General features: G+C 42.3%; 4 protein-coding genes and 1 non-coding gene across 17 annotated transcripts in view; 3 read left to right on the top strand and 2 right to left on the bottom strand.

Moving 5' to 3' along the window:
* Positions 1-396,761, top strand: part of CADPS (calcium dependent secretion activator) — a 477,681-nt gene extending 80,920 nt beyond the window's left edge. The window contains exons 3-32 of one of the 13 annotated variants that reach the window (XM_047095932.1): positions 28,092-28,205; positions 41,512-41,844; positions 133,761-133,841; positions 151,049-151,282; positions 155,585-155,706; positions 202,882-202,993; positions 211,368-211,507; positions 222,946-223,012; positions 234,180-234,288; positions 241,513-241,725; positions 254,773-254,909; positions 258,653-258,840; positions 277,077-277,178; positions 278,915-278,978; positions 279,394-279,517; positions 283,792-283,812; positions 295,205-295,311; positions 296,343-296,351; positions 301,798-301,954; positions 303,022-303,163; positions 311,228-311,362; positions 314,755-314,910; positions 318,717-318,864; positions 325,563-325,577; positions 326,452-326,526; positions 327,419-327,502; positions 350,867-350,899; positions 357,970-358,077; positions 393,191-393,295; positions 396,580-396,761. In XM_047095932.1, coding sequence (XP_046951888.1) covers positions 28,092-28,205; positions 41,512-41,844; positions 133,761-133,841; positions 151,049-151,282; positions 155,585-155,706; positions 202,882-202,993; positions 211,368-211,507; positions 222,946-223,012; positions 234,180-234,288; positions 241,513-241,725; positions 254,773-254,909; positions 258,653-258,840; positions 277,077-277,178; positions 278,915-278,978; positions 279,394-279,517; positions 283,792-283,812; positions 295,205-295,311; positions 296,343-296,351; positions 301,798-301,954; positions 303,022-303,163; positions 311,228-311,362; positions 314,755-314,910; positions 318,717-318,864; positions 325,563-325,577; positions 326,452-326,526; positions 327,419-327,502; positions 350,867-350,899; positions 357,970-358,077; positions 393,191-393,295; positions 396,580-396,759 — 3,615 coding nt within the window. In that variant the 3' untranslated portion in view covers positions 396,760-396,761. Of the gene's footprint in view, positions 1-28,091; positions 28,206-41,511; positions 41,845-133,760; positions 133,842-151,048; positions 151,283-155,584; positions 155,707-202,881; positions 202,994-211,367; positions 211,508-222,945; positions 223,013-234,179; positions 234,289-241,512; positions 241,726-254,772; positions 254,910-258,652; positions 258,841-277,076; positions 277,179-278,914; positions 278,979-279,393; positions 279,518-281,852; positions 281,922-282,792; positions 282,811-283,791; positions 283,813-295,204; positions 295,312-296,342; positions 296,352-300,573; positions 300,595-301,797; positions 301,955-303,021; positions 303,164-311,215; positions 311,363-314,754; positions 314,911-318,716; positions 318,865-325,562; positions 325,578-326,451; positions 326,527-327,418; positions 327,503-350,866; positions 350,900-357,969; positions 358,078-393,190; positions 393,296-396,579 lie in introns of all 13 variants that reach the window. The other 12 variants (XM_047095939.1, XM_047095930.1, XM_047095927.1 and 9 more) reach the window with 12 other exon arrangements.
* A 26,427-nt stretch (positions 396,762-423,188) lies between these two features.
* FEZF2 (FEZ family zinc finger 2) lies at positions 423,189-426,041 on the top strand. The gene is made up of 4 exons (XM_047094757.1): positions 423,189-424,058; positions 424,411-424,545; positions 424,734-424,866; positions 425,782-426,041. Exons 1-4 carry the CDS (start codon positions 423,189-423,191, stop codon positions 426,039-426,041), a joined length of 1,398 nt encoding a protein of 465 aa, XP_046950713.1.
* A 38,997-nt stretch (positions 426,042-465,038) lies between these two features.
* On the bottom strand, positions 465,039-479,268 carry CUNH3orf14 (chromosome unknown C3orf14 homolog). Its single transcript, XM_047097563.1, has 5 exons — positions 479,164-479,268; positions 478,457-478,540; positions 477,013-477,136; positions 467,332-467,406; positions 465,039-465,424 (listed from the first exon to the last, which is right to left on the bottom strand). The coding sequence occupies exons 2-5, from the start codon at positions 478,507-478,509 to the stop codon at positions 465,302-465,304; spliced, it is 375 nt and encodes a 124-aa protein (XP_046953519.1). The 5' UTR covers positions 478,510-478,540; positions 479,164-479,268; the 3' UTR covers positions 465,039-465,301.
* Positions 479,269-509,736: 30,468 nt separating this feature from the next.
* On the bottom strand, positions 509,737-1,088,445 carry PTPRG (protein tyrosine phosphatase receptor type G). The gene is made up of 29 exons (XM_047095189.1): positions 1,088,340-1,088,445; positions 1,046,642-1,046,746; positions 810,812-810,991; positions 797,265-797,413; positions 728,076-728,171; positions 677,020-677,086; positions 654,988-655,145; positions 643,311-643,503; positions 619,248-619,432; positions 615,956-616,064; positions 609,677-609,726; positions 607,167-607,944; positions 592,139-592,271; positions 565,536-565,627; positions 551,957-552,048; positions 543,996-544,092; positions 539,397-539,479; positions 539,074-539,208; positions 537,937-538,071; positions 535,773-535,945; positions 533,816-533,951; positions 533,098-533,244; positions 530,366-530,459; positions 529,397-529,473; positions 528,779-528,907; positions 525,453-525,599; positions 524,578-524,720; positions 511,496-511,631; positions 509,737-510,908 (listed from the first exon to the last, which is right to left on the bottom strand). The coding sequence occupies exons 1-29, from the start codon at positions 1,088,443-1,088,445 to the stop codon at positions 510,762-510,764; spliced, it is 4,272 nt and encodes a 1,423-aa protein (XP_046951145.1). The 3' UTR covers positions 509,737-510,761.
* A 58,787-nt stretch (positions 1,088,446-1,147,232) lies between these two features.
* On the top strand, positions 1,147,233-1,147,335 carry LOC124525208 (U6 spliceosomal RNA). Its single transcript, XR_006965429.1, has one exon. It is a non-coding gene; the product is annotated as a U6 spliceosomal RNA (small nuclear RNA).
* Positions 1,147,336-1,153,433: the final 6,098 nt, after the last annotated feature.

Below are 1,153,433 nucleotides of genomic sequence, written 5' to 3'. Positions count from 1 at the left end.
CCGCCTGGCTCATTCAGTGGAACATGGCACTCTTGATCTCAAGGTCGTGAGTTTGAGCCCCATGTATGTAGAGATTACTTTAATAAATAAAAATAAACTTAAAAAAAACTGCTTCTGTATAATTCGGGTCTGTGTTAGATGCTTTCTGAGAAGACTCAGTTACAGAGAACCCAAAAGGAGCCTGCTCCGTATAGACGTCTGTTTCACTTTGAGCAGCCGTGTTGACCCCCAGAGAAACCATAGAGAAAAACTACCAGTGCCTAGTCAGCACCATGTTCGATTTGGTGTGTTATGTTTCACTAGCATTGTAAATGCTCGTCGTCACTGGCATTCACGAATTCTTGCAACATTTGATTTAACAACGGAGCAAAGTGGGGTCAGAACTCATTTGTGAAGAAAAAGATGTTCACACACTCCCTAGGCAGATAAGCTTTAGGCATTTTTTTTTTAAGTCACTTGGCTACTGAGTTATTTTTTAAGGTAGATGTATGTTTTGTTTTATTCACCTCGAGTGTCTTTCTAGCTTATATTTACTGAGCTGCCAAGTACCTGACACTTGTGTATTTTAAATATATCATCTCATTTAATTTTTACACAGCCCTGTGAGGTTGTTGGGTTCCTCTTATTCCCCTTTTACAGATAACGAGACAAAGGAACCAGGAAAATTTGCCAGTAGGTGGTAGAGATGGTTTCTGATCCAGGTAGTTAGGTTCCAGAATCCGTGCTTTAAATCTCTGTACGTATTGCCTCCCCAAATTAAGTTATCAGTAAATGCTTATTAAATAAACAGATCGCCACGTGAGCCTTAACTGGTCCTGTGGCACAGGGCATGGCCCTTAAAAAATGAACCGTACACTTATTATTCACAATAGTTATGATATTTCATTTAACGAAAAATGTATGCATGCACAGAGGATCTATTTCTTTGTATTTGCTGAACTTGGGAAGAGTGATATTCCTTAAGAATGAAGCCACATGAGAAGCCATAGGGTCTTTTCAACATGGCCTATAGTTTACACTCTCATCTACTGCGAGGGTTCATCTAAATAACTGGTTGGAGAGTGTGAATTTCCTGTAGCTGCATCTTAAGGTCCTTGATAACTAAGAACAAAAATGACCATTTGTCGGGCACTTGCTCTGTGCCAGATATGTGCTAATAAGCACTGAATGTGCATTACATCGTTTAATCTTCACAAACTCTGTTTAGAAGACGGAGAAACTTCTCAGAGAAGTACATTGAATTGCGCGTTTGGAAAGGGGTATGGCCAGAACAGTTCGAACCCAAGCTCATGCTCTTAACTGCCATGCTGTACTGCCTAGTGCCCTTTCTGTTCCCTTCTCTAGTTTCCCTAGCTGTGGACTAGCTGTGCCTAGTCCGGTGCCTGGGGCCATGGATGGATACTGGTACCTGCTGACTGTTAAATCAGTGGGTGCTTGATTGACCTCTGGAATGAAATGAAAATTTGAACAGCTGTCTCTCGCACTCCTTATAAGTTAGTTTGCTTATGAATCACCTGGGGGATCTTATTGAAATGCAGATTCTGGACCAGTAGGTTTCAGGTAGGGAATGAGGTTCTGCATTTCTAATAAGCTCCCAGGTAATGTTGATGATGCTGGTCTGTGGACCGTCCTGGGCATCATAACACACAGCCCTGAGCTGTCCAGTGTGCTAGCCATAAGCCGCATGTAGCTATTCATGAAAACAATTAAGATTAAACTCCAGTTTCTCAGTCACGTTCGTCACATTTCAAGTGCTGTTTCAAGTGCTAAAGAGCCACATGTGGCCATTGTCTACCATGTTCAACAGAGCATTTCCATCATCACAGAAAGTCCTGTTGGACCACATTGCTATAGAATATTCTATAGAATATTATAATACAGAAAATTAATATAAAGTTAATAGAGAAATAATCCACTTTAAGAGTCCCAAATACATTCTTAGTTCATTGGCCTGAAAAATGTCACTTTCCTCATTATTTCATAGATTATCCTATCCATATATCAGATACGTGAATCTTTGATGGGAAATGTCAATATTGCACAAAGAATACTGATAAATACATTATATTTTTTTACTTAGGATCCAACACCAGTGCTTGAGGAAAAAGGAAAAGGCACTTTTTGTTTTTGGTTTTTAAAAAGACCACAGTTTTGGTCACAACTCCAAAAGCACCAGAACTTTATTGAAAATGTTCTAATGACACTTGGAAAACTTATGCGGATGTATCTACAAACCCAGCATTCTCTGGTCCCCCCCTTTATTTTTTTTTAACAACTGTCACTTTTCTCCACACATAGTTCTCTCAAGGACTGTACTTTCATGAATGCCTTGGGGTCTAGAGGCCATGGTCATTGCCAACAGAGTAAGGGAAATTATTTGATCGTTGACAATATCTTTAGAAATCATATTGTCCAATCCTCCCATTTTGCTGATGGGTAAACGAAGGCTCAAAGAGGAGATACAATTTGCAATAGATGTTAGAGCTGGTGTTAAGTACACAGTGATAGTTGCTGAATTGCGTGAATCTACTTTTCTTTTTCTTCACTGGATTGTCTATAACTGGATGACACAGTGATCACTAAAATATAACACTTTTACTTACATTTCTTTGCACCCTGTCAAAGATACACACAGAGACATTGGATATCAGAAACAAATTGCCTGGAATGGAAACAAAGGACAGCAAGATTTATTTTTTTTTTTTTTATGAAGTTTATTGACAAATTGGTTTCCATACAACACCCAGTGCTCATCCCAAAAGGTGCCCTCCTCAATACCCATCACCCACCCGCCCCTCCCTCCCACCCCCCATCAACCCTCAGTTTGTTCTCAGTTTTTAACAGTCTCTTATGCTTTGGCTCTCTCCCACTCTAACGTCTTTTTTTTTTTTTTCTCCCTTCCCCTCCCCCATGGGTTCCTGTTGAGTTTCTCAGGATCCACATAAGAGTGAAACCATATGGTATCTGTCTTTCTCTGTATGGCTTATTTCACTTAGCATCACACTCTCCAGTTCCATCCACGTTGCTACAAAAGGCCATATTTCATTTTTTCTCATTGCCACGTAGTATTCCATTGTGTATATAAACCACAATTTCTTTATCCATTCATCAGTTGATGGACATTTAGGCTCTTTCCATAATTTGGCTATTGTTGAGAGTGCTGCTATGAACATTGGGGTACAAGTGCCCCTATGCATCAGTACTCCTGTATCCCTTGGGTAGATTCCTAGCAGTGCTATTGCTGGGTCATAGGGTAGGTCTATTTTTAATTTTCTGAGGAACCTCCACACTTCTTTCCAGAGCGGCTGCACCAATTTGCATTCCCACCAACAGTGCAAGAGGGTTCCCGTTTCTCCACATCCTCTCCAGCATCTATAGTCTCCTGATTTGTTCATTTTGGCCACTCTGACTGGCGTGAGGTGATACCTGAGTGTGGTTTTGATTTGTATTTCCCTGATAAGGAGCGACGCTGAACATCTTTTCATGTGCCTGTTGGCCATCTGGATGTCTTCTTTAGAGAAGTGTCTATTCATGTTTTCTGCCCATTTCTTCACTGGGTTATTTGTTTTTCGGGTGTGGAGTTTGGTGAGCTCTTTATAGATTTTAGATACTAGCCCTTTGTCCGATATGTCATTTGCAAATATCTTTTCCCATTCCGTTGGTTGTCTTTTAGTTTTGTTGGTTGTTTCCTTTGCTGTGCAGAAGCTTTTTATCTTCATAAGGTCCCAGTAATTCACTTTTGCTTTTAATTCCCTTGCCTTTGGGGATGTGTCGAGTAAGAGATTGCTACAAAGGACAGCAAGATTTATAAAGTAATTCTTTTTTTTGTATCAGTGGTACCTATTCATTATAGAAACTTAGAAAATACCAATGAGAAAAGAGAATGAAATTTAGATCAGCTGTGGTGCAGTTACTCAGAGACATTACTATAAATTTGGTGATTATGTAGCCTTATTTTTCGGTGTGTGATGTATAAAAATACACATCAGAAAAAAATATATATCAGATACGCTTTTGCAATATCATGCACATTTTCCCAAATCATTATATAAGATTCTAAATCATCTCGAGTTGCTGAAGTAATATTCCATTGTGTGGTAATATCAAAATTTATTCATGTGAATCACAACTGATCAACAGTTACATGGTTATTTTCTTTTATTTATTATGAACAGCCGTGTGATGAACTTCATTGTGGGAAAAATTAACATAACTTTCTTTAGGATAAATTCCTAAGAGTGGAACTGCTTAGTCAAATGTTTTAAAAGATTTTAGGCTTTCTGATGCAAATTTTCACATTCCCCTCCAGAAGGCTTGTACTCTTATATGTAAGAGAAAACATAAAAATAAACTCTCTGAGGATTTGGACTGTGGCTGCTTTATTCAAGATTGCATCTGCACAGCCTAGAAGGCCCTTAAGAGTGTATTTATTAATTAGCCCAGAGGCTGGCACATATTGATGCTTGATAAATGTGAATTATAATTAGTACTTTCTTTGACATTTTTTAAATCATTTTCATGGCACAGCAGTACTTTTGGAAGTTTATTTGGAATCCTGTCTAAGAATAAACATGAAACTCCAACCTTATCCCTTTGTATCTCATGTAGAGTCCCTCCTTTGTTGAATCTCTGAAACACATTTATTGTGGAACTGCTTTCTGCCTTTTTTTTTTTTTTTTTTTTTGCCAGCATATTTGTAAAACATTTTCCTTCCGGTCACTTGATGTCTGATTAGGCTCAAATAATGCAACCCACTGGGGCAAATCAGTCTGGACAAAATAGCATTGACTTTACGGAAAACAAAGAAAATGATAATAGGTGTGACGTGTCCACTTTAAGTGCTTTTAAGTGTATCTGCTGGTTGGACTCACACACTCCTCCTCTTTGCAGAGAAATATAATGGGATTATTAAAAAGATTGGCTTTGGCTTGGAACTTGGCATCTGTTACCCTGGCTCTGTGACGTGGGGCATATTACTCAGTCTCCCCAAGTCTTGATTTCCTCACTCGGAAGAGCAGAACCCACTTACCAGGTTTGGCAAAAAGAGCCCCTGAGACGGTGCACATAAAGCTCTTAGCACCAAATCTAGCTTCAGAATGAACGCCCGGTAAACGGTGGCCACTGATGCCAGAACTTCATGACCACCAGTGATTGAGAACTGAATGTGTACGGTTTTATGTTCCCAGGGTTCTATTTTATGGACTTAACATTTCCTTCCACATCCTAAGAGATTAGTGCGTTAGATTTTGCTGAGCTTGCCACTTGGGGGAAGCTTTCAGCAGATTTTATTGAGCCATTTTCCTCTTGGAGAAAATAAAACCCAAAGTCGCATAGCAAATGCCTCTGGCATGCCAGAGATCCAGAAGAATGTTGGATCTTCACAGCCTCAGACTACTTCATGATAATCATGTAAATAGTGTTGGTGATGATAATGATCATCCCGGTGCTGATAAAAGCTAGCTTAAAATGAGTGTTTATTTTTGGTCAGGAAGTATGCATTTATTCATACTATCTTATTTAATCTGCACCATAACTACAAAGGTAGGTGATATTATTCCCGGAAGCTGAGAGAGTTTATTAATTTGTCCAGGATAACATAGCTGAGAACTGTAGAGCTGTTCTAACTGGAGCCCAGATCTGCGCTTCAAACCACCACAATCTGCTCCATAAAACCAACCATTCAGAAGCGAGTCCTGTTTTCAGCAGAAGTCTTGAGAACATACTTTCTCATCAACTGAAATGACTGCCAAATCACAAGGGTTGAATACGTAGCCAGATCAGTATTACAACCTCAACTTGTTTCCTATTTTGCATCCTATTTAAGATCAGTGAAAGATACCCAACGCCCCTAGCCTTTCACATTAGAAGTTCAGTAGAATTTACTTTTGAAGTCTTCTTGGAAAAATATCTGAGTGAAATCCTGCTTTCCTTTGTAAGAGGAGATTTACTTTGCCTGTATTCATTAGCTCTCTGGTTGAGCACACAGAGAGAAGCAAGACAGCAGATTATTCAAATAAACAAGTCCGCTGATTGAAAGCCCACTAATAACCTTGTTATGTAGAAGAGGCCCCTGTTTGCAGGAAAGTCTCTTTAGCAACAAGTCATGTCACTGAATCAGGAGTTGCAACAGGGACTACAGTCCACATTCAGTGGCTTGGCAGAATTTTAAAATGCAGCTCTGTGGGTCTTCCAGGTCATTCTGCTAGGTCTTTAAAATACATGGATTGGGGCACCTGGGTGGCTCAGTTGTTTAAGCGTCCGACCTCGGCTGAGGTCATGATCTCGCAGTTCGTGGGTTCGAGCCCCGTGTCAGGCTCTGTGCTGACAGCTTGGAGCCTGAACCCTGCTTTGGATTCTGTGTCTCCTCCTCTCTCTGCCCTTCCCATGCTCATGCTCTGTCTCTCTCTGTCTCTCAATAATAAGTAAGCATTAAAAAAATAATAAAATACATGGATTGAAGGCATGAATCTTATTCAAGTGGACCTGGTGAAATGAGTAATTTTCTCTGAGTCACCAGCTTCCAAGGTATCCCCACCATAAAGTGCATACTTATCTCAACTTCCTCTTTGTTCAGTTTGTTGTCATCTAAGGAAACCTAGGGACACAGACACCGTGTGATGCAGCTGCATAAGCAGAGCCTGAGAGGAAGCCGGGAAAAGAATATGTATGGTGAGACGGGCAGTGCCCTGTCTAATTTCTTCCGAGGGCCTCTTCTTTTTCATTTGTACACTTTGCAAACAAATTAAGGGAGCTAACTAGTGAGGAAGGAGATCACATTCTCTGCCCTTCATTATTTCGGAGTTGACTGTGTGTCCTACACCCCATGTCATTCAAGGGAGCCTTGAGGGACACCTGACCTAGTTGAGCAGCCGTGCCTTTAATAAACCTGCCAAAATAAGTTATGGAATTTCTTATACAACTGTGAGATTCCCTCAAAGACACACTGAAGGTTGCTTGAGTTTTATTATGTAGAGCGTAACGCGGATGGTAGTGACCAGACAGCTTGGTTACTTTGTGGATGACCACGGTGATCATGATGTTGAGAGCACCTCACACTCCGGTGTACCTGCCATGTGCCGAGGAGACAACTATAACTTTGTACATTTTCTCATGTAGTATTTGCAACAATTCTGATGGAGAGACTATTCCTGTACCTATTGTATAGACAAGAAAACTGAGGCTTAGGGAAGCCAAGGCCACATATCTGGTGGGCAGCGGACCCAGAATTCAAACTCAAACTCTCTGATTGCAAAATGAAGACCCTTAATCACTGTATCCATGGTCCGCAAACATTTTTTTTAACACGTACCCATCAGTAAAACATTTCAAGGACATTCCCTCTTTGTACTTATTTATTAATAACTAACTCTATACTAGTATACTATGTACATAATAAAATGTATATATAAGGAATAAATTAAGAAGGATGAACCAAAGATGAAATAATGTTTGATTTTGTTATGTTTATTAATGCATCCAAGTATTTTGGATCCCGTGAAAAGGTTATTATAATTAATGGTTTTTTTTAACTTTTAAAGTTTTTATTTATTTTGAGAGAGGGAGAGAATGAACGGGGGAGGACCAAAAAGAGAGAGAGACAGAAGATCTGAAGCAGGCTGTGTGCAGACAGCAGAGAGCCCGATGCGGGGCTCAAACTCATGAACCGTAAGATCATGACCTGAGCTGAAGTCAGATGCTAAACTGACTGAGCCACCCAGGAGCCCCATGCTTCAGTATTTCTGAAAATTTTTGTTCAGTGTGTTTGGCCTGGTAACTCAAAAGCCCAGCTCTGAGTTGTTTTCCTCTACTTGGTCATACCTGGCAAAGATTCTGCAGAAGGATCCTTAGATCCAAATGAGAAAATGCACATTTCTGGCTGCACATTTGAAATCAAGGTATCCAAGTTTCAGTTCTGTCCACCAGTTATGCAAAGATTTTTGTTGAAATCCAGTTAGCAAATTGCTGTCTTTCCCAGTGCCAGTCTTTTGTTCTTCTACATAGGTTGTATCTTTGCATTTTTAAAAAAGTTTGTTGAAAACTTACAGAAACTCTTACTTTAAAACCTTTGAAAACTGATTAATCATGTTTATAAAATTGTTTCCAATATTTAAAGAGATTTTCATAGGTGCATCAAGTATATGGATGCATCCTGACATCACACAATAAAAGAATCATTCCTAAAGCAATTTCTGCTCTCAAATTGCTCTCTCCATAACATCGGCTTATTTTGTTTATTTTTTTTTTTTTTGAGAATTTGTCTTTATGTTCTAGATGCTTGGTTTTTATATGTCTAGCTAATTGTGATGGCTTCAAAGAATCATTAGCTCATGTCTCAAGACAGTATATATAGAACATGGTTCAGTGTTGATAATGATTATCTATATATCAGATATTTTTCTTCTAATTTTACATTAGGGAGGGCTGATGGCTTGATCAATTTGAGGAGCTGATCTTTGTTTTTACCTTAGAATATGGCTGCTGAGGAATAGGAATGGCCACTTTGTCTGCCATTTTTCTACTCACTATGCTAATCGTGTTGTCATCAACTTAACCACCCCAGACAGGGACGGGAGGTGGGAAGCTCGTGGGTCTTTAATGGCATCACACTGCATTCTTTCCATGGGTTCTGTCAGTTTGGGGATTGGCCGGAGATCTTACTCTTAAGAACTTAATGAACTGCGTTATGAGCTGTAGGTCTGTAAGAAAGCTGCTTTGCTATCAAGCAAAGAAATTGCTGGATGGCAAAAGCCAGGCTTAAGGTGTGGGACATTCAAAGTCCGGCTTTTTAAAAGTGTGCAAAGTAAAGTACAATAAAACGAAACTCACGGTGCGAGGAGGTTGAGAGTCAGCAGTATCACGGTGGAGAAATTCAATTGTTACAAAGATCCCTGGTCACCGACACTCCCTGCCGTTGGCCCAACCACTACTGCCACCAGAGTTAGATCACACCATAACTTAAAAAAACAAAGCAAAACAAAAACTGTTTCTAAACTATGGAAATAGCAAATATATATTAAGGTAGAGAGGGCAGTATAATGAAGCCTCATGTACTCATTACCCAGCTTATTAATTGTCACTTCGTGGTTTATCTATATTCTTCCTGCCTCCCTACTGAATTATTTTGAGGCTAATCCCAGATACATAACATCATTCTATCTGTAAATATTTTAGTATGAATTTCCAAAATATAAGGACCTGGTATTGTGTTCGTTGTAGTCGATAAAAGATGCTGGTTAAGTTTGATTATTGACTATAAATAGTTCTTTTTGTTACTGTTTGTAAGATAACATCTCTCAGAAGAGACATTCTGATTTGAAAGAGTTGCACTGTTGGGGGAAAAATGAGTTCTGGAATTAACAAAATAGTGTAAATTACCTAGGAATTAATCCAACAGAAGATATATAAACTTTTTATGAAAAAAAAAATCCGTGAAACATTTCAGGACATAAAATATGAACTGAAGAAGCAGAGACCTACCAAGTTCTAAGTGAAAAGGCTACATACTTTGGTTATTAATATAGTGCATTGTATTGATTCATTTTCACGTGTTAAATCAACCTTCTATTCTTGGGAAAACCTGCTTGGTCATGACGTATTATTCTCATATATACGTTATTTGAATTGATTTATTAAAATGCCCTAAATGGTTTTTGTGCCAGTAATGGTGAGGGATATTGGCCTTTTTCTTCTATCATTTTTGTCCCATATTTGTAGTAGGGTGATGGTGGCTTCATAAAATGAGTTGGGAAGTATTTCCTCTTCTTCTCTTTTCCAAGTTTGTTTACCCCCTGTGTGCTTTCTTAAACGTGTGATAAAATTTACCGGTGAAGCCATCTGGGTCTGGAATTGTCTTTGCAGGAAATTTTTAAATTAGGAGCTAAATTTCTTTATTTGATATATGGCTATTTAGGTAACCGAATTCTTTTTCACTGACCTTCAGCATTTTAGTTGTCTTTGAAGGAATTTATCCACTTAATATAAATTGCCAAATTTATTGACACATCCTCAGGTTTTTCCTGCCTGCAGATTCGATGCTGTTAACGTTTGGCAGCGGTCAGCTCAGCTGAAAAGGGCTGGTGGGGTTGTCTGTTAGGAGCCCTCAGGGTGGTAAACATATCCCGGAGAGACTGAGAAGTCAGCCCTGAGATGTGCCTCCGGGTTATAAGTTTTGAGACGACAGTAACCTGTGTCCTGTCACCCATAAGAAACACATCTCCTGAATCTCCTTTGCCTGTCTCCAGTGGGTCTCATTCACATTAGCGGCCAGACTCCTATGTCACAAAGTACCTTGGACCCTGATGAGCATCAGCCCAATTTTTTCTTTTAATAATTTTTTAAAGTGTATTTAATTAGAGAGACAGAGAGAGTGCGAGCGAGCATGAGTGGGGGAGGGGCAGAGAGAGAGAGGAAAGGAGAGAGGCTCCATGCTGTCGGTGCAGAGCCCAACGCGCAACTCACACCCGTGGACGGTGAGATCACGACCTGAGCCAACATCAAGAGTCGCACAGTTAACTGAGTGAGCCACGCAGGCACCCCCGCTCCCAACTTTTCTTTTTATGCATGTAGTAACTGAGTCCTGAAGATGAGGATTGGGACTGACACTTATTATGTGGCCTTTAAGTGCCAAGTTCTATGATAAGTCCTTATATATTGTCAAAGTATATTTTTCCAGAAGTTCAGGACATGACTCACACATAAATACATAATGAACATGAATCAAAGATGTAGTTAACTTATTACTGAAAGTACCAGCAAGATGGAAAAGCTGGCTCAAAGCGTATTAGAGGAATGGAGATTTATTTGGTCAGTCAGTAAAGAAGCGCTAAAATAAGTTTATGAAGTTACATGCACAACTGATTAGTGTCCTCTAGGTCGATAAAGCTGGGTAGCTTTGAAAGTTATCTTCTTCTTTTTTTTTTTTAATTTTTTTTTTAACATTTATTTATTTTTGAGACAGAGACAGAGCATGAGTAGGGGAGGATCAGAGAGAGAGGGAGACACAGAATCCGAAAGTCTCCAGGCTCTGAGCTGTCAGCACAGAGCCTGATGCGGGGCTCGAACTCACGGACCGTGAGATCATGACCTGAGCCAAAGTCAGACGCCAAACTGACTGAGCCACCCAGGCGCCCCGAAGGTTATCTTTATCGACCAGACAGACATCGTTTTCAGCTTACCATATTCTACAAGTAAATCTCTAACTGCAGAGTCTGGGGCCCTAATGAATGGAAACAAATAAATCAAACGAACTTGGACTTGTTTCGTAAGGTGTGGGGACCTTTGGGTAGGTTTGTTAGACAGTGCCCTACGTGACAAAAAAAAAAAAAAAAAGTGATACAGTCATCTTCTTTATTTCCAAACTTTAGAACAATTTTTTTTTCTTTTTTCCTAGAGAGAGAGAGAGAACGCACGCGCACAATCCAGGGAAGGGCTGGGGGAGAGGTAGAGAATCCCAAGAAGACTCCAGGCTCGGCGTGGATTCCTTCACGTGACTTGATCTCATGACCCTGGGATCATGACCTGAGCTGAAATCAAGAGGCAGACGCTCAACTCACTGACCCACCCAGGCACCTCAGATAATTGTTCTTAATAAATGTCTGAGAGCCCAAGGTGTAAGAATCAGCATCCCCACTTGAAGAACAGCAAACACACACAGCGTTCTTGGTTTCCCACCGAGGCTTTTAAAAAAAATATCCAGCTGCATTTTAGGTTATGTTCACTTATCTAACAAATACTGAAAAAGTAGCTTCTATGTATCAGGCTAGTGCCGGAAGTTGAGTAGTGAACACAACAGACTCCATTCTAGCCCTTATGGGCACATCGTAGTAGGGAAACTGCACTTCCGACAAATAAATGCAAGGGTGGTGAGAACTGCAATTTAAGGAGCCATCAGTGCATAGAGCTTCATCTGGATGTTCAGAGACAGCTTCTTGGAGGAGGTGACCATTTACCTGAGGTTAACATTAAAATTGGAGTGGGAGGGGCGCCTGGGTGGCTCCGTGGGTTAAGCGTCTGACTTCGGCTCAGGTCACGATCTCGCGGTCCGTGAGTTCGAGTCCCGCGTCGGGCTCTGTGCTGACTGCTCAGAGCCTGGAGCCTGCTTCCGATCCTGTGTCTCCCGCTCTCTCTGACCCTCCCCCGTTCATGCTCTGTCTCTCTCTGTCTCAAAAATAAATAAATGTTAAAAAAAAAATTAAAAAAAAAATTGGAGTGGGAGATGAGACATAAAGCATTGCAGGTATATACTAACGCGCTGCGTTGAGACAGTTTGTCCCCGAGTGAGTATTTCCCAGTTGCTTGGTTCAAATAAAAATTCTAGATTTTAAAGAAGTGAGATGAGTTTTCTTGGAGTTTCGACTTCAGATTCTTCCCAGTCATGAATTATATAATGATAAAAGATGAAGGGGAGAAATGAGGGGAAACAGGAGAGAAGGAGGAAAAGAGGGCAGCTTTTCTGTGGTGTGCCTGCCCTGGTTCTCAAGACCAAATGTTACATTTCCGGGAATGTTTTGAGCCAGATGCTGTCACGTTGGTAGCCTGAGATCCATCATGGTGGGAATATTTGTATCATGGAAACCATCAAATGTTACAAATCAGGGGCACCTGGGTGGTTCAGTCGGTTAAGCGGCCGACTTCAGCTCAGGTCATGATCCCGCGGTCTGTGGGTTTGAGCCCCTCATCGGGCTCTTTGCTGGCAGTTCAGAGCCTGGAGCCTGCTTCCGATTTTGTGTCTCCCTCTCTTTCTGCCCCTCCCCTGCTTGCTCTCTGTCTGTCTGTCTCTCTCTCTCTCTCAAATAATAAACATTAAAAAAAATTTTTTTAAGTTACAAATCAGGATTCTTCTCCCCTCCCCAACACACACACACAGATCTAGTTGTTTGACCTTTGCTAGCACATCACAGCAGCTTTCCCAGGAGGAAATTCAAAGCCATGGGTTTATTTATCATTAAAATTAACTGCTCCTCATCTCTGTTGATTATACATTTCTAAGATTGGAAAATGCCTCTGTAGAATAAAGAACCCTAAACCATGTATGCAAGGGCCTTTGTAGCCCCATACTCCAAATCTTAGTTCAATGATGAATCCTTCTAAACAGCCAAATACTCTCACTGACAAGACGCTATGTGTTAAAGGGCAACCTAATCCATTTCCCCAGAGTTCTAAATAATAGAAAGTCGGTCCTCATGTTGCCCCTAAATCAGCTTGCCTGTACTTTCTATCTGATGCTAGTTTATTCTTCTGGAACTGCATAGAAAAATCTAGTTTCTATTTCCCATCACGTTGAGGACTATTCAATCCATGTGAAAGCGGCTAGGAAAATGCTTTTAATCCTATATAAAGATACACCATACTTCATTCAGGAAGTAGTATTTCTTTCAGGGGGTCTCAACTTTGGCTTGCAAGAGATGTTCATGAAGTTTCTAAACTTGTACATTCTGGGGTCTCTACTCCCAGACTTTCTGAGTGAGTGGGTCTGTGGGGCCACAGGCATCAATATTTTCTACAAGCTTCCTTGGCAATACTGATACAAAGGCTGAGCCCCCAAATTTATTGGGTCTCTTGGCTGCTAATAAGACCCAGAGTTCAGTGATTTAAAAAAAAGAAGGTTCCCCTCTTTAGCAGTCTTGTAGGCAGAACAGACATAAGAGTCCTTGATTTACATTAATATTTATAACAAATGCTAAGAGGCAGGGGATGAAGGAGTTCAGAGAAAGGGCGTCTAGCTCAGGGCCTGGGAGGAGCCATCAGAAGGAGTTGGCCTTACACAGCATCTTGATAGACAGGTAAGACTTAGCCAAGTGAAGAAAGTAAAGGAAAAAGAAAGTGACATTCATAGCCCCGAAAGTTCAAGGCATAAATGGAATTGTGAGGACTTGCAGAAAAATGAGAATCAAATTGTTGTTAACCAGCCGTAGGGCAAATTCTAGACACAACATAAAAACATATTGTTGCTTGATTGCAGACGAATATTACAGGGATTAAAAAAGGAACTTTCTTCAAAGATGTTTCAGTAATATTCCACGCAGTCTACCCACATGCTTACCAAGGCATGAAATAAACACTGCCTGTACCTTGATAGGACAAGTGATGTGACTCAGCTTGAGGGAAGTTCATGCTCTTGGCTGCCTCCAAAAGGAATCAAAAGTGTCTCTGTCAAATGTGGTACGGGGAATCACTCATGCCTTTAAAATATCAGTAACACAAAATCTCGTGGAGAGGAATTGAATCAATGATAAATTTCATTTTAATAAGCTAGCACTCGTTTGTGGGTGCAGAAAAGGTCCCTGAAACCTCTGCTCGACCCAGCTGGTTCATCTGGCCATGAGGTGCTGCAGGTCCAAAACACCGATGGCTTTTTATTCTTTTCTGCTTCTGGATTCTAGGACAACCGTCAGTTGGCGGGATTTTCTGTTCTCCGTTGTGCCGGCCTAGGTCTGTATTATGTGCGCTGCTATATTTGGGTTCCTTTATAGAACATCTGTTTCCGTGTATGTGTGCGTGTATGTGCTTAATTAATATACTTTATTTTTTTGCAGAAAAATCGAGTGGAAAGTACAAGACCGTGTCCACATACTCCATATCCCCTTTCCCCACCACGCAGTCTCCCCTGTTTATCGTCTTGCATTCGCCTGGTGCATTTGTTATCACAATTGACGAGCCCGTAGTGGTACATTATTATTAACTCAAGTCCATCATTTATATTAGGGTTTATGCTTGTGTTTTGAGTATTTCCCAGCTGCAGAGCACCTTCTGACTTTGTCGCATTTTTTTTTCCTCTGCAATTCTGTGTCACGAATGGAGATTGTCAGAACCAGTTAAGTAAGGTCTGCACATCCCTCCAAACATTCCAGCAGCCTGCAGAGTAGGGTGCTGGTCACTCGTACCTTCTCTCGCTGTCATGACTGACAAAGCAGGGTTCTTAACCTAAATCGGCTTTGGTGAAGGTCCCAGTTTCAGTTTGTGAGGTGTTACATTAGAGAATCTTCCACAACCTATACACAGGACTGCGTTCAGATTTTTTCAGCTTCTTCTCTGGAAATCGTTCCTACAGATAAGTTCGCTATTAAACCTCATAAGATTCAGAATCGTGTTTAGTGATTTCATGTGTCGCTGCGCTAGTCTTTTTAATCTGGGCTCCAGCCAAATGGAACTATCTGCTGTCTCATTTGCAATAGGTTGTTGTGACTTTATTTTTGGACAGCTCTGTTGTGCATGCTTGATGCTTATACTGAGAGCAGCCTCTAATCCTCTTTCTTCTTCTCCATCTTCTTTCTCTTCATCAGCAGAGTCTAAATTATAAGTTGGCAGAAGAAACTCTGGCCACCTCCCCTTGACTGGACCCCACACTTTGTCATCTTTCTTCATTCGTTTTGTACTCCCATCTGGAAGGCCCTTCTCATCCCTTCTCCCACTTGCCCTGCTCTTCCTCTTCTCCCGGTGAGCCTATCTCTGCCAGCTGAGATGCTAGACATTATTCAAAATCCTCCTCTCCTCCGATGCCACAGCCTGCGTGAAACGTTATCCTGATTCTGCAATGAACCTGAGAACTCATTACTGTTCCCTGATGCCGCACGCTTTCAAATCATGTCACTCCCTTGCCTAAAACACTTCCATGGTTTCCCATCCTGCTTGGAATTAAACCCAGACTCCGCACGTTGGCACACAGGGCCCTGCACCTACTTCTCCAGGATAAGACTGTACCACTCTCCTCCTGGCCAACTGCCTTGCAGCATTAATAGCTGTCAGGTTCATTGATTCACAATGGTTCCCGAAGTGTGGTCCGTAAACCCCTAGGATGATTTTCCTAATAATACTAAGACACTATTGTTTTTTTCCCAACTGTACTGACATCTGCACTAATGATTTAAAAGCAGTGGTGAGTGAAACAGCCGGGGCCTTGGCACAAACCAAGGCACTCGTGCCCGACCACACCGGTCTTGTCCTCCTCTTAGCCATGAGCCCACTGCTTAAAAACTAGCAGGTTCACTGAGTACTCTTCATGAGAAAGCTGTGGAAATTATTAACTGCGTTAAGTTTTGACCCGGAGTACCCACCCTTTTAATATTAGTAGGATGAAATAGTAAATATCCATCAAGCACTTTGGCACATGTGAAAAGGGACTTGTGTTACTGGTTGCCCAGTGAACTAGTCATTTTTTTGGTTTGATGCAATGTCAATTTTACTTGAAAGAACAACTGATAGACAAACCAAGGTTATTCAAACGTAGGCATTTTGCAGATATTTTCTGGAAAATGAATGAAGGGAGCCTGTTACTTCAAGAAAAACAGCTGACAGTATTTTTTGCCAATGATAATGTTTGAGCTTTCAGTCCATCACTATAAGCTTGACAGCTTTCCAACACCCCAGTTTTTTGTGTGTGATTTTAAGTAATATGATTTTTTTTTTTTTTTTTTTTTTTTTTTTTTTTTTTTTGGAGAGAGAGAGAGGGCAAGTCAGGGAGAGGGGCAGAGGGAGGGAGGGAAAGAGAAAGAGAATCCTAAGCAGGCTCCACACTCAGGGCAGAGCCCAATGTGTGATCGGATCCCATGACCCTGGGATCATGACCTGAACCCAAATCAAGAGTCGATGCTTAACCGACTGAGCCAACCAGGCGCCTCTAAGTAATATGATTTTTTTTACATATTGTGTAATGAAATGTGTCAATAGTTGGAATATTTGCCTAACTTAATGAACTAGTATTTTCCATAGGACAAATGTGTGGTATTTTTTTAAAAAGCATCCATAGTTAAAAGATTGTTTCAAAAAGTAGGAAAGAGGGGCGCCTGGGTGGCGCAGTCGGTTAAGCGTCCGACTTCAGCCAGGTCACGATCTCGCGGTCCGGGAGTTCGAGCCCCGCGTCAGGCTCTGGGCTGATGGCTCAGAGCCTGGAGCCTGTTTCCAATTCTGTGTCTCCCTCTCTCTCTGCCCCTCCCCTGTTCATGCTCTGTCTCTCTCTGTCCCAAAAATAAATAAACATTGAAAAAAAAAATTAAAAAAAAAATAAAAAAAAAAAGTAGGAAAGACCTGTGATTTTTTTAATGTAATAGGGTACAAAAAAGTTCATTACTATGGTTTCCAATTCCACACAACTAACCTTTAAGAAAATACCACTGGTTGCACATTGGTGTAATATCAACAAAGACTCTGCATCTATCTGAACGTTTATTAAAATATTTCTCCTTTTTCCATCAACATATCTGTGGGAGGCCAGATTTTTTTTCACATACTTCAACCAAAACAGCATATCACAACAGATTGAATGTAGAAACAGAGATGAGATTCCAACAGCCTTCTCTTAATCTCCGAAGGAGATTTGCAACTATGAAACGGTGCCGTTCATTTCACTAATATTTGCTTTGGAAAATTTAGTTATTTTCATAAAACTGGGTTATTTAGGTTAACGCATTATGAGTTTATTATTGTAATGAATTAATGAGTGCTTTAAGCTGCTCAGTTTTAATATCTGTTAAGTACATACCAACAGACATAACGTGCATAAGCAGAAAGTCTCATGTCGTCTTCAATAAATTTTAGGAGTGCAAAGAGACTTGACACCAGTATGTTTGAGAATCGTAGCAACTAGAAGCATTATTTTTTTTTTAATTTTTTAACGTTTATTTATTTTTGAGAGACAGAGAACACAGAGCACAAGCCGGGGGAGGGCAGAAAGAGAGGGAGACAGAATCTGAAACAGGTTCCAGGCTCTGAGCTGTCAGCGCAGAGCCTGATGCGAGGCTTGAGCTCATGACTGTCTGATGATGACCTGAGCCGAAGTCGGAAGCTTAACCTACTGAGCCACCCAGGCACCCCACAACTAGAAGAATTCTTAGTGAGGACTTTGGACCTAAAATTACATGTTTGGCCCCCTGTCAGAAGAATCTAGGTGAATATTGTCCAAGTGCCTCCAAATTAGAAAAGTATATTCTTAAGTTTTTAAAAACTGTATGTGGTGGGGCACCTGGGTGGCTCAGTCAGTTAGGTGTCTGTCTCTTGATTTCGGCTCAGGTCATGATCTCACCTTTCTGGAAATCCAAGCCCCACATTGGGCTCTGTGCTGACAGTGTGGAACCTGCTTGGGATTCTCTCTCTTCCTCTCTCTCTCTGCCCCTCCCCTGCTTGCACTCTTACTCTCTCAAAATAAATAAATGAACTTAAACAAATAAAAATATAAAACTGTATGTGTTTCAATCAGGGATAGGACACGCGATCCAACTTTTCAGATGCTCTGCGGTGTATATAGGGCATCTTCTGTTCCTTTCGTTTCTCTTTATCCTTTTTCTCCTCTCATCCCATCTCCAATCGAACCGTTAGCCTGACCCCATTTCTATATTCAGTTTTCTTAATTTTTTTCCTCTTGTACTAAGTAATTGTTTTCTGAGAGAATCCCAGCTTAACCAATGTTTAATGTTGTCTCAAGGTCACTTTCCCTCAGGAGACAGAACCCTGTGTTCTTTCTCTCTTGAACAAATTGGTCTTTAGGAATAACATGGCTAGTTGGTCATTCTGTTACTTAGTGGTTTAAAAATTCAGAGTTAGTTTTTTAAAAGTGGTAACAACTTAATGATATTCAGCTGCTGCTATTCCAGAAAAATGTTTTTATTTTTTTTTTAATTTTTTTTTTCAACGTTTATTTATTTTTGGGACAGAGAGAGACAGAGCATGAACGGGGGAGGGGCAGAGAGAGAGGGAGACACAGAATCGGAAACAGGCTCCAGGCTCTGAGCCATCAGCCCAGAGCCTGACGCGGGGCTCGAACTCACGGACTGCGAGATCGTAACCTGGCTGAAGTCGGAAGCTTAACCGACTGTGCCACCCAGGCGCCCCATCAGAAAAATGTTTTTAATGAGCAAGAACTTCTATAGTAGATTTTTAATTCTTTTCTAAGGAAGCACTCCTAAAATGTGGTAGATGTATGCAAGATGATAGTACCTATCTATTTTAACTATAACTAGAACATAAAGCCTATGATTTCACAGGTACCATTGCTTAGAACAAGTTTCAGTTTTTTAAAAAAATGCAATGGGGCACTTGGGTGGCTTAGTTGGTTGAGCATCCAACTCTTGATTTCGGCTCAGATCATGATCCCAGGGTGGTGGGATCGAGCCCTGTGTCCATGCTGAGCCTGGAGCCTGGTTGGGATTCTCTCTCTCTCCCTGTGCCCACCCCACCCCCCACAAATAAAAAAAATGACTTGCTATATATTCAAGGCAAAATATAAAGTAAGTCATAGTACGGTTGGTATATGGAGAGGATGTTATTTGGATGATGGAATTTGCAACCATGTTGCAAAGAGAAGTCCCAGGTTACAGCTCATTGTACCTTCTCCTGCCTTTAGTACTCTTGCCCCTTCAACTTCCATTTCAGAATTGTTCAGTGATAATTTCCTATGATGAAGTCTTCTGAAGGTTTTTTTTTTCTCGCTTAAGCCAAATAAATGAAATTCACTTAAAACACCTTTTTTGGAATGCACTATGTAAATGTACATAATATACAAGATGAGAAGAATTTTATGTACACAAGTAAATATGTGGTTTGGATGATAAAGCTTCTAGATTTCCTAGAATCAAGACTTTATTTAGGGCAGACACTAATCTGGTTGTGGAAAGAGGATATTTTATTTTTTTAATAAAATTAATGGACCAACATCAATTTTGATAACCTTCAAAGAAAAGAAATTAATCTTGCTCGCCTCTCTCTAGGCTAACTTACGGTTTTTAAAGCGCTTGTTGACTTGACATTCCTGTTAGTCTTCTATAATGAAGTAGAATTTTAAAGACTACTTTTTTTGTGGCACCTGGGTGGCTCCTTTGGTTAAGCATCTGACTTTTGCATTCGGCTCAAGTCCTGATCCCGAAGTTCCTGGATTCAAGCCCGGAGTCAGGCTCCATGCCGGACGGCGCAGAGCCTGCTTGAGATTCTCTGTCTCTGCCCCTCCTCTGCTCTCTCTTGCTCTCTCTCAAAATGAATCAATAAACTTAAAAAAAAACTACTTTTCCCCCAAATAATGATTTCTTTCTTAAAAAGAAAAGGCACACAGAGAAAGACAAATACCGTGTGATTTCACTTATATGTGGAATCTAAAAACAGTGAGCAAATAAATGTAAAAGGTAGAAACTGACGCGCAAATAGAACAACCTGGTAGTTGCCAGCGGGGAGGACACTGGGGGGATGGGCAAGATAGGTGAAGGGGAGTAGGAGATACAGGCTTTTAGTTAAAGAAGGAATAAATCACAGGGAGGAAGGGTAAAGCACAGGGAATATACTCCATGATAGTGTAAGAGTATTGTATGGTGACAGAAGGTAGTTACACCTGACATGAGCACAGCACCAGGTTTTGAGTTGTCGAATCACCATGTTGTACGCTTGAAACTAAAATAACATTGTGTGTTGGGTGCCTGGGTGGCTCAGTCAGTTAAGCGTCCAACCTCAGCTCGGGTTACGATCTCACAGTTCTTGAGTTTGAGCCCCGAGCGTCAGGCTCTGTGCTGACAGCTGGGAGCCTGGAGCCTGCTTTGGATTCTGTGTCACCCTATCTCTCTGCCCCTCCCCTACTCTCTCTCTCTCTCTCTCTCTCTCTCTCTCTCTCTCAAAACTAAATAAACTTCTAAAATAACATTGCATGTCAACTATACTTCAGTTTCCAAGAAAAAAAGAAAAAGCTTAGCTCATATTATTAGATTGTAATATTCAATGCTTACCTTTTATGTTTAGGGAAAGACTTCAGTTATGTGTATAAATGGAAGATCTCCTTACACCCCAAAACAACTTTCCTCCTACCTACAGCCTATGCTTGGAATGCTACCATTTCAGATTCATTCTTTCAGGGTAAATATTGCTTCTCCCTCTTTTATAATGCAGTTGCTGCTGTGATAGGAACCATAGGAAGCAATAAGCACCTTAGTAAGAATGCTTTCTTTCATGCCTAGGGAAAGCCTCAGGTATCCATTGGAAAAGCATGTGTCTGCAAGAAAGAGAAAGCACAAAATGATTTGAACAACAACAAAAATCAAGACTCATTTTTTCCCGCATAACAAGAAGGGCAGAGATAGGTGTTTCCAAACATTTGCTCAACCCCTCAAAAGTATAAGGGCCAGAATCTCTATGATGCTCTTGACCTGAGGAAAGGGTTATGTCAACAGGCAGGTTCCTTTTTGTAAGGATTTTATTCAAAATCTTTTCCAGAGGACCCCAAGTAGTTTTCTGTCCCTGTTGCATGTCTCCGTAGAGCTGGGAGATGGGAAAAGAGTGCGTGGCATTTCAGCCTCTAAAATGGAAGGACGAAGGAAGAGGGGACGAAAAACACCATATAAAAGTAACTTCAAAAGACTGAATAAACAGAGGGAAAGAAAGCAATGAAGAACATAAAAGATTAATGACAGGAAAAAGGCAAAACTAAATCATAACAATAATACTATGTTGTTTTTATTAACCAGTCTTACTCTATGCCAGATACTATGCTATCTGCCTTGCATATGTGATCTCACAAAAAGCCTGTAAGGTAGATAAGATCTCCCATGTATGGAGGAGAAAACCAAAGTCAACTACTTGCCCTAAGACTTGTATCAAAGCCAGGATTTGGCCTTTGCTTGCTCTGACTTCGGCACTGCCTCTCCTGAGACCAGCCCTTAGCACATGCGGGTTTCTCTTCCTGGTATATTCCATATCATGCTTCTCCAGAATGTGCAGTAAATTACACACTGTCTGAAACACAGTGGGAATTTTCAGGCCTTGCCTAATGAGGTGGATTGAACCAAGAATGCTTCAGTAGTTGCAGCAAAGCCTGCTACAGCTCTTTCCTCTGCAATAATTACCTTTCATCTTTTCAAGTTTTCTGCTCTTGGAACTCATTACTTCCATTCCGAATTCTGATCTGATGCACAAGTGGCTTCTATCCATATTGAGTGCTTTTAGATGGACTTCTATCTTCGGAGAGAGAGTTCTGGTTGCAAGTGGCCCATGGAAGTCTGTTTTGTCTATTTGGTGTTGTACTGTCAGCTTCTCTGGGCCAATTATTTCAGTGCGTTCATGCAAGGTCACCTTCCATGTTCAATCCTATCTAGGCCAGTTAACTTTAAACCAGAGATAAACCCACAGATTGGCTATTTGTGTGAGCTCCTAAGTGAGGTTTGCACTCACTCAAAAGGCCAAAGGGTGCGAAGGAATCAAAGATGAATGTGGGAGAGTAAGAGAACTGAGAGCTAAGATCGTACCTTGGTCATTTCATATCCCCAAAGCCTAACATGGTGCCTGGTATACATTAAATAGTTGATAAGTCCATGTTTTCACTCAAGAAATATTTGGTTAGAACCCATTATGTGCCAGGCACTAGAAGCACAGCAGTAAACAAGATAGATGTGGTTCTCGTGCACATGAAACCTATATTCTTAGGCGGAGATAGGTGATGAAAAGCAAGCACAATTTTAAAATAAAGGAAGAAGGCCCAAATGTCCCTCAGCTGGAGAGTAAACAAATAATGGTAGAGTCATAAAATGAAATACTACTCGGCAATGAGGATGAACGAGGTATTGCTACCCCCACCCACACAGCAGAATCTCATAATGCACGATGGCACTGACCTCAAGTTCAAAACCATCAAAATGAATCTCTGCTGATAGAGGTCAGGCTAGTGATCCCCTTTGGAGAGGGGCAATGATTTGGAGGGGACATGCAGCAGCTTCTGGGGTCCAGGTAATGTTCTTTACCTTGATAAGGAGAATCGGGTCTATTAGAAAGTTCACTTTGTGAAGATTTCTCAGGCTCTGTGCTTATGACATATGTTTTCCCATGTGCATGTTATAATTCAGCTAAATAAACTTATCTTAGAGAAGTTAAATGCTGACTATAATAATGGCTGCGAAGGCATTGCACAGGACCCATGGCAGTGTGATAGCCATCAGCTTAGGGCAGCACTCCTGTAGACAGGGTGGTCAGGGAAAACTTTCCTATGAGATGCTAGGCAGGCTGAGCCCTAAAGGTGAGTAGGTGGCAGCCACGGGAAGATCAAGGGCAGAGCATCCCAGACAGGGGCAATGGCAAGTGCAAAGGCTATCAGGGAAGAAACGTGGGGCATGCTTGAGAAAGAGAACAGAGGCCAGTGTGGCTGGAGCTGAGTAAGAGGAGAGCAGAGTAAGACAAAACAAAGCCGACAATAGACCGAGACTACATCATGCGAGGCCTCAAGGCCATTTGGTTTCTGGTCTGCCCTGTATGATTTGACTCTTTCTGTGCCAGGCAGCATGCTAAGCTCCTTAGGCACATCCTCCTATGTTCTTCTTATCTTTCCAGCAACCCTGGGAGTAGGACTTAGAATTCTATTTTATACATGAAGAGCTGAGGCTTAAGGAAATCAGTTTGCCCAAGGTTACCCTTGGAAATGAGTATTATCACCAGGATTTGAGTCCATATCCCTTTGACCCCATCTGTGTTCTCAAATCCTGACTTCTGACCCTGACTCTGAGCTCTGGCATCTAAATAAACTTCTACTTTGCAGTATGACACATGTACCCTCAGGACTGTGAACAAAGTGCTGAGAAAGTAGCCACCTCATCCAGAAAAGTCTGGGAAGGAGCATGGGGTTGCATTTTGAAGACACGTCTGGAATTTTCCCATAGGCATGCTTTTTCAAGGAAGTAGTATGCGTAAAGCCTCTAAGCTGAGGATTAATCATCACAGCAGCTACTGTTTATTGATCATTCATGCTGTACCAGGCTATGCAGTGAATATGTCACTTACTCCAGTTAGACTTCACAACAATCCTATGAGGTCAGTAATGGCCCTGTTTTACAGATGAAAACACTGAGGTGTAGACAGCTTAGTCCTTTGCCCAGTGAGACACGGTGAGTGAGGTAACTAAATACGTGATTTGCTTGTTTAATTAGTGATGAGGGAAAATAGTGAACTTGGACTGGCAGGCATCAAAACCCAGTCATAAGCATAGCTCTGCCTCTAGAATCTGTGCCCCTGACTCTCTCACTGAGAGCTTGAGGTGTTCGAGGAAGTGGGGGGTGTTTCATGGGGCTTCATGACGGATGTTCTCCGAATTTGACTCATGTTAATGTTCCTGAAGTCCTTCTCCTTTTAAGCATTTTACATTCTGTAATCTCTTCCCTCTGAAATCCTAAAACATACTTTTGTGCGGTTGTCGTTGTTGTCGGTTTGTATGTTTTTTTCCTCTCCATCTTGACTACAAGGTCCCTGAAAACAATCCCTTATTTCCTTGAATTCCCTATTGCCTTGCCCTGGCCCCTGAGGTCAGAGGTTGGATTGTTTTTATTGACCACTGATACCTCAGGACATGGGGTAGAACCAGGCAGGTAATAGATGCTCCGTAAATATTTCTTGAAGAACTGAGTACTCTGCTTATTTAACAAAGGTTAGAGTGATAATGGATGTGGCTTGGGTCAACAATCAATCTTCATCATTCAGATGGTGTGTGCCTACTTTTGTTTCCATCCCTTGAGATTTAAGGCAAAAGCAAGGGGTACTGGTGGCCACTCCCTCTCCTGTTCCATTACCCCACTCCATCCCACCCCCCAGATCGTGCAGATTTGGTATTAACCCAGTGTTAGAAGGAATTCTGCATGTAACTTCTGTGAGATGCCTTGGTTGGTACTATACTATACTGTAAGGATTTGTGACTTAGGCCAGTGAAGGCTGAACTACTTGATAGAAATTAATGTTCTGGTGTCATTTTTACGAGAAAATCAACTGGTGCCCAATAATTCAGTTGAAATGTTTTCAAATGCATACAAATAACTCTGATTTTTTCTGTACAACTCCAGTGACACCAGTATCCTTGGATCCTCACATCCTGGGTCAGACCAGGAAAGTCTACACGGCTTAGCAGTGAGTTCATACCATGCTCTAGGACCGGCTGTCCAAAGTGGTGACCGCCAGCCACACGTGGCTATTGCACACTTGCGGTGTGGTGATTCTGAATTGAGATATACTATGGGTGTAAAATACCACCAGAGTTCAAGGATATAGTATAAAGAGAGAACGTAAAATATCTCATTAACCATTTCTATGACAATTTTATGTAAAATAATATTTTTGACATATTGGCTTCCACAAAGTGTATTAATATTTATTTCACTTAGTTTTTGATACTTTTTAAAGTGAGACATGCAGAAAATGTAAAATTACACACGTGGCTAACCTGAGACAGTGGTGCTCTAGGACATGACAAATATCAATCTGTTAAACACCTACCTCTTTTACATCTGCCCCTAACATCACTAGTCTCCCTTTTTCCAAAGTTACAAAATTAGTTAAAGCACCCCAGATCCCACCTCTGTCCATTCTCAAAACTCTACTCCTTGTTTCCTGATTGAATCAAAACTCAAGCCAGGCTTCAGTGTCCTATAGCTCTAAACATTATTTTCTACTAGCAAGATTTGCATTGATTCTAATGATGAAAGCACTTGAAATGTATATAGAAATGGGGTGCCTGGCTGGTTCAGTGGAGCAGGTGACTCTCGATCTTTGGGTTGTGAGTTCAAGCCCCACGTTGGGTGTAGAGATTACTTAAGATAAATAAACAAAATGTTTTAAATGAATCAGTGCATTAATGAATACAGAAACTCAAAATTTTAAAAAAGAACTCATGTTATCAAATAGCTATTACTATGCCAAGGCCATAATTAGAATTATCACCATTTTCCAAGTGAGATAAATAAGGATGGTGTAACATTTACTTGTTAAACTGGCCTTATTCCAGAAGGGCTTCTAACTCTCTGGCCAATTCAGAGGATATAAGTGACTTTTCCAAGATGACACAATGGCTGATGGAGCTGGGACCAGAATGATCTTTTTTAAGCTTTCTTCTACAACAGTTAGACACAGTATCCCATTATCAATTTATAGAGTATAACTTTTTATAAATAATAGTAAAAACGGCAAAGTTTTTAGCTGACTTTCTTTTCATACAAATTAGAACTGATTAAAGGATATTCCAAGATTTCTTTCGTGCACTGCCTTCATTTATTCAGCAAAGCGCTTATGGAGTGCCTGTCTTGTGTAAAGCACTAAGTTGGCCCTGGGGAGACATCAATGAACAAATAACAAAAAGGGACATATCATCTAACAAATTCAATCATAACTAACAAGTAGTTAGAATAAAGGGCTGTGGAACCTACTCTCTTAACAACACTCAAGTATGTAAGACAGTACTGTTAATTATAGTCACCATGCTGCGCATTAAATCCCCAAAACTTACATCTTATAGTTGGAAGTTTGTATGCTTTGGTCAACATCTCCCCATTTCTCCCACCCCTGAGATGCTGGCAACCACTCTGTATTTCTCTGAGCTCAACATTTTTCAGATTCCATATGTAAGCGAGAACATAACAGTATTTGTCTTTCTCTGTCTGCCTTATTCCATTTAGCATAATACCTTCTGGGTCCATCCATGTTGTCACAAATGGCAGGATTTCTTTCTCTTTTATGAATAATAATCAAGTGTGTGTGTGTGTGTGTGTGTGTGTGTGTGTGTGTGTGTGTGTTCAAACATCAGTGATCACTTTGGTTGTTTCCATGTCTCGGCTATTGTGAATATGCTGCAATGAATGTAGGGGTGCCACTATTTCTTTTGAATAGTGATTCCCTTTCCTTGGGATGTATACCCAGAAATGGAATTGCTGGATCGTATAGCACTTCTGTTTTTAATTTTTGGGGGAAACTCCATGTTATTTTCCATAGTGGCTGCACCAGTTTACATTCCCATCAACAGTATGGAACAGGGGTTCCATTTTCTCTACAGCCTTGCCAACAGTTGTTATTTCTTGTTGTTGTTGTTGTTGTTGTTGTTTTTATGATAACCATTCAAACAGGTGTGAGGTGATGAGATATAGTGGGTTTGATTGGCATTTCTCTGATAAGTGATGTTGAGTATCCTTTCATGTACCTGTTGGTCATTTGTATGTCTTCTTTGGAAAAATGTTTAATCAAGTCTTCTACCCATTTTTTCATTGGATTTTTTGTGGTTTTTTGCTTTTATATGAGTTCCTTATAGATTTTGGATATTAACCCCTTATGAGGTAGATGGTTTGCAAATATTTTCTCCCATTCTATAAATTGCCTTCTTATTTTGCTGATTGTTTCTTTTGCTATAAAGAAGATTTTTAGCTTCGTGTAGTCCCACTTGTCGATTTTTGCTGTTGTTGCTTGAGCTCTTGATGTCATATCCAAAAATTCATTGCTAAGACCAGTGTCAAGGGGGTTTTGCCCTGTGTTTTCTTCTAATAGTTTTACAGTTTTGGGTCTTACATTTAAGTCTTTAATTCACTTAAAGTTAATTTTTGTGAGTGGTGTAAGATAGGGGGTCCAATTTCTTTCTCTTGGGTGTGAATATCCAGTTTTTCCAGCATCATTTATTGAGTATCTTGGTGTCCTTGTCAGTTATCATTGCCTGTATATTCATGAGTCTATTTCTGGGTTCTCAATTTTGTTCTGTGGTCTATATGTCTGTTTTTATGCTAATACTATACTGTTTTGATGACTATAGATTTGGAAAGCAGGGTATTTCAGACCACCTGAGGTGCCTGTGTGGTGGTTTGTTCAACAACAACCCTCTCTCACGAAAAGCAAAAGAAAACAAAACAAAAACAACAAGCCAAGAACACATGACTTACATAGCATTTGACAATTTCCATGGTGTAAATATTCCCATCCTGGTTGATATCTGGCTTCCAACAAGGTGTCACGGAATGTGGAGTTGGGAAGAGGTATATGGTAGCACCCATTATCTATCGTTTCCACCCTACAAATACAATAGATAGATAGATACAATAGATACAATTTTGAGGTTAATAACCTCAAAAGCACAGGTGATGGTAAAATGATCAGGAAACAATGACTTTTGAATATGCGTTGCCTTTGTTTTCAATATAATTTTTTAACAATTTATGTCTTTATGTATTTTTTAATAAACAACCACCTCACAAAATTCTTGCAAATATAACAGTCAGCTAGTGTGCGCCCATACAAGCCAGATGTAGCACACCGATGGGACTGGCATCTTCCACGGAAAGCAATCACAATCCTTGTCTAGAACAAGTCCTCCTCACTGTTCTGTCTTTCTCTGTTCCTTACAGATCAGCAAACAGCAGTTGCAAACAGTCAAGGACCGGTTTCAGGCTTTCCTCAATGGGGAAACCCAGATTGTGGCTGATGAAGCCTTCATGAACGCCGTCCAGAGTTACTATGAGGTAAGACTCACCATGCAGAAGAAGGTTAAGACTGCCCAAGCCTAAAGCCCAGAATTGCCAGACTATTGTTCAGTGGGAACAGCAGCCTTGGCCTCCTACAGAACCATCCCCCCACCCCCGAGGCAAACGGGTTGATGATTGGTTACGGTTTTTGGAAATAACAGCATTTTGTTTGTGGAAAACTAAAGCAAACCCACTTGTGTACCCACTAAACAAGATACTGTATGCAAAACACTCTGCACATTGCCTGCTTTATGTATGATTTCTTGTTTAGTCTGTACAACAGTCTCGTGAGTTAGGTCCCGATATTATTCCCATCTTACCAGCAAGGCATCTGAGGCTGCGAGAGGTTAGGTCAATTACTCCAAGTCGCACAGCTGTTACAATGCCACAAGCTAAGACTTGAACTGAGTTGGGAGCTTTATTCCTACCAACTCCACCCCTTCTAAAGGATGTTAACATCTTCTAAGATGGTGCCTTCACTCACTTCCTTGTTCTTTCTATTAAAAAGGTGCTGTGAGTTCTTTTCTATGAGTTAGAACCCCATCCAAAGTGCAGTACTCTTCTTAAGAGAAAACCTATAAGTGAGAGAACATATCCTGAATATACATCACAAGGGAATTTTCACCTGTCGTCCTCAGAGGTTTATGTACCAGTCAAGTCAGATTTTGGAATTCCACTAGTATATTTAAAATTTATAATTATTCTTCCATAATGTGCACATTGGCTATTGTGTATACATTATTAGTGGAGTCGATATACCATCCCTTCCTATGGGCAATGTTTGCCTGATGTGCATATTTTTCAAAAGTTATTATATGGTCATTAAAAGACATTTGTTTTCATGTGAACCAGATATTCTCTGTATTTGGGATAGTGTGCCCCAAATGTTATACCCATTGTCAAGGCTAGGTTAAAAGCATTAGAAACCAACTGCCAAGCATTGAAAAACGCATGGCATCCTGCCATATGCAATTCAAGGTAATAACAATAAACTAAGTATAAAGGAATCCACCAGACTCTGATTTTTTTCCATGGGATCACTTCACAGATTTTCTTCTTTCTTTCCTTTCTGTTTTTAATTATTAGGTACCAAACATTTTCAAAATAAAAACACTGGTGCTTCTGCTTTGCTGTGCTCCACACACATGCTTCTGCCCATCGGGCACTCCAATGTTAGTTGATTGATTCAGTAAAACTCTCCTTCCCACGTGCTAAAGTACTTGGCTTTTTTCATGAAGAGAGTAGAGCAAGACTGCAATTAGATTTTGTGCAAATACTATTGATTGGTTTGCTAATTACTGTTTAACAGTAAACAGTCTTTGTCTCTGTGATGTTTGCTGGGTCCAGCCACAGACTCATTTTACACATTTTCTCAATGAAATTTCTGTTTGGGTTTGTTTTAGAAGTCTGGTTCATTTTTATATTTGTCAAATTTAAGCTTTTTTTTTCATTTTACAAATATTATTGCTGATAAGTGTCAGACTTAATTCTTTATCTTATGTGATGCAATATTTCAGTTGAATTCAATGCAATGTGGAAATGACATTCAGAACCATGATGATGGTATGGCAATGAATATCTTGAATCTATTTAACAAAAGATTTTGTGGAGAAACCGCCAGGGAATGAAATTAATTCCCCCCCCCTTTTTTTTCAAGTTCTGAAAGCCAGTTCAGGCCAGGCAGACCTTAGCAATAATTCTCCATGTTTAGAGTTATTCACCAGTCTGTAAATTTGTAGATTGCAAATCTTAATTAGAAAGCTCATTTGACTAATGACATAAATTAAAAGAAAATGCCATTTCTTTGTATTAATTAACTGAAAATAATAGTTATCAATGTGCTAATGAGTCTCTGGAAATTGCCATTATATCTATAGTGACCCCGGTATTTTTTTATTCTATAGTAGCTAGTTTATTTGAAAGAGCTTCTTTTTAGTCTGGTGAGAATATAGGCATTGAGAAATCACTGAATAGTTAATATTAAGATTTGAGTGACAGGAAATAATGTAGGGTATTAATTATTTACTGTATTCATTAGTGAAGTTGCGAGAGTCTTGGGATGCTTGTTCCCGGGAAGTCTAATCCACTGAAGCAAAAGTCCTTAATCAAAGGTTCAAGATCAACACTTAACTTGGGAGAGCTCCAAGTTCATTACTCTTCCCTTTCTCCCTCCCCCTTCACTCTTGGGCAGGGGAGAAGCTAGGATTTCTTTCTCCACCTTACTCCAGGATCCAATTGCTTTCCTGTCAGTATCTGTCTGGGTCAAGACTCTTTGGATTACAAATGACAGACACCTAGGTCAAACTGGCTTAAGCCAAAAATGAGATTTATTTGCTCAAGCAACTTAATAGTCTAGGAATAGACCTGGTTTCCGCTGTGGCTGGATCCAGAGACTCGAAAGACGCCAGCAAGATGGGTATCTTTCTCCCCATACCTCAGCTTTGTTCTTCCCTGTGTTGGTTTTATTCTTAGGCTGGTTCTCTGCATGTGAAGGACTCTGGCAGATTCCGGTCTTGCCCTACCAGCTTAGCAACCACATCAGCAAAGAGAATACCTCTTTGCTGAGAGCCCCAGCAAAAGGCTCCCGGTGACTTGGTTGGGCTGTCATGGGTCGTGTGGCCTTTCTGGAGCCAATCACGACAGATGGAGGCTGGACTAGACCAGGGGATCAGTGCTATGACAGATACCGCCTCTGGAGCCTATGAGCAGGCTCAACTACACTGGAACCATCTAGAGTGAAAGTGCAGTGGTTTCTCATTGAGAAATTAGGGTGCTTTCTACCAGAAGAAGAATGTTGGAATGTATGCTCTGCTGGCAAAACCAATAGATATCCTCCTAAATACCCAATCTCTCTCTCTCTCTCTCTCTCTCTCTCTCACACACACACACACTCACACACACACACACACACACACACACACACACACACTCACTCACACATATTCCACCCCACCATACCACACCTTCACATCCCAGTTTGCCAATGGTAATGACATATGGAAACAACAGCTTTTCCTCAAACAGTTCTGAAAAGATTCTACTAGAATAAGTCATTTCAGTCATTGGCCTTGTTTTGCTAAGGCAGTAATAGTTTTTCAGCACACTAGTAAAGAAAAATTTTTTAGATGAAAGGAGTGAGTAGGCTCTGTCCCTTTTCTATCTGTGCCCATCCAGCCCAGTCTGAACCCCGCTGGCCAGCATTAGCATCAAGCCACTCGGGCCTGTGACCTGATCTGGGCTGGGATAAAGGGAGCCAGGATTCCCTCTGGCTCCTGAGAGCATGCAGGTTTATTTTATCCTTTCCTGGCGGCCTTGATCGTCAAAGCCGATCAGGCAGGCAGCAGATTAATCCTATAATCTCCTCCATTCTGGCTTTGAGAGCTGGGCGTTGAAGTGGGTGCTTGCTCCGAGATCTGGGAGATCCGGCTGGGCAACTCCGTCTCCTTCCCACAGCTGTGGTCCTGAGACATCAGAGAGCTCACCCGTTTCTCCGTAACTCACACAGTGGGTTTAGGACAACTCTAACTCTCAGTGCTTTTAAGACAGATGTCTATGCCGTAAGCCCTCTCACCTTGCATTCTCGCCCTTATCCCCCATTTCCCTGCTTCATTTTGGCTCTTTCTTTACATGCCAGTCCTGGCATCAGAGCAAAGAAGTAGATGGAAAAATTTTACAAAACCTCTGTCACTCAGAGCCTCCCTGGAAGGACACATGGGGGGTTGGTGGGAGGCAGAGATGCACACATCCCTATTTAAAAAAAATTTTTTTTAATGTGTATTTAGTTTTGAGAGAGATAGAGTATGAGCGGGGGAGGGGCAGAGGGAGAGGGAGACAGAATCTGAAGCAGGCTCCAGGCTCTGAGCTGTCAGCACAGAGCCTGACGCGGGGCTCGAACCCACAAGCTGTGAGATCATGACCCGAGCTGAAGTCAGACCCTTAACCGACTGAGCCACCCGGGTGCCACACATACCCATTTTAGAACTTTACAGCTGATATCTGGGCTTCAGCCAGTGAAGCTGCTCTGATTGAGTTTGTTTTGTTTTGCTCTGTTTTGTTTTGTTCTTAGCCAATCTCTAACACAGTCCTGGGTGGTTTTGTCAAACTAACTTTGTTGTAGAAGACAGAATTTTGGGGTTGCCTGGGTGGCTCAATCGGTTAAGTGTCTGATTCGACTTCGGCTCGGGTCATGATCCCACGGTTTGTGAGTTCAAGCTCCATGTCAACGCTCTGCACTGACAGCACAGAGGGTGCTTGGGATGCTCTCTCTCCCTTTCTCTCTGCCCCTCCCCTGTTTGCACGCTCTCGCTCTCAAAATAAATAAATGAACATTTAAAAAGAAAAGAATTTTGCAGTTGCTAGCAGCAAGAACTGACCAGCTGGTTAAATTAAGCAATGATGATGATGATGATGATGATGATAGTATAACAGCACAACAATAATAACAGCAACAAGAGTGATTAAAGGAAATAGCCAAGCTCCCGAAAAGAGGGAACCCTGGCGGCTCAACTTCAGGAAGCGGGTGGCCTTACACTGGCACCCCATCATTGGTCTAAATCTCCGCCAACCCGACTCCATTCTTGTGCCATCCCGCTCTGGATCTGAAACCCACAAGGGGAAGTCTCACTGGCCAACCTCAGGTTCCAACCTGCCACATGGCTAAGGAAGGACATGCTCCCATGCCTAACAGTCCCACTGAGGCCGTGTGCAGTGGCACAGACATTCTCAGACTGAGGGACTATTATCAGCAGGGGAGGACACGTGGCAGGCACAAACTACAGGTGTCTTCAACACTGGGTGACATACAGTATTCAGTCTCTATGGTGGATTTTTTTTTTTTTTAATCTAAGAAAGTGGAAGGTCAAATCTGGCTATTTTTCTGAAATGAAGCTCTATATTTTCCAGTATGCAAAAACCACTGTAACCCCTCAGTGGCCTTCCAACAGATGTATCCCTGGGAGAACAGTAACTACCCAGTGTAAAGACATTTGTTCCGAGGGGAACGCAGAGCAAGGAAGGAGGGGGCAGAGGTCAGAGTGATTCGGAGGATGTTTTGTGTCTGAAAGATGTGGCATTGAATTCTAGTTCCTCTGCACACTGGCTGGGGGACCTCGGCCAAGTCTGAGCCTCAGGTACTTTCTCTGTACTAGGACCTCCGTGCACAGTTGTTGTCAGGACTAAATTACACACACACACACACACACACACACACACACACACACACACACAACCTCACCCTAAATCTGGCACCTGGAAAGTAACATCATAACTATATTAAGGTTAGAGGAGGAGACTGGCGGTCTACATACGTCTGCTGCATAGAAACAGTAGGAGAGAATTGAAAGTTGGTAGAATCAATCCCCTCCCTAGTTTCAGGCCCTGGGCATGAGGGAGGGGTGGGGAGTACAAAGTCAAGGTGGGGGGCCAGGGTCTAGAACTAGGAAACGGAGCTGCTTTTGTTGCTAAGCTACTGCTCCCTACCACGGGTCTGGGTCCCAGATCTGCTTCTGAAGTTTGCCCCAGGATCTTTTACTTTTTGATGAAAGATACCTTTCCGATCCAAAGGTCATTTTATTTTAGAAACTAACATGCTCCTTGTCTCGATGAAGGTAAAGTATGTAAGTTGTTCCATGTAGGAAGAGGTGTTTTAAGTGATCATAAAGTAAAACATAATATAAAAATGATAACTATGTGATATATAGATTATAAAAACAGACCATGTAGAAAACAACCCTAAAGCCCATGGTTGGAAAACCACCCATAATCCCATCATGCTAGACAACTACTATTAAATTTTGGTATGTATCTTTTCAGGTATTTTTAATGTGTCTATACACATGATTTGATTTCCAAATTAAGACTATCAGGGGAACTCCTACAAAATATTGCTAACCCAGTTGTGTCATTTAGCACAGTGGGTTTTAATTTCTTTCCTATCTCTGCAAAACTCACACTTAGGACATATTCTCATCGGTTTTATTTCCTATCCTGTTCTCAGTCCAGGGTCATACTCCTATCCCCCAACTTCACCTTACCTTTGGAATTATCTGCTTTAACAGTATTTCAGGACACCTTTCGATGCTAATGAAAAAATATTGTCTTTTTCCATGGCTACGTGATATTCTGTTTAAAAATAACAGCTAACTTATGACGTTACTTCGTGAAGGTAAGAGGCACCATTACGGACACCATGCTGACCAACTGATATGCATTGTTGCGGTGAATCCTCATCCAAATCCTACACGGGAGGGTCGTTACGATTCCCGTGTGAAAGATGGGGCAGCTGAATCCCAGAAAGATTAAGTAACTTGCAAAAACAGCAACTGGTAGAGTCTGAATTTGAACCCAGGGCCGTCTGACACTCTGGTCCACCCCGCCCAGTACCTGTGTGGCATTCGTTAGTAGCAACCGGGCCGTTGTGGGTTGTGGATGTTTTTAAACCTTATTTACTTTAACATGTAGGTATTTCTCTTATTTACGTTGGGATGACAGGCTTTTGTAGAGCTGGAAAGGATCAGGAAGTGGGAGCTGGGCCAGCTTTCCCCCGTACCCTGTACAGTCATTAAGACCTGATGTGCGTGTGTGTTCCTAAAACAACCTTGAAGCTGCTTGGCTCTGGCAGTGGAGGGAAGGACTGATGGATGAGGCCGAGTCACTGAATTGACTGCCCTTCACCATTCGGTATTTATTTGTTTATCTTCCATCTGCCGTTATGACCTGTCTGGGAAGTTGCCAGAGGAGCAGGAAGGATTTATGGATGTGCCACACGGAACCGAGCCGGCGGCTGAGGTCTCTTGCGATAGTCGCCGAGAAACAAAACCGGGAACAAAGACGCCGGCTAGAGCTCCCGGTACAAATGGGTTTCCGGGGCGGTTTTTAGAGACAGTCAAGTACATCGGTACTCAGGGGCTGTATTCGCTACAGGGCAAGGCTGGCCCAGACCCTTCTGACCCTTCGCTTCTGACAGGCTGCGAAGCCCGGACAGATGATATGCCTGGAAAATTAGTTTTTTGCCGTCACTTTTTCTCCCCATGGCTGCCTCCTGTTTGGCACTCCATCTTTGTGGTCTCCTTAGTCTCCGGTCTCCTTTTGCACGCTTTTGACATGCCACTCATCTCCCCTCGATCTGGGGCCTGGCTGTCGTATCTTAGCTCCGGACAGATGGAGCCCCCTGCTTTTCAAAGTCCTTCCAGTTTGTCAAAGAAGAGTGGCTGAATCAACCCCATGTGACAGCAAAGGAGAGTGAGGTTTCTGGAAGTTAAGCGACTTGTCTAAGGCCATCTGCTAGGAGTTCAATAAATATTTACTGAGTGGCTACTTTATACAAAGGAAGGGGCTCCGTGAAGCAGGATCCAGGGGTCACCCAGCCAGTGACAGATGCCAGCTAGGAACAATGTGCCAACATCGTTTCTTTAATTTTTAAAAATTTTTTTTAACATTCATTTATTTTTTTTTTTTTATTTTTTTTTTAATTTTTTTTTTTTCAACGTTTATTTATTTTTGGGACAGAGAGAGACAGAGCATGAACGGGGGAGGGGCAGAGAGAGAGGGAGACACAGAATCGGAAACAGGCTCCAGGCTCCGAGCCATCAGCCCAGAGCCCGACGCGGGGCTCGAACTCACGGACCGCGAGATCGTGACCTGGCTGAAGTCGGACGCTTAACCGACTGCGCCACCCAGGCGCCCCAACATTCATTTATTTTTGAGAGGGAGATAGAGAGACACAGAGCGCAAGCAGGGGAGGGACAGAGAGAGAGGGGAGACATAGTATGAGAAGCAGGCTTCAGGCTCTGAGCTGCCAGCACAGAGCCCGACGCGGGGCTCCAGCTCATAGACCGTGAGATCACGACCTGAGCCAAAGTCAGAGGCTTAACCAACTGAGCCACCCAGGAGCCCCAGTATCAACATTTCTTACCTCCCGTTATCATGTCCCAGGGAAAATCTAGCCTCAGCCCCTTGTTTTAAGAGACCAGTATATTGTGCTTCCTTATTTCCCTTTACTTCCCTGCTCCCATCCACATATAATCTCAATAGGCTCTCTGCTTTGAGACATCTCCTTTGTTGCTGTTGCTTATTCACTCATTAAGCACAGCGTCGACTATGTGCCAGGCGCTGCCTTAGGCACTCACAAGAAGGAATGGGAAAAAAAAAAACAGCTACAACTCCTGCCTTCCTGGGACTTCTAGTCTAGCTGGAGCCCAGATATTAACCAAACAGTCACAGACACAAATGGCAGTTCTGGAAGGGTTTTGGAGGAAAGGAATACGGCGCTAAGAGCTTATAAACGGGGGCCTGCCCCAGGTTTGCGGGACACTGGTCTGGACAGACGGGAGGAGGGTATGGCTGCTGGTTGAATGTGTTAAGTTACCTCTGATTTTCGTTAGAGCTGACAATGAATAATTCAACCCTTCGCATCCCCGCCACTGTCATCACCCACGGGTGCTCCTGCAAGTACACCCCACCTGGCCTACTGCCTGTTCTCTTGCCCCCTTCAGATTGGTTTTCCGCATTAAAGCCAGGGACTGTGGATTTGATCAGGCCGTGTCCCTGCTTAAAACCTGCAATGGCTGCTCACTGCCCTTCAGATAAAGACCGGTATCCTTAATGTGGCCTCCCTTGCCTCCCACCATCTGGCTCCTTCCCGCCACTGGTCTCTCCCGTCTCCTCACTGCCACCCACCCGGAACTTGCTCCAAGGCAGACCCAGCCACAGTGGCTCTCCCTACGTCCTCAGACACTCAGGGTCTTTACACATTTTGTTCCTCCTCTCCGAAATACTCTTTCGTGCTCTTTTTACCTACCCATCATTCCCATATCATCCCAAAGGAGTTTTGCTCCAGGAAGGATTTCCTGACTCCCTGCTGGAATATTCCTGGCAATAGACCACCCGTGTGCATCCCCCTTGAAAACACTTGTCCCAGGTTATAATATTCCTATGGCATTATTAGGGTGATGTCGCAGAGGCATGAGGGCTAGATCCACATCTGTTTTGCTCACCACTGTCTTGCTGGCACCTGGCACAGTGTCTCCTCCCCAGTGAGTGCGCAAAGAAACGATGAACGTGATCATGAAGAAGAGTATAAACATGACAGCTGGAAGGGCAACCTCAAAATTTTAAAATTCAATGCTCTCCATGTACAGATAAGACACTGGAGAACCAGAGAGGGGAGGTGACTTCCCCAAGGCCACACAGCAAGTTAGTAGTACAACTGGCCCGGACCATGGTTTACAGCTCCTGCCTCAATCCTATACCCCAGAAACTTCCTCTGTTTGCCTCAAAACTTTGACGTACTTTGAGACGCAGACCTGTAACTGAGACGCAAGGTGTTAGGTAGATGGCAGAACTATCCGCATTAAACATTGTAGATTCTCAGGTAAATTCTTTAGTTCATTAAGGCTCATAAGGCTTGAGGATTTAGTTGAAGCTTGTTCTCTACAGTTAATTTTTTTTAATGTTTTTTTTATTTATTTCTGAGACAGAGAGAGACAGAGCATGAGCAGGGGAGGGGCTGAGAGGGGGGAGACACAGAATCTGAAGCAGGCTCCAGGCTCTGAGCTGTCAGCACAGAGCCCGACGCGGGGCTCGAACCCACGGACCGCGAGATCATGACCTGAGCTGAAGTCAGACGCTTAACCGACTGAGCCACCCAGGCGTCCCACTACAGTTGATTTTTAAATGAGCTCTAAGATCTCCACTGAGCACCAGTTCCCAGGCATGGAGGAGCCAGCCACGGCCCTTGGCTGTGAAGCAAACCCTCAGCCTTCCTTCTTTCTGAATTAGTTCATTATGTTGGCAGTAGGTGGAGACCAGCGTTCTGACATCTCTCCTCCCCGAGGAAAGCTTTGTCATGAAGCAGGAGGCAATGGGATGTCCCCCAAGCAGTGCCGTCTCCTGGCTAACAGGTGCATTTCCTGAAATCCGACGGGGGGGGGGGCGAACGTGTGTTCTGCCTCTTGAAGGGTATTTGTGCACCTGCTGAAGTGTGATCGGGACACACTTCAAAAGTGGCAGATGTTCCCTCTTTGTGACTATGAAGCAAGAGCTTCACCGTCTTGTTTTACACCCCAGAACCACGTGGCTTGGGCACATCTCCAAATGGTGGGTACTGGAACAGAAGTCAACTGTTCTTAATGGGTGGCTTGGTTCCAGGACCCAGCCAGCGCCAGCCAAACAACCAAGCGTCCTTCCGCAGGCAGGAGAGGTTCTCCACCGGGCAGGTAAGACCCTTAGGGAAGGAAGGAACCAGGGTGAAGTAACAAACAACACAAGCAAACAAAAACCCCACAACTACAACAAAAAAACATACCTTTATAATCAGCCAGTTTGAGTTACCAGAAACAATCCCTACCCCTCTCTAGAGTCTTGGTTTTCCAGTCTACAAGATAGACTGAATATAATGCCTACCTTCTTCATTCATTCCCTTTTAAAGGGCCAGGCTCTATACCAGAGATAGGTGACATTGTGGGGAACAAGATGAGCCCAGTCCTAATGGAGTTTACATTTCAAGAAGGGAGACATTAAATACACATTCCCCGGATACTTGTTCAATTTTGGGTGGGATGAGTCTCCTTGAGAGGATAAAATGGGCTGTAAATCATGGTTACCTGGTAAGGGTGAGACATCGTGCCAGGTACTTTGTATGTAATAACCACAACCATGGTGGGGTTCCCATCCACGATGGTGACGTGGGAAGACCCTGAACTCCCCTCCTCCATGGAGACAACCCACATCTGCACCTATCTGTGGAGCATTTCCTCCTGAAGAAGAACTGAAGGCTGACTGAATAGCTTCTGCCCAACAAAAGCCGAAGAGAGCACACAGAGAACAGTAAGAGACGGGGACAGGGTAATGAAGGGGACCCACACCCCCAAAGCTCCCAATTGCGGTAGGAAGGGATAGTTCTGAGGGACCCGGAGCAGATCCCTGTGGCGCAGAAAAAAGCCGCAATTTAAAAGAGCAACGAGGAAAAAAACAAAAAAAAATAGCAAGTAGAATAATACAAAGGGACCAGCCCTAGAACGCAGCAGCCAGCTGGCAGGGGAGCTGCTGGAATTCTCTCGGGGTCAGAGAGGCTGGTGGACAGCACAGTTTATACTCCCTCCATGTGACAGGAGCCGGGTCTGGACACCAGACCCTGCCTGCCGCCTCAGCAAGCTCTGGGGGGGGGGGTACCCTAGCCCACCCCAGCCCCACCCTTCCCCGCAAGCCAGCCCCAGCCCTGGGTGCACCAGGACACCTCTCGTCAGAGCTGACTGTAGCTCTAGCCGGTGCGACAAGGTGACCCAGGTCCAGAGCACACAAGAACACATCGAGTCGACACCCCTTTGGCTTTGGGCAGTTTGAGCTAAGGCACCCCCTGCACACAGTCATCCGCGACCTCGCGGCCCACACCTGCTTCAGCACCAGCTCCCCCCCCCCCCCCCCCCCCCCCCCGTGCAGAATGCCCCCCCGGAAACGCCCTCCTTGTTTCCGGCCAGACTCCAGGTCACGCCCTGCATGGAGTGCCTCCGGGCTCTCCACCCAGAAACTCACCTCGGCTCCGCTCGCCCCGCTCCGACCCCTCTGCTTGAGCGCTTGGAGACACTCTGGCTTGCGAGAGTTGGTGAGGATGTGGAGGAGGAAAGCTCATGCACTGTTGGCGGGAATGCACATTGGTGCGGCCGCTCTGGAAAACAGGGTGGGGGTTCCTCAAAAAATGAAAAACAGAATTGCCACACGATCCAGCAATTCCACTCCTGGGTATTTACCGGAAGAAAACAAAATCCTGATGGGAAAAGGTCTATGCACCCCTGTGTTCAGCGCAGCGTTAGGTACAGCAGCTAAGAACCTAGTGTCCGTCCGTAAATGAATGGATGGCAAACGTGGTACTTGTGTGGATACACACACGCACACAGGAGAACATTACTCCACCCTAAAAAGAATGAGGGCTTGCCGTTGGCTACACCACGGAGGGTATTATTGCTAAGTGAAGTCAGTGCAAAAGAACATGACAAATACTGGGGCGCCTGGGTGGCTCAGTCGGTTAAGCGTCCGACTTCAGCTCAGGTCATGATCTCGCGGTCCATCAGTTCGAGCCCCACGTCGGGCTCTGTGCTGACGCTCAGAGCCTGGAGCCTGTTTCAGATTCTGTGTCTCCCTCTCTGTGACCCTCCCCTGTTCATGCTCTGTCTCTCTCTGTCTCAAAAATAAATAAGTGTTTAAAAAAATTAAAAAAAAAAAGAACATGACAAATACTGATATGCGAAGTCTAAAAACCCAAACAAATGGATAAATAAACAAAAAGGCAGAAACGGACCCATACAGACCGAGAGCAAATGGATGGCTGCCAGAGGGGAGGGAGGGGACCGCATGGGCAAAATGGACGAAGGGGAGTGGGAGATACAAGCTTCCAGTTAGGAGGTAAGTCCGAAGATAAAAAGCGGAACATAGGGAGCATAGTCAGTGGTGTGATAGCAGGGTTTATGCTGACAGATGGTAGCTACGTGGTGGTAAGCGTAGCATAACGTAGAAACTTGTCAAATCAGTATGTTATGTGCCTGAAACTAATGTAACATCATGTGTTGACTGTAGTTCAATTTAAAAAGTAAAAAAATAAATAAATAACCATAATAACAAGCCATCTGGCATTACTCTGGTCCACTTTTTAAAGTGGTTATCGTATATTAATCCGTTTAATCCTCACTTCAAAATACCTATGATGCAGGGACACCTGGGTGACTCAGTTAAGTGCCTGACTCTCCATTGCGGCTCAGGTCGGGATCTCATGGTTCATGAGTTCAAGCCCCGCATTGGGCTTAACCTTCAACAGTGCAGAGTCTGCTTGGGATTCTATTTCTCTCCCTCTGTCTCTGCCCCTCCCCTGCTTGTGTTCTTTCTCTCTCTCTCTCTCTCAAAATAAATAAATAAACCCCCCAAAATACCTATGAGGTAGACTACTATTATCCCATTTTATAGATGAAAAAAACTGAGGTACAAAGAGGTTAACTTGACAAGAGGAACACAGCCATTAGGTGGCAGAGAAAGGACCCAGGCTGTTTGAGTGTGGAGTCCGTGTACGGTATCTCGCCTCTCGTGATATTACTGTCCCATTTAATCCCTTTAACAACCTGGTAAGTACTCTTGTTATTTGTGTTTTCTAGATTTGGCCACAAAAACAAAACACGGAAGTGACTTCTCTGAGTTCACCCAACTAGGAGGTAGTGGGGCAGGATACAGCCCACGCTGGTCCCTTCTGTGGTACCCAGGATGGCAGTCAGCCCCAGGAGACCGAGTCCCTGATATCTTTCTTGTCCCTGTTCCTGCTTAGGTGTTCCTGAAGAGCGACCGTGTGGCCCGCATGGTCCAGAGCGGGGGCTGCTCTGCCAATGACTCCAGGGAGGTCTTCAAGAAGCACATTGAGAAAAGGGTGCGCAGCCTGCCTGAGATAGATGGCCTCAGCAAGGAGACCGTGCTGAGCTCCTGGATGGCCAAGTTTGATGCCATCTACCGTGGGGAAGAGGACCCCAGGAAGCAGCAGGCCCGGATGACAGCCAGCGCAGCCTCTGAGCTGATTTTGAGCAAGGAGCAACTCTACGAGATGTTCCAGAACATTCTTGGGATCAAGAAGTTTGAACATCAGCTCCTATACAATGCATGCCAGGTAAGGTGTCTATCACCTGGGCCCAGGGGTGTGAGTGAGTAGGGTCACATTATGACTTCTGCATGCCCTAGGCACTGTTGTATTCAGGGGACGTTTCTTGATTAAAAAAAAAAAAATTAATTAGAAGTTATATTTTACAACTGCATTGGTAAAAATTGAATATAATCTAGGCCAGAATATGTTCATGTTCATCTTCGGGTTTAAAAAAAAAAAATGAAAACATTTTTTCAAGCTCCTAAAAGTCTTGTGGGCCCTATGTACTGTGTACAGCCTGTCTCATAGGTAGGTTGGTTTTAGGAGTAAGGACTGACTCCTTTGTGTTTCCTGAAAAAGCTGAAAGCTCAAAATAATTTTTTAAAAAAGATTGTTTTGCCTTTGAAGTATATGATGCTTACCAGGTGAGTGGCTTATGATTCCTCAGCTTGGGAGACAACTGAACTTAGTACCTCATCATCAAGAGTAATTATTTAAAATAGAAAGCTTCCAGAAGGCTGGAGTGTATCATATCATTAACAATATATTAGACACATTATGAATTCCAAGTGGATTTGAGGGGGCTAGCTGAGACTCTGCTTGGACCCATCCAAAGTGGGTCTCTATTTTCTCTGGATCAGGGGTTATCCAGTCAACAAATACTTTGCAGCATTCACAGATTTGAGTAAGTGTCCCTTGGGAGCATTTTTCAAATTCACATCCCCAAGTCCCAAACCTAGAGATTCTAATTCTGCATTCTCAGGACAGGGCCCAGGAATCGGCACTTGAAACTAGGGCTTCCCTTCCTGGTAGTTTTACTGCCCTTCTCCTTCTAAGAACCATTGAAGAAACCCAGTTGTGCCCTAATTTCCCTGGGCTAACTCTGCCCCTAGCATAGGTTAAATTAAGACACTATAGTGTATTGGCTGAGTTGTGCCTTGCTCAGAATCAGACAGACCGAGGTAAATCTTACTATGACCTTCACCAGTTTTGTGGCCTTGGGGAGTTAGTGAACCTCCTCACCCATGAGCTTGGGATGAAATTGTTCTAAGGATTCAATGTGTATAAAGCCCAGAGCAACATGGGACACTTTATAAATGGTAGCAGTTAAAATATAGGATAGTCTACCAGAAGAGGCAAAAAGTCAACAGACAGTATCAGAATAGTGCCATACAAACTTAACATAAGAACTACAAGATCTTAGGGTGCCTCGGTGGTTCAGTTGGTTGAGCATCAGACTTCGGCTCAGGTCATGATTTCCCGGTTCATGGGTTCGAGCCCCGTGTCAGGCTCTGTGCTGACTGCTCAGAGCCTGGAGCCTGGTTTGGATTGTGCGTCTCCCTCTCTCTCTGCCCCTCCCCCTCTTATGCTCTGTCTCTCAAAAATAAATAAATGTTAAAAAAAAAATTAAAAAAAAAAAAGAACTACAGGATTTTGAGGCTTACTTCTTTCCTTCCTCATGGCTACTTTCTAGTTCAAGGAACCAGCATCTCTTATAGGATGACCACAGTGTCAACCCAGCTGGTGACCCTGCCTCCCCTCTTACCTCACAATAATATGCCCACCACACACCAGCTAGAGCAAGTTTTTTAAAATATAAATTGGACCTAGGGCACCTGGGTGACTTAGTCAGTAAAGTGTCAGACTCTTGGTCCCAGCTCAGGTCTTGATCTCAAGGTCATGAGTGCACATCTCACAGGTGGTTCTGTGGTAGGTGTGGAGCCTTCTTAAAAAAACAACAACATATATTGTATATATATTATATTATATTATATTATATTATATTATATTATATTATATTATATTATATATAATGTGGATAACATTGCTTTTCTGTTTAAGAATTCCAGTAGTACCCCAATACCTTTAAAGTGACATCCCAGCTCCTCACTAAGGCTTGAGGCAGTGCATGAACCACTCTCGCTCACCCCGTTTTTCCCACACGCTCACTCACTGGCTTTCATTCTGTCTCCCCAGCACAGCAAATTGATTCTGGGTCTTTGCATTTGCTTCTCCTTCAGCTTAGAATGCTTTTTGCCGAGACCTTTCCATGACTGCCACAGCTTAAATGTCAAGTTCTCCAAGAGCTCTTCTAAGACCATCCCATCAAAAGTGGGTTTTTTGCCTACATCTCACATTCACTCTCTATCTCATCCTTTGTTCCATTTTTATCCCGGCTTTTACCACTATTTTCTATTCCTTGTTCATCTATTTTTACCTGTTTATTCCCTGTCTCACACTTAGGAAGGTGGTGATTCATCTTTGCCTTATTCACTAGTATTTCCATGAAACCCTGGCATGAAATAATTCTCGGCACATAGAGGTGCTCAATAATTGCCTACTGAGTTAATAAATGGATGATTGCAGTCTATTTTAACTGGTAGATGGGGTCTTGGTATCAACCATTATGGCTCACCCAGAACGTACCGGATATTTTAGTAAGTAGGAATCTGTTTATCATTTCATAATACAATATATACGTTATGTTCCTATTTTCTACTCAGTCGACTTCAATTCAGAATGCTGATTGCCAACCCAAAGGTTGATATTTCCTTTGCTGGGTCGAGAAATATTTTGAAATGACCAAATAAATCTCAATATGAAATTAAATTAAAATTTTCTTTTTGTATCAAATAATTGCTACATCCCTACATGGCACTTTTAGAATGGGGTAAGCAGTTGGTATTCCTACCTATCGCCAGGACCACCTTTTCTCCCAGAAGAATATGGGTTGTCAAATGACCTGCTTGAGTTATGAGTAACCCTCAGAATGACAGAGCTGGTTAAAGGTTCCTAAACCTGCTAGTCACAAAATGATTCTGGGGATTAATTTTTCTTCTTATTACAACAGCTTGTTGTGCTTATTTTCTGTCCTTGTTCAAACAGCAGCATTAGTGGAACGAACGCGTCACCATGCCAGGTCTCATCTCCGTGTTTTTGGTTAAGTGGCAGGACTATGTTTTCCCCTAAAAATGAATGATTTAGACTCATAATTTCAACATGTTTTCCATGAGTTAGACAAGAAATTTAGTACGACTGTTGACCTAAACAAAGAGGTAAACTAAGGCAAGCTCAAACTTGTTAAAAAGATGAGTGTATTCAGGAATAGCAGAGGAATTGCAACTCAGGGCACACAAACTATAGCAAGCTGTAGGCGAGTCTGTTGAAGGTTTGGAGTAGGCTGTATTTAAATCAGTCTCTCAGTCCTTAAGTGTTGTTTTCCTAAGGACACACGATTGAGATTTTTCCATTTTATGTCCTCAGGTTCCATTTTAGACTGAAATTCCTTCCCCCCTTCCCTCTTTTGATCAAGATCTTTTTCAGGAAACACCTCTGGTCAATTATGTCATTCAGATTTTTTTTTTTTAAGTGTAATTGGCTCCTAGATAGCTCGTATTCTACGTCCCATGGAGCTTAGGAAAGTAGTGCACAGGTGTCTTCTCCCATTAAGCTGAGGAGGACCATCCTCAGGGGTCTTGTCCCATGGAGGAGGGCGGCGATATAGAATTTTACTTGCCTCTCTTGAACAACAAGAACATTGAGAATGAAAAATCTCAGCTATATCCCTCTGATGGAGGACAATTTAGTTCCCACGGTCAGTTGAATTCTAGCAAAGGTCTTTGAAAGGAAAAGAATTTTATTTTGTACATACATTTGGGAATAAGGCATTTTTTGACTGATACCAAAGAGTAGACGTTTAATTAAAAACTTAATCTAGGGACCAAAAGCCCAGTGATAGCTATTGACTGAAATGCACTTCTCGACCAGCTTCCCCACCTGCTATATTTAGCTGATCAAAAATGTCCCAAGTTCCAGGAGCCTGGTCAACTACTGCTAGCAACTTGATATTGTCCTTCATTATTTTTAGTTCTTGTGTTTATTTTCCCTGACTTACTGGCCTAAAAACAAAGTTCTTCTCCAAGTAGGGCACGGGTTCCTCTCTGCTGAACAGTGAAGAGGGTAAGGGCTCTGTAGTTTTTGTAGGGCTATTTCTGCTAGGCTATCTGTTTGGGTTTGTTGATGTTCAAAAGCTCAGATAAAAACATTGAGAGTGGTAGAGATAACTATAGAAAGATTGTGAATTGCTTTTTCAAGGTCTGCTACTCCAACCTAAGCTAAAAAGGTTCTGGTGGAAGCCTGCACCAAACCCTTTCTATCTACTCTAGAGTTGTATGTAACCAGCCATCCAAAATCGTAACCTTCAGAGTTCTGACATGTCTTTTTAAATTGATAGAAGACCACAGATTAGGTATATAAGCAGTAAAAGGAAGAGTTTTTCTAATTTCAGGGTCAGAAGTGAGGCCAATGATCCCCAAACATCTCTTCCAGTTAAAGGGAAGTGTAGGCAGTGGGATATTTCAGACTTAAAAAAGAATGAAATCTTGCCATTTGCAAAAACATGGATAGATCTGGAGAGTGAAATAAGTGAAATAAGCCAGTCTGAGAGAAAGACAAATTTTAGTCACAGGTTGCTGTTGGGTAATGTAGTCTAAGAAAATTTTGCCAGGCAAGAGATAACATATTTTAAAAACCATAAATGTTTTCATGTTCTAAAGCTATATACACTGAATGTTCAGATCAGTATTGTGTTCTTCCTTGAGATCTTGTTTTTCTCTTCTATACAACAATTTGGGGGGGTGGAATGAAGCATTCAGAGAACTTTGCTTCCAGGGAAAGTTTAAAGTTTAGCATTAAATTAGACCTATTAATAACATCAATCAATAAATCAATCAATAAATAAATAAATAAAGGGAAGTGTAGGGTACATGTTTCTTCCGCATCAAAAGAAATACCCAGTGTCTTCTAAGGCACAGTTGGGTCTCTTTGCCCAGATATTTTTAGCTGGAATGAAAGAGGGGATCTCATGATCAGAAATATAATCACTTATTCAGAGCACACTATAATCTGATTCACTAGCATTGTGGGAATGACTACGTGAGCACCTTATATTTTTGTAGATCTGAAGTAACGAGAGAGCTGTTCTAGTATAAGTAAGATTTTGGTAGAGATGCAGAAGATTTCTAGGAGAAAAATAAGTTCAATTAAATTTCCTCCATTCCCCACATTTTTTTTTGTTAATTCCCAGTTAAGTCCCAATGAGTAGGAGTACATCAGCTTCTCATTTTCTAGTATTATTAGTTTCCATTGCCCCACATTAAGGTGATACAGTCTTCTAGATTCCTATGGGAGTGAATTCATGTTCACCTGGATTATATAAAATAGTATAGTTACAAATATTTAGTGGGAGCTATCTAAGAGTTTTGCCATTCCCATCATTAAGTTTTCAGAACATAATGATTTTGGGTAAGCGTCCAAACATGAGTGAGGCGTATTCCATTATGATTAGGGAGTACTTGAAGGAAAGCCTTAATATTTGGTGCCAGTTTTCTGAAAGGGAGGACATGTGTGGTTTCACAGGTATCAAAGGAAAATCCGATATCCTTGGCAACTAGGTTTTGCCATCCTTCTAAAGATGGTGGTCAGGCCAACAATACAGGTTCATCATGAGTATATTTGCTCTGGCTCAAATCCAACAATCAATTAGGTTAGCAGAATCAAAGAGTCTTTTAAAGTGGGGTAAAAGGATGTTTAAAGCTAAAGGAAATAATGTTAGAAAAACTAGGGAAAGGATAACTGAAAGTCTGAATGACATGGTTCAACTAAATATAGAGTGAGAAGAGAGAGGCCTGGTGCAGATATCTTGGGTAAGCTGTCTACTTTAGATATCAGATACTTTAGTGACTATAAATCTTCAGTTTTAGGTCACTATTTGGGGCATGGGTCCATTCAAATTTGGGGGCTTTGCTTAGATGTGGCACTTGTATCCAGGAGTCTATTCCTTGAATTTGGCTGCACAGGAATTAGTTAAGGACACCTGTGAGGAACCTTTCCAGCAAGATTGAAGAAAGTCTTTTTGGAGATGTATTTTCCAATAGATGAACTCTCTAGGCTGTTATGTGTGATGCTTGATGTTTTCATCTCCTGGGAGCACTGTGGAAAGGTTTGTTCTATCAGAGCATGATTACTTTTTTATAGACTTCATTAGGCCTTTGCAAAATTGAAGTATATCTCCCTTTATTTATTGGGGGCAAAATAAGCAAGGCCTAAATGTATCAACTGCCCTGTAATTATTTCAAAAGGCAAAAAAGGTTATGTATCCCAATGGTAATTGGTCTAAGATTTAGAAGAACCAATGGTAACGCTTTTGGCCAGAGTACTTGGAAGATGTCAATTAAGCTAAGTCTTAATAAATCCATTTGTACGTTCAACCAATCCTGAAGACTGAGGATAGTAAGCACAGTGAAAGTGCTACAGAACTGGCCGAGCAGAATGGCTTGTTGAAGGATTTGACCCAGTACAGGGGGTTCCCTAATCTCTGTGAAGTACAAGGGATGTTCCCCAAGTGGGAATAGTCTTTTCTAATGGGACTTCAGGTACAGAAGAGGCCGTTACCGGTCTACATGGGAAAGCTTCAGTCCATTGTGAAAACATGTAAACCGTTACTAGGATGTAATTACAGCCATGAGATGGGGGCAATTGTGTGAAATCTTTGCCAAACCTCAGATGGTTCATTGGGTAAATTAAAATGTTAAGGGGCAATCTGGATAGGCTTCCCTGGGTTAAACCTAGGACAGGTGGAGCAGTCGCAAGAGGTACTTTTTGTGGTGTTGCCAATGTTTCCCCAACAGTATTGATTCATGAATGTTATTTTCACAGTTGGCCAATGATTTAATTCATGTACGGTAGTTAAAAATGGAAATTTTAAAATTTCTGGCAGTAACAGTTTGTTGTTGGGTCTGAACCAGACTTCCTTTTCTTCATGATACCAACAGCCTTTAGATCTCCAATTTTGTTTTTCCTGTTCGGGGGCCAATTGTTGTATTTTGCTGCTTAATTTTCTTTAGCCAGCCTGAGGGTGAGTCGTTTTCTGGACCATAACAGGTTTGCTCCATGAATCCCAAAAAGCAGCATTTTTTAGGTTGGTTGGTTGGTTGGTTGGTTGGTTTTTTTGTTATGTTTTGTTTTTATTTTTGTTTTTGTTTTTTTGTGGAGACATCAATGAGGTGGTTTCCTTTGGCTTCCTGGGAGTCAGGCTTAGAATGCCTAAAGACGTTAATAATATCTAGAGCTGCTGGCAAAAGCCTAGCATATAATAAATTTTGGGCATAAGGACCATTTTAAATTTTGTCTCCCCTGAAAGTAAGGAAACCTCATTTCCATCGCATTCCAAAATCATGGGCTACTCCAAAGGCATATTGACGATCAGTTAGATGTTTGTGGTTCTACCTTTAGCAAGAATATATACTTGAGTAAGAGCATATCATTTAGTTTCTTGGGCTAATGTGGCCAAAAGGAAGTGAGCGGCCTCAGTGGCTTCAAAAGGATTTGATATTGCATATCCAGAACAATGTTGACCATTTTCATTTTTCAGGTGAGAGCCATCAATAAATCATGAGAAGTCAACATTGGTTGAGGGGGTTTCTTACAAGTTATCACAAGAAGTTCATAGGTAGTCCATCAAAGTCAGACAGCATGGGCGGGGTTTCATTCGTGGAAGAAGGTAGAAGGGTAGCACTGTTGAAATTATTACAATGAATAAGAGTGATATGAGGGGTAGTTAGCAAGAGAATTTCCTAAGAAGATGGCTTGCTGAAAGGTGTTGGGTGCAGTGTGAGCTTAAGAGAGCTTCGACAGCAGGAGGTACAAAGATGGTAAAGGACGAACCCCATGACTGTTTCTTCAGTGGCCTTAACTAGAAAGCCAGTCCAAAGTCATCAGGGATAAGTAACCTCAGGCCATGGGATCTAATTGTTGGCTGCAGTAACTCAAAGGTTGGTTATTAGCTCCCATGTTCTGGGCTAAGTATTATGAATGCATTTCCTTCTTTTTTATATACAAAAAGGAAAAAATGTAGCTAATAGTCTGGATGACCAAGGGTGAGTAGATTTACTAAGTTTTTCTTCAAAGTTTTAAAGGTCATGTCAACTTGGTTTCCCCAGATAATGGGGTCAGGTTTACTGGTTTTTAATAAGACATAGGTGCTGGGCCATTATAGACAAGTTTAGAATCCAGTTCCAAAAATAACCAACTGTCACAAGAAAACCTGTCATTGACATTTGGCTTTACGTTTGGGGAACCTCAAGATGCCATGAAGTCTATCAGGATCTAGATGTAACCGTTCTTTTGAGACTAAATACCCTAAATATCAGACTCGAGTTTGAACAAATGGCAGCTTTTCCTTTGAGACTTTGTGTCCCTTAATTGCTAAGAGCTTTAACAGGTGCATACTGTCTTTTTGTGAGGAGGCTTAGCAGGGCGAGCAGAAAACTAATTCATCTATCTATTGTAGTAAGGTAAAGCATCTACAAAACTTTGTATCAAATAGGTCAGCTTCAAAAATTTGTGAGAAGTAAGGACTCTCAATAAAATCTTGAGGAATTACTATCCAGGTATACTGTCCTTTTCTGTAAAGGCAAAAAGATATTTGTTAGCCTTATCAACTGGAACGCTAAAGAATGCACTGCATAGGCTGATTACGATGAAAAATTTGCTTTCAGTAGGGATAGATGCCAGTAACTCTGGGGATTAGGAATGACAAAATGGTGAGGAATAACGATGTTATTTATTGCTCAGAGATCTTGGACAAATTTCCATCCTTGACCACTAGGTTTTCTTACAGGTAAGAGAGGGGTATTAGGATTGCAAGGGGATAAGAAATACCTGTGCTTTATAATCTTCCCTGGTACATCTATTGCCCTATAAACTTCTTTGTTCATAGGGTGTTGACTGATTCTGGGGCGAGGTTTTGTGGCATCAATTTGGATCTTAATTTGGGGCACCATGAATTCTGCATGTATCCTTGGAGGATTTTGCCTGTAGAGCAGGGTACTAAACATAATGGGGACGAGTCTGAAGTTTGATCTTCCCTTGTTGGTAAAGTACTTGTGAAAGTAATAGGGTTTGGATTTTCTTGAAGATTAAATTCAGTGGATTTAAATTCAGAGGAGTCTAACTCAAGAGTTATCTTCTCCCTTTCCAGAAAAGGAAATGGTAATGCAATACTTTTCTAGGAAACCCTTTCCCTAATAACTGGATGTGAGCTGATTCACTGAAATGGAAGTTGATCTTGCAAGTGTCCCAAGCAGAAGTGTATATGTTTGTAAGTAGGAACACACTGTGGTTTATTTGAGGCCCCCCTTACTTGAATGAATGTATTACTCCAAGGGGGAATTGTTTAATTGCAATGGGGTTGGGCACTGATAGAGTAGTTCTTGTGTCGGTTAATATTATAAGAGGTTCATCCTCATTCTGGAGAGTAGTTTCCAGAATGACAAACAGTCCCTGGGTTTCCTTAGAGCCTCATCCTGGGGATGAGTCTGACCCTTGGCTCTTGGAAAGAGTCATCTGACCCTTGGCTCTTGGAAAGATTCATCATCTGAATCTTTTTAATTTGTAGCAGTTCTTTCTCTGATTGCTGTTTTGTTTTGTTTTTTTTTATGATAATGACATAGTCCAGTCAGAATTTGCTTGGGAGATTTCATCTGATGAAGGTGGGGATTTAAAATTTTAGTTACCCTTCTTTTGGAATCATCTTCTAGGATGTGGGCTAGCTGATTAGCTAGATTGACAAGATCAAGGTTGGTATGGGTTGTCTTGATGAACAGAGTTAGGTCTCTGTTTAAATCACTTATAAACATTGAATTAAAGGCTACTGTGGTAGCTTGAATGTCCATAGGGTGTCCAGAATTTTCTTTTAAAAAAATTTGGAGTATGCTATAGTAATCATGAATAGATTCATCAGACTTTTGGGTACATGCCTGGATTTGTTGCAGTCTCCCAATTTAGGGAAAGCCCTCAGAATGGCCAGATGCAGCCTTTTAACTATGACACAAGCTTGGTCATGTAAAAGAGCTGGTGGGGCGCCTGGATGGCGCAGTCGGTTAAGCGTCCGACTTCAGCCAGGTCACGATCTTGCGGTCCGTGAGTTTGAGCCCCGCGTCAGGCTCTGGGCTGATGGCTCAGAGCCTGGAGCCTGTTTCCGATTCTGTGTCTCCCTCTCTCTCTGCCCCTCCCCCGTTCATGCTCTGTCTCTCTCTGTCCCAAAAATAAATAAACATTGAAAAAAAAATTAAAAAAAAAAAAAGAGCTGGTGATTGACTTATTTGGAATTCTAAAGGTGGTTTGCGGCTTTCTCAGTTAGCAGCTTTCATCCAGTGCTGGGCTTGACCTTCTCCAACAAACATATAGACTAACTGATAAAGATTGGAGACATCAGGCGGATCATTTTGAACGACAGTATTGAATTCTTCAGCCAATCTATGAGGATCCTCACTCACATTGAGAAAATCTGTTACTGTAGCTCTAAGTTCAGCTTTCATGAGTGGGACATAAGAAATTAATAAGGTAGCAGGGTCCTCAGAAGTTCTGGTTCTGAAAGGGGGAGTTTTAACAGGCTCAGTTGGCAAGGTTTCAGCACTAGAGAAGAAGGAGAGGTGGGATAAAAGAAGGGGTTATAAGAGGGCAAAGGTGGGTATAGCAGAGCTGGAGCGGTGACGTTAGGAGAGACCTCACTGCTGCCGCGAGGGAGAGACTTCAGATGCTTCTTTATTTGTTCTTACTGCTTGTTTACTTCAGTTAACTTAAAAGTAGTATTTTGTAGACAGGTAATTTTAGAACCCCAAATACTTTTACAGCCTCTAGGTACCAATTAAAATAGCTATCCCGTTCAGATTGTTTGTTCTCTTGCCATGGACTTCTAATTTAGTCCAGAGAAAAACGAGTCTGGGGAGACTGAAGGTTCCCCGTAATAGCCATTGAAGTTCTACATTATCCTTAGTGAGGTGGTCCATTTAGTCAAAAAAGGACATGAGGAGAGACCATAGTTTTTAAACATAAAACCAGCTGCAGGCCCTGAGGGAAGGCCACCCTTAGAACATTTAGAAGATTGGGATCCCACAGCTTAGCAGTTTTCCTGAGAGCCAAAGAAAAATCACTAAACAGCCTGATGGGTATGTTTCAGGGTTGGACATGGTGTTTTGGTTTACCGTGTGCCTTTCATGAGATGCATTTTTGTTTTTCCTGGCAGACATCCTTTCCTCTAATTTTCTAACTGGTGACCAGGTGTCCCTTGTTGTATAGAAATTATCTTGCAGTTGAGAGACAAGCTAATGTCACTATGGCCCTCTGCGACCAACTTACCCTCTCGGGCGGGGCTCTTGCTCTGGGGACTGGTCTCTCATAAGGAGGCGGTGAGTGTTCTTGTAGCATTTATTGTTCTACCCATGCCCACCAGTATGACTCCATTTTTCTTTCTCTCAAAACTTTAAATGGAATTTTACCAAAATTTTAGCGTACTTCAAATAGGTACTTTAAATACTTAAAATGCCTTCACACAGAGCTTGAATCAGAAAGCTCCACCCAGGGGAGGGAGCTCAGAATCCAAAAGAATTCACCAAACTGAAAGTAGACAGTGACTCATGGAAGCAGTGAGCTCAGGAGGCTCATTGTGGCTTGCTTGACTCTGAAGGTTGTCATCCTTCAGGGGTCATCTCCTTCTGATGCCACTTCTGATGTCAAGAAATCTTCACCTAAATGAAGAGGTACACTGAGGCAAGCTCAAAATTGTCAAAAGTGTATTCAGGAACAGTAGAGGAATTGCAATTCAAGATGTGTGAACTGTACCAAGCCGTAGATGAATCCACTGAGGGTTTGCGATGGGCTGTATTTATGAGCAGGGAATGTAAAGAAGGGGGAGTCTAGTTAGTCTATTAAAATTAAAAACAACCGGAGACCAGCTCTGGAAAGTTCTTGAGCAGACAAAACCAATCCAGTCATACAGAGCTCAATTCAGCTTATTTTGTGAGACCAACCCATAATTTCATTTTTATGCGTCTGGAAACTGTAAGCAAAACTTCCCAAGATTGAAATGAGGTAAACCCTGACCAATCCCTGATCATGTAAGAAAGTTCCAATATTATCAGTTTTCTGTAAATCAGGCATTTACAAGAAATCATTCTCCCAGGCCTTAAATTTTATTTTCCTAAAAGTACGTGCGTGAGATTTTCCATTTTATGTCCTCCAGTCCTATTTTAGATTAAAATTCTTTTACATTATAAAAGAATGATGTCTTCTCATCCAAGACTAATAATTGCCCCCCTCCCCCCCCCCCAGCTAAAAGAGAATTATAGGAAATGTAAAGGAAAGTGCTTCTTAGGACAGAATATTTAAGGCATGTAATATATATTTTTTTAACATTTATTTATTTTTGAGAGAGAGAGAGAGAGACAGAGCTCAAGCGGGGGAAGGAAAAGAGAGGGAGACACAGAATCTGAGGCAGGCTCCAGGCTTTGAGCTGTCAGCACAGAGCCCGACACAGGGCTCTAACTCATGAACCATGAGATCATGACCTGAGTCGAAGTCAGACACTTAACTGACAGAGCCACCCAGGCTCCCCTAAGGCTTGTGATATTATGTTCTACACTCCTATTCAGACAGCACAGTTGATTATTGCTTCATGGTTCACATCAGTAGAAATTAGGACGAAGAGCATATACAGGTGATTCACCAAAGAAAAAGTATGAATTAATTCTAAACACATGATGATTTTTAAATTCCATATCTTCAGTAATCTGAGTTATATAAGTTATTGGTAAACAATAAAAACAGTTTTTTAAATTTTTTTTTTTTTTTTTTTTTTTTTTTTTTTTAAATTTTTTTTTCAACGTTTATTTATTTTTGGGACAGAGAGAGACAGAGCATGAACGGGGGAGGCGCAGAGAGAGAGGGAGACACAGAATCGGAAGCAGGCTCCAGGCTCTGAGCCATCAGCCCAGAGCCCGACGCGGGGCTCGAACTCACGGACCGCGAGATCGTGACCTGGCTGAAGTCGGATGCTTAACCGACTGCGCCACCCAGGCGCCCCAGTTTTTTAAATTTTTTAACGTTTATTTATTTTTGAGACAGAGAGAGACAGAGCATGAATGGGGGAGGGGCAGAGAGAGAGGGAGACACAGAATCAGAAGCAGGCTCCAGGCTCTGAGCCATCAACCCAGAGCCTGACACGGGGCTCGAACTCACGGACTGTCAGATCGTGACCTGAGCTGAAGTCGGACGCTTAACCGACTGAGCCACCCAGGCGCCCCTAAAAGCACTTTTTAAAGTTAACATTGGTAGTGGTAATACACTGCAGATGATATAGGAATGGGTATTCTCAGAACTTACTGTTGGAATAATTTATTATTGCAAATTTTTCTGTAATCTGTTAATTTACAGTACAGCAGCTTTATAATGGGCAAATCTTTTATTTTAAGTGTTCATTTTTGAGAGAGTACAAGCAAGGGAGGGGCAGAGAGTGGGGACAGAGGATCTGAAGTGAGCTCTGTGCTGGCAGCAAAGAGCCTGATGCTGGGCTCGAACTCATGAACCGTGAAATCGTGACCTGAGCCAAAGTTGGACGGGCACTCAACCAACTGAGTTGCCCAGGGCAATGGGCAAACCTTTTAATGTCGAGGCTCTACCTCTAGCAATATGTTATGTGTAAATACTCAGAGAAGAGTACAAGAGAATGAAGCCCAAGGATGTTCACTGCAGAGTTCCATATAACAGTGAAAAACTGGAAACTAATTTCCAACAGTAGATTAACTACTTAGATATTGATTTAACCATATGAGAGAACACTCGTTAGCCAATAAAAGAGCTGTTGAAGGAGAAATCTTACTATGTGGGAAAAGGTACACTAGATATTGCTAACTGGAAAGTTAGGCAAGGAAACAGTATGAAGGCATACTCTCTTTTTTTATGGAAAAACTAATTGATGGGCAAAAAACAATATCTTAACCATGTTGATCTTTAGAGATAGCATTATGGTTGATTTTTAAAGTTTTCATATGTGCTCCTCTATGTTTCCAAATTTTCTTCCCTAAACATATAGATGTTTTGTCAATAGAAGCAAATGGCAAAAATCTCAACCAGGAAGCTAGGAAAACCATAGGATAGGAAGAAAATGATCTTCTGCATTGTGTTCTAGATTGCAGCCATTACTCTGCTACCTTCATGATTTTTACTATTTCCAAGTGCTACCCGTATGATTAATATTTTTTAAATTTTTTAATGTTTTTTAATTTATTTTTGAAGGAGAGAGAGAGAGAGACAGAGAATGAGTGGGGGAGGAGCAGAGAGAGAGGGAGACACAGAATCCGAAGCAGGCTCCAGGCTCTGAGCCGTCAGCACAGAGCCCGACGCGGGGCTCGAACTCATGAACCGTGAGATCATGACCTGAGCCGAAGTTGGACACTCACCCAACTGAGCCATCCAGGCGTCCCTGATTATTTAATATTTCTAATTAAACTGATTCTTAACTTACGTTTTTAACCTATCCTTATCTTTAGAAGTGATATATTCGACATCCCAGCTTTTATGTTCTAGTTATTCTTTTTGTTAAACAATATGCATTAAAGCGAAACATAACCCTTAAAATAGAAGCTCTTCATCAGTTGGTCCTCTTATGTCATGTCACACCACCAGTGAGTGACTACCAGTGAGTGGGAGGCCTGGCTGGGGCGACCAGGGCCCTAATATGCTGAGGCTGGGTGGATGGAACTTTCTGACGCCATCCCTGGAAATAGCCTCAGACTGACCAGAACAGCTTTCACATGAAGTGTTCCCACGCCCTGCAATCAGATTTCAGAAATTATAGATTCACTCACTTACTTTCTCACAGAGTCCACTCAGCTCCTCAGAACTCTATCAACTCACAGGAGCAAAGATGCACAAGTAATAATGATACGGCGTACTTTCTCACTGTGCTCTGCTTAAATTGTTTCCTGTTTTGTTTTGTATTGTCTGGACCTCCTTCTCCTTATGAGGCAAAGCAATTCCCAGGTGCTTCCAAAATCAGAAACGTGCAGTGTTTTCTTCTTATGAATATCACATCCTAGTAGAAGCTGTGATCTGATTTCTGGTACCACTTTCTGAAGGTTCCCGTAATCTCTCTTTATGACTTTATGCCAGTAAGTGAAGCTTCCATCTCAAATGAGAAAGGACGTTTGTCAAAGAGTGATTATATCAGTTATGTATCAGTTGTCTGTTGTAACATGAACCATGTCTAGAAAAACATTAAAAAGAAACCCAGAGAGGCTTAACAAATGCTTCCATATTTGTGGCATGAATTTTTAAAGTCTGTTTTGTGTATTTGAGAGTACACCGTTCTATCTCATGGAAGAGTTTGCTCATAGTCAATTTAATAATCAATGTAAAATAATTGGAAACTTGTGTTATGAAATCTGTGTTGTTTTTATTACCCTAGACTATTGAGAGGAAACAGACAATTATGTAGCTATTTGAACATTTGAGTTGAATTCGAAGCCTAACTTTAACAGTAGGGTAACATCTTTTGAGATTGGGTTGCATCGTTGACAAATGAGTCTAAGACAGACCCGCTTTCTGCCTTCATAAAATGCAAAGAGGACAGTGGTGGTGGTGGTGGTGGTGTGGTATTTAAAAAGTTTTAAAAAGGCAAAGCACCAGTTCTCCCCCTTTCTCTTTAGTGGGCTCCAAATCTGGAGTTGGTTTGATGTCCAGTTGGACCAGATGTCTGCTGCTTCCTACCTACCCCTCTGCTTAACCGTACGAGTTATCCTTAATTGCTTCATTCTAAAGCATGTGGGTGTTTTCCCTTGAAAAACAGTCCTGAGGTGCTTTTTGGGAGGAGGGAGGTCTGTATGTTCATATATTTTCAAATGCAAATGAGCTTTTCTTGAAGAACCCAGCTAATTTTTACTCATGGGGGAGTATGATTAAGGAAGTCAGTTGTTTCCTCCTGTTTCAATTGGGCTTTTGGAGAAAGGTATTTCCGGTTGTGCTGTTACTAATGACATCCATGGCTCCTGGAAATATCAGCATGTGACTTTAGCCTTCGCTCAGCCATCACTTGTGCCTAATGGCCAGCAGGGATAACGGGTATGCAGCTAACAGAAGACGACAGTGTTCTCTTCATCTATCTTCTCTGAATTTCTGGACTTTCTCACGTAATCTGGAAGCGTTGACTGGAAACACACGAATATGGTGTTCTGATCCATAAACACCTTTGCGTTTTCAATACTGAATTCCCCATTTTCAATATGTAAATTCCCCATCATTGCTGAAGTACTGATTTTCTTAACATTTCATTTCCTTCTCTTCAAACCATCTTCAATATGGCCTTTGATGATGTGGTCATCTTATTACCTAGCTATTTCCCTTAGACTTGATTAGCACTTGGCAGCTTTTCAGATAGTTTATTAGACTCTGAAGAGAAACCTCAAATTATTAAGCTTTCAGTTGTGACCCGGATTACTGGGTTTTATCCATACCTCCTTATGGAGCCTTTAATCTATATATAAGTACATAGCTTTTACCTAATCCAGAAGTTTCCAGTAGATCTGTTAGCTAAGTATTTGCTTCTTGGGCCAGGCTCTATTTCTTAATCTATTTCTTGGCTTTCTAACACCAGTACGATTCTTTGTACATAATGGCCTTTCAATATATATCTACGGAAGAAATGTTTTGAAATCTGAGGGGGGTGGCAATGGCAGTCTAGTATTTCAACACTGTTACTTAGCAACATACTTTCATCATTCATTCATTCATTCATTCATTCAACAGATGTTTGAACCACTTACCATGCATTAGACACAGCAAGTTAGATGCTGGCCGTAAATCCTAAACTTTCCTACTTTGTCATAGAATGGCTCCTGACTATCTTCCTCCCTGCTTACCAAGTACACCTCAGGAGGCACCTGGGTGACTCAGTTAGTTAAGCGTTCACCTTTGGCTCAGGTCATGATCTCACAGTTCATGGGTTCGAGCCCCACATTGAGCTCTGTGCTGACAGCTCAGAGCCTGAAACCTGCTCTGGATTCTGTGTCCCCTCTCTCTCTGCCCCTCCCCCACTTGCGCTCTGTCTCTGTCTCTCTCTCTCTCAAAAATAAACAAACACTAAAAAAAATTTAAACACACCTCCCAAGGACTTTATAGGTGTTATCCTACTTATTGTATTTGTTTCCATTATATTGCTGTGTAACAACTTACCCCAGATGTCGTGGCTGAAGAAAATATCCATTTATTATCTCACAGTTTTTGTGGGTCAGAAGTCTAGGCACAACATAGCTGGGTTGTTTGCTAGGGACTCGGAGGTTTGAATTGTGGCTGTGACTAGGCTGTGTTCTCATCTGTAGGCTCAACAGATAAGGATCTGCTTCCAAGCTCCCTCATGTTGTTGGCATAACTCATATCCTTGCAACTCTAAGACTCCACAAAGCCAGCAGCACAGAGACAGAGTCTCTGGTGCTTCAAGTCTAATATTTCTAGACCCTCTTTTTTTTTAATGTTTATTTTTTTCGAGAGAGAATGGGCACAAGTGGGGGAGATACAGAGAGAGAAGGAGACACAGAATCTGAAGCAGGCTCCAGGCTCTGAGCTGTCAGCACAGAGCCTGGCACAGGGCTCAGACCCATGAATTGTGAGATCATGACCTGAGCCAAAATGGATTCTTAATTGACTGAGCCACTTAGGTGCCCCAAGACGCTCTTTTAAAAGGATCAGCTGGGGGGGAAGCCTGGCTGGCTCAGTTGTTGGAACATGTGAGTTCCAGTCCCACATTGGGTGTATGTATGTATGTATTTACAGAGAGGAGAGCTTTTTTTTTTTTCTATTGCTTATTTATTTTTGAGAGGGAAAGAGACAACGTGGGTGAGGGGCGGATAGAGAGGGAGACAGGATCCGAAGTGGGGTCTACACTGACAGCAGCAAGCACGATGTGGGGCTCAAATTCATGAACTGCAACATCATGACCTGAACCAACGTTGGATGCTCAACCGACTGAGCCACCCAGGTGCCCCAAGATTACTTTAAATAAACAAGTTAATTAAATAAAATATCCTATAAAAATAAAGGATTATCTAATTAAGTCAGACCCACCGAGGATATTCACTCTTTTCTGTTAAAGTCAATTGATTAACAACTTTAATTACATCTGCAAAATCTCTTCCCTCTTGTTATGTGCTATTGATGAGAATAAAGTCACAGGTTCTCCTCACACTCAAGGGAAGAGACTATGTGACTCACTGGGTGTCATCATAGAGTTTCTGCTATAGTGTTCTTCCCTCATCCCAGGTTTCTTTGCATGAGGGACTCCTTCAAGTGTCAGTTTATTTTTTTAAATTTATCTATTTTTATGTTCATTTTATTTTAGAGAGAAAGCATGGGATGGGGAGAAGGGCGGAGGGAGGGAGGGAGGGAGAGGGAGAGAGGGAGGGAGGGAGAGGGATAGGGAGAGAGAGAGAGAGAGAGAGAGGGAGGGAGGGAGGGAGGGAGGGAGGGAACCTTAAGCAGTCTCCACGCTTAGCACAAAGCCTTCTGCAGGACTCCATCCCACCATCCTGGGATCATGACCTGAGCCAAAATCAAGAGTCAGATGCTCAACTGACTGAGCCACCCAAGCGCCCTTTCAAGTGTCAATTTAAATGTAAGTTTTTTTAAGACACACTTTCCCTCATTATTCTGCCTATAATAAACTTTTCCTTGCTTTGTTTTTTATAACAGTGCCTTGTTAATTACCATCCTAGAACTAAATACAATCTGAAATTACCTTGGATACTTAGTCTTTTATTGACTATCAGACTACCTAGTTAAGAGCAAGCACTACAGGGGGCACGTAGGTGGCTCAGTCAGTTAAGTGGCTGACTTTTGATTTCAGCTCAGGTTATATCTCACAGTTCATGAGTTGGAGCTCCACATCCAGCTCTGTGCTGACAGTGTGGAGCCTGCTTGGGTTTCTCTCTCTCCCTCTCTCTCTGCCTCTCCCCTACTCACATGCTTTCTCTCTCTCTCAAAATAAATAAATAAACATTAAAAAAAAAAAAGAGCTTTCACTACTATAGGGCTAACACTTGTCACAATGCTTGGCACACAGTAGATGTTCAACTAAATATTAACTAAATCACTTATTGCAAAGGACAAGGCATTGCTGGCCTGCTGGGGCTAAACGCCCATTTTCCATAAAAGTAGGTGTTTGGTGTTTTTCTTTTTTTCTGGTTAGGCACAGTGCAACAATGGAACAGGCATTGCAATCTGAGATCTGAATCCACTAATACCAATCCACTAATACTCCTATTTTATAGTGGGGATTTCACCTGAGGTTCTCTAGCCATGAACTTTCCCTTGGGTCACACTCAACCTTTCTCTCCAATCACAGGGTTGAAGGAAGAGGTACATAAATTAAATCTTGCCTTTCTAAAATCATGCACTGCCTTTAACTATCTTTAGCTATTTGTTGGGCTGCTGGTTTCAATGGATTTACTTGCCAGTTTACTTTAATTTCAGCATTTGTGGGGTATTGTCAGAGGTCAAGATGTGTATATCACATGAGACGTTCTATTACATTAGTAGGGGCAAAATTAGAGGGCATTAAAGATGTAAGGGGCACAGAGACAGCAGTATTTAGCTTCCCAGAGCAACAATTGTTCCAGAGCAATGATTTGTCATGATGAGGGTATCAGACAATTCTTACTTCTGTATCAGTCCTTCCTAGATTACGTGGCAGATGTTTCTGTTTACCTGCACCTGCTGTTATTGAGAGACTAACTGCTATGGAAAGTTGAAATTGAGAGTGGCTCCCTTGCATCTGAAGAACAGGGAGCTAGGTATGAAGTCCGCCTTCCAAACTGCTGTAGACATTTTAGCGATCTTTTCCTTAAGTTGCCAAGATGGAATCAAATACGCTCATCTATTCAAAGTCTTCTCATAAGCACTGAACCACAAAATTGTAATCAGAGGCGTTAAAGAGGTGTACTCTCAGAAAAAGAGACACAGAAGTAGTATTTTCTACTTTTGCCACTTTGCACTGAATGATGGAAGCTTTTACAAACCATCTAACACGGCTTTGCAAGTAAAGATTTTTTTTACAAGTCTTCTGACGTGTTTCACCAGCCCAGACTCCCCGTGGTAATGATTTGAATTTACCTTCTTCCTGCAGCACATAGCCTTCTTCCCTCTTTGGCGATTCAGACCTACCGTTAGCAGAAATGGTGGGTAGTGGAGTAGAGTGTACAGATTAAATTTTGTTAACCCTTTTAGTTTTGGGTTTTTTTTTTTTTTACTTTTTTTAAAGTTTATTCATTTTTGAGAGACAGAGACAAAGCGTGAGTGGGGGAGGGGCAGAGAGCGAGGGAGACACAGGATCTGAAGCAGGCTCCAGTCTCTGAGCTGTCAGCCCCGAACCCCACGCGGGGCTCGAACTCACGACATGAGATCATGACACCCAACCGACTGAGCCACCCAGGCGCCCCCAATCCTTTTAGTTTTAATCCTTTCCAAAAATATGCATAAAATATCTTCGTTTTATTTCCTGCCCAGCTAGTGAATGCTTCTGTGTTAGGGAGTCCTCATGATCTATCTTCCGAACTTCCGTTTGAGCCGTATTAATGCCTGCCAAATATGAAGCATTTACCATGTTCCGAGCACTAAGCCTAGTGCTTTACATATATTATCATATTGAATCCTACAGTAAGCTTGTAAACTAGATATTTTTACCCACATTTTAATAAAGAGCCTAAAAGAGAGAGAGAAGTTCACTGAGTTTTCCAAGGTCAAACAGGCTGTCAGCAGCAAAACCAAGATTTGAACTCAAGCTTGTATGACTCTGAAAGAAACTTTTTAACTCAATTGCTAAAGGGTTGTGATGTTCCATTGATATAGAAGATTCTGGAGAATAAGTAGAAGCTTATGATCCTATCCATACTCTAGAAAAGATAGGTATGCACGTATTTTTTAAATCTTTTAGGTTTGTCTTTTTGTAGAGCCTGCTCCTTCCTCCCCACGCCCTTCCCCCCCTAAAATTTATTACAGGCAAAGAAAGGTCAGCTGAGGACTCTTTATCTTGGCTAATTGTGATTTCACTGGATGTGTCTTTATTCAGTGGAGATGGCTTAGGTTTATGTCTGCTTCCCTCATTTGGGTTCAGGCAGATCAATGCGATGTGTTTCCTGATTTAATTTTTGAAAACGTACTTAAAGCCCCACAGTGTTCAGCAGATGGTTAAGGACAGGAAATGCTTGTTTTTCTCATCCTGCCCTTGCTAGTGGACAATCGGGCCAATTGGATGATTTGAAAAAGGAACTGCTTTCACATCTTGAGTATCCTCCTGGCAGGGCCGAGTGACCCCAGAATGAAAACAAAGTTGCTCTTTGGAGAAAGAACACGCGCAAAAGCGTTCATGAGTATTCAAATTATAAAGGTTTCAAAAGAAGAATTGCACCAAGATCTGGTAAATGTTTTAGGCTTTGTGGGCCTTGCAGCCCGTGCAGCAACGACTTAATTCTGTCACTGTAGCAAAGACAACCACAGAAATATGTAAAGGAAGGGGCGTGGCTGTCTGTGTTCGAGTAAAATTTTATTTACAAAAGCAGGTAGCTGGTGGATTTCACCCAAGGGCTGCAGGTTTTCAACCCCTGAGGTTAAATAATATGTCACATTGTAACAAACAATTCTTGACTTTCCCCAAAGTTGCCCTATGGATAGAAGAGGTTACCTTTTCAACCCAAAAAGTTTTAACATAAAACTTAGTCTATCCATTCATCCATTCTGTGAACAGTGGAGAGTGATGATTGTTTACAATGTTGGAAGGGAAGACAGTCATGTAACACAGAAGACAGGCGTGTGCTATCAGCATCTGAATATACTAGACTCGTTACACTCTTTTTTTTCCCCCATTTTGAATGGTTGGTTTTATAAGTGAAAGTAGATTTTAATAAATAAAAAAATTCAACACTGAATTGACCTTACCGTTCAAAATCTTGTACAAGTCACTTCCCTAAAATGGGCTTGTCTATAAAATGGGAATAATAACAGAATGTGCTTTACGGCATTTATTATGAGGCTGTGATAAGGTAATGAATAAATCACTTAGCACCATGCTTGGTATATAAGCATTTTTGAAAAATTTAAACTATCATTATCATTTCTTATTGTTGGTACTTGAGCCCGGGCTTGGTCCATGATTAGGGGTTTACCAACAGTTAATCTTTATAGGATTTCATATCCAAATCCTTCATCATGGTTATAACTTAACTGTAGTATTGTGCAGAAATTAATCATTGAACACTACTGGCTGAAAAATAGGACTCTAAAATTACAGAGATTTGGGTTTACATTCTGGCTCTGGTACTTACTTTGTGTTCATGAGCCAGTCAGCTAACCTCTCTGAGCCTCACTTTGTATATATTTGTATACACACACATACATACACACACACATATACACAGACACACACACACATACACACACACACACACACACACACACACATATACATATATAGATAGCTATTGAGAAGAATAATAGTACCCACCTAATATAGTTGGTCCTAGTTATTATTGGCTACCATTAATTAACCCAATTCCTGTGTCTTGGGAAAGTTCCATTCTGATGAAAATGATGTTTAAGATTGGGCTGGTGGTCTGGGATCAGTTCTCAAAATCACAACAATTAAATCATGCTAAGGAAAAATCTGAAGAAGGGTAATACAAAGTCCTTGCCTTTGAGAAGTATGCAATGTAGTTTGAAGGAACAAAGCTAATATGCAAGCAAAATCTGCCAACAACACAAAGTCAGTATGTGACAGTAGTCTGTTGTAACATATAGGAGCAGAATGATATGGTAGAGATATCGTGTTTATAGACACATATAGGTATCAGTCCAGGCTTAGTTACTTATTATCTCTGTAACCTTACCAAGCTCATACCTTCCCTGTATAACAGGGGTATTAATAGCTACCGGGTAGAATAAGAGCCTGTCATGTGCTAGAGATTCAATAAAGAGTGGCCTGAGTAGGTCACGGTAGCTGATGGTGATGGGGGCAATGGGGTGGTGGCACAGCGGTGTGAATGTCAACAGCTGAAGACTTTGGTGATCTCAGATAACAGTGGAATTCGATTGGCTAGGAGCTACTTCGTAGAGGAGATACTGGTTGAGCTGGGTTTGATTGATGAAAAAATAGTGTGAACGATTCAGTAATTGGTCCCAATTCTTCATTCACCTATATTGGAATTAAACATCCTACCATGATTTATGGGTCTTAAGTAAACCTATCCATATCTTGACTTTGGGCCTAGCCATCACATTTACTCTGTCAATAGGCAGTTAGCAGACTTGAAAAGTAGAGGGGTTTTGAAATGTACTTGTAAGTGGAGTTTTGATGCCTTGTATTTTGGTGATCTTCCAAGAGAAGAACTTGCCTCAAGTAGTTGTTAATTCCTCCAGGATGGGCCTCAGTAGAATGCACATGGAACACACTGGGTAGGTATGGGCCTGAAGGGCACAAATGCTAGAAGTGTTCAACACTGTAATGTCCAAAATGGTAGCCAGTAGCCTCCCTCGTTCAATAAGCTTTAAAATTCAGTTCCTCAATTGCACTAGCCGCATTTCAAGTGTGTAACAGCCACATACGATATGGTTTACGGCTGTCAGAATGGACAATACAGATAACATTTCCGTTATCACATGGGTTCTTTGTTTTTTTCAATTTTTTTAATGTTTGTTTATTCTTGAGAGAGAGAGAGAGAGAGAGTGCACAAGCGGGGAAGGGACAGAAAGAGAGAGGGAGACACAGAATCCGAAATGGGCTCCAGGCTCTGAGTTGTCAGCACAGAGCCCGACGCGGGGCTTGAACTCACCAACCGCGAGATCATGACCTGCGCTGACAGGTCAGATGCTCAACCGACTGAGCCACCCAGGCGCCCCACACAAGTTCTTTTGGACAACATTGTTCAATATCTTGGGTTGGGGGTGTCCACATGATGCACATATGTAAATTAATCAGCTTATGGTCTAAAAATTTGCACTTTACTATATGGATGCTTCATAAAATATGTTTCAAAATAAATACATTATGCCTCACAAAATAAGAGAAATGAGAGGAAAAAAAGAAAAAGAGGAAGAAAAAAATCTTACAAATAAGGGCTTTTCAGATTTGAATTTTGAATGTAATATATGATATGAACTCAAGAGAAAAGAGCTCTGTATAAAAATAACAAATTAATAAGACTTTTTAAATGGAGATTATTTCTCATTAACTTTAATTAGGCTCCTTCCAGGTTTGCAGGTTTCGCAAATGATCAAACCGAAAATAAAAACCTTAGGCTTATCTCTGAGGCAAGTTTTCTCATATTCCAAAGCATCCATGGATGCTCTTCTGGCATCATTGCCTTTGTTACATTTCTATGTAACTAATCTACGTTGCTAATTAAATTCCATCCTGAAGCACAGCTTCAATCAGTTTCTGTCCAACAGCAGCATCTTTGTTTGTGTAGAGATGCGTGACCCCCAGCCATGTGGAAATGCATGTGGACCAAGGAGTTAGATTCAAGTAGTCTGATTGTTGTTTTATGAAACTTAATTGGAAGGGTAACTTTAATCTTTGTCACAGAAACCTGATTAACCCACTGCCCATCTTGCCTTTGCAATCAAGAATTCATTCCCCCATATATTTTTTCTGGTTTTAGATTATCAAGAAGGATAAGAGAGAAGCATTCTGAGAGTTGTAAGCCAAAATAGACAGTCTTGATTCTGTGTCTCCCTCTGTCTCTGCCCCTCGCCCGTTCATGCTCTGTCTCTCTCTGTCCCAAAAATAAATAAACGTTGAAAAAAAAATTAAAAAAAAAAATAGACAGTCTTAGGCTGGAAATGAACACATGCCCTCCATCATGTGCGAACACAGCAGAATGAATCAGAAAAGCTGGGTGACCTCGGACAATTTCTGGGGACTGTCACGTGCATCTTTTTTCTCTTTAGCACCTAGGCCACTATTTGTCCTGCAGGAAATCTCAACAAGAGATTTGTTGAATAAGTGAATCTGTGAGTGAATGAATGAGTGCTGTATTATCTATTGCTGCGTAACATACTACCCCCAAACCGTGGCTTGAAACAGCACACATTTGGTATCTCTTAATTCCTGAGGGGCAGGAAACTGGGCATAGCTTAGCTGGCTCCTCTGTTCCAGGGTCTCTCAAAGGCTATATTCAAGTTATTAGCTGGAGCCATAATCTTCCCAACTAGGGCTGGATCTGCTTCCAAACTCTCTCAGTGGTTGTTGGAAGGATTCAGTTCCTTGTGGGCTGTTGGACTGAGCCTTCAGTTTCTTGCCGTGTGGGTCTTTCCAATATGGCAGCTTGCACCAGCAAGAGAGAGAGTCTGCTAGGAAGACAGGAGTCTCATAATCTTTTATAATTTAATCATGGAAGTGGCATTCCATGGCGCTGCTGTATTTGATTTGTTACGACCAAGGCACCAGGTCCAGACCTCACTGAAGGGGGAGAAATTACACAAGGGTGTGCATACCAAGGTAGAGATCGCTGGGGGCCATGTCAGAAGCTGCCTACCACAAACTTCTATTTCACAACGTTGCATGGAAGTCCAAAATGAGGCAGTGTCTATGAAAGATATGATCTGCTTGCGATTTACTCTTCCTCGATCATTCTTTTTCCTAGGATGCACGTCCTCCACATCCTTTCCATCCTCATGTTTTGGCTTAAATGCTACCACCTCCAAGGGACCTTCACCGAATATTAGAGTATGGTCCCTAAGCCATCCTTTCAACCCAGCACCTTATTTGTTTCGTTTCCAGCATGCATTGCCATCCATCATTATTTTATTTGCTTATGGTTGGTTTCCTCCTCTATGAGGACCAGAACCCAGCCTGTCCTTTTCTCTCCTCTCTCACCAGTGCCTCACACATGGTAGGATTCAATAAATATGCATTGAAGAAACTGTGCTGCTACATCCCATTGGAATTTATGTGCTTTGTAAAATCAGTGCCAGTTGGAGTCGTTGTGCATGTAATAGCTTTCAGAGGCTAAGATTCAGAACAGGGCTGTCTCAGGGTAGGGGGTTCTTCATTGTGCTGAGACTTGAGAGTAAAGCAAATCAGCTTTGGGGTGCAAGTTATGAATAAACTGCCGTGACGAGGCTGGATTACCTAAATTTGAGAGGTACTATAGTATTCAGGTTCTGACCTGCAAATGACAGTGATATTTGTGCTTGGCTTTTGTCACCTTCCTTCCCCACTCTGCCCCCTGCCCCAGCATTAAGGGCTGCGTTTTCCAGTGCTGCAGTAGCTTCTGTTTATTAAGTAATAACTAAGTGCCAGGGTGTGCCAATCACTTCCTCTCATTGGGACAGAGGAGCAAGTTGTCTCTCCTGTAACCTGTTCTGCACCTTTGGGGTTTATGTTTGAGGCATGATGGAGATGCGTTGGCAAACTTTTTCCATCCTCCCGTTCCCTGACAAGTTTACTTCATGAGTCCCACCATTCCTAGAGCATTTGGAAGAGTGCCTGCAGTCACTCCATCGAGGGGTGATCGTGCTCAGAGAAATCAGTAGAATGTTTCCAGGCTTTCAGAGACAGCACTGAGCTCCACGTCCTTGGTTACTAACAGGCTCCTGTGCTAAACTCAGGTGAATACATTAGGATGCTCTGGCCATTCCATTTGAAGCAAGCCCAGATACACCTAGTGTTTCTGGATCCCCAATGCTAAGGCCAGGAGGTTAATTACAAAAGCAAGCAGTAATAAAAGTGACTAACATTTATGTTAGGGACTGTTATAAGTATATATTATCTCATGCAGATGAATACTGTTATATCACCATTTTAGAGGAGAGAAATGAAGCTGGAAGAAACTAACTAGCCAAGGTCACCAAGCAGGTCTTTGGAGGGATTCTAGATTTGACTCCATGTTTCAAGAATTTATCCTAGTGGGTGCATGAAGTTGCTTCACATTTTAAACACACCCATCTCTTTCTAGTGACTTGCCTGCCCTCAAGTCAAATTTATCATATTTATTTCCAAAAGAAAGAGGAATACAAGGCAGGGATTTGTTTCACTTCCTTCTTCCCTTGGTCCAAGAGGTTAGCTGAGAATTGTTGAGTGTGGCATGTCTAAATGCAGTCAAGCTTGACTGCACAGCCTTCAGAATGAGATAACTCAACCATTTACTCAGGTTATTATCACTAAGAGAACCTTCCAATTTGGATATAAAATGACTCTGGGCCCATAGTCTCCTTTAAGGTCAAACTCCCAATTTTTAAAGCCATAGTTGAGGGGGCTATTTGAGATCTTTGGTAATAATTATTGTCAAAGGAATGAGGATATAGCGGGAAAAGAGAAAGCTGGGATGTGGTTCTTAGTATCTTCCAAGGAATTTAAATGAATTTATTTAAGGAAAAAGTGAGATGAGTGTTAGATTTTAGAAAGCCTTCCCTAATTAAGTTCGAAACAGATTGTTAAAGGTAATAAGGAGCATATAGCGTCTCCCTCCCCTGCACAAATCTGAGAAGAGGCCAATCCATGCCTGATGGAAACAGGCAGTATGGTGAAAAAGAAAATGTTGCACACAGACCCTTCTGGATTCGAATCGCAGCCCCGATCGTTTACTAGTTGTGTGACCTTGAGCAGTGATTTCACCTTGCTAAGCCTCAGTCTCCCCACCTGCCAAATAAAAGCCGTGAAATGTGCTCTGTTGGCCTTGTGGGGTCGTCTACATAGTCAAGGAACACAAGGCATAGATGGCCACTTATAAATTGATAAGAACTATGCAAGCACAAGCTGAACTAAAGTTGAATTTATGCTATTTCGTAAAACCTACCCCTGTTCCTGAACTTACAGAAAAAGAACCAGACCAGCAGAGAGAATGTTCTCATTTTAGTTCCACTCCAGGTATAAGCAAACTCTGTTTTTGGGGGGAAGCTTCTTCGGGATTTCCATTTTCTGTATCCAGTTTCCACCAGATGAAGCGCAGGTTCCCAGGACTGAAATAACAATGTTCACTTCCAAATGAATATTAGTCCAGGGGCGCCTGGGTGGCGCAGTCGGTTACGCGTCCGACTTCAGCCAGGTCACGATCTCGCGGTCCGTGAGTTCGAGCCCCGCGTCGGGCTCTGGGCTGACGGTTCAGAGCCTGGAGCCTGTTTCCGATTCCGTGTCTCCCTCTCTCTCTGCCCCTCCCCCGTTCATGCTCTGTCTCTCTCTGTCCCAAAAATAAATAAACGTTGAAAAAAAAAAATTAAAAAAAAAATGAATATTAGTCCTGTCTCTCAGGACAGTGCTTATAAAAGGCCTCCGTGGGGTTGTCATTCAAAGTGGTGTGAGTATTATCATTTACAAAACCTTTCTCTAATGGGAAAAAGTGTAGGAAACCCCGCATCTCTGCAGGTGCCACTTTCCCAGGCAGCTGTTGAGAATGACAATGTCTCTCTTGTTGAAGAGGCTACCCATTTTACAGTCTGTGCCTATTGCTATGGAGACAACTGTGAAATCAGAGAGGAACTAGGTACTGGGCTTTGAAAATCCGTGTTTCTCTCCAGATTGCTCATCACCTGAAATTGTTCTGGCAGATTAGGTTTCCCTGTTTTGAGCTTCCTATAAATGGAACACACACACACACACACACACACACACACACACACACGCAGACACCCTCTGGTGTCAGCCTTCCTTTTCTCAACTTCACGTCTATGAGATGTATTTTTATTGTTGCCGGTAAGAGTAGCTCAGTCTCAGTCATTGCTATGCAGTATTCCAGTGTATAAATATGACAAAATTTACCCATTTTACTGTTAATGAACATTTGGGTTGTTTGCAGTTTGGAGCTACTGTGAATAAACTGTTCCCAGCGCTCTTACACGTGCTATTTGATGGACATTGGCACTCATTTACTGACCCCCAGGAGTGGAATTCTGGATCATGTGACAGCTATGGATATATAGATGTTTGTCTTCAAGAGATACTACAAACCAATTTCCAAAGTAGCCTTACCAATAAATGCTGCTACCAGCAGTGGAAGTGAATCTAGGTGTTTCACATTTTCACCCACAAACAGGTCTTACCTATGTTATCTTAAAGCAATGACTTTTCAAACAGAGTTGCCTGTAAAACCCTGTATAAGGCCACACAGCTCACTCATATGTCTGCCAATCCCAGATAGAGCTATCCATAGAGCAAAAACTAACTCTCTTATGAATTATTTTTCTGATCTCATTGTGCCATTTAGAAAGAGAATTTTTGTTCAAGGGTTTATTTGTCCATGGGTAGGAAAAATATAAAGGAGGCAGAAGGGTTAATTACTCTGGGCTAAATGATGTTGTTACTTTCTTTTGCAGAATCCTGTATTATTTCTCATTAGCCATTGATCACTACACTTAATGGGTCGCTGGAAGATACTGCACATTCCCTGCATGACTAGAAATGAAGCAATTGTGATCCCTCCAATTAAAAGTAAAGCAAATTAGCCTTCCCACAGAGTATATCTCATGTCATAAGATAATTCTATGTCTCTTCCTATGAGGGCTGAGCTGAAGGTTCCTGAAGGCAGTATACAATACTCTGTCCCCTGATATTTGTGGTCAAGGTCTGGTCTACTGAGAATCTCAGGATCGTTTTTTAAAAAAAAATTTTTTTTTAATGTTTATTTATTTTTGAGAGAGAGAGAGAGAGAGAGAGCGGGGCGTGAGAGTGGGGGAGGGGCAGAGAGAGAAGGGGACACAGAATCCGAAGCAGGCTCCAGGCTCCGAGCTGTCAGCACAGAGCCCGACACGGGGCTCGAACTCACAAACCACGGGATCATGACCTGAGTCGAAGTCAGATACTTAACCAACTGAGCCATCCAGGTGCCCCTCAGGATCATTTTTAATCCAAGAGGCATGACTATGTCAGTTTCCTTGGAACCAGAGTTTTATTTCAAATTTGAATATAGGAAAGTCAAAAGCCTGAGTTTGGGGAAATAGGTAGAAATGCATTATTTATGCTGTAAAGCACTGTGAAGGAAATTGGTGTGATTACTCTTTCAACCAAATGAATTGAAAAGCTTTTCTGTGAGGCCACAGTGGCCTTTTGTTCACTGGCCCCCCTGCCAGGGCAACCAACGATAGGTGCAGACAGTCCCTTGTCTAGCAGCTCCTCCATTCTGCAATTATCCAAGGACAGAGCTGGAAAATCCCCCTAAGGCTCTACCCTCAGTCTGCTTCTGTCCCCTGCCTGTTCCTTCTGTGCCTTTTGACAGAGTAGCATTCTTCATGAGAGACGTCACCTGTCTTTGAAATGGGGAGTGGGGATCACGTGTCCCAGTAGGGCAGCGAGGGCCAGGCGAGGTCCTGCGGTGTGCCTCCGCTGTTGCTGCCGAGGTTCCGATAGCCTGTCTTCGTGGAGGGTCACACCTCCGAAGCACTGATTAAGGAGCAGGGCTAGTGTCCTATCTTTCGCAGCCAGTCTGCACTCAACCATGGGGCCTCACACAGTGTGAACCAAGTAATGATACCGAACATGCCCGTGCTTCCTATATGCCAGTCAACGGCAAGTCAATTTTCCTTCCGTTTCCCCAAGTGTGTGTCACCTTATCCTGAGGATAGCTGAGGGGCTGTCGGAGGATTTTTCAGCACTGGAGAGGTGTGGTAAGATTTGCTTTTTAGGAAGATGTCTTTTGAGGCTTTGTGGAGGGAACTGATGAAAGAGAAATCAGAGTCAGGGAAATAAGTTAGGAGGGTGGTGCCCATGTGCGGGCCCTTGGACTGGTGACACTCGATGGCATGGTGATACTTTCACGGATCCATTGGGAAATGAGGAAGGTAAAAACTGGTGTGTGTGTGTGTGTGTGTGTGTGTGTGTGTATGTGCGCGTGTTGTACATGTGGCCATGTCTCTGAGAATTCCAAATGTTCCAAATATTCAGAGACTACTACCTTTCTATGTTTTTGATGGAAAAATGACTTCTGCTTAAGAAATAATGCCCACTCGCCTGGGTGGCTCAGTCGGTTGAGCGTCCGACTTCGGCTCAGGTCACGATCTCGCGGTTCACGAGTTCAAGCCCCGCGTCGGGCTCTGGGCTGATGGCTCAGAGCCTGGAGCCTGCTTCCGATTCTGTGTCTCCCTCTCTCTCTGCCCCTCCCCCGTTCATGCTGTGTCTCTCTCGGTCTCAAAAATAAATAAACGTTAAAAAAAAAAATTAAAAAAAAAAAAAAGAAATAATGCCCACAGTATCATAGGAGATAGGTAGGGATTTGTAGATTTCCTTACCAGACAAAAGGAAAACATGCCTCAATTTGTTTTACGATTATCATTTCCTAATGCGTGAAATTTGGGAACTGTGGAGTTAGATACCCTTGCAGTGGTGCCCGAGCGAGAGCTACTGAATGCATAGGGAAGGAAGGAGGCAGGTTTCAGAGTGAGTGAGAGAAGCCAGCAGACCTGTGGCTGGGAAAAATCAAGGCGGAGGGAGTAGATCAAGGGTGGCCTCCACAGACGCTGTGCTTTACGACGATTGATCTGAAGTCCTGCTGCTGTGTCTTCACTTTGGTTTCACCCTGTTCCCTGGCAGCTCTGAGCATCCCCCCTGAGCACACATATGTCAAGGTGAAGTGCATGCAGAGAAACAGTGGCCTCCCATCTCAGGGCACCAGGAGGCACAGCTCTCTTGGATACAGCAGGTCTCAAGGGAAGCCACCTGACCTGTGCCCCCCTGTTCCCTGTGCCCTTTCTCTGCCCTGTCCCCGACACACGGCCCCCAGGAGAAGGCTCTCCCAAGCACCTTGGTGCGTGCTGTACCTCTGTGACACGGTGGCTACCGCAGAGCCTCTCAGACAGAGCCCGCAGAGGCAGGAAAGGGCGCTGCCAGGCCCCAGGAGCTGCCAGGCTCTGAACAGCAGGCTTCTAGCATTTTCAGCAGCATATGCAAATTAAATTAGCAAGGGTTCGACTTCATCTCCTGAGCAGCTCAGCCACACTCCCCAATGATTCCCAGGCCAAACTGACCCAGTTTGAAATTAAAATCAGGTTTATTTTTAGAGGGATATATTTTTCCCTTGCCTCAGTCTCAGTGGATGCTTTATCTGTTTGGCCTGATAAACATCCAAGTGCATTATCCCCAAACCCGCTGAGTCCTTCTGACAGACACTTGATAGATAAAAGGCATAGTAGAGTCTAGCTCATGCATATTCAGATGACAGAGGCCGGCCCCACACCCGGTGCCCATGTTGCCAAAGGAGGCAGTATGCCCTCTGGACCTCTCCCTTCACCTGTCTGCCAATCTTAGAGCTGGCATTAGAGTCCTTTGAGCTGGAAAAACATTAGAGTTTAAGGTGATTCAGAGCCTGGTCACACTTGAGTTCAGCACAATCTACTGGCATTCATTGGAGACCTATAACATCTTCTCTTGATAAAAATCTAGTCGATATGAATTGCCTTTCTGCAGCCGGGTCCAAGAACATCTTTCATCCCAGCTGAAGGCTCTGTACTTTTCCTTCGTAACGCTTTCCACAAGGAATTATTCACAGGCTTGTGTGCCTAACATCTGGCTCTTCTGTGCAAGCTATAAGCTCCCTGAAGGGCCCAGCTGCTTGTGACTTTCCATCACCGTCTCTAGAGCCTAGTACTGTGCTACATCCTTAGCAAATGAGTGAATCAGCTGCCAGACCAGTGGTTCTCCGCTGGGGGCAGTTTTGACCCCTGTCCCGGAGACACTTTTGGTTCAACTGGGCTGGGGCTCCCACTGGAATCCGGCAGAGGCCAAAGATCGTGATGTTGCTAAGCATCCCCCGTGGTACAGGACAGTCCCCACAGCAAAGAATTACTCAGCCCCAGATGTCATCAGTGCTGAGGCTGAGTAAATCTGTGTTAGATTCATTCGTTCATGTATAGTTATGCCTGAGCTCTGCAGGCCTGCTCTCTCTCTTGCTCTCTCTCTCTCGGTCACACACATGTGATTAACATCACGTGAGCTGTGGAGTTAAGGCAGGATGAGGCTCTGCCTCACACAATTTACTTGCACAATTTACTTGGCCTCCCTGAGCCTAATTTCTGCATCTGTGAACTGGAAATAAAAATAGTACCTCCCTTAAACCATTTTTTGTGAGATGGGCATCATTCCTGTAAAGCTTGTAGAACTATACCTGACACGTGGTAACTTTTCAATAAATATTTATCACGGTTATTGTTATTGTTTGGTATTGTTATGGTTACTTTTTGAGCTTGGAAGTTTGGATTCCACTCTTCTGTCAGTCAGGATCAGCTACATTGTGCTGTAGTCATAAAGAGCCCCAAATCTCAATGGCTTACAAAACAAGGGCTTATTTCTTTTTTATATGATATGTTCACCATGGGTGCTCTGTTCCCAATAATTATTATTCAGTGACCCGGGCCAGTGGTGCAGCCCCCATTCCAAATGATGTTCCCACTGTGCCAGAGTAAAAGAAAGCTCTAGGAGGTCTCGCACCAGCAAATCAAGGCTCTAGCCTAGAAGGGACAGAGCATCTCTGCTCACAACTCATTGGTCAGAACTAGTCACATAACCCCACTGAATACCAGGAGTTTAGGAAGTTGGCTCCTACCATGTTAGCTTAGGTAGGGAGCTAGAAACATTTTGCTAATAGAATAAATGAGCACCACAGGCAGACATTTAGCACAACGGGAGGATGAAGTTTTTCTTTTGCCAACGGCCACATAAAACTCTGAAGGGGGGCGCCTGGGTGGCTCATTTGGTTAAGCATCTGACTCTTGATTTCAGCTCAGATCATGATCTCAGGGTTCGTGAGATGGAGACCCATGTCTGCCTCTGTGCTGACAGTGCAGAGCCTGCTTGGGATTCTCTCTTCCTCTCTCCCTCTCTCTGCCCCTCCCCTGTTGATGCTCTCTCTTTCTTTCTTTCCCTCTCTCAAAATAAATAAATACACATTAAAAAAAAAAACTCTGAAGGAAAGCAACAGAGCTCTGTGAGGGAATCTGATATAGATTAGGGGGCCAGAGGTAGCTTATCTTAACTGATGTTTCAGTTTGATAGATAAAGAATGAGTAGGCATTCAACAGGTGAACTAGGGAGGGAGTGAGGAAAATTTAGGACCAGGGAGAAAGTACATGCAAAGGCCCTGGGCCAGGAGAGGACCTAAAATTATGAGGGGTTGAAAGCAGGTCTGTGTGGCTGGCTAGAGCTAGGCAAAAGAGAGGCGTGGTGGCCAATGGGACTGGGAAGGCAGGCAGGTGCCAGGCCATGCAGATTCCCAGTGGGGTCTGGTCAGTATCTGGTTCTTGGTCTCCACTATGAGCTGTCGGATTTGAAAGACTTAATACAAGTGTCAGCATGTGAGCCCAGATGGCGTGCCCATGACTCTGAACTTACAGTGGAGTCCTTGTGTTTTGAAAGTTCCTGATTCCTTTCCCTCATCAGACATGTTCTGAAATCCCAGGTCCATACTTTTACCTGCAGCATTTTAAAGCAAATACTCCGAGCCTCTCTTCAAACCTGAACCCCACAGTCATCTTTTGGACAACAAATGTGTCCCTTTCTGTTTGCACATCTCACGCTCAAGGAGGCCTCCCATAGACTCCGAGAGGGAAATGATATACCCACACACAGCAGTACAACTGCCTTCAGGGAACAAAACGCTCCTGATGTGATGGGCAGTTTGCTGTTTCCTCCCAGAAATGTGGGTTGTACTCAGTCCTTCAGACGGGTAGGATTGGAACGTGTCACCTCCTTAACCTTGAGGACTGGTGTTTCCAGATCTCCTGCCAAAACTGATTTGACTCATTGAGCCCGCCTAGGCTCACGTCTTTGTGTCTAGATGGATGAGAAGAAATGAGCAAATTTACTTAACTGGGAACCATCCAGGATTCTCAAACTAGTATTACACCTGTCATGCTTATCTTGGTAGCCTGGATGTGGCCTTCTAAACTTGGACAGAAAAACAGCCAGTTCCCTGGTCATTTCCCTTTGGGTTGAAAAATAGAATTACTGGAAACTCTGTAAGGGTGGACACTGTTTTTAACCTTTGCACCCTAGGAAAAAAGTTTCCAGTTCATAGTGGGCCCCAAACATCTCAATGGATGGATTTTTTTTTTTTTGAAAAAAAAAAAAAAAAAACCACATAAATTGATTGTCCAACAGTTCTGGAAGTCAGAAGTCTAAAATCAAGGTGTTGGCATGACTGCATTCCTTCTGGTGCCCCTGGGGGGAAATCAGTTACTTTGCTTTTTCGAGCTTGCAGAGACAATCTGCATTCCTTGGCTCCTGGTGCTGTCTTCCATCTTCAAAGATAGCAATATGGCATTGTCCTCTCACTCTCTGGCTCTGACCTCCCTTTGGTCTCCTTCCTCCACTTGAAAGGACCCTTGTGATTACATTGGACCCATCTGTACAATCCAGGATAATCTCCCCCTCTCTTTCCTTTTTTTTATACTCAGTCAGTTAATGTACGGTGTAGTCTCGGCTTCAGGAGTAGAACCTGGTGATTCATCTCTTATATATGATACCTAATGCTCATCCCAACAAGTGCCCTCCTTAATGCCTGTCACCCTTTTACCCCAACTCCCTAAACCCCCCACCCCCATCAACCCACAGTTTTTTTTCCTCTATATTTAAGAGTTTCTTATGGTTTGCCTCCTTCTCTGTTGTTATCTTATTTTTCCTTCCCTTCCCCTATGATCATCTGTTATGTTTCTCAAATTCCACATATGAGTGAAATCATGTGATATCTGTCTTTCTGACTTATTTTGCTTAGCATAATACCCTCCAGTTCCATCCACGTTGTTGAAAATGGCAAGATTTCATTCTTTTTCATTGCCGAGTAGTATTTGATGGATTTTTAATGCATTAATTCATTTATTTATCTTGGTATCATTTATTGAGCACTTACAGTGAGCCAGAGACTGTATGGGGCACTGGGAACGTGAAAGGCACACACAGGGCAGATGTGTTCTCAGTTCTATGGAGCTTTCATTCTGGTGAGAGAAAACAGACAGTAAACAAGTAAATAATTAAGATAATTGCAGATGCTAGTAAGTATAATGAGCAAAATAAGGGTGGAATAGAGTATCATGGAGAGGGGAAGTGATTTCTTTAGCTAGGGTGGCCAGGAGAAAAATCACTTAAAGAGGTGATATTTGACACAAGAACTACATAATAAGAAGGAAGCAGCCATGAGCTAGATGGAGCCAAGTTTCCGGAAGAGGAAGAGCAAGGAGGAAATGGCTATCGGGTGTTGAAGCAGCATGGAGGACAGGGAGGAAGATGGTAAGAAATGAAGTCAGAGCACTGGGCAAGGCCCGGATCTTATAGAATATACTAGCCCACGATAATAAGTTTGGATTGTGCCCTACCTGCAACGGGACACATTGGTGAATGTTAAGCACAGTAGTAATAAGATTTCATTTATGACTTGAGCAGATCACTTTGGCTTTTTTTTTTTAATGTTTTATTTATTTTTGAGACAGAGAGAGACAGAGCATGAGCAGGGGAGGGGCAGAGAGAGAAGGAGACAGAGAATTTGAAGCAGGCGACAGGCTCTGAGTTGTCAGCACAGAGCCCAACGCGGGGCCCGAACTCACAAACCGCGAGATCATGACCCAAGTCGAAGTCGGACGCTCAACCGACTGAGGCACCCAGGCGATCACTTTGGCTTTTTATGGGAAGTGGGCTGGAGAGTGAGGTGTGCAAGCATGGATGTAGGGAGAGCGGGTAGGTATCTGAGCCGTGGTCAAGTGAGAGATGGTGATGATCTGGAGATACTAAAAAGCTGTTGGGTTCAGCAGAGAGTACAGATTTAGGACCCATAAGAATTACTTCTAGCCCAAATATAGACAGTGAGCGAGAAGAGGAAATAAGGATGATCCCCAGGCCTTGAAACATGAGCAATGAGATGGATGTAATTTTCAAAGATGAGAAAAGAGCAGGTTTGAGGTAGATAGAACCAAGATTTCTTTTGTGCAAATTAACCTTCATACTTCTATTAGATACCTAAGTGGCCATGTTTGAGAGGCATACAAATATGTATGGAATGCAGGGCTGGAGATGTAATTGGGTATTCATTTGTATAATAAATGCCAAGTGCCACAGGACTAATTTGCATCATTACCAGAACATTTGACATTTCTCTGTTCTCTCATTTAACAAAAATGTGTTTGCTACAACATGTGAGATTCTGTGCTGAACTCCATAGCAGATGCAATCTCACCTTGGTTTGTGATAAGCAAGTAATACAGCTCTTCATTGATTGTTTTGCCTGTCTAGTCCTCAGTGTGATGGGCCCATTGAAAGATAGGCGAATGAATTGGAGATATTGGCATATAGGAGGAAAAAAACACACACACACACACGAAATCAATCAGTTCCAGTGTGCAGACTTGTTATAGCTGTTGCTGCAAGAGTAAATTGCTCTGCCACCGAGAAGTTCTAAAACAATCAGAAGCTGAAGAGCCGGCTTGGATGTCTGCACTGAGGATGTCACTAGTTTTTTAATGGCCTCTGGCTACCTAGAGTTGGTCTTAGGAACCATGGACATTTCTAGGATTGGCATTTGTACCGCCAGGAGATTAGAAAAAAAGAATCGTTTGGGACATGAACACTAGATTTTCAAGAGTGTGTGAGGCTTTGCCTCTCCAAAATATCCACTAATTCAGCCAAAAGCTCAATCAAGCTACTTGGTAGAGGTTAGATAGTCAAAGCAAGCGCATGAGGAAGGAGCATCTTCAGCTAACTGCCTGATAATCCATGAATCCGAGGTGAAAGGTAAAGATCGTGTCGTCTCTCTGCCCCGGTTCTGTCATTTTTGAAAGTTTGGTTTTGATAGAGACAAGTGATAGAAAATAGCAGTAAAGTCTTCTCATTTGGGTGACAGTATCTGATGGAATGCCACCTTCAGAAAGTGGCAGAATGAGTGCTTTGATCTCTCAGACTATACAGAAAGCGAATAATACAGAATGTTCTGAATTTGCATAAAGTTCTGACTTCACATTTAAAAAAACTATCAGAGACCTGGACCCTAAGACTTCTGGATTTTTCCAGAACTTCTCTTTCCATTCTCTCCTGGACCTAGATTTACAACAGTATAAGTTGAGATGTTGTACCACATGCTGTAATCGATCGTTTTCTTATCCGTAAAGAAGAGATAAATGTGAATTTGCATCTTCTGAGAGTATTCTAAATGCTGTACTGAATTTTAAATTAGGCATAATGTCTTCACGTTTCATTTTTATAAGACCTTATATATCTTTAAGTAGAATTTATGATATTTAATATGCATGTGTTAAAAGGTGGCAGTGATTCCTAAGATTTAGCTAAATGACCTTTTACTGTAATACAGTGTGGGTATGGTATCTTTTGTAACTAAAACAAATGTAATATAATGCTTAATGCCCATATCTATTAAGCTCCTCTGTTTACAGTATTCTGCAGAGAAAAACTAAGCCCCACAAACATATCAAAAACATAGCAGGCATCCAGGGCATGTTGAATGAATAAATACCTCAACATTTTTGTTAGATATATCATTAATAATTGTAATGGTAGTTCTTTAACTTGCCGAGTTTTTGTAACATTACAGGCACTAGGCTAACAACTTTATAGGGATTATCAGTGTAATATTCACAAAAGTCCTATAAGGTATACTTTATTATTATCTCGATTTTAAAGACGAGAAAACAGAGGTACAGAGGTTGAAGCTACTTGTCCCGTAGCTGAGTAGAAGTGAGACTCATGCAAGGGACATTCAAAGCCTAATAAATATCACAGATTTAGCTAAGTAAAAAAAAGTAATTTCTATGACGTGAATCTACCACGCATATAAACATGGTATATGCCCTGTTTATGAACAATTTGAAGAATAACAATAAAATGAATACCTGTACCTAATTTAAGAACTCCATTTCACCACTTTAATTTAAATTTTTGCTATGGAAAATCTCTCTCACATCCTAAAGTGAAAAGAACGGAATAATGAGCCCCCATCTAGCTATTATTCAGCCTTTATCTCCTGTCACCCACTGAGTTATGGCCATTCTTGTTTCATTTCCTCCCTGCCCACAACCTTGACCTCAGATTATTCTGAAGCAAGTCTCAAACATGTTTTCATCTGTCTTTATTTCACTACATATCTTTAAAAGATGGGAGCTCTTTAAAAAACAATTACCATAGAGGCACCTGGTGGCTCATTCGGTTAAGCGCCAGACTCTTGATTTCATTTCAGGTCATGATCTCACAGTTCATGAGTTTGAGCCCTGCATTTGGTTCTGCGCTGACATTGTGGAGCCTGCTTGGGATTCTCTGTCTCCTCTCTGTCTGTCTCCGTTCATACACGCTCTCTCTCTCTCTCTCTCTCTCTCTCCCAAAAATAAATAAACTTAAAAAAGTAAAAATACAAAAAAACCCCACCAATTACCATAGCCACAAAACTATCATCACACCTTAACCAAATTTACAAATTGTTCTTATCATGGAGTGTCAAATGTGGTTGCAGTTCCCTCTGTGTGTGTGTGTGTGTGTGTGTGTGTGTGTGTACATTTATTTTATAGTTTGTTCATATTGCTATGCAGATGAGGTCCGTATATTGTGATTGGGCACTATACCTCTCCAGCCTCTTTTTAATCTGTAAGCAGAAACTCTACTGTTGGAAATAAAAGTTTTGCTGACCCCAGGAAATGTGAGTGTCCTACGTGGTGGGAAGTTTTGCATCAGCAAAAGTTAAAATGGCAGGAATATTGTGCTCTTGGGCATCTTCTCTAGGATTCTGGCCTAATCATGTGTTATTTATATCTATAAATGTTGTCAAATACTGGGTTTTTTTAATGTATTTTTTCTACCCATCTAATTGGTTTCTTTGAACCACCTGATATTTTGCAAAAAGAGCCTTTTTGTCTTTGAAGGCTCTTGCTTTACACAGAGCAGTCCTCTCCACCACCACCTGCCACCCCCCCCCCCGCACTCCTGCTCCCTCCCCTTGCCATTGGGACCACAGCCCTGCAGTGACTGGCTTCCCTTCTGGCCTCCATTCACCACAGCGAAACCACAATTTCAAAGCAGTAACTGGGAAGGCAAAACCTACGTTGTTAGGACCCCAAAATTGGCCTAATGAGGATTCACGTTTCCCCAATGATCTCTCCAAAATTAGGAATTTGTACAGTATTAGGTAGCAAAAATGAACAAGATGAGCAATTAACCATTATATAAAGCTATTTATTACTGTATATACAACTCCTTCACTACAAAAAGGCTTTGTAAATTCAACTACTTTGTAACAGAGAAATTAAAAGAAACTTCCAAAGTATATTTGTTTGCTTGCTCCCTTTTCCTTATGTACCAACTAACTGTGACCTTGGTTGCATATCAACGTTTAAGGGCTTTTTGGTATAGAACAGGTTTTTGGTAGTTCCCAGCTCCTTAACTTGCTCGTTGGATAAGCCTCAATCACTTCATCTGTACAATGGGAATAAAATATATATAAATACTCTGGCCGACTTACCAAAGGAGAAGGTATTGGAAAGATATGGAAAATTTGGATAATCTAAGAAATAGCTGGAAACTAGGTTCAGAAAAAGCTGAAAGCCCAGTGACTATAGGGATCTAAGTAGCAGGAACTAATGATCCTCCCCTCCTCACTGCCCCCCCGCCCATCATAACCCCTGAGAAGGATCATCTCTAAGTAGAAAGATTCCAAGTTCCTGGAGAGTGATAATGGCCAGGGTTGGGTCACAATATCCCTCCTTAATTGGTAGGTTCCTTGATTGGCAGTTTCCACCACAACTAAAGACAGTGAGGAAGAGGTCATCCCCTAAGGAAACTGTAGTCCTTTACCAGGAGGAAGAAGATTGGTCTGGACAACAGAAACACAACACAACAACTGCCAGTCATCCATCTCACAGAGCTTTGATGAGGGTTGAGAAGAGAACACATATAAAATTTACAGTGTCTGGCATTTTTAAGAGCTCAATAAATGGTAGCCATTTTTAAGAGCTCAATAATGTAAAGGAGAAGATGAACAACATTTCAGTCATGATGTAAAGCTAAACAATCATTAGCAATTCCTTCACTAAGAGACGTCCTGACATGATAATACTACAGTGCTCAGAACTGGCCAAGTTTGATGTTGGCTCATTGGCAACCATTAACTTTATGACCTTGAGTCTTAACCTTTCTGGTCAGTTCCCGCTTGTACAAAATGATGCTCATAATACCAGGTTATGTCAGAGAACAGTGGTAGAGCACAATTTCTGACCAGTTGTCAAGGATTCAGAGAAACAGAGAGGTCCAAACACCACTGGTGGAGTCCAAGAGAGGAACTGAGGTACATTGCATACAGTGTAGTTTACATATTTTTAAAGTGTCTTTTATTTATAAGCCCACCTCATTCTGAAAAGGAGTTTTGGCTGTTCATATTATTTATCAGTAGCGATGACCAGTCAAGTTAAGGGTGCAAGCTGGTGAATTGAAATTCAAGGCTGAGCAACAAGGCTTCATTTTTTTTGTTGTTCATTTATTTATTTTTGAGAGAGAGAGAGAGAGAGTGAGAGAATGAATGAATGAATATCAAGCAGGCTCCATGCTGTCAGCGCAGAGCCCAACGCGGGGCTCAATCCCACAAACTGCAAGATCATGACCTGAGCCGAAATCAAGAGTCAGACACTTAACTGAGCCACCCAGGTGTCCCAGGGCTTCAATTTTTTTAACGTCTATTTATTTTTGAGAGAAAGAGAGAGAGATGGAGACACAAAATCGGAAGCAGGCTCCAGGTTCTTAGCTGTCAGCACAGAGCCTGATGCGGGGCTCAAACTCACAAACTGTGAGATCATGACCTGAGCCAAAGTCAGATGCTTAACCGACTGAGCCACCCAGGCACCCCTAGGGCTCCATTTTTAACTCATCATCTAAGAAACATGACTATAACACCAACAAGAGAATGAGCAAAGGGCATAAACACTGAATAGATACAAAAATACAATAAGCGTATGAAAATAGTCTCAATAATCAAAGGAATGTGTATCTGATAGCAGGTGTCAGACTTCTTACCTCTCCTATTGACAACAAGGAAAAATAAAGACTACCAATAGCTCGTGTTGGAACACCTGATGTTAGGAATATAAATTGGCACGACCTTTCTGGAAGACAAATGATATCTGTCAAAATTAAATCATTCAATACCCTTTGATCCAATAATTTCATTCTAGTAATCCACCTTCACAGAATGTCCTGTATGAGATGAAATAACAGTATGCATCGATATACACTGTTTTTGGTAGCTAAACTTAGAAGCCATCAAAATGCCATCATTTGAGGAATTGCTTAAAGTTTTGCTATAACCATACTCTGACAATTTTTTTGCAGTCAAAAATATGCCTCTTTAGATATTTAGAGGGACTGAAAAGCTATTACTCAAGAGTCTGTTGGTCTTCTAAGTTGCTGTTGAGCAGCCACTACAGGCTAGTAAGTTCACAAAAGAAAACAAGACTGAATTCCTTGGTCTCGGGCTTTAAATCATAATAGGAGAGAAATAATAGGCATGCATGTAGCTATTAGAATATAAAGCAACACTCTGAATACATAGCAAAATAAATAATGAATACTGGCCAAACCTGGTGTAAACCAGGAGGACAGTCAGGTCATTCCAAGCAGCTAGGAGTGTTGACACGGGGGAGACCTGGAATTCAATCCCACTGACCAACTGGGTGATGCTGGACAGCACTTCAGCCCTCCGTATCTCAGCTTCCTGGCAGGTAACCTCACTGAGGTGGCCAGGCTAATCACCCTGAATGGCTCATGGCTTCTGATCCAGAAAGTCACAATAAGAATAGATTTGAACCTGTCACACAGGGGATTAGGAAGACTTTAGGGGGAGTCTATTAATTGCATTTGGGAGGTCTATGAACTCAACTGGGGAAAAAATGTGTCTTTATTTTTACTAGCCTTTACCTGAAACTTAACATTTCATTCACTTAAGAATGTACACAGGGGCACCTGGGTGGCTCGGTCGGTTAACTGTACAACTTCAGCTCAGGTCTTGATCTCACAGGTTCGTGAGTTCGAGCCCCGCGTCGGGCTGTGTGCTGACAGCTCAGAACCTGGAGCCCATTTCGGATTCTGTGTCTCCCTCTCTCTCTGCCCCTCCCCTGCTCATGCTCTCTGTCTCTCAAAAAGTAAATAAACATTTAAAAAATATTTTTAAAAAGAATGTAGACAAGGAACTATAATAATATTAACAGATACTTTCATACTGTCTTCATAGCTGCTACAGGTACCTTGAAATAGTGTCTACACTCATCACTATCCCAAAAGTACCCTAGATACTAGATTTGTTGCTAGGTCTTGTTATTTAATGAATTGTTAAATAAGCACATTTATTTCAAGTGATGCTTAAAATTGTTTTGATATCTGTGTATCAACATAATTAGTTGTCTTTGTAATCCTATATCTGTTCTTCCTTTTTTATATTTCTTATTTTTAAATTTTAATTCCAGTATGGTTTACCATACAGTGTTATATTAGTTTCAGCTGTACAATATAGTGGCCCAACAATTCTATACACTACTCAGGGCTCATCAAGATAAGTGTGCTCTTCATCCCCTTCACCTGTTTCACCCACCTCCTACCTGCTTCCCCTTTGCTAACCATCTGTTTGTTCTCTATAGGTAGGAATCTGTTTTTTGGCCTTTGGTCATTTGTTTTGTTTCTTTAAATTCCACATATGAGTGAAATCATACGGTATTTGTCTTTCCCTGACTTATTTCACTTAGCATAGTACTCTCTGGCTCCCTCCATCTATCCATGGTTGCAAATGGCGAGATTTCATTCTTTTTTATAGCTGAGTAATATCCCGTTGTATATATATACACCCCATCTTCTCTATCCATTCATCTATAGATGGACGCTTTGGCTGCTTCCATAATTTGGCTGTTGTAAATGGTGCTGCAGTAAACATAGGGGTGCATACATCCTTTTGAATTAGTGCTTTCGTAGTCTTTGGGTAAATACCCAGCAGTGCGATTAGTGGATCATGTGGTAATTTTATTTTTAATATTTCAAGGAACCTCCAAACTCTTTTCCACAGTGACTGCACTAGTTTGCATTCCCACCAACGGTGTACAGGGTTCCTTTTTCTTCATATCCTCACCAACACTTGTTGTTTCTTGTGTTGTTGATTTTAGCCATTCTTACAGGTGTGTGGTGATGTCTTGTAGTTTTCATTTGCATTTCCCTGATGATGAGTGACGTTGAGCATCCTTTCATGTGTCTGTTGGCCATCTGGATGTCTTCCTTGATGATCCTACGTATCTTATTATATGCACTTAAAAGCGTTATGATGAAGTCTATAGCTCCATCACTCTGTGGCCAAGGATCACTTGGCACAAAAGAAATTAAGAACTTCTACCTTGTTTCTTGTTTGCTTTCCTGCTGCAGCAAGAAATGAGTGACTCACTTTCTGAGAAGGGGCAAAGACTTTAGAAAGGTAGTATTTCACAGAGGGATCCTGACGGCATGAAGAAATAGGCACAGAGATCATAAATCAGGAATTGAAAGAAGTGATAAGCCTGGAGAGGCAGCGATGATAAGCGTGACTTAGACCGAGAGGGTTTCGTTTCTTCTTTGCCTTGATAATGAATTAAGATTCATCCCATTATTTTCTATTTTCTATCACCTCATGAAGAAAGTGCCTGAAGAGAATTTCTCAAATGTGAAGGGAGGGAGCAGAGATGGGAAGTCAAATGTTCTAGAATCTAAATCAGTGATTCACAAACCTAGCTGTACATTTGAATCACTTGGAGAGCCTTTTAAAAATATCAATACAGAGGAACAGAGATAATGTGTGTTATTTACCGGAAGAGGATGAGGGACCCTGCCTTCTAGATAGGTGAAAATATTTCATGTCTTAAGTTAGGTGATGGTTAAATGGGTACATCCATACAGAATAATTCATTGAGTTATACATTTAACTCATATATACATTTAACTTATACATTTACATGAGTTATACATTTAACTCATACATACATTTAACTTATATATTTAGGCACTCATACCTTAATTTTAAAAATAGCAATTCTCAAGCCCACCACTGAAAAGTCTCATTAAGTTGATCTGGAGTAGGGCCCAGGAATCAGTATTTTCTTTAAAGCTCCCCACCCACCCCACCACTCAGTTGATTCTAATGGGCAGCCAAGATTGAGAACCACCTAGAAGCATCACAGGGCAGAATCATGCATTCAGTCATTCAGTCCAGAAGTAGCTGTGTGCTAACAAGGAGTTTGGATAGAGACAGAGATCATCTCCGTTCTGAGACTTTTTATTAAGTGAAATAAAGTAATAGTGATGGCTACTGAGATGTTAGCCTGTAACTTAGGGGTTCTCCAGCTTCAGAGTCTGTCCTCAGAATCACCTGGGGAGCATGTTGAAAATAAGACTCCCAGGCGGGACCCCAGAGATTCTGACTCAGTTAAGTGTGGACTGGCGCCTACATAAAATGCATAAGGAAAGTAAATAACGTGAGCTCTGACATACAGTAGGAGAGCAATAAATAGCTATTGAATTTATGAGCTCCTGGACCAAGTGCTTCATATACAGTATCTAATTTCATAATAAGCAATGGTTCTCTGATGGAATGCATTCAGTAAAACTCAGTTCTACCCAAAAGGAAACTGCAGTTGGAGACATTAAGCAATCTGTGTAAGGTCCAAGAGCTAAGAACCTGGAGAACGGAGGCTCAAGCACATGCCTCTCATAATGACCTCACGTTTTGTTTTGTTTCCCCCCTTGGGGGTGGGGAGAGGGAGCGACTAGCCTTCGGGGAAGAGAAGAGGAGAGGTTGACCTGATTCATTAGATTATTGCTTTGACACACCCTTCTCTTTAAGTGGGAGCTGGAGATGCCCTAATTGAAGCCAAAATTAACTGTAAGAGGCTGGTATACGGTGTCTGGAAGCTAGGAGTTGGCTCTTGCAAGTACCTTCAAATGGCTTTGCAGTGAAAAGGAAGGTGTTCTGGCGTGGGAGCTCGCTTCCTCACATCCTACAAGAGCTGTCTTCTGGGGTGGAGCCCTGGCAAAGAGAGAGACTGTGCGCTAATTGTCTTGTCTGCATTTGCTTTCGCCTGAACTTTTAGTCTCTGAAGCTTGCCTGAAAGTAGAAATGTGCTTACTAAGCCGCTGCCCCTTTCTTCATCCCGTTCGGCTACTGCAGATGTCACAGCTCCTCATCTTTCGACTTCATCATTGATCTAACAGTGGAGGCAGTAACAGCAGGGTTACAAGTGATTCGGCTGGGTTTCTTCATTATGTCTGATTAGGCTCCATCCTAATAAAGACCAGGAAGGAATAGCATTTCCCTGTAGGGTTCTACATGTCCAGCTCAGGCTTTGGCTCCTCTCAGTGCTTTTGACCTCTCCAAGTAAATAGTTCTCTCGTGAAAACAAAGCAGCGTGCAAGGGAGTGGGCCCTAACGGAATGGCTGCATTTAAATCCCCTCTTATAATAAGGGCAAGTTACCTGACCTCCAGGTACCTCCCTTTCCTCATTTGTGAAATGGAGGTAATAATAATAACAACAATACAGCCCACAGCAGATTATGACGATTAAATAAAATTTCGCACAGAGAGTACTTAGCACAATGATGGATGCATAATGATAAACACAGACAAACACACATAAATCTATATACAGGGAACATATATACAGGCATACCAATACTCAAATAAACAAATATTATTTCCTGGCTACATTTTCCTTTCTGTCCCCATGTCAACACTTTCTCTATGTTCCAAGCTCTCTTTATATCAGTGCTGTCCAATACAAATATAATGCAACTATATATGTTATTTTTTTAAAAAAATTTTAATGTGTATTTTATTTTGGGGACAGAGAGAGACAGAGCATGAGCAAGGAAGGGGCAGAGAGAGACACACACAGAGTCTGAATCAGGCTCCAGGCTCCAAGCTGTCAGCACAGAGCCCGACGCAGGGCTCGAACTCATCAACCATGAGATCGTGACCTGAGCCGAAGTCAGATGCTCAATCGACTGAGCCACCCAGGCACCCGCCCATATATGTGTTATTTTAAGTTTCTAGTAGCCACATTAAATAAAGTAAAAGTAAGCAGGTAAAATGAATTTTAATAATATATTTTATTTTACCCAATGTAGCCAAAACATTGCAACATGTAATGAATATAAATTTTTTTAAAAAGATATTTTACTTTTTTTTTTTTAACATTTTTTCTAAGTCTTTGAAATCTGGAATACGTTTTGCAGTTACAGCACAGCTCGGTTTAGACTAGCCATATTCCTATCGGTCACCAGCCACTTGGGGCTAGGCGCCAAGGTCACTGACAGCAAGGCCTTATCCCATCACCCTCCTTTATGAAAACTTACCAATCCAGGATTTCTCCTTTGGGGCCCATTATCAGCTTTGGACTCTTTCACTCATTCAGGAAGTGTTTATTAGGTGCCTGCTATGTGGCAGGCACTGTGTTGAGTGTTATGGATGTAAAATGACATAGTTCTTGTTATGGGGTGTATTGTATCCCCCCAGAGCTCGTATGTTGAAGTCCTAACCTCCAGTGAATATAACCTTATTTGGAGACCGAGGTTTTACAGAGGTAATCAAGTCTAAATGAGCTCACTAGGGTGGGTCCTGATGCAGCATGACTGGTGTCCTTATAAAAGGGGGAAATTTGGATAGACACGCAGGGAGAATGCCATAGGAGGACATTTTGTTGACAGCAGAATGGATTGGGAGGGAGTTAAGGCCCCTTTTTATGCCTTCCTACTGGGAAATTAGAAGTAGCTGAGGAAGGAAGGGTGCGCTGGGGGAGGTGTGTGTTCGTGGGCAAAGGAGAAGAATTCCTCGGTGTGCCTCTTGCACCAGCTACCTAGAGGGATAGGAAGCCTTGGGAGAGAGGAGACCAAATGACCTCACCCCAGCTACTGTTACCTTTCCCGAATTAGAGCATGTGACACAAATGGTGAAGGAATCCTGCAAAGTCTATCATCGAGGTAAGGAAGACAACATAGCAACGGAGGCTGGTTTTCCCGGTGTTCTCCCTGAGCAATGCTTCCATCTCACGTGCATACTACCTTTGTCTGAAATTATTTTCAATCCCCATCTGGAATCCCAAACAGCATCTAAGTGTATGTATGCTGGGCCTGATTAACTTACGTAGGGATTTTTCTGTACTCTTGATACTTCTGCTTTGCTGAGTCCATTCAGAATATTTCCCCGTATTGGGCTTTCCAGAAGGGGTACCATGAAGGGGTAAAAAGAGTCCTTTCACGCTGTGGTTTGCAAACTGATTGAAAGGCTGTCAGTCTACAAAACACCCACAAATTCTGTGAAAAGAGTATCGAGTGCTTGATTCTAGATCCTCCTATGCCTGCTAAAATTTCATGGCACTTTTTCAAAGTTCAAGAGTGCCTTGTCTGTCCGGTATTAGCTTTGTACAAGAGGAAGAAATCATCCTCGGTAATTGCCAGCGCTTGTCAATGATGGTAACTTTAATTTTCGTGTAGCCAATCCATCATCATTAGGACTAAGTCCAACTCAGAGTGGGCAGATGAAAGAAAGCCTGCCAGATGAGTGGCCAAATTAGGGACCTTAGTTGGGGGCAAAATTTGAAGAAAACAGTTGTTTAAATAAATAGAACCCCAAAGATTACCAGCAAATTTCCTTCGATGTCATTAAATCATATGCGCATCAAACAGAAGTCAAATGTACACTCCCATGAGTACAGCAAAGTCGGGCATCTCACAGCTACAATTTGCCAGTGGTGATTGGTAGACCAGATTCAGAGAGCAAGAGAGCAATATTCTCTTGAGAGTAAAGAATGAAGTTACCCTTTCTTACTGAGGCCAAGAGAAATGTCCCCAGACAATTAGACTCCGGTATCATAACATCCTATTTTATTTTCTGCAGCTCAAGTATAATGATCTGAAATTGTCTTCTTTGTTTAACATTCTTGTTTATGGCCTTCTTTTCCCCACTGAAATGTTAGCTCCGAATAAGCAGAGACCTCGTTAATTTTTTCAATGCTATGTCCCCAGGACCTAAAATCTTGCCTGACATGAAGTAGGTGAAGAAAAAAATGGGTAGAAGGAATGAGTGCTGCCAGGAGTTCACGTGTGGACACCTAATTCTAGATGAGGGCACTTGCAGAGGGAGGGACTTTGCTATAACAATGGGTCAACTGGGTTGAACACTGTTACACATACTGCCTGGCTCATTGTGAGTCTTTACTCATGTTTTAAAATTGCACCTTTTGCAGCTAAGAAGAAAATATGATCTGGCATTTTACCTCCGTGCGATTTGCCTGCTTTTCGTCTTAGAGTAACACATCATGTGACCTTTGCCAGTCTCCTGTAGCTCTGCCACGTTACCCTAGCAGCCACTAGTTCAAATCCATCTCAGAGCCCCATCATTCATTCTTCCTTCCTCCCTAGGGTCTGCCACTTCTAAGATTTCTCTCTTCAACTTGCCATTAATTCCACTGGGGGGGAAAAAAACTGGCGTCAGAATTCAATTTCAGCTTCCTGGTGGGACAGGCCAAATGTTAGCAATCTTTGAGGACTATAGAAAGGTATTCCCGGGAGCTTTCTCAAATCCACACGACAGCATCTCCAGCTGTGAGCTCTAATGCCAGTTCCTTACACTGGAAGTCAAAAAAATGCCCCCTGATTTCTCTCAGATTAACTACAGAACCATCCTCCATTCCCACCAAGAGGTCCCTCCCTGGATTAAGTGACTTCTGGTAGAAAAGGGTTTGGCGTCCTGTAAGCCGTTTAATATATTTTCAGAGTTCATTAAGTAGAGTTTACAAATTAAGTATAGATTTACAAAAAGTTGAATCAGGATGTTCACACCTGAATTCATTTAAAGAGCAAGCTGCCTTAATACTTTGTAAATAAGTTCTACTGTCAGAATCTTGAGTTTGTTTTGACGAAAAGATTGGTGTGACCAGATTGTGACATAATGGTGGGGTGCTTGTGAGCATGGGGTCTGGGGCCAAGATGTCTCAGCTCAGATTCCACTTACTGGCTGTGTCATCCTGGTCGAGTGACATCACCTCTCTGTGCCTTGGTTTCTTCATCCATGAAGTACAGCTAAGGGTATTGCACTAGCCACCTTCCAAGTGTTCAATAGTTATGTGTGCCTAATACTGAACAATGCAGATAAAACGTTTCCATCATCGGAGAAAGTTCTTTTGGACAGCAATGACCAGAAACAGCCTTAAAATCGTCCCAGTAGGGGCGCCTGGGTGGCTCAGTCGGTTAAGCGTCCAACTTTCACTCAGGTCATGATCTCATGATTCCTAAGTTCGAGCCCTGCATCAGGCTCCGTGCTGACAGCTCAGAACCTGAAGCCTACTTCCGATTCTGTGTTTCTGGCCCTCTCTGCCCCTCCACCACTCATGCTCTCTCTGTCTTTCAAAAAAAAACATTAAAAGAAATTTTTTAAAAATCATCCGGGTAACTCGCGCATTTCCTTTGCTCCCATCCAGTCAGTCACCAGCTACTCCTGAGTTCATATTTTTCATGTGTGTACCCTTTCTGTTCTCATCATCCATTGATTCCTTGATGGCACTGGTCAGCTAGTCTCCCAATGTCTCTCGTCCTCGCTGTTATGGTCCGGAGCTTCCCAGATTGAGCTCTGTGGCACCTCCCTCGTTCCACCTGTGTTGGGCTCAGCCCATCGCGCTGGGACTGGTCATGATCCTTCATGATCCTCGAAGGCACAGACCACGTTTTATTTATTTTTGAGTCTCCCACAGTCCTGTGCCTGTAACAGGTGTTTAAATGTTCACATGACCAAATGAATTAATGAATAAATGAACAGCTCTTCCTCTGCCTGGGAATGGGCTGTGTCTAGTTCCTAGTCATTCTGGAAGGCTCTCTTCTCTGAACCGCTTTTGTGCCCAAGGGAATGCCTGCAGGTATGAGCCTGTGGGTACTTCCTGGGAAATCAGATGACAAGCAAGACATCTCATCTAAGCATCGCTTTGCCCTAGGGCTTTATGGTCCCCCGACAGAGGCCAGGAGCTATGCTCCCGACCACATTCTAATTCATACCTGTGCCATCTGGTAGGCATATCTGGGCCCTCGTACTAGGATCTTTCAGCCCTGGACACCCATTCCACACAGCCACAAGACTAATGTTAACAGTGTTTCCCCCAAGTAGATTTCCTCTCTTGTCCTAGGAGAATAATGTTAATTAAACTTTAGTTTCTGGGATCCAACTAAGGGTCTGCAAGCTGCCTCTACCACTTACTAGCTGTGTAGCTTTGGGGACGTGCTTAAAAAGTCCCATGTGGCGTTTTCTCCATGATAAACTAAGGATAATGATGGTACAGCCCTTATAGAGTTACTCTGAGCATTAAGGGAGACAAAGCATGTGAGGTATAGACACGTTGCCTGAGGCACAGTCAGAATTAAATAGAGACTATAGTCTTGGTCTTAAAATGCCTACTTTCGTGACACCGCTGAGTCGCAGAATTAGCTTCCCAATTCCTTCCTTTAAAATGCAAGAATCACCCCTCACAGAAGTGAGCCCCTGTCAGGGATTGAGTTATGATAATTGTAATAGAACTAAGATTTATGAAGGAGTGCTTATCACGTAGCAGACAGTAGTCCATATGCCTGACTTGCATTATCTTATTTAATCCCTGGAGGAATCCAAGAGAGAGAGCAACCGAGATGAAAACCACAATGCCTCTTTACCACTGAGTTTCCTAAGTCACATATCATTAGTTCTGCTGAATTCGCTTTCTTAGAAGTGGGTCATTAAGTCCAGCCCACACTCACAAGGTGGAAAATTAGTCTCCACCTCTAGAAAGGAAGACTGTCAAAGACTTTTTAGACACATTTTTAAAACCACCAACAGATATAAAACGTATCTCTTACTCTAGATAGTGGTCTAAAAAGTTTGAAAGTCACTTCTCCAGTTTGACTGTATTATCTAATTTACCATATAGGAATCATGGATCCATAGTATAGTAGAGGCAGAAGACCCATAGAAATCAGACTTTTAGAATAAGGGATTGGCAAACTTTATATATAGAAAGTCAGTTAGTAAACATTTTAGACTATATGGGCCATATGGTCTCTGTTGCAACTGCTTAACCCTGCCACGATTCCACAAATGCAGCCAGAGACAATACACCAGCAAACAAGTATGTCTGTGTTCCAATAAAACTTTATTTATAAAAACAGACCATTGGCCAGATTTGGCTCATGGGCTGTCATTTGTCAACTCTCTATCTAAACAATGTTTATCAACCCTGGCTTTACAGTAGACTCAAGGATATTTTTTCTTAATGATCAATGGCTAGGCCACAGCTCAGTTCAACTGAATCAGAATCGCTGGGGGGTGAGAACCCAGATATCAGTATTTTTTTTTTTTAAAAAAAGCTCCTCGGGTGATGCCAAAGTGCAGCCAGGGTTAAGAAGATCCGCCGATATAGGAGGTGACCACCCTACTTGAGGAAACTGAGGCCCAGCAGGGTGAAGAGATGAGCCGTGAATCACACCCACACTGGATCAGTGCTAGGACTAGCTGATACTCATGAGGAAAGAGGGTCCCATTGCTCCATTTGACACATCAGAAACCCTGTGTGAATGTTGCTGCACAGGGCACACCTGGGTAGGCCAGGGGCCTGGGCCGCTTGCAGGGGGCTTCCAGAAGAACTGTGCAGCTGATAAAAAGTGTGAAGAAACTCGAATCCAAGACAAGTATGAGGCCTGATTTCACCACTCAGTGACTTTGGTGGGTCAGTTCATCTCTCAATTCCCTCTTTCCTCATCCAAGATGTAATAGCATGCATTTTGAAAATGCATCCTATGAGGCAATGTGCCAAATGCTTGGTATTCTTTCTCTGCCTTTAGCTATTAGAACAGCCCTATGAGGTGCATGATGTTAGGGTCTCCGTTTTTGAAGAAAAGGAAACAAAGGATGAGAACATTTAAGTAACTTACCCATGATCCCGTAACTCGGAAGTGATGTGGCCAAGATTCCAATCTAAGTCTTTGCGTCTTCAAAGCCCAGCCGCTTGACTGCTTTGCTATCTCTCTGAAGGTTTTTGTAAGGATCAAATCAGATAATCTATAAAAATGGGTTATAAGCTCTAAAGCACTGTACTTATGTTCGGCATATATTATACGACGTCAGTTTTCACATTCAAGGATATCAGTGAGAGGTGCCCTGAGAATATATAATCCATCAGAACACTCTCACATGCACAGAGCGCTGCTCTGGTCAGTCAGCCCTGTGCCCCACACCCACGCCTGATTGATGGGGACGCCACTCTTCACCCCTGCACAAAGACAGAGGTGTGGCCCCTATCTTCACAGTGCAATGCTAATGAGTATGGGCTGTTTTGCCTCTAGGTGGCTGTATCTGCCTTCCCTGTCCCTGATAGGATTTTCACCCCATATCCATACTGTTTCACTAAGGAAATTGACGCCTTTTGCCAGGAGACCCTCCTTTCGCTGTCACCTGCCCTGTACGCAAGGCCGAGACCTGCTCTGCCAGGCCGTGACAGTACCCACTGCTCTTCCTCTGTCTGCCTGGATCAGTCAGGGCCAATCAGGAGACAGAAACCTGGCCAATTATTTGAGCAGAGAGGATTTAATAGAAAAGATGACTAGCTATTTATAAAGTTGTTAAATAAGTAACTGCAAAGGTAAAACAAAAAACAAAGAACAAAACTTTAAGGGGCTCCTGGGTGGCTCGGTCAGTTGAGCGACTGACTTCGGCTCAAGTCATGATCTCGCAGTTTGTGAGTTTGAGCCCCGTGTCGGGCTCTGTGCTGACAGCTCAGAGCCTGGAGCCTGCTTCGGATTCTGTGTCTCCCTGTCTCTCTCTGCCCCTCCCCCACTCATGCTCTGTCTCTCTCTGTCTCAGAAATAAATAAACATTAAAAAAAAAAACTTTAAGATCTCATAGAAACAGCATCTGCGGGGCACCTGGGTGTCACAGTTGAGCGTTGACTCTTGGTTTCAGCTCAGGTCATGATCTCACTGTTCGCGGTTTGAGCCCTGCATCAGGCTGCGTGCTGACAGCATGGAACCTGCTTGGGATTCTCTCTTTGTCCCTCTCTCTGCCCCTCCCCTGCTCATGCTCTCTCTCTGTCTCTAAATAAACAAAGGTAAAAAGAAATAAAAAATAAAAAGAAAGAAAGAAACAGTGGCCGCCGGGAGCATCCAGCACCCCTAGAGTTGGAGGAACAAAGAGAATGGGTTAAAATTACGCAGATTTAGAAGCCTAAGGGCAGGGGCCGCACAGAGCTGCCGCTCAGAGGGTCCTCCATGCCGATGCTGGTGTCTCTGAGGTCGGAGCTCAGAGGAGCTCAGGTGTGGGGAGGAGATGGGTTCTGCCTGTGGTGAAAATGTCGCACACTGGGTTCGGCAGCTGCTGAGAGAAGGCACCGTTGCTGCCAGGAAGAAGATGTTTTGCTGGAGTGCGACTCACGGTAAAGGCAGCAACAGGAGGGAGCAAGTATTCTCCCTCTTCCACCTTGCAGCCTCCCGCTGCTGGCAGAACTTCATAGGGTGCAGCTGGCAAAGCAGAAAAAAGGGTCTGCAGACTCGCGGCCCCGGCATCACACAGCAGAGTGTAGAATTGGTTTAGAGCTGAGGGACGGTCTCTTAATTATTGGCCTGATTCACCTCTTTGGCTATTGAACACCTAAATGCACTCTTCTATGATTCTGATTTCTGTACGATAACAGAACTATGCTCTTTCCATCTCACAAGATGCAATGATCCTTCATACAAAAAAAAAATCCTCATCTTCTCCCCAAAATGAAGGGATACAAAACCCCAGTCATCATATGCATCTCCAGGCTCTGTTAATTCCTAGTAAAATTCAACCACAGTCTTGTCTGTGTTTTCTGTTAGATAAAGACTAAATTATAAAGTTAACCTCTAACAAACTCATATAAAATGACTGAGGGGGATAAAAAACCAAGACTTGGAAACCAGCAGAACTCAAAGTTCCAGGACAGGAAGAAACAGGCTGTGGGGGAGTAACAGTGAGAGGAGACAGCCCCATTTTCTCCCTGGATTCCCACACCCCTGAATTCTGGTGCTGAGGGAAACCACACCATATCACTCTCTGAAAGAAAGCATCTACTACATTCTATAAGACAGAACCCCATTCTTTTCAGGTACCTACTCCTGCACAAAACACAGGTTTACAGGTTGAGTCTGTAAGCCATTCCAGCTGTAAGTTAGGTCAGTGCCTTCCAGATAAGGGGTAAGGGTGATGTGGTGAGATGTGTTAATTTCACGGGCAGGAATCCGTTGTTCTCCTCCCTCTGCTGTGAAATGAGTTCCTCCTTCAGATGCAGTGCTGGGGCGGAACATCCTGATGGTGGATCAGGCATTCTGGGAGTCGGCGGATGTTGGTGCTGGCAGTATAACATGGGCAGAGAAGAATTCATATCCACAATATATGTACATCAAGTTAGAAGAAATTGTTGTTCCCTCCATGATGGAAAGATCCAATATAGTCAACCTGCTCCCTGGTGGCTGGCTGGTCCTCTCAGGGGTAATGTTAAGGACTCAGTGTTGGTCTCTGCTATTGTGAGATTAGCCACTCAGCAGTAACATTAGCCAGGTTAGCCTTGACGAGGGAAAGTCCACGGTTGTTGAGCCATGTGCAGCATTTATCCCTGCCACCATGGCCACTGTGCGCATTTGTAGCCGGGGGAAGAAGCTGATTGACATGGACAGAACATGTGCTTTTGTCCACCTCGTCAATGATAGCCTCCTCCTGTGGTTGTCTTTTGATGGATCATCACATGAAACATGAATGAAATGTGGATGCATTTCATATTAGAACTGATGAACATAAATTAGCAGCTGTGGTCCTAAAATGGCAAATGAAGAAAATTGGGTATTCTCCTGATAGCTCCTCCTGGTGGTAGAAATGGAGGGAAATGGGATTTTGAATATTTTATCCCCATTCGTTTATTCATCACATATGTGTTGAGAGTCTTCCCTGTGCCAAGCATGATGCCAAGTGATGGGGATAACACTGATGAGAATAACACATCTGTCCCTGTCCTTATAGAGTGTAGCTTGAGCCTAGGGTGAGAAACAGATAGTAAAAAACTAAAACAAGTGAATACACAAAATTATCCTGGCTTGTCAGGATGCCCAGGGGGAGACGAGCAGATTGATGAGATGAAGAACAATGGGGCCGGAGGTAACAAGCACTAGTTTAGATAAAGTGATCAGGAGGACCTCTTGATCTGAGGAGGTAAATTTAAACTGGGATCTGAATGATACGGAGGAACCAGTATGGAAACATAAAGGGGCTGAGTATCTCTGACAGAAAAAAGAGGAAGTGTAGGGCTACAGGATGGGTAAACACTTGATATTTCAGAAATGGGGAAAAAATATTCGGTGAGGGGGGAGGAGCCATTAGACAAGTTAGTAGAGATCAGACCATCTATGAGAGGCTATGATTATTCTAGAAACAAGTGAGAAGAGACATTGATGTGTCCTAATCTGAGTATGACATGATGACCTTTACATTATAAACATTATGTGCATTACATCAACTCTCCCTAAATTAATTAACAAATTCAATATACTCTTAATAAAATCACCAACAGATTTTGTTATTTAAAAGGGAAGAAAGCTTCCTTGCAACTGTATGTGGAGACTGTAGTATAGGGGCCAAGACTCAAAGCTGGGAGACCAAGTAGAACGCTAATAGACAGTCCTGGCGAGCGATCATGGTGGTGTGGAACAAGATGGCAGCCTTGGGAATTAAAAAGCATGGCACACTTATTCATCTTGTAACTGAAAGTTTGTGCCCTTTCAGCAGCCTCTCCTTATTTCCATATCCCCCCGCCCCTAGTAAGGATCCAGTGTATCACATGGTGACTATAGTTGATAATACTGCATTGTATGGGTGAAATTTGCTAAGAGAGTAGAACTTGCGTGGTCTCATGAAAACAAACAAAACAAACGTAAATATGTGAGGTGATGGCTGTGTTAATTAACTCAGTGGTGGGGTTCCTATTACAATGTATGTGTAGATCAAATCATCACATCGTACACTTGAAATGTATGACAATTTTGTCAATTATACCTCAGTTTAAAAAAGAAAGAGGGGCGCCTGGGTGGCTCAGTTGGTTGAGCATCTGACTTTGGCTCAGGTCATGATCTCATGGCTCGTCAGTTCAAGCCCCCTGTTCGCCTCTGTGCTGACAGCTCAGAGCCTGGAGTCTGCTTCGGATTCTGTCTCTATCTCTCTCTACCCCTCCCCTGCTGGCACTCTGTCTCTCTCGTCTCTCAAAAATAAATGAACATTAAAAATTTTTTTTTAAATAAAAAGAAAAGAATGACATCCTTACACAATCAGGTTCATGTTTACAATAGGCCAACAGGATGTGGGCCTACTGGTTCCGACCCATTTTCATAAGACTAGAACAAAATGTGGGTTTTCTTTCCTGAGCCAACAAATAGGTTTATCTCCTGAGCCAACTCTGATCACATTGTAGCTGGGGTCAGCAATTTCGTGGCTCGATGGGAAAGAGTGCAGAGATGGATTAGTGATGTCTGTTATGATGCAGAAGAAAAATGTAGTAGGAAGTGTGCCAGGTATTTGTCTTCTCAGGATCAGATGGTTCCTTTCTGCCTAGTGGTTCCTATACTTTGTTGAACATAAGAATTTTCTTTGAAGTAGGACAAAAGAGCAGGAACCCTTTGCCTTAGAAGTTCTGATCCGAAGATTTGGGATGAGTTCTGAGCATCTATATTTCTTTTCAAACTCTCAGATAATTCTGATACATACTAGAGTTTGGCAAGCTAGTCTAATATGCCATCATCCATATTCTAAAAGGCGTGGCCTTGGCAGGTTTTATAAAGACAGTGGGGTTAAGAATTTCAGATGACGGATACTACATGACAATGTTTATATTAAAAAAAAAATCCATGTGCGTCTGGACTTAGATATACATTTCAAAAGAGAAGACCACGTTGTCAAAAGGATCATGCTTTCTATTCATTTGCTATCTCAACCCAAGGACTTCCATTAGAGGAAATACCATTACTGGCTGCTTTGGGAAGATCACTTTTGAGGTGTGTTTTACTCTGTGTGCAGGTGGTTATGCATTTGAGAAATTCTGTAACAAGGCAGGTGGGATTCTCTGTCTCTTGCTCTCACTCTTGCTTTCTCTCTGACTCGTGCAGTAGTCCAGTCTGTGGATTTCGATTTCCAGCCTGCAGCCCGAAGGTCCAGGGTCCAGCGAGGTTGATAGGTACCAACCAGAATTTGGTGGGTAGAAGTTGGCTCACTGCAATGCTACAGTGAACAGAGAGACAGCTCAGATGCTTCTTTTAATATATACAAAGATGAGAATGGCCTCTGGAGCTGCTGCATTTTATTGCCGAGTCAGGCACTGACATCGCCTGTGGCCTTAGAAAGTTGTTTAGTGACTGAGTTTCAGTCTCCTGGTCCATAAAGAAAGGCACCTGCTTGTCACCTTGGGGGAGTGTTATGAGGAAGAAGATGTAAAGTTCTGCATGACTGCCATGATGGCAGTGAGGTCCTAAGGCTGTATATGGTCACTCCTCCACGGCATGACACCTACTGTGTGCCAGGTTCCGTTCCAAGCGCTGGTGTTATAGCAGTGAAGAACAGACGCTGGTCCTGCTCCCACAATGCCAGAGGAGAGCGCCTCAAGGAGGATTTCTGATGGCAGCTACTGGTAATGGTATGTTTCTAATTCATGTTTATAGTTAATCATGCAAATCTCCAGGTCGCTTATCTTGAACTACAGCATCTTATCATTGGTAAAATTCACCAATAGGGTCTCCTTAAACAGATATTAGCAATGAGAATACTTGGGTAGCAAGCAACTTAAACTGGTCCCAGCTAACTGAAACAGCAGCATTTCGTTTTTAGGGCACGGCTGAGTTCCCACCTCAGCAATGACAGGAACAGGACACCTCTGAGGGTAACAGCAGCAGGTGCAGTTGGGCAGTGTCTTCAAGGTGCTGCCATCTGAATGACACAACTCCAACTTCATTCTGCCCCTTGCTCACCTCTGCTTACGATGAAGATTCTCAGGGGAGAGTCTGCTTGGCTTTATAGCATCTTATGCCCATGTTTTGGCCCACGCAGGAGAATGGGGACAATGGGTGGGAAGGCCATACCTTGTTTGAGACTGCTGTTCCACCAGAACAAGATGAAATTAGGGTGTGGTAGTTCACTAAAGGAAATGTAGTGCACTATTTCCAGAGAAGAGGATACCACTGTAGGACAAGCAAGAAATAACAGCTTTCCACCCTACACATTATATTCTGTATCATGCAGAAATGTGAAAGTGGTTTGAGAGGCTCACATGGTTGATGCCAAAACGACAGGATGGATTTATAAAACAAAAGCCATACATCCACACACAGTCCCAAACAAGTTTTCTCGTTTTAAAAATATGGATGTTTGTATGCCTGATTTCCCAGTGTCACTGATGGCCACGAGAAGGACTGGTCACTCCCTGTAATAATGTTCTAGTAAATGTCCTGGGTGATTTAAAACAACTCTTTCTGATCCTTTAGCTTCTGTACTCTCTACTTCTTATCCTCTGATACTCATAAACTCTGGTGAGTAAGCCTTTATGTAAGTCCCTTAATAGATTATTAAATATAACCGTCCTCCACTCTCTCCTCTACCCCTCTGGTTCTGGCGTCACCTTCGTGGAGTCCTCCCGTTCACTGGTCCCACCTCAGGCAAAAGTACTGACACCACAGGTCTCATACCCTTCCATCTCAAACTTCTCTGCTTCCCGCCATTTCTCATGCTTTGCTCTCTTGATTTTACTCCTTTTGGCTGGCTACTCCCTCTCTGACTCCTTGGTGGCATCCTCATGACTCTTTGCCACAGACTGAATGTTTGTGCCCTCCCTGCCAAAGTTCATGTGCTGAAACCCAGTCCCCAAAGCGATGACACTTGGAGTCAGGCCCTTTGGGGTTAGGTCGTGAGGGTGTAGCCCTCATGAATGGGATTAGTGGCCTCATAAAGGAGACCCGAGAGAGCTCCCTTGTCCTTTCTGACATGTAAGGACACAGCGAGAAGATGGTCATCTGTGAACTAGGAAGTGGACCCTCACAGACATAAAATCAAAAGTTGGTGGCTCCACTGACTGAGCCACCCAGCCTCCCTCCAGCTTTCTGATTTCTAAAGTTATATATTAAGGAAGCTAAAATAAGAACCACAAAATACCATCCCTTTAACCCCTACCTCTCGGTTACTGTCCAATCCATGTGCCCCTAGCCTGCTTCAAACCCTCGTGATGTTGAGCTTCTAGTGCTATAGACAACTGCTAATTCGCTTCTTTGTCTTTGAGCACTCTTTGTTTTCCATCTTGTGTGGTTTCTCATGCCCAAATTAATATACTTTTGATCACGTCACTGCCTACCCCAAAAATCTTTTAAATTCTTCCCCGATTTAAAGCAGGGGTCATCATCTCAAGTGCTGACAGTCAATGGAAACGAGTGGAATGAGTTTGGTGTAAGAAAATTCAAATTTATTGTTTACGATCCTCAGTGTAAGAACAAATACAACCTACTCTAAGAACAATACAACCTTGCATTATATTGGAGATTATGATTCTCTACCATAAGAAAAATTCAACAATAAATCACAACTTCCATTTTCCCTCGGTGTGTTGGGAACTCAAATAGGGAATGGTGAGGACTTTGGCCAACTGGAGAATGAATGCCTCCTTAATGAGGATAGCTGCTAATTAGCACCAGCTCCAGCAAGATCATAGGCCCATTGCCGACAGATCTTTCAGATTTTTAGAAGAAGCTAAAAGTCAATTTAGGTGTGTGTGTGTGTGTGTGTGTGTGTGTGTGTGTGTGTGTGTATTGCTCGAGACAATCAAAGCCCATCTTTACTCTAAACCTGGCAAACAAAGAACCTGTTTGGGACTCCAGCCTAAGGAAGAATCAGTACTCTTTCCAGCTAAAATATCTGTTATTCTTCTCTACCGGTCTTTCCCTATGGTCAAACCAACCTAGTTGTCATCCTTCTAAACTTTGCTGTGAGCTTTGTTTATACTGTTTCCTCCACCTAGAATGCCATCTTATTTCATCTCCCATTGCCACTCTTTGAAATCTTACCCACCCCGCCCACCTTAGGAGCTCCTTCTTTCTAGAAGCTTTTCCTGTTACTAGAAGGGAAATGTAGGGGCGCCTGGGTGGCTCAGTCGGTTGAGCAGCCAGCTCGATTTTGTCTCAGGTCACGATCTCACGGTTGTGAGACTGAGCCTTGTGTTGGGCTCCACGCTGAATGTGAAGCCTGCTTGGGATTCTATCTCTCCCTCCCTCTCTCTCTCTGCCCCTCTCCCGCTCTCCCTCTCTCTCTCTCTCTCTCTCCTTCAAAATAAATAAAACTTAAAAAAAAAAAGGAAATGTATTTCCTGGGAAAGACGACCTGCAAAGCTATTAGCACATCTGCCTGAAGTGATTCACCAACCGGAAGCCAAATCTAAGGCTTTGAAAGATTACAATAAGGGTCTGATAAATTTTGGCGACTTAGCAGAAAGAAATTCTATAATGTCAAGTACACTCATGTCCAAGGGATTATGCAAATACGTCATCCAAATACAAATTAATATGTTGTGTTTTGTTTAATGCCCTACATTCCCTCTCCTGAGAATGATGGAGAATCGACCATATTTTTTTACAAAGCAATGATTCAGTTATCACTCAGGGAGTCCTACGGCAATGACATTCAAGTGAAGGTCTTGGCTAACACCCAACCTGTGTTTCTGGGCATCAGTTTTCTTCTCCTTCCATACTTCTACAGCAGTTAGAGGTCATCACCTCAAGATGACATTCTATTCTCTTGGCATTATGTCTTAATTATGTTTATGTTATGATTTTAAAATTCATCATATACAGTCTCTTTAGGTTCACATTTCCTATTATAGAGAAACTGTTTATAAGCCCCCTAAGGTAATGGTAGAAAAAAATGGAATAGAGGAATGCTATCTTTTTTTTTCTTTTCAGCTCAGGTGCAACATGGAAAAATTAATTGCACTGCTTTGCTTAGAGAAAATACGGCTCGGAAAAAAATCAAACGTCAGCCATTCCTTATTCAAGAAGTATTCATTGTTAGAACTAGGAAATTTTTCTACAAATAAATATCACTAAAACTCTTGAAAGCTGTCAGATCACAGCCTAGTAACAAAGGAAGTGAAAAAAAATTATTTGTCACACTGTCATTCACATTCTAGAATAATAACATTCTGGGGCTCATTTAGAGAAAATTGCTCACACTGTCAACTTCATTTCTCTTCCCATACCACCTCTCGCTGCTCGCACGGACACTTTGGGGACAGTGGATTACCGTATCTCCAGCTCCTTCTGATGACAGACATCAAGGACTGATGGACTTTGTTGGGTTGATCACGAGATAGGAGAGCAAGATAACACGAAGCCCAGGCATGGCGAGTTCTAAAATGTCAGCCTGAGAAAAACCTTTCCAAACCTGAAAGCTTCCTTACAACTTAGATGGCAAGAGATGGTAACAAACTAGGACAAGATGTTTACAGATGGTGAGACCAAGAACAAAATGAGACTTGGCTGGGTGGGAGCTTAGAAGAGTTGCCAGCCAGTGGAGAAAACAGAGCACGGTATGTGGGAGGCACGGCCTAGAAGTTAGGCCCGAATCTGCCTCCACCTTCCTGTCTGCATCGGCACGCAGTGGGCACAACATAAATATTGGACGATCTGAACAGGAATAATAACACAGAAACATCTGCGTTCTGATGACTTCCAGTCGTTTCCTTAACCTCTACAGTGCAATTAGGGAGAGACTGATACATGTACCCGTTTTAGAGATGAGGCACTGAAGACCACAAAATTCAGTTCTCCTTGGTTCTCAGATTTGCCCCCAGGGGACATTTGTGACTATCTAGAAATGTTTTTGGTGATCACAGTGCGGGGAAGGGTACCAGTGGCTTCCATTGGGTAGAAGCCAGGCGTGCCGCGAAATACCCTGCCATGAATAAGTCAGACCCCACAATAGAGAACTATCCACTCCAAAATGTTAGTGGTGCTGCAGTTGAGAAACCCTGATGAACTGATGGAAATTTTTGTTAAATCCTGATATCTACTCCCAAGCATATTCTAACCACAGTGCTTGAGCCCCTCACCAATGCAATGACATACCTGACATAGCATGTCACTAAACAGTTGTTGAATGAGTTCATGACAGGGTTAGAGGAATTATTTGCTTTGGGAGTTTTTCTTTGCCTTTCTGGGTCTCCGTTTCCTCAACTGTAAAATGGGTATGAATTATTTCAGTGCTTCCCAGCCCTACCATTTCCACCCACTGCACAGTTGTGCAGTTCAGGTGAGATCATGTCCTTGAAAGTTCTTTGTAAATGGTAAAAAAACAAAAAACAAAAAAAACTAATAATAAGGGATTTTGCCATAGACATGTTAAGGTGGAAGCAAAAAGCAATGTGAAAGGTGACGGGGAAGCAGCAATAAAAACCCTTCGTGCACATGTTGAACTGGAAGGACAAGGTTTGAAAATGCACAATGGATAATAGTAACAGAAAGATGCAGTCATGATACATGCTCCCGAACATTGAAAATGGTCAAACCAATCCATCCTGGCCCTAAATTCCTGGTCCCCTAGGGTCTTACAGTCCTCCCTCTCTGATTATTTACCTTCTTGTCATTTAATTAAAACCGAGAAGAAATTCCTTTGGTTGGCAACAGTTAAGTGCTTTTCCTTAGAATTTATTAACAGTCTCCCAATAAAATGCCCCTGGCTATTAATAGAAATGATTTCTCCTCGATTGAGACGGCACTTTGCAGTATTTCCTGCCCTATTTGGGACTTTTTCACAGATTCCCCGAGGAGGTCAGTGTGAATTTCAAAACCGATAAACTGATATTGAGGGCAGTGAGTGGGGAATTTTAGCCATTTTAAATTGTTCACTGACATCAGCCCTTTAGAAAAACAAGAACAGATGGGAGAGCCTCCCGCCCCCATTTTAGTCCCCCCTCAACCCTAATCTACACAAACAGGGCTGCTGATCCCTCTTCTCTGCCATAAATAAAGCTCCTCATGCTGTTTGGAGCTCCAAGCCTTTGACCATAAAGGAAGAAACCCGTTCCTGATGGCGGTTCCCAGGCTGTGGTGACAGCTGCTATAGTTTTGCTGCTTGGTGGCTGCCTGCAGCCATCACCATTATCACAGTTGTGTCCCCAAGAGCTAACAGGAGGCCAGCATCTCCTGGGCACCTCTGTAGGGGGAGGAGTGTGAGACCACAGGGGATGTGTAGTGATCGCAAATTCGCTAGTCCCTGATGGCTTAGAATCCATCCCTGCCTAGTTACCCAGTGCATCCTAGGACACTCCCTAAGTGAAAAGTATTATCAAATTGCATAAGATTAAATCAATGGTTGTTTTGAAATACACATAAAATACCAAGTTGGACCTCACTTACTGTGAGCCACCGATACTAGATAGGCAAAGGTGACTTTACAAAATATACTCCATAAACAGGACATTGACGAAAGCAAACACAAAAGGTGTTTTTTGGTAAACCCTCAAGCATACACCATGATGACACCTGGGCCTTCATTTGCCTCTTCTTGTCTGCAGATGAATCACTTTTTTTCTTACATTATGACTTGTAATATACATTAACTCCAATTGCAAAAAAAAAAAAAAAAACCCACAACAGCTTCAGAAATTGAAGAGAAATATCTATCAGGTTCACAGTTAACACGTAAATGTATTTACGTTGTTTGGAACCAAAGACACTTTCCTGCTCGCAGATGTCGGCTGATCCACTGACTTCCTCCCCAACCTGAGTTTCTGAAATAACTTGGAATAAATGTTCTTGGTTTTGTTTTTTTTGCCATTATTTCCGTGCCATAAGAAGGCACAGGTATATTATGCTTCTGAAATGTTATACAGAGAAAAGTAAAAGTGCTCTTCTCTTTGCCAGAAATAGATAGGGGTTTCTTTTTTTATTCACTGGAATGCAGTTAATTTATTCTCTTAGCATCATTGTTTATTTGTAGTTTTCTCCTGACTGTCACTTCCTAGCTAAGTGAATGGGTCATTTCCCATACTAACCCCTAAACTGAAATGTTAGGTTTAGACTAGTTCGAAGCCCCCCTTCTCTTCTATACGTTAACATTATCACTACTTTGACCATGGTATGTTTATACTTCACCAGACATGTGCCAGGTGTGTGTGTGGGGGTGGGGGTGGGGGGGGGTGTGTTTGTGTTGGGAGGTTAACTTCAATACCTGTGAGATTTGGTTAGCTCTATTCTGCTCTGTGACCACATCATGACTTGGTGGCCAGTGTCCATGCTATTGATTATAAAAACTGGCCAAAGGACGTAATCATGAAGGCAAAACATGTCCATTTCTTTACTTATACACATTTATAGTTCATTTTACTAACTTTTTTTTAAATGTTTATTTATTTTTGAGACAGAGACACAGAGCATGAGCAGGGGAGGGACAGAGAGAGAGAGAGGGAGACACAGAATCCGAAGCAGGCTCCAGGCTCTGAGCTGTCAGCACAGAGCCCGAGGTGGGGCTCGAACTCAACAAACCGTGAGATCATGACCTGAGCCGAAGTCAGACGCTCAACCGACTGAGCCACCCAGGCACCCCTGTAGTTCATTTTTAAATAAGGAACGGGATTAAATAACATGTCTGTTGCAAAATAACATGTTGAAGAATCAGAAAACTACATGGAAGAAAACAACCAACCCCTGTTTCAGTTATCTTTGAATGTATAACAAACTAATCCCCCAAAAGAAGAACGATTTTATGATCCGTTATGATTTCACGTGTTGGCAGGGATTAGACGGGTGCTTCTTCTCTCTGTGCGGTATAGCTGGTTTGTGGTCATCTGTACATCCACCAAGCTGGAACATGGAACGTGGCTCACTCAGGCGGCTTACACTTAATGCTGACGGTCTCCACTGGGTGCCCCAGTTCCCTATACGGCCTCTGCATGTGTATTGGGCTCCACGTAGCACAGCACTGGGCACCAAGAGCCAGGAAACAGAAGCTTCTAGTCCATGCAAGGCATGGACTCAGACGCACCAGAGTGTAACTGAGCTACATCCTGACAGCCAAGGCCAGTCACAGAGCCAGCCCAAATTCCAAGAGAGAGGAAATAGATTGCCCTTGCTACATCAGGAGGGGCACACGAATAGAGGGAGGAGGGGCTTGTTAGAGAACGTATTTGGAGACTCTACTACAGTTAACATTTTGACATCTGTATTCCCACTACTCCTCTGCCTTTTGCATGCACATGGATATATATCAGTGTCAAAAGAGGTTTTGGGGGTGCCTGGGTGGCTCAGTTGAGCATCCGACTCGATTCCGGCTTAGGTCATGATCCCAGGGTCATGGGGTTGAGCCTCACGTAGGGCTACACATTCAGTGTGGAGCCTGCTTAAGATTCTCTCTCTCTCCCTCTGCCCCTCTCCACACTCGTGCTCTCTCTCTAAAAGAAAAAAAAAAGATTTTGTTACTGCCCCGCAGTTGTTTTAGCAGCAGACTCCTTTTTTCAAATGAAATATTTCATGGATTAAAGTCTAAAGCCGCTCTGTCTGAGGTGAGGGTGGAAGATCTGGAGCCTACCGTGGGCCTCTGTGCAGCCCTCCTACAAGACCTGCAGGGGACCCCAGGACTCAGTAGAACACAGTTTGAAAACCAATGAATGGGGATAAAACACACACAATAATGAGAAGCCCAACTCAAGTCTCTGACTCCAGTCAGAATTCTTAACTATGCTCTGCTGACCTCAAAGCCAGTTTTCATTTCCAGGTTATCTGCTATGAATCTCCAGTTAAAAATGAAACCAAGACAACTGATAGTTGATTGGAGAAGCCAAGGGACAGGTTAACTATTTTATTCCTTGAGATTCTTTAGAATGTCCTCTCGTACCAAGCCAGTTCCCTAAAAGGCTACCCACTTGGGAGTTCACCCTAGGTTTTTTGGAAGCCTTCACAGAACTTTCCTTCATACCCTTGGCTTTCATTGAGGGTGAATATAAGAAATGGTCTTATGAAGAATGTCCCTGCATTGTGAAACCACGCGCTCTGATGCCGACCCTAATGGCGTTCAGCGTGTCCTTTGCAGATTGTCCAGTGACACAATCCTCTCAGAGCTCAGAACGAGCAGTGTTGTAATTTGATTATAAAAACAAAGTCATCCGTCACTTTCTTCATTTTGCCTTTCACGATTAAGAATTCAGAGTGCTACTTTTTGCTCAATTTCAATATGTTTCCTTAGCCTCGGCTTTTGAGTGAAGTTACCATTGCCAGTTTTTCAGCCAATTCTTGTCCTTTTTAGCCTTGTTTATAGAGGTTTATTGCATCCACGCCTTATTGGAAGCCACCCAGTTCTTTTCTGGAAGCAAAGTATATTATGAATTATAAGTAAAAGAATAGGTGACTCACCTACCATCTTTAATTGGTAGCAGAATCCTCAACTGTGTACAGGCTTATGCCCTACTCTGGCTGTAAACTACCGAGTTCAGGAACAGAATCTTCGCCTTCTGTTTCTCTTGCCATGTGCTGCAGCATCTTATCCTCAAAAAAGACAGGTCTGTTTGTTTGTTTGTGTTTACAATTTCACTTACATCCAGCTGGAAGAGAGAATTTTCTCCCAGCATCTCTCTCAGAAAGGTTAGGACCTCTCTTACCCAGAAACCCTTTAGAGAATGTCATCTTGCGTCTAACTGGTGCATATATGTTATGAAAGATATCCTGTCCGTTATACGGTCACTGTGGCCAGGTACGTGGGACCTGCTAAATGGCTTAAGCCAGGGAGGACCCTCACCTGGAGGTGAGACTAGGGTCACCTTTCCCCAAAGTGCATGGGTTGCTGAGGGAAATGGTAAGCGTGGAATGAAATTTAGTGTTCTTACAAAGGAGAATGAAGGAAAGGCATTTGGTTGAATCTTGGCTATGTCCTTTACTGGGCAAGTCACTTAACCTTCCTAATCATTAGTGTTCTCATTTGAATTGAGGTTAAAAATCCTTTTCCCCAGGAGCAATGAGAACATCTAATGCCCATAAATTGGTTTCTAATACAATTCTCCCGTAAAAGTAACCAGGGCTCCTTGGAGAAATGACTAATTCTAGAGGTAGAGTAGACCTTCTACAAGATGAACCTGGAGCATTATATAGTGCCCAAAACTAAGAAATCGCTTTAAAAAGAAAACCCACAAAATAATGGGCGTATGTAAAAAGTACACAGGAGCCAACAAAAAGAACTCCTGAAGGTCTAATCTGTAGCAATTAGAGCAACATATTAAATACCACATTGGGCTATTATAATGTCAAGTGTAAAATAAATATCCTTAAGTCCATATGGTAATAAATAAATGACTAAATAAATAAAGGAGAAGAGACAAATGGGAGACAACTCTCCCATGCAGAAAAATTCCAAATAACTCTGTAGATACTACTCAAGGAGTACTATCAAAAATTGTGGCTATACTTAGTGACTTGCTTCCCAAAAAAGCAGTATGAAGAGGAGAGGTCTAGTGGAAATAACTTTATATTGGAGAAACCTGGAAAATATTACGTTAGCCAGGTGACCAAGGTGGATATCCCTGATAAGTTCCGTTGATAGTTTGTACCCTCAATAAATGTCGAGAATGACTGTTCACTTCTGTGCTGTTCATCCTCAGAAACCATCAGAAAATTCCCAAATTGAGGGACATTCTAAAGAATAGCTGGCCACTACTCCTCAATGCTGTCCAGATGATCAAAGATAATCAAAGATGATCAAAAACAAGGAACGCCCCAAAAAACTCACACAGCCCAAAGGAGTCCGGAACATAAAGTCAAAATGTAATGCAGTATCCTTGATGGGGTCCTGGAAACAGAAAACAGTAACATTAGGGGAAAAACTAAGAAAGTCCACATAAATTGTGGAGGTTAATTAATAATAATGTATCAATATTGGTTCATTAGTTTTGACGAATACACCATGGTAATGCGAGATATTAACAATAGGGGGATCTGGGTGTGGAATATACAGGAACTCTCTGTGCTCTCTTTGCAACTTTTCTGTAAATCTAAACTATTCTAAAATTAAAAGTTTATTTAAATATGACAAAGTCCTTTCTGGGGCACCTGGGTGGCTCAGTTAGTTAAGTGTCCAACTCTTGGTCTCGGCTTAGGTCATGATTTCACATTTTGTGAGATCAAGTTGTGTGTTGGGCTCTGTGCTGACAGCCCAGAGCCTGCTTGGGATTCTCTTTCTCTCTCTCTCTCTCTCTCTCTCTCTCTCTCTCTCTCTCCCCCTCTCCCCTTCTCCCCCTCCCCCCCCACCACTCATGCTTGCTCACTCCCCCCCCACTCTCTCTCAAAATAAATAAATAAACTTAAAAAGAAAAGTCCTTCTTTATGGGATTGTAAACACAATTAAAGAAGTTTAGGGACACTTGAAAGCACCGAACCCAATGTAGGCACTTGGTATTTATTTAGGAGACTTGGCTACCATCAGCACCATTCACCCTTAACCCTTCCAATCCACTCTCCATATAAGCCATATGAAATGCTAATTTGAGTTTCTCATCCCTCCTCGCCGTATTTCTCACCCTACCTTCCAGCTTTAAAACTTCTAGTGCTTTCCTACTGCTTCTAGGATAAAGAGGAATAACCTGCCATAATCCACAAGACCCCATTCACAGTCTTCCCATGACCCTGTGCATGGCTTGACCTCTGTATCTCTCCCCAGCTTTATTTTAACTCCCCTCCTCACCGTGTACTCCAGCTACATGTGAATCTGCTTCCCAATTCTCTTCTGCCACAAGCCCTTTGCATATACCATGCCTGTCTGAAATGTGTTTTTCCACTCTGCCTAGTTTGATCTCTGCTTAACCTTTTGTTCTCAATTCAAGAGCCCCTAGGTCAAATTTCTTTCATATAACCTTGTTCTCATCCTTTGGAGCAATAATCCACTTGCAAGTTCATATTAATGTGCATAATGAATGTCTGCATCCCTCATTAGGTCATCCATTTCACAAAAGAATGGCCAGTTAGTTCATTTATGTTTATCATTGTGTGCCTAGCTCCTACCACATTGCCTGGTACAACCTATACTCAATAAATACTTATGGAAAGAAGGGAAAGAGGAAGGAAGGAAAGAATGAACTGCCTCTATTACAATCCCTTTTAGAAACCTTTTTTTCCCAGAGGTCCAGAGTTCTTAAATAAGAATTGCAAAATATTAAACTGGCTTTCTGACCTTTCAGCTTCCAATTCTGTTGAACAGCAAAGTGAGGGAGGGGATAAAAATGGACTAGTTTGAAAATCCTATGACTCACTGGACACTAACAGTTTTCAGAGATGATTTCTGAAGCACTAACATTCAGAGTGGGGGAAGAGTGCTTCCAGAGGAGTACATGGGCAGTCACGAACAAGTAACATCCCCAGTGCTCGGGGCTTCCTTGCAAGGATTCCCACATAAGCTCCTTTAGGATTTAAGTGTCGCACATAACTGAGACTGAGTGGGTCTGTTCCGGCATTTTCTGGTCATTTAGTGATTCACCAGTTTCCTAGGGGTATAGGTTTCCTATGCTAAAGTAGAATAAACAGCTGGGGAAAAAAAGAAAAAAAAAAAGCTCCTGCACTTATCTTTAACGTCAAAAAAAAAAAAAAAAAGCAAGCTGAATTCTTTCCTTGATTCCAGAAATACTTTTATTGTGGCATCAAGGCACAGCCACAAAATCTGTGGACTGTGAAATAGGATTTCAATTATTGAAGAAGGAAGCCTCTACCTTTCAGAATTGCCTTCATCCCTTGTGCTGCCGGAAATAGCTCACTAGCGTTTCTTCCGATTATCTTCTTACTGTCTTTGAATCCATTAGTTAATAAGGCAGCCCTGCAATGAATACTTTTTAATTCCTCTCCAGGTGCCAACATAGTGTGTCTCTTTCGATATGATTTTTCCCCCAGCTAAGTTCCCTCTGGAGAACAAAAGGTCTACAGTGTCATTCTTTCCTCTTTTCATCCACAGGCAGCAACCCTTTGTGCCCCCCTACCTATTACATCAGTCAGCCTGGAACAGAATTTAGAACAGAGCAGAGGAATTTTTGCCGATCATGTAGACGTATTGAAGTCATTGATTCAGCGATTAAAGAACCGCCGTTCTTCAAAACAAGATTTTATAGTAGGGACTTCTGAGGGTCAACCCTGAACAAGAAGAATCCAGTCTAGGTTTTTGTTCCTGTGGATTTGTCAAACAACAAAAACTGTGCCCACAATTTCTTACTTTCTTTAAGGTTTTATGGGAGATCAGGAGAGGAACCAGTTCCTGCCCTCAAACGTTTCTAGTCTGGTAGGAGCATTTGATATATGTGTAAATAATAATAATAATAATAATAATAATAATACCAAGTTCTATAGTGGTAAATGCCATGAGAAAGGGCCACCAGGAATGCTATGTACAGAAGGCTCATTCCCTTCTTTCTTTCCACGAGAATTTAAGCACCAAACAGACCAGGCTCTATGCTCTTCTCTCAGATTATCATCTGGAGCAAAAACCATGGGACTTACAATATAATGGAGAAACAAACATCACTCAGCAATCACACCAATGGATGTACAATTGTAGACTAACCTGAATTCTGTGCTGGCAAGTGCATGGTTTTATGAGAGCCTTTGAGAAAGAAGTCTGGAAGACAGGGCGTAGTGGGAGTCCTGCCCGACAGAGGAAAGATGGCAGGGACTGACTTTGAGTCGAGTGTGGTGGGAACATTCTAGACAGGGCACATCTGAAATGGGTTCTGGGTCCTAGTCATACAGAGGGGTCTTCTCACGAGAGAGACCTTCTTCAGCTTCTTATCTTTCAGTCACATGTCCGCTCCCATCCCTAGGGCTCCACTCCAGAGCCTCCTATTGTGCAGGTTCCCTGGACCAGCATCCACCCACCATGATGAAGTTCCAACAGGATGCTTGTAGCTCAGCTACCTTTCTCAGTGTGCACTTGGCCCATGAAAAACCAGGCATCTTTGCCACACCAAATAGTGGTAGTACAAATAGGCTGTAGGTGCTCCCCCTATTGTGCTGTCTTCCTCCATTTCTCTTTGTGTTTTAGATCTGCTCAACTAAATGAAGCCAACCAGTTGGCTGCAGAGCAAACATCCCACAGGAAAAATGGGATGCTCACTTTCCTGTAGGTGTCCCAGTTTCTCTGTTACTTTTTTTTTTATTTAATTTTTAGAGAGAGAGGGTGCGTGTGTGGAAGGGCAGAGGGAGAGGGAGAGAGAATCTTAAGCAGACTCCATGCCCCCAGCACAGAGCCCGATGCGGGGCTGAGTCTCATGACCATGAGATCATGACCTGGGCTGAAATCAAGAGTCAGACACTTAACTGACTGAGCCACCCAGGTGCCCCTCTCTGTTATTTTCTTGAAGGAGGAGCAGTGGGTAGCCCTAAAGGGGTAATAAAGAAAAGTCTTGGCCATCGCCACTTGCTAAGGAACCCGGATGGTTCTCTTTCTTTCTGTCAGTTCCTCTCCTTTCCTTTCCTGGTCTTCTGCTTCTATAGCCACGGGGCAAGGCTGGTGGGGAGAGTCAATGAGATGATGATTAGACCCAGCAGGTTAATCTGAGCTGACAGAGCTGGACAGCTCTCAGTAAGCCCCAGAGGGTATGAATGTTACCCTATAGTTGTGTCTCTAATTCCTGAACAGCAGGAAGAATCCCATTTGACAGCCTGTTGCAGATGGTTCCTTGGGTCAGTGTGTTTCTCCTTTGCAGCTTTGTTCATACAGAAATCACATGTAAAATATGCATACATTTATGCTTAAAAATTTCTTTAACAAGGGAAGAATGATATGAACCTGGGCCCGAGAAATCTCAACTTCACGCTCGCTGTGCAGCTTATTAGGGAAGAGAAACTAGCTTAAGACGTTCTTGGTTAAAATGAATTCACTGCAAAAGCTCTTTCTTTTCTATAAGGTAAGCGTGGTTTCTCATTCCAGTGAAAGAATCCCCGGAAACACAGATGTTAGAATAGAGCATTAATTTTTTTTTTCTTCCTTATGAAATAGTGACATTGGGAAACCTACGAAGATTAGTGTAGATGGAATTTAGTGAGGAAGGAGGGCAACGACTTTTCCCTGATTGGAAACAGAGTGGGACTGTTCTGCTTTCATCTGTAGGTGGATTAGTTGAAGGCATCAAAAGATCACCTACCTAGACACCCTCCTCCCTACCCTCCTGCTCTCCCACCCCCTTCCCTCCATTTTCTACCTCTGTGTTCCGATTTGGACCTGGGAGGCACCTCTGGATTTTAAATCAAGGATTGTTGGTTCTATGTTTGCCTCACTCTTAGCTAACTCTGAGTGACAGGTTGGGGACCTGGTTTGTGAGTATCTTCCAGTCAGGACACACCTGGGAGAATGATAGAGAAGATGGGAGCATCTGGGGACGCTGTCGTAGCTTCCTCCGAAGCTAGCAACAGGAGCACGCCAGGCACACAGTGGGGCTGCTACACTCCGAATGCTCCCGCCAAGCTTCCCGCGGTCCTGTGTCTTACACATCTCAGTGATATAACCTCTAACGCGGCGTTCCACAAATACCCGTCCAGATGATTTTCTGCAAACCTGGCACCTTCTTGAGCACATTTCCTAACCACGGCATGAATGGCCAAAATTCCCATTCTTACCGCTTTCTTTCCTCAAATTATTTCAGATCTCAGCCCAGCTGGTAATATTGGGATGTGTCTAACAGCTAGAGGATTAACATGATGAAGTTAACCTTCCATGTCAGTTTAGCAGCACAGCATCTCTTTGCCTCCTTTATCAAATGTTGTCAGGGCAAACACCTTGCTCGCCTGAGGTCAAATGTCTTCGGCAGAATTTATCAACCTCAGCACTATTGACATTTGGGGCTGTGTAACTCCGGTTATGGGGTCTGTCCTGGGCATCGTACTATGTTTCTCAGCGTCCCTGGCTTCTTACCCACTCGATGCTATTAGCACTCTCTCCTTCAATTGTGACAACCAAAAATGTCTCTAGACTTTATCAAAAGTTCCCTGGGTGGGGGTGGGGTGGGGTGGGGTGGTGGGCAACAGAACTTCCCCCCTCCACCTGGCTAAGAACCCCTGGCCTATAGAGATCATAGAATTTGTCAGAAAAATCCCAATCTGGGTCTCTAGGGAATCTAACCATTTTTTTTTTCCAGGAGACTTTTGTTGAGGGGAGATCTGATGCCTTCTTCCTATAAATTATGACGGCTAATATCACAGTTTATGTTGAAGATCGTCTCCTGAATTTCTGCAGTCCTGCTTTCCTGATAAGAAAGTAAAGGTTGCCGTGAAATGAATCATTCCAGAGCAGTTTGCAGGAGGAAGTATAGCTCCAATCCTTGGCTGTTCCCCAGTGCTGGCCAGTATAAATTGCCAGTGCTTGTTGACTTAGAGATTAATTATGAATGATAGGGAAGCTTATGAATTTTTCAGAATTTTTTCCTCGCTGGGTGAAGCAGTCTGACTTCCTATCAGGGGTGTAGGATCCGCTCTAACTGTCCTACATCAAAGCCACAGGCTGTCACCCGGGGCGTTATCTTGTTTCATGCAGGCTGGCTGCATATGTTGACTCCAAATTTTTTAATCAGCCATTTCCAACTCAACTGCACATGTCAAACTGTAGAGACAGACTCCATTAAACATCGTCTGAAACCAGCAGGGACCTTGTGGCATCATGATTTGATATCTCTATGGCAGAATTTTACAATAAGAAATTACAGGAATACACATTTTGCTGAAATGTCAGCAAAATGCCTACAGGGCTTAAAAGGGGGTAAAACGCCATCATCAACAACAATAATAATCTCAGTACAGTCCTTTCAACTATTTAAAGGATATTCATAACTATCTAGGTATCTCATTTACTCCAAACCCTATAGTTTTAGATCATTCCCTTATTTTTATCAAATATAATGGATAGGTAGCTGATCCAATCATCTCTTAATCAATAGAGTTCCTAATGATAACCATGATTATGATAGAAAACATAAGGGATGATTTTTTAATTTTAGAAAGCCCATAGGTCAGCTTAGAATATTGAGAGTTCCCTGTTACATGGAAGATAAAATATTTATGGGCAATCACTCAATAAATATATTTTGAACACCCGTTTTATGTCAGGCACTAGCTGAGCTATTAACCTAAAAATCATTTGGGTTTTACTTCATGTTAAAACCATTGCTCAAAAATGTATTTTTCCACTCTCTTGCTTTAGAATACAACAAACGTCTTGTTGAAAGGCATCATTTTACAAATCAATTCTGTGTCTAGGAATGCTAACATAAAAAGCAGGGTATTGACCTGATACATATATTTAGTATTGCTTTTTTAAAAATCCAATCCCTGGGGCGCCTGGGTGGCTTGGTCGGTTGAGCGTCCGATTTCAGCTCAGGTAATGATCTTGCAGTCCGTGAGTTCAAGGCCTGCATTGGGCTCTGTGCTGACCACTCTCTCTCTCTACCCCTCCCCTGCTTGTGCTCTGTCTCTCTCGCTCTCAAAAATACATAATCATTAAAAAAAAATTTAAAAACGCAATCCTGTTGTGAATTTGCTTGTGAAAGTAAGTTTTGTGTTTTTTTTTTTTTTAAGGTGGTTAATTGAGGCTCCTGGCTAAATTTTTGTTCCCTTTGAGATTTTACAGTAATGTATGAGATGGGGTGAAATTTACTACAACTGCTACAAAGTTTTGTTTCTCTAAAATTCCCTATAAAGCATTTCCTTTTCTAAGAAAATTCCACCCAAGTGCTTTTGCCCATATGAAAGGGCAACATTAGTAAATGAACTATATAATCTTAAAAACAGTTTCACAGGGAATTAGTCTTGTGACTGAATTGCAAATAAAATTTCCAGGAACAAGAAATCATCTGTCTTGATGGTGGCCCACCATTCAAAGTGTTTCTTAGCCTGGACAATTGTAAACAAGTCAGAAATAAATTAGATCGTGAGAGCCTAGGGCCATCATGATTTGAACCTTCTCTGGTGCCAAAATTGGTTATTTCTGCCAATATTCTTTTTAATTTTATTCTTTTTAGTTTATACTGCTTAAAATAGTCTTTCTTTGCAGTTTTTCTCTCAGAGGAGAATACTTCTTTTTTTTTTTTCCTTCCTCTCAGCCACAGCCGTATTTGCCTTTAACAATGCAAATTTAATTATGTCAAACCATGTTCACTTGTGTTAATTTGCATTGATGTAGAATTGTCCACACAGGTCAGGTAAACTAAAGTATCGAGCAGTCTCCCTATACTCAAAATAGATTTTCTGTTAGAATATAAGACTTACTCTTTTTTACCCAGAATCCAAAGTGGTTTTCTGTGGAAGAGGCGGTAATGCTAACAAAATATTCTCTGTGTTCCCTTACATGTTCTTGCTTCTCTTACAGTTAAGGGAAGGACATATGACTAATTCCAGCAAACAGGCCATGATGTCCATGCTCTGTGTGCTCCTGTCACAGTGAGACTGGAAGCCACATGTTGAGATGGCAAAGTCACAAGATGGTGGTGTTTCCATCTGCCTGGGCTCCTGAGTGACTATGTGTAAGAGAGTCCCTCAGAGTCCACATTGGACATGTAGGGTAAGCAAGAAATAAACCACTGTCATCTTAAGCCACTGAGATTTCAGGGTTAATTTGTTATTAATTAATAAATAATACAATTAGTCTATATAATTATATATGAGCATATTATATAATATCATATATTATAATATAGGAATAAATTAGGCTCTGGATGAATTTGTTCCTCTTTTTGAATTTACTTTTTCAGTATTATATTTTCAGTGTAACACGTGATTGTCCTTGCTTGTGATTAACATGGGATTCCTGACCCCAACTTCATCAAAAAATAAAAATTCTTCTACTTCTAAATTCCCCCAACCACTTCCAACTTATTGAATATGACAAGAGTAGGCATATATATGTTCCCACAAAGAGATTAAGAGTTGTCACATATATTAGAATAGATATTCTAATGGCTGTGCTCATCTGTAGCGGATGATTTATTGCAAGCAGAAAGCATTTAATAAATGCTGACATGTAATTTGGTGTTTTTAAATCATTTCATTTCTCCCATCTTTTGGAAAATTGAAGATCTCACTCTTTTTTTTTCTTTTTTTAGTTTTTTAAATTTTTTAAATTTAATTTATTTTTTTAATTTACATCCAAGTTAGTTAGCATATAGTGCAACAGTGATTTCAGGAGTAGATTCCTTAATGCTCCTTACCCATTTAGCCCACCCCCCCTCCCACAACCCCTCCAGTAACCCTCTGTTTGCTCTCCATATTTGTCTCTTCTGTTTTGTCCCCCTCCCTGTTGTTGTATTATTTTTGCTTCCCTTCCCTTATGTTCATCTGTTTTGTCTCTTTAAGTCCTCAGATGAGTGAAGTCATATGATACTTGTCTTTCTCTGACTAATTTTGCTTAGCATAATACCCTCCAGTTCCATCCATGTAGTTGCAAATGGCAAGATTTCATTCTTTTTGATTTCCAAGTTAATACTCCTTTGTAAATATATACAACATCTTCTTTATCCATTCATCCATCGGTGGACATTTGGGCTCTTTCCATACTTTGACTATTGTCGACAGTGCTGCTATAAACCTTGGGGTGCATGTGCCCCCTTCGAAACAGCATTCCTGTCTGTATCCCTTGGGTAAATACCTAGTAGTGCCATTGCTGGGTCGTAGGGTAGTTCTATTTTTAATTTTTTGAGGAACCTCCATACTGTTTTCCAGAGTGGCTGCACCAGGGGTTTGCATTCCCACCAGCAGTGCAAAAGAGATCCTCTCTCTCCGCATCCTTGCCAACATCTGTTGTTGCCTGAGTTGTTAATGTTTGCCATTCTGACAGGTGTGAGGTGGGATCTTATTGTGGTTTTGACTTGTATTTCCCAGATGATGAGTGATGTTGAGCATTTCTTCATGTGTCGGTTGGCCATCTGGATGTCTTCTTTGGAGAAGTGTCTATTCATGTCTTTTGCCCATTTCTTTACTGGATTATTTGTTTTTTGGGTGTTGAGTTTGATTAGTTCTTTATAGATTTTTGGATACTAACCCCATATCTGATATGTCGTTTGCAAATATCTTTTCTTATTCCGTCAGTTGCCTTTTAGTTTTGCTGATTGTTTCCTTTGCTGTGCAGAAGCTTTTTATTTTGCTGAGGTCCCAATAGTTCATTTTTGCTTTTGTTTCCCTGGCCTCCGGGGACATGTTGAGTAAGAAATTGCTGCGGCCGAGGTCAAAGAGGTTTTTGCCTGCTTTCTCCTCAAGGATTTTGATGGCTTCCTGTCTTACATTGAGGTCTTTCATCCATTTTGTTACTCTTTTTTTTAATGTTTAGTCATTTTTGAAAGAGTCCAAGTGGGGGAGGGGTAGAGAGAGGAGGACAGAGGATCTGAAGCAGGCTCTGCCCTGACAACAATATGGGGCTTGAACTCACGAACCATGAGATCATGACCTGAGCCGAAGCCGGACACTCAACTGACTGGTCCACCCAGTGGCCCTGGGAACCTCACTCTTTTTTAATACTGCCCCCTCCTCTTGCCCACTGATACTTTTAAAATAACTAATAGAAAATATATCTGCTTGATTATGAATCTGACACCGGGAACTAACTGTTCCTTTGACAGGTGTTCATCAAGGTGAAACACACTTTTTATAAATATTTTTGGCTTTAAACAATGGTGTCACCACGGTAGACACACTCTTGAGGGCAGGCAAAATGAGATAATGATATATGTGGGTAGATTCGTGAATAGACCCAATTCCTACTTGTGAATGATCAGGCTGGGACTAGAAATTAAGTACGTCTTATATTTGTGACATGCCACTCAAAGGAAACAGAGCTGTATGTGACAGTTCCCATGTACCCTAGAAATTATGCTGCTTTGCCTCAATTTTAATTGACATGAGCTACTCTATGACTTACAGCTCTGAATGTTTTCTGTGGCTCAAGATCTCTATTATACATACACACACGTACACTCACCTGCATGAACATACGCATTCACTAAAACCATAATTGCAGAAGCTGGAAAATTTGATTTTCTTTTGTCCTTGTGAGTAACTTTGATACTACCTTGTCAATATTTGAAAATGAAACTCGCTTCCTCTTAAAATAAAGAGTGAGCATTTTTAGCAAAAACATTCACTTTTATTAGTGCGTGTAGGTACTTTAGACCTCATTGGATGTTCTCTGGATTTCCTGCTGATTTCATTGTGTTTGCCAGTTATAAGTTGCTTTCCACCATGACTCAACAGTGTGATATCAAAATTATTTAACAGTATAAAGGGCATTTTATTTCCTATAATATTTATGTCAAATCTTCTGTGACTTGTTTTCGAAAAGTGACCATTTTCCATCAAATTAGCTGCCTCAGCAGAAGTTCAGGCGTTAGTAAAAACTAAATTCACGGATAATGACAAAAATAATAACTTACATTTGTGCTATACTTTACCAATTTTGAAAAATAACCCTTTTTTTTGAAGGTTACGCCCACCGAATGTTACAATAGTGAACTGTTTAAAAAAATTTTTTTTAAATGTTTATTCCTTTTTGAGAGAGAGGGAAGAAGGAGGAGGAGGAGGTGGAGGGGCAGAGAGAAGGAGACACAGAATCTGAAGCAGGCTCCAGGCTCTGAGCTGTCAGCACACAGCCCGACGCGGGGCTCAAACTCACAGACTGCGAGGTCATGACCTGAGCCGAAGTCGGACACTCAACCGAATGAGCCACCAGGTGCCCCAACAGTGAACTGTTTAAAAACTGACACTCTAGATTCAGACAGAACTGAATCTGTATCCCAGCTCTACCCCTTTTCAGAGATGTTACTTGAATCCCTCTGAGCCCCAGTTTCCTCATCTCTAAAGTGGTGATGATTGTAATGGTAATACGTATCTCACAATTAAACAAGACAGTGAATGACATACTTGATAGGGTGCCAGGCCACAGGGTGTACTCAGGGTTCAGTATCTGTTAGGTCTCCTGTGGACCGTAAGCTCATAGAGGGCAAGGTCTGTGCCTGTCCAACTCTGACAGCTCAAACCACAATGTCTGGTACAAAGCAAGCGTTGAATGAAAATGTTTTAAATGGTGAGTTGAATATTAATATTCCATTTCCTAGATGAGGAGACAGGCTCCCACAGTTTAATTGGTTCACACCTCAATCATTCACCACACTTTAGTCCATTATTCTCCACCCCTTCTACTCTTAAATACTTAATTTCAGTTACACGTTCAACAAGAATTTAAGAAGTCTAAACCATTTGCACTCAGATTTCTCTTTAGGTCATGATTTGAGCACCTATTAAGTATCAGAAACCACACTAAGTGCCTGGACAAACTTTTCTTAGAAACTGATCAAAACAACCTTGCCCCCAAATAATATAAAAACGGGGAGGGTGGCAGAACATAAGAGACTCTCAATATAGGGAGCAAAGAGAGGGTTATCGGAGGGATTGCGGGAGGGGGAATGGGCTAAATGGGTAAGGGGCATTAAGGAATCTACTCCTGAATTCATTGTTGCACTGTATACTAATTTGGATGTAAATAAATTAATTAATTAAGAAGAAAAACCCAACCTTGCCCAGTAGATATTATTAGCTCCATCTCAGATTTAGTTCTGCAGATATTCCTTGCTCACCTACCAAACATCAGCCACTGCAAACCTTATAGGGAATAACATAAGATAAGGTCTCTGCCCTGGAGGCATTTATAGTCTTGCAGAGAACACAGCATGAGCAAATAATGCAAATGTGATAGAAGCAATAAAAGAGGAGGTCTGAATGCTGTGGGATCCTAGAGGAAGTGACTTTGCCTAGGAACAAAAAGGCTTCTAAGGAAGCAACATGGATATTGAAACCTGGGTTAGTGTTAGCCAGACAAAGATAGCAGAGAAGGGAAAGCATGTGCAGCAGCCTGGGGCCATGAAAGAATATGTCATGTTCAAGAACCTAAAAGAAGCAGCATAGAAAGACTCAAGCCTGGAGGGCAAGACCCAGTGTTGGCTGATAAGGCTGGAGAGCTGTGCAGGAACCAGATGGCAGTAACTCCCTAGGCTTTGAGAAGGACCTCAGACTCCTACTGCCAAGGAAAAGGGAGCATTCCTGACAAGTCTTAAGCAGGAGCAGGATGCCAATGGGGATCAGGGATTCAATCCTTGCTCTCTGAGTGTGGCATCACCATCATCACCGAGGCACATTCTTGGCCTTCGCCCCATGCCTACTGAATCAAAACTCTCTGGGGAAGAGCCCTATGACTCTGTTTTTCTTTTTGTTTTTTTTATGACAGCAAGTCTCTCTTTTTTTTTGAAGTTTTTATTTATTTTGAGAGACAGAGAAAGAAAGAGAGAGCATGCACACGAGTTGGGGAGGTGGTACCGAGAGAGGGGAGAGAATCCCGAGCAGGCTCTGTGTTGTCAGCGCAGAGCCTGATGCGGGGCTCGATCTCACAAACCATGAGATCGTAACTGGAGCTGAAACCAAGAATCTGACGCTTAACCGACTGAGCCACCCAGGTGTCCCCCCTACGACTCTGTGTTTTAACAGGTTCTCTGGTTGATTCTCACATGCACCATAGTTACAGAACCATTGGCCCTTGGTAGAGAAGTTCTTAGTTCTTGCTACACTTTGGAATCACATGGAGATTAAAAAAAAAATAAAATACTGATGCCCAGGCCCAACCCAAAGGTCTGATTTAGCTGGTTCGATTGCAGCCTGGATATCAGGATTTCCTTTCATCTCCCCCAGGGGATTCCAATGTGCAGGGAGGACTGAGAACTGCCATGTCAGAGAGGATGCAAGTAAACAGGTCAGCGATCCAGGATGGGGACAATGGCAACCTGGCCTAAGGAAGTAGGTAAACAGAATAGACAGAGTCAAGATATATTTAGAAGGGAACTGCACAATTACAAAGGGATAAACCAACCTAGTTCCACACATCCTCTCCTCACAAAACCACCTGCTTCACAAAATACCCTGGCCTCCAGCTGCCACGGGTCCCCCTGGGAAGAACGTGCCCCACTCTTCTTTGAATGGCTTCAGTTCCCTGTGTCCTTAGCATAGTGCAGGTGAAGCGGACCATCTCCCAGCCCCAGCTGTGAAGGTTATTAAGAGGATCCATAAAAAACACAGCTGTGTCCCTCATGCTGGATGAAACCAGTGTCTGGCCTCAAGAGTACTGAATTATTAGCCTTGAACTTGCAGACCCGCCTCCTCTCCGAGGGATCACGCTAAGTGCTTTCCAAGTACTGGTTTTCATTCTCATTACAAGCCTCTGCTGTTGGCACTATTAGGACTCACACTTTGCAGAAGAGGCCTCAGACAGAGAGAGTTCCATATATCTTCCAGTGTCACAGAGCTGGTAAGTGGCAGAGCAAAGATTTGAGCCCAGATCTGACTGTTTCCGGTTCCTGGGTCCCCGATCTCTGTGGCCTACAGCTCTTCTGGTAGGGAAGGGAAATCTGAGACCTGTGTCAAACAGAGGGTTTAGATACTGGACCAGCTAATGATACCTGGAAAGCCAAGCTGCTACATGGTGAAAGTAATCAAGGAAGGCTTCCCTGAAGGAAGCAGATCTGAAACCAGACCCTGAACGACATGCCCGATTTGAAATAGAAAGGAGAGAGGAGGTCATTCCAGGCCTGGGGGATTATGGGACAAGACTGGTAGAACCCTGCAAGATCATAAAGGAATAGATTGGTTTTCTGTTTGGGGTATTTTTATGTATTTCTTTGGTGCTCGTTCAGAGAATTACTGCATTTGGAGCTATTGTGTTATATTTACGGCGCTGCCCGAAGCCAGCAAAGACATAAAGTGGTGACTCAAATGCAGAGGATGTTCTTACTGGCTGGCCAGCTCTAGGAGCTGAACCCTGCATTTGCAGTCCAAGAGAAGTACATCCCTCAGATGGGAACTTTGACCCTTCGCAAGGTCTTCTCTTGGAGAGGAAGTAAGGCATGCTAACGAAAGGCACTAACGATCTTATTTTAACTCTTCAGCAAATGAGGTACTATCTCCTTGGGTGATTTTTATAAAAACGGAACGTCATTGAGTATGCACAGGACACCAAATTTCACGTTTTCTCTAGAAATAACCCTGGAACAGAGCCCTAGTAAAGACAGATCAGAGGCAAGCCTGCAGACTGCATGAGAGCCACCCCCAGGAATAAAAATAGAACAATAAACCTGCAATGTGTTGAACCCCTACAGTGCGAAAATGTCTCTTATGATCATCGCTACAATAGTCCTCTGAGGGTATTGGCTTTACAGCTTCGGGTACAGATGCTCAGAGAGGTTGAGTGCCCTGGGCTGGTCACACAGTGTGTACGTGACAGAGGTTGGGTTTGATCTTCAGGTTTTCTGATTCTAAAATCCATGCCCTATTTTCTAAGCCTGTCCCCTCTGCGAAGGGCCAATTATGTCTGAAACTGCTGGCAAACTACTTAATCTTTTGAAACTTGGTTTCTTTACTCAAAGCAGGGAAAACCTGTCTTACCATTTGTGTTCTTAGAATCAGAATTGGTGTAAGGATGGATATGCAGGCTAGAGCAGTAGTAATCGCTGCTGAGATTTTCCTTTTTTTCTTTTAATGTTTATTTATTTTTGAGGTGTGGGGGGCACATGCACAAGTCGGGGAGAGGAAGAGAGACAGGAAGAGAGAGAATCCCACACAGGCTCTGTGCTGTCAGCGGAGAGCCCGACGGGGGACTCAAACCCACAAGCCGTGAGATCACGACCTAAGCTGAAATCAAGTCAGACAGTTAATCAACTGAGCCCCCCAGGCGCTCCCCACCTTTTTTTTTTTTTTTAACATTTATTTATTTTTGAGACAGAGAGAGACAGAGCATGAACGGGGGAGGGGCAGAGAGAGAGGGAGACACAGAACTGGAAGCAGGCTCCAGGCTCTGAGCCATCAGCCCAGAGCCCGACGCGGGGCTCGAACTCACGGTCCGTGAGATCGTGACCTGAGCTGAAGTCAGACGCTCAACCGACTGAGCCACCCAGGCGCCCCACCACCTTTTTTTTTTAATGAGCTGCTGAGATTTTCTGAAAGTGACCGTGTGCCAGGCATTCTGCTACAAGTCCCGGGAGTTGAAAACTAAAGTTAAGGCTCAGAGAGGTCTCATAATGTGTTCAGCACAGACCAGCCTCAAAGTGGAAGGGTCAGGATTTGAACCTGGACAGTAGGGAGGGAATGCTTGCTGCCCACGTTCTCCAGCCCCGTCGGAGGTGGACGAGGGGGAGACAGGTTGGCGGGAAAGGAGTTCGGAGGTGGCAGGCAGGCCCTGAGCACAGTGCTGTAGCCACAGTCCCAACCTCAGTACATTCTTGAGACAGGAGCTTGGGCACCCACGTCCCCTGGAGGGGAACTGTCCTGGCTGTAACTTTCCAGACTGCAGTGTGCCAGGAGGGCGGCATTTGCTGGAGCAGTTTGTGAAGAAGGATAAAAAAACACGGGGCTGTGGAGAAAAGGAGGGCCGTGCCAGCTGACAGGAGTACTTTACAGGGAGCTGCCTCCGCCCTCCTCTGCAGTAGCTCTTGGCAGCCTCCTGCTCAGACACTAATCCCTGGGAACCAAGGGGCCAGAAGTGGAAAGGAAACCAGGGAAACGGATCCCGGGAAGCCAGGTCAGCCCCTGGCTTGCACTCCCTGTCACCACTGACAGGTGCACCCGACTCAAGCCCCCAAAGCCCGGAATCATGGATGCTTCATTAGGACTGTAAACGGGTTGACAGGCTAGCAAAGTTCAGTCTTTACCTGTTTCTGCGGAGCATGGCACTTCCCAGACACAGTCACTAAGCAGCAAGCAAGCTAGAAGTTAGTAGGTTGGGAACCTGGTCCCAGCTCCCTCGCTGATGATGGTGCGACTTCTGGGCAGGTCACTTTCCCTCTTTGGGTCACAGTTAATTAACTTGGTCAGGCAAGTATCAGAGGCCCCTGTGTGTTCAGCACCGTGCGAGGTGCTGGGGACGCAGAGGTAAGCAAAGTCACACGCGTCCCTGCCCTCAAGGAGCTTAACAGTGTAGTAGGTAGACATCCCAGCATCACGTGAGTGCAGGTGAAATTACAGCTGTGAAACATGCTAACAAAAGGAGAGGTGCGTCGTGCTAGGAGAACTTGGCAGGAGAAACCCACCAAGTCTGGAGGGGTCAGAGAAGAGTTTGCTGCAAAGCTGAAGGATGGAGAGGAAGAACCGGTTACGAGTCAAGGAGGAGACAGGGGAGAATGCTCCGGGTGTGGGAAACATGCAAGCACCTGGCAGCAGAGAAAACAACCCCTCCCAGAGGCCTCAGCGAGGAGCCCAGAGGCCTGTGCTGAGGGGGGCGATGTGATGTCCGACGGGCCACAGAGCTCAGCAGGGCCTACACCTCCTCCTGAACTTACTTCATCATCCCTAATGCTCCTTGCAGCCACAGTGCTGGATCATCTTCACTGTCGTCCTGAGGCTGAGTTGGTCCATTCATTCTGAGGCAGAATACCACAGATTTTTCCAGAAAGTAGAACAATTATTCAAATAACGCATGAAGTAATCCGCCTGTTTCCGTTTAAATTTTCCACATATGTGAATCATGTCTGCTTTTTGCTTGACTGGAGACTGCCTGACGGCGGTAATAATGATGGGTTTGGAACCCTCCAGAGTCGGACTTGCCCCCAAATGTGTGAGCCCAGAGAATGCAGGCAACCCTAGGGAAAGGTGATACCCAGAGATGTCTCCCAGGCACACGGTCAAGGCCGATCTTCCAGGGCCTGTGGGACTAATGACGAGGCTCCAAGCCTCAGCCCAGTGATGATTTCTCCATTGTCGCAGAGGTCAGTGTTCCCAGGTGGGTTCCTCGTAACTGACATATAGATCCACGTGCATAGTGAGGTAGCTTCCTCCCTGTCTCCTCCCTCCAGAACAGCCGGACGTATCCACGGACATGAAAAAAATGAAACGCACGGGAGAATTGCTTAGGAGAGACTGTCCCAAAATGTGCCGCTGGGCATTTAAATGACTTACACACAGGGTGGGATAGGATTGGGAAATGTAGGGCCACCCGAGTGTACCTTCTCACTGATGTGTCATGCAGCGATCCAGGAAGGGGAGAGGGGGCATCGACTCTAACTGGCCACATACCCCTTTCTCGGCGGGACTAGTGTCCCCAGAATATACCTTTGACAAGTGCTCGTCTAGACTTTGCAGAGACCCCTGGGACATAATAGCGAGGGTTTGTCCTTTCTCAGATGAAGGGACTGTGGACAGAGGGGTCATGACTTGGGCCCAAAGCCCCCCAGCTAAAGGCACATTGAGGACCAGAACACAGGCTCCTCATTCACTCCAAGGGCTCCCCCACCCCCGTGTCTGGTTTCTGTCATAAATCACAACAGGCCGGGAGGGGAATTGACATCTGATGTGTGCTCTCCCTAGAATCGGGACAATTCTAGAAACTCTTTGCTAAACTATAGGACCTACTGTGTGCCTGCACCATGCTAGGTGCTTGGCACATACCATCTCATTGAACCCTAAGAACACACTGGGGTAGGTATCTTACCCCAGTTTACAAATAGGAAACCGAGGCTTAGGTCCAGTCACTTGTTCCATCCCTTTGAGGAAGGAAATTACAAAGCCGGGATTTGGACCCAGGTCTGCCTGACTTCTCTCAAAACGTGCCACCTGTTGTCCCATTTAGTCCTTTGAGTAGCATCGCAAGATGAAACTGATCCCCACTTAGCTGTTGAGGACACTGAGGCTCGGAGATTCAGAAACCTGACAAGGTCATGGAACCAGGGAGTGGGATAGCTGGGCACAGACCTCCCTCTGCCCTATTCTCAGGCCTGTGTCCTCTGCCACGTGCTCTCCCTGCAGGTGTAAACCGGGCTGACCGACAGCCATGCTGGTCTGAGTTCTTGTCTCTGCATTTACTGAAGGGGCACAGCATGAGCTGCAGAGAAACCCAGGCCTTGGGATGGGCTTGAACTGATGGCTTAGGTGATCACCTGTGAGCACTTGGGCAATGCTGAGCCCAGCTCCCCATCCCTTGAAGAGAAAAGTTCAGGGAAACAGTCCCTTCGCTTGGCAGGCAAATCCTAACAGCCACCACGCTGCCTCTGCTTGACCTCTGCTAGTAGGAAGATTATTCGTCTAATTAGGTAAAGAGCCTTCATACACATGTACATATTTTAACCCTAATGAGCTGTCAGCGGCAAGGTTTGCCCTTGGCCTGGTTGGCCAGCCGATCTTTCCTTCCCTCGGTGGAAAAGGCCAGTGCAGTAAACAGAACCTTGTTTCCATGGAAGCTCACTCTCGGGTTTTTTTCTTTCGGGCACTTGAAAAGGTGATTACTTGATTTCTCTCTGTATTTTTGGGTTTCATACGGTAGGGCTGTCAAGCTCCTCGATTGAGGATGGCCTTCTCTCTTAAACCAGGCTGTTTGAGGGAACTTTGGCTGCATTTCCTTTTCCATCCCCCACCTTGGGATCATTAGCTGTTGGGCAGCCGTGTCTGCCTTCCGGTCACTCTCCTAATTACAATCTAACAGAGCAAAGGGATTTGACCCCAGAGAACGTTGGCGGCCCTGGGAAGCCAGGGAAATTTGTCAAGAGGTGGGAGCCCCTGAACCCTTCCTTTCCACGGTGCAGACTATCAGAGCAAATCCCTATATCCACACCACAGAGGGACACTGTCCCGTCTGGTACGTTCTTGTCTGAATCTTTGACGCCCCACTGTGGCCCATGTCAGAAATACAGCCACCGTAGGCTTCTTTAATAACACAAACAGCAGCCACCGTTTCCTGAAGATTCGTTCAGGAAACTGCATGCCGGGCCCTGGGCTAAGCACTTTATATCCACTGTCTCAGTGAATCCTTACGACAACCTTAGGTAGATTTATTACACTGATTATTCAGATGAAAAGGCCTGAAGCACAGAGAGGTTGAGTCACTTGCTTAAGGTCACACAGCTCCTGAGGGGCAGAGCCAGGATAAGGACACATCCATTGCTCTCATCTCTTCAAGAGGGCCCTGGCACTGCTATAGCCTCCCTGGCAGAAATCAGCCAGTCGTGACAGCGGACGAAGGGTAGACATTTCTCTGCCCCACAGTGGTGGCTCAGTGTGGTAAACTGTCCCATGTATACAAGGAACAGAAATGAGGCCGCCAAGGTAGTTAATTGTCAGAACCAATTAGGAAACCAAACAAGGCACTTAAGAAGGAAACCAACATAAGGCAGAGCAAAAGAGCTTCAGTTTGAGGCAAGACCGACTCCGTTTCTAATGGATCCTACCACTTGACCCGCTGTGTGAACTACAGCAAGTTCCTGAACCTTACTGAGATTCAGTTTCCTCATCTGTAACAGGGGGTAATAGTGGTACCAATCTCCTAAAGCTCTTTCACAAACTGCACCGTGGAATACTTTTCAATCAAATAATTGAGTAAAAGACAAATTGCATACAGTTCCATAGGCTTATTTATTCTAGAATTGCTCAGAATCTTTTTTTTCTTAGTTTATTTTTATTTTGAGAGAGAATGAGTGGGGGGCGGGGGGGGGGCGGGGGGGGGGCAGAGAGAGAGGAAGAGAGAGAGAATCCCAAGCACTGTCAGCACAGAGCCCGACACAGGGATCAAACTCATGAACGGTGAGATCACGACCTGAGCCAAAATGAAGAGTCAGACGCTTACCTGGACACTTAGCCAACTGAGCCACTCAGGCGCCCCTAGAATTGCTCAGAATCTTAATCATATATTATATGGTTCCAGGAGGGAGCAGCACTTCCTGACCCCAGACTCCTTCTCCTGGAAGAATGCATATTAATATCTATTTCTTGAGACCCTTTAGAAAACACTGAAATATAGGTTATAGGATACCAGGGCTTGACTTAGGCATCAGTAAGTGCTAGTCTTCTCTCTTTTGTGCCCAAAATGTTCAAATAACCTTGTCTGTCCTTGCTAGATTTAAGCTCCATGGAGGCACCAACTAAGTCTGCCTTGTTCCTTTCTGTATTCCACTGTTGGCATATCAAGACATTCCATAAAAATCTGATAAATGAATGAGTAAATGAAAGAACCCATGAATTAATGAATGAAGCCTAGAGTAGACCTAGCCGGCTTGTCTTCATTGATGACATTCTCTGCTGTCTCTAGTTAACGTTTGATGAGGGCCAGATGTCTCTGCAAAATTTAGTAATAGGGACAGCTCTATAGGATGTGTTTTCTCTTTTTCATTTCTTTCTCTGTGAACACCGTATCTTCTGACAGAATTCCCAACTTTATCCTCTAAACAAATCATTTTGCTGCTTCTCAGTGAAGAAGGCAGACGTTTGGTCTGCCTGTGTATTTGAACAAAACATTTCTGAATGTTCCCAGTGGATTTGTACCTGGAGCTGAAGAAGTGTTGGGTTCCCAAGGGAGTAGAATAAAAGCAGCTCCTTAGAGCTTAAAAACAACATGGAAGATACTGTGTTTCCCATGTGCACCTATTGGAAAGTTGTAATGGATGGGCTCCTGGACAGCACGTAACTGCTTTCGTGTGGTTCTCTTCATATGTATGTGGAACAGGTTTTCCAGTTCATTCTCTGGGCACTGTACTGTGCAAAAAACAAACATTTCAGTGTCAATTTAAAAATATTTAAGTTGGTCACAGTCTAGCAGATTTCCCTACTGCAGAACTTCTCAGAGATTTTGTGCATTTTGACGTACCATTTGCCAAATTCAACTGATCGTTCTTCTGGAGGCCTTCTGGAACCCTTATTAAACTCTATTTGATAGGATTGTTGTTCAGCAGAACACTTTTAGAATAGATGGCCAGGGGTGCCTGGGTGGCTCAGTCGGTTGGGCATCCGACTTTGGCTCAGGTCATGATCTCACAGTTCGTACGTTCGAGCCCCGCGTAGGGCTCTCTGCTGACAGCTCAGATCCTGGAGACTGCTTTGGATTCTGTGTTTCCCTCTCTCTCTGCTCCTCCCCCGGTCATGCTCTGTCTCTCTCTCCTTCAAAGATAAGTAAAAACATTTTTTAAAACCCCCCTTTTTTTTAATAAATAATAAAAAAAAAGAATAGATGGCCAAAAGTTGTCATCCAGTCTTTATGATCTAGGAAATAGTCCTGCTCCTCAAAACTGTGGAAAGGAGAAGGTAAGGCAACTCATGAATTGAATAAGGTGATAAAAATGCATAAAACTAGATGGATTTTATGTGTTTTATAAAACAACCAAAAAAGACTATGCACAATGCTTCAAAAGTATGACCATAATTTTTTTAGTGTTCTTGTTTACATCATATTAAAAATAACTTATTTTCTATGCCATTTTGTACCATAGATGAGATTCTTTCTTTTTTTTTAAGCATGGATCTGGGTTTTTATTTTAAAATTTCTAAATAAAAATAGCTTTTAAAGGAAAGGGACTTAGGGGCGCCTGGGTGGCTCAGTCAGTTAAGCATCTGACTTCAGCTCAGGTCATGATCTTACAGTTCGTGAGTTCAAGCCCTGCATCCGGCTCTGTGCTGACAGCCCAGAGCCTAGAGCCTGCTTCGGATTCTGTGTCTTCTCCCTTGCTCTGCCCCTCCCTGCTCGTTCTCTTTCTCTCTCTCTCTCTCAAAAATAAATAAACATTAAAAATTCTTTTTCTAATAAAGCTAAGGGACTTAGAAAATTCAGATACTTCTTAAGCTACTTTTTTTTGTGAGTTAATATGTACTATAAAGAGGAATAAATCCTATTTGAATGTCACTGTTCCCTCTTTATTACACTTTTCTGTGAATAAAATTAGTCATAAACCACTGAACAAAACAGACTCAATTACGGTTTGAAGGATAATTGTAGGCTTACCTGGAAATAAGTAGAGAACCTTAATTTTTTGTTGCCCATGCCCCCCCCCACCTCCCCTCTGATAACCCTCAGTTCTCTATAGTTAAGGGTCCGTTTCCTAGTTTGCCTCTCTCTTTTTACTTTTTTCCCTTTGCTCATTTGTTTTGTTTCTTACATTCCACATATGACTGAAATTACATGGTATTTGTCTTTCTCTGACTTATTTTGGTTAGCATACTACATCTCCCAGTTCCATCTAGTTGCTAATGTCAAGGTTTCATTTTTTTATGGCTTAGTAATATTCCTGTGTGTGTGTGTGTGTGTGTGTGTGTTTCAATGAAAGAAGATGTTTGTTGAATGACAGAAATGTAATTCGTAGAGCAAAGATCAACAACTATGGCCTACCACCTACGGTTGCACATAAAGTCTTATTGGAAGACAGAAATGCTCATTCATTTATGGATTGACGATGTCTGTTTTCACATTTGTTTCGAAGACCTGAGTCATTGCAACAGAGATCTTATGACTCTCAAAGCCTAAAGGATTAACTATATGGCCCTTTACAGAAATGTTTACCAACCTCTTTCATAGATTCACAGACAGATGTGGTAAGAATGGCGATTATGTAACCAACCCCTTCATTCTATAGGTGGGAAAACCAGAGAAGTTAGGGAGTTGTCCAAGTTTATTTCTGCTTAGTTATGCTGAATCTTATGTCCTAAAACCTCCAACTCCAGGGAAGACTAGGATAGATTTCAACTTAGATGTCAACACCGACTCAGTGATAGTGGCCATCTGGAGTACTGGCTGAGGAAGTCTCAGGGCTCAAAAGAAGGAACGCAATGATTGATTAATCTCCCACGGTCTGGGGGTGGGACAGCTGTGGGATATATGCCATGGAGGCGCTACAGATAGGCACTATGTCTGCTCCACACATTTCTAATAGTTATTTTACTGTCTCCTTCTTTGTATGTCTGTCATGTAAACACTTTCTTCATTGGACCAAAACAGAGGTGCTATTGGGCCCTCATTGGAAGCACTCCTGCCCAGCAGTTCTCAAGTGACTCTTGTGCAAACTCATTCTCGTGTCTTTCCTAGCAACTGTCTACCACGTGATGCTCTGCCTGCAAGGATTTCATCTAAGACTTCACTCAAATTGGATTTGTTTGTTACAGAATTCTTAACTTTTAGTGAAATGTGTCTACGGGGACGGAGATTGGGGCGTGTAAAACGCAAAGTCACAAGTTTATTGGCTTTTGCGATCTAAACTGAACATCTCCCATGTTTGTGCTTTTGTGCAGCTGGACAATCCAGATGAGCAAGCAGCCCAGATCAGACGAGAGCTGGATGGACGTCTCCAAATGGCAGACCAAATAGCCAGGGTAAGGAAGCTTTGGGGACATTTGCTGGGGGATCAGGCCAAAGCTCCACACAGGAAGCACACTGATTATTATTAAGGTCCGTGGAAAGATAAAAGTGAGAAGCAGAGAGGAAGGAAGATGAGGACAATCACTTGACTGAGCCCTCATTCCTCCTTTCTCAGGGCAATTCTCCCAGGTAGCATGTATGTTTTCTATGTTCCAGTCAATATTCAAGCCCCACCTTTCCTTTTCCACCTTTCCTTTTCCTTTTGCCTTATGTTTCCAACTGTCTATTGAGAACATTTCTTCTTGGATAGTCCCCTGCATTCCAAGTTAAATGCGTTCAAAATCTAGCTCCTTTTCTTCTTCTTCTTCCCAGTGTGTACGCATACCTGCGATGGCTCCTCGTCACGTGTTCTCTATCAGTTACTACAGATGGGACTTCCTAGGTGTTCTCACTTCCTCCTTCCTCCCCATAACACCCCACACGTAGTCAGCTGCCCAGCTCATTGATTCTACCTCCAAAATGTGGGTCAGATCTCTTGACTGCTTTCCAGCACCTCAGCTAGTGCTTTGATTCAGGCCCTCATCCTCATGCCCAGATCTCACGATAGTCTCCTCGTGGGTATCCCTGGCTCTACTCCTGCCCTCTCCAGTCTGTCCTCCACATGGTTGCCATTCTCAACCTCACGCATGAACATCTCACAAACAGAGCCTTGGAATCCTTCAGGAGAATCCTTCACTGCCCCCAGAACAAAATCTAATCTCTTCAGAATGATATTCCAGGCTCTTCATCGACAGACTAGATCCTTTCTTGTTAGACTCACCTCCCACAACTTTCCCATCAGAACCCCCCATTTCAGCTACAGAGACTGTCTCCCTCAGAGTGGTCCAGCAGGCCCTTTCTCGCCTCAATGACTGTGCACCCACCGGAGTGACCTTTTCTTCTCCTTTTAGCAAACCCTCTTACTCAGCCTTTGGTGCTCAACTTAAAACCCCTTCTCTGAGGGCTTAGCTAGTTCTCCTCTCTCTCGGAGAGAGGCCTCACACCACATTTAGACCTTTATTGTAACAGTTCATTGAATGGTGACTATTTTTTTTACATTTCTGAGTCTCCTGGTAGACAGGGTTTCTCTAGAGTTGGGATTATGTCTTAACTGTTGATGTCGGTGAACCTGAAAGTTATCCACTATTATCGCTGTTGCTGTCGTTTGTGTTATTAGTGACAGTAGTAATGTTAGTAGAATTCATTGAGTGCTGACTGTTTCAAGCATACTAAATGCTTTACATGTACATCTCATTTAACCCTTAAAACAGCCCCTAAGTATATTTCAGTTATCATTTTTGTTTTAGAGGTGGGGAAATCAAGACTGAGCAGGATAGGTACTGGTTAAGGCACTACCCTGGAGCCTTAATTCAAGTCTGTCTAAATACGAGGGCTGGGGGGCGCCTGGGTGGCGCAGTCGGTTAAGCGTCCGACTTCAGCCAGGTCACGATCTTGCGGTCCGTGAGTTCGAGCCCCGCGTCAGGCTCTGGGCTGATGGCTCGGAGCCTGGAGCCTGTTTCCGATTCTGTGTCTCTCTCTCTCTCTGCCCCTCCCCCGTTCATGCTCTGTCTCTCTCTGTCCCAAAAATAAATAAACGTTGAAAAAATAAATACATACATACATACATACATACATACATACATACATACGAGGGCTGGGACAAGGGTGAGCCTGGTACTCACGTAAGGTACAAAATTTAAACGTGGGGGGCCGCAAGTGCAGTAAGCATGGTAAATACCATTTTAATGAAATATTTTTAAAGCATAGTTAATGCAAAAGCCCATGAAGAGTAAAATATCAAAATTTTAAACAATGGTATCCTACTTGTTCCTATGGTAACCACAGGACATATGTCTCTGTGAGGGTAGGAGGCTGTGGGGATGGTTAGGAGGATGCCAATTAGTAGAGCCTGGCTTTTACCCTTTTTGTCTACGGAAAGAAGTGTCTAGGGGCACCTGGGTGGCTCAGTCAGTTAAGCATCCAACTTTGGCTCAGGTCATGATCTCACCATTCACGAGTTTGGGCCCCGCATCGGGCTCTGTGGTGACAGCTCAGAGCCTGGAGCCTGCTTCGGATTCTGTGTCTTACTCTCTCTCTCTGCCCCTCCCACCCCCCATACTCTGTCTCTCTCAAAAATGAAAATAAAATATTAAGAAAAATGTCTAAGGACTTGGACACATGGAAAGGACTTCTACTGGAAGAGAAACCAAAATGAGATTCCAAAAAGCTTGAAAATCCCCGTTTGGGCTTAAGCAGCTTTATTGAAATATTTTGCATTTTGTTTTTGGACATCTTCAAAGTTTATAGTAGCGTCAGTCTGTCGGATAAAAATAAGATGCAGTTATGGATTTGCCGAAAGGTAGCGTAAAAGGCTCTTATGTTGGAAAACCCTGCCTGATGAGAGAAAAAACATCAATAAAGCTTCCGAATTTACTTTTGTAAACTCAGTGTCTCCTCAGCAGATTATGCTGAATATAGAGGTCATTTGGTCCATTCTTAGCCTATTACATACCAAACTACTAAGTCTTCATCTCATTTGAAGAAAATTACACACACACACACACACACACACACACACACACTTCAAAAACAAGGCCATGGCACCTTTATTTTAGTTGTTTATTTTGAGGCTTCACGTGATAATTTAAGAACCTAGTGTAGGCTAATTTCAGTTTTTAAAAGACCATGAACAACTGTTATCTAGTGAGCCAAATTCCTCATCTATGAACAACACTAAGTCCAAGAACTCTCTCCCCAGCCCATACTACTAGATATTCTGATCCCAAGTAGGATATTATTGACAACTTAGAACTAGACTTTCTTAGACAATGAAATAGGCAATTAAAGTAAATCTATCTTGGTCATTATTTATAGAGAATGGAGAATAATTTCAAAGTATATGGAGTATCCCCCAAACATTTAGGGTATTGAGGATTTCTATGAGTGAGTCTGCCCACCAGTATCTCCTGTTCTTGTAGAAATGGACTGTCTTCTTCTTCATCGTTTATTCATGGAATGGTTTCCTTGCCACAACTAATTAGTCCTGGAAATGCATTCTTTACTCACATGGAACCAATCACAGTTCCCAGCCTGCCATGACCATATTCTGGTTGGTTCAGCAATGGATCCCTGATGCAAGTAAACCAATGAACTACTTCCCTGGGGACTGTGGGCTGTGGGCCAATAGGGCTGGGTCTTCTCATGCTAGAAAGATGTCTACAGCCATGTTCAATTCTTCCATTAGGGAAAAGAAGATGAAAGAATGAAGTCAACATACGGAGAGAGACGGAGACAGGGAATATACTGAGATTCCCAGGATGTTCAAGTCCTTGGTTACACTTATTCTTGAGCCTCAGCTGTGTAACTGCTTTTCCCTCGGTTTAGTTGGGTTCCGAGAAATATAAATTCTCTTTTTGCCTAAACTAGGCTGGCTAATATGGAGGAAAATTGAACAATATCTGCCAAAAGTTAAAACAAAATATCGAGATTTTAGATATTGACTAGTTCGTGAAGGGATATTCCAGCAAAGCACCCCTGCTTATCTTTTTTTTTTTTTTTTAGCATACCCTGATTTTTCTATTTCTGGCATCACAGTGAATTTTAGTGAGAGTGTGCAATTCAACCCATATGGCTGAACATCAGCTCCTGTAAATATCATAACCAGAAATTCCTGGATAGGGGACAGGCAAGATGGTGGCGTAGGAAGATCCTGAGCTCACCTCCTCCCACAGACACAACAAATCTACAACTGTATGTGGAATTGTCCCCTCTGAAGAGAGCCTAGAAATTGGATGAGCAGAGCCCCCACAACAAGGGACAGCACTAACACAGGTAGAAGGGGCAGAGATACAGTCTCACTAAGGAAGAAACCACTCCCTAGGTGCGGCATGTCACTCAAATCAGAAGAATCTCAGCCATGTAGAAAGTATCACTGAGGAGCAAGAGATTTGAGCTCCACATCAGGAACCCCAACCCGTAGATGGGCCCCCAAAACACCAGGCTTTGAAAACCAACAGGGAATTCACTCAGGAAAACTATAGAACTGTAGAGAAAGCGAAACTGCTATTAAAGGGCTTACATACAGACTCACTCAACCCAGCAACCAGTACAAAACGCATGAGATCGATAAGCACGTAGACCACAGGTGAAGGAGACCCACTTGTTAATCCTGGAACATCAGACAGTGAGGCAGGAGACATCTAAGCCTGTCCCTGGGGACGGAGACACTGGCTGCAGCCAATTTTCCTATTTCGTTCTGCTGTGCTAATCCTGGTGCTGGTAGGCAGCAATTTGGAATCCTCCCTCCAGACTGCTATGTCAGGGGATGTGCCCCACTGAGAGCCCTGTACAACCCTGCACCTCAGCAGGACTTCACAGCCAAAAGGACAATAATTCCACCCACCAACATACCTGCAGCCCTCGAGCCAGGCTTTACAGACAGCTAGAATGACAGCCAGTACTTCAGATCAGATGCACAACAGTGGGTTGTCGCCCAGTCACAGCAGGAGAGTATAGACTTACCCCCACCCCCAGGGCACCTATCTCAAGTGACTAGGGGAGTTTGCATTGGGCTCCATATGACACATTCTGCATAAAGCCACTCTTTCAAGACTGGGAAGCATAACTGATCTAAGAGATAGAAATAAACAGAGAATTGAGCATAATGAGGAGACAGAAGAATATGTTCCAACTGAAAGAATAAGACAAAACCTCAGAAAAAGAACTAGATGAGATGGACATAAGCAATCTACCAGATAAAGAGTTCAAAGTAATGGTCATACAGATGCTCACCCAACTTAGGAGAAGAATGGATGCACATTGCCAGAACTTCAACAAAGAGATAGAAAATATAAAAAAGAATCCATCAGAGCTGAAGAATATAATGACTGAAATGAAAAATACACCAAAGGCACTTAGCAGCAGATAAGATGATGCAGAGGGATGGATTAACGACCTGGAAGATAGGGTAGTGCAAATCACCCAATCAGAACAGCAAAAAGGAAAAAGAATTTGAAAAACATTAATAATTTAAGGGACCTCCAAGACAACATCAAGTGTACTAACATTCATATTATGGGATCTCAGAAGGAAAAGAGAGAAAGAAAGGGACATAAAACCTATCTGAAGAAACAATGGCTGAAAACTTCCCTATCCGACAAAGGAAACAGGCATCCAGGTCCAGAAATCAGAGAGAGTCCCAAAGAAGATGAACCCAAAGAGACACACATCAAGACACATTATAATCAGTGTCAACAGTTAAAGACAAAGAGAGGATCTTAAAATCATCAGTACGAAAACAACTAGTTACATACAAGGGAACCCCCATAAGACCATAGCGGATTTTTCACCAGAAACTTTACAACCAAAAGGGAGTGGCACAATATATTCAAAGTGCTGAAAGGAAAAAAATTATAATCAAAAATACTCCACCCAGTATGATTATTACTCAGAATTGAAGAAGAGGTAAGGAGTTTCCCAGGCAAGTAAAAGCTAAAGGAGTTCATCAACACCAAACCAGCCTTACAAGAAGTGTTAAAGATATTTCTTTAAATGGAAAAGAAAGTTTATAAATAGAAGTAAGAAAACTATGAAAGAAAAAATCTCACTGGTAAAGGTAAACGTATAGTAAAAGTAGTGGATGAACCACCTGCATAGCGAGTATGGTGAAAAGAGAAAAGTAATAACATTGTCCAGACCTACAATTGTTAATCCAGGATACACAAAATATTAAGATGTATAATATTATGTGAAAAACATAAATGGGAGGAGAAGGAGATGTTGTACTTTTAGAATGTGCTTGAACTTAAGCAACCATCAACTTAAAATAGAGTGCCACATACGTAGGATGTTATATATGAACTTCATGGTAACCACAAACCAAATATCTATAGTAGACACAAAAATGAAGAGAAAGGAATGCAAGTATAACAATAAGGAAAGTCACCAAATCACAAGGGAAGAGAGCAAGAGAAGAAGACAGGAAGAGAGAAGAGCTACAAAAACAACCAGAAAACCATCAACAAAATGGCGATAAGTACATATCTATCAGTAATTACTTTAAATGTAAAAGGACTAAATGTTGTAATCAAAAGACGTACGGTAGCTGAATGGATAGAAAAACAAGACCCATCTATATGCTGCCTACAAGAGACTCACTCCAGATCTAAACACAAACACAGACTGAAAATGTAAGGATGGAAAAAAGATATTTCATGCAAAAGAAAAGGAAAAGAAAGTTGGTGTAGCAATAATTATATCAGACAAAAGAGACTTTAAAACAAAGTCTCTTTGTTTTAACAAAGAGACAAAGGGCATTACCTAATAATACAGGGATCAATACAAGAGAATATAACACTTATAAATAATTGCGCACCCAACATAGAGGCACCTAAATACATAAAGCAAACATTTACAGACATAAAGGGAGAAACACAGTAATACAATAATAGTAGGAGATCAACATCCCACTTATCTCAATGGAGAGATCATCCAGACAGAAAGCCAATAAGGAAACACTGATCTTAAAAAATACCTCAGATCAGATGGACTTAATAGATGAATACAAAGCATTCCACTCCAAAAACAGAATATACATTCTTCTCAAGGATACATGGAACATTTTCCAAGAGAGATGATATGTTAGGCCACAAAACACGTCTCAATAAATTTAAGATTGAAATTACATCGAGTATCTTTTCTGACCACAATGGTATGGAACTCAAGACCAACTATAAGAAAACTAAAAAACACAAACACATAGAGGCTAAACAACATGCTACCAAACAACCTGTGGGTGAATGAAGAAATTTAAAATACCTTGAAACAAGTAAAAATGGAAACACAACAGTACAAAATCTATGGACCACAGCAAAAGCAGCTCTAAGAGAGAAGTTTATACTGATACAGACCCACCTCAAGAAACAAGAAAATTTTCAAATAAACAATCCAACTGTAACACCTAAAGAAACTAGATAAAGAACAAAGTCCAGAGTTAATAGAAGGAAGGAGATAATAAAAATCGATCAGAAACAAATGAAGTAGAAACTAAAACAAAACAATAGAAAAGATCAATGAAACTAAGAGCTAGTTCTTTGAGGAAATAAAGAAAATGGACAACCTTTAGCCAGATTCATCAAGAAAAAAGAGAGAGGGACCAAACAAAGTCAGAAATGAAAGAGGAAAAGCTCTGACTGAACCCACAGAAATAGTAAGGATAATTAGAGATTACTACAGACGATTATGTACCAACAAATGGGACAACCTAGAAGAAAGGGATAAATTCTTATAAACATGCAATCTTCCCAGACTGAATCAAGAAGAAATAGAAAATCTGAATATACTGATTGTTATTTATGAAATTGAATCAGTAATCAAATGACTCCCAAGACAAAACTCCAGGACCAGATGGTTTACAGGTGAATTCTACCAAATATTTAAAGAAGAGTTAATACCTACCCTTCTCAAACTACTCCAAAAAACTGAGGAGAAAGGAATGCTTCATAACTCTTTCTGTGAGACTAGCAGTCCCCTGATATCAAAACCAAAGATACCACAAAAACAGAAAATAACAGGCCATTATGCCTGATGAACATAGATACAAAAGTCCTCAACAAAATATGAGCAACCTGAATTTAATAGTACAGTGAAAGGACCATATAGCGTGATCAAATGGGATGTATTCCAGGGATGCAAGGATGATTCAGTATCTGCAGATCAATGAATGTGATATATCACACTGACCAAAAGAAGGGAACAACTATATTATCGTTTCAATAGATGCAGAAAAAGCATTGAATGAAATTCAATATCCATTTGTGATTAAAACACTTAAAAAATGGGTACAGAGGGAATATATCTCAATATGATAAAAGCCATATATAACAAACCTACAGCTAACATCCTATTCAGTGGTGAAAAGCTGAAAAATTTTCTTCTAAGATCAGGAACAAGACAGTGATGTCCACTCTCACCATTTTTTTTTTAATTTTTTTTTTCAACGTTTATTTATTTTTGGGACAGAGAGAGACAGAGCATGAACGGGGGAGGGGCAGAGAGAGAGGGAGACACAGAATCGGAAACAGGCTCCAGGCTCCGAGCCATCAGCCCAGAGCCTGACGCGGGGCTCGAACTCACGGACCGCGAGATCGTGACCTGGCTGAAGTCGGACGCTTAACCGACTGCGCCACCCAGGCGCCCCATACTCTCACCATTTTTATTCAACATAGTATTGGAAGTCTTAGTCACAGAAATCTGACAAGAAAAATAAATAAAAAACATCCAGATTGGGAAAGAAGAAGTAAAACTGCTACTATTTGCTGATGACATAGTACTGTGTGTAGAAACCCTTAAGACTCCACCAAAAAACTTAGAAGTAATATATGAATTCAGTAAGTTGCAGGATACAAAATTAATATGCCTAAACTTGTTGCATTTCTATACACACATAATAAACTATCCGAAAGAGAAATTAAGGAAACAATCCCATTTACAATTGCAACAGAAAGAATAGAATACCTAAGAATAAATTTAGTCAAGGAGGTGAAAAACCTGTTGCATTGAAAACTATAAGACATTGATGAAAGATAGGCACAAATAAATGGAAAGGTATTCTTTGCTCATGGAGTGGAAGAGTTAATATTGTTTAAATGTCCATACTACCCAAAGCAGTCTACACATTCAGTGCAATACCTATCAAAACACCTATAGTATTTTTCACAAAACTAGAACAACTAATCCTAAAATTTGTATGGAACCACAAAGACCTCAAATAGCTAAAGCTGTCTTGAGAAGAAGAAAACAGCTGGCGGTATCACACTCCTTGATCTCAAACTATACTAAAACGCTACAGAAACCAAAGCAGTATGGCATGAAACCACACACAATGGATCAATGAAACAGTATAGATTGTCCAGGAATAACCCCGCACTTTTATGGTCATTTAGTCTTTAACCAAAGAGACAAGCATATACAATGGAGAAGAGACAGTCTCTTCAATAAATGGTGCTGGGAAAACTGGATAGTTAATGAGTAGAATGAACCTGAGCCACTTTCTTATACCATATAGAACAGCAAATTCAAAATGGATAAAGACTTAAATGTAAGACTGGAAACAATAAAACTCCTAGAAGAAAACATAGGCAGAAGGCTCTTGGACATCATTTTAAGCAATATTTTTTTGGATCTGACTCCTCAAGCACAGGCAACAAAAGCAAAAATAAATAAATGGGAGTACATCAAGCTAAAAAACCTTTTGCATAGTAAAGGAAACCATCAATAAAACAAAAAGACAACATACTGAATGGGAGAAGATCTTTGTGAATGATAGAATCGATAATGGGTTAATATCCAAAATATATTTTTTAAAAATTCACACAGCTCAATATCAAAAAATCAAACAACCCAACTACAAAACTGGTAGAGGGACCTGCATAGACATTTCTCCAAAGAAGACACACAGATGGCTAACAGACACATGAAAAGATTCTCAACATCACTAAGCATCAGGGAAAAACAACTCAAAATCACAATGAGGTATCACCTCTCTGTTAGAATGGCTATCACCAAAAAGACAAGAAATAAAAGTGTTGATGAGGATGTGGGGTAAAGAGTACCCTTGTGTCCTGTAGGTGGCAAATGGTCAAGCCACTATGGGAATCAGTATGAGGTTACTCAGAACAATAAAAATGCAACTATGATGCAATCCAACAATTCCACCTCTGGGTAATTATTTACCTGAAGAAAACAAAAACACTAATTTGAAAAGATATAGGCACCTCTATGTTTACTGCAGCATTATTTACAATAGGCAAGGTAAGGAAGCAACCCAAGTGTCCACTGGTAGATGAACAGATAAAGAATATATGGTATATGTGTGTAGTGTGCATATATTGTATATATATACATGTGTGTATATCGTGTGTGGATACATACATATATATGTATGTATACACACACATACATAATGGAATATTACTCAGCCCTAAAAAGGAATGAGATCTTTCCATTTGCGACAACATGGATGGACCTAGAGAGTATTATGCTAAGTGACAAACACCATATGATGATGTCACATATGTGTGGAATCGCAAAAACAAAAAAACAAAACAGAAACAGATTCGTGGATACAGGGAACAATCTGGTGATTGCTGGGAGAGGAAAATAGGGGAAGGGAATTTAAAGGTTCAAATTTCCAGTTATAAAATAAATAAGACATGAGGGTGAATGTACAGCACATATTAGAATAACATTGTAATAACCTCGTATGGTGACAGATGATAGCTAGATTGATTCGGTGATCCCTTCGTAATGTATATAAATGTTGGATCACTATGTTGTATACCTGAAGCTAATAGAATATTGTATGTCAACTACGCTTCAATAAAAAAAAAAATGCCTTCACCAATACAGATCCTCATTTTTTCCATCACCCCAATCTTTGCGAAGATCCAAGATGCCTTTCAACCAGGCCTTTACCTTACCTCATCCTAGCCTCTCTCTCTCTCTCTGCTCATTCAGCCTTCATTAAATGCTTTGCACACTGGCTGTACATTTTCATGTGAACTCTCATTTAGATCAGTTACAGTCCTGGGAGTTTCAGTGATTCTCCCCAGTTCAGCACATGGAAGAGTTTAAGTGATGTGCCCAAGGTCACTTAGCTCATAAGTAGAAAGTTGAGTGCTCTAATTCCAAGTATCATGTCTGTTTGTTTTGTTTGTTTTTAGTAGTCATATGACAGGCAGGAAGCTAGTTACACCAGGACAGGACTGGTTGCCCCTCGAGTCAACTACCTTCTCTTTCCACTAAACTTTAGATTTCCTTCAGTTTATCCAGAAGGCCGAACGAAGCAATAGCGTCAGGCAGAACTGGCTCCTGGAGTTCTGTATCCTTTTGCTTTGATTTCGTTGGAATCTGGAAAAGAGGTGGTAAGGACCCCGGTGTTTCTGCTGGCAGCATTGTCATTGTCACACGCGTACAAACGGCTTATGTGTGTTCCTTCTTCCTAGAAGAGAAGGGAGGCAATACAGGGCAGTTTTCCTCCACTGCAACCCTACACTGTAATCTGTCGAATCAGTCACACTAACGTCCCACAAGTCACCAGAGATGGCTGCTGGAGCTGTCACTGTGAACATCAGACATGCTGCCTTAAAAGTTCCATGAGGAGATCTGAATGCATTTTTTTTTAATGTGGTAGAAAAGGCTTCTTAATCCCTGTCCAAACATTTTCCCAAATCCTCTCATGGTGATATTAAAATGTCCCCAAATTTCACCTAGGAATTAAGTCTACGTTATTTAAATTGTGTCGTCAGAAGTTGACATTGGAGCTTAAACAGACAGATTGTGGCATTAGCGGTCCTGTGATATTTGCCAATTCTTTTGGCCACATTTTGAGGTAAAATTCCAGAATTCATGAGCTAATTATATACGATCAATAATACAGTTTTTATAGTATTCATGGCAGAGGTGTGGGAGTGAAACAGCATTGGTTTTTCAAACTATCACTTAAATGTGGAGTTGCTATTTAAACCCCTATTCTCCACAGAGCAAAATTACCATCTCATACCATGGTCCTGCTGCAAACATTGATGAGACTGTGCCCCCAGGAAGGAAACACTATCCAAATATTTCCCTCTTGGAAAAGTTCTGCTGCACACATTGTCAAAAATCAGATAAAAATGGATTCTTCTCCTACCAGAGAATGATACTACCCCCCAGATTACAAATTAATTGTTTGTAGCTGGCATTCACCCTGAGTCATGAGGTTAATACAGTGTCCAGACACACTAGGGTTTAGTTTGATTTTTCTACCTGAAAGAATGTGTGTGGGGAGCATCTCCCTGACTCTGACCTTGGCAGGTAGCTAACCACGCAGGAAAATCTGAGTCCAAGCAAAAATCTAAATGCCGAGGAGAGCCTCTGAAGTTCGTTAACTGAAGGGAAGTCCATCTAATTCATAAAAGCTGAGGAAGTAACGCCAAACCACTTAAAGACGGGTTTGGGGAAAGAAGCCAATCCTGGAAGCTATCATACCTATGCCCAAAGCACCTTCTAATGTGTGCCATGACTTTTACAAATTATTGACCAAGACCTTCTTTCTCTCGTTTAACACGCCTTCCCTTCTTCATCACTCCCTGTACCTACCCCATGCCCACCAACACACAGTCCACATTGACTGGTCATAGTGGAACGGTCACTGCCGTGGAGGGCTCGGCTCTTATCGGTCCTGTGCTGAACGCTGAGATAAAGCAACGCAGAGAGGGTACGCGATGCTGAGAAGCCCCCTAGGGTTTACCTTGGCTCTTTGCCATTTGGAGCCAGATAGTTCTTCTCTATGGTATGGTAGCTACAAATATAGCTAAAAATAAAAAAGCCCAATGGAGGTTTCACACTCCATGCTACTGATTACTGAATATACCTCTATGCATCATTTTCCTCCAGAATTTGGGACTAAATGATAGCACTAGCCTCAGTTGTTGGAAGGATTAAGTGAGGTAAAGCATGCAAAGTGTTTACTTAGTGTCCGGGACACAAACAACAATTGTGAGAGCCAACTAGCATCATGATCTCTATGATAGTCACCATCATTATGATTGGTAATGTTATTGTCAGCAGCAGTGGTGGTAGCATGGTACCTGATGGATATGGATATGTATATGTGTGTACATGTATGTATATGTGTATGTATATATGTATACATATATGTGTATATACATACATGTGGTATATATATGCTGATTATATATAGTCAAAAAGTGTTAGTATTTGTTATTACCTTTTACTCTTCACAATAACTGTACGAGGCTTCTTATCCCTACTTCAAATATGGAAACTAAAATTCACAGGGAAGAAACCTGTCTAAAGTCACCCAACTAGTAAGTAGTAGACCCAGGATTCAAAGTCAAGTTGATTTCACTCATGTGAACTGGATAAGATTCCTTGGTGAACTTTGTACTCTACACATGCCTCTGTTACTTCATGTGTCACAGGGCATCTACTTGGTTTTTTTTTCTGGCATTCCCCTTCACCCCATACCATCACCTCTTGGCTGACTCTTTCATCCCAATGACCTCCATACACCTGACACATCATAGGAGCCCAGGACTTGTTTGAGGGATTGTATTGAGTAAGTACAACATTGTCAGTGAGCTCTGTGTCTAGGAGGTGTCCTTCTGCCACATCCTTCCTTCTGGTCACCTATCAGTTTGCCATTTGAGCCTCTGGAGTCTAAGGATCCGCTATCTGAGTGGGGGTACCCTTGTCAGCTTTTACATGTGACTCTTCATCCTCTGTGGATAAAAATGAAAAGACAGAAAAGAAAAGTAAATGGCTGACAGAGCTGTTAGCACTTTCAAATGCCATTTTTCAAGATGTTTCAAAAATCACTCAGTGTGGCCGAGCACAAATAACCCTGTTAGGAATTGTCCTTGGGAGGCCATCCCCATTGAGGAGTGTTATCAGCCCAAAACAAAATTAACGGACAGCAGGAATTTTCTTTGGAAGACGTTGTCCATCCATATGCTATGTCTTTCATAAAGCGATATGAATAAACAATGCTTTTGTCAAGGCTAATTTACTTTAATGCTTGGGAAAGTAGCAATCGAAATGGACGACTACATTTTCCTTGTTCTTGGCACAACCTCAGCTTTGAAATGTGTTTGTAATGGGTCTGCTGCTGAAAACTCCCCTCAAGAACCTCAGCCTAGATTGACAGAATGCTATTTCTTCTCAAGGCTTTAGTACACAGGGCAGAAAAATGGCCTTGTTTTCCCTTGCAGACTTCAGTTTTATGAGCCTCTTTTTATGATGTCATTAGAAACTGTCCAAGTTCTGAGAGGAGTGATCATTCTTTGGATTTTTCCAATACTCTGCCGCATAAGGTTTGTTGTACTCTAACTCTGGGCCAAAGCGGTATTGTCTGTAACCACTGGATCTTCTTGCACAATGTCAAGGCTGTGGAGTTGTGAGGCCTTGAGTGAGTCCCAAAGGTGGGTGTGATAAAAGGGACTGCACTCGATGATAAGGTGTCTCAAGGCTGATGGCCAGAAAGAACCCACTTCACAGACAAGACAGTTTTTCTCTTCATCTCCATGGCAACCACAAGGCCAGCAGCTTCCAGTAAAAACTCAGAGATACCATTTACCCAGCTTCCCAAGAATCCCACGTAGTTATAAGATTCGGGCCCCAACATGAGAAAGAAAGAGATCAGTGTAACAGACTTTAGGCTAATGATACGTAACCTTTGCTGCTTGGTGTCTTCTAACATGGCCTTGGGGACCACTCTTTGATCATGAATTGACTTTCCATCTTTACTCTCCATAAGGGCCATGTTCAAAAGATGAGGAAATACATGTGGCCATGTACAGTTATACAGACCTTCTTAGATTCATGGTTGCTAGTATATTTTCCATGGAAGGGAGGAAAGAACAATGATCCTGTCTCAGCCAACTCAACCTGGTGGTAAAGTGTTAGACTCTCAGCTCACAGGTCACCTGCTCTGGAAAGCCGCTCCTGACTCTCTCAGCAAGAGTTCATGTCTCATACACTGCTGTTACAGTATCTACCTTGATATTTCTTCAATAGATCTTTCTCCCCATTGGTTGATAAGCTTCATGGGAACAGTCCACAGCCTTTCATCATGATCCCTCCCTAACACTTACCTACTAAGGTAGGATTCTTGCCTTGAATCATTACTAGCTGTTGTTGAGCTCATCAGCCTATCATCACGTTTCAGAGGCATCCATCCTGCTGCTCCTCAGTGTGTTTAGAAAGCACCACATGGTGGGCTGAGCCCAACGGTTAAAGCAGGAAGTGATTATAGTAAGAGGCTGTGGAAGGAACCAGTACTCAAAGGTTGCTGAGTGGATTTCAGACCCCCATGCTCATTTACCTGGAAAAGCAGAATCTCAATGTTCTTCCAGAACTATTTCATCATCTCTCCACCTCCACCTCATGACTGAGTTTTAGCTGTGTTGATATTTAATATGGACATTTTGACAAGCCATCCATTCATTCACTCAACTCATAAGTATTGAATCCTTACTATGTGCCAAAGATTATTTTAGAAAATAAGAATTCACCAAGGGTATCAAGATAGACGTCATGGCCCAGCAGGAAAGAGAAACAAATTTCACCATTTTCCATTAATTATAATTATGGTAAATGTTACCAAGAAGTTGAGCTAGGTGTTATAAGAAAGTAGAACAAGGAGATTCGACCTAGGGAAATAAATTTTGGGGCTGAAATATAGAAGATGACAAGATGGCTGAGAATTATCTAGGGAGGCAAGGGGGTAAGGGGAATAGTTCCTCTAGGTAGGAAGAAGACTGACACAGCACAAAGGCATCTCCAAGCTCTATACAGAGGATTTACTATGTGAATTTTAGTGAAACTTCCATGTTAGAAAGAAAGAAATACCCTTCTAGTTAAGTAGTATGTGTGCATGTGTGGTGGGAGGGAATTATTGAAAGGAAAATAAGAGAATCTCAAAGGAACCAAAAGGAGAGATACTGGGCTTTGTAAGAATTAGAAAACCAATAAAAGTCAGAGCTCCTTTCTATGACTCTAAATAGCTTCTTTTCTCCTGTTCCCTTCCTTCTGCCTTCCCTCCTTTCCTTCCTCCATCTGTTAGTCTCTACCTCTATCCCTCTACCTCTCTCTCTCTCTCTTCGTCAAGTGTCTTATTCTTTCAGCTGTTCCAATATGGCAGTCTACATGAGTAGACATGATCTTGCTATTTCAATTCCGCTGCTAACTGCAATCTCAATATCTCTCAGTTCAATTGCTTGTGAGAGTAAATCCGGCTGACTGTTGGCCATTTAACCGAATTAGTTGGTTGATTTGGGTCAGGTGCCCATGTATGAAACATCTTATTTTTTTTTTTTGCCACCCCTAATTGGCAAACCAATTCACATCCCATGTGATCCTGGTGGAATTCTACCCTTAGCCGCAGGGATGGAGGAAATAATTCATGCCTAAGCAACTCAACACAACATATCACCAACCATGAAAGGTTGTTCAGGTTATGTGCATAAGTCAGACTTTGAGAATTTTGGAATCAAAGACATTATAGGGGGAGATATTCACTCTTCCTTTAGATTGCATGCTATGATGTTATGAGTTTTAACAACCTTTCTGTGACATTAAGGGGAGCCAGACTGAGTATGGAGCCACCTCCGAGGAACCCAAATTAAGATTTGGAAAAATACCAGTTGTTGTGATATTATCTGAGTCCTGACTCCAGCCTTGCTGGAAGCTGGTCTACCCCAGGACATTTCAAACCAATCAACTCCCTCCATTGTTTAAGCCAGTTTCGAGTTGGATTTTTCTGTCTCTTGCAAAAAAGGGCAAACCTATCTGGCTTGCCCCTCACCTGATCAGTATGGACCAAGGCTAAGGAGGGCAATTCCTGTTTCAAGTAGGAAATGATTCTTTGAGAAGGTGATTGATCCAAAGTATATTCAAGGCACCTGGACAACTTAGAGGTAATGAGGAAACAAAGAGCATGGCTAACCATGTTGCTATTACAACTGAATTCATAAGCAAGGAACGAAAAAAAAATAGAGGTCAGTTCTGATATGGAATTGCTTTATCTTCTTTTCTAAAGAATTTTAATCATGTTTTTCATCACTTCATTAATTTTTTCAATTTTTCTTGAAAACAGTAACAATTCTTTCTACTATTCTTTTAGAAATAGCTACAGGCTATGTTTGAAACATCTCAAATGAGCTCCTTTTGAATTATTCATGTGAGAAAATCTCTATACGTATCCAGAAATAGGGTGTCTTTCTGTCTCCAAACTTAAAAACAACGGATTGCATTTTGCTAAAAAGAAAAACGGTTTCAGCTGAAACCAGACTTTAAAAATATCACCCCATTTTTCTTTCCACAAATCAAATTTGTCGGAGAAAACTGGGGGAAAAAATTGAACTATAATAAAACATTTGACTCGTTCTTACTATATGTTTATGTATGTATTTCTTACCTGTTAGAGATTGTAAATAACTAGAAGGCAGACAGCTGTCTACTCAACTAGGCTGAACATTTTTCTAGCACAGTGTCACAATATCTGGGCAAAATTTCACCAGTGGTAGATGTTATTGTAACTCTGGGCTGTAAGATGTAAACCTTCTATGTAAATCAGGTCCCTTTTTATTCCTCTGCTCATACTTTTCTTTTCCTTTACAAGGAGCGCAAATTTCCCAAATTTGTATCCAAAGAGATGGAAAACATGTACATTGAGGAGCTGAAGTCATCTGTCAACCTGCTCATGGCCAATTTGGAGAGCATGCCGGTGTCCAAAGGTGGAGAGTTCAAACTTCAGAAACTCAAACGCAGCCACAACGCTTCCATCATCGACATGGGTGAGGAGAGTGAGAACCAGCTCTCCAAGTCAGATGTCGTGCTGTCTTTCTCCCTGGAGGTAAAAAGCCCTAAACCCTTGAAAGTTTCCTGGCACAGCCAGCAGGACGTGGGTGATTAGATGCATCACAATCAGCTTGCTTTCTTCCCTGCACCCCAGGAGCAGTTATTAAAATAACAGCTTGCTAAGCATAGGTCAGCTAATCAGCAAGTGATTCCCCATCTCCAGGAGCCCATGCTTTTCTGAAGGAAATGCAGTCTTAAGAACCATCTACTGAATTTAATCTTGCATTATTTTCCATCTTAAAGCACTGCTCAAGGATTTTGTAAAGCCCTTACGCAATTTAGAAAGTTTATAATGTTGCCATCCTGTGTCGGAGTTAGGAGAGAAGCAATCTAGCATCATTTGGTGAGTTGTAGATTTTCTTTCCTGTTGTCTCTCCTGTTGGGTACACAATAGGAGAGCCTCTTGTTGCTGGGGAACCTTTTTAGTTTATTTCATCAGCCAAAGAAAGAACCCGTTCAGACCGGGACTGTGGCAGAAAGCTCCGCATGTCAGTACATTTCTCTATAACTTCTGCTCACATGTTTGTTTTTCATACGTATAATAGAGGGAGTGGATCTGATCTGGCTGTGGTGGAATTGCCCAGAAAACTGGTTCTCTATGCAGATTCCTGGCACCACCCAGACCAAATCTCAAGGTGGAGGCAATGCAACATGGTGCAGTCACCTGGGAAAAGAGTTTGGTGGTTTTGCAAAAAGTTAAACATAAAACTAGCACATGCAGAGTGCAACTCTATTCTTAGATATCTACCCAAGAGAAATGAAAACACACATCCCCATAAAATCTTGCTCCCGTCCAAAGTTTATAGCAGCACTATTTTTAATGGCCAAAAATGGAAACAACCTCAGTGTGTATCCCCTCGAAAATGGATAGACAAAATGTGGTACATCCGTACAACGGGTTACTACTCAGCAATCGAAAGGAACAAACTACAGATACATGCTTTGATTTAGATGAAGGTCAAAAACATTCTGCTTCCTGAAAGAAGCCAAACACAAGAGGCCACATGCTGTTTGATTCCATTGCTACAAAATGTCTAAACAAGGCAAGTCTCCAGAAACAGAAATCAGATTAGGTTCTTGGGGCAGGGGGTAGAAATGGACAGGAGGGACATTACTGGGAGGTAAAAATGTTCTAAAACTAACTGATGATGATAGTCATGCAACTTAGTAAATTTACTAAATTCACCGCATTGTACACTTGAAATGAGTTAACTATATGATATGTAAAATATGCCTCAATGGTGTCAGAAAAAAAAAAATCTCTGGGTGGAATACACCATGAAATAAGCATTTTAATGAGCCACCCAGGTGCTTCTTATGCATTCTAAAGTTTGAGAACAGTTCATCACTTATTGAAGCTCAGAACCCCACAAGGATTTTATGATGGCCCTAGATTTGGGGAGACCAAGAGAATAGATCAAATTTCTGTAGATTTAATTAGAATTTGTAAAGACTAAATTAATTTTCTAGAACATCATTAAGGCTTCCTGTGAATTAACTGCCTGTAATTTGTTTTACTGTGCTCAGTTCAGATCAAGATAGTCCTATTACAGTGTGATCAACATTTATTTTGCAGTTGGCAGAAGCAGTATTCAGTTAAATATAGGGCACTTGGTGTGTGAAAAAACCATCAGTGTAATTTCACAGAAACTTCCTTTTTTTCTTTCTTTTTTAATGCTGCCACCTGAGGTACTGAATGCTTTTTCTTAGGTGTCTTTGAATTTGATTACTGCCTATTAGAGGTGGCAATTTATTCCCCCACTGCCTCTTGTCTTTCTACAGAAAGTGGGGGGAAAGTGATTTATTGATTTTCATGAAGCTTTTAAATCCGTAATTTTCTAATTCTTCATCAGTACTCAATATTATACAGGTGATTATCTGAAATCTAGCTGTGAGTGAGTCCCCAGCCACACTCCCATGTGTACATGATTCAAACAGGCTTTAACTTCTAAGCACAAGTATAGAACGAAATGCCCTCATTTCGTCCCCAAATACTTTTTACTTGGAACGCTAATTGTGCATATACTAAAACTGACCGCAAGAATCATGGTGCATCTCTTTGTGAGTGTGTGTTGGGCGACACGGTCAGGGGGACACGAAGAGGGAGATAGGGAACTGTCATCTTATCGGGGTAGACTGGGTTTGAACTTGCAGGTTGGTGGAAGACATGTTTTAGACAGTTACAGAATTGCGTGACCGCAAAGGACACTCTAGAGCAGTTAGCGGCAGCGAGAGAACTGAGGTCCAGGATCTGAGGTCCAGGATGCCTGACTGGCTTGGTCTTATACCAGGGGAGTACTCTGGTGAAACAGAATGGGCATATGGGGAGTGCCTCTGCCCGCTCCGCCATCGTTAACTCAGCGAAGACCCCTAACAGTCTTCTGAGCCATTCGCATATGTGAAAACAAAGCCTCAGAGAGGTTAAGAAACTGGCAAATGATTACACAGCTGGTGAAGTTGCAGATTCAAGATTTCAACGGAGATCTTTTAAATCACAAAAATTGCGTTCTTTCTACTGTGCCTCCCATTTCTTTCCACCGGTATGGTTCTTACCAGTGTGAAAATTTTCTATGACCTACATCATCTTATCTGGGCCTCATACAATAGCCACAGACGGATACAGGATATACGTTATTGTCCACACGTTACAGATGAAGACCCTGGGCCTCAGGAGATTTGACAGAAAAGTGGAGGGACTTCAAGGTCAAGTCATTTGCCCAGTAGCACATGAGTAATCCAGTGGTTCTCAAAGGATGGCTCCCAGATCATCAATATCAGCATCAGCATCACCAGGGAAATGAGTAGAAATAAAAAGTCTTGGGCTTCACCCAGACCTGCTTCTCAGAAGCTGTGGGGATGGGGGCGCCTGGGTAGCTCAGTCAGATGAGTATCGGACTCTTGATTTGGGCTCAGGTCATGATCTCAGGGTTTGTGGGATCCAGCCCCACGTTGGGATCCGTGCTAACAGCACGGAGCCTACTTGGGATTCTCTCTCTCTCTCCCTCTGCCACCACTCGTGCTGTCTTTGTCTCTCTCTAAATAAATAAACTCAAAAAAAAAAAAAAAAGAAAAGAAAATCTGGGGGTGGAGCCCGGCAGTGTCTGGGTTTAATAAGCCTTCCAGATATTTCCGATTTACACTAAGTTTGAGAACCACAGAACTATTAATCAGCAAAACTGACTTGTACATCCTGGTTCAAAGCCAACTCTAGTAATCAAGCCCGTTAAAGAAGTGTACATGTTTTGCACAACCATACCCTTCTCCTTGTGCGATGCCATTTTCCTCTTTTGGAGTACGATTGGATGATATTTTTGTATACCTGGCTTCTTATAGATCCCTGATGCAGGGCATTTGTTTCTAAATCAGTGCATCTGCCCTAACCTCCCCTCTTATATAAGACAGGGCGGCCCCACTGAATCAGAGAATAGCAGGTGATCGAATGGAGTGTAAGGGTCGTGGTGGGCAGTGCCAGGGATTGTAAATGATACATTTTGGTCCAGCAAAACGCCAGCTTTTCTCCTCAGTCTAGAACAGAGAGTATGCAGCTGCAGACATGTTTTTGTTTTGATTCCACAATGCTGACCTGCACAGTTTGTGTATTTTATTCCTCCCTTTGGGGATTATTGTCAAAATTTCAAAATCAGATTTCTGACTTTGGTTCTGATTCAGGTTTCCATTTTCTGGGAGGAAAAATCGCCGTATCTGGCAGCTGTGGACTAAGGACTGACAAGGCAACAGTGGGGTGCGCCTGGGTCCTGACTGCTCTGTGTACGTGGAGCACGTGCCCTCCGTTTTGCCACGGGCCCCACCGCTCCCTCTTGCGTCTCGGATTCTAATGCTGAATGGCCTTTGCTCTTAGCGCTTGTGTTAACACTTACCTCACTGCAAAGAGAAAAGTGATCTGGGCCTTTGTCTCTGCTGAGTGCTGAATTAAAAGCTAGACTATTTTGAAAGAAGATAAGAGAGACCCTGTTTCTTTGTGGAAAGGAAAAAATAATCATGCATTGAACCCAGGAAAAAAGCAGCCGTTTCCCCTTACCTGTCGGCCTCTGTGAGCATCTGAGGTAGTGAAGGTTGTCTTTCCATCTGGGAGGCACTAAGTTACACTATGAAGAATTTGCATCTTCACGCAAGACTGGTACCAGGCTGGCTGCTAGAAAACTGATAGACGCTACCAGATACCCATCGGGTATTTTGGTGGCTTCTTCCCATCTGTGTATTTTCTTCTGGGTGATGCTTCCCATGGCTTTGGGTACAAGCTTGGGATAACCTCTGCCATGTGTGGTTCTCCTTCCAGGTGGTGATCATGGAAGTCCAAGGCCTCAAATCCTTGGCTCCCAATCGCATTGTGTATTGCACCATGGAAGTGGAAGGAGGAGAGAAACTACAGACCGACCAGGCCGAGGCTTCTAAACCAACGTAAGTTCTGTTTCTCCACAGCTCATCTTCCAGAAGAAGGTTGCTCTCATTGCCACCATTTTGTCCAAGTTACAGGTCTGGTTTCCCCAGAAGGTTCTAGAAGGCATATACCTTGATTATTTTCCATACAGGATGACTCAATTACATTCTTATTCAGCAGCTGTAATAAGGATTCCAATTCCTGGGGCTCCTGGGTGGCTCAGTCAGTTAAACGCCTGACTCTCCATCTTGGCTCAGGTCATGATCCCAGGGTTTGGGGATGGAACCCCATGCTCGCTCACTCACTTGCTCTTTAAAAAAAAAAAATGTGTGTAAGGATTCCATTTCCTTCAGAGCTGAAAACAGAGGAAACTTAAAGAAATAATCTCCATTCTGGAGGCTTTATGTATTAATTTTAGAGAATTCAGTCACATCTTCAATCCTTTGATACAATGTACCGGAGAGTTTCATACAAAATTTCTTTTATTAGATTTACTAAATAATATTTGGTTAATGATATAAGCAATTTGTTCAAAAGTTTCTTTATATGCCACAGTTATGACTATTTCAGTAAAGCAGTGTATTATATTAGGTACATTAATTCATTCAGTCAGTACATATTTGCCAAATGTTCACTCTGTGGGTACAAGGTAGAGGTGCCCAGGGGAGAGGAAGGTAGTCACTGCTATAGTTCTACAGATCTTATACTTAACATTGAGTGGGAGGATCAGAAATATAATCACATTAATGTATAATTACAAATAGTTATAAATGTTGAAAAAGAAAGAGTGCTTTGACAAGTGACAGCAGAGGACTCAAATCACTTTGTGGGGAAAGAGTCAGAGTTGGGCTTCTTTAGGAGTTACAAGACATTTGGGCTAGTATTACAAAAGTTGAGCGAAGCAGGTGGGAGTGGACTCCAGGCAGAGTCAACTTGTGCAAAGGCCCTGTGGCCAGCAAAGGCCTTGTAGGAAAGCAGAACTGAAAGAAGGCCAGTGGAGATGGAGTTCAGAGAATAGGTGTGCCATAAGCTGCCAGTGAGGCAGGAAGGGACCACACAATGAAGGGCTTTGCTAGACTATGGAGAGGAAAGCATGGAGATAGGTGATTAGAAATGTGTTTTAAAAAGATCACGACGGCTGCAGTGGAGGGATGCAGCAGACCAGCTAGGATTCTATGGCAATCGTTCACAAGAGTGATGATGATCAATTCATTTGGGTCAGAAGACTGTCAGGCCTCAAAGATTCTTGACAGGTCACTACTATTTCCCTCCCACCCCACTGCCTCTTTCCCTTCCTTTTCTATCTCAATTATGCCAACCAGACTAATGACCTTTGTTTTGTTATTGTTGTTAATTCATAGAAGTCATAAAAAGAACGACCCCTGATAGCAATGCCCTGCTTCTCCTCCTGCAAAGCATTATGAACTGTTTAGCAGAACATGAATAGCTTACCAGGATGTTGAAACAAAATAGTTCAAAGAAAGCACTGCATGTTTCCCAGACTAGAGAAAATCTAGGGCATTGTATGCCTTCAAGTTTTTCTTTGCATAAATAAGCTCGGAAGCTGGGCGAAATTAATGAACGTAAGCAAGAGGAAATGGAAACCAATACAACTTGTCACACACGATCCTTCCTCCCTTTTTTTAAACTTAGTTTTCAACTGAAGATGAACGCAGTTTCCTTTTTACTGCCTGCCTTTGATACAAATCCCAATTTTCCCCACACCTGTCACCATGGCCTGATCATTATCAATGTTATTATGTTATGCTGCATTATTTATGCATGCTTTTAAAAACGTGTCGTATGTGGGGGATGAAAAACCTATTCGGTGTTTCTGCCAACTTTTTAGGTGTTGGGCTCAATATGGTGTCATAAGATAGAGGAGGAAGGAGAAAGCTCTGATTATTCCGACAGGCTGTTGTTTCATATGAGCTATGGTAGCTTAAAACATAATTCATGTCATTTTATTGGGTTTAAAGGTTTTAGCTGCCAGGGTAAATGATGAGCTGATCTTCATGTGTTTATGAATGCTCAAAACAGAGTTTCAGATTACAACTAAATATGGAATACTTCAGTCTTTCTACTTGACATACTCGTATTTCACATACATATTTACTCCTATCCACACATGTGCATTATTATGTCCATATTAATAAACATCTCACACTGAACCACTTTGCTTTTCTAGCCAAAAATATGATAGTTTCATTTCTCTTCCATCAGTGAGTGGGTACTACTAAAACCTCACAGAGGATTTTCTTGTTTGCCTGTTTGTTTTTAAATACAGTAAGAGTGCAGATTTCAGGTCTAGGGTCAAGTCAAATCAGTCAGCAGTGGCTAACTGCAGCACTGTGTTAAGAAGGGTTCTGAGGCCAAATCTGTACTCAGAGGAAAATAGCGCATGACGAACTTGGAATTGGAATGTCTGCCATAGGAGAGGAAGAGGTCTAAGAACCTCATGTTTGCCATTTCTATAGCACCCCAAAGAGATAAACCCAGAGTTTGAAATGTAGCGATACTTGTGTTTCTTGCTGTCTCTTCTTTGATCCTTTTTTTTAAATGGATATTTATTTTTAAGAGAGAAAGAGAGAGAGTGTGAGAAAGAATGAGAGCACATGCGAGTAGGGGAGGGGCAGAGAGAGAAGGAGACAGAGGATCCGAAGCAGGCTCTGTGCTAACAGCAGAGAGCCCAACACCGGGCTCGAACCCACGAACTGTGAGATCGTGACCTGAGCTGAAGTCGGATGCTTAACCGACTGAGCCACCCAAGCGCCCCTCTTTTTTTTTATCATTCCTGCATCAATTCTGTTTACAACCTCTATCATCTTCCTTGTAAATCAATAATTCTTTTCCCAACTCTCTTCTTTGCCGGTTTTTTTTGTCCTAGTTCAATTCTGGAAGGTTTTTTTCTGCCTCTGGTGGTATCTGGTACTAGGAGCAAGCCCATTGGTACAGGGGCCTTTTCTTCCTCCCTCCCTGGTGTGGACTTATTCAGAATCCTCTCTAGCATTTTTTTTTTCCTTTGAAGCTTATATTTCTTCTCCTTTTTTTTTCTACTTCTAATTTTTCCCATTGCCAATCTCCAGTTATCACGTCTGCTCCTTGATTTTGATTACCCCAAAAAGTATCCTTTGGAGGGTTATCTTCTATGTGTCCTAATAACTCCACTTCATTATCTGACAAGCGTAGCCCTTTTCCTGCCCTATTCATCCTCTGAATCTTGTCTTTGACTATTCTTGCCACCAGCATATCCCCATACTTTATTTATACATTCTAAAATCAAAATTAAATCCAAGTCTATTTTATTACTCTTGAATTCTATTGTTGCTGCTAATAAGTATTTTCACTCAGCAACTGGAAACCCACATCTTATCCTTCATGTGTCTACAAGGAATTTGACTTTTGTCTTTTTTTGTTGTTGTTACCAAGTACAGTCATGAATCGAGGAGTACGTCACATAACCCACTTTGTCCAAGGGTGTATAGGTTTTTGGAACTCCAGTGTATAGATAATTCCAATAAAAGCAAGGGCAGGAGAATGGTACCTGCAGGGAGAATGATTAAGTTTGGAAAATGCAAGACATTAAATCTGAGTTATTCAATCTTCGTGGGCATTTAAAAAACTTGGAAGATTTCCAACCATATAAATGAACCTACTTAGCTTTGTTTGTTCATGACTTTCCCAAACTTATTTCACCTAATACCTATTAGCATCCTTTGGAAATGCTGGTCTATATTGTCCAAATCTAGTCACGGAGTTTCCAAACTCTCCCTCATCTCCTCAGCTAGTGCTGTCTCTTTACTTACAACCAGGGCCCTGCCCGGCATGATCATTTTGGATCCGGTGTGTGTAACGTAAGACTGCTGTGTTCATGACTTGAAGAATTTTTTTGATCGGAAAAAATGGCGTGTGCACGCATGCGTCTGTGTGTCCTCTGTTCATCCTTCATTTTAGTGTGCTACCTGTGGGATTATTTTCACGCAGACTATATGCCCTCTCAATTCACTTGTCCTCCTGTCCTGGGTTTTTAATGTGGAAAGCCAGCAAAATATGTTATCACAAGTTTTCAAGCAATGTGTTTATTTCAAAGACTTTTGCCTCCATTTGTAATACATTGTTTCTGCTTCTGTGAGAAACCAATGGAGGTGCTGAGGCAGAAGTAATTGAAATGGTGTTTTTTAGGCAGGCAATCTCAGGAAAGCAAGGGAGTGGAGGAGAGAAATACTTTGCGGATGCAAGAACTCAGATACATTTGTCTACCTCCCATGGAACAGAGCAGAAGACTTTTCTTGTCACCCCGAGGTGTTTTTCAAAAAGCCCGGCACTCTCAGCTCTACTGATAACAGACATTATGTATGTTTTTATCAAGACAGGACGTGGAGTAAAATCAAATCATGGGACAAGGAAGTAACTGCTTTTCCATTTGTTTGTCAGTTCTTCTCATCAGGTCAAGAACGATTTTATTTGGGTCTGGTAGATATTTAACACCACCAGAGGCCTCAGGCTCTGAGTCATCTGCAAACAGGAGCCTCCAGTTAGAATTTCACAGCATTGTTTAGATCTCATTTACCCAAAAATGTTTTTTTGTATACTGGGCCTTGAAGTGGTTTAAATTGAAAGAGAATATCTTTTCTGAATGTCTCCTTTGAAATGTAGATGTCAGGGGCTGATAGGAGGGGTGGGGACTGGTATTCCCTCAACAAGGGACAGGGGATGCTTTCTTTGTGTCCTCCTGGTGCTGGAGCTACAGCCTTGAATGACACACGTCAAGCTCTGGCCCCATAAAGTGTGCATTCTCATAAAGGGCACAGGCAGGAAACACATGAACAAGGAAACACGTAAGATAACAATCATTTCTAATTTGCGTCACCTTCCATTCACGGCCAGTGGTGCTGCTTTGTCTTTTGGATCAGGGATGTAAGTTTTCTCTTTTAAAGAACTATATTAACATTTAAACGTGAAACAATTTAAATAAAATATATTAAGTAAATAATAGCACAGGTGGTGCCTAGATAATGGTAAAAAATAATCACGGAAGTATCCTGTGTTGGTACGTGGGAACAGCAAAGATTGGGAGATGATATGCAAATTAATTTAGGAAAATTGATGTAAGGAATTCTAAGATCTTCCCTGAGTAGAAGATACACTCCAAAGTGACTTTCTTCCTGGATTTGTATGGTGCAAATTACTCTCTAAAGAAAAGCAAGATGGATTAAATATCACAGAAATTTAAGTAATTGGGCTAAAAAGAAAGGCAGTTTTAGTTAGCCGTCTAATATTGTGTTCAATTATCCAAAATTATATTCTTCTGAATGGAAACCAAGGATGCCACTTGACATTTGATCCTTTAACAAGTTTATTATTCCCTGACAAGCCATGGGCTTCGTGACATATGGCTTTCATTATTGTCACGGATTAGAAAACACAACCAGACTGTTTCCTTCCACTTTCCAGGGGAAGAAGAAAATAAGATGCCCTCATTGGTAGGTCCTGCTACAGCCCTGGCATTTTTCAGTGGCACCTTATCTAATGAGACCACATTAAAGCGAACACGAACACAAAATGCAATGACTTTCTGTAACACTTCTCTTCTGTGAAATATATTGTTTGTCCTAATGGCAACTCCGAGTGGGCCAGGCTTATTATGTCCAAATTACTCATACAAATGGAGTTGCATTAAATCGCCCCCACGGTAAGTCAGTTCCAAAGTCGGGAAAGGAAGTTGTGCCACCAATTCCTTGACTCATATTATCATCTTAATGGTACTTCCTTTCTCGGTATAACGAAAAATGTTTTCAGTATACTGGACCTTGGAATGATTTAAATGGAAGCAGGATGTATTTTTTGAATAGCTTCTTTGAAATTTAGATGCAAGAGAAGGATATAAAGGGTGGGCACTGGTATTCCCTCAACAAGGGTACATGGGATGCTCTCCTTGTGTCCAACTTGTGCTGGGGCTACAGCCATGAATGACATAGATCACGCTTTGGCCTCATAGAGTGTACATGCTAGTAAAAGACATGGGCAATGAATGAACAAATAATTAAGATAATAGCAGATTGTAATTCGGTTCTAAAGGAAATGAAGAGGCCTGCCGTAGTAAAAAGTCCTGGGGAGGTAAACATGAAAGGAGGTGATTCTTAGGAGGCCTCACTCCTCATGACAAAGGAGTGAGGCCTCCTAAGAATCACCTCCTTTCATGTTTACCTCCCTCGAAACTCCATGCTCAAGGTCACAGTCCAGGAGGCATTTATGTCGTACCTGAGTGGGAACTTGGCTACCACGTCTCTTGTTTTTCTTACTGAGAGAGATGCTTAGCTTCTTTCAGAGTTAATTAAATCATAATTGGTAAAGGCCAACACTGACCCAGAAATTCAATTTTGCTAGGCTCCCAGAAGATGTGTGGGTTGGGAAGAAGCAAAATTATAATTACAGTTTGGGATACTCAGAGACTGCCCTGCCTCTTAGACCAGAAAGATTTGTCCAGAAGCACAACTTTTATTGAAAACCAGTTTGTGTTTGCTTGTGTTGGCTTGCTTGGGTAGTGAAAGGAAGCTGGCTGATAAAAACAAGAAGCAGTACTGTAAAGGGTAGAAAGGAGTGGAGTTCTAGAGACCAAGCTTCAGAGACAGAGCTCCGAGCGTTACACACGACTCTTCCATAAATATGTCACCCCGTCTTGTTCAGGTTACCAAGCTTTCCAGCTTCACCGTGTTCTGATGAGTGGTATCCAAGACCACTTTCCCCCCGGGGCAATTCTGTAAGATGTTCATCTACTTGATCCAGAGAAGAGCCATAATGGCAGAACTTTAAGGCAGAGTTTTCAGGAATTTCAAGTAACACTGAGGTAGTGAAGTTTCTAGACTTGGTAGAAGTTCAGAACTGGATGATTGAGTAACGGCTGAAGTTTGACAAGTTACACAATGATGTTCCATCCTAATGTAAAAAATTCATGAAAATTCTGATTTCATGAGTAGTCCAACATAGGGCAGGTATATAACAAAGATGTATTTTTTTTTCTTAGCCCTTTAGGGACCAAGGGACAGAAGGTTCTTTTACTTTCTGGTTCAGCTCCTCAAATACATTGCCAGAACTTACCCATCACTTATACCTGATGCTAGAGTAATCTGAGATTGGGACTGATTGCCCATCACTGGTTAGTGGAAATCCAATGCAATGCATTTCTCCCCAAGTGTGGCAGACCACTGAACTTATCACTTAGTGACCAGGGAGAATGTGGGAAGGAATGGTATATTGTTTCTTACATGTAATAGTGGAATGCAGCCCAAGCACTTAATTTATCCTCACTAATAAGAAAATAAGAGACGCTTGCTTTAGATTCATCAATGCATAGAGGCAATATGGCATCTTGGATAAGAGCACAGAATCGGGAGCCAGAGCACTGGGTCCATATCTCAGCTGCATGACGTTGCGCAGGTTATTTAACTCTTTGTGCCTCAGTGTCCACGTTCTTGTGAAAATTAAATTAATTAACATATACAGACTATTTAACACCCTACCTATCATGTTGGCTATTATTATCATGACTTCATTCTTGTTTGGAGGGAGGAAAGAGCTGGAACAAAATGGCTAGGTCTAAAATAGCAATTAACTGTTAAGTAATGTAACACCTTCTAGGGACCAGGTCCTGTGCTCAGTATTTCATAGTCAATGTCTTATTTAATGCCGTACTGACACCTATGAGATAGGTACTGTTATGATTCCATTTTACTGATGGAAATGCTGAGATTCAGGGAGGGTAAGTAACTTGGTGAAAGTTGCACAGATAAGAAATAGCTCAGCCAGGAGCCAAATCCAAAGCCTGTACCTTTAACACATGTTGCCACTCCACTTCCTGAAAGAAATCATGCCACTAAAAGCGGGCATTTTTTCATTAGCATTGACTACTCAGCAAAGGTGTCTAACAGGGCCCATTCCTTTCCCATAAGCGCAGTTACTTTATGGGGTAAATCAGTGCCCCTGCTTACAAGGTGATGAATGTGCCATCACACATCACTAATACGGGTGCTCCAACTCACTGCAGACTCTCAGCTCCGCAGGCATAATTCGACCCACACGAGTCTGTGTGAGTCGGCAGAGATGAACCTGGGGTGGCCCCGACCTTCAAGGTGCTTACCAGATTCCATAAGCAGCCACTAATGATAATGCTCGTCATCTCTCCTGACAGAATCAGTATCAAAAACAATTGCCCCTACCATTCATTGAAGTCTGCTAGATGCCAGCCAGTGAGCTAGCTGATATCATATGGTTGAGTCACACAGCCCTGGGTTTAAATCCCAGCTCCACCGCTCACCCACTAGGTGACCTTGGGCAAGTGGATCCTCTTTCCTGAGCTTCCTTTCCTCACATTTGAAGTGGAGATAACAATACAACCTGCCCCGTGGGCTCGGTGTTGAAAAATATGATCCATTTTAGGGGCGCCTGGGTGACGCAGTCGGTTAAGCGTCCGACTTCAGCCAGGTCACGATCTCACGGTCTGTGAGTTCGAGCCCCGCGTCAGGCTCTGGGCTGATGGCTCAGAGCCTGGAGCCTGTTTCCGATTCTGTGTCTCCCTCTCTCTCTGCCCCTCCCCTGTTCATGCTCTGTCTCCTTCTGTCCCAAAAATAAATAAACATTGAAGAAAAAAAAAAAAAGAAAAATATGATCCATTTTAGCAGCTGAGTTCAATGAACGACGCAGTGTAACCTTTCAAGAAATAATAGCCAAAGACAGACTGTGATCTCGCTGAATCCCACATGGCACTGTTAAGAAAGAGGTACCCACTAATGCCCTCGTTACCCATAAGGAAGAAGCAGTCCAGAGAAGAGGCGTGCCATAAAATCCTACAACTCCTCAAATCTAGGCTGTATGACTCCACACACGTGGGAAAATCTGCCTAAGGAGAAAGGGCACGATGGCCAAACTTCTTTCCAGAGCCAGAGGACAGACCCCCAAGGTAGACTGCCATCAATTGCATGATACAAGAGCTGGTTCCCAAAGGCAAGAGGAACAGAAAAGGGCAGGAGTCCTTCCCGAATCCCCACCCAGGGTCACAACATGCCAAATCATTCAGCCCCCTACACCTGGGTCTCTACACGCCCGTTCTTCCAGCTTCTTTCTGGATCAGAGCCTTTGTTGAACAAAGGGTTAGGAGAGGCCACAGTGCTGTGGAGATCATCTTTGTCTGTGTGTTATCCGTTTTACGGCAAAGTGCCCTGTGCTGTGATACAGAGCTCACCTCACTGCAGGGCTGCAGATGAGTGTGGGGCCTCTGGGGAACACAGATGCTCTTCTTGTCATAATGCCAATCATCGAGGTGTTTGGGACCTTCTGGGACTCCAGAGCTTAAACTCTAGAGTCCCAAAGTTCCCTGGGTTCCTTTGCAAGGACTTAAAACTTTCGCCCCACCCCACAGCTTCTGGTTTAGAGAATTTGGGCTGAAGCAGCTATCCCAGGGAAGCTTTCGTAGCTGGAATCTGGTTAGAAACATTTTGGTGATAGTATGGAAAATAAAGGTTCAGTGTAGGCATAAGAGCAAAGCTTTGGGGTAAGACGATCCCTAGTTTGGATCCCAATTGTGCCATGGACCTTGTTACATTGGATGAGTTACTAAATCTTTCTAAACCTATGTTTCTGCAACTATAACATGAGGCTAATGATACATATAGGCTTGTTGATGAGGCTTCAAATTTAATAATATATGCAAAGCACTTGGGACAAGTGTAAGAATTGTTATTCTTATTTTTGTAATTTATTATTGCCTTCAGTGGAGCCAGGGTGAAAGGGAAACAGGTAACAAAGGCCATCAGTCAGGTGCCCTTTATGGTTTAGATGCATGTTTTTAGTTTTCCTTGGATTGCACTCATTTATACGTAAATTATGTACTTGTACTTGGAAAAATCTGTATATCAGGCTGACTTTCTTATAATACCTTACATAGATGATCAGTAAATGTTGATCAACTCAAAGTTAAGCCTTAATGGCAAATGGCTCTGGGAAAAGCTAAGGAGAAGGTCCCTTTGATGGACTTGAACCCTCTTTAGAATACTAACGGTCATAACGATAATTATGGTGGAGATTTCTGTACTGAAATGAGTACTAAGTATCTGAAAGAACAGAAATGGCTGCAAAATATCTAAAAGAACGGAAAAAGTATGAAAAATCAAATGAACCCATTGTGTGAACTCTTCTCAACATCCAACCACTATCACTTTTCGAGTAATGAACATAGTACACATAGGTATACACACACATGCACACCAAAGAATTGCTAGGTGCGTCACCAGTTAAAGTACATCTGTGTAAAGTTGGGTGTATCTTGTCATTTAGCAAACAGGCTATCATGGTTTTGTTGTTTGGGATTTTTTTTTTCTTTTGTAAATGTACTAGAGAGACAAAAGGAATAAAAAGAGAGCTCTTGTCTACCGTTACTTTACATATCAAGTCTTTGATAGGTACAATAGGTACAATAGAATTGCAGTATCAATAATTGAGAACTGTTAGGAAAGAGGAATTGGAAGCAGGGATCTTGGCACTTGAAGTCCCAGTTCTGCCCTGCCATGTTGTCACCTTGTTTTTCTCCCTGCTGCATCAGATCACACAAAGTATCCACTCTGACAGCAGAACTTGGTGATTTTCTGTTGAGCCAAGTATATATCAAGACTTGGGGCCTGGAAAATGCTTCTCTCTTTTGCACTTTCCTACTTAGAAGACCCCACACAAAACGCATCTCAAAGCCAGCCTGGCCTCCAGAAATGGCAGCCTCTGAAAGGACTCGTTGTGCTCTTTTGGTCAACTGTGACCAGAATTCATACCATGGGCCTGCCACCTGCTAATCTCACAGATATCTGTAAGTCAAGGGGAGCATCAGTTTGTAGAGAGAGAAGCACAAGATGCTGTTCACTATACTTCATTCATTCAATCAACCCTTCCTTCCTTTGTCTCATGTGTGTGAGTGCCTACAGCATGCTCAACACTGTGCATGGTGCTGAGGACAGAGCAGGGAACAAAAGATGAAAAATTGGGGTGCCTGGGTGGCTCTGTCGGTTGGGCTTCTGACTCTTGACTTCAGCTCAGGTCATGATTTCATGGTTTGTGAGTTCAAGCCCTATATCAGGCTCTATGCTGACAGCATGGAGCCTGCTTGGGATTCCCTCCCTCCCTCCCTCCCTCCCTCCCTCCCTCCCTCTCTCTCTGTCTCTCTCTCCCTCAAAAAATAAATAAATAAACTTAAAAAAAAAAATCCAAAATCCTGCCATTATGGCACCCACAGTCTAATGGGACAAATAATCCCATTAGATTAGATATTAGATAAGACCACTTTAGATCATTGGGTAGAGTTGCATCAAAGTTTGGGTTTGGCCTTACTCTTCAGTCAGAATCTAGGAACTTTGCTTCAGCTTTGTCTTTGGAAGACCTGATAGTCAAATGTTATTTCAAAGTCATTTCTGTCATGCCTGCATTTGCATGTGCTCAGTGATCATGTAATCATATAAATGACCCCCACCGCCAATCAAGGTGATAATGTCTGTAATACAGGCAAGGTTTGCTGCTCATATCTTAATACTCATTTTAAAATGTAAGTGAACGTTACAAATACACGTTAGAGTCAAGATCTTTATGTGTGCTTTTTATGTTGAATTCCATCAGTCGTTGGTTCCGCACACACACTAACACATTATTTGTTATCAAATTGTGAACAGAGGTCATCCCTTGCGATTACAAAACTGTTTATTTTATTTTATTTTTTTTTTCAACGTTTATTTATTTTTGGGACAGAGAGAGACAGAGCATGAACGGGGGAGGAGCAGAGAGAGAGGGAGACACAGAATCAGAAACAGGCTCCAGGCTCTGAGCCATCAGCCCAGAGCCTGACGCGGGGCTCGAACTCCCGGACCGCGAGATCGTGACCTGGCTGAAGTCGGACGCTTAACCGACTGTGCCACCCAGGCACCCCCAAAACTGTTTATTTTATAAAATTTTTTTTCAACGTTTTTTTATTTATTTTTGGGACAGAGAGAGACAGAGCATGAACGGGGGAGGGGCAGAGAGAGAGGGAGACACAGAATCGGAAACAGGCTCCAGGCTCCGAGCCATCAGCCCAGAGCCTGACGCGGGACTCGAACTCACGGACCGCGAGATCGTGACCTGGCTGAAGTCGGACGCTTAACCAACTGCGCCACCCAGGCGCCCCAAAACTGTTTATTTTAAATGAAACAAATGACTTTTCAAATGGTTAAATAAGTAGATGACTATTAAAAGAATGTGTTAACTTGATATCTTTAGGAGGAACATTCTATCCCTTCTGAGCCAAGAAATCTATAAAATTTAAATTATAGTACAAGGCAGAAAAATAAAGGTTAGCCTGTATCAGAATTCTAATCATTGTAGACCCATTTGGTGTACCAGCCTTCATCACATAAGACAAGATACAATAAAGCTTACCTTAATCTGTTCTATCCAGAAGAAAGAAAAGCTTAATAAGTCACTGTCACTGTTGACATTTCCACACACTGGCAGAGCAGGTCCCCAAATATTTCACTCCTCCACCAACCTCAAAGCAAATATCTACTTAGCGTCCAACCTTAACATGCCATATAGAGGCACCGAAACAGAATGCTAAGAAATTCTTGCTCCTATAGCATAATAACCAAAGTTTACATTTTGATTATTAAAATATCAATAATAAAATTATAATAACTAAATCATTAATAATTTTATTTGACTCCTGTATTCTCAGAAGCTTATTTTGTGATGTCCGTGCTTAGCCTTTTCCAAATATTTATTGTATCCCTCAGTCTATTTAGCATTCAGCTAAAATGTGGGTTAAGGGCCTTTGCTGTGAATCGAGGACGATTCTGTGGAGATTAGCCACATTGAGGAGAAACTGTTGTAATTAGACTGGTCAGAAAGTATCCCCAGGAAGGGATGATTGAGCTGAAATGTAAACAGGAAGGAGCTGGTCCAGGAAAGAGCGTGCTGGGCAGAGACAAAGGAGATTTCGAGACCCTATGTAGGGAGGAACCTGGCACATGTGAGGGGCAGACAAAAGGCTAGAGACGGGTGAAGAATGAGGGGGAAGGAAGTTGGAGGTGAGTCGGTGAGGCTGGCTGAAGCCAGATTTCACACTGATCTGGAGACCAAGGTTACTAGTCTGGATTTTAAGCCAGCAAGTAACTTGGTGGCTGCTGTGTGTAGTAACTTGACTACGTGGGGAACGGGCAGGAATGAATGCAGAGACACCAGTTGGGAGGCTGCCACAGTCCTGTGGGAGAAGATGTTGGTTGATGGGTGCAAAGGAAGGGGAGTAAAAGGGACGGGTTCAAGACTCATGGGGACGCCGAGCCAAGCCTTCTGGTTTTTCACTCTTCCCAAGTGCTCTACCCTCTGGAGGTCACGTTCTAACCCCATACAACACTGGACTCTTCCCTCATGACCGTGTAGTTCTTCATTATCACCCCACCTTGCTTTGTACACACTGCTTGCCGATTTGTAAGCTGTAATTCCTGTGTCTTGGTGAATGACCTTGGGGGAGTTGATGCCAGCCTGGCGTCGCTTACAGCCTTGTGGGTAATGGATGTACACCCGGGAGTTGGGACAGTCCGTTCTCTCGCCGGGCCTTTTCTTCCCTGCAAAGATTACTCTACAGCTGTACCAAATTTGTTCTTTCTCCACGTTAGCAAAGACGTGTCTTTTACAGAATGTTACATGCTGACATTAGGGTGACATTGACACCAGACCAAAAAAGAAAATTAATGAATTCACGTTCCCCTCAAGGTTTCATTTTGTGCTTGGTTTAAAAGTCAGATTGCACTGTGCTTGTGGTAATACTTGCTGCTGGTAGGGAGGTATTAATGTGAAAGGATTTCAAGAAATAACCTACAATGGGTCCAATCTCACAGAGCAAGGGAGCAGTTTTCTGTAGATAATGTGAGTGTTGGGTACTTGAAGTCTTTCATGAGGATAATGTTTAATTACATTTAAGTAAATCAGGCTTGACTCCAACTTCACGGTGCAAATCTTAGACCCAGGACTCTGCTAACAGATGCAGCTGCTGAAAAATCTGGGCAGAAAATACATATTTTGTGCATATACTTCAAATAATATGTTTTAGTGTCTATTTTGTATAAGGCACTGTGCTCAGTCTTATTATTGGCTTAGTTTTTAAAATCAGACATGGTGTTTTCTGATCAAAAATTTAATATGTCTATTGCTGAAATTCGGGGGAGATTGTAAGGAAAAATGTAGAAATTGCTCATGACCCCAATACTGGCAGCAATGATTGTAAATAGCACGGTGTTGCTTTCCAGGTTGCTTTTCTGTATCTGTGAGTGTGTGTGCTTACATACCTACAGATAAATGCACATGATAGATAAGCTTGTATGGAAATCTTCTTGCTCATCTATGATTGTTTATCTTGGAGAAATTCCTGGAAATGGTATTGTTGGTTCACAGGTAGTTAGTTCCTCCATGTTGGTGAGTGGTGAGTAGGGTGACCAGCTCATCCCAGTTTGCCCAGAGCTTTCCAGGCTTAGCACTGAAAGTCCTTTGCCCTGGGGCAAAGTGGAACAGTGGGTCATCCTACGTGAGTGAACACTTCTGTTCCACCTCCGTCATCCTGCATAGTGGGGGAAAGTGTACGCTAATAGTCGCCTGCTGAATTTGTCGGGAGACCTCTGTCTCTTCAGCTTCCCCCATCAGGATACCATCTTTGTCTCCGGCAGCCTTCAGAGCATTCACTGGAGCTTTTATATACAAACAGCAAACAAGTCATTGTGCTCATGCGAAGGTCATGCTCCGGCCTCACTGAGCAATCTCAATTTGCTCCATTTGTCTGGATACATAAATAGCTTCACAATTAGAATGATTATGTAAACAGCAGAGTGAAACTCCGTGTAAACAGATTACTTTGTAGAATTTGTACATTGAAGTGAAAACAAGGAACACCTTCCTTACATTTGTGTAGGAGCTCCTGTGGCTATAGGAGGAGACAAAGTCCTAGGTTAAACTAGAGGGAGAAACAATGCACAAGATACAGAAAACTCATTGCCGGAATTTTGCAATAACTACTAACAATATAAATCCTTTTTTGAATGGAGGTTTGTTTTTTTTTTAGTTTCTTGTAACTAACCTAGTCCTTGTAACCTACCAAGGATCAGGGCACCATATCCATATTGTGGGTGTCAAATTAGAGAGAAAACATGTCTGCCAAGCAACTCTTAGAACTAAGGTTAATACCACTGGTGTTAGTTAAAGTAACATAAAATCAGCTACTAACTTCATTGCCTAATACCTAAACTTTTCTACAGTCTAGGAAAAAGTATTATATAGAAAGCAAATGGATGTATAAATATAAATACAAAATAAAATATAAATATAATTTGAGAGACTATATATATAAATATGATATATATATATATATATATACACACACACATACGTACACATACACATACATACATACATACATATATTTGAGGAAGGTATTCTTTCTTCTTTTTGGCTTTTATTATCTTTTTAAAATAAGTAAACTAATAAAAAGGTTTGACCTGTGTTTGAAATACAAAATACCCAGACCCTTAAGAAGTAAGAGAAGAAATCTACATAACCTTGAGGACACTCTAAAAGACAGGCAGTTGGTAGGGCTTAATTCTAAACCTAGGTTTCCAGGATGATTGAAACCCTAAGTGTCTTGAAATTGACGTCAAACACCTTATTTAAAGTGGAGGTAAATCACACAAAACCCAGCAGTATTTGCACTGATTTTTTAGACCCAAGTGAAAAACAGAAGTACATACTCTCTTTACATGAGGTTAAACCCAATCAAGGGACAAGTAATTAAAATTTCTTCATAGGAATACTTATTTTAAAAAGAAAATGGGAAAGCGCAGATCCAAAAATACTGTCCTTCCAACCAAAACAAAGACTGTGTTTTCATGAAGCTATACTGTCTTGTCTGGCTATTTCATATCTCTGGTTTCACCTTGCATCCTGGTTTATTCCATTTTTTCTGCATCCTGATTCATACCTGTTTCCTTATTCATTCAATAAATAGTTGTTTACATAAAAATATGAATTAGATGTTGCTCTAGGCACAAGGGATACAACAATGAATAAGACAAGCACAGTCCCTTCCCCCAAGGAGCCTATATTCTAGTGATAAGAGATATAAAATAAGTATATAAACAAGTAAAATCATGTAAGAGAGCAGTGGGTATGATCGAAAAAATTAAACAGGGTGATATGATGGAGAATTACCGTGTTGGGAGAAATTCCCTTTAGATTGGCTAGTCAGGAAATCCCTCCCTGAGGAGGCATTGTTGGAATTGAGATTTCCATGGTAGGAATCACCTTGTCACCTGAAGGTCAAGAAGAATAACATTTAAGAAAGAGAATAGGTCCGGTTTAAAATCCTCAGGGTAGGAATAGCTGCGATATTCAAGGGACAGAAGGAAGAACATTATATCTGGAGTATGTGAATGAGGGGTAAGGAATAAGTGAGACAGGCAAGGCTCTTATCAGGTAGAGCCATCAGAAAGCTGTAAGTGAAGGATGGCCATGATGCCAGTTACTAGGTGGGCAATGGATCGGAAGGAGAGGCAGAACAAGAGCATTTAGTATCTTTGTAATAGTCTAGTTTGAAGGTGAGTGATGGCTTCCTGGGTATTTATTTCATTACTATGCTTCAGAAATCACACGTGCTTTGGCATATACTATTTGGCAATAAAAAGGAATGAAGTACTTATGCATGTTAAAGCACTGATGAGCCTCAAAAACATTATGATAAGTACAAGAGGCTAGATACAAAGGGTCACATGTTATGTGAACCCACTCATATGAGATACCCAGAAAAGGCACATCTATGGAGACAAGAAAGTTTTGAATTGGTGCCATGGCAAATTCAAGAATAGCCAGTAAAATAAGTAATGAAGTGAAATGAAAATAATAACGAAAGTAAAGAGACGAGTGGTCGTCTGAGTTTGCAGATGGGAGTGTGACTGGCTGTTAATGGGCACAAAGGATCTTTTTAGGGTGATGGTCATATTCTAAAACTGGATTATAGTCATGGCGGCACAGTGTTGTAAAGTTACTAAAGGTCACTGAACTTAAAAGGGAGATTTCATGGTATGTAAATTGTACTTCAAAAAGCTTTATTTTGAGAATTATTAGGAGAAAAAAAATTTTCTTATATATGAAAAATTTTATATATATATATATATACATATATATATATATATATATATATTTATTTATTAAAGCAGACATTGCAGAACTAGTAGAGAGCTGTCCAAAGCAAGAGATGAAAATAGCTTAGACTGGATTGACAATGAAGAAAAATAGATCTGTTTTGGAGAGTGAGACTGTGAGACGCGGTTGAATTAAGTACGTGTGTGCGGAAGTAGTTGGGGCAGAAGAGGAATCCCGGACAGAGCCTAGGTCTGTGGTTGGAGTGAGCAGACAGCCGTGGTGCTGTTTCCTGAGTAGCAGAAGAGCATATTAATCACTTGTTGCTACATCCAGTAAGTCACCACGAATAGGAAGCGTGTTGCTGGTAGTTAGGAAATTTTGCACACACACGAGAACGTGGTCCATTGTAGAGGATTTGGAGTTGTCCCTGTATTCATAGCTCTCTGATTCACTTGTGTTGTTATCTCCTTGTTTTGAGTCTGTAAGAAAATGATTGCTTGGCTAATAGGCACATGAAATTGTGTCCAATCTGCATCCTGCTGTCTCTGTGTCATGACCCTGCGGGCGTGAACGAGACTCGGGGGATATTCCCTGCCGTAGCCGTACAACCGGTCTAGTGCTTTCCTCTTCTGCATCTGTCAGGAAGCGTTTCTTTCCAGTTGGGTTATGCCCATGGGAGGGAGTCACAGAGCAGAACACCTTCCTAATTTGAGAATCTGAATGGAGAAGGAGGAACACTCTTCTTCACCTACAACAGAGAAGCCCTAACAATTTAGGCATTGTTAGCACAAGAGATTGTACCTGCAAAAACTTCCTCAAGGCAAGGGATGGCTCAACGGATTTATCAACATGTTGTTTACTCTGGGGTTTCTCAGAATTTTGTATGACAGTGTGAGGCTGATATATTTGCGACCTCCAATAATTATGGCTTTTTAAGGAGAGGGCTTTTAAAACGTTTTAAGATTTATTCCCATTGTTCTTTTATTTTTATTTTTATTTTTATTTTTATTTTTTCCCCATTGGTTTTTTTTTAAAGTGTTGATAGCAAAGCAGTCCTGATAGGGAAGGGAGGAGAATAAATGCATACTCCAATGATCTCCTGCCTTCAAACTAATTTACAACAGGACTCACAAGTTAGGGTCTTTTGACTCTAGATTGCTTAAACAGTAGCTTAGATGGTAAGCACACAGAATGTACATACACACATTTTTTAATTTCCTTATCACTTTGGAATTTAGCAGGAAAACATCAAACAATGGTTTGTTTTAAAGATTCTCAGATTATCCTAAGAGCATTACTCCACTGAGCAATTTCTCTAGTTACGGCATCAATATAGTTGATGTCTTTTAAATCCCTCAGTTTGAAATTTTCAGTTTAGTAAACAGGCCATGAAGTAGGTCTTATTTGCTTTCTAACAAACAAAGCAGAACAGCTTGCCCATGGGGATTTAAATCATAATTTACATTTAGGTTTATTTTTATATACAGGCCATAAGTACAATTTGCAAAGCTGGATAAAACTAAGGCACTAGAAAATTAAAAAGAGAGATTTATTTTTTTTCCCCCTGAAAATTGAGCTCAGTTGTCATTTGAAACTGCTTTAATTATACAGAATAATTGGATTAGGCAGAGGTTTGCCTAGTTTGCCAGAATCAGAATGTGACAGTTAATGTTTGCCGTTCTGTTCGGTGGAAGGCAGGATGCACACACACACACACACACACACACACACACACACACACACGACCTGGAAAGAAAGTGAAAAGTTACATGGAAGTGATTCAGAGGAATTAAGGACTTCGCATTATGTAAAAATAAATCCCCACATATACATATTAATGATGAGATTCCATAGAGAAATCGATTCCAAACGTGGCTCCGAGGAGAATTAGGACATATATCTACTTGTCAGTCACCCTCCCTTTTCCAAATCCGACATATTTTTAACATTCACTGCAGTTCAACACGCGGCATACATGCAGCACTAGCTACAGCTTTCTGCATCTTCCGTCATTCTTCCCCACCCTCACACCACGCCTGCACGCTGCCCGTGCTGGTGTTTGTTTTACAGTTTTCTTTAATTCTACCCTCATTTTTAAGCTTAGACTTTTAAGGGGAATCTTTTCTATCTGATTGTAAATAGAGAGTAGCCCTAAGAATAACTTCAGTGACAATAAAACAGTGTTAGTAAATTCTAGGTTGATATTGTTCCCTGCAGAAGGAGGCTCCAAATGTCAACAAAACTGCCCTCTCTTTAAGACAAGAGGATGAGCCAATTTAAGACACTCTTCCGCCACGCGGAGCCTTTCTTCCCGAGGTAATCAGAAGGAATGGAAAAGAAGGACTGTCTCACGAGGCTGTTTGACGCCCCACCTTTGTACCACCTAAAATAGTCACCTCCAAGATACAGGATCTGACATTTGAGAATCATAGTGTTTGATCTCTGTTGAATGGTTTAATTATACTCTAAATTTCTCTGGTTTGCATTTATCCACTTGGGTGGTTTTTCTAGAACATTCCATCGTTTCTCTTCTGCTTAGTGAATCTTTCCCCACCGGCTTGCAAAGTGAAGTGAATAAGAAATACTTAATTAGTGATACTGTTGAATGTGGACAGTCATGACAAAAGAGAGAAAACATTTTTCTCCCCAGCTGGCTTCATCCCCTGAATTATCTGACTAAAATACCAAATGAAAGTGTTAATTCTTGAGGGGGGGAGGGGGAACCAAAGAAAGCTCCACAGAGAAGAAAGCATTTGAAATAGGCCCTTAGTTTTCTCTGAACTTTGTTTTAATATACATTAGCATTTTATTACAGCCTTGAAAACGATGAGATGGCTGTTATTGAAGAAGTTCCCAGGCCTCAAATAAATAAAATGAATAATTCATTAATTTGTTAAATTTCACTTGAGTATCTACAATGTGTAAAACATTACTAGACGCCAAAGATGAAAAAAATGAAAAGCAAAGACCTTGCCCTTAGGAGGCATGCTCACTCCCAGGAAAATAAGTGATGCATATTGATAGTGAATATCAAACAGTTCTGAGGTGAACTGCAGATTCCTTCTTTTTGAGGAAGCCAAACAGTCCTCCTGGAGGAGGTAGCTTTTGAAATGGCCTTTGAATTTGGCTATGAAGCACTTGCAGGGTGGAAAAAGCCTTCCAGCAAAAGGAAGAATTGTCCATCACACGCCTACAGTATTGGAAGAGCAGGACCGTGTGGGGAGTGTAGGTTCTAAAAAGGTATAAAAAGAGAAAGGGAAGAGAACAAAATCTACGAATATTGGCTAAGTCGGGGCAAAAAAAAAAGAAAGGAGTCTTGAAAATTAAACTCAAGAGAGGGAACTTAAAGAACAAGTACATTTAGAAGACACGACATGGTAACTGGAGAAAGAATGCTTGGCAAATACCATTAGAGAGACCCAGCTCCAGCAATGACCTGTTTCTGGGTTTCCCCCTTCTAAGTTTCAAATTTTGGAGTAAGGGAATCTGATTGGCACAGCCTGGGTCAGGTGCTCGTCCCTGCCCCAGCAGGTGTGGCTAGGAGGACAAGATCACATACCACAAACATGGCCCCTGGAGGTGAAACCAGTGTGGAGGTGGGGCTGGAGAGAAAGGGTTGTCCTGAGCTGGGCACTAGTCTACACCTACCTCAGAACAATTCTGTGTGATAGGTGGTATCATCCCCATTTTACAGATAAAAACTGAGACTTGGTACCATTGGGTGATGTGCCCTGAGGAATGGAAGGGAACTTGAAAATACAAAGGGAAGATGATAAACAAATCTATCTCTAGGAAGTCCCAAAGTCTCCTTTAAGCAGAAAACAAGTTCATTAAAGAGATGGGCAACTGTATCTCTCAACAAGAGTTTTGTTTTGTTTTGTTTTTAAAGAACTCTTTAAGGGGCCAGAGATATTTTGGATATTTCCTTTTAAAAAAATTATTTACCAACCCTGGTTTAAGTGGTTCTTTGCACAGCTGTGTACTTAGCAGCGAGTAAGTCATTTGCGTTTTTGGATTAGGTTTTTCCTGGAGACGGATGGTCTCATGCAGTTCTCCAACAGCTGGATCTGGGAAGGGTTTGCAAAGGGATGAAGATTGGGAGGAAGAGTGGGGAGGACACAGATTCAGGGATCAAACATTGTGTCCTACCCAGAGAATGAAGTCTGTAAGGATGTGTTGAGTAGATGCCAGTAACATCCCCATCCCTGGTGTAACAACCAAAAAATGTCCCCCGGGAGGGGGAGGGTAAAATCAATCAGCCGAGGTGAGAAGCACTGACTTAGCTAATGATCCTTTTTATCTGTGCTATCAAACCATGGTAACTTATTTCCACAGACTGAAACAATGGTTTAAGAAAAGAATAGTTCAGCTCTGAAGAGTTACAGTTTGTATCCATTGCCCTTGTAGGCAATATCATCACTTAAGGACTATCTCGTAGAGTCTGGTTGCCTGGTGATAAACTCAGGAAAAAAAAAAGGTCAGTCCAGGATCTTACCCTCCTCATCTTAATGCCAAATGGTGACCAAGGTACAGCTAGCAGGCAAGAAGGCTAGGCATTTATTATACATCGATTTATGGCTTTATTCTTTATTTAAGTCATATTATCTTCTTGCAAGCCAAAAATAAATAGAAATCCATTGCAGTCTAGTCCATTTCCTGGTGGTGTCCAGGGACGGAACGTGATTCAGATGATTCAATCAGAGGAAATGGAGGGATTTGTGTTTCACTATTAATTAAATGCTAAGGCGTTATCCATCACCAATAAAGAAAAACCAAGTGGCACTTTCTGTTCAAAGATTCAACTCCCACCTCTCTGTCTCCCTGATCTAAGTTTCAGATTCTCCAAAGTATGAAACCAGGAATGGCTCTGCTTGGCCGTGGGGTCTCTCTTGGGCTCAGGCAGCTGTAGACAAGGGGCATAGCCACATGGTATAGACACAACCGTGAGTCCCATCTCTACCCCATGTATAGGGGCCTCCTCCCAGAGAAAGGAGATGGAAGTTTCTTGAGATACATTTATCTTCCATACCATTGTTATGTTTTCATGTAAAGTAGAATCTAAGTCCAGTGTTTCAGTTAATCCAGGTGTGTTTTTAAATTCCATCTGAATGTCAACCCTGGTTACAGATCCTCTTTATTAGTCAATTAACTTTTCTTGGATGAATTAACAAGATAGCTAAGAATGCAAAGGACCTAGTGTGTCCTTGACCATTTCCAACTCAACTGAAATATTTCTGCAGCAAAGGGAAATGTGTTTGGGAACACTGGATAAAAATGTACCATAGGTGAATTTTACCAACGTTCTTTTTGAAAGTCCAATAGTCACAAAATTGGGGAAGCATTTACAGCCCAGGATTGCCATCTAGTGGCTAAATGCTATCATTACTTCTCTTTTTGGGGAGCTTCAAGAATCTCGTGTGTCTCAAAGTGTCTTATTGGTGAACAAATGATAAAATGGGCCAGTGTATCCTGCTAGCCTGTTCCATGGAAAAACAGCAAAAAAATTACATAAGAAGGGACCAGGATACTTAAAAATGCCAATAGCTAACGTTTGGCTCATTCCATTTTAAGACATGTTCATATTTCTTAATCAAGGTTTGCTCCCTACCTTTAAAATCCTAGCTAAAAGAGGAAAGTCTGCAATTACCATGTTCTGGAAAACAAATCAGATGTGCATATGCATCTAGGCCTGATTGTGCGGCTTTTGGAAGAAATTTAGTGGCACAGAAAACTAGAACAAAGTTCTGGTACACAAGTAACCATGTTGTGTTTGTCTTGTGTTCTGTTGTATATCCATAGTACCAAGAACCCAACCTGGCACGTTGTTGAAATGCAAGAAATATTAAACACTTATTTCTTGACGATGGGAGGTATGTAGAAGTCAGGTACATTTAACTCCGTTTCATCCCATGTTTATACCCCAGACCGTCTGAGATTGGGGGGGTGGGGCACATGGGGGAGCTGTTCAGCATACAGCCCTGAGACATGTTCCCTGGGGGATATTCCAACTCCAAGCTGAAAACAACACAAGGGAACGAATTAAAGAAACTCTATGCAGTAGAGGTGACTGCAGAAAGAGGGAGAGATGAATGAGGGCTAGAATTGTCTAGAAAGGTACACAGAAGAGATGAGCCTTACATGGGGCAGGGGTGAGTGGGATTTGTATAAGAAGAATGATGAGCCATTAGTGATGAAGAAAGCAGCCCTAGGAAAGGTTCGGAAGTGAGTAGGACCATTGGGGGTTGGGGAGAATGAGATTACCATTAGGAGTGAGGAAAAGGGAGTTTGGGCCTTTGGGATTTTTGCCAATCCAGCAAGCACTTCCATGAGCTGTCTAAGTGACACCCACAGCTCTTGACTTCCTGTAGGCCACTTCTTACACCAGCAGCCTCCTTAGGCTCCTCGGCCACCTGCCTTTCATCCCTCCATCCACATAAAGTCCTCTGGACACAGAGATGTGTCCCTTGAGATTCCCAGAATGAGACATTCTTCCCAGAAGACTCTGGTTCCTCCACATCCAGAGATTTGTGTATACATTGTATTCACACAGGATTCACAGGAAAATCTACAACGCCTTGGACAGAGATTAAATGACAGAAACAAAGATGCTGGACCCAGAAGAAGCGTTGAGTTCATTCCGCCTAGCCCCCTCACTATACAGGTGAAGCCACTGGCCAGAGAAAGCATCGAGTTTGCTTAGGGTTGCACAGGACTACAGCAGCGGCTGGAACTTGGGCCTCTGAACTCTCACTCCAGTGCTCCTTCTAATTCCCCACATGCCTCTCGAGAGAGGAACAAGGAGGGGGAATTCTTCCATTCTGGAGTTCCTGGAAAGTGGCCCTGAGGCCGGCTCTGGCAGGTTGCGAGGTCCAGCACTAATAGGAGAGCCAGGGGCATTGGACTTGGGACATACTGCCTTTGTTGGATCCCAGTTCCGCTTCCAACCTATAGGGGCATGGCTGTTAGTACAGGCTTTTTTTTTTTTTTTAATGTTTATTTTTTGAGAGAGAGAGAGACACACACACACACACACACACACACACACACACGGAGCGTGAGTGGGGGAGGGGCAGAAAGAGAGAGAGAGACACAGAATCCAAAACAGGCTCCAGGCTTTGAGCTGTCAGCCTAGAGCCTGATGCAGAGCTGGAACCCACAAGCTGTGAGTGAGATCATGACCTGAGCCAAAGTCAAACGCTTAACCAACTGGGTCTCCGGTTGCTTTTTTAAAAAGCAGGTGCTCCCCATCGATATGGTATAGTAAGCCTGAGTCATTGACAAGGGTGTCCCCTATTCCTCAAACGTGTTAAGAAAGAAAATAAAAGTTGCAAAATATTAAACCTAAAAAAAAAAAAAAAGCAGGTGCTCCACTACAGGCTTTTAAGAAAATGATTCTGAAGTCTAATTATCTGGGCTTGAATCTCAGCTCTTCTCCGGCAACCTTCATTAAGCTCTCTAACATCTTTGAGCCTCAGTTTCCTGCTGTGTAACATGGCAATGACGAGCGTACCTGCTCTGTAAGGCTGCTGTGACAGCGAAACAAGACGCTGTGTGCGAAGTGTTTAGCATGGGGCCCCGCATATTAAGTGTTCAGTGAATGTTAATTTATATTATCGTTGCCCTTTAGTTGAGTGACCTTGATCAAGTTGCTTAAAGGTTGTAAAGTTCAGTGTCTTTGTCTGTAAAATGGGAGTAAAAGCTTCACCTTACATAGATTGTGGGACTGATTCAGTGAGATTCTTCAGGCAAAGTGCTCAGCACCAGTCACACAGTAGCCCCTCAGTCAGTGTCTTTCATGAGTGAACCACTAAATATCCTTAAATGATAACAGCCCCACTCACCATCCATGTTCTGCCAAGAGGAAGGGGCCGAGTCTGTGCAGCTGAACGATTCTCTTTCTGATATGTTTGAATAACACCTAATAATATGAACAGATCCCAGTTCCCCAAGAGAAAAAAAAAATCAATAGCACCCAATAAATAATGAATGCCTTTTTTGCACACCGGTAACAACGATGCTCCAACCACACAGAACAATCTTGCTACCACCAAACGTTCCAAACAAGTAAATAAAGGCAACAAAAGAATCCGTAAGTGTAACCTCAGACCAAGCGATGCATACTTAAGCAGCCTGTGTCCACAAATAATGTATTGATGGGCTCCAACAAAGCACCTCTAAGAGAGGTCACTAGGGGGAAGGACATAAAACATGTCTCCTCTTGTCAGGGAAATTGTAATGCTTTGGAAAACCTAAAAATAGAGCACACCAAAAACATTTTCACATCCTTGTAAATTGCCAGTATTCTAAAGAGGAACGAGGGGCAGGTGCTGGCACCAATTATCAGCTAGATGCGTTGACCTTTCCTGATTGTTGTCATCTCCTTAATGGGGGGAAGTGGGAATGTGGGGCTCGAGAAAGCCCCCCTCCTCTAAGCTATGACTTGAAAATTCCCACATTAAAGATCTATTACTCTGAATGCAGAGCATGAGTTTCAAGCTGGGACATGTGTGGAGCGCAAAGTCACAAGGGTTCAAAGGGGACATCTTCTTGTCATATCAACGCGTTAGTAAATCTGAAACGGTATTTTTATACTGAATGAACAACCATGTGACGGGGTAGAATGTAAAATGTGTAGGGTGTTTAAAATCAGAATACTATGGATAAATGTGATGCTTACAGAGTAGCATTTCTCTTGAGAATTCAAGTTTACCTTGTATGTCCCTCCACCATTAGAAAGAACTGAGTTGAAACACCAGATCTCTTGGGATCCCATTTATGCTGCGCATACCTTTGAGAGGACACGTAGGTTAGACCACGGGTCAGCAAACTTTTTTGTAAAGGGCCAGATAGCAAATAATTTGGCTTTGCAAGCCATGCAGTCTCTGTCACAACTATTTAACTCTGCTCTTCTGGTGTGAAAGCCTCCATACATGCTGTGCAGATAAATGAGCAGGGATGGGCCCCAGTACATCTGTCTCTACAAAACCAGGCAGCCGGCCGGCATTGGCCGACAGGACATCCTTCAGCAGTCTCTGGGCTAGACTATCTCTAGTCATCGATACCTAAGTCAGCATAGATTGTTGTAACTAATTTAGAATTCTAGCTCCATGAGAGCAGAGACCCAGAGCACGTGGGCACGAGGTGCCAATAATCTATCAGTGAATGAAGGTTTTCAGACTAGTCGGCACTTTATTAAAAGCCTGAAGTTTCTGGGGCGCCTGGGTGGCTCAGTCGGTTGAGCGTCCGACTTCAGTTCAGGTCACGATCTCACACTCCGTAAGTTCGAGCCCGGCGTCGGGGTCTGTGCTGACAGCTCAGAGCCCAGAGCCTGCTTCGGATTCTGTGTCTCCCTCTCTCTCTGCCCCTCCCCTGCTCGTGCTCTGTCTCTCTCTGTCTCAAAAAGAAATTAAAAAAAAATTTTTTTTTAATTTAAAAAAAATTAAAAAAAAAAAAAAGAACCTGAAGTTTTTATTAAGAAACTCCTTCTACCTGAAGGAGTAGAACTCAGGATAAGTAAGGTCTGATTAAGAGGAGTTCTCAAGAAATGTCCAAATAATGGAGTAGTGCCCACGTAATTGGAAGAGTCAAAGGTCCGGCTCTGAGTAAGAGGCAGCAAGCATCTGAGAGGAAGAGATATGTAGAATAAAGGAAGTGTAAATGGGAAAGGAGGAGGCAGGTGAAGAAATACAGAGAGATGGGGCTTTGCTTTTATTAATGCCTTCTTCGTGGCAGTTAGCAGAACCCTAATTCTCACTAGCTTAGACTGAAAAAAGATTTCTTTATTCCATGTAACTGAAAAGGGGCTGCCAATACCTTATGGTGATTGTCTGCTACCAAGAGTTCATGGGTTCCATTCTGTGAGTGTAGTAGCCCCAAGAGAAGATGTTTCTCCTTCCCTATGGTTTTAGCCAAAGTCATATGGCTGACTCTTACTGAATCAGTTGAGTCAGGTATCCTCCCCTGAACTAGTCATCAGAACCTAGGAAATGCGGTGTCAGGAATGACCACGTCTCAGTTCAGGATTGGGGTCAGCTTCACCCGAACCGTATGAACAAGGTCAAGGAGACATGGTGCCCAAGGAAGAGTTGAAACGCTGTACCTAGAAGCAGGGGCAAAGATGTTGAACAGGCAAAAATAACAGATGTCTATGAGCTTCACCTACATCACCAATGTTCCCTGGACCAACTCTGCCTGTCCAGAGATAGCTCATTTATCATACCAGACCTACAGATTTCTACCCTTTAGCCAGCAGCCTGAATCATCATCCTCGATAACTCCCAACACTTCTCTGTGAAAGTGAATAACTGACTCTATGTGTGTTAGATGCTATTACAGAGTTACTAAACAGCCTTCCCCTCTCTTATCCCTTTATTAAATACTCTCCCGCATTATGTGATCCTTCAGCCCCTCTGCTTTCCCTTCCATAAATACCATACATGCCCTCCTTCCATTTGGGCTTCTCCAGTAGTCTGGGGGCTCATAAAAGCAGGGACTATGTCTGCAGTGTTTCTAAGCACAGTAGGTGCTGGATAACTATTTATTAATTGAAGAAACGAACACAGAATTTGAAATTCATCCTGAGAGCAAAGGACAATACTGAAGGATTGTTTAAGTTTATTTATTTATTTTGAGAGAGAGAGAGAGGGAGGGAGGGAGAGAGAGAGAGAATCCCAAGCAGGCTCCACTCTGTCAGCAGAGCCCAATGTGGGGCTTGAACTCAAGGACCGTGAGATCAAGACCTGAGCCAAAACCAAGAGTCAGATGCTTAACCACCTGAGCCATCCAGGCGCCCCCTGAAGGATTTTTAGTAACAATTGCTTTCAACTTCCCCTCTCCAATTCACTCTCTCTATCAGATTTTATCCATTTTTAGGGTCCATTCCAGTTGTCCCCTCCACACACACATGCACCACGACAGATTCCTGAATCACTGCCACCGCATCAATTTCATTCTCTCCTGAACCGAAGTGTTCATTACCTCTATCATTCATTTATTAGCTCACTGTATTCTGCCTTGGGACATGTCTTGAACTATATTAAACTGTCTAGTTCTTTGCAGTTCCTTAATTGTTCAGGTAATTACTCAGTTCTTCAAATGAACTAAGGCAGAAAATGGGAGCCAGATATCCTTTTAGCACCTCAAAACTTAACATTGTGGTAGACAGAGACTAGATTATCAATTAATATTTGTGGAGAGATTGATCATACATCTTTTCCTAGGATGCCAGGGTACCATAAAACCATAAAATGTAAGATGTCTATCTTTTTCTACAGGACTTTTTACAGGGTTGAAGGGACATTTGCATAAAAATTATTTGTAAAAAATATGTGGCTAAAGTTGCTCAAATGCTTCAATGATTTGAATGCAGCGTGGACATAATAACAATATATAGATAGACCATATCTTATGACAAATTTTCTTTGGTATTAGACATTCAAAAACTGCCCTCACTCTTGGTGAAGCACTAGGACACCTTACCTGTAAAATAGAAGTAGTCATACCTACCTTGTAGGTTCATTGCAAGGATTCAAGCAGATGATGGTTATACGGTGCGAGGCATCATGTCTAGGACACAGTAAACATAGTAAGCATACATGTTATTGACAATATACAAAGACGTGTAATTACAGGCAAGATATGCTGTGACATGATCCATTATTACAAATAAAGCGTTGACAAAGCCAATGTCCCTATGTATGACCATCAGTTTGTAACCTAACTCCTAATGGTAAGGTATGAATATATGCCAAACATTTCAGCTGCCCTACAAATACCACTGCTGTAGGAAGGGCTAGATCGTATATCAGTCCCTCGTTTGTGTCATTTATCTGATTTTTTTTGGCATTTTCTATCACTCTGCCCCAGAACATAGCTTTGTTTTTGCCATCCTCTATGAAGAAGAGAAAGTTTTAACACCCTAAACATCACCAATAATTGTGCCTGACATAAGACAGAAGGAGAAGAAAAACAAAAGTCTGTGTGATCCAAGCAGCTCTACGTTTTCATGTTGGGCACGTGTTGAATTTTTAATGATGCAAATAATTCATAAAAATTTACAAGCAATCATAATGGATAATGAAATTATCATTCCCCACTTAAAGTGATGAAATTAATGACCACAGTTCTGTGAATTTTCTTGGATGATTGATGGAGGGAATAAACGTGATTTTATTGTGCTCATAATGAACTGCCAGAACCTGAGCTACTGAGAGCCAGTTAGGAGGGAGGAAAGGCATCTGTAGGCAGAGAAAAAAAGACACATATACTTCTTTGGGGCAATGTAGGCTAGAGCTTAATTGAAAAGCAGTGAGTGTAGTATTCATTCTGCTCTCCTCCATCATGGAAAGGGAGGTGAAAATATTGGCAGTATTCAGAAGGCCATGAAGTTCTTATTTATGTAAATCTGAAGGCAATGAGGGGAGAATTTAAAACACTAATGGTCCCTGAGCTCTGTCTTTCAACAAATTTACTCATCGCAACATTTTACTCAGAAACCAGTGCTCCCCTCCTCCTCCTTTTTCTCCTTTTTTTCTCTTTCTTTTTCTTCTTCTCCTCTCCCTCTCCTTCTCTCTCTGAGGTTGGCCTCCTATCTATTGCTTGCTTGATATTCCCACAATATTGTGAGACAGTCACATTAAGGCAGACCATTCTTTCTTCATCCAAATCTGTTTTCTAGGCATGGAGTACAAGTTGGTGTCTTAGACATGCTTCATCAATCAAACCGTCTTGACGTTGGCTGTCCTCGTCCAACTGAGACACGTGATAGTCAACGTTCATTCAACTCAGGTGTAGTTCTTAGTTTACTTCATGAGATATTCCATGTAAAAGCACCTAGAATAATGATGCATAGTAAGCATTCAGTCACAGCTTTGTGATTATCGTCACTGTTTGCTAGAGTGGCAAAGTTGTGCTGTAACTTCCTACCAAGAGTCACAATTGTAGTAACTCTTACAAAGTCACCGTTCCCAGAGCCTCTGTTTCCAGTGTGCTCATTATCAACTCACCAGCTTAAAAAGACCGTTTACCTGTGGTCATGATCTCAAGGAAACTGAGTAATTACTCTTTCCTCCCTTTGAGGTCCACCTAATATTGAGGGGAAATCTGTGATTGGGCGATCAAAGTCCCTCCACGTACTTTCTGTAGGCCTGTTTGTCCTTTGTCCGGCACTCTGCTGTAGGCTGTCTGCAGTTGTTCTCAAACATAGCCAAGCAGCAGAATCACTAAAGAAGATCATTTAAAATACACACGCCTGGGGGCACCTGGGTGGCTCAGTGGGTTAAGCACCTGACCCTCGATGTTAGCCCAGGTCATGATCTCACAGTTTGTAGTTCAAGCCCCGCATTGGGCTACACACTGATGAGGCAGAGCCTGCTTGTGATTCTCTCTTTCTCTCTCTTTCTCTCTCTCTCTCTCCCTCTCTCTCCCTCTCTCTGCCACTTCAGCACTCCCTCTCAAAATAAATAAACTTAAAAAAAAAATAAGTCAACACTCCCAGACAGGCTATTCTTTCTATAAATTCTTACACCGTAAGTATGGGATAGAGCCTAGAAATCTCTATTTCAGTATCTCACCCACCCTCCCCCCAACCTATGATTTTGCCACCCATATCTTGTCCTATCTAAACTCTAATATGCTCCCTGGCCTCTCCTTATTCCGATCTATTTGGTACATTCTCAACCAGTTACTGTCCTCGGTTACACATCAACTAACATTTATTGCGTACTCTCAGTGGTGCCCGACACTATGCGAAGCCCTTAACATTCATCATCTCATTTAATCTCCACAACACCCATTATTATTTCTCCATTTGCAAATGAGAAATTTGAGGCTCAGAGGTGTTGGAAGGCTTACCCGGCATCACATAGCTGGGTAGTGGTCTGCCATATCTGTGTGTAGATCAATACCTGATACACAAAACCCAGGTGGGCCTGGTTTCAGAGCTCCAGATCCTAAACGCTGCGTCATAATTATTACATCATTACACACATACATATACAATAATCATTACATTACTCCTCTGCCAGAGACTCCCTGTAAGGGATCACAAACAGAAATGCATACAAAGGTCAGGCAACAAATGCTGACCTGAGAAGATGATGGAGATGAGGAATAGGAGCTAAGCTTCATGCCTACCGAGGTACAAAGCGTTTGCAAACAACGGCCAGATCTTTGGCTCTTTACTTTCAGGAAATCGTCAACATGATCAACAAGGATCACTCATTAAAGTAGTGATCTTTACTGTTCTTTTTGAGATCTGTGCTTCTTAATTATGAGAATTTCTGTATCATAGCTCAGACACTGACGTTGCAAAGAGGAGTCAAAAGTTTACCTTTTGGAGAAGAAGTTGAAAGGTGCAGGGGCTCACGGAACTCAGCTCACCTTGGTTTTCTGACCACTGCCTGCCCACCTCCCCACCTACCCACATGTGTGGAGCACTCTAGGGTCTGTTGACCCCACCTGAGATCCTACAATGAAGTCATCAGAGTAAAATGGCTAAGAATGGGACTCAAACATCAGGAAGAAGAAGTCACATGTACCACTTAGCAAACATGTGACTTTTGTCAAGTTATTTAATATTTCTAAGATTCAGTTTCCTCATCTGTGAAACAGGACTTACTCACCACCCCCACAGCATCACTATAGGGATTAAATGAGACAGTATAGTGGAAAGCATGCAGAACATTGCCTGGCTCATAGTAAGTGCTCAGTAAACGGTAGCTCTGGGGTTGAACTGATGACCATGGTGGTGATTAATAGTTAAAATGGTTGCACTGTGCAGCGTAGAATATAACAACTTGAGCTTTCCCCCAGGCCCTGCCCCTGTAGCACGTAGGGAGTTAGGATGCAGGGAATGGGTATTCTCTCATGGTCATGGTGATTGGTGTTAACTCAGGAAGGAGAGAGAAGAGTTGGGAGAAAAAATAGAGGCCTCTCCTTTATCTTCTCTTTTTATACCAGCAGTATCACTCACAGCACATTGAATGGCCTGCCTTCCGTCTTTCTAACAAAGCCTTTTAAGTGGTTTCATTACTTTCTGCTACATAGTAATAACTAGTTTGTACCAGGACACCAATACTAGGACAAGAGGAGGACATTCTGGCCCCAACGTTCATAGGAGATGACCTTGGTAATCCAGAACGACATTATTAGCCAGCACGAATTTCCTTGGTGTATTGGTCAGTTTTGTGCAGTTTCTCAAGATATTACCACTACCCGCTAGCCATTCATGAACCTCTTTGGGAAAAAGTTTCTATAGTCACATAAGTTTGGGAAATGTTGTATGCTAGGGCCCCTCGTAAAGATTCAGAATATACATTAGCATAATAAAAGCTCCGAGAAATCCTGCAGAAAGAAACCAGTTTTTGTTTTAGCCAGTGTTTTCTGAACCGATTTCATCATGAGACCTTTCTTATAACATCTGCTAAGTAAACTCATGCTCACATCTTCTCCCATGGACCTCTGGAGACTGAGAAAGAGCATGAGAGAGACAGGTAGAGAGAGAGAGAGAAAGGGAATGAGGAAGGGAGAGTGGATATCCAACCAGACTCATTCTTCTACCCAATGAATATTTGCAGGATGCTGGATGCCGGAGGTAAAGTGCACACTGAGAATTTAGGTCCCTCCCTTCTGTTGGTTTGAAGCTGTGATTCCCCAACCCCATCCTCCCTTTACTTTGCTAAAGAAGGGAACAGAGGAGAAATTGAGCACATTGATGGAGATTCCTCCTCTCTGGTCTCAGCTCAAGCATCACGTCCTCAGACAGGATGTCCCTTGACCAAGCACCTAGTACAGCCCTGCCCCTGCCATTTTCTAGGTCACGAACCATTCTACTGTATTCATAGGTCCTATTGTTTTCAGATATCACCATGCTTATTGATTAAGTTGTCTTCATGAGTACAACGACCTTCTCTGTCTTATTCATTGGGCTTTGCCCTGAGCTCAGAACAGCACCTGGCACATAGGGTGCTCAACATAGATTGGGCAGGTGAGTGAATTTGTGAATGAATGAACAGATGAAAAAAAGCAACAAACAACATCGACAACAACAAAGGAGCCCTTTTGAAGCTAAATCGATAAACCTGCTCCCATGCACTGGGAAACTCAAAGAAATCAGCAAGGGAAGCTGCCCCGTCAATTTTCTATTGTCCCCACTTCTGTATTATTGCTCCCGCCTCTCATCTACCAAGTACAGGGCAAAAATCATTTGCCTAGCACCCACTGACCCATCTCCATTATAGATATAATACTGTCCTTCAGCGCTTAGGTCCCTTATCTATTGAATTGCTTCGGATTAAAATAAGTGGCATCAGAGGGCTCAGAAGCCTGGAGGACCCTGGACCTAGCCAGACTTCTAGCTTTGGATGGATAAGGAAGAGGCAGATGGGGACATTCAGAAAGAGTCTGTGAAATGGGGCAGTTAGAGGGGGAATTCTTGGTGGGTTTCTGTACAGACTGGAGAAAATCCCACGTACAGCCCCATCACCACCACTGCACCTGTTACTAGTTTTTCAGTGCTTAGTGTATTATAGACACAATACCAAATACTTTATATGCCTTTATTTCATTTAACCTGAGAACAACTTAGAAATTGAAACTCTGATGAGTTTTCACGCGAGGTAGCCGAGGCCCAAAGACTTTAAGTAGCCTCCCATGGTTACACAGCATAGAAGTGGCAAAGAACAGATTCCCCACTGGCCTAATACACTTGGAATATTCTATTTATATTGAATGAAAATTATTCTGACGTTAAAACTCGCAAATGTCACCATCTCAAAATTGATTATTGATTCAACAAATATTTATGAAATGCCTGCGATGTGCCAGTTATAAGTCTAGATACAGATATGCAGAGAACAAAAGCAGACAAAAGCCTGTGGCCTTCACAGAGCTTGGCTTCTTTTTCACAGTCAATAAACAGACAAGAACAAGAGAAAAATACATGTTGGATGGCAGTAAGTGCTCAGGAGAAGAATAGAGTAGGGAGGGAGACTAAAGATTGCTGGGGATACTCTTTTATTCAAGGCAGTCAGGAGAGAGTTCAAAAGAAGGGCAGAGCCTAGAAGAAGCTGAGAGACTGACTCCTGCAGAATACTGGACGAGGAGCATTTGAGACAAAGGAAGCCTCGAGTGCAAAGACCCTCAGGTGGAAGTATGTTTAGAATTTTTTAAAGAACAATGAAGAGACTGGTGTGGCTGGAACTGAGTGAACAACAATGAAAGTGACACGGTCAGAGGCAGTGAAGATCCAACTTACATCGTCAGGATTTTGTCACTTATTTTGACTGAGATGGGGAAGTGTCAGGAGGGTTTTGAGCAGAGGAGTGATCATAGCTGATTTACATATTAAAGGACCACTCCAGCTTCTGGGGGCATGCAGGACCCACAGAAAATGCAGGAAAATGAGTCAGAAGGCTATTGGAATAAACCAAGGGAGAAATGATATGACTTGGACCATCAGTGCAAGGGGGTCAGTGGAGCAGTGAGAAGATTATGCCTATACTTTGAAGATAGGACCAACAGACTCGCCGGAGTCATGGATGACTCCAGAACAGTTGGAAGGAGGGAGTTGCCAATTGCCGATCTGAGGAAGACTCCAGGAATAACCGATTTGGATTTTGGGTGAAGATGAAAAGTTGAGTGTTAAACATGTTACGTTGGAGCGCCCGCTGACACCACTGGAGTGGTCAGCGTAGACCAGGATTTCTCAACCTCAGCTTCTTGACATTTTGACCTGGCCAATTCTGCATTGCTGGGGACTGTCCTGTTCACTGTGGGATGTTGTGTGGCATCCCTGGCTCCTATCCAGATGCCAGTGGCAGTTCACACCCCCCCCAACCACAGTCGTGACTGTGAAAAAATGTCTCCAGACATTGCCACCTATATCTGGGGGAAGAGGAGGGGAGCAAAATAGCCCCCACTGAGAACCACTGATGTGGACCGAGAACAGGTCTGCAGACTGAGGCCTGGGTGTAATAAAGTTTAGAGAGAAGAGGAGGAGAAGCAGCAAAGGGGTCTGAGGAGGTATGGCCAGTGAGGTGGGAGGAGAACCAGAGAAGTAATCACACTATACTTGCTATTTGAATGATTGTAAATAGTTATCCTGCTAATAAACCTCTGTAAACACGTCCATTGACATGCATAGAATTTAATGGTCTGTGGTTGGTCCTACAACCCGGCTATGCCAAAGAAAGGGTCTTTTTTAGAAGTTCAGTCATACAAGTTCAGTCATGGCTAAACTTGAGATAGCCCCCAAATTGAACCACTAGGCTTTCTGAAGTTCCTTTTGAACCCCTGTCACCTCTAGGACCCCACCCTGTTCATAACAGCAGCTAACTTTTATTTAGCTATCTAAATAAATTTTGCTTATCTCCAGCCTACAGATGAGGAAACTGAGGCTCAGAGAGGCTATGCCTCTTGCCTACAATCACACAACTCCTCAGGGAAGGAGCCAAGATTCAAACCATTCCATACGACTATAGAGAGGCCCACATTTCTAACCACAGTATCTTCAGATTTTCTCACAAGGGGCACCTGGCTTTCTTTTCTGCCACTTGCCTTTCCAAGCACTGAGCCTAAATGAGGTGGAAACCATAAAAAAGCAATACTGAGTACCTCACAAGAACAGCAGGAATCGAGGGGCACTCAGAATCTGACGAGTTTCAAGCTGATTTTATTGTATGCCTTGCACACCTCTCTAAACAAGGAAGGGAAGGTGCAGGAAGCGAGCAGCCATGCTGATGGGACAAAAAACAAACAAAACAAAAAAACACCAAACCACAAAGTCTCCACTGTGAGCAGATAACTAACTTTTGTAAGGGCCTTAGAAGCACTAAAAGGTTTTTACAACCATTATCTACCCAGGGGGCTAAAGGAAGCAAGTTTTGTACTGTCAAATCCTTAGCATGTGAGAAAACTTAGTCCAGAGCTGAAGGATGGGCCTTTGCATTGGGTATTCCAGGCACGGGGGGTTGAGCACTCTCTTGTAAGTTTATGTCTCCCTAGCACTGAGACAACGGGAACACACGGACCTTACAGGCGGAAGTGCATGGCATAATACCTGTGCACTTACTTTACCGGGGCAAGGGGCGTGAAACTGATTTTATTAGGAACATACGCAAGTCGGAAGTAAAGGAAATTAGAGTTCATTTTGGTTCCAGTCAATCATTGAGCCTTCACATTTCTTATTTCAGAGTGAAAACCTATGTCAGTCATGATACGTTAGATAACATCTGGGCCCAAGACATCTAGCCTGGCAGTCATCTTATTTGCTAGATTCCAGTAGGTACAGTGCCTAGCTCAATGTTTTTCAAGAGCCTAGGAAACTATCTAAACCTCACGAGAAAATGTATTTACTCTTAAATAAAGATAACTGCAAAATCAAAAATAATCTTGAATTAAATGTCTCTTAAATTTAACCTACGTGTCCTAGTCGATTGCGATTCAATTCAGTTTCATCCAGGTTTTTGTACATTTTTTACAAGGTCGTTGGAGTCCCTTCAGCATGTTTAACATTGTTTGGGTGGGAGTCCCAAAGTAAGAATAGCAAGGCCTTGTGGAGGACCCTGCTGGCCAATGCAAGGAGAGCCAGGTTTGACTGGAAACGTAGGCGGTATTTTCACTCTACTGAGATGGTGTCATATACCATGGTCCGCTTGAGTAGTGGTGATAGTTCTCTACAACTCAGATTTGTCATTTCTGAAGGACAACTCTCTGGCTCCACATGGGGCCGATGCCATGCATTTGGCTTCAAGAGCAACTTCCCCAATGCTTTCAGACCTCAGTCTGTACTGAAGGGTGTTTGGCCAGCTGGCCCATTCACCATTTCCCTTTGAGACTCCTGGCATTCATGACCACTCCCAGTGGTTTCTCATAAATGTTAAACAGAGGGGGTAAAAAAAAAAAAGAACAAATCCACAAGGCAGTCCCAGGGGAAAAGACAAGCATGGCTTACAACAGTGTCCTCAGGGATCCTTCTCTGTGGGATGATGGGAACCCAGCCCATGAAAGCAAAACCAACAACAGTTCCCATAATCCCCTCCATCAAAGGCAACTGGGAGGTCTCACAGGATGGGGCTGGCTGCATGGAGGGCAGCCAAACCTCTGAATGGTCATGACTGAACCCCCCAAGTGCTGCCTCTGTGTGCTCCCCCCCAGCTTGGGGGCCGACTCAATCAGAGCCACAAATACTGGGGGCACTCGAGTGCTGCTGAGGTTGTCTTCATGGTCATTGCTTTCCATGTGGGAGGCTCAATCGGGGGCACCTTTGATGTGGCGAGGGCTTCCCCTGGGAGCACTTGACCGCAAGTGGTTTGAGAGACATTGGCTGCCTGCCTTGGTCTTGGGAGGTGTTGACATTCTTGCTCATTAGAGGAACCTGGACAGTGCTTTTGGCAGCCTTCATCAGCACAATCAGGCCTCAGTCCAGTTCTCATACTGTGGAGAGACTGGCAAACAGGGAGGCTGCTTTCTGAGGACATATGTATGAGCTGGGAACTATTTTTCCAAGGCAGCAACGTCATTCGGCAGGTGTTTTTTGAGTGACTGCAATAGATTTTTTAATAGTATGAAAGGACTATAAGTTGTGTCTGGGTTCTCCAGGATATGCTATTCTACCTGATGACTCCAGACCAAACTTTAGGACACAGAGTAGAACCAGGATGACGTGATTAAGTACCAAATAAAGGCACTGTATCAGTTGGCTATTGCTATGTAACAAACTGTCTCAAAACTCAATGGCGTAAGACCATAGTCATTTATTTCATCCACTCATCTGCAAATTACTGGGTTGGCTAATTCGTGCCAGGCTCGCCTGGGTGGCTCTGCTTCAAGATGTGGGTCTGATTAGTCTTGGCTCCTCACCGTGGGCTGGGTTCACGCCCTTTCCCTGCATCTTGGATGCAAGTTGGAGTGAAAACAGCTACCTGGGGTAAGCTCTGCTCATGGTGATGACAGAGGCCCTGGAGAGTAAGCCCAACCACTCAAGCACATTCCAAGCCTCTGCTTCCATCACATCTGCTAATACCCCACTGGCCCACCCTCTTTCTGGCACTTCCAACCTCCCTTTTTTGATTTATTTTCCTCCGTAGCAATGTGTGATCAACGTAAGAGGTATGAAAAATCTGGTGACGAAATGGACATGGGGTGAAGAGGAGAAAAGAAGAATGATGTCCGGCCGTCTGGCAGTTGCTTTGGCTAAGCTGGGGAAGTCTTAGAGGCACAGATGTGAGGGAAGAAAGCTAAAGCTGAGGTTTGGATATATTTGATTTCAGATTCCTGGAGAGGAGACATTCCAGTGGAAATGTCAAGTAGGTGAACCAGAGCCTACATCTCTCCGCCTCGCAGACAACCCAGTTTCTACAAAGCAAATGCTTCGTTTATGTAGATAAGAGGTGGTTTAGCTTTTCTGGTACATTAAAGGCCCCGAATCACATCCTATCAATTAGTTTGCATGAGACACACTGCGATGGCACAATTGATTCGCTTGGCATGGAATATCATGCCGTCTGCCTGAAAGGCAGGCCAGAAGATGTTAATGCAGTTGTCTCCAGGCAATTATTAACTTTCCCTCTTAGCAACAGGACCAAGGCACTTTCATTCCCTGAAATGACAATTCTCCCTTGTTAAAGCTCACAGTTAATTTTTAAGAACCACACCAATTTAACACCCAGCTCACATGAGCCATATACCTTGAGTAAATGTAAATCCAGTCTGCATGGCATGAATTATGGCCTTATGCTGAGCATTGCCATGGCAACTAGTGACATCATCCCCCAAGACCAACCTGCACAAAATCCAATTCTCCAAGGGTCCTTATTTGCCTAAAGTGGATGTGTTGTCTTGGCTTATTCACATATGCATTCGTAAATATCACTCTGTTGTCAAAGGTTTGCAGTGGATGTTTACTGTCATTTTGGGAGGTATATTCCCTTTGTGGCAAATGTTGTTTTTTGTTCATGGGGGGGTGGGGTGGAGGAAATTCTAATGAAAATTACTGTGTGTATTTGATTAGCAACATTTGTTGATAACATATGGTCTGAGGAGGCTTCCGCAAATAAGAGGCTTTAAATAGTAAACAGAGATGTGACTGCAATGAAGCAGATGCTCTCCAAACACACAGTAAAAGGTTGCTTTGCAGTAGAGTTCTCCTTCCCTCCACCCGAGCGTATTCCTCTCCCTTATTTTCTCCCCCAGATCAAAGTGCTTACTTTCAAAGCCATGGCATTGTGGCACAGGTTTGGAGAAATAATGTGCTGTGACTTTAAAAGTCATCTCCATCCCCCCAAATATGAATTATCTGCTGCTCATGTTTATTATTTGATATTAATAATGATGTAGTGTGACCGAATGAGTCAGCCAGCTCCAGTAGATCTGCAAGGAGCATTTGGGCACCACGTGTCTGAAACGCTATGAGACACAATCCCCAATCTTCTAGTACACCAAGAGTGCTGGTGAGAGCTCCAGGAAGAATTTAGAGCAGCAAATCGAATCACCATGGGCTGAGCTGTCCTTGTACGTGCGTGTTTACAGTTGATATTCATGGATGTGCTCTAGTGAGCTTACTTCCTTCGGATCTGCTAACGAAAATAAAAGTCTTCCCATTAGATCGAGCCAGCGATTTAACTGTGTCTATTGGGGGTCAGCATGCTTTTTCTACAACGGACCAGAAAGTAAATAATTTAGGCTTATTGGCCGGATGGTCTCTGTCGTAACTACTCAACTCTGCCTTTGAAGCACAAAAGCAGCATAGGCGATGTGTAAAGGGGTGAACGTAAGTGTGTCCTAATAAAACTTTATTGACAGGCATTAAAATTTAAATTTCGTGTAATGTCCATGTGTCACGAAATATTCTTCTTCTTTTGATTATTTTCAGTCATTTAAACATGTAAAAACCATTCTTAGCTCATCAGCCGTACATAAGCAGATATTCAGCTTGACTTGGCCCATGGAACATAGTTTGCCAACACCTGGTCCATAATCCTAAAATGGAAGACATATTATTTTAGTGTTTTCCATGTTCTGGGTATTGAATTGAACAGTGTATACGCAATAGCTCATTTCCTACTTATTCTTCCATCAATCCTCTGGGGTCAGTGTTATTCTTAAAGATAACTTATCTTTCTCTTAACTTATCTTTAACTTAAAGATATCTTAAAGATGTGAAAATCAAGGCTCAAATTCACATCTAGTTAGTGTGATCATTTCTGCATGTGACACTGCAGGTAAAATACAATATCCATAGGTACTGATGTCTCATTCACCTTTGGATCCACAACAGATCCCAACACAGTAACTTGCACATGGTAGACATTCAGGAAGTGCTTTCTAAATGAAGGGAGAAATGAAGGGCTGATTAGAGGTATGATCCTGACAGCGGGGGAGGTCAGAGCTTCACCCGATGCCACATAGGGCATATAGGTTAGTCAGCTGGACCGTTCAAATATTTAGCCCCCATCCTCTTGCAAAAGGCACTTGGTTTGAAGTGGACTCACTTGTCTCAATACACATTGCTGTGTATTTGGAGGTATCACTCTGAGTAGTTGCATTCTATAGTGTATGCTTGTGTGTTTATGGCTAAAAAGACCATAAGTGGCAACAACAGTTCATTTTGTAACCTGTGGCCCTTTCCAGCATTATAACAATGGGCATTGACGTTGCTTCCAGGCATTGGCCTCATGAGTTAACCATCCTTGGCCTTGAAGGATGTACACCTTGCTCCTCAGAGTGCTGTCTTACCTGTCGCGTATGCTGGGTCTCCACCGCGTGCTGCCAGCCACAATGTACACTTGGGAGAGCTGGTGGGCTCCTAAAAATCATCTAATCTCCAAGGAGACAAAGCTCTCATTTTGCTTAAAGGAGGCAGTCATACCCTTGGGTATCTCAAACATCGCATCTCCACAATCCCCTGAATTTGGTGACACGGTTATTCTGAATTGATCACTTCCTCCTAGTCATTAAATAAGTATTTGTTGTGTGCCAGGCCCTGTGCTTGGCACAAGAGATTTAAAAAATGATGCCATGTTCCCTGCCCCCCAAGGTGTTTATCGTCTAGAGAGAGAGACAGGTATACACACGGATAGTTGAACTACACTGTAATACTGTGCTATGAGTTACTGAGAGGCAGTGAAGCTCTATGGTTTCATGCGTGGGCCCTGTAGTCAGAAACTCTGAGTTTGGAGTGTGGCTCTGTGTTAGCCCAAAACCCTGGACTAGTTACTTTACCTCCCCAAGTCCTAGTTTCTCCATTTATAAAGTGGGGATAATAACAGAGTACATCTCAAAGAGCAATCAGAAGGATTAAATGAGATAATCTATGAAAAGCGCTCAGCCCAGGGCCTGGCAGACTTTAAGCATTTGCTAATTGGTGCCTATTTTTAGCTTTTTTGTGAGCTAGCCACACAGTGTGATTATAGTGGCAGATATGATGGGGTCACAACAGAGGGATAAGTCACCCACTTTCCTTTATCTGCCTTGTGTCCAGTGAGAAGTTAGTTAACCTCTCCAGCTACTGCTTGCAATACATTTTATCAGCCTCTGGTCTTTTCAAATCAAAGTGCAATTGTGTTTCCGTTCTGGGAAACGTTTAAGAAGACACATTCATCTTAATAACCACAGTCAGTGCACAGCAAAGCAAAAGAAATGAGCAGGGAAGAATGTAACAATGAGAAAGAGATTCATTTAATGATGTGTGGACCCACCCAAAGGCCAAGGCTTTTGATGCTTCCACTGCTGGCTAATTTGTCTATCGGTTAGGTAGTACTCTGTGAAGTGTATTGAACATGTGAAATAAATCTAAACTGAGAAGCCGCAGTGGCCTAGGGCCCCATCAATCCTGAAACAGAACTCTTCCTTTGAGTTACAAAGGTAACTGATTTCACTGGATCAAGACACAGAGCAGCAAGATGGTGGAACGGGGAAGGGAGGCAATATGGCGCCATCATCGAGTCTGGGTTGTGGAGTCAGATGGCCATTTGCTCCCTGTGTGTGATCCTGGACACAATATAGCTGGTCTGAGTCTGAGTTTATTATCTCTAACTGTGAGAATAATAATAATTATAAGTATTTCACAAGATGGCTAAGACAACTTAAAAGAATAAAATGTGTGTATGACCAAATAACACGTTTAAGAGAAGAATTTGGGCTTAGCACATAGTAATCTCTGAATAAATGTTAGCTTTTTGTTGTAAAGATATTCAGGCCTCTCTGTGGCTGGAAAAAGACGAAAAGCGGACATTTCCATGACTTTGGAAAAAAGGGAAAGGGAGAGGGAAGGGTGCTTATAACTAAATCTCCCTTGGTCTTCTACAAATAGGAAGCATGTACGAAAACAAGTCAGGAGTCATTTTTACAAAATCCAAAAACTATAGTGAGGGGTGAAGGTTCACGTCAATGCCAGTGATAGCCAGTCTCCACTGCATGGCCTATCATCAGTGCATGGCCTGTCGTCAGACTGGGTGTCATTGGACTCAGAACTTTATTCATGGGCTTGTGACCCATGCATCTGCACAGGCCTCATGCTTAGACCTACGTTTGGTTAAATGCTCTGCATTTCTGTCTTGACATTCTTCATTGTTTTATCTCTGAACCTGTGTTTGTTAGGTGAAGTTTGATGGGACAATGGAGCATGCATCTGAGCAGAACTCCTCTGAGAAACGAAAACACTTGATCTTTTAGTACCTTTAGTGGCACCTTCTCCTCCTTTTAGAGTAGAAAGCCCAACGTTTCATTTTGCGCAGGCCTTGAAAATGACATAGCCGATCCTGATCAGACTGGAGACTTTTTGGCCTTCTCCCTGGGCTGGGTTGCCATTTTGAAATCTGATGGGTAAATTGGGAATCAGCAATGACCTAAAAACTTGAGGTGGGGGGCGCCTGGGTGGCGTAGTCGGTTAAGCGTCCGACTTCAGCCAGGTCACGATCTCGCGGTCCGTGAGTTCGAGCCCCGCGTCAGGCTCTGGGCTGATGGCTCAGAGCCTGGAGCCTGTTTCCGATTCTGTGTCTCCCTCTCTCTCTGCCCCTCCCCCGTTCATGCTCTGTCTCTCTCTGTCCCAAAAATAAATAAACGTTGAAAAAAAAAAAAAAAAAGAAAAAAAAAACTTGAGGTGAGCCAAGGGTCATGGTGGGAAGAAGCCAAAAGCACAGCTACAGCTCTGGTGGGAAGGAAAAGCCACTCAGTGTCCCAATGGACTGGGCTGGCAAGGCAGTGTCCAGCAGCTTGAATTCATCCAGCTTGACAGGGTCTTGTAGGCCTCACTCTGTCCCACACTTTGAGTCATGCTGAACAGTCAATGAGCTGAGAGCATCCTTGGATAGCTGCAGGGTTGCAGGCCAACTGACTTAGTGCCCGCTGAGCAGGCCAGAAAAGCCCTACAAACCATTCCCAGCAACAGTATCATAGGGATAGAGTGTGTGGGACCCCTGGGGCACTGAGATCAAGGCCTCACTGTGGCTTGGTATTAATGCATCTCATTCCAGAACTCTTTTGGTTTCCAGGAGGAATCTTCTTCATCTCTGTGACCAATCATGATAAATGCCCAAAGAGATTTATAGCACAATTAAGCACAAATAATAAATTAGTGATCGTGTTTTTTGCCATTATTGCTAATTATTAATAATGCTTGTTATTGATAATTATGACAGTAATAGCAGTGAAAGCTATAACATGGCAATTAAGAGATATGGGTTCCAGCCACCTTGGTCAAAATTCACTGGAATAAAATGGGCAAAATCTTGAGTTTCCTCTCAGTTTTCTCATCTGTGAAATGGGGATGATGATAACTGTTTTACTGCTTACCTTGTATAGTAGGAAGGTCAATGTCTATCTTGTTTGCCCAGCACAGGGTTGGACACTTAGTACATTCTTAATAAATATGTGTCGAATCGATAACACAAAAGTGATCATCATGTTACTAGAATATATCTTACATATCCTAATTGGGAAGGGAATGTAGCCAAAATCGGTTGGGTTCTCATGCTGTTTCAAGCCTGCTAGTTACTTTTTTTTTTTTAATCCTTACTTTTATTTATTTTTTTTTTTTTAGTTTTTTTTTTTTTTCAGAGAGACAGAGAGAGAGAGAGAGAGAGAGAGAGCATGAACATGTGTGAGCAGGGGAGGGGCAGAGAGAAAGGGAGAGAAAAAAATCCCAAGTAGAACCCTTGCTATCAGCGCGGAGCCCAATGCAGCCCTCACGCCCATGAACCATGAGATCATGACCTGAGCCAAAACCAAGAGTCGGACGCTTAACCAAATGAGCCACCCAGGCACCCCTACTTTTATTTATCTTTACTATTTAACTACTCTGTGAAATGAGGCTATTTTATAGCTGAGCACACTGAGGTTCAGGGACATTCATGACTTGCCCCACATCCTCCAGTTCATATGTGATTAACCAGGATTTGAACTAAGGGTGTCTGATTCAAAACCCTACGCCCTGTCGTGTTGCCTTTGCTAGTACATGCCTTCCCTGTCTTGGGAGATTGCTTGCCGCAGCTGATGACCAAAATTCAGAACTTCTCTCTGTACATCTAACATTGCACTGTTGTGTTTGCAACCCGTTGCCGCTTGTTCTGTCGCCTCTCCTTTCACATGTCTTCTCCCTTTCTCTGTCGTGACTAATGTGCTTCCTCAGTGACTTTTGTGCCCTTGGGTCTCCATCGGGGTTCCCCTTGACTTCCATTTTTCTGGCGCTGTCTTGTCCGCTTTCTCTAGATTCCTCATGTCCTTGAGTTAACAGGATTTATTTGAGTGCAACATGGAGACTAGAAGTCATTCCCATCATAAACAAAAGAAGAAATACAAACAACCACCACCAAGTAAAATATTCAAGGCTGCTATTAGTCAAAGGAGTACCCATGAAAACAGCAATGACAAAGTAAGCCAGAAGAAGAAGTGAATAGGGGCCCCATGAAGGCAAGAGGCACTGTGATCTGCACTCATTCCCAGACGGTGGGAGGATGGTTGCCACTTTTGGGGAAAGCGTTTTGGGAATTGGTGTCCCAAGACTTGAAAGTTTGGTTGATGAGCACAATTCTGGAAGCATTCTAAGAGGAGCATCCCTTACACCCATCTAGCTCTCTATGCCAAGGAAATAATCAAAGATGAAATAAAAAAGTAATGTCCAGCCCAGTGTCAATAACAGAACATTGGTTAAATAAATAAATTATGACATATCTAAAAGGTGTTATATTACAGAGTCATTAAAAAATAATCTTTTAGGGGCGCCTGGGTGGCGCAGTCGGTTAAGCGTCCGACATCAGCCAGGTCACGATCTCGCGGTCCGTGAGTTCGAGCCCCGCGTCGGGCTCTGGGCTGATGGCTCGGAGCCTGGAGCCTGTTTCCGATTCTGTGTCTCCCTCTCTCTCTGCCCCTCCCCCGTTCATGCTCTGTCTCTCTCTGTCCCAAAAATAAATAAACGTTGGAAAAAAAAAAAATTTAAAAAAAAAATAATCTTTTAGGCACGCCTGAGTGGCTCAGTGGCATAAGCCTTCGACTGTTGATTTTGGCTCAGATCATGATCTCACGGTTTGTGAGATTGAGCCCTGCATCGGGCTCTGTGCTGACAGCTGGGAGCCTGCTTGGGATTCTCTCTCTCTCCTCTCTCTCTGCCCCTCCCCTGCTCACATGTGTGCACTCTGTCTTTCTCTTTTCTCTCAAAATGCATAAATAAACTTAATAGTAATAATATTTTAATTAATTTTCTCCATTATGGAAATTGGCCATCATATAAGGCAAAGTGAAAAAAATCTCTATGCAAAACTGGATCTATTCCTGTCTTCTAGTTCTGTAAAAGAGTGTATAATTGGCATCACCTATTCTTTCAACAAATATTTCTTAGGTGTCTTCTATGTGTAAGTACTATGCTAAGTAGTAGGTATGCATATAAGCAAACAAACACCCAGGGGATTCAGCTATTGAACAATTGCACAAAAATAAATAATTACCAATCCAGTGATTGCTAGGACAGAAAATTAAACAGTACCTCCCAGGGAGCTTAACTCTGGACCAAATTTAGACTGGGAGACCGAGGGATGTGTTCTCTGGGCAAGTGTTTTTGAAGCAGAGCTCTGAAGAGGTAGCCAGGTGGGGGGAAGCATTGCCAACAGAGGGAACCATGCCTGCCACAGCTCTGAGGTGGTGCCATCAGGAGGCCCATGACACTGGAGCAGATGAGTGGGAGGCTGCACCCCGAGGTCTGGGTTGCACCCTGAGTGCAATGGAATAGGTGCCACGGAAGGCTTTAGGGCAGGCGCTCAGTGCAATCCAGTAAACACTTCTGGAAGATCGCAGTGATTTCAGGTGCAGAATGGATGGTATGGCTCTGTGAGAACAGTGAGGAGTAGATGAAAAGGCCACATCTGAGGGTCCATCAGCAGCTCCTGTCAGCCCAGTCTGGCACCCTACCCAGACGCTAGGTAAGCCAGGCTCTCCTCTGAAGAGATCTTAAGACTCAGATTCCCACAGACCAGTGGGAAAGGTCATTTCCCCCTTCTTCTACCTTCCGCTCCTCTTCGAGCTTCATCCATCCCTCTATACAACTCATCTTTGAATGCCAGAAGAAATGGGGTCCCCCACCTCCCCCCATTTTAAAGTCAGGTGTTGGCTTTGTCCAAATGAAGCCTGGTCTCAAATTCTAAGACTGTTTCCAAGAACTAGGGATTCAAAGGATACAAGGAAGTGTTAGTGGTTACCCTGAAATAGTTTGTGAGTATCTGCAAATGCATGGGAAAAGTTCTCCACAACTCGATTTCATGCTAATTCCAAGTGATTCCTTGTAGAGCTCTGTGAAGACCGGTGGCAACTTTCTGAGCATCTGTCTTGCATTTGCCTAACAAGTTAATTAACACTTTTTGTCACTCTGGCAGCTTTGGAGCAGAGGTGAGGGGGAGGGGGGATGCGACAGCCAGTGCTGCCTCGGGTTAACCCTGCGTTCCCCCTACGCAGGAAGAAGGCAGCTGAGTGTAGCATTGTCAAGGCAGAGGTCTCCGCACTGACCTCTCTGATTCTTTCTGCAGCTGGGGCACCCAGGGCGACTTCTCGACAACTCATGCACTGCCCGCTGTGAAGGTGAAGCTGTTCACAGAGAGCACAGGGGTCCTGGCCTTGGAGGACAAGGAGCTCGGACGGGTAAGCGCTCCCCATCACACATTGCTCCAGAGAGCCATGTCCCCCGGTCCCATGGGATAGCACTGCCAAGTCCTGAAAGGTTTGGTTTCAGGTTTGAGTCCCGGGCTCTACTCTCCATCGGTTTTGTGATCCTGGGCCAGTCCCTCAACCTCTCCGAGCCTCAGTTTCCCCTCTTTAAATCTGGGCTACCAGGAGGGCACATTGTAGAAGACAGAGCAGGGTTTCTCAACACCCTCAGACCCAGACACCCGTTAGAGCAGAGATTTGTAATGCCCCTTCTGTCTTGAAGTGAAACTCTCAGACTCTTTATTTATTTATTGACTTTTAAGTTTTTCTCTTTTATAGTCTGTCTTTATTTTTGAGAGAGAGTGAGACAGAGTGCAAGTGGGGGAGGAACAGAGACAGAGGGAGACACAGAATCCGAAGCGGGATCCAGGCTCTGAGCTGTCAGCACAGAGCCGACACGGGGCTTGAACTCACCAGCCGTGAGATCATGACCTGAGCCGAAGTCGGATGCTCAACGGACTGAGCCACCCAGGCGCCCCTCAGACAATTTAAGAACCTAACCACCTGACAATTTAAAAATCAATACAGTGACATAATATAAAAGAGAAATAAAAGGGAATTAATAATAAAATAACTTCAGGGTGCCTGGCTGGCTCAGCTGGTAGAGCATGTGACTCTTGATCTCAGGGTTGTAAGTTCGAACCCCACATAGGGTGTAGAGATTATTTAAAATAAAATCTTAAAAATAATAATAATAAAATAATTTCAAAAATGTAGCGATTCAGGCACCATTGCACTAGAAGACCTACAGAAGGAATGCTTTCCTTGTTCCCATATGGAGAATCACTAGGCAGGTGACAGTCACAAAATCCGCTGTGGAGGGTGGAAGCTGAACAACTTACATATCAGTGAACTGATTTCCTGAAACCATCAACCAAGGAAACAAAGTTTCCTCGGTTTCCCTGGAAAAGTGCCAAAATTACTTTGCGTGTATATTGTTCCAAATTACAGAAATTCAACTGAGCAAAGATTAAAGTTCTCATTGGTAATGGTTCGTGGATAAGGCAGCATTCCATCCCTTCTGCAAGTAGAGGGGGCTCCAAAGAGATGTGCCAATGGGGCAAGAAAATTATTAGCAAAAGAAAAGGATTGTTTTAGGCAAGGTGGCTTTCCTTCAGGATGAAAGTGAGGGGTCTTATCTCGCAAATTACCCCATCTTTCTTTGCAGGAGGATGGAGAGGGCAGACGCATGGGTGCTGATTGGAAAATTCCTGACTGACGTGTTAGGCCTACATTTCTGGGGGAGGTTGGAACTGCAGGTAGATTACGTACTGAGCACCGGTTTGGGAATAAGGTCTAAGTAACACCACTTTGGGCCTCTGGTTTTCTTTTTAACAATATGTAAACAAAAGATTTAAGATCTGGACTCAATTAATTATAGACAGGCTTTTCCACCTCCATTCGTATCCAGTGGGAATATTTAGAAGTTAGGTGAGATTCAGGAGAATTCCTCCCTGGGGAGGAATGTCTCATTCATCGTATGGCATGTCGAATCCCCAGGCCCCGCCCATTCAATACCAACAGAGCCCAGCACCGTTCTGTCAACCAAAAATGTCCCCCAAATTTCTGAAACATCCCAAAGGGTGGTACCAATCCCTTTGAGCACCCCTGAGATAATAGAGATATTTCTTCTTACTTCTCAGTTATTGACTCTACACCAAACAGCCTGTATTTTCAGGACATAAGTTAGATTTGCTAGCTTAAAATGCTTCCATCACCCCATACTGCTTATAATAAAAATCTGAACTCTGTAGTATAGCCTACAAGGATTCATGTGATCGGGCTTCTGCCTACTTCCTCGGCCTCACTTGTGACTACCTTTCCCCTTATCCACTACGTCCCAGCTTCGTTGGCCAAATTTCAGTCTGCTACATAAACCATTCTTTCCTGCATCAGAGGGCTTTCTCCCTGAGTGGATCGCTCTCCCCACTGTCCACAGCTCTTCAAAAGGCTGCCTCTTTCCTTGCATCAATGCCTTCTCCTCCTAAGAGACTTTTCCTGACTGCCCATCTTCCTTCATTCACTGCCTCAGCCCCCTCTCTACTAAACTTCTCGCCAAGGAGAGAAAGAGAGAAGAATTTACAGAAATGTTGGCTTCTGTCTCCCCTACTGGATGATGAAAACCCCGTGGGCATAGAAGCCTAAACTATTTTGTTCACTACCCTATATACCCAGAGGCCGGCACAGAGACTCCCAATACATTTCATTTCGTACTGGTTGATTACATAATCCCTTCTGAAAACTGTATGACTTCAGCCAAAACTTTCAACCTCTCTAACCCTCTGATGTGTCATCTATGGAAAAATGAGAGAATACGTCGAGACTAGCACACAGGCACACACTTCTAACAACACCAGCAAGAATACATTAAGTGTGCTTTCTTTTTTCTTCCTTTTTTGCCTGCTTCCTTAATCTGGCTTTCATCTATACAGCTGACCTGGAATCGTATTACTAGGATTTAGACCAGAATATTAGTATTCGGAGAGACAAGTCCAGGAATGCTCAACTTGAGTCCACAGAAGGTTCCCTGGAATCCAGGAACCCCATGAAATTGTTTGCAAATGTTGAGGTAGCGAGGGGGCATATGTACATTTTTCTGGACTTGCCAGTCCAAAGCATTCACCAATTTCTCAAAGCTGTTTCCACTCAGAAAAGTTAAACCCACTGGGCTAGTCAAACCTTTTGTTTTATAGAAGAGAAAACAGATTCCCACAGAAGGCAGGAAGCTTCCCTAGACCCACCCAGTTGGTTGGTTCCCATGCCCTGTACATTTGCCAGTGGCCAGAGCACTGCCCCGAGGCTCTGCAGTCTCTCACCGATGCTATAACCCTGTTATAGCATGCTATATTATCTCACCGATAATAACCCTGATGAGTTATTACTCATCTTGTACGGATGAGTCCGCTGGGGCCCAGAGGAGGTAAGTAACTTGCCAGGAATGATGTTGACTCATCTCCAGGACCATTCCCACTGTATCACATCGTCCCTGTGCAGAAATAAAACCCTGGGCTCTGCTGCTTTGACGAATGCCACGAGCTTGCCACAACCCTGTAGTTATTCATTTCTTAAGAACTCATTCTCTTCTCCAGCCCCATACATGTTCCCCTAGATATGAACTGACTCTTCCTACCGGAGACACTTTCTACCAGTTGCCGTGGAACTGGCCTGCCAGGTCCATGTGCCAGCTGGGGCGCCCTCCTCTGGAAGCACCTCCACAGGCCGCAGCTGGTGATGACTGCTTTCTTTTTTTAAGTGAAGCAATTCCTTGTACCCCTGGGGGAGGGTTTCTATGCTCTAATTGCTCCCAGGCTTAGCAGGACATAGCCACATTTGAAATCCCAGTGCTACATTCATTCATTCAACAACATTTAGTTTGTGCCATATTCATTATGTTTTTCTTTTCATCGACCTTTTTAATTGAAAAAAAATTCATGCATTGTAAAAAAGAAGTTAATGGATAATAGTGACAATGAGTGATTGTTCCCACCTTGCCCTAGTATCTTCTCCAGGGAAAAGCCTTGTTTTCAATTTGTGTATTCTTCCCCTAGTGTTCTATGCCTGTATAAGCATAGCATATACAAGCATATGTGTACATATCCCTCTAAAAAAGAAAGAACGAATGAATGAACGAACAGCAGGAAATTACTGTATACATACTGTTTTGTACTTTGTTTGAAATATCAGTGTATTTAGAGATTAGTTCACATCAGCCCATACTGACTTGCTTCCTGTTTCATAGCTGTGTAATATTCCAGGTATAGATGTATCATAACATACTTAGATTATTTCCAGTCTTTGGCTGTATAAGCAATGCTTCCGTGAATAACCTTGAATTTATTTCTTTGCGCATATGTGTGTATATGCGTAGGATGGTTTCTCAGAAAATATTTTGCCGAATGAAATCTGAATTTTGACAGATTCTACCAAATTGTCCCTTAAAGAGTATACGCCAATTGATACTTCCACAAAAGGCAAAAGTGAGGGTTCCTCTGCACCCTTGCCAACCCTGTAATATTATCAAACTTCCATTCACTGGATATGATTGTGAGCCCATGGTGTCCCATCATTTGTGGCATGCAGAGAGCAAACAGGACTAATGACAGGCAAAAATCTTTAACTTCAAAAGAACATAAGGGATATAGATCTAAAAAAACAGAAATTATAGGGGCGCCTGGGTGGCTCAGTCGGTTGAGCATCCGACTTCGACTCAGGTCATGATCTCACGGTTCATGAGTTCGAGCCCCGCGTTGGGCTCTGTGCTGACAGCTCGGAGCCTGGAGCCTGCTTCAGATTCTGTGTCTCCCTCTCTCTCTCTGCCCCTTCTCCACTCATGATCTCTCTCTCTCAAAAATAAATAAACATTAAAAAAAAACAAACCAGAAATTATACTGCAATGTGGTAAGTGCTCTGCTAGAGGAAGAACACCTGGGAAGTGCATAGCTAGGGGACGCAATCCAGTCTGAGGGTCAGGGATGCCTTCCTGGGGTCAGGTCAAGTGGATACGGAGGTAGGGAAGGATGTACAGGCTGAAGCTTGGAGACGATCAGCCAGGAAGAGGCTCAGGGTTAAAACAGCCCCCCCCCCCCTCAAGGAACTGCCTGTGCGGCCAGGTAACTAAGAGAAGCTGGGGCTGGCCGGCATGCTGCTTACTGCGCAGAGTGGGTTGTGTTCCCACATCGGCATCACCACATCAAAGCGCAGCACACATGGGCCTCGGCTGAGATGACAGAGTGCTTGATTAGCAGCCTGGAATGTCCAGATGAGGTGTCTGGACTGCTCAGGGCTCACGTGCACCCAGGAGGACCCTAATAATTCAGCAGGGCTGACACATACAAAGGAGACGTCGACCCGTCGGGCACATGATGGGGTGGGGGTGAAGATGGAGAAGAACAGCAGTGACCTCACCTCTCCATCCACCCTGGAGAGGAAGTCTCCCCGGGGAGCCACCACACGGAGGAAGTCTTTGTGGAGCGGCCAGTAACGAGCTGTGGTCATTCGTGTCGGCGAATGGACGCCATATTGCCGGTGGGAAACACGCCCAGAATCCATATGGCGGAAGTCCTGTTAACGAGCTCCGGGCGCCCAGAGCGAGGCTCCTGCTTTGATTTTGCCAAGTGGGCAGGAGCAGAAGGAGGCTTGGGGGCTTGCCTGCTGCTGTTCTCTTCCCAGCCCCTCCCCCTCCTTGCTTCCCAGCACATCACCCCCTTCACCTCTCAGGCCAGACTGGCTCAGGAGAGAGGGTCAGCTTCCCTAGGAAGGGCGGCACCTCCCTCCATCTCCCAAATGCTGGGGTCCCCGGAAACGGAACAGGACATGGAGTGACCTATAGGGACGGGCGTTCTCTTGAGGGGAGGGAGAGGTGCACCCCCACCGCACCCCACCCCCAGTGGCACCTTAATGTACTTGCCTTCAGCATCCTACAACATATTATACTCTTCTGGCACCAGTTACATGAATTTATACATTTTACGATACAATTTTAACTAAAGCAACCCTCACAAAATGAACAAATGGTCTAAAAAAGATTACTACAAAGTGCTATAATCTTTTTTTTTTAATTTTTTTAACATTTATTTATTTTTTGAGACAGAGACAGAGCATGAACGGGGGAGGGGCAGAGAGTGAGGGAGACACAGAATCCGAAGCAGGCTCCAGGCTGTCAGCACAGAGCCCGACGCGGGGCTCGAACTCACAAACCGTGAGATCATGACTGAGCCGAAGTCGGGCGCTGAACCGACTGAGCCACCCGGGTGCCCCAAAAAGTGCTATAATCTTAAGATACTACTATTGCAAGCCTGGCAAAAAAAAAAAAAAAAACACCAAAAAAAATGGTGGAGCTGACATCGCCTTACTGAGCAGGACCTCTGTCACCCACATCATGAGATAAAGTCATTGCCAGTGTAATCAGATAAGATCAGGTGTCAGGCAAGATGTTCTGAAATTATTTACAAGACTACTTGAACTGCTTGGGGCGCCGGGGTGGGTCAGTCAGTTGTGCGTCTGACTCTTGGGGTCAGCTCAGGTCGAGATCTCAGGGTGGTGAGATCAAGCCCCATGTCAGGCTCTGACAGCACAGAGCCTGCCTGGGATTCTCTGTCTCCTTTCTCTGCCCCTCCCCTGCTCATGCTCACTCTTTCTCTTTCTCCCTCTCTCCCTCCCTCCCTCTCTCTCTCTCTCTCTCTCTCAAAATAAATAAATTAATTAAAAAAAAAAAAACAAAAGACTACGTGAACTGCAGACTTGCATCTAGTATCATTAACAATGAGCCTTGCCCTAAATATATATGATACCTTAAAACATAGCTGATAATAGTTCCAAGCCGCCACAATTAGTGAGACATGTAAAAATACAGTTTTTGGGACACCTGGGTGGCTCAGTCGGTGGAGCATCTGATTCTTGATTTCGGCTCGGGTCTTGATCTCACGGTTTTGTGAGTTCCAGCCCCACGTTGGGCTCTGTGCATTGACCACACAGAGCCTGCTTGGGATTCCGTCTCTCCCCCTCTCTCTTTGCCCCTCCCCCACTCATGCTATTTCTTTCTCAAAATAAACTTAAGGGGGAAAAAATATATATATATATACATAGTTTTTATCTGTAGCTCATTTTTAAGACTTCTATATTTGTGTGTATTTTATGATATATGTAATAAGCTAATATATTAATACAAAGTAAATGTATATAATGTAAACATAAAATATAAATATAATGATATCTAGTTATATAACTTACATAGATATATAATGATATTTTATATATTTATATATTGATGGTGATATATTTTTATATTGATAGCAATATATTTACAGGTATTGGGCTATTTGCTCAGTATATTTTATGGGCACAGGGCATGGTCAGAAAAACTTGAGCAGCCTCTGGTCTGAAAACTCAGGCCTGGTATTTCCATCATGTCACACGTAAGACATTGGGAAAACTCAAATTCTGTGTTTAGCAAAAATGGATGAATTTTCTTTCATCAGAGTCAGGGAATTTAATGAGGGGGGGGGGGGTGCGGGGAGGGGTCAGGCCCGGAGGGAGAAGAGGTGAAAATTCAGCACCAAGGAGGCCTATCAGAGTGGGCCGATTCTGCTTTTCCGCCGCACCGGCTCGCTCTGCCCCGAGCTCCTGTTGTGCCGCCTCACGGGAAGCCATATGCTCCCACCCTCTACATGCCAGCCGGGCGCATGAGGGCAGTGAGGCTGGCAGCCTCTGGAAGGCCGCAGGGTCCGCCTCCGAGCCTCCGAACCCCTCCCCTCCCCCTGCAGAGGTGAAAGAAGCCCAGGAGAGAGGCGGCCTCCCCCTGCACCCAGAGAAAGGAGATGCTTTGAAAACAGAGCCAGAGCAGCATGCAACAAATCGGGGCCCGCGGCCACCACAAAAGCACATCTTAGCAGGCCCAGCTTTTGTCATGCCTGCATTTAATTCCTGTTCCCTCAGTCCAGGGGATTTTCCAGATATTCCACTCCTGCCCCTGTGTGTGTTCTTCAGACCCCACGTGGCTCCTGAGAACTCCGGTCACAAAATGAAGAGGCGGATGTCCCGAGTTATCCACTCCTTGCCTCACTTGCAGCCTCCGAGACAGAACCTCACATTGGAGCCCCATCTCGGCAGCGCAGGGTCAAAAAGACGCTTTCTGAGAGCGCATCCTTCCTGCTGTGTGGGCTTCCTTTCAAACCCGGACAGATTTCGGTGTTTGTTACCTGAGGAGATGCCCCATGCGTGTGACCGTCTATGTAAATGCGTGACTGTCGGCCAGATCCCTCCCTTCCCTAGGCCTCTCATTTCTCATCCATCCCATAAAGTCCCTTCCGCATTCCCCATGGCCTTTGAGAGATTTCCTCCTCCTGAGACAGGGGAAGGAATCCTGAGGAGCGAAAAATGAGCGGACGGGAGGTGCTCTACTGCGTAATCTCTCGTGTCTTTCTTTCATACATCTGCCTTCTTATATGGATGATGAGCCTGAGTCTCTGTCCTGGGTTGCTTTGGGACTTCGGAATTTCAGAAAGATGCACAAGCAGAGTGACCGAAATCATGATCATTACTTTTCCTGAATTAGCCAGGGAGAGAGAGGAGAGCAAGAGAACACCATTTCTGCCCTCTGGCTGGTCTCTGCTTGGCACGAGGCAGCCACGGTTGGTAGATGAAGCCTTGAATTGCAGTCCTGTGGCCAAGCCTCTGTTTCATTTAATCGCCTCCCTGGGAGCTGGGCAAGACGCGCAGCTTCTCAGCAGCAGAGTTTCTCGTTGAAAACAACACGCCTGTAACAGTGTCTCCGCTTTCTGGCTAACATGGATGTCCTTTTCGCCTACAGGTTATTCTCCACCCTACCCCAAACAGCCCCAAACAGTCAGAGTGGCACAAAATGACAGTCTCCAAAAACTGCCCCGATCAAGACCTCAAAATCAAACTTGCTGTCCGAATGGATAAGCCTCAAAACATGAAGCATTCTGGGTAAGTGTTTCTTCTCCAAGTGGTAGTTTGGGAGAGGTTTTTATCCGTTTCTTAAAAAATTTAAAAAGAAAAGCTGATCTTCAGAGAACTGCATGGAAGGAAATATAAAGGATTCATGAGAGATTCTTGGTTTTTATATTTACTATAAACTTCAGTTTTTATAAAACTTTTATAAAACTTCTTGATTTTTATATTTACTACAAACCTCAATTCTTATGATTACTGGATGTGCATTTGTGCTGACAAAATAGATTGATTTCCTTCTTTTTTTCTAATAGGATTTCCAGTGCAATTCAAGCATGCTAAGTGATTCTGGTTTAGGAGGTTTCATTGGCTTTGTGTACATTTCAGTGGCATCTAGATCTTTCAGACTCTATGATTCATCCTCTCTCACCTTCTTTAACAACCACGTCCAAGAGACATGAGCAGGTGCTATAGGCGACTTTCAAACAATTAATGTTAAATCAGTGTTAGAGTGTAGTGTTCAGCGAAGTCTTTTAAAAAAATGACGAAAACGGGGCGCCTGGGTGGCGCAGTCGGTTAAGCGTCCGACTTCAGCCAGGTCACGATCTCGCGGTCCGTGAGTTCGAGCCCCGCGTCAGGCTCTGGGCTGATGGCTCGGAGCCTGGAGTCTGTTTCCGATTCTGTGTCTCCCTCTCTCTCTGCCCCTCCCCTGTCCATGCTCTGTCTCTCTCTGTCCCAAAAATAAATAAACGTTGAAAAAAAAAAATGACGAAAACATAGGAAATATATGATCATTTTCAGTTCTTAAGGTTGAGAGGCATGAGCAGTTATTTCAAGTAGCATAAAAAGAATAAACGAAATAAGTTTCATTTCACAGATCAAACCAATGATTTGTACAGGAAATCTTCATTGACAACTGGGTAATGCCATGGTTTATTCAATTAAACTGCTTGGACACCACTCTCTCAGTAAATGCGATCACTTAGAAAGGAGTTGGGCCCTATCACTGAAGAGGGGAATGTCTAACCAACAGAAGGGAATGGATTGTTTTTCAATTATTCTGCGGGTACCGTTTGCCACCGGCTATCATTCTGCTTAGCTCCTCTAGCAACATCTCATTAATTCCCTTTGGGGTGTATGCATTCATGAGATGGTTTAAAGTCATAAAATGGAAATGAAAACTGAGAATTGATTATAATTCTAGAGGTTTAGTGCTCTACAGTGCTAGAGGTTTAGGGGCTACAAAAACCCAAACCCAGGGACTAGCCAGTGAGTAAGACACATTCAAATAGAAGCATTTAAAGAGGTCCAGGAGAGAGCGGTTAGGACAGGAAGTACACACCCCAGCACATGAGCAGACCACAGCAGCATGTGATCAGGAAGTAAAGAATGATGTTGTAGGGAGTTAGTGCCTTGGTATTCCAAGGAACATGGAAAGCTCAAGGTTTCAAGAAAAGATAGCTGCCTCCCAGTCAGGGCACCAGAGGGAGTCAGGCATGGGGAACCCCAGAGAAAGAAAAGGTTTCCCAACAAGCTGGAGACCCCGTACTGCCCTTGAGCTCTGGCACGGATTTGAAGAATTTGGATAGCATTATCCTGAGACCAAGCTGTTCCCAGAGCCTGAGATGGGATTTTGCCACAGCTGTTCTGCCTGCGGCCAGTGGACAGCTGTGGGAGAGTGAGCCAGACCCTTGCTGCACATTTCGTCTTTTTTCCACCATCATGATGAAGGGCAGCTAGCTTCTCCCCAGTTACATTAGCATCTCATGAAGATGTGTCATGAAATGTTTGTGAAGTCGCCTTTTCCTCCTTCTGATCATACTCCTGGCATCTATTCCAAATGTTAAGTGGAATTTCTCCCCCTTGATGTAAACATCCCAGTTGCAAGACAAAGGGTCAGAGAATTCTGTTAGGTCTTTATAGCATACAGGAAAACATTCTTCATCTTTTGCAAAAATACTTGCTCATAAATGCTCAGTAACTATTTGCTAAAGGAACAGGAGCATGAGCAGGATAGAGTGAGCAAGGGAAAGAGAGAGAGAGAGAGAGAGAGAGAAATGAGGAGGGTAGGACAGACTGAAGAGAGAGACAACAAAAATATGATTGGATGTATCTGTCCTCAAAAGTTCAGTTTTTAAAAAAAAACTTCCTTATAGGATCAGCAGCTCACCCCACCTAGTATGGAGTTTCACAAGCACTCCCTTATTTAATTCCCACAGCAAACTTTACATACCAAGTAATTTCCCCAGGGGACACACTCCCATCTCCCACATTCTCTTCATTTACGCTGCTGGGAACTGAACTAACTGATTTGAATTCAGTAATTTTTTTTCTTTTGGTTCATTTGTAAAATTATTGAGACATCTCAAGCTATCTTGACCCTGCAGATGACAGAAGAAATATGTAACTCAACTTCTGACAGTTTCCACAGCTATTTCGTGTTTCTAGACTCCCATGTAAAAATTACCCATCTGCCAGGAAATATACTAGGAAAGCCTAAAGTAGCCCTGAAAAGTAGGCAATAGCTTTCTTAACAACATTGCCAGAGACCCATTGTGGCCTAAATCAGGGGTGGACAAAATTAGTTCCACAAGAGATGACCCAAGGAAATTAAAAGAGTTTCTTATGGACTACAATTTTTTTTCATTTAAACTTAAAAAAGTGTTCTCGAGCCCCATTGTGTAGGGAAGGAAAGAAGTATCAGAATAGTGTTACGGCTTAAAGAATGGTAGAGAAAAAGGAATTTTCAAGAAGCATGGCTGAGGTTATAAATTTTATCTACTTTAATGTTTATTAAAACATAAAAGGAAAAATCAGAATTACTGTAAATTAGTCCTTGTTGGTAGACTGGGACATTCAGAATAACTTTCCTTATTGAGCAGAAAAATGTTAGTGAGAAAGTCAACACTATTTTGGGGCCTTAAGACCTGAGTATCTGGGCCTATTTGACAATAAGCAGCTCCTCAGAGAGTTTTTTTTTCATATTTTACATCCATATGGTGTTTTCAAGTTCAGCAATGCATTCACACGCATGTTCTCATTTCTTCTCTGAAACAGCCTCACAAGGACTACGTATCATTATCCTCCCATCTTAATAAATGGCCTCTCCCTTCACCCAGTTGCTCGGACCATGAATCTTGGGGTCATCTTTGACATTTCTCTTTCACTTTCACCCCCTCATGTCATCCATCAGCAAATTCTATTCACTGTACCTTTGAGAGAAATCCAGAGTTCAGCCTCTCCTCACCACCACCATATCACCATTTGGATCCAAGCCTTGAACCCTTAACCCCCTCACTTGTGCCTTTACTGATTAAGCAGCCCCCCTCCTGCTGTCCTTCCTTCCCTGTAGTCTGTCTCCCAACATGAAGCCGGAGTAATTTTTTTAACACACAAGTCAGATCCTGCCACTCAAATGCTGGAAAACCTCCAATGATTCCCCATCTCACAGTCAAAGCCAGTGTTGTTACCATGGCTACGAGGCCCTATCTGATAAAAACTCCACTACCTATATGACCTTGATCACGCTTCCAGCCACAATGGCCTCCTTGCTCCTCCCCACCTCCACGTGCACCCCCACCCCAGGGCCCTTGGCCCCACCTTTCCCTTGGATGCCTTTTGCCTTGGATGCCTCTTCTCCCCCACCCAACTTTCCACCTGGTTCACCCTGATTTCTGCATGTCTGTGTGCCATGTCAGAATGCCTGGCCCACCTGTGTCTTCTCTCTTTCTTACTCTGCTTTATTTTCAGCAGAGCACTCATCATCAACTCACACATCACATATTTCTTTGTTTATTAGTTTGTCGTCTCTCTTCCCCATTAGACTCTGAGTTCCTTGTCATCAGGGACCTTTGTCTCCCTTGTTCAAAGTAGCTATTACAGGGCCTACCAGGTAGTAAAAGCCCAATAAATTAATCTAATTGTTGCATAAATGAATAAGTGAATGAATGAATTCCCACTTTACATATATGGGAAACAGACATGGGGGTGGTGAACAGTCCTGCCCAAGTGAGAGTAAGCATTAGAGCTGTGTCTAGAATTACATTATTCCTTCTGGTTCGACCTTAAATGGAGGACCCAAACTTGAATGAAATAGAGAGCTCCCCTGATTCCACCTTGGTTTCATTCAATGAACTGCCGTGCCCCAACCCGGAGTAATTTACAGCAAATCTGATTTTCCTGTATGCTTTAACAGAACTTGCAAGGGATACAGTTTATATGTCTCAGCCATGCTTCTTAAAATCCCCGTTCCTCTTCCATTTTCTTAGCTGTGCTGTTGCTTTAGACGTCTTGTTCTTCCAACTATCACATTCCTCTCTCTTCCCTGTAAGTCTCCAAGACACTGCTCAGATTGGCGTAGACTCTCAAACAAGACTGCCATGACTGACCTAATTAAATATTTCTAGGGTCCCATTTTATCTCCTTCGTTGGCTTATTTTCTGTAAATGCCGATTAAATCAAGTTGGCTGATAGTGTTGTTGAAATCGTCTAAATACTTCCTGATTTTCTATCAATTATTGAGAGAGAAGTATTGTAATCTGTGACTATAATTGTGGATTTGTTTGTTTCGTCTTACAATTCTGTCCATGTTTGTCTCATTTATTTTGAAGCTCTAGTATGAGACGCATAAACATTTAAGGTTATTGTAACTTCTTGATTAATTGACCCCTTTATTATTATGAACTGTTCTTTATCCCTCGTAATATTCTTTGCCCTGAAATTTACTTTGTGTGACAGTAGTACAGCCCCCCCCCTCCAGCTTTTTAAAAGACTAATGTTAGCATCGTAAATCTTTTCCATCCTTTTATTTTTAATTTATGCCATTAGAGTCAAAGTGCATTTCTTGTACGCAGCATGGATTTGACTCTAGCTTTTTGAAATCAATCTGAAGATCTCTGCCTTTGAATTGGGATATTTAGCCTATTTGTATTTATTGTGATTATTGATATAGTTAGGTTTAAATTAAATTGCTGTTTGTTGGGACACCTGGGTGGCTCAGTTGGTAAAGTGTCTGTCCTTGGCTCAGGTTATCATCTTGTGGTTCATGGGTTTGAGCCCGCATTGGCTTCTGTGCCGACAGCTGGGAGCCTGGAGCCTGCTTCGGATTCTGTGTCTCCATCTCTCTCTCCTCCTCCCCCACTCGTGTGTGCGCACACTCACTCTCTCTCAAAAATAAACATACACTAAAAAAAATTGCTATTTGTCATCTTGCTTTTTTTCTGTTTGTTCTCTCTGATCTTTGTTCCTTTTTCCTCTTTTTTCTTTTTTTCCTTTTTTTTTTCTTTGCCTTCTTTTGGACTAACTGAATATTTTTATGATTCTGTTTTATGTTCTTTGTTGTATTATTGTCTGTAAATGCCAATTACTTAGGATATAATTAGGATATAATCCTTGGCAGTAACCACTTACTAGCTGTAGGCAAGTTGCTTAACCTCTGTGGACCTCATTTTGCTCAGCATAAAGTCACGATAGTTTTGCCTCATAAGGTTGTGAGAAATTAAATGAGTTACTACATGTAAAGCATTTAGAACAGGGTCTGATACCTGGTAAGGGCTACAGCTGTGGAACAGCTGGTGGTGGAGGTTATTCTTACCAGTGTTTGCTATCATTCATTTATGGTGCTTCTCCCCAGTCCATGCATCTTCCTGCTGGGCTGTGGCAAGAAGCCTCAGGCATCTGGAGTCTTTGCACCCTCCGTGCTCTCACTCACTCTCCAAGGAAGGGAGAGATGCCTCCAGAAAGAATCTTGGTTTTGTCTTAATGTGACTTCTCTTCTTTTTTTTTTTTCAATTTTTTAACATTTATTTATTTTTGAGAGAGAGAGAGAGAGACAGAGAGACAGAGCACAAAGGGGGGAGGGGTGGAGAGAAGGAGACACAGAATCTGAAGCAGGCTCCAGGCTCCGAGCTGTCAGCCCAGAGCCTGACGCGGGGCTCAGACTCACCGGCTGTGAGATCATGACCTGAGCCGAAGTCGGACGCATAATTTCTGGCTCCACAGCCCGCCAAACTGAAACCTCAACCTATCCTTGGTCTCCATGTCCCTCTCGGCCATCCTTACCCCTTCGTAAGGGGTCCGGGGGCAAGTGATTCCGGCCGAGGTCCTGAGGGGAGCCTGTACTCTTCTCCCTGCCCTGGCTGCTCCTCCCCAGGCATCCTGGGAGAAGACATACAGTAAAACATTTCCCCATGAATAGCTATGGATCACCCACCATGTGTACACCTAGTGCTAAGCCCAGGGGATGTTTAATAAATAGAACTGAGTTACTAATTCATCGACACTCACAAGCATCAGAGGAAGGAAGACCGTCCCGTTTTTTATACAAGTGACAAGTTACAAGCATCACCATGGGTGCTGCCCTGCCAAGTAGTCCCAAGACCCAGGGATGCTGGAGCCAGGGGGCCATGGAAGACCCAAGAGTATCTTTCTCTTTCCTCTGTTTTGTCGTTTGTAGTTCACTCTGGCCTCTCATAGAATGAAACTGACAGGGACGTCTTTCTACTAAGACTACTATTTCTACTACGGCCACTGCTACTACTAAGGATAATGACAAGCCACAATATTACCTAATGTCACCGAGCACTTACTATGCGCCAGTCTGTGCTAAGCACTCACCGTGCATGGTCCCCATCAGCCCCCACAGCAACTTGGCACACTGTCCCCATGTTACAGCCGAGGAAACGGAGGCACAGGCAGCTAAGCCAAAGGGCACTTGGTGGCAGGGTTCAAACTCCCACACAGGTGTTTCCACCCCGAGTCTGAGATACAACCACCAGGCTAAACTTTGGCTCCCGACTCTGGAACGCTGATTTATTTGTAAATCCAGATTGCCACCATCCCGATGGCCCGAAGAGAGATTCGAGGGCCACTAATGCCCATGCAGATAGATCTGTCTGTAGTGTGAGGAGCTTGAGGGGAAGGCCACCGGTGCATCTGCAATGACAGAACTCCCATCTGCTACAGGTACTTTGCGTCCTGTCTCCTGAGCGCGTTTCAGCCTAAGAGAATACAGAGCCGGAGCTGACTAGACAGAAATGATACAGTGCAGCCCTCAGTTTTTCTCGGTTTTGACACCTTCTGGTATGTGCCAAATTAGCAATAAATTCTGAGGAAAACCTCCGAGGGAAAGCCCCTCCTTCACGCAAACCAACTGATACTTTGCAAAGGAGGATTGTTGATTTTTTCTCCGATCCCACTCAGCTTTCCCATTCAGAAGGCTTTCACTGGAAAAGTCCGATTGGAATAGCAATTCGTGTTCTCATTTCAGGAAAGAAACAAAAGCTCGTGGGGGCGCCTGGGTGGCTCAGTCCGATAAGCAGCTGATTCTTGATTTCGGCTCAGGTCATGATCTCAAGATTTGTGAGTTCGAGCCCCACGTCAGGCTCTGCGCTGACAGTGCGGACCCTGCTTGGAATTCTCTCCCTCTCATCTCCTCTGCCCCTCCCCCCTATTTATTTACACAGAAATATATTCTCTGTATTTCTCTGTCTCTCTCTGTCTCAAAATAAATAAAGAAACTTAAAAAAAAATTTTAAAAAAAAGAAAAAAAAGAAACCTAAGTCCTTCGTCTAAAATGGAACAAAGAATAGTGCAGTGAAAAGGGTACTCTAGAACCAGACTATTCCGGGTTTCAGTTCTGGCTGTTCCGTTCACCAGCTGTGGAATCCTGAGCTGGTTACTTGGAGTGCAGATCCCTCACCTGTAAAATAGGAATAATAATGTAATGAAGTACCTAACCATAAGCATGTACTTTGTGTCGGGTCCATGCACCAAGGCGACACGGCTCCAGACTCCAGGCCTTACCCCCTCCGGGTAGGTACAGTAAATTTGAGTAAAGTGCCTGAGACAGCACAGCATACTAGTAAAACTTCATCAAGCAGTAGCTAGTATTTTATTATGCTTCAGTGTGAGTTACATTCTGTGGCTTTTAGTGAATTCCTTTTCCTGCTTTCATTTCCATCAACTAAAATGATAAGTTTCAACGGCACCTGGGTGGCTCAGTAGGTTGAGCGTCCGACTTCGGCTCAGGTCATGATCTCATGGTTCGTGGGTTTAAGCCCCGCGTCGGGCTCTGTGCTGACAGCTCGGAGCCGGGAGCCTGCTTCGGATTCTTTGTCTCCCTCTCTGCCCCTCCCCTGCTCACACTCCGTCTCGCTCTCTCTCTCAAAAGTAAATAAACATTAAAAAAAAAAAAGTGTTAAAAAAATTACAAACTTCGAATGTAGTGTCTGTGTTAACTGTTCTGAATTTCTTTATGTGAGTTCAAGTAAAGGGGAAAAAGAAAATGGGTAGTAGCTGCCAGATATAATTCCAGAAAAGTAGGAGACTGTTATAACCTTGCCAGTCATTACTACAAATACAAATGTTTTCACCCACTTTCTTCATATGATTTTCATTTCATCTGTTTTCCTATGTCCATATGTCCGAGGAGATTTCTTTTCACATATTTAGCTATTATTTACTACTAGTAATGATACACTTTGCTCTGTACACAGAGATAGTTTATAATAAGGCTGACATTTATTGTGTATCTACTTTCTGCTGTGCCTCGTGCTCCTATTTCACAAGAATCCTCTCATTTAATCCCCACAACAACCCTTCAGGAGAAGAACCATTCCCTTTTCCAGGGCACCAGACAGTTAAGCGCCTTGCCCAGCATCTCAGAGTAACCATCATAATGAGAACCGAAAGACAATAATGCTAACAAGTACGGGCCAGTGAACCCTCTTCCTCTTTAGCCCTGGCCACACCTCCTTTTGATGTCAATGTCTGCCATGAATATGTGAATATATTATTTTGAGAAGGTTGAGAGCACTGGCCAGGACAGTGGATGGCGGCTGGGGGGGAATCAAATCAACAGTGGAGCTGACCATGTTGGCCTCAGGGCTGATGTACTTACCAGCCATCTAACCACTGCCATGGCCTCAGTCCTGGTCCAGGCACCATGCTATCTCTTGCCCCTGGACCACTGCCACCAGGTCCTTGCTGATCTCCCTGCCTTCTCTCTTGCCCCCTTCATCCACAGTGCCTTCTCCATCCAGCAGCCCCTGGAACCATCTTAAACAGCCATATGATCATGTCTCTGCCCTGGTCAAAACCCTTCCATCGCTTCCTATCCTGATTTATAATGAGTGTATTAACAATCTGACTTAGCCATTAAAAAGGTCACTCTCTCTGCTGTGTAGTGCGTGGAGTGTGGGCAAGAGTGAAGCAGGGAGACCGGTTAGGACACAGCCTGTTGCTGTGGCCCAGGTGGACATCTTGGAGGCTTGACTGGGGAGCAGCAGTGGGGATGGAAACAGTTGAGATATATTTTGGATGGAAAACCCAAAGAACTTGGTGATGGGTTGCATGTCTTTATGCAGTGTTTTAAAACCTCATCGGAAACATTTACAAAGGTTGCTCTAGTTTCCCAAGATCATGGCCTTCCAAACCCATTGAAATAGAACAAATATATACTGACCTCCTACTACATATCAAGAACCATCCTAGGAATTTAAAAAACACAACAAGGTTCTGTGCTAGGAATTTAGAAATAAGAATTTAGAAAGAAGGAATAAGGTTCCTTCCCTCAAAGAGCTCACAATCCAGTAGGAACAATAAATATAAAGACAAATTATAGTAGTGTAATCATTGTAACAGAGGAGCCATCCACAAGGCCCAGGGGGGGTGATGACATCAAGGTAGGGATTTAAACTTAGGAAGAATGTGAGTTTGAACATAAGGAGCTGAGAGTAGACAATTCCAGGCTGTGAAGCACGTGCAAAATTACACAAGTGTGAAACTTCCTGGTGTGGTCAGGGATTACGAGTAATGTAATGTGCAGACGCTGAGTGTAGACAGTCGAGCAGGGCCAGAGAATGAACAGGTTTTCAGGCCAGGTCAAGATGCTGGATTTTATCTCTATAGGCTACAGTTTCCCTGAGTGGATTTATATCACTGATGGCACACACAATCATCTTAGTGATGTACAGACAAGCGTATGTTCGTTAAATGTTTACGTATGTGTTTTCATGTGAGCCACGTAATATATAAGTAGTGTATCAAGGCTATAATATAAAGTTTTCTTTCAAAATAAATGTATTTGTGTTAAATAAGTTAATTTAAAGGAAAATGCCAAGTAAACCATAGAATAGGTGGGCAGATACAGGATAGATCATGAAAGTGGAATGTGAGTGGCCAAAGTTTGAGGCTCCCTTCATGTAAACAAGGGAGACCCACCGAAGGAGTTTCATCAGGGAAAGGCGTGATAGCATCTGCAAATGGTGGGCCGCATCTCATGGCCAGGAGGGGGATGAAAATCATTCTGGGTGTCCTTGACACCCATTAAAAGTGTCCTCTACCACTGTCCACGGAAGCAAAGCTGTGGGCTGGGACTGAAATAGTGAGGGTGTGAGGGGTCGAGACTGAGCAGAGTGATGAACTTTGCAGGAAGTAAAAATCAGCTGCACTTGGCAATGAAGGAGTAAGGAGGAGGAAACAGAAGAACCCAGGGTGACTCCTGGGTTTCTGGCTTAAAGATCTGAGCACGTTTTGGCCACCAGCCAGTTCTCAGAGCCCCTGAAATTTGCCAAATGGTATAAATTTTAATTAGGTGCATTCTTCTTTATGTTCCAAAGCGGAAATTCTGTCTGATTCCAGGTGAAGTGAGGATTTGGAAGTTGTCCAGTTGATTTTTATAGCAGATAAAGCCAGTTTGGGAACTTGAGTATTTGAATGTTTTTGAGTATGACCAGATCTCTCCTCACCTGGTCCAGTAGAGTCTGAAAACCAGGGGCCTCACTTCCTCGATTAGTGCCAGTTTAGTGTGCGGCAATCCACAAGGCAAGAGGAGTAATTTGCGAATGAATTAGTAAGACCACTTGTAAAATCTCCAGATAGCTTTGAGTTATTCCTCTGTAATTCTTAACTCTCCTTTTATTTCACTTTTCTGTATCAAGATTAATTTCCATCAACAGAAGAGCATTTGGGGAAAGGGGAGAGGTATAGGGAGAACTTTCTATGTTGACGTGAAATTTCTTCCCTGTAATATACCTGCATTTGACAGAATTAGAGCAAAGGTGGGGGGGGGGTGGGCGGCTCCTGGCTGAGCCTCGACATGAGGCATAGGGGCTGGTTGTAGGATTTAGCCTTCTTTTTTTTCTCTCGTGCAGCTTTGGCAGGAGTTTCCCTACCTAATAGACTTCCAGCACATACAAAAATTAAGTCTCAATGTAACATTTTCCAAGGTGCTTTCTGGAATCAATCAAAGAATATTAGTCAAGTGTGAGGAGGGACCACAATTCCTTCTGGGAGTGGAAGCGAACTTTGGCTTGCTGTTCCTTATCCTCAGTCACACAGCGCCAAAATCTGTGTTCTTTTTCTGAGCCATGTGCATTTCCTCGTTTATGAGTACCAAGCTTCACGGTCAAGTGAATTAAACAGTGCAGTCGCTCAAGCATTAATGCAACTCTGGTCTTTTTCTTTTTCCTTAGGTATTTATGGGCCATCGGTAAGAATGTCTGGAAGAGATGGAAGAAGAGGTTTTTTGTATTGGTCCAGGTAACTCTTCAACTTTGTCTGTCTTAAGAGCCATCAGTATTAAAGATTTGGATTAAGGATTAAGATTAAGGATTAATTAATGGTTTTTATTTGAGGTATAACTTAGAGCGCACAGTGCTCAAGCAGTTAGCTTAATGGATTCTCACCCATTGTATAAGCATGTGACTACACTTCAGAGGGACATCGAAATTTCCGCTTCCCACAGCACTCCCTTGTGTTGCTTTTCCCTATTTTTACATCACTTTAAAATTAGAAAAATTAAGGCATGCTCGTTATTTTAGAATCCTCGAATGCAGGAATACGTAAGATAAGTGGGAGAGGTGAGCTGCCCGTGACGCAGGGCCCCAGGGAGGAAGCAAGCGTGTGCCTGGTTGGGCCATTAGGAACACTGACATTGTTTTAGAAGAATGTGCTATTTCTAAAGATACCCATTACGAAAAAGAGTCAGAATTTACTTAGACTTTTGACATCTCTTTTACTGTTCGGTATGTTTGATTTTGAATTCCCTGGTGTTTGGGGGTGGGGGAGTATGCCACTCCCTTGATTCGTAGGGCTTCCAAAAGTCTTAACTGACCTTCTTTAACTATGTTTAAAAGTCTGGAATATATCTTTCCAGATATATATATATATATATATATATATATAACCAAACTCTGTGTCATCCTACAGCTCGCTTTTTGTTTTTTTAACATAAATCACTATAGACATTTTTCCACGTTTGCATAGATAGCTCTGGCTCACGTATCTGTAGAATTTTCCTTTTTGAAGGACTTGTGGGCTTCCCCAATTGGAACTATTATTAACCATGCAGCAAGGAACATCTATCTATATATAGATACAGATGTGGATGTAGATGTTGGTATTAATAATACATGAGTAATGTATAAATAGTACCTTTGCTCTCTTGTCTATTTAAGAAAAAATGTCCAGAAATAGTGCTGCTTGTCCTTGATAATCTCCCCGCCCTTTTTAAAATTTGTTTCGTCTGCTTCTTGCGTCAGGATTTTTCAGTTTATAAGGGCACCGGCCATTGCCTCTTTTTAATTTGCGGTCTCCACCAGAGCATATACACTGTAATTTAATTTGCAAAAAAAAAATTCATATATGCTGTGTTCTGGAAGATGCCACAAAGCAAGGCAACTTGTGGTTTAGTGACTAAAAGTGTTCATGGGGTTACTATGTTCACTATAGGCATTGACTAGTATTTAGAGCCATTCCAATTCTAAATCTTAACTATAAAGCAACTACCTCTTAGGCCTGATGGCCTTGAAGGTTCTACCAACACTGACCTTCTAAGATGTGACTTCCTATAGACCTAGTCAAGTCTCTGCTGTGCTACTATGGCAAAATGCATCTATCTGGCTATAAGCAAGAGGTCATTTTTGCTTTTGTGGTTGCTATGGGGTAGAACAAAATCTTAGAATAAATTAGCCCAAGGAAAACTTTGGAATTGTGCCCAAACTCCTAAATAATCCATAGTTAGGCAAGGAGTATATTTCATCCTGAGATACATTTCTTCAAACTATCAACTGACCAGTATTTATTGAGCATCTTCTCTGTGTAGGGCACTTGGTAGGTCATAGAGAAGAACTATGAGGCCTGATCTTTCACTCCCAGAAGGGAATCTGTTAGAAGTGCTTTATATATGCAAATAGCAGAAACAGACCCAAGCTAATTAAGGTAATAATAACAGGATGTTGAAAAAGCTGAATGAGCCATCCTTACTACGACAGGACCCAGAGCAGTGCCAGAAATCCAGGTGGAGGGAACCCTGGCTGTGTCATCAATGTGGTCCTAAGACAAAGTCTGCTCTGAACATTTTCTACCCTTGTATCTCCAGTCAGTGGCCGAATATGAAAGAGAGATCAGTTCAGCTTGGGTCACACACCCAGCTCTTAGCAGGGGCAGGCCATGGCACTTTGATTTAACAGTCCCACTGGGCTGTCTCCGGTGCAAAACCAGAATGCCATGACCAGAAGGAGAAATGGATGCTAGGCAAGCAAAAACATCTGGTGTCCTCTCTAAAGAGAGGGCATTATAAATGGAGAGACAAAATGCACCAAAAAATACAGTGCAAGATTATGGACAGTTCTCCCCCATCCAGCACTTCTCGCGAACGGCCTTTCTTGGAATCACTTGTGAGGTTGCCCGGCCTTTCCCAGTAGATTATGTGCTGTCTCAGGGCTGGTTTGGTTTCCAATTTATCTTTGTGTCCTTCCCTCTTTCCCCCGCTACACACATACACATTGTCTAGCTCAGTACCTGGCATGGGCATCCAGGACATGTTTGGTGGAATAAAGAAGGAAAAGAAAGAGAGAGAAGAAGGACCTAGGCTAGGCTTCAAGTGGTTCTGAGAAAGGAAAGATCAAACGGCCTGGAGAGTGGCCGGTGACAACTTCCCAGAGGCAGCGGGACAGGTGGCCCTCTCACCATGATACACAATCTCCCCTCCTCCTCTGAGCTATTGGTCCACTGGACACATGACTTTTCTCTGAAAATCTTTGAAATGATGACATACTTAGGAGAAATAGCTGACCTCTCGCTTTGCAAGCGATTTCAGAGGGAAAAACTCTTCAGGAAAAAAAACACGAGGAAATGTGCCCAAAATATCAGTGAAGCCTGTCTGTACAATATGTACTGAACTGAAAAGGAGAGAATGATTGTGTTAGGCGGTATAACTGGAACACAGACGTCTCGGGGCCTTCACGCTGAGCTTTCTACCACGAGAAGATATGAATCGCACAGTCGCTAAAAGCCAAGTTCCGCGCTCACATGTGAAAATCAGCAGAGGACATACATAGCCCATGTAAAGTTCCACATCTTTCCTGGACAGCTGAAGAGAACACTTTCGGGATTTCAATAGGTTTCACTTACACATGATTCTCATAACTTTCAAGAGCCATTGAGGTGCGTTGGGGACGTCGATCGTCCAAACATAACCTTCAGTTTCAACTTAAATCAGATTCCTCCCTTAACAACCTCTGTGGCCAACACAGGTGACATGACAGCCCACTGTCACAGAGCCCTGTTCACGACAACAATGTCTAAAAGCAGTTTGATCCTACCTAGAAAATATTGCATTGTCTTTGGATTCTTCCCACTTTTTCTCCTCCATTGTCTAAGTGACCACATTTGCAAGTGTTTTATCACAATGATAACCCAAAAGCTCACCCCCTTTGAAACAACCCCAGTGCCACCATAGTTGCAAGAGTGCCAGGTCTGGCCCAGTTCAAGGGAAGCAAAATCTCTGAGGCTGCTGGAAGAGAAGGATGATGGGACGAGTAGTAACAATCAGCACCCAAGAGCTGCATGCCATGTTGATTTCAGTCACAGGTATAAACGATCACCAGTTTCTTTTTAGCCACCAAACCCTGCCATCGAAACTCAAAATGCAGAAGGGAAACCAGGAGAACCCACTCTGGCCAAATGTGGGGATGGGTGAAGGAGCTGGGGAGGGAAGCAGATTCCCCTCAGCCTGCCCCCCACTCCCCAGGCAGCCTTGGAACAAGCTTCAAGGACATCAGCGTGCAAACCACACATAGGAAGTATATGCTACTCGAGTGACTTACTGAATATTTCTTCCTTTCTACTCATGTTAGGTCTCGGGAAGTATTTTTACAGAGAGTTTGTAATACATGATTCCCAACACAAATATGAATTCCATTAAATTTAATTTCAAGGAAAACAGTGCGGAAAACCTAAGAGGAAGAGAACCCACCCAACACCAGTCTCCTCAGAATCCTCTCCCCTCCCACCCCAACTCTCCTCCCCACCCCCCACCCCGTCACACACACAGACAAGCACATAGAGTCTACATTTTTGTCTGTAATGAAGAACTATTAAAATTCGCCCTAAATGAGATTTCCTTTTAGTGTTACTACTTTGGGGGAACCAAAAGATAGATTGTAAATGGACTTCCTACTAGCCAGGGACAAAAGGTATCCTCAGAGGGCTTCTGTACCAAAGCAGCGATTCCCATTTTTAAGGACTGAGACTAAAATCAGGATGGATGTGGCTGGACGCTGCCCCCAACCTGGGGAGTTCTGTGCCACAGACTTAAGTCTTCCTATGCAATGAGATGGTGTTCTCCAGTACAGGCCTGGACCACCGGCTCTGGGTACTATTTAAAATCCACATCCCAGAGCTCCTGGGTGGCTCAGTAGGTTAAGCATCTGACTACGGCTCAGGTCATGATCTCACCGTTCATGAGTTCAAGTCCTGTATCAGGCTCTGCACTGATTGCTCAGAGCCTGGATCCTGCTTCGAATTCTGTGCTCTCTTCTCTCTCTGATCCTTCCCTGCTCATGCTCTGTCTCTCTCTCTCTCTCTCTCTCTCTCTCTCTCTCTCTCTCTCTCTCAAAAATAAATAAACATTAAAAAATAAAATCCACATCCCAAGTGCCATCCAGAAGGTTCTGATTCAGTAGGTCTGGCATAAGACTGGGGAACCTGTGTGTTACAAGCACACCAGGAGATACCGTTGCTGGTTGCCCAGAGACTACCTTTAAAGAATTATTGCCTCAGTGGTCGTTGTCCTTTTTAAAGCAAAGGCTTCTGGGGTGCCTGGGTGGCTTAGTCGGTTAAACGTCCAGCTTCAGCTCAGGTCATGACCTCACAGCTCATAGGTTTGAGCCCCACATTGGGCTCTGTGCTGACAGCTCAGAGCCTGGAGCCTGCTTCACCTTCTGTGTCTCCCTCCCTCTCTGTCCCTCCCCCGCTTGCACTCTGTCTCTCTCAAAAATAAATAAACATTTAAAAACTTACATAAATAAATAAACAAACAAATAAAAAGCAAAAGCTGCCGTCCCCTTTAGACCACACCATCTCAGAGTTTATGCCCCCATGGAGTTGAGCATCAGAATATCGATACAGATGATTATATGCAAATGACATGAGAAAGCTTCCTCAGCCATGTTCCTTTAAGTTCCAATAGATGTCTCAAAAACATGGCTCCAAACTCTAACTGAAAGAGTAAGGGGAAATGAGTCCTCAGCACCCCAAGTCAAGAAGTTGCTGGTAAATTCATTCTAAACCCTGGAAGCCATGGGAAGAACCAAACACACTGGTTACCGTTATTAGGAACTCTGACCAAACCAATGCTAATGATAAAGGTGCCAATTCCATAGAGCCCTCCCTAGAGCTCTCCAGCTTGGGTGGGTAAGGGGAGGAATGGAAGTGGGCAACTCATCACCCAGACCAGGCTAGGAAGTCTCATCACTATGATCCTTTTAGTTTAAAAATATTTTTACTAAAAATATAAGATAAGATAAAATACAATACAATACAATAAAAATATTTTTCTTCTATGCCCAAAAGACTTCAGGTCAGAATCAGTTTTTGATTGGTCTTCAGCAACGTATTTCTGAGCCATTTTTTCCCTTTCTAGCACCATACAAACCATAATATTATGTGGCTCTTCTAATAATGCTGACAGTTGCTCATATTTGTATGGCCTCTTAGACTTTGCAAAGTGTTCATCAAGTTGGTCTTTACAACCTTTCTGTAATACAATGAAGACAAGTCTTAACCCATTTCATATTTGAGGAAAGTGAGGCTCAGAGTGGTTAAGTGACGTGCCCATGGTCAACAGCTAATAGGCAGCCAGTGTGAAACCTAACACAGGTCTCCTGACTCCAAATACTTTCCATGATTCCAAGCGCTTGATGGGACCAGTCCCCAAGAGATTTATGCCTATACAATGTTCTAGAATTAAATTACCTTGCATCAGACAGAACCAGTGCTACCCTATTGCTGATTCCCTATGTATAATATAAAAACTAAAAACTCTGCTCTAGCTTTCAGAAAAATCACTAAATCTGAAAAGGATAACATATTGTCCGATAATGTAAAGTGCCTTGGAATATAGTAGTTGTAGCTCAGGAAACCATATTAAATAAGTCAACCCCACAAATGAATTGTAAGACTGGGGGCTCCTGGGTGGCTCAGTCTGTTGAGCGTCCGACTTCAACTCAGGTCATGACCTCACGGTTCACAAGTTCAAGCCCCAGGTCAGGCTCTGTGCTGACAGTTCAGAGCCTGGAGGCTGTTTCAGATTCTGTGTCTCCCCCTCTCTCTGCCTCTCCCCCACTCGCACTCTCTTTCTTAAAAATAAATAAACATTAAAAAAAATTTTTTTAATGAATTGTAAGACCTATAAGTAGTTGAGTGATTTTTAACTCTCTGTCCATTTTTCCCACTCAAATTTACAGTTGCCTTAAAGAACATATGTATTTATATTCTGGTTGCAAGTGACACCAACCCAAACTAGCTTAAGTTTTAAAGTGGGAAGAATTGTATTGGTTAGTTGATTAAATTAGCAATTGAATAAAGACTTTTCTGGCAAGGCTAGGTCCAGGGCTCAGGCAAAGCCATCACGGCTTTGAGCCTCTATCATTACCATCTCTTGATTGTGTTTTCTGATGAGCAGGTATCACCCTCAAACAACATTCTCTCCCTGCAGAATACTGGGAAGGGTCAGGATTTACACCAGTTTAGCAGCCCCAGAAGAAAGAAGGCTTTTCTTCTCAGTAGTTCATTGAGCCTTTATTGGCCCTTGTGGTCATGTGCTCATCTCCCTACCTATCACTGTAGCCAGGGAGATGTGATACTGATTGGCTAGGTCGGGCCGTATGTCCCACCCACCCTACCTCCGGCTAGAGGGGCAAATACCCCTACAGGAGCCATATAGTAGACTGAAAGTGGGAATGATGGTGATTTCGTCTAGTAAAATCAGCATTCAGCTACCAGAGAAATTAATGCTCTGTATTCAAACATAAGAAATGTTCCACAGTTGTTATCATCGGCTCCATTTAATGAAAATGAAACTGAGTCCCAGCAGAGTTAACTGAATTACCCCAGGTCACACACACCTAGAAAATAGCGGATCTGAGCATCACATCCAGGTCTGTATAGCTCCAAAACCTATTCTCCCTCTACTCCACCAGGTGGCCTTCATGTTAACATCAATCAGGAGTCTAGGATTTAGACTCTGTGACCCTTCGTTTACAACCAAGTCACGTTAAAAATGGTCCTGAGGCGCCTGGCTGGCTCAGTCTGCTTGATATTGAGGTTGTTAGTTTGAACCCCAAACTGGGCATAGAGATTACTTAAAAATAAATATTTTTTGGAGGCACCTGGGTGGCTCAGTCAGGTGAGCTCTGACTCTTGATTTTGGCTCAGGTCGTGATCTCGGGGTTTGGTTTGTGGGTTCAAGCCTCGCCTCCAGCTCTGGGCTGACAGCAGAGCCTGCTTGGGAGTCTCTCTTTCTCCCTCTTTCTCTGCCCCTCCCCCATATTCTCTCCCTCTCTCTCTCTCTCTCTCTTCTCTTTCTCTCTCTCTCAAAAATGAATAAACTTTTGTTTAAAAAATAAAAAAAAATTTAAGTTGAGCATCCTTTAAAAATAAAATAAAAATGGTCGTTGGTCCCAGGAATTCTATTCTTCGTATCATAAAAATTTCTACATCTTCAGATCTTGGCTCCATCAGTCAGTGGTTCCTCATGAAAACTTTCCGTGGCCACCCAACTAGACCAAATTCCTAAGTTCTTATAGTACCATATATCTCCTTTTAAAATACTTGTCCCCATTAAAGTTACACATTTCTGAGGTAATGTGATTAATGTCTGCCTTCACACTAGGCAAGAGAGCAGAAGTCATATCTGGTTTAATACATCTATATATTCCTAGCACCAAACGTATTACCTAAGGATTTGTTAAATGAATGAATGAATCTACCATAAATAAAGAACTCTTTTCTAAAATGGATGTATGTGAACTTTGGGCAAGGGCGAGTGACCGGGGTTCAGTAAAAATAACAGCTGAGGCATTCATAAGAAATGATGGTAAAGGCAAGAAGGTGGGGGGGGGGTGGCTAGACAAAATGTATTCTGTCTTTAGTCGTATGTGCAAGGACTTAAGTCTTCAAGGGATGATGGGGTGAAGGAGAAGGGAGAGTCCAAGGAAAAGAAAGCACTGACCCTTTCATCTCGTATCTGAGTGCTAGTTGTTAAATATACCTGAAAGTCAGGGACTGAAAGTTTCTGGACAGTTCCTGTATATTAAAACAATGGTTCTCAAGCTTCAGTGTGCTTTAAGAAATATCTAGAGCAGTTATGAAAAATATCAATCCCTGAGACCCAGCCTGACCTGAGATTCTGTTGTTCTGTCTTAAAGAATATACATATTTATAACTGATACCCCACCCTCCCATACGCACACTCTAATGAAAGTGGCCTCAGCCCACTCTTTAAGAAACGCTGTTAATAAACCGTTTCCTAGTTTAAATAGTGCCTGAAAATACGCTGAGGGTGGCTGTGTAAATTGGAGTTCCGGCCACCTATAAACAAACCTTGAAGGCTGTACCCTCAGAAGTCCCAACAGCCCATCTGGTCCCACAATTCCATATGAAGGTATGCACCAGGTGAAAATTCCAAAGATGTAAACGTTGCAGTCCTGTAGCCTTTCTCTCCAAAGGGCACTTTCAGATGTCTGTGGGTCATTTCTGATCATTGGGTCTCTGTTTTCTGTTGTTCTGGGCCAGCCGCTGTGGCAGGGGTGGCCAACTCTCTGACTTGTGACATTCTAGGTCTTTCTGTGCCATCATTACACGAGTGCTCACCATCTCATTAACTTCTTATCAAAATTCAGTTTAAAGAGAATTTTACTGAGGCAGAGAAACATTCATTTCATTGGCAATACCTTTCACTTAGTGATGTCTTGTAGAAGCTTAAAAAAAAAAAAAAAAAAGCAAAACATTCCCAAACCTTTTGCAATTCCCCCACCCTTCCAACACGCTAGAAAAACTGAGGTGCCCCCTCACATTTGTAAAAATTGGAGTTTCTTCTTCCTGCCTTTACTTCCTAAAGTAAGTCACCAAATTCTTCCCAATTAAAATGCTTCTTTTAATAAACCGATTCTAGTTTCTATTAGCTCGAAGTTTGTCAGGACAACTTCCGCAGTATTACCAGAAGAGGGCAGCAGAGCACAGCGCTCCAGGAAGCAGGCACCTGAAATAGAACAGGGAAATCATAAACCCAAGGTGTGTAGCAATAGTAAATGCATGAATCTTGAAGTGACGCCCTTCTGTTGTGATATTTTTCTGATCTCAAGTTAGCGTCTGCGACGCTCTGGCTAGTAATCACGTTAACAAACTACATCATCTCTTGTGTTGCCAGAGACAGGTAAAAATCACTGTGGAACCGTTCTGGCAATATGTATGGTCAGTCTCATGCTGGGGACCCGGGAGATCATTTATTCAGACAAGCAATGAGTTGGAAAGGTCTGGTGCTGTGCTTAGGATAACATGTAAATTTGGAACCGCCCCCCCCCCAAATACCTTTATTAGATTATACATACTTGACTTTTTAGAACCAATCAGACTCAATCGGCAAATGCCCTTTATATGGTAGACTTTGTTTATAAGGAGGCAAATATAATCAAGACGTTTGGCTCCCTAGGCTTACCTTCAATGGATTTATAATCTAGGAGGCAATTATACCTACTCAACTACTCTATATTAGAACGGTAGCAGTAAATGCAAGGAAGCTGCTTATTTAAATGTACAGATTGAGCATTTGTTATGTGATTGTCACACATAGTATGTAAAGATCTTTATTGCTCAGTTAATCCCCCCAGCAACAGTAAGATGCAAGTAAAATACGGACGAGGACGCTGAGACTTAGGTAGGTGAAGCTTATCAGAGCTGGGATGGACCCCTTGGCCAATGTGACCCCCACGCTTGCACTCTTAGCCCTCCTTTTTAGGAGAAGAGATGCTATTGGTTATTCTGCTTATTGCAAAGAATAATGAACGTCCACTTATGAAAATACTCTTAGTGATCTAGCCTTCTGTTTTCCTTGAAGTCCCTCAAGGACTTGCCATATAAGGAACAGGTTCTGCAAACCATATATATGCATTGTGAAGAAAGTTTTCACTAGGAACCAACAGAGGGCAGCAGTAGATAAACCAGTCACAGTCCTTTATCTGCCATTAGGACCTTCAGGCCCCAGAGGATGTGGGAGATGGGTGATGGATGGGTACAGGGCTGGAGAGCACCAATTTCTAATTGCCATTAAAAAAAAAAAAAAAAGATCTCACCATGGAGGAGGCTAAAAATGTCCCCAGCAGGGATCAAAGTTCACTTAGAAAATGTCTCTCTTAATAAAGGGAACTAAGAGATAAGGGATGTGGCACTCCTTCTCCAAGACGTTTGACATTGTGGAGTAAATAGGCCCACAAGCTTTTAGCCCAAACCCTGAGGGGTGCTTGCTCTCCCACAGGCACCTTGCAAATGAGCCCGATGCAGAATTGTTAGGTTTCTGTGCTGGGTCTATGCACACCATGGCGACAGGGTCCTGAAGGCCGGCCTGCAGCTGTGGAGCCCTCGCCCAGCATTGGCATAGATGCCCGTGTCACTGGTGAGGGCTGCCCAGGGACAGCGGCCCTGCCATCAGGGACCGAGGCTGGCTCTACTGTGACTGGCACCTAGTGATCAAGGGCTCATTGCTTGTGACAGCATGTCACTTCTGCGCTTGTCTGAGATGTAGGGAGGACTTTGCAAAGCAACCAGAAGCCCTCCTTCCGTGGGAGACGGGAGGGGGGAAACAAAAATGTGTGGCTTGACTCTAAGAATTGGCTTGCAAAAAATAAAATGGTAACAAGAAATAGTTGGGGCATTAGCAAACGAGCGTCTGGTCCCTAACTGCTGACCAAAAGGCCTGTACGAACGGGGCAGTCTCAGCCAGGGCCAAGGTTACATTAGGTAAAACCTATAAAATTTCCACTATTCGACGAGTTTTGAGCTACAGAAATGGCAATTTGCATGTGGCTTAGCCCATTACAATAACAAACAGCAATAATAACTTCTAGCTTTTATCAAGCACTTGGTGTCAGGAATAAATTCTAAGTCCATTCCACACGTGAACTCATTCAGCTCTCACAATAAGCCATTGGGGAGGTAGGTCCTCACATTATATCCAAGTCTACACGTGGGGTAACAAAGGACCGGAGAGTCTGAGTAACTTGCTCTAACTCACACAGCCAGCGGGTAGCAAACCTCAACCTGAACCCAGCTACGAAGTATAGGGTCTCAGGGACAAGGACATGGTTGACGGGAGAGGGTTTCTTCAGGGACCGAGGTAACAACCTGACTATCTGCTTTTCCTTCCCAGGTCAGTCAATACACGTTTGCTATGTGCAGTTATCGGGAGAAAAAAGCGGAGCCTCAGGAACTTCTACAGCTGGATGGCTACACTGTGGACTACACCGACCCCCAGCCAGGTACCCACCCACCCTCCAGGCTCTGCACCCACAGAACTCTCCCCTGACACCAGTCACGGGTCAACTCACATTTCCTGGGCTCGTCCTCTGTGCCGGGCACTAAGCCGACTTACTAGGTCTTACAGGTGACCAGGAGAGCCACAGGCCCTGATCTTATGGAGTTTCCATCCCGGTTAAGTGAACGCCGTCTCAATCAAGGGCTTTGGTTTTACCCAACGGATCTTCATAAAAGCAAACAGAAAACATAATACATTTTTCTTTTCCATAGCTGTGGCATGGGAAACGTGCACTCCACCTAGAATGCTACAAAGGATATGACTGAACGGGGAGTCCTATCGGTGCCCTCAGGACTATGTGTGTGTATGTCAGTGTGTGTTGTTTTTCACCAGTGATGTGTGGGCCTGGCAGGGTCTGCGTCTCCACGTCTAAGGGAGCCCGTCCTGCGTATCTCTGTCTGGTAACTACAATTCAGGGGTAGCTGATGGCACTTGAAAAGAAAGCCCTTCTTTCCTAAGAAGATACCAGTCCCCCAGCATAGACACCCCAGCTTCTAGCCTTATGTAACTAAAAGAACCACACAAATGGTAGTATTTCTCATAAGTTCTACATCCTGCCCCCTCACACCTCTTCCCCCCCCCGTTTTGTCTTTTTCCCGGGGGGGGGGGGATGAATAAAAATCAGCCTCAAAGAACCTTCAAAATGGGGGGGGGTGCGAAATCATTTCAGCATATTAATGAACAACAAGCACCAACAGCCCTCTCCCAGAGAAGTTTATTTTTATGCCAAATCTGCACAAGGGAAACATTTCCAACCATACTGCTTTATTTGGCCCAAAACCTTTTTTTCTACTCCCATATTGCTCTTCCACATGCAACAAAATACACATAAAAGAAAAACAGAGTTTGAGAAAAGATAGGATGTTAACCTGAAAAGGTGCGGCGGGGGAAGGCCCAGCCCGCCTCGGAAAATGAGCACCTTCAGAATCGCCACCCTGAGTAATTTGGACCAACGCCCACCTCCCGCCTTGGTAATCTGCTTCGGGCCAGAGCGTGATAGGGAGCTGACCACGGAAGGCGAATGTTTCCGCCTGGAAAGCCTTCCTAGTGAATGGAGACTACGGGTTTGAAACAGTTGCATGCATCTCACTGAAAGGATGTGACTCCTGCGTTAAGAAACCAGCCTCACGGGTTCTGTGATAGTCTGCATTCTTCTCAAACCATCGCGTTCCCTTGAGAAAAATAGATTCCAACTTTCGAGAGACCTGCGTTTTCCAGCGGGAAGCGAAAGGGCCCCACCTGAGAAGGAAATACACTAGCATCTTCTTCTGACAGTAATTCCTTCCGCGCCCGTTCACTGCTTCTTTCTCCCACACGGTTGCATTTGGACCTTACACAATCCCAACCAAGGAGACAGGACCAGGATCATCTTTCCCATTTTGAAAAGAGAGAAAAAGAGCTGGAACTCAGGGTCTAGCCCACGTCATTCTTTGGCACTTGCAGGAAAACACAGCGATGCGTACCGTTAGAGCAAAGCTCGAATTGTTATTTTAGCCCAGGGAAGCAGAATTCTCTTCCTACACTGGGGAGGGCAGGAGCGGAGAGAAAGCTGTTCTGTACACATGCAAAAGTTAGCCGTGCACATATATGCTAAAAGCCTCTTTTCTTTTTTCCACATTGATCCCACGGGATATCATTTATAAATTCCTCCACCAAAGGTGTAAACGGAAAGTAAACGGATTATGTTCTTGAGAATAAGAAGCCACTTCTTTTCTGCTCTTCCGTGTACGAAGTCCTATGTGTTTCCAAAGTGATGTGTGACTGAAAATGGAGATTTAAAGGCTCCCAACTGTCAGAAGAAGTCTAACTCAGAACTGCTTAAAGAGTGCTTGTTAAAAGTAGAAGTTCCTGGGGCGCCTGGGTGGCTCAGTCGGTTAAGCGTCCAACTTCAGCTCAGGTCACCATCTCGCGGTTCGTGAGTTCAAGCCCCGCGCCGGGCTCTGGGCTGATGGCTCGGAGCTTGGCGCCTGCTTCCGATTCTGTGTCTCCCTCTCTCTCTGCCCCTCTCCCGTTCATGCTCTGTCTCTCTCTGTCCCAAAAATAAATAAATGTTAAAAAAATTTTTTTAAATAAATAGATAAATAATGAAAGTAGAAGTTCCTGGACCCCACTCTCAACTGCCCCCGACAGGTGAGCGTGCAAATGGGGAAGGACATCTGAGTACTTCCTCTTTCTCCTGCTCTTGGCTTTATGCAGGGCGTGAGTGGAGCCAACAGGTGGAGGTTGTTTATGGGACAGATAGCGTCGTAGGGGTGCATGTCCTTGCCTTTGCACGGGCCTCTGATTGAAATGGGCACCTAGACACAAGCCTGTGTGCCCCGTCAACTCTACCTGTTTAGTATCTTTGAAATGTTAATTTGGGGAATTAGTAAATCATTGTGTGTGAATTTTACATACAGGGTGTTCATCTTTACCTAAAAATGGAAAATGCTTCACTTCAACTCTCCCTGGGTATGATTTGGAGAGTATACAGTGATCTCTCAAGTTCTGTGAGATTAAGTAATTATGTCTAAATAAAAGGACATTCCGAATAATTCAACGGCACAATTTAAACAAGCACATCAAGCCTTAGACAACTTTGCCGTTAGGAATAGACTATGTCAGGGCTCCTGGGGGGCTCAGTCAGTCAAGCTCCTGACTCTTGGTTTTGGCTCAGGTCATGATCTCACCATTTGTGAGTTCGAGCCCCGCATCGGGCTCTGTGCTGATGGTGTGGAGCCTACTTGAGATTCTCTCTCTCTCTCTCTCTCTCTCTCTCTCTGTCTCAAAAATGAATTAATAAACTTTTAGTAAATAAGTAAATAGACCATGTCCATCCAAGCAGTTTGTTGGAACAGCAGCCCCCCTTCCACCCTGCAGGGAACTGGCCACTATTCCCTGCCTGGGCTGCCTCTGTCCTTTCCTAGACGTGTTTTCTCGTTCTTGACAGGTCCATACCTGTGGGGCTGTGCTCCACGTTCTCCTTGAAGCGTCCATGCACTTCCATACGGCACGTCCCACAGATTCCGTCCCCAGGAATTGCTCTGCCTGATCTAAAACTCTGCTGCCTCGGAGCATGTGTCGATGTTCACTTTGCTTTCTCCTCCCTTGGGATCCTTTCAGCTGGGTTGCTCTGCTCCCTCCTCACTGTCGTTGGTGTGCCCTTGGTCTCCCATGCTTTCTGGAAAGGCTCTGCTGCTCTCCGCTGCTGTCATTGCCACGGCTTCTGCTGCTTTAGAGATTTCTCCTTGGGTCCCATTCTGTGCACGATGAGGCTTCATTCTGTTGTTAACAACTAATTCTCAGAGGGCTTTTACTGTGCATCAGGCCACGCTATTCAGTTTTGCAGGAGTATAGCACAAGGGTTACGATTGTTAGCTCTGGAGCCAGACGGTGGGGGGAGAAGCCCAGCGCGGATACTTACAGCCCTATTTTGTGTTCATGGGCTAGTTATCGCCTTCTCTGTGACCGTTTCCTCATTTATAAAATGGGAATAATAAGGCTTCCTTCATAGGAAGACCATTGAGAGGATTAAATAAACATCTGAAAACTTCTTAGTATCTTTCTACCTCTACCTCTCCACTGTCCAAAGCAACTCCATGAACTGATGTTTTGATGGTGGCTCCAGAAACACAGCCTCCCAAGCCCAGGAGGGTGGGGATCCAACACCCTGGAGGGTGGGGGTTGGGGCAGGGAAAGTACCCGCCGGTGATGCCTAGCCTGGCATTCACCGGCAGTATCAAAGTGGCTTATCCCAAAAGTTACCATGAGGCTAGGCTGCAGAAGGTCTGTTGACTCACTCTTTCTTTTACCTCCTTAGTGTTCATTTTTCAGGGCTTCGGGCATCCCTCAGAACTCTTCTTTCTTTCCCTTCCAGATTTTCCTTCTTATCATGCCATCCATTCATTTCATCAAGTTTTCCCAGCTTGCTAACTGTATGTCATACTATCCAAATCACCCATTTAAAAACCCTCCATAAGGAATTAGGCAAAATATTCTCTCATAATCATAACTACAAAAAAAGCTTTTGTTAAAAGTGCTGTAGCACTAGACTCTCCATATAAAGAAGTAGCTGCTTATGGTTCTAGAGACCCTGGCAATTCTAAGTGCAGAACTCCCCAACACACACCCACTGTTGCGGAATAGACACCTGAATTAACGTTATCAACACAACGGAGAAGTCTTAATGTCACCAGAAATCTTTTCCATTGGCAAATGTCAAACAGGCTAGTGACTGGGCCTTGTTGGAAACTTGGGGATGCTCTTCCCAAATATTCCCGCTCATTCTCCTCTCCATATTAAACTGAGAGTTTGGAGGATGATGAAAATATGAAGCTTTTTTTCCAGCCAGTGACTGGCATACACAGCCTTCTGGACTATGTTGACAGACACGATGTAGCTTTGGTCTGAGCCCAAAGAGGCTTCCACCCACCTCTCTCTGAATTTTAACCTTGAGAAGAGCCTGTGGAAAAAGATGGGTCTGTAGAGCATTCATTCACTCAATAGTAAGTATTCGCTAGATACCTACGCTATGCCATGCGCTGTTCTAGGTACTAGGGATACAGCAGTGAACGAAACAGACAAAAACTCCCTGTCCTTATAAAGTTAAATAAATTACATAGCTTGTTGGAAGTCGATAAGCAAGATAAGAGAGATGGTGACTGAGGGGTAAAGGTCAAGGAGGGACTCAACAAGAATGTGATGTTTGAGCAAAGATATGAAGGAGGTGATGATGTGAATCATGCAGATATCTTGAGGAAGCATTTTCTAGGCACAGGAAGGAGCAAGTGCAAAAGTCTCGAGGTGAGAACATACCTGGAGTGTTCCAGGAACAGCAAGAGATCAAGTGTGGCTCCTGGGAAGAACGTGCATGTCTGCACGAAGGAAAGAGGAGGAGGAGGAGGAGACAAGGGTAGACGTAGTGGTGGGTCAATTCGTGGAGCCTTGAAGGCCTTGTCAGAACCTAGACTTTTCCTTTGAGCAAAATGAGGAGCAACTGGCTGGTTTTGAGCAGAGGAGTGACATGACTCGACTCTCGCTAAACTGATTACTCTGGCTGCCATTGAGAATCGACTATAGGGAGTGAGGATGAGGCAGGGCAGATAAGGTGGGAGGCTATTAAAATAGCCCAGGTGAGAGATGAGCATGACTAGATCCAGAGTGAAAGCCCCGGAGGTGGAGGAAGGGGTCAGATTTTGGTATAATGTTCTGAAGGCGGAGCCATCAGAATTCCATTGGAAGTGGGTAGTGCGAGAAAATGAGGAGTCAGAAAGGATCCCAAGGTTGAGGGCTTGAACAGCTAGAGGGGGGAGCTCAGCTTTACTGAGATGGAGAAGAGTTTGGGAGAAAGACCAGGAGTTCACTGTTGCATATGATAAGCTTGGGGTGTCTAGTGTCTATCAGATATCCATGTGAAGAAGTCAAGGAAACCATTAGATGTCCAGGTCTGCAGTTCACAGGAGCAGTCCAGGGTGAAGATAGAAATGTAGGGACCATGAGCATATTCATGGTGTTAAGACTGGAAGGCATCATTGAGGAAGAGGAGAAGAGGTCCAAGGACTCAACGCCAGGATGCTACACCATTCACCAGTCAGGAGGAGGAAGAGAAGCCAGCAAACAAGACTGACAAGCAGCAGTCAGGGAGGAAGGAGGAAATTGGGAGACTTGGAACCAAGTGGAGAAAGCGTTTCAAAGAGAATAGAGTGTCAAGTGTGGCTGATATGTCGATGGATAGAATAAAATGTAGACTCTGAACTGATCTTTGGATTCAGTGATGTGGAAGTCATTGGTGACCTTGACAAGTTTCCATGGGGCAGCAGCCTTATTGGAGAAGCTTTAAAGCTGAATGGGAGGAGAAAGACTTTTGTTACTGATGGTGTGGTCCTCAGATCAACACCATCCATCCTCTGGGAGCTTGTTAGGAATACAGGATCTCAGGCTCCTGCCCCAGACCTACCAAATCAGAAGCTGCCTTCTAACAAGATGCCCACAGGATTCACATGTGGGCTACAATTTAAGAACCCACGGTCAGTATGGCTAACATTAACAACTCAGGAAACAACAGATGTTGGCAAGGATGCGGAGAAAGAGGATCTCTTTTGCATGGTTGGTGGGAATGCAAGCTGGTGCAGCCACTCTGGAAAACAGTATGGAGGTTCCTCAAAAAATTAAAAATAGAACTACCCTAATACCCAGCAATTGCACTACTAGATATTTACCCAAGGGATACAGGTATGCTGTTTCAAAGGGGCACATGCACCCCAGTGTTTATAGCAGCACTATCAACAATAGCCAAAGTATGGAAAGAGCCTAAATGTCCATCGACAGATGAATGGATAAAGAAGATGTGATATATATATAATGGAGTATTACTCGGCAATCAAAAAGAATGAAATCTTGCCATTTGCAACTACCTGGATGTAACTAGAGGATATTACGCTAACAAAATTAGTCAGTCAGAGAAAGACAAATAATCATATGACTTCACTCATATGAGGACTTTAAGATACAAAACAGATGAACACAAGGGAAGGGAAGCAAGAATAATATAAAAACAGGGAGGGGGGCAAAACATAAGAGACTCTTAAATATAGAGAACAAACAGAAGATTGCTGGAGGGGGTGTGTCGGGGAGGATGGGCTAAATGGGTAAGGGGCATCAAGGAATCTACTCCTGAAATCATTGTTGCACCATATGCTAACTAACTTGGATGTAAATTTAAAAGAAAAAAGAAAAAAAGAAAAAGAAAAAGAACCCAGGGTACAGATTCCTCTTATGTTGTGAAGAGAATAATTGGAGTAACCGAAGGGAGAGGTGGGGTCAAGAGATGGTTTTTTGGTGGTGGTGGTGGTGGTGGTGGTGGTGGTGGTGGGGTTTATTTGTTTCCAAAGATAAGAAAAATAATAGTATGTTTATAGGCAGATATCTACCCAACCAGTAGGCAGCCTGCTTGACACTTATGTCCCTAGGCAGACAAAGACAGAGACAAGAGCCAGTCTCAGAATGTCTCTTTAACATTGTGGCTTCACTCTGTGGCCAAGTGGGTATCAGACTTCCCATCTTAGAGTCCGATAAACCGCTCCTCCCTTCTCTGGCCTGAGGAAAAGCAGTAGAAATGGCCTTTCTCGGGCGCGGTTCTGCCCAGAACATGGTGGCTCAGCTTAGTAGTGTTTATTCCCTTTTATTCCAGGGTTAGAGGGTGGCCGAGCCTTCTTTAATGCAGTCAAAGAAGGAGACACCGTGATATTTGCAAGTGATGACGAACAAGATCGGATCTTGTGGGTCCAAGCCATGTATCGGGCCACTGGGCAGTCACATAAGCCAGTGCCCCCGACCCAAGTCCAGAAACTCAACGCTAAGGGAGGGAACGTGCCTCAGCTGGACGCCCCCATCTCCCAATTTTGTAAGTAAATATGCCATTTGTTAAAAATAGCTCTGTAGAGGAAAGTAAACTTTCCAAAGTTGAATTAGAAAATCTAGTTGCTTTAATGTTAAGGATTCATAAAATTATGTTTGCTGGGGGAAAAAAAAAGATTAATTCAGGGGGAAAAAGTTGGAACTAAAATGTTAGATGAAAGTAATTTTAAAGTGCAATACTTGACATTTCCCCCCAAGGACTAAACAGAGGAAAATATATTTTAGGTATATTTTTATCTCTTTGTTTTGGTGAGAGTTTGGAATTCACAGCCAGGCTTGTATTTGTTTGAGTCCTTCAAATATAGTAGGTTATGTACGTCCTTGACTCATTTCTTCCTATTAAAAGTAATTTTAAAATAGGGCTTGATTTGAAGTAAATTTAAAGCTGCAACTTAGAACCATTTAAAAATAAATGATGACATTATCACATGCAGTGGAAAAAACAAACAAAAAAAAAAAGGTACCTAAAATCCCATTCTGAGCAAATATACCAGGACCCAGCAATGAAGCTGTTTCTTTAAATGTTGCTGGTTCATTTTCCAGTTCCTTTTCCTCTTACCTCTGTATCCATTTTAACATCTTGCCCTTTTGCCATAACTTTTTTGCTACCTAGGAGATTTTTTTTTTTCCTCTCCCAACACTTCTTATACATGAGGCAAGGTGAAATCCAGCATGCACTTGGAGACGTTTATTAAAACAAAGGAAATGGAAATACTGGAAATACAAAGCACCAAATAAAGTAATTCATTTTAGTTACAAACATCAACTGTAAATAGAGAGTTGTGCCATACCCCAAATATCAAGTCATTCAGGGATCACTCAGGTACAAGTCATTTTCAGCAATCATCATGATGATTCCTTACTTTAGCACGGAACCTACTCAGTCTAGTTCACAGAGACAACCATCCAGGCCAGGAGACATACAAATGAGGAAGGCAGATGAGATCCCTGCTCTCAGGATACCTGCATCCCAGCACACAAATCAAAAAAATAAATAAGATAGTTGCAGACATTGAAAAATACAAAGAGAATATAATGCAGTGGTGACTGGGTAGAGAGAGATGATCTGAACTCAAGCCCAAATGATAGGAAGTCAGCTCAAAAATACCTTCCCAGCAGACAGGAAAGCAGGTGCAAAAGCCCACAGCAGAAACTTGGCCTTCAAGGCAGTGGTTCTACATAATCTCTCCCTGTCACTCTTAAGCAAAATATGCATATGATTCAAATGATTTTACAGCTACACAGCTAAAGAGAGGCGAATTTTCTTTCCTAATAGATTCCACTGCCATGTCCATTTCTGTGTTCTTGTAACACCGTTGCTTATGGCAAAAACAAACAACTCTTTTTGGATGAGAAACACTATCCATCAGGTGCTCCAAGGAATTCCTGTCCAGTACCAATGGTTTCTTAAAGAAAGATGTATTACCCGTGGAACATTATGGATAATCACACCATCACTATGGGTTTCCATACAGAAAACCCTTAAAGAAGGAGGACGAAGTTGAGGAAGGACATTGGGGTAAGGGACAGCCCTCCTGAACGTAACCACCACCATCTTCCCCACTCTCTTCTTGTTTTCTCTAACATTTGTGACACTTAAGTTTATCTGAGATCAATAAAGAGAGAAGGCAACATCTCTTTCTCTGGGTTTAGTCATGATTTGCGATCAAGCATACCCAATATTTATTTGCTTTGTTTTAAAGAAACACTCCGTTCTCTCTGCCCCTCCCCCGTTCATGCTCTGTCTCTCTCTGTCCCAAAAATAAATAAACATTCAAAAAAAAATTAAAAAAAAAAAAAAGAAACACTCCGTGATGGAATCCTTCCTTTCACCCTGCCTGAAACAACACATCCTATCATGTTCCTCTGAAATAGAATTATGTGCACATCAGGGGAGAAAATTTCTAATTGTAATCACCATCCAAATCAACCTCATAGAACGTGTATCTGAATTCAGTGGTATTTGGAAAATGTTGGTTTTATTTCCAAAGAATCTCAATTTCTTCTGAAGTCATTTCACCTACCTTTCAGTGTTTATGTTCTATCATCTGCCCAGATCAAGAAATCACTGCTTCATTTGTGATTAGCCTCATTTTTTCCTCACTAGGGTAGGAAAGAGGAAGGAATTCAGGAGTAAAATTAAATGGAAACCAGGTACTGATTGAAAAGAAAAAAAAAAGACCACCAGTGGAGGTCACCAATGCTGAAGAGGCAATGAGTGTCTCCTCATGGAAATATGCAGGGGTTCTTGATTAGATTTTCCTCTGTGGGTAAGATTCATTTAGCAAGAAAATTAGAGTGCTAGTCATTAGGCATCAGCAGGAAGATTTAATTGAGTGCACAGGAGCTTGATGTATGTCACCACCCTAGATGACATAGGGAACTTGTATTAAATGGAGAATTCAAAGCAAAATTCTAAGGGTTAGAATATGGGTAATATCATCCCTAGGTAAGCATGGGAGCTAATAGGTAATATCATCCCTAGAGAGCGTGGGAGGTAGACTGAGAGATATGTGAGAAGGTAATGTAATTCATGCCTCTGGAATTTGTCCGCACCTTGTGGCAGAACCACCTTCTCTAGTGTCTTCTTAATCACTGTTAGGAACAGGGGTTCTCCAAAGGGTGTGAGGCCCTACTACACCTCCAGGTTCTATAAGAACAAAGCAACCATATTCATCCATGCAGATTGTGCACTTCCTTAGTCACTTTGCACACAGACAAAAATGTGAATGGTGCCTGTTGAGTTGTGCGGTGCCCAATATGCACAACTGTATACCATGACCCTCTAATAAATGATAGTCCTTATCCGGAGCTTCAATCCAACAGTGTCGAACCCAATAATCTCATAGTTCCTTTACTACTAAAACAGACGCTCAGCACCCCTCCAGATTCTTTCTATCGCTAGGTTAGGCACTTAATAAAAACTGCATCCAGAGTACCAGGCTTCTTTTCCCATAAAATCCAGTCAGGATTTTAACCGACCCAGCCTTTTGCACCACACCTGATCATTTGCAGTGAGGGGTATATAACACCAATGCTAAAGATTAAAAAAAAAAAAAAAGGAATAAGGAACTTTACATTCTGTACTGCCACTGAGTAGTTATGCATAACAACCAAACACTGGCTGGGGGTTGGAGAATATATCATAATTTTTAGTGGAATCTGCCACAAAATGGGGATTATGTCACAATTACTTTACAGCTACACTTAGTTTGTTAATTTCAAACCATCACTATGAAACAGATCGGGCCTGATCTATGGGTAGCAGTCATACTCACATTGTCGATTCATACTTAGGGTTACCGCCTTACCCAGATTCGCCCACGACTTCCCTGGTTTTAGCTCTGAAAGTTCTGTGTCCCCAGAAATTCGTTGGTCCTGGGCAAACTGGGCCAGGTTGGTCACCTGGCACTACAAAGCAAGGTTCTAGAAAAATGAAAAACAATCACAGCATAGTACTAAGTAGCAAACTTTGATCCTTCCCTGATATTTGGCTCTCAGTCTAAATTGTCACGTCGTAAACATTCAGGCACCGGTTCTGGAACAAAATGAGTAAAACCAATCAAGTATTGCATTTTAAAAAGGTTTCCTTGACTTCCAAAAGGTAAGGGTCATTGTTAAATACCTAATTCTGTACACAGTTCATCAAATCCAATATCTGTTCAAAATATTTGCCATTCTTGCAAGTAAATAATTTTTAGGAACAACGTTCGAGCGAGTTAACTTTGTAATCACTTTATTAGTATTACTTGGCAAAGGGAAGCTATGGAAAAATGGGAGAGGTTTTTTTGGGTAGAGAAAAATAAACACTCCAGTCTTGTCATGTCGCTGTCTGCTCAAGGGTAACTTGAGAATAGAACATCTTACAGTTTGGGAAGCTTGGGAGTAATTATGAGTTTATTTGGGTCTTTCTAAATTCAGTTTGACAGACTTCTGGGTACAGTTTTTATTTTTTGCAATTTCAAAATGAAAAGACACGTCTAAGAAAGAGTGGAGTGGAGTATTTCCATGGAATTGTAAAAACCGAAGAAAAAAATAGATCCTGCTATTCATTCGTTTGTATGTGACTCTACAATGATCTGGGGAGGGTTCCACCAAACTTTAAAACTTTTTTGTTCTTTTGTGGTTTTTTTGGTGTGTGTTGTCGTTGATTTAATTTTTCCCCTTTCATTTTGGTTACAACGTGAAGAAATGAAGTCAGTGGCTAGCTGTCCAATGTTTTTGAATCAATATGTGCAATGTTCCAATTTTGAAGGCCAATATTGCTCACCTTGGAAACTACGTCCAAATCTGTTGTTGAGGGTTGCCACATTTTATTACACCAAGTGGCCTCTCATTGAGACACCTGATTCCTGTCCAGTCTGTGTTAGAGGAACAGTAACAATCGGTACCTCCGTTCTCATGTGGGGTGGAGGGAGGGGGGATTTTAAGCTTTGCTCTTTGGTCAATGATTACTTGATATATCACTTGAAATGAGTCTCATTTTAATGTCTGTTTCTCAACTAATAACTGTTAATCACATCATACATCCCCAAAGTTGGATGTTTTTGAGAACTGTTCTATTTTTGCTATCACCCTAACAGCCTTCAACAGTTAGTGGGGTCTTGGTAACTGTTGGTTTGGGAGGGAGGGTTGATTTTGGTTTTTGTTTTATTTTGTATCATTTACGTTTTCTTGTTCAATCTTTGCTCAAACCCAAGAACTTTAGCTGCTAGGTTAGAACTCCTGTCTGCTTTCCTGAGCCTTGTTGCTAGTCTTTATGTTATTCTGGTTTGTTCCTTCTTACCCTGCTAACTTCTAGCTGGACTGAAGGGTAAGTGTTCCCCTATAGCTAGCACAGCTCAGATAATCAGACTAGATTATCTGACACCTGCAATGTGCTTCCTCCCTATCCTCTTAAATCTCCCTCATGTCTAGACTTTGTAGTAAAACTTTTCATGTTATTTTCCTGACCTTAGGTTTGAAATGTAAGCTTCCATACCGAAACTAGGATGCATGTGATGTGTGCATAATTGCCTCCTCTCCTTGGCTTTCATATTGGCATCAAATGATCCTCTGAGTAAAGCCAACCATTAACATCTCCTGATTTTTTTCATTCCAAGAATATTAATTAGCATCACAACAAAATGGCAAATAATGCCTTTGCTTCATGGAATTTACAGCTACCTGACTGCTTAATGCCTGAAAACAGATCATTTTGCACTCTGATAATGTGGTGTTTCTCCTCTCCCATTCCAAAGATTAGAACGGTCAGCGGTACCTGTGGGGCGGTAGCCGTGGATACCGTAACAAATAGAAAGGTGGGGTAGGAGACCCAAAAAGGTTAGCTGAACAAGATTTCAAGAAAGTGCAGAATACAATTGATAAAGTAAATGCATTATTTGAACACTAAAGAGGTCGTTGTACTTGACTTGAGGGTGTGATCCAAGTAAGACCCACAAGAGGATTCATTTTGAAAGGAGAGCTCTAATACATGGGACTGCCACACACAAAAACAGGAAATTAAGGACGTGATTGAGTCCATATAGTTGATTCACAAAAGCTTCTGAATCACAAACCCCCCCCCCCCCCCCCCCCCCCGCCCCAGAGGGTTTGGACCTCTGGTCTCGAATGTCTCTCCGCCAGCCACCCCACCCCCAAGAACAAGGATAGCAATAACTGTTTTGACATCATTTGTATTTGTATTAATTTCTCTTAATATACACCTGTAAGAGAAAAAAGAAACTTTAAAACTTACAAAAACCTTTCTCTTCGCTGAGTTACTGATGAAAGAGAATCTACAAGTCTTTTATTCATAGAAGGCAAAGCTGTCCACCCAATGTGTTGAGGGAAGACTTGACCTTAGAAGGAAATAGATAAATCAGTCAAGAGAGCAGGCAAATATGTACTTGAGTATTCTGAATGCTGATTTAGAAACCGTAGGTCATATCATTTCTCCTGCCCATTTAATAACAGTACTTTCTTCTAATTCTTTCTGTTTCTTTAATTTGCTTTCTTTACCCCTCTCTTTCTTTTTTTCTTTTGTTTTGCATAAATGTACCCCTGGCTAGCAGACAGATTTTTTTTTTTCACCACTCCAAGCAGATACTTAATTTAACTTTACTTTACTTTACTTTGAATGTCTGATGAGGCATTTTAAAAGCTTACCGTAGAATGTGAATATAGCGGGAATTTAGGATTTTGCTCTACTTTTTTTTTTAAAGAATGAAAGAAAGGATGGATGAATAGATGATTGAATGAATTCTGTTCTGAGCGAATTTACATATATTTGCACAACAACGCATTGCTATCCTAGTAGATTTCCAAATAGTCGTTTGCCTTTATTCCTTTCTATAGTTTTATCACTGAGAGTTTTGCTGTATCTTCTTATATTGTCAACTTGCAGTTGCTACGTTGCAGGAATGCAATATTAAAGAATTAACTCAATGCCAAATTAATTCGCATGACCCCAAACCACACTGTAAATCACTTTCCTTCTCATTGCAAAAGTAAATGACTTTTTAAAAAAGAATAGACTCCCTCAATTAGGTCAAAAATTTTCCCAAAACCATGATAGTATCTACATAGTGCATGTTAAATGAAGGTTCATTTCTTTGTTAAGTGTTTCAGGCACATTTAAAATGTATTATTCATTAATCAGCTGAGCACACTCATGTCATACAGTGATTTACAGTAAGATACATTATTAATTAGCCAACCACAGAAAGTTTATTTTTGCTCATGTCACAGGGAACATAAAGACGTCATCAAGCACTCTGTAAATTCACTGAAAATGTAATAACTACGGCAGGGGAAATTACAGATCACTTATTTATTCATTTTGAGATCATGGACAAAATCTCTACTATGCTTTTTACTCAAAGCAACTGTCTTATAAAGAATTATAAAAATTAACTTGAAATAAACATCACATGTTTATCCCCTTAAGTATACTGCCATAGTAGTTTTAAAGTCAAGATTTTTGCAAAGTGCAATGTGGGCCTTCATAGCTCCTGAGAAGCCATGCTCTCTTGGCCAGGCAAGTTAGCTTGACTGAGTCAAGGGGACCATGAAGGAATTAAGTTGTTTCTCAAGGGCAGCAGGCATGGGAAGACCAATCTTTTGCTTGCTATGCAGAGCTCAGTCAGGGCACAACATCCCCTCGTTACTTGATCATGCCAAGAAAAACTCTTCTAGAAAAATCTGTAAACAGCCAGCTGCCATCAATCATTGTCATTTCTCTATTTCATGTCTTCTGATGAGGTTGACTACTGTCATTGTTCGTTATTGTCCAAACCATACATTCACTCTTGTACTGTCAAGCAGATATGACAAGCACACATTTTCCATATAAGAAAGATACAAAGTCACCTTTTAATTTGCAGTTGGGGTTCACAATGACTTTAGAGTCACATTAGCTATTCTCTTGCCTCTAGCATCCATCAGGAGTAACAACAGCTATAACTGTGCTCGAAATTTCAGCGATAAAGTAGCTACCTTTAGCTTATTATAAAAGGAATTCATTAGAGAAAGGAGCCTCTCTCAGACAATTTATTAACAATACAATAATTATTTTCAACGGCAGACTTTTTTTTTCTCCTAGCGCATGAAATGTTCCAAAATGTAATATTACAAAATAAAAAGAGAGATGACCTTTTGTCTTCATTCCCTTGGCTGTTAGAATAATAGGAAAATCTCAATAAAATGAAGGTTTGAAAGCTGCATTAGTCCAAGAAAATTACCTTTATTCGGTAGACATTATTGCAAACTTATCTAAAAAATGGTATGTCTGAAACAAGATCACATACATATGCTTGTTATTAAGCCAAGAGATCATGAAAAATATATGTTTTCCATTGTAAGGAAGAAAAAGGAAACAGATATCAAACATGAAATAAACCCAGGCATCATGATCAAAGAACAACATCGCCAGTAGGGTCACCAATTAGTGACGTCACTTGGATTTTAATGAAGTAGATTAAATGAGAGTATAAAATCCACATAATCATATCACTTTAGGAACCAGAATTTTCCCAACATTCCTTAAATGCCAAACCAAATTGTTTCTGAGCAAACTTGGGGTAAAGTTTTGATTAGTTTCCACTTGAAAGTGTACTTGCCTTCCAGAAGTCTTTGTGTCCATCAGCCTGCTTTTGTGTCATGGATGCCATTAATAGTGCTTGAAGTTTCTTAATGTAGCTCAGGTATATCAACTTTATTCGCCGAAGATTAGTCTGAAGTCATCTCTAGGCCCATGCTATACAGGACTTCAAAATCTTTATGCAGTTAAACCCCAGAAGGAACACAAGTAGCATTGTTTGGAAGATGTGTTGAATTATGCCCTACCTGCAGAGCCTATAAAATTACACGGCCAGTTTTTAGGACGTTTGGAGCCCTTGCAGACCAAGGAAAACTTAGGAACCGTTCAACCAGGTCTGGAAAAGGCAAAGGTTGAAGTCCGTTCTTAAAATGCAGCCAATCCTTGATTTCTTAAAAAACAAAAAACAAAAAACCCACGTATTAATGAAAAAGAACGTTGGCATGTATCTCCCAAAGCACGAGATAATCCAAACATCATTGGAGATTTCAGCCGCCACTTTAGCCTCCTGATTCTGTTTTGCTTACCCTACGTTTGAATTCATTTTCATTCTCCTGACACAAGGCAAACATTGGCAAAGGAAGCGATCCCAAGGTGTCCTGAATTCAGGAAGTAACTTTCTCATATTTTGCTCCGGGCTGTTTTCCCCTTGCTAACGGCAGCATTGGAGTTTTCTTTTTGCTTTAATCAACCAGTTCCAATTGTTTGTACAGGGGAAAATGGAGTTGCAAGGAGCATCTATTTTGTAATGTTCAGCACTGTAGGAGAACAGACTGGGGCAGTGCAAGAATGACTATATGGTGTTGCTTGGGAAGCACCCACAAGTTCTTTGAAACAGAATTTGGAACAGCTGGACCACTGCAGTGTTTTATTTTAAAATAGACAACATATGTAATGCATATGGTCCTAGACATGTATGGAGACACAGGCAGACAATCTGAATGGTATCCAAAGACACCTGCACCTAGAATTCTGTTTCCTTCTATAAGATTTTTTTTCCCCCGAACAGCACATGTTCCCACTTTTGGATTTGCAAGATGCCATCTGAATCCCCATGTGTGTGACTCCTTAATAAAGTCAATGGGAAGTTTCCTGGGATGGAAGTGTCAGAATAAGTCAGTTAATAAACACCTCCTCAGGACCTGCCTCCTCTGAGAGCTGGCGGGGGAAAGAACAGATCAGAAACTTGCCCTCAAGGAACATATTATCTAGCAAGGGATTCAACTTGTATGTGGGTGTTCTGACCACAGGAAAATTGGAACGTAAACCAGCAAAAACACAGAGATAGGACGTGCGAATTCGTTGTGCAGGGGCACAGGAGAAGTACAATGCAGAGAGACTGGGAAGGCTCCCAGCTTCCTAGAAGCAATATGGTTTAAGAAACAACCTGTAACTAACATTAGCCATAAATACAGAGACATCCTTGGCTCGCTGAAAACTTTGATCAAGCTGGCTTCAGGAGCACTAAGAAATTTGCCCACTCATAGCTAAGATTTATTGAGCACTTACTGTGTGCCAGCTGCCCAGGTACTTCTCAGCAGAACCTCTCAGCAACCTTCCCCCCATAGACTCAAACACTATTCTCCGTTTACATACAAGGAGGACACTCAGAAACACTAATCAGTCTGCGTCACTGTCACATCCCTAGTAGTGGCAGGTCTAGCCTCAAATTCAGTCTTTATGACCCCTTAAGCCCACCCACTTAATCACCTGTTACACTAGCTCAAATAAACTGTTTACACTGAATTTAGTATATCACCATTTCGTTAAATCAAGAAATAGAAAATATTTGTTGAAGGAGTGACTTGATTTATTTTGATGAAATAAATTCATTATTTTAACACCTATGTCTCGAGTGCCTGCTGTGCACCAGGTACTGAGAGATGCTTGTTCTAGGTGCTGGGAATATAGCAGAGAACAAAAGTACCCAATCCCTGCTGGGACAGAGCTGAAAAATCAAACCCCTTCCCCTGACACCTTAAAATAGTGTTCCTGCTCCCCTCCCCACCCCACTCCTCTTTTTCTGAAGAAAATAAGCTCAGCGAGACTCTCAAAGATTTCATGGTAGACAGTCCCCCTTTCAAGCGCTGTTGAGTGGTTGGAACCAACAACTCAAGAGGCTAAATCTGGGTAAATGATGATTTTGAGTAAGCAAAATCCAGAGGCTGTTCGTTTTTCCTGCTGGAAACTCCCATTGTGTTAGGCTCTATCTTATACATGTAGACGGTGTGCAAAGAGCTTAGGTGACCTCAGCAAGGGCAGTGAAAATCCGGCTCATTTTACGCCCAAGGAAACTGAGTCTCAGAGATCAACAAGCTGGGATCCCTCAGCTCTTTAAAAATAGAGCTCGAACTAGAGTCCAGACCTCCTAAAGGAGTCCCAGGCTCATCTCCATGTGGGCAGAGAGAGAGAGAGAGAGAGAGAGGGAGGAAAGAAAGGAAGAAGGGAAAAGGGATTTTTATGTTGACAGAGTGGCTTTCTGAGAAGGAAAACAGGCTGATTTTAAGCATATTTTTCTGTGAGCCTCCTTTAAAACATAAGTGAAGGCAAAATTGGTCTTTAGATGTCCTCTAAGCCAGGACTTAGCCCGGTGAAGCCGTATTGTGATGTATCGGGGAGGCGGGGAGTAGGATCCGGATCCAGGTCTCCATGGAGGAGCCAAGTTGCCTTTTCAGATGCATTTCCTGAGTGGGCAGGCGGCAAGGTGAAATAGTTCATCGCAAAGTTTTCAAGAGGTTCGACAAATAAAGAAGAAGAGACTTGAGACCTGTGTCCTACATTTCACAGCTACGGAAGAGCCCCCTTCTCTCCGAGCTAAATGACCGGTTCCGCCATCCTAATGGAAGAGCAGTAAAATAGCCGAGCCAAACTGGCAAAGTAAGGCCCCGGGCCGATTTGTCAGCTTGCAGCCTCTTCTGAGAAATCCGAGAGCAAGAAGCTGGTGCTAGCCAAAATGCCTCATCTCTCTGTTAAAATTGGGAGGCACGAGATGGGTGAGGCTTTTTATAAGGATGAGCAATTAGTGGGCTCCGCTGTTATTTTTCCTCGACTAAAGTGACCTGGGACTGACCCGAAGGGGGTGGTAGGGCATCATCTGTCCTGAGGGATGGAAAGGTGGCACCTGGATTACAGGTTTGCCCTCCTGCAGGGGTGGGGGGGGGCGGAGATTTAAAGTTGGAGCAGGTTTAAGACGCTTGCCTCGGGCCAGAGGAATCTCACACAGACATAGTCTAGAAGCAGCTAGCTTTTTCCCCAGCATCAACTTCGGGCCACCTGTCTTAGTAGCCATCCTGAGTCAAAAGGAGAAATACAGCTTGGAGCCCAAACAACCAACAAAAGAATCCTCATAGATAAAGCACCCGACTTCACACTGAAAGCACTTTCTTGAAGACAAATCCGAGGCAATTAACACAGCAAAGAGAATTCTTTCAGATGCTCTAATATAATTCTTACGCGGGTGATATTCCTTCCAAAAGCTTGTGTTTTATCATCTTAATGGAGCAACTCGGCTATTAAAATACACTTTCTTCAACTTGCCTTCTGGAAGCCATTGCTTCTGTGTGTCTAGGGCATAAGCAACACATCCCGTTCAAACACTGACCACTTGCTGCTTCTATGAAAAATGACTAGAGATTTTGAAAATCTAACAGGAAGAGGGCAAGCATCTGACATACCGTGGATTTAGGTCTGAATGATACACCAAATCTATAATGCGATGAGAAATATTCAGCTTAAAGCCAGCCTGCTACCAAAATTCAAGTTTTCAGTCATACCCCAAGCATAGAAGGGGGGGGCGGGAAGCTGCCTGCGATAAAGGGCCATGTATGAAAATCTATCCAAACACCCTCTCAATCAGAAATTGATTTTCCTCCTGTCCAGACAGCATTGCTGGTCCCAGGCAGGTCCCCCCTCTTCCTTCCGGTAGAATATTGCATACCAGGGGATGAATAAACTCTTGCTTAATTTGATATACGATGCTTCTTCTTTGCAGTGAGCATAGCAGGAGAGTGAGTGAACATGAGGTGGAGTGAGCTGATTCCTTTAATGTGTAGGCTCTTCATTCCTACCTCTCCGGGATTTACTTGTTCTCACTTGAGTTGAATTCTGAGTTATTTTGCCGATTGAGTATAGAGTATTTTAGTTACACATATTGAGATTAATTAGTTAGCCCTTAGGAGGTTTTGCTTGCAGCCTTCACCCTGTAAGAAAAAGTGTGAATACATTGAGACTATTAATTCACAATAAATGGCAGATCATAGCCCTTGCTGAGTAAATCTGTTTGTCTCTTTCATAAGCTTTGCTAATTGTAAGCACACTATAAGGCAATGACCTTGGCTATCACAAACTAAATTCCCACTTAACTTATTCTCCAGGTTTCAATGAAAATCTTTTGTTATTATTATTTTCTTTTAGTTTTGGAGGGCGGGGACCCAAATCTTTTGTGAAACCAAATTGGCAATGGGGATTTGGAAGGGGAGGATACAAATATTGTCACTTGGCTGAAAATCAGCATAACCCTTTTCCAGATAATCCCAATAATTGTAGAGAAATTGCTCTAGATATAACCACTGGAATGGCAGAATCTATTAAAAACCTAAAAAAGCTAACTAGGCTTTTATAAGCAAAGATCCGATCTGCTTTCAGTGTTTGGTGAATTGCAGGCGAAGTTACGGTCGTGTGCTTAGTTTTTAAAGAACAACATAAATGCACTGGAGTTGTGATCATTTGATAAACATTGATGCCAATATATTTTTGCCTAAATGCAATAAACTCACCAGTAAGTGATGCAAGTTGACAATGGGAGGTAAAAAGAATATCTTGCGGATGTTGGTGGGAGGGAAAGGGGAAACAGCTAGCATTCATAATGCCTAGTGAATTCCTGTGTATTTGAAATGTCAAAGAAAATGTGATGTGTTTCTCTAAATTGTGTCTCTCTCTACATGTATAAATGAACAGACGCAGATAGAGCTCAAAAACATGGCATGGATGAATTTATCTCTTCCAACCCCTGTAACTTTGACCACGCTTCCCTCTTTGAGATGGTGCAACGCCTTACTTTGGATCACAGACTTAATGATTCCTATTCTTGCCTGGCAAGTATATTCTTTGGTCTACAGCAGTTTAAACACGATTAACATTTTTTTTTTAAATGCGGTATTTCTCTACCTTTATATCAAAAGCTCTTTTCTCTGTTACAGAGCCCCTTTAACAATGGTAAATGTGTTCTTGATTTCCTGGGTTGAGATAGTTTTACTTACCAAAGAAGACAGAGCGGGAGGCAGTTATCAGTAGAGACAGATCCAATTCCCCAGACTCCCCATCTAAGCTTCCCCCTTTTCAGCTGCTACATGAGAAATATTCCCAAGAGGGTAATCGAGTTTGGCACCTGCTTGTGGAGAACTTGTAAAAATTGCCTCGGTTTCTTAAGACTTTAAGATTCCCCCTCCCTCCCCTTCTCAGATGATAAGACCCTGTGCTTTGGTCTCAGAAATGGATGTGTTCTTTTTGTTTATTTTTCAAAAATTAAAATGATTTGTAAATAAATGTCACTTCGCTTTTCAGAAGCTAAACTGGTTTGGATTTGTTTGTTTGGACGGCTTCTTGTTAGTCATAGTATTTGAAGCGTTTTTCACCCTTTGGGGGAATTTTTTATGGTGCTTTAGACATTTGGAAGTCCAGCTCTCCAGCAAGAGCATCAACATTTCTTGAAATCCTGCTCTGAGCCTAGATTTAAATCATTTAAATTCAAGGGACAACTATTATGTCTTTTTAAAAATTCTGTCTTTATTGGATTCCTGAAGATATATTTTGGGCTTTATACTAATCAAATTCAGAAGCCTAAAAAAGACCCGGTTTATTTCCTTCTATAAACCATAAATTGTTACTTCATTTCTTAAAGGTAAATGATATGAATCCCACTTTATAGATGGGAAAGGTAAGGGGACATAACGAAATGACTTTACAAAGAGGAAAAGCCTCATCCCTGACTCTGCACACTAAGGTTAATGTGTCTGTATATTATAATACTATATAATTTACTAACGTTAACATATTATTGACGATAATATAAATATGATGAAATGTGTTTCTTTCCTATGACACGCTATTTCTTCAATCTATTCTTACTACTTTTTATTTTAAATTCTGGTTTTTTTCCTATAACCAGGAGCCAAACTATTAAAAATAGTAGATAAAATAGTCTTAAAAACAGAAACGGGATTATATGGAATAATTTATTAATCTGCGTCTCATAAAAGATTCATTGATGATCTCGGGTTTAGAATCACTTCATCAGAAGAATCTGAACTTTGCCAAATTGGAAAGGAACACATCACTTTGACTTAAAAAAAAAAAAAAAAAAAAAAAAAAAAAAAAAAAAAAGCTTACCTTGCATTGCAAGGCAATTTTTCCCAAATGTGTTTCCTATGATTATGTGATTATTCACATAATTATAAATTGCATTCATGAAAGTTGTAAGAATATGCCGCTGAGCTGAAGTCATTCCCTTTTATGTATAATTCCTATTCTCTTGAGGAATTTTTTAAAGTGTTTTATTTTCAAGACTTTTTTCACATCATCATTTTTTAAAACAATTTTCTTTTTCACCAAGAGATTTGTCACTAAGAAGAGTTAGTAAATGCTCTAAAAAATTAAGCCAGAAGTGAAATTTTGAAACTTGCTTCGCATTAATCACATATAGGCTTAAAAATATGCTCCAAAATCCACAATTAATTATGAATAGCATAAAATCGTTTCCCTCTGCATTTGTATACCTGTATCTATTAATCATTATCCCCAAATTTCAGAACATAACAGCAATTAAAAGGACCTTATCTCCTGCCTCTATATATTTCATTTTCTCATTATTACAATCTTTTTTTTTTTCAGTTAGTTTTGGAGACCGACCAGCAGGGATACATAAATTTTTCTGTGTCTTCGACTGAGTTCCTAATTGATATTTCTTCAACTCTTTTCAAAGCAGCTATTTTGGCATCTACAAAAGACTTGGTGTCATCTGAGTCGTAGAAAATATATTTTAATCTTTCACAGCAGTGTTGTTTCTAAGATTTAGCATTTGGGGTAGCAGATGGAGTGGCAAAGAAGTTGCCTATAGGGGCAGCCCACTGCCTCGACTACTCTCCCGCCCTCTGCAGTAACTTATAATTTGAAATAGGAAAGATGCCGTCTTTCGTTGGATGCATTGCTAAGCTGCGTGTTGTCAATCGAAGATTCCCCAGATCACTGATACAAGATCAGAGTATTGCAGAGGCCTCCCTCTCTGCACTTCTGTGGCCTACACCCGCCCCCTGTCACTGTCTCTTGCCTCTTCTCTCCCAAGGCGGAGAGCAATATTCGAAAGACTTAGAGAGGACCCGCAAAGTAAAATTAGATTTATATTTCAAAGAATTCTAAATTCCTGGCTTACAACATACCACCTAAGCTGGTTCACAGGTTTCTCCCCACTAACGAAAAGTTCGCTTTAAGCCACTTTGCTTTTGCGAAAGACCTCCATTAGTATTTGTTTTCAATAACCAAAAGGAATTCAAAGAGGATTTTTCGCTTGTACAAAATGATTATTGCTTCTCCACTATACACCATTTTGGCTTATGAAAGGTTTCATGGGAACGTTCCTTTTTCAGACAGTGAGGGAAACCTGTGGGTTTTTTAAATTTTTATTTATTTATTTTTATTTTTATTTTTGCTTCGGAAAAGTACCAAAACCAAAAGAAGTGATTTGCTTTCAGGCTTGGCTGACGGGTGACCTTGAGTGGATAGTCTCTCAGCCTTCCTGAGCATCTATTTTTTTAAGGGCATCATGGAGGCAGCAATTTCTATGCCATCATGCTTCCCAACTGCTCTGAATCAGAGATTCCATCCAGATTCTCTTTTATAGCAGCGTTTCATCTGGTCATACAGCAAGCAAATAATGAGAAAACAAATAATTGCCAGGGGAAAAAAAATAAAGCAAAATGCTAAGCCAGGGCCCAAGAAGCACCTTGGAGTTTAATTGTATCCTGTCTGGTTCACAACTTGAAAACTTAGTCGCGATGCTCTCTTTGCAAAGTTTGGTCAGTATCTTCATTATAAAATTTTAAAAAGATTTCCTTTCAGAGGGAAAGAATGTATGAAGTCCTAAAATGTATGTCGACCAATCCTAAAATCTTTAGTGCTTCAGAGTAGGAAAAGCAGAAGACATGAAATAAGCCAGGGCTACTTCTGTTTTATATTGTTTGTGAGTCCCTGAACAGCCCTGATTTGTTTCCTCATCTGTGAGATGGAGATACACCTGCCCTGTCTACCTCACAGGATTGCTGTGGGGCTCCAGCAAAAGTTCTTTGTCAAGTATAAAGCACAGTACCAATATAAGACGTCATGTTACTGTTTTCTCGTATCAGTAACCAAGCTCTCACCCTGTCTCCACCCCAACATTCTTAGAAGGTGTAAGGTTCAGTGTTAGAGCAGCGAGTGCGATTGTGTTTCTGGAATCATGCTGTCTGCTAATCCGGACTCCACCACTTACTAGTTCTGGGATGCTAGGGAAATTCCATGTCTTCCCTTGAGTTTCCCACCCATCCAACAGGGAAAACAGGGCCTACCCCATAGTGCTGTCCCAAGGGTCAAAGGAGCCAGCACACACACAAGGCGGTTAGCACAGTGGCTGGGACTTTAGAAGAAATCAGCAAGTGTTGGCTCTCGAAATTTTTAAACCCCCTTTTCTAGTTACTTCCAACTGTAGCAGCTCTCCAAAAAGCAAAACAAAACAAAACAAAACACAAAACAGCAACACAAAAAAACCTGTATTTAAAAGAAAGTCTCTCCTTTATTCCCCAAACAGGGCTGGTTCAGTCCTGGCCAGGTGTTTGTCCTAGACGAGTATTGCGCCCGAAACGGAGTCCGAGGGTGTCACCGACATCTCTGCTACCTCAGAGACTTGCTTGAACGGGCAGAAAATGGCGCCATGATTGACCCCACTCTCCTTCACTACAGCTTTGCCTTCTGTGCGTCCCATGTCCATGGGAACAGGTAAGCACTTGTCCAGAGGTATTCCTCAAAAAAAAAAAAAAAAAAGATCTTTTTTTAAGGCACTGGCAATGGTGTATGACTTGTCCTGCTTTTAGAATTGTCTCTAACTCTGTATCCCTTCCTGTTCCTTCTGTAGTACACACACACACACACACACACACACACACACACACACACAAGAACACACGGGTCTTAGTTTCCTCTCTGTTCAAGAAACTTAAAAGAAATGGCAAACAGGACTTCTAAAGTGGTCTCTGAAGGTAGAACAATCTAGGTTCAAATCGTGGCTCCTCCGTTTACTAGCAGACATGCTGGATGGCAACTGAACCCTCCATGCCTCAGTTGTCTCATCTGTAAAACAGGGATGATAGTGTCCTCATGGGGTGTTTAAGAGGATGCATGTGGGCTCAGCACAATGCCTGGAACGTGGCAAGAGCCTCATAAATGTTTACCTTTCTTGTTGCTATCATTCGTTCCATAAATATTTAGTGATTATTTACTGAGTGCCAGGCACTCTGGTATACGTTCAGCGTACATGGTGAGCAAAACAAGGCCCCGAACAAGGGCAGGGTTACAGGGAGAGCCAGGCTCTGAAAAAAAGGAGTAATATTCCTTACTAGCATTTGATAAAGGAAGACAGCTCAGACGGCGTGTGAGGACGGCAGGGAGGGTGTCCCTGAGGAAGAGATATTGGGCTGAGAACTGAAGCACATGTAGAAGTTGAGTGCTTCCAGGCAAAAGGAACAGCGTGTACAAATGCCCCGCAGACGGAGAAAGCCAAGCACACTTCAAGAGCTGAAAGCAGCTAGGTGAAGCTGGAAGCTAGATACTCATAACACTTACAGTTTAACCATAGAGCTGGGAGGAACTTTAGAGATCACAGTGTAACCCACCCCCTCATTTTATAGGTTTTCTAGACAAGACCAGAACATCAGTTCTCCTAACTCCACACTAAGTACTCTCTTTCTTTAGACGTTGCCCAGCTCCTGGAGGAAAAGATCCATGTTCTGAATAATGCAAAGCGGCAAATAATTTAAGAACATTACCATTTGGCTCTGAAGACATGGAATAAATTTCCACATTGCCACAGCCAGTTTACTATCCCAATGTATGTAGCCTCACGTTGCTATAAAGACAAGCCTGCGTTCCCTCGAGCACCACCTCAACCGGTAGCCAGGAAAGGCACATCCAGGAAAAACTAGGTGGCTTCCGAACCCCGAAAAAGTTGGTGCTGCATTTATTTTAAATCAGACCGTCAGTTATCTTCATCTTCGCCAGCTAGAGGACTCTGAAATATCTGTGGGATTTGTTGTGTGCTTTTCCTCTCTCTAGTGCTGGGAGGTTTGATGAGACACAACCTCAACATTTAGAACTAGGTAACAATAGCCTTGTAGGTTTGAATATTTAACAGGCAACGAGGTTTTCATCACCTCCCATTGTTATAAGGTTTGCTAGCCCCACACATGACCTTTTATTTACATAAAAAATATTTATGAAAACTCTGATACCTGGGGAGTATCTGTGCATAACTCTGCTTTTTATAAATATGTACACTTTGATGACTGTCTGTTACAGCCTCTTGGACTGAGTTCTTTAAAGAGAGAGAGAGAGAAGTTGCATTATATTCTCTGGGTTGTCACACTGTATTCTACATATGTTACTGAATAAGAAAGTGTTATAAAATAATGAAGTGTTTTTGTAAACTCCCTGGTAAACATCATCATGAATTATGATACACATTGTCTGGATTTCATATTGTAAGACTGCCACTTGATTCACAGTTAGGTTTATACATCTTGTCATGGAAACAGTTTTGGATTTCTTATTTTCTTTTCAGTTCCGATTTTCCTTATGCAAGTTTGCATCTTTTTTTTTTTTGCTTATTATTTTAGTTTGAATGCATTTGCTCTGGCTGTTTGATGCATCCTTCTTTTTCTTTCTTCTGTTTGTGCATGTATGTGTGCTCTTGATTCTCCTGTGGCTGGCCACACTCTGTGCATGCCCCATGCGACCACCCCCTCTCCAAAGTCAACAAATGCATGCATATCTTAGTGGGCTGCTACCAAATACAGACCCTGAAGGGAGCAAAACTCCCTCCCCATCTGAACCAGAGGCCAAAAAAGATACCAAAAAGGAATCCAAAAAAAGAAAAGATTGCAAAACCCAGGCAAATCCAGGGCCCAAAAGGTAAGAAGTTAACGTGTCTATTGGCTTGTGTTTTGCAATGTCTATGCCGTTCCCCCTGTCCACGCCATGACTTCCACCTTAGCAGACAACAAGCTTTGTGTATATCTGAAGTCTCTGTTCCTTTAAGGTTCTTCAAAGGTATACTTTAAAAGAAAATCGTAGGCATGGGCAGAATACCATGTATTAGGACCGAATTTGAGTCAGGTGTTTAGTGACTCTTAGAACATTTTCATATTGAAAAAACTGAGCAATGTGTAAACAGAATCGTGAATCAGATTGCTTCTTTAGTGGCATCTAGTTAAGGACCTGGTACCTTACCAAGTCATTCATAATAAGCAACCCATGCTTTGTAATTTTGAAATTATGTGTAAGGAGCAAATAGAATGGGTTGTCATAAGACGGGTCTATACATTTATAGTAGCTACATCATTTTTAGCAAACCCTTCTCAGTTCCACATTGATCTTATGAAACAAAGCTATCTTTAGATAATGACTTATAATAACACAAAGCAAAACCTATCACCAAACGAATGGCTCTTAGTAGAATCACTAATAGAATGAGGTCACCTTGAAGCCACTTGCAAGTTCTAAAATTGTATTTATCCTCTTCTGTTTTCTCTGTCCTTTAGGGCTGCTCTCATTGTGAATTGATAAAAATGGCAAATTGGTGGCTTTTTCCCCCTTTAAGCTAGACTTGCAGTTATTTCCAGTGTTATCCTTATGTCCTTCCTCACCTTCCCTATCCTCACCACAAATTAATATTGTCCTTTTAAAGTTTTGTTGTTGTGGTTTTGAAACTGATATTCTGACCTGGCATTACCAAGAGACACAAAGTTCATAAGCAGGTATGTTTTACGCTTTCAGGATGAATTTGTTCACTGGAATAATTCTAAGTCCTGAAATATATACAGTTCACCTGTAGGCAGACTAAATGAAAATACCAGCTTCAGTTCCTAGAGAATGTGGCAGGCTGTCAATCAACATGTATCGGTCTGGTAGGGAAGGTCAAAGAAAGCCCCGATTCCATGTGGACACCTGCTTTTCAAAGTTGCAGCATGTAAGGATGGAGGTGAAGTGAAGTTTCTGTTTGTGTTGCCCTAACGAGAGTCAGATTGCAAAGCAATGGTAGCTTGCAGCCAGTGAGAAAGCACACAGAGAATGCTGCGTAGGTACCCTAAGAAGCCTCTCTGGGTGCTGTCCAAGGTGCTGAGTGATCGGCATTGAAACCGAAAGCAAACCGCCACGCTTGATTGAGACTGCCCTGTGCCATGAAAAACTATCCAAAAGGATCTTGAATGGTACTTTGATGAGCTTATGTGTGTTCCAGGGTCTATGTGTATATTGCAGGTTTTGATGCAGATGAAATCATAGTATCAAATACCAGTCATGTAGCATTCTGCAGTTTATCCTTTTATACATTCCGTCTCATTCGCTGTAACATCTTCAGGTTATTTTTTACATCCATTTTGTGGAGGATGAAACTGAATGTCTACAAATTTAAGTGGCACACTCAGATATTCTTGAGTCCAAAGCTCTTCCTCTTTGCACTACATCAGCATCGTGTGGAGGTTCTAAAGATCTGAGTTTGGAGTCTGTTCTGCATAAATCCAGAATTATCGTATCTTAATTCTGTGCCTCAGTTTTCTCATCTGCAAAATGAGCATGTAGTATCATAGCACCAGTAATATCCTGTCAAACTCTAAAATTATCTTCTATAGATTATAATAACAAATTAAATAAGCCACTGTCATATTCCATAAGTAAAGTTTAATTAAATTAAGGATAATTGCTGCCATTTAGTAAGTGCTTGCTCTATGCCAGGGACTGTGTGAAGTGCTGTTTAGATTTATTATCTCATCTTATCCTTATTACATCCCAGGGAAATATTATTATTTGTTTCATCTGGCAGATGAGTAGCAGATGAGGAGTTTGAGGCTCAGATAAGTTCAGTCACTTACTCTATTGCAAATAAGTGTGTGATCCCAGTTCAAAACACATAGTCTGACTTTGGAGCTTGCATTTGTGTCTGGTGTAAGATGCCAAATTCAGCCATTTGAGAGGAGTTTCAACATTTCCGGGCTGGATACTATCACAGTCATCTGAATTAACTAAAGAGTTTTCTAATTTTGTCCTAAAGATGTCCAAAATCAATATGGCTTACCTGGTAATTTTGGCCTTGTGAAGGAAGCCAGAGTGTATCTGGAGTTTTAGACCACGTAAGAGCAGAGTCTCCCCTGAGCATTAATGAACAACCTTTTGGTGTGGGGAAACCATTTTCCCAACTTTTTTTTTTTTTTTAACCAGGATGAACACTATTTGCATGTGAAGGTTATCTATTCTTTGGCCCAGATTAAGAAGGCAATCATGACTCATGGAAACAAATTGCCCTTTAATTGAATTTAACTGAACAATAGAAGCCATTCCTGTTGTCATTTCACAAGCAGCTTTAGATTAGGTAAAATATAGCTTTTTACATAATCATTAACTTTTTACCTATTAATAACTCAGCATACCCAGAGGTGGAGGGAGAGCCCTTTCCTGCGGCAGTTGGAAATCATTAATGGCCACTCATCTGCTGATGACTCAGGTTCTCCCACCTTCTCTGGAAACCTGAGCCACATCTTTGTGAAAAACTATGCCTATGTGAATCTGCAACATCGAATCAAAAGTAGACACATCTGGTCAATCAGGAAGATCACTGCTACTTATAATTCCAGGCACTGGAAGATATGGAACCATCCACATGTTTGGCATCTTTTAGAATAGTGGTTCTTGACTTGATCCTTTATCCCAGGGGACATTTGACAATGTCTGGAGACATTTTAATTGTCACCTAGGGAAGGGGTGGTACTATTGTCACCAGTGACTAGAGGCCAGGGGTGTTTCTAAATATCTGACAATGCACAGGACAGCCCTCTGTAAACAAAGTCCAAAAAACCAAACTCCCAGATGATGGGCATAAATTTCTCCTTTTTACTTGGGTCTTTTGTTTCTTTTACACGAACTTGTCCTGTGTCTAAAGGCATAAGAGTTGCCACCACTGATTTTCACCTTGTGCCGTAGTTCTCACCCTGTAGTGTGCATATAAATCACACAGGGAGCTTGTTAACATGGAGAATACTAGATCCCATCCTGACATAATTTGATTCAGCAAGTCTTAGATGGAGTCAAGCTTCTGTACTTTTAATCATTTCCTCCCCAGGTAATTCTAAGGCATTTGTTCTTCAGATCTCACTTAGTTAAGGCCTTGGTTGTCAAACTTGGCTATACCCTGAAATCACTTGGAGAGCCTAAAAAAGGCCGATGCCATAGCCCCACCCACAGAGGCTCTGATTTAATTAATCTGGGATGTGGCCAAAGTATCATGTTTTTAAAATCTCCCCTAGTGATTCTAATATGTAGCAACGTTTAAGAACTGCTGATTGAGGGAACATTACTTTGGGCCGGCTCTTTAAAAAAAACAACCCATTTTCTCAAAGAGAGAGGGAAAGAAAAAGAAAATGTGAGTATGTTCAGCTGGTTGCACTTGGCGATCATAAAACCCACAGATGTAAATCTCTATATCTTCTAATTTTTAAATCAGCTCCTAAGGTTGCAGTACTTAATTTTCACCATAATATTTTTAGTATTCTTTCTAGATGACATTTAGATTAACATCACTTTGGTCACTGTCCCGCAGTGACAAGGCAATCAAACAGCTCCGATGATTGCAAGTTGCGTCAATGTTCCTTGGATCCCTTTATTATTGGGATTGGAAATTTTTCTCATTTACATTATTATTTAACATTTCTTGAATGCCAGTGCTGCTCTTCACATATGGCCTGTGTAGAAAGTACATTGTATCAGCAATTAACAAATCCATAATGCCAACCGCCCCAATCCAAAGTAAGCTGCATAGATTAATGAGTCTGCAAGCAGATGTAAGAGAGCACGAGTTCTAAAAATCTTTGAAAACATGTCCCAGGATTCTTTTGGGAGAGGTATCTGGAGCCACAGTGCTGCCTGTGTGCAGAGACTGTGTGATCCCTTGGGTTAGATCTGAAGTACTGAACAATCCGGTTAGCTCATTTTTCTCCTCTGTTGCCCCACCAGTGTCCCTAAGGCAGTGAGTAATTCCATCCATCCAGCTTCCCCAAGCAGAACCATGGGAGTTGTCCTTGCTTCCTCCTTCTCCCTCAGCACCTCACAAGGCTTCGGTTACTATGCCCTATCAATGCTTTTAGGTATCTCTTAAGCCCACCCACTTCTCCTTTTCTTCACTGCCACTACTGAGTTCAAGCGTCTATCTTCTCTCCTGTGGACCACAGCAACACCATGTCCAGTGTTGGTCCCTCACTCCCAAGCCATGTTGCATAATGTTTTCTTTCATTCCTTTTTTGTGAATGCCTACCTGGAAGCAAATCCATAATTTTTGCACATGTAAATGTCTCTTTTTAGCTCCAATCTCACCTTTCTATCCCTTCCTCCCTCTGTCTGTCACACATGTACACTCCTTATGATATTATATCTAGTGCTTTTTAACTCTCTGTCCCCAAAGGAGGGAGAGAGGACTGTGTAGCAGGGATAGTTCTGTTTTACCGACCTCTGAATATGGCACTTGAGTAGCAGGCAGGCGTGGATGGGGGATGACATTGGCCCCCACGTTATTGATATAATGTTACACACTTACACATGACATTAGTGTACTCAGATATATGTGGCTCGTCGCCCTTCCAGTTTTGAGCAGGTGTTGGCCTTGCATGTAACTGAGTCATGCTCTCTAAATTCTAAAGCAGCAGCTTCACCAAGTGGAAGTACTTGTAAGAGAAGGGGTGGGAGGAAATCCAAACACATTTCAAGTAAAAGTCTGCACCCCAAGGAGGAATTCTTTTTAGATTATTCTAAATTCTAACCCATGTGACTCCATTCCTAAAGGAAAGTTTCCCCGTGAGAAGAGCAGATTTTCCAACTCAGACATAAAATCTTGTAAAATGTGTTGAATTAACTCCCATCAGAGCAATCTTTCTGTCCCCTGGCAAACCGTCAAGTAATATGAATTTCCCTTCTAAAATTTCAGCGTGTGTCCTCATCCTATGTTCGATGAATTCATTGGAGCAAAAGCATATTTTCAGATGTCACATACTTTCCAGGATGGGTGTGATACCAAAACGCCACACGTTACTGGTCTGACCACTCAGAAGTCTATACATAGGGAGTTGAGGATAGAATCCAAAGCCTAATTGTCTATGTTTGTCTAGAAACAAAGAAACCCATCTCTTCTCTTATTCCTCAAAGAGAAAAATCTATGTGGTACCAATTTTGGAAATTGGTCCCTCTCTGGGGTAAGAAATACATGCTTTCCTCCAAAGCATATATTTTATATGACTTCTGTAGTCACTTCGTGGGTTCTCCCTTCATTCAGCACCTGGACCATCCCCTTAACTAGTGTCCTTGTATCAATAGCATCCATGTTCTTTGAGATTTGATCCGTAGAGAGAGACTTCAATCACCCCCATATTTATAGAGAGCAAAGATACTTTCTGATCTTTTTGGATTTTAGCTACATATTTAGAAAAACAGAAAACAAGTCAGAGAAGATCTCACTGATAAATTTTTGCCCCCTCCAACCCTTTTTTTAAAAATTAATAATACCCAACCTCAAGAAGCTTCAATGCCTTCAATTGTAAGGTTGTAGAAACTGCTTGTTATTGCTTCCTATCTTAGTCTTTGTGATACAAACACTTTGATATATTTGTTTTAGCAGCGTGTCTGAGCCCCAGGGCATCAGGGCATAATTAGAAAAGGGGCTTGGGCTGGAGGGAGAGGGGAGGAGAGGGAAAGGCTGGGCTTTCATAATGAAGCAGTGACTATTGGATGTGAGAGTCCTAATTACAGTGTATAATTAACCTAGAGATTATACAAGCCATCCAGATGAGCAAGCAGGGATGTCTTCTTTTGAGATGATAATGCTTTGGTGTTATCTTGAATTTGTAGTTACTAGTCGCTTGAAAGAGACAAAAGAAAATATTCCGCTCTTGGATTAAATTCAAAGGTATCATTCTAAAAGTTGTAAGGATAAAGAGTTGCTAGGGGAAATCCGTTTCAAAAGAGAGAGAGGTTAAGAGAGTGTTTTGGTCTACATGTTCTATTTAGGGAGCATTGCAAGAACCATCTAAGATACTCTGTCCCACTCTGGCCCTTTAAGCTCTCATGTTTCTGGGCTGGAACAATTTAGTAGCAAGTAGGATTCAGTTATCATGCTTGTTTAAGGACATTTTCAGGGATCCATAATGCGGTCTGCAGGCATGCATCCATTTGGAGAGAGAGAATATATCATGTTTACGGTGCCTGCACCAGCATATGTGGACATTTGCATTTGGAGAGAAAGTATATTCCCACTTCAGCTGGAGTTTTACCCCTTGTTGGTAGTGATTGGAGCTTAAAGCTGGCTGTATGCAGAGAAGTGGACCAGACCCTCTTCTGTCTTTTGAACCCATACATATTCTCTCACACCTGGGTTCTACACTTGATCACTAAACAGATGCAATACCAGAACACATCCCTCGCTGTAAGCTTTGAATGAATCTAGTCCTCTGACCGTCTTGAAAAGATAGCTCAGCTTCCAAACAAGGGTTTTGCGGCCGAGCTTTCAACACAATGTGGAGAACTGTACCAGCAGGGTGACAAGATGCTAGGAATCTGTGTGCTTACCTGGGTGTGGGGGGACAATTGAACGATCCAAGGAGATGAGGTCACTTTCACGAAACACATTGCCGCTTGATTTCTTTGACTGGATTCTTCGCACCTAATTTCAAATCTCAAAATAAAACGTTTCACATGAAAAGCCTAGTTCTTAATCATATGAGATCCCTCCTATAAAAGTCATCCATTAACAAGGTCTAGCTCCGAAGCATTTGGGGAGAGGGAGAACAATGTGCGTAACTAGTAACTTGAAAGACGGGTGGCTGGGTTGTGGTAGTTTCAGTCTGACAAAAAAAAAAAAAAAAAAGACACAACTCTAGATAAATTATTATTTGTGACATGGCTCAAGATGGGCGAGTGTGAGGAGAGTGAAGGTGACAGAACTGGTACTGACCACGGTGACAAGGACTTGAAGAGCAGCCGACGTGACATCTTTCCTGTCGTGCAGCCGAAAATGTCAACTTTGTGAAGGACAGTGAGAAAATGGTTTGCCGAAAACTTGAAAGGTGGATTCCGGAGATGCCCGTTGTGTCAGAAGTGATATAGTCTGTTGTGGCCAGAGAGACCTACTTCTGGTGGCAGTGGTGGCCTGCAGGTGGGACAGCTTCCTGTCCCTCGTGGGGTTCCAAAAATGACTGCACTGGACCTGCACCTTGTCTCAAGTTTGCAGGGTCATGATATACTAGAAGTGAGTTGTTAGCCAGTGTGCAGTTAGGTGGACCCGGAGGCCCAGGACCACATTTCCTTGTTGCTGTGTGTGTGTGTGTGTGTGTGTGTGTGTGTGTGTGTGTGTGAGAGAGAGAGAGAGAGAGAGAGAGAGAGAGAGAGAGAGAGAGAGAGAGAGAGAGATTCTCAAGCTAGGTTCAAAGGCATCGGACGATTTTACTATATGATGTGCATATCCCCTCCTTCTAGGAAAAAGGAGATAGTGCTTTATGAACTCACATCAGTATAAGTAATAAAAACTAAGTCTGGATCCTCTCCATTTTTGAGGTGAAAACTGGAGTCAAGGAAGCTACAGAGGGGCGCCTGGGTGGCCCAGTCGGTGAAGCGTCCGACTTCGGCTCAGGTCATGATCTCGCGGTCCGTGAGTTCAAGCCCCGCGTCGGGCTCTGTGCTGACCGCTCGGAGCCTGGAACCTACTTCGGATTCTGTGTCTCCCTCTCTCTCTCCCCTCCCCCACTCGCACTCAAAAATAAATAAACATTAAAAAAAAAAAGGAAGCTGCGGAAAGGTAGGAAACAGGACAAAAGCAGTTCTCAATCCTTGACAGCACATTAGGATAACCTGGGGATGTCTACATCCCCCTGCAGGTGAATTGAATCAGAGTTTGAGGATGAGACTGTCAAAGCTGTCACATGGTTCCAAAGTATAGGCAAAGATTAAGAACTACTGACCTGTGAGGACAGTCTGTCTGGTCAGGGCACAGCTGCTGGGGTGAGCCAATTCCACCTGTTTCTTCTATCTTTGTGTTATTTACTCAACATAAAGGTTCCAGAAAAGTGTGTCTAGTTGACTGAGCTTAGGTCATAGTCCAGCTTAGACACACAGTGTCCATAAAAGGGGGGGACTGGCTTGTGGGAAGGCCCTCAGTATATAAACAGCAGGAAACAGGACCCCAGTTTACTCTTCCCCCCAAGGGTATGCGCGGTGTGGGCAAGGTCATTCTTCCGAAGGACATTCAGGTGTTAAGAAGTGACTGTGGGTGCTAAGAAGCCAAAAACCAAGAAGGCAGGAAAGGCACCCTTCAGGACACAGAAGAATGGGAAATTCAGGGTTCCTAAACACATGTTCTGAGTAAAGACACATCTCAGCCTGGGATTTGCTCGTTTGGAATTTAAAATCCAGCTTTATCTCTCTTCTCTCATTCTTTGTGACTCCTTAAGTGTTAAAAGTATGGAGAAAGGAACACCATGCAGAGCCAGTTTTATGACAATTATAGAATCACCTCCAAATGTTTCCAGAAAAGAAACACACACACACACACACACACACACACACACACACACACACACACACAAGCAGGGCTTCTGAGAGACACCAATACAGTTCCTCTACTTATTTTGCAACCAGCACTGCCTGGGATGGCACTTTGAAATAGCACATACACCACTTCTAGAAGGGATCGTAGCTTTATAAGTGGACCCTCTTGCTTGGAGAAGATCTCTGGTTCCAGATTGACTCCAATCCAAAGGAATTGAGGAATCCTGAATCAAACCTACCCTTTCAACCACTGGAAGAGCCACCCACAAGATATTTTCTTGATCTAAAGCAGAGATTCTCGAAGTGGGCTCCTTGGACCAGCAGCATCAGAGAACTTGTTAGAAAACAAACTCTCAGCCCCATTCTCCAGGTAATCTGAGGCATGCTCAGGTTTGAGGACCACTACTCTAGGCAAAGTATTTTATTGCTTCTCTGAAAACAGTGTTCCCTAAAATATTGAGCCAGGATTTTCCGTTAGTAGCTCCATAGAAATCTGGGAAATTGGGTGGGGCAGAGGGGAAAGTGGGTGATGGGCATTGAGGAGGGCACTTGTTGGGATGAGCACTGGGTGTTGTATGGAAACCAATTTGACAATAAATTATACTAAAAAATCTTTTTAAATAAAAAAATAAGAAATTTGTGAGAAATCAAATTAGCTATGTCCTAGCTGAGGAGATTATAGGGAACCCATTACACTGAATTCTGGCCATGCTGAAAACAGCTGACCAATGTCTAGTTAATGTGTGTTTAGGGATTGGGTCCCTACTGTGCTCATGAATTCCTTAGACCATGTTATCTATGGAATATCTTATCTTGTCCTCCATCCTGGTTTAGGCATCTGCGCTTGTGTAGTCTTGGGAAGGCCTTGTTGTTTTGCATGGTTTCTATACTTCTTACTGGTCCGTACCGCTGTCATATTGTGCAATGTTTTTTCCCTATAATTTATGCCTAATAAATACGGGAGCTTGAGAGCAGTTTGGGGAGACTTCCCTTAGCCTCCCTCTCACCTCTCTTGACTTGTGGAGTCTTGAGTAACCCTTTCTGCTGTCCTTGGCTTTGCTGGACAAAGCCAAAAGCCGAACCCGCAATTGGTGACCCCAACGTGATAAGCCAAACCCACAACTGGTGACCCTGATGTGATAAGCCAAACCCATAGAAATCTAAGCCTGTATAATTCCCATTGACAAATTACAGGGAACAACAGAAAAGAAATTGGTACTTGACAAAATTTTCAAAAATAATGATATGAAGGGCACCTGGGTGGCTCAGTCAGTTGAGCATCTAACTCGATTTCGGCTCAGATCATGATCTCATGGTCCGTGAGTTTGAGCCCTTCCTGGGGCTCTGAGCTGGCAGTGTGGAGCCTGCTTGGGATTCTCTTTCTCTCTCTCTCTCTCTCTCTCTCTCTCTCTCTCTCTCTCTCTCCCCCTCTCTCTCTCTTTCTCTGCCCCTCCCTCACACTAGCTTGCTCTCAAAATAAACTTTAAAAAATGCTGTGAAATTAAACAAACAAAAAAGGATATTTTTACTTTTCAACTGATAGAGTTACCACCTGTGATCTTTAATAAATTGTATTATTCCTGCCTGTCTCTTCCTCAGTTTGTAAAATAACATCGTCTGTCCCCAGTACCATTTCAGAGCAATTCTGGCAGTTACAAAGAAATTTGCATTCGATGTCAAAATCACGACTTTTTAAATCACCTATTTTTGTTGGTCAATTCTGTACTATTTACCTTACAGACATAAACTTAGTTGCATTCATTTTAAGTTAAAACTATTTGCACTGATATAGGCAATTAAGAAGCAAATTTTTTTTTAATTTTTTTTTTCAACGTTTATTTATTTTTGGGACAGAGAGAGACAGAGCATGAACAGGGGAGGGGCAGAGAGAGAGGGAGCCACAGAATCGGAAACAGGCTCCAGGCTCTGAGCCATCAGCCCAGAGCCTGACGCGGGGCTCGAACTCCCGGACCGCGAGATCGTGACCTGGCTGAAGTCGGACGCTTAACCGACTGCGCCACCCAGGCGCCCCAAGAAGCAAATTTTTTATGTTGATTTATTTTAAGAGAGAGAGAGAGTGCAAATGGGGAAGGGGCAGAGAGAGAGAGAGAGAGAGAGAGAGAGAGAATCTCAAGCAGGCTCTGTGCTGACAGCCCCCGACACAGGGCTGGATCTCACAAAGTGTGAAATCATGTCCTGAGCCAAAATCAAGAGTCAGACACTTAATGGACTGAGCCACCCAAGGGCCCCAAGAAGCAAATTTAAGAAAAGACTACATTAATAATTTTTTGTCATTTACTTTTTTAGAATAGTGAGATTAATAGTGTTGAGAAAGTAGTCGGAGGTTGTCAGGGAATTGGAAGCTGCTGATACCTTAAATAATCACAACTGTGAATCATCAGAACAAAAGGGAAAGAAACATAATTGAATTTTATGTTTGTAATAATACCCTTTGTAGTGAGGATTAACTGAGAAGGCCAGACACACCCTCAATGCTTAGTTTTTATCATCTCAAACACAAATCTAAAAGTTACTTTCTTATTGCCTAATAATTTCCTTACAAGTCTTGCTGAGTGAGGAATGATTTTCTTCAGGAAGGTTTATCTCCTAAAAACAGCCACATGCATCTCTGGGCTTCCCATGTTAAATGATTTCCATGCTTTTTCCTGTGATCTGTAAGCCCCTTTCTGATTTGTAAATTATATTTTAATAGCGTTTATCTCTGGGCTAATCCCTGCTAAGAAACAAAATGCTTAAAATGGCTCCCACTTTCCCAAATCGAGTATGTGCACATGCCAATCAGATAAACTTGTTCAGTGCATTAGCGAGTTGTATTTTGTGTAAACAAAATCTAAATATAAAAACCACAGCTATAGAAAGTTGTAGATTATAAACATAAGAAGTTACTACACCAAAAAGCATCACCTATGTTTTGTGGAGGCCAATGAATTCACCCTGAGATGTAACTACAGATTCACATATGGGCAGATTTACATATGGACATTTCATATGTAAAAAATTTTAAATAGGGGCACCTGACTGTCTCAGTCAATAGAGCATACGACTCTTGACCTTGGGGTTTTAGGTTCACACCCTACATTGGGTGTAGATTACTGAAAAAAAATCTTGAAAAAAAATTTAAATAAACTTTGTAAATTGACATTTAGGATTTATCTAGAAAACATGAAAATAGGGGCGCCTGGGTGGCTCAGTTGGTTAAGCGTCCGACTTTAGCTCAGGTCACGATCTCGCGGTCCGTGAGTTCGAGCCCTGCGTCGGGCTCTGGGCTGATGGCTCAGAGCCTGGAGCCTGCTTCCGATTCTGTGTCTCCCTCTCTCTCTGTCCCTCCCCCATTCATGCTCTGTCTCTCTCTGTCTCAAAAATAAATAAACGTTAAAAAAATTAAAAAAAAAAAAAGAAAACATGAAAATAAAGACATAGTCATATTCCAACATCCTACCTGATATTTACCATTTGGCCTTCTTCAGGGCAGTTCAGGGGAGTGTGAAGAAATGGATTTCAGAGAATTTTACTGTTAAGGGGTGTTTTTAATAATGTGGGGGAGGGGAAGTTTTCTTGTTCTTTCTTTCTTTTTTTTTTTTTTCCAAGTGGGGAATTTTTAGTATTTATAAAGAAGGGAAGCTGACCAATTAACCCCTAACAGGAGGTACATTGCTGTCATTTGCCAAGTCTTTTGTGCAGTCAGACTGGTCTAGTATACAGGATTTTCCCAACTTATGCTGGATCCTTGAGAAGACCTATAAATAAGACCATTTGTTTGGTCTCAAGATGACTTCCCATTTGTAAACTGAAGAATGTTCCAGTAGAAGTTTCATGGTGACACGCCAATCTGCAAACTGGCTCAGCCAGTAGTCACAACAAGTCACTACGGGATCTGGGAAGCTGAAGTCTTTGAATGGGTCAGATTATCCCACATCTAATTTGGCACAGATAAATTTGGGCTATAAATATGCAGCTTCCTTTTGTATTTTCAACTTGAACAGTCCAAAGCAAATAGGAAAAATGTGTGGAAACCTGATGGCGATTTAGAAATATGAGAATACTGGGTTTAAACTGGAATGTACTTATATTTGCTAGGGTCCTTCTTGTTATTAAAATGACCAGTAGTGGGGCGCCTGGGTGGCTCAGTCGGTTGGGCGTCCGACTTCGGCTCAGGTCATGATCTCACAGCTCGTGAGTTCGAGCCCCGTGTCGGGCTCTGTGCTGACAGCTCAGAGCCTGGAGCCTGTTTCAGATTCTGTGTCTCCCTCTCTCTCTCTGACCCTCCCCTGTTCATCCTCTGTCTCTCTCTGTCTCAAAAGTAAATAAACGTTAAAAAAAAATTTTTAAAAAAATGACCAGTAGTTCACTAGCATGGAAACGCATCATATGTGGTTTGTTCTCTTTTCTCCCAGCTTTATTGAGATATTAACATGTAACCTGTGTAAGTTTAACCTGTGTAAGTTTAAGGTATCTAATGTGTTGATCATATATATATGTGTGTGTGTGTGTGTGTGTGTGTATATATATGTGTATATATATGTGTGTGTGTGTGTGTGTGTATATATATATATATATATATATATATATATAGTGAAATCACTATTATGACAAGGTTAATTAACACCTACATCCCCTCACATAATTATCATTTTTTAGTGTGGGCGATAACATTTAAGATCTCCTCTCTTAACAACTTTCAAGTATATAAATACAGTACCATTACTCATGTTATAGCTGGGAGTTTGTACCCTTTAGTTAACAGCTCCCTGTTTCTGCCAGCCCTTGGGCTCTGGCAACTACCATTCTATTCTGTATTCTTATGAGTACAACTTTTTCAGATTAGACATGTAAGTGAGAGCTTGAAGTTTCTGTCTTTCTCTGTCTGACTTATTTCACTTAGCGTAGTGCCTTCAAGTTCCATCCATGTCATCTCAAAAGGTAGGATTTCCTTTCTTTTATGGCTGAATAATATTCCATCATGTAAAAATAATTCCATCATATATATATTTATCCATGAATTCCTTTATCCATTCATCCATCAGTGGACGCTTGGGTTGTTTCCATATCTTGACTGTTGTGAATAATGTTGCAATGAACACGGGGGTGCAGATGTGTCTTCAAGAAAGTAATTTCCTTTCCTTCAGGTATATACCCAGATGTGGAATTACCAAATCATGTGATAGTACTATTTTTAATTTTTTGAGGAACCTCAATACTGTTTTCCACCGTGGCCACACCAGTTTACATTCCCACCAACAGTGCATAAGGGCTCCCTTTTCTCCACATCCTTGCCAACACTTGCTGTCTTTTCAATACTAGCCATTGTGAGGTGATACTGCATTGTGATTTTGATTTGCATCTCCCTGATGACGAGTGATGTTTTTATGTATCTTTTGACCATTTGTATGTCTCCTTTGGAAGACTGTTCAAGTCCATTTGTCTATTCAAGTCCTCTGCCCATTTTTTAATTGAATGATTTGGTTTTTTCTATAGAATTTTATGACTTTTATATTTCTGTTGTCTATTATCAGATAGATGGTTTGGGAGTATATCCTCCCATTCCATAGGTTACCTTTATATTTTGCTGTGCAGAAATTTTTTAGCTTAATGTAGCCCCACTTGTCTATTTTTGCTTTTGTTGCTTCTACTTTTAGTGTCATATCCAAAAAAATTGTTGCCAAGGCCAATGTCAGAGAGCTTTTTCCCTATGCTTTCTTCTAGGATTTTTACGGGTTCAAGTCTTATAGTTAAGTCTTTAATCCATTTCGAGTTAATTTTGTGAGTGGTGCAACATAGGAGTCCAGTATCATTCTTTTGCATGTGAATATCCAGTTTTCCCCAACATCATTCATTGAAGAGACTATTCTTTCCCATTGTTCATCTTTGGCTCCCCTGTCTAAAATATCAGTTGGCCATACATGCAGGGATTACTTCTGGGTTCTCAGCTCTGTTCTCTTGGTCTGTGCATCTGTTTTCATGCCAGTACCATATTGTTTTGATTATTAAAGCTTTGTAATAAACTTTTAAGTCAGGAATTGCGACGTCTCCAACTTTGTTCTTTATTAGGATTATTTTGGCTCTTTGGGTCTTTTGTGGTTCCATACACACTTTAGGGTGGTTTTTTTTTTTTATTTTTGTAAAAAAAATGCCATTGGAATTTTGATAGGGATTGCGTTAAATCTGTAGATGGCTTGGGGTAGTTTGGACATTTTAACAATACTAATTTTTCCAATCCATGAATATAGGATATCTTTCCACTTATTTGTGTCTTCTTTAATTTCTTTCATCAATGTCTTTCACTTTCCCCAATGTCTTATAATTTGTTCTTCAGTTAATACATTAGTGCTTAAGAGAATCTGAACATCTGTAATATAAGCTAGATATTGAGTCACTTAGGAACATTTAACACCAAAAACGACAGATATTTACAAGGCACCTGTTTTTTCTAGAAGTTTGTGTGCGTAATTCAGGAGTCCCAAACTTAAGTGCCTACAAGAGAGATATTTAATACAATTGAGAGATGTGGACAGTTAACTGCCTGCCCCTGTTAAAAAGCTATTACTTGTTACTCACCAGTTAATGCCAGTTGTTCCAAATTTTCAAAAGAATTGTGTTGTAGAACTTTCCTAACTTTAAAAATTGCTGGCAAATTGGGGCACCTGGGTGGCTCAGTCGGTTAAGTGTCCAACTTCGGCTCAGGTCATGATCTCATGGTTCATGGGTTTGAGCCCCGCATCGGGCTCTGTGCTGACCATGTGCAGTCTGCTTGGGATTCTCTCTCTCTCTTCTCTCCCTCTCTCTCTCTCTCCCCCTCTCCCATACTCTATATAAATAAATAAACTTTAAAACATGCTGGCAAATAGAATCTGTATGGGATCCCCTCTCTCTCTCTCTCTCTCTCTCTCTCTCTCTCTGCTCCTCTCCCATACTCTAAGTAAATAAATACACTTTTAAAAATGCTGGCAAATAGAGCCTGCTTGGGATTCTCGCTCTCTCGCGTGCGCATGCTCTCTCTCTCTGCCCCCTCCCACACTCTAAATAAACAAGCGAACAAACTTTAAAAAAATGCTGGCAAATAGTTCAAAAATCTTAAGAAGCTATGAGCCAAACAAAAGGTCTAGAAACTGGACTTTCTGGCCACCAGTTTATACATTTTACCACTTCACAATAAATGAGCGACAGTACTACAAATGTCTCCAAAAGATAACCCCAGCATACCCCATGCCCTTTAGTAGCCACCTCTGAAAAGCAGGACTTCTCCTAAGGTCACATCGATCATTGTAATTGTTCTTCTGAAGTGGACAGTTTCCTCCTGCTAGAGATGTGATTTGACGATGTCAGTGTATGAGGTTCCCGTCACTTCATGACATGTCTTCTTTCAGGCCTGATGGAATCGGAACCGTGACTGTTGAAGAGAAGGAACGTTTTGAAGAAATCAAAGAGAGACTCCGAGTTCTGTTGGAAAATCAGATTACACATTTTAGGTAAGGATCTGGGGTCGAGGGGTTAATTAAGAGGGTGAGACTGGGGTGGGGCAAATAAAGGGCTTGACTTTCTAAAACTGTTAACCTGTCAGTGACACGTTGGATATTTAGAAATAACTGAATTGAGGGGCAGCTGGGTGGCTCAGTTGAGCATCTGACTCTTGGTTTCGGCTCAGGTCATGATCCCAGGGTTGTGGGATCGAGCCCCATGTCAGGAACATGGAGCCTGCTTGGGGTTCGTTCTCTCTCTCTCTCTCTCTCTCTCTCTCTCTCTCTTCTCTCTTCCTCTGCACCTGTCCCCCACTCCCTTGTGCTCTCCATCCCTCTAAGAAAACAAAAAAGGGTAACTGAATGGAAATGAAACCAATAGGACAGTGTTCCGCAATAGCCAGGAGACTTTGACATCTTCAGCTCATTGTACTTCCACTAAAAGAACAGAGCCCTCCTTTTGCAAGCTGACCCTGGTCATCAATCCATTTTTTACATCTCTGTTAAGAAGCTGAATGTGAAATTTCTACAAGGTTCCTAAACCCGTGAAAACTCCTGTGAATCAGATCACATGAACAGGGAAGGAAGGCAGTGGGATCCATATGAGAGTGTCCACCTTCTCTCTTACCTCAGAAACAGGGCTAGCCATCTACTAAGGGAAAGAAGGAAACTTAGATCTGCCTTGGCAGATTGACTCTACCCCGCGCCCTTGACACAGCGAGCAGGTCCAAGTCCAGCCTTGCACCACATAGCCCGCTTCTGCCTTGCAGCAAATTAGACATTTCTATCGCTGCACTGGTGCTTGTAGACTAGAGATCCTGAGATAGTAACTCAAAAATAGTAAGAACATTTATAATAATAAACTGATCCTTTTTCTTAAACATTTCCTAGGGGTCAAGATACAGGACTCACGGCTGGTTAGGCATTAACTCGATTTTTTATTCCCAGAGCAACTTTGTAAGGTCGCTGTCACAGTCTCAAATAAAAAGTAAACCAAAGCTGAGAGAGTTAAGGAACTTGCCCCAGACCACTCAGCTGGACACACGCCTAGGAGATAGTTTGAATTTAAGTAGCCTCTGCTGGTCCCTTGGTACCATGAGGAACAGTGGCTCAAAAGGCCTGTGACAGCCCCAAATAGTCAATGGAACTCTTAGGAGTACAGGACCTAGCTCTTTCTGTGCCATCAAAATCCTCTGGGATAAATTTTTATTGATTATTCGCTATATGCAAGATGTATTGCCAGTAACAAAAGACCCCATGACAATTAAAAACTGCAGTCAAAGAAGTACATCTAGCAAAAGCATGAATTTGCTCAAAATACACTCCTTCATTTCCTCTAGTAAAGCCTTTGGAGATTTGAGTAATTATGTTAGGATTTTAGCCTGTCTTAACTAATTTTTTTTTTTTTACTCCTGGTCTCTATAATAATATATAAGGTCACATGTGAGCTAACAAATGGTTTTCCTTCACAATAGAAATCTAAACAGAGCCTTATGCCATCACTCTAAATATTCTTTTCTGCTGCAGACACTTGCAGAGTCCCTCTTTAGTCATTATTCACACATACACATATATACATTATATACACACATATATGGTGTGAATTCAGATTAACATAACACAACGTGACAAAATAAAAAGCATTTTCTGTTCCTCAGAAAGAGTTGCTATAGGAATCAAATTGCAGCATACTTCATGCTGAAATGTAATGTATTTGGGCAACCTGAAGAATGTTCTCTGTTTTTTAGGTATTGCTTTCCATTCGGTCGACCTGAAGGGGCTTTAAAAGCTACTCTATCACTCTTGGAAAGGGTAAGAATGGAAGTAAAAGACAGATTACATATATATAGACATGAACATGATTGTAATGAAATATTATGGCTGAATGACCTAGTTTGTCATTTTTCAAGGCTTCACTTACCATTCATCAAATACCAGAATAAACGTGGGGAAACTGCCAAAATTCTAGATATTTTATCTCCAGACTCCCAAATAGTTAGCATATATTGAAGATATGTTCCTGGCCCTTCCTTGATTCATAGATGGGTTTTGCCATCCTAACTGTGCATTACAACTCTGTGTGTTCTGTTTAGCGATGGCTCTCAATCAGTATTAAGTCACAAGGAGGCATTCACAGCTCGTTTTAAACTTGAGCTCTTTAAGAAACATAAATGAGTAACACATTTGGTTGAACCATCTTAATAATCTTTTATTTTCCCACCTAAAGGTTTTGATGAAAGATATTGTTACCCCCGTACCACAAGAGGAGGTAAAAACAGTCATCCGGAAATGTCTAGAGCAGGCTGCTTTAGTCAACTACTCCCGGCTCTCAGAATATGCTAAAATCGAAGGTAAGGCTCCCTTCTGCCCCCAGTTACTTCTTTAAATTTTGGTATGCCTCCCTGGGGAAGAGTCTGTCTTTTCTAATGGGCACCAGAAAACAGTGGTCCATCTGAATATGTTAAATTGAAACCTGAAAGCACTTGAAATATGAAAGCTTCCTTGGCTGCGGCCAAATAAATGAATTAAGAACAGGGGCTCAGGCAGCAGTCTTTTGAGGGGAAGAATATGAATATAGGATGTTATCAGATAACGAAGGTCCTTTTGAGAGTCTGTGTCGGCATTAACTTTGCTCTGTGAGTAATGTTTTCCTAAGAAGAGGTTCTGTGGGACTGCTACCTTCTTTAAATAGAGGAAAACAAAGCACTTTGTTGTCCATTGTTGACAGCCTTGGAGGTAAAACGAGCATTGAACAAAACAACATCAAGATTTTTGCTTACTCTTTCTTGCCCCTTGAGAATATCTTGTCTTTGGGTAACATTTTCAAACCTGATGGCAGGTTGGTGTCCAGCTGTCTCTGATGGCTCCTGGTTTGCTTTAGATCTCATTCCTTCTTGTTGCTCCAGACCTAGGATGGTTGTTACCACTGCCCTCTCAAGTTTTAGGGAAGCAGGCACTGATGACCAAGTAATCACCCAAAAGGCACTTTGAGTAAACTCTACTTGAGAAGATATGGTTCTTTGGGACCTATTCATTTGCAAAGGTATTAATCACTTTTCATTGTTACCCTGTTGGCTGCTATAGGGTGATTTGAAAACCACACCCAACTTGACCAGTGGTGTAAGTGTATAAATGTGGAAGTTCTGTGTGCAAAACTCAGTGTGTCCGCATTCTGGAATCTGATGTTCTCTCACATGTGAAACACCTGACTAAAACCAGCAAATGCCCATTGTCTGCCTTCAGGACTTGACTGGGGGAAAAAAAAAAAGACCTAATCAACCACCAAAACCCTATCACTTACCCTGCCGAAGTCCTTGTTTCCTTAGAGAATTAGGTTAAGGTCATGTCAAACCGCAGTGTTCTGTACATTACATGTCCTCCCTCTCTCAATTTTGTCTGTCTGACAATGCAAATTGTGTACCAGTGGTAATGAATTCATTGCTATGCACCCAGGGAGAAACACTTAAGAATTGGGCACTAAAAGGATGTTTATCAACTCTTGACTTGGTAATGAGTGACAAAAATAGAGGAACAAGAAGATCATTAAAGGGCTATATTAGCAAATAATTGTTCTAGCATTTACCTTCCCAGGACATAATGATTGGTTGTATTTGGTAAAGTCAACCAGGTACCTAATAATTCTAGGCAAGGCCAGAGATGGGATGGGATCAAGAAACGTCCGGTCGCCATGGCTGCTGCCTCGTAGGCCTTGGTCTAGTTATTACTAGTCTTTCGGTAAGATCTGCTCTCTTCTTTCAGATAAATATATCCAAAAACAAACTTTAAGATCTGTAAGTAAAAATGCATTCATTTCCAAAGTAGATCAGCTGATCTGTAATTTCCTTTTGTGCCTCAATTCTTCTTGGTTGTGTTAATTATCTTTTGCACTGTGACTTTTAGGTCTGGGGATTCTTTGAAGAAACCAATCTTTTTTTTCCAACTCTCTTTTCAGAGAAGTACCTCATTCCACACTACCTGCTCTCTTCCGCTTCTCTCCTTCCTTGTCCGTGATTGGCTCAGCCACTTTTTGACATTACCTCTGCAAAAGTGGCTGTGACACCAATTTCAAAGCATGCTGGGATTGTTAATTCAGACAACCCAACATCCTCTGGCTGCATGTATCAGGTTTTCTTTCATGAACATAGTCCACCGTAGGTTGAGACATTGCAGCTTTGGAGATGCTACTACCAAACAACTTTCTTTTACGAGGTTCTGATCCTATGCTCAGAAAAGAAATCTTACGTTTTTACATTTGAGCCACAGCTTAGTCCCCTGAGAATTTGGGAATGAAGTTATAGTGATATCGCTGGAGACTATGTTTATGAAGAAATACCTCAAGAGCCTTAGATACTAAAGTCTGAAATCCTTAGTATCTTGGAGCCTTAAATCAATGAAATTCTGTTTCCCTTTACTCATGATGTTTTTGGTCATTGTACTCTTGCCAACAATTCTAAAGAGACGTGTAAAATCATGGTCACAATCTCTCTCGTGACTCACGGCATGCTGAATGGTTAATCCAGTAGATCTCCAATTTTGAAACTCCTTTTTTCTTTTATCCCGTGTTTATCCCAAAATACTCTGTGGCTATTTTCCTTTGAGCTAATGTAACGTATTCCTCTAACCTATGACCTTTAACCTCTTTACCTCTGACCTAAGCCTCTTGCATGCCCAAATCCTCTTTTATAGGGAAAAAGAGAGAAATGTATGAGCATCCTGTCTTCTGCTTGGCCTCCCAAGTGATGGATTTAACCATTCGTGAGTACCTACCGCCTCCTCGCCATGCTGTCTTCACTCTTTCCGTTTTCATTATTTCAAGAAAATCCAGATCCAAACCAACTCACTCTCCTTGCTTCAAGTTTTTTAGCATTGGCTTGTCTGTTGATTCTGTCTGTGAAACCCAGTGTGAGAAGTTCAGTCACTTTTTATCAGCCTCAAACAGGTTAGACAATTAAGCCATTTGTTTGTGATAAACTCAGATTTGTCCGTAAGTTTTTCAGTTATTCTCTGTCTGTGACCTGAATGCATTTTTACTTTGCTTGTGTGTAACCCCAATTTGTAAAGTGCTTGTCACTGGTACACAATCAAAAGGTAGCCGCTAGGCCGGGAACAATGCGTTAGGTGTCAGAAAAGGGATAGCTGAGGCAAAATCATGCCTTCCTTTCCATGTTGAAGATGTGAAACTATTACGGGTATAAGATCACACAAGGTGGTCCATCCTGTGTAAAAATTAGATCTTGTATGCCTCCTGTCTGTTCTCTCTCAAGCTGGGAAGCTTTTCCTTATTCTCTCGGGAGATTTTGACTTGTCCCTGTCCTCTAAGCTCTGGCTAGAACATTTGACTTAATTGTCACTTGGAGAGTTCGTGTATGTTTCATAGCTTGATTTCACATTAAACTTAATTTTACTAATTTTCTATTTGTGCAGCATTTTCCACCTCTGTGAAGGAGCCTTTTTTTGCTGGCCCCCACACTTCGGGGCGGTGGGAACCCAAGGGCAACCTTTTCCTTCCAATATCATGTATCACACACAAGTGGGGGGCATTTTGGTCCATTTGCTCATTAATCCTGCATATGTGTTCTTGTTTCTCTCTCTCTTCTCTCCTTGTTGTGCTCTCTCTTTCAAATAGAGAATCAAAAGGATGCAGGTGAACCAACTGTATATGCATTATAAACTGTCAGGACTGTGGAGTTATTATTGAGTTTCTGTTTTTGTTTTTGTTTTTTAAGAGCTCCTTAACGTATGAACTCCCAAAGACCGATGTGGAGTTGCGATGATACTTAAGGAGTTAATTTGTGCTGTCTAACTATATCTCTTGCACATTAGATGTTGACCTCTGTAGAGCAGAGTTTCCGTAAAGGCATAAGCTTTGAAGGAACAGAACTCTGGTTAGCTGCGGAGCTCCATTTCATCTTCGGTTTCAGGATTTCAGTGATTTGGCCTCACGTGCTTAAAAAAATACGTTACTGAACCAAACTACTCTTCCTCTTTGTTTTTCATTTCTTTTTTCTGTTCCCTTCCCTATTGAGAAGTTTGTGTTCTTTGATGAATGTTTATCAGCCAAGACGGAGAGGAGTTGTGTCCGTGTTGTTCTTGTATGTATCGTGTGGTGAGACAGGATGTGTGCAGAGGATGGCTGAGCGGGGGTTGTTGCTGGAAGGGTCGTGGGAGGACAGGTCTTAGCAAGTTCTCTGGCTTCGGAGATTTTCGTCTTGTTTGGTCCCCAAACATCTGAGCGTATTTTGAGGAAAGCTTTAACTTAAGACTTTTTAATAAATAAAGCTCATCTCTTTTTTTATATTTATTTATTTTATATTTGATTATTGTTCTTAAGTCGAAAAAATCCTCAAAAGGTAATGATCATGCAATCAACGCTAAACATATTTCATTGAATCTAAGTTGATTGGATCTCAGATCAACTCAGAAAGCGGTTTTGTGCACGTGCCAAGCCCCGCGCTGGCAATAGGTCTTTGAAGATTCACAAACCTGTGTTCAAGACACATGAGCCTTTCTCTCCCTGAAAGAGAAAGTATTCATCCATCCGTTCATTCATTCATTCATTCATCCATTCGTTCCACAAGTGCTTAGTGGGAGCCTACCATATGCCAGGTACAGTTGTGAAAGCCAGGGCCTAGTAAACAAGAGGGACGTAGCTGCTAACCTTACGGAGCATATGTGCAAATGGGCGTATAAGTGGAAATTACAAACTCAGTACACAGCAACACCGAGTAACAGAGTGACGTGCAAGAGCGCATTATCAGAAAACCATGGAAGTTCTCACAAGGGTGGTGAGCTTGAATACATCCTGAAAACTCAAGTAGAATCGGTGAAAGGAAGCCGGCATTGGCAAGTGGACAGGCATCCTAGATAGAGGGAATAATATGTGCAAATGCGTGAAACCGTACAGCTAATAAAAATAGCTAATCCTTAAAAAAGTAGCTAATCCTTATTCCATGTGTATTATGTGCCAGGTATGACCATAAGTGCTTTTTTATGTATTCATTCATTTAATCTTCAAAATCCCCTTATGAAGGAGATCCTACTATCATTCCCATTTTGGAGATGAGCAATCTGAAACACAGGTTAGATAACACACCTGTTGTCACCTGTCAGTGATAGAGCCAGAATCCGAGGCCAGACGTCACACTCTTAAATGTTGTGTAATTCAGTGTGATTGCTAAGCAAGGTGAAATCATAGCAGTAATGGGTGAAAGTTGTAATGTAGGCAGGAGGCACCATCTTAGTAATAGAGTTCAGACTGTATCTCATGGTCCAGAGGTTCCTAACCTAGAATCTATGCCAACGTTTATATGCATATGGGTTTTTCAAGGGACAAGATCCACAGCTCTCACTTCCAAAGGTGAAAGCTTTTTAAGCAAGGGGGGCAGCTTGGCAATTTGAACTCCGTAAAAATCATACTGCCCATACAGTGATGGGCGGAAAGGACTGGGTAGCAGCAAGAGAATAAAACGAGACCTAAAAAGAGTTAAGGTCTTGGGGCACCTGGGTGGCTCAGTCGGTTAAGCGGCCGACTTCGGCTCAGGTTATGATCTCGCGGTCCGTGAGTTTGAGTTCCGCGTCAGGCTGTGTGCTGACAGCTCAGATCCTGGAGTCTGTTTCAGATTCTGTGTCTCCCTCTCTCTGACCCTCCCTCGTTCATGCTCTGTCTCTCTCTGTCTCAAAAATAAATAAACGTTAAAAAAAATAAAAATAAAAATAAGAAGAGTTAAGGTCAAAGCAGAGATGGGTTTGAAGCTTGGTATGTCCAAGGCCTCTTCTAGGCAAAACAGACCTAAATCACAATCATCGCTGTAATTGTTTCCTTCCTGATCTTTAAATCTTTTTTCTTATCCTTCCCCTCCCTCTTCAGGCTCCCGAGAGGGAAAAAGCACAAACACGCAGATTTGCAAAGCCAACCAACAGAGGTGGCTGGGCACAGCTGGCGTCACCTATGTAAACTGGGGTGGACAGGTACAGAGTCCTTCAGTCAGGCTGTGCCTCAGTAGGCTACGGGACTCTGCACATGGCATTTCGGTGGGCTTATGCTTTCTGTCTGGTGGCATTATTAGAAATTAAATGTGCTATTTAATTACAGTATCTTAAAAAAAAAAACATGTAAAAGGCTGCTACTCTATAAAAGAAAAGCTGTGACTCCTGCAAATGAATTCTATCATTTTAAATACATTTCATTTAAACCGTCACACATTCTGAACCCAGCAAGCTCTGAGAAAGTCTACACTACTATTGGTGTTTTGCCTCAGTTCTTGGCTAAATACTTGCATAATTTTCTGAGCATCATAAGGATTCTACTGGAACTCGAAATAAAACAATTTTTCCTGCAAATATGCCAAGGATTTATAAAATTAGATAGATAGATGATAGATAGATAATTCAGTCTGTCCCTTAGTCCTATAAATAAGGCTTTATTATTACCCCTTTTATGGATTCAGAGAGGATAAGTGACGTTCTCAAGCAGGAATTGAACTCAGATCTTTCTAAATTCAAACACCATCCCCTTTTTGTTTTTTCTACCATGCAGCCCTTTCAACTGGGACAATCTCCATTCATTCAGTGGCCAAGTTCAAAAGTATCTACAACTTTTGATCCAGGAAGACCACAAAACACACACAAACAAACAAAAAACAAGAGGACCCCTTTCTGGGATTAGATCATTGCCCACCTCCTTTCATTGGGAAGTCTTCCTGAGGGCAGTTGAGATGCCCTAAGATTGCCAAAGAAATGAGGACTTGTTTTTGTCTGCAACTGACAGAAACCTGCTAGAGCAGGCCAAATGCATCCAAAGGATGGCCAAGCAGATTCTGTAGGGTTGAGATTCTGTATCTTTTCCTATCTCCAGTCAAACTTCCTATAGGTCCAAGGTCCTGTACATATTCAGGAGCCCCCACCCCACCACTGGGCTGTTTTATCTGTCAGCCAAGAGATAATGGCCCCACCCACAATCCATTAAGTGGCCTGAGTTTTTTTTTTTTTAAGTTTATTTATTTTGAGAGGGAGACAGAGACAGAGAGAGCAGGGGAGGGGCAGAGAGAGAGGGAGAGAGAAAATCCCAAGCAGGCCCCACGCCGCCAGCACAGACCCTGATGTGGAGCTCAAACTCACAAATGGTGAGTCATGACCTGAGCTAAAAGCAAGAGTTGATTGCTTAACGGGCTGAGCCACTTGAGGTGCCCCTAGTGGCAACATGACAGCTGATGCTGTCCAGCATTCTTTTATGTACATCTTTTATGTACAGCTCCAAAAAAAAACACTACTTCAGAACCAGCCTGAGCACTCAGGATTTGTTACACCAAAAAGTTAAATCACAATTTTGGTTCCTATGGGTTTTTTAATCTCTTTAGGCTTCATTTTTATTTTCTTTAAAAAAATTTTTTAATGTTTATTCATTTTTGAGAGAAAGGGAGAGAGAGAGTGAAGAGGGGAGGAGCAGAGAGAGAGGGAGACAGAATCAGAAGCAGGCTCCAGGCTCTGAGCTGTCAGCACAGAGCCTGATGTGGAGCTCGAACTTACAAGCTGCGAGATCATGATCTGAGCGGAAGTCGGACGCTCAACCGACCGAACCACCCAGGCGCCCCTCAGTTTTATTTTCTACAAAAGAGGCTGATGATGGTTCCTCCCCCCAGAGGGCTGTTGGAAAGATCAAAACACATATCCTAAATAAAGCATTTAGCACACTTCCTGGCACATAGTAAATATTCATTATATATATTAGCTGTCATTCTTTGTGTATTTTATTTAAAAGGAAACTTCTAAATCCAAATGTGTAGTGTAGACACATTATTTGGTTTCAGAAATGGGATATAAAACAGTGCTTCTCAAACTTCAGTATTCCCTGAAGATCTTGTTGAAACGCAGATTCCGACTTGGTAGGTCTCTGGTGGGACCTGGAAATCTGCATTTCGAACAAGCTCCTACTTGATGCTGAAGCTGCTGATCAGGGGATTGTGATTGGGATATCAATGGAATCTAGGGGGCAGCTGATTTATCATAAATGTCAAAATATCCTTTTATCATAAATGTCAAAATAAAACATTGCAGTATAGCTCTACATACATTTGTTAACTACTCACTAAGTTCCAGGAGCTCTGCCAGGCACCCGAGCAATGAGCAAAAGCAGTCATGGTCCCTAGCTGGAAGCCTATGATAAGGTAGAGAACACAGGCATATAACAAGTAATTCCATTCTGCTGACTATGGTAAAGGGAAACGTAAGGCACTGTTGCAGGAATGCAGCACACGGAGATTTTACCTAAGCCAGGGTCTTTGATGCATTCCCAGGAAGACATGTCCAGGAAGTCAAGGGCTGGTTCCCCAGGAAGAACTGTCTGGAGTATTCCCTGTCTTTGTTGAAGTGTTTACTTCTGTTGATCATCTTTTCAGATGCCCAACATTCTGCCCCAGTGAGCTTGTGATCATGTACATAAAGGCTTATTTTGGGACTGCATGAATATTTAATAGTACTATTGAATCAGGGTTCTTGCTATAGTAAGTGACACATAAACACACACACACACACACACACACACACACACACACACACGAAACAAAAGTAAAAAACTCAAAAAGCTTGAGTCAGAAAAGGGAATTCTTGCCCCACATAGCTAAGAAATGCCTGGACTCAGGAATAAAAAAATTTAGTGCGTTTTGATCTCTCCAACTGGTGACAGCCTTCTTCAATGTGAGTGGGAGTCACAATAGAAGGGGTTGAGACCAGCATGGTTATAGATAGCACCAGTTTTTTTTATCCTAGTGAATGACCCTAGAGGAAAAAGAATTTGCCTTTCCAGACAATTGTCTGACATTCCAGAGAAGGGCCTCATTGGCCCAGCTTGAGTGACATGTTCATCTCTCAGCCAATCCTATCGCCCAGGATGGTGTGGGGTGCTGTGGTTGGCCTGGCTTGGGTCACATGACTTCCTTTGTAGGACATTACTGGACATTCCCGCCAGAACCATGTGGAGTAAAGAGGCAGTTCTCCTGAGGAAGTTTACTGTACATAACAGAGTAACAGATGTCCACTACTGTGTCTATCCAGTTCATTTTTCTTAGGTGCAACTGTCCAGTCTTAAGGACAAAGCCTGATTTGGGGTACAAAGATACCAAGTTGGAGAAGAAACATATCATAATAACATTATTTCTTCTTTATTGATACAATGTAATTTAGGTAAAAATTACGTTACATTATCTTAAATCATTTTTAATTGCATCAAGACATCTGAAGTTGTTCTCTGGTTTGGAAGTTTCAGTTATGATGCTTACTATTCAGCAATTCAGTTTAGTATATTTGTTAAGTAACCAGAGGCTTTTGGTAAGAGATAGAGTTACTGTATAGTTTATATGCATTTGCAACTACAGAATCTTTGTTCTTCCATGAAAGCACTGCATTGGGCAGAATCCACTGAAGATTTCCTTCCAGCCATATTTGAGGACCTGCCCTGGGTTAGGCACTGCTTTAGCCCCTAGAAATACAGAATTCAATGGGATAGGGAGAGACTGATGTTGAATATAATTTGCTATTTTTAAGGGCCGTATGTGCTCAGTAGAGGTACCAGTAAAGGAGGTGGACCTTTGTTATGAAGGCAGGCAGTCTCTTTGTTATGACACATGAAAGTATAACTCTTGTTATGAAGGAATCTCATAAAGGCTTCTGAGCAGGAGTAGGACAGGCTCAGATACATGCTTTAGGAGGTCACTCTGGCTGCCGCATGGACAATGAACTTCAGAGGAGGAGAGGTACTGAAGGCAGGCTGGCAGTCTTTGGCGACAGTTGAGGTAGAGATGATGAGGTGAATTGCATGCCGATCCCCTTGGCAAGAGTGTGGGCACATGATGTTATACAGTGGGAGATAAAATCAGGAGATACTTTGGAGGTAGAATGGACTGGCCACGCCATCCTGTCCTTACAGGGGAGAGGCAAAATGGCTACAATGAAAAGAGTAGAGGAAATGATGCATGATTCACCCACCTCTTTACCACCATGTACTTCAAGCTGTGCTAGCGACGAAATCTTCTGAAAGGGAGTGATGAAGATGTAAGACATGAAACGTATTTAATGGGTAGCGTCACTGAAGAAATCATGTGGACTTGTGAACGTGTGTTCAATGTACGGTCCATGGAGCGATCATTTTAGAGAGGCAGGGTCCTCTGGAAAGCAGGACGCGTCTATCTGCTTATTCTGTTCCTACACTAGCTCTGGTCTCCCCAGCTCCCAAATCATAGCAAACTGCTACCCGCTAGTTATTTCCAGTGATAGCATAATACCACCACTGGCACCTGCACCAACACATCAATAGGCTGGAACTTGGTAGTAAGTGGGTTTTCCATCAACCATATCCATCTCTCATTTGATATTTCAGCGACTGGCAATGCATTCACTGGAAGCAGAAATGGTCAGGTTATTTAAGGGCTAATTGGAGCGTCTCTCTCTCCTGGATGCTTCTCTTCCTTGGCTTAGCTGAGCATGTGGAGGAATTGTCTTTTTGTTTTTCTGCAGTCACATTTAACTCTCTCTCTGGAAGCCAAGCAGATTTAATTGTGTAAACATGAGCAATGGTAATTGGGTAAATGAAGTTGGAAACCAAGGTATGATGTTTTTGTTTTGCTCTGTGAGGAAAAAAAAAATAGGGAGCTTGTTTTTCTCTGGTGGCAAACCTCACTGTCAGAATTCTGGACAGGCACTTGGCAAGAGGGAATCCCTTTACGAATTCTCATCAAGACCCACTGAGCTGAAATGTGTCTCTGCTCCCTCGGGCGTTATGGATCAGCCCAGGGACATTTCATTGTTCTATAAACCACCAGGTCAGGTATTTCTCTACATAGATTCAGCTACCTGGGGGAAAAGAGTAAGAAGTTACACACTCAGGTAACACACACTCATCGAAAGAGCCATGAGGGTGTGTTACCAGCGACGTACCTAACTTTCAGCACAGCTGGAGGTAGAAAACCAGATTTTAACAAAACTTTAAAATACGGAGTGGTTTTTCTTTTTCCTAAAGCAAGGATCCACAGTGGCCTTCCTTTAAATAGCTTTAATTCAAAACTGATTTTTTCCAAATCTGTTTATGCACAATCTTTTCCAAACAAAAGGTTTAAATAAGAGGAGAGACTGATAAATAATTTTTTTTAGTCCTGCCTTCAAAACATTGAGGTGGTCCCACGATCAAAAGACCTCATCAACTTCTGCTTTTAATAGATGGTTTCACCAGAATATTCTTATTTATCCTTATTTCTCATGTTTTTTATTAATGTTGCTAGCATTACATTTCCTATAAGCCTGAAGTAAAATTCATTTTCCCAGTTGAAAATTTAAGCAAACCCAGAAGCGCACTTGGCAATGGAGTATGTCCCCCTCACCGTGCAGATTGCTTTATAAATGAGGAACTATTAAAAAGGAGCAGGTCTAAGGTTAATGAGACACTCATTAAAGAGAGAGAATTGTAAAGCTGACAGTGCTCTGTGCCTGTATTGAAGGAGAGGCTATTGTTATAGGATGCTTGCTGTGCTGATATTGTAAACCACATGACAGATGGGTCAAGTGCTGATTACAGTATTCTAACATTTGGAATAGCAAGTAACATATTTGATAAGCTGGCAAGTTTTTATATATGATTCAACCCACAATATAAAAGCCACGAGAATTCCAAACTGAAAATAATTAAATGAGCTGGAAACAATCAGATACCACACATTTCCGTCCCCCCCCCCAAAAAAAAATGACAGATTTTGACATGTTGAAATTCCACAAAGGGAGCAAGAATATTCCCTACCTCACTGGAACTAATAATGGCCCTTCATCTGCTTTTGTAGAGCAATTCATTCCTGCCTCCTCACAGTGTCGGGGATAACAATAAACATTTGTAGGCACCTTAGGCTTTACAGAGATCTGTCCAGCATTGTTTCATTTGCTCTTAGCATCATCCCTGCGAGGTACATAAGAAAGATATTAACATTCGCAGTCTGCAGCTGAGGAAACTGAAGCACAGGGAGGTTTAAGTAGAAGGTGTAAGGTTGCCTAAGAAGGTTAGGAAGCATGTTGAAGGGGAGAAGCCAGATCTTCCAGCTGTGAACCCGTAAGTCTGATCGTTGGGAAAAGGAAGCAGCTGTTAACACAGAGGCGTTCTTCATTGAACAAAAGTGTATCTTCTCTCTGCCAATGATGCTGCCACCATCATTCATGTGTATCCGTCTGGATAAGGGCATCCAGTATTTGCATTCAGCCTCTGAGTGTCTCGGTAGGGTGGTGCTGGTGACGCTGGTAAGAGTCCCGTCCCTTGTCGCACAATGTCACGCCTCTGTAACGTTGCAGTGACTCCTAGAAAGGAGCAGCTCTCCATTTGTGTTTTATCACATTTGCTTGTTTGGTTGTTCTTTTCAGAGTTTGTCATCTTACTTGTCACCTTTGTAAAAAGTCACTTTGTCTCTTTACTTTTTTTACTGTCTCTCCTCACCTACCTGAGCAGCCCCCCCAGCGCCTCCTGGGCCTCCTCCACCCTCCCAAACGCAGACCAGCATGCTATCTCAGAGGCTCAAAGGCATGCCTAGGCCAAAACCAAGTACTGTAAACTTCTACCGTTATTGTACTCAGCAGCTTTCTAGCTTAGTTTGCTTTTCCGTTCATTTTTCTTCTGGAAATTTTGTTTCGGTTTGGAACACTGAGCTGCGTGCGGCTCCGGCTCTCGAGTGTGACACTGTAGGTTTTGAGACAGTCGAAAGAGAGCATTTATTTCCAAATGTCCACATTTTTTTTTTGTCTCTAGCTATGTCTGACATATGCAACATTTTCAAACCTCAATGTCAGCACAAAATAACATTGTTGCATAACATTTTGCATGACGATTTTTTTTTATATGTTATGAGCTTCAATTCTGTTGTATGAAATGTTTACTAAGTATATTGTAGTTCTAGTTGCCTTTCCTCAGTGCTCCAGCAGGTACACGATTGGGAGATAGGAATGTTGCAATACATCTCAAGACAGCGGAAGTGACAAAAAAAAAAAAAGTCACGTTTAAGCACAAATTTCTCCTTGACCTCTGCTGGGGGAGGGGGGAGGGAGGACGTGCTACAGGATTTTGCACAATATTTTCTTTAAAGACAACATCTTAGACAAGTTGTTTCCAGTACAGTTTTTGCCATTTAGCTAGTCAGTTAGCTACGCAAATGAAGAGGAAAATAGTATCTTGTCTCAGCAAAGTGGCTTGATCTACAGATAATGGAATTGCAGCTAATTAATAGTAAATGAAAATCTGCTCCATGGGTTAATTGGAAGATCAAGCATCCTAGATTAAAGGATCCTTAACCTGCTTATGTTAATGGTTGCCTGTTAAAGTAAAATTGCAAAAGGTTTTATTAAACATACTGTTTGTATATATACATCAGGCATACACATATCTGTGTACATGTGCACACACTTATAGAATGGCTGCATGCACATATACACTTTATGTGTATCTGTCAATACATATTGTAGTCAATCTAAGAGTACTGCATATTAAAACAAATCTTCAGGTGGTCCTAGCTTAAGCATCTTGGATTTCTCCAGACATGAAAATCATTCACAGTTTTTTAAATAAAAGTACATACAAATGTTGGTAGGAATTATTTCATGTCTATATCATGTGTCACGCACAGCTAGAATTCCCCCTAGATTTGGTGAGTATTCCACCCAAAAGAACAATGTTCTTTATTCTTAAAGCTAGAGATTTCAAAGATGTGCCCCAAGTGGGATTTCCTGCAGATTTGTATTAATGTGCAGGCTTGTCTGGTTACTAGAAAATGTCTGTAAGTGTGTGATGTGTGTATGTGGGTGTATGTGTCGAATGGGTAATAAGCATAGGATGAGGAATTTGCAAATTGATGTGTAAATGTGAATATCAACTAATAAAAAATAGTAGCTTATGCATATTTACTATCAAAATGCAAATACCTCATTCTACACATATTACTCAAACATATATACACAGTATGTTTGTAGAAATGCCTGAAAGTCTCCTGATGAAATTATGATAGCCCATTTATGAAATTATAAACGGGCCTGGTGCCCCCAAAGCACAGAAATCAACCTTGTCACTCTTTATCTCTCCATACAGTCATTGCTCTGGACCAGGCGATGAGCTATCAACCCTAAACTCTTCACGTGTCCTCACCCAGAGTGTCAGATATTCCCTGCCTGATCTGCACACTTATGTCCCCTGCTACCCCCTCATGCCCTAACCCTACCCAGCCATTTCCACCTGTGTGCGGTACAAACCATGGAGTGTCCCGTTGGCCTGAATCCAGAAAGCCCACTTTCGCTCCAGTCGTGGGACTTTGTTGGACTGAAACTCCCAGGACCTCGACAATCTTCCCCAACCCCATCTACCATTCTTCATTCCCATTGGCTGAAATACTCTTTATACAGTGGCTCACTGAATTTGTATTTCATTATTAAATCCCACATTACTACTCGTCTGATGTTCATTGCCTGTCTGACAAACGTACAATGGAAAATGAGACGGCCCTTTTAAATTTCTTTTGTAAATTTGCAGTCACCTATTTGTTTAAACCTCATCTCCGCGCCCCCCGCCCCCTGCCCCCCCAGCCAAACAACAGCATAAACAACAAGAAAACCTTCCTGTGAAGTTTTAAGTAATTTTCTCTAGTTAGAAAAATCCTGACGCCAAAATATATCTGCTTTAGAGGAGGGGATAAAAACAAGTTCTGGTGGTCTTTTTGTGCACATATATAACCTGGCTGTGGAATCACACTAACGGGTCCTACTGCCATTTCACCCCGTGTGCTCCCAACGTCTCCGAGGCTTCAGAGTTCGAAGGTTTAAACATGAAATAGAGGATCCCCTGTGGGTTCAGACTGGTTGAATTCAAGCAATTTCATTGGCTAGGAACATCATTACATTTTAAATAAAAAGATTTCCCCCAGGAAAAAAAGTTTCTCATTTTTGGTAACATAATGACATCACCAAACATTCCTGCATCCGCTCTTGGAAAGACTCACCCTGAACCAGGGTTCCGTTTGGTCTTGGGTCAGATCAAAACACAATGCTTTCAACATAATAAAAACTAACAACAGGGGCGCCTGGGTGGCGCAGTCGGTTAAAGCGTCCGACTTCAGCCAGGTCACAATCTCACGGTCCGTGAGTTCGAGCCCCGCGTCAGGCTCTGGGCTGATGGCTCAGAGCCTGGAGCCTGTTTCCGATTCTGTGTCTCCCTCTCTCTCTGCCCCTCCCCCGTTCATGCTCTGTCTCTCTCTGTCCCAAAAATAAAAATAAACGTTGAAAAAAAAATTAAAAAAAAAAACAAAACTAACAACAAAGAACCAGTTTTGAGCACATTGTTGCCACCACCCCCCCACCCCCCAAATAAAATTTCAATCCTACCAACCAGTGGCACAGACTACCATCCCTTCCTCCAGTCCTCTACCCCCAACGCCCTTTTAATGATTCTATCCTGTCTTCTACCTAATAGCTCAGGAATGTCCGTTAGCTTTCAGTTTCCTCCCTGGACAACTTCAAACAGCCAGACGTTTGATTCTGTTTGTTCCAAATGAACATTCCAATACCTGTTAAACATGCACACCTGTAATGAAAAACAAAGCTGAAGTACCAAACGTTCAGGGACAAATCCAGGAAACAAATGTCACAGCAGTCAGGGGTCAGAGTCCTGCCTCAGGTAGCGCGAACACAGTCTAGAGAGTGATATAAGATAGTGCATTTATGCTGTCTTTAAAGAACGTGTGTACAAAATGTCACTCAATTGGAAATGGGCTGTCATAAACTTAATATAGCCTTACTATGAAAATTTGCAGCTGGAGCACTGCTTTTTCTTAATATGTATTATAATGAGGATGGTGTTAATAACAAAATGGCTTTATGGTCTGCTCACTACTAATTACGTGGCACTGAACATTTGCATGAACCTTTAGAGAAAAAAAAATTGGTGATGATTTGAAATGTCTTATCCACTAGTTCTAATGGCCGCAAAACTAGCCCGAAGCTCTCACTGAATTTTAACACCAATTCTTGTACTACAGAAAATGTAGGCCGATTAATCACTCCTGCCAAAAAGCTCGAAGACACAATCCGTCTTGCTGAACTAGTCATTGAGGTTCTCCAACAGAATGAGGAGCACCACGCGGAGGTGAGCGGGCCGGGCGGGAAGTTGTTTCTCTGGGTGTCCCTTAGCGGGAAAGTGCAGACCCCATCCTCCCAGCAATTCAAACCAACGAGATGCCTTAACACACATGTTCTTTTAACTGGCCTTGCAAAGAGAAGGCGAGTGGAAGTTTTGCAAGGAGACGCCCTTGGAAGGTCGCTTAAAACAAACAAAAAGTGGCTACATGTTATACATTTCAGCTTTAAGTTTTCAGATGTTTCTAACAACAAGCAAAAGAGGTGAGTGTATTTTAAAGATAACATGTATTCCAGCAGCACAAGGTTATCATCGGGAACACACACGATACTTTTTGGTCTTTTGTGGTTGTTGTTGTCGCCACCACTGTTGTTTTTATTTATTTTATTTGGTGTGTGGATCGCAGGCCATGTTTTTGAATTTATCTCTGTAACTTACTCCGCTCGCACGAGAGCCTTCACTGGTTAATCTCAGATGACCTAGGTTGCTAAATGCAGTGACGGAAGCAAATTATTCTCTGTTGTTCAACTTGTCGATTCTCCAACATACATCTGAATAAATACAGCCTACTTTTTTCTTTTTCTTTTACGAACCACTGTCAAAACGATCGTTTTGATAATAACTGTAAACTAAGGGATTTCAAGGCTAACTAAATCCCAAAACTGCAAGGACTTCAACAACCCAACCCTTCCAAAAGAAAACAGATCCCAAGATGCCATTATGGTCAAACTATTTTGTCACTTCCTGTTTCAGAAACCGAGATTTAAAATTGCTCTTAAAATAACCTTTTTGAAAATTGCACTAATTTTCGCTCTTCCTCTCCATTCAGTTCTGCAGCAAGAGGGGAACCAAGGCACTCCATAAAAGCAATTTCTCAAGCACTTAAAATGATCATTCCCATGATACAGGAAAATTGACAGTATAGTTACATAATATATAATACACCATAAATCCAATCGTCCCGACTAATGCCTGATTGCATATTTAAATTTCCTCCCTGTTTTTCTACTGTTCCACTCAATCATGGCTGATCGTGGCAGGGAAAAGAGGTATGTGACTAAGCCGAATGAGCCAGCCACCTGCTGTCATAGTCTGTGCATGCCCTTCCAAGTATCATGTCTTCTACTGGGATTTTTCCTGGGTGCTCCTGCTTCCTAACACTGACCCGAGGAATGTAACGGCAACTTCCAGTGGACTGCTTGTGAAATGGCCCTCCACGGCAGGGTAAATGTGGGGGTTCTCTTGTGCGTGCATGAAGCGAGTGATATACTTAACAACAAGTGCAGTTACATCCCGACACGCGCCTCCTACCTGCCTGGATCCTGTCCTTAGCCTGTCTTAGTTTCCTACGTCCGTCTGTACTTACCTTTACCACAGCAGTTGAGTACCGAATGTAGTAACCAGTAGCTAGCCAGAGTGATACTAATCTTCCTCTACAACTGTCTGTATGTGAATCATATATACAGTATTTATATATAGAGAGAGTGTCAAAGAATCATGATTCCCCCCAAACCCTCCTAAGAACGGGGTGAAGACCCTTTGAGGCGAGTGTAACTAACTCCTACAAGCGGTGCACAGCCAGGAATGAGAAGAGGGGCCAAATCAACCCCCTGCAAACCTGGAAACTAGGACCTACCTCCAGACATATAAAATTAAGTTGGGCTAGGATAATTTTTTTTTCGACTCCATCCTGGAGGACATCCTTTTCAGATTGGGGGCCTTGGGGGTTTAAGTGACGGTAAGTATGTTCTTTCTGGGTGTCCACCGAATCATTTCAAGAGCTCCGCAGGGGTTCTGGCCTGCCCTCCCCTGATTTGGATGTTGAGGCTTTTCCCATGATGCCAAACCAAATCTACACATTTCTAAAGACCTGGATACGAAGAGGATGGCTTTCCTCAGTCACAGCTGTGCTGCTGTCCTTTTAACTAAAAGAAGAACAAAAGTGACAGACGTGCTTCATTTGTAATCACGTGATACTCTCAGGCCGCTACAGGCTAAGGAAGGATGGATATTTTCCTAAATTACTCAAAAGAGGTACCAAAGGGAAGCTGATATTACAAAGAAGACGTTTTGTTTGTTTTACTTTTCCAGACAAGCACTTTTCTCAGTAAGCGCTAATCATCATCTTAAACTGCCCTAATAACCATCATCATAAAAATATTTTAATCTTATGCATTGAAAAGGCATTCGGGGTAAGTTAATAGGATAGGAATAAATCCAATTCTGTTTCCATTAGAAGTTAGACTGAAAACTTCAGCACACTTTGGAATTGGGAGACTTGATTCGGTTTTAGAGAAATGTACAGGATCGTTTCCTGAATTAGTAATTTCACCCAATCACAGAATTTCATGAATGGATCCAAAGTTACCTATCTGCTAAGCACCGAGGCAACCTACCTCAGTGCTTTTTGGGAGAACAAGGAAACATAAGGCAGTCTTGACCTTCAAACAATACAGTGCATAGTGGCCAGGAGCTCGGGTTCTGTGTCAGAGAAGCTTGAGTTTGAATTCCAGCTTTACCTGCCCCTTGCTTTATGATCTCGACCGGGTTACGTAACCTCTCTTATCCTGTAAATGAGAGAGAATAATAGAATCTACCTCAGATGGTCGTTTGGGGATGGAAGTCCACGTGAAGTAAAGTGTCTGGCGTGATGCCTGGCACGTAGTAAGTCCTCAGCAAAGCTTGGCTGTTGCATTTTTGGGGACGAATTGCTAAGGAAGCCAAACATATTGAGTATGTGATCATGAAAAAGGACAAAACCTATGTGGAAAGTGTCAAGTGACAGGTACAGACAGAATATGTGGAAAGAAGAAGGGGCTCTTTTCAAGGTGGAAGCATCCAGAAAGGCACCATTTGTTCGGAGCGTTCACTTACAGATTGCAATCACCTGGAAAGCCCTTAAAACTTACTGATGCCAGGGTGTCACCCCAGCTCGAGGAGTCAGAATCTCACGGGGAGGAGCTAAGTATTAGTAATTTGTAAAACTGCCCAGCTGATTTCAAAGTAGAGCTGGGTCGAGAGCCCCCTGGACTACAGCTAATGAAGTAGAATTTGCTCTGATATGTTTAAGACGAGGTTTGGCTGCCAAAAAGAATGAAATATGAAGATTTTTTTTTCTACTGACCAGTCCTCCTTGCATCTTCTCTGATCGCTCAGATACACTCAAGAAAATCACTAAACCCTAAGCATGGATCTCGGCCGTGGAGCCATGGCGTCTCGTGGCTCTACACAAACGAATGTGACAAGTAGACTTGCCTCCCTCACCAAAAAAAAACCAACAATCCTTAGAATCATTTTTAATTCCAGTACAAAGTAATTAAATACCCCAAGAGAAAACATTCTCATCAGCTGGAACTATGTCACACATACACGCATGCACGGTACGGTGGTAGTTGTCACATTTATTTCTTAATCTCAGCTTAATTCTGCTCTGAGAGCTGAAGTTATTCCCACATGCACGCACACACATACACACGAATAATGCCTTCACGTATCATTGCTCTCCCTTTCCAATCTCTCTCTATGTATACGTATGTATATGTATATATGTATTGTGGTACACGAAGGGGTACATATATACATGTAGTTTGTGTACAAAATAGACAATGTGTTCAGTGTGGTGGACTGTATTCCTAAAGCATACATCTTTGCCTTTAAATAATGAAATGAGCGGGTAAGTATTTAGAAGCCAAAGCACAACTCCTTATTATCTTTGGAAAAGATCTCCAAAGGCTTCGAATGCCCACAGACTTTGAGTTCAGTCGTGTACCAAAGTAGCATTCACCTGTATGAACAAGCGTGAGATAAATATAGTTGTTAGGTCTTGTTTTGGTGTTTTTTTTTAATTTTCAAGCTTGCCTTGCCCAACCCAGTCACACGGATTCCGTTCATTTGATTGAAATTATGATAATGGTTTTTGGTTGTGACTGCCCTTGCCAGAATCTTTTCTCCAGAACCTCCTGATGTGGTTCTGGAAGAATTACCTTGGGTGGACAGAAATAGATTTGGTCTTCGTTTCTCCTACAGCTATTATATTTAAATGATCTTCACTTTAGAATCCAAAGTTTCTCTGCCAGACTTCAATAGTGATCATTCATATCATGGTAGTCATTGTTCTTTGTAGGGTTACCTATCTATATACCTATTCATGCAACAGCTATAGATAATTGCTCAATTTTATGAAATTCCAATGAGGGACTAGGCTCTCTATAGATAGAAGTGGGTGCTTATTTGGGCCTCTGGTTTGCAACGTTTCAATAAACCTAGTAAGAACCGGCGTGAAGTTGGGCTAAGAAATTTGGAATTTCAGACATTTAGGATTGGTTTTTTGTTCTTTTTTTTTCTCTCTCTCTTTCTTTTTCTCCACACCCCCCCCCACCGCCCCCGTCATCCTAGAGCAAAATCATATCTGAGTAGGCAACTCAGTCTTCCCAGTAACTGTTTACTTGGACTCACCCTGAAGCTATAAAGTTCATAAAATAACTAATGAGGAAGTACCAGCCAACATTTGGCGTGTCTTTGTGAAGTTTGCAGATCTCCTGCATCAGGATTAATGAGAGTCATCCTGCCATCTAGGGGTGGGGGTGGGAGTGGGACTCCAGCAAGTTCCAATATTTTCAAGGTCTCTGCCCAAAACACAGGTGGCTGGGAGAGCTCCGGGGGTGGGGCAGAGGATTTCTTCCTCTGCCGGATTTAGCCAGGTAGTCAGTGTGGAGCCAGCCCCACACCCCAGGGCCCTCGTGCCCAGGCAGGAAAACCACAATAAAACCTCATCGATTCAGACACAAATACTTGCGGCAATTCAACTGCAGATGTGGCTCTTTTCATTTTTCTGAAGTGGAATGTTTGACATGATCTCAACTTTCTCTGGAAATTCTAACGGCTCTTCTCACAAGTTTTATCCCAGGACCTCTGAAGTTAAAGCTTCTATCTCTTTGACTTCACTTTAAGCATCAGTGGGTCTATGGTTATTAGAAGTTTAAAAAAAAACCTCTACATTTATGAGACACTTATATGGCAACCAGCGAACGCCTTTCACTTTCGTGCCCAAGTACTGACTGCATTTGAAAGCAGTAAAATGATATCTCTTTTTAGAAAACCCCATAATGTAGGCTTTTTTGCTGACAGGCGAGCATCTCTCTTCTCTCCTTACTCTGAGTCGGTGAGGTTTTACTGTAAGTTAAAATGGAAACAGCAGGTGTCAATTTCCAGCCACGCTGACCTTGCAGAATGGTCCATGACTTGATTTTTTCCATTTAATTTGCAAACCAGCCACATGTTGATAAAGGAGAAGTAAGTAAAATGAAATCTCATGAAAGAAGAGAGGTGGACCCCAATTCTGCCTCCTAGTGGCTGTTAGAATATCCCCAAATAACTAATGAATCACAGAAGAGCTTGGCCATTGAGCAAACTCTTTTCATTTATGGAATTATTTCCATAATCATCTTTCATGTTTCCAAACGCCTTCCCATCTTTTTTTTTGGTGAATGCTCCGGAAAGTGTTTCCAATGTAAATACTTTACGGCATCGGGTTGGGGGCCGGGGGACAAGACGGGCAGCCAGTTTGCTTTTGTTTCTCTGCTCTCTTTGAAATCAGGAAAAAAAGGGGGGGGGCTGTTGACACCGCCACTCATTCTGCATGCTCCCTGCCAGAAATGATTAGTCAACATGCATGCATGCCTTTGAATGGCATTCACATCTGGCCTCGTCCGATGCGAATGTTGTCCCTGAGACCCTGCACAATGATTTCCAAGGACCCACGTGCATGAAAATGAGTTACTTCACTGATATTTTTTGGTTTTCAATGTACATATGTGTCCGACCCCCGGAAAAGTAAGTCCTGATCTTACTGAGTGCTTCCTAGCGTAAGCCTGATCTTCCCTACAGGCAGGATGCAAAACCAGAGGCTCCCTGCTGAAAGAGATTTTGACTCAAAAGTTTGGTGACAATTGCAACAATGGTTTCCTTTGCCTTGGTATGAAATAGGAGTGACATTACCGATGCACAGAGAAATAATGAGTTGCTGAGCTTGTATGAGACCGTAGACATTTAAGCCCAGATGTATAGATGTAAGTAAATAATAACTGCAAATTTTCAAGTTAGACCAGCAGAAAACCCATAAACACAGTGAAGAAACTCCCAAATTCGAATACCCTAGAGCAAGAGCTAGCCAACGGCAGTGACAAAGAGCATGACTCAAAACGTACTGGATTATTGTAAATTGAACAGAAGTTCCACGTCTGCCATTCCTCCGGCTGCGTCTTCTGACCAGCAGATCAGAATACGTTTGAAGGCAGGCCTGGAATTATGAAAAGCATTGCCTCGGGACACGTAAAAGCCCACTTGTCTGAAAAATGCTGTTCTTTTTACAATAAAGTCACCAAACCCTGCTGATGCACCATTAATCTTGACCAGTGAGGACTTGACTTCACATCTTCGGTGGGAGAGAAAAGCTCATCGCCTCTTTGTCTGTTGTTTTTCTGCCAAATTTCAAAGGCCTTTGCGTGGTGGTCAGACTTGATGGTGGAGCACGCGGAGACGTTCCTGTCACTCTTTGCAGTGGATATGGATGCGGCGTTAGAGGTGCAGCCCCCAGACACATGGGACAGTTTTCCACTGTTTCAGCTGCTGAATGATTTTCTCCGTACTGATTGTACGTATCGTCTTCGACTGGTTGACTTTCCTAAGTAGTGTGCAGATAAATAGATCAATAATAGGTAAATAAACAGATCAATGAGATGTCTCCTCTGTCCCAGGCAGACTACAGGCTCGTGAACCCCCTTCGTAGTTTTCTTATGACTTTAAAAACAACACAAGCTTACAGCTGATGGCCATTCTCGTTCTTCCAACAAATGTCCTGTTACAGGAAAGCCCTCTCTTCCCTAGGCAGGAGAACTCAAGAGCTGTGTGATAAGCGGGACCCATGCCTGTGTGTTTTATTTGCTTTTGAACAAGCTAATTAACTTAACCTCTTCACGTTTTGAAATTTTTATTGAAAGATGTTTTCTAGATGAAAAACAATTTCCAGCTAAATAACACCCCAAGCGTTTCAGTACCTTACAGCAACACATAGCCATAAAATAAACCTTCCTTCCAAGAAGTGATGAAGGAGGGGAGGGGGACAGAATGCTCTTTCTTTCTGGGCATGTCACGGGAGGGAGGGGAGTGGGTGCAAGGAAAACCTGAAAAACAGTTGTCGATTATTGTTTTCACTGTGTTTTTAGAGTTAATTTTTAAAATTTTTTTTAATGTTTATTTATTTTTGAAGGAGAGAGAAACAGAGTGTGAGTGGGGGAGGGGCAGAGAGAGAGGGAGACACAGAATCGGAAGCAGGCTCCTGGCTCTGAGCTGTCAGCACAGAGCCAGACGCGGGGCTCGAACCCACGAACTGTGAGATTATGACCTGAGCCGAAGTCGGACGCTCAACTGACTGAGCCACCCAGGCGCCCCTCACTGTGTTTTTAAAGGAGCGTGATTGCTTTCCCTTTTTAGAAGAACAAAACAAATGGGTAAAATGTTTTTGAATTCCATTTTCCTCCCACACAGATTGAATCATGAGCTTCAGTGCCATTCATATACTTTTATTACCTCCCCCCTGCTTCTTTTTCGCCTCCCCCAGAAACGGTATATTTAATATAGAAGACAATCCCTTCTGTATGTACATTGTATGCTGATAAACCAACTGTGGGTTCTTACCAAGCTTTTGCTTATCTGTTCTAGATAATTTGTGCAATGGAAAATTTCACAAACACCTGCAAGACCTGTTTGCCCCACTTGTGGTTAGATATGTGGATTTGATGGAGTCCTCAATTGCACAATCCATTCACAGGGGCTTTGAGCGGGAGTCATGGGAACCAGTCAAGTAAGGAAGCCTCTTTTGATATCATCGGAGTTTGGGTGCAAATGGCTGGACAGTCATACAGAAATGGATTAACGGTGTCACAGTTTTTATCGTTAGCAAGGACAGAGAGCAAACACTGTACATGTTTCTAACTGTGATGCTCACCCACAAGTGGGGGAGGGAGAAGGAGGTTGAGAAATGCTTTATGAAGTGAAATCTTTGTTTTATTGCACAAGATAAACAAGAAATAAGGGATAGAAACCTGGCTGTGATGTTAGTACTGTGTGGCTGACTCCAGTGGTGATACCCCTAGGAATTAACGTTTCCCACAGTGTGTTCCATAGGGGTCTAGCCAAGCAAACTCTTTCTATTAAAGGCCAGGTAGTGAATATTTAGGCTTTCCAAGGTGCATAATCTCTGTCACAACTCCTCGGCTCTACCCTTGTAGTGAAAAACCAAAACCAGACAAAAAGGCAAATGAACAAGTGTGGCTGTGTTCCCATAAAACTTTATTTTCAAAACCAGGAAACTGTCCTGTAGGCTACAGTTTGCCATTTCCTGGTCTAGGCCTTGGAGACGCACTTTGAGAGAAGACTTCTCTGTGGCCAGATATGTTTAGGAAAGTCTATCTACCCCACTCGTCCACCCCACACCTGTATCTCCTGAAGAAGCAGAAAGCACAGCAACATATTTGAAAACTCTGAGAGCATGGTAATACAGACCCTTATTTAACTCTGTTTAACCTGGAGCTTCCTAAATGCATTTGACCTCTTATTTTGTCAATGGGACATCGCTCCTGTAGGACCAACGACCGGAAATCCTGTAGGGTGTAAATTTGGCAATTTCCACAGTTGCTTAGCAAATCTTAGATCCCATTGGAAATGTCTGGAAGAATCAGTGCCACCTGTGTCCCCAGCAAGAAGGAGGGCTGTGACTCAAGAATGCTGGAGGGTCAGTCTTAGGCTCCCCTTTCTAGAGAAGTAGAGGGCTGCTAGGTGTTGAGAATTTTCTGGTATGATTTGAAAAGCTCCAATAAAGCCTGGTATTAATTTTGCCCTGTCAGATTCCTTTTTGTTTTTTCTTTTCTGTAAGAAAAGCATTTTGTTCTTTCTAGTCCTTTCCATCTTTGAGAAGTAACAATCAGTATAGAGCATCACGGGGGTAGGTACAGCACACTTTGAGGTACTTCAGAACAAATATCTAAAACATTTCCCTCAAGTTCAAGGACTTGACTTGTGCTCTGTCTCTACACAGTTTTCTGGATTAAGATTCTTCCTCTTCATATTACACTGCACGACTCTAACTGACAAAGAAATGAGTGCAAAATAGCTTTCTCAGCCACACATCACCCGCCCCCCTCCCCCACGTCTAAGCCACAGGAGAAGTTTCTTGACTTACCCTACTGAAAGCAAGTTAATAGGTAGTTGCTCTTCATTCGCAAGTACCAAGAAATCTAAATCTTGGCTTGTTATTCGCAGGTTTATAACCTTCTCTTAATATGGCCCTGCTGACTTCTAACGCAGGAGAGTTAAACTGGGTCCCTTAATGATCAAGCGTGAACGAGGGGCTGTATTTTTTTGTAAATGCTCATTATATTCAAGACACTTGTGCTGTGGAGAACAGCTGAGAAAAGGGAAAGGTTCAAATGAGTAATATTCACATTTTCAAAATAGTAATGGTCTTGAAATAGCTTGTACTTACTTGGGTTTAAATGTGGATGCTGTTACTACCAAACATGGGAGGAAATGATTGGTATCCGTCAGTATTTCTTCAAGGGCCCTGGGGTTAGGGCCTTGCCCTCCACTTACCAGCCAGAAGGCAAGACTTTGAAACTCTCTGAATTTCTCCTCTATAAAACTGACTTTTTAAAATGTCCCTACCCGGTATCTGAGAATTGTCATGAAGCTCTGGGAGAATGTCATTGACGTCATTTTATAATCTGTTAAATTCTTCAAGCAGATATCTGTTATTCCTCTTACAGCATTAAATATTCTCGATAACATCAGAAATAAAGGTAGAATCAAAATGACTTTCACAAATGGACGTGTTAGGGAGGGTTTTGTTGGGGATTTCTTTTGAATGATTAAAAGAATAAAATTTGAACTCTTGGATCAGTAATTTAAAGATCTGACCATTAGGGAAGCATGAATAGTTGTGAATGTTTTATGTAGATGTTTGGGAATGTTTTATGTAGATATTTTTTTTCTTCTCAAGTAGCTTTTTGCAGGTCAAACTGTGCTCTTGGTTAGTGACCGTGATTGTGGTCTGTTCAATTCGTGGTAAATAGTACATGCCTTTTGGAGTATATGGACACATTTGGAAGTGCCAACTAAAACATACATGAAATTACAATTCTTTGAAACCACACACATTTTATTAGCTGATTTGTAAACAGAACGTGGGTGCTATGACAGATTTGCAGAAATGGCCGGCACAAAATGAAGCGTAAAAAGACCTTGGGACTTCCTTTTATGTGCTAACAATGAGTCTCTCTATACTTCCTATCACGTGAAGAGAAAGTACAAACTCTTATCTGACCACTAGTGAAGAAGCAGAGATTCATTTTCCTTTTTGTATTTTTTTCCCAAGTAAAGAATGCTCTTTTTGGAATGTTTTTTATTATTATTATTATTATGCGTACTCAAGAACAAGAACTGACTTAGGTAAATAGATTCAGTTTGTACAACCTTCTCTAATCTTACCACGTGTTCCTCCATTACACACACACACACAGACGCACGCGCACACACACACACATACACACACAGACAATACATACACACAGCCTTTCCCTCAAATAATTGTTATATTCAAATAGCTCTGTTCTTCCATTTTTCAAAAGTTGTGATTACAGGCACCTGATTATAGGTAAAATGGCTGAGAAATGCATTGCAAAGCTTATTGCAAGAGAAACTAGCATTCAAGTTATTAAAGAAAAACAGCACTCTGAAAAGAAAATGCTACTGATATATTGAGTTTGCTAAAAACAGAAGTATTCTTTCTTCTTCAGATTTTCTTATTTCAAAATATAGACCTGCAAAATAAACCAGAAATATAATCATTTGAGCTTGATACAACTGAAGCTACTTGATAGAGTAACATGGCCAAGTTCTAGTGCTGCTTTTCTCTAGAAAGATGGCCTTCCATCTCTGCAAGGGAGAATGGGTTGCTGCATCTCTGTGTCCCTTAAGCCAGATAACCGTCATGATCAGCATCTCAATGCATTTGTGGAAAATGTCGTTGTACCGCTTCTATAACCACAGTGGAAGGCCATCAGCCTGTCAAGAATAGGCTCAAGCTAGAGCCCATAGCGCCCTCATGGGTGTCCATTAGGAAAGGTCATAGGGCCATTGCTGGGAAGGTTGTCCCCAACTCTCCCTGCAGCCCTGAATATGAGCTTTTGGCTCTCACTGACGTTGGGCAGCCTTTCTACCAGCTCTTCAGAGTTGGCTCCTTGTTAGTCAAGTCATTGTGGCCTTCGGCATGGAAGCAAACTTAGAAAGCAAGTAATCCGAAGCTCCCCAGGACTACTATGTACCCACTCCACACCACCTTTTCCTTGACAGATCATGTCTCAATCTCCGCTTAAACACCTCCAGGTACAGGGAATCCACACTTCATGGTTACCCATTTCAGGTTAAAAGGGCTCTGAATGGTTGCTGTAGACACTATTTTTGACATATGCACACTGAAAAATCTGGGTTTCTCATTTCTCAGAATGCACTCTACCTCTCTCTGCCTGAGATGTATATATGAAAGGTGTTTTTTAAATAACCTCATTTTCCAGATTGCCAAAGATATCAATATCTTAATGAACTGTCAGACCAAAGGCACCTTAGTGACATGTAGGTGACCTGGGATGAAATGCAAAAGTACTAGACTGAGAGGAGACTGAACTCCTGACTCTGCCATTAACTTGCCGGGTGACCTTGGGCAAGTCAGATGTCTTTCCTGAGCCTCACTATCCTCCTTTGTAAAACAAAGACTTTGAATACCCAAGACTTTTTCAAGCATTCTGGAAAATGTGATTTTCCATATTCACCCCATATCCACATTTGGTCACCAGCGCCTCCCAAGCACCTAGAACAGAGCCGGGGACACAGTAGGTGCTCAGTAAATATTTATTGACTGACATTTATTAAGGAACTATACAGCCTGGAAATTACAAGGGTACAATAGAGAAACTGTGGGGATGAGAAAGAGAGAAAAATATAATCCCCTGGTATGGGATCTCAATTTAGCTGGGTCTGAGCAACATACACACAAGAAAAATGACTTTAAATATTTACCAATGTAGAAATAGCATAACAAAGTGTGATGAAAGCATGGAATAGAGGGGAACAAATCTCAACTGAGGAGTCACAAAGGGAATGGCTTGGAGAGTAAGATTTCCAGAGGGGTAAGTGCTGGGAAAGAGCATAAGCAAATGCAGAAATATGGGGGAAGTAGAAACAGTGAATGTTTGATTTTGGCCAGCATGGATTAGGAAGGAAGCAAGCTATAAGGTTGGAAAGTTGATTGGGAGGTTCTAAAATCCCATGAAGTTTAGAACTTTATTCTCTAGGTCATACTTTTCAAACAGGAGCTTCATAGCTCCCAGACTGGTAAAAATTGGTTCTTGGCAGGGAAGAGGGGCAAAAAAATTTTTACTCTTGTTATGTATATGTATAAAGCACAGGTCTACATACAGTTCATAAACAGATACACAGTACATTGGTGGTATGAAATTCTCACAGGGAAGGCAGTTGGGGGCCTGGTGGTGATAATGAATAAAAGGTTGGGAAACATCATTCTAAACTATAGGAAGGTATCAAAGAGTGCCCACACCCCAAGCCAGGGATTAGACCTAAGGATAATCGTGGAGAAAGGCTTTAGTGTCCAGAGCACCAAAAGAAGACAAGATGTACTATGTAGATTCATGCAACAAATGGCTCATAAAGTGGAAGGCATTCTGAATCTCAAGTCTAACCCCATCCAGAAGTCTTTGAGAGAAGACCCAACCATATCCTCTCTGCATGGAGACACAGTCTTGATTAGAATTTATTCCAGAAGTAAGAGATGTCTCTACCTCTGGTTGTTCATCCATAGAAATGAGGCATGCACATTTGTGACATTTATCCATGTGAAAGAGAGAGAGCAGATGATAATTTTTTAATCCAGTGATCCAGGGACAGTCCCTTTGACCTGAATAGGAGCTATCCTTTTTTTTTTTTTTTAGCAGAGTTCCTAAAATGAATGAGTCTAATTTTTTCAAGGTTATTTTTTAGTAAATGCACCCAACACAGGGCTCAAACCCATGACCCTGAGATCAAGAGTTGCACACTCCTCCACCTGAGCCAGACAGATGCCCCAGAATGAGTCTGATTTTTGACATATATCAGTTGTTGTGATTACAATTCACACCTCTTATAGTATCCAGAGATGTCCCATTATGATTCTCACAGAGAGGCCTGTGATGGACTTGTTTTTAGGTAGTTACTAAAGGGCAATTTGTTATCCCCATCAGTGGCTCCTGGAGCCTGATCTGACCTGAGTGCTACTAGAAAATTCTCCCTTTTCTCATGTATGTTATGCTTGGAATTGCCTCTTTGACTATTAATACAAGTTATTAATATCCAAGTGAAATATTAGTAACATTAATACGACACTATATTATTTTGCTGAATGCAGAAATATCAAGCATGTTTCAGTCTTTTAAAAGTAGAGCACTCTAGATGTCACATGAAGGAAATGTTTCTACGAGTCCAGTGCAGTAGTCCAGCCAAAATGTCATATTTTACAAATACAATATGCTTTGATTAATATAAGTATTTTTCAAATTTGCATATGCAAAACAAAGCTCATTTCTAATTTGTGTACCCACCATCCGCTAATATGTTTAAATTAAGTTGCTTTTGCATACATCTGTATGTTATTCATTTCTAGCTACTTTTAATTTGCTTAGAATTGACATTTTAACTTGCCAGGCTGCCATCTCTAAAGATCTCCTAATTCCTTGATCATTATTCAGTGTGTGTATCATCTAATGATCACATTTGCTTATGTAGGCTTACACATGTCTTAATGGAAATCGCCAACCGTTTTGTTACATGGCAGTGTTTAAGTCTGAGAGCCACCAGGGACTGACTTCAGAGGCAGATTCTCCCGTTAAACAGAGAAGCATCGAAGAAGAAGTTCCACTGTTCCTTCTACCTAATAGTCATATTTAGCTACTCTTCTCTTGACCATTCCTAGAAGGGCACCCTTTCATTCCAAGTAAAGAAGCGAGTTAACTTTCCCAAAACGTGAAGTGCAGAGGACAAACCTGTGAGACAAACCTGTTTCCCTTAAGGAAAAGAACGCTAGCTTGGTATTTTGCATTCTAGGTTTTTCCATCCGGATTGCCATTGTGAAAGAGTAACTTGTTTCTAGAGGGAGGCAGATGTCCTGACTCTCTGTGGGGCCCAGGACTTCTGACTTATCAGGAGGCTTGCCCCCAGGCAGCCCCAGCCCTTGCAAGGGTTCTGTTAGTCAAACACAGCTTGCCCAGGGCAGATCTGCTTTGGCAAAACTTGCTCTTCTGCAAGATCCAAAAAGAAACCCTCAACTCCTCTGCCAAAGTTCTGTCAACTCCACTTAAACAGGAAGGCTCCTCTCAGATGCAGAGTTAGGCTGGGCTCTACCGTGCCAGTGACTTTGGCTGGATGGAACACCCTTAAAATGCCACTACAGAGGCACACGGTGCCAGCTCGAAGAGCAGTAAATGCCACAGTCCCTCCACAGAGATACGGTTGACTCGAGTTGGGGTTTTTGTTTTGTTTTATTTTCTCTCTTTATTCGTAAGGTCATCCGTCTCTCCTTCATCATGTCAGTTGATCAATCTCCGTTCAAAAAACAAGAAGCTGATGCAAGGTCACGTTTTTAACTCTCCATTAATTTTAACAGTTTGCAGAAAAACACGCTGCTCGATGAACTTTCACACACCGAACATGCCCCTATAATAATCACACAAAGAAACAGAACATCCCCAGTGCCCCCCCCCAAACCCCTGCATTCTTTCTTCCAGTTTTTATCTCACTTCCAAGTGTGACCGCTCTAACATGAGGCCACATTTTTCTTTTTAGTTTTAGAGAGACAGAGAGTGAGTGGGGGAGAGGGGCGGAGAGAGAGAATCTCAAGCAGGCTTCATGCTCAGCATGGAGCACACTGTGGGGCTCGATCCCATGACCTTGGGATCGTGACCTGAGCTGAATCAAGAGTCAGATGCTCAACCAACTGAGCCACCCAGGTGCCCCATGAGGCCACATTTCAAATCTACTTACGGTCCAAGAATTTAGAACTAGAGGTAAACTTTCTTTTCCTAGGTGTCTTTTTAGGTGTGTAAACATTTCTCCATTTTAATTGGACTTAGTTTGGGAGAGCAAGTTTCTTTAAGCGTTTTGTACAGTGACTCAGAGCTAATCCTTCTTCTTGGTACAATTCCTTCGTCTTTGCTTTCAACTAGGACACCCCATGTCACATGTACCTGTCTTCAGAAGTAACAGTTGGGAAATATGCATTCAAGTGGGTCAATTTCCCATTCTGCCTTGGATCTAATATCTGACTTGAGAAATGTGCCTCCCTCGAAAATAATTTACGAATAAAAGTAAGAAAAGGAAAGTACGCCACCATTTGTATCGGTCTCAGTCACTTCCCCTGCAGCCCCCACCCCACCGATGCCAAGTATTCCATGCACTTCGTGTTCTTAGTATCAGACAAGTTCTGGACTCTCACGGCAGTGAATTTGGGAACCAGAGCCCCCTCACAAAGGCATTTCTATAATGTGATCATTGTGTATAGGTGTCTGTGAGCTTTCACACTTTTAAGTCACTCTGTAGTTAATTTTTTTCCCATTAACTTTTGTCATTTCTCTCTGACTACTGAGCTGTACCACAACGCCCCATCCGTGAGCTGTCTTCTGAAGTGTGTGGCCTGCGTTTCCCCTGTTGTCTTGCTGTGAACTTGGCCAATTTATTTACAACTGTCATGTGCTTCTGCCGCATCTGCATTGTCACTGTGATGGTATTTTTTTCTTTCTGTCTGTTTCTTCCACAGGAGTTTAACCAGTAACCTACCCAATGTGAACCTACCCAATGTGAACCTTCCCAAAGTACCAAATCTACCAGTTAACATCCCTCTAGGCATCCCACAAATGCCTACTTTTTCGGCACCGTCATGGATGGCTGCTATATATGATGCTGAGTGTGTATTCAGTTCACATTAGATCTAATTTAAATTTAAGTGATCTTGGCATGGATATGTATTGTTTATTTCTATACATCCTATATAACAGAGATGGAGATGGATAATTAGACATATTTTGCTGATCATACGGAGACAATATTGTTTATTTCTGGCACACAGCGTGTTTGTAAGACGTTTGCTATATATACAGCACTAACAATTTGTCTTACGCCCACTGAACGCTTGAGGACTACGTTTAACTTCCTGAATTCTTTTGCAAAAAGATTCTGCCCATGTTTTTTGTTGTTGTTGTTGTTGTTGTTGTTTTTCTTTTTTAAATTAGAGTGCCATGACTTTGGGAGTTATCCGTTCAAAAATAGTCCAGGAAACCTCTCTGATGGGCTGGCCAGTCCTCTCTGGCCTGATCCAAATCTAAGAGGGAAGCACACTTACCTAAAAGCTGGGGTTTTCTTTAAATAAAAAATTCCTAGAGTCTGTTTAAACCGAAAAGCATATTTCGGGTGTCAGCAAATGGCAGGATATAGTAACAGTATGTTCAGGGCTAAATGAAAACTTCTGAATGGATCAAGCCTTAGTAATGTATATGTTATGTAAAGATACTTTCCAAGGTCAAAATACAATATGGAGCATTGGGATCTAGGTAGCAAGAAGCTATCTAAATTTGAGAATGCAAGAGTCGAAAAACAGATAATTAAATTTTTTGGTAGCTGTATCATCTGTGGTCTGAGGATAGGACCATTCTTTACATTCATCCATACAAATGCCAGGAATGCATGGGGTTTGTTGTTGTTGTTTTTGTTTTTGTCTTTTTTTTTTTTTTTGGAGGCCTAGCCACCCCTTTAAAGGCAGCAGCTCAGAGGGTCAAGGTTATGCAGCCACTTCTAGCTTGGCAAGTGGCTCTCTTTTTTTTCCCTTTGCAAGAAGAAGATCCAACACCCCTAAATTCTATCTCAGAGAAATTAAAACCATGTGCATGATTTAATAAGTGAAATAGAGTTTAGTGATTCTATACCGTCCTTTGATCCTTTTCTTAGACCACAGCTAATTATAGGCCAGATAAGCTTTTTCTTGAAAGAATAAATTGGCACATTTTCAAAGGGAAGTGTTAGTATCAAAGGAATAAAAAATGATCTGAAACTGGCAGTGATGTTTTGAAATGTCGAAATCACATTTATCAAGATGGCCCTCGGCATTCTTATTTTTGCAATAATCCAGGTAGAAACTGGATGTTCAGTGACCGCTCTACTTGGCTGCTTCAGAGTTGCCTGACATTTTTAAAAACCTATGTTCGTTCACAAGTTCACAATGCGATCATATGGTCAATGTGTCTGATTCTCTTTTAACGATGAACTAAGACCTCCAAAAATTTATACCTGAAAAAAAAAATCTTCTACAAAAAGTAAATCATATTCATGCTAAGATGACTCTATCAAAAGTTAGATTAGGTAGTATCTGTTAAAAATTAAAACATAAATATCTGAAAGCTTTTCTTACCTTCTTTTGTGCATGCTCCGTGGCATTGTTTCTGAAAAGATATGAATCAAGACATTGTAATAAAGCAGATAATGGTCTCCATTCAATTAATTAAGGCATGAGTGGGAACACATTTTGGTAACTGCTCAGCAATCAAAATAATCTTGGTGCTATTGCCTTAACATTAACAGTTTATCTTAAAAATAAAAAGAAAATATTCTTTTCCTCATGTCAAAACTTAATAATAAGCTCTTCAAAGAAAAAAAAAACCCAGAAGAATTTTTTGAAACTCTGAAACCAGATGGGTGTCAAAATGTTGTTGTAATAAATACCAATTATTGCATTCATATGTACTTAATGATTTAAAACATACAACCATGCAGTTCCAAAACGGGGTTTAGACTAGACCAAGTTGGGGTTTCTTTTTCCCAAGCATAGGATGGGGCAGGGGGAAGGCTGAACTTTCACGGAGAAACAATGCATTCCCCCACTTTTGAACAGTGCTTACGGCAGTATCTGAGTAGAAGGCGTAGATCCTCAATCGCTCACCAGGAAATGCCTGATTCTATATCTTTTCATAATTCCGGTTTCCTCCTTTGCCACCTTTCATTTTAAGGACGTGTTTCCATGTTACCTGCTCCTTCGTGTCAGATACATCTACATACTGACCTCAGACTGGTCTGTCCTTGGAAACATTACCCTGTTGGTCCAGGCCGTAGGCTCCCTCTTGGCATGTTGGGAGTTTGCCCCCTCCCCACCCCACAGTAGCTGTGTATGCGTTTATGCACTAGCTATATTTCTCTCTGAAGCATTAATTCAATGCAGCTGGCATCTGTCACAATAGAAACACCCACTCTCATCTGTTTCTATAGACGATGTCAGAACAAGTGGTAATGCATGGTGTGTTGGACATTTTATAAATTACCGTGTTAGCATTAGTGGTATGCGAGGAAGGGGGGGTGGGTGGCCACCCCTCAGAGCTCCAAACGGGACTGTTACCAAAGAGAAAGCCAGCCAGAGAAGGGCAAGAGGGTGAGAGGCGGAGCATTTCCCATACACAGGCTTTCCGTGGATGCCCCAGGTAAAAGTTTCTTACACGTCATTGTACAGAAAGGAATCAAGACCAATTTCTCCATCTGTACAGGAGACTGGGTAAGGTGGTGCAACGGTAAAAGAGCTCAGGTCTTGAGCCCTAAAGCTTTGCCAATATCCCGTGTCCGCTCATCGCCCCCTCCCCCCACAACACCTCACCTCGTCCTGGGGCTGTCTATGCAACAGGCTGGTCGATGATAATTGGAATAATAGCCAAACTGAACAAGAATCTTGGACTCAAGGTATCCAGGTGTACTCGTCTTGATTTGAGTCACCCCAGTTTCTTTCCAGCTCTTCAAAAGAGAAAGCAGGTCCTCGCTCACCACTTTGTTAGCACTGTCCTTTTAAAACTGAAAGTCTTGTGCAATCTCCAAGAGACCTCCGCTCTGGAGGGGAGCTGGGGAAATGCATGAAACCCTGAATTTTAATAACTGCATGTTGCCATGTAGTTATTATCTGTTGAGACTTACTTCTCCCTCTGGTTCGTGGCCTTCATCTAAATCATCACATGTGTTAATGTGGTTATTAAAAGAAGGCTGATTTTTACCATACACCGTTCTCCTGGTCATGGTGGGGCAACACCTTTCCTCAGACTTCTCACTGGTCTGGAATGATTGGCCGAACAAAGCAGACTAAGTCATGTATGGTAAAACTCAAAATCTGCCGGTGGAGATTGCCCCCACCTCCACCGCCAACATGCGTCGTTTTGTATGTTGAAGCCACTGTTTGCCTTAAGCCTTCTAGCGCCTAGTCGTCTTTGTGTCAGCTTTTCCAGAACCCAAGGCCAGTGGGTGACTGTTGTTTTCTAATTTTTATCCTGCCAGTAATGGATCAGGCACTTCAGAAGATCTGTTCTGGAAACTCGATGCCCTTCAGACCTTCATTCGGGACTTGCACTGGCCCGAAGAAGAGTTTGGAAAGCACCTAGAACAACGGCTGAAGCTGATGGCAAGTGACATGATTGAATCTTGTGTCAAAAGGTAAGCCTAGTGGCTGGACAGGCTCTGCATGCCCTCTCCGCTATCCTCTGACTCGGGGAATGGTAGGCGGCCACTCATTCGATTGGCCGCGATTTGGATTTTTGAGGGGAGAAGGCGATTGCTCGTCAAAGTCAGCCAGAGTGGTGGCCACCCAAGTCTAGCTCCTGTTCACCCGCCCCACATCTGTCCCAAACCCGACACAATATGGCAGCCAGTTTCTTCACTTAGCTCCCTGAGGGAAGGATCCATGTGTGTTCTTATTCTGCTCTGTATCCCTGGTATCTAGCGGCATCTGACACAAAGTATTTACTTAATAAATATTTGTTAAAGGTACAAGTGTATGTGGGAGGGGACAACTAGATGAAATAAAGAGAAGTACACGCCATTCTGGAGCCGCCATATCCAGTACAGGTAGTGGGAATCGAATGCCTTTTAAGAAACGTGAGCAAGACCTCAGCGACATCATTCGGTCTATATACATGAACTGAGCACTTACTGTGTGCCAACTCTTAGTTGTCCTGCCCCAAATCTAACTAGATATCCATCAGGGGCCATTTTGATTTCCTACAAATTGCCTGTTTTGTCGCTGCGGCATATAGGATTGAGGTGAGCGTGCGGCACTTGAAACTCCCAGGTAGAATGGTCTGAGAAAGTGAAGAGAAGAAAACGAGAACAATATGCATCCATTCCGCAAAAATTGTTTAGCTCCTCCTATCTGCCAGGCACCGTGCTACATTCTTGGCATACCATCGAAGAATAAGACACCACAGCCCGTCCCTCCTGGAGTATCTATATCTGTGTATCAGACACAGAGATGAAATTCCTCTGGTTTAACATCGTTATCATCACCCTGTCTGTCCCCAGACACACATCCAGGTTCCTTTTCCAGTTCATAATTGTTCCATTATTCTTCCTCCATTCAAAACAAAAAGGAGAGACCACAAGCAGCCTAGGCCACTCCAGATCTCCAGATGTTGTGTCGTTTGGCTGATGGATCAGTTGTGGGTGACGGGGGCTGGGTTTGTCTGGGAGTGATCTGAGTTTTATATCTTGGAGGAAGAAAAGAGAAGTAATAGCATCAAAACTGGGAACCACAAGGGCAAAAGAACAGCACGGTCCTAGGCACGTGAGCATCTCAGCAAGAATGAGAAAAGGAGCCACATGCTGTGGGGAGTCTGGGCAGGTGTTTGATGGCACTTCTGGAAGCTTACAGTCCTGGCGACCCACATTTTGTGTTTTATTCTTGTCTTCGCACTCTTAGAACCAAAGGCAGACCTACTGTTCAAACCCAAGGTCAACACGTTTCCTGAGAATTTCAAATTCTGCCATTTCCTACATGGCCTCTGTCGGTTTTAGGAAGAGCAACTCCTTGCGTGTGGCCAAAGCATTCCGCCAAAACCTTCTTGTGGGGCAGTTCCCCTGTGGTGAAAAATTCTCTCCTGATCTGTACTCAGGGCTACGGCACATTAGAATGAACACTTACCCGCGTCCGGTCTGTGCACACGATTGTACAGAAAGATGTGCGTGCCCTTCTGAGAAGCCAGTCTTTGGAGTAGGGTAGGGAGACCACAGGAAGACATGTGGATGTGAAAGATAGACAGTGACTCCCTTACTGCAAATCTCTGGGGAACAGCCACCCCAAGGAGTGTGGAGCACTCACAGGCAGGGAGTCTATCTGATTCTCTCTGAGCTCCTGGCCCTCCAGGTCCCAGCATCATGTTTGGTACATAGCTGTGAAGTAACCTTTCGTTAACAAAAGTTAGTCAACTGCACCTGCACATCAGCGATGGATGCTTAAATTTCTGGATGTCCCTTCCAATTAAGGCCCCAGACAAAAGCAGACAACTGCAAATATAAGTGCAAATATCACCCCCCAACCTCCAGATGCAGAGGGTAAAATACGAAAAAGTCCTTGGATATTTGAAGACATAGAATCTACATGAGTAGAGCCTAGATCTTTGGCTTTCTTTCCTCTTTGGGACAGAATCGATGGCCCTCGTTCTAGAAGGACATCAACATAAGGACATGATTTCATAGATGCAAATATGCGACATCCAAAAGTTTCAATCAGGCGCTCTTCGTTTCCAAGTTTCTAAGAAGTTTAAATCATTCATTCGATGGGCGTGACAGAGCCTGCAGTCTAGTCTATATCGGATACCGTATTTCACCAACACATTGCCCCCTAACCCTGCCCTCAAGGAGAGTCATGTAGATTCAGTGACTGCACCGTCCCTGGCACGTTGCTCTATGGAGCCCCGTAAGTCATATTAACTTTGCCTCTGGCTTCCCCCTTTGCACAGCCCCACCCTCCCAGGGCCGTGCACAGTTCTCCTGTGGAAACAGAAGCCGGTGACTTCCTTGTAAGGGAGCGATTTAGCACTTCCCCTTCTCAAATTGGGCCGGAACTGGCATGCAGGCCTCAGATCAGCACAGGGACCTGTCCAGCTCAGTCCCCATCAGACATCCTTTTCACAAAACCAGAAAAGGATGTATTTTCAGCGTAGCTTAAAATGATCATCATGATTAGAAAGCTACTTCAGTGCACCGAGCCTTTAGGAGCCAAGATACATTTATCTTTAACATGATCATATAATATATAGGAGTGTTTTAAGGTTTTTTTTTTTTTTAATTTTTTTTCTTAAGAACTAGGCTTCCAACCTTAGAAATTATACTTGGCTTCCCTGCATGCACTCAGGGTGTGTTAGCAAGCTGGCATCCTTTCCCGAGCTAACTAGCTGTGTGGTCCTCCTATGCACTGTTAGAAAACTGCTACAAATACCTCCTAAAGCAATGCTTTCCTGGTGGCTGCATGATCTCCAGAACCTGACCGTGAACAATACTGAAAAGACACATTGGACGAAAGGAGCTTTAATAAAACCACTTACTAGCCAGGCGCTTTTCTTTCAAGACGTGTGATGATGTGACCCACTTCTCTAAAACCTTTTACAATATAACTGGTCCCCTTTACAATGCTGATACCAAGGATTAAATCTCACACCTGTATTACCAGCTGGCCACGGCAGACTAGGTTTTTCCTGTGAGCAGTAAGCACATTGCTGGGATCAGAATTTGACCTATGTCAAAATTATGTCACTCTAAGCTTTTACCATTACACAATTATTGAATTGGTAAGTATATTATGCCATTTTCACTTGTAAAAAATATATACTCATACTGCAGAATAATAGACATTGCAAACAAATATACTGGAAGTCCCCTGATATCACTCCTTCTAATTGAACTTTCCTCCCCAAAGTTACCCATCTTATTTTTTTAGTCCTTAAAGCTATATAATAATTGGATTTTTTTTTTTTTTTACTTCGGTCTCTTTCAAAACCAAAAGAAAAAAAAAAACACCAAATGTCATTTAAGATTTTTCCCCCACCATGAGATTTTGAAGATTAGAAGCTGCTTTTTTGTTTTTTGTTTTTTTAATGAAGTGATTCAAGGTAGGCAGTTGCCAATGTGAGAGAAGTTACATATGCTATAATGCTATAATTGGGTTTTTGTTCATTCATTCATTCTCCTGCAATTAGGGTTCTCCATAGCATGTAAACTATAGACAGAAATACCCTGAGCTACAGGTGTTCCGTGTTCTGCCGAGAAAGGAAGGGTTTACGTGGCTGTCTGCGTGAATAGGCCTTCCTTAGTTGGGAAAGTCATTTTTAAAAGAACACATGTGAAGTCATTGTCGATTGAAACTGATTACAGCCTTCAATTTTCTTTTTCACTGACCTCTCAGAAAATGTCTCCTCCACCTGCCGCCACGAATGCTGAATTGGTCTTTTCCTACTTTGTTTTAATAGAACCAGGATTGCATTTGAAGTTAAGCTGCAAAAAACCAGTCGATCAACAGATTTTCGAGTCCCACAGTCAATATGCACCATGTTTAATGTTATGGTTGATGCCAAAGCTCAATCAACAAAACTTTGCAGCATGGAAATGGGCCAAGAGGTAAAAAAAAAAAAAAAAAAAAAAAAAAAAAATACACATTTTCCCCCCTCCATTGATCATGTAAAAGAAAACTTCACAAATTCCTTCCATCTATACCAGTGTGCTAGTTTCAGAAATATTCTCTAACATTTGCGGATTAAGCTACAGATGAATGTGTGGTATCTGTTTGTTAAGTCAATTTCTAAGGCACGTGCTAATAAGAATGCCAGTCACTTGGAAGTGATTCTTGGCTGGAGTTGGAGTGGCCGTAAAGTTCCTTTAAGTCACATGATGTGGGATGACCTTATTTATTAAGCTGGTATCTCCAATAGATCTGTTTGCCAGAGTGTAAGTCATTTTCACATTTGAAGTGCATTTTATCACTTGGAACATCTGGTCAGCAGGAGAGCTCGCTTCCTTGCATCAAGCAACTTCCAGGATATATAATGTTATTTCACCCTGCTACCCCAACCCCAGCCAGCAGGTTCTGAATTTTTAAGAAATGACAGACTTTCCAGTTTCCTTAGATTGAGCTGATTGTGACCAAAAGGTTAGTCCTTGCTAAGTTTCCAATTCCAAAGTGGTATTTAAAATGTAAAGGAGAAAGAAGCAGCAACTTGGGCTTGATTAAAGACTATCATGATCATTTTTCTCCGATGGCCTCAAGCCAGCTAGATATTCATATACCAATTTAGAATTAATTCAGAAACATTTCTGGCAACTCTCATGTTGTTGCCAATTGGCATAAATTGCTCCTAAATCAGATCTTTCGATACCAGCCTTACATGCTCAGAATTCTTACTAAATTATATTTGCTCCTTATTCGTTATTTATTTTCTCTTTCGGCACCTTCCATTTTTAAACGTGGGTTGGTGATATTCTCTTCCTGGCAAAATCATCTCCAACCTTCTTTCCCTACAAATCAGCTTCCTTAGCCACCCCTGTTAACTTTTGCTCCCAACTGACTTCCTTTTGAGGGACATTTCCTTGGGGGTTATGTTCTAGGCACTGGGGGCAAATGCAGTGGTTCTCAAAATTTCAGTGGGCATCAGACTCATTGAGAGAGCTTCTTAAGACCCAGTGGTTGGGTCTCACCCCAAGAGTTTCTGGTAGGTCTGGGGTGTGACCCAAGAATTTGCATTTCTAACCAATTCCCCAGTGATGCTGATGCTGCTGGCTGGTCTGGAGACCACAGTTTGAGAATCGTTGGTCTGGAGGCTTGGATCCAAGAAGGAGTTAAGATTAGGGGTCACACGTGAAGGACAGCCTCCTGAGGAAGGCTTGGGTTAGGCTCGTTAAGTCACTCAGCCTGTCTGAACTTCGGTTTTCTCATCTGTAAAATGATGGCCCTATTTTAATTTATTTCAGGCTATTTTGAGCTGCAGAATCGGTTCTTCAAACCTTGCCAAAAAGGCCAGCATGTGAAACAAATAAGATTAGAGCTGCTCTGGATAAAGCAGAGGGCAGGGGGTCAAAGAAGAGGGTCCTCATGCTCAAACTACCAGGTTCCTTCCCACCTCTGCATTTCTTTGCTGCCCACCTGAATTCTCTTAGGCTTCACGGATCCCACTTGAAAAACCCTGCTTTTGGTGATTTTTCATGTTCATTCAGATCCCTTTGAGTTCAAACTTTCCAAAATTCTGTCCCTCATGAATTTTTCTCCCCTTGAGCTCCTTTTCTGAAAATTGAGATGTAATTCACATGCCATAAATTTCAGCCTTTTAAAGTATACAATTCAATAGTTTTTTAGTATATTCACAAAGCTACGCAACCATAACAACTATCAGTTTTAGGACTCTTCCTTCACCCTAAAAAGACACCTGACTTATTGATAATAGTTGCCCAACCCTCCCTCCCCAGCCCTGGGCAACCACCACTCTACTTTCTGTCTCTAAGACTTGCCTATTCTGAGCATTTCATATAAATGGAATCTCATGTGGCCTTTTGTGACCGGTTTCTTTCATAGGACATTGTATTTTCAAGACTCATGTTGTTGCAGGCATCAGCACTTTGTTCCTTTTTATACTGAATAATGTTTTATTACTTAGTTATGCCACATCATATTTACCAATTCATCAGTTGATAGACTTTTGAGTTGTTTCTACTTTTTAGCTACTACGAGTAACACTGCCATGAACATTCAATGTACAAGTTTTCGTGTGGACCTGTGATTTCAATTGTCTTGAATATCTACCTAGAATTGAGATTCCTGGGTCATGTGGTCTGTCTTATTATAGCCATCCTAGTGTGTGTGCAGTGGTATCTCACTGTGGTTTTGATTTGCAGTGATGTTGGTCATACTTTTATGTGCCTACTGACCGTTTGTGTATCTCCTTTGAAGAAATATCTATTCAAATCCTTTGCCCATTTAAAAAATTAAATTCTTTTTATTGTTTAGTTGTTAGAGTTCTTTATGTATTGTGGACGCTAGACCATTATCATACATAGGGTTTGCAACTCTTTTCTCTGGTTCTGCCAATTGCCTTTTTCACATTCTTAGTAGTATCCTTTAAAACACAGTAGTTTTGTTTTTGTTTTGTTTTGTTTTAAGTTTGATGGAGTCCCATTTATCTCTTTCCCCTTGGAGCTTCCTGAGATGTCCATTTCAACTGAGTTTCACAAGGATGACACCATTCCAGGATGAGAAGGGTTGTTGCACTAGACTGGCCTCCTTTTCCCTCAGCAGCTCTTATGACTTCAGATCAACTCAGTTGTGGCCACATGTAAAGAACTCCACATACCTGGCCAGATGCTAAGTAATCCTTCCAAATAAGCCAAGTCACTCTGAGCTTATCTTTTTTTTTTTGAACTCGGGCTTGGGGACAGTAGTGTATGTTGGAGGGCAGGGGTTGTTGTCACAGGCTCCACTGAAAATTTGATGAAATTTATGGAATCAATTCCCAGGGGAAAAAATACTTTCACGCAATTTCACATTTCATGGGGCATGATGACCTTGTTAGGTCTAACCATAGACCCCGGTTGGAGATATATGATAAAAAACAGCAAGTAGGTTTTGTCACAAGGGGATCCTGTTCTTACCATTACCACTAATTACTTCTGTGCTACAGTCAAATGACCTTGGCTTAACCTTGGAGTCTTGGTTTTCTTGAAGAACAAGTTGTCCAGTGGCTTCATAAGTACATCTTATGGGTGCTATACGTTAGCTGCCAAACTCTGTGACCTTGATCAAGTCCCTTACTGTTACAACCTAACTGTCATCATTTATCAAATGAAAGATATAGCATGCAACCCACAGCCTTTGAGAGATATGTAGCTCGTAAAAGCTGAGGATAAAGCTCCCTAATTTCTGGATGTCAGTTTAGAATGTTGTCTGGGATATGCTCAAATGGTAACATTTTTGAGGTTAAACAGCAGTACCTACTTCTTCCGGGATAGTATTCTATTTGATAAAGTAGAAAACACATCATGTATCCCTTTCAAACAATTCAACATTCTTTTTTTATGAAAACAATAACTGAGGCTAGTTAACACTTCCTATTTTTTCTGAACCCCCACATCCCCCTCCAAGACCAAATGATCTTTATTAAGGGCTCATCCAATACTGCATTCTATTCTCTGGCTCTTATCCTAAGACTCAGTTTCCCAGACCATTCTAGAGAGACCTGCTATGCCATTTCTCCTTAGTATAATTGAATCAGAGACACCTAAGTGACCAGCTCATGGGACTAGAGGGCTCTGCTGACCTTAGAATACCAAATGACCAAGAATAGTCTGAACGAAGCCAGATACCATTTTCAGTATATCTATACTTCCTCTGAGGGACCTTGCTGGCTGTGACCTTGAGTAGAACTTCAATGGGAAGTCTCATGCAAATAGCCTCTCCTTAATTTTTATCACTTTGCAGGATTGGGATATTCATCTCCAAAGTCACCGGAATTATAGAAATGAGATTGGCCAAAGATGACTGGAAATTGGGAGAACAGACAGAAAGTTCAATGTTTTTGTGTAGTTTTCACTTTGTGAGTTTGGGATATTAGGCTCACATTCCAGATCTACTTATAATACCTGCTTCCACCTGGATTCCAACTCCCTCAAAGTGTTTTAGACTAGTGACTTGGCCAGGTGATACAGTATCCTCCAATTTTAAGATCACTTCCTTAATTTCATCACCAGGGTAAAGTCTCATCTAAAAACAGCTGTTGAAGCATTTGTTAACCATACTTTTCCATCTTAAATATTTATTTTTTCATTAAAATTTTCAAAGCACCAGTAGAAAGGAAATTGTGTATTAAATAGTTTCTCACTTGGTCTAGTGTGTTTTCATCTCATTTCCAAGGTCAGATGGTCTTAACAGAAAGACAACATACACACAATCTGTTCCATGACAAGGCAAAATGTGCAGTACAGGAAGTCAAGTGGAATGATTTTTACAAAGTGATTGTGAATTTGCAGCAGCCTAGCTCATCAGAAGCAGAAGTGAACTCCAAACTTTCCATACCATTGAAGATTAGTGGTTCCCTTGGTATTATCATGATCTAGTGCCCCAGAATATAACTTATGGGTATTATCATTATTATTATTACTAGGGTAAAGCCAATCCAATGATGCCGGGGGAGGGAACTGGAAAATGCAAAAATAGGAAGGATCCCTCTTTGTACCCATATTGGGATGCAGACTTCAAGAGACTTTGTGGCAAGATAATCTTATTGTGGGGATGGTAATTATAAGATGCCCCAGTGATATTTATTCCCCTTCACGGAGCTTCACATCTGCGTGGAACAGATAATCTCCCCAGAAAGAGCAGAATGAAGTGCTCACTATTGCCCTGGAAAAGCTGGTTAATCAATAAGTTTGGGGAGAATTTGGTAAAAACAAATGCGTGCATTTTGTACTTACTTGTCTAAAAATGGGGACTGCTTTGATATCCAGCCCTTTAGTGCATGTTAAGCAGAGCAGATATGACCCTGGTGGACTATCTTTCCCAAACTAAGTTTTGTTTATTTATCAAAACAACCTTTTCATAACGGGGGGGGGGGAACGTAGACAGGAGTAACAATAACAGTATTTGTCCAGAGTGAAAGGGAGAGACAGTGGAATTCTCTGCAGGGAGGTCAGGGCAAGTTTGTCATGGAAAAATCGAAGGCGGGAGGAGGTTCCAAACACCGACCATGTCTCCATATACTTCAGTGTGGACTCCTTACAGAATGAAAAGGTTTGAGGTTCCCCCACCTGTGAAGAGAAAGCATATTTGCTTTTCAAGAAAAAAAAATGGCATTACTAACACCTCAGACCATGAGCCTGTATCTCTCCCGGTACATGGATAACAACTACGATGGTCTCTGCTCACCATGTCAGCCAAGTGTTCCAAGAGAACGTTTCTATTCTCAGTGATGTTCTTTGCTGGGTTAGAAGCCCCCCGCTTCATATTTCAGATTGTATTATTTTGCCTACAACTTGCTTTTCTGAGTTAGTTAAATCTCATAATTAATCAACGTGGATCATTTATAGTAATCCAAAGAAAATCAAGCAGAGTGAGACAGTCACATGAGGAGGAAAGTAAGCATGTGATACTGGATCTTATCTCAAGACCTAAAAATGAATTTGGAGCCCTGTCAATATTCCTGAATTCTTTTGCTCTGACATCTTTCTTTGTGTTTCTAGCACAGAATTCTGCAGATAGTTTTTTGCATTCAGCTTCAGGTTTATGCCACTTACTAGTAAATCCCTTCATGAAGCTAGCGGGAGAGCCAGCGTGGGTCCTGATTTTATCAGGGCTGTGCAACATGGACCCTTTTTGCTTTATTGTTTTTCCTCTAATCAACTGAAAGGGAATGAAAATGAGAGAGTTGAGCAATAAGGACCATATCTCCCTACCCTTGGCCTCTACTTTATGAAATTGAACAAATAGTATTGGAGTTGCAATTATGGTTACAACATGTTTTCACAGCTTAGACCCTCACTTGACCTTCAAAATAGATCTCTGAGGGGCACCTTGGTGGCTCTGTTGGTTGAGCATCTGACTTCAGCCCAGGTCATGATCTCACTGTCCCGAGTTCAAGCCCCGAGTCGGACTCTGTGCTACCAGCACAGAGCCTGGAGCCTGTTTCTGATTCTGTGTCTTCCTCTCCGTATCTGCCACTCTCCCATTCATGCTCTCTCTCTCTCTCTCTCTCTCTCTCTCTCTCACACACACACACACACAAATAAATAAACATTTAAAAAATAGATCTCTGAATCTGAGAGCAGAACTGCCAGGAAATGTCTTTTAAATAATAATAATAATAAATAATAAATAGAAGAACAGACCTGCTAAATATCTTTAAACAGGGTTTGCTTCATTCTCTTTCCAAGATCAGTGTTTGTACTTGGTTCTCCTTCTACCCCCCACATTGGTTGCGACCAGTTAGTGGTATCAATCTGTTCTTTTACAGATGAGGAAACTGAACTACATTTTCTTAGGCTACATGATTTCCCAACTTTGCACTGGGACTTTATCTAGGTCTTCCAATTACAAACAAAATTCCCCTGTGACTTTTAATGAACTTACTGAATTCATATCCCTTCACTCACTTTCATTAATTCTGATTGCCAGTTATCAGAATATCAAACCACGTTCCCGTGGCTTATTATTTCTGTATGTTTTCATAGCTTTTTGAATGGTTTGCTTAATTTTCGTTTTCTCATGTGTCCTTTTGTCCTAATCTTTATTTGCACTGTTCCTTTTTTTTTCTATTCCTAATTAATCATCCTTCTGAAAGTTTGCTAAAGAGTGGGTAAGTGCATTTTCCTTTCCAAATAGCAGTGCTTTGCATTGTTATTTTTTATTAAGGAATATGGAATAATTCGAATGGATACTAAAATGATCTAATAAATGTCAAGGAACTGGCATACAGTATTTTCTGTTGAAATCGCTTTTCCTTTTTTCCTGGCATTTACAGCAGATTTTTGTTTGTGTGGGGGTTTGTTTTCACATTACTATTTAAATTTAATCGACAGCGGCCGTTAGAGAAATTGAAAAACTTAACAGGAGTCTTAGCAGAGGCTCTAAACCTGGAGAAAATGAGTGGCTGTCGCAAGGGCTCAGAAAAAAAACAAACAAACAAACAAAAAACAAACAAACAAAAAAAAACGTTGCCTCCACACTGAGTCAATATCTAGAGAACCAGTGGGCTCTGAGGCGTTAACCCCAAGTATCAGAGGGTTTTAGAACAGTTTTTGCGAAATCCATCACAGTGTCTTGGTCAAATTCTGAGTCACATCCCCCGGCAGTTTTCCAAAGATAACTTTTCATCCCCTGTATTAAATTATTGTGCTATCTTATTTTGTAAGTTCCAGATCAATACACCGCTAGGCCATGAAGCCATTCCATGCGTGCTGTTTGTAATCGTGTGTATGTATCTACACATATCAAAGCCATCCAAAGCCTTGGGTGAGCAGCCATGTGGCTGGTAATTTTTTTTAAGAGCTTCAGATCTCTCTTCATCAAAGACCTGGAGTCAGAATCTTACGGCTGCGTCTGGGACTATGGAAATGAACTGGGTCTACGGGCCAGGCTTGCTTTATAAATTGTGTTGTCTAAAAATTACTGACGGATACAATGCCCTCACCTCCCAAACATGCTAATATTTGTCTTTCTGTGTTCCTCAGCATCAATACCATTCAAAAATAGATGAACTAATTGAAGAAGCTGTTAAAGAAATGATAACACTCTTGGTTGCAAAGGTAACCTTCAGCTTCAGGTGAAATGTTTCATTGCGAACATTGCTTTGTTAGATCTGCATTCCCATTAAAATGTAACACGTTAAAAAGTTCAGTTGGATACTTGTATTTCTCAGGAAACAAGATCGTACATCACCCAGGCTCAAGTCAGAATGATTTTTTCTGATGATTGCAAGCCGCGTGAAGATGAATCGATGAAGTGGCGTGTGTTAACTTCATAAGAAATTGTCCCCCGACTAGGTTATAGGAAAAGTGTTTGTTTTGTTTTTCAGCGCTGACAAAGTTAGATTTTAAATACAGAAAGTTAAACGGTAATAAGGAATTCTGCCATCCTGAAAACCCCCTTTTCCCTCGTTTCTCATGCAGTGAGAGTCATAATAAAACATAAAAGTCAGATAAAGCTATTTCAGTCACCCTCATGAATTATAGAATTTTAACTAAGTAATGCTGAATGGGAAGACATTTATATTTGCCAGTGCTAAACTTCTGTTTCCCCCAAATTACTGATAAAATACAAATAAAAATAGATTGGATTAAATGTAGTGCTAATATGTAACGTAAAAACTGCTTTGCGCAGTTTTGGATTTTGAAAAGTGCATTTAATATTATCGCATGCTGTATGCAACTCAATAATATTTTGTCACTTTGTACTTCTGTAACACTCTGTATTTGCAATCACATAATAATGAAGAGAAAGCCGGATAAGTCAAATATTTCTCTGTGAAAGCAATCTATTCCTCTCCCCAAAAGCGGGAATCAAATAATATTTTAGAACGCAAAAGCAAGTGAGGTCACTGCTAGTCTCTGGCTGGTTGGGAATGTTGCTCCTTAGTGTGAACAGTTAGAGTTTGAAATAATATATATATATCTATCTATTTTTTTGCTGTTTTACTAGTTCGTTACTATCTTGGAAGGAGTACTGGCAAAATTATCCAGATATGACGAAGGGACTTTGTTTTCTTCTTTTTTGTCATTTACCGTAAGTAAAGAGCTTCTTCCTTGCCTGGTTTTTGTTTTAGTGTGGGTTTGGGTTTTGGTTTAGGGGAGGGGTGCCAATGTGTCATTTTGGTGTTGGTTTGTGTGTGCATGTGAATTAAGGTCAGCTACCAATATAACATGACAATAAGCAGGACCTTTCATAACCGCAGGTAATCCAAAATCATTTCTTTCACTTGAGAATGCACAATATGTATGTTATGTATATGCATGTACACACACATACACATACGTCTCCATATGTATACATCCCAAAGAGAGTTGCTGGCCCGAGCCCGTGTTAGTTATCTCAGGAAAATCACTTAATGTTTCTGGGTCACCACTTGCCCATCTGTAAAATTTAAACGTTGCAAATAGAGACCTACAGGTCAGACAGAGCTTTCGAATACGTTTTATTTGGTCCTCACTGGGTCAGGTACACTTTTCCTAACTGAATTAGTTGCCTATATTTACAACGCGGGAGGATTCACGGAGATGTCCATATTCCAGGCTTTCTTTATAAAAGGGACACTTAAGAGCTCTGAGCATCTCAGACCAGTGGTCTGCTGGTCACCGTGGGCCCCATTGACCAGACGGTCGTTTGCCAGTTTCCTGTAGCAGCTGCTGTTTTGCTCATTCGTGTACCTGCCTGGGCTTGGGAACACTGGAGTCTACAACCTCTGAAGCACATGACTGGGTCCGTACAGATTGTGAGGGGCTCTAATTCTGCGCCAGGATCGGGCATGGGCATAGAAGTGAGTTTGGCTGTGGGCGGAAGCCAGCCTCATTCTCTGCAGGTCAATGACCAATGGAGATGGTCACCGTAAAGGGGCTGCTTTGGGGGCCTTGTTCTCCCACCTTCTGTGCTCGGTGGCGATGACAACTGTATCTTTTCTTGACGTTTCTGATAGCTGGGTTTTTGCTCGCTCTGAGGCCAGCTGTTTTCCTCTGACGTAAGAAAGGCAATCAATTTAAGACCTACTATCCCTGCGTCTTTAAAACAGCATTAATGTATGAAGAACCTCCTAGAAAGGCATTGAATGCCAAGATGAGGCCCAGCACGGGGTAGGAGGTAGCATATCATCATCATCTTTGGGATCTGGCAGAACCGGCTTCAAATCCTGTTGCCAGGATTAACCAGCTATGTGATCTTGAGTAGCTGTCTCATCCTCTCCGAGTCTCAGTTGTGCTTTGGGTTTGCTTTTGGCCTTGGGGAGGGGCGCTATTATATAATTTTGGTTTTGGTGTTGGCATATGTGTGTTAATTATGGCCAACTACCATGATGTATGGGAGTGAGGAGTGGATAACATCTGCTGGGATGAGCTGTTGGGGAGATAATATTGTAAGTGAAGAGTCTAGCATAGTCCTAGCACGAAGTAAGTTCTCAACAAATGGAGGCTACTTTTAATAAAAGATGATAAAACATGATTATTATACAGTGCAAACAAACATGCACACAAGTTCTTCCTAAATATGCCTTACATTGGTATTTCCCGCGCATTAGATTTTCTGGGAATTAAGGGACAGGTAGACAGAAGACATTTAAAACAATTCTAGATAGTATCCATGTATCCACATATCCAGGATATTTTACTTAGCAGCTCTCAACTTCCCACGTGTAAGGAATGAACTCAACCCCAGAAGTGTGGTGGCCCCAGTTCCCAGAATCTAGTGGTAACGGTGGGGCGGGCCAGAGGATGGTGACAACAGGAAATCTACCCAATATCACTCCGTAGAACCACCCACAATGTGTCACAGCCGAAAGGAAACCAATCCGGCCACTCCTTTGACAAACAAACAAACAACAGCAACAACAAAAACAAGGCCCAGAGAGGGGAAGTAATTTGTCTAAGGTCACACAGCAATGGGCAGAGTGGAGACAGGGACCCAGGTCTTCTGCCAGCTCCCCCCACGCCCCCCCCACCCCCCACCCTTGAAGAACTTCCTGGAGAGAGTGGGATTCAGCTGGCAGTTGCCTTAGCACTGGAAGGCAGATGGGCAGATGAGTGGGAAATATTCGATAATCTTTCATCCCTCAGTGAAGTCATGGAAATGGTGGAAAGAGGCAGAATTCTTCTGGAAAACATTCCCCTGACACCCACAAAAGCTTTCACTTTCTTTGAGTCTTCATTTCGAGCAAGTGTTTTTACCGCCCTGGACTCGAACCAGTGCAAACCGGGAAAGCCCCTCTGCTCTTCACGGAGCAGAACTCAGCCCATCCGTTAGGCCCCACCCTAATGACTGACTTACCCAGAGAACTAGCGGAAGGTGGTCCATGGCAGCCGTGCAGGACGGGGTACCAGGGGGAGTCTCACGAGAGGGTGAGACACAAAGAAGGCCTAGCATATCCTCTGAGGAGTTTTCAAGCTGAAATTCTCATGCTCTCCTCTCCCTTTTCGGAGACATTTTGCAGCCTCGCAGCATGCCTAGTGAAGTCCCGTAACTGCAGAACACTTGGGTGCCTGTTGCTGGGCCTGTGACTTCCCTTCCTTAGTGACACTTCTCCCACACACTTGGCCGTCCCACGGCCAAAAGCACCCACTTATCATTTGCAGCCTCTGTTCTCATCTCCTGCTGGTATTCCAGCGTTGGAGAACACGAGCTGTGCTCAGAAGTGGCAGGAATATCCATCTGCACACGTGGATGCTGAGCTCCTGCCCAAATTTCAAGGGGCCTTTGAAGACTTCCTGCGGCCCAGTTGTGTGACTCACGCCAGAGTGGAGTGGAGGGGAAGGGAAAGAGCTGAGCAGGGGCAGCAGGCGTCGTGGGAAGAGCCTGGGAACCAACGATGAGAGAGCCAGCTGTGAGTCCCGGGACCCTGGACAAAGGCGTCGAGAAGGTGCCGACGCCCTGGCAAGGCTTCCCTTAGCACTGCTCCCATCTCGGATTCAATCTTTCAAGTATTACTGTGCACTTACCACGTCCCCACCTCAGCGGGGCTGCCAAGGCTGAGCCATGTGCTGTGCCCCCCGGAAAGCTGACAAGTATCGACAAATATGCCACCCTTTCCCCCTCTTTCTCCCGCTGAGCGCCTCCTTTCCTGGGTGGGCTTGGTTTCATGGTCCAAGCCAGACATTTTGGAAAACGTCTGCAGTGGCACGGAGCAGGCAGGAATATTTATTTCTCGTCTCCATCTGCATTGCTTCCTCTCTTGGAGAGGAGCTGGGGGGTGGGGGGGGAGGAGGGAGGAGGAGATGTGGCTTCTTCGTGCCAGCCCAAGAGGCGTCCAGGCGCGCCCCTCCTCTCCTCCCTCCGCAGCCTCAGCAGCAGGAGCAGCCTGGGATTTCTGGAGGCAGGCGCCTTTCGAACTTTCGAAAGATCAGCCCAGTTGGAAGTCGCAATTAGCAACTATCCGCCCATTTCCCCTGACTGCAAGATGTGCTTTTGTGTGGGTTGCCTGCTTGGAAGGGTCCTTGTCTGGTGGGTAGCCTCACGCTGTTCTTTTAGGAGGCCAGGGAGGGCGACAAGCAGGTGCCTAGGTCCCTCTCCGAACAAATTAAAATCCTTTCCTTGGGCCTATCCAGGTGTTAGCAAATATGCTAGTTCTGGAAGCCACTGGCTCCTTCATTCTCTCATTCACTCGTTCACCCAGCACGTATTTACCAAGTGCTGTTGTGCTAGGTGCCGGAGCACAGCATTGAGCAAGGGACACATGTTCTCTGTCCTTTTGGAGTTTACATTTAGGAAGAGAGACAGACAATAAAAAAGGGGAAAAAAAGTATAGGGTAGGGGTTGTGCCATACAGGCCACAGAGTGGAAAGAAAGGGAGAGAAAGAGAGAGAGGAGGTGGGGGGTAGTGTTGCTTCAGCTAGGATGGTCACGGAAGGTCTCTGAGGAGGAGACGTGGACTGAAACCAAGAGGGGCCAGCCACAGCTGAAGAGAGGGGAGAATCTTCTAGACAGAGCAGCAATTGCAATGACCAGGAGGCAGGAAAGCAGGAGGCATTTTTGCAGCATATTTTGGAAGTAGCATGGACAGGACTTAGAGATTGAGCACCTGCTGGGGGCAGAGACTCAATGGAAGGAGCAAAGTGGAAGGTCCCTCGCGGTGAGGTCCTGAAGAGTTCCGCTGTGCCGAGTGGTCCTGAGAGGCCAGTGGCACACAGCAAAAAGCCCGGAGAGGGGAGACCCAGGCTGGGGCCCCAGCCCTGCCCCTCACCCCAGAGCTGTGTGACCTGGAACATGGGACCCCACCTTGGCTTTCAGTTCCCCTCGGCATAATATGATGATGGTTTTATTAGATGAATTCCAAAGTCTAAAATAGCTACAGGAGCAACGCTATTCTTTAAGCACTTGCTAAGTGCCTGGCACAGGGCTAAGTGCTTTAAATATATTTTTCTCATTGAATCCTCTGAACGCTGCCGTTCCAACAACGCTCTTCTGCCTGCAGACAATGAAACGGAGGCTCGGAGAGGTTAAGTCCTCTAGTTCGACCAGCATGCTCTCTCCCACTAACCTCCGGAGCCTTTAAGGAAGGGTGATGATGTAGGAGGAGCCCACACCCTCTCCCCTGGCAGACAGAATAATTACCTCAAATCCTCTGAAGGCCCCGAGAATTCACTCCAGGTTCCCCCATCAAGCCAGCCATTTGAGATGGTCACAATGGAACCCTGGAAGCCACTCTGGTCAGGCAGGGTAAAGCCCTATTAAAAGCTGTCAGGGGCCCAAACACTACGGTATGCACAATCCCCTAGGTCTCAAATTACCCTCATCCACCTTTTTTCCCTCTTCATTTGCCAGCCTTTTAATTGGTTTGTCACTTAGAAATGAAACAAAGTAGACATGCTTCTTCCTGCTAGAATCTGAGACCAGGACTGGTGTTAGTGTGGATCACCCAGCAGCGTAGACGGCTTTTGTGCAGAGCTCTTGAGGTCATGCCAAAGAACAAGACTGCCACTTTGGTCAAAAGCCAGAACTGGATCAAAAGAATTCACTTCTGTGCACAGACTATTTTGGTCAGGAAGCAGTTCAAATTTTAGCATGGGGCGAGTGTTCGTAATTGTTACTGTTATCTCCAGCGATGTGCCATTTTTGCTCTGGCTTCAGGGAATGCCCAGCAGAGGAGACATGGCTTTTTATACTATGGGCTGGTGATGATGGTGTAGACAGAGAGGTCTTGGTCTACCTTCAGAAGGCAACATCCTTAGATTATCAGACGCTGAATCCGTGTGAGTCAAGTCAGTTGACTTCCCCCCTTCAGAGTGGAGGTGCCTGCCTTGGACAGAAGCACCAACCATGTTGGTAATAGCTGACCTTTATTGAACATATATTATGTGCCAGGCAGTGTGCTGAGTGACTTACGTGCATTTTCTCATCCGATTCTCACAATCACCCTATGCAATTGATACAATTATTATCCCCATTTTACAGATGAGAGAGTTGAGTTTTTTGTCCAAAGTCATACAACTACTAAGACTCCACCTTAGATTTACTCTTTTATTATCTTCAGAATGTTATTCCCCACAGAAGCCAGAAACTCATAAATGGAATCAATTCGTGACTCTCCCGGGAACAATCCACTTAGCGATACCATTTCTAAGGGAAAGAGTCCTCTATTTTTTTCACACCTTACCAGTAAAAGTATTTTGTAAGTAATTTACCCGCCACATGGTTTGCAATAAAACCAAAGGAATAGACATTCAAAAGCCCCCTACTTCTTTTGTGCTTTCCAGATAATCTTCAGTTTCACATTAGTCCTTCATTCAACACACGTTTATTAAGTACTTACTTGCTGCTAGGCACTGGGAGCTTACCAATGACCAAGACGGATAATGCCTCTTAGTATATATTCTCATTAGGGAGATACAGTCTCAACAAGTAAGTCACACGCGTGGCAAGTTTTCAGAGAGAGGGAGAAGTAGCTGATGCAATGGGGCGGTAGCCTAAAGGAACCGAACATCATCTGGGAGGCCATGGCGTTTGAGGTGAGGTCTGATGGATGTAGCAAATAAGAGAAGAAGGAGTGTTGCAGGGCACAAAGACACTGAGGAGGAAGGGAAGGTCCCATGCATTGTGGGAACCAGAAGTTCATTGTGACCCGGGTAAATGTCAGACTAAAGTAGGGATAGAGCTAGGGAGCAGCTAGTCTGGAGCATGTTCATGAAGCAACTTGCCCATGGTTATGGTATCTAAGGGTTTGCTAAGGGGCATTATCAAAATTAATTTAGCTGGAGAAGGGAAGAGAGGTCCCCGAGAGACCAGCTACTGTTACCGGCTGACGTCGTGTTTGTAGTCTGATTTTGAAGCTTTGGACCACCATCAGAAGGCAAGACTTATTTTGTCTAATGGTTTTTGTTCGCATAGACCAGAAAAGCACCATGCTCTGACGTGTTCAAGAACTCTAAAGCACCGATCTGCCGTGCCTTCTACCGACTTCTTTCATCAGCCACTCCCCAATGGCTCAGAACTTGACATCCACTTTGGGGTTTATTTCAGATAATTTTATCACCTAGTAGGACATCCTCCTCCTTTCCAGTTCATGCCTTGAAAACACAGCTGACAATTAACATACCCTGCTGTCCAAAGCAGCCCTTCAGAAGCTTTTTCAGAAGAAGAAGAAGAAAAAAAATAAGCATCCAAAGTTAACCATTCCCCTTTAAATCCTTTGGTAGACAGATGAACACAAGACAGACATGGTATTTTCTTCAGACCGTCAGGTGCTGAGTGACCAGGTCACAGAACTGACAGCCATGAAAGAAAGACGTAATGAAGACACGTGGGGCTCCAAACATGAGATAATTGTTCTGAAATTAAAAGTCAGAGATGCTGCCCTAACCTCCAAACCACTTGCAGGGGGACGCCGGTCACCAGAAAGTGAGAGGGAGAGGGAGGATTGTGAAGCCCAGGCTAACAGAAATGCGGGCTAGTTACTGGCCATTTGTTGAGCCTCAGTTGTTTCATCTGTTGAGTGGGGGTGCTATGGCGTATGTCAGGGAGTGGATGAGATGAGTAGAACCACGATGAGCAGGGGCGCCTGGGTGGCTCAGTCGGTTAAGCATCCGACTTCGGTTCAGGTCATGAGTTCAAGCTTCCCATCGGGCTCTGTGCTGACAGCTCAGAGCCCAGAGCCTGCATCGGATTCTGTGTGTGTCTCTCTCTCTGCCCTTCCCCCACTTGTGCTGTGTCTCCCTGTCTCTCTGTCTCAAAAATAAGTAAACATTTTAAAATAAAAAAAAAAAAGAACTATAGTGAGCAGTCTCCTGGCACATTGTGGCAGCTCAGTAAATACCCCTTCTTAGTCTTACCTTCAGCCTACACCTGTAAGAAGGTTCACCCGATCTAGCACTTTCAACCATTTTCTCACCTGTTTAGTCCTTGGCTTATTAACCATTTCTCCTAAGCAACCCAAATCACTACTCAGAACAGGATCAACCAAGACTCTCCTGTAGCTTCTATTTCGGCACATTCTGATACTCAAAACTTGGATTCATCAGAGATGTTTTCCATTAAGTTTAGTGTATTTTAGCATTTAGTGTTTTGTTTTAATTCTTCCAGAATTTTTCATTCACACATAGCCTCTAGAATACCTATGAATCAAAATATTCAGTTAACCAGACTTGAATAACCCATCCCCCGTGCATATTTTAGGTCGAATCAGGTTTATTTCGTTATACAACTAGGTTACTTGTCCATCCAGTTCTGTCCCTTACTGGAGTGTCATTCTGGACAGATTAATTAACCTCTGGCCTTAGCTTACTGACCTATAAAATGGGAATAATAATGAGAGTTAAATTATGCGATGTTGTTAGAGTTAAGTGAGAAAATGTTATATACCCGGGATGAGGTAAGCATCTGATACTTGTTAGCTTTTGTTATTATTATGGTTATTACTGTGGTTACGTCACTGAGTGCTGAGTACTAGAACCAATCGCTTGACCTGCTACCATGTTTTCTATGACTGCTATATGTAAACTATTAAGCTAGGAGTTGTAAAGATAGGAAGATCTTCTTTTGAAGACCCTATCTCTTGTTGTCTGGAAGTTGCTATCTAGAGGGCATGCGACAGAAGGAACGTTTGAGATTTTTCTGGTCCAGCGTTTCCAGTGTTGTACTGGAATCTTCTCCGTTCCTACCTGCTGGGCACAGCCACTTCTCCACATCTCTTCGCAGCTCTGCGTTTAGTGATGCCCCACCGGGAGCTTGAAACTGACCATGGTCAAATCGTTTGCACCACAGAATTGGCAGAGGCTACCAAACAGCGTGCTGTCTGCCTCCCTCTTTTTCCTCTTCCTCCTCCTCCCTCTTCCTTTCTACTAACATATCCCTGAGTGTTTCCCAAGCACAGGAGATACACCACCTGCTACCTGAGATGATATTGGACGCCACAAAAACGCCACATGAAATAGCACCAATCCCATTGTAAGAGAATTATACCCTCTTTCATTTTCTTCTCATGTTTATCTTTATATCAAGGAGAAAGTTTCCAGTGAGTGATAATCTGCCTCTCACACTTCCCTAAAATATCACATATTTGTGTGTAACAAAGAGAAAGAACGAGCAGGCCTTGGGTTCAGCACCCCCTACAGGCAACCGTGTCTACCTAGAATGTCATCATTTTATTTTTGTGTTTTGTGTACTTTTACTCTTACCTCCTTCTCCTCTTGATTTTATCTTACTGCTGATTTTCTGTGTATGGCAGTGATACCCATCTTCTCTTTATAATTAAGTCTTTAAAAAGTGAGCCAATTTAAAGAAGAAATTAAGTATATAAGAAAATATAGTACAGACGCCACATGGGCCGTAGCCAAAATCAGGACAGCGGTGTTGGTGCCAGAAGTTTGGGAACTTGTGATACCTTCTCGCAGCCCTATTTTGCAGCTGTGTAAACTGAGACCAGAGAAGGAAAACGACTTGAACCTCTGGTTTAGACACAAAACCCGTCCATTCGTTTTCGCCAACTCTTTACCTGAGATGAGGACAAAGCAGAAAAAAAACGAATTCTCCACTGTATAGCGGACCTACAGTGACTGATAGGTTGTCACTGGCAGTGGTGATATAAACAACTTGTGCCCTCAAGTTCAGGCTGAGGCTGCTAAGGGAGAAGCGGAGGACATCAGGCCGCCAGGTGATCCCCTCGTGCAGAAACATGACTGTCGTGTCATGACAGCACGGCCCTCATTTGCTTAGCACCAAGGTCGGGCAGAAGCCAGGGACACAGGTGAGATATGGTCCTTACCCTCTTCTAGCTTGCACTCCGTTGGGCCTTTTAGTGTTCCAAAGGCAGAGCAAAACCCAAAAATGCCAGAGGTGGGCAGAGGCCCCTACTTACCATCAAATAAAAAGAAGCCTTTGTACCCGTTTGGAGATTTTATTTTATTTATTATTTTTTTCAGTACAGGGCTTGAACTCATGAGATCACGACCTGAGCTGAGATCAAGAGTCGGATGCTCAACCGACACAGCAGCCCAGGCTCCCCCTTGCTTGGAGATTTTATAAAATTGAAATTTTCTGATTTATACTTCCAAGTTTCTCCTAAAATGAGAGCATGCCAAGTAAATAGACAAATGGAAAAGCAGGACAGCCTCGTTAAGAGGTCAGACTCTGGGGTCCAAGGAAGCCACATGATACTTCCAGCTTTGTGTCTTTTAGGAAGCTGTTAAACCTCTCTGAGCCTCAGTTTCCTCTTCCATAAATGATAATCACCATCCTGCCCTCCGTTGTCAGGGTTAATTACTTATAAATTGCTTAGCCTTATGCCAGGCAAATAATAAATAAGCATGCAACCATTGCTAAGTCTTAGTAGCATTAAAAGGGAGGGCTTGAAGGAGGCCCTGAGCCTTGCCGAAATCCTCTCTGGGAATGAAGGATTGGGACAGAAATGAGGGAAACTGGAAGGAAAAACATGTCTACTTCAATAGGGCATCTGTTCGGAAGCCCCAGGGGGGAAGAGAGATGAGAACATACACTTCCTGGACCCAGTCTCGGAGCACAGTACCCTGAGCAACAGGAGATCCGAACAATTCTCGTTAATGAGGGCTGCGGCTCTTAATCAGCGCATGAAACAGAATGCTTTTGCTTAATAGAGATCACTTCCCTGCCTCTTGCCCAACTCCCCAGCAGTGCCAGCAGCTCTTTGTTTAATGAAAGGTAGGGACTTTGAGTAGTGTGGTGGGATGGGCTGTAGGAGGCATTATTAGCCTCATTACTATGATAATAGTTTAATCACAATCAATATTTATGAACATGCACAGAAGCCGTGCAATCAACCAGCAGCCCTACAATTTGAGGTTTTCGTGATCTTGCCTAAGGACGCTTTCCAGGAAAGCCTGGGCCCTCTCCCACCTTCCTCCAGCCCCACAGAGGTCCTCAGAGGTCATTTCAGAATATGCATGATGGTTACACGATAGTGATGTATGAGGTCTTGTGCAGGGTAACAGGTGAATATCAGCATTATAGGACGTTGCTTGCTTTTTGAAGCACCTCCACTGTCATCATCTGGATTTTATCTTCAGACTTCGGTAAACTATCCTGTGAATAACGTAAGGCAACATAGGGGGTGGCATAATATAGTAGCGGATCCTTTGAAGTTAGACCCACCAGGGTTCAGATCCTAGTTCTATTACTTCTTACCTGTGTTCCGCGAGGAGAGCAGTTTAACTACTCTGAGCCACAGTTCCTTCGTTTGTATGATGAGAAGTCGGGTTGTGATAAGAATTGAATAAGGTGGTGTCAGGCATTCAGTCATTGGTAAATACATCCATATTTTTGTATATGACCATGTATATCGGGTATTAGGTATTTCTATGTTGTCTGAGAAAACTAAACAGTGGCTTTTCCCAAACTCACAGAGCCAGTATTTGAGATCGCAAGAGAGTGCAGACTTGGACTCCAGTATTCACTTTCTGTTATCTGAAAATTTTTTCAAACACTGGTTCCATTTATAAGCAACAGAGGGAAACCTTATTTTTAAACATTTCAATGTTTCACTCTTTTCTTTTAAATGCACGCTTTTCTGAGCAACGTCCACCCAGTGAGCTACCCATAATGAATTGTCAGTGTCACAGTTCCCACATCTGTAAAAACAGCACTTATAAACTCAGGCCCTTTTAAAAAGGAAAGTAAGGGAAGATGGCCTCACGACGTATGTGCCTCTCTGTGGCGTTTACATGGCACTTAGGTGCGCACAGCACTTCATAATTGGCCAGAAACACCCTTGATCTTCGGCCAGCAGAGAAGGTGTTTCATCCCCTTGGTGACACAGCTCGGGAATCCATCATGCTGTCCATGATTCCAGATATATTTCAAGGGTCATACTTTCCTCCAGTCCTTAGAAAATGTTGTAAGGGGCTTTCACCATGATTGTCACTTGGCCCCAAGCAGGAGCCACTGAGGTTTGCTCAAATGCTCACCCGCACACAGAGTCCCAGTACATCCACCCACTGGTACATTCTGTCTCCCCCAGGCAGTGAGTCCCTCGGTTGGCACCAACAATGTATTCATCTTCCCAAGATGCACTTAGAGCATCCAGATTATGTATGGGGGGGGAGGGGGAGGGGTTGCTAGGTTTTGCTTTTTTTTGCCTTTGTAGAGGACATAACCCGGAATCCCATTCCCGTCAACCAAAAACCTTGAAGAAGTTACTCTAGAGGAGACAAATTCCTCCTGCAAAATGCCATTCTCCACCAGAATGTTGAAAATTCTACCACTCGTTTTGTTCTTGTTTCAGGAATTTTTTATAGAAGAAATACATAGAGGGTTAAAAATGAAATAGTACAGTCACTCATAGTAATATCTTTTTTTAAAGAAACAACAGTTCTCTGTCCTACCCCTTTGCAGCCTTAATCCCTGACCCCAGAAGAGCCCCTTGAAACAATTTTCTTTTTATCATCATAGCTCCAAGTACTGTTCTTACATTGCTATTTCTTGGTTTAGTGGTCTGAGAGATTATTTGACTCCCTACTATAGGTGGGGCTTTTGCTCACTTTGTTATTTTACACCCCGCCCCCTCCCTCTTCCTGTCATGGTTTTTATTAATATTGCCATTCCTCTCTTGGCATCTTGATAACTTTAAATAATACCCACCTACTTTTAATTCCTGTTTCATCCACCCAAGGAGGCTGTTGACACCAGTGCTCTTTTCCTTCCCCTGCTTCCTCTTCCAACTGATCTCTTGTCCTCTTGTCAACTCAGGGTTGAATGGCACATCTCTTCATTCTTAACATTTAAAAATGTAACAACCTTTATTATTATGAATGTCTCTTGAGTCTCTCAGTACCGTCGAATAGAACTTTCTGCGGTGGTGGAAATATTCTGTATCTTAACTGCTTTGATTCAGCAGCCCCTGGCTACACGTGGCTCATGAAATGTGGCTAGTACAACTACAAAGCTGAATTTTTAATTGTATTTTGTTCGAATTCATTTACATTTTTGTGACGTTTATTCATTTATTTTGAGATAAAGAGACAGCGTGAGGAGGGGAGGGGTGGAGGGAGAGGGAGAGAGAGAAAATCCCAAGCAGGCTGTGCACTGGCAGCACAGAGCCTGACGAGGGGCTCAGACCCATGAGCTGTGAGATCATGACCTGAGCCGAAATCAAGAGTCGGACACTCAACTGACTGAGCCACCCAGGTTCCCCAAAGTCATTTAAATTTAAATAGCCACATGTAGCTATTGGATAATGCAGGGCCAGAGCAAGCTTAATACACAAATATAATTACTGAGAACCAGCTGGTTTTTTCAGCAGGAAGGATAATAATGGCAGACACATAATTCTTATTTACTATGCCCTGGGAACTGATCTGCCAACTCAGTTAAAAACCCAACAGCTCTATGAAAAGTAGTATTATCCCCATTTTATAGATGAGGGATGCAAGCCATGGAAAAGTCAAGGACCTTGTCTAGTAAGGAGAAGAACTAGAATTTGGCCCCATGTGACCCAACTCCAAAGTCTGTGCTTTCAACCACTTCCCTCTACTGCCTCTTCTCCCCTCTAGAAACCCCCATATCTTTTCCCAGCTGTCTCCAATCTGCTGATCAATGATGTGGTCACAGCTTCTCCCACATCACTGGCCTGAACAATGCTTCTCATGGGGCCATATGCATTTAGATGTCAACCCTTCTGACTGCACTTCTGCCTCAAAAAAGAAAATGAAAACCCGAAGCTGAGGAAGGACATGGGCAAATGTCGGGACTCAGGGTAGGTTCACAGAGGGGCTTACTCTTTGGCCACAGAAAGGTTGTTCCTTTGGGCTGTTCATTCCAGCAGTAGCAGTCTAGGAGCTAGCATACCCTGAGCGTTTGCCTCATCTTTGTATTGTGCCTCTTTATGCATATTATCTTTGTGAATCCTCCCCACAGCCCAAAGTGATGCAGATGAAGAGGGCTGCAGGTAGAGGGTGCTGGGAATATTACATTGGATGAAGAACGCAGAAAACAGGGTCTGGCATAGGGTGGATACTTAGCACAAGCTACCTATGGTAATCCTTTTATCTCTTTGCCAAGTCTACCCACTGGGCCATGCTATATTCTCTTGTACTTGTGTAGGTTGTCTTTATATATCTCAAGTACTTTTCCTTTTCCAGGGTACTATATTTTTCCTGGAGCCTCATGTCCAGAGCTCTTATTAATACTACAATATTAATAAGCCTCTTGTTTTACTACTAGAGTATTTACAACTTTTTCAAGGTGTGGGAAGTACTTCTATCCCACATTCTTCCTAGAACCAACCTGCCTTGTACCATCTGAAAGACATATTTTTTTAATTCTAGAAGGAGTCAAAAGAAAATCCTCAGCCTGGCACCCTATTATGATAAATAAGGACCTGAGGTTAGGCAAGTAGCTGACATCAGTCAACTAGTTAATGGTCACATTAAGATTAGGCATTTACATTTTGCGATTCTTTTCCCGCCTCCATTCCATTATCTCTCACTTAAGCGTGTTCTAGTCCAGAGGTCTGAAAACCTCTCAAAAGGACAAAATAGTAAGTAGTTTTTACTTTATAGGCCATGTGGTCTCAGTCACAGCTGCTCAGCCTGTGCCCCTGTAGCATGAAAGCAGCTATTGATAAGATATAAATGAGTGGGTGTGGCTGTGGTCCAATAAAACTTTATTTACAGACATTGAAATGTCAATTTCCTGTAAGTTTCACATTTCAGGAACTATTATTCTTCTTTGGATTTTCTTTCAACCACTGAAGAATGTGAAAACCATTCTTAGCTCATGGGCCACATAAAAACAAGCAACAGGCTAGATTTGGCCCACAGGCCATAGTTTGCCAGCTTTAGTCTATAAGCTATTGAGGGGAACACACTTGGCATAGTCAACTCCCAGCTAACCACAAGTGAATTAATCACTACTACCAATAATAGCTAATGATTATTGAGCTCTTACCCTGTACCAGGCACTGTTGACTTGACGTGTTAACATGTTCAACCTCAGAAGAACCCCCTGAATTGTTATTGCTATCCTCATCTTGCAGATGAGATTATAGAAGGCATAGAGGGTTTCATAATTTTTCCCAAGGTCATTGAACTAATAAGTGATAGAGCATAATCGAACCAAGATCTACGTGACCCAAAGCCTCTACACATTCCACAAAATAGGCTCTCCTTTTCCCAGATCCCGGGTGGTCAGTAGGTAAGAAGTGGTTTTAGAATGACACATCCTTTTCAGAACATCAACAACTTGATATAATTAAAGGGCTCTGCACTTTATAACCAGATTTGGGCTTGTACTCCAGCTCCACCAGTTACGGGTTCACCTCTTGAGAATTGCTTAACCGTGTTGAGCCTCAGCATCCTTCTATTAAGCAGGGATGGTGAAATGGGCCTGCCTGGGTTCTACAGTGATGACTGAGCTAATAATTCATAAAGTGCCTGGTACAGTACCCCACCCATATGTGCTCAACAAATATCACTAAGTATCAAGTGAAAATCAGGTTAGTCATTAATGTGTTTATAGCCAGGAGAGCCAGAAATACCCAAATCCTGTCCTAGACCATCAGGGACCACCCCACAGCATCCTCCAGGGAAATACATGCAATGGATAAAGGTAGGGGAATATGAGATAAAGGACCACCTTATTAAGTTTTGGTTGTCTACTGCTGCATAACCAACTGCGCCAGAATTAGTGGCTTAAGACAATCACTTTCTTTTGCTCACAATTTGTGGATTAGGAATCCGGGAAGAGCTCAGCTAGGAGATTCTGTGGTTCATGTGGCTTTGACTGGGGTCGCTCGTTGGGCTGCATTCAGCAGGTAGCTACGCTGGGCTGGGGCTGGATAGCTGACAATTTGATGTGTCTTCATACTACTTCTTTCTACCTATATGGATCTCATCCTGCCAACCTTTTCCAAATGGCTTGGGCTTCTTGCAGCATTGTGGTGTCAGGGAGGTCACACTGTGGCAGCTGACTTTCAAGAGTAAGGCAGTAGAGGCTGCCAGCCCTTTTCAGGACTTGGCTTGAAACTGGCATGGTGTCATCTCCATCATGTTCTGTTGGTCAGAGCAGTCACAGGCCAAGCCAGCGCAGACTCAAGGGGGTAGAGGAAGAGACTCCACTTTTCAGTGAGGAAATGGTATGTCCATAGAGGGAGCAAAATAAATGATGGCAAGCTTCTTTGCGAACAAGCAACCACATTGTGAACTGGGCTTTGGGTCCGCATTCCAATGCAGAGAAGTCTAGAGAGAGTCACTCTCTTCTACTGGGATCTCCTTCTAGGAAGAAGAAATAGAATCAGAAAGAGGGTCTAGGCACTGAGCCAGCAGAGAAGAGAAGTAAGACAGCCAGGCCTCTTACTGCAACGTAGGTCACACCCTCTCACCTGAAGCACTTCATTTAAGTGTGCAGATATATGGCTAGCTAGGAAACATACCTCAGAGCAGTGCCCTAGAACCTGACCAATCAAATCAGTCCCTTTGGAGGCGGAAGGAAAAGAGAGTGTAAAAATAATAGCCAACATTTACTGAATGCACACTACATGCCAGGCCCTGTGCAGAGGTTTTTGCATACATTAACCCATTTAATCCTTAACATGTACTAAACACATCTATACAGAGCAAATGCTTAGACTAGTTCCCTGTACATGTTAAATGCTTTTAAAATCTGTCTTTATTAATAATTCATCCAACCACCCCATCCGGAGGTATTATTATCGCTCTCTCTCTATTCTAATGGGGAAGCTGATGCTTAGAGAAGTTAATTACCTGGCACACAACTGGTGGTGAACAGAACCAGATGCCGGTCTCTGTGTCGGACTCATGCCCCCTCACTCTCCACTCCTGCACCAGACTGCCTGTGCTACACAGGAACAAGAGACCCTTTCAGCTCTTTGCACAGAGGCAACAAATACCAGTTCCTTTTGAATTGATGGCTCCTGCCTACACTTTCCTTCAATGTCCTTTAAGACAGTTGTAACTTAACCACCAACTGCAAGAAAATACTAGAAACCTCTATCCTGGATTCTAAGAACAGAGGGCCATACCCAGAAGTTCATGCATTCAACACATTTTTATCAATCCCCTGCCATATATCAGGCAGTGTAGGTACTGAAGAGAGAGAGACAGAGGTCCTTGCTTTCCATAGACATGAGGATGGTGATAGATGATAAAATTCACCCTGAGAGACGTGATCATTTTCTGGATGGTGGTGGCCCTATGTAACATTTTTACACACTGAACTGCCTCAACTTGCAAAAAATAGTAATAATACTCCAGATCTCTAATGATCGCCTGGATTAGAGAAATGGAGAAAGGTACAAGACAAGCAAAGTTTTCTTTACAGCAGTAATCTCAAAGCCAAATGTTGAAGTCAATGTTGCTAGCCCCTTGAAGCGATGCTGTGGTTGGCAGTTTCTAGGCAAAGGCAGAGAAATCAGCTCGAAGCGCTTGTGAAGTCAAACAAGCCAGGGTGGCGTCAGCTTGTGCAGAGAATAAATCATTTCCTTGGTGGGTGTTTTCTTAAGAGACCATGGGGAGAAAGGAGGGCTCAGGCAGTCACTAATGCAGTGGTATCTGTTCAGATTTCTTTTTTCTTCCATCTTTGAGTCTTACCCACCAGATTTCTGTTTGCAAAAAGGGCCTAATCCACTTTTTTTTTTTTTGTCTGTGCATTGATTTAATAGTATCAAACCCTGAGGTCCTCGTGGTCTGCACCTGGGTTGCTTTTTCCCCTAATGAAGCAAGAGAAGTGGTTTAAGCCCCCACGGTGCTCCCTATCAAAGCCACACAATGATTAACTCAGGTCCCCTTATTAGGACGGGGCAGAAGAAAATCCCTTAGTCATCAGCATTGTGAAAATCCCAGGATGGTGAATGTTCAATGAAAAGATTACCTTGGGCACCTGAAAAATAATGGAAGAGCTCAATAGAGAAACCATTAAGCCTGTCTACACACGCTAAGTCAGGTGGAGGGTCGAGGCAATTAGCTGGGACATTCAGGCCAGGGAAACCGTTTTGGACCTTCTGTCCTGAGTCAGTGCAGATAATTATTCAAATCCCTCATACATTGTTCCCAGAGAAGCATTTTATGTTGTGTCTACACTCACACGCACACAAAACAAGACTTCAATATGACTGGTCAGTGAAGGTGGTTTAATATTTGTTTGGTTTATTTTACTGAATAATGGGCAGCTGAGGAGATGGGCGGTCTCAAGCTTTAACTTCTTAGCTGTACGACTTTAAGCCAAGTTCATCTGTCTGGGCCTTGGTTTCTTCAATCGTAAAATGGAATAATTAATAGGACCCCCTTGAAGTATTGTCGTGAGGATTCAGTGTAACAAATGTGGTATCCCTGACTCATTGCCTGGCAAGTCATAAGCACTCTGAAATGTTACTTATAGTTACTAGTTGTTGGATGGACATGACACATTCTGTGTTTGGAGGGATTGTGCACTTAGACATCCTCTAAGAAAGGGGCCAGGAATCATGGAGCAAATGCCTTCTGATGGAGCACAGCCCCTGACCTGGTGCCTTGTACATAGTAAGTGTTCCTTGCTTCGGGTGTATGAGAACATGAACAAGTTGTTCACTGACAGCCTGTCTGCCTCCCATCAACCTTGGTCTCCCTCAGCCTCTCTTACCTTGTGTTTCTTTTTCTGACCTCCTACCCCAGAACTGGGAAAGTCTATCTGGGCAGTCAGGGGCGAGAGGGTGGGTGCCCATGGTACTGCTAGAGAAGGCGTATTCTTCGTGCCATCTGACCATCAGGATTTCAGGAAATGAGATCTGGCTGAAGTCACAGTTCTTGCCTCTCCCTTGAGGGCAGTTGAATGCCTGCTTAGAAAAGGTGCCAGACCGGTCTGTGGGGCAAACCCTTTCCCCGCGCCCCCCCCCCACCTTATCTCCTGTGTCCCAGAGCACCTGGAGACCCGGCTTGGTCCCGGAGAGCTGTAGGTATGTGTTACTGAATACAAGTGAGCGCCCTGGCCTGGGAAGCTGCCTTCTTACTCATGCATAAACTCAGCCATCCTGAGTTAGGGAACAGATCTTTGCTGTGTGCCTCAAGGTTTTCTCCAGTACATAGGATGGTCACTAAATTGGCAGAAAGTATACCAGACTGTGAGTCAGCACAGATACCTGCTGGTAACCTGGGGAGATTCCAGCATCCTTTTTATGGCAAGAAATGGCCCACGGGCTGGGGGTGAGGGGTGAAACTGTCACCACCATCACCAGAACAAGGTGCATGCACTCCATCTGTACTAATAAAATAAGCTAGTATTTGCAGTAACCACTAAGAAAAGTCACCCTCAGTAGCTTCTACCCCATGCCAATACTGTTCTACACTCTTAGATGGATTATCTCATTCAATCCATACAGTATCCCTTTGAGTACTATTAGGAGCGTCCCATCTGCAGAGAAGGCTCAGAGACATTAAATAACTTGCCCAAAGTCACAAGCTAGAAAATAGCAAAGCCAGACTTCTGACCCCACCAATCCCGAATTCATCCTCTTAGCCACTTCACTGGGAAGATTTCTTCTGAAGTTAAAAAAGAGGGGCGCCTGGGTGGCTCAGCCAGTGAAGTGTCTGACTCTTGGTTTCAGCTCAGGTTATGATCCAACGGTTTGTGAGTTTGAGCCCCGTAGTGGGCTCTGCGCTGAGAGCTCGGACCCTGCTTGGGATCCCCTCCCTCTCTCTCTGCTCGCAAGCTCTCGCGCTTTCTCTCAAGATAAATAAACTTAAAAAATATTTAAAGGTAAAGAAGAAAAAATTGTACACACACCGATAGACACACACATACACGTTTTAGAACCGCTGATGGGAAAACATACAGAATGACAAAATTCTATGAAACAGGTAGTACTTTTAAAGAAACGTGTGTTTTATTCATTAAAATCATATCTACATATAATGGAAAAGTGTCTTGTGTACATTGTAAGGCCTGTTGTTTATTTAATCTAGAGGCAGCGTCTGGTGTGCACTTGAATTTTTCCGACCCTTGGCAATAATTCTGAAGCCCTCATGAGCTGAGAGGATCTGGTCCTTCCTCTCGGAACGTAGCTGGCAAAAACATATTCTACGGATACTGAAAATAAATGTGATGTTTAAAGGCAGCGCTGTTGACGGTAGGCAGGAGTGGGTTCAGGAACCAGAGCTCTGATCCTCGCTTTGCCAATTTATTCGCTCTGCTATACCTCAACATCTACTATAAAAAGATAGAACTGATGAAAGCTTCCTACCTCTTAAGGAGACTAGAGTCAGAACAGGAAGCAGCCTTAGATGTAACCTGTCACAAGGGGAAGGCTCACATCCAGAGCACCCTATATAGCCTCTGCTTGAGCTGCTCGACCGTCAGAGACGACCAGTGCTTGGATGGACTGAGAGAGCTGTTTGAACCTTCTCTGGGGGCCCTTCATTCTACTCATCCGTCCTGATTCCATGCTCTGGAACCACCATGAAAAAGCTTAGTCTTTCTACATGGATGCTCTTTAATTAAGGCCACATTAGCCCTCCCTTTCTAGGCAAGATGTCTCTGCTTTCACTTTCCTTATAGAAGGCTCTCCTGGATCCTTATCGTTAACCTCCTTCTTTTTATTTTTTAACTTTTTAAAAAAAATATTTATTTTTGAGAGACAGAGAGACAGAGTGTGAGTGGGGAAGGGGCAGAGAGAGACGGAGACAGGATCTGAAGCAGGCTTCAGGCTCTGAGCTATCAGCACAGAGCCCAATGTGGGGCTCAGACTCACCAACCGTAAGATCATGACCTGAGCCGAAGTCAAACACTCAACCGACTGAGCCAGCCAGGCGCCTCTCGTCAACCTCCTTCTTAAAGTTCAGTGGCCAGAACCAAAAACGATACACCAAAACAGTACTCTAAATAATAATAGGACCACAGTTTACTCCGAGCTGTTTTTTTCCTATCACTATGGGATGGGAGGGAGATCTACAAGACAAGGTATAAGTCAGCAGTTATCTGATGAAAAACTGAAGGCTGGTGTGTGTAGGAGAGTGGATGGTTTTCATTCATGACATACAGCTTGCCTTATCTTCCCAAACTGCCTCGAAAGGAATAGAATTTGACTGGTGTCATTCTCTGGATTGAAACTGCATGTTAGTGGTAAATGGAGAGTAGGCGTGTTTAAAGGTTGATCATTTCAGCTGTAGCAAAACTCTTACCAACTGCCAAGCACTGACTCCACAGAGCAAAAGAGGCAGTTTCCAGCTGAGAAGAATGATTTTACCAGCACCTGCCCCAACCACTGATGCTTGAGTCCCTCAGACATTTCTACAATGGGTGAGGAGATCGGGAGTTCCAAAGGGAAAATTGGGAGTTCAGGAGACCACATGTGAGTCCTGCCATCTCTGCCTTCTGGCCTAGATTATGAGCAAATAAATTCTGAGGGTTTTAGTGCTCTGAATTGTAAATTAGAGATGCTTCCTAGCCCTCATTTTGCAGAGTGGCTGAAAGAAGAAACTGTCCATGAATGTGTTTTGCCAAGTGAAAAACATAGCATAAGTGTTAGGTATTGTAGGTGAGGGAGACTTGAAAGAAAGGAAAACCAACTTTTTGCCCAAACTAAATTCTACATCCAGAATGGACAGGAGAAATTTGGTTTTAGGGATCATTTAGTAGAAACATTAATTGTGCAAAATCTGGAAAGCTTTCCTGATATCGCTTTTTTTTAAATGTGTATTTATTCTTGATAGAGAGAAAGAAACAGAGCATGAGTGGGAGAGGGGCAGAGAGAGAGGGAGACACAGAATCCGAAGCAGGCTCCAGGCTCCGAGCTGTCAGCACAGAGCCCCACGCGGGGCTCGAACTCACGAACCACGAGATCATGACCTGAGCCGAAGTCGGATGCTTGACAGACTGAGCTACCCAGGCGCCCCTCCTCATATCCCTCTAATGGCCCCAAATGGCCATTTTCCTTTCACCCAGCAGCCTTTGCAGTAATGAGCTTTCACAATGTTGGCTTTCAGACTGATTCATGCAATGGCTTCTCAATCTGGCCATTCCCTGCTCATTCCTGAACGACCCTGAAGCCATCACTGGTCACTTGTTTTCTCTCCTTCCTTCCTTCTGTGCATTTTCCCTGAGCACCCTTTCTAAGACAGGTACCAAGTGAGTCACTAGAGACACAGCTGTGAGCAAGACATTCTGTGGGAGACAGACATTGCACAAAATTACAGAATTACAGTTGCAGTCCACACTGCAAAGAAAAATGTAGGGTTTTAAGAGCATCCTTAGCAAGAGAATCTAGGAATTACCTTGGGTGCTGGTGCTGATTCTGGGTGTTCAGATGCATTGCCCTCTCAAGAATTAACTCATCGATGTGTGTGGTCAGCCCTTTAAAGTTTCTGAAACACTTTCTCATATGTTTTTTCACTGGGTCAGGCTCTCAACACTGCAAAGAACACAGAATCATCACCCAGTTCTAGAGACCAAGTCTGTGGGCCTTGACATGACTGTCTCAGGGTCAACTAGTTTTGCCACTTTGAGAATTGTCCACTCTTAATCCTGGGCTCTTGCCAACCTACCTTGTTGGTTCGCTGGCTTTTCTCCCTTGGGAGTTGGTATTTTGAAAAGGAGCCTTGAGAAAAGAGCAATTGGGGAAAATGCTCCCCTGGACACTTTACTGGGTGACATGTGGGTAGAAGCTGTGATTCCTGATAGTGGCCTCAGCCAAGTGACAAGAGGAAGCCCTACCTGTGATGTGAAAGACGTCCTAACTGTTTTGTGTGAATCCGTCTTTGTAGTTTCCAATAAGACTCAAAACCCTCTCTGACCCCAAATGTAGCCCCCTGGTCTCACCTGTGCCTCGAGGAACAAGAGCCAAGTCAAAAGGAAATAAGTCCCTTAGGCTTTACTCCTCCAACCTCGCCATTCTTGACTTCCCACAGCACGCAGAGCCCCGCCCCCCCAGATGTGCTTATGAATTGATCACCTTCCCTACCATTCGTTCCATGCCTACTACATCCCAGAACCTTGTGTACATTGACCTTCAGATCACCCGCTAAAGTAAGTATCTATTAGCATCTCTGCCTTTGGCTGATGTGGTACCTGAGGCTCAGAGAGACGAAGTAATTTGCCGAAGGTCACACAGCTCGTAAGTCATAGAGCTGGGATTTGAACCCACACCCAACTCCAGATTCCATGCTCTCAGATATATACCGCACCCTCTCCCCAAAAACTGAAAATAAATTCCATAACCACTTCCTGCCCTTCCTGTCTGGGGTTTTTAGTATTTAAAACCAGGAGACACAACGACAGCCTTGGGACAGGCTTTGAGAGGTTCTGGTACTCTCTCAACCCTACCCACAGACACCTGTCACCCTCTGGGTTAAGGATGCCCACCCACCACACCACGTCCTCTTTAAGACTCTTAACTGAAACTGAAGGGTTCCATTAGGACAAACCTGTGGCCACAGGACAAAAAGACCCAAAATACAGGAAGTAACAGCGGCCTTAGTTGCTTTTCTAGACTAGCAAGCCCTCCACTAATCAGTTTCGGTTTAGCTACTTTTCTACTTTTTAAAGGGACAGAGGAGCATGCAGAATTCCCACAACAGCCACAGGATCCTAATCAGTAAATATTTGCTTGGCTTTTCTTTTTTCTTTTCTTTTCCTTTCATCTCTTTTCTTTTCATTTCTTTTCTTTCTTTTCTTGTTCTTTTCTTCCCTTTTTCTTTTTTCTTTCTTTTTCCCTGTCTTCCTGTCTCCCTTCCTTTCCTTTCCTTCCTTTCCTCTCCCTTTTGCCTACCTTTCTTCCCTCTTTTCTCTCTCCCTCTCTCTTTTCTCTCTTTCTCTCCAAAGCGGTAGCTACAGCTTGGGAAAGAGAATAGACATCACATTTTATTTTTTAGTACCTTTCTGTGTTTCCTGGTCAGCTCCGTGTGCCAGTGTATTGTATTAACTGATGGTGACACAGCACTGAGCTGTGGACAATGAAGCATGAACACGAGCCTCACTTCTGCCCTCTTCTTTCCTCCTTAGGTGAAGGCAGCTTCCAAATATGTGGATGTACCTGTGAGTATTCGAAAATTGCTTTTGTGTGTGTGTGTGTGTGTGTGTGTGTGTACGCATGTGTGTTTGCTTTCATGAGAAATTTAATGATGCTGTTTTCATTAGTTGCTACTAAATTGCATATTCCTGACTTGAATCACCAGAAAGAGAGAAGCCAAGAGTATTTCATGGTAAAACTTTTTTTTTAGATGAAAAGAGGGTATCGTTTCTTTCATCCAGAAGAGAGATCCTGTTTGAGAGTAAACCCAGTGGCCTTTCGTTTCATTTTCCTGGGTTTCTCTGGTACAGTTCATTCTCTATCGGCCTACTCCCCTCCCCTCCTGTATGCACACCTTGGGAGTCTCCGTGAGCTAGAAATTTGCACAAGGGTGCCAGTATTTTTTTTTAAACAAATAAATTCTGAATTTGTTCATTTTGGGGTCAATTCTGCAATTGTTTTAAGGAAATCTTACAGAACTGCTTATAATTAGTGCAGACCTCATTAATGAAGAGAGCTCTCAAAGTTCACAGATAAAGCACTTGTGGTTGCCCAAAATTTACATTTAAATTGAGGTTAAGTACTACACATGAACGCTGGAGTGTGGGATTACCTGTGATAAGTCAGGATACATTTATCGACAGACTTTGCCCTGCCTATTAGCAAAATAAAATTGGAGAGATTTAAATATATTCCAATAAAGGGGAAAAGAAAATGATTCTGTTTCTCCATTTCTAACAAAAGAGGTGTGAGTCTATTATAAAATATTAAATTTAGAGAGCTTATCTCAACAGCCACCAAGGGTCTTGTACTGAACGTTTCTCATTCTGAACGTGGTTAAGTGCCCTCCTTGTTCAAATACTTATTTGTTAAAATTTGTTTTTTTCTAAAAGGATTTATATTAACATTTAAATTCATTTCCCCAGGAAGCTAAGTGTGTAATCGTTTATTGGCTTATTTCGCAAAGGATGGCAAAATGGAAAATTGGAGTGAATCTAGCATTAGCATACATTTTGTTTGTTTAATGAGAGAATGTACAATCAATAATTATGCTTTGAATTTATATAATACTTCTCATCGAGGGACCTCAGACTCCTTCACGTAGAGAGTCTTTATAATGGAGAAGAGAAAAAGCTCGCACACAACCGCAGCCAGGAGAGGCGTTAAGTAATTTATTTTTCCAAGCCCCAAAGTATAAACTTTCAGTTCACAGGGAGCGAACTACTCAAATTCTCTGGGCCTATTTCTCCACCCTTAAAAGAGAGGTAATAATACCCAAGTCACAGGTTTGCTGTGCAGATTAAATGACACACATATATGGAACTCTCAGCACTATGCCTGGCACTCCCTAGACATTTGAGCAGCAGGAGCAGAGCCCCTGGGCAGGCGGATAAGGGGGTGCTCGCACTGTATTGCACAGGGGAGCAGGGAGAGAGGATGAATTTGCTGACAGCAGTCCTGACCTGCACGGGTCTGCAGCCCTAATAGAAATTGAAATTCTAGGCACCCAGCCTGAAGATCTGGTGTCTATAGGCCTCCAAGTCAAGGGGCAATCTCCCCGGCGAGGTTTAAACAGGTGCCCAGCAGGCAAGCTCCAAATACCCAGAGAAACTTGACCCGGCAATCATCGCTATCACCGGAAGTTATTGGGGAGGTCAAATTATTTTGGGGAGGGGGTCCAAAAAGTCAAACATCAGTGATTTCATGTGGTTTCCACCTAATTCCTACAGACCAGGTTTAGATTTATTGTAAAGCTAAGGGGGAAAAAAAAGGCTCTACATCTACACGAAAGGGAACAAAAGTGAATTAGCAGAATTTGCACCCTCTAGGGAGACAGAAGAAAATGATGCAACGTGTTCCAAACTGTGGTACATTTGCCACTGCTGATACATAATATAATAATAATTGCAATTGCAGCCAAGCCTCATAAAGCATTCCCTGTGTGCTAAGCACTGTTCTAAGGTAAGCACTTCAAATGTTTAAAAATGAGGAAGCTGAGGCACAGAGATGGTCATTTGCTCAGGGTCCCACCGCTGGTAAGTGGCAGAGCTGAGATTTAAACCAGTCCCCTTAAACACTATGCCATCTGCAAGATGATTTTAGTTCGTGCATAGACCGACATCTTTATTGGGATAATTGAGTAATTATTTAAGGAGTATTAGAAAAAAATGTGGTTAGCACATCAAACCCATGATTTCACCAATTGTTATGGCTCAGGACAAGGATACCCTTTAAAATCAAGTTGATTAACATCTATTTTTATAGCACATAATATCATAGCAAGAATATTGTGTTTTCGTAAATAAACAATGTTATGGAAAATAATAGCACAATACACAGGCGTACTGTCTGTGCATGTTCACATATGGTAAATTACAGTAATCGTGTGCTTTTCCAAACAACCCTATGGGAGGGAAATGGGATCACCCTGCTTCACAGGTGAGGAAAGTGAGGCACAGGGAGGTTAAGAGCAAGTCCAGCATCACCTGCTAGTAAATCAGGGCGTGAGGGTTTAAGTGCCAGCAGTTTGACTCCGGAAAGCCTGCTAGCCCTGCCTTCCAGGAGTCAGTTGTGTGCATGTTTTTCCAACTCTGCCTTCAGTCGGGGCACATGGGTAGCTTGAACTCAGCCAAGGAGGGAATAGTTACACCGTGGAGATTGGCAGGCGTAACCAGTCAAGGTTTGCTGTTTTGTTCTGTTGTTTCTGTCTTCTGTTTTGAAGAGCCAGTGTCCTGGCACACCGGGGACGATCACCTATTAAATCACGTGTCCTCACCCCAGAATGTGCAGCGTTAATACTTGGCAGTGTTTGGGGAGGGGGGTGTTGTCTTTTGTTTTTTTTAAGTAGAGATTTCAGGCCCCTTGTGTCCAGAGATTCTGCTTCAATAGTTCGCGGGGAGGGGGGGAGGGATGCGGAGCCTGGAAATCTCTTTCCAAAGAGCTGATCTGGGAGAGGGCAGGTTTGGGAACCAGTGGGCTAAACCCATGAGTCTGGACCTTGGCTACATATTGGAAACACCTGGGGAGCCCTTACGAGCATTAGCGCCAGGTTGCTTGCCAAATTAAAACAATTTCTGGAGTGAGGGGTCTTGGTGATAGTATTGCCCAAAGCTCCCCAGATCCTTCTCATTTGCAGCCAGGGTTAAGAACCCTGGGTGAAATCATCTTCCGAGGTGTTTCTGGCTCTGAAGTCTCCGAGTTCATCTGTGTTGCCCTGTGAGGTTTTTGGCACATGGTTTATTGGTTTAGTTCCTTGTGGGGACTAGTAGTTAGTTACATTAGAGATTTGTCTCTTAATTATCCGCACTAAGGGAGAGAAGTGCTGTTACCAGTCATTCAAAACATTGCGTAATCCCCAAAGCCTATCTCTTTGTCTTAGATGTAGTATTTGACCCTTCCGAATATACATGACAGATTTGCATTTCTAATTAGGGCTTGCTTAAGTTACTGAAAATTTGAATTTGTTTTCAAGCTCAGAAGTACCTGGTAGGGAGGGGCAAGCTATGATTAAAATGTCCTATTTTTCCTAAGCCACAGAGTGGCTTCTTCACAAATGATACCTTCCACACGTGGAGGGAGTCAACTACACAGAGATTGTTTGTTTTATACGTTTGCTAAAATCTCCATCCTCGGCCTGTCCAAACCATATTTGAAATAAACAATGTACGAGATACTAAACACCATCATCTGAAGCTTTCCCCACTGTGTTTAGAAAGCAATATGATATAGGGGCGCCTGGGTGGCTCAGTCAAGCGGCCTCATGGTTTGTGGGTTTGAGCCCCTCATCCGGCCCTGTGCTGACAGCTCAGAGCCAGGAGCCTGCTTCGGATTCTGTGTCTCCCTCTCTCTCTGCCCTTCCCACACTCGTGCTGTGTCTCTGTCTCTCAAAGGTGAATAAATGTTTAAAAAAAAAAAAAAAGAAAGAAAGGAAAGGAAAGCAATATGGTATAAAGCCTCATTTATCTAATAGCATCAGTCATTTAGCCAAGAATATTTTCCATGTACAACTGCAAGTTAGCTTGTCTGTGAACAGTCTTTCTTTTTAAAAATTTTTTTTTTAACGTTTATTTATTTTTGGGACAGAGAGAGACAGAGCATGAACGGGGGAGGGGCAGAGAGAGAGGGAGACACAGAATCGGAAACAAGCTCCAGGCTCCGAGCCATCAGCCCAGAGCCCGACGCGGGGCTCGAACTCACAGACCGCGAGATGGTGACCTGGCTGAAGTCGGACGCTTAACCGACTGCGCCACCCCGGCGCCCCTGTGAACAGTCTTTCTTTTAACCATTTTGGTTGGAAATCTACCTAGACTTCATTACACATCCTTCTCTGCCTGTGTCAACAGAAAACTGTACTTCAACCCTCCCTCAATGACAAAGGATCACCACTGTGACTGTCTTTCCCCCGTAGCCACGTAGTGACCTGCTACCCACAGGGCCTCCAGAGGTATAGAGGCGGCTTACCTCTGCCCTTGATAGTCCCAGACCCCAGTGGTTGCTGGGTCTACCTGTCTGGTGCTGCAGTTTGCTAAGGGCGTCAGGAAAAGTGACGGCACTCTGTTATCAGCCCACCCGTTTCAAACAGTTGCCCCTTCCTGGTCCACTGAAGGAAGGGAGACAAACTTGTTGGCTTTGGATGTAAAGCTGGTGAGAAAGGAAGAAGGTGGTGAGTGGAGGCCTGGGGGCTGTATCATAAGAACACAGTATACATTGGCACACAGAGACTGTATCGTCTTTATTTTGATGTTGGTTTCTCTCAAATCCCGTTTTTCTTCTTGGTTCCAAAGTAGATTCCAAAGGTGGGTAAGGCTATGAAGTGATACAATATTGTGGGGCAGGGTGGGGGAACAGAGTCATAGTGGCTCATGTTTGTATATCAATTTATGGCTTTTATGGTATCTTGACCTACATTATTTTATAACAACCCTTGAAGGTAAGTAGGAGAGCTACTATTAATCCCATTTTACAGATGGTGTAACTAAGACCCAGAGAAATTTAAATGATGTTCGCAAGTTCCAGTTGGTGGGGGAATATAATAAAAATCCAGGTAGTGTGACTAAAGAGCTCAAAAAAAAAAAAAAGATGTGGGGAAGGGGCTTATTCATTCACGGGTTTGTTCATTCAGCATATATTTACTGAGCACCTACTCTGTGCCAGGCATCATTCTGTGTGCTGAGGATACAATAGAAAATAGATCAAATAAAGCCCCTATATTTGTGGAGTTATGTTCTAGTGAGAGCAAACAAGCAGATATATAGTAAATGTCAGCTATTGGTACACGTGATGAAGAAAAAGAAGGGTCAAAAGGTAGAGAACCATGGAGATTTTTAACTACCTAGGTAAGATAAACCACCCTGATTTTTTTTTTTTTTTTGGTCAAAGTTTTTAAAACTTAAATGAAACGCCCTTTGACGGCAGCAAATTTTGTGGAAAGAGAAGGAGTGGGTGAAAATAACCATTCTTACAGGTTACTAACGTTGCCGGTTACTAACAGGGCTGAATTGAGCTTTGAATCTTAGCTCTAAGGTGGCTGCATGAGTCCAGGAAAAGGCCATATCTGCCTCCAGGATCACCAGGGAAGAAATGGAAACAATACTAATAAGTTTCTCAAGTCCCCCCAAGTGGGGGGGTCCCCATCCCTACTGAGAATGCCCTTTGATGTGCGGCTGCCAAAGGGAGAGAAGGAGCCTAGCGAGGTGCCAGTTTAGAACTGATATGTATCACTTACATCTCATTGGAGAACCTCTATTGTTTCGTATCATAAAACTGCCACAATTATAGGACCATCACGGAACCTGCTCAATCCATTCACTGAAAATTGCTTGAAAGTGTAACAGTTGACTACTGTGGCTTTGGATTGTCCTCATTGTTTTTCAAATTAATACCTTGTCATTGTTCCAGCAGGTGTTAAGAAATGTTACTAGCATCCCAGGGGCCAAAGCATTGGCCCTTTCCTTGATAATTGTTTGCTTTGTATCATGAAAAAAAAAAAAATACAGTCCTACTGTTTCCAAACCTTCCTCATTTTCACCCTGGAAATTACACAGAAGTGTTAACTAACTTCAATTTGCAGTGGCTGACAGTCCCGTCTTGTAGAGAAATGATACTTTGTGATCTAAGGTAAATCACAGTAATGAAAACTAATCTTGTTTAGTTATTAGCAAACATACATGTCTACTGTGGAAATTTAAGCAGTTTGTTGCAGCTCTCCTGATGACCCATATTACATTGTTTTAATAGGTTTCTTTGGACGTATCTTTGATTGCGACATCTCAAGCAGTGTGCACCCCGAGCCTCTCTTTTTTTTTTTATTAGTATTTTCTCACAATAAATTATTTCTTAACTCTGGATGAACCACCTGCTTACCTTTCCAGAAAATCTAATTTATTTAAAAATCACGTCCTTCACCCTCCTCCTCAATTCCTGCTTTTTAAAATTTGGGGGCCATAAGGCTGCGCTGGGAAGTAAAGACAGATAAGAGGTTGAATGTCTCCTCTGAGTAAACCGATTAGGAAATATTCACTACATACTCAGGTTAAAGTGTTCCTCCCCACCCACCCACCCACCCAAAAAAAAATGTGGCTTCAGTAGGAGGAGATGTACGCTAAAATATAATTTCTTTACTTAGCATTTTCTCCATTTTTTAAAGAAGAAAAAAAGATCGAGGAAGGCTGTCACCTTTCCAATGTTATATTAAGGACAGACAGTGGAAGACAGAGTCTGTTTGGGTATTCTTAAATGGGGATTTCAATCCAAAGAAAAGCCAGAGGATGTCTCTGGGTTATCCAGTGATGATTTATCTGTTACAGTATCTATAGCAGAAAAAGAAATTAATAGCTTAGAAAAATAACTGTAAAACCGTGTAATCCCAGCTCCCTTTCTTAGCCAGGTTTGATTCCTGGAAAGAGCAGGAGGCTCAAATATCAGTTCTTAGCAGTCCAGGCTGTGGATAGCTCTACAGTATATTATGAATAGCTTCAAATTCCAGCACAGGCAGTGTGGGGTGGGGTAGGGTGGGGTGGGGAGACTGAAATGCATGAGTCACCGAGGAAGTCACTGTCTGAAAATTCCATTTTCATGTTTTCCTGTTTCTTTGCAGAAACCCGGGATGGACGTGGCCGACGCCTATGTGACTTTCGTCCGTCACTCTCAGGATGTCCTCCGTGATAAGGTCAATGAGGAGATGTATATAGAAAGGTTATTTGATGTAAGTAAATGCCTTCTCCTCCTTGAAGACCAAGGAGGAGACCCTCCAAAATGTGACAAAATAAGAGACAGGAGGATAAGTCACATTTTGAGAAAATGGATTGGTCCTGATTCGAGCAGTGTCTTTCCCTTTCCCTCTGCCTTAGGCTCTTATCTGTCGTGTGTCTGTTCCGAACCCACTCTGGCGTGGCCGTGTCTCAGTCCCAATCTGTGTGATACGTAGGACGACGCACAGCCTCTCTCAGCAAGCAGCCTCGTTTCTGCACGAAGCTTGTGAGGCAGCTTTTCTGTAACTGGCAGAGACCTTTCTTGGTCATGGTCCTCCTCGCAATCTGGCCTTGCTTTAGGGATGTGTTGTCGTCGGGGAGGCTGACACCGGCTCCCTCTCCTGGGGGTGGTGCCTCCCTGACCCCAGCCGTGGCTTGCAGATGTACAGTACGTGGTGCATTGTTACCCTTCCAAGATAACTCCGTTTCTGGAAGCCTGGAAATGCTTCGTTAGCCCTGGCTTTGGGCAAACTCTTGTACTAGACTTGTTCAGCCAGTGTGGTTTTAAACCAGGGCGCCCCCTGCCCACCCACCCACTTGAAAACTCGGGAGAAGAAGCGGCTATACAAAGAGCAGGTATATCAGGCTGCCCGACCCAGACCGAACTGGAGAAAATGCAGATTTCTGAGGATTAATAGCTATCAAGCATTCGTATTTCCATTGTGACTACATCTGCACTTCCAAAGCAAGCCACTGAGGCAAAAAGAAGGGGGGGGAAAAAAAGGAATCTGCTTTGGTCTCAAACTGCCTGCCTCTTTCAGGCCAAAGCAGATGGGGCTGCCTAATTTAGCCAGATATTTTGCTTCAAGTTTCCACTGAATTTGCCAGTGTAGACCCGGCCAGAGTGCATGGAAGCTGACGTACTTGTCTCCGTGTGGCTCTAATTGTGCAGCCTACTTCTGTCTCGTGAAGCGTGAGCTCCTTCTGTCCAGGTTTTCGTATATTTTTAGTGCCAGCCCGAACATTAATGTTTTGGTCTACTATGGAATCCGTGTTTCTATATTTTTTCTGTGATTGTGTTCAGCAATTTACATTGAGTTTGTGCGTGTGTGTGCGCGCGTGTTTTTGTTCCATAGCTAAGTGAGCTCATTGTTGGCAGTGCTCAGGATTCTCCAGCTTCTGACTTTTATATGCTTTGTCTTCCAGCTCATTTGCTTTCCTCGTGTGTTGAAAAGGCTCCTTCCTTTTTTTCTTTTCCAATCATCCCCTCTCTGTGCTCAATATCGCTCTTTCCTCTGCATCACCTTTCCTCGAGAAAACCTTTCTTACTTTTTAATTCCCACCCGTCCTCTCTCTCGGATTAAAATGGAACTTATCTCTCATGTCAAATGTTTTATCACATTATATCAAGTGGCATGAATTAGAATCAAATAATCTTCCTGTGTACATCTTCTAGCATGACCCACATCCACTGAGAATGCCTCATACATACATAAAACTCGCCAGCGGGTTCTCTCCCTTCTCTGCATGTGTGCCTTTATGAAAGTACCGAGCCTAGAATGCCCAGGGCACAATCACCCATCCAATAGGCATTGAAAACAGAGACAGGCAGCAGCCTCAGATGGCAGTCAGGAGTGCGGACAGTCTGCCCATCTCCACCGAATTAAATTCCAAACCGCAAATTTTCAAGAAGCCTGTGGATTGTTCTTTTCAATGCCTAGGTTGCCTTTTTTGTTTTGTTTTGTTTTCCTTTGATCAGTATCTTCTGATTCTCAGTTTTGTGTGGCCCTCGCGCGCGTGTGCGTGTGCGTTCCTGTGCGAGCGTGTGTGCGAATAACCTTGTGCTCTCTAACACTTTAAAACATCTCGTACCGAATTTGATGTTTGATCTGCAGCTTAGCCTGTCGCTTCCTCACAGATAAGCCACCTCTTCTTTTTTTTTTTTTTTATTAAAATGACAAGGGGCACAAAAAATTTTAAGGTAGCCTTGTTGAAGGCAACAAGACAAATTGTCCTTTTCTGTGGCTTTTTTTTTTTTTTTTAAGGAAAGTGCAACTGAATTGTTATTCAAAAATAAGAGTGGAGCCTTGGCTGACACAGATGGGAAAGCTAGACTTGTCCGGCCATTGTAGAACACAGTCAAATTCAAGCCCTCTGGCTTTTAGTGTGAATTAATAATGAAAAGACACATTTACTAAGAATATGCTGCTCAGAAAGTAAATTATGCTTAGGGTCATTCAAAAACTCGCAAGTATTTCTAGCCCCTTGTCGAATTACACTGACCTGTGTAAGACGGCCTCCTTAATTCTGTGAGAATCCTCACAATTTAGTCTCATAGTGTGCTAATCATGTTTCCTGAGGGAGTCTTAGTTTCACTCCCCAGAGTATCTGATTTTAAAGACTTCACCATTACAATCATTCGCTGAACCTCACTCCCACCCCTGTGGGAAAAAATTTTTTTTCAATAGCTTATTTGGAGCTAATAAATCTCTTGCCTTTTACTTTCTTACTTTCCAAATAACCTGCTCCCCTAATTTACAGAATATCGGTGCTAAGCAACCTAACTGATGTAGTGCAAAAAAAGTTATTGAATCTGTCATGGATTTAAAACAGTTGTCATTTGAAAAACCCAGAGCTTCTCGAAAAGCTTCATTACCATGCAGTCTCGGTAATTTAATTCAGTACTTACTGTTTTTCTATAATCTAGCAGCAAAACATCAGATTACCAACATGTTTGATTATTTTCGGCTTCTGTTTCCTCAAGCATGGTGTTTATGTCTTTGCATCTACGCTCTGCAAGGCTCTCGTGTCCACTGAGCTAAACAAGGGGAAGCAAATGTTAAGGCAGGAGGGTCTCTGAAACCGACCACCCTCAGTTTCTTGCCACAGTGAACTTGTTCTTTAAACTCTGTTCCTTACTGATGGTGGTCCTGGAGCAGGTTTCTAAACAATTGGCAGAAATCTATGGAGAAAAACTTGTTGATCTGAGAGGTGGCTCTTCCAAATTGTTGCATTTTGATAAATGGCAGAAATGAATAATAGGAAATTAGCATTTTGAACGAGGAAAAAAATATAGATCTCCGAGATTGTTTGCTGTTTGGGGGTTGTTGATTCTGACTGTGGTGTCATTCTCTGGTTTTTAGTTCCTGCTGGCATCTGTCATTCAGAGGCATGTCTCAGAGTTCCTGTTGTGCTTTCCGCTGTGTTTCGAAGTCTCCATTTTATTTACCTGAAAAGTCCTTTAAGTTCTTGCTATTTAGTTTTGTGACGCGGTTTTCTGGTTGTTGTTGTGATGTTTTGGTTTTGCCTTTCTGAATGTGCCTTGTAGAAAAGGCTGGATGGCATTAGTGTGTGTTTGCATCTGAGAATATTTGGACTAATAGTGGGTCATTTAATGAGTGCATCTTCCGTTTTAACCGGGCTCCCTCGGATCTAGCTTTCTCTCTGCCTTGTCATTGTACTTTTGGCTGGAATTGGGTGCTTGTGGGAGATTATCGGCATAGCATTTGGGGCTCTATATTTAATGTTCTGCATTTTTATCTATTTTATTATGTAACTTAAGAACAGTGTTCCAAATTCTTCTTCACCAACATTTTTTTTAAACAGGCATTCTCTAGGCTTATTGAAGCGATACATCAGACATAACGTTGCCTAACCAGGTTTTCTAATGCAGTGAAAGCTTCCCTGTTTATTAGTAATTGATTGGCACTGTCCAGATTCTGTTAAATACTATCAACTTTTTTAGTCATGCACCTAAGAAAAAAACTAACCAGTCCAAAATTAAGTACTGTTTGGGGCGTCGGGGTGGCTCAGTCAGTTAGGCGTCTGACTCCAGCTCAGGTCATGATCTCACGGCTCCTGGGTTCGATCCCCGCATCGGGCTCTGCGCTGACAGCTCAGAGACTGGAGCCTGCTTCGGATTTTGTGTCTCCTCTCTCTCTCTCTGCCCCTCCCCTGCTCACACTCTGTCTCTCTCTCTCTCTCTCTCTCTCTCTGTCTGTCTCTCTCTCTCAAAAATAAATAAGCTTTAAGAAATTAAAACCAAAAACAAATCAAGGACTGATTGGAAAAGAATCCTCATGCAGCCTCCCATACTGTTTCAGATGTACAACTATACATTTCATCTGCATTTTTGTAATTTTCCTAAAAGTAGGACATATGATTTTAAACTGGTTTCAGTTGCTGCAAAATAACAGTTTAAAATATTTCAAAACAAAAGATTGGGCGATTTAAAGCAAGAGAATATTCCAATACGTAAAACAGCAATGAATTTCAATTATATTAAAGATGCTGAATTTTTAAAGGAGAATCAGGTTGCTGTCAGACTCCAATGGAAGCTTGGCCTCCTGGAAAATTATTGCTGACTTTTAAAGAAAATATAAAACATAGATAGGAAATAATCTCCATATTCCTAAAGCAGCTGTTGAGGAGAAACGCACAAACCCAAGAAATAGCTTGAAGACAGTGATTTAAAGCTTGAGTGTCCATAAATCATGCAGATGGCTCCCCCCACACCCCCCCCCACTTGGGTGATTAATTCAATATCTTCCCCCAAAACAAAAACATGCTTTTTGAAATTAGAGATCAGATCATCAGGAGAAGCACCTAAGATTTCAAGGTCTAAACAAAAATTAATTTATTTTCTTTCCTCCTTGTACTTCTTGAAGACACAGACTGAGAAGAAAATCGGGATTAAAAGAGATGTGCTTAGGGTGAATTCATCTGCTTAAACCTCACAGGCTCGGAGATGAGTGATTAAAAAACCATCTCAAACTTGGAAGGCATCCACGTTGGTGGTAATGCCCGATCTGCACTGGCGTTCCTCAGGCCCCCGTGCCGTTGTGAACCAGGCCCGGCGAACATTTGACTGGGGATGATACATGGATTATATAGGTCAATTATACACTTAATCTGCCTTCTGGAGGATTAAGTATTTGCAGATTGACTCTGCTTTTGGCTTCTCTCTGGCAGTTATCAGATCAGGAAAGGGCCCCTTACCAAACCCGCCTCGTGAGCACTTAATCAGGCAGCGCCGTCAGGATCGGATGGGGCCGCTGCTCTGTGCTCTTTGCATTGCACAGATTTTAATTTGCTGTTCCATTATCAAATCGGATATTTGTCCACTCTCTGTGTCAGCACAATAATTGAGTGCGAATATTTCCCATTAAAGGGGTAATTTGCAAAATGAAACCTTTGCCTATTAAAACGCATTTGCTATATTTACATAGGAAACCACAGATAACCTTATTTCCATAACCTTATTAAATTACACAAGCACTATGTTTGTGAACAGATATCAATCCAACTAGGAGTCATCCTGCTCGAGGAAGTAAGGGCTGAATAGACTCTAAGGAAGCATTATGTTATTCTGTTAGGTACGTAAGGTGTATCACCGGCTGTCCAGGTGAGGGAAACGTACTTCCAAAGGTACAGCGTGGGGAGCGGCAAGGCATATGGCGTCTGGGCACTGAGATAGTGGGTTCTCTCCTCCACAAGCAGTAAGCAGGTTTGACTGCCCCGAATAGGAGCTACGGTGTAGTGATCATGGGCCGTGATGCGGAGCCTTCAGACTTCACCCCTGATCCTCACAAGCTGGGTGACCTTCAGTAAGGTATTTAATCTCTCAGAGCTCCAGCCGATTCATCTATGTAACAGAGATGAAAGTAAGCAGAACCTTCTCGCGGAGTTGTTATGGGGGTGAAATGCCGTGTACAGCTGCAAGTGTCGGGCCCTGGGCGAGCATTTGGTAAGTGTTAGCCGCCACCACCACCATCATCGTCACGTCCACATCACCATTGTCATCACTGAAATGGAACCGCTTTTCCCAGATCTCTTCTTGTCTTGTCGAACAACACTCCGTATCCGTCGAAAGATGTTAACCCCAAACTTGCTTAGAATTGCTTGATATACAGCAGCCCGGTACCATTCTACTTTGAGTAAACATAGTTCTGAAACCAGCAGAACAATGGAAGTCGGGACTGGGGCTTTGAAGTGAGCCAGGCAGGAGTAGGAATCCTGGTTTTGCCGTGGCTGAGCTAGCTTCAGGTGACTTCGTTAGCTGCTTTGGGCCTCAGTTTCCCCATCTGTAACGAAACTGACTTCTTACAGTAGTTGTGAGGACAAAATAACGTAATGACTATGGACTGGCCTAGTCAGACATTCAAGAAGCCTTTTATCATCAGCATTATCATCTCATAGAATTCTTGGTTCTTTTAAGTGATTTTAAAATGACTGAGCCCTACCCCCTAAACAAAACCATACTGCGTTGGCATATTAATCAGATTTGACCTTCTGAACATGAAGAGTTTTTTTTTTTAGAGCATGGAGGAATGACTAATCCCTTTTATTGTTACAGATGCAATAAATGTGCATCGGAGACTTTTAGAAAATACAGCTAAGCAAAAATAAGAAAACGCTGGGTCCCCCATACCCAGAGATCATTACTTGAGTGTTTATTCTTTGGGATCTTTCTCGAGGTGCTTATATACCTTATGGTTTTGTTGTTGTTGTTGTTTTAACAAAATAAGTAGGCAAAAATTGCTCTATAAATGTTCTCCTAATGCACTGTACATATTCAGAATCCCCCTCCTGTCCCCAAAATATTCTTGACATCTGGTTTGTGCAAACCAGGATCGGATACAGGGCTACATATCACATCTGGTGGTGATGCACTTTAAACTCCTTTTTATCCGCACTGGCCCTTTCCTCGTGGCCCTGACTTGTTAAAGGGACCGCCCTGCCAATTGTTCTGCAGACTGGAGGAGTTTATTACTAGCTAAACATAGAACTGATTTAAGGAGGAAAAAAAAATCTAGCTGAATTCAACCAAGTATTTCTTTTAGACATAAATTAGTATCTCAGCATAATTCAACCAAGGATTTTTAAAGCTGTTCTTTGTATAAGGAGAATTTTTGAAGCTGATTCTGAAAAACAAAAACAAAAGCAGTTAAACAGCAAGAAATCGTCAGAGGCCTGGATACAAGTTGGCTATGTGAGGAGCTACAGGGATTTTATTTGATGTATAAAGGCAGAGATACGTGAGCGGGGTGGTAAATCCAGGTCCATGGTCCAGTATTTTTTGTGTCCCTGTGACTTCTTCGGTGCAATCCTGGACCAGTAACTGACATGCGTGCCTCAAGACCCTGAGGAAGGTTCCTTCGTTAATTCTGCTAGGATTTTCCCTGAGGTTATCAATCTGAAATTAAGCCGTCCAAATCAGTCAGAGGCTGAGCTTTCAATACTCTTCAGATCAAATTTTAATTGAACTGTGGCCTTGTCCTTGTCATCCTCAATTATGAGGCTAAAGAGCATATAGTCCAGTCTATAAGGACATCCTTTAGAATCTGTGTGATGATATATATTGGAAAGAAAAACAAATCTGAAATGTACTAGGAAAAGCAGTCAGGAAAGGAGAAACAATTGTTTTTTTTTCCACCTGATTTTGAACCCCGAAATAAATTCTTGACAATGCAGCCTTGTCCTGAGCCTTGCAGCAGAGCTACAAAGGAGAGTCCCTTCCCATAAAGATTATGGAAACTGGACACAGAGTCAGAGAGAAATGAGGAGTAGAGGGCCTATTCCTCTCACCTTGATTTGCAACATTATTATATTACCATCCGCGCGGCGCACACACACGCACACACACACACACACACACACACACACGATCAGGATTTAAGATCGTGGACGTGAACCTCAGACCCAAGAGCCTCACAGTGGGAACTCTAAAACACTCCAAGTTCATCTTCATGACTTTACTCCTCCAGTGCCCCTCAAAGACCCAATGTCTTCTAGATTTTCCTACTTCCCACCATCCAAACGTGCCTCTGACAGATTTGCTATTTCTTCCTCTGTTTCGGTAAAGAGTTAGTGCTCCCTTTGTTGGGATATTTGCAATTTTAACAAACTATTTAGCCAAAAGAAGGTACTAACAATAGAAATTTTAACCTTTGAGACGACAGGAAGCAAGCTCTATTAGGGTGGGAGGGGGTGGACAGAAGAATGTTTTGAGGGCTCTGATGCCCTCTTGCCATGACTCTCCTATTCAAGTATGAATCGTCTCTTGCCGTATGGCCTTCAGCATAACAAGTAAATGATAACAATTAATTATTTTTCTTTTGGAGTCTTAGATATAGAAACACATTTCCATTCCACATGGACATAGGAATGCGTCTCGCCATGCCTGGGTGGAGGGTTTCAGCGGTCCTGCATGCAGAAAAGATAAAGGGGCATTAATAGATTTGGATTATTTGGATTAATTGTGTCAAATGGATTATTACTATCCAAAAGTAATTGCTTATGCTTTTGTTAGCATCATCCTTACAGATTTATATTTCAGTGCAGGTCTTCAAGGAGTTCTTTTCTAATCTAGCTGCTTCCTGAAGCCATTCATAGAAATAGGTCTCATTTACTTTTCGGCAAACCTTATATAAAACCAGTCTTGAATTTTCCCTGGAGCTTGTGTTCAGGGAAGAGTTTTGCTAAGTGTCTTTATCAGAACAGCTTTCTGTGTTCCAGGAGACATTTGGTGAATACAGTTAATTTGTTTTCTTTTCCAGAGAAGAATGTTCCCATAATCATTCTAAGAAGCCAGGCTGATTGCTCTGTTATATTAAGGTCATGGTATCCTTGCTAACATGACCCACACAATACTTTTGTGTCTTAGAAACGGGGCTTTTTTTTTTTTCTTATGGCAGACTTATGGCATGGAGGCAGTAAGCGACAGACTCTTACACACACCACACATGTGCGCGCATGCGGGCACACACACACACACACACACACACACACACAAACACACAGAGTAGCCAAGGCACATTTTGTGGAACAAATATTATCACACTGCGTTGTAAGATACGAGATGTACTAAATCCTTAAATACTTCCCATTAATTAACCAACGATTTTTCTCCCTGCCGGGCTCTGAAAAGGCTACTATCAAAAGATTTCACTGTCTCTTTATACCCAGAGTCCTGGTCACTTGCTCTAATACTTTTTTTTAATGAAAGAATTTAAAATGTCCTCTAGTGCTGTTCACGGACTGTCAACGTTAGCCTCACCTGCGAGTTTGTAACAGGTGCAGAATCGCAGTCCTAACCCCAGCCCAGATGAATCTGAATCTGCATTTTAGCAAGATCCTCTGTTGATTCAAATGCACGTTAAAGTTTGAGAAGTACTGGGGAAGGTCAGTGACTTCCTACCTTATTTTCTCACAACTCACAGTAAGAAACATTTCAGCCCAATACCTGAACACAGAGAGAGAGAGAGAACAAAAGTTCATGCAACAATATTGACCCTCTATGTGATACAGTCTGATATTTGCTATTCCATCTTTCAGAATGGGTGGTGGGAACCAATAAACTGATTTTATCACATACTAAGAGGTCACAACCCTCAGTTTTAGAAACATACCTGGAACCAAGTTGTCCCCCGTGGCACGAGTGGCACTTGGAGGCAAGTGACTGTATGTTGCTAGATGCTAGTCTGTCTCCTGAGGAATGTTGAGCAACATCCCAGCTTCCACCCACTAGATGCCAGTAGCAACCCCCTCTCAGTTGTAGTGACCAAAAATGTCTCCAGACATGGCCAAATGTGTCCTTGCAGGGAGTGGGGAAGGGAATCACCCCCGTTTGAGAGCCACCGATCTGGACGAACCAGAAAAGGAGTTGGTGCGCAGTGCGTGCAGGAGCCCTTGCTTTCTTTATGTCAGATGTCCCCCAGCTGCCGCCACCACATACACGGTGAATATGCTATAGTAACAACAACCAAGAGTCCATTTGTCAACCCCGGGAGTTTGCTCGGGAGCTGTGCCAGTCCCAGAAGTAGATTATGTTTGGGGGGCTTCATGCATCTACAGGAAAAGCTGTGAGCCATCTACAACTCCTCACCCTCCTACTGTCTCCCCCAGAATAGTCCACTCAGAGCTGGCAGAAGGATCTGGAGCAGTGTGTTAGATCAGCAGTACAGATTCCCGCTTTGGCCTCCCTAATTGCTTTTCTTCTTATAATTCCACCCAGACCTTGGTTTAAAAAAAAAAAAAAAAAAAGTCATTGCTTCTACCAGGTGGCTACAAGTTATCTCTGTGTGTCCAAAAACCTGAAAAGAAGGCTCAACTTGAATACTTCATTCATTCCAAATTCCCAATTGAGAAGAGAACAGTTAATAGCCTCTTGTTCTTCTGTTAAACTCTTGCCAAGTGAATAAAAATCCAGTTAATAGAGTCTAGTGATTCGCCTCCTCTGTGAATATCCCCGTATCAGAAGGCTTACAACGCCAGTATCACTTGCTATGTTGGGTTCCCCTGACTGCATTTGGCAAAAGTTTTTACTCCAACCATCCATACATACTGGTACAACTCCAGTTACACCAACAATCCTCCAGGGCTTGCCAGGGTGAGAGGATGAGGGTGTTGTTAATTCCCGGACCTGTATGCCAACCAGGATATAAAAGCCCCTCTCATTTTTAGTGTAAAAAGAATTTTTTTAAGAACAAGTAATATGTAGGGGTTCCCGGGTGGCTCAGTCGGTTAAGCGCCTGACTTCGGCTTGGGTCATGATCTCACAGTTCATCGGTTTGAGCCCTGCGTCGGGCTCTGTGCTGACAGCTCAGAGCCTGGAGCCTGCTTCAAATTATCTCTCCCTCTCTCTGCCCCTTCCCTGCTCAGAAATAAATAAATGTTAAAAAAAAATTTTTTTAAATGTAAAGTAAGGTAAGTTCATGAGTTTTTTAATGAAATTCTCTAAATCACTTTTTAAGGAAGATAATTATCACTCCTTTTTGCTCACAAAATTCATTATTTGGTCTAGGAAACTATCCTATGAAATAGAAAAAAATCTGGTTATTAGGTACCCCACTAGTTTTGGGGAGCACTAAGTCAATGTCCCACTCATCCACAGGTGATTTTGCCCCACAGGGAGCATTCGGCATTTTCTGGAAATGTTTTGCTCTCACATACGGGAAAGTGCTTTTAGCATCTAGTGGGGAGAGATCAGGGGTGCTTCTAAACATCCTACAACGCACAGGACAGCCCCCCACAACACAGAAGTGTCCAGCTCAAAATGCTAGTAGGGTGGAGGTTAAGAAGACCTTCTCTAGGTGATACGTCCACCTACACAAATCCTGTGTCTTTAATGATATGGGCTGTTTGAGTTTAAATTTTGGCATACATGAGCAATATCACCTTTTCAAGGATACTTGGCAAACATCTCAGAAACTAGTCTCAAAAATCCTTTTCACAAAGTCACCTGGCTGGCTCAGCCGGAAAAACATGAGACCCTTGATCTTGGGGTCATGAGTTGGAGCCCCACGTTGAGTATAGAGATTACTAAAAATAAATAAACTTAAAAAAAAAAAATCCTGGGGCCCCTGGCTGACTCATCGTAGAGCAAGCGACTCTTCATCTCCAGATCACGAATTCGAGGCCCATGTTGGGCGTGGAGCCTACTGAACATTTAAAAAGAATGAAAAATTTTTAAAAAATCCTTTTGATAAGATTCAACCAAGGATCTAAACAATAAAAGTCAAGGAATCCTTAGCATTTACCTTTCTTGGCTCGAACTTAACATTCATCCATGTATAGTTGCGAGGGAGCTTCCGTGCTTCCACAAAAAGTCCAATCTTGTCAGTTAAGTGAACCAGGACAGCTTTCTTCTGCTGGAAGGTGTCTCTTGAAGTTTTTAAGGGACGGGCTCTTTTACATCAAGCCGACCTTAAGAGCATAGGCTTTGTAATGAGACATGCCCAAGTTCCATGCCTGGGTCTGCCACTTACTAGCTGCGTGACTTTGGGTAACTTAACCTTCCTGAGCCTCAATTTCCTCTGTAAAACCAGAGATAAAAACAGTATCTAACTCTTTCGATTAGGAGGACTGAGTGAGGCAATGCCTACAGGCAGAAACCACTCAGCATAAATCAGTCTCGGTGCACAGAATTTACTCCACATAATGTCTCTCCTTGCTGTTACCTCCATCGGTAGTGGTGCCGGTATAGAAACAACACACAGCCTTGCCTAATGCTAAGGTAGGGGCTTTGTAGCAGAGAGAAAGGTAGTGATACATTCCATGCCAACAGGAACATTGCAAGTCAGGGGTGAAAAGGTCCAAGAATGTGACAGCAAATAACAAAGAGCCCTGTCGTGCTGCAGGATCCCTCAAGAAAATCTCTTCCAACGTAGAGCAAGATCCCAGTGGGATGGGACCTCAGAGGAGACAGCACTGGGCTGGATCTAGAAGCCTAAGGCTTGGGAAAGAGAAAGGGAGAGGATTCTGTGCTCAGGCACAAGGAAGGAGACAGTGTCTCATTCTCTGGAACGTTCCTGGCTCACCCGCATCTTCTCTTCATTAGCCTTAGAGCTTCTTTTTAAAGAGGCACATTCGAATTTAGACAAAGGATGGCTTCATCCAGGTTATGAGGACTCCAGTCTAGGCATCTGGATATGTCCTCTGTAGGCATTAGCCGCTCCATAACCTTAAAAGCTAAATTATTTTTATATTAATGTGGGGTTTTTTTGATAGATGCTTCTTAACCTGGGATATACATCAGAATTATGTAATTTTTTAAAAATGTACTCATCTCAGCTGTATACCAAAAATTCTGAGTCAGTCGATCAAAGATAAGGCTCAGGCATCTGGGTTTTTTTCTTTGTTTTTTTAAGTCCAAGGATTTAATCTGATCAAGAACCATTGATTTAGAGCCGTGAATCTCCACTGTGGATGACTTTGTCACCCAGGGTATATTCAGAAATGTCTGGAGACACTTTTGATGGTCACAACTTGAGCGAGAGATGGATGTCACTGACATGTAATGAATAAATGGTAAACATTTACAAGGAATTATCTGGCCTCAAATGTTGATAGTGGAAAGCTTGGTGGATCCTGATTTACGAGATAAAAGATACTGAAAGACATGTTCGTTTCTATTTCTATCAATACCTTTTCTACTTTGTATCCTACAAAACGACTTCATAACCTTTAAAAAATTTTTTTCTATAGCAACTGTACAAAGAGGTAGGTCAAGGTACTATTATTTCCATTTTTAAAACACGAACCTACGGTTCTGAAGGAACTTGCCCAGGACCTCAAGATTCCAGGGGCCCCAACTCCTGAAACTATGATTTTTTTCCATCCCCACCTCTGAGAGCAGTGATCGCGTCTGTCGGTGGCATACGTGAGCCCTCAACAGCTCTTTGTTAAACAGGTACTGATGAATCCCCAGCCCCCTCGTAGTATCTTGTGTACCTTGTCAAGGATATTTTCTGTTTACAATTCTAAAGCTAAAAATACTAATCCAAGTCTTTAAGAGTCTCATGATGAATGTTTACACTTGTCACCTGATTTTTCCAGAAGCCTTGAATATATAATGTTCTGGTTAATTTAATGAGGAATTGCTTCTTTGGGTCCATTTGATTTTTTGGTTAATTTGAAGATTCATTGGGACACCATTTCTGTTTCTAATTTTGAAACACTTTGTATAATGCCTTAGTTCCATTTTCTGCCTTTTTTGAGACAAGAGTCTAATTCTCCTGATCAAGGTCCTTTTAGGCTTTACCCTACTTAATCCCAAGTGTCACTATCCAGTCGTGAAGATGTAAACAGAGTGAATTATCCAGGATTGCACCACTCATAACTTCCCAGACTCTATAAACAGTGCTCTTTCTGTCATACCCCAGTGCCTCGGGAAGGTGGAGCTCAAATGTTTATTAGCCCAACCACACCTGAAAGCTGCTCTCTTGGTTTAACCCTAAAGAGGACTTTTGTGGGGAGGAAAAAGGGCAGCTTTCTCCTAAAAGGCAAATGCAAACAGGTGGAATAATTCCAATTAATTGACGGTTTTAATAAATCGCCGCTTAATGACAACAGTGAGTAATTATTTAGAGTTACTTTTATGTATATTTCCCATCTTACAGCTATGAGGGTGGGTCTGAACCCATATTTCCTGGGTACTATCTATGTGCCAGGTACCATTCTAGACGCTTAAATGTGATCATTCACATAATTCTCATAACTTCCTTGGGAGGTTGGTTTTTACCGATCAAGAGGCTAGGTCAGTAAGGGCGCCTGGGTGGCTCAGTCAGTTGAGCGTCCGACTCTTGATTTTGGCTCAGGTCATTATCTCATAGTCTGTGAGTTCAAACCCTGTGTCGGGGCGGAGACTGCTTGGGATTTTTTTTCTCTCCTTCTCTCTCTTCCCCTCCCCTGCTCACTCTGTCTGTCTCCCTCTCTCTCTCTAAATAAACTTCAGAAAAAAAATCATAAAGAAGTTGGGTCAGTGAAAGGTAAATTGACTCACTTAATTCACAAGCCTGTGAAGTGATCAATTCTAGATCAAACTCTTCTCTTTCTGGTGTAGAGTAGACACCTAGCCATAATGCCTTAGGAAAAAAACAAAACAAAACCCTACAGTACTCAAACATGTGCCCCAAACTCCCACTCCGCTGAGTGTCCTACGTCCCAAATTTTTCCAAATTCTTTAGTATAAGAGAGTCACTATTTCCTGCATGTACCACAGCAGTTCTTCAAGGCAGAAATTGCAATCCCGAGACTGCTGATAGAAAGTGGCTCATTAGTCACGGCTTGTCCACTAACAATGTGGGGAGTTGCAGAGCTAATCAGGCAGATCCCCTAATAAACATTCAACTCTGCCAGGGCAGGCGTCCTCCTGAACGTGAGGACATTGTCGCTGATCTTGAGTTCCATGAACACCAGCAAGAACCTAGACCCAAAGGTGAGAGACCCCAGGAAGTGCTACTGTACCCACTTCAGGGTGAAACCCCATCCTCAGCAGAGAGGGACCACAGCACAGTGGGGAATCTTGCATGCCATATGTGCTGCAAAAACCACTTCTACCTAGGCCCAACTGAGGGGTGGGTTTTAGCTTTCAGTCTATATCTCCCTCTGTGTTCTGTCTAAGATCTTTTATCCCATAAGAATCAAGTTTTGTGGTATATTTGGGGGCAGAGGGAATGATGGTAACACAATACCATCACATCCCAGACAGTTGATAAATGGTTTAGGGTAGCAGCTTAAGTTCCTTAAGCAAAGCTTGACACAGTGGTATTATTAAATAACAATGCCCAAGATTTTCCTACGAGGCCTGTTGACTCTTTTCATCTACCACATAGCTAAGTTTTCAATGGCATGATGAGGTTTCACAGATCAGCACTGCCTTACAGGAGGGGAAAAGTAATCCAAAATTACAGAATAGCATGGTTATACAATCTGCATAATACAAATGCGCTTGCAACTAAATCATTGCATGGTCATTATCCAATAATGCCTAGAGTGTCAGTGATGTGAAAATTTGTGATCAGGTATCCTGAAAGTCCTTCCTTGATTTATTTCCAGCCAAAGCTTACAATAAACAATGTGACAAGTGATGAAAACAGGAAGGAAGGAAGGAAGGAAGGAAGGAAGGAAGGAAGGAAGGATAAAGGAAGGAAGGGAGGAGGGAGGGAGGAAGGGCAGGAGGAAAGGAGGAGAGGAGAGAAGGGAGAAGAAGGAAGGGAAGGGAGAAAAAGGAAGGGAAGGAAGGAGTGGGAAGGGAAGGAGGGAGAGAAGGGGGAAGGAAGGAGGGGGGAGGGAGGAAGCAAGGGCAGGAGGAAGGGAGGAGAGGAGAGAAGGGAGAAAAAGGAAGGGAAGGGAGAAAAAGGAAGGGAAGGGAGAAAAAAGAAGGGAAAAGAAGGAGGGGGGAGGGAAGGAAGGAAGGGAAGGAGGGGGGAGGGAGGAAGGAAGGGCAGAGGAAGGGAGGCGAGGAGAGAAGGGAGAAAAGGAAGGGAGAGAAAGGAAGGGCAGGAAAGGAGGGGGGAGGGAAGGAAGGAGGGGGAGGGAGGGAGGAAGGGCGGGCAGGAGGAAGGGAGGAGAAGAGAGAAGGGAGAAAAAGGAAGGGAAGGGAAAGAAAGGAAGGGAAGGGAAGGGGCGGGGAGGGAAGGAAGGAAGGAGGGGGGAGGGAAGGAAGGAAGGAAGAAAGGAAGGAAGGAGGAAGGGAAGGGAAGGAAGGAAAAAAAGGAAGAGTGAGCAAGAGTTGTTTTTTATCTTGAAGCTTTAAAGAGCTTACCAGAGAGATCATTAGCTGTTAGCCAATCCTTGAAAGTGGCAAATCCCTTGGCCAGTGGAAAGTGGTCTCTGCATTGTTTCTAAAGAGTTTGTTTATTCAAAATATGTCTGCTTTTGGCATTCAGTTTCCTCAGTGAGTGGGGGCTCAGGGGTGTTGGCTGAGGTCAGCACCGTGCGCTGGTTAATGAAGCTGGCTCCTGCCTGTGGCTTCTGTGGTGACTGAGGCACAGGGGACAGGGATGTGGACGTGAGGGAATTCTTTGAAAGGCTCCCTACTTGGCTTTACACAGAATTAGAGAAATGGAGGCCTGTTTGCATTTGTTGGTGTACATTAGAAATAAATTCGGGCATTCAGCTTAAAGAACTCACTGACGGCAAGATGCACAAAGAAATGCTATTATGTATTTAGCACAGTCTTTGTAAGCTTAGCCAGGCAAGGGGGTTTATCAAAAGAAATATGTAAATAACACAACCTGCTTTACAAAAGAAAAGAGAATAAAATTAATCCAAGACATCCGTGGCATAATACTATTTTCTGCCCTCCGCTTTTCTTTTTATAACTTGAGACGTGCAGCCTAACAGTTCAGCACAAACAATAGCACACTGAAAGAAAAAGAAAAAAAAAAAAAAAAACACAAAACCCAGACCTGGGGCATCCCCTCAGTCCTTAGGAAAGAACTGCAAATGTGTCTTGAGCCCCACGCACAATATTATTATTAAATCTAACATGATCACAGCCAAATCGTCGGCTGGGGGACAACCCCCCCCTTCCTCCCTCCTTTTTGGGGGAAAAAAAGGGGAAGGTGTTGGGAGGGGTGGGGGAACCAAGCCAATCAAAGTTAAAATAAAGTCTCTTTCTAGCAAGACTACTGTCTATAACATGTTGTTCCTTATAGAAAGTGGGATATGGTGGCATTTGCTTGATTAACTTGCTCGACAAAAGTGACAGCTGCTGTGGGTGCACGCGGATAAAGCTGCACGGCGCAGTTCCGCCTTTGTACATCTGTCAGCAAAAAGGGAAGAATAAAGAGTGAAAAGAGACAAATTGGTCCCAAAAGACACTCCATTCAACTTAGGAGGTTTGCCCCATTCAGGCGCTTGCTGTGCGCCTCAAGTACTGAGAGCTTATTCAATTTCATTCACTCTTTCGAATGAACCCACAAGTGTTTAATTTCTTATTCTGTTGCCTCAAAAAGGTGGGGGGTGTGGAGAAGAAGCGGACGGGAAGCATTAATGGCAAGGCAGGGTGATCCGGGCCGCACACATTAACTCATGGCTAATTTAGGGTTTAACTCCATGTGCTCAGGCCCCAGACCCGTCCGCATCTTTCACTGACACAGGCTTCCTATCTCCTGGCTGCTGGATGCAAAACCATCTAGATACCAAGGGCATCCAGCAAGGTCGAGGGTCTGTCTTGTGTAAGGACAATGGTCTGAAGTCGATGCTTTTTCCAGAGATGGGGTGGCGGGCTCCCCAGGATAAGTCTTGGGTAAGTGATCTGGCAAATGTGGGGATTCCCCCCCCCCGCTCCCTCCCAGAAAAAGAGAAAAAAATTAGAGTCACACGCAGTGAAAAGTAGTAAGAGGGGGCTATGGTTTCCAGAGATTAAAAATAAAGCAAGAGGAAGGGGCGCCATTGGGAGGCAGCGCCCAGCTGCACATGGGGAAAACACATGTTAACTTTTAAAAAGCAGCACTTTGCCTTTCTCTTCCTTGCCCCTGAGCCCCGGCCTCCAAACCTGGTTTCTGGCCTCGTAGCAAGGGGCAGTTGCTATGCACGCACAAATGTTTCCTCCTGGGAATTTAAGACGCCTTCGCCATTCGCCTGTGCTGCCGTGCTCTGCCTGGTCTCCCGCCACCTCTTCTCGTGCATCCAGGCCACCCTGCCCTCTCTGGAACCCAGCACTCCCTTCCAGTTCCGGGACTAGTGTCTGAGCCCCGCCCCTGCACCCCAGCCTTCCTCAGTGACTGCTTTTTGGAAACCGCTCAATGCCATCTCTGGCTCCTAAGAGGATCGTACCCTTTCCTTATGAGAAATCACTTCCCATAGAGCCCAGGTTCACTAAGTTGACAGAGGTCTAATTTTTTAATCGTTTGGAGGGCTTTGGACAAAGGTGCTGGACCCAGTTACAGTTGTTGACTTTGGTTGCCTTAGAATCGTGAAGCTTTGTTTAGACAGCGCCTCTTGGTGCTGCTGTATCAGTGTCCTTCTCTTCCTCATCTGCTTGGAAAGTAGCTGTGTGGTTTGACCTCAAGCATCCCATTTGCCTATTTATCTGAACGTTTTCCATGTAATAGCATGGAACTTACGCTAATGTAAAGTCAGGCTCTTTTATATTGAGAGTAATGATTAAAACAACTTCAGTCCAGGAAAACAACTCGCTAGAGCCAGTGCAAATTTTCCTGCATAAGAACTTCAACTTTGACTCACAGAACTCTCATGATTCATGACTATAGAAAGTTTAATATGTGCAAATTATGAAATTACCCCTAATGTGATTAACCAACCCGGTTTTAAAATGACAAAGTTGGCACTCCATTCTATCTTTCTGTTCCGTACATGAGTTACAATCCTTATTTTAGAGTATGATTTCTATAATCATTTCTATATGGTATGCAAATTTCTTATTCAGTTGCTTACGTCAATCTGCTTGCAAATTAATGCATTTAACTCTAAATGCACTTCCCGTACCTAAGAAGCAATCAGGGAGTGGGCAGATGCCGTTCGTGAATAATCTGAATTCAGTTCATAGGATGAATCCTTCTCCTACTTCTGAAGTCCTTGTATGCATATCAAAGCATAGTTTTCAGATAAATTATTCGCAATTCTCACACAGATAACGGGTGGTAGGATATGCCACCAAAACTAGAATTTGGTCTTCGACATAATTGAGCTTTAAGGGACTGAGATGACTTTGAAAGTGTGAATTTGGATTATAACTATACATTTTGTCAAAACAGTAGGTTCCTTTGAGAGGACAGAGGCTGAAGGCATGGGGGTCCATTTTCTTAGTGCACAGGGAGGCCTAGGACTAAATCCTCAACGTCTCCCCAGGAAAATAGGCCCAGGAAAAGGTATTGTTAACCGTGGTCAGTTTGTTAATGCCCAAACTGCACACCTGCCCTGCACGACCCAGGTGGCAGAAAAGGCCTGGTTAGAAGCTGATCGGGGCTCAGTCACTTCGGGCTCATTATTTACATCTCTTGGAGAAAGAAAGAGCCTAAAGTGAGAAAATCCAGGTACATAAGAGAGCTGTTCTTTTTTCTCTTAACTCTCACAGCGCCCCATTCCACTTGCTGAAAGTTCGGTATCAGCCTCTGACATTTGCAGAAAAACTTGCCTATGACCAGAAGTCAGAAACTCGAGTTCACCCTGATTTGCTGTGATGGGTCCTGCCCATCAAGCTGGGAGAGGGGGAGGGGGGGGTTGGAACAGCTGCCGTCGGGCACATGGTCCATCTTTGATTCAGGGTTTGACCACTGGTTATGTTTTTATTCAATTACTTAGACGAGCAGCAGTTTCAGAAGTCATGCTGTGTACAGACAAGCCCAGATCTCATTTTGGTAGTTCAATTGGATTCTCTCTTTCAGGACAGCGAGGCTTTGGAGGCTAATCGAAACAGAGGGGGATTTTGCCATTTGGGTACCTTAAGTTCAAAGGTGGAAGAATTTTGCGGGAAGTTCTTCCTCACTCCCCTGTTTACTTTATATTAAATAGGGCATGGGGTTATAGAAAATACTATTTACTTAGGGAGCCCCAGGGGATCTCTGGAGAGTCAGAAGCGGGAAAAATATAATGAAAATTAAAAGCCAATTTATTACGTATGGCTAATTACATTTCCTTTTCTCCCTTTTTCATAGAGAATGAATTCATACAGATATGTGCGATAGAAATGTAAAATGAGATTTAAAAAGGAACTATTTCTTGACGTTGTTTAATTCATATAAACTGCTTAGAACGGTGCCTGACACATACATGCTCATTAAGCGTTTCTCCTCCTCTTCCTCCTCCTCCTCCTCCTTCTTCTCCTCCTTATTGTTATTGTTATTGATGTTTATTAATACTAATGTCACTGTAGAACTTTTTCTCAAAGTGGGTTCAGTAGAACAGAAGCACCCTGAAGGATATTAATAGGTGGGTCATAGAAAGTGGTACTTCAGTCAGATACGTTTGGAAAATTTGAAGCAGAGTGAAAAGCCTTTCTTTCCTGCAGGACTTGTCTGAGCATTTAGTTTGCTCCTGGAACCCTGCGACTCTGACTCGCCAATGGCATTTAGACAGAGGGTACAGCGTACATATGTGGATTCACAGACACATTCATAGGCCAGTGAAAATGCGAAGCTGAAAACGCCTATGCCTGTATTACTTTTTATTTCCTTTTAAAAATTTGCAATTAACTCCCTCTGGGTAGCCTTTTTGTCTAGGGTCCGCTCCACTGGTATGATAAAATGGCAGACGTTCCCCGGGGAAGCATCCCCCGTTCTCCTCCTCCCAAACCTCAGACCCGATAGCTAGAGGCCCAAGGGAGGCACACGACCGTCCCTGCAGCTGGGAGGCTGCTGGCCTTTGGTGCCCACGTGTTCTTTTCTTTTTATTGGGCATTGTTCTGTGTCTTCATCATGTTTTTGAAGGCGTCCCACAGCCTCACACCCGTAAACTTCAGACCCTCCTTGGATTGAAAAGGTGAAAGGCCCTTACTCAAAATTTCAAAACAAGTTCTTATCCCGGACAAAGAGAGGAGTGGCCTGTATCTGGAGCTTTCCAGTCCAAGTATGTGTCACCGTGGAAATAAATAAAAAGATACAGACTCTTTGGATTGGTCGAGCTGGGCTGGGAGCCCCGCGATAAGAGGTCACTGGTGTGAGTTACTATGGTAATTGAGTACTGTCAGCAACACTTTTGCTCTCATGAGCATTAAAGCACATAATAATAGGCAAACAACAGTGGTTAAAGCAAGCAGGTAGGATTACTATGTTCTTTTGTCAGAAGTATATAATGTCTTGTAGTCAGTTTTAAAGACTTCTCAACCCCCCAATCCACCCCACCGTCACCTGCTGAGTAATTTTGTCTGCTTAATCTCCTGCCCTCCACTCGAAGATCTCTGCTAATTTGAGGCAAATGGGTATTTCTGACATTAAATAGGGCAGCGAGGCAGCCCTGACCCAGAAAGGCCGCATGCTGAAGCAGCGAGAAAAATATGCTTTCACCAATTTTGTTAAGGCTCTTTTGAATGAAGAGAAAGAGAGAGAGAGAGAGGGAGAGAGAGAAAAAAAAAAATAGCTTTCCCTGCAACGGGAGGTGGCAACCTCCCGAGGAAGGGTTTTTGCGGAACGAGGAAAAAAAAAGAGAGAGGAAAAAGAAAGAAAGAGAAACTTGCAGAGCATCCCCACTCTCAACTTCCCCCATAAAACTTGTCACTTCGCATTGCCATCCGCTACCGCAACAATAATCACTCCGTGCCTATTGCTAATTGCAAGCACAGCTGAGGCCCAGCGGGGGGCCCTTGCACAGTCTCAGGCCTTTATACGAGGCTCAATCTGTTGTATGGCACTTGTTCACACACAAAAAAACTACCAGCAAAGGCAGAAAGAGGCAGAGTCACAGGTTTCTTGTAATCCCTCCGCCTCCCCGCTGACAGCCCAGCCCCAGAAGCATTCCTGGTTTTGTCCTCCTCTTTACAAAATCTGAAGTGACCTTAAGCTACGAGCATGTCAGCTTTTGAATGTCGAGTTGCCGGCTTCTTCAGGTGCATTAAGGAGCAGGGGGGAGCTACATCTGGCTTCTGCGTGTCTGTTTGCAGCACCCCTGGGGCGAGCTGTGGCTTCCTGTAACATGTAAAATATGAGTGTGAACTCAGGGTTCATGGCAAGGAACAGGAGGTCATGCCTCCATTCAGTTCTAAGTAAAGAAACTGGGAGTTTGCAGATGTTTTTCTGTATGTGTAATGACACCAACCCCCTCCCCAGCCACCGAGCGACCGAGCGCCGTTTTTTGATAAAATGTGCCACAATCAGTGTGCTACTTGCAGATTTATTCATATCAATTTTTGCAATTTATATATTCAGAGACAAGATTGCTATTTCGGCAACTTTATGTTGGATGCCGTACGTTTGCGTCTAGAGAAAGAGGGAACGAAGTATGGGGCGGGGAGGAGGGTGGGCAAAGAAAGAAAAGAAATTAAGTCTGTTCCTCGGGCCACCAGCTGGGGTGTTGTCAAGGAGACAAAGCATTGGACAGGAGGGTCTGTGTCCCCCTTTCGCCCAGCGGTCACTTCCTGCCCAGGCTCCGAGGTGGGAAATCTTTTGCTTCTGGCCCAGAAGAAGGCCCATGAATGGCTACCGTGAGGACCGAGTGGAGTGGGGCGGGTGGAGAAAATCCCCTCAGCAGACCAGGCTCAGGCCACCTCAAGGCCTTCCATCCTCCCTCCGGTTAGGAACAGGCAGGCCCAAGAAGATCCTTGGCCCCCAATGTGGCCCTGGCAGGGGGCATCCGGCCCCTCGTGTCCGCTTTGCCGCCCTTCTGTGCACTTCCCACGTACGGAAATTCCTATTCCCAGCCCAAAGCCTCAGACTGCGTTTTCACCAACCAAAGACATTGGTCGGGCAAACATGGAGATTAATCCTCCTTAGCCTGGGGAATAAACGCTCCTCAGTGGGGCAGGGTTAATTGCTGAGCTTGGTGCAAAGATCATTTTGAGGCATTTAAGAAATACATGATTTTTATGAGTATAGCTGTTCCACGCAGGAGTTATTTCTCAGCAAAGGGCAAAAGCTTTGCCTGCCTTGCATTATTAGCCTAATTCTACTTAATTGTTTCCTAAAATAAGGGCTTCCTGAACACGCATTCCAAACCTTAATAAGTCTGTTGTGCTGCAAGTGATTCTGGATGGGGTCGCTGCTGCCCTTTTGGGCAGAAGAACCAGGGTGTCAGGGCAGAGTGCTGCTTGATCACATCTATGCTTGGAAAGTCAGGGACGGGGGTCGCTGAGGGGACGGGGGAGTCTCTGTGAACACATATGAGGATGCTTTGTGAAAAATGCATCTTTTTTTGTTGTTTGGACCTAATCCTCTATGAGCCTTCTTAGTTCTCGTCTCTGGGCTTCATTTACTTCTATTTCACAGTTTTAGAAATGTTGGCCCTGTGGCGTGTTTTAAATAAACCAAATAAATGACTGAGCAAATGCTACCAGATTTGTTCTTTGTTCTTCGCAGTCTCAAAACTCGGCCTTGAGAAATTGTCTCAGTCCTGGTATTAAGTGAAATGCCCATGTTCATCTTACAAAGAATTTTTTTTGGCTTTTTGTCAAACATGGTTGGGTGTTCAGATTAGAATATGTATACTGTTATATATCTGAGCTTTCTTAAGGAAAGTTTCCTTTTTGGTATAGGAAGTGATTTTTTTCATTTCCCATCTTTTGGGTTTAATTGTGGCAAAGTAAATATAACATAAAATTTGCCATGTTGGGGCGCCTGGGTGGCTCAGTAAGTTGAGCTTCTGAGTCTTGATTTCGGCTCAGGTCATGATCTCACGGTGCATGGGTTCGAGACCCTCACTGGCCTCCGTGCTGGTGGCCTGCTTGGGATTCTGTCTCTCTCTGCCCTTGCCCCACTTACACACGCATTCTCTCTCTCTCAAAATAAATAAATAAGTAAACATATATATATATATATACACACATACACACACACACACACACACATATATGTATACGTAATTTGCCATGTTAACCATTTCAAAGCATACAGTCACGTAGCGCTAAATACATTCACATTATTGTGCAACCAATCTCCAGAACCCTTTTCATCTCGCAGAACTGAAACTCCATACCCATTAAACCGTAACTTCCCATCTCCCCCTCCCTAGGCCCTGGCAACCACCATTCTATTTTCTGTTTCTATGAATTTGACTCTTCTAGATATCTCCCATACGTGGAATTGTATAATATTTGTCCTTTTTCCACTGGCTTATTTTACTTAGCCTAGTAGCTGCAAGCTTCCTCGGAGTTGTAGCTTGTGACGGTATCTCTTTTCTTTTAAAGGCTGAATACTATTCCATGGTGCGTCTGTACCACTCTATGTTTATCCGTTTGTCTGTCGACGGACCTTTGGCTCTTATGAATAACGCTAATATGAACATGGGTGTGTAAATGTCTCTTCAAGAGCCTACGTTCAATCTTTTGCCATCTGTGCTAAAAAGCAGAATTGCTAGGTGTCTATCTTTTCATAATAGTGCTTGCTTGGGTTGAGGAACTGGTGGCAGAGTGGCATTTGTGTTTGAGTTGGGATAGCATTCACGACTGAAAATTCACATTAGTGCCTCCGCTTTGCCATCACATGCCTTCCTGTCAGTAGGTACCTATCTACTGGTTTTCTCACTCAGAGAAGGTGAACTGTTGCCAGCCATATCTTACAGGTATTAGGAAAGAAAACCTTTCGGGGACTGTCACGTCTGCTTGCACGTTACCCCCTGCCATATTGAGACATGGGATTGGGCAGAATTCATGGGGTTTCATGCAGTCTGATTGATCCAGGAGCAATAAACTCATTTCCAGGCTGGCTTTGGCTAGCTAGGATAGTTTACAGAGATTACCCACAAGTTGATCAAACCATTAAATATATATACACACACACACACACACACACACACACACACACACACACACGTGGGGTGCCTGGGTGGCTCAGTCAGTTAAGCATCTGACTTTGGCTCAGGTCATGATCTCGCAGTCCGTGGGTTCGAGCCCCGCATCAGGCTCTGTGCTAACAGCTTGGAGCCTGGAGCCTGCTTCGGATTCTCTCTCTCTCTCTCTCTCTCTCTCTCTCTCTCTCACTCACTCTCTCTCTCTGCCCCTCCCCCACTTGCATTCTGTCTCTCTCTCTCACTCAAAAATAAATAAACATTAAAAAAAAAGTTAAAAAAAAAAGAATGTCTTCCAGAGAGACCTTGATGTATACTATAGTCCACGTAAGCTTAGCTTTGAATTAAACTCTCCTGCTTGATTTGCTTTCAGAAAGGATCCTTCAGGACTCTTGCTTCCCTTGTATTTTCCCTCAGGCAAATGGTGGTAACAGGCCTGACTTGGGTGAGAAGGAGGCAGTGTGTTAGGTCAGGATCCAAGTACGATTTTGATGATTCACTTGAAATGTCGGTGCTAGAGACACTTGTTGCTGGCTATTTCTCCACATTTCAGGTTCAAAGTTGAACTTTTGTCTTGAAAAGGTTATAGCTTATTTTAATAAAAAGAATATTAAGGTAATATTTAGGCCTTTTCAAAGGAGGTTAAAATAATGTTGCTCCCAAATGCTAAGTTCTATACACGTTCCTATTGAAGATTCAACTGTTTTAAACAGTGACAACTTAAATCAAGCTTTAAAAAAAATTGTTTCACTGCACCATATCCTCGTTATGAGAAGGCAGTACAGCAAAGAGTAGGTGAATGGTCTTGGGGCTAGGTTGTGGGTAAATATGGGTCTTGGAGCCTTGGTTTCAACAAGGTGCCTCTGACTTCTCCATCCGTCTGGATTGCATCAGACTTTGGGGCCAGGTAATCCAGAGTTTTGTACCTTGAAGAGCCACAGCAGTAAGACAGCTTTACAAAGACCTCAACGAAATGGGTTTGTAGACATCCAAAGAATTGTATAGTTTTTAAATTTTTTTTTTCAACGTTTATTTATTTTTGGGACAGAGAGCATGAACGGGGGAGGGGTAGAGAGAGAGGGAGACACAGAATCGGAAACAGGCTCCAGGCTCTGAGCCATCAGCCCAGAGCCCGACGCGGGGCTCGAACTCACGGACCGCGAGATCGTGACCTGGCTGAAGTCGGACGCTTAACCCAGGCGCCCCAAAATTGTATAGTTTTTAAAAAGCAACAACAACAACAACTCCGCTAAAAAGGACTTTTGAGACAGCCTGGAAGTTCATTCTGATTACCCAAATCCTCTGACTTCGATGTCGGTGTCTCTGTGCTTTTTTTAGCGGAGCGTCCTGAAGCGGGGACTGGGAAATACCCATTTCTAGGTACGGGTGTTTTGGTGAATCAAATCCTGAATTACAGTAACACTCGAGTAAAGCAAAAGATGATGCCTTTCAACTACGTACCCATTTTTAAAAGCACTCAGATGATCTGCCCTTCAGGAAGTGTGGCTTCAGCCCTTGGGGAACTTTGACAAATCTTGAAATTTGCATGCGGATGCTTACTGCTTCGCCCATTCGGCATACATGGCTCGAGTGTGCCAAGGTTTCTTTACCAGACCCTCTCTGAATCTGGAAGAGAACACTGAATACAACCAGATCCCTGGCAATCCTCAGACCTGAGAGACCCACGGGGCTGTGGAATTGTGGCTTGGGTTAACAAAGCTATGGGTACTTGGTAGAAGTGTAAGGAAACCCTGGATGATGCTTTTCACATGCTCTTAAATTACCCATATTGTAAGGAAGAAATATGCACCGAAAGCTTCAAACGTAAAAGATTTCATTACAGTATTTCAATACAGCAGTTTAAATAGGTTGCGGGTTTTTTCCCCCTGACTAATAGTAAGCCACTTTTGTCACAAAAAGCAAAGTGAAGAACTTAGTCACATGGGTGTGGTCAAAGTATCATCTTCCTCTTTGACTCATTGCCAACAAACAGAATGCCCTTCCTTCTCTAGGCACTCTAGGCAAGGTGCTGAGGCAATTTCTCTGAAGCGTGGCTGTGTGGAGTTGGAGAAAGGGTACTTTCCAAAGAAAAAATTAAAACCTTCCAGCGTTCGTTATGCTTCTTCAGCCCAGAAATACAGGATGGTTATCAAGAGGTTACACATTGTCTGTTTACACAGACATTTTTAGAAGAACGGAAGTTTCTCAGAATGCTTTGTGCAACCCTACAGAGCTTGCACTTAGAAAGATTCCTTATTTATGACGCGGGGTGTGATGGCGTGGCTGTGGTATTAACAGCTAACATTGTAGCATGTGCCTGGCACTGTGGTAAGTCCTCCAGACCTATTAACTCTTTTAATCCCCAGAACAACCCTAAGTAGTTTTTATTACAGTCCCCATTTAGCAGAGGAGGAAACCGAGGCTCGGAGGGGTTAAGGGACTTACCAAGATTCAAACACAAGAAAGCCCGGTTCACGTCCATTCTCTTAGCCACTAGGCTGCACTGCCTCTCAGCCTCCTATGCTCCGGCTCTTGCTAGCTCCCAGATCACTTCTCCGAGCTCAGTTTCCTCCCCTGTGAAACGAGACTACAAATGATAAGAGAAATTCAACTGTTGAGAAGTTAGCCACAGACTGCCCAGGCTTTTAGTGCTGTGTCGGCCCAGCATATATGGCTTGACCATGCTGGTTTCAAAGGAAATATTTACTTAGAAATGAACTAACGATAGAACTCCAATCCTTTTAGATTTCAGCTGTCATTTATCCTAGGATATATTAGAGTGAGTTACAAATTTTTAATACAAGAAGGTGTGTGAAGTTTCTGCGTGGTGGTTATTGTACCTTAGGCCCAATGCCGTAATTTCAAAAAGAGCTCATTTTTACAATATTGGGCGAAATATTACCCTCAGTTATAGGCATGGGACAACATGTCTTGTTTGGCATGTGTATATATGCGTGTATGTTTTACTTAAAGCGAGACACTACCATATGCATGTTACACTTCAGTACAATGTTTTTTTAGTGTTTATTTATTTATTTTAAGAGAGAGTGCACACGAAGAGCCTGACTCAGGGCTTGATCTCACAAACCGTGAGATCATGGCCTGAGCCGAGATCAGGAGTCGGACGTTTAACCAGCTAAGCCCACCCAGGTGCCCCAATCAAATTTTTCTTTAAAGAGAAAAGCGACAGAGGAAGAACTGAGTTTTGCACTAGACTGTTTTCATTGGCTTTGGGACTCTGCCTAAAATTGTTTCTTCTATAACATTTTCTGATGGTGCCCTCTTCAATTTCACGTGAAACCAAATTTCCCCAAGGCTCTACTATTTTACTGTCCCTGTTCACTGAAGACTTTAAAGTTTATGATGTATATTTTTTCAGCACTGAAATTGTAATCAGTGTTATAACTTTTGTATCTCCAAACTCTTAAGAAAATTCGATCCATTGTGATAAAGGTAACTTTGCTAATTGTATTTCACCTTGGAAACTCAACCTGCCCACCGTGAGAACTTTCTCCCAGTAGCATTTGCTGAGTTACTAACCTAAAAGAAAAGAAGAAGAGATTAGATAGGGCTACAAAGGAGAAGAAAAAAAAATACATGGATTCTAGCTAAGAAATGGCATGGCCTCATTCCCATACAGCTTTTTCTAATCATTTCCATTAAGTTTCAGCAGTGATGGTCTCTGTCCACTAGTCCTTTAAGGTTGTTGAGTGGTTTTCCCACATTCTGCTTAGCAATGTTCCAAGCTCACAAAAAGTAGAATCTTTTCAATACCAAGTCAAGCTCAGGTTCTGAGGGAACCAGGTTCAACAACATTATCCTACCCACACACTTCTCCTTTGAGAGTTTTGGAGCTGAATGGCTTTGCTGAGGAGACACCTAGAACTGGAGTTGTCTCTATATAAACAAACCATTGCGTTTTTTAATTATTGAGTTGAATGGGACAGCTCATACAGATGTCGTGGTAAATAACCAACCTGAAGCCTATCCTACCACGGACTAATACTTTGTGACCCCAGAGTACTTATTTAATTTACCTATGTGCTTTTTCCTCCTCTACAAAATGAGGCTGTTAATAGTGTCAACCTCTTAAGAGTTCAACTCAATGACTGAATGATAAACTGCTTGTAGAATGCTGTGCATAGCACTTGGACATCGTAAAGGCTCGGTGTTCCCTGCGTAGGTAACTACAGGTTTCCCTTGCTATCCGAAAATAGAGCATTCCTGTGAAAACCTTCCTGAACTGGAATGGTGTAAAGAAACACCATTTAGTTTGTATGGAAAACTTCTTGAGCATTCTCAGACCTAAACCATAACCTTTTTTAGGCTTTTCTTTTTTCTTTAATCCTCTTTTCATGTTTATTTATTTTGAGAGAGCAGGACAGAGAGAGCATGAGCAGTGGCAGAGAGAGAGAGAGAGGGAGAAAGAGAATCCCAGGCAGGCTCCAAGCTGCCAGGGCAGAGCCCGATGTGGGGCTTCATTCCACAGTCTGCGAGATCATGACCTGAGCCAAACTGAAGAGTCAGACGCTTGACCAACTGAGCCTCCCAGGTGCCCCAAGGCTCTTCTAGTACCTTAGGACACATCTGGCTGAAGGATGCATAGAATAAATGGAGACAAGGCACAGATGCTCACAGAGGCAAGTCAGACCTGTGGCAGCTTGAGACTGAGATGCTGAGTATAGTTCCCGCGGAGGGAGTTTGGTGGGGCCACTCTCCCTGCCCAGGGTACATGCTCCCTGTATAACAATTCATTGCAACACAAACCCAGAAGGCCGCTTTTGCTTTTTGCCTTTTCTCATTAAAGCCAAAGTCCTCTTCCAATTTCTTTCTGATAGCAAAAACAGGTGCTAATGTAGGTCTTTCGTAAAAGGGAAGTGGCCTAAGGCAAACTTTGGAGAAGTGGGGGATGGATACCTATACTTTTGTTCATTGTGCCTGTGTGTGTGTGTGTGTGTGTGTGTGTGTGTGTGTGTGTGTTGGCGAATCGTGTGCAAAATAGTACTTCATTTAAGACGGTAGACTCCAACGTCTTATACACAGTCCGGTGTGATAGGGGGTTGCTTAAGTGAAGGACATACATTACCCTGGTGATTAGTGCGAAGGGAAGCACACTGAAGAGTTCTCCGTTGGGCTTCTGTTCCTTGTTGTCATTGCCCCTCACGTGATACGTGGGTAGCTCGGAAAACAAACGCATCATTAACAGTAAGGTCTCTTTAGGACATCAAATTAACATCAAGGCGGGGAATGCCAGTTTCAAAGGCAATACATATTTAGAGATGATCTAACAATAGAACTCAGATCCTCATCCGTGTAGGAATTTAGATTCGTCGAGGTGGCCCTGAGGGCGGCAGAGGTAAAGCAACATAAAGCCACGCCACCATATAATCACACCCTTGCTTGCTGATTAGGGACTATCCCAATCTAAAGTGGAAGTCCGAACCTTCTATTGGCCAGCGAGGTGTGAATTATTCATTTTAGCTCTCGATCCTGCAGCGTTTCCTGGCGGTAAAATTTCCCCGGGGAACAGTGAACCCAAGGGCAGAGACTAGGGAGAGGTGAATGAGTCACCTCTTGGTTGTAAAATTTAAGGGGGAGTCCAAAAATATAGTAGTCAAGGTCAAAAATATTTTAATGCATCTTTAAAAAAATCAAAACCGAGGCAAATAACCCAGGATGAACGAAATATCAGAATATTAAAGACAATATCCATGGATCCTGCATGGGCCAGACCCCACCTCACTAGCCTCACCCTAATCCTGGCTTTCGTGCACCCCAATATTACAGAAGGGACGTTGTGTATAAGGATTTCTCTGCACGAAGTCGGTGTGTTTACGGGGCACAATACCTGAGTATATCTGCATGTTAATTATCTAAGCTCCTACTAGAAATGAATCAAGAAAATTCCTTTGTGTTGTATGTGGAAAGGACAGCTTTATGTTTCTATGAGTAATAATAATAGTCACGATATTTTATTGAGTGTTTAGTATGTGACAGTCACTCTCCTGGTCACTTTACATAATTGTCTCTTTTAACGCTCACAGTAATCCTATGAAGTAGGTACTGGTTTTAACCCCAAGAGGAGACTGAGGGTCAGAGAGTTAAGTAGCTTGTTTGAAGGTTATCCAGCTAATAAGTAGCCAAGCCAAGCTGAAGCTGTACTTTATCCACACAAAGTTGAAAAATCACTCGTTATTTGTCTGAATCCTTTAATCCGTTATTAAATCTAGGTCGGTATAGTTTAAAATGTGCTTTATGCACCCAGGATGCTTGCATGGGTTTGGGTGATGATCTACCACTGAACAACTTTAGGGTGAAATTGCGAAGACGGAGTTTGTGTCCTGTAAGACTTAGACACGCAATTCCAGAGGTGTTCTGAGACGAGCAGTGTTTTCCACCACCACAGGGTTTCTGTGTTCACTTGCTCTCTCCTTTCTCCCTTGTTCTGTGGCATTTCTTAGTGTGAGAAAAAGACAGAGAAGCACGGGCTGATAATGGTGATGGTGATGGAGAGGTTAGTGATGGTGGTGATGACGGCAGGAACTAACGTTAATTGAAGCCTTAATAAGTACCAAGTACTGTGCCGAGAGCCTTACTAGGATTACTTCCTCTCACCCTCAAAAAGACCATGAAAGGCTGATGAATCCCCATTTTCTGAAGAGGAAACTGAGTCTTTGAAACCATAAGTAATTTGCCCAAGATTACAAAACCAGGGAAAAGACGAGTAAGGCCTATACTCTTAATGACTACACTGTAGAAAGGAAGAAGAAAGACGAACAGGCAGAGTCTCCGATCAGCCTTCCAGGTCCTCCTAACTAGAACTTTCAGATCCGTTTGCAACTCCTAGAGGAGTCCCCAGTCTTCCCAGGGACTTCCTTTAGATGGGAAACCTTTTGGGTTTTAGCTCCAAAACCTCCACATAATTATCCCCTTTCTTTTAAAGGGGCCCTGGGTACTAGGATTTTATTTCTCTAGTGCATTTTTAGGATTAAGGTGCCCTTATTTAGGGAGTTCCCAATGAATACACCTGAACTAAGGGGAGGCTGGCAAAGGAGTCGCGATTATCCTTACTTAGTCCATGTTGTCAGTTCACGATTTTATTCTTAAGGGTTTAGAGTGCATTTTACCAAAATCTTAGTGTCCCGGGGTGAGGATATTTCCGGAAAAGGCACATCTGAACCCAAGACGAAACAAAATAGGAGGCCTTAAAATGTGTTATTTCCTCTTTTGAAGAATCATAACCAATCTGCTTTATTAGCATCAATCTCAAATAACGCAAACCTGAGTAATAAGGACCACGCGAGGACGAGCAGGAACCCAGATACCCAGCAATGGGCTGGTAAGCGTGTAACAACTGGCTTTCTGGGAGGGAGAATGCCCTGGCTTGTGGTGTTTGCCAATTTCCACGGTGTAAAAACTCCCACCAAGGCCTATTTCTAGCTGTCAATGTGATATCCTGAATGTGGAGTTGGAAAGAGGTGCTCCAAACCGGCTCTCATGACCGGCACACTATTGTACCATCCTCGGGAGGAGTAATTAGACGATCAGCTGTTTCAGTACAGTGCCTAATCCTGAAGAACTGCCTCTTCTGAACTCACTAGCTGTGTGACCTTGCTCAAGTCGCTTCACCTCTCTGGGCCTCTGTTTCGTCCTGTACAAACGATAATATGGAAGCTGTTTTTCACCTCTAACATTTTAAAGTTCTAGAAGGCAGTGACTCCTGCTTTCTCCGACATCCAAATGCCTTTAAGCGCCTTTCTGGAAAACCAAGTTAGCGCTGTGCTGTATCCAACTTCATCTACTGAGCATAAGGTTTGGAAAGGAGTGACTTACTCCCTTTTGCCTCTTTAAATGCGTAGCCAATGGGGCATCATACATTTTTTACACTTCTTTTGCTAGATGTGAGATCCAGGAGGAAAGGCATGGATGTTCCAGGGCTTTGCTTGTTCTCCTGGGGTGGGAATCTGCAAGCGTGACACGCTGAGCCATCGCTGTATGCATTTCCTACCTCCCTATGCTTTCAGCAGCAGAGACAGAGTATTGAGAGTATTCTACCTTTTTACTTTTGTTTTTATTGTTTGCTCTCTAAAAGCCATTTGACAAGAATGGGGATCACTTATACAAAATGAGGACGGGGGTGGGGAGGGTGGGGAGGGTCGTTATTTTTTTTTTTCCCCCTGAAAGGTGGCACGTCTCTCAGCAAAGAGAAAAAGGCATGTTGCACAAGGCTTGCTGGCAGTGATAGAAGCCAGCGCCGGTTTGCCTGTTGTCACAGCCAAAGCAAAATGCCACCTCTGCCTAGGAGCCAGAGTGCCACATTCCTCTTTTGTGTCCCTGAGATGCACCCATCATGTGGCCCTGGGTGTGTAGGTTTGGCCAGGAGGTCCCCATGTTCTTCGAAGGTCATCTTCCAACCCCAGGAGGTACAGGAGAGGGGGGAGCAATGCTCGTGACTCTCAAATTACATTATTTGAGTCCCCAGATTGCATGTCAGATAAAGCCAGCAAATGGCATTTGAGGGCTGAGGTGAACACAAGAGAACCCCCCACTTGCTGAGAGTAAGGTAGGGCTGCAGAAACACCAGGAACCTGGTGATATTTCTGTCTCCAGACCCCTTCTTAACAAAACCAGATGCAGTGACAGCAAAAGCTCCAGAATCCCAAGGCAGGAGGTGCCAAAAACACTCCCCAATAATCACTGCCTCTCCCCTCCCCCCCCCGCCAAAAAAAAAGTTTCAGTAAGATATTCTCACTCCTAGAGGGGAAAACCTGTCCACGCCTGAAGCAGCTTGACCCCGGGCGAACCCCCTCCTACATGGAGTGAACTGTGAATCTCAAGGGAAAAAATCCCCACCCCCCACCCCGCCTGCTCCCTGGGGAGGGACAGAAGGTTCCTAAAACTGACGGTTTCGCCTCCATGATCTTTAAAAGAGCAGAAGTTGGCTGTGAGGCTGCAATACCGCCTTGATTGGGGTAGTGTGGTCTCTGTTTGCGGCTGGGCTCCAAAGAGAGCCACAATTGGCTCTGATGAGGAAGGAGCCTAGAAATGAAAGATTGCAAAGAGGGCTTCTGAACGCCATGGCTGAGACTGTGTCGTTTCTTACAAGGTGAAACTTGGCAGTTCTACCTTGCGAGTAAAAACCCAAATTAATTTTTTTTAAAAGAAATTAAGTCAGAAACAAGGCTTCAGAAAAACTGTGAGTGTTAGGCATAAACTGATTTTGGATGATCTTTAGGTGAGAAAGGGTGGAGTTTACCATCAGAAACATGTTTTTATTTATGCTTTTCAAATCCCCACTGGTGCGCAGTGTGTGCGCGTGTGCTTGTGCGCGCGCACGTGTGTGCGTGTGTGTGTGCGTGCGCGTGTGTGTGTGTGTTAGCATGAGAGCACGCATCTCCTCGGTTCTGTAACTACTCTTTTTTTCTTACATGTTTGCTGTGCGCAGTTCATATAGATGCCCTATAAATAAATATATAGGTCCATCCACACCTTTTCATTTTATTTGTAAATTGTTTGGTATAAGCGGCAATGCGTAATGAAACCTGGTGAAGTTTAAAAGATTAGATTTTTTTTTCATACTGACACTTCATAACACTGTTCATATGTCTCTGAGTGAGATTTATGAATATATGAGCAGTACTGCAAAATTATACCGCACCAGAGACTTCCTGCACCACAGGGGTGGCAGTCTAAAGTGACACAGCTTCAAGCATTTTTCACAGACAAGAAGCAAAATTTAACCCCCTTAAGGGGAAGTATGATTTCAACAGCTTGAAATGAGCTCATTTGTAGATGTTTTTTTTCTCTCATCTTCCATAATTTTTTGGTGTTAAGATTAAAACAGATTGCACAGCCAACGTAAGGGCATATATGCTGCCCAGAGTGTAATTTGGCCCTTAAAGAGAAACCTTCATTGTCTCTATCCCAATGCCAATAGGGTCATTGAAGGTAAACTTCACCCTCAATTCGTAAGGCTCTCAGCCGGATTCCCAGAATTGTCCTAAGCAGACAGGGTCTGGGTTTTTTCAAAAGGTAAGTAGCAGGTGACATCCGTTTGTCCAGTGGAGAAGCCCCATCTCCCTGGGCATCTGAAATGGTGGCATTAGGAAATAGACAGCGACTTGAATCTCAACTGAGTGAAACTAACCAACAAAAAGGAGAATCAGAAGAGCAAAAGATGGTCTATATGAATCGATCGTATAGGAGATGTCTGTAGCGGGAGAGTTCTGTGTCAGATACTAAGTCCAAACCCGTTTCTTTCAGGCCGATCTGGTACCTTGTGATTTTGTGTCAGTTAGTGTTCACGATGTCTATGCTCTCCAATTCTCTTTAACCGTTTAGTTTCTCCTTGGAACAGAGCAGGTGCTCAAACGTGGCCTGTTCCCTCTACTCTTTGAATGCTTCGTGATGTGTTGGCTGGAGAACTTTTGTCTCTTTTTTCAGCAATGGTACAACAGCTCCATGAACGTGATCTGCACCTGGTTGACAGACCGGATGGACTTACAGCTTCACATTTATCAATTGAAAACACTAATTAGGATGGTAAAGGTAAAAGAAAAAATAATTATTCTTTTTTGCAAATAGCTTACTGAAATACATTTCATTGTCAAGCTGCAGAACTTCCTTAACACAAAGAATATTGGTTTGCATAGAAAACAAGACGATTTCTAAAATAGCATCTCGGGCAAGAAAAACCTCTGAAATCACTTTGGGATGCATGCTTAATTTATTACTCAGACATCAAAGGAAAAATTAATAAAAAGGAATTTGACATTTTATACAGGCCAGAAAAATACTTTATGTATCTGTCATGCAAAAATACTGCAGCGGCCATCGTGCCCTGTGCATTAGACTTTCAAAAGCTGGCTTTTGGTACCATTATGCTAATCACATCAATTACCAATTGCATTTATGGTTTAATTAAATAAAATTTTGCCACAATTAATGTAATAGAAATATTTACCTCCAGCTATTTCTAAATATGTCCTGTGATCATTATCAGGATGCAAATCATTATTGTTCTCATAGTTAATTGAACTAGTTTCTGTTACAATGCGTGTATACAGTCAAATGGAAAGGATCACAAAGGTGAGATAACATACCCTGAAAGTAGCTTTTTTCCCTGTTCTTGTGTGTGTGCCTTGGACTAATGATAATTATTTCAGCGTGAAATCTCAGTGGTTTACATGAAATAATAAGATCACAGAAGGGGGTAAATACGTTTTTGATCATTTCAGTTTCCATTTGATGCTTCACCATAGAGGGTTTAAAACACTCAGATGCAAAAATCTCATTCAAAGCACAGAGTGTCTGTAAAAATATTTTAATAATAAAACGTAGCTGAATTTCTATTTCTTAGCAGTTTTCCAGAAGTCCCCCCCCACCTCCCAGCCCCAGCTCTACCCCCTAGCCCCTCAGCCCCCACCCCCCACCCCCGCCCTATTTCTTAGTCTCTTTAGGATTAGCACCATTTCATTGAAGGTGTTCTTCCACCCCAGTGCTGACTTAAAACCAATTACTGTTCCGTTGAGTGTAATTAAAGAGAATTATTATCATCTACATTTGATCTCACAAAGCGTCTGCCCAGGGAAGGTTACCGACAGCCGTGTACTACAGCTCTTAAAAGAAATGTATGCACTCGGAGTATAGACCCAGCCTAATTTTCATATTTTTAAAAGTTCACTTCCTGAAGGCAAGCTCACTAGCCATTGCCTCAGCACTTAAATTCCATTTCCCGGGTATAAGTACTCTTCTTTGGGGGAATTTTTTTTTTTTTTTTGACACTGACTGGGTGGACATGAAAAGAAGAGATTAATTTTAATATTTGAAAATACCTTCGCATGACTGATATTAGTGAATCTATGTTGGGTATATTGGAATTAGCACTATTTAATTAAGGAAAAAATGTAAGTCCTAGAGGAGGCTTATTCTTAGCCTTCTGCCCAAAAAAAACCCCAAAAACAGAGACATGAACCACAGCGAAGGGACACAAATGTCACTGCCAAAAGAACTCCCTCACTTTTGCCAGAGATAGGCCCAGCAAAACTTGTGTCGCTGCACAGAGCTGTGAAGCACAATTCACAAGCACCTTCACCAGAGGCCTCTTCACCGAGCACCTTAACCAGAGGCCTCCTTCTCTGAGACGAATTTCCAAAGATAGTTGGCTTTCTTTCCTGCCTTCCCATCCACTCCCTTCATCCATCCGTTCATTGATTATTCACCAAGCATTTATTCACTCATCCAACAGTGGATAAATATTAGTTGAGCTCCTCCTTCTGTTACAAGATGGAGAATTTAAAAATGACTGGATACAGTCCCTGTATGTAGGCATCTAGAGTTGAGTTGGGGAATGCCGCTCTGGGATTTGAATAAAGGGGAGAATATCCAGCTGCTTTCTACCTTTCTTTTTCCCATCATATTCTGGCACCAATTATGTTATCCTAAGTGGAAAGAGAACAAACAATTGAAAAGTACAAAAAAAAAAAAAAAAGTGAATCTTCTGGATACCTGGTCTACACCATGCCTAGAATTTACTCAGCCTCCTACCCTTTCCCGTCAAGATGAAGATAATTCAGGTAGCTACCTAGCGACCTAGGAGAGCCTTGCAGCTTGACCCATAATTAGGAGGACCTTTTAACTAAGTGTCAAAGTGGAAAGGGGGACACACGGTCATCCTATCCATAATCTGATATTAGCGGACTTCACTGAGCTGAGCCTCATTCACTAGTTAACTCTGCAGTCATTACAACATGTAACCTTCAAGAGGGGTTGACACTGTGATTGTTGATAATATGATTCATTAGATGGATGACAAGAAAAGGAAGTCACAAACAGGAGTGCACTGAAGGGTAACATTCCTCCTCATGCTCCTTCAGCATATCAATGCTGTCCCATATCAATGGAAGAAACACACGGCAGAATCAGTAGCTGAAATGATATGCAGTGTGATGAGAAAAGTTGTTAGAGAGAGACCTTTCTCCAAAAAAAAATGTTAAGAAGTAGACAACAGCCAGATGCTTCTGGTCATGTTCAATTAACGCTAAGGGATTTCTAGAAAAAAACAGTCCCTGGGATACCTCAGGAAATCCGAGAGAGATCGCCTGAAGGAACAAAGAAAGACTTTGTGGTACAGTAATACCAAGCCATTGTTCTTGAAAAAGAGCCAAATTTCTTCCCCGAGACCATGAAGTTGTGAACGGAATAGATACGCTTCTTTCCCAAGGAGATAAGAAATGAATCACATGCCTGCAACATATTGATGAGGCATTAGCACTCCGTCTCCCCATAATTGTTGCTGCCCGTAATAGGTTTCATATACCAACATGCATATGTCTGTCTTGTGAATGAGACAGAGGGATGTGCCGTTACGAGCCTCAAAAATATTAAAGACCAGACTGCAAAGGAAATCACAAAATATCATAATCGCTCGATCCATTATTTATGTGTTATGGCCCCTTACACAGTCTATCATATTATAATACACCAACCTAAGAGAAAGAACCAGACCCCCCCCCCAAAAAAAAAACACCAAAATGAATCAAAACAATTATGGAACATTTCCCTTTATGGAACTGAATAAACACAAGCTTATGTTCTTTGCTTTGTCTCAGCTAATACAGTTTATCCTGCCACAATTTCTCATTTTCTGTCATTCAGAGAATCTCAGTTTTCAGTACAAGTGAAATCTGAGTACAGTGGCTTTTCATTTGACAATGCATTAAGTGAGACACTGAGCTGAAGGTCAGCGTTCTCACACCCACACATGCTTTGTGCCCTTTCCCTCCCTTCGTGGAGTTGAGATCTCGCTTATCACTGATCTTTTCCCTCCTTAGAAAACCTATAGAGATTTCCGATTGCAAGGGGTCCTGGACTCGACCTTAAACAGCAAGACCTATGAAACCATCCGGAACCGGCTCACTGTGGAGGAAGCCACTGCATCAGTGAGCGAGGGTGGGGGCCTGCAGGGGATCAGCATGAAGGACAGCGACGAGGAAGACGAGGAAGATGACTAGAAGGCTAGGGCCTGGAGTCCTTTGGGACAAAGTCCTGTAATCAATGCATGTCCTTAGTCTGTTAGTTAACCCCAGTAGGGAATTTTCTGTCAACTACCATGCCCATGAGATGTTTATCAATACAATTGCCATTTTAGCTATGTGGTACCAAGATTAGCAAATGACCTTCCACCCCACTGATTTCCTGATTCCATGTCTGTATGTTTACAAGCAATATGGAGCACCATTCTTTAAAAACTGTTCATGGAGAATACATAGTCCAACTGCTAGGTGTGTTCCTGTTCTCAGCAAAGTTAAATGATGCTTCATTAATATACTGTGTATGCACTGATGGTAAACGGATGTGAGGGCAAGTACACCAAGTATTTTACTTCTCTGTTTCGCGTTATGTGGATGCCAGTTATTTAAACGAGTACAATAAATTAACGTAAGACACATAGATCTGCTTTGGTTTTTGGAAAACAAAGGCAAGCCTCCAGCAAGCCACCTTTTTGGTTCTTTGTGTTCCCCCGAAACTAAAAACTGAACCCCTGTTTTCCTTGTTAACTCATCCTTTCACGGATCCATGTAGTTAGCCAAAAAACAAACAAACAAACAAACAAACAAACAAAAAAAGGCGGCTAGATACCAATGGATTGATCTTGTCATTTGCCACGGCAAGGGTGATCCTCCCATGAGCAAACACCAAGCACAGTTCACAGCAACTGTCATCTGTCCAAGTTTATCCTCTTAAACGTCACATTTTGCTTTTATGTTTCGATAACCGTGTATGTAAAAAACCTGAATATTTAAATTACAACCCTAGGCTATAAATGTGTTTATAATAAGATATGGATATTTCCTTCAGTAGATTGTCACCATAATTTAAAATATTTTGTTCCACACTGGTTTTTATATCTGTCATGTACATTGCATTTTGGTCTGTAACTGCATGACCCCGGGGTCCTCTGCAGAGCAGTTTCTTTCTGTGTAAAGTAGTGAATCCATCTTGCTTTTGCCTTATATAAAGCCTACAGTTATGAAAGTGTGGAAGACTGTGGCTTCTCAATAAATAACCATTCAATGTCCTCAGAACACGCCTCCGAGTCTTTTTTCCTCTGTCTTTTTGGAAAACCAGAACTGAAACACACACAAACCGGCAGAGGAGCTCAAGAACAGGCAAGAGGTCACTTCCTTGAAACTCTGGGAGGGGTGGTTTTCAAATGCTTGTCTCCACAAAAGGCAGCCCAAAGTCCCACGGAGTCGGACTCCACTCATTCAGAACAGTGGGCATTTGGACATGTTGGGCAGATTATGCTTCCATTATAGGATAAATAAGGGTCTGCTATGCAAGAGAGGAGTGTAAACGAGAGAAATGTTTCTCCTGTACGAAAAGAAGGCCAACAAACTGTTTTTAAGCGCTACTTTAACAGCAGTGTTTGCATCCAAACAAAGCGTGTGCCAATTATATACGATTCTTATAGATTTGTTAAAGCATCTTACAAGATTCTCTAAGATACGGAGCACTCTTCTTGCCCCCCAGTTCTTGTCAGCAGATATAATCACGTAGGTGTGAAAGAAATCAAACATTTTGCAGCCTTACCTGTCTTATTTGCATCTGTCACTAAATCAAGCTGACCTTTCCTTGGGGCTGACGGGCGTTTTAGAGAAGTGACGAATTTTTTCATTAGGACCAGGTAGACCAGTGGCTGTCTACAAATGAATTCCTCTAAATAGTACGTCCTACTTTTTTTAATCCTTCAGGTCTGCAGGTACAAATCAATAGTACTTCCTGCCCTTAGTGGGATTGCAAGGATAACTCCCATTTATTGAGCAACTATTCCGCCCCAGACATCCTCTATATAATACCTCATTCAAATCTCACAACAACTGCAAGGGGAAAGGATTGTTATGATCCTCATTAGAAACAAACAAATTGAGGTCAGAAAGGTTAAGGCCACTTGCCCAGTGGTTACACATCTCCCTACAGAAACAATATTCCAGAGACACTAGCATAGAGTTGGTAATACAGATGGTGGGGGTATATCATTCGGGTGTGAGATATCTTTGATTGCCCAATGGCACCAAGATAAGTCCACGTGGCAAAGCCAGAATTTCAGAAAAATATATTTGCATTTTTAATTCCAAAGCTATGATATAGTTTTTGCAACAATTACAAACAATTCAAAAATGTGCAAAGTAAAGAGAGAGAGCCTGCCCAGTGTATAGTATAGTTGAGAAGAGGAAATGCTCCAGAGCCCTGGGCGGGGGGGTGGGGAGCTAAGTGAGTTAGAGAACTAATGAAAGGGCATGACCCAAAAGGCAGAAAGAGAAAGAAGCAAGTGTGAAAAGATTGTGCCTTCAAAAGCAAAGTTAAAAAAAAAAAAAAAAGATTCCTTCAAAAGGAAAATCCCCCCCCCCCACCAGCCTAGCGCTGAGGATCCTGTTGAACAGTATCCCCCAGGTGCATCCCCGGGGGAAAGGCTATGCAGAAGGAAATGATATCAGGTAAGATCAGAAAGAGAGAACTCCCCAAGTTTTTTAAGTCTCAGGTTATCCTTGCCACAAATTTAAAGCTGAGAAGGAGACCATTTTGATATCTTGAGCCTTCTTTTTTTATTTCTTTGGGATAGAATCTTAAGTGTTCTCTTCCTTCCTGTTTGTTTGTTTTTCATTAAAACGCAACAAACATACAGAAGAGCGCACAAATCCTAAGCCTACAGGTCAAGAAATAGGACATAATGAACACTTCCAGACATACCCATGCCTGTGGCCCTTCTCAGTCTCTACCTCCTCCCTAACTCAACAAAGGTGACCATTATCCTGATTTCTCATAGTGTCAATTGAATTGAAGCCCTTATATAATTAGAATCACGGTATTTATTCTTTCAAGTCTGGCTTCTTTTTGCTCTACATTATATTGTTGGTGTAGCTATAGTTATTTCTTTTCAGTGCTCTATAATATGAATATACCACGATTTGTCCATGTTCACATGTATTTAGTTCAACATGTTCACACGTTCATAATGTTACCATGAATTCCTTTGTATATATCTTTCAGCACAGTTGCAGGGTCATAGGGTAAATATATGTTCACTTTTAGGAAAAACTGCCCGTTTTCCACAGAGGGTAAACCACAGACTACTCTCATCAGCAGAGTATCAGAATCCCATAAAACAGCAGGTATGGCCACTCTTTTAATCTACATTGTTCTGCTAAGTGGTGTAGTGGTTTATGACTGTGGTTCGCTGATTACAAAAATAGAGTTGATTGCCTCTTAACATGTGTATTGACAATTTGGTTAGCTTCTCTTGTGAAGTGCGTGTTTAAATCTTTTTTTTTTCCTTTTTCTTACAAGAGGAAAATTCCAGAGTTATTTGAAGGACTGGTAGGGAAGAGGCCATAGGAAGAAGTGCCAGATGGATGGTGAGACATGGAGACGTAGAGAGAAATGTTAACCTGATGGAAAAGCACTCACTGTATTATCAATCAGCCCACAAATAGTTGAGTACATACTGGCCAAGCAGTGCTAGAGACACCCAGGCTCTCTCTAGTGCTTTCCGCTTCATCAGCCAGGGGGACTTTTCTAAAAGGCAAGTGTGATTTTGTTCCTCCTCCAGTTAATGGCATCCAGTGGCTCCCCTTGGTCACAGAATGAAGCTCGAAATCTCTAAGGTGCCATGCACGGCAATACACGACCTGACCCTCACCTAGCCCTCCAGCCTCCTCTGTTAACTCTGCCCCTCTGGCTCCCTGGGTTTCGGCTACACCTGCCAACCTTCACTTCCACCTGTGCACCTCGGTTCTGTCCCCCTGGGGGCCTCCCGCCAAGCACCTCATCTCACCCTTCAAATCTCAGCTAAATTTGACTTCCCCAAAGAAGCCCCTCCAAACCCTACCCTCAGTTCAGCATCCACGTCCCTGGTACATAGTCTCATAACACTCTCTACTTCCGTTCCTTAGTATTCATCTCACTACTCATGAATGGGTTCTTTGCAGCTTTTCTCCACTTCGGGAGGCTGTGGTCTGCGCCACCTTCCCTATTCTATCCTTATTGTATTCACTAAATATATGGTTCATAAGTGAGGACTGAACATACAAATCATAGATGATGTGGTTACTGTTCTCTTCAAACCTTTAGTCTAGGTGATATGAATCTTCAAAAGCTTTGTATAGACTGTATCCTGTAAGATGCAGAGGAGAGAGAAGAAAGGGAAGACTTCCTGGAGGAGGTGGGCCTTGAAGAGCACAAAGAGAGGACAAGAAAGGACATGGACCAAAGCAGAGGGAGGGGAGGGGGCTGTGCCTCTTGGCCAATGCTCTTTTCTTCTCTTGATAAATTCCCAGTGCACGTAGTAAACACTCAACAAACACATGTTGACGCAACACATCAATGGACATGCTCAGTATGTTAGGGGAGCCTGGTTTCATAAAGACATTTATGCAGGGGGTGTGGAGAGAAGAAGATGGGAAGAGTGGATTAAGGTTCCAAAGAAGGACTTTTACTTTCGTTTAGCTTGGGTTTATTGGGCTAAATAACAGGGCTAAGCAGTATTTTTATTTTTTTCCAAATATTTAAAGAAGTTTGTTCGGTTAAAAAAAATCAAATAAAGTCGAATTCATGAAACAAAAAGTTGAAGCCTCTCCCTTCCCCAACCCATTTCCCCAAAGTAGCCATTGCTAACAGATGGGCATATATTCTTCCAAATATGTTCAAATCATATCCAATATCCAATTGGATATATTTATATATTTTATATATTTATATATTTTTAAAATATATTTTCACAAGTGGGATTCATCCTGAGCATACTAAGGCAAATCACATTTTTCATTTATCAGTGTGGGATCATTTTTGTATCTGCACATAGAGATTTTCTGTATTACTTTTAATGGTTGCACTGTATTTAAAGAGGTTTTCCGGCCAATGGAGAGTGAAGTTAGGTAAACTGAAAGTCCAGGGCGAAATGCGGACGGACAAAACATACTGGAGGAAATGAGCCATCTGTAGAAGTGACCCATGGGACTGTTTGAAATAAGTGGCTAAAGCTTTTCTGAAACACCCCCGATCTAATCGCAGCCTAACTGAACCGTATTAGAATTATCTGTTTAGGTGTCTCTCTCTCTGCTAGACTGCCAACTTCTTGAAGTCAGGGACTGTGTCCATTTGGGTGTGCCAGTCTGGTGCCTGGGATCTAGTAGGCGTTCAGTAAATGTTGGCTGAATTGAATGGATGAGCATCAGAAAATTACACCTGAATATGATCAGGGCCAAGAAAGCATAAACTAAATGGACTGCAATATACTCTGCCTGGAAAGAAAGAATCACTAAATAAGGTGAAGAATCTCAAGGGCTTTAGGAAAAGCATCTACCCCACCACTAACGGGACTTGAATTCCCAGCACAGGCATTAAATCACACTGTCATAAATTTGGCTTTCTGTGGGAATTTTAGGAAGTCAACCAACGAGAGTTGGATCATTAGTGCTTCTGCACAAACATTAATGAAGTTTATTTTCTCTACATTTTAGAGTCCAAACTAAGCATGCTCTTTGTGGCCTGGGCTTCTCGGTACATGATTAACGATTAACCGAACCTGAAATGAAATCAAATTATGCAGCATCGTGCCGTATCTCCTCAACAAATTTTTAAAAATCAATATTCATCTTTTATTCCAGGTGGTTTTGCTTCATCATCGAAACCCTAAAATTATCATCTGTTTTCCTTCTTATGAAACCATGCATTTCATCTAAAGTTGTGAATCTGCGTTTGTTGTAAGTAAGCAAAACACAAGGAAAGGGCCGTGATGGCGCAATCTGCCAGCGAGCCCTCTACCCTGATCATCTCAGCCACCAGCTCACAGGGGGATAAAGTGATCACAATTAATACACCAACCACAACATAACAGGAATGCAAAGGAAACAATAAGCCAAAAGTACACAAATAAATTTTCTTCTTGTTCCCTAAGAATTGCTGGTGCAATGGTACAAAGAATTGTAAACATGATTAAGTTGGCATATTTCCCTCTGTCCATCAGAACAAGTTGGCTTGCTTCCTGGCTGGTGAATACAATTGCAAAGAATAAACAAGGCTTTGCTTAAATATCCAAGCAGGAAATGTAATTGAAGACAGTACGAATTTCAGAGAAAGTGTTGGAAATTTGGGGATGTACTTAGAAGGAAATCAGGGGCCACAGGAGAAGACAAATACGGCTGGTATTTGGTGCAAAGAAAACTACAGTTTATGTGGAAGCAATGACAAGGTTTCAAATTCTAATGTCACTATAGTATTGTAAGCAGGACAGCTGAACTATCCCGCCCCGCCCCCCGTCCCCTCCATCCCTCACCCCCACCTTCAAACAGCTACAGTTTCAGGGCTTTGAGCAGGATAAGTTCCTCCACGGTATTCCTTGGTGCTCTTACTTTCATTCTGAATAACAAAGTACCCTTCAACAAAATCAAGCATAAAGACTATAGACTAAAAATTCCAGAGCATATGGAGAGTATTGACGTCACAATGTATTTGGAAAGTTGAACTTCTCAGAGGCCACTGTGATTAAACGACAACCTCTACTTTTGCGATACCAAAAGCTGAGCTCCTATGAGATGATTTTTGGCAGGACAGGGAGAACTCTTTCTCTCCGAAACTCAGGGAGTAGTTATGAGAAAATGATCGTGGGCAGGTTAACGTAGACTAGTGATTTCCCAATCAAGGCAATGGGTTTCTTTCTGCATTGCCAACAAGCAAAACCGTCTCCCATCCATTTCTTGTCCAACTTTGAGTCATCAGTTCTGATACCATACTTCATTGCTTCTCAGACAAAAGAAATTTTTTCTTTTCAGTTTTAACATCTCTGTCGCCACCATCCACCTCTGTAATGAGGCTGCTGTGCACACAGTCTCGGGGTAATATTCCTGTGGACAATGCAAGGGAAGAGCCTTCGACACAGTGAACTGAGAACAGGGGCAGAACCAGGAACTGACTCGGGTGGATATGTAAGAAGTGCCCATTTCTCCCCAATACACAAAAGAAAGGTCATCCTGAGGTGGGGAGAGACCAAGATCCGGTATTACAAACGAAGGGGCTTCGAACCACCCTAGTTAAATGTTAAAGGTGGAAGCTGGAGCCTCGGGATTTGTCGACAATGGGTGACAGGGATAACAGAACAGAATAGAAGGTGGAGCTCAAGGCACAGGCACTGGTCCCTTCCACATTGAAGGTTTCCATCTCGGGTGGCTGAAGCTGGCCAAGCCCTCCAGGGAGGCTGGGGCACCTCCTTCCCCTCCCACCTGGAGAAGGCAGACCACGGAGTGTGCTCCTGCACGTGCACTCCGGAGGGGCCCCTTGCCCCCAGCGGTGGGAAGGTGCTCATTGATGGAGCATTCAGTGTCAAAGTGAACTGGCCTCCCGGGAGAGAGAGAGAGTATGAGAAGGGGAGGGGCAGAGAGAGAGACACAGACAGAAGCAGGCTCCAGGGTCTAAGCTGTCAGCACAGAGCCTGATGTGGGGCTCGAACTCGTGAACCGCGAGATCATGACCTGAGCCAAAGTGGATGCTTAACCAATGAAGCCACCCAGGCGCCCCTAGAACTCTTCTAGTTTTTAAACAAACATCTTATTTTTTTAAGATGTAGGCATGGGCTCTACAAAACAATGCCTGCCGTCAAGAGGAAGGAGGACTCAGCGGCCCATTGGGCTTTCCAAAAGATGTGCTGGGAGCCAATTTGAGGCAATAGATGTAAATAGGCTCAAGAGCAAAGAAAGAATAAAATGTAGCCAAGTGGAAAAAAAAACAAAACAGGTTCTGGAGTCAGGCTGAACTTGGTCCAGATTTCAGACGATTGGTGGTCATCGCTAGCCGTGTGACCTTGGACCAATTACGAATTTCCCTAGGCCTCAGTTTTCTCACCTGTAAAAGAGAAAGAACCAGAAGAATCCCCTAAGCTTTACCTACTGCTAGAAGCTCACTGGGTTACCATCAAGACAAAATGTGTCAAGTACTAGAAAACAGCATACATGCTAAGTGCTCAATAAATGTTAGCTAAGATTTTACTGTTAATTTCTTAAGTTCTTAAGAGGTTGCCACGTCTCAGGCTCTGAACAGATCTCGGGTATGGCTAGGTAGGTCACTGCCCTTTAGAAGCTGGTTCCATTACTACCTGGTGCTGGTGCACCTCTTGCGGACAGAACAACTGATCAGCTGTGGGTTGCGCAGCAGTGTGTCGAACAAGGTCTTCTTATGACCCACTTTTTTCTTAGCATTTGCTTCTGTGCCCTGGAAAGAAGGATTTGTCTTTCTTGCCTGCATTGATTTGCACTCTCTACTTTCCTCTGACTCTGGACCTCAGTAAATAATCATTGAAGGAATTAATTAATGAACAAATAACTTTCTCTCCATGTCTCCCCTTTTTCATCATCACTGCTTTAATCTGGGTTTCCCTAGAAACAGACCCTGAGACAAGGATTCCAGTGCAAATGAGGAAGGGAGATGGGGAGGAGGGTCAGCCGCTGAGGGGAGCTGGCGTTTGATCAGCCTGGAGAAGTCCAGGAGCCAGCACAGAACAGACGTCTCAGAGTTACCCCCTTGAGGTGTGTGAGGGCTGGCAGAAGGCTGCTAGCCCAAATCCTGGTTGCCTTTGGCTGAAGGCAGCTGGGAGATGAGGATAGGGAAGGGTATTTCTCCGGCCCTTCAGACCTGCAGGGCCAGCGGACAAAGAAAACCCCTGGTCCTCGCAGAAAGCCTTCAGGCAAATAAACACAAGAAAGGCAGTAGGAAATCAGGCCTGGTTGCAACGAAGGGGTTAAGGACCAGGGGGAGCGGGCAGGACACCAACATCGTCTGCTACAAAATCAGCCTTCTGCTACCCAGGGCAGAGACTGTAGTCAGTGTCGGTGCCGAGGACAGCAAGACAGAATCAGCATTTCTCACGCCAGGAACACCGCCTCACCAGGCTAGACCTGGAAGCCTTTTAAGAGCAGTGAAATAAATTCTTGCCTTTACTACAGTGGAATACAATGGAGCCAGGAAAAAGAATCAAGTAGGGTTGGTTGTTTTGATTTTCATGTAATAGTTACTCTCATCGTACAGGTTTATTTTTCTTTTTTTACTTGAGTGTCGTTGACACACAACATTCCGTTAGTTTCAGGTGTACAACAGAGTGATTCAACTTCTCTGCACCTTATGCTATGGTCGCCACAGTGTAGCCACCATCTGTCACCAAACAGCACTATTACAATACCACTGACTATAATCCCCATGCTGCGCCTTTTATCCCGTAACTTATTCATGTCGTAGCTGGAAGCAAGCCTGTATCACCCACTCCCCTCCCTTCCAGCAGCCGTCAGTTTATTCTCAGTATTTACAGGTAAAATAAAGTATGTTTATTTGCGCTGATACTGTAGAATGTCCAAGATACACAGTTTGGTCTTTAAAAACAAAAACAGACCAGCACTTAAAAGAATGAAAAAGTAATAGGCAAAGCTATCCAAATATGTGTGTGTATTTATATACGCACATATTTTCAAAAGATTCAATGGACATTTGTCATTTTGTTTTTAAATTTTTTTTTAATGTTTTATTTTATTTTTGAGACAGAGAGAGACAGAGCATGAGCGGGGAGGGTTAGAGAGAGAGGGAGACACAGAATCCGAAGCAGGCTCCAGGCTCCGAGCTCCGAGCTGTCAGCACAGAGCCCGACGCGGGGCTTGAACTCACAGACGGTGAGATCGTGACCTGAGCCAAAGTCGGAAGCTCAACCAACTGAGCCACCCAGGCGCCCCGGACATTTGTCATTTTGGCTTCCCAGAATCCAAATCCAAAAACCCATGGAAATCGAAGGGGAAGAAATGTTCCCTCTGTGTGCCCCCGACTACTAGGATGTGGCTGAGAGTTCCCTAGCTCAGAACTTTGACTCTTAAGGACCCAAAAGCATGGCAGCACGAGGGGACTCCCACTGGGGCTGCAAGACCGTTCAGGGCACCCAGAGGACGGGGCAGCAGAGCCAGAGGGAGCTGCAGCCCACACACAGCTGTGTCTGTGGCTCTTTTGGCTGTGCCTTATATCACTCGTCCCTTGGTTCCTCCCTGAGCCTGTTTTCCCAGCCCTCAGTAGATTCTGTGAGCAATTCATAAACTCCTTTTCTGTCGTGTTTCTGTTGGTGACCAAGAACACTGATCAACATGGAAGGGTCTCAGAAGAAACCGGGAAGAGTGGTTACCTCTGGGGAAGGGGACAGCCGACTTTGGGTGGAAAGGAGGCATTTTTCAGCACACGCCATTTTCCGTTGTTTGATTACGTTAACCATGTGTATTTATTACTTTTTCAAATGAAAAATACTTTATTTGTCTAAAGTAATCTCTATGCCCAACATGGGGCTGGAGCTCATGACCCCGAGATCAAGAGTCACACGCTCTACTGACTGAGCCAGCCAGGTGCCCCTCAAATTAAAAATATTGTAAAGGAGTGTCTTTTAAATAATTTACTTTTTAAAGTGTCCCAAGAGAGCAGCATCTGGACATGGAGAATCTGGTTTCAGTTCCAGTCACAGGCACAGGATGAAAGGTTATTACCCTCCCTTCTGCTCAGGTGCTCTTACCAGGGAGAGAATCTTAACCCAGAGTGTTTGTCTAGAATTCAGGGGGTCTGGACCTTGAAGGGGGGGGCGGGAAAAGGGGGTAGCAAACCATATTAACATCTGCAGTATCTGTGACCTTTTCCCTAGCTGATGTCTTAGAACTCTTCTAGTCTTTAAATTTTTTTTAGTGTTTTTTTTTTGTTGTTGTTTATTTTTGAGAGAGAGAGAGTATGAGAAGGGGAGGGGCAGAGAGAGAGACACAGACAGAAGCAGGCTCCAGGGTCTAAGCTGTCAGCACAGAGCCTGATGTGGGGCTCGAACTCATGAACCACGAGATCATGACCTGAGCCAAAGTGGATGCTTAACCAATGAAGCCACCCAGGCGCCCCTAGAACTCTTCTAGTTTTTAAACAAACATCTTATTAATTTTTTAATGTTTATTTATTTTTGAGGGCAGGGAGGAGCAGACAGAGAGAGGGAGACACAGAATCTGAAGCAGGCTCCAGGCTCTGAGCTGTCAGCACAGGCCCAATGCGGGGCTTGAACTCACAAACCGCGAGATCATGACCTGAGCCAAAGTCAGATGTTTAACCAACTGAGCCCCCCAGGCGCCCCAATCTTAGAACTTTTCATATCACATTATAGTTGTTGCCATATCTCGAAATATCACTTACCAGTACTTCTAAATTACCTTAGTTATTAGACCTGCCATTGATCTTATTTGAAGCATTAAGAAAAAAGCATATATATCACTATATCACACTTTTTAAAAAAGGTTTTGATAATTGTATATCAATATGAACGGTCTCCGTTGGAACTGTGCATATGTTATCTTATACGTTTAAAAGCTTTATTCTGAGAAGGGGTCCACATCTATGGTATATATTTGCCACTGCTCCCCCTGCCAATTCACACAGAAGGTTGAGAACCTCTGCCAGATCTCTTCATCTTTCACTTCCTCATCCCATTCCTTGCTTTACCTATTGTCTCTCTCTCTCTTTTTGTTATAGAAATTAAGGTTTTATTTGGTTATTTTTAAAAAATAAAAATACCCCCACATGGGACTCAAACTCACCAACCTGAGGGGCACCTGGGGGGCTCAGTCAGTTATGCGTCCCACTCTTGATGTCAGCTTAGGTCATGATCTCACAGTTCGTGCGACAGAGCCCCACATCAGGCTTTGCGCTGACAGTGTGGAGCCTGCTTGGGATTCTCTCCTCTCTTTGCCCCTCCCCTGATCATATTCTCTCTCTCTCAAAATAAATTAAATAATAAAAAATCAAATAAATAAATAAAAAAAAAACCTCAGGGGCACCTGGGTGGCTCAGTCGGTTAAGTGTCTGACTTCAACCCAGGTCATGATCTCACGGTTTGTGAGTTTGTAAGGGTTAAATTGTACTGTAGGGCTAATGCTTAGCTTGAAAGATAACAACTTTGTTCTGACACTGAAGGTCAAAAGATAACAACCTTGCTTTTACTCTTGTAAATCATACTTCATACTCTTGTGAATCAGGCTTTACCAATGAAGGAAACAAAAGCTCAAAAAAGAGCATCAGAGACAAGGTCAAGGAGATCCACTGGTTGCAACTTAGCGGCAGAAAGTCTAAAATAATCACCTCATTCAATAACTGTTTCTGACTCATCTGGGAACTGTTTCTCTGTTATGTTCCCAGATAACGATAAAACGATGTGATCGGCTTTAAAAAGTCTGTACCCCGGCTGTTCGGGGCCACGCTCTTATCAAGAGTGTTGGTCCCGATCGGTCGGCCTTGCCTCTCATTGTAATAAACTTTGTTGCAACTGTCACTGGTGCCGGTAGCATTCTGTTTCAGGAGTTGTGTGGATGCAACAAGTTCAAGCCACAGATTCTGTGTCTCCCCTCTCTCTCTCCCCCTCCTCCACTCACACTCTGTCTCTCTCAAAACTAAATAAGCATAAAAAATAGCTTAAAAAAAAAAGAATCAGAAGCTCCAGGGAAAAAGAAATTCTAGAAAATGAGAAAGTGGTCCAGCCCATACCACATAAATAGAGGAGAAGGCGCACAGTGGAGGATTGTTTACTTACTAGAGCTAGATTTTGAGCTAGAATTTGAGCTTCTCCCTAGCCAGCGAACTTCACGCTTTTCGTTACCTTTGCAACTTCTGCTGAATCTTTCCTGCTAATTAAAAAATAACCAAACCTTAATATGAGGGGTTTTCAATGGAAGCACAGAATAATATAATGAACCCATATACCTAACCCCAATAAAATCAATCCAAGGCTAATCCTGGTTCCTCTACATCCCAATCTACTCTGCCCTCCTATTTTTCCAAAGCAAGTCCCAGGAATAAAATTTTGTCATCCGTAAGTAATTTAACTAGCATTACCTAAAATAGTAACAAGAATTCCCTAATACCAGCACATACCCCGTGTTCAGATTTCCAGTTTTCTTATAAATGCCATAATTTCAAGTAATCTTTTGTTGAAATTAGAACTTAAACAAGGTCCATACGTTATGAATGGTCATCATGACTTTTAAGTCTCTTTTAGTGTATAGATGTCTCTCTTTTTTTCTCCCCTCGCAATTTACTTACTGAAAAAAAAAATCAGGTTTTGTTTGCTTGTTTGTTTGTTTTATAGTTTTCATAGTCTGAATTTTGCCGACAGCATCCCCATGGTGTTGGCGATTTAAAAAACTCACTTCTGAAGATGGTGCCCTTGTTTCTGCCATCTTTCTTGAACATTCCTTTGAGAGTAAATTTTTGTTGTTTAACCCCCCCTGGCCTGGGAACCCCTGGAGGGCAGGGGCCTCTCTTGTTCAGAACAGCTTTGGTCGCTGCAGTCACAGCCGCCACTGGACAGCAAGCACACTTGATTTGTTGGATGAATCAAACAACTGGGAGAATTACGCGCTCTTTTCTTTATGTCTCTGCCACGCACACCCTTGAACTCAGCTTGCAGCACTGCATTTTGGACTACTTGTACTTCTCTTCCACCTGCGCTTCCTAAGGACGGGGTAAGCCTCGTGTCGGTTTAAAAACACAGACCTTCTCCCTACTGTCCTGTAATGATGCTCAGCACAGATCAAGATTCGTAGTTCCTGACGACGTAACAGGCAGACTGACTTTTCATCCTCTGTAGTTCTGGAATGTATACTGGTGCTTTTATTCTCCTTACTAATATATATTTTTAATGTCTAGTTTTTAACTAAAGGAAGCTTTCCCAGACTTTCCCTCGGGTATCGGGAAGATATTTATTTTCATTCCAGAATAAAGATTTCCTCTAGATCTTATTCTCTCTCCCACCCACACCTCCATAGGTTCCTTGGGGGTGGGAGTGGGGGTGGTACAAATTTATGTACGGGAGAAACTTAACATTCTATAAATAAGAGCTTGCTTGGGGAATGAAAGGAGAGCCATAGCAAGTCAATTTCTATCCCTCTTGTTAAATTAAACTGGAGCATATGCTTATTTAACATAGCGCAGTGTGGGAAGTATTATCTTTTGATTTGTGTTTGCAGATAAGATGAAGTTTTCACCCAGAGAACCTAAAGGAGTAAATAAATTAATACTGGTCATCTAGGGTGTTAATTAGTTCCATCAGACTCTTGTGTTTCCTGTGGCAATGGCTCTTTGGACGTAATAATAACAATTGCTACCATTTGCTGCATTGCCACAACATAATATAGTATGTTGTCTGCAATAGAGTGGAAATCAAGTCTCCTTTCGGGCCACATCTCTAGTCTTTTTCCCCAGGGGGCAACCACTCTTACTGATTTCTTACTATGTGCCGGGTGCCATGAGCTTAGTCATGATTAGCAATTATTATTACCTCACCAGTGTGAGCCTGTAAAGTAAGTGGACTGGTTCTCCCCATCTTCAGATGAAATAAACAAGGCTTGCCGGGCATCAGTGATCAGTCTAAGGCCACATGTTTAGTGGAGTGATGCAAACTTCTGGCTACCCAGAGTGGGACCTCAGCCTTCTTGCTCTTAGCTAGCTATGATCTCGTTTTCTGAGAAATGCAAAAATATGACATATTCATATCCTCCAGCAGCAAACTGTAGACTGTCATTTGTATTGGTTTGACTTTCTTTCCAGGGGTTAAAAGTGGATAGCTTACATGTGTGTATGAAAACAGGACACTCTTTCCATTTTATAGGTAAGAGAATTAAGGAGAGAGACAAGGGGTGGGGGCATCTAGCTGCCTCAATTGATAGAGCATGCGACTCTTGATTGCAGATTGGTGAGGTTTATTTTTATTATTCTAAAAAATTTTTTAATGTTTATTTATTTTTGAGAGAGGCAGAGACAGAGACAGAGTGTGGGCAGGAGAGGGGCAGAGAGAGAGGGAGACACAGAACCTGAAGCAGGCTCCAGGCCCCAAGCTGTCAGCCCAGAGCCTTACGCGGGGTTTGAACTCACAGACCGTGAGATCATGACCTGAGCCAAAGTCGGATTCTTAACCAACTGAGCCACCCAGGTGCCGCTTCTGATTCTTTTTCTAGGCATGGTGAGACATTTGCACTAGTCTACCTGTTCTCAGGAGACTCCTGTTCTCAGGAGTCTCCTGACCAGCCAGCTTGCATTTACAAACATCTGTCCAAGGTCAGGACACAGTCCTTTGGGAGACTTCCACGACTGTCACAGACCACCTTGACCTCATTAGCCTGAGGCTCCCAGTCAGGGGGCTGCACCTCCAGCTACCGGTCAGCACGCATATGCAGGACCTAGGGGTGGGTTCACCCAGGAAGGGACAGGGGGTCTAGAACACATGGAGGGGACAGCGGCTCACTTTCTGACCAGAGACTTCTGAAGAGCAGGCAAGTAAGGGGTCTTGTCAAGGAAATGTTCAAAACCTAAAGCAATCTAGAACCGTTCAGATGCCACAAAATATGTGACACTGGTCTCCCCTTTCTCTGGAAATTTCCCTCCCTGGGGTGTCCTTTTCCATATTTCTTCACCTTTTCTGCCGCCTAGGTCTGTACCATCATTTCTATATTCCAAGTTCTCCATAATTTGGCACCTGAGTCTGTCCTGGGCAAGAACATATGGGCAGAAATAGCAGTGAGAGAGCATTTGGGACACATCAAGTTTCTAAGGGTTTTTTCAGTGATAATGCCCAGTGTCAGTGAAGGTGTTGGGAAAGAGGCATTCTACCTACTTCTGAAAGGCAATTCGTCAGTTGGTATTTAAAGCTTTTAAAATGTGCATATCATTTGCTATAGTAACTCTACTTCTGGGAATTTGTCCTGTGGGAATTAACTATGCACAAAATTTATGTATGAGAATGTTCCTGATGGAACTATTGCAAAAGAAAAAAAAATGTGAACAACTTAAATAGCCAACGACGAAGGACTGTTTAACTCATGTTAAAGCCATATAGTGGAAGACGTTAAAATTATGTCTTAGTAACACATTTAATACATGGGGAAATAGTTCATCCTATATTACATGGCAAAGCAGATTATAAAACAGTAGGTATCATATGATGTCAACCTTGTCAATGCGTAGAAAGAATATACGCTAATGCGGTTGTGATTTCTGTGTAGGAGGATTTTGCACAATTTTAAACTCTTCATCGTAATCCTCTGCTTTCCCCAAAATTTCTTCATTGATTACTTTTTAAATCAGAAAAACAAAAACAAAAACAAACCTTTTGTGTGCAAAAACAAGGAAACAAGTAAAGAGCAGGATAAGAAAGTAATTTTCGCGGGGCTCCTGGCTGGCTCAGTTGTTGCAACATGGGACTCTTTTTTTTTTAATTTTTTTAAAAAAATTTTAAATGTTTTTTGAAATTTATTTTTGAGAGAGAGAGACAGAGTGTAAGTGGGGGAGGAGCAGAGAGAGAGAGGGAGACACAGAACCCGAAGAAGGCTCCAGACTCTGAGCTGTCAGCACAGAGCCCGACGCGGGGCTCGAACTCACAAACCGTGAGATCATGACCTGAAGTCCAACGCTTACTGACTGAGCCACCCAGATGCCCAGCAACATGGGACTCTTGATCTTGGGGTTGTGAGTTCAACCCCACCTTGGGTGTAGAGATTCTGTAAAAATAAAATCTAAAAACAGAAAAATCGTTTTTGTTTTCCCCTCTTCCTCCTCCTGTCAGACTGAAGGACCATGGTTAACAATAACAATCATTATTGTAATAACAATAGCAAACATGCATCAAATGCTTTCCTTTGGCCAGTCACTGTTGTGTAAACTTCCGTGTTTTCTCATTTAGTCCCCACCACCCTGTGACAAAGTAGCTGACCGCCTTCAAAGACGGGCAAAGACTTGCAGAGAGGTTTTCCAACCTGCCTGTGGACACACAGCTGCCAGGCTTCTAACTTGATCTGATTCTGGAACCCATATAGCCACAAAGACACTCAGCCCCACAAAACCCAGAAAGGAGTTCGATATTGTGCCATAATACCATGCACCAGGAGACCCACGTCCACCCAGACTGGAATCCTACCTCTAGAAAAGTCACCAGGCCGTGAGCTGCCAAGGGGGAAATTTACCCACCCATCACAGCAATCAATGCCTCTAGAAACCTGTTCTTTATTAGTTCAGCCTGCCACCTCTGTTGAAATGAAAAGTGTCTTAAATTTTCGAACTTTGCTGTCAGGGAGTTCTTTGGGTGTGCTTTTGCTTTATCCTTTTTTCCCTTTGGCTGCCCTCTTTGAGAATCTTGGACCACCCGGGCCACGCCCGTTATCCATTCTTCATTTCTAGGTACAAAGCCTGGTTTACAGAAGGTATTTAGGCATGCCTGTTGGTTGAATGAAGGAATGTAAGCTGCATCAGGACGGGGATCATTTCTATGTTGGTAAGCATTACATCGCGGGCATCTAGAGGGTGCCCGATAAAGCAAATCTTAAGGTAGGTTCGCTGGCTAACTCATGAATTAATTATATCACCTTGGGTCTTATCTCTTCTCACTCTCTCAGGACCAGAGAATTATTTTTATGCTATCTAGAGCATCAGTTCTTACCGCCTGAGTCCTACCTTAATTGCTTTACTTATAGGTTCTTGGTATCTTTCTTAAAGCGCTGAGATCAGATTTGCAACCAGTGCCACTGGGAGGATTCACCATGGATTTGCACAAAGGGATTGTCAAGTATTTGGTTTGATTGCTGTATCCCAAGGCTTTTTCTTGCTAAAATAAACTTCACCACCCTCTCCCAGAGCAAAACTGCTAGTTCTGCTAACTGGGTCACTTGCCAGAGAGCCAAGATTCTGTCTTTTGGCCCCTGGTCTTGTCTAGGGCCAAGACCCAGTGAGTTGAGCTCTAAAGCCTGGCCAAGGCTTTCTATTAATGCCAGTTCCTAGGAACATCCCGACCCCACCCTGCCGCCTTCAACCAGACCCTCCACCTCCCAAGGCAGCTTGCCAGATTGTGTCTCTGGAAAGTTTGAGGCAGTTCCTGGCCTGACGTTCTTCAACTGGTGCCCCGGGGCAAAGAGCACAGGTCCAAGTTCAAAGCTGCCATCCTTCTTCTGAGGTCTTGGGTGAGAAAAATGCTTCAAGTGAGCTCCCCTGATTAAGTCTTGAGCCCACTTCAGGGTCTCTGGGAAGCTGGGTCAGTGCTCCAGGCTCCAAAGACGACTGTGTTAGGAGTTTGGATGCAGCTTGTTTTTAAACGTCTATACGAGAGGCCAGTTAAGCAATGCGGTTGTCTGGTTCAGGGGGAGAAATTCAAAGAGCATTACTCAAGAGGCAGGGGACCAGTGTCTCTTTGGGGAACTAGGGGAGGGGAGGGGGCGAGTCAGACAACTTCTTACCAAGTATTCATTTATTTAACAGACATAGAGGTGTTATAATAGATCTATAGAAATATGGCCAAATACTTCTATTTAACAAAAGTAAAACAAATATATAGAAAAATATTCAAATAAGTGTGCACAGCTTGATAAATATTCACAAATTAGCACCCAAGTCAGGAAATAAACCCTTATGAGCACCTCAGAAGCCCCCACTTTTGCCTACCTTTGAACTCTAAAAAATGGAATCATGTAATATGTAATTTTGGCTCTGTTTTTGTTCAATATTGTTTGTGACATTCATTGATGCTATTTGGTGTACCAGTAATTTGTGGATTTGTATTGATGTATAGAGCATTTCACTTTGTGAACATGCCATGATTTATTAATTTATGAGTGCCACACTTGATGGTTATTTGACTTCCAATTTAGGACTATGATAAATAGCACTGCTATGGACATTCTAATCCATGTCTTTTGGTGAACATAGGCTCACTGTTGAGTATATATTTAGCAGTGAAATTGCTGGGTCATCAGGAATGCAAATATTCCACTTTAGTAGATACTGGCAACCAGTTTGTCAAAGTGTTGTCCCAATTTACATTCTGCCAGCCATTCGGGCGAGTTGTTTAAGCTCTGGGTTTTTAGTATGGTGGTTAGGAGCACAGGTGCTGAAAACAAACTCTTCCCAGGTGTGTGGCCCTGGGCATGTTAGCTAGCCTTCAAGAGCCTCAATTTTCAAATCTGTATAATGGGCATATGACTTCATAGGACCAAGTGAGAATGGACTAGAGTGGGTATTAGCTTAGTATCGTGCCTGACATGTGATGGGTCCTCAGTGATAAGTAATCACCTACGGATTGCCACCCTAGCTTTATCCCCAAAGAGAGAGGGTCTGTGTGTGAGGGAGACAGCAACAGAGGCAGCCAAGGGCTGGTTCATTCTTGATGGAGTGCGCTGCTCAGCATTTTTGCGGTTGCCATTTTGTCTTTACCAAAGTCAATCTAGAAACTCCCCAGGTGGGGCATTTAGACAGAAAGCTGGACCCAGGAGTGGAGAAGATGGGCTTCAGCTGAATAGGGAGACCTCAAGAAACCCAGGCTGGAAAGAACTTTTCACCTGCATAGCTGGGAAGTGCCTATCAAAACCAAACCAAATCACCAACCAAACAATACAACGGAGAGATTCCCCTGTAAAGGGATCACAGCGTTTCCGGTTCGTATCCAGTGGGCGATCCTACGCAGACCTCCTCTGTCCAGCAGATTTCCAGAAGTTTGGCCGACCCTGAAATCAGTTCCTCTCACCCCTTTGCCCCTTCCAGTCCTTCCTTTTCCCTGCCGGCTTAACTCCAGCTCTCAGCACTTAACGCTAATACCTTTGGGCAGGCTCCACCGCGGAGTTTAACTAGCTGCCAAGTTAAATAACGCGGAGGATCCTAAGCCGTCTTCCCAGGGAGTCAGAGATCGACATCACCCGAACTAGGCAGGGCCAGTCACTCACCAAAAGGCCTTTTTATTTCATTTATATATGTGTGTATGTGTGTATATGTGTGTAATATATGCACGTGGAGATTATATATATATATTACATGTATTGTATGGATAAGTATGTATAAATTGTTCTTTATAAATAATTGTTTCCTTTGGATTGCACACCCAAACCGCGTGGCGAGAGGAAAACGCATTTGCGCGAGACGACTGTCTTCCCCACCGCGCCTCGCGAAATGACAAGTCCGCTGACAAATTGCTGCGCGAGGGTATTGGATCAGATTCCTAATTAAATGGCATTTCTAAGTGAAGGGTTGTCGATAGCGGTGAATATATATACATATACACATACATATATACACAATGTTCATACATAACGCGTATATATATATTTAAATATGTATATAGTTATATATGTTTAAATATGTACATAATTGTTACATACATATTTAAACATATATATTTAATTTGTGATTATATATGCATCCAGTAGTCAGAGAGAAGAGCGCACTAAACTTGAGTGGGTAGAGACTGCAGATCTGCTCTTTGGGGAGAACCCTTGTGGCCTAGGAGCGCGTGTTTCCAGATTTCCAAATAGGCAGCTAATGTCCTCTGATGTGATTGCAGAAGAGGCTGGGAGGATTCTGGAAATCATGGTAGGTTTGCACCACCGCCCCATTCTCCCCTTGGCTGCAAAGCCGGCCGCCCTTGGCTTTATCAGCGCCTCTCGTGTTCAAGGGTGAATACGAGGCTGTGGGTGCACCGAGCCTTGCAAACCGGTCCCTGAATGCAACGGGTGCTGCAAAACCGCCGCCGGTGCGGTGGGAAGGGCGCTCGGCCACCCCGGCTGTGGGCGCCGCAGCCTCCCCGAGGACGCCGGCAGATGCAGACGGCTCTGGCCCATCTGTGCCTGGAGGCCCGGGCCCCAGACTGTGCTCGAGCGCTGCGTGCGGGTATCCGGAACCCGGGAGCTCCCCGGGCGCGCCCGGCCTCGCCTGGCCCGGGTCTCTGGGGCTCTTTGTCTCCCGGCCGCACTAATCCTGCAAACCGCGCGCACCGAAGGCGGAGGCCCCTGAGCCTTGGACAAGCCAGCTACTGGCAAGCCAGTCCGAATGTTTTCAATAAAATGCTTCCTGGAGGGGAGGGGGTGGGGGGAGGAGGATCGCAGAAAATTTTCTCTTCTGAAGTTCATCTATTTTCAGCGGTTAAACGTGGCACCATGTTAATCAGATCCTAAATATCCCCTTAGAAAGAAGCAAAGAGGGGAGGGAGAGTCCTTACACCCTTAAGTTTGGTTTGGGGTTTTTGTATTGTTTTCCAAACAAGTTACGGAGGAGCGAAGGAGCGCGGAGAAAACCTCAAATCTGCCGGGTGGGTGTTTCCCCAAACCCGGCAGCCTCGAGCTCGCCGTCCGCCCCCAAGCTGCTCAGCTCCCCGGGGAGACGGCAGGACGAGTTATTAAGTACTGCAACCTAACCGGAGAGAAAATAGTAATAATATTGAAAATCATAGTGCCTCTCGTCACCTAGAAGCGACAGAGACGAGCCACCTGAGCTGCAACACCTTCTTGTAGTAGAAACGTTTGCCTTTCCCCTCGGCGAAGCCAGAGGTGGTGCAAAGTGTGAGCTTTTGCTCCAGAAAGGGATTTTCCTCTGAGGTTGTCTACACCCCAGGCAGGCGTCTGCTAAGTAATTTGTCCTAACGTGAAGGCGATTTCTGGCATTAAACAACAACAACAAAAAATTTTAAGCAAAAGTCATCATTACAGTGTTCGGGTTAGTGACCATAAAAAGGCCAGAGGGAGGGGGCTCCTCCAGCAGCGCCAGTCATATTTAATATGCTTCCCACAAGAGAAGCCCTTGCAAAATCAATAGACAGCCGCCAGCTGTGCTTAAACCTGCGATTTCAATTAAAACCTTGCGCTCCAGTCCTTGGGGTTGAGCCTGGATCCCCAATCAGTGGTGTGCGAGTGGCTTGGCACGGGTGCGGCGCCCCACAGCCGCTGATCCCCGAGGTCGCGGCGTGGGTCAGGCCCAGCGGAGCCGAAGCAGCCCCCGGCCTTGGCACCCTGCTCTGCAGCGTGGGAAGAGCACAGGCCGCGGAGGGGCGTCGGGCTGGCAGTGTTTCCCCACCGCGGCCGAGGTGTGGAGGACCGAGCGTGGGCCAGATGGGTCGAGGCGAAAGCGGCTGGCTCTCGGCTGAGGCCCCGGAAGTTGACGGGGCGAGGGGCTGAGACCTCAGGGCAGAGGAAGGCCCCACGGTGGGTCCAGGCCTGGCAGGCCAAGAGCGATGGGCTGCAGTGTGCGCCGTCCAGTGAGGTTGGCCAGCACGGGCCTGGGCGCCCGGGGATAGGAGGAGGGCAGCCTCCCGATTGGGCCGCTGGGGTGTAGCACGCGCGCTGAGGCCTAGTGGGCCTCGCTTGGGCGCAGACCGCGTGCCTCCATGTAAGGTGGCTTGCTTGGCCAAGCTGCTGACCCAAGGCCCCTGCACCCCCAAAGTGGAGCTTTTGTAGCAGTCTGGACTGGGAGAGAGAGAGGATTTCTCATATATCCCTCGGCCCACTTCTACCCTGGCTTTAAAGGACAAGACTTCTTTAGAGCGGGAAGCTTTGTAGAACTTTATTTTCCAGAGATGGCTTCACATCCCTCAAACATCTGCGCATCCCCGGAGCCTCCTGTTGTTGCCCTTCATGTGGAGTTATTTTGGATTCCCCCGCTCTCACTGAAAATGTGTAGGTAGAAAAAAGTTACCCCTAGTCTCCCAGAACTCCGCCACCAACTTCATAAAATTGTCAAATTTTAATTCCTATGGTCCTCCCTCTTTGTTTTGACATTTCAGCGTAAAAAAAAAAAAATTACTGAGGCACCTGGGTGGCTCAGTCGGTTGAGCGACGGACTTTGGCTCACCTCTCGATCTCAGTTCGGGAGTTCGAGCCCCGCGACAGCTCAGAGCCCCGAGCCTGCTTTGGGTTCTGTGTCTGACTCTCTCTCTGCTCTTCCCCTGCTCACACTTTGTCTCTCTCTCAAAAATAAATAAACATTAAAAAAATTTTTTTAAAAATTCCTGCAAATGAGAATGAATTTGAAGGGGGGGGGGCAGCGATTGGAAATCTCAGCCCTCCCTCCACCAAGTGCCATGCTCCCCTAGTCCTCTTTTATTCTGCCTGAAATCATCTCGTTTACAGAAAATATTTGTTTGCACTATTAGTTGGTACTGGAGTTAATTACTCAATGTGTTAACGTGAAGTAATATGTATAAAAGTAGGATCAGTGTTTATTGTGTGGGTGAGCTGTTGAGCGGTGCTTGAATAAACTGCAATTAGGGTTAGATAGAGATTAATTAACATGTGAGTGGCAAGGTGTAAAATAGTCTCCAACCCTCCACTTCAATATAATCTGCAGGCGAGGGAAGGAGAAGTTTGTGAAGCTAATTAAATACTTTTCTAAAAGCCAGTGTATTCACCCAACATTTGGAAAGAGAGGCACATTAGGGGCAACTTGTTTTTACCCAAATGTTTTCTTTCCGTGGAGGTAACACTCCTTTGTGATGCCGGGGAGAGCGGGATGGCTTGTGCAGTTGCAAAAAGCGCTAGGGATGGCAAGACAGGTTCACGGGAAGCCTTTGGAAGCCTTTCAGCCTGATGGAGCTTTCAAACCAGCAGATATTTCGCGCTGCCGAGATCAACAATTACCCAATTTGGAAAGGGGGTTGGGGTGCGGTGCCGGTGACTGAAGGAGACCCGCAGGAAAGTCGGTATAGAAATTCGGGTGTTGAGCCCCTCCGGGTATATTGATACTGTTTCAATGTCGGGGTGAGTTGTTGGTTTGTTTCCTGTTGGGGGGGGGAGTGCGGGTTCATTTGTGTTGTTTACACATTAACACAGGGATGGGGGTAGAGTGGGTCTGGAATACCACCTCTTTGAACATCTAAATTCAATGGGTTGTATATGGAAATATTTTTCAGACAAGCAAGCTTCTTTCTTCTAGCTTTGAAATCTGGAAGTTAGGGGAGAAGGGTTCTTTGGGGAATAGACTTGCGCCTGCTGAATTTAGGGGGAAGTAGAAGCAGTTCTCCAGCCTTAGCAGGGTGAGAAAATCCACCCACTGATGTCACCCTCCAGGCCACTTTCCCTCAGACATCTCTTTGTTCCCTCCCCTTGCTTTCCAAGTACACTTTTCTGTTCCCTTACCTGCCAGGTCAATATCCGGTTTGAAATTGCACGTCAGAGGGGGAGTGGGTAGTAGAGAGAAGTTCTGAAGGGGAAAAGGAATGCTTTGCTTTCAGTTAAAACTAGACCTATCCCCCGTCCTTTCCCTGATGGCTTTCTGGGATGTTTTGCAGCTGAGAGGCCTCAGGCAAGATACTCTGTTTCTCAAGACCTGTTCCTGAGTGAAAAAGGAAAAGGTTTGCTTTCAGTAGCATTTTCTTGGGCTCCACAAGCCCCTGTATCTTTGGAGATGAAATTCACTATCAAACCCTCAACCCTGTTTGCTCATATTATACCCACCGTAATCCTCTTAAACTGTGGTTGCGGCTACAAAGCTCGTGGTCTTGCAAAAGCCGGCTGGCAAGATATAATTGTCCCGCAAACAAAACCGTCCAAAAGTTTTTAAAAACCCCTGCACCCCCCCTCCTCCTTCCTAAACCTAATTCTCTCGCTCTCTCTCTTGCTAGCCGCCCCCCCACCCCCCAAGAACCCTCAGCCTCGACCACTTTTGTTGTCGCCAAGAGCACCCGGCCTGTTGAAAGTGCTGGAGCGTCTTTGAGCAGTTTGTTGTGATACGCAGGTAGAATGGTCTGCAAACAGATGAATTCAGTCCCTCCAAACCGAGCGTGGAGCGCGCTGCTTTTGTGCGCCAGGCACAAAACGCTGAATTCCTCCGAACTTACTTGGGGCCTGTCTAGAAAAGGGCCTTTTCTTCCCTCTGCTTGTACCTCTGGCCACACTAAGTCCCTGCCCGCCCCCCTTCAAGCCCCCTCCCTCTCCCCTCTGATAATCCTTCTCTTTATTTTAGAAAAACACAAAACCCGGTTCCACGCGGTGCTTTAGTGGCTAGAAGTGAAAGAGCTGCCTTGGCAGAATTCAGCTCTATGAATCACTTCGGAAAATTGGTTCGACTGAATGGCCTTAGGAGGAAAAACGTTTTAATAGGATCCAGGGGAGGTTCTGCTGTTTCAATCTGCTCCTTAAACAGGTGGAGATTGGACCTTCTCAATTATACAAACAGTAAGTACCCATCAGCAGGGAGAGCTGCCCTCCGAATCCTCCCCGCACGCAGCCCGAAACCAGCAGCAGAGCCGGGCTTTGCCTCAGAAACCCGATCACAAATCAGCGATTCTGATCGATTAGGTTCTCAAGCAGTCCTCTAGCTTGCTGTGCAGTCTCCCCCAGCCGCAGGCGAGGAGTTCGGCCAGAGAGGGGGAGGCGCGCCCACCGGGCGCCGAGGCCCCCGGGGTCTGGGCGCGCGGCCTTGCTCTTCCGGACGCTTCAGGGTCGTCCTTGGGCGGCGGGAGCTCTCTCCCGACCTCCGACGCCAGCCAAGGCGAGCTCGTTGTTTTTGCATAAATTAATATTTCCCCATTAACAAGTTCCCCCCTCCAAACGCGGCGCCCGCGTCCATGCGCCACATCCTAATGAGGTAATTATCATTTGCGCGTGTTCGGGGCTGGCGCCGGCTCCGTGGGTAAATGGCAGTTTATTAGCACCATGCCCAGCTCGGCTGCAGAGGGCTAAGGGATAGTTCAGCGACTAGACGGACACCCAGGGGCCCTTTGGGGCGGCGCGTGCGGGACCCTCTGCCCTCCCCGCGTCCCTCAAACCTATAGGCCCCCAAAGTTGTGAATCACGCACAGAACTCTGCCTGGGTTTGGGCTCCCCCCACCTTCTTTCCACCGGCAAAACCATCACGATTCCTCCCCCTCCCCCTCCCGTCTCTTCCCTCCTTCCCGATTCGCGAACCGCTCGCACTTTCCCGAGGGGAGCGCGGGCGCCAGTTGCCTCCTTTTAAAGTTTGAGGGGCGGTGGCGGCGGCGGCCGGCAGGCGCGGGGGAACACAGGGGCCGCTACGGGAGCCGCGCCGCCGCCCATGTCATTCCACTTCAAGTGACTTCATGTGATGTCAGCTGAATGTAAAAGACAGTGATCTCACGCGGAGGGGAAGATGTTTGCCATCAAAATGTGACAGAGGAGACACGCTGCATGGCTCGGAACGCATCTCCTTGGCGGTGGGGGAAAGAGGTAAATGCGAGGTGGCTCTCCTGGTCCTCTAACTTTGCCCCTTCACCGTCCAGCTCCCCGCACGCGTGGCGGAGGCCAGGGTCCAGGGAACGGCTCAGGGGGGGTTAATTTGAGGCTCTTTTCTTTCTTTCTTTTTTTCTCTCTCTCCTTTTCCTTTGTAAACCCTCCCCCGTCTTCCCCCTTTCAAAGTCTCAGGGCAGGGGCTGGTGGGTTCCTTTGCGCGCCGGGTTAATGGGAGGTAATTTGGTCCCCTTGGGTGCACTTTGTTCTGCCCCTGTTCATTTGAATGCAAATGGGTGACCTGGACCCGACAAGGTGCTTATTAAATTGCGGTTTCCCTCCCTGCCTTTTCCGGAATGCAGACTTAGAGGAGAGAGGCTGCGCCCTGGCCCAGTCCCGCACGGCAAAGCTCGGCTCGGCGCGCCATGGCCAGTTCGGCTTCCCTGGAGACCATGGTGCCCCCGGCCTGCCCGCGCGCTGGAGCGTCGCCGGCCACTTCCAAGACGCTGGCCTTCTCCATCGAGCGCATCATGGCCAAGACGTCGGAGCCCCGTGCGCCCTTTGAGCCCCGGCCGGGGACGCTGGAGGCAGACGGCGGCCAGGGCAAGAAATTGCTCAACCTTTGCTCGCCGCTGCCCTGTATGATCCCCCTCCAGCCCCTAGGCTACGAGGTGCCGTCCAAGACGCTGCTCAGTTACTCCGAGCTCTGGAAAAGCAGCCTCCGGGCGGGCGGCGGTGGAGGAGGAGGAGGAGGAGGAGGAGGCGGTGGCGGCGGCGGCGGCGGCGGCGGGGGGGCCCCGGTGTGCGGCGCCAGCGGCTTGTGCAAAACCAACTGTGGCGTGTGCTGCAAGGCCGATCTGGGCCTGGCGCCGTCTGCGCTGCCGGCGGGCAGGGTCATCAAGCCGCAGGTCATCAACCAGGCGGTGGGGCTGCCGGCCAGCGGCTCGCTCTACTATTTCAACTACCTGGACTCTGCAGCGTACCCGCCGTCTGAGCTCCTCGGAGGCCACCTCTTCCCGTCCGGCCTCCTCAACGCACAGGCCCCCGCCGCCCTGGCCGCGCACCCCAAACTCTTTTTGCTGGAGAACGCCAAGTTGGCCGGCCTGGCCGCGGACAAGTTCCCCCATCCGGCCCCCTATGCCCATAAGGAGCGCTTGCCCGCGCCGCTGGAGCAAGTGCTGAAGGAGAACTCGGCCCTGACCGCCGAACGCGGCGGCGTCAAGGGCCACGGCAAGCTGCCCGGGGGCTCTGCGGACGGCAAGCCCAAAAACTTCACCTGCGAGGTGTGCGGCAAGGTGAGGCCCCGGGTCCGCGGGGGCTGGGAGGGATGAGCAGAACAGCAGCTTGGCTGAGGCAGCCCGGACCGCCCCTTTCCCAAGTTTAGGAGCTCCCCGGTAGCTATCTACTTCTCACATTGGGGGGCCCAGCTGGGCCTCAGTTTCCCATTCCGTAAAATGGGGATGTCGTTGTCCGCGGCCACACGAGACGCGTGAGCAGTGGGTTGGGAAGCGCTTGGCAAAATGAACAGGGCTCTGGTTGGTTTCTGAAGGGAGTGTTGGTTGGGGGATTTAAGGCGCTGGCCTCCCCAGTCTGATTCTAGACCCTCGCGGACGGACACACCACAAGGCCCCTCGTGTCCTCCCATAGGTGTTTAATGCTCACTATAACCTCACCCGCCACATGCCGGTCCACACCGGAGCCAGACCGTTCGTGTGCAAAGTCTGCGGCAAAGGCTTCCGCCAGGCCAGCACGCTCTGCAGACACAAAATTATCCACACCCAGGTACGTGGCCCCCGGGTCGAGCTCGGCCCCCCCCCGCAACACCCCGTGCCTGAGCGACGGTGTTGGGGAGAGGATGGCAAGGGCTCCCCTTACCCCTCCCGGGGAGCCCATGCCCCTTCAAGGTGCCCCCGAGGTGGCCTCCCCTAGCCGGGGCCTTGGCCTCATTGTGCGCGCGCCCCTTTTCGCAGGAAAAGCCGCATAAATGCAACCAGTGCGGCAAAGCCTTCAACCGCAGTTCCACGCTCAACACGCACATCCGCATCCACGCGGGCTACAAGCCCTTCGTCTGCGAGTTTTGCGGCAAAGGCTTTCACCAAAAAGGTAATGTGCGGGGCGAGGCCCTCTCCTCACCTCACCTCCGGACTCGGCGGGTCACTGCTAGCGGGAAGGCAAAGAAGGATCCGGAGAGAGGGAGCGTGAGAGCTGCAAGCGCGGGCAGAGCATTTCTTTGGAATCGGGTTGTGCCCGGTTTAGGTGGAAGCTCTCCGGGCCGGGTTAGTAGACCTCGCTGGATTCAGGCTGGTTGCACGGGGAGACTCCGAATTTGGGAGGTGGGATGGAAGGAAGGGACAGAGGGAAAGGAAGTAGGAGAAAGAAAGGCTATTGCTCTATAGAAAAAGCTTGTCTTTGTAGCCGGGACACCCCTTTCAAATGAAAAAAAAAAAAAAAAAATCGAGGCAAACTCCACCTCCTGGGAATAACAAGACCGGGGGAAACCATTACTGTCCCCAGCACCTCCAGGCCCGGCGCCCCGCTTGGGTTTTTCAAGGCACTTTTGGATCTCCGGGTGGTATCTTGGTGGGGGTGGGGGGCAGAGGGAGTAACTTTTAAAATGAGAAGAAAAACAGAAAATGAGGGACGAAGCCCGGGTTCGTGCGAATTTCTTCCAGCGAGGCAGCAGCCAGGAGAAGGACCCGATGCGTCTCTGGGCTGTGCAAAAGTTTCCCGGCCAGCCGAGCACAGCGGGAGGGACGCTGCGCGGGCCTGTGCACCGGGCGGGGCAGGGGCGCGGGGAGGCTACGCGGGACTCGGCCCTCCATCCTGTCGTGAGAGCCTCCGGCTTGACGCAGACGAAGTTTGACAACTTCTTCACTCGGAGAGGTCGCGCCCGCCTAGCCAAGCGTCGCCTTCTTTGCGCGGGCACCTGAGCCAACCCTGGGACGCCCGGCACCCCCCCCCCCCCAGTTCCAATACATTCCCTCCCCCCCTCCTTTTTTTGTTTTTGGTCTCCCGTAGGGAACTACAAGAATCACAAGCTGACCCACAGCGGCGAGAAGCAGTACAAATGCACCATCTGCAACAAGGCCTTCCACCAGGTCTACAACCTGACCTTCCACATGCACACCCACAACGACAAGAAGCCTTTCACGTGCGCCACTTGCGGCAAAGGGTTTTGCAGAAACTTTGACTTAAAGAAACACGTGCGCAAACTCCACGATAGCGTGGGGCCTGCCGCCCCCTCCACAAAGGACCTGACTCGGACAGTGCAGAGCTGAGAGCTACTGCCTCGCCCTCCCTTCCGGCCCCATCCAGCCCCCAAACAGATCACACGTATAAACTTATTTCTAAAATTAAAAGAAAATAAAAACTATAGCAGAGAGGCTAAAATCTATTTATCGAAACCAGCATATTTTTTGGAAAGCTAAACGTTTCCTCGATGACTGGCAGCAAACGCGTGGCTCCCACCTTTGTGTATTCGGGAAACTTATTTAAACCCAGTGCGCTGAAACGTATTTCCCTCCAGGCCTCCGCTTCTCCTCCGGCCGTGGGTTTTCACCCCAGCCTGTCACGTGAACGCCCCGGAAGAGCGCGGCGCCCCCAGCCATCTTTATACAGCCATGTAAATCCTCCTGTACAAGCGAACTCGGAATATATACATATCTAACTCAATAAACAGAATCACTAGTGCGCGTTTTCTTTCCCCCCTCTCCCCTCGCCGATAGGTCAGCTCAGCAACCCCAAAGAATGAGAAGGGAATAGGCGTTTATAGCATTTCCCTGCCCAAATGCTACTTCCTTTGGGGTGCTGGGACCAGGGTGAGGCCAAACCAGTGTTCCTGCGGCGCTTGCTTGTGAAGACCCTCCCTCCCCGCGCCCCCTCCCCCTCCCCCCCCCCCCCCGGATCGAGGGAGCAAAGGTCTACGTCGGCCTACACGTGGTGCCAAGTTTTTATTTGGTGACTCTTCCGACGCTTGGGATTCTGGGTGTTGCCTTATTTGGGTGAGAAATTAAAAAAAAAAAAAAAGGAGGGGTTAAAAGTCGCTGGGTGTTGGGGAGCTGGTTTGGGTGCATCCTTCAGCAAATTGCCTTGCCGCGCAAGGGTAAACGGCCAGGGCAATGCCCCTCTGGGGAGCTTCTGAGCATGTCTCCTTTTCTGGGCGACCTGACGGGCGGGGGGGGGGGTGGACTCTTCCTCCCAGTTTCTCCTGGAGACGAGAGCTGGAGGCCAAGGGTCCCCAGCCCAGCCGGAGCTCTGGGGCTCCGGGGCTCCCTGGCCGGTGCTGCTGATCTGGGGCCAGCCTCCGGGTGCTGTGCGCCCTGCCGCGGGAGGGCGCACCCGGACTCTCGGAGCTCGCAGCCGCCGCCTCCCGCGCCCCGATTACCGCGCAGTTAGCCCATTTTCTGAATAGCTATCTCCGCCGCCGAGCACGCTGATGAAATGATCTCACGCTTGCTTCCTAAGTAATGACCCAAATTAAGAGAGAAAACAGAGACCCTTCAAACAGCATTACATTAATCATCTAATCATTCCCAGGAGGGGGTCGGCCGCCGCCGCCCCGTTTGATCCGAATCTGGATAATCAAGAGCTCAGATTACTGGCTCGGCGCGCCGGACCTCCCCCCCCACTCCATACACACACTCTTAATATTCGCGCCGAGATTCAGCCCACGTCTTCTGGAACAATATTCCCCAGCGTGGAGAGGAAAGGCGGCGCCGGGCCGGAGAGCGCGCTTCCACGCAGCCTTGCCATTGCAAGGAATAGGGCGGCGGCAGCCGGGCGTTGATCCCACGCGGATTTCCACTGCGAGTGGAGGTTATTTGCTTCGTTAATGCAAAAGGAAACCCCCTCCTAACTCTGCAAGTGACTTGGGTGCGGGTTGTCCCAACACCCGGTATACAGTAGGAGCTCAGTGCTGCCGGCGCCAGGGGCTTCCACGATCAAAACTGCTCACGTTTCCCCAACGCTTGCTCCGTTTCCAGGCACAGGTGCTTTCGAATGTTCACAACACCCCTCAAGCTGGGGACGATTTATGGACGGACAGAGACATTGAGGCAGAGATAAGCCAAACGACATGCCTCGGGTCACGGGACTAGGTAGGGCTGGGATTCGAACTCCGGGAGGCTTTCAGGGAACCCAAACTGCCTTCAGTCCTCGTGGGTGGGGGAGGAATCTCCAGGTTGGGACCCGCGCGAAGACGTTTGGCTGCTGCGTGGAGGCTCAGTCCTGGTCACAGCCAAAGGTTGGGTTCCGGCCCCCGCCCAATTCGCAGACCCATTGCGCGGGGAAGGAGAATTGTCGATTTTGTTTGCACAGAGGACGGCGACAGCTTCCTCAGGCTGTCGCGGGAGTATTTTTAGTACCTCCGATTCAGAAATAGGAACGTGTACATTAGAATTCCATTTCCTGAAAGGAGAGCGTCCTCGTTTTTGTAATCCCCCCCCCTCCCAAGTCTGGGAAGACGCAGTCAGGGGAGGGGGAATGAGGAAGCGAGGAGGAATTTAAATGTTAGCTCGTTCTGGCTGCAGTTCGCTGAGGGGAGATTGGGACCCAGAGGGATATGCAGATTTAACTCCGAAATCTCCATGGATGCCACAAACCCCAGGAAACCCCAGGATGGGCGAGGAGGACTTGGCGGCCAAGGATATGGAAATATCGCCTTGCTTTTCCCACACATCTATCCCCAGGGGTATTGCGAGCTGGTTTGAGGAGTCAGCTTTCCCCCAGGGTTCTCATACCGGGTTTTATTAGCCCCTCCTTACATACACACACACACACACACACACACACACACACACACACCCTTCTCCATTTCTGGGAGATCCCGGGCACCCTACGACAGTCCTCTTAACCAAAATCCTTTCCTTCTTGCATTCCTGAAAGGATCCTTTGCAGATTCACTTCTTGGAGACCAGATACTGGTCAGGGCGAGCCCACCTTCTTTTTAAATAGTTCCAGAACTTGGGACAAGGGGCAGACACCATCAAATTTAGTGCAAAGCATCCGCTTAGAGAATTGGGTTAAAAAGTTGGCCTGAATGTGGAAATCGTGATCAAGTCTTCTTTCCCTTTAAGAAGAGAAGAGAAATAATGATTAAAAAAAAAAAATAGACGGGGCACCCCCACCCAGGAAAAGAACTTTCTAACCTTCAAGTGAGAGAACTTTGAGAAATTCTTCTGTAGTAAGTTTTCCCAGGAGGAAGACCAAAAGGGTTGCCCATCTCCTACGACGGGAGAAATTGGTTTCCGGGTGACAGTTCTGAAGATGGCGTGCTTGCAAACGAGGCAGCAAATGAAATCAAAGTAACGGGGAGAGCAGGAGGCATTTCTCTCTCCTGGACTGCTCATCTCTGCAGTCAGGGGCGAAGTGAGTCCCTGTGACTTCTGGGGTACACCTGAGCAGCGTGTCTGGCATGATCCAACCTCCTTGAGGTTGTTTCCTCATAACCTGATTCTTAACTTCACCTTCACACCAGCTCCTGTCAATCGCTCTCACCTGAGAAGGTGTTACTTCACATCTGGCGGTAATTGCAGATAAACAGAGAGTTCTGTATCTGTAGGGCGCAGCTCCGCTTTCCACAGGTTGGAAGTCACTGCTCCCGGGTTTAAGTTGTCTGCTTCCTTCAGGTGTGGGATTCAAGAAAGGATGCCTTCACCCGAAAAGGAGTACAAAGAGAAACAGGAACCTTCTGCGTGAGTGACTGAACACCTTTCACAGCCAGTGAAGGGTCGGAAGCCAACACTAACTTTCAGTCACCGTCTCCACTGGGATCCTTCTTTAGCTTATTCACCATGCATCGGAATTGATGGGTGAAAGGCTCTGTTTTCTGAGTTTTTTCCCCTCTTAATATTAAACTGTTTGCATGACTTGTAGTTTGCAGTATTAGTAAATGACTTAAACAAGGTAGTCATCAGCTGCATATTAATATGCTAACCTTGATTAAATTGAAGAGGCCGGCCCTTAAAAAATATTTAAAAAAAAATCAAATTGCGGGGGAGGGGAATCCTGTCACAGACACAAAAAAGACTCCAATTATCTTTTCCCCTTCAAGATGTTTGTTCTGTCCATGACTGCTCACACTTCAGCAATCTTGCCAGCAAGACTCAAAAAAAAAAAAAAAAACCCTCCTTCTTCCAAAGCCACAGCCTTGTACATAACAGATTGTACAGTCCTATTGCCTTAGGCGGGTTAGAGGTTCCTCTCTGCAAAGAGCGACACAGAGAAGTTGCCAGCATCCAGACACATTTTGGGGGGCACTGTGCTCGTTCTTGCCTTGGCTGCAGAAGTGGATCTATGTGGTCCCCGTTTTGCTGTCTGGCTCCCAAGAGGGTCGGAGGCTGCCTGAGGCCGGTGCGTGAGTTACAGCACTGAGGCATCCAGGTGTGCTGGTGGTGGATGGGCTCAGGGAGAAACGCAGGAGGGAGGGAAGGAGAGTCAGGGTGGGGGCGCTGCTAAAGGGAGGATAGCAGTCTTGAGAAAACGCTGGGAAATAAACAACCTCAAGGCAGCTGCGTTGCCCTTTTCCCTGCACTTCCCTCTCAAACGTCTGAGCAACCAGTTTGCTCCTAGAAACATGTTAATTGCCAACGGAGCTCATTAAGGCATGCACATGCAAAACACAGCAAGAAAGATTAAATGGACAAAAGCGCAATAATGAACTGTCAACAATCGGGCCCATCTACGACCAGGATCACTCAAGAATGAGGCATTTAGAGGCAACAAAGGATTGTCTGGGACAGGAAGAAAAGACGACCTAGACTTTTGTTTAGTCAACACAATTGATTACAAATGAGAGATTAACAGGATAGCTTCAGATTTTTTTAAAAAGAGGCAGAAAAGAAAAGTCCAATTAAGTCCACCGAATGTTAACTACATTGCGTTCCATGCCTAGCCCCAAAGAAATTCTCATTAAACCATCCCTGGCGATCCCTTTTGGAAAGTAATTTGTCTCCCTGATGGAGCAGAGAAAGAGAATCGTGTAAAAGAAAGCGTTAGTTCTTGGCACAATGAGCTTAGGAGACACTCTAGAAAGAGCCAAAGGGGGAGTTAATGAGCATCTGACAAACTGCTTGGATTCAGGCCTAGAGAACAGCGATGAAAAGATGAAATTGGCCAACAACTATTCTTTATATCAAACATAAAAAGGCCAATCTGAAATGGGGCTGCTCAAAAGTGGTTGAAAGTACATAGCCCAAGAAAAAGGAGCCGCGGCCAGGCCCCTTGTTGGACACCGGACACAGAACTCGACGGGCCAAGAGCTCGGAAATAGGCAGAAAGGTGGGCCCTCCATCCCAGAGCAAACTCCAGCCACCGCCCCGGGCTTTGAAGATGCGGATCAGAAGCTCCCGGCGCCCACCCCCTACCCTCTGGATGTTTCTTTCATGAGTGAAAAATGTATCAGGCTAGCCTTTGAGGGTTCCCTAAAAGTTCTGGTAATCTGGTAATTAGTCCCTGGCATTCGCCAAACGACTTCTCTCTTCTACAGTCATGGGCCCCCCAAGAGCACCATATGTCACCAGTTCATATTCAGTTTTCCCCCGAGCTCCCTCCTAGTGACCATTCAACCCCCCCCCCCACACACACACCGCCTCACCCCTGCCAGGTAATTGCCTTCCTAATTTTGCATAGGGCAGAGGTGGCAAGGAACTGAAGACACTGAACACACGCAGGGCTTCATGAAACTGGTTATGAAGTTTTAAAATTGTTTCTCATAGTTGTTCATCTGTCTTTAAGAAACCAGTTCGTTTTAATGTTTCCTTTTTTGAACAAAGTAGGTCAGTGGTATGTGTCTATATGAGACATGTATTACATTTTAATTAAACCTAAGCATCCAGACTTCCTAACAGCAGAAGTGTTTGGAGGTTCTCTTACACGCAGTGTCCAGAGCCAGGTAAACAGAATCTAGCAGTGAGATGGGGTTTTCAGCTCAGTCCACCAGCTAAGGAACGCAGAACAAATCTTGTGGGTTTTTTTTTTTTAATGCCTTATTTATTCCATCTTTGACGTGGGACCAGTGCCATCTCAGATACTAGAGTGCAGCATTTAAAACTTGATTCTAGGTTTTGTATTCTTACTCTCAAATCCTTGGTAACAGCTATCACATTTCTGAGGGCTTGGCTTGCACTTCAGGCTGTGCTCATGCTTCATGGAAAAAATATATTGCTGTCTGGAAGTAAAGAATGAGGAAGAAGAAGTATACCGTTTCAAAATAAAAATAAAAACAGTCATCTAAGGTTTGAGACTAGGTCTGGTTTTCAAAGCGCAGAAGTGTTATAAAATCTAGAAAGGTGCATTTAAGGAAAGGAGAGAAAATGAGATGTTTCGATTGCAGATGAACCAGAGACTGAAATAATTCGCTCTTCGCCGAGGCATCCTAGCAAGGCCACATGACCTGCCACACAATTGTCATTGTTTGTGTTTTCTCTTCAGTGTTTTTTCAGTCCTAGGCCATATTTAGAGCTCCGTTTCCTCCAGGAGTTTCAATTGTCCGCATTTTGTCCCCCTCCCAAAGTGCATGGTGGTGGTACATGCCTAGGGACTGATAAGCTATTATCTATCAATGAAAGTGAAGTCAGTGGTTAGGAGCCTGGGTCTGGCATCAAAGCAGCTGAGTTCAAATCCTAGCTAGCTCAGCCATTTATCAGGAAAAATGACTTTCTCTCTGTTTACTCATCTGCAAAATAGGAATATTAGGTGTACCTAGCACACTTGAAACTAATATAATGTTGTATGTCAATTATATCTCAAAAAAGGCAAAAGAGAGCACCTTATCTCACAGGGTAGATGTGAGGCTAACATGAGCTAACACATATAACTAGAACTTGGAACAGCACCTGGAACATACATAGTAAGAATTCCAGAAGTTAGAGATTATGGTTACAAAAACCCAAGTAGTGAAACTGTAATACAGCACTTTATAAAGAAACATTACCCGTGTTATCTTGTTGGCTCATTACACATTTATTTGGTAGGTTATCTTAGCCCCATTTTAAGGAGCAGTTGAACAGAAGAAGTTGCTTGAGTAGGTATGGTCCCCTTTAGCTCACACACCGGAACTCAATGGAGTGCAGACTCACTCAGGTGATTGTGTCTGACTATGCCAGTGCCACGGTTCTGGCAGGAATGAGCGCGAGAATCACAAAAGGTTTTGGCCAGAAATTCACCTGAGCCCCATTTACTGAGCTGCCGGGTCAACAGATCTGCTCTGTGACCCAGAAATCTGTATTTTAACCTGAAGTCGTTGATTTCCCAGACTACATTTTAAGAAACACTGATTTCACATCTGTGTTCTTTCCACCTCACCACAACGCTGTCTTTGGTAGATGAAATAACACCATCAGCTTTTCATAAATTAATGGATACATTTGATCATTCAACAAATATGATGTGAATAGCTCCAGCGTGTCCAACACTAAGGCGGGGTGCTGGAGTTAAAGGAAGAGAAGGACAGAGCGTGTGCTCCAGAGTTCACGGTTTACTGGAGGAGAAAAATTACATGTAACAAAGATCCCCACACGAAACTTGGTTCTGAAGATGAAATTGGGCATTCAATCCAGCCTGGGTTTGGGTGTGCAGTGGACATCTGTTATTTTTGCCTGCTGATCATCATTTCCCCGTCTGGTAACAACATCCAACATTTCCTTTGGAGACGTCACCCCTCCCCCATTCTCAGTCCATATGGTTAAGGTGGGGGCTAGTCCGTCCCTACATGGTGGTCATGTGACACAGGCTTGGCCAATCGGAGCACAACATCCTCCTGGCCGAAGTGAATGGCTCAGGACCGGGCACCTGACCTAAATAGGGCCAATAAAAGTCCTGCCCGGGGCTTTTGCCACAGCAGAAGCTTTTCCTTTGGGTTTCGAAGAAGGCTGGACGGCAGTTTGGGGATCTGGTGGAGGCATATTTGCTACGATGTTTGCAGAGACCGTCCTGAACTGTGAGTATTAGAGGTGCCCTAAAGACCTCCTTAGACCCTGATGTGACTGAAGTCTGAAGCACACGTGGACTTCATAGCTATTTGCTTTAATACAGAGTCTCTTCTCTCCCCCAAAACTTCTGACTGATGGTGGGCAGAAAAAAAGGGAAGTCTGAGTTGCCACTCTAGGGGCAGCGATGCCTGATTTGAGTCTTCAGAGACCAGGAGGTGTTTGTTAGCTGGCGGAATGGAACGAGAGCTATCTCAAGGTGCCTGAGTGAAAGCCCACAGGTTAAAATGCAAGTAGGTGGGCGTGGGTATGGCTGGGTTTAATATTGGTAGGTGTGACTTTGAAACCTAGTTGTGCTTCTGAGCAGCTGGAGCTCTCCGGGCTGGAGGCTTGCCCTCTCTGAGCCTCAGATTGCGTTTCTGCCAAGTGAGCTGTTAGGTTTCAGTGCAGTGGGGCAAGTCAGACACCCGGTTCCACTGCAGGCATTGAGGTGAATGACTGCAGTTGTTATCACCTGAAGGTAAGACACCTTGGTGACTGGTTGGCATTCTGAGTCCTGCGTCGTTCAATGGAGCGATCTACGGGAGCTAGAGATATCTCAGGGCAGAGATTTCGACTGTGGTACCCTATCAGCATCTGCCTGGCTGCCAAAGCCTGCCTTCTTCTGAGTGAAACAGAATGTAGATGCAACATTGTAGGCTTTGGCGTCACCTAGACCAGCTGATTGCGATCACCAGCTGTACGTGTAATTCCTCTTAACATTCTGAGACCAGGTTGCCTCATCTTTAACATTAACCTGGTTCTTAGAAGGATTTAAATGAGATAATATGTGTAAAGTGCCGGGCACAATGTAGATGTTCAATAAATTATAGCTTTTTCTCTTACTCTTAAGTACTACTGTTAGAATTATAATCACTGAAATAATCTTGAGATTCTTGATGAGCAGAGCAAGTAGGACTGCAGTATTCTTTATTTTAATTTCGGTCTAGTTAACATACGGTGTTACGTTAGTTTCAGGTGTACAATATAGCGATTCAACAGTTCATGTATCACCCAGCGCTCATCCAGGACTGCAGTATTCTTTAACAAATAGAGCGCTGGATGCTTTACAAGGGCAAGGATTGTCTGCTTTGTTCACTGCTGTGTGCCCAAAGCTTGGCCCATAGTAGGTATACTAACATTACAAGGAGGTTATCCTCTCGTTCTCCTCCCCATGTGCTAGAAGGTTACCCCGCTCAGTCTTCTGGGCAGCCGCTTGCACTCCACTGTGCACTGATTCAGTCATAAAACAAATATTTATTGAAAGCCGTGTGCCAGGACTTGTGGTGGGGAAAGAACTGTAAACAAGGCAGACTTGACCCTGGAGGATCTTTATCCTAGTGGTGGAAGACAGAAGACGAATAAACCAGGAGTCAGGAAATAATATCAGATGATGGGAAACACCAGGAAGGAACTAGAAGAGAGTGACCTAATAGGACTTAACGGGGGACAAGACTACTTGAAATAGGTGGTCAGCACCAGTGTGGCACACCTCTTGTGCCCAGAAACTACGAGAAGCATCAACACAACTCAAGTTGGACCCTAGAATTAATCCACTTGGACTTTAAAAAAAGAGTCTCTTCCCCACAGCTCCAAAGTGCCCATTGGTTGGACCAGCTCAAATCTGCCTGGGACTCCAAAAAAGAGTTTTCCAAGGTATGCTACGGAAAACAAAGAGCATCCCTGGGCAGTGGGTGCTATAGGCCATTGACCCACATACAGTTTTTCCCACTGAATGGCATGGTAATTGATCAAAGTGAAAAAATTTATAGAAAGAGATACTGCTGCCATGTTTTTAAAGCATGTGTTTCCCAGCCAAGTCTCCAGATGGAATCACCGAAGCAACACATCCTTGACTTAAATGTGACTGTTTAACAGTTATATTGGGTAGGCCATATTTTTCCACAAGGAGGTAGTTGCTTGTCTTAGGAACTTGAGACTCTTAACAGACTTTTGGGTGAGAGCTTTCCAGGATACCACTCTTTCTGTCACACTTCCTGAAGTCACAGGAGTCAGAGACCTAGCTGTGGTGTCAGGAGAGGGGGAACGATAAGAGTGAAGTGTTACACGGCTCATGGAATGATGAGGTCTGTACGATTTCTTGGTGCCCATCACTGTCACTAGTGAACGGCTCAGAAGCAGAAAGATGGTTCATTTGTTCGTTTTTGCCTGACCATCATCCCTTTTCCCTTCTTTTGGTTATCAGCGTTCTGATTTTGCTTTGAAGGAGCTGCCCTTCGCTGAGCACAGACCATTGGAACTGTGAAGAAAGCTCCCTGTGTCTCATCCACTGGCTAAGGGACAAACAGGGGGCATAAACCAGGTCATGTAGATGATTTGTTTAGAATTTGACCCTTGAGCCGAGGGATACTGTTACATGTAACTGATGGTCATTCATTCCAAGGGGACTATGGATCAGCCTGCTACTTAAACACATCCTGAGTTGCCCTAATTACACATACAGTTGCCTTGGAATTACAACTTTTTCCAAACCTGGTATTACAACTTTTTCTTTTTTTTTTTTTTTTTTTTTAATTTTTTTTTTCAACGTTTATTTATTTTTGGGACAGAGAGAGACAGAGCATGAACGGGGGAGGGGCAGAGAGAGAGGGAGACACAGAATCGGAAACAGGCTCCAGGCTCTGAGCCATCAGCCCAGAGCCCGACGCGGGGCTCGAACTCACGGACCGCGAGATCGTGACCTGGCTGAAGTCGGACGCTTAACCGACTGCGCCACCCAGGCGCCCCCAACTTTTTCTTTATCAGCTCCCACATAACATTCCAATGAATTAATTTTCCACATAAATTGGCTAGAGTTGTTTTCTGTGACTTACAACCCAAGGTGCTGGCTAGTAATCTTCCCACCCGTGACTCACCTTCCCCTTATAGTCCCTAGAATATCGGAAGTTCAAGATTAGATTTTCTTGTCTAGCGTTTTTATTGCTACCTGAATTTCATCGCTTAATTTTGAGAACCTTTCAAGTAGCTATGGCCTGCTTTGCTACCTGAAAAAGTTTGGGAGGAAGGAAACCCTATAACCCTACCTACACCCCACATTTTTATATTCAGAATAGGGTATTCAGAGTGAGATGGGACTGAGGCTGCCTCAAACAATTTGGGGAAGAAAGATGTTAAAAATACAGCACAACAGTGTTGAGATGTAGATTATTTTGTGTAGAAGGACTTCTTGGTGGTGAGGAAGAGCGGATGGGCAGAGGTTTGTCAAAAGTTGCAAGCTTACAGTTAGACGATGAATAAGTTCTAGGGATCTCATACACAGCATTATGAATATCGTTAATAATAGTGTATTTTATGCTTGAAAGTTGCTAGGAGAGTAGATCTCAAATATTCTCACCTCCCCCACCCCACACATGCACAAAATGTTAATTATGTGACTTGATGGAGGTGTTAGCTAAGGCTTTGGTGGTAATCCTATAGCAAAATATACGTGTAGCAAATCGACGAGTTGTATGCAATGTTATATGTCAGTTATATCTCACTAAAGCTGGGGAAATAAACAAAAACCTCCCCTCTCGTTCCCCCCGAAAAGGAAGGAAGAGTACTCAAGATATGATCTCGTTATTTTTCCCCAGCATTCCTATAATGTAGGAACAATTTGTTGAGTGTAGTACACAATACAAGAGGATGTCTTAACATAGACTGAAGGAAGAAAGTTGGCTGGGGTCAAGCAGTGAGATGGGAAGAAGGCTGGCTTTAATTCCTGGGGGTTCTGAGCCTGGAAGAAGTCAGATCCTAAAACCTAGTGCACATTTGGGGCAGGAAGCATTATTATCTGTTCTTTTCGAAAAAAAAAAAAAAAACCACAATATAATTTTACCCCAGACACTATATATTGAATAAGGTCATCGAGTAGAAAATCGAGGTAACAAATAGAAAAATAGGCAAGCTACAAGGGTTACTTAGAAGACTGGCTTAGATAGACCCTGAATTTTCTGGTAGCTAAGGCGAAAAGGAAATGGGGGGGGGGTTATTCAGCTGCTGTCTTCAAGAGACACCAGAACACAAATAGAACTGCTTCCTTGATCCGATTTTCTTATAGATTTCCTTGCAAATTAGCCCTTCAATTTTGAATCTTGTGAAGTATGTGCTCACAAGCCCACATATTGATCAAGTTGTTATAGGTTAGCATCGCTTGGGTTGTGACTAGAAGGTGCCAGCCAACTTCAGTCATGGCACAGGGTTCATGGAAAAAGAAATGCGGGAAGCCCAAGCCCTCTGACTACTGTGGCTGGTTCATCTGGTTCATGAAAATGCATGGCTTTTAGTAAAAGTGTCCTCTTGGCCAGAGTTTTCTCTCCTATAAATGTCTCATATGTTATACATCTATAATAAAATAAATTTGCAGGTTTTCTCTGGGGATGAGGGCAGAGCAACGTTGGATGCCTTGAGCGAGCCAGAGTAAATGTGGGATTTAACTGTAGATCTAAGATTAATTTGAAGAAGATGCACAGCGTCTGTGGGGTTTTCTCTCAGATCTATAAAATTGACATAAGACCACTGACTGTCTACTGCAAAGGAGTGTCGTGTTGGAGAAAGAAGGTGCTGATGTTTGCACTTGCATCCCTCAAGGGGGGCTTTGTAGAACATACAAGTGGCTGCTCTAAGCTTAAAGTACTCATCACATCACTTCTGGTTAGATCATGGGAAATCGATAGCTTTGCAAGGCAGTGTTTTACGTGCCATCCTCTGGGAAAATAAGTGCCAACGTGTCTGGTAGAGAGAAGAGATTTGGGAGACTTTCATTTTCCCTCTGTGGTTATTTGTTTGTTTGTTTGTTTTGTGTTTTAATAGTGGCTGATATCTTCCTCTGTTTGAGCTTTCCTATGTCTGGGATTTTGCACATGCTGTTCCCTGTACTCAGCCCATGGAGGGGGGTCCTTTGCCCCTCCTCTACCTCATTCTTCTTGTGGCTGGTTCCTTCTCATCCACCCTGTGAAGCTTATTTCAGAATGGCCTTTCTCGGGAAGGAATGGGCTCAATAATACAGACCGAGCAGTAACACTAGGGGTGGGTTTGACCTACAAAGAAGCTTATCCTGGGGGCGCCTGGGTGGCTCAGTTCAACTCTTCATTTTGGCTCAGGTCGTGATCACACATTGGTGAGATTGAGCCCCGAGTGCGGCTCTGCTGACAGCATGAAGTCTGTTTGGGATTCCCTGTCTCCCTCTATCCCTGCCCCTGCCCCACTTGTCCACGTGCCCACGTGCACGTTCTCTCTCTCAAAATAAACAAACCTAAAAAGAAAAAAACTTACCCTGGGAAAGAGCCTGTGTCTCCCCTCACTCCCCTCATTATCCTAGATGTTCTTCCCCGCTCACTGACTCCATGATTCTTCCTTTCCTTCCCTTCCTAGTACTTACACAAATCACGTATGTACTTGTTCCTTTCTTGTTTCCTCCCAGATACACTGGAAGTACCACAGTGGGGGCCACATTGTCATCAGCATATGTCCAGTGCCCAGGTCCGTGCCTGGCATGTTGTAGGCACTCATCACATCGGGGGGGGGGGGATAAAGTTACATGCCTTCTCCTTGAAAAAATTGTGAGGAAAATGATGTACAAGGTTCGGATTGCAGTTGTCTCTGCTTGTATGCTCTCACTCAAAGTGGGGAGCAGAAACCCAACAGAATTGATATTCTACCCTGAGAATTTGGATTTATTTGGCATCTATTAGGCACAGGGAATTTTATCAACACGATTTTTATTTCTCTCCATCCTGCAAGGCATATTGTCCTATCACTTGGGGAAAAGGCTCCAGTTTTGCCCGACTGTTACTAGCTGAGTAGGCATTAGAAGCTACATCCAACTTTGCCCTTCAGGAACTCTCCTCCCCTCCTGGAGGTGGCTGATTGGTGTGCACCCTTAAGGCTTGGCTCAACACTGCTTCCTTTTTCCAAATGCCCCATGTGAGTCATCTAGTAATCCTCAGTGTAAGTATACACCCGTAGATTTATCTCTGTTCTTAAGAGAGAAAAGAAAAAAAGCATTTACAAGGAGTTGAAGAGAACGGATTTATGAAGCATTTTTCATCCTTATTCATCCAAAGTTAAATGCTGCTGTTCAATTGTTGCCTTAATTAGTGTGGCTTTTTTTTTTTTTTTTTGAGAGACAGCACAAGTGGGGGAGGGGCGCAGAGAACGAGAGAGAGAGAGAGAGAGAGAGAGAGAGAGAGAGAGAGAGAGAGAATGAATCCCAAGCAGGCTCTGCGCCCTCAAGCACAGAGCCTGACACTGGGCTTGAACCCACAAAACGGTGAGATCATGACTGTAGTCAAACCCAAAAGTTGGATGCTTAACCGACTGAGCCACCCAGGCACTCAGCATGGCTTTTTTTTTTTTTTTTTAATCTTCGTTAACTTATTTATTTATTTATATAGAGCGTGTGGGTGTGTGAGCATGGGGGAGGGGCAGTAAGAGAGAGGCAGCAAGAATCCCAAGCAGGCTGCACCCTGCACTGTCTGCGCAGAGCCTGATACGGGGTTCGATTCCGCAAACCGTAAGATCGTGACCGGAGCTGAAATCAAGAGCCGCCTGGATCGCTCAACCAACGGAGCCACCCAGGTGCCCTTGGTGTGGCTTTTTAATAACTGTGCATCACACCGTGTGGGATGGTGCCCGCTTTTGTGCCAGCTGGGTGGCATGATTCTGCCATATTAAATAGAGTCATCTGAGGTATTGTTTTGCTTTTTGTTTTTTTGAGTTTTAGGAAGCAGCCCCTCCTCTGAGTGTAGGAATGCTTTTCCTTTTGCAGAGATCGCAGGACACTTTGCTACCACCCCCTGTGTGCTTTCTGCTCTGTCACTGAAGCTGCTCTCTGTCACTTACCAGCCTCTGCTTCACGTGCTGGCTTCCTCCTCTCTGCCCACCCTCCTTTGCAAGCTCCCCGAATACAGGGATTGTAGGGGTTCCCCAAAAGGTCACTGCAAAAATGAGTACATGCATATAATTTGCTCTCCCCTTTTCCCTTCATTAGCGGTTTGGTTTGCTAACTTTTATTTGACCCAAATATGAGTCACATCCTCGCTAGTCTTCTTAGATAAATGGGTAGAGATAAAATGTCTCATTTCAACTTTTCAGGAATTGTAGACAGAAATCTTTACAGAATCTGTACTTACCTAATCACTTCGTGGCTTTTTTTTTTTTAAGTATGAAATTAAAAAAAAATTGAAGAATTAAAGAGCTTTGAGTTTCTGTAAATACTCACCTTTTGTGAGTCACAGTGGCCCTTGAGCCAGATAATTTCTAAATCCTGCTCCAGAATTTGCTTCTGTTCTGTCGCACTTAGACTGATCAATTTTCAGAAGTTGTAGGAGAGAAAATAAATTCTGTCTCCAAATGATGTTTATAATCTCAAATCTAAATTAAAACATGTCGATTCCACAGCAATAGTCACTATGGAAATAGAAACATATAGGCCTCGATTCTAAATCAAGAGAGTGTTTAGCTGGGTGGTATATATTTTCCATCATGTTTTTGAAAAATCTGTTACAGTGTATGCATTTTCAAAGGCTTAGATTTGATAAGCTTCTAAGAAATAGTACATGTGTGGGTCACATTAAAATTTACTTTGTACATGTTTGAAATGTGTATAATGCCTTGCCCCTATTAATGAAAATGCTACTAAGTTATTCGACTAGACCGAGGAAATTTTAAAAAATAAAACAAAAACCTTTGAAAGAAATCTATGGGAGCTTCCCTAGCAGATATGCCTATACGTTATCTCCATTCAAATTCTTCTAAAATTCAAATGTTATATTAAGAATACTAACAAGTAGAGAATGGATTCGAAAGTTTAAATAGAATTGCCACTCACGTCTCAATTTACACCTAATTATCAAGCTTCATTTAGTTTTAGAAGCTGTTTAAAAATATAATTGCTAGTTTAAAAAATTGTCAGACTAAAAAAAAACCCAAAGGTAATAATAGAAATAGTTTATTCTAGAGGTGCATCATACAAAATGACTTTAAACTTCCTTAAAAGTTTTAAAAGTTAAAAAATGCCCCCCCCCGTTCAGATGAATAAACAGTTTGCCTTTATCCTTTTCAACTTTTTTTCTAGTAATTAGTCAAGAAATTGAGCCAGGATCTGTGTGCCTACTATGTGCTAGGCAATGTTCTAAATTCGAATGTCACTTCTCAAATAATGTAAAACAAACATATGCTATGATCATTTTGCTTTAAATACCATAAGCCAAGCATATATCTCTTTTACATGAAATACATAATTACTCTTATTTTAAAATTACATAGCTCCTTTCTTTCAAGGAGCCCAAGATTTTTCTTTTTTTTTTTTTTTTTTTTTTAGAGTCAAAACCACTATCTTCATATTACTCTCCTGCAGTTAATGGAAACCAAGAGCTACCTACCTTTTCTTGTACCAGGCATGCTTCTCTAAAAGTTAAAAATGAAAAGGAACGATTATTTCCTTGCCCGGTGATCTCTTCATCAACTGCAAAACGAGGATGGCCTAGCCTGCCCCTCCCCACAAAAAGATCTGTTGTCAATATTCAGTCTTTTCCTTCTGGCTCTGCAAGATGAGATCTGCGTCTCTCCTTCTGCTGATATCTAGCCTCAGCAATTACCTGCTTATATACACTGTGCAGTAATACCTTGTAATGAAATAGGTCAGCCCATGTTGTGTCTCTTCAGAACTTTAGCCATTTGGACATCCTTGTAAGCATACAGCTTGTCTCATAATTAGCCAGAATTCTGGGATCTTTCCGTAGCAGCTGACACCTTATAGTCATGCCTCCAAACGTATGAGGGATAATGATGTGTGAAATTCAGATGTGTGAGAGTTCTTTTTTTCCTCTTGTTCTAATAGGGTTAACTGAGGCATCAGTTTTCTTGTCTACCTTTTTTTTTTAATTTATTTTTTTAACTTTATATTTAAGTTAGTTATCATAGTGCAACAGTGATTTCAGGAGTAGATTCCTTAATGCCCCTGACCTATTTAGCCCATCGCCCCTCCCACAACCCCTCCGGTAACCCTCTGTTTGTTCTCCATATTTAAGAGTCTCTTATGTTTTGTCCCCCTCCCTGTTTTTATATTATTTTTGCTTCCCTTCCCTTAAGTTCATCTGTTTTGTATCTTGTCTACCCTTTTTGCTGTATTTAACTTCACCCCATTTGCTTGAACACCCCTAGACTTCTCAGAGAGTTTGCCATCAGGGCTTTTTTCAGTGATACCTTACCAGCTTGTATACTGACTTGTTGTTGTTGAGCTGAAAAGACTGTTTTGGAGTCACACAGATCCACTATCAGCTGAAGCTCACAAATGATTAATACATAATGTTTGCCCCGCATTCTAAAGAGCTAATGTATCATTTAGAGTTGTTACCTACAGGTTACATGCAGGTGGTTTAACTGAAAAGGAAATTGATCATTTCATATTACAAGAAACTCAGAAGTAGGAGCCTCAGGTCTGTTTGTGATTCTCCTATGTGAAGTTTCCTTTGAGGCTGATAGATGCTGTAGGAGTCCCAGCCTCATGTGTAGGCCAGATGATGTCCAAACAATCTCTGTCTCTTAGGAACAGGAAAAGATTTCCTAGAAGCCCTCCCAGTTGACTTGCTGTCCTGTGTCATTGGCCAGAATTTTATCACCTAGTTCATTCCTAAACCAATCAATGGCAAGAAGAAGGGGATTAGTGTGGCTCGTTTAGATAAATTGGAATATAATCCCTGGAACTACCTATTGGGGTAGGGCAACTTCCCTGCGGTACTTAATTCTTGGAGTGATAAAATATCTGAATAAAATCAAGGTTCAGTTAAAAAGGAGGCAGAGGAAGCAGTGATATGAGTGCTAGATAGCCAGCCAGCAACGTCTGCTGCACATGAATTTGAACAAGAAGGCAAGAAAGATATTTACAAAGTCAGAGTGGCATTGTAGAACTTAGAGTTGATTTCCCTGGGTTAGCAGAAGGAAGGTAGAGTGTGACTTATATATAAAATCTATCTATATTTTGGATCATAGGTTTCCCCCCTCCCCCCACCTCTTAGCACAATGATAACACTGGGTATAGATAGGTTTATTTAATGCTAGAAATTCCCACTTGGTACAAAAATAGAATCGGTCTTTAAAAAAAATTAGCTTATACAATTAATTTGTTTTGTAAATTAGCAACTATAATTAACAACAGAAAGCATTTAATAACCTCTGTGTCCAAAGTTCAGAATATAATCAGTGGAGATAATTAATTAGCTGAAGTCATCTGAAATACTTTGTAATTTGTTTTCCTCTAAATTTGATTTGACATTTATATTAAACCCAGATTATGAAAAAAAAATGTTTTTGATGCTACTTGGCATAACTTTGTACTACATTATGTGTTGCTGTAGAATTTACAAGATCAACATTTAGATGTCACCAGAGAGACATATATCCTTGTACTGTGATAGACATTATCAGGCACTCCCAAAGTAGCAGCAGCTATTTACATTGAACTTAAATAGACAACTATGGAAATGTCAAGAAGCATTACATTTTTAGAAGTTAGAAACATTGAGGAGAATTAGGCTTTTCGTTTTTAATTTGCATTCAAGTGACCAAAGAGTGTCTTCTGTGTGAGAATAACTTGTATGTGCAGAGCAAAGACCAAAGTAACCAGCAATCTCAAACCATGTACCACAAACCTGTAGTGTATCAGGAAATCAATTTAGGGGTCATTACTAGCCTTCCCCCCCCATTTAATTTAAAAATAAAGAATAGAAAATATCAAACAGCATTATATACACTAGGGGAAAGAGTGGATTCATTTCATTTGAACTTAATGTCTATTATGAAAAATTTCAAGCGTATATGGACAGTAGAGAGAATAGTAGAATGAACCCACATATACCCATCCCCCAGATCCAAAAATTATTAAGATTTGGGCTGTATCCTCTTAATCTTATTTTGCTGATATATTTTATGAGACTGATTTTGCTGATATATTGTAAAGTGAATGTAGGACACGACTTCATTTCACTCCCAAATATTTTAGGATGTACTTTTAAAAAATGATAGACATTTTCTTATATTACCACAGTGTAATTGTTATCAATATTAATAAAATTAAGTTATTTAATATTATATAATATTCAGTCTCCAAAATAACAAAATACTCTACCCAATGGACTTTTTTAAAAATAATTTTTAATGTTCTTTTTTAAATTTATATTCTAATTATTATTATTATTATTATTATTATTTAATTCACATCCAAGTCAGGTAGCATAAAGTAAAACCATGATTTCAGGAGAATCCAGTGATTCATCCCCTACATAGAACACCCTTATCCCAACTTGTTGCTTATCCCAACAAGTGTCTTGCTTAATGCCCCTTACCCGTTTAGCCTATCCCCCCAACCACAACCTCTCCAGCAACCCTCAGTTTGTTCTCTATATTTGAGTCTCTTATTTTTTGTCCCCTCCTTGTTTTTATACTATTTTTGCTCCCCCTCATCTGTTTTGTATCTTAAATTCCACATGAGTGAAGTCATATGATATTTGTCTTTCTCTGACTAATTTCATTTAGCACAATATACTCTAGTTCCGTACACGTGGTTGCAAATGGCAAGATTTCATTCTTTTTGATTGCTGACTAGTACTCCATTGTGTGTGTGTGTGTGTATAGTGTGTATGTGTGTGTATATATATATATATATAGTGTGTATGTGTATATATATATATATATATACACACACAATGGAATATACACACACACACACACACACACACACACACACACAGCACATCTTTATCCATTCCTCTGTCGATGGACATTTGAGCTCTTTCCATACTTTGGCTATTGTCGATAGTGCTGCTGTAAATATTGGGGTGCATGTGCCCCTTTGAAACAATACACTTGTGTCCTTTGGGTAAATACCTAGTAGTGCAATTGCTGGGTCATAGGGTAGTTCTATTTTTAATTTTTTGAGGAGCCTCCATACTGTTTTCCAGAGTGGCTGCACCAGTTTGCATTCCCACCAACAGTACAAAAGAGATTCTCTTTCTCTGAATCCTCACCAACATCTGTTGTTGCCTGAGTTGTTAATGTTCGCCATTCTGACAGGTGTGAGGTGGTATTTTATTGTGGTTTTAATTTGTATTTCCTTGATGATGAGTGATGTTGAGCATTTTTTTCATGTGTCGGTTGGCCATCTGGATGTCTTCTTGGGAAAGTGTCTGTTCATGTCTTTTGCCTGTTTCTTCACTGGATTATTTGTTTTTTTGGGTGTTGAGTCTAATAAGTTTCTTTTTTTTTTATATATATGTAGGTTTTAGATACTAACTAATCCTTTATCTGATATGTCATTTGCAAATATCTTCTCCAATTCCGTTGGTTGCCTTTTAGTTTTTCTGATTGTTTCCGTTGCCGTGCAGAAGCTTTTTATTTTGATGAGGTCCCCAATAGTTCATTTTTGCTTTTGTTTCCCTGGCCTCTGGAGACGAGTAAGAAGTTGTGGCCAAGGTCAAAGAGGTTTTTGCCTGCTTTCTCCTCTAGGATTTTGATGGCTTCTTGTCTTACATTTAGGTCTTTCATCCATTTTGTGTTTATTTTTGTGTATGGTGTAAGAAAGTGGTCCAGGTTCATTCTTCTGCATGTCACTGTCCAGTTTTCCCAGCACCACTTGCTGAAGAGACTGTCTTTATTCCAGTGGATATTCTTTCCTGCTTTGCCAAAGATTAGTTGGCCATACGTTTGTGGGTGCATTTCTGGGTTCTCTATTCTCCACTGATCTAAGTGTCTGTTTTTGTGCCAGCATCACACTGTCTTGATTACAGCTTTGTAATACATCTTGAAGTCTGTAATTGTGGTGCCTCCAGCCTTTGGTTTTCTTCTTCAGGATTGCTTTGGCTATTCAGGGTCTTTTCTGGTTCTATGGACTCTTTTTTTTTTTTTTTAACTTTATTTATTTTAAGAGAGAAAGAGTACATGCATGTGTGCGTGCATGCAAGCAGGGGAAGTGTGGAGAGAGAAGGAAGGAGAGAGAATCCTCAGCAGGCTCTGCACTGTTAGTACGAGCCTGATGCATGGCGGTGCATGTGGCTCAATCTCAGGAACCGTGAGCTCATGACCTGAGCTGAAATTGAGCTGGATGTTTAACCAACTGAACCACCCAGGTGCCTCCCACAATGGACTGTTTTTTTTAAAATGAATCATTTTACAGTTAGTTTATTTGAAACCTAAAACTTTTGTTTATGTGTGTATATATCTGTGATGAAATCAATTTTTAAATGTAGATTCTAATTAAAAACATTGCTGAGGGCATTGACAAGTTTTTGTTGGGGACTCAGGAACAAACTTTTCTTCTTGTAGACAGGTAGTTTTTATAGATCCGTGAAGATCCCATAATGTAAAAATTTTAGCCATCAATTGCTCATTTCTTCTAAGCAGAGCTACAGAAATGCTTTGACTTTTTTTTTTTATTTTCCCAACTGAAGTTTTATAATTTTCTTACTTTATGAATACACAAGCCATTCATTCAAAAGAGGCTATTGGTGTAACTATTTGTGGTACTTTAATAAGTAGTTTAGACTAGCAGAGATGTAGCCTCAGGTTTAAGAGTCTCTCCCCAAATAATGGATTTAGAACCTTGTTCACCACTGAAAACAAAAACAAAAAACAAAACATTATGTGGGGCAAGATGGCATGGTCAAATGTTTAGTTATGTGATACAGTTAAACTCCATCTTTCTTCAGGTTGACAAATTAGAGAATAGCATGATATAAAGTTTTCTTAGCAACTGTGTTCTCAAAGGTCCACTGAAACATCTGCTTTCTACCTTCTAGCTACAGGACCTTTGCATATGCTATTTCATTTGTCAAGAAGAAGTAACTTCTTTTTGTGGTTTATGCAACTTTATGCATTGCTGTTTCTCCTGGTTTTTTCTTTTCTTCCTTTCAATTTCAATCCCCCCTTCCCTAGCAAAGCCTTCCCTGGCCCCCTGTTTTTTTATTTATGTTGATTTATTTATTTTGAGAGAAAATCTCAAGCAGGCTCCAGGCTGTCAGCTCAGAATCCATGAGATCAGGACCTGAGCTAAAACCAAGAGTCAGACGCTTAACCACCTGAGCTACCCACGAGCTCCTCCCCTGACCTTCTTAAGTTATATTCTGCCACAGAAGTTATTAGTGTTGTGATTTCACATTTCTCTCTTGTGGTAATTTACCTAGTATCTCTTTACTTGCCTAGTTTGTAAGCTCCACAAGAGTGGGGAGTATCATTGCTTATCCTTGTAACCTTAGCACCTAAAACACTTGAACTCTAGAAATTTGATGGTTGGATAACAAGATGACTGAACTGAATGCTTTCACCATAAAGCGGTTAAATATGCAGGCTGAAAATGCTTTTATAATTAAGCATCCTTGTCTTTTTTTTTTTTTTCAACTTAGGACTTTTCCTGGAATTTTAAAGTAGTGGGGCATGGGTAATTCATTAGGTGCAAAGCCTGTCTCTGTTGTTTAAGATGTTTCAGCTAATATAATGATTTTAGCAGGGCAACTTTTGTAAATTATGAGAGGGACTTTATAGGTAATGACACTTTTGCAAGGCTATAAAAGAATTGAATCATTTGAGATACGTTTAAAAATGTGTAGGGTCCATGAGACTTAGCCTGGCCCACAGGACTGTTCAGCTTGTTCTAGGCAGCCCCCTCTAGTCTCAATTTCTGCCACTTCTTGATTCATTCTTTTTTTTTTTTTAATTTTTTTTTCAACGTTTTTAAATTTATTTTTGGGACAGAGAGAGACAGAGCATGAACAGGGGAGGGGCAGAGAGAGAGGGACACACAGAATCGGAAACAGGCTCCAGGCTCCGAGCCATCAGCCCAGAGCCTGACGCGGGTCTTGAACTCACGGACCGCGAGATCGTGACCTGGCTGAAGTCGGACGCTTAACCGACTGCGCCACCCAGGCGCCCTTTTGATTCATTCTTAATGCTCCAACAATATAGACCTATTTGTTTTTCAGATATGCCTATTTCATGATTTCTGGTTATTAGCTCTGTTCCAAACACCAGCCCTAATTTCCTTATACTTTAAAATGCCTTTTTCCCAAGGCACCCAAGTGGCTCAGTCAGTTAAGCATCCAACTTTAGCTCAGGTCATGATATCACGGTTCGTGGGTTCAAGCCCCACATCGGGCTCTGGGCTGACAGTTTGGAGCCTGGAGCCTGCTTCAGATTCTGTGGCTCCCTCTCTCTCTGCCCCTCCCCTGCTCGTGCTTTGTCTCTCAAAAATAAATAAACACTAAAAATATTTTCTAAACACATTTTTTCCCATACATTACCTGTGAGCTATTAAAGTGTTACCTATAAAGATAAGGTCCTCTTTGACAGTTTACTTGTTTCTAAGTAAACATTTTTTTTCAACGTTTTTTATTTATTTTTGGGACAGAGAGAGACAGAGCATGAACGGGGGAGGGGCAGAGAGAGAGAGGGAGACACAGAATCGGAAACAGGCTCCAGGCTCCGAGCCATCAGCCCAGAGCCTGACGCGGGGCTCGAACTCACGGACCGCGAGATCGTGACCTGGCTGAAGTCGGACGCTTAACCGACTGCGCCACCCAGGCGCCCCGACAGTTTACTTGTTTCTATGGCCTCCAGCATACACACGCACATCGTCTCCTTGTAAGACCTACAGTAACACCACATGCTCCTATTTTTAATAGAGATGATACGTTGAATAATTCCGCGTATTGCCTTTTTCACTTAAAAGTATGTCTCTGACAGGAGTCCAGAGTATTACATGTAGATGTATCTTATGCCTGTTAACTAGTGTGTACTGTTCCTTTGTATGAACAGATGGTAGACTTTTTATCCATTTCTCTACTGAGGCTATCCGTGTTGCTCCTAATTCTTGTAATACTACAAACCAGGCTTCAGTAAGCTTTCTTCTGTTTGCCTCATTGTCCGGCTGTGTGAATGTTTCCTTAGGGTATGAATGGAGATATTGGGTCTTAGGGTGTGTGAATTTGGGGGTTTTATAGATCCTATGAAACTGCCCTGCAGCGTGGCCTGCCCCTGTTGACACCCTCCCAGCAGCAGGCAAGAGGACATTTTCTCCTTAGCTTTACCAACACTACATGATCTTAACCTTTGTTAATTTTTTCGACCTGATTTCCTGATGCTTGTTATTATTTCCTGATTATTTCTACCTGATTCTGATGAATGTCGTTGAAATTTGACATTATCTCTTCCCTTGAGTGGCTGTTGTCATTTTCTTTTCCGTGAATCTCTTGCTTCTGTCTGTCCTCTCTGGTTGCCTCTTGTTCAGGCCCTGGTTCACTGCTGTGTTTTCTTTGCTCTCACTGTTTGGGGCTATTTGCTGGGCTTTCTTTCTGTTTCTGAGCAGGGCTATACAGGTATTAACTTCTTTCTTTTTTAATTTTTTGTTTGTTTTAGAGAGCATGAGCTGGGGAGAGGGGCCGGGGGGGGGGGGAGAGAGAGAGAGAGAGAGAGAGAGAGAGAGAGAGAGAGAGAGAGAGAGAGAATATATCTTAAGCAGACCCTTCAGGGAGGAGCCCAGCACAGGACTTAATCTCATGACCCTGCCAATAGGACCTGAGCCGAAATCAAGAGTCGGACGCTCAACCCACTGAGTCACCGAGGCGCCCCTCTCTTTTCATTTATTCAAACTACATTCATCAAGTGCCTGGTAGGTGCCAGGTAACGTGATAAGGGCTGATGATGTAGTGACAAGACAGAGTCTCTGCTGTCACAAGGCTTGCGTTTCAGTGCAAGAAATAGACATAGCAATAAGTGGTACGTAGTACAAAGTCATATACTATGAAGAGAATGCAGGTAAGAGGATAGAAATTAGGAGGCATTAGGAAGGGAGTGTATTTTATTTATTTATTTATTTTCAACGTTTATTTATTTTTGGGACAGAGAGAGACAGAGCATGAACGGGGGAGGGGCAGAGAGAGAAGGAGACACAGAATCGGAAACAGGCTCCAGGCTCCGAGCCATCAGCCCAGAGCCCGACGCGGGGCTCGAACTCACGGACCGCGAGATCGTGACCTGGCTGAAGTCGGACGCTTAACCGACTGCGCCACCCAGGCGAGGAAGGGAGTGTATTTTAAAGAAGGTGGTCAGGGAAGGCCTCTACACCGAAGTGAGATGTGAGCAGAGACCTGCATGAAATGAGGATGTGAAAAGCCTTTCAAGGAGATGCTTTAGCGAGTGCAAAAACACCACAGTAACAGGGAGGGATGGAAAGAAAGTTGGTGTGGCTGGAGTTCACAGGTCAAGGGGCAGAGTGCAGGAAATTATGTTGAAAAGGCAACCAGGGGGCGCCTGGGTGGCTCAGTGGGTTAAGCCTCTGACTTCGGCTCAGGTCATGATCTGACAGTTCGTGAGTTCAAGCCCCACATTGGGTTCTCTGCTGTCAGCATGGAGCCCGCTTCAGATCCTCTGTCTCTCTCTCTCTCTCTCTCTCTCTGCCCCTGCCCACCTGCCCCTGCCCACCCGCCCCCCCCCCCCCCGGGTTCTGGCTCTCTCTCAAAATAAATAAATTAAATACCAAAAAAAAAAGGCAGCCAGAATCCAGATCATGAAAGACTTTGGAGGCCATGATAAAGAATGTTAATTTTATTTCCAGGGTAATGGAAAGCCTTGGAGTTTTGTGGGTGGGAGAGTATCATTTAGATTATTCTGGTTGGTCTCTAGTGAAAAGAATGACAAGTGCGGAAGCTAGAGAATCCTCAAGTAGCTATTGGTATAGTCCAGGCAAGGGTGTTCAGGCTCATGGTGATTGAGGTGGTGAGGAATAGGTGGGGAATATATTTTGAAGGTGGAGCCAGTATGACTTGTTGGTGGATTATATGTATGGTGGGTAAGGGGGTGGGGGAAGAGTTGGGTGATCTGAAGATTTTGACCTGTGCTATTGGACAGGTAGTGAGGGCCCTTACAATGGATGGAGTAGACTGGGCAGAATAAGCGTGATGGGGAGAAATCCAGAGTTCCATTTTGGATATTTAAATTTGAGGTGCTTATTGGATATCCAAGTGTTGAGTGGGCATTCAGCTCAAGGGAGAAATCAGAACTGAGAATACATATTTGGGAATTTTCCCCTTTGGGGATCATATTTAACACCATGGGCTGCTTGATATCAGTGAGGGAATAGTTGGAGAGAGGAATAAGGTCAAAGACTGAACCGAGGGTCACCCAAAGCTGAGGGTCAAGGGACTTGGAAGAGAGCCAGTAGGCAGGAGTTTTGAGGGCTCTGGAAACCAAATGAAGACTCACTCAAGAGTGAGGGAGTGTGTCAGATGCTGTGGAATGATTGAGGAGGATGTGTATTTAGGACCAACATTGGACATAGTATGATAGAGGCATTGCTGAGCTCCACTGGAGCAGTCTCAGTGGCGAGAGTTGGAGAGAAAATCTGAGGTGAGAAAGTGATCGTGTAAATGAGGGGCATACACTTACATCCTACCGTAGCCAGAGCGCTGTCAGCATTGTCTCTCTGGGATCTTGAAGTTGAAACTCTCTTGGCTAATTTCTACTCTTCTGTCAAAGATTCTTAAGATGTAGAACTAGTTTCTTTGTCTCTCTCCTAAACTCTCCACACGGCTGCCCACCCTTCCCAGGCTGTGATAGATGGCCTACCTGGGTCTTTCTATTCTGCCTTTTAAATACGTGTTTGTTTATTTTGAGTGAGAGAGGGCACCGGTGGGGTAGGGGCAGAGAGCGAGAGGGAGAGAGAGAAGCTGTGTGCTCTTTAGAGCCTGACCTGGGGTTTGAACTCAGGAACCATGAGATCATGACCTGAGCCAAAATCAAGAGTAGGACACTTAACCGACTGAGCCACCGACATGCTTCTACTTTATCTGTATATATGGCTGACGGCTCACAGACAAGAGGCTCAGAGGCAGCCACATTGTTGATCTCCATAATTCCTAGCCCGTTCTGAATCTCAGGAGTAAATATTTGTTGAATCGTACCTCACTTTTTTTTTTTTTAATTTTTAAATGTTTATTTTTGAGAGAGAGAGTTAAGCGGGAGAGGGGCAGAGAGAGACACGGAGACAGAGGATCGAAGCGGGCTCTAGGCTCTGAGCTGTCAGCATAGAACCCAATGTGGGGCTCAAACGCATGAACCATGAGATCATGACCTGAGCTGAAGAGAGACTCTTAACTGACTGAGCCACCCAGGCACCCGTGCACCTTATTTCTGATTCAGTTTTAAACGGGAGAGTGAGATAGAAGGAAGCTTTGCCATAATTAGAGGGGAGTCTGAATTTGAAGGGCATGTAGGGGAGTAAATAAATAAGTTCTATTAGGTGAGCAAATGACTACATAATTGTGCAGAAACTGCGCCATTTCTCATGATACGGGTATTGCCGATAATGGGCAGAACACTTCAAGGACCTGGTGTGTGTATTTTTTAAAAATTTAATTTTGAATGAAGGTTAATACAGAAGTCTGCTCAGACCCTTTTACTAGTGAGTGACAATGATGTGAATTCCATTTTGGACTCAGCCTATTTAGTTTACGAAGTTAAAATATATGTTTTGTGAAAGCAGTGTTTCCTCTCAACCTAATTTTAACTGGTAATTGCTTCTCGATGGTTCCTCTGGAGAACTTGTCGGTGTGGTCCTGGAGACAGGGGAGAAGCAGAGAATAAGAATGCTGAGTCCCCAGGTATAAGAGTGGATCCCTGGTGTGACTTTGACAGTCACTAATGTCATATGCTATGTCATATACTGCTTCCGTTTCACCGTCTATAATTTGATGATTAATAGTATTTGTCTGTATTGTACTTTGCCCATAAGAGATGCTTTGTTATCACCAAGTATTAATCTTGCCTCCAGTGATGAGCAGGGTCCTCTGAGAAAAAAACAAACCGTTGATTTCCATATCCAGCTTCTTTTTATCTTGTACTGTAAGGAAACCAACGCCAAATTATTTCATCCGGCTAGCGGCCTCATGCTGTTGCATCTTTAATAAATGTTCTCATCAAATTTACTTTAATTAAGAATCTTGTCAAAATTCAAGTCCTAGTTTTAATATTCATAAAAAACTATTGAGCATCTGATATCTCCCAGCCATTGTGCTTGGACTTGGGATTAAAAAAAAAACAACCCACCTTAAAAAATGTTTTTTAATGTTTATTTTTGAGAGAGAGTGAGTGCAACTGGGGGAGGGGCAGAGAGAGAGGGAGACAGAATCTGAAGCAGGTTCTAGGCTCTGAGCCGTCAGCATGGAGCCAGATGTGAGGCTCGAACTCATGAGCTGTGAGATGATGACCTCAGTAACTGACTGAGCCATCCAGGTGCCCCGAAACACACATCTTAATACAACTCTAAGGACAAAACTGTATTCTACTCTGCTCTTGTAAGCTTTCACCTAACTTTTGAAGTATTCTGTTGGAAGTGAAGTATGGAAAGGTCAATTAACTATGTAACTTAAAAAATTTCCCCCAAATTTGGGGAGCTTTGGTGGCTCAGTCGATTAAGCATCCGATTTCGACTCGGGTCATGATCTTGTGGTCCGTGAGTTTGAGCCCCGTGTTGGGCTCTGTGCTGAAAGCTCAGAGCCTAGACCCGGTTTGGATTCTGTGTCTCCCTCTCTCTCTGTCCCTCCCCCACTAGCACTCTGTCCCTCTCTCTCTCTTTCTCAAGAGAGAAAATTTCCCCCAAATCCAATAATTATAGTCTTCATTGTTAAATATGAGACTAGATTTTTTTAAAAGTTTATTTTGAAAGAGCGTGAGAGGGGGAGGAGCAGGGAGAGAAAGAAAGAGAAAGAAAATCCTAAGCAGATTCTGTGCTGCCAGCATGAAGACAGACACAGGGCTTGATCTCATGATCCTGGGATCATGACTTGAGCTGAAAGCAAGAATCAGATGTTTAACCGACTGAGCCACCCAGGCGCCCTGAGAGTGGATTTTTAAAAATGCTTATAAAGTTTATGATTCAGGGAATTACTAGGGCTCTTAGAAATCTTCTAGTTTAATGTTGCTTAGTAAAATATAATACAAGTATCATTTGTCATTTGAATTTTCTAGTAGCTACTTTAGAAAAAGTAGAAACAAATGAAGTTAATTTTAATAATATGTTTAATCCAATACATTTAATCTGATACATTGAAAAGAACATTTCAGTATGTGATCAGTACAAAAATTAAACTACTTTTGTTTGTTTCCTACTGTCTTTAAAATCCAGTGTGCATTTTACTGTTACAGCATATATCCATTTGGATGCTAAGTTTTACATGGAAAATACTTTGATCTCTACTTAGATTTCATAAAACTTACTTGAAAGAGTACATCCACATAGCCAGGTTGTTCCAAACATACTTAAAATTTTTCCAGCAATCGAAATTAGATAAAAATTAAGTTTCTCAGTTAAGCTAGCTCCATGTTTTAAGTGCTCAGTAACCACATGAGGCTAGTAGCTGCCATTTTTAGACAGTGCAGATGGAAAACATTTCTATCACCATAAAAACACGAGACAACTTGAACTCACTGAGAAAACGGAGTGGCAGTAGCAGACCAGGGACTAAAACCTTGTTTGTAAGGAGTTTCATAGGCATTAAATCCTCTGCAATACCAACCTTCCAAAGACAGGCGGTCAAATGGATTGGAATACATGGAGAAGTTTTCTAGGAGGAATGAACCCCCTTGTATATGTTGGGTTGTTACACATGAGATTTAAATAGCTTACACAGTGGAAGTGCTCCAGTGATGTTTAGTGAAGAATGTGTCAGTTGTGGCAACATATACATCACATAAAACTTAACCATTTTAATTAACCTTTGTTGAGTGTACATTTCAGTGGCACTAAGCACATCCACATTGTTGTAAAACCGTCAACACCATCCATCTCTGGAATTGACGTATCTTCCCAAACTGAAACTCTGTGCTCATTAAACTCGAACTCCCCGGCTCCTGGCCACCACCATTCTACTGTATGTCTCTATGAATTTTGTTACGTCATATAAGCGGAATCATACAGTATTTGTCCTTGTTTCTCTGGCTTAATTGAATTAGCATAATGTCTTCAAGGTTCACCCATGTTGAGGCATGTGTCAGTTTCCTTTTTAAGGCTAGATAATATTTCATTGTATGTGTACACCACATTGTTTATTGAAATTGACATAAACATTGTGTAAGTTTTATGTGTATAACATGTTGATTTGATACATTTATATAGTCGAGTATGATTACCACCCCGCTTGAGCTAATACCTCTATCACCTCACATAATTATCATTGCCTTTTAATGTGAGAACATTTAAGATATTGTCTCTTAGCAGTTTTGAAGCATATAATACGATGTTGTTGACAGTAATCACTGTGCTGTGCATTAGATCCTCAGAACTTCCTTCCCTTTCATTTTCAAGTTTTCAATCTTTAATAATATCGTCCCACCATTCTCCTTCCTGCACCCCAAGACCTGGTAACTACCATTCCACTGTTTCTGTGAGTTTGGCTTTTTTAGATTCTACACAGAAGTGATACCATACAATATTTACCTTGGGCTTCTCTCACTAAGCATAATGCCCTCAAGGTCTATCCATGTTGTCACAGATAGCAGGGTATCTGTTTTTTTTAGGGGTGAATAATTAATTAATTGTGTGTATGAATACATTCACATGGATATATACATGTGTACACATGCCCACACGTGTGTATGTGTATATGTGTATATATAGCATGTATATGTGTATATATGTGTGTATGTATGTATACATATATCTATATACACACGCCACATTTTCTTTATCCATTCATCTGTTGATGGACACTTGGGTTGCTGGAATATCTTGGCTATTGTGAATAATGCTGCAGTGCACATGGGAGTGCAGATATCTTTTTGATAATGTTTTTTTTCAGTTATTTTGGGCATATAATCAGAAGTAGGATTTCTTGATAGAAACTCCTTACTGTTTTCCAGTGGCAGAACCACCTTACATTCCCATGAAAAGCGTACAGCGGTTCCCTTTTCTCCACATCCTGTCCAACACTTGCCACTGTTTGCTCCTTAATGATAGCCTATCAGGCATGAGGTGATATCTCACTATGGGTTTGATTTGCGTTTCCTTTATGACTATTGATGTTAAGCACCTTTTCACGTACCTGTTGGCCACATGGATGTCTTCTCTGAGAAAATGTCTATTCAATTTTTCTGCCCATTGTAGAATCAAATTGCCTTTGTTGGTGGGGTGGTGGTGTCATTGAGTTGTATGAATTTATGTATTTTGGATGTTAACCTTTTAACCAGTATGTGGTTTGCAAATATTTCCTTCCATTCTATATGTTGCCTTTTTGTTTCATTTGCTGTGCAGAAGCTTTTTAGTTTAGTGTAGTCCCACTTGTTGAGTATTGTATTTCCTTTGCTTTTGGTGTCATATCCGAGAAAAAAAAAATTGTTGCTGAGACTAATGTCAGGAAGCTTTTTCTCTGTGTTTTTTTCTAGGAGTTTTACTATGTCAGGTCTGATATTTAAGTCTTTAATCCATTTTAAGTAAATTTTTGTGAGTGGTGTAAGATTTGGGTTCAATTTCATTTCTCTGCATATAGTTATTCACTTTTCCTAGCACCATTTGTTGAAGAGACCATCCTTTCCCTCTTGGGTTTTCTTGGCTCCATTGTCAAATGTTAGTTGACCCTAAATTCCGGAGTTTATTTCTGGGATGTCAGTTCTGTTCTTTTGGTCCATGTGTCTATTTTTATGCCAATACCATACTGTTTTAATTACATAGGTTTTTTTTATCAGGAAGTGTGATACCTCTGGTTTTGTTCTTTCTTAGGATCGTTTGGCTATTCATGGTCTTTTGTGGTTCCATTCAAATTTTAGGATTGTTTGTGCTTCTCTGAAAAATGTCATTGGAATTTTGATAGAGATTGCTTTGAATCTGTAGATGGCTTTGAGTACTTTGGACATTTTAACAATATTCATTGTTCTAATCCATGAACATGGGATATCTTTCCATTTTTTTGTGTCTTCACTTTCTTCCATCAAAGTCCTGCAGTTTTTAGTGTTAAGATCTTTCACTTTGATCAAATTTATTCCTATTTGCTTATTTTTGATGCTGTTGTGAATGGGAAAATTTTCTTTCTTTTTTTTTTTAGATATGTCATTGTGACTATGCAGAAATGCAACAGATTTTTGTATGTTGATTTAATATCCTGCAACGGGTTTTGGTTGAGTCCTTCGGATTTTCTCTATAAGATCTTATCTACAAATAATGACATTTTTACTACTTCTTTTCCAATTTCGCTGCTTTCTATTTCTTTGTCTTGCCTACTTTCTCTAGCTAGGACTTGTGAGAGTGGGCATCCTTGTCTTGTTCCTGCTTTTAGAGGAAAAACTTTTAATCTTATCAAATAAGATGTTCGTTGTGGGTTTGTCATATATGGCCTTTATTATGTCAAAGTATGTTTTTCTATACTTGGTTTGTTAAGGATTTTTATCATGAAAGGATGTTTTATTTGTAAAAAGCTTTTTTCTGCATCTAGTGAGGTGATAATATGGTTTATCTTTCATTCTATTAATGTGTATTACATTTATTGATTTGTGTGTATTGAATCATCTTTTCATCCCAGAATAAATCCTTCTTGTTCATGGTGTATGATAATTTTAATATGTTGCTGAATTTGGCTTGCTAATATTTTGTTGAGAATTTTTGCATCTATATTCATCAGGGATGGTGGTCTATAGTTTTCTTGTGTATCTTTATCTGGCTTTGATATCAGGGTAATGCTGGCCCTGTAAAATAAATTTGGGAGAGTTCCCTTCTCTTAGACATTTGGGAAGAGTTTGAGAATGATTGATGTTAGTCTTTAATGTGTGATAGAATTCACCAGTGAATACATTTTAGAATAAGGATTTAAATTCCTTAATGATTACTGATTAAGATTTTCTATTTCTTCGTGATTCAGTCTTGGTAGGTTGTATGTTTCTTGGAATTTATCCATTTCTTTTAGGTTATCTAATTTGTTGGCATAGAATTGCTCATAGTAATCTCTTATGAACCTGTGTATGTCTGTAGTATTAGTTGAGTTGTAGTGTCTCCTCTTTAATTTCTGATTGAGTTTTTTTTCTTCATCTAGCCAAAATTTTGTTAATTTATCTTTCAGAAAAAAAAAAAAAACCCAAAACAAAAAACAGGTCTTATTTTCATTGATCTTTTCTATTGTTTGTCTGGTCTCTATTTCTGCTCTGATCTTTGTTATTTCCTTCCTTCTGCTAACTTTGGGCTTAGTTTGTTCTCTTTCTAGTTCTTGAGGTTAGATGGTTTACTTGAGATCTCTATATTAACATACTCATTTATCACTATAGCCCTCTAAGAATTGCTATTGCAACATCCTATGGGTCTGGCTGTATTGTATATTTGTTTTTATTGTTTTGAGATGTTTTTATGTTTCCCCTTTGATTTCTTCTTTGGCACACAGATTGTCCAGGAGTGTGTTGTTTAGTTTACAGGTGATCATAAAACTTCCAGCTTTCCTTTTGTTGATTTCCAGTTTTGTCCCATTGTGGTCAGAAAAGATACTTGATATGATTTCCATCTTCTTAAATTTGTTATGACTTGTTTTGTGGCCTATCAAATGATCTATCCTGGAGAATGTTTAGTGGGCACTTGAGGAGAATGTGTATTCTGCTGCCCTTGGGTTTAATGTTCTATAAATGTCCGTTAGCCCCATGTGGTCTGATAAAGGGTTCACGTCCAGTGTTGTCTTGTTGATTTTCTGTCTGGATGATCTATCCATTGGTGGAAGTGGGGTGTTGAAATTCCTACTATTATTGCTGTCTGTTTCTCCCTTCAGATTGGTTAGAATATACTTAATATATTTAGGTGCTGTGATGTTGGGTGTATATATATTTAGGATATATTTTTTTTGATGAATTGACCCCTTTATTATATAATGACTTTTTTGTCTCTAGGTACTATTTTTGGATTCAAGTCTGTTTTGTTTGATGGAAGGATAGATCCTCCCCTTCCTTTGTATGCCATATTTTGTTTATTCAATCAGTGGTGGACATTTGGATTCTTTCCACTTTTTGGCTATTGTGAATAATGCTGCTGTGAATATTGATGTAACAAATTATGTGTTGAAGTAGTGAGGACTTTTTTTTCATTCTTTATTGCAAATCTATTAAGCTTACACAGTATCCAAATTAGTGGCAGTGAAAAATGTTGCTTCATTGGAAAACCTACCTCAAGATCTTTGAATGGGGGGACAGAGTCTTCTAGTCCTTTGTTTTCTTGCTTTGAGCAGATATTTTAGATGTTCATACTGTATTAGACCTTATTACCATCTAATATATTAGGTATTTTTCAAGTTTAAAAAAAATCTTATAATTATTTATTTCACTTATTTATTCTTACTATTTTTTTAAATGTTTATTTATTTTTGAGACAGAGACAGAGCACGAGTAGGAGAGAGGCAGAGAGAGAGGATGACACAGAATCTGAAATAGGTTCCAGGCTCTGAGCTGTCAGCACAGAGCCTGACATGGGGCTCGAACCCATGAGCCACGGGATCATGACCTGAGCTGAAGTCTGATGCTTAACTGACTGAGCTACCTAGTTGCCCCGTATTTTATCTTATTTAAAGTAGGCTCTATGCCTAGTGTGGGGCCTGAACTCATGACCCTGAAATCAAGAGTAGCAAACTCCACCAACTGAGTCAGCCAGGTACCTGTTTGTGTTTTTTAATCACTACCTTCAATCCTCTTCACCCAGTGCCCCTCCAGAATGTAAATTATGTAAGGACATAGATTTAGAGGGCAGTTTTGTGTTCTGTATTTTTGGTGCTTAGAGCTGTGCCTGCTACACGATGGGCAGTCAGAAAGATCTGTTGGAATGAATGAATGAATGAATGATGCTTAAATGTTACCCAGCTTTGTTTTCCTGTGTATCATTTTCAAAGGCTCTGTATTTAGCTTCTTTTGAACATCTTAGTATTAATGGTTTTCCTGAGGAAGAGCGTCCAATACAAAATGTCTATTTTATAGATCTTATAAATGGAGAATAAGACATGAAAAATGATTATGTTTCATTGGGAAAGGAAAGAAGATAGAGCTGGATTAGACAAAGATATACTTGGAATTTTGTCCGTCTCTAATTTGACTGAATTGTCCCCAAAGCGGTAACAGGTAAAACATCAGAGACACTCATACATTGATAATCCAGACTTATTGGGGGGGGGGGAGGTCAAATTATGTATTTAGTTTAAAAAAAATTTTTTTTATCATTTATTTATTTTTGGGCTTGGGTCCACGAACCATGAGATCATGATCTGAGCTGAAGTCGGACGCTTAACCAACTGAGCCACCCAGGGGCCCCTTAGTTTTTCTAACAGTGGAGGTTAAATGATCCAGCTGTCATCAAAAATACAGAAACAGGGGTGCCTGGGTGGCTCAGTTGGTTAAGCGTCCGACTTTGGCTCAGGTCATGATCTTGAGGGTTCGAGCCCTGTATTGGGCTCTGTGTTGACAGCGCGGAGCCTGGCGCCTGCTTCGGATTCTGTGTTTCCCCTTCTCTCTGCCTCTCCCCCACTCGTGTGTGTGTGTGTGTGTGTGTGTGTGTGTGTGCGCGCGCGTGCACACTCTCGCTCTCTCAAAAATAAAAACATTAAAAAGTAATAAAAATTAAAAAAATACAAACTAAATCATCTTTCTAAATAAGAACACTCCATTGTTTCCTCTTAATGCCAGTATTTATTGATTTGTACTAGTCAATCTAGATACTGCTCTAGCCGAGTCTCAGTCTCTCTTTGAGACGCCACTTAGGTTTTTAAAATGGCAAGAACTCTGAAACATTAACTGTGAAGGTAGGGAACCCGGTCCTTTTTCTCTTGTAGGCAAGGAAACTCGACTCTGAGAGGTAAGATGATGTCCGGAAGTGTTTTTTTGCCTCTGTCTTTGTTTGAGTCACTTTCCTTGTCTTGGATTTTAGTAAGGATATAATCTCAGTTCCAGTTAGAAAAGGAGATCACAATGCCAGCCGTCAAATCCACATATCAATCCTCTCCTTAATTGCTGAAGTTTGACACGTCTCTGTGTTTGTCCCAGAAAACTCTAAATGTTCTTGTATTAGCCATAGGGAATTAAATTTCCTATGTAGACAAATTAACTTCTAAATTATAAGATAAACAAATAAAACACAAGAAGTGGGCGTACTTCTTGCTTCAACTTAAAACTTTCTCAAAGTAATTTCTCTTTGCCTTCTCCGTATTTTCCACAGATTGATCTCTCTCCCTCCCTCCCTCCTTCCCTCCTTCCCTCTTTTCCTTCCTTCCTCTGTTGGAACTCACTATATACTTCATACCTTCTCTAATGAGTAAATTTTTTAGTCAGAAACTTAAAAAAAGGCATCTTAGCATCCTAATCAAAGTAGAAGAGGTCAACTAGACTGTTAAAATGGAGAGTTTTTTTAAGCCATGTAGCTATAATGTTTGGACAGTTCTTGAAACGGGGAGGGTGGTAACTCTAGATTTAAAACTTTATTTAAAAAAAAAAAGACTTTAAACCAATTCACCTTTGTTTATTTAATAAAGACTAACAGAATAAGGAAGGAAAAGAATACATTTTGTGGATAAGCCAAATTCGTGGCCTTGTGCATTTAATTTTATACTCTAAAACCTACCTGACGGGGTTTAAAGCTTCCTACCTTACTCTTGTGATTGCAAACCCTGGCTTTTCATAGACTCCCGCCCCCTGGCCTGTCTCCAGTTATTGTAGAAGTGAGAAAATGACCAACTCACTTTAATTCTGGTTCAAAAATAAGTATGTCCACATATCCATTGTATTTTTTTTTTTTGATGGAAAAGGGATTGGAACAGACAAGACCAAATTGTGAAAAAAGTTAGATTATTATAGTCCTTCAAGTTTTCAGCCGACATGTGAAAGCACCTTGGACGTAACGCACAGGAAAAACTGTCCATTTGACCTCCCTTTCATTGGCACTGCTCCTGCTGCCCCCTGCCCCCCCTCCTGGGAAAGACCAGATGTCTGGTTTCTAGAGTGTTGGGCTTTTCCTTAGTCAAGTTTATTTTTACCAAGCATGGAGAAAAACTGCAGCTCTTTCGGACCTTAGTATTTTATAGTTTAATAAATTCATCTACTAAAAGTCTTCCAGCATAAAATGAGTTTGAGTATTTATGCACCTCTGTGTTTGCAACAATCCAAGCAAGGCTGTGCGAAGAAAATCTTGAAATGACCTTTATTTTGAAAATCCCATTATTGTAAACAGACAAAAACCAAAATCCAAACCCCCAAATACCGAATTCATGTTTTTCATGAATAGTAGGTATGATGGAGTGAACGGTAAGGACGCTCAATCATAGCAGTGGTAGGGGGCAAGGGGAGTATGAGTAGATGACCTGTTTCCTTGTCTGATTCCTAGTGATAGCAAATACAAAATACACGTTAGATACGGTATTTCTTCCCTCCTTACAGAAAACGGTACTTGGAAATTCCTATGTAAAGCTAATTTGCCATGAGGAATATAAAGCCCTTTAATGGGGTATCTAGGTCCCTATGGATATATTTTTTTTTAAACATACACCATGTGGTGCAATCTGTTACAGTCTACAAGGAGAGAAGGGGAGGGAGTTCTGTGGGGGCCAGGAATAAAGTCATCTCTGGGAGTTTTTGAGGTATTCTCTAGTAACAGGGCAAATGATACAGCTAAAGCCTAGAAATGACATCCATCCCGCTTCCCTAAGTGGTAACCCAGGGTATATTAAATATATGCTCTTTTTAGAAACTATTTAGCAAGTCAGTCAACTTAGGGGAGGAAAAAAACAACCTTTTCTGACATGGTTAAACTGCTATTCATTTTGTATTTTAATCGAACCTACTGGTGATTTAATTTACAGAACTCAAAGGAAGTGTGCACTCAAATATTTGAGGATGTTAACGTATCAACCACTGTTTAATTTTGGAATGTGCCTACTTGCTTGACACAATATTTTACTATCTCAACAAATGTTTAGCCTTTTTTTTCACTTGACTAAAGAGATATAAGTTTCACATCGCTTCATTCACCTTCTTATGTGCATATGCTGGGAAAGATTGGATGTTAAAAAAAAAAAAAAAACTTCCTCATGTTCCTTTCTACTACATCTAAATCTGTTTACCAATTCAAAGCTGCTAAAAAGCCGTGCATTCTCCTGCTAAATCAACTGGATGGCTAGAAACCAAACTGTGATGTAACAGGAAAAAAAAAAAATTATCAATTTATTTTCATGTCAGAACATTCTTGAGAAGGTATAAATTGTTCTGGTCTCTATGCCAGTTTTCTTTTTTCTTCCTTTCTCTGTCTTCCTTTTTTAAAAAGGCTTTCAGCTTTTAAGCGGATACTTTTTATAGTTATATAACAGTTCTAATATTTTGTGACATTTTGTATTGTGACACTATAGATGAAATTGTCATCGGACTGACACTCTGTGCTGTTTATTCCTTAATTACAACTGTTAACACTGTAGAGAAGTATGTTAATCTGCCAGCGCATATTATGAAAACAACGTTATTGTTACCCACACCAACCACCCACTCAACAGGATATTTCCAAGATGGTAGTTTAAAGGAACTTATCAGCACAATGGACGTTTCAATATAGTGTTGTTGTTTTTTTTTTTTTTAGCTTATCCTATTTTCTTTTAAAAACACAAACCAGTTTGAAATTTAAATGCTTGAATGGCAATGAACGTATAGACTCCCCTTGCTAGCAGGAGCTGCCTCTATAATTAGAAAAACAAATTTTCTTGAGTGTTCAAGCAGTGGAAGACTGAGGAACCTCAAAGCTTTCTGACAGTTTCAGAAATAATGAAAATAGAAGGGAGAGGGAAGGGCAAGTTTAAAGATGAGAAGATGAGAGGAGTTATCGACATTCACAGGGTTGGCAGTCCTTAAATAACCAAGTCAAAATCCAATAACCATTCTCAGCTCTAACAGGGGACCTTTTTCAGAACCAAGTCTGAGCCTTCCTGAAACTGGCTACTTATCAAATGCTTGATGGTTTAGTTCTTTCCCCCGGAACTTTCAGAGGTTTGATTATCTATGAAGGACAAAATCCTATAAATCCATTCTCTAATAAATATTATATTGAAGCAGCTTAAGTGTCTCTATTTTTTCTACTTGTTAGAAGAAACTGTAATAATGGACCAACACCCACTTTGATCCTGTGCTGAACATGATCCCCGTAATAAAATAACCAAAATGATTCTAGAAAATGTAACATCAGAACAACCAGTATTTACTGTTTAGATGAGAATGGCTGTAAATGATTTTTTTTTTCTTAAAATGAGACACACACATTTATTTAGCAACTTGTTTAATAAACAGTCCACCTTTCAGTATGAGCTTTTAACACTAACACTTCCATGGATTTGGCAGAAGGCAAATTCTTGACCTGGAACTACTAGTAGGTTTCAAAGTGACAACCTGAGACTCGTCAGCAGATTGTCAGATCCTGACCGTCATTGAGAAGGTAATGGGACACTGGGAACATACCCGATTCCTAAAGTTCCTGAAACGATCTGCATATTCTTTAATATTCAGCTGTACTAAACAGGTTCTTTTGAAAGAGCATGTGAAGGAGTTATCACTGCGCCTCATTTTGAGTGGTATTTTTCTGCTTCATTTTCATTTTCAACACCGATCGGATATGGTGCTCTTCCTAAAAGAAACTGTTCCCACTTGGGAATATATTCTTCTACTGATGCCCAGTAAAGAGTCTGGAAAAAAAAAAAAAAACAACATCCAAAAGTAAAAAAGCATATCAAGCAATTGAACTTGGCTCTTCATAATAGTCTAAATGTTTATTCACTGAAGTGTGTGTATGCGTGTACACACACACACATGCACACATAGACGTAGAATGCACTTCCTCTACAGAATATTTTATGTTAATTTTAGAAAGAAATCTGGCTACTTACTAGTGTTAATTTTCAAATTTCTCAGTAAAACCAGAGCCTGGCAGAATTACAGGTTTTAGGATTTTATTGTGATTTTACACGCCCTCTTGTGGCCAACCTTGTGATTATTACCAGTGGAATCATTTATGGCTACAGTCATTAAATGTTTTCGGTTACTGTTCCAAATCTCCTACCAAATGATTACGTGTACTGAAGTTATTACAATGAAATGATTAAACATGAACAACTGATTTATAGTTGGCCTAAAAAGATTGGACCTGCGATGAGCTCAGGAACTGAAATGTAACCAGTACAGGATTCAGGTGAATGGACTCCTTAATTTTAAGGGGAGAAACATTTAAAATATGCATCCATTATACCTTTTAGAAGAGCACTCGTTATGGTAAATTGTAATTTCTTCCCAATTTTTTTTATATTGAGAAAAAATAATATAATGTAACCACTTTTCATTTAAATGGCTTAGAAATTGAGATACTGTATTAATGGCCTGCCTATAGCAAGTCTGTAAGCTACAGAGGCTCATGCAAAGATCACCATATAGTTTCTAGAAGCTTTGATGGTTTTTTGCATGACTGCTCTAACAAAGCCAAACAAAAGTAAACTACCAAAAATCTCTATCCTTGCAGGGCATTTTATAGGAGATTATCACTATGAATCTCATTTTGGGAAATTCAACCAAAGAATTCCATAGCATTAACAACACATAATGATCCACTCTGCACATTAACAAGGTACAGGAGTTCTGAAAGTTGAAAATGGTGAGCGGTTCTACATATCTATCTATCTATGCATGTGGTCTGAGAAGTAGCCTGAAACACTTAAAATAGAGGTCATCCTGCTGTGCAAGACTAGCTCAGAAAAATACCAACCATCGCCTGTGGTTGGGAGTTTCTCCACCATTCATGGCTGGATTAACCCCTATTGTGTGGGCCCCATATAGGCCAGAGCAAGGTATTGGAGAATTCAACAAAGAAAAAGACATGCCCAAGGCACAACTTTGTACCAGAGTTCTTTCTATCCTTGATCACTGCCTCTTCTTATTACTCTAGATGACACAGAAAATTGAAGGGCAAATTCTCATCCTTTAATTTTGAGTCTATTCACATCTCTGGTTAGGCAGCAAGCAAATTGTATTTGAAAAAGGTCATTAGGAATATAAAATTAAACTATTCTATATGGAGTAAATTTCCTTTCATCACAGATATATTCATATACCAAGTAGGATTTATTTTTGCCAACAATCTTCCCAATCTGTTCTTGAACTGAGCAAAATAAAACAGACAAAAGCCACACTATACTGCATGATAATATGCATTGAAATAGCATTGGTTGAAAATTGGTGAAGGGACTAAACTACTAACATTAGCCAACAGGAAAAGCACTTTGGTTAGGCATGCTGTCATCTTAAGATTTAGTGCATAGTGTCTCTCATGGTTTAACAGGGTAGTTGTTTCTAGATGAAAAGATATAGGATTTTAAGAAAATTTTCATGTGACACTTTTTTTTTTCTTAACATCAAGATACTTATCAGTCACCTACATACAAAGCACAGCACTGTGGACATGTAAGGATCAATCAGACATATCTTGTTTATTTTACTGAATAAATAAGTCTGGGAAATACATACATAGAACCACAGTTAATTTACAACGTACTCATAACAGCATGGGGTCTCTTCTTATACTTTTGATCTTTAAGATTCTCACCTCAAGAGAAACCACCTCTGGTGATGGAATTGGGTGACTCCGGGTCTGTAGAGACTTTTCTGCTGCTTCTATATCCTGTGATAGGTATCAATGTTATAGAAACAAAATGTATTTACATAACACATACAAATGGCACCTGTAATAGCAACATCTATATCCCAAATCTCTCAACTCTTCTCTGGATATACAGTCTGAACTGAAGGAAGGTCATTGAGGTAGGAGGAGACTGATCACTGGCTAGGCAACCAGTTTCAGATCGAGAACAGAGCATTTCTTATCTTAAAATAAAAAGTGGGGGTAGTGTCGAGAGCACTTTCAAGGTCTTCCATTTCATTTAAAATAGTAAATGGCAATAATTCTTGAAAAATGGACTTTCTTATAAAACTGCTCAGGATACTACCTTAGCCCTAATACCATTCAAAACTGCCAGGTGGATAAAACGGTCAAATATTCCGACACTAAAAACAGATATTTTGTGTTTTTTAAAAAAATTTTCTTTTAACATTTATTTATTTTTGAGACAGAGACAGAGCATGAATGGGGGAGGGGCAGAGAGAGAGGGAGACACAGAGTCGGAAGCAGGCTCCAGGCTCTGAGCCATCAGCCCAGAGCCCGAAGCGGGGCTCAAACTCACGGACGGCGAGATTGTGACCTGAGCCGAAGTCGGACGCTCAACCGACTGAGTCACCCAGGCGCCCCTAAAAACAGGTATTTTGACACTGCACTAACCTTAAAAGTGAAGTGTTCTGGGCCAGATCATGGAAGTGGTATATTAATGTCAAACATTTCGGTGTTCTTTTTATTTTATATTCATGCAAATTCTCCACATATTGAAAAGAAAGACCATGAGGCACCTCCGTACTTTGCAGCAAAAGCCTTTTCACTACACTCTAGATTTTTAGTACTAGATTTCTAGGGCAGTCTCGATGGCCAGCTTTACTGCTACGTTGTGCATCATTCATCTGATGGCTTTTAAGCGCTGGGCTTTAATTTGTAGTTTAATTCGTGGGTGTGTGCATTTGCTCTTATGGTTGTAGAAACACAAGGGTAATTAATTACACTTAATTCATACTCTGGTAAAGATGTTACCTTGATATGTGGATGAAGTGTATGCCCAGAAATGTAGAACATTCCAAGTCGTTAGTGAAATGCTGAGCTCTGTTTCATGCTCCCCACATTGGCACCTATGTTGTCTTGTGCTTGCTTATGTTTGTCAAGTTCACAGAGGCCTTGGCTCAAGGCTGTGTAAATTTTGTCTCTCCTTTGAGCTTAGTGAGTTGATCGAAAAGAGAAAGTTCTCTGATCCATGTACAAGCATTGGAGCAATCCAAGTACAGGGCTGTTGGACAGACGGAGAGCGATGGAAAAGGGCGTGGGAGTGGGGTGTGAAGAATCCAATGCTGAACAGGAGAAAAGAGCGAGCAGATGGTAGCGGCGGGAGCAAGGAATGGGTGTGAAATGTAAAAGGGAAAAACAGGAAATTCCCTAAAGGGACTCCCCAAAGTTGCACAACCATTAATGCACCTGCTGTCTAGAAGAAGGTGATTTGAAGGGGAAAACCAGCAATTTAGGGATCAAAAGCCCACCTAATAGCCCTGTCTATTCCCCACCAGAAGTTTGTAGCTGAGACACATGCTAAAGAGCTTTTGATGCCGATGCTACACTGAATAGTGAAGATTAACTCTTCTGTGATTGCACTGAGATTGTACAAGGTCCTGGAACTGTTATAAACCAAACAAAAGAATCCTAACTCCATTTACACCATTATTAGAATAGTTATAAATTTACTGTTAGTGGTAGATCTAGGTGCCACTTGCACCTATACACAAGATTATAAACCTTTGCCTTAAAGACCAGAAAGTAAGGATATTGAATCTCTCTCCTAGAAGAGCAGATTTGCAATGAAAGAGTAGACATGAGCAGGGATCTGTGGCCTGGTAAGACAGGCCTGTTGTGAGTAACTTGACTGTCAGCTCCGAAGCATTTCGACAAGGGATTATCACCCTTCCAGAGAACTTCTTTCTCAAGTGAGATTTTACTTTCTTAGCTGTTTTGCTTACCTCTCTGCCTCCTACTTCTCTTTCTCCTTAGCTGGCTCCTTTTTTCTCTTCTTAATCTGAAGTGTGGGCTTTCTTAAGATTTGTGACATCTGTCCTCATCTTTTTACTTTTGCTCTCTCCAAGACTGCCTCTTATCTAGCTTCAGCTCTTAATGTAGAGGGACAGATAACTTATCTTCCTAGCCCTTATTCTTCAACCTAATAAAACAGTCCTCCTGACTGTACTGAATATACAATAGTGGGAGTTCTCCTCCCCCGGACACCGATGCTGCATCTTCTATCTTCAACTCTTCTTATTCCCTGACATTTAAAAATGCAAAGGTCCGTAGACTGATCCTTCAGGATGTCTCCTCTAGTTTGTCCATGCCATCCTGTGCTATGGCCTTATTATTACTTACTTGTTCAACAAATATGACTTGGACCCAGGCTTAGACTATGTCTCATTTCAACCTCATATGAAATTGATTAGTTTTGCTAAAATTACTACTTTAAATATGTCTTTACCTACTTAAAAAAAAAAACATATCCACTACACAGAGGACAAAATATGAATTCCTCAGCCTGACTGAAAAATCTCTACCTTCTGTAGCAAGTTATATCATATTATTTTCAATGAAGAACCTTCTCTTTGACTATACACTGCAAGATGATAAGGACTATGTTTGCTACTACCTTTAAGCATCCGAGAATCTTTTTTTTTTTTTTTCAATGTTTATTTATTTTTGGGACAGAGAGAGACAGAGCATGAACGGGGGAGGGGCAGAGAGAGAGGGAGACACAGAATCGGAAACAGGCTCCAGGCTCTGAGCCATCAGCCCAGAGCCCGACGCGGGGCTCGAACTCACGGACCGCGAGATCGTGACCTGGCTGAAGTCGGACGCTTAACCGACTGTGCCACCCAGGCGCCCCATGCATCCGAGAATCTTATAAAGTGTGGGGCATGTACTAAACACTTAAATATTCACTACATAAATAAATGATTAAGGTGTCAAAAGTTTCCTGAGTATAAATGAAAAGCTTAAAAAAAAAAAAAAAGTACCCATGGGGGTTGGGGGGAAGAAGAAAAAAAGCAGGTGAAAAGAGGGTAGACTTACCTGACTAGACCTTTTTATCTTGTTTTTTACAGACCTGTCACTTGATACATATCATTGAAAAATTGATATAGTTACAGAACAAATGAAAAAGCAATCCCTAAAAGTTGAAAACAAAAGGAAACAAACCTGTTGTCTATTTGGTGGCATAGCCACATCAAGAAAAAGTACATCAGGTGGTCTTAGAACACGGTATTTTGACTGAACATCCATAGTGAGATGTACCCCAAGGACAAAAAGAATTGTAAAAAGTTTCTGACTGAGAGCCATAGACTGTAATCATACTGTTGCTGGTAGTGCTGTCTATATCACGGGATACAGTAAATGACTATGAGGTTGGTACTGGGAAATTACTTGCGAACTGAGATTTTTGGTTTGAGGAGGGAAAAAAGAGTTAAAGGTTGATGATTTTAAGTTAAAAGTCTTGGAATCATGTGATCGAAATGGAATTACTGATACGAGCTCTTGCTGACTTTTATCTTTTTTTTTTTTTTCAATTTTATCTTTAAAAAAAGTTGTAAGAAACACCCGATCAAGGGCTCTAAATATACATTCCTATCAAAAGGATCCAGGGCTCCTTGGAGCAAAGTCCAATTCCAAATGCGTATGATTAACCTGATAGATATCATCGTACCAGAAAGAAAGTAAACTACCAAGGACTGTTAAGATCAGGTCAGAGGCATTCACGAGCTACCTTGGAGGTTTCCACTTGGTAAAAATGGGACAGTTGGAGCATCAGTGGGAATACAGATTGAACACTGCAGCCATATTTAAAAACACCAATTTGTCACTTTTGGAGGATACTAGAGAATCAACCTGTTATTTTTGAAAACTAAGTACAGAGAAAAGAATCAAGCACTCATCATGCTTGTTCCTATAGGAAATGTACTTCAGTATAACCAACTATCTGCTGAGGGCAGGTTCATCTTCTTGTAAATGATCAGTAATCGAATAAGAAGGAATAGAAGAATGCAAATATCACTTTTTGCAAGCCCTGATAAGCATATGTAGGCCACGATCACCAGTGACTGCTAACATTCCAGAAGGAGAGACAACCAGTCATTACAAAAGTGTTCTTCCCCCAAAACACTGAACCTGAATGTGATCAGGTCTCTAGAAATGCAGAGCATTAACATGTGGTTGCTGAGAATTTGAAATGTGACAAGTCTGAGTCAAGAAGCGCTGGAAATGTAAAATACACACTGAATTTTGAAGGCTCAGTAAGAAAAAAGAACAAGGTATGTACTAACTTTCAGGAGCAATATATTTGAAATATGAAAATTTTAATGTTTCATTTAATGTTTCTTTTAACCTTATTAAAAATGGTTACTAGGAAATTTTATAATACTTGCGTTATATTTCTGTTGCACAGCACAACTTCATCCTATCAATCTATGTCAATTATGGGGAATAGAGGAACATACTAAATGATACTTCAGCAATGTAATTAGTAATATCCAGATTGTGAGAAGCTCTATAGGAGAAATGAGCCAATTCCTTCAACAAAGAAATTCAAAGGGGGTCAGAAAAGAAAGGGGTGGGGCATAGGGAACTTCTAGAGATTAGAGAAACCTGTCAATTACATACTGGATTTTATTTGGATCCTGATTCAAACAAATGTAAAACCATGTTGATAAGTTAATAAGGGAGGGACATCTGGGTGGCTCAGTCTGTCAAGGGTCTGACTTCTGGTTTCTGCTCAGGTTATCTCAGGGTCTGAGTTTCGAGCTCTTTATCAGGCTCTGCACTGACAGCAAGGAGCTTGCTTGGGATTCTCTCTCCCTCTCCCTCCTTCCTGGTTCGTGCTCTTTCTTTCTCAAAATAAATATGTAAACTTAAAAATATTTAAAAAGTTAATATGGGAGACGGGCATCTCAACTGAATATGTGAGGAATTGTCAATTTCTTAAGTTGATCGTGGTATTGCGATTATACTTTGAAATAGCCCTTATCTTTGATAAACACTGAAATAGATGTACACCAAAGTGTTTATAGATGACACAATGGCATGCCTGAAGATTAGCTTCAAAATAATTTGAGGGGCAGGCTGGGGGTGAAGGTGAGGAGTGTAGATGAAACAAGATTGGCTGTGTTTTGATAATTACTGAATCTGGGTGATAAGCACATGGAAGTTCATTCTTCGATTTCCTCTTCTACATAGGTTCGCAATTTTTCATAACAATTAAAAAACAAGTTTCCAGTATGGATGGTGGTGTAAACGTTACTCTATGGCAGTATTCAGCAGCCTCTATAAATGAGTTGACTCATGATTAGGAAAGGTAAACTGTGAGCACAAAAAAGTCATGTACTGCGATTTCTTTCTTTTCCCCTCACTAGACCTGTCCCTCCCTCTCAACCCAGCAATGGGTATGTCCCTATAAATCTATGCAGTGATGCCAGCTCTGGCTGGGCTGGGTCTAATCGTTTAATGTGCTCAAGGTGCAATTTCTGGGATTGCAAAAAGAAGATACTTAGGCATGAGATACAGGGTCACTGGTACAAGCAGCACTTAAGCATTTGTTAAACTCGCTCTTCACTGGATTTGGAGAAAGTGAGAAATGTGAGTAGGGAAGAGGAGAGATGGGGTCCTGTAAGTTATTGGCCATCCTGGGGGGGCAGCTGGTTCAAGGCTCTAACCGGCAGCCACCCCAAGAAGGCTTCCGGGATGCACCTTACAGGAAGCATCTGCCATATCTCTAGTCTGCTGTAGCACACTCCTGTTCCTTCTCACCCTGGAATGTTTGTTCATTTTCTTCACAAGATGATGTTTGCTACCACAAAACTGACTTTTTGGGTTAAACAATTTTGTCACTGGTGGTGGGGGTAAGGAAGGAGGTGGAAAGAGATGACCTTTTACATCCTGGAAGTATTTATGGAAACAGAATTCTCTCTTCCAAATCGATTTTGTTCTTAAAAGGCAGATAAATTTCATTTTATTTCATTTCTGGAAACTAATAAGCTAACAATCCATTATCATTTATGATACTTACTGACTAAACCCTCAGTGTGAGTTTTCTTCTCTACGTAAACTCATGTTCATTCTTTTACTAATATGCTTGAACAGTTTGGGATTAGTCTTTTCATTATCATCCCATTTTAAAGACATTCTTTGATACTCTTGCTAATTTATTTTTCCAAATGCATTTAGAGAAATTTTGTTGGGTTTGATGTGAAATTTTTGTGGGGTTCTATTGAATGTAAAAATAACATTGTGGGGTGCCTGGGTTGCTCAGTCGGTTAAGCCTCTGACTTTAGCTCAGGTTGTGATTTCACAGTTTATGAATTCGAGCCCTACATTGGGCTCACTGCTGTCAGTGAGGAGCCCGCTTCAGATCTTCTGTCCCCTCACTGTCTCTGCCCCTCCCCCACTCATGCTCCCTCTCTCTCCCTCTCTCAATAATAAACCTTAAAAAACATAACTTTGTGACAACTGGTGTTATAAAAATAATAGTTAAAAAATAATAGTTTTCCCATCAGGATTAAGGCATATGTCTCCATTTAAATTTTCTCTTGAATCTCCCATTGAAATGTAGTAATTGTAACAGTCATGTATGTCCCTTGTTAAGAGCATTCCCAAGTATTTTATAATTTCATTGCTAATGTGAATGTGATCTATTTTCCAAGTATATCTATAGGATTGTTACTGATATTTTTATGTTTACTTTCTATCCATTAATTTTACTCAACTAATACTAGTTTGAAAACAACTTTGGCTTGTCTACATATACAGCCATATCGTTTAAAAATACTAGTGTTATATCTTCCTTTCCAAAAATCAAGGCTTACTCCCTGTCATTTGGATGCTCTGACCAATATAAGAAACACTTAGGTCAAATAATGGATGCTGATAGAGCTCATCCTTATATTGTTATTAGTGTCTTTACAAGAATGCTTCCAAGTTTTAGTGGAACCATTTTTAAAGTGTATTCTGGTCTTAAGTACATAATGTGATGTAACTGAAACTGTTCTTGACCAGGGGTATTAGGAGTAGTTAGTTACCTTATGGTTTCCTCAGCTCTAAATTAAGGCAATAGCAGTGGTCAGTGGTTTTCACCATTCCTTAGAGTGACAATAGAGCAGACAAGGAAGGGCAAAATGGGTGGGGCTTTAGGCCAAAGCAGGTCCATTTTTACTTTAATCTTGAAGAAAAGTTTTTATGCTAAAAAAAAAAAGTATAACCTTCAATGAGAAGTGAATCTATATGCTTTTAAAAGTTGCTCCCAACTGAATATTCTGTAATCAAGTCTTATTTATGTCACTTGCACAATAATCTCTTTACAGAGTTTCAAACAAAATAATAAGAGGGAAAGCAGGATAAAAAAATTGCATATACAAATATTTAAAGTATGTTTTTAAAAAAAGTGAAGAGACTGCATGTCTAACAGCAAACACACTGTATCTGTTTATGAAAAGACTGACAGGGAAAATACAAAAAAATACTAATTTCTAGCTGGGTGGGGTGATATGGAAAAAAAGCTATTTCAGGGGCTCTGAGTGGCTCAGTCAGTTAAGCATTTGACTCTTGACTTTGGCTCAGGTCATGATCTCATAGTTCATGGGATCGAGCCCCTCATTGGGCTCTGTGCTGACAGTGCAGAGACTGCTTGGGATTCATTCTCTCTCTCTCTCTCTCTCTCTCTCTCTCTCTCTCCCCCCCCCCCTTTGTCTGCCCTCCTCTGCTCATGCTCTCTCTCTCAAAATAAAGATTAAAAAAACAATAACAACAACTATGCTAGCTCATCTTCTTTACACTTTCAAGTTTATTACAGTGAGAATATATTTTATTATCGGGGGGAGAAAAACCATACCAAAAGACTATGAAACTAGGTTCATTATCTTCCTTCTGGATAGGACAATGATTTCTTAGCTATTCTTCTTTAATCTAAGCTCTCCATTCTTCAAATCACATTACATCGGAATAGGAGATGAATCTTTTCTTAAATACCCATATGTTTCTTATATAAGTCTCTAGTTTTCTTTTGCTCAAACATGTCTAGTACTGTATTATCCCTATATATCAAGTCTCAGATTCTTCAGTTGGGTCTCACAAAATCTATCCAACCTTGCTTCCTGTGGCTTTACGAGGTAGTTAGCTCAGGGTCCCGTGAACATTAATTGGACTATTCATTCTTCTGGGCTTGGTTCTTCTGTAAGAATGCAGTGGAATACCTTACCTTGTGCCTATTCAAACACCGTTCCAGCTTAGCTTCCACTGTCAGACTTGTTAGAACATTTTAGCTTTTGATGAGTTTTTATACTTAGTCCCGCAGTGCTGAGGATTCCACGTAACTGAATGTTTGATCTCCTAAGGTCTCCTATTTTGTGTGTGACAACCTCAACCTTAGGTTATCAGTTAAGCCTATGAGCTACTGGATGTAAAGAACTCTGAATTCTTTTGTTGACTCCACCTTCTGCTGAGAACTAGCTTAGTAGTAAGGACTCCGGGCATTCACCAAATACTTGCTCACTAAAAGGAAGACAAACTTGAAAAATCCGAATAACACCTGTACTTGTTGCAGGTAGGTAGCAGTCAAGCCTTCAAGCCTTCTAATTTAGTTTTTCTGAATTTTCACAGCAAATTCCAGATTATCCTATATATTTCCATTTAAAAATAAATATTGCAAACACCATTGGGCAAGTAAGACATATGGCAACATAGAATGCTTTGGTAGCACTATGGCTGTGACTTAAATTACTGTGGATCAAACTGCCAGAAGCTGAGAAGATAACTGAATTTCCCTCTTCCTTTATCCTCTAGTGACTACAGAAGATAACTATATCATGCCTATCGATGAAAATATTTAACAATAAAAAACTGAAAACACTGCTTTATAACTTAAATAATATAGCCTTACTACCAAATGTTTTAGTCATAGGATCTCTTGGAAGCTTGAATGGAAGCAAACTTTAGGGTTTTAATTATGGATGAAGCCATACAATTCTGGAAGCAAAGTATAGCAAGCAGCCAAAAATGTTACACATATGATTTTACTCCAAATGGGCACATTGGCCAAATGGTGAGGCCCTGCGCAATCACATACTTTGACCACCTCCTCCATCACTATCAAGAGAGATCTGGGAAATCTGTTATCTGTTAGATATGAATTCTGTGTGTTGACTGTGGCCCCAATAGGGCAAAATCAAATTGTTCTCGTTTTTATGAGGATAGTTTTGAGTTGGATCTAAAAACATTATAGGTACTTCATGGGGTTTTAGAATCTCCCGATAAATAAAAGAAGATAGAGAGCTGTATCTTAAATTTATTACGTCTTGCACAAAGGTGACCTTTAAATTCGTTCCGTGGGCACTGATTTTTCTGGTTGATTAAAAACACTTAGCTTAAGCAAACTTCCATTTTTTTTTTCATTAAAAAAATGAGAATCCATATGCAACTTATCTAACATGGGTTTAAAAACTAGATGGTACTTCGTTAATTTTATTCAAAACAAATTATATACATCAAAATTATGAAATTCACTTAAAACCTTTTTTGCATAGGTGAGGGAAGATATCTAAAATCAATGAAACTTACCTTTAAAAGACTAAGGTTCCTTTTAAGAGCAGTTTGAGCTGCTTGTATCTGAGATGCCTTTTCCTTGTTTTCATCTAGAAATTTATTCTCCATTTGTTGAAGTAACATTAATCTTTGTGATACTCTAGAAAAAAGGAAGATTATATAAAGTTTTTTTTTAAGGGAACATTTTAGCTTGTTCAATATGGAAGTACATTTCTTAATTACACCTCAATTCAAGTTCAACGTATTTTGAAAGCCAACTACTATGTCAATTATTAAGACAGTAGAAAATTAAGATAGTTCAGTAAGTCTTAAATATGGGTAAAATTATTTTCATTAACGTATCTACTGTAAGTACATGCTTCTGGTTTTTTTTTGTTTTTTTTTTTGTTTTTTTTTTTTTAGCCTCTATGGTCTTTGCAATTATTTTAGAGTGTTAAAACATGTTTTAATTTTTTGGTGAAAATGCAAACTGTAATACATATCCCTTTGTACACATACTTATATATACCTCCCCACACACATACATTGATATAACTTGCTATACGAAACCTTCTGCTTAACACTTCAATACCCCTGAATCTCATGTTACACATTTAGAATTGCGCTAAACTTCCATATGTTTGAAGAAGCAATAAAAATATTTTTTTCCTCTTTTTCCAAGAGAAAGATGATGGTTCCATATATGAGTGAGAGGCTGTGTGTATGTATGCATACTCACAACAAGGTGAAACAGTAATTGAAGAAAGATGTAAAAAGTTGTAAGTAAATTATCAAACTGCTTTGTTTTATATATTTTAAAAGCGTCTCATTGGTCAAGTCATCATTTTACAAGTTTTTTGGCCCTCTTAAATGATTAATTAAAAAAATGTCAGATGATAAAAAATACATGAGGGTAGAATTAAAATTGAGTAATTTGAACATTTTTTATAAGGAAAATACCTTAGAAAGCCAAGGAAGGGGGCCTGGTAATGAACTGAAGAAAAGAAATTAATTAAAGAAAACATGAGAGCCCACAGAAAGAGGTGGAGATGGTTGATATCAATATAAGTACTGGACTGGTTATATAATTTGTAAGGCCTAATGCAAAATGAAAATATGGGGCTCCTTTAAAAAAAAAAAAGTATTACACGTTTGAAGACAGCAACATTAGACCATTAAACCAAGCCTGCTATGGGTAAGAGGTTTAGAGAAGTCCATTAAATACCAGTGAGGAACCTAGAAAGGTGAGAAGGGTAAATTTATCTAGGTAATAGCAAAGCAAAGTAAAAAGAACATAAATAACCCTTTTAATCTTTATTATTCTTAAGAGACAGTGACGCTCCCTAATACCAAATCTCTCAAGTGTTAGAAAATTGAAATGACACATTTTCAGATTTTTAAGTCTGTTCACACAATATTTCACTAAGAAAGCCAGCACAATGTATTCATTTAGATAAGCCTTTAAAAAAAAAAACCTTACATTTCTTCATGTCTTTTAGAAAGGCGAATTTCTTGAGCAAGCAACGAAGTCATCCTTAGTCAAAGCTGCCTTATAAGCTTTCTGCTAAATAATAAAAACATGTACAGTTACTTCTACTACATATCCTCAGTTTTTCAAGAGTTGATGGTTTTATTACCTCAACCCATTGATTCTCTCAGAATTGAAAAATAAAAATTGAGATGTAATGCATAAAATGAGAGAATGCACTTAAAACCATTTTTATTTACGATGTGCAGCGTTTCATATGCCAGGTGCATCCCCAAACACCATGAATCAGGTAAACTAAACATTTCACATTTCTTCCTCTTATTTCCTCACACTTTAACCTTAATCTGAATTGAAAACAAACAAGCAGCTGGTACTAAGACTAGTAAACATTTTATTGAATCAACAGAAAGAAAAAAAAAATCCACTCTGTAAAATTCAACACAGGAACACCATCTCTCATGCATGTGCATACACACATAGAAAGGCAAACAAGTATGAGAACCAACTGGAAACTCATGGTCTTTCTTTTATTGGAAGACTGCCCAGTTCTACCATCTCTTTTCCAAATAAGAAAGTATTTTTCATGTGTAACTGCGGTGGAAAAGCACAATTGTTCCCTTCACTGTACCCTGAGTGCTCAGGAGTCCTGTTTGGGGAGTTTGGGAAAGCCCATTTTAATGGCACATGAGCAAGCTCACCTTGACTGAAGAGCCTGGATCAGTACTGATAAAAGATCAAGTGCAGTACTTTGAAGGCTGGGAGCCTGAAGGCAAATCATCTGGCTGGGTCAAAAGCCAAAGGTGACTGTCCTAAGGGAGAAAAAAAACAGGAATGAAATTCTTTCCTTGGGCGAAGCACTGGCTTTCCTAAATTTTATGAATTAAATACTGTCGCTAATCTCGGAGTGTCCAGCGCTGACAGACTGAGCTCTTCCTTCTGTGTACATGCATGGAGGTGTAGGGCCCTGAGCCCAGCCAAGGAAACACTGCCCTGCCCTCATCGGGTTTCCTTCTAAAGGAACCGCTGTGTTTTGCTCAGCACCGCGGACAGCAACCTCTCCAGGCCCGCCCGCAAAGATCTAGTTACAGATACGTTCCTCTAAGATCACTGCAGGCCACTCCTCGCCGCATTCCTCCCACTTTCCATTGCAGCGTCAAGGAAATCCCGGAAAGTTAGTCCATGGTAACTTCTCTTCCGTAAGCCCGCCATCAGCACTCCAGGCAAACCCCAAGATAAATACTGCCTTTCGAACCGAAGATCCCCATGGTCTGAGAGTCCTCAATCCTCCGACCACTCCAACTCCTGCTCAGGACTCAACGACCTTTCCTCATCACCCCAGCCCTTCCCCGTTAACAACATTCTCCCCCCACCCGCCGGCCCTGCGGACACCTGCGCCGTTCTCGGACAGTCAGGGCCCCCACCCGCGGCCTGTAACGCCGTGGGACTCCACTCACTTAGCCGCGCTTAGACCTTTTCCGTAAAGGCGTCCGCTACAGTGCGGACGCTGGGTCCCAGCACAGGCCTGGGCGTGGTCACGCCGCCATGATTGCGCACGCGCAACGAGGTGGCGTAATCACGTTGCTATAAACGGCGGACCTCTGGCGCGGGAGTTTTCCCAAAACGGTAGCTGCGAGCCTTGCGAAAGCGTTTGGCGGTAGCTCAATTTCAAGGCCTTTTAAAATGAGACCTGTATCCGTTCAAAAGGCTTCAGAGAGGGAAGCTAGAAAGTCACGGAGTATGGAAATGGGGAAGCCCCCTTCAAGGTACTCCAAAGGGATTGAATGGTCTTTACAGTGAGTAAAAGCACTTTAATTCAAAGAGCTTCACCCTGGTGTTCCGTTGCTGAGCGGGGGAGCGGAGCCCCTGTTCGCACCCACTAGGGAAAGTAACATTAATCGGTGACGTTTTGAGGGGTCTGCATGCGGGTCGCGGTGTTATGTGGATTATCTCGGCCCTTTCCCGCAATACTGGGTTGGGTAGGTCCCACTGTCCTCATTTAACAGAGGAGCAGACAAGCTTGGCCATTTATTTAGGTTGTAGTTTGAAGCCCGCAGAGGTTTAATGAAATTTCCCATGGCCCTCAGGACCCCGCACTTAGAAATAATCCTTTTGTGCTGTGAAGCGCATTCTTAAACCTTTTTATTTTCCCTTTAAAATAAGTTGGTGAGACACGAGGTACCATTCCTTAGTTTCAGAGGTAGAAACTGAGCTTCAAGAGAGGTAAAGTTGTTTTCTTCCTAAAGTTACTGAATTGGTCAAGGGCGAAGTGCCAGACTGTAGTCCCTGTGTCTCGTATTTTTTTCTTCCCAGAATATCTCCATGAAACTCCGCTGATGCTTCGGGACTATGGCGCTTTATGGTTCCTTTGCTTGGAAAACCCATTCCTTAGAAACTCACGTAGACTCAGTTTCTTATCTTTTAATGCTGCCTCCTCAAAGAACCATTCCCCTGGACCTCCAATATAAGAGGAGTTCCATTTCTTCTTTGTCCTCCTCCTGCTGTATTTCTCTCCAGAACACAAGACTGTACCACTGTTCTTCACCTTAAGAACAGGTATTTTTGATTCTTATTTGCTGCTGTATCCTCAGCAACTAAAATGGCCTTGAAATAATCCGGGATTGATTTTGCATCATAATTTGAGAGCTCTGTCTTCAGTTGATAGGACCTTTGATTTAGCTGTCCCATAGCCTTCCTTAGTAAACATGAAAAATAGACCCTTGAATGGCCCTTTGTTCTAGGAATGAAATAGAGCTTTTGCATGGGTACAAGGCATTCTTACCTTTTATGTAAATTTACAAGTAAGAATTTTTTTTTAAATTGGCAATGGGTTGCATGAACCTTGAGGCTGCATATGAAAGCATTTGTATGTTTATTTTTTTTATTAAAAAAATTTTTTTTTTAATGTTTATTTATTTTTGAGACAGAGAGAGAGCATGAATGGGGGAGGGGCAGAGAGAGAGGGAGACACAGAATCTGAAACGGGCTCTGGGCTCTGAGCTGTCAGCACAGAGCCCAACGCGGGGCTTGAACTCACGGAACGCGAGATAATGACCTGAGCCGAAGTCGGCCGCTCAACCGACTGAGCCACCCAGGCGCCCCATATTTGTATGTTTAAAACAAACTTTGTTCGCCTCTCCTGCTTTATCCATGGTTTGCATAGTGACACAATTGGGACAGACCCAGCTCTTTTGACTTGGAATCTCGCTTCTTTAGGTCATCGTCTTCCCTAGGAGTGAATCAAGGAATACCTTAGAATTGTCTTGCAATTTTTAGGGGGACAGTAATCAGGAATACCTCACAGACACTTAAAAGTTATCTAGAGAGACGGATTATTTTGTAGCATCCTGTAAAAGCACTTGCTCTACTCAAAGATCTGCTGTGATAGCTCCGCTCTTCATGACAGCCCCCAGTTGATCTTTTCTGTGAGACACTTGGCTGGGGAAGAAGTATCTGTGGCAATTGCACAGTTTGTCTCTACACAGCTTCTCTATTAGGTAGGTTTGGGTACTTCTTGGAGTGAGATATTCTTGGTCTACCACACAGATTATGGGAACCTTGTAAGTGATGCCTGGCTCATAATGGGGCATTCTGTAAATGTGCAGTGAAGTTAGTATTTCCTAACCCTGGTATAGTTCTGCCCACCACTGTGCTAAAATTGTTCCTTAGCCTCATCATTTAGAAAGCCTTGTGCTCTTTAGCCATAAATTCTACAAAGATGCATTTATTAAATATCTCTCAGATGTAGTTTCTGCCCTCAAAAGCCTACAGGGCTCTTAAGGTATATACAGAAAGCTAGAGGATTTTGGCTGCCAACGTAATAATGACTCCTTTTCATTGACTGTTCATTCTGTACTAGGCGCTGTGTGTGATTTACCTCATCTAATCCTCGTAACAGCCCTGTGAGCAAGACAGGGTTGCTTGACTTACTATCCCCATTCTTATAGCTGAGAAAACTGAGGTTTAGAGACCTGATTTATGACCATATTGTAAGTAAATGAGTCCCGGCTTGATGTTAGTATTGTAAGTAATTGTGTACAGTATATCAATAATGTGTCACTAAAACGTATCCTGCAGATTGTGAGGGTGCTAGAGAAGAAAGAGCACCAAGAGCAGGAATAGTCTAGGTAACATTTAAAAAGTCCATATATTTTTGAGAGAGCGTGAGCAAGAGAGGGTCAGAGAGAGAGGGAGACAGAAGATCTGAAGTGGGCTCTGTGCTGAGAGCAGCAAGCCAGATGGGGGGCTCGAACTCATGAACCGTGATATGTTGACCTGAGCTGAAGCTGGACGCTCAACCGACTGAGCCACCCAGGCACCCCTAGATAACACTTTGGAAGGCTAAGTTGAGTTTTGCAAACTGGGTGGAATTTGGAGGTCTGCTTTTGTAATTGGCGGTATCAGGTGGCAAGATGGGGTGTGAACTCTTGTAAGTGAAGGAGCCCTTATGGAAGTGTGTGCATGAGAATATGTCTGGGGTGAGGAGCCGTGGAAAGGAAGAATGTTGAGAAGAATGTTTTCTCCTCATTTCCCCCAGTTTTGAAGCTTTCATATCTGGTGTCAGAGACTTAGAAAATAGAGGTTTGACAGTAACAAAGAGAAGGAAGGATTGGAAAAGGTGAGACTGATAAGTAAAGAATAGAAGTAGGAGACTTGATGGAAAAGAAAGGACAAGCTTTGGAGACTAAGAAATAATTAAAAGAATCCCAGAAACCTTGACAGTTTCAGACTTGAAATTACTAACAGTAACTTATACAGTTTATACAGAGGTTTGCAGTTATGGTTTACACAGAGGCCATCTTTTTTAGACATCCTTTGGGTGTACTTTGGGTAGACAAATAATAAGAAAATGAAGCACTCATGCCTGAAATGGAGTTAGTGGTTTTTTTCTTTCTCCCTTGTTTCAGGAAATCCCAGATGAAATTTGGTGCAGTGGGTCCAATTGCTTGTCTTTCTGCTTTTCTTCACTCTGAAATATAATCATTGGACTTTTATCTTTTTCCAGAGTTGTAGATGGTCCATTTCACTATGGAAAAATACTCTATGCTCAGAATATCTCTGAAATGCTTTAAATTGGTCCTGGATGGGTTTTGACCAAAGAGAATTTACAACCAGATACTTCTTTAGGATCTTTTGTCAACGAATCAGCTATCAATCTAGGTCTAATCAGATAAAACTGTGCAATAGAGAAGTCATTATCACAGCTGGTGCCTGCATTGTAGACATTCTTGGCTGAGAGAATAAGACTGTGCTGATAAAACTATGCTCATTCCTAGAGATTTCCAGTGAGAATTTGCATAAGCTTTTTCCTTCCTGCGAGAGCAAATTAAAAACCTCACTGGTTCTAAAATTCACTTGGAACGCATTAGAATTTTAAAATTGAAAGCACACATGATAATTCTTAGCAAATCACTTGTGTTTTGTATACATAGTAAAATACGTATATTTTCTCCTCCCCAAATTTCGGCAATTTAAAGCTCACACAATCCTTTTGTCTTAAATTGACACCCTTCCAGCTGTGTATAATTTAAAAGCCTTTCCCCCCCCCCCCCTTTAATCCTGGCTTCTTGATTTCCCAGCGGCTTTCAGTTTACTCACTAGTCTCTCTAACTCTTTAAGGCTTTTCTTGAAGTGGGAATTTTGTATAGTTCTGCCTGTTTATTTTCTCGATGTCTCTTCCTGCCCCACCCCCACCCCGGGCCTTGCTCTTAGAATTCAGTAACAACTGTATGAGTCCACTATTGAGTAAGCAATTAAAAACCTTCTTAATGCATACTTGACGACTTGGAGCACTGCATTCTGCAGTTTCCATCTTTTTGTGATGCTCTGCATCTGTTTACTAAAAAAATTGGAGGCTGTTGGCACTAGCCTGTTTCTCATTATTATTGTTTGCTATCTCTCCTTGAAAACTTAAAATTTCCTTTGAAAGAATAAGAGTTGCAGTCTTTCTACATTGCCACTTCTTTGTTTCAAGATCTGATGGTATGTTAAAATATTGTGAGATAGTCTGTTGTTGATTAATGCGTTTGGGACAGATAATTTTTAAAAAAAATCACCCATATCCTTCATTTACATTTACATGAGAAAAGCATGAGATGATGTCTTATCTAGTTTTTTGAGACTTTTGTATGAATACATTTCTTCTTTTGCTAGAGCATTGGGTCTTACTTTCAAACCTGATTATTTTTTCTTTTGGGTATTGCTTTTCAGAAATGACTTTATTAAATTGAAAGCTGAGTTTGATTCTATTGATGGCTTGTTCTTACAAACCTCATATTTGAAAATGAATGTTACTTTTAATGTAAGAATTTTGAAAACCCTAGTTAAATATACACTTGGGATTTGGCTCATTTTTAGAATCATATTTTTCAGCGAGGTTAACAACATGAAATGGTTCCTGAATATCTTTATATACGGGTATGCTTTTCTTGGGCTCTGAAAAAAATACAAGTAAAAAGCCAAAGAGATAGATGGCAAATTAATTTTCTGCAAGTTTCTAATGTATTTCCCCAAGTTCAAATGTGTACGACGTTGATTACTAGTTTGTTTATAAAGTCAAAAAATAATGTTTTAATTAGATTAAATGGGAGCCTCAAGTTTTAGTCAACTTAAAATATTTGCAGCTGGTGGAAATGTTAATGGTACTTTGAAAAATTGGATAAAGTTGTCCTTTTACAATTTTGTTGTATTTGTTTGATGTGAAATAGTAAACATGTTGGCTTATATGCCTAAGATTTTGAAGAAAAGTAGTAGAAGGGAAAAGAAATGGATTCATTTTAACTCTAGATGGCAGTTAAACACAGCTAACAAAGACCAACTTGTTTGAAATACAGAAACACAAAAATAGTAAAAACACACACACGTTCTGTTCTACCATCCAGTTAATTATATTCTCAAAACGATGTCTTGGATTGATATTCCTAAACAAACATGTACAAAATGTAATTACACACAAGTGAAATAAATAGTGTCGGCCTGTAATTGCAAGATTTTTTTTTTCAACTTGTAATATGGCATACACCTGTGCAATGGCTTCTACTGCCTCTGTTTTGTCATTTTTACTAACATCTCATTCAGTGTAGTTTTATTTTATGTACAATTATTTACCAATATCAATTCAAGCCATATGCCATTGGGAAAACTATTACATATTTAATGTCTTGAAATGTTAAAATATAAGTAAAGCCTATTTTCATGAGGAAATGTGTTCTCTATAAGTCCATTCCAAAAGCTGGCATAGATATCCCCTCGTGTACGTTTGCAACTGCATTTTACTTTATATATATTTTTACCTATAAGTATTTAATTCATTAGCTTGGTGTTTGGAAGTTACCAAATAATATTTCTCATAGTATTTATAAAAGAAAGCAGAAGCTTGTCAGATCATACCTTGTTCTCCTCTCATGGTCTCAGCTCTTGGAGTAGACTGTACGTCGTATACATTCGTAGAGCACAACTACCTCTGATACATGATGACTGTATGGTGATAGGGCGATTGGTGAAGAGAATAAAAAGGACTTAAAGGACATCTCAGGTAGCTTAGAAGAGGAAAGGATGTGGCCTCTTTTAAAAAAAAATTTTTTTTGCAGATTTATATGAAATAACTAAATTCTTTCGAGAGGACTTACTTGATGGACTTTTGTTTCTTGTATTTAGCAATTTATGACCTGAGTCTGTTTTCACACAGTAGATTATGGCATAGGCAGCAGCCACTACCCAGGGTATCAAAGGGCCTGTATGTGAGCACCCAGACCATATAGTTCTAAAACCTCGGTGGCCTTGCATTCGGGGAGGTGGGGGTGAAGTGCTTCTCAGCCAGAAAGGTGTAGAGGTTTGGGGCAGCCTAATGGAAACTGGACTTTGAACACCTCAGTTCTTGAAATTAGCGTTTGCCTTTTCAGTTGGCAGAATAAATGTTCAGTGGGCTCTCCAAGAGATGTCTGTGATCACATTGTAGAGAGTTCATAAGAGCTCTCCGGTTAGACCCCAGACTCCTGATAGCGGGGGTTGGTTCCTAGTAGGCTTTTGATAAATGCTTGTTGAATATATTTCAGTTGGCAACAGGATAAATTTTTCTCTTTTCTTTTCAAACAGCATAAAAACAGTCCCGTGTTACTCAAAAATAGAAGTGAAAGAATTTAGGGGCGCCTGGGTGGATCAATTGGATGAGCATCTGACTCGATTTTGGCCTAGGTCATGAACCCGTCGGCTTGTGGGATTGAGCCTCGTGTCAGGCTCCCGGCTGACCGCGCAGAGCCTGCTTAGGATTCTCTCTCTCCCCCTCCCTCTTTGCCTCTGCCCTGCTCGCATGTGCACACAGACACACATTCTCTCTCTCTCTTTCAAAATAAATAAACTTAAAAAATAGTAAAAGAATTTTTCCATTTATTTTAGAGAAGTTTCTGCTAGAATTTTATCACAATTAACGTAATTGCTGCCTATTTATAACAGATTGTTGCCTTGCATGGATACAGAGTTGCCAGAGATGCTGAGGTTTCCAGGGAAGATGGAAATTTGGATGTTGATGTGAAATCTTCTGCGTAATCATTGTCAGTCACTGTTTGAAATAAAAAAAAAACAAAGAAAAAAATACAACATCAAACCAATGGTTTGTAGACTTCAACGTAGAGCACTCTAATTTTTTAGCTCATAATTTTTTTAATGTTTATTGGTGTATTTTGAGAGACAGAGAAAGAGAGAGTGTGTGCGCACACACAAACTGAGGAGAGGTGGAGAGAGAGGGAGAGAGAGAATCCTGAGGTTTTCCACTGTCAGCACAGAGAGCCAGGCAGGGCTCTAACTCATGAACCATGAGATCATGACCTGAACCAAAATCAAGAGTTGGATGCTTAACGGATTGAGCCACCTGGTGACCCGCTCATTATTTTTTTATAACATGTTCTAAAATTGATTTTTAAAAATATATTTACTTAAATTCAAGTTAGTTAACATACTGTGTAGTATTGGTTTCAGGAGTAGAACCCAGGGATTCATCACTTACATACAACACCCAGTGCTCATCCCAACAAGTGCCCTCCTTAATGCCCATCCCCCAACCCACCTCCCCTCCAGCAACTCTCAGTTTGTTCTCCATATTTAATAGTCTCTTATGGTTAGGCCCACTCTCTTTTTTTGTCTTATTTTTTCTTCGTTTCCCCTATGTTCTCTGTTTTGTTTCTTAAATTCCACTTATGAGTGAAATTGTAATAGTTGTCTTTTCTCTAACTTATTTTGCTTAGCATAATATACTCTGGTTTCATCCACATTGTTGCAAATGGTAAGATTTCATTCTTGTTGATGGCCGAGTAACATTTCATTGTATGTATATATTACATCTTTTTTACCCATTCATCAGTGGATGAACATTTGGGCTCTTTCCATGATTTGGCTATTGTTGATAGGGCTGCTATAAACATTGGGGTGCATGTGCCCCTTCAAATCAGCATTTTTATATCCTTTGGATAAATACCTCATAGTGCAATTGCTGGGTCATAGGGCAATTCCATTTTTAGTTTTTTAAGTAACCTCCATACTATTTTCCAGAGCGGCTGCACCAGTTTGCATTCCCACCAACGGTGCAAAAGGGTTCCCTTTCTCCCCATCCTCGCCAACATCTATTGTTGCCTGAGTTGTTAATTTTAGCTTTCCTGACAGGTGTGAGGTGGTATCTAATTGCGGTTTTGATGTGTATTTCCCGGATGATGAGTGATGTTGAGTATCTTTTCATGTCAGCCATCTGACTGCCTTCTTTTGAAAAGTGTCTTTTTATGTCTTCTGCCCATTTCTTCACTGGATTATTTGTGTTTTGGGTGTTTAGTTTGATGAGTTCTTTATAGATTTTGGATAGTAACCCTTCATCTGATATGTCATTTGCAAATACCCTCTCCTATTCTGTCAGTTGCCTGTTAGTTTTATTGATTGTTTCCTTTGCTGTGCAGAAGCTTTTTATCTTGATGAGGTGCTAAGAGTTCATTTTTGCTTTTGTTTCCCTTGCCATTGGAGACATGTCGAAGTAGAAGTTGCTGAAGCTGAGGTCAAAGAGGTTGCTGCCTGTTTTCTCCTCTAGGATTTTGATGGTTTCCTGTCTTGCATTTAGTTCTCTAATCCATTTTGCGTTTATTTTTGTGTATGGTGTAAGAAAGTTGTCCACGTTCGTTCTTCTGTATGTTGCTGTCCATTTTCCCCAGCACCATTTGCTGAAGGAACTGTCTTTTTTTCATTGGATATTCTTTCCTGCTTTGTTGAATATTCGTTGGCCATATCTTTGTGGGTCCATTTCTGGGTTCTCTATTCTGTTCCATTAACGTATGTGTCGGTTTTGTGCCAGTATCATACTGTCTTGATTATTACAGCTTTGTTATACAGCTTGAAGTCTGAAATTGTGATACCTCCAGCTTTGGTTTTTGCGTTTCAATGTTACTTTGGCTATTTGGGGGCTTTTCTGGTTCCATGCTTATTTTAGAATTGTTTGTTCTAGCTCTGTGAAGAATACTCGTGTTACTTTGATAGAGATTGCATTGAATATATAGATTGCCTTGGGTACTATTGACATCTTAACAATATTCTTTCAGTCCATGAGCATGGAATGTTTTTCCATTTCTTTGTGTCTTCAATTTCTTTCACAAGCTTTCTATAGTTTTCAGCCTATAGATCTTTTACCTTTTTGGTTAGGTTTATTCCTAGGGATCTTATGATTTTTGGTGCAGTGGTAAATGGAATCTATTCCTTGATTTCTCTTTCTGCTGCTTCATTGTTGGTGTACTGACTGTAGGAATACAATCAGTTTCTGCACGTTGATTTTATATCTTGTGATTTTCCTGAATTCATGTATCAGTTCAAGCAGTTTTTTGGTAGAGTCTTTTGGTTTTCCACATAGAGTATCATGTCATCTGCAAAGAGTGAAAGTTTGACTTCTTCCTTGCCAGTTGGTATGCCTTTAATTTCTTTTTGTTGTCTGATTGCTGAAGCTAGGACTTCCAGTACTATGTTTAACAACAGTGATGAGAGTGTTCCCGACCCTAAGGGGAAAGATCTCCGTTTTTACTCATTGAGGATGGTATTAGCTGTGGGTCATTTGTATATGGCCTTTATGATGTTGAGGTATGTTCCTTCTCTCTCTACTTTCTTGAGGGTTTTTATCAAGAAACAACGCTGTATTTTGTCAGCTGCTTTTTCTGCATCTATTGAGAGGATCATATGGTCCTTATCTTTCTTTTATTAATGTGGTATATCATGTTGATTGATTTGTGAATATTGAACCAGCCCTGTTGCCCAGGAATAAATCCCACTTGATCATGGTGAAGAATTATTTTAATGTACTGTTGAATTTGATTTGCTAGTATCTTATTGAGAATTTTTGCATCTGGGTTCATCAGGGATATTAGCCTGTAATTCTCCTTTTTAGTGGCATCTTTGTCTGGTCTTGGAGTCAAGGTAATGCTGGTTTCATAGAATAAGTGTGGAAGCTTTCCTTCCATTTCTATTTTTTGGAACAGTTTGAGAAGAATAGGTACCATCTTTTCTTTAAATGTCCAGTAGAATTCCCCTGGGAAGCCATCTGGCCCAGGACTTTCATTTGTTGGGAGACTTTTGACTCCTAATTCATTATCTTTGCTGGTTATGGGTCTGTTCAGGTTTTCTATTTCTTCTGTTTCATTTTTTGTAGTTTGTATGTTTCTAGGAATTTGTTCATCTCTTCTAGATTGCTCAGTTTGTTGGCATATAATTTTTCATAGTATTCTCTTATAATTGTATTTCTGTGGGTTGGTTGTTATCTCTCCTCTTTCATTCATGATTTTACCTATTTGGGTCTTTTCTCTTTTTGATAAGTCTGGCTAGGGGTTTATCAATTTTGTTTATTCTTTTCTTTAATGTTTATTTATTTATTTTGAAGGAGTATGCACGAGAGAGTAGGAGGGGGGCAGAGGATCTGAACTGGGCTCTGTGCTGACAGCAGACAGCCTGACATGGGGCTCGAACTCACAAACCATGAGATCGTGACCTGAGCCAAAGTTGGATGCTTAACCGACTGAGCCACCCATGTGCTGCTCAATTTTGTTTATTCTTTCAAAGAACCAACGTTTCATTCTATTGAGCTATTCTGCTTTTGTTTGTTTTTATATAATTTATTTATGTTTTAACCTTATTTCCCTTCTGCTGGCTTTAGGCTTTATTTGCTCTTCTTTTTCTAGCTCCATTAGGTATAAGGTTAGATTGTGTATTCAGAACCTTTCTTGCTTCTTCAGATAGGCCTGAATTATAATATACTTTGCTTTTGCACTGCCTTTGCTGTATCCCAGAGGGTTTGGACTGCTGAGTTTTCGTTTTCATTTGCTTCCATGTGGGTTTTTTTTTTCCTCCTTTAATTTCCTGGTTAACCTATTCATTCTTTAGTAGGATGCTCGTTAATCTCCATGTATTTGAGTGCTTTCCAAATTTTTTCTTGTGGTTGATTTCAAGTTTCATAGTGTTATGACCTGAAAATATGCCTGATACGATCTTGATGCTTTTGTACCTGTTGAGGTCTGACTTGTGACCCAGTATGTGATCTGTTTTGGATAATGTTCTATGTGCACTGAGGAGAATGTGTTTTCTGCTGCTTTAGGATTAAATGTTCTGAATATATCTGTTAAGTCAATCTGGTCCAGTGTGTCATTCAAAGTCACTGTTTCCTTGTTGATTTTCTGCTTAGATCATCTGTCCATTGCTGTAAGTGGGGTAAAGTCCCTGACTAGTATGGTATTATTATCAATGAGTTTCTTTATGTTTGCTATTAACTGTTTCATGTATTTGGGTGCTTTCAAGTTGGAGGCATAAATATTTATAAAAGTTCTTCTTGATAGACCCCTTAATTGTGACTTAATGTCCTTCTTCATCTCCTGTTATAGTCTTTGTTTTAAAAAGTCTCGTTTCTCTGATAGAAGTATGGCTACTCTGGCTTTATTTTGATCTCCATTAGCATGATAGATGGTTCTCCATCCCCTCACTTTCAATCTGCTGGTGTCTTTACATCGAAAATGAGTCTCTTGTAGGCAACATATAGATGGATCTTGTTTTTTAATCCATTCTGATACCCTTTGTCTTTTGATTGGAGCATTTAGTCCATTTATGTTCAGAGTGATTATTGAAAGATATGAATTTAATGCCATTGTGTTACCTGTAGAGTGGGTGTTTCTAGTGATGTTCTCTGGTCTTTTGTGGTCTTTTTGCTTTGGTCTTCTTTTTTTTTTTTTCTCCACTCAAAGAGTCCCCCCTTAAAATTTCTTGCAGGGCTGGTTTAATGTTCACAAACTTCTTTAGTTTTTGTTTGTCTGGGAAACTCTTTATCTCTCCTATTCTAAATGCAGCTTTGCTGGATACAGAATTTGTGTCTACATATTCTTCCCATTCAGCACATTGAATATTTCCTGCCACTCTCTTCTGGCCTGCCAAATCTCGTGGACAGGTCTGCTATGAAACTTATGTGTCTACCCCTGTGGGTTAAGGACCTTTTGTCCCTAGCTGCCTTCAGGATTCTCTCTTTATCTTTGTATTTTGCTAGTTTTATTATGATATGTCATGATGTTGACCTGTTTTTGTTAATTTTGAGGGGAGTTCTCTGAGCCTTTTGGACTTGAATGCTTATTTCCTTCCCTAGATTAGGGAGGTTCTCAGCTATAATTTGTTCAAATAAATCTTCTGCCCCCTTTCCCCGCTCTTCGTCTTCTGAGACTCCTGTGATACGGATATTGTTTCATTTTATGGAATCCGTAAGTTCTCCAAGTGTTCCCTGGTGATATAATAGTTTCCTTTCCCTCTGCTTTTCAGCTTCATGATTTTCCATAATTTTAACTTCTACATCACCTATTCTTTCCTCTGCTTCTTCGGTCCTTGTTGTGACTATATCCAGTCGATTTTGCATCTCAGTTATAGCATTTTTTATTTCAGCCTGACTAGTTTTTAGGTCTTTAATCTCTGCAGCAAGGGTTTCTCTGGTAGCTTCCATGCTTTTTTCAAGCCCAGGTGGTAGTTTTATGACTCTTGTTCTAAATTCTTGTTCAGGTATATTGCTTATATCTGTTTTGAGCGAGTCCCTGGCTGTGATTTCTTCTTGACCTTTTTTTGGGGGAGGAGAATTCCTCCAGCTTGTTATTTTGGCTAAGTTTCTGTCTTTTGTGTTTTAAAAGCTTGTTATATTTCCCGCACCTGAGAGTAAAGCTGTATTCGAAAGGTGTCATACACTCTCCAGTGCCTGGCACTTCCGGAAGTGTTTCTGGTGTATGCTGTGTGCTCTCTGCTGCTGTGTTTTGCTGCTCTTTCCCACTGGTCAGTCTTCTGCAGAGCTCCCCCTCGCTTGCAGTGGGGAGTATTTGGACCTCTAAGTAGCTGTGCTTTGGTTTGCTTGGTAAAATAAGCCTGGAAAAAAGGGGGGAAAACCCTGGTCTGTAAAAAAAAAAAAAAAGAGAAAAGAAAAGGGAACAAAAAACCCCCATAGAATCAAAAAACTATAAGGCTGATTCTGAAGAAAAAGGAAAAGAAAAAGAAGAAAAGAAAAAAAAAGAATTAAGAAGACTGATCAAAAAAAAAAAAAAGAGGGGTGCCTGGGTGGCTCATTTGGTTAGGCGACCGACTTCGGCTCAGGTCATGATCTTGGCAGTTTGTGAGTTCGAGCCCCGCGTCAGGCTCTGTGCTGACAGCTCGGAGCCTGGAGCCTGCTTTGGATTCTGTGTCTCCCCCTCTCTCTCTGCCCCCTCCCCTGCTCACACTTTGTCTCTCAATAATAAGTAAATGTTAAAAAACAAAAAAAGAAAAGGAAATGAAAAGACAAATACACAAGAAACTATGACCCTCATTCCAAAAGTAAGTCTTGTCCTTTTTCCACCAGAGCTGCAGGTGTTATTTTGAAGCACTTGACTTTCAGTACACTTGGTGCATGGTGGGGGGGTGGGGTGGGGGCACGGCGGTTGCTGGCTGTGCTGGTCTGGAGGAGAGGCCCATTGCACTGGCTCAGATTTGGTCTTGCTCCAGTAATTAAGCAGTTGCCAGGCACGAGGTGGCAGAGTTTGGTGTAAGCAGGTCCCGCCTCCACTGGGGGCCACTGTGTTGCTCTCTGAAGCCCCAGTGTGGTGATTTGGGGGTGGGGGGATGGCACTACCACAATCTCTTATCCCCAGACAGGGGGAATCTCACACACTCCCATTCAGGCAGCCCTCACCTAATAGGACAGACAGCTTTCCCTGTGCCACAACTGTCCTGCGTTTTTTCTTTGTTGCCAGACCGGGATTCAAAACCCAAAGCCTTAAAGGACCCGACACTATTTGGATCCACCCACCTCCTCCAGAGTAGACCCTCTCCACACTTTGTCCCAAGTCCTTTGTCCCTGAAAAACAGTCCCACACCTGCGCAGGGCATGGAGTCTATGGTGTAGTGCTGCTAAAAGCAGCAAAGGTTACATTCCCTCTTGGTGCGTCTATGAAGCACCTTTTGCTGGCACCTGCAGGGTCTTTTGTCCTTGGGGAGGCAGTATATCCTCTTCCAAAAGTACTCCAGGAAGGGAACCATTCTCTCCCAACATGCCCTGGAGATCTCTACACCATGCTATGCACTCAGGGGCCAGCTGCCTCCTCTGCAGGAGTGCACGCCACAGCTCCACTCCAGAGAAAGTTGCACATTTGGAAATCCTCAGAGTTTTAGCTCCAAAAGCTGTTAGCAAAAAAACCCTGTGACACTCACTAGTTTTGTTCCCCAATCCGTGGTCCGGAAACACTTGCCTCTTGTGTGAACCGATGCCACACTCTCTTAACCCCTCTTTCTTTCTCTCCCTTTTGTCTCTCCTTGGAAAGGGTTCCCTCTCCCCTAATTCACTCCCACGCACCTTGCACCAGCCATGCTGTTTCCCTTCAATGGTGGAGATCCTTCTGTCAGTCCACAGATTGATTTCCTGGGTGTTCCAAGTGATCTGATCTCAATACAACTGTGTGTGAGGGACTGGGAAAGGCCAGGGTCCCCCTCAGTCTTTACCATCTTAACTCTGATCTGTAAGATTAACTTAAATATTTTAGTGATAGTTGTACTTATTTGAGGTTACACTTTAGTTATCTTAAATTAGATTTGGGGGTCTTTCTGAAAGTTGTCAATTTCATACCTACTGTCAGACTCCTGAATATTATCTATGGATATCTGTTCCCATTCTTTGCATTTTGATTCTTTTAAATTTCATTCTCAAAGAATAGCCTTATGTTTTACGGGTGCTTTGATGTAGTTACCATGTACTATCCACTTTGAGTCCAAAAATGCAAGTACTAAAGAAATGTATGATCACTTCTTCATTAATTTTTCTTTTTCTACATTTTCCCTTCCTATAATCTTCTCTACAGTCTGAGTGATTTTTTTTTTAAACATAAATCAGAACTCTCAACTCTCTTCCTCAAATCCTGAGTGGCTTTCCATTGCCCTTAGGGTAAAATCCATACTCCTTGGCAGAGGAGGACTGCATGCACTGCTTAACTGACTTCCTTCTTACCCCAGGTTCCCCCTCATTTGCTCTGATCTTGCTGATGCACACCAACCTCACCCCATCTTAAGAACGTTTGCACCAGATGTTCACTCTGCCTGGAACATCTTCCACAGAGCTTTCTATGTTCTGTAAATGGCACTCCCTGGAGAGTCTTTTTTTGTCCACCTGGTCAAAAATAATCCCTCTCCCCATCATTCTCTGTCCTCTTACCTTGTTTTATTTATTTTTTTATAGTTCTTACCTCTACCAGATACAAATTTGCGTGTGTGTGTGTGTGTGTGTGTGTGTGTATGTATCTGACACATTTGCTTACATGTATGCTGTCTTCCTCTCCCACTAGGATATAAATTTCACAAGAGCAGGAACCCTATTTATCTTGCTGACAGCTGTGCATTCAGTACCTAGAACAGCATCCACTCCTATTCTGTTTAACAGAATTGTAAAATAAGATCTAGGCAGCCACTGTAGTATTGGGTGGCAGAAGAGAAATTCCAAGTTTAGAAAGGGGTGCAGGGACAAAGCTAAGAAGATACTGCAAGTTATGACTCAGGTCCCTCATGGCTGTACTTTTTTTTTTAAATTTATTTATTTTGAGACGGGGTGGGGGGGCAGGCAGAGAGGGAGAAAGAATCTTAAACAGGCTCTGTGCTTTCAGCATGGAGCCTGATGCAGGGCTCGAACTCACAAACTGTAAAATCATGACCTGAGCTGAAATCAAGTCAGGCGCTCAACCAACTGAGCCACCCAAGTGCCCCAAGAATTTGTTAAACTTTAAAGTGTTTTTACCACTGTTGAAATCAAGATTTTCTTGAGTAGTTTTTGTTCTGTAATTTTGTTTTGAACATGAACTTGTTGTCTATTCCTGTGACGTAAATTTCCTTAAAAAAAGATGATTTGAGAGCCTGGCAACGGAACATTCATTTATGTCCTGTGCCCCAATTTTATTTATTTCCCCAAACTATAATATAATTTTATGGTTTAAATGAATTTCTGACAACTGTGAATGCATTCAAATTCCTTTTAAGAGCACTATTTTGTTTTCATTGATAGTTTAAATTTAGTCTGTTGAGAGTACTTGTGTGACCTTAAAAAAATTCTGTGGGGGATAAAAAAAACCTCTTTTATATAAATTTATTTCTCCACCAACTTTGCTATATACATAAATAGGTCCACATAAAATTTCCACCTGACTCAAAGTAGATCACCTTTAAACAAAGTATGCATGGAAAAGGAATATGAAAATAGTATACTCCTCTTCCAATCCCAGACTTCATGGAAATTTTAAACCAGCTGATGTTGTGAATAAGTCTGAAAAGTCTGACCTTTTACGACTGAGATGCACTGGATATCAGCACGGATAGGTGCTGGAGAAGCAGGGTGGTGAAATGGTGACCCTGCAGAGTTAGAACCCATGCATTGTAGTTCTGGATTTGCTGCAAACTGTTTCATTGTTGGCAAGAAGGGAAGATACTACTTTCTTTCTCTAATTCACCAGAGACTTGTGAGGCCAAATGAAATCATACCTGTGAAAGTGCTTGCAGAATTGAAAGGTACTGTGAAATGTAAAATTTTCACTTTTGAGTGGCACTAATGATAAAGTTAGATGTATTTTGTTAGACTGTTCTTATTTAGTATCATATATAGTCTTGTAAAGTGTGGTCAAAGTCTTGTAAATTGTTTAACTTAGAATGTGGTTCTTTCTCATGGAGATAGCAAGGGTCTGTCTGGTCTATTTTAGTTCTGATTTATTCTATGAATGTCCAGTTAATGTCTTTTCAAATATAATATTTTCTCTCATCTCTGAGATTACCTGAGCTGTAAAGACTGATGAATTCTAAGCTCATTTAGCAGGTGAATAAAGGTATTTACACATTTATTTAACATGCAAATAAAAGTAAATTTTCTTGAAATAAATCTTGCAATAGGGTCCCTTTGTCCTTTACATTTTTTATTAGGCTTTGTGAACTAATTTTCCTATTCTTTGTAGACTCAGAATTATTGTGTATTTTTCATTCTGGAACTTACAAAAATTCTCAAAAGTCACTGATAATAAATAAACTTAATTTTAAAATGTTTTTAAACCTACAGAATTAAGTTTCTCAGGAGAGTAAAACTGACAGATCTATTGTACTTTGAGGTAGTTCCTGAAAGGACAAAATTATAATATTTAACCCCCAGATGTATGAAAAGATTGAGTTATTTCTGACTTACCGTGGAAAAGAGAGCCATACTATTTGTATTTAAAATTGACAATCACTCCCAGGGACACTTTTAAATAGAGTGAGCCTTATCTAAAACTGTATGAGAAAATACAGATCTATTTTGAGAAGAGCTGTATTTTCAGGAAAATTATGTGAGTAAACTGGACTGAGCTAGAGAAATAGTCTGTTGTGTACTCTTTTTGGCAGTACTGTTATTTAAAAAAAAATGCTTATTTTGAGAAAAAGTGGGTGCGGGAGCGGGAGAGAATCCCAAGCAGGCTCCGTACTGTCAGCATAAAGCCCGTTGTGGGGCTTGATCCCACAAACCGTGAGATTGTGACCTGAGCCAGAATTAGGAGTCGGACGCTTAATTGACTGAGCCACCCAGGTGTCCTGGAGATAATGTTATTGCTATACCTAAATCTTCAGTGGCTCTCACCTGCAGGCAAAGTCCAGTTCTAACTGTTTAGCCTGATATTTAAGGCATTCCATGGTGTAGACCACATCTTCCTTTTCCAAGTTTGTCTCATTTTTTTTTAGATGAAAATTTTGTTTATTCAAGACTTGCACCAACATTCACATTAACAGAAGGTCCTTAATTATTTATTTTGTCCCTCAAAATCTATTCATCTCTTAAGGTTCAGCTTTAGGCTCATTTTCTTCTTAAACTTTTCCTCTGAACTTCATTGCACTAATTTATGTTAATAATCCTAGTCTGTTTGGAACCTAATGATAAATTGTCATGTGTTGTTATTTAACATTCAGGTCTGTATGTATTTTTGGTGTGTGCGTATATAGAGAGACTGCATGTTATCTTAATTTTTTCTGTGTTCTACACGGCTTAGAATATGTAGGGATAGGCATATAAAACATGTCCAGTAGGGGTGCTTGGGTGGCTCAGTTGGTTAAGCATCTGACTCTTGATTTCTGCTCAAGTCATGATATCACAGTTTGTAAGTTGGAGCCCCCTATCAGGCTCTGTGCTGATAGCGTGGAGCCTGCTTGTGATTCGGATTCTGTCTCCCTCTTTCTCTGCCCCTACCCCGCTTGGGTGCTCTCTCTGTCTCAAAATAAATAAGCTTAAAAAAATGTTCAATAAATGTTAACACTTTTGATACTTGGGGTTCCTGGGTCAGTTGGTTGAGCGGCCGACTTTGGCTCAGGCCATGATTGCACAGTTGTGAGTTCTAGCCCCGCACTGGACTCACTGCTCTCAGTGCAGAGCCCGCTTTGGCTCTTCTGTCCTTGTCTCTCTCTGCCCCTCCCCCACTGACGCTCTCTCAAAAATAAATAAAACATTAAAAATAAAAAAAACTTACAGTTTTCCTAGTATTGTAGTTCTTGGTTGAAGTCTGGCTTAACATTGAAAAGATGGACTGCCCTCCAGTCCACTCCTACGGCATAGACTCTTTGAGCATGAGTGTTCTCTATGCAGAACATTACTCTTATTTTGAAAAAACTCTGACAAAAATATGTTAAAAAGATTATTTAGGAAAATAAATTCTCTTTAGTCATCATACATTCTCTTTATAAAACTCGGAGTTACTGAAAGCCCCAGCTCATAAAGTCACAATGAGAGGTTAGCTACTCAACGACTTATAATGTCAAATGGACACGACTCCATCCAGGGCTTTTTGAGGGGTGTTGGCCATTGTACCTTTTTGTGCTTGTTTCTCCTTACAGGGTAAAACATATCTCATGTTCTCATTCTTCACCACCTCTTTAACGTCTCAGGAACAACTCTTATTTAACAAGCTGAAGAACAGATTTAGGACAGGCTGTCAAAGCAAGAGCATAGAAACCAAATGGTTCATCTTACTATTAAAACTTCCAGATTAACTAATCAGAAACAGTTTTCAGGTGAAATCTGAGCACTGGAAGGAAGGAAGGGGAGGGCATTCCAGGTGACAGGAATGACTGGCAAATGTCTAAGTGTAGGAATGAAACCGCCTCTGCACCAAGGAGTGGATAGGTTGGACTTTGTTAACATAGAGCTGTGAGAGGAAGAGGAGAAGAAATAGAAGGTTGGATAAATGGTAGTAGTAGTAACAGGAGGAATGATGACGTCTTGAAAGCCAGGAGTTAATGTTTGATGTGATACAGGAAGGAAACAATTGTAATAGTCCAAGGAAGATTGACAGGATTAAATTGCTTGGTTTTTAAAGGAGATTAATTAACAGAGATTTGTTCTTGAATTTTCTAAACTGTTTTTTGAATACATTTGTTAAACATACTCTCTTTTATCCCTTTTGTCCCATATCTCACGTGGCTTGTGTGTAGCCTGCCTCATGCAAACTTAACAATGTACTTTCCTTTTTTCAGATCTCTGCCAAAGTGTTTTTTTTTTTTTGAAAACACACTGGTATTCTCAAATAATGGATTTTTTTAAAAGTTTCATTTATTATTATTATTTTTTTTTGTAATCTCTCTATCCAGCATGGGACTTGAACTCATGACTGAGAGATCAAGAGTCACATGCTCTCTTGACAGCCAGCCAATCACCCCTCTCCAATACTGGATTTAATCTTTTTAATTTTTTTTTTTAATTTCAATTTCTCTTGCTTGCCTAATACATGAATCTGAGTGTAGCTTTCTGTGGTCTCGTAGACTCTTTAACAAAGCAACATAATCTTATTTTAATGGCTAAGGATAACTGTGATAATATGATAATGTTCTCTCTGCTAATTTTAGCTCAGTTTTTAGTCAGTAATTTTACATAGGGTTTGTACTCCTCTCCTAAGATTTTTCCTAAACAGAATACTTTGACAGCTCCTAATTAGGTTATCATTAAATCACATTTGGTGAACATCATTAGGAAAATGTACCCTCAGCATGTGTTGACTTTCATTTGGAAAATAAAAAAAGCCTATGAGAATATAACTCTAAATAGAAAATAAGTTGTATCTATTTACGTAAATAATTGTGGAAGAATAACCTGTTCACTAGATACACAATTTGTGGTTGGCAGGTTTTTTCTTTCAACACTTTAAAAATGTCACTCTGTTGTTTTATGACTTGAATGGTTTATGATGAGAAGTCTGCTATAATTCTTGTTCTCCTGGTGCATAGTGGTGGCTGTTTGAGTATTTGTTGAGTGCTGAAAGAAGAAAGTGGTGTGGTCAATTGCTAACAACTTAGTGGAGTCGAGGGGAGAGAACAAGGTATTTGGAGAACTTTGAGTTGTGGGATGCTGCTGCTGGAATCCCCACTGACACAGGTCGAGAGAATGGAAGAAAAGAATGGATCTTGTGACTATAGTCAGCTCTCAGGAAGTTTTATAATCAGAGGGAAACACGACTGAGTTGCCAGTCAAAGGATTCTTGGCATCAGGAGAAGGTTTTTGTAAGTTGGTGATAATAGAGTGTATTCGTATGCCAAAATGAATGATTCAGTACAGAAGTCGTGGTACCATCTGACTCAAGTAATAGGAAAGCTAATGCAAATGAAGTCCTGGAGAGGGCAAGAAGGATGGGCCATCTACAAGTCATGGAAGAGGGAGGGGTTGGTCTTATATAGGAGCAGGGACACTTTCTGATGTAACAGGAGGGAGGTAAAGATCATGAGTTACACATATAGGGAAGTTGATAGTAGTTGTCTTTTTCCTGAATTATTGGGATATGGCAGCCCTAAGTCCTTTAAGGGTTTTTTTTTTTTCAATGTAAACAGTGAAGGTGTTATAGTACACCATAAAGTTCTAGAGATTGTATTTTTATTTGGACTGTCTTTGCAGTAACCAAAACCATGCTTTCCATGGTGTATTGATGTTTTATAGAGAATATAGGGGCACCTTGGTGGCTCAGTTGGTTGAGCATTTGACTCTTGGTATTGCCTCAGGTCATGATCTCACTCAAGGTTTATGGGATTGAGCCCTGTGTCAGGCTCTGCGATGACAGCTGGAGACTTCTTGGGATTCTCTCTCTCTCTCTTTCTCTCTCTCTCTCTCTCTCTCTCTCTCTGCCCCTCCCCCACTTACACCTGTGTGCACGTGCACTCTGTCTCCCTCTCTCAAAATAAATAAACTTAAAAAAAAACAGGGAATATGATGGGGATGCGAAAAACAGATTACACCCACTGCCCGCTGAGCGGTCGTAATTCACCTGCTCCGGTGTACAACTTTATTGAGAGATGTGGGTTCCCTATTAATCTAACCCTGAGAAATTTTAGAGCACTGAAAAAGAGGGGAGCTCTTGAGGGAGATGGTGGTGAAGTCAGGTGCTGCAGCTTTTTAAGTTTTCCTCAGTACTAAGAATTTTAGGGAATATTTAGGCGCAAATCCCTTTTGAAAATAGCAAAAACCTCCTTTACCATGTGTGAGCAGGGGAGAGGCAGAGGGAGAGGGAGAGAAAGAATGTTAAGCAGGCTCCATGCCCAACACAGAGCCCGAGGACATGGGTCTCGACCTCCTGACCTGGAGAGCATGCATGACATGAGCCAGAATTGAGTCAGATGCTTAACTGACTGAGTCCCCTGGGCCCCCTCCTTTATCATTAAAAAAAATTTTTTTTTAATAATTATTTTTGAGAGAGGGAGAGAGAGAGCATGAGTGGGAGAAGGGCAGAGAGAGAGGGAGACACAGAATCCAGAGCAGGCTTCAGGCTCTGGTCTTTCAGCACAGAGCCTGACGCGGGGTTCGAATTCATGAACTGCAAGATCATGGCCTGAGCTGAAGTTAGACGCTTAACTGACTGAGCCACCCAGGGGCCCCCCCTTTATCAGTTTTTAAAGCCTGGGATAACTGTTAAAAGCCACAGGATGGTTTGGGAACTGTATGGCCCCAGTGCTCACATGCATGCATGTGCATGAGGCATTTAAAAAATTAGACCAAGGAGGCAAATAGGACTCTCTCTCTAAAAGTAGAGAATCTGGGGGCACCTAGGTGGCTCAGTCTGTTAAGCACCCGACTCTTGATTTAAGCTCAGGTCATGGTTTCCCGGTTTGTGGGATGGAGCCCCATGTCAGGCTTTGAGCTCTCAGTGCGGAGCCTGCTTAGGATTCTCTCTCTCTCCTCTCTTTGCCCCTCCCCCAACTTGCACATGTGTGTGCACTCTCTTTTCTCAAAATAAATAAACATTTTTAAAAAATTAAAAAAATGAAGAATCCTGGCCAACCTTTTGGGATGTTCTGCACAAAATCCAGTTCAAATATTCTTTTTTTTTTTTTTAAGATTTTTATTTTTTAAGTAACCTCTACACCCAGTGTGGGGCTTGAACTTATAACCCTGAGATCAAGAGCTGCATGCTGTACCACCTGAGCCTGCCAGGAGCCCCCAGTTCAAATACTCTTTTTTTTTTTTTAATTTAGTGTTTATTTATTTTTGAGAGAGAGAGAGAGAGAGAGCATGAGAGCGAGAGCAAGTGGGAGAGGGGCAGAGAGAGGGGGGGGGCAGAGAATCTAAAGCAGGCTCTGCACTGACAGCAGAGAGCCCGATGCAGGACTGGAACTCAAGAACCATGAGATCATGCCCTGAGCTGAAGTTGGTTGCTTAACTGACTGAGCCACACAGGCACCCCACCAGTTCAAATATTCTTAAGCAATGTGAGAACTTAGTCCCAACAGGAGGTGTCCTAATAAACAATGAATATGAATAAGTTGAGCTTAAATTCACATGATTATTGTGCAGCTTTCCATGAAAAATGATGTTTCATACTTAGTATCACATTGTAACAGCCCATCCCATACTATTTTTTAAATCACTAATTTTGCAACATTTATAGCATGCGTGAGTCATGAAAATGTTAGATATTGTAATATATATTTTAATGCATTGTTAAAATACCCAAGGTTGTAATATTAAGTAATCAGTATTTATTCTTAATGTTTCTTTCTTCAATAATCGACATTTTGGCAGAGGAAACAAATGATCTTATTTATGTAGGGGGACACTCTGAAGTAACGTTGATAGGCTTTAAGAATCTGTTGCAAAACCAGGAAATGTCTCTAATTGATGGCCATTTCTTCACCGTATAATAGTGAGTGACTAAAGAGGCCAAGTATGTCTAGGGTGAGGGAAGATGATGGTTGATAATGACATGGATTTATTAAAAGTAATGAGAGCTAGAGGAGATAAAAATCGGCTGAGGAAAAAGAAATTATCACCGTTTGTATTAGTTTATAGGGCTTGGGAGTTGAAATAGGGCACTGTAGTTAGTGATGCAAATAATATTTATCTTTTTCGTTATGCTGTGTAATACTCTGTACTGGCGTTTGACATTAACAAATATGCTTGGCTTTTCTGAGCTTATGAAGCTTTTTCTTAAAAAAAAAAAAGATCTTAGAATGCACCAAGGGATTTAAACCATTAGAAGAGAAATATTCAAGGTGTGGGGCATTGTGTATATGTGTTCGTTTCCTGCTTTTGGCACTCTTGTTTTTGGACATTGTGACACATGGGCTACTCTCATTGTTCCCCTTCCTTTCCGTCCGCCTCCCTCGGATCTACTGTGATTCGGTGAGCTTCCTCATCAGGGAAGGAAATTTCTCAGGATTACTATTTAATTGGGTAAGCTCAGGTAGTTGACTTTTTGTTTCATGATCGACAAAAGGTCTGCTAAGCAATTAATACATTAATAAAGCTAGATGATAGGGTTGTTATAATGGCTATTACTAATTGACTCTCCTAAGAGCTTTGCGTGCACCACGTCACGTGCTCCTTCCAGCAGTCCTGGGAGGTAGACACTGATTGCTCTGTTTGACAGCTGAGGAAGATGGCACTTAGAGACAAGTCAAGCAACTCGCCCTGGATCACTGTCAGTGGCAACCTTGACTAGACCTGTTGGCTGTTTGAACTGTCGTCCTTATTCTTTAACATTTTTTTCCCCTGTGGGGAAATGCTTTCTAAGTTCTAGCAGCAAGTTTAGTATAAAATAACAGAGTTGTGTGAACAGTAAGTTAGGGAGCCGGTGGTTACAGATTCTCTTTCTTTGCTACCAATGTGGCACAGTTGTCTTTTGTACTCTTTTCCTAAGATCCGTGTGTACTGTAGAGCCAAATAAGTATTTTTGAATAGACTGAAGAACGAGTTTTTAGGATTAAGTTGTAATTTTTGACTCCTCTGACTTGAAATGCCTCTGCCAACAACTTTACATTCTGTCCAGGGTATGGCTAACATGTGCCCTGTAGTAGTCATTTAGCAAATGCTTTTGGGAAGAATTCCGACAGAATACTACATTTATCTACAAGTTAGAATGTTCCCCTAAGCTTTGCAAGGCCCATTGGCTCTCTCCACAAAGCCTGACTCTTACAGAAGTGGAGTGTTGGGAAGGGAAGGAAGATAATTAGGTTATAGGCCAGTAACTATTCAAGTCGAATGCTTTTCAAATGACCACAAATCAGATAAAGTTAATTTCCTATTTTTCAATTTTTGAGCAACATAATGTAACTGTTAGGTTCAGATAAACTGCTGCTCTAATTATCTTTCTTTTTTTTTTTTTTCTGATTGTCTTTCTTGCCAAACTTCTTAATCACAAAAGCCAATTTCACCTTGCTAGTTCCCAGCTTTTAGTTCTTATTTGCTGGTGCCATTATGCTCTCTTACCGACACAGGCATAAAGGTAAAGCCAATGTCCTTAATCCTGTCTCTGAATCAGGACACAGCTGCCTGTAACTTGCTGCTAAATCTTACAGCTCTTAACAGTCAGAATTTTAGCTGTTAGAAAGTGGAGTTTTTAACCAGTAGCTTTTTGCATTCTTGTTTCTTAGCCCCATTCTTGGTAGCAGAAATGAAGCTTCTTTGTCCATATTCTGTTCTGAACCGTGAAAACCAAGTTTATAAGTTTAATTTGGTTAATTACTTTGAACAGTTATAACTGCTGCTGCATGGTGGCAGCTTGGGTGGACTTAGAAGTAATTAGGAATGTGGAAGCCCTCTTTGCCCATCCTGGCTTCTTGGGATTTTAACGATGGAAGGTGACCTCAGAATTCTTATGCAACTGCTGATAGAGTCCATGCAGGTTCCTTAAATGGCTGACAGGGGGCAGACGTGAGTTGACAGGGGAGACAGACTCAGGTGAACCGGACCATACAAGCAGCACCTAAAAGGCGCAACGATGACTCGGTTCCAGCTTGTTAATGCCATGTGAAAATGTGAGCCTGGTGTTGTAACACTGCCCACATTTTTGAAAAGAGTTTGAATCTTGATGTCAAAGCTTTTATTTCTTAAGATGTTGGTAGATCGCTCATGTGAATTTTTATTTTTATTTTTATTTTTAATTTTTTTTTTCAACATTTATTTATTTTTGGGACAGAGAGAGACAGAGCATGAACGGGGGAGGGGCAGAGAGAGAGGGAGACACAGAATCGGAAACAGGCTCCAGGCTCTGAGCCATCAGCCCAGAGCCTGACGCGGGGCTCGAACTCACGGACCGCGAGATCGTGACCTGGCTGAAGTCGGACGCTTAACCGACTGCGCCACCCAGGCGCCCCGCTCATGTGAATTTTTAAAATTATGGGCCGAATAACCTGTATCTGTAGACCATCAATTCATGACCTGTTGCGCTCTGTGATACAGAGTATTAAGTCTCTGAGGGTGTAATTTGAGCAAGGCTAGGGTTTTTATCATCTGAGAGATTCATTATTTTGTGCTGGAGTTGGTCTAAGAGAGCCCTGGAATAGATTAACATATTTTTTCTTAAATTCCTAGTTACTTAGGGAGAATGAAACGTTAGCTCTTGTTGTCTGTGGAAAGAAAAATAGGGGCCCTGGTAGTACTGAGCTCCTGATGTGAACCCACTGAAAGTTCACGGGGCATGGTGGGCCCAAGCCGTCAGGTTTGAGACCTGCGTACCCCTCCCTGTTTGGAAATGTCAAAATTGCTTATAAGTAGAAGCAATTGTAGGGATCCTACATACATCTCATAGAGTCTCCAAAAGTGTTGGCAGGATACATCCTTCATCCAACATCGTAAATAAGAGGTAGAAGTTGCTATAAATCTAGTTGGTATACTGGAGGAAGTAATAATTCTGCTTACACCTTAGCAGATTCATAATGCAAATCAAGTTTGATTCCATATGTAGGTAAACATTTGTCATTCTTCTCTTTGAGAAAGGTAGAATTCAGAACAGACATTTCTTTTGGTTTGCTGCCTATGTGAAGATGACTCTTTACATTTATGCCTGCCAACCCTCTGTCTTAGTTTTCATGGTAGTAAAATAAATGTTATCTGTTAAGGGAGACTAGTAACTTGATTTTATTGGAGATACTTTCATAGAAATGCTCAGCACTAATGATTACATCAAAAACCATACTTTATTTTATGTATAGCAATACAATTTACATATTAAATAACACTATAATAGAATGATTTGATATAGTTTTAAACAGAAGAAAAAAGGGAAAAATTTCAGGTTACAAAACCCCTCCCCCCTGAACAAATTAAAAAAACAAAACAAAACAACAATCACTTTTTCCAAATGGGTCAATGCAACGAATGTATTCAGTGACTAATTATGTCTAATTCCTATTGCACAAATGGTCAATGGAATTAAGAAAGAAAACCCAATTTTCACAATCACTGCCTCAAAGAAATAACACGTGTTGGATTCTTTTGGAATGCAAAGATATAGTTCTTGCTACTTCAATATACAGAAAGTTGAATTCACATATCCACCACAAAGAAAAACCCAAAAAACTAAAACAAAAACAAAACAAAACTATGACGGAGTTGAAACTAGAAAAAAATTAGCTTTATATGAAAATATAAAATTCTATGATTATATACCATAGATACAAAGTTTCCAGAAGATGCTTATCCAAGCAACAAAATATTTACAGTTTTAATGATTTTAGCTATTTCAAAATGAAGTGAAAGAAACATGAATTAACATGAAGGCTGAGGTTTTTTTTTCTTTTTTCTTTTTTAGAAACAATGGCTGCTTGCTAGTTTCAAATGTCCTAACAAAAAAGGAGTCACTACCCCAAATGTTGGAGAGTTGCAACATTTTATAAAATCGGCTGTCTCCTTTTCTGGAGATGTTTATTTCTTAAAACTCAAGATTTTTCTTGAAATTAATTATCCTCTGTAGAAAATGCTTCCCTTTGCAAATATTTAACAAAAATACTAAAAACAGTTTAACAGCTAAGACAAAGTAGAGGCCAAATATTAGTACAATTCCTTCCTATTTGTAGCATGCCTTCTTTCTAGAGATAAGTAAAGCCAGTGTCGCATGTTAAATGGCAACTAAGGGAAAGCGCAAAGGGGTAAGTGAAATTATAGCTGTTTAAAAAAAAAAAAGAAGCAGGCATTTTTCCCTTCATATAAAAATTCACTGGCACCTTTTGAACATAATCTTTAGAACACAGGAGTTGAAAATGCATTTTCCAGTATAATTGCTAAATTCTTAAGACAAACTACATTTTGATTATTATTTCTTAAATTGTGATGAGTTTGGGTTTATTTTTTGCTTAGAATTAGTAATATGTATCTTTGGTAAATTGGTATCTATATTTTAATTTTTAAATATATATGCATTTTAAGAAAAAAATTCCTAACAAGGCAGTTGTGCTGTGTCATTATAAAATAATTAAGGTTATTTGTTGATTTCAGTATGTCACTCTGGGCTAAAATTTCCAACAGCCAAACCTTGAACACCATCAACTTCTCTGACCGTGCTGGACTCTTCAACTTGAAATAGACTCTTAAAGCTCCAAGGCATAAAAATTTAGGAAAACCAATTCAATGATCTTACTTTTGAAATTCAGAAGTTAACTTTTTAACACACGCGTATATGAAATAAGATTGTGGCTTTTGGATGCAAAAAGAGTTCTCCTGATGCCAGTAAGGGGTCTCCTCTGATGCCCAGTATGGCCACTTGTTCTGATCACTGCAGTCCAGTGTTGTATGATGTGTGCATTCTGTTCACCTAGAGCTAAATTCATACACCCACCAGCTTATTTTATAAAATAGCACATGATCGTTTGCAATAGCTATTTCCTTTCCCCCTGAGTGCAAATGGTAATAACCTTGTTGTGTAGTTAAGCAGTGTGTTCATGTCTCAAACAAAACACCATCTTTGAAACTCTCTGCCTCTGGAAAGATGCAAGCATATTTCTACTGATAACAAATGAAGGATCATATTCAGGATACACTCTCTGGGGCAAGTGAGGAACGAACTGCTGAACAGAGCTGTCCTCACTGAAGTGTGTTTGGACCACTTAGGCAAGATGGGCAAACAGCAACTGCTCATGTTCCAGTGTGTGAGGATTTGCAGACTTTGGCTCAAGCCCACTATAGACACACAATTTCTCTGAGAACTTCAAACCAACCTTTTCAATGCTTCTGTTTACTCGTGATCTTTCTTTTATTATAACTATGATACCCATGTAAGAAATGGTCACAGAATTGTGTTGGAACTTAACGGTTTTCACGAATTGAGCCCTCTATAAATAGCACAGAAGGAAATACGTGCTGTTTTCTAACCAGTGTTCACTTGTCTCAGAAAAAATTACCAAGGGACCATGAACCCCAACTCGAACATTACTTCTCACAGCCAAACCTGTGCCAACTACTAAAAAAGAGTTCACTCCTATCAATACTCTATATAAATTAAGTATAATCTGCTTGATTGACTGAAAAGGATCTAGCTCTTGCCATGATCTGCAACCTTGCCCTTCCTGATTCCCCTCAGCCTTCCAGCAGCTGTGGTGTTTCTGTGTTCAAGCTTCTCTCCTTCTGTGTAGATAGAGCTTCCTGGTGTTACCTCTGACGGCAGCGGAGGGGCCGCAGAGGCGTTCTTTCCTCTAGCACGTACAGTTTAGCGGACTTAACTCACTTGCGCACCTTTCCTTAAGCCTCACCTACATGGTTCGTGAACAGTGGACTATTGCCATGTTGTAGAATTTATGTGATGAAAACATGAGATTAACCCTGGCAAGTGACACAGTTCATGAAAACGCCATCAACCTGGCCTGTGCGTCGGAACTCCCAAACTTGGCCGGTAGCCTCTCCTTAGTGGCTTTGCTTCCTCAGCACCACTCTGACAGACTTCACAGAAAGCCAACTTAAAGAGAACCTCAGCGCTGATTATCATTAATGTCACAGAACCTACCCAGATAGTATGATAGTAGCCAATATGGAGTTGTTGTTGAAGTTTATTGACATAAAAATTAACCAAAACTCTTTTCTTCTTGACATGCCCAGTTCTGGTGATGACTTCACTTCTAACAGAAGTCATCCCTTAAACACAAATACGTAATAGAACAGATCTCAGTAAGGAGCTTATTTTTCTAACTGAACTGAAATTTCTTATTAATGCTCCTAATTTCCCAATTGTGTACTTACGGCAGGGTGAATATGGCTCCAGAGGCTAGATCAGATAAGTTCCTTGGGCTCTGTGTAATGATTATTAGCCTCTTTGAGGGAAGTGTGTCTGTTCTTGGGGCTAAACCACACCAAGCCATCCCCATCTTTGAAAATCTATTTGAAAATGTCCATATCCTCTTTTATTCAAGATTTTGATTTCGTCTCTCCAAATCAGACTTCTCCATGTGTGGGAATCTACGTAGTCCCAAGACTTTTGCTAATAAAGTATTTTCAGTTTTATCCTAAGTACAAGAATATATGTCATTATGGAATTTATCAGGAAATATTTGGCAAAAAAGGAAAGAAAAGAATGTTAACTATTTAGGTAGTTTTTATTAGAGTGCTAGACGAGTAATAGGGATATTTTAGAGGGCTAATTTCAAAGTTACACACCTGCAGAAATTTTCATTGTTCTACCTGCCATGATGTATGGTATTAGAAACCAAGAAGCATTAATGGAGAGTTACTAAAGGGATAGCGGAGATGTGTAAACTATTGCCATATCCCTATTGTAAAAGATAGCCCTGACTGCAGGGTGTAGCTATTTCAGAGGGTCAAGATGGAAATAACACACACCGTCCACATAGCTACTGTGAAAACTGTAATACAGAGATATCCTTTATTTTGACACAGTTGGGGAATTTTTTTTAAGCTATGAATATAACTTCAACTAATAAGTGATGTTCACATAAAGCTCTTAAGCCTTCTAATTTCTTAATGGATACCTTTACCGTCATAAACGGAACTGTTTCAAGGCCATGAGGTTGACAGACTGTCTCAGTAGCTCCCAGGAACCTGCTATTCTTTACAAGAAAACAATGCCCATCCACTCCATTAAAGTACAGAAGGCAGACAGTATTGAGCAGTGCCTAAAACAAACAGAGGAGAGGACCGAGGAAAAGCTCAGCATTGCCTGCTAGGAGGATGCAGCTGCTTTCGCAATAATAATAAAAAAACCAAGATCCACTGTCCTGACAAAACCTTCACTGTACTGAACTAAAAAGTAGCATGTGTGTTCTCATGGAATGTCACATCAGGGCTTGCTTTAGGATTAGATTATAGGCAGTAACACTGATCATATAGTGCAAACTAGGTAAAATTGCGTTTCACTGTGTGAAATGAACAGAGGTGCAAATGCTCAGTAGGATACCATTAAGACATAAAATGGCAAAAAATAAATATCAAAACTTTTATCAGTGTAAAAAAGTAACTGGGTTATTGTATAACCTAGAGTCTGGCAAAAAAGGCCTCAAAAAAGTTCTCAGTCTTCAGAAGTTTTACAAAGTAAGTGCCCGTTCGGGATTCCAATCACACTAGAGATTCCATGCTCTCGGCAGGGTCTGATTCATCTGCAATGAGAACAGCACCATTTTTGTCCACTGTCATGGGACCATTTCCATTTTCTTTAGTGCTGACCAGGCTGAGCATTGCTTTATAGACAAACTGGTATTGTTCCTGAAAAACAAGGAGAAGACAGTTTGAGACAAAGAACAGCTTAGTCATTTCATCTAAGGTAGAAAGACCAATTTTTTAAAAAGGTAATTATAAAAAAACAACAATATACATTTATGCTAAGAAACTTTAAAAAATGACTTGAATCCTTTCATAGTGGAGACCTTTGCCTTCTGCATGTCACTTTGATTGTTGTTAGCTGGGAACTCATTCTCGGTACAGTGAATTAAGAGAATGGAATATCCCTGTGCTAGTACTGGAGAATACCATACTCTAGAAAGCAGAGTTTCTCGCTCTCAACACTAATGATGTTTTCAGGAAGATGATTCTTTGTTGGAGAGGTGTGTCTGCTGCGTGCCAAGACGTTTAGCAGCTTCCCTGGGCTCTGCTCAGTCGGTGCCAGAGCACTGGTCTTCATCGCCAGTTGTGACGACCAAAAAAAAAAAAAGTCTCCAGATGTTGCCAAACATCCCCTGGGGGCGGGGAGGCGGGGCAAAACCACCCCTCACTGACAACCGCTGCTCTAATTCAAGTGTTTGCCTGAGTTTCGGTTGATGGAGGAACAGGTCACAAAGAAGCAAAGTACTTACAATGTCTGTGAATACTCCAGGCCTCATAAGATTGATCATTTTTGCAACCTGGAAAACATCCACAGCATTTTCATTCTCCAGTTGCTGGGACAGGGTGGTAAGGGCACACAGCATTCCTGCTGAAACTGCTCCATACCTTGGGGAGGAAAAAAAAATGCTATTTCAGATTTGCTAAGGGATTAAATTTACTGGAATGAAATTAACACCATATATTTGCATGGTGGCATATGTTTGCATAGTCCGCACATGGACTGCAGTGACCTCTCTTCTTGAAATCAGTGAAATGCTGGACAGGGGGAGAAGATGTAGAGACTAGCACAAAGGTGCCATTTGTTCATGAATGTGAAAGCTCCCAAACTGGCTTATCAGATGCTCAGCTTGATACTCCAGATGAAATGAGAGGTTTAAAATTAGACTGGGGATAGCTATAGAAGACTTAATGCTGGGGACGAGGTGGGAAAAATACGAGAACCCTAACTACAAGCTCCTGGATGTGCAGAGGTAGGGAAAGGATCTGAAAAAAAAAAAAAAATATCCACCCCCCCCCAAAAAAAAAACAGCTAAATCAAACTTAAAAAACGTGACTTGAAATGTGTGGCTCAAAATGCAGTCAGAAAAGTTTCGAAATGAATTTCACATTAGGTCATTGTTTTTGGCACTGAAGTGGAATTTTGCCAGTTCGCGTACCTCTGATAAAAGTCTTGGAAAAATATGGTTGTTTTTGACACACACAGTCTCTCTCTCTCTCTCTCTCTCTCTCTCTCTCTCTCTCTCTCTCTCACACACACACACACACACACACACACACACACATTTAGAATGGAAATCCCATTTTTTTCCAGGAACCTCTGGTGGCACATTAGTGTTAAGAAAACACAGGGATTGCATGAATTGTTCCAGGTGATGATGCTGGTAGAAATGAAACTAGAATTTATATGGCTTGCATATGTATATGGCTTGTGCCCACTGTTCTATTAAAAACTATTAAATGTGCAATTTATAGTGCAGTTTATGTGCAGTTTCTGAGTTTATCGTTATATGAAATTGAAACATTACAGATGTTTTACATCTTTAATACAAATAAGACCAAAGCTCCCAACTTTAGAGGTCAGCTAGCTAGAGGTAAAAACTGTTCTACATTTAGGTCCAGTCGCCCAGAGTCCAGTTTGTTGGTACATTTCAGTCTGGTTCATTACTTCTGTGCTGTATGCATACTGGACTCGCTGACTTCCCTGTAGGTGGGCATTTACATGGTTCGTATCTTGGGCATACCAGTGGAATTACCATGAGTAGAAAAAGTGGCTCACAGGTATGCCCATTTTTAGTTTTAAAGATACTGCAATGTTTCTCTCCTAGTGGTTGTTACCGGTTTATCCCCCTCCCAGCATGAGAATACTTGTTTCTCTGACATCATTTTATTTGAATTTTTTTAAAGTTTATTTATTTTGAGATTGAGAGAGTGAAGAGGGGATGGGGGAGAGGGAGAGAGAGAGAATCCCAAGCAGGCTCTACGCCGTCGACACAGAATCTGACATGGGGCTTGAACTCACAAACTGTGAGATTATGACCTGAGCTGAAATAGAGAGTTGGATGCTTAACTGACTGAGCTACCCAGGCGCCCCCATCTTCTCGTCATTTTAAAGTTGAAAAGCTTCTCCTAATCTGATGGGTGAAAAATTGTATCCTAATGTTAGTTTAATTTGCATTTTCTTGATTACCAGGAAGTTTGAGAATCTTTTGTGTTTATGGCCTGTGTTTCCTCTTCTGAAATTGTGTGTTAATATACTTTGGCCATTTCTCTTAGCTCTCTGTTATTTGTAGCATAGGTTGTAAATATTTCTTCCAGTGTCTCAGTTTCCCTTAACATTGTTTATTGGTACTTTTGTTACACATAATCAAATGGCTTCATCTTTTATTTTTGTTTTTGGAATCTTGAGAATGCTTTTTCTAACTCAGCACTTTAAAAACATTCTCTTACATTTTTCTATTTTTATTTTTTACATTTCATTGTAAATTTCATCTGAATCCTATTTTGGTATAAGTTATGGTCTGATTTTACTTATTTTTCTAATGGATGACTTTTTTTTTTTTATTGGATAGTCTCCTCTTTTCTCATTGAGTTTCCTTTGTATCAAATGCTAAATTGTCATATAGTTTCTTAAATCTGTTTGGCCCTTTAATCTATTTTTTGTATTTCCCTACATTTAATTCCTATAGATTTTTAATGTTCTGACATCCGAAAGAGCAAGTTCCTGTAGTCTTGGCTGTCTCCACGTTCATTGTTTCATGTTTTTTTGTGCTTCAAACATCTGTATTTTCATTTTTACTTGTACACTCATTTCCAAATACCTCTACTCCTTGATTCCTTCCTGTCCTGTTTCATATTAGTCTTGAAACTGAATGCTCAAGGAACACAAAAAGTTTTACTGGGGTTTTGCTTGGTTTGCCCTCAATACATAGATTGGTTAGAGGACAGTAACCTCTTCTTGAGTTTTTCTGTTCATGAACATGATATCTTTTCTCCCTTTTTCAGGTCTTTTGTAGTTATCATTTACATTTTACAGTTTTCTTCATTGTCTTTGCCAGTTTCATTTTAGGGTAATTTCTAGGTGCCTTTTTAGAGTCTGTCACTCCTAAGAATGGCCTCTTTTTATGATCTTTTGTTTGCTTTCAGTTGATACATAGGAACATTAGTGATTTTCACATGGTGAACTTGTATCCTGCCATGCAGAACTTTTTAAGTTCTAATAATTTGTGGATTATCTAGGAAGTTGGCTTCATCTTTATCTGCCAATAATGTTAGTTTTGTCTCTTTTCAGCTTTTGTATTTCTTACATCTTTTGCTTTTATTGCATTGGCTAGGACCCGGTAGTTGTGCATTGTAACACTGCAAGGGGGTCTCATATTGTTGTCTTTCATGGTAAAGTCCCTAAGTTTTTCATGTTAAATAAAGATGTTTGCTGTGGGCTTCTGATAAATAACATTTATCAAGTTAAAGAAGATACTTGTGACTTTGTTTGCTAAGAGTGTTTTCTTTTGGGGAGGGAGATCACGAGTGAATGTTATTTTATCCTGTGCTTTCCAACACCTATTGACTCTTTTAGCAATTCCTTTAATAATGCCCTGAATTCACTTGAGAGAGCAGTGGTAACACAACCAGCTCTATACCCTTTTCATGATACATGAAACCATCTTACTTTTAATGATACATATTTCTTTTAATCCAACATACTGGATTTTGACAGTATTTTATTTAGATTTTTGTACCCATAATCAAATAAGTAAGATTGGCCTATACTTTTCCATTCTGGTGTTCTCCTTTTTTTTTTTTTTAATCAAGGTTACATTAAATCTCCTGTGTTTGTTACTGTTTAAGTATAGTCTAGTGAGGACTTGGTGGGCCTTAACAGTTTGGGAACTTGTCTGTTTATTCAGTTCTTGGTGATCACTAAGGTGTGTTATGCTCTTACTATGTGCCAGGATCTCTTACAGGTATTAAGTGTACCAACTTAATCGTCACAATAATCCTGTGCTATGACTGTTGTTATTCCCCTTCCAAAGCTGAAGAAACAGGGTACGTTCCAGTGACGTAACTGGCCAAGGCCTCACAGTTTGCCAGACGAGTTTAGTTTGAGCTGATACATGTTAATGGCTCATAATAGAAGCTAGTATATACAATATGTTCAGTAAACACCATTTATTATACTTATTATTGAGACTTAAACATGTATTGGTATAAACCATTTCAAGTGTTTATTTTAAAATATTTCTATTTTAACCTTTTATTATTAGAAAACATCAAACACTTGAAAGTACTGTAACTTTGATGTAGCCATTACTCAATTACAGCCGTCACTGGCTCACGGCCAATCTTGTTTCACATCTACTTCCTCCCGCATATCCTTTGAAGTAAATCCCAGGTATTTTATTCATTAATATTTTAGTATAAAAGATAAAATTAAAAAAATATAAACATTATCACACCTCAGCAAATGAACAGTTACCAAATATTTTGAGTGTAACTGCAGATACATGGTAGATGCTTTTCTTCCCAATGGCAATTTATGCCCTCCCTACTTTTTCTTCACCATTTTCCAAAACTGTATGTTTTATGAGACTTAAGTTCTTAGAAAATCTCAGCCGTTATTTCTTTAATCTCTTTTGTCAACATGGATCACTTCTGAGATGTATGTTAGAACTCACCTATCTAGTCCGTAACTAAGTTTGATTTCACTTCTGTCCATTCTACTACTACTAGCCTGTCTCTTGTTTTTCCCCTATCTTGGACTCTCTCATTTGTTCCTGTTTGATTATACATGTTTCTGGTTAATGTCCTAGTCTTCTGTTAGATCTCTGAGCATGTGTTCTATTGTAACTGCTCCAGTAACTGATTTACACTTTGTTGTTGTTCTTCTTGCTTTGATCATTATGTTAACTTTCCACAGATTCTAAATTGTACTCAGTTTACCTTCTTATTTAGCATGACTAGCGTTTTTTTTTTTAATCCTCTGTACTAATTATTATTTTTTCCAGTAGGACCAAAATCTAACCTTTGCTTAATATGTTCTAGTGAAACTGTTAGACTCAGGACCCTTTCCCCAACCTCCCCCTGTCCCCCAAACCAATCTCTTTGTTAAAGCTCTCCATAGCCTTTCAGATAGAAAAGTCCCGTATTACGTATCTTATTATAGTGTGTACTCTATGTGGATGTACTCTCGCCTGTCCTTGGATTGCCTTTCTTAGATTTAGCCACTCTTAAATAAGCACCTAAATTAAAAGGAAGCACCTACACAGTAAGTCAAATTAATCAAATCCACAGATCATTTAAATATTTTCTACATACCAAACATGATAGTGAAAGGGTAAAGACTGAAAAAATAGAGGCCATTCTCAGATTAGGAATTAGATAGAATTAGAGGATATTTATTGAGTTTCATGGATTTGCCCTTCAGACTATAAGAACTTGGTGAAAAAGTGATACTAGTAATTTTATAACATATATAAAACAAGAGTAGTGTACAGATTCACTGTTTGCCTTTCTCAAAGGGCCCCATTGAGAGGAATGTTTATTTAGTGCAGTTAAGAAGAAAGCAAAATGTGTTTTCATCTTTCCTTGCCTATACCTCAAAGAAATAGAAGTACTTGAAGTTCCTGATGTACAGTAATGGTAAGTGCTCTATATTCATTTTAAACCACAGTGGGATTCCTTGTATTGTCAGTGTGTATAATACCTCTGCCCACTTAATTATATTTTTTACTCTTCCATATAATTATTGTACCTTCGCCTTTAGGAGGTTTTAACAATCACTTTATTGCTCCAATAAGCATTAAAAAAAAAGTTTTAAAAATCATAACCAAAAATGCAATCCAGAGTTATAACTCTGTCACTATGAAGAAACTAAAGCTTCCCGTAGAAATCATTAGGGCAAAAAGGAAAACAGAGTTAAAGCTTGAATATGCAGCGGTCCGGGGGAATCAAGGCAACATGAAAGCCTTCCACAGCACTTTAAGAAATTAACACTTTGGGGAGTGCCTGCGTGGCTAAGTTGCTTGAGTGTCCGACTCTTGATTTCAGGTCAGGTTGTGGTCTCAGGGTTGTAGGACTGAACCCCATACTGGGTTCCTCAGTGAGCCTGGAGACTGCTTGAGATTCTCTCTGTCCCCTCCCCCAATCTCTCTCTAAAATAGTACTTAAAAAAAAAATTTAAAACTTTGGAAGTGAATGAGAAAATAAAGTAGGGAAACATGGTCTGGAGAACTGAGGGACATGAATGCCAGAGTACTTCCTGTGACAGCCAGTGGGAGGCAGTGTTAACCAGCAGGATTAGATAGATCTGGATCTGACTGCAGTCAGGGCCAGATTCCTGGCTACGGTCTGACGGGTCTCCTGCTCACAAGAGTCTTGCCCTTAGTTTAATGCTGTGCTGTGGCCATCTGGAACTTTTTTTTTACTGAAGTATAGTTGATAGACCGTATTAGTTTCAGGTGTGTAACAATGATTTGACAAGTATAAATGTTATGAAATATTCACCATGATAGTGACCCAAGTTATTACATTATTATTTCCTGTGCTATACTTGTCATCTCTGTGATTTATTTATAACTGGAAGTCTGTACTTACTAACCCCCTTCACCTATTTCACCCCTCTCCCTACTACTGACAACCACCAGTTTGTTCTGTTTATCTTAGTTTACTTCTGTTCTTTGTTTTTATTTAAGATTCCACATAGAAGTGAAATCACTTGTATTTGTCTTTATCTGATTACTGCACTTAGCCCGATACCTTCTGGTTCTACCCATGTTGATGTAAAAGGTGATTTCTTTTTTTTTTTTTAATGCCTGAGTAATATTCCATTGTATACATACATCACAGCTTCTGTATCCACTCATCTATTTACAGACATTTAGATTTCTTATGTATTAGGACTATTGTAAATACGGCTGCAGTGAACATAGGGGTGCATGCCTCCTTTTCAATTAGTGTTTTTTTGTTTTTTTTTTTTATTTTTTTTTTTCAACGTTTATTTATTTTTGGGACAGAGAGAGACAGAGCATGAACGGGGGAGGGGCAGAGAGAGAGGGAGACACAGAATCGGAAACAGGCTCCAGGCTCTGAGCCATCAGCCCAGAGCCTGACGCGGAGCTCGAACTCCCGGACCGCGAGATCGTGACCTGGCTGAAGTCGGACGCTTAACCGACTGCGCCACCCAGGCGCCCCTGTTTTTGTTTTCTTTTGATAAATGCCCATAAATGGAATTACTGATCATATGGTATTTCTATTTTTACTTTGTTGAGTAGCTTCGGTGCTGTTTTACATAGTGGCTGCATGGATTTATTTTTTCCATTTCTTCTAGGTTTGTCTAACTTGTTAGCTTAGAATTTTTAATAGTACACTCTCATTATCCTTTGTATTTCCTTGGTGTTGGCTGTAACTTCCATTTGTAATGTTATTTCAGTCTGCTTTCTTTCTTGAGGAGTCTGGTTAAAAGTTTCTTAGTCTTGCTTATCTTTTCAAAGAACCAGGTCTTGGTTTCATTGATTTTTTTTTTTTTTAAGCTTATTTGTTTATTGTGAGAGTGGCAGAGAGAGAAGGTGAGAGCGAGAATCCCAAGCAGGCTCTGTGTTGCCAGCGCAGAGTCCACTGTGGGGCCTCAAACCCATGAACTCATGAGATCATGACCTGAGCTGAAACCGAGTGGGATGCCAACTGAGCCATCCAGGCGCCCCTTCGTTGATATTTTCTATGGTTTTTTTTAGTCTCCATTTATTTCTACTCTGATCTTTTTTCTTTTCTTCTCCTAAATTTTGGCTCTGTTTGTTCTTCTTTTTCTAGTTCCTTTAGGTTCCTAAGGATAGACTGCTTGAGAGTTTTATTTCTTGAGGTAGGCCTGTATTGCTATAAATTTCCTTCTTAGAACTGCTTTTGCCACATCTCAAAAGATTTGCGTGTTCATTTGCCTCCAGGTATTTTTTAATTTCCTGTTGGATTTCTTCATTGAGACATTGGTTGTTTAATAGCATGTTATTTATCCTCCATATATTTGTATTTTTTCAAGGTTTTCTTGTAATTTATTTCTAGTTTCATACTATTACGGTCAGAAAAAATGCTTGATGTGATTTCAGTCTTCTTAAATTTATGGAGATTTGCTTAATGGCCTAATATGTGATCCTGGAGAATAGTCCCATCTGTACTTGAAAAGAATGTGTATTATGCTGTTTTGGATGGAATGTTCTGTATGTATCTGTTAAATCCATCTGGTCTAATGTCTTGTTCAAGGCCAGTGTTTCCTTATTAATTTTCGATCTGGATGATCTATCCATTGACATAAGTGGGTGTTAAAATTCCCTGCTATTTTCTTACCATCAATTTCCCCCTTTAGATGCTTCTATGTTGGGTGCATAGATATTTACAGTTGTTGTATCCTCTTCTTAGATGGATCCTTTTACCATATGTAATGTCCTGATCTTGTTAAAATTTTTTTTTTTTTTTTTTGAGAGAAACAGAGCACATGAGCAGGGGAGGGGCAGAGAGAGACAAGGAGAGAGAGAATACCAAGCAAGCTATGCACTTGAGTGCAGAGCCTGATCTCACAAACCTTGAGATCATGACCTGAACTGAACAAAGTCAAGAGCCAGACACTTACCTGACAGAGCCACCCAGGTGCCCCTATTCTTTATTTTAAAGTCCATTCTGTCTGCTATAAATACTGCTACCCCAGCTTTTTTTTTTTTTTTTCTTTTTTCATTTCTGTGGAATATCTTTTTCCATCCCTTCAGCTTTCAGTCTGTATATCTATTTAGGGAGTCTTTTGTAGGCAACATTTGGGCCTTGTTTTTTTATCCATTTAATCTATGTCTTTTGATTGGAGCACTTAAACCACTTATTTGAGAGGTATGTACTTTAACTGTCATTTTGTTCATTGTTTTCTGGTTATTTTTGTAGTTCTTCTATGTCTTTTCTTCTCTTGCTCTTCTCCCTTGTGACTGAGGACTTTGTTTAGTGTTATGTGTTGATTTCTTTCTGCTTTTTTATATCTATTATAGGTTTTAGGTTTGTGGTTTCTGTAAGGTTCATATATAACATCCTAAATATATAGCAGTGTATTTTAATGGTTGCTTAAAGTTTGAACACATTCTAAAAACTGCACTTTGACTTATCCTCTCCATGTTTATATATATATATATATATATATATATATATATGATGTCATTGTACATCTTAAAGGAGTCACAAAATAGACAATTTTTTTTTTTTTTTTTTTAGATATAATTGATTTTACTGCTTTGGTCTTTTAATCTTTATACTAGTTTTAAGATTGATTTACTATGTTTACTATGTTGGTTTTACTAGTGAATTTTTTTTTTAAATAATTTTTTACTTACAGCCTTTTCTTTTCCAAAGGGGAGTCTTTAATTTTCTTCTGAGGCTGGATTAGTGGTGATGAGCTCATTTAATTTTTGTGTGGTAAATGCTGTATCTCTTCTTCAACTGTGAATGGTAAGTGGGTATAGTATTCTTGGTTATGGGTTTTTTCCTTTCTACACTTTGAATATATCATGCCACTTCCTTCTGGCTTGCACGTTTCTGATGAAAAATAAGCTGAGAGCTTTCCTTTGTAAATAACTAGTGCTTCTCTCTTGATACTTGTAGAATCCTCGATTTATCTTTATTATTATTATGTGTCTTGCTTTATTCATCTTGTTTGAGGCTCTCTGCTTCTGGGACTTGGATATGTGTGTTTCCGTCCCCAGGTTAGGGAAGTTTTCTGCTCCTTTCTGTCTCTGTTCTCTTTGTGGGACCCCGATACCAGTAATGTTAGTGTATGAGGACATGCTGTTGATTTCCTCTAGTGTATTTTTCATTTCAGTTATTGGTTCTTCTTTGTATTTTTTCTTTCTTTGTTGAGGTTCTGAGTACATCCACTGTTCTCTCAAGTCTGGTGAGCAACTTTATGACCATTACCTCGAACTTTTCATCTGGAAATTCTTAATTTTTCCATAGGGCTCCATAAATTATGTAGCTGGTCCTGGCTCTGACACTATATATGTGTATGCAGGCCATTAGCTTCACACTACCTATTTTTTTCTTATGTGAAGAAGGGATCCCAAACTTACCCTCTTAGTGGGGTAGTGGTAAGGTTCAAAGGAAAACCAGAATTATTTCTGGGGGTCTTTGCAGCAGTGGGTATAGAAAGCAGTCCATATATTTATGCATCTCCTATGGAGTATCTCAGGATCAAATTAAAAGATTACTGGTGATACTCAAAGAGCTCTTGCTTATTTGGGCTATATCCCCTCTATTTATCTTATAAAAAATTAGAACTGAGAAAATGTCAAAACACAAGACCATGCAAGCACCTGTTACAGAAGCTGTCAGAGTGCGAATGAACAAAGCAAATGGTATCTTTGTATTATTATGAAAATGGTTTTGACTTTTTGAATTCCCCGGAAGGGCCTCCTTCCCAACCAGCAGCCCTTGGATCATTCTTTGAGAATTATTAATCAAATTAGCCTTCTATGGTATCTAATAGGACGATAGAGCTATATGCAGAGTGAATAACTATTTGCACAAGAAACTGTTTTTCTGTGAGTGAATGTCTAATCTATCGTCCCACAAGATGGTAAAAACTGTGCTTATGTTCTAATCCTCTTCTGTCGGAAGGAACATAGGGTCTGCTTAAAAACTTTGACAGTAATGCTACAGATCAGCCTCTGAATCTTGAATACAGGATGCTGTGAATAAAGCAGTTTGCCTTTATAAGCGGTGCTTGTGCTCAGATACAATCAGTTTGCTTTTGGGCAAGGAATTTTATCCTTAGATCATTTTTCTAGGAACTTCATCCACCTCACAACACAGCTGACAGCCCTGAGAGTAGGTGTTAAGAGATCTCTGTGAAGACCAGATAAATATCTAGTTTGTGCATTCGAAGTTCAACTCTTTGACTTAAGTGCAAACACTTGGGCCTCCAAGCCTGCTCACTTAAACATTTTTAAGCAGGTAAGATAATGATAAAACAAAACGCAAAGCACAAGGCTCTCTGGGAAAGGTTCACACAAAGGATATTGTATGTATGTATCCTTCATTTGTAGGTCATCATACTCTGAAGCACGGAACCTGCTATGTGCCAGGCATTAAGCTTCACTCTGTAGAGACTAGGACAAATAAGTTATTACTGCCAGTGTCAGCAGTGTAGGGGGTGTCAGTCCTGTGAACAAGTGGGTGCAACATGATGTGATACACAAGAACAGCACAGCTAAGAATGTGATGTCTGTCAGTGATTTTAAATGATTACCTCTAGGGGCGCCCCGGGTGGCATGGTCAGTTAAGCGTCTGAGTCTTGATTTCGGCTCGGGTCAGGATCTCCCTGTTCCCGAGATTGAGCCTGGCGTCGGGCTCTGTGCTGACATGAGCCTGCTTGGAATCCTCTCTCTCCCTGCACTCCCAACACCCGCCCCCCCCGGGCCGTCTCTCAAAATAAATATTTTTAAAAGATAAATGATGACCACTGGGATGAGTCACCAATAGTTTCAAGGAGAATGACTTTGACAGAGCACTCAAAGGAAGTAACATTTGCAGGGGCAAGGTGGTCTACAGGAAGGAATGGACTGAGGACTAGGATGACAGCTGCATGAGTAAACTTTGGCCAGACTGCAAAGGAATTTGGAAAGTGTACTGAAAGAATGGGTGACATCAGTAAGACTCGTGGCCAGTCGGATGTGGGGGTGAAGGGACACACAAAGAGGGCTCTGCTTTGCACAACTCAGTGGCTGGAGGCAGGCTGCGAGGATGAGTTTGGTCTTAGACATGCTAAATTAGAGGTGTCTGTCAGCCACCAGGAAGGGATACTAGGAGGCACAAAAAGTAGGTAAGATGGAAACTGAAAGGTAACTGGTGTTCACAAGATTGTATTACTGCTAGCAGGTGTTTAAATAGTTCAAATTTGCTTGAGTAATGTGGAAAAGTAATTTCTCTGGAATCCCTTATCTCCTAAAGAGTGGATACGGGAACACATGTCTTTAGGAGGTTTTTAATCTAGCTCACCTACATGGTATGTGCTGATCTAGTTCAGACTTAATTTACTCTTTTCTTGTGTGGGCCTGCGAACTACATTTGATTAATTTCAGAGGTGACATATTCAGCATGAGGCACAAAATAAAAATCACTGAGTAAGACAATATATCCCCAAACTGAATCTAGACAACAGAATCAAACAGTTCTTTTTAAATGACGTACCAAGTTCCTGTTTTTTCTCTTTCCCTCATCCCTTACCCATGAAATGTAAGTTTAGCTCCATTACCAACTTGAATACAAAATAACAGCAAAATCACAGACCTGGGCAGCAACATTAGAATTCAGGCTGAATTGATAGCAGCTGGCAAACCCCAAAGGTATTTGAAAAGCCAGTACAGATTAGTGGGGAAAAAAATCTCTAGAAGCAGCCTTAATTTTATACTATAACTGCATACCCTAAATTTTCATAGACCTGTAACGGCTGCCCAGTTACTTTGAAACAGTCATTATTTCCTAAAACAAACTCCAGAAAACTCTTTGGAAGCAGCCATTAATATGGCTTTCTTCAAATAAGAGAGAACCATGATTTGAGGTACAGGTGTTGACCTAAACTGGAAGTCTGTGGTCACTTCATGTTGCAGAAAAAATTGAAAGACTTAACCATAAGCTTTACTTTCAAATTGACTAGTATCTATGCTTCCAGAGTGGCTGCTGATTTAATGAATGTAATGGATGCACTGAGAAATTTGCTGACGAAAGGAGCTACCTTGGAAATAAAACAGAAATGAAGATATCTAATTGGTGCCACATTAGCTAAAGGTCTGTGAGATTCTGAACAATCTGGAATTACACAAGTGATTTACAGGTCAATGCCAGTCATTACGTTTGACCCCAAATATTCATATACCATAAAGTTTACCTATGATCCTTTCTACTTTAGTAAGAAGGAAAGTATCTAGGTTTGAATACCATGTCCAAACAGACTGCAAACTCTAAATTTATCATTAATAAGTAACTTTCTCACTCCTAATCAATGAAACCATATTTAAAATTTTTTCTTCTAGGGGCACCTGGGTGGCTCAGCTGGTTGAGTGTTGGGCTCTGGGCTGACAGTGTGGAGCCTGCTTGGGATTCTCTGCCCCGCCCCCAACTTGGGTGTGCGTGCTCTCTCAAAATAAACAAACAAACATCCTTCTAAAAAAAATTAAAAGTCTTCTTTCCTAATAATTTTTGCTGAAATTCAGTGTAGGGTATAAAAATAATTGTTTAAATAATGGAAATAATAATTTAAAATTGTTTTTGAAACATAAAACCTCAGAAAGCTTTCAAGTGTACTCTTGTAGGCCGGTACAGTGCTTTCACATTTCTAGAACATACACTCCAGGAGTACCTGAAGCCTTGGAAGGGTGGGACACATTAAAACTCAAACAGATCTACAACCTGCCCCTGTAGACACTGGAAAAAACTCAGAATGGTCACAAGCAGATAGAGTCTGTCTTTGCCTTTCTACTCCTATAGCAATTCCACAAGAAACATGTTTGAATTTTAAAATTAAGAAATAGATACATACTCATCATGAACAATGGTGGGGCCGTCCCTTGTTAAGGCCTCTTCCTTGATGACATTGATAAGTTCGAAAGTACTGCTGATGGGGGCATCTGGGTTAGGCCATTTGGGACACTGGAAGTGCCGAACTTCTAGGACATAGTCATCCTGTAACCAATACAACAGAAGTCACAGCCCAGCCCATTAGATCTGTAATCTAATGACTAGAACTTGTTCCTGAGATAGCATAGAATTGAAGAATGCCCCATTAACCAAAATGGGGCTGGTAAGAAGAAAAATAGTAGGGAGGCCTGCCTGCCATTAAAAAATGACCAGGTCATGTTAGTGAAACAGTAAAATTCTGTTTCATTCAGGTGACAAAATTGCAAGTGCCAATAAATTATGAGACTTTGTATCCTACTCTATCTTATCTATAAATTGAAGGAAAAAAATGAGAGGTTAAATCATCATTTAAGTTATAATAACTTATCCTCCTCGTCCTTTCATATCCACCCCATAAGAAGGCAGTTGTTATACATCAAAATGTCGTTTACTAAAAAAAAACAAAACAAAACAAAACAAAAATCTTATCATCTGCAACACATTGCAATGTTTACATTTCTGGTGGCAAAGAAAATACTGAGCTCTAGTATATTGTTTTTATAATTAGGTCAACAGACCTATTTGTATGCATGCTCAATCAGAGGAACGGTTACATTTCATCTACCCAGCTGGAAAAAGCAAATATTTGAAGGAAGGAAAAAGGGAAGTGTACGTATTTATAATGAAGTCATACTCAAATGCCTGGGCCCGACTTGAGGTGGTAAGTTACTCTGTTATTTACTTGGAGGATGCAGGGCCCAGGTAGGGCTGTGACTGAGAAAGGCAGCTTTAGGTTACCTGTGTGGCTTCAAGGATAAAGTCATGGATGATAATTTGTTCTTCATTTGAGAGGCACAGTCTGTCTTTGCTGATAAGGGTGACGGTAAAGGCCTCACAGTTCATGGATTCTTCTCGACTTGGCCAGTATACAAACTCATCTTCTGCCTGTGGGAACCGCCCCCAAAGAAAAAATTCCTCTGCAGTGCTGTCAAACATTTGTTTTTGAATTTTCTTGCAAATTGATGTATCCTGTCTGTCATTTCCCATACCTCCCGAGTCACCTTTTAACTTGGGCACATAGAATTATATCCCCCTCTAATCATCCCAAGTTCAGTGGTCACTGTAAATTGTAATTGATAATAACCGTATTCTAGACTTGCCTCCCTACATCACTGTAACAACCAAAAATGCTCCCCCTAGAGGGGACATATTAAAATTAATCGACTTGGATCCTGTCTTGTTTACTATGATGTATTACAGAATATCTCTCAACTGGGGCTAATATATTATTTCACAATTGCTTAAGCAACGAAGACATCCTAGTTGTTACTTCCTGTGGCTTAACATTTCTACAGTTGATTAGCATTTTGCATAGGGATTTCATAAACATGGTCTTAATTTTTACAATATACTAGGGAGGTGAGGAATTTTTATCATCTGTCTTTACAGACGAGGACATCAAGACTCAGAGAAGCCTGTAAGTTGTCTCAAATCACACTTGCTACTAAATGGTAAGCAACAGAACCTGTCTGGAAAGAGGCTGTGCATAAATAAGCTTATGTTGGTTCCAAGTACAAAGTGCCTTTTCAAAGAAAAGTTAATCTAACCATGTTAGGTGTCAAAAGGAGATTAACACAGAAAAAGGCTTTCAGCCTTGAGTCAGGCAAGCTTTAAATGTTCATCTATTTTAGCATTAAAAATAAATATTCAGGCTCTTTACTTGAATTCCATCCCTGAAAACTGCGGAGGCCGAAGCAAAAGTGAAGAGATGTAGAGGTGGGAGTCTTTGTGAGAAATACAACGATTAGGGTAAGACCCCTGACCCCCCCCCATCCCTCTTTTTCTCATCAGTCCAAATGGCAAACTCTGCTTTGCCTGGAATAGCTACACTTCCATGGGCATTTGCCTGAAAATGCTTAGATACTACTAGTGAAGTCAGAAATAATTCTGAATAATGTTCAAAACAAAGAAGGTTTTGTTTAATCTTACATTGTTGCATCAGAAATGAGCCAACAGTCCAATAAGACTTATCACCCTTTCAAGTTTCAATATAGCTTATTGCCAAGTACATTTTTATTTTTAAAGCTCAGCATAAGGGGAAACAGATTAGCAATTGGGTTTAGGCTATACAAAAGACAGTCTGTAACTGTCAGGGGTTTTAATACATTTTGTCCAAGGAAATGGAAGTTAAGACCCTTCTAACAGATACTAAAGATGTAAGGTAATAATGGACAAGGCCTATAAATTTAACCAATGCGCAGAGATTAAACACAGGATTTAGGATTGAATAAATTAATATGGGCCTTAATTTCCATATCTGAAAAGTGGGAATAACATTATGTACCTGTAAGACATTAACAGGTACATAATTTGAATAGTAAATTATCAAATTGGCCTAATGACTGCCAAGGGGATTTTAATAAGCAAATACACACACACACACACCAAAACATCTGACTACAGAAAGCAAATTAGGGAGAAACTGATCATCTTCAAATGCTATGAAAAATACATGCTACTTCTTAATTCAGTAGGACCTCTGGTCTCATGGTTATTTTGCTTACAAATACATTTGTAGATCAAAGATGCCTAGGCATATCTAGAACAGTGCATTCTGACCTAGGAACCCGTGACTTTGGGCTAGTCACAGAATCATGGTCTTGTAAAATTACAGCAGTAAGAAATAAAGCAAACAAAGAGAATCTGCAGACATTTTTTAGGAAAAATGTGCACTGACTTTCGACCCCAGAGCTGAGAAGGCAGACATTCAGGATTCTAGCCCGGTCTCCCTCAGCCCGAGGTGACCTGTTCCAGGGCAGTCCTGTGTCCTCACTGTCTGCATAACACGCGTGGACTCTGTTGGTCCAGCCTCCCCATACAAACGAGCCCGTGGGTAGAGGCTTTTGGTGACTGTCCTGTGATAAGTGACAATACCAAAACACTGACTCATCCAACAAATGAACGTTTTAACAACCCTAAATGCCTCCAATTTCCACACGCCAAACAGAATAGACCCCTATTGCCAGCTAATTTGAAAATTTACACTCCAGTTTTGAGTTGAAGATTCTCAATTTTGTTGCCATTCTCTCCTACAGAAGCAGTCTTGGTATTCTGAAACTGGAGCAAAATGCGACAAAGTGAACTTCCTACTGACTGGGCACGCAGTCAAATGCATGTCGTCAAGACTAGGGGTTCAATCACAGGCTGTTCTTTCTCGACGAAAAAATTCACTGATCTGATACTTGTCGAAGCAGCTCCTCATTGTTTCTTATTTCCGTTTTTGTTTTGTGGGCTTACGTGTCCTCATAACTTCTGAAGACCCAACGAATTCTGCCATTAAGTTTATTTCGATAAACTTGTTAACCCTTCTTTTATATGGTCTTAGGGACCACAGCAGGGAAGGACTAACTAGAGGAGAAAAGGGCTGTAGCTCAGCCAAGGTCTTAGAAGCACCTTTAAACTGGAACAAAATAGCCTTTCTGTATCTCCTTCCCTGTAATGGATCTGCCTTGCCTAAGGTATGGGGGAAAGATAATGATAATTAGTACTTTAGATACGAATTTTTGGTGGAAGGACTGGGAAAACTTTGCTATGATATTTGTCCCATGCCACATCATAGAAAAGGATTAAAAGGTCACTCCGGTTTAAATCCTGCCTCCAATTATTCATGTATGCCCTTTAGGCAAGTTACTTCCCTCGATTTTCTTCGCTGTTAAATGAGATGATAATAGTATCTATGTCATAAAGTGGTAGAGAGGACTAAACAAGTTAGTACGTGTAAACACAGTTACATAGTTAGATGCTATTTTATTTTTCCCAAGGGACATATAGCAGCTCAGAGGTTAAGATCCTATATTAATGACGTTACTAAAAAAAAAAAAAAAAAAGGCTTTACAAAACCTTCCATGGCCCTGCCATGTACAGCATTAGAGAATCAAGTAATGGAACCGATGGCGACACTTAACTGTGAGACTACAAAAGGAACTTGCTCCAACTTCAAGAAGGGAAGTCTCAATACCCTCCCTAGCACATACAGACAGTGTAGCCCTGTGCTAAGGTATCAAAATGATTTATGCTTCTGGCCTCACAGGCTCATTAATATATAGCAGATGTGCTTTGCTTACCAAGCTCTGGTTGTCTGGCAGCATGACAATGATCTGTGCATTATGATCCCAAATCATTCGCCAGAAATCTTTCGTAGTATGTGGCAGAGGATGCTGGGTTATAATAAATTCATTGCTCCTATAATAGCCCTTCAGTTAGGAAGACGGAAAATCAGCAGTTACAAACATTTTATTCTGACGCCGGGGTAAGTAAAATATGTTCACGAAATAAGACGGCATTGTTTTGACCACACGAAAACAATTGAAAAAGGCAGTCAGTACATTTGGCTAATTTTTAGCTGTATATGCTAACATGGGTAGATATTTTTTGCTCCACATAAATTTCCTCCTAGTTACCCCTGCTGTTTTTACTTAACGGCAATTTCAACATTTATTCAAACGCTAGATGGGTGAAATTAACAATAAAATTAATTCCTTAATGAACACTTCTCTTAAAGTATTTTTGTACCCCCACTGGCTAGGAGTCTTTTGTTAGAGGTCTCCGGATACAGAAAGCTAATTTTGATATTACACATCGAGAAATTATTTGAAAAGTGAAATCTGCCACATAGGTGGTATCTGCTCTTTAGCACCTTTTAGTTTAATTGAATTTATTTATAATTAACTGTTGACTCTCACCATGATATAAGAAGCATTAATGTAATCTGTTCCTTTCATTCCAGGCAATGGTGCAAGACCCACTCGAGCACGCTCGGCTATGGTATGGAAACAAAACAAAAACGCCACGTTTGCCTTATTATACACACAGAACGCATAGTGCTTTCTGAGATTCACTCGGTGTGTCACCTATTCCCCTGGATCCCCTTTCAGGTTAAAACTTACCTATATTTTTAACTAAGCTCAAGTGTTCTCCGCTAAGGAGAATGTCAATGGAATTTTGCTGCACAGTCCCAGGAGGGCAGAGGCAACATAGGAATCAAATTTTACTGTCGGAGAGGTTTTCACAGCAGAGCATGAAAAGAACACTCTGTGCAGAGATGGCACGATTTCAGGTAATTTTTAGCCCCGGTTTGATATTCTTTCCATTATACCCACACGTTGTACTTCTGCTGTTTTGCCATAGCCTTATCCGTATCTTTCTCCTGGCAAAGGGCTTAGAAAATAGTGGCCTTTGTCAAGGAAAGATCATCTTTCCAGCGATCAGCCACGCCTGTGTCTCAGCACACACATAGCATCCTCTGCCGTGTCCCAAGCTATGGATACAAAGGGCCCCATCTGCATAGTGCCTTGACCTCAATAGCCAGGATAATGTAATAATGTATTCCGGTTGGACGGATTAGTCAGAGATCCTTAAGCTTTCTAGGAGTATTCATGCCACAGTGATAATGGCTTTATTCATTTTTTTAGTTAGGATGTGGAAGTCCCACAACTCTGGGCTTTCGAGGTGAACCGAAGCTAGACTTCACGTGGCACCGAGGCAGCCGTTCGCTGGCACTGACAGCCGCCCCTGCTAGTCTGATCGATGTGCCTGAATTTTCCTGGCAGAACTCTTCCCCTTGGTAGTAGCTGCCTCTTTACAGAATACATAAAATGCAATGAAAAAATACTAACACATTCCACCAAGTCAAATGGATTTTGAGATCTTACATGGCACGACCGAAGAGTTTCTGTTCTTTTCTTTGTTACACTCTTTCTGAGCACTAAAGCATTCCACATACTTCGCATTACATTGCGTGACCAGCTGAAAGAAAAGTAACGCTTTAGTCTTCATTCAAAGGTGTAACTGTGGACATGTTAACTGACCGTAACATGACAATCATTTCATAATATAATGCAGGCATCCAGTCATTCCTTTCTACACCTTAAACGTATACAGTGTTATATAGCATTTGAATGTCAACAGAGCTGGAAAACAACAAACCAATGAAACAGAAATTACAATTGACAGCATTTGCTTGATGATCTGGCGAAAAAGGTCCATCAATAATCAGATTACTCAAGAAAAAAAAACATTTTTTCTACCTCAAAGAACGCATTGTTGTGTTTCAGTAGTGGTTACTTCTGTCCATTCCCTTGGTGATGTGCACACCCGTCTCATTTCTACTATCAGGCCACAGGCTTCTGATAACAGGTTCTGTGTGAGTAGATGTTTACTGAATCAATGTAGACTTTCTGGCTGACAGTGTCACTGATTTTTGGAAGTTCCCCTCTGTAATTTCTCACAGGCACATGAGATTTGGGTGGGCCTACACTAGAAAAGACTGCTATATGGTCATAAGAGCTAACCGTGTTTCTTGAACCTAACTCACTAGGTTCTCGGTACATTTCTGTTGAACTAAACTAACATTGTTCTAAGGCCATTATAAGTAATTAGCCCAGAAGTTTGGTTATTCTTCCTGTTCTTATATAGCTTGGTTGAACACTTTGTCAGTCCCCTTTTTTTGGAGGGCTGGGGTATATATCTTAATGGAACATATGGGAATGGCCTCCACCAAATGCTTTAGGACTATTGTCAAGGGCCCTGGATGTAGTTTTCAAGTTTCTGATACTTGTTTTTTTTTTCTCTTGTTCTTAACTTCTCAAGTGATTAGTGCTTACGAAAGAACCGATGACTTGGTTTCCAATGGAATGGAAAGATTTCTTTGATGAATTTTTTTTTTCCACGTTTTTTTATTTATTTTTGGGACAGAGAGAGACAGAGCATGAACGGGGTAGGGGCAGAGAGAGAGGGAGACACAGAATCGGAAACAGGCTCCAGGCTCTGAGCCATCAACCCAGAGCCTGATGTGGGGCTCGAACTCATGGACCGTGAGATAGTGACCTGGCTGAAGTCGGACGCTTAACCGACTGTGCCACCCAGGCGCCCCTTGATGAATTTTTTTGAAGTATGTGGAAACAAATATTGCAGGAATAGAAAAGGTAGGATTTAAGAAATGTTGGCACTTATTCTCATTAAAAAATGTTTTTTTTGATGTTTGTTTATTTTGGAAGAAGAAAGAAACAGAGCATGAGTGGGGGAGGAGCAGAGAGAGAGGGAGACACAGAATCTGAAGCAGGCTCCAGCCTCTGAGATGTCGGCACAGAGCCCGACGTGGGGCTCGAACCCATAAACCACAAGACCATGACCTGAGCCGGAGTGGGAGGCTTAACCAACTGAGCCACCCAGGTGCCCCGGCACTTAAATTTTTTAAGAATTAATTTTAAACATTGAAAACGAGCTACTACTGTGTCCTCATTATTAATGACCTCAAATGGTTTTTAGAATAGTTAGGATGATATAAAAGGAGAGCTAGAAATTTGAAATTGTTATGGAATGAAAAATAAGATTAATTTTGCTGGTTACTCTGCTTGACAATCTCAAACGATGGTTTCAGAATCTATGGAAAGTTTTTTTTTTTTTTTACGTTTATTTTTATTTATTTGTAGACAGAGATACAGAGCAAATGGGAAAGGGGGCAAAGAAAGAGGGAGACAGAATCCCAAGCATGCTCCACATTGTCAGCGCAGAGCCTGATAGGCAGCTTAAACTCACCAACTGTGAGATCATGACCTGAGCTGAAATCAAGAGTTGAACACTTAACCAACTGAGCCATCCAGGCACCCCAAATCCATGGAAAGTTTTATCATGAAAACTAAAATTGCACAGATTCACCTCATTCTTTCCATTTTGATACAAAATGAGAAATTACATATAGAATTATGCAAAAAAAGGAATTTAAAAGACTAATGAGAGACATATATAGAGGAATGTGGAAGGACAGTGTTTGAAAGTTAGAATAAAAGACTGAGGTCTTACGATCTTAATTACTTTAAGGTCCTAATAGTCTGGTTTTTCACCTTTTCCTCAGTCAATTCCATATAAACTTTACCTACCTGTAAACTTCATGCCTCTATCCAAGCAAAAGAATAATCCTTTGGGGAAAGCTAACTTCTCTCTAGTATTCCTTAGTAACTTTTTTAGTTTCTGGATTATCTGATAGTCTTTCAGATAGCTTTATTTTGGGGACAGTGTGCCAACAAATAGTCATTCTTAATAAGGGTAAGATAGATTAATTCAAAAAGAATACAGAAGATATTTTTTGGCCTGGAGTGATTGACTCTGAGTATTAGGTCTTTGTGGCCAAGGGCTGCTCATGTTTACACTCAGATCAAATCCTAAGTTGCTCAGAAGGAAATCTAGCACTGCACTGTCTACTTGGATACCAACAATTCATACACAGGTCAAAACTATTTCCTTCCTATTACATTTGAAGAATACAGATGATAATCCCTTTTGGTCCATACATTCATGGAAAAAAGACATGACTCCCATATTGAAGATGTTTCTTTACTTCTTGGTTTGTTTGTTTTTTAACCCAAGAAATTTATTTGGAACACACCTTGAATTGTTTTTCCAGCCGCGTCTTTCCTCCTACTCCTGGTATGAGGATGCTGTTAACATAGCTATGCAGCTGATTTGAAGATACTTCAGTCTCCTTTCCTAGAATGGCTTCCAACAAGGCATCGTGGATGAAAATGTACTGCTCCTGTAAGGGACAGTATATGTCATCACTGAGAAGAGCTGGTAAGGGGTAACCGCCTCGATCCGTCAGGCAATCGACCTCGGAGCAACTCTTCTAACAGGGACCTCCCTATAAATTCCTCCTGCGCTTACCGCTAGGTGGCCTGCTCCATTTCTTACTGGTTTATCCCTTATTACTTATTTTAGGGTCAAGACTGTGTTTTCCATACTAGGCCCAAAACAGTAGGTTCAAGGGAGCATGCAATGGAGAAATGTGTTTAATGATCACCTTTTAGAACCATTCTACTTCTCACGCCAGACTGCATGTTTAGTTCCCCACGGCATCAAACACAGCACTAGATACAGCTGTGTCTGCTTCCTGAGTGCTGGTGTAGTTCCTGAGAAATCCACACATGAGCGCCACCCAGAAATGGGAAACTGAGCCAATGAGTAGTATCATGGTCAGGACATCTTCCAATACAAACCTGTAAATGCCTTCAAGCCCCACGAGAGGAATTTGCCTCCTTGGAATCATTTAACTTTCAGTTACGGCATGTGCTAGAAATCTCGTGAGAGCACCTGAAGGTGCCCCTTACCTCAGTCTGGACGAGGTAGTTACGCTGTGTCCTGATATGCTTCAGGAATCCAAGGACGTTAACTGTGCTTTTGTCTTTTATCTGTTGCAGCATGCTGTCTATTACAATGTAGGTGCCTGTCCTGCCCACACCAGCGCTAGAAGAAATGAGGACACCCAACTAGGACGGTCATTCGTTTAACAGTAACCTGGAAAAGTTACCATCTAAATATTGAGTGAGCGGAGAAATAACCTTGCCATTTAGATAACCTAGTAGAGTTGACACAAGTTATTCGTTGTGGACAGCATCCAAAAACTACATTAGGACATTTCCCACCTCAGGAGTCTTGATGGGGAGAAGAGACAGCCTTTATAAAAAGGCTGCATTATGTATTTGCTTTCTCAGCCTCACTTGCAGCTCAAGCAAAGGATGTTCAGTCGGGGATCTGCGAGGGACAGAGAGTGGCCCCTCTCGGCAGAGCTGTCCCCACACCAGAACTGTGTCCGCTGAGGCCCCAGGTAGGGAGTTATGTCCTTGGTGTCTAAGTTCACGCCTGCTCTTCCAACTCCCCGTAATTCTGGAAGCACCCATTATCTTTTCATTTTTTTAATGTTCACTTATTTTTGATGAAGAGAGCACAAGTGGGGGAGGGACACAGAGAGAGGGAGACACAGAACCCGCAGCAGGCTTCAGGCTGGGAACTGTCCGCACAGAGCCCGACCCGGGGCTCAAACCCACAAACCGTGAGATTGTGACCTGAGCTTTAAGGTCAGACACTCAACCGACTGAGCCACCCAGGTGCCCCACCCACTATCCTTTCATTAAGCCCCCTTTCTGCACACCTCCCTAGTCTGCGGAGTATTAGAAAGTTCCTACCTAAAGGGGTGCCTTCCTTTAGTTACCCAGGTCTAGAATCAGAATGGCACACCTGGAAAATGTGGCCTCTTTTATTCACACTTCCTAATTGTTATTAGAAAAACAACACTAAGGAGGATCAGAGTTCTGATTAACAAGCTGCTTCTGTCAGAACCGCCTCTCCCCGCCCCCGCCGTGGGTTCCCCGTCTCACACAACTCCACTGATACCCGAGCTCTTTGACAGACTTTCGTCCGTTTTAGTGATTCCTCAATGGGTTAAGTGAAAAATGTAGTTTTCACGGGGTTTTAAACAGGAGATGGGTTCCAACATCTGCAAAGGACTTGCTTTGTGAGCGCATGTAATTAACAACAGCCCAGAAGAAATGCTTAGCTGCATGGCATTTTCTAACTCGCAGAATAAGCAGCATCTATTTGAATACCAAAGATAAAAAGTGAAAAAATATTTTCGCTGCTCGGGGTGCCTGGGTGGCTCAGTCAGTTGTTTTGGCTCAGGTCATGGCCTCGTGGTTCATGAGTTCAAGCCCCAAGTCGGGCTTCACTCTGGCAGCACAAAGCCTGGTTGGGATTCTGTCTCTCCTTTTCTCTCTGCCCTTCCTCTGGTTGTGTTCTCTTTCTCTCTCAAAATAAGTAAATAAACATTAAAAAAAAAAAAAAAGCCTTTTTACTCTCACAATACATTTTATTATTTAGAGGAACCCTACAGAAAAGCCATATACAAAATCTCAAACTCTCTAGTGTAGAAAGCCCTGGACTTGTGTTTAAGGTCAGATTTTTATTAATAGGAGCAGCTTAAAGATTCCCTATAAACAATGGGGATTTTATTAATCGTAGATGTTATAAAACTGGAGATTGATTCTCTAAGAGCACATTTTGTTTTAACCTCAGAAATAGCACATGATTTCTGAACATGTGGAGAATATATAGTGATTTTTATCTAACTGTAACAGGTTGTACTGGTCCCAGGTGACGGAGCAAGACTCCGTTTCTGAAGCAACACAGCAGGGCCCCAGTAGTCCATGCCCGTGAGGTCCACATTTCCCTACTTTGCCCACTTCCAGTGTCGAATCCCAGGCACAAGAAAGAGAAGGATGTTGGCCCCACCTGCAGTGCACCAACACAGGGCCCATTTCCGGCGTGCGGGCTGCTGAGGATCTCCTCACAAAGGTCAAGACCGGGAGGGCGTACTCAGGAACTCCCATGTCAGGCCACTGTGTGTAGTGATACTGGATCACTACCCTTTCATTTTGACGACCCTTGGGGTTTCCCTTCTGACCCTACGAGAAAGGTGGAAAAAAAAAAAAAGAGGTCTTTAAGCAGGGGGTAGGCATTCTGGTATAAGGAAATAATGTAAGGATCCAGGAAACAGGACCTTCCATTTCATTTGCCTTAACTACTGTTCCTGAACGAGGTACTTTCCTCTTGGTGGCCGTCTCAGGCCACAAATGGAGATACCACCTAGCTGGATGGCAAGTATCAGACCTCTCCTGGGGGAGAGTATGGCTTAAGACTGTACCAGGTACGAACACTTGACGCTAGTTTTTTGGATTTAGAACCATCTCAAACACTGTAATTTGCCTACAGGGTCTCCATTTTCTGACTTCCTGCCCCAACTCCAGAAGGCTTTGGTCCTTTGCTTTCATCTGACAGTGGGCCCGGATTCCCATCCTTTCTCCGCTGTCCAGGTTGAACCTTCAGGAACCTAAGTGCTGGTCCTTGCTTTACATTCTTCACCAGCTGTGGGGAAGATCCTAAGTGCCAAATGATGGTCAATCTCGAGAGTCAAAGCAATAATAAATTTATCTGTCACTTTCATAAATGAATTTTTCAGAGTAGTTTTCCTTTAAGTGGCTCAGCTTTTTAAACTACTTTTTGTTTTCATTTTAACTACTTGGATGAAAAATTTCCCCAAATGGGTAACTAGCTGTTATATGTTTTTTTCTTACCACAAATACCTCTGAAAAGTTCTTTTTTTTTTTTTTTTTTAATGACTCGGGCTCATTACTCAACACTGGAGCATGTTAGGTGTTCGGCCCTGTACTACCAAGGCCTGATGACTTTCATTTCTGAAATCCTCTGTTAATTCTCATTTTCCTATTTCTTTCTTATTTTTAGTTACTACTTTTTCCTCTTGCACAAGACACCTAACATTCCCATTTGACTTCCTCCTCCCTCTAAGCTGCTTCCAAAATAAGAATAAGTGGGCGATGCTTAAATACCTGAAGGGTTCCCATGGGCTTTTTACAAATGGGCTTTGTAACAGCTCTATCAGAACACAGATAAATACAATGCTACTTGATTATTATATGCTTCTGCCATTCTGGGAAAAAACTACATGTACAAAGGACTGTTAACCTTGGAGCACAGATAGGTTTCAGAGCCAATGACATTGTATATAAAAGTTTGAATAAAGGTGAATTCTTCTGGGAGCAGGAAGCCTGGAGTTTTAACACCTTCTCAAAGATGTCCAAGACTAAAAACAACTACAAAACACCACATTATACCCATTGCTACAAACAACAGCCATTCCTAAGTCTCTAGAGCAACTATACATTTTCTTAATGAACATCTACCTAGAGTTCCTAGTAATGTTGCAGTGGTCTAGGAGTCTTGGTGCAACAGCAGCTGTTGAACAAGAGATAACTTGAAAGCATTTTCCACAGGGTGTGAATCTCAGGATGTTAACAGTTAGACAAGGGTTGTATTAAGGCACTTTAGGAAGCACTAGGCAAAACAAAGTTGAAGAGGTTTCTTCACTAGCACTTTGGTCACTTGCGTGCCCTGTTCATTTCTAACGGAGAATATTTATTACCTAGCATTCATTTTCCATACCTATTAAACAGCAGAATCTGATTTTTGCAAGCATCTTGCAGGGTTAGCATTCCTTGGAGCACACTTTGGGAAATAATGCTTTAAAACTGTCAGAAAATTGCTATTAAAAAGCTCAGTCAACAAGCAGATGCTGCTATAGTTGCTGGTCACCAAAACCGAAGAGGACCTTTTTAAAAAAAACAAAACAAAACAAAACAAAAAGCGAAGCCTTCACTGGGAGATTACAGCATTTAATCAGGCCAGTTAAATTCTATTATGTGCTTTGCCAGTATCTTTCACAGCATACATTGATGTCAATCAAACGAGTTGTGAAAAAACGTTTTTTAGAAATACTTTTTTAAAGCCAAGTTGGTTATGAGAATTGGCCTTGGTTGTGCCGTTTTTCGTACAAGTTTAAAGAGAGATGCCCTGGCAGCCCACCCGATTCCTTCAGTACCTTCTTCACTTTTGTATTTCTGACTGAAAAACGACGCACAGTGTAGCAGGCGTGTACTTTTGTGCTCTTCAGTGTGACAATAATGTTTCCGTACTCCTCACTATTCTCTGTTGGCCAATACTGATCGCATTTTCGCTGCAAAAAGGAAAAAGTTGTTAACTGCAACTGCAATTTATGCCACGGTTGTACTGTCGATGAAGTGATTTCATAAGTCTTTAAAACCAGTACTCTGGCCATGTAGTTGACCGAGAAAGGAACGTACGGGCCCAATGGCTTATAGGCAGACATACCTCTGAAGTGGTTAATCGTGGGACAAGTGTGGGCAAGATCCTTTGAGAAATGGGTCTAGTATTCGTGACCGTCTTTCAACACACAGTGCACTTTAAAGAGGGCCAAAGAAAGAAACCTGTATTTGGCCAGTAAGAAATAGGGCTGGCTACATTATAAAGGAGTTTACTTATCGTTTAGGAGTCTGGGCTGCATTCGGAGTTGCAAGAGAGTCTTGTAACAATGCAAATCTTCATTTCACAACTTGGGTCACCAAAGGTGAAACGGGGACTCCACAGTCAAAGTGAACTTGAAGCGACTCTACCTAATGAACTTGAGGCTTAGCCTTTATTCCAGCCTACATTACCATAATGTAATGTAAGCTCATAATCTAATAACTCAAATATTCATCATCTTAAAAAAAGGTTCTCTCAATGCTAGGGTGTTTCAGCAGTGCTGCTGTCCCCTGCCTGAACTATCGGTAGTTCCCCCACTACACTGGGTTTCCTGCAGCTTCCCTGTGTTCCCTGGGCTTAGAAGGTCCTTCCCTAACTCCTTCTCGTCCCTCACTGTTCACATCTCACCGCAAACAAGAGCTCCTTTACAAATCTCAGCCCCAGAGGATGTATTCATCCATTCTGCAGCATCCCCATTATAACGTTCTGTTCATTCCTACTGCCACATTTAATTCACTCTTCTAAGTGCTGAGCTCTTTCCCACCAGACTACAAGCAAGGTACGGGCAGAGAGGATGCCTTTCATCGCCTTAACTCTTTACACCTGGTCAAGCTCCTACCCTACGGCAGGTACTCCATAAATAGGTTTTGAATGAAGGTACATGATTTAAGATATTAAGCCAAGAGGCTCTTACTCTTCCTTTTTCCACAAGGTTCGTAATCATGATAATGATTCCAGTGTTTTGTTCCCAAATCATCCTCCAGAAATCTTCAAATGTAGACTTTAAAGGTCCCTGGGTGGCGATATAGGCTTTCGCTTTGTTGTAGCCCTTCAAAGATGACACAGCACAAAGTAAGATGCAAGGGTACCACACACCAGTTAATAATTCAAGTGCCTTCCAGATTGAATAGGCTGTGTTTTAGTAAAAGCTCTGTGCAGTATTAAAACACGTTCAACAGTCTCTGTGGCAACTCTTCAATTATCAGAAGCAGGTTTATAAAAACATTTCTGACTTACATCGACATAGTTTGCATTAATGTAGTCGCTGTGCTTAGAGTCTTTTCCTGGTAAAGGTCTTAACTTCACCCTACTGTGATCATCTATAGAGGACAAAAAAAAAAAAAAAGAAAAAAAAAAAGCAAAAACAAAATGTGTAATTCAAAAACTACCAGCATTCTAAAGCAGAGAACAAGGCAAACAGGCAGTGCGGCATCTCCCAGAGTGCCCCCAGAGAACTTTGGCCAGAACAACAAGTAAAACTTCAAAGATACAGCGTTGAAACCCATCTTAAAACACAGGGACATTTCTACCTCATGGTCTGACCTGTGAGTGCCCAAGAAATGCAAACTGGAGTCCTTATTAGTTCGTGTAAAATGATTTCAAGTTGTAACCCTCCAAAATTTCCTTGTCCTGTATTTTAAAACTGAGGCTTTTGACTATCCATTGCCCTCTTTTCCAGTGATACAAATATAAAAAGGCATATTGTTCTATTAGGTCCAGAACATCAAATACCTATTTTCAGGAGATTCCTCTGCTAAATTCAGAGTCCCTGTCACCCCAACAGAACCTAAGTAACCGAGGGAACCCAGAGCTATTCCTAAAAGTAATCTCATTGCAGCAATCTGGCCAGCAATCAGATTTTAGGAACCACTTAACTTCAGCTTATGAACACAAAACAGGGGAATGGGTTATATGCCTCTTGTTACCTAGCAAAGTATAGCTTGAATTTTTAGGACAGCCAATGAAATGAAGCGAAGGTCATAATTTTATCTTCCCTAGCTAGGAACAGAATGGGCAAAAGTTAAGTTTACATTTCTGGTTATAGTCATAATCATAAAAGGCTATTCCAAAAACAAGTCCAATGAGTGGTTTAGTTAGCCTAGACATTAATGACCTCAGACTATATATCAAGCACTTTTTGAAAGCACTCTCCATCCTTGGAACCGTGAATTGTTTCAGTTGTTCTGACAGGAGGCTGAGAGTACATTTGATAGGCATGGGGGCTGCCTGATAGCAACAGGCTCCAAATGAAAATTTTCCCCCAAGTTATCTGGACACCTACGGCTATGTCCTAGCTCGATACCACTATATTGTATATTTTTCAGACTGACAAGAACACGTATTCCATGTTGCAAAATTCATATTTAATCTGAAAGGCAATAGCCTTGGGAAAATGGAGGAGTATAGGAGGGGGTATGGTAACATCCATATATACCTAAGAGTTGTAACTGCTCTGTGAGAGAAGCCTTTTCCTACTTTGTGTTTCTGGCACATTAAGTTTAGTTGTTTCATGACATTTCTGTCCCATTTTTTGCCACGCTAAATTAGCCCTTAATATAGGGGTAGACCAAGATGATGGGTATTTATGTGCCCAGAATCTGACAAAATGTCATGAACATCAGAACCCAACTTTCTGAACCTACGGAAATAAAACTGTATCTAATGTGAATTTGTGAAAGCGAAACCACAAATGAACTGGTCAAAGTACAACCACATCAAAGCACAGGTGGTAAACTTTCCAGGAAATAGCATGACCCTTGGGCATACCACCCAGAAGCTGCTGTGATTTCCTCCCTCTTTTCTGCCACATACTTGTAGCCAAGAACTGAGGTCACCAGAAGTAAGGACTGTCAAGGTGGAGAGAATGATATGTGTGGACGTACTCAAGACACACATGTGTCTATATCCCTGACTTTCATGGTTAGAAATAAGGTATATTGATTGACAAATCCTTATAATCTCAGCAAAATGAGCCTTTACTGGGTTGGCCAACAAATACTGTCAAGAGTCCATCCATTCAAAGAAGGGAGAGAAAAGCACAGTTTGATTCTTCTTCCTTGTTGTCCTGTTTACCTCATTCTCTCACATAAGTGAAACCAGTACTCTGATTCAAAAATGACTTGTGGTTCTTCAAAAACTTTATCTAGAGTTAGAAGTGAAACTGTAATAGCAAATGATAAGATCTTGTATATAAAAATTCTAAGGAGTCCACAAAGGAGAACTATTAGGATAAATGAATTCAGCAAAGATTGTGGGATACATGAGCAATATTTTAAAAAGATTCTATTTCTATACATGAGAATTGCAAGGTCTCAAAATTAAGTAAACAATCCCATTTGCCATAGCATCAAAAAGAATACTTAAGTGAATTTAACAAAAGAAGCACAACAAAAGGAAAACTATAAATGTAAAACACTGAAAAGAGTAAAAGATATAAATACATGGAAAGACATCCCATCTTCATGGATGGAAGACGATGTTAAGATTAATCCACAGATTCAACGCAATCCCTACCAAAATCCCAGCTACACCTTTTGCAGTAATATAAAAGTCGATCCCAAAATTGATATGGAAACACATGGGACCCAGAAAAACTAAAACAATCTTGAAGAAGAACAAAGTTGGAGCATTCACCATTTCCAGATTCAAAATCGACTACAAAGCTATAGTCTGCAATCAAGACAAATTGATACTGGCCTGAGGATAGAGCTATCAATGGAAGAGAAGGGACAGTCTAGAAATAAACTCCTACATTTATGGTCAGCTGATTTTCAATAGGGGCACTAAGACAATTCAATCTGCAAAGCGTGCTAGGACAACCAGCTATCAACATGCGGAAGAATAAACTTGGACCCTGCCTCGCATCATATGTAAAAGTCATTTGGATAAAAGACCTAAATGTAAGAGCTAAAGCCATAGAACGCTTTGATAAAAACACAGGTGTAAATCTTCATGATCTTGGCTTAGGCTGTGGTTTCATACATAGAACACCAAAAACACAGGCAACAAAAGAAAAACAGTATTTCACCAGAATTAAAATAATTTTTGCCTCAAAGGACACCAGCAAGAAAGTGTAAAGACAATGCACGGAATGGGAGAAAATATTTGTGTACTATTTATCTATACAATGGACTTGTATCCAGGATCAGCTGCAAAAAGATAAGTAATCCTATTTAAAAAATGTGCAAAGGATCTGAAAAGATATTTCCCCAAAGAAGATACACAGGTGGCCAATACATGAAAAGATGCTCAACATTAGTCATCATTAGGGATTATGTATATATTTTGTAATACATATATATATATATATATATACACACACACGCACATATATGCATATATACATATATAATATATATATGTAGCCAGTGTTGATGAGATTATGGACAATGGAACTCTCATATATTCCTGGTGGGAATGTAAAATGGTATAGCCACTTTGGAAGATAGTATGGCAGTTCTTCAAAATGTTAAACATAGAGTTACCATATGACCTAGCTATTCTACTCCTAAGTATATATCCAAGAGAATTGAAAATATATGTCTGCACAAATGTTCATAGCAGCATTATTCATAATAGCCAAAAAGTAGAAACAACCCAAGTGTCCATCAAATGACAAATGAATAAACACAATGTGGCATATCCATACCACAGAGTATTTTTCAGCCATAAAAAGGAATGAAGTGCCGATAGAAGCTACGAGATGGATGAATCTTGAAAACGTCATGCTAAGTGGAAGAAACCAGACACAAAAGGCCACAGAGTCTAGGATTCCATTTACATCCCATGCCCGGAATTGGCAAATACACAGAAACAGAAAGTAGGTGTTTTTGTAGGGGTTGGGGGAAAGGAGGAGTTGGGAATGACTGCTAATGGGTATGGGGTTTTTTGTTGGGGTGCTGAAAGTGTTCTAACATTAGTGGTGATGACTGTACAACTGTGAATATACTAAAAACCACTGAAATTCAGTTTATATTTAAATTCCTATTTAAATATAAGTTAACTTTAAATGGGTGAATTTCATATGGTATGTGATTTTTATCTCGCTAAAGCATTATAAAAAGCTTTATCTACAGTAGTGTTCAAATTTAAATGGTTCAATTTAATGCACTATAAAAGCCTATGGAATGTGTTCCTTACCATAGTGTATGTTAGCCATAAACATGCGTGTCCCTGACCTTAATAGCAAAGCATGTATTATCTGCCAGTGACCCAAACCCCACTGTCTATCAGAAGTAGCATTAGAGCCACAGAAGTAGCCTGTGCTCCTAGCGTATTCCATAAGGCTCTGTAAGACGGATGTTTGTTTGTGTCCCTAACCACCAGAGTACTCTTGACCTTGGAAATACGGTATAGAGAACTGAGCACATGGGCCACAAGGAATGGTGACTCTATCACTTGCGGTGTAGACCAACTACCTAGTCTTAGACAACTTTGGCATTCACTTATGTGATTCAATTTTCAGTATTCCTATTTGTATTTAAAACCCTGGCTCCTCGCCACTTAAAAGCAATGTCAGGATAGCCACAGGACATTCAAACTTTGGTTCCCAGCATCAGGTGTGCAGTCACTTCATGTGAGAACAGTGAGGCAAGGAACATTTTTTTCAGTCACCTTACTCACAAGCTGAGATCTGCCGGCTTAAGGAAAGACTCAGGGGGCAGTCAATGTCCCCACTTCTTCCTAGACACGGTTGAAGATGGGCTAATGAGAGGTTAACTTGAGAGTGTAATTCTCTCTTGGCATCCTGATTCTGATTGCTTGGCTTTAGGCTTCTACCCAGCATGAAGATTTAATTTCCTCACAGCTGAAGATAGTTTCAAGTTTATTACTTACATGCTAAAATGTTGATGTATCTGTTTTTGTGCTTGTTATCTGGATGATTGGAATGTTCTGCAGTGATGTTCATATCGGCCGTACAGCGTTGGACTTCCTAGTGAAAAAAACATCAAGATTTCAAAGATTTTAGACGCACTTTAGATGTCTAGCAAGGGTATAGGAAGAAAAGAACTATATACCCCAAAGCATGAAGTATTTACTCACTCCCTAGGATAGCTGCCATTACCTCCCCAAACTCAGCTTCAGAAATAATTGATGTATTCATAACAAACGTACGAAGGATGTGAAGAAGATAAAAGGATTTCATGTTTTACTAATTCATCAATCATCTACTTCATTCCAAACTGGTGACCTAGGCATGGGGGATTACAAAACACGATCTCTTCTTGAGTATGTCCCAGTCTGATGGGGGAGGAACACACACAAAAGGATAAAGACAGTCAAATGTGATTCACAGAAAAGAGGCCTGAAGATACTGTTGCAGGAGCACAAAGAAAGGCTCCTGGCAGATCATTTACCTCAGTCTTAGAGGATGAACAACAATTTCCCAGTCAGAGGTACAATCTCCACCATCATTTGCAAAATGCTTACAGGCCACATAGCTTGTTTTATAACTGCCTGAGTGCAAATTGATTATATTCCGTCATGAAGTGACACTATTTATATTAGCCTGGTGACCTGTCCTTATGTGGCTCAAAGAGATCCAGATTTGCTGAATTATTTGTGAACTCTTAGTTTCATTTACATTATCCTTCTTTACAAAACCAACAGTGGAAGAGGGACCTCTTCAGGACCTTAGCCACGTATGGTAAACATCATCCATTAGCCTCCTGCACGATGGCTGTAAAGTCAACATTTTCTACAGTGTACGGTTCAAACCCAAGAAAGTACTGGGGCTAACTAATAAGGGAAGTGATTAGCAGCGCACAGCTGTTGCAAAGAGCAGGAGCAAGTGACAGAAAATTATCAGGAGAAATGTTTTACACGTGACAGATGTAACAGAGTTTAGGAGCGTGCAGATTTTCTTTCTTTCCATGAAGGAGATGCATAGCAATTATCGATGTTTTCCATAGCATTTACATGAGGCATAATGAAAACAAGGAACTGGTTGTCTTTTAGATTCACAAAGTACTTCCCAGTGAGGAGTCCCTCTCTTCTTTCCAAGGAGGAACTAACTCACTCTAATTCAAGAATTTAAAGTCTAAAAACAGTGGGGTCATTATCTATTCAAAGAGACCATGCTCATGAACTCCTGATTCTTGGCAGATGGACATTCATTTTTTTTTTTTTTTTAATTGTAGACCTGCCCTGTTGTCCATTAAAAGAAAAAAAAAAAAAAAGCCCAGAGGCACTAATGCCACACGCTTCTCTTGGGAAAGTGTGTTTGTTTCACAGCAGTTCTTACCCTTTCCTTACTCTTCCTAAACGTGATACACTCCGCTATTTTCTATTCTAAAATGGTGTATGATCTGTGGTTTTGCAAATGCTGGTTTAAAGGGACTCCAGGCTTTGGTACTTTTCTCTAGAATGAGAAAAAGTATAGCCCCAAAGCGATGAGTCTGAGATCTTAAACATCTACAAACACTTAAGCAGTGCTACCCATACTCAAAGTATTGGGGATACTGGCCGCTTAGAATTGCCCTGAAAGCCTGAGGTCTATTCTTCAATAGTTCCAGGGACAGAATACCTTTGAAGATGGATTTGTATTCTGGAAGACATTAGTTCAATCTATACGGAAATCCCTGAAATAAGTTGACATCCCTGTTTCTGGGTTTTGAAGGTCATACTTTTAGCACGGGCTGGGTTGCTAAAACATCTTGTGATAAGAGATTACAGCATTAATTCACTTTGAGATTCACTCGGTTTATTGCTTTTTGTCTCTCAGTGTGTGGATCTGACCACCCGAGTGTGGGCCTCTATTATAATATAATGCAATTGACCACGACTGCTTGGAAGCATCTGTCTGCACTGTTTAAAGCAGTCATTCGATATCGCCAGTGAAACTCTCTGTTATCTAAAACCCCTGGTCTGATCCATTGCCTCTATTTCACTTTTCCAATTATGTGAATGACAGAAAACAAAGAATAGTCATAAATAATGTTAAATCTGATTTTATTAGAACCCGAGGGGTGTGCCTAAGGCCTTCTGATTTTGTCTTGTGGATAATAACGCCATCTGTAATTCCTTGCAGAACTGTGTGGCTCATTTAGATGCTGATACTACGATCTGACCCTGGAGTGGCTTTTACCCATCAGAACTGGAATTCCAAAGTTAATGTGATTTTAATAGGTGTTAAAACCCTTTGAAGAGACACTGGCTGACAGAGTGTGTATAGCAAAGTTACCTATTGGGCACTCTGATATATAGTTTTAAGATTTAAGCTTATTTGCATTTTCCTGTCCATGTAACAGAGTTGAAATTCTCAAAATGAATATTCTGAGTATCGACAGGCACACCACCACAGAAGAAAGCCGAGTAAAAACAAGAGACTTAAAAATAAAGTAAAACTGAAACAAAATGCCCCAAGTTGACATATCCAGAATTCTTGACAGACAGAACAGGGGAAATCTCCTGCTGCCTGGAGTCAGTGATGTGAGAAGCTACTGAAAAGGCACATGGAGACCTACTGCCCTACCATTCTATGGCTCAATTTGAAACTGACAGAATAAAAATCCATCTGGAAATCTTCCAGATTATTCAGCTTCACAAAGAAAGCAAACAAGAACACATTTTGGACCAGGTGACCAAGTGTGAGACCCGAGTATACAGAACATTCTTGGTGGGAGTTCAGACAGCCTACAGGTGTATTAGGGACAGGGGCCACGAAAGACTGATTAGTTTAGGTCATTGCTACGGTCTGGTGCTTGCCTAGCGTCCGGCACAGAGCTGGCCCTCGTTGGATACCGGTGACATGCCATCTTCCTGCCTCTCAGGCTACAAACAGCTGCCATGCCAAATTTCTTCCTGTGCTGCCTGGACTTTGTTATTCTCTTACTCGGAAATCTCTGGATAGATCCCGGATTCCTTAGCCAGGCTTTCACGATCCCAGCCCAGATCTGCCATCTTCCACCAGCTCCCTTCTCCTTCCGGACAGTTTTACCTCTGTGCCCTTTGACAAGACCGTAGGATCTCCTGCTCTTTGCTTCACTGCCATCTGCCTTGGCAAGAATGCCTGTCCTGCTCACCCCTGGTCTGAATCCATCTGTCTTTATATACAGTGACTGCCTAACCCTTCCAGAAAAACCACCCATTTTTATCACAGCACCCATTATCCTGTAGCAGATCTATAAAGTAAAATGACCTTGTGCACACTATTTGTGAATTGGGCTAATTCCCTCTCTCCTCACCCTTCACAAAAACCTCAACGCAACTGTGGTTTTCTTCTTGCTAAGGGTTTAGAAATGTTTTAAAGACCTTTCAGACCTTAAGTGGCATTCTGTCACGGGCTTCTGCCATTTTGCAGGCCGCAGCCTCATGGAGCATCCACCCCTCTATCTGGCGATGCCCTCTTACGTGTCACTGGCAACATCGGAACGCTGCATCTTACATAAAGTGATTGTGGCCACTGATCCCTCGAGTGCACGGGCTCAGGTGGACAAAGCTTTGTTCTCCTGATTTAAGATGAGCAACCCGCCCAAATTTAGCTCAGCTGGAGTTAATGGTAATAGAGGTAATTCCCCCAAAGGATCTTGTCAAGGGGTATTGGACCTCTGGCCTCATCTCTGCACTCAGCCTTTCACCTCGTGATGCTCCTGACCCCTGCCTATTAATTCTGTCGACCCACACAGCCTCAGAGCTCTCTCCGTTTGAAAGTTAATGCTAGCACTGCGCCTTTGGAAGCCTCCTGGATTAGGACTGTGGAGGCCGGGGAAGAGTGAGGTTGAAGTCAACGCAGGTAGCCAAGGGAACAGAGGCATCGAACGCCATCCTGAGACAAGGATTGATGTTATTTCCAGTGACTGCAAAATCTGCTAGAGGTATAATGTTGCCAGCTTTTAACAGTCTCCAAAATTTATCTGACAAGGACAAAATGCTTGCTGCATCACCTCTAGACAAAGACTCAAAATTACCGGGGAATCGTTTTTCTCATTCTCCTCCAAGCAGCAAAATTCTGAAAATAGGACAGCTATTCACCATTTTTTTTTTCATTTCCGTCCAAGATTTTTAAACAAGATGGGGCAAATAGAAATTCTGGTGAAATAATAAAAAAATTCATGGAAGCTTTTCTTCTTCTTTGCCCTCTTCCATCCAGAACTTTGTCAGTATTATCACTTATTTTGCTTTGCCCACCCTAGTCTCCACTGCCACCAGGAGGTGAAAATCCTAGAGGGCAAGGTCTCAAATTTACCTCTGTGCTTTATGTTATGTCCACAGAATAAAAGGTTCTCATGAATAACTGTCAGATGAATTGTTTGTTCTCTTAATAGCCACACATCAATTGTTAAGTGGTATTTATAATTTTCAGGTTAGTTCTTTGACTAACTTTAGGCCTCTATTCAGATGCTGTATAAAATTTTCTAAGTCAGGGGCGCCTGGGTGGCTCAGTCGGTTAAACGTCCGACTTCGGCTCAGGTCATGATCTCTCGGTCCGTGAGTTCGAGCCCCGCGTCAGGCTCTGTGCTGACACCTCAGAGCCTGGAGCCCGTTTCAGATTCTGTGTCTCCCTCTCTCTCTGACCCTCCCCTGTTCATGCTCTGTCTCTCTCTGTCTCAAAAATAAAAATAAACGTTAAAAAAAAATTAAAAAAAAAATTTTCTAAGTCAGATTCTCAGCTATCTGGTAGGCTCTGGACCATAAAGACCATGTAATGGGCTCCCAGTATTTTTAATGGGGGGATTCCTTATTTTGGTGGTTTCCTCTCCTGCCTTCCCCTGCCCCCCTTTTTTTTCTGCCAAGACAATTGTTGGCTTATCAGCTGCATGATCAGTTTTAGACAGTCACTGGTAGTCTTGATTTTTTCTCCTTCTGACTCCAGGTCACCATAGGATACTACTTAATGAGTCTGGAGAGCATTGAGGTAAAACATGTAGGCTTGAGTCACATATCCTGGTCCTAAAACCTAACTTCTGCCATTTCACATCTGAGCCACTCAAAGCCTCAGTTTTCCTATGGGTAAAGTTTCCTCATTTGTAAAATGGGGACAATAGAATAGTACCTCTATGAAGGGCAGTTCTGAGAAACGAGTGAAATAATCCAAGTGCAGTGCTAAGAAAATGCCGGCCACCGTTATTCCACTTAAAAAGATGTGGAAATCTGGGGTTGACTTTTTTAGTCTCCTATCATAATGAGGGTGCTGTTTTGGCTTTTTAAAAAGATTTATTTTGGGACGCCTGGGTGGCACAGTCGGTTAAGCGTCCGACTTCAGCTCAGGTCACAATCTTGCGGTCCGTGAGTTCGAGCCCCGCGTCGGGCTCTGGGCTGATGGCTCAGAGCCTGGAGCCTGTTTCCGATTCTGTGTCTCCCTCTCTCTCTGCCCCTCCCCCGTTCATGCTCTGTCTCTCTCTGTCTCAAAAATAAATAAACGTTAAAAAAAAAATTAAAAAGATTTATTTTTAATGTTTACTCATCTTTGAGAGAGAGAGAAAGACAGAGCATGAGTGGGGGAGGGGCAGAGAGAGAGGGAGACACAGAACCTGAAGCAGGCTCCAGGCTCCGAGCTGTCAGCACTGACCCGATGTGGGGCCTGAACTCATGAACTGTGAGATCATGACCTAAGTCGAGGCTGAACTGACTGAGCCGCCCAGGTGCCCCAGGATTTTTTTTTTTTTTTTTTAAGTAATCTCTACACCCATTGTGCAGCTCAAACCTACAAGATCAAGAGTCATATACTCTCCACTGACAGAGCCAGCCAGGTGCCCCAGTTGTTTTGTTTTTTTAATTGCACAAAATCTCTTTTCCTGACCTTCTTTTACAGTCTTTTACTATCTCATTTGTAAAACAGCCTTAATAATTTCTTAAATAGCCTGTTACCAGTTGTCCTTTTTAGCAGAGCAGCCAAAAAGGACTACCAGTGTTCTAAAATAGTTCAAAATCTCCCTCAATTAGAAGAGGACGGTAGATTAACAAGTTTTCCTGTCTCATTCCTCCCATTATGTCGCTGCCTTATTGTTCTTTTCAGAAGAAAGGATAATCTTCCTATTCTGAATAGCCCTGATTTTAAACCATTCGAACCAGGAGGGATTGTGAAGAGACAAGGGCAGAACAATGCCTCCCCTGTCCCTGCCCTTTTGGGCCCCTCCCTTAACCACCAGCTAATAAGATTTAAGCTATAAAGTTCAATACAGGAGACAAAAGCTTCCAGCCAGAGTGGACTTTTTTGTTTTGTTTTAGGACAGAAATAGGGTGCCCAGATGCCCAGAATTTGTTAACAGGCTTGACTGTGATGCAGCAAAGCCCATTTTAAGTCAGATCAAGTTTATAGAGGTGTAGCTGATTATTTTGAATAATTAAATGGTGTCAAAACCAGCTGTGATGAATAGCACTGGGGGTCTCAAATCATAAATAATTGAGAAACTGGAGTTGCATTTGGTCATCCTGATCAAATTCTGTTCTCCAGAGGATAAATGTTTGTCCTGAATACCATCAACATTGTTAAATGCCTCAATATTCTTGCTCAGTCATCCAGCCAACAGTCAATTGAACTAAATCACTTCAACAGCACACACATTTGCTGTCCTCATGAATACAAAATGTTTGACTTTAAACCATGTTCTCTGTAGTTGAATAGGCACCTTTTTTGGTAAGCATCTAACAGCCGCATTAAGTACTCGACATATTTTTGTTTGTTCCATGATACACAGGACTTTGACGAATAAATCAGAGGGTCCCTTCTCTCTACTACCTTTGCTTCGGTTTTGCTCAGAAAAACACAACACAACAAAACAAAAAAACAAGAGAAATAGTTGTCAGTATAACTGCCTTTATGATGGCCTCTGGGGACTCTGGCCTTGCACGGAGACAGGGGCTTTGGGTCCTGTGTTTATTTCTCATTGTGCGTCCTTTCCATCACATCATTTAATCCCCATCACCCATTTTGGGAAAAGAGATGGGCCGTAAAGCATCATCATCATCGTTTCCATTTTAAAGGAAGAATGAGAGAAAGGAACCGACTCACCCACAAAGCTAGAAGACAGCTGAGCTGCCACGAAAACTTGGCCCCCTTGGCACAACTCTGGCTGCCAGAGATGTGCCTTAGTTAAGCGCCTCGGTGAAGAAAAGGGCAGTCTGTTTAATAGCTCCTCATTGACGCCCTGTCACTGCTGAACTGGCACGGAACCCGGAGCTGGCAGGGCGGTGCGCGCTGCGCTCTACCTTGCTCCCCGCACAACAGTTCTTAGAATCACAAGGGCTGCGTTAACCCGTGTCTTCTCTCCAGGGAGTGACAGTCGCGAGAACGACAACCATCAACCTTCGCACGGGCTTCACAGTTCACCCGGCGCTTTCACAGACGTTCAGCATTCACCTCTTCCCACCGTGGGGCCGTCCGTGACGCGAGCGCCACTGTTAAAAGCGAGGGACCCAGGGAATCGGAGAGGAGGTGACTGGCCCGAGGATGAGGAGGCACCCTACCTACCGTGCAGTCGGCCCCCTCAACACCTCGTGCACCCAGAGACACGGACCCTACCCTCGGCGTGAGGACTACTGGCCCGCTCAGGATTAAGATGAAGACAGGACTGGGGGGCGCTTGCCTCCTCTCTACCCCCGAGTCCGCTCTTCCGTAGAAACGCACGTTCAGGACATGGGTGACCAACTCCCTCTCGCCTAATGTTTATTGGGATGAGAGTGCTTGTCACAGTTGTAAGCGTGACGCAGAAAAGCAGTAACAGCAGCAGAAAACCGGTCTCCACTTTTCCCACCATTGTTTTGTTATGCCAGAATGAACTCAGCTCGAGTTTCTAACAAGCCTCACACAGTAAGGGTTGGGTCTCCGGAAGTTACTTTTCAGTCTTGAAACCTACCTCAAAATCCTCGGAGAACCCATGCTGGTTATTAGAATACAGCTCACCGATGTGTTTAACAAACTGTTTGACAGGAATGGCTTCCATGTCATCTGTGGGGATAAAATGATATTCAGAGTCACACAGAATACACTTCAATAAAACAAGTAACACGGACAAGGGATTATTAAAGACAAACATTTGACTTTTGCAAAGAGTGCTGTAATTCGGTCACCTGAAGTAGAGGTCCTCAAGAAGAGTCTCAGGATGTATTTTACATTTCTATCTCATTATGGTTTTGAATGCCGAGAAGCAAGGTTAAATACAGGTTTGTTTCCTTTTCAAGTACGTAGGGGATTACTTTTTTTTTTTTTAATGTTTTAGGCAATTTACATAGTTAAATGACCGCATCATACTCTCAACAGAAAGTCTGAACCTACCTAAGGTACCTCATTTGTCAAGAAATTTTATCACAACCTAAGATTCTCAAAAATTGCTCTGCAGTGGGGTCCAGCTTGAACTTGGAGCATCTCTCAAGTCGAAGCAATCTTTATACACAATTACAGATCGATGCCATTGTACCAGCTGGCTTCGGGTACAATGCCATCTATGTTTAAATGTTCAAAATTTGAGTTCAAGACAGCTGTGTCTACACGATGCCAAATAATCAGTTTGACTGAATTAACTGGATTTTTTGGGTGTTGACAGACTAGGTAGAGATTCAGGAAGACTCCACTTTCCAATTTATTGCAACGTTGTCACTTCAGAGGGACGCTTTCGGCTATACGAGCCCAAAGTGTGTTTTAAGCTGCTTTGTCCAGATCCAGCCTGATACTTGAGTACTGGCCGTAAAACTGCCACACCCCACTAACTGGAGCTCCCCAACCTCCTTCCCTCGACCCTCCCCCGCAAATATTTCCTTTTAAAAATACTCTGCTGAATTTGAGATAAACAACAGACATGACATTTACTTTATTCAGAGTGAAAGATCTTTGGCAAACGCACAAACATCTAAACTGCCACAGATGCTTTTCTTAGCAAAGGGTATGAAGATCTGTATGTGTAAATGAGGTCCTACTTTGGCAAGAATGTTATAGATCCAGGCCTGACAATCTGATTTCTCTTCATCTGGTGACAGTTAACATTGACTATGTCATTCCTTCTCTACTTTCTTTCGAGAGAGCAAAGCTCCAGGGTGGCTTTTTGCATCTATTGACATTTTCAAACTTGAATCATTCTTAAGTGGAAAATAGCATCTCTTATACTTTGTTTAAGGAAGGTGACTTATATGTTCATAATCCAAATTGCTTCGCATAGAAACGTTATTTATCAAATAGGTGGTGCTCTGTAAGCACAAATTCTTTCTGTGTGAACAATTAAAGACCTAATCATTTTAATAGGCCACCTTATGAAAAAAATTGCCAAGTTATTTACAAATATTTCAGGATTGAAGATGTTCATGAATATGCAATCATTTTGCACGCCCAAGAAATCTATAGCTCCCATAATGATGTAACCAGCATTAACAAAGTAAGCAGAGCCAAAACGTTTCTCCAGAATATTGAGCAGAATGCACAGTTCAAGAAAAATTTCCAAAATTATCTGACTGACTTCCCTTCAAATGTTTAGGAGTAAGCAAATTCTACAATTAAGATCAAGTGGCAGAGAAATTAAGCTGAGGCTGAAGGGTTAATATGTACAAAACCGGAATCTCAAGAAGATTAACCCAAAGACACTCACCTTTGGACAAGGGGCAAAAGGAGCGACATGAGATACAACGTAACCCTGCGAACACTATAGAATGCAGCCTCCCACTTTATTTAGAAACCCAAAGACACCCCTTTCCGAGGGAGACATCATTAACAGGCATAAATAGGCTGAGGGCAACATTTATCCCATGATAGCTTAGAATTTTAGAATTCCAATACATTTACGGGGCACAGGGACTGTAGTTTAAAGAAAGAAAAAACAACAGGTCAGCTTTAGAGCTATTTTACTCTGCAGAGTCAAAAAACAAAAAAGGGCAAAACCCACGGCATTTCAGAGGCCAAAGCCCACCTCAAGTCCTTAAAAAAAAATGCTTTTAGGGTAACTATCATTTTTTTTTTCTTTTCTGCCAATTGCTCAGGTATAGTATTCAAGCTAATGCCATACGTGCTCAGAAATCAGTCTGCCTGCTATCCCCTGTGGCTAGAGCAGGAGAAATCCAGCAGAACTCAGTATGATAACCATGGAAATATATGACTCACTAGTGTCTCCAATTAGCTTCTTCATCCAAGGAAGTGTAACCACACCCCTCTGCATTTCCAGGCACCACCAGTAACGTCATGAAACTACCAACAGGCACGCGCACGCACACACACACCCACCCACACACACACACCCACACACGCTCAGCACGGACCACCACCAGCTACCCAGGTAACATGGTATTTGTCTTTCAATCAAGATACATGAAGCTGAAGGGTCATAAATCTTTTTTTGGTCAATATTATGATGAATACAAGGCTATGACTAATTCAAAGTCCTAATAGTTTTCCTCTTAAATTTCTCTCAGCAAGAACCAGGTAATTAGAAAATTACCGTAACTAACAGAAGGCCAAGCAATTAGGACAGCAGCATAGACCTGATCTCAGCTTTTATCTGGAAAAACCCTGTGGTGTTAGAGGTCATCCATATGAAAGATGCTTTTTCACCGAAGTATGTTCCGTTGCTGAACGCAGAGGACATTAGCAGCACTAACTATGGACGAGGCACTTTTCTATGCCCTTTAGGTGCATTAACATGTACTCAAATCCTCTCAACAACCCTGGGAGATAGAGGCTGTTTTCCTACCCATCTCACAGTTGGGAAAATAAGCTCAGAAAGATGAACTAAAAGCTGGACCATGGCAGGGGAAGCGGGTCGCGGATCCAAGGTCAAGAGAGAATGGCTGCTGTCTGTGTATATGGGCCAAGTGAATGGGAAACCACTGGAGGAGGCATTTCCTGAGCACCCAGGACTCAGCCGGACATTAGGGAGATGGTCTCCGCCCAAGGGCACATTTGTGTTGGAGAAGCAATGAACGTAAGCAGGTGCGGGCAAGAACAGCATGTAATTACATGGTGAAGACTCCCAAGTGCCATAAAAGGGAGGGGTTTGATGACTCAGGCAAAAATAAATGTTACCGATGTAGTGCTGATAAAGAAAATAAAACTATGAGCTGGCATCAAAGGGAAGAGGTTTGACCTCCAGGTTAGATGGGAGATTGTTAGGATATATAATGAAACGGTCTCAAGATAGAGTGGGTATAATGAGAACAGAATCACCGTTTATTAAGCCCTAGACTGGTTACCAGAGACTGTGCTAAATGCTTTCGGTACATTTACCTTTACCAGAACTACGTGAAGGGGGCATTGTTATCCTCACATTGCACAGGAGGTAACGGAAGCAACATGTCCAAAGCGACCGATAACTCAGTAGGCAGAGCTGAGATCTGAACCCTGGTGTACTGAATGCAAAGCTCTTTCTCCTATGTGCTGTGATACATAACTTGTCTACATTCTCCGATTTCAAGGAAGAACAAGGAGTTAAACCGAGTATCTTGGTTTAATTAGAGTCCCTTGGATAAAATGTTATGTTTAAATTTTGTGCCAGCGTTTTTTGTTTCAAGTTTTTAAGTTCCAGTTAGTTAACATATAGGGTAATATTGGCCTCAGGAGGAGAATTTAGTGATTCATCACTCACCTGTAACACGCAAGTGCCCTCCTTAATATCCATCATACACCTAGCTCAGGCCTTGCCCACCTCCCTCCATCAACCTTCGGTTTGTTCTCTATAGTTAACAGTCTGTTGGGGCACCTGGGTGGCTTAGTTGGTTAAGCATCTGACTCTTGATTTTGGCTCAGGTTCTCATGGTTCGTGAGATCAAGCCCCACGTGGACTTTGCCCTGATGGCAAAGAGCCTGCTTGGGATTCTCCCTCTCTCTCCCTCTCTCCAAAGAAATAAACTTAAAAAAAAAAAAAAAAGTCTCTTGTGGTCTGCTTCCCTTTTTTCCCCTTCTCCTATTTACTTATAGAATTTTCATATAGCGAAGATTTAAATTCAGCAAAAATGAGAGTACTGCTTTTATCATTAAATCATCCTGTTATAAAGTGCTTGGTACAGTCAGCTGAGAATCAGCACCTTAAGGGTGAGATTGTTATGCGATATTACTATTTATACTTTGTTCCAAGATTTCGGCCTTTGGTGGCTGGAATTAAACTTCATATACAAGAGACCTTTTATTTTGGGCAGTCCACAATGAAACACCCTCATGTACCACTTCTGAGGAAGCCTGGAATTGGTCTCTGGTTTGTAGGTACCCAAAGCAGAGCGTTGGAAGACTCAAGACTGTTGACCTTGAATACAACACTATAAGGAACAAAGAACACACGGAACACAGAGAGAGGCTACTTCCAAATCTAGTTATGTCTCTGTTGTACTTGCATCTTTGGAGCCATTAGTGGGAAATCACCCTTACATTGGTGTATGGTTCTAAGCTACTTTCATAATCTTAGTCTGCCTTCTCTTATTCTTCAGGAATAACAGATACACAAAAAGGGAAAAACTTCACTTTCTTGTCTGTCTTTGCACAAGTAAATAAACAAACATTTTGAAAAAAGAAAGAAAAAGTCAGTAGCCGAGACTTCTTGAACGGAACATCAGCCACAGGGAGGTGCTGCAGACAGGGCTCAGGCAGCTCTGTGGCAGGGTATTTAGCCTGTAACTCGGTAAGATTGTGTAGCGTCCTTCTTCTCGGTTACTGATGATGGAAAGCATTCTGCGTGTATCAGGCACCTCAGGGAAATGGTGGCCAGAGCAAGATGGCCTGGTGGTGGGACTTCAAACTCTCTGTGGTTCTTTTTCCTCGTCTGTGAAATGCGAATAACTACCTAATTCATAGTGTTACAAAAAGCAGATGAGTGCTTGGCATTTACTAAATGCTTCGTAACTCATTTATTGTTGGGTGCGAATTGCTTTATATGCACAGCCCTATGATTTCCGGGGGTGATTACCCATTTTATAGACAGGCAAACTGACTACAAGAGACCAAAGAGCTTGGCCAATGTCCACTATCATTATCAACTGGTGGGGCCCAGGCCAACTCCAAAGTCTCATCTCTTCTACCTTATTTCACGTCTCTCGACCTTCAATTGAACGTACACGGCTAGAGGGCAGAAAACCACAATAATGCATTTTAAAGAAACTTTGACTTATAACGAATGAAATGATACACTTTGGCTTGAAGAGTAAGCTTCCGTAAACCTGGAGAATTCACACTAATATTCTGGTCACCGTGATGATGTCAAGTAAAAAAAAAAAGTGTTGTAGTGTTTACCTTCCTGCCAAGATGCTCAGTGCTGGGGTCAACTGGCTTAACGTCTATTTTAGAAAATACCGTAGTGGCAGGGTGTGGGTACATAAAGAATTACAATGAACATTCCAGAGGGCCTTAAGTCACCTACTCTGCCACCAATCTCTGTGAAGTTTGTTTAATCCATTCAAGTTCCTACAACCCTATGGCAAATCCCAACCCAATCTGTCCTCTGGCAAATTTATAAGAAGAACCTATAAAGCCCCAGCAGAGTCACTGGATCAAGTCACTCCTGCTCAGACCTTAACCCTGGTCCCCCAAGTCCCACAACAGGATTGTCAACCACCTCTCTAGTGCACAGTCCCAGATTTCAGGAACAACTCAGTCCCTTCTTGTGTCTGTGCTCTCAGTTCCCAGAAGCCAAGTTCAGGTCTCTGTCTGCACTTGGTAATACCTCTGTGTCCACTTAGGAAGATAAAGCAAACATGAAATAAAGGAACATTACCGTGATTTTAGTTTCCGAGTTAGAGCACAACAAATAGATTTTTGTCTAAATCAGACTCTTTGGATGCAAGGAGTGTTGCAGAGATTGGAACAGTTTATTTCCTGCCATAACAAGAAATCTCTTTTCATTTATGACACAATGAAGTCAATAAAGAAAAGGCTTCATTATAGTCAAAAGACCAATGAATCTCCTTTGGAGATAATCTCTGTATAAATAAAATATGCCAACAAGGTTGGTTTAATCCCAAGGGTTTTAAACTGCATGTTTAAAATCCCTTTATATGCTGGCACCCTGCTGTAGCAAGTGACCTTCAAATTATTAAGATGTATTTTAACTGCTGGAAAGGCATGAATCATTTCTGGATTTCCAAGCTACTGGTTAGCAGCAACATTTTGTTTTCTAATGCTCTTATTAGCAAGTTGGATGTTCTAATTTCCAGAAAAAACACATTTCTAAGGACATTTGTGCTTGACAATATGCAGATTTGGAAAAGCCCTTGCAACATTCTCTCTCATCAGGTTAATTTAATGAACTAAGTTTTGATTTTAAAAAGCTATAATGTAAAGAAAGCCTAAAAGAATAATGCAATACAGTGGAAATAGTTTGATACAGATGACGTATGTACGTAACACTTCAATAGCTGCAATGAAAATATTATTGAAGTTTGTCATTTAAAAGGAGTATCTCAAGATTGGAAACTCTAGATTTTTAAAAGTAGTTGCAGAGGTTAAGGATAATATGGATCTTAATGGAAATGTGTGATCGATCACTTTAGTATCTTAAAAATGTCTTAGAAGTAACTACCTGAGAAAGCATTTTGAGAGGACGGACAGCTAAGTTACTGCATTCTATTATGCTTAACTCTCCCAGGGTGACAATGGAGAACCATTCGATTTTGGAAAACAATTAGTGAAAAAAAAATACTGAGTCAAACCTTCCCCCTTTTTTTAAAGTTGACTTTTGAGAGAGAGAGAGAACAAGTGCATGCCAGAGCAAGCATGAGTGGGGGAGGTGCAGAGAGAGAGAGAGGAGACAGAGAATCCCAAGCAGTCTCTGAGCTACCAGTGCAGAGCCCAATGTGGGTTTGACTCATGACCAGTGAGATCATGACCTGAGCCAAAATCAAGAGTTGGACGGACACTCAACTGACTGAGCCACCTAGGCGCCCCAAGAGTCAACGCCCCTTTCATTCTGCACAAGTCAGAGTTCAGCCTACCTGGAAAACCAACCAACTGGCCAACAAACTAACCACTTTTCCCAAATATCATATATGGAATAGGCACTATAATTCCAATTTTCCTGATGAAAGAATTGATGACAATTCTGTAGTGACGAACATAACTTCAAAAACACTTCTGGGGCACATGGGTGGTTCAGTTGGTTAAGTGACCGACTCTTGATCTTGGCTCAGGTCATGATCGTGGTTCATGGGGTGGAGCCCTGAGTTGGGCTCTGTGTTATTAGCATGGAGACTGCTTAGGATTCTCTCTTTCCCTCTCTCTCTGCCTCTCCCCTGCTCTCTTTCTCCTAAAATAAATACACTTAAAAAAAAAAAAACACTTCCTTAATTTCTTTCATGTTGGATACTCTTGCATTAGAGGAGTTTTTGTTGTTTTTTATTTATTTATTTATTTATTTATTTATTCAACTTTTTTTAAATTTATTTTTGGGACAGAGAGAGACAGAGCATGAACGGGGGAGGGGCAGAGAGAGGGAGACACAGAATCGGAAACAGGCTCCAGGCTCTGAGCCATCAGCCCAGAGCCTGACGCGGGGCTCGAACTCACGGACCGCGAGATCGTGACCTGGCTGAAGTCGGACGCTTAACCGACTGCGCCACCTAGGCGCCCCTGTTGTTTTTTATTAATGTTTAAAAAAATTTTTTTAAATGTTTTTATTTATTTTTGAGACAGAGAGAGACAGAGCATGAGCTGGGGAGAGGCAGAGAGAGAGGGAGACACAGAATCAGAAGCAGGCTCCAGGCTCTGAGCTGTCAGCACAGAGCCTGATGTGGGACTCGAACTCACAGACCATGAGATCATAACCTGAGCTGAAGTCAGATGCTCAACCGACTGAGCCACCCAGGCGCCCGTTTTTTTATTAATGTTTGAGAGAGAGCAGGTTAGCGCTTGTGCATGTGGGAGAAGGGCAGAGAGAGGGAGAGATTGCCAAGCAGGGTCTGTGCTCCGTACAGAGCCTGACATGCGGCTCAATCTCACAAACTGTGAGATCATGACCTGAGCTGAAATGAAGAGTCAGACATTTAACCCATTAGGCCACCCAGGCGCCCCTAGAGGAGTGCTTTCTAATGCTAACCCACCTTAGCCACCATATTCACATTCTGTAGCATTTCCACGTTGTACAGAAGTCCAGGGGAGATCAGGAAAAAATGCCTTCATCCTTACGAGACTATCTTTGCTATGTTAAATCAGAAGAACACACTAAAGATTCTAAACTCCTAAAATTTCAATGAGATGAGTACAATAACTCAGAATTCTTCAAAAAGTCCTATAAATGGCTATCTCCCAAGGATGATTATCAATTAGCAAAGCTTTCCTTAACCATTTGCCTATTTTGTAATACTTCTCACAAAGTTAGTGTAACTTAGTGATCCCACTTATGCTTTGGGATTTAAAGGCCAGAACTGTTTGTTTATGAATTTTAACCACAGCAGATTCATCCAAAAGTTTGAATCTATTTGTGAATTTCTCCCCAAATCATTAAAACACACAGGCCTCTTTTTGCACAGGGAGTGGAGGTATCGGTGGGTGGAGTGTCTTTTTCGTAGGAAGAAAATAGAAATGACTACAGGACAAAAGTGCAGATGAGTTTTTGATATGGAAGAAACTTCAGCAAAATAATGAAACCGTTCAGGGAGATGAAGGAGAACTTAATGGAGAAGCAAATGGTCAGTGCTGGTGAAAGAAGATAAGGATCAAGAGCTCAGAAAAACTACACGTGAATATTTGAAAAGGCCTTGATTTCATGAAGCAACATCCAAATGAGGAGCCTGAAGTCTTGAGAGATCAGAACTGTCAGAAGAACATGCCAACAGGCCGACGGGGGCGGAGCCTTTTCTAGGCATCTGTCCTTTGAAGCCACACAGCAGATTCCAATGCTAACTCCAATGCATTCCAATGCTAACTGTGTGTAACCTTGAGCGAATTAAGTGTCTCTGAGCCTCAGTTTCCTCATCTCTAAGGGAAGGATATCAATGGCACTGGTCTCTCTAGGATTGCAGTGAAAATAAACCATGTCGTCGGTAAATGCTCAATACACGTTACATGATGATGATTTAAAAACATTTTTTTTTAAAGTTTATTCATTTTTTTGAGAAACAGAGAGAGACAGAACATGAGCGGGGGAGGGGCAGAGAGAGAGGGAGACACAGAATTCGAAGCAGGCTCCAGGCTCTGAGCTGTCAGCACAGTGCCGGATGCGGGGCTCGAACTCACCGACCATGAGATCACGACCTGAGCTGAAGTCGGGACCCTTAACTGACTGAGCCACCCAGGCGCCCCATGTGATGATGATGGTTTCTTAAAGAGGTTCAATGTAAAGGAAGTTCTAGGAGCAGACCTCATTCCATAGTCTACAGTGCTGACCCACAAGTTTTATTTTGTAACAGTTTGGTGCCTGATGACTTTTCAATCGTACCCTGTGGCATACGTTTTTAACCAGTATAATGGCTCAGTTTACTATAGTGTTTGCCTGGAAATAAATAAATAAGTAAACAAATAAATAAATTTAAGTTTATTTAGAGAAAGAGTGTGAGTGGGAAAGGGGCAGGGGGGGGGGGAGCACAGAGAGAGAGAGAGAGAGAGAGAGAGAGAGAGAGAGAGAGAGAGAAAATCCCAAGCAGGCTCCATGCTGTCAGCCCTCAGGCCAACAAGGGCTCGATCTTACGAGCCATGAGATCATGACCTGAGCTGAAATGAAGAGTTGATCGCTGAACCTACTGAGCTACCCAGGTGCCCCTGGAAATACTGGAAAAACCAGTACCTGGAAAATATCTGAAAAACTCATTTTTTAAATAATCAGTTATAGGACATAAGGAGTTTAGGTGATAAAATTCGTAAATCAGAGGGCCAGTAGTCCTGTTATTAGGTTTTGAACAAGAAGAAAATCTAACAGGTCTACTGGGGGAGAACAAACATTCCATATGAGTTCTATAAATATCCTACTATTTCTGGAAACATGAACGATGAGATAATTCCTAGGGTAAATCATTCGGAATGACCCCATGGGGGTCTCCACTAGGGAAAAGTTGGGTTGAAAGCTTCATCAGAGTGAAAATAACTCACGAATTTGTTAAAAACTGCGTTTTTCTTACATTGAATTTCTTACGCAGGACACAGTTGTATGCTAATAACCAGAAGAAACCATAAGAATAAACAGAATAATGGATTGTTAACGTGCATCATAAATTACAAAATATTTTACAAATATAACTACTCAACGGAACAGTGGGGGTTTTGTTTAAGGAAAATTAGAGAATGTGATTAACTTAAAAAACTCTTTCAAGAAAGGTTATGTAAAATAACTCTTTCCCAGTTAAGGGAGACAGACACTTGTTGATCTGTATTGGCATGTGCCCAGGGAAGGCTGTGTGGTCTGTGAAAACAGAAAGACTAGTCTCACTCTCGGGTTCTCCAGGTCCTTGACCATCACACCGCCCTGCAGATTTAAATTAATTCATTTGTACAGAGGTGTTCCAGCTCCTCAAGGATGCGTTTCCTATGTCAAGTGAGGTACCACTGACCTCCATGGATTTCTCAACCAGTGGAGAATCTGAAGCAATTTTCATCCCATGTACTTACACTACCAGTATGAATCAGGAAAAACTCCCAGTTAAAAAACGCCCTCGGGTTCTGAGTACAGAAGTGCCCCCTCATCCGAGGTTTGTTACCTGCCATCGGCCGTGGTCCAGAAGCAGGTGATCCTTCTCCTGAGGTCTGGTTAGAAGGACAGTAGTAGCGGAATGCGAGGTCATTCACCTCGCTTCGTCTCGTCACACAGGTATTTCATCAGCTCACACCATCACAAGGACGGTGAGTAGCGCAGAGTATTTTGAGAGAGACCGCCTAACCCTTATTACAGTGTATTGTGATAGCTGTCCTATTTTATTATCAGTTACTATTGTTCATCTCTTCCTATGCCTGAGTTATAAATTAAACTTTATCACAGTTATGTATGTGTAGGAAAAAACAGTATATATAGGGTTTGAGGAGATCTGCAGTTCCGGGCATCCACTGGGAGTTGCAGGGCGTATACCCCATGGTGAAGGGGGGCAGGGGGACTACTCTATTTACCTTGGTGACTCAACAGGTAGCTGGGAAACGAGGCAGAAAACTCTCGAAAGCCTTTCCGGTGCGAAACACCTTACCCAGAGGTGTGGCAAGGCAGGCACGACTGATGGCATTTTGTGAGGCTTCCGGTGAACGGAACATCAAGTCCAAGGCAAAGAGCAAGGCATGGCAGACCACACCCAGTGGGCGTGGTTCAGTGTTTGGGACCTTCTTAACCTGAGTACCATGCAAATGCTCACTCTCCAAGGCTCCTGGGATGAATAATACCATAATTTGGGAAGGAAAGCTTCAACAATGGATGTTTCTGGCTTATAGTGTCCAAAATGCTTTTACAACATAGTATCTCGTGCGATTTTTACCACTGCCTCAAGTGCAAGGAGATCAAGTATCCTGTTCACTTTACAGATTTCTGGGAACTAAGGCTCACAGAGGTCAATGCACTGACCAAAGGTTTCATGGTGGAGGCAGCGGGCGGGGGGGGGGGGGGACTGTAGATTTTCTGATTCCCTATCCAGTGAGAAAAGAAAATAAAAACTGAAGAACAGCCCCAAGAAGTATCTCACGATTTAGCCTCTTAAAACAGAATTTCGGGGCGCCTGGGTGGCTCAGTGGGTTGAACGTCCGACTTCAGCTCAGGTCGTGATCTCATGGTTCATGAGTTCAAGCCCCACATCAGGCTCTGTGCTGACAGCTCAGAGCCTGGAACCTGCTTCGGATTCTGTGTCTCCCCCTCTCTCTGCCCCTCCCCCACTCATGCTCTGTCTCTCTCTCTCTCTCTCTCAAAAATGAGTAACAAACATTAAAAAAATTTTTAAAACAGATTTCAACCGCACAGCTACCCAACGGCTGTGTTTGTCAGATGAAAATCAGTTCACAGGGAGAGAGGCTCCTAGGAATTTTCCAGAGTTCAACACGTACTCTAGGTGATGCAAGAGGAAAATGATTATATACATGCCAGTGCACAAATCCCGTGGTGTCAACAAAACTACTTACTCCATGCAAGTGGAAGACTAAGGCTTGCTGTCTGCTGCTTCTCCTCTCAAAGGCAAGAGTGCAATTTCCTCCATCGAGACCCAAGGGTGACGGTCAGTCAAGAAAGGAGGGTGACACAACACCTGTCCTGTTTGTCTAGGAATTGTTTAGCAGCCATGAAATAACCCAGTCGGAACTTAACCAGAGACTCTTCTGCTACCCCTTGTTTCTGTGTGACAAGCTTTAGGGACAGAAGCTGACCAGAATGGAGAAAATACGGCCAAGCCCAACAATAGCTAATGACTTAACATACATGGACACATAAAGGTCCAATTAAATCCCCAACCATAACTGCACCTCGTGAAGATTTTTAAACAACAGAAGCATTCCTTGGTACCGAGAGAATGACTGTACCTCTGAGCTTCACAGATAGAGCCTTTCAAGAACCTGAAGAAAGGTCTGCTGGCGTTAATTCACTTATTCATTCATTCAGAGAGTTAAAGAATGCTTACTATATGCCAGCTATTATTCTCACCCCAAGGAGACATCCACTTGCCTTTATGAAGCTCTCAGTGTAGGTGGAAGAGACGATGCACCAACAAGGGCAATACCTGGGCTATTCGACGGTGAAGACCATTCTGGAGAAAGAGGGGAGCTGCAGGCGTGTGGGACACTACTACAAGCAGTGCCTCAGTTTACAAAGATATAACGTCAGGAGGATGGATGTCTGAGAGATCTAAAGACAGATATTCACAAGGACGTAATGAAACCCAGAGGAAGAGAGTTCAAATCTGGCAAAAAGGAAGGGACACCAGATAAACACGGTGGGAGCCATCTCCAATTCCCACGTCTCCTCTGTTACAACGAACCGGCTCCTGACCTCCTCAAGGTTTATGTCATTTGCTAGGATTTACTCCAGTGCATTCCACCAGTCCCTACCCCTCACGCTGACTGAGCGTTTCACCTTTTCACCTGAGGACAAATGAAATACGTCCTGGACCAAGAACGTATCCCTAGACTTCCACCCCAAATCTTAAGAACCCAAACTGCCAACACTAAGATTAAGTATTTTCAGAGTAAGGAATCTTAGGAGAAAATGCAAGAGAAATGTATCAACAAATCGTGATTAAAAAACAAACAAAAAACGTAAGCACAAATTGCCTATCAAAATGAAACTCAGTCCAAGTGGCTCGCCAGTATCTCTGCTCTCCCTTTTGTCTACTGTTACTTCCCCTCCCTGCACGGGAGTCTATTCTGTGGATTAACTCCTAGGTATTCGTTCCTCTTAAAGGGGACTTCCATCACGCCGCAGATATGTAAAGAAGCAAAGATTTCATTAAAGCACCCTGAGTTAAGGATCTCTTAGGGCAAGCTTTAAAAGGCTATGAAAATAATATTTTGTCATGGCTGTCACACACAAGTACAAGCAGAAGAGAAAAACAATTAGCCTATTGGAAATAAGAGGGTGTCTTACTTACCCGGAATAGGAATGATAGGGATACTTTCATTGGGGACCACCCGAGGTGAATTGCTATCTTCCACATAGAAATGAGCTGTCTGAAAACATTTTCTGTGTAGGGAAGAGAAAAACATGCAAACAGTGAGACCAGAGAAAATACACTTTGAGTTCATTTTTCAATTCTTCTTTCACAGATTTCAGCAGCTTTAAATATCACACAGCACTGAGTGCAAACCCATGGAAAAGTAACAAGATTTAAGGACAACATTCAGTCTATTGGAAGAACCCCCGATAGCTGCAGAATATTTACTTTTTATTGTACCAGATCTACCCTGATAGTCAAAAGGCAAAGTCTCAGTGGTGAACCACTCAGATACATGAGAACTTGGCATCAACGTCGTAAACCTGCTGCACTAACTGTTTGGATTACCCCCAAATATTTCTGAGTTTGACCTGTTACAGAAGAGTAATTTGGTATTCGAAACCTCTAGCACCAAGTTCAAAACCAAACCTCAAACCCTCCCGAATGCAGTCATCAAACAGCCCAAGTACACAATAGCACCACATTGTTAGTGCTTAGCAAAGGCCCCCCCAAAGCTGCAGTCAGCGCTGTAAGAGGGTCAGAGGGCTTTAAGGGGGCAAGCACTCACTATCCGAGGTCCCTGCCAGACCACCTCAGAGGGAAAAACCTGCAGCTCTTAGGTGCCACCTGCCTGTTTTCGCTTTTATTTTACCTGTACTTCAGGCAAAGCAGGGAGCAAACACTGGTCATCATAGGACAGGCAGTGAACAGAAAAGCCATCGGCAGCTTACTCAGCCTCTGCCTACTGATGCTGGCTGGCCCTCGGCTTTCCAGCGTCCACGTCACCGCTCATTGCGGCCCTAATGAGCTGCCGGAAGCACAGGCTGAATATTTAATGAGGCTGCTCAGCGTGAATGGCTATTGTGACCAGAGAAGGGTCCCTGTTCATCTGGCGGAGGGGCTTCACAATAGCTGGCCCTGCTGCTGGGTCTTTTAGCCAAGCAGGCGGCATCCTTCTGGTGCTCGGTGTCCCTGGGATCCAGCCCGCTCCTCTGGCGCCTCGCACCAAGCCCTGTTTATACACACCACAGCTTTGCTTTTCCTGGGGGCTGCATTCCAATCGCTAGAGCTAAGTCAACTTTTCTTCAGAGTTGTCTCTGCTCATCTAATCCAAAGTATCCTGGGACGATTCTGTTGGGCACAGCATTTTTCTTTAAGCAGTGCCTGTTTCCAGACGGAAAGAAGCTCTAACCAATTGTACATTTGGGCACTGTTCTAGAAGCAATCTGGATGGCTGTTCCACGCCATTAGGGGGTTCTGAACATAAGTCACTCCTACTCGGCACATGTCTTGCAGGACTGCTCTTGCAGAAGGCTGAAACAATGATTTTTTTTTCTATGACTTGCCGGCATTTGTACCAGAAATAATAAAACAAGTTTCCATTATGCATCGTTAGCTGCCTTTACTTAAATTTGGAAAGAATGCCAGTCAGTTTGATTTCAGCTACGTGGATATGAAATGAACAAAGTATTTTAGGGCTCTAGTAATAACTGAATCTTCTACTGAAGGTGAAAATGATGGAAACCCATGTGAAAAAAAAAAAAACCCACATGATTTTCTTGTCTGAGGGAGTAGCTTCTTTCTGTTTCTAAATTAGTCATCAAGTTTTCTAGTCTTGGATTCCTCCCTCTCCCAAATTTGCAGATTTCCAGAAGGCAGCGTTAAAGTTAAACAAAGGTGACAGACTTCAGCAATGAGATAGAACCTTAACGACCCAGTGTCCTAGCTGAAAAAAACCTGCTTTTGTTGAGATACTGGACCATTCAAGTATTACTAGCCCCAAGAAGTGCTAACACTGAAACAAATGACATTCAATTTACCAGGTCAGACTTCAACTAGAAACACACACACACACACACACACACACACACACACACACCAAATAAGTCTCCTGTTTTAAGACATAATTACCATACCTATTCAACTACTAACATACAAAGCTATTAGTAGAAAGAACTGTTATCGGCCAAGGGACTGTTCAAGCCAAGTGACTTAGAAAGGAAAAACTATATTGTAGATTCTTTTTCTGGAAGAAGGCAGGCAGACTGTTCACTCACTGTTACATGCGGCTCCACATTCTCTTTGGGAAAAATAAATAAATAAATGAAAGCAGCGTGTACTGAAGCACATCACACCCTAGTGCTCCATGTGCTGTTTATAATGGATTTTCCCTGGAGCAAAATAACCCCGTGATTATCAGACACAAGCACAGCCCTGCGGATGAAGGTCAGAAACCTGGGAGACATAGGTCTTCACATCTAAGTACCTTGATGCACGTCATACATTCTTTCTTCCCACACAGGAACTTGGGGGGGGGGGTGCGCGTAACTACCTACAGACCTTCGGGGAAATGCCTTCCCTTAGAATAATGGTTTCAGCAGACTGAGCAAACATTTATTCAGCACCTACTGCACAGTGTGGTGCGTGCAGATAATGCCTTCTCTGCAATAGAAGCTCTGCAATAAAGCTCTCTTGCCTAGAAGCTTTAAAACCACTTCCTTAAGCCTGGCTAAGCATTCGAAGTACATACATAATACATGATGTCAGCAGAAAAATTAGGAAATACACATGAACAAAAGGGAAAGAAATCAATTAAAATGACTCCACATCCTCCGCCTAGGGATCATTACTATTATCCTTTTGGGGTACAGCCTTCCATGCTTTTCCTCTCTTATTACTGTCCCTTGATCATCGGTGGTGAGGGGCCAGGGCAGTCTGACCAACAAGACAGACAAGGTACCTCGTTCTCAGGGTGAAAATCTGCAACTAACAAGTAAACAAGTGATTTCAAACAGTCCAGGGCGATGAAGAAGGTAAAACAGGATGAGGTGCCACTGGGGTGGAGACCTGCCTGAAGAAGATTAGCCTTGGGAAGCCGTAGGGGAAGACTTTCTAGGCAGATCAAGTAGCTGGAGCCATACAACGGAGTGAGCTTGCATGTTGTAGGAACTGAATGGAAACCAGAGGTAAGAGCAGGGAAGGGCGGTAAGAGGAAAGGGGGGGGACGAGTGGGCAAGAGCAGATCATACCTGATCCAAGACCGCAAGCTTCACTGGCATCTTTGGAAAATGGAAAGCTAACAAAGGGCTTTAGTCAGTGGAGGGGCACCGTCCGACCTGCCTCCTTCCAGGTGCTCGTTTGGGCTGCTATGTGATGAGTGGGGAATAGGGCAGCAAGAACGGGGCGGGGAGATCCCTGAGGGGCTACATCTCACTCAAATACAGACGCACAGGCCGTTTTCTCTTTTGTCCGTAACAAAAAAATCAATCATACTGTACCTGACTCTTTTATAACAAATAGGAATTAATAAACTCATTAATGCTTGCTTCATCCTCCATTTTATGGATGAACCACATGGTTAGAGATTTAGTCCCTTAATCACTAATTACCGGAGGTCTACTTTCAGTGAGGGACTGATTCAGGTTCTAGTATAGTGTCAACTTTTCACTACCATTGACCACACTGGTGTGAATTCTGTTTGTGTACAAATCATACACTGTGGGTTTAATGATGAAGAAAAGCAGTCGGTTCAGGGTCAACATCACATGACATTGTATCTTAACTCACTCCTTTCAGAGAAGTCCCATGAGAGACTGTTTTTGGCCTTTAGTAGTGTCCAGGGATAAACAAGTAAAGGTAGGGATTTTGAAAAGGAAGGAAAAGAAACTCAAATTTTAATGCCTCTTAAATGTTTCAACTGCGATGTGTTCGAAGAGTCAGTACTGTCTCTAGTTTTGGAGAATGGAGATAAAATTTCTGAAAATGCTCACGTGTGTCCCTGTGCATGCAATTTCCAATTTCTGGGCAGGTCCAATTCACTCTAAAAATGCCTCCCTGAATCAAAGATTGTGGATCAGAAAGGGCCATTTTCTAAAAGTATGATTTCTTCACAATGAATACTGGTTTATGCAAATACCTTAAAAAAGGGAAAACAATGAAGTGGACCATGTTTGGAATGAAAAATATATTTACAAGTTTAATTACCACTTATAGTATGCTGGGTCCTCACCATATACCTTATATTCTTACCTTTCCCCCTTTTTTCTTCCCTTCCATGCTGCACACTCCCCCTCCCCACCCCCATAACTAAAATGCACCCTTTAAGGAAGTGACGATAGATTTTTTTTTTTTTCATTGACCTGACTGGCTTAATAATGATTCAAATTAGGTAACTTCTGCTTCCCCTAATCTACTTTGCAACATATATTCTCCTGAAACATAGATTCCCCAGTTTAGGTACACCTCAGCTTTGGGTGGGGGGGGGGGCGGGTCCTTAAATCAGTCAGTCTCTTTCTCTCTCAGATGCATGCATGTGTGTGCGTGTGTGTGTATGCACACACGCGCACACACGCACACCAGTAAGGTTTCAATCAAGTGATGGTTATCAATGAACAGTACATATGTATCTCTTTGGTTTGGGAAGCTTTTTTAAAAAAAGTTTATTTATTTTGAGAGAGACGGGGGCGGGGAGAGAAAGAACAAGCAGGAGTGGGGCAGGGGCGGAGAGAAGGGAGAGAGAGAATCCCAAGCAGGCTCTGAGCCATCAGCTTGGAGCCTGACACGAGGTTCGATCTCATGAACTGTGAGATCACGACCTGAGCCGAAATCAAGAGTTGAGTGTTTAACCAACTGAGCCACCCACATGCCCCCTGGTTTGGGGAGCTTTTAAAGCACCCATGCTGGATGAGCCCCACTCCTACTGATTCCAGCTGAACAGTTCCAGGGTGCGGCAAAGTCCTGTGTCATCTAGAAGAACCACCCCGCCCCATGGAGGCTGGTATGTAGTGCCCCCAGTTAAGAAGCACTGTGATACAGGGAAAATGGTTCCAGACCCTCCAGTGCTCTAAGAAAGCCACTGAAGAAATAAAATAATCTCAAACGGCACGTACCATACAAGGGACCATAAAAGTAAGCCTAGAATTTACAGGGTCCCAGATGGGCTAAAAAACTGTAGTTAAGAATTCAAGGATGTTAACATAATCCTCTCAAATACAGAAAAAATAAACTGTATTTCACATACTTAAATAAGAATCTGAAAGGTCTTCTGCTCCATTTCTGTTGGAACCTCAGTTCTCAGAAATAGGCTGGCATTTCTCGAAGGTGGAGTGGAGTGTTCTGCCATCCATACTGAGGAAGTGTTTTCTCAGATCACAGATTTCTCAAATTCAAGTTTCTCCTCCTAAAGCTACTCTTCAAACCACCTTTGTGGGCTGCTCTGCTTATCTGCCAGCAAATTAAATTGTCATTTTTCTCATGCAACTGAATTGGTCAATATTTACTTCTAAGTTCACGGATGTTCTGACGTCCTGATTCCAAGCATCTGCCGCTTGCACAAATCTGAAAACCACAGAGTCAGATGGCTCTCTAAAACTCATCGCAATGAAGAAATAGCAAGATAGAACTACATCAAGCATTCACTGAATGCTTCTAGAGGGGAGCAAGGAAGAGACATCCCAGCTGGCAGGAAGGCGGTTTTTCCTCAGGTCCAACTCAATGGGCCCATGGGCCAGAATGCAAACAGAAGGGGAGATGTGCGTTTGCTGGTCCCTGAGTGTGAAGCACTCCTTTTGTGCCATGTTCACCGAGAAAGTACTTCTCCACACTGCCTGACAGTCTACTGTTTAAACGTTTACATTTTTCATACAACACCTCTCCTAAATCCAAGCCCGGTATTTCTGGTGCTTGACCGAAGATGGCCAACCTATTAGATATACGTGCATCTCATGGAAAGTTCTCAGTAGCAACATGCCAACACGCTTTCTTTATCACTCTCCATTCACTCATCCATTTTTAGAAAACTAATGTGGGCTCTAAAATTTTAAGATTTCTAGGAAAGCCTTGACGGGACGTCAGGAGGGTAGTGGGTGATATCCTCTCTAGTAGCCGATCAAATCGATACGGATGCTGGTGAGCAGCTCCCTTGGCCTCAAGCCCAACCCATGATCTGTGTGGTCCGGGCCGGTATGGTGCCTGAGGCCTTGCGGTAGGAAGGCACATGGATGGATCAGTCAAACTTGTAAGAAGCCCACGGACATGTTAAGTGCACAGTCATGAACATTTGGTCTTTGACTAAAATTTCTGAAAATAACCTCTCGTCCTTTTAGATAGGGGAGATACTTCGAAGAGAGAGGCTTTTTCAAAAACCAAGAATTCCGTGCTTGAAAAAGCACTGCGCGGGGTGCCTCGGTGGCTCAGTCGGTTGAGCGACCGACTTTGGCTCAGGTCATGATCTCATGGTTTGTGAGTTCGAGCCCCATGTCACCCCATGTCAGCTCTGTGCGGACAGCTTGGAGCCTGCTTCTGATTCTGCGTCTCCCTCCCTCTCTCTCTGCCCTCCCCCACTCATGCTCTGTCTTTCTCTGTCTCAGAAATAAACATTAAAAAAAAATTAAAAAAAAAAAAAAGGAAAAGCACTGTGCATGTCACAGCGCATGATCTAGTCAGGAGGCGGTAAATATTGACCACGATCAGTAAGCCATCAATGTCAATTCTCTGAGCTCCCCGCTGCAGTGCGCACACACTTGCCAGCACATGGCAGGCCTAGTATTTAATTGGTTCTCCTGACTAATGAGAGAGACAGACAGACAGACACACGCGCACACACATACCCGGATGTCAGCTGCGCTGACGGTACTGTGTCAGTATCAATAATCACTCAAGTTACAGAGACTTACTATTCAAATAAAATGCAGGAAACTAGGAAGATGAGGGAGAAATCTCTAGACTGGCCATTCTCCCACCCCGTGTCCTTCCAGGAATAAGGACACCCCCTTAACACGGAACACCCGTTAGGATCAGAGTTCTACAGAAAAGCTTTCCTCTCTGTTGCTCCCCATTTTCCAGGTACTTGCAAAGGTAATCTTTGCTATCTGTGTTCTTACTTCCATCTCTTCCTGCCCCTCTGACAAGGATCTGGGAAGAATTTAGGTGATGGATACTTTTCAGAAGCAAAGATGCTGACCTTAAGTCCAGAAAGCAGGAAGGTCTGGAACCCCACTCAGCACCACTGTATACCGAAAGGGGTCCTCCAAAGACACCATCTCCAGCCCTGCTTACAGAAGCGGAGGTTCCTGAGATGTACAGACATCTGGGTCAAAACGTACATCCCTTTTGACAAGCCTGAGAGGTCCCCTTGTTCTTATCCAGGGTCTCTGGCTTATTACAACAACACCGCCCTCCACATCACGACCGCTGGGGCCCACGCAAGGGCAGGATCACAACACCACCTCTGGAGTCCCACAGAAACCTCAGATGACCAAATAACCAAATGATGTGTGCGGACCAGAAACCCAGTCACTGTCTTTCAATTAAGCTCAATGGTTTTATAATCATATCAGGGTGACAAGGGGTTTGTCAGCAGTGTGCAGCTCAAAATGCTAATTGCAGGGAAGAATGGGCAGTTGGCTGAACTGCTGTTGAATATTCATTAAGCAATCTTAACTGATTTATATACTGCCCTCATTTAAATTTAGTGCCATGCCTGCTAATAATCCCATTTGTTTTCATGTCGTGGAGTACAGAAATCACATTAATATTTACTTTTGTGTATGGATCCGTCGTAGTAAACAATGTATGAATCAAGAGCCACTTATAAATAGAAAGTTGAAAACATTCATGTGCCTTCAAAGAAGGTGATTGAGAGCTGTGTTAAAAAGATGTGGGTTGATTTATTAGGGCAAAATGTTTCTAGAAATTCAAGTGACAAAGACAACAATAGAAGGAAAAGGCTGTGGGTGTTGTCGGGCTTTTCCTCAAAGAGGAATGTCTGCTTGAAATAACTCAGGGGTCTCACTTGGAAAAGAGCCCACTCTGAGTTGAGATTTCTCATAGGCAACCATTCACTTGCCGTTCGGTTTCCTCTACTGTATGTGAAATGATTGCTAGCTGAGTTTTATAGTCTCTACAGGAAGGAATCTTCTAGAAAGAAAAAGTCGGAAGAAGTCATAATTGCACTTCTCATTTTCATATTCTCCAAACCGGGAAAGAAAAGGACATGTGTTCTGACAAATATCAAAGTCCTTTTGGGAATAATCAAATGACATATTTCACCTCAGGACAATTCTGCAAAACCTGGGACATATGGTTGTTATACTGTGGATAAGTTAGGGCCCGTCAGAGGCGAGGAGGCGATGAGGGGAAGAAGGGGAGAGAAAAGCGAACCAAACCATGAAGACAGATGAGGCGTGAGAGAGGGTACACCAATCAACGAGGAGAAAATGTTTCTAATTATCTTGGGTCTTCACATGGCTAGGAGAGATGGCCCATTCAACTCTTGTTAGAGCTAGATGTGACAAAAATCTGATTTTTGCAGTGAGAATTTCACTGGAGGATACAAACTGCCTGCCATTAGCATCCAAGGAATGTAGGCGACAAAAGTCACCTCCGAGCAATACACTTTCATGCTAAACATTAAGTTTGCCAAGCAATCCTTGGAGACTCTTAGGAATGACTGAAGTGCTGGTTAGTATCTTCCAGGGGATAAGACAGCAGGGGTCATTTTGTCAACCACATCTCAACAGACCAAGAACCTGAACTGGCAGTTTTTATGTTGTGGCTGGCTTTATGGATGTGAGCTCTAGACAGTACTCAGTCTTCCGAGCTATTACCCAGAAAAGAAGGCTTGAAGTCAGGGGCTTTTTAATTAGCTGTCCCACACTGAGTTAGGACCCTGGCCTGGAATGTTCTGAATTTCTGGCCTAAGGCTTAAGGGACTCTCTGCCTCCGCTTGCCACTATTTTAAGGCACCAACAGAATCCCCCATTGATGGAGGTGGTTAATGGGGACATGACGGCCCAACCCATTTTGGACAGGAGGTAGGAAATGAAAACTCACATTTAATTCACTGCACATATGATCCAACATCTGTAACATAAAATATTCTGGTAAAAATTTTCTGGCAACTATCTGTGTCATCAACATGCCGACTGAACTAATAAATCGGTCAGACTCTAGCTGGAAGTGTGCTATTTTAAGGATCTAGCGAGGTATTACATGCCTCTTCGCTAACCAGCCCCGTGATAGTCCTTTTAAAATACATCTGGGAAAGAGACAAGTTGATTTAGACATCCCACCATCCACCACGTTCAATTCCAAATGATTTAAGAATTTAACATGAAAATTTGAAACCATAAAAGTACCAAAATAGATCATTTTGGAATGGAGAAAGACTTTCTAATGATGACTCAAAATCCAGAAGCCAAAAAAAAAAAGAGAAGTTTACGGATAAATTTGATTATAAGAAGTCCAAGAAGCAACATGAACATAGTTAACAAACCACAGATTATGGAAAAAAAGTATTTGCCACACTTACTGCTGACAATAATGTCTCTCTTGATTAGATAAAGACCAACAATGCAAAGGAAAAAGGAGCAAAAGACCAAGAGTTTAGAGCTTAACAAATGCAAATGGCACAAACATGAAAGATGCGGGGGGGGGGGGGGGGGGGGGGCGGCATCAGTCGATGGAGCAGAGCCTCTGACTTCGGCTCAGGTCCTGATCTCACGGTTTGTGGATTCGAGTCCCACATCAGGCTCTGTGCTGACAGCTCAGAGTCTGGAGCTTGCTTCCGATTATGTGTCTCCCTCTCCCTCTGCTCCTTCCCCACTCATGCCCTTTCTCGCTGTCAAAAAATAAAACATTAAAAAACAAAAAGGAGACGAAGAAAGATGCTCCACCTCTGTCAGGATTAGAGAAAACACACTCCAGCTACATGAAGACACCGTTTTCCCCTGGGTGGTTGGAATAATCGCTACCATTTGACAACACTCTCTCCTGGGGAAGCCGGAGAGAAACAGGTGCTCACGGTGTCGCTGACAGAAACTGCCCTGGGTATGGCACCGGGGAGGGCAATTTGGTGCCATCCATCAAAATTACAAATGCATGTAGCTCCTGGCACAGCCCATTTCTGAACCTTATCCTCAGACAGACTTGTCCACTTGCAGAATGACATAAAGTTATTCACCCTAGTATTGATTGTAATAACAAGAGACTAGGAACAGCCCAAAATGACAGCCATATAGAGGACTGGTTAAATAAATCATGACAACTATACAAAGGAATACTGTGCTTCTGTAAAAGAAAAAAAAAAAGGAGGAGGAAACCATATGCACATAGAAAAAAATCATGTTAAGTGAAAAAAGCAAGGTGTAGGATAGTGTATGTGGTGTTCTGTATAAAAGGAGATCTGGTGATATAGATTCATATTTGCTTACACACACACACACACACACACACACACACACACACACACCCCACCTCCAAGGTCTGGAAGAAGAGACAACAAACCAGCAATCATGCTTACCTACCTATAACGAGGTAGGGAGCCCGGTGGGTAGGTGACGGAATGGAGATGTAATGGTATATATAATATTAACCTTCTTGATTTTGAACCGTGTCAAGTATTACCTAATTCAAAATTTAAATCAACTACTTGTTTTGAAAAACTAAATACTTGGATCTGATTTTTATTATTATTAATTTTTTTTCTCCTATGTTCTGGGGAACTAATCAGTGGTCACTTCTTGCAGCCACTGTCCTGCTTTTATGGGTTCTGTCCACCTTGAGACTATACAGGCCTTTTCCTCCCACTGGGGCGGAGACTGTTTAAGGCAAATGAGGTCAGACCAAATAGGGAAATGGAAATTACCTTTAGGTTTCTGTGCAGAGACTTTGCAACAGCTATTTTTAACCATTTGAAGGCTCGCTATTCAGGCAGCTTTTTGGGCTCTTTTCCCAATCCCTGCCACACTTTGGACGGGATGTGGACCAGAACGGGAAACGGGAGTGGATAAAAAGAGGCCAACGCAGGAGATGGCTGTCTGGCCTGGCTTCCCTGTTGCATTCGCAGCCTGGTAGAGGAGGGCAGGGCCCCTGTCCTCTGCGGGGCTTTTTATAGAGCAGCAAGAGGACAGAACTGGGTCAGGAGGCTGCTGCCAATGCTCCTGGGATAAAGAAGGAGGGAGGAGAGGGGAGAGTGGGCTGGTGGTCTTCAAGCCCTGTCAACAGAGTACAGCAGGGCGGCCCACATAAGGAACAGGAGAGATTTGAGGACAGGATGTCTATCCGGCCCACTCCCCATCATGGATTGATGAGCGCAGCACAGTGTGAAGGGGCCACGCTCCGGACTCGGACTGCCATGTGGCTGTCCCCGCTCAGCCATCCCCACGGAGTAGACCAGACAAGCAACTTCCCAGAGCCTCTCTCTCCTCATCCTCTGGATGGGGTAATATATCACGTCCACTGAACATTTCACAAATGCTACCTCATTACCTCTTCAGGACAACCCCATGACACTGAACTATCACTGGACCCACTCTTCGAGGAGGACATCCAGGCTCAGAGGGCTTTGTTAAGTTGCTCAAGGCCACACAACCAGGAACAGGACAAGCTCCAGCAGAACCTGTCTCTCTCTGAGCCAAGGTCTGTCTTTCTCTTGCTACTACACTGTCAAAAAAGGCAAGTAAAAGATGCACTTCATAATCAGGCGGATTCTGTTAATACTTACAGCTTCCCAAGATTGTTCTCAACTTGTAGATCTAAATGAAAGTCACTGTGCTCCCCCCCCCCCCCCCCCCCCCCACCGAGCTTCGGGCACTCAGAAGCAGAGAAGAAACAAGAGATCCTGAGCACCTCGTGACAAAGTACATCCTCCCAGGAACTAAAACACATCTCTCATAAGACCACGTCCACATCTAGGGCCAGGAGCATAAATTAGAATAAATCATGGCCACCCAGCGATGGCATCACTTCCGGGGAGAACACAGAATGGAGATGTGCATTATCTCTGTGGTGTCCATGAGATGCTGACAACTTTCAATGTGTTACAGTCAAAACCACATTGTATTTATAACAGACTGGGCATGAATATGAGGCGTTTATGTGACATCCAATGTCCTCTCCAAGATTAGATCTTTGAATCTGAAGCTATACAGAGGGGTTTCTCGTTCAGTTTTAACTTTGGCATGTTGAAAACAGATTAAAAATTGAGGACCTGAGTACATAAAAAGAGATCTTAGGAAGAAATTACATTTCTGGTGTCAGCAGTGACCACTTTTCCCTACAAGGCAAAATTACATCATAGAGCTTAAAAAAGATAGATCACAGAGTTTCTCATTCATCTTCCTCAATTCCCTTGTAACGTACCTTCTCAGATCTCATAAGTGTACTTGATTAGAGTGGATGGGTATCTAAAATTTCATCTCAATACTTAGCCTCAACCATGGGAGAGAAATCATTCCATGTAAAAATTCTTACTGTAAATTCTATAAATTGCTTCATTGAAAGTAATAAGGGACTACTCACCACAGGATACTGATTACTGAATTATCTTAATTGGCAATATTAAAATATTACCATATTAAGTGGAGTTTACCTTCTATAAGCCACATAGAAATATTACAATAGGTGGTAATGTGGGGTGATTAAGATCGCGTGATCAGGACTTCTCAAGATTTATTACAGATCATTACAGAACAATAATTCTTCCCAGCATTCAAGCTACCTAGAACTCATGTGCTTTCGTTTTTGAAAAATTTCACTCTTAGGGAAAAACACATGCTGTATCCCCATTTGCTCATTTCTCTCTCCCCTTCCTACTCTTCTTCCTTATTTATACATTTAGGTTTCTAAAAGCTATCTTTCACTTGTAAGGCTAAATGCATGCATTTTTTTTTTTAAAGCTCTAAAACATGCAAGCATCTGAAATTCTGGAAAGATAATGGATGCAACTGACATACAGACAAACCGACATAGAAAATTCCCAGTATGTCCCGTTCTAGAAATAAAACCGCCCCCCCCCCAGATGGCCAAATAAAGCAAAGCAGGCACACACAGGTCATACTTTCATTGCTACCAGCTACCCCACACTCTGTGTTGGTATTTACAATCCTTCCTTTTGGGAGCTGGGGTAGGACAGGTAAGTTGCAGCATTGTGGGGTCTAGAGGACTTTAATCCCCAGGGCAACAAACAAAACTCTGGCAAGCCAGTCCCGGCCAAAGAGGCACCCCCACCCCCCTAAGCTTGACCGCCCCTCACCTGCTCCCCTTCTCTCCTCTCTCCCCAGAAGAAGGCACTTCACGGAAACGTCTGGGAAAGCCCTTGGACTTTATTTTGTTACACCCTCTAAATAGACAAAAAACAAAAGAGAACAGGTGTAGAAGACAGTACTTTCAATCGCTACCAAGAGTTCCACACCCATGTCCTCCCTCCCACTTAACACACACACACACCCATTATGGGGCCCCAGTTGGGACATTTTCAAAAGAGAAAGCTTACACACAAAGGTGACTGGTTTATCAAGGTTTGTTTGTGCTTCTAGTTAATTAATATAAAATGGGAACTTTGCTCTTAAAAGCGGTCTTCACTTGTTAGAAACCTTTATCACTCCTGGTGTTAATGGTAGAAGATATCCCAAGTCCAATCACTACTGGATTTTCCCATTCACGTATCTAACCTTCCACCTTGACACGAAGCTTTGGCCAAGAGGATCGTTTGAAACACCTCTGACATAAACAGAACTCAGCCGGAACGTACTGGGGGGTTATGTGAACCTGCCATCCGCCACCCACGTATGTGAATGTGGTGTTGTTAGATCAATCTGGGTTTTTGTCCTTTCTTCATTCATTCCTCTCATCTCAGGACAGTTTCCTGACTCACAACCCAGATTGGAGAACATGTGGGAGAGGCAACTCAGAGCAGGTGGGGCAGTCATCAAGTTACTACCACATACGATGTCCCGTATTTAGTTTCCCATTAGAACTTAAGTATCTGCAGCATCTGAGTCTTGCTTCTGGCATTTGAAAGATACACTTTTGCCACACAAGAAGGTGTTGACTTGATTACATTTAATCCCCTAACTACCTGGGCTGCAGGATTTCACAACAGAATGACGCCTATTCTTTCCAAACTCTTGATAGAAGAGCAAAGACAAACTTGCTTAATAGTGAGGTTCTCTTTCTTTGGAAGTTCTGCTGAATCCCACGTAGAACTCTAAATTCAGGTATGTAATTCCAAAGAACATTTGAGGGCTTCTGATTTACTTCTTGTTTTTATTTCCAGACATGAACATCCTTGAATACGTGTTAGGTTTCTTTTCTCCTTTGTTTTTTTTTAATGTTTATTTATTTTTTTATTTTGAGAGAGAGAGAGAGAGAGCACGAGAGCGAGCAGGAAGGAGCGGGGGGGGGGGGTAAGAAGCAGGGGGCCGGGGGGGGGGAAGGGAGAGGGGGAGGGAGTGGGGGGGGGGGAGAGAGAGAGAGAGAGAGAGAGAGAGAGAGAGAGAGAGAGAGAGAATCCCAAGCATGCTCAGCCCTAAACAGATGTGGGGCTTGATCCCACAGACCACACGAGATCACGACCTGAGCTGAAACCAGGAGTCAGATGCTCAACCGACTGAGCCACTCAGGCACCCCTTTCTTCTCCGTTAATACAAACTTTTATTTATTTTGATAATTATTGGCTTCTATATTGGATACAAGGGCTTGCCACAGGAACCAAAATTTGGAGAAGTCCCAGGTTGGGAACAGGACTAAAAAGTGGGGGTTGGGGGGAGCAGTGTGCTGTAATTCAGAACTTATCTCCCTCTATTGAGACCATTCTGGAACTGCAACTGTCCTCAAAACATCACGAACATACTCAGTGCAGCGATGAACATTAACTGAGGAAATCACGAGTGTGTTGGAGTGTTTTTGCAAATCTTCATAGAAACTTGAAATTTGCAGCTTTCTAAAATATTTAGACTTCTTCTCAACCCTTAGCCCTACTCTGAATTCTGCCAGATTCACTCTTTCGGGAATTTTGGAGCAGAGCCGGCGATCTCCGCAGCTTTTCCTCACACACAATCACAGGCGCTTCTAACTACCACCCGTAAACTGACAACACTTCACTGAGAAGCAAATGCCATAAAACCAATAACTAATATCTCGAATAATCGAGGGGGCCACCTGGGCAAACCCAAAGAACAGACACAGTCAACCCTGGGAGAGAGGACACTTAATTCTGAGAAATCCAAAGACAGGCGTTGGTTACGTAGGAGAGACTCAACGCAGGAATCTCCCTTTCCTGAAAAGTCCACTTGCTTTAAAAATGGATGCATCCACTTCCTCCTTAACAGAACCAATCCCTTCTTTGAAGGATCATGGAGTACGTTTAAATGGCAACCTTCAGCAGTGAATCCCTCCCTGCTTTTGTCTAATGACTAAGTGTTAGCCTGTTCCAAGAGCTTCGACTGGCATCTCAGGGCCAAACTCGACAGCAGGGGGCCGGTTACTATAACAACTGACAGTTCTTGTAAATTCTGAAAAGGCCCCGAGTAGCCATTTGGGAAACAGTTATTGAGCAAAAAGTTGCCTGGGATCGGCAGCATTAGCTGGCACGTGACCCAGATCTCCTGGCACACAGCTGCAGGGAGAAAGAAAAAAACAGTGCCCACCTCAAGGAACAGCTGGGGACCTCAGAAGGCTCCCCACCCCCGTGCCTTTTAGCATCTCAGAGCAAGACAGTTTAGCGCCACCGTATCTTAAACTCAAGCCCTCCGAGGCGAGCCGTATTCTGGCATCATGCAATGCACGTTAGCTCTCCCCACTGGCTTAACACATCGTCAGGATCTGCAGGGTTGAACTGTAAAAATTATTCCTAATGATTAAAAAAAAAAAATAGTCTTGAAATACGGCCACAGACGCAGGTCCCAGGAAGGGATGAGTGGCAGGGGCAATCGACAGTTTCAAAAGCAAAAGGGATGCCTGGAATACCAGCGGTCCCATGAGCAGCCTGTTTGCAGAAAAGACCAAGGTGATCCCACAAAGCCACCATAAAACCTGAGTTGCAAACCTGGATTTTTCTAGACTGGAGAAAAGAATATAAACCTGCTTTTCATTCCTATTCCCTTCCGCACACAAGCCACGTAAGAGCATCTTGGACTGACCCAGTGCCATTGTACATGCCAAATCCCCTGGAAAAGAATCTGATTCCACCCACAAAAGTAGACTTTATTTTGCATGGATGAAAGGCAATTTGACAGCATTTTCCCTCTGGCAGTACTGATCATGCCATGACCGAGTGCCTCTATGTCCGCTCGGACACAGAGCTCTGCCCCAAGCATTTGTGGCTTTTCTCTGTTCTGTGAAAATCACAGCTCTACATCCTTCCTCCAAGGAGCCTTTCCTGGCTCTGTCTCCTTCCCACCCCACCCTGGCAGTGGTCAGAGCCCGTTCCAGAGCACATACCCTAAGTCACTACTGCAACGTGGGGGAGCCCAAATGCAGGGGGCCCAGGCAAGAGGCTGCAGGGAGGGCAGAGACAGACTGGAGAGCTGGTGGCCCTCTCCCCCCAAAGACTCCCCACTCAGCTCTATCCAGCCCACTAATGCCACAAAAGAACATGACAACAATGTTACCACATTTAACATGAGAACCCAGATAGATGGAGTTTTAAGAAATATCTTCCCATTTTCAAAACAATCCAGATTAAAAAAAATAATGTTTATTTATTTTTGAAAGAGAGAGAGAGAGAGAGAGAGAGAGAGAGTCAGTCAGAACATGAGCAGGAGAGGGGCAGAGACAGAGGGAGACACAGAATCCTAAGCAGGCTCCAGGCTCTGAGCTGTCAGCACAGAGCCCGATGCAGGGCTTGAAATCACAAGCCGTGAGATCATGACTTGAGCCGAAGTTGGATGCCCAACCAATTGAGCCATCTAGGCACCCAAAAACAATCCGGACTTCTAAAAACAGTGTATCTGCGAAATAAAACAGGTGTAGGATCCACCTGTTTTTGATCTCGATTTGGGATTACCTTTCTTTACCTGCTTATTTACCCCATTAGCCTATATGCTTTCTGAAGACTGGAACTCTGTCTCCTTGCTGGATGGCCAGTGCCTGGTACAAACTAGATGCTTAAGAAAGGTCTTTGAATGAACAAACAACAAAGGAAGGAATAAACAGGCCAGCCATAAAGGGTCTCTGGTGAACAAAAGCCAACCCTAGGTATGAGTCCCTCTAAAACATTCAAGCTCTGTGATGCCAGAAAAGTCATTCCCTTCCTGGAAGTGGTCTCCTCCCTTGGGAAGAAGGTAGATGCAGTCCTAACACCCTGGCTACCACCTGCTTCAGCTCTAGGGTTAAATAATATAGCATTTGCTTTGTAGCAACTCAACAGTTATCGGGTATGGGGATGACCCTTTGCTATCTGTGCACAGTCACATGCATGGGAGAAATCACTCTTAATGGTATCTGTCTCCTTTGTGACCTCCCTGGGATGGAGGGGGATGTATGCCTAAATCAAATCAAGTTACTGGAGAGTAAACTGGGAAGTATTGGCTGCTAGAGCAGGTGGGTAGAGAGCATGTACCCAGGCTCATGGCAGCTCTGTCATTGTTTCTGTGGGACTACAGGAGGGATCCACGTTCTAATGGGGCACATGTGGTCAGTCATTCTTTGAGCAGGAGAGGGGCATTACCACACGCCCACACTCAGTGTTCACCTGTATCTGTTTGGTGGAGCCTCCATTATGCCAACACAACCCCCTCCCACAATTAGGAATTGCATCTCCTCCCTCCTATTTTTATTTTTGATAGAGAGAGGGGGACAGAAGATCCAAAGTGGGCTCTGTGCTGACAGCAGTGAGCCTGATGTGGGGCTCGAACTCACAAATCATGAGATCATGACCTGAGCTCAAGTCGGGCGCCCAAGTGACTAAGACACCCAGTCACCCCACATCCCCTCTTATTTATTACACTGTCTTCCAAAGAACAAAGCAAAAAATCATGTCAATAAAAAAAAATTCACTTGTTTTTGCGAATAGCATTTTATAAAAGTAAATGTTTATTCATTTTTGAGAGAGAGAGAGAGAGAGAGCGCGAAGGAGCGAGCGAGCAGGGGAGGGGCAGAGAGAGAGAAAAGAGGATCTGAAGCAGACTCTGTGCTGACAGCAGCAAGCCCGATGTAGGACATGAACTCACAAACCATGAGATCATAACCTAAGCTGAAGTTGGACACTCAACCGAGCCACCCAGGTGCCCCTTGAATGGCATTCTTAATGAGGAGGGATCAACACATGGCAAAATTTCTTCAAGTGTAAAAGGTGGGCGTAAAAGAGATCTTTTAATCTGCCCGCGGTGCTAAATCAGTGTTGACTCATCTAACGCAGAATTTATAGACGACTCAACCATGTGCTCAAGGGGGACATCAATTTCTCAGATCAGAGCACACCAAACAAACAAACATGGGTCAGATGTTAATATTGCCCCTTGGAGTTTCCATTTTTTCTGCTCCAGAGTCCACGTAGTTAGCTCAGCCCTATCTGAATCTGAGAATTAACGTTGCTCTACGTTTCTGGAAAGTTCTTTAAGCTAGAATTATGATCCATAATATTGATGTTCAACTTGTCATCAAGGTAAGATAGCACTGATTAGCTGGGATAAGAAAGAACAAATAGGTTATCTGATTCAATACCAAAACTGACTCTGTTTCTCCAACCCCTGAAATTACAGTTGGTCCTGTAAAGTTTCTTCCATGTGATTCTGGCAAATCCAAACCACACGATCTTTTCAACAAGTATGTGTCATGAAAACAGGCTATGGAAGGAAGTAAATGCCTCCTGACAGGCTACTCCTCATTTAGGCAAAATAATGTAATGATTAAGCCTTTAAATTTTTTTTTTTTCATTTTTAGAGAGAGAGCACATGTGGGAGAGGGAGACGGTGAGAGAATTTTAAGCAGGCTTTATGTCCAGCACAGAGCCCAACAAGGGGCTTGATCCCACGGTGCTGGGATCATGACCTGAGCCAAAATCAAGAGTTAGAACCCACCTGACTGAGCCACTCAGGTGCCCCAAAATAAAGTGATGATTATGACAGTGGGCTATGAGATGGTGGTTCAAATCCAGAATCCACCGAAGATTAACCCTGTGACTTGGGCACGTCTACCTGATTTCACCAAGCCTTGGTTTTCTGATGTGCAAAACGTAGTAACTCCCAGGATTTGAACGCTGATTAGGGGGCAGTGTAATCTGCTTAGCACTTGTGCAGTAAGGTAAAAACTCAAAAGATTCTTGGCTCTCAAGGCCTTACGATAGCTACTGTAGAGGGGGGAGATTTGGCTCAAAGAGAAAAGAGCTACCTTCAAAGCAGTTGTCCTCTGGATTGCAGAAAAAATTTTTTTAATGATCTCGGCCAATACTCACAATCCTAAATGGACACTGACGTCTTGCTCACAATAGTTAAGCTACGCTACAGAGCAAGTTCATAAATAAACCAAGTGGTGTGCCCGAGCACAGTGACTGGACAGCCTGCACAGAGCTCTTCGCCCGGCATCTACCTCAAATTATGCAAATCAAAATGAAACCTTCCAAAAACTCCCCCTTCCTTCTGAGTGGTAGCAGCTGTGAGGCTCCCTGTCTTTTCAGGAACGTCAGCACATTGGTGCCATGTAAACAGCTTGTCTTGGGAAGACAGGGCATCGGGAGCTCTTGGAATGCGTTTCCTGACTGTTAGTAATTCAAAGGTGCATTTTGTTGCCGTCCTGAGTAGTAAGGCCAAAATGGCCCACTTCAAAAATTCTTCCACGTATTGGCTCTCCCTCATTTCTACATAAATGATTACCGCTAGGAACCATTGCCCGGTTGATATGGATTACGATATTTAAAAGGCACATACAGGGCACCGTTTTCAAAAGGCAGCAAGCTGTGCCTGTTAGTGGATTTTTCATCGGTTTCGTCTTTATTAGCTGCCCTATAACCCTGACCTTTGTTCCAAAACATTTATTTCTTCTGAACTTCACAGCGACTTCTGCATTGCTATGGATGTGGGTTCCTATAGCTCTTCAATACAGCCCTTTGCAAGGAGCATTTAACAAAGAACTGTAGCATCCTATCTCTAATATCTATCTGAGCGAACCAATATCAAAAGGTAAGTTTCTCCCACAAATCCGTGTTGCCGCCTATAAAAATACTGCTCAAAGAGACCCTAGTGGCCCTCTGGGAATCTTTTCATTGAAAAAAATTAAAAAATACAAATCAGGTCACTGCCATATTTTTTTCGTTCGGGCCAAATGTGAAATAATGAGACGAATCTGATGGTTGGCCTCCAAAGTTGTTCCTTCAAGGAAACATCCTCTTGGCCAAATGATGCCAGTGGGTCTGACTATTTAAAGATACTTCTGGCAGCACTCAAGGAATATCCATGTGCTCTCCACCTTACCATGTATCCTGGGGGCTGTGGGACTACCTCTGGCCAACGGTGAGCCAACGGTCCTGAAGGAATTCCACTTCTGGGCTATGCAATTGAGAACGAGGTGCCTCCTTGATTTTTTTTTTTTAATCCCTGCTAAGGCCCCTTGGGAAACATGTGTCCCAGAAAAAGAAGCCCCAAGTGCAAGACAGCTGCCCAGCTCCATCAGTCTACACACCGATGACCAATGAACTCTGTGTTTTAGACCACTAGGGTGTTGGAGAGTGTCTGTGGCAGCTAATGAACCTTGCTCTGATGAAGCCGGTCATGAGTTAATGAGGCTGACCACCGGGCTTCAAGAAGAGTGGGCTGGCTGAGTCATGCCTTTAACCTAGTTACTTAGGGATCTGCTCTTCTGGAATTGCTTTTAGGCCCACTGGGAGCATCCCCCAAACCCATTTCATTAACCTTTCTTTTTTGGTCCAACGTGGTTCTGTTCTCCTCAGTTGGTTCACCTACATTTATACTCTACTGAGCTCCAAACACATGACTTTGAGCCATTTCTAGGATAAATACTTGGCACTTCTGAGATCATTCCGAAGAATGAACTCTAGAAGGAAGTTCCAAAAGCTATTTTCAAGCCATGTTTTAAGCAATGACACATGACTGGAAAGTATACAGCCACACACTGATTATGTGTGAGGGACAGCATTCATTTAGATCTGTAAATCTGGTTTTGTTAAAGAACTTCTTTTCTGGCACACCAGGACCCAGAAGTGAATTTTTATTTTTCACTAAAGTCGGGGATAACACAGCTATCATTGCTTGTTTATCATGCACCAGGCCCTGGGATAACCATTTTCCAGAGCACACACCTACTCCTCACGGGAGCCCAATGGGCCCATTTCTGGACTATATTGCAGATGAAGAAATTCTCAGTTCTTCTTCCCGCTGGCACCTCTCCTAAGGGGCCTTTTCAAAAAGTTGGTTCACGGTGTTCTATTAGTTTCAGGTGTACAATATAGTGGTTGACCCTTCCTCACATCACCTGGGACTCATCATGACCAAGTGCACTTCCTAAGGGGCCTATAAATAAGCCTTCCCGCCTTCCCCCGTCGCTACCCCCCAGTGAAATTTTAATACCAATAACGTGCTGTGCTTTTGTGTACTACATGTGTATCTGTGCCTTAAAAGAGTACGTTTTTTCACCTCCCAAGAACTCATGTTCACCCACTTGGGCATAACTGAGCCCCTGCTAACAACACATGCTCTGAGGCCATGGGTCGTGAGCGGTGGATCCTGGCTCCAAATCCAGGCTGTCTGCCTCTGGGCCCAGGCCGCTCCCTCACCGCTCCCCAAGACTGCCTCTTTCTCATCTTGCCTTTCTGTAGCTGTGGTTCCTTCACGCCCTTCCATCACGCTTAGGCTAACGCACATATCCCTTCGGGCAGCACCCCAAGTGTTTCACGATCTGGCTCTCGCTGTCCCCCAACTCCAGTGACAGTGGACCCCAGATGCCTGCTTATGATCCGCCAGATTCTCTCCGGCCCCATGCCTGCTCACCTTATTCACTAGGCTTAATCTTCAAGACCCAGCCTGGGCATCAGGCCTCCATGCAGCCCTGCTTTTGTGCTCTCCTGGCACGCTGGACGTAAGCCTCCAAACGTCCTCCATAGTTGGGAGGAAAGGGGAGTGGCCCTTCTTCCAGTCTATGGCACATGCATGCATGACAGCAGAGTCCTCGCTGAGAACCCTCGGCTGGCCGGGCTGAGCTCGCATGCCTGCTTTGTTTCTCTCCTACTACCCACATGTGTATTTCTTTGCTATCCAAATCAGAATTCTCTTTTCTTAACAGACACCCCTCTCCCCCTGGTTCTAATTTCACCACTTCTTTTGAAGGTTGAGACACTGGCTGCTTCTGTCTACCTGGCACCTGCATCTGGTCACTTTCCGGGCCCTGGAGGTCCTTTGGGAAAACACCCATTGTCCAGTTTTGTGCATGTGATTCCGATGGCAGAGACCTCACTTCTGGGCTTTACAGTTCATTTAAGAGCCAGGCCTGACAAAAGTCCTTAACGCCTCCAGCAGGTTCAAGGGGTGAACAAATGACCTGAGTCAGTTCTAAGAGACACCATGTTGGGGCTGAGATGGAACACTTAAGGGAATTTCTCTTCCCTTCCACGGGGATGGGAGGGTGTATGTCTCCTGTGGCCCAGAGGCCACCATGTGGAAACAGAGGGCCTCAGAGAAAAGCCCACACGAGGAGAGCAAATCTGAGACAAGAGGGAGAGAAACACAGGCACACAACACAAGCTGAGCCCTGCTGTTCTGTCTGGTTCCTTCTCGCCAATCTAGCGGGGCCTTGTGCGCCAAACTTTTCAATTCCGTGAATCAACGGATTTTTTCCCTGTGAGCGTAAGGCTGCTTGAAATTGGTTTTTGTCAAGTCCAACACTGTGGATGCTGCTGCTGCTCACTGCTCGGCCTGTAGCGGGCACTCAACCAACACTGGCTCCTCTACCTTCCCTGGCCAAAGACAGCAGGGGACGCTCAACAGGAAGGCGCTGGCACAACAGGCCCACTGACCCCACCTCCCGTGGATTTGGCCGAACGTCAGTTGTGCTAAGCTATCATGGGATGTATGTGTGAGACATGCATCTTAGTGGTTCAAGAAGGTTATGGCTTCTAATGTTTATTTATTTTTGACAGAAAGAGAGAGAGAGAATGAGCAGGGGAGGGGCAGAGAGAGAGGGAGACACAGAATCCGAAGCAGGCTCCAGGCTCCGAGCGGTCTCAGCAGAGAGCCTGACGCGGGGCTGGAACCCATAAGCCGCAAGATCATGACCTGAGCCGACGTCGGACTGAGCCACCCGGGTGCCCCGAGGAAGGTTATGGATTCTAGAATGAAAATGCCCTGTATTCAAAACCAGGGTTCACCCCACTTCCTCCAGGACTCTGGGCCAGTCGCTTGACCTCCCCGAATTCCCAGTCCCTGACTTTTTAAGTGGGATAACAGTACCTGCCCTAAGATTTCTTTGGAGAATCACCTAAGACGGTGCCCCCCAAGTGCTCGGCATGGTTCCTGGCACTAAAAGGGGACTCGGAAAACCTTAGCCAGCACTCGTGGAGAAAAAGAAATCAGAGACCTCAGCTTTCATCCTGGATGCATTCAACTGCAGGGTCCACGACTCCGAGTGACCACACTCAGGGACCAGAACAAGAGCTGCAAACGGTCAGTCCCTCGGTGCAGAAACTGCCACCACACTGAGCCGGCTGGAACCCCTGGGTGCCAGGCCTGTCACTGAGGAACTGATCCAGAAGGTGTTGATCTGCCTCAATGCTCCACTTACGTCAAGTCAGCTTGCCAATCACCCGCTCTCACTGTGCCTCAAAAGGCAGAAAAGCAACACTGTCAAAACCGCATTGCCGGCAGGAAATGCCTGTCTCTTCCGCATTGACCCATTTTCGGTGTGAGCTCCCCAATGCTTCCTTCTTTCACATGAATAAAACACAAAAAAGTTGGGACAGAAAACAGGTCCTGGTCTCCTCTAGGCTGTTCTCCTGCTTAGCCGACTCATCCGTTCTAATGCTAACTCAATGTTACTTTCCTTCATCTCTAAGAATTTTTCTCCGTCGCATTCACTTTTGTATACGGGCACTCAGAGTCTAGCAAAAGATCACGTGCGCAGTCTGCTCAAGTTTAAACTTCTGGTTACTTTTTTTAAAATCTTGTTTTTTTTGTTGTTTTTTTTTTCTTTTTCAACGTTTATTTATTTTTGGGACAGAGAGAGACAGAGCATGAACGGGGGAGGGGCAGAGAGAGAGGGAGACACAGAATCGGAAACAGGCTCCAGGCTCTGAGCCATCAGCCCAGAGCCTGACGCGGGGCTTGAACTCACGGACCGCGAGAGCGTAACCTGGCTGAAGTTGGACGCTTAACCGACTGCGCCACCCAGGCGCCCCTTGTTTTTTTTTTTAATGTTATTTTTGAGGGGGAGACAGGGAGGGGGAGGGGGGAGAGGGGGAGAGCATGAGTAGGGGAGGGGCAGAGAGAGAAGATCTGTGCTATCAGCAAAGCCCAAGGCGGGGCTCGAACTCATGAACTGCAAGATCATGACCTGAGCCGAAGTCAGATGCTTAACTGCCTGAGCCACCCAGGTGCCCCACTTCTGGTTAATCTAGCTTTCAATACATACACATATAGAAGGAAGACCTAATTTTTATACACAAATCGTTATTATTCAATACGTTTTCTATTCAGACTGAGTTTTTCTAAGGAGTATTATCCTTTTCTGATGGGAAAATGCATCTTGAATGGAAGGCTGTAAAGCTGTCTTTACCCGATTATACAGTCCTTTCCTCCACGTAGCTTGTAGTGTGGACCTGTGTGTTTTGGCTGGCCCGGTTCCCTTGCAGGCTTGGCCACATATCCCATGGCCTTTCTTGGTCACAGTGATCTATTCTCAGCAGGAGGGAGTGGTGCATAGGACCAAGACGGGCCAATCTCAAGCAGCCCTGAAGTTTTTGCTACAAGTGCTCAGCACGGGAACCGTTTCACACTGCAGCTGGTATACAACGGTCACCGGCGTGGGGCAGCCGTGCACCGTCTCCGCGCCTCCGTGGGGAGGGTGTGCAACTCAAACCACACAGTCCTGAGCACGGCCAAGACAGGAGTGCGCACATCTTTTGTTACTTCTACATACGCAGACCCGTGTTCGGCAGCTTCCAATATACCAGTGGGCTCCAGACCAGTGTGTGTTTGCAAACCACTTGTCCTAGAGAAAGAGCAACGTGGAGGTGGGGCTAGCGTTCCGGGGCTTATCCCTGACACCATGAAATTTGTGATCCAGCAGGTCTGCAGAACTAAGAGTGTTATAGGTGCCATCAGACACTCAAGGAAGCTGGAGATGAATCCTTATCTCCTGGTTCTACTGAATTAGAACATACAGCCTATCTGCATTGCTACCCTCATCACCTCCTTCTGGACTAGTTCAATCAGTCTCTCAGATGGTCTCTTTGCTTCTGCCCCTGATCCTCTCCAAGCTTTTTGCAACATAGCAGCTAAGTAATCCAGAAGTTAGATCATAACACCCTTCTGCAGCAAATCCTACTTATCTCAGGGTGAAAGGCAATGTATTCAGAATAACCCACAAGGCTGTACTTGACAGGACTCCCCTCTACCCCATTTCTTCCTGATGCCCTCTCCGACCACTCTCCCCCATGCTCACGTGCTCTGGCCACACTGACCTCTTAGCTATTCCTGAAAAATATCAGGCACATTCCTGCCTCAGGGCCTTTGCACATGCTGTTTCCTCCACTTGCAACTTGCCCTACATGGAGCCCATTTGAGTGTCTTTGGATCTTAGTCCCTTTTAGATCTTAGCTGAAATATCCCTTGCCACTTAGGGCTTCTTTAACTACTCTGAACACTCACCATCAATCCCAGAATGCCTCCCCTCTTTCCAGATTTAGTTTTCTCCTTTACGCACTGGACACCGTCTTAAGTATCCTAGATTTTACTTATGGGCTTTGTTTATGGTCTGTCTCCCCCACTAAAAAGTAACCTCCGGGAGAGAAGAATGTCTGGCACAGAACAGGAGCTCAAAATTAATTGCAGGAAAGGCAAGAAGGAAGCAAGGGATGGAAACAGGACGCCTGCTCATCATGGAGGAAGCTTGTTCAAGGCCAGAAGCCTCCTACACTAGTCTGAAAGGTTAAGGTAGCCAGGCCAACCTACCTTGCTCAGTTAAGCTGGCTTGGAGAAGGTAGCTGAAAAATGCACAACTGTTAAGCAGAAGCTGCAAGAAGGCTTCCCAGGGGAAGTAGTGTGAACTAGTTCAAGGACAACGATAATACAGGGAGGACTTAAAATCAGCCGTTTTTATATTCCATGTATTAAATGCCACGGAATATGCTAAAGGTTTCCCTACCACCGGATTTTCAGCAAAAGGCTGTGACAAAAATTTTCAGGTCAAGGAAGGTCATTAGGTAGATACAGCAAAGTGAAACATGGCCCCTGAGAAGCTGGAAACGCTACGAACCTCATTAACTCATTTCCCATGAACTAAAACTTGAGGTGGAAATGGGATTTCAATCTAGCAAATACCAACGCTGGGATCCGAACCCAGATCTGCCGGATTCCCAATCGAAAGCTCCTGTGGCGCTAAATCTCAAGCTCATCCTAAGTGCCTTGATCTCAGAAGAGGCTCCAGCCCAGCAGCTGCTTCCAGATAGAGCGGATCCCCCCGATGGTGACCCCAGCAACACTCCAGCTGCCTCACCTTACTGAATGAGAAGCCACGGGCTCCCCTCCCCGGGCAGCGTACTTGCGGCAGAACCCAGCCCACACTTCCCCTCTGTGGGTGCAGCCTGGCTTACTCACCTCCAATAAACTAGCACAGCAATGAGAAGGATGAGGCACACGAAGGTCAAGGCTGATACCACAATCAGAGGGATGATCCACTCCATCCTCCCTGGAGAAGGACGGCTTATCATTCCAGAAGTGTTCTTTTCTGCTGCAAAGAGAAACCATGGCAGTTAGAGGAGGGGCTGGTGGAGACGGGGAACAGGGAGCCAGAACAAGATACGGAGCTCTGTTCCAGTTTGGGGTGGTTTCCAGAGGACGGAGTTGCCTGCTTCGGCTACCCTAGGATAAGAGTGGTCACCTGTAGCTGGCACCACTTCCTACCAAGTCCCAACCCAAAAGGCGCTTTTTCTGGCACTACCTGTGGGACGGACTCGCGGGTAGAGGTCAAGGTGTTCTGACACAGAGCTGTGTAAAAGACACACATCCAGCCTCACTCCGAGAGCATGGTGACCCACAGCAGCATTTGGATACACCGAAGAAAGGTGCTCCAGTCTGAAGGCAGCATCGCACTTGCCTCTAGAAAGGGACCAGGGCTGGGGGAGGTGGCCGAGAGCCTCTCAGGGTCCAAACTGCCAGGGCCAGAGGGGTTTTACTAAGATAAGCAGCTACAGCAACAATGGTTATATTCTTCACCTGCTCAGCACCCATCACCGCTTCCTCTAGTACCTGTACCCCATTCTGTTTTGCCAAACCACCTGTCCCTGAAAGATAGAGTCATAGTGGGACAACCAACCAAGCATGGGACTCCCAGTCTCCCAGGCAAGGGGGGCGACTGGGCATGGAACTCCAGGCAGAGCAACAGCTCTCACCCTGGAGTCCCAGCCCACGACTCACGAGACTGAATTACAGAACAATCCAGCAGGAACACCCAGAGGCCACCTACCCAGCAGTTCCTGCCACCCGGATCCCCCGAGATCCCGTTTCTCCAGGTTCTCCTCTTATCCCCATCCTTCTAAAAGTTCAAGGACAAGTGGGGATAGGAAGCCATGCCTCGCTCTGGTCCCAGAACACATCTGCCTCTGAAGAGCAGCCCGTCTAGGGGTTCAAAGGAAAGTCTGAAATGACGTAGGATTTTCTCTGGTCCACAGATACCTCTTACCCAAGCAGCTCTTTCCGCTGGCTCTTGCAGGCCCCGGAGGATCTTCACAAGTCCCCAGGAGGCTCCGGAAGAAACCTACTCTCCTTTAGACCGTGGGGGAGATGCCTGGAAATCTCCAGGTGGCGCAAATGGAGCTCAGATGCCACGTGGGGCTGGGAAGAGCAGGGGTGCCTGCAGCCAATCATGGGAGGCAGGTGGCGAGAAAGCAAAGGTTAACTGTGATCGCAGGGAGAAGCCCCTGGAAAAATCTACAGCTGGCTGCAGGCTGACTTGTTCTCAGCAAGGATCCTTCTGCTCTGCAAAAAGTAGGCCAGCGTTCAGCCAGCCCAGAGTGTCCCTCTGCAGGGTGGCTTAAATGCAGGGCTCATCAGGCTGGGTTTCCAAGTCATAGAAGGTGGGCTGCCCAGGAAAGAAGGAATTGGCCCTGGGACCAGATTTATAAAGAGGCAAGTCTCCTGAGTAATGAAGACGCATGTTAGCGAGCTTTTCACTGGCTTCCTCTGGTTTACTTTGATTCCCTCTTTTGTTTCCCGCACGGGCCTGTCAACACGCAGGGCCAGCCTGATGTCAGCTCACAGGTAAGAAGACAGAGGCAGGCAGGTGAGGCGCACTGTGATGAAAAACCGTAACACGGCACTTCACGGTTTGTAAAGTATCTTCCTCACTGTGCCAGCCCATTTCTCTTGACCCCTCGCTCCACAATTTCTCGTTAGATAGCTATTTGCCAAGTCCCTAGAGTGTGCCAGACGTGGTCCTAGGGGATGGAGACACAGCAGGGTGTCACATGAAAACAGCCCAGCGCTGTGGGGCAGGCATCACGTAAAGAGGGAGAAGCAGACATAAGAACATGTAATTAGGATGAAATGGATGTGATGCTAAGGAGAGCCCAGGGGGTCTGAACAGGGGAGGAGCTGTCCTGTCTTTGGGATTCTGGAGGGGGCTCCTTGACACGGACACCTGAAGGGTGAAGGGGAGTTAGCCAGGCTGAGCCCAGGGGGAGAAGTGTGTTCTGGACCGAGAGCATGAGAACGGGGGGAACTACGATAGAGAGGCAGAGGCCACATCAGCCAGGCCCTATACGCTGAATTAGGAACAGGTTCTAGTCTCAAGAGGATTGGAAGCAGGGTTGTGAGCTGAGGCTTACAAAGATCCTATGTGCCACCCCTCCCTTGACATAAAGCTTTAATAGCAAAGCTCTGGTGAGGCTGAAAGAACCACAGTCACAAATGAGAAGAATTTTGCTGGGCTACAGCAGGGGGCAGCCCAGCCAGGCAATTATCTGGCTGATGGCCGAGAGTATCTTAAAAACCGGAAGGTCCTCTTCATGGAAAACGTGGCGGGAGGGTTGCATTACAGGCCACGTGTCCAAGTGAATTCAGTATCCTCCCTGGGAGGCCTGTGCAAACCGGGTGAACCCCCAATATCTTATTTCTCTCTGTGCCTCTTGACAAAAAAGTACCCTTTGCCTGGGCTACTACAAGGTAGGCAGGCAGGGGAGGAGGCCAAATGCTAACACCAGGTCCTGTTCATCCTGAGACACTGAAAAGGATGCTGGGCCTAAACAGCCCCTCACGCCCGTCTGTCACTGCAACACCCATTCCAGTTCCAACAGTCATTGGAAACACCAGCTCTGGGGCATCTCTGCCAACCTAAAACCAGTAAACAATGGCCACCCCAGAATTTCTCAGCCTTCTAAGTCCTGGTCTAGCTGTGAGGGTCAATGGCATATTCCGTTGCCCCAGAAATCTCATGTGTTGGTGGTTGTGTCTGTCCCTCCCTCATCCCCCACAAAGTGAGAGGGCAAGTTTGCATCATGCTGTTGGGGAGCCTCAAATCTCAGAAAAGTCTTGCCAGAGGAGAGAATGGAGGTCTGCAGAGTAGGGGTCTTGAAGTCACAGCCAGCCTGGGGCCGGGCGAGGCTCAATCTCAGCTTTCACGACTGAGTCATTCCTCTGACATTTCATAGTGCTTGCGTGAGAATTTTGTTTGAGGGGGTGGGGCAGTGACCCTCATCTGCAACACCTTGCCGGGTGAGAGACCTCTAAGAAAATGCTGTCTTGACAGCAGCTGGATTTGTCCAGGTCTCTCCCCTAAAGGCCAGGCAAAAATAAAAGTACTGCTAGACTGCCATGAGAGGCATGATAAAGTTGACTTGATTGTCCTATTTACGGGATTGCTTTGTCCTCGTGGTACCGGGTGCCCAGAGTTTCATCCCATGTGCACACAACCATGTGAAACCATGTGCCCTGTCCTCAAGAATTCCTGACTGCTCTCAGGACACCATGGCCTTCCTGCCCACCCATGACCTCCTGCCGCTCCCCACCACTGTGCTCCAGGAGCACCCATCCAACCAGGGACCATGCTGGGCCACAGTCCCACCTTTCCACCTTTGGCCCTGTCTTGCCTTCCCACTGCCAGGAATGCCGTTCCCGCTCTGCCCCCAGAAGCTCCCATTGCTCCCTAAATCTGGGTTCAGGGACTACCTTCTCCATGAGGCCTCCCCAGGCCCTCAGTCTGTGCTATCTCTGGAAGGCAGAACAGAGTTTCAGATCACAGGTTCAAATCCTGGCTCTGTTACTTTCTATGTGACCTTTTTTTTTTTTTTTTTTTTTTAAATTTCAGAGAGAGAAAGAATGCGCACGTGAGTGGAGGAGGAGCAGAGGGATTGAGAGAGACAGAGAGAGAGAGAGAGAGAGACAGAATTCCAAGCACAGGGCTCGATCCCACACCCTGGGATCACCACCTGAGCCTACATCAAGAGTCGGATGCTCAACTGAGCCACCCAGGCGCCACTATGTGACTTCTAACCAATAACCTGAATCATTTCGGTCCTGGCGTTCTTCATCTATAAAAAGGGCTAAAATAACCCTGCTTCACGGGGCGGGGTGCAACATTCATTGGGAAGATACACACAGAACGCCTAGGAGTGTGCCTGGCATTGAGCAATGCTGTGCACCTACCCTCGTTCTCACCAACACCTTCATCATGCACTTCTCTTACTGCACACGCCACACTCTGTTATAACTGCTCTTCTCATTACTAGAAGGTCCCCGAAGGGAGGGCTGACTGCCATCTGTACGTGGAAGAACAGCAGTGAAGCTCTGTCTCCTACCAGCTGTGCAACTCTGGGCACGTGACTTAACCTCTCTGTGCATCAGTTTCCTCATCTGCGAATGGAGAGAATATTGCCTACTATGCTACGGAGCGTGAGGATTATGTGAACTAGTGCATATAGAACACTTAGAAGGTTGCCTGGCAGCCATCAGCACCTCGTTGATGTTATCGGCGGGATTATCGTCATCACCGTCCCTATCCTCTCCCTCGTCAACACCCCAGCAGCACCACTCGGATGCTGAGGGCTCCCTGGGTGTCTGCAGCATGGGATCCCCACGTCATATCTGAAAGCCTAAGTGGCAATCACACAGGAGGCTGCCTGTGAGAAGGCACAACCTCAAAGTTTGCCCTGAGATACGACCGCACCACACTTCTTGCTGTCCTTCGGGAGAAACGCCTGTCCTGCTGCCTGACTCAATCCGTGGCCCTCGGAGGACAAAGTCTAACAACACCAGAACTGGTGTTGAACTGCCAGAAACTACCAGGCACATATAACATGCTGCCTGGGCTGGATATACACTCTCTTGCTCCCGTGACTTCTTCAGTCCCCTGACAATCTTCCCCACGCTACAGCCCCCAGAGACTGGAACATACTATGAAATTTCGGCACAACCAACAAACATCCTCCATTTCAGAGTCAGGCAGACCTGATTACAAATTCTGGCTCAGGCCTTTCTAGCTGTGTGACTTTGGATAAGTGACTGCCCGTCTCTGAGCCTCGGGTCCCTCCCCTATCAAAGGGAGACATGATAATGCTCATTCACCTCTCAGAGGACTTCTAAGGATTAAATGAGATAAACCAATGTGAAGCAGATGATGCAAATTATGGCTAGCTAATCGATAGAGCCAGATGCAAGATGAAATCGGGAGGGGGGGGTCCTGATTGAAAGTTATTAAGGAGTTTCAAGATGGGGGCGGGGGAGGGTGAGGGCAAGTACAGGGCCTGCTGAGCACAGGGCTCCGTGTGCCTGCCCAGGTCCCATGCTCCTGAAGCGGGCCTGACCGGTCACAGAGGAGACATCCTCCAGGGAACAGTCATTCTTCTCTTCCTTTCTATGAAACCCAGCACCAGTGCTGCCGATGGGGTAAAATCAGACCCTCCCGGTGGCTGGGAGCAGCTCACCTTCCTTCAGTGCTGCACTCGTGGCCCAGCTGCCTACTGAAAGGGCCGAACTTGGCTGCCCCAATCCTGGAGAGCGTGCCCCCTCCCCGATGCTCAAATCCTGACGCCAGAAGGAGTCCAGCCCCTTTGGGCTCATGGAGCTTTTTTCTGCTCACCTCTATCTCTGATTTATCCAGAAGGGCCGGTGTTCCCAGCAGAACCGGCCTTCGATCCCTGCCCGCCACGGGTTGTGTGAACCCGCAGCCCATCCGTGGGCCTGGCTTGGCGCCCCTCCCCGACTGATTATTATTGGACTGAGTTTGCTGCCAACATTGAATAAGCGATTCGGTTCACATGAAAAAAAAAAAATCAACAATGGAAGCTCCCACCAGAAGTGTTTAAGGTTGGCAGCACAGGCCTGAATCCCCACACGGCAAACGTCAGCTGGAAGTGAGCAGAACACTCTTTTTCCAGACAGGGCATGTGTCACGAGTTTGCCACAGTCCTCACTGCTCCCTCATGTCACACACCAGACCCGCCACCCTCACCCCTGCCCCTGCTGCCAGCTCACTCTAGCCAGCCTAATTTCAGGCTGCAGGGGGGCACTCTGACCCGAGGAAGAGCAGAACAACACAGACTCGGGTAATTTTAAAGGGCCTCATCATCAAACGCAAGAATTATGGTGTAAGAAACTCCTGACCAGGATTTGGCAATCACGAACCTGGCTCAAGGGAAGAAGCTGTTTCTGTACAAGGCCCCTTTCCCAATTCAAGATTTATTTTCGAAGAGATTTTATTTTTCAACCCATTCGAAACTGACCAGGCTTTGGCTCCAACTGTACAATGGCGGCCGTCCCCCCCCCAGTGAACTTGGACCTTTCCCATCCTCTTTCCAGAGCCGCATCTTGCTGGCGCATGTGTACCAGGAAGAAATGGGACGGGGGTCACAACTTACACCCACCTGTCCCTGCAGCGCCATGGCTGCGACGTGCAGATAAAGGGCTGCCAGGAAGGTAAGAAGACGGAGGCCAGGAGAAGGAGCCTGCTTCTGAAATGCCTTCCAGATAAAACTTAGAGCAAGATGCAAACTAACCCTCTCTGAGCATTCACAGGAGCGAGGCAAGGATTAATGACCTCCCCGTATCCCTCTCTCCCCTCAGGTTTTATTTCAGCATCCAGGAGAATCTGAGTAAAGTGCCTCCATTCTGCTTTTTAAAAAAATTAAAAAAAAAAAAAAAGAAAAGAAAAACAGTTTTCAGTGGCATATGTCATCACTGAATTAATGCTGTTTGCCTTTTACTGGCTTGGCTCCCATCCCAGTAGAAGCAAATAAAAACGGAGTACAATGTACTATAAATGCTACAGGCAGTGATACATCAGACGGACCCATGTGAAGCACTTCCTACCCCACGGTTAGCGCTCACCCTCTGCAGCAGGACAAAACCCCTACGCTGTCAAGATGACAATGAGCTTGGATCCAAGGACCACCATCAGGAGTACGGGAAAGTGGGACTCTTTCACCATTTAGGAAAGGTCAAGAGAAGGACAAACGGCACACTCATAATTGAGCCTGGTTCAACTGTGGGCGACTTGACTACGTTTGCTCTGGGTAACACCACTCATTAAAAACCACCCACATTTGTGAATTCAGATGCTTAAGAAAAAATCTATGATAAAAAAAAAAAACAAAACATAAAATTTACCATCTTAACCATTTCTAAGAGTACAGTTCAACAATGTCAAGTACATTCGCACTGTTGTGCAACCAACCTCCGGAATCTGTTTTTCATCAGCAAAATGGAAACTCAATACCCATTAAACAACAACTTCCCCCCCCCCCATTCCCCAGCCTTTGGTGTCTGTCTTTCCTTCTCCGTCTCTATGACTTTAACTGACTGTAGGCACTTCGGGCAAGTGAGATCATATATTTGTCTTTTTGTGCCTGGCTTATTTCATTTAGCATGATGTCCTCAAAGCTCACGTACATTGTGACAAGAATCAGAATGCCCTTCCTTGTTGAGGTTGAATAACATTCCATTGTATGTAGATACCACATTTTATTCATCCATTCATTTGTTTGGGTAACAACCCAAATGGGCATCCCTTGGCTACTGCGAAAATGCTGCAATGAACAGGAATGTATACATATCTCTTTGAGACCCTGCTTTCAATTCTTTTGGGTATATACCCGGCAGTGGGTTCGCTGGATCATATGGTAAGTTCTATTTGTAATTCTTTTAGGAACCACCATATTGTTTTCTACAGCGGCTGTTCCATTTTACATTCCCACCAACAGTGCACAAGCATTCCAAATTCTCTATGTCTTCGCCAACATTTTGTTATTTTCTGTTTTGTTTTTTTTTTTGATGGTAGCCAAGCAGATGTGAAGTGAAAAGGTGGCTGGTTTTTTACAGGGTTACAAAATTTGTCTTTATTCTTCTTGAGCCCTGACATCATCTACACCATGGCTGCAAAGGCATGACTGTCAGTTACAAACACACATATTCTCCTGCAAGGGGCCCTGGCTCTGTGTTCCTATTACCATGCTTGAGCTAGATTAGCGCATCATGTATTTCCATTTATATTACCACCCGGAGTTCTTGTGAATAAGCACTCCTTACCCCCTCACAGAGAGCTCCCTTCATCACAAACAATCAAACAATAGTCTGTCATGTCTATTTCAATTAGGTGTTGGAAAATTGAGGGTGTTTGATAAATCCCAGTTTAATTCCAAGCCCTATACACGGGCTGGTCCTGATCTACCAAACCATCGCCATAGACGCTTTGTTGCCAACATCATGTGCCTCTGCCGTCAGCTGGGACACAGGCTGTACACCCTACCTTGTCAAAGACACCACCCCCTACAACCTGAATTCCCGACTCCAGTCTCTTTGGAAACCCACCCATTCTGGTTTCCCATACCAAGAGATACATAATCTGTCCTAGTTCAAAGATCCCTCAGTGGGGAACGCCAACGTCCAAGGGCCCAGACACTTTGTGGGAGGCGACGAAACCACAGCAGCACTGAGTAAACCCCTTGAAGCCACTCCAAGCTAATTTCCTGGGACACTCCTAGGAAGGTGATAGCCAAGAACAGGGGTGATCAAGATGATCTAGAAAACACCTCCGAAGAAAGAAGCCTGACCAAGAAAGCTAGCCCTGGCTGCAGATTGCTTTGGAGAGTCCATACAAGAGTCCATACAAGTGCCGCCGTAATTTTTTTTTTTTAATATAGTTGTGTTACATCCTCTGCTCCCTTGACCTCCATATACTACAGCTGGGTATCACACACATGATTTCTGCCCTATCTTCACGAGCCCTTCCTAATACTTATTTTTGTCCTTAATTATTTCTTTCCTCAAGTATACTTTGAAAAGGAAACTTTGTATTAAGAGGATAAGTCAGTTTCTCAACCCCAGCACTGCTGAACATTTGGGACCAGGTAGTTCTCTGTGGTGAGGGGAGAGTCTGTGTTAGTGTAGGATGTTCAACAGCATCCCTGTCTTCTGCCCAACTAGATGTCAGGAGCAGCCCCCTCCCTAGGTGTGACAACCAGAAATATTTTCAGATATGGCCAAATGCTTTCGGGAAGAAGGGGGGATCAAATCCTCAATGGTTGAGAACCTCTGCCATAAACAGAAAACTAGTATTTTTTCTAAAGCACACATTCAAATATTCACTTAGTAATCAAAATTTCATCTGAAATCATCTTGTGTTGCCCACTCGGGATAAGTCCAAAGCCAGAAGGAAGGGAGCACAACTTGAGGTGGGTTCCTCTGGATCTAGGAGTCAGGGCCTGTGTCCGAGCTCCATCTCATCACGTGCTGTGTTGCCTGGGCATGTTCCTTAGGCTTCTGAGCCTCGGTTTCCTCACTGGCCAAAGGTGGTAAGGACAGCACGGTCGCCCAGGTGCTACAGGACTACAAACACACAGCTTGGCTTTTAGCAACAGGCAACACCAGCACAGAACAAATGTGAACTGGTGATGTTACTGTTTCTCTAATCAAAGGTTTTCACGGGGGGGTCCTTAGAGCTTGAGAGTTCCAAAGGGGGTTCCTTGGGGTTTGCCCAAAGGAGTGGGGTGGCTGGAGCTTGGCATCCTTCACTCTGGCTCAAAGCAGAGAACCAGCCCAACGAACGGACCCTGACCTTTCTGAGCTCATGGTCTGGACAAAAGGAGGCCACGGGCCAGCTCTGGCCTGGAGGCTGTGGAATGCTGACCCCTGAACCGGACCACCCTTTTAGCGCCTGGCTCAGGGCTGAAGCAGAGGAGGCAGCGGTGAGCTTTCAGTGATTGAGTGTTGACACACTGGGGTTCTGAGCAGGAACAGTCTGAAAAAGGACTTTCCCTGATTCAAGGAAAGGAAAATGGAAAACCCTAGCACTAAACGATCACTTCATCAACCATGCCCACCCTGAAATGCTCCTGCTAGGGCACGCCGTACTGCACACATTTCATCGCATCAAATGGTTACTGGGGGTGCCTCCACCGCAACCTGGCTGTGGCTCCCGAGAGAGGCGCCATGTTGGATTTCCATGCAGCACGCAACCCATCAAGGGCTTTCACACCCACAGAGGTCAGCAAACAGAGTGGCTGCACTGAGGCTTCTAATCCTTTGGGTGGGCCTCCAGGGCAGCGGTAACTATAGCAATCAACTCTGCAAGTAGAGGCCAGGTACCCGTTCCCACCTACCCGGCCCAGGCATGGGTTTCATTTGGCCTCAGTGAAAACAAAAACAAGAAAGGAAGAAAAACGTGAAGATGTTTTAAAAATTGGAACTCACTTAAAACCTGGGAGATTCTGCACAAAGACTGGGAGTTTTGGCTCATGAGGCAGCCTCAGTGGCTACCATCAGTGGGAACTGAGTGAGGCGGCCTTCTTTAGAAAGGACACGTGCTCTCGATTTGCTGTGGTCCTTACTGCTCCCTAACGTCCACCATCTGGTCCTCTCCTCTCACTGATAACACCTGTCTGACTTCCACAGTTGTCTGACTTTGCCCCTTCTTCCACAGAAGGACTCCCCTCTTCTCCTTCCTTGTGAGTCAGTACCAAAGCTGTAGCAGTCACAGGACTATAAAAAGAGGTTATTGAACATCAGAGGAATTTTAAAAAAGCCTTCTGGAGATGTTGGTCAAAATACAACATAGTCTGTAACTTTAAACATTAATGCTTATGTCCAAGAGACTAAATACTGATTAAAGTACTTGCTTTTACTTTACTATGAAGAAAATATGAGACCAATTTAAACAAATGTACATGCAAAGTCTTTGAAATAAGTCAGAACTAACATGAAGATGATGGTGACTTTATCTAAAGAGCAAATGCCTTGGGGATGCCTAAGTGGCTCAGTCAGTTAAGCATCCTACTCTTGATTTCTGCTCAGGTCGTGATCTCAGGGTTGGTGAGTTCGAGCCCCTCATCCAGCTCTGCACGGACAGCGCACGGCCTACTTAGGATGCTCTCTCTCTCTATCCCTCCCTCCCCCCACAAGCTCTCTCTTTCTCTCTTTCAAAATAAATAAACAGTGAAAAAAATAAATAAAGAGTAAATGCCACACTGGAGGAGGCAGACAGGGAAAGGCTGGGACGGCTGGAAGCAAAGGAAGGTCTTGGGGATCACAGGCTGATGTGGGGTCGTGGGTTTTACCCTCAAGTCACTCAAAGCCTTCATTAACCAACAAGCACACGTATATTTCTTCTTTTTAAAAATTTTTTTAATGTTTTATTTATTTTTGAGAGAGACGGGGACAGAGAATTCCCCATAGGCTCTGCACTGACAGCACAGAGCCCGATGTGGGGCTCAAACTCAGGAACCTGAGTTCTGTTCAGTTCCTAAAAACTCTTCTAGTTTGTAAACAAATATCTTTTTAAAAATTTTTTCATGTTTATTTATTTTTGAGGGGGGGAGGGGCAGAGAGAGAGGGAGACACAGAATCCAAAATAGGCTCCAGGTTCTGAGCTGTCAGCACAGAGCCCGATGCAGGGCTTGAACCCACAAACCGTGAGATCATAACCTGAGCCAAAGTCGGACACTCAACCGACTGAGCCACCCAGGTGCCCCTCACATATTTCTTCTTAAACCAGGGGTCGGCAAATGCTGCCTCGCATATCAACCCAGGTCCGTTGGGTCTGTTTTTGTAAACGGTTTTGTTGGAACTCAACCACATCTGCTCACTTACATATTGTCTTTGGCTGCTTTTGTGCTACCTGGCCGGGTTGAGAAGTTTTGACGGAGACCTGTGGCCCGCAAGGCTTTGAGACATGAACCTTCCCGCTGAAGGGAACTGGGGAGGGAGTCACTCTGGTTTTACCGGTTTGGGGGCAGAGGCAGAGATCCTGGAGGCCAGTTTGAATGCCAGCTAATTGGGGACCACAGTCTTGGCCTGCTCCTTAATGTCCAGGGATGATTACAAAAGAAAGACCTGCACGGGGCCTCCTCAGAGTCACCATTGTGATTTTGTGGCCTTTGAATTATAGACAGCTCCTCCTTCCTTAGGACTGACAGCAAGAGTGACTTCATTTATCTGCACCTCTGTCTGCACCGAGAGCTCCTGTGATCCCCACCTTCCAGACAAGAACACTGAGCAAAGACCACCTGAGGAGCCAGAGCGAATACGGGGTAGACACTACTAGGGTGATGACCCTCCAAAAGCCACTCTGCCATTGCACACGTGGACACTGATGGTGGAAGCTGGGGACCCACACACGCCAGCCCTGGGGCTGGAAACGCACAGTGCTCACCATCTGTTTCTCGTCCCTTTAGCTGGAATCTGACTCAGTTCCACTCACCTGGAACGTGCCCCAGGTCCCCACTGCTCTCCAGTCTTCTGAGCTGTAAACACTCCCAACCTAAGCTCTCAACAGTCACCTTGATCAGAAGGTGGGCAAAGACATGTTCAAGAGGAGCACACTGAGAATACTACTTTGTTGGAGCCTTCAGTCCACAGGCGGAGCTGCTCAAGTTTGAAAATCCGTTTTCAACAAGGTCCATCACTGGTCTTTGGAGAAACCCCATTGGTCCAAGCCACCCCTGCCATCACCTCCTAACCGGGCTTCTAGTGTCCGCTCTCACCTTCCCTGTGCAATCTCCACAGACAGGCCAGAGTGGTCTTTCCAAAAGGTTAATCAGATGAGGGGATCTCCACTGAAATCCATCACTGGTTTTCCATTTCAGTTAGAATCAAATCCTCAGCACGGACGATGAGCCCCCCTCCTGGCCTGAGCTCTGCCCATCTGTGAACTCATCCGTCATCCCTTCTCCCAACTCTCACCACTGGCCTGCGGATAGCTCTTAAACTGCTCTAAATGAATCCCCACGTTGGGTCTCTAGACCGGCTATCCCTGCAGCCTAGAATGCTCTCTGATGGATCTCCGCATGGCTACCTCCTTACTGCTTGGGTCTCTCCACTAATGTCATTCCTTGAACACTCGATGCCGTACTGCCCACCCCCCGCCCCCAACTCTGGCACTATTTGAAGTTATGCATTTCTTCCTTGCAATATTCTCAAGCTTCTCCACTAAAACATAAACCCCTGGAGAACAGAAGCCCGCCTTGATCTGTGTTCTATTCCCAATGCTTTGTGCAGTGCCCAGAACACAGCGGGTACTCCATAAATATTTCTTTAATATCTTCAAATGCAAGAAATTCTGTTTCACAGCCATTCCTAGAGGGAATGTCATGATTCATGTAGGAATGGCTTCAAACGGCTTTATAAGTGGCCCAGTATTTCCTTCACTCAACTCCACGGAAGGCTACTCTGTACCTTTCCCTAAAATCAAGACAAACTGAGCAACACCCATAGGAAACCCAAACTTCAAAAAACGAGTCCATACCAGCTTTAAGGAGGAACGTAATTCAAAACATGAAAATTTATTCTAAGTTGTATCTTAACATACGAGATCTCAGCTTTAGATGAATTTTAATGTTTACAAGTGCAAAAGCAAATAAATATTTACCAGTTGCTTTTTTTTTTTTGCACTCTTATAACTCCACAACAGCTTAGATGCAAAAAAAATTGTTGCTAAACATCTTGTAGTCTGGCAAAAAGAAGAATTTCTTATTAAGAAAACCCCTCACAACAATAACAACCCCTCATGCTCACGGCTGCCTCGCAGAGACGAACAGGATGGTTCGTTAGGATCTGAGCGTTGGAGAGAGCAGCACATCTCACTGGTCAGGATGACGGGGAGCGTTGCCTCACGGCGGAGGCCACACCAACCATGCCCTGCTCTCACCATCCATGAGCTGGGTGATTCATGCAGCAAACAGGGCTCTGGGACAGAGAGCCCTAATCTCCGGGCTCGGACGGTGAGCTAGTAGCAGCCTGCTGCACGCTGGAGGGTCTCAGGCTTTTGGTTTCGACGTGAATGTCACTTCCCCAGCTGGGCCTATCTTAGTTAAGAGAGGTCCCTGACCTCCTCATGATTCTCTTCAAAGGCACCCTGTTTATTCCCTCTATGACCGTTTCACAGACTCCAATTTTAGTTGGCAGTTTCCTGGCTAGCTAGCGGACCTGCTCGCTTGCTGTGTTGACACCCGGCTTCCTCGCTTCCCCGTGGGCGCTCTAGCTGAGTGCCATCGTGGCTGAGTCCTTTACACAGTGAGCCTCAAGAGGCAGAGGCTGTGCTTACCTCGGTTCGCACCCACCCAGGGCCTGGCACCAAACAGTCGGTCCATAAACACAGGCGCTAAGTGAATACAGAATGAAATCTTGGGGCGCCTGGGTGGCTCAGTCGGTTAAGCGTCCGATTTCGGCTCAGGTCATGATCTCGCGGTTCGTGAGTTCAAGCCCTGCGTCGGGCTCTGTGCTGACAGCTCAGAGCCTGGAGCCTGTTTCAGATTCTGTGTCTCCCTCTCTCTCTCTGATCCTCCCCCGTTCATGCTCTGTCTCTCTCTGTCTCAAAAATAAATAAACGTTAAAAAAAAATTTTTTTTTTAAAAAGAATGAAATCTTGGGGCGCCTGGGTGGCTCAGTTGGTTAAGCGTCTGACTTCGGCTCAGGTCATGATCTCGCGGTTCGTGAGTTCAAGCCCTGCGTCGGGCTCTGTGCTGTGATAGCTCAGAGCCTGGAACCTGCTTCCAATTCTGTGTTTCCTTCTCTCTCTCCCCCTCTCCCATTTGTACTCTGTCTCTCTCTCTCTCTTGCAAAAATAAACATTAAAAAAAATAAAAGCATGAAATCTTAAAGAGGGGCTCCTGGGTGGCTCAGTTGGTTAAGCATCTGACTCCTGATTTTGGCTCAGGTCATGATCTCGTGGTTCATGGGTCTGAGCATCACAAGGGGCTCCACTCTAATAGTGCAGAGTCTGCTTGGGGGATTCTCTCTCCCTCTCCTTCTGCCCCTTCCCCACTCATGCTCTCTCTCTCTCAAGATTAACTTAAGAAAAGAAAAAGAGTGAAATCTTAATGAATAAACTTCTTAAGATCAATGTCTTTTTTAATTCATTTACCTCACCGTGTCCAAGTCCTCGGAGGGACCCTGAGGTAAGTGGATTTTACCAGCAAACAAACATCAAGGCAAGACTTCCTCGAGCAACAATAAGAGAGAAAGTCTTCATATTAGAACAAACCAGAGAGCAAGAGAGACAGACAGATACAGGCACACACACGTCTCTTACGCCAGGGACACATACACTTCCAGGAACATGAAGTTCCCTATCCCGGTTTTTCTTAAAGGGGGAGACTGCTCACGGCAGCACGGAGCCTCACAGGAGGACCGGGCCACTTACCTGGATTGACAGTGATAAATTTGCTATCCTCGGAAAATCTGTCCCCTCGGGACACAGGCTTTTTCGATGGCATCTGGGGCCTCCCAGGATCACTCCCTTCGAAACGCTCCTCTGTGACTGTGGCGGGCACTTGGGTGGAGGTGACCGAGCCGGGGTCCAGGCCCGGGAGGGCATCCCTCCCATCATCGGGCCGGGCTGTAGGGACGGCAGTGTGCTCTCGCCCGTGCCCAGGCAGAGTCTGACGCCCACCGGCCTCCGCAGTCCTGTCGGGAGACGAGGGGGTGGGGGTGGGCTCGTCCTGGCTCCGTTCCTGGGTGGCGTGGGTCACCCCGCTCTTTTTCTTCTCGGAGTCCTTCTCCCCCTCCTCCTCATGCTCCCGCTCTCCGTCCTCGCTCTCGCTCTCCTCATCCTTTTCCCCTTCCTCTGCGCCCTCGCTGTCCCTGGTGGGTGCCGAGTCGCCGTCGGGGCCCGGGGAGGCCAAGGCCTCTGTGGTGGCTAGGACGGGCCTGCTGGCCTGCTTGCTGGCAGAGGCGGCCGTGGGCAGGCGCGTGGGCCACACGGTGCTGGGGAAGGACGGGATGCCACCACCGCTGAACCCCAGGCCCGCCAGGAGCGTGCTGGTGACCACCGAGGCCACGGTAGCCTGGCTGCCGCTGGAGGAGGGGCCCATCCCGGTCGCCATGGAGACAAATGAGAAGGGGATGCCGGACGACGTCCAGGTAGAGGACCCCGAGCTGATGGGGGCCATGTCGGCCGAAGAGGCAGGAGACGCTGTGGGCTTCAAAGGGTCACCCGGGGAGGTCAGGGGAAGGGACAGAAGAGAAAGCAGAGCCATGTCAGTCATCAGGATTGGGAAAAAGGCCCTGCTTATGACCCTCAGTAGGTTTTTGTGGTACCAAGGCTGACATGAGGTGGTCCGTGGTCTCATGACCACCTCCGGTCTCAACAGTTTTACAATCACTTTGAGCGCATTAAAAAATTCAACTAGCGTATCAAACCAACACTTCACCACTTTTGCTTAGGAAGAAGCTCAGTGAGTGGCAAAAAAAAAAAAAAAAAAAAAGAAAAAAGAAAAGTAAGTACCATTAAAGTTGGTATAAAGACCAATATCTGCTAAGCAATAAATCAGCAACATCAGATGGTCACATGATCCTGGGCTGACCCTGCCAGAGGCAGGAGTCCCTGCTTTTTCATATGTATCACTGGCTCTCATGGAGAACACACAGCAACCAGGTCTAGAAAAGCCCTCCAGGGTCTGGTTCCTCCGTCTCAAAGTGAGGAAGCGGATGGACAGAAAGGCACGTGGCTGTCCACGTCCGCAGCGGGAGGAGCCACGCTCAACCCTGCACACTCTGGGAAGTGGCTTACAGCCCTGCGTCTTCCTCGTGGGTCCCGTATAGCCGCTGCTGCTTCCGGAGTCTCTGGGTCTATCCATGGGGACCTCTACACCCAGGTACATGAGGCACACAGGATCATCACCCCATTTTACAGGTCAGGAAACCAAGGCACAGAGATATTAAGGGCTAGAGGCAGGGCCGCCTGTGTTCAAGCCTCAACTCATTCTTCCCACCATCCTAAACTGGGGCTTCTGTGTGAGAAGCAGATAATGGTATCTTGGAAAAACACGAAATGTTGCTCTAAGTTACCTGTTTTAGTTCTTATAACCTGGTATAAGCATCCAGAATGCCATCCCCTCACTTAATAGTTCAAAACAATACAGCCAGAGCCACTTTGGTTCCTTAACGTTATCACCATATTTCACTTGGGAAACGTTGTAGTCTAAGGAAGGCCAATGTTAGCACATGTTCGTTTCTAATGCTAAATGCCACATAAGACAAAGCATCCAGGACATAGAGGTCAGACGGTCTGGGCTTGAGTTGACAACCTCTTGTCTGGGTGATGCTGAGCACATTGTTTTAACTCACTAAGCCTCAGTTTCCTCTGTAAAATGGAAACAGTAGTAACACTAGTCTTATGGGATGCTGCAAGCAGTAAATAAAATAATAAAATCATCTAAAACCCAGGGAATGCTAGTAAATTTTAGACTATTACTGTTATTACCAACACTGTGATTAATATTATGATTGTTAGTTACACTAGGAATGGGAAAGTTTAGATATTAATTGAGGCTCCAGAAACTTGCAAATCCACATAACTCTGGGGAAATGACAACCTCTGAATTTTAGCATATGTTCAACGAAGGGCTTGGAACAGACCTTTTGCACTCATTTGCACTCTTACATTGTATGATCCCACAGATTATAAATAATTTAAAATATGGAGTTTTTACCTTGATAGGAACTATACAGTACAACACAACTGCTTTAACTGTCGCCAAGCTTCTTTTCATAACACATTGAATTATAAAGAGGGAGAAATGTGATTTTTTCTGTATTTTCACCTCTTCAAGAGCAGTTTAACAACATCTTACTGCCACCTCGTGGTCACAGTTTTAACTGCATGCGAGTTAACAACCAGCCAGAACAAAGCAATTACCGTTTGCTACTTACCACTCCTGTTTTAACAATTCTGGTCCCTTGGAATATTCGAGTAGTGTTAGCTGAGAAACAAAGAAATTACATCGTAAACAATATACCTTTTTTTGTTGTTCCAATAAAACTTATGATTTACATATAATTTTCACCTGTCATGAGATATTCCTTTGTAGATTTTTTCCCAACCATTTAAAAATGTAAAACCCTTCTTAGCTTGTGAGTCATTAAAAAACCTTTCACAGGGCTATGTAGCTTGCCTGCTGACTCTTGTCTTATGGTATTAGTTAAATTAAAAAAAAAATTAATTGTTTTCTGTTTTGAAGTAAAACTTACATAAGTAAATCTACAAATTTTAGGTGCACTGTCCCAGTAATTTTCTCTATAAACACCTGTGTAACTACTACCCATATTGAGACATATATAGATGTTGGCCAGCACTCCAGAAGGTTTGCATAAGCCCCCAATACTGACCCCACCTTTCCAAAAGGTAACCCACAATTCTGACCTCTGTTTTGTCTATCTTTGATTTCATATAAATGGAATCATTATTGCACTGTTCCTACCTATCATCTTTCTTTTCAAGTCTATTTATTTTTTTAGTAATCTCTGTACCCAACTTGGGGCTCAAACTCACGACCCTCGGATCAAGAGTCACATGCTCTTCTGACTGAGCCAGCCAGACAACCCCCCTACCTACCATCTTTTTGTTTATAATTTCCTATATTATCAATTCCGTGATTATAACGTGAATCCTGAACTTACTATAGTTTACCTTAAACTAGCACTTGTACCACTTCCTAAAAACATAAGAACTGTACAATAGTTTAACCCTATTTGCCTGCCTCGCCTTTTGTGTGCTGTCATATATTTTATATTTTATTTCTATTCAGTTTTAAAGCCCCATAAGATACCGCCTTCATCGCTTCATTGCTTTAAATTGTCAAATTCTGATATGACCCACACAACATTCGTTCTGATGTTCGTTCCTTCCTGTGGTTCTGCCTCTTATTGTTGTTAAACAATATAACTCTAGAAAATGTTTAATTGTGGTAAAATACACATAAATTTACCATCTTAACTGATTAATTTTTTTTTTTTAATTTTTGAGAGAGAGAGAGAGAGAGAGAAAGAGAGAAGGCTCCATGATCAGGGCAGAGCCCGACGAAGGGCTTGATCCTATGACCCTGGGATCATGGCCTGAGCTGAAATCCAGAGTCGAATGCTCAACCGAGCCACCCAAGTGCCCCATCTTAACCACTTTTAAGTGTGCAGTTCAGTAGTGTTAGGTACGTTTTCATTGGTGTGCAACCAATCTCGGAATTTTTCATCTTCCAAAACTGAAACTCTGTACCCATTCACTTTTCTCCCAGCCTCTGGCAACCACCATTCTATTTGATGTTTCTATATGTTTGACTACTCTAGATACTTCACATAAGTGGAATCATATATATTTGCCTTTTTGTGACTGGCTTATTTCATTTAGCACAAGGTCTTTGAGGTTCATCCATGCTGGGCCATGTGTCAGAATTTCCATCCTTTTCAAGGCTGAATAATATTCCACTGTATACACACATAGCATTTTGTTTATCTATTCATTGTTAGTGGACACTTGGGTTGCTTCACTACTGTGAATAATGCCAAACAGTCTAATTAAAGAAAATAGCAAAGTGCTTCTTTGTGGTTATCTCCAAACAGTGTTATATAAACTAAAAGTTTGCTTCCTATATATACATGGCACTGAAAGATCAGAAAAAAAAAAAAAAAAAAAGCTAAATACCAAAGTATACAATATGCGTGTCTGTTGTAAGTTTTTACCTAAACCAGGAGTGGCAAACGACTGGCATAATTTTTGTTTGGCCTGCAAGCTTTTTTAAAACTGAATTTGTTGCAATAGCTTTCAAACTAAAAATCCCAATTTCCTGCTTATCCTGTAAAGTCACAATATTCAGTAAAACTGAACTCTCCTCCCTGCAGGGACTGAGCATCCCTCAGTGGATGGTGGATGTAGGATGTCCAGCTTCCCGTGGATAACCCTCCCCGTGTCTATACATGTGCCTTGCATGGCCCCAGGGGCACCTGAGTCTGCAACCCCCAGCCTAATGACACATTCATTTGGCATAGTTGGAAAGTCGAGATGAACTCTCGACTTTGGAAAGAGATGCATAGTTGGAAAGAGATGAACGTGGAGAGGAGACCCATTTAGAAGTCAATGCAACCAAGTCAAACAGAGCAGCCTAGGAAGTGAACAGCTCTTTTCCGGGACTAACTATAACCTCCTACCATCTTTTAGTTGCTCTAGGATCGATACGGTGCTGTCTCAGAAAGGTGTACTCACCTCCCTTCGTTAAAGCGGGTCATCTAAAGAGACCTGTGTCACCTGCCCTTTACAAAGGGCTCTGATTAAGGCCCAGAAACGAAGCAGCAACTCAGCACACATACTTCTCATTAACGTTTGACAGTTTCTACCGGGCTGGTTCAAGCTGCGGTGACCAGGAAGTTTCTCCGGGGGACCGTTGGTATCAGAAATGCTTAACCTGGCACCCATGGGCCCAGGGGGATTCAGGGACAGGAAAAAAAGGCATCTGCTTTTTCCCACTAAGCTCTCACTGATGTGAAACCAAGGCTCTCCTTCTGCCATGAGAGCAGCCAACACATCTCAGCAGCCCCAGCAGGACCTGTGACTTTGTCTCTGACTGAAGTCAGGTATTTTTATACTCCCTTATAATTGTCGTAGCTATTCTGCCGCAACATTTATGTTTGTCGCCACTCAGACATCAAGGTAGCAAGCCGACCCAATGCTTGTCCTTCGATGCCTTAATAAAAAAAGGAAAAAGCATATATGACTATATTCCCAAATTTATGTGTTTAAAATATTTTGACAACTGTATTTGAGCATAATTGGTTCCCTCTTCTGTGTATTTTACTTATTTATTTTAAGTGATTGTGAGACGGGATCCATTGGCTTCAGGCTGCCTAATGGGTCTGTGGCTCAGAGAAAAGCTCAAGAACCACTACTTTCTATGACCGTTGAGAACTGTAGACAGGCTTTGAACACGAAGCAATCGATCTTTCCACCCGTTTTTGTTGAATTACGGGGGCCATAGGGTAATATTTAGGGGTGGTCTGTTGCTATGTATAAACGATCTGGATTTGGAATAAGAAATCAAGACACTGCTTAGTGGCCAAGTGGTTTTTTCTTCTTGTTGCTGTTGTTTTTTTTCTGCAAGTTACTCGACTGCCTGGAACATCATCTCTCCATCAGTAAAATAACATGTACCTTACAAGCTGCCACTGCCATGGGGTCAAATGAAATAACTTACTAACTTATGGGAAAAGGCTCTGTAACTGTGAGCCATTCATGGATACTGCTTGCTATTATTACTATTATATTTGTCACACTCAAGTAAATATGTAACACTTAATAGTGTATTTACCATAATGTAAACATTCCAACATGGCTTCCTCATGCTCCCAAACCAGATGTAAACTTCATCACTGGGAAACCTAATTATTCTGAACCAGGCCTCTGTGAAATTCCTTAAGCTTTTTTCCACTCCCTTTTAAGACTTGAGTCCTAACAGTTGATCAGTTTTGCACGCTGGGCTCCACTGCTCACAAACGCATCCTTGGCTCTCAAGATGAGGTGTGCTAGCCTCCCCGAAGAGTTAGTTCGTACACTGCCCACCAGATGCCTGATTTAGGGAAGACGCAAAAGCCACCGTGGGGAGGCCCGGAGGATCCACGCCCCTCTGTCAACGTATAGGGACAAGCAACAATATAGAAAATGAGGAAACGCACGTCCACCTCTGAACAAAGTGAGTCTTTCTAGACAAAGGAGACATTGGCCATTTCCAACTAGTCTCTGTGATCAGACATGTTAAATATTCCATGCTTGGAATTTATAGCTGACAAGGCCTTTTTGAATTACATTACATTACAAACATTTAATTTTTCAAAGTCCACACAGAAGCCAGCAAGCTCAGGGGCCTATTAATCAGGACAGGCAGTTCTGCAGATTCTAGGTTCTTGGTCGGAGCACACGGGAGGCCTAATCATGATTTATGTGTCCAAAGTTCCAGGGCCCTGGCCTCAGCAAACTCCCACTGTGGCCTTCTATTCTCTCTCCTCTGGGCCGCACAGACCTGGCTCTGGCCTGTGGACCCTCGTCAACACAGGCAGAGGGGCCAAAACACGCAGGGCACAGGGGGTCGCATGAAAAAAACACAGCGATGCTCGTTTCAATTAGTTTAAACGAAAGGATGACATAATGTGAACACTAGCAAAGAGTATTTAAATGCTAAATGCCGAACTGTAAAGCTAGAAGGGATCCTTAGAGGGAATCTAAAGCTGGAGGGTTTCTTACCCTGAGTTCACCCTTTCTTTTTATGTCAAACCTAGTACTAAGGTGATATTTATAGTTGGTACCAGGCACTCTGCTAATTACTTTACATGTTTCACCACACGCCATTCCACAAGGTCCCTGTGAGGTCGGTACCTTCAATACCGCCGCTTTTCGGACGGGGACGCTGCAGCTTGGGGGAGCTAATAACCATTCTCTGAGTTCCAGAAACACTGAGTGGCAGGTGGACTCAAAGCCGGGGCCCTCATTCCAGGGCCCCAGCTCTACACCAGTGCCTCTCAGTCTTCACTGTGCATGCCAGGTGGGCCATCTGGTTAGAACTGAGATTCCTGGCCCCACCATCAGAGATTCTGAGGCAATTGTTCAGGGAGAGGCCCATAAATGTGCATTTCTCACAGGCTTCTAGATGATGCTGATTGACGCTGCTGGTTCAGGACCTACGGGCTTGATGGGGCCCCTGAAGTTGTACCCAAAACTCTGGATTTTTCTACGGGAAGGGTCCAAAGACTTCCTCAGATACAGGACTCAAAAAAGTTAAGAGCCGTTGGCCTGGGGCGTAGGTTTCTCTGAAACTGAGGATCCCAGGTGTGAAGAACCTTACCAGTGAGGACCTCAGCCTAGCACAGCAAGGTCCAGTGCCCTGGTCCCTCCCGCCACGTTGGTCTTGGTGCACGTCCCCAAACCAAGTCACCAAATAAAGTCACGAAATAAAGTTTCACTAGAACCAGGACTGGGATTAGGTTGGGGCAAGTTAAGACAGAGTGGATCCTAACGTTATTTAGAATTTGTGTATTTTCTCCACGAACATTTTGCACGGATTTTGCTTCGAAAAAAAGTTCTGGTAAAATACAACATACCTTGAGTACGGAGTTTTTTGGTACTCTTAAATTTTGCACGAAGGTAAATGCTTCCTTTGACTGACCCTAGTCCTGACTCTGGAATGTTCTACCAGACCCTATCTCAGCAGGAGCATAGAGCTATTTCTCCAGAAACCCAAGGATCCTGCAAGCAAAGGCTCATTTATGTGGCTTGTAAGCGAGAAGGGCATGCTGTAGGAGCGCCTGGGTGGCTCAGTCAGTTAAGCATCCAACTCTCGGTTTCGGCTCAGATCACAATCTCACGGTTTCACAGGTTTGAGGCCTGCATCAGGCTGTGCACTGCCAGTGTGGAGCCTGCTTGGGATCCTCCCTCTCTCTGTCTCTCTCTCCCTCTCTTTCTGCTCCTCCTCTACTCATGCGGTCTCTGTCTCTCTCAAAATAAATAAATAAACTTAAAAAAAAAAGGAGTGTGCTATATGTTTGGGCTCTAGTTCTTAAGAGAATAGCTAAGTGAATCATGCTAAAAATCCAAAGGCGATACTCCATAACACGACTAGGATGTGATTTTTGTGATGACGCAGTGTTAGACAAATACTTGGTTCCCCACAGTTGGAATATGGCAATAACAATAAACAAAATGATCCACACTCTGCTCTTGTTCCCTGTCTTCTGGCCTATGAAACCCCCAACCTAAAAGACAGGCTTAAATTCCTCAGGCTTTTCAGGCGTGATTTAAAACTCCATGTGTTGGGGCGCCTGGGTGGCGCAGTCGGTTAGGCGTCCGACTTCAGCCAGGTCACGATCTCGCGGTCCGTGAGTTCGAGCCCCGCGTCAGGCTCTGGGCTGATGGCTCGGAGCCTGGAGCCTGTTTCCGATTCTGTGTCTCCCTCTCTCTCTGCCCCTCCCCCGTTCATGCTCTGTCTCTCTCTGTCCCAAAAATAAATAAAAAAACGTTGAAAAAAAAAATTAAAAAAAAAAACAAAAACAAACTCCATGTTGATTCTTAGGCCAGGCTTATTTCTTCTGACCAGGCACGTCAAGAAGAAAACAGATAAAGCATAACAAAGGAGGGGTGCAGGGGCACTTGGGGCCAGAGAAGAGGGGAACTGGCCTTACCCTGAAAGAGCATTGTCTGGCTGAAGTCACTGCGCATGTCATTCCTACAGACGGCTTGGACGCGGAACAGGTAAAGGCTATCCGGTGACACGTGGCTAATGGTGGCTTTCTGCAGGTGAAGAAAGAAAGGGCAGTGAGTTGGTTTTGAGGGCTGGTACATGCCTGACCTTCTAAAACCAAACCTAAAATAATGTTAAGTATTCCTTTTAGGTTTCTGGGTACCATGGCAAAGCCTGACAGACACGATGCTCCCCTGCTGACCGGAGGCTCAGTTTGAAGGGAAAGAACGTTTAGAAATAACTGGCTGGGAATCTGTTTTCAACACTGAAACGTGCAGGATAGCAGATGTAACAAAATCAGTCCGGACTCATCCTTGACCAGCCTGGAACATGTCTTCGGCCATCTTCGTCCTCACAAGGCTTGGGATTCTTTCCTTTAGTCCAGTTATAGACTGTAATTATTTACCCTAGGCAGCCTCTAGAATTACCAAATATACTAAACTTCCAGAAGCAGGCAGAGTTTTTAATATCAACAACAAAATCTTGGCGTATACGTTTCTTGGCAGTTCAGAGGCCTCATTGTACTTGATGGATGGATACTATGGGGCACGAGGCTAGGTCAGAACACTTGATTAGAGTCCAGATGACATGAGACCCACCCCTGTCACACCACTCGCTGGCCGTGTGATTCCAAGTCAGTTGCTTAATGTCTTCCAGCCTCTGCTACCTTCCACTGTTAAATGCAAAAAGCAGTAGCTACCTCACAGGATGCTTGTGAGTCCTGTAGCACACACGCCATGCAAACCTTGTCCGCAGGCATTCCACACCACATAACGTAAAGAATGCCCCTGGTCTAACACAGAGTCCAGCAAGCCACAGCCCACAGGCCAAATCCTGCCTACTGTTTCCTTTTTTTTAATAAAGTTTTATTAGCATACAGCCATGCCCATTCATTTTCATGTTGTCTGTGGCAGCTTTCAGCCTACGACGGCAGAGCTGAGTAGCTGCCATAAAGACCTAATGACCTGGAGAGCACCCCCCCCCCCCATTTTGCTATCCGGCTCTTTCTAGAGAACGTCTTGTCAGTCCCTGGTCAAGCATCACCAGCCAAATCCAAATCCCTGTTCCTCAAAGCTTTATTCTAAGAGTCTTTGAAAATGAGAGAATTGGGGGCGCCTGGGTGGCTCAGTCGGTTAAGAGTCCAACTTCAGCTCAGGTCGTGATCGCATGATTTGTGAGTTTGAGCCCTGCTTCAGGCTCTGCACTTTCTCTCTCTCTCTCTCTCTCTCTCTCTCTCTCTCTCTCTCTGCCCCTCGTGGGATTCACTCTCTGTCCCTCACTCTCTGCCTCTTGATCACTTGTGTTCTCTCTTTCTCAAAAATAAATAAATAAACAATAAATAAATTTTAAAAAATTAAAAAAAAAAAAGTGTTCCTTTTAGGTTTCTAACCCCAGTAGCCGTAAGGTAGAGAACAGCTTTGCTCCCACTACATCAGCACTCTCAACTTCTTGAGGAATTAAGAAAATTAATTTTGTGTCCCCAAAGAAAATAACCACCCCCAGAAAATTCTGCTTAAAAAAAGAAAAAAAAAAAACTTGCTGTCAAAGCAGGTTTTTCTCTCTCTTTCTCTCATAAACTAATTAATGCCTCATTCTCTAAACCTCTGACCCCCTGGTCTGTCTTTGTTCAGAGCGAAATCTTTGCTCCATCTATGCAGGGGTTTATTAGAATTCACTCCCAGCCGGTATCTATTTATCTTTGTGTGTTTAATTATTTTCCACTTAGAACAAGAAACCGCGTAAGCGCCTAGTTTCTGCTGATTAATGTAAGTCATCTGTACTCGAGAACGAGAAAAACCCTTTACGGACTTCCAATAGTGACAAGAGAAAGGTTAAAACACATCATAACCTTGGGTGCCTTTCAATAGATTTCCCTCTGATTTCATGAGGCTCATCATTCCCTAATGTGACCCACATAACAATGTCTAGTGGGGAAATTGAAAATATAAATGGAAATGAAGTAAAAGAATCTTCATCTAAAAGAATATGAAAAGTATTATTCTGTAACTGATTGAATGGGCCCTGGGGACTCTGTATTGGAAAGAAAAAAAAAAAGTGATAACAGTCATTAAGAATCCCACTTGGTGCTACTGTATTTTTCATGTGCACGTACAATTACGGTTTCATTATTCCACAGCCTTTTTTTTTTCATTAACAGTAAGTGGAAGGCTTTTAAACCAAATGTGTCACTTTGAGTTTCTATGCAAAGGCTTCAAGCCTCGTGCTTGCTGGAGGGTTTGCTTTCATAGCGAAGAAGATGGCATCTGCAAGCACCTGTTCTGAAGGGCCTTGGTGGGTGTTGGCCTCTAAACACTTCCGTAAATGGTTAGGACGAGAAGCTGGGCTGGGCAGAGACAGCTTAGAGTGACGTCAGATATTAGAGTATCTGAGAGTCTGAGAACACAGGTTAAAAATCACATGGCCACAGGGGTCCAGTGTGAAATGGTAATGTGTGAGGCTGATCATTTGTGACCAAGGGAGTGGTGGGGACTCTGGGCAGCTGACGGTGCAGGTGACTAGAGTACTAGTGGGGAAGAGGAGGGGGAGGAGGAGGAGGAGGAGGAGGGGGAAGAGGAGGAGAGGAAAAGGAAGAACTATAATAGTAATAGCTTGGGGCTTATCCAGCACTTATGTGCCAGGACCTGTTGTACATTTGCACACCTCATACTTACAACAGCCACATCAGATTTAAAAAAGGGCTTAATGGAAGCTTTCTGGTTTTTTGTTGGTTGGTTTTTTTTTTTTAATGTTTTATTTATTTTTAAGAGAGCCAGAGAGAGAGGGCGCACGAGTGGGAGAGGGGCACAGAGACAGAGGGGACAGATGATTGGAAGAGGGTTCTGCGCTGACAGGAGAGAGCCCGATGTAGGGCTTGAACTCACCGCCGTGAGACTGCTACCTGAGCTGAAGCTGGACGCTCAACCGACTGAGCCACCCAGAAGCCCCTGTTGGTTGTGTTTTGGAAATAATGTAAGAATAAGCAGTCAGTTTTGAAGAGCCTGATTACAAAGAAACTACCTAGCTTTTTCCGGTGGTGTAGCCAGGAAGCGGAAGGGTGGAAGGAGCCCAGGGGGGTCCCAGCCATGGCTCCCACAGATAGCCACTGCGATGCGCAGCACAGCGCCCTCAGCAGGCACAGATAAGGCACGCCGTGCAGTGCACGGATAGTAAGAGACGCGGCGGGGGCTACCCTCATAACTGCAAGGGCAGTTATGAACACAGCGAGGTTTTACCAAGTCTTTGTCGCTGTCCTTTGTAAACGTCTTCTCCTTCTCGTCCTCGTTCTTGGTCCAGCTGTAGGAGATCATGTAGTTCATGATGGGTGGGTGGTAGACGGTCTCCGGCTGGCTCCAGGACACCTGCAGCGCCGTCTGGTTCAGAGGCTGCACCTTCATGTGGATGGGCGGAGAGCTGCAAACTGAAGACAACACACGGCCAAGCTCAGGGGCTCCCGGGACAACACGCGATTCCACCACGTGCCCGAGTTCTTAAAGATTCTAACCCCCAAAAGCTGGCATCGTAGTACAGGAAATATCCGTACTCCTTTTACCGAGTTTCACCCACTGCTAACATTTTGCACCTCACACTCTCACTCACACACACACACACAGACACACACACACACGCAATTGTTTTCTTGCAAAATCACTGAAAGCAAGTTGCAAACATGCTGATGCTTCCCTCCTTAATACTTTGGCCTTCATCTCCTCAGAATAAGGGCATTCTCTTATATAATTGCATTGGACTGCACACTTGCGTCCCCCTCTGCAAATTCATATGCTGAAATCTGATCCCCAATGTCACGGTATTTGAAGGTGGGGTCTTTGGAAGGCAACTGAGTCATGAGGATGGAACCCTCATTATGAAGGGGATTAGTTTTTCTATAAAAGAGACCCCAGAGGCACCCCCTCACCCATTCACCATGCAAGCAGACAGCCGTCTTACGGAGCAGGAAGCAGGCTCTTACCAGACAGCAAATCTGCCGGTGCCTTACCCCAGGGTCCCAAGCCTCTGGGACTGTGAGAAAACAAAATTTCTGCGGTTGACAAACCTCCCAGGCTATGGTAGTTTGTGGTAGCAGCCTGAGCTAAGGCAATAACCGTCACAGCATTATCATACTTAAGAAAATAAACATTAATTCAGTAATATTATCTGATATATAGTCCATATTCAGATTTCCCCAGTCATGTCCAATGATAATTTACAGCCATTCCCCCCCCCGCCCCATCCCATATTGCAGTTAGTTATCACAATGCTTTAGCCCTTTAAATCTATTACAGTCCCTGGCCTTTTTTCCTGATGACTTTTTTGAAGAAGCCAGGCCATCTGATGTGTGGGCTATCCCGACACAGTGAAACTGTAGATGAAATTTTACTGTAAATACACCAGAGTGTCAACCGATATAATTTAAAATGAGACTTTAATTTTGAAGCAAAGCCACAAAACAGGGATGGGTTTCCTCTGGACCAGCAGTACCCTGTGTATTTACACGGATGCAGGGCATACGGAAAAGTCAGGCTACTTCTCTTTTTCACTCCTTGTGGCCGGCAGGTTTGAAGGGATGTGGTGGTTCTACATCCATCGGTAGACAAAGCCAAGTCGACAGTAGCATTAATAGTGCAACATTTTAGGTTTTCAAACGGGTCCTTTCCAGTGGCCATGATTCCTGTCTCCGTGGGGCTTACAGTCTACGGCAGGGTTTCTGAGCCTCAGCAGTACCGACCTCGGGCCAGACAATTCTCTGCTCCTGGGGGGCTGTCGTGTGCGCTGCTGGACGTTTAGCAGCATCCCTGGCTGCATCCAGGAGACGCCGGGAGTACTTCCTTCCCGAGTTATGACAACCAAGATGGTCCTCAGATAATGCCAAATGTCCCCTGGAAGGCCAGTCGCCCCCAGCTAAAAACCACTGGTCTAAAGGGGGCGATGGAGATTCGTCAAAGAAAGACACATGTGCAGCTGGTATCACACGCCCGGATGGAATGGATGGTCAGGAGGAGAAGTACGCAGTGTTTTCCAAGCATATTATGGGAGGATGTGGCCCAGGCTTTGGTAGAGACTCCCTTGAGTCTGCCTGAGAGCTGACAGAGAAGTGGAGATCAACGGGAGGGAGGGAGGGCATGTCGAGGGACCACAGCAGGGGGAAGGCCTGAGGGGCTGGATGGAGGCACAGAGAACTAGGCAAGAGGCAAGCATTAACCGGTGGAGCTGCAAAGACCCCATACCCCAAAAGCCAAGTCTGGTCTTGATCCTATGGGCACCGGGAAACGAGAGAGATCTAAACCAGAGAACGACGCAAGCAGGTTTGCACTCTTCAAGATCCCTTGAGCTTCCACCTCCCGGTAGAAGAACCTGGAGGAGCCAGGAGGGAAGGGGGGAGGCAGTGAAGAGGTGCTGTGGGTGGCCAGGCTTGCAGACCAGAGAGAGGATCCGAGAATGGCGGGATCTAGAGCAAAGAGGTAAAACTGAGAGGCCCAGTGAGGTGCCGGCCTAGGAAGAGTGTGAGGGAGAGGAGGGCAGTGAGGACCACACTCCGCCTTGGGGTGCAGGAGGTGAGCAACACCGGAGGAGATGGGTCAGGCTCCAGGGCTTGGTTCTGGCATCTCCCAGAGACACAATTACATGGCCAGCAGCCTACCGCGAGCCACACTCCCCTATTTTCCAACCGAGAGCCCCAAGCCCAAGGCTGCCCAGGGGAGCAGGATGGCTTTCCTGCCAGAGATACACGGGCCCAGCTTTAAGGACCTGGCTGCTGGAGAAAAGCGGAGATTGGTTTTGACAGGGAGGCACCCTTTTGCTCTGCAAATGCCAAATCACGCTTCAGCAGGAGAGATTCACTTTGTGCGACTGAGACAAGAAGGAAGGGCTAAATTGATGAGGCATTCCCACTGCCCCTCAGAACCCCGGGAGGCATCTTGCTGCCTACCGTGCAAATGCCACCAGCACAGGGACATCAAACAAGCAATCTGAAAGGGAGGCCCGCAGCGAGACGCTAGGGGGCAGTGACAGCAGGAGGACACTAGGTGGCGCTAACATACCGCTTTTAAATACCCCAACTGCCTATGTGGCTGGTAGTTTCTCAAGACAGAGCACGGGCGGGGGAGGGGGGAGAGAGAGGAATCAAGGAAAGATCTACACCCCATCTTTCCAGGTGCCAATAATGAACCCAGGAGATTCATATATTGGAAAGCTTCCATATCTTACAGTGATGACCATGTCAAATTTCCTGATTTCTACATCTCTTCTCACCTCCTACCATGTTCTTATTTAAACTCCCTTATTCTGAAGACATCACTCCTCTGCTCCAATTAGTGGTGAGCTGTATGGGGATGCATATATCTCCAAGAGTTACATCATAATCACATAAATAATTCTATCACCCACATGCGGATGCAACCATTCTTCTTATTTATTCTTTCAAATTAAAATAGCTCAGTTTTTCTTTGCTGATTAAGATGATTCATGTTAATGTTTTAAAAGGAAACCCAAGTAATACAAAAAGAAGAAAGCTAAAAAAAAATCACCTCAAATCCCAGAATCTAGAGATAACCACTGTTAACTTTCTGGGGATCTCACATTCCCGTATCTCTTCGTGCACATGTAAAAGCACATGCACGCAATTTGATGTAAATGGGATATGGTTTTACATTATAGTTGTTACACTGCTGTTGTGTTTAACCCACTAAGTCATGGAAATATTTCCTTGTCAATAAAGAGAGCTTGCGTTTTTCACTGTTTTGAATGAACCTGCAGAGGTACAGAAGCCCACCGTCTCAATGTACGAGAAAAAAATGTATGTACACTTAAAGTCAAAACCTTTTATTTGAAACTAGCACTTTAAGTTTTTAAATGCTGAGATTATCAGTTAACATCCCATTTTGGAGAATCTGTGGGTGACGTTGACAACTAGGGAGAATCTTTGTCCAATAGGACCTTCCTAAAAAAAAAAAAATTATGTGAGTGTAACTGACATACTATGTTACATCAATTTCAGGTATATGACAATGTACTAGACAATGTACTGAGTGAGGCTCACAAAGGAGGCAGGTCAGACCTCTAATGAGACCACCCACTCAGATGGAACCTCACTGAGGCGCCTCCAGAGGGCCCCCGCTTGTCCCAGACTACATACTGAAGCATGCAGTAGCATTTACAGGCTGAGGAGCTCTGTCCCACCTGAGACGAGCAGGCAGAGAAGAAATTTTTCTCTCTCCATCTATCTCCACCACCGCCCTGAGAGGGAGGGTTTTTCTGGGCCAGATTTGCAGAGTACTAGAAGGACCAACAACAGGAGTTGGCAAACTTTTTTGGTCAAGGGCCAGACAGCAAATGTTTCCAGCTTTTCCAACCGCACAGTCTCTGTTGCAAATAGTAAACTCAGCCTTTGAAGTGCAAAACCAGCTCAGGCGGTATGCAGAGGAACGAGTGTGGCTGTGCTCCAGTAAACCTTTATTCCCGGACACTACATTCCAATTTCACAGGACTTTCTTCTTTCTTTTCTTTTTATCTGCAGAGCTAGATACCAAGTCGTCTATATTAGTCATTTTTAATTCAATTTATTTAAACTTAAAAATAGTTCACTGGGTGTTGTACAGAAACCAATTTGACAATAAATTTCATATTAAAAAATAAATAAAATCACCTTTTTTTACCAATAAATAAATAAATAAACAAACAATAAAAAAATTAAAAAAAATAGTTCACACATTTGATTTTCAGGCGTTAGGAAATCTTGGGTGTTTTTTCAACTGTTCAAAATTAAAAAAAAAAAATTATTCCTAACTCATGGTTGTACAAAAGTGGTCAAGTTCTGGCCTGTAGGTCACTGGTTTGCTGATCCTTGATCTGGAAAATAAAGGGAGGCCAAGCTTTTATCTGAAGACGCTTGCGTTCTTAGCACTGAATTCCGCCTCTCAACACAGCCTGAGAGGTCCACTCGGCCTCAGAGAGGTCCACTCGGCCTCAGAGTGGAGACTCTTCTGTGTGCAATTATATTATTTACTTTGCTGAATGTCTTTGGTAAGTAATCTACCTCCCCACCAGAATGGAAACTCCAAGAGGCTAGCATCTTTCCTGTCTTGTCTGCCGCATTATCCCTGGTGGTGAAGACTGAGCTTGACCCAGGGTGCCTGGTAGTTCGGTCCACTGAATGTCTGGCTCTTGATTTCGGCTCAGGTCATGATCTCACGGTTCCTGGGGGATCGAGCCCTGCGTCGGGCTCTGCACGAATAGTGTGCAGCCTGCTTGGGATTCTCTCTCTCTGTCCTTCCCCTGCTTGCATTCTCTCTCTCAAAATTAATAAATAAACTCACAAAGCACAGAGCCTGACACAGAGCAGGCCCTCAATAAATACTGCCAGAATGAGTGGCATGTTGGGTGGGTGGGTTCCTCTGCTGTCCATGTTCCGTGTGCCATCACCCCCGCCATGCCTGCCATTTTCTTCCACTCTTCTCTCTGGCCAGCAACCCCTCTGCCCCCCACCCGGCTTCCCTGAGGGTCTTGATCCAACCTCACAGTTCCCCTCTGACATCTCTGTGCTCCCAGGGCCCCTCTGCTCCCCATTTTAACTTGCCCATCACATGTGTCCCCCTCAGCTGTCCACTTCTCCGTCCCTGTGACAGGACTGTAAGTACCTGCAGGGCATGGACCACACTCTTCATCACTAATGCCCTCAGCAGGGCCTCAAATTTCATTCACAGAATGAAGGAAGGCATTCTGCTCTCCAGTCAGGACCACTGGTAAAGTTCCCATGTACAGAATCAGTGCCACACAATCCATCTCTGGGATCACTTCAGGGCCTCAAGTTCGTAGGAAGACCCTGTCCCTAGACTCACACCTTCCGCAGGGGGGATGTTTGCCCATCAAAAAAAAAAAAAAAAAAAAAGTTCAGTCTACAGAGGTGACAAAACTCCCAGGACGCTCGGAGGCTGGGGGAGGTGGAGTGACCAGGTGCCTTCCAAACAATAGGCAAGGAAGGAGACAACACATTATTGTGCTCTGTGTTGTCAACTTTTGCTGGCTTTTTCAGTGATGGAAACCCTTCTTTCCAAAAAACACCCCTGAAAATTCAAAATGTAAAACAGAGCATTACAGAATTGTATGGCACACTCTGGAAAAGCTGGTATAATAAAGCACAGACTTTGGAGCCAGCCTCCTGCACAGTATTCTCGTTAATAAAATGGGTATTCTCGTTAATACCTGGCAATACCCTCCTCACGGGGTTGGGGTGACGATGATAGTGACTACTGGGGCTGAACAGGAATCTCTAAGACTCACAGCCAGTGGCAAATATAGGGGCAAGCTACTGGGCTCACATGGCACTTTAAAAATTGGCATACCCTGGGGCGTCTGGGCGGCTCGGTCGGCTCAGCGTCCGACCTCGGCTCAGGTCATGATCTCACGGCCCGTGAGTTCGAGCCCCGCATCGGGCTCTGTGCTGACAGCTCAGAGCCTGGAGCCTGTTTCAGATTCTGCGTCTCCCTCTCTCTCTCTGCCCCTCCCCCTCTCACGCTCTGTCCCCCCCCCCCAAAAAATAAACATTTTTAAAAATTGGCCTATGTTACATGCACAGCTGGATTTTTATATCGAGTCTCCATCCACATGAAGACCACAGCAGCCTCCCCTGCAGAGTGGGGGTGTGTGTGCTCAGTTTTGCCCCAATCCCTGCCTCTCCCCACGGCCTTGGCCCAGCTCACTTCACCCACAGCTGCCGGGCCCCCAAGGCCAGGTGAGTTTTCCCCTGGTCTAAAACGAGCACCAGGAGCACGGTCCTAGGCACGCAACAGGCGCCCAGCCCGGCACCCTTGACAATGGCCATGGCAAACTGCACCTAACACAGGGAGTCGGCCAGTCGTCTTTTACACAAAATCGAAGCCTGTTAACCATGGGGGAGGTACCACACCCAGCTCTCTAAACAAATACTCCCCTGTGAGGTGCTCCCGACACCACCCTTCCCCTTCTCGGGGGCCTGATTATGTCTGATTGCTTTTTCACAGGCAGCTCGGATGATGTTCGGTGCCAGCTCTGAGAATTTCTGCCTTCGTTCTCAACCACCTTTAATTATGATCCCAGACTTCGTTAAATAATGAAGAGGCTTCTTAGCAGAGCACCCAAGGTCCTCTGATTCTAAATCAATGTCAAGGATATCTTCTCAGTGGTTCTTACAAAATGGTAGTTTCCCCCATTCCCACCCCCACCCCTTTTCATTCTGGGTGTTTGATAAACTAATGTGACAGGCTCTGTTTCGAGGTCGGTGGTAACTTGCAAGGGCCTGAAACTATTGAGGGACCTCCTCCCTGCACCCCCCCTCCCACCCTGAGTTTCACGCCCGAGGCAATAGGCTGATTACTGATCAGGAATCAAAGGGGCAGCACTGCTCAAAACACAGCAACGTGGTACAGATGCACTATTTCATGATGTTTTCAACAGAAATGAAACAGCTGCCTGGGGCCGGGGGCTGAGGCAGGGGGACTCTGTGGCATGCTCTACCACACAGGGTGGTACCAGCTTAGCCCAAACCGGCTGAGGATCACAGGGTCTCAAGATCCCTGCCCCAGGGACCTGCCAGGCAGGGAGAGCGGACAGTAGTACGATGTCCTCTTGAGCAGAAGGGACGCACTCAAGTGGCACAGAGCCATGGGGCCTCGCCTCTGACAGCTTAAGCGCCTGTCATTTCTTTATCGCCCCAGCCCAGCTCAAGAACCCTTGAATATGGAGTCCTTTAGGGGAAATTTCCAAAGAAATGGCCTCAGGGAAGGAGTTTTCTTTTTGAAGGGTTGAATCAAAGAGGTCTAGGTAAACACAAATCCCCCAAAGCAGGCTATGTAGGACTTCAAACCCAGTATCTTGGTGCTCTGGGGGTGTCACCTCCCCTGCCCTCACCAAGGGCTTATGAATGAGAAACTGTTTGGCCAAAGTGGCAGAACCGGGAAGGATGAAATTAAAGCAGAGCCCTAGCTCTGGCATTTTTGGGTTTTATGGCATCCGAATAATGTCCATTTGGAGCTGCCGGCTGCCAAGCACATGCGAGGGCCAGGCTCCACGCCTTCATCTTGATAACCCATGCATGCGTAACTGAATCCAAGAGGTGGGTTCAATTATTCTCCCCGTTAAAGATGAATGAGGACACGGGGTCCAGAGACACCAAGTCACCGGGCTGGGCCAACGCCACAGAGAGGGAGGAGGGCTGAGAACTGGAACCCAGTCTGTCTGATTCCAAACCAGAGTGGGTGAGCGACGGGAAGCTCATGTATGTCCTATCCACAGACACCTCCCACATCGGCTCTCTCTTCTACGAGATGGTAGTAAAAAGTCAGGAGGGCTATTCAAGGCTTAAGAGGTGAAACTGGTCGCACACAGGCACGACGCGTGGCTACTGCAGCCTCAGGGCTGTGACTTCCTCCTCCACTCCCCTTCCCCTCCCCTCCTTGTTCTCAATGACACATGAGAGTGTAGGGTCTCTTGACAAGTTCCAGAGCAGCTTCCAACTCCTTTGAGAATGGATGAATGGATGGATGGAGCCCAATCCCCACTCTCCCTATCAGAAATGCAGCCTACATTTGTGGTCCCCCAAACCATCATGGGGATGCTGGAACTATGTGGGGTGGTGCAAGCTGTCCACCACCAGGGCCTTTACTCTGTGCGTTTCGGTGCTGCCATTGCAGTATAACAAGTCCTATCTGATGAGCCTGGCGCTGGGCTGAGTTAGTGTATTTCACAAACCATGTCATGAAATCCTCTCTGTAATTCTATGGGGCCCCTGGCTCCATCGTTACACCCCTGTTTTTATTTTATTTTCTGTTTATTTATTTGTGTGTGAGAGAGAAAGACAGAGCATGAGCAGGGGAGGGGCAGAGAGAGAGGGAGACACAGAATCCGAAGCAGGCTCCAGGCTCTGTGCTGGTCAACACAGAGCCCGACAGGGGGCTCGAACTCACGAGCTGTGAGATCATCACCTGGGCCGAAGTCAGATGCTCAACCGACTGAGCCACCCAGGTGCCCCATGTTACCCCTGTTTTAGAATCAGAGATCCAAAATGGTCATCCATTCACTTTTTCACTTTGGAGGCAGACTGCTTTGGTTCTAGACAGACCAGCTGTATAGTCTTGGGTAACACATGGTGAAGCTTTTGGGTAAGTGCAGGAAATGCACAAGCACGTGCTGACTGATGTATAGAAAGTGTGCTATAAGAAATCGCTACTGTTAAATATTTACTGAGCACCTATTATGCACCAGGACACTGACCAGGAACTAGGGATAGAGGTGAACACAAGTGGACATGGTCCTTGACCTCCTGGAGATTACATCCCAGAGGGAGAAACACATCAACCACTTAATCCCCCTAAAAGAGAGTTCTTAATTTAGGGCTTCTTAGTGGCTCTAGATAGAATGCACAGAAATCTGGGAACTTGGATGGGAAAAAATATACTTTTATTTTCACTGATCTCTATCTAAAATTTAGCATTTCCTTCCATTTCAAATGCTGGCAACAAAGTATAGTAGTAGTAATTAGCAGGACCTGGGGGACATCACCAATAGAAATCACAGATCTATTTCTGCTAGATTACAGTTGTTGCCAATATCTCAAATCTTCCTCATGCTCATTATTATTTCAAAATTACAATGGTTATTAGACCTGCTGCTAGATTTTATAATTTAATGCCTTCATCAAGAAGCAGATAAATTACTATATTATAATTAGTTTTTTTTTGATAATATCTGAGGATAATTGGCTTCCTTGGTAATCTATTTTACTTTATTTTATGCATCTAAAAACCATCAATATGAGAAGAAGTCTATGGGATTCACCAGATGGCTGAAGGGTCCATGGCATTCACAGGTTAAACGTAACTACAAAAACATTATTCTGCACAAAGATTTAATAAGGGACCCTGACCCAGGTTTGGGGGATGGGTTAGCAAAGATTTACTGAGAAGAGTGATGTTTGGACTGAAATCTGAACAAGAGTAGGGTTTATGAAGTGAACAGGAAGGAAGGAGGCATAGATACGTCAAACAGAAAAAAATAAAAAACACAGCTTGTGCAAAGGCCCTGCAGTTAGAAAATTGGAAAGAAAACTAGTAGGGCTGGCAAGTAGGGGATGAGGAGAATGGTCCAAGACCAGGTCTCAAAGCTAGTAGCGTTGGAGCCAGAGTTCACCCCTGGGTGGGTCTCACTAGAGGCCAGACTTTGCTGGACGGCCACTTTCTTATGAGGTGAGAGACTCAGGGGCACAGTGGCCCCGACATTCTATGGTGTCTTAACTAAAGCAAACAGTAACCTGTTGCGAGATAACAGAAAACATGTACATTCGTCTCTACCCCTGGGTCCTGACACAGAGCTCCTAAAACCCTTGCAACTTTCCAAGTGGTAAGAGCACTGAGAGGATCTCTTGTTCTAACGTTTGTTTCTGACCTCATCCCTGACAGAGGGCTCCTGATACTCTGGTGAACATCTAAGTCATAACATGCTCCTAACCCCACTGGGATAGAAACTCCTCCACTGGGGACCCTCCCAGGCCTCACCCTATGTATCTCTTCATCTGGCTGCTCATCTCTATCCTTTATCACATGCTTTCATAAATTGGTAAGCATAATTAGGTGTTTCCCCTAGAGAGGCACTCTAGCAAATCAATCAAACCAAAGAGGGGGTAGTAGGAACCTGTGATTTGAAGCCAAGTTGGACAGAAGCTATGGGTAACCTGGGGATCTACTACTTGTGACTGGCATCTGAAGTGGGGTGTGTGTATCTCTTGGGACTGAGCCCTCAATCTGTGGGATCTGACAGTGTATCTCCAGGTAGACAGCATCAGAACCGAGTTAAGTTTGTAGGACATCTAGCTGGTGTCGCAGAATTGACTGATTGGGGAAAAGCCACCCCACATTTGGTGACCCGAAGTGCCCAAAGTAAGGTATTCTGTGTAAAAGTAAGAGGCGCGCACACACACACACACACACACACACACACACACACACACACAGGAGGTAGAGAACTGGGTTTCCCCTAAGCAGGAGGGAGAGCAAATTTTTCTATTGTATCTGTGGAATTCTTTTCCACACCACCCAATGACATCCCCTCCGTTCCCATGAACGAGCCCTGGCATGCAAGTCAGTTTCTCAGCCACCAACTGAGTATTAGGCAGAACTACCGTGGAAGACAGCAAATTCGCAAGCATTCTTATCCCATCAGCTTGTCTCTGCTGTGCATGTAACAGAGCCACACGCTCAAAATACAACGGCAGCAGCCAGTGTTCCGGAAGGCAGAAGGAGAAATTCAATTCTCCAGTCCTCCAAGCACGCGGTTTTGACTTTCCCATATTATGCTGTTCCCGACCTCTCCCACCTCCTCGGAGTCTTTTTTCCTATGTGATATCCCTCTTCCTCTGAGAGTTTAAAGGCCATGGGAGGTGTCCATGTCCTATGCAGGAAAAAGCATTGTTCAGCTTGGCGCTAAGGGAGGCGGCAAAGTTCAGAATGATGCATATTCCCAGCTCCACTTGACAACAGCAGCTTCTCAGACACTGGGTGGGAGACCAGACTCCAGGTACTTCCCTCCCTTTCAAGTGTAAGACGCTGTGATTTCCTGCCAAAAGGGCAAAGTGGACCTGTCCCACTTGAATTGAGCACAGCATCCTTTCCACACAGTACCACTTAACTCTCGCTTCTCCCTCTGCCCTGCTCTAGTCCTGGGCTCCCGATGGAGGTCTGCACCAGATTACCAGTGTGCAGCTCTAGGGGGAACAAAAGTGTTGGAGCTGGGTTTTCTCTGGCCTGACCTCCTACTTCCTATCACTGAAATGCTGTTATGGCCTCGTTGATTTCCGACGCTTTAAATCTCTGACTCTTCCTTGGCATCTGTTTCTCTTATTTGAGCTCAGTTCTGGCTCAGGGCATGAGCTCCACTGTTTGGCTTTCAACCTCATTTCAAACCCCAGATGTGGCATCTGCACCAACTGGCCATGTGGTTAGGACGGTCCTCTGTGGGATGGCACCAGGGGCTCCCAGACCTGGGCACTGGCCTCAAGTAGCCACTGGTGAGCCTGGCCAAGAGGACCAAGAGGAGAACAGGGAGCCTGCCACTTACAAGGAGAGAGAGACCAGGCTATGAACAGGTAGCACCCCAGGGGGAAATGACCTCTTCAACACACAGGAAGGACTAAGCTACCCGGTCTCTTGGCTGCCCTTGGCGTAAGGATCCACATGCCCTGAGGAGACCAGGCTTCTAGCTGGTTGCGGGAACCAACAGTTTTAAGTGATTGGTACACTCCTTACTGAGAAGGCTTTGCTGACGCCAGCCCATAAGCATAGAAACCACAGGGCTCCACACACTTGATGATACCTATTAACATTTAGTGTCAGATGTGTAGGTAGCATCTTTTCATCATAGACACAGATTTGAAATGGCACAGCCAAGACGCTCATTACAACTGCTCAGACCATTGCTTTGGAATCACAAAGCCAGTCAAGAGAGGGCCCAGGAGTGAAGCCCACAGCCAGAAGGACCACTGGCTATGTCAGGAAAGTAACAGAAAAAGACGCCTCCACAGGAAGCCTCTCACTACTGTGCCTTTACACGTGATCTTTGATTATCAGGACCCAGGGACTGGGGAGGTAAGAGGTTTCTTACACCCCGAGAAATCCAAGGGTTCTGCCCACGTTCCTTGTATCTGAGAAGAAACAGCCTCAACTAAAGCATGTTTGTTTGTGGAATAGTCAGTGGGAAGGATGGGGAAGAAAGTCTGTCTCCCCACTACATTCCTTCTGTGACTCCACGGAGATGCTCGCAAACACCTCGGAGCCTCATGCTTCACGGGCTGTGAATGCTAGTTAGTGACAGAAAGGGGAAGCTTGTCGCTCTGGGAGGAAGGATGCTGGTGGCCTTTATTAATTTCCAGATTACTGTTCACAAGCTCCACAGTGTCCACACAAATAAACACAATGTCAGGGAAGATTTTTCTAGAGAGCAAAGAAAAGCTGAAGCTGTAGGAGGGTTGCTAAGTTGGCCTTTAAGATCAAACTATGCCTATCTGCCTGGAAACAGAGAGGATTAAGTAATTAGGTAATATTTATAAAGTGTGAAAACGACAGACAGCCCCTGGTGTCTGTTACCAGTATCCGCTCACTAGCTCTCAAGCCATAACAGCAGTTGTGCTGGAAGCATCTTGACACGAGTGCCTGCCATGTTAAGTGCCACCGTTCTCTGCTTTTAGGTGTGGGTAGAGTGCTTGTTTCTCGGGACGGAGAGGAAAGCCCTCTGTCCATGTTTTGTTGAGATGAACACTTCCATCCAAATAGTTTATGGTCAAAGCAGGAGATGGCTTCCCAAATCTCAGGGGCCTCTCTGATTTCAGGGCCGGTGGGGGGGGGGTGTGGAATCCTACATCAAATGTCAATGTCTAGCTATGCTCCTCCTGTTAGAGGACCTAGCCTGGCCTAGATCATAAATGCTCCAATTGTACCAACCCTTGTGGTAAGAATCCTTTAATTCCTGGCCACCTGGCATGTAAGGATTAGCTTAGTCCATCTAATCATCCTTCCCTCCTTCCCATCCATCCATCCATCCATCCATCCATCCATCCACCCACCCTTCCTCCCATCCATTCTTGCATCCATCCACCCTCCCTCCCATCCCATCTTCCATCCATCCACCCATTCATCCATCCACCCACCCTTCCTCCCATCCATTCTTGCATCCATCTACCCTCCCTCCCATCCCATCTCCATCCATCCACCCATTCATCCATCCACCCACCCTTCCTCCCATCCATTCTTGCATCCATCCACCCTCCCTCCCATCCCATCTTCCATCCATCCACCCATTCATCCATCCTCCCACCCTTCCTCCCATCCATTCTTCCATCCATCCACCCATCCATCCATCCATCCACCCATCCACCCTTCCTCCCATCCACCCTCCCTCCCATCCCATCTTCCATCCATCCATCTATCCATCCATCTATCCATCCATCCATCCACCCTCCCACCCTTCCTCCCATCCATTCTTCCATCCATCCACTCATCCATCCATCCATCCATCCATCCACCCACCCACCCTTCCTCCCATCCATTCTTCCATCCATCCACCCTCCCTCCCATCCCATCTTCCATCCATCCACCCATCCATCCATACATCCATCCATCCATCCTTCCTCCCACCCTCCCTCCCATCCATCCTCCCATCCATCCATCCATCCTTCCTCCCACCCTTCCTCCCATCCATCCTCCCATCCATCTACCCATCCATCCATCCATCCATCCATCCATCCATCCTCCTACCCTCCTTCCCATCCATCCTTCCTCCCACCCTCCCTCCCATCCCATCTTCCATCCATCCACCCATTCATCCATCCTCCCATTCATCCATCCTTCCTCCCACCCTTCCTCCCATCCATCCACCCATTCATCCATCCTCCCACCCCCCTCCCATCCAATCTTCCATCCATCCACCCATCTAGTTAAATACTGATTGAGGAGCCAACAGTGAGCACTGCACCCTCTCTAGCAAAAAAGAAATAAAAAGAGCTAGACGTTAGGGGGAGAAACATACAACTTAATGTAAAACTCCAACTGAGATAAGTGTGAAAGAGAAAGGGACTGACACCCTGTTACAAGCAGCTGGACCAAGGCAGTCAGGAAACTTCCATGGGGAAGGTACCCTACAGCTGGGCTATGGAGGCTGAGGAGGGGTGGATTAGGTACAGAGGTGAGGGAAGGGGTACAGGCTGTTGGGACTGGGTGTGGGGGTGAACTGATATGCAGGACGCCAAGGGAAATGAAGTGCAAGATGGGGCTGGAGAGGGGGCCTGGACGGGCACCGTGTAAGGATTGTGGATTTCACTGGAAAGGTGTGAAGACATTCCAGCAGCCTGGGTTTGCATTTGTACCAGGAAGAGAGCCTGGTCCCCTTATTTTGAAATGTGTTCTCCGGTGATCATGTCACATATAATAGTTTGTCCTGAGCATCCAAAGAAGCCACTGCTGACCTACAGACAAGAAAGTATAATTATTTGCAGAGAACCTCCCACTGCAGGCTCTATACTCTTTCTTCCCTAAATTATTTCATTTTAAAGGTCAAAGCCAAGGAGGGGATTATGATTATTATTTCTATTTTACAGAAAAAGAAGCCAAGACTTGGGTATTAACTTGAGCAAGCATGCACGAGAGTAAATGGTTTTGAGTCCAGGTTTGCTGAACTCCAAAATCTATACTTTTACCCATCACTTTATATTGTCTCATTCATTCATTCATTCGTTCATTCATTCATTCATTCCTTTCATGAGCGAAAGATGACTATCCACCCACTATGTCCTAGGTACTGTGTCAGGCTCTGTTGATCCAATGATGCACAACACCCTCAGCCTAGGAGGCCCTACCATCCAGATCAAGCGGGTGTACTGACCCACCCAGGGAATAACCCTGTGATCAAAGCCTCAGTAGCCTATGCCCTAAACACCAAAGAAAACCCACCAAAACAAGCAAAGCAGATAAAGACAGAGCCCAGTGATTTCTTTTAGGATGATAAACCCGATGTTTAGGAAGAATACCCAATCCCCACAAGAATGTTTATTTTTGAAGCTCTTTTGTTCAGAGAGGGAGTAATACACTGTGTTTTCAAGCCACCTCATGACATTTAAAACAAAGAGGCCACTGCTTGTAGATTCATTTTGAAGCTGGAAATCCCTTGCTGCAAAGACTGCTGCATTTGGACATATGAAAATCCTGGTTCGCATCTCAGCTCTCCCACTTCCTGGCTGAGAGGCTCTGGATGCTTCCTTGCTCTGAGTCTCAGAACCCTCACATGTGTTAAAACACACAAGAGTGTGTTTCTCTTTTTTGCTCACCCCCACCTAATCTCCATCCTAACGATTAGTAAATCTCAGAGGCTCTACTCCAAAATCCATTCCCAATGGATCACTTCAACCTCTACCAGGATCACCGTCATGCAACCACTGTTATCCTGCAGGGAATATGTCTATTTGTCACCTCTTGGTCTTACAAGTTATATCCTAAGCCTTCTGCAAACATTTTTCACATAGCAGAGAGACAGGCTTAAAAACCTGTTCGGATCATTCCACAGCCCTTCTTCAAACTCTCCAAAGGCTTCCCACTGCCATACGAATACCAAGAGAAGTCTTTTCCAGACTTGACCCTTGCCCATCTCTCCACGCTGGTTCCCATGCCTCAGAGCCTTCACAAATGACCTTTCCCTCTGAGAATTTTGCAGGGCTGGCTCCTTATCACCTTGTGTCCTACCCAGGGAAGATCTCATCCCCAATGCCTCCCCACACTCTACTACTCTTAGAATACTACCTAATTTGATCCTCAGAACACTGAAGCTTTATCATTGTCAGCTGACTTGTTTATTTCTTTCTCCACATTAAAACATAAGGACCATGATGAGGGACCCTTCTCCCTTGTTACCTTTATTTCTAGTGCCTAGAACTTGTTCATTGTACATGATCAATGAATATTTGATAAATGAAAAGTGAAATAAAAAGTGGCCGAGATGGTTTTCAGGATTAAAACAACATATGAACGGAAGAAGCCAGCCTAACATTTGGCACATAAAAACCCCCACATATTGGGGCAGCTGGGGGGCTCATTGGGTTAAGTGTCTGACTCTTGATTTTGGCTCAGGCCATGATCTCAAGATTTTGTGGGTTCAAGCCCTGTGTCGGGCTCTGTGCTGACAGCATAGAGTCTGCTTGGGATTCTCTCTCTCCCTCTCTTTCTGCCCCTCTTCTGCTCATGCACACACATGAGTGTGCATGTGCTCTCTCTCTCTCAAAAATAAATAATAAATGAACATTAAAAGAAACCCACATAGCCTGCTTAACCACAGGTGCTTCTGGCGCTTGGCTTCTAGAGTCAACAAGCTCCCCAAAGGTGGATGAAGATGGCTAACATATGGAAAGAAATTCACTGGCTACGTAAGCAAAAGTAGTCAATGCTACATTAAATGGCTACAAATATCAACTTCATGTCAACCAATCAAAGGCAACTGGTACCAACCCTTTACATATTTACATAAAGTGACAGTAATCATGGGATGCCTAAGCATGTAAAAATGTCTGAGACAGCATGGGCATGACCTTCAAAAGTATGAGAACCTCGGATGCTGGAGAATCCTAAAAACAGCCCTACTTTTTTGCCTTCTTTTTTAATCACTTCTCAGGTTAAAAAGTAATGGTTAATGATAGTTATTTTTAAAAGAAGGAGGTTAAAAACACTCCATTTTTTAAAGTGTAAGAATGTGTTTTTCTTAGCACTTTTCTGCGCTGGAAATTTCTGGAAGTAACAAGATAACTTTTTGGAACAGTTTCTGGGAGGACAGCTGTGTACAAAGGAATTTAATGCCCGTGTCAGAGCTTCTTTTAATAAGATAAAGTAATTCAAGCTCATTAATTTGGTATGTAGAAATGATTAAACTGAAAATAGAATATTAATATTTTCTCCCAAAATAGCAAAAAACCCCACAACTTTCAATGTCAAACTTTTTAAGAGCAATCATGGCTTTACTTCTTTGTTTGCTAATTTGGGTGGGTAATGTGATGCTCTTTCTCAACGTATTCGGATTTAAAATAGGCTACTTACTGAGACATTCTCACACAGTCCTATATGTTCTTAAAAACTGCTTTTGACCAAAACAGGAAGCAATCTTTACCATTGAAAATGTAGCTAAAAAAGAGATCCCTCCATCAGCAGAAGCAAAGACCATTCTTCAAAAAACATGGCATCAGCTCAGGAGACTGGAGGGCACACAGGCAGTCCAGTGCCCTCACCATTTCCTTTGCTTTTATTACATTAGGCAGTGTCACTTTAATTAAGCCATCAAATCAAATTATCAGATCAAGTGGTTTTGATTCCACTGTGGTTTGAACAGGTTTCGTTAAATTAATAAACCATATGTTTCATGTTGTTGGAAGGAAAGTTATTTTTCCTCCATTCACTGTTCCAAAAGTCTTCACAATAGATAGTATTCAGCACTTAATCACCGAATGTTCTTCCATGTGTCTGGGATGTGCTGCAGAATAACTGAAATGACAGCCCATTAAATCCTAAAGTCCGTCCAAGTTATTTACCGACAAAGGGCAGAGTGGAGAATTGGATGTCCCTTGAACAATCCACCGAGCCTAAATATTGTTTCCATTTACTGGAACTTAAAGCTTTATATTTTTTATGGGTGACATCCATTATAAGTCTTTCTTCAGCAACAATACAATATTGAGATGACTTTTCCTCCTTTCCTTTGGTGTTGTACATGGCCATGCATCTAGTGCTGGCACTGAAAAGCTTGATTCTGTTTTCTCTGTTCCAGTATGTCCAATCATCCTGACAGCAGGGCATGATGGGGACGCATTAACTCAGGCACTCCTCACGGTGCTGCTCAATGAACACCAGGTAATGATCACAGCCAGGGGAATGAGGGAGGTACAGGGCTATAATCAGTTCACTAAGGTTCTCTTACATCGTGGCCGTGAAAGATGACCAGGTGTTAAGGTGACTTGGTAAGTGGTTGGTCACTGAGTCAATAAATATCTAATTGGCCCTAAGGTCTTGCAGTGGAATGGGAAAATAGAACCAACCAATGCCTCACGATCATGGTCACAGCCATCTTTAAGACAGAAAATATTTACGTCAAACTAAGCCTGTGAGTGAGTTTTTCCACCTTAGTTTGAGCCATCCTCTAGAGCACCAGTTGGTAAATCTGGTCTGCTGCTGGGGTGCCTGAGTGGCTCAGTCAGTTAAGCATCTGACTTTGGCTCAGGTCATGATCTCGTGGTTCGTGAGTTCAAGTACCGTGTCAGGCTCTGTGCTGACAGTTCAGAGCCGGGAGCCTGCTTCCGATTCTGTATGTCCCTCTCTGCCCCTCCCCTACTCACACTCTGTCTCTCTGTCTCTCAAAAGTAAATAAACATTAAAAAAAATTAAAAAAGATCTGGCCCGCTGCCTATTCTCGTGAACAAGATGTTTTGGGAAGACATTTTCTACACCCATTCATTTGCATATTGTCCATGGCTGCCTTCATGCCAGAGAGGCAGAGCTGAGTAAATGGCCTCTATCCGGTCCTTAACAAAGAAAGCTTACTGACCCTTCCCTTCTGTAATTAATTTATTTTCCCTTCTTCTGTAATAACAGCACAATAAATGCACAGCTCCGTAATCAACACTGTAGCTCTCTTAGGCATTGGAAGTTTCCAATAGTGATCAGAGAGAGAATGCCAATCAGACAGGTTTTATTTATTTATTTTTTTAATTACCAGAAGATTACAGAACACCATCCGTCTCTTTTTGAAATCTTTTTTGCAGAAGACTAGAGAAGAGAGAGGGACTCTGCCTGTGTATTGGGACTCTTTACTGCATACATGTCAAAGGTCTAAGGTCAATCTAAGTCCTCTAGGCTGCCTACTGACGGCGAGTATTTGTGCCTGGCTTTTGGCCCACAGAGCCATGGAATTAGGTGAATTTTCTTGGAGATAAAAAAGGAGGAGCATTTGGTTATGTAGACTACGATTCCATGAAATGTGCATTTAAAAACAAACAGGGACGTCAATAGTCACTGGGGAAATGCAAATCAACACTATTTCACATCCACTGGGATGGCTAACGTAAAAAAAGACACATAGCACCTGTTGGTGAGGTTGTGCAGAAATCCCATACACTGCGGATGGGAATGCAAACTGGTGCACTGGATTTGGAAAATCGGTTCGCAGTTCCTCCAAACTTGAAAACTGGAGTTACCGTATGACTCCGTTACCTACTCCAGGCTATATACCCAAGAGAACTGAAAACACACATCCACACAAGGACCGAACGTGAACGTTCACAGCAGCATTACCGACAATGGCCAAAAAGTAGAAAAAAATTCAAACATCTATCAATTGATCAGCAGGTAAACAAAATGTGGTATATCCATATAATGATATATTATTTGGCCATAAAATGGAAAATTCTGATACATATTCCACCATGGATGAACCTGGAAAATAGTATGCTGAACTATTATGCTAAAAGAAGCCTGAGATAGGGGCGCCTGGGTGGTTTAGTCAGTTAAGTGTCCGACTTCGGCTCAGGTCATGATCTCACAGTTCGTGAGTAAGAGCCCTGCGTCAGGCTTTGTGCTGGCAGCTCAGAGCCTGGAGCCTGCTTCGGAGTCTGTGTCTTCCTCTCTCTCTGCTCTTCCCTTACTCACGCTCTGTCTCTGTCTCTCAAAAATAAACGTTAAAAAAATTAAAAAAAAAAAACATTTAAAAGAAGCCCGAGACAAAAAACCATATATTGTATGATTGCGTTTGTATGAAATATTTAGAACAGGCAAATCCATAGAGACAGAAAGCACATGAGTGGTTGCATGTGCTGGGAATGCGGGCGGGGCAGGAGAAAGAAAGGGAAGAAGGAGTGACTGCTACTGGGTATGGAGTTTCGTTTGGGGGGTGATAATAATGTTCTGGAAGTAGATAGTAGTGACGACTGCACAACTCTGTGAATATACTAAAAACCAATGAAGGGCACACTTTAATTTTTTTTTTTTTTTTTTTTTTTTTTTTAAATTTTTTTTTTTCAACGTTTATTTATTTTTGGGACAGAGAGAGACAGAGCATGAACGGGGGAGGGGCAGAGAGAGAGGGAGACACAGAATCAGAAACAGGCTCCAGGCTCTGAGCCATCAGCCCAGAGCCCGACGCGGGGCTCGAACTCCCGGACCGCGAGATCGTGACCTGGCTGAAGTCGGACGCTTAACCGACTGCGCCACCCAGGCGCCCCACTTTAATTTTTTTTTAAGTTCATTTATTTTGAGAGAGAGAGAGAGAGAGAGTGTGAGAGACAGACAACGCAAGTGCAAGTGGGAGAAGGGCAGAGAGAGAAAGAAGAATTCCAAGCAGGCACAGCGCTGTCAGCATGGAGCCCAACAGGGGGCTTAAACTCATGAACCATAAGATCATGACCTGAGCAGAAATCAAGAGTCAGAAGCTTAACCGACTGAGCCACTCAGGCTCAGCTTTTACGTGAAGTGCGCACTTTAAAAAAATGAATGTCAGGGGCGCCTGGGTGGCTCAGTCGGCCTCAGTCGGCTCAGGTCATGACCTCATGCTTCATGAGTTTGAGCCCGACATCGGGTTCTGTGCTGACAGCTCAGAGCCCAGAGCCTGCTTCGGATTCTGTGTCTCCCTCTCTCTCTGCCCCTTTCCCACTCATGCTCTGTCTCTGTCTCAAAAACAAATAAAGATTTTAAAAAAATCAAACAAAACAACACCCCCCGCCAAATATTATAATATGTGAATTAAATCTCAATAAAGCTGTTACTAAAAACAAACAAACAAACAAACAAATAGGTTTTATTGTTACTGAGTGATAAAAAGGAATGAGCCCATGACACAGGCTATAACATGGATAAATTTTAAAATCTTTATGTCAAGTAAGTGAAAGATAAAAGCAGATCAGAGAGAGGTTGCTTCAAGTTGGGGATAGGAGAAAGAAGTGACTGCAAAGGGTTGTGAAGGAACTTTTTGGAGTGATGAAAATGTTCTAAAACTGGATTACATAGCTACATAACTGTAGCTATACATTTAGTAAAAATTATTGAATTGTACATCTATAACCGCTGGATTTTACGGCATATACATTACCCCATCAAAAAACCCAGGAAACCCTGACAGACTGCAACCAGAAGCGGAACATGGTACATACAGTCACTCCGGGACCCCGTGTAGCGGCACGTAACCGAATCCGAACACGTATGTGTACTCCAGGCTGCCTCCATTCTACCCCCAGGTTCATACCGAAGAGAGGTATGTCTGTATGCTGATCAAAAGGCATGGTCGAGAATTTTCATCATCATCAAACTGTGGAAACAATCCACACACTCATGGATACTAAAGTGGATGAATAAATTCAGGTGGAGTCTCACAGTGAAATTTGGCAGTTAAGAACAAACCACAACTACAGGGAACAGCAGAGATGACCCTCAAAACCACTGCAGAGCAAAAAAAAAAAAAAAAAAAAAAAAAAAAAAGCAAGACACAAAAAAGGACAGAATAGATAATTCTATTGCTATGAAACTGAACAACAGGCAAAGCTAATTCATGGTCTTGGTTACCCTTGGGAATGGACAGTTACTAGCAAGGAGACGGAGACGTTCCTGGGAAGCTGTTGGTGTTAGCCTCCTGACCTGGGTGTTGCTATTCTAGTGTATTCGGTTTGTGAACATGCATCAGGCTGTGTATGTGTTATGTGTGCACTTTTCTGTATGTTACACTCCAATAACATGTCTAAAAAACAAATAGGACTGCACCTACATCTTTCTCTGCCTCCACAGCGATCAAAAAACATTTTAATAGTCACACGTTTTAGGAGTAAGCAATAGACCCTAGGATAATTGCAACAAAGCCTTGTAGAATGAAAAACTGATTCCCTGATTTAAGGATGGGTCCATGGCTCTGCTCAAATTCAGAGAAAGTCCATTTCATAGAAGATCTTGCTCCCTTTGACAATTTAATGTGACAGAAACCATGATCTTCTCTAACTTTTTTGGGTAGTAAGGGCCATGCATTCGCTCTGCACAGGTGATATATCGTATAACTCAGCTCATTAAAACAATTTTTTTAATGTTTACTTATTTTTGAGAGAGAGAGAGAAAACAAACCCAAAGCAGGCTCCAGGCTCTGAGTTGTCAGCACAGAGCCCAACACAGAACTTGAACCCATAAGCTGTGAGATCACGACCTGAGCTGAAGTCGGAGGCTTAACCAACTGAGCCACCCAGGTGCCCTCTGGCCTGTTTTTTAGCAAAAAACTTTGTAACTGTCATAACCTCAGCAACTGTAGCTACCAGACCTTGTATTCACTTGTGATATAAATTCATCATCCCCTACACATCCTCGGCATTCACCTCTCACAAAATCCCAAAGAGATTCTTCTTTTCCCAAGCAAGTTCTCTTGGATAAAAGCTTTTGAGTTTGGTCGTTTTATTTTTAGCTTGGTTAAAAAACAAAATGAGCCCAAGTGAGGTCTGTTATGCCAGCCAACCTAAGACGTTTTACAGGTTTGCATGCTTCCTAACCCTCCCATTGTTCCCAGCCGACAAACGGTGCCCTTGACAAAGTGTCGGCTCCAAATTACTTGAATCTCAAGCGTTTCTTGATGGGATCTGGCCACACACTAGCTTCTCTCACCATCCTCAGACAAAATCACACAGACAGGAAGGAAATGATCACATTCTTAAGCTCCCTTTCCTCTTCTTTTAGCTCCTTTTCAGACATATGATCCGGGAAAATGGGCTCATTCTTATCATCAAAGTGCACATCAATGCGGTTATTTGTGGAATATAATCGCATTCCCCCTACAAATTCCCCCTATGTGCCTACAAAGGTCATATGCCAGTAAACTGGTCCTTCTTATTGGGGGTGGGGGCACTCTTAAAACAAAACATTCCCGTGTAACTTACCCCACTAAAAATACCACAGTCTGTCCAGTGTTGATAAGAGACACCAGCCCTTCCCATACTACCCAAGCTCACAACTTGTGAGGAGAGCACTGGCTTGGGAAAGAGGCAGTTCTTCACACCCAAAGAAAGTTCCTTCTTATTCCTTCCTCCCTCCCAAGTATTGGGACTTGGATTAGCCATATTCTCTGAGTGTTTCCCGAGCTCTAAGTCATAATGAGGACAAGTCACAGAGCCCGAGGTTGAGCCATGAGGGCAGAATCAGACTTTTTCGTCTCCTGGGAGAGAAATATATCTTCAGTTCCCAAGAGAATGTAGCAATGGAAAGGAGGAAGATGCCTGAAAACAATAAACTCATGTGTATCAGATACAGTAATCAAGCTGTAAAATAATGGTTTCAAAAAGGCCACGTGATGTCTGGTAGGGGTGGAGAGCCTGAGGGGGAGGGAGGTCTTGCCTGGTGTGGAGGTGGGTAAGGACACCATAGAGTGGAGTGCTGGGGGCAAGTCAAAGGCTATTGAGGCAATATCCCAATCTCAATGGGCAGACGGGTAAAAAGTAAGACACCCCAAAGCTTTCTGTAGACATTAACCCGTTAGTGTTGACGTTACAAGGTAAAAATACCGATAGAATGACTGACACATCGCTAGTCAAAAGGGCAGTTTTGAACATACAGCTACTTAACCGGGGAGGTACTGCCACAAATGCTTCTATTTATCACCCAGACAAGTCTCTTTTTGCAGAGCAACATATGCTCTCAATACCGAGTTCCAACTCTTGGCTGTTGCCGAACTCCTTTTCATTCGAAGTAATTTAGGATAAGGAATCTTGCTCTGGGCAAGAGCGTGTAATCCAAACATACCTTTAGAGGCTTCTGTCCCCAGTGGGTTTTCTAAGAAGTCTGTCATGTCATGGTTCCAGGCGTCGCGGACCGCAGACTTGGACACCACCCTGTCATTCAGCCCTTGCTGCGGTCGGAAGTTATTTCTCAGATACTCCACCGACTTGACATGGTCCTGCTGCTCCGTAGTGAAGATGGAATAAAAAGCCTCGAGCTGAACCGAGAACCAGAGAGGGAAGGGAAAACAAGACCACCGATGAGAAAAGCTAAGTGGTACAAGGTGGGTGGGGGTGACAAGAACACCAAATGCCAGGACTTGCCCAAGGCCGAGTCGGACAAGCCCAGCAGGACCCAGGTTGCCTGATGGAGTCACTGTCGACAGGCTTATCTGGCTGCGGTTTCTGTCGTGCCAGCCAACCAGTGGAACACTCCACCGGAGGGCTGTACGGAACTCTCTTAGTTGGGGTCTCGGAAAAGAGTTCCGGTCCCTCTGCTGTGCCCCCTGGCAAGACCGTTAGTATTCTGGGGAGGAGCTCAAAGTTACGGTGAAGCTGGCAGGTTCTGGAGCCAGACTACCCGGATGGCAATTCTGACTCCACAGCTCAACCACTCTGTGGCCCCGAGAAAGTTGCCTAACTGCTCTGAGCCTCAAGTGTTCCTCAATAAAGTCGTGATAATTATAGCAGCATCTACCCCGATCGGGTGTGTGCCAGGACTAAATGAGATAATCTGTGTGCAGTGCTTAAAACAGTTCCTGGCACGTTAAGACTCGATAAAGACTAGTGACTGAATTCTTACTAAGCATCTTCTTACATACGTACTAGAGATCGAGTACACAGCAAAGCTGCTAAGGCTTAAAGCTGCTGGATGCAAGGCTTGTGAAGTAAACTGCCCAGTTTCACCATTTACCAGATGGGTAACCATAGTCAAACTCTTAAAGGTTTCTGTAACTCAAGTTTCCATATCTGTAAAAGACATCTATTACTAGTAGCTATCTTATAAAATTATGGAAAGGACTAAAATGTCTGGAAATTATTTAGCAGCCAGTAAGCCCATAGTAAAGGTTAGCTGCTATCACTTTCATTAATATTATTAAAAAACACTTCCGACAAGATTACCGGCCACACTTTTATGGAAAAGCGAAGAAAAAATAATCAGGACTCCAGGATCATACGTCCATTATCAAAAAGGATCTTCTGTGGCCATCAATCTTCTGTTCATTAAAAAAAAAAAAAAACAAAAAAAAAACAACAAAGTAATTTCAGGGGTACCTGGCTGGCTCAGTCCTTTAAGCATCTGACTTTGGCTCAGGTCATCATCTCACGGTCTGTGAGTTTGAGCCCCACGTCAGGTTCTGTGCTGACAGCTCAGAGTCTGGAACCTGCTTCTGATTCTGTGTCTCCCTCTCTCTCTGACCTTCTCCTGCTCACTCAATCTCTCTCTCTCTCTCTCAAAAATAAATAAACACTGGGTCGCCTGGGTGGCTCAGTTGGTTGAGTGTCCGACTTTGGCTCAGGTCATGATCTCATGGTTCGTGAGTTCAAGCCCCACATCGGGCTCTGTGGTGACAGCTCAAAGCCTGGAGCCTGCTTCCAATTCTGTGTCTCTGGCTCTCTCTGCCCCTCTCCTGCTCATACTCTGTCTCTGTCTCTCTCTCTCAAAAATAAACATTAAAAAAATAATAAGAATAAACATACAAATCAAAACCACAATGAGATACCACCTTACACCTGTTAGAATGGCTAACATTAACAACTCAGGCAACGACAGATGTCGGCAAGGATGCAGAGAAAGAGGATCTCTCTTGCATTGTTGGTGGGAATGCAAGCTGGTGCAGCCACTCTGGAAAATAGTATGGAGGTTCCTCAAAAAACTAAAAATTGAACTACCCTACAACCCAGCAATGGCACTACTAGGCATTTATCCACGGGATACAGGTGTGCTGTTTCGAAGGGACACATGCACCCCCATGTTTCTAGCAGCACTATCAACAACAGCCAAAGTATGGAAAGAGCCCAAATGTCCATCGATCGATGAATGGATAAAGAAGATGTGGTATACATATACAATGGAGTATTACTCGGCAATCAAAAAGAATGAAATCTTGCCATTTGCAACTACATGGATGGAACTGGAGGGTATTATGCTAAGTGAAATTAATCAGAGAAAGACAAAAATCATGACTTCACTCATATGAGGACTTTAAGAGACAAAACAGATGAACATAAGGGAAGGGAAACAAAAATAATATAAAAACAGGGAGGGGGACAAAACACAAGAGACTCATAAATATGGAGAGCAAACAGAGTGTTACTGGAGGGAGTGTGGGGGTGGGGTGGGCTAAATGGGAGAAGATTAAGGAATCTACTCCTGAAAGCATTGTTGCACTATATGCTAACCAATTTGGATGTAAATTTTAAAAAAATAAAAAATAAAATTTAAAAAAAATTGTGAAAATAAATAAATAAACATTAAAAAGATTTTTTTTAAGGATTTAAAAAAAAACAAAGCAATTTTATGATATAAGAGAAATGAAGCTGAGAATGGGTAACAGAGATGTGTTCTCAGTGGACCAGAAAGTTATCCTGGTCACCAAAGAAATAAAGTTAATCTAAAACGTCCAGCCATGGAAAATACTAACGCCTGAGGGATGGAATGAAAAAGAGAGACACTGAATGAACTCTTCCTGGCCCATTTGGCTCCCTGAATACCAAATCAGAATGCTTTCTTAGGACAGAATTACAACGTGAAAGATGTTAGATGCTTCCCAAGAGGGCACTGAGTGGCTGTCCTAGGCTTTGGGGGACAAGAAGGTGGCCAATACCAATGTGTAAAATAAACAAGAACAATATGACCGGGTGTCTTTCTGTGCCCCCTTCCCCTTTTTTTAATGTAGGCTCCATGCCCAACATGTGGCTTGAACTCACAACCCTGAGATCAAGAGTCACATGCTCTACTGACTGAGCCGGCCAGGCCTCTCCAATCTGGGTTTCTGGATGGTAATCTCGAGGCCTGGAACTAACCCCAGTGCTTCTCAAACTGCTTCAGAGAATGTCACAAAAATTGACCTGCTTGATCTGAAACTCACTCTCTTTGCATGAGAAAGCAATGATCATAGTGACCGTAGCCAAGAGAAATCATTTAAGTACCTGGATTCACCTATCAGTCCACCTCCCCTCCAATTCTCCTGCAAATGTAAAGTGATAATAAACCATGAAACCTTCCCTGCTTTTTCATCGAGGTAATAGAGTCAGGACAGTCTCTCAACGAGCCCAGAAGCAAAAGTAGCCTGGTACTGTGGTGTTATTCCCGTTTTCTGCTGGTCACGTAACTTCTAAATAACTCATGTGGCGGCTGTTCAGAATTGCCTCTCTTCCCACTCTTCCTTCTGATGCTCCTTCTTTATTTACAGTGAAGAGAGAGAGGCAATAAAACCAGAAAAATTAAGAAAATTGGACTGTTTACTCTGCCAAATGGGACCCACTAAGATAACTGGAGGTATTGAAAAATCAAATTGCCCCAACCTGGCAATGTATATGCTTCTGATAGGACTGCCTAAATCAGAACCGAACACATCCACCCGTGAGAGAAAGTTTCAGGTTTTTCTTAGAGAAAATAACTTAAAATTACATGGAAGGAATTAACAAAGAGCCTCTGGAGACCATCGAGGGAAAGACCAACCAAAATGATTAAAAGGATGGAGGATAAATCCCATGTGGAAAGGTTAAAGGAAGTGGAATTGTTTAGCCTGAAGAAAAGGCAAGTTAGGAGTAATTTGATTAAAGGCCCTTGTATGTGGAAGATGCTGAACAGCTCTTCTCCATGTCCAGAGAAGGCCAAAAAGAGGCAACTGGTTTAAATTAAAGCCTTAGAGACGTGAGTTGAATAAAAGGAAGAATTTCTTAACTCTCAGGGTGATTTTTTTTTTTTTTTTTTTTAATGGCCGGGCTGCCATATGTAGCAAGGTATACTGGAAATCTTCTGGAAGAGCAGCCTTCTGTCCTGAAATAGCATAATCTCTGAGATGCCAGAAAAGGATGGCCTTGGAGACTGTCTTGGCAATCTAAGATTTGTTTATTCTCTAGAAGACTTGCCTCTTTCACAGCTAGCATTTAGTTCTCCTACAAAGTTTATTTCTGATGCCTCAAGAATTAGTCATATAACTGTAAGAGGCAGGTTCTGAATTTAACACAAAAATGCTTTTGCTTAAATTGCTTTTACAGCTTAATGACATGCCATGGCTTAAAAGCTCGGTAGCTTCCTTGTCATTACCTCAACTTGCCCAGAGATTTCCAAGGGAGGATGTGACGGTTCACGGAGTGAACTGATGACCTGAACGATATTATACTGTCACTTGGATCATAGCTTCACTGGACAGTCACACAAAAGAGGAAAAGGAAGTCAAGCTTAGCAGACTCATCAAATGTCCTTTGGTAGGTTGGCAGCATTCACTAGAACCCTGTCATTCCTCTACATTGAATGAAAGTTGCCAGTGGCCTCTCTTGTTGGTATCTGGCATGTTTGGCCATTGAGTGGGAACTGCCATGATCCCTGGGTTGGCAAAGGGAGTCTATGTTTTCACTCTGGCAGGTGAACAGTGATACTCTGGGTGAGAAATCCACTGCAGATTGTCCCTCGGTCCTTACCTTGGCTTTGTAACCACGCTCGATAAAGGGGAGCCCTGCCACCACCTAGACCTCCACTTTTTGAATCCAAGCAACACTATTTACAGAGACTACAATAAGAAACACTATTTACAGAGACTACAATGAGAAGGTGTCCTCTAGGATTGTACCACACGGCAGCAATGCCCAACACGGAAGCCACAGGACAAACTGTCAACCCTTCTAGACCTGGTTGACAGCTGCAAAGCGATCTTTTAGAAAAGATCATGCCTCCGTTCAAAGCTTTCTAGGGCCTCCTATTCTAATGGTGGGGCCCTAAACTCATAACTCTTACTCTTGCTATCTGGGTTCAAAACCCTGTTTTCAATTCCTACTTGCTACATGGGTGACCTTTGGTCAAAGTATTTGATGTTTCTGTGTTTTGGTATTCTTACTTGTACAACAGAGATAACATCAATACCTACCCCATGTAGTCCTTGTTACTATTAAATGAGTTACTATATATAATGTGTTAGGAATAATTCCTGGCATACAGTAGATATTCACTAAGTAGTATTATCATTACTATTAGTCTTATTTTATGAGGAATGTGGGAACTAGGATTGTATTACATGCTTCCAACAACTGTTAAGATGTTCTCTCTGCTTCTCCCTCCTTTCTCCCTTGTAATGTATATTCATCCAACCCATTATGTGACAGGTACTTTGTCATGGAATTTACAAACATTACTTTGGTTTCTAACTTGTTTTAGTTTAAAATAATCACATTAGGGGCACCTGGGTGGCTCAATCGGTTGAACATCTGACTTCGGCTCAGGTCATGATCTCATGGTTCGTGAGTCTGAGCCCCGCTTTGGGTTCACTGCTGTCAGCCTGTCAGCGCACAGCCCACTTCGGATCCTCTGTCCCCATCTCTCTGCCATTCTCTGCCCTCTCCCCAAAATGAATAAATTTTTAAAAATTAAAAAAAACAAAATAATATCATTAAAGTAGCATTATTAACAACACTATTATATCATTACACTAGCAGCTACTATTTATTGAGTGTTTATTACGTACAAGGCATTGTGATAAGAGTGCTTTGTGCTTTCCTTTAATCCTCACAGGAATCTCATACAGTTGGTGGTATTGTCAGATCATTATTATTATTTTTGGCTGATGAGGAAACTGCGCTTAGAGACTTTACATGACTTTCCCAAGATCATAGAATGGAAGTGAGGATTAGAAACCTAGGTCTATATGACTGTGTCATGCTCTCAGCCACTTCCTGTCACACGCAGAATAGGCTTGCAGCATTATCCACCGAAAGAGTAACATTGCAGTGGAGATCTGAATGCGATAATAGAAGTCCCCAAACTGTTCCTTTTAGCTGACCCTGAAAGACCACTCATGCAGGGCACCCACCACTGGCAACAGAAATCTATTTGCACTTTTCTGTACTCTGGAAAGAAACAGCCTACGGCTCAACACAGAAGGAACTGGAAACCATGAGCAAGATGGCGGACCCCAGAAAAAGCAGCTGTGTACCACACAAAGCCCACACTTTTATTCACCTATTCTTTTCCAGAGGCAAGTAATAAACACACTTGGATTTATCTTTACTTTAATATAACTAATGAAGTCTTTATCATTTAGTAAAAATAAATGAAAGTTTTTATTTCTATAATGTAAAATTGACTTTTTAACTTTTGAAGTGAACATGTAAAACATTTCTTTCTTTTATCCCTGCTTGGGGAGTTGTAATTGCATTTTAACTGGTGCTGTTTCAAGAACAATTTTAACCTTGAATTGCAAATGTGTTGGCTGGAAGTGTATATAAATCATTTCAACTTAGTTTTTATTATAAAAATATTACAGAGAATAATTAGTTTTTAATCTGTCGGTTCAAATCAAAGGAAAGTTGAAATCTATTCATGCTATTCTTGTGCAAAAAGAGCTCTCATCCACGAGATGTGGGGAAGGGACCATCGTGGCTGAAGGGGGAAAATGAGAGAAAATCAAAAGTAATATAATTATGAACCAGTAAAAGGCTCATGTGCACAATATTTTATAGGACGGGTATATAATGGCAGTGAAACAAAGCCAGAGTCCATTATAAACATAATAATAAACTCCAGGGTAAGCATTAAGAACTGAAATGTCACACCTAAGGTCATGAGACACTTCAGCGTCAGAACACATTTGAGGGGTGACAGGGCAGGCCCTGTTTTGCTGCCGCGTTATTAAACAAAAGTGATGGAATATTAAATTCCCAGTAGCCTGGAGCATCCGAAGTTTTACTTATTGAACCATGGCTACAAAAATAAAATCCGAGAATAGCTAGCTAACTACACGGACATGTCCCTCCTGTAGGTACACATAGTTTTGCATGAAGACAATAACAGAAAGGCCTTCTACAGAAAGAAACAAATTAAACCATAATTACCAAAGAAAACTATCTGTTGGGATTAATAATGACACCTCACCCCGCCATTTAAAAAACCTCTATTCACATGCACTGTGCCTTATGTGGTGTTGGAATAGAAACTTTCTGAATTATGTAATTCATTAGTTGTTGTGGCCTTGAGGTAAACGTCAGGGCTATTAATAGCCAGTAGCCAAATGCAGCTGTCCCACCAGAAATGTGGCCAGGCCCATATGTTAAAATGATAATAATTTGGATATATTGGGTCGAATAAAATATAATATTACAATGAGTTTCTTTTTCCATTTTTTAATATGGCTGCTAGAAAATTTTAAATAATGTATGTGGCTTGTGTTTTATTTCTACTGGACAACGTTGCCCCAGAGCCTTGGTGATTATTTAACAATAGCAACAAAAAACCCACCTACTATGTCCCGCAGTGCCAGGCACTAGTCTAGGCGTTCCACTCAGATTCCATCATGTAATCTTTATAATGGCTCCATGAAGTAGGTATGTTATTATCATCCCCATTTTACAGATGAAAACTGTGGCACAGAGTAAGCCGTTGAGTAGCTCAGTAATTTGGCTGAAAAATGGAGCCAGGAATGAAACCCAGGGAGTTTGGCTTGAAATGGAACATGGTCTTTTTTATTTTTTTAAGTTTATTTACTTATTTTGAGACAGAGAGAGAGAGAAAGAGAGAGAGAGAGAGAGAGAGAGTCCCCAAGCAGGCTCAGCCATGTCAGCATGGAGCCCAATGTGGGGCTTGAACTCATGAACTGTAAGATCATGACCTGAGCCGAAATCAAGAATTGGATGCTTAACTGACTGAGCCACCCAGGTGCCCCAGAACATGGTCTTGTTTCAAAAAAGTTTCTCTGCTCTTTATGACAGAGATAACAGTGGTTAAAAAAAAAAAAGGTATGCAAATAAGCCTTTTCTATCCACTCCAGCTTATTGTTAGAAAAAAAAAATCAAACATCCAAAAGCAAACAAACTAGACATCTTCCTATTTATTGATTACTTTTTTGACAGAACCTCTAAGAAGCACTTAAACAAAATTCACGCTAGGGAAAATATAGGTAGTATCGTATTTTAGACTACTGGAAGCAAATAGTCCTGGGAAAGGGAAGGTTGGGATAGTTTCCAATGGCCAAAGCACCGTCCTTTGGGAGCCACTGTTCTAGAATAAAACACATCCTAGTATACTGAACTCAAATGATCATGTTCTCTGAATGATCACAAGCATAACACAGGCACCATCTCAATGTGCTAGTCCTGTTCCTTTGAACTCTTACACCAGCACTGAAGAGTGCCACCAATTTGTTTGGGTGACAAAGTCATGGCACGATGCGTGCCTATTACTTACAGTAGATGTTCAGTGGAACCAAACACCTAAGCCATGCTGACTGCTGGCCAACCAAGCCAACGTGCGATTCCATTAGCAACAATGAATTGAGATCTAGATTATCACACAGGCCGGAGTCAGAGCTCACTGGCTACAGGGCTGGTTTGAATATCCAAGGAGGCTCACAAAAGAGGCAAAATAAGCAGTTGTTCATATCCAGAAGGCTTCAAAGAATCCACATCATACACATGCTAACTGTTGCATTTTACGGCGAACACACTCTCGTCTCCATCACCTACGGGCACTCACTCTGCGTAAGACAGGAGAGAACAGGAAACAGTCTTTGGAGAAAGGGAAGGATGAGGAACTAGGAATGTTTTCCTTCTGACAGAAGCAGACATGGGATTCTGTCTACTTGGTCTTCCGCACTGGCTGTCTGCCTTTCTGCAACGAACATTCTGTGCTAGCTTCCGAAAGAATGTTGGCAGGGTCAGGGTGGGAAGGTCTGAAGCGATAATACTTGGATGGCTAATGGTTTCCTTTCCAAGGGCTGACACCGCCGTGACCTCCAAGCAGTGCGCCAGAAAGGATTCTGTTTGGCCACATGAAAATGAGCTGTTTTCCTCCCTTGGGGGAGAGAGAGAGAGAGAGAGAGAGAGAGAAAGGGAAGGAGAGGAACAGATGAAGCTGTGTCTGATAAAAGGATTAACTAAGGACGGTTTCTAGTAAAGAAACTGGGAAGCCAATACGATTGATTTATTTCTTCACTATTTCCTTGAAAAAACACTACCTACAGAAAAGTCATATATTGGAAGTCACAGAGCAAAACTCTTTCACTGCTTCTTCTCTCTGAGGGTCTCAGTGGCAGGCAGTGAAGAGCAAACAGCTGTTAACCAAACACTTTCTAAGACCCCCAGTCACCGGATGTCAAAATGCTTCTCACTGACAGCACTTGACAAGACACCCAAGCCTACACCTCCGCCTTTTGTTTGGACCCATGAGATATCAGAAATTCTAATAAAAGCCAGTACTAAACAATTACTACTCTTTGCCTCTCCCCTTCACAGTGTCCTACAAAAAAAGTAACCAGACTTGCATGTCTTAACCTTGTTCTCTCAAGCCCTTGTATCTTTGAAAACAAAAGCATCTATCTTAAGGGACAAAAAAAGGATCCCTTTTCAAAATGCCCTGCCCCAACCCAGGGGAGATAAAAATTTGGATTGCGATTTTACTTTATTCTAATAAAACAATGCTGACTTCACCATGAAGAAGAAAACTCATTTCCTAATTCATTGTCTTCTTAGGGCTGGAAATCCTGTCCGGCAACCAAATTTCTAGTACTTCTTTGTTCATCAGAGAAGAAGTAAGAGAAAACAAAATTCTCAAAGTACAACGTCAACAGCAGTGAAGCCAAGTAAGTCTGTGTGGCCTAACTGTAACGTGTGTCTCCTGCACATAGTTCCTTCTAAACGTGCTCCATTTACCCCCAGAGGGACAACACTTAAAGCTTTAGAATGCTACCTGGTACCTTTGATGATTTACTTCAGGATGGACACGGGACCCAAGGCCAGCCAATGTGTTGGCCAGCCAACACCTATTCAGATTCATCTTCTCGAATACTTGAAGTAGGACCCACAGTATTGTTAGCTGGTAGCTGGCATTTGAGTCGAAAGGTAAATAGGTATGAGATTAACCATATTTGGCCAAGTAACCAAAAGAAAACAAACTGGGAGAGAGAAGGGATGAGAATCTTGTGGAAGTACAGAATCACAGAGCTGTGGCAGAAACTCCAAGACTTAAGACCCTGTGCGGCCCCTGAAAGACAGAATGTGCTTCATCTTCTAGTTACGGTCCTGGTTATGACAGCTCCGTCTCAGGATGCCTCGACTACTGGTTCTTTAAAATACCCCCTTATGTGAGCTACCTTAAGTGGGTTTCTATTTCTCAAATCCAAAACAGACCTGACCACGACACCATCCAACCCTATTTCCCCCGGTCTCTATTCTGTACTCTCTGCCCTTATTAGGAAAATCTTTGGACTATTCCCCATGGCAGCCAGGTCCACAATCTTGTTGTCTGTGTTCAGTTTTACCACTGATATTATCACATAATTCCAGAACCTCCCTTTGCCCACTACAACATTCCTTAGTCCTAGATGTCACGCTCTGGGAAGACATTTCTGTGAGGAGCTCTAGTAAGAACCTTCCATTTTTAGACCATCCAGGTTAATGGCTCAAATCCCTTTTCTTACAAATCCTACCCATTGTTGTTGGTTCTCGTTTCTGAAATTATGGAGAAGAAACATAATCTTCTACTTCAGTGCATGCTGTATTTCGACGTCTCACATATATCCCCTCTAAGAATTTTCTTCTATCTATTATCCTTCATGAGGTGATTCCAAGGTTCCTTGTCCCTTCTCACTCCCACCTGCCTGGTGGTTCCTATTCCTCTGACATGTCCCCCAACCCCATCTCCATTTCACCAATTTCTAAATGCATCCTCCTGTGAAATCAGCCCAGGTCACACTGGGAGAGAAGCGGTCAGTGTCGTGGTCACCAATGTGGGTTTTGGAATCAGACAAACCTGGGCTTGGTTTCTGGCTTCAACATTCATTAGCCATGAATTCTTGGGCATGTTACCCAATCCCTCTAGGCCACGATGTCCTTATGTATACATCTTAGCCCAAGAGCCGTCTCTCAACTGTGTTTGCCCACTAAGTTGGCTATAACTAAAGTGTTTGCACACAGAAAGAGTTCAATCGATGCTATTTATTCTTTCATTTCATTGTATATACAATCCCTCTCTTTTCTGAACTCTGGGTACGTTTAATGTGTCAGAGCATGATCTCTGGGGTCGGACACCATGGCTTAGTCACTGGCTGTGTGGCCTTTGGCAAGTTAGTTCACTTCTGTGTCTCTCTATTAAATGGGGGTACAAAAGGGTACTTACCACGTAGGACTGTTGTTCACGAGGATTAAATGGGTCAACACATATAAAGAGCTTAGAAGAGTTTCTGGCACAAACTGTCATCATCATAGAGGGTAGCTATTCTCTCCTCAAGATCGATACTTACATAATACCCGATTTCATAGCTGCAACTCTGCTCAGCCAGTTAATTTGCGGCTGAGAGGCCATGTTTCATAGTTTACAATTCTTGGTTTCAAAAATATGTTTGTTGGAAGGAATGAAGGAATCAACGGGGAGCAGAGGATCAAAATTAAAAAAAAAAATCCTTACTGGTGTTCTGTAACAATGTTAGACAGTTCAGTCAACATAAACAAACAAGTAAACACAGAGGCCCCATTTGGGGCTGAATATCTACCTGATGGTAAGAGATGGGGACAGGCTTCCGGAAGACTATCCACTCCACAATTTCACTACATGGTGGGGTGGTCAGAGAACCTGTATACCGGTAATAGCTGCCCAGGGATGCAGGCAGGAGGTCCCGGAGGACGAAAGGATCCAGAAAGGTCTCCTTCTCTGTTTGGAGGAAGAGGGAAAAGAAAGGCACAATGGTAAGTCGTATTATGCTGCAGACACACAGTCAAACCCTCGGCATGCTGGTGCCACATCACAAGCCTTATGTTTGTTTACATCCTGAGAAGCACTAGCATTTGGTGGTGGGAGGGCCACAGAAAACAAAGCAGTGTTTCCCAGGGTGTGTTCTGAGACACCACAGTGCACTGTATTTCATGAAAAACACGTTCCGTGATGAGCAACGCAGGGCAATCTGCAGTCCCTCCCTCTTCCCCCAGGAAAGAGCCACAACACTAGCACAGTGAAGTCTCTGAGAAGTCCTGCAGAAAACAAATGGACTTGATTTTATGTAACCCACCCCTTCCCAGTCTTGCATCACCACTGAACCCTTCCCCATCTGATACTTACGAACTAAAAGTCAGTGAAATGAACTCTGGGACGCCCAGGAGAAACTCAGCATGAAAAGAAAACTATAAGCCAACGGTAAAGCTCAATTCCAAAGTTGATTACATCTCATTATAGTGTCACCCAGTGCCTATCCAAATCAAAGTGAAATCTAACCAACAAACAACCCTGAGGTGAATGGGTTGTACGATGGCCCTGAAAATAGGCTCCTTCTTCTTACAAAAGCAGAGGGGTCTTTCCGTAAGTAGGAGAAATGATATTTTCAGTTGAGACCTAAAAATATTATCTCACGATAACTCTATGAGAAAAACAAGGTGTGGAAGGGAATAGTGCCTGCCCGAGATCACATAGCTCCTAAGTGGCAAAACTGGGATACGAACCCAGGCACGTTGACACCAAAACTTGGACTGACTCAGCTAAAGATGAAGCTGAAGTTAACTATGTGAATATTGAAGGGTGGGGGCAAAACAGAAGAACAGCATTTGTGGCTGTGCAAACAGCACGTGCAAAGGTCCGGAGGCAGTAAGAAACAGTGCAGCAGAGATTAGGGCACTGTGTTACAGTTCTCCCAATCAGGCACAGTAGATCATCCAGCCTCTTTCCCAAATCAGAGAAGGCTCTACTCTCTTCCTGGGTCTCCAAAGGTTTAGCCCTCCCAGAATTTAAGTCTGGGATTCCTTTCTTATACCTTTTAGGGATATAATAAGGCTATTATAGTCCTGTTAGTGGTTTGCCTTAGCTCCCTGATGGCCTTCACCATGGGCCCAAGGACATTCCTGGGGGCACCCTGAGGGCCCCAGGTTACTTTCTGGACACATCTGTGCCCACAGGAATATTCTTTCCAGGCTCCCACCCCTCTTTCTTCTTCTTTTATGCAGAACAATCAGTACAGGTATTTGGGCAACTGTGTATCCATAGACTTCAGAGATCTCTGTAACTGGGGGATAATGCAAAACCCCAACAGAAATCAACTCTTCAAAGGAAATTTTTTTTTTTTTTTTTTTTGCCGGGGTGGCTCAGTCAGTTCTGCATCCGACTTCAGCTCAGGTCATGATCTCACGGTTCATGGGTTCGAGCCCCACACTGGGCTATGTGCTGACAGTTCAGAGCCTGGAGCCTGCTTTGGATTCTGTGTCTCCCTCTCTTTCTGCCCCTCCCCAACTCATGCTCTATCTCTCTCTCTCTCAAAAACAAACATTAAAAAAACTAAAAAAAATTTTTCTTTAATGTTTACTTGTTTTTGAGAGAGAGAGAGAGAGAAAGAGAGAGCGAGTGCACAAGTAGGGGAGGGACAGACAGAGAGGGAGACACAGAATCCGAAACAGGCTCCAGGCTCTGAGCTGTCAGCACACAGCCCGACACAAGGCTCGAACCCACGAATCATGTGATCATGACCTGAGCCGAAGTGGGACCTAGGTGCCCCAAACGACTCTTTTAAAATAATTAAAATGGCAATTTCCTTTTGGTAGAGATTAACTGAATAACACTCCACACTTATTTAACTTTTACTGTATGCCAGGCACTATTCTAAATATTTACATGTTGTAAACATTTAAGCAGTACTCACTGTATGTGTCAGGTCTTTTTCTTAGAACTTTACAATGATTAATTTATTTAATTCTTAATATAGCCCCACAAAGTAGTCCTACTATTCCCAATTTACAGAGCTGGAATGCACAGCCAGGTAGTTGGGTTTAGAGTCTAGGCTTTTATTATTCTTTTTTATTCTTTCATTTCATTTCATTTCATTTCATTTCATTTCATTTCATTTCATTTCATGAGAGACCACGAGTGGGGGAGAGGGGCAGAGGGAGAGAGAGAAAAAGAGAGAGAAAGAGAGAGACAGAGACAGAGACTTAATCAGGCTTCATGCTCATCGCAGAGCCCAACACAGGGCTCAGTCTCCCGACCCTGAGACCATGACCTGAGCTGCAATCAAGAATCTCTCAAGTGACTGAGTCAGCCAGATGCCCTAGGCTTCCATTGTTCTTAAACCATCACTATATGCTTTTAATTTACAGCACTCTGTGTATGTGCTTTTAATAATCCAACTTTACAGATGTGGAAATCAAGGCACAGAGAGTTTAAATAACCAAGCCCAAGGTCACTAGTGAATGCAGAAACAGAAGCACTTATTCATGAGACTCAGAAAACTTGGCCGATTCTCATACAGGTTTTCAATTCCATTTTTTTAACAGAAAAATTAAATATTAACTAATAGAGGCAAAAGTCTTCAAATTATAGGGCTCTATAACCAAAATGACAAAAGTGGTTTCTGTTTGGACAAAAGGCCGGAAATCACCGAATTGCTCCTCCGCCCGCTGGCAAGTGTGGGTTTTAATTTCAACCTGGTTACCAGCAGCCTAATGATGGGGTAAATGTCTGCAAGCGAGCTTGGCTGGGACCGGGTTGGCTGGGAGCAGGAAACATGTTGGCCTTTGCTTGCCGCCTCTGTGCCTCCTGGGCTGTGTAAATAGACAACACGAGGCCCCAAGCAATACAGGGGGCATAGGGCCTGGCATCACAAGCCACAACATCACCATCTTGATTGTAGGTGAACTTGGCATCACACCACAGCCCACCGAGCTGCCTTAGGATCAAGGGCTCCAGACTGAACGACCAGAAAATCTTTCGAGTTTTTCCCTAGGAGCCTGATCCAATATGTGGGCTGCAGTTCAGCATGCTGCGGGCAGACAGGTAGAGACGAGAAAATCCCTCCACACTCGCACACCCACAGGGGTGAAGCCCCACCTACAGCATCCAGTCCAGGAACAGGTGGTGGCTTTAAGGAACATGAAAAGATAGAGCAGAAACACCTGCCCCGCCAACCTGAGGTGGCCGGATTTCACAAGGGCACACTGTTTCAGCAGGACTGGGACTCTGAAATATACACAAGTTCCTGTACGGGCTTATGAATTCGGCAGGGACTGATGGAAACTGCAGGTGTGACCATTGCTATAAGTGCAGAAGGGCTTTTTTTTTTTTTTTTTTTTTTGTCCTTGACCAAACCCAAGGGCTTCAGAGGAAGGTTCTAGCATTAACTGATGAGCAGGTGCCATCAAATGGGTGGCAGGGCAGGTAGACATGGTCACAGGGACAGAGAAGCAGCTTTGCTGCGTGTTGACTACGCCACAGTCACCACCATTGGGTCAGATTCTGAGACCTGGAAGGGGCTTAGACCACCCTAGTTCAGAGGCTTTGGGAGTCAAGGAACCCTTTATTCAAACAAAATCTCACACAGGAAGCAGCCAACTCAACAAGTTCAAGTGCAGCCCCTGTGGTTAACGTTGAGCTGGGAACCCAGGGACACCTTGGAAACCACCAATTTAGTCCAATTCTTTAATTTTACAGCTGGGGAAATAGAAGACCAGAGGGATGGTCAAATACTTGAGAACACAGAAATCCAGATGGGATCCTTTCTTCAAAGAATCTGCTCAGGATCTGGGACAGTAAGCCTAGGAGTAGGAGCTGAAAACCAAAATCCAACCACTGCCCTCTTCAGCCCCTCATGTCTCCGTCCCTAAGGAGTTGGGGAGGAGAGAAGATTCCCAGCCCGTAGGGTTCAAATCTCAACTCCCTGACCTGTAAGCTGTGTGATCTTAGTTACTAAAGCTTCCCGGGCTGTTGTGAGCTTAGAACATAGTAAGCATCTCATAAATGACAGATATCGTTCTTATTCTAATTCTTAATACTTGTATTATTATTATTACTTTTTTAAACTACCAAGGCCTGGCCACCTACACCTTACATAGCTATGTACTTCCTTTAATGCTTGCACATGTCTTTTTTTTTTTTTTAACCTTGATTACTAGTGCCTTAAAGGTGCATCACGTCTGACATATGCCCCATCAACCTGGGCAATACAGGTTAATGTATCTGTGCCAAAGCTCTAGTAAGAGCTTTGGAACCAACGGATATTTAATAGCTGTGTGACTTTAGGGAAAGGTCTTAAGCTCTCTGAGCTACTTCCCTCATCTGTAAAATGGGAATTCTGAGAGTATTTACTCTTTGGGATTGTTGTGACAATTAAGCAAGCTCATAAATATAAGGGGCTTAGCACAGCGCCTTGGGAGCCCTGATTTATCAAGGCAAGCACTTGGCTGAGAGCAGACCAGCTCATTTTGTGTTTTAAGCCAGGGATTGGCAAATGTTTTCTGTAAAGTGCCAGATAGTAAATATTTTAGGTTTTGCAGGCCAAGAGGCAAAATCAAAGATGTCACACAAGTACTTATATTAACAAACACATTTCCACCACCTGATTTTTTTTGCACAACCTTATTAATGATATTCAAAACACTAATAACAGAGAACAATTTTAAATCGATACATCTATTATAAGAAGAATGAATTGTTTTGTGGGGGATAACATTTCACTTAGAGTTTGAATGTAAAAACTATTCTTAGGTCAAGGACCATACAGTGATGGTCAGTGAAATGGATTTAGCCATCAGGCCACATTCTTCTCTACCCTTACGTTGATGGGGGTAGGGGGGCAAGTGTTAGAAAGTCACCCTGATAACCGGGGCTACAACTTGGGGGGAGCAGAACTTTACATGTTCAAGTGTCTCTACCATTAATGATCATTTCTTTGGTGAACAGACATTCCAGAATTAACTCTTGAGTTGTTGTCTTTCCTCCTTGAGTTTCCTAGTTAACACCGAACATTAATTTTTACTGATCTTCCTGAACATTCCATTTCCTGCTCAGCCCCATAGGGAATGTTCCACTGACAAATGGGGTGCTCATAATGCTCCGTTGTAAGTTAGAAATAATTTTAGAGATGGTGGCACTCTCTTTCTCACACTGCCCACAAAGCCCACATAAGCCACGATGTACATAACTGGCTGGACCCAAGACAGGGAATTCCTGAGTAGAGCCACAGAGAAGGAAGGAAGGATGCACTTTTCAGGTGAAAACATAAACTCTCCCAATATCTGCAAAATGGGATTTTAACAGTGTCAGGCGCTTAAGTAGGTTAGATGAATAAATGAGTATTAAGTGAATTAACATTAGTTAAGGGCTGAGGAGGTTGTCTGGCACAGCATAAGTACCTATTTAAGTACTTGTTACCTGACTCTTGTTATCAAAGGGCAGTTTGACTCCAAACCCATCCTGATTAGGGCATGCTGCCTCCAACTCTGATCCAAATTAGTAATTTGAATTCAAAACATCCCTTTCCCAGCCACTTACCTAGTTGAGAAAAATATTTGAAACACTATTTATACCACCATTCATTCCATTAAACCATAAGAAGGTTCTGTGCATTACTAGATAAAAGAATTGAAAGGGAATGAATCTCATATTCCACTTTCAAGGATCCCAGTGCTGTATGCAGACAATATTATATTTTAATAATTAATTGTTCATCAAAGAAAAAGATGAAGAACAGGGATGCTAAATTCAAAGTTATTCAAATTGCAGAAATGAATAATGTATGACTTTTATATTAAATACACACTGTATTAAGTAGTCTACATTTCACCCAACTCTGTCTTTCATTTTTAAGCATTTTGCACGACAATATGAATAATCAGTTAGGGGAGGTTTATTTAGAAAAAGAAATACCTTATTTGAATGCAAACGGAGTATATCTGAAGATGATTAAATTTTTCTTATCAATTAGAAAATTTTGTATGAGGGCTTTAAAGTCATGGTCAACCATTAAACCCAGCGCAGCCCAGTTATCCTTTTCAACACTAAATTAGAACTGGCTCGATTCTGTTCAATTTCTTATTTCTGATAGCAGTGCCAGGAGGCAATCTTTAATTAAAGAAAATTTGAAAGATTCAAACATGCATAATTGGATTAAAAATGTGATCATTAAAACATTAGATGATAATCATCTGATTGATTGCATTTTTCAGTGTGTTAATAACCTAATATTTTCAATGCTTTGGTTATATAGGAAGAAATCCCTTTAGAAGGTACGATGAACAATCAAAATACAGATGAGACCTATACAGTAACCAGGAATTATGGAATGAGACTGAAACACAAACAAGCAGACATACCCCAAGGAACACAGTGTCACATGGGGCAGAATGTGGCGGACCCTAAGGGAGGGATATCTGTGCCACTCTTCAAATGAGCAGGCAATCAATTTTAGGGAAGTGTGTAAGATAAACAAATCAAAGAAAGCCCAAGCTTCTGTCTTTAGCCCAATGACTGCTGAGTTTCTTCAGGATTTCCCAAAACTTTTTGTAAGGAAAAGCTATTATGTTTCCCTTAACCGCTTAAAGTCACTGGGGTAGGACTGGTCTTCTGCTTCCTGCTGGGAAGCGTAGGGAGAGAGTGACATTGGAAAACACTGGGTCACAGGTCACTCTACACGGGGGAAGAAGATTTATGACACTGCTGCTCAGAGTTAATGTTCATGCACACCACCTGGGGAGCTTGTTAAAATGTAGATTCTGATCCGGTAAGTCTGGGTTCGAGCGGAGAATCTGCGTTTTTCACAATAATGAGTACATTAGAGTAGCCAGTTTCTGTGAGGACTGTATTAATGGGCCCCCACAGTGTCCGCAGCATCATCCACTGCTACTTTCTGACTCTTAGGTACAGCCACACACGATCACATTACCCAGGGCCTTTGCACTGGCTCTTTGCTCTGAAACATTTCCTCACCGCTCTATTCATGGCTAATTTTAGAGCAAATGCCTTTCAGCTGCTAATAACTTAGTCCGATTTGAATGACATTTCTCAGTGAGGTCTTCCCTGACTACTATTTTGAAAATGACAATTTTCAGGGCAGGCTCATGAAGGAAGCATTTGATTAAAAACCTGAAGGCAGAAATGAGCCATGCAGCAACCTAGAGAGAACATTCCAGGCAGAGAGAAAAGTGCAAAGGGATTCTTCCTGGTGTGTGGCTGGGGTGAAGTGAACAAGAGGGAAGATAGAAGGAAAAGTTCAAGAGCCCCAAATTTGATAGGCTCTAGGAGGAAAAAGATCAGCTGTTGGTTAAAGTACAATCTGGAATTAGGTTAAAAATTGTCAAGATGCCATCGATGACTCTATGAGTCTAGAAACATGAGTCTATGAGTCTAGAAACCCAGAGTCTGATCCTGGGTTAAGTCTGGATCAGCCATGAATGGGCTGTATGATTTGAGAATGGCTTTCGTGTGACAAGCTGGTGATCAAAGGGCCTGCTGACCACAGGAATGGAAAATGGAGGTCATGATAGAAATAAAGAGCCTGAGGGCCTGAATCCAGGGGATTTAGGAGCATGGCATCTAGATGCCCTCATGGAAGTCAGAAAGCATTGGATTATAATTAAGATGGTGGCAGAGGCCTCCTAGAAGGAGCTGAGGAATTAATCTTATGATCTAAATACAAGCAATGATACCTGCTCTGTATAAATGGATGTTGGCTATTAGGTAGGTCATCTCCCTGACATCAGCAAGGAGGAAGGAATGGGAAAGATGGAGCAATGGAAATGCGCCTGGCCCGTAAGAGGCTTCATGATAGATGATTTTAGGGAACAAGCCTAAAGTTACAACGAGGGGATCCTGGGGAAGTCCCCCAAGAATCACAAAGAACTGAGGGATTCCAAAGAGTTACAGAGGACGTTGGTTCCATTTCATTTTACAAACGAGGACAAGGAGGTCCAAAGGGGGACAGTGACTGAACCACGACCACACAGTGAAGTAGAAGTGAATCTGGGTCTCGGATGCCCAGCGCCAGGCTCTTTCTTATCCTATTCTGGGTCCCTGGGCTCTGAGTTCCTCCCTTGCCCTGATGTAAAAATGATGGGAGGAAATCTCACTGAAGAATGAAGAACTTGGCTTTTATAAACATAAATCTAACCCTGACACTGCCCAGGTCAAATCTTCCAGTGGTTTCTCACTTCAATTAGAATAAAATCCAAACTGCTTACTGTCGCCACGAGGCCCTATATGATCTATCTACCTCCGCAGCCCTTCACCTCTGTGCTCACCTTTGCTGACAACCCACCTGTCTCCTCACCTTGTTGTTCCTCACCCACCTTGCTCAAATGCTTCTCCCCAGCGTCACTCCATATGGGGGATTTCTTTTCACCCTGAGTCCCGCAAGGTGAAATGTTATCTCCTCAGAGCCTACCCAGACACCCCTCTTGGTATGTTCCTGCTGCATTCACTGTATCACACCTAGTTCATTTCCTTCCCACTCTGCTTTTACTTGTTTACTGTCTGTCTTCCCCAAGAGACTGATTGCTCCACAAGGGTGAACACCTCGCCTTTCCCGTTCACCCCATATACCCAATAACTAAAACACTGCCTGGAACATAGCAGGTGCCTAACAGTTATGTGAAAAGAGAATGAAGGAACAAACAAGCATGGTAGTTGGGATATCGTAAATAACCAGTGCATCCTAGGTATTGTGTCTCTTTCATATCTAAGTCACTGACAACTATAAGACACATCATTATTTCAAGGCAACATGCCGCTAATTAAACAATGACATGACATCATGTGTAAGATGCATCCTGACTTTAGAGTTGTTAAAATATGAAGAAATGGAAAAAAAAAAAAAACAACAAAACCTGTAACTATGTGTGAGGATGGATATTAACCAGACTTGGTGTGGTGATCACTTCACAATGTACACATACATTAAATCATTAGACTGTATACCTGAAACTGATATAATGTCAGGACACAAATATATGACCAAAAATATATGAAGAAATGAGAGTCACACAATTGATGACATTAGGATATTGACATGACATTTTCAACAAGATTCACATGAAAGGACTCCATCGTCTTTATGAGCCTACTAGAAGCCGGGTTGGGGCCTATTTTATGTGACCACAGTATAGAGTGCTCTTGGGGCCAGGCAGCAGCATTGACTCCCATCTGTTTATCCTGACTAGGTTCTCTAGCCTCAGTTTACCCTTCAATGACCTGAACCCCTGGACTGCATTCCACAGTGTAGGATGTTCTACAGATCACCTCTTCTTACCAGAGCACATTTATATGTATGACCTCAGGGTCAGGCACTGCTGTAGATGTTCTCTAAATGAGGCTTCACAACTCGGTGAAGTAGGTATCAACATCCTGATGAGGGCTGATAATCTGCCCAAGGTCATGGCTGTACAGACCTCGGTCTCATTACAGTCTGTGTAATGGCTTAATAGTGGTCTCTTCTCTTTAGCAGGCTGGAGGCTCCATTATGGCCAGACTGTGGCTCCCAACTATACCCTCAGTACATAACACAGTGTCTTAAAGAGTAGGTCATTTATACATGGCTGAAAAAAACATTTTTGATCAAACTAAATCACGAAGTAACTCTAAGTCAAAAGTGGCCCAGGGGCCAGATCTAACCTAGCACCTGTTTTTGTAAATGAAGTTTTATTGGAACAAACTGTCTATGCCCGCTTCCAGGTTACAACTAAACAACCGAGTTGTTGCAGCAGAGAACATATGGCCAGCAATGCCTAAAATCTTTGCTATCAATCCCTTTACAGAGAGAGTTTGCTGATCCCTGTGCCTGTATGAAGAGAAGTAGGATATTTAAAAGAGGGGGCAACAAGCAATCCCATTTGAGAATGAATGGGGCAACCTACACAAGGCTCTGGAGGTGTGACTGTTACTTCTGCTTCTTAGACATTCTCCACCAGTGGGCATTCAACTCTCCACCAGAGAATGTAATTCTCTGCCCACTGGCCCTTCCTATAGGCTCATGACCATAACATGAAGAGCTGGTGTTATTCCAAGTTCTGAGCAAAGGCTGCTTGACTGGGAAAGAGCCCACCTGATTAATCGGATTCTTGAATTCAAGTGCCCAAAGACACACTCCAAGGGCATGGAACAGCCACTCCATCCTGGTTCAAAGACATCTAGGCTCCTTGAGTTTACTGGTCCTGTCAGTTGGCCGAACGTGGCATTTTGATTTAAGGGTTGGCATTTGAGTAAAACGTATGTTGACATGAATATTTCCAAAGAAACACAAAAAGCAGAGTCTTGTCAACAATTAAGGAAATGAACAGGATATTTAAATTATAGAGTCATACAATGACAAAAACCCAGTACTGTCACTGAACAACAGGTCCACTGCTCGCCTCTCTCCCCTACCCAGTGGTTGTAAATGACCGGGTATGTACATTGTTTTAGCGTCCTTCTGATGCTCAATCAGACCTAATTCACAGAGGAGAAAGTGAGGCTCACAAGAATGAAGTGATTTTGACAAAAATCCGGAAGTTTATTAATGATGGAAATAGGAACTGGCCGAGCAGAGCTGGCAAGAGAATGTATTTTAGGATCTAATAAAACTGGGATCAAATTACTGTTCCACTCCATGAGCTGGGACAAATCAGCCGAGGTCTCTGAACCTCAGTTGACCCATCTGTAGCACAAGATTAAGAATTTTACCTCACTGCCCTGTCAGGTAGGATTCATTAGGATTATACGTGCAGAACATCTGGGCAGGGTTAGGCCCACACCCAGGCATTACCAGATGAGAGGATCTTCTTCGTTTCCCACACTTTCTGATTCCTTGCCCATGACCCCTTCCCCTGATCTCAAAGGGACTCGCTACCCCAATCACTTTGTGACCATTTTCTTCCTCATGTGGTTTTATTTTGTGTGACTCAACTCACTCCAGCAACATACATTCTATTTCAACACCCAGGTAGTGATGGAAGCAGCACTCAGGGATCCGCAATCATATCCCGTCACCTCCATACTCACATCAACAAGTAACAACAGCAATGGGAATGGTGATGGGGAAGGGGGCAGTGACAGCAGCTGAGGTTGACGCTGACCGTGTGCTAGGCACAGCAGGTACAAGAAGTCACTGACTCCTCGGGACAAACCAGTAAGGTTGGCATTATTACTACCTCATTATACAGCTGAGAAACCAGAGCCACAAAAAGCTTACGTGACTTGTGCAGGCTGTGCCTAGTCCAAATAATCCTGGTATTAATCCCGGAGCCTTGCTCTTGGCCATGCCACCATGGTGCCTCTCCTGTGCCAAGGTGACATTGGTATAGCACGGTGGGAAAATCACACAAAGTAGCCCCAGGTACTTCAGTGAGCACCTTTGCAGTAGATGACAGGAGACATGATTTAAACTTTTCTCTTTGCTTTCCACATCCCATTGAAACAACCAGGAAAAGGGCATTTCCTTGGGCTCCCATGATCCTGTGCAAATGATCAAATACTGACAGAGAAGGCTGGGCCAAATGACACCTAGCCTCAAATTCAAATCCAATGTAAAGGGAATCACTTTTGAAGTCCTTTTCTATCTTAACATTATTGGTAACAACACTGTGAGTGATAAGATAGAAGCCGCACAGCATCCCATTTCCTGGCCCTGGCTAAGAAAAGAAATGGAAATAGCTCCCATCTACGGTGGTAGTTCTGACACACTGAAGTCCAGGAAACTGTGGAAATGGCTTAAGTGCGCCTGTTTCTCGAAGATTTTGAGATCAAAAGTGTTCAGATAAGCATCTGCCCTTCCTGGATCCATAACAGATGTGAGCCAATTAGCCAAGACCAGGGTACTGAATATTTATAGCACACTTCAGGAAAGTTCCATGTAATTAAATGCCAGAGACATAAACTTCAAACAGGAAATTTTGTCGCATGTTAAGATGTTCAAAACTATCAGTGGGCTGCTAGATGATATAGCATCGGGTTTCCTATTGAAAAGGGAGAAAATAATTTGATTTCTTTAAGGTAAACATTAAACCGGAACTCTAATTAATTCAGTTGAAACACATTCGGATTACATGGCGATTTGGGTGAGATCAAAAGTGAAGCCCATCTCTGAGAAGTCTATCAAATGGTAAGTAATGACATGAGTAGACACTTACATCATCCCAACATGAACAAGCCACTAACTCTATTAGCACAGTGACCGTAATAGCTACCATTTAGTTAAGGCAGGGTTGGCAAACTTTTTCTATAAAGGGCCAGAGAGTAAGTGTTTAAGGCTTTGTGGGCCTTAACTCTCTGTGTTACAGCCACTGACCTCTGCTGTCATGGTGCAGAAGCTGTCACAGACAATATGTACACAAATGAGTGTGGCTGTGTTCCAGTAAAACTTTATTTACAAAAATGGGCAGCAGGGAAGATTTGGCTCACAGATTGCACTTGCTGGTCGATGATTTAGAGGACAGTGGACAGGTGCCAGCCACCCTTTCTTCTTAGTTATTTCCTTATCGGAATGCATGTAGCATTAACACCTATGGGGCCTTATCCCCATCTTACAAGGTGGAACCCCAGCGACAGAGAAATGCGACGATTTGTTCCAGGATCACACAGCTCCCAATGGGGCAAGCCAGAATTCAAACCCAAGACAGACTACATTCTGAAGCACTGTTTCAGAATCCAGTGTTCCTAAAGTCACATTATATGTGAAAAATAACAAATGCCATTTCTTTAAAAATATTCTATAACACAGACTTTTCAGAAAACTCATTCCAATGTTCTAATTGCTTATTCATATGAACACAGGAGATTACTCTGCAGGTGAAGAATATTAGTCTTTTTAATCTTTACCACCAAGAATGGGATGCCCCCCCCCCACACACAAAAAGTTTCCTCGTGATATTAAAATTGCCCTAAAGGCAGGGAAAATCTCGTTCATCATTTTATCCTCAACACCTTCACTAGCACTTTGTAGGCCCTCCAAGGATGACAGGACGCATAAACTCTATGATTAAAGAAGCTTAAAGTTCACATACACAAAACAGGCAAGAAGCCCTCAAACCACATCAAATCATCTCTGCCCCATCTTCTTGCTGCCGGACTGTAATGACACATAATACTATTTCTGTCTAGTAGCTGAATTTCCCCCCAAAGGTCCCTTGTCCTGGGATTTGTCCTTTTCTTCCAAAGTTCATGCAAGTTTCTTTTTAGGAACTTGAGCCATTTAGCCACAGACAGAAAGTTTATGCCAAGATCTTGACCCCAGGGATAATCACAATGGTGCAAGAATGATGATGGCAGAGCATGGTCCCGTTAAGCATTTCTTTGCATGTCCTTTCTACAGTGTGTATAACAAACCTAAATCAAGGCTGAAAGAGGCAGGTGGTGACCCTGGCAGAGAACAGAGGGGGAGATGGTCTGGGAGTAAAGCGGGCCAATCTCAAGTCACAAAGACCTTGATTCAAGCCACTCAGGCAATGCCTGCTTTGCTTACCTTTCTATATAAAGGGGGACAGGATAACTGTATCTCAGAGGCTTTCTGGAGCATTCACTGGTGCCTGTCCAGATAATTAGACCCTGGGTGCAGAGACAGCCTGCACCAGCACAGTAGCAGTGGGGAGCCTTTGTTTTTAAACCTGAGACCTGATTCCCCATCCCCTTTGTTTCGGATTTCCTTTTTCCAAATTCCAAAAGGAGTCGTTGGCTCTCAAAGTCATCTCTTAATGATAGAATCCCAAGGTGGCCACAGTTCTTTCTTTGGCCTGCAATCAATTTGCAGAGAGAACAAACAGTCTGTCAGGGGTACTTAACGGTGAAGCGTTTTTTAAAAGGTGCTGTCACTCCCCTCTTTACTTGTTGTAAGGCCACTTGGTACCTGATGTGTCCCACAGGAAAGTGCTGTCGGAATCTCTTACTTTCCAAAGCTAATGACTGTCTTCTTTGATTGTGAAATTTAACACACACGCAGAAGGGTGCACAAAACATAAATATACTGTTGACAAATCATCCTAAAGTGAAACCTGGGGTGACCAGAACAGGGGCAGCCCTTTGCACCCTCCCTGGACCGGTGCCTCATCACTTTCCCATCCTGCCCCAACAAGTAACCAGCATCCTCTTTTTACAAGTCATTGTTACTTTGTTTTTCTTTTAGTATTACCACCTACAGATGCACCCCTAAACAATATAGGCTAAGTTTTCTCCGGATTTGAACTTGACATGGAGGAATACTTTACACATTCTTCAGATTCTTGCTTTACGTTGTGGTTCTCGTATGTGCCCAGGTTGTTGAGAGGTATAGGATCCCACCCCTCTCCATCAGGGTGGAATGTTCTATTGTAAAACTGTACCATGTTTATCTAGCTTGCTGACGATAGGCATGTGAGGCATTTCTAGGTTTGGGCAATCAGAAAAAACAATGTCACCGATGTTCTTGTACACATCTCATGGTACACTTTCATCTGCGTTCTCTAGGGCACATACACATACAGGAGCTGGTATACCATCAGGATTTTTAATATTTGGCTATCTGGTGCATATTGTCAGATTATTTTGGGGTTTTGTGAATGTATTACCTTTGAGAAATCAATATGCGATATACACGGGTCATTCTTTAATTTACAGTCATGTGAGCAAATCTACGCGGACAGTGTGGTGAATTTTTATATTATACCTTATGTAATCATCCTCCAGATCAAGATACATAATACTTTTATCATCTGAGAAAATTCCCTCATGTCTCCTCTCATTTACTATACCCTTCCATCTCACTATTTTGGCTTTTACCATCCAAGATTAGGTTTTTTTCTGTTCTTGAACTTGAGAGAAATGGAACTAAGCTGTATGTGCTCTTCTGTTTTCAAGTAAGTCAAGCAGCTGGTTACTTTTAATTGCTGCATAATACTCCACTGTCTGGCCATACTACAACTTGCATATTCAGGCTTCCATTGGTGGACATTTGGGTTGTTTCCACTTTGTGGCTAATATACACAAAGTTCCCATGGGCAAGTCTTTCTGTGGACATTTCTCTTGGGTGTATACCCACATGGGGGCTTGCCAGCTCAGAGGATAAGGCGTATGTACAGCTCTGGCAGAAATGGCCAAATGGCAAAAAAAAGAAAAAGAAAAAAAGACAAAAAAAGGTGGGGGGGAGCGGGGCGCCTGGGTGGCTCAGTCGGTTAAGCATCCGACTTCAGCTCAGGTCGTGATCTTGCAGTCCATGAGTTCGAACCCCGTGTTGGGGTCTGTGCTGACAGCTCAAAGCTTGGAGCCTACTTCCGATTCTGTGTCTCCCTCTCTCTGCCCCTCCCCTGCTCACATTCTGTCCCCCTCTCTGTCGAAAATAGATAAACATTAAAAAAAGAAAAACGAACAGAAGAAATGGCCACACGGCTTTCAGAGAGGCTGAACCATTGGCATCTCCACAGCAGCTGTCCTCAAGTGGCAAGGGTGCCATGCCCCGGGCTGCTTTCTTCTAAAACAGTGTTTAACATATCACATGCATGTCACATATGATGTGTATAACATACCAGCAGGTGTACAAAACAAAGCCCCCCCCCCCCATCCTTTAGAGGAAATTCAGATTGCTCAAGGCCCGGAGTCCCTTTCCAGTTCTTCTTGATGGGCAGAAACCTCAATCCTAGCAGGTGGAATATGGAAAAAATAAAAAATAAAAAAATAAACAGATGCAAATGTACCTGCTCCTACCATTACACGGAAACACTTGGCCAGGGAGTCACTTACATTTGCAAATTTCCTTTATCTCTCCCTTTCTGCCGAACGCCTGGGTGACTCCAGTGATTCGACATTGTCCATACATTTGGACAGCTGATGAGCATTCCAGGGCAGGGGAGAAAATGGGTGTCAAACATTCCAGAAATGAACCCAGTAGAAAACTAGTCAATCAGGGAAGCTATTTTGCAAAGAAAGTTTTGATCTTGTCATAGCCCCAACTTCCATCACTGAAAAACTTGGAAGAGCCTTGTTTTTTTACTTTAATTGAAGGGTGTTCTCAGGTGATCATTCATTTGTACTTTCACAGAGAGCTTTCTTGGAAGAGGCTGGTCAGAGAGGACAGGGGGAGGAGCCTTCTGGCTCTGCGTGGTGTCTGAGTCGATTTCTGTCTTCCTCACAGTTCCTCTGAAGGAGAAAGATACCGTCCTGCTCACTAAGGTAGTACATCCAACAGAAGATGGAAAGGACAGTGAGGAGGGTAACAGGAAAAGAGGGACAGAAAGTCAAAGCTCAACAACCAAGCAATCACTATGAGCACGTTTCCTTGCAAAAACAAAAAATTGGGGACAAGAGAGACAAGAGAGAGTGGTGAGTGTCGCGATGCCTTTTGACAGTATTCTAGAATATGTACATAAACAGGCTGCTGGATTTTGTGTGGATATTATAAAAAAGGAACAGAGGAGTAGGTAATCCAAAAAAATGAAAGAAAAAAATACTTTTTAATTGACACAGGATATAATATACATTTCTGAGCACTGGTCAATTGGGTAAAACTAGTTGTAAGAGAAGGGTACATTTCTATACCTACTCACATACAAGTTTCTTTTTTCTCTTTTTTCTTAAATGGGTTAAAAAAAACAGAACTAGATTAAGTTTTTCAGAACCAATATTTCTATCAGGTGTGGCTACTATTAAGGGCTGGTTCCTGAATACAGAAAGCAGCGTACGTGACTGAGTCCATGCTGTGAACAGGATTCACAATATCTCCCTAAATCTTTCCCCCCCAGTGGATATTGGTGGTGGTGTGGGAATAAAACACCTGACTATAGATATGTTTTACTGCATCCATGTACTGCTCTTTGGATAGATGGGGCCAGAATCAATGGCGAATCACAGCTCTCTATTTCTATTTCTTTTTTTCTTTTTTTTTAAATGTTTATTTATTATTGAGAGACAGAGAGACACAGAGCATGAGCAGGGGAGGGGCAGAGACAGGGTGAGACACAGAATGTGAAACAGGCTCCAGGCTCTGAGCTGTCAGCACAGAGCCTGATGCAGGGCTCAAACCCACGAACCATGAGATCATGACCTAAGCTGAAGCCGGTTGCCCAACCAACTGGGCCACCCAGGCGCCCCTCTATTTCTATTTCTGCATGGCTCTCAAGTTTATAAAAATCACAATTCACCTAAAAAATGAACACATAAGAAACAACACTTTATGTTGCCATGGGGTTTCTAGATCTCTCTCCCCATCAACGAAGAAGCAATGTTGCTGAGCTCAGAGCTCCAACATGCTACATGCACTCACCACTAGAGACCTTTGTCTACAGGGATGCTGCTTAAAACCCTGAAACATTCCCCTCTCTGCCTGGACAGTTTCTATGTACTCTTTAGGTCTGAGTGGTCATTCTGTCTGAGATGTCTCCTCTGTACCCCCAAATACGTTAAACCTGCTGCTCCCCACTTTCTAATGCAATGACAATGCTTAATCGTATGTTTCCCCCAAGACTTTATAAATGCAAGGAGGGCAGGTCTGTCTGCTGTGCTCTCTCTGCCTAGCTTAGTAGTATGCTTAGATTAGGCACTTAAGGGGTGGCTCAGTTGGTTAAGTGTCTGATGTGGGCTCAGGCCACGATCTCACGGTTTGTGAGTTCGAGCCCTGCATCGGGCTCTCTGTTGTCAGAACAGAGCCCGCTTTGGATTTTCCATCCCCTTCTCTCTCTGTCCCTCCCCAGTTTGTTCTCACTTACTCTCTCTCTTTCTCTTTCTCTCAAAATAAATAAAAAAAAAAAAACAAAAACAAAAATATCAGGCACTTAATAACTAGGCACAAAAGGAATAAGCACTGCTTCTAAGAACCTCTGAGCATTTTAAAAGTGAGAGCACCAATAAAAAAAAATTCTTGGGAAATGGGACTAGGAGAACGTCTTTGGAAGGAAGATGAGAACCTCCATGCCAGCCAAGGGAGGGCAGGCCTAAGGTCTTCCTTCCAGAGACAAACTGCCAGCAGGAGCCTTGTTATCCGGCAGCCTCTAGCTGCCGCACCTTCAGGATTGACCACGGTGTGCTCACGGAGGCTGGCCTTGCTGGCACACTCTAGCCGGTGACTGCCCACGACAGGGGAACCCAGGCTGGGCCACTCCTGCCCAACGCAGGACGTCTCTCCCAGGCAGTCTTGGCTCTGAGGTGCTCCGATGGCCTGGCCAACACTTCTTCTTGTTTTTGTTCTTGTTCTTCTTCTTTTTAAGTTAATTAATTAATTAAATATAATTTATTGTCAAAGTGACTTCCATACAACACCCAGTGCTCATCCCAACAAGTGTCCTCCTCCATGCCCATCACCCATTTTCCCCTGTCCCCAACCTCCCATCAACCCTCAGTTTGTTCTCTGTATTTAAAAGTCTCTTCTGGTTTGCCTCCCTCCCTCTCTGTTTGTAACCTTTATCCCCCTTCCCCTCCCCCATGGTCTTCTGTTGAGTGTCTCAGGAGCCACGGATGAGCGAAAACATATGGTATCTGTCTTAGAGGGGAAAGTGGGCGATGGGCATCGAGGAGGGCACTTGTTGAGATAAGCACTGGGTGTTGCACAGAAACCAATTTGACAATAAATTATATTTAAAAAAATATGGTATCTGTCTTTCTCTGACTGACTTATTTCACTTAGCATAATACCCTCCAGTTTCATCCACGTTGCTACAAAAGGCCAGATTTCATTCTTTCTCATGGCCAAGTAGTATTCCATTGTATATATAAACCACATCTTCTTTATCCATTCATCAGTTGATGGACATTTAGGCTCTTTCCATAATGTGGCTATTGTTGAAAGTGCTGCTATAAACATTGTGGTACATGTGCTCCTATGAATCAGCACTCCTGTATCCTTTGGATAAATTCCTAGTAGTGTTATTGCTGGGTCATAGGGTTATTGCTGTAAATTCCTAGTAGTGTTATTGCTGGGTCATAGTTCTAGTTTTAATTTTTTGAGGAAACTCCACACTGGCCAAGACTTCTTGAGAGCTGCCTTCAGCCAGTCCTCCTAGATTCCCTCCTCATTCAGAGATGTCAGACCTGTACTGTCATCCCAACGCTCTCCCCATCCAGCCCTGCTCCTCTTTATCCCTCTCCTGCCAAAAAATTCACCTGCACTTAAAACCCCACCTTGCTGTCTGCCTCACAGAGAACCCCGATGACCAAATGCCAAGTAGGACTGGCCATTATGACCAGATTTCTCACTGGCATTTCACAACTGGAAGAACATACAAGATTCTTCCTATTAAAAAAAAAAAAACCCTTTCATTTAATGAGGAATTAATATTCTAAGATATGACTCCCAGAGCTGAAGAAATAAAACCAATTCTGAACTGTAACAGAAATCCATATTGATCTTTTCCTTTTTACACATTTCTATTGTCATTTCCAAGCCAGAGATTCTGTGAAGGGCACAATTATTTATGTCCCATCAAATTAACAGATCATTCAAATCCCTCACAGGACCTTCAACTGAAAATGCTTCCAGTTCCACCAAAAGTTGTTCTAGCGATTGCAAATGTTCATTCTCTTCTGGAAGAATGACAAAAGAGACGTGTGTTTTCACAATCCCCTTGTCACAGGGAAAACCCGTGACAGCCTGAGAACGGAGGGTGCAGTCACATTTCCAAGATGTTCTCTGACTCCCTTCTCTTCCCAGTCATAGCAAAACTCAAGGAGCCTTAGTTTCTTCTCCTCTTCTTCAGGTTTCATATTTTGATATTTTCACTTATTTGTACGTCTGCTTGATCCACTGAGTTGGCGGACATTTACTGAACGTCTATTACTCACCACACACGCAGGGGTTCTTGCCCTCATGACGTGGACACTTCAGTAGGTAATACACGAGTGAATAAAAGACAAGGTTATTTTTGATACCTTCAAACGGTTCCAAGAAAGGAGCCTAGGATGATGTGGTGGGGAGTGGGTGGGCCATGGGATAGGATAATTAAAAAAGAACTTTCATCGCACACAGTGGGCATGCCACACTTCTGCTGTACAAATAAGTAAACTTCCTCCTGCAGGGAATTATTCCTGGCAGATCTCCTCTGACTTCTCCATTAGAAAGTGTGTTGAAACCACAACTGAGGCATCTTTGTCTCCCTCCCAGTGCCAGGTAAACATGTAAGAGCAAACACGTAATAGCCTCTTGGAGGGTAATTGTGGATAATGAGGAAGGATATAACACGATTATGGCAGCACAGAGCTCATGAACCAAATGATGACTAGGCAGTGAGTTTACTGAGATTTGGGGATCTGAGAGCTAACAGAAGCCTCCGCTTACCTTTAACATATGGAATCTCCTTCAATTATCATTGTGGAAATAAGAACATGATCTGCCTTAGCTGGTGGAATGCTTCCTCTCTAACTGAAGAATAGGTACCTGTTTCGAAGATTCTAGAACTCTTCATGGTGTTTTTGTTTTCAAACATGAATAAGTCAGGGGGAAGGAAGGAAACGATCTAGTCATCATTTACTACGTTTCAGGCCCCAAAACTCAATCTACACCACGAACTGGAATTTCTGGAAGGGTTTGGTCAACTGAATGTCCAAGGGGATCTTATGGGAAAGGACCTCAGAATGCACAACATGTTGCCCAAATACCAGCTTTCTTTGCACTTTTGAGGTGTCCAGAGAACAATGCAAATATCCCTACTGTCCAAAACCACCACCGTTGTGACCAACATCAAAACACAAACAAATGCGCAGGCAGAAACAGTTTTGGCAAAGTTGCTCTGTTCTCTAGAGAAACTGTCACATAGCCTACTTCCCAGCTCCATGTGAGGGATTTGCTTTGGGGCAAACTGAAATTTTGAAGAAGCCGTGGAAATTTCTCACAATGAAAACCTCTACGGGGGTGTTTTCAGCCACCCTATTTTCCTACTTTTCATACGTTTATTATTGTTCACTGCTGCACGATTGAATGGTTATAAGAGAAGGACAATTAATCCAGAATCCTGCTGGCTTCAACTGTACCCTGACAAGTGGTTTTAGTTTCCCTGAGAGAAATGGGGGAAGATGTCTGTTAAGGTCTGCAGAGTTGGCTAATGTTGAAAGACAATCCTCCCAGAAAGGTGTGACGATGTTTTATCACAGCTGTGGAGATGAAGGGTAGATTTATTATGGTTACTAATGCTATTTCTGTCAATGTCTTTGGAATTCTAATTAGATTATTAAAACTTTGCAAATCATGACACTACCTCTAGACTCCATACCTCCCTGTGACAAGGGTACTTTTGAAATTAGAGGATCCTGATGTCATAGCTAATGATGCATTGCCGATAATAAAGTTGCGGGGAAATTCTTCCAATAAAAACCAGTTGGGAAAGACAGAACCCATTTATCTTACTTTCTCTCCCAGTTTTATGCCTGAGGATAAGACGTCTGTTACACAGAACACGGCCTAGCTTTTTCCATGCTAGTGGCTCATGATGCTTGCTCACATGCAGCAAAGTTTAATGACTTGTCACAGCTACTTAAATTTTTTCCCTAAATCTGAGCGGCAAATCAAGAAATTTATTAATGCAAATACACTTGAAAGAAGAGTATTTTTAAGAGAGACATGAGACAGTGGCAGGATCAACGCATACAAACGGTATATCTTAGGGCATTTTGATTTATAACACATGCATTCAAAGTGGTACCTGAAGAGAAACAAATGGCTTACTGTTAACCCAGATCCATTTTCAGGTAATAAATGGGCATCCTCTTTACCCATCAAATAATGGCTCTAACGCCCTTCAACATCAGTGGATGAGGAATCGGTGTCACCCTGTGTCCTCTGCAAGATAACCCCATTCCTTTAGGTGGAGACCTTAGCTCTTCACATACCAGCAAAAATAAGCGTACATGGCTTACTTACCATGATGTACGACGCCCTTCAACCCATGGATAATAGGATCCAGTGCGGAATTGTCCCTTGGACTGACCTACATGTAAAGGAAACATGATTGGTTAAATCTATTCCGGCATCAGACACAACAGCCTCAGTTTAATCTTCTGAAGAGAAGGGGGTGGGGGAAATAGATGTTATCTAGCAAGCTGCTTAGGTCTTACATATACCATGGCTCTCACCAAACACAGAAGATTTATGACATAATAAAATCAAGTGAGGAAGTCTAAATCAAAAGAAAGAAACTTCTCAGAATACATTAGAACAGGAGAGAAATACCACAGTCCTACTAAAATCTTAAAAAGCAACGGTAAGACTTTCTTCTTGCTTTTGTTTTATTAAAAGTACACCCTGATCTGCTAAAAAGTCATTGAAAGTCATCAAAGAGTGATCCATCATTGACTGAATATTTCAGTACCTTCTTGTGATGTGTTTTTTCCCCCCGCTTCTTTTTGGAAAATGGATCTGTGCCCTGCCAGCCTGCTCTCCTTTCTGAGGATCCCAGTCTCCTGTGCTTTACCACCACCATACTATAAGAGGAATTTCTAAGACTACCTCGGAGTAGGAGAGGGGAGGACAGGGCAGGAGAGGAGCTTGAAGAGACAGTACCTCCCAACTTCACTTCCCTCTGGGGTTTTTAATTCCCCCCAAAGTCAAGCCTCTTTCCCATTCTTTCCCTTAAGTTTCTGATTATTACTCAGTATAAATTCTCATTCTTGCCCTTTCCAGAAGACTAAAATTCCACCAGCATATTATAATTTTGGTTTTTAGGTACTTTCTTGTAGACACTAATTAAAATAGTTACAAATGAAATGCAACGACATCTAGATTTTACTTCAAAATAATCCAACAGTGGATAGCAGTTCGAAAAGATGCGACAAGACTGGCAATCTATCAATCATTGATGACCTTAGGTGATGAGTATCAAATGGGTCATGATACAATTTTCTCTATACTTTTTAGAGTGTGTGTTTAACTTTTGCAAAATCCCTTATCTATATGGTCAGCCTATCTCCTGAGTTTTTTTTTTCAGAAATGGTATTTATATTTTTAGTTATTTTTAATGTTTATTTATTTTTGAGAGAGAGAGAGAGAGAGAGTGAGCAGGGGAGGAGCAGAGAGACAGGGAGACACAGAATCCAAAGCAGCTCCAGGCTCCAAGCATCAGCGCAGAGCCCGACGCGGGGCTCGAACCCACGAACCGTAAGATCATGATACGAGCTGAAGTTGGATGCTTAACCGAACGAGCCACCCAGGCGCCCCGGGGTGGGTATTTATATTTAACCCACTTCTAACATAATGAAGTTCAGATATTGGTGGATCTTTCAAGGTGTAGCAAGACCCAACTGGATGTTTCCTAGTTAATTTAGGGTCATTGGAGGTCAAAATTTTAGGGTAACTGAAAATCTCCCACATTCCTTCTCCCTGTTAACAAATCATCCACTGGACTGCCACTCCTAGTGTACTCTCGGACAATACCCATACTTCACACGTTTCCTTCTGTTTTCTGCTTCAGCATCTCCACGTTAGCACAGTGGTTCTCACCTGGAGGTGATTTTACCTATCTCCCACTGCCCACACCCATCCTGAGGTCACTGAGCCACATCTGCAGACATTGTCGGTTGTCACAAGTAGGGACGAAGAAGAGGGGCTACCAGCATCACGTGGTGAGAGGCAAGGCTGCTGCCAAAAATTCCATAGTATTCCGAATAGCCCCCCTACAGCACAGAATTATCTGCCCCAAGATGTCAACGGGGCATAAGGTGAGATTGAGAAATTCTAGTTGCAGGCACTGTGAGTTAACAGTGATTAATATGTCATTACATATTGATGACAGGAGCCTTGGGTTACGGTGAAATTAAAACACAGGTGTCATTATGTATGGTGTCACATTTATAGACTAATAAAGTGAGGCGGAATTTGGTACTACACCATAAACACTACAGACACTTCAGAAAGGATCAGTGAATAGGAACCCAGTATACCAGGTCACAAAGGTGGAATTCTAGGAGTTACCATTAGCGTACCTCCGAACTGCCTGACAGGAAGCTCTAGCCAAGGGTTTGACAGATTGGTTGAGCACAAAGCATTCTTGAGAGGTAAACATCCACAAAAAAAGACATCAAAATGAAGACCTCATATTTACACCCTAGCAAATACTCACCAACATTTTACAAAGATGCTCAAAACTGGAATCACAACTCAAGAATGCAAGATAAGAGAGTCTACTGGTAAATGTGGCCAAATTTTAGAAGTGAAAGAATAAATAGGAGTGGAGAGAACTATCTCGTATCAAATTGAAGGTATAGACAAAAACATGGTCTTCCTTCTCCTTCTCCAGATTTAGGCTGGTAGAGAAGTTTATGCTACCTCAACCACCCGTAGTTACCCTAATATCTGTGGGAAATGGCAAAAGGGCCACAAACTTGTGTCATGCCTGTCACATGCACCTTTGCAATCTGACTTGGCCACTCCTCCCATCACAAGTGTATACCAACTTCTCCACTCTTTGAAACTGGGCTTGACCCCGTGACTTGCTTTGGCCAATGGGACATGAGCGAACCTGTATAGGGAGCAGCTTACACAGGGCTTGCATGTAGAGTTTTAACCTCTCGTGGGACTCTGAAATTTCGAGACCACCAGGTGAAGAATCCCAAGCTAGACTCTCGGAGGACAAGATGACATGGGGCAGATAGGCCGTCCCCACTGAGGTAGTTCTAGACTAGCCAGCTTGCCAACTATCAGATAGGACAGTGAGTCTCTCCCAGACTATCCAGCCTCACATGAACTACCTGAAGGCCCCAGAGACCACCCGAGCTGGTCCCAACCAGATAAACTGCACAGCTAACCTACAGAACCATAAAGCAATAAAATAATTGTTGTTTTAACTAGTTGGGATCATTTGTTACAGCATAAAATAACTGTTAGGGTTTCAGAGTGTGTACAGAGGTGGAGGATTTGGGACAGACTAAGAAACCAAGAATTTTCTTATTTTTTTTTTTTTAATGTTCATTTATTTATTTTGAGAGGGTGGGGGGAGGGGCAAAGAGAGGGAGGGAGGGAGGGAGGGAGAGAATCCCAAGTAGGCTCCATGTTGTCAGCACAGAGTCAGACCCGGGCCTCGATCCCATGAACTGTGAGATCATGACCTGAGTCGAAATCAAGAGCTGGACACTCAACCGATTGAGCCATCCAGGCACCTGACCAATAATTTTCTTGACCAATATACTCTGCTTCTGGTTTGTCATAAAGGTTTCTCAATGAGACTCAACATACCAAGACACAGCATTGGCTGTTAACCCAATCAACTCATGTGCTTCTCCAAAACTGTGTTACTCCTCCTCTACCAGGGCAACATTTCAGATGCTTTTGATTTTCAATCCCAACTGTGGGGGGATGTTTTATTGTTGGGGGACCCTTTAATGCGTTCAGTCCTATTTCATGAAAAGAAAGCTCAGAGAAAGCTCTAGTCCCCCATTTCTTCCACTCACCAATAACATTTGTAGCTCATGCAAGAGAAAAATAACCAGGCAACCTAATCCAGGTTGACTTTCTGACCACTTCTGACTACAATATCTCTACTCAAGTCAGATCCCATTCAAGTTCCAGGGCCTGACCCTATATTCTAAGTAACCCCATAAATGAGAAAACCTACAATGCCCATTTGCCTCCACAGCCCCCATTGCTAGTTTCCATGGCTGGGGTTAAGGAAAATAGATCAGGAGAAAGGGAGAGAAAATGGAGATCATTGGCTGGTCCAAATAACTTACTAGTAATACTGAGCTCACTCTCCAGTCTATGTGTCAGTTCTAAAGCTCAGGGTGGGAATCCAAATAGCATGCTAATAAGTGGGTTTGTTCCAGTAAAGGCACAACCCTGTCTGAAATAATCCCTTCCATTTACTGTTTCAATCAATTTGCCACTTAAAAAAAAAAATCATGAACACAAGCTAAGCAATTTGGATAGCTCTGAAATATGCCTACGGTGAAGAAGGCTGTTTGAGCAACCCATATTTACATCCTGGACTCATTCAGAGTAGAGGAGGCCAGAGGGTGGGGGAAAACAATGAAATTTTGAGTCAGGGATGAACGCTTAGAGCGTCAGTGTCCTCACCTATAAAATGGGGTTACTATTTCCTAATGCTGTCCTAAGGATTAAATGTGTAAAGCTTGGAGTATAATGCTGAGTACAAACGCAACATTCAAGAAGGATGGATGTGACTAGGCAACAACTTGACCCAAACACTCAAATTTAAATGAATGTCAAACAACAGCAGTTTCATCCCTGAACTTGTCAATGTGCTTGGCTCTAAAAGTAATACCTACTTGAGCTCAAATTTCAAAAGATCCAAATTTATGTTTTATTTGACATCCACTCAGTTTCGTAATACGCTTCTCCTTTGAAAGCCACACGAGGAGTTTTCCCGGATCTTGAAATTCGCCACCTTCTCCTCTGAGACCAAAGGAGTTATGCAGTAATACTGAGAAGGTGGCAATTACACAAATGAGCTTAAAATGGCCTCGGAGAAATGGACATCCCCTTGCCCTGCAGTTGGCGCTCTTGTTGCAAAGCTCAGCTCCTGGCCCTTCTAACTCGGAGCAGCTTTTGTGGCATGAGTCATCGTCAAAAGGATGGCATGCCAACGCGACACAGGGTCCTGAGCGAAAGCCTTTAAGTTGTCTTTAGATATAACAAGCGACACAGAGACATTAGCCACGTAGGAAACCATGACACGTAGGTTTGGGCAAAAGGCCAAATTCATATAAATGCTGATGAAATCTAATCTTCATAAAATTATCTTTCCGAATAATAGACCATGATAAGGATTGAGCCAACTATCAGATTCATAACCACGGTGTCAATAATCTCTAGAGATGTGTCTGCAAGCCAGGGCCTTACGAGGACCTGAGGTCTTTCCTGCTTGAAGCAAAATGAAATGCAAGTAGAGAGGCCCCAGCAGACTGCATGTGCCTCTGTTCAGATATCAGCTGCCATTTTCCAGTCCCTCGTGCCATTTGGCCCTTGACTTCGATCCTAATAATCTTCAATCTATCAAGTCCTGGCCATCTGCTAACTAGGATGGCCAAGACAACCTACTTGCCTTGAATCCGACATCACCAGCTGCTCCTTTCGTCCTATAAACGCCACATCCAGCCAATATCCTCTTGTGGGAAAAAGGATTTATGCCCGCTGAGAGTGAATGGCTACATGATTAAACCACGCCTGTGAAGGAAAGTGTCAAACAGCAGGACCAGAGACTCCACATGGCCTTCCTGAACTGCAGAGGTGATGAGCCATCCACTCCAAAGGTTAGTGGGCCACTGTGTACTCAGAAGCTGAAGTGTCCGATCAGGACAAGGCAAGCACTTCTCATGAGATCTGATCTCAGATCTGATTCTCCTCTTCCTCCCACGGCTCTTACCTAAAGAGCCATGTGGCAAGGACGCTGCAGCTCCTTTCATTCTGACTCCAACACCTTGGTCACCGCTCACCACATTCAGAGTCAAGTTACTGTCAAGAACTTCCTGGCTCAAACCATTCACAACTTGGTTACTTTTGTACCACTGCATTTCAGTTAGGTCTGACCCAGAGACAGGACACCAACCAGCTTCCTTTATTAATAAATGAAATACTGGTCAATAATTTAGGAAACAATGTGTCTATGTGCAAGGACACAAGCATAGCATCAAACCACTAACCACACGGATCCACATTGAAAACACCGTTCTTCTCTTGACTGTCTTTGTAAATACTCACAAATATGGCTTTTCTTCTTGGACAGCCCACAGCCTCTCCCTGTTCTGTTGGGAGAAATTTCTTTTTTCCCTTTGGACATCCCAACGATGCTTTCTATTCTTTCCTGACTGTCACTGCTGCCACGGGATTACGACAGGCAGAATCAGAGGTCGTGGTGCATTGAGCATCCCAAACTGCCACGGAATAAAGTCCGAGAGAAAACAAGGGACACAATCCAGAGCGAGGCATGACAGAGGAAAAAGGAGTTCTGTGAAGGTGTACTGCTTTTCACGAAAGGAGGGATTTTAGCCTCCCCGTCAGCTAAAGGCAACTCACCAAGTGTGGATTCCTGGCCAGGAGGCTTGGCTTCACTTTGAGTAATAAATTTCCAGAATCATACCGTAAGCCCGATCTCATAGATATGCAGAACATCACAGGTGCATCTCACAAGAGAGGCAAGAGCTCCTGTTGGGGGGAAGGGTATGGCCCCGTATCATCATCTATTTTCTGGCACTTGACAGGACACCCTCCTGGGACTGGTTTCCATCCACAGATGAGAAAACGCCTAATTCCTCAGCCATGGGAAGGGATTAATATGAAAAGGCAACACAATTATAAATGCTAATAGGATTCACCCTCCCCGCTTCAACAGGAGTTTGAGCATTGACACAGCTTACTTACTGTTAATTCATAATGTTAGTGGAAACCAGTCAATTCACAAGTTATTCATCTCCAGAGAATTGAGATTCGTGGCCAGAGAAGGCCGCAGAGGAAATGAATTTAATGCTCTTGGTCTGTTTCGACTGACCTTCTCTATCCCTTTGCTCCCACTACTCCTGCTCACCAGAGTATTTACCACTTAATTGTCAGACTTGGCTTGGAGGAGTCTATTACTGGAAAAACCAACCCAGCAGGGTGACAGCGAGGCCCAGTAGCAAATCCGCACAACTGCGGACCTTGCCAGCAGCAGCCTCGCCTATTGTCAATACAGGCGATTTCTCCTTTTCGCGAGGATCAAACTGTCCCGGACTGAGTACACAATGCCATTTCCTCTGGCTTTGGACTCTCTCAAAAACTCAATTTCAAAGCCAAGGCAGGAGCGAGAGAGAGAGAGAGAAAATGGGCAGGCTGGGGCACCTGACAAATGGAACTTCACATGGTGATTTTTGTCCTTCTTTGTCTTTTTAATGCATTGTGTTTCAGAGCCAAGAAGGGAGTGGGAAAGCCTTTCCAGCAGTTTCAGACAGAGACCCAGAACCTGCCTGTCCCACCCCGGCCAGACTTCTCAAAGTAAAGGCTGCTCTTGAACTGGAAAGAGGCAAAAAAGAAATTCCAACCTAGCAAAGTATGACTGAGAGTCTTAGGCTATAGTGCCAACCATTTCACACAGATACTGTTATGATTTTTTGAATTAAAAGAAAAAAAAAAAGGCATACAATCTGGGGAAGCCTGGGGCAAGAGAAGCTTATTTCAGGTTCAGCGACTTGGCTGCAAGTTTCTCTCGATTCAGTGTGGCAGTGCTGGACAACTTTGCCTTTCTTTTGTTAATAATCCTGCCATGCACTGAAAAGCCCCAACAATATCAAAGTCTTGGGGGAGAAAGGAGAGCTGACTGCTTCCACAGGGAGCAAGTGGCTTCAACCAAAACACATTAGATGTGAACCTTCACCCTTGCTTTCTCTTTCCCTCGAAGCAAAACGCTGCTCAGGGCTCTCCATTTACAAAAGACTCGGAATCCAGAAAGCACTGTGTGGGGACTGCTTTAAATCCCCGCCATGTGTGCAGCAAGAAAAATATAAAAGATGAGGCATATCAGACCAAAGGGTCACCAGATTGATCCTTCCCTTGAAAACATTCCTCCATGTACCCATGGACATCACTTTGGATAAAACTGAAGCATCCAGATGGCATTATGAGGGATGGGGAAGACTCTCCAAATACCATGTAGCTATCATATATCAAATATTAAAATGACCTTGCTCATCTTACGGTTGTATAAAGAGGTGATGGGGGAAAAAAACAAATGGTGCCTTTGGCCTACATGGCAAAACCCCAGGTCTTCTGATCATTTATTCAACAGATATGCCCTGAGTGCCAAGGGCATGCTGTGGTGGGCTGACACTAAGAGGGCCCTCAGTGATTCCCAATCCCAGGTCTTCAGAATTAACCTGAAGGAATTCAGGAATTAACTCCTTCTGGGGATGGGCTGGATCTAGCGGCTTGCTTTTAACAAGTAGAAGGGAGCAAAGTCAGAGACACCCCTTTGATGATCAGGTTACAAGAGACTCTAACGCCCATCTTGCTAGCGGATTCGCACGTTGTGTACTTTGCTTGCACACTTTGGTAAAGTAAATGGCCATGCTAGAGAAGCCCATACAGTGAGACCCTGAAGGTGGTCTCTGGCCAACAGCCAGAGGGAAACTGAGGCCCTCAGTCAAACAGCCCTTGAGGAACTGAATCCTGTCAACAATCTGAGTGAGTGTGGAAATGGATCCTTCCCCAGCTGAACTTTCAGATACGACCTCAACTCTGGCTGACACTTTGATTGCAGCCAAGTGAGAAACCATGAAGGAGGGGACCCAGAGAAACTGGGAGATGGTAAATGTGTGTGGTTTTAGCTGTTAAGCTTGTGGTAATATTATAGGGCAATAGATAACCACATAGCAAGAACTGGGTGCCGGGATATGGAACTGAATGAATCACAGACCTGACAGTCTACTGCTTGTTCCCACAGGGAGACGAGGGCCCTGGCCTCCTTAAAGAATCCACATACCACCATTTTCTTGATACTGGTGCTTCAGCTATTCAAGGTAGTTCCCATCACTCTAAATAGGCTCTTGCCTCTCACAGACCTAAATTGCTATGTTACATCATAGCTGCTAGAGTTTGAGGGGAAGCAATACGTTTAAAATCCAAGTTCCAATGGGTCACCTGGGTGGCTCAGCTGACTGAGTGTCTGACTCTTGATTTCAACTCAGGTTATGATCCCAGGGTCATGGGATCGAGTCCCACATCAGGCTCCACACTCAGTGTGAAGCCTGGGTGAGACTCTCTCTCGTCCTTTGCCCCTCTCCTCAGCTCACACTCACTCTCTTTTTCTAAAATTATAATAAAATTGGGGCGCTGGGGTGGCTCACATGGTTAAGCATCTGACTTTGGCTCAGGTCATAATCTCAATGTCTGTGGGTTCAAGCCCCACATCAGGCTCTGTACTGATAGCTCAGAGCCTGAAGCTTGCTTCACATTCTGTGTCTCCCTCTCTCTCTGCTCCTCCTTCTCTCTCTCTTTCTCAAAAATAAACATTAAAAATTTTTAAAAAATAAATAAAATTATAATAAAATAAAATAAAATCCAAATTCCAACCAGGAAAATTTGGCAAAAATAGTGCGTAAACCCCAAATGGGGCAAACAGACATCAATCATTAATTCTGAGATACAGTGTTTTCAGTGGCTTTTATTTTATTTTTTTTTTAATTTTTTTTTCAACGTTTATTTATTTTTGGGACAGAGAGAGACAGAGCATGAACGGGGGAGGGGCAGAGAGAGAGGGAGACACAGAATCGGAAACAGGCTCCAGGCTCCAAGCCATCAGCCCAGAGCCTGACGCGGGGCTCGAACTCACGGACCGTGAGATCGTGACCTGGCTGAAGTCGGACGCTTAACCGACTGCGCCACCCAGGCGCCCCTAGTGGCTTTTATTTTAAACAAACATAGGAAACCGATAAATTGCAGCACCAAATCCGAGTCCTTCTCAAAGAAAGATGTCCCTGGGCAAGGTACAAAGCACAACACACTGGTGTGAGCAGCTGCTGTTTCTGATTCATAGCAACCAAGCTAAGTGAAGACTAATTACACACTCCATACTCTTATTTTTCCTTTTGGAATGGGGTATTTCCACTCTGTGCCTCCTGTAGAGCACTGAATGATTGCCCCCATAGTGTGGCCTCTGAAGACTGATTAAGTATCAATCCACTTTTCCCAAGCAATACCTCACAGGGTATTCCCTATTCCAAACCACATGCTTATGTGAAGGCTTTGGTGCTCGATACCGTAAGGGGGACTTTATGCCCCTGTCACTGTCCTCTGAAATCAATCCATTAACTCATCTAAACATCCCATTTCATCCAACAACCCAGTGATGGTTATTTTCAGTGTATAATCATTAAAGTTGGAGCATCTGACGTAAGAGCTTTAGTTAAGTAATGTTTTGGGGGATACAAAAAAATTATTGAAGTGTACAAAGGTCTTCAAATCTACCAACTAGGAAGATTCCTTTTAAGTACCTGGTAGTCTACACAAGGGCCAGCCCCATCTCAAGGAGGACACAGATTAATGCTAACTGAAGAGTTCAGCTTTGTATGGAAAATGCACCTGAGTTCAACAGAGGATAAAATTAAATTGCAATGAGGAAAGACAAAATCTTTCCCAGCAGGCCTTGATTGATAGAACGTGTTATTTGTAGCAGAACAAAATGGAAAACCAGAAAGTTTGTTCCTAGCAATCATTGTCTCACTGGGCCAACTTTCTCTCCTTTGAGAAAATAATATGATTTCTTCATAGCGCATATAGTCTACTTATTTAAGCAACAGTGCTCAGGATCTTCCACTTCCTCCAGCAGCTCTCTTGAACAAAACAGCCCCAGTAGGGGAGGTATAGGTAATATTTAACCAGGAAGAGGTTTATCTCGTGAATCCTGCCATGGATAATAACCTGAGAATAAGTCACTTCTTAGAAAATGACGAGCGCGCATCTCCTGTGATGAGCTCATGTGAAACCTGGGTGCGTACGACTGGCAGAGGGGTTAAGCAGAGTTTTTGAAACCAGGTTGGTAGACCCAGGTTCAAAACCCTACTCTTTGACTTGACAGCTAATTAGCTGGATGAAAGTGAATTACAACCTCACTATGCCTCAGTTCCTCATCTGTAAAAATGAGATCACTGCCCCTCAATGACACAGGGTTATTAAGAGGATTAAATGAATGTTCAGCGCAGTGCCTAACACACCCAGGATTCTTCAAAACTAGCCACAGCCACTCTTTCGCCACAGGGGCAGGCACGCCCTGCTGGTACCCAACCAGGCATACACGAACACACATAAAGACACAAATACTACTACCTCTAGTTACAAACAGACCGACAGTATCAGGGCTCTAAGCTAAATCCAGTGAAGCACGAACTCCCCTACCTGCACCCCAATCTTTGATTACAATAGCATGGTAACATCTTTCCACCCAGCAGACCAGACCCCAAACCCAGGAATCGTTTTCTTTCCACAGCCACATACGATGTATCAGAAAGTCCAGAAGATCCTACCTCCTAAATATACCTCGAATCCAAATCCACAGACCACCTCCCTCCAGCTTCTCCATTCTGCTGCCTACCCCACCATCACTCTAAACCTAAGTAACCTCCAACAGCCTTGCCTAACTGGCTTCCCGACTTTCTCTACTGTAACCGCTAAGCACCGGCACCGCCTTTAATTAGCTTTAAAAGTAAAACAAAAATCAGACAACAACAATGATGAAACACTGTTCTGACTGACCTGAGACGTGATCTGGGCACCTAGGCGTTTGAAAGCTCCCTAAATGATTCTGACAGAACCACTGAGTTAGAATGATCCTTCAAAAAGTACACTTAATCACAATACATGCCTGCTTAGCGGTTCCCCAGGATCGGGCTGAGGTCCTCTGCAGATTCTTACTGCCATGACTCTCGAGGTTCGCTATAGTTCAGCAGCACCGGCCTCCCTCCTCCTTCTTCCTCGGATACTCTCGGGCCTTTTTACTTTGGCCATGGCGCTGTCCCCTCTGCCTACAATGCCCTTCAATCAGATCCTTGAAGGGCCGGTTCTCACTCTTCAGATCGCAGCTACAAGAGGCTTTCCCCGACCACCCCATCCAAACTGGCCCGTCCCAAATACTTGTTAACTTATCACTCTCAGTTCCTCCCCAGCACCAGCCTCTGCCTGTCAATACCTGAAGTCTGGAGGGCAGCCCAGGTGCTTGGTGCACCAAAGGATATCCTGGCGGCGGGGGGAGGGGGTCCTCAAAGTTTAAGCAAGTCAGAGGGTCCTCATCCACTCCAGCGTCACCAGGTTAGCTAGCACCTGTAACACATCCTCTGTCACGGCACCTCCTACCCTTCCTTTTAATGACCTGTTGAAACACCTGTCCCCTGACTGGGCTGACAGCTTCCTGAAGGCAGGGTTCGTACTTTATTTAATTTGATTTTATATTCCAAGCACCATGCACCTCAGTACCAGCACAGAACAGACACTAATACATGTTTGTTTTCTGAAAGAACAATAGGTAGCTATAAAAGGGGTGAGAAGGAGGAGAGAAATAAAAGAAAAAACGGATAAAAGAAAATTTCAGCCAAGGATTCTCGGATTTATGTCCAGAGAATCTGATTCAAGTCCTGGCTGTGCACTGCTCGTGTGACCTCAGGTATGTGACTCGATCCCTCTGGGCAGGTGGACAAGTGCACACCCCCCCCCGGGGCAGACCCACAGGGGCAGACTGAAAGCATATGTGTGGCAACAGGCATTACATTCCACAGTGTACACACCCAGGGACTATCGGAATGAGGTGAGCTTCGGTTTTGTTTTCTTTCAATTTCACCACTGACAAAGGAAGGCTTTGGAAGGAAACGCAGAAACAAAACAAAACGAAACAAACAATTATTAATAAAGACTGCCAAAGCAAACTTCCTACCTTTTTAAAAATGGATCGTAATTTGTTCCTTATTGGTTAAATACATGGTCTTCAAAGTCACATTGCCGTGGTTCAAATCAAAGTTCCATCACTGATAAGGTGTGACGGGGATCAGCAAACGATGGTCACTGGGAAAATTGTACCCACTGACTGTTTTTGTAAATAAAGTTTTATTGGGACACATCTACGGTTTACATATCGTCTGTGGCTGCTTTCCTGCCATAAAGACAGAGTTGAGCAGCAAAGCCAAAAAATACTTATTATCTGACCTTTCTAGAGAAATCCTGCCAATCCTGGTTTTAGGCAAATAAATCACTTTATTTCTCTAAGCCTCACTGTCCTCGATCTAAGAAATAGAGACACTAATCATATTTCCCTCGTAGGGCTGTTGAGAAAGTTAAATTGAGATAATCCACATAAACTACTTAGCGCGGTGCCAGGGATATACGCAGAATTTGATACATTTTGAATAGTAAATATTTTTGTTAAATTATCCGTGCTAAACTCTATCCAATCAACCAACCACTTGCCTATTCATCAATTCACTAACTTATATAACCAACAAATATTGGGGCACCTGGCTGGCTCAGTATGTAGAGCGTACAAATGTTGTTCTCAGGGTTGTGAGTTCAAGCCCCATGTTGGGCATGGAGCCTACCTAAAAAAAAAACTAAATCGACAAATATTTACAAAGTACCTGACAAGTAGGATATATGTTACTGTCGATATACCTATTAGATGAACAAAAGCAAACAAAACACATGAATGTGAAATTTTTCTGTCCGTAATCTCCTCAAAGCCTATGAGCTATTCAACAGTGACGTGAGTATTAGCAGGTAGAGTATTAGTACTATGTCAACCAGATTCTGAGCTTTGTTTCGTTTGAAAAGGTACACTAGGAAGCCCAGTGCCTCTCCCACATTAAGCCTTCAAAGAAATCTTTGGGGAATGGCTGATTGATTGATGGTGGTTACGAAGAGTTGACAAAGCAGGAAGGTTTCCAATGACGGCACAAAAACCGCCCACATTTTATGGCACAGGAAATGAACTGTGTCTCTCTGTAAACGTCACATGAAAATTTAACATCCAGGAACAGCTTTTTGCAGGTGTTGTGCTACTCAGGTCTTAATATCACTGCGAAAGTAATTCAAAAAGGCTAACAGTTCACTGGGAAACGTGAGAGCTGCCTCAGGATGTTAAATCTGCGAAGTCCAACACTGTTCTATGAGGCGCAGAGCAGTAATTTGGTTGGTAGAAGAGTACAGAGAATGCGCTACACAAAGTGGTTTGTCAGCCAATGTAAGCATCCCCTTTTAGTTCTCAAACTTACTTACAATTTCAGATGAAACGTTCATAAAATATACTGCCCGCTTCATTGTTTCCTTCAACATAATCTAAGCCACAGTAAGTGATTAAAGCCGGATCTTTCAAATAATGATTGGGTGACCAGGTTCTAATAAAGCAAAGGGTGTCTGGCCTCCTGCTACGTGTCACTAGAAGGTCAAGCATCAGAGAGTTCTCCCATGAATGTGTGCGTATGTTCCAGCATATGGCTGCAGCGACATGGAGATGGAGTCCTCTGACTCTTCAAAATTATTTCTATTTTTAAAAATTTATTTATTTATTTTGAGAAACACATGCATGAGAGTGGGGGAGGGGCAGAGAGAGAGAATCCCAAGCAGACTCCACACTGTCAGCGCAGAGTCCGATGTAGGGCTCGAACTCACGGATCATGAGTTCATGACCTGAGCCCAAATCCAGAGTCAGACACTTAACAGATTGAGCCACAGAGGCGCGCCCAAAATTATTTTTAAAAACTGCCCGTGCATTAGCTTTTCACAGTCGCCAGGTAACTAAACCGTATGTGAGTGGGGTGCCAATAAGAGGTCTCATCAAGCATCAACGCTAGGATGCAGATATCCTTAGATTAAAATGGCCTTCCCATGGACACTGAAGCCCCAGATGAAATGTGCGCCGTGATTTACTTTTTTCTGAATTTTAAGTTGAGATAGAACATAAAACAATAAAGTACACAAATCTTAGATGTACAGCTTTCTGACTTTTCACAGATGTATATACCCAGGTCATCTCAGTCCAGGTCAAGACAAAACATTTCCAGGATTCCAGAAGGTTCCCTTCTGGATTCCAGAAGGATCTCGGCACCAGTTGATACTCCCATACACCATATACATATAAATGGAATCATCCAGTCACCTGCTTTCACCTGCTTTCATGCATCACTTTTGTTTCACCTGCTTTCATGCATCACAGTATCTGTGAGATTCATCTGTGTTCCATGTAGCAAATAGTTTTGTTCTTTTTTATTACCGTAGAGAACATGATCATATGAATATTTCATGATTTATTCATCCAACATTTGCTGTCTTAGCGGAAGATTATTTCTCTTGCTGTCATATAAACCATGACCAACTTAATGTAGTTTATGGGAAGGTTTTTAGCCAACAAAACACCTAAGAGGGGGGTCAATATCTCGGGAAAGCAGCCAGCACAGCAACGACACTGAATGTGAACTGTATTCAAATGACACCAAAAGGCACGGCCAGTACCATGACAGATTCATAATCTGTCCCACGACCATGGGAATCAGCAGAGCATCATAGCCATGTCCAAGGTCTTTGAGAGTTGGGCAGATCTTTGGGTTTCAGTTCTGGATACCAGGCTGACTTTGGGCAAGTCATTTACCCTCAATGTAATTCAGTTCCCTCAACCTCAAAATAAAGACAGCTTCAATAACCTTTTCCAGCTGTCATGAGGGCTGATGTGATAATCGCTTAGGGAAAAAGCAACCCTACATACGATTATCACTGTGCCATGACAATACAACAGATAAAATATACTTGGAAAAGTTGCTTACAATATACACAAATTTGGCTAATTAAAAAGATCATAGTTGCTTATTTTTTTTAACCCTCCCACTTACATTCTCTCTGACTCTGACAGTGCGTCTCGAATCCATCAACATGCGCTTGGTGAGGTTACACTCTATAATCTAAGTTGGAATTCTCAGATAATAAAGAGAAATTAATACTTCAAGCACATACGTAAGTGACATATCAATTCTCCTCTTTGGGCTTGGCTGTCAGTGAAGGGCAAACATGAGTTTCAGAGTCTTTCCTCCATGATCAATCATTTTTCACAGAGCAGTAACCCACCTCCCTATGGTCCCAAGCCCTTGAAAATCTGTTGATACAACTAAAAACTAAAGAACACAATTTTAGTTGGGAGTCTGTGTCAGAGATAAACATTCTTTTTAATCTCCTGAGGGAAAGGAAAAGTTTTCATTTGTGATTTTTAGTCATTTGCATTAGTGTTGGGGAGATAAACCTATAGCAGGTTTATCTATGAATTTTAGATATTCTGTATACCACCTCCCATGAAACCTAAGGGAGATTAAAATTCTGTCTGGTTGAAAGTCAGGACACTGGGGTACAGAATAAGTAGGAGGCAGGATGATAAGAGAAGAGACAAACGTGACCATGGCCTAGAAATCTTTATTTTCCTAATGGCTTGAAAATCTATAAGCTTTGCCGGTGCCTCTGTGCAACTAAAGCATTTAGTTGGATCCCGTGTAAACAGGGTTATATCCGCTAGTACAAGCCCAAGAGTATAAACTGCCATATTTATTTTGGAAAAAAAAATTGGTCACTTTTAAAATTAACTTAGCATGTTCAGAGATCATTTTGTTGTTGTTGTTTCCTACTGACTACCTTATGTACTTTCAACAGCTAAAACGGGTGAAGCAATTAGGTTGCTACAGATAGAAATGAGGAAGAAAGGCAGGTAAGACCTGGGGAAGCACCCCCCCCCCCCCCGCCAAAGTAACAGCTGAAAGATGCAGAGAGCACAGGCGTGAGAAAGCAGTGAGGCCGAGCTGGAGGACAGCAGCCTTTGCGTGAGGTGCTGGTTTTTGTTTCCATTCCGCAGGGACCCCTCCCTGCAGACATGACCACACACACACACACACACACACACACACACACACACACACACACGGCAATGTTGCTGGCTGACCCCGGTATCAGTCATCACCCGTGCCATTTCACCGGCAGCACCTCTGCAAACCTAGTTCAAAATGGTTTCAGTCACCGCCTCAATCACGCCCGGATAGAGTCTGCAGAGGTCCATCCCGAATGGAATGCTGGCCACAATCTTCTTCAAAACAGTAAGTTAGTATCCAGCCGGAGATAATAATGCACCACACATTATTTCACTTTGCCCAAATCTCCGAGGTAAGAACGAGTAGTCATGCTCAAATGACAGATTTGGCAGGTAAGGCTTTCAGAGAACAAGTGGTTTGTCCAAGTTACAGCTAGAACGTGGTAGGGCTCAAACTTGAGGCCACGGTCTTTCTGGCACAATCTAAGCCATTTACCTACATCATCGTAATTCCTGTACCTCCTATGCATGGTTCCCCTTCCAGGCCCCATGACCATTTATCCAGTCCTTCTAATTCTTTTTTTTTTTTTTAATTTTTTTTTTCAACGTTTATTTATTTTTGGGACAGAGAGAGACAGAGCATGAACGGGGGAGGGGCAGAGAGAGAGGGAGACACAGAATCGGAAACAGGCTCCAGGCTCCGAGCCATCAGCCCAGAGCCCGACGCGGGGCTCGAACTCACGGACCGCGAGATCGTGACCTGGCTGAAGTCGGACGCTTAACCGACTGCACCACCCAGGCGCCCCCAGTCCTTCTAATTCTTAAGGATGACAAGAGCCACCAAAATCTTTTTAAAAAGCCACACAGGTTCACATACACACATGTGCGTGCGCACACACACACACACACACACACAGGAGTGAAGGCTCTAAACATAGATATTCAAAACAATCAATAGCCAGATTCCCTAATTAGTATAGAGAAAACATTTTAGTGGGACAATAAATAAAGGGAAAAAAAAGGATCCAGTGTGGACAAAATTTCAGGAATACCCTGTTAGAAAATGACAGGTTCCTTTTACTTCAGGACTTGTCAGAGAGCCTTTGTGATGCTAAACTGTACTGTCAGTCTCTAAGAGGAGGAGGATATTCTAGACTAGATAGTATATCCCAGGACTTGACCAACGTCGAGCATCTTCCAGGACCGGGGCTCCTCAAAGTATGTGCTGGGAAAGGCTGGCCTAGCGCTTTTCTGAGCTTTACCTTTAGCAACAGTTCAGAGTTCGAGATGCCTGTCAACATGATTTAACTTCTCTGCAAGAACCGCAGAGAGAAGGGCACACAATTCCACTGGAGGGACTCACTACAACTATTTTGAGAAGAAGACACCTTAAATATTATTCTGTGCTGTGCACACGTATGAAGGGGCACCGGGTTCTCACTCCGGCTCTGTGACTTTTGCCCGCATAAAGGTTCCAAAACTCGAATCACTTCCCACGGAGGCCTACAACCTCCAAACCACTGACGTTCCACAAAGTGCTCCTGTTCCATCCTACACAGCTGGCTTCCAGTAATTTATACAGTAAAAGAGATACCTCCTCAAGTCCCAAAGTGTGCATACTCAGACACCATTTCAAAGATCTGGTGTCATAAACTATTTTCATTGATTACAGAGGACCTACCAATTTGCAGCCCTTGAAATTCCTGTCAGCAAGTATCGAGTATGTAGGGAAAATGGAAAACAATTGAAAAGACAAATGAACGCCCATGTACTTAGAAATGTGAGCAGGTTGTACAGAACAGAATACCTGTGTTCTGCAACATTACTTAGTCTGGAAATATGAAGCAATACAAATGCTAATGGGACTGTATGCTGCCTCGCAAACTCTTACTGCATTGCTGGTTAACTTTTCACACACCCAGGTCCCGTCTCCCCGACAAGCTGGCAAGGCAAGGCCAGAGTACTATTCCTTTTTTTAGCATGTACTCCAGTGCCAACCATGCCAACACTGCTGAATAAATCTCTGCTGAGTGGATAAATGCCTTCATATTATGGAGGCACAAAGGGTATTTACTTATTTTGTACTCAATGCAGTAATGCTGATGGGAATAGTCGGCACCTGATTATGGGATGTCTGATGTAATCCATACTAAAATAAAATCAGTTATTAAGCATGTTGAAGAATACAGAGTGTTGGTCATGAGTTGGCAATTCAGTAGCAATTAATTCATTTTGCAGATGGCTTTCTCTGGTCTCTTCTCTTTCACTCAGGGTCCAGTCAGGAGACAGAAGCCTCATCAGTAATTTGAACAGGGAGACTTTAATATGAAGAATGGCGAAGGGCGCCTGAGTGGCTCAGTCGGTTAAGCGTCTGACTCTTCACTGTGGCTCAGGTCATGGTCCCATGGTTTGTGAGATTGAGCCCCATGTCATGTGCTGACAGCATGGAGCCTGCTTTGGATTCTCTCTCTCTCTCCCTCTCTCTCTGCCCCTCCTTTGCTTGTGCTCGCCTATTCTAAATACATACATACATACATACATACATACATACATACATAAGAACAGTTAATGAGTAAGAGATGATTAACTACCATAAAGTTAAAGCCGGGGGGGGGGGAAGGGTTCCAAGGGTAACAAAACAAGCAAATGCAACCAGTCCCTTCTCCAGAAAGTCTTCCCAGAACCTTCTGGTCTTAAATGCCTCTCTAGGTAAGTAAACCAACAGATGTCCAAAGGAAACTGAAATCAAATTAGGCTTTCTACTCGATGTCTATATTAGGAAATCTTCACTCTTCTATAGACACTGTGGTTTTATAGTTGTTGATTTTAGTTGTCCATATTATAAATGCATTTGCAGCAAGACAGTTAATGCCAATCTTGAATATCCTCAAATTTTACTTACTGGGGAGAAAAAAAAAGTCATGTCAAAACCTAATAAAACTGTGACAATAATTAACCCAAATCACATACCAGAACATTAATATAGCTATTTGGCCACCGCTGCTAATACAGATGCCCTAAAAATACAATGAATTTTCCCACTGACAATGACTAACGCATGCTATTTGTCTTGGTGAAACTTCAGCCATAAATATCTGCACACAATTGTTTCATTCTCCTCAATTCCATTGGAACAATGAAGTTCCTATATCTGTTAATGGAAAATATTGGTGCTCCTAACACCAAAGTGACCACACTTCTTTCATTGAGGTGTTTCCCACTATTAGTTGCAGAAAATTTAAAACATACTTATAAGCACATTAAAAAAAATTGAAATCAAAGTTTATTCCATCATGTAGCTATAAACAATAATATTTTGGTACAAAGACTCAGTCTTCATTCAATGCAATCTCCGGTCATTGTTGTCACTGACATTACTACAGGTTACATTTATTATGTGACAAATATTGGGCTAGGCACTTTACCTGAATTAGCCCACTAATTTTCACAATGATATGCAATTTATGCAATTGATAAGTCAAAGTCGGATTTTCAGGTGCCCCCAACATTTTCCCATTTCTCCAATGTGTGAAAAGCCCATGCACAAAACAGCTTTATTTTTTCCAGTTATTAAATATTCTTCAACATCACTTTTAGTGGCTGCTTATGATCCCACTGCACAGAGACACCGTAGTGTATATAACTCATCCCACTATCAGACATATAGATTCTATTCAATATTTCACTGGTTTTTTTTTTTGAAAGTATGAAGGAACATCTTTACAGCTATATACATATCCATGTTAATTTCCTTAGGATAAACTTCTAGAAGCAGAATTGCCAGGTTATGAACACTGTAAAGCTCTCCAATTTTGGGCTCCTGGTCACACATGGCATTATAGACAGTTCCAGATTTCACTCCCACAGAGCATGGCAGGGCCTTTTTCCAATGATATGTTTAAGTGAATTCTGTTCCTCACCAAAAGCAAAAGAGAATTATGAGGAAAGAGAGAATTGTGCTCAAATCCACCATTTTCTATGGTCCTTAATACCATAAACATAAACATCAGCCCCCATTTCTCCACTGCACACTGAAATTGCTATGAAATAGTCTAATAGTGTCTGGGGCATGCCAAGTATTTCATCATAATTTACTAAGTGAATGACCAACTTGAACAAGTGAATAAAGCCAAGATCATTACCAAGAGAATGACAATTTCCAGATAACAAGACAAAGAACTAAAAGCTCTTTACGCTGGACTTCTCAGTATCATTTAGAATTGTGACTTGATTTGGACTATTAGAGAGGGATTCTGGAATTTCTAAAGCTGTAGTAGTTCATGCCCAAATCTCATTTTTGGCTCACAAAACAAAACGAAGCAAGACACTGCCTGTACATCATGGAAGTGGTAATGGGTAAAGGTAAGATGGTGCATATACATTATCATATCACGATGACACTGTTCCTGGGTCAACGAGTTGGATGAAACAGCACCAGAACAATGTCCTATGTCCTGCCATTTGTTAAAAAAAAAAAAAAATCCCTGGAAGGTTCCAAACTACTGTTGCCATAAAGTGCATTTTGTGTTTGGGCAGAAATAAAGCGAGTAGAGCCTGTGCCCACGTAGTACAAAGTGTAGGCTGTCGCACAGTGTTGTGACCTGAATGAAGCAGAGAGGACATCATACAAACGGTAACTTGAGGGAGATAAAAAAGACACAAAGCTTCACATTGAAAATGAGGCAAGGCGTATTCTCTGCTGATATGGCCAGAGTACAGCAGCCCTGATGAATCAGTTTTACCAGTAAGAGTTGGAAAGCTTTGTTATAATTTGGGAATCTCAGAATGGGCTGTTGGTGACATTGGAGAGACAGTAAGTAGCTAAACTTATATGCAGACACACACGCATATATACCTATATTTCTCTCTTTCATGTCTCTCTGTATATGTCAGAACAAAAAGTATTAGGAGGCCAAGAGAAAGACAGCTGATCCCAGAGAAGCTTTAAGCATATTCTTCCTCTTTTTGCCTGTATCAAAAAAGCCTATAGGCGCGCCTGGGTGGCTCAGTTGGTTAAGCGTCTGACTGGCTCAGGTCATGACTGGTTCTTGAGTTTGAGTCTCACATCGGGCTCTCTGCTTGTTGGCACCGAGCTGGCTTCAGATCTTCTGTCCCCCTGTCTTTCTGCCGTGCACTCTCTCTCTCTCTCAAAAGTAAAAAAACATTAAAAACAAAAAAGGCTATACTCTCAAGAGGTCAGAATGATCAGTTCTTCTGCTTCTGCAGTCCCCTCCAGAATGTTAGCTTGGAAGAAGTTACGGGTAGATCTCTACTTTAGGCTGGATACTCCAGCTGACTTGAAAATGACATGCAGATATAACAGATCACCTAGGGAAACAATTCCAGCTTCTTCTCTTTACCAAAGCATAGTTCTAAGCAGTCAGGCCGGGGAAGAAAAAATATACCCAATATTCTAGAACCTGAACTAACAACATTGGTTAATCACAGGGGTGGCATAAGGCTGACTGCACTTTTATTTCATTGATGACTTTATTGCACAGAATTCTGCACCTCATGGTGGGAAAGTCAAGCAAGAGAAAACATGAGCTAAATTATGAGCAACTCCTGTGAAATGCAGGTTGCTTAAAAATTAGGGTCTAAGTACAAAATCACATCAACATAAGGTCTTGAGACCCCGGTAAACTCCTCAGCTGGTGGGGCTTCCTTCCAGGTTGCCCACTTTCTCCACCTTGTCCCTGGACACTATCTCAGTCTGTGTGCCTAGATTCTCCAGTGACAGGTGTCGTCAAAATGCAGACACAGATACTCTGCCACCTGGCCTGGGATCGCTGCTTTTATTCACCATCTGTCACAAAATGACACCAGAATGAAAAGGAGGAAGCATCAGAGGCTTGCCTTCCTTCACAGGAACCAAGGAGATGGCATGAACCGGGGGGGTAATCAAATATTCCTTTCGAGGGTTGGCCTTTCTAGCTGCATCTCAGACTGTGGGAACAAGTAAATGCTTTTGAAAAAGTAAGATTGGAATCTGAAGTGTTTGAAATGGATGACTCTTTATTTTACTCATTCAGAGGAATTACATGCAGACATGGGGAGTGGAAGGCAAAACTTCGCTTCGTTCTGTAAGTGGCGGTGACCTGGTGAGAGGTGAGTGCGACAAAATGTCACTCACACTGTGAGGTAATGGACATCTACCCAGAAGAGTCAGAACCTAAAAGACTGGCTTCCTCATGATATGAGAGTCTCCAGGCATGCCACAGGAAGATCACAGTCTTTTTAAAAAAATTAAAAAAAAAAAAAGAGAGAGAGAGAGAGACTCTTAAAAACTGAGAATAAACTGAGGGTTGATGGGGGGGGTGGGAGGGAGGGGAAAGTGGGTGATGGGCATTGAGGAGGGCACCTGTTGGGATGAGCACTGGGTGTTGTATGGAAACCAATTTGACAATAAATTTCATTAAAATTTTTTTAAAAATTAAAAAAAAAATTTTAATGTTTATTTATTTTTAAGAGACGAACAGAGAGACAGAGTATGAGTGGGGGAAGGGCAGAGAGAGGGAGACACAGAATCCGAAGCAAGCTCCAGGCTCTGAGCTGTCAGCACAGAGCCCGATGTAGGGCTCAAACTCATGAACCTTGAGATCATGACCTGAGCCGAAGTCGGATGCTTAACTGACTGAACCACCCAGATGCCCCTAAAAGATTTTTTTAATGTTTATTTTTGATGCAGAGAGAGAGAGAGAGAGCACGCACAAATGGGTAAGAAGCAGGGAGAGAGGGAGATATAGAATCTGAAGCAGGCTCCAGGCTCTGAGCTGTCAGCACAAAGCCCGACGCAGGGCTCGAACTCATGGACTGTGAGATCATGATCTGAGCTGAAGTTGAACTTAACCAAATGAGCCACCCAGGTGCCCCAAGAAGATCACAGTCTTTAACTTCAGTGTTCAGAAGCTAGAAATACAAAATGAAGGAAATTTGATGAGAAATAGCTGAGAAACAAGATGAAAAAAATCTCTATAAGAAGGGGATTTTTATAGGACCAAAAACCACAAGGTAAAGAAGATAAGGCAGGACACAAAAAAAGATAGGCTAGTAAGAAAGAACAACAAAAGAGGCACCCTGGCTGGCTCAGTCGGTGGAACATGTGACTCTGGATTCTGAAGGGTTGTGAGTTCTAGTCCCACATCGGGCGTAGAGCTCAACGGGTGGCTCAGTCCGTTAAGTGTCTGACTCTTGATTTCGGCTCAGCTCATGATCTCTCAGTTCGTGAGTTCAAGCCCTGCACTGCCTCTGTGCTGACAGTACGTGGAGCCTATTTGGGATTCTCTCTCTCTCTCTCTCTCTCTCTCTCTCTCTCTGCCTCTCCCCTGCTCGTGCTCTCTCTCAAAATAAATAAATAAACATGTTGAAAAAAATCTTAACAACAACAACAAAGAAAGAAATAACAAAAAACTTCTGATTTAACTCTTCATTTTTAATACCAAGATTGGGAGATGGAAAAAAAAAAGTCACTAAAATAATCTAGACCAACAAGCTAAAAAAGGCTTCTCAAGATCTGTTAATCATACTAAGTCTTTAATTTAGATGATAGCACGAGTGCAAGAGAAATTACTCATGAGTGTGATGTCATACAATCAATTTGCACATCTCAGCACAGCACTTGTCCTTTTTTCCTACCATGATGCTACTGGTATGGGGAGCACAGCTTACTAATCAGAAGGGCAATTATTCCTGCATCACAGCCACTGGCCTCTGAGAACCCTCCAAGCGTTACTTCTAGGAAGCAGTGATGAAAAAAAAAAAAAAAAGATTTCCTAATGATGAGTAGTATACACATTCTTACTCAAAGTGGATGCTATTCCATTGTATACACCTTTGCGTGCTACCAACGTTGCACCAGGCACGAGACCAGGTACGGAGAACGCAAAATGGTGAGATGAGAGGACCCTCTCAGGAAGTTTGAGAACATTTGAGAACACAGGATGCACTTGCATCCCGCTATAAAATGCTACTATTAATATGATAATAAAAAATACACGAAGTTAGGAACAAATCCATTTTAAATGGAAAAAGTGAATGATAATGAAAACTTGGGAAATAGCCATTCTCCGTGATAAGTTTTTTTTTTTTTAAAGGAGATACCACTCCCCTTCGTATCAGGAAAGATCTTGGAAAATAATAATGCCCACCGCTTCTTTGTGTATGGTGAAACGGGCACAGTTACGGACTTGGTGGAAATGCAGTTGGTGTAGGTATTTCAGAAGATTATTTGAAACTCTGCATCAAGAGCTTTCAAAAAGCTCATTCTCTTTTGACTGTATGGTTGCATTTCTAGGAAATGTTTTGTACTAGAAGAAATCAATCTACAGGGTAGGTTTGGGTCAGAATAAAACATGGATTTTATTCACAGGTAACCAGAGATCCACTGCCAAGTTCTAGGCAGGGATAAAGATGAAGGAAATGTGCTACCAGCCTCGAGACAACAGGGAGGATGGCCCGAAGGGCCGAGGGTCTGAAATCGAAGTGAACGTTTTCAGGTACTTTTACAAAAGTCCACGGGTAAGAGAGTAAGGGCTTATAAAAAGCTTATAGCTCAAAAACCATACAAACACATATCAAAACCCATTAATATTATTACTATAAGAGTAGCTGAGCTGAAAAAAGCCAGCCAAATTATACTTTGACATTGTTAGGCATGACATGGTTATATGCAGACAATGTTATATGGTTATATGACATGGTTATATGCAGACAATGTGATCGACTGTCAGGATTTTTCACATTTCAATTTCTTGCTTTGTCATTTTATAGACTAAAATTCTATGTAACTTCCCAGAAAATTTCCCTTTCGAACTGCATTTGTTGCATCTCATGATGCAATAAAATAGCTGAGATAGCAGTTAAGTGTCTGATTCATTTTTTTGATGACGATAATGTTTCAACATAAACGGAAGTGGGAAGAGTAATATGAGCTCCCATGTGCCCACCACTGAGCTTCATGAGCAATCTTCTCTCACCTATATCTGTAAATTTTCAATCCTATTTTATTGGTATAACTATTTTTCTACGTATTTTTTAAGTCTCCTTTGAGAGAGACAGAGACAGTGCGAGGGGGAGAGAGGAGCAGAGAGACAGAGAGAATCCCAAGCAGCCTACACGCTGTCACTGCAGGGACTGACATGAGGCTCGAACTCAAGAAACTGATACCACGACCTGAGCTGAAATCAAGAGTTGAACGCTTAACCGACTGAGCTACCCAGGCACCCCTCATATGTATCTTTAAAAGAAGGGGCCTCTTTCGAATGTCTTTTAACAGATTCCTTTAGCCCTCGGGGTACTACTTGATCATTGCAAACTATAGCTTATAAAGGTAAACATTTAAATATGGTTTGGGGTGCCTCGGTGGCTCAGTCGGTTAAGCATCTGACTCTTGATCTTGGCTCAGGTCAGGGTCTCCCAGTTTGTGAGTTCCAGCCCCACATCAGGCTCTGCGCTGACAGTGTGGGCTCTGCTTAGATTCTTTCTCTCCCCTGCCCTGCTTATGTGCTCCTTCTCTAAATAAAATAAAATAAAAATAAATAAATAAATAAATAAATAAATAAATAAATATTTAGCAGGAAGTCAATGAAGAAACAAAAGAACTCTGATTCTACTTTCTTACCAGCAAAAGACCAAAAAAAAAAAAAAAAGTCTGTATCTGAAAGAGCATAAACAACCCATCTGTCCATAATTCAATGGAAACAGTGCACCATTTGAAAATGCTTCCCATTATTTATTCCATAAAGTCTTTACTAGTATTTGTTCCATGGCTAAACTGCCCATGCCTCTAGCCAAATCAACTAAAAATTACGAGATGGGAACCGAGGGATCCAGGACTCAGATCACACACTCCCCTGTGCCACTTGGAGGTTTGCATATGATCAGGGAGCAGAAAAATGTCCAGGCAAATTTGGAATGTGTCCAAATACACTCAAGTGTTGCCAAATCATGGAAGAGGAAGACTGGCCTCTGTGGTTTGACTGCACAGAAACTGGGAGACACAGAAATGACAGAGTAGGGGTGGGTTTTCATTCAGTGACAGAAAATTCTGGAAAGTATAAAGAGAGCTCTCACTTATTCATTTATTTAAAACTGCATTATATTTTAATAACAAAAATAGCACATGCCCTGTAGAAGATACAGAAAAACTATGAAAAGAGTAAGCCATCCAAATTCCTACCACACAGGTCACCAGTGCTGGAAAGTGGGTCATATGCCCTTCCAAATTTTCCACACACACATACATACACGTCGTAGTGTGGATGAGATCATTTGTTATACACATTACATTGGGACGAACAGCAGTAGTGGCTGAGTTCAGGGGTTCAAATCCCCACTCCTTCACTTATTAGGTGTGTGACCTAACATCTGGACACCAGTTTCCTCATTTAAAAAATGAACTTGGGGCACCTGGGTGGGTCAGTCAGTTGAGCGTCCTACTCTAGGTTTCTGATCAGGTCACGATCTCACGGACTGTGGGAATGAGCCCAGCGTCAGGCTCTTTGCTGACAGCGTGGAGCCTGTTTGAGATTCTCTCTCCCTCTCTCTTTGCCCCTCCCTGGCTCTCTCTCTCTCTCCCAAAATGAATAAACTTAAAAAAAATTCTAAAAATAGAAAATAAAATAAAAATTAAAAAAAATGAACTTACCAAAAGTATTTCCCTCGTAAGTACTATGAGTACTTGCTGCTCATAGTAAGTGTAAAGGAGTTACACGAGCACCTCGTAATGGGTACCACATGTGTGTCTGCTCCTTGTAATTGCTCTGTGTAGTCATGATAATAATGTTTTATCAGTAATAGTATTATTTAACAATGTGATTTTTGTCATCTATGTCGTTAGAAGTTTCCATAAAGTATAACTTTTTTTTAAACTTTTTTTAAACGTTTATTTATTTCTGAGAGACAGAGAATGAGCAGGGAAGGGGCAGAGGGAGACGGAGACACAGAATCTGAAACAGTCTCCAGGCTCTGATGAGTCAGCACAGAGCCCGACGCGGGGCTCGAACCCATGAACTGTGAGATCATGACCTGAGCCGAAGTCGGACGCTCATCCAACTGAGCCACCCAGGCATCCCATTAAGGTATAACTTTTAATGGCTACATAATATTCCCACTTCAGGATGGGCCTAATTTATGTCATCATTTCCAAAATATTGGGTGTATGGATTTGTTGTTTACTATCATAAATAATTTTAACTATCGTAACTAACAGTGAACACTTCTGTGCCCAAAGGCTTTCCAACATTTGAATTCCTTTCTCAGGATTAAATTTCAGGCCTAAAATACCATTTTGAAAAACAAATGTAAGCAGTGATGGGTGGTAAGGAATTAAAAAAAAAAAAAAAACAAGATTCCACGCCAAAAGTTTGTAAAAGCAGAAATGGTTATGGAAACCTTAAATGAATCTAACTGTGAATGCTCATGCTTTACTCTGAGTCACAAGTATAAGCAAATCCTCGTAGTCAAATTCCAGACAAGGATCCCAACTCTACCACCATTGGTGAGAATTTTTAAATGCGGGGATTTTAGGAGTAAATCAGAAAACACAGCTATGTGTGTAGGCTGATGGCTGCCAGAAGCCCTCTCTGTCTCACACAACACTAAATTCTAAATCTGAATGAAAATTTATCATCTCAGATTTTGTTCAGTGACAATGAAATATGTACTTCTGTTGGTAAGACATTCGACATTCCAAGTCTCTCCTCCCTATGGTCAGAATACACTCTGGCTGCAACCCTTTAGGAGCACAGATTCATTTCAGTTCTGCCATGTGTTAATGATGACAGAGGCATGGAAGGTTGAAATCACCATGGGAGGCAGAATGAAATCCACAAATACCTTATTTGCCTAATTGTCTTAAGAATCCGTGTTAAGTAAAGGCACGTGACAAATTGTCAAGCCCTGCAGAAAAGTAAATTAATGTTAAAATATTTGTTCTAGTTCTTTCATCAATTAGTTGTATCATCTCTCAAAAGTTTAGTATCCATAAAAAATATAATCTCTAATTAGGATTAGTAAATCTCTAAGATAGTGGCCATTCAGACCTGGGAAAGTATGATGTGGTAATTACTACTCTGAGATATTTATTGCCTGCTTTAATGACTAAAGTTAACTTCCTAGCATTGTATTATGCATCTAACATTTTTTTTACTGAAAGTACTTTTGAGAATCCCCAATGGCTCCTCTTCTAGAGAGTGATTTCTGAGATGATGACATTTGGCCACACTCACCATTCCACTTTAACAGTATTTCTAAAAACACAAATAATGTACTTTGTGTCCTTTATAAAATAATAGAACACTGGAAGAGGACTGATGAGGAAGATCCGCATCACTTCTCTGTATTAAATATACAAAATTTAATTTAGCCCACGTTTCAAAATAGAAAGAGTATCATAGAATAGAAACTCCATGGAAGAGATCTTGGGAAAATGAATTTCTAGTTTTTAAAATTTTTTTTAATGTTTATTTATTTTTTGGAAGAGAGAGAGAGACCACGAGCAGGAGAGGGACAGAGACAGAGAGAGAGACACAGAATCGGACACAGGCTCTGTGCTGCCAGCTCAGAGCACGACTCTGGGCTTGAACTCACGAAATCGCGAGATCATGACCTGAGCAGAAACCAAGAGTCCGATGCTTAACCGACTGAGCCACCCAGGTGCCCCTCTAGTTTTAAAACCTAAAATATTTAAAGTATTTTCTGACCACATTAGTTCATATTTATTCTTAATTAAACATATGACTTAATATTGCTTCCATTATTATTTAATAACATAACAGTGCATTTAACTTTGGGACTGTTACCGTTCTTGAAAATTCTATTTTCTGAGCATTCTGGATACCGATGGTCCAAAACACTGAGTGCAGTTTATTTCATACAAGGGATACCATCTAGAACTCTGTTTTCTGAACAGATCCCTACCTATGCTATCTATGATACTTTCTAATTTGGGGGAGGGGTGCAGAGGAGTCCTCTTTTCCCCTAAAAGAGGCATGCCCCCCCCCCATTTCACATTCATATACCAGTAACGTGAGCAAGTCAGAAATGCACCATTACTCATGAGAGTGTTCTTTTATTTATGTGGAAATGCTCCCTTAAACCATGAATCCTTTAAAGAACACTAGGTGCTGTTGTGGGGATTATTTAGGTTTTCATTTGCTGGAACAGTCACAGGTCTGGGGTAATATCGCCTTTGGCAGAACGTCCTGAACTGCATTTAATAGGACTCACATTCTCACTTCGCAGTGGGAAGATTACATGAGCAAGATCTAAAGGAACTGGGAAGGCCATCCTTTACCGAGTCTATTTGATACCATTAGGTTTTACAACCAATATCTCCTTTATAGTACTAAGTGGAACAAGGCAATCAGTCACAAAGAGAATCTGAGTTTGCCCTTTGCTTAAATGCACGATAATAGTAATGACTGGCTAGGGGTTTCTTTGTGTTTCTGACAGTGGGTTCCTAATGGTGTCACCTTAAACCAGTTTAGCCCCCTAATTTCACTTTTCAGATGGATGGCTTTTTGCTTTGTGCTTTTAAGATCAGTTGGTAAACTGTGTGTTTAAAAATCCTTCTGTGCTCTATAAAAGAATCCTAAATGGAAGGTCTTTTGAACTGTAAATTGTAACGGAGTATAATTGTGATTGGCATTAAAGGCCACGGTAGCTAAGGACCATCCACCTAATTTGTTCTTTTATTCTGATAATTATAATCAGGTTTCAGCCTGTGGTTATCACTCTGTCCTGAAACACAGAGGGTAGAGAGATAATATGATATTATGAATGGTGACTATAATTTTTATATATTAGACATTTAAGAACTATTTGCAAAACACATGAATGAAATCCCCGCAAGAAGTTTGATCTGCGGGTTTACAGGTTTTGCAATATGGCTGCAAAATTAACTTTCACAGCGGAAAGCAGTCAGTTGAATTCGCAATGACAACACGCAGGGAAATGCACACAGGGGCTGATAATCATAACCACACCCCTGTCCAGCTCTCCAAAATTAAAATGGAACCCAAAGAAGACAGAAGGCCCATTCAATCCACTTGTACGATGCCCATAAAACAAGTAAAGAAATAAACACAACAGGAGAAAACATCAAATGCGAAAAGCAGTGAAAAGTGAGCGCAGAAAAATTGCCAGTATCAAAACAACAATGAGGATGTTTCTCCAAACCTGATCGTGAGCAGCATTTATAAAACCCCTCTGACCTGCTTTCTTACCCCAGAAGTGTTATTTTCATTAGTCACCAAGTTGCTTCAAATGCATGCTCCCAGAGCCTGAAACTAATTTTCTTCCTCCTACATAAGAACATAAAATTCCCACAATCTTGGTAATAGAAAGACATCATTTTTCCCCAGGTTCCAGCTACCGCCATCTCTTTTCTTTATGACAAACGGATGACAGTGCATTGTCCTCGGCTCCTCGCCAGCCTGGCCCTCTCACCACAGCCTTCCTCACCTGCTCCGAAATGCTAACCAAGTTAGCCCCCTTACCCGGCTAGTTTTTCAATGGTTCCCAGATAAAAGCCCAGATTTGCCGGCCTCAAGGCTCTGTGGGGTCCAGCTCCAGCCCTCGCAGCTTCCTGTAGGTCCGCGGGTACTCCGTTCTCCCACACTGGAGTGTTCACACATGGCTGCTAATCCCTTGGAGCTGAGAACTTCTTGACCTAGCTAACTTCTCCTCGATTGTGTCTACTTCCAGTAGCCTTTCCTGACCTCGAACCTGGGCCTGACCCCCATCATCTGCTCTCAGAGCTCTGACTACCTCTTTCCTCTGCTGGACTTAACATGAGCTTAATTATGCATCCACTAACACATTCATATGATTAGTATCTATTCCTCTAACAGACTATGGTTTCTACAAGGACAAAGACAGGGTTTTGTCTTTACCAGGATAGCCCCAGGGCCTATCAGCGAGACTGGCATACATTTGGCTACAAGAAATATTTGGTAAATGAAAACTGAAAGGGGTCAGATAATTCTACAGGCATAAGCTGGAAAGGGCTAGATACGAACACCGTTCCGTCGCTGAGATATAGGATGGTCCGTGATTCGCCGTGCTGGCGTAACGTCCACTCCTGTCATTTGTATGCGGACGAGCCCTGCAAGTCCTCAGGCTGCATCCAAACCAAATCGTAAAAATCTTTTTAGACATCCTTTCTTTGCCTTGCTGAAGGCCACACAGGGGATGTAGCTTTGACATTCTCGATAACTGATGACATCACTGCCTAACAGAGTCCCCTCTGACACCAGGACCGTCGGTTTAACAACTCGTGATGGTAAACACTGCTCTCACTTTGCTTTATGGCCCAAGAATTTTTAAATGAAGCTTTTACAACAAGCATGTAATTGAAGGCATAGCGCTTTGTTTGGTGTCCGGGCTGGTTGTACACATGTGCCTGACAGAAAAACACTGCAACATCTCATCATTTAAAAAGCCAGAGAGGAGCAGATTATTACATTGGGGTGCTGGCAGATAAAGGCACGGAAGGTAGATTATCATTCTGATGAGCAGAGTCAGCTCGTGGATGGAAATACTCCTTTGCAGCAGGTCACAGCCTTCCTGATCTGGAAATGTCAAAAAATGCCTGTTGGCAGAACAGGGCTCGACGTGAGCAGAACCGCTTCTGGGCTTCCAAAAAGTTTCATCAGCAGCCAAGAGGCTGGTCAGCCCATTGAGGACCCCCCCCACCCCCCCACCCCACCCCAAGCCCCCCGGGTCTTACAAGACAAACCCCGTCCTGGCCCCGTGCGTTAGTGAGTTCTTGGCATCGGCCCTGGATGGCCTCAGCAGGGACGTGGGGTCGTGGGAGGCCTGGCTCTGGTACTGAGATGTCTAGACGTTGCTGCCAGAGCATGGAACTTTCTAGCACAAACATCCAAAATCTTTTACTGAAGCAACAGGACTAAGGGAGCTCTGTGGCAACAACCATAAAAACCCACTTTTGATGAGCTTGAAGCGAGGTTCCATAGGCAGCTAATTAAAATCATGTGCTCTGGAGGCAGGCTAATGGGAAACTCAAAGCTCTCACAATCTTAGCATCATCCAAATTTTAAGAGGGCTGCTGGCAGGAGGAGTCATTCAAAAATACAGGTTTCCCCGACAAAGACTGTCCCTTGAGGTGCTAATTGGCTTAGGTCCCGAGTACTGCCACTAGGGCCCCCTCCCCAGGTCTACACTCCTGGGAGGCTAGGGAGTTTACAGGATGGTAGGAAGCGGTGTAATACTGAGGTTGACAAGCGAGGAAGAACTTCCAGAGTAAGGAAGACCTGGGTTAAAATCCCACCATTTTCCAGTCCTGTGACTTTGGGTAAATCATCAAAAATGGCTGTTCTTTGGTTTCCTCATTGGTCAGGTAGGGACAGATGTTCCTGCTGTACAAATCTGAGGCATGAAAGGAGATAAAAGGTACGGATAATAGGCACATGGAAACAGAAAACTCCCCCGCGCGATATTATTCATAACAGAGGGAGCAGGAAGACCAGGAGGGGACGTATGAACTTGCTCTTTCTCTCCCCCACATTGCCTCCAGGGCTTACCAGAAGTGGAAATTTGTACCAACAAGAATCTACCCACAAGTGCTAGTGAAGCTTTTTTCCTTCCAGCTCCCTACTCCCAGCTGTCCTCCACAGCCTCCTCCCCAAGGCAGGGACAGCCCTCCCTCATGCCGGGCTTCTCTAAGAAAAGTGAGCACAGCCCTCTCCCCTGGAGCTGCCCTTCCAATTCCCCAGCCATACCCTTCCATACCCATGCCAGGGGGTGGGGGGTGGGGAGTGCTGTCCTTGCTTCCAGCCTCTAACATCAAGCATGCCCAGCTGGCCAAGCCAAGACCCCAGTCCTCACCCCTGGTTCCCAGGTTAATGGGCAGGTTGGCCTTACTCTGCCTGCTCACCTCTCCAGGGGTAGACTCACGTGAGCCTCCGGTCGCAGCCATGAGGCTCAAGCTGCCTTATCACCAGCAACTCTCACCTTGTGCTTCCTCTGGCTCCAACCAGCAGGAGGCACAAATGACCAGGCTTGTCCACCCCTCTGAGAATTTTACTACTTTGGATAAGATGACAAGATGGAGTCACCACCAGACAACGGCACCTTCTGAAACCGTTGTCTGCAAAAGGAGAAGCGAATCCAAGTGGGACCGGTGTTATTCTGAGAAGTGGAGGAAGGGAGGCTCGTCGGGGTCTCAGGAGTCTCTCAAGAAAGAGAGACCACCACAGAGGAAGGCCTACACGAATCACCACCAGCTAAGCAGAGGGCTGGCAGGGGAGAAGTAGGGGTGAACGATTTAATCACGGGAGCCCAAGACAGCCCAAGAGGCAGTCACCGGCTATGGTGATAGTTATCAACCTGTGCTGTACTTAAAATCACATCAGATAGGGACGCCTGAGTGGCCCAGTCAGTTAAGCGTCCAATTTCCGCTCAGGTCATGATCTCAGTCTGTGAGTTCGAGCCCTGCATTGGGCTCTGTGCTAGCAGCTCAGAGCCTGGAGCCTGCTTTGGATTCCGTGTCTCCCTCTCTCTCCGCCCCTCCCCTGCTTGTGCTCTGTCTCTCTCTCAAAAATAAATAAACATTAAAAGAAAAAAGAAAAGAATCACATGAGAAACTGTTAAAAATACTGACACTCAGGCCACCTCCCAGACCAATGACATCTAAGTCCCAGGAGGGGGACCCAAACATCAGTGTTATTTAACACTTGCTCAGCGACCCCACTGTGCAGCTACCGTGGAGGACAATTGTCCCTGCCCTCTCAGCCCCATAAGTCTAGAAAAGAAGGGGAAGAAACCCCCACAGATAACATTTCACAAACCCTCTTCAGGTGAGAACACCTTTCCTCTCCCACACGATGCAGGCTAAGCTCCCCAGCATCCATATAAGTGCTACACTTGGTTAGCTCATTGTTACCACTGCATAAACGACAATGCATGCTGTTGCTTAAATTATAATGAAAGCTAACGCTCCTTGAGGACTTACTATGTGCTGGGCACATACTCATTTCACCTGTGTTAACTAGCACAAACCACACAACAACCCTCCAAGAAGGTCTCTTATTATTGGCTCCATTTACCAGAGAAGAAAACTGAGGGCCGGAAAGGCTAAGTAAACTGAAGTGTATTGCTACTTATGGGTAGAACTGGGATTTCATCAAGCAGTCTGACCTTAGAGTCCATCACCTTTATCAATCAAGCCTCTCACTGCTGGGGCGCCTGGGTGGTTCAGTCGGATGAGCGTCCGGCTTTGGTTCAGGTCATGATCTCACCATTTGTGAGTTTGAGCCCCATGTCGGGCTCTGTGCTGACAGCTCAGAGCCTGGAGCCTGCTTCAGATTCTGTGTCCCCTTTGCTCTCCGCCCCACCCTGCTTGTGCTCTGTCTCTCTCTGTCTTTCAAAAATGAATAAACATAAAAAAAGACTCTCACTGCTTTCATTCAATATCTTTATGGTAAGCACTGAGAATATTAACAGCAAACAAGCAAAGGTCTTGTCTTAAGGAGCCTGCAGGTGTGTGCGTGTGCGTGTGCCTGTGTGTGCACAGGTGTGTTGAGGGAGAGCGAGCATGGATTAACCTCCTTGACAACAGAGACGATGCTTTATTCTGTCCACTAGACACAGTGCTGACGGCTGTATATGGGACACCATCGTGGCTCCATGACTTTGCAAAGGGAATTAACAAGCAAGGCAAGAGAAAGGCCACAAGACAGGAGAGCAGGCTGTGTGTACAGGGATATCTCATTCCCCTTCGATGAGGGGGAACACAGTCACAGTTGCAGAAGGGAAGGCATTCCCTGCCCACAACCCCAATCTTTGGGGCACATCAAACACAAGGCCGAATGGCATGAATTTCCGGAACCGGCAATAATCCACAGGCCATACTATTTAAAAATCTGTAATGATCACATCGTTATTGCTGGCAGTGCCTCTGACCAAGAAGGCACTAATAAGGGATCTCATAAAAGAGGATACATTTCCAGCACAAATAAGGCCACGTAAAGGCTGCCTACTTTACAACCTTGACGCTGGGGAGTAACTCACTACTAGGAATTAAGCAGATTCTGGCGGGGGGAGGGGGGCAGCGGGAAATCTGATGAGGCCCCTTTTGCTTCCAAAGGGCCTCCCCACTATCTGCAGGCATCTGGGCCCATGTCATATGTTACTTGTCTCTCTCCCAGATGACTGGCTGCTCCAATTAAATAACTATTTATTTCACCATCCAAGGTGCTAAAACTAATTACTTTAGCTCCTCTTTAAAGTGGTAAGAGAGACGTGTAGATGCTCCTCGAGGAAATTTGAATTTGGTTACCTCCTCCTGAATTACTGAGTGGCAGCACCAATAACAACCACTGAGACTTCAGAACCTTGTCTCACAGCCAAGGCCCTCAGAGAACAGAAGCACCCTCCTCCAAAATGCAAGGAGATGGACTGGGAAGGTGCACAGATTTGATGCACCAAAAGCAGTATGTTTATTTTAATGCATCTATTCCGGGCCAGGCTTCCGGATAAGCAAAAGCAATCGTTCAAAGCATTCCCTTTTATTTTGTTTTTTAAATTTGTTTAACATTTATTTATTATTGAGAGACAGAGTGAGACAGAGCATGAGCATGGGAGGGGCAGAGAGAGGAGGAGACACAGAATTTGAAGCAGGCTTCAGGCTCCGACCTGTCAGCCAGGAGCCCAACGTGGGGCACGAACCCACCAACTGCGAGATAATGACCTGAGCCGAAGTCAGACGCCCAACTGACTGAGACACCCAGGCGCCCCCCCCCCCCTTTATTTTGACATGGCAACTCAAGTTGTTACTAATTGCCACCATCACCAAAACTATTATTTTCATTTATTTATTTATTTTAAAATGTTTGCTTATTTTGAGAGAGTGCGTGTGTGTACCCAAGCCGGGGAGGGGCACAGAGAGGTGGAGAGAGAGAATCCCAAGAAGGCTTTGTGCTGTCAGCACAGTCTCACGTGGGGTTTGATCTCAGGGGCCATGAGATTATGACCTGAGACGAAGTCAAGAGCTGGACGCTGAACTGAATGAGCCACCCAGGTGCCCCAAAACTATTATTATTATAACAAATTTTATGGACGGCTTCAAAGTGTGCTCCACAGTGCTTTCATATATATGACTCATTTGAAGTTCACAATAAACCAATCAGATATCAGTATATCCATCTGATGGACAAGGGAATTGAGGCAGCAAGGGAAATAAAATAGATTTGTCCAGAGGAACGTGCCAGTAAGTGATAAGTCAGAATTTTAGCATAGAACTTTTCACTCCAATATCCCAACCCTTTTTAGTGGCTTTCCTAGACACTGATTTCATAATCAAAGGGAATCTAAGTTATCTGGGGAAGGTTCTGGAATCAGAATTTCCTTCTCAGGGGGCTGTCAGGCGAATTAAGTGGAATAATGTATGTAGAATGCTTGACAGAACTGACAGAGGTCCTGGACCAGAGTCCACAACTGTCACCTATTTTTTTTTTTAACTAGTGTTTATATTCAAAAAGAATCCAAAACTGGAAATCTCTTTTTTTTTTAATTTTTTTTTGTTTAACGTTTATTTATTTTTGAGACAGAGAGAGACAGAGCATGAACGGGGGAGGGTCAGAGAGAGGGAGACACAGAATCTGAAACAGGCTCCAGGCTCTGAGCTGTCAGCACAGAGCCTGACGCAGGGCTCGAACTCTCAGACCACGAGATCATGACCTGAGCTGAAGTCGGCCGCTTAACCAACTGAGCCACCCAGGCGCCCCTGTAAATCTCTTTCAGGAAACCTTGTGATTTTACCTGTCTGAACCGTTTTAGCGGGATGAGGACATCTGTACAATGTAAAATATAGAAGAATCAAAGCTTTAGGCTGCTTGCCATTAAAAAGGGGGGGGGGAGGTGTTGGGGGGAGCCAGCCTACCAAGTTCAGATGTGGCCCTAAATATTCATTTCCTTTCCTGAAAGATTTAGGAATTGGCTTCGTGTTAGTTAGCTGCTTGCATTTCTGAGACATCTGGCGCTAAACCCTGTAATTGGTTGTTGTTGTTGTTTTTTTTTTTTAATAGAACCAGTGCCTGGCAGTCACCTTTGGAGAGTGCCTAAAAATAGAAATAATGCGCTGAAACCTCATTAGAATGGTGCTCAAGGATGCCAAGTTACCAGAGAAAACACTGCTAAGGTCAAGTAAGATCCTAGTAACAGAATCTAGAAGTTCTAGGAAGTGAATTACCAAAGAGTCAGAACTGGGTACTGTTTCAGAGGCACGGAATTTTATTTCATGTATGTGGTGCAAACCAATTACTGGTAGTGTGACTTTAAGACTCCTCCTCACCAAACCCATTTACATATATATACGTTTATGAAAGTTGTCTATTAGAACCAAAGGACTGATACCAAACGCATACTACACAAAATCGGTTGATAATACTCAACTGATAAACGCGGATGGAGTAACCCTTCTCATTCACGGTTGTCCATAGTACTGATCTGCTTAATTCAGGCTTTCTTCAGATTAAGCCTTGGCTTACCTCAACTTTGGGCAAACCCAAATTCCAAACAAGCACGCTCTAAATTAATGAGTGCTATCATATTATTCTGTATACAGCTACCTGGGAATTTGCATGCACACCAAAATCACGTAACTTAACACATATCCAGAAAACGCAAAAGGCTAAGAAAAACAGCATCTGCTGTACAGATGTGTCCAGGCGAGTCAACGCATAGTTATGTTTCATAGCAGGGGGGGATCCAATGGTAAGGATTTTCTCGAAAGACACCTGGGCAGTCCTAACAAAGAAATGATGTGAGCCCTAACTACTGTGCCTTTTCCTATATCCCATTTGGGCACTTATTTGTTGCAAGTGAAAAGGCTGGAGGATAAAATATTTCTATTTTGGAAGTTCTCCCCATTGTCTGTCTCCTAGTCCCTCACACATCAAAGGAGACACATTCCCAGAAAATACCACAACGGTATTCCCAAGAATTGCCTAAAAGGTCTTCCCAAGATCAAGGTGTTAGAGGAAAGGAGATTGCTGGAAAATCATAAAAAGTCTCCCACAGATACATGAAATTCAGTTTCTCACTGGTTTGCTCTCACACCATGTAAAAATGGTTGCATGGATTTCCATCAAATAGGAAAGATCTATGTGAACTGGTCTGTCTTCAAATACTATCCAAGTGGTACAGGGCACGTGCTTTGAAAGTGTGGGTCAGAGGCGCCCTCCATAGACCAACATCAATCATCCTGAACAAAGAAACAAAAGCTCTGGGCCTCAGGTGGGTACAGACATGCTATATGTATTCAGACGCTACAGAAAGAGAAAACAAAACAATAGTTTCAATGTATCCCCCCAATACAAAAGAAAGTTGCAAGCTTCTTCTCCAACGGGCAACTGTGTGTTTCAGCACCACAGGTGAGTAGCACCAGGATTCCACACAGATAAGGATGGTTAATCATTCCTCTGGGACGATGCCTAGCTGCACAGAGAGTAACAAGATTTTCAAAGAGACAATAACAAACCTCTAAAATAAAACCAGCATTAATAGTTTTAAAATCCTGCCCTGGGAAATTACTTCTACGGTGCCATGGGATTGCGGCTGGGCTTTGCGGAGGCAGATTCCCCTATAACCTCCACAAGGGAGGTTCGTAGATCTTTGAGTTTTTCAAACCAGCTCCTGCTGATTTTAAGTTCAAAGGCATTTGCACATGTTCTTACCTATGTTTACTTTTCTATGGCTGAGGGAATGTTTTATCAAATTGGTGCTTCTTTCACAAACTATTATCGTATCTGGGAATAAACACCCATGTGAGCTCTTTAATTTAAAGGGCTGAACCCGGAATACCTGGGCGGATTTAAAGCAGGGCCAATTTAAAGATTCTGCCATGTAAATCTTCATGCCTTGTCTTTAAATCCCAGTTGATTAAACCTTGGTTGGCCAGGGACCGGGGACCTCTCAGATATGAAGTTTTTAGTTATTCCTATGGCCATTGACTAACGGGCGAGTAATGTGAACAGCTTCCCCATCCACTGAGATTAAAACGTCCAAGTGTCCTCAAATACTTACTAGCTCACCATGAAACAGGGTTTCTCAATCTCAGCACTGACACTTTGGGCTGGAGGCTCTTCTGCTGTGGGGGTTGTCCTGTGCACTGGAGGATGTTGGGCAGTATTCCTGGTCTCTGTCCACTATATGCAGGTAGCACCGTCACCCCAGCGTGACCAGCAAGGGTCTCCAGACACAGCACAAGGCAAAATCCAGTAAGAGCACAGACCCTGGAGATGGACTGTTGTTGTCAAACACTGGCTCCAACATGTACTGGCCTGTGTAATCTTGAGAAATTTATATTGGGAAAAAAAAACAAAACCTCCACGCCTCAAGCTTCTGCATCTGTAAAATGGACTCAATAATACCTTGAGGGGCCCCAGTAAAAATTAAATAAGATAATAGTATAGGACACTTTATTTGGGCATTTTATGAGTTATGTCCACAATAAATGTTCACTTTTATTAGCATCATTTGCAGTCTACTTAAAAGCACCTTGTAATAGTTGACCTGGGGGAGGAGGGGAAAGTGCCGGGGGTCGGGGGGGGGCAGTGCGCGGAGAAGTGCCACTCGCTTCTCTTCTTGGGATGCAAAGTGCTTTAACTGTATCTCCCAAAGGGTCTAGCTAAAGCGTCCACTAGATCTCACTTCAGGGAGAGCAAGGCTAGGAAAAATAAGGACTGGATTGGAAGTCGTGAAACTAGAATTCTCGCCTTGGCAGATCCCAAAGAGCTAGAGGATCCTGGTCAGCCTCGTAACTCCTCACAGCTGGGTCTCTCTACTGTGGACAGAGACACACACCTGTTTGGGGGATCGCTATACAATTCCTCAGATTTTCTCTGAGACTATGACATGCAGATTCTGTGACTTCTATTAGAACAACTGGCCCACAGAACGCAAATGTAAACTAAATGACAGCTTCTACACTCTTCATTTAGTGACGTACACAGGCAAAGTACTTGGTAACCATCCTTGAAGTGCAGTTATTTAATTAAAGAAGATTTGCACGTGGTCTTTTTCAAAGTCTCTTAATTATGTGATGCTTTGCCAATTATTAAATTGTCCTCCGTAATGTCCACTAAGAGGAAATTTGAATTACAGGCCATTTGCAGACCAGAGATGTACTGAAAACACCTGAGAGGCTATAAATTCAACGTTGTACATCCACAAATCTACTCCGAAATTGCATCTGAACATTAAAAATGACTCTAGCCTTCACCGAACGGTAAGTCCTATGAAATCAATTAGCTGTTAAAATAGTTTAATTGGAACATATGTATTTTAATTTGTGTGTGTGTAGAAAAAAAGTCTTCCTAATCAACCCCAAACATTCGGAAATTACACTTCTAGGTAATGTAGTGAAAGAAGTGAACTTATAACTGGATAAAACCAAGGATGTGGAAAATGGGAGAAGGATGATACTCAAACAGCGGCAACTGGAAAGGAAGAAATTAAGAACCAAATTAGTATACTGCAATTATACTGAAAAGCATCTCAGAAGGAAGTTTTAACAATTCACCACTACTCGCTAACACCAACTCATGTGTTCTCCCACTAAAAAATCGTTACTGGGTATAACTACTAATTTCTTTTCTCTTGTAGTTCTTCCCTCCCTCTTCTTTTTTCTCCCTGTCTCTGTCTCTCCCTCCTTCCTTCCTTTCTTCCTTGACTTCCTTCATTCCCTCTTTCCTCCCTCCCTCCCTTTTTTTTCTATGCAGTGGGGGCCCTGTTTCACATTCCCAACAGATCTGGTCAAAAGTGAAAACCAAAAAAAGCTTAGAGGTATCTCTAGGAATGATGCCAAATGCATTCTTCATTAAAAAAAAAAAAAAGACTCCCAGGGGATGGTTACAAAAATAAAAAGATCGGGGGTGCCTGTGGGGCTCAGTCATTTGAGAGTCCTGAGTGTGGGACTCTTGGTTTCATTTCAGATTGTAGGATTGAACCCTGAGCTAGACTCCATGCTAACAGCATGTAGCCTGCTTGGGATTCTGTCCGCCCCCACCCCCCTTCTCTGCTCCTCCCCCACTCACGCATATGCTCTCTCTTTCTCTCAAAAATAAATAAACTTTTTTTAAAACATAAGAAAAAAATTAGAACTATCTATAGCAAGGATAGCAAATGTATTCTTCATTTAAAAAAGAAAAAGATTCCTAGAGGATGGTTAAAAAAATAAAAAGATTGATTTACGTCACCATGCATAAAAGAGATGATTTATACTTTCACAGTGGTGTTTTGGTCTGCAAAAAGATGGAAGAAAAAAAAAAGAAATGGAGGCAAGCCTGGGTGGTTCAGTCAGTAACGCCACAGACTCTTGATTTCAGCTCAGGTCATGATCTCATGATTCGTGAGACACAGCCCTGCATGGGGTTCTGGGCTGACACCACAGAGCCTACTTGGGATTCTATTTCTCCCTCTCTCTCTCTCTCTATCACCCCCACCTGCTCGTGCAAGCACGCGTTCTCTCTCTCTCAGAGTAAATAAATAAGTAATTTTTTTGTTTTAAAGGAGAAAGGACAGCCCAGTTCTAAAATTCACAAATAGGAACTTCATACTTGAAAATGACATATTTACTATGTTGAAAATGTGCACAAGATGGAATTGCATATTCTTTCCTTGATATTTCACCTCCCTTACCTGATCCGTCTTCCCTACCCCAATGATAAAATGATGCCACCTTGGAAGAAAGGATTGAAAGGCAAACTCTTAAAAACCTACAGTTCCCCAGCTACTCTAAGGGCAGGCTAGAAATCTGAGGATACATTGACAATTTTCATAGAGAAAGACACAGAGAAGGTGCTTAATAAATATTGCAGAATGAACAAATGAGTTAGCAAATGAGGGCATGAATAAATAAATGAGAAAATATGACATTTTGTTCACTTAAGGAATCTGAAGGAGAAAGGAGGGACAGAGGAAGAAAAACACACATGCAAAGAAGAGCAAGAACAAGAAACTCAAAGAAATGTGTACATAGGTGCCCTGACACACACGCGCGTGCGCGCGCACACACACACACACACACACACACACACACACAAACTCATCAACATCACAAAGAGACCGTAGGGAGGCTATAAATAAGAAACAGTCAGAGGCAAGCCAGAAAGAAATATAGTAAAATAATCCACAAAAGCTTCTCCATCCACCTTCTACTGAGATAAAAGCATTCTGGTAGGAGATCTTATAAAAAAACATGCTCTCATACAGATACATCCCAATATTCTCGGTATTAAACACTCCTTTGAGGCCACTGAATGCCACTTTAAAATTTGTAAAGCCCTGTTGCCTTTTCACAACCACGGGCATAAATGGAGATACATCCCTCTGATAGTATGTTGGACCCAATGGAGCCCCAGGTGACCATTCTCAGAGGGTTACCAACCTCAGTGAATCAGGAGACTCATAGCCTTCATGTTCATGTCCTTGACCATCTCAAGAGATGGTCTTAAACCTCTATGTAACCACAGACCCTTTTAGGTGAAGCTTACACAACCACCTAGATATGCTCTTTCAAAAAACCCAAATGACTGATGTGGTAGGACCCCGAGAGGTGTCGCATAACTTAGTCCTACTCGGTGTATATTTCCTGAATGGTAACTGAGGTCAAGACACTGGGGTGAGGGTGAGGCAAAGGTGGGTGGTGGGGTACAAACAGAACAGGACCAGGACATGGACCTCAGTCTCAAAGAGTTTACATTCTAGTATTCTCAGGTCCTATGTCTCCTAGTGCCTGTTTCTGATACTCCTCAGCTCACAGGCTATGGGTTGTTCCTTTGCATTCAGGACTATAGAGCCCGTGTGTCTCCACTGCATTCGGTGAAGTATTTGCACAACCAACCCACAGTGCTAGTCATCTGCAAGAGATGCAGTGATAAGCAAGTGAAGACTCCCAGTCCTCAATGATCTCACAGTATAGACAGGAGAAAGTAAAGTAACAGTTTTAATGCAAGATGGAATGCTAAGAGAAACAGCGGGTTAACGGAAGGACAGACGTATCACATCTACCTGTGGTGGGGGAGGGAAGGCAAAATGCAGGGAAGTGGAGAAAAGGCCTTCCTTCCAGGCCCTAGACAGATGAGTCATCGAGAACTCCTCCTGCCTTCTCAAGGTCTATAAATAATCCCAGGTGCTGCCATTTCATTTAATTACTCAGCCTCTCCAGATGGAGAAATATAATTAAGCAGTCTGTACCACCGACATGATATAAAGGATGGGTTAGCAACTTGTGAAACGTTTGAGTTTTGAAGTTTGCTTTCAACAATGAAGTAAGGGCAGAAATGAAGAAGGAGCAAATGACAGAACTGGAGACGTCGGGGAAAACCAAATGACCAGGATTATATTCTGGGTAGAAATGGAAATAGAAACAGAAAAAGAAAATACTGGCCCAAGGGGGATGAACTTTCCCAGGAGGAGCAAAAATGAAACCTTAAATAAAGAAATCTCAACAAGGTTGTCGAAGACAGGTTGTCAAAAAGAACCCTAAAAAAATCAGGATGTAATTTATTTATTTCTTAAATGTACAAGGCATATGCCATTGACTGGACCTTTGGATACAGGCATAATAAAAATTTTACATCTTTGCGTCTGATGCAAAGATTCAGAAGAGACTATAGGCCCTAAAAAGTCTAGCAAGGAGGCTGGCAAGAACATCACGTTAAGAGAGTTTCTACATGTAGACACTCTTCTAAAAATCATGTGTTTGTAATTCCACAGTTCAAGGGAATCAGGAAATACAAATAAAATTTTAGGCATTCCAATAACAATGGCAACTAGGCAGTAAAACAAACGAGACGTTCCCCTCAAATGGTAAATTCGACAATAATCATGTGCTTCCTGTAGAAAAACACAATCAAACGTGCAAACCTACAATAATCAAAACTACAAAAAGCTTGGGGATACCAACTTTGTATGGGCATCAGATGGAAAGCCATTGAGAAGGCTGCACAGACAGAAGCCACTTGGATTCTGACAGGAATGGAAGGAAGTGTTCAATGACAAACAGTGAAGAGACATATTGAAAGAAATACCAATTCCACCAGGGATGACAGAAGATTTCTTGGTCTTGAAAAATACAGGCCAAGTTGGGGTAAAGTCATTCTGAGCACCTGGTACTCTCTACTCAATAAACTTAAGCTGGAGCCAATCAAAGTCTTTTGTGCCTTGCTTTCAAAGTAAAGCATCCTTCTACAAATTATCTAATCATTCCACTGATATTTCAACTTTCCTGTCAGCATAAGCTTTTCATATTTCTTTCTTTAAACAGAAAAGCTATGTAGATTGTTATCAGAAAAACAGAATATTTTATTTTGAAGGAGTATTTTAATGACATTTGGTATTTTATATTTTTACAGGAATTCGTATCAAGCTAACAGCAAAGAATAGTAGAGGTTCTACTTTAACAAACAGAAAACAATTATTTTAATTTTTGTACTGACATAAATTAGCTACACAAGCACTTATTCCCTTTAGTGGTTTATCAACACATATCTCCATCTCTTGCCAATTTCTTATTCTAATTAATTTATCTAAAAAAGGCTTTCAACAACCTACCATCTTGCCGTGCCCCTAGATCTGCTAGAGGGCTGTTGATCCAAAGGTGTGTGTGAAGTAGAAAATAGATGTTCTCTCCTCTAGATACATTACTCCCCAGTGGCGATGAAACGAATGTACCATCTAGAACATGTGGGCTCAAATGTACACAAGCGTATGTGGCTGCCATGATTCATCATTTCCCCTGCATGGAAGTGAACCTTCCTTCCCGCAGTGGTGTTCATACAAAGCACTTGGGGGAGACATGGCTCACCGTCTTTCAGCATTGAGAGTGACCTTCAACTCTGTCTGTAATCAAAAGATGTCAGCCACCATTCAAGGTTACTGGGGTTCAGGATGGGGTCGTGATCTTAAGATCATGTTGACACGAAAGCATGAGGAGATTGACTGGAGATTGTGTTGCAATGGGAATGTATGCCCCCTTCAGAGCAGACAGCCAGCCACTACTCACATCTTGATTACTGCCACATCATCAGGACATTTTATGTAATATCTGCCATATTTAACTGAAGAACTATAAACACTCTGTAGGTTCAACAATCATGCCTGCGAGCTACAAGAGGCGCACCTGCAGGCAACCTCTAGTCTAAGCCAACCTAAGGTCCCTTGGTCAACCATGTGCCCACCAGGTCTGTGCTTGTTTCAGTGTTTTGGAAACATTATGAACTTCATAATATCCAATCACAGCAAAGGCGGTGGGAGAGCTGAAATTACTCAGAATAACAGGCACATAATAAGGAAGGAAAAAGAAACAAAGATAACAACAATTTGAATCCATAAGAAAATTATTCTAGTGTATGGAGTGAGCTAACATCAAGGCTATACCATCTACATGGAACTAGGAGCCTCGCCTAGACCTGCACTTGTCATTCACGTCATGTCACTCTGGACAATTAATATGTGCGTTTACAAGCACTAAGTCAGCATATAGCCTCTTTACAAATGGAACAGTTTCTCCACTCACCTCTTTCTAGCCATTATCACATGCGACTGTGACAGTGAGGTCCTAGTGGGCAGGAGCTGATCGCATTTATTGTAGCCTAATGTAGCAACTAATGCCCTTCCTGGCACTGAATCTGTACTGAACAGATGACAAATACTTTTTCAATAACAAAATGTGAGATCCCAGGCTTGAATTTGAAAATATATATCAAGATTTATCTGACTACTTGGGGGGAAAATACCAAACTCCCTGATTTAACATTCATTTTTAAAAAATTTCTTAATGTTTATTCATTTTTGAGAGAGAGAGGGAGAGGGGGAGAGAGAGAGAGAGAGAGAGAGAGAGAGAGATGGAGAGAGAGGGACAGAGAGAGAGGGAGACACAGAATCCGAAGCAGGCTCCTGACTCCAAGCTGTCAGCACAGAGCCCTATTTGGAACTTGAATCCACGACCCCTGAGATCATGATCTGAGCTCAAGTCAGACGTTTAACCAACTGACCCACCAAGGTGGCCCCCCAATTTAACATTCTTATAGAAAGATGCAAACTACAATGATCTCAAAGTATGGAATCTAATTAGAGAGCCAAATTAAAGTGATAATACTCTCCTCCTCTCCGCTGCTCAACGTAGTGTTAGCTGCAATGTATAAATGCATCTGTGGCTTATAAGGAAAACAAAGGAAGCAGCTCAACACAGCTGGTCTCTAAATAAAATTTCTGTTCTATTTTATATTATCCATCCTGTATTTTGTGTACACAGGGCAGCAAGCCAAAATTTTGAAGAGGACTTATCAGAGAAAGTATATCTTTGTGCGTAAAGTAGTAGTCATGTCCTAGAAATAATTTAACAATTCAAACCCTAGATTTCACACTGAAGCATTTTGCTGGTTTGTATACCAATGTGCTTTGCCTGCCTAAGACTCTAATTGGTCTCACATTTCACAAGAGTTAACAGAGCTAGAAAAATAGAAAGCTATTGGGTAGCACATATTGTGAACTGGTTCTTTCAGAACTCATAAAAACATTTTTCAAATCTGTTTTCCTCCAAGGAAGGTGACCTATAAAGTAGGATCTGGTTGGGCTGGGCATGAGTGGTCATGACAGAGAAGGAGGAGAGGGTAGATCTGACGGTGAGGCTATAGGAGTAGAGGTTCAACTACAAGAAAAACAGCATGCCAAGAGGACAATAACAGAAAACAAGGGATTAACCATGGAAGTGGGTATTGTTTAAAAATGGCTCAAGTGACCTCAAGTATTGTGGAAGGCAAACCAATCATGGTTTAGATGCAAGTGACCTGCCCACAGGGAAGTGCCCAAAATAGACTTCTGTTCACGCAAAGACACATACACCATAGGTCTCCATCCCACAGATAAAGAATTGCATGGATATGGATACATGTTTTATTTGGCATTGATCAAATGTCTACTATGTGCCAGGACCCACGTTAGGGGCTTCATTTAATGACTACTTAAATCTTGATGGTGTAGAAGTTGTTATCTTCATTTCACAGATAAGAATACTGAGGTTGGGTGGGGGGTGGGGGGTGCCTGGGTGGCTCAGTCAGTTAAGCACCCAACTTCAGCTCAGGTCATGATCTCACAATCTGTGAGTCTGAGCCCCGCATCGGGCTCTGTGCTGACAGCTCAGAGCCTGAAGCCTACTTCAGATTCTGTGTCTCCCCCTCTCTCTACCCCTCCCCTGCTCATGCTCGGTGTCTCTCTGTCTCAAAAATAAATAAAAACAGAGAGAGGCCAACATAATGAAGAAGTAGGGGAATCTGAACTTCTGATATCTCTCAAACAAAGAAGGGCTAAAGCCAAAGGGCTTTGAACTTCAAGAGGCTGGGAGGAAAGGAGACTGAGTCACTACCAGGGATACACTGGGACAATCTGACAGGCCATAGGGTTACTTCAAGGAAAAAATCAGAGCACACCTGGTGGAGGGTCCAAAACATCACTGCAAGTAGGGAAATAAAATAACCAAAGTCACAACAAGAGAGAGCAAGTAACACTTTCCAAAAAACACCTCCTGACGGGCCAGGCCCCGGACAGTGTATCACCCTCCTTTAATATAGCAGTGATCGCAGGTGCAGAGCACACAACAAGCTTTTAAAACGCATAAGTGACAGAAAAGTAGCCTAAATGATGAAACAGAAGAATTCTCCTCAAAAGAAATTACAAGAAGAAATGACAGCTAAAGAATTGATCAAAACAGATATAAGCAATATAATGGAACAAGAATTTAGAATAATAGTCGTAAGATTAATCACTGGGTTTGAAAAAAGCATAAAAGACAGCAGAGAATATGTTGCTGCAGAGATCAAGGAACTAAAAAATAGTCATGAGGAGATAAAAAAATGTTATAAACGAGGTGCAAAATAAAATGGAGGTGGCCACAGTGCAGATTGAAGAGGCAGAGGGGAGAAAAGGTGAATTAGAAGATAAAATCATGGAAAAAGAGGATGCTGAGAAAAAGAGAGATAAAAAAAATCCTGGATCACGAGGGGAGAATTAGAGAACTAAATGCTTCAATCAAATGTAACAATATACACATCACAGGAATTCCAGAAGAAGAGAGAGAAAGGAGCTGAAGGTGTACTTGAACAAATCATAGCTGAGAACTTCCCCAATCTGGGGAAGGAAACAGACATTGGAATCCAGGAGGCACAGAGAGCTCCCTTCAGACGTAACTTGAATCGATCTTCCACACGACATATCCTAGCGAAACTGGCAAAATACAAAGATAAAAAGAGAATTCTGAAAGCAGCTAGGGATAAACAGGCCCTAACATACAAAGGTAGACACATAACGGTAGTCGCAGACCTATCTACTGAAACTGGGCAGGCCAGAAAGGAATGGCAGGAAATCTTCAACGTGATGAACAGAAAAAAATATGCAGCCAAGAATCCTTTACCCAGCAAGCCTGTCATTGAGAATAGAAGGAGAGATTAAGGTTTTCTCAAACAAAAACTGAAGGAATTCATCACCACTAAACCAGCCCTACAACAGCTCCTAAGGGGGATTCTGTGAGGAAAATGTTGCAAGGACCACAAAGTACCAAAGACATCACTACAAGCATGAAACCTACAGATAACACAATGGCTCTAAACCCATATCTTTCAATATTAACACTGAATTTAAATGGACTAAATGCTCCCATCAAAAGACATAGGATATCAGAATGGATAAAAAAACAAGACCCATCTATTTGCTGTCTACAAGAGACCCATTTTAGACCTGAGGACATCTTCAGATTGAAGGTGAGGGGATGGAGAACTATCTATCATGCTACTGGAAGTCAAAAGAAATAAATAAAAACATATAAAAATGCAAGTAAAAAAAGAATACTGAGGTTGGAAAGTTTAAATAACTCTATCACCAGTATGCACCTGTTAAGTAGAAGAGAAGGGACTCAAAAGCAAATAGTTTTTTTTTTATTATTTTTTTCCCTAAATGTTTATTTATTTTGAGAGCAGGGGAGGGAAGGGACAGAGAGAGAGGGAGAGAATCCCAAGCAGACTCAGTGCTATCAGCACAGAGCTCAATGTGGGGCTTGAACTCATGAACCATGAGATCGTGACCTGAGCTGAAATCAAGAGTTGGATGCTTAACCAACTAAGCCACCGAGGCGCCCCAAAAGCAAAGAGTTTTGACTCCAGTGAGTGAGCTCTTAAAAGACTATGCTCACCTGTGGTTTATGAAATAATCATAGAAAAGAGATGTGTGGAAGAACGAGAGATACCAAGCAAATACATAAACAGACAACTTCCAAAACACAGTAAGAAGTATGTTTAACAACATTACCAAGTACATACCCACTATGCCTCTCTGTGTGGAAACAACTAAAAAAAAGGTTCTACCAAAAAAAAAAGTTCTACAGAAATATTTACCCTTACTATGTGTCATACACTCTGATATTTTCTGATTTTTTTTCTATTCTGTTTCATTATTTTAAAACTGCTGGCAGGATTTGCTGAAATTATTTCATGGCCCATTGCTAGGTCAGAACCCACAGTTTGAAAAACAGTGCCATAACCAACCCTAATGACCACCACGCTCACTGTTTCTGAGGTTGAAGCAGAATATTAAGTTTTTCAATTTCTCACATATAATCTCCCATTTGAGGCTTTTACCCAAGAAAGGAAAGGGAGAGAGGGTGGTTAAGAGGGAGAGACAGCAGTGGACAAAACTGTCCATCATGGGTCACAAGCTAAAAAGAGTAGTGAAATTAACATATTCCAAACAAGACTGGCTCTTTCTCAAAGACAAAGAAGCTTGCCCCTTTAAGGCAGGGGTTAAAGACCCATGGTGGAAAAGGTTCTGATGTCTCCCACATCCCTTTGAGTTGTCAGAAAGACATTGTCCAACAATGACTCACTGATGGAAGAAACACTGGTATGTGGTCTTCAGGCAAATTTTAAGATGGGAAGACAAGTCACATACCTACTACTCAGGTTACTTTCCACACAAAAAAGCGCCAGATCTCCTCTCAGCTACTTTTTTAAGACACTTGATGGTTAACACTACTTTAATTTGATGTGACTTATTAAAAAGCCTGGATGGCCTTATCTATGGAAGGACGCAAACTGTGGCTTCTAGCTGTAGAAGCAGCACATGAATTAGGAACGCTCAATACAAACAACAAAAAAAGAAAGCATGCGGGTTCATGACTGTACTAATTTGGAAATGGTCTCAGGGAAAACTTTAGTTACCATGGGGATTTGGGGGAGGGAAAGAGAAGGGGTCTCTTCAGAGAAGTGACTGATGCTATTTATTAATCTACTTGTAAGTAATGTCAAGTTAAAAGTTGCTCCAAAGAAAATCACCTTTTTTTTTTAACATCAGTCTCTTAACATGCTGAAGGAACCTGTTCAAAACGCTTCAGCAGTGAAGTAACTTAGATGATAAATGTGTTCTTCAATCTGTGCACCAGTCAAGTAGCAATAAAATCAGAATAATTCATGCAAAAATTTTCATTATGTTTCTAAACATACTTATTTACATTTTAAATCACACATTAGACAATATGAAATATCTTTCATTTAGACAGGTGCAAACGAGAAAACAGATGCATTCATTAAACATAGAACAATTCGGTGAATTAAAAAAAAAATACTCAGAGAACTCTCTGGTTCAAGTACTTGAATCACCGTTAGCTTACTTGAAAAAATATGGCCATGGCTCCGATTATTCTGTTTTCAGAAATTGCGGTTTGAAAGCTGTCAAAGTCATCTGGATTATAAAAGAAAATCTGCATCTGTAAAAGAACAATTGAAATATGTATTAGGAAAAATTTCAAACCTACATGAAAGTAGACAGAATAGCACAAGGTACCCAGATTCCTCACTTCTTAAGATTTTGCCAAATGTGTCCATCTATCTGTATTTTTTCTTTGCTAAAGTGTCTGAGAGCAAACCCCACGCGTTAGATCATTTTACCCCTACATACCATACAAGCACACACCTTCTCACATAGCTATAGTGTCTTCATGCTACCCAAAGCAAATAACACTGACACCTTCTGATTGCCTGATACTCATGTCATGGTGAAAGTTCCCTATCAGGAAGCAAAATTTTAACGAACTGAAACATCCTGAAGTAGTAAAAAAAAAAAAAAAAAAAAAAAAAAAGTACGCCTGTGAGATTCATTCCATGTACACATTAAAATTACAAATGCTTAAATGGGCACATCTTTATAAGCAATACTCTTTCAGACGAATTTGAAGGGGTCTCTCAGTGGCTTTGATAAATAGCCCAAATGGAATATTTCATCGAATCCACAAGAAACATAATGATGGTGATAATAATGCGTTACATTTTTACAGCTTGCAAAATTGTACCATACGTTATTTCACTTAGGTCATTTGATAACCTCTATGAAGACAGGGCAGAAATGACTACCCTCAGTTACAGATGAAGAAACAGAGCTTCAGAAAGTTGATGTGAACCTGGCTAAGATTAAACATCAGAGGAAGAGTGTAAAATCCAAGTGCTCTCCTTTCAACCTTAAATCCTTCTCTTACATCTAGTTAGAGTTTCTTATTCAAAAAGCAGAACACAGACAAATCAACTCAAAATCCTTCTATCATCTTAATGCTTGAACAATCCTTGATATTTAATACAATTCAGAGAAGGAAAATGGACCATAGAATGTTCCTGAAAGACTACATATATGATAAAAATAACAGATTTGGGTTCCAATTCTAGCTTCTTCATTTACTTGTCTGTGAGACCTCAGACAAACAGTCTTATTTCAAAGCATCAGCTTCTTCATCTATGGAATCAAAATTTACCATTGGTAGGGGGGAGGTGGGGAACAAATGAGTCAGCGTGTAGTATATAGTAGCCCCATGCCTAGACCTCATCTCTCTGCTCAGCCAATCACTATCATCATCATCATCACCACCAATATCATCACATTTTAAAGTTAACATTCGACAGTCATCTTAAAATTTCTAATAAGAATGTCATTCCACTAATTCTGGAATGATCCTACTCCTTACAGAAAATCAGACCTCCTACATCACTCATTAGCTCTCTGCTGTGACCTCTATGTTTCCACTTTTCCAAATGACGCGATGCTATTCTCCACGATAGAGTGTGGAGATGTCCATTATGTGGGTGTGGTTACACCCAGATGGAGTTTGGAAATATGATGCTGAATGATGAATTTCCAGAGGGGAAGTGAAGTCAGAAAACTAGAAAAACTAGCTGACGTATAGGTCAAAGGTAAACAGAGCCATGTTGCCTGAATTACCTAAGATGTTAAGAATAAGGGGACATTTCTGTTCTCAAAGGTAAAATAAGGTAGCCCAATCAGGATACTTTCTTGGAAAAGTCAGGCACCGAAATGGATGAAAGAAAGATGGGTAGATTCCTTTGGAGGATTTTCTTCCTTACAGTGGATTATTTTTACACTGTGAATTCTCACCCATTCTGGTGGCCTCTTAACAAATGTGTTGCCTTTAGGTTTGGACCGTTTTAGACATCATGCGTTTACGTGGAGAAAAATCCATTCAGTGAGTTGCAGACTAAAACAGTCTAATACTAGGTGAATGGTTTCATGTGCAATGCTACTAACCCAAGAAAGAAACTTGGTACACAAGTACATTCAGAAAATACACTTCATTTTCCTTTCAAAAGTCGGGCCCTCAAATTAAGTAAGTTCACAGAAGTTTTTCTTATTCTACAGCCCATGAGCAGGGGTGGAATTGTTTAATGCATCACCTGAATAGTGTCTGATACAAAATACTTTAAGACCTCTTCAAGGGCATTTTCATTTACGACCGGGTGAGGAAATTCATTTTCAGAAAATGTCTTTGAGTCATGCCTCCACCCATCAGGATAATAAAATGTCTCATAAAGAGAACAGTAGCAGAATTCTGAAATATCAATTTTCCTTGCTATTTCTCTCAAGTTGTAGTCTCCTGAATTACGTTAACTTTGGAAACTATGTTAAATATGAGAGTAATAAGTGGATGAAGCTTTGCTGAGTGAACTGGACTTTAAAATGTTGTGTTGTTCTTGTTGAGACAAATTTGGGCGGAAGCTGGAAAACTATCTCCCAGGAATATCTTTGGAAGGTGTTGGGCCAGCAGATAAATATCCTGAGTAGCCCATCGGCTTTCTGTATCTGCTCCCAAAAACCATCCCCAGAGCCTACTCCCCAGCGTGTGCTTCCTAATAAAGTGAATCTAAGGCATGCTTAGTGCGTCAGTCGTCTTGCTGAAGAATCATGGCACACATAAACTGAAGGAAAAGATCCAGAAAATCTGGCAACAGAGAGATCTACAAACTGTTCCACACAGCCTTTACTAGCACCAATTATGTACCCTTTATCCCATTTGCATCCTTTCTCTCTGTGTGTGCGCACATAGATACACAATTTCTTTTTATGAATCACTGGGTAGTAACTGAGAGAAATATGCCCCTTTACCACTAAATACTTAAGTGTATAATTTCTAAGAATAAGGACACTCTCTTATATAAGCACAGTATAATTATTCAAATTAGCAAATTTCACACTGATACAATACTATTATCTTATTCACAGTCCATTTTGAATTTTGGCAAATGCCCAAATAAAGTCCATTATAGATCATTATTCTGGTTCTTAGTCCAGGAATCCAATTTAGGATCAAGCTTGGCATTTCGTTTTCTTGTCTCTTTCTACTGACCCCTCTAGCTCCCACTTTCATCTGGAACAGTTACTCAGTCCTTTTTTTTTTTTTTTTTTTTTTTTTTTAATTTGAACAGTGTGAATGAAGTGCATAGGTCAGTTGTTAGGTAGAATGAGGGGTCTGTCTCATGGTTTCTCAGGGTTAGATTCAGGTGATGCATTTGGGAAAGGGTTCCACAGTGGTAACATTGTCTTCACAGTGCATCATATCAGGAAGTGCATTGTGTGGATTCCTCCCAACATTAGGGGTGTTTAACTTGATCTTACGGTTAAGTTGATGTCTACCAGGCCTCTCCACTATAAAGGCATTAATATTCCTTCTATAATTGAAAAGTACTTTGTATGGAGCTATTTGAGATTACATATATAGTTCATCATCTAACTTTCATCCACTAATGTTAGTGTCTATTGATGATTTTCTAACTGTATTATCCATTCTATGTGCAGTAATGGGATTCTAGAGTGAGAAACAGCTTACCCTTCTCCACAGTTCATTCATTCATTCATTCATTCATTTATTTAAATCCATATGTACTCATTTATTTTGTTTTACTCAATGGGTTATAATCCATTAGCATTATTTATTTTAACATTTATTTAATTATTTATTTAACTCTCAACAGGAGGTCTTTTGCACAGTAGGAAACCCTTCAAATGGATTCCTCTGTCATTCTGCTATATCCCTGTCATTTTGTATTTGTTAGCATCTCCTGATTAGCGGTCACAGATGTTCTAGACTCAATCTTGTCTTTTCCCTGCTCCAGCCCTAAAATTGGCCATAACTTGGGTGGGTTCTGGTTCCTTTGAATAAGGAATGGTATTTAAGGACATTATATCCTAAAGTCACTATTTTCCAAATATGTTTGAGATTAGAGCATTTGGTTCTTCAAGAAAACCTACAGCTTAAGTGAGTGAGTCTATCCCAACCAGGACCTTCTTTGCAAGGGAAGAAAAGCTAGATCAACTTTGTATAAATGGATGTGCCTCCACCATGCAGAGTGCCATAGACATGTAAGTCCTCTCACCCATAGAAACAAACTATATTAAGATCAACTAAAAAGTCACTGGTAGACCATATATAGCAGCACACAATCAAGGGACCAGTTCTACAAAATCCTTCAAAATCATGCACAAGCCTCACAGACCTGGATGGATGATTCTACAAGTCTACACTGTGGAATGGCTGGGCTGGAAAAATATCCAGGCATGTCTCTGGTCAGATCAAGGCGATAGATAACATAGGGTATCACATGGCATAACCTGACATTTGGAAAAAAGAATTGCACAAAAATAAAACACCCTACCAGTGACCAGGAGGCATACGCTAAGATATAGATATAGATATAGATATAGATATAGATATAGATATAGATATAGATATAGATATAGATATAGACACTGCCTGGATGAATAGTAACACTACCAAGTAATGGGAGGGGGATGAAATGGATAGTGTGAGCATAAGGTTGACCAAGGTCAATGCTCTATTGCTGTAGGGCACAAGCAAGGAACATACAGAGTTGCCAACAAAAGGTTCACTTAACTTTCCCTTCCTCCTGCCTTGCGCCATTTTCCACCTTGTATTTAAAATGAGTCTAGTTGCAATTTGGTATAAAAACTATCTTAATGCTTGTCTTCCAACTTGAATCACTAAATCACTAGTTGTGTTAAGCTGAATGAACACAAAGCAACATAAGTGAAAACTAGAGCCTTCTATATTTTCATTAATGTTGTTATATTCTAAACATTTAGTGAGTGCTTACCGTATGCCAGGTACTACGGTATCATTCATTAATACTCACTGAGGTAAGAACCACCATGATCCTCATTTTATAGCCAAAGAAACCAAGGATTTCCAAAATTTACAAAGCTGTTAAGGAAGGAGGGAGGGGTTAGGATAGGAACCTCATCTTTCTCATCTTAGAGTTCAAGGTGTTAACTACTGTGCTTCCTTACGAAGGACAAGAATATTTGCTTACTGCCCATTATGTATAAGGCCCTTATGACAGATGAAGACCCAGTCTGTGCTTAGAAAGACTGAAATATTAATAATAAGAGAAAGTTAACTCTTTCTTTTTTTTTGAATGCCAAAGTTAGAGTTGTAGTTAAATGTATCACAAAACACAAAACACAAAGCCAATGAATGGCTCTTGGACAAATGAGGCATACGGTAAATAAATACTAAAGTAATGTGGTGATGGGTGGGAGGGGACATTTCTTTTAAGGTGGAGTTTCTATCACCTAATGTTACAGTTGCGTGCCTAAGTCAGCTCTCACATCTCCATGATAATGGAGGCAAGAGGCAATGATCCCAAAATTCTGCGAGTAGAAAAATCCAGCAGAAACTTCTTCGGTGATTCACAAAGCTCCACATTTTAATTTCAAACAACTTGTATCTCTTCAGCATGCACCTCACCCCCGTACCAACAATGCCCAAGAAAAAACACTGTGATAAGGAAAGAGCACACAGTTCAGACGAAAGGCAACCTACTGAAAGATTCACTAGACATTTCCAGATACTGCTGGGCATCGTTTAGAGAGTGGAAGAACACACAGGAACTGCTAGAGATGAAACGTAAACGGGAGGAGATAAAGATGGTAATGAGAAAGGCAGCAGCGCAATTAAAAACCACACAGGAGGTATCACACAACCCAAGAGGAGAAATGGGAGTTTTCTGATCACGCTTGGCACCAATCTGGAATAAGCCAGCTGAGAACATGGTCGTGGACCAGAAACACTTGCTCAAGTATAAAAATGTACAGTAAAAGCAAAGTATAATTCCAAGCCCAGTTAATGATCTGCTGGTTCCACTTGTTGGATCGCTCGGATGGGATGATACCGGAATTGAAGTCTGGGCATAATAGGTTCTTAATCCAACTTGACTTTTGGATTGCGCTGACCCATAACTGCGCTTAAGCAGGATCATACACACTCAACAATGCACCTGCTAGGTCTTTAATTCTGCCATTGCCATCACATAGGAAGACCGATGCAGGCAGGAAGTACATCTGCCGAGTCAGAGCTGTGTCTTTAAGAGTGCTTTTCATCATCAACAGTAAGTTATTTTGGCGTGAATAACATGAGTGAGGGCTCAGAGTGGCTAGAAGCAAGGAAAGAGTAATGATAAAGCCAAAAAGACTAAAATGAGGTTCTTCCTATCTATAGGAATAAGTAACTAAATGAATAGCAGGAGGGGTCAGAATTAGCTAAGAGAATGAACGGATCTAAACCACTGGAGAAAATGCTCAGGAAAGTGCAAATACACACCAAAATCAACTGTGAAATGCTAAGTGGCTCCAGGTATGGGTCTACTAAACACAGATTATACTACTTTCTTTTTAATCGACAAGAAATTCAAAGTCTTTGTGCCCAAGTAACTAGTCTGAAATTTTGATACCCCAACAAAACTTAATCTAGTCATTTAAATTATGGAAAGCATGATAAATACACACTATATATTATACAAAAATACATGACAAATACTCTGAATTCAGAACCAATATATGGGTATTTTGCTTTGCATTAATGAAATTTTTATCCCTAGTGGCTTTTTGGTTTTTTTAAAGTTTACTTACTTAGTTTGAGAGAGAGAGAGACAGAGAGAGACACACAGAGAGAGAGAGAGAGAGAGAGAGAGAGAGAGAGAGAGAGAGAGAAAGCGAGAGTGAGCTGAGGATGGGCAGAGAGAGAGGGAGAGAGAGAATCCTAACCAGGCTTCTTGCTCCGTGCCGAGCCAATCTGGGGCTCGATTACACAACCATGAGATCACGACCTGAGTTGAAATCAAGACCTGGAGGCTCAACTGACTGAGCCACCCAGCCACCCCATAAATGTGATTAATTATTTAAATCAGTAGACTCTGAGTAAAGCTGATTACCCTCCATAATGTGGTGGGCCTCATCCAATCAGGTGAAAGTGTGAGGTGTTCCTAACAGGAAGGAATTCTGCCTCCAGATTTTGACACAGAAATTCTGCCTAACTGCCCAGCCTTTGGACTCGAGACTACAATGTCAACTCTTGTTAGAATTTCCAGTCTGCTCTGCAAATTTTTTTTTAAATACTTTTAATTCCTTGTCAAGTAATTCATGCATCCTCATTTCTTTTTTTATATACATTTTTTTTGAAAGTTTATTTATTTTAGAGAGAAAGAGAGAGAGTACAAGCAGGGGAGTGCCAGAGAGAGAGGGGAGAGAGACAGAATCCCAAGCAGGCTCCGCACTGTCAGCACAGACTCCTATGTGGGGCTCAATCCCATGAACCCTGAGATCATGACCTAAGCTGAAATCAAGAGTCAGATGCTTAACTGACTGAGCCACCCCTGCTCTACAAATTTCAGACTTGCCTGCCCCCAAAATTGAATGAGAAATACACCCCCAAAGGTCAAGACTGACTTTAAGCACCTATGTAGGATACGTGTATATGTGACTATGTATCACATTCTAAAACCATTCTGCAAGCCAGTTATTTTTTGAGCTTACTTGAGCTCTGAGTTCTATCATCTTCATTCAGTTCCTTCAAACAGGCTGGAGAATGTAGCACCTGTTACAATCCAGTTCACACTCCTGTGGCTTATAGCAAAGACAACATGACTGGGGGACATAAATGGAGATCCAAGAGCTTGGGCTGTAGAGTCAGACCTGATTTGTATATTGAAGACACTTGGGAGCTCCAAGACTCAGTGTCCCCTTCTGTCCAACAGGGGTATTACTTCCCTCGTCACATCACGAAGCACATGCTTTGGTAAAGTAAGAACAGATGAGCAGCTCTCCCTTTTTATTATTATGTATCTTTATTTCTTTATGACCAGAAATAACAGAAGGGATAGATGAACTAAGGTGAAGATAAATTGTTTCCAAAGACCAGCCAACATCCCAATGAGTCTTTGCCACAAAGTGTAACAAAGAAACAGCCAGCTTTCACAGGCAGATTATTTTTAGAAGAAAGGTGTTCCAAAGAAATAGTAGGTATTCAGCACCTTTGCAGGCAAGGTAGCATTTAAATAAACGTTCTAAAACATTTGCTTTATACAATATCATTAATCACAGAGTACACTAATCCTTAATTATTTCCTTTGTTTTCTTATTTTCCCTGCAACATGGTATTATCTTCAACTACTGTACAGCAGGAATCCACATTTTGGGGGCAGAAGAATCCAAAGTGCACACGAGGGCTGTGACTCACATACAATGAGGTGCGGGGATGGTTTCAGGGACCTCTTCCAAAAGTCTCTGTGTGTTACCTGTTTGAGCCATTCTAAGTATTTATCAGCTGATTTTTAGAATTTCTGGTTCAATGCTGCATCTGATTAGTCACGTAAACATTTCATCTTTGCATTTTTCCCTCAGTAAAGACGCATTCAGGCTCTTTCTTGCTTATAGTAGTAAATTCAGTTTTTCAGGGATTTGCTACACATGATTCATGAATTATTTCTTACCGTTTGGTGTCAGTTTGGGCACAAATGAGGCAGGTTCAACATCCACCTATATGTTGGCCAGCTACCCTTTTCATGTACTCAGGAAAGGGAATGGGGAGCTACAGCTCTCCCAATGAATTAGCTGTGTGACCCAGTGGAAATCAGTCGCCTTCTCTGAGCCTTAACATCCCCATGAGTAAATGGAGGGTAAGAAACACGCCAGTGCGGTACAGTGAGCAATAAACAAAGTAAGTCAAGCACCACCCAAGTTCTGGCATATTGCGGACTCCCAACTGATGCACATATCTTTAACAGTTAGTTAACAGGAAAAGAAAATGGAAATAAGTTAGTGAAAGGATTATTTGCAATCACCCCAAACCGGAAACCAAATACTGATCATTAATGGAATCGATAAACAAATTGTGACAGTCACACCATGGCATAGGCACAACTATTGGTAACAATATAGACAAATCTCACAAACAGTGCTGAGCCAAATAAGGGAGATAACAAAACAATTTTTTCAAAGCATTAAAAGTTTTAAAAAGGGTAAATGGTGTGATTCCATTAAAATGAAGTACAAAACCAGGAAAAACTCATGCAGTTAGAAGCCAACACAGTGGTTACCCATTGGGGGGCAGTAAGCGGAAAAGGGATTCTGGGGGTGCTAATCAGTCTCTTTCTTCATCTGAGGCCTGGTTGCAAGAGTACGAAAATGCATTCAGCTGTATTATTTGTTCACTTTCCTCTTTGTATATGATTTTTCAATAATACATAAAACTCGTGACCTGCTGCTTTTGAAACTAGAATAAACAAGAGTATAATGCCACCTAATCATATGAGCAGGAAAGAGTTTGCATCCCTCTGTGGGACTCATTCTCTTCCATGGGGACCACTCTAAACCTGAGGGTAAGGATAGAGAGAACTCACCTGCTTGACAGAGCAAGTCGAGGTGACAGTCCCTGAGCATGTAGAACCTCGCCAGCCTAGACTACGCGTCCCCTCTTCCCCACCCATTCCCTCAAGACAGACATGGCAGATGAAGCCAAGGTAGCATGTCCAGGGAAACATTCCCCAAGGGTGGCTTAAATGGAGCCGATTCTTAGCCTGCTTTACATGAATTAATGCCTTTTATCCTCACCATTACTTTTTGACAGGGGTACTATTTATATCCCCATTTTATAGAAAAGGAAATTAAAGCTGTGATACTACGTCTTGTCTAAGTGGTTAAGAAGGCTGGGATTCAAACCCGGGCATTGGACCCAGAACACACACGTTTAAAATCCTCTCCATAGAACATCTGGATCAGAATTCCCACCAGCAATGAGAAGCCCCTGTTAGTTATCTCCAGGATTCAGCACAACAGAGTACTGGTTCTCTCAACCATGGGTGACTTCAGACTCTAGGGGACATTGGCCATGTCTAAAGTCATGTTTGGTTGTCAGTTCTGGAAGGGGTGCTACAGGCATTTAGTGGGTAGAGGCCAGGGATGCTGCTGGACACCCTACAATGCATAGGAAAGCCCCCCAAATGCAAAGAATTATCCTGCACAAAATGTCAGTAGTGCTGAGGTGTAGAAACCTTGTCTGTACCCACTGTGGTGGGAAACCTGGCCCATGGATGTGGTAAAGCATTTTGTCTTTCCTTCCCTTTTCCCACTGCGACCGATCTCTAAAGGGAGACAAACATGTCTGCTGTAATGGGACTCAAAGACTAGGAGAGCAGTTTCACCCCTACACGTAAACCAGTAAGTTCAAGACCACTTTCACCTGCTCTTGGAGTTATGGTAATAACTTTTCTTTTCAATTAAAACAACCGTTCCTTGCCTGCGTAACTACGTTACACATAAGGTTGGGTTCTAAAATGCAATGGAGCTTAACACCTTGGACACAGTGGCGGGGGAGGGGATCCCTAGGTGCATCTGGAACTCATTTGTATTTCAAAAACACGAAAATAACCACCGCACTGTTTGTGCTCTTTGTAATATGAAACTTTTTAGAAATTGCTTTGTACTTGGTAGTAACAGCCACATGATTCACCATGAAATGAAGTCTGGAAAATCATTCTGGATAAATGGACCTATAAATTCAATAGAATTTCCATGACAACATAGACTGCAACACTCAACCACAAATAAAAGGTTATAAATCATTCAAAACCAACTAGGAATCAGCAATACCGCTCTCGCTTTGAAATACAAGAAACCTGAAATATAGTTTATTTGTTACTTACTCACCCAAAGTTCCCATTACAGTTCTTTCCTCACTTCTGATATTGCATTTTCTACCCCATAATAGGTGTTGCAAAAATGATGATGCCAAGAATTTCCAATTAAGCTAAACAAAATTAACACGGGTTTAGAGTTGGTGGTATTCCTCCCTTTCTCCTAGCCAGAACCCTGCAACAAGGCTCGTGCACAAAGACAAGTTACGCAGTTTTATCCAGAAAACTCCAATTCGCCCAACAGAGCTAATGTCGCCAAATCTGAGTACCTGCAAGAAAAAGGTTTATGAAAAACATTTCTGAGAACACACACGCAAGGCATGCTGGATGCTTCCCAAAAGCTTTTGTGTTCTATAAATCAAAATCAAATCCGCTAATGTCATTGGGACAATCCCCACATTGAAGGTTTTTTTGAGATTGGCTGGGTCAACCCAACTGGAATACTGATTTTATGAAAGAGCTCTTTGCTTCTCTAGTCAACTTTAATTCTGTTGGAGGTTCCCTTCTAATGAACCCTTTTGGATACAGCAGGCTGGGACCACACCCAGTGAGTGGTGCTGACCCCAGGACCAAGCACATAGTAGGTGCCCATGCAGTGATTGTGGAATGAATGAATGGATGTTATTTCTGATATTGGAGGAAATGTACTGCACCTGCTCCATTCACAGCCTTTCTCATTATTGGGTCTCCCTAACAGCCAACACCTTTGGGAAGATTAGTAGTAGAGTATGGAAACCACATTTACGGAGCCATGGCTTTGGCTTCCAGAAGGGCTGCACGCTCCCGAAATACCACCAGAAGATGTACATGTGTGCACTGGACAGCGTCTTTCATTTTCCATCAGATGAACTCTTATAGTTCCATCTACTACCATGTGCCGATACCTCTTCAAGATACATTTTCAGCCCTGATCTCACGTGGCCTATGGCTTTTGTCAACATCTTCAAGGGCTCTGCAAGCCAGAAAGGTTAAGATCAGAGCTACAAGGAAAAAAAAAAGGGAACATGCCTCTGTAAGCACAAAATCCTTTCCTAAGACAGATACCCTAGAAACGGTTCAAACCATCCTCTGAAAATTGCACACACCTTTTAAATTGTAGTCAGCAATGTTCGAGATACCACTCTTCCTACATCATTGCTAAACGGGGGAGTTATGATTCCTTTCTTATGTTTTATACATTGGATGGACACGTGTTCTCATCTTTAGTTTTTCCAATAACCAATAAGAATGAAGATCTCTACTCAGATTTTTCTCTAATGATTTTCCTTTTTATAATTTAGGAAGGCTCTTTAATTAAGAAAAGTATGACCTGGCCACAAGTGTTATAAATACAAATGCATTTGCCCCACTATTGTTGGCATTGGGGAAAAAATGAGAATGCATAATAAACAGGAGAAGTGGTAAAATCAGCCATGGAGGGGAGAACACAAGTTGACCAATAGGCACTGACATTGAAAGTTCTCGAAGATATTTTGCTGATGGAAAAAAGCCAAGATGCAAAATAAATGCACATTTAACTTAAAAAATGCTGTAAGTCAAAATACTTTATTTGTTGCGAATGTATCTGCACAGATGTACAGAACTAAGGAAAGGGGGAGCAAAGGGTCTGGAGAATAACACAAACTATTAACAGTGGTTTTCCCTGGGGAGGGGGCTTCAGATTGGTTTGGGCCCGAGATAGGTGGTTTGGTTTAATGCAACTGTTGAAAATACTTGGTGGCTCTAACTAATAGCACATCTAGAGGGAAAAGAATCTCCTTTAAAATGACAGAGAGAGAGAGAGAGAGAGAGAGAGAGAAGGAGAGAGAAGAAAAGTCGGAAAAGAAAGGAACAGGGCCCAAAAATCCCCACCACTGCTGCAGAGCAAGAAACTGAAGCTACTGGAGCCATTAGGGAACCCAACTCAGAAAACCAGCCTTATCAGCAAAGTGCTCCAAAAGAATGAATCCCTCAGCCCCTAGTGACAGACAGCACGCCATCACACAGGCTGTGATCCTGCTTTATTCCTGGTATCCCTTGGACACAATTCACTCCTCATTTATTTCTGCCTGCAATGAAACACACAACTATTCAAGCTAACACTCCAAACAGGGAGGTGGGGGGGGGTGTGAAAGAAAGAAAAGTCTGAGCTCCTGTTTCTGATCTACACACTATTCAACTGAGCCACTCTGCTGAAAGGTATATTTATGTGGACGAATAGTTTTCCACCTACTTAGCCATAAAATTACAGCGTGCACACTTAGTAAACACCAAGTACTAATTCTCTCCGACCATACCTTTGGTCAGAGAGACACCAGCAAATTAGAGAGAAAAACAGAGTTGCCCAAAGCCAGGCAAAGTTTTGCTGATGTACTTACTGGGTACAACCCTGAAGGGATGATGTGGGGAGAGGCTTTTAGGAAATGGTTGTCAGTCTCAGTGGTGAGAAGGACAGAGCTCTGCCACCAACATCACTGTGAGTATAGACCCCATCTTGGCTGAGTGAGATCCTCCTTTCCGTGAATTGCCCAGAGTATGATTTTGGATGAGGGTGGAAAGAATATTACTGTTAACACCTGTATATCGGCACCTAGATCCTACCATTAACATTTTAATACACTTGCTTCATCAAGCCAACAGTCCATTCATCTACCCATCCATTTAATCAGGTGCTGAGTTTTCAAGGAAAACACCCATTGTAATTCTCCAACAGTCAGCCATTGTCAAACTAGTAACCTCAACAGCAAGAGGAAGCCAAGAAATATACTCCAAGCTTTAGGACCTAGCCAGAGAATGCCTTGCTGGCTTACAAGGGGGTTAATAATGCTATTAATGAGAACATTGTGAGATGCTGATAGCTACGTGTCAGCAGGGAAATGTTAATAATTGGGAATAAAGACAGAGTTTAAGGGATGGGATGAAAACAACAAAATATCAAAACAATGGCTTTATGAAGTCAAGAATCTACAGGAGCGTGTCAGCCAATAATCACGTTATTCAGTGGCTTCATGCATGTCCCTGATTAGCTAATACCAAAACACATCCAGAAAGACTATACATTAAATGTAATTGTGCTCAAACACTTGTTTGTGTTACTTGTCTTGAACCTGCTAACATGTGACAGAACAGCGAATACATTCATTCAGATGTTTACCTGGGAAACCTGGTTCATTATCTCCAGAGCCATCCTCACAAAAACCCTAGCCCAAAATCTTAATGAAGAAGGTGTTCTAAATCAAAAGGAGCTTACGTGGCCTCCTTGTCTGAGATTTGAGCAGTGTCACAGACGTTACAAGGGTGATTCATGGCATTCCAGAAGCATTATTTACGATATCAAAATACTGTAGACAAGTTCACTGTCAATCAGTAGGAGAATGACTAAATAAATCACAGTACATCTGCACTGTGGAATATTACACAGCTATTAAAATGAATGATGTTGATTCTGTATCTGATACGCAAGGACGCCCATGATATATCATGGAGTTAAACAGGCAAGTTACGGTACACCGACTGTCTCATTTTTCAAGTAGCGGAAAAAATACTGAAGCACGCACAGGGAGGAGAAAAAACTGGAAGAGTCTACAAGAAATTTAACTGTGGTTCCCTCTGAGAATTAAAAATGTAGGTAGGGACAAAACAGCAGCTTCCATTTTCACTCCCTACTACGGTTCAGTACTTTTTAGAGATTTGTTGATGAGAAGAACTTCTTCCGTAGATAGTTGAAAGAATAAGTGAAAGACAACAACCACAAAGAGAGACTAAAATGGACACCAAAGAGCATGTGGAAGACAAGACTTATCAAACCTTATGAAACCGTGACAGTGTCCCACCTAAGGGCACTCGTAGGCAATCCTGATGAAGTTTTAGATTGAGCACATCCATGCAAACCTTCCAGCCCTCCAGAAGCCCTATGTGTTCCCACAGGGTCACCACCATCAACCAAGAATAACCGTCTCCTGACTTTCAACAGCAGAGATTCATTTTCCTCAATTTCCTTTTAAGGTCATTCTACGCATGAGATTCCATGCTTTTGAGGTCATCATCTCCTATCAGGCCTCCGTCCATATTTTCACAAGGTTGACAACGATAAGACCAGTGAGCTTGAGGCGCCTGGGTGGCTCAGTCGGTTGAGTGTCCAACTTGGGCTCAGTTCAGGATCTCACAGTTTGGGAGTTTGAGCCCCACGTCGGACTCTGTGCCTCAGAGCCTGGAGCCTGCTTCGGATTCGTGTGTCTCCCCCTCTCTCTGCCCTTTCCCCGCTCATGTTCTGTCTCTCTCTGTCTCTCAAAAATGAATAAACATTAAAAACAACGTTTTTTATGAGATCAGTGAGCTCTTGTTTTATGGATGCTGGGAGTTAGACAGGGGGCTGGGGTGGTAGCAGGGTCTTCAGAGGCAACTTGTGGAGCTATTTTCAAGGTGATTGCCAAGAGGTAGACGGAATGAGGTTGGAGGAACAAGAATTTGAGAACCTCCCACTCTAAAAGTCATAATCTACATTTTTGTAAGCTCCACGTATGAAAAAGCCACGAGGCCATGTGCTTTCCAAAGCTAAGGGAATTTTATCTTTGCGGCACTTCTGTGAGGGAGGTGCTGCTCTTACCCCATCTTAAAGGCTGGGAACGGGAAGGTTAGAAAAGTGTGGGAACAGCCAGCAAGCAGTCAGGGACCCAGACTTGGTCCTCCTCAACAGATCAGACACCTGGAGACAAGGCATACCTCACTGGGCCAGTCAGATGCCACCATAATGCCGTTCAGAGCAGGAAAGAGCCCTTGTCTTGAGATCACATCTCCACTTCAGGAGGTTCTAATACTGGGACTCTGTTCTCTTTCTTTAGGGACCCTCAGTCTAGTTTGTCTCAGTAACAGTTTTGGCTGGAATTCAAATTCTCTCCCATCTGCTAGATGCTGTTAGTGACTCTGAATTCAGCCTGGTCCTTGCCCCCTACTAAGGTCACCTTCACCAACAGTACCCGGGCATGTGCACATGCCCAGACACACTGCCCAAAGACCCAGCACACAAACTTCCCAGAGCCATAAATGGAGGACAAGAACATGGACCAGCAGAATCTACAGGAGATATTATCCGGATGCTAACAAAATGTGCGAGAGGGGGCGGGCTTCAAAATAAAAGATGAGACACATTTAAACTGAACGTTCAAATGTCATCATGCTGTCAAGCTCCTCCCAACCATAAGGCAACTTATGCTCATATCCGAAGTTACTAAGCAGAGGTTAGGAATGGAGTCTTTCTAGACAGGGCACAGCAAAGATACATAGCTTATGTGAAGAACTATGGCCAGGTAAACCCAATTTTCCATGTTGCTTCCTGAACTGCACGGAGAAAGACTGGATCAGTGAAGATTGCAATGCTGGGAGAAACACATCTGCACATGCATTGTTGGGTTTTCAAAGGGGTCACGGGTGGGGTTATATTTTTATTCAGAGTATTGTATTCCATCTTAATATAGCCCCATGTTCTGGTCTAAAGGTTGGAGTTTTGGGCTTTATTATTTCTTGAAACGCCTACACCTCAAGTATTTTTAACATGCTGGCTCAATAATACCTTCCCACGGATCCCTCCATGTGATTGTCTATTTGTGCCTCACGGAGATACCCGGGTTTTTGTTCCTAGTCTGGGAGCACAGGGTGGTGTAGAACATATAGCTCTCTGAGTTTTCTGAGTCTTAAGCAGCACATTAGCAACCCTCAGAAGTCCTCAGGCATTACCTTCTGGTAATGCTAACCGCATAGCAGATGGATTTTTTTTCGTTTTTCAAAAGCATCCTACTGGGCTTTGCAGGCCACCAACACGGTGGCTCTGGGAGCCATAAACCTGTCTGGGTACCGCTTTGGCAGAGCTATCTTTGTTAGTTGGTATTCCTTTCAAGAGAGCTCAGAGTTCATTTTCCAGTTTTTTGAGTTGTTACGAGGGTCCACAACCATGTTAATGGTTGGGGCCAAGAGAAAATGCTCTGGTGATGTGGGTCATGATAACTCCCTAGGGTATAACACCCAACACACTTGGGAAATGGTGATCTGTCAGTATCCAGCAAAGTGACCACAAAGAAGCATTCCTCTGAAAAGGAGAGCAATACTCCTCTTCTTGAGCAGTAGAAAACAGTGCAAACCAGAGGCTGAAGGATATGGGCAGGCCTTAAGTCAGAATATCCTGACAATCTGCTCCAGTGTCCAGTCCAGAATGACTATGGCTTCTCACCACAAAGACGAAGACTTCACAAATGTCCTCTAGGTGTAACCAGCGTAAACCACCCACTTTCTCTAAGACAGAAGGCCCATTAAAACCCTGATCTCAATTGCAAGTATCTCCCAAAATAGCAAGTAAACACACTAACTTCCGGTCTGCCATTAGAGTCATTTGCTTTTTTCTGGAAACGCGGATAACCCCTTCTTGTTCAGATAAAACAGATTTCTTTTTATCTCAAATTTATTTCAAAACTACTATTATTTATTTATTTATTTATTTATTTATTTATTTATTTATTTATTTATTTATTTTTATTTATTTTTAATGATTGCAGGAAGAGAATTTAGCGATCTATCGCTTAAAACCACCATCTTGCTTTGAAAAAAAATCTCAAACCATTCAGAGAGCACACAATGTGCTTTGGGTCTCCTGTCTTCCTTCTCCTGCCCACAGATGCCACAGAGCTTCAAATAAGTTCAGCAAAAATGTCTTGCCTTCCTCCCTCTCTCCACTGGCAACCACGTAAATAAAATTAAGTCTAGGTAAAGCAAAGCAAGTGCCAGGCCACATGCTATTTCCTCCCGTCCTAAACCAGTGATTCTTAAACGGAGGTGATGCTGCTCCCCAGGAAACATTTGGTGATGTCTGCAGACATTGTTAGTGGTCACAACTGTGGCAGGGGTGCTATTGGCATACAGGTGGAGGCTTAGGATGCTAGTAAACACCTTCCGATGCATGTGACACAATAGAGAATTATCCAGCCCAAAATGTCAGTGCCAAGGTTGAGATGCTCTGTTCCATTTAGGCTAACAGGCTAAGTGACTCATTTGTCCTTTGCACACAGAATACAGCACATAACGTATACTGAGTAGAGATCAAAACCCTCCAAGTCCATGACCACTGGACAAACACTTCTTACCAGGACACATTCCCAGGTCAATCGTGTCTGGATAAGATGTTAATATCATGATGTTTGCTAGCTGACTGCTGAATTCAGAAGTGCATGATCTACTTGGGTATGAATGCATTTCCCAAATGTATGCTAGAGCCTTCGGCTATGGAGCCACATGGACTTGAATTTGAATTCTATGTTTATTGCTTTCTAGCTGTGTGAGCTTAAACAATGTTATGGTTTGAATTGTGTCTCCCAAAAAAAGATGCTGAGGTCCTAACCAGCGGTACCTGTGAAATATGAACTCATTTGGAAACTGGGTCTTTGCAAATGATGATGTTAGGATGAGGTCATTAGGAAGGGCTCTAACCAATATGGCTATGTCTATAAAAAAAGGAGAAATTTGGGCACAAAGACACACACAGTGAGAATGTTGTATGAAGATGACAGCAGTTATGTGTCTACAAGCCAAAGAATGCCAGATTGACACCAAAGCACCAGAAGCAGAGAGAGCAGCACTAAACAGATTTCTTCTTCACAGCTGTCAGAAGAATCCAACATGGCCAACATCTTGATCTGGACCTCCATGAGGTCCTGAAATTTTTTGTTGTTTTAAGCTCTCTCATTTATGCTACCTTGTTAGGGCAGCTCTACAAAACTGGTAAGGGAACTCCACAAGTGTCTCAGTGTCTGTGAAGTGGGACCAAACAGAGTAGCATCTGGTTCTTCTTAAAAAAAATTTTTTTTAATGTTTATTTATACTTGAGAGAGAGACAGCGTGCGAATGCGGAAGGGACAAAGAGAGTGGGAGACACAGAATGTCAAGCAGCGTCCAGGCTCCGAGCTGTCAGCACAGAGACCGACGTGGGGCTTCAACCCATGGACCCTGAGATCATGACCTGAGCCAAAGTCGGACACTTGACTGACTGAGCCACCCAGGAGCCCCGAGTAGCATCTAGGTCTAAGGCTGCCATGAGACGCAGTGGGACGCAAAGTGACACCTCAAAGCAGCATGCCCGTCCTCCCTCCCACCATTAGCGGGCAGCAAGGTTAGCATGCCTTCCTCAATGCCATCAGCCATGTTAGCTTGACTTCGCTTGCACCTTCACCTTTTTTTCTACCACATTTTGCGATTCTAATCCAAAATTTTAGAAGTACGGTGTCATCTTTAAAATGCGTGCAATGCTCTAATAACCGTCCTCTATTAATTGCTGCCTCAAATTTTGCCATACAGTAGAAGTATGGACTCAAGTCCACTAACACTTGGACCATAATTGGGCCTTAATGACAATACTAACCACAACAGCAATTTGTGTCGTCAGTGTACCAGTTCAGAACAACCAGCAACAGGAAAGCCTCAGATCTACTTCTACCCGGAGAAGCCCTACTCAGCATCTGTCAGGATTCCAATGAAATGTTACCTGCTACGTGAATTATTTCCAGAGCAGCAAGCAATCATTCCCCTCCCTGCTTCACCAGAGACCCCCGGGGGCGGGGACCGCTTTCTGCTTCCGATACAGGCTATCATTCAGCCTTTATAACTTGTCTATAAACTTAGTTGGCAACATACAAGCCATATGCAAGTAAGCACCACACAGACAGAAACCACATCCTTTTCATCTTGGAATGCCCTGTCATAGGCTGCCACATGCTTAATAAACGAAGAACTACGAAGTTCTGTTAAGACCGTGACATGGGATTTTTAAAAAGTACAAACATAATGGAGTTCCTCGTTTTTGTTTCCATTTCCATACACTTGGAAGAATTCATATATCCCAAGGAGACACGTGATTAGGGAGCTGACTCAACCTACACTGTTAACTCTGGCCTCTTCCTCCCTATACAGTCCTCCTTGGCAGACAGGTGAAGTCAAGGGACACTCTGAAGAACCACTGACTTTCCTGACTCTTATCATCAAATTACCTGGCCCATGTCTCTCTCCCTGGAGGACCAACATCAAGTGACCCTCACTGATGGGCTTGCAGATACAAATATCTTGACAAACAGGGGACAAGTATATTCAAGACAACTGGAGAGAAAGAAGACCAAAAGAGGGATAAAACTAGAATCTAAAATAGTAGCTAACTGAGGGGCACCTGGGTGACTCAGTCAGTTAAGCGTCTGACTTTGGCTCAGGTAGTGATCTCACAGTTTGTGAGTTCAAGCCCCGTGTTGGGCTCTGTACTGACGGCTCAGAGCCTGGAGCCTGCTTCGGATTCTGTGTCTCCCTCTCTCTCTATCCCTCCCCGACTAGTGCTCTGTCTCTCTCTGTCTCTCAAAAATAAATAAGTGTAAAAAAAATTTTTTTTAAATGGTAGCTAACTGGGGCATCTGGTTGGCTCAGTCAGTTAAGTGTCTGACTTCGGCTCGGGTCATGATCTCGTGGTTCATGGGTTCGAGCCCCGTGTTGGGCTCTGTGCTGACAGCTCAGAGCCTGGAGCCTGCTTTGTTTTCTGTGTCTCCCCCTCTCTCTGCCCCTCCCCTGCTTGCATTCTGTCTCTTGACAGAATATAAGTAAAATAAAATAAATAAAATAAAATAACATAAAATAAAATAAAATAAAGTAACATAAAATAAAATAACGTAACATAAAATAAAATAAAATAAAATAAAATAAAATAAAATAAATAAAATAGTAGCTAACTAATAAGAGATGTCTGACAACTACAGAAGGCCTACTGTAAGATTCTGGAGACAGGTAGGACTTTTCCTTGCTCAGAGCTATAGATGCCATGGAAGTTTTAGTATCTCAGGAATCCTACTCTAATGCAATAAGAACTAGGATAGCAGCAGCAACTAACTTTGATCATAAACAGGCAAAAGGGGACAGAAGAGGACCCATGTGAGCACCATGATAGCTTTGGGGTGAAGACAGGTTCTTGAATGGGAAGGGACACGCGGGAGATATCAAGGGGGATAGAAATATTCCATATCTAGATCGGGATGGTGGTTTACACACGTAAAACCCATCAAGCTGCACACTCACCACCTAAAAACTTTACTGTAGGTATGTTATACTCAATAGAAAGTCTCAAAAATTCAGCACTGAATGAGCAGCTAGCTTGGCCAAGCTAGAAAGCCAATTATCTCACCACCAGTTTGAGCCCTCTGACCCTTTAAAAGCCTTGGAAGAGAGGGAGAATAGGAGAGAGAAGCGGCATCTATATTTTAGTTTACATTTAGATGAGAAGAAATCTCAGAACGGAGACCATTCCCCGAAGACCCGGAGGGCCCTGAATATAACTTACTGCATACTTTTTATCCCCAACACCACAGGTGTGAACCAGATGTCATGCTTATCTTTCCCACAGCAAACAAACTCATGCCTTCAGAATATTAAGCACTAGCTAGAGAAATTTCAAATATATTAAAAGCAAGGCAGTGAAGTTCAAAATGCAGATAATCGCTTACAAATTACTGATTTCCTTTGGAGAGCAATTACATTTATAAATATGAATACAGTCTATATTAAACCAAGAAAAATGACACTCAAATATCTGTCAAGAGTTTGATGTACCCTTAGGAAAAAAAATTTTTTTTTTAAAGCCAGAGAATGCACACTAACACATCCTTTTGTCAAATGGCATTGAAACTAGAAAAGCAAATGGATTTAAGAGACTCTGATCTAAAGAATAGTTTAAAAATTAATGTGTGGCCTAAGCTGAGCTCCTTGGCTACTCTGGGTATCTCCCCCTTCTCTAGCAACAAAGCAACATGCAAATGAATCTGACAGAGTGAAGGCAATTTATTAACATGTAAATACGGATGAAGTATTTTCCTTATGGCTTAAATCTAACACTCAATAGCAGTTGATGTTTAATTCTTCTCTTTTGTCTTTATTTAAAGTCATGCAATAAGGAAGTGAAGGGCTAGCCAGAGTTCTAAAGACTGGTCATTTCCTGTTATACAGACAGCGGTCTCTATATTTTTTAGATCATGCACCTACCCCGCTGGTACAACTTTTTTTGTGCGCATGCATCACCAGTCTTTTTGTTCACCGATAAATGATACACCTGGGGGTGCCTGGGTGGCTCAGTTGGTTAAGCGTCCGAATCTTGATTTGGGCTCAGGTCATGATTCCAGGGTGGTGGGATCGAGCCCTGCATCAGGTTCTGTGCTGAGCATGGAGTCTGCTTAAGATTCAATCTCTCTCTCTCTCTCTGTCCCTGTGCGTGTGTCTCCCTCTGTCCCTCTCCTCCATTCACGCTCTCTCTCCCTCTAAAAAAAAAAAAAAATGGTACACCTGTATTCCTGTACTAAATAATATAATGTGTTCATTCTAAACACACACAGAAGCAAAAACAAAAAATGAATGGAATAAGGGTGAAATAAACACTTTCAAAATATGATGCTAATCTTTACATTACTATTTTGTAACTTCACAAAATATAATTTTAGGTGAGATTGACAGTTAATGGTAAGAGACACAAAAGCACCTATCAAATTATCTTGATAACATACAGTTTTCATGTCTGATCCCATCAGATCCTCATTAGTTTTTACCCATAAGATGGCTGACAGAGAGCATGTTGATCAAGCCATTTGTCTATTTTGGGAATAATGGTTTAGTTACAAACATAATATTAACACATAGATTCGCTTACACAGGGATACGTAAAATGCAACTGACTGTAATACGCTGAGAGCAACTGAATGCTCATGCCTTTCAGCACACCTTTCTTTCCACTGGATATCTGCCACAGAAGACATGACCACCTGGCACACAGACCACGTGAGGGCGCCAGCTGCCATGTATATATCAAATATCAATAAAGCTTTCTTTTAAAAAAACATAAAAAACAACATTTTAGCAAACAGTCTTCCCTGAGCCCCAATGGTTCAAGGTTATGCAGCTCACGTTGGAGAATAATTTTATCATGTATCAGAATTCCCCAGAATAGCTTAGAGAAAATATAGATCCCTAAGCCTGAAATCAGAAATTCCATTAGATCCAGGGTGAGGCCCTGGAATCTCAAGAGTTTAATTCCAAATCAGGTATTCTGTGCTTTGAGAAACTCCAAATGGGTTTGCAAATATGACAGGAAGTAATTTGCAAATGACTATTAGCAGACATCGTTCAATGCTTAGAACCTGCTTTCTAGTACAACAGTTCCTCATCAGGAGGGCACACGTCTGGGCTCCCATCCCATCCAGTAAGTCCAGAGGAGAGTCGCATGGCAGCCAGCTTTGGACACTACTACCCTAGCACCTCTCCCATCCAAACTGGCCTCAATTTGGGAGGCCTGCTACCACCTACACCTTGTTCACAGGACACATGCAGTTAAGTGTTTGTAGGATTCATGGCCGATGGAAAGAATGGGAGCCTGATGTCATACTGTCAGGACACGTGAAGGTGTGCCTGAGTTGTGCTCCTAAGTTGCTTTATTTACTGCCTATGGCACACCTGGAGGTTTGACACCCCCCACCCCCACCTCTGGTAACTAAGTTCTGATTTTCTTTGGGTAGCAACTCCTTCCCCACCTTTAGAAGAAAAGCTTTCTATGGAGCCTTGGGCTGATGGACATGTGATCCATTCAGAAGAAGTCAAAATTAAATGGAAAATTTCCTAGAAATAGTCCAGGAAGTATTCTCTTTTCCACGGGATTTGAACCTAGGAAGATATTAGCTGGAGTTGCTGTAGGCAATGCCAAGAAGACTGACTGCCTGCTTGAGAAGGGGAGCCGGGCCACAGAGATTCCTGATAACTTGTCTTTATGGTCATAAATCAATCCTACCCCTGGACTTTGCACTTATGTGGGCCACTAAGTTCCCACGTTTTTCTCAAGGATTCTGTAGTTCCCAATCAAAACAATACTAACAGCTGTGCAAGGCATTATTATCCCTGTTCCTCCATTTTCTTCTGTAAAAAAACAAAGCCACTGTGTTGTCTCATGCACCTGCCAAGTCTGTATTTCTATTACTTTACATAAGTCAAGAATCACTACATTTATGTTTTACCTGTTGTACCTGTTTTAACAATTTCCCTTTTCAGATACTGTCTTTTTCCTAATATTATTGACGTCCACTAAAACACTACCACAGGCTTCATTTTTCAGTCCATTGACAACTTAAAAAAAAAACCTCCTTGGTGTCAACTTAGTCACACATTCAATTATTTCTAATATTTTCCCACTTTAAGACCATTTTTGATGGTTTTCAATGTCCAGGAGAAACAAGATAAATTCTATGAAAAGTCACATGAGGGGTGCCTGGGTGGCTCAGTTGGTTAAGCATCCAACTTCGGTTCAGGTCATGATCTCCCTGTTCCCAAGTTCAAGCCCTGCATTAGGCTCTGTGCTGACAGCTCAGAGCCTGAAGCCTGTTTCAGATTCTGTATCTTCCTCTCTCTCTCTGCCTCTCCCCTGGCTCTCGCTCTGTCTCTCTCTCTCTCTCTCTCTCAAAAATAAATAAACCTTTAATAAGAAGTCACATGAAAATTACTTCCCAAAACCACTGTACTTCAGCCAACAAAATCTAGCTTTCCTCAGAATTTATCTAAACAGCTCAGGAATATTTTTCTTCCCTGCTTTGAATTCCTTTTGACTTACCATGCAAGCTGAGTACTGCAGAGTTCATAAAGTGCTCTAAGTGTAAATTTCCCTACAAGTTTCCCCATCAACCTGTTATGGTATTGTGAACCCATGAAAGTTCAAGAACAAATTACCTCCCAGCATTTTTTGCTACTTATCTAGAAAAGACAGGCAAAAATCTAACAATCCAGTTGATAATTTTAATGGGCACAAGACAATGAAAATCCTGCACATCACTTAGAAAGTTACTGAGTAAAGGTGCATTTGATCACGTGAAACAAGCATCTTCAAAGTAAACTTATTAAACATGCACTGCCGTGTAAATATTTCAAATGGGAAAGATATTTTTTACCAGACTGAAACGCTGAAAATTACTTCTGAAAAGCCCTTCTATATCCAGTATACCAAATGGCTAAGCACCTCATTAATGTATTTGGAAATGGAGAAATTCTATAAACTAAAACTCATTTTCAAGGCAAAAAGAAGCACGCATAATCTGGGGCATCACTTTTAAAAACCAAACACGCTGTTCACATTATAGTCTTCCCTCCTAATCGCTTCTCGGCCTTTTGGCTAAGATCAAGTGTATAGTCTTACCTCCTTATTCACCATTTTGCTTTCCAGTTACCTGCGGTCAACCACAGTCCAAAGCAAATGATCCTCCCTCTGTTGTCAGTAGTAGCCTAATGCTATGTCACAGCGCCTATGTCATTTACTTTACTTCATCTCATCACATGAGCAGAATACAGTACCATTAGACTTTCTGAGACAAACCACATCCACATAACTTTTATTATGGTATATTGTTAATAACTGTTCTATTTTATTGCCGTGGTAAATCTTTCACTGTGCCTAGTTTATGAATTAAACTGTATCATAGGTATGTAGTTATGGGAAAAAAACTTAGTATATATAGGGATTAGTAATGTCCGTGGTCTCAGGGATCCACTGAGGGTCCTTGGGATGTATCCTCCATGAATAAGGGGAGACTACCGTATATAGATCTCAAATGGACAGGAAGTTGCTTAGCACTGAGTTAGTTGAAGGATACAAAAAAGGTACAATGAGAGATTTTCTTTCCCTAGATCCTGTTTTATTTTTAAAAATACTTCTTAGGGGCTCGTGGGTGGCTCAGTTGGCTAAGCATCTATCTGACTCTTGATTTCGGTTCAGGTCATGATCTCACAGTTTGTGGGTTCAAGCCCCAAGTCAGGTTCTGAGCGGACAGGGAGGACCCTGCTTAGGATTCTCTCTCTCCCTCTCTCTCTGTTCCTCCCCTGCTTGCTTGTATGTGCGTGTGTGTGTGTGTGTACGTGTGCACGCATGTGCACACACACACGTGCACACTCTCTCAAAATAAATAAACTTCAAAAAAAAACTTAAAAAAGCACTCTTTAAGATCGTCCCTTCTCACACTGTTTTTCAAGGTTATCAACTTCAAATTTGTGTCAAAGTCATTTCTCCTTTTAGTTCATAAAAATTCAGTTATACATTGTATCTCGTCCGAAAAGGCCAGAGAGAGAAACAGGCAGCCGGCCACTTGTTCAAGCTTATCTCAAACTTCCTTTACTCAGAGCCTTTAATTAAATGAAAGTTATGTGCCTTCACTGGACCAGTTTTTGAATTATACATATTCTTTTCCTTTGTTCCCTGCAAGAGGGGAAAAAGAACGTGTTCACCTTTACAGATCAAATAAAATATGATGACACAGCAATTAGGGAATGTCGGTAACCCGCATGATTCTAGATGGAGAATAACGGACCACAACATTTTCCTTCAGTGTCGGTCTGTAGTGTTCCAAGGCTTCCAGAGACTCAAAGAGACCGGATGGTAAATGAAAAAGGTAGTAAGGAGACATAAATTTGTAGAAGTTGTTCTTCCTGTTGATAACATTACAGTGTTTTCCTACCTCCCAACTTCACAAGTAGTAATTAAAAGCTACTGTCGTTTTCCATGGAATAGATGGAAGGATTTACTCCTACCTATCATGTCTGCCCTTAGTGGTCACAAAATATATCTTGGGAGAAATAGGGGGACTTAGACTGTTCTGTTCCCTTTACCCCCACCAACGAAGTCAAAGGCAGGTAGCAGAAAAGTTATAAATTGCCAAACGAGCGCGTCACAACCCCCATTACCCACCTCAACTTGACTAGTTTTTTTGGCTGTAAAGACACTGCTTCATAGGGGCGTGTTTTGTCTAATCCTGGAAAAGAGCAACATTCACTGTCACTTTCTTTTCTTTCTTTTTAAAATCGGGCTTTTTTGGGGCGCCTGGGTGGCTCGGTCGGTTAAGCAGCCGACTTCGGCTCAGGTCATGGTCTCACGGTCTGTGAGTTTGAGCCCCGCGTCGGGCTCTGTGCTGACAGCTCAGAGCCTGGAGCCTGTTTCAGATTCTGTGTCTCCCTCTCTCTCTGCCCCTCCCCTGTTCATGCTCTGTCTCTCTCTGTCTCAAAAATAAATAAACGTTAAAAAAAAATTAAAATCGGGCTTTTTTATCATCACTACATAATTCACCCTCTTTTCTCCATAAAACAACATTATTACGTTAACATGTTATATTAAATATGAAACACTCAAGAGGCGGCTTGCAGAGGTAATTGTCTTACTTTCAGCAGGCTTCTAAGAAAAGCAAGTTTAGCTTCCCAATATGAAATATAGTAATTAATGGAGTGTCAGGTTACTAATGCACATTTAAAAAAATATGAGTGAAATTAGCTATGCATCCCACTGTTTTAACTGCAGACTGGAGCTAAAGAAGCATGCTGGCTTGTTTTTTGCATTCATGTAAATCTCAACCTGAAATCTGTTTTAAAAAGGCAGGGGAGGGAATAGTAAGGACAGGAAAAGAGTAAGGCTTACTGAATTTATGAACCCGAAGGCCTCTGCTGGAATGATTTCTATCTGGGACAAAAGGGGCCTTCCATCCTGAGGCATGAGCCATCTCTGTAGAAGTCAGCATTGACGCCCAGAATTAGAGAGGCAAATGCATATTACATAAGGGGACAGCTGAATGGGGGAGAAAGAACTTGAACTTCATTTAAGTCTGAAACTGTGAGCAAGGCACTCAGGGAGTTGTGCACGTGCAACAAGAAACCCAAACAATCCCTACATTCGGCACAAGGCAATTAGATAGAAGTCGATGGGGCTGTGCAGGCAGCATATTTTAAACACAAAGACCAGGATTTAAACTCGAGATGATGCTTGCAAACCCAGCAGATATGCGTTTTAATTCTGGGCTCTCTTTGTGACTCTGGCACTTATACACGTGGGCAGGTTACCCTCTCCAAGGTATCATCCAGAATACGGGATTTATTATTACCTACTTCGCACATTTGTGAGATTTAATGACACGATGTTCGTAATTAGCTCAGCACCCAATCAGTGCCCAATAAAGGCTATGGGTTATTATTGGGATAGTTTTCCAATGCATACAGTAGGTCTAAAACATCCTTCAAGGAGGGGTCAAAACAATCCAGGTTAAGTAACAAGTATCTACCACGAAACCTAAAGATGATCTTCCCAAAAGGTTTATTCAACATTCTTCCTTTGAGTGAAATCACACAAAGATTTATTTTTTTGAGGTACAGTTGACATATACAGAGATTTTTGGGAAATCTTTGACTATGAGAAATGTGACTAGTTCAGATTGTAGGTGATAAATGAATTCTGAAAGTCTGATTTTTTTTTTTAAGTCAGCACATAGCCATAAGAGACAGAAAGCTCCCGCCAGGCTAAACATAGAGAAGAAAAGACATGAACTTAAATCAAAGGTAGCAAATAGGTTTAATCTTGCATGTGAATGCTGAGTAATTGGTGGTGGCTTCTTGGCTCCAATCTTCCAGAAGGATGAAGGAAGTTTCTTCGACTCAGGGGAAAGGATTGTGTGATCAGTTAGTGGGATCTAGCACAGGCTCAGGAGCTATACTCAGAAGGCACTTATAATTCCTGCACTATACACTGCTGTCATCCTCCCGGAAAAAAAAGGAAAGGTCCGTGGAAGGTGGACAGTCACACCGAAGGGAGAAAAACAGATGAGCTCCTGCAGGGTGCACCCCTCTATGTACCTTCGATGTATGGATAGAGCAGAATAGATGCAAATGCACAAGGACATCTTTTGGGGGAGACAGCAACATCCTCCAATTCTACGTAGTGCTGCAATACCATTCTTACCTAACAGGTTATAACTGGCCTCCTGCACAAGGTTTATAACGGAAGGTGCCCTGGTGAGGCAAATGGAGCTTCCCATACTTGATAGTTATGGCCTTCGTAACACCTGTGAGAGGCAATGCAACCATCTCATGTGGGGAAGGTGAGGGAAGACAGCACCTCTCAAGAGTCAGCCACCTAATGAATTCACCTAGAGGGTGCACTGGTCCAGCTGGAACACTGTCCTTGAGATGGCCTGGCTAAACAGTCATCCAGCCTTCGGCCCTACCCTTTGTCTCACCTTGCCCCACCAAAATGCAACAGTCACATTTCAAAAATGGCATCTATGAATGAATGCCAAGCTTGCACTCTAAAAGGTAAAGCTTGAGTTTCACGTTCAATGGACTTCCACGAGGTTTATGGGGAGGGAGGAGCTGAGAACCATGAGTTATACAGGTCATGACCTATTAAGAGAAGACTTAACATATTTCATTCAAGATAATGACTAGGGAACAATGGTGAATGCTGAGTGACTGTCCCTACTCTACACGTGTTAAGGTATGACAACTCATGACTAAGGGCACTTGACATGGTACAGAGAACAGCAGCTTTCAGGGTCATGCAACCTAATTACGTGTGTCATTTATATGCTTTCTGATTTGTAGAGCTTCGAATCTAAAAATTGGACAAAATGAGGTTGGACGCTATGCAATTCATGTCTTTTGAAGAATCAAAAAGAATGAAAAAGTCCAGTGAGGAGAAAAAATGTATCCGTTTCCTTTTCTGTTTCTTGGCTAAGGGCTGTACGGCTAACCCGACACCGGCTTTGGAGCCTCCAAGTGGGTAAATTTAAATTTCCTTCAGATAAATGTTTTCCCAAATGAGAAAATGCTATTTTTAATGAAACCAAATAGCCTTAATTGGTTGTGATGGGAAGTAAACTCAGAGATAAACACTGCATAAATAATTCAAGGCTTTCCATCTGGGGAAACTTCTTCCTGAATTGGATAACGAATATTCGACCTAAGACAGAGCTTGCATCATTTGAAAAGCAACAACTGAAATCTAAGCTAACGTGCAAACACATAGCTAAGAATCAAGGTAGCATTCTGGACAACTCTTGAGGGCTTCACAAAATGGCTGCCTCCAACCCCAACACCGCCCCCTCCCCATTTTTGCCACGAAAGCAAATAAAAAACACTCACCCGGGTCACACTCTTTTAGCATCTCCTCCACCACCATGCTGTTTAATTTAAAATAAATTACCTTGCTCAGGCTTGATTAAAAGAAAGGGTAAGAAATGGCCCCAAGTTTCCAGGACATACATAATAAACTCCATTAAGTATTAAGGGCTATAATAAACATACAGGAGAAAGTAAATAAGAATACAGAAGGGTAATTAATTCCAATGGGTGACGAAGGAAAGCTTAATGGAAGAGCTGGCATTTGGGCTGAGCAATGACGTATCTGAGATTAGAAGGATACTAACAATAATGACAATATGGCTGCATAATATATGTTATTGATTATTTTTACTTTTTATTAATAGCCCCAACTAAAATTTCAGGAGTATTTACTGTGTGGCTGGCCCCAAACTGACAGCTCATTTAATCCCACAGTCATCTCAGGAGGGAAGCATCACCATTAACTTTAAGGATGGGGACACTGGCCACAGGGAGGTGATTTGCTCCCTACTCCCTACCACATGGCTACTAAGCAGCAAAGGTGGGAATCTGCATATAATCAGATTCTGGCAATCCTGCCTCTGAAAATGGTCAGCATTTGAAATCTGATAGTCATTTCAAAAGGCCGTAAAGAGACAGCCAGAGGAAAAAAAGAGGGGCTCATGGCCGGGTAAGAGGGTGATAATGATCAGTGGCAATGGAATCCCCCCAAGAAATGTGAAGATTTCCACTTTAGTCTCAGTATTCCTTGTAACTCTTGGTACACATTAGTCAGCTGCACACTAACCACTATAATTTTTGAAAAGCTTCCCGGTTTTCCTAACGGGCTCTGACAGAGATTTTAAAGCTGCATTTCATCGATAATTCTATTTCCTCTTTCATGTATTTTTTAACTAAATCATACCACCCCTTGGACAGGAGTTGGGTCTTTCACTTTTTTGGAACTTATACGAGAGGCTGTCATGATCCCCAGAATAAAACTGGCAGAACTTTAGAAATAAAACCGAGCCCTGATGTAAGCTTGTTTTTCTACACCTACATCAAGATGCCCTACATTCTGCACACATGAATCCCCCAAGTTGCTGCATTTTTAACAAAGGGCAGAAAAAGACCTTTTAAAACATAGGACAATCTTATCTGTCCTTTAAAAATAAAACAAAGCCACTCTTCTCCCCTGTTGGGTTTCTTTATTCTCTCCTGCAAAGGGTTCTATACTGGTTGCATAAGAGGACAAATTCTAATTGCATGATCCCAAGGCAGATATAAAAATTCTTTAATAAAATAAACACCGGCACATTAAAATCATTCTGGAATAGGCAGAAAAGTCATTTGGTGATAATTGAATGTTGAGTTAAAAAGTCTTGATGTGTGCTGCTGGAGAGAGAAAATAGAATATGAAAATAAACAATATTGCGTTTTGGAAGGCAAAATGCTGGAGGTGTACCTATAGCGTTGATTCTACAAAATAAATATAGAAGCCTAATGAAAAAACATATTGGGCTTCCTTGCATTTGTGGAGATAATCTTATGTGATCAAATTAAACAGAACAGAAAAATGAGTTTTGCCTTCCTTATGCCTTCTGTCTGTTAAAAAAGAAAATTTCAAAGTGATGAACTTATTATCCCCATCTAGCCTAATAAACTCCTTGACACATGTTGCTCAATGAGGAAAAAAAAAATATGCCCTGAAGAGTATCTTCCAACTAGAAATTTATTTTTACTACAGTGTGGTTAATTGTATGCAAGTAAAGGGTTTGACCCTTTTACAATGTGGGCCAAAGACAAAAGGTCACAACCTTAACTCTGTAGCCTAGGCTGCCTGATGTGGTTCTGAGATGCAAACACGATGTGATTCATTCAAGGAGGCAACTGATACTTACCTAGCACCTACCGTGTACCAAGGTAAGTGCTGAATGCTGAGCACACAGGGATGAACGGGGCCACGAGCATCAGCATCGCGAGAAAGCTCATGGTCTCAAGAGAAAGACAAGGAGGAAAGGAGGCACACTGGGACAGAAGCTTTGAAAGGACAAGGTGACCCAGGAACACCTAGAAGAGGCATCCGAGTAGGCAGGTGGAGGTCTAAAGGTTTCCAGAACAAAGCAACTAAGATGAGATGTAGAAGAAAACTAACAGGCTAGAGAGGCCATATGGAGTAGGGAAGAAAATTTCAGGCGAAGAAACAATTGGCCTTAAAGACCAGTAATGTAGAAAGAGAGCATGAGGCCTGGAATAACTGACAGATGATCAGAAAGATTAAGTACAGCAAGAGTTTTAGTCTAAGAAGGACATATTGTAGAACTCCCAGGTTTTTAAAACATGGACAGTAAACCACCCTGGGGCTTGTTCTGAAGGCAAACAGTCATTTGGATTCCGCCTTCAAAGCCTCGGCCAATTTCACACCAATCCCTGGCCGTGGCTTTACGAGGGTAAGGCCACGTTAGTGCTGGGAACACTGTTTACGTCTCTGCCTCCATAACTGCAGGGGAAGCTCCAGGTGAAATGTGCCCAGGAATCCCAGGAGCTCCAGCAGTAATTGGCAGCCAGGCCAGACATGCAGTGACTCTGAGAGGCAGTTCACAAAGCAGTAAAGAGCTGAGGCAGGTCTGGATTCTGACCTCAGCTCACCAGTTTCCTGGGTCAAAGCCCTGGGTAAACTAAATTCTGTCCAGTTAAGAGGGACGATGACCACACAAAATTAAGAATTGGGTTAAACGACATAATGCAGGCAAAGTATTTAGCACTGTGTCTACCACATGGTAATAGTTAATACAAGAGAGCTACCATCATCATGTTCTCCACTATCATTATCATCAAAACCCTCATCACCACCTGCATCATCATCACTATCACCATCATCATCACCACTATTATCTCCATCACCCAAATCACTGACATCGCCATGTAGGAGCAAAAACATCTAATGGAAGATTTTGCAGGCTGAAATGAGAAATTCCTTTTAGCTCACCACTTTAATAGAGGAGAATTTCCCAGAACATCAGATGGTGTGGGGGAAGGCCAAAGGTGATTTCTAAGCAAAGTGGGAGAAATCTGGATATTCCAAGCAAGGGAGCATAGCTTTTATCTGAAGGGAGAGATTTTGGAGAATCTCCTTGCACTACAAAGGGGAAGGAATCCAAAGACACCCTCAATCGTTTGTCAGTTTCAGACACAGAGGCCTATCTGTTTCACATATGGTATCATCTCCACCATTTGACCACAACCACTCACACATGGGAAAGTATGACGGTGTTCTTCAAGTGCTACAAGAGAAGAAACAGCCTTCTGTGTCCTGGCATCCCCAAAGCCTTCGAAGTCTCCAAGTCAACCGTTCTCTGAAACAGCGCTGCAAAGAAGGAACTCTGCTATTCAAATGCACATATACACAAAAATACAAACATAGCAAATATTTAATGAACATTTAATATGTCGTGGGTGCCCAGCAGAAAACTCCATATACATCAGCTCATCTGACTCTCACAAGAACCACAAGAATCAGACATGACCATCTCCCTTTGATAGAGGAAGAAAATGATCTAAGAAAAGGTTAGGGGCACCTGGGTGGCTCAGTAGGTTAAACGTCTGAGTCTTGACTTCGTCTCGGGTCATGAACTTGCAGTTTGTGAGTTTGAGCCCTACTTCGGGTCTGTGCTGACAGCGTGGAGTCTGCTTGGGATTCTCTGTCTTCTCTCTCTCTCTCTCTGCCCCTCCCCGACTTGTGTTCCTTTCCTCTCTCTCAAAAATAAATAAATTTAAAAAAAAAAAAGAGAAAAGGTTAAGTGTCTTGACCCAGACTAAGCCAAGTGGGTGGGGCCAGGCCTCCAAGCTCAGTCTGTGGAACATCATCACCTCTGCCTACTCTCTACATCTGTCTCCTGCAGCATGTCAACACCAGCACTTAGCCTGAGTGAGCCATCTGATCAGAGTCAGTAAGATTCTCGAAGCTGTTGTACACAGAGGGCACACGATGGCTTTAAGAGCTATAAACCACAGAAGCCTAAGATAAGGCTCTCTCAAAACACAAATCAACGTGTGGACTCATTCCTACCTGATGTCACTGACCAAGATCTCAATTCCTGAACTCTGCTTCCCTACGTTCCACTCTAAAACTCCACTCATGGGAACCATGTGCAACTTCAGATAAACTCAGAGTAGACAAAATGACGTGTCTGTAAGGTCTCAGAGAGCTTCCATGGGAAAGAAAATTATATGTCTTAATCACTACCCACAATACATTCCCTGTAGGTGCTCAATGCTAGATAAATACATTTCTTCAAGCGTGCCTTTGTGTCTGGCATCTTACAAGATATTAAAACTGATATTTGGGGGAAAATTGCCTCCAATTTGTGAAACTTGGAATCTACTTTGGTGTATGAAATATAAATATGTTTAGAAAATGAAAACGCTTTCTTCTTATGTTCATTAGGAGGAGTCTTTCAAAATTTAGAGGCAATCCTCATGTTATGTTTCATACACAGATGCACCAAGCAGCTATAAAAGCAACTTTTTAAATATTAAACACTTGGAGCTGGTTGTCGGCTGGAAATGTAACTACCTATAAAAAATACTTAACACTGAAAACCATCAAAACCAACGATTTCTTATTAAATCTATTTAATGTCAAGAGTGTCTCACTGAGTAGAATAACTTTTTAAAATATTTAACACATAGAGTCACTCGGAGTCTGAGAAGGTATTTTTTATTAAACATACTTAATGATTAGCACTACTTTAACGCTGGGGAAAGAGGCAAGCGTTGTAACTATTACAAAGCAAAGGCGCTGAGTGTTTATAGCTGTGCCGACAGCACACTGGACTCCTTATAAAGCGTATTTAAGGATCGCCAGCTGGAGGCCTCCTGTCCCTACAAAGACAATCACCCAAACATATTCTCAAATCAAGTTAACACACAGGCACATGTGTTTCTATGATACCTGAAATTAATTTCTTGGAATGCTAAACAATAGTTCTATACATAGACTCTCTTCACATCTACCACAATATCAATCTGAAGTTCAAATTTGTGACATGACTATGATTTGCCTTAACAAAGGAAAATGTGGCACAAGCCCCAAAGTATTTGGAAAACCTATGTTTTCACATAGCTACTACTCATCTTGCTTCCACAATTTTATTAAAGGAAAAAGAGATTTCCCTCTCATCACATGAAAACACTGATTCTTTATGGTAAGGAACTTTCCAGGAGTTTCTTACTAGCTTAAAAAAAATCCATTTTACTTAAGTTGTACATGTAAACACTTCTCTTCTTTTTTTAAAAAAACATCACTCTATCAGAAAAAAAATCACTCTATCTAGATCTAGACATACCTATAGATAGATCGATGCATCTACATACGTATACCTTTGCCTTATTTCAGTTGTGACAGTTCTGGTGACAAGGTATTAAAGCATAACTATTCATTGGATAAATTCTAACACATTTAATCAAATGCTCTACAAACTTCTATTTCAGGGTGTTTTCCCAATTTTGAAGGTAGTCCTGTATCACCACCTACAAGGTTATCTGTGGCAAGACAGACTTCCGAAGAAAAAGAAAAGAACAAAAATCCCTTTCTGTTAAAAATTACACATCTTGGAGACACTTCTCTAAAGAAGACATCCAGATGGCCAACAGGCACATGAAAAGATGCTCAATGTCGCTCCTCATCAGGGAAATACAAATCAAAACTACACTCAGATACCACCTCACGCCGGTCAGAGTGGCCAAAATGAACAAATCAGGAGACTATAGATGCTGGCGAGGATGTGGAGAAACGGGAACCCTCTTGCACTGCTGGTAGGAATGCAAACTGGTACAGCCGCTCTGGAAAAGTGTGGAGGTTCCTCAAAAAATTAAAAATAGATCTACCCTATGACCCAGCAATAGCACTACTAGCAATTTACCCAAGGGATACAGGAGTACTGATGCATAGGGGCACTTGTACCCCAATGTTTATAGCAGCACTCTCAACAGTAGCCAAATTATGGAAAGAGCCTCAATGTCCATCAACTGATGAATGGATAAAGAAATTGTGGTTTATATACACAATGGAGTACTACGTGGCAATGAGAAAGAATGAAATATGGCCCTTTGTAGCAACGTGGATGGAACTGGAGAGTGTGATGCTAAGTGAAATAAGCCATACAGAGAAAGACAGATACCATATGGTTTCACTCTTATGTGGATCCTGAGAAACTTCACAGAAACCCATGGGGGAGGGGAAGGAAAAAAAAAAAAGAGGTTAGAGTGGGAGAGAGCCAAAGCATAAGAGACTCTTAAAAACTGAGAACAAACTGAGGGTTGATGGGGGGTGGGAGGGAGGGGAGGGTGGGTGATGGGTATTGAGGAGGGCACCTTTTGGGATGAGCACTGGGTGTTGTATGGAAACCAATTTGACAATACATTTCATATATTGAAAAAAAAATTACACATCTTGGGACAGATTGCCTCTTTTAATCTCCAAAGCAAACCCATGAGGCAAATAGTTTCATCCCTATTTAGCAGGACCAGAAAGAGGCTAAGAAAGGTTAAGCTGGAACAGGAGTGAACTCTTATCTTTTTGACTTCATCCTCTCTCTTTACTGTTCCAACATGTCAAGGCTCAGTGCTATAGACTGAATGTTTGTGCCCCTTCAAAATTCTTATGTTGAAGCAGACACTAGGACAGGTTTTAGAGATGGGGCCAATGGGAGGTAATGAAGAGTATGTGCTCTCATGATGGGATTTTCGTCCTTATACAAAGACAGCACAGAGTTTGCTCTCTCTCTCTCCCAGTGTACAAAGAAGGGATCGTTCGAACACAGAGCAAGATGGCTGCTGTTTACAAAGCCAAGAGAAGGGGTCTCTAAATGGAACCTACCTTGCCAGCACCTTGATCTTGGCCTTCCAGCCTCCAGAACTGTGAGAAATAAATTTCTCTTATTTAAGCCACTCAGCTACTGATATTTTGTCATGGCAGCCTGGGCTGAGTAATATACTCAGCCACAGTTGAAAATTCCTAGATGGATTGGAAATTTGATTAGAGATGGAAGAGTCTGACTTGAGTGCACGAGAGCAAGTCTAGGAAACCTGAGCATCTAGACCAGAGGTTCTCAAAAGGAGGCCATCTTGCCCCGCGATGAACATTTAGTGTATCTGTCAAAACATGGGAGGAAATGCTACTGGCATGTAGTGAGAAGAGGCCAGAGATGCTACTAAACATCCCACAAATCAAAGGACAGCCCCCATGACCTAGAATTACCTGGCCCATGGGAATGCAAGCTGGTGCAGCCACTCTGGAAAACAGTATGGAGGTTCCTCAAAAAATTAAAAATAAAACTACCCTACGACCCAGCAATTGCACTACTAGGTATTTATCCAAGGGATACAGGTGTGCTGTTTCGAAGGGACACATGCACCCCCATGTTTCTAGCAGCACTATCAACAATAGCCAAAGTATGGAAAGAGCCGACATGTCCATCAATGGATGAACAGATAAAGAAGATGTGGTATATATACACAATGGAGTATTACTTGGCAATCAAAAAGAATGAAACCTTCCCATTTGCAACCATGTGGATGGAACTGGAGGGTATTATGATAAGTGAAATTAGTCAGTCAGAGAAAGACAAAAATCATATGACTTCACTCATACGAGGACTTTAAGAGACAAAACAGATGAACGTAAGGGAAGGGAAACCAAAATAATATAAAAACAGGGAGGGAGACAAAGAATAAGAGACTCACAAATATGGAGAACAAACAGAGGGTTACTGGAGGGGGTGTGGGAGGGGGGATGGGCTAAATGGGTAAGGGGCACTAAGGAATCTACTCCTGAAAGCATTGTTGCACTATATGCTAACTAATTTGGATCTACATTTTAAAAAATTAAATTAAAAAAAGGGGGAAATCTAAAAAAAAAAAATTACCTGTCCCCAAATATCAGTAGAGTGTTAAGTTCAGAAACCCCTGCACTGGGGGCATTGCCTGGCATATATTATGTCCTCAAGAAACACTGTCGTGTGGGTATGCTTTTGAGCACCTTCTCTGTCAGGCAATGCCTTTGGCTGTAAGTAAAACCAGGCCCTGGTCCTTCTGCAGGTGCGTTCACATTCCACAAAAGGAAATGAATCTCCCAGAAGCACCAGAGAAGAGTCAGGTAGGGGTGACCTACTTTACAAGTAGTATAAAGTCTCCAGAGAAAGGCGATATCCAAGTATGGAAGACACATGGGACAAGGAGAGGCAGATTAAAGTTAAGATCGGAGATGTTAATTTACACCATCAAGAGACATGCCATCAGCCCTATAATCTGGCACCAGGATTTATCTGGCTATAACCGAATGTATTCTTCCATGACCCCTGGGGCCAGAATGACTGGGTTCCCACTCTGGCCCCTTCGCTTAACTAGCTGTGTATGGTTCGCATCCCTAATTTCAGGACCTGTGGCCTCCACTTCCAGATCTGGAAACTGCGGATTTGAACAAGCACTTCTCTAATAAGGTTACTGTGAGATGAGACAATGCACAGAAAGATTAGGATCATTAAATAATTACCATTACCAGCTCCTGTATCTCAGGAAACACGACACGTGTGGTACCTAGGGTGTCGGGGAGTGGTGGCAATTAAGCCTGAGTTACCGAGCGCAGATCTATGCACATGCGCGTGTGGTCCCGTAGCCCCAGCAAAGGGGAATGGAGAGCGCCCTGGAGGCCTCGATGATTTGCTCATGGCCATTTAATCAGAGGATGGTACAAATTACCCAGCATTTGTCTTCTGGTTCATTCTGTAACACATTGCCTCAGCTACTGCTTTTCTTGCTGTTTATTTACGCCGTTTCTTTTTGGACCCAAATCTCAGGAAAATTGCTCTGGGGACATTTTTATCTTTTCCTTCCTACAAAGTTGCATATATAAGTGAACCATTAGAACTGAATCCGGTCAGTGAATCACAGGGAACGCCAATAAAAGCGAGGCAAACGCGTGCCTGAAACCAACACCCTCCATTTGTTTAACTCTTAACTGGAGCTCATGACAAACTGAAAGCATCACATACAAATGTCACATTCTGGAGTCTCCCAGTTTCATCCAATTCTCCTTAAAGTGAGGAGTGACAGGAGGGTTGGCCACTGCCCTGAAATATTGCTGGGGCTTAGACAGAAGGAAAGAGGACTCGCAAGTTGGAAAGAAGGGGTGCCTGGGTGGCTCAGTCAGCTAAGCGTCTGACTTCAGCTCAGGTCATGATCTCCCGGTTCATGAGTTCAAGCCCCACATTAGGCTCTCTGCTGTCAGCAGAGCCAGCTTCGGATCCTCTGTCCCCACTCCCCTCCCCCACCCTCAGCCCTCCTCTCTCAAAACAGAGTGTGTGCATGCTCTCTCTAAAAAATAAATAAATCTTTTTTTTTTTTTTAAAGAAGAAGTTGGAAAGGAAAAAAAGGAAAGGATTTTTCATTCCCAGCAATCCAGGATTTTTAGTATTCTCCAATACAGATTCTTTTCCCACCTACTCCGGAATTCCTGGTGACAGTTCTTTAATATTCCAGGCCAGACTCCGTTCCTTCAAGACTTTGCTTAAATGTCACTTTCTCAACGAGGCCTATTAAGCTGTAACCCCTGACCCCCAACAAATCCCTGGCCCAACCGATTTCCCTTAGTGTCCCCTGTTTTTTTCCAAAGTACTTTTCACCTTCTAACATATCATCATTTGCAATCTAGGTTTCTGGTCTGCCCTCCCCTTGCTAGGAATTTAAGTTCCTTGATGAGAAGAAATCGTGTCTAGTCACTGACACATCCCAACTGCGTAGACAGCGTCTGGCACACAGAGAGCATTTCATATGTAGGATGCATCACTGAAGTAGCATTAATATCGATTCCTCACCCACAAAACCCACAGTTAAAAATTAGAGGGCTCCCACCAATTGCCGGACATGCACCTAAAACTGGTGAGATGTACAGTATCCGGTGCCCGAGAGAACGGCTACTCCCGGCAAGCACTGCACTTAAAATGAGGAATTCTGCATCGGGTGCACCTGCCAACGTTCCACCTAGAAGCTATAGCTCCTCCATTAGAGAATGATAAATGTCATTGTCATCATCAGAAATTTTCCGTGGTTTTCAATATGCTGGCTTTTATGCTGAAAGCCAAAGCATTAATAAAGCAATGGAAGGGGTAGGATTGTAAGTCTATGAATGTCAGTGGCAAGGTTTCACATATGTCACTTTGCAATAATAAAGGACTTCAAAGAGAGTGCTGGGGACTGGGCAGAATAGGAATACTTGTTTTTTTTTTTTTAACAGAGGATAGTGAAGACAAGACCGAAAGCAAGTAAGTGAGAAAAATGAGGGCAAATTCAATTAATCATTTCCCCTCCTGACACTTTAATGCATTATTGTTACAATTACTCTGAAATGTCCCGGAAGAATCCATATCTTCTCACCCCGCCCCATCTATTTGTCAGGGCATGAAAGCTGGACTGCAACCCTTTTGATTGCAAGGAACTTTTCAAGTTTTTATGTTTTTATGTTTCAAGGAACTACCTCCCTGTTTCCAGGTACTGCAAAGGTTGTTTGAAATATCAGCCTTGACTGATGACCAGGAATTCATGTCACTCTATTCTAGCTTTGACTTGTACGTGGAGAAGAGAAAATGGTCTTCAAAATGCAGAGTCTGAATACAGTGCCGTTTTCAAGCTCCAAGCGGAGCTTTGATGTTCAGATTTCAACGTAAATCTGCCCCAGGGTTTTGTTGTTCCGATCTAGGGGCACTTAACTTATTTAGACGCTGGGGACCTCCCTTGGAGGAGCCCACAATGTAGGGTTCCTGTCCTGTCTCAGAACGCTTAATATTCTCATCCATCACCTGAATCAGTACGAAGCAGTCCTGCTCCCCAAAAAGGAGCCATGGATGAGGACAGCCACACAGACTAAGTTAATTTAAAAGTAATAGAGTTAGATAGCTCCCATTATATTCATCGAGCCAGCATCTCTAGCTACTGGCTGCTGTGGAGGCCAAGCCCACTGCAGACAATCATCCAGAAAACCCAGCAAAGCCAAAGCACGGATGTTATTTATTTTTAAATCATTTATAGTTTTCTTCTGCTGGGATGGAAACTTTTAAACTTTCTTTTGGAGGGGTGGGGAGTACGGACTTAGTGCTGCAGAAATTCCTTTCTCTCAATCACTTGACCAGACTGGTCACTATCAGAAGAGAGAAACCTACACTAGCTGTTAACAACTTTTAATGGATTGTCTACCACTAAGTAAGTGTAACTGACAAACTAGGAAGCCTAGAAAAGAAGGGTTTGTGTTTGCACTCGGCTGCGGGCAGCTGCCTTTCAAAAGACTCAACATGCACCATCAGAGCTCAGAGGAAGCCGCTCCAGGGTCTGAACTGCATCGACACCAGCCAGGGCAGCTGGGTGACCTAATCTCTTGGTATCTCAGTTTCCTTGTGAGATGTGCATGAAGACAACACTGACGTCACAAGGGTCCCATGCGAATTAAAATGAACCATGTATTTCGCAAATAATGAGCACTCAATAAACATTAGCTTGTGAAATCATCTTCTCCAGGAGAATCATCAGTTAACAAGAATGGTCACCGGAAAGAAACCTCAGGAGTGGTCAAAGTGGTTGTTGCCAAATTCTCTCCTTTCCTCCCTCTCTCCCTAATATGCATTCACTCAAAAAAGGATTGGGGACAATAAGAGTAGGGAACAGGGGACACTAGATCTCAGCAAGGAAGGCTTCCTCCAAAAGTAACGTGTCCATTGAGACTGTATAAAAAGAGAAGTCTGGTCAGAAGTAGGACAAGCCAGGAGGGTAGATGCAAAGGTCCTGGGGCAGGAAAAGGCAAGGCCATTTGAAAGGAAAAAGGTCACTGAAACGAACAGAGAGAGCAAGTGAAAGAGTATTCCCAGTGGCAGTAGGGATGGGAAGCAGGAATGGGGGTCAGGCACATATAATACTTTTATAGGATGTCTATGCCAGCATGTCACAGGCAAATTGAACATCCAATGTGAGATTAAAACAAGATGAACTCATCGTGTCTCTATCTTAGAACTAGGTCGGTCATTCAACCATTTCAATATTATCTTGCAGGAGCGAATTTATAGATAAGCCTGTGCAAATTCTGCCATCTGATTCCCTTTAGCATTAATAGTTCTGCCTGACAAAACCATCTGCACTGGCCTAACACTCCACTCTAAGTCTCTTATACATGAAGAGGCGTCATGATTTTTCACTGATCTGAAATTAAAATTTCCAGCCATAAAAAATATATTTAGATCCAAGGCTACATGTCACTTCTGAAATCTTGTCATTTAAATCACGTTAGGCGTTGAATGAGATATAGGTGAAATTTAACTTTCACTGCGTTTTAGTCTCGATCATGGCAAATTTATAACCCAGGAGTAAATCTTGCTGTCAAGGAAAATGTCTTCACTAAATCAGATTTGTTGCTTCCCTCCTTCCTTCAATACTTCTGTAAAATTGGAATTCTATTCAATAAAATTCAGTTGTCCCATTTCGTCCTGGCCACAAAGGGTCTGTGGGTCACTGGAAGCTCCAGAATCTCCTCTAACAGTGTGTTCAGATTTGTCCAGCAAATGGTATGTTGAATATTCCCATTTAAATCCATACCGATTACGGGCACCTGGGTGGCTCAGTCGGTTAAGCATCCGATTTCGGCTCAGGTCATGATCTCACGGTTCGGGAGTTCAAGCCCTGTGTCGGGCTCTGTGCTGACAGCTCAGAGCCTGGAGCTTGCTTCGGAATCTGTGTCTCCCTCTCTCTCTGCCCACCCCCCCCCCCACTCATGCTCTTCCCCATTTGCACTCTGTTTCTCTCTCAAAAGTAAATATTTTTAAAAAGGAAAATAAATAAATAAATAAATAAATAAATAAATAAATAAATAAATAAATAAAGTAAGTAAGTAAGTAAATAAGTAAGTAAGTAAAAAAAAATAAACCCATACTGATTAAATCTAAAGCAACTGCTTGGGGAATGGTCACCAATAAGCTTTCTTGTAGCTGAATTCCATCGCAGCCCGTATCCCCATGTGACTTTGAAGAAAACACCTGATACTGTTGGGTCCTCCTGCATTTCTCAAAACAAATGTGTCCCTTGCCCTTGCGAACACAGGTTTCCCTTCGACGTCTCTGACGATTCCACCTCAGTCTTCTCAACAGGGCCCTCCTCTCCGACTGTCTCCTAAAGGCTTGTGTCACTCATGGCTCAGGACGAGCAGTTTTCACCCAACCCAAGTGTTCCTGGCCACTTTCATTGGCACTAAGGCATTAATTAGTGTAGGCACGCGAATGCTTCTTGAATCTTTACTTCCAGTTCTGACTTGTCACCAATTAACTGATCGGTTTCTTAGACCTCTCCCATTGGATATGCCCTGGTACGTCTAAAACAGAACGAATCCTGCCCCTTCCGCAGGGCACGCTGTCTCAATGGACCACTACCTTGGATCCACTTATGCAAACCAAAACCCTTGATGTCATCTCTCTGTCTTCTCTTCACATCCAGCACCAAGTCTTGTCAGTCTCTTGTCCCAAACATCCTTCAAAGCAGTCTACTTCTTTCCCTGACGCCTGTCTCCAATCAGATCTAGGTAAGAAACCATCACTGCTTACCTGTATTACTTTAGGAGCCTCCCAAGGTGATCTCAGGCTGCAGGCTTCCTCAATCCATTCCACCATCCATGCCACAGCCCCGGTCACGACCTAACAGATGCTCTCCCTCCTCAGGACACTTTAAGGGATTCTCATTTCTCTTAGGATAAAACACAGACTCCTGACTGTTGACATCTCGAGTCTTCCCTCTTATGCTTTCACTCTGTCCATTAGCTATCCTGGACTTCTCCCTCAAATGTACCATTCTCTCCCTATTCTCTGGGTCCTGATGTGCTGTTCCCTTTGCCTGAAACCCCTCATTCTGCAGGTTCCCCCATCCAACTCCTCCATATTCTTGAGATTTCAGGGAGCCTGTAACTCCTGTCCAGAAGTCATCCCTGAACTTCCAGGCCAGAGAAACCACTCATCTCGCTTTTCTCCCCACAGCCTGTAGCTCACCTGTTGCCCTCTGACTGCTAGTAGGCCACTAGTTCCATTTTGTTCACCCAACACACAGACCGGCATAGAGTCAGCGCAGGTCAGTCTAAATTCCCGCCCCATTCCAGAGCTGACTCAACCTTCACCCTGAATGAAGTCAGCGACCATCTCCTGTCTTGTTCAGATGGTTGCACCACTAATCCCATTACAGACACTCATGTCATATTCTTGGATTTGTGTGCAACTCAACAGTCTTCATACTGTTTGCTGTTCATTAACCGCTCATGAGTTCACCTCCCATCCCAAACTGGCCTTTATGATTTATGAAACCCCCACCACTCCTCCTCAATACTCATTTGAAAGTCAACTGATTGATCAATGATGGCATTTCCAGTAAAAGCTTGATTCCTTTTACCCGTAATTATGAAAATGCTCACACTGACTAATACCCATTTAACCACAATTGTACAATAAATCCCCAGGCTGAAAGTTTTAATTTATAGAAATGTTGTGCCATCTATTAAAAAACACTAATTAGTCTTATGTATATTTTATCCTCCTACCTACCTTGAATTCCCTAAAGCACTATCTCAATTAGACTGTTTTCACAAGCAACCAATCCATGAGGATTCTGACAGGGTGACATTAGGTTACTACATAACTCTCAATAACAACAAAAACATTTTTTAATAAACTATTTTTTGGTAATGTGCCAAAGCAGACTTAAGTAAAAGAAGTACAGAAAGTCACTTACATTAAAAAAAAGGGAAAATGTTTCCACCATTTTAGAACTGTGTGTCTACATAAAACATGTACCTGCATAGAAGTTAAACCTGTGTTCAGATACACATGATTTCCCTAAAAGCCTCATGTAATTTAAAACTTGAATAACTCCGAAGATACAAATGATAGAGGCAAATTGTAAACAATGTATTTACCCATCTAACCCATATCCTTTAACACAACATAAGGGTAATCACGAAAGCAATTTATGAAGTCATTCAAGCAGAGCTAGAAAATGCAAGTTGGAAAATCAGATTGGACAATGCCTTCCGACAGGTGGAAGGTGGCTGGGCAAGAGGAAATGCACTGTGTTATTTTAGGAACGTGAACCTCACACTCGCATTCATTACTCACATGTTATCATCTCCTATAATACGAAGTTTAAAGTAAATGCAAGGTCTTATGAAGGAAGACCTGATCTCACCGAGTAAACAGGAGCAGATATGTCTATGTGCATGCATTTTGCCTTTTTCCTCCCCCCTTTCTGTGCCATCAGAATAGGAAATGGCTGTCTGGGATAAGAGGGGGTTTGAAGGTCATTCACATTATAGTCAACTTGCCTGGGATTTTAATTTATGTATTTTTTAAATGTGGACAGCATCCAGATGGTAAGTTTTCCAACGGAGATGGGATAAATTAATAAATAAATAACCCAGGCATCCCTTCAGAGGACATGCTGCTATTTTGACTTGTTCATAAATAATACCTAGTGTTTTAGCAGTTTTTCAGAGCGTGCTGGGAATGTGAATGGTAGCTAGGACACCCCTGGTCACCTTTTGATAATAAGCCCAGCTTTAAATAATAGACACCCTTCTCTTTGGTTCTAGGCGGCACATGTGAAGCATGTGAAAATGGGAGAATGAAGTGTCTCCAGATAAACTCTAACTCAGACCTGTGTCAGTCATGCTTGCTGAGCCATGTCTAGATGATACATAGAGAGTTCTGCAAGACCACCCCTCAAGATCTGCTGCCGGCCCAGATGCACATCATCTTTCAGAGGAAAAAATGAAAAAATTCTTAACGTATGAGAGAGGGGACACTACAGGGACTCTGCCGGCCCCCTTTTCTCTGGAAACATCCACACAGGGATCACAGGATAGACCTAGGTCTGCCATATTGTTCGGTATTCCACGGACAGAGCCAACTGGACCAGATATGAACTACCTGAGCCAACTGGACCAATTAGTTTCTCTTTCCTGGGTCTTTGGCCTTAGGGACTGCCAGTATCAACCTCTAATCGATGAACTTAAGAAGTCTCTGGAACCGGTATGTAACACACTGACTGAGAGAACCTATTTACGTCAGAAGATACAAAAGAAGAAACCAGGAAAGCACAAACAGAAACTAAGGATGTAAAACAACAACAACAACAACAACAACAACAACAACAACAAATCTGGCCACTTTCTAGCCCCCTTCTTGCCACAGCAGTGCTCTTGAGTTCCATGAGACACTCTATATTTACGATAAGCTCTCATTTTGTGCAAACAAAGCCATAGCGTATGACAACGTTCTGATTTCAAATTGTGACACGACTTCCTTTTTTTGATGGCTACTAGGCAACGTAATATAATATGGTGGTGAGGTCTGACTACAAATAGTAAGATACGTGCACATTTGGAAATGCAATCGTAATACCTCGGCACTCCTGTTCCTCTGTTTGAACTAAATAATTTTCTTCTGACTGAATTAACAACAGGATTTAATGAAACCACATATTTCATAATGTGGTTGGTCATGCATTTCGGTTTTGTTTGGAATCAGAATCACTTCTCTCCTAGAATATGACAGATTAAACTATTAAAAATGTATAGGCAGTAATTAGTGTATCACTGCCAGAAACACAAGAATATTTTCCAGTATAATGTGGATGTCACCAGAAAAAAGATCACTTTGAAAGAACTCTCATAATAAAAAAAAAGCATATTTTTCAACAGGATATTAAAAGGGTATCGTTAAAAGTGGTTCTCCTTTCTACGGAGGACTCCTTTTCTCCCCCTCAGAACAAAGAGCCATGCAGATTCTGACTTCCAGTAAGCCACTGTCTTATCCTTTCAGTAATTAATGGATGCTTTGATACTAAGGAATCCTAAAGAACATTTTTCAAGCCTTAAATGCAGGCTGAGCTGATTCACACATAGCACATCTAAAAAGATCTGGGGAATAAATAATCACGAGTTGCAAACACTTGCCCGGAGCATTTGGGCACCAACCAGATTTCCAACAAGGGATGTGATTTTTTATTATAACAAGGAAAATTACTTACTGAAACACAAAAATGTGCCTGTCTTCTAACCCCTGGCCTTGTCCTATAGACACACACACACACACACACACACACTCCCCGGGCGATCATTTAGCAAATCCTTTGTGTTTTTTTTTTTTTTTTTTTTTTTTAAATCACATTGGCTGTGGGGCACTTTTTTTCTTTTCTTTTTTTTTTTTTTTCTTTTGACAGATTTGGAAATCTGTGCTCACAAAGTCAAGTTTATTTCTTTGGCTAGGCCTCTGACTAGGTTAAAATCAGATTAAGCTAGCCTACAGGTAAATTTTTGTCAGATGCTTGGCTTAAAATATGAATTGGCACTTGAAAATGTTTGGAGAAATTAGATTTAGCATGGCATAGAGGCCTTCTCAGGTAAGGAACAAATTATTTTTAGGCAGGCATTGGCTTGCAGCAAAGATCCTGAACATCTAAGACTGTCTGCTGAATGGGTGTCTGAGGAGCTGATACACTCTGACACAAGCCCAGTGGGTGAGAACTGCATTTCCCAGGAGAGGGGTACGGGTGGCAATAGAATTGCTGTGGCTCTGAGGTGAAGCCGTCAGTCACCTTCTACGACCAGAATCAGGATAAAGTACAGGCCGGCTTAAGGGACTGTTCTGTGACAGTGAGGGCTCTGGACGGTACACAGACATCCTCGCCCTCACGAGGCACTTCGGGGCTAGATCTGCCCAGAAGGTAGGTCTTCTCTGCCCTATTAATTAGTGACTTTTTAATATTTTGCAGAAAACCCATTTGGGATGAATAGAATAAGCTTCATCCCCAAATCACCCTGTTAAATAGCTCCTGGCGGAAAACACTATGATAAAAGGAAAACTACCCCAGAATTTAAATTTTCCTCAAGGGAATGCAACACCCATGCTGACTCTCAATGCTTGCTGTGGCTGTCTTATGTCGACTCAGTACTAGGAATAGTAAGAGAAGGTACTAGTAACAATCACTATTATTTATTTGTCTGTCAGGCCCACTGCCAAGTACCATCAACACACACTTTGCTCCGTTTTACACAACAATCTTCCCAGTACTTTCATTCCCATTTTGAAGATGAGAAAACTGAGACTTGCAGAAGTCAAGGTTTGTGTCCAGGTCAAACAGGCAGGTGGGAAGGGGCCGCCATTCAAACCCAGGCCCATGTCCGAGTTCGCATCTTTGGCGCTTCCTCACCACATCGTTCTCTGTGCCTCTGAGATGAACACAGAGGGCGTACGGCTGGAAACCATAACACCCTCCTGAGCTACAGAAAAGATACATACGAGATAAGGACTTGTCTAAGAAGGAAAAGATACAGACAGGTAGTTAATGTAAAAAAGAAACATTAATGTCAAAAGTATTGCCTTTTCAATCTTCTGAGTATGAAGTTTCTGAAACCTCTGATTCTAAGAAAGACTGTGCTAATCAAAGGCCAATGTTTAACACAGTCATCATCAAACCCTTGTATGTGATAAAAGCTGCTTCAGCCTAACAGATCAATTCCATTATGGCTATTTAGGCAGTGACGCTGGTAAATCTATGAGAAATAAACCGGCCTCACTTACACCATTGATTACCAAGCCTTAAGACAGATATCATTGCAGTCTTTAATGCATGAGTAGCAAAACCAGTTTTTTTCTTTAATAACATACCCTATTGAAAAAGGAATCATTGAAGCACTGTGACAATACAGCATTGCAATTTCTATTAACCTTTTGAAAAACCTGTGATTATAAATATATCGGTAAAATATGAGAAAGGATATAAAAATGGTTTTGCCTTTTAAAAGCCAATACTTAAGGAAGACAATGCTTGAGGTTTTCTCTTATAACTCGGATAAAAATTAATTAGGTTATCCCTGAAGATTCTTAATAGCCTATCCCAACTATGTTTCTAATCAGATTAGTTTTATTGTGCTCTCATGCTAAAACATGGATAATTTTTACACTGTTCAAAAGAACATTGTTCTGAAACTTGATTTTTAAGGATGCGTAGACCCTAGAGGAGAAAAACTTTAGAATAAGTGAGGTCATTGGAAAAGAATTCAAAGGGGAAAAAAATTACGCCAGAATGGCTACATTTTACATTTGTCAAGAAAATAAAACTGTTGGCTCCCTTTTGAAGTCCCATTAATTTAAAACCAAATCATCCCAATGCAAACATAATACATGAAAGTTTGGTTACTGTAATATAGGAAAAAACGTCATTAATAGAACTAGAAAACATGGTTTTCCATCATACGGAATTGAGAATTCCTAAAAAATAACTGTAGGAAGAAGAAAACCAAGCACCGCACATGCTGAAAGTACTTCCCAGGGCTTCTGCCAAGGCTGCGAAACTAAATTCTTGAAGGGCAAAGCAAAACATAAAAGCAAAGTTCCCCGTAACATTAGTACATCTGCATCAGGAATATGTGTGCTGCTATATATATGCATTCAGACCTATAATTTTTTTTTTTTAAATACGTTCTTCCCTTAAGTACAGAGGTGGGTAGTGACAGCTAAGACACCACATATTAAAAATTTTTAGTGCTTCATCCCACTGCCTGCTACAGCATCTAACTCCGGCTTCGCTACCCACATACCAAAACCTTCTGGTCTAACTCCCAGTCTATTACATAAACATCTTCCTCCTAACTGGGGTCACAAGCATGACTTTCACACTCCCAGGAAGATCACTTTCGTACTAATAATAAGAAAGTGTTCTAGGTGTAGGTCTTAAGACAAAGATAGCAACCCGTGTTTAAAGGCCAATAATTGCTGAAATTGTCACAAATAAGTTCTCATCACCTGATACCGGCAAGTAGGAAAATCTCATGTCAAAAAATCCTCCACAGAGCGAAGCCTAATTCATGATCCTAACCCCAGTAAGAAGAATTCGAGCGTAAAGCATTTATCAGATCTACTCAGTTTAAATTCATTCATTAACCGATCAGTTTTTATTAGATAATGCAGCTGGGGTTCAAGAAGACTTGCATCCAAAAATGTTTACTTTCTTTCTTCAAATACCCATTTGATGTAAAAGGTAACAGGCGGGGAGATGCCAGAAAGACTCCAGAGAAGTGGGTAGACTGGAAAATCCACACACAGCTAATGAAACTCAGCTCAGCTCAGATTTGAATCCACCTTCCACCCCATCTGCTGAAATGCAGGTGGTGCAGGCCACCTAAGTTTGATGGAATGGGAAATCAAAAGTGGTTCATGACAGAAACAGAGCCAAATGTGCTTTTGAAGTTGCCTGGCATTCAAACAAACAAACAAACAAACTGTAAGTTCCAAAACTTTCATCTAGTAAACACACCACAAAGATAAAGTAGTGCACTTTCGTTATAGTTTTTTGCCAAAACAGACGATGTCATGGAAAGATGGTGATGGGGGATCAGTAACAGTGTCTTGATAGAAAAAGAAATTCATTCATTACTACCACCAGGTTCAGTTAAATCAAAGTACTGAATTAAGGCACAAAGGACTTGGAAAACGATGAAAGACAATGTCGAGAAAGGGTTGGTAAAACACTGAACAGACTCTCTCTTAACAGTCTTGCTTCCTTTGTCTTTTCAGTAATGACTACACTTAGACTTCTTTGAACCTCCTCATGCCTGAGAAGACAATTATGGTATGTCCTAAGATAAACTCTTCACAGAGGATTCAAGTATTTCCCAATAGGAATGTGGTTAATAACACTGTTATTGAAGGATTATTGCATGGTATCTTGTAATCTTGTCTGTATTTTTGATAAACCTTACATTTATCCAGGTTCTAGTATGCTCTCTCTCTCTCTTTTTTTTTTTTAACATTTTATCTTTAAGTAATCTCTATACCCAATGTGGCGCTCAAACTCACAACCCTGAGATCGAGAGTCACATGCTCTACTGACTGAGCCAGTCAGGCGCCCAGGTTCTAGTATGTTCTAAGACACAACGATAACCAGTATATTCTTTAATGTTTACCACAGACCAGGAAAGTAGATTTTAACTTCTTCATATTCAAGACTTGGCATTGCCCAAGTGGCCCTGGGATCTCAGAACAGTCAGTTTCTGTATCAGTTAAAAAAGGCAGATTTTTGTGCCATCTAAAATTCAGAAATTTTAGTCATTTTTGGTAACTTGGCTTAGAAATGATTTTTTGGTTTTTTGTTTATTTGTGTATATAAGTAAACAAGGATAATGATGAGAGAGGAAAGTAATACGTATTCAAAAACAATACTTGGAGAAATGCATAACAAATCAGAAATATTCTGAACTAGATGGAGCCCTTACTAATAACTTTAAAGGAAAATTATTACTGGATGGGGCGTCCTGGCTGGCTTAGTCAGAAAAGCATGCGACTCTTGATCTCAGAGTCTTGACTCTGAGCTCCACGTTGGGGGTAGAGATTACTAAAAAAATAAATATTAAAAAGAAAAAAAACAGAAAGAAAAATGGCTAGGGAAATCCCAGCATGAAGATGTAAAGAGAACTGGAAGAGACCGGAGGTGGGGTGGGGAGAGGAGGTCTGGCTAAAATTTCCAAATGGCTACACACGGGAAAAATATACATTTATATTAGTAGCACTAAAGGACAGTTGAGGTGAATGTCATCATAGCTGATTTTGATCAATTCCATCGTTAGCAGAGGAAAATTTCTCATTTCCTGATGGGATATGAAGGTAAAAACCTTAATATCTGCTTGGTAATATATTCATATCTGAGGTTGATTCAGAATTATGTGTAAATGTAACAGAGAAGTGCAATTTACTGAATAGAAAACAGGCATTGTTATTGGTTTTTTCTGTTTTACCAAACTATTTACAACAGGTAATTTAAACCACAAACATGTAGCAGTAAAGTTAAGCTGCAGCCTTTTGAGGTCAAATTTAATTAATTAGTGGAGCATCTTCCTCAGTAATGAGATAGTTTTGTTTTGAACTTACTTATCATATTATTTTAATAAACACGCAATAAGAAGGCTGAAGAACAATTTTTTTAAAAAGAACAGCCAAGAAAAATAAAAGGCTTCAGATAATATATTACCAAGCAATCAATTACCTATTTTTATGAACAAAAATAATAGCTTTTATTTCTGTAGAAATAATAGTTCTACAGAAAAGCCACTTACGGCTTATGTGAAAATACCTTTGAAAAGCTACTGCCACTAGGTTTGTTATCTTAAGCAGTTGCTGGGGTGAATTTCAGACCCAAAAGGTGTATCATTCTAGCTCTTAGCAAATCGATTTACTAATCCACCCAAGACTCTATCAATCCTGAAGCCAATCTTTCTACCTATCACCCAAAACCAGGGTTCCATCCCCATTCATAAGATCATTAGACATGTCAAATAAATTGAAGGTCCTATTCAAATCTCAGCTCCCTGCCAGCTCTCATCTCCACCTCCATCGTTCACACTGTAAGCTACTTAAATGGAACAAAGCCTGTTGGGTTAGACCTGCTGAACTTTCCACCCTCTCCTGAGCCAAGAGAAGGTGACAAGCATTGTGCCTGCCAGTCAGTATGTCAAAACAAAATGCCCATCAATACTGATTCTGGTGTGCCAGTCACTGGTCCTAGGACTAGATTTCACTAAAAGATAGAGACATTTTATGAGCTGGTTCTTGTGAACCTAAGCTCAAAATCTCCTTATAGGTCTAAATTAACTAACACAGAGAGTAGCGGATGCATTATTTTATTTTTCAAGAAATTTAAATAGGTCACCAGCAACATACAAGGTTCTGCGCTTGGCACTGAGGTTATGGAAATTAACAAGACAGCGATGGTCCATGCCCACTGAGGCTGGGAGAAAAGACACTTACATCAGCCTTCACAGTGAGTTTCAGGACTCTAGAAAATTCATGAGACTGGTAATGAGGTTATGAATGAAATTTTATGTAAACTTTCATATATTCTGTACATTAGAAAGCAAAAGACAAATTAGTTCTGTAGAAAAAAAAAATGGTTCCTTTCTTCCCAGGTTCGTTACCATTTTGGAGGGGGATTCAGGGAAGAAAAGAAAATAATACCAGAATCTGAATGTAGCACTAGATAAAAAAAGAGAGAGAGAGAAGAAAAACAAAAGACACTTAAATAGACAAAATGTTAAATGTAATTTTGGGAGGTTTATTAGTCCCATATTAGGAACTTACATCCTGTTATTAATATTATAGACAGTTTCAGAATTTATATGTAAAGCCACCAAATTATATTATCATATAATAATAACCTGACTTTGTATACCATCCTGAACATTCTTAGTTCATGAAGGTAAAGGCAGACACAATGAACTGTAACACAAAAAACTTTAGCTTTGAGATTAAGCACCCTGGATATGAAACCCTAACTGATCACCAGTTCTACACCACCAATAAATTGTGAAAGCCAGAACAGTGTATTTTACATTAAGGATGCAGTATGCAAATGAATACAGAGATTTTTGGCTTTTGCAAACACAGATTTCCAGCTTCTTTTGAAAAAGCTGGAAGTTCTGACTAATGTTAGTTTATATTCCCAAATATCAATAAGCCGAAAAGCATTTTGACAATACCTACCTTTCACCTCATGTCATAGGGCTGGTCCCCAGAGAACCTCAGTTTATCCCAAATGTATGCTCTACAGAGCTGTGATGGTTATAGCAGGGAAAAATGGAAAGAGCCAAAACGTTCATCAATGAAGCACTGCTAAAATAAATTATGTCACATCCATATCAGAAAGAGAAGCAAAAATTTATCAATTGATATACTATATGATACTAAATGAGGTACTTTATAAATACTGTATTTCTAGATCCTCCAAAAACGCTCATGAGGTAGAAATGAGTATTAAATGACAGTTTACAGATATAGGAAGAGGTTAAAGAGATGCCCAAAGTCACAGAACTCACAAATGGCAGTGATGAGATTTGAACTCCAGGAATCTGGCTCAGAGCCTAAGCTATGCGGCATTTAAATATCATGATGTAGACAGTTACTTACTGACAATGGAAGACTTCCATCATCTAGTAAGTGGGAATGAGCCTATAAAACTACGTAGCACATAGTGGCATTTCCAAGGAGTGTTCTGTATTTGCAAAAAAAACACATCCTTTCTTCTTCGCTCATATAATGTCTGAATCATTTTATAATGAACATATATTACTTTGATAATCAAAAGACTATGCAACTTTTGCAATTTCAGAAAAAATTATTCTGTACGTTTTCATATGCTGCCTTTGTATTTTCTTCTGCTTGTAAAAAATAAGGTCTCAGAAATGACATTAATTTACTCACTGTTCTGTTATTTTCTTCCCTGATCTTAAAGTAAAATCTGCTAATTGTGAAAAATTTGTAGAACGCAGCAAGGTTCAAGTAAGAAAATTTGATTTTGATTTCATTTTTGCAGGAGTGAAGAATCTTTCAAAACATGGAAAATATTCATAACATGTGAAGTGACGAAGCATGCTATGATTCACTTCGATACTGACTATACTTTTATCCGCCCCCGGCCCCCCATCCAATATTGGAAGGAAGTAGATCAAAATGGTAACAGGGATCATTCTGTCATCACTTGAACACAGACTCCTAAGCTCCTTAAAAGACAGTATACGGCTTTACTGAGATTTCGATCACAGTAACTCTCTTACATTAGTTTTCTCATCTGAGAGGAAAAGATACTGATTATTAACTGCTGTTTTTATGGACAGGTGTTTCGAATATGTTTTGATGAAATGATACGATATGTATAGAGTGCTCTAAGTACATAAAGTCAGAACCTGTTGAAGAATTTACCTATCATTATTATCCCAGGAGTTGTTTTCATAGAAGGACTATGGGGGGGGGGGCACGGAGGGTATCTTTAACTTCTCGACACCAAATCCAGGAGGTCCCCAGAGGGACTGAGGGAATGTGATTTTGAAAATCTCTTCTGAATTTTGTGGCTTGGGTGATATGACCCAGCTGTAACCAGCTTCTTCACTGGAGTCTGCTTCTGTAGTTCCTGGTTCTACTTTGGGCCTCCAAAGACTAAGGGATTCCTTTTTCCATGAGAATCCCTTTAAAACTATCAAGACCCATGATCACACTCTATCTGCACACCGTTGTTCATTCCAATCATCTGCTCTCCAGATGAGGCATGCTCATGTACCAACATGGATAAACCCAGTATGTCTTTGAGATCTGATGCTTCCTCTCCTCAATCCATTCACCCTGTATCTGGGGCCTCCTTCTTCCCTGGGAAGTGTCTCGTCCAGCCCACTGTGTCCCCTCAGAGTCTATTTCCGATCCCTCTTACTCCAAGTGAGGAGTGGATCTGATGAGTTTTATTAATGTGTTCAACAGAAATAGGAACTCTTATATTTTGCTCTTTCCCTTATATTAGCATTTGAAGAGGCAGCAATACCTTAACTAAAAGGGAAGAATTTCAGGCACATTTGACACTGACTCGGTTAGCCTCAGTCATTCAACGAGACTGGTCTACTGGAAAGAGGGGGACATTCCCCCAGAGTCTACAAATCATCTAGTATTTGACTCCAAATCCAGTTCCTGCTTAAATCATGAAATTCTAGTAAACTCTGGAAAGGGAATAGCAAGACTGAGCACAGTGGAGAGGCACAGTGTTCATGTTAAAAATACAGGGCATTTTATTTGAACGTGGAAAAACAGGCTGATAATTGAGTGTTTTTGTTGTGTTTTGTTTCTATTCACCAATAATAAGGAACAAGTGAAAATCACATAAATTTGAGTTTAGAAAAAAATTTTTAAATGCTCGCTTGATTTTGAAGTAACTTCTGGTTAAGATTCACCCTGCTGGTCTCTTAAGGGGTCATGAAGTCACGGGGCTTATGAATTTTGTTCACACTGAAGTTCCCAAACGCTTATCACAATGCCTGGTTCTCTATGATTACAGAGGCAGGCACTGGTCTGGGGTGGGGTGAGGGCTGGACAGAGGAGAGGAATCTGGCAACTTCATAAACTATCATGTATAGGCACTGGAGAACCTTCCAGCGAATGAATCTGCAGAGAAATGCAGCACATAATTCTCAGGGCCCCTGCCTTAGCTCATGAATGAAACTGATAATCTCAATCTAAAATTCCCAAAGGCATGCCTTTTAACTCTGCTACTGTAATTGCTCATGTACATATTAACAGCTCTCAAAGACCTGGACCTCATTGACTAATTGGAACAATCTGTCTTGATATGTAGATGTAATGGTTGTTAATATAAGAGCTATACTCTGGAAGAACAGACCTTAAAAATATCATTTTTGTAAACTGCAACTAACCCTCAGCCTCACAGCGTGAGGCAACAGGATGAATGTGTTTATTTGGGAGTAAATAATTTATTTGGGTCTTTCACATCCTTAAGACAAGAGGTAGTTTTAGGAGAGGATTTGCTGCTTTAAATGTCCTTTTTATGAATGAATTACATATTTTCCTTCTCAGGATTTAGAGCTCCTTACCCTTTAAGACCACTGAGACAAGAAAATGAAGATATACTATGAGAATGGGGGTTTCTTAATAGGTATTACTGCTTACATCTTTTAGGGGACTGTGTCCATCAGCAACCGAGGTTCAGCAGCGAACAAGACAGACAGGCCCCCCTCTCCTCCAGCAGTTGACATGCAGTGTGTGGGGGTGGGGGGGGAGACGAGTTCATAAACAAGTAAACAAATCAATAAGTAATTTCAAAAACTGATGATTGCTATGAAGAAAATGAAGCTGGGTAATAGGAAAGAAAGGGATTGAGTTGAAAGGAGAGAGCATGGAATATATTAATGGGTAGGATTTAGAAAGGAATGAGCCATGAGAAGGGATAATTGGGGAGAGAACATTCTGGACTGAGGACAAAGCTGGTGGAAATGAGGTAGGGAGCTTGAGGGGTGGGAAGAGTGAGAGCCACGTCCAGTAAGGCCTTATAGGGCCAAGTAGGATCTTTGGATTTATTCAACATGGGACTAGAAACCACTGGAAGATTTTTAAACAAAGGAAAAACATATTGCGATGCAAGCATTTAGAAGAACACTCCGGTCACTAGATGAGTGGACTGTCGGGGGCAAGAGAGAGCTCTCAGGAATCTATAGCAATGGTCAAAGGCCGACCTGGTGATGGCTTGAACCAGGCTGGGAAGAGTAGAAAAGAAAAGAAACTGATGAATTGGGAGTGTGCCGTCCAATGTAAATGGAGGATCGGGATACAATAATAATGGCTAACATCAAGGAAGCTCTTAGAATGTGCCAGGTGCTGGTGGAAGCACTGACCTCTACTATCTCAGAGTAAGCCTTCCAAAAGGGGGTTTGTTTCATTATTGTTGTGTTTCATCACTGCACTATGTTATGTTCTTCTTCTTTTTTAAGTTTATTTATTTATTTTGAGAGAGACAGATGCAGGGATGCAGAGAGAGAGGGAGAGAGAGAATCCCAAGCAGGCTCCGCACTGTCAGCACAGAGCCCGATGCGGGGCTCGAACTCATGAAACCGTGAGATCATGACCTAAGCTGAAACCAAGGGTCAGACACTTAACCAAGGCCTGGGCCACCCCGGCACCCCACGTTACATTCTTCTTTAATGTACAACAAATAGTATGTAATCAAAACTCGCATATAATACGTACAACACAAAATCTAAATATTACATAATCAAAAATTTAAAAGAATTTTAAAAAGTGAAAGAAAATGCTATAAAATAATACAGAGTAGTCAGTTATCCGTGATCTTCTAAAACCAAGAAATATAAACTTATCATAAGAGATAAGCATCCCTATCCTAGCTCCCTCAATTAGCATGCTCTTCCCTCAAAATACTCAGAATTCATTCAGAATTCAGGCACGAGCCACCATCACCTCTCCTGAAATATCATAATTATCTTCTGACTTCAGTGGCCACAAGTGTTTCCTATGGCCATGTGTAGCCAGAAGGATCCTTCTAAAATCTAAGCCAGATAACGTCCACTTTCTGCTGAGGACATTCCAAGGGCTTTCTATCTTGGCCGGGGCAAAAGCGACTGGGCTGCCCATGGTCCACCAGGCCTTGTATCATCAGGACCCCAACTATTTTGTAGACTATATTACTGTCACTCTGCCCTTTGCTTGCTCAAACATGCAGGGCAAGCTTCTGCCTCAGGGCCTTAGCACCTACTAAAACAAAAGCCACTTGAGGCCAGGGCATTCTGTGTCCTACACAGAGAAGGCTCTATTAAGCAACTGAATGAACATCACTGACAATTTAGAAATGAAAGATGAGTGTCAAAACGTAATTTAAACATTTTACACAGCATCAAGGTATGGAAAAGAACTCCCCACCGAACTACGTGGGACAGCATTTCCCCTATGTAGAAAATTCTCATCATTAACCTCTCAGGATGTTACAAAAAACAAAAAACAAAAAAAAACAGTTCCAAGGTCAACTGAGTTTGGGAGATTCCTGGTTACAAGCAAGTTTCTCTCAAAAATTTTACTACGTTGGCCCATTATCAAGCAACAAGAGGAAGGTACAGCAGGCAACGTTTCCTAAACGTATCTGACCCCAGATCACTTTTTGTGCAGATCATTTAGACCAACTAACAGAATCCAGAAAATGTACCAGGGGCTGCCACACATGGTTATGATGCTTCAACCCACAGGTACTCTGCCAACACATAAACGTGAATAAATACAGTGATGACAGAGAGAGACAGAGAGACAGAGACAGAAACAGGAGCAATTGTAAAGGCAGAACCAGGCTGAGAAATGGCAGAGCACGGAATGAGTTTTCTTTCACCCCTAGCCTCCTTGAATCAGGGGATGGCAAACCCTGAAGCAATACAGTAAGAAGATTCCCTGAAATACTGAACTTTATAAACCGATGCAGTAAAGGTTTTAACAGGGAGATTCAGAAATCGAAGCTCTATCCGTAGAGTAAGAGCTGGGGTTTAGGAGTCATTTTATCATTAACCCAAATATCTTTCATGTATTAACCTGAGTTTTAAAGCCCTGTCTTCTAAGACATCCTCAAACATTCAAGAGATGAAATTCATATTTCTAAGTAAAATAAGGTTTTGGTGAATTTGCCCAGCTGGTGTTTCCATATATCACAGTAAATGTACCCAGAGCGGTATCTGTGCTCAACACAGAGCCAGGCCATGCACCCGGGGAAGGAAGCTTTAGGAGTTTCCTCTCCCTTCCATTAAATGGGGGGTGGAGGGGTACTATGAAATTCCATGCTGGGGATTTAAAGGGGAGTGAGGAAATAGACTTTCTTTCAATCCTGACTTCTTTCTGTTCCTTATAAATCTTCTTCACTGTTCTTTCTGAGTGGCGGTGGCACTAAAGAATTTGCTAAAAGCTTTAGATTTAAGATGGCTTGAAGCCTTCCTGCTCAAATATTTGACAGGACAGGGGAAAAAAAAAGTGCAGGGGCGATGTTTCTGAGCCTTTTGCCCATAAATCCTCCTGACCTGAACTTACAATACATCTGATCTGGCCGCCTGAGATCTCTACCTTCAGTGCACAAAGGTCTCCCTGAGCCAGTGTTATTTGAGTTCCTCAGCTTGGAAACAGACTCTGAGAAAAATAGTATTCAAAGCCTCAAAGCCCTGGGAACAAATGTTATAAAAATAAATAAATAAGTAAGGGGGAAATACTGAATGCTTATAAAAAAAGAAGGGGGAAGAGGAGGAGGAGGAGGAGGGGAAGAAAAAGAAGAAGAAAGAGGAAGAAGAAGAAGAAGAAGAAGAAGAAGAAGAAGAAGAAGAAGAAGAAGAAACAGAAACAGAAAACCCTGAATCACATCCAGGTGAAGACTTTCAACAACCAGGTCAGATCCCAATAGAAAACTGAATTGTACATATTTTTTGGTTGGGAAAGGAAAAAAAAGGTGACAATTATTACAAATTCAGCATAAAAGTCCCTCTTTAAAATTTCTGTAAGTCCTTTGGCTAGTTTAGTGTCTAAATTCCATTAGTGTGAAACCTATGGCCAACTGATCTTTGACAAAGCAGGAAAGAATATCCAATAGAATGAAGACAGTCTCTTAAGCAAGTGGTGCTGGGAAAACTGGACAGCGACAAGCAGAAAAATGATCCTGGACCACACTTTCTTACACCACACACAAAAATAAACTCGAAATGGATGAAAGACCTCAGTGTAAGACAGGAAGCCATCAAAATCCTCAAGGAGAAAGCAGGCAAAAACCTCTTTGACCTTGGCCACAGCAACTTCTTACTGGTCTCCGGAGGCAAGGGCAACAAAAGTAAAAATGAACTATTGGGACTACATCAAAATAAAAAGCTTCTGCACAGCAACGGAAACAATCAGAAAAACTAAAAGGCAACCAACGGAATGGGAGAAGATATTTCCAAATGACATATCAGATAAAGGGTTAGTATCCAAAATGCATAAAGAACATATCAAACTCAACACCAAAAATACAAATAAGCCAGTGAAGAAATGGGCAGAAGACATGAATAGACACTTCTCCAAAGAAGACATCCAGATGGCCAACCAACACATGAAAAAATGCTCAACATCACTCATCATCAGGGAAATACAAATCAAAACCACAATGAGATACCACCTCACACCTGTCAGAATGGCAAACATTAACAACTCAGGCAATGACAGATGTTGGTAAGGATGTGGAAAAAGAGGACCTCTTTTGCACTGCTGGTGGGAATGCGAACTGGTGCAGCCACTCTGGAAAAGAGTATGGAGGTTCCTCAAAAAACTAAAAATAGAACTACCCTACGACCCAGCAATTGCACTACTAGGCATTTGTCCAAGGGATACAGGTGTGCTGTTTCGAAGGGACACATGCACCCCCATGTTTATAGCAGCACTATCAACAAAAGCCACACATATATGTGTGTGTGTGTATATATATATATATACACACACACACATATATATGCATACATACAATGGAGTATTACTCGGCAATCAAAAAGAATGAAATCTTGTCATTTGCAACTATGTGGATGGACCTAGAGGGTATTATGCTAAGTGAAATTAGTCAGAGAAAGACAAATATCATAGGACTTCACACTCATATGAGGACTTTAACATACAAAACAGATGAACATAGGGGAAGGGAAACAAAAATAATATAAAAACATGGAGGGAGACAAAAGATAAGAGACTCTTAAATATGGAGAACAGAGGGTTGCTGGAGGGGTTGTGGGAGGAGGGATGGGTTAAATGGGTAAGGGGCATTAAGGAATCTACTCCTGAAACCACTGCTGACTGAAACCATATGCTAACTAAGTTGGGTGTAATTAAAAAAATAAATAAACTCCCTTAGTGTGGTCTGGAACCCTTAAGTGTACATGTTTTAGTCATAGGAGCCACTACATGCATGTGGTTCCTGAGCATATGATCACTGGCCAGTCTGAGTGTAAAATACATACCAGATTTCAAAGAAAGTACCAAAAAAAGAATGTAGAATAGCTTCGTAATAATTTTTTATATCGATTACATGTTGAAATAGTAATATTATAATGTATTAGGGTAACAATAATAGATTGTTAAAATCAATTAAAATTAATTGATTTTCTAACAATTATTACTATATAACATGAATTATATAAGGTAAGTTAGTAAAGTCAAATAAAATCACTTGTTTCTTTTTGCCTCTCTTAATGTGGTTGCCAAAAATTTCAAAGTACACTGAATGGCTCCCATTCTGTTTTCTATCAGACAAGTGCTGCCCTACATGATTGAAAATAGACAGAAGTGGCCAATCCACACAAAATCCAGTGTTTTCTACAATACCTCTAGGCAAAGAGCTGATGGCACTTCCTGTTTCTCTCACTTTCCTCTCTGTATGTTTTACCAGTGGTTCAGCCATGTCTGAACATTTAAAGCCCTTTGATACTTTTTCCTTCCTGTAATCCAATAAACAGCAGTTAAGATTCCAACAAAATTATTTCTACTGCATCAGTGATTCTAAAAACAACCTAAAGCAATGGCAAGAACAACGAGAAAATGATTTATCAAATAAAAGGAATGCTGGTTAAGATTTTGTAGACACTGGAGCCTAGATTCTGAAGTCCTAACAATAAATCTCAGCCAAGCCACTTACCTTTCCAGAAACTCAGCTGTCCCAACTTAGAGCACAGAAAGGGCACCTCCCTCATAAGGTAGGTGAGAAAATTAAAGGAGGAATATCTAGAATGTTGCTGACACAGGTAATGCTTACTAAATGGTGTCTACAGTATCATCATTATGATGAAAACCACCAGCACCAACACCGCAAGCCTTCTTTTTAGTTGTCTGAGGGCTCCGCCGGAGTCATCAAGTTTCTAGGTTGAAATTATCTCCAATTTACCTGGGTTTTCTTTTCGCGATGTCCTCTGCCTTTCTGTGATTCTCAGGGCAATTCAACCAGGTATCAACATACTATGTGTCACTGACACACCATCAAACAGCCCCGAGCCAAGTTCACATCTAAAGAAGACCGTGTGTGATGAGGGCTGTCAGACATCATGGACATTCACCACGCCAGGGGCAAGGCTTTTCTGCTTCGCCAAATCAGTTCTCTGGCTTTGTACAACCAAGGCATTCACTTCTCCACGGAGCATCCTCTAAGTCCTGGGGCCTCCTCCCATGTTCTTCTTAATTAACACAGGACAGATACATAAAAGATCAGCCAGATGGAAATGAAGTATTTCACCAGCAAAGGATGAAACATTCTGCTCTGAAATGGAATCTGTATTTCAATAAAGTCATTCGTTAAATGTTAACCAATTCCCTCACCATTTGATGGCAGTCACTACAGAGAAAAACCCGACTGGCCACACCATGGAGCAGCAAACACCAGATAACCAGGGACAGTCTCCTTGACGCTTCCAATGTTCCGTGAGGAAGAGTGGCAAGGAAAACAGGCACTGCCTGGAACACATCCACAAAGGACTCTCCACGCACAAAGCAATGTTTCAGAGAAACTGCACAATTCCGGGAATTTCAGTAAAGTACAAGGCAGGGTGAAAGAATCACCATGATGTGGCAAAACTTATTTTTCATAGAAAATGTCTCTGGGTGCCTGGGTGGCTCAGCTGATTAAGTGTCTGACTCTTGACTTTGGCTCCAGTCACAATCTCATGGTTTGTGAGTTTGAGCCCTGCATCGGGCTCTGCGCCCACAGCACCGAAGCTGCTTGGGATTCTCTTCCCCTCTCTCTCTGCCTCTCCTCTGCTTGCTCTCTATCTCTCCCAAAATAAATAAAAATAAAAAATGAAAAAAAGAAAATGTCTCAATCTTCCTTTAATGACAGCTCTAATGACAGACGAAGCAAGATACTATCAGGTTCATAACGACCATTGTTTTATGAACAAGCCAAGGTGTTTTTATAATTGTTAAGATAAGAGAAATAAAAATTGCCATTAGTGTCTTCTGGAAAAACTTACTTGAATGGGATTCCATTTCTTACCAGGAATAGGGAATAAAGGAGAACAGGAGAAAATTTTAAACCTCATTTCCAAAAAAGGGGGAATTGTTACCAAATTGCTTAACTTAAACTGAGGAAGGAGTGGGACAGTGGGCTTAAAAAAGTCTGGGGGAAAATGGAGTTAAATAAAGGTAAGTACACTTCTTCAGTGGAAGACTCTTCAAATGTCTTTAATATGCTAATATTTAAAATACCTCTTCAAGAAGGCATTTTGTGTATAAATTTATTTCCAGCAGAAAAGAAGGGATACATAAAGGAGTAGGAGCCAAAGTGAACATTTAGTCTGTGTTCTAGAAAGTCATACTACTGGGGCACCTGGGTGGCTCAGTTGGTTAAGTGCCGACTTTGGCTCAGGTCACGATCTCATGGTTCATGATTTCAAACCCCCGCGTTGGTCTCTTTGCTGACAGCTCAGCGCCTGGAGCCTGCTTTGGATCCTGTGTCTCCCTCTCTCTCTGCTCCCCCCCTCCCCCTGCTCACGCTCTGTCTGTCTTTCTCTCAAAAATAAAATAAACATTAAAAAAAAATTCAGAAAATCACACTACTGAAGCCAGGGACCAATATGAGAACTTAGCCTCTGGTGGACAGGCCGACATCTGACTCATGTAGCATCCTGCCATGTTTGCAGGAGTGTAGCGAGTGACAATGTGGCAGGCCTCTGTGTGGGTCACAAGTGCACGAGCTCACCTGGGTGAAGGAAGGCCGATGCACATCACCTAGGACGTTCATCTGAGGGCCCAACAGAAAGAGAACCGTCTAACCAGGATGTAACAGGAACGATGGAAGAACCGAGATCCATTTCACAAAATAAAAGGCAGAACATGAGCCTGACTCTAGGCAGGCAGAGGGAAGCTGGGCAGACAGAGGGAAGACAAGAGAAGGTCAAGGTAGAGCCCCCAGGCAGAATGTTAAAGGGGGAAAGAGATCACAGAGCAAGGTCATCCTAAAACAAGCAACTTCTTGCTCCCTGAACAAAACTTAGCTCTAAGAAGGTTGTTTACCAACACCAGATCGTTCCTGCACTCACTGGGCCCACCAAGGTGACAACGTGTCTGTGTCATGGCTGGAACTAACCCACACTCCTGGGAACATAAACCAGTGGTGCTAATGCTATGGACCCAGTTTTTAAAACACAGGCCCGTAAGTTATCAGTGGTGATGAAATCTCAAAAGCTTGCAAGACCAAAGGTGTTTTGTTATTACAGTTACTTATGATTCGGGTGCAAAAACCGATTTGGTGGTAAAACCCGAAGTGAAGAGATTGGAGCCATTTAGAATACTGAGATTTCATTCACCTCCATGCTCCAGAAAAATTAACGCATTCAAGGAGTAGAGTGGCAGACCCTACTAGGGTCCTCAGTAATATGTATAGCATGCGTACCGTAATACCTTTCCCGAAAAAAATCCTGCATTCCAAAACATCTGGCCTCAAGGGTTTCAGCTAAGGGACTGCAGACCTGTACCATATGGTGATGTGTACGTGGTGTATATTAGGAAAAATGCCTTTTCTTCCATTCACTTGCCGGGATGCTCTAAGCAGTGCCGAAATGAACCAGCTGTGAGTTTCCTTGGAAAGGGCACACATAATCAGTTTGGATCATTTAAGCTTATTGAAGACTCCAACTCATAAAGTACCAATAAGTCTGAATCAACAACTCCTGCGATCTCTTATTGTAATAAACAAGATTTTAATTACCTTACACAACAAGTATGCAATGAACCTCCACTTTAATGGAGCTATCAGAGGTTTTATCTGGAGATTTCTCTTTGCATTAACTCCAACTTCAGCTATTAGTAGAAACACTGCATGATTCAATCCTATTAGTGTTACATGAACCTTTATTTAAGTTACCAATCACAGAACAGGGGATGAGAGTGTGCAAAGGGAAAGCGTAGGAGAGGGTAGAAGCTGATATAGATAACTGTGGTTGCAGAGATAACACAAAGTTGTGTAGCCATGGAAGAATGGGAACAGGACATACCACTGTTTTAATCACTGGAATGTTGTGAGCCTTTACACTTGAAGAATACTTAATCACATCTGCAAAATCCTTTTTGCCATATAAGGTAATATATATATTCTTAGGTTTCAGGGATTACTGAGGGGACATCTGGAGGGGGGCACCATCCTGAATATCGAAACCCACAATGATCTCTCTTTATTCCTTCAACTTACCAAGTATCTCCTGCCTTAGGCCTTTGCATGCCCCTGTTCTATGGACTAGCTCCAATTTATCTCTTCTCTCTTAATTAATATCACTTAATAAATACCTCGTAGCTTAATAAATATCTGTCTAGAGGCCTTCCATAGCTCATGACAAAATATCCCTCTCCTTCAGAGACAATATCCCAACTGCTATCACACAGCTACTTATGTGACCGCTTGTTCAATTTCTGTGTCATTACCAGAGTGTAAGTACCTTAAGGGTAGGGGTCCCAACTTACCGGTTTACCTTTATAACCCAGTGCTTACATGACAGAAGGCACTCAAGTAAAGTTTGCTGCTAGGCAAGGAATAAAGCTGCATATATATAGGAGGTGAGGGCATGGGAGGATCCAAATTGGGTCTCACCTCCTAAGCATGGCATTGTAATCGGATTCCGACTTTGTTCCCTAACTTACACTGAGCTGTAATGATTGGTGGCTACTGAAGAGCTCTTATTTCATTTTTACAAGGCCATTTATTTTTCTATTAGGATGTTTTCAAGTGTAGGAATTCCAAGACCAAGTCCAGGACTCCAGCCAGGACAACGTGGGGAGGTCTGACTTCTGGATGTGTAGGAAGCTGTTGTAGGTGACCTCAAGGCATTCCTGGAGGGGAGTGGGGGGGGAGTGGGCAGCAAAACCTACAAAGTTGGGTTTGTTACAACTGAGCCTCAGGGAGCAGGTCCCGATTCTTGCGGGCCACAGGCTTACAATTCAGCCTGCGGGGCTGGAGCACTGAGGCAGCTGCTGAAATAAATACCTGAGGTCGTGACTTAGCTCCCAGCGGAGCCCAAAGGAACTGGGACAAGCAATGTTCTCACCCAACAGGCAAGGTACATTTCTCTCTAAAGTCTACAAGAGGATAGAAGGACTTCTCAGGCACAAAGTCCTCAATATTCAAATGTACTTACAATGATGCCACACGGGGAAAAGAAGGAAGGTCAGTTACAGCTAAACATACCACTTTCTCTACTTCAAAGCCTCCTAACAGCCACATTTTGGGTGGCGTAATTCTTTGGGGGCTGTGCTATGAATGGGATGTTTAACAGCATCCCTGGCCTCTACTCACTAGATTCCAGTAGCATACCACTGGCCCTAACAGTGACAACCAAAAGCGTCCCCTGACAATGCGTAATGTCCCCATGGGTGGGGAACACGGTCTCTAGTTGAGAACCAATCCCAGTGCAATCTTCAACTACATCTCTTCTCTGACTCTGTATGCAAGGCAGATAAGTAATTTCCCCCATGCTGACAAATGACTACAGGATACATGACAATTATTTACTTTCATTTTAATTTCTTCGAAAACAATATAGTTATAGGGAACAAAATAAACCAAGTCTGAGATGTTCAAACTGTAAGAACATCAGAGAGTGTTCCTATTGATAAAGAGCTCAAACAAAGCAATTTAACGTTAAAATATTATAGATGTGTTTCAAGCAAAGGTGAGCAACTTTCCTTGCATATTTTAAGGTTAAATCCAATCCCATTACCTTTGACCTCTTGAAATTCAAGTTCCTCTAAATATACCCACTAAGTGGGGCGCCTGGGTGGCGCAGTCGGTTAAGCGTCCGACTTCAGCCAGGTCACGATCTCGCGGTCCGTGAGTTCGAGCCCCGCGTCGGGCTCTGGGCTGATGGCTCAGAGCCTGGAGCCTATTTCCGATTCTGTGTCTCCCTCTCTCTCTGCTCCTCCCCCGTTCATGCTCTGTCTCTCTCTGTCCCAAAAATAAATAAACGTTGAAAAAAAAAAAAAAATTTAAATATACCCACTAAGTAATTTAACACGTTTATCACATTGAAAACAAAACAACAACAAAAACCAAAAAACAAAACAAGCTACGAACCAGATGGACCTCAATGAGAAACCCAATTAATACAGGCAGCCTTACCATCTGACATTACTTGACAGAAATAAATTCAAACAACTTGGTGGAATAATAAATCTGTGCATTGTAGCTGCCATTTCTAATTAGCTTCTGAATTTCAGGGCACTCTTTGAGTGAAAGAAAACTGAAATATTCATTTAAAGTAGTAAGTTTGGGGGTGCCTGGGTGGCGCAGTCGGTTAAGCGTCCGACTTCAGCCAGGTCACGATCTCGCGGTCCGGGAGTTCGAGCCCCGTGTCGGGCTCTGGGCTGATGGCTCAGAGCCTGGAGCCTGTTTCCGATTCTGTGTCTCCCTCTCTCTCTGCCCCTCCCCCGTTCATGCTCTGTCTCTCTCTGTCCCAAAAATAAATAAACGTTGAAAAAAAAAAATAAAGTAGTAAGTTTGATAAAGTAGCACTAGTTTAATGCATCTAGTCCATGCATTTTTCCAAATCTGAATGGACCAGGAGGAAGAGCCAGGCCCGTCTCTGCATTAAGGGATGTAACTACAACAAGGCAGAAGTTTCCAGTTCCTATCTCTCAAGCTCTTCTCTACCAAGGCAGCCGCCAGAATAAGTTTTCAATCTTTCAAAGCACAGGTCTTTTGTCCCAACAACACTAGCTAAATAAATGACAACCCAATTCTAAGACAAAGAGGTTGTAAAGAAAAACCAACTGGACACAAACCATCCGTTCAACTCACGCTGCGGTCAGCAAGAACAGAAGGGAAACCCCAAACTTTTAAAAGGACGCTGTAATTTTGCCTTTAGGAATCACATTTTCAAGTACAAATAAAGCTAAGATTTCTAAGAAATGATTCATTCAGTATACAGGAGGAGGACAGCCCATTAAGCAGAAACCTTACTCAGGAGTCCTTTAACACGTGTGACTAGCACAGGAAGCCCCACAGATAGAAGGGTCTTAATACCAAAAATGTGTCAGCTGGACAAGAAAAAATGGGAAGCGTTTTCTCAGAATAGTTGTCTGGTTTCTCCAGCGATCACAGATAAGAGACAAGGTTATATGCGAATATGAGCATCTCCGAAAAAAGAAATACTACTGCTTCTCTCAGTTTATAGGGATTCTTCACTTCAGCTTCAAGGATGCCTAAATGGCCCAGAAATGGGCTTGAGGAGCTAAGGTGAATGACGAAATCCTATAAACGATATGCAAATCTGTGTACATATCCACGTACTTTCCCTGTATGGAAGGGGATCTCAAGTATTCATCTGATTATCAAAGTAGGTCATGACTTAATAGAAGATGCCAAACACTAAGAATCTAGTCAGAGGCTTGAGCCCATTCAGTTCTTCCACAAACGTGTACAGCTTACCACATGGGGAGCCAAACAGCCACCAGACTTGATCATGATGAAAAGTAAAAATCAAGTTAGCAATAAAAGGGGTGAGCTGTCCCCACCCAACATTAATGAAGGAGTTTGGAGATTTGTTCCCTCCCGCCCTCCCCCAAAAGATACAAACCATCTACTGTACGTACCCACACCTTTCTTCTGTCTAGCAGCATGGATCTTTGAGAAAACGGACACAGGAAAGGCAAAATGTCATCACTGATCCCAGCAATGCTATCCGCGAGTTACACCACCAATGGCCACAGCCTCTTTCTTGACAGCCGGCAGGAGCAAAGAAACCTTACAACAACTGCCCTACCGACAAAAGGTTCTGAGACTCCGCTTCACACATCAACTAACTTTTCTCTTTTCTAAAGGGTGAAAACAGTCCCCTGAGTTTCATAGAGAATTTCACCTTTAGAAAGTGGGACTTCAGAAACAGAGTAAAGACACTTGTGTCAAAGGAAACAAGTGGTTGAAAAATCCTCAGCCGGGGTGGGGGGGGGGGAGTCTCCTCAAACCATGAGGCCCGGGACTTCCCCATCCGGGACTTCCCCATGCTTCTCCAGTTAAACAAAGATGAGAAGCTTGTGGAGGGCTATACACGTGTCATGCTGCATTTAAAAGATTGCCAGAGACAAAGGTATGGAGGGTGCAAGTTTGATTTGCAAAGTCACTGGGGGTAAACCCAAAGCACCTCATTAACGTGAAGACCCAAAGCAGGGCTACACTTGACATCTTGTTCTCACCTCCACAGGAAAGCGCCTCCCATTGATGCTGTGTTCAGAACCTGCAGAGCCATTGCTATGGCCCCAGTGAAATTCCACCTTCTCGGCTTTGAATCTGCCAGGCAGGCCAGCACCACTGACAAAATAGTCGTCCTTTAGAAGGATGGCAACTGTATAAAACGGAAGGGAAGGGAAACAAAGTGAGTTTCAAAACAAAACTTGAATGACATCTTCCACCGCTGCAAATAAAGTCCATGATTACACGATGTGAATTATTTCCTCACGCTCCTGTTTGAAAAACAAGTCAAAAACACTAGTTTGAATAAATTAGCACAATCTAGCTGCAGAATGTTCTCAAGCACCAGTTCACTCTAAATCATGAAAATTCCCAGGGAATGATCTCAGAATTTCTTACGCATTTCATAGATAGAAAAAAAGAAAAGAAAAGAAAGAAAAAGAATGGAGACAGGAAGAGAGTAAGTCGCTCTGAATGAGAATTGTCTCAGTCTGCCTGACAACCCAAATTATCTGGAGAGTGAGATCTTTCTTTTCGTAAGCTTGGATTCCTGGGGCTACCCTAAGGTTCAAGGTCTGGAACGAGATGGGAAAAACATATGAGAAGACAGATGTAAGAGGCACGACTCTTTAATTAGAAAATTTAGGCAAAGATATCGTTAAACAAAATTTGCAGCTTCTTCCAATTTTAAGGCAATATCAGTGGGCACACAGCCAGAGTTAGGGTTATATTCATTGTATTTGATAACGGTGCACAGGAAAATGCTGGGAAAATTGTATTCATTAAGTCACTCAAATTATTGCAGATAACCATATTTAATTTAATGCTTCTTTTTATTCCATGTATAGAAAAATTTTACTTGGCCCATCCAAAAGAACACCTAAGAATTCCATAACATAGGGAAACTTAGTCAATTTAAACCCTAACTTTCCAACACATAGCCCTCTTCCTTGAAACACAGGAAGGAGAAATTGAGAGCAAATATGTTGGATTTATACTAGCATAACAATTATTTTCCCCAAAGGAATGTAATATCCAAATGCATAACGGATTTTATTTTGTAAGTGATACATTCCTTTTTCTGTTTGTTTCGTAAAGTGAATTCATTCATTCATTCAACACTTATCGGGTGCTAAACACAGGTGAGGCCAACCAATATACTTCATGGTTTGTGAACAGCCAAACTTGTAGAAGCCACAGAAAAGCTCTTGTATCCTCACTGTCTCTTCTTCCTAAAGTGATCCTAGTTCGAGCTTCAGAGAGAAATCCTGCATGAAAATTAGGTCTCCATAAAAGATAGGGACTAGACTAATGACCCATCTCTAAAAGAGTGCAATTAGTTTCAGTATTTCTCTATATAAAGGAAGCATTAAAAGCAAGTAAAGGAAACCTTCGCATATAAATCCCTTTTTATTGCATTCAAAGGACAATTTTTCTCCAACTTCTGAAAAATATACAGTGAATGTTCAATTAGTGGGACAGCGAATTAAAAGATGAAACAAAGTGAAAGCAAGTGCTTCTTGCGCTGATTAAACATGCTACAGCACTGTCTCACTTTGGTGTATGTTAGGCGTGTTTTAGCAGGGGTTGGCAAACTTTCTCTGTGAAAGACAAGACAGTAAATATTTAAGGCTCTGTTGGGCCTCTGGTCCCTGCTGCAACAACCCAACCTAGTCCTTGTAGCTGGAGGCAGCCATACACGATACGTAAATGAATGCGTAAAGCTCTGTTCCAATAAAACTTTATCCAAACTAAAACGTGGATATAATTTTCACAGGCCATGGAATCTTACTCTCCCCTTGATTGTTTTTCAATCCTTAAGAACACAGAAACTATCAGGGACTGTCATGTGGTGACCCCTAAAATGCAGTAAAAGGTTTTAGAAGATAAAATACATTAAACCAATCACACGCCTTTAGTTCTAAAGCCAAAATACATATGAATTAGCTCGGTATTGTCTTAAATACTGTTGATGACCCTCAGCCTGTTATCAATTCTATACCTACCACTTTGCATCCAAAGAACGAAGCCAAAGCACTTTGAGTGCATCTGTTACAATACACCCAGGGACTCAACAGCATATTATAAATATTTGATTTTACCTAAATCATTTATGTCTCTGTCAGGGGTCATTTTACTTGTTTTATATGAATAATTAAAAGCATAATTAGGGAACTGTACAATCTGAAACATTCATCTCATTTTTCATATTACTGTATTCCTCACTAGAGCACACAGCATGCTACGTGCACGCACCCCTGCCCCAACTCTGAACGTGGCTTATAATCAGTTGTGTTTACCTATAGTAGTGAGAAGTGACAACTTTCCCCAAACTACCACGTCACCATTTTCGGAATACCACTGATGACACAGAGCCGTTTCAAAACAAAATAAACCAAAAGTACTTACTACAAAACACAGAATGTCTTCGGAGCCATGAGCTCAGAAGATGGACAGACCTAGGTTGGAATCCAGTTCTGATGCTTCACGGCAGCATGACCTTGGGCAAGTTACCTGACCCCTCTCCACCTCAGTTTCCACCACTGGTCAAATGGCAGTAACAGCGCCTACATAGCAAGGCTGTTTTGACGCCTGAAGGAGATCACACCTGGAAAGCCCTTAACAAAGCAGTGCCAGAAACCCAGGAAGGACATATACACTGGAGACTATTGTCAAACTCCTTTGTAAAGATATGGATGGAGCTAATGTAGAACACAGAGGGGCTCCCACACAGGTGCTAACTCTCCATTTTCAGACAGACTTCCATTTCAAAGCAATACTGGCTTCCCCACAAAATAAAAAGTGACCCAGGACAGGGACGACAGCAAGGGTAAGTGTGCCCCAAATACTTGAGAGAAGATCGTAAGTGCTGAGTAGATGCTTTGAATTCATTACAACACCGAATAAAAAGGGATTTCCTTTTCTTGATTATTTCTATGCTTTGGTCACATCAAGGGGAAAAAAAGATCTCAGTTTAGTGCTGATATGCTCTCCACACTTCCCTGATATTCATTCATTTCCCCCTTGTACCCTAGAGTAAGTATTATGCTGAATTTAATAACTGTGGCAATTTTGATTTATTTTCATAGAATACAGACATACATGTTTACAGATGTCTATCCATGTCAGATGGCACTGGTCTTCCTGTTAAGGTGTTGGTAAAAAGATTTCCTTTATAATCAGTTCATTTAATTAAAATAGAGTCAATCAAAAGAAAAATAGTAAGTAGATTATACTATATAGGAAGAAAGAAAGAAAGAAAGAAAGAAAGAAAGAAAGAAAGAAAGAAAGAAAAAGAAATTTTAAATTCTAAAACAATAGCAGTAAGTTGAATCTGGATAAGGGGACAATTAGGAAGGTAGAAAATAACAGCTAAAGAATGGAGACTTCTAGGATAGGAGGGGTAAATGGGAAAGATATACAGGAGTGGACTTTCTTTTATTTATTTTTTTTTAGTTTATTTGTGAGTGAGCACGTGCACACATACACACACACACGAGTGCGCACAAACCGGGAAGGGGCGGGGGGGGGGGGGTGGAGAGAGAATCCCAAGCAGGCTCCATGCTGTCAGCACAGAGCTCAATGCGGGGCTTGATCTCACAAACCATGAGACCATGACGTAAGCCGAAATCAAGAGTCGGATGCTCAACTGACGCCCTGGGAGTAGACTTTCCAGAACAAGGCCCACTGGTTGTTGAACTGCTATCATGGACTGGGATGGAATCACAGCAGAATGTTTGAGGCAGTGGAAGGAGCGAGCTGGGGCTTCAAATTTGGGGTTTCTTAACCTAGAGTCTATAGTCCATGGTAGTAGCCACCCATGGGCTTTGGGGTCTTGCACCCTCCTGATACAGGAAGTAAAATTCTGAGCGTGGGTGCATACACGGAGCCAGACTCTGGAGCCAGGGGAGCCTGAATTGAAAAGCATCATCTGGGGGCGCCTGGGTGGCGCAGTCGGTTAAGCGTCCAACATCAGCCAGGTCACGATCTCGCGGTCCGTGAGTTCGAGCCCCGCGTCGGGCTCTGGGCTGATGGCTTGGAGCCTGGAGCCTGCTTCCGATTCTGTGTCTCCCTCTCTCTCTGCCCCTCCCCCGTTCATGCTCTGTCTCTCTCTGTCCCAAAAAAAATAAATAAAAAACGTTGAAAAAAATAAAATTAAAAAAAAAAAAAAAAAAGAAAAGCATCATCTGTCACACTCCCAACTGTGGGAAAGGCATTGTACCTCTTGGTGCCCGGGTTCCCATTCTATAAAACTGGAATTCTACAACAGCAGCTTCACAGGCTTGTGAGGAGATGGCAGGAATGACAGATGAAGAATGTTCAGAACAGTAATTCCTATATGACATGAGAGCATAAAGACAGCATGGTAGAACTGTACAAGTGTTGTTTATAAAGGTTATTACCGTAGGGAGAGGAGCCACAGCTTTTACAGACTCCCCCTGTGTCTGAGGCTCCCCAAAGTGTAACAACATCCCAGATTGTCCACAAGGAGCGGGGACGGGGAAGTTACACCACGGGTAAGGGATTCGTTTTCTCCCGAGCTTGAAGGAATAACCGAGTACCTGGCATTCACAGCACTGTTTGCAGGACATCCACGCACTGTGTATAAATAAAGCTCAACATGTCTATATAATGCTGGGCTAAAGCAAATGTTCGCACCAAAATCTGAGTAAACAGCAGTAGGCGCCAAAAGTTAAATAAATAAAAATGGATGGGAGGGAAGCTAGCTGTTTGCTATCTTACCTCCACTACCTCCAAGCAATTGTTTAACACTATAAAATGAGAAAAGACTTCCAGGATTGGATCTTAATGGTGGGACCCCCCCAGACCACCCACAATACAGGTGTCCATTAGGGGATGCTTTGGCCCTTGGTAAAAGGGAAATGTTCTGGGGCACCTCGATAGCTCAGTAGGTTAAGTGGCAGGCTGTTGGTTTCGGCTCAGGTCATGATCTCACGGTTCGTGGGTTCGAGCCCCGCACTGGGCTCCTGACAGTGAGGACCCTCCTTGGGATTCTTGCTCTGCCTCTCTCTCGGCCCCTCCCCTGCTCATGTGCTCTCTCAAACTAAATAAATAAACTTTAAAACTAACAAACAAAAAAGGGAAATATTCTGGTCTGCAAGTGAAGAAATATGACCTCTAGTTTTAGAGTTCTAACTTCTCTGTAGGCACTAGCATTTATTTCTTCAAATATTTATCAAGTTATTATCAGGGAAGAAAAGGTAAGTAAATCAGACCTAGCTCTCGCCTCCATGGATGGTACATTTGGTGGAAAGGCAGGTCCTGGCAACTGAAATAACAGCAGAAGCAACCTAGCAAGTGGGACAAGTGATAACAGATGAGAAGCCAACCCCAGAGAGGAGAAGGGGAGTGGGTATCTTCAAAGACTGATGAAATGACCTGAGCAGAGACTTAAAGGAGCAACCTTGGGAAGTGCTGACAAGAGGAGAACACATCAAGGGAAAAGAAGCACATGCAAAGGCCCTGTGGTAATGGGAGTAAGTAAGAGGAAGCCAGGGTGGATGGTGTCCAGAGAGCAGGGTGTGACACAGAGGCTAGGGAATGAGTCAGGGACAGTGAGCAGTCTGTCTTTACCCTCAGGAGAAATGGAAACTCCTTGATATGCTGAGAGAGAGACCAAGAAAGAAAGAGGGGGAGACAGAAAGACAGACACGATCAGATTTGGGAAATAAAACTATTCTGGCTAGAAAGGAAGAAGGCCTGGGAAGGAAGCAACACTAGTTGGTAGGAACAAAAGTTGGGAGGTTACTGCATTCATCTGCTAAAGACAGACGGGATATGTTAGGTCGGTACAGTGTCAGACATCCAAGAGCTGTCAAGTCATGAGATTATCCTGGGTCTCAGTTAACTCACCGCTAAACTGAGCTAGATGAACAAAGTAGATCAGTTGACCATTTACTCGTACAAGATATGACATGTCAATCTAGCACAGAGTCCTGTGCCCTAAAAAAATAAAGGCGGGCTTCAAAAATGACCCTCAAAATTCAAAATTTACTCAAGTCTATCTGTGTAAAAAGCACTGGTCTTCCCACCAGGTAATTGGTGTGTAATTGGCTTCTGTCTTTCCCAAAACTAGTTTCTACCACCATGGCACAGGGGCTGGGACTGTGGGATTCAGAGAAAAGAAATGGAGCAGAGCGGATGTGACACAGAACTTGTAGTGTACCAAAGACAGACCCAGTGAAATCGCTCTGACGTGAATTCCAGACTTCAGGCAAGACGGAATAGTAACAGGATGCAAGAACCCAAGAATTTGGACCTCTAAAATAGGAAAAATTTTATTTTTTTTAATTTATTAAGTCTTTATTTTAATTCTGGTTAGTTAACACACAGTTGTATTAGTTTCAGGTGTACAATATAGTGATTCGACACTTCCATACATTACTTAGTATTCACCAGGATACGTGTGCTCTTAATCCCCATCACCTATTTCACCCATACCTCTCACCCACCTCTCCTATGGTAACCATCAGTGTGTTCTCTATAGTTAAGAGTCCATTTTTTTTGTTTTGTCCCTTTGTTTCTTTGTTCACCTGTTTTGTTTCTAAGATTCCACATGTGAGTGAGATCACATGGTATTGGTCTTTCTCTGACTTATTTCACTCAGCATTATACTCACTAGCTCTATCTGTGTTGTTGCAAATGACAAGACTGCATTCTTTTTTATGGCTGAGTAATATTCTGTTGTGCGCGCGCACACACACACACACAACACCTCTTTTTTATGCAATCATCTTTCGATGGACGTTTGGGCGGCTTCCATACTTTGGCTATTGTAATCTACCTACTTTGCTTAACTTAACAACCTTTTCTTGAATCCACCGAGGCCAGGCACTGTGGCATATCCAGACAAATAAGAAAGAACGTGGGCAAAGAAAAAAATACACAGCGAACACATATAAAGTGGGCAAATGGAAGTAAAAGCATGGTGATAAATGCTTTTCCTATCTGTCCTTGGTGTGGGAGGAAAGAAAAAGTAGAGAAACACCAAAAGCCATTCCAATAGTTCAAATTCATAGGAGAACGTGGCTTATTAACATACATCAGAAGCACCGTCTAACTCTTAAATTCTGATCATTTAGCTTGAAGCTAACACTAGGAACAGCAAGATTATCTTGAAATGTTCTTGATGAGTGCATTATCTATTCATTCTACAAAAATGAAAGAAAGGGAAATAACTTTAGATGAAATCAAATGAGAACTGGCACAATAGACAGTTATGGCTCCTCAGGAAGAAAAAGAGAGATGCTATCTGTCTTGCAAAGGTATTTTAGACAACTTTTGAGAAGTGGGCTACATACAACCAACTTGCTTTATTGATTATGCTGGATTGGATATATAGCCCTCTCAGGGGGTTAAGACTCATAAGAACATTCAAACTGTTTTATGGGAAAGTTACTGTCTGTACATAATAGGCTGCTTTAAATATTAACTTTCTATATTCATATTTTAATATCCAAAAGACAGTCTATTTTACAGGTAAGTGACCTGTAAATTTCCATCACAAAAAAATAAATTCTCTCTCCTGAATTTATTTTGTGGAAGAACTAAATTCAAAAAAAGACTTCTGGGGAATAAAAAAAAAAACATGTGTTGGTTAAAAATTAATGATGAAGGAAAAAGACATTTTTTCTTCATCTAGGTATTCAAGGTATGTATAAAATGGACAAGTAAAACAAAGAAAGACCATGTGGCTTATGGGGGGGCTTTTCTTTCATGAAGCTTATAATTTTTCTGATAATTATAGATTCATGTGCAGTTGTAAGAAATAATACAGTGGTCCTGTGTCCCCTTTGTCCAGTTCCCCAAAATGGTAACAGCTTGCAAAACTGTAGTAAAATGACATCCATGTTTTTGTTTTTTATTTTTTAATTTTTATTATTAAAAAAAATTTTTTTAATGTTTATTTATTTTTGAGAAAGAAAGAGAGACAGGGCACGAGCAGGGAAGGGGCAGAGAGAGAGAGGGAGACACAGAATCCGAAGCAGGCTCCAGACTCTGAGCTGTCAGCACAGAGTCTGACGCAGGGCTCGAACCCACGAACTGTGAGATCATGACCTGAGCCGAAGTTGGAGGCTTAACCGACTGAGCCACCCAGGTGCCCCTGTTTTTTATTTTTAACAATTTTTTTGGAAAGCCAGTAATTCACTCAGAAGCAAATGTTGCAGTTTAATAATAAAAAACAACTGTAGAGAAGCGTCCCATTTTCCCCGTTACATTACCAAGTACATAGAAGAACAAATGATTTACTTCAAACTGCAAGTTCTACACCCATGAACATACATCCATAAAACTTGTTGAGGCTTTTAAAAAATATTTAAGTCCGGGGCTCACTTTTGGAGAAGGCTGCAACAGGGGTCAAGACCTGGGCATTTTTAAAGCTCCTTAGGGAGTTTAGATGTTTCCTCCTGGTTGACTCTCTAATTTTAGGTTGACTAGGGAATTTTAGGTTTTCTAGGCCATGGTTTGGGGGTATGGGGAGCATTTCTTACAGATTTACTAGGAGTAGTGAAGATCTTGGCCTCTCATTTTTGAGAGTCCTTTTTCCCCAATGAAAAATGTCATTGTTTCTCTACTTTTTCTTTGATTCTCGGCTTCTTCCCTGGGCCTTTACCTGGGGTCTTGGGCTCTGCAGGTTTCAGGTCACCAAACAGGGGAAGGCCTTTCTCTTCTTCCCGTGAGCTCTTCTGGAACCAGAAGTGAATTTGGGAGACTTTCCTACGGCATGTTTTATATGTATGCTTTCTTTCCTGGAGTTTTGGTACCAGCAGAAGGATTTAATCTTCAGAGGTTTCTGGTACTTTGTACTTATACTCTGCTGACCACTTTCTTCTCACACTCTGGATTCTCTTCCTTTTTGGGGTCCAGATCCCTTTGCTGGAATACCACTAGCTGTAGGTCCACTTCCTCTTTAGTTAGGGCTGATGATATGTGTGTTTTCGAAAACTGATGTCATCTGGGGTACCTATCAGTACTATTCACAGTGGATACTGTCAATACTTGCCCTTAATTTAGACGCAAGGCACCCTGCACAGTACGTATACTGTTTTTCAGTTGAATTTATAAGATTCATGCATGGGAGATAAATCTTCATTTCTCCAAAATACTGGAAAATTTATGAATTCATCTGGCATTTTAACAACTACAGAATGAAAGAAGTTTCTAGGTTTGTGCTTATCAACAACAACAAAAAAAAGAAGACAAAGAAAAAAGAAAATCAATAACACAATATTTCTGCACCCCTGTTCCTAAACCACCATAAACTGAAACTTAAGAGAACAGAGAAACAATTCCATGTTCTTGTTTAACATTGCCTAGACGTGGTTGACACTTTTTAAAAACCAGCCCTATGGAATCATCTTAAGATTATTTGAAATATGGCCAATCGAGGATGATGTCATGAATTTTACAGTAGTAAGTACAGAGTGAGAAGTAATGGGGATTTATTTCTGCTTCTCAGAAAGGCATGCTTCTTCTAGACTCTCTGAGACAGATGTGCTCGTATTTGGATGGCTGCGCTCTAAATTCAGGCGCGCGCACTCATGGATCTACAACACGTTGTTGATGACTCTAGGAAGTCAGCACAGTGACAGAGATTGATAATCAGCTTCTGGAAGACCAAGGTCATGAATCAACGTGCATTGAGTGAACCCCACACTCATCTAAAACCTGTCATTGGTGATACCAAGCTGAAAGCTGTCACTGAAACGTGTTATCTTCGCAGAAGGCTGTCAAACGTTGCGAGTCAAGTAGAAAACCGTATCAGAGAGCCCAGCGAATTGCCTTTGGCAGGTTTCCGGAATGTGGCGCCGAGGTGGCACTCCACGCCAACAGCTGATAACACCTAGTATGGCAACACTCCCGTCCACCACATTCGGATGGTCAGAAGAGTTAATATTCCCATCACGGTTCTCCAAAGGTTACTCACGCTTGAAATACAAAGCAGGACCACTGATAGAGAAATTCTGAATTGTAACAAAAAATATATATTGTCTACATTGGAGGAGAGAATTGGGGGTGAAAAAGCATGTGTACAGATAACATTACCAGTCCCACATGTTTCCTGTGCAGCTATGCAAATGGATGACTCAGGTGCAAGAGAGGGTAGCCTACCTACTCTAAGGCAAGAGGACCACCGATTATGAGAACATTATGACAAAGAGCCCAAAGCCAGGAATCACTGTGCTGACAAGTGAGAAGCAATTTACCAACAAATGAGGCCAACCCCAAATCATCAGCCATGAATAATCTCAGACAAATGCTGATTTGGAGAAAGAAAATGAATCCTCCCAAAGTTGTACATACAGCCACTTAGGTTAAAAGAAAAGACGACTCTGGTTTCATTCTTATTGTGGGTCAAAAAGGGCTGACAGTGAAGTCATTTTAGCTTAGCACTAGGGCTCTGGCCAGCCAAGGCTCTTGAAAGGGATTACTAAGAGGGGTTTGTAGTGATATCCTTGGTTACAAAGGGATCATTTCAAAAAGAAGGAAGAAAGAGAGAGAGAGAGAGTTTGTTTTAATCGTTGAGAGTTATAAGAGTTCAAAAATAAGATATGAAAAATATATTTAGTACCAATAGAATCCCAGGTAGCATGAGGTAGAGATGTAATATAATAGCCCTGTGTTTATTTTTCAGATCAGGCAGTGGGGCACAGCAAAGCGTTCTCTAATTCCATGGACAATCTAAAACTGATAATGGCACAACAGTGATTAAGAGGGAGATAGCTCCTTGCATTAGCAATGGTGAAAACAGAATGTTTCATATTCATAAATTTCAAATGACAAGTGAGGGTGATTGTGTTAAAATGAAGCAGGAGACTAGAGTTGCTGACCTGATATACAAAAGAACGAGAAAGTGTTCCTCTGTGCTCTAATAAAATAGGAAATATTAACACAGCAAAAACCCAAGGAAGGTAAGAACTTTATTTCCATTTGTGCATTCAGCACAGAGCTGCCCAAGAGAACTTTCTGCAGTGATAGCACACACTCTACCTGTGTTGCCTCAGCATGGTAACTGCTGCCCATATGTGGCTACTAAGTATTTGAAATGTGGCTAGCACAATACTACCCATGATCTTCAAATTCAAACTATGCTACAAAGCTATAGTAATCAAAACAGTATGAAACAGGCATACAAACAGACACATAGACCAATGAACAGAATCTAGAACCCAGAAATAAGTCCACACATATACAATATACGATCAACTAATATTTGATATGAGAGCCAAGAACACTCAAAGGGAATGGATCTCTTCAATAAATGGTGCTGGGGAAACTAAAGGTTCATATGCAAAAGAATGAAGGTGGGCTCCTACCTTACATCACTCACAAAAAGTAACTTGAAATGAAATAAAGACATAAATCTAAGACCTGAAACCATAAAATTTCGGGAAGAAAATATGAGGAGAAAGCTCCCAGACATTGGTCTTAGCGATCTAAGGGATGATTTTTCTGGACATAACACCAAAAGCACAAACCACAAAAGCAAAAATAAAGAAGTGACATCACATTGAACTAAAAAGCTTCTTTCTCCACGCAAAAGAAATAATTAAAAAAATGAAAAGGCAATCCAATGAATATGAAAAAAAATCCGCAAACTACACATGTGATAAAGATTTCCATACCCAAGATACATAATGAACTCATGTAACTCAATAATAGCAAACAACAACTACAATAACAAAAAACAATAACCAAAACCCACTGAAAATAATCCAAAAAACCAAACAACTAAATAGCCCTGGTTAAAACTTGGCAAAAGACCATAAGCATTTTTCCAAAGATACACAAAGGGCCAAGAGGTATATGGAAAGGGCTGAGCATCACTTATTATCAGGGAAATGCAAATCAAAACTACAATGAGATGTCACTTCACACTTGTTAGAATGCCTATTATCAAGATGACAAGAGATAAAAAGTATTGATGAGGATGCACAGAAAAGGGACCCCTTGTGCACTCTTGATGGGAATGTAAATTGGTGCAGCTGCTATAGAAAAGAATATGGCAGTTCCTCAAAATACTAAAAATACAACTACCCAATGATCCAGCAATTCTACTTCTGGGTATGTATCTAAAGGAAATGAAATCATTATCTTGAAAATATATACGTACCCCCATGTTCATTGCAGCATTATTTACAATAGCCAAAACATGGAAACAACCTAAGTGTCCATCAATACATGAATGATTAAGTAAAATGTTACACACACACACACACACACACACACGCGTGTCCACACACAATGGAATACTATCCATAAAAAAGAATGAAATCCTGCCTTTTATGAGAATATGGATGGACCTCAAGGGCACTATACTCAGTCAAGTAAGTCAGAGGAAGACAAATATTGTATGTTCTCACTTATATATGGAATCTAAAAAAGCTGAACTTAGAGAAACAGTAGAATGGTGGTTGCCAGGGGCTGAAGATGTGGTAAATGGGAAGATGTGGTCAAAGGGTATAAACTTCCACTTTAAGAGAAGTAAGTCCTGGGGATGTATATCATGGTGACTAAGGTCAACAGTACTATATTGTGTATTTCACAGTTTCTAAGAAAGTATGTCTTAAATATTCTCACTGGAAAGAAGGAAGGAAGGAAGGAAGGAAGGAAGGAAGGAAGGAAGGAAGGAAGGAAGGAAAGGAGGAAAGAGAGAAGGAGGGAAGGAGAGAAGGAAAGAAAAAGGAAGGAAGGGAGGGAGGGAAGAAGGGTGGGAGAAAGGAAGGAGGGAGGGAGGGAAGGAAAGAAGGGACAATGTGAGGTGATAGGAATATTAATGAACCTAATTACAGTAATCACCTGGCAATATATGCATGTATCAAATAATCACATTGTATATATTAAACTTATATAATGTAATAAGTCAATTACTTCTCAATAAAGTTGGAAAAATAAAAGTAAAAAAAATAAATAATAAAATAAAAAATAAGTCAAAAAATAAACAATAAATACAATAAATAAAAGTCAAAAATAAATAAAATTCTCCCCACAAAAAAAACCCACAAAGATCTGAATATGTATCCTCTGCTTTCAAACACTGAACATGGACAACCTAATGAACTCAGGGGGAAAAAAAAAGATATGTGGCTATTACAACAGAGGGAGTGAACTTTAATCTTATTTGCTTTTAATTAATTAATAGTTAAATTTAAAAAGCCACATGTGGCTAGTGGCCATCATCACGGATAGAGCAGATTTCTGAAAGTCCATTCTATACACTTTACAAATGTTGACTCACTTAATCCTTATGACTTTATGAGGTTGACAGTATTTTATTATGTACCTTTATAATACTTCTAAAATCTGAGGCACAGAGAGTGGTTAAGTAATTTGCCCAAAATCACACAGCTAGTAGAGCAAGTGGCTGGTTCTCACACCAAGAGCTGATCCCAAAGCTCTCATTCAGCTCTATGTCCCCTATAGCAACATGCACTACCTAAGGAACAAGTCGTAGGTAAGGTAAATACTAGAGACATCCAAAAATATTTCACAGTATTTTGTGGACTAGTAAAAAAAAGACAGACTCTACCTGTTTTCCCTGTGTTTTTCATCCAGGTTTTGTTTGAAGACTCATTGTCAAAGCCATCAAGTTGCAGCTCCTGGTACTCTTCGCCAACCTGTGCATGCTGGTCTAAAATGTCTATGGGAGACTGATGACGGCCCCTGCAGCTAACGCTTGATGTGACCCAGTGCTCAGGACCATAGGCACCTGTTAAAAGAAAACGATACTTCAATCCTCATGGTTCAAGGATCAAGGATGGAATGAACCGGAAGTAGGAAGCTAAGCATGATGTCTCTGAAGGTACATTTTCCCCCATGTGCCCACTCCAAAGATGCCAGTCCAGTGGAAACTATGGATCCAAGCCACTTGCTTGATGGGGTGAGAAGATTTAAGAAAGGATATGTCCCTTAATACAGTTTTGTTTTGTTTGATTTGTAATCAAACATTTGCTAACTTTCTCTGTAATCAGATTAAGGAAGTTGAGCAGACGGGCTGTCAGAGTCGTTCACATTTTTAAGAAAATTTAAGTAAGTTTACCCAAATAAGCAAAGCATTGATTCACAAGAAAACACCTTAATCAGTTTAGCATATTTTGCTATCACCAACAGTGTAACAAACACAACTTTCTTCTTAGCTCCCAGGAATTTTTGAACTGGAAAAGGGAAAAATCAAAAATCAAAAGCAGTGTAACACGGGATGAGAGTCACTACAAAGAGGCAATGAGGCAGGGTTTTTAGGTTAATTGTGAAAGATTTTTTGGTTTGGCCTGATGTAAACTTACATATTCAGGTACTCCCTCTCCTTCCGAATCCCTCTCCGGCCTAGGAGATGGGTGTATAAAGGTGCCTTCAGACTGAATGCAGCACTCGTATAAAGACAGGCTTCTTGGGGATACACGCAGCAGGAATAAAATGGAATGCAACTATAATGCCGAATCCTACTGGGTATCAATCAGGCACAGGCAGAGAAAACATACTGCACCTGCCTCTCTGCTATACTTGGACATGAAATGATCTGGGGGGGGTGATATCTATTAAATTGATATCAAACAATTAAACCAATATCTGAGACTATTCTGTTCCCGGCCTTTGCCCTTCTAGACACGATAAAGCAGGAGTGTCCTGTTGAATGGACACGTCTTTTGCTAGAAAGATGAAGATACATCTGTTCTTGAGAATCAGATATAAAATAAGTCTAAATCTTATAATTTTTAGGTTTCCCAATCAGTAAAGTATAATGTGTATACATACATACATGGATTCCAACCTAGGTTTTATAGCTTCAAATTTCTTCATGTATCAGATAGAAGAGGACAAACAGCCAAAGTGATTTTAAGAGACCAATCCACCCAGGAACCAGTATTTTCACACCTCATTCTATACCTAGCTTTGTGTGATGGAGGAACAGAGACACCATAAGTCTCTCTCCTACTGAATAAAAGCCTACACATTTGTCCCCAACCCACTGCCATCCACCACGGGCCACGAATGTCCCCATCTCCCTATGTCTATACAGCTTACAGCTAATATAAACAATGGTACCATGAAAAAAGAGACAAAGAAAATCTTTTCACTCATGGTCATGAAAGCTTCATGGCTGCAAAAGCAATTGAGGTGACTCCCTAAAAATGATCCCTATTCTTGCTGTCCGGCAAGTAACTTGGCTTCTTCCTATGCCTGGGTTATTTTCCCGAATTCTCATCCCAAACAGTAAGATAAAAGAGACTATCAGGAAGAACATGCTCACCGCTTGGCAAAGGTTTAGCAACCTCAGGGCACTTTTCAAAATCATTTACAAGTGTCATAAGGCTTTCTAGAGAAAGGTAACATCACCATTGTCTTTACTGTTGGACTTCTACTAACGAAAGACACATCAAGGGCTTTTCACTCCCGTTGTTTCACCTCTTGGTCAAATTTCCTAAGACTATGATGAGTCATAAAAGAACAGAGTGTGCATTTGCATATATTCTAGCCAAACTTCACTTTCATCTTGTAGCACTACATTTGAAGGAAAAAAGGAGGGGAAAGGGGACATAAGGAATGGCTCCAATTTTCCGATCCATTCTTTAAATATTCTTATAGGCGAATAAAGTGATTGTTGATGTGTCTCATGAGCCTATATGTTCAAATTATGGAAACTAATGTTGTAATATCGTACATATGTGTGTGTGTGCAATGCCTTTTAGGATCTCACTAGTACAATAAAATTATACTCGGTGGGAAAAACGTGCACAGTAAAATAACTCCAAACATGTACGACTCCGAAGAAGTGAGAATGCAAGCCATCATTTGTAAATACAGACACCTGATCATTATCCTACTAATAAAGAAAAGGACTCTGCGACCTCTTAAAAGTACTTGCCATTCATATTAGTTCTCAAAACCTTCCAGACATGGGTGAAATATAATTTAGCACTCTATGAAAATATAATCAGGGTTCGTACCAGTGGGATCCATTTATTCACTGGTAACAATCTGAAGATTTAAGCCAACGACATGCTTGCTTTCACACTTCCACCCAATGTACATTCAAGTGCAAGTTTAATTGAAACTGATCTTCCACTTCGGATTTTAAATTAATTTTTCTTTGGAGTGCTTCATGCTCCAGACACCCTTGCCTTACAAAAACCCCTATGTCATTAGTGGAGGAAACAGAACACTTTTCCAAGCTCGGAGGTATTGATTACCTATTCTCACATTGAAGCACCATTACCATTCCACACTGGATAAACCTCTTCAGTGTTGAGACACTTTATAAAGGACTGAGAATTATATCATTAATCATTTGCAGCTGTACAATCTCACAGGAGTGAATGCTTTGTTTTTCAGAACTTGGGATAAACGCTGTTGAGTAAAAAACATGGCTCTAAATAAAGACTGTGGTTAACTTCAAACCTAGTTTTGGAGGCAAAAACCATCAGCAAGAAGCCTTCCGCCCTCAGGGATGACATTACCCATCGAAAACAAGAAGGAAAAGTCATTTGCGCTTCAGTTTCCCCCTACTGACTCTTTCTTAGAATGAGCAGTTGGCAGTTAGATCCATTTTCAACAGCTCACCAACTCTGACATGACAAACTAATGTACGAGGATACCTTCCTAAAAGGGGCAGGGTAGAGCACAGGGGTAGAAACCACAGGGCAGTTAGGTTGCCAAAAGAAACTCGCCATTCACCTGTTAAGAGTCTTGTAGGAATGAGTTATTTTTTAAAAATGTTTATTTAGTTATGTTTGAGAGAGACAAAGAGAGCATGAACAGAGGAGGGACAGAGAGAGTGTGAGAGAGAATCCCAAGCAGGCTCCACATTCAGTGCAGAGCCCGATTGGGACTCAATCTCACAACTGTGAGATTTTTGACTTGAGCTGAAATCGAGAGTTGGACTCTCAACCGGCTGAACCACCCAGTTGCCGTTGGAGGAATCACACCTTAATGGAGACACACTGCCAACATATTTACAGCAAGAGGATCAAACAGTGGCTGTGGAATCCCACTCAACTTGTGATGAAAAATATTTTCTTCTTAATGAATTCAGTGGATGCATTTGAAATTCCTGGCTAAAGGTTTGATGTCAGTGTAAAGGTACCCCTGGCAGGGAGGCTTCCACGAGGCACGTACAGGGTGGTGTGTTACTCTTGGCAGTGGGCTCCTGTTTTCCCTGGAACATCCTATCACTAATATAATTTGTTGTTTATTTCTTGGTGTCTGTCTTCCCCATTAGTTCATTACTCTCTGGGAATAGGTTCCTTCTCTGTCTTGTGTTGTTTTATTCCTATGCCTAGCACAGGGTCCTACCTACAGCGGATTGCTAATACTTATTTTTTTATGAATTAGAAGATGATTTTAACAAGTTGCATACTTCTGTCTGTCTTCCAATGACACTATGGTACTATTTTGGTTTTCATTTTATATTTCTTTTTTTTTTTATTTTTTTCTCAACGTTTATTTATTTTTGGGACAGAGAGAGACAGAGCATGAACGGGGGAGGGGCAGAGAGAGAGGGAGACACAGAATCGGAAACAGGCTCCAGGCTCCGAGCCATCAGCCCAGAGCCCGACGCGGGGCTCGAACTCACGGACCGCGAGATCGTGACCTGGCTGAAGTCGGACGCTCAACCGACTGTGCCACCCAGGCGCCCCTCATTTTATACTTCTATCTGCTGACCTTATTAAGTCTCCCTGACTCAAGAGTCAGGATATCAACCTCAGAGATAAATACTCCTTCCTTTCATCACTTATATGTTAAATTAGCCTGAATGGGGATGAGATAAAATAAGCTGCAGGTATGTGATGTGCATGATGGAATCGTGTGCAAATTTAACAAGCCCACTAAATGCAATTACAGTTTTTTAAAGAAAGGAATGTGACAGAACTTTGCTTTCAACGCCTTTATTGAAGCATGATTATTTTTAAGGCTCTCTTCTTTTTTCTATGCCTTAACAGTGTTCTCTAATCAAAGAAGGTCAACTAAGGCAGAAAAATAGTCTTGTTTCATCAACTTATCACTGTAGACATTTAAATACTGAACTGACATCTGCTCAGTATCAGGCACAGTGCTAAGAAATGGGGGCCAGCAAACGGAGCTGCCAGTTGCCCTGGGGGTCTCCAGGACAACTTAAGAGGAAGGTGATTCAATTTTCTCATCCACACAAGGGGAAATATTAGTGGTATCCACAATAAAGGGTAGTTTTGAGGATTATATGAGATAATCAGTGGATAAAAACCCAGTAAATGGTGGCTGCTATTTTGCCATTGCTATTGTGTTATAGAAACATGTAGCAAGCCCTCAAGAACTTGACTATCTAATGGAGGAAACAAATGTGTAGTCCAACCAAGAGCTAAGGCAGGAGGATGAAGGCGTTTTATGATATACAGAGAGAGAGGAGGGGCCCTCGCCTCCCCAGGGGCAGGACTTTGAAGTTGACAGTTTAGGGGAGTCACTCTTTGAAATGCTAAGAAGTTTACTAGGCCCTGGTACTTCCCATTTGTAGAGCACAAGAGTCAAAAGTACAGTTGATCCTCCCAGACTTGGAGTTTAATCTCAGCACCAGCTGGATTTAGTGCCTAGCTTTCAAAGAACAGGAAAGGAAAAGAGAAAAATAACAACTTCCCCATGGAGAAGCCTGGTAATCCCACCTTAACCAAGCGGTGAAGGTTACGGCCACCTGGAATACCACGGACTATCATGCACATCTTGACAGATGCGATAAGAAGGGAGCATCACCTCTGTGGGATTCTTTCTAAAATTCCATAACCTCTGTCTGGTCGTGAGAAAAACATCAAACGAATCCAAACTGAGGAACATTCTATGAAATACTTGGCCGATACTCCTCAAAAGTGTCAAGGTCATGAAAACCCAGGAAAACCTGAAAATCTGTCACAGACCAAAGACCAAGGAGTGGTGACCAAAAAAAATGCATTGTGGGATTCTAGATTAGGAAGTGAGACAAAATATAAAAATGAGTGTGAAAAGTCATGAGCTCCGAATAAAGTTTAGCGAGTTAACAGTAACACACCAGCGGTGGTTTCCTGACTGTTCTTTGTTTATAGGGCCATTCTGTGGTTACTCTGAAAATAAGATGAAGAAATATAAATGAAACTACTCAGAAGCCAAATAAAATCTAAGTGTTGTTAATATCCAAATTTTATTGGATTTACTGTTACGTATCTGGGGGTAGGTCTATGGCCCAACAGATAAAGGAGATGGGCATTGATTTATAGATAATACTGGGATTGTTGTCATAACCTCTTCGCATGAAAGGAATTTCCACTGAACAAAACCAAAGGAAGAGAGAGACTGGCTTGAAGAAAACACAGCAAACGTGTGGGTGATATTTCATTATTTAAGCTTATATAAAAACGTTACAAAGTTGGAGAAATTCACCTTTAAAAACTATAGTTAAGGAAGAACATTATTACTTAATTTACGGCTCATTTGTGCATTAAAAAAACCTGCTTTTACCTCCCTGGTGTACCATTAACAAGCCACTGTATTTTTCTCATTTTGAGATGCTACAATTCAGTAGACATCAGGAAGACATATTTCTACAGTAAGGCGAATAAATCACACAATTGGAGTTTAATTCCGACTGGCCTGTTTAAGGTAGATAGAATTCCCCATGTGAAAATGATGGCAAATACTGTAAATCTGGGCTCCTCTCTGAGACCCCACTTCATAGTGTTTTTTTAAGGCAGATTTAACCCACAGAACCTGGTCGACATGCATAAATTTTCGAACAAAACTAAGCTATTGTGTTCAAAGAAAATACAAATCCCAGAGAAACATCTCAATTTTGCCCCCCACGTCCAGCAATATTATTTGAAAAGTCCAATGTGAACCAATATAAATGTTTAGCAATAAGACTTTTCAACCATTTAAGTAAACTATCTCATTTAATTATTGTTCATTATTAACACCTGACTTGAGAAAGAAAGAAAAGTACTATTTTTAGAGCATATAAATCATACTTTTGTTTAAAAGCAAGGAATTTCAAATACCTAGGATTTGTGTTCCAAACGATGATTTCTTTAAATACCTAGGAGATTCTTTGCAGAAAGTAAGCATACACCTTGAATTTATTTTACCATAATACATCCAAATAACGGTTTCTGTTCACTAATGAAAAGCCATTAAAAATAATGAATTCTGTCTAAATCTAATTAAAAACAAAACTAATATACATATTATGTGCTGTTGCTAGTCAAATATGCTTATTAATGCCTCCCTCAAGGAACTTATATTAAAAGTATGACCTGAATCCAGGGTTATTACCCTGCATCTTGTGGTCTACTTTTAACCAACAGCAACAACCCAAAAATATTAGTATTCATTTTTTTTACCTAATATTATAATTAATGCTTTTTCTACCAAATCTAAAACACATCTTAAAACTATTCCATTTTTTAATTAAAAAGCTCTATGGGATTCAGCTTATGATTCTTTTGCATGCTCCACTACCAGTAACTTAATTACCTTTTCGTGCATTTATTGCTGGACATATGAAAAAAAGAAAAAGGAAGCGCTAAAAAGCATTCATATTGCTGATCCCCAGTGTTTTCCTTTTATTCGTGTATAATTATGAAGTTGTTCGACATTGTTCAAAGGAGTTTTCTAATTTTTTTTTTAATTTTTTTTTCAACATTTTTATTTATTTTTGGGACAGAGAGAGACAGAGCATGAACGGGGGAGGGGCAGAGAGAGAGGGAGACACAGAATCGGAAACAGGCTCCAGGCTCCGAGCCATCAGCCCAGAGCCTGACGCGGGGCTCGAACTCACGGACCGCGAGATCGTGACCTGGCTGAAGTCGGACGCTTAACCGACTGTGCCACCCAGGCGCCCCAGGAGTTTTCTAATTTTTAAGCCAGTTAAGAAAATGGAAATTTTCCTTCCGATTGACTAAAAGAGTTGGGCAAATTTTTTTGTTTTCAAATTTTGGGTATAAAACCTTCATCCCCCTATTTCACATCAATGGTGTGCTTTTAAGGTAATTATCAATAACTAACCATAATACCAGATACAGTATCAGACAGTAACACCAGACGTGGCAACTACATTATTCATTCTTTAGTACCAACTATTATTCATTTTATTTTGCAGGATCTCTGTCTTAGGACTGGATGTTAAAACTAATATTAGGTAAAATGTGAAAGAGCACAAGTATTTAAAATGAAGGTCCCAGGGGCGCCTGGGTGGCGCAGTCGGTTAAGCGTCCGACTTCAGCCAGGTCACGATCTCGCGGTCCGTGAGTTCGAGCCCCGCGTCAGGCTCTGGGCTGATGGCTCAGAGCCTGGAGCCTGTTTCCGATTCTGTGTCTCCCTCTCTCTCTGCCCCTCCCCCGTTCATGCTCTGTCTCTCTCTGTCCCAAAAATAAATAAACGTTGAAAAAAAAAATAAAAATAAAATGAAGTTCCCAGATTCTAATCTTGATGCTGAAGATCTCTCTGGAGCCTATTATATTGTCCTTAAAAAAGACGGTATTGCATAAAACGACAACGCCGGTGGTGACCATCCAGGAGTTAAGAGGATTGGGTGATTAATTAGTGATGTCTGCATGGGTATGTGGGATGACAGGAATAATGCATGCACTATGAGCACGATGCAATTCACAGACTAGGGAATTCTGAAGGTCCTTCAAAGACAAAGTCTATGATGATGTCTGTTTAGAAGTATCTGGGACTAAAAAATTGTATCTTTCAGGAGGAATCTACCTTCATCCAAACATGCAGTCAAAATTCCTACTAATAATGAAATAGCTGATTCACTCAAAATCTAGCAAGTAATGTTTAATTTTTTTAATCTTTATTTATTTTTGAGAGACAGAGTGTGAGCAGGGGAGGGACAGAGAGAAAGAGGGAGACACTGAGTCTGAGGCAGGCTCCAGGCTCTGAGCTGTCAGCCCAGAGCCCCACAGGGGGCTCAAACTCACAAACTGTGAAATCATGACCTGAGCCAAAGTCAGACATTTAACTGACTGAGCCAACTAGGCGACTGGAACAAATAATGTTTAAAGTTGGGCCAAATTTATTTATTTACTTGTTTGTTTGTTTGTTTGTTTGTTAGACAGAGCACAAGTGGGGGAGAGGGGCAGAGAAAGAGAGAGAGAATCTTAAGCAGGCTCCGTGTCCAACGTGGAGCCCAACAAGGGGCTCGATCTCACAACCCTGGGATCATGACGGAGCTGAAATCAAGAGTCAAATGCTTAACCAACTGAGCCACCCAGGCACCCCACAGGCAAATTTTAATTTTGCTTTTTGTAGATACAACAAGGAATTGATTACAAAGAACATCTGAGATATTAACAAAAAAAGTCACAATTCTTACTGCCCAATGCCAAACATCTGAAGTGTTTATAAGCTACAGGTAAGTCTGCTCCAGACCCGAAGCTTTCAACCTTCCAGGGAAGCACTCAGTACACTTCACACGACAACAATCTTATCTTCGGGAATTCTGACTGCCTCCACAAAACTTAACACAAACAATCATCCAAGGATTAAAATGGTCACATGGCATAGTGGAAAAAGCACGGGGCAATGAGACTTGACATTTGAATTCTAGATCAAACATGGCCAAGAAGCTTTAACTCACATGTTAGCCTCAAATGACTCTACGATTATTTATCAGTAAAGTCCAGAACAATTAGCAATGCATGTCAAGCACACTAGAGAGGCAGGTGGTGACAGTCCTGCCACAATATTGCTCTTTTCACTCCATTCTCAACTCTGCAAGATAGACATGGATGTGGCAGTGGTCAAGCCTTAAAATGATTCAACTTCCTTACACATGAAATATTGGATGGTCTCTAAAACTTGTAAGAATTCTTTTCTTTTTTAGTGTTATTTATTTATTTTTATTTTAGAAAGAGAGACAGTGCAAGCAGGGGAGAGGGGCAGAGGAGAGAGGAAGTTTTAGGCAGGCTCCACACTCAGTGTGGAGCCCAATGCAGGGCTCAATCCCACAACCCTGGAATCATAACCTGAACCAAAATCAAGAGTCAGAGGCTCAACCAACTGAGCTACCCAGGCACCCCAAAACATGTAAGAGTAAGAACAAGAACAGTTCTTTTCACACTGAGGAAGAATGAACTAGGTATATAAAATATTTGTTAATATCCTACCAACATTCACCCTCGCTGAATACATTCCTACAAGAAACCACAGAGATGTGATGAGCATTAAGTAAATTCTTACTGATAAAGAATGTCCAACAGTACTTGGCACATACTAAGGCTCAATAAACATGATTATTTATACTTTCTTCTGGAAACTACTTTCAAACCCTAAATTCTGGATGGTCTGACCCGGCTTCTGGCTCTGGAAATAATGTCTGATTGGCTTTTGGCAATCAGCTTAATTTCATCCTCCTTGACATGTAATTGGCTTGGGAAGGGGTGTTAACCCAGGACTAAGCCAATTAGCACATGGAATTTCCCTGGTCAGAGGGAATGTTTTAGGTTGGTGTTATTCAATATGGGGCTCTGAGGGAAGATCTACCCTCCTCCCAGAATATGAATGAACAAGAGGAAGAAAGTGGACTGAACTGCAATGAAAGGGAAATTAACCAGAGGCTAAAGCTGGTAGGTAAAAAGGCAGAAGGAAAGAGGAAGGGAAGGAGGGAGGGAGGGAGGGAGGAAGGAAGGAAGGAAGGAAGGAAAGAAGGAAAGGAGGGAAGGAAGGAAGGAAGGAGGAAGAGAGGAAACCTGATCAAACATTCCTGAAATTTAACTTTCATCTCTACGCTTTTCCATTTTAAATGTCTTTGGAGTTAAAACAGCTTGAGTATGCCTTCTGCTATTGGTGACTAAAAAATACATGATATAGGGGCTTCTGGGTGGCTCAGTCAGCTGAGCATCTGACTCTTGGTTTTGGCTCAGGTCATGATCTCACAGTTTGTGAGTTCGAGCCCTGCCATCAGGCTCCACGCTGACAGCACAGAGCCTGCTCGTGATTCTCTCTCCCTCTCTCTCTGCCCCTCCCCTGCTCACTCTCTGTCTCTCTCTCTCTAAATAAATAAATAAACTTAAAATACATACATATATATATGATATAATCAGAATATTTGTTTAAAAAGACAAAGTATTCTGGGGCGCCTGGGTGGCGCAGTCGGTTAAGCGTCCGACTTCAGCCAGGTCACGATCTCGCGGTCCGCGAGTTCGAGCCCCGCGTCGGGCTCTGGGCTGATGGCTCAGAGCCTGGAGCCTGTTTCCGATTCTGTGTCTCCCTCTCTCTCTGCCCCTCCCCCGTTCATGCTCTGTCTCTCTCTGTCCCAAAAATAAATAAACGTTGAAAAAAAAAAAAATTTAAAAAAAAAAAAAAAAAAAAAAAAAAAAAAAGACAAAGTATTCAATGCTTTCTCATTCTTCACTAACATGAAAATGTTAAATTATAAACATAAAAATCAGAAATGCTTGCTGGATGGACTATTATAAAGGATAACATCTCCTGATTCCCCTTCCTTTCTGTGTGTCTAGCTCTCCTCTTTCCCTACACAGGAGAGGGATAAACTTGAGGAAGAGTTTAAAGATTTCATTTAGACAGAAGCACAGGGAACAAACTCTGAAGACCGTGCTGTAAATTCTTAGTCTTAGGAACAGAGGGGTCAGGGGATAAGAATCCCCGAAAGCCCCAAGTGGAACAGCTGCCTCTCACCAAAGGCTTCTGCCTCAGACACAAGCCACAGCACAAGGTGTTAGGTAGGAAAGGTGCACTGAGGAGACCGTGTCTTAATCCCACAGGTCACAAAGGGGAAGGAGACAAAACTGACAGTTGAGGTCTGGCTCAGACCTCATTTCCTGTCTTGGGCTGGAGGGCCCTTTTTCTCACCATTACTTTCTCATCCAGTGTCATGACCCACAGTATGTTATGGAGCACGGGTAGGAAGAGGAAACATTCCCAGAGTTTGGTGTTGGGGAGGGCTAACGGTCTATGTAACAACCCACCAACCTAAGGGCTGAGAGAAAAAGAACAAGAAATTAAAAACAGTTTTATGAGGCATTCACTCAACAGCTGAGGGGCCTGGAGTGGAGGGGGTCTGTGGCACTGGACGGCACTTCAGACGGTGCAGACAGGATGATTAACACGCTTCCTGTGGCAACTATAAAAGGAGGAATGTATGCTCTAAAATGTATTAACTACTAAACGCTATCTGGGGGAATGTCTAGACATAAAGCGACACATTTATGAGGTAAAGCCAAAACAACATGACGGATCCTGTGTCTGTCACACTGTGAACAGTTCACTGTAACTTGTACTTTTCTCTATTTCATTAAATTTATAGTGTAAGTAACTTCCCATAAAGGGTATCTAGAAAGAAAATTGGAGAGATTTAGCAGACGGGACAGTGACAAACAGAACATCAACTCCATTTCACCTAGTCAGAGGTGTCTCCGCCAGCTTAGCAATCACATCCAATTTCTGTAACCTTGTTTACTTCCCTTTCTTGTAGATAGTCCATTAGAAAAGAAGCTCCTTGATGTCAGATACTTGTCTATTTTGTTCATACAACACATAGAAGGTCCAATAAATAAGTACCTGTTTGAATGGACTAGGTAGGATTAGGTTGAGACATTCACCAAAACCTCAGTTATCAAGTTAAATAACATTTTAATGCAATCTTTTAAAGTTTAAAACGTACGTCAGCCATTGTGATGACAACTTTCTACGTTTCATCTTCTTAGATCCTTTCAACAACTTGTGTCAAGGATGTGCTCATTTCTCCCATTTAACAGATAAGGAAGTTGAGGCTTAGAGGCTAGGAGGCTTGCCCTCACATAGTAAGGGACAGAACAAAGAGTCAATTCCAGATCTATGGGAATGACCTACAAATTACAAGGGCTTGCGTAGTACAGTATGCAGGCCAGATCCGGCCCATCAGTTATTTTTGTAAATAAAGTTTTATTGGAACACAGCCACATTCATTCATTACATATTAGCTATGGCTTCTTTTATGCTATAAAACCAGAGTTGAGTAGTTATGAAAGAGACACAACATAAAATATTTGCCATCTGACCTTTTGTTTATAAGATGAAAGAATTGGCAGTGGTACAAATATCCATCAGTGGAGATGTGCTAAGGAAACTACATCCATTACTTAATACTATACAATGGTTCAAGAGTAGATAATTCTATTCAAGTATAAATTCCAAACGGATCCAAGATTTAAACAATTAAATAAGTAAAGACAAGAAGCAGTTGCAGGGAAATCTGTAGTAGGAAAAGCATTTCTATATATCATGTAGTAGCCCAAACTCTGAAAAGACTGATGAAATCATATACGTTAAAGAAATATTTAATTTTCTGATTGCAGAAAGCACCACAAGAGACACAAAAGAGATGAACAGCCATCAAGACATTTGCAATTTATACCACAAAAGGGAAAATTATTTAGTATATATCTTCTTCGGTATATCGAGATTCTAGAAATCAATAGACCCAAAATCCCATATAAAAATGGGCAAAGGGGGCACCTGGGTGGCTCGGTCCAACTCTTGGTTTCAGCTCAGGTCATGATGTCATGATTCATGAGTTCGAGCCCCATATTGGGCTTTGCACGCAGATAGCTGGGAGTCTGCTTGGGATTCTCTACCTCCCTCTCTCTCTGCCTCTCCCCCTCTCATGCTCTCTTAAAAATAAACTTTAAAATCGAAATAAAAATAAAAAATGGTCAAAGGATAAGAACCAAGAGTTCAAAAAAAGGAAATACAAATGGACCCTTAATGTAGGAAAAGTTGCTGTGCCTCATTAATAATGAGAAATACAAATTAAAATTTTATGGATGTATTCTTTCACCTACTAAATTAGTAAACATCAAGATGTTTGATTACACAAAATAAGCACTTTCATTTATGGCTACCGAGAGACTGATACAATCTGTATCAAAGAAAATTTGGCAATAACAATTAAAATAACAAACGTGCATTCCTTGGACCCTAGTATTAATTCCACAGATATATTTGCATTGGCACAAGGTTAAGGTTAGTCATGGAAGCATTGTTGGTAATATCTAAGACTGGAAACAAGATAAACATCCATCTCCAAAGGGATAGTTAACGAAACTAGGGGAAATCAATGCAATGGCACGTGTGGAATGGGAGACAACGAATAAGAAAAAAGAGAGCTCTTTAAAATGGTAAAACTTTCAAGTTATTTTTTTTTTAAAGAAAACTCTACCCACAATGTGGGGCTCAAACTAATGACCCCAAGATCAAGAGTCATATGCTATAGCAACTAGCAACCAGGAACCCCACAAGTGACTTTTTTTAGTGACAAAACTGATATATACCAATCTTGTTTGAAAAATGAGAAGGCCATATATATATGTATTGTATGTACATAAGATACGTTTGGAAGCATATGTAAGAAACCATAACACTAGTAGATGAAGAGGAAATAGGGATGGGAGATTTTTCACTAATTACTCCCTTATGACCTAGGAAGATATTTATTTTGAGAGGATGTATAGTACTTTTGTAATTGACAACAACAAAAAACATATTTAAAAAATTTTGACACTTACACGTCTGAGACCTTGACCTGAGAATATTCTCTATAGACTCTGGAACTCCTGTGGTCTTAATACATTATGGCATGCACTCTCAACAGGGTAGTAAATGAGTAAATGTTTGTTTACCCAGTGAGTAAATGTTTGTTTTGGGGGGGGCAGAATATGTTACGTTTTTTTCCTAGCCTTAAAGCACAGACATACATAAAACCCATGATCAGATATATAGTCTATGTCTATCTATGTTATTAGAATTTCATGGGTTAGGTGTGATTAGGGCCAAATGTCTAAAAAGGCTGAGGAAGGAGGCAGTAATAGAAAACAAGGTTTGGAAAGGAAGTACGTATTATGCAATTATGTGGGCAAAGAAGACCCTTGGGTCTTTTTCTTGTGATTGTTAAGTGAGATCCTTATTAAAGCAAATATTCTACTTTAACCTTAAAATGAGATGAATATAGGAAGAGTCAATATCACTGAGAAGTCATTCCATTCCTGACCGTCCTCTGCACTGGCTGTGCCAACACTCAAGTTGTGATCTGAACAACAGTCTGTACAATGCTTCCATTTGGCTGCCCCACCTGTGGCTTCTCTACTACATCATATTCAATCTTTGCCCATCATCCCTGCCCCTCAGGAACTAGGGGGATCCTGATTCTGTCATCTAATCTCAGAACTCGGCCTCCCAGCAACATGCCATTCGCAAATTTAATAAATCCATCTCCTCCGTCAAGTTGTTGATAAAAATACTCCAAAGGCCATGGCCAAATATAAAACTTTCCATCATGACAGTGGTGCATTATCCAGAATTCCCTGGGAAGAGTTTTTCAATCTACTATGAATCCTCATTTCTCCATCTCAACTCTGAGAAAATCATGAGACATTCTGTCAAGGCTATCTCTGAAATCCGGTACCCATATTGGTTGCACTTGAAAATCTAGTAATATTTGCAACACACTGCAGAGTTTTAAAACAGGGAGCAACAAGGAACCTCCATTGCAGAAGATTAGAATGTACGAGGGCAGGACACTTGAATTTCCTCACCCTTGTTACCCACATCTGGCAGAGCAGGCATTGGATAAGTAAAGGTTGCAGGAGATAAACTGGGCATACAAGGGGAATATTAAAAAGAGCAAACCAGCAAAAACCCAGAAATGGTCAGCTCTCTTCTTTTTCACTCTGTCAACAATGTGTGATCAAAATAAAATGTCTGATGGAAAATTTCATAAACCTTAAGAAGCATTTATTTTTAGGAATGAAACCGATCACCGATGAAGATAATGTAATTATGAGAGTTATAGATGTGAGCTATTTCTACTGACAGTGAAGACAGGGGTCACCATTCAAAAAAAAAAGTATCCTGTAGAAAAATATCAATAATTTTATTTGCAAGTGGACTACAATTTCACCTCAGGATTTTATCTCAGGCATGATGCGGCAGTCCACCAATGGCCATGGTTCCTAAATACTGAACCAAAGGCAAGTGCTGGGCTTTATGTAGTGGAGAAGTTAAAAAAAATAAATAAAATCCACATTCCTGAGCTTCTAATATCAGCACTGAGTGGGGCCAAGGAAACTGTTTTGAGAACAGTGAAAACAGCCACGAACAGTCCTAAGACATGACAATGAGTACTGTTTCCAGACGTTGTGTGACGTGCTTTACAAGAATCATCTCACTTAATTCTCAAATCCACCATAAGCTGTAAACTTCACTATTGCCGCTGTCATACAGATGATGCATGGGAGGGTCTCAGTGGTCCAAGACCACTTCCCTAGTAAACAGCTTTGGACTTATCTACTTTACACCCATTCTTTATATATAGCTAATATTCACAGGCCACTGACAGTGGACCAAAGTCCCTGGGTTATTCTGTTGTTGTTTCTGACAATACTATTCCCATTTTATGGATGAAGGTATTATGCCTACAAAGGTTAATTTGTTTCATATTTAGATCACACCGTTAAGCAAAAAGTAGAACCAATATTCAAACTCAGACATTTGGCTCCAAGGACTCCTCTCCCCCTTTAAATATCCTGCTATAGTAATATGTAAATGGGTAGAGACTTCTGGGTAGTTCTGATGTAAACCAAATCTGGATGTCAATTTCAGCTCAGTTTGCATGGCTAGATCCAAAAAGCTACTCCACAAAGGACTGAATCTCTCAGCCAAGGCCATAGGTTAGGGAGAAAAGCCTACTGGTAGCTTTGACCTTGGCTCCTCATAATCAGAAAATAAAATATTTGTTTCTATCAAAGCATTAACATCTTCAATAAAACCATGTGTTTGTAGTTGGAGCACAAAGCTAAGTTGGCAGATAAAGGTAAATGAAGTGAGTTAGCAGGGACTTCTGTTGTCTTCAGACAGCCATTTACAGAAGCACAGAGGGCCCATCATTACCATACCAAATACCATAAACATTGCAGAATCAAGATGGAAGGAAAAGCCGATGGAAAAAATTACATGTACAACCAATTAAAATCACACATCCATTTGTACAAAGAGGGTTTTCCCTAGTTAAGGTAACAAAAGATTTAAAAATATTTAACAACCATATTAACCCACTTTAAAGAAAACAGTGCTGAGACATCAGAGTAAATAACCGCAGTTAACACTTAGATGAAAAGAAAAGGCTTGGCCATGGTGTGGCTGAATGGTGTTGGTTCTGTAATTCTTCTGCTAGTTAAGTTATCAATACCATGAGGTATACTAGGTATGATATCCAGAAAGCAAAGCACAATTTTACAGTTGTATGGTGGGACTCCTATATCTGGGGCTCTTTCAAGAAAAAAGAAGAAACTAGACATTGTTTAGATAATACAATGAAGAATCATATCTGGCAAGATGCATTCATAACAGGATTAAAAAGAAGCTGAAGTAAGGATCCAAGGGCTGTGACTAAGCAGGAGAGAGAACATACATTTCCCTTCTGAGTTCAAGAACTACAGCAACGCACGAGGTAAGTATATGCCAAAGCCTGTCCACCATATTGATGAACTTTGCTGAAATTGTTTTTAGTTTAGGAGCTCTCACATCCCAGAGAAAACGCTTAGTGATTTCCAAAACAGTGGGATCCTGGTTGTGAAAAACAAGCTCTCTAATTAGCAAATTAGAAGTCCCTTCCTTGCAGATAAAACTGCTAATGCAGACAAAGCCTCAGTATAAAATAATCATATTCAGAAGATGCTGGACAAAGAGGAGAAAATGTGCTCTAATCAGCTTTCATTCTCTTTGTAGCCTTCATACTCAACCATAGGACCACTCTTTAAGGGGGAATCTAGACTTTTCGAGTATCTAGGTAGGAGAGGTTGTTTTCATTTATTAGTGTTAAATATTCTCCCCAACTCCCTCCAAAAACACTGAACTCAGAGAAACAAGGGAAAACAAGGATTTGATCAAGCACAGACATTTCTTTAAGCAGTAGGTTCTTATCGATGCTTACTGGGTCGTATGAACAGACCTCTCAACCACTATGTTTCTGGGCAAAACTTCTGTACTTAATATCTATTCTGAATTTGTTTTCCAATACGTCAAACTAGGGCTGCTCCCCTCTCTTTGGGTATGATTCTAAAAAGAAGCAAAGTGTCAGGACAAAAAAGAGAAAGCAATCAAACTACTCCACTGGCTGTTCATACTCTATCAAAATTAGAAGTAAGTTAAACTTAACACCCATATTGCTTTTGGCCTCATTTCACCAAAAAGTCCAGAGCCCCAAAGGGCAAGCATGCTCCTTCTGAGACTGGGGTGGATAAAGGAATCATCAGTACCTTTCAGCCTAACACTTCTCTGCAAGTTTGGAAGGCCAATGTTCTGAAAAACAGGTATTTATTCTGACCCCACATGACATCCTTGGTCAGAAGCTGCAGGTCCATATGGACGTTGAATCACAAAACCCTAGTCTTCTATCCGTTTGTCTACTCCACATCTTTGCTCGTGATTAGTGAGCATCTCAGATTTCTCGTGTGCAAACCTGAAGTTCCAGAACTTTCTTCCATCCTGAACTTCATTCAGTGTGGTCTTCACTATCTTCCTAGCATCCTTCGAGTGCTCAGGACAAAAATTTTGGTGTCAACCCTCACACCTTCTTTATCTTCTTCCTCAGATACAGGAGGGGATCTTTGACTTCACCTTCACAGCACATCCAGAAGCCGATGTCTTCCACTGCTCCCACTTGCGCCCCAACTGCCATCATCTGTCCTATGAATCACTGCAACTGTCTCCACCCCTGACTCCTTGGTTCTCCTTCCCCACCATCAGCAGCCAATAATCTTGTTAAAACATAAGCCATATACTTAAAACCCTCCCACAGCATCCTTCCTTATCCAGAGGAAAAGCCAAAGACCTGAAAAATTGTCTACAAGGCACCACACATCAGCTTCCTGACCCCAATTACCTCCCTGACCACAGCTCCCACTTCTGTCCCCCTTGATCCCACAATATAAGCCAAATGGGCTTCTTTGATGTCCCTGAACATATCCAGCATTTTCCTGCTATCCCCTCTGCCTCTCCAGGGTAACAGGTAACCCCTCACCTCCTTGAGATCATTACTTAACTGTCACTTTTTCAAGGAGACCTGCTCCACCACTCAAATTATGTCCCTAACTCAATGTGATTTCTTCCTTTTATTTTTTCCTCCGTAGCACTCGCCTGTTAACATTTTACATAATTGTTTTGTACATTGCCGGCTATCTACTCACTGCCCCCAGTGGAATGCACACTCCATAAGGACAGTGGTGTGCCTGTTATGTGCACTGTATATATACACAGGTCAGTAAATATTCTTGCAAACATAAACAACAATGTGGTTTCAAATTAAAATAGAAAGGATTTGGGTTGCCTGGGTGGCTCAATCAGTTAACCGACCAACTTCGGATCAGGTCATGATCTCATGGTTTGTGAGTTCAAGTCCCGCACTGGCTCTGTGCTGACAGCTCAGAGCCTGGAGCCTGCTTCGGATTCTGTGTCTCCCTCTCTCTCTGACCCTCTCCCACTCACACTCTGTCTCCCTCTCTCAAAAACAAATAAACATTAAAAATTTTTAGATAGGGTTTTAAACAACTTTATTGAGGTTTACGATATACGCTTACATTCAAGCATTTCAAGCATACGATTCAATGATTTTTAGTCAATTTATTGAGCTGTACAACCATCGCCACATCCCAGCTGCAGAATGCTTCCATTATATCAAATGATTCGGAGAGAAATTTTAAACTGGAAAGTACCTACATTACTTCTCCCTTGTGATGCAAGGTAATCAAACTCATAGGAATATGGTTTTTAATAAAAGTAGCTTGGTCACGGACCACCGTTACTCAGCATTTTATGATTTCCTTTTGTTTCGAGACACAAGAGTTTTTTCGTTTACACACAGCACCACAAGATCAATGGAAAGAACACATAGGTAGAACCTGAATCCTGCTCTTTTACCAGAAACACTGAGTAACAGACATAGAAAATCAATATACAAATATGGGGTTCCCAGCATTGCCTCTACACATTGCGGGAAACATCTTCTCCTCTTGATATAGTACCAGTGGGACCCAGGTTCCGTCACGGGCTCTCATTCGAATATGCCCAGCTGTGTCCTTCCATGATGGTGAACCTTCAAATTAGCAACCTTCACTTTTAGAAACCAAGGACTCCTTGAAGCTACCACATGCTAATATTCAAATCACCCTGGCACATGAATAAACTAACAGCAGGACAGAAAATAAACAAAAAGTTAATCAGCATCAAACAGCTACCCTTAGGATTTCAGAAGGTTTCAGGAAACTTAGCACAAGTGGCAGGTATAACTTCCCATACATGAGCTAACTTGGGTCCTATTCCTTTAATGGGGTTTTCCCCCTCTAACCTGCCAGTGCAGACCTACCAAGTTCAAAGCCAAGATTTAAGTTATTACTTTGAGATTTAGATCCAGCTCCTCAAATTTTCATGGAGAATTCAAAATAAATTCTAAACACCCAACTTAAAAATCACAATGAAGATACCACGAATAATCTACCTTTACTATTAATTATATCAAACAACCCCTTCCAATCCCAAAGGTGTTTTCCCTTTGCATATTTAGGGAAAATCTGTTACACAGTAACCACTAGGATTTCAAAACAAAACACACACGGGGTGTCTGCCCTTTCAAATATTGCTTATAACTTACAGAGGCAGATATTAAATCAGCTTCTAAAAGTGGCAAACCTTAACACCACATTTGAAAATAAGGTGGCAGTGTTTTCTTCAGACCTCACTAGATGTTACTCTCTGCGGTCTGCATTTCTTTGTCGGTAATTCTTAAAAGCAAGGAAGAAAAAGAAAACACCTTAAGTATGGTCTTCTTAACACAAAAACACAGTCAGGAGTCAGGAGATGACAAAGAAGCCAAAATCATTCTTCCCTTTTTCACATGAGAAATGAAGTTTGTCAACACCATCCAAAAGTCAAGTCACCCAGATACTCCACGCTGGTGAGTCCAATTAACTTGAATTGACATTATAAACACTAACAACCGGAAGATACACCTCACATGGTTCCCCAAACTGTCATTTCACTAACTTGCTTAAGAATATTTACGACTGGAGTTAAATGAACAATTATCTATGCTAAAAAGAAACGACAGGAATCTATCTAAGGCTGGAGATAGGCTGGCCTCAAAATTATCCCCAAATTACTTTGAAATGTAATCCCCCAAACCATCTCATATTGGTTTCATATTAATTTGCACAACCATGTAAACAAATCTACCACACAGATATAACTGAGGAGCACAGAGCCATGTACATCTCCCCACTGCAGCTTTCCAAGGAGAAAAACATTCTGTATCTTTCCTCCCCCGCGGCAGCCAGGAAACACACTAGGCCAGGTGGTTTGCTCCCCAGGTTGGCTATGTGCAGCTGGAAGATGCCACATGTTTTAGTCCTGGAAGGCCAGATGTGCTCACCAGGGGCCGCAAAGCACGTGCAAGATGGAGGGAATGAAGGGCACTGAGTCTGCATTGTATCTGTGGAAAAGAATCATTCCCTGATCACACGCCACTCACCAACTTGCCCATGTCCTGCCCCTCTCCTTCTTCGTCTTCTTCAGTACTTATTCTGAGAAAGAGAAACTGTATCACGCAATTCAGCATTGGACTACTGTGTGCCCAACTGTTACTTCTTATTTCACGTATTTAATTAAAATTCCCCAAGAAGAATAATTAATTCACTCACCACACGTCAATAATCATTTACTACTCTTATTATGCATTCACTGATGCAAATATTCATTCCAGGTTTCTTCCAGGGCCCCTTTTTGCCAGGCTCTGGTCCATAGTACACTGGAACACTACTGAGGGATGAGACTCTCTGCCACGATGGAGAACACAATTCTTGTGAATTGGAGAACACCGCCAGCCTTGCTGTGGCTATCGCTACCTACCGTTAATGAACCATTCACTGAACAAGGCAACTGGCCTGTAACATTTCATTTTACTCTTCATCCTGCCCTGTGTCAAATATGGTATTACGTTGCCATTATATAGACGTGAAAACTGATACACGAAGAAATCAAAGTCACAAGGAGTAAGAATACAAGTTCTGGTGAATCGGAGACTCATTTGTACTCTTCATCATACATGACATCAACTTTTCAATAAAATGTGCGGAGAAGAGACACCATGTCTCAGAAGGACTTACGAGTTTAAATGAAAGTGAGCTGTGAGAATAACTAACCTACAAACGTTCTTGAAGGTGGACCAGCGGTGGACCATCTATTTTCTTTGAGTAATTCCCCTGAAATCGCATCACCCATCCCTGGCAGTTCCACCACAATCATCCTTTACCATACCCTCCCTCACCACCTGTTTAACAGGTGAGGAAAGGAAAGTTGAGAGAGCTTAAACGAACAGCCCGAAGACAACTCAAAAATAGCACTTTGATTTTACCATGTTCAGAATTTCTATCAAACGGATGTTCCCACACAAGACACCACTAGTGACATCCACCACCACCGCCACCACCACAAGGGCAGAGTGCTCTTAGACAATGCTAGAGACACTAAAATTTAGCACAAATATTTTGGGTGGAATTCTCACAATATGTATTAATGTCTTCACAGGTTTCACAGTTAAGCCCAGGGAGTCCATATGTGGGAATCTAAGCACTCAAGAAAACCCAGTTCAGAAAGACAGCTAGTTAAAGAAAGACAGCGAGGCACACATATGCTTCATGTCCTTTGTCTTAATGACAAAAAGGGAATACCAACTGCCTATCCCAAAATGAGCCAGTCTCATCATCTGGTGGAGTAGAACGTAACTCGGAAACAGAGGCAACAATTACACCAAGCAGGAAAAGCACGATACGAAGTCAAATATCTACAATGATTATAACACCAGCTGCAACCAAGAAGGTGTGACAAAATAAACTTCTTTACCCTTAAGGGGTTCATTTTAATAGACAAATGCAGTACTTGCTTATGATCAAACAGTATCGATCACTTAGCTCAATGTCAGAAGCAGTTACTTCATGGAAGAATAAGATGTCCAGGGATCCTTCCATAATCAGACTCAACTTCAAATAAAATAGGCTTGATATATTCTAACATACCTATTTCCCATTCCTAGTTCTCCATGGAAGATGATGATCCTATATCTGAAGTTAGTCGTATACATTTTTATTATTACTGAAAATACTTCATTTACATGCCCACTAGAGAAAATCTAAGAGCCATCTGTATATACACACATACACATGTATTCATGAAACACACACAATCTCTTGTTTACATATACATCTTTAAAAACATCCATTCGCTTTGACCCAAAATTCCACTTCAAAGAGTATGTTCCTACAACAATAGACAGGATACACAAGCTATCTTTTTTGTTTTTTGTTTTTTTAAGTAGACTTTATGTCAACATGGGGCTTGAACTCACGACCTCGAGATCAAGAGGCTCACGCCCCACCAACCAAGCCAGCCAAGCATCCCTACACAAGATATCTTAACCAATACGGAAAGAACTTGTTGAAGTTAGGTAAATTTATAATCAGTGTTCGGTGACAGTCATATGCATAAATCTGGAAGACTGTTACTCACTTCTAATCAGAAGGCCATGCTTATCAAGTATTATGTCATTAGCCCTTTTCTGCTTTTAACTGTGTACCTTTCCTTCTCAGCAAGGGAATGAATTTAGAGATCTACGATTCAGTTAAGACAACACTGAGGGTTTAGTTGCACCACTAATATTTGAAATGAGGCTTGAGACCGTTCCTAAGGTAGGTTAATATTTCTTGCTACTTCTGACAAGTAGAGCAGAGATTAGCGAGTTGGAAAAGTTGAGATGAATTAAAAGTCTTGCTGATAACATGAGTAATAATACAATTTTTCTAATGGAGGTTTTTAACACTCCATTCTGCCTTGTTTGTTAGAAAGGCTTTGCAGTTCAATGTGAGAGACAATCAGCAGCCCCCATGGGCGGGCCCACCTCCCTACTAGGAAAATGGAAAGAGGTCAGCCCTGTGATACCTGCCGTAGGCCTTGTGTCTGACCTCATAATGACCCAGGTCAAGCCCAGGCTCTGTATCACATGTTTGAATTACAGCAGAGGAATCACTTCCTCAAGGAAAACCCCCCTGGTCCTCCATTCTAGGTCAGGTTACTTTGCCATAAGCTCTGGAAAAACCACACTGCTTTCCTTTGGGACCACTAAACCTAGTTTCATTCATTCGGTTGGAAGAATGGGAGTCTATCGTGTTTGTGACAACTCCTACTTCTCACCAGAACCAAGAGTATGTTTCATGGCATCTCCAAGAAACATCTAAGAGAGAACACTGGCCATGGCCCTCCCCAAAGCCATCTAAATAAACATAGAAGCCAAGTGAAAGCAAAGTGTTTGCTATAGCCATGCTGCCACAAGACAAATCCTGCTAGCTCCAACATCCACCCAGAGTGTAGTGGCTGAATCTTCTACAGAAATTCTAGAGCCACCTGTCCATTTTGCTCCCCATCGTTTCCACAGAGTATAGCAGAAGTATCTCGCACGTAAGAGGCACCCAGTAAATCTTTCTTGAATGAGTAAGTGAAAAACAAACTGACAAATGAATGGGAGCTAAGCCAGTGGCTCTAATCATCTTACCACATGTTCTTCTTATGAAATTGATGTGGCATTATGAATACCGAATCCCTGTCACATAACTCCACCGGTGCCACCAGAAGTCAACCTCCCATCAGTGCACCCTACTTAAAACAATGGTTTGGTTCACAGCCTAAACGTGCCATCAGAACAAGGCCATATGTGACCTTCTTGACATTCCCCATCCCCTGCTCCTCAAGATGACTCATTAACAGCCCAATGTTGGTGTCTCAAGTAATGTCTCATTCTCCAATGGCTGGTGGCTGCCTGTTTGCAGCACGGCCCGCTGCGCACACAAGTAATTAACTTGCAACGCTCCACTGGTTCTGACACATTCCATGGCATCGAAAATTTCACCAGCAGGTAGTTAAGCATGCAAGCTGCTTCCCAAGTTAAACTACGTTAACCAAACATCACATGTAAGTGTCAGTCAATATGGAAGACCTTATTGACACGCAAGTCACATGTCAGGTGCAGAGGCCTGGTAACTACGGTTAAATCTCATTCCTTTGAACTCCATTAATTCAGAGTCGGTGGTAATGCAGACAGAGCTAGAACAAAGGCTTGCCTTTTGCTCTGGGACAGGTTTGCTTTGTGAGTCCTGAAAACACAACTCTATGGATGAGGTTCCCCTAGATGAGAAGTTCCATAAGGAAAGAAGAAGTGCATAGCCTAGTGATAAAGACCATGACTTTTAAAGCCAGACCACTGAATCTCAACTGTGCCACTTGGTGGGTGAGTGACCCTGGAAAGTATCCTAAACTCTCTGCACTTCATTTTCCTTGTTTGTAGAAATGGGGATAATAATAGCACCTACCTCATAGAAGTAGAATAAAGGGAACTGTTTACAACGGTGCCTTGCAAAGAGTGAAATACTGAGTATCACCTATTAATACTCTAAACACTATGATTACACTGTACAGAACACACAGGAGGCCCGTGAGATGACTGAGCACACCAAAACCCCTATTTTTATAGGTAGGAAGCCCCTTTTTAGAAGGAACCCACTTAAAAACAACTTGTACATTTTCCTTTTTTTTTTTTTAATGTTTATTTATTTATTTTGAGAGGGAGGAGATTGTTCGTGCGTATGAGCAAGGTAGAGGCAGAAAGAGAGAGAGAAAGGGAGACAGAGAATCCCAAGCAGGCTGTGCTGACAGCACAGAGCCAGACATGAGGCACGATCTCACGAAATGTGAGATCATGACCCAAGTCAAAATAAGATCTGGATGCTTAACCGACTGAGCCATGCAGGTGCCCCCAACTCGTACATTTTCTACTCATGAGTATGGGTCCCTCCTAAATGCTTTAACTTAGCATCGTATTTATTTATCCTGGATTCTTTACTAAAGACACAATTATTTCATTTTACCTAGATTTCTTTTTTTTAAAAGGCTGAATAATTCAAACACATCTAATCTAGACTACATTTTCTTCTAAAATTCTAGGTCAGTGAGACGGTATGCGATCAAATGACAACAGTGTGGGTTGGAACTACCCAGCGACTCATCAAAAAGGCTTTAAAAAAGCAGAGAGAACAAAGCCTCAAGCTCAGGCTGAGCCACGCGTATAAAGCCCTGACACAACAAGGAAGGACAAAGGAACTATAATAAAAAGTGGAAAAAGGGGGTTGAGGCAATAAAGACAAGAGGAGATTCACATGAATGGAGAATTATTGGTTTTATAGGCGCCTGGAGAAACACAGAATGGGTCGTATCACTTTCCTTGCAGAGAAGGGCAGTTTAGCAATTTGGAACTCACCAACATTGGATATGGGGTTTTGCTCTCCAACTAACATTTTGCTATGACAAAGGCAGCAGGGGTGAGTGATTAACTCATAACCCCACAATAAATAAAGACATAGGATAATGCTGCCCAGGAGAGGATACCAAGCAGGGAGGGTACCACTCAAGAAAGTCCCCAAATGTACAAAAGGATCTTCCCCATGACATTTCCTACATCATTCACCATTTTATATCTCGGTGAGGATTACGGATTAATTTTATCCTCTTGAAGTCATGGTTTATGTTATAAAGCCATCCTGCCAATATCTTTGGGAAAGTCTCCAAACCACTTTAGCGATTATAGAATAAAACTGTTCTCTCTGTCCCATCAACTTAGTTTTTTATTCCTGAAAAGATAACACATTAATCGTTGTGGTCTATGCCTCCTGAAGCAGGTTCAGCATGATATTTGCAATTCCATTTATATTTTAATATCTTTTTTTTTAAATGTGTGTGTGTGTGTGTGTGTGTGTGTGTGTGAGAGAGAGAGAGAGAGAGAGAGAGAGAGAGAGCGCGCGCGCACGAGCGAGCAGGGGTGGGGCAGAAAGAGGGGGAGACACAGAATCTGAAGGCTCCAGGTTCCGAGCCTTCAGCACAAAACAGCGGGGTTCGAACTCATGGACCTTGAGATCATGACCTGAGCCGAAGTCAGATGGATGCTCAACCGACTGAGCCACCCAGGTGCCACTCCCCGTTTATATTAATAAAGTTTGTTTTCCAGCTATTTATACGTTCCCTGGATGCATTCAATGAACTACTGTGGTTAAAGTACTGTATAGAATGCTATTTGAAAGAATAAGTGAAATCACAAAATCCATTTATTCATATGATTGCTTACTGTCTCTTCTCTTCATCTCCAAATTAGAACATGAGGACCATAAAACTATGAATAGTCTGGGTGGTTCTGTGTTGTTCCAGTCCCTAGATGACTGCCTGATATATAATAAGCACTCAAAAAAGATTAACTCAAAGCGAGTCATATATGCCTTACTATATACACATAAATGATTAATGTATGAATTAATAAATATATAGCATATTGATTAATCAATTAATAAGCTCACCAGTTTTGACCATACTTTCTAATGTGGGTATTTATGCTTCAGAAAAGCCAGATACACATGACTGCAAATGAACCTTGAAGCTAAGGCGAAGTTTCCTGGGGACACATCACTTAACCCTCACCATTTCTCTTTGAGACAGGCTATCTTATACCCATTTCACCGATGTGGAAAGCTGTGCTTAGAGAGGTTAAATATGTTCACTCCAACCACACACTCAGGAGCAAAGCTCCTGAGATTCTACAGCCAGGGAAAGCCTGAATCTAAACCCCAGTTTTCTAGTGTACTTAGGAAGAGATGATTCCCTCATGTTTTAAGGAATAAAATTAATATATGCTTTTTAGATAGTCTATTATCCTTGATCTTGTGTTGAGAGTCAACACAGCTGTCAAAGTCTTCCACAGTGTTAAACATACTCTTAGGGGCATATCCTTCTTACTGTGTATTTCTCACTCAGGTTTAGAGACACTTGGGAACTCAAAAGCTTAAGGTGTCAGATCTGTTTGAAGCAAAACAGAAATCAACACACACACAAACCTACTCTAAAATCCATACCAGTCCCCAGATAAAATTGCCTGTAGGTACCAGGAAGGTAATTGAACTTCAGTGAGTGGAGCTGGGGGCATGATTACAAGGAAGGGTGGGGACTGTGGAGAACTTCAAAGCACAAGCTCAAATAGAGCTTCTCAAACACTCCCGAGTAAGCAACATCAAAAAGGTTTCATAAAGGTTGCTGCACAGTTTCTAACTTAGAAGCCTTGGAGTGGGATCTTGAGTATGTGTTCCTTTTAAGATCGCAGGTGATGCTGATCTGCTGGTCCAGGGACCACACTTTGCAAACAGTTGGTCTAAGGAGAGCAACTTCACTCTCCAGGTCATTGCTGAAATTAAGAAAGGCGGGCAGATCCAGAAAAACCGAAGATTTTTCAAACAAGGCTGGGTTTTTCCATCTTATTTTAGTATGTGAATCAAACAGAAGCCGTCAAGATGAATAGTGTTCAACCCTTGAAGGGTGATATGGGCCTAAATTTTATCGTTTAGGGGCCAAAACAAAGCATTAAGCCACATTTCCCCCCCAGGAAAACAGAACACAATCTGAGGTGGGCAGTAAAGTGATGTGAGGTGGTTTATTTTTGCTTTGGTTAGTCGAGTCAATTTTAGACTTTTGACATGTCTGTTTGTACGGAAGCCATAAGGTATCCCCACTGCTGAGGGAAAACCACACACCAGCCTGTCCCCAGGCACTAACCCCAAAGACATCATTTGGAAATAATTCAAAGCAGTAAATAACAAATGAATCAATCCATGTTTATGGAAGTTTATCTTGCCCCAAAATAGTATTTGTGTGTATAAATAAGTACCACCTTTTCCTGTTCCTGGCCTCCTTCCAGGTAACATCTGTAGCACCTTTTAAAGGTCTCCTGGGGAGACAAAGATGAGGACAGTGATAACAAAGTTTATAAAACACTTCACTGTCTGGCTTTGTGTTCAGAATATATAACTGCTGCTGCTTCTCCTTCTCCTTCTCCTTCTTCGTCTTTAAAGGAGGCTCTATGCCCAACGTGGGGCTTGAACTCAAGACACTGAGATTAAGAGTCACATGTTCTACTGACTGAGCCAGCCAGGCACCCCGAGAACCCACAGCATCTTAGTGAATCCTTACTGGATCCTTGCTCAAGCAATAATATTATTCTTCCTATTTTACATATGAAAAACAGAGGCTAATAAATGAAATAACTTGCCCAAGCTAACAGAGCTGATTAATGAAGGGGCAAGATCTTGAACCTAGTCTCTAGAGTGCCAGTTTTTACCCACACCACTGGCTGCCCTTCAAATTCCTTGTAGGGATTTGAGAAACTGGGTACCTGAGTTGGTACAAGACACTAGCTGGCACATAGGGATGTGTGATACCTCCCAAGTCCCACTATAAAGCTATAATTGTTTTTTAATTTTATTTTTTAATGTGTATTTGTTTTAATTTATTAAAAAAATTTTTTTAACATTTATTCATTTTTGAGAGACAGAAACAGAGCGTGAGCAGGGGAGGGGCAGAGAGAGAGGGAGACACAGAATCCAAAGCAGGCTCTAGGCTCTGAGCTGTCAGCACAGAGCCTGACGTGGGGCTGGAACCCACGAACCGAGAGATCACGACTTGAGCTGATCTGAAGTCAGACGCTCAGCCAACTGAGCCACCCAGGCGCCCCAAAGCTATAATTTCTTACTTCTAAAAGTAAAGGGCCCCAAACCATCTCATCCTCTAATCCAGGAGGGAGGTTCACAAAATTCTATCTTGCTCAACAAAAAACAAGAGCAAAAAACAAACACCTTTGTCATATCTGGATGATTAGTCCTGCATTTGGGAAGCAAAAACAATGACTCCAGTCGGCTGTCAAACAGAGTATATTACACTTCTTGTTCCTGAGACAGATCCCATTGATCTGTTTTACTTAGACTCAGTCTCGAGAGTTGACTTCATAACTTAAGTTTATGACTTGATCAAATGATGCAGAAAAACAACCCCAAAAGCTAAACGATTATATTATGCACATTATGGAGCGCTACGTTCATGGCAGGGCAGCTGACTATACACACGGGGAATTTATCACCCTGATGCAGATGGCCTAACGCAGGGTTCTGTTTCAGTCGCTCAAAAGGAGGCTGTGTCGCACCTCAGGGAGATGTATGCCAACCCGACAACTGCATGTTAAGGAGGCATTTATGAGGCTCCCACTGCAACCCAAGCACTGGCATCCAAGTTGGACAAGGCAGAGAAGGTCTAAGGCTTTGGGGGCTTGCATTCTAGTGGAGGAAGACAGCAGTACACAAGCAAGCGCAAACGTAGGCAACCACACTGAAGGAAAACACTTCGGAAATAAGTTGAATGCGAAGCAGAACTCTCAGCGGAGCTCCCCACTGTACAGGGCCTCTGGAGGAGGTGGGCATTTTAGCTAAGCCCTGACCCATACATAACAGTGAGGGAGGGGCAGTCTGTCTTTTCCTGTCTTTTTTTAAGTTTATTTATATTTGAGAGAGAGAGAGAGAGCGCGCGCGCATGAGCAGGCGAGGTCCAGAGACAGAGGGAGAGAGACAGAATCCCAAGCAGACTCTACACTGTCAGCACAGAGCCCAACGTGGGGCTCGAACCCACGAACTGTGAGATCGTGACCTGAGCTGAAACCAAGAGTTGGACGCTTAACCAACTGAGCCACCCAGGTGCCTCAGGGAGGGGCAGTCTGGGCACACAGAACAGCTTGAAGAAAACCTACAATGTAGAAGATAAGGACAAGGAGAATGCTGGAAGGTGGGGAGCAGGGCAGGGCTCAGCTCAAGCACACATTAAATGAATGGAATGCAGAATTCTCTAAATAATAAAAGGCAAGATCATTCTGGGCTCCAGGAGCTTAGGAAGAGAGAAAGACACCTGCCGCTTGGGTCTCAGAGACACAGCCACAGTCTCCAAAGAAATTCCCACTTGTGCCTAAAGCATGTTTACGCAGACTTCCTTTCTTGCTACCCAATAGTCCTTGACTAATACAAGGAGGGTTCAGAGGGCATTTAGTCTAGAAAATTTGACCATCTCCAACTGAACAAGTAATCATCAAGTTCATATTCCGTGTTCCGCAAAGCGAAGCCAAGATGAATAAGACTCAGTTCCTGTCTCTGAAGGCCTTGCCATCCAGTAGCGAGGCAATCATAAAGGCAAGGTAAGCCAGGCAGACTCATAAAAGAAAACAGCCAATGATAAACCGTAACCAGGGAAGCATACAAAACAGGGTGATCAGTTCAAACTAGGAGAAGCAAGGATGGCGTCACAAGGAGAGGCAGCATTAAGCATTAAGACGTTGACCCTCAACTGTCCTCACACGCAAGCGATATCCCTAGGTAGCTATTATTTTACCTGATTCAAGAAAATTCCTTGATTATTTATAACCGGTCCAACAACATGCCAGAAATTAATTAATTAATTAATTAATTAATAATAACAATGCCTATAATGGTTTGCTTGGGGGAAGGGAAAGCGTATCCAAAAAACCAACAAAACACGTAAACTTCATTAAGGCAAATCCTCCAAGCCTGATACGAAAAGGAAAGTACAAGAGTCACAGGTTATTAACTGGCTGCAGACATCTGCTTTCGGATTCAGAGAGGGGTAGCCAAACCACCTAAGTGCCATCGCTTCACCCCCAAGACCTTATCTGAGGCTTCCGGGGGAGCGGATTCGATAGTGCAAAAACTTAACTGCTGAAACATCCATTCAAACGGAACCGCAGGACAATAGAGGATCTTCACCCAGATGCAAAGGGAAAATACGAAATTGCTTCCAAAAGACAAAACAAAATTCTCCGGACCCGTCACTCCAGGAAGATGCGGGATGCACTTCTTCCACCTTCTGGTGGAGACGTCTCTGAATGCCACCTACATGTAGACAGAATGCAAAGCATCCTGCTGTAAGTCTGACGGTGACCTAATTGTTCTCAGGGATGGGAAAGAATTGGCAATTACCTACATCAGAAGACCTGCGCTGAGTGATTACATGTTTGCATGCTCTCCGTAAACCCGCTGCATCCGAGTCAATAAATTTGCGGAGCGCATTATACATACAGCACAGTGCATCATTCACCTAGAAGTGCGCAGCCAAAGCAGCAGAGCAGATGGCAAGTGAGAAAGAAATATTGATCACCATGAATAATTTTTTACTAAAAAGCATAGAAAAACTGGATTTTAAAATATTTCAAAATAATTTATTCACTGTGGTCTCACTGTTTTACATTTCTGTTTATAAATATTTACAATGCACTACCTTCATAAAATAATTATTATTCAGTGTTCACCATAAAGAGAGAGGCATCAGAGACTGACTGTCGGTGGGTATGACTACACTAATCTGTGTGACAATATTTTAATTCAGCATTAATCCTCAACTCTTCCCAGGAAAACATACACAGCTTTATTTGTTCTGTTTCAGGTGATATTTATAGGCGAGCAACATGCATCACCATACAAGTTTTTATTTGTAGTGATTTAGCAATACAAGGGAGAGACTTCGAGGTAATATTAATGTGGAATGCTAACAAGTTTTCAACCCAACTTCCTATATACCTTAAAATAGTCAACAGAATACAAGAAGCAAATCATAGAGATGGGTATGACACAGAGCGATTTCATTAATGAATGTTTAAAAAGAGCAAGAGGGACACCGAGACGAGGACAAAGGGATGGTTAAATCACCAGTAACTAAAACCCCTCCCGGATGTCCCATAACCAGCCCGATCGGAAATGTCACTATCTCCTGCCAGGGCTCTGAAAAGAAAGATAGGTTAAGTGCACTCTTAGACTGCTGACCAGTAAAAAATCTCAACATACAGATACAGAAGTTTTAGTATATTTCTCACTTTAACATACCAGTAACCATGCTTTTTGGCCCTTAGGTTATTTGCTATATCCCTACATTCAACCTCCAGATTCAGTGTCCGGTACATCCACAGAGTTGAATGTTGAGGTGATTGTTAAAATAGGAATTGGTAAGTGATCAGTCCTACTGGGTCTCTCTATACCAACCACATTGTGACCTACTAGATCCTTGTTAAATATTTTTGCAATGAATAGCAGGGCTGAGGGGAAATGATACGCAGTAAGTCTGACCGAATGTTGCAGTAAGAAGGTTCTGAGAGGATTCTGTACACAGCTGGAACATGAGTGTTAATAACTGTCTCTTCTTCTATTACCCTCCGTCCCTGTAGAACAAATGTGTGAGTACGCAGTGAGCATGTGTGTATGTGTGTTTGAGGGTTGAATGTTATGGTGATATATGCAATGTGAATAACTAATGCAACGAAAATTGAAAATAATTCCTCATGGTGCGCGTGGGTGGGGCGCCTGGTGCCTCAGCGGGTTAAGCATCCGACTCTTGGTTTCAGCTCAGGTCATGATCTCATGGTTTCTGGGTTCGAGTATCACATTGGGCTCTGTGTTGCCAGCATAGAGCCTGCTTGGGATTCTCTCTCTGCCTCCCTTGCCGCCTCTCCCCTACTCATGCTGTCTCTGTCTCTCTTACAGTTAAAAAAAAATCCCTCATGGCACTGTTTGGAGGGTGGGAATCCTATGTCTGTTGGAAATAAAAACATACAAGACAATCTAAGACAGAAACTTCCATTTTAATAAATACATTTCATTAGTTCATATGCTCTTTTGTCTTCAGGTTAAAACTACAGGGTTAGTATTTGTTCCTTTTCCCAGAAATAATGAACTTGGCAACTATCTCTGAAACTGAAAATCTGTTCTTTAATGAGTATAACATATTATGTTGTGTTACCTACTTTGGGAGTGAAGAAAAAGATATGAATCCTGTGACATTCCACAGTGATAGGAAACAGAACATTGTTATTTTATTTCAGACAATATTAAAAACATCTATTGTTAAAAAAAAGAACTTCTCAAGCACTTTTGTATATACATACAGATACGTGTGTGCCTATGAGTGCTATGATTTCAGCGAACTAAAACATAATATAAATCTTTAACTCCCCAGAGTAACCCAATATGATAATCACCCAGCACATTCCCCTGCCAAAGTAAATTTAAGACAAGGATATTTTCAATAATGGGTAACTAACTGTAGGGGAATTTGACATTCATTTATAATTGAGCAGGCAGATTTCTAGCCAGATACCTATATCGTTCAAGTTTCACACATACGTATAAACAGACTTAAGCCATAGCTGTACTTTTAAGCTGGTTTATTCCTAGTGCCTAATTCACACACATTTATGTAGATGTTGATAAATTTCTCCTAGGTCCAAAATGAGGCACCATAGTATTGCACGTTATAAATATTATTTTAAAATTAAAAACAATTTGAACATTACCATCGTCATTAGCTAATGGTTTCTAGCTTCCTCTGGGACAAGGAAAGCATTAAAATTCAATTTGTACAACATTTACTTCTTATAAAAAAAAGTGGTCATTAACATTTCCCAGTTAGAAACATCTAGCATCCTATCAGGTCACAAATAATAAAGACTTGGGTCTTCTAGATGAAGGTCTGAAAACGACTGAAGTAGGAAAAAACTAATAAAGTTCATGGATAAGACATATATACACAGGTACGGAGCAGTCAGTCATTCTTATCCATCATGTTTAATGCCTAAACTTGTAGCTTATATCCAAGAACTAAGATGGGGTTAATGTTAGATTAATTGCCGGGAGATGCCAGTACCTATGGTCATTAAACTGAAATAATACTATGATTATAAGAGTGTATCAAAAGTTGATTTGATTCGACCATTATTAGGGAAGTTTCCCAGGATAGGTTGGTGATGTCCAATCAAACGCTGATGTCTGCATCGCTTCTACCTGAATTGATTTCTCTTCAAGCATCTCCTTTGCCCATCTGATTTGTTAAGTCTTCCGCTCCACATCTCATTGAGATGTTGTTCCCTGTACATCTCCTGATCTTTCTACTTTATGCTGCAGAATCTCATAATTTCACCACAAAATATTTCCAGTGGATCACTGCTATAACCTAGCTCAAGGAAAAGTAATGGATTTCGTAAGGGATAAAGGGAAGTATCTTATGAGTGTCAGTATCTGAAAAATCATCTTGAGTTCTCCCCCTTGCTTCTCTTGAGTCCAGTCTCCTCTCTCCAATCTCGTCTGCCCAAAGTGTGCCATTTTTCAGGGTTATAAGAAACGTCTCCTCCATGAATCTCTGCAGGTCCCTATTGCTTACTTCATTAAATAAAAAAGCTCTACAAGCCAACCTTGCCTTTATCTATCATTTTATCATATACAGTCCATCAAGGTGATGGGAACATATCGTATTTATGGCTTTCCCAGCCCTAAGAGTCAGGGAACCTGTAATTCAACACTCTTGCCTGCCCAGCCTCTTTCAACACTGAAAACAAACATGTGCACATTTAGCATTGATACTTTTTCCAACATATCATCATTACAGATTATACACAACGACACTCAAACAAGAGTTCAGGAGGGATTTGCGCATGCACTCACACCTGGGCAGTGGACCAGTATATTTGGTGGGGGTGGGAAGTCTAGGCATGGATGGGATGTAGGTGCCAAAGTCAGCACAAAATGTGAAACCAAATAGAGTATCATCAAAAGCACCCTCCAAAATCCCTTAGAGAGCCGACTGGAAGGCCCATCAGCCTGTCTTCTACAAAGGGTTCCAACCCATCTCTCTTTATCCAGGGAGCATTCAATACAATAGTTGGCTTACAACTTGGCCTTGGGTGGGAAAGAGACGTAGCTTGAATCTCAGAATCACATGCAGAGAGTCACCATAGGAAGAGGATGCAGCATGTAGGAAAGCAGCAGATTTATACATGACCCCTCATCCTTTTTCTGGAGAACGTGTGCTTTAGAGCATCGTAGCCAGTGGAATTACATGTGCTGTTTAAAAAAATTTTTTTTAATTTTTAGTTATTTTATTTATGACAGAGAGAGAGTGAGAGACAGAGTGCAAACAGGGGAAGGGCAGAGACAGAGGGAGACATAGGACACAAAGCAGGCTCCAGGCTCTGAGCTGTCAGCACAGAGCCTGACGTGGGGCTCAAACCCACAAACCGTGAGATCACGACTGGAGCTGACGTCGGCCGCTTAACTGACTGAGCCACCCAGGCGCCCCCATATGTGCTATTTAAATGCATGAATGTTTGTTCCCTTTCCCCCCACTCTCAGCGTAGTTGAATGGGATGAGTTAAAAGAGCGTACATCTCCACAGTCCTTCTACACTGGAGGAGAAAGTTCAGCAGTGAGCCTTGGGGCCAGAAATTATGTTAACTAGAAGAGCAGCAGGGAAGACACCCAGCCCATGAGAAGAATCTCTCCTCCCCTACAGAACAACCACAACAATCACGTGTATCTCCCTGCTTGATTACCGTGCTGCAATAGCCAACATTAATTACTAGGGTGCCCTTAAGTAAACCTTTATGCTGCCTGGTATCCAGAAGGGTTCACATTTCTACAGAGGCACTGATAATAGGGGTTCTGCCCAGAGTTTTTTGCGGGGGAACACAGGAGGGAGGTTAGAGCAGTTTTGTTCACAGCAAAATTGGGAAAAAGGTACAGAGATTTCCTATATATGCCCTGTCCCCACACATGCATAGGCTCTCCCGTTATCAACATCCTGTAGCAGAGTGGTGTGTTTGTTACAGCTGATGAATCTACGCTGATAACATCGTAATCACCCCAAAGTCCATAGTTTACCTTAGGGGTCACTCGTGGTGTTGCACAGTCTGTGGGTTGGGATGAATATACAATAACCTGTATCTACCATCAAGGTATCACACGAAGTAATTTCATTGCCCTAAAAATTCTCTGCTCCACCACTCATCTCTTCACCACCTGCCAGACCCCAGTGACCCCTAATCTATACTATATATATATATATTTTTTTAATGTTTATTTATTTATTTTGAGAGAAAGGTGGGTGGGGGACAGAAAAAGAGAGGGAGAGAGAGAGAGAATGCCAAGTAGGCTCCACACGCCGGTGCAAAGCCCGATGCAGGGCTCCAACTCACGGACCATGAGATCATGACCTGGGCCGAAATTAAGAGTCAACCACTTAACCAACGGAGCCACACAGGAGCCCCTCTACACTGGAATTTTAACTGTCTCCATAGTTTTGTCTTTTCCAGAATATCATACATATGGAACCATACACTATGTAGCCTTATCAGATCAGGTCCAAGTTTTCAAATACTAAAGGACAAAGTCAACAATAGCAAGGCATACCCTCAACTCCTTTTCTAGTCATTCCTTTCACACAAATGCCTATATCACTACCTTCCTTCTCTTTTATACCCCTCATAAGCCATCCTTAACAGTCAGTAGCAGAACAAAGGTGGTGCACAGTTCGGGGAGAAAGTGTAAGGCTCTGACCTATATGGGGGTGGCGAAGGAAGGTGAGTCCTGATGCATGAGTTAGTGGAAAGGCAAAACCAGAGGTGGGGGTGGTGGTGAAGGAGTTTCAAGTAGGATCAGCTGCAGGTTTAGGGCTTGCAGGGGAAACTGTGGACCTGACGTGGGCCAAAGGAAGTAGGCAGGGAGAGATCCCAAAGAAAAGCCATTGCTGCATCCTGGAACGTATACTCGGACTGACAGAAAGCCACTAAAAGGCAGTCACTATGACGGTAACACAATCACATTTCCATTTTAAACACCGTTCCAGATTTCTGTGCACAACACAGTGGGATCACAAGAAAGCAAACCCTGAGAGATGTCCGAAGACTTCTACAGTCATCTAACCCAGAGATTATCAATCATAGAGTGGTGGTGAGAAGAAAAATGGATTTAAGAGAGACATTCAAGGGTATTAGGTGATGGTGAATGAAGACAGGGTTGAACTTGACGCAAATGGACTAACGGACCCGTGGTTCTGCAACCCCGTGGGACAGGAAGGACTGGAAGCGAGTGGGCTGGAGGTAAAGAGGCACGATGGGGGCAAATACCGAGCTGGGTTTTTTTTTTTTTTTTTCAACGTTTATTTATTTTTGGGACAGAGAGAGACAGAGCATGAACGGGGGAGGGGCAGAGAGAGAGGGAGACACAGAATCGGAAACAGGCTCCAGGCTCTGAGCCATCAGCCCAGAGCCTGATGCGGGGCTCGAACTCCCGGACCGCGAGATCGTGACCTGGCTGAAGTCGGACGCTTAACCGACTGCGCCACCCAGGCGCCCCACCGAGCTGGGTTTTAAGATGTCAAGGTGTCTTGGGGAAGAAGTAGGCTCTCCAGGCCCTAAGATCACAGAGGAGATCTCAGCCAGAAATATCAATTTGAGTGTGCTGCTGGAATAAATGGTAATTTAAGCCATTATAAGGTTGCCTGGGGAGATAGAGCACAGAGGGAGAGGAGAAGGGACCTCCATCTGGATCCTTAGAGGAATTCCAACAGTTAAACGAATTTAATGAATGACAATGATTCGACCCTTTTATCATCCAGAGCCTTGATGTGGTTACAATGACGGGCTGTCACTCCCAGATCACAAAACTGCAAAGAATTCCCCTTCACTGTGCAAAGCAGAAGTGCCCACAAAAACTTGACAATCCTGGCTGACAGGCCAGATGCCAAGATGGTCCTGTGAGGTCACTGGTGGCTGCCTGCAGGGCACTGGGGGTTGCAGTCCTTCCTAAACGTGCTAAGCATGGCCTACCTCCACTTTTGAGGTCTAAGGAATGAGGAGGTTCTGCTGCTACCATTTTTTAATTTGGTTTGAGTTATTTGCTAATTCAATCAGACAAAGTGGACTTCACGAAAACAATTCTATTCAGCAGAGCACACGCTTCAGGCACTTAGTAAAAAACCAGGCGTTAGTAAACTGTCGCGCAGAAGATACCCTTGCCCATTCAATCCCCTGCAAACACTTTCTGTAGATTGCCTACAGAAGACAGTCAACGAAATGGGCTCTGGGGAGACCAAGGAAAAGTCGGTGAGTTCTCTGCTCTCAGGAAGGCCTAGGAGGGCAGACTGGGAGGCATCCTGCTGCTAAATGATCCAGATCTAAACATGTAAAGAATTCCCGCCACTATACAAAGATAAAGAAGGTTTCTGAAAGGGCTGCCTGAGGGAAATTTGCAGCCTTGATGTGACATCTATAATACTAAGTGAAAGGACAGATTTCCAAAATAGCACAAAGATATAGCCTAAATAGGTTAAAGAAACACGTATTCCAAGCAAATTTTGAAAAGACAGAATTGTTATGAAACCAAGAACACGAAAAGCCACAGTTGGAGGAACTATCCCTTGTCCAACAGGAACACTTCCTCAATTGTCAGAGAAGAGGCCCCCCATAGAAAACACTGGCCACCCTAGATTAGAAGTGATTGTCACTTCTAGGGCTACCTGGGTGGCTCAGTCGGTTGAACATCTGACTTCGGCTCAGGTCACGATCTCACGGTTTGCGGGTTTGAGCCCCCATCAGGCTCTGTGCTGATAGCTTGCTCAGAGCCTGGACCCTGCTTCGGATTCTGTGTCTCCTTCTCTCTCTGCCCCTCCCCCGCTCACGCTTTGTCTCACTCTGTTTCTCAAAAATAAATGTAAAAAAAAAACTGTCACTTCTATTTCTAGGAACTAGTTGAACAAGCTCAAATGGGAGGGGAAGAAGACTCTCCCAATAGGAAAGATAAGATCATGATAGGCGAACAATGACTAAAGCATTCCTAAATTCTGCGTTATCACATCTGACAATGGTTACTGTCTTTAAGAACTATGGTACAATCCATGGCCTCTTGCGCTACGGACGAAAAGGAGTTTTTATCCAGTTCCAAGTTCCCACAGTGCAAGTCTTGCACATACAGTGAGCCGGAAGGGAAAGATGGCAAGGCTTGGAGACTCTTGGGTTCATCCCCACAGGAAGTACTTCTCCGCACCATGGGACAAAGGATTATTGCAAACCCACATGATTCATCCCAGGACGTTCCACTCTTCAACATGAAAATGTTTATGAATATAGCATGCCATGTAGCACCTGAGCTCTCTTTCTAGTTTTTGACTCCTTATATTAATAATTTAAACCTAAGGTTCTAAAAATACCCAATTTCACATTTCCTGTGGCAAGCACAAATACGGTGAAGTAATTATGAGGACTGAATCAGCCAGTTCAGGTAGGAATCAAGATTTCCCAGGTGAACGAAGATTTTTTCATCCAATTACCAGACGTGCAAGAAAGGAAGTGCAACCTGTCCCTAACACAACCATACCCAAAGAACCCTGAGAAATGATTTTTTCTAATATTAATAGAAAACATTAAAGGCACGATTGCTGCTCCTGAAGTTCTTCTGGAGGCTTCAATCCAACAAGAAATACCAACAATTACTCACCCTCTCAAACCTACCATTGACACGTTTTCTTTCAGCATTTACTTCATCAAACACCTACTATAGGGGAAAAAAATAAGATACAACTTCTGCAAGACTGAAACTCCCCACAGCTCCAACAGCCAAGCATATGGAAAAAGACAAGTGGAGGCATAATTTTCATAACAGAGGTATAAAGCAAAATCACATGGGCACAACAGGAAACAAGATGGCAGCCGCTGGGACTGGGGAGGGAGGTGAACTAAATGAATGTCAGGAAGGATGGAACAATTCAGTGCAAGCATGGGAAGTACTTGCAGGAGCTGGTTCAGAAAGAACTTTGTAATCCATGCAGAGTAATTTAAGACTTTATCTTACAGACCATGCAAAACCATTCAAGGGAACCCTTAGAGGCAGGGTCCTGACCACCTTTGCAAGGTTTAACCAGATGATATGAGATATTCAAGGCAGTGGTTAAAAACCAAAGGCTCAGAAAAAGGGGCAATGTCCTCAGTTTCACTGCCTGAACTGCCTTTTACCAGCTGTGGAAACTTAGCTCTCTCTGTCACAAATTCCTCAAATGTAAAATTAGGACACTGCTGGTTCCCAGGAAGGGTGAGCTGTGCCAAAGGTTAAGATACCCGGGGCCCTTGTGAACTAAGCGTCACACAAAGCCTCACCTTAATTACTGTTTCTGCCCTAACAATGCCCAGATCCTGATTCTCCTCCACAGACCTGATTTCTGATGCTACTATTCTTTATTCAGACAGCCTATACCACATCCTTCCCATATTTGTACCCCTCCAAAAATAAATAGCACCAGAATCCTCATTCTGTCTCCATCAACAAGAAAAACTATATTCTTTTTAATTTTCCATTTGCTCACTTAAATCCCCCCCCTTTTTTATTTCTCAGTTACAGAAAGCCCTATCACACCTGTTTTAGTTGTTGTTTGTAAAGCCATCAGGCCATGCTCTACACAACAGAGACCTTTGGCGGGGGGGGGGGGGGGGGGGGTGGGGATATCAAGCCACTGGTGAGACCATTTGAGCATTGCCATTAAAATCTACCACATGGGGGTACCTGGGTGGCTCAGTCGGTTAAGCATCCGACTCTTGATTTGGGCTCATGTCATGATCTCACAGTTAATGAGATGGATCCCTGTATCAGGCTCTGCACTGACAGCATGAAGCCTGCTTGGGATTCTCTCTCTCAACCTCTCTCTCTCTGCCCCACCCCTGCTTGCATGCTCTCTCTCAAAATAAATAAGTAACATTAAAAATAAAATCTACCATACGTTAGGGTCCCACGGCATTATTTTGCTTATATTTTTTTTCAGAACCTTTGCTATTTCTTTGGAGTGCTAGCAAGTTGAGCTCCATTACTGAAAGTGAAGAAGAAATGCCTTTCTCTTTCCCTGACAGCTGTATTCCCACTGTGACAAAGATAATCATAGACATTAACAGGGTAACAAGCTATTAGATCATCAACTCAGTGCTTCTTCCAGGCCAGGCGAAGCATCTAAAATAACACAGTATCATGACTGCATCCTCAAAGGTAAATACATTAAGCTCTCACTCCCAATTAACAAAAAGACTCTTTGCACACATATGCTAAATCCCTCTGTGCCTCATAAAATGCTCCAGGTATCTGCCCTCAGCTTCCACTTGAGAGGTATTCAAACCTTTCCGCCTTTTTTCTCCCTTTCTCTAATACACGCAGTCTCTAGTTCCCTCGATTACCTTTGCCACTCCAGATCCAATCAACTCCTCTGCCCTTTATTGTATCTATAGCAACTATCACTCCATATTTGGAGAACTTACTCCATTCCTGACCCTGGCAACAATAGCAGGAAAATGTAATAAGCTCTATGACGAAAGAGTTTGGGGGATGTTTTGTGTACTGTTGGAACTCCCAGCATCTCAAACAACCCCTGGCCATTAAGAAATGCCCAATAATTCTTTGTTGAAAAGATGAGTAAAGGAATGAATGACCAGACCACAGTTTCCTTCTTGATCCCTTGTAGAACAGGTGTTGTTCTTGCCTAGCCTGCATCAATTCTCTCTCTCTGATGACACACTCAGATTTCCATTGGGGGAACTCTCTTCAATCCATACTCCATCTGTTTGCAAAAGGCAAGCAAGGTGTCAGGACCTCCTCTGAAAAAGGAGGCAGGCAGAAATCCAGAACTAGTCATTAGAGATATTTCTCTCTCTGAATGCAGAGAGGGACTGGTTCAAGGATAAGACCCTTATAGGAAATGTTACGAAAAGGAGTTCTTGTTCCATTAGTATTGCTAACCATAAGGATGTTTTAAGCCTCTGAATGCTAGAGACCTTTACAAGGAAAACACCCACAAAGAAAGGAAGCCAATCCAGGCAGAGGCACACAGACCTAGTCAAGCTGAAACCCAGAACTAAGTCCAGACTTTCCAATGACTTTAGCCTATAAATTCCAATTTCTGCATCAGTACTATTCATCCTGGATTTTGTTATATCTTCCAGAATAAGTCCTAATGGATACATGTACCTCCTGAACTTCATCTGGGCAATCCCCAACTTGAAGGTTTCCCAACCATCACTGACATTTTTCCCTTGAGTACCTCAGCTGTCTGCAGGTACGAGTCCCTTCCATTGTAAGGTAGCTTCATTACCTGTTGGGGATTTTTTTCAACAATCATTCCACATACCTTGAAGAGATGCTCATGACACAGGCCATCCACAAAACTGACCTTTAGTCTGCGAAAGTTTATCTCCTTTACAGGCCCACAAATTAGCAAGGGATCAAAAGCCCAAATGCTGACATGATTAAGGTGGACTAATTATCACCAGTAATAAAAGCAATGTCACCCTAGTCAGTCCACTTTGGTGGTTTTTGAAAGAAACGTGAGCCTTTTCTACAAAGGGATAGATCTCTGCTGAAAACTCTGAAAGTCTACCTGACTTAACCAGAGCACACATCCCCCCAAGAAGGGATTTGAGCACAACACTCTCGCCTGTATTAGGAGCTGTCATTTCTCATCATCCCGTGTCTAAATTTGTTCAAATGTTTTCACTAATTTTCGATCATCCGGTAAAAGTATTCTAGAAGAGGTAAGATACTGAAAGGAACTCTAACGTAAGCGCAAGCTTATGTCCTACCAATTTAACAGGCTTGAAAAGGTCTTTCCGAGTTGAAAATAAACAGATGACTTCAAATTTCAGCAACAGAAAAGAGCAGTGCCAAAATAGCACACTGATGCACTAAGCAGTACTCATGACTGAGCGCAGGTATTTTTGGCCTCTTCATTTACAAAATCAAGACAGTGCTAATTCCCTTCCATGGCAGTGGAATGTACCTGCACTTGCCTTACCTTTGGATAAGCATCCCATCTGGGGGAAACAGGCACGCTGCCATTCAAGTGGCAAAAGAGAACGCTTGTGAAGGTGTAGCAGACTCGCCATCAAATAGTCCCCCAGAAAAGTACGGGACAGTGCTCCCTTCATTCTTCTTAATTCGAACCTAGGTCTTCATGAAATCATTTCTAAATTACAATCCTTCTCTGTTCCCCATTCCAAACTTCTCAGGCAAGGCAGGCATTAACATTTTTTTAAGTTTACTTACTTATTTTGAGAGAGACAGAGACAGCACGTGTCGGGGGGTGGGGGGTGCAGAGAGAGAGAGAGAGAGGAAGAGAGAGAATCACAAGCAGGCTCCATGCTGTCGGCACAGACTCCAATCTGGAGCTCGAACTCACGAAACCGTGAGATCAGGACCTGAGCTGAAACCAAGAGTCTGACACTTAACCAATGGAGCCACCCAGGTGCCACAGGCATTAACATTTTTATTTATCAACATTAAAATATGATAAACTTTATACATCGTATGAAAAAATGTATTTAGTTTCTCAGCTTCTGCCAGTTGTAGTATTACTCTCAGAGCACAGCCGTGACCACATATCTGAGAGACAGAAAAATCTGCAACTTCTTATCCAGTGGGATTTTATTTCCTGCTTGTGAGGGTGGAGTGGACCTTGGGACTGGATGAGGAAGCCAGAAAACACTAATCCCCAGCTGCACGTTAAGAACCTTCCAGCAAAATAGGTTTTAAAATTTTGTGCTGTCTAAATATTCCATAACTGAATCACAAGCCCAGTATTCTAGGTAACAATTTAGAGTTTGATAACAAGGGGTGAGACAGTACTGAAAATACAACGAATGAAGGAATTCATTCCATCAAAACGGGTGGTTAGGCCGAGGAGAGCTCATTTCGACAATGACGTTTTAACCACACAGGATGGGCAAGCCACTTGACCTCTCTGTGCTTCGGGCCTCTCACCTATGAGAGAGGAATAACAATCGTGGGTAGTGCTGGTCAGTCCTCCACGGTCACCGTCAGTTTTTGTTTTTTGTTTTTTTATTTTTCCCCCACTGTCAGTTTTAATTTGATATTCAGGGCTCTCAGGACCGTGCCTGGGTATACACTAAGTGCTCAATAGTAGCCCCTCTTAGCTTTATTAATTTAGCAACAAATCACATTTGTTTACATTTGCTGTAAACATAAATAAATGTATATTTACAGCACAAGGTCATAGTTTCCCTGAGAAATCTACAGCTGAATCTTAGGTGGTTCAGGTGAGTTCATGCAATCTCTCAGATGTCCCTCCACTTAAGGTTTTCCTTCTAGGACTTTGAGCATCAGCCGCAATAGACGTCTCACCAGATACGTGTCAAAGTATGGAAAAACATTCCTGGTACTTTGCTTACAATTTGTGGACTGAGACTGTATACTTTAGAACATGTACACGTATTCTGTTTCACAGTGAGTCTCAAACTCAGCTGTGCCCTTTTGCCATCCACTGCAGACCCATTTTATGGAAGAGCCAAGTGAAGATAACAAGAGAAACACATCCACTCTATGGAAGCCCTAATGACATACACCATAGCTTAAATATACTTCTTTTCTTTCTTAGCAACCATTGCGCTCTGTGCGTTAGATCTCAGGGAGCACGTTACAAAATGCCTTTAACACCAAAGGGAATTTCAGTTAGGGAGCAGGGGTGGGGACAACTGGGCCCCAAAAGGTAGAGATAAACACTAATCATGTAAGTAAAAAGAAAAAAAAAGTTTTTAACCAGAGCCAGGGTATTGTCAGTAACAGCACATTCCAGAGGAAAAGACTGCAGAGTCAAGCTGAAACATTTATTTTTCAAGATTATACTCTGGCAAGGCAGAGGTTGACAACTCTCCCAAAACCATCCCTTGATGAATTTAAAGGGCTTGAAATCAGGCAGTTTGATTATTGTGGGGCATGAAGCTGGCCCTTTGCAAAAGGGAGGTTCATTCTGTCATAGAGTCACAAAGTTCTTCAAATGGGGAGGCACTTAAATTCACCTTAATCTGGTATCCAGACTTGCACTGCAGTCAAGACTGTTGTGAGCTGAGAACAGAGCCTGTGTAAATGATGATGGCTGATGATGACAAAGAGTCAGCTTGTTCCTATATGAAGCCACTCACACAACAGGAAAATTCACTCCTGCCTGCTCCCGATTACAGGAGGTCAGCAGTTGTAAGAAGCATCCCAATGACAGGGACACTAATACAGAAAAACTGTGCATCGTAAATACGGTGGGTCTCGACCCAAGGTCGTGTGTTTCCCAGAGGTCATCGGAGAGATTTTTGATGGTCACAATTGGGAGGCACTACTCCTAGCATCTAGCGGGTAGAGGCCAAGGATGCTGTTAAACCTCCCAGAATGAACAGGACAGCACCTGCAAAATGTTATTAGCACTGAGGTTGAGAAACCCTGATATTACGGATGAAATATGACTATTTTGTTTGCTTCCGTTTCCCAGGCACACAGCAGTTGTATTAAGTTAGTGTAAGGGAACTAAGGGAAATATAAAAAGATAACCCCAGATTTGAGGCTGCCATTGAAACTCCTGCTTCTTGATTTCTCCAGTGTCTACACTGGGACTGGTGATGATCTCTACCCCATCAGCTAAATATCAGCTATCCAACTGTCTCATAGTGGAAGTCTGCCCATTTCATTCATGCTTTGTTTAAAGGGACTCACACATTGGGGCGTCTGGGTGGCTAAGTTGGATTAGAGGCCGACTCTTGATTTCAGCTCAGGTCATTATCTCATGGCCATTACTTTCAAGACCTGCGTCAGGATCTACGCTCACAGCATGGAGCCTGCTTCGTATCCTCTGTCTCTCTCTCTCTCTCTCTGACCCTCCCCTGCTCATGGTCGCTCTTGCTCTCAAAAAAAAACAAACGTGAAAAAAATTTAAAAAAAAAGGACACACACTAAGTGACTGGTATAAAAAGTCACCAAGTATCCCATCAAGGGAACAAAGTATTTTAGGGCAAGGGAGGGGGCAAAACATAAGAGAGTCTTAAATATGGAGAACAAACAGCGGGTTACTGGAGGGACTGTGAGGGGGGATGCGCTAAATGGGTAAGGGGCATTAAGGAAGACACTTGCTGGGATGAGCACTGGGTGTTATACATAGGGGATGAATCACTGGAATCTACTCCTGAAATCATTGTTGGACTATATGCTAACTAACTTGGATGTAAATTACAAAATTAAAAAAAAATAAAAAAAGTATTTTAGGGCAAGATGATGATGGTGGCAAGTCAATGACATGACAAAAACTACCCTTTATTAAATATTTATTGGGGCATCTGGCTGGCTCAGTCGGTAGAGCATGCGACTCTTGATCTCAGGGTTGTAAGTTCAAGTCCCACACTGGGTGTAGATGTTACTTAAAAATAAAATCCCTAAAAAATAATAATAAATTAAAAAATAAAAATTTGTTAATTGCTTTTTGTTCATCAATATTGCACAGGCAATTAAACCTTAAAGGAGAAAAACATATACACACACACACACACATATATATATATATATGTATATATATATTATATATATTATATAAATTATATATATAAAAATTAAATATATATATATTAAATATGTTTTAGCATTTATATATAAAAAGCAGACTTAGAACAATGAAATGAAACCAAGTCCCAGACTGGGATAAGGTTAAACCAAAAACCCTAAAACTCCATCCCCCAATTCAGTTCTCTTTGCACTATGAATAATCATTTTCGATGCATGTTTTTTACATGGGGATTTTTCATCCTCTGGTGCCTAAACATCAGGAAAAAACTTGAAACGAAAACACAATTGCTTATACACAGATCACGTGAACTCTGAAATGATCTGTCAGCGCAGCTAGAATATTTGATGCTACAAAGCAAAATCAACATTCTGCATCTGGCCAGCAGATATGCTACTGGTCATGTGACAAAATTCTGTGCACACCACCCTCCACATTCCCATCGCTGCCCCTCTTACTACTGGCAAACACTATTCTGGAAGCCTGAAGTGTCTTCCTGAAGGACATTTCACTTCCTTTATACAGAATTCCTAATTGAGAAGAAAGCTTGCTCCAAGTCTTTTAAAAAAGTCACTTTTTCTACACCCCGGGACAGTTTTAAAAAATATATATTTAACGGAAGGAGAAGTAATGTTTTTCTTGATTATCTTCAACGTAATGAAAACTGACTCTATCTTTGTTTCAAGATTTGGGGCAGATTTGGTGAAAGTGAAATAAAAGTAACCGAGAACTACCCAGGTCTGGGTGTAATGCCTAGCTCTTCTAAACAATAGCTGTGTTGGTGGAGGCTAATTTAAACACCTGAGTCTCAACTTCCTCATCTCTTAAAAAAATAGAAATAATGATCATCATCATCTCAAAAACTGGCTGGGAAAACTGAACTACATATGTTAATGTACCTAGCACACTACTTAGCATAAAGTGTGTTACAATAACAAAATATTTGTTAGGCTGGATTTTCACCCACAAATAATGTCTATAAATTGAAAATGACCAGAGGGGCCATGTGGTAAACCTATTTAACTCAGTAGGGTCAAGGGAAATACTGGCTGATATCGGCCTAATTTTTGTTTTCCCTCATTTAATAGGTATGTGAAGGTAGCAGGTATTTTATTTCTTTCTTGTATTTGGAGAACAACGGCAAATGAATATCAACAAGCAGCAATTTACATCTGGCCTCTGAGTCAGAAGGCAATAGAGACAGATGGGGACCACAGCTAACAGAAGAAGACACATCCAGGTAAAGAGAACAGTACCAACTTGGCTCTGGCTAATTTGTGTCATGATGCAAAGTGTTCTGATTTTCTTCAGAAAAAAAAAAAAAAGATCTATGGTTTTTATGTGCTAGATAGCATATCAAACATTTCGTTAAAAACAAAGTGTAAATCAACAAAGCATGAGCCACACTGTTGAACCATGAACAGCCAAGAAGGACAATTTGAAAATCACTGCAAAAGGCAAAAAGAAGAACAAGAACAGGAAGTGGGGAGACGGTGCTGGCTAAATTTAAGTGGAGCACAAAGGCATATTTTATGGCACCCCCAAATCACTGGCATCTTGATTGATCATCTGGCTCCCTGAGAAAATCCCTGTAGAGAATCATAAAGATGAGAGTCACGTACGAATGAAACACTGTAGGAGATCACAGGACAATGGTGCCTACAGAGACATAATTGATTGTCATCTCTGATCCCTGCAAGTTTGTGAACTAGAGGACTTTTCTTTCCCATTTAGTACGTAAAGGATTTACAGGGCTGTCAATTAATTTGCCAAAGAAGTACAAATAGCTGCTGTTAGGACCAGACTGTCAATCTGTCCAACCTCAGGTACAGAATCGCTTCCATCAGTCCACATCTGTTTGACCACCATATCATAAGCATCTGTGGAATCCACAGGGTTCAGTAAATAACAAAATAAAATCTGGTCTCTTCCCCAAAAAAAAAAAAAAATGCAAAATCCTACTGATCTAACAAAACTGGAAATAATCACAAGACACGGAAGCATACGCCAAATCAGATGCAGAAACAATTAGGACAGAAACGAGCAACTGCTAAGTGTAGAAAACAACGTCAAAACTGCTTTCAAAGTATTCTCAAAGAATTAACCTTAGAGGTTCTGCAGTCCAGCATTACTCAAATTTCATTCATTCATGCATGACACTTAGGTTACCATAATAACCTATCACCTGTATGATATTATTTCCTCCGTATTTTCCTATAAAATGACTTGTTCAGAATTTAAAGGAGGTACAGAGGAATTAAGTAATAAAACCACATCCAAAACAAGCAGGTGATGAAGACAAGACTGGGACCCAAGCCAGACCTCTTTTCATGCAGTCAAAAGGTGTCCAGCATTTTCTTTTGTTTTACTTCTTTACCTACCACAGGCAGACACACACCAAAGGCATGTTGGTCAGGAGGCAGGACCTGGAGCTGCACCTACAATTCTAGGTGCATAAACTCCACCTCGGCATGAAAAGGCAAGCCAAAGTTTCCTATTTAGCTTTCCAAAATCGATAATTATTATTTCCTAATGAATAAAAGTCCGCATTACTCACACCTTCGAGTAAAGTTAAACATACCTCTCCCAATGTTGCAAAACGAAGCCAACATTCTGCATCTGGCCAGCAGAGCTGCTCTCAGCCACAAGAAAACAAAGTGAAATCTACCTCTCAAACCATTTTATGTACTATTAATAAAAACTAGAAGTCCATGACTTCAGAAAGGAGTATGGATTACTTTGTGGTGCCTTACTTCTTTTCCAAGCCTACATTTCAAAAAAGAAAAAAAAAAAATCTTAGAAAGTCTCAGGCAATTTCTCTGTATCTGCCTGGCACTTTGTTGTGACGATAGCTTTAGCAGTGTGATCATCACGCTGTAATTTCATTAAGCACTGGCTTTTTCTTTAGGTTCAATCGCTTATGGCTTTTTATGAGCTCTGCACATATTTACTCAGTTTTGCTATGTAAGCATCCCTTTTTAAACTTATTGGAGGTAAAGAGCTTGTTTGACATCTGCTCAGAGGCACCTGATGTCAAGTTATTCCACGAAGCTTTGTGATCCCAGTCTGAGCAAATATAGAGCTGCTCTGCATCAGAAAACAATGTTTTATTTTTGAAAGTTTCCTTAATTTGTGCAAAAATTACTCTCACATGCACTGCAAGTGTGATGACCAGTTTGGTCTAACCTACACAGCATCCAAACACCTGCCAAAATGGCAAGTGGGAACACGGCAGCTGTACCAGCTTCTGGTTTGCCAACAGCCTCAGCTCATTTCTACATATTATAATTGCAATGACACATTTACACTGAACTTCAGTGGGCCATTTCAAGTAATTATTATTGATGTCTGAATTTACTTTCCATTCATAGAAATACAGTAGGAATTAAAAGCCACTCATAAAAGTTTTCATACCCAAAGCAATAATCTGGACACCAATGACAGCTGGATAGTCAATGATGACAATGTTAGCCAATGCTAATAATTCTTCTCATTCCAGGAGAGCTCCCTCTTCCTTTCTTCTCGATGAGTAGATCACAATGATAAAAATTGTCACTTTCTATTGTGTACAAAGCATAGAGCAACGGCAAATATTTCAACTGACCACACCCTAAATGGAAAATTGGTAACAGCTTTCATTAGCAGGCTCTTCTGAGGGGGTATTAGAGACTATAAATTAACAGTACTTATAATGTATAGTTACACATTTCATATTACATTCATCATAGAGTGCCGAATGCTGTATCAGTTTCCCTTCTCCACTGGCATTTACAGATTCCCCCAAAACAACAAAAATAGAACCTGATCCATAATAAATTTCAATTTACATAAAACTCCAGAGAAATATAGGAGGCATACTGAAAGCCCTTTTCCAAATCATAAAGTGTCTGATTTTCAGGGTAAGATGATGCAAATACTCTCTTAAAACCCATTTTCAAAGTTTATGGCCATACGAAAAAGTTTATACACCCATACCATATGGTTACCCAAGCAAGTCTGGAAAATGATTTAAAACTTAAAAAAAAAAGAAAAAAGAAAAAAAGAAAAAGAAAAAGAAAAAAAAAGGGAAAAGACAGGAAAAGAGGATGGAAAAGCTGTCCAGAAGGTGGGGGGGGGGGGGAGGGGGAACACCACATTAAAGCTTTGTTAAAATGAATCATTCAGATTTGGTTAACTACAGAGAAAAGAAATTTAGATTAAAAGGAACCGTTATTTTAAAAACCTTTCCTACGATAAGTCAGACAACTTCAAATGTAGTCTTAGAACAGTGGGAAACCTTAACTCCAGACAGAAGGAAAGGGTGGTACTGGAGTTTAAATTCCAATGAAAGTACTCGTGGCGAAATTCTCGTCTGAGATAAATTCACAGAAGGGGAGGGGAACCCAAGATCAAATGCAGGATTGTTTTTCCTTTGCCTTTACAGCTTAAAAGCCTCTTGGCAGCACCGGTAATCTGTCAGAAAGGGTGAAAAATTGCGCTTAATAGATAATTTTAAGACTTTACTCAAAAGATGTTAATAAATATACTGGAGCTTGGAGTTGGAAGCAATACCAGCGGTTTCATGAGCACCATGTTCTCCTTTTGCCGTCACCTGTTATAAATCTAAAACTGTGATCGCTCCGGCTGCATGTTTCTTGCCTCTAAAATAAGCAAGAAGCTGTGAAAATGTTTCCAAGTTTCCAGGCCTCAAAGAAGAGAACAGAGAACCCATAAAGGGAAATTTCTTCAGCTGCCTTTATCAAAGGCAAGTTGGTTTTGCATTTTTAAGCATTTGCTCTGAACGAAAGAGATAGGATCAGCTGGAAATCCTCAATGAGGAGAAGAGTATTTTCAAATGGCTTCTGAGACTTTGGAGCGGACACCCAGTTTCTAAGGGTGGTCTGGCCCAGGATCTGAGTTTGGTTTATAGGACAGCAGCTCAGAATGTCCATGACGTGAGAACGTGGCAAGCCTTGTGTGCACGCCTTCCAGATTCAAAAGGACAGTGCGCAACAGTGCTGAGCCCAGGGTAAAAATGGAAGGGCCGGTGATTCTTCACCAAAAGGAACTGGCAGGAAGGCAATTCTGGTGGGCATATTCAACGCCATACTCGCTGACTCCCAAGAATGTCGTTCCTTTCCCAGATTAGGCGTCCTCCAAAACTCGGTGACTTTCAATGAAAGGCTTTTGCAAATGAAATATCCTCACTGCTTTTTTTTTTTTTTTTTTTAATTCTACATCTTATCTAAGCGACAGGAGGCAACAATGCACTGTCTTTAGAGAAGTTTCCTATTTTAGTTCAGAACATGCTGAGGAATGTCTAAAAAGGAAGCCTCAGGCTGTCTGGCCACTTGATTTGCGAGATACCTGTGAGGCTAAAAGCAAGAATTTCTTAAGGGCACCTCACTCTCTGAACTTCTTCAAGGGTCAAGTTTTGCTTCTAAACCAAACATACCTCCCTGTGGCTTTTTAAAGGGGATGTTTGCGCGGCGGTTGTTTTTGTATAAAGGAAAATCACACAAGGAATTCCCTCCCTAGTATCGCTTCTGGAAATTCTCTTCACAAGTCAGCTGTAAATAACACGTGATTTCCACACCCAGAACTTAAGGCTCTTGAGATCTCACCCAGAGCCCCTCACGGTGTTACAAAGAGCACGAAGGTGATCAGCCCCATCCTGCAGCAGACACCAAAAAGAAATGCAAAATAACATACAGCTGCGGCGGAAATCCGAACACCTCAACACACAGGTCTCCATGCTGGGCGGCCCGGTATCTCCCAACAGACTGGGCTTGATTCTGTTTTGACCGGGGTGCGTTTGTGTGCACGCTCATACGTGCGTGCTCATGTATGCACGTCGGGTGGGTGAAGGGAGTTTCGTGACTCTTTTCTGGCTTTCACTCATCATTTACTTAATGTACACCCAACTGTGAGGACAGCCACAGACTACCTTGGTACAAGCTGAGCTTCAAGGTCACAAGGGAATACAGTAGAGAGTCGTGTTTGCTCAAGAGCATGGAATCTGCAACCAGACCTCCTAGTACTGAATGTCGTCTCTGAAAAGGAAAAATGGGCAAGTTACGTGATCCCTTAGCGTCAGCTGTCTTGAGGATGGAAGAGGCACCTATTCCAAAGGGCTATTAAAATATTCTAAAAGAAGCACTTAGAACAACGCCCTGGTCTGACCAAGGGTTAGATGTGGGTGGCAAATATTAATACAATTTTCAGATATACATATTTAATATAAAGAGCACCTCCTTGGATTTCAGCTTGCAACTATGTAGAGAATGTAACAGATTTTAAAGGGGGGGGCATCTGAGAATGAAGGTAGGGGGAAAAAAAGATGAAATTAGCAGCAAGCTGGAGGTCAAAACCCTCCAGTGGTGCTCCTGTGCCAACAGTGGTTCAAAATGCATCAATGAACCAGCTACCAATTAAGCCTAGACCTGCACTGCTTAGGCAGTGCTTCTTCCAGCTTATAGAGAAGGATCGGGAAAGTTCAAACCTTCCACTTGCTGTGAAATGCAATTAATGCGTATTTTTGGAGGGGCAGCATGTGTGGGCGGGTATATATGCACACGCATGTCTTGGCCACTCCTGTGCCACACAGAAAGAAGCTGCAGGGAAAAGTTTGGGGAAGACAGGGTGTCCATCAAAAGCACATGAAGCAGAGTGCTTTCTGTCCATCTGTTACTTGCAAAACTGAGAAGCTGTGCTCCATTCTGTAGATCACACTTCTAAATGAGAAATGAGCAAAACTGGAATGTGCTTGGAGGTGAGAGACAAGTATGGGGGAAGGACCTCAGCTTATGAAAATGTGCAACACTAAAAAGAAATGTGGGTGCTGGGCCTGGTGGAGGTGGGGGGAGATAGGGAGAACTGCACTTGGCAGCTATCTTGAAACAAACTAAAGGCACATACATGGGATGGAGAAAGGGGCTGTTGTGTAAACCCTTAGGACAGAAAGAGAAACAACGAAAGGAAGGTGAAAGATTCGGGTGGAGCACTACACTCAGGTTGCAAAGATGAAACGGGCTCCATTTTACCCACGCATTCAAGTAACACATGTCATGTATCGGCGATGTGTCAGCCACTGATCTGACACCAGGGACGTAGCATTCAACAGGACAAACAGATTCCTCACAGCGAGAAGATTATAAACTATGTCTACTCAACTGAAAGAAACGAGTAACATGGGGCACCTGGGTGGCTCAGTCAGTTAAGTGTCCAGCTGTTGGTCTCAGCTCAAGTCTTGATCTCAGGGTCATGAGTTCAAGCCTGCTGCTAGACTCCACACCCAGCGTGGCGCCTACTTGAAAGGAGGGAAGGGAGGGAGGGAGGGAGGGAGGGAGGGAAGGAAGGAAGGAAGGAAGGAAGGAAGGAAGGAAGGAAGGAAGGAAAAGAAAGAAAGAAAGAAAGAAAGAAAGAAAGAAAGAAAGAAAGAAAGAAAGAAAACAAAGAAAAAGAAAGGAAGAAAGAAAGAAAGAAAGAAAGAAAGAAAGAAAGAAAGAAAAGAAAGGAAAAAAGAGAAAGAAAGAAAGAAAGAAAGAAAGAAAGAAAGAAAGAAAGAAAGAAAGAGCCCCTAAGTTTTACCTGGGCAAATGGCCACTCAAGGTCAAGACTATGTTTCCCAGCTTCCCTTGCAGCCAGGTGTGCACATGAAAATAAACTGTGACCAATAGGACAAAAGCAGGAACAGTATGGATAGCTTAAAGTGCTTGCTCTTAAAGGGAATGGGACATAGCTTCGACTCGCTGACATACCTTCCTGGCCAGAAGACTGGTATGATGGCAGGAGGTGGGGCACCCACCTGAGGTCACCAGACATACTATGTATGGCAGAGTAACAAGAAAGAATCAGCCTGAGTCTCTAACAGTGTCGTATCAGTGCTAAATTGCTTTGAGTGCAAATGATTACATGAGAACCAAATTCACTATGTTGTTTAAGCCACTGTTACACGGGCCATTGTCATAGCAGCTGAGTGGCATAATACAATTCCCAGAAAATAACAAATACACACGCCTAAAAAAGATAGTTCGATTTTGTGACTGTCAGATTAATACAGGAATCCCCTGCTTTTCGAAAGTTTGTGTTCCAATACTTCCCATTTACAAAAGACCTACATTAGTACCTGTTTTTGCTAACCAAAAAAAGTTCAAAGAGGATTTTCGCTTTCACCGAAAAAAGGTGAGAAGTGAAAATAGTGTCCAATGTTTGTGTTGAAGCAAGCCACTCTAAGCAGCACGCACCCCGTGCAGCTAGAGGGGTCCCTCCAGACCCCCGCCCTGGGAACAACAGACCTTCACCTCAGCTCAAGCTGCCAAAGATTTGAACTGTGTCCGTGAGTGAATGTGCTTTATTCTTTGCATCTGTTAGCAAGATGTGTCCTTAGGTATCAGGAAAGCCCAAGAGAGGTTATTTTGGGGGTCTGGGAATGCTCAAAAACTTTTACCATATAAATTAATGGTAATTGCTTCTTCATTTGAGGCCATTTTTGGCTTACAACAGATTTCATAGGAACATTCTATTTCAGAAAGCGGGGAAAACGGTATTAGAAAATCCCAGTGGTAAGGCAAATGCAAGAATGTATATAATCCACGCTAGATCACTTAAGCATCCATCACCAGGGGGCATTCCGACCTACATCAGAATATGCAACGTCAGTGATTCTAATTCATATATAAAATACATAAATATATATACACACATCTACGTATGTGCAGATACAGAACTTAGACTGATGAGAGCTGTTTTTAAGACTGACACCTTACTTTTTACTCTAACGAAGATATGTAACTTGGATACATTCCCCACCACCACTAAGAATCAAACACCCAATAGAACAAGCTAAATGTTCTCCCAAAGCGAGGTAATTATAACTGCATCCATAAAATATTTAGGCGCGAAAACACAGGTGCAGGAATGAAAGATGGGGCCCCAGCCCAATCCACATGTGGCTCACTCGCAGAGAGGAAATTTGCTTTCCCTGGGCTTGATGGCACAGATATCTAATGGAGGGAATTTCTACAGTGGAGACTATTTTCAAACGAGCTGATCTACTGATTACATGTTTGATATAAATGCCAAAGCAAGAAAAGACTGGCATCATTGAGGAGACAAGGGGGGAAATCTGCTGGATTATCTCATCGTGTCCTATTGCTACTATCGAGATACAGAGTCTGAAAAGTTACAGAACCGTAGAGAAACAAAAGGACTAAAAGAGCAGCAGAAGATGGGTGATGGTCATCACTGTCAACGTGAATCATACTTTGATAATCTTAGGTGATCTTTTCCAAAAGTTTATTGCTACCAAGTTAAGCAAGGGGTGACATGGCAGGAATCAATCAATCAGTAAGTGGAAACTATTACTAACAGCCAACATTTCAGCTATCGCTTGCAATCAGCAGACACTATAAGCAAAACACACTTTGTACAGAATCTCGTTTTATCTCCTGAACAAACCAGAGCTGTGAACTGGCCAGTAGTTATTGTGGCCATTTTGCAGATTAGGAAACTGTGGCCCACAATTTATTCACAACATACTCAATGAGTACCTACAGGGCGCCCTGTACAATAATTACTGAAGGACATATGAGAGCAAAAAAAAAAAAAAAAAAAGACAAGGTCTCTGACTTCAAAGACTGGCATTCTAACTACAGAGAACACAAACTCATACTCCAGCACCATTATGCTAGGCCATCAAGTTTTTAAATTTTTATTATGGTTACTCTTCCAACATGAAGAGAGAATGGCACCTGTCTGTGCGGACTGAGGCCCCATCATCTCCTGCTATCTTATACCTCCCCTGTTTTATGTATTTATGATCCCTGCCTGGCTTCCTGCAGATACTTGCTTTTGGGACCCCAATCACAGAATTATAGCAGAGGCTCTGCTCAAACAATTTTGCTTGTCGGGCCACAAATTCGTAGCCATATGGGTTTCATAATTGGCAATCCCCTCTCCAGACGGCCAGCATAACCATTCTGGACTTTTGCTCCTTTAGCTAAAAGTAAAATAGCAAGTGTGTGTGAGGGGGTGGTAATTATTTTCTACTAGTTCTAATCTTGGTCAAGATGAGGCTTCCTCCTGGCTCTCAGGGACAGCCTTCCTCTCAAGAGATGCTGAGACATGTTATACCTGAAAATCTGCAAAGGAAAGCCAATGAAGATCAAAGAAACAGTGAGACAAGGGAATTGCTTCTAACTACATGACCAAGATTTCTATGGGGACGGTGGTTATAAGTTTTGGGTTCAGGGGTGCCTGGGTGGCTCAGTACGTTGAGATCTGATTCTTGATTTCAGCTCAGGTCCGATCCCAGGGTTGTGGGATTGAGGCCTGCATCAGGCTCTGCACTAAGTATGGAACCTGCTTAAGATTCTCTCTCTCCCCACCTCTACCTGTCTCCCCTACTCATGCTCTCTCTCTCTCTCAAAAATGAAAAAATTAATAAAAGTAATAGATTAAAAAACCCAAGTTTTGGGTTCAAAGGATATGGGTTCAAAATCCACCTCTTTTTCTTCCTGTGCAACTTTGCCAATTCTCATGACCTCTCTGGGCCTCCAAGTGCTCAGCTGTAGAATGAGAATATAACACACCACCATGTTGAAGACTCACTGTTTTAAGGCAAATGAAACCATGAAAACAGTGCCTTGTGCTCTGTAAGAACTCAGCAAACGATGGTATTCAGTGTTTTTGTATTTGACCCTTTTAAAGGCTAGTGCCAAAGGCACTTGGTCAGCTCATGCTGGGAAGCTCATAATACATTTAAGTATTCATATTTTCCCACATCTTCCTCCTAGCTAAGATGCCCGAGGCTGCCAGAAATAATCACACTATTTGTGATCCTATGTTTATGCAACAGAAATGAAATGGAATTTTATGGTCTGCTGTGTTCAACACCAATGTGCACGTTGGGATAATTCCATGCAGTACTGTGTAACAAGAATTTATGCAATATCCAACCAAAAGATGCGGCTCCCAGGCCAGCACATCTTTACCAAACTATCAGCTGAATAAGGAAGCCAGCCAGCCCTATCTCCGTAGACTTCATATTTACATATATTAACTTTTTTTAAATATGTATTTATTTCTGAGAGAGAGAGAGAGAGAGAGAGAGAGAGAGAGAGAGAGAGAGAAACAGAGCGTGAGAAGGGGAGGGGCAGATAGAGAGGGACACACAGAATTGGAAGCAGGCTCCAGGCTCTGAGCCCTCAGCACAGAGCCCGACACAGGGCTTGAACTCACGCTGTGAGATCATGACCTGAGCTGAAGTCAGACGCTTGACAGACTGAGCCACCCAGGGGTCCCTCATGTTTATTTTATTTTTGAGAGAGAGAAAGACAGAGTGTGAGTGGGGGAGGAGCAGAGAGAGGGAGACACAGAATCAGAAGCAGGCGCCAGGGTCTGAGCCATCAGCACAGAGCCCAACGCAGGGCCTGAATTCACGAACCGCGAGATCATGACCTAAGCTGAAGTCGGATGCCCAACCACTGGGCTGCCCAGGCGCCCCCATATTTACATATATTTAGCAGGAGCTCTTTAACTGACCTTCAGAGTAAATCCAATCGTATTCATTTTTAAAAAGCAAGCAGATTTTGAAGGTGGAAGCACTTTTCTCAAAGAAATATGTTTCCAATAACAAAACAAGAAGTGACAAAATGAAACTACGAATGAAGAATAATTGCTGTATGGGGGGTAAAATAATTTTGCCAGTTGATAAGAAAGGAAGACAACAAAGAAGAGCAGGGTTTCCTTAGAATCCGTGCGGCCCCAAGATCTCACTTTGGAGCTAAGAATGGGAACGCCATGCTGTGAATAGAGATGAGAGTTTGTTATTATAGCCATCTGTGGATTAAACCGTGAAAAATGTTAGGATGACCATCATTCTTGGACAATGTACTGGCATTGTTTTGTTTTGTCGTTATTTTTATTTTCTTTTGTTTCCTCTTCTCTTTTTTTCCCCTTTCCTTTTCTTTTCTTTCTTTCTTTCTTTTTTAGAGCTACCAAAAGTTAAGAGCCAACTCCGTTGCTAGTTTGGCAGTCCTCAAAAAACATAATCAAGGTAGATCATAAACTTAAATATCTGCCTGGGCTGAGGGAAGTGAGTGTGCAGCTGGTGAGAGGTGGCCGGGAAGGCCAGAAGAGGGAGGGCTTGTCCTTTGAGCAGTAACCCTTTGGAACCAAGCACACATAGTACCTTTCCAGAAAATCCAGTGGGTTTAAGAACTTACCAAACTCAACACCCAAAAAACAAATAATCCAGTGAAGAAATGGGCAGAAGACATGAATAGACACTTTTCCAGAGAAGACATCCAGATGGCCAACAGGCATATGAAAAGATGCTCAACATCACTCCTCATCAGGGAAATACAAATCAAAACCACACTGAGATATCACCTCATGCCAGTCAGAGTGGCTAAAATGAACAAATCAGGAGACTATAGATGCTGGCGAGGACGTGGAGAAACGGGAACCCTCTTGCACTGTTGGTGGGAATGCAAACTGGTCCAGCCACTCTGGAAAAGAGTGTGGAGGTTCCTCAAAAAATCGGGGCGCCTGGGTGGCGCAGTCGGTTGAGCGTCCGACTTCAGCCAGGTCACGATCTCGCAGTCTGGGAGTTCGAGCCCCGCGTCAGGCTCTGGGATGATGGCTCGGAGCCTGGAGCCTGTTTCCGATTCTATGTCTCCCTCTCTCTCTGCCCCTCCCCCGTTCATGCTCTGTCTCTCTCTGTCCCAAAAATAAAAAAAATAAAAAAAAAAATTAAAATAGAACTACCCTACGACCCAGCAATTGCACTACGAGGAATCTATCTAAAGGATACAAAAATGCTTATTTGAAGGGGTAGATGCACCCCAATGTTTACAGCAGCACTATCAACAATAGCCAAATTATGGAAAAATCCCAAATATCCATCAATTGATGAGTAGATTACGAAGATATGGTATATACATACAATGGAGTACTACTTGGCGATGAAAAAGAATGAAATCTTGCCATTTGCAACAATGTGGATGATACTAGAGTGTATTATGCTAAGTGAAATTAGTCAGAGAAAGATATCACCATATGATTTCACTTATATGTGGAATTTGAGAAATTTAATGGATGAACATAGGGGAAGGGAAGGAAAAATAAGATAAAAAGAGAGAGGAAGGCAAACCATAAGAGACTCTTAAATAGAACAAATTGAGGGTTGATGGGGGTGGGAGGGTGTGGGGAGTGCTAAAAGGGTGACTGACATTAAGGAGGGCACTTGTTGGGATGGGCACTGGGTGTTATATGTAAGTGACGAATCACTGGGTTCTACTCCTGAAGCCAAGACAACACTGTATGTTAAGTAACTTGAGAATTTAAAAAAATAGTAAGAAGAAGAAAATCCAGTGAGTTTAGCTTACCTTAGCTCCAGAGGTGGCAAAAAAGGCAATGTAGTCACAACTTAGTTAAGAAAGAAATTCCAATGACTGTGGACATGCCATCACCCCGTAGTATAAAATGGAATGGAAAAGCAATATATCCATGCTGAACAATAATTTATTCATCAAATACTGTCAAGCAGAATTCCAGAAAAAATGGATGTCTACTCCTTTAAACATTAAAATTGTAATGATTTATATAACTGGGGTAAAAAAAAATTAGTCATCCATCCAATAAACATTTACTAAATGCTCACTCCATGGGGTGGGTGGTGGTAGGCCATGGGGATAGCAGATAGAGCAATGACTGAGACAAGGTCTCTCCTCTAAGAATTTACCTTCATGAGGCAGCAGTGTAACAAATAATTTTAAAGCAACCAAAACAAGATAACCTGGAGTTAGCTACAACTGCAAATGGACCTTCAAGCAGAGTCACTGGGAGTGACAATGCGCTCAACACAGCAAGAGCCAGGAGTAGAGCCTTCCAGGCACGGACAGGAGAGACCCAGGGCAGATGGGAACTCTGCCCGGTGAAGCAGCTGGAAGCACAGGTGAAGCACAACGAGGAAGAGACAGGGCAGTGGAAGACCGAGTCGCGGGGTTGGGGGGGACCAAGTCAGAGTGGCCAGTGGGAGCCAGATCGATCGCAGGGTCCCTGGAGCAAAGGAAAGTTATGTGCCCTTGCTAAGCAATGGATTACAGTGGCACTGCCTTCTTTTATGGTCTCCTTTGTAGTGATGCAACAGCACAATTACCAGCATTATTTTTTTACTATGATTTTACTTTTGAGACACCCAGACATTTCGCCCAGTTCCAAAAAAAAAAAGAAAAAAGAAAAAAAAGACCCACGGGCTACTATACATTCAGAGTGTTGAGGTCTTTTGTTTTTCAAATAACATTCAATATTCTCCCTCCTTTTCTGCTTATAATTTGTCCCTGAGGAGGAAAATATTTCTTAATAGTGGGTAAAAAGAAAGAGGTATCATGAAAAACCCATTCCTGTACCCCAACGTGAACTGATGTGTGATCCTCCTTGGTCTGGTAACTCCTCAGCACGTTCCTCATTCCTAAAGTGGCGGGCGGGGGGGGGGGGGGGCAGCGCAACAACTCTGATCTCCAGAAAACTGCCAACATTCCTCCAAATGAAATTTGTTGGGACTAATTCACTGGGTCAAAATTTCTATCAAAGTCACCCTTGAAGGTAAGAAGTGGCATAAACTACGCGAACTAATTTATATAAATATAAATCTTTTATATTCAAATCCTCCTAAAAACACACACATCTGCTACAGCCAAGATGGCTGTCACCGTCACATTTCTTATGTACGGCTGTATTTATAGACACAGTGTAGGTAGCTCCATCTTTATCTTTCTCTATAAATACTTACACTGGCAATTGTCAACCTGATCATGGAGAATTAAAAGCAATTTGTGGGAACAACAAAAAAATACCACATTCTCTGTTATTCATCACTAAGTATGTCAATATGCAAGTACCAAGCACAAGAAAGGGCATTGCTGATTAATTAAAACCTGATTATTTCATTACTGACAATTCAGTGCCTTTTATTTAATAGAAATGGGTACACACGAATCTGTATTCATAGGATACACACAAAGAAACTAAAACTCGAGAAGCTGAAACTAAACACATGAAAACTTTAATGGCGTTCAAGGTCAAACGGATGCCACTTTGCAAAGAACACACTCATCCCTCTTTCTCCTCAAACACTGCAGGCTGAACAGACAGAGCATGCCCTAAATGTCTGTAATGAGTCTGAGGCGTGGCACTCCGTGTGTCTAATAAACAACCTGTTCCTCATTTTTCAAATGCATTTCTGTTCATCTCAGGTCACAACTAAAATGAATCTAACAATTTAATTCATCATCTTTTGGGCAGTGATCCACAATGCAAAACCCACATTGAAGGACAATTTGACCCAATTAATGGGCTTTTCTCAAAGGAAGCGCACAATGAAAAGCATATGGAACCAGAATGGGCTATTCATTTTACAATTAAAGGTTGAGTTCCAGTCTAGGAAAAGAACCTCAGGACTAAATATGGGATCATTCGAAAAACCACTCACTTTAAAAAGGAAAATCACTAAAGAAAGAGTCCATCGTGCAAAGCAACGCAGTTTTTGAAAAGTAGAGAGAACAACCTCTGGGAGACAATTTGGCTCAGAAGACTCACACTTGTTATTTTGAAACACAATGCTTTTTGCATGGGATAAATGGCTGACACGTTTCTGACATGTTTTTGGCGAAGTCTTAAATATCACGTGAAATAACAAAGAGCTGAGGGGCGGAACATTTGGTCTGGGTTATGCTGTTCTAAGGCTTCTCAACAGCAGCACGACTGGTGTGTTTCATCATAGAATTCATTGATGTGGGATCCGTCCTATGCATTGTAGGATGGCTGGCAGCATCTCTGGCCTTTACCCACGAGATGCCAGCAGCGACATCCTCCCCTGTTGTGACAACGACAAATGTCCCCACACAGAGCCAAATGTCACCCCCACTGGGGAGGGGGGTGGACTAAAAATCGCCTTTACTTGAGAACCACTGCTCTACTCCAATTGCTCTGGTTTGCACAGAATGACATTTTATTACCTCTAGAGACTGTCACAATCTAGTTGATATCTTTACATAAACATATCAAGTCTGAAGAGAGATAAGACATTTTCAACCCCTTTATCACCGACATCTTTGCAATTCCAAAAAGAAATCTAAAACTTTTTAAATAGAAGCAAAAACTAAAATGGAAACAAACAATTAAACCACCAGTGTCATGGTCTTTTCAGGGTCACATTATCACAAGAGTAGAAAAGGTTTAGTTTTATGGAGACTCCCAGACAACATTCTCGAATTGAAAAGCTCATACACTTCAGCAACTTATTCTAAGAAATACTGGTCCCATCCATGAAAGACAGAAATCCCCTCTTCATGCAGTATGACAATTGCTATGATTTCTCTTTCAGCAAATTCATGTAATTTAATCTTCTCAACAGAAAGGAAGGGATACAAAATGGACACGGAGGCAAAAGAACACATTTGATTTCGAGAATGGGATTGGGTTACACTCTACATTCACTGGAGATGGAAAATTGTCACGTTCTGTGTGGTTAACAAACACATTCCCATTGCCTCAGTGCTTCCTGAGCTCTCACAGTCAGCCTGCCTCATTCAGGAGGTGAGGCTAGGAATCCCGGGCTATCATAGTTTCAAGGGGCCTAGGGCACGTTCCCGGGCCTAGGGCATGTTCCCAGGCCTAGACAAGGGGGAAAGAGCCACCGAGGGTAACTTAAGCAGTGAAGGTGCGACCTATCAGAGCGAGATCCAAAGGCCAGGCAACCTGCTCTTGTCCTGCTGACAAATGAAGGGACCATAACGTCTACCACTTAACCTGTCGTTCCATGCTCCTTATAACAGGAGAAGGATGGCATGGTGTCTAACCTATCACCTGACTCTTACCTTCCTACACACCGTCATGAAGACCTGAACCTTCAGGTTCAGACGCGTGGCCAACACAGAAAACATGCCCAAGTTACAGATGGCTTCCTGACAACCCCTTTCCCACCCCACCCCATCATGGCGCTCCCTCTTTGAGTAAAGTTATACTCCACCTGGAGAGGGAGAAAATGGCCAACGTCACCAAAAACAAACACTTATGAAATCTTTACAGCGGCATCTTATCTCCGGTTTCTATGAAATATTAAGCTGCCACCATTCCGACAGGAAGATAATCCGATTTATAAACCATAGAAGCGACACAACTTTAAAGGAGGCCTCAATTTTATAAAGCAAGAAAATCCTATAGTGAGCTTTTAAACCTTACAGACAAACCACACCAAATACAGCCCCAGGGTTATTTTGTCCCGGTCATGCTTAAAAAGCATCATTTTGCAGACTCGGATGGTTACCAGCGAGCCACAGTGAGTTCCCAAATGAAATCATGCGCTTCTCAGAACCCAGCCAGCATGGCCGCATAAATGGGATAGAGGGCTCCTGGCCGACACTCGTGGCCAAGTTCATCCTGTTTCAACAGGACAGGATATAACTGCTCTCAAAACAGCCAAGTGGGAGACCTGCCCAGCTGGCAAGAACGCTCTTCAATAGGCCTCTCCCTGTATTTAGTTCACGACAGCGCAGCAGTTAATGAAATTCCAAGGGACAGTTGAGAGGTCTCCCTCAGAATGCATGGCAGGTCTCGCACAGAAGACTGTAGGCACAGACAGACCTGCTGGCTGGGACCCAAAGATGTACCATGAGACCAACCACATTTCCAGTTAGTCAGGCTTTTATTTCCTGGGGAAGCCCTCCGCCCTTGGAGCAGAATACAGCTGGAAGAAAAACACTCTTCATGCTTTGGAAGCTAATGTGCCTACCGATGGAAAAGATCAAATGAACAAGAACAAAAAAAGAAACAGCATTCTGAAATGGAATTGGGTTGCCTAACTGCAGAGTTTCCTGTAGTCAAAAATAGAATCCGGACACTTGACAGTCATATGCACTCATGCAGTTGCCCATAATGAATGATGGGGGATTATATGCAACATAAAGACGAGGAAATGCCCCATCACCTACAGGCACAATAATATGGGCAAAACAGAATGACGTTTAGACTGCTTTACTCCCCCGGACTTTGGGTTTTTGTTTTGCTTTGTTTTGTGTGCTTCAATCTCCTAACACCACGAACACAGCTAGGACATGCTGGGGGGAAACAGGGAATGAGATGGGTCCTCTAAATAACTGTGGTTCACTTTGAACACAGAATACCATGACGTGTACTAAGATTTTAAATGGGAAATGCCGTTACAAACAAGAATTATGATGGCATTCTATGAACACGAGTCAAGGTAGGGCTACCAACCATTCCAAACACTTTCTCCAAGTCTCAGTTTAACCATCCTTAAAATGGCCCTTTAGACTAGCACTTCTCCAATTTTAATGCTTCTGCTGATCACCGGAGGATCCTATTAAAATGCCGATTCGATTCTGAGTCAGTAGTGACGTGAGAGGTTCTGCAGTTCTAACATGCTTCCAGGTGCTGTGATGTCCCTGGTCAGAGGATCTACCTGAGAGTAGCCAGAGGCCCGGTTCTTGGGGAAACACTATGGGCTACCTCACTATCAGCCTTCCCCTTTCTTCTCTCTCCAAGAACCTTGATATCACTGGAACAGCAATGTACTCAACCTAGGGGATGTGTCATGCTCCAGCCAAGCCAGTGGTGGGAATCCGAGTCTCTCTCTGCTAGATCCTGATATAGGGCTGGGAAGATGATCCAACATTGGCCAACAATTTGGAAGGGGAGGTTAGCTAAACTTCTTGCTATGAAAGAGTTGCTCTCCTCACTCCCTGAACTCCTGCTTTGGTGTCTGCCATGGGAAGCTGGGCTATAGGAGGCTGAGGGAGCCATCTTAAAAGCACAGAGAAAGAAGCACGAGGCTAAAGGAGCGCGTGCACGACAACAAAAGGAAAGCAGAAGAAGAGCCCAAATCAGGGGTCAGGAAGCTACGACCCACAGGCCAAATCCAAACCGCTGTTTTTGTAAATAAAGTGATACTGGAGCACAACCACATCCATGAGTTCACTGACTGTTTGTGCTTGCTTGTGTGCTACAGCAGCAAACACAAGTATCCGCAGCAGAGAGCTGGCTCTTGAAGCCTAAAATATTTACTTTCTGGCCCTTCTTGGAAGAACTTTGCTGACCCTTGGCCTAGATCATGAAAGCACCTATCCACATGCATTATTCATCCTCCATTTTACCTTGACAGCACTTCCAGAACTCGTAATTACTTCTTCAAGAGGTGTCTTCCCGGTTGGGACAGTAGGCTCCTTAGCCCTCTTGCTTATTACCAGATACGGCTCCTTAGCACAGTCCGAAGCATACAGGAGACACTCAACAAGTTAAGCAAGTTGTAATTAAGCCCTTGGTTTTTAATCAAGATGTTTCGAAGCTTCGTTCCCTTCTCTAACTCTTTAATGTAAGGCATTCAGAATATTTAGAAGATGCTAAAAATCTCAGTTCCTCCTATAGCCTCCAATTAGTAACAATAACCCACTCTTTGTCCCTTACAAATTCCATTTCCTTCCTCTTAGACTGCTTACAGGCAGGACAGAATGGAGTTTCCAAATCAGGACTTGTCATATCCAGAAGCACGAGACCCTGAGACCTGGAAATCCAGGTCAGAAACTGCATGACCCCTAGACCCTGGGCCAACGCACAGTGGACAGCCCGTTTTCAAGCCAACTGGAGTCCACAGTGGAGAGAACACACAGGAGCCGGCTGCCTTTTATAAACCCAATAGGAAACATAAATTTTGAATAAAGGAAGTAAAGGAAAAGGGAGCAGAAGATCTGAGGACAATCAAAGCCCCAACTTCCTGTAGCGTAAGAGCTACTACAGGATATCTTAAAAAGACCTCTAAACATTTCATAAAACTGTCTATAGCAAACTAGTATGGTGGAAATGGATGCTTACCAGTTATTTTTAAAGATGAAGCGTTTCCTTGATAAAACTAGGAGTTGACACATCCCCTTCTATGCTATTTCATAGTAGGACAGCACAACGATGAAACAAAAAAACATGGACCACAGAATCAAAACGTGGTTAGAATTCCAGCTTGGGGACCTACATAAATCATTTTGCCTTTCTAAGCCTCAGCTTCTAATCCATAAAACAGGTGTAATACTAACAACCTCTCTTACACGTTTGCCAGGTGAATACCTACTGGATGATAAAGTATTCTTGTGGTTTCATTATAAAGCGAAAATACAGAAAATCATCCAAATACATTACCTAACAATTTTACTTTTTTAAATTTAATTCCCTTTCCCCAAACACTAGTTTTCTTCAGTAATCTCTACGCCCAGTGTGGGCTTGAACTCATGGCTCCGGGATCAGGAGTTGCATGCTCTACCGACCAAACCAGCCAGGCACCACTCCCCCCACACGCTATTTTGACACCAAATTTCTTGTTTGCTGTATTAGAATCTTTCCCATCCTACACTATTTGCTTGTTCATGGAAAAGATATTATAGGTAGTATATAAGCTGATCATTACCCATCTATTACAGGCTGTGTCTGAATATCCTTCCTCCAGGAAACACAAATAAGATAGCTGGGGCCCCTGGCTGGCTCAGTTAGTAGAGCATGTGACTCTTGATCTCAGGGTCATGAGTTTGAGCCCCACGTTGGTCTTAGAGATTATGCAAGGAGATTTTTTTTAACTATCAAGAAAAGAAAGAGAAACATTTGCAATAGGAGGTCTCCCCTTTTAGGAAAACCCTGACAACTTCACACAGCAAATAAAGAAATAAATGAGAACAGCAAATATCATGTATCTTTAAGTCTACTCTTAGTACTGCTGTAAAGCCATTATGTAGATCAGAGTCTCCATCTACACACCTATAAAATGGAAGTTAGTTTTTTGATGACTGGGGGAAGAGGCAAATAGTTAAAGGGTTCCAATTTATGAAAAAGACTCCCCTGATATGTAAGCATTAACAAACCTAACAAATTTTAATCAGGTCTTACTAAGCTCTAGATGCTAGGAAAACAATAGGGTTCAAAAGGTTAAGTTTTTAAAAATTATTATTATTAATGTTTTTATTGATTTTTGAGAGAGAGAGAGACAGAGTGCGAGCAGGGGAGGGGCAGAGAAAGAGAGGGAGCCACAGAATCCAAAGCAGGGGCTCGAACTCACAAACCACAAGATCATGACCTGAGCCAAAGTTGGATGCCTAACCAACTGAGCCGCCCAGGCGCCCCTCCAAGGGTTAAGTTCTAATGGAGGAATATGACAACTACGGCCAACAGGATCATTCTTCTGGAGAAAATTAAAGGAAGCTGAGAGAAAGGAATAAACATGATAAAAGTACTATTTTACAGAAGCTTATTTGTAGGTCTCCCTGGGAAAGTGAAATTTGAAGAAAAGACCAGAATGGAGTGAAAAAGCAAGTTAGATGCTTTGGGGCTGGGGGTTGAGGTAGAGAGTGGAGAGAGGAGCATGTTCTAGATGGTAAGTAGTAAGTGCAAGCCTCTGAGCCTGTTCCAAAGGAAGGCTATCCTTGGGTGCAGCGCGCGCGCACACAGACACACACACACACACACACACACACACACACACACACTCAGAAGAGGAGTATGTGATGAAGGATGTAGAACATCTCCAGACACGGCCTCCTATAGGCACGGTGTTGGAAATACTCTGGAAAGCACATTTGACAAGGGAGGAGAGGTCTGCTCTACAACTGAGATGTGCAGACATGTCCAGGCACGCATTATCTCCTTATGGAGGGAAACCTCTCCTCCTCAAGGGAACATCTCCCTCTCTCACAACACAGATGGTCACACCTCCTGACTACCCTATGGCTGGAACATAGCTGAGTTTCACACCAACAGCACCTCCTGTTATGGGCGAGAATCAAGAGAATTTCCTAACTGGTGCCTGTGATGCTGGTACAACCATTTTTTCTTCTCCTCATGGGGAACTAAAGGGATGAACAGACGGCAACTACTCGCCAGTGACCACTCTTAAGGCAGGTCCCAGGAAGAGAACTTTGCCCCTGTGCTAAGGACAGGCTGCAGAGGGGAAGAAGGATGGGTGACGGGAAGCATGGGTAACAAATTTTTATCCCATTTCCGAAGTACTTTTGTTTGAAAGATGCTGCTTTCATACAATACGTAGATAGTGTTCAAATATCAACCAAGGCCTAAAGAGTTTATTGGAGCGAAAGTCCATTCCGATGGGGATACACCAAACCAGAAGTGGTTACAAACAGTCCATTAACAGCTGGAGAGACACTTTGGTATAGAAAAGGAGGAAGCAAAGTAAGGAAATCATTGACTGGCTACAGCTTAAAGCCTGGTTAGCTGCTTGTGACTCGTGGTCCTCAGGTTCCAATTTCATAACTTCGAGGCATTTACAGGCTTATGATGTAGGCCGCCAGGACAGGAGAGTCACCTCAGTCTAATGGCCTCCTTGTTTAATTAACTTAAGAGGTTAGTGGCTAACTAGGTCCATCGACAAATGAATCTGGATATTGTCTGGCTTTTTATTTGCTTTCCATTTGTTGCAACATAAACAGGAACGGTTTGACCCTTGTCTAGACGTCCTGCTACTACTGTCACTTTCTTCGTTTGGCGAGGCCCGAAACACTCCCTCATTCCACCATGCATGATCAACCACATTTGTATCACGCACCCTCCACACAGCACCTGGAACAGAGCAGGAGCCGAGCGACCATCTGATGCAAAATCAACATTCCGCTTGCAGCTGGAAAGCTGTGCTTACTGAGGACAGCACTGAGTCCAGATCAGGTGTGGGACTTCAAATGCGGGCGATCACAGGAATTACAAGCGCTAACGCCCAGACCTTTGGGAGCGTTTCTGCCACTGGGAACCAAGTTAAAAACCAACTCGCCTCCTACCGTGTGGGAGAGGACTACAGAGATTTCCGGGTCCCATTCCCACACACACTGAGTTCTCAAGAAGCCATTAACAGCATTTGCAGATGGATAAAAGGATATTTACAGAACCAGGCTTTCCCCAGGAAATGAGGTAGGCTTTTTGACTCACAGTGTAAAAGAAATCAATGAGGATCGGTTGGCTAGCTCTATAAAACGTATGTTAGACAAAAAGGAAGGAGAGGTAGAGAGAGATGGCTTAAATCACCACCATATTCAGTGCATGGCAAGGGCATTTCCCGCCCCTGCCCCTCAATCCATTCATGGTGTCTAATTCAAATACAGTCCTTTCAAAACCTTAAAGGGGCAGAGGAAGCTGTTCCAGGCTCCTTCCTGGTCCATGTACTTTCCGTGCTTACAGCACAAATAAACAGTCACCATTTATGGATTTACTAAATGCAAGTGGCATCTACTGACTATCTCCTGTCCTCTCTGCTATTTGTACAGGGGCCGTTACTCAAATGTTCACATGAAGTTCGGGAAAACGAATCGATGTATCTTTAGTTGCTATGTCACACAACAGAAAACGGCGCAGCTAAGTCTCAAATCCAGGTCTGGAATACAGAGGTACGTTCAGAGCACCCTGACGCATCTTAGGGCAATAAAAATAAATAAAAATACACATCTCCGTTCCATAATTTATAAGCCTGATGAGTCCAAATGAATCTGTGTCCTCAGGGCATCAGTTAGGAACAAATGGTTGTTTCCTCCTGAGTTGGTCCCCCGAGAATGTCTCACTTTCCATCCACATCACGACTTCAGCTCACAAACCCACCGCCGCATCTAGAAACCATCATTCCCCCTGGACTCCACGCAGGGACTTTCTGTTCAGCATCTTTCTTGGACAATCTCCACCAGGCTGCCCTGACACCCTCGCTCCCCCTCTTCTGGTTGATGACCTGCCACCTTATGAGAGGGGGAGGCGGGGGGAATCAAGGATTCCCTAACTTGTGTCCTCCTTCAAACTTCTATTTTACTGATGTCTAAGCTGCATGCTCTGCTCCTTACAGGATGCTCCCACCTCCTGCATCAATGCCTCCTTGGGTTCTTCGCTTGGATCTGAAAAGCAACCACATGTCAACTAAACGTCCCTTGTTAGCAGGACACATAACCAAGGTTTTAGGAGGTGTTTGTTGAGCAGTAAGGAGTCTCCAAATACTGACGTATCAAAAGAAAACTTGCACGAGACAGGTGTGTTACCAAACTTCATACGAAGGCTCACACGAAGGCAGGGCGTCATTTCAGCAAGACGCTAAGGACCTGCAAGACGATGAGTTAGACACGGAGCAAGTGCCAGCAACATGGCATGTTCATCGCTTAAACACTCCATTTCATTCCAAGGTACCAAAACGATAATAGACTTTATTCTAATTGGATTGTCTGCAATGAGCCAATTTAAGTGCTAAATGCTGCGAATTATTCAGCCTGACATAGCAATGCGCTGATGTGAGCCGCTGTAGGGCAGGAGGTTTGCGGAAAGTGTGAGTTCCCGAGGCATAATGAGGAGCTGCGAGTCTAACTTGGCAGACCTCCACCGCACAGATTCATATTGTCTCAACAGCTGCGGGGGACACAAAAAGCATTGGCTGCCACCTTGACCCAAAATGCATCTGCCATCAGCCAGTACAGCTGATTCCGTAGCTTTCCAGCTCCGGCGTCACTGGGACAAAGATAGGTCGAAGGCTCAATAGGAGAACGGCTCAGAATACAAGAAAAAATTATCCACAAGAATGGGCACCCTTCACCATTGCTTTGGTTCCATTATTTTGACATTTGTAGAATGTAGTCATGTTTAAACTTATCAAGGCGCTGGCTAGAGTTTTCTAAACAGTGATTAAAAAGCTTGGGATCTTGAAGGGAAATGGATCTACCACATACCAGTTAACTGACCCCAAGGAAGGTCATGTAATGTTCTCATACCTCACTTTCTTCATTTTAAAAATCGGCCTGAGGCACCCGGGTGGCTGAGTCAGTGAAGCGTCCAACTCTTGATTTGGGCTCAGGTCTTGACCTCACATTGGGAAGATGGAGCCCCGCGATGGGCTCTGTACTGACACAGCAGAGCCTGCTTGGGTCTGTCTGTCTGTCTGTCTCTCTCTCTCTCTCTCTCTCTGCCCCTCCCTCACTAGCACTCTCTCTCTCTCAAAATAAACAAACAAACAAACATTTTTAAAAAAGTAAAAATGAGCCTGATAACAGTACCTACATGTCACATGACTGGTATGATGATTAAATATACAAAGGAATTTTGAGCATGTATGGAGCCCAATACAAATTAATTAGAAATATGCAATGATTAAAATATGTAAACACACACACACAGACACACACACACACAGACACACACAATAACAGTAATGTATACTTATTAGTTTTCTTCCAGAACAGCTTTAACGAGAGGTAAATAGGCATCTATGGAGGCCCATCTTTAGCCTAAATTATCACTATCTCATATTGGACGTAAAAAGGTCCCCGATTCAAAAGTGAGATTTATTCTGCCATGGCTTCACTTCTAGAAATCACTTATAAAAAAACCCAGGGGGTCAGAGAGATGGTCTCTTGGGTGCCATCTAGCACTAAAATTAAGATTTTCAAAATTAATTTATGACTATGATAATCTTGTTACTAAAATAATTTTTACTACTGCCCTATTTCTGAGTCGAACTATATTTTCAATAAATATTATGGTTTTATATATACAGCCAAAAATAAGTCTAGAATGCTGTGAAAAACTCAATTTACAAATGCCAATGAAGAAAAATACAGAGCCCACTTTTAATGGCTCAAGAGGAGAATGCTCCTTCAGCTTCCTGACTAAAGGGCAAATTAAAATTTCTCCCATGTCCCATGTCAAATACAACTCACTCCATTTGGGCTGGGGGGTTAAAGTGCCATAATATGAATGTCTGACTTAACAGTGCCCTTATATATTTTCTATTCATAAGAATTCACAACAGTTGAATAGTTTACATGGTGACTTTTCCCTCATATGTGCTAAATTTCACAGACCCGGACACATTAATTCAAGAACGGGCTGGAATTATTCACTCTGTTCAGCCAGGAGATATAAATGCAACCCAAGCGGTCTCAAATTTGGTGTCACTATTTGGCCTTTCTTTTATGATGCGGCTTCAGATATTTCATGCTAAATCAAGTGATAACATGGTGCTTCGTAAACTCTAATAATACCGTTAAGACAGAGCACTCTTGCTGAAAAATTAATTTCCATTTACATAGACTATCTGAAAACAAACCAGACATAAACACTTCCTGAACTTCTCAGGAGGAAAAAAAAAAAAAAAGTTCCTATAAGGTCTCCCTCAGCAAAGGCTAAAGGATAACTTCTAAAGAAGGATTCACAAACTTTCTGGTGCTTTCTAGCGAGAGGCCAAAGAATAAGAAGATGATGACAAGTCAGCTCTATTTTGTAGCTCTATTTACAGAACAACAGCGCCTTCCTCCAACTGGAAGCCAATTTTGCTCAAAACCAGTAAAGAAACACGAATAATTCCACATTAATCAGGATTTTAGCTCAAATCCCCTGCCACTGCCATATTCAAGCCAAGAGGAGAGAACCAAGAGATGTCCTGAAACATTCAGAAAACACCGAATAATTTTTAAAATTGTGTTCACTTAAACTGTTTTGTAAGTAACAGATTCTCATTGTAGAAGACCCAAACAATACAGTCACGTTTGGTGAAACACAATTCACCCCTTACATCCTTCCTGACCCAGGCACTCCTCTTCAGAGGAGAGGTAACGATGTCTTAGGCTTATGCATACCCTTCCGGTTCTTGTCTTCTAATTTATGCACCCAGGTAATCATGCCTGCTCTGTAGGATCAACCTTTTACTTCCTTGGTAATTAGTTAGGAAGCAGATTAAGCTAATGAAATGGGGCAGAGATTTCACTCTGAAAAGGAGAAACTAATGTCCTTTCAGTACACGGTCTTTATCCATAAAGACAAAAGACCGTTCTGGCTCACTTATGAGGAATACTTACAAATGCTTAAACTTGGATGGGGCAGATATCCCTCTCCCACACTGCCATCTTCATAGCACGAAAGAGACGTAGACAGGGATGACCACCGGATGGCAAGGAAATGCCAAATATGGCTAAGGGCCTCTGGCACATTTCTCTAAAAATGAGCAGAGAGCAGAAATCTAAAGTTCCCAAGACAGCATTGACTGAAACTGGATCTTAAGGAGAAAGGCTCATCTCCAAGAACATCAATGAGCTTTGTATCTTACACCAACACGGAATCACAAGGAAGAAATGGTATGTCAAGTGAAATGAATCTTTCCAACACATGAAAACCGGGTCAAAGAATTTAAAAAGCTGGAAGCCAGTGGAGTATTTATCATGACCATCATCTGATTTCTGACCGTGACGTCCGTTATGGGACCATGTGCCCCAAATCCAGTTCCACTCAAGACAGACACTGGTGGCGAGCTCCAAATGAGAAGCAAAGCAGCTCCTTGACCCAAGGTTTCCATTCAGATGGAAAATAAACCAGATCCTTTGTGAGTTCACTGTGAAACTCAATTAGGCCGAGAAAAGGGGGAAGTTCTTTTGTTATAGCACAGACACAAAAGAACACTCTTTAGCAAACTTCTACTAATCTCTGACAGCCAAGCTCTTCACTAAGACCATGCTTCTAGGTTTACAACCCTTTGAAAACCCAGACATTCCCATTGGTGAGAAGAAAGCATCAGAAAGAACTAAAAGCTAGGAAGTATTCCCTCCGGTTAGTAACATAATGCCATATGCCCATTTGAGCTTAAATGGACAGGAGAACACTGATCCAGCCAAGGGTGCTGACTTATTGAGGAATATGCTATAAATAGGAAGAAAAAGAAAAAAAAAAGGCCCAGAACACTGGATATCCCTTCTTGAAGACCAGAAAAGCAAGATTATAAATGGACAAAAGAAGGGGTGTCTGGTGGCTCAGTCAGTTGAGTGTCTGACTTCAGCTCAGGTCGTGATCTTGCAGTCCATGAGTTCGAGCCCCGTTTCGCGCTCTGCACTGACAGCTCCAAGCCTGGAGACTGCTTCGGATTCTGTGTTTTCCTCTCTCTCTCTTCCCCTCCCCTGCTTGTACTCTGTCTCTCTCTCTCAAAAATAGATAAACATTAAAAAAAAATAATTAAAAACAAAGACAAAAGAAACCCACGCAGAAATACAAAACTTAGAAAACTCTTAGCAACTACTAAGCTATTACTTAGAACTACTTTCATCATTGTGAAAAAAACGCAAATGTGCCAGCATAGATGACTGCCATCTCAGAGAGAGTATCTGTGATTTAGGAAAAGGTACCCCTAGCTCTGGAATGCAGCTACCATTGTGCCCTTGATCAGTGCTCCTACACAGTCAACATCCAGCTCAGCTGTTCACTGTGGCACTTCCCACGAAAAAAAAATGCATGCTATTTTCAGCATGAGAAAAACCAGTAGGGAGAAAAGAAATTCGAACAAAAGAAAATATTTTTATATACTGAAAAATATAACTTAAGGCCTAAACATCAAGCTAGGACTTGCCTTGAGACCATGCATTCCTTTTTTCCCCCCCAAAACCAAACTACCCTTATCAAACCACTCTTAAAATAATTCTAGGCTCTGCATAATTTCAATGCTTTAGAAGAAACCTCTAACTGCATGGAGAATAAAGAAATGCCAAACTCCCAATCTGAGCTCCCAGTTGACAAGAATAAGGGGAATTAAATATCAAAACTATGCAGATTATTCAAGTATATCAAACAAAAAGGCAAAGGATCAAAAAAAAAAAAAAACAGCCATGAAAGTTTTGGAAAAGACCGCCAGTCTTCTGTGCACGAGAATCAATCATAATGACAAATTCTGATGGATTTTTTTCTTTGCATTTTTTTTTTGATACATTAAAGGGTAATTGAGTCACGCTTAAGTGAAGTTGTGTAGTTGGAGTTCAATAAGCAAACCCTAATTTTAAATGATGCTGGGACACCATGGAATATAAATCCATAAATAACTTTTAAATTTAAAAGGGAACCAAGAAATACACTCTCCATTACATGTATTCCTGTCTTTCCCATGTAATATTTCTCACTCAACTGAAGAGAAGTGTTACTGGTTTGGCTTCATTTCAGCACTGCTCCGGGGCCAAAACATTTAAGTGGGAATTGCTTATAAAGAAGGGGTACTTCTAAAGCTGACTTTATTTTGTTGCGTATTTTCTTAGAGTATCAAAGAATATTCTCAGACGCAAATCCTGTAAGGTTCAAAAAAAAAAATATTCCCAAAAATAGTAAGCAGGAAGGTAAGATCCTGACGACCTGCCTCTTATACCACTCACAAGAAGAAAAGATGTGATTACATTAGGAGGACATCAAAGGATACACTCTGACAATTTAAGCAGAGGAAATTGAAGGTGTAAATCATTGGTGGTAAAAAATGCACAGATTTACTGGCGGGGAAAGAAACGCAAATTGAAACAACCTTAAAGTTACACTTTAGCGCTATTAAAATACAATGAAATTATAAAACTCAATTTTGGTGGAGCTCTAGATAAACAGGTACATACTGCCTAGCAATGAAACCAACTTCAATCTTTCTCCACAATCTAGCAGCCTTTAATAAGAGCTGTTCAAAACCAGTAATTCCGAAGAAATAACTTGGGGAAAAAGAAATTAATTTATACCAAGAAATATTATTTCATTATAATGTAATAAAACTGAAAACAACCTAATGCTTCAAAATAAGGGAACAATTGTACAAATCATGACACAGCAGCTCAGTATATAATGATATTTAAGCTAATAACTTGTACATACAACCCTATTAAAAATAAACCTGTAGACAATGTTAGCAGAGAGAAATGTACTTCAATATGTCTATTTAACCAACAAGAAAAATGCAATTAAATACATTTATGCTTCTATATCTCAAGTGCTAAGCTAGATGCTTGGGATACAGTAGAGAAAAAAAGATGCAGATACTGACCTCATGGAGTTCCCAAGGGAAATCCCTCTGCCCCACCCTTTTGCTTTTAAACAAAAAATTTATTAAATATTTTAGTAGAGAAAGTTTCAAAGAAGAGCAGAGGGGGCCACAGGGGCCATGAAGGGACCTAACCTAGCGTGAAGAAGATCAGGGGAGTTTCCCTGAAGATGCCATGGAAAGCTCCAGGTAGAGAAGGGCAGCCACGGGAGCAGAGAGAACAGGCTGGGCTGAGCCAGAGCTCAACCTTCCTGAGCCTGGAAAGGTGAGGAAGAAGTCTTCTGTGGCTGGAACACAGAGAGCACAAGGGAGGACCAGAGACAAGGATTAAACCACAGGCGGGCCTTGGCCCAGCAGATTCAGCTTTGATCCTAAAAGCCAAGGGAAACCAATGAAGGTCTGAAGCAAAGCTGTGACCGGACAGGGTTTGCTCCAGTTTGCTGGACTGCATTGCAGGGAGGCAGGGGCTCATGTGGAAACAGCAGGGGAGGAAGAACTTCACGGGGCAAGCAAGTCTTGAGGTGGTTAAAAGGTGAAAGGAAACGCAAGCAGTAACCTCAGGTGGCATCGCCCAGTCACGGAGTCTGCTCCAAGTACAGCAGAATGACTTCATGCAAACCACAAGAAAAGAAAGGGAAATCCAATTGCCAGAAGGGGAAACGCTAACGGTGAAATATATAAAATGACGCTCAACCGACGCAGCAATAACAGAAAGGCAAAACTAAAAGAATTAGTTAGCATTTTATACCCACTGGATTGGCAAAGATTAGAATATCAAGCGATGTGAATTATTGGGAAGATCATGCAAATCCCATACAGAAACACTGGTGATGTAAAACGGTACAGCCATTCCAGGAGCTGAAAGAACAGATTTTGGTGGAATTCGCTAATTACCAAATTCACTATACTTGCAAAATTCAAAAAACACATTTTGGGTGGATGGATGGAGGGAGGGAGGGATACATACGCAAATGCACAAACATCCACACACATATATAATCACCTATATACACATATACACACAGCTTGATAGATAAAGACCCACAAAGCAACAGGTGTGAAGATGTTCATGTTAATACTGTAGATAAAAGCAACAGGTTACAGACAACCAAGGTGTCCTTCCCTGTGCAAATGGGTAAGTAGAATGGGATGGATGGAGGCATGAAATACTATACAGTAATCAAAAGTAATGAACAGGATGTACATTAAAACATGTAGATAGAGCGGCACCTGAGTGGCTCAGTCAGTTAAGCGTCCAACTTCAGCTCATGGCATGATCTCACAGCTTGTGAGTTTAAGCCCCACGTCAGGCTCTGTGCTGACAACTCAGAACCTGGAGCCTGCTTTGGATTCTACGTCTCCCTCTCTCTCTCTCTGCCCCTTCCCCGCTCACGTTCTGTCTCTCTCTGTCTTTCAAAAATAAGTAAACATTAAAAAAAATTTTTTTTAAACATACGGATAGATTTTCAAAGATGGTTTTGATTAAAACTACAATAATTTGGTAGCACAAAAAAATCCAGGTGAGTTAAAGACATTGCTAGTAAGCATCTTTGCGGGAAAAAAAGAATGGAATCAGACTACAGGAGAAAAATAATGTAGTAACATTAAAAAAAAAAAAAAACCCATTAGGGGCCTCTTCACAAACCAAGGATGTGAATATACCATAAATACCTTCTGAATCTTATGCCCAATTTTTTAAATACTTTTTTAAATGTTTTTATTTTTGAGAGAGAAAGAGACAGAGAGAGTGCATGTGCACAAGCAGAGAAAGGGCAGAGAGAGAAGACGACCCAGGATCCAAAACAGGCTCTATGCTGACAGCAGTGAGCCCAACGTGGGGCTCAAACTCACGACTGTGAGATCATGACCCAAGGCAAAGTCGGATGCTCAACCGACGGAACCACCCAGGCACCCCTCTTATGCCCAATCTTTTAAAAATAAAATTTCTAAGTGATTTCCAAACATACTTTGATTTTTAGCAGTGATAAAAACCTCACTTGACATTTTATCATATACAAATATCATAATAGCAGTTTAGCAATTATATTTTTTCTAATAGGTCTTATCAATGCTAGTTGTGTGTATATAGTTTTTCTTTAAATGACTGTGCTACCTTTCCATTTAAACTGTACAGTCCTAAAGATCTAAAAACCTGAGTTGTCAGAGATTCATATTAGCAGGCTGGAAAGGGCACACTTAGCCTAAGAGAACAGCATCGTTACCTTCCAAGAAATACTTACGTAATTTCTACCATTTGTTTGACCTCTTATAGCAAGGAATCTGGAATTCTTGGTAACTGATCTTTGAATTTTCTACTGAAGAACTGCCACGGAGCACGTGGATTCCAAAGTGCTCAAAAAACTATCACGAAATTGGCCAAGAAACGAAGGCAAGAATAGCCTTGCTATTTAAAATGCCTGGTTATCAAGAGGGGTGGGAAAACCCATTTCATTTCTACTCTTAGAAAACACAAAAGCCTTTTTTTAGTCTTTCTGAGAAAAGATGGCATTATTTAGTGAAAGAGGAAGTCCATGAAAAGGAACACCAGGAAAACTGCACTTGGGACAGGCAGGCAACATTTCAAACCCTCACACCGCATCAGCTTCCCCGTAATGTCCCAACAAATTCAGACACCTGACACCCTTAGGTGTAGGCATAAGCCCCTGAAATCATTTAAGTCTACAGCCAGAGTAACATAATTAATGCTCTTTCTTTTAATGTCAGTATTATTCATTTTTATGTAGATTGGTGGTAACTTCTGCCACACCAACAGATTCTCATTATGTCTGCTTAAGCACATAAAATCAAATTAATTCATGTTTGCATTCTTCCTATCTGCCCTTAATTCCTGCAGAGAAGAAACAGAAGCAGAAGGTTCCTGGGTTTATTACTGTGCTGAGTCACTAAATTATACAGGATTCGACTGTGGATCCTAAATTACTCAAAACTCTAACCATGTCCTACAAAGTTTAGGTGCATCACTGGAGCCTAAGTCAGCCAGTGGCCTCCAAACATTGATCTCAAAATGTCGATTCAACACCATACCTGGGTCTCTGTTCAAAATGTGCAAAGGAAACAAATTCTTCAGCTTTACCACAACTGAGAAAGAAGTGCCAGTGACGGGCTGACTTCAGACAAAATCTGACTAACTCAGCATTTTCCTGGGCAGATAGCGACCATATGTATCCTCTCAATTACAGGAGCTTCGATGTAGGCTTTGCTTATGGTTCTACTATGGTGATACAGTTCCACTGTGCTGTGATGTTGGAGTAACCTTCCAAACCGGAAATATAAATTCCTAGAATACAGAATACCTCCCTTTGGCACTGGGGTTTGCCCATCAAAGGACCTTCAGTAAAGATACTCTCAAAGACAATCAAAAGATACTCTCAAAGAGTATTCAAAGAAAACAGATTTCATCTTAACACGACTGATGGAGGCAGCTTGCAGAGATGTGCTAAAAAGACCCAGGAGAGTGCATATCTGGGCTCTACTAGGAAGACTGATCCATTGGCAATGTCTTCCATGAACATGGCAAGAGATGAGTGCCTGGAGATCCAGAATGCAGGCTTTCCAATCACTGAGTTTTGGTGTTGTTTGTTGTTGTTGTTTTTTTTAATTTTTGAGAGAGGTAGACAAAGTCACAGACACAGAGTCTGAAGCAGGCTCTAGGCTCTGAGCTGTCAGTACAGAGCCTGACGCGGGGCTGGAACTTGTAAACTGCGAGATCATGACCTGAGCTGAAGTCAGACGCTTAACCAACTGAGTCACCCAGGCGCCGCTCCGATCACTGAGTCTTAGGTTTGAGTGTCACCCTTGAGCTTTTTGTATTAACAGTACAAACCAGACATACTCTATAATGGGTATATTTCTTCTCAAGTACCATTAATGTAAAAAAGAAGAGAGGGAAACAAGGAAGGAGGCAGAACCTAGGAAGCGTACTCTGACAATGTTACCCACCCCACCAAAAAAAAACCCAACTGCTCCAGAAAATGCTTTATAATTTCAAACACTGTAGGTTTTAAGTTGGCCAAATCAAAAGTGCAATAATTTCATTTCTTGGTTCAAGTAATTCTGTTTTCTGTTAAGGAAGAAAAACAACACAGCTCTTTGCCAAAGAAAGAGCTGAATGCTTTCCTTACAGTTTTAGCCAGGAGCAACGGCAGTCAGAACTTTAAAACCTAATTCAAGTATGTTAGATTTCTACAACCGGAATACAAAACCATTGTTACTGAATCTCACTCAGATCTTCATATGGTTTCCACAAATAGGACTTCACTTTCTCCATGGTGGTAAAGAATTCCTCAAACTTTAATGAAAATGCATCAATTGTGGAAGTAAATGAAAACAAAGACAATAACTGTATTCACAGATCCCTAAAATTAAACACACTGATAAAAAAAATTAATATTTACTTTTAAGACACTTTTGAGTCCTGGGATTTGTGCTCGGTGTCTATCAAAGAAATGGATCAACTAGTAAACTATGCCAAGCAACTGTGAGAAGACCACCTACACCTGAGAAGATGAAAGTCCATTCCAAGAAACGAAGTCTGGAAGGCAAAGAATCCTGAGGATTGAAGAAATGGCGTCAAAAGATGCTAAGGAAAAGTGATCCTGAAGGACTTAACCAGCCTAAATACCGTGTTAGCAGATACTAATGCAACTCGTGGAAAGTGCATGGTGAGTCCATTAAAAGGCAGGGAAATGAATCTTGGGAGTCTGGGGTTCACCATGTCCCGGCTCCTATACCTCTCTCCACCTCAGTTTACCCCACTGAAGTCTAGGTGCCCTGCCTAGCTCTCATGAACTAACATATATATAAGTGTAATATAAACTATATGGGTCACTGGGGTCAGATGATCAGAACAACCTTCTAATTGCTACATCTGGTCTTCAATTATCTACAGTGTGGCCATCTTGGGGCCTGTTCCTGAAAAAAAGCAGTTCCTTTGAGGTCTCCTATGTGCTGATAAAAGCCCTTCCTTCATCAAAGGGCTGGAAGAGGCAGACAGCAGGAGACAAATGTACAATTTTCTATCCATTTACAACTTGAGCATCAAAAAGAAAGTCTTTCTGATTAAAATCAAAGATCACTTTATACTTTGGTAATATTTAACAATCTACTTTCCAGGATTGAAAACGCAGTGTAAAATTACTTGGTTGATTCGTGTCCGCTGAAAAAGAATATATCCGTGAAATGCCAATACACATATTTAAATGCCAACCGTACTCATATATATATATATATATATATATATATATATGCCTCTTGAAGCTGTGTACACCTTTTTTAAGCCACCTAGGGGATGGCTTTTTAAAAAGACTACATTCAAATCTGAGGAAGACTTTAAGTGCAGTGAAAAACTCAGCCGTATGCTTGGGGATCGTGTCAGAGTCACAAAGCTGACCACAAAACTCGGTAGATAGGAGCCGGAGGCTTGTGGGCATCTGAGAGGAAAGTTTTCAGTCCTATAAAGGAGGCAGTCTGTAGCCATCCTGCAAAGCAGTAAAATACTCTATCACAGGAACTCTCAAAGGATCCTGGGAGGCTGGGTCGGCACTGCCCATATTTGCTTGGGCCTCGAGGGAGATGGTTAGTCAAACGACATAAAAAACCACGGCAGCGGAAACCACTGGCCTGGCTTTAGAGGCAGAAAACAGAGGGTGTTTGCACTTCTCTCTCTTGGCACAAAATTCTTCCTTTTCATGAGACATTCACAGTCTCTTGAGTCCTGAGGCGGGGGCGGGGGGGGGGGAACCCAACTCCTTCTGGATGGAGACTTAGAATCACAGCAGGGCCCAGTTTCAAGTAGTGCGTAGTGGCAAGTCTGAAGCGGATGAAGGGCCCCACAGCTGCACGGGGTGTGGAAACGAGGAAGAACAGGATGAGGTTATGCCAGAGCGGAGGCACAGAGCGGCCCAGGCTGCATCAGTCCCGGGCATGGAAAAAAATACCCAAGGCTCATCAGATTCCCTCAGCCCCGGCAGGAGAAACTGAACACCCAGATGTGAAAAAGGCTATTTACAGAAGCCTCTCTTCCTGCCAATACCTGAATGACATCCATCTTTCCGGCTGACGAGTGTAAGACGGTCCAGCAATGTGAGAAGATAAAAGAGAGACATATAAAAAGGAGAGAGGTGGGGAGAGTCTTCCGATTTTAATGACATGCTTCCTGTTAATAAAATATAAAAACAACTGAGCAAGGGCAGGGTTGCCATAAGACCCAACTAGAGGCCCCTGGACTTAATGTGTTTGAAAGAGAAACACGCATGTGTGTAATTCAGTGTGATGTGCTGATATGCATTAATAAAAACAGGTATATTTGGCCTGCAATTATTGTTCACAGGGCTTCCTTACGGAGCCTACATCCCAATGGCTGCCGTATTGCATTCAGAGAGGAACACAAAGCAAATGCAAAGAAGCGCTGGGGGAGAGGTCTAAGAAGATACATTATATTGGGTCGGAAGGGCTAGGAAAGGCATCAGGAAAGAGGTTAACTTTCACCACTGCTAGGGAAGCTGCACATTCCTAGCCAAGGGCAGGAGACACCAGATGGAGAGAACGCAACTAGCACAGGCAGAAGCAGGAGGTGGGGCATGGAAGGGTTTGAGGGATCTGAGATAAGCTATCTGCTTAGCCAGAACACAAGGCCCACGGAAAATGCTGGAGGGTACTGGAACTGTAAGGAGTTTGGCAGATCTTGTATGTGAATATGCTACTGATACATCCAACCCAACGACAGGGCCAAGAAAAGCAGCTCTTGCTGGTGGGAAAGAGAGCTGAGCTGAGGGGCGTTGCTGCTGGTTATGATGATGGCAGGTCCCTTCTGATGGCCACAAGGTAGAGTACAAGCTTTACCAGCACTAGGGTTGATGTCCACTTGTTCATTGATAGGTCCCACACACAAAAAACAAGCTCAGATATGTCTTATGTCCCAGACAAGATTCACCAATTGATCAGGAAGAAAACAGTACTAGGAGACAGGAGTAAGAGGACCAAGTTAATGATTACTAGGTGCTCACTGTATGTTCGGACAACCACTCCAACACCACAGGTATTAACGACTATAGTTCTCACATGTTTATGATGAGAAGTGCTTCCGTATTTTACAACTCATATCTTCATCTCTCTGCAATGAGGATAGATCCTAAAACTGATGGTACCCTAAGCAATACGTCATAGTTAAATTGGGAATGAGAATTATTCTTTAGTGGTACACAAAAGAATAGTACATAAACATATGGTTTAGAATGTATATACTATATTAGTATATGAATATACTTACTATACAGTAGTAGTATATAAACAGATTGTTTGTACACAATGGTGAAGTAAAAGTATCAACCAAAAATCTCAAGAACAGGTGATGGAGACTAGGGCTCGATGAAGCTAAGTCCGTCCCCTTGGGTCTAGATGCACCTGTCTCCAAGCACACTCCTGTGTCTGATGGCACTCAGATCTGCAGTCCTACCATCACACCACACTCTCTGGACGTTCTCCTCCCTAATCCTTTCCTCCCAAGCAGGCAGAAAGACTCTCTGAGGCCATCCTGATAGCCATGCCATCCCTCTCCCATCTCAACCAACCCGGGAGACAGGGAAAAGAACGGATCTCTCTCCCCAGGCCTACAGAGCCGGCTAAGTGGTCAACATGTGGTATACCCCAGGGTGGGTGAGACAGAGCCATCCACACCGGGTGATAGCCCACCAACCTATATAGACTTTGCATTTTCAATCTCTCCAAACCAAGCTGGTAGGAAAATACAGTACCTTCTCATCCAATCGGTTCTTTACCGCCATGTTTCCTTACAAGAGAAAAATCTTCACTGAGGAAAGAAGGAGGAGCATAAAAATAGGCACTCGTAACCACAAGGTAATAGTATTTTAATTTGTCATTTTTGTTAAATTGATTCCTTCTGCTTTCTAATAGTGCCAGTATCTGGCAATAATATCACTGTTTTTAAAAAAATGAAAGAAAAAGGTATTCTACAAAAACTGAATCCTCAATTTGTCTAAAATGGGATGGTTCAGACCCCAGGAGCAGGTGGCCACCCTCGGAGAGCAGCTGGCCAATCGGCTTATCTCAGAGGCAGTATGAAAGGCTCTAAGATTCCTGGACAGAAGATTCTGGAATGCTATTAATACTCTAGTCTAGTTTCAATGGACAATGCAAAAGGAGATCATTCTTCTGTGGGTTGAGGGATCTCCAGTTGAAACTGGGGGTATATAAACTGTGTCATAAACATCATGCATATTTACCTTCTGAGTTATACTTTCAAGGGAGCTAAAGCACCACATTCAAAGTTTTTCTTATCTTATTTCCAGTTCTACCTAATCTCAATGTATATCACGCAGAGTGAGCAACTGACAACATTTTCCTGTCGTCAGCAGTCAGAATAGAACTCCACTGATTAAGACAACACTTTCCTGTATTCAGCAGTCAATACAGACATCCAATAACATTTTGTACACCAAAAATTAAAAATGGAGGCAGCACTCCATTCCAATCTTCCTTCTCATTGCCTTATAAAAACATACTGTGAATAGCCACATACTATCATAACTCTGTGTGGGTTTACATGTACCAAGAAGTACAAATGTGCACCAGCATGGGTCACAGAATACAATTTAAGAGAAAATCCCACAAAGGGTAAACAACACATACAGATAAATTTATTGGTTTCGGGGCTTAACATGTTTAAATACAGACTACTCCAACCTGTGAGATCCACAACCATTCTCCTGATTTGCCTTCCATTGCTACATGGCATCAATGCCTTTATCAGCAGATAAGATGCTCAACTGTGTGGGGCAGGACCCAAACTAAGCTTATGCCGATTTCCACCGATCTTCACAGCACCTCTATGAGATTATTACTACTAGCATCCCCAGATTAAAGATAAGGTAACAGAGGCTTGGTGAGACCAGATCCCTGGGTTAAGGCCATGAGAGGTCAAGGACTTGTACCTGGCTAGTCCAGCTCCAGAACAATCACCCTATATTGCCACCTACATTTTTTTTATACTACAACACATAAATATGGTGACAAGTGCCTAAAATTACACGTTCTGAATTCCCATGGACTCTCCCCTCTAACCTGTCTTTCATTCCCACCTTAAAAACACCACCACAGATTTTTGAGGAGAGAAATGAGTTTATAATCCATAAATCCCAAACCTACGTCAGGTACTTCTGCGTTGATGGGACTCCATTCGTCCTAGCCTTGGAGAAAGGTGGCTTGGGAACCGCACGGTGGCAGATCTGAAGGGGAACAGATTCAGGAACGCCTATGGGGATGCCTGAATGACAGGAGAGTACACTTTCCATCAGGGGACCGGACTAACAGAATCTTTGCCAACTCTGAAGGTGTGCATCCATTTACAGACTTCTAACAGATCCACACATGTGTCTGTGACAGGAGGAGTTGGCCTCTAATTGAGAGACTGGGGGAGGGAGGATGAACAATCCAGGAGCCATGGTAAAAGTCATTTATTTTTCTAATTAAATTCTCAACTTGGTGGGAGTAGCCTATTAAAAACACAAAACAAACCAAATGGGCAAATGTAGATTTTGGAGGGTAGCGTCAGCATTATTTTTAAACGATGCTCTGGATAAAAAGAAGACATTACAACCTTGTGTTGTTTCCTTATTGCCTCCAACTTTGGGTTCCGGCCATCAAGATACCATGTCATCTGATACTTGTAATTTGAGCCGATGCACTCAACAAGACTATTTGTGTTTAATACCGTGTTGGAAAATTACATTTCTTTAAAAAGACATTTATAGAGCAATTTCTATTTGCAAAGTGCTTTCCAGTTGTTGTTGATTTTTTAAGGAATTGTTAACAACAACCATGTTAAGTGGGTCAGAGTTTTTAACCCCTATGTCTCCTCTTTTTTTAATTTTTTTTAAACTGAGCTCTATGTCCAACATGGGGCTCGAACTCATGACCCCGAGATCAAGAGTCTCATGCTTTACCGAGCCAGCCAGGCGCCCCACATGCCTACTTTTTCAAAAGGATGAATCAAGGCACACACAAAAAGGTTAGGTGCTTTACCTGGGGTTGCACACAAAATTGGTAGCAGAACTTAAAAAGCTACTGTACCTGCTGCACCTGAAGTAGGGACTTCTTCCCAGTGGCTCTCCTTCCCCTTTCAGCTCGATTTCAGAATTCCCTAGGATCTTTGTCGCCAAGAATCCATCCCGATTCCTGGGCCCTCCTCCAAACCTACCTGTTCACATAACAGGTTTCCCCAGACACGCCTGAAGGAAGGACTAGTTTAGGATCTGCTACTGGTAGGTCTTTTGGAAGACACCCCCCCACCTCCCCACAGGTAGGACCAGGACTAAAACACACCAAAACCAAAATCTCTCCTGAAAGAAGTTGCCTTTAACAACCCATTAGATAATGGGGCGCCTGGTGGCTCAGTCAGTTAAGTATCCAACTTCGGCTCAGGTCATGATCTCACAGTCCATGGGTCGAGCCCCACGTCAGGCTGTTTGCGGACAGCTCGGAAGCCTGGAGTCTGCTTCAGATTCTGTCTCCCTCTCTCTGTGTCCCTCTCCTGCTCAAGCTCTGTCTCTCTCTCAAAAATAAATAAACATTAAAAAAAAAAAACATTAGATATTACTTTGAAGTCACAGGTTCTGACCATACTCACTCTCAAAAGCAACTGTTTGGGGGCATTTTGGCCTTTTTAGTGAAAAAAAAATTCCCTTTTTGTTTCTTTTACCTTATGATAGTAGCAATTCCATTTTAGCATTCATTCTAGAACCACCTTCTACTTTTCATTCTTCTTTCCTGCTAGAATTATCTACTCAATTCCATGTCCAGCAATACTAGGACAGAACTAGCCACCATTTATGGATGGCATACAAGGTACCTAGGGACCAGGCAATGGTTGACTGATATTATTTCATTTGATCTGCCTGAGAGACATGTCCCCATTTCACAGATTAAAAAAAAAACTTATAAAAGGTTGAATATGTTGCCCAGGGACCTACAATTACTAAGTTCCCAGAACTCAGGTTGAAGCTAGATTAATCTAACCCTAGAATCAACACAATCATTTTTTATATTTTTCTCTGTTTTTTTTTGTTTTTTGTTTTTTTTTTTAAGAATTCCTCTTTTGGCTCTCTATTCCCCAGTATTTACTCACTTTGCAGCACATGAACCATCAAAAGAACCTCTTTCCATATAAAGTCCTTGCCCGTATGCTTTGGCCAATCCGGAAGAGAGTATGTTGAAAAGTCATATACTGAGGAATAACAATTATATGAGAATAACAATGCAATGAGATATGGCACACCTATTTCTACTGCCAACCCAGAAAACTAGGCTTAAATATGAACTCAGATGATTCAAATGTATGAACCAACGGTACCTGATCCAACTTTTTTGACCCGGACTACGTGAAGCATTATTTGTACACATTAACAAGAGAAGCAAAGATAAAGTCAGAACAAGGGGAAGACAGAGAAATAGAAGGGGCATGAGGGCAAACAATGAAGCAAGTGTAGCTCTGTGCAATGCTTCCAAAGAGGTAGGCTTCCTGACTTCTTCCTTTCGTTCTACAAACCCAATGTCATGAAAATTAAATGTGAAATTGAAGGATTTAAAAAAAACACGTAGGGGGCACCTGGGTGGCGCAGTCGGTTAAGCGTCCGACTTCAGCTCAGGTCACGATCTCGTGGTCCACGAGTTCGAGCCCCGCGTCAGGCTCTGGGCTGATGGCTCGGAGCCTGGAGCCTGTTTCCGATTCTGTGTCTCCCTCTCTCTCTGCCCCTCCCCCGTTCATGCTCTGTCTCTCTCTGTCCCAAAATAAAAAAAAAAAAAAAAACGTTGAATAAAAAAAACACGTAGGCATGCAATCTTCCACTATCAACAAGCTATGTAAGAAAAATCATACGATCGTATCAATTGCTATAGAAAAAGCATTTGACAAAATCCAATATCCATTCGTGCTAAAAATTCTCAGGAACTTAAAAATAGAGAAAAATTACTGCAGTGTGAAAATGGCACCTACAAAAAGCCTACATCATACTTATTGAAGAAGGACTGAATCCATTGCCCTAAGATGGAGGATAGGATGTCTGCTATCATCACTCTTAACACAGAACTACAAGTTGTTGCTACTAAAATCAGGCATGAAAAGAAAGGCGTACAGAGAAGAGAGAAAGAGAGAAAGTGGGAAGGAAAGAAGGAAGGAAGGAAGGAAGGAAGGAAGGAAGGAAGGAAGGAAGGAAGGAAACTATTTCTCTTTGCAGATGTCATGATTGTCTACACAGAAATTCCCAAGGAATCTACAAAAGAAACCACCCTAGAACTAATAAGTGAGTTTAGCAAGATCATAGAATTAAATGATGGGCGCACAAAAAAATAATAAATCACATTTCTATATCCTAACAGTGGACAAACCTAAATGAAAATGATACCATTCGCAATTACACTAAAGACAATGAAATACTTAGGTACACACTGAACAAAGCGTGTACAGGATCTGTATGCTGAAAACCTCAATGATGTTGAAAGAAATCAAAGAAGACCTAAATAAACAGAGACGGTGTTCATAGATTGTATGACACAACACAGTAAAGATGTCAGTGCTTCACAAACTGATCTACAGTGTTAATGAAATTCCTATAAAAATCCCAGCAAACTTTTTGTAGACATAAAATACCTTATTACAAAATTTATATGGAAAGGCACAAGCCCAAGAATAGCTACAACAATCTGGACAAAGAAGAATAAAGTGTGAAGAATCACTCTTCCTGATATTAAGACTTACTATGCTAGTCACAGTAATCAAGACAGTGTGGAGGGACAGACACATAAAGCAATGGAACGGAAGGAAGAATCCAGAAACAGACCTACACAAATATGCTCAACTCTTTCTAATGAAGATTTAAAATTGATAAAGGAAGGATACCCTTTCTAATGAAGACTTAAAATTGATAAAGGAAGGATACCCTTTTCAACAGATGGTGCTGGAATAACTAGACATCCAGAGGGGAAAAAAAAAAAAAAACAAGAACACTGACCTACACTTCACACTTTACACAAAAAAAATAACTCAAAATGAATCACAGACTTAAATGTAAAATGTAACATACTAAAACTTTTAAGAAATAACACAGGAGAGGGATGCCTGGGTGGCTCAGTAGGTCAAGCATCCAACCCTTCATTTTGGCTCAGGTCAGGATCTCAAGTTCTATGAGATCAGCCCCCCATGTCAGGCTCTGCGCTGATAGCCTGACAGTGGGAGCCTGCTTGGGATTCTCTCTCTCCAATCTCTCTGCCCTTCCCCTGATTGCCTGTGCGCTCGCTCCCTCCCTCTCTCTCTCTCTCTCTCAAATAAATAAATAAATAAATAAATAAATAAATAAACATTTTAAACAATTAAAACACACACACACACACACACACACACACACACACACACACAGAGGAGAAAAATCCTTGGGAATCCAGGGCTGAGCATAGAGTTCTTAGACTTGAAATGAAAAACATAATCTGTAAAGGAAAAGCTGATAAATTGAAGCTAATCAAAATTTAAAACGTTTGCTCTGTGAAAGCCCACATGAAAAGGATAAAAAGACAAGTTACAGAGTGGGGAAAAAAACATTTGCAAATCAAAACTCCAACAAAGGACTAGTATTTAGCATACATAAAGTACTCTCAAAATTCAGAAGAAAAAAGAAAAGAAGTTCAATTGGAAGAGAAAATGGTCAGAAGACATGAAAAGATGCCTCCTGGAAGAGAGTATACAGATGGAAAATAAGCATATGAAAAGATATCGACATCATTAACCATCAAGAAAATGCAAATTAAAACCACAGCAAGATGATCTCTACACATCTACCAGCATGGGCAGAATAAAAAAATAGTGACAATTCAAAAACTAGCGAGAATGTAGAGAAACTAGATCACTTGTACAATGCTGTACCAACGGAAAATGCTACAGTCCTTCCAGAAAGCCATTTGCCACTTTCTTATACAACTGCAACCACCACAAAAGCCAGCGATTGCACTCTTGGACATTCATCCCAGAGAAGTGAAAATTAGGTTCACACAAAAAACTGCACGTGAATGTTCAAAGCAGCTTTATTTGCAATAGCCACAACCCAACATCAGCCCAGATAGCCTTCAACTGGTAAAAGGTTAAACTTCAGCACGTGCATACTTTGGACTATTACCCTACGGTAAAAAGAGAAAAAGTGTTGACACATACAATTTAGATGAATCCCCCCAAATTTACTCTGAGTGAAAAAAGCCAATCCTTAAAGATTACATACTCTAATATACATACATATATATATATATATATATATATATATAAAACATTCTTGAAATGACAACCTTTCTAGAAATGGAGGGCAGATTAGGAGTTTCCAGGTGTTAGGGATGGAGGTCAGAAAGAGGTGAGTGTGGCCATGGAAGGGAATCTTGAGGGATCTTTATGGTGTTGGAGCTGTTAAGTTATTTTGACTATGGTAGTAGACCCATGAACCTACATGGGTGATGAAATCATATAGACCATAATACACACACACACACACCATACATTAAACTCTGGACATCTGTATAAAATCAGTGGATTGTATCAATGTCAATATTCTGTAATACACTATACTTTTGTGAGATGTTACCATGGGACAAATTGGGCAAAGTACATAAGAGATCTCTCTGTGGCATCACTTTTAAAGTTAGCAAAGGCAAGCCCAAAATAGTCCGGAGGCGGGGCGGGGGGGGGGGGGGGGAGGGAGGGGAAGGGGAGAGTTGTTTTCCCTTTTTTGTTTTTCCAAAATAGTGTTTTGAAAAGCAAAAGGATACCTTTTTAATGTGAAGGATCACCTCTCAATACAATGCTTTCCCAACTGAGAGTTTGATAGAAACACTGAATACAGAATTCACCCAGAGAAACAACTCTTGCTCAGCTACAGCAATAAGAGATAAGTAACACATAAAATCTAAATTACATCACTAAATCCCAAACTTCATTTTTATCAGTTGTTTAGGCCCCTATTCACAACAAAACTTTGCCTTGAATTGCTACCAAGAAGCCCAATAAACAGGTATTTGGGAACACAAAACTTGACTTCCTGAAATAAAATGGCTTCCTGGTGATATTTTCAAAGTCAAAAGGTGGCCTCCCCTTCTTAAGATATGCGGATAATTGCTCCTTGGTTTATAAGGTCAAAATCCTACACATTAATATGCAAGGCATGTGATTTTACAAGCTAGAAAACCTGAAGCAAATCATTAGCTGAACTGTAAACTTAATCACTGGCAAGATAGGCCAGCAGATCAAAAGAAGATTAAAAGGACAGGGAGAAAAGCATTTAAATATCCACAAAGGTACTACACTCCCTTGCTAAGTAGGAAGCATGGCTGGCTTGCAGCAAAGGATGTGAGTGTCATCTCTTTGTGACCGCTTCCTCTAAAAGAGTGGTCCATGAGTTAACCCACATCAATCACTTTGCAGATTCCTAGGCTCCTGTCCAGACTTACTAAGGCAGATACCCTTTAAAAATAAAAAGAGGGGCGCCTGGGTGGCGCAGTCGGTTAAGCGTCTGACTTCAGCCAGGTCACGATCTCGCGGTCCGGGAGTTCGAGCCCCGCGTCAGGCTCTGGGCTGATGGCTCAGAGCCTGGAGCCTGTTTCCGATTCTGTGTCTCCCTCTCTCTCTGCCCCTCCCCCGTTCATGCTCTGTCTCTCTCTGTCCCAAAAATAAATAAACGTTGAAAAAAAAAAAATAAAAAGAAACAAAGAAAAGAAAAAGCCACTGAAAACAAAGTATCAATTGACTTTCTACACACCGAAGTCTCAGAACCCAGGATGCAATAATTCCTCTCTTAACAATTTATTGCTCTCTTCATCATACAGTCTGGAGACATTTTGGTTGTTACAAATGGGGACTGCAGTGGGGGTCACTGCACTACTGGCCTCTAGTGGGTTGAGACCATGGATGGCACTAAAATTCCTACAATACTGAGGACAGGCCCCCATAACACGGAATTATTGGGCCCAATGCATCAGTCATGCGGATCAGTCTCCCTGACATAGAGAAGACTTATGTTGGGTTTAATAAAAGGAATACTCATGTGGGAACAAACGTAGAGCTGCTAAGGTGGAGTGAGCCTCCAAGGGCAAAGGAAGCTCTTACTCCCATCATCCTCTTAAGTCTGATTCGTCCCAAGAAAGAAGATTTTCTTTGTGATCACTATGCTTTAACAGTATCAATTCAGGAGTCACAAAGGCCAAGTCAGAATCCCAGTTTTGTCACTTAATATCTGGGTGACATTCAACTGGATAATTACCTTTGGTGAGTCTCAGTTTACTATCTGTAAAGGAGGATTCATAACTGCTCTTCTAAGAGCTGTTGGGAAAACGAAAATATTTAAGATAACGGCTGTCTCGGGACTCGGCACAGATCCCAGGCAAGGAAGGTGCTTTGTTACTGTTAATGGATTCTCTCCCATTCACCTCCATCGATTATTTCTCAGCTGTCAATGGAGTGAACCACTTCTTTTTTTGTTGTTTTTAAGTTTCTTTATTCATTTTGAGAGAGAGAGAGAGAGAAATAGAGAGAGAGAAAGAGAGAGAGAGAGAGAGAGAAAGCATGAGCAGGGAAGGGGCAGAGAGAGAAGCTCTCAAGCAGGCTCCACACTGTCTGCACAAAGCCTGACCTGGGGCTTGAACTCACGACCCATGAGAGCATGACCTGAGCTGAAACCAAGCCCATTGAGCCACCCGGGCGCCCCTGGAGTGAACCACTTCTGATTCTACATCTTTCTCAGGTTAAATTTGGTTACTCTTAACTGGCCTCCTCTCCTGTGGCAGGAGATATAATTAGTCTGGACACTAGGTGCCAGTCGCTTTCTCTGTGGAAAATCTGACCAGCACCTTCATCAGCCACTTCCCCTCACTCCACTAATACTCATATAAGGGAAACCTTAACTCTGAGGCAACAACCTTCCCATTACCTAAGCAGTAGTTCATGAGGCTGACACCAAAGAAATGTTTGCCAGATATATACACACACGCCTTAAGAGGTCTTTGTGTAAACAAAATGTTTCTTTTGGCCCCTCAGTCACACAAACCAGATACATGAGCTCAGGAATCTAAGTGTGGCCAAAAAAGTGGCACACCACGGAGAACCTGGCTGTGGTGGATACAAAGAATAATACGGTAAACTCACAAACTTGGCTCCTTCAAGGCTTAAAAGGAAATGTTTGCACCTGAAGGCTCCAAAACACACTCAGGTAACTAATTGGATGAAGGAAAACCTTTCTGTTAAAAGGAGTATTATCCAATCTGCAAACGGATCTTTGCAGGGGGCATCAAACCACAGAGGCGGCTGACCTGGAGCAGTCGAGAACATGAGAACATGAACACCAAAAGGCTCTTCCATCTACAATCAATAGAACTGAAGCACTCTTAGTCTTAGCTGCTCAGAATGTTAATAAGAGATAAAACAGTGTCTACCTCGTGGGGTTCTCGTGAGGATTCACTTACTTACTACGGACAATGCAACTGAACAGGGCCTGGTGCTCGATTAATAGTGCTGTTGTTATCCTTAACAGCAAAGGAATATGAATGTTACAACCTCGTGTCTTACAGTTCCGGATCCTTCAGCGGGCCCTACCACAAGATCTTTCAGCAGCGTGCGGACTCGCTTTCTCAAAACATGCTACCTCCTAAACACCTTGATAAGTTCTTCCATTTTTTGCACTCAGAGCACTCCGATTAGATCTCCCTCCCGGATGGCACAAGGCTCCCAACAGCAGCCGTCGGCACTTCATCAGTCATTGCTGATAATGACATGCCACCTATCAAGATAATGGACCAAATGCAATAACGTCTGTTACATCCCTGTTAGAAACTGAAATGGAGGCTTTGAGCACATCAAGTTGGGTTCATAGTCTGTATCAGACCCTCTCTTTAGTCATTAGCCAGCCTAGACCCTTAAAGCCATCTTGTTTAAAACTGAACAAAATACGCCTGGTTCATTATTTCAGTAGGTGATACATGCAGATACTGATAATCAGCTAGAGAAGGCTGGGTCCTTACCTCAGCGTTGCACTCACACTATGGGAGTTGGAAATCTAGTTTCTACTACTTTTTTTTTAATTTAGCCCATTTTTTAAAAAAATTTTTTAACATTTATTTATTTTTGAGGCAGAGAGAGAGCATGAACAGGGGAGGGTCACAGAAAGAGGGAGACACAGAATCTGAAACAGGCTCCAGGCTCTGAGCTGTCAGCACAGAGCCCGACGCGGGGCTTGAACCCACGGACCGCGCCGAAGTCGGACGCTTAACTGACTGAGCCACCCAGGCGCCCCAAGTTTCTACTACTTTCACTTCAGCTGGGTAGATTAAAGAGTGTCCCTTAGGCTGAGATACGCTTTCTCACCTAGAAAATGTATAGCAAAAATACTCACCACTTCCCAAAGCAACTGAGACTCCTGAATGAAAAACTTTCATAAAAATAGCACAATGCCTAGCACGTTATCAGCACTCAGTAAAAAACTTAAGTTATTCTTACTTTCATAGTGACAGCCATGAAATTTTAAAACTTAAGCTAAATCCGTTTATACTGAAAAAGAATTACCAGTTTGTGTTAACAATTCAGTGAAATCACACAACTGTTCTTTGAAAAGTGCTAAGTTCCAGAAGGATTGACACGTGCGTGGGTGAACATCTTACACCAACTACTGTTTCTGAAGTGAGGAAATGACCATAGTAAGTTAAAGGGTCGAAGAAGTTTTAGCAAGTACCTGATGTGTAATAAATCACACTGACCTGTCCTACAATCATCTCTTTAAGAACCTAGGCAATATGCCTGTTTCTACCATAAAACCAACCTCTGGTTGGTTAATCTCTCTGTTACTCCATGTGCTTTCCAAAAGGTAAACATCTACATAGAAACGTTTTATGACCTAGAATTTTATTTTCTGAACTGTGTATCTGTTCACCGCTATTAGGTGAATGCCAGGTTGACTCAAAAAAGAAAAACAAATAGCTGACTGAAAGGTTTGTTTTTTTTTTTTTAAGTCTACAGAGCTATGTTTACACTGGAAGACAAAAATTAAATGCTTTGCACCTTGACAATCTCCATGTAGACTCATGTCATTTGAAAGGTTCAGAAAAAAGGTCTTTTAGGGAGTAGTTTTGAGCCAACTGGTATGAAACACAGGGTAGAACAGAGGACAAGAAAGGTAATGGAGGTATTAAATTTAAAATATTTTAAACAGATAAAACAGACACCTGAAAGGGCACCTGGGTGGCTCAGTCGGTTAAGCATTCGATTTTGGGTCAGGTCATGATCTCGCTATTCGTGGATTCAAACCCCACGTTGGGCTCTGTGCTGACAGCTCAAAGCCTGGAACCTGGAGCCTGCTTTGGATTCTGTGTTTCCCTCTCTCTGCCACCCCCCCCAACCCTCCCCCGCTCATGCTCTCTCTCTCTCAAAATAAATAAACATCAAAAAAGGAAAAAAATTAAAAAAAAAAAAAACTAGACACCTGAAACCAACATTTCCTACCCATAAAACCACTGAATTTTCAAGAACCAATGTAATGATTTTCAAGTGGTCAAAGTTTGTATCAGTACATTACTAATTATAAGCCATCTTTGGACACCTGTGAAAAGTAACAGTGTAAACACTGCGAAACTCACCCCATTTTCTCTCACATGGACAGAAACAAATGTTTTGTGCCTAAAACTCCTGCTGCAATGGGGTTCACGTCGGATTTAGATTTAAAATGCCAATTTTTATACCAAACACCCTTTCTCAAACTTGCAAGTTGGAAAAGGGAGACTCGATTTCAACCCTCTGCTCATTTAGAACAAGAAGGGATAAAACGTAGTAACATAGCTATTTCAAGGAATGCCTATAATTTCATTGCTGCTAAGGCTTTCAGATGTCTTAGCTCAAATACTACAGAGTTATTGAGTTAGGACCTGAAAAGAGAATTGACAAAACCAAGCTATGACAAGGGAAAGAAAAAAAAAATAGAGAGAGAGAAGTAGTAGAAAAAGAAGGAAAAACTACAAAACCCACAAATATTTGCATAACCCATAGCCTTATGTGGGAATATGCAGGGCTTGGTTAATCCAAGATATTACATATTAACAGAGAAGGGAGATAAGGAGAATCGAAGAATAGAAATGATAACATCCTTTGCTAAACTGTTCCTGTAGTTAAATTTGGCAATCCAGTTAACCTTACATACCAAGCTGTGGATTATTTTCCATCCAATAAACACCTTAAGGATAATAATTGAGTCTGATTTTCAGTTTGATCTTCAGACTGCAAAATGAATCATATTCTGCTACTAAAAAGAATGCAACAGCTGTCCCCATATACCCTGCAGAAAAGCTTAAGTGGGAAAAACTGAAAATATCTTTCTTCAATAAGTATGAGAATAGTTATGTGCAAAATCGAATGATTTGGCTGTCCCTTAGTAGAACACTTGCTGTTGATTCCATGTGCTTTAAAGAGAACCCTCCCAATCCTCAGTGTCTCTGACATTGATTCTTGTTTGCAGGTATGGCACTATATTAGAAGGCTCTGTTTTTAATTAAATCTAGATTATGAATATGGGACAGCTACAGAAGTGACAAGGGAAATAAGCTAAATATTAGAATAACAAGAAGGAAATACTAAATCACATCTACAGTTCATGATGGAAATAGTTTAGCTGGGCATGACTGATTTCTGAGTAGAGGATGATGCCATCCCCCTAAGAATCATCCACTTATTGGAAGATTCCATTTTAAGATGATATTAATTAACTGTAAGTAGACTGTAATATCTACACCAGCTAACAATTCAAATATATAGACCAGAAATAAGAACAACAGCCTCTCATGTGAGCAACATAAAAACACTGATAGAACAGAACAAACAACATTATAACGGTTAAAGTTTCCACATCGCGGGGTATATCAATATTCTACTATTGTGTTAAAATTGAACCCTCCTAATCAAGTTAGACATAATAGGGACATGTTCAAATGACCCAGGAATTAGCTTGAAGGGATCCCACTAGCCAAATCTGGGACAATCAATTTGAACACCAAAATAGGGGGTTTTAGCCACTGAATAAAAGCAAGAATATAGGGGCACCTGGGTGGCTCAGTCTGTTGGGCATTGGACTTTGGCTAGTTCATGTTCTTGCGGTTCGTGAATTCAAGCCCCATGTTTGGTTCTGGGCTGATGCAGGGCCTGCTTGGGTTCTCTCTCTCTCTCTCTCTCTCTCTCTCTCTCTCTCCTTCCTTCTCTGCCCCTTCCATGCTCTCTCTCTCTCTCTCTCTCAAAATAAATAAATAAACTTAAAAAAAAAAGCAATAATATAGGAGTCGTAATGATAAACATCCGTGACTGAATAAACGTAACCAGAGGAGAAAAGGAAGTACTTCCTTCCAGGAGAATGCCAGCTAATGTAGAGAAATAAATGTAAAGGAACCACAGAGTTAGAAAATCACTTTTTGGCAACTGTCACACTATCATCAACAATTATCAAGGGATGTTAAAGCTAGTGGGTAAACTTTTGATGAAAAAGCGCAAATTTACCCAGATGCGCAGTTAGCAACCAACAAATCACTTATTAATAACGTGAGAAAATAACAGGTTCAAAGTTAAGAAATCCGGTGGACGCCAGATTTAACCTTCAGTTTTAAAAAATATCACTTTACGACCAACGCCTCCTAATTTGACGCACTGAGAAAAACACAATATCGCCTATGTTTGTTCCAGCCAAAAATGCATAACCTAAATTTAGCCATAAGGAAATATCAAAGAAACCTATATGAGGAACAGTTTGCAAAAAAACTAGCCCCTTCTGCTTGAGATGCCAATTTCATAAAATGCAATGACAAACTGAGGAACGTTCCAAATTAAAGGACATTACAAGAACTTTACAAGTGATACATTGCATGATCCTGGATCTTGAGCGAAAATGACCATAAAGGACATAATAGGGACAAAATGGTGGGATATGAAGATGGAATGTGGATTTAGATAACAGAATCACATCAACAGAGAATTTCCAGATTCAGACAATTTACTGTTGGTATGTAAAAAATGTCCTTTTTTCTGAGGATATAGATAGTGAAATATTTATGTTACAGGGCATAATGCTCGAAACTTTCTCAAATAAATACAGAGGGAAAAATGACTTAAATACTGATGAATCTGAGTTAAAGACACACAGATAGTTTTGCACTGTTTTTTGAACTCATTTTTGAAGTTTGAAATTATGTAAAAATACAAAGTTACCCCCTAAAATTCTTACGGGTGTAAACAAAGACATGAATAATCCACTCAGTCATAAAACCACGTATTTGAGTATCATCTATATTTCTGACTCTCTCTCTGTCTTTATAAATGTATCTCCCTTATTTGGTATCACCTTAATCCATTTTGCTATTCTCCAGAACCCTCTGATTGAATCTATTAACATTGTTCCTATGACAAATTAGATTGAGTAATGTTCCTCTAATATCTCTGCATTTCCAGGAATGTTACCTCAGCACTATTTAGATAAGGGTTGTATTAATTTTTGTTTAAGAGTAAAGATTATATGCAAAGATACTCCGAGGTCCCCTTTTTTGCTCTAAATAAATATGGATGATTTAACTGTCAGCTTTTTTTTCCTCACTAGTTTTTAGCTTACTGAAAGCCATCATCCGTAACTAAAGCTTGTAATACGTGGTGAATTTGCACAACAACAATAGTCCAACCATATACTGTGCCGCCACATAGCACACAAAAGGGTTAAAGAGCAACTTACATCCAAAGTTCCAAGACTTTCATTAATGTGGTAAATAAATTTCCCTTACGGTATGTGTGCGTTTATTTTTTCCTAGCCTGAAGAAATCTGAATACACTTTAAGACTGGGGACATGACTGTAAATAGTGAATTGGGAAATCTCTAAGTGAGAAAATCTTCAAAGTTTTGCTAGACTCTTTATTCTTACCATGTGTTTTTCACTGTGTCTAGAGGTCTTGTTAAAATTGGTTTAATGGCTGTTGGTTAGGTAAAGAAATGACTGCCAGGGGTTTAGCAATCACAGCAGAGTCTCATCCGATAGATTTGTTTTCGACTTTCCTTTCTCTCCTCAGAAAGGGCTGAATTTGTTTTACCAGGCTGAAATGAGTATTTAATGATGGCACTTAAAAATAAGATGTTATGGTTATTTATACTTTAAAAATAGTATTTACAGATAATGTTTAAGTGGAAGACAATCAGAAAATTGGAACTGGAGAGTTTTTCCTCTTATTAGCAGAGCACACAGGATGCTTCATTGCTTTGCTTGATCGTCCATGAACACTGAGCACTGTTTGACTTCATCTCTAATCAAAACTTCACTTTAAAAAAAAAAAAAAAGAGAGAGAGAAGTCCAGTTCTCTTGCTGATCAATTCTCCAACAGCAGAAAAATGCCACAACACTCAGAGTCTGTGAAGCAAACATGTAATCAATTGTTTACACTCAATTAAGCAGAAAATAAAACCCTTCTATTTGGAAGAAGATTATCTATAAAACACAAATCTGCAAAGAAACATAAAATGGAAGGGCTAGTTAAGGTAGCTCAAAATGATTGTGGGTCATGAATAACTAGGAAGTATTTCCCCAGCAACATGTCTTGTGTCAAATAACCTTTCCCATCAGCTTCCAGATTACCTGGTTCAAGTGTTCTACCTTTCCCTCTGGTAAGATCCTCTTGTATGGATCCTGACAGCTATCGGTGGGCTCTAAGCAGGCACACAGGACAAGATGTAGAACAACCAACACCAGATGTCAATGTCCTTGAACACTATCCTACTTATACCAGGCCACACCCACCTTTGTAAAGGCTTCCTTGGGATCTCAAACCAAAATATTCAATAAAACAAACACACCACGCCCCATAAAAAGACATAAAACTACAGATAAATAAATGCGCTATTAGGCAGTCATTCAACATAACATTAAGATTTGAAAATTCAAAGAGGAAGTGCTTATTTTTATGTGTATGCTCAAGTGGCCTGGAGGGAAATGGTTTTATACTCCATTCCCTGTAAGAGGGGAGTAATAATTTCTCCGTCTCAATCCCCTAATCTACTATTCTCCCAAGGAAGGAGATGGCTTTTCTGATTTGGAACTGGAAGGAGGACCCAGTGGGTACAGTGAAGTATCTTATAGGTTCTCTAGGGATAATTTGTCTATGATAAGTGCCCGCCCCCCCCAACTCTAACTGGTATGCAACCTGCCCCTGTAGGCTAGTCCTCTAACTATCTAACTGCTTTAATTTTTTTTTAACACCTATTTATTTTTGAGAAAGAGAGAGAGAGACAGAGCATGAGCAGGGGAGGGGTACAGAGAGAGGGAGACACAGAATCCAAAGCAGGCTCCAGGCTCCTAGATGTCAGCACAGAGCCTGACGCGGGGCTCGAACCCACAGACCATGAGATCATGACCTGATCGAAGTTGGACGCTTAACTGACTGAGCCACCCAGATGCCCCTCTAAATGCTTTAGAACCACCTTTTATGGCCCATCACCCCATGGATACATCCCAAGATGAAGACTCAAGAAAAAAGTATAAAGATGGTTCACTGTAGGGGCACCTGGGTGGCGCAGTCGGTTAAGCGTCCGACTTCAGCCAGGTCACGATCTCGCGGTCCGGGAGTTCGAGCCCCGCGTCAGGCTCTGGGCTGATGGCTCGGAGCCTGGAGCCTGTCTCCGATTCTGTGTCTCCCTCTCTCTCTGCCCCTTCCCTGTTCATGCTCTGTTTCTCTCTGTCCCAAAAATAAATAAACGTTGAAAAAAAAAATTAAAAAAAAAAAAAAAGATGGTTCACTGTAGATCTAAGAAGTGCTGTTCAGTTCAGTACTACCAATGATGAAACGGACAGTCTGATTTGACACCTAGTTTTTTTTCTCAATTAATGGACACTGAGGGACAGGTAAGAGGTAAGAACAAGGCAGGATAATAAAACTGCACATATTAGAGTTCCTGCATAAATCAAGGTGAACACGCACATAGAGAAAAAGAATCCAGGAAAGAACAGACCAGTAACAGCTAGTTCTTGGCAGCGGGAGAATGGCTAATAATTTTTGCTTCTTTAGCCTTGAGTGTAGTTTTCAAATACTCCATGGTATTCAAAAGAAACCCACACAGGTGAGTTGGGCTTTGTCTTTTTGTTGTTGTTGTTGTTTTGTTTTGTTTTTGAAAAAGCACAGAAAAATTGAGGTTTACAGGCAAACCTCAGAACATATTTTGCCCATTGTGTGACTCTGAGCAAAAGTGTCAGTTTACCCTGTTAGATGATCTATGAAATTCACAAATTGGTTGAAAAGACAGCAAAAACCCCACCTCTACACCTCATCTACTTGTATTTTCATGAAAGAGCATGGTTTTCAAGTTGGCAGAGTAAAATAAATGACATTTTGCTCCAGCCAACAATGAAAGCCAACACTACATGTCAACATTATTTACTGACTACAAATGCAGGACAGATCTATATGCGGCTCTGGGCATTAGAGCAGGTATTCTGATTAAACCTGAAGCATCCCACTTTCCCAAGCTTTAACCATGGTTTCCTTCGGGGTTTTCTTTTGCTAGGGGCATTTAAAATCTGTCAGGAATCAAATCTGAAGATCACTCCCTTAGAGTTTAGTTGAAGTGGCATATGGAAACCTTGCAGCATCATGTAGCCTTGTATAAATACCTGCTTCTTTAAATCAAAAAGAGATGAAGACCTTCAAAGATAAAAACTTTCATGGGGCACCTGGGTGGCTCAGTCGGTTAAGCGTCTGACTTAGTCTCAGGTCATGATCTCAAAGTCCATGAATTCGAGCCCCGCGTTGGGCTCTGTGCTGACAGCTCAGAGCCTGGAGCCTGCTTCAGATTCTGTGGCTCCCTCTCTCTCTCTCTGCCTCTCCTCTGCTCATGCTCCGTCTCTCAAGAATAAATAAACGTTTAAAAAAAAAAGTTCCTGCCTTTAAGGAGAATTTCAACTTTTTCCAAGAAAAACATTTTAATTATTATTCCAATTACACGAACACTCTTCACTTCTTCAAACATAATCAAGGTATCATTTGCCTTAAGGCCTTTGGGTAAACAGTTCTCTCTGCCAGAAACAACACCCTACCTCAACAGACAAGAAAATCTCAAGTTTTCACACTTTTCCATGGTTCAGCTTAAATGCAATCCTGAAAAGACCTTCTGCAACCTCTATTCAAGGCAGATCAACTGTCTCAAACTTCCTTTCCTCCAGAGGACTTAACACAATTTCTAACCATTTCATGCATCTGTTTCTTACCTTCTGCAGTCTACACCTCCAACTAGACTACGCTCTCAGCTTCTGAGCACAGCCCAGCATCTCAGATAACCTCAACACTCACCACACCTCACTGGCACACCATGTGTAAGAAAATGGTACCACCTTCAACTCATTTACTAAATCCATGTTCTGTCTCCTACAGCATTTCATTGCAATAACATAAATATCAATGCAGCAACCCTACAGGTAAGTGTCAGATGGGAAATCAGGAGGAAAAAAATGGGAAACTCCCAAAACAATTTATTAGGAAGTAAGAGGAGGGAAGGGGCTACAAATGTCCCAAAGACGTCATACATTTTTTATTGTCTTCTACCATTTTCATCACCAAAAACCTATAAGTGAAGACAAGAATACAAGGTGTAAGAACGTGGTCAAAAGGTGAAGATTTCCAGTTATAAAAGAAATAAACACTACAGCTCCCACGTACAACATGATGACTTTAGCTAACACTGCTGTAGGATATAAAGGGAAGTTGTTAAGAGACCAGATCCTAAGGGTTTTCATCATAAGGAAAAGAATATAACTATACATGCTTTTGGATCTATAGGAGATGATGGAATCAACTAAACCTATTGTGGTAACCATTGTATGATACACGTAAGACAAATCATCATGCTATACAACCTGTTCTTAGAGCGCTTTGTCCTATCTCAATGAAACTGGGAAACTACGTACATACATAAATTCATACGAAACACAGCAAAGAAAAAATAAAGAATACAACAAGAAAAGTACTATTTCAACGCATTAAAAAATATTTCCAGGGGCGCCTGGGTGGCGCAGTCGGTTAAGCGTCCGACTCCAGCCAGGTCACGATCTCGCGGTCCGGGAGTTCGAGCCCCGCGTCAGGCTCTGGGCTGATGGCTCGGAGCCTGGAGCCTGTCTCCGATTCTGTGTCTCCCTCTCTCTCTGCCCCTCCCCCGTTCATGCTCTGTCTCTCTCTGTCCCAAAAATAAATAAACGTTGAAAAAAAAATTTTTTTTTAAAAAAATATTTCCAATTTTATGATGTGCATTTTTTATATTAATCTCATTTCTGGCCATGCTTTAGATCCTAACCCTCAAAGACACTGGTTTTTGTCCCCATGGAATTCTTACCGACTCTTCCATATCCCATAAACTACCTTTTCTGGAACAAGGTGAGCTCTGAATTGCTAAATGTGGAATATCATTTTAGAGGTATTTTGAAAGGACATTCTAGTAGGGAAGATTATGCTGCCTGGAGAAATCAGGGAAAGATTTCCAGATGACAGGACTTTTGTACTTCATAGGCTTTGTGCAATGGGCCAGAGCACCCCGGATGGAGAACCACAGGGAAAGACAAACAGGAACCTGGAACAGAAGGACCCTCACCAGTACATAAGTGGCAAAGAGCCTGATACGTTAAGCAGAACAAAAAGAAGCTGAGGGATCATTTGGTTAAAAGATAGGAATGTAGTTCAGCATGTCAATTTTATATCATTTTTCTTTTCTTCCCCAAGGCTTTATTACCTTTACAGTGATAATTTAAAAAAAAAGTTAAATCCCCAAGAAGAAGAAGGTCCAGCCTCAAAAAACCTGTCCATATAATAAATTGCCAAGGCATTCTACTGCGGGCAACCACCTATGGACATTAGTGGCCTTGACAAAAATCAGAACATTGAAGGTAACAAAATGAGTTCTGTCTTCTAAGAGGAAAAGTGGCAATAGGGTGATCATCAAGCATCTCCTAGAATCGCCCAGTCAAGATGGAAAAGCCTCGAGAGGGCAGCAAAGGAAATGCAAAATGGAGGGTGAATACTGGAAGCAATTTTAGAGGAATAACCAGAGGACACTGGGCCAGTCATAGCCATCAAACATCTCCTGTCTGTCTACTTTATTTAGGGTCATACTTGATACAGAAATAGACAAAAACGGGGCACCTGCATGGCTCAGCCGGTTAAGCACCCGACTTCAGCTCAGGTCATGATCCCGCTGCTTGTGAGTTCGAGCCCCGCGTCAGGCTCTGTGCTGACAGCTCAGAGACTGGAGCCTGCTTCACATTCTGTGTCTCCTCTTCTCTCTGCCCCTGCCATGCTCATGCTCTGTCTCTCAATAATAAATAAATGTTAAAAAAAATTTTTTAATAAAAAAAAAGAAATAGACAAGAACAAGCACAAAAACTAGTGCTCAAATCTATACAATCTAGCAGGAAAGACAAAGAAGTGAACAGGTGATTGCAACACAGTGTAACTAGGAGTCTGACAGAGGTAAACCCAGAGCGGCCTGAATCCACAGAGGAACACTCTAAAAACTAAGATGTCAACTAGCATGAGGTATATTTAGATACACAAATCCTTGACTTATGAATGTTGACATTCATGGGAGTGTGTGTGACCTCCAAAGTTCTCTGGAAAAATACAGGTAAGTGAAATGGCACATGGCTGGGAACCCTTAGTATCTCATACCAACTGTGTCACCAACATGGCACCACGCCAAACCCTCATGACGGAGATCAGCAACTCATCTGTCTAATGCAATGAGAAGTAACACCATAGTAAGTGCATTAACATAACTTCAAAGTACGTCATATCAGAACAGCCCATTTTGCAGGACATTCTGATTACCTAAAGGGTATAAACCTATTTTAACAAACCCCGTCTTACAGAAGGTAAATCCATCTGAGCAAACCATTTGGTTCAACGGAGACAGCTTTCCAACTAGTCACTGGCATTGTGTAACCAGCCCATGCAGTTCACTGACCCACGATTTATGAGTTACTCAGACGCTCTCTAATTATGTTTCAAAATGCCAAATGATTTTTCCATTTGGAAAATTGTTCCCAGCTTACATTCTCAGGAAATTAAAGATTTGGCAAGTACCCTTACTGAGAAGGAAGGAGGGACAGCGCCAGTCCTGATGCCATCTGAGAGTTAATCAAATGTAGAATGCCCATCTCACAAAGCTCTTACCCCTGGCATATGAGACTTCAAGGAGGAAAGCAACAGGTCTGTTAGATGTGTGTCCTGTTATATGTGTGGTGATTGAGGGTGGGAGTAGGAGGTAGTAAGAAGAAAGTTCACAGCAGTGGGTACCATGAAAGGTGACTAATACTCTGAAATAAATATTTATTTCAAAGGAATTAGAAGAACATTTAGAAACAGCCTGCACAAAACAACTTCAGAAACAAACACTCTAATCAACAGTCTAATCTGCCGTAATGTTGGGGCAACTGAATGGCTCAGTCAGTTAAAGCACCCGACTTCTGCTAAGGTCATGATCGTGTGGTTCACGAGTGGGAGCCCTGCGTCGGGGTCTGTGCTGACAGCTCAAAGCCTGGAGCCCGCTTCAGTTTCTGTGTCTCCCTCTCTCTCTGCCCCTCCCCCACTCATGCATGCATGCTCTCGCTCTCTCTCTCAAAAATAAATAAACATTAATCTACTGTAATGTTTATAGTCTGTCTCCAAGCTCTATACTGCTACATCTTTTTGTCCACATTTACTTTCCTAAGTCCTATGAGAAAGGTCTTAATAAAACCCATTTTACAAATAAATTATGGAGGAGTCAAATACACAGTTCTCTAAAGTTGATGTGTCATCATGAAAGCCCAGTAAATACTCTCAGATGTGTACATAAGACTAAAGAGATATAACCAAACTAAGGTAGAGCCAGTGATTCTCAACCAGGGCCAATTTTGACACCCCAGCAGCCTCCTGGAGATTTGCAATGTCTAGACACATTTTTGATTGTCACAACTTGGGAAGGGAAGTGACACTGGCATCTAGTGGACAGAGGCCAGCAATGCCGCTAAACATCCCAGGACATACAGTCCAGCCCCATAGGTACTCCAGTGAATTACACAGCCCAAAATGTCAATGGTGCCAGTTCTGAGAAACACTATTGTAGACAAATGCAGATTTCCAATGATTATCAAAGCTAGTGATTTAACCACTGTGTACCATGGTCCTTAAGTGGCCCATCAGGAACTATTTAAGGAATGTAAAGGAAACCAAGAGGATAGGGCTATAGATTCCGAGTCTCTCTTCAAGTCTATATATTGGGGGAAAGGGGGTGATGCGAAAGAGTATCTGAGTGAAGTGTTCTGTACCTAAAAATAACAAATCTAGCCAACTCTATATTACTAAGAAAAATACCTACAACTTTCCTTTAAAGAAAGTAGCTATCACTTTTGCTAGCACTGACTTCCTCCCTATTCTGCTTATGGACATCTCAAATTGCTAGAAGAATCCCACTGTAAAATGATATGATAAGGACACAAATGATATAAGGATGCCAAGAAGATAACAAATAAGTGAAACAAGCCAAATACAGAGTAGGGAGTTTTAGGGACGGTGGCAAAAACAAAACAAAACAAAACAAAACAAAACAAAACAAAACAAAACAAAACAAAACAAAACACCAGCATGCATGCTCTGTCTAAAGGGGGTAGTGACTACCCAGTCTAACATGTTCCAATGAAAGAAACATCGATCCAGTGAAAATCTCTTGGTATAAAGACATTTAAAATCTCTCTTGCTTCAACTTCCATCGGCTGAGTACCATCTGAATGCGAACCAACACGTCACTGTATCCAGAGGACAAATAATAGCAACCACTAACATGGTTAGTGGTTCATATCCCAAAACTCTTGGCTAAACATCATACAGTCACTCCCTGACTCTTTTAGCTGTTCTGCAATATTACATGGTTTTAGACCTTCTAACTATGCTGTATGTCAGTCTCTGAAGGCATTTTAAAATAGGAATTCTAGGGGCGCCTGGGTGGCACAGTCAGTTAAGCATCCGACTTCACCTCAGGTCATGGTAGCATGGTTTGTGGGTTCGAGCCCCGCGTCGGGCTGTGTGCTGACAGCTCAGAGCCTAGAGCCTGCTTCAGATTCTGTGTCTCCCTCTCTTTGCCCTTCCCCCATTCACACTCTGCTTCTCTCTCTCTCTCTCTCCCTCTCTCTCTCTCTCAAAAACAAAGATTAAAAGAAATGTAAAAACAAAATAAAATAGGAATTCTAGGAAAGGTGGTGGAGAGGAGACAAATAGTCTAAACAAATTTTGTATTTATCAATCTGATTGCTAATTGGTCTGCCTCTAAGCAACTAGACTCTCAACTTCTTATGAACTGCTATTTCTCCAGAACACCAATTACAGCTGGTATTTGGTAAGCACTCATTACATATTTGAATAACTGAATTAAATTATGCGTTTGCCTGATGTGACTATTCTTTTTATAGAGCCAGAGAGTACGAAGTTCTTTTTGACGCTATAATGAAGATGCCATAGAAAAGAATCTGTCCTTGGAACTAGCACTGGGTCAGTTTTCATGTGACCACATAACAAGCAAATTCAGAACAAAGGGCAGTGAGCTGCAGTGGAAACCACCACTGGTTCACCCTTCCACATCTTCAGCTGTAAAATGGATTTCAGTTTGTTTCATTATAATATAAAGACCGACAAGGCATTACGTACGAGTATATATTCAGTCCAAGAAGAAAAAAACGCTCCCTAAAATACATTAAGGAGCCAAAAATGTCACCCCTCACCACGTCTATTCAACACTCTACTGGAGGTGGTAGAGCAATAGGCCAGAAAAAGAAATAAAAGTCAGTGGATTGGAAACGAGTAAGTGCAACTGTCTCCACTTGCAGATGACATGATGTTATAGAAAGAAACATCCCAACGAGAACCACCAAAACCGAACAGAGTTAATAAATGAATTGAGGAAACTGGCGGGACTACAGGAGACAGATCGATATACAGAACTCAGTGGTTGTTCTATACACTAGCAACGAACAAACAGGAAATTAAGGAAACAATTCCCTTTAAAAGAACATAAAAAAAAAAATATATATATATATATATATATAAGACCCTTAGAAACATCCTTTACAGGGACGCCCGGGGTGGTTCAGTTGGTTAAGCGTCTTGACTCTTGGTTTCAGCTCAGGTCATGATCTCATGGTTCAGGAGTTTGAGCCCCGCATCGGGTTCCATGTTGACAATGTAGAGCCTGCTTGGGATTCTCTCTCCCCCTCTCTCTGCCTCTCCCCTACTTGTGCTCTCTCTAAATAAATAAACTTTAAAAATTTAAAGTTAAAAATAAAAGATAAAAATTAAATAAATATATTTTACAAGACAAGTTAAAAATGCATATACTAAAAACTACAAAGTATCATGGAAAGAAATGAAGGACCTACATAAACAAGACAGCTCATGTTCATATCAGAAGACTTAAAACTGTCCTAGTATTTATTGCTGAGTCAGGGCAATTATCTAGGCCTTATGCAGGTTTTCACTGCCTTCTTAATCATCACCCTAGTTGTTAAATTGCCATGTGAACCCTTATCATCCTAGAGCCCACATTTCCCATTCATTTTTATAAGGAATTTTTTAGACAAACTAGGTTTGTCTCTGACCAAAAAAGGAAATGAGGCAAATTACACAGGATTTATTCCTGGTTGAACCTATGCTGATTCTTAATGATGATAACTTTTCAATTTTTTATACTCTTGATTAGATATTCTATTACTATATGGAAGTAGGTTAAAAACACCAAGGAATTCTAGTATACACAGGTGAGTGATCTTAGGGAATTACTTGCACTATTGGTTTTTGTCACTTGATAGATCTACAAACTATGAAAGCATATTAAAATATCCTGCCCTCCAACCCCAAAGTCGTCAGAGGATTCCACTGTGTTTTACAAACCTGGGGAAATGTCAAGTCACAACCAAAAGAGACATGCAAACCAAAGAAAACGGATATTCACATTTCCTATTTCTTGCCCTGACTCAGCAATAAACAAAGAAAATCCAAAACAAGAGATGAAAGAAATAAATTCTCCTGGTGCCCATTTACTACCAAGTCGCTGAACCAGCAAGGTGCTGCAGGGCAAATGGGTTTGTCAGGTCTCCAGAAATTAATTTCTTTCCAAACAATTGGGCAAAATCACTGATATTCATAAAGGATGCCATCAATATAACTGAAAATGGTAAGCGTTTCGGTGAGTTTAGGTGACAAAGGCCAGAATATGAGCAACAATTCTGATACCCCGGCAATTCTGGGGAAAGTGATCTCATCTAGAAAGTCCCAAATGTAACAACAGAGATCTCAGGAAGCACTTTTCTCACTTAATAAGCGTTGGCAGCATTTCAAATTAAATACTCCATTGTGCAAGGAGCTAATTATGTTAAGATTAAACCCAAAGAATGATAGGGACATTTACTGTACTTTCGGTAATTATGCCAGCCTACTGTATTCGAGAACATAACTCGTTCTTCCTAATTTTGAAAGGTGTCACCGCTAACACAATAAATCCACAACACCCACAGCTTGTTTGGGGTTTAAATATTTTGGAACCAAAGAGCTATCTTCCTTCACCAACCAGGATCCCCTTTATCTTTTTCTCCCCGGTACTGCCATCATTTCCATTATTTCCGTCCCACTGTCTCAGAAACTCCTACATGTAAACATATTAGCATCCCACGTACACGTTTCTCAAGTGCACCTAAACCATTACTGCTTTTTCTACCCTAGGCCTACACACAACTACCAAAATTCATTCTCTTTAGTATATTTTTATTAACCAGTCAAATATGATAAACTTCTTTGAACTGTTTATTCAGCTGTTTCCTCCTCCTTTCAGGTCTCATGATAAACTACAGAACAACTAAATCTAGGCACCTGTGCCACTTCCCTGTAGGTTACTTATTAACCCCCTGCTGGGAGGCGATGCACTTACACCAGGGTTTAAAAACACAAAATTAACTTCTGAAGGGTAGGCCAGCTTGCTCACATACTTCTCTATGCTGTACAACATCCGCCTTCTCAGTACTTAGGAATAAATATCCAAACACAAAGTCACACTTCTGAGCTCCCTGCAGGGCCACACTGGTCTAAAAATTAAATACAAGCTGGAAACCACAGAATTTAAATATGACTTTTCTTCTTTGCAGATTAAACGCAAAACATTATTATATTTGGACCCAGACATTTGGTGTCTAGGAAGTTACATTACAGATACAAAATAATTAAAAAAACGAAAGCAGAGCTTGCACAAGGCAGACGCCATACTCTCTTTCTGGTAGAAAAATGTAGGCCTGAATTAAAGGCTACACGTTAAAAAAAAAAAAAAAGAGGAATGTCAAGAGAGGAGATGTTAAACACTTGATGGATGAAATCTGGAAGACAGATGAAATTTTCATATAGGAGTAGCTAAATGAACACATTATGGCAGATGTAAAAGAGATTTTATAGCAGGTAAGGGAGAAACACATGTCCTGAAGAAAGCCCTGAGTTCCTGTTAGGTTGAAGGGGGGGGAATAAGTTATGGAAGGGCTTTGGCAACATGACCACATTCTGCTTAATAGATATTCTGTGATCTGTACTTGGTGACCTAGACACCCGAACTTTTCACCTAACTTTTCACAGTGGGAGGCGTCACCTTGATAATGGCAGGGGAAGTAGAGATAGGAGTTAAGAAGAATACCCCTCTCTGCTTTATATTACTGAAATGTTTACAGTAAGCCTAATTACTTTTATAATAGTTTTTTAAAGGCCAAGTACTAACCTGAAAAAGTTTAATGTATCATCTCAATTTAAAAACTAAATTTGCCATTTAGTATGTGCAACCAATACTTTCATGGCTTTGTTATTCATAAAACACCCTTGTAAACTATTTTTGTGAAGTGCTATTTAAACTGCTAGCAGGATATGGGAACAATGGGAACTGTTTAACTTGGTTTGGTTACACATAGTAATTACTGCTTTTGAAAAAACAAATTTGTATTGAAAAAATTGCAGAATTACAGAAAAGTTCCAAAAACAGCACAGAGTTTTCACATAGCCCTCACTCAGCTTCCCCCAATGCTGACATCTTGCATAACCATAATACAATGATCAAAACCAGGAAATTAACATTGGCATGATGCTATTAAGTAGAACGACAGACATTATTTGAACTGTACCAAGTTTTCCCTTAATGTCTTTTTACAGTTTCCAATCCCGTATCGCACTTAGTTATTTCTCCATAGCCTCCTCCAGTCTGTGACAGTTCCTCAGTCTTCCTGATCTTAAAAAAAAATGTGTCCTCTGGGGCACCTGGGTGGCGCAGTCGGTTAAGCGTCTGACTTCAGCCAGGTCACGATCTCGCGGTCCGTGAGTTCGAGCCCCGCGTCAGGCTCTGGGCTGATGGCTCAGAGCCTGGAGCCTGTTTCCGATTCTGTGTCTCCCTCTCTCTCTGCCCCTCCCCCGTTCATGCTCTGTCTCTCTCTGTCCCAAAAATAAATAAACGTTGAAAAAAAAAATTAAAAAAAAAAATGTGTCCTCAATCAGTTAACTGTAGAAGGTTTCTCACGTTGGGGTGTCTGATGTCATCCCAAGATTGGAATGAGATTATACTTTTTTGGCAGGAGAGCCAGATAAGTAATGTTGCATTCTTGCTAATTACTGATTTTCATTGTAAAAATCTCTTTCATTGACATAGGGCTCTGAAAAACTAAAAAAAAAAAAAAAAATTAGGGGGCGCCTGGGTGGCTCAGTTGGTTAAGTGTCCGACGACTTTAGTTCAGGATATGATCTTGAAGTCCATGAACTCGAGCCCCGCATCGGGCTCTGTGCTGACAACTTGGAGCCTGGGGAGCCTGCTTTGGATTCTGTGTCTCCCTCTCTCTCTGCCCCTCTCCCACTCGTGCTCTGTTTCTCTCTCTCTCTCTCTCTCTCAAAAAATAAATAAACATTAAAAAAACTTTTTTTTATTTTACAGAGAGAATGAGCAGAGAGGGAGGTGGGAGAGAAAGAGAGCCTCTTAAGCAGGCTTCACATTCAGCACAGAACCCCAAGTGGAGCTCGATCCCATGACCCTGGGATCATGACCTGAGCCAAAATCAAGAGTCAGATGTTCAACTGACTCAGCCACCAGATGCCTCAAAAACTAACAATTTTAAACATTATTTATAATGCTTTCCGTTAAGAAAAACTGCTTTTGGTCAATCATGAGTAAGACTTTTTAAAGCAGGGACTAGATTTCAATTCTAAGGTTTCCCCATTGCCATTTGTGTCCCTCACCTTGGGCTCTTATCAAAGTGAGTCAAGAATGAAATAAAATCTGGCCTCTCCTTGATCTTGATTCTAGGCAGAGGATAGAAGTGAAAACAAATTCAACCATCTCTGCGAGGTTTGTTCTCTAGTTACATCCGTGCAAGAAATGATGGCTCTTTTAAAAGTAGGAATAGAAGGGGTGCCTGGGTGGCTTGGTCGGTTAAGCGTCCAACTTCGGCTCAGCTCATGATCTCATCGTCCGTGAGTTCGAGCCCCGCGTCGGGCTCTGTGCTGACAGCTCAGAGTCTGGAGCCTGTTTCGGATTCTGTATCTCCCTCTCTCTCTGCTCTTCCCCTGTTCATGCTCTGTCTCTCTCTGTCTCAAAAAAATAAATAAACGTTAAAAAAAATGTTTTTAATAAATAAGTAAGAGTAGGAATAGAAGGACCTCAGCAAAGTTGTGAAGCTAGTCTATAAAATCTGTGCACCTGTGTGTGTGTGTGCACGCGTGCACGTGCACATGTGAGCGTGTGTGTGTGTGTGTGTGTGTGTGTGCAGCTAAGGCACAGCTCCAAGCAGACAGCCCTCCATCTGATAGATGTCTGAAGCACTAGCTATCCAAGTACCAAAATATAAACACAGAGCAAACTGCTCTTTCAAGCCACTAGGTAACCTTCATTTTGAACATCATGCGGTTCCCTTTATACATAAAGATGGGAGTTTACTGATTAATCAGGTAGCCTGTATAATTAACATTAAAGACATTATGATTCCTTTAAAAGAGGATCCTCTCTCTCTCAAAGCCTTTAGCCTTGCAGATGGGATTCAAGTGCTTCTGATACCATCCCCATGCAGCTCAGGGCCCTTCTGAAACCGTTCTCTGAACGATATCAATAGGAAGTACTTCCTCAAGTGTCAGTTGCTGAACCAGAATGCAACAAAAAGAAAGCTCCAGCCTCTATTAACACTCAATATTCTAAGCAGGTCTGTGCTTTGACATATGATTTCTACACTCTGAAAAGAGAAGAAGAAAATGAGAAGAGGGATCAAAAGCCAGAGCAACAGATTTCTCAAGATCATTATCCACTCTGAATCTCCCTTCTCCAGATAAGGGCGCAAGGCAGAGGGAAAAGAGGGAGAAGAATTTCTAAACATTAATAATTTTCTATTCGGGCTTATCTTCTACACCTGTTAGGAGACCTAGGCCATGAGGGGCTTAACAGGTTTGCTCCTGCCCCAACCTGCTTTGTCTTTCCCTCTACATAAGAGTAAGTCTTTGGTGCCAGATTTTTTCCACGCTGAAACAACACTAAAGTCGTGAAGCCTTTCAACTTCCATGAGGACCCTCAGTCTACAACCCTCATTAGGCCAAGGGCAGAGTTTTGTAACCTCAGCACAACTGAATTTGGGGATGGAGAACTCTTTGTAATGGGGCCCATAAGGTGTTTAACAGAGCATCCCTGGCTTCTATGCGCTAGATGAAAATAGCGCACTCCCTCACTTCAAGTGGTAACAATCAAAATTGTCTTCAGACACTGCCAAGTATCTGCTAGGGACATAGAGACATCTGATCAAGAACTCCCCCTGTCTCAGACCAAGTCCAAGAAATTTAAAGTGAGTGTGTGTGTGTTGGGGGGCAACTGGGTGGTTCAGTCAGTTGAGCGTCTCTTTTTTTCCAAAGTGTATTTATTTTGAGAGAGAGCTGGTGAGCAGGTAAGGAACACAGAGAGAGAATATCAAACAGCCTCCCTGCTGTCAGCACAGAGCACGACACAGGGCTAGATCCCACGAACCATGAGACCGTGGCCCAAGTCCAAACCCAAAGTCAGACACTTAACCAACTGAGCCACTCAGGCGCCCCAAGTGTCCAAGCATGGATTTCAGCTCAGGTCATGATCCCAGAGTCATGGAACTGAGCCCTGCATCTGCCTCCTCGCTGAGCACGGAGCCTCCTTAAGATTCATTTTCTCCCTCTGCTCCTCTCCCCTGCTTATGCACTTTTTTTTTTCTCTCTCTCTAAAAAAAAAAAAAAAAGTGAGTGTGTTTGTGTGTGTTCCATCACCAACACTGAAAACATACTTGCACAGGCTAGATCAAATTCTGGAAAGAAACACATTTGATGAACCGTGATCAAACTGGAGATCATGAGCTTGCCCGAGTTGGTGGATGGAGTCTGGCAAAGGCTGCCAGGCCAACCCCACATCCCAAGGCAGGGAACAGACAGCAAACAGGCAGCAGCTATTTAAGATAGTGCCTAGGGAGAGCTTGCGGTGCAAAGACAAGCTCAATATTGAGGAAACGGCCAGGCTCAGTGCTGAAGGTTCTGGATTCATGGAGCTGTGACAGAGATTGAGGCTCCAGCCCTGACATGGAATTCTAGAGTTCCTTGGCCACAGCAAACTAGAATAATAAAACCAGCTAACATTCATTCAGAGTCACACACTGTCTAGTGTTTGAATCAACAGAAACAACCCCATTTACTGCCTACTATGCCACTAGACGTTGTTTTGTAGGGAGGCAACAGGGCAGAAGGTCAATCTCTTCCTCATACACCACAGGAGCAGAGACGTATACCCAGGGAGGCCGCCTCGGCACCCTGACCACTTAGCCACTCACATACACTGCCTGCTAAACTGCCACTCACTTTTTCTCACAGTAGATGGCTGACGTGGGGAAAAAATGCCTTCATGGTTAAGTAGACCATGGGGTTAAAAGAGGAACTACCCCCAATACAAAAAATACCCACATTCACACAAACACTTCCCTTCTGCCACACATTGCCATTATTTCCCTCAAGGAAATGATGTTCTCTGGCATAAAAATAAATGCCAAAAGTAACCCATAACCATCCTATGACATTGGTTCTTTTCTTTTTTACCAGCTATCTAAAATTAACAAGTGTTTTGAATACGCAGAAACAATATGACTGACAGCCATTTAGCCACCACCATTATTTAACAAGATTGAATGCTTTGCTATACTTGCCTTAGATCTCTTTTAATAGTAAAGATATGAAATGCTACAGGTAAAGCTGGAAATGTGTCCACATTGATAAACTGTTCCTGTTTATTCATTTTAGCAGCTACATGGTTCCCCAAGGGAGAAATACACCACATATATTTACCTACTGCCTGGTGAAAAACATTTTAGGTGTTAGCCAGTATTTCTCTATCACAAACTGTGCTGTTATGAAGATTCTTGTACGAATCACCCAAGCTACATGTACCAAGTTTTTTTTTTTAAACTACCAATAGAATTACCTGATTATAAAGCATATACATCTTCCACTTTACTGAACAGCTTCCCCAAATGGCTGCATCCATTTTATGCCATCCAATAAGTCTTCTGAGGAAAGGGAGGGGGTGAGAACCGCATTTTGTAATTCTATTTAATTTCATTTTTGGACTCTTCATCATTCCAGTGATGGATGAGTCGGATCCAAAACCAACCCCTCAGATTTTCTGAAGATGGATCTCAAATGAGGAAGAGACTTTCAAGGGAAGGATCTGCCTTCCCAAACCTAGATGTTTTGACAGGCTGGGTCTTTTCGTTCTGCTATGACTTCTGGACTCTTCTGGGCACACACAGACTGGCCGTGCAGAAGTCTCCCATACAAACTGGCCCAGAGACTGTTCACCTCTGGGGAAGAGCACAGTACTGTAGGCTCACTGAGGCAGACCACTTGAAAGGCTCCCCAGGAGAAATTTCTGGGACCCTTTATATATATATACAGGATGATACATTTCACAGATAGGCAAGGGGGTGGAAACTGTGATAATGCTGAGTGAGCCAGGCAAAGCAAACACTGCCTGCATTAGCAAGCCATCCCTAGAGCTAGATGTCATCCCCATTTTTACAGATGGGGGCTCAGATAAGTAATTTACAAACCTAGCTGGCTGCAGAGGCAAGCACTGGAAAAGCCACTGATTCTCCCTCTAGAACCAATATTCTTCTTCTTGCATTTCAAATACCAGCTATGATACCGAGACTGCCCTTTACTACAAGTGTGTGTTATTTTCCACAGGCAATGTATTTATTTGGCCCAATCCTCTCCATAACAAGACATTTTAAAAGTGTTTCCCTCTACCAAGGTTTCAGCAGTAAGCAGAGTATATGAGAAAAGGTCTGTTATCCCAGAATCTGCTGCGCCTGCGTTGGCTGAATAGAGCAAGGGGGTATTTTCAGCTGTCGAGAGCTTTGAGCTTGGCTTCTGAAATGTTGGGCAAGAACACCCGGCTTTAAAACACAGATCCCTGGATCCTTAATGCCTCTGGCCTTTAAAGTTAAACAGCCTTGCTGAGAGACAGACAGAAAGAGAAAGAGAGAAAGAGAGAGAGAGAGAGAGCCATTTATCTCATTCAAAAGAGAAGGCAAGCAGGCTGTGTTGCTTGGGAGCTGTGATTCCGAAAAGGCCTCGGTTGATTTCTAGAACCTGCTGCCCTGACTACCAAAGCTACTACCCCCCGAATCAATGGAAAGTGGGGCACAAGATGAATTCTAAAATAGAAGGCTAGAGAGAAACAAGTCTTTCTCCTTTTCCCCAGTGCAAACTTGTCACTTTTAAGGTAACTAACCTGAAACCCAGTGGCTCTGCACAGAACAGTCAGATCCTGGCAGAGGGGATAAAATAAATTTTTTAACACATCAACAAATCTTTCTTCTTTTCAAGCAAGTTACTACAGATTCTGTCAAACAATCCATCCCATGATCCAATTGGGCCCAGAGGAGAAATTTTTTCTATTAGGATCAAATGCCCAGTGGAGAGTCAGCATTTTTATGCTTTTTAACAATAAAAAGGGAATGTGGGGAAAGTGGAGGGCTGGAAGGAACCCAAGATACTCTACTTACGGCTCCTTCATTCTAGAAACGAGGAAACTGAAGCACAGAGAGACTGACAATCTGAAAAACGGTCATCTCAGTTTTCCCCAAAACCCCTGATAGGAATCTTCCTTTGCAACCATATTCCACTGCTAATTTCTAACCAGTGGTTTTAAAAAAAACTTGACAGTCATAATCATTAGTGGAGCTTTCGGTAAATGATCTAATTTATTTCACAAATGGAAGCCTCACACAACCTAGTTATTACTGTTATGATTGCCTCTATTTTAACCAACATTTCAATAGAACTTTGTGGTTTATACGGCACTTTCGCAGACTTTCTACGATCATCTGATACTCAAAATGGAGACGTAAGAATCGTTTTTCCCACTCTGCAATGGGAAATTTAGCATCAGCAAAGCACATTGTGTAAAAAACTATTCCCATCAAAAGGGAAACAATGATATTTATACAACAGCATGAACACTTTCTTTTCTAAAATGATGGAAATGATACTGCAGGGCATTTTGTACTTCACATGTATTCTTGCTTAGATGATTTTAAATCATTACATTACATTGCAGTTAACTAAGACAATATGCATCATCACTGTTTACACCCTCCTTTAAAAAGATACTTGAGGGGCGCCTGCGTGGCTCAGTCGGTTAAGCATTCGACTTCAGCTTGGGTCATATCTCATGGTGTGTGGGTTCGAGCCCCGCGTCGGGCTCTGTGCTGACAGCTCGGAGCCTGGAGCCTGCTTTGGATCCTGTGTCTCCCCCTCTCTCTGACCCTCCCCCCAGTCACGCTCTGTCTCTCTCTCCTTCAAAAATAAACATTTAAAAAAAATTTTTAAATAAGAAATATAAAAAGATAAAAAGATACTTGAGGGGCACCTAGGTTGAGCATCCGACTCTGGATTTCAGCTCAGGTCATGATCTTGCAGTCTGTGGAACTGACTGAGCCCCACATCGGGTCTGCGTGGACAGCATGGAGCTTGCTTGGGATTCTGTCTATCCTTCCCTCCCTCCCTCTCTCTCTCTCTCTCTGCCCCTTCCCCGCTCACACACTTGCTCTCTCTCTCTCTCTAAAAATAAATAAATAAACTTAGAAAAAAGATTCTCTCTCTCTCTCCATCTGCCCCATCTCCCCACTCTAAGAAAACAAAAATAAAAATAAAAAATACATACTTGAAATAACTCAGAATTACATATTTAAGCGCTTTTATCCTTAAAGCCCTAATGTGGACATAATTGGAATAAAACTCTCACAATGGCACTTAAACACCCACAAATACAAACACTCCAATGTCCTCTAATAAATAACATTTATATATCGAAGAGAAATAAAAATGCACATGTCCACAAAAATAGTATTTACACTTAAATTCATAGCAGCTTTATTCACTATAGCCTCCAAACAGAAACAACCCAAATGCCCATCAACAGAAGAATAGATAACTAAATTGTAGTACAAACATACAATGAAATAGAACAGAGCAAAAAGAGAGAACACATTACTGGTACACATAACTGCATAAACAAATCTCACAGATAGGCCGAGAGAAAAATCCAGGCACACGAAAGTACCTATCATATGATTCCATTTATAGGAAGATCAAGAACAGACATTTACCAGTGGTCACAGAAATTAGAGCAGGGGTGGCCTCTGGGAGAGGGCAGCTTATAGATAAAGAAGATGTGCAAGGAAATCATTGCGAAGTGCTAGAAATATTCTCTGCATCCACCTGGGTAGTGGTTACATATTAGCATATGTCTCATCGAGCTGAACAGCGGTGAGTGCAGTGCACTTTACCCACACAGCTGCTACCCTTTCATTAAAAAATAATAATAATAACAATATTAATTTGCATAAGAATGCTGTAAGCGGCATATTATTTTTACATTACCTGATTGACCCTGGGACAAGGGAGGGGGTAACAAGTCTGAGCTCAGTGAAGGAATAAACTCTGAAAAGCTAGAAAGATCTCTGTAAACAGCTGAAACATTTATTTGATCAACATATTCCTTGATGTACAAAGGCTAATAAATAGGCACATCTGTGTTTTTATTCAATAACATTAATAAGTGAAATTCCATCCACTAATTAGCATTTCAATAATTATAAGTCAGATTAAAAGTTTTATTTAATAGTTATCTAAGACTTGTTTTAGTTTCTACATAATGGCGCTATTCATTCAAGTAATAGCGCCTTTCCTATACTGTATTATTTGATTATTAAAATAACCCTAAAAAATACTATTAACCACATTTTCTTAGGAGAAAAGGGGAAGGCTCAGATGAGCTGATGAACAGTCCAAAAGGTCTTCTGCAAAGTGCACAGAGGTTCAACATAGAGTCTTAAGAATTGGGTATAGCAAGGATTCAAATCTTAGCCCCGGCACTACTAGCTATATATTCTAGGATAAGTTACTTCATTCCCCCAAGTCAGAACTCAGCAAACTGCAATCTACAAGCCAAATCCAGCCCCCTCATTCATGTATGTGTTGTCTCGTGGCTACTTTGGTGCCACGGGAGCAGAGTTAAGTAGCTGGAACCGAAACCATGGGGGCACGAAGTCTAAAATAACAGTGGTCCTCACCCCTGAGGGCTATGTTCCAAGCCCCTAGTAAATGCCTGACACCATAGATCGTACCAAACCCTATATATACTGTGCTTTTTCCTACCCATACATACCTATGATACAGCTGAATTTCTAAGTTAGGCACAGTGAGAAATTCACAACAAAAATAATAAAATAGAATGACTGTAACAGGACCCTATAATAAAAGATATGTGAATGTGGTCTCTCTCTTTCTCAAAATACCTTATCGTACTGTATTTACTTTTCTTCTTATGATGATGTGAGATGCTAAAATCCCTGCGGGATAAGATGAAGTGAAACCACCGAGAAGGGGGGACTACTGTATTTTCCATCTGGCCCTTTCCAGGGAAGGTTGACCAATCCCTGGTTAGTAATCAGCGATGAGGAGGAGGAGGGGCCGAGGAGCAGGAGGGGGCTACGGTGGCACCAGGGATAGAAAAGAAGAGTGTCACGAGGAACGTTAAAGTGACAACATCAAGAATGGTACCCAGGGCATCGAGCACACCACAGATAGCTCTGGAACATTCCCAGGTAAACACATTAAAAACTCTACTGGCATACTCTGAAAAGCGTGCAGTCGCCTGACTGAAAAGCAAATATCCATTCTCGGTTTCGACATTTTTTTAATCACCCAGCCGAAAAACCGAAACGTGATTTAATCTCTCACAAAGATCGGTCTACACACGGACCGCAAGACGTTTGTTTTGTTCTGTGCCACCTGCAAAACAGGACCACACCCAGGGATCTGTGCAAGGACACCCCTAAGTCAAAACAGAAAAACAAATTCTGAATTACACGGAGATGCTTCAAAGAAGCGGGAAGCCTGTATGTACAGAGATGTGGGTGATGTCCATCATCTGAACCCAGTCCCTCATGAACAGCATCATCGCTTGACACGGAACTGACAGGTAAGCTGTGATAACGGACCAACTACAGACAGATACCTCGGACCCAAACTGAAATTTGCTGCAGTAAAGGCCACAACCACTAGCAAGCGAAGTCCCATCTTCCTCACAGTCTGCAAAGCAGGGAGGCCACACAGGAGACCAGACTTGCTCTGCCAAAAAAAGATCTTGGAGAAGTCTTGGTTACCAACCCGAAGACCAGAGACCCTATGATTCTGCTGAAATCTTTAAAAAAAAAAAATACCTAAGTGAGTCGTCAAATAAGACCTTGGTATAAATGTGCATGTTGAATTAAATATGAGTCTATTTCAGGTACGAAGACTGATGCCCAAAGGAATCTAAAATACTAAATACGAGAACTAGACAGCCTGGCCCTAGGAAGTTCTAAAGGCTGTAAGAAACAATATTTGACATTGACCCTGGATTGTTTGCCTTATTTGTGCTTACTCATACAAAAAATCCATCCCTTCACAAACAATGTTCTGTTACAAATTAGCCTCAGGGTAATTCTGTAAGCCAAATGTGTTCGCTTTGCCCATCAAAACCTTCAAAATCAAACTCACATGAGAAACGTTTAACAGAAGGAGGACAGAGTTTGAAACGGGGCGATGAGCAAGGAAAAAGAGACGGAGGCAAGAGAGGGCACGGAAAGCCAAGGCCCCAGGTGGAAGCGTACCGCAAATCCGGGATCAGCAGAGAGGCCAGGGTGCTGGGGCACAGCGGTAGGAAACAAAGTCAGATAACCACGGGCAAGATTATATAAGACCTTTCTTCTGGAACTCGGGGATTCTGGAATCTATTCTGAGAGGCAAGGAACCACGAGAGGATTGGGAACAAAGAAAGACATAAAAGCTGCCTCAGCCTCTCTGATCCCACGACTCTTTCACCACGAGACAAGATAGAACATGATCCAGCGCACAGAGTTTGTGCGAGGATGATGGGTCACGACATTTTAAATGCCCAGTCCAGCGCTTGGCACAAACCCAGGTCTCGAGACACGTCCCTTCTCTTCTCCTTTGTACTTCTTCATTTCGGGGAGGGAGACAGCAGGGGGCAGAGAGAGGAAGACGGAGAGAAACAGGAGACCTGGAGCACAAGGGTGTACCTAACCAGCCCTACATCTACAGGACAGCCACAGAGGAAGGGAACCACACCAGCATCTCGTGCTCTGGGTTACCTGGAGAACGGTGCTTCAAGCCACCTCGGTTCCAGGCCCTCAGACTCCCTGCAGCACTCAAACTTTATAACCCAACTGCAGGCAGCAGGCTCAGGTGGGAATTCACCAAAGGGGTCCAACACAGCTCTGGGCTGCCCTCACCTTACAAAGGGTCAGAAGAATTTGTTTGTCCCCAACAAATGTATCTTGAGTTTCTTAAGGAAAGACCTATGCCCCCTATGTCTGGAACGCCCTTACCACCTGGCTCAGGACAGGTACTCAGGAATCTCCAAGGAAGGGAGGAAGAGAGAGCTACAGAGAAAGACGCGGAAGAGGGCCAGGGTAGAGTTCCAGAGAGCTGCCCCAAGGCCTCATCACCTACCAAAATGCATGACCTTGAACACTTCCCTTAATATCGCTGGGCCTCAATTCCCGTTTTTAATATGAATTCAATTGTCATGAAAAGATCAAATGAATACTGGGTGTAAAGAGCTTAGTTATAGCTCATAAAAAGCCAACAGTTATTATTATGAAACACAATGAGGAGAAAGGAGAGATGGGGAGAGACTCACCTTTTGGAAAGGTTACCAACCTCAGCCCCATTGTCTCCACACAGCCCCTTAACTCACCAGCTACTCAGCAGGGACCCACTTCCCTTGGCTTTTTGTTTCCATCAATTACCCATTTAACCAGTCTCTCTTCAGGCAACCACGCAGCTCAATGGGGGCCGCTGCTTTGCCTCCACATGTAGTCCCTCCTTGGCCACGGAGGAGGGCTGCAGACTGTGGGAGGCAGGAGGTATGAGGCCATGCCAGGCACCCAGTGGGGGCGCCATCAAGTCCTGCTGTTGCTGAATCACAGCGACAAGAAAACCCAGCTCAGCTCCAGAAGGAACTTCTGGGGCCAGGAGGCCATCTGGAGAGCTTCCTTCGCAATCCCGGGCAATCTGAGAAAGAGCGACGTCTGCCTCAAAGGCAGATGGCTCTTCACGGCCACCAGGAAGCCTTGACTCTCCTGTCAAACCTTCCTCTGAACTCAGGCCCTGGCACTCCCTGGGTATCTCGTCCATACAAACACAAGTCTCCTCCAGGATAAAAGAGCAACCCGTTCCAGAGGGGAAAACTCTGAATAAATGTCATTTGTACAGAAGGAACTATGCCCACCTCTCCCCCCCAACCCCCAGCCAGGTGTTCTAAAATGGGGACACGCTCCCCCTTTCTCCTTCTGGTCCTCAGCCACAGCCCCAATCGCATGCCAGCCTGGATAGGGGTTCAGAAGACTTCCAATTCCAAACCGACGTCACCTTCTGCTCCTCTGTGACGCCAGACCCATGGTGAAGTGGGATTAGAAGTGTGTGTTACCGTGGGCAAATGAACAGCATTTCTACGTGTGCATCAAAACTGGAGAAAGGGAAGTACAGGTGTTCAATAGACAGTGCAGAATAATAATATGATATCCAATGAAAGTAATGGGAGGCAATGTCCCTAAAAGGGATGGGGGACAGTCTGGGTGCAGTGGAGGTGGTATTTATATGAATCACCTGTACAACAGGTGTTTCCTCGTTCATTTATAACTGACCTCTGCAATGTCCTTATGTTGGCCGATCAAAAGAGTTAACAAGGACACCTATCAACAAACCAGAGTGGCTCTGACTGGCAAAGGAAGCCCGTATCAGGGCTCACTGGACTCTGCAGCTTGTTATGGCAGTAGCCCACAGGACGATAATTAGATGTCAGTGCCTTCCAAACAACTGCCGAATCAAGGCATTTCCTAGAGGAGTACAGATAAAGCCAGCAGAAAATAACCCCGCTCCAACACCCCACGCCTTCTGCGGTGCTCTGGCTACATGGCTGTCGGAGGAAATACATCTTATCGTGGGGCAGTGGGCTAGGAAATCTGGTCACAGTAGAGGGGCCGCACAGGCGGGAAGAAAGGAGAACGTACTCAGTGACAAGGCAAGCGGCTCTGCCACGCTCACATGGTGGAAACAGCTTGCTGCCACCTGCCCTGTCAGCATGGGGGGTGCCCACATCCAAAATACGATGATTTTATTACGCTCAGGTAGGAGGCCATCTGTATGAGGACATCACTCCTAACTCTGCCTATGCCACCGCTGAGAATAATAGGGATGATGCTCAGTCAGTACAAACTCGAGTACCAGGTAGAGACGGGCTGGGTTTGAATCTTGGCTTCACCGCTTACAAGACAGGTGCTTTGGACTGAGACCGCTAGTACTCAGTTTTCTCCGCTAGAGAATGGGGGGTGGGGGGTGGGAAATAGTACTTTCCTCATGGGATTTCTGGAGAATTAAATGAGATGATCAAACCACAGAGCTCTTTAACTGGTAGCTGTTGTTATCATTACTGTTAACCGTCACTGCTGGTGTGTATGGATATGACTGATGTGGATAGAGTGGAGAACAGACACTGAACGCCAGCATTCTGATCTGCCTCAAATCTGACCCCACAAATACCCTACTTATATACACATTCCCCAGGCTCCCTCTGCACGAAAGCACCATCATCCCCAATGGTCACCAAAGTGACCCCTGGTCTCTGGATGCCCAGATGCAGCTAATGCTTGAGCACACTGCATTGCACGGAGAAAACGGAAAATGGTCTCAGCGTGGGTAAACGGAACAAATGAATGTGCCTGTGTGACAGCGGCATGCTGACACGGAGGACCCTTCCAAGACACCAAAATCTCATGACAGAGCTTCTGCAGAACCATCAAATAGCCGTGGAACAATCTGGTAAAAATGAGAACACAGTCACTACACATTACAAAGAGCTGGATCCCGTGATCCTCCCTGCCTCCTTCTGAGTGATTTCCTAAACTGTGGTCTCCTCTCAATTTCCAAAGCACAGATGTTGAAGAGGAAACCTTACAATGCCTGGGTTATTAAACACTCTGGGTGACTGGTGAACCAGTTTAAAGACGCCAATGGCACCCAGAGGATTATGGCGACAAGGTGAAAAATTAAGAGCTGAAACAAATTTCGTTCACCATGCAAAGCTGAACTTGATAGTTGGTTAGAGAAAGATCAAGTGATAAGCAAATGACTCTGGTTTGCTAATACTCCTGGGATTTGCCTCAATTCTCCTAGAATCCTTGGGATGCTCAGCTTAGATCTTTTGCTTACAATTGGGCTGAGAACCTCCACACCCAGCAATCAAGGGTCGAGAGAAGCACTATCTACTCACCAATCTATCAAAGATGGACATCTTTGTAGATCAGTGTCACAGGACGAAGTCCCCATGTGTCTGTGAGATAGAACACCTTGGTCTCCTGGGGTGTTGAATGAAATTCTAGGTAAATAAATAAAGGAGCGAAATGATCGAATAGGTGTTAATTAAGTGCCAGGAAGAATTCTACCACTCCAGGTAACATTTACTGGTCATTATCAGTGCAGGTGCAAAAGAATTATAGGAACTATTTATTTTGTTCCCGTAAAAATTCCATGTGGCAAGTAATTTTACTTACATTTTACAAATGAGAAGAACTGGGGGTTCAGTTCTTAGGAGAGGGTAAGGTCACAGATTCCAACCCTGAGCTATCTGGCCCCACTGCTATCTTCCTTAACCAGCACGAACCCAACCTTGGGCAGCTTGTTCAGACTTGGCATTGATAAATGAATTCTGCTCGGTACACCAGGCAACTCTGAGGTTCACTCTGGGTAATTCCCTTAACCTGCTGAATTCTCTTTGAATGCAAGTGGGGGGAAAGGTGAATCGTGTGCTCACTACACACACAGAGCTAGCCTTTCCTTTTACTGATTTAAGTGATATGTTAGAATCGAATGGTTACCTGAACAAACAAACAACAACAACAACAACAACTCATACAAGGCTTGCAAAGAGCAGGAGGGAGGAGAGCCCTGTCTCAGGAGCCCAGGGTCATACTGCCGAAGGTGTGACGGAGAATCCAAGCCCCCATGCTGACAAACAGGGATAAACAGCCTCGCACAGCAAAGAAGCAGAGATGGTAAAGATGGGGGCCTCCCTCCCTCACTACAAATTCCTGCCCTGTAGACATCTGTCACTCCACAGGAAAACCCTGGAGAAGAGCCTGAGAAGGCCAGGAATTGAGCGGAGGCTATAGGGACCTGCAGCGAAACACACACTTTGATTTGCTCCCGAAGTGTAAGCAATGACATTTCCCCTTGGTCTTTTTCCTATGTGTTTTTATAAAAGCGTTCAAACATACAACAACGTTGGAAGAATCTGCTAGTGAACACTTCCATGCCCACCACCTAAATGCTTGCGTTGACATCACCGAGGCAGGTGAGACAGGTGAAAGCATCCTAAGGGAGACGGTGAAGGAAGGTGAGTCCACAGCACCAGTCCACTGGCAGCTCATCCCACAGCTGGTGTGAAGCACCTCGCCTGTGCCTGACCCTAAACACCAGAAACCAAAGGAGACTGGCCCCTTTCATCACACAGGCAGTTCCTGAGTACAAACAAGAAATTCCAGGCTTCCACTGTCTCTCGGCTCTAAGGCCAGATAAAGGCGGCCGGTCTTAGAATTCAGACTCACAGATTTTGTCGACCGCTAAAACTGGGAGGGGAGTTGGGGGTCATCAAGTGAAATCTCATCTTGTACTTTACAAGGGAGGGAATTAAGACCCAGAGAGGTTAAATATCAGGCTCAAAGAGCTTAGAACTTTCTCATAAACCACCTCGAGTCTGCAGAAATACAAACTGAGCCGGGAGCAGGCAGAAGCTAAGGAAATAGGAAGGAAATCCCTTGAAATGGGTTTTTATGAGCAGGCCTAGAAAACGAAGCCCAGGTAAGTAAATGGTAACAGTATTCTGCCGTTCTTTTCTGTCTGGGCCACACCCGCATTACCAATATCGCCAGTAATTAGCATTAGACTCTAATTAGACCCTTATACTAATTATGGCTCCTTGGCCAAAGTTCAAGGGAGACCATTATTCTAGGTGACCATACAAAAAAGTTTCAGTGCATTTATTACATGATGATACAACTTTAAAGAACATTTACCCCCTTCACCCTCTGCTTGTGTCCTATCTTAATTCTGCCCCTATAAAATTCTTTCCATCTAATTTCACAACTCATAATGCACATCTCAAGCAGCAATGCACCGTACCGTCAGGATACAGAGCAGAAGCAGAAAATTTAAGTAACACAATAAAAGCGCCAGGCACCCACGTGCACTAACTGCCTTCTAATGCCATGACAGCTGAGGAGTGCCCCAGCCTACTGAAGGAACTTCCAAACTGATCCAATATGCCAACACATGCTCTCCCTGACTAATTAACACCACACTAGCCCTTCCTATAAGGCCTGTGAAAACCACTGTGACTGATCTGGGCTCACCTGGAGCTGAAAATTACTTTGCCAATAGCAGAGAACAATACTTTCCCTCATAAACAAAAAACAAAGACAAGCCCCTTTGGTGGCCCTGCATCATTTTCTTTTATGTGGAGCATTTCTCCAAAGCTTTGAAGACAAAGGACAGGACTTCACTAACAGCCAACCATGGCAAGCCAGTAAAAGGAAGACAGCATTTTTTGCCCTCAAGGACTTCCTCTTACAATGGTATCTTTGATCGATGTCTTTGTGGGATTTTGTTTTAGGCCCCCAGTTTGACAAAAGCTTCAAGGAGAGATGTCTGTGCAGCTTTCTTTTTAAACTTAAAAAAAAAAAAAAAAAAAAAAGCTGCTCAGTGGACACTCTGGAGAACAATAATTATAGCAAAAAACCTGCCTTTGACACCTTATGTCACTGAAACTACTATAATGAAAGCTTGCTTCCTAATGGATCGTCTTAAAACAACAGTCCCTATTTTTTTAATTGGCAATGAAAACAAACCACTTATTGATATATTCAATAATTTGGGTGATTCACTAGAAAACCAGACTGCGTGAAAAAAGCCAATTCCAAAAGAGTACTTATTCTATGATCCTATTCCTACACCATTTTGAAATGACAAAATTTTAGAAAAGTGGTGGTTGCCAGGGACAGGGGTTAGTTAGGGATAAGGGTAGGAGTATAGGAGGTGGGTGGGTGTGGATAAAAAAGAGGGCAAAACAAGGGATCCATCTGGTGTGGGAACTGTTCACTACGGTGGTGGATACATGAACCTACACAGGTGATAAAATTGGACAGAATATAATATGCACACGTGTGCATGTGGACACACACAGGCACACAGCAACGAGTACAACAACTCCAGGGAAACCTGGGTTAAGATAGGTGTGTTGTATCAATGTCACTGTCCTGGTTGTGATATTACCCTACAGTTCAGCAAAAATGTTACCTACTGGAGAACACCATTTCTCAGTTAACCAGGAAAAGAGTACGATGACATGTGAAGTATTAGTTATCTCAAATATTTTAATTTAAAAAAATCAGCTATACTTCTATGCCCTAGGGGGAAAAAAACAATGGTAGGGCAGAATCATGAGTCCGTGACAGCTGAAAGGACAAGACCAAATATCAACAAGATGGGATATGATGATGGGGGGCAGTGGGGGTGCATAATTAAAATGTAGGAAAGGATCCTCTTCTCAACCCAGCACTCTGCCCAACTGTTTCAATTTCACATCCTGCCTCGAGGCAGAATTTTTCACTCCAAGATAGACATACAGTATCTTCTCTTGTGTCTCGACATCTTTAGTAACATGACAAAGCACCCATGCACGATTTTATGAACTGATCTACAAACGGAAATGTTTCCCTGTTCTTCCGGAGTTTACTAAATTTTAAAAGGAATGTAAGTTACAAATGATGTGTTCTATTGATCAAAATTGAGGACACAAAACAAGATAAATCGTTGTGTTCAGGTCATTAGTTCTACAACTATTCAAGATGCTGGTCGTTCACCAGCCTGGCCATTCTTAAATTTCCTTGCTCGTTAAAAAAAAAAAAAAAAAAAGAAAGAAAACCAAAAAGTCTTAACCAGTTCAGTGGTTGACAAATCAAACCCCTTGGGGCCTACTGGCTATTAGTATAGACTGCCTACCATAGCCTCAAGCAAGGAGCTCTCCTTTTGTCTGTTGGGGCTCCTGTAAGATTTTACTTGAACAAAGTTCCCATAGCTAAAGGAAGGAGAAAAATGGGGACAGAGGTATGGAAAGAAATAAAATTTTATTCTTGCCATTTGCAAAACCATGGATGGACCTAGAGCATATTATGCTAAGTGAAAGAAGTCAGATGGAGAAGGACGAGTACCACATGATGTCACTTACACGTGAAATCTAAAACACAAAAACAAAAACAAAGCAAACAAACACAAAGCCAAAATAGATTCACAAAAACAGAGAACAAAATGCTGGTTGCTACAGGGGAGGTGGGTTGGGAGGATGAGTTAAATAGATGAGGAAGGTAAACAGGTACAAACTTCCAGTGACAAAATAAATAAGTCACAGAGATGACAAGTAGAACCTAAGGAATATAGTCAATAATACTGCAATGACCTTATATAGTGAAAGGTGGTAACTATGCTCACCATGCTGGGCATTTCGTAATGTACACAATTGTCAAATCACTGCTATATACCTGAAACTAATATAAAACTGTATGCCAACGATACTTCAATAAATCATAAAAACAATTTCAAGATTGATCTGTACCTTTGTTGGTGTTGGCACTATCCATACATTCATTCTGAAGTTCCCCCCCAAAATTTTCACCTAATGCTATAAACATGTATTGACGACTATCGTTAGAGCCGTTATTTCCTTAGGGGTGAATAGACAGTGATGTTCTACTTTAAAAAGAAACAAAAAACAACAAGATTTTATTTCATGATGGCTGTGTTTTTCCCTCGCCTGTGACATTCTATGATTTTAGATAAAGAGTAATTTAAAAATCAGACCTGAGTTTGAATCTCAGCTCTGTGATTCAGTAACAATGTGATGTGAGCTCCTAGATAATCCTGCCTTGAACTCAAGTTACTCATTCCTACAAAATTATTCTACGATTTACGGAAAGAAAATGTCCGTATGGTCTTAAACAATGCCTGGCACATGGCAGGTACATAATAAATTATCAATAGTATTCCAATGATTAAAACATACAAGCATCTTTAAATATTTTAAAACAGTAATACTAAAATGTATTTAAAGTGTAATTATTTTGAAAAAGAAGATTATCACTCTTTTTGAAAGTCTCCACTAGATTAACCTTCATTCCACTTAAAGTTTTTAACAGTTTTTTAAAAATTTTTTTAGTGTTTTATTATTTATTTTTGAGAGAGAGAGACAGACAGACAGAGTGTGAGCAGAGGAGGGGCAGAGAGAGAGGGAGACACAGAATCCAAAGCAGGCTCCAGGCTCTGAGCTGTCAGCCCTGAGTCCGACGCAGGGCTCGAACTTGTGAACCGCAAGATCATGACCTGAGCTGAAGTCAGATGTGTAACTAACTGAGCCACCCAGGCGCCCCTCCACTTATAAAGTTTTTAAAAGCCAACCCCAAATCAAGTCATTGGACACCATCATAAAAATGTAAATATTCATTCAGAAAATTGTGTCTCTATATTCTATATTCATTCAGAAAATTGTTGTCTCATCACAGCCTGGATACGCAAAACATTGGAAGTCACGTTTATGGAAATAGGGAAAAGACAGTATTTATTTTTAAATTTATTGGTGGACAGTTTATTAAAAGGAGTTTATAATGAACTAGTCTATCTTGCTAGATATAAGCACCATGGTTATAATCTTTAAAATTCAGTTTATAGTCTTCTCCAACTGCACGTGAAGACATCATAATAAAACAGGATATTTTACTAGTAAAGTAGGCGTTGGGCTGCCATAATTTCTGCTCCCCACCCACCCGCTGCTGGCATCTCATGACCTGTTTTCAACAGTAGCCAGACATAAAAGTAAGCTTCTTCATTAAAGCATCAACAGAGAGTAAAAAGTCATTTACCTGCTGAAAAAATATACATGGAACGCTAATATCCTAGAAAAAATAAAAACTGTCTCTTTCTCTACTGCACTGCGAAAATAATTGACACATCGAAGTTAATTTGGTTTATTCCCATGATGATGTGATCTTTCTATTATAAACACCAGAGTGATTATAGGTTTGTTTTTTACACTAAGTGGCAAATTTGTACTCATTTTTTAAGAATAAAATTGGCTGCAAAAGCACCGTGATAGTCGAATATCCTCTTAAAGGAAATAAGTTGAAAGAAGTTGGCCATGTTGTTAATAAAAATGGATCGAAACACATTGGCTCATGAACCAGTGTCCTCCACCAATTTCTAAAGTAGCTTCTGGTAGTAGTGTGCCACCTATTGTCGCAAAATGAGCTTTTGTATTTGAGGTGTTCTGATTCAGTACTACAGTAAAGCAAAGCGTCCTACTGTCTTTCTAAGGATAACGAGTTTATTTTCCTCCAAGTTGTCCTGTCAGTTCTAACACCCAACATACAAATGGACCAGAGAAAATAACCTTTTTAAAAAACCATTACAACCCAATGAAAGCACGCAGGAGTTTAAGCTAGTAGATCTCATACAGGGGTGATTTTGCCCCTGAGATATTTGGCAATGTCTGCAGAAATTCACAGTTGTCAAGACTGAGGTGTGGGGGTACCGGTCTCTAGTGTGCAAAGGCCAGGGATGCTGCTGAGTATCTTACAATACACAGGCCAAACCCTCACGATCAACAATGATCCAGCCCCAACGTCCACAGTGCTGAGGTTCAGGCAGCCAGGTTTAACTACAACCAGTGTCATTTCTTCCAAAGAAAGTCTTACCTGATTGCAGGAAAAAGTGAAGAAGCAAATTCCACAAACACAGCATTCAAGAGGAATATACTAATTAAAAGAGGAAAAAATGTTAGGAATTACATCAGTCTTCCCAAGATGAGTAAAAAGACACCAGTAACAGCACCAATTACCAACTTATAATTCAACCACTTTGGAAAAATTAAAGTGGGGACACCTGGGTAGCTCAGTCAATTGAGCATCGACTCTTGATTTCGGCTCAGGTCATGATTCCAGGGTCATGGAATCGAGCCCCACATCGGGCTCCACACTGAGTGTGGAGCCTGCTTAAGATTCATTCATTCATTCTCGGGGCGCCTGGGTGGCTCAGTCGGTTAAGCGTCCAACTTAGGCTCAGGTCATGATCTCGCAGCCCCGCATCATGCTCTGTGCTGACAGCTCAGAGCCCGGAGCCTGTTTCAGATTCTGTGTCTCCCTCTCTCTCTGACCCTCCCCCATTCAAGCTCTGTCTCTCTCTGTCTCAAAAATAAATAAAAACGTTAAAAAATTAAAAAAAAAAGATTCATTCATTTATTCTCTCTCTGTCTCTCTCTCAAATTAAAAAAAAAAAATTTAAGCAAATATAACTAGTCTCAAAGCCTTATCACACATGAGACCACAACATGAGTTTATGACTTCTCCCCAAACTAACTCTTGCAACCCTTAAGTATCATAATTCTCTAGTCATACTCAAGAATCATCACCATGAGTACAGTACACTGGGGACAGGAAGTACATGACACATGTACCACCACTTAGTCATCCCGCCTCTTTCATTCATGGCAGATATTAACGAACCAGAGTTTCAGAATCTTTCTCACGTGGTGCTCCAGTCATTGGCACTGGCATGGGAGATGCTATCTGGAATTCATGACAATATGATTTCAGGGGGGGTGTTCAAGTCTTGCCTTGGCCACTGGAGGGCTGTATGAACTTAAGCAAGTCACTTGACCTCTTTGAGTCTACTTCCTTCAGGTATATGACACACATTAAGGAATCTTAAAGGGGGCTTTTTAATTCTAACTCTAATGTCACAGTATGAGATTTTTGGAGTAATGAGGTATTTGTGGCAGTATCTGCAAACTGCAAAACATTAAATGTCTGAGGCTCTCTGGCGGGATATGAAGAAGAGATATTAGATGCACACAGGATGATGAGAATAGGGTGAGAAATGACGAGAAAAGGAAATGGTCAACAAAGGACATTTCATATCTTTAAAAACAAGGAGAAAGCATGTAATAGTGCATACACACATGCACGTGCGTGCGCACACACATACACACACACACACACTGGAATTAGATTCTTTTTTTTTTTATATATATGAAATTTATTGACAAATTGGTTTCCATACAACACCCAGTGCTCATCCCAAAAGGTGCCCTCCTCAATACCCATCACCCACCCTCCCCTCCCTCCCACCCCCCATCAACCCTCAGTTTGTTCTCAGTTTTTAACAGTCTCTTATGCTTTGGCTCTCTCCCACTCTAACCTCTTTTTTTTTTTTCCTTCCCCTCCCCCATGGGTTCCTGTTAAGTTTGGAATTAGATTCTTAAGACTTCAGGGCACCTGGGTGGCTCAGTCGGTTGAGTGTGCAACTTCAGCTCAGGTCATGATCTCGCTGTCCATGAGTTTGAGCCCCACGTCAGGCTCTGTGCTGACAGCTCAGAGCCTGGAGCCTGTTTCAGATTCTGTGTCTCCCTCTCTCTCTGCCCCTCCCCTACTCACGCTCTCTCTCTCTCTCTCTCTCTCTCTCTCTCTCTGTCAATAATAAATAAACACTAAAAAAAATTTTTTTTAAAGATTCTTAAGACTTCAAAGTAAGTAAGAGCATCACATCACAGAACAGTACTACACCTGACTTACGATAAATGATCTCACCCCTCTCTGAGGTTCAGTGTCCTGATATACAAAAGAGGCTAATTCTACCTGCCTGGCCCTTCCTCATGGGACTTCCTTTAAATTAATTACTAAATCTTCAAAGAGCTCCCAAGAGCAGCATGACTGAGTAATTTATGGACTATCCACCTGACAAAATATTACAGAGCTGCAGAGTAACTCAGTTAAAGCTGTTTGCACCGATCTGGAGAGAGATGCATCAAATATGTTCAAAAAAAGACAGTTGAGGGGAATGTGCTCAGTATCACCCTATATCCATAAGCAATAAGATAATGCATCAACGATATGTGAATTCAAGTGTGCATGCAATGAGAAAAAGTGGGGAAGGAAACACCCTAAGATATTTAGCACTAAACCTGGGGTGGTAAAGAAGAAGCATATAATTGTGGGTTCGACTGTGGGCTTCGCTTCAGCATAACTCATCCTTTTGGCTTGTTCATGGGCTATCTATAGCTTGAAAAGAGAAATCTCACATTTTTAAAAATACCTGTAAAAATCCTTGGTCTTAGAAAGTAGATTAGAGGTTGCCAGAAGCCGGGGGAGCGGGCAGTTGAGAATGACTGCTTAATGGGCACGGAGGGTCCATTTGGGGTAATGAAAAAGTTCTGGAACTAGGTAATGGTGCTGGTTGCATCATACTGTGAATGTACTTAATGCCACTGAACTGTACAATTTATAACGGTTAAAATGGCAATTTTTATGTGATGTGTATTTTTACGATTAACATCATTCTTGGTCTTAATATTCTGCGTGAGTAGAAGAGATTGAAACCGTCATGCTTGACCACAGTCACCGGTAACACCACCAGTAGACTTGAAGCAACAAAGGCCACAGTGGTGGGAAGAAAGGAAAGGGACCCTAAAAGCCCTTCCAGGGGTAAGAAGAGATATGCCCAGGGGCGCCTGGGAGGCTCAGTCAGTTTAGCGTCCGACTTCAGCTCAGGTCATGATCTCACGGTTCGTGAGTTTGAGCCCCTCTGTGCTGACAGCTCAGAGCCTGAAGCCTGTTTCAGATTCTATGTCTCCCTCTCTCTCTGCCCCTCCCACACTCGTGCTCGGTCTCTCTCTCAAAAATAAATAAACATTAAAAAATTTTAAAAAACAAAAGAAGGGGCGCCTGGGTGGCGCAGTCGGTTAAGCGTCCGACTTCAGCCAGGTCACGATCTCACGGTCCGTGAGTTCGAGCCCCGCGTCAGGCTCTGGGCTGATGGCTCGGAGCCTGGATCCTGTTTCCGATTCTGTGTCTCCCTCTCTCTCTGCCCCTCCCCCGTTCATGCTCTGTCTCTCTCTGTTCCAAAAATAAATAAAAACGTTGAAAAAAAAATTAAAAAAAAAAAAAAACAAAAAACAAAAGAAGAAGAGGTATGCCCAGGTGTGCCCAGAGGAGTATACAGACATTTGCTTCTCCCTAACTCAAGGGAAACCCAATGCCAGGTTCTACAACACCCTGATCTCCAACAGGTATCTCTCCCTAAGCTTTCTTGGTTTAATGCCTGTCACCTCCCCGCAGGGTCTTCCAGAACCCCCAGCAAGACTGTGTTCATATGACCTGAGGCTTTCAACCTCAGCAAGCTTCCTATTATGAGGCCTGAAGCACTATTGAAACCAAATACATGAGAAATAAAAGTCAGAAATTATTATAATTATGTATGTGCTTTACTTCAAAAAAGTCTACCCTACCACTAAGTAAAATATTACAGAATTATAAAGTCTACTTGAACATAAACTTTTTAAAGCTATTTCAAGTCTTTCTTCAAACTGAGTTTTGAAGTTTTACATGGAAGGCCAAAATATAGAAAGTAAAATTCTGTTAAGACTCCAAGAAGCCAGATAATTCCAGAACACACTTGGAAAAACCATCAGGCTTGGACAAAAAAAACCTGTTCTTTGAGAAGGGGTATGACAGCATCTCTATCTACACCATGAAAGCCTAGAGGGGATTAATTACAAAAGACTTAACCTTGTAAATTGCAATGAGATGATCACAAAACCTGTGGTTTTCAGAGAACCACTTGGGAAAAAATTCCCTACGGGAAATAAAAGGGAAGAGATAAACTATGAGAAGAGTCCAGTTGCCCAGCTATGAAAGCTTTAAATGCTACTACTTCTATAGTCCTCTAAGTGACCATGCCTTAAGGTCAGAAGGTGTAGGGCTAGTTTAGCAATCTTTTTTAGGGCCCTAAACACGAGTCTGGGCACATAACAGGTAAGGGCATGCACGGCTTCAAACGAGAAAATTGTACAGTAACTATGCGCCCCTTCCAATGCACTGAAAATAAGAAAAATCTAAATCACAGCCATTTTATACCCCTATAAACCAACAGCTCTCTAGTTTTACTACAAAAAGAAATGCAAATATTTGATTTGGTCAGTGAAGGGGGGAAAAAATCTAAAGCAGATGGAGTTTTGAATTTCAGACTTATAGGTGTACCATGCAGATATGCCTGCAATCTTTTCTGGTAAACCAGAAGTACAAAGTATCCCTTCGAACAGTGCAGCAAACATCCTCCTTCTCCACACACCCCACATCACGGGTTGATAGGGTATATGGTGGTCTCACCTGTCACCTGGTTTAAACCTCAGGTCAGTACTGCCCATTCAGATGGCTCATATTACAGAAAAACACCTGTTTGTGTCTTATCATTGTCCCTCCGCTAGCATGGCTCTTGATACACCTGCAAATTGCTAATGCTATACATATATTATAGTGTGCTAATACAGTCTTCCTAATAGGGCAAGGTAAAAAAAAAAAAAAGTGGGTATGTGTATACACATATTTATGCGTTATACATAGATACACAGGTTTACATATTGTTTTCTTTTTCAACAATTTTTTTAACATTTATTAATTTTTTGAGAGATGGAGACAGAGCGTGAGTGGGGGAGGGGCAGAGAGAGGAGACACAGAATCTGATGCAAGCTCCAGGCTCTGAACTGACAGCCCAGAGCCTGACATGGGGCTCGAGCTCATGGACCATGAGATCATGACCTGTGCCGAAGTCGGATACTTAACCGACTGAGCCACCCAGGCGCCCCAATATTATTTTCTTTTTCAAGAGGTGCAGATCTTAATAGGAAAAATATCTCCATGTTTTGAAATGGAGTATAGGGCTACGGGAGGAGAAACAGAGGAAAGAGAATGGACAGAGGAAGGTCTTTGCCTACCTTCCCCCACCAACTTCTCAGGACAGACAGACAGAAGTAGGTACAATCAGACCCATTTGGGGAAGGAAGGAAGAAACCAACTCTAGCTGGAATCCTACTTTCAGACAAAATTTCCCTTTAACAATACACATGGCTTAGTATTTATACTCTGGATTTTTCCATGAGTTTATCTACTGGCATTATTTTTTTTTTAACGTTTATTTATTTTTGAGACAGGAGAGACAGAGCATGAACAGGGGAGGGTCAGAGAGAGGGAGACACAGAATCTGAAACAGGCTCCAGGCTCTGAGGTGTCAGCACAGAGCCCGACGCGGGGCTCGAACCCACGGACCGCGAGATCATGACCTGAGCCAAAGTCGGACGCTCAACCGACCGAGCCACCCAGGTGCCCCTCTGCTGGCATTATTAACTCAGGAAGAGAGATGCCACGTGTGAGACAACTTCCCCACGTCTCCCATAGTGCTGCAGCACAGTGCTCGGCCTGGGGTAGTTCAGGTGCTCAATAAATACCGGTTATGTAAACTGGGTGGTTCGGAAACTTAAAGCCGAGTCCTGATCTTGGGTCAGCATCCTGTGGACGTATCTGAGTGATAGAACCTTCCCCCTTCGCACTGCCAGGATTTGATCCTACTGCCTTCGGGTGCCAAAGAAATGCTCATATTTATTTTTTTAAAAAGTGAGACCCATTTTATAGATGAGGAAACCAAAATGAAACAAATCTTCTTCAAAGTGTCTTAAAGAAAACAAAACTAAGGGGCATGGAGTTCATTGGCTCACACCCCTGAAATGTCTAGGGGTACACCTTGTGTATACGTGTAAAGTCCTACTAAATACAGAATCCAAGTGTCTCATCACAGAGCCCCTCTCCCTCTTCCCTGCAACTCGGTTTTGCTTCCCAGGGCTGGCTTTGCTATCGAGCGGGTCTTCCCCACCAGGCGCGCCTAGCTTATGTTCCTATCAGCACAGGAGCCTCAGCATAGAAAGGCCTTTTTGTCATGGTGGTTTGGAAGAAAAGTATAGAACCAAGTCTTCTTGGATGGGCTTGGGCCACACACCGATCTCTGAACTAGTCAAAGCAGTCATAAGACCCTAAATGCTCATTCCTGGGTCACACAGGCGTTCTTCAAGCCCAGGGAGAGGAAACAGCATGGCCTAGAACCCATCAACTTGGAAAGAAAAGGAGAAAAAGGCAGAGATTTCCCCAAAGCTTTTTTATGTAAGGGCTTTCCTGGCACCCTATATTGGTTGTCAATTGCTCTATAGCAAAATCCCCCAAAACTCAGTAGCTTAAAACATCAATAAACATTCATGGTCTGCCACAGTCTCTCCAGGTCGGTATTTAGCGAGGGCTTAGCTAGTTGGCTCCGGCTGGGGGTTTCTTAATGAGATTGCAGATAAGATGACAGCTGGGCCTGTAGTCACTCGAAGCTTAACTTGAACCGGAGGTCCAATTTCTCAAATGGTTCAGTCACACAACTGGCAAAACAGGGCTGGTTGTTGGCGGGAGACTCGATTCTCCCTCAGTGCCTCATGATAGGGCGGTCAGCTTGCTCTACAGGAGGCTAAGGCAGAAGCCACAATGCCTTCATGGCCTGCTCTTAGAAGGGACAGAACAGTGAACACAACTTTAAAAATCCCGACCTTTTATGGTTGACATCCTGCTGTAGGAAGTGGACTGTGAGTAAGATAAATGAGTAAGATAATTTAAATAGTGTTAAGTTCTGGGGTATCCGGGTGGCTCAGTCAGTTAAGCATTCAGCTCGATTTCAACTCAGATCATGATCTCCTGGTTTGTGAGATTGAGCCCCGAGACGGGTTCTGCACTGACAACATGAAGCCTCCTTGGGATTCTCTTTCTCCCTCTCTCTCCACTCCTCCCCTACTCATGTGCATGTTCGCTCTCTCTCTCTTTCTGTCTCTTTCTCTCTGTCTCTCTCTCTCAAAATAAACTTCAGATAGAGATAGACAGACAGATACAACTTCTAAGGAGAAAAAGTTAAAGCAGAAGTATGAGAAAGTTGAAATTGTGGGTAACGTGTGTCAGCCTTAAAAGGGCCCCCAGTGATCCTCACCTCCTGGTTTTCACACCCTTTGCTAGTATTTTCGCACAGTGGCACTAGGTTGTGTGATCAGTAGTCAATGGCACAAGTGACAGTGTGTGACATTTAATAGAACGGAAGTCTCTTCCACTCACCTCTCTGGGACCCATCGGTGCTCATAAGGAACAACCTATTTGTACCTAAGTACTCATCGGAATACTCATAACATCACTGAAGCTAGAAGCTGACAGTATACGAGCTTATTTTTAAATTGTTCAGGTAAGGAGGTAAGAATTGTGGAACTAGATACAGCTAAGCCTAGACCTGCATCTTAATGTCAGATTCAGTTTTTAAGTCGTTACCCAAGTAGCAGGCCCATCTTCTAATCATTGTACAACATGCTGGAAATATAACCCGCCATGACAGCTTCTCAAGAAAGGTCAACGTAATCCTCATTACAACTTTAAAACTGACCATAAAAACAGAAAGTCAGGCCTCTTGTTAAAGCACAAGGAACAACAAGCAAAATGCCTTCTTTTCAACGATTACGCTCGGAGAAGGGTAGAGGCAGAGAGAGAAAACTAGTATCTAGTACTGTATTTAAACATCTTAGAAAGAAGGCAAAATACCGAAGGTTTTGTTAAATTCTCTAAAATCCAGTCCCCAGATCATCAGAAATCTTTTTCCATCAATCAAAAATACAGGCTCAATCGATACTGATACTGTATATCATCAGTTATTGCATCACAAAGAAACTTGAAGCCACTAACATTTATTACATCTCAGTTTCTGAGGGTCAGGCGTCTGGATCACCATGATCTGAAACATTGGAAAATTACGTGACTCCAAATTAGAGCCACACCTTTTAATTTTTTACTTTAAAAATTATGTTACTGAAGGCAAAAGAGAAAGAACTGATTGTGCTAACCTTTTGAGATCCTCAATCAGAATAGTTTTCTATCTTTATAAATAAGTAACCAGAAACCCATCAAAAATAGTCTAATAATTCCCAGCCTCCTGATGCCAATTCTCAACCATTTTAAAGTTCAAATGTCGTTTATTATTATTATTATTATTTATTTATTTTTGAGAGAGAAAGAGCATGAGTGAGTGAGGGGCCAAAGAGAGAGGGGGAGAGAGAGAATCCTATGAGGGGCAGACAGAGAGGGAGACAGAGTGTGGAGTCTGAAGCGGGCTCGAGATCACTAACCTTGTGATCCCAACCTGAGCCAAAGCCGGATGCCTGACCAGCTGAGCCACCCAGGCGCCCCTAAATTTCAAATGTGTACACATATACTTCACCTTAGTCTAACTCTTGAAAAATGGATACTTTCATTCAAACAACCAGTTCCCTCACCGAGGTGAAAGCCAAACTGTGAAAATGGTGGGTACTGATAAAATAAGTTAGGAAATATATCAGTGTATTTCTTCAGGGGCAGCAGATACTATGTGTCTTCCAACAGCCCAGCTCTGTGTTCTGCCTTCTGCTAAAAGCAGCCAGATTTCGTCGTGCACGACTATGTTTTCACAACTAGATCTTTTCTTGACGGACCACTTAAGCACGGTATTCACCTTACCCTACACTAGCCCCATCATACCACCAAGAGACTTTCAGACACAACAGTGAAAGTAAGTTTGGAGAAGATGCATCCCTGAATCGAATCCTTTCTGAGCTGGGTTTTTCAGCTATCCCAGAGGGTTCCCCAGCTCCCCTATCTTTCTACAATCAAGTCCATCTTTCCTAAATCTCAGCCAGACTAGCCTTTTGGTTTCTGCGACAGGGACACATTGTAAGTTAATTTTTGTATTATTTGTGAACTCAGGGTTATTCGGTGAAAAACAGCCAGGGATCTCTGCTGCCAGTGAGCAGAGAGCAAGAGGGCCAGCTATCGTTAGGATTCTGAGAAGCCCATCTCACGTGGCCCCAAGCTCCTTGGTGTGTTAAGCTCTAAGAAACCTTGTGCTCTCCCTTATCTGCAGTTTCAGCTACCCATGGTCAAGTGCAATCCAGTAACAGATGATCCGCCTTCTGACACAGCATCAGAAGGTCAACAGTAACCACATCGCCATGCCTACAGCATTCAGCTCACTTCACGTAGGCATTTTATCATCTTATCACATTGTAAGAAGGGGGAGCACAGTACGCTAAGATAGTTTGAGAGATGAGTAGTCCACATTCATTTAACTTCTAGGACAGTATATTGTTCTAATTGTTCTATTTTATTATGGCTGTTGCTAGGAATCTCTTACTGTGCCCAATTTATAAGTTAAATTTTATCACAGTATGTATGTATGTATGTATGTATGTATGTATGTATGTATGTATGTATGTAGATATAGGAAAAAAGATGGGGCACCTGGGTGGCTCACTCAGTTAAGTGTCCATCTTCAGCTCAGGTCATGATCTCATGGTTCATGGGTTCGAGTTCTGCATCAGGCTCTGTGCTGACAGCTCAGAGCCTGGAGTCTGCTCCAGATTCTGTCTCCCTCTCTCTCTCTGCCCCTCCCCAGCTAGCACTCTGTCTCTCTCCCTCTCTCTCAAAAATAAATAAACGTTAAAAAAATTTATAGGAAGAAAGATAGTATATATAGGGTTTAGAACCTTGGAAGATATCCCTACAGATAACACATTAAATGGGGAAGCAAAACTGAGTTCTACCTTTATATATATCCTATTTCACACAATGGCAGGTTTTACTTTGCAAAAATGTCTCTAAAATTTGCTTCAAGATGGCGCTCTCATTTTTATACAATTAAAATTTTTTGGACTATTGAAATTTTTAATGTGTCTACCATAAACAATACCGCAAGTGTACAAGGAGGCATGGAGACAGAAGTTCAGTCAAATACAATTCTTAATAAAATATAAACAAGCTAAACATCTAGTAATGGAAACACAAGCAAATACAAACTAATGTGGACGACCTATGCAAGGCACACCCAGGGCAGATTTTTAGAAGTATAATATTTATTATACACACACACATACACACACACACAAACTTAAAAATAAAAATAAAAAACAAGGATATGGAATATTTCCCAAGGGGATATGAAGATACACATTATGCATATTAAATGCATCCTAGGAGTTAGTTATAGTCACAAAACCAGTCCTATCTTTTATTTGAGAGTAAGAAAGACAAGGGTCTGGTATTAGGGAGCGAGTGAGAGGATGAGGTTTGTACAAAACATTTCATTTTTCCCCCCAGGAGAATATAACCATGCATTGCTTCTAATAATTTAAAATTAACCATAAAAAGAGAATAGCCCCCCCCCGAAAAAAAACTCGATTCAGCTTAAGTCAATTCAGCTACTGGAACTTTGTAGAAACAGACCCAAAATACACAAGGCGTTACCGCTACGGAGGCACGACTCCAGCACAAGGACTGGGGTTAAGTAGTGAAGCACCCCAATCCTTCCGGATCTGCCATGGGTATGCCTGGGATTTGTTTTAGGAATACTTCTGGCTACCGTTCTGTAACAGAGAAAAATTTGACGTCTAAGTGGAGTTACTTTTTGATTACCGTGTGGCCTTCTCTCACCTATCATCCCCTATCTCACTAAGTTTCCACATTCACTCCAGTCACAATTAGCTGTACCCAGGCTTCAGGTGGCCACAGGAAATCACGTTCTCCTCACTAAAGGTGCCGTATCCTATTTTATGTCAAAGCCATTTCCCAAGGAAAGCTTCCAAATACCTTAAATCACATGGTGCTTTTTCCTCAACTACACCTAGCTTTTTGCTGCATTTCCAGTTTATAAAATAAAGCCCTATAAAATTATTCATGAATTTCCCAGGCAGCAGGTTCCAATAATTTACGCAGGTAAGAAATGCATAAATGAAACCATCCACCATTACACTCCTTTGAAAGCACTAATTGTGGCAGTGGTTTTATAAAGAATGTTATCTATTTCCATCCTGTACAAATTTAGGAGAAACTGTGGTTTCCTGTTCCAGGGTGTTGTCCAAAAACGAGTCCACAGAAGTCTGCAAAAATAATCCTCGGCGTTTTTGTTTCGAGAGGAATACTTGGAGTGGTTCCCGCTGAGAAAGGAAATGGGCTTGTCCTGACTGCAAAAGGCCCCGTGTGCTCCCAAGACTGCAAGAACAAACACAATTTTGGTTTTAACAATGTTTAATGAAATCATTCTTCCGCAAGCCCTCTAGGAGGGGGCCTGGGCTGTGATGTCAGATAAGCTTCCCACTGTTCTCCAGCCAGTCGTATCTGTTTAGGAGACTTCCCTCAACCTCAGTTTCCTCATCTTTGTTACAAAGTGAGGAATACACCTCCCTCTTTATAGGATTTAGTATAAGGGTTAAAATGAATGCATTGTGCCTACCAGAATGCCTGGCCCACAGTAGGGCACAATAATGGTTTCATTTATGACATAGATCTATGTATCTTTATAAATAGAGTATTAGGATTGGGTATAAAACAACTCAAGAAACGCAATACTGAGCTACTTAAAATAGAGCAGTTCTTGATGTTCTATGTTCACTATTGCAAGGACTTCGGCGTAACAAAACCCTAAATGAACAAAAATAGTCTGAAATAACAATTCTAATATGAAAAGATAAAGTAACTTTTCAAGATATTAGCTGCTATAAAAGGTATATTAAAGATATTCTAAAGGATAACCCACTCCTAAAAGAACACCCTTAAACAGGTTAAAAAAAATGCAAATATTCCTCCAGCATTTCCCCTTCAATTCTGACTCACTGAAGGCCAGGTTTGCCAACAGAGGCGCTTCAGGGCGGGGAGCTGCCGCTCCGAGGTCAGGTGAACAGACTGTTTTCACTTGACCGAGGACCCGAAGAGGCTGACTAGCATCCAAGGTAGAGCCTCTTGAAAAGTGGACAAAGCGCGCAGAAAGGATGGTGACTTCGCCCCCTCGGAGGTCACAGCCACCTCTGGCAAACCTCAAGCCCCATCCCGGAGGACAGGCAGGGAGGTGTTCATGTCTAGTCCGGAGCTGGGAGGCTCTCCCCTGCCAGCCGGGTGACTCGAGCCACTCCCAGGACAGGTTCTCCGGCCAAAGCAAAGGGTGCACGAGAGTTTCGTAGTACGTCCCGGGCCGTGGCCAAGAACCGGGAAGGGCTCTGTGGCCCTCGCACTCGGAGAAGCAGCGATAAACCCAGAGAGAGCTGCAAACCGGCGGCTGCCGGCGTATTGACAGCCTGGGGTGGGGGGCGAGCAGTCATCCCAACACTTTCAGACAGTCTGAACAAGACAGCAAGGGGGAAAGGCAGGGCTGGATACAAAGGGAAGCTCTATATATAGAGCACGATTATGTAAGAGTGTAACAGTGGAAGCAGAAGCAGAGTCGTCCTGCACATTAGACAAGGGCGTCTTGGCTTCTTTCTCCATCTCTGCCAGAACAGGAAGACCTCCTGAATATCTGGCTGTCTGACCAGCCCAGTTTTGAGGGAGAGCTTTCCCCCCCTCCCCCCCCCCTTATAAATCCTTTATGCGTCTTGCCCTGGATTTCAGCACCAAGAACATACTTCATAAAACTCACCCAACCTTTTGTAAGCTTTTTAAAGTTTAAACTTTAGGGGCTGTGGGCAGCCTGGAATCTTCCAAGGAGCACTGTCCATGTGAACTTTCTGCAATGAGAGCCAGGTTCTCCATCTTCACCATCCAATACAGGAGCCACACGCCCATTGGGGCTATTTCATGCTTTGGAACGTGGTTAGGGAGACTCCCTGAAGTCCTCTGCGAGGACTGTGTAACAAACTATCACAAACCAGACCGCTGAAGACACTGAAATCTACTTAGTGTCGAGGTTCTGGAAGCTACAGGTCCAGAGATCAAGGTGTGGGTAGGGCTGGTTTCTTGTGCAGGCCGCTAGAAGAATCTGTTCCATGCCTCTCTCCCAGGGTCTGGTGGTTTGCTGGCCATCTTCAGCATTCCGTGGCTTTTAGAAGCATCACCCTGGTCTCTGCCTTCGCATCCACATGGCCTCCTTCCCCCCCCCCCCACCCCCCGGTGTATATATCTGTGTCCAAATTTCCCCTTTTATAAAGACACTAGTCATACTGGATTAGGGGTTCATCCTGCACCAGTACGTTCTCATCTTAGGTAATTACACCTACGATGACCCTATTTCCAATTAATATTATAATCTCAGGTAGTGGGGGTGAGGACTTCAACATATAAATCCTGAAGAAATACAACTCAAACCAAACAACTGAGGAACTCATTTTTAATTTTATTTCATTCTAATTAATTTGAATTTAAATAACCACATATGGCAGCTACTGTACTGGACAGCATAGCCCCAAAATATCTTCTCTAAATTCAGAGAGGCTAAGTACTTGTACTTTTTTCAAGGTCAAAGAGCCTCTAAGTCAGGATGAATCAGGATGTGGAATATTTCAACTCCAAAGCCTGTGCCTTGAGCGCGTCCAACAGCTGTTTCCATTACAAATTAACTTCTGTAACTCTCCTGGGACACGCTACAGTCACATGGATGACTACACTCCTAGCTGCCTCTTTTGGGAAGACAATTCATCACTCAGATATTAAGTGCTATTATAGGGATTAATTACTTGCTATTGTAGCTTTAGGTCTTAACAATGTAACAATAATTCTCTCTTAAATAGTACATGTGTAAATAATAAAATACAGCAATTCAAAATTTTCCAACATTTATCAGACATTATACACTGAAATGAGTGCAGACATTCTCCAATCCTGACATTAATTAGTAGTATTATTCCTATTTAAAAGATGAGCAAACTGAGGCTTTCAAAGGTCAAGTGACTGGCTTCAGTTTGCAGAGCCAATGAATGGTCCCCAACTCACATCTTTCCTAGATTCCAAAATTCTCTCCCCAAACCACACTGTCATAGGATTTCATACAACTTATTAATATGCTTATGTGCCAATAATATAATGGAAAACACTGCACTATATGACAGGAAGTTTTTCACAGCCTCCAAAGGGGCTAACCTTACAAAGAGCCCAGCCACATGCCACAGAGAACCAAAACACTTTCTTTTCTAATCTTCCACAATACACATCCTTTGCACCAAGAGTGTTCCTTGAAGATATTTCTGGTGAGGGAGGTTTAGCTCAAGTACTGGCTTTGCATGAGAGTTTAAGGATGAAGTATGTGATTTTAAAAAAACGACATCATGGCTTTTCAAGGGGAAAATTTGAAACGTTATTTCAAGTCCCCAGATAATAAGATCAATAGACAACTTCCCAGTGGAGGCATTTGCCTTTGACTAACTAAAGCAACAGTCTCTGCAGTTTGCCTCAAGAGGCCACCCCACAGTTTAATCGTCCTCACTGTTAGGTTTTTTGTCCTCATCTATAGCTTAAATTCTTTCTGTTAAATTCCAACATGGTAACCACAAGCTGCTCTCCCAAATAGTCGACCTCTCTCAGCGTTTTGCACCCATTAAAAAACCTTGATCGGTAACTGTTCATTCACGGAGCTCCTACCAGTTACCTACAAGGTGCCTTTCAAATCACTGTTACTTTGAAAACAACAAAAGAAGATATGAAACAACCTCTACCCACAAGATGCTTAAAATGGGCTGCCAGAGAAGGTGTGACAACCCTAAAAGAAACAGAATGCCAAAATGAATGGATCAATTTCCGCTTTAGTCATAAACAATCATGTAAGAAATGGATATTGAGCACTTACTAGGTGACAAACACCGTAACAAGATTAGGAAGAGAGCAGCAAAGAAGTCAGATACAGCCTTACCCTAGTTTACACAGACTTAAAGATCTTTCAACATCACAGTATTTATTGTGGCTTTATCTCCAAACTATCAGGCCACTTAATATCCTTTTTAAGTTACACAGCGATATAGTTCCAGAAACTAGGGTCGTCAGAGTTAGCAAATAAAATGCAGATGACCAGTTAAAATCTGAACTTAAGATAAAAGACAAATATCTTTTTTTAGCACTAAGTATGTCCTATATTTTATCTGGCAAACCAAACATACTGTTTGGCCAATAATGTTAAGTTGCAAAATAAATATGAAATATAGATTTCTGCTCCAGAGCTCTTATAGTTAATAATTTCAGGCAAATCACCAGGTAGCAATTCTCATGTTTGAGTGTGGAAATGTGAACAGGACAGTTGTTGTGAATGGCAACCCCCCCGGGTGAACACAAAATGAGAGGCACATCACTAAAATTTTGTTTATGAAGTTGCAGTTTCTGGTTTTATTTGATAAATGTAGTTACAGGAAACAATGCAGTGTTGAAGATGGGGAGAGATAAATAAGTCTGTCTTTGAGTATGCTATCATACCCTGTACCACATCTAATCCAAAAAAGTCAAGGTTAGAAATCTGTCCCTCCAAACATCTGTCAATTCTACATGCATCCATCACTCGGTAGCAGGACAATTTCTTACTGTGTCTAGAGGGAACGCCACACGCTTGAAAGGCAACGGATTAACTCCGACATCTATGTGCATACGTAGGCAATAACACACTCTTAACATTCTCTCACCAGCCGGGTGAGCAGCATTCTTTGGCTCACATCTTCAGTCTTGACCCTAGTCGGTACCAGAAGTATCAACAAGAGAGGATGGTCCAAATCTACCTTCACTACATGTGTCTCTTGTATTCCATGGACAGACAGGCAATATTCAGAGGGTCCACATTCAAGCAACCCAATGTAGATTTGGTACGTGTACAGGCATTCACTTACAGGCTGCAGCATAGACTTCTGCTACAATGAAACTTGTTTCCTTTTCTTCCTGATGACCCAAATACGGGACATTTCCCAAACTCCCTCACTGCAGTGCAGGAGCAGACAAAAGAAATCCTGTAGCTCAATGGAACGTGGCAGAAGTCAAATGCACCACTTCTGGGCTGACCCATAATATCCTGCCAAGCTAGATGGGGACACAGAGCTACAAGACAGAAGGAGTCTGGGTCCGCGAATGAAAAGCCGGACCTGCATTACTAACTCTACATGAGCTGAAAGCAAATTGTCATCTTCTGTTGAACTCCTGAAATTTGAGAACCTGTTATAGCCACCAGCATTATTAAGACATTCCCAAGTCCTTGCAATGCAAATCGAAATCCAAATTACATTTAATGAAATGAAATTTAATGAAACCTCTGTATCATTCTCTCACCCGGCCTGAATTAGAACACTACTCTACGTTAGACGGGAAAAAAAATCTTTTATCTCAGTTTCATAGGGACTCACTCTGCAGTGAAAATCCTGTTCTGCTACACATGTCGTCAAATTTTCACCGGCCAGCTTACCACCACTGTTTGGAAGTTAAGTCTACAGTTCATCTGGAACAAGAATCACCAGGAAGAATTTGAAAGAAAGAAAATAAACATCATGGGTCGGCATTACAAGAAAATGCAAATACTCTCAACATGAGATACTGTCAAAACATTAGATAAAGATTAGACAAAGGCCTAACAACGGACTGAAGTCCAAATGGAAACTATGAAAGATACAAATGAATACAGGATAGTACCTACCATCGGGGAGTATTTTGAGACAACTCACAAAGAAAATTAACTAAAATGTTTTGGTGAAGAAGCTAAAATGCTGATTAGACTGGTATGTAAGGTGATTTCAATAATTTTGGCAGTTCCCAAATTTGTCAGTCCTTGCCTAATCCAGGAGGTATATCCCTGGGGCAGTTTCCCTCTCTTTATTACCATACCAAAAATATTTACTTTATTGGTGGGATTCCATCCACTAGAAAAGATTTTTTTTCCCCTCAAGAAGTCTGAAATCTTAGCTCAAATCCTTCCCTAACAGAACTAAAGTGAAATACATTATCAGTTGATGACAACAGCTGATACCCAAGGTACTCCAGCAGAAAATCTCTTAAAAAGTGGAATGCTGGGGCGCCTGGGTGGCTCAGTCGGTTAAGCGGCCGACTTCAGCTCAGGTCATGATCTCACGGTCCGTGAGTTCGAGCCCCTCGTCGGGCTCTGTTCTGACAGCTCAGAGCCTGGAGCCTGTTTCAGATTCTGTGTCTCCCTCTCTCTGACCCTCCCCCGTTCATGCTCTGTGTCTCTCTCTCTCAAAAATAAATAAACGTTAAAAATTAAAAAAAAAAAAAAAGTGGAATGTTTCCTTAAAAAAATAATAATAAAGTTCCCCAACCTATCAATTCCATTCACTTAGAATGCTGCAAAACTCAGGCAACGTAAAATAACCTTGTGGTTTATGTCCATGTTATGGATCACTTAAGAAATTCCTATTCATGGCTATTATGGAATACCATTCTAAATCTTCTTTTCAGGCGTAACTTCAAAAAGGAAGGTGGGAAGTCTAACTACCTCTCACTTTTATTTTAAGTCAATTTATTTAATATACAATTTACATAAGATAAAATCCACTCATTGCTAAGGATACAATTTGATTATTTAACGAAATCACACAATTGTATAACCAGCACCGCAATCAAGTTACAGAACATTTCCATAACCCCAGCACGTGCCCTCGTGCCCCTTGTGGTTAATTTTCTCCCTGGTAGCTGTAGACAACACATCTGATTTTCATCATTAGAGTTTTATCCTTCCTAGAATTTTGTAGAACCAAATCACACAGGACATCATCTTTTACGCCTGGCTTCATTCCTTCAGCTATGCTGCTGCACGTATCTGTGGTACATTTCTTCCTACTGCTGAGCTGAATTTCCTGTATGGATGCACCACACGCTGTTGATGTACTCGCTAGTTGTCGGGCAATGAGCTGTCTCCAGTTTCTGACAATTATGAACACTCACATACAACTTTCTGGTGGGCCTCACTGTTTTGATTACTATCGCTTTACAGTAAGTCTTGAAATCGGCTAGTTGCAGTCCTCCAACTCCTCTTCTTAAGAATATGCTGGACTATTCTATGTCATCTCCTGTGTATTTCCAACAATTAGAATCAGGTTGCCAACTGCTAAATTTTTTTGAATGTTTCTTTATTTTTGAGAGAGGGGGAGGGAGAGAGAGAGAGAGAGAGAGAGAGAGAGCGCGCGTGCGCACAGGGAAGGGGCAGAGAGAGGGAGACACAGAACCTGAAGCAGGCTCCCGGCTCTGAGCTGTCAGCACAGAGCCTAATACAGGGCTCGAACTCATGAACTGCGAGACCATGACCTGAGCTGAAGTTGGACACTTACCAACTGAGCCACCCAGGCACTGTGCCAATTTCTATAAAAAGGCATAATGGGTGGCATTTTGATTGTCTGCCTAGAATCTATACATCAGTTTCTAGCTGTAATTATAAGAGATTCCAATGTCTGAGTTCCCAATCTAGCCTTTTACCTCACAGCTTTGTCTACCCTGACACTGTACATTTTAGACAGAGCTCCTAAACCCCCAGGCCGGCATGGAGTAAGGGTAGTTTGGGGCATCCCAGAGGGCTGGGCCCTTCTCTTTCAGCTCTCCAAGACTTCCATAAGGCTGGTCCAAGCCTTCCGCAGGACTCCTGCACCTTCCCAGCTACAGAGCCTTTGCCTTTAACGTGGTGGCAGCTCACACTTCCTTCTTGGGTCCACCAGAAATACTCGATGCACCCCAAACTGCATCTCAGGGCTCCCGTAGGCTCTGGGTCCTCCGTCTTCAGCACCTGGGAATATCTTCTCAGGGAGATCACATCACCTACCTCGATCTCACACTGAGGCAGTGAGGAGGGAGGAGGACTATACAGTCCTAGCACGGTGAGCCCCCTTCAATCCATACTGTTCTCTTTATCCTTTTCCTTTACTTCATTTCAATTAGTAAAACGCCAATGGAGAGAACCACCCAATTCTTCTTTTTTGGTGCCATATCCTAAGCATGAAAACATTTCTCGGAGGCAACAGGGTTGGGGAAGGAGGGCTAACTTTAATCACATGTTTGACTTGACACTCAAGGATTCAATAAAAAGGTTTAAAAAGAGTCTACCTTGTACCTCCAGTTAGTTCGATGCCCCATTAGTCCAAGTAATGACTTTATACCTACAGGACAAAGATTTTTTTTTCCTCCTTTTAAAAAGAAAAAAACAAAAAAAACAAAAAAACAACTCCCAAAACTAAAATCACTTTAAAGAAAGCAACAGGCTCTTAATTTCTGCATCTGGAGCGTGCACTGGAAGTCCTCACTTTAATTTGTGTCTTTTCTTTCCTTTTTTTTTTAAAATGTTTATTTTTTAGAGAGAGACAGACAGACAGAGTGTGACTGGGGGAGGGGCAGAGAGAGAGGAAGACACAGAATCCGAAGCAGGCTCCAGGCTCTGAGCTGTCAGCACAGAACCCGACATGAGGCTCGAACCCACGAACCGTGAGATCATGACCTGACATGAGGCTCGAACCCACGAACCGTGAGATCACGACCTGAGCTGAAGTCAGACGCTTAACCGACTGAGCCACCCAGGTGCCCCAATTCATGTCTTTTCAACAACCATCTGAGTTGGAAAGTCGAATAACCCTCACTACGACTATCTGACTACATACAAAACACCTCCTTAACACTTTTGGATTTAACTTCTATAACAGTCGCAATGTCTGAGCTGATGCCTTTTTATTTTTTCCATTTGTGTTGTATGCGGTAAAACAATCGATGGATGGATAAAAGATATTATGGGAAAAACAAAAGAGATACTATCTGAAATTAACTATATCCTGTATATTTGTTTACTCACATATTGTCTGTCTCAACACTAATCCTCCCTCCTCTAAGGTAAACTCTGTAAAATAAAACACCTTCTCTGTCCCATTCACCTACACCCAAAAAGTACCTGGCCAGGATTAGGCACTCAACGGTTCTTTGATGAATAAAAATATGTATCCCATGCCCAAATCAATATGACCAAAGCAAGAAATGGTTACACAATTCACACTCTGACATCATTTCTAATAAACCCCAAATCATCCTCATTACACACTCATTAAATGCTTATTAAATCACTTAAGTTTAACAGATGAACGCCTATCTTTTGTTGCCTTAGAAGAGTAAGATACATATGCCCAAATCATAATTCGATATGTAAGGCACTCACTTTTTAGATAATATGAGCTTACAACCCTCAATGTTCAAACTTCAAAGTCTCAGTAACTCAATGAATACAGATCAAAATGGTTTCTGGATATTTAGAGACTTCACAAAGAATGTTCTTAAGAAAATTAATTATGTGTAGTCAAAAAATTTTTAAAGCGATCTAAATGACCACAGCAAAATCTTCTCAATTAAGACACAGTCACACAAATTCATGCGGTTTAGCCAATAAAGCACCTTAATACAACTAGGAAATGCTATGACCTCATGAGGGAAATGCAGATGCATATCTAAATATACATATGCATATAAATTGTTAAGTGTATATATAAATATATGTGTGCCATATTCCCTAAATTCTAAGACTCCATGAATTCTGAAATATACAGTCATTTTAATAGCAGCTTTTTTGGAAGAAAAAGAAATAGCGCCACATAAAATACACACGGTTTTGGAATACATTCAGATTACAAAATAAGGCAAATGTGTGAGGACAGCGAGTTTTACAATGAAGGAAACGCTATGTGGAGGTCAGGATATGGGGGTGAGAGCTGAGGGAGGACCCAGCCAGAGAACAGCACCAGAATAAAATCCACAAAAAAATCAGAAGCCATTCTGTTTCCTTAATGTAATTAATTGTTATTTTTATCTCTGTCAGTTTTTCTTTATTTTCCAACTTCTCTATAGTGAGCACACATTGCCTCTATAATCTTAAAAAGAAACTTCATCAAAAGATATTTTCACAGCATTTTTTCAAACCAGAAAGTCATGTTGCTAGGTAAAGTTGTGTTAGGCAAATTCCTATCTTTTCCTTTCAAGCCACAACTCTGTCAAGCTAGGTTTAAAACCTCTCTGGCCGAGGCTCTTGGAGCTGGTCCATCCTCAACATTCCCCTCTTCTGGCAGCTGGAGAATATTTACTGTTTCACTATAGTTTGTTTCTGAATTTATTTTCCTTGCTGACCTGGGGCGTCCAGGAGCAGCCGGACATATTTTTAAAGACACAGAACAAGATCACAGAACATTCTCTTCTGTCCACTGCTGTCTATGCACCTGAAATAACAGTCTTGCTTCTATTTATTCTACAGAGGCCAATCTCCCTCCAGATCCAAGTAACAGTAAATACATTTTAGGTGTAATCAACTCAAGAGTTATTTAACAGAGTGAATGCATCAAATAAGTTTTTCCTAGCACCAATAAAAATGATGATTTCCTGTGAAACAAACATCCTTATTTCTTTCACCAGTGATGTTTCTTACTACAATTCAGCTCTTTTAAACCCATCAATGAAAGTTATTTATTATCTTACACACAAGATTTACCTTGTGGGTTTTAGATTTGCTTACAACATTAAAAATGCCCTGATAGTATAACGTACAGATCAGAAACCTGCATACTTCTCTCAATCTTTATGGAATTCGTAAACCACTAGGTTCCCAGACATTTTAATTAGTATGTGCTAACTTCACACTATTGTTCACTTAAAGACTAGCCCATTAAGCATGAAAAGCTTGGATTTTATATAGTTCCTTTTTAAATGCAATCTCTGAATTCTAGAAACAAAGACACTAATAACATGCTATCAATTTTATTTACAGAAACACAAGACAGGAACTAATTCCAAATGACAGTTTTAGCAGGAGAAAGCAAATGAAAAAAAAAAATCCTCAGGGAGAATGGTAAGATACACTCCATTTCTCACTTTTGACCAGCCATTTGATAAAAGAGTATCACGGTGCTACTGAAACAAAACGGAGTCAAGGATTTTTAAAAAGCTTTTCCAACTTGGTATCTGGTTCAAAAAGTTCAGTCCACACCAGCAAATGTAAGTACATCACTTACTTAAGGGATCTGATCTTTACTTAAGGGATGCATAGTCCTTAACTGCTATGTAGTTTTGTTGTTGTTGTTGTTGTTGTTGTTTTATCTTAGAGAGGGGAGGGGGGAAAGAGGGGGAAGAGAGAGAGACAGAAAGAGAGATAGAAATTTTCTCCACACTCAGCACGGGAGCCTGACGTAGGGCTCGATTCCACAACCCTGTGATCATGATCTGAGCCAAAATCAAGAGTCAGGCACTCAACCCACTGAGCCACCCAGCTCTATGTAGAGTTTTAAAGAAAAAAAGGTTTCAGTCGCCATGCAGGCCAGCATAGCACATCCAAAGTTCTCTGTTGTGTCATGTTAGGCCAGGCCTGCAAAGCAGTTAGTGGCAAACTCAAGGGCATGTTAAAACGTACTAGGAAGTTAAATCTTGCAATGTTTTTCTGTAAGTAAATCTAAAAGGGATCTTTCAAAGAAAAAGTAAGAAGTATATATACTTAGGTGGCTGTAGTTTACATGAATTAATGTAACCAACCTCTAGAATTAATCGTTTTACACAAAGAACAAGTCTCCCATTGAACTGAGGCCACACTCAATAGCACCACCTTTCCAAGTTCACTGCTCCTCACATACTAAGTGGAAGACAATGGTTGTGGTACCTTTACCATTCGTTGTAGATTCCTGGGTCTTGGTCCGGTTCCCTCCCAGTTACCAAATCTGGAATTTCAGGCCAGTCATTTAACCTTGCCTGGTTATGGACTGCATTGTGTCCCCTCCAAAATGTGTCTGTTGAAGGCCTAACCCCTGATGTGATGGTACTTGAAGACGGGGATCTAAAGAGCTAATTAAGAACAACTGAGGTCATATGGGTGGAGCCCGAATCCAGCAGGACTGATGTCCCTATAAGAGAACAGACTGAGGCAAGAACACAGGACACAGCACTTTGAAGGCAGTCAGCAAGTCAAGAGGAGAAATGCAGGGAGAGCAACTGAAACTGACCACACCTGGATCCTGGACTTCCAGCCCCCTTTAACTATGAGCAAAAAAAAAAAAAAAAAAAAAAATCTATCGATTAAGCCCACCAGTGTTTGTTACTTTGGTATGGCAACCCTAGCACGCTAAGGCACCCAGCCGCAGTTCCTTCACCTATCTTTTGATGATCCCTCAAAAATCAAACACTGAAAGCATCGTGTCATTGAAAACTAAAAAGGCATTAAGCAAGGTGTGTGGAAGATATTAACAGCATAGTAAATAGCAGCTTCTGTACTTAGAAACACTATCCCTAAATGAAGCTGGCAGGCAGAAGAGATGAAATTTGAGTGGCCTGTTCTAGAATCCAGCCTACCACCCTTGCACACCAACACCAGATCCCAGAATGTTACAATGCTAGACCCACATTCACTTCCACCATCTATTTCCAAGTGCTCACTATGTGCTACATAACAGTAACACATAAGGTGAGGGGTGCCCATACCAGAGAGGAGGAAACAGACAAAAGGTACATACTCAAACAAAGGCAAACACACAAAGAACAAGGCTCTGGAAAGAGGAAGACTGGGAAGGTCTCACTCATGAATGGATCCCAGCCATAGCTCTCAGAATAATGCCTGAAAACATCCAAAGAGCCATAAACTTGCAGCGGGGCCTGGGTATCTGCATTTTGCTCGACAGTAATCCTCACGGAAAGCCAGGTTTGAGAAGCGCTGACGTAGATTTCAGGAGCTCAACAAGGTCAGACCATCAAGGACTTGAATGGCAGCAATGACCTGATCCAGTTAAGGAACTTCACGGTAGAACAGCGGACGCAGGAAGGACTGACCAGAAGCTGATGTAGTAACTTAACATTTTCTTCAAAGAGAACCCTGAGGTAGAGTCACAGTAATACAACCACTGTAAGCAAAACAGCTGCCTATCTCTGCCAATGCAAGAGAGTCCTGGAAAGTACCAACCCAGCTAGCATAATTCTGAACAACACAACTGTAAATGATCTTTCCAGGGACCTGACCTTTATGATGCTGGACCTTAGGTATATTTCTGTCTTTAAATGTACTAAAGATGGAAAGTACAGTCAAAAGGAATGTCAATATAAAACAAAGCCCCAAATACGAAAAAATAATAAGCCTATAAATTAAGCCTTCATTGGCTTGGGATGACAATCTGGCTGAAATAAAATCCAAGCATCTGAGCGCTGAGCCCTGGATTCCTGAAACGTCCATTCTGAATAACTTTCAGGGTAAGAAGCCAAAAATCAGCATCACACATCAGAGCCGGATTTTTAAATAATTCAAGCTCAATAGTAAAGAAAGTTCTGAGCTATAAACTGGCCTCCTTACCGGGGAGAATGTTTGTGAGAAAGAAATCATCTTAAGGCCAAAAGAGAAATTTTTATGAACAAACTTGACAATAAAAATATTCCAGATGACTCTAAGACCGATTTTTAACAAAGCTCTGTCCAACTATTGTAACCACAGGAGATATTTTTTGTGAAGAAATGACTTGAGGGAGGAAACACGTCAAAAGCAGAGGCTACCACAAATAATTTCCTTTCAAGGCAAATGTCTTTTTTGACAAGCTAAAAGAAAGAATATAAGAATAAACTCTCTGTAATGTTTATTTGCCAAAAAAAAAAAAAACAAAAACAAAACTTTCCTACGTCCTAAAGCTGACCTTCACGTCATTAATCATATTAAGACACCACGTAGCATCTAATTGAAGCAGTAATGTAGATGAGAAGGAAAAAAAACCCTAGAACCTTGGGGATAATAATACCTAACATTTAGACACAGCTCTCCTTCTATAGATGTGCTTCTATGGGAAACACTTCAACACTGAAGGAATGAGGAATCGAGGAAAAGAGGCAGAAATAAAGGACACACCTGGGTACACGCGTTCGGTACAACCTCGCACAGCCTCTCTTTCGATGAGGTGTAGTATACCCACAAATACGATCTCAAGCATAAAATCTAAATGTCTGAAATAAACTAGATTACACCAGTAAATGCTGCTAAAAAGCTCTTATGATTTCTTCTGCTAGTTTTTAAGTAGATTTGCTATATCCAAAGATTCGTGCTTAATTTCGATAGATGCCGCAAACTGCCCAGCATAAATGTGGGTATGAAAGTGGACGCCTTCTAGAATATTTAGGGTCTTGTGTGGAATTCATTTAAAACTTTCAGTCAAGAGACTCCACCTACATCTCAGGCCAATTCCATTCCATCTGTCTCATCGAAAGAAGCAGGAAAATAAAGGTAAGAATACCAATGCTCTTGTCCTGGGGAATTACAATGAGCTTCAGTTTTGTCAGCTGTGCAATGAAGACAGCAATATCCCCCTGCAGTAGCACCGGGGATAACAGGCACCGTGATGTGAAGGAAGGGCCGGCTACCCTGAAGGCAGCGTGCCAGGTGGTTAACAGTGCCAGAAAGCCTGGGTTCGAGTCCAGATCAGTCTCTCACCAGCTGTGTGAGCCTGCACCAAATGGGCCACCTCTCTATGCCTCAAGATTCCCACCCAAAACAAGACTGTAACAATAGCAACCCCAGAGGATCGTTAAGAGAACTGAATGAGTTAGTACAGGCCAAGGATCTTGAGCAGTGCCTGGCACATGTAACATTTGGGGAAAAAAAAAAAATGATCATTACGTTAGGCAGCAAATTCAATATTCCAAGCCCTATTTCCAAATCCAATAATTTTGCAAGTGGAGCTTCTATTACCACGTGAAAACTAAAAGCACAGCTGTGGAGAGAAAATGGCCCGCTCCAGCTACATGGAAATGCGAATTCATTTGCATGGAGTTGTGCATGCAGAGCACCTCCTTCTTGTTAGGCTCAACAACATGATTACATTTCTTCTGCCAGATATAATTTCGTGATTGACTCTTTCTGGGATATTTTATAAGATACAAATGTATAAATCAATGCACAGGTGAAATTCTTCATCTGGAAATACTTTGTAAATTATTAAATTGTTTTTTAAAACAAATACTCCACCAACAATAGCTATAAACAATTAGGATGTGGGTTTAGCCTCTTTTCTCCTTGAATAAGTAATTCTTTTAGTCTGCTCATCCGAAGCATTTAGAAAATTTTACCACCAAAAATATCCACCATAAAGATGTGTGTGCGTGTATATACAGGTAGACACATATGTATATATACATGCTATTCGAACCAACAATTCCTATTAAAAATCCTTTTCTCAATAGGGGAGAAAGCCTCAAAAATATCATTTCCCAGCAAAGAGATAAGTCAAAAAATACCCCAAATTTGGAAGTACTTTGTCCTGGTTTCAATGACCACTGGCATTATGCCAACTCATCCATTCCTGAAATTCCCAAGTTCTTAATGGGGGAAACACTTTTACATGGAAAAAACTGGATTAACATAATAAAAGATAACAGATGGATGGAATCCATGGGACAATGGTAGCTTGGGTCCAATTCCACTTTCACCTGTGGTGGGCATCAAGCAAGGGGAGTGATATGGACAGAAAACAGGTGTCACCTAAAATGAAACTTAAAAGGGTCCATTCTGTTCATGATATATTTATATTAGGTAAAAAATATCCCAATGGTTCTACGTAAGTTACAGGAATTAAAATTGCTCATTTCATTAATTTACTTTTTAATGCCTTTTCTTCAGCATAAGTGGGTTATTTGTTCTCTCATGAAGTTTTGTGAGACAGATGTTTATACGCATTATTAAGACGTTTCCATGTAAAAGTCTGCAACATTACCTAGGAATATTCTGAGCTATGCCTCAATTGATCCCTCCATAAAAATCTAACAGAGGGGTGCCTGGGTGGCTCAGTTGGTTAAATATCTGACTCGATTTCAGCTCAGGTCATGATCTCACAATCCTGGGACTGAGCCCCACATTGGGCTCTGCACTGAGCATGGAGCCTGCTTGAGATTCTCTTTTTCTCTACACCCCCCTTTGCCCCCCCCCCCACTTGTGCTCTCTTGCTCTGTCTTTAAAAAAAAAAAAAAGAGGAGCGCCTGGGCGGCTCAGTCACTTAAGTATCAGACTCTTAATTTTGCCTCAGGTCCTAATCTCATGGTTTGTGAGATCGAGACCCTCATCAGCCTCTGGCCTGCTTGGGATTCTCTGCCTCTCTCTCTCTCTGCACCTGCCCTGCTCATGCTCTCTCTCTGTCTCCCTCAAAATAAATTTAAAAAGAAAAAAGAAACAACATTTATGTGTGTGTGTGTCCATACATATATACACTATATATATATATATATATATACACACATACATTATATACGTATGTATGCATTACCTCAGCTTTCAGTACCTAACCACAAAAAAACAAAACAAAACAAAAAACTTTGCAGTTTAATGTCCATCATGCTCCTGATCTGCCTCAATAACTTGAGAATACCAGATAGACTATGTGAATTAAGGTTTCACATGTTGAACCAGAATGCTTGCTACTCAAACATTCTCATTAGGTCTTAAAACTGAAGGAAAACCACTATGTAAAAGTAAGCACAAATTTCACTTTGGCTTCACAAATCATGATGTGCTGTTAGCTCCTGATGAGGAGAACCACCACCAGTTTTAAATAACAGAGTCAAAGTTGAAGAGATCCAAGTTTCCCCAGAAAACAAGGCAGCATTTAATACTGGGCCTCCGAAGAAGTTCAGATTGATTGGTTGGGGGCGGGGGGAATGAAGAGAAAATTGTCAACAGACCTGCTGAGGATCAGCAAGCCTAGGGAGACCCAAAAGTCAGTTTTCCACCTTTTAAAACACACGCACGCATCCATAAATGTTTTCCTTTCTGTGTTCTGGCTGGAATAAAGTCATGCCAACTAAATGAAACATTATCAACCTCCAAGAGAGTTGAGAGAGCATTATGAGAGAGTAACAGCTCACGACGTACAATTGCAAAGCAGAGCAGTCTCAAAATTCACACGGTGATGTTTCCAAAACTGCGGCAATTCTGATTCGCTGCACTGCTTGCCAGAACTGGCAGTGCTCCCGGGGTTACGCCAGATGACATTACAGCACTTCTCAGGGCCGGCCCTTAACGACGTTCTTAGGTGAACAAATCTGACCGGCCTTTCATGTAAATCTAACTTTTAGGGACAACTACTGCGTGTAACCAAGCTGCCAGCTCCACACCGCTGTATTATCATTGTCCCCAGCAAAGGGTTTTGCCTTCTTTTCTGGAAGCCATGCACCATCTGGAGGCTACACGAAGCTCATGGGCATTACCAACTAAAATGGACGAAATGGCCTTCCCTCGTTGCATGCTAAACCAACAGAACCAAGCACCCCACGAGCAAGGCAACGGTTTACGCCACCTTCAGGAGCATGACAGGCTGGCTGATCAAAGTGATGGTCTGGACTGCAGGCTTCTCGCTTGAAGGATGGTAAAAAGGTTCAGGGAAGAAAAAGAAGAAGAAGAAGCTATGCCATACAAAAACAGAACAAGAACAAAATCTTGCAAGAATCATCAATGCTGGAAATAGGGGTGCCAGGGTGGCTCAGTCGGTTAAGCGTCCAACTCTTGGTTTCTGCTCAGGTCATGATCTCACGGTTTGTGAGTTCAATCCCCGTGTCATGCTCTCCTCTGATGGTGCAGAGCCTGCTTGGGATTCCCTCTCTGTCCTTCCCATGTCTCTCTCTCAAAATAAATAAATAAAATTTAAAAGAAAAATGTTGGAGGGGCTCCTGGGTGGCTCAGTCGGTTAAGTGTCCAACTTCAGCTCAAGTAATGATCTCACGGTTCGTGAGTCCGAGCCCTGCATAGCGCTCTGTATTGACAGCTCAGAGCCTGGAGCCTGCTTCAGACTCTGTCTCCATCTCTGTCCCTCCCCCATTCGCACTCTGTCTCTCTCACTCAGATATAAATAAACGTTAAAAAAAATTTTTTTTAATGTTGAAAATACACTTTTCTTGTGGATTAGTACACTCTCCCTGACAACAATGTCAAGTGATTTGATTCAAGGTCTAGTAGAGTCAAATCTGAGAGACAGAGAGGGAGAGAGAGGGGGAGGAAGAAAGACAAAGAGGCAGCGGGGAGGGTCAGACAGTATTTGCTTTTGGAGTAGTTAAACCCACGAAGGCTTTCGTTTGGAATGATCCTTTAAGCCAGAGTATTTCCCTGGTGGTGTCGTTTAAGGCAGTGATCGGCTAAGTGAGGCGTGATGAATGGCCCCCGGCCTGCACCAGCGGAGACACGGGTCCATTTGGCCCTGGCCACGGAAACAGAAAGGTCATTCATTACCCAATGTGAACAAACAGAGTGCACGTTTGTGATAAATAACGGTCATTATTGAACTACAATGCTCTCTGGGAATTCCTCAACACTTCCTTGACATTAATGTACTATTCATGGAGGGCTCGGCGAGACGCTCTCAATATTATTTAGTACTTCGTGTTTTATGTGGGATACCACGGAGACATTTACTTCTCCTTTGTTGGGATACATGTATCTGAACAAACACCAAGGATCTTTTTTTTTTAAACGTTTACTTATTTTTTGAGAGACACAGAGGGAGAGACAGAGAACAAGCTGGGGAGGGGCAGAGGGAGAGAGAGACACAGAATCCGAAGCAGGCTCCAGGCTCCTGGCTGTCAGCACAGAGACCGACGCAGGGCTCGAACTCAAAACCCATGAGATCATGACCTGAGCCGAAGTCGGACGCTTAACAGACTGAGCCACTCAGGTGCCCCACCAAGGATCTTTTATTCTCATGCTGCATATCGAGTCTGTTCCTCCTCTTTCAAATGCCCGTGCACACACACACACACACACCACACACGATGTGCAAAGGATGTATATCTGTATCAAAGCAAGCAGATACTAACCAAACTGAATCCCATAAATATTGGAGAAGTGGTCTGGGCTTTGACCCTCTCTGAGCAGAGGCTCAGTCACATAGGTAACTATATTTACCTGTGACCAAGGTGGGGGAAAAAGGAAATATAGAAGATATTGGCCCAAAGAGAGAGATCCCTCGGGGAAATGAAAACCACCGCTCACCTCTTTTCACATAATCCTTGCCACTGCCTCTTCACACAAGCTGCTGTCACTGCAGGCAAGACTTGTCACTCTCCCCCACTCCAGGCACACACCTAGAATTCTTCACCAAGCTAACTGCTCCTGGCTCAAGTCCAATACCACCTTACTTGAAGCTGTTCCAACACATCCCACCCCAACCATGTACGCTAAGTCATTCCCTCCTCTGGGTTCACACGGTAACCCCGTGAGAGGCTACAGAAAGCACCTGTTGGAAGGCATGGCAAGTTATCAGTCACAGGTCCATGCGTTCCTTCACTCACTATTGGTACTGACCAACTGCCAGCACTGTGCACGTGCAAGGGTCAGGTCGTGTGCAAATCAGACCTTGTCCAACCTGTGCCAGTACAGCTGCTGATCCCCAAGGAACAGCAAAGACTCAACGACTTCTTCATTTACATACTTCCAGATGCTGCTAGGAACGCCTGATACACTGTAGTAGTACAACATGTGTTGCTCTATGAAAGGATGGACAGATGCATATACAGATATTAAACATCTTTCCAGGGCACCTGGGTGGCTCGGTTGGTTAAGCGTCCTACTCTTGATTTTGGCTCAGGTCACGATCTCACAGTTCATGAGATCAAGCCCCATATTGGCTCTGCACTGACAGCGTGGATCCTGTTTAGGATCTCTCTCTCCCTCTCTCTCTGACCACCCCCCACCACCTGCTTGTGCTCTCTTTCTCTCTCAAAATAAATAAATATCTTCCCAACTGTGTCACCCAGGTTTGATTACTGCATATTGCAAAGTGACTTCACAACTTTGCAAGCCCAGAATTTTAAACTTTTAAAATGTGAATGACAATTATTTTATTTCATAGCAATGTTTAGAATATAAAACCCACGTGGCATGACTTCATATACTAAGAAGAAATGGTATGTAGAAGAAAAAAATCATACACTTACTACAAAAATGTGGCAATGACTCAGTACTAACAGCAAACAAAAACTAGTTATCGCCTATGGAACATAAGCAGATAATGCATAATTGACTTGATCCAAGGGTCATGGGTTGATTTAAAGAAATGATTTAAGGAAAAATATATTTTAGTGGTAAGAACAGTACCTAATATTTGCAAATAAATAAAGACTACCTCTCTTCAAGCAGTACACATGAGATAATGAGCTATCTTGTTATCTTTTAATATAGGCATTCTTAAAGTACCATATTAATGAGCACAGCATGTGCTCTATTCTTGAAATAATTCTATAAAGTAGATAGTACCTCCTTAGACCTCTAAACAAGCTATGTAAAGATAGGACTGCCAGTGACAACCTGTATGTTTGAATAGAAGATCTTTGTATTTTATCTACTTGATTTTAATATTTATATCATTTTGAAAATTATACAATCAAATTCTGGGGGAAAGATAGATGACTGATAGACTTAGATAATAGATAGATCCTTCTAGATATATTAAAATATATAAATATATACATACACACATAAGTACATATACACATAAATATGTCAAGAAACTTCCCCTACAGCCAGGGACATTTCCATGTACTGAAGGGCAACTCAAGGATGTCACAGGTGCCAAGAAGTCACAGGAAGAATGTCTTCAGGTTAGATAGCACCCAAAAGATGTCTGTTCTTGGATCCACGAGTGACCCTTGCACCTCTAGATTCTGTCCCCCTCCCAAAGGCCGGGGGCTGCTATGGTGGTGAGCAGAGGAAGAAGACGGAACCCAGCCAGGAACCAAGTATAACAAGATCACAGTGGGAACCAGGAATCAAAACATTTCTCCAAACGTGTATTGAATTACATTAGAGACTAAAAGCAGAAGTCTTATTTTTACCCCACATTTCTCAGGAGGAATGGGTTATGCTACAGAAGCAAACAGTCCTCCAAAACACAAACTTCACACAACATGGTGTTCTCTTGCTAATGATGCAAATGTACCACGTAGGAGATGAGACCGATCTCGCTCATTCAGGTACACAAGCTGAGGGAAGCTGTACCCTCACACTTCCTGCCTGCAGGGGACAGAAAAGGGCAGGGAGCAAAGTGTGCGCTCACGCTTAAGGCTTCCACCTACGGTAACACTACTCATACCCACTCCCATGCCAATTGGCTGGGCTAAGTCTCAGGGCCACATGGACGTTAAAAAGGGCAGGGCGGGGTAACGCTACCATCTGCCTGGAGGTGGAGAGTGAAAATCATTCTTTGAAGCACAGTCATTACTACTTTGGTCCCCAAATGATGTCAGGACAGGTTACATTTTGCCACCGTATGACCAATTAAAAAAAACTAAAATAAAGCTTTCCCTTTTCAGAAAATGCTATACTTAACTCCAGGCTGCTACTAACACAAACATTAAACGTCGAGCCATTCTTCCACTTTTAACAAATTAGCTACCGCCAAAAGTAGGAAGGGGGGAAAACTGTACAGACATGAGATTCTGAAGTTCTGAAAGAAGCGGAGAGATGGGCTGAGTGACCCCAAGATTACTGTCAAAAACTTTTGTGTGGGAGGGTCAGGTAAAAGGACACATGCATTTCCCATGATCCTCAGTGACTTGCATTAATCACCAATAATCTCCATGTCATTATCATGTCGGATCTACTTAGCATCACTGCCCACTAGTCTCCTGGTGCCTCCATGATTTGAATGTATTTGCATTGATATTCACCGTGTGCAACACACCATGGGGGAGAAGGGACCCTTTGACAGCAAAAGGATGAATGTTTTTAGTCCATACAGACTCTAAATCTCTAGGAGAGAAACAAATGAAGAGGCCTGAGCAGGCCACACCATCCAAAATCCACACCCACCAATAAAAAATATTAAAAAAAAAAAAAAAAGAAAGGAAATCTTCAGAACAAATTCTTATCCTCTCAAAACTATAGAGATAGTTGTTAATGATAATAATGGCCGAGAAATTTTAAGCACTCGCTGCACCCTGCACATAGCTAAATAATTTACATGGATTATTTCTGTGAATCTTACAAAATTGTTACTATTCTCTTCATTTTATTAGCAAGACCGTGGAATTAACTTGCGTCAAATCTGGTCTTAGTCCCAACTTTGTGAAACTTAGCTATCACATAATATTATCTCTTATTTAAAAAATATTTTTAAATGTAATATATATTATAAAGTCACCAGGTCAATACATATGGAATATCGCAATGTCCACAATTCCCCTTTGTATATTCTGGTCTTTCCCGTTTCTAGAGATCATAATCAGAAGCAAATTAATCTCTTAAATGACCTCCAGTACCGACATGCATTTGCTTTGTAGTTGTTCTATTGATTCCATGTTCACTATGATCAGTCTTCTATATGAAACATTTAATTTACTGAACTTCAGGGGCACCTGGGTGGCTCAGTTGGTTAAGCAGCCGACTTCGGCTCAGGTCATGATCTCGTGGTTCATGGGTTCGAGACCCACTTCAGGCTCTGTGCTGCCAGCCCAGAGCCTGGGGCCTGCTTCATTCGGATTCTGTGTTTCCCTCCTTCTCTTTCTCTCTGTACCTTCCTCACTCACGCTCTGAGCATGATAAATAAATAAACATAAACATTAAAAAAATGTTTTTAATTTACTGGGCTTCAAACTAAAATCTGGAAAGATAGTAAGCCCACTGGATTGCTCTTAATTGGTGATCCCCAAAAGTGTTGAGACACATGGATGTGACAGGTATGTGAGTTCTGACAAATAACCCAGAAAGTCTCTGCAGGCCCACGTAAAAATCAGTGGTAAGCTTTGTGGTACATCTTCCGTGTTCTGACCCTTCTCACAAATCACACTCAGAGCAGATGGAGAGGCAGGGTTAGAAGGCAATCTCTTATCTCTACTCTGGAATGTCTCCATTAGCCTTGCCATCCTGTCTCCTTCCACCTGCTGTGATAGATAGGCCTCTGGGACACACCTAATGAAAGTAACTGGACGCCAAGTACAGTTCCTTCCTCATCCTAGGTTGTATCTTAAGTGGGTTGTTAAACCAACCGAAGAGCCAGTTAGACCTCGCATGGATTATGAACATGAGAAGCAGTATACCCAACGCGTTTCAACTAGCCTTGCGCAAAATTTTCTTGACTACAGAGAAATCACAATTTTATTTAAGTTTCTCACTGAGACTAAAAATCCTCACAGGGAATGAACGTGCAGCTAGTTTTCCTTGCTTCAAGGGGGAGCCATCATCAATGGAATCCTTGGTTTGCTTCTTCTACATAACTATCCTCCTACCTGGACAACCTGGTTATAGAAGGCTCTATGGGGTTTATGGGTGAAAGAGGCTTCCTGCCTTATGAAATATAATCTTACCAGCCAAGGAAACAACCAATTGAAAATTCAGCCTGGCTTCCCAGGCAGAATGAACATGTTCGTCTGTAAACACGACAAATATTTTCTACAGAAAGCTCCAGAAATATTTCCAAAAAACTCAACAGGAATATTTTAGTCTAGCTTGTGAAACTATTTAAGGTCTCTGACCCAAATCTCACGACGACAACTAATTTTTCATAACCATTAAAAAACCGTAAATGTGTATATCAAATCACCACAATGTACACTTTCAGTATCTTATAATTTTATGTCAATTATGCCTCAACAAAGCAGAAATTTTTTAATAAATTCTTTTAAAACACTGAAATAGATCAACAGTAAATCAGACAAATTCAAGAATTAAAGATATTTTTTCCACTGTCCTACTTTATTCATTTCTAATTGTATTATGAATCCATGTGAATTTTATCTCCATTAAGCACAGAGATTTGGGGAAAGGGGTGGTTCCATTCTGTAGCACCTTAATACCGATCTGCAAAATAAAAATAATATAAATAATGACAATAACCTTTAAGTTTTCCACTACTTCTGCTAAGTTAAAATCTATCCTATTTTAATTCTACAGATTTCCGATACAAAAAAACGCACAGCAGTTGAGTTCTACTTACCGCTTTGCATTAAATAATGATTTCACTAATTAATAACCCCTGAGCAATTGATTCATTAACTCCAGCTCCATCAATCTCTTATGGTAACCAAACTTTGAGGAGCAAAGAGCACAAAATGGGATGGGGTGGATGGTGGAAGATATTCAACCTGAGGTTATCGAAAGCCTCGAGAACTCCTGACTAAGATACGCAACACAAAGATCACCACAGGGATGCTGACTCTCAAGAACGGACTCCCCCTTGTTCCTCGTTTTCCCTTGAAGAGAAACACACGGAGGGTGTTCTCAGTCACGCTCAGCCATGTAAAGGATCTCAGACAAACACTACCTTCCCCATGTCTTTTTGGGGGAAAGGTCTAAGAACATAGCCACAGAGGAAATTCTCCTACTGTGTATGGCTGGAAGAGTAAAGACCGCTACACCACAGACCAGCAACTATTTTAGCACCAAAACATACCCTATTAATGGTCACTTTCATGTTGGAAAATTCCTCATTGCTTAAACTGGAAAGAAAATCTCTGGGCTAGTAGAATTTTTACAAATATAACACTCTCAAGGATGTAGCTCCTTTCCTTCAAGTGCCTGATTTATTTTTCTTGTCTACTTGGTTTTTCCAAACAAGAAAGGATCCCTGTGAGAACAGAAAAGATTTTTTTTTCTTTCCTTTTCTACAGAAGGTCGCTGTTCTACATTCATTAGCAGAGCTGGCTGTGAGTGCTTCCATCGGTGAATTATTGCAAATAAAGTTCAGGGACAACATTAACGTGTTAGTCCTCATTAACGGAAAAGTTAAGTCTAAAGTCACGGACAAGTAAAAATTTCTCTAAAGATCAAGCCAACATTCCCAACAGGCCAGGATTATTTTCAGGCAGCCTTTTATCTTTTCTGATTATAATGTGAAATTCCATCATTACTTCCTTCATACTTGGGAATGTGGGTGGAAAGTGAAGGGGTGAACAATGGGAAACAGGCAGGGAAGTCAAAGAAACACTACTGAAAAGACAAGCCTTAGAGAAGCTATTACAAAAAAAGACTCACTGAGCAAAGTCATAATATAACGTTTCCCAGTCAGTAAACAGACATTCTTTTCTTGGCTCCGCCATTGATTGAAACGTAAGTGCTGAGGGAAGTTACTTAACCTGTCTGGGGTACAGTTACCTAATCCCTGTGAGAAGGAGTGAGACACATTACTACGATGCGTGGGAGGCAGTTACATTATGGGGTCACAGTCCCACACTGACTGGTTAGGCCGGCCCAGTGCAAGGCTCTGTCTACTCACCTAGAAGATGGAAGAAAGAGTGGTGGCTACCTCAAAAAGGTGCCATGAAATCCTATGGTGCAATGCTACAAAAGCTCTTAGCAGGCTTCCTGGGAGAATGTTCTCTATGCTTACAATCATTAGTATGATCATCATTCATTTGTCATTCATATACATACCTCACAACTCATCACGCTCTGCTATCCTTACCACTTTATTCTGTCTTTTCCCTCTTCTTATGCCTCTTTCTTACATGCGTAGGGGCATTCTAACCTTCCTACAGCAAGTCACTTATCATGGAAGCCTTGGTTTTCTGGCATTCAAAATAAAAGAAATAACACCCACCATAAGGGGTTCAAGAATACAAAAAATGTAAAACTTCTCAGGTTTTCTATCAACCTGAGGAGAGCATCCATATGGGAACTGATTGAGGGCAAAACCAGGGTGATTTTGTTGTTATTTATTATTGTTAATATTACTAAAAAAACAAGTTAAGATGCTTAAGGCTAAGATGTAACTGTCAACGGCTGTAGTAAATCTATAATGAGATGAATACTGTAACAGAGAGACAAAGTCCATAAGAAAACACAGCCTTTAAAAGTTCTCAGGAAAGCAACATTTGAAATGCCTGGCATACTAAAAAAAGGAAGTCCATGAAACTTAACAGTGAAACCAAAAAAAAAAAAAAAAAAAAAACCCAACAAAGTCATGTCTTAAAAAGGTGTTAGAGGTAATAAGAACTCAAGTGCTCCTAGGAGCCAAGAACACTAGGAAATCTCACATACGATTTCCCACTACCCTCACAGACTTAGCGCAAAATGAAGCCCCTGAAAATGAATACTGCAGCTGTTCCTTGAACGATCCCCAGCGACCAGGAGCCTCAATCTACTCAACAGCAAGACTCACTTTTTTCCATTTTGAAGACCACAGTGATTCAACACCAATAATTACCCTTTGATCACCTACAGCCAAGAGGACAAAAGGAACACACGGACGAGAAATTTTAAAAAAGTGCTTTCTACTGGGATGGGTAACTTTAGATGTGTCAACTTGACTGACCCAGAATTTGGTACATTACTTCTGGGTGTGTCTGCAAGGGTGTTTCTAGATGAGATTAGCATTTAAATCAGTAGACTGACTAAAGCAGAGGGCCCTCCCCAATGTGAGTGAACATCAGCCAATCTGATGAGGGTCTGGCTAGGGCAACAAGGGGGAGGAATGAAAAGTCCAGCTCAGTCTGACTCATGACCTGTGACACTGGTCTTCCTAACGCCTTCTGACTCAGATGGAACTTACACCACTGGTTCTCCACAGGGTCTCATGAGACTTTTTAGCCCCCATAATCACATGAGCCAATTCAATATAAGTAATCTCTGTTTTGATTTGCTTGCCTTGTTTTATTTTGACTTATATATATCCTACTGGTTCTGTTCTCTGGAGAACCCTAATACAGACTCTAAAATCTCAAGTGAGTTATTCAACATCCCATGTTCACTAATTGGCCTTCAAACCTTTTTTTTTTCTTTATTCTTTTTCATTATTAGTAATAAAAATCAAAACACCCTAAAACTCTTAATAAATATGAACTGTCAATTCGGAAAAATCCAATTTCACATTCACAATTTCAAATTAACATTACAGTTTTTTCTATTTTACAATGTATTTGCTTGTTTGAGTCAGGATCCAAAAATTGTTCATACTTTAAAACAAATCAATGTCCTCCTACATCTACGGATTCCCCTTTTTTGTACCGTCAAGTTTCCCATGGTCTGGATGTTGTCAATTTTGCCCATTACATCCCCCATGGTATGATTTAACAGGTTACCCTACCTATTTTCTGTTAATTTATACATAGACCGAGAAGTCTGATCAAATTAAATCTGCATAGCTCTCTGGGAAAACTACTTCACAGGTAGTGTTGTATATACACCTATAAAGAAGTACATCATGTCTAGGATTCTCCTTAAATGGATTCAAGGTGGTCACACTAGATGCACTGGTGCAATCTTCCCTGAACCCACTGAACACGAAAATCATGATGATCTCAAAGGCAGAACTGTGGCTTTATTACCCAAAATACTTCTCTTATGAGAAAGAGCTTACATCGACCATTCAGTTACTTGCCTGTATGCATATCAATACTTCTCCACATTTTAAGGCTTCCTGAAGCTTATTCTCTGCTAAATTCTCTAAGAAGAGCTCATTAAGAATAACATTCCCTGATTTCTAGCACATTCACAGTAACTTGTCTGCTGGTTTATATCTGAAGATCAGTTTGGCTGGTTATAAATTTCATGGCTAACTTTTTTTTTCTCATGATTTGCTTATACATGATACTCCATAGTTTTGTGCCATAAAGCACTACTGTCAAAAAAAAAAAAAAAAGTCTCATGGGAATCTCATTTTCTTTCCCTTATAACAATAAAGTTTTTTTTCCCTGGATGTTCAAAGGTTTTTTTTCCCCTTTCATGAAGGACCATACTTTTACTCTACTATATATCTCAGCGATGATCTGAGATGATTTTATGAGGAACAAAGTGGCCTTTTCAATTGTTAGCTTCAAGGAGTCCTCTTTCGATACAGTTTTCTTTTTTTTTCTGATTAATTTCAATTACCTTTTATGGGACTTCTGTTATACATAGTTAGTTCTCTTTTAGATAGCCTCTCTACAACTTCTGAAATCTTTTTCATTCCCATACTTTTGATTAGTAAAATGTTCCCCCTCTTCTGCTTTTCTCAAAGCATTAACAATTGCATTTACCTTACTTGCTCTTGCATTTTTTCCACCTACTCTTAATTTCTGAAATCATTATTTTATTTCTACTTTTTGCGGAAGTCTGCCATCTTTCCTTTCTAATCTTCACTTCTGAGTTTCTCTACTACTGCTACATAAGGCTCCTTCATACCTCCCACCATGTTCTTAATCTTTGTGTCTCATTTAAGTTTACTTTATTTATATTGAGAGAAAGCACAAACAAGGGAGGGATGGGGTGGGGGGGGAGAGAGAATCCCAAGCAGGCTTCACACTGTCAGTGCAGACCCTGATGCAAGCCTCAAACTCAAGAAACCGAGAGATCTTGCCCTGAGCTGAAACCAAGAGTCAGAAGCTTAAATGAATGAGCCACCCAGGTGCCCCGTGTCTCCTTTTAAAATAGGAACACCTGCCTGGCTCAGTCAGTGGAGTGTGTAACTCTTGACCTTGGGGTTGTGAGTTCGAACCCCACACTGGGTGTAGAGATTACTTAAAAGTAAAATATTTTTTTAATTAATTAATTAAAATATCAGGTCTGTAGTTGTCAGCTCTTGTGAGCACTGTTCCTTATTTTCTCTTTAATTATAATAAATTTGTGAGGAGTTCAACTATAATCCTATTGCTCATGTCTTATTTAAAATAAATATTCCCTGGGGTGCCTGGGTGGCTCAGTCCACTGAGTATCTGACTCTTGGTTTCAGCTCAGGTCATGATCTCACTGTTCGTGGGTCTAAGCCCCATATCAGCCTCTGTGCTGACAGAGCCTGCTTGGAATTCTCTCTCCCTCTCTCTCTGCCCCTTCCCTCTGCTGGCATGCACATGCACACTCTCTCTCAAAACAAATTTTAATAAATGAATGAACAAATAAATAAATACATACATAAATACATACATACATAAAATAGATAATCCCCAACTTTGTGGAGAGCGGAGTTGGTAGCTGATATTCTCTTGTTAAGGTCTGGCTCCGCTTGCTTTCACTGTTCCCACAGAGTCATTCCAAAAACTGACTTACCTTCATAGGTCTGTCTTTTCAGATCCCACACATCTATCCGAACCTTCTCTTCCCTGGACTCTGACTACCCCATCTTGCTCAGTCTGGGCTCTACTCCTAGTACTTTCTCCTGGGTGTGGAGTTCTACCTTGGAAGGGACATTCAGTGTATTAAAAGTACACAATGATAGTTAGTGCCCAAACATCACAGGCTGCCCGCCCTCACCCAGGAACGAGACATCCTATGGAACCACTCTCTGGTAGGGATGCACATTCCAACTGGGCCCTCCATACTTTCTGATGGGTATGGGTGGCTGATTCGGGGTGCTCAGATCTTCCCTCACCTCCTTCTAGGACTACTTCTACACAGGTCTTACAGCTGTCCAGTGGTTTGTCTTGTTCACACGTATGCTGAGAATGGCAGGCATATCTTACAACCTGGTTTTAATGCAGACATTATGTGTGCCTTTGGAGTTTAGCTTTCCCATTGCTCTATGTTTTTTTTTTTCATGGAGAAATTTGAGCTTTAAAAACTGTCACCACTGGTGGTCTCTTCCCAGAATTCACTGCAAACTCAACTTATAATACTTCTAGAGCCAAAACAATCAGTTAACATTTTTATATTACTTAAAATACTAATAAGTACATGAAAAGACTCCAACTCCCCCCAAACCAAATAGTCCCACCTACCAATGTTTTCTGTAAATTTTCAACCACTGTTTTTGTTGTTTTGCATGAAATAACTTTAGTGATTTAAATGAAAAGGGTTTAGCAATACTTTTTTCTTAGATTATCATTAGCTCTTTGTAAACATGTCATAAAATATATATGCAAAAAAGAGAGTTGATTAATGAAACCCTCATGTACTTACCAAGAGCTTCCCAGCACTAAATTTAAATTAATTTTATCAATAAATTATCTCCCGGGGCACCTGGGTGGCTCAGTCGGTTAAGCGTCAGACTTCGGCTCAGGTCGTGATCTCACGGTCCGTGAGTTCGAGCCCCGCGTCGGGCTCTGTGGTGACCGCTCAGAGCCTGGAGCCTGTTTCGGATTCTGTGTCTTCCTCTCTCTCTGACCCTCCCCCGTTCATGCTCTGTCTCTCTCTGTCTCAAAAATAAATAAACGCTAAAAAAAAAATTTTTTAATAAAAATAAAAAATAAATTATCTCCCCCAAAAGGCTCTATTTCCATTAGGATTTACAAGTGAAACTTCCAACTGGCACAGCACGGTGTAAACTGTGTCTCACCAAAGCCTTCAAATCTCATCACTCCTACCTCCGCATTACTATCCCCAATCAACCCTCATCATGTCTCACCATGGCCACTGTGAAAACAGCCATCTGTTTCGCATCTGCGAAAACAGCCTATGTCCCTCTTCAAACCATTTTCGAATAACGTATAAACAATTTGAATATACATGCCAAGGGTAGCTTTCTAGGGAGAGGATGTCCAAGGAGTCCTTGGCCCCCAAAACTTTAAGAACCAATAGAGCTATAACCTGTTTAGTAGTTATAGGGGATACAGTCAACACCAATAAAGCTGGAATTCTCTACAAGTTAGATGGGACATAGTGAATAGTCTACCATTTGCTCTAGGTTCCTGAATGCCGTTCAGGAATTTCAAGACACAAAAGAACATAAGGGAAGATCCCTACTCAGAACTAAGTTACACTGCTATTTGAGTTTCACCTCCCTGGGCCTCAATTTCCCCATTGAGAGTCTGACTATGTATGATCTTGAAGTCAACCTTCAGATTTCCTAACAAACTTAAAAAAGCTTATTCATTAGGCAACGAACGAACACTCAGCCAACCAAAGGGATCAGTTCGGCTGCTGAAAATCCTCATTTGCAGTGATATGTTCAGGGGTTAAAACAGTCAGTAACTAGTGCCTTTATGAAATAAAATAGCCTATGACTAAATAAAACTAAAATAATGAGAGGTCCCTTCTAGAATCCCCGATTCTAGTTACAGTTTCAAGACCAATCAGGAACCTGATCTGCTTTGTGCACTGTTGTATCCCAGTGCCTATAACAGTGCCAGCATGTAACACGAGCTTTATAAATATTTGTTGCATGGATACATGGGCCTCCCTTAACCTAATAAACAGTCACTGTATCTTTCATCTTGCTTGGTAATGACTGACACTGTAGAGCAATATGGTTCTCAATAAGCACTGGCAATAGAGAATGGATAAACTATTTTCGCTCAGTAAAACGATGAAGCCCCATCATCTGGGTCCCTACAATCTTGCCAATATAAGCTCGTATTCTTCTATTAGCTCAAATGAGAGATGACATTGGGAAATGGTGATCCCCACTGTAATGTATGCCATCTCTAGGCTGCACTGGAAACAAGATTACAGCCAGCAAAATGAAACAATGGGATTTCTTTCAATAATAAACAAAACTAAATCTGAGAAAGCCGTAGCCGTTAGGGACCAAACTAGCAGGCAGGTCACATAGAACTGAGACTGAGGCAGCCCTCCAGAGAAAAAAAAAAAAAGTACCAGAATTGGAGTTAGGCAGATTTGAGTTTAAATTCCATTTCTACTTTGGTCACCCTAAGTTTCAGCATCTTTATTTATAAATTAGGGCTAAAAACTGTCGTTCCTGGATAGAGTTGCTGCCTGGAGTAAATGAGATCAGGTATGCAAAGCACTTAGCAACTTACTAGACACAGAGCGGTCATGTAATGAATTCTATTTTCCCAAGCCCCTCCCAGTCGTCCTAGATAAATAAAAACAAAGAAGAAAAAAGTAATACTGAGGAAGAAAACAAAAGAGATACCCTATAAGGGCACCTAAGTTTTTACACATGTTCTTTCTCCTTTTGCTTCGTACATAAAGACTAGACACCCTCAGGTAGCTAAATGCTAAGTTACAGAATTTTAAGCAGCCTCCATTTAACTTAGTTCCCTGAGGTCTGAGGATACTCTAAGAGCAGATCTTAAATTATAAAACAAGCAAACAAAAAAACGAGCGGAAAACATACGGGGTTACTAGGCTGAGGCCAAAGTACCACCAAGTCAAACCCCAAAAATCAAGTTACCACCAAACATAGTTCTCCCGGTGGATTTCAGATTTGCAATCTGTTAAAAACAAGCAAACCCTGTCTTTGGATCTGTTCTTTTACACAAAAAGTGGAATAACATAATGGCTACTGAACACAAGCTCCTAAGCAAGATGGTTCCAGAGTGTGTCCTAGGGCCATGACTATGGGTTAGTGACAGGTTATCACTGGGAACAGTTAAGGAGCCCACTCTACAACCAGAGGGACTAAGTTCAAATCCTACCCCACCACTTAGTAGTAATTGGGACTTTGGACAAGTCCCGTGACTTTTTCCACCTCAGTTTCTTCATCTGTAAAAATAATCTCTCTTAAGATTTATGTAAGGATTAAGGTGACAACTGAGAGGCACTTAGAAGAATGCTTGGCGCATATTAAAACATTACATGAGGTACGCCTGGGTGGCTCAGTCAGTTAAGTGTCTGACACTTGATTTCAACTCGGGTCATGATCTTACGGCCCATGAGATTGAGCCCCATGTCGGGCTCCAAATTGGGAGTGGAGCCTGTCTAAGATTCTCTCCCTGTCTCCCTCCCCCTCTACTCCTCCCTCCAGCCCCCCACCCCACCGACCTGAGGTATGTGTGCACATGCTCTCACTCTCTCTTAAAAACAAAACAAAAACTACATAAGTATTTGGGACACTCTATGAGAATGTTAACAGCCAACGGTTCATCCTAAGATTGTTGAGATAAATCAAACAAGATACTCCATGTAAAGAGTATAGCACTAGGCCACAATATGGTATGCATTCAATAAATGTCTACTAATATCACAACTACAACTCAGCTATTACTATTGTATTAAAGGCATCCAGAACTCTTCAAACCATGATGGCTAAAAACCAAACCAATATAATTACACACATACTTGCATGTGCGCACACACGCGCGCGCGCACACACACACACACACACTTAGACAAACACACACACAAGCAGATTTTAGTTCGTATTTTCCTCACTCTGTCTGAAGGCTTGAACACCATATTCCGCCATTAAGTTGATTCCCATGCAATACCTCATGTCAGATTTTTACTATGGTCTACCTCACTGTCCTGTCCTAGTTTCTCAAGACCCTAGTTTTTGCTAAACAATAATGGACAGAAATCTATTTAAGGCAATCTAAGCTATTATTCATTGTGTGTAACAGAACTGCCTATAGGATTTAAAATTTAAATGTCTCCATAAAACATGGGGCATTTAAGACACTAAGACAGGTATGTACATTTAAATGAATCCAGCATCCTAAACCAGTAGGTGCACATTAAATATTCATCACACCAGCAAAACAGTTGTTCACAGCATATTTTTTATCTGCCACAATGCCCTCAAATACTTCCTATCCTCCCATTCCTAACACGAGATTTACCTCAGGGCTGGACCAACACACAGAGCTACTGAGGGTAGATATCAGAAGGACCCTAAGAGCACAGCACTTCTTTAAAGACCCAGCGCCATTTTGTTGATATCGCGGGCCCTGAAGAACCTCTACTGTGGAAAGCAGCTAATTGAGGAGGTACCCCGAAACCTAGCAAATTTAATGATGAATCTGAGTTTAAGTTCATAAGCGCAGGCATATACATGCGTTTGAGAATAATCCTCAGCTCCTACTGTAGAAAGCAGCTAATCGAGGCATTATGTGGGAACTTGGGAAATTTAAGCTGACAAATCGGAAACACATCTGAGTTAATATTGGTGAGTTGTCACCGAATTGTAAAATGTACATATCCATTTTGAATAATCTTCAACCTTGTGTGAAAGATTCTTATATACAAAAGGAAAATTAATCATGCCCTGAAATGAAGGTAGAGAATAAATATTTGTTGAATGGCTGACAGATGAATTGACAAAGTTGAATGAATGAATGAATGAATGAATGTCAGGACCACTGCTCTCTTATCTTTGAGACTGTAAATCTGAAAGTACGGTTAGGACACACTTAAAACACACATACACACACACACACACACACACACACACACCTAAAGCTACCAAAAAGAAGTTGCTAGAAAATCTATTCTTTGCAGCAAGGATGCGCTGTATCAGGGTACAAGCAATTCTTTATCCTGCAAAAGCACATGTATTTCAAAACCTGCTATAGCCTAGCAATTTTCCCTCCTGAGACCCAGAGGATAAACCCTCAGTTCCCCCCAGTATGTCCTCAAGCACATTTGAAATAAAAGCTTCTTTTGAAGACAGGCCTACAAATAAATTAAATTATTTCTGTTATGTCACAACTAATGGAGAGAAAGCGCAGAGCTCAAGATGAACAATAATCTAAACCGTTAGATCTGATTTGTAACCTAATGATATTCTGGTACTGGCAGAGGGACACAACAAAGTCCGAGCTATAATAGCGGGCAAGGTGTGCCGTCAGCACTCTTGCAGGACTTTGTATTTTTTAAGCCTCTGGTAATTTGGAAAAGGTCCATGGTACTATTTTTTCTTCCTGTGACTGACACAGCTGATTACACCTTTACATTAAGTCTAATAATGTATATGGCCCTTATTAATCAGAATATGAAAGCTGAAGTTGTTTTGTGAAAAAGCATATCATTTTACAATAGTGAACGCAGGCATGATTGAATAGGGCGCTTCCCTGGAATTCAGCTTTGGTCAAACGGATGGCTGATTACGTGACCCTGGAAGCAATGGATTCCTTTCTCACATTGCTGACCACTCTAGCTCCTAGGTTTTCTGGACGAAGAGCAAATACGTAAGTCCATGTGGCAGCTGTATAGGTCAGATTTCTGCTACAAAAAAAACTATGACCCCCCCCCCCAAAAAACAGTAAAAGTATTTTGGTGATGGACAGCAATAAGGACTTACTCTCTCAATGGAGTTCAGGTACACTGGATAACTGAGCATAAGCGGCAGGTTGGGGCCAGGATGCTCCACACATCTCTCATTCTGGGACCAGCACCTGCCAGGGAACCTGGAACATGCTATTCTCATGGCAGGTGGTGGAGCAGAAAGGCCAAGTTAAACCATGCAAGCACGTTCAAGCCCTCTACTCACGTACATCTACTACATTCCGCTGACCAAAGAGAATCACAGAGGTCAGCCCAAAGCCAGTGGGGCAGTGAGGTGTCCACCCACCTGGAGGCATAGCAGAGTTACACAGCCAAGGGGCAGTAGAGCAGTTGCAGGAGGCATATATCACATCAGCACAATAATTGGGTCCACCACACTTGCCCTCCTGTCTCCAGTCCCTACCACAGGTAGGTGACAAGCTAAGGGAGACTGTCACTTGCCAGTGGAGTGGCCACCGTAGAGACAACTCAGTTTCTCAGAAGGAGCGGAGAGGAGAAATCCACCCAGAAGAGGTGGGAGGAGGGGTGGGCAGCTAGACTGGAACTTGCCTTCTAGCTGGCTGTGTGTAACAAGCAGATGGCTGTTTTCACCAAGGTCACATGCCTTAGAGGATATGGAGGCTAATGGCGAATACCAAGGGGGGTGGTTTTCACAATGGTAAATAAGGTCTCCCTTGGCTGGCACTGCCCGTGACAAGCCCCCCAAGAAGAAATCATTCCTTTAGCCTTTAGTTGGTTCTTGTCCACTCCTCACTCCTTTTTCCTTACTCCTTTGGGAATCTCAGGAGCTCTTTGCAACCTTCCAAGCAAATGATTACCAAGTCAGTACTTTCAGCCTTGCAGTCAAATCCTAAATTCCTCCTACCTGTGGATCACTTCTTCCTGGATATTATAGTTGCACCTCGAATTTACATTGGGTCGAGAGCTGAATTTAACAGCTTTTTACACACATCTTTTACCTCTTCCTCTATTTTCCATATCCTGCTATTTTTCTTATTATCTCTTGTGCCTCCTACTGAGCACACCTGGGGCTCCAACATACCATTATATTCCCAGTGACAGATATTGCCGGTTGCCTGGCCTGGCCACACTCCAAGAGCCATTCCCAGGGAACACAGAGAGCCATCTTCCAGCTACCACATTTCCAGACACATGCAGCTACAGAATGGACACGGGACCCACTCCCAAGGGGAAAGGTCCAAGGTGAAGCGAGCAATGGAGCCTCTGGAAAAGGTCTAACTCCCTGACAGAAAGAGGGGTATGGAAACTTCTTTTTCTGCTATTCCCTGGGGCACTGTAATGAAACCAGGAGAGGAAATACCTTCAATGTCTGTGCATCTGATCAAAACGCTTCCATGGCTCCCAACTGTCAAGTGAATAAAATCTAAACGCCTTAGCTCAGTATTAAAATGTCTTCATCATCTGGTGTACATTTGCACTGCCAGCTGAAATCTTCCTATTCCTGTTCATACCAGGAGAGAATAATTACACAACTAGCCCCTGGTATTGGGTGCTTACGACGTGCCAAATAGCCTGCTAAGCAAGTTACGTATAATATTCACTCAATCCACGCAGCCCTATGTGGTCAGTGTTATCAAACCCATCTTACAGAAGACAACAGGACCAGAATTCACAAGCAAGTTGCTCTCCATAAAGCCCATGCCTTTCAACCATTATTTCCTGGGTGTTTTCTGTGTGCCGCATGCTATTTTACTCCACATCCAGTTTCCTCTTCGAGTGCACTCTTCTATCTGTCCTACTCCTTTAGGCTGCTTCCTCGAGGCTCAGTTCAAAAAGGCACAAAAGATGCTTCCTATCAAGATGCGGCAGAAAGTACTAAGTAATCCCGTTCTCCTCTGAAAACATTGCAATCATTTTTCCTTTCTTCCCTTATAGCCTTCTGTCCTTCCTACTTGTACTATGGTATTTAACTATACCTTATGCCAAATTTGAGGCTGCAAGCCCTTGACTAGGGTAAGATCTGCCACTCATTCATTTTGTAACTTTTTTGACCCCTGTGATAATTTTAAGAGACAATATTTACTGAGCCTCTACTACGTGGAAGACGATGAGCTAATACCTTGCACACTCTTTCAGTTAGTCCTGCGTTAGCTTTATGAATTCTATTACCCTCGCTTTATAGGTTAGACAACAAAGTAGGGCAAGATTGAGGCACCTGTCTAAGGTCACATACCTAATAGGTAGCAAAACCAGATTTGAATCCAAGAGGTCCAAAAAGGAATAATAAAATATGTTTAATGTTACATTACGCCTCAGTTTTCATCAACTAAGATAACAAAAGGTCTAATGCTAAAGCATTTGGATCAAAAGGTTCCATTAGGAGTGGACCCAAGTTTAAAAGCTTTATTCACTGCCAGATTTGAACAACAGGCTTGGTTTTGAGAATAACCTTCACTGCGGTACCCTGGCCAATTTCTACGTGGGAGGGCAGGAAAGGGAGGAGTTTAATTCAGTATTATCTAGGCCGGTGGATCTGTGCCCAATGGACTATATGTTCCAAAGATTTAGGCCTAACTTGAAATCTCTGTGTTTTACGAAAAGGATAGTTCATCTTACATTCAAAGAAATTGATTCCTGCCTGGGAAGGTTATGATGAGGTTGATAATCTACATAAGGGGTTCTCAAACTGGATCAAGGGACCACTTGCATAAGAATTATCTGGGGTGCTTGAAAAAAAATAGATTTCACAGTTAAATAGGGACAGGTACCCCTTACAAAGGACCTTGGGGTTTCTGCTGAGCTGCATGATTTGAGAACCCCTGGATTCCAGTCTACTCCATACCTCAACTATTAATACTTCTGTACCTTACCAGTTTAAAAATAACTATACAGGGGTGCCTGGGTGGCTCAGTCCATTGAGCAACCAACTTTGGCTCGGGTCACAATCTCAACAGTTCATGAGTCCAGGCCACACATCAGACTCTGAGCTCACAGCTCAGAGCCTGGAGCCTGCTTTGGATTCTGTGTCTTGCTCTCCCTCTCTCTTTCTCTCTGCCCCTTCCCCGCTTGTGCTCTCTCTCTTGCTCGAAATAAATAAATACTTTAAAAATGTAAAAAATAATAATAATAACAACCATGAAAAGAAATCAGTGGATTTTGTCATCGTTTGTGGCTTTCATCTCCAACAACTACAATTTTGAAAAGCTCCAGACTGTTAACAATATAAGTCTCCTACATATTTCGTTGCATCCACACAAAAGGCCTGATCGTAAAGAACACATTCTATGAGTTTCTGCAGTGTCTGTTGAGAGTTCTGTTTATATAATGATATCAGGCCGGTATCCAGGTAGGATTACAGATACTCAGGGAGTAGGAAGCACATTCCGAGGAAAGCAGCTTGCCTTTCAATAATCTGATAAACAGGCGTTAACAGAAGCACCCCAAGTGCTGGATGCCTGAGCCCGGGTGCCTTTGTTGAACCATATGTCAGAGTGCTCCTAGCTCTACATGAGATCAAAAATGCGGTCTCCCAGATAAAGTCATTCTCTGAGCTTCTTGCCGGAACAAGAGGGAAAGAAAGGGCTTTGCTTACAAGAGTGGTATAAATGTGCAGCTCGGAGTTTGAAAGGGTAAATGTCATCCTGATAACATTCAATAATATATAAACACAAACACATACATATGCAATATGTGCACACACGCTCTCACATATATAGGTACACACACATTTAACTCTGCTATCAACATGGTATTTAACACACACACACACACACACACACACACACACACACACACTCCTTATTCCTGGCAGTCTTACACTATTTCCACTTAAATCAGTATCACTAAAAAGTTAATTAAAACATAAAATAGGGCACAATAAATGAACAGAATCAACTCCTGGAATTTCTACTGATCAAGACATAGAATGGACCACAAGTAAAAGATATTCATCAGCTCCTAAATGATGAAAGAGGAATAGGGAGAGCATGAAAGAAAAACACCCAGCTCTCGAGGCCACATCTAAGTTTTGACAATGTCACTGGCATAACATACACTTCTGTCCCAGGGACAGAGCAGAAGCAAACTTGAGTAATGACAAGTAACTTTAATTAAACCCCTCCATCTGCTTATAAGCTTGATGAACTTCAAAACGTACTTGCTCACCAAGTCGGGGTCTTTCCAAGCGGTAATCCTTTCTTATTAATCTTTGACAAACTATTAAATTTCCCATTTTTCCCCTGACCAATGGTAGAATGCCCTCTCTCCCCATGATTTACAAGTAGTCTCAGAAATTAGAAAGTGATGTACAGCTTGTACAATTCATTTTAATAGGAATCTGAATGGCTTCCCTTTCCCCTTTTTCAAAATACAATCCTGGATTGTCCTCTCCGTGCATGTGATAAATAACTTGGGTGCAGAAAATGCAGAGATTTTTAAATGGCGAGATAAAAGGCATGATTTTATATTCTCTGTTTATGAAAGGCCTGCTCTCTGGAGGGATAAAAGCTGTGGTCCTGCTGTGTTTCCACCTGCAAAACTCCTATTAAATCTAATAGAACTTAGAGGGGTACACAAGCCACTGAGGATGAAACCTAATTTCCATCTCAGTTCATTTGATTTCCTAAAATTACATCAACGGCAAAATCAGATAGATGGTGGATGCGGGTTTTATGAGCCTTCTAATAGGTAAAACTCTATTTTAGTATTTAAAGAATAATTACCACTCTGGTGAGATTCAGCCTATCGGAACCTATATTGTCATTTCCTTTCCTTCGTTTGCCCACTGACATAACCGGCCCAACCCCACTCACCACGCTATCGCATGTTTAAGATAACTTAGGAAGAAAAAAGATATTCGTTAAGATGCGCTGCAAATCCAGAATCGCAAAAATCACAAGAATTTCCACAACTCAGAAATCAAAAGGACTTGATCATTAAATTCAATTTTCCACCAGGTGCATCTAAAATGAGTCATAGAGTGGACAGGACATTATGTATTTAGAACTTGGATGAGTAGGATGGTAAAAGAGAGTCTTTAAGCCATCCACTGCAAATACCCTTCGATTATACTGGGGACACACTGTCCAGATGCACTTGTGCCAACAGGTGAACGGGGTTCACTAACTTTAGAAACCTAACTCTGTTTCTTGTCAACACCATTATTGCCCACAAAGTCCATTCTAAGATTATTCAATCCAGTATGCTTGATATAATTGGATTTTCTCTCTCCCTCCACGTTGAAGGACCAAAACGATAATGCTCAGGTATCATCTCAGTGACCGCATCTCATAAGTTCAGGCTAAAAATGGTGCCCACAAGCTCTAGCAGAGACCTAGGCACACAAAACCGTGTTCAGTGCACTTGATACTGGTCAATTCAAAAGAAATTAGCTTCAGGGGCGCCTAGGTGGCTCAGTCAGTTAAGCATCCGACTCTTGATTTCGGCTCGGGTTATGATCTCACGGTTCATGGGTTCAAGCCCTTCATTGTGGTCTGAGCCTGCTTGGAATTCTCTCTCCCTCTCTCTCTGTCCCTCCCCCCTTGCTCTCTATCTCTCTCTCAAATTAAATAAAAATATAAAAACAAATTTTTTGAATTAGAAAAAAAAAATTAGCACCAAAAGCCTAGCCCACAACCTTAGCCATTATCGTAACAAATGTTGTCCCCATGTACTAAAATCTGCAAAAAGGCCGTGTTTTCCTTTTTTGAAATGGCAAAGAGAAAATATGATCGACGGCTTAATAGAAAACACAATCCACAATATAAAAATAAAAGGTCATGTCACACTTTGCGAACAGCAAGATTTGTAAATTCATTTCCACCCCCCTTTTCACTATCCAGCATCTACACTTCATAAGAATCACATTAAAATGAAAAATAGGAGTTTTCCTCTGGTAAGAATGACTAAAGAGCATTCCTTCCTTTTCCTCCCATCAAAAAGTAAATACATTACGAGATTTAATTGTAGTTTATACTGTCATACATCTCAGCGGGATGGCCCATCTGGGGACTGAATCTCTGACACCCTTTAACTTAGACTTCACAACCTTCTGGGCTCTGTTAATTACTCTAACCCAGAAAACAGTCCTCGGAGGGAATATCATCAGTGGGTAACTCATACCAGGGGGCCCCTTTGATTTTGTTTTCTTTCCTTTTTGCGGGAAGAGTAGCCCTGGGATTTTCTTTAAGAGACCATTTATGATGAATACAGTTGGTGGCTTTTCATTTGTTGGCATATATTTTAATAACAGGAGAAAGAAATACACTGGCCACAGCTCAATCCTAGAAAGCATCCCTTATATTTGAGTTTCTCAGCCTCAACACCACTAACATTTTGAGTGAATAATCTGTTATGGGTGGGAGTCTGTCCTGTAGAGTGTAGCATGTTTAGTCACATCCCTGGCCTCTACCCATTGGATGCTGGTAGCTCCAGGCATGTGCCAACAAGGAAACGGGTCTCCGGACATTGCCAAATGGCTCCTTGCAGATAAAATTGACCCCAGTGGAGAACCACTGCTTTACATCAAGAGACAGCCCCTGTAAAATTATTAAGGTTGGCCCTGGCATTATTGGTGGAAAATAATGATGCAATATTGGAGGACAGAGGTCTGTCCAGCCTCTGTGAGTTTCCAGTGCATGTATGTGTCCCCATCACCAATGAAGCTGGCAGCCAAGATCACCAGCACATATATCAATAGACCTATATTTTAAAGGATCTGTCAAACCCTTCATAATGTGCAATCATAAAACTAAAACCCAAAAAAGGAAAATGCCTGTGTCTGCAAAGGAGGGAGGAGGGTTAGCATTTATACATCAGAAAAGGGGAAAACCTTATGCTTCAAAACTGCAGCTTTGGCAAATGCCTGATTTTATAAGATCTATTTTTAAAAGTGGGGGTGGGGAGGAGGTGGGCAGGAAAGCAAAGAAACAGAAAAGTCAACGTATGTTGATAACATCTTTTCATCTTTTTGATATATCAATGAAGTTTTGTTTTGTTTTGTTTTGTTTTTTTAAGAGAGAGAGAAAGAGACGGGGGGGAAAAGTCAGTAACTCCTGCAGTAAAAATAAAAAATGAGCATACGAAGAAGTAAAGCTAACCATCAGCACTTCTACGCTCTCCTTAAACAAAAAGACACTGATGAGACAGATTCATTTTAACCCCTTGGTAGGAGAGGTTGCCGAATACAGTCTACCACAAGGTATCACTTGAATAAAGAAGATTCCAGTACCATTTAGGGAACATAAAAGCAAACCACATCTGGCAGTTTGAAAGCTCAAAACCTAAGATCACCATCCTTGTCCCCTACGTTGGGTTATTCAGGGGACAAGGCTCCTGCCCCAGTGAAGAGGGTGCCAATCTAGTTCTAACCATAAAATCCAGATTCCACCCCCTCCCCACGCACAAAGTCCGCATCTTTCTAACAAGAGAATAAAGGTATTCTGGGCCAGAAGTCTTTATGTATCAAACATCAAATTACAATGCGAAACTAAAACTAATCTACAAATACTTTTAATAGTAAGTGCCCCCCCCGGGGGGGGTGGTAATTAACACTGCTCTCCTGTTCTTTGTGTGGAAGATGCTACCAGACCCATACACAGAATAGCAGGTTTGATGTTACTCACAGAAAACTGATGAGAATTTAAGTGACCAAACACTTTTTCCCAGGGGCCTTGGAAACTTATTTTTCTTTACTTCAAACCTACATTCCGGTCTTTCTCTGTGAATGAACGGGGTCTCGTTGGCACTAAGCGTTTTTCAGAATTTCTCGCGGAACCGTAAATCAACCTCAAGGGAAGGTAGTGATTAATACAACAAATGGATCTAGCCACAGTAGATTTTTCACACCTGACAGTCATGTCTTAGAGGAAGTACAAAAGACCCGGAACTGCAACTTTTAACTTTCCAAATGCCTGGCAATTATTCTAACAGACCTGGAAGATCCACAGCCAATAGCTAATTTTGAATCTCTTGAGAAAGAAAGGACCTGAGAGCTAGTGCAGGGTGTCATGTTACCCCGGAAGAGAGAACCTAGTCGACCACCACTCACATCCCAATGCTGGGCTCTTGTGAAAGAGCCACATTCAAGTCACAAGAAGAAAAATTCTTTCAGCGGGAAAATAAAAAATCTCATCAGGTGTGCCATAAAACATGAACTTCAGTTGAAAAGGTATTGTGAGTTTGCAGTATGCTTAGAGAACTGTATCAAACAGACCTTCTAGAAGCAGTATCCAACACAGTGGCTACTAGCCATACGTGGCCAGTTAGGCGCTTGAAATGTGGCTTAGTCGGAATTGAGATGTGCTTACGGTATGTAATACACACTGGATCTCAAAGCCTTAGCAGGAAAAAGAGAACATAAAATATCTCACTAATAATTATTTTGTTGATTACATGTTTAAAATGACAGTATTATAGAGACATTGGGTTGAATATACTCTTAAATTTAGTTTCACTTGTTAATTTTTACTTTTTTTTTTATTTTAACGTTTATTTATTTTTGAGACAGAGAGAGACAGAGCATGAACAGGGGAGGGGCAGAGAGAGAGGGAGACACAGAATCTGAAACAGGCTCCAGGCTCTGAGCAGTCAGCACAGAGCCTGACGCGGGGCTTGAACTCACGGACTGCGAGATCGTGACCTGAGCTGAAGTCGGACGCTTAACCGACCGAGCCACCCAGGCGCCCCAATTTTTACTTTTTTAATGTAATCACTGAGGACATCTCAATACATATGAGACTCGTACGGTATTTTGAATGGACAGCCCTACTCTAGAACAGGAGTCAGCAAACTGTCTGTAAGGGCCTGATGGTAGATATTTCAGGCTCTGTCTCAGTATAAAGAAGCCATGGAAAATATGTAAACAAATCTGTGTGGCTGTGTCCCAACAACATGTTCTTTACAAAACAGGCAGAAAGATGAGAATTTGGCCCGTGAGCTCCAGTTTGCCTACACGAGGTCTAGATCATTAACAGTTCCCGGTGAAGAGGAAAATGAATACAACAAGGTCCTGGGATATGAATTCAGCTTGCAACTATGTTTTCGTATCCAGCATGGGTTGTGAACAAATCTGAACGTGAATGCCTTTAGCCTGGGCAAGGAGGTTCCAGCTCCCACAGCCCCGCTCCCCCATCACTCCCCAGGTCTGGCCTTCACACGATGGCCATGTGCATTCAGCATTCCTGCTGTAAAATTGGTATTATAAGGAAGAATCAGATCACGGGCGTTCCTATCAGGAGCTGATAAGTGAGTTGACCATATAATTGATCATCCAGACAAAATCAATCTTGAGAACGAATGTAGGCATAATTAATAATTGTATCTGGATAACAGGCTTCCACCAGAATGTATACAGTTACCGTACTGATAAAAGAAACGAGGCCTACAACAAATATACTGGAAAACTTTCTCCAAATTGCAGACATAAACAAAGAAGGGAATGGCCCGTGCCATTTCCTCTGTAGCACATCGTGTTACTATTAAACACACACACTGCACCTATCTCAGGGCTGACCTCCCTTACCATCTCTCCAATGAACACTGTATGGGCCTCACCTTTTCAGTCAGCTACCTAGGCTCTATTTCAACATCTCTGGGGACCAATCCTGGATTCAGTCTGGGAGGTCATGTCTTCCCTATTCAAATCATGAACTACCGATTTTTAAAAGTTCCACCTAAGCTGGGTAATGAACACATCGGGGTATATACACTACTCTACTTTGGCATAGTATTCACAAAAAAAATCTTTTCAGGTTCCCCTCAGACTTTAGGGCTGTAGCACGAAACTCAATAAGCTTCAGATAACCAGCTGCGCACATAATAGAGCAAGGATGCGCCTGACAAGTCTGGAAGCCTGAGCCACCAGGTGTTTTGAGAAAGTTCTTGCTCCCAAACAGCTCTCCCTGCCTCCTGTGCTGTGGACAGCTGCCTCTCCGTTGATGATGGGGAGCCAGCATTAAGATAATGCTGTCGCTGTGAGTGGCAGAGCCCAGATACAGAAATAAACAGCATCACGGCATCCCTGACCGCAGTCTTGGGCGGCCGGACGCAACCAAAACCGAGTACAACACAAACTTGATTCATTTCCTTTACTGTGGAAATCAACTTGAGTTGAGTTTTCATTGCTTGCACCTGATGGAGATTATTCATCTAACCATCACCTTCTTGCCCAGGGTGCCCTCCCACTCCTCTTCTCTCTGTGTGAGTGTAAAAGTGTACACACACACACACACACACACACACACACACACACCCTCCAGGTATACAGACCACTGGGGAGTAATCATGAAAATTTGTGTGCTTTTGAAGCAAAATTAAGCAGTCAGAAGCCATTTCCCACCTCACAAGCACTCCCCTGAGCTGCCAGTGCATCTGTTTTGTGGAAGCAGCTGGTTACACAGTTTTTACCTCACCAGGAAGTCACCTCCCACAGGGACACTGAAACTGCCAGTGCCGGGTCGGGGGCTCCACCGGAACAACACTGCAAAGGAAGCTTTTAACAGATATCTGCTTCCCACCTTGCTCCTTCCTCAGGAGAACTGTTGAGAGCTGCGTCCACACCGCAGGTGACTCTCCATTCCCCACTCCTATCACCTCAGGAAAACATACTTTTCTTCATTTAGCTCGGACACACCAACCCTGAGAGGCAGGAGTAAGCCCTGCGACACCCTCTCGGGGAGCTAGGCTTCAGAGACAACGTGGGCATCATCCAGTAGGAGCACCTCTAGAGCGACAAAGATGCCAAAATGCAACCCTGAGAATCTCTACACGTCTCTACGCCTACGACCCTGCTAGTAAAAACTCTTTCATCCTCTACCAGGGCTCAGGATAGTTTCAAGCCATATGGTTTCGTGTTCGATTGTTCTTATTTTTGAAATTGGTGCTGGAGCAGCAGGACATCCGTCTCTAACTCACCGGGAAGCCCTAGCACCTTCCACAAAGATGGCTCTATGAAAAAAAACACATCAAATAAATGTCAAACCAACAGTACCTGTCCCCCCCCACCCCACCCCCAGACACACACATACACAAACTAGTTCGTTTGCATAATCTCGGCAATATTTATTAAGCAACTACAGTTTGCCAGGCATCGGGCTCAACATTGCACCATGGATTACTGCATTTAATGTTTACTATGTTCCCATCGTTAGCCCCCTATTACAGAGGAGGAAACCGAGACACGGAGGGTTTAAGCAACTTCTGCAGGGTACACAGCTAGGAAGCAGAAGAGCTGGAATCCACACCCAGGCTGGTCTGGCTTCAGGGTCCACACTCCAATGTGAGTCATGTGCCATCTTCCAAATTGAGAAGTATATACGATTTCAAATTAGAAATTCAATTCCTTGCTAATAAATACACTTATTGTTCTGGAGAGGAAAACATTATCTCATGCCCTCGAGGGAACAGAGCCTAACTCCCTACTCTTTAGATATGGCTGCTCATAGTGATTTTCCTCTGATCCATACAATGTGGGAAAGCTGGGGGTGGGAGGTTGTTACTTTACAGTAAAGAAAGTTAAAAACTAATACCGCAAGCCAGGTGATCAAGGTCAACATCAACAGGCATAAATTGTGTTGATAGCATGCACCTGTGGATATGATATGATGACAATGCCACTTTACATCTGCTCTGTTCTACCCAGAAACCTACAACCCCAGGCTCATCGTGAGAAAAAAAACTCAGGGGCGCCTGTGTGGCTCAGTCGGTTAAGTGTCCGACCTCAACTCAGGTCACGATCTCACGGCTCATGAGTTCAAGCCCCACGTTGGGCTCTGTGCTGACAGCTCAGAGCCTGGAGCCTGTTTCAGATTCTGTGTCCCTCTCTTGCTCTGCCCCTCCCCTGCTCATGCTTTGTCTCTCTCACTCTCTCAAGAATAAACATTAAAAGAAAAAAATCAGGGGCACCTGGGTGGCTCAGTCAGTTAAGCATCTGATTCTTGACTTTGGCTCAGGTCGTGATCTCACGGTTTGTGAGATCGGTTTATGAGATCGAGCCCCACGTCAGGTTCTGCGCATACAGAAAGGAGCCAGCTTGGGATTCTCACTCTCCCTCTCTCTGTCTCTGTCCCTCCTCTGCTCATATGTGCTCGCTCGCTCTCTCTCTCTCTCAAAAGTAAACAAACTTAAAAAAAATCAAACAAACACAAATTGAAGGATATTCTACAAAGTATCGAATGAATACCCCTTGCGTCAAGAGCATCAAAAAACAAGCAAAGTCAGAGAAACTGTCACAATCCAGAGAACCTAAGGAGACATGACAACTAAATGTAATGTGGTCTCCTGGATGGCATCCTGGAACAGGACATAACATTAGGCATAAACTAACGAAATATGAGTAAATGTGAACTTTAATAACAATGCATCAATTGTGGCCCTTAAGTATGACAAGTGTACCAAACTGTAAGAGATCAGTAAGAGCAGAAATTGGATTTAGGATATATGGAAACTTTCTGTACTGTCTCTGCAATTTTTTCCACAAATCTAAAACTATTTGACATAAGTGGTTTATTTTTTAAAAATGTTTATGCCCGTAATAGTTGAGGAAAGGTGTGAAAGATCAAGAAACTTTCAGTTTCCAGTTCTAGCAATGAAGGGAACTGCGCTCAGAAACAGAATGGCGGCCCCAGGCTATAAAGCTCTGCCTCATCAACGGGAACACAAAAAGTTGTCATGCTTCTACTTTGTTCCACGGACTGCTTCATTCTCTAGTTGCACTCAATGATAGAAGCAGATTATTTAATTCCCACTCTTGAACTATCTCAGCTACCATGCTGGGTATTTTTTCAGCCAGCTACTAACTGAAAACATTTACCAAAAACAAAAACAAACCTACAAACGTTTACAAAAAAAAAAAAACAAAAACAAAAACAAAAATACTTCTTCGTTAAGGGCCCCTTCAATTCAAAGATAAGAATGAGAGAATTCGGGGCGCCTGGGTGGCGCAGTCGGTTAAGCGTCCGACTTCAGCCAGGTCACGATCTCGCGGTCCGTGAGTTCGAGCCCCGCGTCGGGCTCTGGGCGGATGGCTCAGAGCCTGGAGCCTGTTTCGATTCTGTGTCTCCCTCTCTCTCTGCCCCTCCCCCGTTCATGCTCTGTCTCTCTCTGTCCCAAAAATAAATAAAAACGTTGAAAAAAAAAAATTTAAAAAAAAAAAGAATGAGAGAATTCAAAATCATACAAAGGTTAAAAAAAAAAAAAACAGTAACTACCAGAACACTTTGAATGCCTTACGAGGATGGTAAAGAACAAGCTTTTCAAAAAGCTAAGTGACTGAAAATTTTTATTCTTTTCTGGGAAATGTTTTGTACAGAAGCCTCAGAGGAAGAGACATAAATTGCAAAGGATTTTGACCAGCACTACGTTGATCATTACATTGATATTATTTCCAATGCCCAAAGAATCCTTCCTAACCTATGGAAAGAATAAGCGATTGGTTATTTACTGTAGCGTACAGTGTTTTGGTGCGAACTTATGGGTGGGGGTGAGCAGCCTGAAATGTTGAGTTGGAATCTACAGTTACAGTTATATCCATTACCTTCCAGAATTATCTGAAGGGTTTCGTTCCTACAGCCCAGCTACTAAACTCTTTAAAAGCTCTTGACAGTGCTGGGCATGGTGAGCCTTTGTGGAAAACAGTTTATTCCTTTGAGAAATGATTCATTCAATTGTCTGTGTTAAAATGTAGACAAATAATTTAACACGAAAGAAGAAAAGTACGTAGCCATATTGTCCCAACAGAAGAACTATATATTTGGGGGACGCCTGGGGGGCTCAGTTGCTTGGGTGTCCGACTCTTAAATCTCAGCTTAGGTCCTGATCGCACAGTGCATGGGATGGAGCCCCACATCCATCCCCCTTGGGATTCTCTCTCTCCCTCTCTCTCTGCCCCTCCCCTGCTTATGCTCTCTCTCTCAAAAACAAATGGACATTTAAAAAAAAAAACTTTTTAATAAAAAGGAAGAACTGTATGTTTGGATTCATTCAGTAGACAGTCTGAATGCTAGGAAGAAAATCCCACTGACCTGGTTTTTCTCTTTTTTTTTTTTTCTTTCTCTTCTTCCTTCTTTCCTTCCTTCCCCTACTCATCTTTTTTTTTTTTTTTTTTTTTGACACTGACAATTAGAACTGAAGATCAGGGACCGCAGGAGCGGGAATCCTGGTAAGACACCCCCTCCACACCTTGCTCACAGCAAGTGGCACTACACGATCCTGGCCTCTGCCTACAGACCCAGGGCTTGGCTTACCAACTCTGAATGCAAAGCTCCAAGGAGCCACTGGCAATCAATGGCACCGGACAGGAAACCTATTCGCCACTGCAGAAAACCAAAACCTCGACTGACACAGGAGGGCCGAGAGAGCTGAAATGTCTACTATGTAAGGCTAACACTAGAACTAAAAGAACCCAGCCTGCCAGTCCCCAGGCCCGTGCTTCTGCTTCTACAAGAAGCTGACTTTCTTTCTCACAGTGATATTTGTACCAAGGCTTTCCTCTCCTTTATAACAGAGTGAAAGAGATACGGAAACAAACATTTAGTCTACACCCAACACGGATATACCTCCATAATGACCTTATTTCGTGAGGTGGAAGACACCACTGATTATAAAGACTCATCCCATTTTCAGGGATGTTCATATGTGGGGGAAAAAAAAACACCCAATAACCATTTTCAAACACTACTAAATGAAAATTACATTCTGATTTCAGAGATGTTAAAATGTGAAGAAGGAAAAAAATCTCACTATCGAGGAGATCTACAGCATCACATAATCTGCAGGGTAAGCCTCTAACACGGCAAGCATCCGCTCTGCATTTCAGACAAAATGGAAGCGAGGCTCAAAGAGTAAGCGATGGACATCCTAGCCCCTGGGAATCATAGGAACATTGACACGATCCCCAGCCTTTAATAGTCTGACGGATCAGGAGCAGGCTTTCTACCTTTCCCTGAAGTCCTTCTTGATTTCTTATTTCCAGGCACATAAAGATGGGTCCAAAAACTAGCCCTTCACCTTAGTGAAAACAACGATTACATAAAACCGTATGTAGTAACCCCATCACTGGTGTTTGTTCTCCGAGGAGTTGTGAATACTCATTATGTGCCAGGAGGCCCTATGTGAAAACCGAGTAGCCAGCAGAGAAACAAAATCCTCACTATGGGGTCTAATGAGAGAGAGAAAACAATAAACAAGTTAGTAGCAATAACACAAGGTGACAGATTGAGGTGAAACAGCTCTGGAGGGCCACACCTATGAATCAACATGTAACTGGTTGATTCGGGGAGAGGGGATTCAGGCCTGAAGAAGGACGCAGAGGAGACCATGCACACAAGCATCCAATGGTATGGTCAAGAAGCATGGAAGAACAACAACGCTCTGGCTCTTGCCAAAAGGTTCATCCCACACACAAGAGGCCATGCAGGTGTCAATCCTTTCTAAGCAACTACACCTCTTCATTTGCCCCAGGAACCAAGTTCTGCTTGTTCAGGCTCTGGTACGAGCAGCTCTTGGTTTTCCTGGCTGCTAGATTTAATGGCGCATCGTTAGTTACCCCAAGGGTCAGGGCCATTCATTATTACTGTCCTTTTTTTGTTTTCAGTCATTTAAGAGGAAAAACTATCGATAATCTTTGCTTTGGGACTGGTTTCCACAAACTTCTTTTCTATTTCTGCAGCTAAGATTAAAAGGCCACAGATGCTCAGGAAACCTAAGTCGAGATACCTGAGTATGGACTGCACGAATAATAGTACCAACCATCGCACTCCCGGGTCATCACTCTCTTTAATCTTGCTCAGTGGTTAACATTTGGGAAACGCTCCCTCGCCTCCCGGAGACATTACTTTCAGTTATAAGCTATGAGGACGTCCCCTCTGGTTATCAAATTTAATGTGATGATTATTAAAGAGAATTTGCTATATTAATGCCCACTTTCAACTTGAGGGCCCGAGCTACAAATTTCTTCTCATTTTGGCTCGTGGGGAGTGGGCCAAGGACGAAATCTGAATAAAGTTAAGGAGAAAGCTGCTGCTGTTCAATTATTTAATATGTCACGAAAGGCAGAGGCGGTGACTTATTACCTACCCAAAGGTAGTGTTAAAAAAAAAAAAAAAAGAAAGAAACAATAGGGCCAAAATGAAGCCACCTGTGCTAAGCCCCACGCCAGCAAACCAAGACTGAGTATCTACCCTAATTACAGTTTCAGCCTCTCCCAAGGGGTGGAATTTTAAACCAATCAGTCTGGAATTTCCTGGTTGGCACTAGCGAGGTAATCAGTCTGATAAGCTCCCCTGCCTTCCCCTAAAGGAAGGTAACCTTGCCTAAAATAATCCAGTCTTTTCAATTCCCTTGTCCCAACACTCCTTCTGCCGAAAAAAGCCATCATTTTGCACAGCTCCTGGGAGCTTTTTTCTGTTGGCTAGATGGGATGCTGCCCAATTCATGAATCACTGAATAAAGCCAACGAGATCTTCCCATTTACTCGGCTAAATTTTGTTTTTTAACAATGATTACCCGCAAAGCCACAATGAACGTTTGCTATCCAGAGACGGTGGGTGGAGGGAGGGGTCAGCACAGTAAGCTTCAAGTTCTACAGTGTAACACGAATTAATGGCCTCAGTAAAAATGATAATAGTTGGTAGCTACTGAGCACTTACCAGCCAGGCATCTGTATTTTGCCATATAACCTCTTGACATTTTGTTTTGTTTTAAATTTTTTTAATGTTCTATTTATTCTTGAGAGAGAGAGAGAGAGAGAGAGAGAGAGCATGAGCAGGGGAGGGGTAGAGTAAAAGAGGGACACAGACTCTGAAGCAAGCTCTAGGCTCTCAGCACAGAGCCCGACACGGGGCTCAAACCCACAAACCGTGAGATCATGACCTGAGCTGAAGTCGGACGCTCAAACAAACGACTGAGCCACCCAAGCACCCCGACTTCTCAACATTTTGAAGGTAGATATTGTTTCCATCTATTTTTACGGATGGGGAGAAAAAAAACAACCTTAAGATTTAGTGATGTTAAATCCTCATGACCTCCACAGCCTGCACTCTTAAGGCCTAGACCACAAGGAAATGCAATTCAGAGGCTCAGTCCATGAGCAGTTGGACTCAGACCACCAAGATCGAACATCCCAGCTCCCCTACTCGTTAGTCGCATGACCTCGGAAAGCCAGTTAACCATTCCCGGCCTCAGTTCCCTTGTCCGTAAAATAGGACCATCATGTGGATCAATGTCCAGAGTTGGCTGAAGGATTAAACGGGACACCTGGCAGGGTGTCAGACTATACCAGGCTAGTCACTGACGCTACTACTCAAGCCCCCACTTTTCCTGCTCGATTGTACAACATCATTAACTTACTATTAATTTATTTTAGCCATCCGTAGTATAACCAAATGAGTCCCAACACCATCACTGATACAACATGAGCCAGAAATGATAGAGCATAAAGCACACCAGATTCCTTTCTCAGCCACAGAGAAGGCTCAGCCCATCACCAGGGAGAGAGCTGTTGTAAACCAATTCGAAGAATACAAACACCAGTTTTTAGATATGCTCTAGACACAACCTGATGAATTTAACTCAGTTCTCAAAGTACACAACCTGTAGATTATGGTTAAAATGCATAAGGGGAACGCTCCATGTTTTAAAGACATTTACATATTCAACTAGCAGGCAGCAATCTGCTTCTGGTATAACAAAGCATGCTATCACTGACGTCTTACATTTCAATTTTCTTTACACCCAAACAACAAAATATTTAAACAGTTAACATCTGCTCAAAGACCTAGGAGATGAAAAACTTCGGAAGGCATAGGCAGTGTGTTGACTGGAGAAAAAGTCAAATTACATAGGGGCCAGATTTTCAAAGGCCTGACCTATTGTGTCAGAAAAGGAGAGCCAAATGCCAGAAAATGTATGGAGGGAAAAACTGAAACCATAAACAATCTGAGAAAATTTAAATGAACAGATGGCAACAGGAAAATAAAGACAAGGAGAATTTTTAAAAAACAGTAAATCTAACATATCCCTTAGGAAGAAAAAAAAAAAGATACCCCAAACACGAATCCATAATGATTTTTTTTTAGTGTTTATTTATTTTTTGAGAGACAGAGAGACAGAGTACAAGCAGGGGAGGGGCAGAAAGAGAGGGAGACACAGAATCCAAAGCAGGCTCGAGGCTCTAAGCGGTCAGCACAGAGCCCGATGTGGGAATCGAACCCATGAACCGTGAGATCATGACCTGAGCCGAAGTCAGGATGCTTAACCAAGTGAGCCACCCAGGCGCCCCACAAGTCCATAATAATTAAGCAAAATAAATCTTATTCTTATTTTTAAAAAGTAAAATGGGGGTGGGGATAGAATCAGGGGAAAGTAGAAGAAAGGATGTACATAAAAGCATTTATCCAAAATCATTTTCTGTGCTCATACTGGAACAAACTAAACACAAAGTAGTCGTCTAGCATGAAGCAGATATACCAAAACTGTGTCATTATCCACTTTGGGGGACGTCGCCTCCTCTATGTTGATCAGTTTACTCCAACAAGCTAACTGGTGGGAACGACTTTAACAGTCCATGGATAAATATCAGTTTTGCTTTAATTGAATAATCGAAAAGCTTTTTATTTCTGTAAGGCATGAGAACCAGAGAACAGATGATTCACACAAGTTCTTTTTTACAATGTAGCCAAACCAGGAATTAATTTTGATTCTTTTAGCTAAAAGGAAACCGGCAAGGGTGTGGGGGGGCCAGAGAGAAGACAAGTAGACGGCACTGAGACAGCTGCAGCTCAACTCCTTTCAATTTGGAGGTTAAAGCCCTGTGCTAATAACAGTAGCTTCTGGTTATTATTAAATCAGTGACTTTTTGTGGCCCTCTTCCCCTGTGTATGACCTGGGTAACTTTTAATTGAGAGGAGCATAAATCTAGGTGGACAAAGGAAAGAACCAAGGAACTGAATAGCTTAACTAACTGGAAAGTTTAAGGAATAGGGCTTCAGGGACTACAGAGGTATCATAATGGCTCTGATTCTTTTTCTAATTTTCAGACCAAAACGTTGTCCTCACAAAGCCAAAACCGCAACACACTCTCCCTTTGGATGACAAACACATCGAAAAGAAGATAAAACTCTCTGGGACCAACCGGCTGGCTCATTCAGTAGAGTGTTCAACTCTTGATCTCAGGGTGGTGTCTTCAGGCCCCACATTGGACACAGAGCCTACTTAAAATGAATGAATGGACGAATGAATGAATGAACAAGAAGAACTCTCCATTTGGAGGGATCCACCTAGCAAACCTAGGAAGACACTCATGAATTTTACTGGGGACACAGAGCCAGCCTTCAAACTGCCACTATGGTGGTACAGGCTAGGTACTCTGACAAGCCTGGGGGACATCTTCCCCATCCATGTGAAAGGCACCCATCTGGGTAACTGGCCCACACCCGTTCTGATCACTGGGATGGACAACCCTACAAGCACTGTGTAGAGTGGGGGTGCAGAGTGGACCTGGGGAAAGGATGGGCTGGACCAAGAAGGACAATTCTAGAGATGCCTCCAGTACTCTCATGCCTGCTCAGCCTTGGAGACCTTTTCCTCCCTGGGGTTATATTTCTTGTGCCACCCTCAATGCCTCTATTCAGCCAGTGAACGGTACGCTGTGGGAAGGGAGAAGAAAAGAGAGGAGAAAACATTCCATGGAAAAAAGAATTAAGGAAATGGGAAAAGCACACCTAAGATTTTTTGAAACCAAATTCCTGAATTCTTTGGTGGGAATGGGCCTAGAATTGAGAACGATGTGGCATGTGCCAACATGAGGCCCCTAAAAGTGGTCTGATGGGCAAAGGAAAGCCGTACCTGTGCTGAGCAAGGGGAGGGGCTCAGCATCCCTGAGTTTGCCTGAGGCCCCTCTGGTTACATTGTACCAACTGTAAGACTACAGACCCTCTCACCTCTCCTGTCCTTCCCCCCAAAAAAGTCAGTGCTCTGAGGTCACAGCAACCCAAGCAGAAAGTTGAGCTTTAATAACTGAAGTATTCCAGGGGCACCTGGGTGGCTCAGTCGGTTAAGCATCTGACTTTGGCTCAGTTCATGATCTCACTGTTTGTGAGTCTGAGCCCCAAGACAGGCTCTATGCAGGCTTTGGATCCTGTGTCTCCATTTCTCTCTGCACTCTCCCCCGCTTGCACGCGCACGCTGGCTCTCTCTCTCTCTCCCCCTCTCTCTCAAAAATAAACAAACATCAAAAAAAAAATCTAAAATATTCCAGCCTTTAGAACTCAGAGTCCTGCTTATTATTCATGAACATGCATCAAATATGTATTTTTCTGCCTTCTTCTCTTAAAGCTCTGCAAATCATTAACAAAACCAAAAAAGTGAGAAGAGATTAAAATTAATTCATTAATAAATAATTCCTCTGAACACAAAAGAGTACCTTAAACAATGTTCCAGCTAGCACAGAGATTTGTGGTTTGTAGAATAATCACCAAGAAAGGATTACAAATAAATTTATTATAAATATGGCAGTCCTGGGTGTCTAAAACTGTTACAAATATCTGCCCAATCTCTGCCTCAAGCAGATTATCTACATAATAGGATCAGTTTAGTTCCTCAAGTTACTTGATGAGGTTGAATCAAAGACTGGAACGACATGTCTCAAGGAACTCATCTTTACAAGAGGAAATAATTTCCCAGCCTCTGTGGGAGCAAGCCTGAATTACAAATCTAAGAAACAAGACATACTAAGTGTCCTAGGTAAATGTTCTTGCTTGTCCTGTCTACTGAGAAACGATGGTTTCTGGCTTCCCAAAACTATCCTCAAAGCTTGAGAGCTAATAGCTCTGGATTAATTATATATAAATATATGGAGAGAAGTAAAGTCAAATAATAAAAATTACATCATGCTTCTTCCCCTGTTTCATGAATAATTGAGCAACATGGCAATAACTGATTGGATTGTTGTTGTTTTAAACTGATGACCCATGCCTCATCTTAGCACAGTAAGAGGAAAAAAGCAGTGTTGATTTATAATTCGTTTCAAGCAAGAATTCCTTTGGTAATATACAACAGATCAAAAGATCAGATTTTACATATACTCTATCTTATTGATATACAAAGACTTATCTACAAATCAATCATTGTACCTACCAATGGCAGAGATGAATGCCTTATTCAGGCATATTTTACTAGATAAAATAATTAAACCACGAAGTGAATAACTGAATTTCAGGAAAAAACTTACCAAAAAAAAAAAAAAAAAAATCAGGCAAATCAAAGAACTTTAGAGACGGAAGGGATTTTGAGACTGAGAAGTTGCCTTAATGAAACTAACTGAAAAAACCAACAGCAAAGCAAAGTGCAACAAAGCTTCTACAGCTATATTTGTCCCATGTCTATGTAGGGAAAGTATACATTTATAATCTTACCAAAGAAATTTTATCCATATTTTAATCCATGAAGGTCAACAACACATCAATAGCAATTCGGTTCTTTATGACAATTCTTATCTAACTCTAAAAGCTCAAATAAAGTCACTATTGATGTTTGCAGTCAAATAGCATCTGGTCTGAGTTTTGCCATAAAGCTTGATTTTAATCTAAAGCACTGGGCTAAGAAATTTTTCACTCAAATGCAAGTTCATAATAAAGAGGCTCTCGGGATAGCTCTCCCGAGAAAAATGGTGCGAGCAACTACAGAAGATAAGGAATTTCTAAATTAATGGAAAAAGAATGGGCCCTCAGGGTTCCCCTGGTGCAGGTGTGAGATGGGGAGAGGGCAGCAGCCCCCTGCCCTCCTGGCCGTGACAGTCATGGTTCAGTGCTCAGTGGACACACACACACAGGTGCAGCCTGTGAACTCGGCAAACTCAGGTAGGCATCATCCATCCAAGTAAACGCAGCAAATGACAAACACGTTGGCCATGCTGACCCCTGAAGTACCAGGAAAGAGCTCAGGAAAATGAAGTTCTATATAACTTAATGTACAGAATCTCAACTAGGGCAACACATGCCCACTTGCACAAACTCACTTTATGCACAAAACTCACTCCCCCAGATGAAAGAACTACTTTCCCAGCATTATCTTTACCTCGCCTCACTTAAAACAGAAGCCTAAAATAATACCAGCTCCTATGGAACAAAGTATATCCGAAGTAGTACGTTATCTGCGAACAAATGTACATTACCATGATCTAAACATTTAGGATTTCTGAGCTCTCTGCCATTTTCAAATAAAATACTTATTTAAATGAAGACATGGTGACTTTCAGATACGTGGGGTCATTTGAAAAGAAAGAAAATCATCAATATAAAAAAAAAGTGAAAAGCGCTAACAGGTCTTTGTGAAGGAGGAATATGGTATTGTTTTCGTCTTCCTCATGGTCCCAGGAGCATTGTCCCAGGAACATTTCATGCTTTACTATTGTAGCACTGGTAACACTGTATATGTAGTTGCCCATTTGTGGTCTCCCTAACCAGGAGGAGGTTCAGCAAAGACAAGGAGTATGTCTTAATCATCTTTGTATTGTGAAAAGACAAACATACCAGTGCTCAAGACATATGCCTGTTAACTGAATTTAATGCAATGAGTATAAGACACAGCACCCAAACATGAGCGAGGAGAAAGACACATGCAAAATAACAAAGAGGGGTATTAACGATTACATCCCAAAGTGAGAATTCGTCAGCCAAGGCAGACAGCTGATCTGGCAAGAGCCTTCATCTAGAAAAGTCAGTCACTGTGGCCCATGGCCAAATCTAGGTCTCTCTTTTTCTAAATAAAGTTTTCCCAGGGGCGCCTTCGTGGCTCAGTCAGGTAAGCACCTGCCTCTAGATTTCAACTCAGGTCATGATCTCACAGTTTGGAAGGTGGAGCCCCGCATCAGGCTCTGAGCTGTCAGTGTGTTCTTTATCTCCGTCTCTCTTTCTCCCTATGCCCCTCCCTAGGCTCACATTTGCAAGCTCATGCTCTCTCGCGCTCGCTCTCTCCCTGAAAATTATAAATTTTTTTTTTAAAGTTTTCCTGGAACACAGCCCTGATCACTCATTTAGGAACTGTCTACAGGTGCTCCCGCAAAGCAGCTCTGCTAACAGATGCCATGGAAAACTCGATGCCCTACAAAACCGGAAGTATTTATACCCTGTGGCTCTTCACAGAAAAAGTGTGTGACCCCTGGTCTAGTGCAACCTGTAGCTAGAATTTGGTGGACCCGTGGACTTGACATGAAACCAGGAAATTAGTTTTATTCTCAACAACCTCAAATTGGTTGTTGAACTGGGCATTCAGTATTTCCTTCGGTTCCCACATGTTGACAAAACCACAGCACAATGAGCAGTACCTGAGAATTTATCAACAGAAATCACTCACATTATGGTTGCTGCAGGTATCTCAAAACACCACCGACATTCACTGCAACTTCAAGATGGTGACAGCTGTGAGACCCTGCTACTGGCATCTTGCTGTGTAACATAGTAATAAAACGCTCATGTAAGATCAAGTCACAAACGGTCATAGTTTGGTAACTATCTCAACAATTACTTCTCTCCGTGATCCTATGTACTCTGATACATGCAGTTAAAATGGCGATTATAAATACAGTAGTCCTAGGCACCTGAAATGCTTTCTAATCCCCAGGAGAAACGGGAGTCTTTGTATGGATACTTAAACTACCCCATGCAGTACAGCTGGAGGCTGAAAATAGCACTCGGGACCATGGGAATGAATCGCTATTAAACTGGGAAAGGAAAAGAAGTTGGCCAACGTGGCCAATTTTGAGGACAGAGGAAGAAGTAAGCGGCAGGAGGCTCCCAAACTCGGAACTACTATCTTTAGATACTCTGGCTATTGCTACAGAGTCTTTCTTTTTTTCATACAAACCCACATGTTGGCAGTTTCCCCCACATCAGGCACCACCTTCAAGAAGAAAGTACAACAGTGGAGACAGTGTCCTTGGGGAATCGATGGCCTAATTTCAGTACTCTGAACGGGACTCCACTGGGTAACGAGGGGTATTACGACAGCCATCGTGGGCACGAGTGCCTACCTAAAAAGGCAATTCTCCTAATAAGCGGAAATAGCTTTACAGCCCATCAAGTCAATAAATCGGCCTTTTAAGAAGTTTCTAGGAACAAATTGATTTTAACAACTCCATAGGAACCATTGTGATATAATTGTGTCCATCACACCAAAAATTAAAGGCTTCAAATAAGGAATGAACATTAAGGTCCAGAACAGGCAAAGAGAGACATTTATGGTCCACGGGATCAGTGATGGAGCAATTATCAGCTCTCCAGAAGAACCTAATAAAAGCAGACCACGGAGGTCTGGTTACTGTCTGTCCAAGTAAAAAATCCTGTGTTAAGAGCGGGAGGGGGCTTTTACTTAACAGATCACTGCAAACCAAAGCAGGTGCAATACCACTCCCAACCTCCCCAGTTTCAAATACCAATGAGGTAGCTCATCCACTGAAACCAAACACAGGAAAGGTTTTTCAAACTGAGACAGTGTGATTCTACCAAAGCTGCCTTAGGGCCACTAAGAGCAAGGCAGAAGAGAGTAACCGCCCAATTTAAATAATTCCTTGTAGGGAGTTTTTCTTGTTTCTGGATTCTTTCCAAAATAATTTCCTTAACTTTAATCATCAACAGGAAATATAAATGAACACTGAAAAGCCATTATGAATTATTCATCACTGTGATCCCCTCTTCAACAAGCTCCATATTAGAAAAGGGGGGCGGGGAGGGACACATTAAATGTTCAACTCAACAAGTTACTTGTTTCTTAGGTTAAAGAACTCTTTTTCTTCCCTTCTCCCCCTTTTCCACACAAACAATGCAGCTCTTGGGAAGAAATTAAGAGATTCTTTCAGCCTGTGTTATAAAACACATTTGAAGAAGCACATTAGGTCACCTACTCTTTTCCCTTTTGGGATATACATTAAAGACTGAAACTGTACTTTGCTGAGAAAAACCAGCAGTGGGATGGGGTAACACCAGAGTGGTGATTCAGAAAGAATGCAGAACACATCTATTTTTTCCCTTGTCACTTAGGCATAGGTGCAGTGTGTACGGCTTCGGTCCCACTGGGACATTTCAAAGATAACCATGCTGAATTGTCCCCAGATTTAGGATATTCTAAATCTACATGATCTAATCAGAGAGAGAATAATAATTTTAAAGTATATTCGTTCTGGGGCCCCTGGGTGGCTCAGTCAATTGAGCACCCGACTCTTGATTTTGGCTCAAGTCATGATCCCAGGGTCATGAGGTGGGGGTCCACCTCGGGGCCCATGCTGAGCGTGGACCCTGCTTAGGATTCTCATTCTCTCTCCCTCTCTGTCTCTCTCTCTCTCTCTCTCTCTCTCTTTCCTTCGGCCCCTCTCCCCTGCTCATGCTCACTCTCTCTCTCAAAAAATAAAAAATAAAATATATTACTCACAAAACTTGATAGATATGTCATTTCTAGGGTTTGAAAAAATTATTAGACAAATATCATAACAAAAAGACCACAAAAGGTAAAAGAAGTCCTCTCCCCATAAAATAACACTTCTGCCTATTCCTGACCCCACCATCTTTAGCAAGGATTTCTTTGCCCTTTTCCAGACTTTCCCTACTTTAACTCTCCAACCACTCTTAAATTCCTACAAAAATATGACTACCGCCCTGGTCGGTTCAAAATTTTTCTTAAAGCTCTCTAAAGATAAAGGACTACATCTAGTGACAAAGTGATAATGAGATAACGCCACCTGAGGTTCGGCTATCAAGTCAACCCACGGCCACCAAACACTGGCCGAACTAAGCTTGGGTGTATCACGTGCCTTCCTGGTCATGAGGTGATTACCCTGACCTGCAATCTGTGTTCTTTTCTCACATTAAAAGCTAGGAACAAACAAGGAAGGAGAAAAGGAACAAAATGAATTTTTTCGGAGCTAAAATAAAGTGCCAATTGCCCAAGGCAAATCTTCCTCTTTTAATTTCTGAGCAACTACTCTGACGGGCACATCTGATGCCACCTACTCCACCTCCTTCAGATAACAAGGGAAAAAATGGTTTGCTTGTTTTTTTTTTCAATTCTACAGCGAATGCGGGGGGGGGGGAAGCAAGATACATATAATGATTTGGGGAACCTACACGTGATGTTCATTTAAAGTGGCATTTATTTATAAATCTAATTAGTGAATCACTTTCCATTTAGGAAAGGGCTAATGGGTCACCAAAATAAGGAGAAGGGGTAGTACAGACATCGAAGGAAGGGAAGAGGTGGGAGAGAAACGAACCGTGTGCGTGTGTGTGTGTGTGTACGTGTGTGTGTATACGCAAAAGACTGTTCACTAAGATATTATCATCGTGATTCTCCATATATGTTCACACCTGTTCACATGACTTCTACTGAAATCTTTATTGTTGTCTATGCATACCCGGATATAAATGCTGAATTCCAAGATTTGTCAATGAGTGCCAGCACGCTTTCAACTTCATGGGTAACATTTTATATTTCCCATTGTATGTTCTCCCTGAAGGACATTGGTTCATCAAGTGTGCACTGTCAACTGAAGCCAGGTCTACACCCGCAAAATAGAGCAAGACCGACACAAATTATAAGGTGACTTTAACACCCAAAAATACCACTTTAACCAGAAACGTGCCGCTAATGAAAGTCTAAGGATTGGGGAAGGACTTTAATTAGCCTGAATTATCTGGATAATGACATTGATTTTTGCTAAAGTAAATTCACTCTTAATTGGTAAAGCTAATTATGTAAATATATATCTCTTCTACAATTTTCTAGATTATTCAATCCAAAGGGTCTTCTGTTTGATTTTTCTAGGTAAGTGCTAAATTCTGCACTTCATTTCACACTTGTATAAACAAACCCCTGGTGTGAACATGACCTAAAAAAGCACGTATATCTCCTGTTCTGTCCTCCCTCTAATTACAACATTCTAAAAACCAAACACGGCAGAGGTTAATGTGCAGAAGCTATACTTAATTCACAAATATGGCTTGGAAAAATGGTTAGCCAGTGCCTGTTTGAAGCACAGCCGTGATCATTTCTGTCGGGCTTCTGCATGTAATTAGCCTCTTTTTTTTCCCCTCAGCTATTTATAAATGCATAAATATACCTGCGCGCTACGTAACGATGACAGACAGTGACAACATATTGATATACAGTGCCACTTCGTAGTTGGAAATGAATATTTCATTAGCTGAGTTATCACTGCTGGGTTACGACCTTCAACTCTCTAATTTTAAATTCATCCGTTTTCAGACTATTAAACTGTTCTTGAGCACACCACCGAAATTACAGATGGAGAGGTAAATTTTCAAGATAATTTTTAATTCCAAAAAAGGTCAAGGATATGCATACTAAATTCTTCCAAAGAATTGTATCTCATAATGAGAGCGTGCAGGTCCTTTTGGTTGTTAATGATATTTGCTTCTACGCGTAAAATGGGAAAGGCAGAAGAAACAGATCACGATCACTAAATGAAATTAATCAAGCTCCCAGTTTCCCAATACCATGCACAAGAAACTTAAAAAGATTACTTAGAAGATCAACTAGTTAGACTAGCTCATGCCTCACAGAAGCTGACAGATAGCTTTTATTTTATTTCATTTTATTTTATTGTATTTTACTTTATTTATTTATTTATTTATTTGACAGATAGCTTTTAACACAGCCTCAATGTCCCCATCCATAGTACCCCCTCCAGGAATAAACTCTATGATTCCTTTACACACACACACACACACACACCCTCCCTCATACACACTCTCTCACACACATCCTCACACTCTCACACACATTTTCAAACACTCCCTCTCTATCTTACACACACACACACACTCACAAACACCCTCCCTCTCACACACATTCTCATACACACTTTCACACACTCCTCTCTCACACACACACTCGCAAACACACACTCTCTCACACATGCACACACATACTTCTGAGGTTAAAAATATGTCCTCGTAGAATCGACATCATTTATGTATTGTGGCACACATTAAGAAAACTGATAGTTAAAGGACACCCTCCTCTTGCCCAGTTGGCCCCACCCCTGCCCCACCAGCATGGAGCAGGCAGCCCAGTTGGCCACTGAGAATAAGGGGACCGTCTCCTGTGAGTGAGACACTGCTGACACCATCAATTCCTCTCCTCCTTAAAACTTCCCAAGCAGTTTCTGGCACCTCAACACATTGTACACATGACACCATCCCTCGCCTTCTTTTGGGAAGGTTCCTACTCCCTTCTCAGCTCCTTAAAAATCGGCATTTCTCGGGCGCCTGGGTGGCTCAGTCGGTTGGGCGTCCGACTTCAGCTCAGGTCACGATCTCGCAGTCTGTGAGTTCAAGCCCCGCGTCAGGCTCTGGGCTGATGGCTCAGAGCCTGGAGCCTGCTTCCGATTCTGTGTCTCCCTCTCTCTCTGCCCCTCCCCCGTTCATGCTCTGTCTCTCTCTGTCTCAAAAATAAATAAACGTTAAAAAAATTTTTTTTAAAAATCGGCATTTCTCAGGGGGCTATTGCTCTATAAACTCTCCTTCAGCCATCTCGGCGAATCCCAAATCTTCATCCCACCCTAATGTACAGGCTCAAATAGCCAGTGACTCGCTGGACTTTTCCAGCAAGATGTCCTCTAGCACTCCAGATGAACTGGGTCAGTCCCTTGCACAGATCCCTTTCCTGGCTCTCCATTTCGAATTCCAAAATGTGACACAAAGGCTTTCAATATGGAGGCCCTCGCTTGACAGTCCAAGCTCATCTACCTCCACTGCCTGCCCTCAAGTTCCTTCAGGGCTCAGGATCTGCCTGGGGCTGCCCAGAAATGATCGAGACCAGTCTGGCCCCCACACCTTGCTCACTCTCTGCCCACTGCATCAACAACCCCACCCCAACCCAAACAATCTTAATCTCTACCCTCAACACACTCCACCTACCCTTCCTTAGCCACATGGCCTTGACTTATTGAATATGGTTCAGGGGTACCTGGGTGGCTCAGTCAGTTAAGTGTCTGACTTCAGCTCAGGTCATGATCTTGCAGTGTGAGTTCGAGCCCCGTGTCGGGCTCTGTGTTGACAGCTGAGAGCCTGGAGCCTGCTTTGGATCCTGTGTCTCCCTCTCTCTCTGTCCCTCCCTGGTGCGCACTTTGTCTCTCTCTCAAAAGAGGTAAAAAAATAGTTAAAACAGAGAGTGAGGGAGGCAAACCATAAGAGACTCTTAAATACAGAGAACAAACTGAGGGTTGATGGGGGGTCAGGGGGTTGGGTGATGGGCACTGAGGAAGGCACTTGTTGGGATGAGCACTGGGTGTTGTATGTAAGCCACACATCACGGGAATCTACCCGCAAAACCAAGAGCACACTGTATACACTGTATGTTAGCCAACTTTACAATAAATTATATTTTAAAAAAAAAAAAAAAAGGAAAAAAGGTAAAGAAACACAAATACGGCTCAGTACACGCACCACCACCCACCCAAAAAAACCTTCCCTTTCCACCCTACCACACCTCAGGAGAGATTATAGCTAGGTCCCACAACCAAATATACACCTGCCTACTACTGCAGTTACCACAGGATTATATTATGTGAATTGTCACCTGTGTCTCTCGTACCCTAACTACAATGAGCACCCTTTAAGCGTTTAAAGTGCCCGGGACAGTGCTTAATGCAAAGTGGATAACCGACAAATTTATTTTAAACTGTGAATGACAAAATGAATTACACAACCACACTCATGTAATCACTACGTTGGAAGAAAGAGCAGATCCTGGATATAACCTTCAGCTTAAATATTAATTGGCAAGAGAAGGCTCTATGATGCTCTAGGTCAACTACATTACGTTCCCTTCTTAAGCTCTTTGGCCCTTGTCTCTCTAGACCACTCTGTCTCAGTTAACGCCACTCCCCTCCTTAAAATCTCAGTTTCTGGCTCACCGACTACCCTTGTTTAGCTGCACACCAAACTTCTTTGCACACATCACACTTGTAAATCAGTAACTGGGGAAATTATTTGCCTCATGTCTGTTTTTCATACCAAGTAAAGGCAGGGTTCATTAGCCAGGCTGACAGTTCACACTTATTGATTGATTTAACACATGACTCGATTGATGAATAAAGCACTGCCCTCATCTATTATTAAATTAGCACTGGTTGGTCTGTCAAATTAGACTAGAGATACTTTGGAAAATAAACATCTGACATTGAAGAGATGGTAGAGGAAACGGGCACACTTCTTTCATTTAAAATCAGTTTTAACAGAAGCACCTGGGTGGCTCAGTTGGTTAAGCTTCCTACTCTTGACTTTGGCACAGGTTACGATCTCACAGTTCGTGAGCTCAAGCCCCACATCAGGCTCTATACTGACAACGCAAAGTCTGCTTGGGATTCTCTCTCTCCCCTACTCTTTCTCTGCCCCTATCCCACTCATGACCAATCTCTCTCTCTCTCTCTCTCTCTCTCTCTCTCTCAAAATAAATAAACTTAAAAAAATTAAAATAAGTTTTAGTGAATCCAAAAGAAGAGACCTTGATTCCCAATATTACAGAGAGCCTACAAATAATAACTGCCTATTGTGGCCTTTGCTTACAAGTGGAATTTTATTCATTCAGTGAGGTAGCAGTTCTGACCGATTTAAATCCTGTTTATTAAGGAAAATGAGGATAATTAATGACTTAATAAATTCACTTAAATAATTGACATCCTCATAATAATCCAATCAAAAATCAACTGTTTACCATACCTAGAACTGGATGGTGTTAGCATCAGTGGTAGCATCAGGTGGTAGCTGACAAAAGCCTACCATGGTCACGGACAAAATTTTCTGCACAGAGTGGTCAGAATGTGGGAAGAGATAACATGAGCTAAATTCATTTTTCCACACAGCACAGAATATTTCTCATGAATTTCAAAGAAGAAAAAAAATTTGAACAGATTTAAAATAGTGCTCAAAGGACAGTCATCAAACTGAAGATGTATAGTTTTTACCTTCCATTTATTCCTAGAAAAACAGACCCTATTCATGCAAATGCCCAGTCACCCTTCCACGTTTTAACTGAAAAGCGCACATAAATAAACCTATTTTATATGAAACACTAGCAATTTCATCTCACTGGCTCTTCTACTACTAAAAGTTTATGAACTTCTTAAACGTAGGTGGGAGGACGGAATGAATCATGAATTTCCTAATAGATATGCAAAGACAGGGAATCCTTCCTCCTACAGAGGTCATCACTGAGCAGAAATTCCTACCCAAATCCATTTAATATCTACATCTCCCCCTCAACTTTTTGGCAGACGCTCAGAAGTTACCTGAAATTAGCTAACATAACTAAAGAGACCCAAGTCAGATGCTCTAAGAGCTACATAATTACAAAAATTCTTCCCTATTCCCTCCAGAGGCACATGCTGGGAGAGATCCGAGCTAATCAATGTTTTTGTTAACAAAATCCCATTAACTTATAATATCACACCATCAAGTAGATCACCCTCTAAAACAAAGAGGATGGACACAGGCACCCAGTTTAATTTCTTGGATCTTTTATCTTCATATTTAAAGCTAATTGGCAAGACTGCCTAAGAATTAAGTTTTTCAAACAGTTAATGAACTGAAAACAAATTCTTAGATCATGGATGCAAATTCAACTCTCACAGGGCCAGGCAGATAATATAAATGGCAGAGTGCAAGAAATTACACATCAGCCGCCTGAATGAAAGGAGGTACCACTGTCAGGCAGGAATGCGGGCTCAGCGTTTCCAGACTGCCTGATTTTACAGTTTCATTTAGACTGTGTATACTGTGCATTGAATTTAAGGAAGATATTAATACTGGCCTTTTAAATTAAAATCCCCAATGTGGGGCGCCTGGATGGCTCAGTTAGTTACGCGTCTGAATCTTGGTTTGGGCTCAGGTCATGATCTCACAGTTTGTGAGATCGAGCCCTGCATTGGGATTCTGTCTCCCAATCTCCCTGCCTCTCTCTCTCTCTCTTAAAAGAAATAAATAAGCTTGAAAAAATAATGAAACCCTCTGTTTATAAGTTGAAAATTAATTCAAAGACATACAAATAAAATATTTGCTGACCGAATCAGAGACGAATCTAACTTGCCTCTGATGTAGTCTCATGAAGGAAATTCGCAATAGTTTCATGGAGTATTCCCAAAAATTTCACTGAGGGCCTTACTGTCCTTGCCTGTCTCCCACTCAATATTCTGATATTTTCTAGCTTTATAAAATGGTGTGCCCTGCTTCCAAAAGCAAAATCTGAATGTCATTGTCCAGAGATCCTGATTGAATGACTGATTTCAAGTTAAATTGTCATCACTGGATTACATTTTATATAATAGCTCTGATTTTGTCTTATTCCCAGAAACATACTTAGTTATTAGCTTTCATGTGTGTCTTCCCTGTCTGGTAATGATGCTTTGTGACCGTTGAGTTGTTATTTCCTAACATAAGGCATCTTAGTTTGGGGCTCCCCAGGAAATGACCCCGTGGCAACGATTCAAGTGCTAGTACTTTATTTGGGAGGTGACCCAAGGAACAATAGGCGAGAGGGAAGGACACAGGAAAGTATTACCCAACTCTGATCAACCAATGACTGAAAGCTGTTGGCAAGGGGTGTGAATTTCCCTTGGCTCTTCCTGACTGCAATGCAAAGGATTCTGTGGCCCTAGGGGGCCCGCAAGCAAAGACTTGCAGGTGCCCGCACACAGGAGAAAAGGAAATACAGGCAGAATCCTGACAGCTTACATGGTACCTCAACATCTTGCCGTCCCCTATTGATAATGAGCAAGGGGTTAAATAAGTTAAGAAATCAATCTTCCTAAGGCTGAAAGGTTTGGTGGGATGTGTGCTCTCTTAGCTGGCTGGTGCCTACCTACCTAGCCCCCTTCACTAACCTACATCCCTCAACCTCTCCTGTTTCCATCCCCACTGCGTGCGGGGCCTACGAAATAAAGGCTCATCCTTGAGAGATATTTTAGTCTTGTGTCTTCAGGGACAAGTCATTTGTGATGTACAGTGCCAAGCACCAGGCCTTCGGTCCCCAACACCCGCATGTGCAATTAGGGAGGCAATTAGGAGCAATCACACTCTTCTGGCCAATTACTGCCTCTGGCAGGGGGGCTCGCTCTTAAAATGAGACCTGCCGTCGAAACCTACTTGTGCAGCATTATGTCCTCTACTTTTTCTCTCCGAGGATTCATCAGATGTTCCCCCAGTTTACTTTGCTTCAAGCACTCCCACGAGAATATAGAACCCTCTGCAGTTTCTTAGTGGATTTTAATCTACGGCCCGAAGGAGGGGATCTCAAAATAGCAGTGGAACTGACCATAAGTGTTAAGTAACTTCTCAGATGGGCTGAAACTCTACAAACTTCCTTCCCTTAAAATGTGTTGAGTATGTGTTTCTCTCAGTAAATCTTCTTGAAATAAATGTAAATATTGTTCACCTTTATTGATTTCTCACAATCCTCAGGATTCTATGCTCTTTCTATATCCCACAATATTCTGTAGCCTCTGACCCCTGCCTTCCTCCTTCCCTCCCTCTGGGATCTCATCTCACAGGACTTCCATCTCTTACCTTACTCCAAGTTCCATGATCCCTGGCCAGATCCTAGAGCAAGCCAAGCACTTTTCCCACCACATGTTCTTTGTTGTCCCTGCTGTTCTTTCTGCCTAGAATTCTTTCTGCCTGATGCATCACATGACTGAGAGACCTTCACTCACCATCTACCCAAAACAGAACCATATGGCTGTTATCTACCATAGACCCATTCATTTCCTTCATGGCTACAACAGATGAGTTGTGTCTATTGATATTTACCAATTTCTTGCCTGACTGGCCCACTAAGATGGGTCTCATGGAACCAGGGACCAAAAGGGTCACATTCTCCAGTGGAGCCACGACCAAATCATCAAGTATTTGCTATATATAAATAAATGAATGAATGTAAGTTTCCCGTGTGCCTTCCACATGGCAGGTGTTGTAGTAGGCATTGGAGATTCAAAGAAAAGCCAAATACACCTGATACTTGAAAACCTTGGAAATTTAAATGTCAGGGCTTAGAGTCAAAGAAATGGATGAAGGACTTGACCTCGCAAGATCCACCCCCAATTCCACACATTTAGCTGCACACAATCTTGGCTTTATACCACCCTCTTCGATGTGTACCTCATTCTCTGTTTATCCTGGCAGTAGCACACTTACTGTCCTGCATGAATGAGTGCCAGGATCTTGTCAGTCTCTCTGCAGTACTGTGAGAGCTTCCCAAGTCCCAGAATTAACACATATTCTTGGTATCAACAGGGCCTAAACATTGTATTGTCACCTAACAGGTGCTTTAAAAAGACTGCTGAGGGGTGCCTGGGTGGCTCAATCGGTCAAGCGCCTGACTCTTGATTTCAGATCGGGTCATGATCTCATACGTCATGAATTCCAGCCCCATATCACTGCAGAGCCTGCTTCGGATTCTCTCTGTCTCTCTCACTCTCTCTGCCCCTCCTGTGTGCGTGCTCGCTCTCTCTCTCTCTCTCTCTCTCTCAAAATAAATAAATAAACTTAAAACATAAATAAATAAAAAGATCGCTGAAATGAAAGAGGAGAAGATCCTGATTAAAACAGCTCATTTCTCTGCCTGCATGGTACAACAGCCATTAGCCACACGTAGCTATTTACATTGAAACTGAAATTAAATAAAACTTAAATTCAATGCCTCAGCCCCACTAGTCATATTTCAAATGTTCAATGGCCACATTTGGTTAGTGGCCACCATGTTAGGAAGCACAAAAGAGAACATTTCCATCATTGTAAAGACCTCTTGGACGGCACTGGTATGGATCTTTACAAAATAAAGCTACCAAGTAAACACTTCATTATTTATTGACTAGAATAAATGTTATTTCTGTGTTCCACAGAGACACGTAATTCAATAAAATACTTCAAATATTTATTTAGGAACTTCTCTATGTGCAATACCAGGCGAGGGCCAACAGAGATTCAGAGGGGAACGAAGCCTAACGCTCACCCCTCAAGAATCTCACAAGGCAAGACCCATCAGTCAGTGGTTAGCTAAACTTTAGCACGGAACTAATAAACAAGGAAGTCATAGAAGCATACAATAAGTAACTCAAATCGGAGGACAGAGCAAAGTGAAATATCTGGCAACATTTAGGCAAAGAAGTGGTTTCTGAAATAGGGCTTAAAAACGGGGAGGATTTTCACAGACAACAAGAGGCCATCCCAGATTCAAAATCTGTATAAATGAGAATTCAGCTACAGGAAAAGTCAGAGAATGTTCAGGAATAAAAAATGTTCCTGGCGCCGAAGTACAAAGTCTAAGACAGAGAGAGTATGGCAAATATAAGGCTATAGATGACTGCAACCAGGGAACATGGAGAGAATTGGAGCCTCTAGTTAAAAGGAAAGAATTTCCTGAATAGAAAATGTGGAGCCGCCCTAGCAAGGCCCACTGGCAGACGGCTCACTACTGATGGGAGCTTCGCCCAGTTGTGAGGCTGAGGAACTAGTCCCGTCAAGAGAAAATAATTAACAGACGTGAACTTGTTTGTTCCATAACCATCAAGTGGTGTCTGGGATTTCTACTCATGTTTGACAAAGGGGAAATCACCTGTGTTGATACCCGTGTGTTCAATAAAACTAAATTTAAAATTCCAATAATAAAGCGAACCTGGGCTCAAAAAAATCATCTCCCTTTGAAGGCACCAAGTCAGCCCCATGGCTCTCATTCATCCCAAGAAGAAAATGGCAAAACGCCTTTGAATTAGAGACTAGTTCCAGTCCCTTATCCAATAGTATCCCTTGGTCTCCAAACCACTCCACAAGACAAAGAGAAGAACCTGGAAATGTGAACTTGTCAGACCAATGTAATCTACTGATATCAAAACCTTCAACTCTTAGCCAAGATCTTCAATGTTTGTTTTACACAGAAATGAGCTGTATATGTAAAATATTTTCAAGAGTGTTGGGCATTTGATAAGGCTCAGTTTCTCTCTTTATATCAACTAAATTATCAAAAGAAAGATACCCTTTATGAGGTAAACATTTCTCTCACAACATTATTTTAGTACTATTAAAAACATACACCTTTGGGGTTCCTGGATGGCTCAGTCAGTTAAACATCCAACTCTTGGTTTCCACTCAGGTCATGATCTTAGTTTGTGGGTTCAAGTCCCATGCTGGAGAGGGCGGAGCCTGATTAGGATTCTTTCTCTCCCTCTCTCTCTGTCCCTCCCCTGTTGATGCTCTCTCTCTTGATGCACGCACGCGCTCTCTCTCTCTCTCTCTCAAAATAAATAAACTTTAAAAAAAAAAAAAGATACACCCATATTCAAGAAATTAGGCAGGCCATGTTGCTATGCAAGCACAACTACACTCTTGAAAATTTAAAATGTTCAAAGAATTTTATTTGAAAGACAAAATGTCACACAAGTCGCAAACTGGTTAAAACTACTAATGGGCTGGGGTGCTAAGGACAGAGGGCACCTACTGGGAATTAAGAACTTCAGAAAGTGCAGGAAAGGGGACCAACTTGGAACTGTATGAAAACAGGGGTCAGGAAAGAATAAGTTCTCCATTGTAGGGAATGGGTCAGCCCCAGTAATCCCTGGGTCACTTTGGCATCCATTTCAATCTTGTCCTAACCAATAACTTTCTTAGGGTTGTGTTTTCGTAGTAACCTAAGAAGCTGCTCAACAGCCACACATGGACACAAAGTGGGGCTCGGATCCCCGAGGACACGTGCCCTTCACTCTCCACCGCCTGTAGGCACAAATCCACGGAGGGTTCCTCTTGAGTCAATTATATCGGTGCTAATTGTGAAACAACAACGTGAACTTTGGAATCTCCCAAGGAAGCGGTCAAGACAGATTCAGTCTCACACGCAAAACACAAAGTAGAGTTCTGCATCCAAGGGAGCCTGCCAGAATCCACGTGCCCTGATGTCCGCTGGCTCTGCTCTGGGTAGAACTCCTTACACAACAGCTCCGGCACCAACTGTCACATTACTTATATAAAAAGCCAAACTTCCAAGGGCCAGGAAACAAATTCCAAATGGAGTATTTATATCTGTACTATCTTCTGCAAAAATGATTAGCTGAAGCATACAAATGAATAGCCATGCCGTCTGGTCCTGGGCACACTTTTCCCAGTGTACCAGCCAGACCAGCATGAAGATCTCTCGCTTTGGACCCCTTGGTCACCAAACTCATTTAGACTTTGCCCTAGTGAATGAACTAGTCTTTAGTTTTTGTTTTTAAATCTTCCTTCAGTGTCATGTTCTGCTGTGTTCTGTGTGGTCACATTTGGGGGACGGATTCCAATCCCCTTGATACTCTCAAAGCCTGGGATGGACAGACAGACAAGTAGAGAAGCTCTGAAGTATTTTTACTCATGGAACAAATTTTTATTAACTACATGCTCTGTGCTAGATAGACCCTTTTCTAGGATCTCACGATACAGCAGCGAGCAGAAGGCAATTTACTTAACCCTAAGTACCTTGATTTTCCCACCTATAAATAGCAATGATAGCCATACCCTCATCTCAGGATGGATGGGAGAAATTAAAAGAAACTATTCACCTAAAATATTTTGATACAAAGGAAGTATCCAATAAAGTATTACTTATCCACTGACCACTGTCAATCAAAGTATCTCATTTTGGCCACATGTATCAAACTTCTAAGTCTAGGTGTCCCTGTAACTTTCCATCACACGGGAGTCCTCTCCTACTTTGCTATCACTGCTCAATAGTTAGGTATCAATCTGCCCTCTTCCTCCCTCCCTTTCTTTAGCTCAAGCAAAAATTAGTTCTCAAACCTATAAACAATATATACCAGGACAAGCAAAACGCTGGATTGCCTTCATTTCTCCACTACCGTATCTGGCAAATTTCCATCACCTCAGTCTCTAATTTTAAGTAATTGTTAGAGGATGGTCCTTGTAGCTTTTCCACATGACTACATTTATCCAGAAATCCTCCCTAAGATTTTATAGAATAGATTAATTCTCTCCAAACACAATCCTATCACACCCGACCCTACACCAGCCCCCAACATACATATTTTTTAAGGTATGCACCTGCATGTTTTGAATTTAAGCTCAGCAAACCAACATCTGATGTTTTAAATGCTGCCCTTGCCTGTAAAAGAAATTCTTTCATGGTTGATCAATTCATTTATTTTCAGTCTATATATAATGGAGTTGTCCCATTCATTTCTCCCATTCTTGGTGATAGAGAAATAATCAAATCTGAAAAGCCCTGTGCTGAAGTGCATGGGAAGAACTGACACCATATTCCTTGATCCCGTACGCTTATTTTTTTTTTCAACGTTTTTTTTTTTTTACTTATTTTGGGGACAGAGAGAGACAGAGTGTGAACGGGGGAGGGGCAGAGAGAGAGGGAGACACAGAATCGGAAACAGGCTCCAGGCTCTGAGCCATCAGCCCAGAGCCCAACGCGGGGCCCAAACTCACGGACCGCGAGATCGTGATCTGGCTGAAGTCGGACGCTTAACCGACTGCGCCACCCAGGCGCCCCCCGTACGCTTATTTTTGATGATCTCTTTAGCAAAAATAAAAGCACAAGCATGTTAAGTATAAATTGTGAAGCCCTTTGGGAGTGTCCAAAATCTAGACACAGTGCCAATGTCCATTATTAAGGAAATGTTTGAATAACATGGCACATCCATATTTGTATTACGGAATGAAATGTGGTTATTAAAATATATGATCTTTATGTACTGACTCAGACGAATATCTGTTCAACATTGTTAAGAGAATAATGTTAGCAAAAAAGCAAATGGCTTCAAAAAAGAAAATGCTGTGTGTGTGTGTGTGTGTGTGTGTGTGTGTGTAAAAGGTAGAATAGTTACCACAGTTTTCACATCTGCCCAACCTTACTATGATTCAACAAGGGAAAAAGGAGGATAGGGAAGAAGGGATATCATTTTAACACTGTTCCAAAAGTTCACTGGAATAGGAACACACTAAGCCAAAGTATGAAAAATGAGTTGTGCAGGTACAATAATTATTTTTTGCTTTGCATTTATATATCATCTCCATGGTAATTAAACTGCAAAACAAAGTAAGTTATGAGAGAAGCCAATGGATACAAGTAATAACCCTGAGCATCCAAATGATCTTTAGATGTGAGTTAACACATAAACAGAAGTCACATGTAAAGGTCAGCTTGTATGGTGTCAGTGAAACTCAGACAACTACCAGAATATGAAACTAATATGCCTTTCCACTGACATAGAAAGCTTTTTTTTTTTTAAAGACAAAAAGATAAAGTGCTCAAGTTCCCACAACCCTTTTTTTTCTGCGTCTTAGGTGTCAGAGCAAACTTGAGCTTGAACACAGAATAAGAGGTTTGGCAGATTTTCCAGCCTCCACTCAACATTATGAGAACTAAAAGCTTCATTATGATCAAGTGTCAAAGTTTCATCATAATGCATCTTATTTTCTCTTGTTCTCTTATTCTCTTGTTCTGTTTTTTTTTAAGGCATTGTACAGTGTGAAACAGATAAGAGTCCTCTTTTCTTTCATTGAATTTGACGCTCTCTACCTCCCCAACCTCCCCAAACATGAAACACAAAAAGTTACAGAAATAAAGGAGGCCATGGCCAATGAGATGGCAGCTGTCCCAGGAGAGAAACAAGAGCCAGGGGTGGGGACAACTTCTCTAGGTCCAGTGGGAGATAAAGAGGAAAGAGGTAAAATTCTGCCGAACACAATGTAAAAGCCCAGGACACAGAGTAGAAGGTAAAAAGAGGTGTGACAGAGGACACTGTCATCCACGCCAAGGGAAAGAAAGAAAAACATTCCTTGGAAGGCAAAGGAAAAGTTTAAAAAGCTTGCTTTCTGCTCTGAAATTTAACAACCCAACTTTTAATTGTGTTAGATATGAATTTGAAAATAATATTAAGAGTTATTAAGCTGTAATTCTCGATAAAATTCTAACCCAGATAAATCCAATTTCCATTTTTTTTTTTTTAAAGAAGATCTCAAATCATGGCTCATTTTAAATACTTCATGAAGCCATTTCCACAGAAATTAGAGATGATCTGAACGGAATGAAATTGAATGCTGGGGGAGGAAAAGTAGATGCGAAGTTAAGAAAATCATTCAGACATTAGTCCTCACACCCCCAGACATAAAAAACTGTATGTGTGTGTATGTGCATATACCTGTATATGATATGTCTGTATGTGTGCACATATATTCTGCAGGCTAACATATTCAGCTAATTAACATTATGACCTTGTCTACCGTTTTGATTTAATTCAGGCAGCATCTTGAATTCCTTATACTAGCAAACGTGAGATTAAGTGCTAGAACTATAATCCTGCTAAGGTGGACAAGGTCTAAAAACCCACCCAATCATTCATCCCTAAATATGAATCTTAAACAATAAATTGTACAAATCAGAGGCAAACATATATCCCATTAACAAGGCAACCCTGTAATGTTCTTCATCTTCAATCTGAGTTACAATCCACTTCATCCATGCTCTCCAGGGCTGACAAAGCACAAATCAAAGGGAAATAAAACCCAGGCTACCCATTTGTTATAACAAATGGGAAGAAACACTTAAAATCGCCCACTTGCAATAGGGAACCTTTGACAGCTACCTAAATAAATTTTTCAGGTCAAACATCATGGCCAACTTTACCATCTAATAATCTATACTACTGCGCAGTGTTACTACCCATTATTATTACGTCTTGCGCACTCTCAACCAAGAGCGATTTTGCTCTGCCTGCTCCCAAGGGACATGTGGCAATGTCTGGAAACACGTTTTGAGTTCCCAGTGGGGGATGTGTGACTCTTCACACTTAGGAAAAACAAAAGGACAACGACAGAATCATGACACCCTGCTTCTTTCTCTCCATACTCTCAATCCCCACTTCTTTTTTCTCTCTCCATACAATTCATCCCTTCTTTCGTCTTAAAATTTAATTTCCAAACTTAAACTCTGCAGGTACCTTCACTGCTAAGGCCCAATCACGTGTCGTCTGGTTTGACAAAAATCTTTAATTCCGTGTTACTGCGAATTCCCTTCTTATGGGGTTCATCTACCCATTTGTTGGTGACAATTCTATTATTCCCAAATTCAATACGAAATAAAACCATCCCACACTCCCGTACATCATCACCCTCTTAAGGAAGGTATTATACAAAGCACATGTCCATAAATTTAAATGTAGTCATGTCTTGTAAATATTTTCATTTACAGTGACTGGAATACATATTTTCATCACATTAAACTAAATGGCAATTCATCCTCCAAGGAATTCTCTTATACACAAATGTTCCATTTCCACTAAGTAAGGAAGAAAGAGGAAAAAATTTCTGATGCACATGGGCATGGCTTTTCCTTTTAATCAAGCATATCTCTGCACTTCCCAGTAGATGTGTGAATCATGTAAAACTCATCCTCTCCAATTTCCCTGTAACCATACTCTAGAATACCAGCATAGCCCTTTCAAAGCTGTTAGGAAATAACGATAGAAGATCCAGCTCCCAAGAACCAATGTCCTACCTAACCTACCGACACTCTCCCCCACATACCTTTTGCTTCTCTTCTGAGTGCGCAGTGAAGGTGAAGCGCCCAAGAGTGGGATATTAAAGTTTCTGATAAGTCCTGCAATAAGAAAACTTGAATCCCTGTGTTTACCGCAGCAATTCCCCATCTTCCTTGGCCCACGGGACTCTTCTGCCATAGAAAGCCTATTAACAGGCCGCTGCATTCATGTTCCAAGCACAGACTTTGGAACAACGCTTTCTGAGCAACCACCTTTGCCTATCAGCCCCTTGACGAGGACTTCTTACCCCGAGACTCGGTTCTGAGGTAAACACAGAGATCCTCCGACAATTGTGTTCTAATGATAATCTTCTTTTTGCTCACAGAAACTCGACTCCCAGATATCTTGATAAAGACAAGATATCAGTAACGTTGTTTAAATCTTTAAGTAACAGTTAAAATGGCCATAAAAGTCTCCCAATGTCTAAAATTAATTCCTGTAGTAAACGTCCCTACCGAAAAGAGACATACATCACACCTATGAGTTACAGAGATATAAATTCACGATTCGTTGTGATAAATGGTAGGACTAGTGTCTTTTTTGATGAATAACTCACTCTCTGAATCAAATTCCAAGACTATAAACATGGATTCTAATAACCATATTTATGACTAGTATTTTACAGACAAAAATCTGAAATCAATTAATATATGTCTAATTATTATACTTCCTGTCCTCCCAATGCATAAATCTATTCTGTTCTACAATGAGGCCTCAAAATCAAATATCAAATATTCACCTGAACTTGTATTTTAAGCATTCAACAATGCAGTGAGTGTCTTTGAACCCTGGAAGTCTGTACTTTCCACTCTTTATATTATAGCTGTACTTAATTTATTAAAGTAACTTAAACCACCTAAATGCCAAGCAATTAATATGAAAGAATACTTTAAATGCTCTTAATATCCTGTAAAATATATTGTGCAAAGAGCAGCACTCAGTGAAACAACCTTTAGACAAATTACTTAAACGAGAATCTATATATTTGAGGGGTTGTCTACCTAAGGGAAAATTAGGAGAAATTATTTACTATAGTGAAATTATTATGTGTTTGAATAAGTCACCAGAAAACAGAGTAAGAGTACACACTGTAACTTTCTTTAACACTAAAAAAATACTTATTTAAAAAAAGGAGTGTGGCAAAAAAAAAAAATGTCGATTCTCTTATTCTAGTCACATTTTAAAAAGGAGTAGTTGTTGGGGCATCTGGGTGGCTCAGTCAGTTGAGCATCCGACTTCAGGTCATGATCTCAAGGTTCGTGAGTTTGATCCCCACATCGGGCTTTGTGCCGACAGCTCAGACCCTGGAGCCTGCTTCAGATTCTGTGTCTCCCTCTCTCTCTCTGCTCCTCCCTCATTCATGTTCTGTCTCTGTCTCTCTCTCTTAAAAATAAACATTAGGGGCGCCTGGGTGGCTCAGTCGGTTAAGCGTCCGACTTCGGCTCAGGTCATGATCTCGTGGTCCGTGAGTTCAAGCCCCGCGTCAGGCTCTGTGCTGACTGCTCAGAGCCTGGAGCCTGTTTCCGATTCTGTGTCTTCCTCTCTCTCTGACCCTCCCCCATTCATGCTCTGTCTCTCTCTGTCTCAAAAATAAACGTTAAAAAAATTTTTTTAATGAGTAGCTGTTTTATATCAAGGATTTTAAATTAGGAAAACATATTTCAGTATAATAATGGTGTTAAATAATACATTTGTGATAGAGACATACTTTCCCTTTTATAACACAGTTTATATTTTCACTAGAGAGATTTAAAATCCCAAATATACTCCTTTTCATATGCAGATGGAGACCCAGAAAATGTGAAACCAATCAGAAATGTTAGACTCAAAATCTAAGAGAAAAAAATGAAAAGAAAAAAATATTCCAAAAATGAAGTCTGTTGTCAATATCAGTGAGTAAAGAGAGTCCCTTGGAATTAGTCGGGGATGTGAGAAACAATCCAAGGTAGGAAAAAGAAGCTACAGTAATTACACATTTTCTTTGGACAGACAAGTGCTTCTCACATTACCTTCACCATCAACAGGCTTCTGGACTTGAACTTCAAATTGCGGGGACTAAGGGAGCTGGAATAACACACATCCAAACATTATTTAAACGGATGTGTCAATACTTTAATAAGGTGCTATCATTCCAATTAAAAGAAAAATATTTCTGGGCCAGTCTGACATAAAAGTGATTCCCCAACTTTTCAAACTCTCAGTAGACCAATCATAGGACCATAGGAGTATCAAGATAAATATATTAGCTCTTGGTATGTTTAACCATGGGCATCATTAACATTGATAATTCACTTTCAAAAGAGAAAGGAGAAAAAACTGTGAGCTCCTGGGGACAGTGACCCTATAAATCTGTCTTTATATCTAAACATGTGTAAGAGGGCTTGGGACAGAAAAGTACATAATAGCCATCTGCTCTGTGGAAAGCTCAGGGTACCATGATTTGTCTAGATAAATACACATGCATTTATAACCCCCCCCCACATGCAATGTAATTTTTGTTTAATCCATACACAGAAGATGAGGAATCCAGGGCCGCTATTATAACATTATTATAACTCGTATCAAATATTAAGCTGCTGACACTTGACAAAATATTGGATCATGATGACCTATCAGTCATCATTTATAGCTCTATTTTCCTTTCCACTCCCTTTGTTAAAAGTGATCACTTAAGAACGTGTGCTACACCCTGCCCAGCATTGAAGTGACTTGTCAAGTTTCACACTGGATAACTATAAATTTTCTCATGGTGCTGCAATGGCTTGATCAGCTATGCTGGAAGGTCCTTCATGGTTAGCAATACGAAGACAGATAATATTTCACAGCAGCCTCTTAGATCAAAGGGTTGACACATGGAGTAGTCACCAGGGACCTCAAAAATAAAACAATAATAATAAAAGCAATCTCACCGCCTCTTTACTGTGGTGTGGCTATCACTCATTGCCTTCACAAGACATGAGAGGTGGGCTTTTCACCCAACCCGTGTTGTGATTCATTCCTTTACAATTCTATGCCTCGACTCCTAGAATGGTCAGCTTGCCAAGCTTTCCATTTCTCCTTTCCAGGCTCCACAGAGGATTGAACACCAAGCTGCTCACTGGACTCTGGAATACCTTAGCCACCCTTCATGACTCGGCCTGTTGCATTCTTGCCACAGAAACCTGACTCAGTTGTCCAACTTTGAGGATTTGGATCAACAACTAACTAGAAAGTGGAATTCTCATCACATCATGGCAACCATCTGTGTAAACACAATGAGCTCTGGCAAGCCCCTCCCAGAGGGTTTCTCAGCCTTGGCACTATTGACATTTTGGGCCAGATAATTCTTTGTTTTGGAGGCTGTTGTGGGCACTGTAGGCACTGTTACAGCAACCTGGGCCAATCAAGATTCTAGATGCTAGAATAAGGCCCAGCTGAAGTCAGCAGTGTGATTTTAGGTCCAACATTTAAGTTTTCTGAATTCTACTATCTCCCTTCATAACCTTACCCAGAATGCCTGCCCGCACATCCACAGGGCTTAGTCCCTTGTTATACTCAAGTCTCTCCCCAAATACCACCTTATCAGAGAAGCCATCTCTGGCTTCTCCTTTGGAAATAGCACCTCTCTGCCCTTCGTCACCCTCAACTGCCTTATTTTACTTTTTTTGTTACAGCATTATTTGATGAGATTACATATTATTTTGTGTATGCTTCCCTGTCAGCCTCCACCACATAGGAATGGCATTTGTTTCTTTTGTTCTCTGTTGTAGCCCTAGTTCCTAGGACTCAGCCGGCCTCGTGGCCAGTGTTTGACAAATACTCTTTTGGCAAATGCCTCAATGAATTGAAGACTAGAGGAAGGAAGACAGACAGACACACACACACACACACACACACACACACACACACACACAATATTCACTAAAGTCCCTGATTTCTTTAGCCAAAAACATAGAACCTCAGCAAAAATAATGTTTAGGTCCTAAAGTAGTACAATTCCCCAAGACCACCAAGGGGAAGAGGGACCTACAAGGGGCCTTTCTGGAATTGAGCAGCTTGTATACTTGGGAGTGTATACAAGTTTTTCAGGAAGATCTTAAATCAGCATGTGTACCTAACGCTTTGCATTTAAGAGAATGTTTGCATGTATAGGGTTGTCCTCTTTCCAAACGTGGTTCCAGTGACTCACAGCCTTGGGAAGGGGGACAGACAGACAGGTTATATCATTGCTCAGGAGAGGTCTCTAACTTGCTCCCTAGGAAGCCACTTCCCCACCAAGGTTTCTGGAAAAAAAAAGGGGGGGGGCATTATCTCAGACTGCTGGTTTGAACATCAGTTAAGACAGAGCAATATGCCCAGTGTCTGAGACAGTCTGTACTCAGTAAATGTACCTGCTGGCTTCTCTACAATGTCTAAATCCCCTGAATAGCACTGTCCAATAGGGCTTTCTACAAGGATAGGGAAGTTCTATATCGCTGCTGTACCAAAGGGTAGTCATTAGCCACTTGTGGTTACTGAGAACTCGAAATCTAGCTTTAATGAATTTAAATGTAAACAGCCATGTATCACCAGTGGTGACAGGACTGGAGAGTGCAACCATGAACACTGTGAAGTACCCTACATTCATGAAACTTTATTATCTTATTTGCAACCATGTCAGGCTTCTAGAATCAAATTTTCACTTCAAAAGGAAAAAAATTTCTTTCTTATAATTTCTTCCCTTATTCAGCGTCACATGGTTGCTTAGCTTTCAAGATCCGGAAGGTAAGGAGGGTAGCAAGCATCATGGGGTACTTTGCCAACAGCCAGCCATTCCCCTTGCTATTCTTAGGTAGATCCTGATGGGTCTAAATCTCTTGCTAGTGACTGGATTAAGCATGAACATGTGATCCAGTTCTGACCAATGGGACAGAAGGGTTGACTGGCCAGGGATGGAGTGGCTAGAGGAACATGTTACAGGCACTTAACTAGAGACACAAGAAAAGGATACCTTCTCTTCTTTCTCTGGCCTTTGTACCTCCGCATGTGACTTCTGGAACTGCTCAAGCTGTATTCAAGTCATGAGATAAGTGATTCTGAGGAACGAGCCCATTGATGGTAAAGCATAAACAACATGGAGTACACTTTAAAGATGGCAGAATAAAAGATACTGCCCAGAAGTGCCCTGCCTCTAGAGGGCTATCTTAGATCATAAATTGCCCTTATTATTAAGCCTAGACAGTCAGATCTCTTCCAGAGGCTAAAACATGGAAATGGATGCTAAAACAAATCTTTATATGAAGACATGCTCTTGGAAATAACTTCTGTGTGAATATAGGAGAAAAATCCTCGTAACACTGCCAGCAGCCAGGACTACTCATAAGACAAAGGGAGGCAAATCTTGACTCGTTCTTTCTGGCACAGCAGGTATGTGGTCCAATTGGCCCTGAGTGTTGAAATTTCCTTTTCACACCCTAGTGGATGGTGAGAGAAAGGGCAATCTTTAGATGAAGAGGATGTTGTAAGATAGCTCATTAAGAGGTGGTATAAGAATGTAAAAGCCACAGGACTTCAAAAAGTGTCAAAATCATTCCCCAAGAGAAGAGTGTGGACTATGTATTTCACAACAGTGAGGAGAAAATACCTCCATTATCACAGTGAGCCCCAGAAGCAGAAACATGCTACAAATGGCTTCTCTCATCTTTGCAGATACTACTCAAACAGCCTAGAAGAAGTTCAGGTTTCATTTTCCTGCTCAAATTTCTCAACAACCAATCACTACTACCAAATGTACTAATGGCATGCACACCCTGCTAGAAGGAAGAACACTGTCCTCACACTTGGAACTAGGGTAAGGGTGGGACAGAGAAAAATGGGTTCCAGGGGGGAAAGAGGCCAACAATAATTGGGGCAGGGCAACTTAATGATCCCTTTGGGAGTAGCAAAGTTTCATGCAACTTCAAGAAGGAGCTCTTTTCCTCCCAGAAAATGGCCTTCCAACTGGGAGAATGTAGATCAACACAAACAGGAAATCTGGATCAAGTGGTTTCCCAAGTCCAGGAAAGATGTCAAGGTCAACTAAATTCACTAAGTGGGCTGAAGAGCATAATAATGCTCTTATTATATAAGAACATAATGCATACCTCACCACACCCCACTCTTTCACTATGAAATTCCCTCCATCAATTTAAAATATTTAATAAATCAGAGGCAATAGCCAGTAACAATGGCTAGTGGAGGATGTGTACAGAGGTCCACTCTTTGATCCTGGGGAGGTCTCAAAATAGGAGGAGTGGCCGAGAAGGTTATGGAGGAGAAACTCACGGGGCTTGGCCCCAATGTGTATTTTAAGATTTTTAATAATCTATATGGCTATGCTAGAAGCAGGACACACAGTGAGTCATACTTTTTGAATTAGGCCACTGAATATTTTCCCTAATTTTTAAGCCAATTCAAAGAAACTCTTTACCCTCTGTGACTTTTCACGTCACAGATACAGGTTGATTGTATGGCATACAAGAAGAGGCTTTCAATTCTTCCGTGATGATAATAATACTTCTAGAGAAGAAGATTTATTTTGCCATATTGGAACACCAATTGTATAAATGCTAAGTTTAAATTTTTCTTCAAACTGGTTCACTTTTTATAAAATCTTAAATATATAATAGGAAATTTAACCAGCCCAGAATGGAAAATTAGCATAGCCTGCCAAATATTAAGGGTACCAGGATATAGTAAAACCCACCAGATCAAATTCTAAAATACTCTCCCCCAGCTGAAGGCTCTGGACAAGAACTATCTCCATTAAAAAGAGATACTGGTAAGTGACAGAAGTATTAAAAATTTATTAGCACCAAACTATGACGTTCTCCTTGATAAACAGGACTTTATTATGTTAAACGTCAGTTTCTTATATAGGGGTAGAGTCATTTCTCATGACATTATATCACATTCAATACTACACTCAGGGAAAACACTATTTATTAATACTACAGTAAGATTAATGAAAAGTAACAATTCCTAGAGTTACTACAAAGTATTACATAAGAAGGTAAGGTTCCATGGTATGTATGTGTATGGGTGAATATAAATTAAAAAGAAGACAGGTTAAATTTTAGTAGCAAGAACAACAACCAGGAATATGTACTACCCTTGATGCTACTGATTTCAAATAGAGTCATGTGAAATTACCAGCTGAAAGGTGGAGGTGTGGTTAATTTCAGGATCACTTAAGAAACCACTGAAGGCTAGGGCCCCTGGGTGGCTCTGTCAGTTAAGCGTCCGACTTCGGCTCAGGTCATGATCTCACGGTTCATGGGTTCAAGCCCCGCATCAGGCTCTGTGCTGACAGCTCAGAGCCCGGAGCCTGTGTCAGACTCTGTTGTCTTCCTCTCTCTCTGCCCCTCCCCTACTCACGCTCTGTCTCCCTCTGTCTCAAAAATAAACAAACATTAAAAAAAAGAAAAGAAACCACTCAAGGCTAACACTGCCACGTACACTGTCCTCAGACTGGAAGAATACAGAAGGTAGCCTGACATCAACTGAACCATATAAGACTTTTGCTCCTGTACAGATTAATTACACTTGAACTTGTGGACTGAGTAAATTCAGTCTTTAAGCACATGAGACACTCATACCAGCTACATATGAGCAGTAATAAAAGTTCACAATCCAGCAAGACAGTTCTGCTTTTTATGCTGCCACCATGCCCACCCCATGAATAAAAGAGACAACAAGATAAGGAGTACAGTTCAACTTAATATTTCAATAAAGAGAATGGCCAATAAAGTGTTACTCATCATGATATGTATCAATGACAGTTTTCCTGCCCCCCCCCAAAAAAAGAAAGAAAAAAAGAAATTCTACATAACATAGCTTACCAATATCCAAAGGGAATGGTAGAATATTTCCCTATTCAGGGAGTAAGGGTAGTAGGTTTTATGAACCAAATCAGATATAATAAATGAGCACATAGTGTTAGGTCAGAAAAAAGATGACCAGCCTTTAAGTAAATCACACAGCACATTCGGATAATTGCTTTCTAGCTTTTTTTTTTAGGCATGTATGAGGCTAGGAATATCTTTCTTTTGAAATTTTAAAGTAGTAATGTCTTTCCACTAACCCACACTCCCCCCACCTTTGCCCCCAACAAGCTAGTTTCAAAGGAGAGAACATCATCCGTTCAAATTTATAACCAGGAAAAAAGATACTTGACTCTGATCCATCACAGATATGAAAAGATATATACTTATAGATAACTCTGTATGCCTTCTGTAGACACTAAATTTATAGATTATTGAATATTAAGAATTATGTTGTATCAAAGCAAATATTGACCTTATCTCTGCCTGGCTCAATATTTACTGCTTTGCTCAATAAATCTTGATGTTCATTTTCAAACCGAGTCAATATCAGTTCATTAATTTCTGCACAGTTCATATCAGCATTTTATAAAATTTGAAATGCCAGTGGACTGTTACACCTAAAAAGTTTGGATACAGCCAATTATAGAGACAAAAGAGCTTTTACCTCCCTTCTGGATTTCCTTTTAGTTGTTCCTTTCTTTCTCTCTCCTCAAAATTGTTACAAAAGGCAACTGCCTACATTTAATACCATTCAGCCATCTACTCTAAAATAAAAGGATTACTTTAGGAAATATTATGAATGTACTGGTATAAGAAATTAAAATATTCTAGATAGAATTCTGTAACATGTTAAAGTATTATAGATATAAATGTAAAAAAAGGAAATATCCCTCATTTTTCAATAATAACCACAATTAACTTCTGTCTATAGTCTCCAGACCTCTCAGCTCTAATCATTAATAGGACCTTATTACCCACATTATTCTAGTATCTTCTGCCTATTTCACTTTGGTGGATGTGTAGTATGAGTTTCATCATAAGAACGTAGTATAATTACCCAAGTCCCTCGTTATGATTACTTCGTCTGTTAAACACAATGTCACATTGGGGATGTTCACAAGTGTTTCTAAAACACAAATTCCTAGAAACAGAAGTGCTGGATCAAAGACTATAAATATTTAACATTTTCACACATATTGCCAGAGAACCCTCCAAAAAGGCTCCACCAACCTACCTTCAGAGTCAATTCAAAACCCACACTCTCAGGCTTCCATTTAACCACATTTTAAATGTCCCATCAGAGTAACAATTGAAAAGTGTTTATCACTGATATATATTTCTTGACACGAACACAGCAGTGAACAATATTTCATCTTCCTAAGAGGCTTTTCCAAGGGTCACAAGGACCCTAAGGAATTTACTGATGTCCTTTACAGCATACAATAGCATCCATGAACTTGGCCAACACTCATGAAACCATCTCCAGGGAGAAGATGCCAAGAAACTTAAATACTCAGGTAGCAAAGATTACAAGAAGGTTTTTAAAAAAAAAAAAAAAAGAAAGAAAAGAAAAAGGCATCTTTAAGATATGAGAACAGTCTCTTTCCAACAGTGGAGGGGGGAGAGATGGAAAGAAAAAGCCAAACTTGGCCAAGTATTGAAAAATGCTCAAGGTATCTTAAGCATATGGCAACACACTTTTCTCTTTTATACATAAAGTCCTGATTAGTGTGTGACCATATGTGTTTTTTTCTCACCCTATCTATCCTTGTAATCACAGATCAAGTGTAAAAGAAAAAAGAGTACCTATAGGAAGAAACAGTTTGTTCTTCAATGTGTTCCCTACCTTGAGGCCCTCCTATTTCAAAACATTTAACTAAGAACTGGGAAATACCAAGATTAATTACACACAAAGGTTCTGTTCAAGCAACATAAGGTTTAAGAGAGCAGGAAATACAGACAAAACACTACACCATATCTTAATATTCAAGTCCAAATTTTTTACCTTCATACCCAGCCCATCACTCCTCTTGACTCGTTTTAAATTAAATGCAATGCCATCTTCAATCATCCGGGGGATTATCCTAGACGATTTCTTTTGCATTCTCTTCCAGATACTAATGGTAATGAATTCCCATGAACTCTTTTCCTTTTATCTCTCAAATCTCTGAGAATACAACTTCACCATTTTTCATCCTGCCTACTTCTCCCACTGACCAATCCTTAACCCTACAACCAGTGGTCTTCTTCAAATATAAAGCCAACATACTCCATTTCCACCACGAAACCTTTAAATGCTTCCCCATCACTCTCAGATAGATGTTCTAGGTCACTGGTAGAATACTGAAAGCCTCTTCATGGTCCAATACTCTGCAATATTCCCTCAACTTCCTCCACCCTACCATATGCTCTACACTTACTGAGCTCCTTTCGTTTCCCCAGTCACTGCCAGGTCATTTCACGCCTCAAGGCCTCCTCATGTCCTGGAAAACACCTGCCCGTCTTTAACGGCTGGGATCAGGCAGCAATAATTCTGGGAGCCTCTCTGACCCCTCCCATTATAGCACAACACCTGACATACAGTAAGTAATTAATAAGTGTGTTCAGTGAATAAGTATCTTCTACTTAGAATGGTACATAGAGTAATAGGGAGTTATAAAGAGAGAAATAAAGTGTAAAAAACAAAGAGAGGTTGGGGTGCCTGGGTGGCTCAGTCAGCTAAGCATTTGACTCTTGATTTCAGTCCAGGTCATGATCTCAGGGTTGGTGAGATCGGGCTCTGTGCTGACAGCCTGGATCCTGCTTGGGATTCTATCTCCTCCTTGCTCTCTGCCCCTCCCCTGTTCATTCTCTCCCTCTCTCTAAAGTAAATAAGCTTTTTTTTTAAATTAATTTAAGAAAAAGAAAAACAAAGGGAGACTGATAAGGGAGAGGGGGTTCAGGCTAGGCATCAAAGTGGAGGGAACATTGAGCTGGGACTTGGAACAAGAATCTCAAGACTGATTCCTCCCCAACGGTCCGGTTCCATCAGATAAGAAGCTCTCTATTGCAAACGCAATGTCTCTAGGGAAATGATTCCCTTCAGAAACTTCACAGGAGGCTTTAGGAGAAGAGCACACAATACAATATTAATATGAAACTCTGAGGTCCTAATGTGGCTTCCATTCTCCCAATCACAAGAGCAGACTTCTACAGGCAGGTATATTTTGCTTTACCCTTCATAGGCATTATTAAAAAGAGGCATGGAAATTATATTTTAGGAATTTAATTATATCTTAAGTTCACCAGGGGTGCTGATTAAAAGGATCCAATGGGGAAGCCTTTTGTAAATCACCCACTAATTTATCTGAATTTCATGGCAGGATCCCCTTAGTGAGTCCTCAAGCCCAGACTCTGACAGGAGTTCATTTATCTGTACATCCATTCACCCACTTGAAAAATATGCACCAAATAGGCACAAAATGAGATACTCGGGCACACAGCAGGGAAAAAAAAAAAGGACTTATAATCCTCATCCTCAAGGATTCTACATTTCGCTAGGGAAATGAAACATACATCTCCATGCACCACATACTCACACGCACGTGCATTCTAAAACAAGATGTCTATATGAAGAATGTAGTGGGGTGGCATATAATTAAGAGCCAAATGGGTAATGCGTATTCCACTCCAGAGCGGGGGCCAAGAATTATAGCAGGTGCTTACATATGTTACATATAACCCTCAAAAAGCCATCCTGCAAGATATGTCCTCTTTTGGTCTCCATTGTACAGCTGAGTAAGTCACCAACCAGGACAATGAAAAGGGACCTTGGATGCCTCCTCCTATGATGTCCTGGCCACAGGTGGAATGCCTCTTAGAATAATCCTGCTTGACCACTGCTCAGCACAACACCAGACACTTCTTGCAGGCAGTTTTGGCATCACTCATCTCAATTCTGGATTCCTCTAACAATGAGAATTGTCCCCCCTTGTACTGGTTGATAGACTCTTTCTACACAGAAGGAACATGAGGTATGGATTACCCGAAATGCAGAAAATCAAACAGGGTAAGTAAAAAAAGGGTAGGAGAAGAAACCGCAACTTACATTTCCCCAAGTCTCTAAGGGGGAAGAGAAAAAACAGATAGCTTTATAAAATGCCTCCAATTTCCCCTTGAACTTGCTCCAGATTTGTTTCTCATTTCCCTTTCCGGCAACAATGACCTACCTAGCATTTGTTACTTTTTGTGTAATAATTACAGAAGTTCTGGGCAAATTCCAAAATTCATGAGCTGTCATCACTTCAAGTAACACAGAAAAATATCTGTGTCTTAGTCAAGTAAAACTAACAGAGAGATTATTTTAATATTTCCAGTGAGATACTCTTATTCAATCTTTGGGTTTTTTTTTCCAGTATAATTCTGAAATACATAAAGAGGTCTTTCCCCTTTTGTCCCTATCTTGGAATAAGGAAAATAAACCCAAAGATAGAAAGTAATCTTGAAATTACAAAGCTATTATTAACATTTAACAATAATAATATCTTACATTTATGTTCCACTTCGTATCTCTTATGCATGAGACTTTCACATTGGACTCAGATATTATGACCCCCCCCCTTTTTACAGTAGATGAAAATAAAACCCAGAGAGATAACCAATCTTCAGATGATCCCAATGGGACCAGAGCACGTATTTCCAGGCTCCTCAATAAATAGTCCTCTTTGCTAGATGTTCACAGTGGCATTGTCTGATAAGCCTACAGAAGTAAAGATTTTAGCATCTCAAATGTAACGAGGAAGTGTGCATTACCCAAAGTGATACGGACAAATGGAAATAACCTGGTTAGTCCTAATGCGAAAGTTACGCTAACATTAATGAACTACTGTCGTGACAATATCCCCAGCTCGAAAACTTGCACAACTCTCCTAAAGTGAACGTGGTGGGATGCCAGCAGAGTAACTGGGTCAGCATCAGGCACCAAACCCCACCTCCACAAAGGCAGCCTACTGAGCAGGACGCAGTAACCCAGGGGCACGGGGCCCCAGAAGCGCCAACACCCAACCCTCTCCCTGATCCAGCTCCTGTAGCACATCCTTCTCCGTTCATCTCTTTCTTCCTCCCCAGTCCTTTCCACCAGACTCCCTTCTGAATGCTAACTAGACTTGCTGAGGACATTGCAGCTCAAGGGAAAATGCAAGGGAGGAAAAAAATTTTTTAAAAAGAAGACATTTTCCAAATCTCTGAATTCTGTTTATGAGTCAGGCTAATATCTGCTCAAAAACCCAAGCTATCTCAATGTGAGCAGGAGTTGGTAAACCTTTTCTCTAAAGGGCCAGATAAAGATATCCTAGGTCTTTTGGTCAGTCTGTAGCACCTACTCAACCCCACCACGTAAGGGGCCGTAGGCAATACCCAAAGGAGTGGGCATGGTTGTGTTTCAGTAAAACTTTATACACAAAAACAGCCATGGTTTGTATAGTACAGTTGAGGATAGTTTGTTTAAACCCTCATTCCCAAATCCCAAATGGGGAGTTCTTGTGAATGTAACTGACAAAATTTAGCTTACTCAGCTCCCAGTATAACCAAGCGATCACCCAGTGGCCCGTCACAGGTACCCACTGAGAATTGCAATTAACAACATCAACAGCACCAAAAGTAGTTAATAATCATGTCAAAAACAGCAGAAATATTAGGTACTGGATGCAAGAGACTATGTTACTTTTCACACATATCATCTCATTTCATCCCCAAAACAACTCTATGAGGGAATCGCTCTTAATTATCCCCATTTCAAAAATGGAGAACCTCAATCTACAAGAAATTAAATGTCCTCCCAATGTCACAAAAATATTAGGAGACAGGGGCGCCTGGGTGGCTCAGTCGGTTAAGCATCCGACTTCGGCTCAGGTCATGATCTCACGGTTCATGGGTTTGGGCCCCACGTCGGGCTCTGTACTGACAGCTCAGAGCCTGGAGCCTGCTTCGGATTCTGTGTCTCCCTCTCTCTCTCTGCCCCTCCCATGCTCATGCTCTGTCTCTGTCTCTCACTCTCTCTCAAAAATAAATAAACATTTAAAAAAAATTTTTTTTTAAGTGTTAGGAGATAAAACTCCTATTTGAGCCATAGTCTACATGACTTCAAAATTCATACTCTCACACAACATACCCCCAAAGCACCAATGATATTATCTTAGGAGGAAGTAAGACAAATCTGTGAATTAGAGGCATGAAATTAAAATCTAGACCATCAAACCAACCTTTTAGAAATGGTCTGCTTCACTTTTGCTAAATTTAAAAACAATTCCCTCTACAAACAACGAGACTTTCCCTTGGCACACCAGCTTTCGAAGCAGCATTTATACCTAGAGGTGTATATACCTGTATCTCAGAGCAGACCTCTGGTCTACTGTGGTTTCAAGGCCTTGGTCTCAAGTGCCCAAAGTGACAGACAACAACCCCTTCCTGATCTGTCTTTGTCTATTGGCCAAATGCTAAGAAGTGTCTCTGATGGACCCAAAGTCTTGTTGACATGAAAATCGATATTCCAGCACTTTGGAGTGAAGCAACCATGGATACCATAGAATTTTCAGGAAGAACTAAGTTAAAGCATATGGACTATATACCATCAATTGATATCTGTCTCAATCTTTTCTTCTTCTTTTACTTTTTATTTTCTCCATTTTCCCCTTAAGGAAGTAACTTCTCTGTTTCTTCCAAACCACTCTATAGCCTTCTGGGAGATTCCTCGTATGACTGTCCTATCCCACCCAGGAAAAAAAAAAAAAAAAAAAAAAACTAGGAGAGGAGTTGACAAACTACAGCCTGTGGACCTTATCCAACCCTACCCAACTGGCCACCTAGTTTAATACAGCCTGTGAAGTAAGAATGGTTCTTCTATTTTTAAATGATTAAGGGGAAAAAAAAATAAAAGGAAGTATAATATTTCCTGAAACATGAAAATTATACACAACTCAAATTTAAGTGCTCATAAATAAATTTTTCTGGAAACCCAGCCAGTTTATCTAGGATTACCGATGGCTGCCTCTGCACGACAGTGGAAGAGAGACCACACGTAGCCTACAAAGCCTAAGATATTTACTGTCTGGAGTTTCTACAGAAAAGAGGTGCCAAAAGCCTGCCACTGAACTACTAGCCCTTCTGCTGATAGAGGCAGTTCCCAGATCCATTCCAGAAATGCATTCCGGAAATGCAAAACGGAGACTCATTAGGTCCACTGGAGTTAAGGATGTCAACAACTGCTCCATTCCAAAGACTGCACCACATGCATCCATTCTTAAGTGAGTGATGGCAAAAGTTTTAGGTCTTTCATTTCTTCCCTGCCACTTGAAATCAGAGATGCTGATGGGATAGAACTTCCAATTTCCTGCCTAACAGCATTATTATTCTAGATTGATGAACTGTAAATAGCAGGCCACTTTACGCCTCCTCCTAACTGATATGGGAGCCGCAGGGTACAAAATGATAAATTTTCTTCATGTTTCTTGGCAAGAAGCTACGTATATATGTAACTCTGGCCTTCATCGCGCAATTTCCTTCATTTATCAGAAATGGTGACAAAAAGGCTCTAATTAGATAATTCTAATCACAAGGAGTTGGGTGTGATGGAAGACTTCAGAATCGCTATCTGTTCCTTGCAAAACAAAACAGATAGGCTATTCTCCCCGTAGGGGCAGGAGATTTATCAATAGACAAAAGGATGCAAAAAGCCAATAGATAAGGTGTAATTAAAGATCAAGCCTATAAATTTTACAGTGACATAAATTTAACAAGATTTGCAGGTGCAAATTCAGGATTGAAAACCAGAGCATCATGATGAAAATAATGCCTTGCAATTCTATATGCAATGACATTGCATAAACACAGATTTATTATTAATACTAATACCCCATGCCTTCAAGCCTTTTCCTACAAATTATTTGAATTATTCAGTGCCACCATAATTTCCAAAGTTGTCTATCTTCCTCAGCCTTTCCTCCTTAATTGGCTACAATACATTTTCCATATATTTGTAAGCATCAAAATCTCGTTTGGAACTAACAATCCACCTATCTTACTTTTGATGGTTGCTGGAAGCATCATCCAGAAATGTCTGTATATTCTTGTAGGTGTTCATTTTTATTCCCCCCTTAGAATGTAAGAAAATTACTTGCAGTGTAACATTCAACATAATTTTAATAATGCTCTGTTGTCTCCACTGGCTTGAAGGCTAAAAGTTTAAAAGCAAAAATGAAAAGAACTGCAGAATGCCATAGAGGGCTGAAATATATTCAACTAACAAGATCTGACTTGAAAATAAAGTTGCATTTTTTTTTAGATTAAAGCACAACAGATCATTTTGATATGTGACGCTTTGTAATATTTAGCAGACATTTAGCAGCTGAAGACTAGCCTTGTATTTGCTGCTTTCTGAAATCACAGCCACTGAAAAGACAGAAAAGAAAAGGCTGTGTCTTTTGGGAAATTACATGTTTGGTACAATAACTCATTAACAAGTAAAGTTCAGAAATAAATGCAAATTGAGGGGGGAAAAGCAGGTTGAGAAAACAGGTGGGAGAGATAAATTAAGGTACTTATATAACCTTGAGGAAAAACAGGCTCCGGTGTTGCAACTTGTAGTGAACTACCAAAGGTTTGAACAAACAAGTTAGGTGTGAAACTGATTGAAAGAGTACTCTCCGGTGAGTTTCACGGGGTTGGTGACTGGCCTGTGTGATCCTGGTCGGAACACATCAACTCACCGGAGTAGGCCCAGTACGGGTCACCTGAAGCCTTACGCCTGCGGATCTGCGCTGAGCTGCCGTGTCTGTTCTCGTGCAGGGCCCCGACGTAGCCTTCTGTCAAGGCTGGAAGAGAGGGAGAGCACAGTGAGTTCACTGGACATAGGAAGGGTGTCCAACACACCTCGGGTGTCTTCCCAGAAGCACACACCTCAGGGATAACGGAATAGAACCTCTTGACTTACAGAAACACAACTATAGGATAACCTATACTACCTATAATATAGGTTAGGATAACCTATATAACCAGATTATCAGGATTACTACGAAGAGTAGTTTACAATGAGCCTTTCCTTTGAGTCACCAAGCATGGTGCACTAAGCCCCTGACATATAGTATCTTACACAGTCCGCAGAACACTACTAGACAATACATCGGTGGTCCCAGTAATGAGACCACTCTATAGATAAGCAAGCTGAACCTTACCGAAGTTAAATAACTTTAACTTGCCCAATGTCCCTCAACTAGTAGACTTGGAATCCGCAGTTTTTATTCCGGCTAGGTAGATAAGCCTAGGTCCTAGCCTTGAAAGGCCTCTAAGCCTTATTTGATCTTCACAGAGCAAGGGGTCATTTGGTCTCTTTTACAACTGGAGGAATTAAGGCTCAGGGACACTAAGTAACTGGTCCCAGGTAACACAGATAAGCACGCAGCCATCGGGGAACTGAACATGAGCGTGCCTGCATCAAAACCACGGCTTCTGCCATCCAAACACATCGCAGTGTAAGGCCTGGGAGACATCCCATGGTGAGTACACACCCTCCACATCCTTTAGACCCTAAACAGTCACCTGTTATACCTGAAGATATGAAACGCGAAACCCGCAAGGTCAACAATGCTCAGAAAAGAAACCTGTTTCATGATGTATTTTTGGAAAACTCATAATGATTCCAATCTTCTATGCCATTACAAAGAGCCTGCTACAGTGTTCAAACTCCTCCCCTCCCAACCAATTCATGAATGTAAATTTCCCTTCTTATGAGTCCACACCCGAATGCACTGACATGTAAGAACACAAATACCACAGGTGTCCAGAATCCAAAATGAAATGGAATTACACTTCAAACAATACATCCCAGCTATCTATGTTAATATTTAAATGCACCCAAACAAAATCAAGTGTGCTTTTAAAAAGCAGGGACAATGGTTAGGAGAACTGTAGATTCAATTTAAGATTAGGAAGGCACTAAGAAAACAGTACATTCTCCATTCTGAATTTGTCAAAGTAATGATAATGATGTCACCATGATGGCATATTAGGAAACATGTGAAGTACAGACAGTCCCCAACTTACGACAGACCGACCTGCCAATTTTTCAGCTTTACTAATGGTGCAAAAACCATACGCAGTCAGTGGGAACTGAACCTCGGACATTGGATTTGGATCTTTTCCCCAGGCTAGCAATATGCCGGATAAGATCTTCTTGCCCTTATGCTGGGCAGCAGAGGGCACAACTACCAATCAACCCCACGATCACGAGGATCACCAGCCAACACACCTCCAACCATCTGTACTCACACAGCCATTGTTTTTCACATTCCGTAGAGTATCCAATGAATTAAATGAAACATTCAACACAGTATTATAAGCTAGGCTTTGATGATTCAGCCCAACTGTACGCTAATGTAAGCATTCTGAACATGTTTAAGGCAGGCTGGGCTAAGCTAGGGCATTCAGTAGGTTAGCTGTATACAATACATTCTCAGTGCAAGATATTTTCCACTTACGACAAGTTTATGAGAACATAACCCCATCGAAAGTCGAAGAGATCTGTGCTTTAGGCTTGCATGTCAACTCCAAACACTGGTTTAAAAAAAAAAATGCTTGAAAAGTAAACCTGATACTGATACCATTTATGTTTGTTCGTTGGTCCTGAACAACAAAAATTAAAATTTTTGTTGATAAAGGTTTAGGTAGCCACCATGCAATCCATCCTACTATTTTGCAGATAAGCCATGCAGAGATCCAGGAAGTTGACCATTTTAAACTTCTAGAGATCAAAAATAAAATTTTCCATCTCCTACACTCCTATTTTTTTCCCTGCATTAAAGCACACTACATAAATAATTGTTCGGCTTATTTGTTTTCTGTGCATGTGGGAAACTTTTTTATGTATCTGTTTAATATGCTTCTTAGAGCTAGTTCACTCTAAATAATTATTCCCAAATAATCCTTCCTCTTTCTGTCAAGGCAATGAGCAAAACACTGCCTTGAACACAGAAATGTGACCTCCATTAGGGTATGTGGTTGAGCCTGAATTTCCTTGCCTGTTAAATGAAGCTAAAAGTAGCAGCTTCATAGCATTGTTACACCACCACCACAAGATACTGTGAGCAGAGCAGCTAAGCACTGGGCACAGAGTGATTCAAAAATACCAAATAATAGAGAAAAAATTTGTTACAGAGACTCTGATTTTGTCATTATCATACCCACGCCCCATAAGTCTATCTGTTAAGTCATGTAATGGACAGTCTATCCTGTCACCCCATCCCTGCCAGCTCCAAGGGGGCCTTGTTTGGCTTAAACCAGCCAATCATTGTAAACCATGCCCTTGGTCCCAGTGACATGTTTGGCAATGGGGACATCAGTCAATCAGAGATTCTTCCTTCTTCCTGGCGAGGTTAGGGCAGGATCCAGAAAGCCTCAGGAGCCTAGCTAGGGGTCAAGGAGAAGATGAGGAGAGGAGCTCAAAAATACAACCACACCAGGGGAAGCAAAATCTATAGATCAATTCTGCTGACAAAATTAAAGCCCATGACAAAGGTAATTTGAAACTGTTCCTGTGGGAAGCTTTATATTTACATGAACAAATTACCTGCCAAAGCTCCCTTTTCTGTCCCTTGTATACAAAAGATCCCCAATTGATACTATAAAGGTGACCTTGGTGACCTTCAAAACACCTGATCATCAATTTCTCCATGCATAAAAGGTCATTGTTGGACTAGAGCTCTAATTCTCAACTTGGATGCTTTAAAAACAAAACAAAAGCAAAACAAATAATCTATGCCCTGGAGGCTACCACTTAAGATTCAGATTCACTTGATCTGGGGAGGCACCAAGATACAGCATACAGGTACTTTTCTTAAAGGAAGTTCCAGGTGATTCAATTTTGAAGTCAGAGATAAAAATACAAACTTCTCTGCTGAGCTAGACCAGAGAGACCCCCTTCAACTCTGACATTCTCTCAACTCATCCTCACTGGAACCTGACTGGCTAAGTTAACCCTGGGAAAAGGCTGGCCAGGCAAGGATGAACCGCTTACTACAGAAATCACACGGGTGTAGCATCAACCTCAGAATGTGGCTAAATCTGAACTCAACCAGAAAAGCTCACACACAAATGAGCCAGATGTAAAAGGAAAGAGGAATGGAATCATCCTCAAGGATATTCATTTATACCTTTTACAGAAGGTGTTATCTGAAATCACAATCTCTACAACCAATCCCCCTTTTGTCCTGAAAAGGAGGTGCTTGTCATTTTCCAGAACCTTTGAGAAGACTCGGGTGGGGAACAAAGGAGGACAAGGGCTGCCAGAACCATCTCTCATGGGTGTTGCTTTCGTGTGGGCAGCGATGTTAGCCATCCTGCAGGAAAAGCAAAGCAACAGAGCCCAGAGCTTCATCAGGCAAGCAGGTTTGGGGATCCCACACCTGCCAGCTTCCAAAGCCCACTGAACTATTAGTGGAAAAAGCAAACCTACAAAGACGTATCCAATTCAAGAAACAAGGGAGGTATAACCATCAGAAGGTCCTCCCCTGGCACTGCAAAGTAATGGAATCCATACCCCAACGAGCAGTTGCCTTCCCAGCCATCCATATGCAGCACACTGTGAACTAAGGGGCCTCAGCTGAGGGGCAGAGCTGTCTAAAGGGAGTTCACTTGGGACAAAAAACAAGCCGTGTGTATTGGCTGGAAACAGGCCAACTGACAAGAGGTAACGCGGAGGGCAGGGCTATCCCAAGGAAGGCGGGCTAACCCCGTCTTCATCACACCCCCAAAAGTACGGAGGTACAATGTGAGCTGCACACAGCAAGGTGAAGAATGGGCAAAAAACCTGCTTCTGAAGGACATGCTGTGTGGCCTAGGACGGGCTCCAAGCTCCCCAGAGATAAGGAGCTCTCAACCTACCATCCATGATGGCGTCCGGAATATGGTAGGTATTCGATCATGAGTGAGTGAATGACTACACACACACATGAACAACAAAAAGGCTGATAGTGTCTGTGTTGGGGGGGGAGGGGGATAAGAGTGGGTGCGTCTGTGTATATGTACATGTGTGTATTCATATCAGCCACAAGCAAAACCACGACCTTCCCACTGCCTCACTTTCTAGTCGCTGCCCAATTATCACAATAGCAAACATCTAAAACATGAAGCTGGAGGAATGATCTGGAATTCCTCATAAGCGACTGTTTAGGGAGGCAACTCAGAAATGAACAGGGAGGCAAAGGACTTTATCACCCCAACACCAGATTTCTTTTTAACACATAAACTATTCATTAAAGATGACTATATTTAGTTTTCCTTTTTATTCCATCCACGTCAGTAATGTGTGATTTCTTTTTCTCTAAGAACATAAGCATGTACAAATGGCACTTCTATAATTTAAAACAAAAGAATTTTACTCCCCTCTTCAAATGTATTTTCATCATATAATAAGGTGTTTTTTAAAAAACAATTTTTAGAAATTATTTGAACAGCACTCAAAGATGTGAATTGAGTATACTAAGCAACATAATATATTACTGGCAAGGAGCAGAGATTTGCAAAAGAAACAGTCTGAGGTTCCCAAGTAAAGATACAGACTCAGCACCCCAAATTCAATCAATTTTAATACTCTTTGTGTTCTTTAAACTCAAACAGCCAACCAACAGCAGCATGGCAATGATATGGTAAGGCTATGAATCATGCTATTGATTTTCAATATCTTCTGTGCAGAAAATTAAATTATGCAAATGCATGCCTTTACGGATCCTTACCTTAATGCGAAATTACATACTTGCTTATGTCAGCAACTTAATTACACAATTAAAAATGGAGCATGCTTACGAAAATATGTATTTTCATTCTTCAGAACAGACAAGAAGTATAAATCTGCCTATAGGTATCCTGTGACTAATAAGAGGGAGGAGTCAGTGTTGTGCAAACATGTATTCTATCAAGTTCTACAGCACCAAGCCCACTATGGTTAATGGAGCTGAAGTCATCTGTCAGCAGAAAGCTCAGGAGGGCTTTTAATGCTGTGATAATGCTTCAAGGAATTGGGATCACCGTGATGGAACAAATGTAGAAGACAAAAAGGACATCCAATAGTGCACAATGCTGCAGACTCCACCTCAAAGAGGTAGTCTCCAGTGCGACTTCAACCAACACACACACACACACACACACACACACACACACACACACACACACACGGCTAACACACCTGGGCAAGAGGAATATCAAACCCGGGCAGCCTTCGAGGGTCTGAATGGTATAATAATGAAATGAGTTTAGACAGTTAATACCCAGCTACTCCCATCATCCAGGAGAATTTGAGCCTCTCAATTTTTACAGGATGAAAGTGTAGATTTCAAAACCAATAGCATTAACTAGCCAATGATGCTTATGCCTCACTCAGCAGGAGGAAGCTTTAAGTCAGTCGGTTGCTATGCAGAGCGGGAAATGAGTGACAGGTATTTTCATCAGGGAGATTTCATAAACTCTACCCCCTCTCAGAACTTCTCCGGAGCCTACCTCATTTCCAGCCTGAAGCAAAAAAGATAAAAATGTTTCCAGACCCAAAGGCCCAATCCTTTCCTATAAAAATATCCAAAGAGTTACCTACCACTGAAGATATCAACGGAACTGTTTCCTATGTGCATGATTTAATTTCCCAGAGCCACCGGACATAGTTTATAACAATAAATGTTTGTATTCTGGGATTATAAAAGCAGATGTGTATCCCATCTGCCTTAACTATATCTTCAGGAGGATTCTATGTAATCTTGACTCTCAGCGTTTCCCAGAAATTTTGACTTGGGGGAAATAAAAAGAGTTTCAAGCTGTCTGAACTCTACTGTGTTAATTTGCAGGCAGAACATTTTTCATACAAAGAGACCAGCCCCTCTAAACACTACATTAAATAACATTCCTGACGTAGTGTCTTTCCTTAGGTTCTACTGTCAAAGAGAAGGGTCACTAAATCTACATGGGAGAAAACTAAATGCAGTTATGTAATGATGGAGACCGTTTTCTTCCAATACTGCAAATGCGTGAATTGAAATCCCAGAGTACAGCCAACGTCTTGTTGTTTTTTGACAAAGATGATACATTTACACATGCATTTGTGTCTCCGAAAATGAGTGGAAGTCTGAGACGCCCACCGAGAAAGACACACAGTCACTAGGCATTTCAGCACATCCACAGCATTCCTTCAGATGACTGTTATCATCTCACCATACTGAGCCACCAGTGTCTACTGGATGCCAGCTCTATCAAGATCTCCTACAGGGGCAGAGGCTATGTGCGGGTGAGACCAAAGATTTATGATGAGAACAGGCCAAAGTTCCACATACAACATGGTCACACATCTTGTACCCAAAGCAAAATAGTTTAGTGACCCTTGAGGGTATTTCCACTTAAATGTATGTCCAGTTCTAGGTCATTCCAAAGGACTCAGAAGCCTAGAAGAATCAGTCTGTTTCCATCCAAAATTGAAAACATCAGAACAAAGAAGTTCTGGTTCTCTAGTGCCAGAATGAAAATTACTTAAGATGATGGATGGATGGCTCTCACATAGAGTCCTAGTTCTCTGCCAGAGTTACTGCCAAAAATAAGCCCACTAAAAATAAGTACAGGCACTCACATTTTCACATCCAGAATGCATATTTCCATAATGGCAGACAAGCAGTTAAGCGGGCTGTTTATATCTATTATAACAGCTCATACAACAAACAAATTAAAGATCCCTCAAGGATGGCAAAATCTCTAACAAGCATAATTTTCTCTGAATTTTAAAAAGCATTTAAGAACATTAAATCCCACACAATAGTCTAAAATGAATAAATCTTTATCTTTTTTGTGCCTACAATGGGCAAAAGTATCAAATCATAGTTAAAATAATTAAATATTCTCATCAGCCTTTCATTCCTTTGTGCCTGTATTCCAATTAATCGTAGTAAAATGTACCTGGTGAGTGTCCCAAATGGTAGAATCAAGAAGTACGTCCCTTTGTAACTACTGCATTACAAATGGTCCCTCCAGTTGTTTGTGATACTGAGCTCACCTCAAACACAATAGACTATATTACAGTAGATTACCCATTTTATCATATTCAAATGTACTTATTGTCCCAGCTACAAAAATATATATTTTCTTCACCATCTAAAGTGATAAAGAGACCTAATATAGAGCCATGACTTTTTCTTTCTTTTTTTTTTTTAAGTCAAACAGATTACAAGGGAAAGAGGAATTGCACAGCAATGTAGTATCCTAGGGGAAAAAAGGACACAAAGTAGGTTATAAAAATGACCTTACTACTTAAGTCACGTAGAGAAGCAAAAGACTGATCTTCTCTTTGTTACTTTACTCTCAAATAACACTGATTACAAAAGGTAGAATCTAGGGATGCCTGGATGGCTCAGTCAGTTGAGTGTCCAACTTCAGCTCAGCTCATGGGTTCAAGTCCCGCGATGGGCTCTGTGCTGATGGCTCAGAGCCTGGAGCCTGCTTTGGATTCTTTATCTCCTTCTCTCTGTCCTTCCCCTGCTTACACGCGCTGTCTCTCTCTCACTGTCTCTCAAAAATAAACAGTAAAAAAAATTTTTTTAAAAACACATAATCTATTTTTTTTTATGTTTTTCTTTATTTTTGAGAGACAGCAAGACAGAGTGTGAGCAGGAAAAGGACAGAGAGAGGGGGGGAGACAGAATCCAAAGCAGGCTCCAGGCTCTGGGCTGCCAGCAGAGAGCCCGATGTAGGGCTCGAAATCACACTGTGAGATTGTGACCTGAGCCGAAGTCGGACACTTTACTGACTGAGCCACCCAGGTGTCCCAAAGCAGAACCAATTTTTTTAACCAGACAAGACTAAAAGAGTCAAAAAAATTAGAGCCATCTCTCTACTATTGACTATATCCTAATTTAAAAACTTCAGAAATAAAAATAGATGCTTTGAACAAGTCCAAGGAGAGGTACACTTAGAGAACAGATTTATACAAAGAGTCCTTATACATTTGTGATAAAAATCTGAAAAATACCAAGGTTCACTCCTCCTTAGAACCACCCTTCTAAAACAGAACTGGACTCCTGGTTTCAAATATCTTATAGCATAAGACAGCAATAAATCAACCGCCTCTTCTGATCCACTTTAATAGTGTTTGGTTCTCAAAGAACCAAGCCTCTTGATTCTACAAGATTATCAACAAAACAAGGGTTAGTCACAGATAGGGCTGTGGTAATGTCAACTGCCACAAATCTGAACTTCCAATTTTACAACGTGCCATCACTCTGAATCCTTAATGGTCAACAGAATTGGCAAACACAGATCAGAGATTATACCCTGTTGGCCACTATGTTGAATACAGCCACCAATCCCTCCAGATAGTTGGTTTCACCTATGGTGTGTCTGTGTTTAAGTGTTTGCCAACATGGGGAAATCCTGAGAGAACCCCAAGATCTGTATTTTTTAACGCCATCTGGGCTTGGTTCCCAAATAGCAACAATACGTTTCTCTGGGCTTTGTTCCCAAATAGCAACAATACGTTTCGTGAAGAGCAAGGAGCTCTTTCCAGAAGAACCATAACCCCACCCAATCCTCTTTTATCATTTATATTTCCTCTCTAGTCTCTAGGGCCACCTGAGTTTGCCACCCGATGCCTCACCCAATTAGAAGCTTTTCGCTAACTCCCCTATTGCCTATGTGGCAGACATTATTAAAAGCACCATCAATAAATACATAGGCTCCTTCAATTCTTCCAATAACCTTGTGGCTTACATACAATTACTCAGAAAAGGTGTATAACATACCCAAGAACACAAAGCCCTGAACTGGACATTACTCTCAAACCCACAAAATTAACACTAGACTTCAATTATTCTGCACAGAATTGAATTTTACTCATCATAAAAGTACCTGTGAGTTAACGGCTACTGTATACTTGCTCAAAAGTGAAAAACGGCTTTTTCTACGTGGGTCTCAGAAAACTCAAAACATACTAATTTTATTTTTCTTATTTTTTTTTTTAAATTTTTTTTTTCAACGTTCATTTATTTTTGGGACAGAGAGAGACAGAGCATGAACGGGGGAGGGGCAGAGAGAGAGGGAGACACAGAATCGGAAACAGGCTCCAGGCTCTGAGCCATCAGCCCAGAGCCCGACGCGGGGCTCGAACTCACGGACCGCGAGATCGTGACCTGGCTGAAGTCGGACGCTTAACCGACTGCGCCACCCAGGCGCCCCTCTTATTTTTTTAATGTAAGCTCTACGCCATCATGAAGCCTGAACTCATGATCCCAAGATCAAGAGTCATATGCTCTATCGGGGCTCCTGGGTGGCTCAATCGGTTAAGCATCCGACTTCGGCTCAGGTCAGGTCATGATGTGAGTCGGAACCCTGTATCAGGGTCTGTGCAGACAGCTCGGAGCCTGGAGCCTGGTTCAGATTCTGTGTCTCCCTCTCTCTCTGGCCCTTCCCCTTTCGAGCTCTGTCTCTCTCTCTCTCTCTCTCTGTCTCTCTCTCTCTCTCAAAAATAAATAAACATTAAAAAAAAATTTTATAAAAAGTCATATGTTCTATCGACTGAGACAGCCAGGCACCCCTAAAAACATAATTTTAAAAGAAAGAAGTTTTCTAGGCTATTCTTCCCACTACTATTGGCAAATGTCTAAGATAAAATCACGTTCCAATAATACTAACAGAAAAACATAGTGATTTTTCTAACATGATGTGGAGAATATCCAATTACAGTTATATAAACATTGGTCATTGTCTATAAAAAAGAAAGTCACTTCTATTCAGGCAGAAATGAAGTTACAACTTGAGTTGGGAAACAAAGTGATACAGATTACTAAGCTCTCTTCATTCATATTTTCCTTTGTTTAAAACTTGTCATCGTGACTGCCTGAAAAATTTTTATCCTTGAGAAACAAAAAATAAACCTCCTAACTTGGGTCTTTTCAGTAGTTGACTCATTTATAAACACACAGTCCCTATGAAATATCAAAAAAAATATCGAAGGAAATGGGTATTTTTTTATAGAACAAAAATAAATAATCAAAGAAAGCTTACTTAAATGCTACTGAGTGCCTATTGGTAAACCAAACCCTGCATAATGTGCCCAGTAACAAAAATACTAATGAAGATAATATGTAACCATGGTAGACTGTTGAAAACACATTGTAGGGGCACCTGGGTGGCTCAGTCAGTGGACCATCCGACTCTTGATTTCAGCTCAGGTGGTTATCTCATGGTTCATGGGATCGAGTCCCATGTCTGGCTCTGTGCTGACAGCATGGAGATTCTCTCTTTCCATCCCTGCCTGGGATTCTCTCTTTCCATCCCTCCTCCATTCATACGTGTGCACATGTACACACTCTCTCTCAAAATAAATAAATAAATATGGAGGGAAGGGGAAGGGGAAGGGGAAGGGGAAGGGGAAGGGGAAGGGGAAGGGGAAGGGGAAGGGGAAGAAAAGAAAAGAAAAGAAAAGAAAAGAAAGAAAAGAAAAGAAAAGAAAAGAAAAGAAAAGAAAAGAAAAGAAAAGAAAAGAAAAGAAAAGACAAGACAAGACAAGACAAGACAAGACAAGACAAGACACGACACTGTAGGCATAAGCCCTAAGTCCTGGGCTTGAGGATTAAATACAGAAGGCACTCGAACCATCACACCCTTTTGCTGAACACACCAACAGTGGGGACAAACCTGACTGGCTTAGTAAACCCAGAAACCTGTAACTTCTGGAACCATGTAAAATCCTGCCAGCCAGCCACGCAGTGGCCTGTAGTTATCTATTCGCCAGAGCTTTCTGCTTCTGATCCTCAAAGTGTCTACTCCATCTTCACACTTATGATATATTTAAGTTGTTCTTAACTCCTCTGGCTAAAAAGAGAGTTTCTCAGGAGTTTGGTAAGATGTGGGCAAGTATTCATTGTAGTAGGATGCTACTACATCAAGACATTCAATAATGCATGCCCCACATTGCTCCTGCCCTCTGGGAGTTTCCAGTCAAGTAGTGGGGCCAATCAATAAACACACAAGTTAGGGGCGCTTAGGTGGCTCAGTTAAGCATCTGGCTTCAGCTCACATCATGATCTCATGGTTCGTGAACCCGGGTCAGGCTCTGTGCTGACAGCTCAGAGCCTGGCGCCTGCTTCGGATTCTGTGTCTCCCTCTCTCTCTGCCCCTCCCTTGCTTGTGCGCTTGCTCACAGTCTCGGTCTCTTTCTCTCTCAAAAATAAGTTTTAAAAAACATTTAAAAGTTATAAGTGAAATGCATGGTAAAACAAATATGAAAATTAAATGAAACACACACAGTACAGTCATTGAGAACACAAGTAGAGAAGAAATGTACTTAGAATAGTCAAGGAAGGAGACATCATTTTAGCTGAAGACACTGGCAAGACGAGAGGATAGCATCCAAGGTCGAGGAACAGAAAGTAGGATTTTGAGGCAGGCAAGAGTATGGGATAAGAAGGCCAACCAGGCCAAAACTTGGGGAGCTAGTTGAGGGATAATAAGGAGGTTGAGGATAAGGAATGGCAGAATCCTACAGAACCATAAGGGGCTTTGAAATGACCTTGGAGAGGCACCCAAGGGCTCCAAGGGGGCAAAGAGGTCTGATATATGCTTTCCTCTAACATGCCTTTATTGAAATGTAATAGTTTTTAGTATATTTACAGATCCATGCAACTGTTACCATAATCTAATTTTAGAGTATTTTTATCAATGTTTTCAAAAGGTGACTGTGCTGCGCGGGGAACAGATTGGAAGCGGGCAAGAGCAGAAAACAGCGGCTCATCAGCGGGGCCCCCAGGGTGAGGCGAGACAAATCATTCATTAATTGTGTACCTGCACCTGTGTGCAGGGGGGCGGTGCTGCTGGAGGCAACATTTAGGAGAGCAAACAGTAGCTTAATATTTACAGTTACCTGGCCAAAATCCTTCTTGACTCTTCTAGTTTTATTTTGCTAATGTCTTCTAAACCCTCCCCTTTGCCTTTTTCACCTGAATTAGGATTTGCACTAATGTGATGAAGCAACTAATTGCTTATACAGTACCTGTCAATAAAAATAGATTAACAGTTAATGAGAAGCAAACCAGATACAACTATTTGCAAACAAAATGAGGAAAAGAAGGCAAGAATACTCATTATACTGTATTTTCTCTTGGAGCTATATGCTGCACCAAATTATACCCTCAATATCACATAAGAAAAATAACTATCTGCCCACGTGATACTTGTAGAACTACAAACCATACTATTATGGATGTCAGGAGAGACTTAGGTGTTTTTTTTTTTTTTTACGGGCAATTTTATTACTGCTTAAACATGGACACGTGAGTGGCTTTAAACCCAATTTGACTTCTCTCTGCCTCGCCAAACAGTTCTTACAAGAAACCTCTCTCTTCCACCCAGTTACGTATAAGCAATGAAGAACCTAAGTAAAAGATAATTAATGAATTAATTCATCTCTGCAAAATGACAAGGATTTTTGTTTTTAGCAACTGTCCCGGATTGTCTATCATCACGAAAATGTATTCAGGGACAAATATGCTTTGTGGGTGGTAGGCAGATATATTACCAAATATACCCTTCTCTCTGTTATTCAACGTGCATAGGATGACTTCTCCCTCCTAAAACACTGGGACACAGGCCTCCCATCAGCTTTATTTGATTCAGCCAACTAGACTGCACTTGGGGTTTTTAAAGTAAAAAATAATCCAAGGAATTTAATGTTTCTGGTCAGAATATCCCAGGGCTACAAATTCATTTTTGTTATCTCCATTTTTGTTAGGTGTTCGTTTTGCTTCCTTTCCAGCAAGAATGAGGTTTGCTTTGTTCTCTTCAGTTGAAGAAAGAAATCAGAAGAAATATCCTGCATTCTGCTTGCTTGAAGAGGAGTTATTAACTAGAAATAACACAATGCAAGTCTCAACGAGAGTAATTTGAAAGGGCTATTACAATCTTAAGTAAAATGATTTAATTAAAAATTCTAACCACATAAAAATTGTCACCAGATCACATCAAGATGGCAAAAGCATATCTGTCTGATTCTGCTTTAACTAGCTTTAAAAGCAGTTGCTTAAACTAATTATATGGGAGAAATTTTTCCCTTGTTTGGAAAAGGAGCTATTTAACCAATGGTCTTTTTCTGGTGAAGAAATGGCAGCTATTAAATAAGTAGAGTTTTTTTTTCCTTTTTTGTTTTGGTTGTGCTTTTTCTAAAGCCTTCTATGACTCTGACCAGTTATACCCCAAGATCCTTTTGAAGCATCAAATGGAACAGCAGTTTTATGACTTCAAAAAGCTCAAATCTAAAATTGAAAGTTTCAGTTCAATATTGCTTTTTTCCCTCTCAATATCTATTTGTATACAAGGCGTTGAAATCAATTGCAAGGAGACTTTTCAACTCTGAATTTAAATCCTTTTACGACTCTGCAATACAGTCAATCAAACTGGGACTGGGAAGGAGAACAGAAGGACAGTTCTCTTTTTTTTTTCTTTTTTAAATAAATATAATAAAGTCAAAAGGAATTATGTATCTTTGGAGGCTTCCCTATTAGGCAAAACTGAACGAAACAGGGGCGCCTGGGTGGCTCAGTCAGTTAAGTGTCTGACTTCGGCTCAAGTTCTCACAGTTCATGGGTTCGAACCCCACATCGGGCTCTGTGCTCACAGCTTAGAGCCTGGAGACTGCTTTGGATTCTGTGTCTCCTTCTCTCTGTGTCCCCCTCTGCTCGCGCTCTCTCTGTCTCCGTCTCTCAAAAATAAATAAATGTTAAAAAAAATTTTTTTTAATTTAAAAAATGAATGAAACAAATTGTTCCTCTGATTTTCAGACAACCGATAAGAACGATGTAGCATAGGCAGTAGAAAACTCTGGAACAAAGTGGTACAACACATGTACCCAAACTACAGGACTGCAGATTACAGAAATTCTGAGTGAATTTTGAAAAACAAACACTGCTTTAAATATTACTTACAAAGTTTTATTAAGCACATTTGCTCTTAAATATCGCCTCTGCATAATGAGTGAGTATTAAGTGAAAAGGTGAGAGCAAAGGATGGTATTAGAAGCTGCTGGAAACCTCCGGGTTTTTCTTTTGTGCCAGGCCCACGTTCAGGTTAATCCATTCTTTGATATTTAACACAATGGAGCCAGAAAAGCTGCAGATTTCAGGTTTTTCAGAAATCATGCATGACATTTGAGGCTTGTTCAGGAACCAATGTTTCAGAAACAGGAAAGGTACTCTGTGAAATCCATTTAGGACTTTCCACCCTGCAAAGACGTGGGGGTTGAAAGTTCCTTTAATACAGGCACGCTGACCAGAGTACTTATTAAAATATTTTTACTCAAAGTGAAGAGCTGCTCAATTCCAGGACAGGACACTGGAGGAAATGGAACGATGAGGCGAAAGACCTCATGGCAGAAACAAAGATAATTTTAATATGTTTCAAGAAAAAGGAAGTATTTTTTTTAACCTTTTTTTAATGTTTATTTATTTTTCAGAGAGACAGAGACAGAATGCGAATGGGTTAGGGGCAGAGAGAGAGGGTGACACAGAATCCGAAGCAGGCTCCAGGCCCTGAGCTGTCAGCACAGAGCCCGACGCAGGTCTGGAATTCATGGACCGCGAGATCATAACCTGAGCGGAAGTCAAATGCTTAACCGACTGAGCCACCCAGGTGCCCTGAAGGAAGTGTTTTTTTAAACCTTACCTCAATGTCAAAGAAACCCATTCATTCCTAAAAGTCCCCCGTGTGGCTTCAGTTTCTAAAATTAAGGTAATTAGCGAAGACGCAGAGGATAGCTATTGGGTCCATAGCCCCTACTACGTACGGGGTGGCCAGGCTCCCCAGGTGGATTATCTCATTCAGTCCTCACCAGACTCTGAGGGGTCAATCCTCCCACAACTACCCTTTCCAGAGGCACAGAATGGCAAAGTACTTTCTCCAAGTCACATTAATTACACTGTCCACGCAGAAGGAATTCAAACTCGGACACCCTGAACAGGTAGTGGACAGGAAAAATAACTGAGGCACCCCTCTCAAGTCTGGGGGCCTGCAACGTGGAAATAAGCAACATGCATATTAGGTCCTTTCTGAAAAAAAAATACAAAGGCTCAAACATAAAACATGAACACAGAACGTTCTGCACTGACACCAAGTGACCTGTGAACCAGTACTCTCCTGGACAAATCTAGAATCTAATTATACATATTCTGTCTCCCGCTTAGTGTTAGTTAGATGCCCCAACCCTGAGTCCCAGAAGCAACGTTTTTTTTTTGACTGTCCTTTTTAAGAGATTTCACAGTGAAAGAATTCCCACTATAAAAACTTTCTAGTTGCCACTAAAAATACTATAATAAAAGTGATAATTCCTCAAAATTATTACGAGGCTTGCAAGGAGAATTCTAACACTACAGCCTACACAGGAAGGCATTACACTAACAGCAACTAACTGCTGAGAAAACAATTCACTTTCTCTAAAACAGAAAAGAAGAATGTTCCATGTAAGCATATGTTCACATTTAAACGGAGATGTGGGGATTAGAAGAAGCATGTCCCATAGAGCAGCCACTAGCCACACAGGGCTACCCTGGGCGGTGCTGTACGGATGAAATTCACACAGGATTTGGACACAGAGTAGGAAGAAATGACTGCAAACCGTCTCATTAATATTTTTCATTTTAATTACACGTTCAAATATTTTGGATATACTGGATAAAATAAATCTGCTCCATCTAAAATGTTTGAAACGTACTGCTTTAAACATTTCAAAAGCACAGTGAGAATCAGTTTTAGTCCCTTTTGCTCCTGTGCCAAGGACACAATGTGACCTAGAATACTTTAGTGAAACCCTCCTTCTTCTTTCTAGCTACTTCATTCCCCCAAAATATAAAAATTCAACTTCTTTTTTTCATTCTTCTATTCAAGAAACTGTTAATTCGGTTTGGGGGGGGGGCTTGCATAAAGACATATGGTCCAATGTGAAGGCTCGTAAATGCATCAGGAGGTCTAATGGCTTGAAGTTGAACACTGCAGGAACAATTATCATTGTAGTATTTGGCATTCTGGCCATTCTCTTTCACAGAAGGAACGAAGTTTCGAGAACATACTGCATATACAAAGGGAACAATTTCATTTTAAACATATTATTTCTGGAAAACATAACCAAATGAATCACCATGTTCAACTGGAAATACAGTTTCCATCTTACAATGACCATGAACATTTTCCAGGTAACAAGATTTTAGGACCTTTCCCAAAACCTTACACCCAAAACCAAACTTACTAAGAAACCGAGGCATTCCTGGGAGTGCTCAATTCACCATTGATCTTACGTCAGCTAACTCTGTGCCCACCTCTTTAAATTTTTTTTTTTAACATTTATTTATAGACAGATTGTGAGCAGGGGAGGGGCAAAGAGAGAGGAGACACAGAATCTGAAGCAGGCTCCAGGTTCTGAGCTGTCCACACAGAACCTGATGCAGGGCTCGAACTTACGAACCGTGAGATCATGGCCTGAGCAGAAGTCAGATGCTTAACCGGCTGAGCCACCCAGGCGCCCCTGTGCCCACCTCTTTATAAGAGAATAGGATGTCCCTTTGGACACTCTGCTCTAAATGCCCAAATCACTGGTTTAAATGTTGGTGCAAGAATACACCCCTGAGAACCTGAACGTCTTGGTCTACAGTGAGATTCCAGAATAAATTTTTAAACCAATTCTTTCTGGGATCAGACACAGGTTGTCAACAAACCACATTCTGAACGACACCAATTTGCTCAAATCTCCAATACTGTAAATCCACTGCTAATGCAGAACGAGGAAAATGAAAATCTTTTACAAAATAACTTTAGAAAAATCTTTTTAATGAAGCCCTCTAAACAGACCTGTCTGCAGAAAGCCTGGAGTTAAAAAGTGTGTTCTGCATTTCTTTCTGCTCTGGGTTTTGAAGGTCATGAGACTCACAACAGATGTGGCCTGGTTTGAACCATAAAGGTCTGCATGGCTAATAACAGTTAGTATGAAAGCACAACAGCTGAGCCACCATGGCTTCAACAGTTGGTGGGCTCCAGCCCAGCAGGGCAAGCCCCCGGCTCTGCCAAAACAGACGGCATCCCTTGCAGGCAAGCTGCCCAAGCTTAGAACCAGCAACTTATTTGCCCCAAGGTGGTCAGAAACCCATTCCATCAAAGAAATCCCTGCAGACCTGAAGAAGACCTGTCTAAACGTATCTAAATAGCATAATAAGATGCACCACACCATCATTTTCTTGGAGCAGATGAAATAATGCATGAAGCTTTACTTTGCTGGCAAAAATCCTGGAACCATGAAACTGATCAATAATCACATGATCACATACCTAGGCATTTCCACAATGAAGTCTGTTTTTAATAGCATTTATTGCTTTTCCTGATTAGAAAAGCAATAAATACTCATTGTATGAGCTCATTAGGTGAAGTGCATTAATGAGCAGAGTACATTAAATAGGCAGACAGTACATAAAATGCATAAACAAGAAAGTAAACATGACCATAACCATTGTGAAAATTTGGTATATTTCTCTCCTCTGTTGCAATAATCAATAGGATCATTTTTTTTAACGCATAGTCATCTTTCAAAAAAGGGTCAATATTAAGGACAGCATGGATGGACCTAGAGGGTATAATGCTTAGTGAAATAAGACAGAAAAAGACATATGATTTCACTTAAATGTGGAATCCAAAAAAAAACCCAAACACACACAAAAATGAGGACTCTTAAATACAAAGAACAAACTTGTGGTTGCCAGAAGAGAGGCACATGGAGGGATGAATGAACTAGATGAAGGGAAGTAAAAAGAACAATCTTCCAGTTATAAAATAAGTCACGTAGATAAAAAGTAGAGCACAGGGAATACAGTCAATAACATTGTAATAACATTGTATGGTGACAGATGGTGACCACACTTACAATGATGAGTAATGAGTAATGTACAGAATTGTCCAATCAATAGGTTGTACACCTGAAGCTAATATAACATTGTATGTCAATTACACTTCAATAAAAAAAAATTGTGTTAAACCTTTTAACTCCCATATGTAAAAGTAATGCTCGTTTCCATAAAAATTAAAAGAACCACCACCAAAGTCCTGAGACTTTGCCCTAACCAAACCGTCCCATCTATCAAAGCAGGGGACTGGAAAAAATGACTAGTATGGTCACTTCAAATTCGGACATGGTCTAATGTGAACAATGTTGCCTTGCTTAAATCATCTAAATTGACCAAGAGCCAACATGGCCCACTCTATGGAGCCCATAAACATAGTATGCCAATCAGCTGCCAACACTGACAAAGGGAAATGACTTAGTACAATTCAGACTTTAGTCTTTAAAAAATTTTAATATAAAGCCGTACTGAACCATAACTGGCTTGAGATGGACAGTTGTAAATCTTGCCACGATCCCTACCAACCATTACTCTTTCCCCAGCTGGGATGCCAGGTGTTAAATGCCAGTTGTCCCTGCTTCTATGCTTAATACTGTAAGACCCTTCAGTTATTTGCAGCGTGCCTCTCTAGTTCTTTTAAGCAAGTGGGTTTGTGTTCCTTTAGCAAATATCTAGTAAGTAAAATGACAAGATACAATTACAGGTACATTTTTATTCTTATTACAGGACATTTTTATTGTTTAATCTAATCTTCAGAGCATCGTACAAAGTAAGCACCACCATTCACCCCATTTTAGGTGGCCAAAATAGAGGTTTAGAGATTAAGAGATATGCTCAAGGTCACGTAGGTAAGACATGGCAGAGTTAGGTCCAAGCCCAGGACAGCTAAGTAATTGAATTTGTTCAGGAATCTGTAATTGAGTCTTCTCCAATCACCCATTCCTTTTTGCTGGCATGCACAGTAAATAGGAAAGGCATAAATGCATTCTAACAGGATGAAAGAAAGTGAGGAGGGAGGGGAGAATGGACGTGCCAAATGCTAACAGAGAAGGAGAGAAGCAATGAAAATATCACAAAGAGTTCAAGTGCAACCAGGCAGACCAGCCATCAACACTAGCCAAAAGCAAAACTGTAAAGCAGATAAAAATAAAACTCAAGCATTGCTGGTCTCCCTGAAGCTTCACAAACCATTGATGAGAAAAATTATCCAAAACATAGAAATTAGGTAAAGAGAATGCAGAAAGTCCCTTTCAATTTCACACTGGAGCTGAACTCACCCAAAATAATTTAAGTAACTACGGGAATGTACCACTGTTTAACTTGCTATTCACTAAGATTAAAGGCCAGATTTGGTTAAGTTACACATTAACCTGGAGATTTCAACGCAGTTCAAGCGGGGGGGGGGGGGGGGGGGGGGGGCAAAAGAATTAGTTTATGGTTTTGTAACTCTGTGGGATATTAACCAGTGTTGGAGCTAACCTAGGAATCATATTCTGACGTCCTTTATTAGCTTAAAATACCTAGTTCCTCTAAAAGCTCTTCTAACCAGCTTTACCATATTAATGATTTGAACTTGATATATACTAATTCTGTTTGTGTAAGAGTCATGTTTTTAACTTCTGAAAATGATGATCTGACACTGCAATAATGTAAACCACCCTCCCAAACAACCTAAGCCCCAGGCCTATCCTTTTCTTCCCTTCCATTTCCAAACAAGTGCACTCAGAAACATGCCATGGAAAATCAAATTAAATTCTATAGTTCAACCTTAATAAGTGGGTGAAGTTTAACATACCACGAACTCAAGGGAACACACAATCTAATATAGAAGATTTCTGGAGATGCAAATATACAACAATAATGACCCTGATGCTGAAACCTCAGGCATCAGAACAGGTGATTTGGAGGACAGGCACTGAAAAAGATTTAATTCCACCACTGGTCTTTAATGGATTATAAAATGGTCTTGTAGACATCTTCAAGATCCTATGTAGGAAAAGATATATGTAACAATTATGTTTAGCAATATTTTGGTGTTTTCCATTTAATGGTACTAATGTCCATTATAAAAATTGAGATTTTGGGGCGCCTGGGTGGCGCAGTCGGTTAAGCGTCCGACTTCAGCCAGGTCACGATCTCGCGGTCCGTGAGTTTGAGCCCCGCGTCAGGCTCTGGGCTGATGGCTCGGAGCCTGGAGCCTGTGTCCGATTCTGTGTCTCCCTCTCTCTCTGCCCCTCCCCCGTTCATGCTCTGTCTCTGTCTGTCCCAAAAATAAATAAAAAGCGTTGAAAAAAAAAAAAATTTAAAAAAAAAAAAATTGAGATTTTAATAACATTCTCCAAAAATTACTCATTCAGTTTTTCTTTTTCTTTTTAAAGTTTATTTATTTATTTTGAGAGAGGGAGAGAAAGAAAGCAGAGGAGGAATAGAGACAGAGGGAAAGAATCCCAAGCAGGCTCCATACTGTCAATACACAGCCCGACGACACGGGGGCTTGATCCCACAAATCGTGAAGATCATGACCTGAGCCAAAATCAAGAGTTGGACGCTTAACCAACTGAGCCACCCAGATGCCCCAGTCATCCAATTTTTCTAGATATATTCTAACAATCAAATCCTTCATGTTACAACCATTAACCCATGCATATCTCTATCCATGGTGGAAAAAAATCCCACCAAATCAGAAATGCAGCTCTTCTCAGATTTATGTTACAAGGTCATAGAGTATGATGATTCACTGGAAAGATTAAACTGGAGAGGTTAGGTTAAATGTGTGGGGAAGGCTTATCCTCTCCCACCCATCCCAGCCAGAGTCATAAACTTCTGGCTCTTCTCCAGGTAAACTCAACAGTGCCTTACATGGTACCAATAAGGCAAACACCGGACACTGTTGCCATCATGTGCCTATCCTCAGCCCAAGGTTAATTATCACTCACATTTCATAGGACTCTCCATGGAGCCAGACCTTGTCCTCTCAGTCCTGCTCAAAATTGGATTCCAGAAAGAGAATAAAATAGATTATAAGTGGACATCACCAATCCATTGGAGTTGACCCTAAGGATAAAATGTGCCACGTTAAAGTGCAGACTTGTTTATTCTTTTTAAATTTATTTATTTTAGTAATCTCTGCACCCAACGTGGGGTTTGAACTCATGACTCCAAGATCAAGAGTCACATGCTCTTCTGACTGAGCCAGCCAGGTACCCCAAAAGGGCAGAGTTCTTGAAGGGCCGTGAGGTCATTTACATTGAACACAGTGATCACTCCAAGCAACAACAAAGCAGGGGATGGGCAGAGAATCAAGTCTTCAAAAGAGAATACTATCAAAAGGAATAGAGTGAGGATCACTTGACCCAATCTTAAGACTGGTAATACAGCTCCAGTAATCAAGACTGTGCGGTATTAGGACACAAAGAGACACAAAGATCAATGGAACAGAATAGAGAGCCTAGAAAGAGACCTGCACAGCACAGACAACTGAGTTTTGACAAAAGTGCAAAAAGCAATTCAATGGAAGAAGGACAGTCTTTTTTAAATCAAATGATGCTCTACAGAGCAATTGAATGTCCTCAGGCAAAATAGAAAGAATCTTGACCTAAACCTCATACCTTATTACAAATACTAACTCAAAATGGATCATAAATTTTAATGTATAATGTAGAACTATAAAACTTTTAGGGGATTGAATAGGAGGAAATCTTCTGGACCAGGGGCTCAGTGAAGAGTTCTCAGAGAGGACACCAAAAGCAGGATCCAGACAGGAAGAAACGAGTAAATTACGCTTTATCAAAAATAAGAACTTCTGTCCCGTAAAGAGCCTTGTTGATGGGATGAGGAGACAGGATACAGACTGAGAAAACTATCTGCAAACCACATATTCGGTAGGAAACTACTATCTAGACTATATGGAGAACTCTCTTACTCTCTTTACTAAACAGTAAAAAAAAAAAAAAAAAGAAAAAGAAAAAGAAAAACCCAATGAGAAACTGAGCAAGGGACATGAAGATACATGAATATTCAGAATATTCAGCATCATTATCCATCAGGGAAATGCAAACTGAGACCACAATGAGCTCTGACTGCACACCTGTCAGAATAGCTAAAATAAAAAACAGTGGCCCCCACTAACATCTTATGGGAATGCAGAAAAGCTAGATCTCTCATACATTGAGGTGAGCCCATAGAATGGTACAGGTATTCTGGAAAAGAGTTTCTTAAAAACAAACAAACAAACAACAACAACAACAACAAAAAAAAAAACCCATGCATTTACTACGTGACCCAGCAATTATACTGCCTGGTATTTATCCCAGAAAAGTGAAAACTAATGCCCATTCAAAAAACTCTGCATCACTATTAATAACTGACTTTGTTTTGAAACAAGTGGAAAAAAACAAAACCTCCCTCAAAAGGTGAGCGGTTATAGAAATGGTGGTGTGCCCGTGCCAAGAAATACCTCTAAAATAAGACTGAGGAACTACTGGTGCCCCCAACAATGGGGACAGAGGTCAGGGACTTTATGCTGAGAAAAAAAAGCCAACATTGGGGGGAGTGGGCAGTGCCTGGGTGGCTCAGTCCAGTTGAGCCTCTGACTGTTGATTTTGGCTCAGGTCACGATCCCAGGTTTGTGGGCTTGAGCCCTGCATTAGTCTCCATGCTGAGCGTGGAACCTGCTTAAGATTCTCTGTCCCTCTCCATCTGCCCTTCTTCCCCACACACATTGTCTCTCTCTTTCTCTCTAAAAAATAAAGTAAAATGAATCTTAAAAAAAAAAAAAAAGCCAACATCACTAACACCTCACCATTAGGGAAAAATAAATCAAAACCACAATGAGGCATCACCTCACACCTGTCAGAAAGGTTATTACCCAAAAAGCAAGAACTAACAACTGTTGATGAGGACACAGAGAAGAGGGAATCCTCGTGCACTCTTGGTGGGAATATAAATTGGTGCAGCTCACTCTGGAAAACAGTATGGAGGTTCCTCAAAAAATTAAAACTAGAACTACCCTATGATCCACTAATTCCACTTCTAAGTAATTGCCTGAAAAAAAGAAAAAAAACTGACTTGAAAAGAACTGTGCACCTCTTTGTCCATTGCAACATTAGTTATTTACAATAGCCAAGATACGGAAGCAACCCCAAAAGAAGAATGAATAAAGATGTGGTACATGCACACAATGGAATATTACTTGGACATAAAAAAGAAAGAAATCTTGCCATTTGTGACAATATGGTTGGACCTACATCATATCATGCTAAGTGAAATAAGTCACACACAGAAACACAAATTATAATGCCTTCATTTATAAGTAGAATCTGAGAAACAAAACCAACAAAATAAAACACAGACTTGGGGTGAGGGGGGATAGATGAAATAGGTGAAGGGGATTAAGAAGTATATAATCTTCTAGTTATAAAATAAATTAAGCCATGGAGATGTAATGTACAGCACAGGGAATATAGTCAATATTGTTGTTACAACTCTGTATGGTAACAGATGGTAATTAGACCTATTGTGGTGACCATTTCATAATGTATATGAAATAGAATCACTAACACTGTATACCTGAAACTAATATATTATTGTGTGTCAATTATTCTTTTTAAAGAAAGGGGGCGAAAAAGCAAATCTCAAAAGGTCACATACTAGGGGCACCTGCGTGGCTCAGTCAGTTAAGTGTCTGACTCTTCATCTTGGCTCAGGTCATGATCTCCTGGGTTTGTGAGTTCGAGCCCCATGTCAGGCTCTCCCTTGACAGCATCGAACCTGCTTGAGATTCTGTCTCCGTCTCTCTGCACCCATCCCTCACTCTCTCTTCTCTCTCTCAAAATAAATAAATAAACATTTTTTAAAAAGGTAACATACTGTATGATTTGATGTATGTAACACTCTTAAAATGACAGAATTATATAAAAAAGACTAGTGGATGCCACCAATTAGAGATGGGAGAGGAAGGAAGGGGATTGTGATTATAACGGGGTAAAATGAGGGAAATCTTTGCAGTGATGGCATCATTCTGTATAATTTCTTTTTACATTTCTCTTATTGAAACATAGTTGACAGACAAGGTTAGATCAGTTTCAGGTGTCAACACAGTGATTCGAAGAACGTACATGCAATGCTCACCACGATAAGGAATCATTCTGTATCTTGATTTCAGTGATGGGTACATCAATCCATGCATTAGTTTCAGGTGTACAACAGACGGATTCGACAATTCTATATGCAATGCTCACTGGACAAGGAACCGTTCTATATCTCGATTTCAGGAATGGATACACCAATAAACACATGCGATAAAATGGCACATTACTGTACACACACATTGTACCACGTCAAACTCCTGGTTTTGATAATGTGCTACAATCACAAAAGATGGAACCAATGATGGAAAGTGGGTAAACAGTACATGAGACCTCTTTGTACCACGTTTGCACCTTTCCATCAATCTAGAATTATTTTAAAACTAGAAGTTAAAAAAGGAAGACCTGGGTGGCTCAGTTGGTTGAGTGTCCGACTAGATTTTGGCTCAGGTTATGATACGAAGGTCATGGGATTGAGCCCCGCGTTGGGCTCTGAGCAGAGTGTGGAGCCTGCTTGGGATTCTCCCTCCACAGCCCCCCCTCCTCCGTGCATGTACATGCTTGCACTCTCTCTCGCTCTCCAAAAAAATAAAAAATAAGAAGTTACAAAAGGAGAATACTTTAGACAATCTAACAAGAGCCATAATTTTTGCTTTCCAGCCAAACCATTTTAATGACTTCACATGGAAATAAGGAAATCATACCGGGAGAAATATATGTTACAGACAATAAGACCATGAGAGTTCCCACCCGTTTCTTGTTCTGCCCCAAATTTACACACACATCCCACTTACTATAGTCATTTGTGGGAGGGGGCGGGGGTGGGACAGCAGGTGAAGGTCAGCAACTTCTTAGAAAGATATCCCCACAGATAATCTCATCATGAAAATTAACAATGTGATAGAGAAAAAAGTGGAAAAGCCACCATGATTTTAAATGTGTAATTTCCTGTTGATCATCTGATAAAATACTTGAGAAATAAAACAAGAGTTTGTTAACCCACATTACCAGGCCTTTGAACAATGTACCAATTAAGGAACAGATCATATCATTTCTAAAACAAAGACATTTCCTGAAAAGAAAGGAAAGAGCAAAACCATAGTCCCAAATATTTGGCCTAGGGTGAATACCAAATAGTTCTAACATGGGGACAGATTACAAAACCATCTCCTGGAAAGTAATCATCCACATCTGCCCACCCCCACGAACCCCCTCCCCAAACAATCCTTTAGAAATTCCTTTTCTAGGGTGCCCGGGTAGCTCAGTCAGTTAAGCATCCGACTTCAGCTCAGGTCATGATCTCACAGTCCGTGAGTTAAGAGCCCCGCATAGGTCTCTGTGCTGACAGCTCGAAGCCTGGAGCCTGCTTCAGATTCTGTGTCTCCCTCTCTCTCTGCCCCTCCCCTGCTCATGCTCTGTCTCTCTCTGCCTCAAAAATAAATAAAAACATTAAAAAAAAATTTAAAGAAATTCCTTTTCTATCTCTCAACTCATCCAAATTAAAGTGCCGCTGTCATAACTCCAAAATGCGGGCTGGTACCTTTTATATAGTTCTTAAGAACAGAAAATAAAACATTTATTCATATACTCACAATTAAATAACTATGTATTAAGCATCGGTGTGCCAGACAGTATACTAAATCTTAAAAAAGGAAAAAGCAATCTGTTTAAAGTTTTAAAGTTTCACCAAAATAAACAGACTTAATGTTAAAATATTCGCCATTATTAATTACCCAATGATACCAACAGTTTCCCTTTGAAGTTGTGATCATTATAACTTAAGAGAAAACGGGTGTATGAATTTGATGTTGACTTTCATATCTCATACAGTTGCTTAGAATTTGAAACATGCAGGGGAGACCCTTTGCAAACAGGGCTCCAAAAACACAACTCAAATTCCAGCACGTGGGTCAGATGCCCGTCCTGTATCTGCTCCCCACCCTTACCTGCCCTGCTTCCTCCTCCAGATCAGAACCCACATTCAGTCCTGATGGCCCCTCCACTCAGCTGTGAGCCTCAAGAGGGCTGCCTCAATTCACAGCACCAGGTAAGTAGCCCAAATGGGTCAAACCTAACCCCCTCTCTGCAGGTCTGGATGAGACACTTGGGGTAGCTCCATCTTGCCACCTTGGGCAGAACCTTCTGAGGACAAATCTGGTGCACAGATGACAGAGCAGAAATCTGAAAACCACCTGAGTTCTCAGTGGAGGTGGTTGGCCACTGATGCCTGGAAATCTGCTACCTCCAGATCTCTACTACAGATGATAACATTTCTCTTTCCTCATCACTCAGAGTTGGGTCTCTCCTTGCTTGCAGCTGACAGCATCAGAAGTAACACATGGGTCTTGCTTACAAGGCCGCCCTACCCAGTGTGTGGTCTCTGTGGGTTTTAACAAAACTAAGTCTTCCAGGCACTTCCTAACTTAGGGAAATATACATGGCATGGCATGGCCATGGCATGGCATTAAATATGAAAAACAGAACACAAAACATGTCCTAAAATGTAACAGTCATCTTCTTAATTTTTAATGACTGCATAATATCCCATCACGTGATAGTCAAGCCCAGCATCAGATGATGTGGTAACGTGTGTGAGCTAAAACTGGTAACTCTTCTGGACACTTCTCTGCCATCTGCCAAGATAAAACCCCAATAACTTTGTTTGTCAACTACACAGTGTCTCTGAAGTGAAAGGCACAGCCTTGAGTTTCTAGACACCTCTACAGCTAGAGATAGCTCAAACTCGGTGGCTTAAATTGAAGCCTTGTATCCTTAAATTCATTATCAAATCTCAAATGGTTAGCAGTACAATCAAATCTGATGACCCTCTATTACTTAAAGCACTAAAACAATTCAGTTGCAGTTCCAATGTAGGCATCCAACTGGAAAAGTAACCAATACTCCATGAATCTCAGACAGTGGTCAGTGACCAGGAACAGAAATGTACGATAATTCCAGCTAGGAAAGAATCAAGACTGAAGGTAAAATCTGATGCAAGTTTATTATGCCTGGCTGAATTTACAATGTAGTTGAAAGGCAAGAAGAAGTTAAATAATCCTGTAAGACAATCACCAGAGAGAGGTCTGATTAAGTGCCTAGCAAACAGAATAGACAATGAATTAAAATTACGAGCAAGAAGAGTGGACTTAAAGAGATCACAGGTAAAATACTTAAATAATCAAGGCCAACACAGCAGAAACAAGTGACAAATCTAATTGGCTAAGTTATAGCAGCCAGTACCATGCAACTGGATACTTCAAAAGCCTCTAATTGCATTTCCCAATGACTGGGATTAATCCACAAAAGGAGGTTGGCATTAGACATCTAGCTACGTTAGATGTGCTGGTTTCACTTCCGATATTGTTTTCATTCGCTCAGCTAGTGCTCACTTCATGCATGAGTTGTATAGACTGCAGTGAAAGCAACCGACAAAGTCCCTACCATCCAAACCTCATCGATGAGGTCAGATCTCAGGATAACTGTAGCCCTTGAAGTGAAAAAAAAGTGGCAAGGGATGTGAGGGGGTCTTCCGAAGTGCTGGCGACATTCTGTTTCTTGATCTGGGGACTGGTTACATGGGTGTGTTCAAACTGTAATCATTCACCGGGCAGTTCACTATCACATCTGCACTTTTCCATATGCATGTTACCAACTCAATAAAAATGAACAAGAAATCCCTCTGCCATCATGGTGCTTTACATTCTAAGGGGAGTAGAGGTGCACAGAAAAAAAAAAAAAAACGAATGAGCTAAATTAAAGTAAAATATATGGAATGCCAAACTGTGCTCTGGTGAAAGAAATAACCAGGGAGAGGCGATAGACCAAGTCAGGAATGGGCTATAATCTGAGACAGGGTGGCCAGAGACGGCCTTACAAAAACCTGACATCTGCGCAGAGACCCACAGGCAGTCAAGAACAAAGCATGGCAGCCTCTGGGAAAAGAATACGCCAGGCAAAGGGAAAAGTAGTTACAAAATACGGAGGTAGGTGTGCATCTGAGAAGTGGGAGGAAGAACGAGAAGGCCAGTGTGGCTGCAGCAGAGCGAGCGAGGGGCAAAGGTGAAAGATGTCAAGGTACTTACTGGATGCTCCCGTAAGAACTCTAGCATGAGAAGAGGGATGTCAATCAGGAGTGGCAAGATCTGTGCTAACAATCTCACAATACTCTGCTAGCTAGTGAGCCCAACAGCAACACAAACCCATTTGTTTTTAATAATACAGATCAAGTGTCCTATTGAGAGCACCACACACATTAGCGTGCTTACGAGAAACCCAGAGGCTCCCCGTTTAGAATCAGTTCATTAGGCCCACTTACTTATCCACTTAGTTGATAAATGAGAGTCAGAGAACCAACATCAAAACACATGTTCTCTGACTCTGGGTTTCTATTTTTTTCCCACTAAAAGTGCTGGCTGTTAGTTTTCTTTGATATAGTTATTCCACAAGTATTTAGAGAAGCCCTACTACGTGCCCAGCAGACATAAATTATAAGGTGGAAGGTACTGGGCCTCCGTATCAACAAGCCACTTGATTCAAGGAGTTCAGAGTTGTTACCAGAGGAACAGGTACCTGGAAGGGGCACGTGACTCTGAGCTTGAGGCATGAAGGAAGGCTTCCTGGAGGAAGTGATGATAGCCAAGACGAGGCCCACAAGACAAATGGCTTGGTGTAAGAGAGGCCAGAGAAAAACCATAGCACATGGCTTGGCACAAAATAAGTGATCAACCTAAATGATGACAACTGCTAGCTGGACCACCACGTAACTTCAAAATCCCTACTCCTACCAGCCCATATAACGCTGGTGAGCTACGCTGAGATTACTCAAACATCTTTCTATAACTGGTTGATGATTGGCATTACTTCCAAGGAACAGAATCTCTAATTATGACTCCCCTATTTTGGAACCTGTGATCCTTTAGGGCAGTGATTAGTTTGACCCTGTGTAGAGAAAGAGTTTGCCGTACATATTAAAGGGAAAATGAGTCAATGGATTAGAAAACCTGTTGGATACATTTCAGACAGATAAATCAACAAGTAATCCTTGTGCCAGGCAAAACGGGCTCACGGGGTAGCCAGAGAGATGTTTCAGGAGAGCAGGATTTCTGACATTTGGGGCAGGACAACATCTCATCGGGGTGGGGATGCTGGGAGGGGTCCATCCTGTACACTGCAGGATATACAGCAGCATTGCTGGCCTCCACCTACTAGGTGCCGTTAGCCAGCCCCTCCCCTAGAGATGTGACAACATGTCAAGATATTGCCAGACCTCCTTAGTAAAAAAATGCCCCCCAGTGGAGAAGCACTGCAGTGGAGAGGAAACCACAGACCTTTTGTAGTGCTGGAAGGAATACTAGGAAGCACGGAAGCATGCAAAGGGAGAATGTGCTGCACTTCCTGCCCCATGACGCCTTTGCATCATTCTACAAAGAACTGGAAAAGTGACGATCAGAGAACTCAACCCAATGGTTAGCCCCACTTTTCCTAAGCCTTACACACACACTGACTCAATGCAGAGACAAGACTTCAGATCTGGAATGGTGAACCTGCCATGAGGAGGAAACGGGATAAGAGGCTGAGAAGGGGAAAACGGGTATGGAATCACAACGGGATGAGTGGGTACCCCACAGATTTATTCCACCTCCTCCTGCTTCCCTTCCTCTGCCACTTCCAAAGAGGCCACCAAAGACCCTACCTCAGGCTCCACTATGGAAGACAAGGAGGCATGGGGGCCCAGAAGAGCCTACAGCAGCTAGGCCAGACAGCAGGGCCCGAGCTCTGAGGATGCCACTCTCCAGATGCTTTGAAAGGAAAGGCTCTACACCTCAGTCATCCCCATAGCCTCTGGTCAATGCCCAAGGCTGCAGGTACTTGGTAACTGCTAGAGAATACTGGAATCTTTATTCTAATGAAAGAAACTAACTCCAGGGCCACTCCTCGATTATACCTTCATGTACACAAGTCAACAGACAAATTCCTTCCTAAAGATTTCCGTGATTCATACTCTATTGCCCTTTTTTCTCCCTCTCTCTGGTAAGATTTTATGGTTCAATAGCAGGAAAAGCAACACAGTGTTTCACATATGGAATCCTTGCTGTTTGAGAAAGCTTTCATGAGAGCCAAAGTGGAAATCCTTGCCTAAAATGAGGTTTAGGGATTTTCATGGCTTTTAGTAAACCAGGTGATGGCTGGTACCTGTACCACTCATGAGGGATCATTAGGGACAATTTATGAAGCCAACAAAGCTATAACCAGGTAGGGATTCAATGTGGATTGCTTATCCCCTTTCAACTTAAGACCCAAACTTCAAATTCACTGTGTGCATCACGATTCAATGACTGCTTGAAGTCAACAGCATTGAAATCCATGCTTCTATTACAAATGGGAAAGGACGTGAGGTGACAGAGCGCCAAGCCAAAAGGTTATCACAACCTTGCTGCAAAATCTGGCTCCCCTTGGTGAGCTCATCAAGCTGCCCTATTGAGTCTCTGGGACACTTCAGTTCCCTCTGCTTCCAGAATGCCCTGGTATCTAATTGCCAAAGAAAAGCTACTAAGTCACGGGAGCACTGAGCTTGGTACCCAAGCTGCTATTTGAGGCACACCGAATTTCCCTGGTTTATTTCAAAGCAACAGAGACACTGGCAAAATTTCCACCTTCCCGCCTTCCTTTCAACCCCAATAATTAATATGAAAACAGCCATGAGTTTTAAAACTAAAGGACAGTACCAAACACCCTTTTAACTTGCTAATGCCAAAAATGCATTCAAGAAGAGATGTCACATGGGTCCCCATCTTCTTGAGCATGCAGTACAAATCTACCTGGCATTTTTCATTGCACCTTCTAGAATGTCCTATTACAGTGGGCTAGAGCAAAATGTAGTTAAGGATAACAAGTAATGCATTAACAAATTCTTTCCTGAATATAACAGATCAACACTAGGAGAAGGAATTTGGTATTTCAAAATTGGTGATGACTTCCTGAGTCTTATTTTTTTTACAAATTGTGTTTGGGTCAAACAAGAGCTAACATATTCTAATACCTATAAGAAAACACAAACCACTCCTTACAGTAACATCTACTATAAAAGTCAAATATACGGGGGCACCTGGGTGGCTCAGTCAGTTAAGCATCCAACTTTGGTTCAGGTCATGATCTCACAGTTCGTGAGTTCAAGCCACACATCAGGCTTTGTGCTGACAGCTCAGAGCCTGAAGCCTATTCATATTCTGGGTCTGCCTCTCTCTCTGCCCCTCCCCGGCTCACACTGTCTCTCTCTCTCAAAAATAAACAAATATCTGGGGCGCCTGGGTGGCTCCGTCAGTTGGGCGTCCAACTTCAGCTCAGGTCATGATCTCGCAGTTCGTGAGTTCAAGCCCCGCATCGGGCTCTGTGCTGACAGCTCAGAGCCTGGAGCCTGTTTTGGATTCTGTGTCTCCCTCTCTATCTGCCCCTCCCCCACTCACACTCTGTCTCTGCCTTTCTCAAAAATAAATGTTAAAAAGAAACTTTGTTTAAATACATAAATGAACATTTTAAAAAAGTAAAGTATACATCAATTTACAGTTCGTCGGAAAACATAAAAGTGATTTTGAGTTCCCATAGGCAAGCTCTGGTTCTCTTGCCTTTGGCCCTGAGAATTTGGACCTTGGTTTCCTCATCTCTAAAATGGGGATAGTAACTGTTTGCACCTCACAGCATCATGGTCAGGATTATGCATGACATTTAAGAAGCACTTAATCATAACCATTACTATTATTATTACTATTCTTCTTTCCTTTGGGCAATCAGAGATTAATCACAAGAAGCAGAGAAAAATATGGACTGTTGAATTTGAGAGGCACAAAAACTTTTCATGGCGTGGGATTCTAAGGAACATTTATGAAAAGTGGACGAGAGCACCAATATTTCTCTTGCAATAGGGCTGGAAGGGTTAAAGAAAGAAATAAGTCACCGAAATAGGTTATGGAATCTATGTCCCTGGGAATTTTTATAAACAGATTATGCAGATATTTTTACAAGAGGGTTTAAAGCACAGTCTGCCTTTTAGCCAATAAAATGCTGTAACTACAGGACACTCCACAACCCAATAGCAAGAATAGATGGTGACCACATACATAGGAGAGTAATAAATATACCATTTTCTTTATGAGAAGGAACGATGGTTTGTTTATATATCCAAGGGTTCCTGACTTAAATAATAATAATCTACATGCTTACAAAATATACCGCTTTCCCATAGGGTAGATGATCTCATGTTCTGCTGTGCTTTGTAATAAGAAATTGATTTCTCTCTTCTAGTGGAGACATATCCTTGATGAACACCAAAATTCACTGTCGTACAAAGATATTAGGACTCTACGAGTAAATTATTCATAAAGAAAACCCATAAAATTACCGCAAAATAGCACTTCAGAGGCAGACACATACCTCCGCAGGGTTCAAGATGATGTGAGACCCTCAGACTTGAGACATGAGCCCCAATTCTGGGAAAAAAAGCAAATAACCCATTCCCTAAAGAGTTATAAAGGGCAGAAGAGGGGCAGGTGGCGGTGAATGCAAAGCCATTTCTCCAGCTTCTACGTGCTCCTGGCCTCCACCCCCACAGCGAGGGCCCTCTCCACCTATAATGTCATTACGTCCCTCTCATCTCTTATGTACTGCATGGCAGGCAGGCAGTGAGGATCTGGAGACCACTGGATGGACTCATAAATACAGAAACAGCACTCCCTTCTACATGGTGGAGAATTAAGCACCAAAAAGAAAAAACGACCTTTGGTGGGAAACTAGTATTCACTCCATTCCATCTCCTATTTTGAAAGAACCCCGTGGTGTGATCACCTGTTGTCACCCTCTTCTCTTTTTTTTTGAGATATTTTATCTTTAAGGATTCTCTACACCCAAGGTGGGGTGTGAACTCACGACCCCGAGATCAAGTGTCGCATGCTCCACCGACTGAGCCAGCCCGGCACCCCTTCTGTCTTCCTCTTCTATTTAGCTCCCTTTTATTTCTCCTTTGGTGCTCAGCATCCACCCCACTTCCTCCCAGAAGCTTCCATTCCATTTTGGAAAAGCATGCTTCCTTCACTGAAGTCAACCCAGGTGGGTATGCTCCCATTACAGGAACTGGACACCAAGGGGTCAGGACACATGGACCTATGCTCCACCAAGTGGACACCCTGCTCTCATGCCACCACTGAATCACCAACGAGCTCCGTAAGGAGAAAAGACAAGGCTGGAGATCACAGTTCCCTGTGGTGCGAGTTGCACCTCTGAGCAGACTTCCCGTTGCCCAGCCTCTGGACATTTCTTTGCTCCTTGCCCACGACCTCTCCATTGCATGAGCATGTGATAACCTTCCACAGAACTCCAGTTGACTTAACCTGCCCAGATATGGTTTCTGTTGTTCGAAGCAAAGAAAACAAACAAAAAATCCAAAGTAATCCTTGCAAACAAGTGATCTATTTACTTATATTTAGGTGAAGACACTAGTCGTAGAAAATACCAAAACAACAGTGGCTAAAACAAGATAATGGGTTACTTCTCTCTACCATTAATCAAGTGCAAGGATGGGGAGGTCTGGAGGTGGTGAGACAATCCACAGTAACAAGTTTCATGTGGCACCTTTAATACCTTAGGAAAAGTTACCCCTCTGGGTGAAAGCAGCCCTGTAGGTACAAGGCTTAGCAAGCACATGATGCTTTTGTAGAAAGTAAGGCCCAACATTTCTCCAGACACACACCTCAGGAAGCACAGCCCGGATTGAATTTCAGCCCCTTAATCAACCTTTCAGTGTGTATACACACACATACACACACACTATATGTATGCAACTATATATACACACATATATACACATACACATATACACAAACACATATTACAGTCTACCCAGACTACTTCTATCTTTGTGTCTCTGCCATTTCTGTACATAATACCGACCTCCATTCCAACCAACAAGAAGAAAGAAAGAATTAAAGACATGCTTCTTGCCCTTTAAGGAAACTTCCTAGACATTGCATGCCATTTCCACTTATATCCCATCAGCCAAAATTTAAATCATACAGAACTACAGAGGCTAAAGGCTGGATTTTATTCCATGCAGCTTTGTGTCTACCTAGAAAAACTGAGCTCTTATTGTTGAGAAGGAAGAGAAGAAAATCAGCAATCTTTAGTCCACTAACCAAGGGTCAGTTAATACACAGATATATGACAAAAGGTAGGCTGTGGCCTCTCCTTGAGGTTTTCAGAAGCAACATAGTTGATACTTCACGAAATATATTAATAGATGTAGCGTCCGTACTTTAGAAAACCAGAAAGAACTCACTAGAAAGGATTTTAGAGATCATTCAGTTCAAATCTCTCATTTGAATATTAATGTTTCATGACATATACCACTTTACACAGATATGGAACACTGTATTTTTAAAATATGGCATTATCATTCATTTGTAACCTACCAATCCTTTGTTAATTATTACAACAAATGCTTTAAAGCCTTTTTAACATTTAAATCATCCATGCAATTAGCACATTGTCTAATAACAAATGGAAATGGGCACATAACTTTTGCAGGCCATTTAATAAGAGTGCGGATGCCTCATTGCCACATAATAGATAAGGTGACCACCTTCTACAAACCAAAAACTGGGGCACTCTTCTGCCATACTCACAGGGATGATGGTAACCACTAATGAATGATGAGGCCAGCTTGTAAAACCTGGGGCTCACTCAACTACTGGTCTTACTGACTTTTACACAAACCAATCCTATTGATTATTACACGCAGGAAGAACCTGAGTATAAATTCCATGGGCAAGTGTTACTTATCTGTCTCTTTCTCTACTAGGTCCCTCATGCCTAACAAAATGCCTGGCTGCTACAGAGACTTAAAAAATATCTGCTGCTTCAAAGAATCTATCAAACTCTGATAGCAACTTAAAGATCCAAACCCAAAGACGTGTCCTAGGAATTTCCAAGACGTTGGAGAATCAAACCAAAGCAAACAACAACAAATACCTGGATGATGAAAGTGGGGGAATTAGAGTGCCAACAGGAATTCCTGAAGGTGGGAAATGTTATTAATCGGCTGCCTGCAAATCCCCCGGAACATCAAGGGACACCATTCTCTCATCTGATTTCCACAGGGTACTTAATAAATTGTCAACACATAACTGATTATAATGTCACCTGCTGCAGCTGATATAGATGATTTCCCTTGCAAGTTTTCGTACCTTTACTACATATATAAGTATGCATAAACAAAGCAAGGCATTATCCTGAGTGGGAAAGGAAGGACTAAAGACATTTAGGAACTTAGCAATTCTCTAGTGTTTTCTCCTTAAAAAAAAAAAAAAATCTCTTGAGCAGCGGTGATAAAAACATTAGCATCTGTCCAATGTGAGTGGTGTGTTTTCTCTATGCAAAATTTTTCCATAGTTCAAATTTTAAAAATAATCATGACAGTTAAACTAGAATCAAAAGCTTTTGCTAGGAAAACAACATTAATAACAATTTACCTAATGAGCCATTTTTTCCCAGAGTAATATGTTTCTAAGCTTGAAAAGAAAGACAGGATTCACATGTGGTTGCCATGGAGGAGGGTGAAGGTGGGATGTGAAGAGAGTAATGGGGACATTATATGATGAACAAGGGTCTAAATGATCGGGGGCCACTTACCAGCCAAGTGACTTTGATGGGAAATTACTTCTCCAGCTCTTAACATGTTCTTAGCTCTCCATTTAGTTGCTTTTAAAATGGAGGTACTATTATCTAACCCCATAGGATTATTTTAAGAGTTTAGCACAGAGACTGACACACAGTAAGTTATCAATAATTGATACCAATTACTACCATTTAAATAAGTAATGGGTTTAAATGTATATAGTCAACCACATTAATGATGGAAATATTTAAGAGGAAAAAGTAAAGTTCTGAAGTATAGCCATCTCCATTTTCATGCAGCTTTTGTCCCCGCATTTTAAAATTCTTCACTGTCAACACAGGAGTGCTCTGCACTTAAGGCACAATTTTGTCATTCTACAAACCTGTGGCTCAAACTTGCAGGGCCTGCTCCTGTCAGTGACTGAAGTGAGACATTTTTGCAGTCACGCGGCCAACATCCATTTCTCCTTCCCATTTCCCTCACTCAGTCAACGCTTGTCATGCGTTCCGAGGAACAGGGGCATCAGGCCCCCTGGGAGATTGTTAAAAATGCCACTGCTCTGGTCCCACTACAGACATCAGGGACAGGGCCCAGTGACGTGTGTTGCCACAAGCCTCGCCATGATTCTGACCCATGCTAATGTTGGAGAACCACTGGCCTACCTGACACTCCCATCTGAGTACAAAGAGTCCTTTTCGGTCTTAGGGAGTTGAGTTAGTAGTCGAGAGCAGGGGTTGCAAAATTTTTTCATAAAGGGCTAAATAGTAAACATCTTTTTTAAATTTATTTACTGAGAGAGAGAGAGAGAGAGAGAGAGAGAGAGAGAGCGCACATGACCAGGGAAGAGAGAGAATCCCAAGCAGGTTCGATGCTGTCAGCACAGAGCCCAACTCGGGGCTTGATCTCAGGAACTGCAAGATCATGACCTGAGGTCGAAATCAAGAGTCGGACTTAACCAACTGAGCCGTCCAGGCACCGCTATATAATAAATATCTTAAGCTTTGCAGGCCAAGAGGCAAAAACCAAGGTTACGTAGTTACTTATGGAATCCTTTAAAATGCAACCATTTAAAAAGGTAAAAATTGGGGCGCCTGGGTGGCACAGTCGGTTAAGCGTCCGACTTCAGCCAGGTCACGATCTCGCGGTCCGTGAGTTCGAGCCCCGCGTCAGGCTCTGGGCTGATGGCTCGGAGCCTGGAGCCTGTTTCCGATTCTGTGTCTCCCTCTCTCTCTGCCCGTCCCCCATTCATGCTCTGTCTCTCTCTGTCCCAAAAATAAATAAACGTTGAAAAAAATAAATAAAAAAATAAATAAAAAGGTAAAAATTAAAAAATAAAATAAAATAAAATAAAAATAAATGATAAATAAGTAAAAGGTAAAAATTACCCCTAGCTGGTGGACTGGAAAAGCAGGTGGCAGGTCACATTGGCTGACCCCTAGTCAGGAGTTGGGACTCAGGCTGACTTTTGTCACCTGCATTTTCTGGTTTATCCCCTTACTGGCTGTATCCCCAACATGCTCCCTTCCCAGGTACCTTAGAGGGCCCATCTGCAAAACGAAGATCATAATAGCTCTGATCCATGGGGCTGTGGGAAGGACTAAACACTGAACGGACTTCCGGCACAAAGGCCCCAGCCCTACAGACGCACGGTGCTCAGGTAACCGACCCGCTGCTGGATGTTTTGCTTTACCTGCAGTCTTCCTACTAGTGTTTACTTCCTTCTGACAGAGTCAGAATCCAAACGTGCCAGACCTTGTGACGATTTCTAAAATTACCCTGTTTGATTTGTATTCTTAGGGCAAGTCAACTCAAAGGTGACTTGGAAATAGCCCCATGAAAAATAGTATGTTCCCCCAAACATCTTTTAAGAAACCCAGACCAGCGGTCTCCATTCAGAATTAAATGTATACATACTATGCAACTTAATTAAAAGAGCCAGCTCATTAGGAAAAGATCTAATGAGCAGAGGTTTGGGGGACTTAAATGTTCTACCTGTTGGTGAATAAAAGTGTCCCTTGGCTTCTGCAGCAGTGAGACAAGTACGAGTGTCTTCTCATTCGTTGTTGATGACAGTAACACAAAGTGACACAGTATTGCCAGGAGGAAAAAAATACACATTAAAGTTTAAAATACCCTAATACTAAGTAAAGTTCTATGTATTTAACCATAGGTAAAAATGCACATGTGCAGGGGCACCTGGGTGGCTCAGCCGGTTAAGCATCCAACTATGGGTTTCAACCCAGGTCATGATCTTGCAGTTTATGAGATCGATCCCCACATCAGGCTCTGCACTAAAAGTGCTGAACCTCCTTGGGATTCTCTCTTTCCCTCCCTCCCTCTCTCTCTCTCTCTCTCTCTCTCTCTCTCTCTGCCCCTCCCTTGCTTGTGCACTCACACGATCTCTCTCAAAATAAACTTTAAATATATAAATATATAGATATAAATGCACACATGCACAAAGATGGATGTATTATGTCTTATGTTTTCACCACAGCATTATTTGTAGTAGCATACAACTACAAACAGCTCTACATGCACTCTATATGCTATGGCATGGCTACATTGGGAATACTATGCAGCCATGAATAAGGGTATGGACATTATTTATGGAATGACCTGTGTAGATCTCCAAGATATATTAAGTACAAAAAAAGTAGGTTGTCTAACAATACACATACAGCTACCTCTTGAACAACACAGGGGTTAGGGACACTGACCGCCCCCCTCACCGCACAGTCAAAACTCGGCACATAACTTTTGACTCCCCAGAAATTTAAGTACAAATAGCCTACTACTCACCAAAAGCCTTACCCACAACATAATAATTAACATATATTTTGTATGTTATATGTATTAGATACTATATTCTTATAACAAAGTTTGCTAGGGAAAATAAAATGTTATCAAGAAAATCATAAGGAAGAGAAAATACATTTACTACTACGGTATATTCATCACAAAAGAGCCACATGTAAGTGAGCACTTGCAGTTCTAACCGATGCTGTTCAAGGGTTAGCTGTGTATCATTCATGTAATATAAAAACTAGACGTTTTCCACACGTAAAACACAGTAAATGCACAAAATTCATTACATCTATCTTTCAAAGGGGTCTAGAATTAGGAGGGGCAGGTCAAGTTTTTCTGTAGTGTTAGAATTTTAAAACCACAATGGATTCATCTACTGTTTTGTAACTAAAAGAAAATAAAAATAATAACACACTGACAGAAATGAGATAAAAACCAAGGAAAGAAATTGACAAAATGCAATTTCTACACTCACTGTCCAAAGCAAGAAATTAGGGGCTCCCTTCACTGACAGCTTTACAGATACAGTACTGCCTGATTATTAGTAGAAGCAACTGGTCAGGGCCTTGACTCGGATTAAAGACGTAGCACATACTGGGCCCTTATTCAATGGGACAACTCCCAGCTGGGTCCTGTGCATTCTTGCATTCTCCCAGGCTTTCTGCTTCCTTTTTTTTTTTTTTTTAATTTTCACAGAGTTGTTCTTTTATTTAATGACAGGGAGCCCCCAATTCTAAAAGCTCTCTTTAACCCTTAGTGCCCAAAGCATTTGAGGACGTCAGTGAATTCCAAGTGTTTAATCTTGCCTGCATTAACGGCTGTCACATTCTGCACTTTCAATCAGCCATCCCTCTCCAGGCCCTGGGGGGTAGGGGAGACACGGGGACTTGCTCTCTTACAACACACCTGCCCACTAGGGCACACAGAAACAATAGGAAACAAAAAGCAAACCAGAGGGACCACATCTTAGGAGCAGGAATATGCCTGTGCACCTGCTATGCCCTCACCAGCCATTTAGAGGAAGGTCAAAAGGACGGGGAAGGGAAAGGAGGGCAGGAGAAAGGAGATAAATGCCCTCAGGAGGGCACCTCCTATATAAGGGGCACCACAGCGTGTGCCCGCCCACCAGTCCCCACTAGGGCGGGCAAATGTGCGATAGCACCGTTCACTAATTCAGCCACCCTTCAACATCATTCCCTGAGTCCCTCCTACATGCAGTAAAACACTGGGGTGGGCCTTTCACCACCTCTTTCTCCCCGCCCTGGGGAAAGAAGGGAAACAACGGACCACTGACTACCTTCCCTAACCCCAAATTTATTCCACATAAACGACTTCTCTATTCCACTGTTACGTCCCTCCTACTTCTTTCGTGACAAAACATCTTTTTCTTTCTAATGCAATGCCAGTGCCAGTAAATGGTTTCTTGGGTTTTTTTTTTTTTTTTTGCTTTACACACCCTTAATGGACAAATTTAAAGGTCAGCTACTTTACATCAGCCCTCAAATTTTATTTTAAACTGGCCCATAAAATCCAAAGCAGGAAACCAAATAACATCCTAGAACAAAGAAATGGAGAATAAAGAAAGAATCAGATCTACCAACCTCCCCCCAACTCCCTCCCCCACCAACCAAACCCACTAGAGACAGTTACTGGACTCACTCCCTAGTGTACAAGAGCTCTCCCAGCAGGGTTACCACCACCTACTCTCCACACCCATCATGGACATCCTCACCAATACAACTCTGAGCCTCAGGCGCCCCCCACCCCTGCACACCACTTCTTAGTTGATACCTCCGGGGTGTGTGGTCATTAACAGGTGAGGAGATAATACCCGGGCTTGCGTCTCGGACACCCAAAGCCCTTCCTGCATGTGTCTTTTATCACCATCCCACTAAGCTCACCCACAGCCTGGCACCTGTGCCCACACCTGCAGCGGGCTAGCGCTCTGGGCAGAGCGGCCTGGCTTTATCATTATTAGCAGGTCCGCACTGAACAAGGACCACGAGAACAGAGCCTGTTCGCAGGAAGCTGGGCTGCAAATGGGCAGGTAGCGGAAACTGTCACATCACAGCAGCCAGGGGCAGGAGCCAGGCAATCGCTATGGTTCTTCAGGAAGCAGGTGGGTATTAATCCTACCTGAATGAATGTAGTTCGTCTCAGAGGGGACATCAATAATTCAGTAAGCAGGGAAGAAAACAGACCTTTGTTACCTGGGTTTTGTTAGCATTTTGTTTTTGTTTCCATCAGTGGGGCATCCGGGAGGAAACTGTGGCGCATTCAAAAAAGTTTTTCTTCAAGGCACTAGTCACCAAGACTTTTTCCAGAGCATTTAGAAAATCGAATTTAACCTAAGGCCAATGGTTCTCAAGGGACGAGGACGGGTAGGGGATGTTACCTCCTCCACGACATTTGGCAATGCCTAGAGACATTTTTGGTTGCTACAAGTGGAGGAATCTAGTGGGGAGAGGCCCAAAATCCTGCCAACCCTCCTACAATGCACAAGACAGTCATCCCAAAACAATACATGACCTGGTCCAAAGTGTCAAACAGTGCCAAGGCTGAGTCACTGCCTTGACTCATTTAAAAACCCCAACCATCCTCAATGGTGGGTACAGTTATTACATATACTTTTTTTTTAAGTGTCTTTATTTTTGACAGAGACAGAGTGTGGGCATGAGCTGGGGGGGTGGGGTGGGGGAGGGGGCAGAGAGAGAGGAAGACACAGAACCCAAAGCAGGCTCCAGGCTCCAAGCTGTCAGTATGGAGCCCGACGCGGGGCTCGAACTCACGAACTGTGAGATCATGACCTGGGCCGAAGTCAGACGCTTAACCGACTGAGCCACCCAGGCGCCCCATTCCGTATACTCTTTTCACAGAAGGACAAACAATATGCAGAGAGAGTTAAATAACTGGCCCAAGTAGACCTGAGATTCCAATCCGGTCTACCTCTAGAACCTACACTACTCACCATCATTATCACCTGACTTCCCAGACAACCGATTTTTGCTCCTCCTCTCCAGCAGCTCTTCACCATAGCTGATTCCTGTTCCCCCGTCCTCCAACCCTAACGTCATTCATAGGAGGGCTGGAGTCTGACTTACTCACTTCTCCATCCTCACAGCACAAGGTTATCTCACAGAGGCAATCCACAGAGATGTTACTTACCACATAACCAAATGTGCCCCCAGCTCATTTTTGTTACAGGGTGACCGCAGAGTACCATGGTCATCTGGACTCTGACGGTATATACCAGCATCCAAACAATAAACCTAACACAATACAAGATTCCTCCTCCAAAACGCAGACAGGTGAGTTTTCATCTAGTATTACAATTGGAAACACCCTTTACAATCAAGGAATCGGGAGGAAATAGGCATGAACAAGTCCATACCAACTTGGACATAAATCTGTATTTGTTTCTCAAAGGAGAGAGTGATCCTTCAGATTACCACAGGGATCGCAGGAACCAAGAAAAGGTTAAGAAACTGTGAAGCAATCCTATACATCCCATTTTAAAATTAAACAAAGTAAGGCATGAGAAAGTGGCTTTCCCAAAGCCACACAACCAATTAGCACAAGGGGAGCCCAGAAAAAATGGTGTCAACGCCCCGAAGCTGCGGAATGTGTTAGAAACGCTATTTCTGGTTTCTGAATTTAGATCACTCAAACTTTGTTACCCAGACTCCATATTAAATAAAATAAAGCTAAAATAGAAAAGGTACCAGCCTAGTTACACAGAGTGACTCTCAACCCCAATCGTAACTGAAACTTCTTCAAAACCTTTTAAGCCAGCAATACTGAGAAGATGCATTCTTCTGGAGTCCTTTATCTATTTTTACAAAAAAGCACAAGTCTGAAAACAAACTGAAATAATGGGCAGCTTAATGATTCGGTGCCTGGATACGTGGGGCAAACACAAGCTGCTAAGAAACGTCTTGTGATACAGTGACCTATAGGAAGAAATGTGTTTGGTCTTTGCCCAAGTTCCTGACACCAAGCTCCCGAAACCCTTGCAATTTCCTAAGTGTTAACAGCTATAAAAATGAACAAGCCCCTTGCAACCACACCTCATTGTATGTTAATGAGGTGACTTTTAAAAAGCCACAATAAAAAACCCCAAAAACACAGGGCTAGGAGAAATTTTCAGGTTTGAACCAGAACACATGCAAGTGTCAGGTGGGTGAGGACGCACCTCAAAGCTTCGCAGGGACAGAAATGCCAGACTTGGCCCTAGGTATCTTTTCATCTGGCTGTCCGTTTACATCCTTTAATAGACCTTTTGTAATAAGCCAGTAATCTAGTAAGTAAACTGTCTTCTCAAGTTCTGGGTCATTCTAGCAACTGACTGAATCTGAGGAAAGGACTAGGGGTACCTCTGATTTGTAACCAAGTCAGAGAGAAGTTCTGGGTAACCTGGGGAACCATCATGAAACTGTCACCTGAAGACAGACAGAGAGAGAGAGAGAGAGAGAGAGAGAATGTGTGGAATTTTTCTTTTCACATCTCAAAGTACCAATCCAGTGAGCTTTGACAAAGAACCTATAACTTCATCACCTGAGGAGATTTCTAAACTACAGGCAGAGGCAAAGGGTAGTGGTAAAGTATCAACACCCCGAGGATAAAGGACCAAGTCTCAAATTCAAACTCTGTACTTACCTTAGGATTCCCTTACAGTAGGGACCCACGGGAATTATCTAGAAATATGCACCAATAGGCAAATACAAGAATGCTCTTTACCGCTTATTCCTACAAGCCTAAAACTAGACGGAACCCAAAGGTCTACAAATAGGAAAGTGGGTCAACTGTGGTGTATTCACATCACTGATGAAAACCAAGGAACCCACACAGCATCACGAACGAATCTCAGAGACACAACATTGCATAAAAGAAGTCCAACATGGCGTGCCTGGATGGCTCTATGGTGAAGGTGAAAACAGAAATGCCCCTATGGTAATGTATCTAGCCACACACTTAGGATTTATGCGTGCATGTGTATTAAATATTATAATTTAATAAAATTAAAGTTTAAGATATTGTTTATGTTTTAATCTACCATATACGTATATATTTATTTTTTTTAATTTTTTTTAACGTTTATTTATTTTTGAGACAGGGGGAGACAGAGCATGAACGGGGGAGGGTCAGAGAGAGAGGGAGACACAGAATCCGCAACAGGCTCCAGGCTCTGAGCTGCCAGCACAGGGCCCGACGCGGGGCTTGAACTCATGGACCGCGAGATCACGACCTGAACCAAAGCCAGAAGCCTAACCGACTGAGCCACCCAGGCACCCCAATATACGTATATATTTAATATAGTAAATATTATCATTAATATCAACTAAGTTCATATTAATATGTAAACTTATTTGTGTATTAACTTATATTCTAATTCAACTACCAAAAACGTTTTTAATTGCTTAAAGAAAAGTAAAAAGACAGGGAGCCTGACTGGCTCAGTCAGCTGAACACCCCACTCTGGATTTCGGTTCAGGTCATGATCTCTTATGGTGGTGATATCCAAGCCCTGTGTTGCACTCTGTGCTGAGGGTGGAGCCGGCTAGAGACTTTCTCTCTCTCTCTCTCTCTCTCTCTCTCTCTCTCTCTCTCTCCCCCTCCCTCCCTCTCAAAAAAAAAAAAAATAGTAAAGAGACAAAAATCCACCTCTGCCACTAACTAGCTCAGTTTCTTCCTGGGCCTCAAATTTCTCTTCTTGAAAATGGAGCCAATAGCCCGTTTTCTCACCAAGTTGTGGTAAAAATAGCAGAGAAGGTAAGGACGGGGAACTCTTACCACCACGCCTCAAAACGCATCGCCGCTTTTATTTCTACCATCCACACTGTGATAACTCTTCCAGCTAGTTCTGCCCTTCTTTCTTTATTGACATGCCGTGGAGGTAAGAACCGTCCGTGTGGGCTTTTGGTTGTTTTAAACCCCCATCATTTGAAAAATAAAATAAAATTAAATTAAATTAAATTTAAAAAAATAAAGTAAAATAAAATAAAATAAAATAAAATAAAATAAAATAAAATAAAATAAAATAAAATAAAATAAAATAAAAACCCCAATCGTCCGGCCCACAAAACCCCACACGAAGAGAACAAATAAATTCTTCTGATAATAGTATGCAACTCGAGACGCAGCCTAAGTTAAGAGGTGACCTGGGGCCTCCTGAGACCCAGCCCTACCAGAGATCTGTAAATGAGACGCGCATCCGGCCACATCCCACATCCTGCCTCCCAGGTGCCGCGGAGGAGCCGTCAGGTACCTTGTTAGCAGTGGGTGCAAATGCGAGAAGTATCACACTGGTACTCTGCATGTTCTGACAAGACCAGGAGGAAGCTCGGTCCCCAAAGAATCAGAGAGCCCAGCATGCAGCCTGATTAATCACCGGAGGAAAAAAGCCCATATGGCGCGATGGTGGAGTGCTGCGTGAACACACAGGAAGAAACATGTAGCCAGCAATAAACAAAGGGGCAAGCAAAGGGGGCAGTGGCGGGGCGGAGGGTGGGCGGGGGGGTGGATAGCAATTCCTCTCCCACTACAAATGTTGCCAGAAAACCAGGAGCCTTATCCTCCCTGACCGGTCTCACTCTGTTACTAACTGCCAGGGCTCCCTACGTGGAAGGGCCCTTTGACCTTGACAGCATTAACGACAGGGATGCAGATTTGTTTCCATCAGACATGTTAAGATGTTTTACTTGTATTTCCTGCGGAGTATAAAAGTGTGCAGTTTAAGATTCACGGGGGCACTGGGGAATACAAGTAACAGATGTCATAAATGGGGAATAGGGGTGTACACAGAATCAAAGTGACAGAGCCGACTAGGACTCTGAGAAAAGAGGGATATTTATCCTTCTACATGCAGAAAACCCAAAATGTGAGCGTCCTAGAACAAGGGAGGAGTGTTGCATTGCCATTCATTTTTTTCTCTTTCTTACTTTCTTTTTTTTATTTTTGAGAAGCCCTAGCATTCACCCTCCAAAGGCAGTCAAGTTCACTTCACCACCTTCCAGATATAGTCGTCTCATCGAAGTATCATTGTGCTAAGAGGTAAATTAAACCCAACTGTGTTATCATGTGTAATAAAAGTAGGCAACCAGGGAATTCATTGAGCCCAATTTAGTTATAAATTTCCCTTAAAGTTAAGCTAAATATCAAGAAAAGGCAATTAGGCACAAGCTTTTAGCACTGTGTTGAATTACTTTAATATCCATTTCTATCGAGTCAGGGCTACACAAAATTTTGATGATGCACATTCTGAGCTTATGTGCAGTTTTATCCCCCAGTCTATTGGCTTGCAGGTATCTACGAACAAAACAGATCTGGATGAAGTAATTTTCCCTTTCTTGATGAGGAAAATCACACATACATGGGTTTATATTGGGATTTCACAGTATGGTTTTAGTAAAGCGTGAGTCAACTTATTTCTTGGTTGAAATGTCAAGTTCCATCAGCCGATGGCAATCCTTGGGGGGAGGGAATATATACAAAGGAATAGGACACATGGGTATGAGAAACCCAAAAGATATTCACAGACACCTGGTCACTAAATAGCGATCAATTCCAAGAGGACCACGGAGACAACATTCTCCTCCCTCAAATAATTCAAAGCTCCAAGCATCTTTGCCCTAGAATTCAAGGGCCCTCAACACTAACATATGAGACATTTGTTCCTAAAAATACTGTAAAACTTACTTCAAAAGCAGCCACTCCAGGGTTGAGTCTCCTTTTGCATTTAACCTTATTTTCTAGTTTTTCAAGTGTTTCAATTTTATGCAAATCATTCTTTTAGACTTCTTTGTCATCAGAAGCATTTTCCTGTTCTGAAGCTCCCTTCTTTTGTTCCCTTTACTCCAATGAATTCAGACTCTCTCCTGGTTTTTGTTTCTCTACAGTAGTAACACTCTATTGCAATGCAGCAGCAGACAATTTAAGCTAAGGTGACAATCATTTCAGAAAATAAAGCAAACCTGCTTTCATAAACTCTTACCACGTGACTAAATATGCCTTCTGCAGTGGGGGGAAGGGAAGAACGGTGCAACCTTCACTTTTAGCTCAGAATAAGAGGACAAAGGGACTTGGAAATGGAAGGTAGAAGCAGCTGGTACTTTTAGGGTAATACCTAATTCAATTTCCCTTCATGATGTCTACAAAACAAGGATTCTCAAAGTGTAGTCCACAGACCCCTGGGGGTCGTCAAGATGCTTTCAGGAGATAAAGTGGGAGTTTCCCAGAGACCCTATGACTTGGAACATCACAACAGAATGAATGCAAAAGCAGTGAGGAAAATCCAGCTGTTTTCTGTTGAGCCAGACATTAAAGAGATTTGAAAAAAAAAAAAAAGTAAAGAAATGCCATTCTTCCCACTAACATTTCTTGATTTGGAAAACAGTTACTTTTCACAGAAGTGTTATTTATGTTAACATGCTACGGTTTTATTAGTTTTGTTTTTAGTGATTTAATCGTTTTTAAGTGTCTGTTTAAAATTTCAGTAGGGTAAATGAAACACAAACCCATATACACAAAAGCTATCAGGGGTTCTCCGTAACGTTTAAGAGTGCAAAGGATACCAGAGATTAAAAGGTTTGAGAACCACGACTATAGAAACGCAATCAGCAACTATGCCCCACGGGGCGAATCCAACCTGCCTGGTTTTGTAAGGTTTTGTTGGCACACAGCTATGTTTGCTTGCAGACTGTATAGGAGCTAAGTCCAATCCGTTTCTATAAATGTTTTTATTAATAAAATTTTATTGAGACGAAGTCATACCCCATTGGTTCCACATCATCCACGACTACTTTCCTGCTACAAGGGCAGAGGTGAGTAGTTGTCAGAGACAGTATGACCTGAAAAGCCTAAAATAGTCACCATCTGGCCTTTTACAGAAAAAGAGGATGGTGGTGCCTATGACCAGTCTTAACCAGCCACCTCCCATGCGCCAGGCCCTGTGCCAGCAGCACCTTACGTGGATCAATTCCATCTTCCCAGTTAACTCCAGCGGGGCAAGGCCACCACACCCCATTGTACAGAGGAAAAGTTTAAAACTCAGTTTCAAGGATGTTCAGGACACAAGGTTTTACCAGTGGAGCAGGCAATATTCAAAACCAGGTGTGACTGGAGGATCAACCATGGCCTGAATGAAGCAAGAAAAATAAACATAGTAACTTTTCAAAAGACCCCCAGGAAAAAAAAGAACAACTTCCTAACAAAACTCAGACAAGGTATTTTCTACTGAAGAGAGCACAGGATTCCAGTTGTTTCTACCACTGGCTACTTCTCCAGTCCATGCCCTGCTCACGTGCACACTTACACCGAAGTGCCTACCTAGTGTACAAGGAGGTGTCTTCGCACAACCCATCTGCAAAAAGCTGCATGAAACCAAATATGGGATTACATTAGAAATGACTGGGTGCTTTTTTGTACATCGACTGCATCTCAATAAAGCTAGAGGGAGGAGGAGGTGAAGGAGGGGGGAGGGGGAGGGGGAGGAGAACCAGAAGAAGTAGAAATAATAATAATGGGAATCCTTTCATCCTTCCCGACCCCAGAAGAAAAGCTTCAACATTAGCCATCGAGTATGTCTGCTGCAGATTTTTGGTAGGTGCTGTTTATTAGGTTAATAAAAGTTCCATCTACCGTGAAAAAGGAAAAGGAAAAGGCAAAAAGAAAAAAAAAGAAGAAAAAGAAAGGAAAAAGAAATGAGCATGTGGTTAGAGTTTCTTAAATGGCTATGCACTTAAGATGTCAATTTGTGGCCCTTTACAATAACAACAACAAGAAATACTTAACATGACCACATAAGCATTAGGGGGAATTTATGGGTACTACACTGAAAAAAAAAAGCAGCTATGAGGTTTGTTCTCATGGCAATACCCTCAAAGTCGTAGTTTTAATAACCTGTATTTACATTCCAATCGCTTCAGTCTAATATTGATGGTGCCACAGAATGTTCTCAAAGCTTTTCCTTAATTCTGACACCATCCCCTTTGCCAAAATACACACCCAGTCACTCATTCTCTCTAACGTTTTTGAATTAGGGGTGTATTTGTGTAAGAACCAATGTATATTTAATATACTAGTGTTTTATCAATCTCAAAACAGACTCTGTATATCATATAATCTTTGATTATGACAATTATTGTTGACTTGGCACAGACCATACTATTAAAACAAATAGAAAAGTACTTTCTGAATTATACTACTGCAACCTGGAACAAATCATACTGGCCACAGAACTCATCATACCTTTAATAGAAATGTCTGGCTTTAAAAGAATCTCCTGAATAGTCAGGAGTCGAATAAACAAAACAAAAGCAAGTCAAAACAACTGTAAAATCTCAAAGTAAAGCTTAAAATGCAGGAGGTACATGGGGCCATGGAAGCACTGGGTTTCAGTGATGGCAAGGGAACAGAGAGACCCTTTACTTTAGTCAGAGGAACTTGTTTTCAAAGGAAGAAAACTGAGATCCAGAAACTCAATTAAGTAGCACAGCCTTTGATATAACTGGTCCATCCAGTCCAATGCTCTTAGGACATGAGGGAACCTCATACCAGTCTAGGCATTTTATTTTTAAATTTTGAAAAAAAAAATGGGAGTATTCTATAACCAAACTTCAAATAGTTCAAAAAAAGCATGAAGTGAAAATTTGGGATCCCTCCCCAGTCCCCAGAAGTTACCTTTGAAATAGATCTTCCACATCCTAAGACTGTGTGTGTGTGTGTGTGTGTGTGTGTGTGTGTACGCGCGCGCGCACGTGCGTGCGTGCATGCACATTTGAATGACTAAGACAGGGAGAGAGAGAGAGAGAGAACGAGAATGTTCCTTTTGCCCACCCACACAGGAAAACACTTAAATGGAAGCCATACAAATTCTGTATCTAGCCTTTTTTCACTAAGTATCCAAATCAGAAATAATTCTTAATCAATATATATACGGTCGCCTCTTTTCTTATAAAAGGCTACACAATGCACCATCATGCAAATACATCACAAGTAAGAATTCTAATTATGCATATTTAGGTTGTTCCCAGTTCAGGCTACCCAATGCCTGCTGCATTTACTATCCCCATACCTCAATCTTGGTACAGATGTGCAAGTTTCTCCACAGAATAAATCCTCACAAGTGGGAATGGGAGTCAAAAGGTATGTATTCTTTTTTCCTTCGAAACTTACAGATTGCCTTCCGAAGACTACTGAACCAAGCATGTATTCCCACTAACATGGTTGTGGTCCAGTAGTAGATAGTACTTTGATCCGTACCCTTACTAATTTGATGCTTTGTCAAACATGTTAATCTCTGCCAATCAATATAAAATGTTATGTCATTATGGTTTTAATATGTAAGGGACTTTATGAAACCTATTCCCAAAATGGCTCCTTACTAGCTATAATCCTTTCTAAATTATTATTAAGGACCAAGGCAGTAAAAAAGATCATGTTAATCAGTTTTGGCCCTTTTGATTCACTAAAGCGTGTGTAATATTAACCGCATTGTAAAGAAATCCTTGGTGTATGTGATATCTTGGAGTCCTTAACCCACTGGTCAGTTTTGGATAAGAAAAGAAGAGAAAAAGTGAAATCAGAGAAAAGGAAGAGTTGGAATATATGAATGTAACCAGTCATCAGAAAGATGTAGGTAAATGAGTGTAGGAGGGGTGTGGGTGTGTGGGTGTGTGTGTGTGTTGGTGTGTATGTGTGTAAAATGGAGCACTGAATTAAAAGACTGTTGGCTTGAAATAAAGTATAAATACCTAACCTTCTTATGGCTTCATCCTGTTCTCTCCAGCTTTTAACATGGTCTAAAAAGGGTTCATATTATTACTAAAAGCAATCTTTATGTGATTGGATGGAATAAAAAGTTAGAATGATATGGTTAAACGGTACAGTAGGACTCAACTTTAGTAGAAAGGAAGAAAAAAAAGTTCTCATTCTTTATAAATACTAGTTTGGAGAAGAAGAGACTGCAGGAAGCACAGACTACCATACTGGTAGGAATAACGAACTACAAAGTAAACACTTAGGACCGTGGAAAATCCTACCTACCACGCAGTTATTTTACTTTTTGTTATTTAAGCTTTCTTAAGGTATGACTGACACATAAAACTGTAAGATATTTAAAGCGTGCATCATGGTGATTTGATATATGTATATATTGTAAAAAAAAAATTCCCACATCTAGTTCATTAATACATCCACCACCTCACAGATTTCTCTTTTAATTGGGGCGGCGGGGGGGAGGAGGGAGGGAGAGTATGAAAACATTTAAATTCCACTCTCTTGGCAAATCTCCATTGGACAATACAGTGTTATCATCTGTGGTCACCGTATCTTCTATTAGATCCTTACACACCTTATTCATGTTATAGCTGAGAGATTGTACCCTTTTACCAACCTCTCCCATTTACTAGCTACAATCTTAATGCTTTCATAACACTCACAAGGGCCCTCAAGAACTGGCCTCTTGCCTATCTTCCTGGTCCAGTTTTGTCTCTGTTACACCCTCAGCCACTCCCTAAAGAGCTGGCATATTTATGCCCACATGTCTTAACACACACTCTTCCCTCTACCTAAGATGTTGTTCCTTCTCTCTGTAATGCCCATGCTGACCTTCAGGCCCAACTGGGTCATCCTCTACTCAACTCAAACACCACCTACTTTTCAAAGTCTTGCCTCTCTTATCTCCTCTCCACACAGGAGCCCAAACAGAGTCAGATTTCATTGTATTCTCTTCTTCTGTCTCCCTACCCCCCAACACACATGCCTTTTAACATCTCTGTTCTGTAACAGATCATGTCTTCGTCTCTTGGAGTATTTGTACATACCCTTCCAGGGCAAGGACTCAATCATCTTTTGGTCCTCATTAGCACTGAGTCCAGTGACTTACTGGGCAGGAAATGTCAGCTGAATCTACTGGATCCTGGCTGACAGACAGTACTGATACGGACATGCATGTGGTTATACCACATTACCAGGGCATTCAACCAGAAAAGTTCAGAATACATTAGCAGAAAGGAATACAGTGCCAAGTTTAAGAACATCTCATGGGTAATAAGTAGAAGCATTTGAATATTCCCTTACATAAAATATATTATTTCCCATCACAAAACCTAATGGAAACATAAAAATCATTTATTCTAACAAATTTGGGACAGGTATTAAATTCAGAATTTCTCACATATTAATCATTTATACATCTTGCTAAATAGTTGGATGTTAATATGATGCCTACCTCTCCATAAAACTGAATTGTCTGGTATAATGAATGGGCAAATTGCGTTTTTAATATTCTTCCATTGTTAATCTTTTTTTCATTTCTATTCCAAGGAATAGCAACCAATTAATAAAAAATCTTGCTCTTATATCATATCCAATTGCTATAAAAACAACCGTTCATAAAAGAGCTGGGAGGATGTTGAATAAAATGTACAACATACTAAAAAGTTTTATATGTGCTTACATAGAAATGGCTATCTTTTACCATGAATTTTTCACTTCTGATCATTTCCACAGTATAATAGGTAGTAACGTAGCAGGATTCTCACACAGAGAGTCAGGTCACTGAGGATTTTCTTTCCAGGAAGCAACTTTATTCGTGCCAGCACAGCTCAGTTGGGTTCGTACCCCATGAACTGAGCCCCAAGCTACATGGCATAGTTTTTTATCCATCTTCTATTTCTTTGTCTCCCATATATGGGAACACACAAACATGCAACCCGATTAAGTGGTCTCATGTCACAAGGTCATGAGGGATGTTGTCATATGTGTATATAGCCAGGTTGCCTTCAGGTTTTTTGGTTTTTGTCTTCATTCCTCAGGGAATGAACCCTACCACAGTAAGAGCAGGTAACAGCTATCAAACAACAGGTGCCACAAACTATAGTTAGGTCACTTTTGCACACTATTTTACAAACTTAATATTCACATCAACTGTGTGGAGTCAACTAATTTTGTTATTCACATTTTATAGCTGAATACCTTGAGCTGAAAGCTTCACGCAAGGAGGTGTTACCACCAAGTTGTGCAACGGAGACTTGAATGCTGGTTTGTCCAATTCCCTGAGGCATGGTCTTTATCACCACCCAACTTCTACTCTGCGTGGCATAAAAATTGCTAATGTCGTGTTTTAAATTTCTGTAAATGTCATTTGAGATGTATGCGCAACACAAAACTCTTCATCAAACCATTAACTGGCACCACATATACCCAAGGGCACCTGAACCCTTAAACGGGACACCACAGAGTAATACCAGAAAATTCATTACTTATCACATAGGACAGTTTAGCACTGGACTGTACAAAAAGCATACAAGCAAATATAGCATGGACTGTTCATCCTTCATCCTACTTACCTAGTTACTCTCCATAACCTAAAATGTACTATCTTCAACCCCTTATATAATGGAACATGCCCTTTCCATGCTCCCATCACTAGGTTTTTTATGAGTCAGGGTTCAAATGAAAGTCCTCTTTACTCAATGTGACTCCACTGCACCTACCTACCAGCCCTTAAGGAAGCTCCATCTGCCCTTCACAGTCTTAAAATTTTACTGAAATATCTGGTGTTATATCTGTACTTGGTGGAAACCCTAATGGTAACCTCAGACAAAGTAGTCTGCACTAACCTTGTTGGGATATTTTCCAGAATTTGTAAGTCCATATTGTATAAAGGCACCCTCCGGATGAGATTAGGACACACATGTGTCCAGACAAAGCACAATGGTCACCTTTGTCTCCTTCCCCTCAGTGCTGTCACATATCCCTTGAAGGAAACCCAGTTTGGTTTATAGCTCTTCAGTCGTTTTCCTAAGTGATTACACACACACACACACACACACACACACACACACAGATACTCCTACATATAAAGGCTGGTCCTTTCACTTTGTTCTTTTTTTGAGAGTGAGCAAGAGCACAAGCAGGGGAGGAGCAGAGAGAGAGGGAGAGAGAGAACCCCAAGCAGGCTCCACTCCCAGCACAGAGCCCACTGCAAGGTTGGATACTGCTCACAAACTGAGATCATGACCTCAGCCAAAATCAAGAGTCAGACACTTACCAGACTGAGCCACCCAGGTGCCCCTGCTCCTTCCACTTATTTAAAAAGCACACATAGAGGGATGCCTGGGTGGTTCAGTGAGTTAAGTGTCTGACTCTTGTTTTCGGCTCAGGTCATGATCTCACAGTTTCATTCGTTTGAGCCCTGCGTCAGGCTCTATGCTGGCAGGGCAGAGCTTCCTTAGGATTCTCTCTCTCTTCCTCTCCCTCTGCCCCTCCCCCACCCCCAAATAAACTTAAAAAAAAAAACCACATAGAATCATACTACATACTGTCCTGCAACTTGCTTTTATTACCCAACAACATAGTAAACATTTTTCCATGTCAGTATACATAGGCTTATGTCATTTGAGGGTACCTAATATTCCATATTTCTGGGGTGCCGTGCTTTATTTAACCAATCCTCTATCAACAGATAATGTGATTTTCTTTTGTCCATGTAAATACACAGCAATTCACTCCAAAAATCAGTTATTCCTAAGCAGTTTCATCTGAGACATGTGAAGAAATACTAACGTGCCTTTCAAGGAAGGCAAGTTTCAAGGAAGAAAGTGCTGAGATCTAACACTGCCAGGCAATGAGTGTCTTGTCTATTAATTTCCCTGAAAAAAAAAAAAAAACATTCTCTAGCTTTCTGACACAAGCTCAAAAGCCAACAGAGGGTTGCTGTTATTCAGAGAGCTTTGTTTCCAGTCAAATACTTAGAAGGGCATTTGAAAGAGAATGGGAGTTGACTACCAGAAACCATTTGAGTGAATGGTTTTCTTAGGATGTGGAATCTATAAATGGCACAATGTTGGCCTTAATGTGTGCTGACAGGGAGGGAAGATGAATTTATCACTTCATAGACCTGCAGGGCAAACACATTGAATGTTTAGGGTCCCAGGCTTTCCCTGGTTGTGTGCATGTTTGTTCAACCTGTCCCCCAATCCGGTGCACACTTTGCATGTATCAGATGTCCAAGAGATGGAAAGCAATTCAGACAGGGTCCTGAAACAGCTGTTGTATATAACACATGTCTCCGTCAAGCACAGGGACAATTAAATGTTCGCCTTTGTCCTGGAGAGCATCAGGAAACAAGTTACCCTGGAACAAACACTCAAAAGGGATCTGACCGTGACCCTTAGTGATTCTGTCATGTCACACTCGCTCCCTTTTCGGGTTTAGAGGTCTTGAAGAACCATGAAGCCTCTGCTCCTCCAAGAATTGAGCGGGATCACCCCAATGACAGCATTTGCCTCCCAAGCCATCTGCTACAAACAATGAGGGCTGGTGAAGTTGTCATAACAAGTCAGGTCCACTGTCGGGTTGGGGCTAATGCCAGAACAAAATCTGGCAAAGCTCCCTCATCAGAGAGAACCCAGGGGACAGCTTAGACAGTGCCCAGAGGAAGGGGGTGGGGAGAAAAAGAGAAGAACAATCGTATTGGAAACAATCCTATGGGAAGAACAAGGAGACTTGCTAGAAGGGATGCCCCTTGTCTGACTGGCAGTCTTTCCCCGGATGTGCTTTCATTCCAGAGCACTTAAGACGCACACTGCTTCTAACTCTACTAAAGCTTAGTAGCTGGAGAATTTTCAGAACATAAACTCATATCCCCAGAACTCTTCCAGTGGAAAATAAGTGGAAGATGGCTAACCCCTCAATTTCTCTGATCAACTAATCTCGACAATGGGATAAGCGTACTTGAAAATGACATGGATTTCTTTTTGTCATTATTATGACATGCTAGAATGTTCTCCATTTCTTGAGAAAATTTACTCACCATCAATAAATAGGAAAACCAGTATTTCTAATGCTGTCCCCTGCACTACACAGAAATGCCCCCAAGAGAAGCAGATCTGATGCAAATCAATGCCTGTAATTCATACTTGCCCTTGCCACTTCAGATCTGGCTCCAAGTTTCCAAGGAGTCCATGCTGCTCAGCATCCTATAATGGAGATTAGGCCTTCCCAGGTGGATAGCCACATTCGCCTCTCACTGTGTCTCACTCAGTTCCAGCTGCTCTAGAAGAGAATGACAACTTATTTCTTTATTTAGGGTGCTCTCCCTAGGCCCCTTCGAAGTGAATTTCTTATATGCCACATAGTCCACATTTTAAGTTAGACCATCACAGATATGCATCGTCTTGTGGAAAATTCTTCCAGAGTTAAGATCCAGTAAACAAATGATCGTGTGTGTGTGTGTGTGTGTGTGTGTGCGTGCGCGCGCACACGTGCACGTGCATAGAAGTGTGAACGTACACATATACGGATCCTCCGGACTTAACGACGGGCTTACGTCATGATGAACCCACCATAAGCTGAAAATACTGTAAGTCAAAAATGTATTTAATATGCCTCACCTACCAAAATCATAGTTCAGCCTAGCCTACCTTGAGGGTCTGATCACCTAACACCAAGTCTAGTTTATGACAAATAGCTGAACATCTCATATAATTTGAGTACTGTACAAACAGTGCAACTGTACAACTGTTGTAAAAACAGCATAGGTTTGTGGGTACAGAATGGCTGCAAGTATGTCACTGGCTGACCCTCACGATCACGGGGCTGACTAGGAACCAGGCTCCCACTGCCAGGCATCGGGAGAGAGGATCTTCCATAGATCGCCAGCCCAGATTCAAAAGACCCAGATTCAAAATTCAAAGTACACTTTCTACTGAATGTGGATCCCTTTCGCACCACAGTAAAGCTGCAATATGTTAAGTCGAACCATCCTAAGTCAGGGACCATCTGAGGTTTCAACTTCTCCCTACATATGATGAGAGAGGAGCAGTTATATGAATCCTTCCCCCAACAGGTCATTCCAATCCTCAAGTCACTTCTGGCTGGCATTAGGGATCTTTGTTACAGCAGCTCCAAATAGGAACTGCAAAATGTTCTCCGTAAGCTAACAGGAAAATCTAATTTTCATTCCTAGTACGTAAAACCCACAGTGCTGGATTCTTTGGGTAAAAGGAGTCCTCAAACAGAAGCCAGGATGCTCGAGCTAACGTCTGATTCGTCAGCCTGGGCTCCTTAAACAATTGCAGGACCATCGCCAAACCTCAGCCTCTGCCCGTTCTGCGAAGTAAAAGGTTACATGAGACACGTTAGGATATTTTCCCTGATGCGGTGAGATCTGAGGTAGGGCAGTCCACGAGTTTGGCAGGCAAGTCAAGGTCAAGCCACCCTATGGAAGGTTCTGCCACTGACAAGCCTCACACAAGATAACCTAGAAAAGGGAAGGCAGGATATGGCGGTGTTTACCATTTACCAGGCAGTGACCCAGAAACAGAAAAGGACACTGAATTTAAAGTAGCAGCTGACAAGGGCACTAAAGTGGACTTTTGCAAGCCTAAGTGTTAAGTCCTTTGGTATGGAAACACAAGGTTGGGGGGAGGGTGGGACACTGGCTCCTTTCTTGGACTCAGAGTTGCCCGCAGCCCACTCAGTGAGGAGCCAGATTAGACTGCTCCCATCCACCAAAGAGCTCCAGGACCAAGGGAAATGCGAAGAGCCTCCCTGCGGCGCAGCTAATCACGGACAAAGCTCAAGACCGCTTCCGCAGCTGGGGGCCTCTGCATCTCTGCAAAGATGGAGGTGGCCCAGGAAAGGGGGCCTCTGATGAGCTCATGCTGTATCTAGCTCTGATTCCTCTAGCGCTGAATACTGAGTACAGGTTGCCCCGCGGAGACCTGCTCCCTAGGCTGGTCAGCACGCACCCTTTTTTAGGTTTGAGGTCAGAAAACAATTTTCCAGGACAACGCTGGTCTAAATCCTGGTCCCTGCCTAATCCCCTGGAAATAATATAAATCTGGCTGGAAACATGGATGACTCCAGGGGAGGCCTCTCTCCCTCCACCCCCCCCCCCATCCTCTGGAGACAACATCCCTACCTAGCAACACATCTTCCCTGACAACCACCTCAATGGGACCCAGGTAGAGAAGGTGATGTCAGCCGTGGCTCAGGAAGGTCAGCCACCCTTAGAAGGGGCTCAGTGGGCATGCCTCCAAACCATGTAATTATTAAGGAGCTTTGCTTAAATGATTTCTGCTAAGAAGCAGCTTGCAAAAAACCAGGTACCTAATTCCACTTCAGGAAGCTCAACTCAGCCCCCCACACCCCTATCCACATAATGGCATGTGATTAAACTGTCTTATTCTGTTAGCCCTTTAGCAGACATGAAAACAAAAAAAGTCATAATCCTACCATAAAGCTGTCATTTTTTGAGGGCTATTTAACAAATTGATTTCCCAAAAAGGAGCAGGTATTGCTGTATATTATACACCACCCCCACAAATGTTTCTCTAAGTGAATGCAAATTGGCCTCTAAAGAATTTGTCTAATGTGTTAATAAAAAGATGTCTATGACCAACGAAGCTACAAAGTCCTACTTAAGAAATAATTCACGCTTTCCTAACTTCTCATTCTTTTTCATACTTTTGTATAAATATTAAAGTTAACGGTTTCATTTTCTTTTCATTGCAAATCACTTTGTTTGGAAGAAGAAAAAAAAGGAACATCAACCAATAACTTCCAAAAGGATCCCAAAGCCAGATTGTGTCAGGTCAGACCAGGTCCCCTATTGTCCAGCCCCAGAGTCCCAGTACGGACTTGACAAATACATCTGGATGGTGGATTCCCTCATACTGCCCGGAAGAATTAATAATGGTTGTTACATCAATGATTGTTGGCTGTCACTCCCAACAGAGCTAACACAGCTGCACATGTGCCCTTTGCCGCAATCTGGGTCAGTGGGTGACCTGGCAAATGGCTACGTACCAATTTGAGGTGCCGTGAAGGCCCCCAAAGCAAATTCCAGATAAGCCAGAGAGTAAGATTTTCAAGTGGAACTATTCCCACCATGTCTCCTCCAAATTTGTTGAAAATCTCCTTGGGGTTTTCCTCTCAACAGGAAATAAACAGAGATTTTGTGTTTCATTTCAATGTAGATGTTGTCTAACTGGTAAACTTTATACGATCTCTTCTCCCTGGTCCGAATGGTCAATGCCTTATTCATTTTCCGTCGGTTTGAGGTGATCTCCTTATTGAATTTTCTGAATTGATAACACATGCATATACTATAAAAGGTAAAGTCAAAGGCACAAAAAGATGCACAGTGGAAACTACATCTTATTCCCTCACCTCCTCCCCACACCTCCCAAGGCAACACCTATTACTGCAAATCTAATGATATCCCTGTATGTGTCCCACAACCAAGTAGCCTGATCTAGATACTGTTGTGCACCCTGCCTTTCCCCCACCAAATTAACAAGATATTCAGGGAAATATGGATATATAGAAAAACATATGCATCAGTTCAGATAGAGTTGTTTCACTGATTATAACAGCTGCACATATGCCATTATTTAGCATACCATAATTTATTAAACAGACCCTATTAATGGGCTGTCAGGTTGTTCCCAATTGCTTCCAAATCCAAACGCTGCTGCAATGCATAACCTTGACACAAGTCATTTGGCATTTGTGGAAGTTCATCTGCAGAATACTCACCTGGGGACAAAGTTGCTGGATCAAAGGTGATGCATATGTGTAATTACGGCGGACATAGCCTAATACTTTCACAGAAGCTGTACCAATTTCAAGTCCCCACTACTGACGGCTAAGGCTTCCCCAACTCCCCACAGCCTTACCAACTATTTACAGCACAAACCAATTCTAAAAGGCCATTAAACCTGGCACAGAAAACACTGAGAATGGTCAGGGCCCTGGTGTGGGCCAAATCCTCCTTCCATTCGTTCCCCTAGCTCCCAACTCTACCTGTAGCATGGTAGCAGAGTAATGAGGATCGTAGGCGTGAAGTTCAGTCTCTTCTGCTCCTCAGCCGAGAGACCCTGTAGAGTCTAAATATTAAATATCTAAGTTCTCAAAAGCTGTTTCCTCATCCATACGGTGGCTGCGCATGCATACGTGCATCCTCCCATTAAACAAACCGAAGCTAGTCCTTCCCGCTGCCAGAATGCAGGAAAGACCAAAGGAGATAACCACAATGCAGGGCCTCCATGAATGTTTAGCAAATGTTCACAATGACCGCGTTCCCACTCAAATCCAACAAGAGGTGAGCAACCTTCCCGAGGCCAAATGAGAGATCACGGCAGTGCAAGACCTGATGCTGTCATATGCCAGGCTGGCAGCAAATGCCCTCTTCTCTACCTGTTGGTTTGTTGACAGCCAATTACACAGGTAAGGGCCACACCCTGGGCAGGAGAAGGACTCGGATCTCCTTTCGGGAAAGATCTTGCTGCTCCGCTGCAAGGCAACTTCCGAATCCAAGAGGCTTTGGGCCAAGATGAAGCTCTTCCCAAGCATCTCCCAGGCAAAGACTACAAAGGGTTCAGAAGTACTGGGGACTGGATGTTTCTGCCCAAAGCCCACCTCACGAAAATGGGCAAACTTTGCTTCAGAGCTTCCCAGGGGGCTGGCTGAGATGGTGTCAAATCTGCAGCATGTTCTGACGTAATCCCTGTCCAATCTTGCCTCCCCCACCACCTTCCCCTGTCACAGGCATGAACCCCTGATAAGCCCCCTTACACCCGATAACTCAATGTCTGCCTCCCTCTTAAACTCATGTGGATAGACCACCCTGTTGGGATCATCAAGAGGACTCTTAAACTTATCCAAACCCTTCTCACCTCCCTCATCAGACCTTCCTTTCTAACCAAGCCATCCTGCCCTCCACAAGGCTATCGGTCAAACCAATGTCCATCAGTACTCGTTTGCACATGGCACCTTCCCCATCTTGCATTCTTTCTGCCTGCATCAATAATTCCAAATTCTCAATTTAACAACAGCAGGCACTTTGCCCAACTCCTCATAGGCTCTGCCCCCAATTAATCCTCATAAATGTGACCTACAAGGCAGGAACTCTTGTATTTAGGAAAAAGAATGAAAGAGAAAGGGCAGAGCCAGAGTCAGAGAGAAGATCCATGTCTAGGAGACCAGACTTAGGTTAAATCGTTGCTTCCAAGGTCAGTCCACGCAGGAAAGCAATTCACACACAGGTGCCTCTGAGGACATAGATCATGGTCACGTTCACCACACACTACATTGGTTCTTTTCAGATCTGGTTCCCAAACCTCAACTATTCCAGGAAGCCTCCTCCAGTCAACTATAAAACTTAAATCCACAACTCCCTTGAAATCATACAGGCAAGTTTTAATCTATATTAATCCACATTTGTCGATTCTTGGTTTTGAAACTGCTCTAATCGATTTCACATGGTCTGGTTTTGGCTCCCCAACTAAGTTGTAAATGCCCCCAGGACCCTAAGCCCCCATTTTTACGACTTTTGCATTTCCCACAGCACTCGGTGTGAGACTTCCCACAATAACAACCACACCAGGCTTGGGAGCTCCTGTCACATGTTGAAAGAGCCCCTCTGGGCCTGGACGTGTTCCTTTTGTTTCTCCCAATATCACTGGAGTGTGGCAATTACTGGCTCAGAGAAAACCCACACGAAAATGACTGCATTTTTGAAGGGCTGTAAATGCTCCAAATAAGATTCTCAAAGGAAAAACTGAATGTCTGCTCACCTTGAAAGTCCCGGAAGGTCACACACAGCCACATACCTGCATCCAGACAGCGCCTCCTGGAGAAGAGCTAGCCACAGTGTCCTAACAGGGAAAGAGCCAGAAAAACAACTCCCCTACCACCACATACACACACACACCCATGTGTGACTGCCTCACAACCAAGGCAACGTTGCTGTCTGAGCTATGCTTAAAAACACAGAAAACAGCTCTGGTGGCTTCAGGAAACAAAGGAGAAAACAGTGGCAAATGGAGGCATGACTTTCTCCGGGGAACTTCAAACCAGCGCGCAACTACAGGACCACGTTCCGTCGTGCTGACTGGTACCACGAAGCGGCTCCATGTACACTATGGATGAAGTTACACATCTCTCAGTGCTACCAATGTAACACCACGTTCTAATCACAGCCTCGAGATAATAATCACATAATTTCCACTTTGGGCATCAAGGCTATTATTAAATGCCTAGACTCAAATGGGAAGTCTCCCTTATAACTAAATTTCCCATGTTTTTTAAAACGTGGGTTTATTTGCTCTCCGCCGAATGCCAAACTGGAGCCTCAAGTCTTCCTTCCACCCGTGTTTTTCCAGAAGGCTTCCAAAATTCAAGCGAGGGGTAAGTCATAATTCGAGCGAGGGCTCCAACAGCACGAGGCGAGAGAACTAAATATAACAGACGGGAGAAGGGAACACTGTGTCCTGTGAAGAGGAAAACAATTCAAAGGGATTTCCAGTTTAGTTTGGCTACAGAAACCATGGTTTGAGAAAAGGCCACCAATTCAAAAGTACTCCTGAGACGGCCAAATAACCCCAGGGATAAAGAAGCTGTTAAGTGTCACTTGCAGCGGAGAATTGGGGTATTTGGTTAACCAAATAGTATGGGAACTACACATTTCCTAAAAGGGGAAAAAGTATATCCTTGACTTGGAATTGAAAATTACAGTTCCACGGAGAACTGACTACGAAGTCTAGCCCAACCCATCGCAACAGCTGTTACCGCGGCTTCACGGATATGGAAGCCGTTCAGAAAACTGTCCTGAACGGGAGCCACTGAGGCTGGTCTCATCCGGCTCTAGCTTCACCCAGGGTCCCCAGGTTGGGATTGCTGTCAATTACCCGCCCAGCTGTCAGCAGCCATTGTGCTGATCTTTATAGCCTGACTTTTGCAATGCTGACTGCAAAGAGCAATTCGACACGTTTCAGAAAATAAAAACACCTCGATGGTTCCGTAATGACTCCCTTTTCAGACCAGGTGTGACATCCCTGTAATTAGTCAGCAAGACACCTTGAGCTTTGTTAGACCTTAAAAACAAATCCATTTATCTGCCATGGAGGAGCTATTCATACCACATGGAAAATTAAGCAAGGAGGGGAGGGCAGAGGGGGGAGAAGCTCTCCACTTAAAGGCAATTTGGCTAATAGATCACATATGTTCAGCTTTGTCTTTCTCTTGCCTATTTCTGGTTTTAAATTTTATTACCCTGGGGCATTTGCACCAAACAGAACCTTCTTCTGTTGCTTAGGAATTAATCCACCCCTGCTGTTTAGTCCTCATTTGAGTCATAATCCTCTGTTTGTGACATCACAATTAGCCACTTGTGGTGATGATTATAATGTCATGAACAAAGGATTATGACTTGGGAGTTGGAAAGGAAACAGCAGGGGCACTACACTGACTGCTGGGCAAAGCAGTTCTTCTTTGCAAATAACCATACCCAGGAATCAAGATTTGGAGGGTGGGAGAGGATGGTTGGACCAAATTCCAAATTGGGAAGAAACCCATCACTTGACAGGAAGCTCTAAGACAACTAAACCAGTCAGTAGTTTCACCTGATGACAAATATGGAACATTCACCTGCTATCTGTTTCCTCACCAGCCATTGTTAAAAAAAAAAAAAAAAAAAGAGAAGAAAAGGGGGAAGGGGAGGGGAGGGGAGGGAGAAAGAAAGAGAGAGAGAGAGAGAAAGAGAGAGAGAAAGAGAGAGAGAGAGAGAGAGAGAGAGAGAGAAAGAAAGAAAGAAAGAAAGAAAGAAAGAAAGAAAGAAAGAAAGAAAAAAAGAAAGAAAGAAAACTGAGATGAAATGATACAATTCCTGTATTTTCTTCACCCATACCCATCCTTGTCGACATTTAGCCACATCTGCTTTCTAATTCTCTCACAGAATTTTTTCCTCAACTATTTGTGAGCAAGTTGCAAGCATCATGCCCCTTCCACCCCAAATTCTTCAGCAAATTTCTTTTTTTTTAAGATTTTATTTTTAAATCATCTCTATACCCAACGTGGGGCTCAAACTCACAACCCCAAGATCAAGAGTTTCATGCTCCACCTACTGAGCCAGCCAGGCACCCCTCTTCAGCGAATTTCTTAAGAACAAGGATATTCTCTTTCATAACTATAGTACAGCAATCAAATTCAGAAAAGTTAGTATTGCTGTAATATGATCTAATTTACAGTCCACATTTCACTTTCACCAATTATGCCACTAATTTCTTTTATGTCATTTGCTTTCATTTTTAGTTCCCTTTTCAATAATCAAGAAAATGAAGCCAAACATAGTTTTTCAACTCCTCTCAATAGTTAACAAGATTAGTAACCCAAAATCCAGGATTTTTTAAATATTTATGTTTTGAGAGAGTGCAAGTGGGGGAGGGGCAGAGAGAGGGGGGCAGAGGATTCGAGTGGGCTCCGTGCTGACAGGCTGACAGCAGTAAGCCGGATGTGGGGCTCAAACCCACGATCCGCAAGATCATGACCTCAGCCAAAATCGGACGCTCAACCGAGTGAGCCACCCAAGTGCCCCCAAAATTCAGGATTTTAAAGAACTGAAATCTGGAGTAAGAAAAATCATAACAGCTATCATTTATTTGGTACTTATTATGTTCTCCTATCAAGCATTTTAAATGAATTGTCTCAATTAAACCTCATAAAAACTCCATGGAGCAGGAGTCCTTATGATCCACACTTTAATTTTTTTTAAGTAGGTTTCATGCCCAGCACAAAGCCCAACACGGAGCCTGAACTCATGACCCTGAGATCAAGACTAGAGCTGAGATCAAGACACAGGACACCCAATCAACTGAGCCACCCAGGCGACCCTATAATCCACACTTTGAAAAAAGAGGAATGAAAAGGCATCTCCCGGGAATGAAGCATATATTGAAAAATACGTCAAGGAGAAACAAACCACCCAGACTTCTCCCTACGACAATGCTTCTCTAAAGAGCTGAATTCAAGCTGGTCCCAGCAAGCAGTCTGACATGAATAGATTACTGAGATCCAGTCAACCCTCAGGACAAACTAAGTGTAGATCAATACTCCACTGTAAATGAAGACTGTAATTAAGCATGCAGATTGCAGGGTCACGGCTGATTATAATGTTTCAGCATCTGATCATTATAGAATATTCCAATACATGTCTTGCCCCCTGAGCAAGTTTTATGGTTGGTTGTGCCGTGGGCAGCTTCTGTGGCATTATTAACTGCCTATTTAATAGATCCAGGAATGCCATTTTTTCTAAACACAGAGCGAAGGTTTTAAACGCCAGAAAAGAAGCTTTTCACAAGCTAAAAGCTTTTAGGATAGGATGGACCTTAAATTGCCTACTTCACAAAGACAGAAATGGCTCCAGGGAAGCTTGGACATTATTACATTTTTTAGGAGAACATAAAGATATAAGATTAACTCAACCTGACTCAAACCCAAAGCTGTTCATCTAAACTGGCTGTGGAAAAAGAACAAAAAATCATGACCTAAAAGCCATGACTGCATTTGGAAATAATGATCTCTACACCACCCTTGTTTCCCATTAAATACATCCCATGCTGCACTTGACATGTGCCACGTACAGATTTCCATCACCCGGCCAGTTATGCTGAAGATGGCAAACACAAGCCAGTTGACAATAATTATTCTCTTGCACCCTGCATCCCTAGTCATCCCACCCAGCACCCTTCACAGGAAATTTATGACTGGATGTAGGAAAAGTTTGCTCGCCCATATATCCCATTCGAGGGGGCTGGCATCTCTCCATGTCTACCCTTTGTCCCCCTTTATTGCCTATTTGGGTTTTGGTTTTGTATTTTGAAAGAAAGAACTTCAAAAGCGACCAATGGATCACCCACCTATTTTGCCTGCCCCACGGTGTGTATTATTAGGCTGAATAATTGCCAACTTTTCAAAATTGGGACATTCCCCTAACAGTCCAGAGTTCCTGCTTCTCTTAAGGTGCAACTGGGACAACAGAGGGTTCACGTCCAACCCAAGGCACGGCCGGTGGATCGGAGCACCAGACACCTCCTGAGATGAGAGCCCATCGCTCACCTCACCCCTCGCCGCCACCCCCCATCACTCATCCCACCCATTCCTAAGGTGACCTCTTAATTAACGGTCTAAAATGGGACGATTTTGAGAGTGAAGTGGGGGCACTGTTCATAATCGCACTAAGACAAGCTGGTATTAATGGGACATTAAAGGCACCCTAGTCAGGTTACCAATTTGGGCTCCAGCTTCAAATCTCTGCAGCACGTAGGTCTTTGTTCTTTTCTAACTCAAATGCTTTGGTTTGCTGTGTTCATCAGTTTTGCTTTGGGAGTGAGAGGCTGGAAAATTTTAATGTCTAATTAGTAAATTGCTTAAGGGGACAACTGAAATTGAGAAAGAGAAAATGTACCAGGAGCGGGGCAGTTGAGGAAAAGTGGGACAAGTTGAAGGGGGCAAAATGTCACGGATTTTACTTCTCCTGGGGAAAATTCTTCTCATCGAGTTCCATTAAACTGTGCGAACCTCTGATCATCAGAGGTTTTAGTAGCTGGAATCTAATGAGACCTTGAGACCATACTGTTAAGGTTCTGTGAGTGCTTACTGGAGTCACTCTGGCCTGGCAGGTGGTAGGGGTCCTAAATTTCTAGTCCCATTTAAGGAAGAAGTACAAGTTCCTCTGAAACTGAGCAACTACTCAAAAACCTAGCAGGCATTCTGTCCTCCTGATGAGCTGTCAAGATCTCCTTTTATAATGAACCCAAGGCACAGTTGGGCTGCCTGCCAAATGTGGCGGCCATTAGTTTGAAAACAGTTTGAAATGCTCAAGCTTTGGAGTCATATAATCAAAATCAATTAATGTACCATTTGGGACTCTGTATATACATTCATCCCTGAGGCAGCAAGCTTTCCAAACTATCCACTCTATGACACAGACTTCCAGTGTCTCTATCAGTCTTTCCAATCACATCGAGCTAGTGGTCTCCATGAACGGTCTCTCCTTCTCAGGGTCACATAAACTCAGCTTAGGGGCGACTGTCTCGCTTAAGAAAAAACAGAACAAAATAAAAACACTGTTCCAGAAAAGTTTATGAGGAAGAATAATTAACTAACACAGAGATCCTTAATAAGGGTGGGCATTCAAGGGCATCCCAAAATTTAGGGGTGGGGATACAATCTAAAAGAACATATTGGGTGCTACAATAGGCATTTATTTTTGGAGAACAAAGTTTCAGTCAACGAACCCTCAGAAAGTGGATGAGTTTGGGTTGTTTTTGGTTTGGTTTTGTTTTGTTTGTTTTTTGAGAGAGGAGGAGAGTGAAAAAGAGTGAGCACACAAGGGAGGGGCAGAGAGAATCTTAAGCAGGCTCCACACCCAGCACAGAGTTCAACTTGGGGCTCAATCCCATGACTCTGGGATCATGACATGAGCCCAAATCAAGAATCGGATGCTCAACCCACTGAGCCACCCAGGCGCCCCTGAAGTCATTTTTAAAAGTTATCTTGGAAGCCAGGATGGGAAATTTGGTGGCTCTCAGCCACTAAACATTTTACCAGGGAGGTGGCCATCTTGTCTGGGATGCTCCATGCTAGAGAGATCAAAGATGTGAAGATAGAGTGAAGGGGGGATAAAAGGGGAACCTGGGTGGCCCAGTCGGTTAAGTGTCCGACTTCGGTTCAGGTCATGACCTCACGGTTTGTGGGTTCGAGCCCCCCATCGAGCTCTGTGCTGACAGCTCAGAGCCTCCAACCTGCTTTGGATTGTGTCTCCCTCACTCTGTGCCCTTTGCCCACTCGCACTCTATCAAGTCTGTCGGTCTCTCTCTCTCAAAAATAAGTAAACATTAAAGGGGGGGTGCAGATAAGAGAAAATACCATTCAGGTCTTACCTGATCATTTCAATACTACCTGGCTCCTCCCTGTTCTTGAACCCCCTTCTTTGTGTATTCAGACTACTTCATCTGTTAAGACCAGACCACTAAGCAGACGATTTAAAACACATGTTGATGATTTCTTCCCTGGGCCAAACATGAATATCTATCCCATTCTTCAGTTTTTAAAATTCATCAGGCTACCCCTTCAGGTATTCCCAAAGCCTTCCTCAGCTGCTGGTTTTCAAGGGTCTTTCAAAGAGACCATCATTTTACATTCATCATCCATATTCCTTGGACATGGGGGGAGGAATTGCACCCACATCTCTGGCTTGCTCATGAGTCTGCAAAGGGAAGCTGCTGGGTGGGGCCTGCTCATCCCTGACACAGCCCCCTCCTCCTTCCCGGCTGGCCTGCACCCTTGGACTAATGATGATAAAGCATCCTAATCTACTCAACATCGAGATTCTCTGCTCAGCCTCTACACACAGCATGTTGTGTTGCCAAACGAGATGTCTGTACCTCTGGGTATTGAATTTCCCCAAAAAGCTTTCATAAATTTTAATCCATACAGAAGAGCTGTACAAAAACTACCTTTCAAAACTCTACTAGTCCCTTCCCTGTCCCTCCCCCATGCCACAGCCCATAAATCAAAAGCACTCTTTGTAAGTGACTCATGCTCTAAGTGTTGCCCAACAAAAGAGGCTGCCAATTTTCAGAAATTGCTAACTTAAAAAATGTATGTCAAATAAACAAGCCACTTTACCACTCTGGGACCCACACATTAGAAATCTGGTTTGGGGGTAAAACAAAAAAGCAATCAGGTTTGGGTGCACCTGGGTGGCTCAGTCAGTTGAGCATCAGACTCTTGATTTTGGCTCAGGTCATGATCCCAAGGGTCGTGGGATCAAGCCCCACACTGGGCTACACACTGAGCATAGAACCTGCTTGACATTCATTCTGTCTCTCTCTCCCTTTCTGCCCCTCTCCCTCACTCCCTCTAAAATAAAAAACTAAAGAAACAAACAAACAAAAAAGAAACGTGGTTTATTCCAAATCAAATTAAGAGGGCTGAAAATGGAAAGTCGGTAAAATTCAGCTACTGAGGCATGGATAGAAAAGAAACATTTAGACATATAACCAATGAGCTGATTTGAATCCCAGGCCTATACCTAAGACTTTCCATCGGCATGCATTACAATTAATAAGTAAATACACCGCTATCCATTTGGATCTTGATCCTAGCTACTAAATGGAATGACTACAGTGTCCAAAAATCTCTACCTAGCAGTGGGATCTTCTCTGCGCAAGCTTATCTCCCTAGGCCTCATTTCCACACTCGTAAAATGGGAAAAAATAAAAGAAACTGCTGTTATACTGAACGCTGCTATAAAGATTCAGCTGAATAAAGAAGGTACTGGCTATAACACAGAACCTGCCCTATATGTAAGGTCACATAAGAGAAAGTGATTGATATTAAATTAACCCAAAATTAACTTACCCAAATTCACTTGTGGCTCACAGAACAGATAATACTCCTCACTCAGGATTCCCAATCTAACTAACTATAGAATGAGATAGGAAAATAATTGGCCCACAATCACACAGTTACCCAGTCTCTATTCTTTTTGGCTCCACTGCCCCCCAGCCAGGGGAAAGTCTAGAATAGCCCTCAGCTGAAAAATGGGAATTAGTAGCCTGTGATGAATAAACAGCACAAAGATGACAGACCACACCAAACTATGCAATCCCCGTGTACCCAAAAATGTCTCCAGAAACCCCAAGGGAAACTGCATCATGTGTTAAAATATTTCAAGACACTGAGGTATCTGACAATAAAAATTATTTGGGGGAGTAAAGTGTGTGTGTGTGTGTGTGTGTGTGTGTGTGTGTATGCACGTCTGTGTGTGCAAAGCTGTAAGATTCATCTGATTACAACTAAGCGTTCAGAGAATGTACCGATTTCACAAACTTTAGTAATTGCTAAATAACAGTTTCTGGTTCTCCTCTCTTCAGTAATTCAAGACTCCTTATTGAATAATGAAACAAAAACAAAATTTAACCAACAAATTCTCAAGAAAATGATCAAACAGGGGCATCTGGATGGCTTATCATTTGGGCATCCGACTTCGGCTCAGGTCATGATCTCACTGTGGGTTTGAGCCCCATGTTGAGCTCTGTGTTGACAGCTTGGAGCCTGGAACCTGCTTCAGATTCTGTGTCTCCCTCTCTCTCTGCCCCTTCCCCACTCGTGCTGTCTCTCCCTCAAAAAGAAATAAGGAAAGAAAGAAAGAAAGAAAGAAAGAAAGAAAGAAAGAAAGAAAGAAAGAAAGAAAGAAAGAAAGAAAGAAAGAAAGAAAGAAAGAAAGAAGGAAGGAAGGAAGGAAGGAAGGAAGGAAGGAAGGAAGGAAGGAAGGAAGGAAGGAAGGAAGGAAAGAAAGAAAAAGAAAAGAAAGAAAAAGAAAATGATCAAACAAGTTTGCATCCATTTGCAAGAATAGTCTAAAAAATAGAGATATAACAAAAGAATAATGGTTTCCATTATGACTGTGTTACCAGTCATGGTCCATGCTGCAAGGGCATGACACATGGCTCCTAAGAATAATGAGAGCAATGTTCATCTGTAGACCTGGGAAGATGTTGAGGACTGATTGACACATACATATATAAATTCTTTATGAAGGGCAATACAAAATTTATACAAAAGCAAGAGTACAGTGAACCTTATGTACCCATTACCCGGCTGCAAAAAGCATCCAAAATTTACGGTGTAATCTTGTTTCAGTGGAAACAGTAGCCACACCCTCACCTCTCCCCTGGACTATTTGGAGGTCAACACTGGACACCACATCGAGCATGATATTCTATCAAACTGAAAAAAAAAAAAAGACAACAGAAGACCACCTACCAAACATACTCTTATTTTAAAAAAAGAAGAAAAGTATATACATACTAGGAAAAAAAAATCCCTATATTTAAATGGCAACAGGAATATATATTTGGGTGATAAGATTACATAGCTAAGTTTCTGGCTAACGTGTTTTTAATCGACTACTTCTACAATGAACCAGCCATCTATTCCTCACATTATAAAGACAACTTAAACTCATTCTCACCCTGTCCTTACAGTTTAGTACTAAAAATAAAACAATTTCCACAGTCCTATCCACATTTACTCCACTAATAGCCACCCACATTTACTACCAAATCTTTTTTTTTTTTCAGTTTTCTGTATTTTCCTAAACTTTACCAATCTAGTCTAGGCTCCTCCTTCCCCAAACATGATCCAAGCCAGCAATGCAAAGTTAACATAAAAGAGAAGAAATCATACACACACGCGTGTACACATGCACACGCACAAGTCTGTATCAAGAACAGTGCTTGCTGTGTATCACGTGCCAGTTTTTACGAAAAAGGAAATCATTATTCCAAAAATGTTAAGAGTTGATGCAAATTTATAGGGCAACAGTGCTGAGTGACAGACATCTGTGGTAGGGTAATGCTAGGCTGTTTCTTGCTTTGTTGATTCAACAATCAGCACTGAATGTCTTCTGTTCTAATTTATTTTAACTTCTGCTTAATTAAATGCATAAAAGAACTAATGTGTTGGATTTGGGGATTTAAAATGACTTTCACCCAGCTGTTTTTAAATGCACTAGGAAATTTCTTGAATATGATTGTTCTTTTAGAGGCAAAAAAGCAGACTGTAACCATGACATTCACACAGAGGGGAATTATCACCTAGTGACACTGGCTGACAACTTCTAAACAGTAATTCCCATTCAGAGTTTGAAAGACATTCCAGGACTTCTCCAGCTACCTCATGAGGGGATACGAAAGGTGAAAAAAGGAAAGGTCAGGATAAAATTATTTTAAATTCATTTGTAACAAATTCAACAAGCAAGCGCTCCGTTGGCTAAACAAACAGAATCCAGCAGCACATCAGTCTAACTTTGTGGGGAATTAAAGGATCTTCTACTACTGCACCTTAATTTAAAAAAAAAAAAAACAACACAGTATGGGATTCCAATATGGCTTGAAATACATTAGGTAATAGTAAAATCCAAAAATGAGAGAGGGAGGAAATGGAGCTCAGTATCCAGGTCTTTCCATGCAAGTCAACATTTGCATGTCTATCTCAAGAGATGCACAATGGGTTGATTTTGGTCATGCGCAAACTCATGTTTGTTTTTCCTGCTACTACTACTTAACCTAAGGAATTTACACGCTACTTACTCCAACCCTCCCATCCAAGTGTTGCTCAGAGTTCATATCTGAACAGAAGAACAAGGAGGCATATGTTTTATAGTCAGTCTGATGCCTAATGCTGTGTTTGAAGTCAATAATAGCAATGAATTACAGGAACATCTATAATATACTATCCTCACTTTGAAGACTGAAAGATCACAATGGGAGCCCAACTTTGTAAAGTCTCAACCTGGTATTTTATCCCATGGGACCATTCAGGTTCTTGGTTATTTACCAAAAAAAAAAAAAAAAAATCTAAACCAGAGGTTTGGCAAGAACCTTAGTCAAGGTGTGAACCCACAGAAATGTCAATTATTTCCAGAAAGTACAAAACACTGGCTTTGCATGCAGGGACAACTTCTGTTTTAGTTGCAAAGGTGACATAACTTTTTAGACTCCAAAATAGGACGAACTGCAAGAAACAGTTTTCTCAGTGAAGCATTCACCTCATCACGTCAGGGAAAATCCTAAGACCCAAAACACGGTAATTAAACCACAATCCATCATGTTCTCAATTGAATCGTGTTCTCAAAGTGATGCCAACTTAAGCACTGCCTTACCTGGCCTGAGTCTTCTGGTTTTAGGAAGTTTCTACTTCACACCTCTTCCAAGTTAGGGCAAGCCTACAGAGGGCTGGGATTTCAATGGCCACAACACAAAAAAAATGCCAAATTCCTCCAGGTTGTGAAAACTTGCACCAATACTAAGGCCTCTGACAGGGACACAGAAAAAAGACTCAGTGGGGCTGAAAGAGATTTTAAACACTCTGCCTCCCACAGCTAGTCCCCTTCTGGAAGGTTTATATTTTGTGTCAGAGAGGTTAATGAGTTTAGTGGCTCTCCACTTGGTCTAGCTTTGGAGTTTTGCCATATGTGAAGCAGAGATAAGCAAGTAAAAGATGTGGGGCTGATCAATATGGCGGCAGATAATGCCATTTTGAACACCGATTACAAGTCCACGGTACTTTGTAACATAATTTAAACAAATATAACAAAATGGACTCCAACCAGGCAAGGTGCTCTTAAAAATAACTTAGGTGTGTCTGAAAGCCACAGTGACATTTTGAGATCCCTGGGAACTAGTTAATTCTCTAACATCTTTAGATGACACCTTGCTGGCCTCAAAGAGGTTAACAAATTAAAAAAAAAAAAACAAAAAAACTTCATTTCAGGATAAGTCAATCCCCTCCAGGGTCTCTCCCAAGTTTCTTAACATTAGCCACTAACCTACATACTGAGTCCCCATGCAACTCAATCCATTCAGATCCAACTGAAGAAAAGCTAACACTTAAAGAGTTTACTGCATACCAAGCCCAGGGCTAAGTTTTTCAACACCTTCCCAAGACCCCATGTACAACCAGGTATTTATCCCCATCAAAGAAATGTGGAGACTGCTTTGGTCTGAATGTTTGTGTGCACCCAAAATTCTTAGGTTGAAATTCTACCCCCCAAGGTGAGATAATGTATTAAGAGGTGGGGCTGCAGGGAGGTGATTTGGTCAAAAAGGCAGAGCCCTCATGACCCAGATTAGTGCCTTTAAAAAAAGAGAAGGGGGGCTGGGGGCGGCGCCTGGGTGGCTCAATTGATTAAGCATCCAGCTGTTGATTTTGGCTCAGGTCATGATCTTAGGGTTCATGAGATCGAGCCCCACGTCAGGCCCCATGCTGACAGCACAGAGCCTGTTTGGGATTCTGTCTCTCCCTCTCTCTCTGCTCCTCACCTGCTCGCTCTCCTCTCTCTGAAAACAAATAAATAAACATTTAAAAAAATAAACAAAAATAAAAAAGAGACCCTGGTGCCCGGGTTCATCCCTTCCATCATGTGAGAACTCCATAAAGCACTATGAACCAGAAAATCATCCTCAGCAGACAGTGCAGGGCATCTAGGAGCACTGCTTGCACTCCCTGGCCTCCAGAACTGACAGAAAATAATCTGTTTATATGCCATCCAGTTTATGGTATCTGTTAGGGCAACCTAAAGGGACTGAAACAGAGACTACTACTCAACAAGGCTGAATAAAGTTGTCCAAGGTCAACAGCCAGTGAGCCAGGATTTGGACAGAAATCTAGGTCAGCTGGGCTCCAGAAGTGAGACCTGTGACCTCCCTATCAAGCTTCCTCTTCCCCAAAAGGAGCAGCCCCATCTCACCACTTTCGCTGAAGTCTACCTTCATTCACTGAGAGCTCCCTCCCAGTCCTACCTGCTACCTCTTCACATCACCCCAACAGCCGTCTGGATGCCAGGGTGGGCCACATATGCCAGTCTGTGTCCAGCACAGACGACTGCTGTGACAATGGAGGACATAGACCTCAAAAAAGACTATGTGTCCTGCGGAATGGGAAGATAACCTGCACAGTGTGGTCCCAATCAGGAAACCCCTTGCTTCCAAGGAGAAGAAAAGGGCAAGACATTCAATCATTCAACAGTATACTGTAGGTCCCAGTGTAAACTAGTAAAATAGGCTAACTGAAATAGACGCCAAACTGTAATTAACTGTGGCACTGAGTCTGTGAAGGCCTGAAGGAAGGAAGGACAGGCGTAGGCGCCCCTACAGACACTGTAAGCCACGGGCACGCCGTGGACCGTGACTGCAGTCATCGCTGTGAGTGTGCTCAATACTCCTTCTGGGCCCTTCACATGGAGAACAGCATGCCTACATGCCACTCCAGAATTGGGCCTTCTGACCCAATGCTGGGTCTCGGTGAGCGATTCCACCCCACAGAAACCATCCATCAATCCCAACGGAAATGAAGTGCTGAAAAATCTATGAAACAAACACTTCTGCTGCTGCTTTCTGTTTTGATTACACAAGCTCAGTCCCCTGTTAACCTAAAAGTCAAAATTTTAAATAACCAATCCCAGAGAGCGGCCGGCCACCTTCACTCATGAGTACCTAGAATGATGTGTCAATAATCAAGATGCAATGGGTAATACTAGTTTTACCAGGGGACAAAACCATAATTATAAAGCATCTCTATATTAACTAAGGTTCAGCATAATCAGTGAGCCTAAAAAAACTAGGCCACCATTGACTTAATATACACTGAGTATTCTGCGAATTAGGTGTGCCCAAAAAGCTTTATGTTGCAGTTCACGGTAATTTTAGATAAAGAGGAGCCTGTGTGGTGGAGTGAATCCTCCTAGTAAATGACAGCCTAGTGTAGCATACTTAGAGTCTAAAATAATATCATCGCTTGAAAATGTTAGAAAATCACACTTGTTGTGACTTTACTCCAAGATCTCATAAAACTTTAGGAAGGGTCTACAATGTTCAGCAGAGGGTAATACTAGCAAAGTAACCTTTAAAAGAAAATGATAAAACCATAAAACCAATTAAAGCCGTAGACAACCCCTCTAATACTTTTTTAAAATGTGCGTAATTTCTGATTCTACAAAAGAAACCCCTTTCTTGTTTTCTCCCCCTCCCCCCACCCCACCTTGGGCCACTGTGTTGTAAGAAGCCACCTCACACGTTGCCATTTGCCTTCTACAAAACTGGGCCCTTCTGTTTCTATTCTGAAGCTATTACAGAAAAGTAGGAAGAAGAATGGAACCTTCCGAGCTTCAGGTGCTTCAGAGCACCATTTCCAAATTTTGCAAGGAGTTAAAGCCCACTTTGTAGAGTAATGCCGTCCACGGTCATTTTCTACCTCTGCAGCATCTGAACTGTACGTTCACTGACAAGTGTCCCTCAATCTACTTTGCTACGCTCTCTCCAATTTTTCATGTGTTTACCTGTCCCTCTCCCGGCTCCCAGAATTGCTAGAATGCCCCAAGGAAGAGGGGTATCCTAGAAATGTCTTAACATCCACCATAACACTGAGAACGACACCAAATACTTGGGCCCTCAATGTATGAGATAAATGTTAACTAAATCATACTCGCAAGTTTACAGAATTAGGATGATTTTTATTTACCCACACAAGCTTTTTGGACTACACATGTGGATGAAGACGGTCTTGTGCCAGGGTGGGCCAGACGTTAAATATTTTAGGCACGGATGGCCAATGTGTTTGTCGCGACCACTCAACTCTGCCATTTTAGGAAGGAAAACAGCCACAGACAGTAAGTCAACAGGCATGGCTGTATTCCAGTAAAACTGCATTTATAAAAATACACAGTGGCCCAGATGTTTGTTCGTTGGGACTAAGATTTGCCAAGCCTGGGTCTTGTGGAACAAGTCTTGGAATCAGCAGAAATGAGGTTAAAAAAAGAGTAGCCAAAGTGCCACTTATTAGCTGGATAATTCTGTGCAAGTGACTTAACTTTGCTTCAGTTTCCTTGATGATAAAATGCAAGACTGTGGCAGGCATGACAGAACCTACCTCATAGGATTGTTCTGAGAAGCAAGTAAATTAACAGAGGGAAAGTGCTTAGAACAGTAGCTGGCACATATTAAGTACCGTAAGTTGGCTACGAGCATTATTTTTAATATGACTGATCTCATCCAACAACCAGCATCAAATATTTGTATTTTTGGGGCACCTGGGTGGCTCAGTCGGCTGAGCGTCCTACTTCAGCTCAGGTCATGATCTCACAGTTCATGAGTTCGAGCCCCGCATCGGGCTCTGTGCTGGCAGCTCAGAGCCTGGAGCCTGCTTCGGATTCTGTGTCTCCCTCTCTCTCTGCTCCTCCCCTGCTCACACTCTTTCTCTCTCTCTCTCAAAAATATATAAACATTAAAAAAATTTAAAAAAAACAAATACTTACATTTTTATTTCTAGTATGCTTATGCAAAGATATCAGTGAAAGTTAGAAAGAGATTTTCTGCCCATCCCTATGTTAATGCTTATGCATGTTCGAAACAGAAATTTGTAGAGATTAATAGAGGTTTAAAGGGTTAAGTCAAATACATCACCTGTGCAATCCAAATTCAGCTTGCTGGGGACACATAGAAACTTTGGAGCTCACTGGTGATTCTCTTAGGATTCGAGGTCTTCTACTATTATTGGTAGTCACAGGAGACCATTCTGCTATTGTTTCCAAGCCCATCCTAAAGCGATTAACATTGGTTTAAGCCGAAAAGAAGGGAACAGACAGCTGGGCTTCAATGTAAGGAGTACCTTTTAGAGCGTTGATTCAATGAGTTAAAAGGGGGAGAAAGACACTATCATAATAGAATTTTTTATTAAGTATAAGATAATATTACATTGGGGTGCCTGGGTGGCTGAGTCAGTTAAGTGTCCAACTTTGGCTCAGGCATGATGATCTCACGGTTCATGAGTTTGAGCCCCACATCGGGCTCTGTGCTGACAGCTCAGAGCCTGGAGCCTATTTCAGATTCTATGTCTCCGTCTCTCTCTGCTCCTCCCCCACTCGCACTCTGTCTCTCTCTCTCTCAAAAATAGACATTTAAAAAAAAATTTTTTTAAGAGATAACATTACATTGAAGTCATTCCTTCATTCCATTTTTGGTCAAAGGAAACATCTAACATTAGGCTTTGTTATGTACCTTTCTATCAATGGTCTAAGGCAAATGTGTCTGGAGGCGTCCTTGGTGTCACAGGTAGGGAGGTGGGGCGAGACGCTAGGGGCACCTACTTGGCAGAGGTCAGGGATGCTAACTATCCTACGGTGCATAGAGAGAGCCCTGCAACAAAGAAATACGCAGTCCAAAATAGCAGTGGTGGTGAGGTTGTGCTGACTGCCTTAAACGTAGGAAAAGACAGTAGCTAGAACATCAGCAGCCAGGTACCCTGGGCGTATCATTTAATTTCAGCTTTCCAATAACTCTGCAAAGCTGGTTTTCCTTTCTGTCCACTGGCTCACACAAAAAAAAAAAAAAGACGGCACAGAGGCTCAGATGCCTGCTCCAGGCCCCGCGGCCTCTAAGTATCAGCAGAGAACTGAACATAAGCTTGTCAGGTTTACCACCTGCCCTTCCCAGGAGTGGAAATTATTTGGCAAATGAAGACTGGTGGGTTTAACTTAAAGGAAATAAGATATCCAAAGTCCTGAACTGCTATCAAAAGCGAGTCCCTGTCTCTGTCAGGCCCAGAAGTAATTCAGACGGATAGCAGGAGAGGAGAAATCTCATCACCTTCCCACTGGTAAGGAGACTTCCGCAGAGCTGCAGCAGCGCCCTTGATCTTGACCAGCCAGCGTAAGAGGAACAGGAGTTTTATTGAGCACCTGGGAGTTTATTACACTCTGCAGCTCGTTCTCCTTTATAGGATTTTCTGCCCAAACTCAATAGCCACCAGCATTCTGGAGAGGTTAACATCATTCTTTATTTACCAAGTAAGATACACAGCCACCTGTCTCTGGTTCCCAGCATAATTAGCCGTTGCGTTTGGCAAAAGTACGTTAAGTCTCTAAGAGCCAGACTTCTAGTCCTTTCCAGTTTTAGGACTTATCCAATCCACATACAAAATTTCCACTAAAGCAGCTTCATCTGCACATTTCAACTTTTAGAAAAATAAAACCTTTCATTTGTAGACATAAATACATATATGCAAGTACTGCAGGAGGCCAGACCACGTATTTTTTTGATCCCCATTTCTTACCTCTTCTAGGTCTCAAGTTCTGAATGGTGGGAAGGTAGGAGCTCACATGGTCAAGATTACTGCCCCACCGGCACCCGGGTGGCTCAGTCGGTTAAGCGTCCGACTTCGGCTCAGGTCATGATCTCGTGGTCCGTGGGTTCGAGCCCCGCGTCGGGCTCTGTGCTGACAGCTCAGAGCCCACAGCCTGCTTCAGATTCTGTGTCTCCCTCTTTCTCTGACCCTCCCCCGTTCATGCTCTGTCTCTCTGTCTCAAAAATAAATAAACGTTAAAAAAAAAATTAATCCTGCCCCACCTACCACACAGTATTTTGTTTCTTCAGAATTCCACCCCCAACCACAAGCGCAAAGATTCAAAACAGAACAAAAACGGACATTAAATCTGAATTTCCCCAAGAGTCCCCACCCAAACCAGAGTGATATTGATAATAGCACTAAGATTTATCAGAAAACTCCATTTGTCATAAGTAGAAAGAAAGAAAGAAAGGCACACAAAAAAGGGTACAGACAGAAAATTCCTACTCAATATCTTCCCAATGTGCTTCTTTTACCCAACACCACCCTCCCCCGCCCCGCCAACAATCACTCCTAAGTACTATGTACAGCACAAAGGGAGAACTGTTTTTATTGAATATACGGATTTGTTCTAGGTCACTTTATTGAAACCATCTTAGTGAAAGAAATAAAGAATGTGGAGGTGTTCTTGGACAGACGACAAATGAGGAGTCATGGTCCATCAGTATCCAGAACTCTGCTCAAGGCCACTCCAGGGAGACCTAGGAATGGGGCTTCCTGCTGGGTAGCTGCAACATTATCTTCTTGGAAATGAGGGGTGTGACACCAGCTTGACTACAAAGAGCATGGAGAGTGGGAACTTGGTGATATTCCACTTCATACGATCCAGACACGAAGTCAAATCCAGCATTTCACTTTCTGCATTCATCCCCAACAAACTGAAGGAACTAAATTACACAGGCTAATTCCGTCACAACAGAAAGGACCTGACCACACATTCACATTCGTTCTCTGACCCCCACAACCAAAATTAATTCTGAGGATTTGGTAAAATACAAGCCCACCTCCCAGAGACCAGACATTTTAGGACGTTTACTATCTCCAGCTCTTACAGTAACCTTGTAAGATAGAGATGATTTATCCCCATTATAGAGAGCAGGTTACTGAGGCTCAAAAAAGATTATCATCTGCTCACAAATCACATGATGATGTTCATTCATTCACTCAATAAATATCCACGGAAAACCTTCCACGTTCTACAACATCAGGCCTTCAGAAGGGAATGACACAGATCTGGCAAAGCCAGATTTCATAGCAAATTTGGTGGAATGCCAGCGTCCTTGCTCTTTCCAATGGTTTTGAAAACTAAGTAAGTGAGTCACAACAGACTTGGAAATTAATCAGAAGCCAATTTCCGTACTGCACATCTATGGCACCTGCTTTGCCCTCCCTTGCTCACCCGCACTCCTCCTGCCAACTGACAGTCCTGTGAAACAAGTCTCCATCAAGAAGTCTCAGTTGGGAGGTCTTTAAAAACTGCTGTTGTGGGGCACCTGAGTGGCTCAGTCGGTTGGGCGTCCAACTTCAGCTCAGGTCATGATCTCACGGTTCGTGGGCTCGAGCCCCACATCAGCAGGCTCTGTGCTGACAGCTCAGAGCCTGGAGCCCGCTTCGGATTCTGTTTGTGTCTCTCTGCCCCTCCCCCACTCATGCTCTGTCTCTAAAAATAAAATAAACATTAAAAAAAAAAACTGCTATTGTAACAGATCTTCCTTATGCTTAGAAAGTACCAATTCTAACACCACCACATTACCCTTTCTGTTCCTAGAAAGACCTTTCCCAGGGTTTCCACCACTGTTAGTCCCCAAAGGGAAGGCCAAGTAGAGGAACAGGCTTAGGGCTTCAGTGATGATTAATTGCTCCTATTGTGTTAGCTATCTATTACTGTGTAAAAAATTATCCCCTAACATAGCTGCCTCTAACAACATTCATTATCTCACCATTTCTGTGGTCCAGAGATTCCAGCACAGCTGGGCCAGAAATTCTGGCAACAGGATCCCTCCTAAGGCTTCAATCAAAGTATCAGGCTATAGTTGTGTGAGTATCTGACTTGGGATGTTAGATGTACTTCCAAACTCACTCACATGAAGCTCACTCAGTTCCTCACCACTTGGGTTTCTCCCAGCGGCCGCTTGAGTATCCTTACAACATGGTGGGTGGCTTCCCCCAGAGTGAATGACCCAAGGGAGGAAGTCTCTTCAGATACCTAGTTGCTAAAGTCACTATCACTTTTCCCTTATTCTGTCCATTAGAAGTGAGTCACTGAGTCTAGCCCAGAATCAACAGAAGAATTCAGCTCCAGCTTCTGAAGAGAATATCTAAGAATCTGTGGGTATACTTAACATGACTATTACCTTATAATTCTATCCAAAACAAGAAGAAATCAGGCCTTCAGGAGAGTTCAGGCTTATTAACCACAAATCTAGACCTGGAAGGTAAATTTAGATTTTTTTTGTTTTTGTTTTTTCCCTCCAAGGTCTTGCCCACTGGGATCTTTTATTCACAAGGACCTTCCACAGTCCTCCATACTCTCAGTCAGGGACAGCCCCCTGACCTCGGTTTCCCACAGTCTGGGGAGGAGGGCAGGTCAGGCTTTGGTGCCTGCTCTCTACTCTCATTTTGGGGACAATCCAAGGTAACAACTCCTCTCCTCTGCTCCAGACAAAGGCTGTCACTCCAGGGAAGGTCCTGCATCTTCTCTACAGAGGCTCCTGCATGTCCAGTGGGTGTGGCCCCAGGAACAGGTTGAGTGGACAGGTGCCATTTCCTACGACCTGCTGCCCCTCTCTTGCTGGTACATCCTCTACTCCCGGATAGCTTGTTCTAATTAGGGTAGACTCATTCCTTCCACACAGGTCAGAACCCAGACTTTCCTTCAGAGGTGGCATCCTTCTGGTGCTCAAGCTCCACAGGAGGAGATACAGGGAGTCCACCTGAGTTTAGAACGGCTCAGCCCACTTGGTACAGACCAGGTACTTGACAGACCTGTGTGAGCCCTGAAGGTCACTCGGGATCGGTCCTCTCGCTGACCCCTGGCCTACGGAATGTTCTCAGTGTACCCCACCCCTCAGGAAATTGGCAGGAACTGACTTCCCAAAGGAAGCAACAGACCCCATGTTGGGGCAGCATCCCAGACAGCTGAGGTGGATTTTAAAAGATTCCAGTCCCTCCACAGCAACCCCCCCAAAAACCCCGTCCCCCCACCCTCCTGCCGACAGACCAACCCCGCATGCGATCACGTGACAAGGGAGGGGCTGATACCTGGAGCACCTCGCTTTGCTTGCTCTTCCAGGGCGGTGCTCCAGGGCTCCCTTAAACACGAATGAAATGATCTGCTCACCAGATGTAGGTGAGCTACACCAAAGTGTATATGATCATAAGGAAAGAGAACCTTACGTGATGAGGCCGTTAGTCCTGGTGCTTATTAAAATTTAAATTATCAATATTTGGAAAGAAACTCTAAGGGACTGGAGTTTTGTTTTCTTTTGTTTTTTGTTTTGTTGTTTTGACAGACCGGTGTTCTTAAATCATCATTCTCTTTTCCACAATTACATTTCAAAACTAGCTAATAGGTGCTGGGATTTTATGCGTCTAGGGCTGCAATCTTTACATAAAAATATTAATATCTATGCACAAACGAGGATTTACCCTTGACTTGCTATATGGGGGAGGGGTGGAGAAGCAAGGAAGTTTAAAAACAAAATACTTCATGCCCTGCAAAATAAAAGGGGTTGGATTTAGAAACAAAAATGAAATAAACTTCTTTTTAATTTCTAGTGTTTCTGATATTTAAAGCATGATAAAATGTCTCAGCCAAGAAACAGTCATTCACCAAAGATGCCATAATTCCAAGAAATACTCAGTCGCATAAATGCTCACATATTCTAAACTGCCTTCGGCAGCCAGATAATAACATATACACAGGCACAAGAAAGAGCATATAGAAACTAGGGGAAGAATAAGATATTCACCCAAGTCAAGATTTGTTACTCCTCCAGCCAGAAATAACTTCTCTTTTAAAAAACAATAAAAGCAAACCTTCATAAAAAATAATAAACCTTCAGACCTGAGTAGTCTCGGCAATCAGTAAGTCCAGCCATCCCCTTTTTACAGCGAGGAGGAAAATATTCAAACACATGTTTAATGAATTGTTTAAGGTTCTCTACGTCCAATAATTATTATCACCATCAACATGTGTATACTGTGTTGTACTAAACAAGATGCTACTTAGAGGCTCCCCTGGATTGACCCATTTAATTCTCGTGTCAATACCATGAGCCAGGTATGACTATCGCCCCAATTTTAATGAAGAGGAAATGGGGCTCAGAGAAGCCAAATAACTTTCCCTCCCATTAGTTATATAAATGTTAGGCAATCCAGGTTCGGAGTACAGGCCATTCTATTCTATACTCTTCTGCATTCTATACTGCAACTTACATCCTACACGCAAGGCCTGTCTTGGAGAGCGCGTGGGCAGGCTTTGGGTTAGATCTACCTCTCAGTCAAAAAAAGAAACTCAACACACACCACTTACTACCCCTGCACTGCCTTCAGAAATCACAATGAACTTCCCACCTGCACTAAAATCCCTGAAACAATCCTGTCGGGCAGGTTCACAATGATCTACTTCATGTTTCCAGAATTTCATTCTTTCTCATGCTATGCTCATGGTATCTGCCATACCCATGCTGTGCCCTCTATACACCAATTGACTCTTATTGTAAAAATCCATTCAATTCTTTCAAGTGAACTACTTACTTTTAAATGAAAGTTTACATTACATATCCAGGAATGAAAAATGGTGTCATTTGCTTTAGGTAAATAGGCTACTGAAAATAAGTCGATCGCGACGCTTTCCCAGGGAGCCCTGACGCAACTTCAGAATCCTTCTCAACACAGTAATCCAAGCAGTCTCAACCCATTAATCACTCACGACACTCAAAATTAAATCTGCTGGCCATATTACACTGAATCGAATCCACTTTGGGACAGAGGTAGAACTTGACAGTCAAGGTTTAAAAAAAAAAAAGGTTTTTTGGGGGGGTAGCAGATGCTCAAAATCAGAATTCAGACTCCCATTTTTTAGCTCACCTTCCTGCTGCATCCTACTGCCTGGAGAAACTATCTGCAAAGGCGTTTTCACTTAAAGAAGCATACATAGTACCGTGAAACCATCTTCCTCTCCAATGAAGCAGAATGCAGTCCGTCAAGAGCTACCGAAAATTGAACTAGAAAATACTGAGCTGAACGGCACTGTTTGGACTTGCACAATCATAGCCTTTGTCGATGAAAGCAAACATACGTTTTATATGCCTCTATGAAGCCCTGAGAACTTCTAATCAAACTGACAGCTGTGGAGCTAAAAAATAAAACAACCAGCATCCTGTCTTTGATGTTCACCAGGCCATGGCTCAGAACCCTTAAAAGCAGGGATCAGACAGTCTTTAAGGCTGCAGGAGCCCCAGGGTACCCCTGCCAGGCCTTGGGCACCATCAGAGAAAGGGGAGCAAGGACCAGGACGGGGGCAGGGAAAACACAGCCGAGCTCATGATCCCAAGTAGAAGGCTGTTGGCGGCAATTCGCAAAGACATCTTCCAAGGCAGGCCACAGGAACAAGTGTTTCATTCTTGGTCTGAAAACAGACTCAAAAGTTAAGTGCCAAGGGCATGATGGGCAGAATCCATGATGTCTACAACATACACTGAGCTCTTAATTGGAGATGATCTTTTCCTGGCTGCGGCAAAGAAATACAGGCCACAGAGCACAGGATAATGACCATGAGACTCACTCTACTGAACAGACTCTAGCAAACTCACCCTTTCATTCTACAAATATTTCATCTATTAGGTTCTGGCTGTTGGAATAGAGCAATGGAAAAAAAAAAAAAAAAAGAATCAAATACCTGACTCTCAAAGTAGCATCCTAGTTGGGGAAATCCACAACAAAACAAACCTTCATCTCAGTGATAAGTGATAAAAAGAAAACAAAATTTGAAAGCACAAGTGTGATGGGGATGGGGCAGGGGACGAAGTTACACATTTGACTCATATTTTGGAGATGGAGGAATGAGCTCAAATTGTCATCCGACTTTGCCAAGGCCACACAGAACGGTTCCCAGCCATAGAGCCAATCCAAGCTCTTAGTCATGATGACACGCTGCCCTCCTCTAACCCTGTGTCTTGAGGTCTGGAGAACTCACCTAGTGACTCTCCTGGAACACCCCCTCAGAGGGACATCTGGATTCACAAAGTCCAGCTGCAGTGTGACCAGCCCCAAACACAGAGGCATTGGTATCCGCTTAGCCCAGGCTAAACAGTCCTATTGTGGCAGCTTTTGCAGCCCCTAACATTTAGTTAGGTCCTCTTCCCCTCCTGTCCTGGAGCCTGGAGCTCTTGCATTTGCCAAACGTCTTTCTCAAAGAGCTGTCTGCCCATGGGGTCAGTACCTAGCGTGCGTGCCCAGGAAAGTACAGTAACCACCCTCACAGCACCAACAGCTGCGAGGCCCAGCCAAGCGGACCCCAGCTGCTCGGCTGCCCACTTCTTAACACGCGAAGCAGGAGCCCCTTCCTTCCTTGCTGAGGCTTGCTCCTCATCACCTAAGGACAGAGAGGAGTGCACAGCGCTCAAGAGCCACGTGAACAGCACTCTTTGAGAAGGAAAACCCAAATGCTCGCAGTGAATAACTGCTTTAAAGCCTCCTGTACTCATTTCATGTGTAGTCATTTGATTTCATTTTGAGCTAAGAAAGGCGGAGGGCTGGGAAACAACACAAACAACACTAGGGCACAATGAATCCCAAGAAAACAAACCAAAGATACATATACAATGAGGTAGCTGCAAGTATGTAAGCTTCAGGAGGGCAGGGATGTTTTGTTCACTGTTCTAGGCTGGGTGCCTGAAGCATAGAGTGGGTTGTAAGTAAGATCTGGGGAATAAATAAAAACATCGCTTAAAATAGCAAAAAAAGAAAAAGAAAAAAAAAGGCACAAATTAAACGCTATGAAACCAGAAACAGATCAAAAAAACACAGGAAAGTGTCTTCAATATTCGAGAATTGTGAACATGACCCAGCCCAGCCATCTCCTATCTTGTGAAACCATCAGCCAGCTCCTAATTATTCACATCTAAACTGGGGACTAGGCAAGCGTTTCAATTCTACCTTTGCTAACCACTGAGACTAGGCCAATTCTGTATCTGTGTCTTCAGGATGCTCAGGAAACACAAACTCAAAAGAAAGGAAAACCTTTCAGGAAACAAATGACATCAACAGTTGAAAGAGTGAAACAGCCAAACTGCGTAAGCACGTATTAGCACATATCAACCTGAATATGCCTTTAAGAAAAACTGAGTATAACTGACATTCCTTCTTAACTAAGATGTTTCAATAATAATATTCATTTAATCTGTTTTTAAGCACCTGCTACATGTTAGTCATTGCTCTAGGAACATGTAATACAGGCATACCTCAGAGATATGGTGGGTTCAGTTCCCAACCACTGCAGTAAAGCAAAAACCACAATGAAGTGAACCACATTAATGTTTTGGTTACCCAGTGTATTATTTATTAGTGTTTTAGTTTTACACTAATATTGTAGTGTCTTAAGTGGGCAATAACATATGTCTCAAGGAACAATGTATATACACCTTTTTTTAAAAATACTTCACGCGGGGGCACCTGAGTGGCTCGGTCAGTTAAGCGTCCGACTTCAGCTCAGGTCATGATCTCACGGTTTGTGAGCTCGAGCCCCGCGTCAGGCTCTGTGCTGATAGCTCAGAGTCTGGAGCCCGCTTCGGATTCTGTGTCTCCTTCTGTCTGCCCCTCGGCTGCTTGCACTCTGTCTCTCACATTGTCTCAAAAATAAATAAACATTAAAAAAAATTTTTTTTAAATACTTCAAGATAAAAAGTGCTAACTATCATCTGAACTTTCTGCGAGTTGTAAATCTTTTTCCTGGTGGAGGGTCTTGCTTGATATTGATGCCTGCTGAGGCATCAGGTGGTGGTTGCAAAAGATTGGGGTGGCTGGGGCAGTCTCTTAAAATAAGACAATGACTTAATTAATGGACTCTTCCCTTCATGAACGATTTCCCTGTAGCATGTGGTGCCGTTGGGGGGCATTGTACCCACAGAACTTCTTTCAAAACTAGAGTCAATCCTCTCAAACCCTGCCGCTGCTTTATTAACTAGGTTTATGTAATATTCTAAATCCTTTGTGTCATTTCAACAATCATCACAGCATCACCGTGCACTATGTTGCTACAGAGATGGCTTCCTCCCTTAAATGTTACGAGCCAAACTCCGCTAGCTTCCAACCTCTCTCGTGCAGCTTCCCCACCTCTCTCAGCCTTCACAGAATTGAAGAGTTAGGGCCCGGCTCTGGATCAGGCTTTAGCTTGTGAAAGGAATGTTGTGGCTGGTTTGATCTTCTATCCAAACCACTAAAACCTTCTCTGTATCAGCGATACGGCTGCTCTGCCTTCTTACCTTTTGTGTGCTCCCTGGAGAAGCACCTTTAATGTCCTTCAAGAACTTTTCCTCTGCATTCACAGCTTGGCTGTTTGGTGCCAGTTTGTAACCTATCTCGGCTTTCGACAGGCCTTGCTCACGAAACGTAATCCTTTCTAGCTTTTGATTTAAAATGAGACACACGCAAATGGTTTCTTCCACTTGAACACCTGGAGGCCACTGTGGTGTTATTAATTGTGGGGTTAAGGGCCGAATTTCAATCGTGTTATGTCTCAGGGAGTAGGAAGGCCCGGGGAGAAGGAAAGAGACGGGGGAACAGCCTTATGGTGAAGCAGTGGAACATCTTACACGGGCGTGGCTCGTGGTGCCCCCAAAACAACTACAATAGTAACATCAGGGATCATTGACTACAGATGGGATGGTAGCTACACTTGTGAGCATCATATAATACACAGGCTTGCTGAATAATTAGATCGTACACCTGAAACTGATAGAACATTATGTGTCAACTGTACTTCTTTTAAAAACAACCACTGATCACGGATCACCGTAACAGATACAATAACGAAAAAGTCTGAAATATGACAAGAATCACCAGCGTGTGACACAGGGACCCAAAGTGAACAAATGTTGCTGCAAAACATGGCCCCCATAGGCTTGCTGGATGCAGGGTTGCCACACAACTTCAATTGCAACAACACAGTATCTGCCAAGTGCAATAAAACGAAGCGCCATACAATGAGCTGTGCCTGTGTAAGAATGAAAGAAAGTGATGCAGCCCTCATCAATCTTACCTTAATCCAGAGTAAGGGAAGGTCATGAACAGGTCAACAAATACACGAAAGGTGTAACTTGCAAATGTGGCTGACTGCTGGGAAGATAATCATCGCTGATGAAATAAAGAGAAGCAGGGGAAGGACAGAATACTTATTTCTATCACTGAGAGGCAGCGCTGAGCACATGTGCAACTCTGGACAGATGTGACATGGGACTCAGAGACGCCACCACCCCACCTGCAGGAGGACTCACTAGGCAGGTAGAGACCCTTCTGCCCCACATCTCAGCAAGCTGGTAACAAGGCACAGACAAACCCTCCTTTGCATGGCCATGCAAATTCCAGGCCATGTGCAAGAACCCAGGACAGAATGGTCAAGAGACCAGAAAGACCTTAGAAATGTACATTCACCTCAGACTGGAACCTCAAAACAAATGAAGCAAAAACTGACAGAATTCCACCTATATCTATCACCTGAGCATACTATTGAAAACTTGAGAATGCATGTCAAGTTATTTGGCAAATGGGAGGTATACAATAGGTGCTTAGAAAGTGATTCAAAAGGCTGTCGAATAGGAGCAGCCTGCATTCTCTTGAGTAAGCACCACCCCACCCCCAGACTCTATGCCAAATGCTGCCCACACATCTGATCTACTTCTATCAATGACTCTGAGGTACAAGAGTAAACTGAGGCCCAAAGAGATTAAGTAATAATTCACCAAGGTCAAATATTCAGGAAAGGTGCGAAATCTCATACCCCTTTAATGCCTCTCCTATGCCGAACTGGGTTTCCCACGAGGCCAGCCACGAAAACCAGCACAAGAAAGATAGCATTCAGTCAACACTTTGTGTAACATTAAATTCCTTAATTAGCTTTACATGTTCCTTGACAGTTCCCCCAGTTAACAAAGCACACACATGCTGTTTCTAGTGTATTCTGGCTCACAGTGATTTTGCTAGAAAACTGGGAGCAGTCTGAGCCAAGGATAATTCTAATCTCACAGGCAAGCCGATTTAGGATTTCTACATTGGGAAGAGGTTGTCCAGATGAGCAAAGAAGGTTGAAGGGGGAGCCAACACATCTGAGACCACAGCAGGGCACAATGAATCCCAACAAGACAAAGCAAAGATATATATACAACGACTCAGCTGTAAGTGATCTGCTGGACTGTCAGAACCATGAGGACAGGGCTCTGTTTGGTTCATTTGTTTTACCCCAGGGACCTCAAACAGGAATGCTTGGGGCACAGCACATTATAAATAAATACTTGGGGAATAAATCAAAGCATTTATTGGAACAGAAAAAATAAATAAAAACCTAAAACAAATTAAATGTGCAACATCAGAATTATACAAAAATAGATATTATTCCATTAATTGAAGATTACTATTGCAGCTGCTAAAAAGGATGGATGAGGACTAGCAGAGAAGGTGTCTATTTTGAACCATGCTGGAGAAGGGGAATGAAAAACATGGGAAATGTTCACAATACACAGGGAAACAGCAAAACATCATGGACAGCAGATCTATCCCTATAAGTATACTATGTCTTTCCTATACGTGAGATGTATAGATTAAAAAACTACGAGAACAAAGAACAAAATATCAACTCAGCATTATCTCTGGATTGTGAGATGATTTTTTAAATGTTCTTTCCTGTTTTGCTGATAAGCACTTTTTAAAAATTGCCCTTCCTCTATCTTATATGTATTTATAAAATGTTCTAGAATACAAATTTGTTGCTTGACATAATTTCTACCTTCATGACGTCGGTGGCTGTACTGTAAATCTCCTCTCCTCTGACAGGAAGATTCTGCACCTGCCAAAATGGGCTTCTGAACTTTTACCCAGTGACAAATAGTCGGCAGTTACTTTAGAAGAGTGGCTCTCACATGGGGGGAATTGGCCCCCAGAGGACATGAGGCAATGTCTGAAGAAACTTCTGGTTGTCTCATCTTGGCGGGGGCAGGGTGCTAGTGCCGTTCATTCCCACAATGCACAAGACAGCCCCCCACAACACAGAATTATTTGGCCCCAAACATGAATAGCGCTGAGGTTGAAAAACCCTGCTTCAAAGTACTAGGATAGGGGCACCTGGGTGGCTCGGTCGGCTCAAGTCATGATCTCACGGTTCGTGGGTTCGAGCTCCGTGTCGGGCTCTGTGCGGACACAGAGCCTGAAGCCTACTTCGGATTGTGTGTATGTCTCTCTCTCTGTCCCTCCCAGCTCTCGCTCTGTCTCTCTCAAAAATAAACATTAAAAAAAAAATGTAAGTGGGGCGCCTGGGTGGCTTAGTCGGTTAAGCGTCCGACTTCGGCTCAGGTCACGATCTCACGGTCCATGAGTTCAAGCCCCGCGTCGGGCTCTGTGCTGACTGCTCAGAGCCTGGAGCCTGTTTCAGATTCTGTGTCTCCCTCTCTCTCTCTGACCCTCCCCCGTTCATGCTCTGTCTCTCTCTGTCTCAAAAGTAAATAAACGTTAAAAAAAAAAATTTAAAAAAAAAATGTAAGTATTAGGATAAAATCCAGGGTGCCTGGTTGACTCAGTCAGTTAAGCATCCAACTCTTTGATTTCGGCTCCGGTCATGGTCTCACGGCTCGTGGAATGGAGCTCCCGGCTGTCAGCGCAGAGCCGGCTTGGGATTCTCTCTCCCTCTCTCTCTGCCCCTCCCCCACCTCTCCAAATAAACATTTTAAACATTTTAGAAATAAATAAAACATTAGGATAAAAATCATACTGTGGGGAGCCTGAATGCTTATCCTAAACACAAACAAGAGGAGAAAACTTATCAACCTTATTTAAAATGTTTTGTACCAGAGGAACAAATTTCCAGAAGGGCAGAGATGGGGAACACTTGTTCCTCTGAGGATCTCTTCATCTTAGCAGTGTTCATGGCACAGAGAGGTGGCTTAGCCAGTGTGCCATCCATCAGGGAACACAGAGCTGCACTGTGGAAGAAATTCCGACTGCAAAGTCAGATGCAGACAGACTTAGAGATCAGCTCTGCCAACGGCTAACATACTAAACATACTGTGCATCTCCAAAGTGAGGATTACAAGGCCATACTTAACTCTTGTATGACTTCCACTGGCCAAAGCGTATGACGCTTTTAACACTGCCCAAGATACACAAGAGCCAAAGGGATGGCTTGCAAGAGGTGACCTGACCTGCTATGTATAACCCACATACCCAAAAACTTCCATCATGTTTGTGCATGGAAACTGCCTAGCTTCAAGTTCAAGGCCAATGAAACCAGGAAAGGCAGTTCCCGTATGAACCAGTTACCATCTCCTGGAGAAAGCTGTGTCCCCCGAACTAAGCCTAACCCCCCCAGCCTCATCAGGTTTGTTCAGGACACCCTATTACTGACCAACTGGTAACTACGTGAACACAGAAAAAAATGGCAGGTACCATCTACACCAATAATTTGTGTGAATGTTCTAAAGAAAGATTCACAATAGGACAAAACAGAAACAACTTTTTAAAAATAAAAATCCAAAGGGGGCAAGACTGCTACCTCTGATGAGCCTGGAAGTCAGTTCGTAAGAACTTAATCAACTAAACCCTACCAAGACACCAGATGGTCTGTGAGGTATTTTGGGATTTTTATCTTATAGCCAACACACCCATCTGGTAGCATATAGAAGTTATATTTTTCCTTTAAAAAATACTGAGAAAGAGTGTCCAAATACACCGGTGTAATTGAGGTTGATGAATAGGGTTCTAAAAGTGTAGGTAGTGAGGAAAGAAATATAAACACACACACAGATAAATGCATAATTTATCTGAGCCATTAGAGTCAGCAGAATCATATAAACTTTTTACTAGACAACTCCACAGCAAAAAATATAGGTTCAAGTTGCTGAATCATTGTTCAGATGTAAATAGGATTCCTAAAACTTTTATTGGTCGTTAAAATTCGTTTATAACATAACGTAAACAAGAAAAGCGGGCCATAAAGCCAAATCCTGGTGAAAGCCCCCTCCAAATGCATACATCTGACAAAAGAGCTCATTTGCAATTCAAGAGTTAAAAGAACACAAAACGGCCGAAAATGGTTGCATTAATAAACTAAAATAAAACTTGACTGTGTTTGATGATGGAATGTTTATTTAATTTGATCAAATGTTCACACCAGTACTCAGAAACATTCATTCCACAGAAGAGAACACACACGGGCTCAAACACAAAACTTCCTTACTCAGTCATCACCCAGAGTGAGGTCCCACAGTTCTCCTCGTGAAAACAGCAGACGCATCCAATGGCTGGATAACAGTGCATCCTATTAAGTCAGGTGCCAAATATCCTTTCTCCTGGCCAGGGCTCCATCATTCATGAGCTCTTTTCTGGCTGCTTCTCAGCAGTTTTGTGCAGAGCTCTCCACTCTGCGCTTCGAACATGAGCCTCATTCCACAAAAATCTTGTATTACACATTCCCACTAATGTTCCCGGGAACGTGGCAATGGCCCGTTCCGTAAGACTTTGCTGGCATTCAACGTTTTCGGGATTCCGGTATATGTAGCCTCCACCCTTGGCTGCCTTGGTTCAGTTTTGAAACTCTTAGGCATCAAACGATCATTTCCTGACAGCAGCACAGAGCTGTGCTTTTCACACTGGCACCACGCCATCACGGCATTTCTACAGGGAAAACCAAAATGACCAGGCATGGCAACCCCTGGTGTCTAAAGGTTTTATTTTTCCTTTTCAGAAAAAAAAGAAGAGAGAATTAAGGACAAAGAGAAATCAGGGGGGAAAAAGAAAAAAGAAAGAAAGAAAGATGTCCCTGATTAGGGTTAGTAAATTGGGACCTCCCGGCTACCATTTGTATTTTTTACAGCCTGCTTTTGGCAAGACAGAACATGGCATGCTGGCTAAAATAACGGGCTTTGGGACATAATAAATAAAGCAGAGACCAAACCCCAAACTCAGGCTCGGCCAATTATAAGCCCTATCACTAGCCACGTGATCTTAAGTAAAACATTGTCAGTTTGCTTATGTGTAAAATAGGGCAATGGACTTCGGAGAGCAGTCAAGACACAAAGAGCCTTGCACTACACTTAACACAATAACCTAGTTGTTACTCTGATTGAGCCCAAAGTTTCCACTAGGCTTTTTTTCACTTGGGTAGTAAACTCACATGTGGCTGCTTCAGAGTGTCACTACACTATATTAAATCTGTATGCGTTTCTTAGCTTGTGGGCTTGCGGAGACAATTCAAAGAAAAGACATCTTCTATTTTCTCATGTAAATAAATAATTGCTTCAACAAAGATCAGAGTCTTTAAAGTGGAGAGTCGCTACCCAACCCACACACCGCCACCATTACTCTTCTTCCTATTTGGAGTTTGAAATACACAAGGAGCACATGAAAACATTCTCTTGGGAAACATTCAAGCAATATGCCATTATTCTTGCAATACAGGGTAACAGAACCTAATAGAACATTTTCTATCCCCTCTCTTTGAAAGAAGTGTATTCCAGATGGCTGCCAAATGAGTGTGTCGTGAGTATGTGTTTCTGCAGAAAAGCCTAGGAGGTGCAGGCATTCCCTTGGTACGTTAGCCTAGGGTCACCCCAATAAACACCCTGCAGTCAGCCACTGGCACAAAAGGAAATGCTTTTTGTGTCAGAACAGAAGAATTTAGATACTTCAAGATGTATGTTCTAGGAGAAAACTTCTCTATACCACAAAAGTATATTAGAGTATTTCATTATTTCCTTGGATACTCTCTCTTGCCACCCAGTTTTCTTCCTCCTTGTGGTGAATGTGTGTACCCTGATAGGCGGCAGGCTAAGTGTCTTACAGATGGATCCTTAGAGCCAAGGCCTGTGCCTGGAATACATGGAGGCATTCAAGGAAGAAAAGGATGGATTCCTTAATGGTTAGGCTCTGTTAAGCCCAGCTAGGATTCCATTGTGAGGGCTTGGTTAAGGAACAAATTTGCATGGTGATGAACCGACAGCTACACAAATGTGTTGGGTTATTTGAATCTCAGAAAGCCTTCATCTCCACACTCTGCAAAAGTTTCCTTCACCACTTGCACTTTTAGAATATTCTCGGGTGACCAATGCCACAGGACCCATTTAATCAAACATTAAGCCCTCACTTACCATGAAGGTGTGGAAACTCTTGGGGCTTCGGGTATATCAAAAGCCAAGAGGGCAAATACAAGCCAAAGCAGAAGATTCATGATGGGTGCAAGACAGTGCTTGCAGATGGGCAGGCTGTAATGGGCTTCAAAAACGCCATCATCAGAACTGAAATACTTCGTAAGGTAACATCCCAACGTTGAGCACGTGAAACATTCAGTAGTGTTTTAGAAAAGCCATCTAGTGTGGTGGTTAACAGCACTAGCTCCAAAGACAGAATTTGCATTGTGGGATCTGCCTCTTAATGTCCTGGGTTAACTTGAACAATTACACTGTGACTCAGTTTCCCTCGCTAGAGAAATTGTATCGGCCTTCCCTCGAGGAGTTGTTATGCAGATTAAACAAGATACTATGCGCATGGTGCTTAGTATAATATCAGGCATGTCAGACAGCTGCAATTATTGTTTTAGTAAAATTAACCCAGATAATGGTTTGAAAAAGAACAAAATGAAAGATGGGGGCAGCTGGGTAGCTCAACCTGTTAAGTGTCTGACTCGACTCTTGATTTCAGCTGAGGTCAGGATCTCACGGTCGTGGGACTGAGCCCCGCATGGGGCTCCATGGGGATCCTGCTTGGGATTCTTCTCTCTCTCCCTCTCTCTCTCTCTGACTCTGTCTGCCCCTCCCTGGCTCTCTCTCTCTCAAAATAAATAAACTGAAAGAAAGGAAGGAAGGAAGGAAGGAAGGAAGGAAGGAAGGAAGGAAGGAAGGAAGGAAGGAAGGAAGGAAGATAACCAAGAACGTTTCCAACACTAGCAATCCACGCTGTCGTGCACCCAGTTAAGGAAAATGGTTGCTTTCCTACAAAACTAAGCATGCACTTACCACACGACCGAGCAAGTACACTCTTGGGTGTTTATCTCAGAGAAATGACAACTTAGATTCACTCAAAAACCTGTACATGAACATTCATAGCAGCTTTATTTGGAATATACCCAGACTGTAAGAACCCAGAAGTCCTTTAACAGATAAACTGTGTAACAAACCAGACTACATCCATCCCACGGAATATGACTTAGCAACAAAAAGGGACCAACAACTTGGATGGGTCCGGGGAATTCTGTTGAGTGAAGAAAACCAACCCCAAACGGTTATATACTGTGTAATTCCATTCATATAATATTCTTGAAATGACCATGAATTAATGATAGCCAGGGGTTAGGGGTGGGCTCAATGTAGCTAATAAAGGGGTAGCACATGGCATCATCTTCTTTAGATTCATGTAACCACTACCACAGTAAAGATGCAGGATCTAGTTCCTGTTCTAGTGCCAGAATCTAAACATATGATAAAAATGCACAGAGGGGGGCCTGGGTGGCTTAGTCGGTTAAGCGTCTGACTTCGGCTCAGGTCACGAACCCACAGTTCGTGAGTTTGAGCCCTGCGTCAGGCTCTGTGCTGACAGCTCAGAGCCCGTAGCCTGCTTTGGATTCTGTGTCTCCCTCTCTCTCTGTCCCTCCCCTCCTTGCGCTCTCTCTATATGTCTGTCTCAAAAATAAAGAAAGAATAAAAAAAAATGTTTTTTTTACATGCACAGAAATACACACACAAGCATACCACGTACACAATTGAGTGTGTGCAAAACTGGTGAGATCTGAACACAGTCTATGAATGTGACAATGCCAATCTCCTAATTTTGATATCATACTACAATTATACAGAAGGAACCACTGGAGTAGACTGAGTAAGGGGTACACAGGAACCCTGGGAGGAGGGGGCAGGGAGTTTCAAATGAAAGTATTTCTGAATGGGCAGAAGAGTTTTAGACGAAGAGTAGAAGTTCAATTAAGAATTAAATGATCGGGGCGCCTGGGTGGCGCAGTCGGTTAAGCGTCCGACTTCAGCCAGGTCACGATCTCGCGGTCCGTGAGTTCGAGCCCCGCGTCAGGCTCTGGGCTGATGGCTCGGAGCCTGGAGCCTGTTTCCGATTCTGTGTCTCCCTCTCTCTCTGCCCCTCCCCCGTTCATGCTCTGTCTCTCTCTGTCCCAAAAATAAAAAAAAAAAATAAAAATAAAAAAAAAAAGTTGAAAAAAAAAAAAAAGAATTAAATGATCTACTGCAGAGAAGGAGTGAGCCATGTTTCACCTGGAAAGAGCTGCTATCTCTTTGGAGGTAGGAACAGCCCCTATTTGTGTCTATATAAACAAGGTGGGATTTTACAGCCACTCCACACAGTAAATTAGGACTAAGGAGTCTCCAAGTAGAAATGAGCATCCTAGAGACAAGAAAAATAAACCAACTCTGCCCAATGTAAGAAAAAGAAGTTACAGCAAGTAAGAGGTAGATGAGCCCCAGAACCACCAGGGAGGCTAGACCAGGAACTGGCAAACTATATCCAATTTCGCTACAACGGCAGAGTTGAGTAGTTCCAAACAAGACTGTATATCCCCCAGGGCCCAAAATATTTACTATCAAAAGAAAAAATAAATAAATAAATAAGTGCCAACCTCTGGGCTAGATAACGAAGCTCAGGAGCCAAGCCAGTTAAGGCAAAAGAGGTCCTCCAACCACCACTGCCGCCTGTCAACAGGATGTTTTAGCCACTGCCCAAATGGCTTTTCCTCTGTCCCTGTGTCTTCGCAATATGAGCAACAAACAGATCCAAAGTCCGAGGCAGATGTATGTAACTAGTGGCATCCAGGTCAATGCCCCCGTATTAGCTGCAAGGGAAGCTGGAAACCTGAACATCAGACAGACCTTTCTTCCACTACGACTCAGAGCCGACAAGGCCCCAACCAGAAAGGGATTTCAGACAGCAGAACACACAGGATGGAAGTGCTATGTGTAGTGTGGACAAAGCCGTCAACCACAGCCCAACTGGGTAGTTTTTACTTTCTGTGGTTCAACCCAAACACGGGGTTTTCTGCCAATTTGACCAATAAGAGGTGTTAATCGCTGTCAATATTTGCTAAACCCAGGCTTCCATTTGTTGACTTTCATCTTCAGTTTGCCCTTATATCACTGAAAGTATACTTTTACCCCTGGTCTAGACAAGCTTTGATTTTTTTTAAATGCTCTTAGTTGGGTAGGAGGAAAAGTAAGAACCGAAGCTTGGGAATCTCTTCAGTTGTGTGCATTTATGAAGCTAATTTTAAAAGACAAAGCAAACCAGGCAACCCTAATATTCTAACAACTCCCTAGCAGCAAATGGGTTCTGTCAATCATAGGGCAACACCTTCTCTCATTGTATTGACTTTAAGACAAATGAGTATCTTGCCTTTCCAGAGTAGGAGGCAAAAGTTCTAGCAATCTAACACAGACACGTAATGAAAGATAAAATGAAGAGAGGGTAGTATTTTCAATGATTATCACATTAAAAACAGCACCTTTAGGGGTGATCGGGTGGCTCAGTCAGTTAAGCTCTCTACTTCGGCTCGGATCATGATCTCATGGTTTGTGAGTTCGAGCCCCGTATCAGACTCTCTGCTGTCAGCACAGAACCTGCTTCGGATCCTCCGTCTCCCTCTCTCTCTCTCTGCCCCTCTCCCGCTCACACGCGCACCTGCTTTCTCTCTGTCTCAAAAATAAACATTAAAAAAATAGCTCCTTTCGGGGCAACTGGGTGTCTCAGTCACGTAAGCGTCCAACTCTTGATTTCAGCTCAAGTCGTACCTCACAGTCGTGAGATGGAGCACGGAGCTGGGCTCCACACTGGGCACAGAGCCTGCTTGAGATTCTCTCTCCCTCTCCTTCTGCCCCTCCCCCACTTGTGCACAAGCACACACACATTCCCTCTCTCTTGCTTTCTTAAAAAAAAAAAATAGTTCCTTTAACTCGGTAAGGTTCCATAAATGTTAGATGTCGTGGAACATATTCCTAGCATGCAGACTTGCATCCAGGATTTCTAACGCAAAGCTTCCTTCCAGTTAACAAAAGCCAGACAATTACCAATTGGAATGGAGGTGGAACGACTGATGGGATTTGGGGAGGCAAGTGCGAGGCGCACATCCTTAGGGCTGAAACTAAATCCTGCAAGATCCAAGTTCAAGGCCCTTCAAAACTAGAGGCATCTCCCCAACTACACCAAAAACCCACACACTCCTGAATTCCCTGCAACATTGTTTAGTTCTTCCCCGAGATGACTCTTAGTTCTTCTTGCTCATCTCCTCACCGTTGAAACACTAGGGTTGCGTATTGGCTATCCCCTCTTTGCAAATGGAGCTCCCACTTACCAGAAGCCACATCAATTTCATCGGGAAGGTTTCAGGCCGCACATAAAAATAAAACCAAGGCTTGCGGGAGATGACGTTGGAAAGCTAGAGCTCAAAGTTTACTTCGGCACCTCTGCCAAAAACGATTTTCCAGGTCTGAACAGAGGCCTGACACAGTAGATGACACCTCTTTATCAGCTCCAAGAACTCCAGGGAACGTAATTAGCACCCAATTAGTTATTAATAACTTAATATTCACACATCTGCTCGAACTCTGTAGGTGCGCAGTATAATTTAAACATGAGCGTGATCATCCCCTGCTAGGGTAGGTGCCATATACATAATGGATTGGATTCCACAGAGCCCGATAAGGGGAAAAACTGGAAGCCTCATCTGTTCCTTTCTGTAGGGTGTAAACGGGTCAACTCAAACCAAAGGGTATCCCAGTCCATCTGGAAGAGTTGAATAAAACCTATTATACAACCAAACTGACAGTGTAACAAGCATTAGCCGACTATATGCAATCATCACGCTAGCTCAGATACCTTAAAATGCCTCTAAAAGAGCTAGCATATCAGTAATTATTATTTATTAAGCCATTATTACACACCAGGCACTGCTCTGATCACTGTAAACATATCTATTACTTCACTTTTATTTCATTTACCCCTCACAGCCACCCTGTGAGATTACTGCCCACCATTTTACAAATGGGAAAATGGAGGCACAAGTTCACATCATCTGCCAAAGATCACAAAACTACGTGTGGCATGGCTATGATGCAAACTCAGTCCTGTCGGCATGACAAAACCTTTGCTTTTAACCACCAAGCTAGAGTTCATCACTTTTCTCCAAGGCCTGTACCAAAAACCCTCCACATCATTGGGATTACACAAGGCTAAGAGGGGGTCCTAAGCACTTCGGTTTGCTGCCTTCACAGAAGGCCTAGGTGGAGTCTTGTTTTCATGAGCACTGTGAAATCAGATGAGTGACTTTACCTCGAGCTTTTAAAATCTGACTCATATTTCTGTTATCTATAGGCACGAAAAGACCTTTCCTATCACTCCCTCATTTACCCACCTCCAACACCAAACATCTCACTCTTTAGTTACCAAAGTCCCCTCATCCAGAGACAAGAAACAGATAAACTCCCGTATGGAATTCAGAAACACGATGCAATTTCATGCCCATCGTTTCAAGGATGGTCCAGTCTCTCGCTGCCAGGGTGAGGACGAGAAAAATAGGACGGAGATATGGGAGGGGACCTCTGATCACAAAATAGATGTTTCTACAAGGTCTCTGAACAACCCTAGCTGCTGACTACACCCAAGCTACCCAACACAAGCATTTTAAAACACTAGTGAGGGCAGGATTATGTTCTTCCCCCAAATCTGCCTGGAATGTCTATATTGCAGAGTCTGGAGCTACTGCCTTTCCAATGCTCTACCGTGCTTACCGAGGAAACTTCCCCTTCAGACTAATTAATGTCAAAGTGCAGTGCAGGCCTCACTGTTTTTAGTTTGGTGAAATGCTGAATATTCATGTTATTTCACAGACACCACAAGGTCACACCTAACTAATGGTATCTTCCTTCCAAGCTCCAATGAGAATAGGGTGTCTTCCAAAGATCAAGGGAACAACAGGCAGGTGTGAATACCCATGGACATCTTGACACGTTTATGAAACAGGAAGGTTATCGAAAATATGGGGCTTACTATTCTGAAAGAAAGCTAAGAACATTTCTTGAGCAAAGTGTGCAAGCAAAAGCTATCCAAAACACTAGGGACAAATACTGCCTGAGATTTCCGAGGAATTTATTTTAGGAAAGTAGGCCAAGTGTTGGGATTTAGTTAGAAGGATTTTCATCACAGAACTTATTATAATATCTAAAACTGTAAGCACCCTATATTTAACAATAAAGAAATAGTTAAATAAAATCATGGTACAAGCATTAAACTAAACACTTCTCAATGGTCAATTCTAAAGGTTTAGAAGAGTAATGGCCTAAAACACGTAAAATGAATACTTCAATGAAAAGGGCACATTACAACAGAATACAATTTTCATCAAAAAAAAAAAAATCTAAGACAAGTATATACAAAAATGCACTAAGGTATTCAAAGTAACTAACTCAGAAGCATGTTTATATTATCTGTGTTTGTTACAATGAACACATGTGGCTTTTATATTAGGAAAAGCTTTTTTGGAGATACCTTACCCTAGCTCCCTTTTTTATCTCTAAGTCTGGAAAATTTCCAACAAACACAAAGACCCCACAGAGAAGCCGCAATCCCATACACGATGCCCAAGCTTCCAAATGCCTGGGTTTTTTTGTTTATTTTTAAAGTTTGTTTATTTATTTATTTAGAGAGAGAGAGAGAGAGAGAGAGAGAGCACCTGTCTGTCCAAGCAGGTTCCATGCTGTTATCACAGAACCCAACGCAGGGCTCAATCTCACAAACCGTGAGATCAGGACCTGAGCCAACCTCAAGAGTTGTACACTTAACCAACTGAGCCAACCACATGTCCCTCCAAATGCCTAGTTTTTACTTGTTAATTCATCTGAATCAGGATCCAGATAAGGTCCACACAGAGCTTGACCAGTATATCTTTTAAAATCTTTATGGTTTTCCTCTTCCTCTCTAGTTCCCCCTTGCAATTTACTCATTCAAAAATCCAGACCTTTGGTCAGTCTGGAATTTGCCTTTTGTATTCCTATGGTGCTGTTCACCACATTTTCCAGCCAGACCTCTGTAATGCCTTTAAATTGGTGGTTGGACAGTGCTCACTTCAGCAACACATATACTAAAATTGGAATGATAGAAGATTGTCATGGCCCCTGCACAGGGATGACAGGCAAATTTGTGAAGTGTTCCATGCTTCTTATATAGTTTAGGGGAAAAAAATGGATATTTGGACACTTGAACAGCCTTATGTGTGGTTTTTCTAGGGGGAGGAGTGGAAGGTAGAAGGGAATAGGGTGTTGCAAGACTATTTCCTAAGAGGTAATGTGTTCTATCACTGGGGGCTCAAGATACCTGGTTGTCTTTTTGTGATAGGATTAACTCACTGTTAATGCCCATGCCTACATTTGGCAATTAATTCATTAGTGGATGCAAAATGGCAGTCCTCCACTTCGCTTTCGTTGTTACAATAATTTCATAAAGGAAAAACTTCTGAGATGCCTGGGTTGCTCAGTCAGTTAAGCGCCACACTCTTGATTTCAGCTCAGGTTATGATCTTATCGTTCAGGAGATATAGCCCCAAACTAGGCTTAGCACTGAGTGTGGAACCTGCTTGGGATTCTCTCCCTGCCTGTCCCCTACTCGTAGGTTCTCTCTCTCTCTCTCTCTCTCTCTCTCTCTCTCTCTCTCTCTCTCTCTCTCTTAAAAAAAAAAAATTAAAATTAATAAAGAAAAACTTCCACCCATCTGCTCCCTGGTTACTCAGGATCAAAAGCTACTCTTAATTTTTAAATACATACATGCTTGTAGATTTAAGCTTCCACTACGTATAGAATAACCAGGAGCCACAAGGAAAAGCCTCCTTATTTTCCAGCCAGATCTGGAGCTCAAGAGTTCCCCAGGTCAGGAGGGGCCCGATCCGTACAAAGTGCACCAAGGCCAACACAGTGGAGCCTCCAGAGAACTCAGACCGCCCTTTACCCGGCAGCGCCCTTGGCACAGGGGCACCTGTCGTGGGAGTGGCAGGCCACCTCACTGCGCATGCCCAGGTTACTTTCCTAACGCCAGCGGAGGGCCGCGGGCTGCCCCCAAACCCGAAGCGGGCATCAGGGAACTGAACCGAAGTTCCCCCGAGGCCGGCCAAGGAAAGTCCTCACACCAGGCAGCAAAGCGGAGAGAACAGACAAACTGTGCAGGAGAAAAATGGAATCAACAGTCTGAACTCAATTTAACGATGGCTTTACAAATTGGAAGGCTGACGGCCCGAGGCGGAGAAAGGCACACACCACAGCAAGGGGTCAGGGTCTGCGGCTGGTGGGCAGCTCTGTGGCTGCGGGAAAAAAAAAAAAAAAAAAAAAAAAAAAAAGGCCAGAAGAGCCGATTTAATAACTCAGGGTCGGCACTTGGGCTTCTGCCTGGGCCTTTGATTTTTATAAGCTAACAATCCAGGCGAGTGGAGAGTGCAGAAGCAAGTCCGCAGGTAAGCCTTGCATGGCCCCGCAGGTCACTGCGCCAGATTTCCCTCTGGGGCTTCCAGATGGGGAGGCTGGGAAGACCTCCTTACTGCCGGCAAGGTCTCCTCAGAATTGCATTCATTAGCTAAATGTGCACTGGCCCACGGGAAAGAGACCTGGACCATTAAATATAAATGCAAAACAAAATTAGACCCATCCATTCTAAATCTCAGATCTCTGTAGCAGGAAAGGTTTACTCCCTGCTTTTAATTTTTCTAAAAGGCATAAGCACTGAAATCACCACCGCTCATGACCAAGCACCTAGATTTGGGTCCCACCCCTTCCCCAAACCAAACAAAGAAATTACTTTTGTTTCTTAATCCCTGTCAGATTTCATGAGGCATCTGTTGACACTTCTAAACCCGGATTAAGTTTCTATATAAGTACTTCTGGCCCAGCTTTTAAACAGAACCACAAACCCATCTGCAGTGGTACAAAACACAGAAGCTGATAAGCTTTAAATGAATTGGAAACATTTACCTAAATGAGAGTCAGGACTAACTCAGGGATTTTCCTTTAAAAAATACATTAATAAAGAAAGCAAGGGGAAATTAACGCTTGTAAAATGTCTCTCCCCCACATTAATAAAAATAATCACTGCTTAACAAACTACTCACGCCACAGCTGTAGTCCACAGGATAACCATGTGCCGTGGCTTCTTGCTTTCCTTTGGTTTCCATTTTGCCCCACTTCTATGAGCGCCCTTGGACACAAGGGATTTCAGCTATTTATGGTCACTGCTGTATCTCCAACACCAAGAACAATGCTTTATGGTAGGTGTTCTGTATCTATTTGAAGGAGCAAAGTAATTCCATTCATTCACTAGAACCAGGGGTATTTCAGAGCCAACAGGTTACTCCAAGGAGATGACCAAACAGTTAAGCTTCAGCTCCTTCTCTGTAAATATGCCCCTAATTGCACCTCATCAGAAAACAACCTGCTTGGACCTCCTCCCGTCAAAGCTAGCAGAGCACCCCCCTTATTTCCCCACATCTCCACAGCAAGCTCTTTGGAAACCCCCAAACATTGAGGGATACCACGCAATCCATTAACCTCTCCTCTGATCCGCAAAGACCTTCCCATTTAAAACAGTGAAGGGAGAGAAAAGAAACTCCAAACACTGGGGCCCTGTTCATTCCAGATCCATTATATTCTGAAAGTGAACTAGGAAGAAACCAGACGAGACATGAAATATCCCAAAGCAAATGGACCTTGAATACATCATTGCACTGCCTTTCAAATAACTACCGTCTGTTGTTAGCCTTCATTTCCTTAAAACCTGAAAGCCCATAATGCAGGATGAGTGAAGAGGCAGGCTGTTTACTGGCAAAACTCAGGCTCTGGATCAAAAAGCTCAGACGTGGGCTAGCCACAGGAATATAAACAGGTAACCTCTCCTCTGGGACTCATTTGCCTCATCTGTTAAGTGGAATGATAATAGGAGCTCCCTTTGGGAACTGTAAGGGAATCAAATATGGTAATGCACAAAACATACTTGGCACAGGGTCTGAGCTTTCAAATATGCTCTACAAGTTGTGATCATGAGGAGGAAGAGAATGATGAAGACAAAGAGAATGACGACCACAGTGACGGTCATGCTGACGATGATCAACTTACAGTACACGATGAAGACATATAGCCCATTTTAGTGTTGGAAATACAGTCATGTCACATACCCCACGTTCTACTCTGAGTTCTCCAGAGGGTAGCTTTCATTTTGGGCAAGTGGCGAGACAGTGATGGCTGTCCCTTGCCCACCAACCACATCAGCTTCATTTCCTCCACTAAGGCGGCTATGAATTTTCACGTTCACATAAAGTGCTCAACCAGAAACGAAGCTGTCAACAGTGGACGCTGGGCAGGACTCTCTGAGAGGGCAGACAGAGGGAGAGAGACGTCCATACGGGTTAGCGGGTGGTAAGAGTTCAAAGAAGAAGAAACGCACTGCAAGTCTCCAGTGGAATGCAAACCCAATTAAAGACAGACATGGCATCTGTAATGCTTTGAAGGGTATCCCTCCACGCCTACCCGGTGCCTGGTACGTGCCAAGTTTTTACTGAACAAAAAAACAGAGAAGGATGCAACAGACCAGTATATCACCCAGTTTCCTGGAAAGCAAAGCGGCAGCTCTTGAGACTGCTGAGCATCGGGCATTCTGCACTGGTGTTTCTGTCAGCTAGAAGAAATCTAGAGCTGTAGGTTACAGTAGGGGGCTAAAGAGTGACCCTTGACTCCCCCCTCCAAAAGAGAGAAAGTCTATGTCCTAATGCCCAGAACTTGCGAACCCCACGTTGTATGGTCAAGAGCAAACACTCCCTTACAAGCCTCGGTGTGATTAAGTTAAGGATTCTAACAGGAGATATTGATCCTCGATGATCCAGGTGAGTTCTAAATCCAGCGACAAGTATCCTTAGGAGAGCGAGGCCAAGGGGAGATTTGACAGGCAGAAGAGGCAGAGGCAGCTCGGCCACCGGACAGAGATGGAGTCACAGGGTCCAGGGATACTGATAGCCACCAGAAGGAAAAAGAGGTAAAGAATAGATTCTCCTTTTAAGTTTGACGTTTTGCTGTGGCACCCCTAGGAAACTAATACAGCTTCCGCACTCACAGGTAAGTACACATCCAGGTAACACACTTGAGTCATCATCTTCTCCTTCTTAAGTTGTCCCAAAGCCACAAATAGGACAGGCAGGTGCCAGGTAAGAAGCCATGTCAGAAGGTGACAAAGCAACGGTGTAGTTCAAGGAGGTCTGGCCAAGGCAAAAATGCAAGGACAGGGCACCTGGATGGCTCAGTCGGGAGAGCGTGTGACTCTTGATTTCGAGGTCATAAATTTGAGCCCCGCGTTGGGCGTAGAGATCACTAAAAGATAATAAACTTTAAAAAAACACAAGGACCATATAGCACAAATGCCAGGTGTTAAACAACAACATGCATGTCCACTCTAAATAAGATTGCCTAATATTTGAAGTTGACAAATCACACATATATTTAAGTTACACATATGTAATTTTTTAAAAATTATCTGCATCTTTGCAAGCAAACAAAATCTCAGAAGACAGCATCATACGATTTGATCTAGAACTCTATCAATCTACTACAAACTACAACCTCCTGGAGACCATCAGAGTTCCCTCACTTCCTACGGGTGGGCTCACCTCTAGGGCAAGGTCTCTCAAAACGGAATTAGAAGAACAGTATAGTCTTCTCAAAAGTCAAAAGTTCAAGATTTGCTTTTATTTCTATGAATAACTAAAAATAAAATATTCCCAAATACAAACCAGGCAAAAAACCTGATAACTGGCAGTCAAAAGACACTTTCATGCAACAAAACTGAAATATCTTGTGTTTGTGGGGCTTGGATAAATTCACAGAGTTCTTGCAAGATGCTTCTCCCTTTGATAAGATGTCTATACATAAATTTGAGAAACACTGGTCTATGGTACAGTGCTGACATTTTGCTCAGCGTAACAGAAAGAAAATAATGACATACAAATATTGACTTGAATATCCTTCATCTTGAATACAAAAAACATCAGTTATCCGTTCCTTAACAGTATCTGAAGAGAATTAGTAATCAGATGCCGCTCTTCCCTCAGCCTTTTCAGTTGTTCTAAGGCCTCAAAGGGCCAGGCTATGTGAATATCTGGAAATAACAACTCGGTACCACAACTTTGAAAATAGTAGCTAAAGGTTTGACAAATGTAAGTCCAACAAACGCCCTTCTAAAAAAGCAAGCAGGAATGTTTTCTTTAAATTATGTCCTTAAAATTCCACAAGACTGAGTCACAGCTCCAAGTGATAAACTGAAATCTGATTATGATGCAGAGATTACACACAGTTCTCTTAACGAGATTATTCCAGTCTAAATAAATAATAATTCACAGAGTTGAATGATAAGATGGCTATCGTCACTTATCACCATCAGCTAGGCAGGCAGATCCTCAAAGGGCTGGGCTGTGTTCCTGTGCAGTTCTCTCTATCGGGTGACCAGCACAGTTTCAGATGTGACTGACATCTTTGTGGCGTAGGGCCAACAATGATAAACTAAACTCACACACAGAAATGCTGAGAAGAGGCAGGGCAGAGCCGGGTCAATTCCTAAGAAATCTCAAGTTCCACAGGTGTGTGCTCCGAGATCACAAAGAGCTTCATTTCCTTCAGAAACTGAAACCGGAACAAGGCGCCAAAGGAACCGGAAGTGTTCGACTGGATCCATGTCGCTCTAGCTTTGGCACTGAGAAAGTCACAGAAAATTCCCTGGCCTCCATTTTCTTCCCTGAAATACAGCCCTCACCAGTGTGCCTGGCCCACGACGAGTCCTCTGCATGGATTTCTGTCTTCATTCCACCCTCTCAGCAACCTTGTGAGGTCAGTGCTACTGTTATCCTCATTTTCCAGATGAGAAAATTAACTGAACTTCAAGTAACGTGCCCAACGTCGTTCTGGCACTAAGTAGTTAGTGCAAAAGCCAGAATTCAAATTCTGGTCTGAGCCAGAACATGAAACAACTAACGAACTTCACAAGAGATAAGAAAATGACAAAGATGATCCTGTGACACCAGACCATCTGGGTGCTGGCAGAAATTTTTAAAAAGTGTTTTTATGACTTAAAATACTTGATACTAACATGAAAGTGTGTTAGTCCCCAAACTGTACGGAGCCCAGTGGCTGGAAGGAGGTGGCCCTGCCTCCCCCACAGTAACAAGCCATGTGGCCGAGAAGCCACCCTATACTGAACAGCATTTTGATCTAGGATTTCAGTGAAGATTCAGTGGAGATTT

Source organism: Lynx rufus, unplaced genomic scaffold, assembly GCF_022079265.1.
Source record: "Lynx rufus isolate CCGP_SWC_20201006 ecotype Redwood Valley unplaced genomic scaffold, mLynRuf1.p SCAF_4, whole genome shotgun sequence".
NCBI classification, from domain to species: domain Eukaryota; kingdom Metazoa; phylum Chordata; class Mammalia; order Carnivora; family Felidae; genus Lynx; species Lynx rufus.
The sequence above is the reverse complement of the archived record's forward strand: the minus strand, read 5'-3'. Positions and strand labels throughout refer to the sequence as shown.

What these genes read in the sequence shown, in the direction of transcription:
- PTPRG (XM_047095189.1), bottom strand. Translation starts at nt 1,088,445, where the DNA reads ATGACGTTAGGGTTGGAGGACGGGGGAACAGGAATCAGCTATGGTGAA. An exon ending in TCCCCATCTCTTACCATCAG is followed by an intron (nt 643,504 to 654,987) that starts GTAGATATTCAG and finishes TTCTCGGTTCAG; the next exon opens with CTCGAGGCTTTTTATTCCAT. An exon ending in CCCTATCATTCCTATTCCGG is followed by an intron (nt 552,049 to 565,535) that starts GTAAGTAAGACA and finishes TTATCCCCACAG; the next exon opens with ATGACATGGAAGCCATTCCT.
- CUNH3orf14 (XM_047097563.1), bottom strand. Translation starts at nt 478,509, where the DNA reads ATGACTTCGTTGCTTGCTCAAGAAATTCGCCTTTCTAAAAGACATGAA. An exon ending in TCTAAAAGACATGAAGAAAT is followed by an intron (nt 477,137 to 478,456) that starts GTAAGGTTTTTT and finishes CCTTTTTTCTAG; the next exon opens with AGTATCACAAAGATTAATGT. An exon ending in CAGAGGTGGTTTCTCTTGAG is followed by an intron (nt 465,425 to 467,331) that starts GTGAGAATCTTA and finishes TTTTTTTTCCAG; the next exon opens with ACTCTTTACTGGGCATCAGT.
- FEZF2 (XM_047094757.1), top strand. Translation starts at nt 423,189, where the DNA reads ATGGCCAGTTCGGCTTCCCTGGAGACCATGGTGCCCCCGGCCTGCCCG. An exon ending in CCTGCGAGGTGTGCGGCAAG is followed by an intron (nt 424,059 to 424,410) that starts GTGAGGCCCCGG and finishes GTCCTCCCATAG; the next exon opens with GTGTTTAATGCTCACTATAA. An exon ending in ACAAAATTATCCACACCCAG is followed by an intron (nt 424,546 to 424,733) that starts GTACGTGGCCCC and finishes CCCTTTTCGCAG; the next exon opens with GAAAAGCCGCATAAATGCAA.